The sequence below is a fragment of the Microcaecilia unicolor genome, chromosome 1 (genome assembly GCF_901765095.1).
Source record: "Microcaecilia unicolor chromosome 1, aMicUni1.1, whole genome shotgun sequence".
NCBI lineage: Eukaryota > Metazoa > Chordata > Amphibia > Gymnophiona > Siphonopidae > Microcaecilia > Microcaecilia unicolor.
The window spans coordinates 105,712,647-106,736,225 of NC_044031.1; the positions used below are offsets into that span (position 1 = coordinate 105,712,647).

Consider the following 1,023,579-nt stretch of genomic DNA (forward strand, 5'->3'; position numbering starts at 1 on the left):
GTGCATAATTATAGAATAACAGGGATCTGTGTCTAATTTAGGCATGAGGATTTACACCGTTTCAGTTGATATAAATGCTTTTACCTAAAGTTAGTCGGGGGTCCCAGCATAAGTGTTATTCTATAAATGGCGCCTAAATTTAAGCTAAGTGCTATTTTTGTTCAGGACTGATATGTAGGCACCATTAATGGAATCTAGTCCAATATGCTTAAAAGTGTCCAAAGCAGGTGCAAATCTCTGAGAGTACCTTTTCTCAGGTCAATAATCAAGGCAAAAAATATAGTAACATACATGGTAAGTGACGGCAGATAAAGACCCGAATGGTCCATCCAGTCTGCCAACAGTCACATTCATTATCAATTCTAGATTAATTCAACAATGAACTTGATATTATATAATTGATCATGGTATTTTTTTGTTGTTTCTGGGACATAGACCATAGAAGTCTGCCTGGCTCTGTGACTGTCCTTATGTCCCAACTACTGGAGCTGCAGTCAAATCCTATTCGAATCCGTCTTGTCATTTGCAGGACACAGACTGTAAAACTCTGCCCAGCACTGTTCTCGCGTTCCAAGTTACTGGAGTTTCTGTTGAAGCTCTATCCAGCCCATTGTAAACCAGATTGCTATATGCGGGACTCAGACCATACACACAAGCCCAGCACCAGCCTTAGTTAATACAACCACAGTTGCCATTTAAGCACCACTTGATATGCAAACACATATGCAACCCTTTAATTTTTTTTTTAATATCATTCTTTTTCTAATTAGAGATCTTTTATGTTCATCCCATGCCATTTTGGATTTAGCCACAGTTTTTTTTCTCATTCCAGGCATTGACCACCCTCTCCATGAAAAATAATTTTCTGATGTTACTCCTAAGTCTACACCCCACAACCTCAATTCATGTCTTCTAGTTTTACCATTTTCCCTTCTCTGGAAAATATCTGTTTCTATATTAATACCTTTTAAGTATTTAAACGTCTGCATGATATCTCCCCTGTGACCCACCTCTCCTGTAGGGTATACATATTCAGGTCTTCCAGTCTCTTCTCATATATCTTTTGGTGCAATCATTTTTGTTGCCTTCCTCTAGACCGCTTCAAGTCTTCTTACATCCTTAGCAAGATACGGCCTCCAAAACTGAACACAATACTCCAGATGGGGCCTCACCAATGACTTGTACAGGGGCATCAACCCTTCTTTTCTTCTGCTGGTTATACCCCTCTCTATACAACCTAGCATCCTTCTGGCTAAAGGCACTGCATTGTCACACTTTTTCATCACTTTCATTTCCTCAGATAATATCCCAAGATCCCTCTCCTTGTCCGTGCATATCAGCCTCTCATCGCCTAACACATACATCTCCCTTGGATTTCTACTCCCTAAGTGCATCAGTCTGCACTTCTTTGCAATGAATTTTAATTGCCAAACATTAGACCATTCTTCTAACTTTTGCAGATCCTTTTTTATCTTTTCCACTCCTTTCAGGGTGTCCACTGTGTTACAAATCTTGGTATCATCCGCAAAAGGCAAACCTTACCTTCTAACCCTTTGGCAATGTCGCTCACAAATATATTGAACAGAATTGGCCCCAGCACCAATCCTTGAGGCACTCCACTACTCACCTTTCCTTCCTCTGAGTGAATTCAATTAACCACCACCCTCTGGCAACTGTCTGTAAATTAGTTCCTAATCCAGTTCATCATTTTGGGTCCTAATTTCAGCCTGCCAAATTTATTCAAGAGCCTCCTATGAGGAACTGTGTCAAAGGCTTTGCTGAAATCTAAGTAGATTACATCTAGCGTGCATCCTCAATCGAAATCTGTGGTCACCCAGTCAAAGAATTCAATCAGATTCGTTTGGCATGATTTACCTTTGGTAAAACCATATTGTCTCAGATCTTGTAACCTATTGGATTCCAGGAAATTCACTATCCTTTCCTTCAACATTGCTTCCATTACTTTTCCAAAAACCGAAGTGAGGCTTACCAGCCTGTAGTTTTCAGCTTCTTCTTGGTCACTACTGTTGTGAAAAGGCACTTCTGCAGAACATCCCCTGTCTCCAAGAATTTATTAAACAAATCTTTAAGAGGGCCCGCCAGAACCTCTCTGAGCTCCATCAATATCCTAGGATGGATCCCATCCGGTCCCATAGCTTTGTCCACCTTTAAATTTTCAAGTTGTTTATAAACACTTTCTTCTGTAAATAGTGCTATATCCACTCCATTCTCATATGTACCTTTGCCAGTCAATCGTGGTCCTTCTCCATGATTTTCTTCTGTGAACACAGTACAGAAGTATTTGTTTAGCATGTTTGCTTTTTCCTCATCATTATCCACTTGGCAGTTCACAGCATTTTTCAGTCTCACAATTCCATTTTTAATCTTCCTCCTTTCACTAACATACCTGAAAAAATTCTTGTCCCCCGCCATTTGTTCTACTTGCATTTTTGATAGATGTATATCTCTCTTGGCTTCTTTCTGTTTCATTCAGTATTCCTGTTTGTGTTCCTTTTCTAGAGTTTTCCTGTATTTCATGAATGCCAACTCTTTAGTTTTTATTTTCTCAGCTACTTGCTTGGAGAACTGATTGCCTAAGACCCCATCAGGGCAGATTTATTTATGTATTTATTAGGATAAGATGGAAAATGACTAAATGCTGTCTTTACCATCTTATTTATTATAATAACATTTAACCTCTAATATTCCTCTCTATGAATGGGGAGACAATTATTTTCAAATGTAATCTTAATATCATCAGAACCATATTGGTTTCCTTTTTCTCTTGCTGTTATTTACTCTCTGTAGATTAAGGTTAGTAGCCATATTTATGTAACCCTAAGGGGTTAAAATAATCTTAACTGGGCTCCTCCAGAGGAAAGAATGAGGGTTCTATAGTGACATCACTATGGGACAACAGCTGAGCAAGCTGAGACCTAGAGGGGAATAATCGAATGGCGCTGGCGAAATTGATGGTCGACCATCTTAGGGCCCGGTGCCGTAAGCGGGCAGAGCCAAGCATATTTTCGAAATACGCTTGGCGCCGGCCAAATCGCTCTCGCCGGGTTTAGAATAGGATCACCGGTGGATCGCCGGGTTTAGATGAGATGGCCAGCTCCGATTTTCAGCCATAATGGAAACCGGACCCGGCCATCTCAAACCCAGCGAAATGCAAGGCATTTGGCCGTGGGAGGAGCCAGCATTTGTAGTGCACTGGCCCCCCTGACATGCCAGGACACCAATCGGGCACCCTAGGGGGCGCTTAAAAAATCTTTAAAAAAAAAAAAAAAAACCTGCACCCTTCCCTTGTGTGCTGAGCCCCCCAAATCCCCCCAAAACCCACTGCCCACAAGTCTACACCATTACCATAGCCCTAAGGGGTGAAGGGGGGCACCTACATGTGGGTACAGTGGGGTTTTTTTTTGGAGGGCTCAACATTGACCACCACAAGTGTAACAGGTGGGGGGGGGGGGGATGGGCCTGGGTCCACCTGCCTGAAGTGCAGTGCACCCACTAAAAACTGCTCCAGGGACCTGCATACTGATGTCAGGGAGCTGGGTATGACATTTGAGGCTGGCATACAGGCTGGCAAAAAATGTTTTAATTTTTTTTTGTGTGGGATGGGGTTGGTGACCACTTGAGGAGTAAGGGGAGGTGATCCCCGCTTCCGTCCGGTGGTCATCTTGTCAGTTGAGGCTCTTTTTTGGGACTTGGTCCTAAAAATACATAGATCAAGTCCGCCCGGCGAAATACTCGTTCGAGCTGGCGTTTTCTTTTTCATAATAAGGTGAAGCCAGCCATCTCGTAACCCCACCCCCTTCCCGCCTTCGCTACCCTCCCAACACGCCCCCTTGAAGGTTGGCCGGCGCCGCAATGAAAAAGCAATTGGGCCCGGCCAAAATTGGCTTTCGATAATACCGATTTGGTCGGGATTGAGAGATCGCCGGCGATCTCCCGATTTGTGTCGGAAGATTGCTGGTGATCCCTTTCAAAAATAAACCTGCTGGTTGCCTTGGCAATGGCTTTCTGGTCAGTTGAGAGTTGAGAGAGAAGGCTGAAGCACCAAGAGTGAGAGGTTGTGTTGGTTGTGGTCTGTGTGAAAGAGAGGAAAAAGTTGAAAGTTGTATTGCCATGACTTGTTTTCTTATAATGTGGCTTTCAGCCAGTAAAATATGGGATAAGAAAACACTAGCAATAAATAGTACATTTTCCCCACTTAGTATTCGTAAGCAAATTTAATATCACTAGCTTTGAAATGATTAGTAGTGATTAAGCTGGAGGTTGGTAACATATATATAAAAAAATAGGTATAAGAAGCAAGCTGAACTTCTTTTTGGGTTTGTAGTTTGAAAAGTATGGGTGGAGATATAACCAGGAGTAAATTGATGATCCATTTTAATGGATCCATTTTAATGGAAACATTAGCCCACCTCTTCAATGTCACCTTCGGCACCTAACCACTACACCTCTACCCAGGAAATCTAGACTGCCCCAACTTGACATTTCGTTCTTTAGATTGTAAGCTCCTTTGAGCAGGGACCGTCCTTCTTTGTTTAATTTGTACAGCGCTACGTAACCCTAGTAGCGCTCTAGAAATGTTAAGTAGTAGTAGTAGTAGTATTTGGGGACGGTGCAAATGTTGAAGAAGGCAGGAAACTCAGGTTGTGAGTGACTGGTAAATGTGTGAGTGACTGTATTTTCTGATGGTAATTTTTTCAAGGGAGGAAAACTATAAGATGCCAGGAAAAAAAATGTGACAGGATTGAAGGTGTGATAGATGGGAGATTGAGGGGGAATTTGCTGTTTGAGGAAAGAAGCTAATAGGCTGTGTCTGTGTAAGAGGTGAGTTGTGTGGATGTTCTGAGTACAAAGGTTTGGGATCAGACTGCAGGTTAAAGAAAATCCCGCACTGCCTTTGCATGAGTGTTCTGTACTCTCTAGTTTGAATTGACAGCTATAGAAAGCAATGTTATGTATTTAAGTGAAGTCTGTAGGTTAGAATGCTGAAACCTCATTGGAATAGGGGATGCTTTGCTGTGTGGGGTTCATGAATGCAGTGTAAGAGCCTGCTGCAGCACTTTAGATTAGGGAATCAACAGTGAGAAATAGGTGTTGGAGTGAGAAAACTTTAAATTTATTTGGTTTTGATTAGAGTGTGTGGTCACATTATTGAAACCTAATTATATGTCACCAGAAAGGAGTCAGTTCCTGAATAAGCACAGGGAGTTTTGGTTTTTGCCTCCCAGTTTATTTTCTTTTTAAGTGAGGTTTAGGAAGAAGAAACCTGTGAAGCATCCTGCATCAAAGACTTCTTCAAGGGCCTTCACGCAAGAAAGAATTTGCTCCAATTGGTCACAGACTGAACAGTTTCACCTAAGTGCCAATATCAGAGGAAAAGTTTTACCAATTTGAATTAGGATAGAGGAGAGGGAAAAATACCTACCTGAGAATTCAGCTGGGTAATACGGACGACTGAAAGGGATGGTCCTGTAAAACAAAATTGAAACCCAAAGAATCAAATTCTTTGTGCATTTACATCAAGGAACAATTACAGAATTCACTGAAGGTAAAGGTTCACAAATTTAAGATGTTGTAAAAGGGAAAAAAAATATTTATCTGATGTTTGGGTTTTCTGTCTGAAGAGTAGAATTGACCTATTGATATACAGGACAGAGGTTAAATGTAAAATTACATATTAAGGAAAAACAGTAGTCTTGTTAAGGGTAGAAGAATTGTTCTAACCATAATATAGCTAAATATTTACCTCAATTTGAAAACACAGAAAAAAAAAACCCAACAGTTTTAACTTGCAAAATTGAAGGTTTGATTATTCCAAGATTTGGGTTAAATTGGAAAATTGAGTTTAATTTCCTTCCTGACCTTCTTAAGGTGAGTAAGGAGGTTAGTTTTTTTTTTTTTTTTTTTGTATCCCTCACCCTGCTCCTGTGGATGATTCAGAGTTCCTGGCAGGACTACTGACATAGAGAACTCCGATTCACTTCACCAGGTCTAAACCGCCTGAGAGGGGGTGTGGCTTACATTTATAGCTCCTTTCAACCTAGACCACTGCCTTTCTACTTTTCGTATATCCTCCCAGCCTGTCAGCTCTTTCTTCAGGAATTCCCTCATTTTACTAAAGTCAGCATGTTTGAAATCCAGGACTTAGAATTTTGAGTTGCTGCCCTCCCCTTTAGCTGTTATATCAAACCAAACTGTTTGATGATCACTGCTGCCTAGGTGGGTACCCACTTGGACATTAGACACACTTTTCACATTTGTGAGCACCAGATCCAGCATCGCTGCCTCCCTCATGGGTTCTGTCACCATTTGTATGAGCAGAGCACTTTGAAAGGCATCCACGATCTTTCTATGTCTTTCTGATTTCATAGATGGAACTTTCCAATCTGCATCTGGCAGGTTAAAATCTCCCAGCAACAGCACCTCTTTTTTTTTATTTCCCAACTATTGGATATTTGTAACCAGATTTTTATCCAGTTCCTATGATTTGTGTTGGGGGTCTGTAGATAACACCCATGTGGATAGAGGTTACATCATCTCAAGTTCCTCCGATTGTGTCAGGGGTCAGTAGACAATACCCATGTGGACAGATATTCCATTATCTCTTTTCAAGGTGATCCATATCACTTCTTCCTTTCTTTGCTACTGTTCCATCTTGTATTTCGCTGGGGATGACCACTGGAAATGACCTGCCTCCAATGTCACCCCCCCACCTTCTAGTTTAAATGTTTAGAAACATATTGTCTGAATTTCTTACCAAGGATTTTTTTTCCTGCCACAGTAAGATGCAGCCCATCATTACAAAATAGTCTTTTGGTTTTCCATATATTGCCCCAGCCTCCTATGTACCTAAAACCTTCTTGATGACACCAGGCTTTGAGCCACCTATTGAAATTCTTAGTATTTTATAAACTTTTCTCTCCCTTTCCAAAAATAAGTATTACTTCAGAAAAAGCTACTGTTTGTACAAAAGGTTTTAACCCCTTCCCTAGCTCCTGAAAAGCTCTCTGTGCTGCAAGTGGGATATTATTGGCCAGATCATTTGTTCCCAGGTGGATAACAACATCAGTGTTAGACTCCTTAGTTTCTTTTCTGATTATAGTCAGAATTTGCCTAGTACTCCTGGTAGCTTAGGAGCCTGGAAGGTATTTCACTTTGCTGGGCTCCTTGAACTGTGTTCCAAAGTTAATGCTTCTGATAATGGAATCCCCTATCAGCAACAGTTTTCTAGTATGAGATTCTTTATTGGTGCTTTTGGGTTGTCTTTTCTCTTGGGACATCAACATTGCTTTTTGTTCCACCTCATTTCTATTTTCTGGAGCATCACAGTGTGGTAATGGAGCTAAAGAATTCTGTAGGGGCAACAATTGTGAGGGTGGATGCTTCTGTGCCTATGTTGTAGTCTACCTGAGCCTATTGTGATCCATCTATTCTTAGGTGATTTTATTCTTTGAGGCAGTGGTGAGAAACTGGTATGATTCAGTGCAGTGATAGAAGCTTTAACTTTGCTTAGCTCCTGTTTTATAGAAGCAAGCTGAAGACAGACAGGACAAACCTTAAGCCTCCAGATGGTGTGCCTTGGAACTGGAGCACCACAATTATTACATAGAATAAAAGTCATCTTGATTGGTTAGAATGGGTATGAACAGGTGTTACTATGATAGGCTTAACAATTTTCAAGATTCTCTGTGTATAACTGAGAAGAAAACAAATGTTAACTGATTTTTTGGGTTGTCTATATATGAGTAGAAAACCCTGGGAAGGGCAGAGGGTGAGACTATAAGTCCCAGTGAGTAAGCAAAATCCTCTATCAAAATGTTCTATAGGAGGGGCAAGGAATGACACCGATTGTTTTGTTAATCAAATTCAGTTAGAAACTCACTTTTCTCCTTTAAATCCAAATATTCCCAAGAATTATAGCAGTTTATTAAGGTAAATTAACCAATTGTAAGACTAAAGCTGCTTTTTTTTACCTAGGACTGACAATGGAAAATATACCTAATCCACAGTATAGTGGCCAAAGTTATAATACTACAGCAAGAGTTAGCAAGTTGAAGGACAAGAAACAGTTTGAAAAGCCTATAAGCAAGTTAGCAGGGTGAGGGAGAAGAAATAGTCAATCTTCTCTACTAATCAGAGCAAGGCAGAAATATGCACATTCTTTTACTTAAATTATTGGTGCCAAACCTTGTCTTATTGGTGCAAGACATCTGCAGGATTTGCATCTGTGCAGGCAGTTGGATTATTGAGACCCTCAAAATAGCTACATCAGCAAAAATATCTTTCACAATATTTGGTTGGCAATTAACACAACCTGAGCACCTATTCACCCAGATTTACATATGGCATGAAACCCTACTTAGCACATCCCAGGATGCACTGGGCAGGGCTGGGTGCCACCATTTTCCTGGTGGCTCCGATGGAAGAGGAAGGAGGCCACCTCCCTCCTCCAACTGCAGGTAGGGGGGAGGGGAAGGTCCGCTAGACCACCAGGTGGGGGGGATTTACCAATGGCTCACTGGGCCACCAGGGACATCGGTGGGATGCTGGGAGGGGGGTTAGGGGGGGCGGAAGAACCATCAGATCTCCATCCCCCCCCCTGAACCTGTGTCGGGGGGTCAGGGGGACCAGAGGTCCGCGGACCTCCAGCCCCCTGTCACTGGGTGGGGGTTATTGATCAGGGTTCCTGTGGGGGGGGGGGGGCTGATGTATTGGTGGGAATAGGGGCCAGCTAGCATGCAAATGCATGCTGGACGGGGTTCACCATTCCTCCCCAATGGTCTGCAAACCCTAACACCAGCTCCGAGCTGGCATACGGTTTGCTGCGGCCAGCAAGCCAATCTTTGGCAAACTGGTTGATGATCATTAGGGATGAATAGGTTTAGCCCTGTTTTGCATGCATTTGCATGCTAGTTGCATTCAGAGCATGCAAGCACGTTGTTTCATTCGCTCAGAGGCTCTGATCATGGGGTGGTAACAAACATGTGGATAAAGACGAGCTGGTTGATATTGTGTAACTGGATTTTGAAAAGGCGTTTGACAAAGTACCTCATGAAAGACTCCAGAAGAAACTGGAGATTAATGGGATAGGAGGTAGTGTCCTATTGTGGATTAAAAACTGGTTAAAGGATAGAAAACAGAGAATAGGGTTAAATGATCAGTATTCTCAATGGAGAAGGGTAGATAATGGGGTTCCTCAGGGGTCTGTGCTAGGACTGCTGCTTTTTAACATATTTATAAATGATCTAGAGATGGGAGTAACTAGTGAGGTAATTAAATTTGATAATGACACAAAGTTATTCAAAGTGGTTAAATCGCAAGAAGATTGTGAAAAATTACAAGAGGACCTTACGAGGCTGGGAGCCTGGGCGTCTAAATGGCAGATGATGTTTAATGTGAGCAAATGCAAAGTGATGCATGTGGGAAACAGGAATCCGAACTATAGCTATCTAATGCAAGGTTCCACGTTAGGAATCACTGACAAAGAAAGGGATCTTGGCGTCGTTGTTGATGATACGTTGAAATCCTCTGCTCAGTGTGCTGCAGCACCTAAGAAAAGAAACAGAATGTTAGGTATTATTAGGAAAGGAATGGAAAACAAAAGTGAGGACGTTATAATGCCTTTGTATTGGCCCATGCTGCGACCGCACTTCGAATATTATGTTCAATTCTGGTCGCTGCATCTCAAAAAAGATATAGTGGAATTAGAAAAGGTACAAAGAAGGGTGACGAAAATGATAATGGGGATGGGACGACTTCCCTATGAGGAAAGGCTGAAGTGTCTAGGGCTCTTTAGCTTGGAGAAGAGACAGCTGAGGGGAGATATGATAGAGGTCTATAAAATAATGAGTGGAGTGGAACAGGTAGATGTGAATCGTTTGTTTACTCTTTCCAAAAATACTAGGACTAGGTTCATGCAATGAAGCTACAAAGTAGTAAATTTAATACGAATCGGTGAAAATGTTTCTTCACTCAACGTGTAATTAAACTCTGGAATTCATTGCCATAGAATGTGGTAAAGGCGGTTAGCTTAGAAAGGTTTAAAAAAGGGTTTGGACGGCATCCTAAATAAAAAGTCCATAGACCATTATTAAATTGACTTGGGGAAAATCCACTGGTTATTTCTGGGATAAGCAGCATAAAATGTATTGAATTTTCTGGGATCTTGCCAGGTATTTGTGACCTGGATTGGCCTCTGTTGGAAACAGGATGCTGGGCTTGATGGACCTTTGGTCTGTCCCAGTGACAATTCTTATGTAGTATGGCGCTAACAGCCTCTAGCGCCTGCATTTCCTTCTGATCATCAGCCCATGTGTGATTTTCAGAGGACTGTGTTCGTGAGGAGCTGGCTAAAATAAAGGTAGACAAAGTGATGGGGCTGGATGGCATATGTCTGAGGGTACTGAAGAAAATTAGGGAGATTCTTGCGACTTCGCTGGCTGACATTTTCAATGCTTCTCCAGAGTTGAGAGTGGTCCTAGAGGACTGGAGAAGAGCAGATATGGTCCTTCTCCACAAAAGCAGAAGTAAAGAAAAGATTGCGAACTACAGGCCGATAAGTCTGACTTTTAATGGAAACACTTTTAAAACAGAGAATAGTAAAGTTTTTGGAATCCAAAGGATTACAGAACCGAAGGCAACATGGTTTCACTAGAGGTAGGTCTTGTCAGACAAATCTAAGTGATTTCTTTGACGTGAGTAACCTGAAAGTTGATTTCTTTGACTGAGTAACCTGAGAGTTGTATTGAGGGAGATCACTAGATGTGATGCATTTAGATTTTAGCAAAGCCTTTAACACAGTTCTGCATAGACAACTAATAAATAAACTGAGTGTCTTCGGTATGGGCCCTAAAGGGACTGACTGGATTAGGAACTGGTTGAGTGGAAGGTGACAGGAGGGTAGTAGTTAATGGAGCTCATTCTGAGGAAAAGGATGTTACCAGTGGTGTACCGCAGTGTTTGGTTCTTGGGCCGGTTCTTTTTAACATTTTTGTAAGCGATATTGCTGAAAGGCTGTCTTCTAAGGTTTGACTCTTCATGCACGATACCAAGATCAGCAATCATGACTTAGTGACCAAAACGTGCGCTAAGGAGTGACCACCCGACTACTGCTTGGCTCTTGCAGTAATTTTGGCACATGTCCAATACACGTGTTGTAAAATATTATTTCTTTTCGGGCGCGTATAATGGACACGCACCAAGTGGCATTTGGTGCGCATAGGTCATTACCACCCGGTTACTGCGTGAGTCTTTACCACTAGGTCAATGGCTGGCGGTAAGGTCTTAGACCCAAAATGGATGCGCAGCAATTTTCATTTTGCTGCACATCCATTTTTGGCAAAAATGTTAAAAAGGCCTTTTTTACAGGCGCGCTAAAAAATGGATCTGCGCACGCCCAAAACCTGCGCCTACACTACCGCAAGCCATTTTCAGCGTGCCTTTGTAAAAGGACCCGTAAATGAATGAATGTGTGAGCCCTTCAATACACGCTAAATACCTACTGTAGCTACATATTGTTGACACCTGTAAGCTTGAGAGGTATTGTAGTGATGCATAGTAGGTATTTTTCTGCTCCTGGAGGGCTCACCATACAATATAAGGAGATTATGGTGAGATGTGTATCTGGGACCTTTTATGTGAAGTCCACTGCAGTGCCCCCTAGGCTGCCCCACTGCTCTACTACTACTACTTAACATTTCTAGAGCGCTACTAGGGTTACGCAGCGCTGTACAAATTAATAACTAAGGACAGTCCCTGCTCAGAAGAGCGTACAATCTAAAGGACGAAATGTCAAGTTGGGGTAGTCTCGATTTCCTGAGTAGAGGTGTTGTGATTAGGTGCCGAAAGCGACATTGAAGAGGTGGGCTTTGAGCAATGATTTGAAGATGGGTAGGGAGGGGGCCTGGCATATGTGCTCAGGGAGTTTGTTACAAGCATGGGGTGAGGCGAGGCAGAAAGGGCGGAGCCTAGAGTTGGCGGTGGTAGAGAAGGGTACTGAAAGGAGGGATTTGTCTTGAGAGCGGAGGTTACGGGTAGGGAAGTAAGGGGAGATGAGGGTAGAGAGGTAAGGAGGGGCTGCAGATGGAGTGCATTTGTAGGTTAGTAGGAGAAGCTTGAACTGTATGCGGTATCTGATCGGAAGCCAGTGAAGTGACTTGAGGAGAGGGGTGATATGAGTATATCGGTCAAGGCGGAAGATAAGACGTGCAGCAGAGTTCTGGATGGACTGAAGGGGGGATAGGTGGCTAAGTGGGAGGCCGGTGAGGAGTAGGTTGCAGTAGTCAAGGCGAGAGGTAATGAGGGAGTGGATGAGAGTTCGGGTGGTGTGCTCAGAGAGGAAGGGCCGAATTTTGCTAATGTTGTAGAGGAAGAAGCGACAGGTCTTGGCTATCTGCTGGATATGCGCAGAGAAGGAGAGGGAGGAGTCGAAGATGACACCGAGGTTGCGGGCAGATGAGACGCGGATGATGAGGGTGTTATCAACTGAGATAGAGTGAAGGGAGAGGAGAAGTGGGTTTGGGTGGGAAAACAATAAGTTCAGTCTTGGCCATGTTCAGTTTCAGGTGGCGGTTGGACATCCAGGCGGCAATGTCGGATAAGCAGGCCGATACTTTGGCCTGGGTTTCCGCAGTGATGTCTGGTGTGGAGAGATACAGCTGGGTGTCGTCAGCGTAAAGATGATAGTGGAAACCATGAGATGAGATCAGGGAGCCTAAGGAAGAGGTGTAGATTGAAAAAAGGAGGGGCCCAAGGACAGATCCCTGAGGAACTCCAACAGAGAGCGGGATAGGGGAGGAGGACGAACCATGAGAGTGTACTTTGAAGGTACGATGGGAGAAATAAGAGGAGAACCAGGAGAGGACAGGGCCCTGGAACCCAAAGGAGGACAGTGTGTCAAGAAGTAGGTTGTGATTGACAGTGTCAAAAGCAGCGGATAGGTCGAGGAGGATGAGGATGGAGTAGTGCTCTGCTGGGATGTCTGTGTGGCCAGTCTACTAAGAATGATGGCCCCAATACATCCCAATGGCTGGTTTTTAGGTGTTTTTTTTCTCTTGGATATTTATTTTCCAAAATGGCCCCAAAAGAAAAACGCACTGATCAAAAAACGTCTAGAAAAAGGCAATTTTCGAATCAAAAAGATAAGACATTTTTTCATGTTCAAAAATGGCTGTTCACCACTTGATTATTGGACATTTTTAGCAAAACATGTAAAACTGGACAGACATTTTATCGAAAATGCTCCTCAATATCTCCATGCTTAAGCAGTTTTGCAGTGGGTTGCTTGCTTCATTGATTCCATGCACATATTTGAGAGTATAAGGCTGTGGGTGCAGTTCTGCAGCAGCAACAAAGGAATGCAGTCTCAGTGAAGAGGACAGGTTCATTTTATTTGGTGATAGACTGCAATTATCATTCAACCACATGAGATATTGTTTAAATGTAATGCTTGTTGAAAGCTGGTCTCCAATGGACATATGTTTTGTTTTTTTAATTTTCTGCTAGGCATAAAATTTTTGATTTACTAACCCTTTTTTCTGTTTTTGTGTTGATTGGAAAAATGCTTATAAAATCAGGCCTATAAAGTGCCATTAGAAACCTGTACTATATTTAGACCAAGAAACTCTTGCAGTGCTCAGAGCATGTACATAAAATGAAATGATGTGAGTGCTTTTTCCTTCATTACTTTCATGTTAGCTGTAAATGGGTTCTGTCTATAGTAGTGTTCAATCTTCAGTTCCTTTTTAAGAAAAATGAATACACTAGCTGGCTCGCTGGATACCTTACTCCCTTTTGATCAAAGGCATACAAATAAAATTAATGCCTGAAAGCATTATTTTTTTTCTTTCCTTTAGCATGTCTTCCCTTTCTACCTTGTCCTGTAACTAACTGCTGCCAAACACATGTTGTGATGGAATCTCCCAAAAGGAAGTTTCAGAAATGTTTTTCTCCACTGTACCATAGCTTCCGCTAAATGACAGTGTAGCTTCCTTTCACTGAGAAATTAAGATGACACTCTCTTAACATCGATCTTGTAGTTAGGTGGTCCTACATGAGTGCATAGAAATAATGATTAATGAGCAAGCAAGTGTTCTTAGGAGCAGCCCAGCAGTCTGAAACTCAATCTCAGAAGGGCTTTTCCTAACCTAAGAGCTCCTTAAAGAACTTCACTGCATAAGAATAATGGCATCTACATACGTCGCACCGTGGAACAGAAAAGCTTGTATACACTTCAGATTCCTGATGCATGTCTAGTGGCCAAAACACAGCATGAGTCAAGTCTTGGGTGTTGAAAATTAAAGTTCTTTTAACCACTGGAAGTGTCATCTGGTGTAGGTTGGTCTCCTTCGTTTTTGTGCTTGGCATATCTTAAGTACAGCATTTTTCAATCGGTGTACTATGGCTGCTCCCCAGGTATGCTGCGGGGAAACCATGGGCATAGGCGTCACTGCAGAGTGGCAAGTGCCACCCCCAAAAATTGCCTTTTCACCCCAAAATTCCCACAGCAGTCCAGCATTACCTCCTCATCTCCCTTTCTTGTTCCCTCCTATGGATCTAACATAGCTTTCCTACCTCCTTCTGCTCCCACGGGCCTCCATACTTGCACTGTTGGCAGTAATTACAGTAGGATCTCTCTCCAGTTGTTATGTCTGTGCTCACCTCGCCCTCTGGTGGCCAGAACTGGTGGCTGCTGTGGACCGTCACCCGTTCCAGATTTCAGCCCAGTCCGGTCCGGATCTTCCAGGCTGCCAGGGTTGCTTGTGCTGTTTGAGCCTGCACAGCACCTGTAGCTGCCTGGTGATTGCAGCAGCTGAGTTCCAACTGCTTCTGGGCTTATCAGCCATCTTGGAACATTTCTGCTTTGCCTTTGCATTGCGTCTAAGGCCCTGGTATGTTGGGGTGCTGGTGCACTTCTGCTGTTTCCAGTTCTAGTTTTTGCCTGCCTTGATTCTTGTCTGTTCTTGCTAGTCTGTGGATAGTTAGATTAGATTGTTGTTTGTTTGCTTGTCTCTGTGTGGTAGTTTGGTGTTTAGTCCTTGTCTGTTTGTATTCCTGCTGGCTGCTCTGCAGCTTTTAGTTCTGTGTCTTGTTAGTCAGTGTTTTGTTCCCTGTTTCAGTGGCTGCTTGCAGCTTCCAGTTTCTGTCCCCTAGCTTGTCCTGTCCCTGCCTTGTGTTGTATTGTCTAGCCCAGTTTTCTGCCTTACTGCCCATGTTCCTTCCTTTCCCCTCTGACACTCAGTCCCTGTGCTGCCTAGCTGTTATTCAGCTCCTGCCCTGCAAAGTCCTGTCGGCCACCTGAAGCTGGGAGCTTAACTCCTGGTGGAAAGTGGCCAGGTACAGGTGAAGCCTAACTGTTGTCAGAGTTGTGCCTTGGCCCTGGTGTGGGGTGGTTTTGCCTGCCACTGTCGCTCCTTGGCAGTGGCCCAAGGGCTCACAACCCAGTTCCAGATTTGAAAATGTGACACCAGTCACATTACTACTACTACTACTTACTACTACTTATCATTTCTATAGCGCTACAAGGCATAGGCAGTGCTGTACACCATACACAAAAAGGACAGTCCCTGCTCAAAGAGCTTACAATGTAGATAAGACAGGTAAACAGACAGAACAATTAAGAGTAAGGGAATAAAGAGGTGAGGATAAAAGGACAAGAATAAAGAGGTGAGGATAAAAGGACAGGGCAAGTGAATAGTGGTTAGGTGTCAAAAGCAGTGGTAAAGAGGTGGGCTTTAAGTTTGGACTTGAAAACGGTATATAATATGTAAACTATATATAATATGTAAACCGCTTTGAATGTAGTTGCAAAAACCACAGAAAGGCAGTATATCAGTCCTTTGTTCATCATTGTGAATTTTACTGTTGTTCTTTTCGGTTGTGGCAAAAGTTATGGTTGTCACATGGGGCTAAAGGAGGGATAATTGATGCTCATAGGTTGTTGGAGCTGCAGGGGGGGGGGGGGGGGGGTGCAGCTTCGGTGGACAGCCTAAGGGAGGAGAGAAACTGTTATCCCCTGGATTTCTCTGGGATGGTGGAGGACTTTGGAAAAGGGATGGGGTGAATCATTTGCTAAATGGGGGAAGGACCAGTGGGAGGGGTGAACAGCTGTGCAGAGACTGTGGCTGGTTGTTTGTGTGGACAATGCTGGTCAATGCTGCAAATTTCTGTAGGCCTGTGGGAGGGGGAGGGAAGTGGAAGGAAAGAAGGCATGCCAAACTCGCAGGTGGGGAAAACGGGGGGAGGGGAGAGGAAGAACCTGCACATGGATGGAAAGAAAAGGGGAAAATCCTGCCTATGGATAGAAAGGGAGGGAGAAGATACAGCAAATAGCAGGGAAGGGAAGTGAGAGATGCATATTTATTTATTTGGATTTATTAACCGCCTTTATGAAGAAATTCACCCAAGGCAGTGTACAGCAGATACAGTTTAACATAAAACTTATAATTTTGTTAACAGCATAACAATAGTAAAATAACCAAGAATAAACATAAATACAATGCATGAGGGAAACTTGAAAACTGTAAATTGAAGCCTAGTAATAGAACTGCTATGAAACAGAATAAAAAATATACACATTTAACAGCACTGGAATTCAAATACCAAAGATATAATACAATGTTAGCATAATATTAATGATACACCTAATAAGCATGCATTAGAACATTCAACTAACATAGATATGATGCTAGAAATTTTCCACAAAACAGCTTACCATATAGCTGAGGGACCAAGAGCAGATATATGACGGTAGAAGATGCGTGGTACAGAGTCAGTTGGGATAATTTGATGGTTATCTAAACTCAAGGCAAGTTCTTTGTTTAGTTAAGCAAGAGATAAGGAACTGATTTAAGTTACAGTGTGTGTGTAGCAAGCTAATCCAGGTGCAGAGTGAATGTATAGTCAGTCACTCTACCTATTAAAGGCATATGGATGGAAGGGAAGCTGAAAGGGGGAAATGCTGCCCATGGATAGAAGGGAAGGAGGGGGAAATGCACATGGATGGAAGGGAAAGGGAGAGGAGAAAATGCTGTACATCAATAGTTGGAACATGTGTAGGGGTGTGTGTGACATGCACATGTATAGAAGGGAAGAGAGAGGGGGAAATGGACAGAGAGGGACAGGAAAATGCCGCTCACGGATAGAAGGAAAGTGTGTGTGTGTGTGTGTGGGGGAACATACATATATAAAGAATAGAAGGGGGAGGGGGAAATGCATATTGATGGAAGGGAAGGGAGAGGAGAAAATGCTGCACATGGATAGAAGAGAAGAGATGGAAAACTAGATTTGAGAAGGAGGAAGAAAATGGAAGAAAACTCAATGTGAAAGATCAGTGCTAAACATGGATATAGGGCAGGAAATGAAGAAGAAAAGAGGAGAGTAAAAATAGCAAATGGACAGGAGGTCCTGAAGACATCTAAGCTCACAAACAAATGGAAGCAGAACCAGAGACTGGGAACAAGATGATTAGAAAAATAAAATCTCCAGACAAAGATATGAAAAATAATTTTATTTTGTTTGGGGGTCCTTTTACTATAAGGTTGGCATGCAGCAACAGGCTTGCCACGCACCAATCTGGAACTACTGCCAAGCTACCACAGGAGCCCAGTGACAGTTCCCACTCCCAGCGTGCTCCATTTCTGGCACTACAAAAAGTTTCTATTTTTGTAACGTTGGTGCTTACCCAGCTGTAATCAGGCAACACGGGAGCACTTACCACCACCTCAATGGCCACACGGCAAGTGGTTCACTTATGGCACAGCCATTTCTTTTCCAGCAAAAAAGACAGCCTTTTACCTGCTGCAGTAAAAGGGGACCTCGGTGCATATCAAAAACATGCGCTGATGCTAGCGCAGGACCCCCTTTTAGTGCAATTTGGTAAAAGGACCCCTTAGTGATTGAATTTTGAGAAATTGCATCTGCTAGTAGTATTTTGCACTGTACAGGAGGACATGCATTTCCTTTTGTTTCTCTGGTGTTGCACAACATGCAAAATCCGATATGTCTGCATGTTTTTTTGTGGTTCCCTATTTTGTATCAAACAAGAGTCATGTTCTTCATCTGCACCTGAGATGAAGGATTCTGCTGGCATGTGGTATCTGTGTAGGAATCTGTAACAGTCCATCTAGTTCCTATTTTCCAGCAGGGGCATAGCTAGGTGGGGCCACGGGGGCATGGGCCCCCACAGATTAAGACCTGGCCCCCTCTACTTTGGACCTCCCTCCTACCGCTGACCCTCCTCCGTCGCTGCTGCCACCAGGTACCTTTGCTGGGGACGGGCGGGTATGGGTTAGAAAGGTTGAAAATCACTACCTTAATATATACCTAGCAGCGTTTATAATATCTGTCTATAATGTGCATTGCATACATGTATACGCTTTTATGGAATGATAGTTCAAGAGTAAACCTTGTAAGCTTGAAGTCAGAAGTATTACACTTGTGTTAACTTCTGACTTCAAGCTTACAAGGTAGTGTTAACTTGTGCATTGTAACTTTATAACACAGCACCATGGATAGGCACCTTCATCAGTGCTATTTGATTTAAAAAAAAAAAAACACTAAGCATCTCCTTTTCTTTATAAAATACTAGGGTTTGTAGCACAGAACATGCATAATCACTTATAACTGCAAATAAAGGTGTGTACCAGGGGCGTATCTGTGTGGGGCCACAGGGGCCTGGGCCCCCGCAGATTTCACCCTGGACCCCCCTACCGCCAACAACCCTCCCCCGCCGTCGCCTGAGCTACCTTTGCTGGCGAGCCAACCCCCGCCAGCCGAGCCGAGGTCTTAAGTTCTTCTTCGTCCTCCGTGTCCGACCATGCTGTTCAAAGGAGCTGCTGAATCCAGTTCGGAGTCTGACATCGTTGCACGTTGTACGTGCGGGATGTCCTGCACGTACAATGTGCAGCGACGTCAGACTCCGAACTGGATTCAGCAGCTCCTTTGAACAGCATGGTTGGACACGGAGGGCGAAGAAGAACTAGGAATCCGACTGCAATATTTGCATTTCAATGCAGAAGGATGGGAGGGAGTGGAGCGGAGAAAGAAAGAGCTGAAATATATATATATTTTTTTTTGCTTTCGCGTTGCACAAAGTTTAGACAACTTCGGTGAAAAGCCAAGCTACAAAAAAAAGGGAGGCTCAGAACCAGTTTACTCACAGGCCCAGGGGCGTATCTGAAGTTTGGCGGCCGGGGGGGGGGGGGGGCTATAATGTGCCCCCTCACTCTGGCTCTGGCCCCTCTACCGCCAAACTTCAGATACGCCCCTGGTGTGTACTTGACCCAGTGTGTAGCTTAAGGTATTTCAAATTCTACTTGCATACGTGCTAACTCTTCCCACACTGCCAAAACTGTGCCCAAATGCACACCGGCGGGCAAAATACATGCCATCATGTCATGTAGGTGTTTTATAAGAGGTCATTTAAGCACATATGTGACCAACTCTAGGAAAAGGTGACTTAAGTTACCAGAAACAAAAATATGTTTTAATGAATTATGTTAGAGCAAACAATTTGTGATACAACAGTCCAAACCCCATCCTTTTATGTGACTATATATTTTTGAAAAAGTTATAGGAGTACAAACACATAACTTTCAGACTGCTTATGGACCCATGACATGAAAAATTGGACAGTCTCAAAATTTTGGATTCGCTACTTTAATTAACTATTCCCAATTCCCACTGATGGTCACTATGTGGCCACATACATATGGGAATGACTTTATAAAATTGCTTCCATATAGACAAATATTATTTTAATAATGAATACAAGTAAGGTTATGTGTTTTTTATTTAATTTTCTCATGTTTAATTGCGTAAATGAGTCCTAAGAATCAGTTCATTTTTATTGTTGCAGTATGTTTTGGAGTACGGTTCCATGTGCACAGCTGATGATGTGAAATTTTGACTTCTTGGAATAGAAATGGAACTATATTGTATTGTGGTTGCTTTTGCATTAAATTGAAAATGGAGTCCTTTTACTAAGTTGTGCTGAAAAATGGCCTGTGGTAGTGTAGGTGCGTGTTCTGGGCGCAGGCAGATCCATTTTTTAGCGCACCTGTAAAAAATGCCTTTTAAAATTTTTGTCAAAAATCGATGCGCAGCAAAATAAAAATTGGTGTGTGTCCATTTTGGGTCTGAGACCCTACCGCCAGCCATTGACTTAGCGGTAAGGTCTCACGCGTTAACCGGGTGGTAATGACCTATGCGCGCCAAATGCCACTTGGTGCGCATAACGGACACGCATGCCAAAAATGAAATTACTGCAAGAGCCACGCAGTAGCTGGGTGGTAACTCCAAATTGGTGCACATAGATGCTTACTCGGCTTAGTAAAAGGGCCCCAAAGAGAACAAAAAGGTCTCTTCTAGAAGTAACACTTTCTACCAATTATGTTTGCATTTAAAAATATATATATATGACTAGTGATTTAGCTTGCAGAAATATGAATGTCTAAAGTAAAATAAAAGCTGTGAGTTTTTATGGATTCGGTATGTTGAATAAGATTTAGAGTATAGTCTGTTAAGTGTTAGTTACTAAACTGTGGTAAAAAGCTTTAGTAAACAGGGGGGTTAGTTAGAATAAAATTCTTGAGGTTTTGAAAGTATTTGAGTCTTTGAAATTCCATTATTCAAGTTAGTAAAATTAGAATTTTCAGTGGAAGTTTTATTTTCCCTATGGTTATGATGTTTTGAGCAAATAAGAAGCTGAAATGATAAGGCTTGTTATGCATTGTGAGGCTTTCCCCTTCTATTTTTTTTTTTTTTTTTTGTCAGTAGGACATGGTTAGTTTTTAGACATTACTAAGAGTGCCTGAATAAAAAGTGACAAGAGGTTACGTGGAGTACAATGAGACTTCAACTAGGTGGATTTGGCCACCATTTTGTAGCTGGGTGCAGTTATTTATTTGTTACATTTGTATCCCACATTTCCCCACCTATTTGCAGGCTCAATGTGGCTTACATGCATCCAGGGTTCACTACTACTACTACTACTTATCATTTCTATGCATGCTTCCCCCCCCCCCCCCCTACACCAACATAGCCACCAAGGAGACCCTGGTGGGTGCTAGAGGATGGAGGTGTTAGTTTCCATTTACATGGATTGGGAAAGAAGTGTCAGGGAAGTGGTCTCAAAAAGGTATCATTCAGGTAGTGAAACAGTACTGATTTTATTTGCCAGCAATCAGAATATTAATCTTCTTAGATACAGTTTGGCAGGCCCTATTACACCAGCATCCCAAACATAGCTTCAGGAAGGAAGATGAAGCATCATTTTTCACTACATCTTCATTTGCTGGCCATTGCTAATCTGTTCAGTGCTGTAGTGATTTGTGAGGCAATTAAAGCAATGCAGGAGCTGAACATTTAGAGCAATTTTAAAGCTGCCTATGAGGGTTATTCTAATATACTTATATACTAGAAATATACTAAACCAGATCCTTCAAAACTAATGCCTAGATTGTGGGCAGTGATATGCATGCCTGCCTGGGAGCAGGGCATGTAAAGTGCCGCTCTCCTCATGCTCCACCCAGACTCCGCCCCTGAGCACATCTACTCTGCAAGTATGCACCAGTGTGCACTGTGCTTAGTTTTAGGCATGGCAATTTTGTATGTGAAAAAAGTTAATAAAATTTACCCACATGGAGGACAATTCAATAAAGGAGCACCTAGGAGATGCCTGTGTGGAGCCTAGTTTATAAAGAACACACTTATCCCACCGATATTCAGCCGCATTTGACCATCCAGGATTAGCACCTGGCTGGTTAAATGTGGGATAATCCATCGACATTCAGCAGTACATGGTCGTCCATTTTATTTATTTAAAAAAAATATATAACCCACATATCCACAGTCCTGAGTGGGGAACAGTTTACAGTCATAATAGTAATACTACACAGCTCACAGATATCAATTTTATCCTGTTGTATTATGTAATTTTCTAGTAACTTTGTTAGCCACATTGAGCCCGCATATGCTGGGAAAATGTAGGATACAAGTGAGCCAAATAATAATAATAATAATAATAATAATTATATATATATCTATATATATCTATATATATATATATATATATCTCAAACCAATATAAGGACTAACCCCTAAGGAAAAATATCAAGCACTTGCTGAAACAGAACAGTTTTCAAAGCCTTTTTAAATTCATCCATATTTTGTAAGGCTCAAAGCTGAGCAGGTAAAGACTTCCACAGTCGTGGTCTTGCAATGTAAAAGACCGAGTTCCTGTACTTAACAAAAAAAAATATGTACTGCTGAATATTGGCAGATAGAGTCTAGTTGGTTATATCGGCTGATTTTTAAAGTCAGACCAGCCAAGTTTGGTGGCCATATTTCGATGCGTGAAACCCTGGAATATCTTTAACTGATCTGACAAGCCGATATTCAGTGCTAACTGGTTAAAGCTTGACCGGCCAAAGTTAAACTGGATATTCAATGCTGGTCACCAGAAATGGACCGGCATTGAATATCAGCTCTCAGCACCACAGCGAGTGCCAACTTCAGAATTACTGCTGGGCGCCTGCTCTACCCTGGCGGTAGTGCCAATTTGGCATGTGCTACCCATGCGTTAGCCCTACTGCTGCTTAATAAAAGGGCCTTGAAACAGCTCTGTTGGAGATGTATTAGACAAGATTACACCTTTGATGAAAAGAACTAAATTTGTTAGGAAAGCTACACCTTAGTATGACGACATACTACTAAAAAAGCTGAATGTCATCGACTTGAGACATCATGGTGGAAGTCTAAGAATCACAGTGTTAAACAATCTTAGAAATTTAAGATGGCACAATATAAATCTATGGTTTCAACAGTGAAAAAGATGTATTATGCTGAAGTTACTGAATCTAATCCATTGTCATCAAAAGTGCTTTTTTATACAATAAGTTGATCTGTCCATCAGAAACACATGCTCAATCATTTGCAGATTTTTTTTCTTCTAACATACATAAGATAAAAGTAGTGTATCTACTGATAAGGGTAGAATTGGATATGTTGCAACCCTCTGAGAAATTAAATAAGACCATATCTATGTGTGATGCAGGTAAGGACGTTTCTGGCGATACTTGGAGGGGCATAATTGAACGAAAACGCCTATCTCCATGGGCGTTTATCTCCGAGAACGGGTCCGTGAAGGGGCGGACCGAACCGTATTTTGGGAAAAAATAGACGCCCATGTTTTATTCAACAATGTGTGAGCTGGGCGTTTTTGTTTTTCAGCGATAATGGAAAATGAAAGCGCCCAGCTCAAAAACGAATAAATCCAAGACATTTATTCGTGGGAGGGGCCAGGATTCGTAGTGCACTGGTCCCCCTCACATGCCAGGACATCAACCGGGCACCCTAGGGGGCACTTTTACAAAACCAAAAAAACAGGTAAAAGAGCTCCCAGGTGCATAGCACCCTTCCCTTGTGTGTTGAGCCCCCCAAATCCCCCTCAAAACCCACTGCCCACAAGTCTACACCATTACTATAGCCCTAAGGGGTGAAGGGGGGCACCTACATGTGGGTACAGTGGGTTTGGGGGGGTTGGACGACTAATAAGCATTAAGCAGCACAATTGTAACAGGTAGGGGGATGGGCCTGGGTCCACCTGCCTGAAGTCCACTGCACCCCCTAACAACTCCTCCAGTGACCTGCATACTGCTGCCAGGGAGCTGGGTATGACATTTGAGGGTGAAAATAAAAAGTTGTGAAACATCATTTTTTTGTGGTGGGAGGGGGTTAGTGACCACTGGGGGAGTCAGGGGAGGTCATCCCCGATTCCCTCCAGTGGTCATCTGGTCATTTAGGGCACTTTTTGGGGCTTTATTCGTGAAAAAACAGGGTCCAGGAAAAGTGTCCTAAATTCTAGCTAAAAACGCATACTTTTTTCCCATTATCGGTGAAATGCGCCCATCTTTGTTCGGCAGATAACCACGCCCCAGTTCCGCCTTCGCCACACCTCTGACACGCCCCCATCAACTTTGTCCGCATCCGCGACGGAGTGCAGTTGAAAACGTCCAAAAATCGGCTTTCGATTATACCGCTTTATTCGTTTTTGTGAGATAAACGTCCATCTCCCGATTTAGGTCGGAACTTGGGCGTTTTTCTCATTCGATTATAAGCAGGTTGGTGGTCTACTTTCGAACCAGTACAGTGCAATAAAGTAACTTCTCTGGTACGAAAGTTTTCTCGTAAACAATAGTGTATTGGATAGCTGTCCTTCATACTTATTAGATCAGGCTCCTCCTTTCATTATGTCTTGGATTTCTGTTTTGATTAATTCTATATTACAGCTGGGTTGTTTTCCAAAAGAACTAGGGCAAATAGTACTCACTTATACACTAAGTCTAATAATTTGGATAGATCTGTACCTTTTAGCTTTAGACTGGTTGCTAGCATTCTGTTATTTGCTAAAATAGTTGGAGCCATAATTGGTGCCAGATTCACCTGTTTTTTGGATAGGTTCTCAATTTTCCATGATTCTCAATTCAGGATTAGAGACAACCACAGTACAGAGTCTTTACTTATTGTATTGCTAACGAAAATAAGGATTTCCTTAAACCATGGTGTTCAATCAGTATTGTTGCAGTTTGACATCTCTGGGGCATTCGATACTGTGGACCACTCTATTGTGCTTGCTAGACTTGCAGATCTAGGACTAACTAGTACAGTGTATACCTGGTTTAGAGATTTTTTTAAAACTAACTGCAGCTATTCTGCACTGAAGCGTGGGATAGATCTGATCCTTGGACACTGGAATGTGGTGTTCCCCAAGGCTCACCTCTCTCACCTGTTTTATTTAATGTGATTATGAATACCCTGAGTATGATAATTTTGGTTCCTGGGGCTTACCTATTTTCATATGCAGATGATATTTTCATCTGGCTTCCAGCATCAGATATTATTGAAGAAACCTACTCAGCTGTTTCTGTGTATATTACCAGCATAAGATCATGGGCAATAGAAAATATTTTTTAAAATCTTAATGCTAATAAAATGAAGATTCTGTGGTTTAGCAATACCCTTGATAGTATCCCTTCATCAGTTCCTGTTTCTACTTGTGGCACATACTTCTCAGGTCTTTGAAGTTACTTTTGATACTACTTTGTTATTTGAACCTCACATTGATAATGTAGTAAAGAAAATAATTTTTTAAATAGAGTCAATTGAGATCAATCCGTTCTTATTTTTACAAATAACATTTTGCTGTCTTGGTTCAATCATTTGTATTGTCGCAATTGGATTACTGGAATTTGATTTATGTTAGGCTTCCTAAGAAACAGTTAGCTAGATGACCATTACTGCAAAATACTGCTGCTAATATGATTTTTGGGTATCTTAGATATGTCAGTTACACCCTTGTTCAATGAATTGCTGTCCTTTCAGGCTGGGATTATATATATAAGATATCATGCTTTTTTTTTTTTTTTAGTCTGTAGATGGTCAGGTCTCTGTTCATTTGTATGACTTATGTTGCTCTATTTCTCATTTGACATTCAGAATTAGGGATAATAACCTTCTCATGTATCCAGCTATTCGACATGTAACATTTAAACATAACCATGAACAATTGTGTCCTTATCAAGCAGCTCACCTTTGGAATTTTTTGCCATCATATTTAAGATCAGAAAACTCTTATGGTTTACTTCACAAGAACCTTAATTTTCTCAAACTTTTCAGTGAAAAAAAATGATTACCTGGTTATAAGTTCAGTTTAATTGATTTGTTTACTTTATAATTATATTGCACATTTATAATCTACATTAATTGTAAGTTTACCTATTATTATCTATACACTGCTTTGCATCCTTGGAGGAAATAGTGATATATTAAGTGCTGGAATAGATTAGATGTGGGGAATGATAAAACAGACATGGGTACTGGACAAGAGAATAGGCGTTAAGAGTTAAAAGCAGCCTCAAAAAGGTGGGCTTTTAGCCTAGATTTGAAGATGGCCAGAGTCTGGAGTTGGCAGTGGAGGAGAAGGGTACAGATAAGAGATTTACCTGACAAATGGAGTTCCCAGAGAGGAGTATAAGAGTGTAGAGCTATAGAGGAGCTGTAGAGTGAATGCACTTGTAAGTAAGTAAGAGGAGTTTGATCTAGATGCAGAAACAATATTTGCCGCATAAATGTTAGCGTCATCTTTATATAATTATCCCCTTACCACCAATATTGGATCCTGAGTAAACTAATTAGTTAATTAGATGCTAGTAATCAATTATTGGAATTAACAAGCACTTAATTGACAGTAATTAGGACTTAGTGCAGATCTGTCCTATGCCCTATTCCATAACCTGTGTGTCTAAATTTCACAGCACACAGTTCCAAAGGGGATGTGGCCATAGGAGGAGCATGGGTAGGTCAGGGGCATTCCTGGAAATTGGTTGCGATGTTAAAGAATACCTGCATTTGTGCACCTAACAGCTGGGCAAAAGCATTTACACCAGCTTTTCGCAGGCATAAATGTTCATGACCAAGTTAGACATGAAATGCACGCTAAGCTAGTATTCTTTAAAGGGTGCTCCATACAGAGTGCCCTTTACAGAATACTAGCATAGGGGCCCTTTTACCGCCAGGCACCTGCGCTACACCAGTGATAGAGTAGATTTGGTGCGCACTACCTATGCGTTAGTCCTACTCTATCACTGGTGTAGCGCAGGCGCCTGGCGGTAATTTTAAAGTTGGCTCACACTGTTTCCTGTGGTAGAAAACTATTATTCTGTTTTCTACCACGGGGCATTCCCGGTGGTAATCGGCAGTGTGGCCACATTGCTGCACACTGCCTGAATACCGCACAAGTAGCGCGTAAGCCCTTAAATTGTACAGCGTTGCGTAACCCTAGTAGCGCTCTAGAAGTGTTAAGTAGTATTAGTAGTACTGCCAAGTAAATAGATGGTGGTAAGAGCTCAGGCAGTAAATAGCCATGAGTTACTTTTAATAAGGGCACACGGAAATTTACTGTCCCATTTAAAAAAGGCCTTTTTTTCCTGCTGCAGTAAAAAATGGGAAATGGGAATGGGACTTGATATACTGCCTGTCTGTGGTTTTTGCAACTACATTCAAAGTGGTTTGCATAGTATATACAGGCACTTATTTGTACCTGGGGTAATGGAGGGTTAAGTGACTTGCCCAGAGTCCCAAGGAGTTGCAGTGGGAATTGAGCCTAGTTCCCAGGGATCAAAATCTGCAGCACTAACCACTAGGCTACTCCTCCTAGTGGCCTAGCAAGCCAGTTTCATGCATCCAAACTAGCACAGGACATGTTTTACCGCAGCTTAGTAAAAGAGCCCCTTAGAGTGGTTCATCCTAGTGCCTAACTTTGGATGCCATTTATTGAATTTACTCCTTAGTGTATACGTATGCTTGTTTGGAGCAGGAGTAAATGTCTGTGTGAAAATACATATACTGCTGGAACTAGTTCAGGAGTCCAATCCTTTCATAAAATTACCCCCAACCAAACTAGTGATAATCTAGCTTTAGGGTAGCAAGCTATAATTATGTAACCTTTTATCTACTGGGACCAAGGCCTGGGGTATCTTTTAATTATCACTGAGCTCACCATTACCCTTGAGCATATATTACATGAAAACCCAAGTTCTGTAAATTATATTCTTAAAAATTTACAATTGCCCCCCAAGTCCTCTGAAGACAATTGCTATAATACAGAATATGACTGCATCTAGTCTATTGGATTCATCCATTAAAAAGAGTCCCAGTATTTTAGAAAAGGCTTGATGAACCTAGAGCCTTATATATTAAGGGGTAAATATTCAGCCGGCAGCAGTGAGATTGTTTTAGTAGCTGCTGGCTTTATCCCTTGGTAGTCTGGAGTGCTAGAGCAGCACTGTATGCTGAGCCCCGTTAATTTCTGCTAATTATGCTCTGCCATTCCCTGAAGCAGTAAACAAAACGCTGGCCAGTATCAGACAATTGCATCAGTGTTTGACATGTGGGTTATACTTAAAACTAAGTACTCTAATTTATTTTGAAAATTTTGAAAGGAGCTTTCTTGAAATGTGTGCTATTAAAATAGATAATCACTGGAGGTTTTTTTAAATGCCGATTAAGTTTTAATTGCTCAATAGACCACAGCTTATTATATGGGTCTGGACCTGCTGAAGCTTTATCTTCCATGCGGTGGGGGCGGTCCACCACGGGTGCACGCTGCTGGAGGGTGCAGAGAGCAGCCGCGCTCCTTTCGGCTCCGCTGGTTCCCTGCTCCCTCTGCCCCGGAACAGGTTGCTTCCTGTTCCGGGGCAGAGGGAGCAGGGAGCCAGTCGAGCCGACAGGCACACGGCTGCTCTCTGCACCCTCCAGCAGGCAAGAATGCACCTGGGGGGGGGGGTCATTGCGCCTGGGGGGGGTGTCGTGCTGCACCCTGGAGGGACGGACGCTGCTGCACCTGGGGAGGGAGGGTGCGCAGCAGCGATCCGCCCCGAGTGGCAGCCGACCTAGGATCGCCACTGCTTCCATGTGATTGTTTAAATGTTAATATTCTCTTGCAGTTTTTTGTCATTTGGTGGGAGATATTTTGTTATATATTTTTGGTGTATCCCTTGGTATTCAATGCGAGGCCATGTCTGGACACAGGCACTGAATATCCAGGGTTTACGTGGCCGGCTATCTCTTATGCACTGCAGTTTAAGTGACCAGAAGAGTTCTTGACTGGTTAAGTCACTTATGCGGACATATCTTCTGATATTCAGTGGCTCTTCACCAGTTAGTACCACTGAATATCACCACAGACTCCTAAACTGAAAGCCGGCTATTTTCTGAGCGGTCCAGGGTCGGAGTTGGCACTTTTGCAATTAAATGCCGATATTCAACACTTAACCGCCTCAGTCCTACCTTTATGTGATGTCATTTAGGTGGTTAAGTGCTGAGTGTTGCACTTAACTTGATAAGACATAGCCAGCCAATGAACCTGGATATTCAATAGTCCAAGAAGAAGCACAAAGGGCTCTCAAGAATGGAATAAGTACACTTTATTGATAACCTGACATGGGCTGTATTTCGACATATACTAATGCCTGCTTCAGGGGTCAGTTCAGTCAAGCACCACTTAATATTTGTGTGGTTGCTCACAATACAGAAACTCATCACTGCAAAAATCTGCTCTAAAGACAGAAAAAAATCCTGTTGGGATCCAGGACACCATTCTTGACAGCCCTTTGTGCTTCTTTTTGGACTATTTGTGCTGTGTACTTTGACCCTTTCCATTGCATGTTCCTGGATATTCAATGCCAGAACACAGATGTGGCTCAGCATTAAATAGTGGGCCAAAAAGCCAGTGGTGGCTAAAAAAAACTGCTCATCACCATTGGCTGAATATTTACCATACAGGACTGTGTTTTATGTAGTCTAATTTGGCTGCTTAACTTAGGAGTCCTTTTACTAAGCTGCAGTAAGCACTAGCACACACTTAACCACAACTTAAAAGGACTTACCATGGGACACACTCAGGTGTCCTGCAATAAGTTCCCAATTGGCATGCGCTACCCACATGCTAAAGAAATATTTTTTATTTTTTCATGGAAGGAGCATGTCTTGGTGTGGAGAATGGGCATTCCAGTGCCAATCGGTTAGTACATCCACATTGCCAGGCACTAACTGATTAGTGCAGGAATACCACACGAGCTCTTACCTCCTATAAAATAGGTGTCGGTAAGTCCTTTAATGCCCTTCTGTGAGCCATCTGCTAAGTAGCTGGTTGTTTTGGAGCACCGCCGACCCTGATGAAGCAAGGTGAAAATTTGGCCATTGTTGCTCAAGGAGGTGTTTCACAGCGATGACTCTAAGGCTTGTAGAGTGACATCAACAAAGCTCAGTTGCACTAAGCAGCGCTTGCATAATTTCTGATTAAAATAAAGTTTAGTTAGAATACAATAGATTCTTCAAGAGGAAGGTTTTTTTGTTTTTGCCAATGATGAAGACCTTAAGCTCTTTGAGATAGCTTTACCCTGAGCTCTTTAAGGCTTTTTCCCTTCTTTCTTACATTTATGCTTCTGTTGTTTATCTGTGATATAGAGAACCTTTTTCAGTGTTGGACACGCTAATGGTGACATTAGTGCATGGTCATTAATGCAAAAAAGGAAAAAAAATCACCCATTTTACTACTGTGGTATAAATGGATTTAACACATGAGAAAAACCGATGTAAGGTTGTGCTAACACCACTTTGTACTGCAGCTTAGATAAAGGACCCCTTAGGCAGTTAAGTGCTGATTCCATCCCCGGGCCACTCACAAAAATAGCCAACTCTCAGTTTAGCAGTCAGTGCTGATTTTCAGTAAGAGTAATCAGTTAAGTGCTGCTGAATAGTAGCCAATGGCCCCTGTGAAAAAGTTGCCACCTACACGAAGGTGTAGGCCGAGACTTCAAAATGATCCACCACCTACCCGAAGGTGTAGGCTGAGACTCCAAAGCAATCTGCCACCTACCGAAGGTGTAGGCTGAGGCTTCAAAGCCAGGGTTGATTCACAGTAGTCCTCAAAATGTCTAACTCCTCTTCCCTGCTCACAGGTTATTAGGTCCTGATAAGGGCTCCTTTCATGACTGAAGATGAGTCCCAGAATCCTCCCAACTCCACCCAACTCCACCCCCATCTGGGTCCTACACAGCCTGGGGGCTTCCTATTCTATTACACTTGGCCCCCTTGCCCTTAATAGGGTCCAAAACACAGGTCAACACCAAGTTCGTCGGCCTATGCAAATTATATGCCAATCAGATGTTCAGTTCCACTTCTCAACATTCTTTGGGTCAGGGAATAGTCTCAACAACTTCAGAATGGGTTAGTCAAGCCTGTCACCTCCTGCATAGCCGTCTCTGTTTGGCTACTACCACCCGAGCAGGCTTTCTGGTGTTTACCCTAACTATAAGCACTTTTGAGAGGGTCTAACCAGGCCTAGGGGCTCCCCTTCCCTCATGAAGAAACATACTCCCCATCACAGCCCCACATAAGAGATTTTAACGGGTCAAGAACTTCAACCTCTAGAAAATAGCAACATTAGTTGAAATTTTGCACATATCAGTAGCGCTGCTTGCATACATAAGTGGTGAGTATATATAAGTGGCTTCACTTACATGTGCAATATTGCATAATCACCCATTTACACATCTATGGGGAAGTGATTACAGAGCTAAGCTCCAAATCTTGAAAGGCAGTGGCGTAGCCAGACAGCCAATTTTGGGTGGGCCTGAACCCAAAGTGGGCGGGCACAATATTTTCTCTCTAACCCCCCCTCCCCCCCCAGCATTTCCCAACTCAAAAGATAAATACTTTAGCTGATGAAGATCCCCAAGCTATGTCACCTGAAAACTTCCACCAAAGATGGCCAGAATTTACTTTTACCAAGCTTGGTTGGAAGCAACAACTCCTTGAGCTACCGATAGGGCGGCACCCCATGCATGCTTAGTTGTCAGTGGCTCAAGGATGCTGCCCCCATCTGCCAAGCTCAGCAGAAGGGATTTCTGGCCACCTTCAGTGGAGGTCCTCAGCTAGCAGGGCTTGAGGATCCCCACCAGCTACAGCAAGGGTCAGGGCTGCTGTTAGCCATACTGGGGCCCAGGGCAGAAAATAAAGAAGCCCTCTCCTCTTTAATCTCCCCATCTGCCATTACAGTCTCACACTGACAGACTATCACCAAATACAGAACAAGGGATTACAAATTAAAAATAAAAATATGTAGACAAAAATTGAACTGAGAACCTCAACATTTAGTGCAACACTGGAGAAATAAAAACAAAAATGCATTTCCTTTTCTACTGAACACAATAAAACTGAACATATTCCATTTAAAACATTCAAAATAAAATTATTTTTCTACCTTTTGTTGTCTGGGCATTTTATTTTTCTATCATGTTGGTTTCAGTTTCTCCTTCCCACTTTCCCGTCGTCTTCTGCTAATTCTTCAAGCAACTGTTGTCCATTTGTCTTTTCTCTCCTTTCGTTCCATTTCCTCACTACAACTGCTTCTGAAATATTGATCTTTCTATTTTAGCTCTTTCCTTTCTGTTTTTTGTTCTTTTCTGCCTCTGTCCACTCAAATTTAACCCTCTTTCTAAACTTTTTCCTCCTTTTTACTTTTCAGATATCTATCAAATTTTCATCTCCTTTCACCCACTAGCTCACCCATATCCAAACTCACTCCTTCCCAGCCTTCCATTCCCTTCCATCTTCAATCTATGCACCATTACCATATTTCTACCACCTGTAATCACTATCCTCTCATTCATTTCATTACCATCTCCCCTCTCTCTTTATCCTCTCTTCACTCTCATAGCCTGACATCTCCCTTTTACCCCCTCCCCCCACCAGCATATGCCTGTCCCCTTCCTCCTAACCCATCCCTCCATTGTTCTGCATTTTTCTCTCTTACCCATTGTCCAGCATATCTCTCTTCTGCCCCGGATCCAAAATGTCCCCCCTCTCTTGTGCAGCATCTCTCCTTCCCTTTGCTCCACCTCTCTGTCCAACATCTCTCCCATATTGTCCACTATCTCTTTCTTTCTCTCTCTCTCTCTCCCCTCCAGCCATGTTCAATATTTCCCTCTCTCACTCCCTTCCCTCCACTGTCATGTCCAACACTTTTTTCCTCTATCGTCCTTTGCCACTCCTCTGCAGCCTTTCCCTTCCTCTCCCCATATCAAACAATTCTCTCTCTCTTTTCCTCCTGCATCTCTCCCTCCCCCATGTCAAACAATTATTTCTCCACCCCACTGTCTCACTCACTCACTCACTCTCTCCACCCCACCCCCTCTCACGGGGCAGGCCCAGGACAAGGACACTGATGCCCAACCACTAGTTTCTCCTCCTGGCCACTGCTGTAGTGTGGCGGCCTTGAGGAATTGCTGCAAGGCAGCTTTCATGCCCTTCCCTGCCTCTCTCTCCACCCCTGCGTCCCACCGCGCCTGCAACGGAAATACTTGTCCTCCCCGCCGGTGCTGCCTCGGTCCCTGCACACTACCCTGCCTCTGTCCCTGCCTGCATTCTTTTCTTTGATCGTCACGTCGCCGGCAGCGCTGCCATTCACTCAGGCAGCTCCGCTCCCCTCTGCCGCATCCATCCGGCTCTTTCTGACGCACTTCCTGTTTACGTAGGGCCAGATGGACGCGGCAGAGGGGAGCGGAGCTGCCTGAGTGAATGGCAGCGCTGCCGGCGATGCGACGATTGAAGAAAAGAATGCAGGCAGAAACAGAGGCAGGGTAGCGTGCAGGGACCGAAGCAGCGCCGGCGGGGAGGACAAGCATTTTTGTTGCAGTTAAAGCTCTTGATGACCAGAAAATAGGGTTACCATATTGTGTCCTCTGAAAAAGAGGACACATGCCATGCCCCTGCCACGCCCCCACCACACCCCCTTCCCGCCCACAGCACATCTCTTTCGGATCCTCATCCTGCCCCCTATTCCCCTCCCCATCCCCAGTGATGACTTTGGTACAAGGCATAATCCTACTGTCTCTGTCAGTCTTCCTGCCACTCTGCTGACACATCACCTACTCTTCCTTCCTTGCTACTTCCTTTTTACTTTACATTCTATTATTATGCAGCCTGCAATTTACTTGTGTATTCATACAGTATCATCCTTTGCATTTGTAGCAAAGTACTTGTACCCCACACAAGACCTGGGAAGGAGGCAGCCAGGAGCCACTGGGGAGATAACCTACTGAGTATAGTAGGAAAAGAAAGTACAACAGGAAAAAGCAGAGGTCCCCCTTGACTGGATGTGAGGGAGAGGGAGGATCAGCGTTGCCCTTAGAAAGCCCTAGAAAGCTTAAGAGCAGAGAATTGGAGGGATCTGACTGTAAATAAGATGCAGGCTAGTCCCCTACAGAGAGACAGATGACTCTAGAAGGACAACAGGTTCAGCAGTCCTAGAAGCAGCTGAAGAAATCTCAGGTATTGGGAAAAGTATTAATCTTCTTACCTCATTGTTATGGCGGCGGCTAAGGGCAGCAAGCAAGGGGCACAAGACTAGAAGACCAGACCGTCCTCAGACGCTGCAGCCTCGTACTCGTTGACGTCGACTCTGTTATTATGGCGGCGACTGAAGAGAAGGCGGCAGGCTGCAGTAGCAGTAAGCCGCTGCGCCTGCGTGCAGTGTGCAGGATCATCACATCAGCTGATGCTGATCAGCAGGCAGGTGCTGGCTGGCACGCACAAGCACAGACGCTGCCTCTAGCCTGCCTGCGTCGGCCCCACGCCGCCACGCGTGCATCAGAGGAGGAGTTAGGTGAGGTCGGACTCGTCAGAGGATTGTGTGTGTCTTTTTGAGGGCACCGTCGGGAGTTCGGGGCGGATTTCAGCATTTCCTTGATTTGTCGGGGTTTCTCGGGTCATCACACTGTGTGATGACCCAAGAAACCCGGACAAATCAAGGAAATGCTGAAATCCGCCCGGACTCCCGACGGTGCCCTCAAAAAGAGGACTTGTCCGGGGAAATCCGGACGAATGGTAACCCTACCAGAAAAGGCAGCGCGCAACATGCAAGGGATGTTGGGTGGGCCTGGAGGGAAAGTGGGTGGGCCTGGGCCTGTCCAGGCCCACCCGTGGCTACGCCCCTTAATGAAAGGTAAGCACAATTCTCCCCTTCAAACTCTCTTTCCAAAGCTAGACCCAAAAGGAAGTTATCTGACAGTTATAGACGACTTGAAGCAAGGGTAAATGCTGATGGAGAAATTTTTCAGTATACGAATACATTGCTGTTCATATATACCTTGAAGATCTGCACAAACCATGCACCGAACACACCTTCTTCAATTCTCTGAGTGCACCTTTTCTAAAATCACTGTGTACATGCCATGTGCAAAATCTAAATTTAACAAAAGAAAACAGTGCACGGTTCTTGTAAACTCATTTCCTTAACTATCACTCTATTACCTGCCTCACTATCATAGCTGCTGACACTGACACTTTATTATACTGTGTATCAGTGTTCTGCTATTTTAGGACATGGATTCTTGAGCACTGCGTGTACTGTGAGGGCTCTATGAAATTTCTAATACCATTTCTTTTTACAATTTTGATTAGCTCCCTAGAGCTCTTATAATTGGCAAGCAACATCTGATTTTGAAGTTTGACACAATTACTTAATTTGTTTACTCGGAATCACCGGTTTCATCAATTGGAAGCAGCATGACACAGTTCCTGTATACAGTGCTAACTACTGCTGTGTTAATATTACTAAAGGAAGAATGCTGAGAGGAGGCAGAGTGGTATCTGAGTGCCAATGAGTATCCTCACCTGTCTGTATGATACAGAAACTTTTCTACAATGTGTGCTGGAATACAGAAACACCCAGTCTAGAGTTTCTCAATGTGAGATACTGTATATTATGGCCCATATTTTAGAAGCATCTCTAAGTATAAATGGTAGTATGTAAAAGTCTGGAAAAACTAAGGGGTTCTGTTACTAAACCGTGGTAGAAATCAACTGGCGGTAAACACCGAGACACCCATAGGAAATAGGAATATAATGAGTATCTTGGCTGATTTCTACTGCAATTTCAACTTTCCCCTCAATGGCTTTGCACTAATTTCCCAATGAACATGTGGCCATTAGCACATGAGCCCTTACTGTCACCTATTTACTAGATGGTAAGTGCTCCCACTCTAAAGTACCCCAAAAACGTATGGGATTGACATCAGTGGCATAGCTATGTGGGGCTACTGGGGCCTGGGCCCCCGTAGATTTGGCCCTACACCCCCCTGTCAATCAGGGGCGTAGCCAGTCTTCGGTGGGAGGGGGGTCCAAAACCCGAGGTGAGGGGGCACATTTTAGCCCCCCTCCCACCGCCAACCCTCCCCCACCGCCGCCATCGCCTACCTTTGCTGGCAGGGGACACCAACCCCCGGCAGCCGAGGTCCTCTTCTTCCATCAAGGCTTCGTTCTGTTTCTGACGTCCTGCAGGTACAATATGCAGGATGTCAGAACCAGAACGAAGCCTTGCGCGGGAAGAAGAGGACCTCGGCTGGTGGGAATTGGGGTCCCCCGCCAGCAAAGGTAGGTGATGGCGGTGGTGGGGGAGGGTTGGCGGCGGGAGGGGGGATCGAGGGTTGTCGGCGGGGGGGGGGGGGGTCAAAGTTGGTGGTGGTGGCAGCGGCGGGGGGGGGGGGGTCAGTAATGGGGGGGGGGATTGGTGACGCCGGGGAGGGGGGCTAAAATGTGCCCCCTCACCTCGGGTTCTGGACCCCCCTCCCACCGAAGACTGGCTAGGCCCCTGATTGACACACGCCGATTCCAGAACTACCTTGGAATGCCTGAATACACCCTGCAATAGTAGTGCCTTTTAGCATGTGGTAAGCATGTGTTAGTGCTTACCGCCGCTTAGTACAAGGGCCCCAAAATTTCATGTTGAAATTCAAAATGATTGCTGAGAAAACTGCAAAAAACTATAGGGGGTTAATTCATTTTTTTGCCTCATCCTGTATAGTAAGCTTTGGGGGAAAAGGTGATATAAGAATGATGAATATGTAGAGCTTCTTTCATTTAGGGCCCCTTTTACAATGTGGCGGTAAGCTCAATGCGGACTTACTGTTCGCTAAACAGGAAGTACGCCGGGCTACTGCATGATCCCGGCGGTACTTCCCACCCCCATAGCCATTTCCTGCCAAAAAAACCCCTACCCTTTTACCTGCTGAGGTAAAGAGAGGCCTCGGTGCACATCAAATATACGTGCCAATGCCAGCGCAGGCCCCCCTTTTGCCACAGCTTCGTAAAAGGGTTCCATACTTTTTTAGACAAATCCTGAGAAAGTATCAATAGTTGTTTAGGAAAATTAAGGAGACACAATTAAGAACTGAGTGGAGGAGTGGCCTAGTGGTTAGGGTGGTGGACTTTTGTCCTGAGGAACTAAGTTCAATTCCCACTTCAGGCACAGGCAGCTCCTTGTGACTCTGGGCAAGTCACTTAACCCTCCATTGCCCCAGGTACAAATAAGTACCTGTACACAATATGTAAGCCGCATTGAGCCTGCCATGAGTGGGAAAGCACAGGGTACAAATGTAACAAATAAAATAAAGCATTTTCCATTTTTTTAAATGAACCATCTCCTTATCTTTAATCAGGGAATCCTGTACCTTCTGAAGTTCAGCAGTCTGGCCTTCTAAAGTGTCCCTCCTTTGCTCAGACATTTTTGTATCTTTAACAATCATGTCCAGAGAGGAGCATGCAGAAGTAGTAAGTTTAGTAGGAGCACTTAGGGGACCTTTTTCACACCAGCTAGTACATCCTATAGCGAAGACATAGTCATAGTGTCAGGTTTCACCAAAGGGGGAATAACCACACCTGACCCAGAAACCATAACCTTATCGACAGTAGAGGTGTGGAGATGCATTTTCGAATGGCACCGGCCATCTCCGGGGCCAGCTCCGCAAATGGGCAGAGCCAACCGTATTTTCAAAAAAGATGGCCGGCCATCTTTTTTTCAATAATACGGTTGGGGCCACCCAAATGTCAGAGATGGCCGGGTTTGAGGTGGCCGGCCTTGGTTTTTGCCCATAATGGAAACCGAAGCCGGCCATCTCAAACCCGGCCAAATCCAAGGCATTTGGTCGTGGGAGGGGCCAGGATTCGTAGTGCACTGGTCCCCCTCACATGCCAGGACACCAACCGGGCACCCTAGGGGGCACTTCTAAAAAGTAAAAAAAAAAAAAGTAGCTCCCAGGTGCATAGCGCCCTTACCTTGGGTGCTGAGCCCCCCCAAACCCACTCCCCACAATTATACACCACTACCATAGCCCTAAGGGGTGAAGGGGGGCACCTACATGTAGGTACAGTGAGTTTCGGGTGGGTTTTGAAGGGCTCCCATTTTCCACCACAAGTGTAACAGGTAGGGGGGGGGATGGGCCTGGGTCCACCTGCCTGAAGTCCACTGCACCCACTAAAACTGCTCCAGGGACCTGTATACTGCTGCGATGCACCTGAGTATGACATTTGAGGCTGGCATAGAGGCTGGCAAAAAAAGTTTTTAAAGTTGTTTTTTTGAGGGTGGGAGTGGGTTGGTGACCACTGGGGGAGTCAGCGGAGGTGACCTCCGATTCCCTCCGGTGGTCATCTGGTCAGTTCGGGCACTTTTTTGGGACTTGGACCTGAAAAAAAAGGGACCAAGTGAAGCCGGCGAAATGCTCATAAAGGCCGGCTTTCTTTTTTCCATTATTGGGTGAAGCCGGCCATCTCAACATACGCCCCCATCCTGCCCCCGTCCCACCTTTGCTACCGTGCCGACACACCCCCTTGAAGTTTCGCCGGCCCCGCGACAGAACACAGTTGAAGCCGGCCAAAATCGGCTTTCGATTATACCGATTTGGCCGGCTTCAGGAGAATACTGGTCATCTCCCGATTTGTGTAGGAAGATGGATGGCAATCTCCTTCGAAAATAAGCTGGATAGTCTCTCTCTCCACTTCTCAAACGATGTCTCAGGAATACTCACTGTCAGCCCCAAATCTGTCTCGGTAATGTTCTGGATTTTCTCCATTGCAGTCAATATTCCCAGCGACTTCAAATTGATCCATTGGTTTCCCCCCTCAGAGCATGCAGCACTGCTCATCAAGTAGCTCTTGAAACACTTCCAGGTCTGAGAATGCTGTCTACATTGGAGGAGGGGCTCCATCCTGGTTGAGGCTGAGAGTGCTGTCAGCTTCTGAAGGAAGGAACCGATGCTTCTTTTGGGTCCAAGCCAGAACCTGTCAGCGCACCATCAGCTGGCCGAAGAAGCAGCTCCAGGATTGGTACTTGCTGGTAAGGTGAAGCAATTTGGAACTCAGAGGGAAAGCCCCTAGTCTTCCCCTTATACTTCCCTATAGGAAATACTGGGAAGTGGGCACAGAGCAACACTGGTCCATGCTTCCCTTTAGGCAACCATATTAGATCCCCATGTCAAATTATGGTTCATAATTTCAGCTAAAAATTTGTTCTTAGATTTGGCTTCTAACTGAGGCACCTTAACTCAGCTCTTTAAGTGTTGAATTGGTGGTAACTAACATTTCTCACAAGCCTTAAATATGTCTAGTATAATTTTAAATTTTCTGGGTCTAATCATTTTCATTTAGGAAGCCATACATAAAGCTATTTTAGTAGTGGTGATTAAAACTTTCAATCTGTCGATCCTCCATACAGAAGTACAGTGGTGGAAATAAGTATTTGATCCCTTGCTGATTTTGTAAGTTTGCCCACTGACAAAGACATGAGCAGCCCATAATTGAAGGGTAGGTTATTGGTAACAGTGAGAGATAGCACATCACAAATTAAATCCGGAAAATCACATTGTGGAAAGTATATGAATTTATTTGCATTCTGCAGAGGGAAATAAGTATTTGATCCCCCACCAACCAGTAAGAGATCTGGCCCCTACAGACCAGGTAGATGCTCCAAATCAACTCGTTACCTGCATGACAGACAGCTGTCGGCAATGGTCACCTGTATGAAAGACACCTGTCCACAGACTCAGTGAATCAGTCAGACTCTAACCTCTACAAAATGGCCAAGAGCAAGGAGCTGTCTAAGGATGTCAGGGACAAGATCATACACCTGCACAAGGCTGGAATGGGCTACAAAACCATCAGTAAGACGCTGGGCGAGAAGGAGACAACTGTTGGTGCCATAGTAAGAAAATGGAAGAAGTACAAAATGACTGTCAATCGACAAAGATCTGGGGCTCCACGTAAAATCTCACCTCGTGGGGTATCCTTGATCATGAGGAAGGTTAGAAATCAGCCTACAACTACAAGGGGGGAACTTGTCAATGATCTCAAGGCAGCTGGGACCACTGTCACCACGAAAACCATTGGTAACACATTACGACATAACGGATTGCAATCCTGCAGTGCCCGCAAGGTCCCCCTGCTCCGGAAGGCACATGTAACGGCCCGTCTGAAGTTTGCCAGTGAACACCTGGATGATGCCGAGAGTGATTGGGAGAAGGTGCTGTGGTCAGATGAGACAAAAATTGAGCTCTTTGGCATGAACTCAACTCGCCGTGTTTGGAGGAAGAGAAATGCTGCCTATGACCCAAAGAACACCGTCCCCACTGTCAAGCATGGAGGTGGAAATGTTATGTTTTGGGGGTGTTTCTCTGCTAAGGGCACAGGACTACTTCACCGCATCAATGGGAGAATGGATGGGGCCATGTACCGTACAATTCTGAGTGACAACCTCCTTCCCTTCGCCAGGGCCTTAAAAATGGGTCGTGGCTGGGTCTTCCAGCACGACAATGACCCAAAACATACAGCCAAGGCAACAAAGGAGTGGCTCAGGAAGAAGCACATTAGGGTCATGGAGTGGCCTAGCCAGTCACCAGACCTTAATCCCATTGAAAACTTATGGAGGGAGCTGAAGCTGCGAGTTGCCAAGCGACAGCCCAGAACTCTTAATGATTTAGAGATGATCTGCAAAGAGGAGTGGACCAAAATTCCTCCTGACATGTGTGCAAACCTCATCATCAACTACAGAAGACGTCTGACCGCTGTGCTTGCCAACAAGGGTTTTGCCACCAAGTATTAGGTCTTGTTTGCCAGAGGGATTAAATACTTATTTCCCTCTGCAGAATGCAAATAAATTCATATACTTTCCACAATGTGATTTTCCGGATTTAATTTGTGATGTGCTATCTCTCACTGTTACCAATAACCTACCCTTCAATTATGGGCTGCTCATGTCTTTGTCAGTGGGCAAACTTACAAAATCAGCAAGGGATCAAATACTTATTTCCACCACTGTATGTGGGCTGAACAGGCTCAGTTTTGGGCTGAAGGCCAACCAAGGGGCTGGAATTTATTAGATTGACAATAATATCAAGCTGAGAAGTCATAAGCTCATGTTAAAAAGAGCTGGAAAATGTATGCATTTGTCTTTTGCATAGTTCTCACTTCTTGTTTCCTTACATGCGTATTTTTTTTTACTAATTGCAGGCAAATTTAAAACCCATGGAGGCTTGAAGGTCCTTGGATAATGCGTACCTGTAGAACAAGAAATTGATTTTCAAAAGGACATACCCCTTTTGAAAATTCAGAGCCAGCAGCAACTGTGTGTACCCTTTTACAAGCATTGAAACTTAAAAAAAAAATGTTTTCGGGAGCTTTTTGCCGATGATTGGTCTTAGTCAACAGGCTGCTGTGGCACTCCTGTTTCAGTGATGAAGCTGATTTGACATGTTTGATTTCCACAGAAAGAGCTTGTGACTGCTGAGGCTTTTTTTCTCCAATTAGTATAAATATTTATGAAATAAAAAAAATTTACATTAGAACATTGGAGAAAGAATTTAATGCTGCTATTGCAGGTTTTTCTATAGGTGAAATAAGTTCCACGTTTTTTGTTTTAAGCTAAAATCTAAGTACACCATATCTAGCTCTCTCCCTCGATCCAACACTCTGGTTACCCAGGGTATCTTTTACTAAGGCGCGCTCACATTTTTAGCACGCACTAAAATTGTGGGCGCGCTAGACATTAGAGACGCCCATAGGAATGTATTGGCGTCTCCATTTAGCACGCCCACAATTCTAGCACATGCCAAAAACATAAGCGCATCTTAGTAAAAGACCCTCCCAGTCAAAGAAATTAATCAGATTTGCTTGACAGTCCCTGCCTGTAGAGAAACCATGTTGCCTTGAGTGCTGCAATCCATTGGATTTCAGAAACGTCACTATTCTCTGTTTTAAAAGTGTTTCCATTCTTTTATTTACCACAGAAGTTAGTCTTACTGACCTGTAGTTCGCAACCTCTTCTGTACTTCCAGTTTTGTGGAGAAGGGACCACATTCACCCTTCTCCAGGAATATCATTTAATTTTGTTTTCTTCTAGAAATAGTGCACACTATTTGCAATTCATCCGCACTGTTTGCAAATAACACATACTAGGAGGCTTAAGTGCTCCTGCATTAATTATGTGCAGTTGCTGCACACTAGGGACAACATTCATGTATGACCTGCAAATTAAATGAAAAAGATCTTTTTTTTTACTGCCATGTTAAAAATGGGCTTTACTGTGTTTTAATGTGGGACTTTCCTGCCTGCTAAGCCCATTTTGTAACTGCATTTCAGTAAAAGAGCTCCGCCATAAACAAAAACTGTGCCCATGTACATCCATGGAAATAACATCCTCAGCTTTCCTAGGCCTCAACTGCTGTTCTAGAATAATCTATTTAAGTGGTTCTCAAACTTTTTTCTTCATCACAATATACTTGACAGGGAATGATCATGCATATAATAAAACTGTTCTTTTCAATCTGCTACCTAACCAACAGAAGTCTAAACATGATGCTATTGTTGAAAATAATGCAATTAAGTGTAAATAAAGTACAATTGTCTTAGCAGAATTCACTTTTTTAAACAAAACTTCCTTCATCTGAAAAGATCTGGGCTGGGGTGTAAGTGTACATATATCTTATTATCAATGTCAAGAAATATTGGCCTGGTCTGGAGGTGTAACATGAGTAACATAGTAGATGACGGCAGAAAAAGACCTGCACAGCCCATCCAGTCTGCCCAACAAGATAAACTCACATGTGCCATTTTTTGTGTATACCTTACCTTGATTTGTACCTGTCTTTTTCAGGGCACAAATCGTATAAGTCTGCCCAGCACTATCCCCGTCCCCCAACCACCCGCCCTGTCCCGCCTCCCACCACCGGCTCTGGCACAGACTGTATAAGTCTGCCCAGCACTATCCCCGCCTCCCAGCCACCTGCCCTGCCTCTCACCACTGGCTCTGGCACAGACCGTATAAGTCTGCCCAGCACTATCCCCACCTCCCAACCACCAGCCTTGCCTCCCACCACCGGCTAAGCTTCTGGGGATCCCTTCCTTCTGAGCAGGATTCCTTTATGTTTATCCCACGCATGTTTGAATTCCGTTACCATTTTCCTCTCCACCACCTCCCGCGGGAGGACATTCCAAGCATCCACCACTCTCTCCGTGAAAAAATACTTCCTGACATTTTTCTTGAGTCTGCCCCCCTTCAATCTCATTTCATGTCCCCTAGTTCTATCGCCTTCCCATCTCCGGAAAAGGTTCGTTTGCGGATTAATACCTTTCAAATATTTGAACGTCTGTATATCACCCCTGTTTCTCCTTTTCTCCAGGGTATACATGTTCAGGTCAACAAGTCTCTCCTCATACGTTTTGCAACGCAAATCCCATACCATTCTCGTAGCTTTTCTTTGCACCGCTTCCATGTTTTTAACATCCTTCGCAATATACGGCCTCCAAAATTGAACACAATACTCCAGGTGGGGTCTCACCAATGTCTTAAACAGGGGTATTAAAACCTCTTTTCTTCTGCTGGTCACACCTCTCTCTATACAGCCTAGCAATCTTCTAGCTATGGCCACCGCCTTGACACACTGTTTCGTCGCCTTCAGGTCCTCAGATACTATCATCCCAAGATCCCTCTCCCCGTCCGTACCTATCAGACTCTCACCACCTAACACATTTGTGAACTCAAGTATGAAAAGCTAGATGCATGTATTAATCTATATTTTAGACCTTTACAGCTGGGGAAGTGAAGATTTAGGAATGTGCGTGCCGATCTTTTAGCATTTCTGGGTGGTAAGTCAATAAGGTCTAACATGTAGGTCGGAGCATTACCGTGAATTATTTTATGCACCAGAGTGCATATTTTGAAAGTTATACTTTCTTAAAGAGGGAGCCAGTGTAAGTTTTCTCTTAGGGGCCTAGCACTTTCGTATTTTGTTTTTCCAAATATAAGTCTGGCTGCAGTGTTTTGGGCAGTCTGAAGTTTTCTGATGATTTATTCTTTACAGCCAGCAAGAAGACCATTACAATAGTCTAAATGACTCAGTACCATTGATTGTACTGTGGAGGGGCATTTTCAATATGTTGTCCAAGTTGGACTTTGGACGTTTTATGCTAAATGTCCCACATCTGAAAACATGACCACTTTTGAAACTGCAAAACATCTATCTGTTGTTGTTTTTTAAAAAAATTCCATTTGTAACGAGTTTTTGTGCTCTGTGCATTTATCTTTTCAGGCCATATTTGAAAAAAAAAAAAAAAGTACAAGTGAAAAATGTAGAAGATCAAGGAGGGGCCAGTATTTTTGCTAGACTGGTTCCCCAAACAATGGGGCATCCTAGGTGGCACTGCTGTGGACTTTATCTAAATGCTCCCAGGTACACATCTCACCATTGCTCCCCTATTTTGTCTGCTGAGCTCTCCAAAACCCACGCCATCTTTGTGAAATTGGTTATCACGATTACAACTGGTTGAGCTGTATATTCATTTTGGATCTAAAGTGGTGCCCTTCCTGAGGCAGCCAGTAAGTTGGCGAAACAATGCACACTTGTAGAAGGGTGGCACGAGAGGAGTGCTATTTACTCATTTTGGATTATCGGACCTTCTCTCCGGACAAAACTACGGACAGCCCAAGTTTCCGATTTCTCGAAGGTTACCACAGCCTGGAAGCTTGGAAGCTAAGCATTGCTGGACTCATAGATTTACTACAATTTTCTCCATTGAAGCAGCGTATTACTGGACTATTTGTAGTGAATTCATTTTGATTACTTCAGTTTAATTATTCATCAATAGATTAAGTGCTCGGCTGTGAGTTAGAGAGTCTAGGACTGTACAGAGGGTTTTGTCTGTATGTTGAATATAGAAGGGTGAGAAAGGCTATAGATTGCGTAGGTTGATTTGTGTATGTTCGTTTTGGTGTTAGGTGCCTCACTTATCTAAGCTTTAATATTAGTGTTGGAGAAATTGAGTTTTTTAAAAATCATTTGTTTTTCTCATGTTTTTATGAGTTTTTTTACGCATGATTCTTTTTTTCTCCTCACTGGGACCGATGATATTACCCTACTCCAAATTTATATAGTGGAGTTTAGTGTACTTTATATATGCTCCCTATATGGAGCTTTGAGGTCCCCACTTGGTAATTTCAGTATAAGGATCTTGGTGTTTAATCTTTTGCTTGGATAAGGGAACCACCTGCAAAACATTTATTTTCAAACTCTATAATACGTAACATAAATAAATAAATAAAATAGACTTGTTCTTTATGCACTTACTTTTAGCATTAACTAGCTAAGGCATCCATTTGCTAAAGGGTGGTGGGTCTAACACTGCCTTGGCGTGTGGCAAATCAGGCCTACAGCCAAGCCCGGAGGTCCCGACCTCTGCCAAGCACCAACTCTGGTGCAAGAAAATTCATTTTTATTTTCTAGCACCGGGGGCTTACCTGACAGAAATTAGGCAGCCTCGTGCACTGCCTGGTCACCACAGGGGTAGCGCAGGAGCCCTTACCACCTCCTAAATGGGTAGCAGTAAGGACTCCCCCAGGAAATGGCCGCATGGCAAGTGGTTCACTTACAGCAGGCCATTTCCTTTAAAAAAAAGTCTTACCTGCTGTGGTAAAATGGGGCCTCGGTGCACAGCTAATCCACGCACCGGTGTTACCGCAGGGCCCCTCTTACCCCAGCTTGGAACAAGGGGCCCTAAATCTAGCCCCAGCTATACAACTAGACAGATTTAACAAGAGAATTATATCTGCCTTATTTAAAAGATGGGTGCATGGAATTCCTACTTTTTCTGCTCAGCAAGCTACATCTAATTGGCTTTACCGGTTAAAGATGGCAATGTTGATTGAGGGTGAAGGGCTATTCTTATCCATACTCAAATATTAACCTTACCAATCTTTGAATTGCAATTAGATGACTTGATTGAAAAATAAATTCTCAAAGCACTGTTCTCAGGGATCATGAATCCTACATCATAGATCAAGAAATAAGAATCAGGTCACCTTCATTGGAGAGTTCTTTATCCATAGGACTACATTACTAACATGCATTAATGGATTAAGACATATTCTTGCACATTAACATGATTTGATGCAATTTAATGAGCATCATTCAAACCAGGTTCTGTTATTGTCCCTGTGCCTTATTTACTGAAAATGTGAAATCACATTATTTTCTATTAATACTTGATAATACTTTAACTTACATTAGTAAATCTAGCCCATAGTCTGTAAAATAGCTACATATAATATTAGTTTGGATTTTTATGTTTATGATATCTTTGCAAAATGTAGATAAAAAGAAGTCATTAACTGAATGGGACCATCTAGGGGAAGCAGAAAAACAGTGGGCAAAACTGAAAGGAGACATTTTAAGGGCACCAAACCTTTTTGCTAGGAAAGTAAATAGAAGTAAGAGGTAAAAGAATCCATATGGTATTAGAAAGAAGTAGCTGAAACAAAAATAAATTACAAGGATTTGCAGAAAGAGGAAGGCAAGCAATAACATCTGGAGAAGCTAAGAGAAGCTGGTGAAATAGTCAGGAAAGCAAAGATGCAAATGATAGAAAAATAAAAAGTAAACTAAAATAGGAAGATAAAGACTTTTTAGATATGTTAGTGACAGGAGGAAGTGTAAAACTGGCATTGTGAAACTCCAGGGTGAAGAGAGAAATACAGAGGCTGATGAGGAAAAGTAGAATTGCTTAACAATTATTTCTCTTCTGCGTTTGACGGATGAAAGGCTAGGAGCTGAAGCTCAGAATGCAAACACAACTGCTACTACTAATAATTATTATTTCTAAAGTGATACTGGATATATATTGTGCTGTACACATTATATACAGGTACTTTCTCTGTCCCTAGAGGGCTCAAAATCTAAGTTTTTGTATCTGGAGCAAAACATAGTGGTCCTTTTACTAAGTTGCGCTGAAAAATGGCCTGCAGTAGTGTAAATGTGTGTGTTTTGGGCATGCACAGAATTATTTTTAGTGCACCTACAAAAAATGCCTTTTTAAAATGTTTGCTGAAAATGAATGTGCAGTAAAATGAAAATTGCCGCGTGTCCATTTTGAGTCTGAGACCTTATTGCAAGCCATTGACCTAGCGGTAAGGTCTCATGCAGTAACCAGGCGGTAATGGTCTACGTATGTCAAATTCCACTTGACGCGCATAGCTGCCGTGTGTCAGAAAAATATATATTTTGTGGATGTGTACCAAAATTGAAATTACCTCAAGGGCCACGCGGTAACTGGGTGGTAACTCCAATTTGGTGTACATTGGGCATGTGTAGGCACCTACGCGGCTTAGTAAAAGGGCCCCTTAGATTGTGAGCCCTCTAGAGACAAAGAAAATGCCTGTATATAATATGTACAGCACTATGTATGCCTAGTAGCACTATAGAAATGAATAGTAGTAGCAGTTGTGTTTGAATTCTGAGCTCCTGCTCCTGTCTCTTTATCGTCGAACACAGAAGAGAAATAATTGTTAAGCAACACAACTAGGAATGGAAGTAAGGACTCTTCTCATGGGGAGACAGCTAAACTAAAAATAGGCAAAGTGGTGGGACCAAATGAGTACCTTTGGGGATATTGAAGAAACTTAGGGAAGCTCTACTGTATCACCTTTTCAATGCTTCTTTAGTGTTGGCAGTAGTTCCAGAGGACTGGAGGCGAGTGGATATGGTTCAACTCCACAAAAGTGGAAGTAAGGAAAAGGCTGGGGTACAGATCAGTTAGTCTGATCTGTACATTAGATTAATACAATAGCTACTAAAGCAAAGAGGGCAAGACTAGCACTAATAAGACACTGATTGTTAACCACTGATCTAACTTACTTTCAATGCTGATTTTAACTTCCTGGTCCTCCTTAGTGGTACATTTCGTTAGATAAATTTGATTGATTTCTTGGACTGGTTGACCAGAGAGTTGGACCAAGGGAGAGTGCTAGATGTGATATATTTAGATTTCAGAAAGGCTTCTGTCATGGTTCTACATAAGTGAATCATAAACAAACTGAGTACTCTTGGTATGGGACCTGGAATACCTGATTAGGTCATAGACTGCTTGAGTGAAAGGCGATAAAGGTAGCTATAAATGGAGTTAACTCTGAGATCAGGGGTGTTAGCAGTTGCATGCTGCAAGGATTGGTCCTTGGTCCAATTCTTTTCAACATTTTTGTAATTGATATTATGGAAGGGCTGTCAAGTAAGGTTTACCTCTTAGCGGATGATACATAGGGTAGACATCTTGAAAGGTGTGGGTAACATAAGGAATGGTTGAAGGAAGCTTGAAGAATGGTCTAGAATTTGGCATCTAAAATGTAATCATATGTACTACTAGAAACCATTTTCTTCTTTTTCCTTCTTTTTTTAAATTTTTTCTTAAATGCTGTGATTTGAGTGACCCTAAATACCCGTAGGTGTTAAATTAGTAAGTGCTCCGTAAAACACATATTGCTACGGCTGGTCAACTGATAGGCAATATGTAACACCCGACATCATAGCACTTTTGCCCTCCCTCTCTCCTAATATGATGAATGTCTTGCAGAGTATATCAATACACCAAACATATGGCAATCTGCGTAATAAGTACTTAGCTTAGGGCTTGATTCTTCTTGTCCTCAGGGTACTACATAGCCTTCCTCAGAAGACCACCGGAGCTCAGTGGGTGGTATAACGTGTTCGTGATAGAAGTGAAGTCCATTGTTGTTCAGTTGTTTGTTTTCTCTGATCTTCTTGTTCTCAACACAAATGTGTTTCGTGATTTATCGCGAAGGAGATCCGCCAGCAAGCGGAGAACTCACGAGTTCAGGGGTAAATATGGGAGGAGATCTGCCGGCAAGCAGAGAACGTGGTCGCTCTCCCACTTTTTGCTTTCTTCGCAATTTATCGCGTCATCAGGAGAACTTAATAACACGGCAGAGGGTGAGACTGGCGTTCTGCCTTTCAGACTATGATTAGAGGATGGGAGCAAGGCTTCCGTGTTATTAAGTTCTCCTGATGATGCAAGAAATTGCAAAACACATTTGTGTTGAGAACAAGAAGATTAGAGAAAACGAACAGCTGGACGCAATCCTATCTGATGATCATAAGGTGGCCAAACAGGTAGAAAAGGCAATGATAAAAGCCAGAAGAATGCTTGGATGTATAGGAAGTGGGATAGCCAGCAGGGAAAGGAGGTGATAGTATCTCTGTATGTCTCTAGTAAAATCCTGGAGTACTGTGTTCAATTCTGGAGACTGCACCAACAAATGGATGTAAACAGGATAGAGATGATTCAGAAGTCAGCTACTGAAATGGGCAGTGGTCTTCATTATAAAGCATATGGTGGTCAAACTTAAAGATCTAAATATTTATATTTTGGAAGAAAGGCAGAAGAGGAGAGATAATATGATTAGAATTTGTTAAAAAGCTCTTATATAAATGAGGTGGACCTCTTTCAATTGAAAGGAAACTCCAGAAAGAAAGGTCATAGGATGAAAGTGAAAGGAGGCAGACAATCTAAGAAAATATTTCTTTATAAAAAAGGGGTAGTAGATGAATGGAACAACCTCTCAGTGCAGGTGGTGAAGTTGAGAATTGCATTTGAATTTAGTAAGGCATAAGACAGGCACAGATGATCAATGAAGAACAAGAAGGGACTGTAGAGCTTAATGGTGGGTGTGGATGGGCAAACTACATAGACGGTGTGGTCTTTGTTTCTCAACATTTTCTCTGTTTCTATATTTCTACTTTGACGTTGCTCATCATTTTCAAGGTCAATAGCCACTGGCATTTTTTCTGAACTCTCTCGGTACATGTTAAAGCTAACTTGATATGTCTACTGGAGAATGATTACTGATTAACTTAGACATCCCTTTTTATTTTTATCATACAGCCTTAAGTAATGTGACTTGTGACAGACTATAAATTATGCTCTGTGAAGATCCAGTGCTGGTATATCAGCAATGGCACAGCATTCCTCAACCGAAGAGAATCTGCTTGGTGTGCAGCAGCGGCTAAGAAAGCAAATAGAATGTTAGGTATTATTAGGAAAGGAATGTAAGACAAAAATGAGAATGTTATAGTGCCTTTGTATTGCTCCGTGGTGCGACTGCACCTTGAATATTGTGTGCAATTCTAGTCACCACATCTCAAAAACATATATAGCAGAATCAGAAAAGGTACAGAGCTACTAAAATGATAAAGGGGATGGGACGACTTCCCTACGAGGAAAGGCTAAAGCGGCTAGGGCTCTTCAGCTTGGAGAAAAGATGGCTGAGGGGAGATATGATAGAGATCTGTAAAATACTAAGTGGAGTAGAATGGGTAGAGGTAAATCGCTTGTTTACTCTTTCCAAAAATACTAAAACTAGGGGGCATGCAATGAAGCTACTAAGTAGTAAATTTTAAATAAAACAGAGAAAATAATGTTTTTCATATAATGTGTTTAAATTCTGGAATTCGTTGCCAGAGAACGTGGTACAAGCAGTTAGCTTAGCAGGGTTACAAAAGGTTTGGATGATTTCCTAAAAAGAAAAGTCCATAAGCCATTATTAAGATGGACTTGGGAAAATCCAGTGATTATTTCTAGGATAAGCAGCATAAAATCTATTTTACTCTTTTGGTATCTTGCCAGGTACTTGTGACTTGAATTAATCATTGTTGGAAACAGGATAAGGGACATAATGGATCTTTGGTCTGTCCCAGTATGGCAACACTTATGTTCTTATGCTCAAAAGATAGCATAGCAAATGTTACAAACTTTTCTCAGCTATTTATGCATATAGGAGCTAATTCTATGAAATGTCATTTAGATATAAGCCTCTAGAGGGTGCCTGGTAGCAGGGCCATGCCGACACGGTAAGCGAGGTAAGCACGGCAGGGGGGGCGCCGTCCTCTGGGGGGGGGGCGCCGCACCGTGCTTACCTCGCCCTTCCGCTCCCATGTCCCAACTGCCCGCCGGCACCCTCTTCTCCCCCCCAGACCCCTTTCCTTTTTTTTTTCTTTTAAATTTACCTCTGTCCGACAGCGCAGCGTCAGTGAAGGAGGCGGCGCTCCTGACGTCTCTAGCCAGCCTTCCCTTCGCTCAGTGTTCCGCCTTCTTCTGACATCAAGGAAATGAAGTCAGAAGAAGGCAGGACACTGAGCGAAGGGAAGGCTGGCTAGAGACGTCGGGAGCGCTGCCTCCTTCACTGACGCTGCGCTGCTGGATGGAGGTAAATTTAAAAGAAAAAAAAGGAAAGGGATCTTGGGGAGGGGGAGAAGAGGGCGCCGGCGAGCAGTTGGGACATGGGAGCGGGAGGGCAGGGGAGAGAGAGGAGCAAGGATGGGAGGGGAGAGAGGACCATGGATGAGAGAGAGGGGAATTGCTGGATAGAGATGAATGGAGGGGGCAGGGGACAGATGGGCATGGATGGATATGGATTGCAGGGCTCAGGGAGAGAGGGGAATTGCTGGATAGAGATGAATGGAGGGGGCAGGGGACAGATGGGCATGGATGGATATGAATTGCAGGACTCAGGGAGAGAGGGGAATTGCTGGATAGGGATGAATGGAGGGGGCAGGGGATATAGAGCAAGAAATGAAGAAGAAAGGAGGAAAGTAAAGAAATAAATGGAAAGGAAGCTCTGGAAACAGAGTTAAGAGGACAGATAGCAGCAGAATCAGATACTGGGCCAGCATGCTCAGAAAAAGAAAGTCACCAGACAACAAAAGTAGAAAAAAATCATTTTATTTTCATTTTAGTGTTTGGAATATGTCCACTTTGAGAATTTACATCAGCTATCTTATTTTGCAATGTATAGCAATTTGTTTCTAAGAATATTGCTGACAATTCCTGTCAGCGTGGCAAGTGGTGAGCGATCATTTTCACGGGGGGGGGGGGGGGGGGGGGAGGAACTGATAGTCTGCAGGGGGCACCAGAGACCCTAGGCATGGCCCTGCCTGGTAGGAACTATTCTATGAAGAAATTTAGGGGTCCTTTTACTAAGGCGTGCTAAAAGTTTTAGTGCGCACTAAATGTCATGTAGCCCATTGTATTTCTATGGGCCACATGGCACCTACACCAATTCATTAGTGCACGCTAAGTCTGTTAGTACGCCTTTGTAAAAATGACCCCTTAGGCACCTAATTTCCTTTATAGATTACTAGTGTAATACGTTCCTATATTTTAGGCACAGGTACTTATGCTGGCCATAAAGCTGGTGTAACTGTTTATGCCTAAATGCAGAAGATAAGTGTGAATCTTAATTTATTCTATAAAATATGCACATAAATGTGTTATCTGCCCAGGCTCTGTCCATGTCCAGGCTTAACTCATCTTACACACTATCCCCCAGATGATATATAGCACAATTTAAGCTGCATGCGCAAATCCAGTTCTATTCTGGATTTGCGCATGCAATTTAATTAGTTAACAAGCCAATCAGCGTCAGAGATCCAAGATGGCGTCTGGAACAGACGTGCACTCGTTTAGCTCCTGACTACCAGATGAGCGCCAATAGCCTGGGGCTTCCTTGGATCCCGAGATGGGGAAAAGGAAGGGAAAGTCTGCGGTACCTACCTCCTCAGGCCGCAAAGACTCTTCAACCACGCGACAGGCGACTCTGGATACGATGGTACTACGAGCACCGGCATCCACGTTGAGCGCTTCGGTAAACCCACAAGATCGGGAACATAGTGTAGAGGAAGCGACGTTGAGTCCTCCCCTGCATACAGCCCCCCCTCGACCCGGTGATGAAAGAGAGGCATCGGAGGAGCAGCAACCAGGTATACCCGGAAGTGGTTTAGCCCTGGCCGCGCGTGTTGGAGGCCCCGTTGCCACTTCTTCCCCTGTGAGATCTTTAGAAGCAGGAAGACAGGATTTAGTCTCCTTACCGCTTCCACAACAGGGTGAAACCACCGAAGAATTTCGAGGGATAAAAAGACCGGCTGTGATAACCCTTGACAGTATTTGGGAAGCGATTCAAGGTATGAGTTTCACTCTTCAGCAAAACTTGGTTAATATGCGAGGAGAAATGGCGGAGGTTAAACAAACACAGGAACAAGCTGTACTTCGGATTGAGACTATGGAAACCAAAGTTCAGGTATTGGAAAATGAAGTACAAACCTTTAAAAACTTTTCAGCAGTGGTTGCTAAGGACAAATCATTCCAGTCCCGTAAAACTGAATACTTGGAAAATCAGCTACGAAGGAATAACTTGAGGCTTTTAGGCTTCCCAAAGTCTCCAATGATTTCTCCTTTGGACATGTTTAGAAAATATCTAATGGAAGTTTTACTTATTTCCTCAGATAATCTACCACCTATTACTAGGGCTTAATATATATCGGGCGTTAGAAACGTAAGAGACTCTGGTCCCACAGATATGAACTTAACAGATTTTCTTCAAAATTCATTAGAAATTATAACTGAGAGAACCACTCTTTTAGTTACGTTTGCTCTCGAATTCGATCGGAATAATATTTTTAAATTATACTTTCGCCATATTAATGAAAACTTTCTGGGGGCAAAAATTCAAATATTCCCCGACTTGGCCAGGGATACTCAGAAAAGACGGAAAGAATTTCTTCAGCTTAAATCCAGAGTACTTAATTTGAGTGGAACTTTTCTGCTTAGGTACCCTTGCCGTTGTATGATAGTACATAATTCCTCAAATTATCTTTTTTTTGACCCAGTAAAGTTACTTGAATTTATTTGTAGTAAAGAGCGAACTCTTAATACCTGAATAATATATACTATGTACCGGCTGCGTTCAAAATGTATGCTTCTGTTTCTAGCATTGTTTTGCTAATCTTTTTTTCTTTTCTTTTACTAATTCCTTTGTACTTGGATCATATTGGGGACTAATTATTGGATAATTTACCTTTGTTTATTGGAGTATTTGTAAATTTCTATATTTCCATATATTTTTGTTTAATGCATGAATATAAAACTGAAACTTATAAATAAAGAATTAAAAAAAAAACAAGCCAATCAGCACTGATAATTGCCACTTAACAATTCCTGACAGTAATTAGTATTAATTAGAATTTGTACGCAGAACGGTCTAAGCAAATTCCATAACGTGAAGCGTGTAAATTCTAAGTCACGTAGTTGAAAAGTCGGCTTGGCCCTAGGCAGGTCATGGGTGTTTATAAAATCTATGTGTGTGGTTATAGATTACACCTGGTTCATGTGTAATTTAGGCGTCATCATTTCCACCAAGTTTTACTTGGTGTAACTACCCATGACTAAATTTAGTCACTTGGAGGGGCACTCGGCATATACTATAAACTGCATGGAAATTTAGGATTAAATTTAGGCTTACTTTATAGAATACACCTAAGCGTATTTCATTTTGGTGCACATTTTTTAGGTGTCATATATATAATCTAGTCCTATAGGGGATATACATTTAGTTATAGAATAACACATGAACCGCTTACTCGGTATTTACCCTCATCAAACATATAAATGACAAGTGACTGACTCACCCGCAAATGCGCAATAGAGACTTCCCTCTCTGTCCTGCCCTCGCGTCAAGACGTGATGACGTCAGAGGGCGGAACAGAGAGGGAAATGGATGCTGCCACTGCCGCTGGAGCCTGGAGATGAAGCAACATCGCCGGCGCACCAACCTCCACCTCCCATCCCCGACGTTGTCGCCGCCGCCACTCCTGCCCCCCTCCGTATCGGGCCCCCTGCACTGACATGACAGCGCCTCTCACCTCCATGTGGAAGCGCTGTAGGCAGCAGCAGAGCAATCTGCTGCTGCCTGCAGCGATTTCACACGGAGGTGAGAGGCGCTCTCATGTCAGTGCAGGGGGTCCGGCATGGAGGGGGGAGGGAGCGGTGGCGAGGAGGGTAGCTGGACATGAGGGGAGGCCAAGGGAAAGAGGAAGGTTGCTGGATATAGGGGGAGGGCAGGGGAAAGAGGATGTTTGGTGGACGGGGGGAGGCCAGGGGATACAGGAGGGCAGGGGAGAGAGGATGGTTGGTGGATGGGGGGGAGGCCAGGGGATACAGGAGGGCTGCTGGACATGGGCGGGAGGGCAGGGGAGAGAGCAGGGTTGCTGGACATAGATTGATGGACGTGAGAATTATTAAATTTTGCAAAACACAAATCCCGCATTTTTTAACAGGCTTAACGGCTAGTATTATATATATCATGCAAAAGGTTCCATGCACATATGCTCAGGTAAATTTATTTTTGTTACATTTGTACCCCACGCTTTCCCACTCATGGCAGGCTCAATGCAGCTTACAGGGGGTAATGGAGGGTTAAGTCACTTACCCAGAGTCACAAGGAGCTGCCTGTGCCTGAAGTGGGAATAGAGCTCAGTTCCTCAGGACCAAAGTCCACCACCCTAACCACTAGGCCACTCCTCCACTCCATAAATGCTCATATTCTTGTGTTTTGTTGAGGGGACACGGGCATGATGGTAGTCAAGCCCCGGACTCCCTGCCACAAACTCACACCAAAGCCTTTTCTCCAGCCAGTCCATGCTCAGGCACCCGCCTAAGCAGTGTTTGTCTCCAGGAAGTAACACACTTTTGGAAATAGTATGGCCCTATGAGAGAATGCTCTGCCTATCTAGCCCTCTTTCTCCCAGTTAATAGGCCTCCCTTCCTCCTCTTCAGCACAAGCCACCAAGTCTCCGCAAAAGCCACCAAGTCTCCTAGGGGCTCCGTCCCCTTTACCAAGCTCCAGACTCTGGACTACACACACGCAATAAATTATTTTATTTATTGAATGCTCCAAACTGCCTTCCTTTCACTCAGGACGGAGGATCATTACAGCCAGCAAACTTCCCCCTTTTTACTCATCCCTTTCTATCTTTCTTCACCCTCTCAGTGCCCCCTTTGCATCTTCCCAGAGTTAACTTCACCTTAAGCACTCCACCCATCAAGGCTGCTCTTAGCAATTGTGGGGCCCTATGCAGACCAGTTCAGTGCCTCCCCCCTTCCAGCTCCTTGTCTAGCCCTGCCCATTGCTCCTTGCCTAGCCCCACCCCCTTTTGACAAGACATTCTTTAAAAAAAATTATCTGCACTGCTGAGGAGGACCCCGAGCCTCAGAGGACTCTGTCCTCTCTCTCCCCCCACCCCCAAGCCTCAGGGTGCTGTTCCCTCTCCTCTCCACCCCACCCCACCAAGCGTCAGGGTGCCATTCACAAACCTACCTTAATGTGCCGTAGTCGTTTTGGAAACAGTAAACAAGTGATTCAGATTTAGTTGCTAGTATTTTCAAAACTAAATTTTCATGGATTGTTTTGCTAGATATTAACAATGAATATTCATGAGATCTATTTTCCTTTATTTGATTTGAGGATTAGGTTACTGTGCATATCTAAAATCAGACCGGTTAAGGTTACTTGGGGACCAGATTTAAAAACAGTAACGTGGAAGGGCATAATCGAATGGGGCGCCCAAGTTTTCCTGAGGACGTCCTCACAGGACGTCCCGCGAAGGGGCGGAGAAACCCGTATTATTGAAACAAGGTGGGCGGCCATCTTTCATTTCGATAATATGGTTGGGGACGCCCAAATCTCAACATTTAGGTCGACCTTAGAGATGGTCGTCCTCAATTTTCGGCAATAATGGAAACCGAGGATGCCCATCTCAGAAATGACCAAATCCAAGCCATTTGGTCATGGGAGGAGCCAGCACTCGTAGTGCACTGGTCCCCCTCACATGCCAGGACACCAACCGGGCACCCTAGGGGGCACTGCAGTGGACTTCAGAAAAAGCTCCCAGGTGCATAGCTCCCTTATCTTGGGTGCTGAGCACCTCAAAAAAAAACCCCAAAACCCACTCCCCACAACTGTACACCACTACCATAGCCCTTAGGGATAAATGGAGGCACCTAGATGTGGGTACAGTGGGTTTGTAGTAGGATTTGGAGGGCTCACATTTACCACCAGAAGTATAACAGGTAGGGGGGGGATGGGCCTGGGTCCGCCTGCCTGAAGTGCACTGCAGTACCCACTAAAACTGCTCCAGGGACCTGCATACTGCTGTCATGGAGCTGGGTATGATATTTGAGGCTGCCATAGAGGCTGGAAAAAATATTAAAACATTTTTTTAGGGTGGGAGGGGGGAAGACCAAAGTTCCTGGAGGCGTGTCGGAAGCATAGTGAAGGCGGGACTGGGACGTACTTAACACATGGGTGTCCTTGGCCAATAATGGAAAAAAGAAGGGCGTCCCTAATGAACACTTGGCAGACTTTACTTGGTCCTTTTTTTTCACGAACAGGTCCAAAAAAAGTGCCCCAACTGACCAGATGACCACTGGAGGGAATCGGGGATGACCTCCTCGGACTCCCCCAGTGGTCACTAACCCCCTTCCACCAAAAAGACCTCACTTTAAAAACATTTTTCCAGCCTGTATGCCAGCCTCAAATGCCGTACCTACCTCCATGACAGCAGAATGTGCTCTATCCTGTGACAGCCTTTCCCTGGTTCTGATGTGGCTCTCGGGTGAGTGTGACACCTTTTCTGTTATGCGCACTACAGAATCACATCAGCAATGCATTGTTGTGTGTGTAGGGTATTGGGCTCCGTGATTCCACTAGCTTGTGGCAAATGCTCACGATGTTGGTAGTTGGTAGGCTCTACTCCCATGGTGCTTTTCCCCCTGCTTACTGGGTCAGAGTGTGCCCTGTTTTGTTTCCGGTAGTCCATGAGGTAGTGGCCATTTTTTAAGCCAGTTTAGATCCCTTTCACGTGTTAGCCATGTTACAGAACTTAGTTCTTACCTTGAATGTGGCTGAAAGAGGGCATTGTACACTATTCTGCCAGCTCGGACCTACTGCTCATCTCAGTATCAGGGAGACTCGTTGCCAGTGGGGCACAACCTCTGATCTGCAGTTAACTGTGAGTAAGTGTGCTTATTCCAATAAAGGACGTTTTCGGAGAGATTAGTCTTCAGGTGTCAACTGGTGTGCCAATGTTATATAGCAGCAACAAGTCCTAGAGGCCTGCGTGTATGCAGGTCCCTGGAGCACTTTTAGTGGGTACCGCAGTGCACTTCAGCCAGGTGGACCCAGGCCCATCCCCCCCCACCTGTAACACTTGTGCTGGTAAATGGGAGGCCTCCAAAACCCACTGTACCCACATGTAGGTGCCCCCTTCACCCCTAAGAGCTATGGTAGTGTTGTACATTTGTGGGTAGTGGGTTTTGGGGGAGGGGGGTTGGATGCTCAGCACTCGTGGTAAGGGAGCTATGCATGTGGGAGCGTTGTCTGAAGTCCACCGCACTGACCTCTAGGGTGCCCAGTTGGTGTCCTGGCATGTAAGGGGGGGCGAGTGTACTACGAATCCTGCCCCCCCTCCCACGACCAAATGGCTCAGATTCAGACGTTTTTGAGCTGGGCATTTTTAGTTTCCATTATCGCTAAAAAAAAACAAACGCCCAGCTCAAAAACGTCCATTTTTTCAAAAATATGGTCTGTCCCGCATCTTCACGTACCCGTTTTCGGACATAGATGGAGATAGGCGTTCGCGTTCGATTATGCCCCTCCATGTCAACTCTTTAGATGCTGCCACCTTGCGGAATGTTGCCACTTTATAAGGACCAGGAGTCTATTAAGCAGCGTTGGGCCCGGGATTTGTCGAGATCCAACCTCACCTTAGATTTTAATGTCTTGACTTCTAGGATTCCTGGGTTGACTGGCAATGCTTGCTTGCGGGAATGTCAATACCGTACTCTTTACAGAGCGTATCTTATGAAGGCTCAGACTTTCAAGATGGGGGGGGGGGGTGGACACTCCTTTGTGTGTGAAGTGTAGGAGGGTGCCTGGTTCCTTTTTTTCACTGTTTATGGGATTGTTTTAGGGTGCAGAATTTTTCGGCCGCTATTCTTCACTACCTGATGTTTTTGCTAGGCTCCAGAGTTTTGAGCTCTCTTGTTGGTATTCTATTAGATAAATACGAGATTTTTGCATTACAGAGCGGGCCGGCTAAGCAACTGATTCGTAAGGCTTGCTTGATTGGTAAGAGGCTCATTTGAGTCAATGGGTTAGGGATTCTCCCCCGGACTTCTGGCATTGGAGGAATAAATTATATGAGTTCATGCTTTTTGAACGTCAGGGTGTATGGGGATATCCTAAGTGATGGAAGCAATTTCTTGACATTTGGGGGCCATATATACAATCTGTATATACTCGGGGCAGAAGTCTGGTAGTTAATTCTCTTTGATCCCTGGGAATTGGAGCTTGTTTGTTTTCTAGGTATGGGGAAGATATAGAAGGTACCTCTATATAGGATTTATAGGGTTAGGGGGAGGGATTTATTGAGGAGTCTACTTTCAATTATAGTAGGTCCTTACTCACTGCTTGCACTGGGTTGTGTGTCCCTTTTTAAAAAAAAAAAGTTTTGGTATTTAAGGGACACTTTTACACTAGCTGCCAGTGAGACGCACCATAGTTTTGTCTTTGGATTTGGGATGGGGCGGAGGGTGGGGAAGGGGAGAGAGGGAGTTCATAATAGCTGGCTGGAAATTGGATCTCTTTATATGGGATGTGCTCCTTGGGGCTTGGTTTTGAACATGTTTCTGGTCGAGGATCGTGTGTAGATAAGTAGCACTATTTCTCTTCTGGGAACTGGTATATATTAACTAGTAAGGGATGGGGGAAGGGGGGTTAAAAGGTTAAAAATTTGATGACAGATGTTATTTTGTAAGATGTTCATCTTTGTGAAAATGTTTATTTTGACTTGTCAATAAAAAGTGTTGAAACATAAAACACGTATCTCCATAAAGCTTCTTTTAAGGCAATTCATATGTGCAAGTCCCTTGCGTGAAAAACTTACGTCACCATTTTTGCCATGCTCAAAGTGCACTGAATTCCCATGCATTCTCATCAGCACTACCACACAGTTTTCACACTCTGGTCCAAGATCTTTGTCCTGAATCGTGTTTTTCATATTTCAACTATGTGACAGATCTTTACGATTCCTCCATTCAGTTCTTATTTGTCTGTCCAGGCCGGTGGCCTGCTTTGGCCTACCTTCCTGACAGTAACAGTACTGGTATCAATGTTGATTGGCTTAAGCCAATTATGTTATACGCATTCTTACAGAATATGTTTGAATTTTGGCGCGGAACGCTGGGTGCACTATATAGAATCCGTGGGTTAGTGGCTAGCCCAGTCATCGGCTATATCGTGCAACATAGCTGGTTAGTGCCAATATTCATCAGCTGACCGGCTAGGTTTATTGGCCAGACGGACCCTCATAAATACAAGGTCCATCTTTGGCCGCTATAACTTAGCTGGTCAGCCAATGAATATGGACACTAACTGACTGTATACAGTGGCCAACCCCCCCCCCCCCCCCCCCAGGAAATTCAATTCTGGTCACCAGATATGGCCCTATATTGAATTTCTGGGTTCACTGCCAACTGTGGGAGTTAGCCAAGCTGCAGCCCGCAGTCTCAATATCAGCCCCCAGTGTGTTTATTTTGCACCCCAGGGAAAATCTAAGGAGGTAAGGAGGCAATTCTATAAATTGGTGCCAAGATGTAGGCACAAAAGGGTGCGCTTAGCTTTTGGTCATGCTTTAGCCATTCTAGAATACTAGCACAAAGCTGCTTTAGAAGCCCTTTTACTAAAGGGTTGGCGTGCAGCAACAGGCTTGTTGTACGACAATCCGGAACTACCACCCCGGTGGTAGTTCCTACCCGCAGCGCGTGTCATATCTGGTGCCCTTACCACCACCTCAACAGGTGGAGGTAAATGCTCCCCCTAAAAATGGCCGCATGGCAAGTGTTTCACTTACCATACAGCCATTTCTTTTTGAGATAAAAAGACAGCCTTTTACCCACTGCAGTAAAAGGGGGCCGCAGCACACGTCAAAAACAAACTCTGATGCTAGCGCAGGACCCCTTTTATCACAGTTTAGTAAAAGGAGCACTTAGTGCGCCAAAAGTTAGTCATGCCAATTTAGGTCAATGGCTGGTATAAAGTATATTTGCCCTAAATGTAATAATATATTTCATTATTTGAGAATAGCTATGACTCTGTCCTTCTTTGGGGTTCTGAATGCTGCCGTCACGATATTCCCAGTCACCACATAGCTCAGGAATCATACTTCTAGGCCTGTCTACTCAAGTTCCATATGACTGCAAAACTGTAGAGATTATAGAAATAATCGTCTCCAATTGCTGGGGGGGGGGGGGGGGGGGTCATTTTACCTACACAGCTTGATGAAGAACTCTAGATTTTTCAAGAAGATATTCTGAGATTTGAGCTCCTATTATAATCCCACTAGCAGTGAATTTAATGTCCCAGATCTGCAGGAGTTATTGTTAATAATGGTTTCTGCATTTGAAAAAGCTTCTAGCAGACTGTTCACTTGTAGAATCTTTTCTTGAAACATTCTGTTGTTGGCCTAGATATAAAAGGCATAAACTTAGAGACTTTTATTTTGAAAATGGTCATTATAATAATTCCATTTACTTTAGCTTCTATTAAATCTCGTTTCTCATGTTCTCCACTGTAGCTATTACTCATGACACCTGCTTTATATAGTGTTCCTTCCATGCATCTCATTTTATAGGACACATCCAATTTCTTTGATTTGTGGTAAAACATCATTATCCAGCAGATAATTGGAGTGTCGATCATGTTCCAGTTTACAGTCAATTAAAAAATCTCATATGAGGAAAGGCTAAAGAGGTTAGCGCTCTTCAGCTTGGTAAAGAGATGGCTGAGGACAGATGATTGAGGTCTACAAAATCCTGAATGGTGTAGAAGGGTAAAAGTGAATCGATTTTTCAATCTTCATAAAGTACAAAGACAAGGGGACACTCAATGAAATTACATAGAAATACTTAAATAATAGGAAATATTTTTTCACTCAAAGAATAGTTAAGCTCTGGAATTTGTTGCCAGAGGATGTCGTAACAGCGGTTAGAATATCTGGGTTTTAAAAAAAGGTTTGGACAAATTCCTGGAGGAAAAGTCCATAGTCTGCTATTGAGATGGACATGGGGAACCCACTGCTTGCCCTAGGATTGGTAGCATGGAATGTTGCTACACTTTGGGTTTCTGCCAGGCTAGATGGACCATTGGTCTGACCCAGTATGGTTTTTCTTACGTTCTTATGTAAAAATTCTGAATGAGAGATAAATGAGATAAAGTAAGAATCTATTTTATTATATTTTCAATGTACATAATAAAAAATAAATGGGGACCTCAAATGTCAACTGGGCTGAAAGGCATGCCAGAGGAAATAAATGAATATTCCACGAATCAGACTATTCCTTGTCACTCGGCATTTGCAAGGAGACGGGAAGGTATATTATTGATGCATGCTACTTTGAGTTCTATGACCTGGACTGAACCCTGACTGTTGAGAATATAGGATAGAGGATTGCTCAATTTATTTATTTCCAAATACTTGCTATACCACCTTCATTAACTGGCAGACCAAGGTGGTGAACAAACTAAAATTCAAAAATTACAAATGAGCAATGCAGAAAGGAACTCTAATACCTAATAGGAAAACCTAGACATCATCCATTCATGGTAGCAACATTGATCAAAGCCTTAAAAAAGGGGGGGGGGGAGGGAAAGACAGGGGAAGAGAGCTCAAAAGATGAAGAAGTCAAGGGTGGAATGGGAGGAAGAAAAATAGCAGGGTCATTTGCCTAACAATTTTGGACCACACTTCCCTCAACTTGTGATCAAGGTGGTCCAGTAGCTGTGTGGAACTTTCTCTGTGAACTTTGAGAGAAAAGACAGATTGGATACTATTCTATAGTTAGAAACAAAGCTATAGTTGAAGTTGAACCTGGAATTATGCAGTATGTCCATTAGAGCTGAAAGAGGCCTTAGAATCTAGGCAGACTGCCGCCTCCTTAAGACTGCCCATAGAAGTTCATAACCACACTAGAAATTCAGACTACAAAGTACTAATGACATAGGAAAATGTGGGAGAGAGGTTCTGGAAGCAAAATTTAGGCTCTTAGGTAGAAAGCTGAAATCCAGATCCTCCAGGGTAGCATTTTCTGAAATGCTACCTGTGCCACGCGCAGGGCCTAAGAGACAGGCAGAGCTCCAGAGTCTCAATGCGTGGATGAGACGATGGTGCAGGGAGGAGGGCTTTAGATTTGTTAGGAACTGGGCAACATTCTGGGGAAGGGGGAGCCTATTCCGAAAGGATGGGCTCCATCTTAACCAGAGTGGGACCAGGCTGCTGGCATCGGCGTTTAAGAAGGAGATAGAGCAGCTTTTAAACTAGAAATGGGGGGAAGGCCGACAGTCGCTCAAAAGAGCATGGTTCGGGATAAGGTATCTTTCAAAGATATCACCATAACAGGGAAGATAGAGTATCCTGATAGTGAGGTTGCAAAAGAGATTGTAGTAGATCGGGTATCTTTAAATAACAATAAAAATCAGACAAAAGATTGCCAATTAATACTGTCAAGTACTAAGCATGATGTACTTAGGAACAACAAACATAGTTTGAAATGTCTATATGCGAATGCCAGGAGCCTAAGAAATAAGATGGGGGAGTTGGAATATATTGCACTAAATGAAAAATTAGATATAATAGGCATCTCTGAGACCTGGTGGAAGGAGGATAACCAGTGGGACACTGTCATACCGGGGTACAAATTATATCGTAGTGATAGGGTGAATCGGATTGGTGGAGGGGTAGCATTGTATATTAACGAGAGCCTTGAATCAAATAGATTGAAAATTCTGCAGGAAACAAAACACTCCTTGGAATCACTGTGGATTGAAATTCCATGTGCAAAGGGGAAAAGGATAGTGATAGGAGTGTACTACCGTCCGCCTGGCCAGGACGAACAGACGGATGCGGAAATGTTAAAGGAAATCAGGGACGCAAACAAACTGGGCAACACAATAATAATGGGGGATTTCAATTACCCGCATATAGACTGGGTTAATGTAACATCTGTACACGCAAGGGACATAAGATTTCTTGATGAAATCAAGGACAGCTTCATGGAACAGCTAGTTCAGGAGCCGACAAGAGAAGGAAAAATACTAGACTTAGTCCTTAGTGGTGCTCATGATCTAGTGCAGGGGGTAACGATACGAGGGCCGCTTGATAACAGTGATCATAATATGATCGGTTTTGATATTGGCATTGAAGGAAGTGAAACTAGGAAATCAAGTACGCTAGCGTTTAACTATAGAAAAGGTGATTACGACAAAATGAGAAAAATGGTGAAAAAAAGACTGAAAGGACCAGCTCGCAGAGTAAAAAACTTGCATCAGGCGTGGATGCTGTTTAAAAACACCATCCTGGAGGTTCAGGACAAATATATTACACGTATTAGAAAAAAGGGAAAAAAGACTAAACGTCAGCCGGCGTGGCTAAACAGTAAGATAAAGGAAATCATTAGAGCCAAAAAACAATCCTTCAGAAAGTGGAGAAGAGAACCAACTGAAAGTAACAGGATAGATCATAAGGAATGCCAAGCCAAATGCAAAGCGGAGATAAGGAGGGCAAAAAAGGACTTTGAGAAGAAATTAGCGTTGGAAGCAAAAATACATAGTAAAAATTTTTTTAGATACATTAAAAGCAGGAAACTGGCCAAAGAGTCGGTTGGGCCGCTGGACGAAAATGGTGTTAAAGGGGCGATCAAGGAGGACAAAGCCGTAGCGGAGAAATTAAATGAATTCTTTGCTTCGGTCTTCACCGAGGAGGATTTGGGGGGGACACCGGTGCCGGAAAGAATATTTGAAGCGGGGGAGTCGGAGAAACTAAACAAATTCTCTGTAACCTTGGAGGATGTAATGGGTCAGTTCAGCAAGCTGAAGAGTAGTAAATCACCGGGACCTGATGGTATTCATCCCAGAGTATTAATAGAACTAAAAAATGAACTTGCGGAGCTACTGTTAGAAATATGCAATCTGTCCCTAAAATCGAGTGTAGTACCGGAAGACTGGAGGGTAGCCAATGTTACTCCGATTTTTAAGAAGGGTTCCAGAGGAGATCCGGGAAATTATAGACCGGTGAGTCTGACGTCGGTGCCGGGCAAGATGGTGGAGGCTATTATTAAGAATAAAATTGCAGAGCATATACAAAAACATGGACTGATGAGACAAAGTCAGCACGGATTTAGTGAAGGGAAGTCTTGCCTCACCAATCTAATGCATTTTTTTGAGGGGGTAAGCAAACATGTGGACAATGGGGAGCCGGTTGATATTGTATATCTGGATTTTCAGAAGGCGTTTGACAAAGTGCCGCACGAAAGACTCCTGAAGAAATTGCAGAGTCATGGAATCGGAGGTAGGGTATTATTATGGATTAAGAACTGGTTGAAAGATAGGAAGCAGAGAGTAGGATTGCGTGGCCAGTATTCTCAGTGGAGGAGGGTAGTTAGTGGGGTCCCGCAGGGGTCTGTGCTGGGTCCGTTGCTTTTTAATGTATTTATAAATGACCTAGAGATGGGAATAACTAGTGAGGTAATTAAATTCGCCGATGACACAAAATTATTCAGGGTCGTCAAGTCGCAGGAGGAATGTGAACGATTACAGGAGGACCTTGCGAGACTGGGAGAATGGGCGTGCAAGTGGCAGATGAAGTTCAATGTTGACAAGTGCAAAGTGATGCATGTGGGTAAGAGGAACCCGAATTATAGCTACGTCTTGCAAGGTTCCGCGTTAGGAGTTACGGATCAAGAAAGGGATCTGGGTGTCGTCGTCGATGATACGCTGAAACCTTCTGCTCAGTGTGCTGCTGCGGCTGGGAAAGCGAATAGAATGTTGGGTGTTATTAGGAAGGGTATGGAGTCCAGGTGTGCGGATGTTATAATGCCGTTGTATCGCTCCATGGTGCGACCGCACCTGGAGTATTGTGTTCAGTACTGGTCTCCGTATCTCAAAAAAGATATAGTAGAATTGGAAAAGGTACAGCGAAGGGCGACGAAAATGATAGTGGGGATGGGACGACTTTCCTATGAAGAGAGGCTGAGAAGGCTAGGGCTTTTCAGCTTGGAGAAGAGACGGCTGAGGGGAGATATGATAGAAGTGTATAAAATAATGAGTGGAATGGATCGGGTGGATGTAAAGCGACTGTTCACGCTATCCAAAAATACTAGGACTAGAGGGCATGAGTTGAAGCTACAGTGTGGTAAATTTAAAACGAATCGGAGAAAATTTTTCTTCACCCAACGTGTAATTAGACTCTGGAATTCGTTGCCGGAGAACGTGGTACGGGCGGTTAGCTTGACGGAGTTTAAAAAGGGGTTAGATAGATTCCTAAAGGACAAGTCCATAGACTGCTATTAAATGGACTTGGAAAAATTCCGCATTTTTAGGTATAACTTGTCTGGAATGTTGTTACGTTTGGGGAGCGTGCCAGGTGCCCTTGACCTGGATTGGCCACTGTCGGTGACAGGATGCTGGGCTAGATGGACCTTTGGTCTTTCCCAGTATGGCACTACTTATGTACTTATGTACTTATGTACTTAACTGGTACAGAAAGATAGGGTGATAATTCCTCACATTTCCCTTTCTTTGTTCTCCATCACAAAATGACATTGAAAAAAGTTGTCTTCAAGGAACATCCTGGAATGTTTCATTGGCTCTTCAAGTTATTCCCATGAATCTAAGAGCTAGACCTTGCAGTCCTCACTCTCTTACTTATGAGACATTGGGAACTCACACCTCCAGCTCTCATGTGGAAGTATGGATCTGTTTATTACGTCTGTTCTTCTACACCTCAGGCCTAGCTGACCTGTGTACCTATTTCATAAAGAGCTACACTGGCTTCTAGTCACAGCTTAAATTTTATTTAAATTATTGTGTCTGGAAAGCTGTTTACAAGGGAATTCTGGCATATCTTTCAGATAAATTGAAGGAGCATGCTCCTTTGTGCTTTTCCCCAGCAATTTCTATTTATGTTACCATCATTGGTTGTTGTTAAGTTAACCAGCACTAGAAACAAAGCGTTTTGTTATTCCGGTTCTACATTGTGGAATAGTTAGCCAACTGAACTACATACTATTACCAGTTATCTCAGTTTTTGTAAAGCCCTAAAGACTTGGGGGTCCTTTTACTAAGCCATGGTAAAAAGTGGCTTTCAGTAGTGTAGGCACATGTATTGGGTGCACACTGGGCCAGTTTTTACCACATCTAAAAAAAAAAATGGCTTTTTTTTTTTAATGGGACAGGTAAAGGGCCTGCAGTAAAAATGAAACCAGCACGCACCCAAAACTGGCCTGAGCCCTTAACACCAATTGTTGATCTAGCGGTAAAAGCTCATGCGCTACACGCGTGGTGACCGGTCGGCTTGTGCCAAGTGCCGATTACAGCTGTAACCGGTGTGTGTAGGAGGAAATAACTAAATAGTTCATTCAAATCTGAAATTACCACCAGGAGGGCGTGCTGGCCTGGCGGTAGTCTCATTTGGGTGCACGCTGCATGCACGCAGAGCCTACAACGGCTTAGTAGAAGGGCCTCTTGGATTTTTCAGCAAAGTTTTGGAATTTCAATACTGTGATTTTCTTCTTGTTCTATGGAATTGTTTGAAGATTGCACTATGTATTATATTAATATTTGTTTTTGTACAGTATGAAGATATTGGTTTTCAATATGGTTTTGGAATTGTTTAGCATGATTCTATTGGAAACATCTTGGATTTTATTGTAAAGACTGACTCTGCTATTTTTGTTAGGCCCAATATTCAGCTGGCGATGACCAGTATTTTCCTGAACGTTGCTGGTGTTAAACCCAGAAATTTAATGCTGGGCCATGTCCAGCCCTGACTTTCTGGGATTTTGGAGCTGGTTAACATATCCAGTTAAGGTGCCCTTTTACCAAAGGGCAGCAGGGTACTGCCAGGTCTGGTTTTCCTGTGTGCCATTTCCAGTATAGAAAATACCTTTGTATTTTCTAGCACCAGGGGTTATGCCCGGCGGTAATCAGGCAGTGTTGTTTGCTGCCTGAATACTACTGGGCTACCACCGGAGCTCCCACCACCTCCTAAATAGGAGGCAGTAAGGACTCCAGCAGTAAATGTCCGCACAACAATTTTTTACCACAGCCATGTACTGGCCCTTTAAAAAAAAGGTCTTTTTACTGGCAGCAGTAAAAGGTGGCCTCTAGGCATAGCTATCCCATGCACTGGTGCCACTGCAGGACACCTTTTACTGTCTGTTTGGTAAAAGGGCCCCTAAGTGCAATATTTATCACTTAATCAGCTATAGGTTACTGCACATAGATAGGACTGACTTTTATGTGGTCCTATTTATGCCTACCTGGCCATTTAAGTGCTGAATATCAGCACTTAACTGGCCAAGTGCTAGCTCCACCCACAGAATGCCCCCCAAATAGCTGGATTTCAGTTCAGTGCTAACCATTTATTTTCAGCGGCACTAACTGGTTAAGTGTGGCTGAAAATTAGTGGTTAGCCTCAAACAAGCAATTTCACCAGCCAGAACCCATTTCTGGCCGGTTAAATCATTGTGAATATTGACCCCATTATTTTTACTTTAGCAATTTTTTTTATTTATACTCATTTTTATTTTATTTTGCTAATGCTAGTTATTTTAGTTATACATGGTATTTTGTAATTTTTTTGTCCTCTAAACTGCAAGCTAAGTGATATATAAAGTAATTTAAATCAAATCAATTTAGCCAGTATAAGCTCTCTGCAAACCTGTCTAGTTCTAAAGGGTAAGAGCGACCAAGCTATGTTCATCAGTGGCACACATGCATATTTACTTGTGGTTGGAACCAGGAATTTTGTTTTGGCTGATTTTCAAGTTCCTTGACTACTTTTGACCCTGACATAGGCGTACACATGCCGAAACATGGCCCATGTTGGGTCAATTTATTAAAGGCATTTTGATTGTCCTACTCTTGAAGGTCCTTGTATGCTTCTTTTTTGCTATCTTTTGCTTTGCCACCATCAGGTATATAAAACACTAACAGGCTCTCCATTCTTTCACTGATAGCTTGGTCTGGGAACTCACTCCTCCATTTCCAACCTAGAGATTCTTTGTTTCCACCATAGGTTGGGGAGGAGTGGTCTAGTGGTTAGGGTGGTGGACTTTGGTCCTGAGGAACTGAGTTCATTTCCCACTTCAGGCACAGGCAGCTCCTTGTGACTCTGGGCAAGTCACTTAACCCTCCATTGCCCCAGGTACAAATAAGTACCTAAGCCACATTAAGCCTACCATGAGTGGGAAAACACAGGGTACAAATGTAACAAAAAAAATTGTATCTCCAACTTGTGCAACCAGCTTATTCTTCTTCATTGGGTCCAGAACTGGTACCACCAACTCCTCCTACTACTGTAATTGTTATCTTCTAGTGGGTCTGGGAACTTGTACCTAACTATTAATTATTTCTATAGTGTTACTGTACCTCCAGCCCCTACTTCCACTTCCTGGTTCCTTCTATTCTGAAGTCCTCAGGCCTAGCCAGTTTGGGTTCTTCTTCAGCCAGCAACTTTCTGCAAGCCTACCTAATCCAGAGATTAGGTCAAAAAAGGCAAACAACTGAAACACAAAGAACCTCAAACTCTTTCTTTCATGGAGTTTTATACTTCCTAACACAGTGGATTGTCTTCAATTAGGTGACTATCAGGCTCATTTTCGAAAGAGAAGGATGCCCATCTTTCGACACAAATCAGAAGATGGGCGTCCTTCTCACAGGGTCGTTCAAATCCCACCATAAACCCACTGTACCCACATCTAGGTGCCCCCATTCACCTGTAAGGGCTATGGTAGTGGTGTACAGTTGCGGGTAGTGGGTTTTAGGGGGGGTTTGGGGGGCTCAGAAGACAAGGTAAGGGAGCTATGTTTCTGGGAGCATTTTATGTAGTCCACTGCAGTGCCCATTGGGTGCCCGGTTGGTGTCCTGGCATGTTAGGGGGACCAGTTCACTACAAATGCTGGCTCCTCCCACGAGCAAAGGGCTTGCATTTGGTCGTTTCTGAGATGGGCATCCTTGATTTCCAATATCGCCGAAAATCAGAAACGACCAAGTCTAGGAACAACCATCTCTAAGGACGACCTAAATTTCAAGATTTGGGCGTCCCCGACCATATTATTGAAATGAAAGATGGACGTCTATCTTGTTTCGATAATATGGGTTTCCCTGCTCCTTCATTGGGACATTTTGCGAGGACTTCCTCAACAAAACTTGGACATCCCTTTCGATTATGCCCCTCCACATCTCCAGCTTTCTCTTTTCTAATATTGCTGCTCTATATCAAACCCAATAATCAAAATGACTATTATTCAGTGTAGTAGCTGTGGTGCATTAATCCTGGCAGCCTTAGAGATTCTCCAACTGTCTTCAACTCTTTGCATTGAAAAAAAGAGTTACCACAGGAAGAATTAGCTGCAATAAAAAAAAAAAAAGCTTCTCCCAGAATTCAATATGAAGACAAACAACTTCCACTCCTACAAAGAATCAAATAGCCCAGAAATAGATGGATTACTGTCAGCTCTGACAGGGTATGACCTACTGTACAGAAACACCCACTCATCCAAGGGATACCCCTGAAAAATGCCTTATCTGCTTTGGAAAACATTGATGCTCCATGAATAGGAACTGAAGGGATTTCAGTAAAGAAAAGTGACACTCGGTGTACTATGCAATGTCAGAAGAGCCCAAGCTAGAAAACTGCTGGGAAACTCTGTTATTAGAGGAATTGGTTAAATGCTTCCCAGGATCCCCAGCCACCAATAATATATACTTAATTGTGAATTAAATCAAAGACGAAAGTAAGGATTATAAAACTGATGTTGTTATTGATCTGGGAACAAATTACGTGGCTAGAAATAGCACTTCTGTAGTACAAAGAGAGTACCAAAATTTCAGGGGAGAGAGACTTAAATCCATCAACAATTCTATAGCATTTTCAGAAGTTCTACCTGCTAATAGTAGGGGAGCAGGGAGATTACATTGCACAACCGGCTTTAACACGTGACTAGAAGCCTGGTGCAAGCAAGAAAGTTTTAGATATATAGGCATATAGAATTTAAATCAAAATTCTTACATTTATCCCCAGATTCCATATATGATGACTAAAGTTGCGTGTGCAAATTAGTGTGGATAGACAATTTGCATGCAAAACTTGATTGAGCCATTAATGCCAATAATTGGCTGCTAACAACCAATTATTTGTTAATTTCATTAATAGATGCAATATTATGAAGCTATACTGCAATGACAGACTACATCTTTCTGTGGTGGGAATAAGGATACAAGTTAAAAATTCAGGGCTCCTTTTACTAAGTTGCGGGGAAAAGGGCCCTGCGGTAGCAGTGGGGGCTGTTTTTCCCACGTTCCAGGACCCTTTTTATCGCAATTGGTAAAATACCCCCCAAAAATGGCCACACGGTAAGACAACTCTTACCACATGGCCATGTGGTGGGGAGCACTTATTGCCACTCATTCAGGTGGTGGTAAGGACTCCTGTGGTAATCCGGTGGTAACCAGGCAGCGTGCGGCGATGCCCAATTACCACCGGGTTAGCACTGTGCAGCGGCGTAGAAAGGGGGGGCGGTGTGGGCGGTCCACCCCAGGTGCACACCGCTGGAGGGGTGCAGAGAGCAGCCGCACGCCTGTCGGCTCCACTGTTTCCCTGCTCCCTCTGCCCCGGAACAGGTTACTTCCTGTTCCGGGGCAGAGGGAGCAGGGAGCCAGCGGAGCCAAGAGCCACACGGCTGCTCCCAGCAGCCAAGAATGCACCCGTGGGGGGGGTTGATGCGCTGGGGGGTCATTGCGCCGGGGGGTGTCATGCCGCACCCGGGGGGGTGCGCATCAGTGATCCGCCCCGGGTGGCAGCCGACCTAGGATCGCCACTGGCACTGTGCTAGGGAAAAAAGTTCTCCAGCCGGAACTACCATCGGCAGCCACATCGGGCCGACAGTAGTTCCGTTTTAGCATGCGGTATGCCCGCTTTGGGCTTACTGCCACTTTGTAAAAGACCCCCATGAGTATGTGGTAGACATTTCAACTAGAGGAAGGAAGTGACAGGTGGGAGAAAACACTGTACAATGGTGGTGGGAAAGATATGATACTCTCAATATACTGAGCAGTAACAAAGAGTAAGAAGAGCCCAGAATAAAAATATTGCACAATAAAAAGAACACTCTAAAAATGTGTGGAATGTTATGAGCACAAATCCTCATGGTCTTAGCAATAAAATGACTTATGTTGAAGTCCTAATGGTGGAAATGCACTTGGACACTATGGCCATCAGGGAGACATGGTTCAAAGAATCTTATGTATTGGATATCACCATAGCTGGCTATAATTGTATTTATTTATTTGTTGCATTTGTATCCCACCTTATCCCATCTCTTTGCAGGCTCAAAGTGGCTTACAATACATCATGAGTAGTAGACATTTGGTATTGCATGATCTTGGTAAGCATGATGATAGAAACAGAGTAATAGTATACAAGCAGATATTAATAAACAATTCTGAAATTAAATAGGCGAGTTGTGCATATTCACATAGGTTGATCTTTTTGATATGCTCTATCAAAGAGATGGGTCTACAGTAATAAGCGGAAGTTCGCTCTTTCTTAATCTATTCAGGAGGGACAGAGATTAAGAAAGAGCGAACTTCCGCTTATTCAGGAGGGACAGAGATGGCAAAAAAAGTGAAGAGTATCTCTCTGTCAATAACATTAAAGTGGCTGAAATGTTGAGGGAGTGGAGAAAAGAGGAAGACCTGTGGATCATGTTGGAAAGAGGAGCTGGCTCTTTCATCCACACTGGTATAGTCTATGGACCTCCAACTCAAGAGGAAGAACTGAAAGAGATCTTATCAATGAATTTGTGTAGATGGAATAAAAGAGCTGATGATACTGGGTGACTTTAATCTTTCGAATGTGGATTGGAGTATCTCATCTGCAAAATTGGAAAGAAGTACAAATAGTGGATGCCTGACTAGGGGCTGTGTTCAGACAAATGGTGATGGAACCTACCAGAAGATCAATGCAGGATTTAGTACTCACAAATGGAGACAGTGGGGGGTCGATATTCAAAGTGATTAAAATGGGCAGAAATGGTTCCTGGCTGTTTAAATTGCTTGTCCAAGGCTAATCATGCATATTCAGTAGCACTTAACCAGATTACCTTGCCACATTAGCGATTCCCTACATCTTTGATCTTTGAATGATTATAGACTTGTTCTTTCTAACCATTCATCGGCCTATTGGGAGTCCACATTTTATTTTTTTGCTCCGTTTCTTTGGCACAGCCTACATCTTTCTCTTCATTCTGAACTTCATCTTTAAAAAATGTAAGATAGGACTAAAAATTCATGTTTGTACTTTAGCCTTTAATGGTTTGTAGATCGTGAGGTCCTAATGGTCCAGTCCACTTAGGAGTTTAACCAGAGGAAACCTTTAGTCAATGCTATAATATTTGAATGCTCCTACTGTATGTGTGTAATACTTTTCTATATTTTAATGGAGCTCTTTTCTTGATAATTTTTATGTTGTAAAGTTGCCTTGATTTACACTGTAAAAAAAAGTGATTTTAGTAAATACAAATAACAATAATAATGATCTTTTCGGCTTGCTTGAAACCCAAAGTTGTCTGTCAAAGTATCAAAGATCAGTTTGCTTTCTTTCACAAGTACAAACAGTGGGCAGCTGATCAATGGGACTGAATTATGTTTTCAGACAAAGGCACTTTCACTCAGTTCTACAGCTTCTATAGACACATGAGGAAAACTTTAAATCAGAGACATAACCCGAGGTATGTTATACCCACAGTGAAACAAGCACCAAAGGTTCTGTTTTGGAGTACAGTATCGGTATCTGGTTGAGCAGGGATGTGGTATATGCTGAAGAATATCACAATCAACGGAACTATTTATTTGAATATTTTGAAGGAGAAACTGCCAAACTTTATGCTAATTTACAACATTACTGATTGCCACCAGGATGGCGCACTGTGCCATGGAACAAAGGGTATTAATGGAAGGGGGACTTGATATACTGCTTTTCTGTGGTTTTTGCAACTACATTCAAAGTGGTTTACATATTATATACAGGTACTTATTTGTACCTGGGGCAATGGAGGGTTCAGTGACTTGCCCAGGGTCACAAGGAGCTGCAGTGGGAATCAATTGCAGTTCCCCAGGATCAAAGTCTGCTGCACTAACCACTAGGCTACTCCTCCACTCAAGGAATAGCTGGCTGATGAACAGATACAACTGATAGAACTTTGGCTGAGCAACAGTCTTGATTTGAACATGATTGAAAATGTGCAAACCGCGATGAAGCAGAACGTAGCCATATAAAATCCAACATCTGAAGCAGACCTTATACATGGGATCAAAGCTGTGTGGATTCAGGAGATAACTCCAGAATTCTGCAGAAAACTTGCTAGATAAATGCCAAATACGACACATTCCCAATTAATGCACATCTGTAATAAACAGTGATTTGCATGTATGCTGTCCATTTGCAAACTGTCTTCCCCAATCAAACTAAAAGTACACAAATTTTTAAATAAAGTTCATCCACGATGTGAATATTGCTAGCACTGGCATATATGGGGTAGGAGTGGAGGAGTGGCCTAGTGGTTAGGGTGGTGGAGTTTTGTCCTGAGGAGCTAAGTTCAATTCCCACTTCAGGCACAGGCAGCTCCTTGTGACTCTGGGCAACTCACTTAACCCTCTATTACCCCATGTAAGCCACATTGAGCCTGCCATGAGTGGGGAAAGCACAGGGTACAAATGTAATAAAAATAAAATATCAGGCATCTAAGAATCATCTCCCCTTTGGAATCAAATATTCTTCTCTGTCCATATTCAAGTGAACTAAAATCTTATCTATACTGTCTAGCATTTGATTAATTTGTATTGTATCAATATTTTAAAAATGTATTATATACCACAATATATCTTGAAGAACAATTCTTTATAAGATAGCCTGAATAAGGGTAACAAAGAACTACAAACACAAATAAAAAAAATGTTGAATTAATTCCTATTTTTATGGTACATATTGTGACTCATTTATTTGCAATTTTATGCTACAGTTTATCATGACAAAAGAAGTCAGGGAAGTGAATTTGGGTTGATGAGCAATAAATTGAGTGTCATTATTCTTTCCATTGATGCCATAGAAAGATAACAGCAGAGGGCTATTTTTTACATTTAGCAGCTGCTAGATGATATTAAGAGGATATTAAAGACAATGAAAAAGCTGAAGTTTTGCAGACAACCACAGCCAAGTGGATTAGCTGAAAACAGAAAAAAGAAGAAGCTATAAAAACTATTGTCAAATAAGGGGTCCTTTTACTAAAGGAGAGGAGTGGCCTAGTGGTTAGGGTGGTGGACTTTGGTCCTGAGGAACTGAGTTCAATTCCTGGCACAGACAGCTCCTTGTGACTCTAGGCAAGTCACTTAACCCTCCATTGCCTGCCACATTGAGCCTACCCTGAGTGGGAAAGTGTGGGGTACAAATGTAACAAAAAAAAAAAAAGCACCATAGGCAGCCTACTTTATCCAGTTCCCAATCTCCATCCTCACCTCCTCTTTCTTCAGTTTCCATTCCCCTTTCTTCTCCCTCTCCTGCCCCTTTTTTTTTCTTTCTAGCTCCCTTATTAAATGGAAAGTGGGGCTTCAAAAAAGACATAAAAGGTGGAGAAATGTCAACATGTAGAGATTTTCATATATTGTTCCATACAAAAGTCCAGTTCCAAATATTTGTGCAAATATTGGTCCTTGTGTAGTTTGAAACATGAAAGAGTTAATTAAATGCGTTATTAATGAGGTATTTCTATGCAATGCAATGCCAAGCAGCACATTTACCCCCAGATTCTGTATATTGTGCCCAACTTTGTATGCACATCAGAGATACCCAGACAAATACATTGACTAATAACCTCGGAAACATCAATAATTGAATACTAACAATGAATTATTGATACTAATTGCCTGTCTTAAAAATCTGCGCACACATCTCACTGCGTACTATTCTATAAAGCATAGCACCTAACTTCAATCACATATCTGAAAAGGGGATGTGGCCAGGGGGCGTGTCAGGGGCGTTCCAAAAAGTTGCACACGGATTTCCAGAATTTTCCTGAAGTGTGCCTAAGTTGGGTGTCGGCATATACACCTGCTTTTAGTGGGCGTAAGTAAAGCAACCAAAAGTTTGGCATGGAATCCTGTTCTATAAAGGGACTGCTTCCTTTATAGAATAGAGCTTAGAGCTCAAGAATTTTGGTGCTTTTTAGGGGTCCTTTTACTGAAAGATTGCTGTGTGGCAACGGGCTTGTTGTGTGCCAATCTAGAACTACTGCCAGGCTGCTGCAGGAGCCCAGCGGTAGTTCCCACCCCAGCACGCACCATTTCCGGCACTATAAAATATTTTCTATTTTTGTAGTGCTGGTGCTTTACCTGGTTATTGCCAGGTTAGTACGGGAGCCCTTACTGCCACCTCAGTGGGTGGCGGAATGTGCTCTGCCCGAAATGGTCATGCGTCAAGTGATTCACTTACTGCATGGCCATTTCTTCCCCCCCCCCCCCCCGCCCAAAAAAAGACAGTTTTTTACTCGCTACGGTAAAGGGGGCCTGAGCACATCAAAAACATGTGCTGATGCTAGCGCAGACCCCCTTATACCGCAGCTTAGTAAAAGGACCCCTTATTACATTTCCTCCATTAGATGTTTGTATCTTGGTTTGTTTCCTGCACTATTCCTTGAACTAAATTATATATATATTTTTAGTTCTCCCTTTTGACAGGTATGATAAATGGATCAATTAATATTTATAATGCTATACTTGTGCCATCAGGTAATGGGTGGTACATTATGTTCCATATATCCAACTATTACCTTACTAATAAAATAATCTTACACTGAACAAAGATAAAGGATTTAAGATATAACATGCTGTAGATGTTAAGTGCTTTCTTTGTTGCTAGGATGGCTATCCATCTTTAAATATTACAGAAACATACAGTAAAGACTCACACGTGGATATGACAAGATCCATTGATTATGTAGGTGTTCTGATTAAATGCCATGCCTAATCTCTACTATTTATAATATGTAGACTTGAATAAAGGTCAAATGGTGATTTGCTAACCGAGCTGCAAAAGGTGACCTAGATACCGGAGGCAGAATTGATTTCTATATTTAGGACAGCAAAACTGCAGCACAAATCCTTGGAGTACAAAACACATTAGAGGTAATTTTAAAAGCCATTTCTGTGCATAAAACAGCAATTTAGGCATGGGAATGACTTGTATTGAAAGCTTGGAGTATATGCAGTAAAAGTATGTGTATAATACCACTTCAACCAAACTTTTGATGGCAATGAACAGGGTTGTTAATGTAGCAAGCACCGAAAAGTATTTGGATAGCACTAAAGATGAGGAAAGTTGTCAGAAGAGGTAGAAAAATGTACATGGGTTGGAATTAATGGGCCATGTTTTCTAAATGTCTATACTATGAGGGATTAGGTGGGGTTTGGACTTAGGTGCATACATTTTGATCTTCAAAAGAATGCAAATACATTTTCTCAAAAAAGTGCATGTTAAATAGCAGGTGTAAATGTGTGCATGTGGTTTCAGTGGAGTAAATTTCAAAGGGCTAGATTCGATAAATGGCACTCAAAAATTGGCGCTCGTTGCTGCTCTATAATGGGCACTCAAGGATGAACGCCCATTATAGAATAGCACCGAGCACTGATTTTGACAGCCATATTTGGGCACCAGGACTTATGTCTGTTGAAACCAGGTCTAATTCCCTGCACCCAATTTGGGCTCACATCGCTGGCATACTATAACATTGACCCACCCATGGCCATGCCCCCTTTTGGATTGTGAACTATGGGATTTGGGTGCACATTATTACAGGATAGCATGGAGCAAGATGTGTGTGCAAATTCAAATTGGTGCTAATTAGCATCCAATTATTGGCACTAATTGCCTTGTTTGCCAATTTAGTTGGATACATATCTTAGATCGGTACCCAAATATTAGCACCCAATTTTGGATGCAATATATAGTAATCCGAAGGTATGTGCTTACTTTCCCTTTTGATATACACGTAATTGCCAAACACATTAGGAATAATAAATTATCCTCTTCATTATTTTATTTTATTTATTAGGATTTATTAGGATTTATTTACTGCCTTTTTGAAGGAATTCACTCAAGGCAGTGTACAGCAAGAATAAGTCAAACATAAGCAACAACAATTACAACAGTAAAAATATTCAAACAACAATAGCATTTCTTAGTAGAAGTCTGAACGTATTTAGCTCCTTATTCCCCCGTAGAAATTTTCAAATTCTTGAAATACTGGCAAAACTCCAATTCTCAATACACAAAACACTTTTCTATAAACGTGTTAAGCTCTTTCAAAGGCACATTCTTCCATTTAAATTAATCTGGAACAAAAACAGGGAGGAAAAAACCTCAGACATATCAGCTACTTAGCTTATGTATAACAGCTATGTTACTCTCCCTGACGCTGGCTACCATTTTGCGAGACCATGCCGCTGCTTCTGGGGGAAACTTTCAATTTCTGTAAATAACGAACATTAACAAGTATGACCTACTTTCAATACAATATTCATTATCTTGAAAAAGACAGACAGTACAATTACTGCTCTCTTGCTTACACCAACTAGCTGAGCACTTTGAAAATGGCAGCTCAGCATTTCATACAGTCTTATTTACATAAATAAAAAGCCAATCAGGATCTCACACTAACTGTATTGGCTGTGTCCTATATAAAAAAAAAACCTCTAGTACGAGCAGCAACAAAAAATGATTCCATTCCAGTTCCGAATTCAGGTTGTAAACAACCCAATTGAAAAATCCATTTTTGTTCTTCAAGTTGCAGTCGATGATCTCCTCCCTTAACGTCGTCAGGCACTTGGTCAATTGCAAAACAATATAAATCATCAAAAGAATGCTTTTGTTCAATAAAATGCTCCACAAGAGGTGCCTCTAACATTTATTCTTAGTGCACTACGATGTTCTAAGATCCTTGTTTTTAATTTTCTCGACGTTTGCCCTATTTAAAGCTGTGGATGTGGGCATTGGATACAATAAACTACATACTATGAATCACAGGTGGTTACAGTATTTTAAATCATACTTTTTTATGATCACTTAGATTTATAAAGCTTGACAATGCTAACGTCAACGGACAAATAGTTTTTGCATGCACTATGTCCTTTCACAGTGCCAATCGCTGTGGTTGCTATATTTAGAGTAGTGCCGGCATCAAAAATTCCTTTAAATTCTTGTCTCGTTTGTATGTTGGATGTAACTTTTTCTCTGCAAACATTGGTATTGCTTTTATATCTCCCAATGCTTTCTCAAAATCTTCACAAGCTCATTACTGCCTGCTCCGTATTATAACACACATATGATCACTTCATAAGAACATATGAGTAGCCATACTGGGTCAGACCAATGGTCCATCTAGCCAAGTATCCTGTTTTCCAAACAGTGACCAAGCCAGGTCACAAGTACCTGGTAGAAACACAATTAGCAGCAACATTCCATGCTACCAATCTCGGGGCAAGCAGTTGCTTCCCCATGTCTGTCTCAATAGCAGACTATGGACTTTTCCTCAAGGAATTTGTCCAAACCTTTTTTTTAAATCCAGATACACTAACTGCTGTTACCACAGCCTTCAGCAAAGAGTTCCAGAGCTTAACTATTTGTTGAGTGAAAAAATACTTCCTCCTATTTGTTTTTAAAGTATTTCCATTTAACTTCCTTGAGTGTCCCCTAGTCTTTGTACTTTTGGAGCAAGTAAAAAATCAATTTACTTCTACTCGTTTTATACCACTCAGGATTTTGTAGACGTCAATCATATCTCTCCTCATCCATCTCTTTTCTAAGATGAAGAGCCCTAACCTCTTTAGCCTTTCCTCATATGAGAGGAGTTTCATCCCCTTTATCATTTTGGTGGCTCTTCTTTGAACCTTTTTTAATTCCACTATATCTTTTTTGAGATAAAGCAACCACAACTGAACGCAATATTCATGGTGAGGTTGCACTATAGAACAAAACAAAGGCATTATAGTATTTTTGGTCTTTTTCACCATCCCTTTCCTAATAATTCCTTGCATCCTGTCTGTATTTTTGGCTGCCAGTGCACTCTGAGCAGAAAATTTCAACATATTATCTACAATGACACCTAGATCTTTTTCTTGAGTGCTAGGTGGACCCTAGCATCATGTAACTATGATTCAGATTATGCTTTCCAATGTGCATCACCATTTGTCCACATAAAATTTCATCTGCTATTTGGGTGCCCATTTGGATGCCCAGTCTTTCAATTTCCTAAGGTCTTCCTGCAATATTTCACAGTCTGCACGTGTTTTAATATTTTCAGGCACCTTAGGATGACCTTAGGGAAGTGGAACACTGGGCATCCAAATGGCAGATGAAATTTAATGTAGACAAATGCAAAGTGATGCACATTGGGAAGAATAATCCAAATCATAGTTACCTGATGCTAGGGTCCACTTTATGTGTCAGCACTCATGAAAAAGACCTAGGTGTCATTGAGGGGCATAATCGAACACGAACGCCCATCTCCATGGGCATCTATATCCGAGAACGGGTACGTGAAGGGGTGGAACAGACCATATTTTCGAAAAAAAATGGGCGTCCATCTTTTTTTTCGATAATACGGTTTGTGCCGGGCAAATACATAGGATTTGTGTGGATTTGAGCTGGGCGGTTTCGTTTTTCAGCGATAATGGAAACCGAAGGCGCCCAGCTCAAAAATGAACAAATCCAAGGCATTTGGTCATGGGAGGGGCCAGGATTTGTATTGCACTGGTCCCCCTCACATGTCAGGACACCAACCAGGCAGCCTAGGGGGAACTTGTAACAATTAAAAAAAAAAAGTCAAATATCTCCCAAATCCATAGCTCTCTTCCCTTGGGTGCTGAGCCCCCCAAATCCCCCCCCCAAAACCCACTGTCCATAACTCTACACTATTACCATAGCACTTATGGCTGAAGGGGGCACCTAGATGTGGGTACAGTGGGTTTTGGGGGCGGTTTGGAGCGCTCCCATTTACCACCAAAAGTGTAACAGGTATGGGGGGATTGGCCTGGGTCCACCTGGCTGACGTCCACTGCACCCACTAACAACTGCTCCAGGGACCTGCATACTGCTGTGATGGAGCTGGGTATAGCATTTGAGGCTGGCATACAGGCTGGAAATACAGTTGTTAAAGTAGTTTTTTTTTGTGGGAGGGGGTTAGTGACCACTGGGGGAGTCAGGGGTGGTCATCCCCGATTCCCTCTGGTGGTCATGTGGTCATTTAGGGCACTTTTTTTAGGACTTGGGTCGTGAAAAAAAAAGGGTCTAAAAAAGTGACCCAAATTCGCGCTAAAAACGCCTTTCTTTTTTCGATTATCGGCCGAGGGCGCCCATCTCTCCTTGGCCAATAAACACACCCCAGTCCCACCTTCACCACACCTCTGACATGCCCCCGTCAACTTTGCTCGTTTCCGCGACAGATTGCAGTTGAAGACATCCAAAATCGACTTTCGATTATACCGATTTGGGCGCCTACGGTCGAAAGACACCCATCTCCCGATTTGGGTCAAAATATGGGCATCTTTCTCTTTTGAAAATAAGCTGGATTGTATACATTACACTGAAATCCTCTTCCCATTGTGCAGCAGTGACCAAAAAAGCAAATAGAATGCTTGGAATTATTAGGAGAGGGATACAAAATAAGACAAAAAATATAATGCCTCTTTATTGCTCCATGGTGCAACCGCACGTTGAGTATTGTGTTCAAGTCTGGTCGCCGTATCTCAAAAATGATATAGCAGAATTAGAAAAGGTTCAAAGAACAGCAACCAAAATGATAGAGGGGATGGAACTGCTCCGATATGAGGAAATGCTAAAGAGGTTAGGGTTCTTCAGCTTAGAAAAGAGACAGCTGAAGGGGGATATAATTGAGGTTTAAAAAATCCCTGAGTGGGGTGGAGGTGGATTGATTTTTCACTCATTGTTTTACAATTAGACCTTTCTAGTGCTTTTGACTTTGTAGATCATCAATTGTTACCACATATCTTAAATAATTTTGGAGTTGAAAGAAATGTTCTTACCTAGTTTAATGGGTTTCCAACTTCCAGAACTTATAAAGTAAAATTTAATGGTTTGCTTTCAGATGGTTGGCAGGTCAGACAGGGGAGTTCCTCAATCTCTCCTCTTGTATTCAATGTTCTATCTTCGTTGGGATTTTTGTTAGATAGTTTGGGTTTTAAAACGTTCAGTTGTGCTAATGACATCACAATACTTATCTCTATCTCTCAATGAATGGAAGATATTTCTAGTAAAATAAAGATTGCATAGAAAATTGGATTTCTAATCATTGATTAAAAATAAACATGGAAAAAAATAAATTTTTACTACTGGGTAAGAGAAATGATGTATGGAAACACCATATTCTCAAAGCAATCAATCCTAATTTTACATTTGAAGATAGCATCAAAATCTTAGGGATCACTACTTTCAAGTTCTTTGATGTTGGACTCCCAAATTAGCTGGAAGTGAGAATGAGATAAAGTCCCTACAACAATAAAATTCAACAAAATCCAAACCAAAGGGAAAGGCCAATGGACTTCCAACAATGCCAAAAGTGATCCTTGGAGATGAATGTTTATGTTTATTAAGAGGCCAATAAGACTCGACACAATGCTGTGATTCGGCAATCCCATTTGGCAATCCAGATTGTATCTACAAATATATATGAAAAATTACACAAGAATAAAATAACACAAAGTGAATGAGATGTGTTGGCATTAGTCCGCCATCAGCCGCTAGTGAGGCTTAGTAAACAGGGGAGTTAAAAAGTTATTTTACACACACATTTATGCTTAGGCTGCTAGGCACACTACCACGCTTATTTTCGAAAGAGAAAGACGCCCATCTTTCGACATAAATCGGGAGATGGGCATCCTTCTCTCAAGGTCGCACAAATCGGCATAATCGAAAGCTGATTTTTTGCTTCCTCAACTGCTTTCCGTCGCGGGGATGACCAAAGCTCACAGGGACGTGTCGGCAGGGTAGCAAAGGCGGGACTGGGGCGTGATTACGAGATTGTCATCCTCGGCCAATAATAGAAAAAAGAAGGGCGTCCCTGATGAGCACTTGGCCGACTTTACTTGGTCCATTCTTTTTCACGACCAAGCCTCAAAAAGGTGCCCCAAATGACCAGATGACCACCGAAGGGAATCGGGGATGACCTCCCCTTACCTCCCCAGTGGTCACTAACCCCCTCCCACCATAAAAAACAAGTTTAAAAATACTTTTTTGCCAGCCTCAAATGCCATACTCAGGTCCATCACAGCAGTATACAGGTCCCTGGAGGGCGCTCCGGGGCCAGTCTCCCTCTCCCTCTCTCTCTCCACATGTGTGGTGGAGGTATGTATCCCAGAGAAGATAAGCAGCAAGCTAAGCATCACCACTGAAAGGGGGACCTGTTGACATAAGAGTGGTGCCAGTGGCTATGTTTTTCATCAGATTATCCATGTGAAAGAGATTGGAGGGCACCAAAGAAAACTGTGTAAGGAGCCCACTGGAGAGAAAGGCTCACAACACTGCTATTTCTAAGGGCATAAAGAAACGGTAGCAGATGAGGAGGGAGGTGACACCTCAGCACAGAGGGAAGGGGAACTATTTAAGGGCCACACTTGGTGTGTTCTCTGTTGTTTCCTTTTCCAGGTAACATCAAGGGGAGATTACAGCATGGACCCCAAGGATCTGTTCTCATTCATGTCCCATCAATTTCAGAAACAACAAGAGCTGGCGCAGAAACTAATGGAGGAATCTCTAGCTACCTCCCGGGCCCAGGAGCAACCCCTATTGGATTTGTTCAAGGACCTGTGGAGGAGTGGAGGCGGACCCTGGGAGCTGAATCCAGTGGCCCCAGTAGGACCCGCAAGAGAGAGAGGGGAGGATTTTATGGAGTGGGCACCTGATGGTAGGGGAGGAGAGAGTGGTGGGGAACTTATGGACACTTCAGCTCTAGCCCAAATGCCAAGAGGAGGTAAAATGCAAGCTGTGGCAGCTGCCTTCTTTACCCAAATAAAAGGCCCTTGAAAAAGCATGTGCGAACAGCTCAGAGCAGGACATGGAGAGAGGCAATAAGGGAAGGTGGGGACTGATGTCATGTTGAAACTGTGAAGGACTGAAGGTTTGAATTTTGAACTCATCTGAAGATAAACCTCCTCAGAAGGGACTGGTGCAATTTTTTATATTGAAGCTATTGAACCTGTGAAAACTTTTGTATTTTGGGACACCAATAAATTTCCTAATATCCTGGAAAGTGCAAGTATGAAGATATTATCTTGTTGTGTTGGAGGGCGCTCCAGGTCCAGTCTCTCCGTCTCTGTCTCTCGCCCTATCTGGAGGCACATGTGTGGTGGAGGTGTGCATCCCAGAGGACACAAGTGGCAAGCTAAGCACTCCCTACCTGGGGGCACATGTGTGGTGGAGATGTGTATCCAAGAGAAGATAAGCAGCAAGCTAAGCAGGAGCAGCCCAGGCCCACCACTGGAAGGAGGACCCAGCAACACAAGAGTGGTGGCAGTGTCTGTATTTTTCATTAGATTATCCATATGAAAGAGATTGGAGGGTACCAAAGGAAACTATGTAAGGAGCCCACTGGAGAGAAAGGATCACAACACTGCTGTTTCTAATTGCATAAAGAAATTGTAGCAGATGAGGAGGGAGGTGACTCTTCTGCACAGAGGGAAGGGGAACTATTTAAGGGCCACACTTGGTGTGTTCTCTGTTGTTTCCTTTTCCAGGTAACGTCAAGGGGAGATTACAGCATGGACCCCAAGGATCTGTTCTCGTTCATGACCCATCAATTTCAGAAACAACAAGAGCTGGCGCAGAAGCTAATGGAGGAGTCTCTAGCTACCTCCCGGGCCCAGGAGCAACCCCTATTGGATTTGTTCAAGGACCTGTTGAGTTGCAGAGGCAGACCCCGGGGGCTGAATCCAGTAGCCCCAGTAGGACCCGCAAGAGAGAGAGGAAGAGATTTTACTTGGTCCTTTTATTTTCACAACCAAGCCTCAAAAAGGTGCCCCAACTCACCAGATGACCACCGGAGGGAATGGGGGATGACCTCCCCGTACTCCCCCAGTGGTCACCAACCCCCTCCCACACTAAAAAAAAATAAAAATAAAAACCTTTTTTTGCCAGCCTGTATGCCAGACTGAAATGTCATACCCAGCTCCCTGACAGCAGTATGCAGGTCTCTGGAACAGTTTTTGTTGGTTGCAGTGGACTTCAGGCAGGCGGACCCAGGCCCATCCCTCCCTACCTGTTACACTTGTGGTGGTGAGTGTTGAGCCCTCCAAACCCCCCCAAAACCCACTCTACCCACATGTAGGTGCCCCCCTCACCCATAAGGGCTATGATAATGGTGTAGAGTTGTGGGGAGTGGGTTTTGGGGGGATTTGGGTGGCTCAGCTATGCACCTGGGAGCTATTTGTATATATATTTTTAATTTTTAGAAGTGCCCCCGAGGGTGCCCGGTTGGTGTCCTGGCATGTCAGGGAGACCAGTGCACTACAAATGCTGGCTCCTCCCATGACCAAATGCCTTGGATTTAGCCGGGGTTGAGATGGCCGCTTTTAGTTTCCATTATCGCTGAAAAACAAAAGTGGCCATCTCAAACCCGGCAAATTCTGGCATTTGGCCGGTCCAAACCGTATTATCAAAAGAAAAGAAGGCCGGCCATCCTTTTCGATAATATGGTTCTGGCCAGCTGTTTGCGGTGCCGCCAAAATAGATCGCCAGCACCGTTTGATTATTCCCCTCTATGTCATTTAGGGGCCCTTTTACTAAGGTATGCCAAAAAATGGACTGCGCTGGTATAGGTGCATGTGTTGGACGCGTGTAGGTCCATTTTTCAGCACGCCTGCAAAAAAGGCCTTTTTTGTGGCCGAAAATGGAGCAGCAAAATTAACATGAGCACATGTCCATTTTGGGCCTGAGACCTTACCACCACCCATTGACTTAGTGGTAAGGTCTCACGCTTTATCCAGGCAGTAATCGTCAGCGCATGTACACTGCTGATTACCGCCTGGTTAGCATCACGAGGTAGAAAATATAAAATATTTTCTGCCGCGTGTTTTGGATGCATGTCAAAAATAGAATTACCTCCTGGGGAATGCAGTAGCCAGGTGGTAGTTCTAATTTGATGCGTGTTGGATGTGCATAGGAGCCTACACACCTTAGTAAAAGGTCCCCTTAGGCAGTAACCTGTAGAATAGTGCCTAGTGCACCTAGATGCCTGTCAATTAATGGTGCTTTTGACATTTCTAGCTTTATAGAATTGCCCTCCTAGAGTCTAACTGCATGCCCAAGTAAGCAGCCTTATCAATTTAGAATGTTAGAATTTTGAAAATACACAGGAGGAGATATTGATAAAGAAGGACATTTTCAATATGACGTCGAAGTCCAACTTTGCAAAAAAACATCCAAAATCTGAATTGAAAAGATGGTAATTTTTGAAAAAGAAAAACATGTATTTTGTTTTTGAAAATACTGTTTCTAACAAGGTTTTGTGCTTTGGATGGTTTTTTTTTTTTTGGTCCATTTTCAAAAAAAAATCCAAAACGTCCAAGTGAAAAACAGAGAAAATCAAGCCATTGGAATATAGGAGGGGTCAGACTTTTTAGTAGCCTGGTCCCCCAGACAACCCAGGAGATAAATGAGGCACCCTAGGGGGCATTACAGTGGACTTCAAAAACATACTCCCAGGTACACATCTCACATCTGATCATTTAGGGCACCCTCTTGTGCCTTATTTGTTATAAAAACAGGTCCAGCTCAAAACATCTTAGTTTTAGACCAGGATGGTTTTGTTTTGTTCCATTATGGCTGTAAAACATCCAAGTCTTAGGAATGTCCAAATCTCACCCTTAACACGCTCCCAACACACTACCTTGTATTTTCAACGCACTTCTGATGGACTTCATTGAAAAATGTCTAAAAATTGGTTTTGAAAATATTAATTTTGATGTTTATGTGAGAAAAATCTCCAAATGCTGCTTTATGCCACTTAGATGTTTTTCTCTTTCAAATATGAGCTCCATAATCTACTAATTTGTCACCTTTGCACTGGAACCCAACAAAAACTGGATTATGAATATTTTCATTAAATTTAAGGGGTGTCACCTTTAGGGATAGAAAAAATATGAATTTCCAGATTTTTCCAGGGTCACTCAAATGAAACATAAGGCTTCTTTTATCCTACAATTTCCATAAGTGTTGCGAGACGTGATTAATATTATTATTATTTTTTTTAATGATCTGAAGGAGCTGTAGGAATTTTTGGATGCTAAGAGTATATTGGACACGATGCTATTCTAGCAAAGAAAGTTGTACCTCTGTTCATTCATTTTTCCTATTCTATTCTTTTTCATTGCAGATATCTCCTATCTAGCTTATCTGTGGCCCCAATAGAGTAATGCAGTCCCTCATGTCTTTTTCTTTTGATTTTTAATTGTGGTAGATGGTATAAAGTTTTGAACTAATCATTGACAGGCTCATTTTCGAAAGAGAAGGACGTCAATCTTTCGACATAAATCAGAACATGGACATCCATCTCCCAGAGACGTCCAAATCGGTATAATCGAAACCTGATTTTGGACGTCTCCAACTGAAGTCCGTCACAAGGATGTCCAAATTTCAAGGGGGCATGTTGGAGGCATAGCGAAGGCGGGACTTGGGCGTGTCTAACACATGGACGTCTTTGACCCATAATCGAAAAAAGCAAGGACGTTTTCACCCGGACATGTTTTTTTTTATGAATAAGACACAAAAAAGTGCCCGAAATGAACAGATGACCATTGGAAGGAATTGGGGATGACCTCCCATTACTCCCCCCAGTGGTCACTAACCCCTCTCCCACCCTCAAAAAACATCTAAAAAAATATTTCGTGCCAGCCTCAGATGTCATGCTCAGGTCCATGACAGCGCATGAAGGTCCCAGGAGCAGTTTTAGTGGGTACTGCAGTGCACTTCAGACAGGCGGACCCAGGCCCATATCCCCCCTACCTGTTACATTTGTGGAGGAAACAGCGAGCTCTCCAAAACCCACCACAAACCCACTGTACCCACATCTAGGTGCCGCCCTTCACTCGTAAGGGCTATAGTAGTGGTGTACAGTTGTGAGTAGTAGGTTTTTGGGGGGGACTCAGCACACAAGGTAAGGGAGCTATGTTCCTGAGAGCATTTTATGAAGTCCACTGCAGTGCCCCCTAGGGTGCCTGGTTGGTGTCCTGGCATGTCAGGGGGACCAGTGCACTACAAATGCTGACTCCTTCCAGCTCCAAATGGCTTGCATTTGGACGTTTTTGACATGGACATCTTTGGTTTCAAAAATCGCAGAAAGTCAGAAACGTTCATGTTTAGGGACGTCCAAATCTAGGGATGTCCAAATTTAAGGATTTGGACGTCTTTGATGGTATTTTCGAAACAAAAGATGAACATCCATTTTTTTTGAAAGTACGATTTTCCCCGCCCCTGGATTTGGATGTTTTGCGAGGACGTCCAAATCACACCTTGGACGTTTCTTTTGAAAATGCCTCTCCATGAAAACAAGGAGTTCAATAAGTGGCCCGGTTGGTGTCCTGGCATGTCAGGGGGACCAGTGCTGGATCCTCCCATGACCAAATGGCTTGCATTTGGACGTTATTCGAAAATCACCAAATGTCAAAGACGTCCAAATTTAAAGATGTCTTTGGATTTGGAAGTCTTTGACGGTATTTTTGAAACAAAAGATGGATGTCTATCTTTTTTTTGAAAATACGGTTTTCCCCGCCCCCGGATTTGGATGTTTTACAAAGACGTCCAAATCGTAAATTGGACGTTTCTTTCATAAATGCCCCTCCACGTCAATAATGCAAATGAAAAAAGGTCCTGTAACAATCTATTAACGAACCTTCAAGATGATGGAATTCCAAATTCAAAGATAAAGATGCTTGATAGATGGACTTGTTTATGCTTTGATTTGGATACTCCACATTTTCAAGAAAAAAATTGTGCAAAATCTTCTGCTCTTAGGGGCCCTTTTTCTAGGAGTATTAAGCACTTAACACGCAGTTACCTCTGGATTATTCTATATAGTTTGACTAAAATTGCGCACACAAATCTGGTTGTATTCTGGATTTTCATGTGCAATTTAATTACCTAACAATCCAAACAGTGCTCGTAATTGTCACTTAACAATTATTGACATTAAATAGCATTAATTAGAATTTACGCACACAACTTGGAAGGCGTATTTTGTACAGTGGTGCATGTAAATTCTAATGGTGTGGCCATGGGCATGGAATGGACAGACCATGGACATTTTGAAAAACTACATGCAGGTTTATAGAATACACCTGCTCTGTGCCTAACTTAAGTGCTTGTATTTACACCAAGTTTTACTTGGCATAAATAGATGCGCCTAGAGTTAAGCATAGGAATGGTTGCTAGGCACATTCTATAAAATTACTAGGCATATTCTATAAACCACAATTAAATCTAGGCATGGCTTACAGAATACAACTAGGCGGAACTCTTTTTGATGCCAATTTCCGAGGGCCACATTTAGATTTTAGTCCTTAATGTGCAGAAACTGGTCACTGCACTACTGCTTTAAGGTTTTTTTTTAAGATAGTTTGCTTGTTTCTGTGCATTAAACTGCAGGTTACTGAAGTTTTCAGAATTTTTATGACATAGGGTAAAAAGTGGATGTGGAAGCCAGCTAGCGCATTACACTTACTGCACCCTAACTGGCTAATGCAGGACCACTTACCATCTCTAAAATAGGAGGCACTAAGTACTTCACATTAACCAGGAACAGGTAACACACATTAATCTGAATGTTAATGCATGACCTACAAAAAATAATAATAATGGGAATGCCCCTTCTTGATGCAGCATTAATTTTGGGCTTGCTGTGAGGTAAAATCCTGCATTATAGCACATTAAACCCAACACACTGTAGTAAAAGGACCTTTAAGAGCAAAATAGCAGAATTTCCAGATAATTTCTGTTTCTAGATTTTCTAAAATAGGCCTTTTAATATAAAAAATAATAACATAAATACTAAAAAATTGTGAAGAATAGATGTCTGAAAAGGATTCACAGCAATAAGGATGTCACCTACATAGCTGCAAATTTCATTTCTGAAGTAGCGTTTCTGTAGATGCTCTGTCAGTGCAGTCTGTAGAAAACCTTTTTTTTTTCTTCCATTTAATGTTCCTTTGAAATTCATACCAAGTAACAGATGGATGTATGACTGGACCATTAACCATGTGATTAATGGTTTTTATTATTGCATATATTTATTCTTTTGATTGACTTCCACATTCAAGCACCCTATTTCAGCCAATTATGGTGGCATATGACAAAAATTAACCACAAGGATATTCAAGGTGACCAGCAAATAAAGAAATGCACAGTTCACATTTCATGATCTTAAACTTGAAGTAACTGCTCATGCTGCAGGGCCCTTTCATTATTTTGCCTATTCTTAAATTTTGATTTATATTTGTAAGATCCAGGATTATTTCCAAACATTAAGTCCATGGTTCTGGCAAGTACTGGTCTCAAAGGCTGAACAAAATAAAAATAACAATGGAGGTGATTTTAGAAGGTCTCTGCACCATTTACACATCTAAATGAGGGATATACGTGTCTAAATTGTGCTATCCTCCTAATTCTATAAAGGGTGTTTTGAGATGTGTGCACCCAAATTGCATGCACATCTTAATTCGATAGCCAATTAGCACCAATAATTGGCTTTTTAACAAGCTATTATTGGTGCTAATATAAATCAATTAAGATGTATGCACATAACATTTAGAAGCATCCTGGAAAGGGGGCACAGAACTGGGAGGATCATGGGTGGTTCAGGTCAGATCATGGGCGTGGTTTTTGGTTAGTTACGCAATTATAAAATAAGGGGGCTTTGTGCCTAAATTTAGGCATGGGTGTTTGCATCACATTTTTGTTGCTGCAAATGGACGTGCATAAATTTAAGTGTGATCCCCGGGACTTAAGCATTATTCTATAAACCATGCCTAACTTTAGGCACGGATTATAGAATAGCGCTCAGTGTTTCTTTTTTTTTTCTGGCACCATTTATAGAATTTAGCCCTATATGTATAAGTAGGACTTTTAGAGGCTCATGTATTAAAGTGCAGGAAAGTTTAGCATACAGGGGCTCATTTTATAAAATTGCACCTAAGGACCTTTTACTAAAGGGTTGCCGCACAGCGATCCAGAACTACCGCTGGCCCAACATGAGCGCCGGTGGTAGTTCCACCCCCAGCACACTGCATTACCGGTGCTAGCATAAATATTGGAAAAATATTTCTGTAGGGGGTTACCCAGTGGTAATTTGGGCAGTGCCTGCCTGGTTACCATCAGGTTAGCGTGGGAGCCCTTACTGCCACCTCAATGTAATAAAGCACATGACGAAGCTGCCTAATGTTGGTAGAATGCTGCTCTTCCTGGGGCAACAGCCAATGGTTTGTTTTATAATTTGTGTGTGCTAGTCTTCTATAAATGACTTTCCTATTAAAAATGTTGTTCCTTTCTTATCATGCTTTTTTAGTTAATTGTACACTGCCTAGACCTGTTTTTAGATTCAGTGGTATGGAATATTTTTAATAAACTATAAACTATCTGTGAGGTGTGGTAAAAGGGAGAAGGGAAGGAAAGGGGGGGGGGGGTCTGCTCTGAAAGATGACTGGGCCTTACAGACACCTATACTAGTGCAGGTTTACAACCTTCCAGTTTATCTTTTTTTTTTCTTTGTTTACCTGTTTCAATAAGAAAAGAAAATGAAATTTTATACATACAAATGGAAACAAAAAGACAAAGAAAAAGATACAAATCAAATCAAGCCCCCATCATTGGGAGAATTGATGAAAATCAGAAAAATAAAGGAAAAAAATCATACCTACTACTAGTACAGCTTTAATGCTGTAACAATTCACCTAATTATATTAATCCCTATTTACTAATCCCCTATAATTGATTCTTTCTCACACAAAACATTTTTCAGTTGGTCAGGATCTATGAACACAAAGCCAGTATTCTGAAACGATATCAAACACTTGCAGAGAAACTTCAAAAAGAAAGTAGCTCCAACTGCAAATAGACGTGGTTTCACCATAAGAAATCATTTATGCTTCAACTGTGTGTTCCAAGCCACCACATCAGGGAAGATTCTCAATTTCTGACCACAATACAAGGCATCTTTGTTTTTACAATAAGCACACAAAACTATAATTTTATCTCATTCGCATATAAATGTCACCAATAAGGTAGCACAATGTGGGAAGTCATCTCATGAAGTCTCAAGAAATTTGGTAAGGTCAAAGTCAGAAACTGCTGGTTTGGCATGCAGCAAATCACCCCTACCGCCGGACTCATCTAGGAGCCTGGTGGTAATTCTGTCACTGGTCATTTGTTGTTGCTCAGTGTCTTTTGGCGTATTAGGGGAAAACAAGAGGGAGTGGGGGATGGGAGCTATTATGAGAAGCACTTCTGTTGAATTTACATGGTGGTGAGGCTAAAGGTATTGACTTTAAATGTTAAGGGTTTAAACTCCCCTAGAAAACATTATATTTTGGAGAAAAAATTGGAGAAACAGAGTGCACATATAATCCGCCTGATATTTAAAAACAATAGCTGCTAAAATGGCACTTGGGTGGCTATCTGGCACTGAATATCGCTAGTTAGCGGCTTAAAGATAACCAGTTATATTGCGTGATATAATTGGCTATCCGCCGATTTTTAAAAAGCAGAGCAGCCAACAATAGGTAGAATAACTTTAGTCAGTCTGATTTTAACCGGCCAGTGCTGAATATCAGCTTGGCCGGCTAAATTTGGACCAGCCAAAGTTAAACCAGATATTCAATGCTGGTCACCGGAAACAGCCCAGCATTGAATATCGGGGTTTAGCGCTGATCATGCGAAACAGTCTGGCTATCTCCAACAGTCTGAATATTGGGCAGATAGCGTTTAAACAAAAAACACATTTGAAGTGTTGCCATGAGGGATTACTCAGGTCTAGGCTTTACCCACTTATAATTTTTGCATCTGATCAGTCAAGGGATAAAACTAAGGGGGTGGTAGTCTTTTTTTCATGCAGATTTGGCAATATAGATACAAAAGATTAAGAGGGATGTAGGAGGTAGATTTACATTTGCACAAGTGTTGGTAGACCAGATGACTTTGACTTTGGTCAATCTCTATGCTCCAAATGTTAATCGATATGACTGAGTGACAGCAATATCACACACTGTTCTCAAATCAAATCAAATAAATTCTTCTATACTGCTAATATCCCCTTTCCAGGGTTCAGTGCAGTTTACATTCTAGGTGAGAAAGAAGCCAGTAATGTTAGTGTGAGGTATGAGGACAATTAGAGACCATTGGTGTAATGTATGAGACAAAAAGCATTATAGGAAAGGATAATAGATGATAATAGGAGGTAGAAGTCAATGGACTGTTATGAAGCAGTCTTTGGGAAGAGAAAGGTTTTTAGCTTCTTCCAGAAGCCAAGGTAGCTGTTTTCTGTTCTGATGGCAATAGGTAGAGAGTTCTATATTTTAACTTCAAGTACAGGGAATAGAGAGATGAAAATCTGATTTCAAATTGTCTTTTGGAAAGGTGACAAGAGCATCAGATGTTCTCTCAGTCTACCAAATGTAGCAAAGTGGTCTTAGTCAGCAGTTCAGAGGTGAAACCTGCAAGATTTGATAAACTAAGCAAGCAGCTTTGAACCTGAGTCTTTCTGCTATGGGAAGCCTGTGCAGTTTGTTAAGATGAGATGAAACACTGGTATATCTAGTCAATCTGTATATTAGTCTAGCAGCTGTATTCTGAATGATTTGCAGTATTTTTCTGATATTGACACTTAATACCAAGAAATAAAATATTACAGTAATCCAAGTGAGGTAGGACTAACATTTGGACTAGTAGTGCAAAGGCTTTTTGGTCAAAGAATGATCTAACTAGACTTATGTCTCATTTTGAATAGAGTTTTCTAACATAGCTGGTTAATATGGGAATAGAAGGCGAGTAAAGAATCAAGCAAGACCCCTAGTACTCTGATTTCAGACTCGACTGTAAAGCTTTGACCATTGGACAAAGATATTGATGATGGGACCTCAAATCCCTGATTTTGGAACAACAGGACCTTGTTTTTTGTGCATTCATTTTCAGTTTGTTTGTCAGAGCCTAGGTGCTAACAGCAGTCATGCCATTTGCTACAGATTGAGTTGTATCTTTGTTTGATGCTGTCACTAGTAAGAGAAGCATATGTCATCTACGTAGGATAACAGTAGTTCATTAAGACCCTGGTGTATTGAAGCAAGGAATGACAAAGAGATTGAACAGGATAGGTGAGCGAGGAGATCCCTGCAGGACCCCACATTTACAAGACCATTAGTTGGAAAGTTGGTTGTTGAATGACAAAGAGATTGAACAGGATAGGTGAGTGAGGAGATCCCTGCAGGACCCCACATTTACAAGACCATTAGTTGGAAAGTTGGTTGTTTTGCTTGACAGAATAGCTTTGATTTGAAAGGAATTCACTGAACCCTTGATCACAGTCCCTGTTATTCCTGTCTGGTCCAGGTGTTCGAGTAGCAATGTGTGGTGAACTGCATCGAATGCCACCTTTATATCAAATTAGAGAAGAATTACTTGGTTGTCTTTGCATAGGTGTTGTTTGACATATGTAGTTAGAACTAGCAGCAATGTTTCGGTACTATGTGACGATCAGAAGCCAAATTGTGACCAGTGTAATATAGAAAAATTTTCCAGATATAAAGAGTTGTTTATTGATGTAGGTTTCTAATTCTTGGGTAAAAATGGGTATGCTTGCCACTGGATGGTAGTTTGCAGGTGATGTTACATCTAGCCAAGATCCCTTCAACAGCGGAGTGAGAACAATTTTGCCCATATCAGGAGGAAGAGAGCCAGTTGTTAACAGTTGAGTTCATTCAGTAACCAGTTTACTGCTTCAATAGGGATGGAGAGAGATTATACTTTTTATTCTGTGTCACATCACACGTACTCCCAACTTGACCTTTTACTGCTGGATAGCTCTTTGAAAGAGTATTTGTGTTTTGCATCATTTTGAAGCATTATCTTCTCTGGCCATGCACCCTATTGGGTATACCTGTCAGACATTAGGAAGAAAGCTAAAGATAAGTTGTGGACCTTGAATACTAGTCTTTTAAACAAAAAATTAAGCTTTAAAGAGATATAGGGATTTAATGAAGGAATACCTGGATCATAATTTACACTTGGGGCCTCCTTTTTATATTATGTGAGATGCACTGAAGGCAGTGTCCAAGAGCTTGTATATTATGGGCACTGCCATGAACCATGGTTTAGGCCTGAGAGGCCTAAGAACTGAAAGAGCACAGAACCAGAGAGAATAGAAAAGCTGACAGATTAAAAGTCTGCTGGGACTCTTGTTTGACTTTTGTGTGATTCAAAGCCTCATGATCTGTTGCTGATCTAAGCAGACACCCCTTATGCAGACAAGAAATGAGGAAGGGGCGAGGGTGCAAATAAACTTTGCAGACAAGTTTTGCAAGATAAAGGAAACATATGTTCAATATGGAGAACGAAGTAGTTCCTTTGGAGAACAACTGTGCATGATAAGGCCTTCCGAGAATAGCTAATCTCAATATCAGCATTTTCAGTGAGCACTAACCACATTATTACCCTATATCCAATAAGTATTAACCACAGAATTACCATATCCAGTAAGTTCGATTATTGCCATATTACCCATGCATAGCTTGTTACCTTAATCAGAATATATAAGTGATTGTATTTCCTACTTATGTGGAGATGTTGGACGCAGACAGCATTTCTATGCAGCAGTGTCTCTCTCTCCCGGAAGCAATTACTGATTGCATTTGTATTTGGTAAGTAGGGGAAATAAAGTAACTGATTGCTTTCACAAGACTCAGCCTTGCTGTCTTTTGTCCTTACAAATTGTGGTACATAAAGATTTGGGAGGGAATAAAAAGAACCCTAAAAACAAGCTACTTCATTAAAATAATATCACAGAAAAAGTGGGAAAAAAAGAAGACTTGAGGACCAATTTTCTGAAGCAGATTGCAAAGTTAAAGGCAGAACATAGAATACACTTAGCTCCCGTCCCCATGACTAAAATTTAGGTGGGACCCTTTACACCAACTAAAACCTGGTATAAATGCCCACGCCTAACTTAGGCACAGATCGAGCATATTCTATAACAATGTGCATAATTTTTAGGAACATCCATGACCTGCCCCTCCCATGGCCATGCCCCCTTTTAAGAGCTGCATATTAGAATTTATGTACACCGCTTTACAAAACATGCTTAGAAAGCTGCACATATAAATTCTAATTAGTGCCGATAATTGCTTGTTAGTGGCCAATTATCGGCACTGATTAACTTGTTAAACAATTAAGTTGCATGCACAAATTTGCCATGTGGCCAATTCGAATGCACAGCTTTAGTCACCATATATAGAATCCCACTGTGTGTCCAAAATCCTACAAAAAGAAATGTCTTAATTTTCCCATGACATATAAACATTCTAAAGACTGAGAAGGCTTGGGCACATGTTCCTTTTACATGAAATACTTTGTTAGACAGAACAGATAACCATGCTTTTCCTGCTGATTAGAGTGGTCACACAAGGACATCTTCAATCAGAACACTTTTAAAGTACTCTAACACGCTAACCTGCAACATTTTAAAGACAAAGCATTTTAAATTTAGCCTTCCTAGAAATATATAGTCAATATCTAGGTAATTTGTTCTCAATAGTAACTACCAATAATTCAGGTTGCAGAATTCTGTATTAATTATGGTAATCTAAATAGAGGTGTCAGAAAACTAACAAGCAATGAGTTACAGTAACTCACTGAATTGAATAATAAAAAATGATCAACAGTTCTAAAATCATCTATAGGAAAAAAAAGGGTCTTAATTTATTCAATAACCGCGGATGGGAAAAAGCCACTTTTGCTATCAACTTCACGGATAAACAATCATCTCAAGGTCCTAAACAGCAGTTGATAAATTATGGTCACCAATCTGTGAACAGCTGGAATATTCACAAATTAAGAAACCATAAACTACCTTAATCTCTGTTTTCTGAAGGTTCAGCATGAGCCAATCTACAATCATACATTCAATTAAAGACTTGATGCACTAGTAGTAATGGTAAAAGCAACATTAACAACAAAATTCAGGTGTACATAAAAATGAATATTATCACCATAAAGTCCACAGTGCATCATAAATACTTTAAAATTCATATGTGGCTGTAAATAAACATTATAGAAGGGTTGCAATCTCTCCCTCTCCCCCTTAATAGTTTTTCCTGTAGTGCATTAGTAAGGTTCCTGTATACAGATGGCAGACTGTTTCCCTGAAGTGAGGCAAACAGTGGCATTTGCACCCTCACAAATCTGCATACTGGGAGGAATATTTAGTATGACATGTCCAAACTGGATGTGCTTTAGTGTGGTGTGATGTAAGTAAGTAGTATAAAGGCACCTAAGAGGAGGGGTGTAGGGGGATGAGTCAATACTTGGTGCCTAAGAAATTGGAGCTGAAATCAGTGCCGAAAAAGCGTATGCTATAATTGGCACCTATTATAGTATAAGCTTAGTTGATATCTCAGCACTTAACTACACACATCCATTTACACCAATGAAAATGTGGCGTAAATCCTGGCATGTAGATTTATACGCATTGGGCCATTTTCTATAACCACATGTGTAAATTTCAGAATGTCCACAAAATGCCCATTTCCCCGCCTTTAACCACTCTGCTTTTTGCCTGTGCACGTTAGACATTCAGTGCACTTCATTACAGAATATGCTTAGCGAATTGTGCGCCTAAATTCTAATCAGTGCCAATTAGTGCTTATTATTATTGCTTGTCAAGTGCTGTTATCAGTGCTCATTAGCAATTTCAGCATGGATCTCTAGGAGCCACTTTATAGAATCTGGGGGTGAGTATGTTTCTGCAACTCCAACTTGCCTGGGAGGGTCCCAAGAACCAAAGGGGTGCCTGTACCCTACAGAGGTGTTATTTCTTATTGGAGGCCAGAAGGCCACAATGAAGTCTGTATTCAGACTCAGTAACCAACTCTGCTGGGAGGTTAGCCAGGACTCAGGGAGGAGAGCCCAGACCCTACACTGAGAGGGTGTTTGCCCTTGTGTGCCTAGCACTGTTGAGAAGAAATCTAAGTAGTTGTATCCCTGATTCTTCAGACAAAGGACAAGAGTGCTTGGCAAAAGATTTACTCTGATTCCTCACAGGAACAAAAAGGAAGAACGCCAGAGGAACCAGAAAGAAGTACTCAAAGCCAGTGAAGATAAGGAAGAATATTGAGACCACCTTTAATTGTTTTGCTACTCTTCTGTTTTTGACCTTTTTAACAGATGACAACAATAACTTTGCTTTTTATTCAGAATTTGGTCTGAATATTGGAGTCTGTGGAATGCCTCTAATGTGAGAAGACTAGAGATAAGGTCTCAGGGTTTGCCCTGCCCTGCCCTTGCCCTACATGGCCTCACAAGTTAGGAGTTTTGTCTCTGCCCCATACTGTAAACCTGGTGTGAAGTTCCCAGATTATTAGTGAAGCAGAAAGAGAGGAAGAGTCCAAACAAGAACCAGGAGGACCTGGAATTCAAAAGTTTAAAAAGTTAATTTATTAATAAAGTCATCAATAGAAATCAAACAAAATAAAACATGGAAAAGAAAATAAGATGATACCTTTTTTATTGGACATAACTTAATACATTTCTTGATTAGCTTTCGAAGGTTGTCCTTCTTTGTCAGATCGGAAATAAGCAAATGTGCTAGCTGACAGTGTATATAAGTGAAAACATTCAAGCATTACTATGACAGTCTGACAGGGTGGGAGGATGGGGGTGGGTAGGAGGTATGCATGGGGACATCAAAGCGTATCACCGCATGAAAAAGTTAATAAAGTCCAAACAGTGTGTGTAGACAAAAATCTTCAAGTACAGTATACAAGATGTTCATTCCATTTTGCTTGACAGTTCGGGTATTGTGGAAGGTTTGTTTTCCTTCTTTGTTGTTTGTTGTCCCCAGATTATTATACATTAAAAAATACAGACAAAAAGTGTGGAGGCTAAAGAACACCAGTGAGTAACTTCTGTTCTGAATAGTTATTCCCAATTTTCACATTTTGTAAATGCACACAGAAGAAACACTCAAACCATAGCAAAATAGCAGGGTTCACCCAGCCCAATCTTTCTATAGCTAAGTAAAATATTATGACTGATGGTACAAAACCAGAAGACATATCTATAAAAGACCACTGAAGCAGGGGCTTAGCCAGACAACAGATTTTGGGTGGGCCTAGGCAAGAAGTGGGTGGGCACCAAGTGTTCTCCCCTTCACCCACCACCAAAAAAAAAATCTCAGCTGGTGGGAAAACGCTTCTTTCCACCTTAGCAGTCTGCAGCAGGCACATGTGAAAAACTGAACATGCGCAGGTGCTGGTATCCTGGAGAATAGCATTTTCATTACCATCAGGGGGAAGTCTTCTGCTGGCGGAGCTTGGGATCCCCACCTGCTACCGCTAATACGTGTGCTGCTGTTGGGTGGGCCTGAGCCCTAATTGGGTGGGCCCCGGCCCACCCAGGCCCACCTGTGGCTATGCCACTGCACTGAAGCTACATCACCTTTACCAAGAGCATAATGAAGAACATCAAAAGTTCATACTAACACAGTATTAGTATTATATTCCTCTACAAAATCTGTTAAGAATCAAAGACTTTATGATCCTCTAAAGTCCTGGTGATGCATCAGCACTACTTTTCAATAACCTTTTCAAGGAAAGAAAAAGTGGAGATTAGGTGTAAATTAGGACAAATATTATCATGGATGTTTAGCTTGTTTCCAGCTGTCTTAACCACTGCTGTTGCTGAGTTGCCGATTATGGTAAAAATAAGTATGGAGGACCACAGGGAAGGGGGAAGCATGAGGAAGGGAAAGAGTTGCAGGACTTGCCAGGGAGCGGATGAAGAAAGAGAGAGACATAGAGATGAGCTCTTTTATAAAATCCAGACCTGACTTGATGCAGGAATAAATCCTGATTTTGATTTCATTGCTCATAGACATGCATTCCTCTTCTGAAATGAGAACTACACAATATATTTTGGCCCCACCTTAACCACATCTAAATCACATTCTCTTGTGATAGCATGTGCTTTTGATTTGCATGTGCAAATCCTGGCTTTCTAAAATTGGTACGCCACATCTATTTGATATGCATGTGTAAATGTTGGTATTATTCATGCAAATAGTTTAGCATTATCTGCTTGATTTGCAGTTAACGTGTGTTATGGTTATATGCTTTAACTGCTACTGCCCTACCCACCCATTCTCCACCCCTTTACTGTCCTCTTCTCTCATTCTGATAGACTCCTGCAGCAGGTTAATGAAGGAGTTCATGCTTATTTACAATTAGCTGATTTTTTAAAGCACATATATGCTTAATGTGTGCTAATCCCTAAGCAAATAAGTCCCTTAGGCAGAACATTTAATTTAAAATGAAAGACTGACATTATTCATATGTTTAATTGATTAAAAAGCAATCACAGATTTTTATTATTTCTTATACAATGATAAATGTTATTGTGGGTTCTTAAACCTTATAGGTGACTGATTATATCTTGCTATTTATATTCTCATTAGAAAACTGAGAATACAGTGAAGTAACACTTAGTTTAAGTTCAGTTTACTGTACAGTGATGATACACAGGAGAACTATGTCAGCATAGATCATGGCTTAAATCAGTCAGAAGTTATTGTTCCCATGGAAACAATGATTTCCAGTCAGTGCAATTCAATGCAATGTGTCATGAATTTCTGTGTTGCTTATCACCTTGAGCTGACAGTTAACAAAAGTGACCGCTGAGCCTGGAACTAAAAAATGTGTCAAAATTAATGATAGTTGAGCCAGTTTAGATTAAATTTAAACTCTCGTATCTGGTGGTGGATGAGGGGAGATGCTAGTTTAATTTGAATTATGTGAATCACAGTCAACTATAGCCTTATGCAGCTTGGATTAACTACAGGATACCTTAGAAAGTCAAAACTTGAGTTAGCTTTTAGCTGTGACCCCCTCTGACCATGTTACTCATTTTTGCACATGAATGAATTTCAATACAATACATGGAATCAGTTTGACTGATAAAAAAAAAAGACATAGATGAAATCTTTTAAAATCTTATACAAATAATGTGGTTGTTTTCATACAAAATATAGGTTAATCTGTGCATGCCAAATTTTGATTGTTACAAAAATTAGCATTTGGATTAAAACTGGTTATGACACCCCCAGCAAAGGTTGGGCTTAGGCTGGTGAAATAATACAGCCAGACAAAGGGATGAAACCAAAAATATGTATTTATTCAAGGGAAGCCTCAGGCCTGTTTCTTTCACAGGGCCTGGGATATAGGGTAGGAAAACTTCTGCAGTTCAATATATTCATCTTAGCGGCCTCTGGTGGTAGGCCAAGCATAGTCTGCGACTCTCGGGGTTGCCACACCCAAACAGAGCTGATAAGTTCTCAGATCTCCACCAAGGAGCCAGACCTCAAAGCAAAACTTATGAAGTTCAGTCTGGTAAATCAAATGGCTTACCTCAGCCAGGTCACAATTATGGAACAGTACCTTCCACAATATAAACTGGAGATTCAAATCTTCTCTCCCTGGGCCTCCTTATCCTCAGCCTGGCTCTGTGTTCTATACTCATTCCGATTTCCTGATCATTTATAAATATGTTAAATAGCACCGGTCCCAATACAGATCCCTGTGGCACTCCACTATTCACTCTCTTCCCCTGTGAAAGATGGCCATTTAACCCTGCCCTCTGTTTTCTGTCTAATAACCAATTTCTAATCCACAGAAGGACATTGCCTCCTACCCCATGACGTTTTAATTTTCTCAGGAGTCTCTCATGAGGAACTTTGTCAAAAGCTTTCTGAAAATCAAGATACATCAACTGACTCACCTTTATCCACATGTTTATTCATGCCTTCAAAGAAAAGAAGCAAATTGCTGAGGCAAGACTTACCTCAGCTGAACCCATGCTGACTCTGTCCTATTAATCTACGTTTGTCTACGTGTTCCTTAATTTTATTCTTGATAATAGTTTCCACTATTTTGATTGGCTCTGAAGTCAGGCTTACTGGTCTGTAATTTCCTGGATCACTCCTGGAACCCTTTTTAAAAAATCAGTGTTACACTGGCCACCCTTCAGGTACTATGGATAATTTTAGCAACAGCTTACAGATCAGTAACAGCAGCAGCAATTTCATGTTTGTGTTTTTTCAGTACCCTGGGGTATGTGCCATCCAGTCCAGGTGATTTATCACTCTTTAACTTATTGATTTGGCTCAATACCTCTTCCAAGTTTACTGAGATTTCTTTCAGTTCCTTCACATTCTCACCCTTGAAAACCATTTCTGGTAGATCTTCTAAATCTTCTTCTGTAAAAACTGAAGCAAACAATTCATTCAATCTCTCCACTATGGCCTTGTCCTCCCTGAGTGCCTTCATGATCCCTTTTGTTACTTCATGATCTAACGGTCCAATGGATTCCCTCACAGTTTTCCAACTTTCTTAATACGTGGAATACATCTGGTGTGGGCTTCCATGATTTATTTATAAACAATGTCCATGCCTGCTTTAAAGTCCTAACCTTTGTGGCTGACCCTTTTAGCTTCTTTGTAACCATTTTCCTCATTTTGTCATGGAGGGGGATAATCGAACGGGGATGACCATCTCTAAGGGCGCCCATGTCTGAGGACGTCCCCACAAAGGGGCGGGGCATCCCGTATTATTGAAAAAAGATGGCGTCCATCTTTCATTTCAATAATACGGTTGGGACGCCCAAATCTTGACATATAGGTTGACCTTAGAGATGGTCGACCTAAACATTGAGATGGGTGACTTTAGAGATGGGCGACCTCGGTTTTCGGCGATAATGGAAACCGAGGACGCCCATCTCAAAAACTACCAAATGCAAGGCATTTGGTCATGGGAGGAGCCAGCATTAATAGTGCACTGATCCCCCTCACATGCCAGGACACCAACCGGGCACCCTAGGGGGGCACTGCTGTGGACTTCACAAATTGCTCCCATGGTGCATAGCTCCCTTACCTTGGGTGCTGAGCCCCCAACCCCCCCCCCCCCCCCACACACAACTGTACAACACTACCATAGCCCTTATGAGTGAAGGGGGCACATAGATGTAGGTACAGTGGGTTTGTGGTGGGTTTTGGAGGGCTCACATTTACCACCACAAGTATAATAAGTAGGGGGGGTGGGCCTGGGTCCACCTGCCTGAAGTGCACTGCACCCACTAAAAACTGCTCCAGGGACCTCCATACTGCTGTGATGGAGCTGGGTATAACATTTGAGGCTGGCTTAGAGGCTGGAAAATGTTTTTTAATCTTTTTTTTAGGGTGGAAGGGAATTAGTGACCACTGGGGGAGTAAGGGGAGGTGATCCCCGATTCCCTCCGGTAGTCATCTGGTCAATTCGGGCACCTTTTTGAGGCTTGGTTGTGAAAAAAAATGGACCAAGTAAAGTCAGCCAAATGCTCGTCAGGGATGCCCTTCTTTTTTCCATTATCGGCCGAGGACGCCCACCTCTTAAGCACACCCCGGTCCTGCCTTCGGTATGCTGCCGACACGCCACCGGGAACTTTGGTCGTCCCCGCAACGGAAAGCAGTTGAGGTTGCCCAAAATTGACTTTCGATTATGCTGATTTGGGCGACCCTGAGAGAAGGACGCCCATCTCCCGATTTGTGTTGAAAGATGGGCGCCCTTCTTTTTCGAAAATGCCCCTGATAGTCACCTTTTTAAAAATTAAATTCTGTTACAGTAGATTTCCTTGATGATTTCATTCCAGATATCAGTTTGCACGGTGCTACAGAGGTTGCAGAAGCACTGTCTGTTTGCGAAGCTAGGGAAATGCGCATTTCATCAGCGATCGATTCCCTTCCTAGGATATATCATCAACCCGGAGGGCCTTCAGATGGATCCGGGCAAGTTGCATGCCATCCAAGAGTGGCCATTACCTCAGGGACTCAAGGCTCTCCAACGAATTTTAGGATTCGCCAACTACTACAGCCTCATTACTTCTAGGTCACCACACCATTGACTGCCATGACTCGGAAGGAAGCAGAAGTGAAGAATTGGTCTTCTGAGGCCCTGGAGGCCTTCACCACCTTGAAGAAGGCATTCCTGACTGCCGCTATCCTTCGCAGTCCTGACATCAATCGGCCTTTCATTGTGGAGGTTGACGCCTCCTCCCTGGGGGCAGGGGCAGTGTTATCACAGATGACAGACACAGGCAAGCGGTTGCTGTGTTTTTTCTATTCTAGGAAATTCACCCCGGCAGAGCGAAATTATACGGTCGGGGACCAGGAGCTACTAGCTCTGAAATTGGCCCTTCGGGAATAGAGATACTTATTAGAAGGGGCTGTCCATGTTTTCACGGTGATCACTGACTATAAGAATCTCCTGTATTTGCAGGAGGCGAAAAGGCTAAACCTGCGGCAGGCGCGGTGGTCGCTTTTTTTCGCCAGATTCCGTTTTCGGTTGATTTTCCACCCGGCAGAGAAGAACGTCCAGGCAGTTGCCCTATCCTGGGCTTTTGATGTTCCCAAAGATTTCGAGGAACCCAGCCCTATGTTGGATCCAGCCTGTATTATGGCCGTCCAAGTGGCCACAACTTCATTATGGACATTCTTACCTATACGGGCCAGGAAAGAAGTTCATCTGTGGGGACACTCATCCACCATCGCAGGGCACTTCAGATTTCACAAGACTCTGGACCTCATTTCTCGACAATACCAGTGGCCCCGAATGGCGCAGGATGTCTTGCGTTTCGTCTCCACCTGCCCCACTTGTGCCTGAACTAAATCTCCACAGGGGAAACTCTGGGGAGAGTTGCAACCTCTTCCTGTTCCCACGCAACCATGGCAGGAGATCTTCATGGATTTTATTACAGATCTACCCTGTTCCCAAGGTAACACTGTGGTCTGGGTGGTCATCAACAGATTCTCCCGGATGGCGCATTTTGTGGCATTAAAGGCTTTACCCTCTGCAGCAGTACTGGCCTCCAGTTTCATCCAACACATCTTTCGCTTTCATGGCTTACCAGAACGAATAATAAGCGATCGAGGGCCGCAGTTCACTTCACGGTTTTGGAAGGCCCTGTGCAAGACTCTCAGAATATGGACCCACTTCTCCTCTGCTTACCACCCGCAAACTAACGGGATGACGGAGCGTGTCAATCAGACGCTTAAGACCTTCCTATGCACCTTCACCAATGATCGCCAGGATAACTGGTCTTCCTTACTTCCTTGGGCTGAGTTCGCTTACAACAATAGTTTTCACTCCGCTTCCAAGAGGTCTCCCTTCTTTACTATTTTTGAACGACATCCTCATTTGCCCACGCCATTCCCTACTGAGCAGGCCTTGCACAACTGCAGCAGACTATTACCAATATGTGGGAGATCTGGGAAGCGGTGCAACGACAGTTACAATAGGCTGCTGTCAAGTACAAGCATTTTGCGGACCAGAGGAGGCGAACTGCTCCAGTATTCCAACCGGGCCAGAAGGTCTGGCTCAGCACCCGGTTCTTAAGACTACGGCTGCCATCGCTAAAGTTCGTGCCCCGCTTCATTGGTCCTTTCCCGGTACAATCCCGGATGGAAGCTGTCACCTACCGCTTATTGCTACCTAAGAACCTGCGGGTACATAACGCATTCCATGTTTCTTTGTTGAAACCCTTTGTGAGCTCCCACTGGCATGCAGAGGCGAAGGAAGGTACTTCTCCTGACTCTGAACCAGACCCCGAATTTGAGGTTGAGGAGATCTTGGATTTCAAGAGACAGCAGAGAAGACTGTGCTATTTGTTGTCTTGGAAGCACTACGGTCCTGAGGACAACTCCTGGGAGCCGGCCAGTAATGTCCATGCTCCGGAGCTGGTCCGGGAATTTCACGCCCGATACCCCTCGAAGCCGAGACCAGGACGGAGAGGGGGGCTTCCGGGGTGGGTACTGTCATGTCCCTCACCTGTTCGGTGCTCCTTTCGGATAGTCCGCTCCCCAGTTCCTCGTAGGGGTGAACGAGTGTCAACCAGAGTGGTATCACACTCCTTCCTCTAGTCTCTGCTCTTGGCAGCGGCTATCTTGGGAGGCTCAGTCGGAGTAGTGCCTGAGCAGCGGCCGTCTTGGATAGCTCATGACGGCGGCCATCTTGGATGGTGCATGGTGGGCGGCCATCTTGATAGGTTTTTTCATGCTAGTTCTTGGAGAACAGCCAATGAGGTTCCTCACTGTTCGCCTGTGCCTAGGTTTCTCTGATGGGAGGACTATTTAAGGCTGTTTCCCCTCAATAGTTGCTTCGGCTTCTAGCTTGGTGGATTCTGTGGCGATTCTCCTGACAACGTCTTTCCGGACATGACCTCTGCTGGGATCTGATTTATCTCTGCTCGCTGCCTGCCCTGATTTCTGCTGGAACTTGACTACTCTTTGTTTGCTGCCGGACCTGACCTCTGCTGGATCCTGATTTCTCTGGTCTGTCACCTGCCCTACTGTTGCCGGAGTCTTGCCACTCTCCGCTTCTGGCCCCGCAATCCCTGTAGGTTCCCAAAGCCCTGTAGGCTGCCTGCACCTGGGGGCTCAACCCCGGGGAACGGCAGCCTTCCCAGGCAAAGATTCAGGGTTCCTCAGCCACCCAGTGGGACACAGACTCTTGGGCCGTGCTCCAACTGGGCACAAGGGCTCACGAACATCCCAGTACAGTACACTAGTGATCACTAGTTCAACAATTTTTTAATTTTTGTGCTTTGTATCCTCCTGTTTCTGGGGTATTTTGACCTCTTCCACTTCTAGAGTTGCATACTGCTTCTTCAGTTTGAAGGACGATGCAGTTGGGGTCTTAACTTTGCATGGTCTGGAGATCTGTGTCCAGTTGTCTTCTTTATGAACAGCATTAGTCTGTGCTGGAGATCCCTGCTGGCTCCAGATGCACTTCAGAGATGGATATCTCTCTGTCATAGATGTTTTTCAGCCTTGCCACCACCTTTCTTAGCTTTTTAACCTTATTCCTGAGGGATTCAATGTGCAGACATCTTGCATATGGCACCAGTCCCTCGCCTTGGATCATGCTCTGTCTGAGTGGAGGCAGAAGCAGTTTGGGGAGCAACATAATGTAACCAGTGGAAGAATTTATTTATTTATTTATTTAGTACCTGGCATCTGGGAGCTGAGGGAGGCTCTGGGACGCATGCGCAGTAGTGTCAAAGGAGACTTACACTGACACCTTAAAGTTTTAAAAGAATCCAAAATGTATTTTGAAAGGGATTGCATGAATTTCACGATTAGAATTCAGGTGCTAGAAACTTGTACTTATTAGTTATAAGGTTTTTGAAGGGTTCCAGTTTGGGTGTTTGGAGGTCAAATTTCATATGGTTTAAACCTAGAAACGAGGGTTTAATGTATTATTTTTAATGAGAAATGTAAAATGGAATTTTGGTATGGAAATATAGTCTCAAATGGAACCATCTGATTGGATGCACTGCTCTTGTTAGGGTTTTGCTTGGTGACAGTTGAAGGAGAGCAACTGAAGATTCAGATAAGGGAGGACCTGTTCACTCATCTGTGTGTGTGTGTGAGGTCTGGAAGAAGGAGAGGATACTTGATAAAGTTGAATGTGACAATAAAAGAGTGTTTGAGAATAATTTAATTGAAAGGTTGGAGATATAAGAGGTTTGTACTATATTTTGGGGTTAGGTTTGAGTTCCTTTCTGAGAATGGAAAGCTGGGTCACCAAGTTATTTACAAAGGAATTTATGGGAAGCAAATAATTTGATATTTAAAGTTTATATTAATTAGATAATTAAATTATCTGAGTTTCAAACAAAATAAAGTAAAGATTTATTAAGACTGAACCTCTTAGAGCTGTGAGAACTTAGTGTGGCAGTGTGAGTGAGTGATTTGTTTTGCTGTGAACCTAAAGAATTCAGCAGTCTCAAGAAAAGAAGAATTGCTCTGTTTTAGTTAGTTAGGGAAGCAAAGTAAACAGAATAATTTAGGAAACCAGAACAAAGGGAAATTTATTTTGTTTTATTTTCTTCATATTAGAATACAGTTCAGGTTCTTGTATCTGGCAGGCTCATTTAGAGTTGCAAACGCTGCAGGGAGATAGGTTTCTTTCCTGTTATTTTCTTTAAGCAACAGGTTTAGGAAGAAGAGCAAGGAAAAGTCCTCCAAGACAGAAGAACTGTTGCAGGACTCGATAAAGCAGGAAGTTCAGCTAAGTACTGAAGAGAAGACAAATTAATGGAACTTTGAAATTGAGAGAGTGTCAATTTGCATCCACCTTTTACATTCAACCTTACCTTAAGGAACTGAAAGAAAGAACACAGTAGCACAGGTTTAATTATACCTTGACTATATACCTGAATTAGAATACAACAGACTAATACTTACCAGAAACAAAGGAATTCCTATAGGAGAAAAAGAACTTAAATGTATTAAGTAAGAATTTACTAAGAAAATTTATGCAGAATTTATTTATGGTTGTGTAAGATACTTACCAGAGGTAGTTGGGAAATTTAATGACTCCTATTTAAAAATATGTTTAGAGTGTAATACTGGATCCAGTAGGGATTTTAGCTATTTATCATATTTATTATATCCAAGATTTTAACAATTTTAATTAGTTATTTCACAATTTAAGTGCAATATTCTTACAAACTTGCACTTAGTCTTATAGAACACCTGTATTTGTGCCTTACCTGTGTATGAATTAAATGGATTCGCTTTATAATAATTATCTTTAATGCATTCATCCGGTAACATCTTTCTCAGGATGATGTTTGTTTATGTTCACTCTGCCTTTTTGTGAGCTGCACACAGTAAACCTCAGCTCACACAACTACATACAAGAGGGATAATTGAACTGTGTGTTGTTTGCAGGACAGGCAGGTGACAATAAGCTTTGGGGTTATGATGTTTTCTAGTTATTCTTCAGTAGTAGGAGTTTCTATTCCTGTAGAAAGAAAATGCCTACCAAAGTTCCAAAGGGTCCCCCCACTACTGTTTTATAAGTAAAAGGAAGCAGCTAGCTACTTATATTTAAGATCTAACCACTTCCAATTCCCTGTATGTGTCATGGTTGCTTCTTTGCCTGTTAATTAGGTATAGAGTGGTATTATCTTATGTGTTTAGGCTTAGAAATGTGTTCTAATATAAATGATATGTGGAAAGTAGTGTATTCCCTTGATAGTGGTATTTTAAAGATTATAGAATGTACTAATTTGAGCCCCTAGAAATATATGTATTATCTTTTCATGGATTAATCAATTGTTAGTTATTGAATTCTACGATTAATCTTCTAATTTATTAGTTTGGGTAGGGCTAAATGATGAGTGGGTCTGTCCAGTGCCTACATAAGAATATAGGTAGTACGTTTTCCCTTTTGAAGTAGAGGGGAAACCCCCCCCCCCCCCCCAGAAAACCCTAGGGCATGTGAAGGGGAAAATAACATGCATTATGGCCATAATGCACCTTAATAATTAGGGGCCTAAACCCTTTGAAAATCAATCCCCTAAATTTTTAAGAGGGAGAAAAGCTCTAGATAGCACTACCTGGCTTAAAGCTATTCCCAAACATGACACACTCACGTTTCATTGGATTGTGCAAGAAAGCAATGAAATATTAGCTGTTAAAGGAGGTTGTGTCAGCTTGAACTAACACAGAATCAATACATGTAATCTTATATACTTTGTGTTCAGTAGAGTTGAAAATGTGGGGCTTTAATCTTCTGTCATGGTGATATTAGCCAGTTAATGTGCCTTGAACTCCAAAATATGTGTCTTTAAAAAAAAAAAAAATCTCTATTAAAATGCTGATATTTAAAAAGTAGATTAAAGTAATGGCTTCATTTTCTATTTGTGCTCACAACTGAATTTTTGCTTGTTTTCCTGATTATATGAATTGAAGCTGTACATATATAAGTGAAAATAGAATATAGTGTCTTCTATACAGCTTATAAAGTTAATCCTGAAAATCATCATTGGATGTTTCTGGAAATCACCTTTTGCATTTTTTTTAAAGCAGGATAAAATAAACAGAATAGTAGTAATCAAGTAATAGATTTAGATTCATGGATGGTAATACATTCATGGGTGATTTTATAACAGTTCACCTATGTGTGAAGGTCAAGTAGGCGCCTATTGTAAACCTATTTTATAAAGACAGGAAACTATGGAGATAAACTCTGTAGTGAATTAACTTTAAAGTCCACACAATGATTTACAGGATATTACATGGAGAAGCCCCCACCTACATGAATCACCTTATTGACCTCCCAACCAGGAACAGTTTGACATCTTCCCGTACTTACCTTAATCTACACCTCCCCAACTGCAAAGGTATTAAGTATAAATCCTTCTACGCATCCAATTTTTCCTTTTTAGGTAGCCAGCTTTGGAATGCTCTACCAAGACCTATCTGTACCATTAACGGCCTTTTGCCCTTCAGAAAAGCTCTGAAGACCCATCTCTTCAAGATAGCCTGCCCTAATGATTCAACTTAACCAAAACTTGCCCACATGATTCTTATTGACAACAGTTATAAATTGACCATGTTTCCCATTATCCTTTTTGCTACCCCATATCCATTCCTCTCCATCTTTCTACGCCTACCTCCCAACACTCATTTCCTTCTGAACCCAATTCCTCCTATGTTTAACTTATCCGTTAACCCCATTAATTTTGCGTTTACCACAAACTGTATATTTTTCTTACAACTTTGTAATTCTTTATATTGTTACTATGTAAGCTGCATTGAACCTGCCATGTGTGGGAAAGCGCGGGGTACAAATGTAATAAATAAATAAATAATATTCAGAACATCTCCATAAGTAAATAAATGCATTTGCACATGCAAACTGCATATGCATGTAAATTTTACATGTGGAGATCCATATTACGCAAATATTTCAAGGAGGCATGGAGGAGGAGGAGTTTGGGTTTGGCTTGAGGGTGGACTAAATATTTACACATGTGTTTCCATTTTGCAAAGAAACAAATGTCCCTATCAGGAGTTCCACCAACTCAGAAGCATACGCATTTTTAAAAAGTGCTTGTTTCAGCAAGGGCTTTACACAAGGAATTAAGGGAGTAATAATCCTTAACTCACTGTTGTTTACTTCAACCTCCAAAATGAATAAACAAAAATAAATAAATAAAAATTACAGCCTAAGCACTGTTTCCTATTTCCTTCATTTATGGCCATGTGCTAATTTTCCCATTAGCACATGGCCATTAGTGAGTGTGCCCCTACTGCCACCCATTATGTATGGATGCTATTCAAAAACACCATCATGGAAGCCCAGGCCAAATATATTCCGTGTATTAAAAAAGGAGGACGGAAGACCAAACCACAGCCAGCATGGTTAAAAAGTGGGGTGAAGGAAGCTATTAGAGCTAAAAGAAAATCCTTCAGAAAATGGAAGAAGGAACCGACAGAAAATAATAAGAAACAGCCTAAGGAATGTCAAGTCAAATGCAAAGCACTGATAAGGAAGGCTAAGAGGGACTTCAAAAAAAAGATTGCGTTGGAGGCAAAAACACGTGATAGTAAAAATTTTTTTTAGGTATATTAAAAGCAGGAAGCCGGCAAAAGAATCGGTTGGACCAATCGGTTGGACCACTAGATGACCGAGGAGTAAAAGGGCCGATCAGGGAAGACAAAGCCGTAGCGGAGAGATTAAATGAATTCTTTGCTTTGGTCTTCACTGAGGAAGATTTGGGTGGGATACTGGTGCCGGAAATGGTATTTGAAGCTGGCGAGTCAGAGAAACTTAATGAATTCTCTGTAAACCTGGAGGATGTAATGGGGCAGTACTACAAACTGAAGAGTAGAAAATCTCCTGGACCAGATGGTATTCATCCCAGAGTACTGATAGAACTGAAAAATGAGCTTGCAGAGCTATTGTTAGAAATATGTAATTTATCCTTAAAATCGAGCGTGGTACCGGAAGATTGGAGGGTGCCCAATGTAACGCCGATTTTTTAAAAAAAAGATTCCAGAGCAGTTGAGGACGCCAAAAATCGGGTTTCGATTACACTGATTTGGGCGCCCACGGGAAACGGACGCCCATCTCCCGATTTGGGTCAAAATATGGGCGTCTTTCTCTTTCGAAAATAAGGCAGATAGTCTCTTAAATTACTGAAAGAGATGGTGGCTGGAACACTTAGCTGCTCTGTAGACCATTCTTGTATGATGGTAACTTTGGTCTTTCTTGGTAGTTGGTGCACGTGTTGCTCCTGCGTTGATCCTCTTGCGTTGCCCAACAGTCTCCTTACCTGTACTCTAGTTATCTAAAAGAAATTGAAACCCTGTCTCCCTATCTTGTGGGAATTTTTATAAGGATTTATGTTATTTTCAAAACTGTGGCCAACCTATCTAGATTAAATCAATAGATAATTAATGTTCCGTACTGCAGAACCTGCCTTGTTACTTTTCCCTGCCTAATGAGGAACACTCTTCTGTTTGTTTAAACACCCCTTTATAGGCAATCACTTCTTTTAAACTTTTGAAACAAAATCATTCAGCACTAGACTTCCACCTCACGGTTTTTTATTTCTTACACCTCACTGATGTCAGGCTCACTTTCTCACTTTCCACACCTTTTACACCAATGCCCTATTAAGCAGTGGTTCCGCCAGGGACAACAGTCTCGTCCAATCTCTTAATCATCACAGATTCTCACTACAATCAGATGCACTGTGGTCACAACCCCACTCTGCAGCAGGTCAGTGGAAACACACCAGAATTCATGCACACTCACTGCCACTTGCCACATTCACCAGTTATCAACAGGGTTCTGTACAACCTGTTGCCCACTTAAAACTCAGGCAGACCCCTCAGTACATCCACCCATTAACACATATACACTCAAAGTGTCAGTCAAATGCACTGTGGCCACCACTTTGCTCTGTGACAGATCAGCGGAAACACAACAGTTTTCCTGCACACTCAGCACCACTAGCCACCTTCACTTGTTACCAGCAGGTTATTATACAGCTTATAGCTTATTTCAAACTCAGGCAAGCCTTTCCACTTTATGAACCAGCACATACCCACTCAGCAAATTTATCAGGTATACTGTGATTTTCAGTGTGATTATCAGCCTATCTATTTACACAAATTTCTTATACATACACAGGAAGATCACCTTTCTCACAGGTCTGTCTCCCTTGTACCTTCAGCTCCTCTGCTCCACAAAATTCCACTCAATCTAATTCACCAGCAGCTCTGGTTCTCTAGCACACAGGCAGAGCCCCTTTTTCACTGGTCTGTCTCCTCCTGTGTCTTTAGTTCATCTGCTTTCATCAAGCACCCCTTTACTTAAGTTTTCTCTCCTGTATAAATCAATTCTCACTCACACATAGGCACAGCACCTTTCACACAAGTCTGTCCTTCTCTGTGTCTGCAGTTCCTCTCCTATAGTCAGACAACCTTTAGTTTAAGCTCTCTCCCCTGTGCACATCCAAATATTCTCACACACACTGGCAGAGCAACTCTCACACAGGTCTGTTCACTGTGGTATCTTCAGTTCCTCTCACCTTGTATCAGACAACTCTTTATTTAAGCTCTCTCTCCTGTATAAATCAATTCTCACTCACACCCAGGCACAGCACCTTTCACACAGGTCTGTCCTTCTCTGTGTTTTCAGTTCCTCTGACCTGGTCACTAGCTCTGTCCCCCCCCCCCTAGCAACAGGACTGCAGCTTGGCCATCTGACCTAGCAGCACCAATGGGATGCTAGCTTGTGGCAGGTGAACCAACTTTTACAGTTTGGAAACTTTTCACAAACTCCATTTTGAAATCCAATTTTCCATTAAAGTGTATGGGAAAAATGAATTTCCATACAAAATACAAGGTAAATTACATTACACTTTAATAAAAAATTATACCATCATCCAGGTCACATTTTCCTGAATCCCATCCATGTTTTTATATTTTTTTAAAATCATAAACAGGCACCATTTCACATCATTTTCATGTAAAAACCCCAAAGTGCCAGCAGACCCCGGGGTAGCCCTAGCAGACCCAGGATGGCTCAAAAACACCGTGGCCATCCCGGATTGCAGGTAACCCCTTTAAAGGGGCCACAGATCATTTTTTATTATTTTCTTTACCCCATTTACAATACCATGGGTACAGGTAGGGGGATAATAGGGATGGGGTGGGGGCTACTAGGGGTACTGATGGGGTTTACTAAGGGTGTCAGTGTGGGCTACTAGGGGTGTCGGTGGGGGCTAGTAGGGGTGCTGGTATTGGGATACTAGGGTTACATCTAGGGATACTAAAGAAGTGGTGGGGATATACTTGAAGACATTTTCAATATGACTTCTAAATCTGATTTTGGACATTTTGCAAAAAAACATCCAAACATCCAGCAGGGAACTTGGCCATTTTCAAACCAGAAAAACCTCCAACTTTTTGTTTCGAAAATAGCCATTTGCTAGACGTTTCTATGCTCAGTGCATCAATCTTTTATGACCACTTTCGAAAAAAAAATTCAAGGCAAAAATGTACAAAATCCATAAATTTGCATTGTTTAGCATTGAGTCAACTGCCAACTAGTCAATTATGCTCTAGGTTTTCTTAATCACTTCTCATTCTATATAGCTCCTTAGGCATATCTACTATGCTGCAAATCTTAGTGCTAACCACAAAAAAAAGTATTTTTCTGCATTAACCCTTCCACAATATCGCTCACAAAGTTGTGAACAGTACTGGCTTCAGGCTGGCCACTCATCACCTTTCTATCCTCAGAGTGAATTCTTTTTCTACCACTTTTTATCATCTATCACTCAACTAGTTTCTAATCCAGTTTCAACACCTTGGGACCACCTCTAGGTTGCTTAAACAAAAACAGTTTAGTTTTAGTATATTTTGCTACTCAAACAAACTGCCCTTCACCCACGATCTCTTCATCTCTCGTTCCCTCCAACTGCTCGCCCTAACTGAAACCTGGCTCTCCCCTGACGACTCTGCCTCAGTCGCGGCCCTCTGTCATGGAGGCTATCTCTTCTCCCACACTCCCCGCCCAGATGGCCGTGGTGGAGGCGTCGGGAAACTTCTCTCACCCTCCTGTAGTTTCCAACCCCTCCTCCTACCGCAGTCTCACTGCTTCTCGTCCTTCGAAGCTCACTCCATCCGGCTATTCCATCCATTACCACTCAGAGTTGCAGTCATCTACCGCCCCCCTGACAAGCCCCTCTCTTCATTCCTTACTGACTTCGACGCTTGGCTCACCGTCTTTCTTGATCCCGCATCTCCTTCCCTCATTCTTGGTGATTTTAACATTCACGTTGACAACCCATCCAATGCCTACGCTTCTAAATTCCTTACTCTGATATCCTCCTTTAACCTCCGACTATGCTCTACCACCCCTACTCACCGTGATGGCCATTGTCTCGACCTCGTTCTCGTCTCTTCCTGCTCACCTTCCAATTTCTGCACCTCAGTCCTTCCTATCTCAGATCATCACCTAATTACCCTCACACTTCATCACCCTCCCCCTCAACCTCGCCCAACTATAACCACGGCCTTCAGGAATCTCCAAGCTGTCGACCCCCCTACCCTATCCTCCCACATCTCCAATCTCTTCCCTTCCATCTCGTCTTCTGAATCTGTCAACACGGCTGTCTCTACCTACAATGAAACTCTCTCCACCGCTCTGGATACCCTAGCACCATCTGTCTCTCGCCCCACTAAGCGCACTAATCCGCAGCCCTGGTTAACCCCCTGCATCCGTTACCTTCGCTCCTGCACCCGATCTGCTGAACGACTCTGGAGGAAATCTCGCACCCTATCAGACTTCACCCATTACAAATTCATGCTATCCTCCTTCCAGTCCTCCCTATTCCTTGCCAAACAGGAATATTATTCTCAATTAACCAATTCTCTTGGCTCCAACCCTCGTCGCCTCTTTGCCACCCTCAACTCCCTACTTAAAGTACCCTCCGCTCCCACCCCTCCCTCACTCTCTCCTCAATCACTAGCTGACCACTTCCACGATAAAGTGCAGAAGATCAACCTTGAATTCACTTCCAAGCCTTCTCCTCCCTGTGACTTCTTAACCCACTCCCTCAACCAACCTAACCCGGCCTCCTTTTCCTCCTTCCCTGAGATCACCGAAGAGGAAACTGCTCGCCTTCTTTCTTCCTCCAAGTGCACCACCTGTTCCTCGGATCCCATTCCCACCAATCTGCTTACCGACATCTCTCCTATAGTTATCCCCTCAATCTGTCACATCCTCAACCTCTCTCTCTCCACTGCTACTGTCCCTGACACCTTCAAGCACGCAGTAGTCACACCACTTCTCAAAAAACCATCACTTGACCCCACCTGTCCCTCCAACTACCGCCCCATCTCTCTTCTACCCTTCCTCTCCAAATTACTTGAACGTGCTGTCCACAGCCGTTGCTTTGACTTCCTCTCCTCTCAGGCTGTCCTCGACCCGCTTCAATCTGGCTTTCGCCCACTACACTCGACAGAAACAGCACTCTCTAAAGTCTGCAATGACCTGTTCCTCGCCAAATCCAAAGGCCATTACTCCATCCTCATCCTCCTCGACCTATCCGCCGCCTTTGACACCGTCAATCATAATTTACTTCTTGACACACTGTCCTCATTTGGGTTCCAGGGCTCCGTCCTCTCCTGGTTCTCCTCGTATCTTTCCCAACGCTCCTTCAGAGTATCTTCTAATGGCTCCTCTTCCACCCCCATCCCGCTCTCTGTTGGGGTTCCCCAAGGATCTGTCCTTGGACCGCTTCTCTTCTCGATATACACCTCTTCCCTAGGCTCGTTGATCTCATCTCATGGTTTCCAGTACCATCTCTATGCCGATGACACCCAGCTTTACCTCTCCACTCCCGACATCACAGTTGAAACCCAGGCCAAAGTTTCAGCCTGCCTTTCCGACATCGCTGCCTGGATGTCCAACCGGCATCTGAAACTGAACATGGCAAAGACTGAGCTCCTTATCTTTCCACCCAAACCCTCTTCTCCTCTTCCCCCACTTTCCGTCTCTGTTGACAACACCCTCATCCTCCCCGTCTCTTCAGCACGCAATCTCGGAGTCATCTTCGATTCCTCCCTCTCCTTCTCTGCCCATATCCAACAGACAGCTAAGACCTGTCGCTTCTTCCTCTATAATATTAGCAAAATTCGCCCTTTCCTCTCTGAACAGACCACCCGCACCCTCGTCCACTCGCTCGTTACCTCTCGTCTTGACTATTGCAACCTTCTCCTCGCTGGCCTCCCGCTTAGCCACCTATCCCCCCTTCAATCTGTCCAAAATTCCGCCGCACGTCTTATCTACCGCGTGAACCGATACTCTCATATCACCCCCCTCCTCAAGTCGCTTCACTGGCTCCCAATCCACTACCGTATACAATTCAAGCTTCTCCTATTGACCTTCAAGTGCACTCAATCTGCTGCCCTCCATTACCTCTCTACCCTCCTCTCCCCGTATGTTCCCACCCGTAACCTCCGCTCTCAGGACAAATCACTCCTATCTGTACCCTTCTCCACCACCGCTAACTCCAGACTCCGCCCCTTCTGCCTCGCAGCGCCTTATGCCTGGAACAGACTTCCTGAGCCCATACGCCATGCGCCCTCCCTGCCCATCTTCAAGTCCTTACTCAAGGCCCATCTCTTCTCCCTTGCTTTTGGCGCCTAACCACCTTCCCCATTCCTGTTACCTACACTGACTACGTAGTCTGTTACCGTTAGATTGTAAGCTCTCTTGAGCAGGGACTGTCCCTCCCCGTGTTTAAACTTGTACAGCGCTGCGTAACCCTGGCAGCGCTATAGAAATGCTAAGTAGTAGTAGTAGTAGTACTCATTGAATTTGATCAATCCGTTATGTTAATCCTATTTAATAATTCTCACCTCCAACATTCTGAGGCTGCCTGGAACCGTGGATCCCTTGGAGGTGGTCTGGAGTTGGAGTAGATAATAGTGACGTCACACAACCCACACCAGATTGGCCAGTAGAAGGGAGAGGGGCGGAGCCACAATACAGGGAGCAGCGAATCAGCACAACACAGGGAATGCACAGCAGCAGGAACAGAAGCCTCTCTTACACAGTCACTCTCACATACACTCTCTCAAACATACACACTCAGAGGAAAACCTTGCTAGCACCCGTTTCCTTTCAAACAGACACGGGCCTTTTTTTACTAGTTATTAATAAAATCCTTAAATTCTGCTGACTAAAGCCCTGGTTGGCATAGGGATGGAAGTGGATTCCTGCAGAGGATCATATCTGTTAGATGCTGTAGATTTGGAAAGAACAATGAAAAACAATAGTGTAATACATATTTAGGCAACAATGGAAAAGTATTGATTTCAGAAAGTTAAAAGATTATCTTCTAGAGCAGACAATGCTATTGTAAACCACTTCCTTTACATTGCTAATAAAAAGAATAATAGCAAGAAATTCTAGCCTAGCACAGGTTCCATTTCCCAAGGATGTCTACAAAGGAATATTTTTCTTAGGGGCCCTTTTACTAAGCTGCATAAGAATCTATGCATGCCCAATGTGCGCCAAAATGGAGTTACCACACAGCTACCATGTGACACTTGTGGTCATTTCAATTTTGGCACGTGTCCGATATGAACGTCTGAAAAATAATTTTTATTTTCAGACGTGCGTATTGGACGTGCACGAAGTGGCATTTGATGTGTGTAGGTTATTACTGCATGGTTACCGCTTGAGATTTTACCACTAGGTGAATGACTGGCGGTAAGGTCTCAGACCCAAAATGGGCGCGCACCAATTTTTATTTTGCCACACGTCCATTTTTGGCAAAAATGTTAAAAAGTCCTTTTTTACAGGTGCGCTAAGAAATGGACCTGCGTGCACCCAAAACCCACGCCTACACTACCGCAGGCTGTTTTTCAGTGCACCTTAGTAAAAGGACCCCATGCTATCAATCATGCCTCATGCATAAGGACAGGTAAACTGTTTTTTTGAGAATGCTGTTTTTCTCTCTTTGAGCAGACTTCCTTTTTCAGAATTTAGTTTACCAGAGGGATCAAGAAGACATTTTAACTCTCTTGCTAAAACATCAGCCTTTTGTGATTCACTTGGTAAGAAAGATTCAATTATAATGCTTCACATTATTCTCATTCCTTGGTAACAAAATAGATCTCTTATTTTATATGATCTTGAATGCACAAGGAAATTGCCTGAAAATGCGGCTGTTCCAAGTCTGTAATGAAGCTACATTGATCAAGCATGAAAGTTGCATTTTCTCAACTGCGGCTTTATGTAAATACAAACACTATTTTCTTTTCATTGCCAAAATTAACTTTGTCCTTAATTCTACATAATTTCTTAAACACCTATAATGAGATTAATGTACAGTTTATATAAGCTTGCTCAATAAATGTTCATCTGGTTGTCTAATGTGGAAATACCTTAGAGACTGACACTGCAAACCTAGTAATTACTTGTAGATTGCAGAATAAATATGTACTATAAAGGGCAGGCTGCACCTCTGGATTTTACTACTGTGTGTCTTCTAAGCCTGAAATTTCTTTAGAAACAGCTTTTCCACAGTCATATAATATTCAGATCATAGGCATAGTCCCCTGGATTCTATATAGTGTGACTTAAATTGTGTGTTCAAATCTGGTCATATTCTGGATTTGCGCATGCAATTTAATTAGTTAACAAGTCAACCAGTGCTGATAATTGCCAATTAACAAGCAATTATTGAAACTAATTAGCATTAATTAGAATTTACGCCCACAACCATCTAAGCATATTCTGTAATATGATGCACGTAAATTATAATTTGTATAGTTGTAAAGGGGGCATGGCCATATTTAAATGAACTGGCATGAATAATGTATGATGTAATGTGACTACTAACCGCGGGCGACCCTAATGCACTGAGAATGTAATCCAGTTAAAAACATAACCGGTTACATAAATAAATTACCCAGTTAAAAATATAAATGATCATAAAACTGTAGAAATGAGTAAAATAAACCTGAAAAATATTATAGAAAAGGTTTTAAGTCTAATTCAGAGTTCAAACTATGAGGTGTTAGGGTCTTCATGAAATAAATGATTCTCTGTTCTTCTCTTAAAAGCCACTTATCTTTATCACCCCTTCTCCAAGAATTATTGAGTATACACAAAAGAACTTGAGGTCAATAACAGAATGGTTTAATGTGTTCTGATGCTCAATTAGAGGGGCAGAAACAACGTTGCGACTGATGCAGTTTCTATGTTCAATCATGCATGTCTTGACAAGGTGTTTAGTTTTGCCTACATATAACAATTGACATGGGAACTGAATAATATATATGACCTGTGATGTGTTACAATTAGATGAGTGTCTTAAAGTGTATATTTTTATTAGATTGTGGATGAGTACAAGTGGTGGACAAATGCTGCATCTGCCACAGCACCTGTGTCCAAAATGAATGCCTGAGAAGGGATCAATTGGAAAATCTGGAAGAGCTGAATGAACCTTCTTTTCTTTTCTTTGAGATTTCTACCTCTGGAGTATGCCATCATAATATTTTCTTTTATTTTAAAACATTCATATCCCTCAAGAATATCCAGCTTATTTTCGAAAGAGAAAAATACCTATAGTGCGACCTAAATCGGGAGATAGACGTTTGTCTCGCAAAGGCGCCCAAATCGGTATAATCGAAAGCCGATTTTGGGCGTTTCCAACTGCACTCCATCGCGGAAATGAATAAAGTTGACGGGGGCGTGTCGGAGGCGTGGTGAGGCAGAACTGGGGCGTGGTTATCAGCCGAGGAGAGATGGGTGTCTTTAGCTGATAATCGAAAAAAAAGGCGTTTTTAAAGTGATTTTGGGTCACTTTTTTTGGACCCTTTTTTTTCACGAACAAGTCCCAAAAAAGTGCCCCAACTGCCCAGATGACCACTGGAGGGAATCGGGGATGACCTCCCCGGACTCCCCCAGTGGTCACTAACCCCCTCCCACCAAAAAAAACCCCCACTTTAAAAACTTTTTTCCCAGCCTGTATGCCAGCCTCAAATGCCATACCCACCTCCATGACAGCAGAATGTGTTCGATCCTGTCACAGCCTTTCCCTGGGTCAGATGTAGCTCTCGGGTGCAGTACAGGGTCACATCAGCATTGCATTGTGGTGGGTGTAGGGTATTGGGCTCCGTGATTTCATTAGCTTGTGTTACAGTCTCACAATGTTGGTAGTTGGTAGGCTGTTCTCCCATGGTGCTTTTCCCCCTGCCTCCTGGGTCAGAGTGTGCCCTGTTGTGTTTCCTGTTGTAGTCCATGCGGTAGTGGCCATTTTTGTAAGCCAGTTTTAGTTCCCTTTCCTATGTTAGCCACGTTAGACAACTTAGTTCTTCCCTTGAATGTACAGCATTCTGCCAGTTCTGACCTACTGCTCGTCTCAGTACCAGGGAGACTCGTTGCCAGTGGGGCACAACCTCTGATCTGCAGTTAACTGTGAGTAAAGGCGGTTATTCCAATAAAGGACGTTTTCGTAGAGATTAGTCTTCAGGTGTCAACTGGTGTGCCAACGTTATATAGCAGCAACCAGTCCTAGAGGCCTGCGTGTATGCAGGTCCCTGGAGCACTTTTAGTGGGTACCGCAGTGCACTTCAGCCAGGTGGCCCCAGGCCCATCCCCCCCCCCCCCCACCTGTAACACTTGTGCTGGTAAATGGGAGGCCTCCAAAACCCACTGTACCCACATGTAGGTGCCCCCTTCACCCCTAAGAGCTATGGTAGTGTTGTACATTTGTGGGTTTTGGGGGAGGGGGGTTGGGTGTTCAGTACCCTTGGTAAGGGAGCTATGCATGTGGGAGCTTTTTCTGAAGTCCACTGCACTGACGTAGGGTGCCCAGTTGGTGTCCTGGCATATCAGGGGGGCCAGTGTACTACCAATCCTGGCCCCTCCCATGACCAAATGGCTCGGATTAGGACGTTTTTGAGCTGGGCGTTTTTAGCTTCCATTATCGCTAAAAAAAACAAACGCCCAGCTCAAAAACGTCCATTTTTTCGAAAATACCGTTCGGCCCGCCCCTTCACGGACCCGTTCTCGGAGATAAACACCCATGGAGATAGGCTTTGCGTTCGATTATGCCCCTCCACATGAAGCTGCAAGGAGGAAAATTCAGAAGCAGCATTAGGGAATTATTTCTCCATGGAAAAATGGTAGATGCCTGGGATGCCCTTCTAGAAGAGATGGAGATAGGCGTTTCCGTTCGATTATGCCCCTCTATGCCAATTCTTCCCAATAATCTTCTAGGGCTCTTCAGCTCGGAGAAAAGATGGCTGAGGGGAGATATGATAGAGGTCTATAAAATAATGAGTGGAGCGGAACAGGTAGACGTGAATTGCTTGTTTAATCTTTCCAAACATACTAGGACTAGGGGGCACGCAATGAAGCTACAAAGTAGTAAATTTTAAAATGAATTGGAGAAAAGCTTTCTTCACTTAATGTGTATTCGTTGCCAGAGAATGTATTAAAAGCAGTTTACTTAGAAGGTTTAAAAAAGGTTTGGATGGCTTCCTAAAGGAAAAGTCCATAGACCATTATTAAAATGGTCTTGGGGAAAATCCACTGTTTATTTCTAGGATACTGTCAAAAATCTTAGCTCTCACCACTCCTCTGCTGCTGTTTAAATCACACAAAAATATATGTTGGAGAGTGTATAAGGAGACACTCTATAATCTTATAAGAGGTAGAGTCTCATATAACTGAACACAGCTCCTTGTCACTTCACTCCCACGGTGAATCTGCTCCCGTGCACGTATATTTAATCTTTGACTCATTCCCTCCTCCTTCCTATGCTACAGTCTCTCACAATCTTCTTTATGTTTAAACTTCACTGTGCATAGGTATAATCCAAAGACACTTATCTTATCAAACTGGTGTGCTCATCTTTTCAAACTGGTGTGCCCATATACCCCGACAGGTGCCTGTTTTGCAAAGCTTCGTCAAAGGGGGACTTCCACATGAGGCAGAGAAGAGACACATAAACAATTAAATGGTGTGGAAGTCAAATTTCACCTTTTTTTTATGGAAGTCATTGCTAATTTCTCTAAAATCAGAAACCTCATTTTGCCAATTCAAGATTGGACTCGAAATCTACTTTTTCAACTTGGCATTTGAAGGTTCCTAAATCAACAAAATTTAGCTCTGTTCTTCTTCATATCTGATTAGCTTTATATATAGGAGACATACCTATAGCTAGCCTTCACAGAGTGTTTAATTTTATTTATTTGGAGTTTTGCTCACACCTTTTTCAGTAGTAGCTCAAGGAGAGTTACATTGGGTATTCCTCTGTCCCTGGAGGGCTCAAAATCTGATTTTGTATCTGCGGCAACAGAGGGTTAAGTGATATACCCAAGATCACAAGGAGCAGCAGTAGAATTTGAACCAGCCGCCTCTGGATAGCAAGCCTGGTGCTTTAACTTGTAGGCTACTCCTCCACTTGGGTGTGTACTGATCTATCCTATCAGTTTATGGTGTTCCTTTCTTAACTATTCTTATTTTTAATTTATTGTACTCTGCCTTGATTTGCTCTAGTGATAAGGGTGGATTTAATACATTTTAATAAATGATAAATGACATATTGCATCATGTAATTTAGGTGAGTCAACAGTGCACAGCAATTGGGAAGTCTAGGGAAACCTACATAGGAAGCCTCTGACATAGAGCATCATGTGATTTAGGTGAGCCAATAGCACTACTTTAGTTGGGTCTCTAGTTTGAGCCCATCATGCCAATTGCTCTAACAGTCTGCAGGTACACACAAGCCCTTTATGACTGGACAGGTCAGTCCATGACAAGCTCCATGGATCTTAGATAACCAAGGTGAGTAACTAAGCTCTTGGGAGTTCAAAGTCTATGTCACCCCAATATATTTCATTTTCCCATTTTGCTTTTTTAATCACTTTACAGATTGCAAACCTAGTTTTTCATTAGCCTGCTAAAAATGTTTGAGGTGGAGCAAAGAAAAAAGATCTGCCTGACTATCAGCATGATTAGAATGATTAGGTGCTGAAGGGTTTAAAGAAAATGCTGCTGAATGTGGCACAGCTTCATCTCTGTGTGGGTAGCTAGAGCCCAAGGAAATAAACTAATTTGCTGTGCGATTTAAATCCTCTAATCTGTACAGCTTGCACCTGTAGGCAAAAGTTAAAAAAAAGGCCTAAAGAAGAAAATAACAAATCCACAAATTAAAACAGCTTTATATTAGATTCAGGTCATAACCCACGGTTAATGAGAAACAACAGCCACTACACACAATGAGCAGATTTTGCTGTGTAGTCTTTTAATTCTTTACAGAGATAATGTTATAAAGCATTGTCTGCATGTAAAGTGTGTTTCACATGTGGAACAGAGCTCTTATAAATTCTGTGGAACTATGCATGTGTGAAAAATAGAGGCACAGAAAGAGTGTACCTACTTTCATGTCATCTGCAAATAAGCTTTCCTGGAAGTGTAGTTTGGGTGGAGCAGCAATGCATGCACAAATTTTACAAAACTACAGTAAAATGAGGTGAGTGGGGTATTTCCCAAACATACAGGGGGAAGTTATAAATGTGGGCTATCATTAGGATGGATTTTACTGTTAACCCAGGTATTAGTAACTAGCTAGCTCATTTTCGAAAGTGATCGCCGGCCATCTTCCGACACAAATCGGGAGATTGAAATTTGGCTCCCTGTGGAGAAACATGTTTCTCCGTGAATAACCGTTGGAAAACATGCATCGCCTTATATGGTCGCCCATGCATGCATCCCATATATGGACGAGTTAGTACATGGACGTCTTGGCCCCATATATGATGGGTCCACACATGGACGCCCATGACGCAAGGATGTCCATGACATGCATGGACCGTTGTCACGCATGCGGGGCCTTATTTGGATGAGTACGTGTTCACATGTGTGGAGCCTTCCTTATATGGATCATTATCAAGTGTGCGAAGCTCTTCATATAAAATATGTATGTTCCTTATATTTCCCATAGCTGCATGTTCCGCAAGTACACTGCATGTAGTTGCGGACATCCAGATACAGGAAATATAAGGAACATTCATAAGTGTAAAGTGCAGTAAGAAGGACATGTTTCTTACAGAACTGCCGAAGGACATCCATCTTACAGGCCCACCGTCCTTTGACGGGCTTAGTAAGATGGACGTCCTTCGGCAGGTCTGTGAGAAAAACGTCCTTCTTACTATACTGAATGTTCCTTATATTTCCCCGTACCTGGATGTCTGCAACTACATGTGTTGTACTTCCGGAACAACCAGGTACATCAAAGAAGTCCAAAGTATAGTAATAAGGATGTCTTTCTCGTAGAACTGGCGAAGGACGTTAATATGACAAATTCAAGTACAGTGTTTTATGAATGTCTTTTCACGGTTCTGGAAGATGGGCTTCCTTTTTACTATACTTTGTCCATCCCTGATTTGGGCGTTTTGCACTGCGATAATGGAATGTCTAAGAACGTCCATACTATTTTTCGATTATACCTACCTGATTTTGGCCGAAATCACAAGGGCGTCCTAATTCATACTTGGATGACCTTTTGAAAATGCCTCTCCATGTATCATAAGTAGATTTATTTACCTCACTAGTTATTCCCATCTCTAGATCATTTATAAATATGTTAAACGGCAGTGGTCCCAGCACAGATCCCTGAGGAGCCCCACTATCTACCCTTTCCATTGAGAATACTACCATTTAACCCTACTCTCTGTTTTCTATCCTTTAACCAGTTTTTAATCCACGATAGGACATTACCGCCTATCCTATGACTTTCTAATTTCCTCAGGAGTCTTTCATGAGGTACTTTGTCAAATAAAGGAGGAACTGTAGGTTAGTGATAGCCAGAATAAAAATATATAAAAAAATAAACTTTATCAACTAATCTCTATACTCTTTTCACCCTAGGTTTAAAACTTGAACTTTGTACCACAGCATTAACAGCCTCTAGCAGGCACTGCAGGACCTAGTTTATTAGTCTTCAGGCATCTCAGAGACTTGGTGGAAAGAGAACAATCAATAGGACACTATGTTAACAGGGTACAAATTGTATTTCAATGATCAAGAGGATCAAATTGGGGGGGGGGGGGTTGCGCTATATTTTAAAGAGGGAATTGAGTCAAATAAAATAAACATTCCATATGACACAGATAGCAGCATAGAATCGTTGTGGATACAAATTCCATGTGTGAAGGGCAGGAGTATTTTTTGTAGGACTGTACTACCATCCGCCAGGGAAGAACAAACAGATGGACGAAGAAATTTTACAGAGATTAGGAAAGCTGGCAAACTGGGCAATACTATAATAATGGGTGATTTCAATTACTCCAATATTGACTGGATAAATGTTACATCAGTGAGTACCAGGGAGATAAAATGTCTAGATGTAATAAATGACTGTCTCTTGGAGCAGCTGGTCCAGGAACCGAGGAGAGGGGGAGCCATTTTGGATCTGGTCCTCGGTGGCGTGCAGAACATAGTGTGAGAGGTGGCAGTGTTGGGTCCCCTGGGAAACAGTGATTATAACATGATCAAGTTTGAGCTACTATCTGGGATGAACCCGCAAAAGAAATCTACTGTAGCTGCATTTAATTTTCAAAAGGGTGACTATTATAAAATGAGGAAAATGGTTAAAAAAAACCTAAAAGGATCAGTTGCAAAGGTTAGGACACATAAATCAGGTGTGGACCTTATTCAAAAATACCATCTTGGAAGCTCAGATCAGATGCATTCCACGTATTTGCAAAGGTGGATAGAAGAGAAAACGTCAGCCTGCATGGTTAAAAGGTAAAGTAAAAGAGGCCATTACAGCCAAAATATTGTCCTTCAAAGAATGGAAAAAGGACCCAAATGAGGCATACCACAAAGATCAACAAATGTGAATCCCTCCACATACTGTATATCCGGAATTGTCTTACAATATTTGCTTGCTATATTACTATCATGTTTTATCATTATCATGTTTCCCTATATCCTTTTGTAACACAAAATGTCTGTCTACTTATATATTTCCACCATTCACGATGTATTGTAAGCCACATTGAGCCTGCAAAGAGGTGGGAAAATGTGGGATACAAATGCAATAAATAACTAAAATAAGAAGCAACATAAGCACTGTAGTAACCTATGGAACATTGTAAGTCTAAGTGCTTTGAAAATGTGCCTCTACATGGTTTTTTTTTTTTTTTTATTGTGAGCCCTCCAAGGACAGAAAAAAACCTAAATGTACACTGCTTTTATATAAGCCCAAAGGCAGTATACAGATACAGTAGGTAGATTCATAATAAAAAAAAAATACAAAGCACTGTAGTGAATTTGAACTGGGATTCACCGGCTCTTTGCCCAATGTTTTAACCATTAGGCCACTCCTACATTCTATATTTAGTTCTATGTCACCATTTTATAACATTTATCCATAGTTCCTGAAGCTGTCATAGAGTCCAGTATCCCTTGCCAATTTCACATTCAGGGGAGGGAGGGGTACAGTAACCACTGAGGGAACAAGGAAATGGCTTCCCTTAATTCCTCCAGTGGAGAGTTGTTCGATCGGAGCACTTTTCTGTAATCTGGACATGCCGGGTACTAGGTCTAAAACTAACTTCGATCTTTTTGGACATAGACATCCCTTTCCCTTCTGAAAGAGGTGGTATAGCAAATACTGGATTACACATTACACATTAAACATTATAGCTGGCCACAATCACATTATGGCTGGCCATAATCTTTTACCTTGGCCTTATGCTCATCAAATTAGATTAAGCCAATTTCACCTTGACTGTTTCTCCATAATTCTATGTCATCGCTACAATAAATTGTCTCAAATTATCCATGATATAATTATTCTCTTACAGTCAGAGTGTAACCCAAGTGAGGCCTTCCTTATTGGGCATGCTGATAAGCTTCTCCTATAGAAAGTCTGACCAGTAAAATTGGGACTATAGTCAGAAAAGGAAACATTGGTTTAAAAATAAACATTAATTCTTTTTGTTTTCCCTCAAATTTGTCTGGTATAGTCATCTAGGGCTCTAAAATGGTTGTGAAATCACTCAGTGGTAGCTGAGCTCTGATTGTTGCTGTTTCATGGTAGAAATTCATCTGGCAAATGATGGAATTGGGCCTGCATAGACCATGTATCTAAGATACATTTCTTTTTAAAGTCAGAGGGACCAACTGAACAAAATTGGTTGCAGTTGGCACAGCCTATTAAGTGCAGGTTAGGTCAAAGGCAACTCCTTTGATGATGCCATGGGAAAGGTAACCCAATGACTAATACTGTATTGGATGTCTGGCAAAATGCAAATTTTGAGTAAACACTAGGAAAAGAACAAACATGCAGGCCAAAAGCTAGATCAGGCCTGGAACTAGATCTTTAGCAAAAAAGGAACTTGGATAAATCTCCCAAGATTTGTGTCAGCAGTAAGTTTGTATCAAATCTAATCTGTAGAGCTCTGGCTAAATCGTACTGGCCTTGGTTCTATCTTTCCCCTGTCTAGACATATCTGTGTTAAGTGCTAGGTGAACTTACAGGTAATCTGGACCTAGGACCTCCCAGAAAGCCTAAGTTGTTTCAGCTAGACTGCCTGCAGAGTTGCCAACTGGCCTAATTCCACTAGAAGGCTTTTTAGCAAGTTCTGATTTTAAGCTTATACCCCAAAGAAATATTGCATTTGTAGTCTTGAATTCTATACATTGCAAATGATGGAACAGGCCCCAAAATATATCAGGATCAGGTTCTCAGAAATTCAAGCCCGGCCTAAAATCAGCGTCCTGGAACTGGATCTAGCATCCTTTCCTGGTAATGCCAGACACAATAAATAAGGATTTATTATCATATTCGTTTCATTAAGGTGCTCATTTTCAAAGCAGATGGATGTCTTAAAATGTCTAAAAAAAAAAGTAAATCTGCTCCAAATGTCCAAATCCTGATTTTAGAAAGTCAGAATTTGTATGTTACGCATTGCAGTTCATCCAAAAAGCAAGGGGACGTGTTGTAGGTATGTTATAGGCAGGACAAGGGAAGGCCCAAAAGTAGGACATCCAACAGAAGGACATTTTTATCTAGACCAGTTTTAGTCCCATTCAAATTACAAAACGTTGCTCTAATTGAACAGCTGACCACTGGAGAGATGATCAAACATGACCCCCATTAATCCTCCAGTGGTTACTATCCCCCTCCTTCTGCCTTGAAAGTGAATCTGGAAAGGAAAACCAGGCTCTATCTCAGTGACAGGTATCATGGCTCTTCAGAACAAAACAGCAAAAAAAGTCCAAAGAAGTAGCCTAGTGGTTAATGCAGTAGACTATGATCCAAAGGACCCACAATCAAATCCTACTTCATCTTTTTTTGTTGTTTTAATAATTCTGAGCCTTTCAGAAACAGAAAAATACTACTGAACCTAAATATATAAGACACCTGTAAGACTGAAGGTATTTAAGGAGTGTATATTTAGGTACAGTAGGTATTTTTCAGGGCCTGGAGGGGATCATATTTATACATAAACTAAAAAAAAAAGAAGAAGAAGAGCTACAGGGGAATTTGAACCTGTGTCACTTGCTTTACAGTCCACTGCACTAACCACTAGATGACTCCTCTGTTCTGCAAGGGCACTTGTATGGCCATATTTGTGAAAATGGTGCCAGACAGACGTTCATGTCCCTGTTTTTTTGTCATTCAAAAGTTGGATGTTTCACTTTGGAAAATGGCTATTTATTTTGGATGATTTCAGTGTGCAAACGTCCACGCAAAACTGATTTATGTGCCTTTACCTATTTATTAAACACACACAATCAATTTATCTGTATTAAAATATTGTAATGCATTTTTTTAAAAGTTATAAAAACAAGGGTCCTATTTACTAAGCCACACTAGAGGTGCACTAGCATTTTTAGTGCACGCTAATGATTAGCGCGTGCTAAATGCTAGAGACATCCATAGGAATATATGGATGTCTCTAGTGTTTAGCAGGTGTTAATTTTTATCACGCCTTAGTGAACATGGTCCAAAATCTGTGAAATGAATAAAATACCCCAAAAAGGGGTGGGAAGGGGGGGGGGGGAACAAACAAAAAATGCATGGCAAGTGTGTATCCCTATTGCATGATATGTATTCACATATTTTCTTCAACATGTGACCAAAGAACCCTTATTCCTCACACTCACTAAATTATCTCTTTGCAGTCATCACTCCTTCCCATTACTGGCCTTGTCCTATGGCAATCACACTAGCTTTGAGGCTAGAGCAAAACTGTGGTTTAGTACCAAGCAGATGATGGATCCAACATGAATCTAGAGAAAATGAAGCAGAAATAGAGGGACCTGCATATGCAGCTCAAAAACAAAAAGGGCATATTGCTGAATATACTGTGGGGCCCTTTTACTAAGGCGCGTAAGCGTCTACATGTGCCCAACACGTGCCAAAATGGAGTTACCACACAGCTACTGCGTGGCTTTTGCAGTAATTTCATTTTTGCCATACGTCTGATACGTACGGTCAAAAAATAATTTTTATTTTCTGTCGCATGTATCAGACGTGTGCCAAGTGGCATTTGGGGCACGTAGGTCATTACCGCCCGGTTACCGCATGAGACTTTACTGCTAGGCCAATGGCTGGCAGTAAGGTCTCAGACCCAAAATATGCGAGCAGCAATTTTGATTTTGCCGCATGTCCATTTTCGGCATAAATAAAAAAGAGACCTTTTTTACAGGTGCACTGAAAAATGATTCTGCGCGTGCCCAAAACCTGCGCCTACACTACCGCAGGCCATTTTTCAGTGCACCTTAGTAAAAGGACCCCTGTATGTATACCTCATGAATTAGAGGGGCTATACTCATAAATCATAATCTATTTTCAGTATAACAAAGCAGAACTCGTGACAACCCATCTAGCAAGTGCAAAGCACATAGGTCTCATAATTAGATATAAAAACATGAAATGAATTTACACAAGTGAACATTTCTTCAGATCAATTGTACAAGAACAATTTTCTACCTCCATAAAAGATGAATATTCTGAATGTAACTCCCATGCTGCTGTTACTGATCTTTTGGTAGTATCCACCTGCACTACATATTGTTCTGAGAAATATTCACTTCAATTTGTCTCCACCATTATTGTTTGAATCAGCCTCTATTGTTCTGAAATGTCAACAAATCTGGAGAACCACAATGTTCAACAGTACTGGAGCTGTTTTTGTCAAAGTGCATTTAATAAAACTTCTGTCAGATTTGTGTGTGAAATCTGCCCTAGGCATTGTCAAATGAGTAATGAAAGGCATATGGAACAAATCGAGCAATTATGTTTGTAAGACATGGAGAATATTAAGTTTAGGTTAGCAATATAATTGGGCAATTATTACCTCATATCATTTCCCAGAAATGTCTATTTATTATCCACATTAAAACTCTGATTTTGAAAACTTGCAATAAATTTTCATTATGGTTCTATAGTGATACAATAAAAATGGTAATGTCTCAAATTTCCAACTAACATTTCTTGATAAAATTGATACTAAGTACCCAGATGAGAGGAGTTCCATCCCCTTTATCATTTTGGTTGTTCTTCTTTGAACCTTTTCTAATTCTGCTATATCTTTTTTGAGATACAGCGACCAGAATTGAACACAATAATCAATGTGAGGTCACACCATGGAGAAATACAGAGGTATTATAATATATGTTGTCTTATTTACCATCCGTTTCCTAATAATTCCTAGCATCCTGTTTGCTTTTTTGGCTGCTGCCACACACTGGGCAGAAGATTTCAGCGTATTGTTTACAATGACACCAAGATTTTTTGCTTGGGTACTGACTCCCAAAGTGCACCCTAGCATCAGGTAACTATGATTTGGATTATTGTTCCCAATTTGCATCACTTTCATTTGTCCATATTAAATGCCATCTGCCATTTGGATGCCCACTCTTCCAATTTCCTAAGGTCTTCCTGCAATTTTCCACAGTCTGCATGTCTTTTAACAACTTTGAATACTTTTGTGTCATCTGTAAATTTAATCACTCACTTGTCATTCCGATTTCCAGATCATTTATAAATATGTTAAATAGTACCAGTCCCTGTAGAGATCCCTGCAGCATTCCACTATTCACCCTCCTCCACTAAGAAAAATGGCCATTTAACACTACTCTCTATTTTCTGTCCAATTCCTAATCCACAACAGAACTTTGTCTCCTATCCCATGACTCTTAATTTTCTCAGGAGTCTCTCATGAGAGACTTTGTCATAAGCTTTCTAAAAATCTAGATAAACTACATCAACTGGCTGAAATTGGTGAGGCAAGACTTCCCTTGGCTGAATCCATGCTGACTCTGTCCCATTAAACCATATTTATATATTAGTTCCATAATTTTATTCTTTATAGTAGTTTCCACTATTTTGTCTGGCACTGAAGTCAGGCTTACCAGTCTGTAATTTCCAAGATCATGCCTGGAATCCATTTTAAACATCAGCATTACATTGGCCACCGTCCAATCTTCAGGTAGTACAGATGATTTTAACAACAGGTTACAGATCAGCAGCAATTTCATGTTTTGAGTTCTTTCAGTAGCCTAGGGTGCATACCATCCTGTCCAGGAGATTTACTACTCTTTAATTTGCCGATTTGTCTCAATACATCTTCCAGATTCACCAAAGTACCATCTTGGGTTCTGGAGCCTGTGTCTTCTAGCAGTGCTAGAATGCAGAGGCACCAACTTTGATCTGGCACCATCCCAGTCAGCAGCAGAGGGGGACAGCTGCAGCCCGGGACCAGTGTTAATTGCAATCTATATCACATGTATGTCCTGGGTTGATGGGATGGGGGAGGGAATTGGAGGGTGGATGAGCATGGGGCTCAGTGGGTCCTGGCTCCTTTATTGACTTTATCTAGGGCAGGATTTAGAATCAGACCTCAGGAGGAGGAGCAGCCAGAGGGGGATCAGACCTCAGGAGGGGTCGTCAGGAAGGGGATCATACCTCAGGGAACTCATGAGGGTGATGATAACTGTTGGTGGGGCTGGTGGGATGAGGTTTTAGTTCTGCTGGGGGGAAGGAGGGAAAATCAAAGGAGAGACATAGGTTTCAAAGGGCACTACCATGATGTATAGAATTGTTGGGGCTATACATGCCCTGTGCAGTACATGTAAGACAGATGCTGGGTACATTTCTGTATGTACCACACATGCTTTGCACTAACTGTGTGTTATATTTGACAGATGACAAAGGATAAGTGCAAACAGTTACTGACCCTTCCAATAAGGGTCCTCTGGACATTCCACATGACAGATCTAAATCCAGATGTCCACCTTTATAGACATGGACGTTCCTTCTCCTTCTGTAATGGGGGATGAATGTCCATATTTTAAGTCCACCCAAATCCCACTCCAAACACACCCTTTTGCCATGTGGATGTACAGCAGTTTTAGTCATCCTGGCTTTCTAAAATCGGCACTTGGACGTTCATGCAATATGGACATCTAAGTGCTGATTTCCAGACATACAAAACATGAATAGGGTTTCTAAAATAAGCACTTTCAAGTGTAAAAACACTGCCAAAACATTGGCATTTTTGTGTGTCCTTTGGTGAAAAAAACCATACTTTAATATATCAGTGTCTAAGTGATTGCCTCTGCTTTCATGAAAAGACTGAGTGCAGAGAGGGGAAAAATTAAACATGTACGAGTTCTTTATTCAGGAACAGTATGTGAATTTTAATCAATGTAACATAGTAGGTGACGGCAGAAAAAGACCTGCACGGTCCATCCAGTCTGCCCAACAAGATAACTCATATTTGCTGCTTTTTGTGTATACCCTACTTTGATTTGTACCTGTGCTCTTCAGGTCACAGACCGTATAAGTCTGCCCAGCACTATCCCCGCCTCCCAACCACCAGCCCCGCCTCCCGATCTTGACTAAGCTCCTGAGGATCCATTCCTTCGGCACAGGATTCCTTTATGCTTATCCCACGCATGTAACAAACAAAACACAGGGAGACTTGTGTTTCTAGTCACACTGAATGAAATTTATAGTACAAAACACAAAAAATGATACTAAACAGATATGTGAAATGAAGGCTGATTTGCTGCATTCACTAGGAATATCTCCAATACACTGTACACTTTATTGATAAAAAGCCACAGCATGTCTCATTTCTTTTGTCTTTCTTGAAGTACAGTCCATAGAACTTGACTACATTTTGGATGATCGGATAGAGTTTTGAGAATGCTTTATTCTGCTTCAATTTCTTCATCAATATCCTCCTGTTCAATACACAAAAAAGAAAATTGAGAGCAAGCAATAAGCATGAAACAATCCAGTGGATATTCTCTTTGTATTCTATTACAATCACAGTTTCCATGAAAAGGAAAATCATAGCCAACAAATACAGGAAAATGTAGAGGTTGGCAATTCATTCCTTTTCTTCTAGACAATTAGAAAGGTCTTGGAGAAAGCATAGAAACCCTGAAACTAAATTACTGTGGTTATCAAGAATATATATATATATAATTCAACTGACTTTATCGAAGAAAACTTATTACTCAAAGTTAATTGGGAAAAATTCCCTTGAGTTAAAGAAGTTATTCAAGATAGTAGACAGCATTTGTTAGACAAAAGACCTAACCTCTGCAAAACCTTTCATCTTCTTTATCAACTGCTGAGGGATTATCTATATAATTTAGAGAAAAGACTGTAAACCTTAGAATTCAACAAGTTACTCAACTATAGACATCCTTGGAGGACAGTCTTACAGCTTTAAATTGAAAATGATGGTATTCCTGTTTATAGATTATGAGGCCCGTTTACTAAAGGGTGTTAGAATCTAAGTTTAGCACATCTTAACATAAGACTTTCCCTTGTGCTAAGCCCAAATTCAGGAGTTCTTTTACCAAGCTGTGGTAAAAGGGGTCCTGCGCTAGTGTCAGTACGTGTTTTTGATGCGTGCTGAGGCCCCTTTTTACCACAGCAAGTAAAAGGCTATCTTTTTTGCTGGAAAAGAAATGGCCATGCAGTAAGTGAACCACTTCAGGGAGCAGCACTTACCACCACCTCAATGGCTTCCGTGCTAACCGGGCAGGGTTGATTACTGCCAGGTAAGCACCGGCGCTACAAGAATAGAAATATTTTTTGTAGTGCTGGAAATGGCATGCACTGAGGATGGGAACTACTGCCAGGTTACTGCGGTATCTCGGCAGTAGTTTCGGATTGGCGCACAGCAAGCCTGTTGCCGTGTGCCAACCCTTTAGTAAAAGGGCCCCTCAATGTGGCACTTTTTTCATATATTTTTTTTTTTGTAGTCCGTATGCTAATATTGTCATCAGCACATGGTAACTGCAAAATGTTAACGTGAGAGGACTTACCGCCTCCTATGTAGGAGGTGCTAAGTGTTTCCACGTTGTCTGTGTTATCCAGTTAACATGCACTAATCATAACATGCGAGCTGAATAACGCCCAAGACACATCCCTTCTGAAAATATTTATAAAAATGTAAATAGCATGTGGTTAGTGTGAGGAAAAGGAGAAATTACTGCAAAACACTGAAGTGTTTTGCAATAAGCATTTTCTAGTGTGTTAAGCAAGCATTAGGGCTAATTGACCTTCAGCTAAAGGGCCTCTATGGTCTGTATTGCTTTATGGTCAAGGTACAGAGGAGCAGCATCTATTGAAAGATTTGTCACCTTTCACTGTGATTTGGACTTGTGCCTTTATGAAAATCTCTGTCTTCATCATTTTTACTTTGGCTACATAGGAGCCAACTTTTCAAAATGATTGGGGGTGCTGAAATTTTTTTTAATTTTTTTACAGGCAGTGCGTTTCTCCTCCCCCCCCCCATCTTAAAATTCTGTCTACTGCAGTCTTCACCTGGGCAGTAGCAGCGCCACTTATAGGCTGCCTGCAACCTGCACAAGGACTTCTTCCCTGAACAGTCCCACCCCTCAGTCCCCCTGAACTGTGCAAATATAAAGAGATGCAAATTTCAAAAACTGACATATTTCAATCACTATACTATAGGTTAACAAAATACAAATAAAACAAAAAATGGAAAATATGATATCACTAGTAAAAGAGGCCCGTTTCTGGAGCAAATGAAACAGGCACTAGCAAGGTTTTCCTCCCCAACACCCCCCTTCTCCCTCCCTCCCTACCTACCTACCTGCCGACCCCTTCATCATTCTGACGCCATTGCTCTGCACCTCCTGAACGCACCGTACGCCATTGCTCTGCCTTCGGTGTGTGACACCATTGCTCCGCCCTCGATGTCTTCACGTTTGATGCGAGGGCGGGGCCCCGGGACTTGGCGATTTCGGTGGTTCACCACCACAAACCCTTCAAACCCATCTTGAAGGAAGTGACGTCAGTGGCTTGGCTTCACTGACGTCAGTGTTTTCAGAACGTTGAGGGTGAGTTTTATTATATAGGATTTTAGTGGACTAAATACATTTTTCAATTAGCTTTCAAAGGCCAAAACCTCTTTCCTCAGGTCAGGACAGTATACTGCTGTTATGGTATTCTGTTCTGACATAAGAAAGGAGGGTTTGGTCTCCAAACATTAGTCAAAAATGTATTAAAATTAGTCCAGTAAAGATATCACCTTACTTCCATTTTCTGTATTTATTAACACAGCTACCACACTACTTTATCCTAAACTAAAAATAAAATTCATTTTTTCCTACCTTTGTGGTCTGGCCGTTTACTGTTTCTAATTGTTTTGGTCCCAGTCTCTTGTTTCTTCTTTCCTCGATCTTTAACTTTCCCCCCCTTTCCATCCAGCGTCTCTACCCCCTCTCTCCCCCCTTTCCTTCCACCATCTGTCCCCTCTCTTCCCCCTTTCCATCCAGCATCTGCCCCCTCTCTTCTCTCTTTCCATCCAGCGTCTATTTTCTCCATCCATGTGTAGTTTTTCTCCTCTCTCCCCTGGCCTCTCCCCCCATCCATATCCAGTAATTCTCCTCTCTCCCCTGCCCTCTCATCCATACTACTACTTATCATTTCTATAGCACTACAAGGCATATGCAGCGCGCTGTACACCATACACAAAAAGACAGTCCCTGCTCAAAGCGCTTACAATCTAGAACTAGATGCATCCATCATTCTGTGTTCACTGCAGTGTGGCACAGGTGAAGAGTATCCATACCACACATTTATACAGAACCCTGTCTGATTTTGCAGGGCACTTTCTCCACATACCATGTTCCAAGGCATAAAGCAGCACTGAGGCTCTTTGAGGAGCAATAAATTCAGTGCTTTTTATTCTACATTTCATCCTATTCTCATTTGAGATTGTATTTCAAAGGAAACACTGTGCATATTTTACTATTTATGGATAGTTCCCTGGTGCAACCACCATTCTTCAAATTATGCTCAGAATACAATGTTTAGTCCACTACAGAAAACTCAGGAGCAGCTGGTTCCAATAGTAAACGAATAAGGCTTAACATACCACTCCTATTAAAAGTGCAGCACAAAGACACTAACTCTGCCCAGATCCTTGTTAATATCTGCCCAAACTTCTGAACAGGCTACTTCTTTTCAAAATGCAAAGTGATTTTTCTACATTCTCTGGCTACAAGAACAATAAACTCTTCTTTAGCATTTCAAATTCCAATTTTAAAACAGAGAACAAAAAATGTTTTTCTTGCCATTGCACATTTTCCTTTTGGTTTCTCATCAGTTATGTGTAACAGCAGTTTAAGGTTCAAATGTCATTTGACCTTTTTAAACATTTGTAACAGCAGCCAGAGATAAAACAGAGCATCATTTAATCAGGAAAGACTCAGTGCTTGCAGTCTGTTTGAGGGGTGTAGGCAGGAGAATTTATTATAAATATTAAGACAAATCATGGCCATTAACTGAAAAGAAAAAAAAAAAACCCTAAACATGAGCCCTTAGGATACTTTAGTCTCACTTTCAAACACACATTTTTTCATGAAATAAGAGGACAACACAAATTAAACTTTTTTCTACCTCCTGTTAGTTTAAAATCTATTGCTTTGATTTACCTGACTGAAGGGCAGTAAAAGCAAAGCACAGCACAGCAGGCTGCCTCTTGTCTTCTCTCCTTATTTCTCTCAGCCTCCCGCCCTTGTGTAAACAGGAAATGAGGGCGGGACGCTCAGAGAGGCAGCCTGCTGTGCTCTGCTGTGCTTTGCTTTCACTGCTGTTCAGGTAAAATCAGTTTTAAGCGCTGGCTGAGCTGCAGGAAAGCAAGGAGGGCAGGTTTCAAAATATTGGGGGTGCTCCAGCACCCACAGCACCCATGGTGTCGGCGCCTATGTTTGGCTATATATTTGGATAATAGAGGGATCCTTTTACTAAGCTGCAGGGAAAAAAGGGTCCTGCAGTAGCGGTAGGGACTGTTTTTCAAGCACGCCAGGGCCCTTTTTACCGCAGTGGGTAAAAAGTCCCCCAAAATAATGGCCATGTGGGAAGATAACTCTTACCCCTTGGCCAAGCAGCGGGGAGCACTTGCTGCCACCCATTGAGGTGGCAGTAAGGGCTCCCATGGTAACCAGGCAACATGTAATGATGCCCAATTACCACCGGATTAGCGTCAAGCTATAAAAACATTTTCCAGCGCACTTCTACTGCCGGCGGCCACGTTGGGCTGGCGGTAGTCCCGAATTAGAATGCGGTAAGCCCATGTTGGGCTTACTGATGCTTTGTAAAAGGGCCACAGAGTGAGTTAAGTAGGGTTTCCTAGGATGGGATAGGATATTTATTTATTTTGTTTTAATTATTCTTTCAATAAGGAAATATTAACTAGTTTTTTTAAATTTGTTATTTATTAGGATTTATTTACCAATTTTTTGAAGGAATTCACTCAAGGCAGTGTACAGCAAGAATAAGTCAAACATTGGCAATAGACAATTACAGCAGTAAAAATATTCAAATAACAATACAAAATAGGGCATAGTACGCTACATTACAATGTCAACACATTACGTAATAAATCATTTTACTAGACAGAATAGGGTGTAAGCAAAGATGGAACATATAGATAGATAAGATGGAGTAACAGGAGTTAGAAAATAAGGGAACTAATTCAAAAAAAGCTGCATATGAAATCAGAAAGATGCTTGAATATAATCTCAGCTAGGATAGGAGTGGATAAGCAAGTGCTACTACAGTATGTGCTGTTGGCAGTGGCGTACCGAGGGTGGGGCGGTGGGGGCGGACCGCACCGGGTGCCAACCAATTGGGGGTGTCCTCTGGCCTGCCCACTAGTGCCTTCCCGTAATGCTACATGCACCAGTGCGGCGGTGCGCGTGCTTTACACCTCCACGGCGCAGTGGTAGTCTACTTCCAGCCTGATCCTGGTGGCCAGCGGCTTCGCTCGATGTCATGAGTCACGACGCCTTCCTCCCCCTACGTCACCCTGCATGTGCGCCAGTGCGCCTTGCGGTTGCGGCCTTGAAGTTCCTGCTGCACTCCTGTCCAGTGAGAAGTCACGCGTGTCTCCTTGAGTCCTCTGGCCCCAGGTGTTTGCTCCTTGCTCCTCTCCATCCCAGGCTCCCAGCTGACTGCCTGACTGCCCAAAGCTTCCGCCTGGCCTGGCCTTCCTGCACTGGCTGCTACTAGTGACCTCTCCTCCTCTACCCCTGCTGGCCACAGGCCACCAGTCCGGACTCGGCAGAGCAGAAGAGAAGAATCTTCTCAATCACTTCAGTCAGGTAATGGCCCCGCGGCACGGATCCATTATTTATTTATTTAAATTGCATTTGATTTTCTCTGCTGCTGCTGCTGCTGCTGCAGTCAGTGCTACTTGAAGTTTGATGACAAGAGTACTAGAGCAGCAAGCTGCAGCCGGGGGGGGGGGGGGTGTTGTTGTTGACGGGGGTCATAATGTGAAAAGGAAGGATGGGGGGGGCAACAACACTACTCTGGTGGATGGGAGAGAAAGAGGGCATGATGATGATGGAGAGGACAGAGGAGCGGACGGCGCTGGAAATGAGAAGAAAGGGCAGACCAGACACTGGATGGAAAGGGGCATAGAAAGGAGGCAGATGCTGGTTGCTGGATGGAAATGGGCAGAGAGAGAGAGAGGGGGGGTATACGCGGAAGGCAGGGAGAGAACGGGCAGACACATATGCGGCTGGATGGAAAGGGGCAGAGAGAGGGGGCAGACTCTAGATGGAAAGGCAGCCAATGGATGAAAAGGGACAGGGGCAGTCACTGGATGGAAAGGGGCAAAGAGAGATGGGGGCATACGCTAGATGGAAGGGAGAGAAAGGGCAGATGCACACATCATGCACTGGATGGAAAGGGGCAGAGAGAGGGGGCAGATGCTGGATGAAAAGTGAGAGGGGTAGACACTGTCTGTTTCTTTTCTGACCATTTATCTCATTTCATGATTATTGCTAAAAATAATTTTTTCATGGGGGAGGGGGTGTTAAAAAAGGGTTGGCCCCGGGTGTCAAGTATGCTAGCTACGCCACTGACCACCGGAGAGAATCGGGGATGACCTCCAGAGCACAGACCCTTGGGGAACCTCACTATCTACCCTTCTTCATTGAGAATACTGATCATTTATTCCTACTCACTGTTTTCTATCTTTTAACCAGTTTTTAATCCACAATAGGACATTGCCTCCAATCCCATGACTTTCTAATTTCCTCTGGAGTCTGTCATGAGGTACTTTGTCAAATGTCTTTTGAAAATCCAGATACACAGTATCAACTGGATCACCTTTATCCACATTTTTATTCACCCCTTCAACAAATGTAGTAGATTTGTAGGCAAGATTTCTCTTTACTAAATCCATGTTGGCTTTGTCTCATTAGTACAGGCTTATGTACTTGCTCTGTAATTTTGTTCTTTCTAATAGTCTCTACCATTTTGCCCGTCACTGACATCAGGCTCACTGGTCTATAGTTTGCTGGATCACCTATGAAACCCTTTTTAAAAATCGGTTGTACATTGACCACCCTCAAATCTTCCACTACCATGCTTGATTTTAAAGCTAAATTACATATTACTAACAATAGCTCTGAAAGTTAATTTTTTCAATTCTATCAATACCTGGGATGTATACCATCCAGTCCAGGTGATTTGCTGCTCTTCAATTTGTCAAATTGCTCCATTACATCTTCCATGTTTTCAGCTTCTCTGACTTGTCAGCATTTAATACCAGCACTGGTATCTCTTCCACATGTTCCTGCCATGATTTCATGTGGTAGTCTTGCAAGATTGCCACCAAAGGGCATAGGAGCCATTTTCTGAGCAGAGCCAGCATGGGCAAAAGTGACTGGGGATCACTCCTGCCCTGCCTATACCCCTAGACCACCAGGGATTGTAAGATAGGCTCGGGGGGGGGGGGGGGGCACCTACAGGCGGGCAAAGGGGAAAGGCAACTCCTGTTTGGAAAGAAGGGGGATGGAAGGACAAAGTACAAATTTTCAGGTTGCACCAAAAAAAAAAAAGTCAGTTTCAGTTGAAACCAAAACTGAGCAGAAACAGGAATTTAGGCCATTTCCGGCACCAAAATTGAAACCGAAATTCAGTCAACCTCTACTTGGGGGGTTCACAATCTTTTTCTCATCAGTGTTTGTTAACTAATGATGGGCTGTCATAAATGTCAATGACATCCCCCATGTTATTGCATCTTATTTTCAAATGAAAATAACAGGAAAAGCCAAAAAAATGTCATGTTTTATTTCATGTGTCATTAATAGTGTGCACTCTTCTGAGATGAGTGCACACTATTTGAAAAAAGGGTACACTCACAAAGATTTTGCAGTCTTTGTCTATAGTGTACATATGCACGGACCATTGTGCATGAGCAAATAGTATGCACATGCTCATAATGTTGAGAAAAGGTGCACATTTTTTGGAAATAGTGCACAGTGTTTATGAATAGTGCATATTCTTTACAAAAAGTACATACTCATTTGGAAGATATACCCTCTTTCTGGAAGACTGCACAATCTAAATAACATTTCTCCTGTAATGAAAAAATACCACCCTCTCCAAACAAAAAAAAAACATTTACAGAAATGACACAACACAGCAATTTTTGAGCTGCACACCTCTGTTGTTAACTACAGCACCTCAGTACCCCATTCGCCTCCAAAAGTGTAAAAGTGCTTTCTACTAAGTTGATATCCATCTATTCTAAATGCTGACTGAATGACATCTGTCCTTTCAATAGTCTTAGAAATATATTTCCAGTAAAAAGACTCTTACCATTTGACATTTTTGTGGACACTTTTATTGGTATACCAACCCTATATTATTAAAAAAAAAAAAAAAAAAAAAAAAAGAATAGTAAATGAGCCACCATTCATGGAATTATTATGCAAGTCCATAAATGGAATATTTTATTTGCTACAATGCTGGAAGAAGCAATTACTCGGTCTTGGAAGCTAGTGAGCTGGATCCTATTCTCATTTTTTTGCTCCCAATAAATATAGTGTGGTGAGTGATGGAACTAATTTTTTCAAAATCCAGAACATAGATCACTGTATTTACAAAGAGCAGGCTACCTCTGAAAGTTTAAGTATGCGTTCATCATCTTATGCAATGTCATGAAAATCAATATCATATGGATAGTGTACTTCCTAGTCTATTTGTTAGAAGATATAAGGATGAAACATTAGTGTCCCAAAACAAAGTTGTCAACCTTAACAGTTTCTTGGCTAAGCTTGGCATTAAGCCTGATTAATCACTAAGACTAGCAGGATCAGAAAGATATCATAGTAATAATTGCAAGCAACTCCATTCATGGCAAGTCACAACACAGAATTCACTTTATTGATTTGTAGGATTAGAATTAAGGTGCAAACTGAAAAATAGAAAATTAGACTTCATAAAATATTCCAGTTTATGTTTTAGATGTATGAATAAGTATAATGATCTGCAGCCTGAGAAGGCATTGATGCCTGTAAATAAATTGTGCAAAACATTTCATTTTCACTGGTCCCAAACAAAACTATCCTTCGGATCAAAATAAAATACATGTCTTGTTAATGGTTTCCTTTTCAAATGATCCATTAACATATCATTTGCAGGACTATTTCAAAACAGGGCACAGCAGCCAAACAGAAAGAGCTGAAACACCAACTGTCTCAGCACTGATCCCTTCTCCTGCTGAGCACCAAATGGAGCTTTCTTTCCCTTTCAAACCCTTCTTCACTACTCCTCCCTACCCGCCCCTTTTTCCATTAACTCTTCCTTCTCCTAACCTTTCTTTCTGCTCCTACTCCTCCCTTCCCCCCCCCCCCCCCCCCCCCCCCCCATTCTTCATGGGCCTTCAGCCCGGTTGTAATCAACCCCCCTTTAAGGGGTGGGCCTTTCCATTTTCCGGTTCTGTGGGATTAAAAAAAAAAAAAAACGGGCTACAGGCCCTGGGGCATTGGTCATTACCAGAAGTTAATGGCTCAGTAAATAGGGAAACCATTGCAAAAATCATTAGCCATCCTGAAAGCATTACTATTTTTAAGATTTCTGCTATTGCAGATCTGTACTAACCAACCTTAAAACTGCTCTCTCTCTCTCTTTCTCTCACTCTGTGTGTCTTAGCCTCCCTTCTTTTTCTTATTCCTTTTAAGATCTAAAATAAAACATGATTGATGAGGCTTGGAAATTCAAAGGAACGCCCATAGCAGCAGAAAGAAGGCACGCATGCATTGTTTTATTGGGCAGATAAGAGAACTCATGCTGTGCAGAAGCAAACTATAGCACATTATCATTTAAAAAGGTACATTGCTTTTAGGTGGATGAATCATTTTGCTAACCATTTAAGAAATAATTTTGCTTTGCTATACAAAGTGGGGATTAGGAAAGAGGATATTTTATCATTTATCCTCAAGTGCTTGAGTACCTGTCCTATAGTCCAAGAGCTTCAATAAACAGGCCCTGAATGCCAGTGATAATGATGTTAGTGAATTGTACCAGGCCCAATTAATGTAGTTAATAAAAACACATTCTTACTTACCTATTTATGAGTACTGTGTGGAATTGACAGCAAGTTCTGTAGCAAATATCTGTTGCATGTTGTACCTGCACAAATTCATTGACACTGCTGCTTTGCATATCTGTCTTCAAAATCCAGGGCATCATTAAATACTTTGCAAGCAACCATTGTAGCTATTTTGCAAATAGTGGCACAGGTGTCATTTAAGGAAGTGCCTACTCTCTGATAGGGTTTCTAACTTGCCACTTCAGGTTAGGAAATTTCACAACGAAGAGACAGCAGCAGGTAGGTAATGACAGACTTGATTTCCCCACTACATTCTGGAAATGCACAGCAGAAAGCTGAGTCAGAGCCTTGCAGGTCTTCATACATCAAAAGCCTGACTATAGGAAAAATGATTTCTTGTTCCCTGAGATAGCTTCATGCCCAATAATATTAACACAATCCCTCCAATATTCAACACTAATTAACCAGCCAGGAATGGTCCCTGGCTGGTTATTTATTTATTTATTTAAAACTAATTATATTCCTCATAGTCCTCAGTTCCCAGCAGATTACAGTGTTGCATACATAATAAAATAACAGGCTATCGGGGAATATTCAGCAAGAGATAGCCGGTTATCTCCCGCTGAATATTCCTGGTCAGCACTTAGCAGATAACTAGCTATATCACATGATATAGCAACTTATCCGCTAATAAATGCAGCAAATAAATAAATAAATATTCAGCATATCGCTGGCTGTTTGGTGGCCAAATTCAGCCACTGAAATAACAGGCCTATCTTTGGCCAGTTTCAACTTAACCGGCCAATACTGAATATTGACTTAGTTGGTTAAGTTGAAACTGACCAAAAATAAACCGGATATTCAATGCTGGTCACCAGACATAACCCTACGTTGAATATGCGGGCTCAGCACTGACTGTGAGAGTGAACCCAGTTAACTCCCGCAGTCTGAATATCGGGCCTAATGGATTTAATTCCTTTCAGATTCTCTTGATGCATACCAAAACACTTTCCATAAATAGCAACATCTCTTTCTGTAGTTGAAAATCCTCTTAAAGCTGATTTCTTTCACATGTCACGGGAAGAGCTTGTGGCAGGGAGAAGCCTTAACTCATTGATGCTGCTTCCATTTTCAGGATCAGTCTCTTTGAGTTGGAAATACATTTTGACTTGCTACAATGGGGGTAATATTCAACTCATGGCACTAAGCAGCTTTTAAGTCGCTACCAGCTGCAAGCTGATCTAATGGTGGATTTTCAATGCCAGGGCAAGCATGGCTCCTAGCATTGAATATCCAGGTATCAGTAGATGTGAATTGCTTGTTTACTCTTTCCAAAATTACTAGGACTAGGGGGCATGCAATGAAGCTACAAAGTAGTAAATTTAAAACGAATTGGGGAAAATACTCAACGTGTAATTAAACTCTGGAATTCATTGCCAGATAATGCAGTAAAGGCAGTTAGCTTAGTAGGGTTTAACAAAGGTTTGTATATCTTCATAAAAGAAAAGTGGAGTGGAGGAGTGGCCTAGTGGTTAGGGTCGTGGACTTTGGTCCTGAGGAACTGAGTTCATTTCCCACTTCAGGCACAGGCAGCTCCTTGTGACTCTGGGCAACTCACTTAACCCTCCATTACCCCATGTAAGCCACATTGAGCCTGCCATGAGTGGGAAAGCACAGGGTACAAATGTAACAAAAATTAAATGTATTGTGCTGTTTTGGGATCTTGCCAGGTATTTGTAACCTGGATTGGCCATTGTTGGAAATAGGATGCTGGGCTTGACGGACCTTCACTCTGTCCTAGTATGGTGATACTTATGTTAACCCAGAATTTAACCATGCCCCAACTGATATTCAGACCAGTGCACATTTAACTCAGTGTATAAAGTTAGGACATCTTTTTTGCCATCCTAACTATATGCACTCACTTAGCCACGTAGGACAGGATTCTATATATCATGCCTTGATTTCCGTGCAGAAATCAAAGCAGATTCTATAAAGAATGCTTTAATTAGGTGTACATTATAGAATACGCCAAATGCTGCTCTGCGTGACTAAATTTAGTTGCAGTCAATTAAGCCAACTAAAACCTGGTGTAAAGCCCAACATGTAAATATGGTGTGGAGCGGGTGTATTCTAAAACAATGTGCATACATTTTAAAAATGCCCACAACCCGTCCATTCCACTCCCATAACCACGCCCACCTTCCTACAATGCGACTTAGAATTTAGGCACACCACGTTACAGAATATGCTTAGCGAGTTGTGCGTGTAACTCTTCATGCCAATTAATGCTGATAATTGCCTGTTAACATCCAATTAACAGTACTGGTTAGCTAGTTAAGCAATTTAGTTACGCACATTGTTATAGAATATCCTTTGATTTCCGCACGGAAAGTAAGGCGCCATATATAGAATTCCGGGATTAGGGAGCTCAGAAACAGGTGCCAGGAATAATCTGCCCCAAGCACTATGCTATAAAGAGTGCTGCAGACTGAGCACCTTTTATAGACTAATGTTTAGCATGGATTCCTGTGCCCAACTGCTGAAACCTGGTATAAATCCTGGCACACAACTTGGGTACACAACCCTTGTATTCGATAACACTGCACCTAAATTCTCGAAACACCCCTGATCCACCCATGCCCCCTTTCAGGGTCTACGTGAGACACTTTGGGCATGCAGTGTTAAAGAACAGCGCATAGGCAGATCTGTGCGTAAGTCCTAATTAGGGTTAACACCAATAATTGATTCTTAATTAACACCAATAATTGATTCTTAATGGCTCAAATTTGGGCGACTTAAATAGAATCTGAGGGTTGGTGGGCTGAATACCACCACTAACCGAATAAGTGGTGGATCTGGTGGTAACCTAGCCAGGTATGGAATGACTAGTTAGTAGAGATATTCAGCAGCACTACCCGGTTATTCCATCAGTATTCTCTTGTGCTCCTTTTTTGAGCCAGATTCTAATTAGTCACCTTTTATATTGCATAACACTTTACTAGTACTCAGTCATACCTTTACCAAGTATAGATATTAAGAGGGGCATTTTCAATATGACATCTAAATCCAATTTTGGACATTTTGGGAAAAACATTCAAAAATTCAGTAGTGAACATGGCCATTTTCAAAACAGAAAAATGTCCAACATTTTGTTTAGAAAATGGCCATTTGTTAAATATTTTTGTACTCACTGTGTCTATTTTTTAGGACCATTTTGGCAAAAAAAAAAAAAAAGAAAAGAAAAAAAGTCCAAGGCAAAAACAAAAAAATAAGTGATTGGGAAGTATGGGGGGGGGGGGGGGGGGGGGGGGACAGCATTCTTAGTAGACTGACCACACAGACATTCCAGCAGAGCAGTGGGGCTCCCTAGCGGGCACTGTAGTGAACTTCACATAAAAGGTCCCAGGTAAACATCACTTTTACCCCTTTATATTGTATGGGGAGCCCCCAAAGTCCACCAAAAACTTATTGTACCCAATTGTGCATCACTACAATAGCCCTTATAACTGCATGCATTGCCTATATGTAGGTACAGTAGGTTTTTGAGGGCTCACACACAGCACCATAAGTGCACCAGTTAGAATGGGATGGGCCTGGATCCCCTTCTGAACAGTACACTGCGCTGACCACTAGGCTACTCCAGGGACCTGCTTGCTGCTCTAATAGGACTGGCCATAACATCTGATGCTGTCATAGAGGCTGGTTTATATACAACTAGCCGTTAAGCCCGTAAAAACGGGCGAGTATTGCAGCCCTCCTCTCTCCCCGGCCTCACTCCGTCTACCTATCCTCCCCCCCATATCCAGAGACCCTCCTCTTTCCCTTGGCCTCCCCCTCCCCCCATGTCCAGCAACCCTCCTCTGTGCCCTGCTCTCACCCCAAGTCCAGCAACCATGGCCTCTCCCCCCTGCCCTCCCCCCATGTCCAGCTACCGTCATCGCTGCCGCTCCTTCCCCCCTCCGTCCCGGGCCCCTTGCACTGACCTGACAGCGCCTCTCACCTCCGTGTGAAAGCGCTACAGGCAGCAGCAGATCGCTCTGCTGCTGCCTGCAGCGCTTCTACATGGAGGTGAGCGGCGGCGGGGATGGGGGGGAGGGTGGAGGTTGTTTCGCTTGATGTTCCTTTCCAGGTGGCAGCAGCAGTTTCTGACAATTCGACTCCGTTTCCCTCTCTGTTCTGACATCATGACATCTTGACGCGAGGGCGGGACAGAGAGGGAAGTCTGTACTGCGCATTTGCAAGTGAGTATGGTCACTTGCCGTTTATATGTTTGCTTGTACAGATACTTGCATAGGCGGTTGGTGGCCCAACTGTTTGGGGAGGCTAAAGGGGGCGGGGTTAGGGGTGGGGCCAGGGGTTGAGCTTAAATCCATAATTGTCTGATAACACACAGAAAAAATAAATAAATAAAAATAAAAGTCACAATACCTTTTATTAAATTTAGATATTAGATATGTATCATATGTCAAAGAATAAAGTGGTTGCTCAAAGCATATACTAACCATAATCGCTCAACTGCAAAACACTATGCACAATTTTGTGCAAAAACACACTCAGAACCTTACTGTACCATAAATATTACACTGAGCAGAACCTAATACACCAATATACCACCCATACGGAAAATGCAGACCGTCAACAATATGAAACAAGGATCATAATATCACAATTCTCATGTAGAGCCACAAAACATCCTAATTCATGTTTAATGTGGGATAAAATGCCATACATAAGTAAATAAATATAAACATTTAATGTTGAGCACCTGATTCTGAAAGTGGACATATTCCAAACACTATAATGAAAATAAAATGATCTTTTCTACCTTTGTTGTCTGCTGCGACTTCAGGTAAAAAAATAAAATATTTTGACTTCACTTGTTTTAAAACCAGAGGCAATAAATGGTCCTGTGTTAATTTTGTTTAGGCAATGTAGGGCTTAGCATTTGAACTGTATATGTAAAAGCGATGTGTATTGCCAGTGCTGTGTGAATGTTAACTTCTCCTGAAATGGAGAGCTCTGGAAGAAGTATGGAGATCATTTGTAAATGGGAATGAGATTTTTCTCTCATGTGGACATATATCTGCAGTTCCTCCTGCCGTGCAACTTACTAAGGCATTGACGAGTTTTGTGATATTAATTATTTTTACATGTCTGTCTCTGAATGAAGAAGTTTGTTTTACCCATTGATTTCAATGGAATTGAGGTGAATGTAAAAGTAATGCAATATGCAAATGAAGTCCTGTTGGGATCAGTGTAGTAGGTGTTTTTGGTGTCTTCCCCGCAGCTTTTTCCATAAATAAAAGACTATCATATCTGAAATTTATTTTTGTTTGTTTGTTACATTTGTACCCCGCGCTTTCCTACTCATAGCAGGCTCAATGGCTGCGGCTTACATATTGGGCATGGAGGGTTAAGTGACTTGCCCAGAGTCACAGGTTTGAAAAAAGACAATTGGGATTATGCACAGCCTGGGATCTGATTGGCACTAAATAAACGCTATGGCTATGGTTCAGTCAACTCTGTCAGCACTCAGCACCTACCTCTGTCTCTTCTGTCCTCCCTCCAAATCCAATACGCTGCGCCTACGTGCCAACAGTTTTTCTGGCAGGAAGTGGGAGGGGACATCACCAGGCACTCTGTTTCTCGTCTTGTTCTTCCCTACGTGAGGGCCCTCCCGCTCGTTCCCGCCTATGTGGAGGGATGGGAGCGAGCGCTCGTAGTAGGGAAAGCTGACCCGCTGACCGTGACTCCTGACTGGCTGCCTGAGGGCGAGGGCGAGGCGAAGAAGCACTGCAGAGGAACAGGACCGCGGCGCGCCAGTGTGAGAGCCCGAATGGTGAGCCCCAACTGGGATGGGCGTGTGGTCATGTCATGACGTCGTCGGTCCAAAACAGATCCTGGCTGCAGCTTGGACGAGCGGCGAGCCTGGGCGAGCGGAACAGGGTCGTGTGGGCGTCGCCATCGTCGCACAAAACTACTGACATCATCGACATTGATCCTTCGGCTGGGGAGGCTTAGCCTCCCCAAGCCTCTGATACCGGGCACCTATGTGATACTTGCACTGTCCCTAATATGCTCACAGTCTAAGTAATACATTATACCTGGGGCAATGGAGGACTAAGTCACTTGCCCAGGGTCATATGGAGCTGCAGAGGAAACTGAACCTCATTTCCCCAGGATCTCAACTCACTGCAGTGGTGTACCAAAGGGGGGGGGGGCGGTGGGGGCGGTCCGCCCCGGGTGCATGCTGCTGGGGGGTGCCGTGGCGCGCGCCTGTCGGCTGCGACTTCGAATCGCTACGCTAAATTCTCTCATTCGCTGCAGCTCCCTCCCTCTGCCCCGGAACAGGTTACTTCCTGTTCTGGGGCAGAGGGAGGGAGCTGCAGCGAACGAGAGAATTTGATTTGAACTCACAGCCGACAGGCGCGTGCCGCAGCACCCCCCCAGCAGCGTGCACCCGGGGGGGGGTGTCATTTCGCCAGGGGGGGCGCATCGGCAATCCGCCCCGGGTGTCGTCGATGCTAGGAACGCCACTGACTCACTGCCAACCGTTACGCAGCAGTAGGAACTGAATCCAGTTCCCCAGGTCCTCAACTAGCCACACTAATAATTAGGCCACTCCTCCTGGGTGGAGTGGCCTAGTGATTAGTGCAGTGAACTTTGATCCTGGGGAACTGAGTTTGATTCCCACTGCAGCTCCTTGTCACTCTGGGCAAGTCACTTAACCCTCCATTGCCCCTGGTACAAAATAAGTCCCTGAATATATGTAAACCGCTTTGAATGTAGTTGCAAAAACCTCAGAAAGGCAGTATATCAAGTCCCATTTCCCCTTCCCTTTCCCTTTCCACTCCTTCTGCCTGGCTTAACATTAACTCCGTGGGCTTGTTCCTGCTAATTCTTTCAATGATCTATAATAGTCTCCCTAGTGGACTCAGTTCTTAAGAACCCTTCATTTTACCCCTGTCTCATTTCTAACTATAGGCTCATCTCCAACCTCATCTTTCTCACAATATAACGCAAACAAACCTACTACCATAAACACCCCAGAATACACCCTTCCGGTCTCAGACAGTCTGAAAATTCTGGGAGTCACAATTGACCGAAATCTTACACTCGAAGACCATGCGAAAAATACAGCAAAGAAAATGTTCTACTCAATGTGGAAACTTAAAAGGATTAAACCTTTCTTCCCAAGGGACGTATTCCGCAGCTTAGTACAATCAATGGTGCTAAGTCATCTAGATTACTGCAATGCCATTTATGCAGGATGCAAAGAACAAATCATTAAGAAGCTTCAAACTGCTCAAAATACAACAGCCAGACTAATATTTGGGAAAGCGAAATACGAAAGCACCAAACCCCTAAGAGAAAAACTGCACTGGCTCCCATTAAAAGAACGAATTGCATTCAAAGTTTGCACCCTGGTCCACACAATCGTTCACGGAGAAGCCCCGACCGACATGTCAGACCTTACAGACTTACCCACTAGGAATGCAAAAAGATCAGCACGCACATTCCTCAATCTCTACTACCCCAACTGCAAAGGACTAAAATTCAAATCCATATAAACAACCAGTTTCTCCTACATTAGCACGCAACTATGGAACACATTACTGAAGGCCATAAAAACAATGCAAGACCTAACTATCTTCAGAAGACTTCTGAAAACTGATTTGTTCAAGAAGGCATACCAATAACACTCGCCTTCAATACTAAATAATAAGACTGTACATGAACTAGAATAACCAAACCCTATCATATGACTGTCTAACCTCTCTATATTAATGAACAAGCATTACCAATCTAATCCTTACGTCGAATATGGCCTTTCTATTGTTGACAACCTAATGTATGCTACAATCCAATCTATCACTCATGAACCAATATACAATACTATAATGTTTTCTCCTTTTCCATGTATGTAATGCACCTTAATGCAATACCTTTGTAATTCTGTTACCCGGAAATGGCAAATGCCATTACGGCAAATGTAAGCCACATTGAGTCTGCAAATCGGTGTGAAAATGTGGGATACAAATGCTACAAATAAATAAATAAATAAATAAAAACTGAATAATTGCTAGTGAACTGAAGACACCTTCAGCAGGACGGGCGTGCCTGAGAAGGAGCATTTTGCACTGCATTTGATCAACCGGAGAAGGCAGGCTTGTGAGGAGAGCAGATTGGGGCAACACAGTCTTAACAGAAACCACAGGAAATATATACCATAATGAATACCCTCAAACTACTCCTAATAATCTGCTCCCTAACACTGATCCACTTAACACTAACCACCCCACTTGCAGAAAACAACATCATACCCATACTACACAATCATCATAGATTGATCAAATACACCACACCTCACCAAACAAAGGAAGAACACTTACATGCGAACAACCACAACAGAAGGGAAAGAAGGGCCCAAACAAACTCACCTCAACAAAGAAACGACAACTAACAAAAGTCCACTTACACCAAATACAGAAGACCCATTCCAAACAATCCAAGTGGGTTATGTCAGCGCCAGATCCGCTGTAAATAAAACAGCAATACTAACAGACTGGATCATGTCAGAAACCCTCGACCTACTCTTCCTCACTGAAACTTGGATCCATGACCAAAAGGACCCTATAATCATAGACCTGTGCCCTCCAGGATACAAAATCACACACTGGACCAGAAAAGAAAAGAGAGACGGAGACATAGCACTAATCTATTGGTCCCACTTTACCACAGAAACCACTGCCGGGTCCATAACACCTCAATTTCATATTGCCTCAATCAGAATCCACAACAAAACCTAACGCGATCATGTGAATTGTGTCTTGTTTTACAGACCTCCTAGTAATTGGAACGAAGGACAGACCAACTTCATGGACTTCATTTCAAACACTTGTGTAACCAACTCCAATATACTAGTATTAGGAGACATTAACCTCCACCTAGAAGATCCAAACTCTACCAACGCATGAGAATGCAAGGAATTCCTCCACTCATGGGATCTCAAATGGTCACACATGCAAGCAACCAATGTCAAAGGGCACACACTCGACCTCTTCTCACACAATCTGTCCACAGACCAGAACCTAAAAATAACAGAAATTAAATGGACAGACCACTACAAACTAAACCTATCCCTAAAATGGCGGAAAAAGGGTTCGCACCATATACAAGAACACACAACCTATAGCACAAGAGGCCAAATAGACTCGGAAACATTCTGGCAACAGATATACAAAAACAAATGAAAAGCACAAACGGACTCTATATACTACCTCTCAGAATGGGATAAAAGATGCAGAAGCATACTGGACGAAATAGCACCCTTATGAACAAGAACCTCACGTAGGCATAACTCGATACCGTGGTTCAACGAAGAACTGAAAAAAATAAAAACACAATCCAGGAAACTCGAACGAGCTTGGAAAAAAATAAAAGACGAACACACACTCAACGCATGGAAACAAATACAAAGAAAATACAAATACGCAATAAGACAGACCAAAAGGTCATACTATAAAACTAAAATAGGGCCAGATTACAAAGACACAAAGAAGTTATACCAACTCATGAACAAACTACTAGACATCACCTTGATCACCACAACCAATAAAGATATCCCATCTGCAGACAACTTTGCTAAATACTTCAATGAAAAATTGCAAACCTACATAACATGCTACCTCAGGACAACACCGATATCGAAAATTTCATCACTGGCTTGGACCCAACCCCTGGTGAATACCCAGCAGACCGAATCTGGTCAAACTTTGCTTTCCTCACCGCGGAAACAGTCACCTAGGCGATTAATAAGTTCTCCAACTCTCACTGTAAATTGGATACCTACTCCAGCTAACTAATAAAATAGGCCCCCATCGCTTCATAGCAGACCTTACATCCCACTTAAACTACATGCTTCAACAAGGTCTCTTCCCTAAGGAAAATGGCAACATCCTACTCACCCCAATACCAAAAGATCCCAAGAAAAAAAATCAAACAAAATCACTAACTACTGCGCAGTAGCATCAATCCCACTGGTGGTCAAACTGATGGAAAGCATGGTAACCAAACAACTTAATGATTATATAAACAAATTCACAATATTACATGAATCACAATCAGGATTCCACCCCCTCCATAGCACTGAAACAGTACTAATTACCCTCCTAGACAATTTCAAGCAGGAAATAGCAACAGGCAAAAGCATACTTCTCTTCCAATTCGACATGTCCAGTGCGTTCGACATGGTAAACCATAAAATATTACTAAGACTCCTAGATTACTTCAGGATTGGCGGACACATACTTAGTTGGATCAAGGGTTTCCTAACCACTAGAACATATCAAGTGAAATCAAGCTCAAACATATCACCACCATGGAAAGCAGAATGTGGACTACCTCAAGGATCACCACTGTCACCGATCCTTTTCAACCTAATGATGACCCCACTAGCCAAATCCTTATCCAACCAAGGCCTTAACCCTTTCATCTATGCAGACAATATCACAATATACATTCCTTACAAACGTGATCTGACAGAAATCACCAACGAAATCAAGCTCAGCTTCAATATCATGGACTCATGGGCAAATGCATTTCAACTAAAACTCAACACAGAAAAAAACACACTGTCTCATCCTCTCATCCCAATATAATATGAACAAACCCACAAACATAAACACCCCAGATTATATCCTCCCTATCTCAGACAGCCTGAAAATTCTCGGTGTTACAATTGACCATAACTTCACACTAGAGAATCAAGTGAAATCTACAACAAAGAAAATGTTCCACTTAATGTGGAAACTCAAACGCGTGAAACCATTCTTCCCGAGGGAAACATTTCACAACTTGATACAATCAATGATACTAAGCCATGCAGACTACTGCAATGGAATTTATGCGGGATGCAAATTATAAGTAAACTTCAGACCGCTCAAAATACGGCAGCTAGGCTCATATTTGGAAAAACGCAATTCGAAAGTACCAAACCCTTCCGCGAAAAACTGCACTGGCTCCCAATCAAAGAGCGTATTGCTTTCAAAATCTGCAACCTGTTTCATAAAATTATCTATTGCGAAGCCCCCAGATACATGACAGACCTCATAGACCTACCAACCAGAAACACAACAGGATCAACACAAACATACCTAAATCTCCACTACCCAAGCTGAAAAGGACTCAAATACAAATCAACCTTTGCATCCAGCTTTTCCTACATAAGCACACAACTATGGAACGCATTACCAAAAGCCGTGAAAACAACTTATGATCACCTAAACTTCCGGAAATCATTAAAAACTAACCTGTTCAAAAAGGCATACCCTGCCGACCCAACTTAAATGCCTGTACCCTGCAACACAACAAAACCAAAGCTCGTAATGGACATAAAATAACTCTTACTCTCTACGATTCTCTTCCTCTCTACGATTCCCTAATGTGTCTGTACACACGAACCTTATTCTACCACAATATTACTGTATTTGTTCATACCGGAATTGGCGAACGCCTTTACGGTACTATATAAGCCACTTGAGCCTGCAAATAGGTGGGAAAATGTGGGATACAAATGTAACAAATAAATAAATAAACTCACTGGAAAGGTAGTGTTAGATTAGCTTTCTCAGCACTTGGAATCCTCACGTTTTCTTCATCCTTCACAGTCTGACTTCTGTTGTGGTCACTCGATGGAAACCATTATGACAACACTCTTAAATGATCTGCACTCGGCACTTGATCATGATTGCTATACCCTGCACCTTTCTCTAGACCTGAGTGCGGTGTTTGACTTGGTCAATCACTCTCTGTTTTGGCTCTATTTTACGTTGGTTCGCCTCCTTCCTCATTGATCATATTTTTTCTGTCATGCTTCCCCAATCCTGTTTTTCTCTTCCCCTCAGATGTAGTGTCCCTCAAGGTTTCTCTTGTTCCCCAGTCTTATTCAACATTTTCCTTAGCCTTATAGCTTCAATAATCCAATCCACTTCTGAAAAGTTCTATATCTACGCAGACAATATTCTTTTAATCTTCCCACAAAGTACATCCAAACTTGACCGCTCTATGCTCCAATTCTGCCTGGACAAGATTATGGCTTGACTGACTACTATCCATCTGATTCTCTACATCTCTACATCTGTTGCCCTCTGGATCACTGGTCATTCATCTACTCCTGCTCTTACTCCTTCCCTCTTTAATACACCAGTTAGTTCAATCCCTTAGGTACTTAGGTGTGGTTTTAGATTCTCAGCTTTCCTTCAACCCCCACATTTCCTCTGTAGTGAAGGTCTCCTTTCACTCACTCTGATTTATTCATTCCCTCCATCTATATCTCTACAACCTATTCTGTGTCACCCTGCTATACTCACTGGCCTCTTCCTGTCTTGATTATTGTATTGTTTTTTCTGGTATCCCTAAGGTTGCCCTCAAACAGCTACAAACAGTCCAGAATACTGCTGTTCACCCATGCTGGTAGATTCAACCATGTTTCCCCTCTTCTTGCCCACTTTCACTGGCTGCAGTTGCCTTCTGTGTACATTTCAAGCTTCTTACCTTGGTGTTTACAAAGTACTTTTGTAGCGCTATAGAAATGATAAATAGTAGTAGTAGTAGTTCTTTACACTGAAATCCCATCTTACCTTTCTGCCCTGATTTCCCATTAAACTGGCTAAAGATGTGCAGCTATTTAAGCGGCCCAAATGGTTACTTATAATAGCTGGATATGAATTGAATATTTGGGGGCAGCCAGCTATTTTACACGTTATAGCTGGATATCTCGTAGGTGCTACCCAGGAATATACAGCAGGGGATAACCAGCTATCCATTGCTTAATATTGCCGGACAACTGGTTAACTGCCATTTAATCGGCCAGGTGCCATTCCTGGCCGGTTAAATGGTTTTGAATATATGAGTAGGTTTTTTTTTTTCTGTTCCTAAAGGGCTCACAATACATCATACAGGAGTTATGGTGGGAAGTGTACCTGGGTGCTGTTGTTTAAAGCCCACTGCACTGACCACTATATTATGTTATATCAGATTTATCACCCGCCAACTCCCACAAGTTGAGATTCAAGTCGAGATTACAAAACAATTAGTATTAAAAACAAAAGCTACATAACGTTATAAACTACAGCTCTGCAGGAACATCCGTGTGGCCGTGTCTCTTGAAATTATGCCAGACAGGTATTTTTGTGCCTGCTTTCTTGACGCCCAAAAGTTGGATGTTTCATTTTCGAAAATGGCTTTCTTTATAGATGATTTCAGGCTAAGACGTCTCTCTCATAGCCCATTTTCAAATAGGAAAACCGGATGCTTTTCCTGTTCGAAAATGGCTGTCATATGGATGGGATTTTTGGACAACATCAGCAAAGATTCTCAATTCGGAATTAGGTGACTTTCCGAAAATGACCCTCCACTGTCTCCATTTGTGAACACTAAATTCCGTGTTGCCCCTTCTTTTGTGGGTTCTATCACCATTTGCATGACTAGAAATCCTTGAACTGCATCAATAATTATCGGTTCTTTCTGATTAGACATCATGATTTCAAAGAGCTCTACTCAGACAAATGATGATGGTATTCACATTAATGTAGTACAGGTTATGACTGTACTCCCCCCCCCCTTTATTAAGCCATGTGGCAATGCCGACACAGCCCATTAGCGCATGGCAGTTGCTAGCGCGGCTTAGTAAACAAAGGGATAAGCCTGTAAGTGCCATATTTACATTTCGGGCAACAGGAGTACAAAAACAACCCAAATGTTAATTTGAAATAGTGTATCTTTTTGCCTAAGGACGTAATTTTCTGCAGCTTTTGGAGGGGAACAATTTCTATAGATAAAAATATTCTAAGCACTATGGAACCTTTTCCATTTCTTAAATTAATCAGTTTTGCACAGGAGTTCTCCTGTAATTTTCAAATCTGCAGAAAATTAAATCCTAAGGCACAAGATGCATTATTTCAGCTGAAAATACCCATTGTGTTCACAGATTCACTTTATCACCCTATAGCCCTGCTCCAGAAAGAACTAGAGATGCCTTAAAAATTAAACAAATGGAACTCATGTCATTTAGAAGTATTTTTAACCCTCGTGGCAAACATCAACTGATGTCTTGAAAGCCAGGGAAAGATCTCCCCAAGTTTTGTTAATGTGTCCAAATAATTATCTGCCTGCAGAGCCATCCAAAAGTCATTCATACAGCATACATAGGGGCAGCCCACAAGAATCATTCTTAAAATAATTACTGTGGTGTTCTGTTTTTACCCCTCTATCATTTGCTTTATTCACTGTGCTCCCTCATTCGTCTGTCAACCAATATTGAGACTGTCAGGGCAAGGTGGACTAACATGCAATATAGTTCAGTTTTAAAAAAAAATTTCAATGGGATCATAGATGCAAAAATGGTTCATATGGACAAAGATAGCATTTTCAAAAAGAGATGCAGATAGTAGGATGTACCCCTCCCCTCCCCTCCCTCCCCCCATGTGAAGGGAATTATGTGCTTGGGAATTGAGTGCAGTTGGCTTCTTTGAAACTTAGTCTACCTGACTGTCATGGTTACAGTTCACACTTAGGTGTTGAAGGCAAATGTGGTTGGATGTTGTTGCTTCCCTCTGGGCCTCCTTAATCTGCCTGTGCCCATCCTTCCCATGTCACTTCCCCCTTGGGCGGACTATGGACCTTAAGGTGGTTTTGACACTGTGGGGTATATCCTTAAGAGGATGTGGCCGTGTCCTATAGTCTCCCTTACACCATGCTATTTTAGCACAGGTCCCATTTTATGCAATGAGACCTAGTTTCTAATAAATGGGTTAGCAGTAAAATAAAATACCTTAATGATAACCCACATTGATAACTATACTCCTTAGTGATTTAGAAGAAGTAGTCCTATAGGGGTCCTTTTACTAAGCTGTTTTAGGCATTAATACACACCGAATGCAGCAAAAACTGTCCTAATGCAAGACGTGCTACAGCATCAACATAAATATTTTTTTGGAATTTTTTGGGGGGAGTGTTAGAGACAGAGAGTGGGCATTCCTGTGCTGGCCAGATAGCACATCTACATTATCACATGCTAACTGATAAGCACATGGAAAAACAAATAACAAAAATCAAATAAAATAAAAACTTGGGGTTTTTTGGCCATAGTAAAAGTGGCCTTAGTGTGCGAGAAAGACCCATGTAAGGGCAGCCTAAGACCAATTTTATTTAAGCTTTGTAAAAGAACCTCATAGAAAAGGCTTCCTTCTCCATTGACTGTGATTAATGGAGGTGTAGCCTCCTCCTCACTAGAGGGTCAGGGTGGACCCCTAGGCCCATACAAAAGAAGGGATCTGGATGGCAGTAGTATATTAAGCAGGGATAAAAATAGAAAAATTGTTCTCAGGGGTGTGGTCAAGATGGCGCCAACATGCTGATGAGACTGTTCACTTTGGATTGCTGAAAGTTCCTTTGGTTTTTCCTTTGTTTTTTCCACTATGCCTCATACTAAGAGAAAGAGGACAGTAAGAACTTTACCATTGCCAGCACTTACTTCTTCCCTGATACAGCAAACCTTGGACGGCTTCACACTCCGGCGCCCACAGATTAGTACCAGAGTAGGTTCTGCTTTGAGCATTGAGGGAGGAGTCTCAATGCTCCAGGAATATAAGGCAACGCTCTCACCTCCAGATGCCAAAGCACCACCATCCCGCTGTGATATGGGAAGAGAAGATGGGTTCCAACCTTGCGGAAGTCACTCAGATTCAGGGTCCAATCCTTCAGATGCTGAAGCTAAGTGCCCTCCCTGCACAACCGGACTTTCAGCCACTTGGGCACCAGAAGCAGGACTAACTGCAACAATTCTATCTCCTGGCTACGGGGGAGGGGGCACTCGCATGACAGGACTACACTGGAAGCTGACACCTACTTGTTGGCTTCAACAGAGGGGGAGGAAGTCTGCAATGGTTCCGCTGGAACTCCATATCCATTAAGTGTCACCTGTTTCAGGGCTGGAGTAGTTGAGGGAGCTGAGGGAAGCTTCCGGACTTTTCCCCTTCTCTTGCCCATGACACAAATGGGCTAGACAGTGCTCCGATGAGGTGAAGAAAGGCAGATGCAGAGAAACAGCAGGTACGTTCTGCCTCTATGGTGCCATCTTGGATTCGACCACCACCTATTTTGAAGGCAATAAGGGCTCATGCAGTAATCCTGCGCTAATCAGTTAGCATGCAGTAATGTGGATGTGATAACTGATTAGCATAGACACGCTTACTCAGCACCCCCAGAAACATCGCCTCCCAGAAAAATTACAAATGTTCTTTAGTGTGACGGTAGCACACATAGATCCTAAGTGTATTGCATGATGCTTGAGCACATCCTGCAGTAAGCCATTTTAAGGTCAAAGTGCACAATAGCACTTACTGCAGCTTACTAAAAGGACCCCTAAATGAGAATTCCTAAAAAACATCAGGTGCAAGAGCTTAGAAACTCTGTATTTATTTTTAATGGCTGTGCACAGTGAATGGCCATTAATACAAAAAAAATAGAAAATTGGCGATTTCACTGCTGCAGTCCAAATAGTTTTAGGGCCTCTTTCATCAAGCCGCACTAGCAGTCTCTGGTGCAGTAATGGCAACAAAGCCCATTCACTTTCAGTGGGTTTCGTCGGCATTGCCACACGGGAATTGCTAGTGTGCCTTGGTAAAAGAGGTCCTTAGTATGCAGAAAAACTTCACATAAGGGCAAACTGAGGCCACTTTCTATTGCAGTTTCATAAAAGGACCATTTAGTATCCTCCTTCGTGGATTATCTGCCTTGTTAAATGCCATTTTGTGATTATTAATACTATAAATTAAGATGATTATGTAGGAGATGTGCATTCATTTGAAACTGTCACTCATATGTATACAATACATATTAAAAAACAATCCGGAAACTAATTACCATCTTAGCACATCCCACTAACCAATCATCTACTTTCCTAGTCCAATGCATCTGACTTTTATCCTATCAATTTTCAGTACATACCCTAATTCTTAGAATAGTAGTCACACCTCACCACCTGACCCTGAGTCACATAAAGTCATGCTATGTTCACCCACCATACCTTTGTCACAAATTCCATGCCCCCCTTATGCTACTTCAGCGGGTTTTTGTATCACATATTCAAACTATAACTAAGTTATTTTTGCTGTACAAGCTGACCTTGTGGTTGGTGAGCAGTCCGTTTCCAACTTCCCCTTTTCACTATCTAGATATAATGTGGTTTCAAACTGTATGTATAAAACACAGGAAATCTGACCCAAAGATTAATACAAATCCAAATATCCATTAAAGTTATCTTAATTACTTTGGACCACTTTATATGCATGTACTTATCTACTAAAAGCTTGTAACAAAGTTCAAGCTTTCTTTTTACAGTATCTGGCCCTAGACATGACCTTAACATTGGTCAGCAAAAATACAGAAAAAAAGACAGGTTTTTTTATTCTTTTCTCGTGACGCAACTCCATCCCCAAGATCTTCCATAACCGTCTCCACACCCACACACATCTGTCTCAGTGAAGGGGCCACTTCCTCTTCTCCCACTGCTTGCTCAACAAATCACACTAAATGCGTAAACATGTTTTTGGGTCCAGTTTAGTCAGGAGGAGTGTGGGTCACATGGCTGTCCTTGCACAATTTCACAAGGCCACCCTGCAGCCTGATCTAGTTAGCAAGGATTGAATGATTGGGGGGGGGGGGGGAATAAATAAATCTTACAGCTATAGAAATGATTTATAGTAGTAGTAGTAGGTTTCATTATTCAGAGGGGTGCTACTACTACTACTATTTAGCATTTCTATAGCGCTACAAGGCATACGCAGCGCTGTACAAACATAGAAGAAAGACAGTCCCTGCTCAAAGAGCTTACAATCTAATAGACAAAAAATAAATAAAGTAAGCAAATCAAATCAATTAATGTGACGGGAAGGAAGAGAGGAGGGTAGGTGGAGGCGAGTGGTTACAAGTGGTTACGAGTCAAAAGCAATGTTAAAGAGGTGGGTTTTCAGTCTAGATTTAAAGGTGGCCAAGGATGGGGCAAGACGTAGGGGCTCAGGAAGTTTATTCCAGGCGTAGGGTGCAGTGAGACAGAAGGCGCGAAGTCTGGAGTTGGCAGTAGTGGAGAAGGGAACAGATAAGAAGGATTTATCCATGGAGCGGAGTGCACGGGAAGGGGTGTAGGGAAGGACGAGTGTGGAGAGATACTGGGGAGCAGCAGAGTGAATACATTTATAGGTTAGTAGAAGAAGTTTGAACAGGATGCGAAAACGGATAGGGAGCCAGTGAAGGGTCTTGAGGAGAGGGGTAGTATGAGTAAAGCGACCCTGGCGGAAGATGAGACGGGCAGCAGAGTTTTGAACCGACTGGAGAGGGGAGAGGTGACTAAGTGGGAGGCCAGCAAGAAGCAGATTGCAGTAGTCTAAACGAGAGGTGACAAGGGTGTGGATGAGGGTTTTGGTAGAGTGCTCGGAAAGAAAGGGTGGGTGCTCTGAGCATACAAACATTAGGGGTCTGAGCCCCTCCCCCAAGTTCCCTACAGAAATGTTATTGGCATTTCTGTTATTGCATCTCATTTTTTATTTTAAAAAATGGACCCCTCCCCTCACAAATTTGAGGGTTTATTCCTATGTTGTCAATAATAAGTACTATTTTACAAAACAGTGTTGCAAAAGAGTGCATCCCATTGATGACATTGTGCTGAAAACAATAGAAAACAAACTACATTTAAAAAATCCTATAAATGAGATGGTCTGATCATTTTTTGATATCTTTTCAACTATACTGTGATCTCTAATAGTAAAATTTTAAAGATTCAGCTTTGCTATATAGGACCTTTAGGGGCCCTTTTACAAAGGCTGATAAGGGCCTATGCGTTTACAATGTGAACCAAATCAGCATTACTGCCCGGCTACCGCATGCCCCAGGCAGTAATTCAGAATTTGGCATGCGCCAAAAACACGTTAGAAAATATTTTCTATTTTCTACCACGTGGCACTTACCTGGCGGTAAATGGCAGTGGACGTGCTCTGCATGCCTACCGCCTGGGTAGTGCATGACACCTTACCACTAAGTGAATGGGTAGCGGTAAGGTCTCAGGCCAAAAATGGATGCATGCTGGTTTTTATTTTGCCCACATCCATTTTCCGGCCCCTTAAAAAAGGCCCTTTTTCCAGGATACAGTAAAAACTGGTCCAGCGTGCTTCCAAAAGATGCACTCACACTGACGCAGGCCATTTTTTGTCGCAGCTTAGTAAAAGGGCTCCTTAATGAGCAAGTAGGACTTTGGAGTGGATGAGTGGCCTAGTGGTTAGGGTGGTGGACTCTGGTCCTGGGGAACTGAGCTCGATTCCCACTTCAGGCACAGGCAGCTCCTTGTGACTCTGGGCAAGTCACTTAACCCTCCTTTGCCCCAGGTACAAATAAGTACCTGTATATGTAAGCCGCATTGAGCCTGCCATGAGTGGGAAAGCGCGGGGTACAAATGTAACTAAAAAAAATAGATGTGGTAATTCCAGAGTATTTGAGGGCTTTCAGGTTGGGGCATTCTGTTCTCTGGAATTTAGAAGATTTGTGACACCGTAAAAGAGCAGTATTCTTGTTACAAAGATGTAACTGAAAAAAACAATTCACTTACCTTAAATATAATCTGCAAGTGTTCAGGCAGCCCTCCCTCCCCACAAAGATTACAAAGATGAAGTCATAAGAATGGCAAGGCAAAGGACAGAGAAACTTATGACAGTAATCATAAAACAATGAAATAAATGTAAAGGAAAGAAGTAAAGTAAATGAATTAACATTAAAATATTCAACTCCACATACCTAACATTGAATGTATTTGTTGAAAAGGTAAGAGACCTATATGAAATTCATTAGACTAATATATTTTGGAAGAGGGAAAGTGGAACAATAGCCAGTGCTTGCCAACTAACAGGAATCACCCTTCTGGAAAGGAGAAGCTGACAACTTTGCATATAAATTTAATTGGAAGACATTACTCATTGTAGTTACCTCATAACATTTAAGATTTCAGAGTAGCTTTCTGGTGAAAGAAGAATGAAAGTGACTACATAATTAATTGCCCATATGGGGCAATTTCATGGTAAATGAACTAGGTTGAATGATTAAGACTATTGCTAGAGGTTGTGACTGCCATTTTGCAACCAGAGCCAGTATAGGCAGGAGCGACTGGGGTTCACTCCTGCCCGGCCTACCCCCTTAGACCACCAGGGACCCTAAGGTACAGTAGGGTATGAAGGAGTGAGTTTACAGGAAGGTGAGAGGCTTGGGAGGAGGTTGTTCTTTGGGGGAAGGTTCTGAGAGAGGGCTGCTCTTGGGGGGATTCTGGAGGAGGGATGCTGTTGGGAAAGTCTAGGAAAGGGGCAATGATCTTGGGGGAAAGGGCAATTCAGGAGGGGGTAAGCCAGGAAAGGAAACCTGATTTTAGCCTGTTACCTAGAGTTGCCAACAAGATCCAGATTTGCCTGTCAGGGTTGATCCAGTCCTGGGCTTACCCTAATACATGCAAGGACTTGTAGTCTTGCTTTTCTTAGGGAATCCAATGGGGAAGTCAGAACCAGAAGTCCCTGCATGCAACGGGGTAAGCCCAGGACTGGATCAACCCTGTCAGGCAAATCTGGATCTAGCTGGCAACCCTACTGTTACCTAGTTAGCTAACTGGGTAGTGGATTGAATATCACACTGATCCCCGGGTGCATTCCAGTCTTGAGTAGAGCCACAACATTCAGTGCCAGTACTAGCAGAGGGGCTGGCACTGAAAATTGGGGCCTAATTCAGCCTGCAGCGATCAGCATTTAAAAAAAGCTGAGTACTGTTGGCTGAATATTGGCCAGTCTATGTTCTAATCATCAGGGCCCAATTCACAGTATATTGAGCCCTAGGCAAACATGTATTTGTGGGCCCAATTAACATGAGTCCCCCACTCAAGATCTTTATTGTTGCCCCTCCACACACCCACATTTCAACTGTCAACAAGTAGAAGGGAAATGTTCAGAGCCTAGTTATGGGTGTGGAGGCACTAATAGTTGTAAGTGAGCATGGGGTCTAAGTAAGCACATGCTTTGTCTTAGTGATTAGAGCTGAAGAGCTGCCAAGTTACCCAGTTACAGGAGGGAAATGTTATGCCAGTCCTGCATTTCTGATAACTCTATCCTGGTGCTTTATGGGACCTGAAAGCTAAGATACTTACTTGTAGCAGGTGTTCTCTGAGGGCAGCAGGCTATATATTCTCACATGTGGTTAACGCGATCCACATTGCCCGGTCTGGAGCTTGTATCAAGCTTTTACAGAGCTCTTTGGAGTGTGAGTCACACTCCACTGCGCATGCGCGAGTGCCTTCCTGCTTGCTGCATGAGCGCAGGACCAACAGTCTCTTTTTTCCGCAGTGCAGAGAGGATGCATTTTTCCTTCTTTCCTCACAAGGTATGCCTGGTTCTTTTTTATATAAACCTCATAGAACCGGCAAGGTTGTTTCAGTATAAAATACTGTTTAGTTTAGTTTAGTCCCCAATATTTAACACTGGGCCATGTCTGATTACCGGCACTGAATATTGGGGGCTAAATATGGGTCGACAGGCTGCTTGAGGTTATACAGGCCTGGCTGTAATTCAGCCGGGGCTGCATAAGACAGTTTCACAGGCCCTGACTGAATATCGGGCTGGGACCCTCATAACCTTAAAAATCTTTTTACAGTTCTGTGATCCCCCTACTGGCCCCCTCCTTCTTTCCTTCCCTCCCTCCCACCCTCCCCCTAGCCTGCACCGTTTACCCCCCCCCCCCCCCCACACACACACAACGTCACCCTCTCAACCCCAACCCCAGCATTATAGGTAGGCCCCCCCTGGCCTTCCTTCTAATCCCTGGTAGTCCAGAGGGTCATTGTCCCTATAGGCTGGCCTCACAAAATGGCTGCTGTGATGACCTCTTGCAGCAGCCTCACAGTATTTTTAAGGCCAGCCATTAGGGGCATGAGCAAGGGGGCTGCTCTCTTTCCCCTAGTGACCCTCTAGACCACCAGGGATTAGGAGGTAGGCCCAGGGGGAGGCCTACCTAGGTCACTGGGGATTGGGGTGGTTTAAACGTGGTGCAAGCTGGGGTGAGTGTGGAAGGAAGGAGAGGAGTCAGGAAGGGGATTGCAGCACTATAAAAATATTTTTTTAAGTTATGTGAATGCCAGCCTGATGTTCAGTGCAGGTAACCGCAAGGCTAAGCGGCCTAATTTAGGACAGATTTTGGGCTGTCCTAACTTAGGCTGCGTAGAAATGTGGGTGCTGGCACTGAATATTGCTGGCCCCTGCATAACCTTGGGATCCTCCCTAACACTGCCGCCAGTACCGCCGTTGATCTGCCCACTTTTCTGGTGAGCAGTCAGAGGCAATATTCAGCACTGCCTGGTTTAGTACTGATGAATATTGGGGGTTAAACAGCCCCAGGGGATTTAAGCTTAAATTGCTCTGAATATCAAGCCCTAAGACTTTAGTTTAAGGAATACCTTCCTTCTCAATTGAGTTGCTCTGGCTACATCAGGGAACATTATTACTGCCCTTCCACAAAAAGGTATTGGCCAGTTTCAACTCTACCACAATCAAAGTTGATCTCTTAGGGGTAGACATTTAGCTGGGGGCGATAAGCAGTTTTTTTTTAGCTGCAGGTGACGTTATTCCCAGATATTCAAGGCAAGACCATGTCTGGGTACCAGCACTGAATATTTATTTATTTATGGTTCATTTCTACCCCACATTTTCCCACAAATGCAGGCACAATGTGGCTTACATAAATTATACAAAAAAAAAAAAAAGTACAGTACATGAAAGCTATAGAAGAATAAGATGGTGACATTAGCAGCAGGATACAGGACTAAACAGCAGAGTTGCTGATAGAGTATGTTTTTTCGAAGAGGAACGTTTTCAGCAACTTCTTGAAAAGATGGTGATCAGCTTGCGATTTTAAATGCAAAGGTAGAGCATTCCAAATCTTCGGACTGGAGTAGTGGAAGGATGAGGCAAAAAGAAGCTGGGTTTATGTGGCCGGCTATCTCTTATGCAGTTATATATGATATATTCAGCACTTAACTGCCTAAGGAGGTCTTTTACAAAGGCGCGATAGCATTTTTAGAGCACGCTGATTAGCGCATGCTAAATGCTAGAGACTCCCATAGGAATATATGAGCATCTCTAGCATTTAGCACACGCTAAAAATGCTAGCACACCTTTGTAAAAGGACCCCTAAGTGACACTACATAAAGATAGGACTGTGTTTTATATGGTCTGATTAGGCCACTTAGCTTTGACGGTTAAGTGATAGAAATCGGCACTTAACTGCATAAGTGCCGACTTTGCCCCCAGACTGCCCATAAAAGAGCCAGCTCTCAGTTTAGTGGTCTATGGTGATTTCAGTGGCACTAACCAGTTAAGTGCCGCTGAATATCAGTGGATAGTCCTGCACAAGCGATTTAACCGGCCAGGAGCCATTTCTGGATGGTTAATCACTCTGAATATCGACCCCTTAGTAATCAAATCCTGGGATGGCTCCAAAAGGAAACATCTAAACTATCAGGTATACTAATTGAATCCAGGGCACCCTCTTCATTTATCACCCTGCAGCCTCTAGGCAAACTGTAAGCATTAACCACAGCCATAGTGTTTGGCTAGGGAAACTGCAAAACATCCCTTAAATACATTTTAAATAGCTCAGTAGGTGATATGTAATGGGTAGCAGGAAAATTAATTATTCTCATGTTACTTGCCCTGGAAGCATTCTCTAAAGTCTCTAAAAGCAGATGAATAGATAAAACTATCTGCAGCAGTAATTGCTGATTGCATTGTAGAACAATGAGATTCCATTCTAGTTAGATGCTCCACAACATCAGAGACCTTCTTATCATGCTCAGAAATCTTAGCTGAAGCTTCCACAGAAAATTTACACAGCAGAGCCAGATTAGCCCGCATTCTCTATCTAAGTGACGGTGGCCCACACATCTTTCAAAGTTACCCCAGTTACTTTTGAAACAGAGCTGGAGCTGAATTCTGTAACTGGTATAAAATTAACAAGAGTAGGAAAAGGTTTTCCATCACTTGCTTCCACAACAGAAAAAAGAGAAGAGCAACTAGACAGACCAGTATATTTGGAGGCTAACCTGCTCTCATCTGATGGGAGCAGAGACTTCACTAATATTCTAGTGGGTAGGGAGGATGTTGTTCATTCACCTGATCAAAGAGCAGCTTTAGCAGGAAATAGAGAACTAGGTTCGACTCACCATACTTACATGTTGATCCATGGGGCCTTTCAACTGAGAAACATGCCCAGTTCCAGTTCCTGCACCCTTGCTCTTCTGTTTCCCAATAACTTCAAAAGTTTATGGCTCCTCATATGACTCCAAAAATGTTCCAAAGGAGACAGACTTGCCCCTTCAGGCATATGGCTGCATACCGTGGTAGGTATACTGATTTAACATAGCAGGGACCTTACCTGATAATGTCACCGGCCTCCCTCATATCCAAGCTTGTGCCGGCATCCCAGACCCAGTACTCACTAGGACTCATCCAGAGCTGTTTCTTCAAATCTGATTAATTTCTTTTACTGGGTGTCCATCCAGTTTGTCCAACAATGGTGAAGCTCCACCTGCCTCTCTGTGCAGGTTATAGTCATTCATGCTTAAATATTGGTTGGCAATTTTCCATCATGCCAACCACATATAGGTAGTTAAATATGATGCGGTCTTGGGACAATATTTTATAAACATATTGCTAACAGTATTTAACTTGCTATTCTCAATATTATGTTGTTTCTCCCACCCTCTTGAGATACACAGCACTCTCACTCTTATCATCATATGATAATAAAGTGATATACAATGTCCACACTTGATCTTCCTCTGTCTTTTGGCATTTGCAAGACACAGACCATAGAAGTCTGTCTGGCACTGGCCTTAGTTCCTTAATCCACACCTTTTTGAGTTTGAGGGACACAAACCATAAAAGTCCATCTGTCACTGGCCTCTGTTCCCTAATCTACACCTGTCTTGCCATCTGTGGGACACATACCTGTTGAAGGTGGTGGTGATGAGGAATTTACTTTTCCCATTTCATCATGGGAAAAGTAAAGAGATCACTGTCACGAAACACCTAGCCACCCACCTGGGGCTATCTCACGGCCACTTAGATGGTCTATCCCCAGCACAGCTCAGGTCCGCCTGCAGCTGCTGCTTGTGTTCTACACTAGCACCCTCCTCCAACCGACTGAGTCCTAACTGTCTCTGGGCAAGTCTCCCGCTCTCAGATGATCCCTGGTAATTTATTGGTTATTGGGGGCCACATTCCCTGTGGTCCCAGAGTTCCTAGAAAGCACTCACAGGCCCAACACGCAAACCACCAGGATTCTTAGTCAGTCCAGACAAGCAGAGGCAATAAACTAAAAATGTTTATTGTCATGAAAAATTAGAACATTGAACAGAAATGTGCAATCTGCAAACAAATAACAAGTAACTGAAATAGGATTAATTATAAAACTATCTAAGCATTTATTCATTACCTGAATAGTGACTGGGAAGTACAGGAAATATAGATGCTCACAGGTTACAGAATATAACTGCTCACAGGGTCTCAGTAAAGAGGTCTTTCTCCCTCTACTTCCAAGCTGAGACTGGAGAAAAATGCAGTTTTTCCTAGATGAATTTGAGCTCCTGGGCCAACCAGAGCCCCAAACAAGTTTTAAAAATAGCTGGCCACATCACTGCAGGTTGCCTCTTATCTGTGTTAACTAAAGAGTGAACAGTCATTTCTCAGTAATAGCTTTAAATATAAACATGCACCATCTGATGGCCAAACTAAAGAAATACAGTTCAAGAAATAATACAATTTACAGGCTTAAAATCCACTGTTTTGTCACACCTCCCTCCTTAAGAGATAGAACCCGGACTGCGGCCTCTACAAATGGATGGTTGGGTCTCGACAGTCCAGTGTCAGGGCGGTTCTGGCTCTTCCTTTCTGGAGAGTCCATCAGCATTACCATGTTCACTGCCCTTCCAGTGCTTATAACAGAAGCTTTTACCACACTCAGTACATGCTAATGGTTTCAATCTTGTATGCTTCATTTTGTGAATAATAAGGAGTATCTGTTGACGGAAGCTTTTACCATGCTCATCACATGTAAATGGTTTTACTCTTGTGTGGATTCTCTGGTGCTTTGTTAGCTGTGGTTTATGAATAAAGCTTTCTCTATATTTAGTGCATAAGTACATAAGTACATAAGTACATAAGTAGTGCCATACTGGGAAAGACCAAAGGTCCATCTAGCCCAGCATCCTGTCACCGACAGTGGCCAATCCAGGTCAAGGGCACCTGGCACGCTCCCCAAACGTAAAAACATTCCAGACAAGTTATACCTAAAAATGCGGAATTTTTCCAAGTCCATTTAATAGCGGTCTATGGACTTGTCCTTTAGGAATCTATCTAACCCCTTTTTAAACTCCGTCAAGCTAACCGCCCGTACCACGTTCTCCGGCAACGAATTCCAGAGTCTAATTACACGTTGGGTGAAGAAAAATTTTCTCCGATTCGTTTTAAATTTACCACACTGTAGCTTCAACTCATGCCCTCTAGTCCTAGTATTTTTGGATAGCGTGAACAGTCGCTTCACATCCACCCGATCCATTCCACTCATTATTTTATACACTTCTATCATATCTCCCCTCAGCCGTCTCTTCTCCAAGCTGAAAAGCCCTAGCCTTCTCAGCCTCTCTTCATAGGAAAGTCGTCCCATCCCCACTATCATTTTCGTCGCCCTTCGCTGTACCTTTTCCAATTCTACTATATCTTTTTTGAGATACGGAGACCAGTACTGAACACAATACTCCAGGTGCGGTCGCACCATGGAGCGATACAACGGCATTATAACATCCGCACACCTGGACTCCATACCCTTCCTAATAACACCCAACATTCTATTCGCTTTCCTAGCCGCAGCAGCACACTGAGCAGAAGGTTTCAGCGTATCATCGACGACGACACCCAGATCCCTTTCTTGATCCGTAACTCCTAACGCGGAACCTTGTAAGACGTAGCTATAATTCGGGTTCCTCTTACCCACATGCATCACTTTGCACTTGTCAACATTGAACTTCATCTGCCACTTGCACGCCCATTCTCCCAGTCTCGCAAGGTCCTCCTGTAATCGTTCACATTCCTCCTGCGACTTGACGACCCTGAATAATTTTGTGTCATCGGCGAATTTAATTACCTCACTAGTTATTCCCATCTCTAGGTCATTTATAAATACATTAAAAAGCAACGGACCCAGCACAGACCCCTGCGGGACCCCACTAACTACCCTCCTCCACTGAGAATACTGGCCACGCAATCCTACTCTCTGCTTCCTATCTTTCAACCAGTTCTTAATCCATAATAATACCCTACCTCCGATTCCATGACTCTGCAATTTCTTCAGGAGTCTTTCGTGCGGCACTTTGTCAAACGCCTTCTGAAAATCCAGATATACAATATCAACCGGCTCCCCATTGTCCACATGTTTGCTTACCCCCTCAAAAAAATGCATTAGATTGGTGAGGCAAGACTTCCCTTCACTAAATCCGTGCTGACTTTGTCTCATCAGTCCATGTTTTTGTATATGCTCTGCAATTTTATTCTTAATAATAGCCTCCACCATCTTGCCCGGCACCGACGTCAGACTCACCGGTCTATAATTTCCCGGATCTCCTCTGGAACCCTTCTTAAAAATCGGAGTAACATTGGCTACCCTCCAGTCTTCCGGTACTACACTCGATTTTAGGGACAGATTGCATATTTCTAACAGTAGCTCCGCAAGTTCATTTTTTAGTTCTATTAATACTCTGGGATGAATACCATCAGGTCCCGGTGATTTACTACTCTTCAGCTTGCTGAACTGACCCATTACATCCTCCAAGGTTACAGAGAATTTGTTTAGTTTCTCCGACTCCCCCGCTTCAAATATTCTTTCCGGCACCGGTGTCCCCCCCAAATCCTCCTCGGTGAAGACCGAAGCAAAGAATTCATTTAATTTCTCCGCTACGGCTTTGTCCTCCTTGATCGCCCCTTTAACACCATTTTCGTCCAGCGGCCCAACCGACTCTTTGGCCGGTTTCCTGCTTTTAATGTATCTAAAAAAATTTTTACTATGTATTTTTGCTTCCAACGCTAATTTCTTCTCAAAGTCCTTTTTTGCCCTCCTTATCTCCGCTTTGCATTTGGCTTGGCATTCCTTATGATCTATCCTGTTACTTTCAGTTGGTTCTCTTCTCCACTTTCTGAAGGATTGTTTTTTGGCTCTAATGATTTCCTTTATCTTACTGTTTAGCCACGCCGGCTGATGTTTAGTCTTTTTTCCCTTTTTTCTAATACGTGGAATATATTTGTCCTGAACCTCCAGGATGGTGTTTTTAAACAGCATCCACGCCTGATGCAAGTTTTTTACTCTGCGAGCTGCTCCTTTCAGTCTTTTTTTCACCATTTTTCTCATTTTGTCGTAATCACCTTTTCTATAGTTAAACGCTAGCGTACTTGATTTCCTAGTTTCACTTCCTTCAATGCCAATATCAAAACCGATCATATTATGATCACTGTTATCAAGCGGCCCTCGTATCGTTACCCCCTGCACTAGATCATGAGCACCACTAAGGACTAAGTCTAGTATTTTTCCTTCTCTTGTCGGCTCCTGAACTAGCTGTTCCATGAAGCTGTCCTTGATTTCATCAAGAAATCCTATGTCCCTTGCGTGTACAGATGTTACATTAACCCAGTCTATATGCGGGTAATTGAAATCCCCCATTATTATTGTGCTGCCCAGTTTGTTTGCGTCCCTGATTTCCTTTAACATTTCCGCATCCGTCTGTTCGTCCTGGCCAGGCGGACGGTAGTACACTCCTATCACTATCCTTTTTCCCTTTGCACATGGAATTTCAATCCACAGTGATTCCAAGGAGTGTTTTGTTTCCTGCAGAATTTTCAATCTATTTGATTCAAGGCTCTCGTTAATATACAATGCTACCCCTCCACCAATCCGATTCACCCTATCACTACGGTATAATTTGTACCCCGGTATGACAGTGTCCCACTGGTTATCCTCCTTCCACCAGGTCTCAGAGATGCCTATTATATCTAATTTTTCATTTAGTGCAATATATTCCAACTCCCCCATCTTATTTCTTAGGCTCCTGGCATTCGCATATAGACATTTCAAACTATGTTTGTTGTTCCTAAGTACATCATGCTTAGTACTTGACAGTATTAATTGGCAATCTTTTGTCTGATTTTTATTGTTATTTAAAGATACCCGATCTACTACAATCTCTTTTGCAACCTCACTATCAGGATACTCTATCTTCCCTGTTATGGTGATATCTTTGAAAGATACCTTATCCCGAACCATGCTCTTTTGAGCGACTGTCGGCCTTCCCCCCATTTCTAGTTTAAAAGCTGCTCTATCTCCTTCTTAAACGCCGATGCCAGCAGCCTGGTCCCACTCTGGTTAAGATGGAGCCCATCCTTTCGGAATAGGCTCCCCCTTCCCCAGAATGTTGCCCAGTTCCTAACAAATCTAAAGCCCTCCTCCCTGCACCATCGTCTCATCCACGCATTGAGACTCTGGAGCTCTGCCTGTCTCTTGGGCCCTGCGCGTGGCACAGGTAGCATTTCAGAAAATGCTACCCTGGAGGATCTGGATTTCAGCTTTCTACCTAAGAGCCTAAATTTTGCTTCCAGAACCTCTCTCCCACATTTTCCTATGTGCTTGCAAACAGTTTCATCCCTGAAGGGATTCTGTGGTGTGTTGATGATAATTTCCATCAACTGAAACTTTTCTTACACTTTGTATTTGAAAATGGTCTCTTTCCTGGGTGAAATGTTGTTTTTCTTGTGGAGCTTTCTTCCTGGTTGAAGTTACTCTCATAACCAGGACATGAAGATATTTTCTCATCAGTGTTTTTCTCATATTCTGTAAGATTTGCTTTATTGGTACAGCTTTTCCCTATACTATACTTGTACATATTCCAGTTTCTTTATTATTTTTCAGGTGCTTCATTAGCTCTTTCTTCATACTGAAATCTTTCTCATACTTAAAGTAAGTAAAATGTGCCTCTTTTATACATGTTTCCTGTTGTTCTTTTAGTTCTCCATTTTGACTGATGGGTTTTCCATAGTCTGTACATTTAGATAGTCTGTCCTCAGTGTCAGATCCCTCTGCTAATGTCTCTGCTAAGAGGTCAGGTATGGGTTCACTATCATGACACTCTTCTGGTGGGATACACACAGCTAGGACCATGGCTGTGCGATTTGCATAAACCTTTAACATATTTACATGAAAGGTACGCTGCTTTCTGTCTTGAAAGTCCATAGATATAACATAGTTTGTATCATTCAGGCACCTTATGACCTTGTAAGGTGCCGCCCAGTTAGCCTGAAGTTTATTTTGACACACTAGAACTAAAACAAGTACCTGCTGACCCTCATAAAATTCTCTATTTCAGGCCTTACAATCATACCAGGTCTTTTGCTTACTCTGGGCTTGTCAGGTTCTCAGGTTCAGAGCCCGCGGGGCCGGGCTCTGGAGCAAACGTGAGCCCTTGGGCTGCTGACGAGGAGTGACAGCAGCAGGCAAAACCCACCAACCAACACTGGGTAAACACGCCGGCAGGGACTGCAGGCACTGCCCAGTGAACCGGAACACATGGACTGGAATCCCCCGGACTGGAGGACACAGGACTGGAACACTGGACTGCAATCCCCCGGACCGGAACACACACCGGACCGGAACACACTGGACTGGAGCCCACCAGACTGGAACACACACCAGACTGGAACACACTGGACTGGTCCCCCGGACTGGAGGACACAGGACTGGAACATGGGACTGGAGCACACTGGACTGGTCCACACAGCTTCACCTGCACTTAGCTACTAAGCCCCCCAGAAGTTGAGCTCCTGGGTTCGAGTAGCCGACAGGACTTACTGGATACCGGATGACATAGGGACCAGGACTGGAAACAGAAGTGCTCCTAAACCTATACTGATCTACGTGCTCCCAAGCCCTAAACCAGCAGGAGTGTTCCTAACAGTAAACTGACAAAAGGACTTCCTAAGCCCTATACTAAACAGGAGCTCCTAAGCCCTGCTCAAGAAAGGGACTTCCTAAGCCCTAAACTAACAGAGCAGGGAACTAAACACAAAGCTAACACAGGTGCTACTAAGCACCAAGCTACAAGCAGAGCTCTACACTAATAAGCTAAACACAAAACTAACAAGCTACCTAAGCACTGTTCTAGCAAGCTAGATACAACTAACACGGTGCTTCCCAAGCACTACTCTGGCAAGCAACCAGAAGAGCTCCTAGCACTAAAAGGGAAGACAGGGGAGCCACAAGGAAAAAGAAGGGAAGCTAACACATAAGCCAAAAGTGATTCTAAATCACCAAACACCAACAGCAAAGACTGCAATGCTCCTAATAGCACAAACACCAGAAGTATTTCTAACAGCAAACTCTGCAGTGTTCCTAACAACACCAAACCCTGAAGTACTTCTATCAACAACAGAGCTTCCAAAGCCCTACACACAGCAATGCTTCCAACACCAAGAGGGAACAGCAGGAAAGCTAAACACACAAACACCAGTGCACACTGCACTAACACTAACCTGGACCTTAGCAAAAGCAAGCAGGGAAACTAGACACAACGTCAGAAGTGCACACTGCACCACCCTACCTAAAGCAAACACCACTATTGCAAAGGCCCTGAAGGAAACAAGACCACCTCCTTATCAAGGCCCTCCCTGATGATGTCACACTCCCTAGACCTAGGCAAAAGCACACTGACCCAGAGAGGCCCAACCCACACCAATGCAAAACTGTGAAACACTTGAAGCCAGTACACCCAAAGAGAGTTAGAACAACTCAGACTACCCACACAGGTGCAGTATAATGAAACAATTAGAGCCCTGCTGCTGGAAGCTGCCAGCACAGAGAGACAGAGCCAGCTCAGAAAGGACAGACAAAGAACCAGAAGCCAGCTAAGAAGCTGACCCCCAGGAAAGAGGTAAGTTTGAGAGGGGTTCAGACCCCAATCATAACAGGGCTGCCTGAAAGCCAATAAGGTTTTCTAATCTCTGCCACATATTAACTACATATTCAATTACAGAGGTGTCAGAGGTATCAACATTCTCCTCCCAATGTTCTCTTATTAAGTCAAGGGGCCCTCTCACCCTCCAGCCATAAAGCAGCTCAAATGGGGAGAACCCAGTGGACTCCTGAGTTACTTATCTGTATGCAAACAGTAGGTAGGGTAAGTACTTTTCCCAGTCCCAATCCCCAGACTCCACAAAAGTCTTTAACAAATGCTTTACTGTCCCATTAAATCTCTCCACCAACCCATTAGTTTTGGGGTGATATTTATTTATTTGTTACATTTGTACCCTACATTTTCCCACCTATTTGCAGGCTCAATGTTGCTTTGTGAGGCGTTAGCCACCTCCAGTGATGAAACAAATACAGAGTGATATTACTGACAGACACATTAGGGAATCGCAGAGAAGAGGAGTTATATAGTGTTCATCATGTTCAATACCAATTTTGGCTTCATTGTGTTGCTGGGTTCAGGCATTTAAGTTGGGTCAGCAGGGTATGTACAGATTTCACTCCATAGTGTGCCCACAGATTTTGGATCAGCTCAGACATCAACTGTGTCCCTTGGTCTGAGAGTATTTCTTGTGGATATCCTACCTGGGAAAATATTTCTAGCAGGGCAGTGGCAATTTTCTCTGCTTCGATTGAGGATATGGCTATCGCTTAGGATATCTGGTAGCAAAGTCCACTACTGTCAATATATATCTTTTCCCAGTCTGGCTAGGGACAGCTAGAGGCCCCACTATATCCACAGCTATTCTCTCAAAGGACTCATTGATAATGGGTAAAGGTTTCAGGGAGCTGGGGGTGATCTTGGGTTTTACCCACTCTGGCATTCATCACGGGTTCAACAATAGTCGGCTACAACTTGAGGACTCCTGGCCAATAGAAGTTCTGTGTCAATCTAGTGCATGTGCATGTCAACCCCTGATGTCCTGCTAGTGGAATATCATGTGCAATCTGTAGGAGTTGTTCTCTATATGCCCTGGGCACTATAAGCTACTGGCCTGCTATCCAGGGCCTATTAGGATCAACAGGATCAGTCTCTCTCTGTACAACAAGCTAACAGGAGTGGAGTGGAGGAGTGTCCTAGTGGTTAGAGCACTGGTCTAGACATCCAGAGGTGGCCAGTTCAAATCCCACTGCTGCTCCTTGTGATCTTGGGTAAGTTACTTAACCCTCCATTGCCTCAGGTACAAAAATAGATTGTGAGCCCTCCAGGGACAGAGAGATACCCAGTGTACCTGAATGCAACTCACCTTGAGTTACTACTGAAAAAGGTGTGAGCAAAATCCAAAAAAAAAAAAAAATGACCCCCCAGGCTTGACTATGGGTCACCATAGCAGAAATACTGACTCCACTATCAAGGGTAATGTTCATTGGACTCCTGTCAGTCCAACACAGTATTGGCACTGGCATGTTTTTCATTATTCTACTTCTCTGAATCCAGGCTTGGTACCCCAATCCAGGAATATTCAAGCAATGGGTACAGTCTCTCTGGATTCATGGCTAACACTACCTCTGCAGTGTGCCCTGGAAGAATTGCTAGAGCTAGTGTCCACAAGCTCAGCTACCTAGGTATGATTCACAGTTACTGGGGTGCTGTAGTCTTGCTTGATAAATGACCATTAACCTTTTGTGCTGCAGCAACTGTGTGGGCCTACTTCATGGAACTGGAGCCACCCACAAAAGCCGCCAGCCTTAGTGTAGGAACTGGAATACTCTTTAATGCAGGCATGGAATTATCTGAGCAATCCACTTTGAAATGTCCTATACGCCCACACTGGTAACAAGGACAATCATGCCTAAAGTCTTTAGGTTTTTTGGGAACACTGGAGGGTTTTCTAACAGTCTCTGAGGTTGCAGGGATATTTGGCTTAGGGCCCTGGCTGCCCTTAGATCCCAGCTGCTGCTGCGGGCAAGGATGGCTTCTTTTTGCCAACCAGATACAGTTAGCCATAAAGATGTCAGCCTACTCAGCTGCCTTCTCTGGAGTATGATGCTGGTGATCTTGAATATGTTTCCTCACCTTTGGATGACAACACTGAAGAAACTGCTCCAGAACCTTCAGGTTTTGGTAGTCCTTGAGGGTCTTAACCTTAACTCTACTAAGCCACTGCTGGTGCTGGTATCTTAGCTGGATCACAAACTCACTGTGAATATCATCTGCCCTCTTTTTCAAAGTTTGGAACTTTAGCCTATATGCCTCGGGGGTAATGGCATAACAGTTCAACAAAGCTTTGCATACCTCCTCAAACTGGGAGCACGTCTCCATGTGCAGTCCTTGGAATGCCTCAAGTGCGCTACCAGTGAGCTTTTCTCCCAGATAACGCACCCAGTCTTTCTGAGGAATCTCATTGAGGCGACAAATTTGTCAAAGGCAGTTAGATATCCATCATTGTCACCTCGGGTATCATCAAAATGCGAAAACAAATTGGGTTCTATCCGAGCTTTGGACTCTGTCTCTAGCCTCAGCACAGGGGTTGGACTAGAGCTTTGGATATGAGCCATTTCCATCTCCAGCTTAATTTTCTGCACCTGGAATTCACTCTCCTCTTGCTGTTATTGAGGCCATCCTGCATGAGTCACACCAGGAAGAAAGAAGGCTCAACAGATGCCATCCCTATCATAGGATAAATAGGGCCAGAACATAGTTCCTTGACCTTATCGAATAGCAATGTATAGGGTGCTTCCGCTTTGACAAGGAAGCCATTCATCATCTCTGCCAATAGTTGGAGCCTCTCGTCTGCTCCACCACTCACAGGGGACAACCCCTGCAAGTCCATTTCAAGATCAACTTTGCAGATGATCCAGAGAAGACCCTCCTTCTCTCCACCACTCACAGTGGACAATCCTTTCCAGTCCACCTCAAGGCCAGCTTTGTGCTAACCTCTCACCACTGGCAGTTTCCAGATTATCTTGGCAGTCACAGTAGGCCTTAGCCAATCAGTCATCTCTCTGTGAATCGCACAGTTCCTCACAGCCTTTTTCACACACACACATGGCTGACTATATTCCATCTCCAAGACCCTGCAGCAGAGACAACACACTATGACTACTTCCCCTCTGTCCTAGGTGTCATTGACTGCATTGATATGACCCACCAACTGCAACAGAAAGACATTTCACTCCATGAATAGCAAGTGATGTGCAACACACATAGATGTCTTCCCACAATTTTGTTCCTGTCATGAATCCTATATCCTCACAAACTCCAAGAAACATGACCACTTCAACAGTGGAAACATCACATGCGATGGCTCATACATAAGAAATACACACATTGACACCTCTGGGACCCCACAACATCTTATGGTAGACTGTAGCTCCCATTACAGATGTGTAGGCAGCTTGTGCAATATCCCAGCACTCTGCTCACCTCTCCCACTCAATCTGTGTCCATTCTGTCAGTTTCCCCATCTGACCCAGGTGATTAGGGCTATCCTTAGAGGAGGTAGCTGATTATCCCCATTGTCAGTACCCAAAATGAGGCCAAGAAACACTGCAGTAGGGCACACTGGGAAACCATGGCCATCACTGAATATACTTTTAGACTACTGAAGACACGATTCAGGTGCCTAGATAGATCTGGAGGGGAGCTGCTCTGCAAATCTGAGAAGAACAGCAAGATCTTCTTCATGTACAGCTACATCCTGTACAACCTGACACTCAGGCCAGAATCCCACTTCCTGAAGGAATGGAGTCACATGAAAGGGAGACAGAAGAAGAGGAAGAACAGCCACCACCAGCACAGGAGCAAGCACAACCACACCACCATGCCTATGCTGCAAGGAACAAACTTATACATTGAGTGTGTTATGATCCTACTGGGACAGGTAGGGAAGTGATTGGGACTCGCTCCTGATTGGCCAAGTGAGGGATTGGGCTGACGTCTGAGGCAGCAGACGTCAGATCTCAGACCCTATTTAAACATACCTCTCCTTACATAGGATGCTCTAGCGTTATCTCTCACAGCTGTGAGCTTTCTTTGTCCTGCTTTGCCTGTGCACGTGGCACAAGGTACATTCTCTGTAGTTTGGTTGCCTTTTCCCATTGTCTGTGTTTGTTCATGGTCGGTAGTAGCCAGCATATTTCCTGATTATTTTGCTTCTGTGCAGCTGTGTCTGCTGTCTCTCTGCCTGCCTTGCCTTTCCCTGCCTGGCTGTATGTGTTGGCTGTGTCCATGGTAAGAATGTTCTTCCTTTGTTTAGAGTTTCCCTTTAGCCTGCTTTACCCTTTGTGTACAGTGTTTGTTATTTGGCTCTTGTGAACACTGTTCCTTCTCCTTTTCTGACATATATTTAGAAGCAGCCTTTCTCTTGTGCCTGCTTTTACCCTTAATCTGCAATGTCTGTTATTTGGCTCTGGTGAGTACTGTTCCTTTTCTGCCTTGTGTATTCTGAAGCAGTCCCTATCTTCAGTCTGTCTTATCCTTTCCCTGCAGTATCTGTTGAGCTCTGCTTTTGTTTGTCCTGTGAGTCTAGTAGCAGTCTCACTCCGACTCAGCCTTACCCCTTTACCTGCTGTTGGGGACTGTTTTCCGCTACCCAGGTTACTGTGTAGCCTTTTGTCTGAGTTCTCTTCCTGTGGCTATTATCTGTATTTGCCTGTTTGGTCTGACGTCCTTCACTTTGTGTCAAATGCCTAGTGCTGTGTGTGCTGCCCGAGTGTCAGTCCCTTCTAGGACCTCTCGTTGATCTTTCCTCTTCCCTAGTGTATGCTTGGGTTCCAGTTCAGCCTTGCGGCACATATGCTTGGACTCTGTATGAGTGGGTTCCCGTTCGGCCTTGCAACCCATATGAGTGGTCTATTTCCCTTCTCTGGTGGTGCTTTCTGGTTTCCCTGAGTGTGCTGGGCTTCATGGCATTATTACTGTGTAGCATCTGTTTGGTCTACCCTAGGCCTTGGCCAAGGTCCTTCCTAGGCCTCAGCCTAGGCACAAGGGCTCATGTTTCTGTGAAAGTGATCTTTACTTACCCCTAACAGTGTGCCAAATGTACATGCCTTTTCCCACACCAATAGGCCCTTCTCTATTCCTTTCACTGCTATTCCAGACACCCACCAACCCTGTGTGCTCACCATGTCCCCTCCACCATCATCTGAACTCTTTCCCACCCAGGAGCCTCCCCAGTACTTTCCAACCCCACTCCCACATGTACATTAAAAACCCACTTCATCCCAAGCCCTCCCTTCACCTTATCCCATGCTGTTCCCTACACCTCTTCCACCTTCCCACCTCTTGCCACCACTATCTTCCTCCCCATCCTCCAGCACATAATCTACTTCTTGCCCTTCCCCCTCCACTTCTGGGGTGTCGAATCTACCTTCCGGAACCTATGCAGGTTGTCCTTGTGCCTTCATTCTGGCCAAAGCTCTCAGTATTGTTGAGCCTGAAGACAGCTGCTGAAAATGGTGGGAACATCAGGGGGGGGGGGTCTGGGGCCCTGACACTATGGCATTTGGTGTTGTGTGACAGCTGGGGTGACCTCCCATTTGAGCGCCCAAAATTCCAGCACCAACATGTATAGGTACCCAAATGGCAGCAACTATACTATGGTACCCAAATGACAGTGCCCAAAAGTCCTGGCTCAGTTAGAGATTGTAGAAATGTGTGGTCCAGTGAAGATTGCATCAAGTACCCATGTTACTTATGGGTAGTATATGCACAATTCTAAATATTTTGGATACTTATACAAAGAATTTTTAATACAAACTATAAAAAAAATAGGACAGTTAATTAGATTGGAAGCACTCTTATATGATGGCTTTTTAAAAAAGTTTCCAAATAGTTTGTTATAAAGAGTTTGAGTTGTTTGGATATTAGCTTTTGATATTTTCTCACATTTTTGGCTGGATTATTTGTCTTGTCATAGATATTTTATAAAAGCATTATATGTGCTTATGTCTTTTTTTTTTAATTGCCTCTCAAAAGCTTCTGCACAGTGTTTCACTTGCTTTGAGTCAAGCATAACTTTTCAGGTTGCATGAGTAAGCATGTATTTATAACAAATACTTGTTTAATTTGCTAGTGTATGTTTTATGTTTTTAAAATTATATATGTTTGATTGGTATCTACTTAAATATTTTATTTCATTTCATTTATTACCATTGTGTATACCGTCCTTATCCAGAGCAGTGTACAAAATATCCCCTTACTTTGCAAGTATTTCTGATGGGTAAAACATGGGCATTTTATTTTGTGATTCCAAACATAAGGCAAGGTTTCATAGACACTTTCAGGCAAGGTAGAATTCTCCAGTTCCTTCAGATAGTCACACATTTGCATATAGGAAATGACATTAGTACTACTCAGCTGATATTGTGTGAGCAAACAGTAAAGTGTTAAAAGATATAGGTTTATCTTTGTCATTTAACACATGATATAAGTAATGTATAACTTTGCATGCCCAGGTTTCAAAAATGTTTGTGTCAAGCCCTGGCAAAAAGTCCCCAGGCGATTTCATAAATGTCCATTTCTGCACACAGAATTCTGTTTTACATACCAGACATTACTCCCACTATAAACAGGAAAGGAAAGGAGAACATGGGAGTATGTGAGTTTAGCTTGTTTCCTTTAGATTGTAAGCTCTCTTGAGCAGGGACTGTCCTTCCCCATGTTTAAACTTGTACAGCGCTGCGTAACCCTGGCAGCGCTATAGAAATGCTAAGTAGTAGTAGCAGTAGGACAAGGAGAAAAACGATGAATCTCCCTGCTCTCCTCAATCAAATAGCGGCATTAGACCTATCCTTCCTTGAAAAATTAATTCTCCTTTTTCTCCTCTACTGTTTAGTGTAGTATGTATTGGTGCCAGCTTTTGAATTTACACATAATTAAAGCAACACAAAATAATGTGCTCACCAATGGCAGTTCAGAAATTGGATCCTGCTGTCTTATTTATATTCCTCATATCAGCTGCACTTTTCCCCACCTACACACACGTTGATCTGATTTCTTCCTCAGTTTATTTGTATCCCGATGAGCCAACTTTGATCGAGGCAAGTGATTCATTTAGTTAACACCACAGGATGCAAAAACAGAGGAAAATCAACGCAGTGAGAGTTGGAAAATGCTAGTACCGTGCCAAAGAAAGTACCTATTTTTAATTTTTTTTTTTCATTTCCATTTGAAGTTTCAAAAGGGCCAAATACGTCAGAATTTATTTTGTGCTCCCTGTTAGCATTAGATGGAAAGTGGACTGGAAACAGTTCCACTGACTGCTGATTTACTGTTTGCCACAGAATATGGATTCTAATGTAGGTTATAGCAAACACCGAGGTGTATATTTCTAGTATGTGCTGTGAACGATGTGATTGTGCCAGTCTGAGCACAAGTTCCAGATTTTTTTTTAAATATAACTTTCCCTAATTTTTTTCTTATCTTTATAGAACTGGACTTGATTTTCAGCAGCTATGGCTGCCAGCAACATAAAGTAAATCTCTGGCACTTTATTTTGTTCTTATATTCAGTGGGGCTATCCGCTTTAGGGGACTCATTGACTAAAGGCTACCAGGGGTGGACTGAGAGTGGTCTGGGCTCCCCGCCTGGCCACTTCCCGATGCCCCCTACCGCCGTAGCCAACGCCCCCCTACCGCTGCAGCCGACACCACCACCAACCCAGTTCTTTCCTACCCGCTGCATTGCTGATACTCCCCCGCCCGCAGATGCAAATTTCAAAAACTGATATATTTCAATCACTATACTATTGGTTAACAAATACACATAAAACAAAAAAAAATGGAAAATATGATGATACCAATTTATTGGATCAAATATATTTTCCAGTTAGCTTTCAGAGGCCAAAAACTCTTTCCTCAGGTCAGGACAGTATACTGCTATTAAGGTATTCTGTTCTGACATGAGAAAGCAGGTTTGGGTCTCAAAACATTAGCCAAAATATATTAAAATTAGTCCAATAAAGATATCATCTTATTTCCATTTTCTTTATTAACACAGCTACCACACTACTTTATACTAAACTAAAAATAAAATTCATTTTTCCTACCTTTGTTATCTGGCCATTTACTTTTTTCTAATTGTGTTGGTCCCAGTCCCTTGTTTCTTCTTTCCTCAATCTCTTCTTAACTCTCGCCAGCGTCTATCCCTCTCTCTCCCCACCTTTCCATCCAGCTTTTGCCCCCTCTCCTCCTCCCTTTCCATCCAGCGTCTGCCTCCTCTCTTCCCCCTTTCCATCCAGCGTCTGCCCCCTCTCACCCCCTTTCCATCTAGCATCTGACCCTTCTCTCTCCTCACTTCCATCCAGAGTCTCTCCTCTTTTTCTCCCTCCTACATCCAGCATCTGGCCCCTCTCACTCTTCACTTCCATCCACTCAGGCCCCTCTCTCTACCCAGTTCAATCCAACATCTGCATCCTCTCCCCCCTTCCATCCAGCTTCTATCCCCTCTCTCCCCTTCATCCAGTGTCTGTCCCTCCTCTCCCCTTTTTCATCTGGCATATGTCCCTTCTCTCTCCCTCATCCAGTGTCTGTCCCTCCTCTCCCTCTTTCCATCTGACATCTGTCCCCTCTCTCCTTCTCATTCAGCATCTGTCCTCCCTTCCCCCTCCATCCAGCATCTGTCCCATCTCTTCTCCTTTCCTTCCATCCATCGTCTGTCCTTCCCCATCACCCATCGTCTGTCCTTCCCCATCACCTAGTCACCCTGTACCTGGGGTCCTCCTTATTCCTGCTCAATTTATATGTCCCCACTATCACCCCACCTAATCCCCATATCCCCACTCTTCCACCCTACCCTCACTTACTGTCACGTTTTCCAAAAATGCAGGAACTCGGATTGTGAGCCCTTGGGCCACTGCCGAGGAGCGGCAGGCAAAACCACCCCACACCGGTGACTAGGCAGAACAGGACTGGACCCCTGGACTGGAGTAGCAGCAGAGGCAAACAAGCAGGAAAGCAGAGCAGGTACACTAAAACTTCACCTGCACCTGGCCACCTTTCACCAGGAGTTGAGCTCCTGACTGCGAGTGGCCGGCAGGACTTACTGGGCAAGGCAGGACTGGATACCCACTAGGCTGAACCAGGACTGAGGGTCAGAGGGGAAAGGAACATTCAGGGGCAGCAGGGCAAGGAAGGGAAAGCTCACGGGCAGGACTGAAAGCTGCAAGCTCCCGCACTCCCGCACTCTCACCACTCTTAAAACCCCACCCACAGATAAAATTGTTAGACCTCCATGTTCCCTTGATACTATTTTGTCCCCCTCTCAACTCATCACTGTTATATTCTGCTGTTCTTTTCCCAAATGATATCCTGAATTTACTCTGTCTTATATAACTCTTCATAATGTAACCCATAATCGTATTGCAACCAATTGTACTTCCATCATTTACAATGTATTGTAAGCCACACTGAGCCCGCAAATAGGTGGGAAAATGTGGGATACAAATGCAAATAAATAAATAAAACAGAGAACAAGACACTGAAAACAAGACACAAACAGACAACCAAGAACTAGACACAGAACAGTAGAATAACCCAAGGTACAAGCCGAGTCTGGGCAGGCAGCAGACAGAAGAGAGAACCAGGATACTAGCCGGGTTGGGGACAGGCAGCAGGCACAAGAGAAAACCAGAAAACAAGCCAAGTCAGGGCAGGCAGCAGGCAGCAGAGAAAACCAGGAAACAAGCCGGGTCTGGGCAGACAGCAGAATCAGGCAAGAAACCAAAACAAGAAACTAGACTAGGCAGAAATGCACAGCGCACCAACATACCAGGGACCTTAGATGATGCAAAGGCAAAGCAGAAAGATTTCAGACTAGCTAATAAGCCCAGCAGCAGCTGAGACTCACTGCAACAATCACCAGGCAACTATGGGAGCTGTGCAGGTTCAAACAAAACAAGCAGGTCTGGCAGTCTGGAAGATCCGGATCGGACTGGGCTGAAATCTGGAACAGGAAACAGCACACAGACAATCCAGTGCAGCCAGCACACAGAGACAGAACTAACACAGGAAGCACAGACAGGACCCAGCTCAGAAGTCGACCGCTGGAAATACGGTGAGTCTGAGAGGGGTCACGGCCACAGACGTGACACTTACAATCACACCCTCCCCCTTCCATCCAGTGTTAGTCTTTTTTGCAGCCCCACCCAACACCCAAACCCTCTCTCCCCCCCCACCCCACCAGACACCCCCACTACCACTGGAACAATAGGACCAGGCTATCCCCACTCCCACCCAATACCCCCCTGCTGCTGCTGCCACCACTGCTGCCGCCCTGCTGCTGTTTCAGCAGTGGTGGTAAAAATAGAAAAAAAGGTTGTAGGGCTGCACCGTTCCATTCCCACTCGCAGCTGTAGGCTACTGTTCACTCTGTTAAGTTAGGCTATTTTTATGTATTAACTTGACCTGAGTCCTTATCCTTTTAGCCACTGAATTTTGCCTATAAAGCTGTGTGCTCTCACCACCTGCCTCCCTATGTATGCATTACTTTTATATGTATAACCCATAGTAGTGTATTCTATGCATAAAAGTTACAGGTTCAATTTTCAAATGGAGTCATAGGTTTACTGGAGGTAGAAGCGTAGCCAGGTTGAGGGCGGGGGGAGCGGAGAGCAGACTGCCAACAGTGCTGGTGCATATTTTAAATGTGACATCATGTCAAAAATAGATGCTGGCACCATCGGAAGTCCATTTGGGGGAGCGCCCCTGGCGACCCACCTAGCTACGTCTCTGACTGGAGGTTGGGAAATGTATAAGTCCACTATCTACTACTACTACTATTTAGCATTTCTATAGCGCTACAAGGTGTACGCAGCGCTGCACAAACATAGAAGAAAGACAGTCCCTGCTCAAAGAGCTTACAATCTAATAGACAAAAAAATAAATAAAGTAAGCAAATCAAATCAATTAATGTGAACGGGAAGGAAGAGAGGAGGGTAGGTGGAGGCGAGTGGTTACAAGTGGTTATGAGTCAAAAGCAATGTTAAAGAGGTGGGCTTTCAGTCTAGATTTAAAGGTGGCCAAGGATGGGGCAAGACGTAGGGGCTCAGGAAGTTTATTCCAGACGTAGGGTGCAGCGAGACAGAAGGCGCAAAGTCTGGAGTTGGCAGTAGTGGAGAAGGGAACAGATAAGAAGGATTTATCCATGGAGCGGAGTGCACGGGAAGAGGTGTAGGGAAGGACGAGTGTGGAGAGATACTGGGGAGCAGCAGAGTGAGTACATTTATAGGTTAGTAGAAGAAGTTTGAACAGGATGCGAAAACGGATAGGGAGCCAGTGAAGGGTCTTGAGGAGAGTTAAACCTTACATGGATGGTGCCAAGCTAAAAATACATCTAACGACCCTCACCCTATCCACATAATGATGGCAGAGAGGACGAGGCAGAAAAATTATCTGTATTGAACCAATATCCAACCAGATGTATGGGTAAGCTATATGGCTAATTTAGGACTAATATAAATGAAGATGATTAGAGATGTGCAGCTGAAAAATGTTTGTTTTGTATCATTTCCCATGTTGTTACTGGGGGGGGGGGGGGGGGGGGGGTTGCGTTCTTTTCCAGTAGTGCATGTATGTGTACACTGTTCATACATGAGTGATGGTTCTCACATACGCACACCACTGGGAAAGAGCATGCATTAATATTGACATTCAAAAAAAATTGTGGAATGTGTTTTTCTGCTCATTTTCATGTTAATGACAAACAACAACATAGGATATGTCATTGACATTTCTCGTCACTGCAAATGAGAGTTCATCACTAATAATTTATATTCAGCACTGCCAAACATTAGTACTAATACAATGACCAGCACTGCTGAAAATTACCTCCTTATGTGTAAATGCTGTAAATGTTTCATATAGAGTCACTTGTGGTGCTTATGTACAGATGAATACTGAAGTCATTTATGGATATGGAGATTTAGAGGAGTTTTATGGAGGAATCCAGTTTTCTGATCTTTGCAATTTGTTAGCTAAGATTGAGAGGTGGAGGGACACAAGCAGGTCTGTAGTGTGGAACATAAGGTATGCATAAATAATGGAGAAATTCAAGAAAATTAAGGTTGGATGTATCTTTATACATTTTTAAGATTTCAAAAATAAGTGGAGGAGTGGCCTAGTGGTTAGGGTGGTGGACTTTGGTCCTGTAGAACTGAGGAACTGAGTTCAATTCCCACTTCAGGCACAGGCAGCTCCTTGTGACTCTGGCCAAGTCACTTAACCCTCCATTTCCCCAGGTACAAATAAGTACCTGTAAGCCACATTGAGCCTGCCATGAGTGGGAAAGCATGGGGTACAACTGTAACAAAAAAAATGCAGTACACAAATTTTGTAATGAGATAACATTAATTATAAATCACTGACAGTGTTTCTGAAAAGCAGAATATCCAATGAATAAAATGCACTGTAAACATTGTACATAGTAGATGACGGCAGAAAAAAGACCTGCACGGTCCATCCAGTCTGCCCAACAAGATAAACTCACATGTGCTACTTTTTGTGTATACCTTACCTTGATTTGTACCTGTCCTTTTCAGGGCACAGGCCGTATAAGTCTGCCCAGCACTATCCCCGCTTCCCAACCACCAGCCCCGCCTCCCGCCACCGGCTCATTGTAGAATCCATTTTGTTTCTGCTTTGGAATTTGCAACTTATTTTTGATAGAAGTAGGGTTACTAAAAGAATGTTTGTGATGTGGAATAAGAGGGTCCAAGAGAAAATGATTAAAAGAAGAACAGTATGCGCGATGAACTGTCTTTTTAATTCGAACAAGCAATGATAGTTTTTCTAGTATGGAATGGAAGATGAATTTAAAGTGTGAATCTCAAAGAAATAGTACAACAATACAAGGATGAAAGGCAGTATTTTAGGATTACTGAATTGAAAAGCTCACACCCAGAAAGATTGTTAGTGATGTTTACCAGGAATACCTCTTGTATCAGTGCTAAAGGACGAAAATGTCCACTGTGAATAATAATTCACAAGTAATCAGCCAAAGTAAATGAAAATGGGTCACAAATTTAGGAGGCAAAACTTAGGAGCATAACCCCCCCCCCCCTTCCAATCATCTCTCCCAGCCCCTGGAACTTTAGAACCCCTTGATCAATCCCACTCACCCCCAAAGAAAAATCAAGGAATTGGGTAGTACCACAAGGCTGCCACTACAGGTTGTGGCAGCCATTTTGAACAGGCAGCCATGCCAGGCAAGAGCGAGTGAACATCACTCCTACCTGTATGCCCCACTAGACTACCAGGGACTCTGGGGGCCTACAAAGATGGGGGTGAGTGCAGTGGGGGCTCCAATCTGCCTTGATTTTTCTTCAGGGCGGGGAGAATCAGGATGGGGGAGGATTCTGCAGTTCTAGGTGTAGGGGATCGAGGTGGGGGTTTTTGCAGGTCTGTGGGGTAGGGGAGGGGAGGAGGAAGGATCAGAAGAGGGCAGCCAGAACGCCTCTGAATTTGACCAGGTACTGACCAATATTCAGACTGGTGCCTGGTTACCTCCATGGCTGAAGTTAGGACAGCTTTTCTGCTGTCCTAACTTTATCTACTTAACCAGTTAGCAGTCTGAATATGACCTCTAACCAGTTAAGTCCTGACTAGGGTTACCATATGGCTCCAGAAAAAGGAGGACAGATTGAGCCAGTCTGGGTTTTACTTCCATTGCTTTCAGTGGTAGCAAAACCCAAACTGGATCAATGTGTCCTTCTTTTTATGGAGCCATATGGTAACTGACTTCTCCCAAGTGCCACCTACAGACTGCCCTGACACTCACTGGATAGTGCAGGGGTGGTCTATGGTGATATTTAGTGGCACTCTCCAGTTAAGTCCTGTTGAATATCAGCACTTAGGCAAACACAGGCAACTTAACTGGATTTAAATCACTTTGAATATTAGGTGATCGGCTTTCCTTGAAAACTGGGCCCTTTATTTTTCCTGACTTACTTAGTTTAAGCATTCCTCGTTTTCATTTTAACTCCATATGAAGCTACTTTACTATACAAGTGGTTATTGCTGTTCGTTCTCTCATATTCCCCCCCACTCACTATGCTGGCATGAAATATGTTTAGGTAACTGTGAAAAGACAGGCACACACACAGACTAGAAGTTACATCTGTCGCAAGATAATATGAATGAAACAGAACATGCAAGCAGCAGATAAAGCGGTAGGCTCCAGCCAATTTATTAATAGATAGATATAAACAGGTGGTGAAAACTACAGAAGTCCAGTTAATCTGTCAACTGTCCATCAGCCCAACATGTTTTGGTACAGGGGTACCTGCATCAGGGAAATTTAACACAGTTCATTAGGCCTAGACAATATACATACACAACCATCTAAAGGACATTAAAACAAAATAATAGAATAATAGAAACGCCTAGATTGCGACCCAAATCGGGAGATAGACGTTTATCTCACAAAAACGAATAAAGCGGTATAATCGAAAGCCGAATTTGGACGTTTTCAACTGCACTCCGTCGCGGATGCGGACAAAGTTGATGGGGGCGTGTCGAAGGCGTGGTGAAGGCGGAACTGGGGCGTGGTTATCGGGTGATCAGAGATGGGCGCCTTTTGCCGATAATGTAAGAAAAATATGCGTTTTTAGCTAGAATTTAGGGCACTTTTCCTGGACCCTGTTTTTCCATGAATAAGGCCCCAAAAAGTGCCCTAAATGACCAGATGACCACTGGAGAGAATCGGGGATGACCTCCCCTGACTCCCCCAGTGGTCACAAACCCCCTCCCACCACAAAATATGCCGTTTCACAACTTTTTATTTTCACCCTTAAATGTCATACCCACCTCCCTGGCAGCAGTATGCAGGTCCCTGAAGCAGTTGTTAGGGGGTGCAGTGGACTTCAGGCAGGTGGACCCAGGCCCATCCCCCCCTACCTGTTACAATTGTGCTGCTTAATGCTTATTAGTCGCCCAACCCCCCAAACCCACTGTACCCACATGTAGATGGCCCCCTTCACCCCTTAGGGCTATAATAATGGTGTAGACTTGTGGGCAGTGGGTTTTGAGGGGGATTTGGGGGGCTCAACACACAAGGGAAGGGTGCTATGCATCTGGGAGCTCTTTTACCTTTTTTTTTGTTTTTGTAAAAGTGCCCCCTAGGGTGGCCGGTTGGTGTCCTGGCATGTGAGGGGGACCAGTGCACTACGACTCCTGGCCCCTCCCACGAACAAATGCTTTGGATTTATTCGTTTTTGAGCTGGGCGCTTTCATTTTCCATTATCACTGAAAAACAAAAACGCCCAGCTCACAAATTGTCGAATAAAACATGGACGTCTATTTTTTTTCGAAAATACGGTTCAGTCCGCCCCTTCAAGGACCCGTTCTCGGAGATAAACGCCCATGGAGATAGACGTTTTTGTTCAATTATGCTCCTCTTAATACTCCATTACCCCAGGTACAAAAACATAGAGCCTCTTTTTTTACTCAAAGAACAATTAAGCTCTGGAACTCTTTGCCAGAGAATGTGGTAACAGCAGTTAGCGTATCTGGGTTTAAAAAAGGTTTGGACAAGTTCCTGGAGGAAAGGTCCATAGTCTGTTATTGAGATGGACATGGGGAAGTCACTGCTTGCCCCGGGACTGGTAGCATGGAATGTTGCTACTATTTGGGTTTCTGCCAGGAACTTGTGGCCTGGGTTGGCCACTGTTGGAAGCAGGATATGGGCTAGATGGACCATTGGTCTGACTCAGTATGGCTATTCTTATGTTCTGAGCCTTGTGTCTTCTTCTTTTGAGTGTGTTTTTGGGTGTAATAAATTTTGGTCTGTAAATAGAATGTTTGTGATCTCATCTAAATTCCAGAGCGCTAACTTACTTATTTTGTCACTTTTTACATGGTCCCTCATTGCCTGCCCTCTACCTGGGATAATGTAATTGTTTACGCCCCACAAACCAAGTGAATGGGCTTTGTTGGCATTACAGCACTAGAAACCACTAGCATGGCTTGATAAAAGAGGCTCATAGACTGTGAGCACTTTAGGGACAGAAAAAGTACCTGCATATACTGTGTACATCTAATAGCACTCTAGAAATAATTAGTAGTAGTAGTATAAAAGAGATTAATGAACCATTTTAACAATTGCACTCAATTTCTACAAGGTGCAATCCTCTGTCTCACCACATAAAACCCAAATAATATCAATAATCCACCTCCAGACCCATAAGAACTCTTTCATATTTTAAAAAAGGTCACATAGTGCAGACTCTAATAAAATCATATAGTGCCAAACCATCTTCTTAAAAGGACCACATAGTACTGGTCTCTATCTAGCCGATAATCAAAACTATGTAATTGGCCAGGAGCGGCTCGCTCCTAGGGTAGGCAACTTGGGATTGTAGATATAGCAGAATATAAAATTATATAAATAAAAATAGAAAACTGACCTCTTGCTGAAAGAGTGTAGTTTGTTGAAGCCTCAGATTCAATTGCTTCAGATTGTCTGGACTTGTCATATTAAGGACATTCTCAGCAAATATTTTAAATGGAAATCTTTAGAAAATGCTATATGTGTTAAGAACTTGAGGGATCCTTTTATGAAGCTGCGGCAAAAGGGGGCCTGCGCTGGCATCGGCGCTTGTTTATGACATGTGCTGAGGCCTCCTTTTACCGTAGCACTTGTCGCATGGCCATTTCAGGGGGGGGGAGCACTTACCGCCACCCATTGAGGTGGCAGTAAGGGCTCCCACACTAACCCGGATTACTGCCATATACTTTGGTGCTACAAGAGTTGAAATATTTTTGCAGCAATGGAAATGGCGCATGCCAGGGGAGGGAACTACCACCGTGTTACTGTAGTAGCCCAGCGGTACTTTCGTTTTAGCAAGCAGTAAGCCCGCATTGGACTTACTGCCGCTTTATAAAAGGGCCCCTGAGGCATCTACATTTTCCTAAAATGCATTTATTGTCACCAATTACTCCAAGAAATGGTTACTATCTTGCTTATATGCTATCAAATTTCACACTATGAGTTATTCGAGTGTTCACTAACTGGAGTGGAAAAGGACTTCAGAAACTCAAATATATCCCCACTTTTAACATAGGACCAAAGTGAGGGGCCCTTTTACTAAGCTGCGGTAGGGCTAACGCACTGGTAGTGTGCGCCAAATCGACACTGCCGCATGAGTAGCGTGGCACCTGGTGGTAATTTCAAATTTAGCACATCCTATTTCCCGTGGTAGAAAATATTTTTCTAATTTCTACTTGCGGTAATCGGCAGAGCAGTCACATTAGTGCGTGCTGCATGATTACCACACGAGTAGCGTATGAGCCCTTACTGCCAAGTAAATAGGTGGCCATAAGGACTCAGGCAGTAAATGGCTGTGCAATACTTTTAATTTTAGTGTAGGGCCATTTACTGCCCCCATTAAAAAAGGCCTTTTTACCTGTCATGGTAAAAAATGTCGCAGGGCATGCCAATTTCATGCACCAACACTACTGCAGGCCACTTTTTTTTTTACCACATACTGTATTAGTAAAAGGGCCCCTATGTGCAGAAAAACAGCCATCTGCTGAATATTTTCCCAACATGTTTTTGTACCCCCCAATGTATTATATGTCACCCAGATATGCAGGAAGTAATTTATTCAGTTAAAAAGTAGGGTCCTAGGGATAGGAACCACTTTTTTTCTTGTATGCTGGATGTGCTTTATTTTCATACTTTTCTCATCATATTTGTGCAAAATACCACATACTTACCAAGCATCTCTCAGATGTTAATGAGGACCTTCTTTCAGATGTAATGAAGATAGTTGCACCATATGATGATGCAAAAAGACTCCTTTCATCTGATCAGACACCAATACTGCATCTAGTAGTTGCTGTACATGTAAAACTGGCAAAAAGTCTCAAACTGAAACTGTGTCATTTTTCTGGCAGCCATTTCCCTTTGCATGAACTCCACTATATGGCTACCCTTATGGATCCTTGCCTAAAGTATAATACTAACCTCATGGAATCTGAGAAGTGACAGGCTGCCTTTGAGGGCATCCGTAAGATGGTCTCAGACATTCCTGATTACCCTGTGACTGATTTGATAGACAAATCCTCAACTGTTGATGAAGAAGTCAAACCACCTCCTTTCAAAAATACTGAAGCTACATGCTGATAATTTTCTTGGTGACTTGTTTGTTACTTCTGAGGAACCAAAATTTGATGAGTTGGATTTGTATTTGACTTCTACAGAGTCATCAGATGACGTGTTAAGCTTTTGGCATCTGAAATCTGATGTCTGGCCAAAGCTTTCATCTGTTGCCAAAATTATCTTGGCATTTCCAGCCACAGAAACATCTTTTGAATGTGTGCTCTTATTAGCTTGTCATGCAATTGAAAATCGGCGAACTCAAACACGGAGGCAGTGGATGATTTGCTGTTCCTTCATGATTGAAAAAAAATGAACTGTTTTATTATTATTATTTTGTTTTATTATCAATATTAAATATTGTTTCGCTTTCAATAATAAATATTGTTATTTGCCTTTTAAATTATAGACCTAATTTGTTTATGATGCCTGTTATGTGCATAAAATTGCATAAAATCTTCCTTTTAACTTTGAGTGGGAAGATGAAGGAAAGAAAATTAATATTGTGGGGATGGTGAGGGGACAGGGATGGAAAATGCGGGGACAGTGAGGGAATGGGGTTACAAAGTCTGTTTGACAGTGGGGATGGGGTAAGGACAGGAAAAAAAATCTTCGGTTGTGGAGAGGGAATGGGGATTAATCTTTGTCCCTGAGTCACTCTCTACTAAAGGGAAATCCTATTATATTGATCTATTAGAATTTTTGAATGTGTAAATACACATTTAGATAAGGACAAGCCAATCAGTATAGTATATCTGGATATTCAGAAGTCATTTAGGGGCACTTTTACTAAGCCATGTAAGCGCCTCCGTTCGCCCAACACGTTCCAATTCTGCGTTACTGCCCGGCTACCACGTGGCCCTTGCAGTAATTTCATTTTTGGCGTGTGTCCACTATGCGCATCCAAAAAATATTTTTTATTTTCTGGTGCATGTCAGCTATGTGCGCCAAAGTGGCATTTGACGCATGTAGGTCATTACCACCCGATTACCTTGTGAGACTTTACCGTTAGGTAAGGTCTCAGATCCAAAATGGACATGCGGCAATTTTCATTTTGCCTCACGTCCATTTTCGGCAAAACTTTTAAAAAGACATTTTTTGCAGGTAGGTGCACTGAAAAATGATTCTGCGTGCGCCCAAAACAAGCGTCTCCACTACCGCAGGTCATTTTTCAATGCACCTTAGTAAAAGGACCCCTTAGCAAGCCCTTCATGAGATATTAGAAATGAAATTAAAGAGTCATGGGATAGAAGGCAGCATCCTACTATGCCATAACTTTGTGCATTTGTTTGAAATGACATAGGAAATGTCCATATGCACAAACTACCCTACCATAACCACACCATACTGCACTCTCCCTATCTCAGAGAATCTGAAAATTCTTGGAGTCACCATTGATCGATACCTCACACTCGATACCCACGCGAAGAATACAACGAAAAAAATGTTCTACGCGATGTGGAAACTCAAGAGAATAAAACCTTTTTTCCCAAGAAACATGTTCCGCACCCTAGTACAATCATTAGTAATAAGTCACCTGGACTACTGTAACACTTTGTATGCAGGCTGTAAAGAACAGACCATTAAAAAACTCCAAACAGCCCAAAACACCGCAGCCAGACTCATCTTTGGCAAAACTAAATTCGAAAGAGCAAAACCGCTAAGAGAGAAACTACACTGGCTATCACTCAAGGAACAAATTGAGTTCAAGATCTGCACAACCGTCCACAAAATCATCCACGCAGACGCCCCTCTTTATATGTTAAACCTAGTGGACCTACCACCTAGAAACGCCAAAAGATCGGCCCGCAAATTCCTCAATTTGAACTTCCCCAGCTGCAAAGGAATTAAATACAAACAGTCATACGCTACTACTTTTGAGTACAAAAGCACACAGATCTGGAACGCACTACCCATGGCCCTGAAAAAAATGGACAACCTAACCAGCTTTCGCAAATCTTTGAAGACACATCTCTTCAAAAAAGCCTACTAAGGACATCCTCACTAACTATTCCCCAAATTACTCAGATGCATCTAAAACACCTCTTACAACACCTACCTAGCACCTACATCTAAATTACCTACCTTTGCTTATTATCGACTGTATCTAAGATCATGTAATGACTGCATCATAACAACACTCTGTAAGCCACATTGAGCCTGCAAAAAGGTGGGATAATGTGGGATACAAATGCTATAAATAATAATAACATATAATAAAAATATTAATATTAAAAACATTTATATTATAAACCATCCAAAATATGGATAAATGAATAAATAATCATAAATCATGCACAATAATATTCTAAAGGACTAGAACAATGATAAATAAAAAACTGGAAAAAACAGAAACTTGCAAATAAAAATAGAAGAATGGCAGGAAAAATGCATCATTTCAAACGAATGCACATCTCTATTGGTTGGAAACTGTTATATTTTTTAATCAGTTACCAAAAGTCATGGGATAGTAGGACACTGTCTTCTATCCCACGATTCTATAATTTCATTTGTAATATCTCATGAAGGTCTTCTTAAATGACTCCTGAATATCCAGATATACTACATTGATTGGCTTGTTGCAGATTTTGAGAACAAGTTTCTTAAAGAAAATCAATATAATAATAACTATTTTTTTTTTTTACAAAATATATATAGAAGATGTTTTCTTGTTATGGAGAGGAAGTGATGGGTGCTTGAATACTTGTGATAGAAAGTTGAAGTTCAAAATACAATATGACCCAGAATAAATACCTTTTTTTGGATATCCTCATTACGAAAACTAGATATAGATATATGGAAGACAAATATAGACAGAAGATTTTTGGTTACCATTTTGACCAATAAACTTTATAAATGTACATCACTTTTAATATTTGAGATTAACAAATGGTTAACATTATGCTCACTATGAAGTGGTTATGGTCTGGAGAAAAATTATGTCAGAATCTGAGGCCTTTGCCATTTCTTCTAATGAGTTATTAGTAGCAGCTGAATGAGAAGTCATGGTCTGCATCTGACACAATGCCCCTAATATCTTGACAGATCAAAAATAAACTGATACATCTGCTAGAAAATGGTCACATCAGCTGTTACAGGTATGGTAATAAGTATTGCCATCTCTTACACAGAATGAACAGCTGAGTCCTATTCTCCACCAGATGTATCAGTCTGTTCTTTGTCAGGTCTTAGTAATTCGTGTGTTTAAAAAAAAAAACCCCAAAAAGATATGGCAGGCAAACTGGTACTACTATCAACTTTATAGAAAGTTTAGGACCTATTCATTAAACAATGCAGGGTTTTTAGAAATGGGCCAATGTGATTACATATGCATAAACACACTATTCATCAGAGATTCAATACATGTGACAGCTTCAAATACAAGATTGCAGCCAAGAAAACAAACCCACAGTGATCTGTACCTTCTTGAGGGCACCTGTGTATAAAAAATAATACATATAGTTCTGAGACTGTAAAACTATGCATGTTGTTGCCTGTTCCAACTTAGGATTGTATAGGGAACAAATATGGAGGGGTACAAAAATGACTTGCAACTCAGCTTCTCCTCTCCCTGGTGGTGGTGAAGTGGGCAGGATAGGGGTGCCAGTGGGTGAGTAAACAGCTTAGTACAGTCTGTTTACCTCCATCTTGAACTTGCTTTGCTTTGCCCATAGGTAAAAGTATGTGTGTTGCACTGATCCCATGTGTGCTTTTTTGGGGCTAATGTTTTTTTTTTTAAATTGGTTCCCCACATATTTTAAGACTGTCAGTTACACCATAGTAATATATTAACATATTTTAGATATATACAATTAATTTCATTGTTGAATAAAAACAAAGGCAAAACTTATCAGTATAGCATGCAATGATATCTCATATTTCTTTTTATTATGTTTTTTATTAAGTCTAACAAAAATAACACAAGCAACCAATTTGTTACAGATATCAAGAGTCTTATATGAAGAAGTAAATTGTAAACAGTCATTGAGGTGGGAATAAAATAAAGGAAAAAGGAACAGAAATTCATGAGTCAGTGAGTCCACAATATAGAGAAGACCCATAACACAACTGAAAAGAACAGTTCCAAAGAAATTAGCTAAACAGCAGCCATTACAATTCTCTTAGGGCTAGATTCTATATATGGTGCCTGAAAAATCTGTGCAGTAAAACAAATATGCCTAGGTGTATTCTCTAAAGTACATCTAAATTTTATAGAATCGACTTAAATTTCTGTGCGGTATATAGAATACATCAAGTGCCTCTCCACGCAACCAAATTTGGTCCTGTCCACTTAGGCCATGTTTTACATGGCATAAATCCCGATGCCTAAATTAGGCACAGAGCAGATGTATTCTATAATAATACACATAGACTTTTGAAATACCCATGACCTGCCAATTCCATGCCCATAATCACACCCCCTTTTCAACTAGAATTTATGCGCATCACATTACAGAATACACTTACCCCCCCCCCCCCCCCCCCCCGTTTACTAAGCTGTGCTAGCGGCTGGTGGTACGCTAATGCCAACACAGCCCATTCACTTTGAATGCACTGTGTCAGCATTGCCACACGGCAGCCACTAGCATGGCTTAGTAAACAGGAGGGTTACGATTAGTGTACATACATTTTAATTAATGCCAATTAGTGCTGATAATTGCTTGTTATTATCCAATTAACATCACTGATTAGGTAGTTGACCAATTAAATTATATGCATTGTTGCAGAATACACTTCAATTTCAGTTGGAATTTAAAGAGTGATATATAGAATTTGGGGGGTAGTGCATACACTGATACCTCCCTTCCTAATCATCAGGAGACTAATGATGGTATAACAGGAGCATGACTTCCAGAAGATTTGGAGCTCTCAAGTGAAGCAAAATGCTGAGGCTCAGAAAATATATATATACCTTACCCCCTGAGATTTAACTAAAGATTTACAGGGAAGCCTTAAGAGAAATTATCCCCCCAGCTTAACAACTGTGGGATAAAGCTGTAGAAGTTTGAACTAGACCCTCTTTTCTGCTTTCACTAGCGGTAGTAATTGATTCCAAAGGAACCTTGAGAACAGTGGCAACACATTTCTTATACTTCTCCATAGCTGAAATAGTGGTTACTTGAGGAAATTTTACAAACCTTAAGCTGCAGCATCTATTAGCATTTTCTAATGCCTCTTCCAGGGGCGTAGCTACAGGTGGGCCTGGGTGGGCCTAGGCCCACCCAATCTCACCTCAGGCCCACCCAGTTTAAAAGCAGCAGCCACTGTCTTTATGCCTCGCAGCGGCGCCGGCCCACTCAGCTACCTCCCACCTGCTTTTTAGTCTCGGGCAGCCGCACTGGCATCTCTTCTAAATCTGACTTCTACTCCGCTCGGCCAGCAATGCATAATTGCCATCCCGCGCCGTCTCATCCATCGTCTACGCCGCTCTAGTTTGCTAAAAGCAGGTTCAACTGCACAGCACATGCTACGCTGCACTCCCACCCTAGCGATTACAGCAGGCCTGCCTCGCTAGCTACTCGGCCTTGCCCTGGCCCTATGATGCAACGCAACCCCCCCCCTGCCACTGGATCTTACCTCTGTGCTATCGCTAAATAAAAAGGAAAAATGCGATGATCACTGAGTAAAAATGGCCGCCGATTGAACAACAACACGCTAACAACTTGCTCTGACCACCTCCGATTCACCTCAGTTTAACCAAACTGAAAATGGACGATTAATCAGGCAGACTAATCTGCATCGTAGAAATGAAGGCAAGTATCCGAGTCTGACTGCTTCTTGGGGGAGGGGAGGGGTTGGGGAGGAGCGGGACAGATTGGAACCAAGGAGGGAGGAAGGAGCAAGGAGTGGGACTGAGGGAGAGAGCCTGCTCTATCCCCACTGTCATTCTTTATCATTGGTAGCATCTCACTTATATTTTTAAACATGCCAGCTTGTGTAGCATGAGGATGTACATAGAGGAAGTATTGGTTTTATCAGTTACAGTATGCAATTTGTTCTAAATTTTAATTCATTGAGTCATTTGGAGGTGCTGGCTATAGGGACTCCCTGTATTCATTAAGAGATGTTTTCACTTAATAAAAGGCCTCCGAAACAGACATCATGTTATGAGAATCAGATGCTTAACAATCAGGCTTACTATTTATGAGTATAATTTTAAAAAATATTAACTAAATTGAAGAAGCCTACATCAAAAGAAAAATATGGCATTTGGGAACCTGCTCCTTTTGTTTTGTGGATTTTTTTGAAGATTGCAGTGGTATATTATAAAAAATTCACTTGCCTTTTTTATTACTAGTATTTCACAAAGAGGTATTGAATAATGAGGGAAGGGCTTCCGTCATGCAGAAGGTCTGTCGAGTCAGTCTAAATGTGTACAGTTCAGCACACTATTAGCCGCCAAGTTCATACAAAGTTAATTATGTTCAATGGAAAATAAATCTGTTGGCTCAAGTTGCTTGCTATGTGAATATTCCATCACTGTTTCATTACTGCTATCAAGTATTATATATTAAGGGCACTTGCTTTAAACTTCGTTTTAATTTGTTTATCCAGTCTTTACATGCACATGGTTTTGCTTTTTAAACCTAAACATGAAGCCTAAGGTTGGTTAAGCAATGAGGTGTAAACTATGCCGTTTCTGATTTTACTTGTTTTGGACTGCTTTGGGTCCTGCTCTGTACATCTGCTGTCTGGAATTTTGGAAGATGGAAATGAGAAAATAAAAAGTAGTTTTGGATGTATTCTGTAGAAGTTATGGATGTAAGCCCCACCTCTGACCCTGTCCCCTTTAGCCTCCCCAAACAGCTGGGCCACCGACCGCCTATGGCCCATCCCCACCCAGAAATTCATTGACAATAAATTTTAATAGTGCCCAGGTTAATTTTTAAAAAGCTGTCTATTTCTCATGTTGGTGGGTTTTTGGGTGGCGATGGTCTCTGCAGTACCTAGGTTAAAAAAAAAATGTAGGCAGTTTTCTTCGGGTGGACTGATGCGGTGGCAGTGACGGGATTTTGTTGCCATTATTGAGGTGCTACCAGAATTTGAATACATGGTTATATGTCATTGCTGTAATTATAATGCAGGATCCTGTCATGTGTGTTGAGATGTTTGCCATTATAGTAGACTTACGTTTGGTCGAGTTTGATATGGCATAATGTAGCTATATTTACAAATATTGGTTTTTTAAGTATGTATGTGGTTTATATTGATGCAGGGTAGCATTCTAAGGCATTATTTTGTAGTATCTCAAGAAACACTACTCATACCTATTTACATAGTGCCCACCCATATTAGCTCTGGGCCCACCCAAAAAGTCAGGTCTGGCTACGCCACTGCCTCTAACATTAAAGTCAATATTTTTCACAAATATAGAATCTTTTCCTTGAGAATGTTTCACATTATTTTCCTAATTTCACCATATACTGTTTGATATCCATAACCATGATTTTTTTAACTATCTTATTGTTGAGCATTATTATCCACCAGAGAAGCTATTTTCCCAGATAGTGACTTTTCCAAATTAATTATTCCATCCTAAAGAACTTCAAGTAAAAAGGTCTTAGGTCTTACCAACATTGCATTTGCAACAATGGGGAAGGGGAGCTCCAGGCCTAGAAGAAATTGCCAAATTGTACCTTGGATCAATTCAGCCTGATCTATACTCTCTGAGATGGTAGAAGTCTCCTGGATACTTGATGGGACCCGGGCCCAGGCTGTTGTAATCTTCTCTTCCATAACCACCTCATTCATTGGAGTCAATATGGATGCCTTCCATTAAGGAGCTTAAACTTCACAAAATTTTCTGAATGTCTTCCTTGCAGCTTCACCGGAGGCATGTGTTGCTTGGGGCTCAAGATGCCACCAAACCTCCTTCTGTATGTGGCATTTCAAACGAGCTGCCCAGAGCAATTTGAACTCAGTGATAGTGTTATACGCGTCACTACAGAAGACCTAGGTTTGATTCCCTGGTCAGATCTTTGATATTTCACACCAGTCATGGTGATGATACTGCAAAGACAGCATTTCAATGAATAAAAAAATAAAATAAGAATCCCCTCAGAAACACAAATGAAGAGGAGCAGCAATGATGACTAAGGAGAGGAATGAAAAAATGGCTCAGGAGTTCAACACAGTCCAGACGTTTACTGTGACATCTAATAAATATCAGAAAAGGGATCACAGCATTCAGGGTAACCCAACATGACTGTGTTTCAGTGTATTCTGCCTGCGTCAGGGATCAAAATTGTGATAAGTCAAAACATGTAAGCTAATTGGTGGTAATCCTTGGATTGTTTCTAAAACTCCACTCTTTTTATGCTGAACTGGTACAGCATGAATAATTTTCAACAGTTGCTTGTGCCAACATTTTTCAGAAAAGACAGCATCTACCATAACTGAAGGAAAGATCACTGTCAATGACAACATCTACTGGCCAGATTTTGGAACCATGATTGCAGCATCCTGATAGGAACTCATTTATCTGGTCCCTAGCTGAGAACTGTCACTTTAATGACTGGGCTTAAAGAATGGGAGAGGGATTTAAAATATACTAAAACCTTCAAGTACATTGCAAATGAAGACTCATGCAGCAGGACAACAAAAGTAGACTGGTACTGCCTGAGCTGGAATCCAAAAGAAATGGGAGAAAACTACTGGGCCAGGAAGAAAATAAATTTTATATACCATTATTGGCTATTTATACTTCAGAGAATGTTCAGCTAGAGTGACTGTTTAATTTCTTGCTCCACTGATTTACAAATGTCACTACTAGCAGTTAATCAGCGTAATGGTAATCTTAGAGAAAGACCCTAATCTCTTAATAGCTGGCCGGGGATAGTTCAGAATGAAGGGTTACTTGAGGGAACATCATAAGAACAGAAAACTAGATGATGCAAAATGACAGACCAAATTACAAGACTAAATGAAAATATTAAACTATTCATGCTTAAGAGTTTTGGGGACAATGTTGCAACTCCATGTTGGACTTCAAACTCATTTTCAAAGAGTAAACATATGGCCATACTGAAAGGGGAGAGCATAGCCAGACTGCGTTTCTGAAAGTGCATTAACATTAGCTGTTGAAGTATGCAAAAGTGTTGTTTATTGTGCATATTAAAGGCCAATGTTGTTTATTTTAAAAATGTATATACCACCATTTCCAAAGACAATAAAACACTCCTATACATCTGGATAGTATTGAAAAAGCTTAACTACACTTTCCAGAGATGTAATAAAGTTTATGACATTAATTTGTCTGTGATTTTATGTATTATAATGCATGCACTTCGTTGTTGCACTATTAGGTTGTGAACTGTTGTTCATCTCATAAGCTTGTTTGCATAAATCTGACCTTAAAGTTATGAACAATAGTTTATATGCATTAACATCTAGTGATTGATAACACAGGATTTACAATGTGTTTATTCTTGCATGAGCACTAACACACTTAAGAGGAGGTGATTTAATCTTTCTTGATGGTTTGTATAATCTTCTTATCCTATATAATAATTTGCACCTCCAACATTCCATGGCTGGCTGGCTGGGTTCATAACATCTCCTGACATCAGCCAGTCTCCAGCATTCCATTCCCCCTCACTGTCCCGCCCTCACATCAAGACGTAATGACGTCAGAGGGCGGAACAGTGAAAGGGAAGAGAACACTGGAGGCGAGCTGACGTCAGGAGGGATGTTATGAACGGAACGGAAGCCAGTGCCAGCCAGCCAGAGAACGTTCAGGTACAAATCGGGGAGGAGAGAATCGTGGGACATCGAGGGGAGGGAGGGAGGGATAGAGAGGAAGGGAGGGGAGGAGAATTGATGGACATGGATGGGATGGGAGGACAGTAGAGGAGAGAATCGCGGGACACGGATGGGAGGGCAGGGAAGAGGAGAATCGCTGGACATGGAGGGGATGGGATGGGATGGGAGGGGAGGGCAGGGGAGAGAAAAAAAAAGCTTACATGACAGCCTTCCTAGGGCCCGTTTCATTGTTGAGGAAACGGGCATGGTTCCACTAGTATCTATATATTTCTCTCCTTAGAGTACAGTTACTTGGTCTTAACATAAAAACAGAAATAGAAAATAATAACAAAGACTATACAGCCTGTCCAGTCTGTCCATCTACACCAATTCCTTCCTCTCCCTCAGAGATTCTCTGTACTTGATTCATTTATTCTTAATTCAAATATTTTTATCTCCACGACCTCAAACAGATATTTCCTTAGGTTGCTCCTGAGTCTATTCTGTTTCATCCTCATCCTTTGACCCCTTGTCTCAGAGCTTTCTTTCCAATGAGAGAGGCTTGCTCCTATTCATTTTTATCCAGGGCATGGGTGGACAATCACAGTCCTTATGGGCCACAACCCAGTTGGGTTTTCATGATTTCCACAATGAATATGCATGAGATCTATTTACATTCAATGAAAGCAGTACATGCAATATTCATTATGGAAAACTTGAATATCCATCTGGGTTGTGGCCCTCAAGGACCACGGCTGTCCATCCCTGATCTAGGAGGTATTTAAATGCCTCTATCATATCTTCCTTGTCCTGCTTTTCCTTTAGGATGTACATATTTAAATCTTTATATCCGTCCTAAAATGCTTTATGATGAAAAACCATTAGCCATTTTAATAATTACCCTCTAGAAACGCTCAATCCAGGTTTTATCCTTTTGAAGGTATGGTCTTTGGCATGTCACCAGAGACTCATACAGAGGCCCATTCACTTCCTGTGCATTCAAGTGCCCTTTTTGCTTTTGCTGTTGCCTTATACTTCTGCTTCACCATTCTATGATCCTCAGATATGATCATCTCCAGATCCCCATTTTATTATCTCCCCTCACAGAACACCTTCACTTCCTATAGAGGGTAATTTTATAAACCTTTCCCACATGTAAAACACTGATAGTAACATAGTAACATAGTAGATGACGGCAGAAAAAGACCTGCACGGTCCATCCAGTCTGCCCAAGAAGATAAATTCATATGTGCTACTTTTTTATTTGAACTGTCCTCTTCAGGGCACAGACCGTATAAGTCTGATCAGCCCTATCCCCGCCTCCCAACTACCAGTCCCGTCTCCCACCACCAGCTCTGGCACAGACCGTATAAGTCTGCCCAGCACTATCTCTGCCTCCCACCACCGGCTCTGGCACAGACCGTATAAGTCTGCCCAGAACTATCCCCGCCGCCCAACCACCAGCCCCGGCACAGACCGTATAAGTCTGCCCAGCACTAGTCCCGCCTCCCAACCGCCAGCCCCAGCACAGACCGTATAAGTCTGCCCAGCACTAGCCCCGCCTCCCAACCACCAGGTCTGCCACCCATTCTAGGCTAAGCTCCTGAGGATCCCTTTCTTCTGCACAAGATTCCTTTATGTTTATCCTATATATATATATATATATATATATATATATATATATATATATATATATATATATATATGAGAGAGAGAGAGAGAGAGAGAGAGAGAGAGAGAGAGAGATATCTATATCTATATCTAGATAGATAGATAGATAGATAGATAGATATAGATATAGATAGATATAAATATATATATATATATATATAGAGAGAGAGAGAGAGAGAGAGAGAGATACAGATATAGATATATATATATTAGAGAATTTCTAAAATATTATTCACATTATAACACTTTAGATTTTTGGTAAAAAGTATATATATAGGGATAATCTTTGCGATCTTTAGAGATCATTTTTCTTAATAGTCCATCTTGTAGGCATTTTGACTAGATCATTTATGCCAATATATGGTTAATTAAATACTGGATTTTATTTATGGTAATCATTCTTATATGTATGCCCAATTACTGAATCTGGGATTTCACTTTTTCTAGCGCATGACACTCTTGCTTGTCACTCTTTGGTTCATCAGAGTTTTTTCCATATTATATTTTTAAATGAGTGACTTAGATGTTTTGTTTGCATTATTTTTATTATAGTTTATCATTGATTTCCATCTTAAACTTGATGTTTTGAACAGATTCATTCCATCTACCCATATATTCCATATACCGCCCCTCCTGTTTCCCGCTGGTTCCCTCCAATGTATCGCCCCTTTTAGTTTCCCGTTCTTTCCTTCCAATGTCTCAATGATCTTTTCCATTTATATTCCTTGCTACAAGACTTGTCTCGCATAACGCTTCATAATGTAATCCATAACTGAGCTGTAACAAAATGTACTTCCAGTTTTCACAACGTATTGTAAGCCACACTGAACCCGCAAAAAGGTGGGAAAATGTGGGGTACAAATGCAATAAATAAATAAATAAATAAAATCTACGTATGCCCTGATATTATCAGTATGTAGTATTTTCCATTTTTAATAATCCACACTAAAATGTGTCTTCAATTAGTAGTTCCAATCCTGTTCATTTTATTTTCAATTCTCTTTACACATCTGGATATTGTGTCTATCTTGTATAAATCTATATGCCCACATATTTTGTTAACCTATGTTATTACTTTTTTATACACTCTTTATACACATGAATATTGTATCTAGCTTGAACCTGGATTATATGTGCCCACATACCTTGTCACCTATGTCATTTTTTTATTCGCCATCACTCTATCCCTTTGTATATTCATAGTCTGTGGCATATTGTTTTATCCCATTTTAGGCCCATTTTAGGTCAGGATTACCTACATCTATGGTGGGTCAAGACTGGTACATCTATTTGAACAACTATTGAAGAACAAAAATGATATTCACAGTTTGACTGAAACTTGAAATTTAGCAGTTGTCTGAATAAAGGGCATCATGAGATGATAAACCCCTGATGAAGGTATAGCGAAATGATGGCCCTGTTGGCTTTTTTAAAATATAAGTGGTTTTGACACAGTTTTGAATATTTTGTCTGCACTTGCATATTTATTTATAAAACCAAGCTGGAGATTTTTGCCAATGATTTCTGAATACAACCCTTTGTTCTAAGCACAATTACTAAAGGAGAAGGGTGTCTTGATGTCTTTTCCTCCCATTTAATAATATAAAAAGTGAAGTAAATACAGTGGGAATTTTCTCTACCATTTTGAGTTATGTATTTATGTACATCAAAAGAAGGCCCCAATGGGCCTAGAGGGGTGTTGGGGACCTGGTTGAGGGCTCTACTTGTCTTTGGATGGAGACGGAGGAGGAATCGGGATCGAGATCAGGATCAGGGTGAAGAAAAGGAGGAATCAGAGGGAGTAATGGCACCTGTTTCCCCATATGGGGGTCCAGACCAATATTCAGCCAGGGCCTGCATAAGTGTCTTATACAGGTCCCGGATGAATATCAGCCAGGATCTACCTAAGATCCAGCGGCCAACACATAAGTGTTGTTTTCATGCACAGGCTACCAGATTCTCAACACACCAGCAATTATCTTTGTGGCAGATGTGAATGTATCATGCCAATAATCATTGTCTTATGTAGTTCATCCATCCTATTTTTTTGGAAAACAGGCCTCTGATGGGGGGGGGGGGGGGGAGTGCTAATCTGCAGCTTTACTTGTCTTCTGGGGGAAGGGGGAGATGGGGATTGGGGGGAAGAAAGGGAGGACTTAAAAGAGGGTAAGGGCACCTGCTTCCCCTAATGTGCATCCAGTCGTTATTCAGCCGGAATTCACATAAGGAGAAGCAGATGTCCTCACTCCCTCTGTGTCCTCTCTCTCTCCCAGATCCAGATTTTGTTCATCCCTTCCTCTTCTCCCCCTTCCCACTCAAATACAAATAGATCCCCAAGCAGGCATATGAGTACATTGAAAGGTATTGCTGGGGCTAGAATTGAGGTGTAGAAAAAATGTGCCCAGAAAAGTAGCAGGTGCAGATTTCTGGACATAGCTGTCAGAGCCAATTTTCTTTAAAATGTACTTTTAAATCTGCAGCTAAAAAGTACAGACTTTACAAACATGTGCTTTGTTTGAAAACTGACCACCCCCTTACTGATCTTTTCCTTTACAAGTGAATGCTAGTTATGTTGTTTTAAAATGCAAACTTTTTCATAGTACTTCAGCTCAAACCAGAAATGTTTCGACCCTTGTTTATGGTTTGCAATTTCAATTTTGCAGATAAAGCAAAACCCCGTCATTTTGGCTGATGTGAATTAAAGTAGAAAAAGACCCCAGGGCCCATTGAAAATCAATGTTCCACCTAATAACTGAAACAAAAATGTCCTGGGGAGGTTTCTGTAGCTGATTAATAGCTCAGGATCCCTAGAGGAACACCACCACATGGGTCTAGGTAAACTGGTATCCAGGAAAAGGACGACCTGTTTTGTTAGGTTTTGCTGATGGAGACAAGAATTAAAGAATACTATACATAAAAGAAATGGGACTGAACACAGCCTCACTATCCACATTATGCACACTGATGTTATGAGTGCAGACTTTGTATTTTTAAGCAGCCTTTTAGTAGAGCTTACCATGTATTATCTATAAAGAAATAACCCATGCTACACATGCATGTTGATATCAAATTTCCTTCAAGTCTAGAGTTTCTCTTTTTAATACATGAGGTTTTATAAAGCTCTGGAATCTGTTTCCATGTGTTGTCTTTCAAGAAGACTGGTATGCCAACATCTCTCTTGTCATCAAATTTATGCATGACAAATAAATGCACATTCTCTAAACCTTCTTGACAGAAAAAATAAAGGATCTGCCTAGGAGATTTCTTTTTTCTAGAATTCATTTGGAAATGAAAAGATTGGAGAGTGACTGGTAATAAACCACATTATGTTGAAATTTAGCTCATTTTTATTAATTTATGTTAACCACAATTTCTTTATGAAGCATCTTTTTTTCTGAAAAAAGTGCCGACAATGATAATTTCACTAAAGATGTTTATTTTAAAACTATTGTTTTTTGGATGGGTGAAGTTATCAATACTTTAGAATCTATTATCAGGATATGTAGCTAACTAATTACCTCTGATATGTGTTTGGTATCTTGACCCAAACACAAGTAATCAGACTGTTGTCTATTTCCAATTGTTAGATCCACTATCAAGGGAATAAAAACATTGCAAATCTTTTATATGAGTAAATATTGATTTAATAGCTAATGCTAAAAATGTATTTATTTATTTATTTAGATTTTGCTCACACCTCTTTCAGTAGTAGCTCAAGGTGAGTTACATTCAGGTGCACTGGATATTTCTCTGTCCCAGGAGGGCTCACAATCTAAGTTTGTACCTGAGGCAATGGAGGGTTAAGTGACTTGCCCAAGATCACAAGGAGCAGCAGCGGGATTTGAACTGGCCACCTCTGGATTGCAAGACCGGTGCTCTAACCACTAGTTTTTCTACATGTAAAGACTATCCCCCCGATTCTATAGAGCATGCCTAGAGATCCATGCCAAAATTGGTGCACATTCTATAACAATGCATGTAATTTAGCAAGCTAATGAGCGTTGAAAACAGCACTTAACAAGCAATAATGAGCACTTATTACTACTACTACTACTACTACTATTTAGCATTTCTATAGCGCTACAAGGCATACGCAGCGCTGCACAAACATAGAAGAAAGACAGTCCCTGCTCAAAGAGCTTACAATCTAATAGACAAAAAATAAATAAAGTAAGCAGATCAAATCAATTAATGTGAACGGGAAGGAAGAGAGGAGGGTAGGTGGAGGCGAGTGGTTACAAGTGGTTACGAGTCAAAAGCAATGTTAAAGAGGTGGGCTTTCAGTCTAGATTTAAAGGTGGCCAAGGATGGGGCAAGATGTAGGGGCTCAGGAAGTTTATTCCAGGTGTAGGGTGAAGCGAGACAGAAGGCGCGAAGTCTGGAGTTGGCAGTAGTGGAAAAGGGAACAGATAAGAAGGATTTATCCATGGAGCGGAATGCACGGGAAGGGGTGTAGGGAAGGACGAGTGTGGAGAGATACTGGGGAGCAGCAGAGTGAATACATTTATAGATTAGTAGAAGAAGTTTGAACAGGATGCGAAAACGGATAGGGAGCCAGTGAAGGGTCTTGAGGAGAGGGTAGTATGAGTAAAGCGACCCTGGCGGAAGATGAGACGGGCAGCAGAGTTTTGAACCGACTGGAGAGGGGAGAGGTGACTAAGTGGGAGGCCAGCAAGAAGCAGATTGCTGTAGTCTAAACGAGAGGTGACAAGGGTGTGGATGAGGGTTTTGGTAGAGTGCTCGGAAAGAAAGGGGCGGATTTTACGAATGTTGTAAAGAAAGAAACGACAGGTCTTGGCGGTCTGCTGGATATGAGCAGAGAAAGAGAGAGAAGAGTCAAAGATGACCCCAAGGTTTCGAGCTGAGGAGACAGGGAGAATGAGAGAGCCATCAACAGAAATAGAAAACGGGGGGAGCGGGGAGGTGGGTTTGGGGGGGAAAATGAGAAGCTCGGTTTTGGTCATATTTAATTTCAGGTGGCGTTGAGACATCCAGGCAGCAATGTCAGACAAGCACGCTGAAACTTTGGTTTGGATGCAAGGTGAGATATCAGGGGTAGAAAGGTAGATTTGGGAGTCATCAGCATAGAGATGGTAGGAAAAGCCATGGGATGAGATTAATGAACCAAGGGAAGAACTGTAGATAGAAAAGAGGAGGGGACCAAGAACAGAACCCTGAGGTACGCCGACAGGCAGAGGGATAGAAGTAGAAGAGGATCCACCAGAGTGAACACTAAAGGTGCGGAGGGAGAGGTAGGAAGAGAACCAGGAAAGGACAGAGCCCTGGAATCCAAGTGAGGACAGGGTATCGAGAAGTATGCTGTGATCGACAGTGTCAAAAGCAGCGGAAAGATCAAGAAGAATGAGGATGGAATATTGACCTCTGGATTTAGCCAGTAATAGGTCATTGGAGACTTTAGTAAGCGCAGTTTCGGTTGAGTGGAGAGGGCGAAAACCAGATTGTAATGGGTCAAGAATAGCACGTGAGGAGAGAAAATCAAGGCAGCGGCGGTGAACAGCACGCTCAAGTAATTTGGAGAGAAAAGGAAGGAGGGAGATGGGTCGGTAATTAGAGGGACAAGTAGGGTCAAGTGAAGGCTTCTTAAGGAGAGGTGTGACCACAGCATGTTTAAAGGCAGCAGGGACACTGATTAGAATTTAAGTGCCAAAGTCACTAAGCGTATTCTGTAACAATGTGCACCAAACTTCCAACACACGCAGGCAAAAGGGGGCACGGTTATGAACAGAGAAATAGACATTTCGTGGGCATTTGAGCAGAGAAATGGGCATTTCGTGGGCATTCTGAAATTTACGTGCCTAGTTATAGAATTTTTTTTGTTACATTTGTACCCTGCGCTTTCCCACTCATAGCAGGTTCAATGCGGCTTACATATTATATACAGGTACTTATTTGTACCTGGGACAATGGAGGGTTAAGTGACTTGCCCAGAATCACAAGGAGCTGCCTGTGCCTGCAGTGGGAATTGAACCCAGTTCCCCAGGACCAAAGTCCACCATGCTAACCACTAGACCACTCCTCCCAGTGCGCCTTAATATATGCGCAGGGATTTATGCTTTCATTGGTGTAAATGGATATGCATAGATTTAGGTGCTGAAATTTGAACTAAGCGTATTCTATAATTGACGCCTAAATCTAGGCACCGATTATAGAATACACTTAGATGGCACTGATTTCAGCACCAATTTTTTAGGTGCCATATATAGAATCTCCTTCTATGCGGTTGATATTCAGAGTGATTTAACCAGCCATAAACGGCTCCTGGCGGGTTAAATCACTTCTTTGGGGCACATAATCGCCTATTTTGGTGGCCTTCCAGGGGTGGAGTCAGCACCTGTTACCAGATAATGCAGAACCATTTACCACCTCTTATTTAAAAGGAGGTAAATGTTCCTGCATTAACTTTACATTAGACAGTTAGCACGCAGTAAGTGTAACAAGCTAGCTGGCTAACACTTCTGTGGGTGGAACTTGGGAGGATCTGTTCATAACCACTTAGTGTTAATATTCAAACTGGGAACTGGTTAAGAAAATGGATAAATTTAGGACAGAAAAAAGGCTGTCCTAATTTTATCTGCCAAGCCAACTGTGCATGGGTCTGAATATCAGCCAGTATGCTGTTGACCTGTATCCTGTTAGCCGCTGTTGACCAGTATGCTGTTGACCAGTATCCTGTTAGCCGCTGTAACTGGATATTCAATGCTGGAGCCTGGACATGGCCTTGGCATTGAATATCCAGGTTGAGTTCAGCCCACGGCTGTCAGCAGCTCAAAAACTACTGACTGCTACTGGCTGAATATTACCCCTTACTTATTGAGGTCTTCTTCTCATAAGTCTTCAGGTACAGACCCCATGCCTTTTAGGTCACCTTCAACTGAACCAGTTCATCTTTTTATATCCTTAGCAAAATACAGCCTCCAAAACTGAATGCAGTACTCCAAACGGGGCCTCACCAACGACTTGTACAGGGGCTATATTACTGTCTCCCTTCTGCTGGTTATGCCTTTCTCTGTGCAATCAAGCATTCTTATAGCATAAACATTGGATTCTACAAATCATTTGCACATGCCTCAGAGTAAGTATAAATGCTGATTTTGTAGATTATTCCCTGGATTCTATAAACAGCGACTAAAGTTGTGCATGCAAATCAGCACATGTAGCTGATTTTCACACACAACTTATTTGCTTAACAAGCTAATCAGTGCCGATAATTGATCACTGACAAGCAATTCTTGGCACTAATTAGAATTTGCATATACAACTTTCTAAGCGTATTCTGTAAAGTGGTGCACGTAAAATCTAATACTTAGATTTTACATGCACCACTTGAATTTCAAAAGGGGCAATGGCCTTGGGAGGGTAATGGGCATTCCTAAAAATTATGTGCACTGTTATAGAGTATGCCCGATTTGCACCTAAATTAGGCCTGGGCATTTACACCAGGTTTTAGTTGGCACAAATAGATGCGCCTAAATTTTAGTCATTTGGACAGCAGCTACACATATTCTATAAACCGCACCTAACTTTAGGCAAGGTTTATAGAATTGTGCTTAGCGCGGGTTTTGTCGGCGCCAATGTTTTTGGCACCATATATAGAATTCACCCTATGTGTGCAATTCCATTGCAAAATTAGAAATAAATTCATACTTTGCAGGCCTACTCAAACCACACCTATAACAGGACACATGCTATAGATTTATACTTGAAAGTAGCGTTCTATGTTTGTTGTTTGATGCATGAAATAAAAAATTTAGACAATAAAAAAAGTAGTGGCTTTTAAAATCATTTTGATGCTTAGGACATTTGCATGTGTAAATGCCACTACATATACAAGGAAATGCCACATAAGTCTGTTTTGTTGTATTTTTCACCTGTTTTGTTGATTTTTCAACACAAATGTGTATCCGTAGGATTGTCTGATTTATTTGAATGGGCTGTGTTGACATTACTACACTGGCTTTGTAAAAAAAAAAAGGGGGGGGGGGGTTAAGTTGATTTTCTATTTTTGCCATGAATGGAAATATCTCTTCCATTGACTATAACAAGAGTGGTGTAGTTGATGCAGTGCTCCAGACTAGAACTGTACTAGCTTGAGGAAGAAATAAATATATTCTGGTCTGAGAGCCTTGGGATGCAAATAACAAGTTATAGTGATAAGCAGTGACCATCGCTTGGTCCTTCCATCTCCCTCACAAGCACATTGGAAGCCTACTAGGATGAGTGCCTTTTCCTTTTTCTCACCTTCGCTCTGGAGTGCTTTGCCCCTAGGGCTTTGCTCTGAAATGTCTTATAAATGATTTAAGACGGATTTTAAAACTCACCTTTTTACTGAGGCATTTACGACTACATTCTATATATCGTGTCCAGATTTCCATGCAGAAATTGAAGTGCACTCTATAAAATATGCTTTCATTTAGGCGTACTTTATGGAATAAGCTGAGTGCTCATCCACATGACTAAATGTAGTTGTGGTTAATTATACTAAGTAAAATCTGGTGTAAATCCCAATGCCTAAATTAAGCATGGAGCAGGTGTATTCTATAATAACATGCATAGATTTTAGAAACACCCATGACCCGCCCATATCACGTCCATAACCACACCCACTTTTCAATTATGCAACATATATTTACTCACACGTTACCGAATATGCTTAGCAAGTAGTGCACCTGTACAAGTTGTTAACATCCAATTATCAGCGCTGATTAACTTGTTAACTTATGCACATTTTTATGGAATATGCTTCAATTTCCACATGGAAATCTCGGCGCAATATATAGAATCCTGGGATTAATTCTTATTAGGAAACGCTGGGTGGAAAATGAGAGGGGTAATCATTATGTTATGTTTATTATGTTGTACTCTCTCACTGTTGTTTTACTTTTTTCTTGATTGGAATATATGTATATTTTTCCTATTTTAATTGGAGTTCTTTTCCTTTCTTGTATTGATTTTATATTGTACATCGCCTAGACTTGGTATGCTCAAATTTGGCAATTAACCAAATGTTTACAATAAACATAAACATAAAACAATGCTTGTGGACAGGTCTATGAATAGAGCAGAGGGAGATAATGGAGCCTCTCCTTCTACTTCTCCAAATATCTTTCTTTGAATCATGTTAAATATTTTTAACCATTGTACATTTCTTACAAATGTCTCCTTTTTAAGATAGTGGTGTTTTCAGACACTTCTAATCCAAAATCAAAAAGCAGAGAGGGTTGAATTAGTTCCACTTTTTTGTGGTTAATCCTTTTTGCATTACTTTAACTGGGAAAAAGCTTGCTTACCATGAATACTGATGGGAGCTGTAAGGTGTATGAAATAGGAAATAGGACCTGCAAGGACAATAAATTGCTTTCCATTCTATTACATTGATATATGTGAGGTGATTTTTAAATTACATCTCTTTCTTACCACCAATTGTTATAGAAGATATGAGGTCAGTGATTATTTTCATTCTCTAGACATCTAAAGTTTGAACAAATGTGGTCAGCATTACTTTATAAAACTCTTATTTCTAACTGAATATTGAGATAATCTTTAATTCATGCTAAATAAGAATAGTTTCAACAATCACAGAAAAAAATGTGAATTAAATAAAAATCTGACCTTCCCTTCATGAACCATTTGCTTCATTCAATCAATTCCGAACAGATATTGAGGCTGTTTACTGGGGGGGGGGGGGGGGGGGGGGGTCTTTTATAAAAGCTTAGCTCAAGTTATCTGCTTCAGGGTCTTTTTTATTCCTATGGGCCCTGCTGCAGATAACTTGAGCTAAGCTTTAGTAAAAGACCCTCTGAAAGTTTTGTTCCATTTTGTGTCTATTAGAAAAATGCTTAATAAATATGGGAGTTGATATTCAAAATGATTTAAGCAAGCAAGAGAGGCTCTGAAGTTTCTGCAAGATCATTGTGAGATGTCATAGGCTAGGTTGGTAATATTGGAGTTCTAAAACAAATTAGTCTAAGTTAAGATTTGTTTATCTTGTTTTCTTGTGGGAGATTTTCCTATGTTTTTCTCATCTTCTACCGTAATGTGGGCTTGGTTATTATTTGTATTTCTATGAATAGATTTAATACTTTTCAGAAAATGCTTTCTGTATATTTTCTTTGTAGGTTTTTTTTGGGGGGGGGGGGGGAGAGGGGGAAATTCAAGTTTCAGAAAAGCAAATTTTAAAAAAGCAGATCTTTTTCTAAAATAGTCCTGGAAAGGTTTACATCCCAACTGGGATGCATTAATTCTGATTTCTAAATTCTTTCTAAAATCGGCCTTCACTTGTAAGCTATAGGCACAGAAGAAAATAAAGATATGAGATCTAATGGAGTATATTTATTTACTTATTCATTTCATTTATCACCCACCTATTAACTAGGCGAGGAAGAAAAAAACACACATAATAAAATGAATACCAGTGGGGTTTACTAAGTCACTAACATGGCTGGCTGTGCACTAGTGCTAGTTGCTGATGACACGAAAATAGCCAATAGAGTGGATATCCTGGAGGGAGTAGAAACGATAAGAAGGGATCTCCAAATGTTAGAAGAATGGTCGAGGGTCTGGCAGTTAAAATTTAATCAATATGTCAATTAGGGATCCCTTACATACAAACTGGCTCTGGTAATACAATAAGTTATAAAAATTACACCAGTCTTTGCTCCACTGTAAGTGATTTATGTTATATTATTTATTTTTATTTTATTTTTTTTATTTTTATTTTTAATATGTAGTGCTCAGTATTTGCTGTTGTGCCAAATAACCATATGATACGGTGTCAGTCAGCAGCGCTCAACCATCACAACACTGTTCCTGCCTGCCTACCTTCCATATTCAAAAACCTTTCCTGCTGTTAACTTCAGTCTTAATAGTGTGAGAATAAATTCACTTATCTTAGCAGGCATATAGACTTTCAATGATGGCTCATATTGCGTTGCTGCTGATCAACTTTCACCCTAGTGCTGATGTGAACTGTGATTAAAATCGATATTCCATTTTATTCCCGATGTGGGGCCACATTTCTCCAAGCTACAGAGAAAACGGGAGTGATCTCAGTTCAAGTGCCTCCCTGCTATCATGCCAGGGTGGTCCATGCAGAGAGCTTGGGTGGAACCAGTACTTAACTGGTTAGGAGAGATATTAAGACAGTTAACCAGTTAAGTAATTGGATAAAGTTAGGACAGCAAAAAGGCTGTTCTAACTTTATTAGTGGAACTAACCAAGCACCAGTCTGAACATCGACTGGAGCCCAGTTAACTCCCAGCTGAATATTGGCCGGGACCTGCATAAGCTCCAGTAGCCAGCATATGCTGATTTAGCCCCGGATATTTAATGCTGGTGCATGGACATGGCCCAGAATTCAATATCAGTGACTCTTTCTGGTGTGATTTTTGGAATACTGATCCCTATACTTATGATAACTTGCACACACATTGTGAGATGCTATTGAAGCTATGTTTTAGCAAACCGTTTAGCACATTCCTCATTCAGTGCATGCCAAATGTTTTAGCAAGTGCACTCTGAAATTTAACATTGTTCCATAGGCTCCATTAGACCTTATTCAAATAAAAGCAATTTTCCAATTATGTGACTAAGAAAAATCTTTAGTTAATAAAGACCATATATTCTATTGTCAAAATAATAGAAATGGAGCTAAACATTACTATGGGGGCGATACTCAAAGTGATTTAACTGACCAGAAACCATTCCTGGCTGGCTAAATAGCTTGTGCAGGACTATGATATTTAGTGGCACTTAACTGGTTAATACTGCTGAATATCATCACAGACCACTAAACTGAGAGCTGGCTATTTTGTGGGTGGAATGGGGGCGGAGTCATCACTTATGCAGTGGATGTGGTAGGGACAAAAACAATGGCAATTCAATAAAAAGATGAGATAAACACAGAGGATCCCTATATGGAAAGAGGATGGAATCAAAATAAAACTTAAATGACTTTCACATTTCAAGAAAAGACATAGAGGGTGTAACCTGCACAGAGCGGCAGGTAGAACCCTAAACAAAGGAATATAGGAGGTAACCTGCATGTACTGATCAGACTAGATGGATCTTGCTGGTCTTTTCTGCCATCTGCTACTATGTTACTATAGAGCTTATTTTAGAAGACATAATTGTGATAGGGACATCTATATAGGCTCATATGAACATCCATGTGGCAAAAAAAGCATCCAAGCTGCCTTTTCACAGGGAAACTGTAAACATCCACGTGACTATCAAGCTCATTTTCAAAGCACTTAGCCTCCCAAAGTTCCATAGAAACCTATGGAACTTAGCCTCCCAAAGTGCTTTGAAAATATGCTTGATTGTCATTCAGAAATGGATGTCGACAAAAGAGGTGTACCCGGGGCATGCCCCGGGTGGTGCCAAGGGATGGACATCCATGTGTGATTTTGTTTAATATGTGACATCCAGCCCTGGAAATGTAGACATCACTACCAAGACCCTCTATAAGAAATGTCCGAATGCAGCAGTGACCTGTCTTTAGGAACCACATGTGTTGCTGGTGACTAGAGGATAGTGGAGAAGAAGAATGTGGTTTGAATGCCATCATTGTCTTCCTATGCCTATCCATCACAAACCCTACCTGACCTACAGTTTGTATTCACACCCTCTGGAACCTTAATCCCATAGCCAGATAGCCCCTACTCCATACCTGTCCCCAGCCAACCTCCTATTGCTCCATTCCCTACCCCTATCCCACATTATTTGTCCAGCCTGATCCACTGCATGCCTGTCCATCTGAGTCTTCCTATCCCATTGCCTTCTTCAACCCTACCTGCTCCCTGTCTCTCATATTCCCTGTGTCCTATGTGTGATGAACTGGCTATTTTACTGTGATATTGTGAGAGTGCTGGTGGTGTGTAGCAGTGGTCTTGAGTGCTGTTAGGGTACACGTTGGTGGCTGGGAGCCACCTGGTGTTGGTGGTAGAACACATGGATTGTTGGGAGCATGGAGCACACTGGCACTGATGGTAGGACATCTGCTTTTGAGTTGCCTGGAGTCAATTGTCATGGGTAATATAACAGAGTGGGCAGCGTGGGCTCTGCTGCCTGAGACAGAGAGGGAGGAAAGAAGTGCTAGGAGGCATTCAGGCTTAGGACCAAGTTTATTGGGCTCATTGATAATAAGGATGCCATACATTATCTATGCCAGGAGCCAGAATCACTCCTACATTCACAAGTATGAAGGGACCAACCAGTGCCAGTCCACCTGAAGGCAACCTCATCCCTTGCCTTTTGCGCTAAAATAAATTTTCAGTCTATATTCACTGTGATTGCTGGGCTCAGCCAGCAAGCCATATCACAATGCCTCTCTCAGTTTCTCACATCCTTTCTCATCCACTCTGCACAATACATTGCCTTCTCTAACACAGTGGAGTAGGTTCAGCAAACAATGGCAGCTTCTAAAGCATTGTGCACTTCCTGTCTGCCATGGGGTTAATAGATTACAAAAACTAGTATAACTGCAATATACGGAATGTGTAGAATACAATCAATACTGTTTTCAAAAATTCTACAATCTACCAGTGTTTTAAGAGTGATAATAAATTTGTAAACATGAAAGTTAGTGGAGAAAAAAGATCTCAGTGACACCGGACACACCTCTGTTTAAAGGACACGCCTTAGATAGAGAGGGGACCTTAGTCTCAAAAAAACTCCACATACTCTTCTTTCATGCTTTATATATCATAACACCCTTTCAAAACACTATTGATGAAGGCAAAAAAGTATTTTTGGCCAAAAGCCGTTACTTAGCTTGGATAGTGAAACCAACCTGATTTTCTCTTAGTTCCGTGCAGTGTATCTCACAGTTCGTTCCTGCACTCGTTCCCAATTTCTGACAGGGAAGCCCTGTTTCGCCAATAGAATGGCTGCCTCAGGGGAAAACAAAAAACCAAATTTTCAACAACACATCCAAGTCTCGGTCCACACCTTCACTGCTTATTCAAACATCTCCTCAGGAATGGCGGGCCTTGATCAATAGTGCTTTGAAAGGGTGTTATGATATATAAAGCATGAAAGAAGAGTATGTAGAGTTTTTTTGAGACTAATGATTAAGGAGGTCCCCTCTCTATCTAAGGCATGTCCTTTAAACAGAGGTGTGTCCGGTGTCTCCACTAACTTTCATGTTTACAAATTTATTATCACCCTTAAAACACTGGTAGATTGTAGAATTTTTGAAAACAGTGTTAATAGATTACACCCATGTGGCCCTCAGGCCCCAAGAGAGAGAGGGTGGCCACCTACTGGAACCACAGGGCTTTCCATTCTATGAACATGCATGTAGTGTGCAGTGGACAGGGTGAAATAACAGGTGTGTATCTGCTTCCTCAGATCATTCCATGATGAATATATACTTGAACACTCTGGCACACAAGAGAGATTTCAGAGCAAGCAAATAATCGACAGCTGACTATTGGGTGAGTGCTATATCTACCCACAAGCACATACTCTTTCCCCCTCCTCCCAAGCAAATGAGATGAGCTACTTGTGGCAACCATAATGCACACACTCATACATACTGCCATTCATGAAACAATTCATCCACTTTCTATGTCACAGTAGTTTGATTGCTGTTGCAACCTTCCAACACAGGTGGCAGGGAATACTTGCAAAGGAGGTGGTAATGTGACGAATGACCCCCATAGTGGCTTTATATGGTGAGGCAGAGGAATGTTACAACTCGGTCCATCGTAACACCAGATCATCATAGAGAAGTACTACAGGAGTAAAGTCAATATAGGGAGAAAGAAGGGATTCAGAAAGGAGTATAAGTAAAAGGGCTGCTGTAGGAGAGATTTACAAAGGAACATCAGGACAGGGATGGTAAATAAGACCAAGAATGCTTTAATGCCTCTGTATCGCTCCATAGTGCAACCTCACCTTGAGTATTGCATTCAATTCTGGTCACCGTATCTCAAAAAAGATTTAGTGGAATTTAAAAAGGTTCCAAGAAGAGTGACCAAAATGATAAAGGGGTGGAACTCTTCTCATATGAGGAAAGTACATAAGTACATAAGTATTGCCATACTGGGACAAAACAAAGGTTCATCAAGCACAGCATCCTGTTTCCAACAGTGGCCAATCCAGGTTACAAGTACCTGACAAGGTCCCAAAACAGTACAATACATTTTATGCTGCTTATCCTAGAAATATACACTCAAAACTGATAAATGTAGTAGAGGATACACAAAAATACAATATGTTACAATCTCATATGCGGGTGAGTCTCATATATGCTTAACGGCTGGTGTCACTTCACTCCCTCGGTGAACCTATTGCCGTATAATATTATAATCATAGACTCTTACCCCCAGAGTACGTCCACGAACCCGGTCCCAATTCCGATAGAACAGAATGTCATCAATTTATCAAGCATTAATTTGACAGAGGCGGAGGTTTCTTTGTTGTCTAAGGGATTGTCATATGTCCCTATGAAAACTTTTGATACATTTCAATTTAGGATTGATTTAGAAAAATTCATCCGTACATTACAGTTAAGAGTATATTTTAATGGGAACAGCATTGCAGATACAAGCTCGAGAGTACGAGATAAATCAAACTGGATACCTCCGATACCATTGGATCCTGTAGTGAAAGTGTTCAAACAAATGGTATTAAGAGATGTACACCAGTTTTATCAAACAGGACGTTTCAGACAACACGACAACCTTACAAGAGAGGAGCGTCAAGCCTTAAAAAGTCTACAAGATAATAAGAAGGTAGTTGTGAAATGTGCTGACAAAGGGGGAGCAGTGGTAGTATTGGACCGTACCCAATATGTTGAAGAAATAGTTTCTCAATTAAATGACACCTCTGCATATGAATGGTTAAACAGGGATCCAACCGCAGAGTTGCAAGAACAAATTAAGACGGTTACACAGGAAGCCCTTGAGCACGGATATTTAACTAAAAAAGAGCATAAATACCTGAACAGAGAAACTCCAATAATTCCGGTCTTATATATTTTGCCCAAAGTACATAAAGATCTTGTTAATCCACCTGGCAGACCTATTATGTCATCAAGAGGATCTCTATTTGAACCTCTTTCAACATATGTGGACTCCTTCCTAAAACATTTTGTCAGCAGTAGTTCTACATACATCAAGGACACAACCCATTTTTTAACTATCTTGCGAGATATCCAATTACCAGGTTCTCCAGTATTATTGGTCACGTTTGACATCAAATCGCTATACACAATGATTCCGCAGAATGAATTATTAGAAGTGGTCTTCAAAGTACTTGAATCACGTGCAAAACCCCATGAAGTGCCAACTGATTTTTTGCTACAGCTTACGAAACTGGCACTATACAACAACTTCTTTCAGTTCAAAGATGATATCTACTTACAAAAATCTGGAGTAGCAATGGGAGCTGTATTTGCTCCCACATTAGCCAATTTGTTTATGGTGATGTTCGAGGAGAAATGGTTAAAGAGTTCCCCTTTCCAGACTAAGATTGCTATTTGGAGAAGATACATTGACGACATTTTCGTCATATGGCAAGGAGAAGTACAAGAACTGATAGATTTTCACAACTGGCTGAATCAGTGCCATCCAAGAATTCAATTTACAATTACTTGGTCAGATACCATTATACATTTCCTGGATGTAGAGATCCAACTAACAAATGGACAACTTACAACGAGAGTCTTTACCAAACCCACGGATAGGAACACATTGTTAGATTACAATAGCTGTCATCCTCGAAGTTTACGAGATAGCCTTCCGTTTTCACAGTTTCTCAGGTTCAGAAGGATTTGCACGAATGAAGAAGATTACACAGCAGAAGCAGAACGCTTCAGTGTGAAATTACAGCAGAGACATTATCCTAAAACGATTTTGAATCGTGCATACAAAAGAGCCAAATAGAGAAGCTTTCTATTACAGGAGAAACGGAGAGAGATGGAGGACAAACAGTTGTTCACTTTTGTGATGAGATACGTTCCGGGCGGTGAAATGGTCACTAAGATGATTAAGCAACATTGGGATATTATGAAATCCCACCCTTTATTCAGTGACAGTCAACTAAGAACAGCCTTTTCACGTTCCAGCAATTTAAAAGAGATTTTAAGTCCAGCCAAATTACCTGAGGAGGATAGAGAAAATAGACACCATGATATTACATTACCAGCAGGTCACTTTAAGTGTCAAAAATTGAATTGTAAGACATGTACGATCACTCAAGAGGGAGACAATTTTATACATGCTGGCAAGAAATATATTTTAAAGGGACATACGACATGCAGGACGGTGAGAATCATATATATGATAAGATGCCCATGTGATAAAATATATATAGGAAAATCCATCAGGTCACTACATGCACGCATGACGGAACATCGTTCACGCATCCAAGCACACAATCTAGGAGCCCCTCTTGTACAGCACTGTATACAGTTTGCTCACGATATAGAATCGCTAAGATGTTCAGTTATAGAGCGAGTTTTTCCGTCATCGAGAGGCGGAGATTACAATAGAAAGGTTCTACAAAGGGAGACTTTCTGGATACATAAATTAAATACTACAGAACCCAATGGACTGAATACTCATGTACATTGGGGATGTTACATGTAAGTTGGCTTATTATTACACATCACCGGACACAGTGATCAGCTGTTTCCGGTAGCGGCAACAGTTTAAAGACGCTGTCGCCATTTTAGGTTCTTGTTGAAGAAACCAGAGGTGTTACGAGCAAACGTAAGTCTAATAGCTGGGACCAATATTAACAGAAATAGTTAGAAGTACACTATGATTACAGGATTTTAAGATATATTTGCTTGTATCTTGACAGATGAGGTGAAGCGCTCCCCCTTGACAAAGCAAGGATTGCGAAACAGGCTACCTGTCGGGGTTTGTGAGCACACCCGTTAGAAACAAGCTAAGATAAGTAACACATTGCCTGTTCTTTACATACAATGTTAAGAATAAAAGAATAAATAGTAAAGTTTTCAGGCATCGGTAGGTTGGGGGTAAGAGTCTATGATTATAATATTATACGGCAATAGGTTCACCGAGGGAGTGAAGTGACACCAGCCGTTAAGCATATATGAGACTCACCCGCATATGAGATTGTAACATATTGTATTTTTGTGTATCCTCTACTACATTTATCAGTTTTGAGTGTATATTTCAGTAGAGAAGTGCCCACTAATTTTTGACAGTATCCTAGAAATAAGCAGTGGATTTTCCCCAAGTCCATTTTAATAATGGTCTATGGACTTTTCTTTCAGGAAGCAATCCAAACCTTTTTTTAAACCTCGTTAAGCTAACTGCTTTTACTACATTCTCTGGCAATGAATTCCAGAGTTTAATTACACATTGAGTGAAGAAATATTTTCTCCAATTCGTTTTAAATTTACTACTTTGTAGCTTCATTGCATGCCCCTAGTCCTAGTATTTTTGTAGAGTAAACAAGTGATTCAGGTCTACCCATTCCATGCCATTCATTATTTTATAGATCTCTATCATATCTCCCCTCAGCCGTCTTTTCTCCAAATTGAAGAGCCCTAGACACTTCAACCTTTCCTCATAGTGAAGTCGTCCCATCCCCTCTATCATTTTCGTTGCCCTTCTCTGTACCTTTTCTTAAGAGGTTAGGGCCCTTCAGCTTAGAAAAGAGTCGGCTGAGAGGAGATATGACTGAGGTGTACAAAATCCTCTAGTTGTCTAGAATAGTTAAAAATGAATTGATTTTTTTACTCTTTCAGAAAGTAAAAAGACTAGGGGACACTCATTAGGTTACATGGCAATACTTTTAAAACAAATAGGAGGAAATATTTTTTCACTCAATGAATAGTTAAGCTCTGGAACTCATTGCCAGAGGATGTGGTAACAGTGATTAGTATATCTGGGTTTAAAAAAGGCTTGGATAAGTTCCTGGAGGAAAAATTCACAGTCTGCTATTGAGATAGACATAGGGAAGCCACTGCTTGCGCTGGGATTGGTAGCATGGAACGTTGCTACTATTTGTGAACTGGATTGGCCACTGTTAGAAACAGGATAGCTGGGCTGGATGGACCATTGATCTGACCCAATATTACTATTCTTATGTTCTTATGACAAAGGTTGATAATAAGAAAGGAAAGAGCTCAAAACAAAGTACTAACAGCAATGATAAAGTATCACTAGAGAGAGGAAATCTAGAATTACAAGACAATGAAATAAATGAAAGAAAAGCTAAGATATAATAAAAACTTATCCAACTTTTCTGGAATGTGTGTTAAGTTAGTCATCAAACACCATTCATTTAGCTTTTTGTCCTTGTCTGTATATGATCTTCAAGAGGGTCCAAGAACCCAGGTGAGATAGATTTATTGTCCTGAATCCTATTTTCATATATATGGATAAGAAAATTAATAGAAAAAAAAAAGAAAAGCTAAGATGTTAAAGAACGAGGAACGCAAAAGGGGAGAGAAAGACCCAGAGGTGAGGAAATAAATAACTGAGTTCGTAGCCTCTCTGGAAATAGATTAATATGCTGGGTTCCAGGCAAGGGGAAGATTATCCAAGCTGAATTTAACACCTAATGTGAAGAGTGTGATAAGTAAAATGAATAAGGCCATAATATGTATAAAGAGAAAATCCATTAATGTCACAGAAATTAATCAAATTCAATACTGTGCAGCAAAAATTATTACCAGCAGTGTTCTTTCAGCAAGGATATAAGGGCAGGAGAAGAAGAGAAAGATAACAACTTCTCCTTGGAAAAAACATACTGAAGGGAAAACAAAATTATTGCAAGCAGAGGTGTCCCTGACAGATAAATATCTTAAAGGATCAGGATCAGTAAAGATAATGAGGAAAATCCAAAACATCAAATTGAGGCATGCCACACTTACAGTGGAAAACTTTAAATTTGTATGCTCCAATCATAAATTAAAACTTGCCTGACCAATTTACTTCAATTCTTTGAAGGAGTAAACAAACATGTGGACAAAGGGCTCGGTTGATATCGTGTATCTGGATTTTCAAAAGGCGTTTGACAAGGTACCTCATGAAAGGCTACAGAGGAAATTGGAGGGTCATGGGATAGGAGGAAATGTCCTATTGTGGATTAAAAACTGGTTAAAGGATAGGAAACAGAGAGTGGGGTTAAATGGGCAGTATTCACAATGGAGAAGGGTAGTTAGTGGGGTTCCTCAGGGGTCTGTGCTAGGACCGCTGCTTTTTAATATATTTATAAATGATTTAGAGATGGGAGTAACTAGCGAGGTAATTAAATTTGCTGATGACACAAAGTTATTCAAAGTCGTTAACTCGCGACAGGATTGTGAAAAATTACAAGAGGACCTTACGAGACTGGGAGACTGGGCGGCTAAATGGTACTTGCACTGTCCCTGGTGGGCTCACAATCTTAAGTATATTTTACCTGGGGCAATGGAGGGATAAGTGACTTGTCCAGGGTCACATGGAGCTGCAGAGGGAATGGAACCTGGTTCCCCAGGATCTTAACCCAATGCTGACCATTAGGTCCACAACCTGCTGCACTCCGCTCCATATAATCATAGCCACACCACCTCTTTTCTTATTCAAAAGAATGACAAATGTTTGTCTCTTCCTATCATGCTTTACTGTTGAGATCAAAGCTCATAGTATTTATTTATTTATTTGTAACATTTATACCCTGCTCGATAGCAGGTTCAGTGCGGCTTACAAAGTATGGTACATAGTATCACAGAGATAACACAAAGTATGGTACAAAGTATTACAGAGATAACACAGTTATTTAGAGTAGGTCAATAGGAAGAGATGTGGGGAAAAGGATTGGAGTATGGGTAGTGCTAGTGGTATGGATTAGGTTCGAGAATTAAGTTGGGTCATTTGGGTAGGCTTGTTTGAAGAGGTAGGTTTTCAGCAGCTTTTGGAAGGATAGGTGTTCATTGGTTGTTCGGATGTGTCGAGGTATGGCGTTCCAAAGTTGGCTGCCTATAACGGAGAAGTTGGGTACGTAGTAGGTTTTGTATTTGAGGCCTTTGCAATTGGGAAGATGAAGATTGAGATATGTTCGAGAAGATTTGGACCCATTTCTGGCTGGAAGATCGATCAAGCTGGTCATGTAGCTTGGAGATTCGCCAAGGAGGATCTTGTGAATCATTGTGTGGGCTTTGAAGTATATTCGTTCCTTGATAGGGAGCCAGTGAAGTTTTTCACAAAGTGGTGTTGCGCTTTCAAATCGTGATTTGCCAAAGATGAGTTTGGCTGCTGTGTTTTGGGCGGTTTGGAGTTTTTTCATGATTTGGGCTTTGCAACCAATGAAGATGCTGTTGCAATAGTGGGCATGGGTGTGGATTGTACTAGATTGCGGAAAGTTTTCTGTGGGAGGAATGGTTTTACTCTCTTCAATACCCACATCTTGTTGAACATCTTCTTTGTCGTGGCTTTGGCGTGAGTTTCTAAAGTTAGGTGGTTGTCTAATGTCATTCCTAGGGTTTTTAGATTGTCAGATATTGGGATTGTAACATCGGGGGTGGTCAGGGTGGTTTGGAGCAGAGTAGAGTGTTGTGAAGAAGGGATTAGGCATTGAGTTTTTTCTGTGTTCATTTTCAGCTTGAAAGCATTGGCCCAGGATGCTAGGATGTTCATGGCAGTGATTATTTTCTCCGAGATTTCTGTAAGGTTGGATTGGAAAGGGATGAATATTGTGACGTCATCAGCGTATAGGAAGGGGTTTAGGCCAGATTTGGATAGGGATTTGGCCAGAGGAATCATCATAAGGTTGAAGAGGATCGGGGATAGAGGTGAGCCTTGGGGGACTCCGCATTTTGATGACCACGCAGACGATATTGAAGAGGTTGATTTGACATGATAAGATCTAGTGGTGATAAAACTTTTTATCCACTTAATGATGTTTCCGCCGATCCCTAGTTTGTCCAGTAATTTGGTGAGAATATCGTGGTCTACCATGTCAAAAGCGCTGGATAGATCAAATTGCAGAAGAAGTATTTTGTTGCCAATTCCCACTGCTGCCTAATGGTCAGCAGTGGGTTAAGATCCTGTGGAACCAGGTTCAATACCCTCTGCAGATCAATGTGATCCTTTGCAAATCACTTAGTCCTCCATTGCCCCAGGTACAATATACTTAAGATTGTGAGCCCATATGTAAACCACCTCAATCTGTGCTTCAAAAGAGGCGGTATATCAAAAATTGAGAAACTTAAACTTAACAGATCAAGTGCAATAACCAGATTTTACATTTGTTACTGCTGGTCCATCATACTAACAGCATGTGTTTGAGCATGAGCTACAGGGGAGGTTTTCTAGGGCATGATTAAGAATCATTATTTCCTTTTCACTGCTCTTCTTTCTACTTCTTTCACGCTTCTTTGTTGTTTATATTTTTCTTCCTTCTGTAACAATGGTTGTGACGGTCTCTTATTACCTGGTAACTATTTTGTGCTTTTAATAACCAGCCCCAAATCTTTTGGCAGAAATCTAAAAGAAGGTTTGGATTTCCACATGCACATGAGAGCAGAGAGCAGTTCAGTTTCTGCCCATCTCTGCTTTACTGAGTGCACTGCAGGTGGTGTTGCTAAGCAACCTCCTCCTTCCTACTATTCTGTCAAGTACTGCTGTAGTTATCTGCTTGAAAAAGAATCAGCTACAAAACCAGAGAGCAATATCACCCTGAGACAAAGCCTGCAAGACACTGTACAGACACAATATTGAGAGCTGACACAAATATGGAATAAAATATGCAATAGGGTGCACAGAAAACTCCTTATGTTACCATTACACAACCCTCACAGTTAATTTACTCCTCTATGCGTTCACTATAAATCCATTCAACTGTGAAACATTTGGCCAGGCTCTCAAATCCTCATGTAGGTGCTTTGACTTAGTGTCACCCCATATTACTAATATTGAAATATCTCTCCTTCTGCCTTGTTTGAATGGGAATGTTGAGTTCACGTATGGAATTTCCGTTAGTGTGATGAAATGATATCAAATATTTTCATTTTAAGAATGTAGTCATGCAGAGGTTATGAACTGCCTAATAATTTTTCCTCTGGTTGTTATACTGTGAAGATGCAATGCCATCTAATGGTCATTAAACTAAATTGAAGGGCTCAGTTCTATCAAATTCATGTATTTGAAACCAAAATGGTCCAGAAACACCTGGAGGGCATGGCGCATAAGACTATAGGGAAGGAGGAAATTATCAAGGTGCAGTAAAAGGCATACTTTTATTGTACCTTTATTTATAATGGGAATAAGCATCCTGCAGTACCCCAGGTACTGTATGTTGCTGAATCTCATGGTAAATGAATAACCCCTGATTGGGAGCTACCTCACAAGTAGCATTATTTCGACAGCCAGGAGCATCAGGCCTCAAAAGCCATGGCCTAATACTTCCAGGCTAGAGCTTAAAAGGGCTGTGGTGCCGTCTAGCAACCCCCAATCACAAATCCCACAATCACAAATCCCCTCCCCTGATCACACTCCCTCTGAACACAACCTCATAACCTACCGATCACACTCCCCATCCCCCAACACATTCTCCCACCCCTCAAAGGACCCCCTCCTCCATCATTGGAGGGTCTACCAGCCCTTTACCTGATGGTATAATAGGTCCAAGGGCAAGGGTGATCCCCAGTCACTCCTGCCCGCTGATACTGTCTCAAAAATGGTGCTCTTAGCAGTCTCACTCTACTACCAATAGGGGTCATATTTCCAGGGTTTGCTGAGAAAACAGAGTCGCTAGCCCACCTCCTATAGAAGAAGGCCCCACAAAAGATACACTGGACAGAAAAGCTGGAGATATTTGCTCAGAGCAGGTGCTGGTCAGCCCAGAGTTCAATCGGCCCTTCGTCGTTCAGACTGATGTGTCAGAGGTTTGATTCGGTGCCATTCTGGACCAGGAAGTGGATAGTGAAGATCACCCAGTGGCATACATTAGCCAGAAGCTATTTCTAAGAGAGAAAATTAGGTAGAAACTGAAAAGGAAGCTGTAACTGTCAAGTAGGCCCTGGAAACATTAAAATATTATCTGTTGGGGTGATGTGCCACACCCCCTCACCCTTGGGTATGCTGTAATAAGTAAAGGGTGTCCCAACAGCCGGATGATTGTAGTCGTGATAGCTTAGTTGGAACCCCAATCACCAAGGCAGGAAGGTGGGTACAATAACTAACCACGTCTCTTAGTCTCTAAACCTAAGAGAGGAAAATAAACTAAAGTTTTAGGATTCTTTCCTGCCCAAGCTTTCAAAGTCAGATAGTAACAAGGTGTTCTTCTACATGTAACCAGATAGCATTTATTCAAAACTTTTTCAATAAAACAGTAACCACAGTTAAATAGGAGCAAGTAATATTTCATAAACTCCCAAAATTTACCATAAATTCATTTTTTCCCTTACAGATTGAACTTCATCGCTGCACCAGATTAAATATCAGATAAGTTTTTCATTTTTTCCCTCTTATTTTTTTATCCTTACTAATGTTTTTAAGTATTCCCTTAATTTGTGTTTCTCTAGAATGTGATTCTTTGTGTTCACTTTTATATTTTATAGGAGACGTCTCCACCCAACCTTTCCAGGTACAGGTAAGTGTTTGTTTGGTTCTTTTCTTTTCTCTTTCAGGTTTCACAATTCAATCTAACCCCACCGTTTTCCCTCTATCCCCAGTTCCAGAATCCCCTTTACAGTCACTTAGCTATAGGCTGTTCTTCTTCCTCCGGTGTGCCGATGAACCTTTCTTGCGTTGGGGCCCTTGTCGTTGTTGTATCAGCTGTTCAGGAATCTCGGGCAGGCGACAGCTCTTCTTCCTAAACCTCACTCCTTTAATAAAATAAATGGAAGCAAGACCCTCCCTTCGCTGAACAGGAAACCGGGATACCTAGTGACAATATCAGTTTTATACTGTGGCCATCTGATTAATAAAATCAAAATAATCAAAATATTCTCTATCCTACAGGCTTACTCTTTCTAATTAAACTTTTATTTTACCTAACTTTTCTATTTCATGTGTTTGGCAGTCTTTATTCACTCATACCTCTCATTCATATCCCATACTCTTAGTTATACTTTCAACCTTCCATTCTACAACCCCTATACCTATCCTCTCTCTATTAACTTAACCTTTAAAACCAATTGTCTCACCCAGATTCTAATATTAATCCAGACTCTGCACTATAACCGAACTTCCCATACACTCCATTCACTTTTCCAAACCCCCTTATAACTACCCCAAATTCCCAAATCCCAATAAAAATGAATATCAGCTCTACCAAACAGCCTAAAACCTAACCACAGGGCCGTGCCGATGCGGTAAGCGGGGTAAGCGCCGCAGGGGGGTGCCCACCTCTGGAGGGCGCCGCCGCGGTGCTTACTCTCGCCCCGCGAGGCCTTTAAATCTTTTTACCTGGTCGCAGCAGCGTCAGTGAAAGCGCTGCCGACGTCTCCCTTCCCTTGCACTCATTGGTTCTCTCAGTATCCCGCCTTCTTCTGACGTCAGAAGAAGGCGGACACTGAGGGAACCAAGAGCGCGAAGGGAAGGTAAACATCGGCAGCGCTCCGCTTTCACTGATGCTGCATAGGCGCCCCGTATAAGAGGCTTGGGGAGGCTAAGCCTCCCCAGCCCAGCTGTGACCTTTCCCGCCCATGCTGCCCGAGGCCCGCTCATCCAGACCTGCCAAGTCCGGAGTCTCCCGCACTCCCGAGTCTGGGCCGGCAAAGTGGGAAGAAAGTCTCCTCTTCAGCGCGAGTCGCGCGATAAAACAAAAAAAAGAAGCAAGAGCGGGGCCGTGGCAGCCTTCAAGCATGGGCTGTCTGCGCTGCAGCCGCTCCTCTCTCTGCCCCTGGAGGAGCAGGAAGGAAGTTGACATCGACTTCCTGTTCTGCTCCGGGGACAGAGAGGAGCGGCTGCAGTGCCGATAGCCCATGCTGAAAGCTGCTACGGTACAGCCCCGCGCTTCTTCCAGCAGCCAACTGTTGCTCCTGGGGGCTCCAAAGCGGTTGAAGCTGCGTGTGGTGTCGGTCCTCCCAGCTGATTCCTGCACTTTGGGTGCGTGTAACGCGTGCTACCTTTTTTTTTTTTTGTCTGGACTCGGGGCGCTGCTGCTGCTGAAGAGGAGAAGCAGCAGCAGTGGCCAACAAATTAATACCGGGTGGAAGGGGGAGCGAGAGGCACTAGGCAGGTATAATGGAGAGAGTGGGAAGATGGGGAGAGAAGGAGGGGACATGGAGAAGGGCTGGAGTCCTGCAGAAAGGGAGAAGCTGCTTAAAATGAGGAGAAAATGGGAGGGGGGGGGGTGAAAGAGGGAAGACACTGGAAAGGAGAGAGAAACTAACATGAGGAGAAACATTGAAGGATGGGGGGAGAGAGGGGGGCATGATGAATGGAAAAGGGTAGAGAGAGAGAGACACTGGATGGAAAAGGGGATAGAGAGAGAGAGACACTGGATGGAAGGATTGGGAGAGAGGGGGGTAGATGTTGGATGGCAGGATCAGGAGAGGGGGTAGACGAATGGAAGGACATGGAGAGAAAGAGGGAAGAGGAAGACAGAAGGATGGGGAGATAAAGAGGGAAAACGGATGGAAGGATGAGGAGAGGGGGAATAGATGGGACGGGAGAGAAGAGAAATCACTGGACTGGACATGTAGGGGAGGGCAGGGGAGAGAGGAGAATTGCTAGATATGGAAGGATGGAGGGGAGAGAGGAGATTTGCTAGATGGATGGATGGAAGAACCGGGGAGAAAGGAGATTTGCTAGATATGGATGGAGGACAGGGGAGGGAGGAGAGTTGCTGGACACGGATGGATGGATGAATGGAGGGGAGGGGAGTGAGGAGAAATGCTGAATATGGATGGAGGGGAAACTGCTGAATTTAAGGACTGGATTGAAACGCTTTGAGGGCAGATGCAACTGGAGGAAGGATAGGGACAGGGTGCCACAGATGGTAGACAGAACGCATAAGGACACAGGAGGATGGTGGACATGGTGAGTGAAAGAATATCAAATGGAAAGAAGACACCATAAAACAGACGACACTGGGACCAAAGCGAATAGAAAAACTAAATGCTCAGAAAACAAAGGTAGAAAAAAGTATTTTATTCAGAATGTATTAATTGGAATATGTCAGCTTTTGGAAATGTGCATCTGTGATATTTTGCACGTAAGTTTCAATTTCTCTAGTATTGCTGCATGCCAAGTCTGACTTCTTGAGGTAATTTTCCAATTCATAATTTTGCCTTCATATCTTTTGATTTCTAGTTCCTTTTGTCATATCTGTTGTCATGTGTTTTTCATGTGTGATCAAGGTGCAGTATTCTGCTAGCGTGTACTATTTGCAGCCCTTTTGGTTTTGGTTTTGGTTTTTTCACTAGGTAGTGTATTGGTGTTTTAGAGCCTGGTGTAATTACAGTGCTGCTTTTCCACGCATAAGATTGTAGCTCATCCTGTCCTTGGAATTAGTGCTGTTATGATTTGGTAAGTTTCTGAGTGTGTTTTTGCACAAGTTTGTGTATAGTGTTTTGCAGTGGAAAGATTGTGTGTTGGCCGTACTAAGGTGACATCAACACTTTAAATTCATTTTAGTTTGTCATAACATCAGACATAGTTTTATAATATTTTGGAGGATCTGATGTTGAATTGTTAAAGGTATTAATTTTGACTATTTTACTTTTATTTATTTTTCCTGTGTGTTGTCGGACAATTATGGATGTAAGCCCCGCCCCCTGGTACCACCCATAACCCCGCCCCCTTTAGCCTCCCCAAACAGTTGGGCCACCGACCGCCTATGCTGACGCTGCTGCGACCTCTTCGTTGCCATCGCGTCGTCCCACCCCCCACTTCACGCGATTTGCGAACCGCGCTGCCGCTTAGCACTGCTTAAAAAAAAATTTACACGTCAGCAGGAACAGGCTGCTTCAGCCAATCCCAGGAGCCTTCCTTCAGCCCTCAGGGGCGGAACACGCTGAAGGAAGGCCCCTGGGATTGGCTGAAGCAGCCTGTTCCTGCTGACGTGTAATTTTTTTTTTTTAAGCAGTGCTAAGAAGCGGTTCGCGAATCGCGTGAAGGGAGAAGACAATTTGCTGGAAATGGAAGGGAGGGGAGAGAGAGGAGGATTGCTGGCTATGGATGGAGGAGGGAAGGGCAGAGAGGGACAAGGATGGACATGGGGGCCCAGGGAGAGGACAATTTGCTGGAAATGGAGGGGAGGGGAGAGAGAGGAGGATTGCTGGCTATGGATGGAGGAGGGAAGGGCAGAGAGGGACAAGGATGGACATGGGGGCCCAGGAAGAGGACAATTTGCTGGAAATGGAGGGGAGAGAGGAGGATTGCTGGCTATGGATGGAGGAGGGAAGGGCAGAGAGGGACAAGAATGGACATGGATGGGAGGGCAGGACCCAGGGAGAGAGGAGAAATGGATATAGAGCAAGAAATGAAAAAGAAAGGAGAAAAGTAAAGAAATAAATGGAAAGGAAGCCCTGGAAATGGAGTGAAGAGGACAGATAGCAGCAGACTCAGATACTGGCCAGCATGATCGGAAAAAGAAAGTCACCAGACAACAAAGGTAGAAAAAAATCATTTTATTTTCATTTTAGCGTTTGGAATATGTCTACTTTGAGAATTTACATCTGCTATCTTATTTTGCAATGTATAGCAATTTGTTTCTAAGAATATTGCTGACAATTCCTGTCAGTGTAGCAAGTGGTGAGCGATCATTTTCACCAGGGGGGGGGGGGGGCGCCAACTGATAGTCTGCAGGGGGGCGCCAGAGACCCTAGGCACGGCCCTGCCTAACCAATATCCTGTATTTCAATACTTTCTCAAAATTTCCTCAAAACCTTTATCCTTTTAACTCAGAAACCACTCTCACACTCTCCCAATGCACACAGCACCTCCTCTCACCTTGACTCCCAAACACATTCTGACCAACTGCCCAACCACCGTTGCCAAGGAGACCAGCGCTGGCTGGCCACTCCAAGGTCAGCTCATGCAATCACCAACCCTTTTAAAAATTCTAAACTGGCCAAGCTGACCTGCGGAATGTTGACCAGCGCTGCTCCAGCTCCATTTTAAACAGAAAAACCCCATAGATTTCAATAGAAAAATGTTTCTAAAAATCCCTAGCCAACCTACATTTTACCCAAATCACTTAACATTTGGCCCAAAAATTAAATCCCCCCATTCTCTATCCATCCCTGTTTTTCAATTTTAAAAATCCCAAATTCCAATATCCGCCCTCAAATAAACTATTCTAGACCCCTCCAAAATCCCTAAAACCAACCAAAAACCATCCCATAAATTTCCAACTCCCCTCCCGGACCTACCCTATCGAATTAAAAAAATTCACCCCTAATTAACCCCTTAAAACCAGACCCCTCCCAAAAGACCCCCTTAAAATATTAAAATTCAAAAATTAACATACCACAAAAATCCCAAAAAATTCCCCGACCCCAAATCCCAAAACAGATTCCAAAAATCATTAACCCTTTAATTTCTAAAAATCAAAAACCACATTAATACAAATTAAAAATAAACTAATTTAAATTCTGGGTTAAAAACCCCTTACCTGCTTTCCCGATTTTCCTCTCACACGACCACTCCCGTTGGATCCGGTCCCAGACATCAAACAACAAAAAGGGAAGCAAAAATAAAAAACATCCGAAGCCTGGCCCAAAATTTAGGCCCCGGCTTCGGCCTACTCGGGAAAACGCGCGTTCCCGGTTTGTGCATGAGGCGCGCCGCCTCATGCACACGCGCGCCGACATCTTCCTCTCGCCGGCCATCTTCTTTTCTCCTCCCCATCTCTCTTCTTTGTGCCCCTCTCTCTCTGGACCGCAGTGCCCAAAACAAAAATAATCAGCGCTGCTTCCCGCCGCTGCCCGATCCTCCTCGCCTGACCCAAGGACTCACACCCGTCCCCGGGCCACAACAACGCAATGCTGCTCCTCCTGCAGCGTCCCCCCACTGTCCCCGGCCCCTTTTTGGGCCTGAACATCTCTTCACTCCCGGGAGCAAGAGCAAACACCCCCAGGAGTCAGAAAAAGACGCCGCTGCCTTTGCTCCAGCAACCCCAAGTTACTCCCTACTCCTCCAACCCACGGAACTCTCCACAGCCCCAGGTAAGTATAAATTTATTTCTATTTCCCTATTCCTAAACCCCCTGTTACATTGACACTTCCTGCTGCTCACTGATCATCAACCCCTTTAGTGGATGGCTCAACATAAAGACTCAGATGCATGTATCATGCACTGTGTCCTTAGACTCCAGTCCTTTAGCGATTGGGTGAAACATCGGGTGGGCCGAAAACAGGCTAATGCTGACTTTTTGTCTTGGGAAGTGGATCCTGATGTGGCAGGTGCTCAACTAGGCAGGGTTGAGCTGAGGGGGAGGTTATATGAGGGGGTATACAGAACACTGCTCCTCGCCCTTAAGAAGGATCCTTCAGGTACTGCAAGCCACCTTAAAACCCTTAGCCCCATTCAGGGAGGAAGTGAGATGGGAAGGGTGGAGTCAAAACCAGGAACTATAAAAGGGACAGAGTGGGGTTAAGGAGGCCCAGGGAAGGAAGATGTAAAGCACCATTATACGCATTTAATGACATATGTCTAGTTATTGTTTGATTTGAAGACTTTTAAGCTTTGTTCTGAGGTCTAGCTGAGGCCAGAATTGGAATCTCAGAGAGAGAGAAAGAGAGCAGAAACTTACAGACTGTGTTTGGAACCTGGCAATCACAAGCTACAGACTGTGTTTTGGACCCTGCCAGTCTTAGCCCTAGTTAAGACTTTGTTCTCTGAAGTAAAGAAACTTTACCTTCGTTCCTGGGTCTGTGAAGTAACAGACCTCAGACTGAAGTTTAATAAAGCACTTATTTCTTGTTTACAACCCTGTCTGGCTGTGTTATTGTGAAGACCCACCTTCAACCCTTGCTCACAGTATCACAAGGCTACAGTACAAACGTATTAAAGTGTTTTGTAATACTTTCACTGTTACTACGTATTACTGAAGTTTTCATAATTTTCTCTGAGAGGGCATAATATGGGTGTAGAGTGGGCATGGAAGCTTTAGCAAGCTAGCGCGTTATACTTATTGTGCACTAGCTGGCTAGCACAGAGTTAAAGTGGAAGCATTTAGGGCCAAATTCTATAAATTGCACCTTAAAAATCAGTGCTGAAAAATCATATGGTTTGCGTGATTCTATAAACCACCTAAAGTTAGGCATAGATTATAGAATATGCTCCCGTGCCATTCTTGCAACTAAAATTTAGGCCCACCCATTTAGGCCACCTAAAATCAGGCCTAAATACCTGTGCCTAAATTAGGCACAGATTGGGTATATTCTTAATTGTGTGCATAGTTTTTTGAAATGCCCACAAGCAGCCCATTCTATGCCCATGTTTGCACCCTCTTTTCAACTGTGCACATTAGAATTTATGCGTAACGTGTTGTAGAATATGCCTAGAAAGTTATGCATGTACATTCTAATTAAAGCCAATTAGCGCCATTAATTGGTTAAGTACCAATTATCAGCGCTGATTGACTTGTTAATCAATTAAGTTTCGTGTGCAATTTGGCCATGTGGCCAAATTAGTGTGCACAAGTTAAGACACCAGATATAGAATTTGGGTGTTACTGCCTCCTAAATAGGAGGCAGTAAGTTTTTCTGCATTAACTCTCTGCAGTTACCTGCACAAAATAGTGGGAAAGCCCTCATAAAGTTCTACATAAAATTAGAAATCCTGAGTTAAATTAGAGTACAAGTGCATGTACTTTAATTGGCTGGAACTGAGGATTTCTGATGGTGAATTTTTGATATAAAAGATAGTAAAGATCATGTGTTTAAAAGACTGTATATTTGAAAATGAATAAAAGGACTGTGCATTTAATTATTTAAATTATTGGGGGGGGGGGGGGGGGTAGACTCATGATGTGCTACTGTGTGTGAGGTTGTTAAGTAACCTGAGATGTGGGTGCCATTTCAGCTGCTGAAGTCTTTATCTCCCTTAAAAATAAAATATAAAAGAACACTTTAAATAGAATAATAAAAAGGTAAAGGAAAACACAGTGAATAGCTGTAAAGTTTAGAATTTGGACTCACATTTTGTGCTAGTTGTATAACATAGGAGTGAAGTCTGTGGTCATGAACTGGTCTAGTGGTTTTTAAGTTGTGCACATTTCTGAAACAGACCAACCTGGACCACTATCACCTGTTACTTGAGAGACTTTTCTGGGATATGTATAGTTATATATCATTATACATGGTACATCGAGCGCCATCTCTGGCCGTCTTCAAATCCCACCTTTTTGATGCTGCTTTTAACTCTTAACCCTCACTCACTTGTTCAGTACCCATGTTTTATCATTCCCACCTTAGTAATTCCCTTATCTCTTATTTGTCCTTTCTGTCCTAATTAGATTGTAAGCTCTGTCGAGCAGGGGCTGTCTCTTTATATCCAATGTACAGCACTGTGTACATCTAGTAGTGCTATAGAAATGATAAGTAGTAGTAGTAGTAGAAGATGTTCAGCTCTCCTCGTACTTGGAGTCAAAATATGGAACTCTCTACCTGTTCCCATCAGAACGGAAAACAGCTAACTCAATTTCAGGAAGAAGATAAAAACCTTTCTCTTCCCAAAGATTGCTTCATAATAGTCCATCATGACTTCTACTTCCTAGTATCATCCATTATCCTTTCCTTTTATGTTTTTAGTCTCATACATTACACCAATGGTCTCTAATGTTTCTCATACCTCACACTAACACTATCTGCTTTTGTTTCACCTAGAATGTAAACCACACTGAACTCTGTAAAGGGGATATTAGCAGTGTACATTTGTCCTTTAGATTGTAAGCTCCTTTGAGCAGGGGCTGTCCTTCTATGTTAAATTGTACAGCGCTGCGTAACCCTAGTAGCGCTTTAGAAATGTCAAGTAGTAGTAGTATACAAGAATAGAATTGAAATGAATTTTAATATTTTTACTACTCATGATTTGAGTGGTTTATTGTTTAATAGGAATGTACATCAACAAAATGGTTCAGTTCATTCTCAGATACCGAATGATTTGTTGAATTCATTTGCATTAAAGTAAAAGGGGCATGCAATTTTATACTGTAACAGTGTATTTTTCTACATGGAATGATAATCCTAGCAGTAGTACCACAAGACTACCATCAGGGGTCATCAGCATCATTTTGGATTCCAGCACCTCACAGGGAAGTAGCAAGAGGGATCGTTGCTGCATGGGGGACTTTTGGCCACCAATGGACTCAAAGGGTGAGTCCCGGGGTCAGGGAGTGAGGGATGGAGAGAAGATAAACTGGGAGGCTTGTTTGATTTTTAGGAAGAGTTGGATGGCTTTGCTTATTGGGGGGGAGGCCTGCTGAAGTGAATTGGAGGTTCAGGTGGGGGCATGCTGAAGGGGACTGAAGGTGGGCAGGGGATCTGGTGCCATTGTGGCCTTGATCAGTGTGATGGGGGATCAAGGGCTGGGATGGCAAAGGGGCAAACAGTGCACCACTCTTATTTATTTATTTCTAGCTGGCCCTGCACCGTGTAACATGCAGGAGTAAGTAGCATGGTTGTTCTTGCACTATCTGTACCTGCACATAACATAGTGCCCTGTGCCATGTGCAGTAAATACAGGGCAAATGCTGACCACTCCCCCTGCATTTACCACAAAGGCTTTCCAGTTACCGCATGTCAATTTTTGCATTAAATGTGTGGTAAAAGGTTACCTACAATGGATTGCAAAAATGAACAGATTTTTGTCTCATTCAGATCCACGTCCATCCAGCTTATTTAGAGGTTTATGAGCTGAAAAAGCTTCATTTGTCATGTTTTACCATTTCTGCAAAAACAAATTCATATCCTTATTGTTTATTTGCTCTTATGTATTAAGGTCAGTGGTCTGCGGAATTAGATATCATGATGAGATTGCTAATGATGTCTTGGGATTTTCCTGTTTTCTTAGGCTTCTGGAAGGGTGGACACATTTGTGAAGATGTTTGCATCTTGGGGCAATATAACTATGGATTGTTTGTATTTTATTATATATGCTCTACTTTGAACTGTAAACGGTGTGGACTACAAATTTTTATAAATAAATAAATAAATATAATTTATTTTAAATAGCTAAATACAACTCTCTAATGACAAACATACAAAATGCAGAGCTACAATTGGTCACACACCAGAATATCCACAGTAAAAAAAAAAAGTTTACAAAAAAAATAAACAGGTACAGAGCATCATCAGCATAAACCATAAATACATTATTCAAAGGGAAAGAGCTGATGAGTAAACCCAAGAGGATCCATGGTTCACTAAGGACTGTGCCAAAGAGTATGGAGATTCTGTGAAAATGTCAGTGTTGTCCTCTTTAGAGCAGTGCTTCTCAGCCCAGTTCTCAGGGTACACCTAGAGGGGAATAATCGAACGGTGCTGGCGAAATTGATGGCCGGCCATCTTTGGGCCCAGCGCCGTAAGCGGGCGGAGCCAAGCATATTTTCGAAATACGCTTGGCGCCGGCCAAATCGCTCGCTGGGTTTAGAATAGGATCGCCGGCGGATCGCCGGGTTTAGATGAGATGGCCGGCTCTGATTTTCAGCCATAATGGAAACCGGACCCGGCCATCTCAAACCCGGTGAAATGCAAGCCTTTTGGCCGTGGGAGGAGCCAGCATTTGTAGTGCACTGGCCTCCCTGACATGCCAGGACACCAACCGGGCACCCTAGGGGGCACTTAAAAAATCTTTAAAAAAAAACAAAATTAGCTTCCAGGTACATAGCACCCTTCCCTTGTGTGCTGAGCCCCCCAAATCCCCCCCCCCCCAAAACCCACTGCCCACAAGTCTACACCATTACCATAGCCCTAAGGGGTGAAGGGGGGCACCTACATGTGGGTATAGTGGGTTTTGGGGTTTTTGGACGGCTCAACATTAACCACCAGAAGTGTAACAGGTAGGGGGGGGATGGGTCTGGGTCCACCTGCCTGAAGTGCAGTGTACCCACTAAAAACTGCTCCAGGGACCTGCATACTGCTGTCAGGGAGCTGGGTATGACATTTGAGGCTGGCATACAGGCTGGCAAAAAATGTTTTAATTTTTTGTATGTGTGTGTGTGTGGGGGGGGGAGGGGGTTGGTGACCACTTGGGGAGTAAGGGGAGGTGATCCCCACTTCCCTCCGGTGGTCATCTGGTCAGTTGGGGCTCTTTTTTGGGACTTGGTCCTAAAAATACATGGACCAAGTCCGCCAGGCGAAATACTCGTTCGAGTCGGCATTTTTTTTCATAATAAGGTGAAGCCGGCCATCTAGTAACCCCACCCCGCCCCCTTCCCGCCTTCGCTACCCTCCCAACACGCCCCCTTTAAGGTTGGATAGCGCAGCAACGAAAAAGCAATTGTGCCCAGCCAAAATCGGCTTTCGATAATACCGATTTGGCTAGGATTGAGAGATTGCCGGTGATCTCCCGATTTGTGTCAGAAGATCGCGGCGATCCCTTTCGAAAATAAGCCTGCTAGCCAGTCAGGTTTTGAAAATATCCACAATGAATATGCATGAGATGGATTTGTATACTAATGTGACCCTCTCCCTTGGAAAATGCCTCTGCTGCAGGCAGAAGGTCGGAGGATTTTCAGGGAGGTCACTCAGACAACAGGGGCTAGGACTCCCAGCCTGATGGGTGGATTTGGATAGGGCCAGCCCTAATGGGCAGGGACAGGAGTTAATAAAAGAGATTGTGTTGAGAAAATTATCTGTTATCTATATTCTGATTTTCTTATTCCATCAATGTGATTATTGTTGTATTATATTGTAAGCCACATTGAGCCTGCAAATAGGTGGGAAAATGTGGGATATAAATGCAGCAAAATAAAATAAAATTCTGGTCTTTGGTTGGCCACCTCTGCCAAGACCCTGGTACAAAGAAGGAAGTCCTGGACACAAGAGAAGGGACTTCTGGATCATCCAATAGATGAAGCCCCTGCCAGAGCAGAGGATGCCTGCAGGGAGTTCCAGACTTGGGAACAAGAAGGAGCGCCCGAGGGAAAAGACAGCTTGGGTAGCAGAGGTGGGAGTGGGAGAGCTTCACTTCTGATAAGACATTCAGTGGGTGTTTGGAAGGGAATCCTGAACCAGGATGGGACAGGAGTAAAAGAGAAACCATGTTTTTGATGTACAATGACTGTTCATAAGGAATGGCAAGTCAAATGCAAAGTGCTGATATTAGAAGCAAGAATTTTATTTATTTTATTGCATTTGTATCCCACATTTTCCCACCTATTTGCGGGTTCAGTGTGGCTTACAATACATTGTAAATAATGGAAATACGATTTGTTACAATTCAGTTATGGATTACATTGTGAGAATTTAAGCGAAAGCAGAGTCAAGTTATCGTTAGAGAATAGGACAAGGAAAAGAACAATGGAACAATGGAAAGAGACAACGGGAAATTAATAGGGTAATAGAACCTTAGCAAATGAGCAATCGATATAACATTTTTTGTGAGTGAAGGTTTAAGTGTGATAAAATTACGGGGAATGAGAGTTCAGAAAAGAATGTATTGGTGTATTTCTGGAACAGTGAGTGTGGACTTCATGTGTATTGATCCTTACAGTAAATTTTATCAAAGAGATGAGTCTTCAGTAATTTGCGGAAGTTGGTTAGTTCGTGGATTGTTTTCAAGTTGCGCGGTAGTATATTCCAGAATTGCGTGCTTATGTAAGAAAAGGTTGATGCGTGCAGCGCCTTGTATTTTATGCCTTTGCAATTAGGGAAGCAAGAAGCCAGCAAAAGACCCAGTTGGACCGCTAGATGACAGAGGGGTAAAAGGAGCACTCAAGAAAGACAAGGCCATAGCGGAGAGATTAAGTGAACTCTTTGCTTTGGTCTTCACTGAAGGCCCAGTGTTTGCTTTTCTTGTGTTTCTGCTGACTCTTGTATGCTGTTACACTCTCTTTTGTGACTCAGAGAGATATCAAAGCCAGAAATGGTATTCAATGCTGACGAGTCAGAGAAAATGAATCAAATCTCTATAAACCTGGAAAATGTAATGAGGCAATTTGACAAATAGAGTAGCAAATCACCTAGGCCATATGGTATACATCCTAGAGTTCTAATAGATTTGAAAAATGAACTTGCAGAGCAATTGTTAGTAGTATGTAATTTATCTTTAAAATCAGGTATGGTACCAGAAGATTAGAGGGTGATCAATGTAACGCCGATTTTTTTAAAAGGGCTCCAGAGGTGATCTAGGAAATTACAGACCAGTGAGCCTGATGTCAGTGCTGGGCAAAATGGAAGAGAGTATTATAAAGAACAAAATTACAGAGCATATTCAAATGCATGAATTAATGAGACAAAGTGAACATGGATTTAGTGAAATCTTGCCTCACCAATCTATTATATTTCTTTGAAGGGGTGAACAAACATGGTGATAAAGGTGAGCTGGTTTATATTGTGTATCTGGATTTTCAAAAGACATTTGACAAAGTACCTCATGAAAGACTCTTGAAAATTAGAGAGGCATGAGATAGGAGGTAATGTCCTATTGTGGATTAAAATGGTTAAAAGATAGAAAACAGAGTTCAATGGTCAGTATTCTCAATGGAGAAGGATAGATAATGGGGCTCCACAGGGGTCTGTGCTGGGACCCCTGCTTTTTATAAATAGATTATAAATGATCTAGAGATGGGAATAACTAGTGAGGTAATTAAATTTGCAGATGACACAAAGTTGCTAAATCTCAAGAGGATTGTGAAAAAGTGCAAGAAGACCTTACAGGTCTGGGAGACTGAGGCCCAGATGCATCAACCATACGTTAAAAAATCAAAAACGTTAAAGTCCTTACCGAAGTTGAAAAAATGAAGAATGCACTAAAAACAGAAGTCCCACATGTTCGGTTCGGTATTGAAAGTTGAATCCATTACAGAAGTGTAATCCCCGTCATTAATCTGCCCATAAAGCATGCACAGAGCAGCCAAGCGCTATGCTGGCTGCTCTGCGCATGCCACAAACGTCAAAACCCAAAACAAAAAAAAAACACATTGAAAATAAAAGGGGCAAAGGCGCTTGTCAGGTGCATCCTGTATGGACGCCCTTGCCGCCCCCCCCCCCCCCCCCCCCCCCGAGGTCGCCACTGCTCTCCGTTTCCGCATGTATTAAATAAAAAATATAAACAAAAAACCAAACTTTAGCAGCCCCGGTCCCCCTCCCTTCCTCTCTTTGTTTTTCTTCTTCTCCCACAGCTCCGCCTCCCGCCATCCTCCGCCCCATGCCCCGCCCCCCTGAGCTCGTCGCCACCACTCCCCCCCCCTCTACCGGACCCCTCTCCGCTTTACCGGCCCGTGCAGCGCCTCTCACCTCTGTGTGAAGGCGCGGCAGGGGCAAGAACAGCTGATCGGCGATCAGTGCTGCCTTCTCCGACATCCCTCTGTTCTTCCTGGTCCCGCCCTCCTCTGACGTAAGAGAAAGGGAGGGGGACCGGGGCTGCTAAACTTTGGTTTTTTGTTTTTATTTTTTATTTAATACATGCAGAAGCGGGGAGCAGCGGCGACCTCGGGGGGGGGGGGAGAGCGGGGCAAGGCCGTCCATACAAGACGCTCCTGACGAGCGCCCTTGCCCCCTCCCGGTCCTTTTTTGATTTTGTTTTTGTTTCATTTGTATTGTATGCAGAGGGAAGCGGGGAGCCACATGTTTGTGTTGTTTATTTTGTTTTTCAACATGCCAGCTTGGAATTTTAAGGTGCAGGGGGAAGCGGGGAGATGACAGCACAGACCTTTACGACTGCTCTGACCATACATTTAATATGTCGCGGTAAATGATTTGGTGTAATCGTCGGTATTGTTAGTGCATCTCGAATCATCCACATTACAATGGTAGTTACTCATTTGTATTCCGTTTTCGTTAGCTGCTTGCTTCGTCGGAAAAAGGCCTTTAATGCATGCAACGGTTAGGAATTTCTTCGTTAAAGGGTCGTTAAAGGATTATTAAGGTTTAGTGCATCTGGGCCTGAGAATCCAAATGGCAAATGACATTTAGGCCCAGATGCACTAAACTTTTACGACCCTTTAACGACCCTATAACGAAGAAATTTTCAACTGTAGCATGCATTAAAGGCCATTTTCCGACGACGCTAGCAGCTAACGAAAACGGAATGCAAACGAGTCACTTACAATTGCAATGTGGACAATTCGGGATGCACTAACCATACCGACAATTGCACTGAATCATTTACCGTGAAATATTTAACGTGAGGTCAGAGCTGTCATTAAGGCCTGAGCTGTCATACAGACACTGTTCCCCGCTTCTCCCTGCAGCATAAAAATCTAAGCTGGCACATTTGAAAATATAAATAACCCACACAAACACATGGCTCCCCGCTTCCTCCTGCATAAAAAAGAAAATCAAACCAAAAAGCAAAAAAGGATCAGGAGGGGGCAAAGGTGCTCGTCAGGAGCGTCCTGTATGGACGGCCTTGCCCCCCCCCCCCCGCCAAAAGTTTAGCAGCCCCGGCCCCCCTCCCTTCCTGTCTCTCTTTTTCTCCTTCTCCCACAGCTCCGCCTCCCGCCATCCTCCGCCCCCGTGCCCCGCCCCCCCTGAGGTCATTGCCGCCGCTCCCCCTCCACCGGACCCCCCCCCCTCCGCCTTACCGGGCCCGCGCAGTGCCTCTCACCTCTGTGTGAAGGCACTGCACGGGCAAGAAGAACATCTGATCACCACGAGTCTTCAGGACGTCTCTCCTACCCTGACCTGGGCCCGCCCCTTCTGACGTAAGTAACCTGTTCATGCCAGGTCAGCATCAAGTTTTGAAAGGCACACCCTATTCTAGGCCAGAAAAATGTACATATCCATAGATGTGTTGTTTTGGTACGCACCTATGTAAACATCAGTTTTCTGTTGTTTATTTTTTTAACTTCTTTGATGCTCCATCATCTAAGTCTTGAAGACCAGAGTTGTTTTTCTAATGTATATCAGACTACGAGGGACTTTTACTGTATATACAGCCCCAGATGTTTCACATGTGCTGGAGCCAAGAATTATAATACATTAGCCCTGCTCTTGGGAAAGCCATTTCCTATTTGAGAGCAGATATACTGAGCAATAACAGCATGGCTGATGGTCTGGAGCAGGAGAATTCCCTATATCATAGCAGAGTGCACTGTTTTTGGTGAGATAAGGTTCTAGGAAATAATATTTTAAAACTCATAAAATTCTTTGTGGACAAAGGGAAATTGTTATAGGGGCCCTTTTACTAACCTTACTAAATCTTACCATGTGTTAAAAGCAAAACTTAACATGCAGTAAGTGTAAAGCCTTTGCAGTAAATGCAGGGGGTCTGCCCTGCATTTAGAACACAGGGCATACAGTTAATGCACAGCCCCCACATTACAAGCATGGGTCCTGTGTTGACACTAAATTTAGCCTCCATAGTGACCTGTGGTGGTGTCGCACAGTAGCCCAGAAAAACAAATTGCTTGAAACTCTTCTCTGGACCCAAATCATCCAGCCAAAACTGCATCTGGGACAAATACTGTCCTACAACCTGGCCTCCCCCCCCTTCCCCAACTTACCACTTCAGAAAAATAGCAGCAGCCATCCCAATCGCATAAGGGAGGGTTGGGTGGGGAAAATTACTCAAACCCTACCTACCTACCATACTTAACCCTTTTGCCCGCCAGTTTGTCCTTCCACTATCACCACACACTCGCTCCTCCCTTTATTATCCCATCTTCAAATCACCAACCCCAACACTTCCCTGATAATAACCAGTTCATCAAATAGTCTACCCAAACTTTTTCTGCTCACCCCACCCTTGACCCTTTCTCCCTTTCTTCATAAACCTATTTGCACCCCCTCTCCCTCACACCGTTTCCTCCAACTACAACAATGTTTACCATCCAATTACAGAGAAGGCAATCATGTTAGAGAACACCAGTTATCCTTTTGAAAACAGCTTAATGGTCTTAGAGGTTATCATAGATCAACATCTAATATTTGACGAACAGATATTAGCAACCACCACTAAGGTATTTAGGACTCTTTGGAAACTGAGAAAAATCAGAAACTTCTTTGCCACAAACACATTCCGAATACTAGTTCAATCCCTTATATTATCACAGATTGATTATTATAATGGGATTCATGCTGGGTGCAAGGAATCTAGTATAAAGAAACTACAGACTGCTCAAAACACAGCTGCATGTCTGATTTTCAGAAGCCCCGATACCAAAGAGCCACCCCTTTACTAATAGCTGTGCACTGGCTCCCTGTGAAAGCAAGAGTCCATTTTAAAATCTCAGTAATAATCTTCCAAATACTGTATATAATAGTCCCAAACTACTTGAACTCCCTTGTAATTCTCCTACTGAAAAATGCTATGAAAGCCTCTAAACAATTTTTACTATTACATCTCTCCAGTAACAGGGGAGTCCAATTCAAATCTCCTACCTGGCCACAGAAATATAGAACTCATTACTCAGATAGCCAAATACCTACAATTCTGCAACATGCTTAAAGCTCACCTAATAAAGACTTTCATACCAGAAATAGGCTAAACACTGCAACATGCATCGCTAGAACATGATATAAACATGTATTCCTAATATCTATCCATCCTTAATAGACCAAAACACTTGTCAAGATGATTGTGATTGATAATGTTTCACTGTAAACCTGTTATTGTTTCACTGTAACAGGCTTGCTTCAGGAGTCTTTTGCATACAATCTACTATGTGAGAATATTCAATGGTAAAATGCACCCACCTGGGAGCACTTAACATCTTTTTTTTCCTGTGCCAATATCAAAAGAAAAAGTTGACCAACTAACTGCATGAATATTTCTGGTACATTTTACCATTGGATATTCTCACATATTAGACTGTATGCAAAAGACTCCGGAAGTAGGTCTGTAGCAGAAACACAGTACTGTGTCGAGTCTCCTATCAATAAATTCATTGTAAGATTTCAAGATTGCTTCTTTTGTCCCTGATGTTCATGGTCTACTTCCTTCTGTCTGTCTGTTTTTGTGTACCCATTGTGGGATTTCAGCATTCTTCCACCTAGGTGGATTTTCTCTGGACTGATTGTTTCACTGTAAGCCACATAGAACCAAACAGCATTTGAATATTGTGGGATATAAGCATCAATAAATAAATAAATATAAATTTACCCTAATTAATTTCTTCTCAGATGTGGGGCTCAGCCATGTTATATTTATTATTTATTTATAGTACATTTCTACCCCACATTTTCCCACGCACGCAGGCACAATGTGGCTAACATAGGAGAAGTAAAAATGACAATACAATAAGAGAAAATGGCAAGGAAGGGGAAGGGGCATAACAGATGCAGGGGTAAGTAAGTGGGACTATTGATCGGTAAGAGTGTGGGGGGAGTACACAAGTCCAAATAGGTGGGTTTTCAGCAGCCTCTTGAACAGATGGTGATCATTTTGCAGTTTTAAGCATTTTGGCAAAACATTCCAATTCTTGGCACAGGAGTATTGGAAGGACGAAGTGAAGATCTTCTTGTATTTGACGCCTCTGCAATTTGGGAAGTGCAGGTTGAGATACGACCTCGAGGTGGCAACTGCGTTTCTGGGAGGTAGGTCAATAAGGCAAAGCATATATTCCGGAGTCTGCCCGTATATAATTTTCTGAGTTAGGGAGCAAATCTTGAAAGAGATTCGTTCCCTCACAGGCAACCAGTGGAGAAGGAAACGCAGAGGTTGAGCATGCTCAAAACGTGATTTTCCCAGGATTAGTCTCGCCGCTGTGTTTTGTGCAGTCTGGAATTTTTGCAAAAGATATCCAAGGCAACCTGCGTAAATCCCGCTGCAGTAATCCAGGTGAGATAGCAACCAATGAACAAGGGTGCGAAACAGTTCTCTAGTTAGGCAATATCTGACCTGCCGAAGCCTCCACATTGCATTGAACATTCTCTTTTAAAATAAATTTTCCATCAAAACCTCTCATATAAACATGCTCCTATAATTTCAAATTGTTAATCCAAATTCATTAGTAGCACCTCCCTCCCAGGAGTCCAAACCTAAAATAATCCATTTTCTGTTCACCAGGAGACTTCAGTTTTATTTTGATTAACCTCTCCATGTCCCCCATATGAACTAATTCTCCTTCCTGTCATTATTTTAAATCAAAAATTATATTTTAAAAATTAAGGTGTGGCCCATTCAAATTCCACAGTATAAATATGAAGAAGACTAGTAATATGCTACTAAAAATAATATTATTTTAATAACAATTAAACCTCATCAATTAACACAACCTGTAAAGGGAAAACATCTGCCCAAAACCAATTCTGCCTCTAGCTACAACGGAATCATAAATCATCAAAGCACATGAAAAACATTGTGTAAACAGGTGCAACGTTTGCTCAAAACTCAAGATAATGCACCCAATTTTAATTCAAAAAGTGTCTGCTGCAAAAACTTATATCATGTAGTTAGATTCACAGTTACAAAGTTTCCAATCTTTTGATCTTCTAATCTCCCACTCAGTACTGGGTTTCACCATAAATAGGCTTCTTCAGGGAGATTTTATCCATAAACTCTGATGTACATTAAACTTTTCCAAATAACAGGGACTGTGATCAAATGGTTCAGGGCCCCTTTTACAAAGGTACGCTGAAAAATGGCCTGTGGTAGTGTAGATGCGTGTTTTGGGCACGCACAGAATCATTTTTCAGCTCACCTGTAAAAAATGCCTTTTAAAAACGTTTGTCAAAAATGGACGTGCAGCAAAATGAAAATTGCCACGTGTCCATTTTGGGTCTGAGACCTTACTGCCAGCCATTGAGCTAGTGGTAAAATCTCATGTGGTAACCAGGTGGTAATGACCTACATGCGTCAAATACCACTTGGCATGCATCCAATATGCGCGTCCAACAATAAAAATAATTTTTGAGACACGCGTATCGGACGCATGCCAAAAATGAAATTACTGCAAGATCCACATGGTAGTCAGGCAGTAGTTCCCTTTTGGTGTGCACTGGGCGTGCGTAGACGCTTACGCAGCTTAGTAAAAGGGCCCCTCAGTGAATTCCTTTCAAATTGAAGCTATTCTGTCAAGCAAAACAACCAACTTTCCAACTACTGGTCTCCTAACTACTGATGACCAAATGGCAGTACTCTTGAGGGCTAATGAATAGCAGTTTAAATTCCAACCAAAATCCCCCTAAATGGTTTCAGCCAGAATTCCTTACCTCTCACAGGACCTGGCCACCTTTCAGCTCACATCCAGGCACCCTCCAGGATCTCAGCTTCCCAGCTTCCAATCTCTGGAAAAGCTTTAAAACATGGCTGTGACCCCCTTTCAATTTAAAAATGGCATCAGCCTGCACTGCACAACTTCTTTGCAGCTGTCAGTGAGGCTCTGCTTCCTCTCCTGAATAAGGCACACTCTTTGTGGATAGTATGAACTCTTACGAAAGAATGTGTGCTCTTTCCAAAGACTGTGCACTCTTAGCATTATTTCTGTAGTGACCGAATGATGAAAAAAGAGCCAGTCTTACCTGATTCACCCATGCTGAATATTGACACCTAGCAAATATGAGTTAATACACATTAATTAATGAATTATAGTCAATCAATTTCCAAGTATTAATAAGTTCTAATGTTGGTTAAATTTTATTAACATGAGAATATGAAACAAGCAAATAATAATAATAATAATAATAATCAGGGAGAAAGTCACATTTTATGAAAATACAATATTTTTTCCTGTGCACATCCCTAAAGCATTTTAGCTTCTATATCAAGAACATGAATATCATCTGTAAAAGCACATTTAGGAGGGAAGTTATTAATGTGGACTACTGTTAAGTCAGGTTATTTTAGCACACGTCAGGTTATTTTAGCACAAGGTCCCTTTTTATGCAGAGAAACTGCACTAAAATAATCTAACTTGTGGTAAAGTAACCTGCCCTAACAACAGCTCACCTTGATAACTTCCCCCCTTAATAGCTTGCATAGGTAAATTAAAAATTATGTCTTGCTCTCTCTTTGTAAACACAATCAGAGCCGCTGAAGCTGTGTATCACTACCCATCTTGAGAATATTTATCTTAACAACACCACAGCCTTACAGTAGGCCACACTATTTTTCTTTTGCCTTTTAAGTAGGGTCAGCACAAAGGTATTAGTCACCCTTCAGATTTGTAGTTCTTTTAAATTAAATTCTAGGACTCTAGCCACCTCCCTCCAACAGAAAATGTTAATATTAATACATTATAAAAACAACAACAACAAAACAATAACTCTCCTCTCATAATGTTAAAACACCCCAACAGAGGTAAGACATTAGCAGAGCATGTTGTAATCTGGGTAGCAGGAGCTAAAGTGCCATTGAGGGGCATTTTCGATATGACGTCTAAATCCAATTTTCGGCGTTTTGTGAAAATGTCCAAAAATCCATTAGCAAACATGGCCATTTTCAAACCAGAAAAATGTCCAACTTTTTGTTTTGAAAATGGCCATTTGCTAGACATTTTTGTGCTCAGTGTGTCTATCTTTTAGGGCCATTTTTGAAAGGAAAAAAGCACAAAAACAAGCCATTGGAATGTATAGGGGGCCAGCATTCTTAGTAGACTGGCCACACAGACATCCCAGCAGAGCAGTGGGGCACTCTACGGGGCACTGCAGTGGACTTTAAATAAAAGGTTCCAGGTACACATCTCACTGTTACCCCCTTATATTGTATAATGAGCCCTTCAAAACCCACGAAAAACCTAGTGCACTCAACTGTACACCACTACAATAGCCATTATGGATGCAGGTGTCACCTCTATATAGGTACAGTAGGTTTTGCTAGGTTTTGGAGGCTTCACCAATTCCACCATAAGTGTACCAGTTAGAGTGGGATATGGGTCTGTGTCCCTTTCTCTACAGTGCACTGCATTGACCCCTAGGCTACTCCAGGGACCTGCTTGCTGCTCTAATAGGACTGGTCATAGCATCTGAAGCTGTCATAGAGGCTGGCATGTACTGTTATTTTTCACATCTTTGGGGGTGGGGGTCAATGATCACTGGGGGAATAAAGGGGGACATGCCTTAACTTCTCCAGTGGTTGTCTGGTCATTTAGGACACCTTTATGTGACTTAACACATGATTGAAACATGCAATACTTCTGACTTTTAGCCCTGGGCATTTTTGCTTTGCTCCAATATGGCATAAAAAAGTCCAAGTTTTGATAATGCCCAAATCCCACCCCCAACATGACCCCCTTGTGATTCAGATGCACTGGATAGAGAAACATTTCAAATCCAAGTTTCAAAAATTGTGATTTGGATGTTTTTCTCCAAAAAAACATCCAAATACTACATTATGCTGTTTTTGAGCTGTTGTTCTCTTTTGAAAATGAGCCCTATTGTCAGGCAAAGGCAGCAAAACTGGGACACAGCACAAAAGACTGTGACATGAAAGACACCTTTTAGAAGAAAGAGATATTTTTTTCTCTTTTTTTTTTTTTTTGCTTTTGCTTTTTTCTGTAAGAGGACTCATCATCAGAAAAGAAAAACCTTACTTACCAATTGCCAGTTTAAAACTCAAAGTGTCATGGTGTCCTGTACCTCAGGTTTCAATCATCTGAGATGGGCGTTAACCATGTATGTGCTTACAATATCCCTATAGGTGTCTACATGGTTAGTGCGCATGCTAAGTTGTAGGCACGCTAAAAACACTAATGCTCCTTAGTAAACAGGGCCCTAAATTATTAATATTAGAAGTAATAATTAAAAGATATGTAGAGAAAACATGTTGCACTCTGTATTAATTTATAATGAGTTTTTAATTAAATATCAAATGTTATTAAATAGAAATATTGAATTTTAGTTAAGATTGTAGTTAAATAGCTTTTGTTATAAAGGATTGGAAAGTAACCGTCTTGAAACTTGTGTAAATTCAGCTGAATTTGTACATAAACTGTGTTTCAATTCTTTCATAAAATTCTTGTTTGTTTTCTTAACACCACTTGATCGCTCAAATAATTAAGATAGTAACATAGTAACATAGTAGATGACGGCAAAAAAAGACCTGCACGGTCCATCCAGTCTGCCCAACAAGACAACTCATGTGTGCTACTTTTGTGTATACCCTACTTTGATTTGTACCTGTGCTCTTCAGGGCACAGACCGTTTGTATCATATCACCCCTGTTTCTCCTTTCCTCCAGAGTATACATGTTTAGTTCAGCAAGTCTCTCCTCATACATCTTGTAACGCAAATCCCATACCATTCTCGTAGCTTTTCTTTGCACCGCTTCAATTCTTTTTACATCCTTAGCAAGATACGGCCTCCAAAACTGAACACAATACTCTAGATGGGGCCTCACCAACGACTTATACAGAGGCATCAACACCCCCTTTCTTCTGCTGGTCACACCTCTCTATATACAGCCCAACAACCTTCTAGATACAGCCACCGCCTTGTCACACTGTTTCGTCACCTTCAAGATGTATTCAAAAAGGTTTTATAACTCAGAAATGTGGTTCTTTTTAATATTTCAACTGACTAAAGAATTAAACTTTAGTTCTAAACTTTTACAGGTATTTTGTATGTTTGTTCTTACAGTCTTCTCACATAAGTTACTTTTTGTTTTAAAAGTGCACTTATTTCAATCTTGTAATGTGATGTTTATATGTGCACTGTAGAAGTCAACATATCTCTCTTCAAACTTTTCAATTTCTTTTCAGCGTTGGGGCTGGCCCTCTTCCAGATGATGATCTTCTGTACCTACACCTATCTTTACATAAAATAAAAGGAAGAAAACTATCTTCTTAACTATGTTTGTGAATTAGCTTTATGTTCCCTGTCAGGATCTGGATTCCTGAACTGTATAAAATCTTATTTTCAGAAATAAAATAAATATCAATCCCCTCAGATCACAAGCCAGGAACCTTGGAATACAGTTACATTCAACACTTACTCTAATTCCCCAAATCCAAGCAACCTTTAAGAGCTGCTTCTACTATTTACAACAACTATTCCGCCTTTCTCCTTACATCGAGAAGGAAACTCTTATCCCAGTTGTGCATGCCATGATAACATCAAGACTGGATTACTGTAATGCACGTTACAATGGTCTGACTACAAAGGGTCTGCACGAGCTCCAATTGATTCAGAATGCTGCAGCAAGACTCATAGAAGGTTGCAAGCGACATGACCAAATCTTCATTGGCTACCAGTACAATAAAGGGCTAAATTTAGAACTCTATGTCTGATCTTCAAGGCCCTTAAAGGAAATGGCCCTGAGTAGTTGAAGAAGAGGATGACCCTTTACACACCTCCAAGGACACTGAGGTCCTCCAAAGGTGTATCCCTAACCACACCCTCTCCAAAAGACATTACACAATGTGATACCCACAAGTGAGCCTTCTCTGTAGTAGCCCCCACACTCTGGAATGCACTCCCTGAAAGGCTCTGCTTAACACAAGACTAGCTCTACTTCAGGAAGCAGGTGAAAGCTTGAGTCTTCAACCAGGCCTTTAATGGAAGAAGTAACTAACTTCTTAGTCTCACACACACAAGGAGTGACACAGGCTGCACATACTGCAGAAGGACATGTTTATCCACTCCATTTAATCATCTCTCTAACCTCATGAGCAACTTTCTGTAAATTAGTCACCTTATTTTCGAACTCCTCTTACTTATCTATATGTTCCATCTTTGCTTATACCCTACGGTGTCTATTAAAATGTTCTATTACATATTGTGTTGACATTGTAAGTAGTATACTATGCCATATTTTGAATTGTTATTTGAATAATTTTACTGCTGTAATTGTCTATTGCTTATGTTTGATTTATTCTTACTGTATACCGTCGAGTGAATTCTTTCAAAAAGGCGGTAAATAAATCCAATAAATTGTGGTCTTCATATTTCTATTTCTAATTCGTAATCTCTTGGTCTGTATTTGGTGAAGTTCTCGCTGTGTTTTGTATGTGAATAAGTTTTTTTATGTGTGCTAGTAATAGCAGGTGGGGAGATCGTGGAAAGGGGGTAGGGAGGAAAGGGGGTCAGGGGCCTCCTTCTTAATTTCTGCTCTGAGCTCCACCATGTCTAACACTAGCCCTGGGTCTTATTACACAATTTAAGTGTACACACAGGCATAAAATGCACTTCTGTTCCCCTAAAAGTGATCAGGAAAAGGCACCTTGACATCCGGGACAGATGTAGCTTCTAGGGAGAGGAGGAGGGGGCTTGCATGAGTGCTGCACCGGATACAGATGACTGCAGCCTGACTAAGGATAAAACCTCAGGCATATTTCTTTTCTTGTGCCATTATACCTATCATTTTAGGGTCAAAGACAGAAGAAGAAAACTGCAGCAGAATCTGAGGTGTTGGGGAGGGAAGGGGAGCATCACAAAGCAGAGCACCCCCTGGCTCCATGATATTCCTCAGATAATGTCACAGTAGAATCCACTCAAGAGCAACTCCAGGGCTAAGAGATGTACACCTTCACCTATAACAGCTCCCTTTCCCTTCAGTTTGAGTCCTCTCTGGTACTCAGAAACTGCTAGAACTTGATGCTCATGGATTCCAAAGAGGAGTGAGTGTACACTGAACATCAGATAGAAGAAGCAGGAAAGATACTGGGCAAAACATAAATCCAAGATGAAAGGGAGAGGCAGATTCCAAGAACAGGCAAATGTCAAGGCAGGCAGTGGTTTGTTAGTGAAATACTGGCCACATTCAGACAAGGATCAAAATCAAGGCAAGAGATCTATCAGAGGACAGAGAAGACTAGAAGTTCCAAGATATAGATATGAGTGGGGACAAATAAGAGGATGCCTTCTATAAGGTCCAATGAGCACACGAAGGGACCAATCGGGTACCACCACCTCAAGGGTGGAGACTGGTAATAGAATAAAGACAGAAAGAAACCTGAGCTCACCTCCAATTTGGGGTCTGCGTGCTGCATGGAAAGTGGATGACTCTCATGGGATAATGGACTACTGCACCACATCCACCACCACAAAGATTCCCCATAAAGATTCCCCATAACGATCTGACTTCCTAATTATTCCAATCACAACTATTAAGGAACCCTCCTATCTGTTCATCCTAATTACATTCTCACGACTGAATATTATATCTTGTCCTGATATCATTATTTATTTGTTGCATTTGTATCCCACATTTTCCCACCGATTTGCAGGCTCAATGTGGCTCAATGTGTTATGTTATGTTGATCTTTCAATCCACTTCCAATCCAATATGATTTGCTTATGCACTCTTATTTGTAATAATTGTAAAATTATTATTCCGTTAATATGATTGCTATGATATTCTATGTACCCATCTGTATGTATATTCTGAAATTCTTATCCTATAATGTGTACTTGTTGCTATAACATTTTGTAAGCCACATTGAGCCTGCAAATAGGTGGGAAAATATGGGATACAAGTGCAGCAAATAAATAAATAAATAAATCATTGCAGCGCCTCATCTTTATAATCTTTATACATGTAAAAGAAAACACTCCTCCCAGCATGCAGATGCTGTGGGGGATCAGAAGCCATACAAAAGTTTCCAGGCCTGCCCATCCTTTTAGAGGTGCAGGCTGTCATCAACCATAGAGGAACCTTAGCACAGGGAAAATTAGTGTCTGTGTGTTGGGGGAGGGGAGAGGGATGGCACCCTCTTATTCACTTATTTCTACTAATAAAGACAACAAATTACTTTCAACATTACTGAGAACCTATCTTGAACAAATAGGGCATGACTCTTAGGAAAACACTACATTTTGTTTAATTAAATAGGTAAGCAGAAAATCAGGACATCTTAATGAAAATTGTAAATATTTTCCCTTGCTATTCCTACAGTTCAGGAGTTAAAACTTTCCATTACTTTAGAATGCAATTAAATTAAAAGCATAATTGAGATTAATGAAACTAGAGAGAACATTTTAGTCACTGAGTTAGAGCCTCTGCTATTATGTTCATTATCTGCCCTAGTAACTAAAGGCTCAAATCACCCATTTAGAAACAGGAACAGAAGTCATGGTAAATTGCTGTTCAAGTGAACAGGAAGAACCGTGAAAATGTGACTCAGATTTTGAAAGGATGCAAAACTGTGGCGATCCCTTAACAACTTTTCTATTAAATGCATGAACCTCATTATGTCTTTCTGGTCATAGAGGGGTTAAATCTATAAAAGGACACCTTTGTGAAACTTCCAACAGTCATCTAGTTTAGGAACTCAGTACAGAAATCCTCATGCACTAAGTAATACCTACTCTGGACAAGACATAAATGTGTAAACGTTTTCTCTATGTCTACATGAACACTTTAAAAAATACTGTGTAGATTGGAACTCCACTCCACACTCCACCCAAACTGGGGGTAATTCTCTATAAAATTAGGCGCTGGGATAATGTGAGCTAAGTGCAAATTCTATAACAGTAATACCCTGTCCTCACTTGGATTCCAGGGCTCTGTCCTTTCCTGGTTCTCTTCCTACCTCTCCCTCCACTCTTGTGGATCCTCTTCTACTTCTATCCCTCTGCCTGTCGGCGTACCTCAGGGTTCTGTTCTTGGTCCCCTCCTCTTTTCTATCTACACTTCTTCCCTTGGTTCATTAATCTCATCCCATGGCTTTTCCTACCATTTCTATACTGATGACTCCCAAATCTACCTTTCTACCCCTGATATCTCACCTTGCATCCAAACCAAAGTTTCAGCGTGCTTGTCTGACATTACTGTCTGGATGTCTCAACGCCACCTGAAATTAAACATGACCAAAACCGAGCTTCTCATTTTTCCCCCCAAACCCACCTCCCCACTCCCCCCATTTTCTATTTCTGTTGATGGCTCTCTCATTCTTCCTGTCTCCTCAGCTCGGGGTCATCTTTGACTCTTCTCTCTCCTTCTCTGCTCATATCCAGCAGATTGCCAAGACCTGCCGTTTCTTTCTTTACAACATCCGTAAAATCCGCCCCTTTCTTTCCGAGCACTCTACCAAAACCCTCATCCACACCCTTGTCACCTCTCATTTAGACTACTGCAATCTGCTTCTGGCTGGCCTCCCACTTAGCCACCTCTCCCCTCTCCAATCGGTTCAAAACTCTGCTGCCCGTCTCGTCTTCCGCCAGGGTCGCTTTACTCATACTACTCCTCTCCTCAAGACCCTTCACTGGCTCCCTATCCGTTTTTGCATCCTGTTCAAACTTCTTCTACTAACCTATAAATGTACTCACTCTGCTGCTCCCCAGTATCTCTCCACACTCGTCCTTCCCTACACCCCTTCCCGTGCACTCCGCTCCATGGATAAATCCTCCTTATCTGTTCCCTTCTCCATTACTGCCAACTCCAGACTTCGCACCTTCTGTCTCGCTGCACCCTACGCCTGGAATAAACTTCCTGAGCCCCTACGTCTTGCCCCATTTTTGGCCACCTTTAAATCTAGACTGAAAGCCCACCTCTTTAACATTGCTTTTGACTCGTAACCTCCACCTACCCTCATCTCCTCCTTCCTGTACACATTAATTGATTTGATTACTTTATTTTTTGTCTATTAGATTGTAAGCTCTTTGAGCAGGGACTGTCTTTCTTCTATGTTTGTGCAGCGCTGCGTACGCCTTGTAGTGCTATAGAAATGCTAAATAGTAGTAGTAGTAGTGTGTGTAATCGCCTTTATAGAATGCTAGCATATGTCCACAATTACTTAGGGCCCCTTTTACCAAGCTGTGGCAAAAGGGGGCCTGCGTAGGCATCAGCACGTTTTTGATGCACACTGAGGCCCCCTTTTATCGCAGTGGGTAAAAGGTAGGTCTTTCTTTTTTTAAAGAAATGGCCGTGCGGCAAGTGAAGCACTTGCCATGTGGCCATTTTGGGGGGGGGGGGGAGCCCTTACCGCCACCTCAATGGGCTCCGGTGCTAACCCAGTGATAACTGGCCAGCGTGCAGTACTGCCCGATTACTGCCGGGAACACACTGGCACTACAAAAATAAGTATATTTTTTGTAGCGCCAGATAGAATGGCCCACTGGGGGTGGGAAGTACCACTAGGCTGCTGTGGTAGTACTTCCTTTGTAGTGAGCAGTAAGCCCCTGTTGATCATGGTCTTTCTTTGGTGTTTCTGGGACATAGACCGTAGAAGTCTGCCCAGCACTGTCCTCACATTTCAAATTACTGGAATTTCTGTCGTGCCTATTTTTAGGCGTGAGCACTTATGACAGGTCAAAGGCTGGTGTAAATCTTCATGCCTAAATGCTGTCAGTTAGGACCTTAACTGATAGTGTTCATTAACCATAGTGTTTAAGTACTGGACACACCCATGATCTGTTCATGCTCCTCCCAGGTTCACGACCCCTTGCAGTAGAATACCAACTAAGGGCAGTTACAAGCATAACTACAAATTACCACCAATTAGCACTAATTAATGCCAATTATAGTCAATAATCAATTAACACCAATTAATATATCAACGTACATGCGTAACTGACACTTGAATGTGCAAATTTGCACATTACCTCTCAATTTCTATAAATGGATCTCACAATTGCTTGTGCAAATTTTGCAAAACGCCCAATTTCCGCATGAAATTTAATTGAATAACGAATCGGCACCAATAATTGGGCACTAACAATTATTAGTACTAATTGACAACAATTTGAATTTATGCACACATTTTCTTAGTCGATATGCTACAAAGATGCATGCGTAAATTTTTAAGTGTTCATCTGAAAAGGGGGCATAAACATGAGAGTGGCATGGGCAGATCAGGGATGTTCACTTCAGATGTGTGCAGTATTATAGAATAAAGGAGATCTGCACCTAATTTAAATGTGAGGATTTAACTAGGTTTCACTTGGTGTAAAACTTCACGCCCAAAATTGGGCGTAGATTCTGGCGCTAAGCATTATTCTATAAATGGCATCCAGCTTGGAACATCCTTTATAGAATAGGGTGCTCATCTTTCGATACAAATAGGGAGATGGGCGTCCTTCTCTCAGGGTCGCCCAAATCGGTATAATCGAAAGCCGATTTTGGGTGCCCTCAACTGCTTTCCATCGTGGGGATGACCAAAGTTCCCGGGGGCGTGTCGGAAGTGTAGCAAAGGTGGGACTGGGGCATGCTTAACACATGGGCGTCCTCGGCCGATAATGGAAAAAAGAAGGGCGTCCCTGACAAACACTTGGCCGACTTTACTTGGTCCTTTTTTTTACGACCAAGCCACAAAAATGTGCCCTAAATGACCAGATGACCACCGGAGGTAGGGTTACCATATGTCTGGATTTACCCAGACATGTCCTCTTTTTGAGGACATGTCTGGGTGTCCGGATGGATTTGGCCAGCCTGCCCGTTTGTCCGGATTTCTGGACAAACGGGCTGGCTGGCGGATGCGGGACTCCTCTCCCCTACTCTACTATCCCTGGTGGTCTAGAGGTACCTCTTTGTCTTCAGGGCAGGAAAGAGCCCCCTCTTTCCTGCCCAGAGCGCTGCTGCTAGCTGCCCTGCATACTGTGAGTCCGGCTCTCGGCGTTTCAAAATGGCCGCCGAGAGTTAAAGCAGCCTCGCGAGACTTCAACTCTCGGCGACCATTTTGAAACGCCGAGAGCCAGACTCACAGGATTCAGGGCAGCTGGCAGCAGCATTCCAGGCAGGAAAGAGGGGGCTCTTTCCTGCCCCGAAGAGGTACCTCTAGACCACCAGGGATAGTAAAGTAAGGGGAGGGGAGGTGACGGGGGGAGGGGAGGTGACGGGGAGGGAAGGTGATGGAGGAGGGGGTGACCAGGGGAGGGGAATATGCATCAGGGGCGGGGCGAGTGCGTGAAAGGGGCGGGGCAGGGGCATGGAAGGGGCGGGGCAAGAGTCCTCTTTTTACGAGGACAAAAAATGGTATCCCTAACTGGAGGGAATCGGGGATGACCTACCCCTACTCCCCCAGTGGTCACTAACCCCCTCCCACCCTAAAAAAAATTTTTTAAATATTTTTTCCAGCCTCTATGCCAGCCTCAAATATCATACCCAGCTCCATGACAGCAGTATGCAGGTCCCTGGAGCAGTTTTAGTGGGTACTGCAGTGCACTTCAGGCAGGTGGACCCAGGCCCATCCCCCTACCTGTTAAACTTGTGGTGGTAAATATGAGCCCTCCAAAACCCACTGTACCCACATCTAGGTGCCGTCTTCATCCTTAAGGGCTATGGTAGTGGTGTACAGTTGTGGGGAGTGGGTTTTGGGGGAGGGGTTGGGGGGCTCAGCACAAAAGGTAAGGGAGCTATGCACCTGGGAGCTTTTTCTGAAGTTCACTGAAGTGCCCCCTAGGGTGCCCGGTTGGTGTCCTGGCATGACAGGGGGACCAGTGCACTATGAATGCTGGCTCCTCCCACAACCAAAGGGCTTGGATTTGGTTGTTTTTGAGATGGGCGTCCTCGGTTTCCATTATCGCCGAAAATCGGGGACGACCATTTCTAGGGATGACCAAGGTTAACCTAAATGTGGAAATTTGGGCGTCCCCGACCGTATTATCAAAACAAAAGATGGACGCCCATCTTGTTTCGATAATACGGGTTTCCCCGCCCCTTTGCGGGGATGTCCTGTGAGGACACCCTCAGGAAAACTTGGGCGCCCCATTCGATTATGCCCCTCCACGCCCACAAGAACACCTACATGCAGATCATGTAGAGTAGGCACACTCTTTCCATGCACATACGTTTTACATTTATATACCTCTTCATAATTTTACAAGAACCCTTTCCCTTGTGTTTGTAACCCTGGTCCTGTTCACTCAGTTCACAGGCACAAGTTAAACTCTTGGGTCATATACCCAGACCAAGGCTTACAAAACAGAGTTCAGATATTGAGTTGGGTGTAGGCTGGGGCCGGGTCAAATACCGGTAGGCTGGGAGGTTTCAAGCCACCGCCTTCCACACTGCAACACAGTCCATTTAAACTTAAGTAACTCTTTTGGTAAAACTGCAATGGCAAACATCAAAAATCTTGTAGTAACTTGAGAAAAATAAAACTTGCACTGTTGGTGTCTATCTTAGGAGCATGGTTCCATTGCTTTGATGCATTAAGAAATCCTCAATTTTCCATAATTTAGAGTCCAACCAGTCCTTCATTTTCCTATATCCATCCCATCCAGCAGGACAATCCAGAGCTGCAGTTTGTCCGTTCAATGTCCCGCTGGACCTATTCCCCAGCTGCCAGAATGCCTCAATACTGGACCTCCCTACCATTCATACTTCATTCAAAGGTGCAGTTTCACTGTCCTACCACTGACCTAGAACAGGTCCTCCCCTGTTCTGCACACGGGAAGGTTCACTCTTTTCCACTACCAGAGCTCTCCTCTCACTCCCTGCTCTTTCCACCTTGGCCTTCGGTTATGATGCTGGACAGGATACCCCCTCTCCTCACGAGTCCTAGCAAGGGTTCAGGCAACCAAAAACCCTGTGCCTAGGATGGCACACCTTATTATCTCTCTCAACCCACTCCCCCCAATGATATCAACTTATCAATCATAACATCCGTATACCACCCCACATTGCTCTTTCCCTCAATTACACAAACACACACACACACACACGCCCGGCTGGGTTAACCACCCCCCACTAGACAATAAATCCCTCCTTTCAGTACCTCTGTGTAAGAGCCAAATAGATTTTCATAATTGTTGGAATGTAATTGTATTTTACATGCATTGCCTGTCACCTATTATTTCTCTGTGATTACTCTGTGACCTCTGATGTGAATTACTTAGAGAGGTCACATAGCTATGCAACTTCCTGTGGGGGTCAGACACTGCAGATGCAGCACATGGAGCACATGGAGCTCATGATCTCTCCTAACCTGAGAGGATCTATGGTGGTGTGAGCATCCATTACCATCTAAGCACATGGAAGGAGCTGATAATACAAATGTATAGTAATATGTATATATAAGCCTGTCTGATTATAATCTAACTACAAACTGTGAGTAAACAGATGTTTTGTTACTTCAACTTTAAAGTGACTCAGCAGTGAATTATTCAGGGGTGAATGAGAGAGAGATGAAGAAAGAAATTAACATTTCTAAAGCTGAAGCTGTGTGTACTAAAATCTGCTAATTATTTACTACAAATAATCCAACAAAAGGGTTATGGGCCCAGGGTCCAGGAATTGAAAAAGAAGAGAAATATTACCAGGCAGAAAAAAAGGCCACATTTTTCTCTTAAGTTTTAAAGGAAAGATTCAGTCTGTCTCTCTCTCCCCCCACACAGCAGACAGAAGGCTAAGAAAATGGCTGAGGGAAGAAATTCACCATTGTTCTATTCTCTCAAGGTGCCTAAATTAACTGAGTTTAATTATCGGCAGTGGGAACTAAGATTCATATGTCTCCTTCGAGCAAAAAGATTAAATATATGCTTAGACCAAGACAGAACAGCTGAAAATATGGCTGAATGGGACAGTGCAAACTATTATGTGAAGTGCATGCTTTTGGAAGCTCTCTCAGAGAAACAAGCCATATTAGTGGAGGGAAAAGATACACCAAAGGACATTTTATATAAACTGAGAACTATGTATGCAACTACATATGCAAAGCAGCAACCAATTTGGCTGGCAGAGTTGAATGAAACCAAATTAAGGGATAAAAGTAAATGTAATGATCACATTATGCATCTTATGTCTTCATTTCAAAAGCTAGAACTTTCAGGAATTCCCATGTGTGATGCATTGAAAAGAGCATTTCTTTTTACCTCACTATCAAAGAAGTTTGATGTTTTTAGGTCTGTAAATGAGGCCATTGAAGGGCAATCTTTTGAACAGACAACATCAAAACTAAGGCAGGAATGCATAATAAATGATTCTGAGGAGATGTGTTCTCAAAGCAAGTCAGAGAGAAATGAAACAAATTTCTTGGCAAAGAACAGAGGAAGGCGGAGCTATGGGAAAACTCCACCCAAGGGCAAGCTGATTTGCTACTCATGTGGAAAGGAGGGACATGTATCTAAATGGTGTAAGGAAACACAAAACACTCCCTCTAGCTCACCTAAGCCAATGGAACTAAAGAATTTTCAAACCAGGAAATGTATGAAGGACAAAGATAAACACAAGGGCTTTCTAATGGCAGAAAAATCTTTGACTATGGTAAATAATAATTCAAATGAAAGTACTTGGATTTTGGATTCAGGGAGCACATGCCATTTAACCAATTGTAAGGATTTCTTTCAGGAAATGTGTCCAGAGGAAGGTATTCTTAAAACTGCAAACGCAGGGACTGCTAAGATCCAAGCAAAAGGTATTGGATTCTTAAAATGCAAAGTGTCTAATGAAGTTAAAGAAATTCCTGTAAGTGATGTCTTGTATATTCCCCAAGCAGTTTGCAATATGCTTAGTGTATCTACATTAGATAAGAAGGGATTTGTGATTCATTTTGAAAACAGTAAGTGCACAATCTCTAAAAATGATGAAGTGTATGCTGAAGCTTTTATGCATAATGATGTTTATAAGCTGAACATTTCAGGTGAAGCCTCACATATGGCGCAAGTAAGGAAGAATGATGGTAAATGTAGTCTGGAAATCTGGCACCGCCGCCTGGGACATCGTGATTCTAAGGTGATCCAGGATCTTTACAGTAAGCAACTGGCCACCGGCATTCAGATAAGTGCAGATGCTGGTAATATGGAGAAATGCATAGACTGTGTTACTCAAAAAGGTGTGAGACCCTCATTTCCTGCATACACAGGAAATAGGAGTAATAAAGTGCTGGACTTAATACACAGTGACTTATGTGGACCGTTTAATATCCCATCATTGGGAAATAACAGATTTGTGCTAATATTCTTGGATGATTTCTCTAGATATTGTGTGGCATATTTGCTGAAAGAGAAAAGTCAAGTCACAGACATGCTGAAGAAATACGTAGCCATGGTGAGCAATAAATTTGAAAGAAAACCAAAGGTTCTTCAGACCGACAATGGTGGTGAGTTCACTTCACGAAGCATGCACACATTTCTAGAACAAGAAGGCATTCAGCATATCACAACAGTAGCTTACACACCAGAGCAAAATTCTGTTGCAGAGAGAAAATTTAGGTCACTTGTGGAAATGACCAGATGTATGCTGTCAGATAGCAATCTCCCTAAAAGACTATGGGGGGAAGCCATTCTCACAGCAGTGTACCTACAAAACAGAATGCCAACTAAAGGCGCTGAGCGCACACCACATGAGACATGGCATGGTAGGAAGCCAAACCTGTCACACATAAGAACATTTGGAAGTACAGCATATGCTCATGTACCAAAGCAAAGAAGGCATAAGCTGGATTCCACAACAGAAAGGGGCATTTTAGTTGGCTATGCTCCAGGACACAAAGGATATAGAATTTTGAATCTGAAAACTGGCATTGTTGGCATAAGACATGTTACATGTTTTGATGAAAACAAAAGGGTTGATAAAGGCTGGATTATCCCAGATGAGCCTTATCATCCAGAATATGAAACTAGAACCATAATAGACATGCCAGTGTATATAAATGCCATACCAAGGCAGATGTCTGAAAGCAACTCACCTGTATCTAACGAGGAACAGACAGAGGAAGCAGACACAGAAAGGATCATTGAAGAAGACAGTACAGTTGGAGAAGGGGAATCAATTGGAGAAGGACTCTCAGATTTAGAGGATGCGGAAAGGTCAGACCAACCTGTTGTCAGACGCTCATCCAGGGAAAACAAAGGTGTTCCACCCGCAAGACTGTCTTACCTAACAAAGTCAGCAGAAGCTCAAGAGCCCTTAACATGGGATGAGATTGAGAAAATGCCAGCAGAAGAAGCTGCTGAATGGCGTAAAGCTGCACAAGAAGAAATTGATGCATTGGATAAAAATAATACTTGGATTCTTACAAAATTACCTCCTGGCAAGAAAGCTATAGGATGCAAATGGGTATTCAAGTTAAAAAGGAATGCACAAGGAAAAGTGGAAAGGTATAAAGCCAGATTAGTGGCAAAGGGATATCTTCAAAAATATGGAGAAGATTTTGATGAAGTGTTTGCACCTGTAGTGAAACACACGACAATCAGAACACTTCTGAGCATTGCAGTCTCAAAAGGCATGCAAGTCAACCACATTGATGTGAAAACAGCGTTTCTTCATGAAGAAATAACTGAAGACTTGTACATGGAACAGCCAACAGGTTTCATAAATACAAAACAAAGACAGCTAGTGTGTAAATTAAACAAAGGTCTTTATGGATTAAAGCAAAGTGCAGAATGTTGGGATGATAAATTGCATGAAATATTGACAAATTTAGGATTTAAGCAAGGTGAAGCAGATAAATGCTTGTACACTAGGTGCACAAATGGACAATATGCATACATTTTAGCTTTTGTTGATGATCTGCTCATTGCAAGCAAAAGTGAGCAAGAGTACAAGGACATTGTAAAATGTTTAAACCTCAATGTTGAGATAAAAGAACTTGGTAATGTGTCATACTATCTTGGTATAGAAATTGAGAAACAAAATGATGGTTCTTATCTTCTAAGCCAGAAGCAGAAAATAAATGAGCTTATTGAAAGTTTAGGTATGCAAGATGCCCAAGTTGTAAGCACTCCCATGATCACTGATTTTCTGAAGGATGAAACAGTAAGAGAACCTTTACCAGATAACATCCAATATAGATCAGCCATAGGTAAGCTTTTATATCTAGCTACCACATACAGGGCTGATATAGCAAATGCAGTAGGAATTTTGAGCAGAAGGGTCAGCTCACCTACCAAATCAGATTGGACTGCAGTTAAAAGGATGGTAAGGTATTTAAAGGGTACCATTGATTGTAAATTAAAGATTTCAGCCAATAGTAATCCAAAACTAATATGTTACTGTGATTCAGATTGGGCAGGGGATCATTCTGATTATAAATCCACAAGTGGATATGTGTTTATGTATGGAAATGTACAAATTTCATGGGCCAGTCATAAACAAAGTATTGTGAGTTTGTCTTCTACAGAAGCTGAATACGTGGCCGTATCGGAAGCGTGCAGAGAACTGATGTGGATTGAAAAACTTTTGCTGGATTTCGGAATAGCTGAAAAGAGACCAATCCAGATAATGGAAGATAATCAGAGCTGCATCCGACTGTCACAGAATGACAAGGTTCAGTCACGCACCAAGCACATCACAACGAAATACCACAACGTGCGAGAGTTGGCGAAAGAAGGGGTCATAAGTCTACACTATTGTCACACCAGTGAGATGACAGCTGACATCATGACCAAACCGTTACCCAGAGAACATTTTGTGAATCTGCGTATAAAGCTTGGACTTTGTATGAATAAATAATTGCATGACAGTTATGCATGAGAAGGGGTTTGTTGGAATGTAATTGTATTTTACATGCATTGCCTGTCACCTATTATTTCTCTGTGATTACTCTGTGACCTCTGATGTGAATTACTTAGAGAGGTCACATAGCTATGCAACTTCCTGTGGGGGTCAGACACTGCAGATGCAGCACATGGAGCACATGGAGCTCATGATCTCTCCTAACCTGAGAGGATCTATGGTGGTGTGAGCATCCATTACCATCTAAGCACATGGAAGGAGCTGATAATACAAATGTATAGTAATATGTATATATAAGCCTGTCTGATTATAATCTAACTACAAACTGTGAGTAAACAGATGTTTTGTTACTTCAACTTTAAAGTGACTCAGCAGTGAATTATTCAGGGGTGAATGAGAGAGAGATGAAGAAAGAAATTAACATTTCTAAAGCTGAAGCTGTGTGTACTAAAATCTGCTAATTATTTACTACAAATAATCCAACAATAATCCCCTGGAGAAACCTACCTAGTCTCTGCCTTCTCAGACTCTCCAAGGGATTACACTCTCCACCCAGCTGATTCCCCTAGCTTTGTCTCAGGGAATCATCTTTCCCTTGTTCTCTAGGGATAAACACCTCCTCCTCCCATCACATCATACAGTTTATTTCCCAAACTGGTTTCACATCCTATTTTTTTCAAACAGTAAAACAATATTAACCCAATAATATTCTCCTTTTTAACAGTTCAGCAAATTAACACCTGATGTTAGGTGCAAACCAATTCACCCATAATTAAAGAGCCCTACACCTCCCAGAATATTTCCTGAAATGTCATACAACACATTATGCTTAATTTTCGCCCCCCTATCATCGAACACTTTCCTCACTTGTCTGAAATCCCACTCACAACTTACAAGACTTTCTGAACAGAAGAAATGGTCTTATTACAACTAACACTTCTCTTTTTTTATTTTAGCAAGGGTTCCCCCCCCCCCCCCCTCCATTTTTTTTAATTGCTCCCTCACCCATACCACTTCAGGTTGGGCATGCTCAGCAGGGCTCCCACTGGCAAGATTTGGGTCATGCGGAGGGGCATTTTAGAAAGAAATGTACAAGTTGCGATTTGGACATCTTTGCAAAACGTCCCAATCCAGGGGCGGGGAAAACTGTATTTTCGAAAAAAGATGGATGTCCATCTTTCGTTTCAAAAATACTGTCAGAGACATCCAAATCCTTAAAACTGGACGTCCCTAGACATGGATGTTTCTCACTTTCGGTGATTTTCGAAACCAAAGATGTCCATGTCAAAAACGTCCAAATGCAAGCCATTTGGAGGTGGGAGGAGCCAGCATTTGTAGTGCACTGGTCCCCCTGACATGCCAGAACACCAACCGGGCACCCTAGGGGGCACTGCAGTGGACTTCATAAAATGCTCCCAGGAACATAGCTCCCTTTCCTTGTGTGCTGAGCCCCCCAAACCACTGGCTTACCGAGGGCGGGGCGGTGTGGGCGGTCTGCCCCGGGTACACGCTGCTGGAGGGGTACAGAGAGCAGCCGCGCACCTGTCGGCTCCACTGGTTCCCTGCTCCCTCTGCCCCTGAACAGGTTACTTCCTGTGACAGTATGAGATTTTCCCCTTAAAAAAAAAAACCACATCAGTTGTACACTCAAGTAGTAACTATCTACCATTTTGTATTGAATTTACAGCATGTATAGCATAAACAATTAACTCTTTGTCTTGCACAATGTAGGATGTTTTTCTTATGGCCTGGGCACAAGCAACTACAGCCTTCTCACAACACATGAGGATGCTGGGCGTAGCCACAGATATGTTATCATCTATCTGATCAATCTACAACTTTTCCACATTTCAGATATCAGTCCAGGTAAATTCTAATTAGTTGTTGGGATGTTAGATACAACCTGTACCTTTTAGCTATTTCTAATACCGAAAAGGCTTTACAGAACCTAGTTAAAAAGAAAACTCCAAATTCTGTGAAATACCGACGTTTAAATTTTTTACATTGTTCATTATTTCCTCCCTGGTAATTTCCAACATCTAAGATTTCTCTAGCCCTCGAGCTTAAAGACTTCAAGGTTAATGAAGCTAAATATTCCTTCACTCTGCCAGAGCAGCATTTCATATTTCATTTAATTCCATTTATAGACTTGATATACTATCCTCCCTTTACAGGTATTGGTAGAACTTGGCAAATATTTGCTGAATTTGCTTGAACTATGTATTATTTTCCTCACTGCTAAGGCCTTCCATTTTTTTAAACTTGTATGCTAATAACCTGTCTAATTTGTCTCCATTTTCATAGAGCTACTTTATAAGTTGTTTCAGCTTAAATGCCACTACCTGTACATGCAGATCTTGTAAATTCTTCCTAAAGGTTATTCATTTCTGCGGGACAGGCTATAGCCCATTTCTTTCTGCCTAACCTCTGCCTCAGCTACAGGATTGGACAAAAAAGTATCTGACACCATAGGAGAAACATTAGTCATGCATCTCCCCACCCCTAAACAGGATGCTAGGAATTATTAGGGAAGTGATGGTGAATAAGACCGAAAATACTATAATGCCTCTGTATTGCTCCATGGTGTGCCCTGTCCTTGAGTATTGTGTAAGTTCTGGTCACCATATCTCAAAAAAAGATATAGCAGAATTAGAAAAGGTTCAAGGAAGAGCAACTATAATGATAAAGGGATGGATCTCCTCTCATATGAGGAAAGGCTAAAGAGGTTAGGCATAGGCGCCCCATATAAGAGGCTTGGGGAGGCTAAGCCTCCCCAGCCCAACCCTGACCATCTTGTGTTTCTTCTGCTGCCCTCCATCTCCGTCGTCATTTTTACTGCACTGAAGAGTTCTGCCTCGGCACCGGCGATTCAGAGTCAGCCTTCTGCCAGCGTCGGGGCTTTCTCTTCAGGCGTGTCTCACTCCCTCCCAGCTCTGCAGAAAAGAGGAAGTTACGTTAGAGTCCTGGACGCCCCTGAGGAGAAGCCCCGACGCTGACAGAAGGCTGACTCTGAGTCTCTGAATTGCCAGTGCTGAGGGAGAACTCTTCAGGGCAGTAAAAATGAAGACCGGAGACAGCAGCTGCGGGCAGCAGAAGAAACAGGGAGAAATATGCAAGACTCCAGGGGGGAGAGCTGCCCAAGACAAGTGGAAGTGAGCCTTTCTAGCCCAGTAAGTAAACAAGGAAGCCAATTTGGTTAATGTGTTTCCCCAGCATGACATCCTCACTGCCTTCAGCCCAAACAAAACAAACAAACTTTTGAGCTGCTGCATCCAGGTTGTTATTGATTGTTGATCTTAACAAGGCTAAAGCTGTTTCTGTTAATAGGTACGGTATTGCAGCTGGTAGAAAAAGTGATTATAAACTCTGTAGTTTGTGCTTTTACATCCTGTTTCTGTTTCTTGAGAGTTTATCTTAACTGTTGTTGTACTCTGCCTTGGGAGCTGGTGTTATAAAGATGATAGAATACTGTATATTGAAATTAAATGGAAGTAGAATTAAACTCACCTTTCATTGGGGCACATGGAATCACATTTTAATGTCATCTCATTTGTAGAAATTTGCATTTTAGATACACAACTGGATTATTCTGTTTTTAGGCATGTTTCAGGGACAAGTGGTTTTATAGGTCAAAATAAAAATAAATATTTTTTAATGCAGATCTCTTTTGTTTAAACATAACTAAATGGGCTATAAGCCCCTAATGGTGTATTAGGTTCTGCCCAGTGTAATATTTTTGGTAAGTAAAGTTCTGAGTGTGTTTTTGCACAAAGATGTGCATAGTTTTTTGCAGTTGAGCGATTATGGTTAGTATATGCTTTGAGCAACCACTTCATTCTTTGACATATGATATGTATCTAATATGTAAATTTAATAAAAGGTATTGTGACTTTTATTTTTATTTATTTTTTTTCTGTGTGTTATCAGACAATTATGGATTTGAGCTCCACCCCTGGCCCCACCCCTAACTCCGCCCCCTTTAGCCTCCCCAAACAGTTGGGCCACCGACACCTATGAGGTTAGGGCTCTTCCACTTCGAAAACAGATGGATGAGGGGAGATATGATTGAGGTCTACAAAATCCTGAGTGGTGTAGAACAATTAGATCGATTTTTTACTCATTCCAAAAGTACAAAGACTAGGGGTCACTCAAGGAAGTTACATGGAAATACTTATAAAACAAATAGGAGGAAATATTTTTTCACTCAAAGAATAGTTAAGCTCTGGAACTCTTTCCTGGAGGAAATAGTAACAACGGTTTGCGTATTTGGATTTAAAAAAGGTTTGTACAGTTTCCTGGAGGAAAAGTCCATAGTCTGCTATTGAGACAGACATGGGGAAGCAACTGCTTACCCTGGGATTAGTAGCATGGAATGTTGTCACGATCTGGGTTTCTGCCAAGTACTTGTGACCTGGCTTGGCAACTGTTGGAAACAGGATACTGGGCTAAATGGACCATTGGTGTGATCCAGTATGGCTACTCTTATGTTCTTATATACTTATATGCAGCACGGCAGCTGAGAGACTGAACCGGGCCTGGGGCAGGGCTGCTGCTGGGCATGGAACACGGCCGCTGCCGCCCCCTGATCGCTGCCACTCCCCCCCCCCCCCCCCCCCCGATTGCTACTGCTGCCTAAATACCCCAAAGCCCCGCCGGCAGAAGACATCTTCCTCCAGCACTGACTGACTGCCCCCACAGCTGCTTTTCCTCTCGGTGCATGCTCAGTTTCCCGTCAGGAACAGGAGAGAGAGAGAGAGAGAGACCCTGGCGCCAGGCTCCTCTTGGAGGCCCGAGCCTGGGGAATTCCCCCCCCCCCCCGCCCCCTCTTGGTGGCCCTGACATGCAGTGCTGTACACTAAACACATATGAGACAGTCCCTGCTCAGAAGAACTCACAATCTAATCAAAGTAGGCAAGCAGGACAAATAAGGAATTACTTATGGTGGGAATGATTAAAACAGACATGGGTACTGAACAAGTGATTTGGAGTTAGGAGTTAAAAGTAGCCTCTAAAGGTGGGCTTTTAGCCTAGATTTGAATACAGTTAGAGAAGGAGCTTGACGTACTGACAATCTATTTCAGGCATACGGTGCAGCAAGATACAGTGGGGGAAATAAGTATTTGATCCCTTGCTGATTTTGTAAGTTTGCCCACTGACAAAGACATGAGCAGCCCATAATTGAAGGGTAGGTTATTGGTAACAGTGAGAGATAGCACATCACAAATTAAATCCGGAAAATCACATTGTGGAAAGTATATGAATTTATTTGCATTCTGCAGAGGGAAATAAGTATTTAATCCCTCTGGCAAACAAGACCTAATACTTGGTGGCAAAACCCTTGTTGGCAAACACAGCGGTCAGACGTCTTCTGTAGTTGATGATGAGGTTTGCACACATGTCAGGAGGAATTTTGGTCCACTCCTCTTTGCAGATCATCTCTAAATCATTAAGAGTTCTGGGCTGTCGCTTGGCAACTCGCAGCTTCAGCTCCCTCCATAAGTTTTCAATGGGATTAAGGTCTGGTGACTGGCTAGGCCACTCCATGACCCTAATGTGCTTCTTCCTGAGCCACTCCTTTGTTGCCTTGGCTGTATGTTTTGGGTCATTGTCGTGCTGGAAGACCCAGCCACGACCCATTTTTAAGGCCCTGGCGGAGGGAAGGAGGTTGTCACTCAGAATTGTACGGTACATGGCCCCATCCATTCTCCCATTGATGCGGTGAAGTAGTCCTGTGCCCTTAGCAGAGAAACACCCCCAAAACATAACATTTCCACCTCCATGCTTGACAGTGGGGACGGTGTTCTTTGGGTCATAGGCAGCATTTCTCTTCCTCCAAACACGGCGAGTTGAGTTCATGCCAAAGAGCTCAATTTTTGTCTCATCTGACCACAGCACCTTCTCCCAATCACTCTCGGCATCATCCAGGTGTTCACTGGCAAACTTCAGACGGGCCGTCACATGTGCCTTCCGGAGCAGGGGGACCTTGCGGGCACTGCAGGATTGCAATCCGTTATGTCGTAATGTGTTACCAATGGTTTTCGTGGTGACAGTGGTCCCAGCTGCCTTGAGATCATTGACAAGTTCCCCCCTTGTAGTTGTAGGCTGATTTCTAACCTTCCTCATGATCAAGGATACCCCACGAGGTGAGATTTTGCGTGGAGCCCCAGATCTTTGTCGATTGACAGTCATTTTGTACTTCTTCCATTTTCTTACTATGGCACCAACAGTTGTCTCCTTCTCGCCCAGCGTCTTACTGATGGTTTTGTAGCCCATTCCAGCCTTGTGCAGGTGTATGATCTTGTCCCTGACATCCTTAGACAGCTCCTTGCTCTTGGCCATTTTGTAGAGGTTAGAGTCTGACTGATTCACTGAGTCTGTGGACAGGTGTCTTTCATACAGGTGACCATTGCCGACAGCTGTCTGTCATGCAGGTAACGAGTTGATTTGGAGCATCTACCTGGTCTGTAGGGACCAGATCTCTTACTGGTTGGTGGGGGATCAAATACTTATTTCCCTCTGCAGAATGCAAATAAATTCATATACTTTCCACAATGTGATTTTCCGGATTTAATTTGTGATGTGCTATCTCTCACTGTTACCAATAACCTACCCTTCAATTATGGGCTGCTCATGTCTTTGTCAGTGGGCAAACTTACAAAATCAGCAAGGGATCAAATACTTATTTCCCCCACTGTATATATATATATATGGGAGGGGATTTTATGTAGAAGATAATATTTGGGGGGGGGATTTTTATGTGTGTGTGTGAGGATGGAGGGGGGAATTTTATGCTAACATTCATATGGCCCTCCATGTAAAAAGGTTGCTGACCCCTGCCCTAACACATATCAACATAGGGGGAAAAGACTAGAGCACTGAGCAATGAAGCCTCATGTCTCAAACACCCACCCACATACATATACGAATCATACAGATTCCATCACTCCATAACCTTGTATCTTAAATAGTCTACCAAAATTGAGGGAACTCTGCCTTCATGCACTCCACTCATACAAATATCCTGCAAAGTTTGACAGTGCATCTGTGATAGATAGATAATGGCAAAACTAACGCAGACCACATTTGCGCATCCTGCATTAGGCCATTTTTCCTGCATTAAGCACGCATTAGGATCTAAGCTTAGTAAAAGGACCTCTTAGTCTGGTTGTGTTCCCCACTTGCTATCCCAGTGGTACTTCTCTGTAACTAGCATTCTGTTTCTGGATCTTCAGATTTCAAGTGCCCGCAGGTTCTACCTAAGTAGTTTCTGATAAAAATAAGGCAAAAGCTGAGTTGTTGGATATAGTCCTATTAGAAGTGACAGTACTCTCAATTAGGAAGGATGAGAAAATCAGGCTTTTCTATGCTGACACTACTAAGACTGACCTGGGGTTGTCAGTGGAGATTGGCAAGTTAAAGCCTGTTAGTTTTTAGGTTTGAATTTTGGATAATTTCCTAAAAGAAAAGTCCATAAGCCATTATTAAGATGGACTTGGGGAAAATCCACTGCTTAAGCAGCATAAAATATATAGTACTATTTTGGGACCTTGCCAGGTACTTTTGACCTGGATTGGCCACTGTTGGAAACAGGATACTGGTCTTGATGGACCTTCAGTCTGTCCCAGTATGGCAATGTGTATATTCTTATGTTTTCTACCTGTGTAGAAAGTGAATTAATGGTTACATCAATACTATCAAGAGCAATTTCAAGTATAGGTGTTTGGTGCTCAATACTTAGGTTGCAATCTACACTGTCAAGCTGTCTATCTGAAATGTATAAATTTACTGGTGAGATAGCTGCTAAATTTGGGGTAGTGGATAGAGGTTTCTAAGATAAATAGGAAACTGCAGGATCAGGATCAAATTAATTGTTACCCAACAGGTGCTTAATCAAGATCTAATTAAAGGTAATACTGTTCTTGAATTTCAAGTGGAAAGGCTGGAAAACATGCACTGTTATATTTATAGTAATGAGATATTCTAATTTTCCTTGTTCTAATTTGTTCTCATCAAATGAAATGTTGAAAAGAATAGTTTATTTGAATATTTTGCATTTGAATCCAACATTTCTTCCGTTGGTTTCTAGGGTTTATTCAAAACTAGAGAGAGGGGGATAAAAGAGTGGTTTCTTTAGATTCTTTAAATTTGACTATTCAATAGGAGCCTACTACCAATCATTTCTTTAGCACTACTAGGTGTATGTACTACTGTACACATTATATGCAGGTACTTTCTCTGTCCCTAGGGGGCTCATATGCTACGTTTTTGTACCTGGGACAATAGAGGGTTAAGTGGCTTAACCCTCTATTGTCCCAGGTACAAAAAGTGGCTTGTCCAAAGTCAAAAGAAGCAGCAGTGGGAATCAAACCCAGTTCACCAGGATCAAAGGCTGCTGCATTAACAATTATGCTACTCCTCCAGTCCTTGAGATCTCAGAGGGGCAAGGCTAGTGTGGTACCAAGGTATGGGTGTCCATGGGCAATTACATTTTGTGCAGTGACATCCAGCCCTGGAAACGTAGATATCATTATTTATTTATTTATTTATTTATTTGTTTATTTATTTATTACATTTGTACCCCGCGCTTTCCCGCTCATCGCAGGCTCAATGCGGCTTACATAGTAACAAGAGAATATAATCTGTATCTAGACCTTCTATAGGAAATGTCCAAAGGCCTTGGGGACCTATCTTTAAGAACCACTTGCATTGGTGCTGACTAGAGGAGAGTGGAGAATGTAAATCCCAGATTCTTGAGCAGAAGGGGAATGTGAGGAATGACAGTTCTTCAGGAAGCCTGTTCTGTCCTCCCTCACAGGCACTGCCTGGGGCAGCTCACATTTCCCTTCCAGTCACAATTTTTTATGTTTTGAATGTACACTTTTTTAAATATATGTGCTTATTGGGGAGTACTTGCCCTTCAAGAATGTGTCCTCCTTTTTCAAAAACGAGCATTTTAAAGATTTTTATGAGGTTTTTTTTTTTTTACACAGCATCAGCGGCCATTTTGAATTGTAGTTTTTAATGGCATTTTTTAAGTTTCACTTTTGCTTTTAACTGACGCGCTAGATAAGAGAAGTCCCTCTCAGAATATGATATTTTTTTTACAATTTTTGAACACTTTTAATGGGTTTTATTCATTTTTAAGGCACCATTTTGTATGAGCACAGTGTTATTAAAGTTTTATGTCAGCTTGGTTGATGCTGTAAGTTCTGTTTTCCAGTTTCTCTTTACTTTTCATTTGCTGCACATACACCTCATGACTTAACTACTAATACTGATGATTCTTTATGGCTACTTCAGTATTACCTGGGAGGTGGTTACACCATACCCTAGCTCTCCTACCTTGGGAAAAGTGAGAGGAAAATTCCTTGAGGGTATGTAAGAACACCATAAAAGGTCCCCTATACACTTTCTTTATATTACATTTCTGTATGCATGTTACTAAGTATATATAAGCTTTTTTATTTGGTTTTCTGATGTTTTCAGTCTGTGTTTTTAATTTACATAATTATTGATTGATATACAGTTATTTATGTATGAACGACTGGTTTCTAGACTCTTTTTATATGTATTTATAATATTTATGTTAGTTTGTACTTCTTTAAGTATTAAATAAGTATTCATTTTATTTTGATTTTATGTTGATATGGTTTTAATTATTTGTTTATAATTATTGATTTATTTGGTTTGCAATTTGGTTTAACTTGTTTTTATATGTTTATTAGGGCCCTGTTTACTAAGGTGCACTAGTGTTTTTAACGCAACTACACATAGCACACGCGCTAACCATGTAGGCACCTATAGGAATATTGTAGGCATGTACATGGTTAACACACGTTAAAAACGTTAGCATACCTATAGCGCAGCTTAGTAAACAGGGCCCTTAGTATTATATCGCCCCTGAAGCAACCCTGCTGGACAAAACATGGCTGTGTTGGGTATCTTTTTACCTGCTCTCTACAATAAAGACTTGCAAGTTCATCTTCCACTGTGTCTGCTTCTTCATCTTCCAGTTTACTAGGAATGAAGCCACACAGCCATCCCTATGGATTATTTTTGTGTGTTTTTCTCTAGGACTTTTTTTTAATAATGTTTCCTAAAGAAATACATTACAAAGCACAAAAATGTCTGGAATATAGCAATTTTTGAAACAAAAAATAAACATTTTTCTGGATTTAAAATTGCTGTGCTCAGGATGAGATTTGTAGGGGGTTTCAGCAAAACATACAATCAGTCTTGGACGTCATAGTGAAAATACCTTTCCACATGTCTTTATAAAGTACCTTCAAAATAGATACAAAGTGAGATCACAATAATTCAAAAATTAAGATCAGAGACAACACAAAAACACATGCGTACAAGGGCAATTTTTTATATTGTCTCTTTGATCATAATTTGTAAATTGTTTATGAATTGATTTTACTTTTACTGTATGCATAAAACTAATGGCTAAGTACATCGTTTTATATATACTGCCTTCTCCTGTGAAAATTTAAAGTATGATAATATAGCATTAAGGAAAATAATTTAGAAAACAATGCCTCGGCAAACACGATTGCATAGTTCTCACTATAGACTTTGAGGTTTTCAATTGTAATACTGATTCACTAAAATTAATTCATATAAACATTGTGGATGAAAACTTAGATATGACCTTTTTAGGCTTTTATTTCAATGGAATATGCTTTCATTTCTGTAATTATTTTATCATTCCAAAATGTAATTTTGATGAAAAATAACAAGAGTGTTTCATGGATAGTGCCACCTCATCAAAACGCTCATTTTATATCAATATACTCAGTTCTCCTTTCCCAAGATCTCTGCTTTCAATCCATTAAACATGGTTGAACAAAAAGGCACGGGAGAGCATGGAATTATAATAAAAGCAAAACGTCTGAAGAAAATAATTGAATGCAAATTGCATAGCTCTGCATTTCATTTCCTTTCTCCAAGCAATAAGTAGACATTGTAGGAAAGACAGCATTTGCTACTTTGTAGATAACTTTAGGAGACATTCTACAATAATGTCACCTTAACTTTAGGGATGCATGAAGAGTAAATTTGTAGTACAGCATGAACACATCTCAGCGTTGTATATATACCAATGGTAATAGCACATTCCAATTTTTTTAGTTGTCACCAGATTTCATTAATGTCAAAAAAGTGGAAGTTGATAGGATAGAACCAGAAGTCATATGTACTAATTCAAATTCTAGAAAACGTTTTCTGAAGAGAGTTAATGACATATGTAAAGACCCTGACATTTTCTAGATAAAGACTTATCCCCGCCAATCTGCTTCTACTTCCCTAAATTATATTCTTATAGCATGGTGTGATAAATTGTCACCCAATCACATTCAAAAACCAATTTTAAACAGCTGTATAAAAAAAGAAATACTTATTATCAAACTAAAAAACTTCGAAAAAATGGAAGGAAAAAAGCACCTTAGAATGGCAGTCAGTGTCATAAGTACATAAGCACTGCCACGCTGGGAAAAGACCAAAGGTCCATCAAGCCCAGCACTCTGTCTCCGACAGCGGCCAATCCAGGCCCCAAGAACCTGGCAAAAACCCAAAATTTAATAATGATCAATGGACTTTTCCTTCAGGAATCTGTCCAGACCCCCTTTAAACTCAGCAAGGCCAGCTGCTGTCACTAACTTCTCTGGCAATGAGTTCCAGAGTCTAACTACGCGCTGACTAAAGAAAACCTTTCTCCGATTTGTTTTAAACCTACCACATTCTAATTTCATCTTGTGTCCCCTGGTTCTATTATTGTTGTTAGAAAGTGTAAACAAACGCTTCACATCTGTCCGCTCTACCCCACTCATTATTTTGTAGACCTCTATCATATTGCCCCTCAGCCGCCTTTTCTCCAGGCTAAAGAGTCCTAGCCGTCTTAACCTCTCCTCATAGGGTAGTTGTCCCATCCCTTTTATCATTTTTGTCGCCCTTCTCTGCACCTTCTCCAATTCCTTTATATCTTTTTTGTGATGAGGCGACGAGAACTGAACACAATACTCCAGGTGCGGTTGCATCATGGAGCAATATAATGGCATTATAACATCCTCATGCTTGTTTTCTATCCCTTTTCTAATAATACTCAATATTCTGTTCGCCTTCTTAGCCGCCGCAGCACATTGAGCTGAAGATTTCAACTTCCTATCCACGATGACTCCCAGATCCCTTTCTTGGTCCGTAACTCCTAAATCGGAACCTTGCATGACATAGCTGTAATTAGAGTTCCTCCTTCCCACATGCATCACTTTGCAGTTGTCAACGTTGAACTTCATCTGCCATTTGGACGCCCAATCCCCCAGTCTCATGAGGTCTTCTTGCAATCTTTCACACTCCTCCTGTGACGAGACGACCCTAGATAACTTTATGTCATCTGCGAATTTAATTACCTCACTAGTTACTCCTATCTCAAGGTCATTTATAAATATGTTAAAAAGCAGCGGTCCCAGCACAGACCCCTGAGGGACCCCACTAACTACCCTTCTCCATCGAGAATACTGACCATTCAACCCTACTCTCTGCTTCCTATCTTTTAACCAGCTTTTAATCCATAATAATACACTGCCTCCGATCCCATGACTCTCCAGTTTCCTTTGGAGTCTTTCATGATGCACTTTGTCGAACGCCTTCTGAAAATCTAGATACACAATATTCACTGGCTCCCCTTTGTCCACATGTTTCTTTACCCCCTCGAAAAAATGCAGTAGATTTGTGAGGCAAGACTTCCCTTCAGTAAATCCGTGCTGACTTTGTCTCAGTAGTTCATGCTTTTGTATGTGCTCTGTAATTTTATTCTTAATAATTGCCTCCACCAAACTTTAACTATTCCACAAAGTTCAATCATCGATCTAAAAGAAACAAAAACAAAAAAGCCCAAAAGTAAGAAAGATGTTCTTTAAAAATCTTATAACCAATGAAAATAAGGGTATAAAGAGAACTGTCTATAGTCTGAGTCAGTTCTGCATGTACAACATTTATTGCAGGCAAATCTATCTCAAGGCTTGTGCATCCATTTGAAAAGTGTAAGCTGTTTCATTTTCTTTTCAAATCTATGGGTGTTTGCACATTTTCCTCTGGATTCTATGTTGCATGACCAAAATTGCATGTGCAAATCCGGCCATATTCTGGATTTGTGCACACAATTTAATTACTTAAACTAATCAGCGCTGATAATTGCCACTTAACAAGCAATTATCTATACTAATTGGCATTAGAATTTATGTGAAAAACTCAGTTTGCAATGTACAGTGAGCTAGGCAAAACATCTAAAAAAAATTTTCTAATGGTGCAAACAAATTTCATCAATAAAAATATATGGTGACTTTTTGTTTGCACCATTAGAAAATTTTTTTTCTCATAAAATGTGTCCATTGCTTTGGTTGGGGGTTTTTATGACCAATGATAGAAGCTGTGAACTATGGTTTGGATGCTGTGACATTACATTATTGGGCATCTGCAAGGGTACTGCAGTCATCTGAGATCTTTTCGCCCACCATTCCTTTATGGTGTTAGATTAAACAGAGGTTATTCCTCACTCTACATTGCAAACTGAGTTTTTGACATTTATTGAGTGAGTTTCCTTTTGTTCTTGTTACATTAGAATACATGCACACAACTTGCTAGTCATATTCTGTAATTGAGCTCTGCATTACTGTTCCTGAAATTAGCTAGATTTAAGTATTCCCTAAATGCCTAACTACTCTCAATTTTTGAAACACTAGGAGAAACATTTTCGATATGATGTCTAAACCCATCTTTGGATGTTTTGCTGAAAATCAAGTGGTGAACATGGCCATTTTTGAACCTGAAAAATATTTTATCTTTTTGTTTCAAAAATGGTCATTTCCTAGATATTTTTAGACATTTTATGCTCAGTGCATTTTTATTTTGTGTCATTAAAAAAAAAAGTCCAAAAGAAAAAATGCACAAAAACAAGCCATTGAGACGTCTGGGGAGTGAGTGGGGGGGGGGGGGGGGGAGGCAGTGTTTTTAGTAGACTGGCACCATACACATCCTAGCATAGTAATGAGGCATCCTAAGGGGTGCTGCAGTAGACTTCACATAAAAGGTCCAAGGTACACATCTCATAGTTACCCCCTTATATTGCATGGTGAGCCCTCCAAAACCACCAAAACTTATTGTACCCAACTGTACACCACTACTTATGCCTTTGTATCACTCCAGAATACTGTGTACAATTCTGGTCACCAAACTTCAAAAAAGATATAGTGGAATTAGAAAAGTACAGAGAAGGGCAACAAAAATGATAAAGGGATGGGATGACTTCCCTATAAGGAAAGGCTAAAGCAGCTAGGGCTGTTCAGCTTGGAGAAGAGACGGCTGAGGCGAGATATGATAGATGTCTATAAAATACTGAGTGGAATGGAATGGGTAGAGGTAAATCGATTGTTTACTCTTTCTAAAAAGACTATGGAGCATGCAATAAAGCTACTAAATGAAGCTAATCAATTTAAAACAAACCGGAAAAAATATTTCTTTACTCAACATGTAATTAAACTCTGGAATTCGTTGCCAGAGAATGTGATAAAAACAGTTAACTTAGCAAGGTTTAAAAAAGGTTTGGATAATTTCCTAAAAGAAAAGTTCATACGCCATTATTAAGACGGGCTTGGGAAAATCCACTGCTTATTTCTAGATTACAAGTGGTGGAATCTATCGTATTAAGTGCTGTCGGTTAGTGAAGGGGTCGTCTCATACAGTCATCTAGGCAGTTTTTACCACCAAACTGGTGAGCCTGTATTTCATGACCATTTATAATCATCGACTGCCCCCAGCCTCCCGTAGTGCACAATTAACAAACGAAAAACTGTTTGGTGCTATACCTTTTTTTTGTTACATTTGTACCCTGTGCTTTCCCACTCATAGCAGGTTCAATGCGGCTTACATATTATATACAGGTACTTATTTGTACCTGGGGCAATGGAGGGTTAAGTGACTTGCCCAGAGTCACAAGGAGCTACCCGTGCCTGCAGTGGGAATTGAACCCAGTTCCCCAGGACCAAAGTCCACCACGCTAACCACTAGGCCACTCCTCCACCAAAAAATCTCTTTATCTTTTATATTTCAATTAATCAGTTTTTTTGTATTTGCATTTTTTTGTATTTTCTGTATTTAATTTATCTCTACGGGTGATTTATTTATTTGTTGCATTTGTATCCCACCTTATCCCACCTCTTTGCAGGCTCAAAATGTCTTACAATACATCATGAGTAGTGGAAGAATATTTGTAAATAAACATTTAGTATTGCAGGATCTTGTTCAGCATGATGATAATAAAACAAAGTAATAGTATACAAGCAGATATTGTGAAACAGTTCTGAATATAGATGGGTGAGTTGTGCATATTCACATTTATCTATAGCACTTATACTTAAATCTTATTCAATTGCAGGAACATTCCATGTCTTCCATTAGTATACCGCTACAGTCCTCACAGTATCAGGCACATCTCTTTCAGTCCTTTGCCTTACAGCAACTGCCTGCAGCCGTATGTTCATAGAACAAAATTGGAAAACACATCTGTGTCACTTATCTGAGTTAGGTCCCAGGTATATATTCATGATCCCGACAGGAGCCTGTTTCACATACCTCAGCTTTGTCAAGGGAATATGTATCGCATACGGTTTAACTTCTTGGACAGCAAAACTGCCCAGGATAATTGGGCAATGTGCTGCAATGTGGCCACGCTGGCGATTATCACCAGGAATGCTCCTGCAGTAGAAAATGGAAAATTATTTTCTACCACAGGAAACTGCATGCTCCAAATTCGGAACTACAGCCAGGCTTCCGCGCTACCCCGGTGGTAGAGACGATTTGGCAAGTGCTACCAGCGCAGTAGCCCTACCACACCTTTGTAAAAGGGCCCCTTTCTGAGTTGTCAGGTTTTGGTTATGTATGTTTATTTGTAAACTGCTTAGATTTGTAGATGGATGGGGTATAAGACATTTTGAATAAATAAATAAAAAGTGGCCTTAGCGCATCCATATGTGGGACAGTTTTTGCCGCATGGGTAAAATGGCCAATTTTTTTTCTCTTTTTTAAATTAATAGCCATGTACTAATTTTCCCATTAGCACATGGCCATTGGTGCGTGGGACTCCACTACCACTTATTTTGTAGGCAGTAAGGGCTCACACGCTAACCACACACAATTGGTTAGCGCACAGCAATATAGATACACTTACTGATTAACGCAGAACACGCCCACTCTCTGCCCCCAGACCCACCCCAGTGCTAAAAAATAAAATCTATTTTATAACCCACACATACACATGCAAATTGCCGCAGGATGCCTGGGTACACCCCTCGGTTGGCCTTCTATCCTATTGCCTATAATTTACAATTGTTGTTGCATTGTGATTTCATAATTTTATGCTGATAGTTTCTTATTTGAACTGTATTGCACTTCTGTGCCAGTGGTTTCATATTTTTATGCTGCAATTGTCTTAAAGGTGCTCTCTAGAACTGTGTTTTGTACCTGTGCCAAGTGACTTAATCCAATTAACTTGGTTACACAAGATTTGGTGACTCTGGTTCTGGTAGTTGTGTTTATTAGAATTGGGTTTTGAATCTTCAGTGCCAGAGACCTAATTAAATCAATTTGGTTACATAGCACCTAGTGACTCATACCTTGGGAGGAGGGGCAATTTGTGTACAACTATGTAGTTAGAGAAAAAAAACCCCAGAACTTCATTTTACCTTGGGAGCTGTGAGCTACGCTGGGATTTTTCAGAATTGGTTTGATTGGTAACTGAGGTTACCTGTGTCGTCTTAAAGATTTATTTAATAGATCTTTAGAGATGGGAGAGGTTCCATGAGATTGGAGATGAGCAGATGTGGTCCCTCTTCACAAAAGTGGAGACAGGGAAGAAGTGGGAAACTACAGACCGGTAAGTCTCACGTCGGTGGTAGGAAAAATAATGGAGTCGCTGCTGAAAGAAAGGATAGTTAACTTTCTAGAAGACAACGGGTTACCGCTCGGAGGAAAGGATGGTGAGCAGTGGGGTTCCTCAGGGGTCGGTGCTGAGGCCCATTTTGTTTAATATATTTGTGAGAGATATTGCTGAAGGGTTGGAAGGAAAGGTTTGCCTTTTTTCGGGTTACACAAAGATAGTGTTATGACGGGAAATGTGAGCCTATGAGGCTCATTTTCAAAGCACTTAGCCTCCCAAAGTTCCATAGAAACCTATGGAACTTAGCCTCCCAAAGTGCTTTGAAAATATGCCTCCTTGTGCCCCAACTGAGCATGGCGAAGATGGAGTGACACTGCACTCGGTCAGGCAGCCAGACAACCCTTAGCTTCACCTGGGAAGTGACTGCCATTCCCTGAGAGTTGAGGCCTCAGGTGCGGGCAACCACCAGGACTTCTGGAACCGGCGGGGTTGCACGGCCACCGACCCGATAGGCGAGAGCAAACATAGTCCAGGAACAAAGGGGTCAGCAGCGCAGCGAGTAATCAGGAAACAGTCCGAGGTCTGGGCAGGCAGCAACACAACGCAAAGTCAAGAAACAATCCAAGGTCTGGTACACAGGAAAACACTGGAACAAGGTAGCCATCCAGGAACACTGGACGAGAACCACGACCTCTATGCAGCAGAAGCTGAAGCATGGAAGGACTAGAAGTAGGGCTTTAAATAGTACAGAAATTAGGCTCAACCATGTGCAGCTGTTACAAGATGGCTGCCCCCATCAGAGGAAATGCTCTACGTCCAAATATTGGCTTCCTTCCTGAAGCAGCTCAGCTCCAAGATGGCTGCCACCACCTGAGACACCCATCACCAAGATATATGCCCTAACCTGGAGATTCCCACATCCAAGATGGCTGCCTCATCCTCGAATGCCCATACCCTGCGCAAGCAGACGGCACCTCTGGAGGAGTGTAGCAGAGTGTAACAGATAGCCAATAGAGTGGATACCCTGGAGGGAGTAGAAACAATGAGAAGGGATCTCAGAAAGTTAGAAGAATGGTCGAGGGTCTGGCAGTTAAAATTTAATCACAAATTCTCTTTGGGTTCAATAAATTGATAACTGGTTTTAAGATATAATAATGACAATATTTCTCACCAGTATGTAAATATTCAATTAATTCATCAGTACTGTATTTTTTTTTTTATTTTTTTTGCAGTGCTCATAGTGCTTATAATGCTCATAGGGAGTGGCTATTGACGCCACGGTCCTCTCATAAGGAAGTTCACAAAACATTACAATGTGTATTATCTTACTCCTCTAAAGATATCGAGATTGCCAAAATTATTCACAAATATTGGCCAATTCTTCAACTTCACTCCCAGTTCAAAGATAGACCTAGGATTGCATACAAAAGGAGCCAAAAATATGGGGGAAGTATTATCTATCTTCAGAGAAGTTAAAGATATATCGGACTCGGAAGAAAAGGGCCATAAGAATTGTTCAAATTGCATTTACTGTACCCATTCCATGGAAGTGAAATTTGTAATTAATCCCAGCAATGGAAGGAGGTTTTATTTAAGAACCAAAACAAACTGCAATACGGCACAAGTGGTGTACGCTATTCAGTGCCCATACAGGAAATGGTACATTGGATAAATTAAAAGAAAAAAAAAGAAAAGTAAAACAACGCATTGGTGAACATTTAAGCAACTTGCGCTTACAGAAAATGGAAGCGCCTATAATAGCGCATTGGGTCAGTCAGGGTCATCAAGAATCAGATTTAAAATGCATTGTTTTGATTCAAGTGCAATTGAAGTGGGGTGGCGACATTACGGCAGCATTGACCCGATTAGAACAGAAACTGATTTACCAATGGAACATTGTGCAACCAGTAGGATTAAATAAAGAGATTGAATGGCTGACAATTTAATAATCTCTATCTAACAATTAAGAAAACCATTAACAGCTGTGGTTTTATCTATAAAGGAAACCTCAAAGAACATGCGTCAGGTTTCAAAAGGCAGGGAGGAGCTTGACATGGTATTGCTCCCGGTAAGACCGAAAAGGATTTAAAAATAACCAGTTAAAAAGAACTTGACTTTTAACATAGTGGTTTGATATTGCGACTTGTATTAGCCTAACAGTAAGGATGTTAGAAACTAAGTGCTACAAGTTTTATGTTCCAGCTTTACAGATAAGTTCCCTTGAGAACGCCGTCATGGTGAAACGTGGCTCCACGTCAGGAATAACAATGGAACGCCATTTTTAACACACCTTAGCACTGCCACAAGGGTGTTATCAGCTACAGTCCGATACAACCCAGTACTGGAATTGAACACGCATATCAGATAAGTGCCACTCCTACTAGTCCCATTTATAACACAGAGAAGATAAGTTCCACCTATCTGGAGTAGGTAGGGAGGCAGGCACAGTGCGATGATGGTTCGGGGTTGTCGAGCTGTATACTGTGATCATTCACAATGGTAATTAAGCACGATAACAAACACTGAGCACTGCAAAACAAATTAAAAAAAATACAGTACTGATGAATTAATTGAATATTTATATATTGGTGAGAAAGAGTATTGTCATAGTTAAAATTAATGCCAAGAAGTTCAGAGTGATGCATTTGGGGTGTAGAAACCCAAAAGAGAGATATTGAATAGCAGGAGAGAGATTAGCAAGCTCAACTCAGAAGACAGACCTTGGGGTGTTGGTGTCAGACGATATGAAGGTGAAGGAACAATGTGACAAGGCGACGGCCGTGGCTAGAAGGATGCTAGGCTGTATAGAGAGGGGTATAACCAGCAGAAGAAAGGTGTTGATGCCCCTCTACAAATCGTTGGTGAGGCCCCACTTGGGGTATTGTGTTCTGTTTTGGAGGCCGTATCTGGCTAAAGATGTAAAAAGACTGGAAGCGGTGCAAAGAAAAGCTACGAAAATGGTATGGGATTTGCGTTGCAAACCGTACGAGGAGAGACCTGAACATGTATACTTTGGAGGAAAGGAGACACAGGGGTGACATGATACAGACATTCAAATATTTGAAAGGTATTAATCCGCATACGAACCTCTTCTGGAGATGGGAAGGTAGTAGAACTAGAGGACATGAATTGAAGTTGCAGGGGGGCAGACTCAGGAGTAATGTCAGGAAATATTTTTTCACGGAGAGGGTGGTGGATACGTGGAATGCCCTCCCACGGGAGGTGGTAGAGATGAAAATGGTAATGGAATGCAAATATGCGTGGGATAAACACAAAGGAATCCTGTTTAGATGGAATGGATCTATGGAATCTTAGCGGACGTCGGGTGGCAACACCGGTATTTGGAGAATAAAACCGGTGCAGGGCGGACTTCTATGGTCTGTGCCCTGAGAAAGGCAGGGACAAATCAAACTCTGATATACATATACAGTATTCATACCATGTAAAATGAGTTATCTTGTTGGGCAGACTGGATTGATCGTTCAGGTATTTTTCTGCCATCATTTACTATGTTACTATATTTTTTTGTTCTGGTAAGCATGCGTTAGTGCTAACTGCAACTTAGTAAAAGGACCCCAAATTCAAGTAGGCATGCACTGGACTTTGCAAAATAAGTACATGAAAACAATCAGATTAGATGGGATTTTATAAAATTGCACTCAAAAAGCCAATTTTATTGTTGCTTCCTTAGTAATATGGTATTAACAAGATTCCATCTCTGTGAAGCCAAATGAAAATGACATTGAAAGTGCCCTTTTTAGAAGGACAGTCTCAAAGCCAAATTATCCAGATGTAGACAAAAAATAAAAAAAACCTTTACTGCCTCAACATTGCATAATTGGCAGATGCCATAATGTTAAAAGCCAATTTGCTGAAAATGTGTCATATAATATGGTTTGCATTTGGTTATTGTATATTCAGTATTTACAAACATTGCCTCATATTTGTTAGAAGTATCTAGGCATTATGGTGCTTTTTGCCATATACAACAGATGATGTTTTCTAAAAGGGTTGAAGTGAATTATTGCCATTTGCATCAGACAGACATAGGAATTGGTTTATGTTGGCTGCATGGAAAAAATATTTATTGTTCAAAAGCAATAGTACTAAGTAGACCGCCACTATCTATGATATCAGCTGCCTGTCTCCCTAGGAGACAGCTAAACCCCACATTTATCTAAATTATCTTGGTAATATGACAGAGTGATTACTCACTAATGGTCAGTAATAGTTTTCTTTGTCATTTTCCTAGTCATTAACTCCTCAGAATGAACTCCAAAATAAACTGCTGGAGCTCCGTGACTGGAATAACAACACTATTGTTACACCACAGACAATTTCTTTTACAGATAGATATCAACAAAATCATATTCTTGACATTTTTATTTATGAAAAATAATATCCTTCTAATGAAAAGGTTATTCACTCAGTGAGAATTTATCTGTAACTAAAAAGTCCAATATTTTCAAATGTAGTTTGATATCCACTTCTATACTGTGCAATGGCTATGTTCATCATTAGTTTATATGCAAAATTGATCTGTAGGTGTAGCACACTGCACTGGTGAAGTTATTTCTAACCCTTTTCCTAGAAACATATCTAACCCATCTGGTTTTCAGAACATCTGTAATGTATATGCTTGAGATATATTTGCATATATTGAGACCCTGTGTATGTCAGTCTCTCTCATATATGTTCATTGTCACTGTCCTAAAAATTAGATGGAAAGGGAGTGTGATTTTAGAGCACGTGCTACTTACACAAGGGGCAAATTCTGAGCATGGTTTGAGCAGACCTTGTAAGTATACATATGAAGACCCATTTATGTAGTTCATGGGAAAATAAAACAAGGAAGTGCAGCCATGTAGATAGGCTCCGTTATTTTAGAAGAACATGTTGCATGTGTAGGTCAGACATAAACCCCTATATAATGCGCCTAGAGATCCATGCCAAAATCCAGGCATATTTTATAATAGTGCATATAGCTAAATTGGTTTAATGTGCTAATCAGCATTGATAACAGCACTTAACAAGCAATAATAAGCACAAATTGGTAATAATTCGAATTTACGCACACAACTCACTTGGGGGCCCTTTTACTAAGCGCGCCAGTTTGGACTTACTGCCCAGTTACCGCGCGTCCGAAAAATAATTTTTATTTTCTGATGCACGTCAGCTACGTGCGTGAAGTGGCGTTCTATGTGTGTAGGTCATTACCGCCCGGTTAACGTGTGAGACCTTACCACTAAGTCAATGGCTGATGGTAAGTGCTCAAACCCAAAATAGAGGTGCGCCAATTTTTATTTTGCTGCATGTCCATTTTCATCAAAAATTTTAAAAAGGCATTTTTTACAGGTGCACTGAAAAATGGATCTGCGTGTGCCCAAAATACTCACCTACACTAGCGCAGCCCTTTTTTCAGCACACCTTAGTAAAAGGGGCCCTTTTACTAAGCCACGTACGTGCATCCTATGTGCAGCTATTTTGAACTGCCAACCAGCTACCACATGGCTCGGACAGTAATTTCATTTTTTATGCGTGTCCACTAGGCATGCCAGAAATGTTCCGGCATGTGTCGCTAACCGGGTGGTAATTGTCATTGTATGCGTGTAGACCATTACCGCCCGGTTAACGCATGAGATCTCACCCTAGGTCAATGGGTGGCGGTAAAATCTCAGGCCCAAAATGGATACGCGCCAATTTTTATTTTGCCACACGTCCATTTTTGGCCAAAAAAGGCCTTTTTTTTGCAGGCGCTGAAAAATGGACCTGTGCACGTCCAATACACATGTGTACACCAGCGCAGGCCATTTTTTGGTGCACCTTAGTAAAAGGACTCCTAAGGGCTCTGTTTACTAAGGGGCCTTTTACTAAGCCACATAAGAGCCTAAACGCACCCAACACATGCCAATTTGGAGTTACCGTTCAGCTACCGTGTGGCTCTTGCGGTAATTTCATTTTTGGCGTGCATCCGCTATGCGCGTCTGAAAAATAATTTTTATTTTCTGATGCACATCAGCTACACGCATCAAGTGGCATTTGATGCATGTAGGTCATTACTGCCCGGTTAATGCGTGAAACCTTACCACTAAGTCAATGGCTGGCGGTAAGGTCTCAGACCCAAAATGGACACACGCCAATTTTTATTTTGCTGCACATCCATTTTTGGCAAAAATTTTAAAAAGGCTTTTTTATAGGTGTGCTGAAAAAATTGATCTACACATGTCCAAAACCCACACCTACATTACCGCAGACCATTTTTCAGCACACCTTAGTAAAAGGACCCCTAAGACACGCTAGCTTTTTAGTGTGTGCTAATTTTTAGCATGCGCTAATCCTAGAGACACCCATATATTCCTATAGTAACATAGTAAATGATGACAGATAAAGACCTGTACGGTCTATCCAGTCTGCCCAACAAGATAAACTCATTTTACATGGTATGTGATACTTTATACCTGTCACGCTGGTCAGGAATAGTGAGCCCTTGGACCATTACCGAGGAGCGGCAGCGGCAGGCGAATCACCCAAACAGGAGGCAAGGCAGAACAGACTGGTACCACCAGAACTGGAACAGCCGGGCTGAAGCTGCTGGACTAGAACAGAAGCAGTAAGCAGGAGAATAGTTCACGAGCCAAGCAGAGTCTTACTGGCAGGCAGCAAAGCAGAAGGGAAACCAGGAACCAAACAGAGTCTATAGGCTGGCGGCAATCAGTAGTAAACCACGAATCAAGCAGGGTCTTGGGCAGGCAGCAGACAGTACATAGTAGAATGAACCAGGAAACAAGCAGGGTCTTGGGCAGGCAGCAGACAGTAGAATAAACCAGGGAACCAGCAGGGTCAAAGGCAGGCAGCAATCAGTAGAATAATCCAGGAAAACAAGCAGGGTCAAGCTGACAAAGAAAGCTTTCAGGGCAGGAACCACAACAGACCAACAGGGACAGGAACACAACTCAAGGCCTCTGCTGCCAAGGCAAAGTAGAAAGTTTCCAGGTGGTTAATAAGGGCAACATACAAGGGAGGTCACCAGGTAAGGGTGCTGCTTAGTTCCAAAAATCCCAAGCCAGTCTGGAAGGCTGGAAAATCCGGACCGGCATGACTTCTGGAACATGGGAAACACCAAACAGACAGTCCATCGCAGCCACCAGGTCTAACCACCAGGTGGCGAGATGCATGAGAGCATGAAACATGGGCCCAATCGTGACAATACCTGCGTTTGATTTTTCCTTGTCAATCTTAGGGTACAGACCGCAGAAGTCTGCCCAGCACTGTTCTTGTACTAAGTTCTGAAGCTAACGTCAAAGCCCCTTAAAATTTATACTCCAGCCCATCCATATCTATTCAGTCACGATCAGGGCGTAGACCGTAGAAATCTGGTCAGCACCAGTTTCGCTTCCCAATTACTGGCGTCGCCACCTAATCTCCGCTAACATTCCGTGGATCCATTCCTTCTAAACAGGATTCCTTTGTGTTTATCTCACGCTCGTTTGAATATGAGTGTCTCTATTAAATTAGCACGCACTAAACACATTGGCGCACTTACAGCGTGGTCTAGTATACAGGGCCCTAAGCATATTTTGTAATGAATTGTGCCTAAATTCTAATGCGCGCAGTTCAAAAGGGGCATGACTATGGGTAGGGAAATGGGCATTTCGTGGGCATTCTAAAATTTACTATTGTAGTTATAAAATATGTTGCAGTCCGAATAAATTTACGTGCAGGTATCTACACCACATTTTCATTGGCGTAAATGGAAGTGCATAGTTTTAGGCACTGGGATACCAACTAAGCGTATTCTACATACTGATCCTAAATCTAAGCACCACTTAGGCGGAAATGTTTACCATGCAGATTTTTTAGGCACCTTTATATAGAATCTGGCCCAGAATCTGACCCCAAGAATACAAAAATAAAAGCCCTTGTATGGAGTATATATTTGAAGTATGCTAAAGTAGGAAGACTTCCATGTGTAACAGAGTACCCACAGAATAGGGGGCAAAGATGTGCAAATGGAGGGAAAATGGATATCCCAGCATGTCACCACACATGCACATATAAAGCTGGCACCTTTTAATGATCAAGGTTCAAGTTTATATTTATTTATCTACTTAGGGTCAGACCATCAAAATGGTGTACATAAACTAAGCATCAACATATAACAATGTTACAAGCAAGAATAATAACAACAATAATAATAATTCTGCTGTGGCCCACAGGTCCCAACTGGGAAGCAGGTCATACCTATATATGAGCCCCGATCACCTGGTAAATGCAGAATGAAGTAAATGAGCCTTCAGCAGAGTTTTAAACTTAGGGGGAGTGCCTTCTGTACATAACGACAAAGGCAGAGCATTTTAGGAATGTTAAGGTAATGTTGAGGGTCGAAAATGGCATCTAAATCACATGATTTAGACGTCATTCTTCCAAAATATTTTTCATGTATGGGTCATTATCAAAAGAAAAATGTCCATCTCCCAAACGTCTAAGTGGCCGAGGCTGAAACGTCTTCAGTGCCCTATAAAAACATGTTTCTCTGGATTTTCAACCCTCCACATCCCACAATTGTTATGGCACTCAAAAAGAAGGACCCAAGCAGGAAGTGCAATTTCAGTGATGGCGAGATAGAGCTCCTTGTCAAGGAGATTGTGGCATGCCATGCTAATCTCTTTGCTCTCAAGGGGAAAATTAGTGGTGTATGTGCTTATACCAAGGGTAAAGAATGGGTCACCTTATGTGTCAAGCTTAATGCAGTCTACCACGCACATAGAGATATAGAGGATATCAAAAGAAAATGGATGCAGCTGAAGAAGTTTATGGGGTGCAAGGCTGGGGCCAACCCACCAGGTGCAGACACTGTGAACCTCATCCCTATGGATATCATGGTGTACAGCCTCCTTCCCCAGGAGGGCATCCATGGCCTGGGAAGCCAGAACACCTCAGCACAGACTGGGGAGTCAGATAAGTTTGGGCAAACAAAGCTATGCTGGTTGTTCTCTTTGTGTCATAGGAGACAACTTTTCAAAATGATTGGGGTGCTCAACTTATCTTTTAAGCTCCCAATTCAAGAAAAATCAAGCCCACATCCAGCATTGGCCAGTGTTTCGTTTAGATGCTTCACGACTTGCTGGCTACAGCAAACTACGTTAGCTCAAAGCTCGCATTAGGGTTTGCAGACCATCTGGGAGGAATGGTGAGCCCTGTCCAGCATGCATTTGCATGCTAGCAGGCCCCCATTCCACCCAATGCAGCAGCCCTGCTAGGAATTCCGAGCCGAGTCAACCCCTTCTCCCCCTAGCAACAGGTTCAGGGGGGCTGGAGATCCGGTAGGTCTCCAAACCCCCCAACATCCCTCGGATGCCCCTGGTGGCCCAATAGGCCGCGGGTGAATTCCCCCCCCCCCCACCTGGTGGTCTAGTGGCCATTCCTCACCCCCCTACCTTAAGTTTGAGGAAGGAGGTGGCCTCCCTCCTCTTCCATCGGCACCGCCTGCAAAATGGCGGCACCCAGCCCTGCCCAGTGCTTCCTGGGATGCGCTGGGCGGGGCTTCACAAGGATGATTTTGACAGCCCAGACCTGTCAAACAAGTGTTGGAGGATTTCAGGCATCATCCTCCCGCATGTCTACCCCATGATCAGAGAGAATTATGTGCTTAAATTTGCATGCAATTATCTCTGATCATAGGTCCAGTAAAGCCCCAAACTGTTCCTGCGCTATTTTTAGAGCGTTGTTTGGAACAGCGCGGGGCTTTTGATCATCTGCCTATAAGAGTTCCTGTGCTAACCCAACACTAACTGGGCAGTGTACAGCACTGTCCAATTACCACCAGGTAAGACCTCAGCACTAGAAAAATAAAATGTTCCTGAGCGAGCCTGACGGTACAGCCAGTTTACTGCCGTTCATTGCCATGGTAGCCCTACCACGGCTTGATAAAAGGGCCCCATAAATTGTTGCTTGTATTTTGTTATGTTTTTAATATTTATTGTACCCCACTTTAATGGATGTCATTAAACAGCATATCAAATAGAATAACCTTGGACCTTCAGTAGAATGGGACTATGCAATTTGTTTTCATAAATGTGATGTTTTTCATGTTCTACAGCCTAAAAACTACAGATACCTAAAGTGAGGTATGTGATTCTGGGGTTAATTACTTTTTTTATTGATAATTATTTCTCATTTTTTAAACATATAATTATCCATACTTGAGGCTGAAATTTTTCAGGATCATGCAGTTGCTATCCCTCTGTCTTGTGGTATAAATAAGTTGCATACCCCACTTTTGGTACCTTTTTGATCAGTGGGTCACATTTTACTTTGAGATGTTTCAAAAAAATCTTGGAGCATTGGAAACCTTTAGCCATACCTGGAAAATTGAATCATAGACTGAGAAATGCAGAGTCAGAGTGATGCTATAACGCTCTTAGGCAGTTTTATGAAAATGAATCAAACTTGTCAGATATGAGGCTGTTTTATGTTATTCCCCAGTTATGAACTGACTCTTTCCAATGAACCACCCATTGGCACTTTAACTGCTTCACTAGGCTTTATTAGTCAGCTGCCTCACTGATTACTTCCTCCTCCTGTGATTATCATGTTGTCTTGAACATCTGTGAAATGACCTACTAAATACCAGTTCTCAAACAATCCCACTGAGGTACTGACGTCTCCTGGTGAGTGCTAAGAATAGGCAAGACTCTTCAAGTTAAGAACTTAGATCTAACAGTTCTCTTCCCATATTCTGAACCAGAAGTTTGGTTTGATCCACAGGAGATGGTGGGGACAAAAACAGTGCTAGAATTCATAAAGAACATAAGAATAGCCATACAGGGTCAGACCCATGGCCTCTCTAGCCTAATATCCTGCTTCCAGCAATGGCCAATCCAGGTCACAAGTACCTAACAGGGAAATATGACCGGTCACAAACGCAAAAGCAGATGCCTGAAGCACTTTTAACAGTACTGAGCCTAGCTGAAGTAAGACTTTTAAACTGGAATATGAGACTTTTTTTGAAATTTTGTTATTCCATTACATTTTCATATACTGTTTACTATGAAAACTTTGATGTAGATCAGGTAATTGTTGGAGTAAAACTGGTTCTGTAAAAAATTACTCAGTGCTTTCCAAGTGCTTAATTCATTTGGGCAAACTTATGCATAACAAAATTTCCTGACGTGTTACAACAATTCTGACTTTGGATTTGGAATACGCAAACTTAATTTAGTATAGGACAAATGGTTTTTGCCCAGTAGCACACGAAAACATTTTTTTTTGTTGTGCTTGGCACACACTATCCACACGCTACAATATATTTTAAGTTTTACTGCGAAGGGGCGTGTTTGGGGGCATGTCCACATTACCGTGTGCTGATTAGTGCAGCATTACTGCGGAAGCCTTTACCACCTACAAAAATGGTGTTGGTAAGTGCTGCCATGGTATTTTTTGTAATAGCCATGCGTTAATGGTGACATTATTGTCAGCGTTATGCAGCCAGTAAGCTCCATGCTTTTGAAAATGTACAAATAATAATTATATATATATATATATATATATATATATATATATATATATATATATATATATATAATATTTCTATTCTTCTATATTCTATTCTCCACCAATTAATTATAAGGTAATATGATAAGAATATGTAAGAAAAAGGGGAATTAAATGCTACATTTGTTGAATTACATTAACCTGCACTGTAAGGTTTAAGGACATGTGCTCAGAACATAAAGACCATATATTTAACTTTAAAATGTTTATTTACAATACAGGTAATATAATAATGTTACAAGAGAGAGGCAGGTTTTAAGGATCTTTCACAAGGGGAAATATGCTTTCAAGATAGCAAATCTGAATTATAAACTAAGCTGGATAATGGTAACTCACTTTGATGGAGGCTGCTGGTTGGAGTGATGAAAGAAATCCTTGCTAGAAAAGAAGTCTTTTTGTTGCAGAGTTGTTGTTGGAGCCTGGAGAAAGTCTTGTCAGGGATGTGTGTGTAGTCTAGCAAGTGCAAGAGGCAGAGCGAAGAAGCAAGAGAACAAGAGACTGAGAGAGCGAACTGGGCATTTTCAAGGCTTTTTATAATCTCTTGTTGGACCATAGGCTGAAGTCAGGTGGGGTGTACTCAATCCAATGAAAACTCAGGGATAGCTGAAAACTGGTTTCATCTAGTTTTGAGATGGAGCATGGTAACTGGTCACATGTTTAATGACATTATAAGACTTTCTGTCTGGACATCTGCTATGATATACATCCAGAAGGCACCTGACAGGATTACAAGAGTCTTTCTCTGAGAGTAGGTGTGCTTCTTTTGTCAGATTAGATAGCTAGATGGGCTTTTCAGTCTGACTCATTGTCTGAGAATAGGTGGAGTTTCACTGTCTTTGGTTAACTCCAGTCTCTGTGATTGTTGTCCATCTTCAGAGTTTTGTTCCTTGGAGATGTGTTGATGGACTTAGGTATCCACCCAACTAGTTTTTGGTATCAGTAGTTTCCAGGGGGAATGGGGAAGAAAGCCAGACCAGTTTATCTGATTCTGTCCCAATAAGTCTTTGCAGCTGTATTTTTTTATATATACATTGGTATCTGATCCAGCAAAATCAATAACTCTGATAATTACATTCATATCATGCTACACTTTGAAGTCTACAGATATAAATTCTTGATAACCAGTCTAAATTCAGTTATTGTTTGAATGACAATTCTTTCAGATCATAGCTTAAAGCTTTCAATTCTTAGATCAGATCATACAGATTCCCCAGGAACCTCAGTGATGTTAATCGCCAACAATTTCAATGTTTAACGATATATACAAACATCAACATCTTCACTGGTTCATTTATAAATAATCTTCTCTTGTTCATTCATACCAATAATTTAAATTATCTTTGAACTTATCTTATTTTCTTTAGTACAGTGCTCTTCAAATGGCCCTAGTGCACAGAAAAACCATGTAAGGGAATGCTAAGGCCATTTCCTACTACAGCATAGTGAAAGAGCCTGAAGCTCCTTAATTTTCTTCTCTTGTCCTTTCATTCTTATGAAATGCAGCACTTTGGTCCTCCAAAATACACACCTGTATGTTGCAAAATCGACACCAATACGTGCATTTTAGTTGCCTAGCCAGACATATAATTTTGAGTGGGCAAACAGTTAAGATGGGTAGGCCTTCAAAAACTCCTCCCACTTTGTCCTGCATGTCTCTACCCCTACTCCGCCCCCAGATCTGGCATTTGCAACCCACCTGTAACTCGGCAACCCCTGGTTTACCTTGTAAGATAATTATATAATATTCTCCACCAATTAAATGTAATAATGTAATATGAAAAGAATAATAATATGTAAGAAAAGGGGGAATGAACTAATATATTTGTTGAATTACATTAACCTGCACTATAAGGTTTAAGGACATGTGCTCAGAACATAAAGACCATATATTTAACTTTAAAATGTTTATTTATAATACAGGTAATGTAATAATGTTAAGAAGAGAGAGGCAGGTTTTAGGAATCTTTCACAAGGGAAATGTGCTTTTCAAGATAGTAAGTCAGAATTATAAATGAGACTGGATTAAAGGTAACTCACTTGGATGATGGAGTCTTTTGGTTGGAGTGATGAAGGAGATCCTTGCTGGAAAAGAAGTCTTGTTGCAGAGTTGTTGCTGGAGCCTAGAGAGAGTCTTATCTTGGATGTGTGTGTGAAGTCCAGCAAGGTCCATGGAGGTGCAGATCAGGAATAGCAGAGAGGCAAGAGGCAGAGTGAAGAGCCAAAAGAGCAAACTGAAAGTGTTCCAGGCTTTTATAATTTCTTGTTGGACCATAGGCTGTAGTCAGTTGGGGTGCACCCAATACAATGAAAACTCAGGGATAGTTTAAAACTAGTTTCATCTAGTTTTGAGACTGAGCATGGTAACTGGTCACATGTTTTAATGACATCATACTACTACTACTACTTATCATTTTTATAGCGCTACTAGACATACGCAGCGCTGTACACTTGAACATGAAGAGACAGTCCCTGCTCGACAGAGCTTACAATCTAATTAGGACAGACAAACAGGACAAACAAGATAAGGGAATATTAAGGTGAGGATGATAAAATAAGGATTCTGAACAAGTGAATAAGGGTTAGGAGTTAAAAGCAGCATCAAAAAGGTGGGCTTTTAGCTTAGATTTGAAGACGGCAAGAGATGGAGCTTGACGTACCGGCTCAGGAAGTTTATTCCAGGCATATGGTGCAGCAAGAGAAAAGGAATGGAGTCTGGCGTTAGTGGTGGAGGAGAAGGGTGCAGATAAGAGAGATTTACCCAGTGAACGGAGTTCCCGGGGAGGAATGTAGGGAGAGATGAGAGTGGAGAGGTACTGAGGAGCTGCAGAGTGAATGCACTTATAGGTCAATTAGAGGAGTTTGAACTGTATGCAGAAATGGATAGGAAGCCAGTGAAGTGACTTTAGGAGAGGGCTAATATGAGCATAACGACCCTGGCAGAATATTAGTCATGCAGTAGAACTTTGAACAGATTGAAGAGGAGAGATATGGCTAAGTGGGAGACCTGTGAGAAGCAAGTTGCAATAGTCTAAGCGAGAGGTGATAAGAGCGTGGATGAGGGTTCTGGTAGTGTGCTCAGAAAGGAAAGGGCAAATTTTGCTGATATTATAGAGAAAGAAACGACAGGTTTTAGCAGTCTGTTGAATATGTGCAGAGAAGGAGATGGAGGAGTCGAAGATGACCCCAAGGTTAAGAGCTGATGAGACAGGATGGATGAGAGTGTTATCCACAGAAATAGAGAATGGGGGAGGAGGAGGAGAGGTTGGATTAGGGGGAAAGATGAGAAACTCAGTCTTGGCATCCCTCAGGGGGAGGAATGCTGGCTTCGGCCTAACCCCTGGTAAGCCTTTCCTCAGCTGAGAGGTGCCCAGCTCTACCACCAGCTGCCTTTCAGGTGCTGTGGAGGACTTGCAGCTCATCTGCATATCCTGCCTTCTCCGGGGTGACTCCCAGGTCCACTCCGATCCACTCAGGGCCTCCGCGCTAAGGCTCCTGCTGTATGTGCCTGCAAATACACATGCAATTGCCAGCATCCAAATGGGGCTTGATATCTCTTCAATTGCCAGATTCTTCTGGAAACCTAATAAAAACTTTCTTTCAATATGGCTTGTATGAAAAGCTGTAGCACTCTGCTACTCAATTATATCTATTCTTTAGATAGGTCTGAAATTGCTCATTTTTGAGTCATACTGGTTATGTATATGATGACTACAGCTGACTCACCCACACAAGATCTGTAGAGACGGTACATCCTATGTACTTTGGTGAATCAGGTCATCATAATCACCGGTTATCAGCTCCTACTGTTTTCTATTGTGCTTCTACAATTTATTTTGCTTGAATACATTAAAGTTAAATCTTCTAAAGTTTGTAGACTAACATAAATTCTCAAAAGCAAAGGAAATGTAGCTGTAAAATGTATTTTAAAATCCAGATTTGATTAGTTATAATTATTTTTACTGTAAGATCATGTATTTCTGAGAATTTATATTCCACTTAACTCGTTAGAAGACAGTACTAAGTGGATTAATAAAAATATTCATAATAATTAAACAGGATAAAACATATATTTCATAATGTAAAAATCAATATAGTACTTTATTTTGAAAAAGGTCCCTTTTTATTAACCAGGAAGTTTCCTCTTGCTTTTTTATATTTACGGCTCAGTCAGAACCAGGGATGGGATCTGGTGCCATGAGCTTCATTTGCAACTCTCTGGGGATTTCCCCTGTTCTGTTTTATACGTCCTTCCTCTCCCCTGCTCCCCAACTCCCTAGGCTTCCATACACACATAATATCCCTTATCTGCTGATAGGAATGATGGTCTTTAGGTAGGGGCTACACACCAAGGTTCTTTTAGAACCTTGCAAACAAAGGCAGTGAAACTGGCTAGTACAGGTCACACTTAAACAGTGATTATCACTGTCTCTGTCCACCGAGAGTCTGGAAACATTGCTGCATCCCCACCCCTAGCCAACCCAGAGAGCAGACAGTGCAACCCTGCAATCAAAGCCCCTAGTACAGTGCTCTTCAAAGCTTTCGGAGAAACTCTGAGAGAAGAGGACATTTCTCTGGGTAAGTGAACATTTTTTGTACTCTGTGCTTTTGTGATTTAAAGGTTGGGGGTTAAAAGAAGTATTGTAGGTTTATCGATAAAGACAATTAGAATTTTAAAAAGCAAACACTAATCTCCATACCCTTTTCCCCATAGTTTTAAAACTTGAACCACAGCCTACAGCATAAAAAGATAGCCTTTAGAAGGCAAAGCAGGGCCTAATTCAGTCTTTGTTCCTACCCACGCACCCACCCCTAGCACATCTCTTCATTTATATTATAATTTGGAGGGTAGTTTTCATTTAGTTACATTTATTTACTTTCTGAGAAGCAAACACTAAATAAATCACACAATATACCATATAATCTTAAGGTTCTTTATATTAATCTAATACCCCTAGTACCTTAAGAAGTTTAAACAACACAATAATACTAAGATGCAAACAGTAGTCCAATATGACTGTCATATGTATGATTATCTCCCAGTTGTTGAGATGTTATATGTGTGTGCTCGATGCAAAGCGCTCCTAGCTCTCAGAGAACAAATCCGTTCTCTTGAGGCTAGAGTAGCAGACTTGGAGGAACTGAGGGAGACAGAGAGGTACATAGAGGAGGCCTACAGGGATATTGTAGAGAAGTCCCACCTCCACTCTGGCAGCCCCTGTGCTGCCTTGGAGGAAGGAGGTCTTCTAGAAGGAGAGCATCACCCTGGTGAAATATGAAGTAATCTTGTAGCCAGGACCTGCCCACAAGGGGATGCAATATCCTCTCGCACCAAGCATGTATCTCCAGGAGCTGTTGTATTTGGTGATTCAATCATTAGGCATGTAGATAGCTGGGTGACTGGTAGGTGTGAAGATCCCTTGGTCACTTGCCTGCCTGGTGTGAAGGCAGATGACCTCACGTGTTACCTAGATAAGATTTTAGGTAGTGCTGGGGAGGGGCCAGTTGTCTTGGTGCATGTGGATACCAATTATGTAGGAAAATGTGGGAGGGAGGTTCTGGAAGCCAAATTTAGGCTCTTAGGTAGAAAGCTGAAATCCAGATCCTCCAAGGTAACATTTTCTGAAATGCTCCCCATTCCACGCCCAGGATCCAAGAGGCAAGCAGAGTTCTGCAGTCTCAATGCGTGGTTGAGATGATGGTACAGGGACCTGGTGGAAGGAGGACAATCAATAAGACACTGTGTTATCAGGGTACAAATTATATCACAGTGATAGAGAGGATCAAATTGAAGGGGGGCGGGTGCGCTATTTGTTAAAGAGGGAATTGAGCCAAACAAAATAGATATTCTACATGGAACAGATAGCAGCGTAGAATCCCTGTGGATAAAAATTCCATGTGTGAAGGGAAAGAGTATACAGGTAGGATTGTACTGCTGTCCGCCAGGATAGAATGGACAGATAGATGAAGAAATGTTTCCAGAAATTATTAAAGCTAGCAAATTTGGAACATTATAATACTGGGTGATAATTACCACTCACACAAGGAATCTGTAGAATTTTAAACCACAAAAATACAAACTAATTCTACATAAATGTTCTGTATCAGAAGGATTTGCGAATATTTTAAAAGTAGAGGAAAAAAACCTCCGTGAACAACAGGAATTCAAACCCATTCATAAGGCAAGCCTTCAATATATAGGTGACTCACTATAATCATCGGACATATATCGGAAATTAATCGTCAACTAATGGATGATCAGGTATACCTAAAGGTGGAAAAAGATCCCTTTGAAGAAGTGGCTGCCATGATTGCAGAAATAACAATGAAGGGCAGGAAATTGGGTTTTCTAACAAAGGTAGAATATTCTTTTTTTGAACTATCATTTTTGAAAATTCCTGTTTTTTACACTCTTCCAAAGATCCATAAAAGCATGGTTTGTCCACCGGGTCATCTGATTGTGCTCACTAGGGGTTCCCTTTTGGAAAGCACTGCCAAATATGTTGATAAATTTTTGTAGCCTTGTTTGAAGAATGTTAAATCTTATGTGCTTGATAATTCTCATTTTTATGTTTATTGGATTCCTTCACAAAAGTATTTCAAATTCCTATTTTGATGGTAACGATGGACGTTCAGTCTTTATACACTTGTGTTCCACAATCAGAAGCATTGTCAGTAGTGGAGTCTGCATTGGAACAGATGGAGCATCCACATTTGGTACCAGTGGATTTTCCTTTGGCTTTAACAAAAGTGGCTCTTTCACAGAACTATTTTACTTTTGATCATCATTTCTATATTCAAAAATAAGGGATATCCATGGGGGCAGCCTTTTTGCCATCCATTGCAAATGTATTCATGGCTCGGTTTGAAAATAAAGTTTAGAGTCATATCTAACAGAGGGTCTTTGGTTACCTGAGCATCCCCTGCCAAGAGGCCAGAAGGAGAAAAGGGGAGTCCCAAAGAAAAAGGTGACCACTGGCTGTAAAGGGAGGTGGCTACTCCATGGCAACCAGGAATAAGAGTGTGCTACAGGTGGATAGAAGAGAATCCTAGCTCAGGAATAAGGAGATTGGAACTAGGACAGAGCTCATCCCAAGAACCAGGGTGGATGCAGAAAAGAGGATCACCACTTGAGAAGGGTCAGACTAAGGGAGGTCTGAGCTTACTGGAACTGAATTTGTATTGAGAGCAGGAGAAATAGACTTTGGGGATAGGCATGAACAGAAGGCCTGTACATATTTATATATGCCGATCCTAGAAAGACCTCTGTAAATTAACCTCAGAGGGAGAGTGGTACAGGTTTAAATATGTTGGTTTAAATATGTCATCTGCTGGTGGCGTTATATAGATGATATCTTTGTATTATGGAAAGGTACAAAAAACGCCTTATTTTCGAAAGTGATGGGTGCCCATATTTCGACCCAAATCGGGAGATGGGTGCCTTTCTCCGGTGGGCGCCCAAATCGGTATAATCGAAAGCCGATTTTGGGCACCTCCAACTGCAATCTGTCGCGGGAACGAACAAAGTTGACGGGGGCATGTCGGAGGCATGGTGAAGGCGGGACTGGGGCATGTTTATTGGGCGAGCAGAAATGGGCGCCCTTAGCTGATAATGGAAAAAAGAAAAGCGTTTTTAGCGAGAAGTTAGGTCACTTTTTCTGGACCCTTTTTTCTCACGAACAAGTCCGCAAAAAGTGACCCAACTGCCCAGATGACCACCGGAGGGAATCGGGGATGACCTCCCCTGACTCTCCCAGTGGTCACTAACCCCCTCCCACCCAAAAAAAGAACTTTAAAAACTTTTTTCCCAGCCTGTATGCCAGCCTCAAATGTCATACCCAGCTCCATCACAGCAGTATGCAGGTCCCTGGAGCAGTTGTTAGTGGGTGCAGTGCACTTCACCCAGGTGAACCCAGGCCCATCCCCCCCATCCCCCCCCCCCCCCCCCCCCCCCCACCTGTTACACTTGTGCTGGTAAATGTTGAGCCCTGATCGTAACACTTTGCTCCATTATTCAAGTATGCACTCTATCCACTGTAAATCCAATATACCATTTTCTCAGTTTCTGTGATATAAAAAAATCTGTTCTTCTACTCAGGAATTTAAACAACAGTTGCCCAAGCTTACTAATAAGTTTATAACTCCTGGTTACCCTTTTTCATTGGTAAAAAAAAAAAAAGCTGGGAAAAGAGCATTGTGTAATCACAGAGAGCTGCTGTTGATTAAAAAAATTATAGATACTTCAAATAATGATGCATTAAAGTTTGTAACAAAATATAACGTCAATACTATGGGAATTGTAAAGAAACATATACCTCTGTAAGTGCATTCTTGTTTTCAAAATATCAAAGTGATATTTTCATATAAAAGAAATAATAATTTGAATGATATTTTATGCACATCAGAGGTTTGGAATTGGGAGGATAATAGGAGGGTTGGACAGGCACATCGCATGGCATGCGGCTCTTTTTCGGTCTATATGGTAATGTGGAGTACTACTGAGTTCATGGATGTCCATACATGTAAAAAATATCCTTTGCACGTGAACACCTCATGTTCTTCTTGTAATGTCATTTATTTGATAATGTGTCCATGTAAATTATATTACGTGAGTCAAATTTCTAGACAATTAAAAATATGCCTGATTGAACACAGACATTGCATTCAGTTGAAGAAATTTGCAGAACCATTGGTAATGCATTTTTTGGAGAAACAGTACATTTCTTTTCAGAAATTAAATGTGTAGTGCTGGAACAATTACATGTGACTGAATGTGGAGGTGATATCAGACGGTTGTTAAGACAATGCGAATACTGCTGGATATTTTCTCCGCAGTCTGTGACCCCTAGGGGGCTTAATGCAGCTTTAGAATGGAAAGCATTTTTGTAATTCTTCTAGTCAGTGATATCATCACGATGAGGCTTGTGACGTGGGATGCCAGATTTTTAAATCTGGGCATCTTTGTGATTGCTATCGCCGTCTTGTAAGTGCCGGAAGATTGAACATTGGTTCTGAAAGTTGCAGCTATTTTACTGTCTTAGATTGTTTAAAAGAGTTTTCTCTGAAGCAGCTTGGATTAGCAAAACAGGGCTTCCCTGTTGGGACTGAAGTGACATTTTTTTTTGCTTTACCAAGATAAGTACTTTGTTTTTCAATATGATTAATATGTATTCTTGCGACTGACTGTCATAATAACGATTGTAATTATTAAGCTATATTCTATATCAGTTAGTGTTATTGCTGTATAAGGATTGGTTTGTCTATACATACTAGTAGAGTTTTTATATGACAGGTGATTATAGTGAGCCACCTATAAATTGAAGGTTTGCATCACGAATGGGTGTGTCTCCTGTTGGTCACTGAGGTCTTTTTTCTCAGTTTATATTGCCATTTTTTTTTTTGTTTTAGAAGTGGAAAGAGGCCCATGCAGCCCACAAATGCTGATGGTGACAAACAAATGTGTGCGAGACCCAGCAAAACAGAAACTGCAAACACACCTTTCAAGTGAAATTTTTTTTTTTTGAAACACTTATATTTAAAGGCGCAGAAGAACTGTGCCGATGTATGCATGCAGTTCCGGTCTTGCCTGAGTATGCACGCAAGAGCTGTGCTTACCGTGAAACTCTTCTGTGCATGCTCCAGGCACATTCCTCCCCCTTGCTTTCTGTTTCTGCATATCATTTGGATAACACTTGCTTTGAGCATTGCACAGTTAAGTTTCTGCACTGTTGGCTTTAGCGCCGGACCATTGAACATCAGCCCCTTAGGTTCTTGGGCAGAGTTTCCAGCTTCTTAGGCTCCTCAGGTGCTTCAAAGGGGCTCCAAAGTGGCCTGGCAGGTCTCATTGGGCATGCACCTGTGGTCACACGCCTCAGTGAGTTGTGGAAAATGATGACACAAATGCAACTATTCTCCCCAGTCTCATTGTTTTGGGCTGCATTTTTTCACAGCAGTGAGGTGCACACCCTCTGTATAGTATTTAAATAGTAATGAGCTGCTTTACACATATTTCCATGTTTTGCATTTCATTACTATAATCCACAAAGTGATGTAAATAATGCCACATTATGGCTAAACAACCTGGTTAGTGTGTTTTAAGTCACATTAAGGGGTGATAACTTCCCCCTGAGCATATTGTGCAATCAGGAGCATAGTTATCAATGTGTGCTACCGTTAAGATGTGTGATTTTACCAATAACTTGTGCTATTTTAGCACAGGTTGCATTTTATGCAACAAGACTTAGGGCCCTGTTTACTAAGCTGCACTGTAGGCATGCTAGTGTTTTTAGTGTGCACTAAAATTTAGCACATGCCAACGCTAGAAACACCCATATACTCTTCTTATGGGTGTCTCTTACATTAGCGAGCACTAATTATTAGCATTTGCTAAAAATGCTAGCACACCTTAGTAAATAGGGCCCCTAGTTATTAACAACTCAGGTAAACAGTATAATAATGGCAGCCCACATTGATGATGTCCCCTCTTAATATGAAAAAAAAAAAAAAAAAAAAAAATATATATATATATATATATATATATATATATATATAATTCAGTTGAATATCTTTTGTTTCTTTTTCATTAAAAGTATTCACAACAAAAATTAACTCTCTCTAGTTGTTCTTTCCTTCTCATGTGAAAATATTTAGGATGAGTAGAGTCCTAATATAAGGAGTGCTAACATCAAATGAATTTTAACCAGTGGCATTCCTAGGGTGGCTGTTACCCGGCGTGGATCGCCGATGCACCCCCCGCGAGTGCAGCGACCCCCCCCGGCGAAAGGACACACCTCCCCCCTGTCAAAAGGACACCCCCCCCGGGTGCATTTTTACCTGCTGGGGGGGTGCCGCGTGCTCGTTCCATGCTCCCTCTGCCCCGGAACAGGAAATAACCTGTTCCAGGGCAGAAGGAGCACGGAACGAGCGGAGCCGACAGGCGCGCGGCACCCCCCCAGCGGCGTGCACCCGGGGTGGACCGCCCCCACCGCCCCCCTTGGTATGCCACTGATTTTAACACATTGTAATTATGTATCAAGCAAAAGAATAAAATGCATATGAAAATAGTTTCTTTCATGAGAGTTTAAAATTCAGGTAAAAGGACATTTTCTTTTATGGGCACTATTTTCATCTGGCATATCTGAGCAGTTCAGAGACCTTTTTCTTTTCTGGAGGCTCTACTCTACCTCCTCTATTTGTAATTAAATTCTAAATGTACTAGCATAAGGCAGTTATTTATACTGTGGTATGAAAGATTTTAAAACAATTTTATGCTAGCATAATTCATCAAAAAGAAAATAAAATGATTAGATATTCTTCTTAAATTGTCTTTTTTTTTTGGTACATCCTAAAATTCATTGATACTGAAAACTAAAGACTGAGAGTTTTCTCTGTCCATCTATAGACATTTTGTTTCATGATTCTGGGCTGCTGCTTTTTACGTTTCTAGGCAATTAATTTCTTGGCTGCAATAATCCATCAACAGGTGTAGAATGATTGACACAGCTCAGTACGCTCCATCTGTTTGCAGCTGATAACATAATTCTGGAGGCTTCTGGGTAATGTCCTCACAGGCGGAAAAGGCTGCATCCTAGTCTGTTGTGGGGGAAAGGGGAGGCGGGGACAGCCCCGTAGCTAACATTGTTATTCTAGAGGAACAATCCGGTACAGACAGCACTTTTATCAGCACAGTGGGAAAGCTTTTTTCTCACTGACACTGGTGATTCATCCAGTGCCTCATTTATCCCTGTTTTGAAAAAGTGAAAGCCTCATTTCTAGAGAAAAAAAAATCCATTTCAGAATAAGCTGCTCTGCACATCCATACAGCAGAAAATACCTCTGTCTTCCTTAAGACCAGCAAAAGAGGAAACCAAAACATTAATTGTGAGTTTGGGACATTATTTATGATTATCTTTCATTTGTGTTTTCATCCAGGGTGAAAGAGGAAGATGGCAGCAGAGGTATGCACTCGTTTACGCAATCCAATTCATTTGGCTGCCTACAGATGAACGTGCATGCTAATTGTGTGCACATATACCAATGAACTAATACACACCAACTGCTGATTACCACAGGATAAGCGCCCCGCAGTAGAAAATAGAAAATATTTTTTACCATGTGTTTTTGGAATTACCGCCTGGGGCATGCAGTAGGGTCAATTTGACATGTGTTGGATGTGCATAGGCACTTACGCACCTTAGTAAAATGTCCCTTTAGACGTTACAAAGTTACATGGAGGGGCATTTTTGATATGATGTCTAAGTCAAACTTTGGATGTTTTGAAGTCATAAGTCTTATTACAGTTGCCTATCTAGAGGGTCATTTTAATAAGCTGCGTTAGGTGCTAACACATGCCTAACACAGCAAGAATGTGTTAACGCAGGGTGCACTAATGTGTTCCACATTAGTTATGCCATGTGCAAGCTAAGCGCATGTGGTTTTTTTTTTTAAACATTTCTTGGGGAGGGGCATGTCAGGGATAGAGAATGGGTGTAGAAGCACTGTTTGGCTAGCGCACTGACATTAGTATGTGCTAACTGAATAATGCTCACATAACATGGGAGCCTTTAGCACCTTCTAAATAGGAGGCAGTACGTGTTCCTGCGTTAATGGTCATGTGCTAATGCTAACATTAGTGCATGGCCATATATTCAACAAATTGAAAAAAGCCCTTTTTGATAGCCACACTAAAAATGGACAATGCATGGGAACATCCCACATAAGAACACACCAAGCCAATTTCTTAGTGCAGCTTTAGTAAAAGTGTCCCTAAGTATGGTAATTTTAGGGCATAGAAATAAAGAATACTCAACTGTTTGGGCATTCTGCCTATGTGTACAAAATGTGAACTGTTGTGCAGTATTTCTGCACAAAATTTATGCTATCATCACTCATACAAAATGGGTCCTGTCTTTCCCATCATTATCATTTTCCACTCCATCATCTGTGGACATATATTTCTTATGTCATTCACTCTTCAGATGAGCTCTGGAGTGGGTTCACAGTTCCGGCATTGCAATGGCAGGACTGTGGTAATAGCTCTCTCTATAGATAGATAGATAGATAGATAGATAGATAGATAGATAGATAGATATAGAGAGAAACCCACATGCACACAGAAAAGGTGCAGAGAAGGGCGACAAAAATGATAAAGGGGATGGGATGACTTCCCTATGAGGAAAGGCTAAAGCGTCTAGGGCTCTACAGCTTGGAGAAAAGGCGGCTGAGGGGAGATATGATAGAGGTCTATAAAATAATGAGTGGAGTTGAACGGGTAGATGTGAAGTGTCTGTTTATGCTTTCCAAAAATACTAGGACTAAGGGGCATGTGATGAAGCTACAATGTAATAAATTTAAAATGAATCAGAGAAAGTTTTTCTTCACTCAACGTGTAATTAAACTCTGGAATTTGTTACCAGAGAATGTGGTAAAGGCAGTTAGCTTAGCAGAGTTTTAAAAAGGTTTGGACAGCTTCCTAAAGAAAATGTCCATATATCATTATTAAATGGACTTGGGGAAAATCCACTATTTCTGGGATAAGCAGTATAGAATGTTTTGTACTTTTTTGGGATCTTGCCAAGTATTTGTGACCTGGATTGGCCACTGTTGGAAACAGGATTCTGGGCTTGATGGACCTTTGGTCTTTCCCAGTATGGCAATACTTGTGTACTTATGAAAAGGAACTCAACTCTATTGTAAAGTCTGCAATGGCAGTAATCCAAATGTTTTGCAATACAACTTTAAACCAGTTCCAAGTCTTCTGATATTCTCTCAGGGAACTCCTGTACCACTCTCCCTCTGAGGTTAATTTACAGAGGTCTTTCTAGGATCGGCATATATAAATATGTACAGGCCTTCTGTTCATGCCTATCCCCAAAGTCTATTTCTCCTGCTCTCAATACAAATTCAGTTCCAGTAAGCTCAGACCTCCCTTAGTCTGACCCTTCTCAAGTGGTGATCCTCTTTTCTGCATCCACCCTGGTTCTTGGGATGAGCTCTGTCCTATTTCCAATCTCCTTATTCCTGAGCTAGGATTCTCTTCTATCCACCTGTAGCACACTCTTATTCGTGGTTGCCATGGAGTAGCCACCTCCCTTTACAGCCAGTGGTCACCTTTTTCTTTGGGACTCCCCTTTTCTCCTTCTGGTCTCTTGGCAGGGGATGCTCAGGTAACCAAAGACCCTCTGTTAGATATGACTCTAAACTTTATAACCTCCTCCTCCCATGCCAATCAACAGTGATTGAGCACTATTGTTCTGCACTTTATTTCTCAGACTACTCCTCTTGGGCTGGGGTTCTTCCCACCCTGAGACAACCCACACCTCCCCCCAGTAATCCAGAGGAATTGACACTACTTAGTAATCCCGAATATATTGGGGAATTTCTCTCTGTCTCTTATATATATATATATATTGGGGAATTTCTCTCTGTCTCTTATATATATATATCGCAGCAACCCGGCAGTACTTCCCACCCCTAGCACGCCGTGATTTCCAGTGCTACAATAATTTATTTATTTTTGTAGCGCCGGAGTGTACCTGGCGATAATTGGGCAGTGCCACGCGCTGCCCAGTTACTTCTGGGTTAACACAGGAGCCCTTACCGCCACCTCAATGGGTGGAAGTAAGGGCTCCCCCCCCCCCCCAAAATGGCTGCATGGCAAGTGCTTTACTTGCCGACATACCATCTCCTGTAGGAAAGTGAGACTTCCCTTTTACCAGCTGCAGTAAAAGGGGGGCCTCGGCATGCGTGTAAAACACGTGCTGACGCCAGGGTCAGCCCCCTTTGCCGCAGCTTGGTAAAAAGAGCCCCAAGTATGTTCAGAGTTGCTGATCTGAAAGCCTTGCTGCCAATATCTCTGAGACTTTCAAAAAGGAGACTATGATAAAATGACAAGAACGGTGGAAAAAAAACTTAAGAGGAGCACCTGCGAAGGTCAAAAATTTACATCAGGCACAAAAGATGCCCTAAATGACCAGATGACCACTGGACGGAATTGGGGTGACTTCTCCTTACTCCCCTAGTGGTCATTAACTCCCTCCTACCCCAAAAAATGTGATTAAAAACATTACTTTCCAGCCTCTATGCCAGTCTCAGATGTTATACTCAGGTCCATTAGAACAGCATGCAGGTCCCTGGAATAGTCTAGCGGTGGGTGCAGTGCACTGCAGACAGGTGGACCCAGGCCCATACCTCTACCTATCTGTTACACTTGTGGAAGAAACTTTAAGTCCTCCAAAACTCACCAGAAACCCACTGTACCCACGTATAGGTGCCTCCTTCACCCGTAAGGGCTATGGTAGTGGTGTACATTTGGGGGTAGTAGGTTTTGGGGAGGTTTTTGAGGGGGCTCAGCAGACAAGATAAGAGAGCAATGGTGAGATGTGTACCTGGGTGCATTTTATGAAGTCCACTGCAGTGCCCCCTAGGGTGCCCTATTGCTTTCCTGGGATGTCTGGGGGACCGGTCTACTAAAAATGCTGGCTCCTCCTACATCCCAGTGGCTTCAGTTTGTGCGTTTTGCACATGGACATAGAAGCGGAGCCAGGTTGACGGCACGGGGGGGGGGGGGGGGGGCGAGAGCGCACATTTTCAGTGCAACACGATGAGAATAGGCACCAGCACTGGCAGAACTCCGTTTGGGGAAGCGGCCGCTCCCCTGGCGCCCCGCCTAGCTATGCCACTGCTTGGACGTTTTTTTGTTTGAAAATGGACCAAAAAGCAAAATTTCCAAATCACAAAACCTTGTTCAAAACAGTATTTTTGAAAACAAAAGATAGACGTTTTTCTGTTTTGAAAATGACCTTCTTTACTATTCAGATTTTGGATATTTTTTGCAAAACGTGCAAAGTCAGACTTAGTTGTCATATCGAAAATGCCCCTCCACATGTCTGGGTGTGTGTGTATGTACTTCTGTAACAACCCAGACACTCCCAGTGGAAATTGAAAAACCCTTCTTCTTAGTCAGTGCCGTAGCGAGGGTGGCTCACCGCTGCGCACCCCCCCTCAGCGCGCACCCCCCCCCTCCCGGAGCGCTTACCACTACCACAGAAAATGGGGCAGGCGGGCGGGAGGGCCATTCCACCCGGAGTGCACGTCGCTGGGAGCTGCGTCGGCTCCGCTGGTTTACTGCTCTCTCTGCCCCGGAACAGGAAGTAACCTGCTCCAGGGCAGAGGGAACAGGGAACCAGCGGAGCTGACCCCCCCCCAGCAGCGTGCACCTGGGGCAGCCGCCCCCCCCCTTCCTACACCACTGTTCTTAGTGAAAGTTCAGATTGTACATGTGAGGAACAGAAAATATATAAGAATATGGCAATCGTATCTAAAAAAAATGGAGGAAAAAGCTCCTAGCTGGCTGTGATCATCAACTGAAAATATACCCTGCCTTACTCAAAGATACCAGTAACTTCATAAACACAGCTCACATTTTCATACATTGGTCAAAAAACCTCCTTTGAAATTCAAAAAATCCAACATCATAGCTCACCTCACAGTACAAACCTGTCTTTATATCGCATAAGAATAGCCATACTGGGTCAGACCAATGTCCATCTAGCCCACTATCCTGCTTTCAACATTGGTCAATTGAGATCACAAGTACCTGACAGAATCCCAAAATAGTAGCAAGATTCATTTTATTAATCCCAGGGTCAAGCAGTGGCTTCCCCATATCTATCTCCCCATGTCTAAACCTTTTTTAAACCCAGATACACTAACTGCACTTACCTACTTTATAGACTACTGGTGTAGCAGGGCAAGAATGCACAATTATTTTAGGCAGGATAAGTTGCACCTAGATTGCTGAAAAATGCAAATAACTATAATTTATGTGTGTAACTATGCACGTGCTCTGCCCATGCTCTTCCAAGACTCTGCCCATGTGTGTATCCATCTTCAATGATGTGCCATCACATTCAGGCACCATTTTATAGAATAGCACATAACCAGAATATTGGCATTTATGCTCGTATGGGCATACATATATATTTATATGTCAGTATTCTGGTCATTTATGACAGGGAATGACAATAATTAAATGAGTTGGAATAAGAAGTTCAGTTAAAAATTCCTGATAAGGGAATTATTTGTAAAGGGAAAAATTATATTTTTAGTATTATTACTGGAAATTGGGTTAGCCGAGCATGATTTAAAGAAGTTTTTCAGGTAGCATGGGTGTGAACACTGTGTGAATGCTGTGGATTTCCTGTGCCCTTCTTAGTTCAAGGTTAAAAGTAATAAGACAGGTGCCTAAGATAATGACTTTTAGTTAGTTAATTTTCTTTTACATAGTTAGTGGCCCAAGTGTTCTTTTCTCTTCCTTACAGAAAGTGTTTTGTTTTGTTTTTTAATAATAAAAAAAGGTCAGGAATTTAGATTCTCTTTTTGAGTTGCTTAAATTCAGAGTAGTAAGTCACAGTTCCTGAGAGAACACTGAAGCCGAAGTGAAGAGAAGGGCCCCTACCATTACATGAAAGACCAAAGTCCATATCAACACAGATTTCAGCTAAGTAAACTATCTGGAACAGGACTTCTGAGGAGAAGGATATGAAAAAAGAATAAGGTGAGAAGTTTAACTGAAATTTGTTTAAATTACACTTACCTAAAGAGCTGAAGTTTGGTTCATTCAAAAGAGCTGAAGTGATCAGAAAAATATTAAATATCACAAAGGATCATTTTCTTGGAAAAGAGTTTAAAATGTATGAGATTGATAAAATGAAATATAATTAATTCCTATTTGTACTTCTCGGATAGTGAAGGTTTCTGATCTGTTGTGCAAGAAACCATCAAGTTAATTCCTTGGTAAATTCCCTGGAAAAAGAATATGAGTTGATAATGAACTTGTCTATATACTCAAAAGTCTTTTATATGACATTTCTCTTAAAACAAGCTTTTGATTGAAAATAAATATATTTCTTTCAAATGAAATTGGTGTTAGTCTCATTATTGTAAGGTCTTTGAGCAGGGACTGTCTTTCTTTTATGTTTGTGCAGCACTGCGTACGCCTTGTAGGGCTATAGAGATGCTAAATAGTAGTAGTAGTAGTCATTTTGGGAAAAGTCCTGCAATTTAATTTCTTTCCTGCACTTGATATAGGTCAAGTGTACCAGGTTAATGAAAATGAATCACCACCCTGAATTGGAGCAAGCTTGAGGTAACTGGTCATGACTACTGGCTAAAAGTAGAGCTTATACCCTTTTTCAGGAGGGGGTGGTTACATTAGAAGCAGGAAAAATAAAAGTAAAGGTAGATGTAACCTGACTGCAATACCAGGAGTTTGAGTCTTGGAAACAGGTGCCTTTGTAACACAGCTTAAAGCCACACATTTAAGAATCTTTGGAGCAGGTACAGGCATTCCAAACCTTAGAATCATGGTAGTTAGTCTTTCAGATTGCACAGAGATGGGCTGTTCTCATTGAACAAGAAAGTAGCCCAGCATATGGGAATGGGAAATGGGACTTGATATACCACTTTTCTGAGGTTTTTGCAACTACATTCAAAGTGGTTTATGGTTTACATATATTCAGGTACTTATTTTGTACCAGGGGCAATGGAGGGTTAAGTGACTTGCCCAGAGTCACAAGGAGCTGCAGTGGGAATTGAACCCAGTTCCCCAGGATCAAAGTCCACTGCACTAACCACTAGGCTACTCCTCCACCCCATGGGAGCAGACAAATGAAGCCCACCTGAGCCTCTTCTGTAAGAACTTCCTGTGGGTGTTCCGAGAACCACTGGAAACACCTAATAAGAAAAATCCAATACAGAACTGCCAAGTGGCACAGTTCCAAGAAGGAGACTTTTTGGCCAATCCTAGTTTTGAACTTACACCCAAAGCAGTGTGGGATTTATAGTCCCTCATTACACCCACTGAAATCCATGCTGCAGGTCCCATACATAAATCATGACAGCCTTGTCAGAAAACCAGGATTGGCCATAAAATCTGCTTCTTGAAGCTGGATAACTTGGTAGCTTTGCTAATGCGTCTTGGGTACCATCAAAGTTATCATGGGAATGGGTCAGAAAGTTTCTGAAAGGTTACTAATATGAATTCGGTAGCTGGTTAACGCTTCCACATCCATTATCCACCCATGACATGCCCCCTCTAAAAATATATTTTTAAAAAAAGTTAATGTGCTTAGCACACACTAACAGGTAAAATACCACAAAATGTTTTAACGTGTTTTGCAGTAGCCTATTTTTCCTGTGCTAGGTGCATGTTAGTGGTAAATGCCCTTTGATAAAGGACCCCTAAGAGTATCAGTGGGATCTGAATCTTGATTTCAACTTGCTGCTCTGAGCACCACTCTACTCTTTTTAGTGGTAGATTTTTGTAACATTGAGGCCCGTTTACAAAGGCACAGGAGGGCCTACATGCATGTTCCAAATCAGCACTACCGCCTGGCTAGCATGTGAGTCGGACGGTAATTCGGAATTTGAAATGCAACGATTCCCGCTGTAGAAAATAATTTTCTATTTTCTACTGTGGGCTGCTTATCCAGAGGTAAACTACAGTTGGCATACTCTGCATGTTTACTGTGCAGGTAGCACGTGAGACCATACTGCTGGGTCAATGGATGGTGTTAAGGTCTCAGTGAAAATGGACGTGCGCTGTTTTCAATTTTAGTGCACATCCGTTTTCTGGTCCCTTAAAAAAAGGCCATGGTAAAAAATGGCCCAGTGTGTGCCCAAAAGACACTTTCGTAGTACCACAGGCCACTTTTTACTATGGCTTAGTAAAAGGGCCCCTTTGTGTGAAAGAGGGGATGAGATTTGATATACTCCTTTTCTGTGGTTACAATCAAAGCAATTTACATATTATATACAGTACTTATTTTGTACCTAGGGAAATGGAGGGATAAGTGACTTACCCAGTGTCAGAAGGAGCTGTAGTGGTCCGCTGATTTTTAGGGCACTACACTAACCCTTAGGTTACTCTCCACATGTCTGCATGAAAAAAAAATGAAATTCCTGTGTTCATATCCACACCCTGAAGCAGCTGGGGCTTAATGCCTTGCAAAACATGGTCCATGGAGGCAGCAGATCTGGAGACCTGATTTAAAAGCTACGTAGCTTTTTAACTAGCTTTAAAGAGTTTTGAAATGGATTGAGCATTAGTAGTAACAGAAGATGTTTATGTAATAAATTAGCCTGCAATGAAAAAAGCTTTTTTCTGACCGATGAGGCAGGCGAGTCGTGAGCTGTATGCTCATGAGAAAAGAGTCACTGTTGAGGTCACAGATAAGGAAGTTAATTAACCTTAAGAGTTAACGTTGTGAGTGCTGAGCGTTTGAGGAATTTGACGTAGCTGTGGCTCCCACTCTTAATAAAGCATATACTTAAGACCATCTAAATTGATTCATGAAAAGAGTGAGGCAAATGCATACTGTAATAATGTAGATAATGTATTATTGATTCTGAGCATAGTTCAGTCCAGTAATCAATGTAATGGGAGTTTTTTTTTTCTCCAAAGATTTTAGAGGGTCACTGACCATAGTTTTATAACACTGGATTTGAATATCATTATTTGCTGAAGTTCACAAATATCTTCCTGCCAGAAACTTATCTATATTAATCACCAACTCAATGGGCACTAGCTGTAAGGAGTTCTCTTCTAGGTACACTGAATCAAAATATGATTTAATTTATAATTATTGCTATAGAAATACAGTAGATGAGATTGAAGAAAGAAAAAAAAAATCATGTTCAATCTTCTTTAAGTTGTCTTTGGCTGCTCTCTAGTGGTGATTCCTGGGAAAGTGAAAAACATACTATTTGTTAGAGTCTCGTCTCATTAGCAATGGAAAATATGGGGACATTTTACTAAGCCGCTTAAGCATTTATGTGCGCCCAACGTGCGCCAAAACGGAGTTATCGCCTGGCTAACACATGGCTCTTGTGGTAATTTCATTTTTGGCATGCGTCCGATACGCGCGGCCGAAAATAATTTTTATTTTTGTATGTGCGTATCAGACTCACGCCAAGTGACATTTGACGCATGTAGGTCATTACTGCCCGGTTACTATGTGAGACTTTACCGCTAGGTCAATGGCTGGTGGTAAGGTTGCAGACCCAAAATGGATGTGTGGCAATTTTGATTTTGCCGCACATCCATGATTGGCAATGATGGATTGGTCACAGATTCAAAAACTCAAGAAGACTCATCAGAAATCAATACCATGCTAAGACTCTAATTGAGTATTGTCATGTAATGAGGATACCTAGAGGGTTAAGACTTTACAAAGAACCTAAGTTCCTGGAAGACTCCAAGTATGTCAGGCAATAGAATGAAGTAATATCCAAATGCTCTTTGGTTCTTATGTTATTAACTGTGGACAAATTAAACAAACTTATTAATGAACAACAGGAAGAGCTGGACACAGCCCAAAGTGCTTTAAAATCGGCTACATCCCCACAAGATTATGAACAACAACTATCATAGCATGAGAACCAGATGAAGAAATTCTCACTAGAAATGAGGGCCCAAAAAGTGGCCAAATATAAACGGGATGAAATGGTCTATACAAAAGAATACGTGTTCCCGTGGATGGACAAAGGGAGAAAAATAAGACGACCGAGAAGAAATAAAAGAGTGGCATTCAACACGTCCAGCGAATCATTGAGTGATAGCAGTGGCCCCCTAGATGAAGCAGGACCTCTTCCAGCCGCAGATTGTCCTTACCCTAGATATTCAATGCTGAGACATGCACAATTCCTGACATTGAAAATCCAGTTTTGTCCACCGATCAGGAAGTTAACTGGTATACAGACTGGTACTCAGTTAACTCAGCACATAATGTCAGGCACTGTTGCCCCTAAACTGAGCAGGAGTCCTCCAACTGCATTGCTGTCAGTTGGCGGGGAAGAGTGGGTACTTCAATATTGTGGCAGGCAGGTTCCCTGTAGTCCTGTAGAGCTTATCTGTCTCTCACGAATGGAAATGTGATTGTCAGACAGCACCACCCACTGGCAGGACTATAAGTAGAGGACTCCCACTCAGCTTAGAAGGAATAGTGATGTCAGGGCAGCCTTATTGCTTTCCTAACTTTATGTGCTTACTTAGATGGTTAATGGACTGAGTATCTCCACTAACTGGCTAAGTTTCCATTCCACCTTAACTCCACCCCCAGCCTTCCCCTAATCTAGGGAATCAGGGGATGGCTGGTTAGTGGTGATATTCAGTAGAACTAATAGGTTAAGTACTGCTGAATATCAGAAACTGAATAGCTCAGTGAGGTTTAACCAGGCAAGGGTCTGGAGTATTTGAAATATCAACCCTGTAATATTTAATTTATTTTATTACTAGTAAAACAGGCCCGTTTCTGACACAAATGAAACGGCCACTAGCAAGGTTTTCCTCGGAGTGTGTATGTTTGAGAGAGAGAGAGAGAGTGTGTGTGAGAGAGAAAGTGTGAGTGAGAGATGGAGTGTGTGTGAGTGAGAAAGAGAATGAGTGAGAGAGAGACAGAGTGTGTGTGTGTTTGTGTCAGAGAGTGTGTGAGAGACAGAGCGAGTGTGTGTGTGTGTGAGTGAGAGAGATAGAGTGTTTGTGAGAGAGAGATAGTGTGTGAGAGAGAGTGTATGTGAGAGACAGAGAGTGAGTGTGTGTGTGGGGGGGGGGCTCCGAGTTCCAGGCCCCCCTTCCGTCTGAGGTGCAAGCCCCTCTCCCTCCCTCCCTCCCTCCCTCTCCTCTCTCTCTCCTCTCCTCCCTCCATCTCTTCCTCCCCTCCGAGTTCTTGGCTCCCCTTTCCCTTCGAGTTCCATGCCCCCTCCCTCTTCTCCCCAGCGTGTTCCATGCCCCCCTTTCCTCGGAGTGTGTATGCTTGAGAGAGAGAGTGTGTGGGTGAGAGATGGAGTGTGTATGTGAGAGAGAATGAGTGAAAGACAGAGACTGAGTGTGTGTGTGTGAGAAAGTGAAGCCTTCAAGCCTTGAAGCATTCGTGCGCTCTGTAAGGCCTCCATCTCCTCAATTGACGACACGTAGTTCCGGAACATTGCAGGAATGCTTCAAGGCTTGAAGGCTTCACTTTCTCGGCTTCAGAATGTTGGAGGTGCGTTTTATTATAAAGGATATTTCTATTCTACATAATACAATCAGATCCTGATGGATTAGAAAATATATTCATAATAAAATTCAAAGAAATTAAACAGATACAACAATTTAACTTGCCTTCTCCTGTTGAATGAACCAAACATTCATTCAGGAATAATAGGCACTGGCCTAAAATTAAAACATCCTATCCAAAGAGCTATTATCTGACTTACTCAGTTCATGGAAAGTCTTGCATACATAAATATGCCTTTAACTTTTTTCTGAAGGTTAAGTACTCATTTTCCATCCTTAATGTCCCCAAGAGTGTAATTCATAGGAGAAGGTCTGCTCTATAAAAACAGCATTCCTCATAACAGTAAACCTCGCTTGGACTACTGAAGGATCGATTAATTTCAAAAGCCATTTGACAAAGTACCTCATGAAAGACTCCAGAGGAAATTGGAGAGTCATAGGATAAGAGGTAGTGTCCTAATGTGGATTAAAGCTGGTTAAAAGATAGAAAACTGAGAGTAGGGTTAAATGGTCAGTATTCTCAATGGAGAAGGGTAGATATTGGAGTTCCCCAGAGGTCTGTGCTAGAACCGCTGCTTTTTAACATATTTATAAATGATCTATAAATGGGAATAGCTAGTGAGGTAATTAAATTTGCTGACAACACAAAATTACTCAAAAGTTGATAAATTGCAAGAGGATTGTGAAAATCTGCCAGAGAACCTTACAAGACTGGGAGACTGGGCATCAAAATGACAGATGACATTTAATGTGAGCAAGTGCAAAGTAATGCATGTGGAAAAAAGGAACCCAAACTATAGTTGCGTGATGCAAGGTTCCACATTAGGAGTCACCAACCAGGAAAGGGATCTAGGTGTCCTCGTTGATGATACGTTGAAACCCTCTGCTCAGTGTGTGGTGGCGGCTAAGAAAGCAAATAAAATCTTACATATTATTAGGGAAGGAATGGAAAACAAAACTGAGAATATTATAATGCCTTTGTATCACTCCATGGTGCGACCGCACCTCGAATACTGTATGCAATTCCGGTCACCGCATCTCAAAAAAGAGTGGAACTAGAAAATGTATAGAGAAGGATGATGAAAATGATAAAGGGAATGAGATGACTTTCCTATGAGGAAAGGTTAAAGTGACTAGAGCTCTTCAGCTTGAAGAAAAGATGGCTGAGGGGAGATATGATAGAGGTCTATAAAATAATGACTGGAGTGGAATGGGTAGAGGTGAATCGCTCGTTTACTCTTTCCAAAAATACTAGGACTAGGGGGCATACAATGAAGCTACAAAGTAGTAAATTTAAAACAAATCAGAGAAAATATTTCTCCACTCAATGTGTGATTAAACTCTGGAATTCTTTGCTAGAGAATGTAGTAAAAGCAGTTAGCTTAGCGTGGTTTAAAAAAGGTTTGGCTAACTTCCTAAAAGAAAAGTCCATAAGCCATTATTAAGAAGAACCTGGGAAAATCCTCTGCTTATTTCTAGGATAAGCAGTATAAAATATATTGCATTGTTTTGGGATCTTGTCAGGTACTTGTAACCTGGATTGACCACCTTCAGTCTTGTACCACTAGACTGCAGCTTGACAAAAGGGGCAAGCAGGTAGCTAGGCCTTGATCAGTCAGTACAACAATCAGAGTAACTGAGGCCAGTGGAAATCTTCTAGTTGAAGCCTAACATAAGCTTGCAACAAAGTGGTATTGTTAATATTTAGAATCTTACAAGGTATTATGTTCTTTTTTATTTGTCTATTACTTTCTTTTTCTATCTTTTATTGATTTAATTTTTATGTTGTGTAAACCATTTTGAATGATACTCTTTTCAGGAAAATGATATACAAAACTCAATAAATAAATACATAAAATATATGTTAATGTTTATTTTAAAACGTGATATACTGCCTTTTCTAAAAAGAAAATCAAAAGGTGAATAATACATAAAATTCCACATAAAATCATAAGAATCAGAAATCCAGTTAAAAATAGGAAAAAAAATACAACCATACATACTGATAGGAAACAAGGAAAAGAAGAGGAGAGAGAGGGAAGGGAGGAAAGGGTGGAATAATATAAAGTGCAGTGCTTCAATGTATACTTGCAGAATCAGCACTTAGAAGTCCTTTTACTAAAGGGTTGCTGCACAACAATGGACTTGCCGCATGGCAATCTGGCACTACTGCTGGCCTTACGCGGGCACCAGTGATAGTGGCTCCCCCAGTATGCGTCATTTCTGGCGCTCCTAGAAATTAGCTGTAATTTTTACTGCCAGGGGTTGCCCAGTTAATTGTGCAGTGCTGCACACTGCCTGGTTACTGCTGGGTTAGCCTGGGAGCCCTTACCGCCACTTCAATGGGTGACGGTAAGGGCTCCCCTGGAAATGGTCATGCAGCAAGTGTTTACAGAGTGAAACAATGAAGATTCTTTTAATTCAATAGACCCAGCACAGGCAGTGTTTCGGCACAAACTGCGCCTGCCTCAGGGGTCAAAATAATACTCTCAGCAATGGTAAATAAAATCCAAAAAGGTCCTTCAAAATAGCACTGCTTAACAGTTAGCAGTGAAAAAAAAAACAAGCATGTCCATACACAATGATGGTTTCCAACAAACCACAAGAAACATTTTTGGATTTTATTTGTCATTGCTGAGAGTATTCTTTCAACCTCTGAGGCAGGCGCAGTTTGTGCCGAAACACGGCCCGTGTCGGGTATATTAAATGAAAGGACTCTCCATCATTCCACTCTTGAAGGCTCTGTTGTGCTTTTTTTTATTCCTGTTATTGACATGGTGCTAAATTCAAAAAAAGCGCCCAAATCCAGATGCTGAAAAAAAAATCAGTGCTACGTGCTGTTCTATGAATGGCACTCAATGTTGGGCACCAACGTCCACAAAAGAAGCAAGCAGAAAACGAAGGGATGAAAGCAGAACAAATTCCAAATGACCAAGCAAACAAGGAGTAAACATGTCCAAAACGTTTATTCGCAAATAGTCAACTGACCTAAAAGACTTTACATGGGCTGTGTTTTGGCAACAAGCCTTCCTCAGCCATTTGTGGTGATCTCTCCTTCTTTATAAGATAGTGGCTGCAGCCAGCCACATCAGAGTTGGAGTTTGGAGCATATTGTGCTCTAGCATTCTTATGGGTTTCATACTCTCTGTGATGTTGTTTGATCTGAATCATACTGACCCCTGAGGAAGGCTTGTTGCCAAAACATGGCCTGTGTAGGGTCTTTTGGGTCAGTTGACTCTTTGCAAATAAACCTTTTGGACACTCTTACTCTTTGTTTGCGTTGATCATTTGAAATTTGTTCTGCTTTCACCCCTTCGTTTTGTGCTAAATGTTGGGCGTCATTTATAGAATAGCACTTAGCGCCGGGATCCACACCCAATTTTGGGCACAAGGATTTACATCAACTGAAACCTCATATAAACTCTCGTGCCTAAATTAAGTGTGGATCTGCCACATTCTATAACAAAGCACGCATAATCTAGAAATGCCCTTGACCTGCCCATGCCTTCCCATGGCCATGCCCCTTTCTCGTATCTGTGCCTAAAAATTTACATGTGCTCTTTATAGAATACCGATTAGAAATATGTGCACATAAATTCAATTTGGCAATTAGCACCAATAATTAATTATTAGTGCCCAATTATTGTCGCTAATTGGCTCATTGGTCTGCTGAGAAAGGCATGTGCTAAATCCAAATCCCTTTACAATCTCCCTTCAGCATTAGTTGATCAACAATTAGCATGCACTGATGCCCAGATGCTCCAAATCTGGCGCTGTTCTGAACAGCACCAGAGAAGTACTGCTCAATCAGCTCGTATGGGCAGCTCTCTCATACTTAATGCTAATGACATGCAAATTTAACCACGGTCATAACGATGATCATGAGGGACAACTGGGGGAGGATTGTGCCTTGGCATGTGCTCAAGAGCTAGAGGTTTACATTTTGGGGGGGTGGGGGGCCTGGGGTTCACATCTTTGGGGGCTGGGGGAAATGATTCCCAACCCTTCCCAGTCTCTCCATTCCTCTCCAATGCCTTGCCAAACCCTAACAAGCTGGTGTAGGGTTTGCATTGGGAGGAGCACCTTTGTTTGGCATGCTGCCCGCTGAGCATTGGGGAGGAATAGGGAATTAGCTGTTCAGCATGCCTTTGCATGCTTGATGCACTATCCCTCTGTGCACTTGCTATTCCCCATGGTGGGATCCTTCAAGCATGATGCACTGGCAAACACGGGTGCTAGTCCAGCGCTAATGGCCTCTAGCGCCTGCTTCTGAGAATAAAATTACCTAAGGGGGTAATTCTATAAAGAGGGCATCAGCATTTAGGTACAAAGAATGTACATAAATGACCAAATATTGGCATATGAATACATTCCAATATTCCAGCTATGCATTATTCTATAAAATGGCACCTAAATGTGATGGCACGCAATTTGAGGATGGATGTACACATGGGCAGAATGTAGATGGGACATGTGAATTACTCACATAAATTATAGAATACTATAATTTAGACACATTTTTAAGCAATCTAGGCATGAACATTTACACCTGCCCTATGGCTGGTTTAAGTGGTTGTGTCTAAAATGTATGTGTTTTATATGTTTTACTAGGCTAGTATTCTATAAAGGAAAATAGGTGCTTACTTTCTTTTCTAGAATAAACTGCAAATAGATGCCTTCTTGAGCTTTAAAGGTACATGCTCCTTCATAGAATTGCCCTTTAACTGCTGAGATGCCACTTTAAGGTTAGCACAGCACTTCCATTTTTTTTATCTGCATATATTAATTGCCTTATTGACAGTAAACACAGCATAGTAAATAGGTTCCTAAATATGTATCAGCTGGCATATCTTGAAGCTGGAGCTATATATGCTTAGTTCCTGCTTCAAGTCATGACCTTATAACCATATTATGGACCCTGTTTACTAAGGTGCATTAGTGTTTTTAGCACGCCTACACTTAGCGTGCACGCTAACCGTGATTAATGCACATACATGGTTAATGTGAATTAAAAATGTTAACTTGCCTATAACGCTGCTTAGTAAACAGAGCCCTATATATGTTCTGCAAAAGTGACGAGTGAAAAAAGCGCAAACTAGTCTGGCCAAAAAATGGAAGCCTGACTCCTAGTGATAATACTGCAGTATTATTGCTAGAGGTCTAAGCACCCATTTTAGAACAGCAAAGGATTGCAGTGCCAGTAAGTGAGCTTTTCTCCCACCACGCTAGACCTCAAGTAAGCCCAGGAATGGGTTTGGGGAGGGGGCATCTACCGGGGAGGGCACATTTAGACACTTTGACCCTTGAGGAGTGTAGACTTTGGGGAAGGGAAACACATGGTGAGTTGGTTATCTACATGTTGGTGGGATGGTGCAGGAGGCTTCTATGAGGGGATGCCACCAGGAGAAGGTTGATAAGGGGGATGGCTCCAGGGGGAAGCTGACATGTGGAGGGGGCTGGTGCTGCAGGAGTAAACTGATGCCTGGGTTGAGGGGAAATGCTGATGATTTGGGCTCTGCACAGAGGGAGAAGCAATTTTGGAAAGCTGTTGCCCACCTCTATTTGTGGCTGATACCTCCATCTGTTATCCCCATGTGCAACTTTCTAAAATCTCTGCTCCCCCTGTACTTGGGAGAACCTTTACATTTAGGAGCGGATAGAGCACCGTTCACGGAAGAGAGTGTTTATCAACAACTTGGAAACCTAAAGGTGGACAAAGCCATGGGACCGGACGGGATCCACCCCAGGATATTGAGGGAGCTCAGAGAGGTTCTGGCGGGTCCTCTTAAAGATTTGTTTAATAAATCATTGGAGACAGGAGAGGTTCCGAGGGACTGGAGAATGGCGGAGGTGGTCCCTCTTCACAAAAGTGGTGATAGGGAAGAGGCTGGAAACTACAGGCCGGTAAGCCTCACTTCAGTTATTGGTAAAGTAATGGAAGCGATGCTGAAGGAAAGGATAGTGAATTTCTTGGAAGCAAATAAGTTGCAAGATCCGAGACAACATGGTTTCACCAAAGGGAAATCGTGCCAAACGAATCTCATTGAATTCTTTGACTGGGTGACGGGAGAATTAAATCAAGGACGTGCTATGGACGTAATCTATTTAGATTTCAACAAAGCTTTCGACACGGTTCCCCACAGGAGGCTCTTGAATAAACTAGATGGGCTGAAGATAGGACCCAAAGTGGTGAACTGGATTAGGAACTGGTTGACGGGCAGACGCCAGAGGGTGATGGTGAATGGAGTTTGCTCGGAGGAGGGAAAGGTGAGTAGTGGAGTGCCTCAGGGATCGGTGCTGGGGCCGATTCTGTTCAATATATTTGTGAGTGACATTGCTGAAGGGTTACGAGGTAAAGTTTGCCTTTTTGCGGATGACACCAAGATTTGCAACAGAGTGGACACCCCGGAGGGAGTGGAAAACATGAAAAAAGATCTGAAGAAGCTAGAAGAATGGTCTAACGTTTGGCAATTAAAATTCAATGCGAAGAAATGCAAAGTGATGCACTTAGGGAGTAGAAATCCAAGGGAGACGTATGTGTTAGGCGGGGAGAGTCTGATTGGCACGGACGGGGAGAGGGATCTTGGGGTGATAGTATCCGAGGACCTGAAGGCGACGAAACAGTGTGACAAGGCGGTGGCCATAGCTAGAAGATTGCTAGGCTGTATAGGGAGAGGTGTGACCAGCAGAAGAAGGGAGGTTTTAATGCCCCTGTATAAGACGTTGGTGAGGCCCCACCTGGAGTACTGTGTTCAGTTTTGGAGGCCGTACCTTGCGAAGGATGTCAAAAAAATGGAAGCAGTGCAAAGAAAAGCTACGAGGATGGTATGGGATTTGCGTTCCAAAACGTATGAAGAGAGACTTGCTGACCTGAACATGTATACCCTGGAGGAAAGGAGGAACAGGGGTGATATGATACAGACGTTCAAATATTTGAAAGGTATTAATCCGCAAACGAATCTTTTCCGGAGATGCGAAGGCGGTAGAACAAGAGGACATGAAATGAGATTGAAGGGGGGCAGACTCAGAAAAGATGTCAGGAAGTATTTTTTCACGGAGAGGGTGGTGGATGCTTGGAATGCCCTCCCGCGGGAGGTGGTGGCGATGAAAACAGTAACGGAATTCAAACATGCATGGGATGTGCATAAAGGAATCCTATGCAGAAGGAATGGATCCTCAGAAGCTTAGCTACAATTGGGTGGCAGAGCAGGTGGGGGGAAGAGGGGTTGGTGGTTGGGAGGCAAGGATAGGGGAGGGCAGACCTTTATACGGTCTGTGCCGGAGCCGGTGATGGAAGGCGGGACAGGTGGTTGGGAGGCAGGAAAAACTGCTGGGCAGACTTATACGGTCTGTGCCCTGAGAAAGACAGGTACAAATCAAGGTAAGGTATACACATGAGTTTATCTTGGGCAGACTGGATGGACCGTGCAGGTCTTTTTCTGCCGTCATCTACTATGTTACTATGTTACTATGTTAGTTTTGCACCTGTTTTATAAGAGGATGTACAATTAACAAAGTCTATTGTAAAATAATATAGTCAAATAAGTGGAGGAGTGGCCTAGTGGTTAGGGTGGTGGACTCTGGTCCTGAGGAACTGAGTTCAATTCCCACTTCAGGCACAGGCAGCTCCTTGTGACTCTGGGCAAGTCACTTAACCCTCCATTGCCCCAGGTACAAATAAGTACCTGTAAACCACATTGAGCCTGCCATGAGTGGGAAAGCACAGGGTACAAATGTAACAAAAAAAAAAAATATATATATATATGGGAAATCCCCACATCTGGACTATGAATTCCCCTCTCCATGTACTTTCTGAAATCTGCCTGCACTTGTTTTGTGATTTGGAATCCTTGGGTTCTGGCCCACACAGTGTCTTAAAACCAGCAGAAGGACTTATCTCTCTAATTATATATTCAACATAGCAACAAATCTGCAATTTGGAGTGACTCATTCGGTTGCTAAATCAAAGTGTCACAAATTGGTTTCTTCCAAGTCTCCACAATAATGACCATAATAATGACTTATGCAACTGCACGTCAATGTCTTTGCCATAATTTTATATTATCCACTGGCACACACTCACTTCCCTAAATATAATTAGGCACTGTGACAAAAGAACACCACACCACCAAATAACATATACAAAGTTTTATTTGCAAAGTGAAGCTCACGCCTTTAATTTCCAGCATCATGCTATGAAGCTGACCAAAAACTTCTATTGATGTCAGATAAAGTATAAAATATATAAAATAGGTCATGGAGTCATGTGACACAGTGAACAAGGCAGGACGTGTTCTTGGTTTGCTCTAAGGTCCTCTGCATTGTCCCCTTGCACCTCTCTTGAATCATCTAGGATTTTAAGCCTTTGATCATAAAATCATAAGTACTTCATTGAATGGACAAATTTGTCATGAAATCGGGTGAGACTATGATCTTGAAAGGCATGAAAAAAGATAAAGATGGAATAAAGGAGAGTGAAGACAAGATGGCGAAGGGGTCGTCTGGTACATCTGGTACAACAGTGCCGGAATCATCAGTGTCTGAATTAACTATGGCAGTAAAAGCACTAGAACCAAGACTGGATAAACTTTCTAGACAGACTACTAATTTAGAAAGACAATAGCTGAAACAAATGTCCCCACTGGAGAATTAGAACCAGGGGCGTAGGCAGACCTCGAGGTGGAAGGGGTCCAGAGCCCAAGGTGGGGAGAACATTTTGGTCCACTGCCCCGCCACTGCCCCCCCTCCGCCACCTCACCACCCTGTCACACCCCACCCACTGCTGCTGCTGTACATATCTTGGCTGGCGGGGGTCTCCAACCCCCGCCAGCTGAAGCCTTCATCCAGCGCTGGTCTCTGGCACCATATCTTGCAGACATCAAAGACATACAAAATCAAGTGCATGCACAAACAGAAAAACTAGAAGACCTAGAAAATCACTCTCATAGAGGAAACCTCCGCATCCTCAGTATCCCAGAGACAGTGTTAGAATACTATCTACTATCAATGCTGGAACAGTGGTTTGACAAGGAACTGATGATGCAGGAAGGATTATGCCCCACCTGCTTCAAGCGAGTGCATCACATGGGAAAGAAACAAGATGCAGATACACACCCAAGAGTGGTAAATATAAATCTCATTACAAAAACAAATGGGAAGCACTTACATATGATGGACAGAGTACACTTATTCCAAGACTACTCGCTTTAACTGAAAAAGATCACAGATTTCACTCAATCTGCAATAAACTGACAGGCAGAAAAATGTGTTTCATGTTCATGTACCCAGTGGTTTTAAAGATAAATATCATGATGGTCACTGGCAGACATACAACTCTCACAATAAAGCGCAAGATTCTCTTAATCATATGGAACTTCTAGAACAACAAGCTACTTGATGGAGGAATTTGATATTAGCTGTCATTTTGCACTGTGTAATTTTACTATTCAATCTTATTATAGCCCCACTTGGGGAAAAAACTGGAACAATTGAATTTCAGCCCATTCATATATACAAACGATGTCACCATCTACATACCATTCAATAACAGCATCACAGAAATACTAGACAAGGTCAAAAAAGGTCTGGACCATATGGAAAACTGGGCAACAACCTTCAAACTCAAGCTAAACAGACAGAGACAAAACCAAATTCCTGGTTCTATCCAGCCCACACAACCCCACATCTTATCAAAAATTCACAATCAGCCACCAAACATACCAAATCGAGATATTGGGAATCATTCTCGACAAACATCTTTCTCTAGACAGTCAAGTATCTGCAATCACATCACAATGTTTCAAGACACTATGGAAATTGAGAAGGATTAGAGACTATTTTCCAAGACAACCATTCAGGCTAATAGTGCAATTGATGATACTGTCAAAACTAGACTACTGCAACACAACATACGCAGGATGCAAAGAAACCACACTAAAATCCCTGCAAGCAGTCCAAAACACGGCAGCAAGACTGATATTCAAAAAGTCGAAATACGAGAGAGCAACCTCACTGCTTGAAAAGCTACACTGGTTGCCAATCAAGGCTAGACTAATCTTCAAAACAAGCACCCTCATTTACAATATTATTTGGAATGTCTCCAGAATACATGCTAAACCTGTAAGAACTATCGCCAAGAAACACAAGCCCAGAAACTAGAGGCTACCTCCTCCTCCTCCACCACCTACCCAAATGTAAAAACTTAATCTACAAAGCTATCTACAGTATATGGCAGAATTCAGATACCTGGGCTCCAAATGGTGGAACTCAATACCCAAGGCCATAAGAAACATCACTACTGTATCTCCAGTTCAGAAAAGAGCTGAAGACCTACCTATACAAAAAGTTCTATAACTAGCCACACAAACTACATATGTTCTACAACACACCCAAACCTGGAAGACACTATTGTAACTACACCTAACTGCTAATTGTAAGCCACTTTAAACTGAAACTAATTTTTGGAAAATAGTGGGATATAAGAATGCATAAATAAATAAAATAATAAAATGGATACACTATATAATGGACAGTTGCTCTGGATGGTTCGTATTACATGTGAGACCTAAGTATGATATGTGGAGGCTCATTTTCAAAGCCCACAGACTTACAAAATTACATAGGTTACTATGGGCTCATTTTCAAAAGAGAAAAACATCCAAAAAGTGTCGTAAAGCACTATTTGGATATTTCTCTTCTCAAAACATCCAAATTGATATTTTTATAACATATTTTACAACATTTATTTATGCAATTCATCTGCAGTGCATCCAAATCACAAGGAGGCATGCCAGGAGCGTTTTGAAGGCAGGATTAGGGCGTGCCTAACAGTTGGACATTTTACAGCCATAATAGAACAAAACAAAAACATCCAGGACTAAAATCAAGACATTTTGGTCTAGACCTGTTTTCAAAATGTATAAAGCACAAATAGGTGCCCTAAATGACCAGATGTCCACTGGATAGAATCAGGTGTGACCCCCCCAATATCCCCAAAGTGGTCACTGACCCCCCCCTCTCGCCCCCCAAAAATGTGAATAAAAATATATGACTTACCATCCTCTAATGCAGCCTCAAATGTTAAAATCAGGTGTATTAAAGTAGCCTGCAGGTCCCTGGAGTAGCATAGTGGTCGGTGCAGTACACAGCAGTAGACCAGGTCCCTATCTCCCTCTACCTGTCACACTTGTGGTAGAAACTGTGACTCCCTCCCAAAGTCACCAAAACCCTACTGTACCCACATGTAAGTTCCCCTTCACCCATAAGAACTGTTAATCTGGTAGTGAGTCCTTAAGCCCAGGCCGAGGCCTAGCATAAGATCTTGGCCAAGGCTTAGGGTGGACCAAACAGGCACTACGCACAACCCCAGCCACCAAACCCCGCACACACAGGACAAAGAACTAGCACCACCAGAAAATGGGAGATATAGCATTTAGGCGGGCCTCACGGTCGATCGGGAACCCACTCGTACACTGGGAAGGGAGAAAGAACAACGAAGGGTCCCCCAAGGGACTGGAGCACAAGCAGCACACACAGCGCTGGCTAGAGACACAAGGGAAAGGGTGAAAGACATAAGCTTCTAAAGGAATACACAAGGCTGTGCCACAGGGCAGTGAAGGATACAGGAAACCCCACAAGGGAAGACTCTAGACTGTACCATACAGCACACAAAGGTAAAGGGAAACCACCTATAAGAATACACAAAGCTGGCCCCACAACACACAAGGATAAAGGGAACTGCTTATAGGAATATACAAGGCTGTGCCACAAAGCACTCAAGGTAAAGGGAATCCACACACAAGAATGCATAAGGCTGACCCCACAACACACAAGGATAAAGGGAACTGCTTATAGGAATATACAAGGCTGTGCCACAAAGCACTCAAGGTAAAGGGAATCCACACACAAGAATGCATAAGGCTGACCCCACAACACACAAGGATAAAGGGAACTGCTTATAGGAATATACAAGGCTGTGCCACACAGCACTCAAGAGTAAAGGGAAGAGTAAGCAAACAGAGAAAGTTGCCTTAGCCTTAACATACACAGATCAGATAAGGGGCAGTGCTCACCGGGATCAGGAGACAGACTCAGCAAACAAAGGGAAAACAGGCTAAGGGAAAGGCTACTGCTGAAACACCGAACTGCAGGAAGCAGGGCTTCACTGGTCTGGCAGACAAAGGTGAGGTAAACAAAGGGAAACTTAAACAAACAGGAGCAAATACAAGGACAGGGAGACTGCCAAACAGAGGCAGAACCACAGGGAGCAGAGCCTAAGCTTAGCACAAAAAGGGAACACAGAGAGAAAGGGAACTTTAATCAAACAAACAAGAATGATACAAGGCTCAAGCTTACCACAGACAGCACAACACCAGAGAAGCAGGGAACACACCAGGTGTAGTGAAGTGAGGCAATCAAGCTCATGCTGGGAATACCCAGCACACAAACACACACAGAATCAACAAACAATGAGGAGAGAAGCTTCACAAAGTGCCCTAGCACAAGCAGGCTTCAGCTGAGCAATCAATGCTAAAGCAAAGGTTGTAGGGAAAGGTAAGGTCAAGTAGATCTTGGCTTCTGATGTTTGCAGCTACAGATGTCAGCTCAAATCCTGACAGGCCAATGAGAGGCGAGTTCCAGCCATTCCCCTGCCTGTTAGCAGAGTGGGTTCCAGCCATTCCACTGCCTGTTTAGCAGAATCATAACAAGGGCTATTGGTGTACAGTGGGAGACAGTGGGTTTTGGAGGGCTCAGGGGACAAGTTAAGGGAGCAAAGGTGAGATGTGTACCTGGGAGCATTTTCATGACGTGCACAGAAGTGTGCCCATTGCTTTCCTGGGATGTCTGGGGGACCAGTCTACTAAAAATGCTGGCTCTTCCTACATCCCAATGGCATGAATCTCTATGTTTAGCACTTATTCGTTTTTTTGTTTGTTTTTTTCAAAAATGGACCAAAAAACAAAATGTCGAAAGCACAACATCTTGCTTGAAACAGTATATTTGGGGAAAAAAAGATAGTCATTTTTCTTTTTTCAAAAATGACCTTATTTCCTTTTTGGATTTTGGCCGTTTTGTGCAAAACGTCCAAATTTGGACTTAGACATCATATCAAAAATGCCCCTCCACGTAACTTTGTAAGTCTATGTGCTTTGAAAGTGAGCAGCAAAGTATATTAGCATGGGACTTGTTTGAATACTCTCATTTGATATAAGAATTGTACATGCAGCTAAAGAATTTGGACGAGATGAATATTTGCTGTGGAGTGGTGTAGAGGATCCTCATGGTTTATAAATGTGAAACTCATACCTCACTGCACCAAGATGGTGCCGGAAGATACATTTTGGATAGTTTGTGGTTGATGGGAAAAGGGGAATGGGGAGGGGGCTTTTGAAAACTGGGGTAGGGGTGGGAGTACAGGAGAAGAGGAAGTGTGTTTGGAAAGATTGCTCTATAACATAGCTTGGAATATGTCAACTTATATCCTTTGCAGAGATTTATGGTTCTTGCCTATACAGATTTTATTGTGTCATCGATGTTTGTGAACAGAAGAGATAATGGGCTGGATAACCTGAGTGAGGCTGTGCACTCAGGTACTCATAATGCTGGTGCTCAATGGTTTATACTGTGTTGAATATGTACCCAGTGACTAGTACCAGAATAGTATCATGAAACAGGGGCGTAGCTAGGGGTGGGCCTGGGAGGGCATCTCAGCTCTGGCCCACCCAATTTGTCCTGCTCCTCCAATCCGGTGCCGGTCTTCTAAGTGCCATTTAGGCTGCAGTGAGAGTGCACAGCCTTTCGGTTCTGCCCCAGCTCATCCTCAGACGCGTGCATTTCTGCAGCCAGCAGCAAAAACAGCAACTCTCCAGAGTCTAGTCCTCCTACCTGCGGTAACCATTGTTTCTTAGTGCGGGTCAGGGTCAGGAAGTCAACCGCTCTAGTGCTTCACTGCGCCGCTGTTACCGCAGTGCTGTGCTCTGCTGCTCTCATTCCCGTTGTTCTCGCTCTTAGCCTCAGGGCGCCTGCCTTGCATTACTCCCCAGTGCACCCGCAATGTGCAGGCTGGCCCCGCGTGGAAACGTCTGTGCTTACCAGTGCCACCGGATTTCCTCCACTGTGCCAGCAGTAGCTGGACTGCTGGAGAAGACATCGTTGGGCCCTTGCTGCCTGGGTCAGCCTTCAGTTGAGACCCCTAGAGTCAGGCCTCAGCACTCCCCATAGCCCCAAACAGGAACAGGAGCCAGCATATGGAGCACAGTCTGCAGAGCTCTCTGACTCTGCACCTGCCACCACATGCACCACCAGCTGCCCCAGTAAAATAAATACTTTTAAATATGTACAGTGAGTGTAATGCTGGTGGTGGGCTCCTGGGTGGGGGTGGGCTCTTCATATCCAAGAGGAAAAAAAGGTATTTATTGCTGTTGGGTTTATGGGTGGGGATGGACTCTCACACTGCCTAGGGGAAAAATATACCTTTTTTTCCCCTAGGCAGTTTAGAGTCCATCCCCACCCATAAACCCACCAACAATAAATTTTAATGTTGGTGGGTTTCTGGGTGGGAGTGCACTCAGTACCCAGGTTAAAATACAAAAAAAAGCAGCTGCATATCTTTTTATGCTGGTTGGGTTTTGGGTGGGGATGGTCTCTTCTGTGCCTAAGTTAACATAAAAAAGCTTTATATTTAATGTAGGCAGGTTTCTGGGTGGGGGTGGGCTCTGCAGTGGCATGCTTCTGGTTGGGGGAGGTACTGGACTATGGGGGATGGGTACGGGGTAGGATAGGGCTGAGACTAGGCTACAGGTGAGGAGTAGGGGTAGAGTGGGGCTGATGCCTAGGTACATGATGGATGTGGGGAAGGGAATGCAGGATTATGGGGATGGAAGGGGGTGGTACAGAAGGGAATGGTAGGGCTAATGCTGTGTTACAGGGGTGGATGGGGGGGTAGGGAAGGGAAGGGTAAGGCTGATGTCAGGCTATAGGGATGGATGAAGGGAGTAGGGAAGGGAAGGGTGGGGCTGATGCCGGGCTACAGTGATGGATGGAGTGAGGGATAGTAAGGGAAAGGTAGGACTGATGTCGGGCTACAGGGAGGTGGTGGGGAAAGGCAGGACTGATGCTGGGTTACTGGACAATTACAAATTTTTGGTCCTTTTTTTCTGTAATTGACAAAGATTGGTCTGTGATCTGATTGTGACAAAAGTGAGGGATTATTCTGGCATGTGGTTTGTGTGGGGATCTATATCAGTCTGACTTTTCCAATGGGACCCGTATTGCTGTTGTGTATATTCACTGCTGCCTTTTTAAAGGTACTGTTAATGGTATTTGTGTGTTCAGAATTGGTAGTGTTAAGGTTTGCTACATAGGCTCTTAGTATGTATGTGGTTTATGTTGATACTGGACAGCTGTTGGGCAGACTGTTTATTAGAAATCCTTCATCAGGTGCACTGTAAGGCATTATTTAGGAGTATCCTAAGAAACGCTACTCACACCTATATACATAGTGCCCACCCATATTAGCTCTGGGCCCACCCAAAATGCCAGGTCTGGCTACGCCACTGTCGAAGAACATTGCAAGAATAACATCTCCTATAAAATGCACAAAATTTTGAGTGCTCTCTGGAGGCACCATGCTGACATAGCCTACCTGCAGGAAACGACTCACGGATTTAGAGCATAAAAAACTACAGCAGGGTTGAGTAGGTGATATTTTGTACAATTCCTCAGGCCAACGCTGAGGTGGCGTGGCAATACTGATTAAAAAAAATCATTGCAATATTGTGCTAAGTTGCTTGTAAAAAATGTTAAGGAGCACTATATACTATTATGACATATGGACTTAATACTTATGATCCACTACAGAAAATTTAAGGGAACGAAACGAGGATAATATATATTTCTAAAATCATCCAATCAATATCCCTCTATATCATGAGTAATTATATAATGTCAGTGTTCAAAATTTTTAATTTTTCAAGATTTTTAATTTTCCTTAAAAAGGAAGGAAAAGCCTCAACAGACTCCAATGCGGCAAAAATGCTTGTGAAATAAAGGAGTTCTTGCTGTCATCATCGGCTGAAACACCTTGCCAAACATTTAGGGGCCCTTTTACTAAAGTGTGCTGAAACATGGCCTGCGGTAGTGTAGACGCGCGGTTTGGACGCGCAGAAAATTATTTTTCAGCGCACCTTCAAAAAAATACCTTTTTTATTTTTGCCAAAAATGGATGTGCAGCAAAAATGAAAATTGCCACATGACCATTTTAGGTCTGAGTCCTTACCGCAAGCCATTGACCTAACGGTAAGGTCTCACGCGGTAACCACGCCAAAATTGAAATTACCACAAGGGCCACATGGTAACTGGGCGGTAACTCCAATTTGACGCACGTTGGACGGACGTAGGCATCTACACGCGGCTTAGTAAAAGGGCCCCTTAATTAACACAGTTCATAAGCACAAAAGAAGCTTTTACTTGAAAACGTCACGACACCTTCCACAGCTAGTCCGCTGCCGACAATGGCCGAAGTTTCGAAAAACTGCATCAGGGTCCATGGAGCATATTACTTTGTAGAAAGTAAGGGCTCATGTGCTAATTCTGCAGTCATCAACTGGTATGAGGTAATGTATCTGTGCTAACTGATTAGTGCAGAAATGTACATTCTCTGCCCCAGACAGAATGGGTTTGTGCACAGATCACGAAATTACCACAAGATGCCTGAATGCATCCCCTGGTAAGCCATTTTAAGCTGCTGTGACTTCACTATAACTGTGTTTTTAATTCTTGTCTTTATTTCAAGTTTTGCCATTTAAAAACTAATTTTAAAACAGGTTTGAATAATTTGCAATTGTTTAGTGCAGTAATTAAAACCCCTGAGAGGTTTTTTTCTGACACCATTGGTGCAGTTTTTCCTCTCCCTAATTATGAGCACTTAAAAACCTTTCTTATATCATATTTGATTGCTTTAATACTAGTTTGGGGGATTTTTCTTTGATGGCAATCTTGTGAATTTTCCCTCTAATTACAGCTTATTTATTATCCCTTGTGTTTTGTGGTTTCACTTAATATGTGAGAACAGAACAGCAGCAAGTGTCAACAATGGTGAGAGGTACCTATCCTTTGATATAGCCTTCCATAACAATTCAACACGTGAAGCTTTTATTAACATTTTTATCTTTCCATAATTATGTGTAATCTCTGACATTTTGGGTCACCCTAGGCAGCTAGTCGGGCACAAAATATTTTATTTTTAGGGCATAGGCTGAGACTGGAGAAAACCCCAGGAGGCCATATAAGGCTACGCTTCACACACTTGCAATCATATCCATTCTCAGAATAAAAGCAGACCACAAGATTGATGTGCTCAGAGCCACAATAATAGTTTGCTTCAAAAATAGGCAGGATTAAACAATCAGGGACAATTAAGGCAGAGGAAGTATAAATGCAGGGCAGGAAAAACTTTATACACAGTCACTTTCTTCCACTCCTTCCTTTGAGAACTCTCCAACTATACCAGTGGCATAGCTACAGGAGGCTACGGGGGGGCCTGGGTCCCCTCAAACTGGCTCCAGGGCTCCCAGTTTGGCTGGCGGGGGTCCCCAAACTCGCCAGCTAAGGCGTCTGTACTGTGCTGGTCTTCCATTGCTGGCGCCCTTTCCTGTTTTTCAGCGCCGTGCACACTCGTTTTAATGAAACTGAGCATGCTCGTTCATTAAAACGAGCGTGCATGACACTGAAAGCAGGACAGGGCACCAGCAATGGAAGACCAGCATGGGACAAATGGTTTAGCTGGTGGGGTTGGGGACCCCCGCCAGCCAAGGTACCTTCCGGCGCTGAGTGGCGGTGGGGAGGCATAAGTGGCAGGGGGGACAGAGGTGGCAGCGGGAGGGTGGCAGCAGGGAGGCAGGCCAAAATGTGCCTTCCCTCCCTTCGAGGTCTGGCTACGCCCCTGAACTATACATCACAGAGGTCATCAGCAGTAAGTAGTAACAAGGAATGGGCACATAAAGTTGTTTAAAGGGGTTTGGACAGATTCCTGAGGGAAAAGTCCATTGAACATTATTAATTTTTTTTTTTTTTTTGGGGGGGGGGGGGGGGGGGGGGTTGCCGGGTTCTTGAAACCTGGATTGGCCGCTGTCAGAGACAGGATGATGGGGTTGATGGACCCTTGGTCTTTTCCCAGTATGGCAGTGCTTATGTACTTATGTGTTGAGCCAGGCAACACTAGTTTTTACCCCCTCTGAGGAGTTGAGAGGTCAGATAAGCCCATTGATGCTAGGGTTGTGGTTCAGGGACTATATATGGTCCCCTCTCCCATTTGGTGGTTTAGGCTCTGACAGACTGGTCAGTATATGGGTTGGTAGCCAAACAGATGCCTGAAACAACAGCACAGATGAGATTCAGGTACTCTCTTCTCCTTCTCTTTCTAGTATTAGTCCAAAGGAAATTGTATTTATTTTTATTTATTTACATGGCTTGATATGCCATTATATGCTAGTATTTGGCTTTAGAGCGGTTTACAATAAAACAAGGCAAATTGTAGACAAAAAAAGAGGCAAGAAGGGAGAGCTAGAGAGAAAAATGAAGAAAAAAAAAGAGCAAGAGAATTTGGTATAGAAGTATTCTGAATGATGGGACGGAGGGAGGGAGGACATTCCTATTTCCAGCCTCACATAGGCAAGAAACAGCAGGTTAGAGCTCTGTGTGACACTTCTGAATCCCGTCATTAAAAAGGAAAAAGCTTGAATCTATTGACTGGGTTAGTGAAACACTGCTGTAAGTATGTCTTCTGAGTCTAAAAGGTTGGAGACATCTTGCCGGATGGTTCTTCCTGTTACATAGGTCAGGACTAGGGTTACCATGTATCCAGTTTTACCTGGACATGTCCTCTTTTTGAGGACACTGCGGGGTGTCCTGACAGGTTTTGCCAGCCTGCCCGTTTGTCTGGGTTTGTGGACGGATGGGCAGGCTACCAGGCTGGTGGGCCTCAGGGTGTCCTGTTCTCCTCTCCCCTTCTGTACCTTATTTCTGTACCTTATTGTCATGCCCTGGTGATCTAGTGGCCTCTTTCCTGCCCGGCATGGCTGCAGATCTCTCGCTCCTGGCGCCACTTCAAAATGGCTGCCAACAGTTCAAGCAGCCTTGTGAGACTTCTGCAGAAGTGTTGCAAGGTCATGGTTCAGCGATGAGTTATTAGAGATGAAAAAACTAGATGGAGAAAAGCACTAAGATCGTACAAACACAAAATAAAGAAAACAAAAGCAGAATATTACAACACGTATGTGAACTCAGAACAGATTAACTTGAAAAATATATGAATTTATGAATAACCTATCAAACACTCACAACTCAATGATCAAAAGAAAGACTACCAATGGCAGATGAGCTCACACAATTTTTCGAGAAAAAAATAACACAAATAAGATCAACCCTCACCATACCACAAACGTCTTTCACAGATTTCTTACACGAAAACAAACCAAATGACGATTACCGAATAGTGTGGTTCAATATTAAGACAAAGGAGGAGAGGGCTTTTTCCAAGATTGAAGGTCCTAGATTCAAAAGAACTAACTTTTTTCAAGATGGGGGAATTTCTCAAGAAAGAGTTAGTTGAATGAAAAGTCTATAGACCGTTATTGAATGGGCTTGGGGAAAATCCACTATTTCTGGGATAAGCAGTATAAAATGTTTTGTTCTTTTTGAGGGATCTTGCCAGGTATATTGTGACCTGGACTGGCCACTGTTGGAAACAGGATGCTGGGCAATACTTATGTACTTATATGAATGGGAACAGCTGAAGGAAGTAGATCAGCAGTGGGCAAAACTGAAAGGAGCCATTTTAAAGACAACAAACTTTTATGTTAGAAAACTACATAAAATTAAGAGGAAAAGAAGACTGCTCTGGTTCTCAAATGTAGTTGCTGAAAAGAGAAGGGAAAAAAGGTTAGCCTTTGTATGCTACAAGAAGACTCTGAAAGAGGAAGACAGGCAAAAATACTTGGTAAAGCTACGAGAAGCTGGAAAAGCTGTCAGGGAAGCAAAGATAAATACCCTGGAGGAGAGACATTTAAATAACACCAAGTTATACATTCATGGGGCCTAATATTGAGACAATGCTACACTCCTAAATTTGTGCCCTATTATTAGCCAGACTTAGGAGCATAACTTTTCAGCTGTAATTTATGGTTTCTTTTACAAAGCCACGCTAGCGATTCCTGCACTGCAAATGAGAGGAAGCCCATAGGAGTTGAATGGGCTTCCTCTCATTTATTGCACAGGAATCGCTAATGCAGCTTTGTAAAAGAGGCCTTTAAAGTCTTAAAAATTATGCTCATAAATTTAGGCCTGCTGTTTCTTTGCCTAAATTTATGAGCCTAGAACTGAAAATCAGTGCTAAGCTCCTATCTTATTTATTTATTTATATCAAATTTATATCCCACCTATCTAAGACATCTAAGCAGGTTACAATTTACACTAATAAAAGTTCAAACAAACTGAGGGCCCTGTTTAATAAGCTGCGTTATAGGCACGTTAGCGTTTTAACATGTGTTAACCATGTACGCGCATTAGTGTATGCGCCTACAATTAGTGTATGCGCTTACAATATCCCTATGCCCTTACGCCAAGCCCCCTCCCTACCCATCTTCAAATCCTTGCTCAAAGCCCACCTCTTCAATGTTGCTTTCGGCACCTAACCTTTATACCTTTCAGGAAATCTAGACTGCCCCTATTTGACTGACTGTACATTTGTCCTTTAGATTGTAAGCTCCTTTGAGCAGGGACTGTCCTTCTATGTTAAATTATACAGCGCTGCGTAACCCTAGTAGCGCTTTAGAAATGTCAAGTAGTAGTAGTAGTAGTAGTAATTGTAGGCGCATTAAAAATGATAATGCACCTTAGTAAACAGGGACCCAAAGACTAAAACATGCAGTACAATAAAAACAAAACATAAACATGCAGCAAATCTAAAAGGAAATAAAAAATCAGCATAAAATTAAAATGATTAATCAACAGAATGCCTCACAGTCCTAAATCCACCCCTGTTATAACACACTTTTATGCTCCTCAGTATAAGAGTTTAGGGATCAATATTCAGCCTGCAGTGGTCAGTGTTTTTTGGGGGGGGGGCTGCTGCAGCAGTACCCCTAAATGTTAAATTCCGAGCAATGTCCGGGTATTGGCATTGAATATCTGGTTGTACATAGGCAGGTAACACTTATTTTATTAAGTGTGATATTCAGAACTAAACTGGATAAGAATAGGATGGTGTTTTAAGCAGCCTTATTTATCCAATTAACCTATCCGACTGAGGGGTCCTTTTACAAAGGCGTGTTAGCATTTTTAGCGCATGCTAAATGTTAGAGATGCCCAAATATTTCTATGAGTGTCTCTAGCATTTAGCGCACGCTAATCAGTGCACACGAAAATCACTAGCATTCCTTTGTAAAAGACCCCCTAACTGCTGTACTTAACTGGATAAGTTAAGTATAGCATTTAGGGAGTCTTTTACACCCCTGTTAAGTACCCCTATTCAGTTAAGTACCGGATAGGGGGTCTTTTACAGGCTTTTGTAAAAGACCCATTGTCCCGTACTTAACTGAACAAGTGCTAACTTTGTCCCCAGACCATCCATAAAATAGCCAGTTTCAGCTTAGACACTAACCCCAGGATTCTATATATATAGTGCCTTTATCTCCACATGGAAATCTAAGCATATTACATAACAATGTGCATAACTTAATTGGTTAACTAGCTAATCTGTGCTGTTAATTAGATGTTAACAATTATCAGCACTAATTGGTATTAATTAAGATTTATGCACACAACTCACTAATTATTATTATTATTATTAACATTTGCATTGACACACGCAGCGCTGACTAAGCGTATTCTGTAACAGGGTGCCCCTAAATTCTAAGTCGCAAAGTTGAAAAGGGGGTGTGGGCAGAAGAGGGGTGTGGGTGTTTGTAATATCTATGTGCATCATAATAGAATACACCCACTCTGCGACTAATTTAGGTGTCAGGATTTACGCCAAGTAAAACAAAGCTTAAGTGGCCTTGACTACATTTGTTTGCGTGGAGAGGTACTAGGTGTTATTCTATATTGCACGTGGAAATTTAAGCCTATTCTGTAAAATTTAGGCGTACTTTCTGGAATATTCCTAGGCGTATTTTTTTTTACACGCGGAATTTTTTCAGTCACCGTATATAGAACCTAGCCCTAACTGAGAATATTCAGCAGCACTATCTGGTTATGTTCATCCTGTTCATATCAAAAGTATTGCCTCTCCTGGCCATTTAAATATTGACCTCTTATTGGAATTTTCAATAAAAATTTATGCTTTCAGTCCTAGTAAATTTTCAAAGAGGCCAATTTATTAGCATAACTCTCAAAGGGCCTGTTTTACAAAGCCATGCTACTGATTCCCGGTGCAGCAAATGAGAGGAAGCACATTCAATTCTTATGGGCTTCCTCTCATTTGCTGTGAGGTAATCACTAGGGTGGCTTTGTAAAAGAAGCCCAAAGTTAGGACATAAATCTTTTGAATATCAAGTCCATGAAAATTAAGCATATTTTAGTGGAAAGGAAGTTCTGGAATGAGGTGTCACAGGATGAGTGTGAAAGGGGTAAACTCAGGAGTAATGGAGATAACAAAAACAAGGTTAGTAGGAGAATTCAAGAAAGCATGAAACAAGTACTGAGATTTTATGAGGAATAAGAAGAGTTTATAAAGATTGGGTACTATTGTTTTGGATGGGCAGACTAGATAGGTTGTGTAGTCTTTCTATGTCATTATCTTCTATGTCAGTGTTTCTCAACTCCATCAAGTCAAATGCACCCTAAGTTGAATAATTACATAAGTATTGCCATACTAGGATGGACCAAAGGTCCATCATGTCCAGCATCCTGTTTACAACAGTGGCCAGTCCAGGTTGCAAGTACCTAGCACAATCCTAAAATAGTACAATACATTTTATGCTGTTTATCATAGAAATAAGCAGTGCATTTTCCCCAAGTCCATTGTAATAATGGCTTATGGACTTTTCTTTTAGGAAGCTATCTAAATCTTTTTTAAACACCGCTAAGGTAACTAATTTTACTACATTCTCTGGCAATGAATTCCAGACTTAAATTACACATTGAGTGCAGGAATATTTTCTCTGATTTGTTTTAAATTTACTACTTTGTAACTTCATTGTGTGCCCCCTAGTCCTAGTATTTTTGGAAAGAGTAAACAAGAGATTCACGTCTACCCATTTCACTCCACTCCACTCATTATTTTATAGATCTCTATCATATCTCCCCTCAGCCGTCTTTTCTCCAAGCTGAAGAGCACTAGGTGCTTTAGCTTTTCCTCATAGGAAAGTCATCCCATCCCCTTTATCATTTTCATTGCCCGTCTCTGCATCTTTTCTAATTCCACTATATCTTTTTTGAGATACATTAACCAGAATTGCACCCAATATTCGAAGTGTAGTCACACCAAGGAGCAATAAAAAGGCATTATAACATCCTCATTTTTCTTTTCCATTCCTTTCCTAATAATATTTAACATTCTATTTGCTTTCTTAGCTGTCACCACACACTGTGCAGAGGGTTTCAAAGTATTATCAACGATGACAGCTAGATCCCTTTCCTGGTCGGTGACTTCTAATGTGGAACCTTGCATTACGTAGCTATAGTTCGGGTTCCTCTTTCCCACATGTATCTGCCATTTGGATGCCATGTCTCCCAGTCTCGTAAGGTCCTCTTGTAATTTTTCACAGTCCTCTTGTGATTTAACAACTTTGAATAACTTTGTGTCATCAGCAAATTGAATTACCTCACTAGTTACTCCCATCTCTAGATCATTTATAAATATATTAAAAAGCTGTGGTCCCAGCACAGACACCTGGGGAACCCTACTATCTACCCTTCTCCACTGAGAATACTGCCTATTTAACCCTACCCTCTGTTTTCTATCTTTTAACCAGTTTTTAATCCACAATAAAACATTACTTCCTATCCCATGACTCTCCAATTTCCTCTTGAGTCTTTCATGAGGTACTTTGTCAAGCACCTTTTGAAAATCTAGATACACAATATCGTCCAGCTCACCTTTATCCATATGTTTGTTCACCCCTTCAAAGAAATGTAATGGATTGTTGAGGCAAAATTTCCCTTCACTAAATCCATGTTGGTTTTGTCTCATTAATCCATGCTTTTGAATATGCTCTGTAATTTTGTTCTTTATAATAGTCTGTACCATTTTTTCTGGCACCAACATCAGGCTCACTGGTCTATAATTTCCCAGATCACCTCTAGAACCTTTTTAAAAATTCAGTGTTACATTGGCCACCCTCCAATCTTGCGGTGCCATGCTTGATTTTAAAGATTTTACTTTGGGATGAATACCATCTGGTTCAGGAGATTTTCTACTCTTCAGTTTGTCAAATTGTGCCATTACATCTTCCAGGTTTATAGAGATTTCATTCAGTTTCTCTGACTTGTCAGCTTTGTATACCATTTCTGGTGCCATATCTCTCCCAAATCTTCCTCAGTGAAGACCAAAGCAAAAAATTAATTAAATCTCTCCGCTATGGCTTTGTCTTCCTTGAGTGCCCCTTTTATCCCTCGGTCATCTAGCGGCCCAGCTGATTCTTTTGCCAAATTCTTGCTTTTAATATACCTAAACCAACCAAGTACCCTTGAGCTCCAATCAGCAGAGGTTTTGAAATAGATATTCCAGAAACTGGCACATTCTAATAATGGTATGCACAATACTAACAAAAAACAACCTTTTATCTAAACAGAAAAAAAAGGGGGGGGGGGGAATAAAAGGACCTCAGAACAGAATCCCTGCCATGTACCTTTCACTAAGGATTTAACTCTAATATTGGTCGACTCCCCCTCCTCGAAAAAAAAATACTGCCCAATCCAAATAACACAAATAACTTGCATAATATAAATAGTGCAAACCTTATCTGTGAAAAAGTACATTAGACATAGTCCACTACAGTCCCTTAGGGGCCATTTTACCCAGTGGCGTAGCTACAGGGGGCCACAGGGGTCTGGGCCTCCCAAACTGGATCTGTACCCTTGGTTTGGCTGGCGGGGTCCCCAACCCCCCGCCAGCTGAAGCGTTTTTTCCAGCTCTGGTTTCCATTGCCGCCGCATTTCCTGCCCTGCTGTCTCTTCCCCTGACATCTGGCACACTCGTTTTAGTGAAACTGAGTATGCGCGCATGCTCAATTTCATTAAAACGAGCATGACGTGAGGGAAAGAGAAAGCAGGGCAGGAAATATGGCGGTGCTGGAGACCAATGCTCGAAAACACACCTCAGCTATTGGGGGTTGGGGACCCCTACCAGCCAAGGCATGTGCAGCAGTGGTGTTTCAGCTGGCAGGGGTTGGGGAGCACCGTGAGCTAATGTATGTGCAGCAGCAGTGGCAGCAGTGGGTGACAGGGCGGTGGTGGGGGGTGGTGGAGAGGTGGACCAAAATGTGCCCCCTCACCTGAGGCTCTGGCCCCCTCCCACCTTGAGGTCTGGCTACGTCCCTGCCACATGCTAAGGCTATTTATATTGCAGGGCTAAAATGGCTGATTTTTCTAGTTTCTTTATTAACATCCATGTGCTAATTTTCCCAATAGCACATGGCCATTAGTGCATGAGCTCCTTCTGCCACCTATTTTGTAGGTGGTAAGGGCTCATGCGCTAACCACTTGCTAATTGGTTAGCATGCAGCAATGTAGCTGCGTTAACCAATTAGCGCAGAGCATGCCCACTCTCCTCCCTCATACCCATAGCACATGCCGTTCCCAAAACTAGCACAGGACACCTGAGTACGCCCCCATGGCAAGGCATTTTTAGCTGCAGTAAGCATGTGTTAGTGCTTACCGCAGCTTAATGAAAGGACCCTTTCATCACTTGGATCTTTTTTCCTCGGCCAAAGGAGGCCTTCATTTCGCTGTAGTCAGTGTGCTATGTTGCCACCTGTTGATCACACTTTATATTCGCAGTAGTGCTTTAATTTTAAAAGGTGAATGCTCGATATGAACCTTCTTATCTCAGTAATAAAACTTAATGGATGAAAGACTAATTGTTTTTTTTTCTATCTTACTTTAGTTATGTCTCTCTTTAGTGAAATTAGGATCATGGTTCCTGCTTTTAGTGCCCAAACAAATAATTAAACCTCCTCACATGAGTTAATCTAGCCAATTGTTTTTTACTTTTTTGTACTCATTTAGCCTGTTAGCTGACTTGCACATGAAATTCGACAACAAACTGTAAGCTGGATCTTTACAAGGGCGGGCTAGGCTATTAAAGTAGAAAGAAATGTTTATATACTCCATAACCAAAGTTTTGATTTTAATTAATTGCACTCAAAGTAGACTTACAATCTAAGCTGCACCAGAGGAAATAGAGGGTAAAGTATTTTATCCAGTGTGTTTTTAGTAGAAGAAGCAAGATTTGAACCCTGGCTTTCTAGGTTCTTAAGATGTTTTTTTAAGTATATTAACATTCCAATGCCAACCAGGATGCCATCTCTGTGGGACACTTTACAAAACTAGAACACTGCATCAATGATCTTATGGTAAGAATACTAAAAAGAAACTTTAAGACAATCCAGGAATGTGAGACCTTTGAAGTCAAAATGATGAAATATTTTGACACCCACCAGACAGGATTCAAAGATCTGGGGTTTCCTAGCCCATTATAAACCATAAAATTCTACTCTCCCTGTTTCTCACCTAACCTACCCCTCCTGTGAGATTGTCATTGGAATGCTTTTGTGCTTTTGTGTTTCACTTATATATTCTGATATTTTTCAACATTTGTTTGTTTCCGCTCTGAAGAAGAAGGGTTACCTTCGAAAGCTAACCTAAGATGTATTAAGTTAGTCCAATAAATAAAGGTATCATCTTATTTTCTTTTCTCTGTTTTAATTTATTTCTATGTTTTAATCATGAATTCATGATGAGTGTGACTGTTGAGCAGACTGGATGGACTAATCAGGTCTTTATCTGCCATCATCTACTATGTTACTATATTATAAGGAAGGGGGCAGAGGAATTTAAAGCAGACTGTATACTGACTGATTTAATGCCAAAACTTCAGTATTGGGGAAAACAGGTTTGCCCAAGGTAAATCTCATCAGATGCACAAACCGGGCTGGGGTGCAGGGTAAGGGAAGATCAGGAAAACACACATTTTGAATCAAAAGAAGGTTAGAACATGAGGTGCAGCTTTGGTGGATTTATAGGTGAATGAAGAGTGCTGTAAGCTTGACAATGGGGTTATGGTTCACAAATTCCAACCAGTGCTTAAGCACAAATCCCACAAAGCTGCTATAACCAATTCTAGCCACTAAGGGTTGCCAGCGGACCACATTTGAGCATAACCCTGTGTGAAGCAATCTCCTGTAACAGAATAAGGCAGTTATAAAAATCAGCTTCTTTGCATACATTACCATGGTGGGTAGCAATTCTACTTTTGAAAAGAAAATAGATGCATACCTCGAAAATGATAAATCTAGCTTTCAAAATTACATGTTCCAGGAATAAGAAGGATAAGAATATTATTACCATCATGTATTCTAGTAATCCAACGAAGAGTCTTTGAAAGATGAAGTGAAAACAAATTTTGTGCCGCAGTACAGTGAGCTGACTTGTCACAGTAATTTTGATTGTGATAAATGACCAATTATAACATTCTACTGTTTCAGCAGCATGAAAATGATTGTACGTGTCAGTTCAGTTGGTTCTTATGAAGAAATACAATGCGATGTTTATCAAATGAAGAAATGGTGGAAATGCATCAGTTTATCCCAGGAGTATGACTAACATTTTCCCTCCTAAAAAGGGGGGGAGGGGGGTCTACATTTTTAAATTCTCTGCACTGTGTTCATTGCTGTGACCAAATTTCAAGAAAAGAGTGTTATAGCTTCTCCTTTTAACCGATTCATTCCTATCCCCAAGCTGTCTACATTAATAATGCTGAACATTTATTTTAGGGTATTTTATATAAAAGGAAGAATGTAAGCATTAACGAATGAACTGTATAGAAAACATAGGCATATGAGAGGGGTAGTGAATGTTATGACTACTACTATTTAACTACTATTTAGCATTTCTAAAGCGCTACTAGGGTTACGCAGCGCTGTACAAGTTAACATAGAAGGACAGTCCCTGCTCAAAGAGCTTACAATCTAATGGACAAATGTACAGTCAGTCAAGTAGGGGCAGTCAAATTGGGGCAGTCTAGATTTCCTGAAAGGTATAAAGGTTAGGTGCCAAAGGCAACATTGAAGAGGTGGGCTTTGAGCAAGGATTTGAAGATGGGTAGGGAGGGGGCTAGGCGTAGGAGCTCAGGAAGTTGATTCCACGCATAGGGTGAGGCGAGGCAGAATGGGCAGAGCCTGGAGTTGGCGGTGGTGGAGAAGGGTACTGAGAGGAGGGATTTATCCTGAGAGCGGAGGTTCCGGGCGGGAACGTAGGGGAGATGAGGGTGAAGAGGTAATAAGGGGCTGCAGACTGAGTGCATTTGTAGGTGAGGAGAAGCTTGAACTGTATGCAGTATCTGATCGGAAGCCAGTGAAGCGACCTGAGGAGAGGGGTGATATGAGTATATCGGTTCAGGCGGAATATAAGACGTGCAGCAGAGTTCTGAATGGATTGAAGGAGGGATAGATGGCTAAGTGGGAGGCCAGTGAGAAGGTTGCAGTAGTCAAGGCGAAAGGTAATGAGAGCGTGGATGAGAGTTCGGGTGGTGTGCTCAGACAGGAAAGGGCGAATTTTGCTGATGTTAAAGAGGAAGAAGCGACAGGTCTTGGCTGTCTGCTGGATATGCGCCGAGAATGAGAGGGGTAGTGAATGTTATGAAAAGACTATGGGGCTCATGTTCAAAGTAGAGAATGACACGAGGATAAAATTGGTCCCTGTCCCCGTGGGTTCTGTTTCCATGCCCACCCCATCTCCGCAGGCCCTGTCTCCATCCCCGTCCCGTCCCCGCCCCATCCCCGTGGGCTCTGTTCTCATCCGCAGAAGCCTCGAACACTTATGATTTCATATTTAAATCTTTTTTTTAAGTATAAAATGGAACAATATGCTGTGCAACTGTTGTGTATAAATTACAAATAGAAAACAATAATAATGAGCAGCTATAATAACCCTCCTTCCCACCACTACCCTCCACCCTTCCAACCCTAACAATAGCTGACTTCTGCTACCCCAAGGAATCCTAATCTACTCTGTTAAAATGTCCAGGGGTACAAAATACAACCCATTGTGTATGCCCTAGAGGGGAGAACTATGCCCTTTGAAGCACTGTTATGATTTTGTAATCTGTGGATGAATAAGAAGTCATCAACAATCTCAGGATTCAGTCTAGCTCTCTTGTCTTCCACAGTCCTTCCTGCAACAGAAGATGTACTAGTAGCAGGATGTACAGGATCCCCCATGCAAATTTTGGTAGCTGTGGCCAGAATGTTTGCTTGTTTTTCCAAAAATAAAAATATTGTAGTCTGCATCAATCAAACAAAAATAACAGGCCAGTTTATTAACAGGTTTCAAAGTAGAAAGTGACACTGGTACAAAGTTTGTCCCCGTCTTCAGGGGCTCTGTCCCCATTCCCGCCCCATCCCGTGGGATCTGTTCCCATCCCCACCCGTTCCAACGGGATTTGTCCCCGCCCTGTCTCCATGGGTTCTGCCCCATCCCCATCTCCGTGGTTACTGCAGGTCCCCGTCCCCATGTCATTCTCTAGTTCAAAGTTCTTAGAGTTACAACGTTTCATAGGCTACTATCCAGCTTATAATTAAAAGAGAAAAATGCCTAGATTTCGACCCAAATCGGGAGATAGACGTTTATCTCACAAAAACGAATAAATCGGTATAATGGAAAGGCGATTTTGGACGTTTTCAACTGCACTCCATCACGGAAGCGTACAAAGTTGACGGGGGTGTGTCGGAGGCGTGGCGAAGGTGGAACTGGGGCGTGGTTATCGGCCGAGGAGAGATGGGCGCCTTTCGCCAATAATGGGAAAAAAGTATGCGTTTGTAGCTAGAATTTAGGGCACTTTTCCTGGACCCTGTTTTTTCACGAATAAGGCCCCAAAAAGTGCCCTAAATGACCAGATTACCACCAGAGGGAATCGGGGATGACCTCCCCTGACTCCCCCAGTGGTCACTAACCCCCTCCCACCACAAAAAATGATGTTTCACAACTTTTTATTTTCACCCTCAAATGTCATACCCACCTCCCTGGCAGCAGTATGCAGGTCCCTGGAGCAGTAGTTAGGGGGTGCAGTGGACTTCAGGCAGGTGGACCCAGGCCCATCCCCCCCCTACCTGTTACAATTGTGCTGCTTAATGCTTAGTCATCCAACCCCCCCAAACCCACTGTACCCACATGTAGGTGCCCCCCTTCACCCCTTAGGGCTATAGTAATGGTGTAGACTTGTGGGCAGTGGGTTTTGAGGGGGATTTGGGGGGGCTCAACACACAAGGGAAGGGTGCTATGCACCTGGGAGCTCTTTTACCTTTTTTTTTTTTTTTTTTGTAAAAGTGCCCCCTAGGGTGCCCAGTTGGTGTCCTGGCATGTGAGGGGGACCAGTGCACTACGACTCCTGGCCCCTCCCACGAACAAATGCCTTAGATTTATTCGTTTTTGAGCTGGGCGCTTTCATTTTCCATTATCACTGAAAAACGAAAACGCCCAGCTCACAAACTGTCGAATAAAACATGGACGTCTATTTTTTTCGAAAATACGGTTCGGTCCGCCCCTTCACGGACCCATTCTCGGAGATAAACGCCCATGGAGATAGACGTTTTTGTTCAATTATGCCCCTCCACGTAACTTTGGAGCACTTTTACTAAACAGTTGCCGCGAGGCAACAGACTTGCTGTGCGACAACCCGGAACCACTGCCTGCCCAGCGCAGCTGCTGGCAGTAGTTCCATCTTGAGCCCATGCCATTTCCAGCACTATGGAAAATTATTCCATCATTTCTATCGTGGCACTAACCCGGCAGTAATTGGACAACGCTGCATGCTGCCCGGTTACCGTTGTGTTACCATGGGAGCCCTACCGCCACCTCAATGATGCGGGGTGGGGGGAGCACTTAGCACCACCCCATTGAGGTGGCAGTAGGGCTCCCATGGTAACACAAGTGATTCCCCCCCACCACCCACCCCTCATGGCCACACAGTAAGAATAATCTTACCGCATGGCCATGTCTTTTTTAGGGGCTTTTTACCCAATGCACGTGGCAAAAATGGTTCCCTCCAATACTGCAGGGTCCTTTTTACTGCAGCTTGGTAAAAGAACCCCTTCGTAAGTCTAAGTGCTTTGAAAATATGTCTCCGCATATTATCCAGTCTTATCTAAGGTGCTACTGGAATATCATGAATCCTACGTAATATCTGATTTTACCCTCACTTCATCAACCCTAATAATCTTCTGTGCCTCATTTGCATTTACATTTATTTCAATTTGTTCTCCTTTATTAGAAAGCTCAAAGCAGGTGCAGAACATTGAATATAAAAGTTGCAGGTCATCAACAAAACTTATCAATATAACAGATGTAAGCAAACCATATGTTCTATATAATTAACTATTAAGGTGGACAGATCCTACCTGGATAAATGGCACTGAGAAAGATATTCAGCAATACTATTTGGGTCAGAGACCAAAGGCAGCTATGAAACTATCTGGATAACTTAGGAGTGCAAAAAAGCTGCCCTAAGAGTATCAGACAGGTTATCTGAATAGTGACTGAATATCGCTGCTCTCTGGCTAATGCCACCTCAGTATCTAGATACTCAGCAGCAGCCACTGTCACAAAATGTCCGGATATTTTTGGCCATGGTGGCTGGCATTTAAAAAAAAATACTGACCCTGTGAGCTGAATGTCGGAAGTGGGGTGGTAATAATCTAGACAAATTGCATAATCCAGATAAATTTAAACAATACCTAATGAAAGGTTATACTTACTGTTAAACTGTGGCAAAATGGTGTGTGACTATGGAGCTTATTTCCAAAAGAGAAAAACGACCAAAAAGTGGCATAAATCTACATTTGAATGTTTTTCTCACAAAAACGTCCAAATTGGTATTTTCAAACCAATTTTTAGACGTTTTTCTATGAAGTCCGTCAGAAGTGCGTTCAAATCACAAGGGGGCATGTCAGGGACGTGCTAAGAGCGGGATCTGTGCATTCCTAACACGGTTTTGTTTTGTTCCATTATGGCTGAAAAATGTTGGAACAGTTTAGTGTAAGTGCATGTTTTGGGAATGCTCAGGGCCAGTTTTTACTGCATCTGCAAAAAAGGGCTTTTTTTTAATGGGACGGGAAAACAGCATGCAGTAAATCTGAAAACTGTGTGCCTAAAACCGGCCTGAGCCCTTAATGCCACCCATTGATCTAGCGGTAAGGGCTCACATGCTACACTCGTGGTGACCAGTTGGTGCGTGCCAACTGCTGATTACCGCCGGAAATTACGTGCGTGGGAGGAAATATATAAATAAATCATCCAGACATTATGGGTGCTTGGAAAATCTGAAATTATCACTAGGGGGGGGGGGGGGGGGCACGGTAGCCAGGCGGTAATCTCATTGTAAGCCTATTGAATAGATCACATTATAGAATAGCAGGTAGCACTGGCATTTGCGTTCAACTTTTGGGTGAGAGGAGTTACACCAACTGAAACCAGGTGTAAATCCCACTGTGCAAGTTGGGTGGGGATCCCCAAAATTCTATAACAGTGTTTACATTTTAAGGTAACATCCTTGGCCCACCTATTCCCCTCCCATGGTCACACTCTCTTTGCAAATCTGCATGGAGACACTTAGGTGCTTTTCTATTAATGGCACATTTTCGCATTGATCTACCATTTTGGTCCCATTTTGGTGCTTTGTAGTCATTAGAATTACACGGAAGTAGAACCTAAGATTTGGCGTTATATATAGAACTTCACCCTAAGTGCTTCGGCACTAACTCTATGGACAGCACCATGTACACTACCCACAATTTTCATGAGGGACCTAAACCCCCGGATTCTATATAGCGTGACTTAAGTTGCATGCGCAAACCCAGTTGTATTCTGATTTGCGCGCATGACTCAATTACTTAACAAGACCATCGACATTGATAATTGCCACTTAACAAGAAATTATTGACACTAATTGGCATTAATTAGAATTTATGCGCACAACTATCTAAGTGTATTTATAATATGGTGCATGTAAATTCTAAGTTGCATAGTTGAAAAGGGGGTGTGGCCATGGGTGTGGAATGGGCAGGTTGCGGGGGTTTCTAAAATCTATGTGCATGATTATAGAATGCACCTGGTCCACGCCTAATTTAGGCGTCAGCAGTTACACCAAGTTTTACTTGGCGTGCCCGTGGTGACTAAATTTAGTCACACAGATGGACACTCAGCATATTCTATAAACTGCTCAGAAATTTAGGCTTATTCTATAAACTATGCCTAAATTTAGGTGTATTTTATAGAATATGAATAGGCATATTTTGTTTTGGTGCTGATTGTTTAGGCGTGATATGTAGAGTCTAGTCCAAAGGGGCTAATGCTGAGAATGTTCCCAAAAGTTGCCACATTAAAATTGCAGCTACTGCACTGTAAAGCCATGGCAGCTGCAATTTTTACCACAGCTTAGTAGAAGAGTCCCTTTGTCTTACAAGATCTATATAAAATCATCACAACGCTGTGTTATTTTAGTGACTGTGAATAACTTTTTTGCCATCTGTAAATTTGATCACCTTAGTCAATGCTTCTTTCCCTGGCATTTGGTAGTGCATTCCATAGTTGTGTGCTAATGTAGGAGAAGCTAGATGCATATATTGATTTATATTTAAGTCCTTTGCAACTGGAGTAATGGAGGTTCAAGAATGTGCGTGATGTTCTTTTTGTGTTCCTGGTTGGTAAGTCTATGAGGTCTGACATATATACCAGGGCCTCGCCATGATTGATTTTATGAACCAGAGTACAGATTTTGAACGTAATTCGTTCTTTTAGTGGGAGCCAGTGTAGTTTTTATCTTAGGGGTTTGGCGCTTTCGTATTTCACTTTTCCAAATATGAGTCTGGCTGCAGTGTTTTGGGCAGTTTGGAATTTCTTAATGATTTGTTCTTTGCATCCGCGTAAATGGCATTACAGTAATCCAAGTGGCTTAACACCATTGATTGTACCAGGCTGCAGAATATTTCCCTTGGGAAGAAAGGTTTTACTCTTTTGAGTTTCCACATTGCGTGGAACATTTTCTTTGTTATATTTTTCATGTGGTTTTCTAGTGTGAGATTTCGGTCAATTGTAACTCCCAGAAGTTTCAGGCTGTCCGAGACAGGAAGGGTGTAGTCTGGGGTGTTTATAGTGGTGTGTTTGATCTTGTTATATTGTGATGAGAGGATAAGAAACAACTACCAACCAGAAACACTACAAAATCTGCACGATCATACCTAAACCTCCAGTACCAAGCAACAAAGGACTCAAATACCAATCCACCTATGCATCCAGCTTTTCCTACCTAAGCGCACAACTATGGAACGCACTGCCAAAAGCAGTTAAAATTACGCTCAACCACCTAAATTTCTGGAAAGCACTAAAAACAGACCTGTTCAAAAAAAGCTTACCCCACTGACCCAACATAAAAATACCTGGATACCTGCGACACAACGTAACCAAAGACCGTAATGGACATATCCTAACTCTTCTTCTCCCTCTCTAAGTTCCCTCCAATTGTACCTACCATATATGTACCTCATTCTACCACAATATCACCTTGTATTTGTTCATACCTTGTATTTGTTCAGACCGGAATCAGCTAACGCCGTTTACAGTACCATGTAAGCCACATTGAGCCTGCAAAAAGATGGGAAAATGTGGGATACAAATGTAAACAAATAAATAAATAAGACATTGTGTTTTTTCCGCGTTGAGCTTTAGTTGGAATGCATCCGCCCATGAGTTCATTATTTGGAAGCTGTGATTGATTTCACTTGTGATTTCTGTTAGATCATGCTTGAACGGGATGTAGATCATGACATTGTCTGCATAGATGTAGGGATTGAGGCCTTGGTTGGATAGTGATTTGGCCAGTGGAGTCATCATTAGGTTGGAAAGGGTTGGTGATAGCAGCGATCCCTGGGGTACTCTACATTCAGATTTCCATGGTGATTATGTATTCAAATTTGATGTCACTTGGTATGTTCTTGCGGTTAGGAAGCCATTAATCCATTTCAATAGGTTTCCTCCAATCCCAAAGTATTCTAGGATGTTCAATAGTATTTTATGGCTAACCATGTCGAACGCGCTGGACATGTCAAATTGTAAGAGGAGAACATTGTTGCCAGTTGCAATTGTTTGTTTAAATTTGGTTAGGAGCGTGATTAATACTGTTTCGGTGCTGTGGTTGGATTGAAATCCTGATTGAGATTCATGTAGTATTGAAAATTTGTTTAAGTAATCGGTAAGTTGTTTGGTAACCAAACTTTCCATTAGTTTTACTACCAGAGGGATGGATGCTACTGGGCGGTAATTGGTTATATCATTTGATTTTTTTCTTTAGATCTTTAGGTATTGGGGTAAGTAATATATTTCCTTTATCCATAGGGAAGAGTCCATGTTGTAGCATAAAAGTTGAGTATGAGGTGAGGTCTGTTATGAAACGTTGAGGGGCGAATTTTATTAGGTTGTTGGGACATATGTCCAGTTTGCAATGGGACTTGGCGAATCTGTTGATCGCTTGAGTGACAGTTTCGTCAGTCAGTAGGTCGAGGTTTGTCCAGATTTGGTTTGCTGGATATTCATCGGTGGTTGGGTCCAAACAGTTAATGAATTTTTCATGGTCAGTGGTGTTAAGTTGTCTCATCTATTATTCTATTGTAATCATGTCCAAGTCTACTGTGAATCCATATGGAACAGAATCTTCACAGCTCTCCCCACAAGCAAAAACATATCCATCTCCTACAAAATCATCATTTTTTGCTTTTCCTCTCCTGATTACTGTAGGGTTAGTTCGTGGGTCCCTACCGCCTACAATGAATATTCTGCAAATTTCTCTCATGAATATTCATTGTGGATATCCTCAAAACCTGACTGGCTGGGGTGCCTCCAGGACCAGGTTTAGGAACCGCTGGACTAAGTGGTTCAGAGTTGAGAAACTGATCAAGAAATATGAAAGAGACATAACATTGGTACTTGCATAGCATTTGCAATTACTAGCACATAACCTGACAATGAATTTATGTGGAAAAAAATGTACTTGGCCACAGCTTTATTAAATACTAATTTAAGCTATAAAAAAACAGAATTTTCTTACAGTTTAATAAAATACAGCCTTCAATTTAATTTCCTTGTTACAACCAGTTGGTGCCAACCTAGCTGCAATGTTAATTCTCAAGTGCATTATTAGTCACATCAATAAAGTGAGACCTGCGGTGCCGTCAATGCCTCACCTCTGCTTTTGGTGGTTTTGCACACAAACAGATCTCCACTAATAAACAATATTTCTTGTTATCTTTACATTACTTGAAGGCTGCCTCAATTTTTTTTTATCAATTTCCCACAGCTGCGACTTCCTAATCTTGAATAACAAACTAATAAACCTATTAAAATCCCTATAGTATTGTATACCCCAACACAAAAACTACTTTCAGCGGGGAGGGACTGGGTGGGATTAAATTAACTCTTTTAAATTGTCCTCCTTCTCACCTAAGTCCACTGTTCTCTCCTGTTCTACCTCACAAATAATCCTGCCAAATCTTCAAACATTAAAATTGCTGCTCACCCCCTCCCACCCCAAACTAACCCACTGTCACGTTTTCCAAAAGCAGGAACTAGGTTTGTGAGCCCTTGGGCCACTGCTGAGGAGCGGCAGTGGCAGGCAAAACCACACCACACAGGGATAAGATAGAACTCTGACAGGGACCGCTAGACTTCACCTGCACTTGACCACCGTTCCTCAGGAGTTGAGCCCCTGGGTGCAGGTGGGCAGCAGGACTTACCGGACAGGGCAGGAACTGGATACCCACTAGGCAGGAAGTGGACAGGCCAAAAGGGTCAGGAACTGAAAGCTGCAGAGCAGCCACTAAAACAGGGGACAAATACTGACAGACAAGAGACACGACTGAAAGCTGCCAGGCAGCCACTGAACAAGAAACACAGACAAACAGAAACTAAACACAGAAATACAAACAAGGCAAGGAAACAAGCAATGAACCTAAGCTAAACTACACACAAACTAAGAAGAAACAAACAAGAAACTAATACAAGAAACCAGACCAGGCAGAAGTGCAACAGCACCCAAACATACCAGGGACCTTAGACAATGCAAAGGCAAAGCAGAGAGTTACCAAATGGCTAATAAGCCCAGCAGCAGCTGAGATTCACCTGCAGCAATCACAGGCAGCTAAGGGTGCTGTGCAGGCTCAAACAAGACAAGCAAGTCTGGCAGGCCAGAAGATTCAGACTAGACTGGGCTGAAGTCTGGAACGGGAAACAGCACACAGACAATACAATGCAGCCACCAGATCTGGCCACCAGGGGGCGAGATGACTAAAAGCCTGAAACCTGGGCATGACCATGACACCCACCAATGAAATTCTACCTAGCAACAATCCATCTCTGTTCATATAAATTAAATATTATCTTCCTTGTAGCCATATAAATTATTTATTAAATGTCAGTCTTAATTTAATTCTACCCATTTAACTTAATATCTCATCAAATTAATTTATATATTGAACACTAAACCTATATAATCATTCCAAAGATATAGTAATTCCAAACATATATAATCATTTATTAAATCTCTATAATACATCAATCACTCCCTCCTTCCCACTTTAATTAAACCCAGTCAAATTAATTCCCCTTTTATCCACCCCCCCCCCCCCCACACAAATTAATTTATAATGTGCTCATGCATCAAGGCCAATGTTATATGTCTCAGAGCAGAGGCATAGCTACGGGTGGGCCCGGGCCCACCCAGTTTGGGCTCAGGCCCACCCAGCAGGTACATCTAGATGGCGCCAGCGGAACAGGCTGGACTTCAACTATCCTAAGCTACACTCTTCTAAATTAGTGGGGCCCATGTAGCAACTCTTCTTCATTCCTTCCTTCAGTCACCTCACTCACCCTACAACTCTCCTTGCTTTAGTGGGTCCCCAGCAGCAGCAGCAATTCCTATATCCTGCGTGCCACTAACCCAAAAATCTCTCCTCTGCCGCACCTTCCTGTTTCTCTGCCTGGGTGGGACGCAACAGAGGGGAGGCTTCCGGGTTAGTGTCAGGCAGCATATAGGAATTGCTGCTACTGTGGGGTTGGTGAGGTAAGGGAAGAAACGAAGAATATATGATGCATGGGGGAGGGGGGACAAGAGAGAGAGAAGGAGAACTGCTGCATGGGGAAGGGAAGAGAGGGAAGAAGAATTGCTGCATGGGGGGGGGGGTTGAGAGAAATAAGGAGAGTTGCTGCACAGGGATGAGAGAGGGAAGGAGAGTTGCTGCACAGGGGGATGAGAGGGAAGGAGAGTTGCTGCAGGGAAGCGAAAGAGGGAAGGAGTGATGCTGCAAGGGGGGGCAAGAGATGGAAGGAGAGATGCTGCATTGGGGTGAGAGAGAGGGGAGAAATACTGCATAGAGAGGGGGTGCGAGAAAAGGAGAACTATTGGGCATGATGGCGGAGGGGAGGAAGGGAGAGATGTTGGACCCGGGGCAAAAGGGAGGGATGGAGAAAGAGATAGTGGACAATGGGGGGGATAGGAGGGAGAATGGCAAGAGAGGGAGAAATGTTGGACATGGGGTGGAGGGGAGGAATGGAAAGATGCAGCAAAGGGGTGGAGAGGGGTGAGAAAGGGACGGAGAGATACAGAATGGAGAGGGGAGATGGGTAAGAGATGGAGAGATGGTGCATAGGGGAGAGAGAGAGAGAAATATTAGGCATGATGGTGGAGGAGAGAAAATGAGAGATGTTGGACCCAGGGCACAAGGGAGGAAGAGAGAGAGAGATGTTGGACAATGAGAAAGAGGGAGGGATATTGGACAAGGAGAGGGATGAGAGGTAGGGAGGGAGAAAAACACAGGAGGTGGACAGGGGAGAAAGAGGGAGATGTTGGATCTGGGAGCAGAAGTGAGTGATGGAGAAATGCCGGACAATAGGAGTGAGGGAAGAGAGGGAGAAATGCTGGACCATGGGGAAAAGGGCAGAAGGGTGGAAGGAGGAAGACACTGGAAATGGTGAAACCATGTAGGAGAAGCCAGGTAGGAGAGGATGGGAGTGGCAAGGAAATGAATGAGATGATAGTGTTTACAAATGGTAGAAATATGGGAATGGAAATGGAGGACCGAGGAAGGAGTGAAATGGGGAATGGGACAGCTAATTTTTGAGAGAAGATGGAGGTTTTATAGGCAGCTGAAAGTAAAGAGGAGGAGAAGGGTGAGAAAGAGGGTGAAATTTGAATTGACAGGCAGATAACAAAATAAAAGTGAGGACAGAGCTAAAAAGGAAAGAAGGAAGTGGAAAACACAACTTCAAGAGATCAATCCAAGACACAGGGTGAGATGCTCCAGGAAAGCTTTATTAGGACCCTACACGGTCCGTGTTTCGGCTTTTAAAAAAGCCTTCATCAGGAATCGATCAGTGGAGGCACAAAGTGTATACTGATTGACAATGGAGCACATGAAATATCGTCTCTGAGTAAAATAAAGTGTACTGCCTCGTACCAACAGATTCGATTTGAAATAGTTTGTGCTCCATTGTCAATCAGTATACACTTTGTGCTTCCACTGATTGACCCCTGATGAAGGCTTTTTTAAAAACCGAAACACGGACCGTGTAGGGTCCTAATAAAGCTTTCCTGGAGCATCTCACCGTGTCTCGGATTGATCTCTTGAAGTTGTGTTTTCCACTTCCTTCTTTTGTTGAATTTTTGTGGAAACTGCGAACACCTTTTGTTTCTGCAAAGCTAAAAAGGAACCATCAATTTGCCAGAGGCAGGGGTAGTCAGGGAGTAGACAGGATAGAGGAGAAAAGACAAATGGATAGCAGCCATTTGAAAGAGAATTAACAGATGACAGACAGGAAAGAAGGAAAGAAAAACTGGATCCAACATGATGGAAAAACAAATGTCCAAACAACAAAGGCAGAATAAAACATTTTATTTTGAATATTTTAAATGGAATATGTTAGCTGTGGGAAATAAGCATAGCAAATGTCTTTGTATTATGCTCTATAGAAAAAAAGGAAATGCAGTTCTGTTTTATTGTCTAAATATTTGTACGTCTAATTTATGATCTCTTGTTTTATATTTGGTGAGGGTCTGTAGGTGTGATAGTAATGGCAGGTGGGTAAATTGGAGGGGAGGCAAGGAGGATAGAGGAACGGAAATGGGGGTCCTCCTTTATTTTTTATTTTTTTGACCTGGGCTCTAGCATATCTAACACCAACCCTGACCCTTGCTCTATAGTTGGTGGGGATCCCCAGCTGAGGACTTCCTCCAAAGATGGCCAGAACTGTCTTTTACCAAGCTCTGTAGTCGGCAACAGCATCCTTGAGCCACTGACAACTATGCATACATGGGGTGCTGGCATTAGTGGCTTAGGGATGCTGCTGCTGCCTGCCAAGCTTGGTAAAAGGGAGTTCTGGCCACCCTCAGAGAAAGCCTTTAGCTGACAGTGTGGGGAGCCGCATTAGCTAAAGTATATTTTGAGGTGGGGGTACAGCAGGGCAGAGAAAATGTTGTATCCACCCACTTTGGGCTCAGGCTCACCAAAAGTTGACTGGTTGCCTACACCATTGTCTCAGAGTTTATTCTCTGAGCCAAACTGTATTGACTTAAGGTACCCCTACATCCCTCTGAACCTAATATACCATGTGGAGTTCAATAAAAACAAGATATTGCACCAGGAACTCTGGAAAAGGATTTACTCCATCAAATTCTTCAAGCATTTCCCATAAAGTCATCTGTTAGTACAGAATACACTAAAGGTCCATACTCAGATGTGGGATTCAGACTGGAGTATCTGTATGCATGAAATTCTGGCACACCCAGATGGTGTTACTGTGTGAAGTTATTGTTGTGTCCAACTGCAAACCACACCGTGAGTAGTACTGCCACATTGGAGAAGACCAGGATTGATAATGGACTGACATTTCTCTTCATTTGTTGTCCAGTGTCTATTATTTCTCTGTGCTGTCTGTGCTTTATTACAGGTAGTACAAATTTCCTACAGTGGGGGAAATAAGTATTTGATCCCTTGCTGATTTTGTAAGTTTGCCCACTGACAAAGACATGAGCAGCCCATAATTGAAGGGTAGGTTATTGGTAACAGTGAGAGATAGCACATCACAAATTAAATCCGGAAAATCACATTGTGGAAAGTATATGAATTTATTTGCATTCTGCAGAGGGAAATAAGTATTTAATCCCTCTGGCAAACAAGACCTAATACTTGGTGGCAAAACCCTTGTTGGCAAGCACAGCGGTCAGACGTCTTCTGTAGTTGATGATGAGGTTTGCACACATGTCAGGAGGAATTTTGGTCCACTCCTCTTTGCAGATCATCTCTAAATCATTAAGAGTTCTGGGCTGTCGCTTGGCAACTCGCAGCTTCAGCTCCCTCCATAAGTTTTCAATGGGATTAAGGTCTGGTGACTGGCTAGGCCACTCCATGACCCTAATGTGCTTCTTCCTGAGCCACTCCTTTGTTGCCTTGGCTGTATGTTTTGGGTCATTGTCGTGCTGGAAGACCCAGCCACGACCCATTTTTAAGGCCCTGGCGGAGGGAAGGAGGTTGTCACTCAGAATTGTACGGTACATGGCCCCATCCATTCTCCCATTGATGCGGTGAAGTAGTCCTGTGCCCTTAGCAGAGAAACACCCCCAAAACATAACATTTCCACCTCCATGCTTGACAGTGGGGACGGTGTTCTTTGGGTCATAGGCAGCATTTCTCTTCCTCCAAACACGGCGAGTTGAGTTCATGCCAAAGAGCTCAATTTTTGTCTCATCTGACCACAGCACCTTCTCCCAATCACTCTCGGCATCATCCAGGTGTTCACTGGCAAACTTCAGACGGGCCGTCACATGTGCCTTCCGGAGCAGGGGGACTTGCGGGCACTGCAGGATTGCAATCCGTTATGTCGTAATGTGTTACCAATGGTTTTCGTGGTGACAGTGGTCCCAGCTGCCTTGAGATCATTGACAAGTTCCCCCCTTGTAGTTGTAGGCTGATTTCTAACCTTCCTCATGATCAAGGATACCCCACGAGGTGAGATTTTGCGTGGAGCCCCAGATCTTTGTCGATTGACAGTCATTTTGTACTTCTTCCATTTTCTTACTATGGCACCAACAGTTGTCTCCTTCTCGCCCAGCGTCTTACTGATGGTTTTGTAGCCCATTCCAGCCTTGTGCAGGTGTATGATCTTGTCCCTGACATCCTTAGACAGCTCCTTGCTCTTGGCCATTTTGTAGAGGTTAGAGTCTGACTGATTCACTGAGTCTGTGGACAGGTGTCTTTCATACAGGTGACCATTGCCGACAGCTGTCTGTCATGCAGGTAACGAGTTGATTTGGAGCATCTACCTGGTCTGTAGGGGCCAGATCTCTTACTGGTTGGTGGGGGATCAAATACTTATTTCCCTCTGCAGAATGCAAATAAATTCATATACTTTCCACAATGTGATTTTCCGGATTTAATTTGTGATGTGCTATCTCTCACTGTTACCAATAACCTACCCTTCAATTATGGGCTGCTCATGTCTTTGTCAGTGGGCAAACTTACAAAATCAGCAAGGGATCAAATACTTATTTCCCCCACTGTATATAGTTATATGTAAACCGCCTTGATTCGTGCTTCAAAAGAGGTGGTATATAAAATTGGTAAAAAAACTTTAAAAACTTAAACTTCATGGACCCAGTGTTTGGGAAAAGTTTTATAGTCACATGTACGGTACATAATATGTATGCTTAACATTTGCACAGTAGGTTCTTTCCAGTACAGATTGTTGCTAAAAAGGTGTCTCTTTATTAAACTTCTGTTTAATTATGGTAAACACTAGTAAAAAAAGGTCCGTTTCGGTAGGCAATGAAACGGGCGCTAGCAAGGTAATCCCCCACCCTCCCTCACTGTCTCGCTCTGTCCCCTCTCGAGACCCATGCCTCCCTCCCTCCCTCCCTCCCTTCCTTCCTTCCTTCCTTCCGAGTTCCAGACCCCCTCCCTCCCTCCCTCCCTTCCAGTTGAAGGCCCCCTCACGCCCCTCCCACTGAGTTACTGACTCCCCCATCCCTCCGATTTCAACACCCCCCCCTCCATGTTACTGACCCCTGGACCCCCCTGGCGCGACCCTCTCGACCCCCCTTTCTGCCAATAACCTTTCCCCGCCACCGTTGCGTACCTGTGCTGACGGGGGACCCCAACCCTCCGACAGGCGAAGTCCTCTTCTTGTCTGCACCGGCGTTGCTTGCTGAATCGTCTGATCAAGTTTCTGTGCGTGCATCTGATGTCAGATGCACGCACAGAAACTCGACCAGATCATTCAGCAAGCAACGCCGCGACAGCCGAGAAAAGGACTTCAGCTGCCGGGGGCTGGGGTCCTCCCTCAACACAGGTACGCAACGGAGTTGGCTTGCGCTGCTATGTTGTGATTGGGCACTGTCGCTGCTGACGCACCCCGGAAATGGGAGACGTCATCATTTCAGGAGATGGATACAGAAGCACGAATGCCTCAAGGCTTATGTCCACTCAGTCAGCTTCAGAACGTTGGAGGTGCGTTTTATTATATTGGATGTTTTGTGTACTGTTTAGTAGGTTCAGTTCTGTAACTATGGATTGAAATATCTAACATTGATATTGATGCTGATGTTTCCAACAGTAGCAATAATTGTGCAATCTGACCAATAGATGGCAGTGTTGATCTGTTTAAAGGGTGCAAATGACGTTTCAAACTGCTTCCTGCATTTGACCACTAGCTGGCAGTTTTCTTGACAAGTGCACTTATGCACAACGTGCACAATGTGGGTCTGATTTTACAATAGGACACCTATGTGCAAAGACCAAAAACACACCTATATTAAGCCTATTTATTAAAGGTAACATAGGTGTCTAAGGCTCTTATTTTACATGCCCTATGCATGATTTCCATGAGGAAATGCCAGTGATTTTGAAATGTCTTCTGGGCAGTTTTGTCTTGGTCGCTGATGCTGTCCAAAGGGCTTCCCCTCCCCCCACCCTTTGTTTCCATATCATCTCATAGCAACACGTTCCAGTAAACATGTGGATAGTGGGCACACTGTAAATCAAGGATAGCTGCATAGTCAGGCCTTGATTAAGGGCAGAGCTGTTATAAGGGTGCTATGTCTGTGATACTTATGTCGGGCCCTGAGGCTCTCCCACAAGTGCTGGATTAGGGCAGGGTCTTCTCACCAGACACACCTGTACCAGCACTGGAGCAACTCCAGGTTCCGGTGTACTCCAAAGCATCTGTAAAACGCAAGTAGGTGGAGACAAGGTTCGGGTGATGGGCTTTCTTGGCATCACATACAGTATTATTTTTGATTACAGGTTGTGCAGTGCTCCTCACATAGCCTGTGACAGATGGTAGCATGCAGATTGGGGCTGAGGGGTTGGGTATGCATTACACAGGCACAGGTACTTTGCCAGCTGAGGTGGCCATGAGGACAGAGGATGACATGGTGGTCTTTCTGTGGAGTATGTGCACTGTTGCTGGGAGGTGGGGATAAGCAGTGGGGTAAAGCAGGTGTGCTTTGGAGTAGCTCAATGTACTTTACTTTGTGAGCTGCTGCCTACATTCTATCAGTATGTAGGTGTGGGTCAGGATGTGCGGGGGGAGGGGTTCAGATAGGTAGTGCCCCTCATTTTAACGAGAAACTGTGTGGGGGCCAGGGCCGCCAAGAGACTGAGCCAGGCACGGAGCAAGGCTGCCCCCGGGGGCTGCCACGCCGCAGTCCCCACCCGACACCCTCCGTCTGCCACCGGGCCGGGACCCCTGCATTGAAATCACAGCACCTCACCTGTCACCTCGCTCCGTGACTGAAAGTGCAGCCAGCAGCGGCAGATCGGATTCGCCTCCCTTCAGGCCTTCCCTCCCTGTGTCCCGTCCTCGTCTGATGTAACTTCCGCGGAGCGAGGTGACAGGTGAGGCGCTGTGATGATTTCAATGCGGGGGGGCCCAGCCCGGTGGCGGACGGTCGACGGAGCCGAGGGCGGGTGAGATCGGGGACTGCGGTGCCGGGCCCCTCCTTGGAGGCCCGGGGAATTTTGTCCCCCTGCCCCCCCCCTCTCAGCAGCTCTGGTGGGGGCAGGTAGTGGTGGTGCTTGAAGATTTTTCTCCTGTGCCTGAAGCACAGAAGGAGCAGGTGATCTGTCTCAGCAAATTTGTAATTTGGCTCCCTGCACAGAGACCACTGAGGAACGTTCCTCCACATGCAGAGGTATATATGAACGCTTTGCATGTGGAGGAAATGCCCTGCCATTGCCATGGATGTTTTCTCAACTCAGGAACCAGTAGTGCCACTGCATGTTTTGCATCTTGTATTTTCAATTGCGGAAACCTTTATCTCTGAACATCTATGGTGTTGTATTCAGTGCTTCCTTCTTCAAAACTTTTTTTTTTTTTTTTTTTGGTATTTTTGAATATCGCACGCTGTTTAGCTCTTTCTTCCATTATGGTCTTCTGGTTTTGAACCTCTCAAGGAAAGTTGATGGGTGTAGGAAGTGCCACATGGGCCAATGTGCAGCCAATAAGCTCTCAGTAACTCCAGCACATCTCTTCCCTGTAAAAGTAGGATTTTAATAATTGGATCCAAAGGTAGGAGTTGGTTGGCAGTTGACTTCAGGAGAGAGTAATGCCAAGTGACCACAGGTATGGAAATTTCACCCCTATTATCTGTTATCTAGTTACGTTTGATGCATGGGCATAGTTTGGGGGGAGAGGGGGCAGTGCCCCCCCCCCCCAAATGAGCTGCCACCTCATCCTCCAATCCACGAGCTGCTGGTAGCCTCTGCGAGAAAGCAGCATGCACGCTGCTTTAGACCTACCCCCGGAAGCCTTTCTTTCTCCTTCAACTTCCTGGTCCCATGCAGGTGGGAAGCTGTAGGAGACAGAAGGGCCTCCGGGGTAGGTCTAAAGCAGCGTGCGTGCTTCTTTCGCTGAGGCTGCCGGTGGCTTGGGAGATTGGAAGATGGGAGAGGGTGATACCGGGTGCCACTGGAAGACTCCAGGGGGGGAGGCAGTGACGGATGGGGGGGGGCCGCGGCGGAGGGGGAGCAGCACCCCACCCTTTGCCCCCCCAAATGCTGAATATCGGGCCAGCCGGCCCACATAATGTTTTTTTCTATACTAAAGTCCCCGAGCCCCCTCAAGCCTCCCCACCAATGTCCCTGCCCACTTAAATCATTTTTCATATCAGCCTAAAAGCTTATAACCTGCTCAGGCCTTGCAGTTCAGAGTGGTTAACAAAAATAAGAGACTGGTGAAATCCAGGAATTACAGCAATAAAGCAACCAAGATTAACAGGACCTCATCAGACATAAAATTATAAAGAGGCTAAACACATATTTCCTAAAAGGTTGTCCTTTGGTATACACTTTGGCTGAGCTTATCTTAGGGGCCCTTTTACTAAGCTATGGTAAAAAGTGGTCTGCACTAGTTTTGATGTGTGAAATTGGTGCACCCTGGACCATATTTTACCGCTGCAGGAAAAAGGCCTTTTTAAAAATGGGGCAGTAAATGGCTGTTCTCTAATATTAAACAGCACACGGCTATTACTGCCTGCCTGAACCTTTACTGCCACCTATTTAGAAAGCAGTAAGGTATCATGCACTACTCATATGGTAATCATGCAGGAAACTGCACATGCCAACTCCAGAACTACCACTGAGCTCCCGTGCTACCTGTCACGGTCATCGTTGTCCGTGCCTTGCTCGTCAGTGCCCTGCTCCATCTAGACCCATTAAATTTACCTGCAGTTCTAGTCAGTGACCTGTGGGCGTCCATGTGTTAACTACGCCCCCGTCCCGCCTTCGCTACGCCTCCGACAGCCCCCTTAAACTTTCGCCGCTCCTGCGACGGACTGCAGTTGAGGGTGGCCAAAATCGGCTTTCGATTATGCCGATTTGGCCGCCCTTAGGAGAAGTCCGCCCATTTCCCGATTTGTGTCGGAAGATGGGCGCCCTTCTCCTTTGAAAATAAGCAGGATAGTTGCATAGTGAGTATTTGACAGATTGACATAAAATGGGTAGAGTCTAAGCAGAGCATAGGTGGTCTCACCTTATGTGCATAGCTTATGGGCTACATAACAGTGATTCCCAAGCCTGCTCCTGAAGGAACCCCTGCCAGTCAGGTTTTCAGGATATCCACAATGAATATTGTTTAACCGAGTGCTTTTTATACTTATGTAAACATCATTACCTCAGGAGAAAGAGAGTGAGAACTAGTTTTAATATTGGAAACAATACAAAGCAGATCGTTAATAAACCAAAATATATTTTATTGATATAACCAAGTTAAAATATGCATACAATAGCCCGACACAGGCCGTGTTTCGCCCAACTGGGCTGCTTCAGGGGATATACAGTCGATATCCTGTGCCGGCACATTTGGAGATAAGAGGCTGTCTGTATGACCTCAGGTCCATAACCAATTGTTTCTGCATTTCTGGATGAGCCGTTTTTTTCAGGATATCGACTGTATATCCCCTGAAGCAGCCCAGTTGGGCGAAACACGGCCTGTGTTGGGCTATTGTATGCATATTTTAACTTGGTTATATCAATAAAATATATTTTGGTTTATTAACGATCTGCTTTGTATAGCTTCCACCTTGGAGTTTGCAGATCGTCTGCCCCTTTGCTTTCTTGGACCCTAGTTTTAATATTGGACATACGAATGTATGGTGATGTGGTTTTCCTTGGTCGGCTGCCAACCAGGGCGGATAGCTGCTGTGCATCCCCCACGGATGCAGCATCCCCCCCTGCCAGCGCATCACTGCCAAACACGCCCCCCCCCCCGTGCATCAACTCCAAACACCCCCCCCCCAGTACATTGATCTTACCTCATCCAAAACCCTCAACCACACACTTGTCACCTCTCATTTAGACTACTGCAATCTGCTTCTTGCTGGCCTCCCACTTAGTCACCTCTCCCCTCTCCAGTCGGTTCAAAACTCTGCTGCCCGTCTCATCTTCCGCCAGGGTCGCTTTACTCATACTACCCCTCTCATCAAGACCCTTCACTGGCTCCCTATCCGTTTTCGCATCCTGTTCAAACTTCTTCTACTAACCTATAACCTATAAATGTACTCACTCTGCTGCTCCCCAGTATCTCTCCACACTCGTCCATCCCTACACCCCTTCCCGTGCACTCCGCTCCATGGATAAATCCTTCTTATCTGTTCCCTTCTCCACTACTGCCAACTCCAGACTTCGCGCCTTCTGTCTCGCTGCACCCTACGCTTGGAATAAACTTCCTGAGCCCCTACGTCTTGCCCCATCCTTGGCCACCTTTAAATCTAGACTGAAAGCCCACCTCTTTAACATTGCTTTTGACTCGTAACCACTTGTAACCACTCGCCTCCACCTACCCTCCTCTCTTCCTTCCCGTTCACATTAATTGATTTGATTTGCTTACTTTATTTATTTTTTGTCTATTAGATAGTAAGTTCTTTGAGCAGGGACTGTCTTTCTTCTATGTTTGTGCAGCGCTGCGTACGCCTTGTAGCGCTATAGAAATGCTAAATAGTAGTAGTAGTAGTAGGTGCTGGGACAGCTGCGCAGCTATTGGCTCCACCAGTCCCCTGCGCCCTCTGCCCCAGAACAGGAAGTAACATCAGAGGGAGCAGGGAACCAGTGGAGCCGACAGCCGTGCACTGTGCACACGGGACGGACCACCCCCACCGCTCCATCCTCAGTATGCCACAGGGTGTGGTGAGTGAATTGATAGAGTGGGTATATATGAGTTTAAACGTTAAGAATGTGAGCGAGTGAATATAACATGAGAAGGCATAGTTAATTCCATCACTCAGAAGATATTTCAGAAGTGTTTTGTAATAAAATAAAGTTGAATAAGGAAGCACTAAATGTAGTTATTTTATGATGAGGAAGCAATGGATATTCATGAGATAGATTTGCATGTAGTGGAGACCAGTGCATGTAAACCTCTGTCATGAATATTCATTGTGGATTTCCTGACTGGCTGGGGTGCTTTCAGGACCAGATTTGGGAACCACTGTACTATAAGTTACACATGGCGTGTAGGTGTGAGCATTTACAACTGCTCAATGGTTACTGTAAGTGCTCATACCTACATTATAGGTGTGTATTTTCTAGTTATACTAGTGTTCTATACAGGAAGACAGGCACCTATAGTCCTTTATAGAATAGGCACCACATAGACACCGTCTAGGTGTCTAAATATAGGTGCACTGTTAAAAATTGCCCTCCACATGGGGTCCCATTTATACATTCCTATTGTTCAATGTATGGCCTAATTGTTGATTGTTGGGGTGTGTAAGGGTTGAAATGAACTCAGTTCAATTCATTGGGTGAATCTATGGCACCTTAGATTAGATGGAATCACAATCTCTTGCATCATGCTGAATATTCAGATCAACATGCTGAGTCACCATTAATGTGGATTCTGATGTTAGATGCATTGGTAACTCACTTTTTTCCAAGAGAGTGTTATCCAAGGTTGTGACTGTGTGGCCTTCTGTGGCAACTTGACCCCTAGTAGTGGTACCACAAGGCTACTGCTGCTTGGGGTCACCAGTGCTATTTTTACCCTGTCCTGGCAAGGATAGGAGCAACTGGTAATGTCTGGACCCCACTAGACTCAAGGAAGGTTTCAAGGTAGGGCTTGGGGCCTACAGGAGGATGGGGGTTCCAGGTTGAGGTAACTTGAATTGGGGTGGTTTCCAGGATGGGTGGGGCATGAACTGGGGATGCTTCCGAGTCAAACGGGATTCCAAGCCAGGGGGAGGGGGCTTGAATTGGAGGTGCTTCAGGATTGAGGAGGGCTTGCATTGGGGTGACCTTCAGAAGGGGATCTGATATGGAGAGGCATTTAAGAGGTGGGGGGTTGTAATTGCAGGGGGAATTAACTGTTATCTGGCCAGTCCTTTTAAGAAGTCCCTACTAACACTAGACTGTGGTTTAGCAGCCCAATGCTCCAGAGATGTTAAAATAATGCTGCTTGTGAGGTTGATTGCAAGTAGCATTATTCATATACAGTACCACGTGAGTGGCTAATTTGCATTACTGAGTTACCATAGGTTAGTCACTCTCATGTGGTACAAACCTGACTTTTACTGCACCTTAATAACTACCCCCCCCCCCCCCCCCAAAAAAAAAAAAAGACAGAAGTATGGATGTATAGTCATTGGCATGCTTGTTTGGGTGCCTTAAAAAAATGAAGATGGATAAGTACCAGCATGCATTAAGATAACAGCACATGCCTTTGGCCAAATAATGTGCATTAAATGGCAAAACTATGAATTATTTGTCCTTAATGCATATTTTGTCAGCACAATACAAACAAAATAATAATGAGATGTTTTACCTCCGCTTACACCCTATGCTGTCTATTGAGATGTTTTATTGTTCATTGTATTGACATTGTAAGTAGTATGCTATGCCATGATATCTACTGTTATTTGAATGTTTCTACTGCTGTAATTTTCTATTGCCGATGTCCAGCTTATTTTTGCTGTACAATGCCTTGGGTGATTTTCTTCAAAAAGGCAGTAAATAAATTCTAAGAAATAAATATATAAATAAAATAAAGCATGCAAATGCAAGCAAAGCCCCTCATTATGATGCAAATTGGAAAACAGCAGGAAAAAAACAGTGTTTTGTGGAATGATAATTCCAGCTTTGAGCTGCTGTTGTCTTTCTTTCCAGGAAACATTGGGTTGTTAAAGCACTACCTGATCATCTCAGAGAACCTCTTGAAGGAGCTGATGCCTGCACTTGACCCCCACCCCCCCTCCAATCACTCATTCTGACAGTCCAATCTTATACCCTTACCCTGTCACCCCTGGAGAGTCCATTCTGATCCCCCACCTTCTGACACACTGGTATTATCTACTGGGGATAATCTGGTGGTTAACAGCAGGACAGGAGTGATCACAGTTACTCCTGCCCTGTCAGCTAGTGGCCTCATAATATGCCTCTCAACCCCTAGTGGTAATCTTGTGGTACTATCACTAGGGGTAAAGCTGCCAATTAAAGGTGTGTGAGAGGATGGGACTAGACCATCACGAGGGTGTAAGAAAGTGAGGTGGTGGAGGAATTTATTCCATCACCATCCTGTGAGGATCAAAGCAGTGAACCCTTCCCCTCTGGGAGGCGAACACCCACAAAAGAGACATTTCCATATGATAAGGTCATGGTAGAGGCATTTCACCAGAGAGGATGTCCTCAGAGACAGTTTTTCGAGAAGACTTCCCCCTGAACCTGACACCCCCACTGACTTCTCGAGAAACATTCTTGTAAGTCCAGAGGTGCTGCATTTTTATGAGCAGGAGGAACATCGGTGTTCTTCTGCTTACATCCTCTTGGTTCTGTTTAGGATTAGGCAGCTGCCCCATGGGCAGGGAACCAGGTACATAAGAACATATGAACATAAGCATTGCTATACCGGCACAGGCCAAAGGTCTATCAGTAGTCAATCCAAGTCACAAGTACCTGACAGGATCTCAAAAGATTAACACAGATTTTATGCTATTTATCCTGGGAATAAGCAGTTGATTTCTCAAGTCATCTAAATAATGACTTATGGATTTTTCTATTAGCAACTTGGCCAAACCTTTTTTTTTTTTTTTTTAATTAAACTGTGCTATGCTAACCATTTTACTACATTCTCTGGCAATGAATTCCAGAATTTAATTACACATTAAATGAATAAATATTTTCTCTGATTTGTTTAAAATTTACTTATTACTAACTTCATTATGTGCCCCCTAGGCCTTGTATTTTTGGAAAAAGTGAACAAGTCTATCCATTCCACTCTACTTAGTATCTTAAAGATCTTTATCATATCTTCCTTCAATCAAATTTACTGGTTAGCAGGACCAAGGTCTGGGCCGGAGCAATCCGGGAAGCTGAATAAGCAGTTCAGTCTTTTTAAAGATCTCCACACAAATAACTCAGGGGGTCTTTTACAAAGGTGTAGAGTTTTTAGGAATATATGGGCATCTGTAGAATTTAGTGCACACTTATTTTTAGCATGCGCTAAAAATGCAAGTGCACATTTGTAAAAGGTCCACTCAGTCAACTCCAATGTATTTTATCTGAACCAGAACTTTTACTGAACTTCCTTGAAACAGAAGGTGCAAATAGAATAACATATAACAAATAGGATTTGTAAAATGGCAAGAATGATATACAGAGAGTGTCGCCTGTATTTCTGTCTGGTATTTCATTTAACACTTCACTTCTTTACTTTTATGTCCTACCACCGAGGTGGCAGAGATTAACACAGTTCAGACATTTTATTCCTCTCTCTCTCTCTTTATCGCTCTCTCTGTAGGGTGCATACCAGATGTGCACTCTGTCCTAACGAGATTGTCAGTGATATTAATAAGCAGTTATCACTTACCGTTTAGCAGGCAGTAAAGTTGAGACACAGTGGTTCGCCAGTTACAGTGGGGGAAATAAGTATTTGATCCCTTGCTGATTTTGTAAGTTTGCCCACTGACAAAGACATGAGCAGCCCATAATTGAAGGGTAGGTTATTGGTAACAGTGAGAGATAGCACATCACAAATTAAATCCGGAAAATCACATTGTGGAAAGTATATGAATTTATTTGCATTCTGCAGAGGGAAATAAGTATTTGATCCCCCACCAACCAGTAAGAGATCTGGCCCCTACAGACCAGGTAGATGCTCCAAATCAACTTGTTACCTGCATGACAGACAGCTGTCGGCAATGGTCACCTGTATGAAAGACACCTGTCCACAGACTCAGTGAATCAGTCAGACTCTAACCTCTACAAAATGGCCAAGAGCAAGGAGCTGTCTAAGGATGTCAGGGACAAGATCATACACCTGCACAAGGCTGGAATGGGCTACAAAACCATCAGTAAGACGCTGGGCGAGAAGGAGACAACTGTTGGTGCCATAGTAAGAAAATGGAAGAAGTACAAAATGACTGTCAATCGACAAAGATCTGGGGCTCCACGCAAAATCTCACCTCGTGGGGTATCCTTGATCATGAGGAAGGTTAGAAATCAGCCTACAACTACAAGGGGGGAACTTGTCAATGATCTCAAGGCAGCTGGGACCACTGTAACCACGAAAACCATTGGTAACACATTACGACATAACGGATTGCAATCCTGCAGTGCCCGCAAGGTCCCCCTGCTCCGGAAGGCACATGTGACGGCCCGTCTGAAGTTTGCCAGTGAACACCTGGATGATGCCGAGAGTGATTGGGAGAAGGTGCTGTGGTCAGATGAGACAAAAATTGAGCTCTTTGGCATGAACTCAACTCGCCGTGTTTGGAGGAAGAGAAATGCTGCCTATGACCCAAAGAACACCGTCCCCACTGTCAAGCATGGAGGTGGAAATGTTATGTTTTGGGGGTGTTTCTCTGCTAAGGGCACAGGACTACTTCACCGCATCAATGGGAGAATGGATGGGGCCATGTACCGTACAATTCTGAGTGACAACCTCCTTCCCTCCGCCAGGGCCTTAAAAATGGGTCGTGGCTGGGTCTTCCAGCACGACAATGACCCAAAACATACAGCCAAGGCAACAAAGGAGTGGCTCAGGAAGAAGCACATTAGGGTCATGGAGTGGCCTAGCCAGTCACCAGACCTTAATCCCATTGAAAACTTATGGAGGGAGCTGAAGCTGCGAGTTGCCAAGCGACAGCCCAGAACTCTTAATGATTTAGAGATGATCTGCAAAGAGGAGTGGACCAAAATTCCTCCTGACATGTGTGCAAACCTCATCATCAACTACAGAAGACGTCTGACCGCTGTGCTTGCCAACAAGGGTTTTGCCACCAAGTATTAGGTCTTGTTTGCCAGAGGGATTAAATACTTATTTCCCTCTGCAGAATGCAAATAAATTCATATACTTTCCACAATGTGATTTTCCGGATTTAATTTGTGATGTGCTATCTCTCACTGTTACCAATAACCTACCCTTCAATTATGGGCTGCTCATGTCTTTGTCAGTGGGCAAACTTACAAAATCAGCAAGGGATCAAATACTTATTTCCCCCACTGTATATAGTACTTCTGTAAGGGTCCTGTTAGATGTATTGGCAACCCTTGATAAATCCTGCTGGCTAATAAAGGTGTTATCTTGTAGTCTTAGATTATCCTTTTGTATAACACGGATTGTGATCCAATTGTCTTATTAGAAAGTCACAGCAAAAGTCCAGTCTTTTCCCCCCTTTAGTTATAGAGCAGAATAGAAGGGAAATAGAGGTGTCCATGAACCTTCTAATCCTGATAGGGCAGTGGTCCTGGCACCTGCATAATTTAAACTGTCTCCTGACACACAGTGTTCTGCTAATCAGAAGGATACAGCTAATGAGCTGTTTAGCCCTGGTACTTTACTGTCATAGAGGCTGGAAGTCTTTCCCTATCTTTATCTTTAAGCTGGTTAGCACATAAAGGCTCAAACACAAGGCAGTTGATAGATGATAAAAATAATGTCCTTCTGCCTTAGATATTCCTGAACCACAAAGATTGTGGACAGAGTGCCTGGATGTAGGGCAGTATCCCTTTCTCCTTTCCTGTGATTATCTGGGCTGCAGAGGGTCCCCACTCCCCCAGCAATGTACAAACCAGCAACTTTTCAGGTTCTGTTTCTTGCGCTTCCCCATCACTTCAATTTTGCATTTGTATCTGTCAGTCTGAGGCTCCGATGCTCAAAACTCCGGTGCTGGTCCGAATAGCACCGTAAAAATAATGCCATAACAGTGCAGAAGAGCAATGCCCTAATGCTCAGCGCTAATGAGATGCAAATTAGAGAGTTGCAGGGGGACAGAAATCCAGCCTGTCCCTGCCTGTCCCCGTCGGAATCTAACCTGTCTCAGTCCGCCTCCGTGGGGAATTTTGCCCTGTAGGGGTATATATTCAGGAGGACAACTCCACAACTCCTAATATATATATATATATATATATATATATATATATATATATATATATATATATATATATATATATATAATATCCTGAGGTACTTAGGTACTTAGCTGACAGAATACTACTAAATAGCAATTATTCTGGACTCGTGTCTTGGGGAAGTGTACCTCTTTGGCCCTATGGCTAGCATGCTGTGCTGGAAAAACGAACCATGCCACAGATGGAATATATATATATGGTTCTGAAGCAAAATGCAAAGCAAAATACAAAATAACTTGCTATAAAAATAGATTATCACTAAAATATAGATAATGATATATGATTATCCTAATGGACTAACTAAATGAGTGATTACACAACCAATCACAATACTGATATCCTAATGATTATTATGAGAACTTACACCACACATCTTATGCAAAATACACAGTTACCAGCTAAATTCACAGACCATAAGTCATGACATAAAACCCATCTGTCTCAGACAAAAGCCAAGAACTAGTTATCCACTAACTAATAGGTAGTAAATCCTGTTATCTCACCCTGCAGTCTGTGGCAGACTTCCAATGGTAAAGAAACGGATTCCTCCTCTGAGACTCAAGCTGAAGCCTCAGCGAGTCTCTCAGTCCAGGAATAAAGTTCGAGATCTGTATTCTGGATGCAGATGGCACAGTATTTAGGTAAGGCCATATATTGTAGCTGAGCTAACCTTGTGAGTTTGTTACAAGGTATGCAGTTCACTGGTATTTAGGAAATCAGTCTCTTGCTCTCTTAGAGCCTTCTATCCTCCTGCAAGTCTTCTGGTATATCTTCTTCCTTCTGTTCACATTGGCATCCAAGAAGGGTCAGATGATCCCTGTGAACCAATCACAGCAGGTGTAATAATGTCCAGCCAGCTTCATGGTTATGAAGAGAGGCCTTTGTTATAGCAATGAAACTGTTATCGATGGCATGCAAACCTCCCTGTCGGATCTCATACTCCTGGAGCCATCTGTGTCTCTCTCCTCCATTCTTCCCAGGAGATAACTGGGCTAGTTTGCAACAAATAATATGTCCTTGGATGAAGTCATCACGGTGTGCTCAGCAGTAATTTTCCTTTTGTAGCAAAACTGGTTTCTGATGGTTACAGATGCATGCAGGCCACAGGCTGTAAAATCCATATTGTTATAACAGAATGGTTCAGCTTGTATAGGCCAAGACCAGCAAAGGTGAGATCTCAGGTAAATACTCCTACAGCTCACCCCCACAGGAATCTAGCCCATCCCCGCCCATCCCCGCAGCAAGCAATCTCCTCCACCCCAGCTCCCAGCCCACCGAGCCCCTGCTGTGCCACAGTCACCTTCACCTCTCCCCCAAGAAAGCCAGATTCTATAAGCAGTAAAAATACTAGTAAAAGTAACTTAAACCATTTTCTTCCATACTCTGCTATGACAGCAGATGTGCAGATCAGCACATGACCCAAAGCAGTCCAAATTCCAAAACAAGCAAAGTCAGAAAAACACAGTTTATACCTAATTGTTCAACCACCCTTAGGATTCACCTTTGGGATTAAAAAGCAAACCCATGTGCATATAAGGACTGGATAAATGAATTCAAACAAAGTTTAAAGCAAATGCCCTTAATATGTAATACCTTGGTAGCAATAATGAAACAGTAATTGAATATTTACATTGCAAGCAGCCTGAGGCAACAGATTTATTTTCTACTGAACAGAATTAACTTTGTATGAACTTGACGGCTAATAGTGTGCTGAACTGAACAATGTTGGCACATTTAGACTGATGCTGGACAAATTTCTGCATGAAGGAAGTCCATCCCTCATTATTCAATACCTTTCTGTTTAAAAAATAGTAATAAACAAGGCAAGTGCATTTTTATAATGTGCCACTGCAATTCACAAAACAAAAGGAGCAAGTTCCCACATGCCATCTATTTCTTTTGATGTAGACAAAGGAAAAAAAATTTAAATGCTCCCAGGTTTCAACCTAATTCATGTTTAATGCAGGATATAGATGTCATAAATAAGTAAATAGATAGACAGAAACTCTAAATGTTGAGCTCCTGATTCTTGTAACGTTGTCTGTTTTAGTGACTTTTACCAAGAGAAAAAAAACTCTGCATGAATATAGCAGTGCTTGGGTGTCCCTATAACCACCCCCTCGAAATGACAGACTGATTACAATTTATAACAAATTATTATTCTACCTATGGAAAGTTATTCTGTCATTGTACATCTGTATGCTGCACAAGCCAGTGTGTTTGCCACCAAAATGCCACCAATAATAAAGAACGACACCCTGGTGGTCTAGTGACTTTTTGGGGCAGGAAAGATCCCCACACTTTCCTACCCTCTGCCACTGCACTGATCCTCTCTTCTCTGCTTTTCAAAAATGGCTGCCGAGACTTCCAGTGGTGGCCTCACAAGACATTTTAAAAGAGCAGAGAAGAGAGGATCAGTGTTGCGGCAGAGGGCAGGAAAGTATGGGGATCTTTCCTGCCCTGAAGAAGCCACTAGACTACCAGGGTACTTTGAAGTATGTGTTGGGAGGATATCCTGCGCTCGGGGGAGGGATGGCACTTCTGCAGGGATTCCTGTGGACATGGGTCCATCTCTGCAGGATCCCCGCAGACATGGAGGGGATCCCCGCAGGATTCCCATGGTACCTGTGGGAACCCCACTATCCCTGCACCCGTGCAGATTTCTAATGTAAATATAGGCACACTCAAAGTATTGAGCATTAGGGAGTCCAGTGGGAGGATTGTTCTTGATGCATGCACAGCAGAGTTTTGCCGTAAGCTTGGCTCCTGTGCGTATGCGCCTGGTAAACCCTGAATGTGAAGTGTACATTGGCATCTGTTTTCTGTGGCCCAAATATAAGCACTTTAATTTTTTTTTTCTTTTAGCTTGGACACATATTTAAATTCCAGAAACAGACGCTAATGTGTGTTTTCGCTGGGTGTTTTAAATCCTTTTTTTTTTTTTTTTTTTTAGCATGGATGCTTTAAATTTAGATGCAGGAAACAGATGCAAGAGCTTAAGGGCTTGCATGGGCTTCCTTCTGCTTCCAAAAACAGCAGAGCTTGCAGAAAGAATCATGGGAAATTCTCTCTTCCAACACCCTAACACCTGCTTCAACCTGGCATTATTTTTTGCAGTGGTAAGGCAGTTTTGTTTTGGGCACTCTTTTCTGGTCATTGGGGAGGAATACAGAATGACCTCATTAACATAAGCTTGACTACATTTGCATGCTATCTGCCCTAGTGCCTGGCGCGCTCATCATTTCCCATGCTAGACCCCTCTGAACATTCTGCGCAAGTAAATGCGGGCACTAGTACGGCGCTTATGGCCTCTAGCAGCCGTGTTTACTTTTGATCATTGGGCCCGAATGACAAAGCTAGGATTCTATATATTTCTGAGTCATACATTGCTCAAGCTTAGCAAGAAGGTTCTCTCTTACAAAGGGTCAGGGATGAGAGATTCAAACCTAAGACATTGGCACAGTGAGGGGGGGGGGGGGGTCTAAGTTTAATAGTCAGAGGAGAGCTTCTGCTGTCCCAAAGCAATGCCACTGATCATACTGGACAGCCCTATCATTCTACAACTTTCCTGGGCCTTCTCCCTACCTGATTATCTGTGAGGTCAGACCAAAAGTTTTATTCTGTTGGTGGATTACACCAGCAACACTGGTCACAAGGAGCTGCAGTGGGAATCAAACTCAGTTCCCTTGGTTCTCAAGCTTTGCGCTAACCATTAGGCTCAGCCCATGATGGTAAGTGACATCTGAGCCTCTCACAGCTGTGGGCTGAAGTGGCCCTGGATATGCAACCCTGGGGAATACACAGCTTCCAGCATTGAATATCCGAGTTATCAGTGGCCACTGGAAGGTAACTGGACACCTGCTGATATTCAGACCACTGCCCGGTTAACTTTTGTGCATAAAGTTAGTTCACACATTTTGCTGTCCTAACTTTATGTGATTACTTAGCTATCAGCAGACTGAAAATCGCCGCTAACCAACTAAGTAGGTGCTCTGCCTCCTGCCCACCCTTAAACTAACCATTTAGAGGATATCCAGTTAACAGTGATATTCAATGGCACTAACCAGTTAAGGGCTACTGAATATCATGTGCCAGGTCACTGAGCAGGGTTCGACCGGTTAAATCATTTTGTATATTGGGCAGTATTATTATATTACTGCTGGTGATCTTTATCTGTGAACCCCTCCCCCCCCCCCCCCCCCCACACACACACACACACACACACCACCACCAGTTGCTACAGCTTGAAGAAAAAAGAGATAGGTCAAACTGAAATTATAGCAAAGTTTTCAACCATAAAAGCAGCTATGAACGGGCTTTTCATTTCACACTTCCAGTAACTAGAACTGGCATTTTGTATGAGCAGAAAGCTACAAAAATAAATATTGAACTTCCTCTGGGTTCACAACATAAAGGTGATATGAAACATAAATGGATTTCTAAATCCAAATATAGATTCCTTATCTAAGCCTCCAGTTACAATTTCCTGCTTTTTCTCTGAGCACTCTCACTGCCTGTTGTTTACTGAGCCCTTCATTTCATTAAGGGATTTGAAAAAGGAAGAGGATTTTCATCGGCATTGTGTGCATTTCACCACCTCCACAGGATCTAATAGAAATGAAAATTGCTAAAATTAAACAGAAGCTTTATGAAACCAGAAATGACAAATTCCAAGGAAGTACATTTGCAGAAGCAGCAGATGAGAATGGGCAACATTTTTTGCAGCGCAGTGCTTAGAGTACTTATCAAGATTTGCTGTACTTCAAGTGAATTTTAAAAAGGTTTCAAGTGGCAAGAAACTTGCAAAATCTACAGCATATTTGATGTTGATACTTTTAAATAAATTTGTTGTCATGGAGCTCAGTTTATTCAAGATATTTTTAACTTGACGGTGGCAAATAGCAAGAGGTATTTTGGTTGTGTCAAAAAGCTGTCACAATAGACTATGGGGCCCTTTTACTACACTGCAGTAAAAGGGGCCCTCGGTGTCCTCAGTGAGTGGATTTGCCGTGTGTCAAAACCCCTTTTTACCGCAGTGGGTAAAAAGTCAAGAAAAAGGAAATGGCTGTGTGGTAAGTGTTGCCATGCGGCCATTTTGGCAGGAACCCTTACTGCTACCTATTTAGGTGATGGTAAGAGCTCCTGCGCTAACCTGGCAGTAACCGGGTAGCACGTGGCACTCCCAATTTACTGCTGGGTAACACACCATCGGTAAAAAAAAATATTCCAGTCACACCAGAAATGGACACACTGGGGATGGTACAACTGCTGACTCCTGCGTTAGGCCGGCAGTACTGCCATATTGGCGAACAACAAAGCAGCGATAGCTCTACCACCGTTTTGTAAAAGGGCTCCTGTATTCCCATGATAACAGAGATATTAACCTAACACCTCACTAAGAAGGCCTTTTACTAAGCTGTGCTAAAAAGAGGCCGCGTTATGACTACTGCATGAGTTTCCCATGTGCTGAGGCCTCTTTTAGCATGGCTGTAAAATGGCCGCATTTTCCATTTTTGCAATAATGGCCATGCAATAATTTTCCCATTAGTGCATAAACCCTTAACTAAACCTATTTTCTAGGCAGTAAGGGCTAATGCACTAACCATGCACAAATTGGTTAGTGTGTGGTGATATAAATGTGCTAACCGATTAGCGCTGAGCATGCCTATTCTCCACCAGGGGCGTAGCCAGAATTCTACGGGATGGGGGTCCAGAGCCCGAGGTGAGAGGGCACATTTTAGGCCCCCCCCCCCCCCGCCACTGCCGCTGCCAACTTTCATTCCCCCCCCCCCCCCCCGCAGCCCTCTCGACCCCCCCTTTCCACCGCATACCTTTGCTGGCGGGGGACCCCAACCCCCGCCAGCCGAGGTCCTCTTCTCGGCCGTGCGGTGTTGCTGAACTCCCTGCTGCTGCAACCCTCTCGACCCTCCCTTCCTGACGCAAACCCTCTCCTGCTGCGTACCTTTGCTGGCAGGGGACCTCTTCTCGGCTGTGTAGCGTTGCCAAATGATCTGATCAAGTTTGAATCTGTTTCTCTGCATGCGTCTGATGTCCTGCACGTACAACATGCAGGACGTCAGACGTACGCACAGAAACTTGATCAGATCATTCAGCAAGCAATGCCGTGCGGCCGAGGAGAGAATTTCGGCTGGCGGGGATTGGGGTCCCCCGCCAGCAAAGGTACACGACGGCGGTAGGGGAGGGTTGGCGGTGGGAAGAGGGGTCGAGAGGGTCACGGCAGGGGGGTCCAGGGCCAAATCTATGGGGGCCCAGGCCCCCATGGCCCCATAGTAGCTACGCCCCTGTTCTCCACCCTCAAACACACCCCCAGTGTTAAAAAAAATACTTTTTAGCATGTAGGAAGCACGTGCAGATGCCAAAACTAATGCAAGATGCCTGAGCATACCCCACGGTAGTGGTTTATAACCTATGGTAAGTGCGCACTAGTGCTTACTTGAGCTTAGTAAAAGGGCCCCTAGGGACCCCTTTCCTAATGCTAATTCACGCTTAATGTGGGAAAAAAGGCTTATCACAAAACACGTTATAGAGAACATAAGAATATAAGCGTTGCCATACTGGGATAGACCGAAGGATCCATCAAGCCCAGTATCCTGTTTTCAACAGTGGCCAATCCAGGTCACAGGCACCTGACAAGATCCCAGAAGAGTAAAACAGATTTTATGATGCTTATCCTAGAAATAAGCAGTGGATTTTCCCAAGCTCATCTTAATAATTTTGGACTTCTTTTAAGAAAGTAGCCAAACCTTTTTTAAACCCTGCTAAGCTAACTGCTTTTACCACATTCTCTGGGAACAAATTCCAGAGTTTAATCACATGTTGAGTCAAGAAATATTTTCTCTGGTTTGTTTTCAATTTTTTTGTAGTAATTAGCCTGTCAGCTCACACTAATCATGAGCTATTTACTTTTAAAAATATTTTTCAGAAGGGGGCATGTCATGGGCAGGGAATGGACATGGAAGCGTTATGTAGCTAGTGCATTCATATTAGCGCATGCTAACTGGATAACACTGACAACATGGGAGACTTAGCTCCTAAATAAAAGGTGGGAAGTGCTCCTATGTTAATATTTTTGCAGGTCTTTCACATTAATGGAAGAATTAGCATGAAACCTGCAAAAAGAAAAAAAAAGCCCTATTTTAAGCACACATTAGAAATGGGTTTAGCACATAGGAAAGTGTTAAGTCCATTTCATAGAGCTTCTTAGTAAAAGGGCCCCTACAATATTTGTGCTGCCAAAGACAAAATCTTCAAGGACATTCCATGGCTTCCTTCAATTATATGATTAGGTATGCTCAAGGAAATAACAATTGGTTCAATTTTTCGTTGCTGATAACACATCCAAGATGGCATTGAAGAGGCTAGTTGTGTATTTAGGAGTAGATCATCTGTTGCCTTTTTCCCATTGTCATGGTGCTGTTTGTTTTTGATTACTGTGAAACACAAGCAGATTCTTAGGGCTAAGCCCTTGGTATCTAAGAAAGTGCCCTACAACACTCTCCAGGTGTGAGATCAGTATCTTCATAGCATCTCTGAATTTCAAATGACACCAGGAGAATCCGCACTCCTTAGCTGCTCAACTGTTGGATCTCACAAGAGCCAAAGCTTTCCATTTTGGGTGGGTACAACATCAGTTGAGTTGTGGGGAAAAGTATGCTGGGAGTTAGCACTGCACTGTTTGCTGTTGTTATGACCAGTCAAGAGTTCTTCTCTTCAGAAGCTCCCCCCGTTTTCTATTTCTGTTGATGGCTCTCTCATTCTCCCTGTCTCCTCAGCTCGAAACCTTGGGGCATTCTTTGACTCGTCTCTCTCCTTCTCTGCTCATATCCAGCAGATTGCCAAGACCTGTCATTTCTTTCTTTACAACATCCGTAAAATCCGCCCCTTTCTTTCCGAGCACTCTACCAAAACCCTCATCCACACCCTTGTCACCTCTCGTTTAGACTACTGCAATCTGCTTCTTGCTGGCCTCCCACTTAGTCACCTCTCCCCTCTCCAGTCGGTTCAAAACTCTGCTGCCCGTCTCGTCTTCCGCCAGGGTCGCTTTACTCATACTACCCCTCTCCTCAAGACCCTTCACTGGCTCCATATCCGTTTTCGCATCCTGTTCAAACTTCTTCTACTAACCTATAAATGTACTCACTCTGCTGCTCCCCAGTATCTCTCCACACTCGTCCTTCCCTACACCCCTTCCCGTGCACTCCACTCCATGGATAAATCCTTCTTATCTGTTCCCTTCTCCACTACTGCCAACTCCAGACTTCGCGCCTTCTGTCTCGCTGCACCCTACGCCTGGAATAAACTTCCTGAGCCCCTACGTCTTGCCCCATCCTTGGCCACCTTTAAATCTAGACTGAAAGCCCACCTCTTTAACATTGCTTTTGACTCGTAACCACTTGTAACCACTCGCCTCCACCTACCCTCCTCTCTTCCTTCCCGTTCACATTAATTGATTTGATTTCCTTACTTTATTTATTTTTTGTCTATTAGATTGTAAGCTCTTTGAGCAGGGACTGTCTGTCTTCTATGTTTGTGCAGCGCTGCGTATGCCTTGTAGCTATATAGAAATGCTAAATAGTAGTAGTAGTAGTGAACTCAGCTGAGATTTCTCCAGAGTTTAGTATAATAATTCAGGGGCTACAAAGTGGAGCTCCTCTGAACATACCTCTGATGGTAATTTTGAAAAGTATTTGCAGTGTGACAGCAGTTTATTTCTTTAGTGACAAGACTTACCATTGACATGCATTCTAACATTCAGACTCATGATGCCAGTATTTCCTGCAATGATGAGCAAATGAAGAGAATGGAGACAGATTCATTTCAATCCTCATAACCCTTACTCTCCCCCTGATAGCAGCAGGAATACGTCCTCTCCCAAACTGCCAGATACCATCAAGAAAATCTCCCTGCACCCCCAACCAAAGCTTAGTAACATCCTCCCTGAACCCCTCTCCCTCACACCCATACGACAATGGGATTGAGAGGGCTGAAAATCTACATGTGTATTCTCCATTTTACAAGGGGAATACAAGTGGAGACCAAAAATCTCCACATTGGCCTTTACACATGTCCCAGGGCACACATAAGTGCCAGTTTAAACAGTCAGGTCAGTTTAAACAGTCAGTTTAAACAGGCCAATGGAATCCCTTCCCCAACTCCAACCCCCTCCCCCCCAAAAAAATCTGAAATATTTTCCCCTCCCCCCAAATTCCTCTATCTTGATAGCATCAGGAACATTCTTCCTCCCCTGAACTGCCCCAGTAGTATTGAGGACAGTTTCCATCGCCTTGAACCCACCCAATACTATTGGATAAAATCTCATTTTATACCCATACATCTAAGAAAGGCCTAGTAACATCCTCCAATCCATTTCCCTGACAGAGGAAGCCCCTTTAATGAAGATCTCCAATCCTTACCATCCTCTTGATTTTACGGGAGTTTACTTGGTATCTAGGGGAAGGGGGCAGGAACAATCCCATCACTCCTTCCGCTCCTGGCTCCAGCAGGTTCAAAATGGTGCCAGTCAAGCAACCAAATAATAGGAGGGTTTGGAGGGGGGGGGGGGGGGGTGCTGAAAGAACGCAAATATGAAATTGCACATCTGCTATTAGTGATCTGTAACCTGTCATCAAAATCATCCATAGTACCTGAGGATTGGAGGCTGGCCAATGTAATTCCTATCTTTAAAAAGAGATCCAAGGGTGATCCAGAAAATTACAGACTGGTAAGCCTGATGTCAGTGCTAGGCAAAATAGTGTAAACTATTATAAAGAATAAAATCACGGAACAATTAGACAAACATGGTTTAATGGGACAGAGTCAACATGGATTCAGCTAAGGAAGTCTTGCCATTTCTTTGAGTGCATGAATAAACTTGTGGATAAACGTGAGCCAGTTAATGTAGTGTATCTAGATTTTCAGAAAGCGTTTGAGTCCCTCATGAGAGACTCCTGAGAAAATCAAAGAGTCCTGGGACAGGAGGCAATGTTCTGTTGCACAAAAAACAGAGTGTAGAGTTAAATGGCCAATTCACTGAGTGGAGGAGGGTGAATAGTAGCATGCCCCAGGGATCTCTACTGCTAAAATTGTGGCATTTAAACCTAGGAAATCCATTTATCAACCATAACATTGAAAAAAAATGGTTAGAATATCATGGTTCTTTTACTAAAATCAAATTTTTAAACAAAAAAAAAACTTTATGAAAACTAGACCACTACTAGGACTGTTTCATTTACATCTTAGTGGGGTGGAAGTGAGTCAGAGTGACACTGAAGGAATAAGGGGGTGTAATTCCTTCATTCTTGCAGTGGTCATCTGGTCATTTAGGACATTTTTTTGACTTATTCGTTAATAAAACAGGTTTAGACCAAAACTTCCAACCTATAGCCCTGCATTTTTTGTTTTGTTGCATTATGACAGAAAAACATCAAAGTGTTAGGAACACCTAGATCCCACTCTTAACATGCCCCTGGTACGCCCCATTGTGATTTGAATGCACCTTTGATGGACTTCATAGAAAAAAGTCTAAAATTGGTTTTGAAAATACCAATTTGGATGTTTTTGGACATTTTTCTGTTTTGATAATGAATCCCGTGGTAACCTATGGAACTTTGTAATTCTAAATGCTTTGAAAATGTGCCCCACAGTGTAATAATTTGTATCTGTGGGCTTCCGATATAAAATTGTCTTAAATACACCATCTACAAACTGAATAGTGATATCCAAAAATGCTAATTCTTTCATACTGTAATTGATCTGAAACTTAAGATTCTTATTTCTTATATTAAGCCATGTATAAAACTCCAAAAGCACTTCCTGTTTCATTAACACATCATCTATGAATCTTGCACCATAACACAATATTCTCCTTGTACAGATTAATAAGCACAAAGGAGCCATGGTCACCCCATGGCAGTACTCTTAATTTGCTTAAAGCAGCATCCATCAAAAAAGAAGTAATTCTCTTTTGGTGCAATACCAGCTAGTTCAATTATATATTCATTTGGAATTCTCAGATTTGTAGTCCTACCACTCATGCCTCTCTGAATACATCTAGAGCTTCTTATTGGAGATATAAGTATAGAGCAGCTCTACATTCAAAGTCACCAAAACTATATCTTTGTCCTCTAGTCTCATATCTTTATGTTAATAATATGAGTACAGTCCCCTACATAAGAAGGAATAAGCGGGATCAATGGTCTTAAAAAGGTGTCAACAAATTTAGATAGCAGCTCTAAAACAGAGCGAATTGTAGACACTATTGGTCTCCCTGGTGGTTTCTGTAAAGACTTGTGAATCTTAGGAAGCACATAAATAATAGGAATCCTTGGATACTGAACTTGCAGAAAATTGAACTCTTTAGCTGTAAGCGTGCTTGCCAATTTCTAACAGGACATTAATTTTCTTCTTCAAGGAATTGTAGGATTACATGGTAGAGGTAAATAAAAACTGACATCCTCTACTTATCTCTTAAACTCATTGACATAATCATCCTTATTCATCACCACCACTGCACCAGCTTTATCAGCTTATTTTATCACTATATTTGTATTATTTCTTAGGGACTATATTGCTTTTTTCTCTTGTCACATTAGAAAATGGAAACTTATCCTTATTACTATCCTCCAATTCTGCAATATCATGTAGGACCATTTTTTTTCAAAAGCCTGAATCATAGGATTTGTCTGTGCAGGAGGATTTTAAGTACTCTCTTCTTTGTGACTGACATGTCAATCTGCTGAGATTGTTTATTAGAAAATAATCTTTAACTTCCTAGTTAGTTTGTACAAGTCAATGTGTGTATTAAAAGCATTCTATTTGGGTGTTGTTACAAAGGCATACCTTATTCAATACTACAAGTTCCTTTTCATTTGGTCATCTATCTGAAAGATTATATTTTTGAAGACACTACTGTATTAATATCATCAGATCTTATCTCCAGATTTTTGTTGATTCTTTTGTCGATTTTTGTCTATTCAAGGGTTGACGGTTCATAGAACCTCCTCTTCCCCTTCTTCTCCATATCCCCCTTCCCCTCCCAGTGTAGTAAGGCAGGTGCCCTTTTTGTATTGTTTGAGGTTCTGGTAAAGGTGACTCTCTGTGGTCAACCTTTTATCCATATGTTTCCCAATTGATAAACCTGCTCAGAAAGGTTGGGATAGGGTGGTGTAGTGTACAGATGGATCAAACATCTCCTCACTATTGCTTCTAATTCTCTTACTCCTTCTTTCAGTGCTAGGACTTTTAACTTCCATCCCACAACTATCTTCCATTCTATCTGTAAACCTGTTCCTATCCCTAAATTCATTAAACCATGGCCTACTTTGTTTCTGATGCCTGGGACATACATTCCTATATTTATAATCAAGTTCACCTCTTCAATACTTGTCATATTTCGTACTCTTTACATCCTTCTTAAAACACTCTAACTGTAAATTAAAATCATAGTATAGATCAGTAAAACACATATCATATTTTTTTTTCTAAAGAAATTATTGTTTATCCAAAGTTTCCTTCAATTTTTCAGCTTTTTTAGTAGCAGTCTGTACTATCAGGATCATGGGGTCCAGGGAACACTTGTTCAATATTTCTTCCCACTTTATTAAAAAATCTTCATTGTTATTATTACATTTTTGGTTCCTTATTAATTCTTAAACCCCTTGGTATTATCTTATTTCAGCAGTATTCTAATAAGAATGATAAATGAAGTTCCATATGAATAAGTCTTTTATTGAACTTGATCGCTTCCTTCCAGTGATCTAACTGGTTATCAAGATTGAAACTTTTCTCAAAAAATGATTCTTTAGGCAAGAGTTCCTGCAACTGGGCCTCAATGAAACTGAGAATATTTTTTCATGGAGAATAAGATATGATGCCTCACAAAGAGACCAAAACACACAAAAAGAGGCAGATATCTGCTTACAGAAATGACAATAAAACAAATTAAGCAGATCAGTAGTAAAAAAAAATAGTGAAATCATGTCAAATTCATTCTTCCAAGTTTCAGGAGTAGAAGCCCTGCCAGTTTGAAGAAAGTTGTAAGTCATTAATGGCTGTTCTTTTTACCTTTTTCCTGGCATTGCATTGTGAGTGATTCCTTTTATGGGTTTTTTTTGTGATATTAGGCTGTTTTGGATAGGAAAAGTCCATAGACCATTATTAAATCCACTGCTTATTTCTGGGATAAGCAGCATAAAATATATTGAACTTTTTTGGGATCTTGCCAGGTATTTGTGACTTGGATTGGCTACTGTTGGAAACAGGATGCTGGGTTTGATGGACCTTTGGTCTGTCCCAGTGTGGCAGTACTTATGTACTTATGATTTTTTAATTAATAGGGTAAGTTTTGTCATTATCCCCTTTTAAGTAGGTATCCTTTTGGGGGGGGGGGGGGTTGAACTATGCTTGTTATAGCACAGAATAATTCCTGCTTTTGTAGTTAATAGTCTGTACATAGTAGTAATTGATTTACATTCATTGTAGCAGATATAATTTTTGCATGATCTATCACAGACGTATATGTAGTACCACTTACGCATGTACTTGTAATGATTATGATTCATCTATTCATCTGTTCCATGTTCTCCATGCGTGTTTCCACATTTTAAGTAAATATTTGTATAAGTGTAATTTTAATATGTGATTTTAATTTTTAATTTAAATTATGATTTAGTATTTTACATATTATATTTTATTATTGTATGTTTTTTGTTGTAGTTTTTACCCCTGATGCAGCCTATGAGTGAAACGTGGCCACATAGGGTTACCATTGTAATAAACCATTTCTCTATTTTTTACTAGCTGATCTGCTTTATTGGTTTTATTGCACTCAAAGAACTGGCCACACTTCAGGTATTTGTTCCAAATAAAAAAATAAATAGTACTGACATAAAAGGGGGGAAAACCCCCATCAATCACACTATAGAAAAAACAATATAATAACACAGAGGAAAATTCACTGCAATTTTCAAGTGATCTAGCCTTCAGTAATTATCTAATTCTCAAGTAGGAAAACACAAAAACTCACTGGTAAAACACTACTTCAAACTTCTTGATCATCCCTACTCTTCTCCCCTGGAGCCTTTCTCCATTGACTCCAGGAAAACTAAGGAAAATCCTGTTCATACATTCATTCTCCTCAATAGCACATTGGAAGACAATATCCCAAGATCAGGTTTTCATACCTCTGACTTTAAGAATAACCATCCTTTTGGTTGCTGCTGAAATGAGTCTCATCTTGACTCACTGCAAGTAGCAACTAGACACACGGGCACACACACACTATGCTCACCCACCCAGACACCCACTTACTGAGACACAGTTTACCATGGCTGATTCATCTGAGTCCCCTACACACACAAGCCGGATTCTGCAAATTTAGGAAAAGGGAAATACACCATTATATCACACTTAAGCGGCAAATTCAATAAAGGTTGCTAAATATTAGGCTCCAAAAAGTGGGTGCTAAGCTTGTATTCTATAACAGCAGGGTTGTGTGTTAAATCTGTTCAAGACTCAGTTCCCTGGCTCCTAGGCCACAGCCCTAACCATTAGGCCACTAAAGAATAGTTGTATGAGTTAGCTACATACACACAACAACTATTTAGTGCCAGTTAGTGCTTATCAATGCCAATTATTGGTACTTTTCTCCAATTAAGTACTAATTTAGCACCAATTAGCTAATGATGTTATGAGAACTGACCCTATTCTATAACTAGGTGCACAATTGCATGCCTAACTTTAGAAGCCATTTATAGAATCTGAGGGAAAGTTTTCAACTTGTTGGTGAGCTCTTTTTGTATACCTTATCTATGAAAATACATGGGTCAGTATTCACCCAAGGTAGTCAGTGTTTTTTTAAACACTGGCTGCCGCAACTGAATTAAATTCAGATATTCAGGGCCCTGTTTACAAAGTCACGGTAGCGTTTTTAGCATGCGCTAACCATGTAGATGCCCCTAGGAATATTATGGGCATCTACATGGTTAGTATGTGGTAATTTTTAGCCCATGCTAAAAACGCTAGTATGCCTTTGTAAACAGGGCCCTCAGTGTTGACCGCCAACACAATCCAGATAGTGGCAATATTCAGCTTTCTATCCAAATAGATACCCTAATAAATGTATGCAGTTAATAGACTGAATATCACTACTAACTGTTAGCTCCTTCCCTCTACCACCCAAGCACTATCGGATACTAGAGAGGCAGTCCATAAGGATATTAAATGGCACTATCTGTATAACACTATTGAATATTAATGCATAGGCCATGCTAAGGCATTTATTCAGCTAAAGGTGGCCATTATGAGTAAAGGGTCATTGATTTGATATAACACCTTTCTGTGGATACAGCCAAAGCAGTTTACATATACTATATGCAAGTACTTTCTCTGTTCCTACTGGGCTCATACTCTTAAGTTTTCATACCTGGGGTAATGGAGGGTTAAGTGACTTGCCCAGTTCCCCAGGTTCTCAGCCTACTCCACTAACTGTTAGGCTGCTCCTCCACTCTGCTCTGGAAAAAAAACTGCTGAAAAGCAACTTAACAGGTTTATGCCTAATAACAATATTTATTTATTTAGATTTTGCTCACACCTTTTTCAGTAGTAGCTCGAGGTGAGTTACATTCAGGTATTTTGGATACTTCTCTGTCCCAGGAGGGCTCACAATCTAAGTTTGTACCTTAGGCAATGGAGGGTTAAGTTACTTGCCGAAGATCAAAAGGAGCAGCAGTGGGATTTGAACCAGCCACCTCCAGATTTTGCAAGACTGGTGCTCTAACCACTTGGCCACTCCTCCACTCTACACTTGAGCCAATTAAGTTGCAGATGTTGTTATAGAATCCATGCCAATTTCAGCGAAGATCGTAGTTCATGATCTCCTTTTTATCTTTGATGGTCCACATAATCATAAATAGCTGTTACAGTTTTTTCATTAATTTTTGTTATTTGTCTCCTTCAGCAAGGACTCTATGAACCATGCACTCCAGGAAAGGAACTCTGGTATACCTGTCCCTTACTTGATTACTGCCTACAGAACCTTCAAAATAGTTGGCAGTTAGGTAGAATGGTAAGACTCTGCCTGATTTACTGAGTGTAGCTAGTCCAATGGTTAATTCAAGTTCTCTTTTTCTCTACTTCAGAAATGAGAAGTCAAGGACCTCTCGAAGGCTTATCTTTTCCTCAATTGGTTTAAGCCACCTATACAATGACATTATTTCTAAGGCACAGTTCAAGATTTGAGAGTTCATTTCCTTTTCATAACAATATATTTTGATCTCAAATATTTTTGGCTTTAATCTTGACTTTTTTCTCTGCTTCTGTAGCACTCACTCACCCAAATGCTCATAGAGCAGCAAAATGATATTGTAGCTACTAGCAAATTACTTTTAAAACACTCTAACCAGAGCCGTTCATACCTATCTTTACCATCAAACACTTTTGAGCTTCAAGATAATTGGTTGTGTATCAGTCACTTCCATTTTCTCACTTTCAATCACACAACTAAAACCCCAGTGAAATTTCCAGGTACACATATTCCCAGCTGTCTTCCACACTTGTTTTTTTCTTCTCACAGCTTTTAAACCTGTTTTAAGATTTTCTTCCTCTTTTCCTTCAATCCACTCACTTTCAGTGAAAGAAATTAGTTTTTACAACTATATATCAGTTCCCGAGTTCCAACCCAAAAACCACTCGGAGCCACAAGTCCCTGCTTCAGATTGATTCCTGCCTCAGCTCGCAAGTAAATCTTCTGCCTCCTCATGTCAAACCTAACCAAGGAATCATTTCAGTGCAGAACCTAAATTCCTATTCTCCTATATTCCCTTCATCCTGTACCCTTGAGGTCATCTATGACTCCTCTATGTCCCTATACAATAGCTCAAATCTGTCATTTTTCTCTATATCACCAAATCTGTCACTTCCTTTCTGAATATATTGCCTTATTCTTATCCACACTCTCATCACTTCCTTTTTACAGTCCTGCAATCTGCTCCTCACAGATCTCCTCAGCCAGGGCCGGCCCTAGGGTTTCTAGCACCCTCCTGCAGTCTATTAGTCGGCGCCCCTACCCATCCAGGGGCGGGATCACTATGCCCCCACAGTAGACACACCCCTTTTACCAGCCATGGCATCATTGAAAATATTACACCAGTATAAAAAAAAAATAACTTAGCACACAGACCAGGAATTAGGAGAACAGACAGTCTTGCCAACTCTGAAAAACAATGTGTTATCAAAATTTCAGAATCTAACAAACAGATCCCTATTCAGACACTTGGCCTTGCAGTCACACATGTAGAACAGAGATAGCCCCTCTTCAAATTCTTCAAAAATTAACCTGAAATCCTAAGAAGTTAGACACTGCATGCAGCTCAATAGCCTTCCCATCCAGCACAGCTTAGGATCTAGCTAGGGCAGACTTAATCAGCATAAACTAACATATTCTACAATCTGAGTTGGACAGACTAACAGGAGTTATTGAAGCTGGAATGAGAGATAGGAGATTGGTGATGGTTAGGAATTGAAAGCAGCCAGGGGCGTAGCCACGGGTGGGCCCACCCACTTTGGGCTCAGGCCCACCCAGCGACGATGCATAGAGACGACAAAAGAATTGATCCCCTGCCGGCACGCAGGCCTTCTTTCCCCTCCCTCCATCCCCCTCGGGCAGTGCCGCAGTCTATCGCTACAGCTGAGTAAAGCTGCACCGCACCGGGTTCGTCTCCGTCCTGCCGCTACTTCTGCCCTCTGGCTCCGTGACCTTTGTTTGCTCTTCTGCAGCTTATCTGCAGCGGTTCCAGATCTGTGCTCTCCCAGGCCTGTCTGTATGCTGCCTGCGACTGCTTCCGTTCCTCTGCGCTGGGCCCCGCCTCTTCAGAAGAGTAGGCGGGGCCAGCGCAGAGGAACGGAAGCAGTCGCAGGCAGCAACAGACAGGCCTGGGAGCGCGCAGATCCGGAACCACTGCAGATAAGCACTGTCTGGCAGCAGAAGAGAGCAAACAAAAATCACAATGGAGCCGGAGGGCAGAAGTAGCGGCAGGACGGAGACGGACCCGCGGTGCAGCTTTGCTCAGCTGTAGCGATAGACTGCAGCGCTGCCCGAAGGGGAGGGGAAAGAAGGCCTGCAGCCAGGTGCCAGACTGTCGCTGGGGAAAGGGGAGGGAAAAATGTGTGTGTGTGGTGGTGGTGTGTGGGTGGGGGGTCGGGGAGAGACAGGAGCACTGTTGGGATGAGGGAGTGAGATAGGGTAGAGCTGGGGAGGGACGGAGAGATGCTGCAAGGGGAAAGAGAGGGAGAATTGTTGGATATGGGTGGGATGGGTAGAGGGAGAGAAAGGGCATGAGAGAAAAAAAACATTTTGGACGTGGAAGGGAGAGATGAGAGGGGAAATGTTGAACATGGCAGTGAGGGAAAGGAAGGATGGAGAGATGATGATGATGGTGGTGGTAGGGGGTAGAGAGAGATGTCAAACCAGGGGCTCAAGGCAGGGAGAGGGAGAAAAGTTGGACATGAAGGTGGAGAAAAGGAGAGGAAAGGAGAGATGCACAAGCGGGGGAGGGGAGAAAGAGGGAAGATGGATCCAGGGAGAGAAGATAGACAATGGATGGTAGGGAAGAGAAAGGGAAAAATGCTGGACAATGGGGGAGGGGAGAGAAATGGAACAGGAAGATGCTGGTGGTGGGAGGTAAAAGGGATAGGGAAATATCAGGCTACGAGGGTGAGGAGGGTAGAAAGAGGGAACAGATGCTGGGCTGGAAGGGTGGAGGGAGGGAGACACTGGGAATGGTGGAAAGCATGGGGGAGAGGCCCAGGGACTGGAGAGATTAGTGATCACAGGGGGTAGAAATATGGTAATGGTGCGTAGATCGAAGATAGAAGGGAATGGAAGGCTGAGAAGGAGAGAGATGGGGAATGGGAGAGCAAAGGGGTGAAAGGAGATGGAAATGTGATAGATATCTGAAAAGTAAAAAGAAGGAAAAGATTTAGGAAGCGGATGAAATTTGAGTGTACAGAGGCAGAAAAGAAAAAAAAGGAAGGAAAGAGCTAAAATGGAAGGATCAAAATTTCAGAGGTAGGTATAGTGAGGAAATGAAACGACAGGAGAAAAATGACAAATGGACAACCGCTTGAAGAATTAGCAGAATACAGACAGAAATTGGAACCAACATGATGGAAAAATAAAATGTCCAGACAATAAAGTAGGAAAATCATTTTACTTTGAATATTGTAAATGGAATATGTTAACTTTGGGAAATGTGCATAGCGGATGTCTTTTTATTGTGTTAAGTAGAAAAGGAAATGCGCTTTTGTTTTGGGGGTTTTTTTTCTCCAGTGTTGCAGTACATGCTGAGGTTCCCAGTTCAATTTTGCCTATATATTTTTATTTCTAATTTGTGAGGGTCTGTCAGTGTGACTTTAACTGCAGATGAGGAGATTGGAGAGGAGAGGAGATTGGGGGAGGGGCTTTATTTTCTGCCCTGGTCACCAGCATGGCTAACGGCAGCCCTGACCCTTGCTGTAGCTAGTGGGGATTCCCAAGCCCTACTAGCTGGGGTCTCTTCTGAAGCTGGCCAGAGATGCCTTCTACTGAGCTTGGCAGATGGGAGCAGCATCCTGGAGCCACTGACAACTAAGATTGTATGGGGTGCTGGCATCAGTGGCTCGAGGAGTTGCTGCTGCCTACTGGGCTTGGTGGAGAGGAGTTCTGGCCATCTTTACTGGAGGCCTTCAGCTGACAGAGATTGGGGATCCTCATCTGCTAAAGTATTTATATTTTGAATTGGGAAGTGCTGGGGAAGAGAGAAAATTTTGTGCCCACCCACTTTGTGCTCAGGCCCACCCAAAATTGGCTGTCTGGCTACGCCACTGAAAGCAGCCATCTAGCCCTCATGTCCTGTGAGTTGCTGTGTTGGGGTGGGGGTGGAAAAGGGTGGGTCAGGTGCAGCACTAAACAGCAGTCTCTGACAAAACAAGGGTCCAGGCTGTGCTATGCTGTCTCTGAGCCCTCTCTGGGCTGTATTCCAGCTCCTGGTTTCAATCTCAATGTGTTTGGAGCAGTGAGGTCCTCTGACAAACACTACAGGAGGATATTTCTCTGCTTGGGAGGGGGGAGGGGACTGGACAGAGAGCTGACAGCTCCTGCTTTGGAGCCAGACTGAGATGAGCAGGAGAGATTAGATAAACAAAAGCCTCAGCAGGCACCCTTGAAGGCAGACGCCCTCCTGTAATGCATAGCCTGCTTACCGGGTTTGACCGGCCCTGTCCTCAGCCCTCTCTCTGCACTCCAATCTATTCTAAATTGAGCTGCATGTCTTATCCAGTTTATAAAATGGCTGTTCATGCTGGATGTCCTCAGCACATGGATGTCCGTCTCACGTATTTTTGAACAAGAATTCCTGATGTATTTCCCATTGGAAAAAATATGTGAGATGGACACCCATTTTGGCCGTTAGCTAGACCACTCTATTCTGACTTGGACGTCCTTTCAAAAATACCCCTCTACGATTAACCTGAAAACTGAATTCCCCAGAAAGAATCATGGTAAGCCATTATTAAAGACAATCTACCAAACTGCAGATTACCATCAGTCCAACTGTGATTTATTTATTTATTTATGGCATTTATATCCCACATTATTCCCACCCATGGACAGGCTCAATGTGGTGTACAATAGTCTATTAAACAACATTAATACAAAATACAGGAATTAGCGTCAGAGAAGGGAAAGAGGAATAACAGGAGGGAGAGGGAGAGAGGGGAAGGTTCCGAGGCTCTGTCCTCTCCTGGTTCTCCTCCTATCTCTCCCACCGCACCTTCAGAGTTCACTCTCATGGATCTTCCTCCACCCCCATTCCGCTATCTGTTGGTGTTCCCCAGGGATCTGTCCTTGGACCCCTTCTCTTCTCAATCTACACCTCTTCCCTGGGCTCCCTGATCTCATCTCATGGCTTCCAGTATCATCTCTATGCTGATGACACCCAGCTGTATCTCTCCACACCAAACATCACCGCGGAGACCCAGGCAAAGATATCGGCCTGCCTATCCAACATTGCTGCCTGGAGCAGGGACTGTCCTTCCCCTTGTCTAAACTTGTACAGCGCTGCATAACCCTGGCAGCGCTATAGAAATGCTAAGTAGTAGTAGTAGTATGTCCAACCGCCACCTGAAACTGAACATGTCCAAGACCGAGCTCATCGTCTTTCCACCAAAACCCACTTCTCCTCTTCCTCCACTTTCCATCTCAGTTGATAACACCCTCATCCTCCCTGTCTCATCTGCCCGCAACCTCGGAGTCATCTTCGACTCCTCCCTCTCCTTCTCCACGCATATCCAGCAGATAGCCAAGACCTGTCGTTTCTTCCTCTTCAACATCAGCAAAATTCACCCTTTCCTCTCTGAACACACCACCCGAACCCTCGTCCACGCTCTCATTACCTCGCGCCTTGACTACTGCAACCTACTCCTCACCGGCCTCCCACTTAGCCATCTATCCCCCCTTCAATCTGTCCAGAACTCTGCTGCACGTCTTATATTCCGCCAGAACCGATCTACTCATATCACCCCTCTCCTCAGGTCACTTCACTGGCTTCCAATCAGATACCGCATACAGTTCAAGCTTCTCCTCCTTACCTACAAATGCACTCAGTCTGCTGCCCCTCACTACCTCTCTACCCTCATCTCCCCTTACGTTCCAGCCCGAAACCTCCGTTCACAGGACAAATCCCTCCACTCGGTACCCTTTTCCACCACCGCCAACTCCAGGCTCCGCTCATTCTGCCTCGCCTCACCCTATGCCTGGAACAACCTTCCTGAGCCCTTACGCCAAGCCCCCTCCCTGCCCATCTTCAAGTCTTTGCTCAAAGCCCACCTCTTCAATGCTGCCTTCGGCACCTAACTCTCACCTCTCAGGAAATCCAGACTGCCCCAGTTTGACTACCCCTATCGTACTGATTGTCTTTAGATTGTAAGCTCTTTGAGCAGGGACTGTCCTTTATGTTAAATTGTACAGCGCTGCGTAACCCTAGTAGCGCTTTAGAAATGTTAAAAAGTAGTAGTAGTAGTAGTAATTTGTCGATGTGGCTGCGGTGGCTCAGTGGGATGTAACACCAGGAGGATCTCAATCCTTGTGCGAAAGAATATTTTTTACCCTCAGCAATGCTCTCCACCTAAACTCTGCAGTTGAGCTAAGTTACCCTTATCACTGACCAGTGTGCATAACGTACCCAGTGATTTAATATCCAACTATAAACCAATGGCATCCATTCCCCTCTTTATAAAGCTTATGGAGGGATTGGTGGCCTTTCAATTAAGAGAATATCTAGATCATTGAAATATATTACACTTCTCATAGTCTGGTTTCAGATCATCATTTAGTACTGAAACAGTAGTTTGCTCCCTATGGATAACAGTCGCCTATTATTATGTAAAGGCAAGTTTGGGCCAGAATTGGTATTTTAGGTCATGTACATAGTTGATTCCAGGGTTTTTTTTTAAACGAAGATCCTATAGAGTCAAAATGAATAACTGCCTCTCAGATGGATGGTGCAACCTTTGTGGTGTCCCTCAGGGCTCTCCTCTGTTTCCACTACTGTTCATTGTATATTTATATTCACTTGGCTTTGAATTAGAGAAACAAGACATTCATTCTTACAGTAGTGCTGATGACATAACAATTCTAATCCCAATTCAGTCTGATTCTTTTAGAAAACAATATTATTCACAAAGCTATCAATAGGCTCATTGAACCAGATCTATTGGGATAAGGTGGAATATAAATGAAATAAATACATGCATACATACATACATACATACATACAAACATATTTTAGAAAAATAGATGTCTATACTTATATTAAAATTAAATACTGACAAAACAACATTTTTACTTATTAGTAATTCCTCAGTTATTGATGAGACAAGCGTTACAATAAATCAAGTAGTGTATCAATTTTCATCATCTGAAAGAATTTTAGGTATACTCCTAGACTCTAAGCTTTCATTACACTCATAAGTTACTACATTGATTCAAAGAGCCCATACGCCAAGCCCCCTCCCTGCCCATCTTCAAATCCTTGCTCAAAGCCCACCTCTTCAATGTCGCTTTCGGCACCTAACTATTGTACCACTATCCAGGAAATCTAGACTGCCCCCAATTTGATTGACTGTACTTTTTGTCCTTTAGATTGTAAGCTCCTTTGAGCAGGGACTGTCCTTCTTTGCTAGATTGTACAGTGCTGCGTAACCCTGGTAGCGCTTTAGAAATGTTAATTAGTAGTAGTAGTAGTAGTTATACTTATGCGTAACCTTCATTGCCTTTGTAAATACTTTGAGCAGGAGTATTTCTGTTTATGCAGTCATTACTATTGAGTCTTGCAGATTATTGTAATATCATATATGTGGCCTGCTCATTTCAACTAATGAAAAAAACGACAAATAATCCAGAACAGCTTTACGCTTGGCCTATTCATTGAAAAAAAAAATGATAGAATTACATCAGCATATGTAAAAGCTCATTGGCTCTCTATATTGGCTAGAATTTGGCCTTGCATCTAATTATTTGATAAATCACTTTACATTTCTGGTCTCAAATAAATCTTTTAAAGGAATACAACTTTTGCTTTCCTATCTATAAGGGGTAAGAAAAGGCATAAACTAGTTGAGAATCTGCTTTCTTTTCAGGCTGCTATACTTGATAAAGACATTACATGTCTGTTATTAACTGCCACGGACTACAGGAATTTCAGAAGTCATATTAAAACGTACTTACTTAAGGTCATTTGATGCTGTGAGCAGAGAGAGAGAGACTTGGGATCTTTAGCTGCTCCGGGATGTCCTTGGAAACTACCTTTTTCTGCTCCTTTGTGCTGCTTCTGAGGATCAGGTTTAATGTTTTTGGTACTTGGGCTCTCTACGGACCAGTTTGTGGTACAGATAAGGTTGGAGGTGTGCTTCATTCTGGTGGTCTGTATGTATTTATTTCTGTTTTGCACTTATTGTTGGGTTTCTGCTTTGGTTCTCCAAGCTACCATTTGTTCCTTCCAGATGGTCTGTCTTTACTTTTAGTGAGGAGATGGCTGCTCTACTGGAGGCTGGGATGCTAGTGTATTTGATGCGGTGTTTGTTGTACCCTATGCTTTTATTTGTTAGTTCTTTTTTCTGCTCTCATGGTTGATGGGTCCTTGAGTGTCTTTTCTTGGAATGTTTTTGGGATCTCCTCTCCAGTTAAGAGAACAAAAATTTTGTCTTTGTTTAACCATCACCATGCAGACATTGCTTGTTTCCAGGAAACTAAGTTGAGTACCGCTGAACATCTTAAATTGAAAGGGGGCTGGGTGGGGGATATCTACTTCTCTTCTACCCTACATAAGGGGAGGGGAGGGTGTGGCTGTCCTCATTTGTAAAAAATCTGCTTGTGAGGTGAAGAAGCTTAGTGTAGATCCCCTGGGGCGTTATCTGCTCCTACAAATTGCGCATCTGGGAACTAAATTTTTTCTGTCAGTGGTATATGCCCCTAATGTATTTGATCAATTCTTTTTTGAGCTACTAGCCAAGATGGGGGCTCATGATCTTACTGTCCCCCTGATTCTAGCAGGCAACCTCAATAGGGTTTTGGACTTTGAATTGGATCACATGGGTGGGAGAGCTGCTCTGGATGAGCATAGTGAAGTAAAAGGAGTTCGCTATCTCTGTATCACAGTACTGAAACATTACTTCTTGTCGTCACTAACAAAGTTAGTCTCTAAGCAGAGGCCAACAGTTTGATATCTTGGCAGCATTTGATGCTGTGAACCACTCAATACTCCTTTTTCTGTTAAACAAGGTAGGTATTGCTGGGAATGTGTTGAACTGGTTTGAAGATTAGATTGCATTGTGTCAAGGGTAAAAATGAAAAATTTTCAAGTTAGCGCCCTGGATAAGGTGTTCCCCAAGGCTCACCACTCTCACCTTCTCTATTTAACAAATGAGTTCTCTGGGAAATTACGTGTCAGTCAATGGGACTACAGTGTTATCATACCCAGGTGATATCTTCCTTTTATGCCCAGTGTTGCAAAGATTCAAAGATACCTTAGAATCCATCAGACACCATATTTTGGTTATAGATGGATGGCCTGAAGTTAAACAGAAAACAAAAATACTCTGGTTTGGAGATACCAGTATACTCCCAGCTACATTGATACCACTGAATACAGTAGAAACTCTAAAAATAGAAGATCATTTGAGGGTATTAGGTGTAATTCTCAAACTGGGCTGTGTTAGGCAAATAAATGGCTTTAGTAAAAGATTTTTTCTGTAATCTTAGACAATTAAGAGCAGCAAGACCATGACTCTGAAAGGATGATTTTAGGACTCTATCCCAGGCAGTCTTGTTAGCATAATTAGATTATTGTAATTCATTGTATCTTTGAATTACAAGCAAATTATGCAGCCATTTGCAAATACTACAAAATGCTGCTGTCCGGTTAGTTTGCGATTTGGCTTGATTTGACAGCATGCCATCTCCAATGAAGAATCTGCACTAGTTAACAATGGATCAGCATATAGATTTTAAGGTAATCTGCTTAATTTTTAAATCTGTATTTGAACTGACCATCAGAGGAGCTAGGAGAACTGCTTATCATGATGTCTCCTAACAGAAATTTGGGTTTTCTGAGAACACTGAAACTGGGTTTTCCCTCTCTGACGGGTATTCACTTCAAATCCATTTTTGAAAACTTCTTCTCTTTTATTGGGACGAGACTATGGAACATGCTGCCACCAGATCTAAGACATATATCTTCTTACTTCTCCTTCAGGAAGATTTTAAAGACCTACCTGTATAAGTACATAAGTATTGCCATACTGGAACAGACTGAAGGTCCATCAAGCCCAGCATCCTGTTTCCAACAGTGGCCAATCCAGGTCACAAGTACCTGGCAAAATCCCCAAAATGTACATTTTATGCTGCATATCCTAGAAATATACAACCAATCAATGGTAAAGTTCAAATAGTGCCAGATGGTCACAAGATTAATTTGTTCTGGGGACGTCTCATACAGTCACTAGGCAACTCATTTATCTTCAATCTAGTATCCCTAATCGCTGTGACAATTATAATCATAGACGACCCCCAACCATCCGTAACTACTGAAAAATATTTTTAAATTACTTTTTTGTTGCTTATTCTGTGGTTAGCGTGGACCCCTTCATTTCCACTTATTATACTTTAGTACTAAAGTATAATAAGTGGAAACGAAGAGGTCCACACTAACCACAGAGTAAGCAACAAAAAAGTAATTTAAAAATATTTTTCAGTAGTTACGGATGGTTGGGGGGTCGTCTATGATTATAATTGTCACAGCGATTAGGCATACTAGATTGAAGATAAATGAGTTGCCTAGTGACTGTATGAGACTTCCCCAGAACAAATTAATCTTGTGACCATCTGGCACTATTTGAACTTTACCATTGATTGGTTGTATATTGGTCATATGTTTGGTAAATTATTGCCACCACAATTTTGACAGTGTATCCTAGAAATAAGCAGTGGATTTTCCCCAAGTCCATTTTAATAATAGTCTATGGACTTGAGGAAAATCCATCCAAACATTTTAAAACCCTGCTAAGCTAACTGCTTTTACCACATTCTCTAGCAGTGAATTCTAGAGCATTACAAGTTGAGTGAAGAAAAATTTTCTCTGATTCATTTTAAATTTACTACTGTGTAACTTCATCGTGTGCCTCCTAGTCCTAATATTTTTGGAAAGAGTAAACAAGTGATTCATGTCTACCTGTTCCACTCCACTCATTATTTTATAGACCTCTATCACATCTCCCCTCAGCTGTCTTTTCTCCAAGCTGAAGAGCCCTAACCACTGTAGCCTTTGCTCATAGGGAAGTCATCTGTTCTGCTTTAGGTTCTTTTGAGTATATCTCTGTCAGACATAGACTATAGAGGCGGTCAAAGGTTATTAAATAAACTTTATTCAAGTAAGTAACTTATAAATCATACATTACCCGCTTGAGGTGACAACATCTCCGTCAGTAGCTGGGAAGGCTTGAATTGCATCCAAACAGAGAGTCTCAGCGGGCACAAAGGGCCTGGGTAACATGTCTGCTCCCATTCTGAAAACCTCCGCTTGGCCACCCTTAGCTCCCAGCTTTTATACTGACCAATAAACATGATCTCATTGAATTGAATAAGGCTGATGTGTAGCTAAGGAGTGACAGTTTCTTAATGCATCCCCAGGAACTGGCCAGGTTGCCAGAGATTCATGTGAAACATCATCCTTAGCCCTAAGCATGTTGTCATTTAATATGATAATGCTATCAATTTCTGTCCTGAGAGTCCATTACATTCAAGAGAGCATAAACTATTTATTTTATTTATTTGTTACATTTGTATCCCACATTTTCCCACCTATTTGTAGGCGTAATGTGGCTTACATAGTACCGGAGTGGTGTTTGCCTACTCCGGTGTAAACAAAATCAAAGTGATGATGGCAAGATAGAGTTCATGTGGCACAGCCACATTGGGGAAACATTCAACGGAAGTGTTGTATTATGTCCTTTATGTATTTTGGTATTGGTCTGTTGTAGAAAACGGCATTTATGTTGGGTTGGTAGGGTATGCCTTTTTAAACAGGGTAGTTTTTAGTGATTTCCGGAAGTTTAGGTAGTCTTACGTGGTTTTCAAGGCTTTTGGTAATGCGTTCCACAGTTATGTGCTTATGTAGGAGAAATTGGATGCGTAGGTAGATTTGTATTTGAGTCCTTTGCAGCTTGGGTAGTGCAGATTTAGGTACATTTGTGTTGATCTGGATGTTTCTAGTTGGTAGGTCGATCAGGTCTGCCATGTATCCTGGGGCTTCACCGTAGATAATTTTGTGAACCATAGTGCAGATTTTGAAGGCGATGCTGCGTTTTTTGATTGGGAGCCAGTGTAGTTTTTTGCGAAGGGGTTTTGCACTTTCAAATCATGTTTTTCCGAAAATAAGACTAGCTGCCGTGTTTTGAGCGGTCTGAAGTTTCTTTAAGGTTTGTTCTTTGCATCCCGCTAAATTCCATTGCAGTAGTCTACATGGCTTAGTACCATTGATTGTATCAGGTTGCAAAATGTTTCCCTCGGGAAGAATTGTTTTACGCGTTTGAGTTTCCACATTGCATGGAACATTTTCTTTGTTGTGGATGTCACTTGGCTTTCTAGTGTTAAGTTGCGGTCTATTGTAACGCCAAGGATTTTCAGGCTGTCTGAGATAGGAAGGGTATAATCTGGGGTGTTGATAGTTGTGGAGTTGTCTGCTGTGTTGGGATGAGAGGATGAGACAGTGTGTTCTTTCTTTGTTGAGTTTTAGTTGAAATGCATTTGCTCAAGAGTCCATGATGCTGAAGCTGTTCTTGATTTCGTTGGTGATTTCTGTCAGTTTAGATGTGTAAGGAATGTATATTGTGACATTGTCTGCATAGATGAAGGGGTTGAGGCCTTGGTTGGATAAGGACTTGGCTAATGGGGTCATCATTAGATTGAAGAGGATTGGTGATAGTGGAGATCCCTGTGGTACTCCGCAGTCTGCTTTCCACGGTGATGATATGATTGAGTTTGATTTTACTCGATATGTTCTTGTGGTTAGGAAACCTTTGATCCAGTTAAGTATGTTTCCACCAATTCTGAACTTATCTAGTAATCTTATTAATATGTTATGATTTACCATGTCGAATGCATACATGTCGAATTGGGGGAGGAGGATGTTTTTGCCTATTGCTATTTCCTGTTTGAATTTGGTTAGGAGAGTGAGTAGTACTGTTTCTGTGCTGTGGAGGGGGCGAAAACCTGACTGTGATTCATGTAGTATTGAGAATTTGTTTATGTAATCTGTCAGTTGTTTGGTTACCATGCTTTCCATCAGTTTGACTGATAACGGGATGGATGCTACTGGATGGTAGTTAGTGATATCATTGGTTTTTTTTTCTTAGTGTCTTTTGGTATCGGGGTGAGTAGGATATTGCCATTTTCCTTAGGGAAGAGACCTTGCTGTAGCTGGAAGCTAAGGGCCAAATAAGAGGTACTGTCATATCCCTAAGCAAACAAATCTGGAGTAGTTGCTCTTTAGCAATTTTCTGCCAGCGTAAGTACGCACTTCTACAACAAACAAAATATGTTTTTTTTTTCTGTGGAGGAGCATGTCGGGGGTGGGGGGTGGAGAGTGAGTGTTTCTGCACTAAACAGTTAGCACATGTACATTACCATATTCTAACTGATTAATGCATGATTAGCACATGAACCCTTACTACCTACAAAATGGATAGCAGTAAGTGTTCACATGCTAATTTTTTAAATAGCTATGTACTAATAGCAACATTAGTGCATGGCCATTAATTGAGAAAATAGGAAATTGGCCATTTTATGGCTGTAGGAAAAAATGGTCTTAGCATGTAAGAAAATTCCCCATAGGGGCATGCTATGGCCAACTTTTAACCTTAGCTTAGGGTGGTGTTCCTGGAGCAGGAGCAGCATAGGTGAGTGTTTAACAAACCCTTTCAAGCAAACAATCAAATTTTAGTCAGCTATATGTTTATCATGCAACACTACCAAATAAAAGGCAAATATCTTGTTTCATATAAATGTGTTTTATTGCAGAGAAATTACTTTATTTACATGCTGCTACACATCACAACATAAATCTATCAAATATTTCATGGTGGATGCTGTAGACAGTAGATATTACTAGATAATATTTATATAAGAATCACAGGATCAAGTGACAAGCTTCTTGTATAGCTTTATTTATTCTACAGCTTGTACTAGCTAACATGTTGATTCTAAAGGCAGTGTTTTCTCAGTCCTACCTAATACTTGCATGCGAAAATCTAAGGTACGAACATGGCATAAATGTGCTACCAGATCTAACATTCTCCATCCAGGACCACTTTAACTGTTGGTGGGTGATTAAGCTGTACTATCTTAAAGCATTTAATTCTTGAATAAAATATACAGGTCTATTATGATAGGTATAAATCTGTTTATAAACCATGGCTCGTAAGTGATGAAAACAGCAGCTTATACATGCATTTAAAGGACAACCTAAATAATGTTTGTGATCAAAAAGGTAGCTTGAGATTTTCTAACTCATCTGCCTGAAGACATCTTATGCAAATGTCACAGTTCTCTGTTTCTTTACTGAATGATGGTCATAGAACACCAGACAAGGAAACTAAGCCATCTGGTCTTATGCTGGTGGAGAAAAACCTCTGGTATACAGTTTAGAGCAGTATTTCCACACCCTGTCTGTAGACATACCTAATCAGTTTGGCTTTCAGGATACCCCTAATGAATTTGCCCGAGGCACATTCCTCCAGATTCTATATATGGCGACTAAAGTTGTGTTCACAAATCAACGTGCATAGCTGATTTGTGTGTGCAACTTAATTGATTAATCAGCCAACCAGCACCAATAACTGGCTAACAACCAATAATTGGTATTAATTGGCCTTAATTGGGAGTTAGGCACACATCGTGTTCTATAAAGTTGTAAGTGTAACTCCTACAGCACGTTATTTCAAGGGGGTGTGCTTAGGGGACATTCCTATGAGTTACATACATTTTTATAGAATACACCTGATCTGTGCCTAATTTAGGTGCCAGCATTTACACCTGAGCTCAGCAGGCATAAATGCAGGTGCCTTAAATTAGGCATGGATTAGATGCTTAGGTGCTAATCTATAATGTACAGGCATCCTTTATAGAATAGCGGTCGATGCATAATTTTTTTCCATATTGATTTTATGGCACGAAATCCTGAATCTAGTTCATTGTCTACAAATTTATCAGATGCATATTCCTCTGGGCTATGCTGAAAATCAGACCGATTAGATATGCCTTTACAGCTGGTTTGGAAACACTGGCTTATTGGGTCTTCATGCTTTTGGCTTGATCGTGTTAAATTAGAATCGTACATGTGACCATATTCTTTTCTTAATTGTTTATGCAACCTAAACTATCAAAACAATTAAATATTTACAGTATTTCAAGTATTTCCCAGTGTAGTATATTTCATTTCAAAAACTTGTTTTTCAAGTGTTTTATAATGATGCATTTATTTTTAAATCAGGACTACTAGCCATAATTCCTCAAAACATTAACTTCCTTATGGCTCTCTACTTCATCTTTTAATTGCACTCTCAGCCTGTGTTGTTTTCTCCAAAAACGTTTTGGGGTCTTTTTACTAAGCTGTGGTAACAAATGGACTTAACATGCCCTAACTAACACAGGTCATTCCAATGCACCATTTATGGTCATAAACCCCCTGATTTTCTATTTATTTCATTAATGGCCATGCATTAATGCTACTACCTCCTACTTTGCAGGTGGTAAGGGCTCTTGCAATATCTGTACGCTAACCAGTTAACGTGCAGTAATACAGATGCGCTACCTGGTTAGCACAGTCCACCTCTGACACTTCTCTAAAAAAATTCCCACAAAAATATTTACCACATAGTTACCGAGCAGACAAGTCTAAACTAACACATTGCATTTTAGGCCATTTCTTGCTGTGTTAGGTGTTTGTTAATGGCTAACACAGCTTAGTAAAAGGACCCCTTTATTTTTTACTTTTTAAATTCTTTTTCCTTTTTTTAAAAAAAATAAAAGATGTGCCTCCTTTACTAAGCCAGCATCTGTAACATTTTAAAATCTATTTCCCTAGGACTATTTTTTGAGCTCTTCTTGCTATATGCATGCTTTACAATACATGTACTTGTATGGTGCTTCAAGGGGATTCTGATTAAGGATTATGGGAAGCCACACCCAGTGTCATTAAACTCTTATTCACAGAACTGTTGGGGTGGGAGGAGCTTTAAAAATCTGTGAATACTTATTGCCTACAAAAATTAACGGGTCTTGTTACTAAGTTGCAGTATAACGTGGCCTTAGCATGCCCTTACATGTGTTTTTCCTGCATGCTAAGGCCATTTTTACCACAGCAGTAAAATGGCTGATTTTCCATTTTCTGTATTAATGGTCATGCACTAATTATCCTCCTGTTTACTAAGCCACGCTAGCGGCTGACGTGCGCTAATGCTGACACAGCTCATTCACTTTGAATGGGCTGTGTCGGTATTGCCATGCGGCCTAGTAAACAGGGGTGGTTTGCCATTAGCACGTGGCCATTTTAAAAAATTGCCACATTAGTTGGCAGTAAGAGCTCATGCGTTAGTCCCGCATTAATCAGTTAGTTCATGGTAATGTAGTTGTGCTAACTGATCAGCACAGAAACACTTACTCTCTGCCCCCCCCCCCCCCCCCAGACATGCAAAAAAATATGTATATATATATATTTTTTTCCATGAGTTAGCATGTGTCAATCTCAAACTTACCACAGGAGGCCTGAGCGTGCCCTGCAGTAAGCCATTTTAAGCTGTGATAAGCACACACTGACAATTACCGCAGCTTAGTAAAAAGACCTCTAAGTAAACATCAGAACAATTTTGGGATCATAATGATGCTATTTTAAATACCAACAGAATTGTCTAAAAGTGACTAGTACTGCTTCCTTAGACTGTCCTAGTGAGTAAACCAGGAAGAAAATATTTTAACAGAAGAATAGTCATTATTCAGTGATATGACATCACAAACAATGCATATGTTGTCCTTTTGACCTATCAAAGTATAGTTAGGTAGGACTACTTGAACTTGATTGCCACAATTAGCAAAATCTAGGAACACTAAATATAAGTGCAAAACAAGTAACTAATTTTGTATAAAACCCCTGAAGAATACAGTATCAAACGATAATAACAAATAATATTTTGAGTGGAACCAAGAAAATAAATCACAATAAAAATCACAGCACAGACAAACTATTTTCTCATATGCTCTATGGCTTTCCATAGCCAGGTGATAACTTATTGTAATTCTACGGTATAAATAGATACAAGATTATCATAACAGGTACTTAGGTTGCAATAACAATACAGTCTGCAGGTTTGCATAAATGTGTTGTGTCACATAATTTCAAAGTTATTTGCAAAAAAAATTATACAACCTGGAATGCTTTAAAATGGGACACAACAGTGTGCAGACACATACATGTATAAGAAAACAAGAGCAATCATACATTATAAAATGTGTTTTTGGGATGCATTAAGTTAGCAGTGCTTTCAAGGTTATACATGTCAGTGAAATGTCTCTCTTTGTTGTTTTTAGTTCAACTGTTCATTGATATGCAATTCTGCAATTATAACATGTTTGGTGTCATCCCTATTTGCCATCTGTTTGGTCTTGGAATTCCCAGGGACAAATTTCTAACAGATTTGTACCTTCTTCAACCATCCTGTTTGAATGTTCACTGTCTGTTGCTTCTGAATCTACTTCCCAAGGACAAATTTCCACTAATTTACATTTGTCCATCCCCTACTCATTTGATGTACTTTTTCCTTTATTTGCTGATACACTCAATGATTTCCAAGATCCTTGGGAACAAACCTCAGCACTTTTTGATTTGTCGACCTTAGTCCCAGGATCTTTGGATTCTGTTTCCTTTCCTTTGATCTTTGATTTCCCCTTCTCTTTCTCAGGGTCTGCCTCCTTCCTTCCTGTTGAAGCAGCACCTTTTGTGATCAGTCCCAAAGCTCTCTTTTTTGAAGGTGATGATGGTGTGACTGCAGGTGTAGCTGAAGCAGATGTAGTGGGCAATGATACGCCTTTGTCTGCATTAGAGGATCCCGAGTTGTCTAAGTCCCACTGACGTACTTCAGCAGGAAAACCTGAAGGCTTCTGCAAATTATTATTTGAGTTATAATGGGAGCTAGCCAAAAGCAAACGTTCTTCAATAGGAGATGAGCTGCTTTTTTGGTCCCCTATTGTGTTGAGGTATCCATTTTCCAGCGTTTGCATGTTGCCTGTTTTGAGTAGCTCATCAGTGTTTGCTGGGCAAACAATAGCTGTGTGGTGTTTTTTAGAAATGTTGCCTTTACCAGCACTGGGAATGAGTTCTTGAGTCTCCTTCGAACAAGCTTCAGCTTTGTTTAAACTCTTCTGATTCGATTGTGAATGTCCATCAATTACTTTCAGTTTGTTATGGGACTTCCCTTTTATACGTGAAGGATGATGTTTTTCTAATTCCAAAGGAGCAATAGACACATGTTTTTGTGCTTTAGTCTCTGAAGGCACAGAGCTAGGAGTAAGGTCATATACCTCCCAAGGACAAACTTCTTCCATATCCAATTTTAATTCCAGCCCTGAGTTACATGAACCTGGGTCAGTGCTTGTGATAGAATGACCTACTGCTTGCTGTTTCATGATCCCAGTTTTATGTGATTTTCTTGGTTCATCTATTTGACTTGAACTTTTTTGCTGTACGTCCTTACTCTCACATTTGTCAAACGTTTTATTTGCTTTGTTATTTTTTGGCAGTGGTTTTTGACATTTGCTACTGTCTTCTAAGTTTTGCATTTTTGCCGTCAGTCCCAGTGTTTTCTCCTTGGCACTAGCAATAACACTAAGAGATTTCTGTAAAACAGATGCTCGAGAATGTAAAGGTTTCTTATCCAAGTACAAATTGTGGGCACTTACAGATTTGCATACCAGGGGGACGGATTCTGTGGATTCAGCCTCCATAGCGTCAGTTCCTTTCTTGGTTACTCTTTCCTCAGTCAAGGAATCCAAGATGGAGTTTTCCGTAACTTCTACATTTTCTGTACTCACGCTTTTCTGCTCTTCATTCTGCTCTTGAACGTGATCATAGGTGCTGTGGGATTTTTTTACCGAGAATACTTTGCTATTCAAAGTATCTTCTTTTGTTTTCGGACTATGATTTATAGAATCCTGTTCAACTTTTTTTAACACACTGACACTGTTTTTTGTACCACTCTGGTCCACAAAGTCTTTCTCTTCTCTGGAGCACTGTCTACTAACTGTCTCTGGAATTTCAGTAATACGTCTCATGATTGAACGTCCTAGGCCTTTCTTGGAGCATCTCTTTTTTTGCAGATGGGGGTTATTAGCTAGCATCTTCTTTCTTTTGTATATTTCCAGTTGTGCATATAGTTTCTTCAATTCATCCTGCATAATAAAGGACAAAATCAGTGTATATGACACATGTTCAATTAAATAACAACCTGCAATAATTTATTCAAACTGGAGTCATGCATTATTATTTGGCAGCACAACAAAAGGACCTCAACCATTCTTTGGCAAGTTTCAATGGGCAATGGCAGCATTTGCTTGCGGCTTGGTGGCAAATAAGTGAAGCAGTTGTTGAGGCCTTGGACTAAATTTCTCTGAAATCACTTCAGAACAGATAACTCCTCAGAACTTCTAAAGGACATGTAGGGAGTAATTCTCTATAGTTTGCCTAAAGTTAAGACGTCTAAGAGACATGTAAAGGGTAATTCTCTACAGGTCGCCTAAAGTTAGAACCTCTAAAGGACACATAGGGGGGTAATTATTTACATATCACCTAACGTTTGAACCTCTAAATGACAATGTAGAAGGTAATTCTTTACAGGTCGACCAAAGTTAGAACATTTAAAAGACACATAGGGGATAATTCTTTACAAATCAACTAAAGTTAGGACCTCTAAAGGACACATAGGGGGTAATTCTCTACAGGTCGCCTAAAGTTAGGATCTCTACAGGACAAGCAGGGGGTAATTCTCTACAGGTCACCTAAAGATAGGACCTCTAAAGGGCACATAAGGGTAATTCTCTACAGGTCATCTAAAGTTAGGTGCTAAAGTGCATGCACTATGTACAAATTCTATAATGTCAATCAAGCGCTTAATTGACATTATTGAATACCAGTAGAAATCTGTAGTTATGCATGTAACTTTAGGTGCGACCACTTATGCTAGCTGTATGGCAGGCATAAATGTGCCTGCCTAAATGTGGCAGTTACAAGCATAACTGACAGTTTTCTAAAAGCTTAGCGTATAACTGTTTGGCATGCTCTTTCCCGCTCATTATCCTCCCACATCCAAGCTCCTCTCACAGTTACACGATATAGAACTTAGGCTCTACTATTATAGAATAGTGCCTATGTGCATTTAAGTGTGTAACTGCAAATTAGGGCATATTAGTGCCAATTAACTCCACTAATCACTGATTATTGGTTGTTATTGACAATTAACACCTAGTTAGGCAATTAAGTTACGCATATAACTAGCAGCATTCTATTAACCTGCTTGTGCAACTTTGCATGCTAAGGGATAGATTCTGTATATGGCACCTGAAAAATCAGTGAGTACACCTAAATTTTATAGAATAGGCTTAAATTTCTGCGCGATACATAGAATATGCCAAGTGACCCTCCATGTGATCAAATTTGGTCATATCCATTTAAGCCATGTTTTACTTGGCATAAATCCTGACACCTAAATTAGGCATACAGCAGGTGTATTCTATAATAATGCAAATAGATTTTTAGAAACACCCATGACTTGCTCATTCCACGCCCATAACAATGCCCCCTTTTCATCTATGTGAGTTAGAATTTTAATGCCAATTAGTGCTGACAATTGCTTGTTAACATCCAATTGACAGCATTGATTAGCTAGTTAACCAAATAGGTTATGTGCCTTGTTATAGAATATGCTCTGATTTCCGCGCAGAAATTAAAGTGCAATATATAGAATTTGGGGTTAAGTACAAAAATATGCATGCAAAATTATAGAATGAGAAGGTAGTGTTCATATTCCAGAAGAGATCCCAGGGCAACCGAGAAGGGGGAGGGGAGGGAGGCAAAATTCACCAGGCATGGCCTCCAAGGGGTGCCCGGCACCAGCACCGGGGTCTCTCTCTCTCTCCCTCTCCTGCTCCTGAAGAAAACTCCAGTGTTGGGCCCCCCTTGGAAACTGGGAAGGAGCGGACACAGCAGGGCTTCGGGCCAGGGCCTATGGTTTAGCTGGCCCTGCCAGCAGAAGTCTTCCTCCAGTGTTGCTCTTCACTTTGCTGCATTGCCTGTCAAGTGGCTGCTTTTTCTCCTTAAGCCGCATATGCTCGGTTTTGAAACTGAGCATGCGTGACATGAGAGAAAAAGCAGCCACAAGGGCAGGGCAGGCAATTACGTTAGAGTGAAGAGCAGACTGGAGAAAGACTCGTTCTGCTGGCGGGGCATCGGGATCCCCACCGGCCAAGGTATTTGTAGTTGTGGCGGGGGGCGGCAGTGGTGGCGATCCTGGGAGGTGGCACCAGCGGTGATCCTGGGGGCGGCAGCGGTGGAAATCTTGGGGAGGGGGCAGCAGCAATGGCAATCCTGGGGGGGGTGGGGGGGAGGCAGCCCTGCTCTGGACCTGGCTCAGTCTCTCTGTGGGCCTGAGAGAAACAAAACAAAACTAAGAAACTATGGAGCAGATAACGTAATATCAATTCCATGCAAAATATGTGACGCTATGATAACAAAAAAGGAGATGACTGCACAATGGAATGGGAGAGCAATAATTAGCAAGAATCAATATGAGTGCAGGAGCAATGGGTCTTGCTAAATCAACTTTACAACTTGATTCTACAAGGTCATTTCCGATAAGTAGGGAAGAACTAGTATTCAAAAGGTTTATTTTGGATAATTTTGAGAATTACCCAGACAAATCTAAAGGTTTTTAAAATTGTTGCTTGCAGATTGCTTGACCTTTGTTTGGCCAACTTTGCGGGTTAACTTTAGGAAAGTATACTCAAAGGCCTGGCTTAATCAGCTATCAGGCTGCTGAATAAGTCTCATGCATATTCACTGTAGTAGTTTTGAAAACCCAACTGGCTAGGTGCGCCTCCAGGAGAGGGTTCTTTAGCACTGCCCTAACTGGAAGAACTGCTTTAGGGGTCCTTTTACTAAGGTGTAAAGGCACCTAGGCACATACAACATGCATCAAATTGGAACTACCGCCCAGCTACTGCGTGCCCTGGGCAGTAATTCCATTTTTGACGTGCGTCCAAAACATGCGGTAGAAATTTTCTATCACGTGGCGCTTACCCGGCAGTAATTAGCAGTGTATGCGTACTGATTACTGCTCGGTTAATGTGTGAGACCCTCTCGCTAAATCATTGGGTGGCGGTAAGGTCTCATACCGAAAATGGACATGTGCTGGTTTTAATTTTGCCGCATTTCCATTTTCGGCCACAAAAAAAGGCCTTTATTGCAGGCGCACTGAGAAATGGACCTGCACGCATCCAAAACATGTGCCTACACCAGCACAGGCCATTTTTCGCCATACCTTAGTAAAAGGGTCCCTAAGTGAATCAGACCCTTTTTTTAAAACAATACATAATGCTAGCCACCACTTAAAATGTACAATATGATGGAAATAATGTATCTGAATTTCACTACAGCAATTGATAATCAGAATATTGCCATTTTTAAATTGAGAGCAAGTGGGGCAGAAGCGAGTGGGGATCGTTTCTCCTCAACAGCTTTTCCACATCATTGGATAGGACTGGAAGAACTTTACAGGACCTGACTTGGAAGGGGCAGAGGGATAAAAGAGAAACATTGACATTCAGAATTCCCCTTAGACTCTTGGAGGAGAATGCTCACAAAAGAGCGGAGATGGGGGAAAGAATAGCTTACTTGGGGGCCCATGCAGAAAACTTGCCACACTCTTATAGAGTGTTACAATGGGATAGCAATGCAGGCAGGGTTTCAGTGTGATCCCCCTGCCCCCTCCCTCTCTCTCACACACATTTCCTGGTAGTCTAGTAGTCCTTTCCTTCTTCACCCCTAGTCCCATAAAAATCCCTGGTAGCCTACTGGGTCCCACAGTAAACCTGTGACCCCAAGCCAAGGTCCCCAAACTTGTACCGCAAACAAGGCAGGAGCGATGCCTACTTGATCCTATCCTAGTCACCATCATCTTCAAAATGGTGACACCTGCCCCACAAGGGATGCACCACTAGACCACCATGCTATTTTTTTTAATATTAGGAGGAGGAAGGTTGGGTTGGGGGGGGGGGAGTTGGTCATGTGGTGGCAGAGTGGGTGCCACTAGACACCAGGGATATTTTTGTGGGGAGGGGGGCAGGAAGAGGTGTTGGGTTGGGGAGTGAAGGTAAGGAGCTAATTCATGCAGCAGCATGCTTGTGTTTTGTTTTAAATGTCAACCCTTCCTATCCGTGTCTGAGCCAATCATCATTCAGGCATTGACAGGAAAGCAGACATTTAGCAAAGAGTCACAGATAAATGCTGCTATTTTAACAGTTACAGTTAGTTTATTTAGAGCCTGCTAATACCAGTAACACAGTTCATAGTGGATTACAACTAAGATACTAGATCAAAAATAAAGCTAGGATGTAACAGAATAATCTAAAATTCTCATAGATATTAATATCATCAATAATCTTACAGAAACACATCTTAACTGGGGTACTGCAACATATTATTTCCTTATAACATATTTGTAAAACAACATAGTCTTTAATCCCTTCTTAAATATATCGTAACTGGATGCATGACTTAGTTTAAATGGAAGAGAATTCCACAAACTAACTACTTGATATAAGCAAGTAAACAGTTTCTTCAAAATAATGAGAAAGAATGTCAAGTATTATCATGTTATTGGCCAGCATACAAGAGAAATCATATAGGGGCCCTTTTACAAAGCAGCAGTTTACCACACACTTTCCTGGAGCTACCGCCGGCCCAACATGGCTACCGGATGTAGTTCTGGCTCCAGCATGCGCCATTTCTGGTGCACTTTAAAATAATTTTTATAGCATGGCGCTGACCCGGTGGTAATTGGGCATCGCTGTGTACTGCTGGGTTACCACCGGGTTACCAAGGGAGCCCTTACCACCACTTCAGTGGGTGGTGGTAAGTGCTCTCTGCCACATGGCCACGCGGTAAGTTATCTTACCACATGGCCATCTTTTTGGGGGGAATGGGGGGCATTTTAACTGCTGTGGTAAAAAAGGCCCTGGCGCGCAGGGAAAATTACCCCTGCTGCTACCGCAGGTCTTTTTTTCCCATAGTTTAGTAAAAGGACCCCATAAAGAGGAATCAGGCTAAATACAATATTGAACAACAAACATCGCAATTTAAACAGCACCCTAGCTTCCATGGGATGCCAGTGCAACTTAACCCTAGAACGCATGACATTAAAAATATACATATTAACGTCATGGGGGCCTTTTAGGCCCCCATGCACATAATGTAGAAAAACACACTTAAATAACTTTCACAAGTTTATTTCAAAATTGCTCAATAAAATATGAATAGTGGACAACATTTTAATTATAATTTTTCACAGAAAACACCAAAAAATCTTTTTTTTCCCAAATTTCACGCAAAGACATGAAAACACACAAAAATGCATAGAAATCTATAGCAAACTAGCTGCAGCTACATTTTTATTCTAACTTTCTTTTCTATTATATTAGTCTTCCAAACAATTCTGACATGTTATTTTTTCAGAAGAGTGTTCTTTGCAAACAGTTTCCTTACAAGTGGAACAATATCGCTCAGTTTTCCTCTCTATGTTTCTTGGACACATGAAACAACGCTTTCGTTTTCTTTCTCCTGGCTCTGGAGTAATCTGAAACTGTACGCCACACCGTTTCATTGCTTCTTTAGTTTTCTTTGGCAAGCATTTCAAGTCGCTTCGCTCTATCATGTGAGGTATTACAAGTTCATGACAAAGGTCCTTCAAGAATAAGCGTCTCCTGTCCTTCCTCTGTACATGAAATTCAGGATGAGTTTCTGTATAAATAATGAATGAATTTAGGGCTGCTACATCAAGCATATTTGAAAATAGTACTACAGGCCATCGTTTTGTTTGCCTCTTACACGAATATTCTCCCACCATCTCATCCATTTTATCTACACCTCCTTTTGTTGCATTGTAATGCAGGATGATTTCTGGTTTCAATTTTTGGTTATTGCTGTCAACACTGCAATCGTGATGCATGGTACTGAGTAAAATTACAGATTTCTCCTTCTTTGCCTTGTAAGATACCAAAGTCGCTTTGTTATTGAATCCAAAGACACTCTCATAAAGTGCTCGCTGACGATTGTGTTTGAGTGCTGCTGGAATTTCTCGTCTGTTTTGCTTTATAGTACCAACAAGTGTAATAGCTTTTGCAAGCAGAAAATTGCCTAGTTCAACATTGGTGAAATAATTGTCCATGGTGATGTTTCTACCTGAATTGAATATTGGAACAGCAAGAGTTTTGACTATTTCAGACCCCAGATCCTTCTGTACTGGTGCACCAACCTCTTTGCCACAGTAGATTACGCCATTTATGCCATAATAATTTGCAGAATCACACATCCAGAAGATTTTTATACCGTACTTGGCTGGCTTGCTGGGCATGTATTGTATGAATTTGCAGCGTCCTCTGAACGGTACAAGTTGCTCATCTACAGTAACATTAGTACTAGGATTGTAAAGTTTTGTGCAATTTTTGATAAATATGTTCCAGATATAACTGATAGGGGCTAATTTGTCTGTTTCAAACCTCGCTGCACGAGTTCGCTTATCATCAAAGCGAATGATCCTTCTAATTTCCTCATATCTGCCCACTGACATTGTCGCCTTATAGTGTGGATCAGAAAGTGGGTCCAGAAATAATTCTCGTATTGGGACATCATACGATTTTTGACTCCCTGCCAGCAGGAAAAGTCCAATATATGCATAAAGTTCCTCTTTTGAGATATTTTTCCAGGACTTATTTTTTGCTGAAGCGATACGTCTTCCTTCTAGGTTTGAACATAATAGGACCTCTTCTGCAATATTGTCAGAAAAATAAGTACAGAATACATCTTTAGGGGTAAAGTAACTGGGACTTCCCACAGCTCCTTGAGCCTGTCTCACAATATTGTGTATTGGAGTACGTCCGACTAATGTAGGATTACTGTCCCAAAAAACATTCGTTTTGGATGTTCTACTTATCACTTCTTGAGGATCCACTAGATTCACTTCTTCATCATCAGAAGAATCACTGGATGAGGATGTTTGATTAGCTGGTGGCAGATATTCTTCATCAGACAAAGATAGTTCACTTTCATCATCGCTTTGAAACATAATCGCTTCAATCTCTTGGTCAGTCAGACACTTGGAGGAAGACTGTGCCATTGCTGACTAGATGTTAGAAAATGAAACAGATTTCCTCTCAACAGCTTATCTTATCACAGGTCCTTCAGCAATTAGCTCACAGTGTATACTGTCCTCAGTGTTCAGAGGACCTGAGGTGATGTCATGGCCTTATCACTCCCTCCAAAAATCACACGACATCCTCACATGTTATTATCCACACCCTGGCCCCTCCACCAGCATTACTGAGTACAAATAAAGTAACTTGAGACACAAACACTTCTGAGAACATGATAAAAACAGCGGGGGCCTAAAAGGCCCCCAATTCGTACAGATGTAGTTTTCACCAAACAAGCATTGTTACACCATAATGCCTATGAAAAAAAATTATATGAACAACTGGATATTATCAACAATGACATACTTGAGTAATACCTTGAGTTTCAAAATTCTAACTAAAGTAATTTTGCAGATAATAGCAAAAATGTAAGCATGGGGGCCTAAAAGGCCCCCAATATGCGTTCTAGGGTTAATAAATATGGTGTGATTCTATCTGATTTCTTAAGGGAAAACATCAGATATACAGCCAAATTTTGAATGGTTTGAATTTTTCTCTATAGCCTTTTTGATAAAACCCAGATATACAATATCACAGTAATCTAATTTACTAAGGATCAATGAGTGTACCACTAACTGAAACAGATCTTCCAGTAAATATTTATGGATACTTCTTAACTTTCTTATAACATAGAAATAACTCCTTACAAGTGAATTAACCTAAGATTCCATGGATATTTATCATCTAAAACAACACCTACGAGTTTAATTGAACGGTCTAACCAATAAGACTCCCCCCTCCCCGATATTCAGCATTATTTAACTGGCCAGAATGGCTGCTGATCAGTTAAGTAGCGCCTAACCAGCTATCTGCCGATATTCAGCGGGGGTGGGGGGGGGGGGCGTGGTAACTGGCTATCCCCACTGAATATCCCTGATTAGCAGCTAGCACATAGTCGGTTATATCATCTGATATAACTGGATATCTGCCGATTTTTAAAAATGGATTAGCAGCCATATTTGGACACATGAAAACGTGGGATATCTTTGGTCAGTTTAAAGATATCTGGCTAAGACTGAATATCGACTTAGCCAGTTTTCTTTAAACTGGCCCAAAATAAACCGGAAATTCAATGTCAGTCACTGGAAACGGTCTGGCATTGAATATCCAGGCTCAGCACTAACCATGGGAGTTAGCCGATCTAACCCCCTACGATTTGAATATCATCCTCACCCCCATCAACAGTGGCGTGTAATTTGTATGCTCATTTAATATAGCATGCCACAATAATGCAGGCTCTTCCGCAAAGCTTTCTGCATGGGCTCATTGGCCTTCAGTGGGAGTATGTATTGAATGGGATTGCTTTAGACGGTGAATGGCTCTTTAATAGCCCTTTAAACATGGGGGTGTTCAGGGGAAGGAATTAATTACCCTCTAACAGCCCTTTAAACCCAGGAGGGTAGGTTTTGCACTATCATAGTCTATAATGTATAGGTGTTATTAGGAGAAGTAGAATCACTTTTAATACAATGTTTACCAATGGCTTAATGCCCTTAATTAAGTAGCACATTGAATGCACAGTAGTAACATCTATTAAAAATACCTTGTATGAAAAGAGGTTAATTAAATTAATAAACATTACATATTATGGTCTTCCAAACATGTCTGTGGTGGCATCTACTGTTGACTGCATAAGTGATTTTAAATATCAAGCCCATAATATACTGTACCACTAAAAAGCCACAGAAATATTATCATGATACTACAACTTGGGTATTTCAAGATAGGTGAGGGGAAACGTGTTACGTAAAGAACGTTTCAAACTGTCTTCCAATATGCACATATATCACCCTTACAAAAACAAATGCTTACTCGAATGTCTTCAGGGTCCAAGCTATGTTCACTCCATGTTGAGTTGATACTGCTGTTTAAGTAGGATCCAGATCGGCCCATATCTAGCTCATCCTCATATGTCTCAGCAGCTATATCATCTCTTGGATTATTGCTTGATTGTGAAAACTGCAAAAAACAAAATCAGAGAATTAGACAGTTGATAAGGATCATATATCCCATCTAGATAGGACTATAAGACAAAAGACTTGAAGATGTCATGGTCAATCAAGGTTGAAAACAGCAAAGCAATGTTGAACGGTGAAACTTACTTGACTACATATAATTATATGTGGCTCTATTACAAGAGCCACATACATCCAGTTATAAAACTTGAATTTGCTAATAAAAATATATAATATAATATAATATCATATCAAGATGACAAATATGTTGTTTTACTAAGCCCCATGGCAATTTTGTACTCTGTGTACGCCTTCCACAAGCTAAAAACTAAAATTTACAAAATATGTTACCTAGCGATAATATTAGCAATGATAGGAGACCAGACTACAGTTCATTTCCATTCCCTATATCTTTCTGTTTTCTTCCAATTCCCTCCTCTTTCTCTTATGAGAATAACTCTGTGGGTATAATTTATGAAAACTGTAATAGGCTAAATTATAATCTGCATACCTTAGGTATTAGAAGTAACCCTATCGTCACTGTCACAGTCAAGTGAGTGTGGACAAAAAATAACATGAGCATCCAGTCTGGCTGAAGTCTTGATGCAAGGATGAATCTGCAAAGAGAAATAATATTGCTTATTTGTTAGTGTATTTTTAACATGTATAAACCAGAAAATTATTGATAGATCAAGATGAAAACTATATCATTTTCTAAACAAAACCTTATGTAGGACTATTGACATAAGTACATAAGTAATGCCACACTGGGAAAAGACCAAGGGTCCATCGAGCCCAGCATCCTGTCCACGACAGTGGCCAATCCAGGCCAAGGGCACCTGGCAAGCTTCCCAAACGTACAAACATTCTAACATGTTATTTCCGGAATTGTGAATTTTTCCCAAGTCCATTTAGTAGCGGTTTATGGACCTGTCCTTTAGGAAACCATCTAACCCCCTTTTAAACTCTGCCAAGCTAAACGCCTTCACCACGTTCTCCGGCAACGAATTCCAGAGTTTAATTACGCGTTGGGTGAAGAAAAGTTTTCTCCGATTTGTTTTAAATTTACTACACTGTAGTTTCATCGCATGCCCCCTAGTCCTAGTATTTTGGAAAGCGTGAACAGATGTTTCACATCCACCTGTTTCACTCCACTCATTATTTTATATACCTCTATCATGTCTCCCCTCAGCCGTCTCTTCTCCAAGCTGAAAAGCCCTAGCCTCCTTAGTCTTTCTTTATAGGGAAGTCGTCCCATCCCCGCTATCATTTTAGTCGCCCTTCGCTGCACCTTTTCCAATTCCACTATATCTTTCTTGAGATGCGGCGACCAGAATTGAACTCAATACTCAAGGTGCAGTCGCACCATGGAGCGATATAACGGCATTATAACATCCTCACACCTATGACTATGTACATATTTTTTTTATTATTCATTCATTTTAGATACTACAGGGCTTTGGGATAGATTGCACACATTTGAAGCTCACTGACATAGAGGGGCATTTTCAATATGACATCTAAATATGATTTTGGATGTTTTACAAAAAATGTTCAAAATCCAGTAGTGAACATGGCCATTTTCAAACCAGAAAAATGTCCAACTTTTTATTTTGAAAAATGGCCATTTTTGTGCTGAGTGAGTCTATCTTTTTGGACCATTTTCAGAAAAAAAAAGTCCAAGGGAACAAGCACAAAAGCAAGCCATTGTGATGTATGGGGGAGGGGGTAACATTCTTAGTAGACTGGCCACACAGACAATCAAGCAGAACAGTGGAGCACCCTAGGGGGCACTGCAATGGACTTCACATAAAAGGTCCCAGGTAAACATCTCACCAATACTGCCTTAAATTGTATGGTGAGCACTCCAAAACCCACAAAAAACCTACTGTACCCAACTGTACACCACTACAATAGCCCTTGTGCCTGTAGGTGTCACCAATATGTAAGTACAGTAGACTTTTGGTGAGTTTGTAGGACTCACACTTTCCATCACAAGTGTACCAGTTAGAGTGGGATATGGGCCTGGGTCCCCTTCTGTACAGTGCACTGCACCGACTACTAGGTTACTCCTGTTTGCTGCTCTAATAGGACTGTAAAATACAAGAACCCCAAAAGGAAAGGTAATACATTCAGTCCTAAACAAAAGAGATCCAATCCAATACTAAAATAGGTTCTATTGTGAGACCACTATATAAAGAAATTTGTAGAAAATGGAGAGTGTCATAGAATAAATACTGAAAATGTGGTTAAGTCTTAGAATGAAGCTATATGCTGTGATCCCTCATAGTGTTTTTAGCTTCTATTGCATACACCATCATCGGACTCAACCTTTTGTGCATGTAAATCCAAATTGTGAACAAAATAATAATGACTTTGAAAACACTCTGTCATATTATTCAAATGTCCATCAAATGTTTCTCAAAGAGAATCTTCATACATAGCACACTATTTCAGAATGCCAGAAAGGTCTCAGTCTAAGGAAGTCCAGTCTTGAACCATATAAAATCTGCAACCTCAAACGAACACTTATCTTAATTGAAAATGTCCTAGGTCCAAAGGGTTCAACAGTGTTCTGCTTTGGAGACTTCTCCTTCATCAGGAACCCCTATGGCTTGAAACATTGGCTGCTTATAACAGGAACACTGATGGATCAAAGATAGTGTCTGGTCTAATAGGACTGGCCATAACCTCTGAAGCTGTCATAGAAGCTGGTATGTACTGTTTCTTTCACATCTTTGGGGGGTGGGAGAGGGTCAGTGACCATTGGGTGTGTATGGGAGGATCATGCCTTAATCTCTCCAGTGGTCATCTAGTCATTTAGGGCACCTTTTTGTGACTTAGGCGTGACTGAAACAGGTCTAGACCAAACCATCTAACGTTTTGCCCTAGACATTTGTGCTAGTTTCCATTAGGACAGAATAATGTTCAAGTTTTGGGAACACCCAAATCCTACCGCCGGCACCCCGACATAATAGACCATACAAAAAAAAACCCCAACAAAACAGACTAAAACCAAAACAGACCATGACAAAAAAAAACCTCCCAAAATACCCCCACAACAAAACAACCCAAGACAAAATAGACTCTTAATCAAGCTGGATTATGTTTTCAAGCAGATTTATGATTCTCACTAGATACCAAGTGTGGATAGTGAAGTCAAGCCGTAGGCAGGTGCCAAGACTTTCAAGTGACAAGCCGTGGACATTTTCAGTAATTTATGGCTCCTCCACTTCTTTGTACCCTTCAAATTCGTACCATTCAAAAATAAATCTATTTCATCAGGTCCATTTGTCGGGAGTCTATTTTGTCAGGGACTTTTATGTTGGGAACTTTTTTTATTTGGAGCTTTTTTGTCTGGTTTCTTTTGACCGGTTTCTTTTGACCAGGTGCCTCCACCACCTTGTAATTTGGACGCACTACAGAGAAAAATGTTTCAAAAATTTTGAAAATCACGATTTGGACGTTTTTTGGAGAAAAACATCCAAATGCCACTTTATACCATTTTTGAGACATTTTTCTCTTTTGAAAATGAGTCCCTAAGTCTTTTCTCGTTTTCTGTGTCAATACAAAAAGAGATTAGGTTACATTGCTTCATACATTGCTAGATTTTTGGATGTGTGAGACTCAAGAAAATACCCTGTAAAGAAGTAGGCTAAATACCATCTGGACACAGAAATGCTAATCAAATCCATAAGAAAAAAAATCATTCATGTGCAGTTTTAAATGTGAACAAATACTTTTTATTTGTTTGAAACAGAGAGACAGCCTCTGAACACCTACAGAGATTGATTTTTTGAGTAAGTAAAATATTGCTCTATTCATAATATTGTATGTGTTCTTGCTAACTCTGGTTCCCTAAGAGCTGCCATTAACCTGTGCTTGTAGAACTGCATAGTCCCTGGTACTAGAGAAAAGGCATATTACAGATCTTCCGATTAAGGAAGACAATCTGAATACCACCCTAACCACCAGAAGAGTTATAGTGTAGAACAGATCAACGTTTAGTATTGTGCATTGGCACTGGATTTGGGAAATCAATAAAATCATTTATTTAGAATTACATTGTAAGTCATTGGCCTTTATTAAGAAGGGCATCAGAGACTAGCTGTAATATATAGCAATGCATCATCCTTGCATTGAACCAAGGAGAAAACATGACTGTATTATTATAGTGGAAAGTCTACCTCTGCTTCATACAATTGAAAATATTATCTATGAGCAATTTTGCTTTGTAAAAATGTTAGCTAAATAAAAACAATCTCAGTATGATTTTGTTATTTTATAAAAGTGTTTATTGCATATATTAAAATTAAAGAGATTGTTTATTTGCATTATAACATTGTAAATAATGGCAGACAAAGACCACTGTGGACAATCTAGTCTGTCCAGTAATATTGTTAGGGTTGCAGCTGTCACCCTGAGCAAGTTATCTCTCTCAAGATATTTTTGGGGTCCATGCAGGTTACTTCTCCCTTAACTGAACTACAAAAGTAAATTCACTGCTGTTTTGAGCTGAATACCAAATCTGAAATTACTGCCAGGAGGGCATGCTGGCCTGGCAATAGTCTCATTAGGGCGCACACTGCATGCACATAGAGCTTACCGCGGCTTAGTAAAAGGGCCCCATGGGACTCCACTATCTGCCTTTCTTTCTGCAAAATGAATTCCTTTAACCACTACCTTCTGTCATCTGTCATTCAGCCAATTTTTAATCCAGTTTAGCACATTGGGACTCACCCCCAAGCTAATATTAATTAAACATGAGCCTCCTATGAGAAACTGTGTCAAAGGTGTTGCTGACATCCAGATAAATCACAGCTAACATATGCCTTCGATCTAGTCACCCAGTCAAACAAATCAATCAGATTTGTTTGGCATGATCCGCCTTTGTTAAAACTAAATTGTTTAGATCTTGCACTGGATGATGAATAGCTCATTGTGTTTTTATTACTTTCCCTGGCATGGTTACCTCTTTTATGACGAGAGATCAGATTTGCCTTTCTCTGGACCTATGGAAACTCTCCTGTCTCTGGAGATCTACTGGACATATATTTCAACAAACCCACCAGAATTACTCTCAGCTACCTTAGAACAGTAGAATGCATATCATATGGTTCAATGGATAATGTCTAGATTCAGTCCTGAAAGTTTTTCACAACACTCTTTTGTGAATAGTATAGCATCAGTCTATTCTTATGTGTGCTTTTGCTTGTTCTCCATAGTTCTTCTCCATAGATTTCTTCCACGAATATTTAACAGGTGTTTGCTTAACATTTTAGCTTTTTCCTCATTGTCCACATATCAGTCCTCAGTACTTTCCAGTCTTAGAAGTTCACCTCTAGCCTTCTTCCTTTTTACTACATATCTAAAAAAAACCTTGCTTGTTGTCATAGTTTCACTTTTAACTTCTTCCGAACTATTTTTATTTCATTAAAAAATAGATCACTTTCTTTTTCATACCTTTTTACAGAGAATTTATTCAATTAACGATATTGTACAGGGAATGAATGTTTGCATAGACAAAATATTTTACTGAATGACAAAAGACCTTACAATTAAAGAAAGCTCTAGTATTAGGCAGTATGACAGTGGTAAAAGCACTAAAGAAGATTTTAATGTTATTTCTTTATATATTCCATACTAATAATTCAAAACAGTTTACAATTCAACTTAAATAATAAAAAAAAATGACACAGAGGACAATATAAACACAAATTTAAAAAATAGATCACAACATCCCACCGGACTAATACAGGGGCCCTACACTGAAATCTGGGCTTAACGTGTCCTAAAGCTGGATTTTCCCACGTGCCTAGATTTAACATGGCATAATTTAAGGGGTTTTTGAATTTTTTTTCAGGTACAGTGTTAATGTTTGCATTAGCAGGTGGTACCTTTAAAGAGGTAATGCGGGAGCCCTTATTGTCTTCTATTTAGGAGGCGATAAAGGCTCCCATGTTATCTTCATGTTAGCCACATTGGACCAAATTCCATATATGGTGCCGAGTTGGGCAGCATTTATAGAATAGTGCCTAGCATTGGGATCTGCAGCTAACTTTTAGGTTTAAGGATTTACACCAACTGAAACCTGGGATAAATCCCTGTGCCGAAATTAGTCGCAGATATGTCGTATTCTATAACACTGTGTGCAAATTCTTGGAATGCCCATGGCCTGCCCCCTTTTTGGATCCACACACAAGAATTTATGCGTGCATCTTATAGAAAAATAGCTACCACACGATTTAGTGAGCGCCAACAGGCAAAATACCTAAAAACATATTAACATGTTTTTTTTCGGTAGCCTATTATTACCATGATAAGTGCACTTTAGGGCTTAACACCATTTTAAAAGGCCCCAAAGTGTTCAAACTAGGGAAGTGCATTCTTTTGAAATGACATAGAAAATGTTTACATTTCCCATGTATTTCATGTTGTTTGCAAACAAAAAGGAAAAATATTCACAAATCATCAAAAAGGTGCACTCTTCTGTGTATACTAGTGTGTTCTAGTCACAAAGAGTGCACATGGCTTTTGAAAGAGCAAGCACTCTTACAAATATTGCACCCATGATGACATAATAAAAATGAAATGGGAAATGACAAGAAACAAAATTTTCTGGCCACACTTGCCCACTTCAAGCTTTTCTTTCTAGATCGTGGACGCTCAAATCTCAACATTTAAGTCGACCTTAGAGATGGTCGACCTAAATGTTGAGATCGCCGATCTTAGAGATGGGCGACCTCGGTTTTCGACGATAATGGAAACCAAGGACACCCATCTCAAAAATGACCAAATCCAAGGCATTTGGTCATGGGAGGGTCCAGCATTCGTAGTGCACTGGTCCCCCTCACATGCCAGGAAACCAACCGGGCACCCTAGGGGGCACTGCAGTGGACTTCAGAAATTGCTCCCAAGTCCATAGCTCCCTTCCCTTGTGTGCTGAGCCCCCCAAACCCCCCAAAATCCACTCCCCAAAACTGTACACCACTACCATAGCCCTTAAGTGTGAAGGAGGCACCTACATGTGGGTACAGTGGGTTTGGGGGGGGGGGTTGGAGGGCTCAACATTTACCACCACAAGTGTAAGAGGTAGGGGGGGATGGGCCTGGGTCCACCTGTCTGAAGTGCACTGCACCCACTAAAAACTGCTCCGGGGACCTGCATACTGCTGTGATGGAGCTGGGTATGACATTTGAGGCTGGCATAGAGGCTGGAAAAAATGCTTTTTAAATTTTTGGGGGGTGGGAGGGGGTTAGTGACCACTGGGGGAGTAAGGGGAGGTCATCCCTGATTCCCTCCGGTGGTCATCTGGTCAGTTCGGGCACCTTTTCGAGGCTTGGTTGTGAAAAAAAATGACCAAGTCGGCCAAATGCTCATCAGGGATGCCTTTCTTTTTTCCATTATCGGCCAAGGATGGCCATCTCTTAAGCACACCCCCGTCCTGCCTTTGGTATGGTGTTGACATGCCCCCATGAACTTTGGTCATCCCCACGACAGAATGCAGTTGAGGGCGCCCAACATCAGCTTTCGATTATGCCGATTTGGGCAACCTGACAGTCACTCAGAGGGAAGGAATGTTCAACAAATCTTGAGGCGTATTTTCAAAGCACTTATGAAGTTACAGAGAGGTGTATTTTCAAAGAGTTTCTCCCTTATATGGTAGGGAGCCCCACCCAGAGAATCCCAGGATGCACTGGACAGGGAAGGGTGCCTCCATTTTAGAGGCATGCTACTCCTTCCTCCATAATTACAAGGTACTGGGTCAGGGGCTCAGGGGCACTAGACCACTAGGGCGGTCAGGGTAGGACGGCCCACTAGGCCACCCTGGCATTTTTTTGGTGTTGGGGGTTAGGGGGCTAGAGGTCTACCGGACCTCCAGCCCCCCTGTGCCCTTGTGTCTGGGGGTAGAGGGGAGAAGGCCACTGGGTCACCAGGGAAACTTGTTTTGGGGGGAAAGCCCCTTGTGTGCAGGGAGGGGTGCGTAGAAGCATGGAAATGCATGCTGGACAGGGATCCCCATTCCTCCACAATGCTCCACAAACTCTCACGCCAGCTCCAAACTGGTATAGGGTTTGCTTCAAGAGCAGTACCAGTGTTTGGTGCGCTGCCCACTGAGCATTCGGGAGAAATAGTAAATGCCCTGATTAGCATGCATTTGCATGCTATTTGTGTTTAGAGCCCATGAGCGCATTGTTTCACATGATCATGGGCTCTGATAAAAGGGTGGAAGCAAACACGGGGCCTCTAGCGCCCGTGTTTGCTTCTGATCATCGGCCCCTTAGACTTGAAAAGTTCCATAGTAACCTATGTAACTTTGTAAGTCTATGTGCTTTGAAAATCAGGCTCCTTGTGACCAAGAGAACAAATTATGAGTAACCTGCTGCTCTATAAAAGGTTCTGTTAAACAGACTAACATATTCAAGAGCAAAACTTTAAACACAAACAAAAGTTTAAACTGTAATGTAGTTCAGACATCAAACCTTGGTAATCAGTCTGCATAGTATGCAAAATTACCCTGGAAAACCATAACATAACCTGTAATCCACACAGGGTAACACAATAGCCTAAGGGACCCCATTACCAAACAGTGGTAAAAAGTGGCCTGAGAATGCCCTTACATGGGTCATTCCCACATGCTAAGGCATTTTTACCACTGGGGTAAAATGGCCAAAAATCCTATTTTTGATTTTAATGGTCACGTGCTAATTTTGCTATTAGCACATAGCCATTAAAACATATTAGCATGTGAGCCCTTCCTGCCACCCATTATGTAGGTGGTAAGGGTTCACACGCTAAGCATACGCTAATAGGTTATCATATGGCAATGTAGCTGTTCTAACCAATTAGTGCAGAACACACCCACTCTCTGTCCCAAGGCACACTCCTGTGTCAAAAAAATAAATTTTATTGTTAGTTCATGTGTAGTGTGCACACAGGGCAAAATTAATGTGCAATGTCTTAGTGCACCCCATGGTATGCCATTTTTTGATGTAGTAAGCACACATTAGTGCTTACTGCAGCTTTGTGATAAGACTCTTCAATTTATAAAAAATTGTAAATTTGTAAAGCCATACTTTAAACTCAACTCAAGTCTAAAATGACCGCAAAGTTTTGTAGTGGTCATGTACTTGTACAAATTTGTATTATCATTAAGTCCACCTGGTCCATGATATATCTTGTCTATACAATAACATTAATATCTGTGTCTTCTGGAAAATTCAGTGTAACCATTCTCCCCCCCAATGTTCAGTCTACAGTGGTCAGCTGCTGGCTGAAGTGATGGAGTAGCCTAGTTGTTAGTCCAGTGGACTTTGATCCTGGGGAACTGGGATCAATTCCCATTGCAGCTCCTTGTGACTCTGGAAAAGTCACTTAACCCTCCAGTGCCCCAGGTACAAATAAGTACCTGTATATACTACATAAACCAGTTTTAATGTAGTTGTAAAAACCACAGAAAGGTGATATATCAAGTCCCAATTCCCTTTCCCTTTATGCTCAGATATTAAATGCTGGGTCATTTCTGGTCAGTGGAGTTGAATATCCGGCAAATGCAGGCATGCATGGACTGCTGACACTTATCTGAGTCCTGGCTAAATATTGGCTGCAACCTGGATAAGAAGGTCTGTGGTTCCCAGTTCTGATATTCTCTACTGTCTAATTCCCAGCCCTCCGCCAGTTTCCAACTCAATCTTCCAGAAGTGATACCTGGTGATCTAGTCGGCCAGGGCAGGAACTGTCCCCTTCTGCTCCCACCTTGTCCGGCTCCAGATTCAAAGATGGCAGCAATGACTTCTAGCGGTAGTCTTGGGGGTAATACTTCTAGGGATCGGTCTACTATATAAAATCAAAATGGAAGACTGACCGCTCGTGATAGTAAAGTGAGACATCCACTAAAAGACATTGCTGATATTTTTGAACCCAGAACCAGATGGGGTGAAAGTGGAGGGGGACTGCTTCTGCACTGGCCCACTAGACCACCAAAGATCACCTTCAGATAAATCCTGGGGGTGGTGAGGGGTCCAAAGAGTAGGGAAAGGTTGGATTGGGGAAAGGTAAGGCAGGGCTTGGATTTGGGGGAGGGGGGCTATTGGAAGGTGGATCAAGCAGGGGAAGATTGGAACTGGGGGGGTTTGGAAGAGGGATTGAACAGGGGAGATGGGAACTGTAGGGCCTGGAAGGAGGATAGGCTGGAGAGAGATCAGAACCTGGGGGTGAGACTTGGAAGGGGGATTAGATGAGAGATCAGAACTAATGGGAGGGGCTTGGAAGAGGAATCACGGAAGGCTTGGAAGGGGGTTTGGGCAGAGGGAGATGTTAACCAGCACTGGCGTACTCTCATATCCAGGTCCTGGTGGATATTCAGTCAGCACATGGATAATCTTGACCAGGCTTACGTATGTGAGCAACAGCACTGAATATGGCTGCTGCCCACATATCTGCCGGCTTCTCCCTAGCTCCACCCCTAGACTGTCATGGCACTACTTTCTCCTGCCTGTTTAAACTGTGCTGAATATTGACCCCTCTGTGTAAGAGCTTCTGCCATCTGCACTAAGGCAAAGTCAATGCAGAACCATTGAACAAATTTCTGTACTCATGAATGTCATGTCCTGTTCCTCTGAAAATGGATGTTTATTTCAGAGAGGTTGGAATGCAAAGGCATTGAATAAATGCATGTGCTCAGAATGTATCATTTAGGGCTGCTGCAGGCCCAGCAAGATGAAGCATGGAAGTGGCAGCAATGAAAGTAGGGGCAGTGGAGAAGAGAAGAAGGTGAATACTGGACACTGGGAGGTGAGGAAGATAAGAGAAGGGAGGTGGTGCAAGCATGATCACTCTTGAAATTGAAGAGATTTCAGTAGTGTATGTAGAGGGAGTGTGTGAGGATGTGTTGGGTATGTGTAGTGTGAGATGTGTAGGGACATGGGAATGTAAGTGTGGACTTATTGGGAGTGCCTTTTGGGGCTGAGGGAGTTTTCCTGGGTGCTCTGGTGATGCCTTGTGGGGGTGGGGTTTGCTGGAAATGTTCTGCATGAACTTTAACTCCGGGCCCTTTAAGAAGGCTTCAGAAGCATCAGGCCTTGAATAAAACAGTTGCTAAGTTCATCATAACCTGCATTATTCAATTTACATTCAATAATGTATTTGCATGTATTTGCATGTATTTGCATGTATTTGCATACTTTGTATCTCTTTATTATGTAGCCTAAATTGCCTTCTACTAACATGAATTAAGGCAAAATTATGAATGATTTACCATATAGCACAAGTTAAGTAGCAAGCTTCAAGCACTATTTTCTTAAAGCACATTAGTAACTATCCCCTAAAATGGCCAAAGACAAACGTTAACTACCCTTTAAATGGACACAATTATACATATAATAATCATAAAGTTTTTCTGAAAAAAAAACCACTCATATGGTCGCCTTTGTCATCCAGCAGGTCCTCACGGATAAACAACAGCAAAGGACAGAAGAAGTGAGGTCCATCCAAAGAGACCCAGTTGCAAAGACAAATCCAATCCACTGAAAAGTCAGATTACCCAAAAAGACTCAACATGCCTTAGTGACATGTCTACATCAGGAGCCTTTCTCATCATGGACCACGACAGAGCAGCTATCGCCTGGGCAACAAACGGCAGCGAATAAGAAAATTCAGTGCCAATTGTTTCTTTTGAATATATTTTTCAATATCATTCTCATGAATATCAGGTACTGAAGGGGACCCTACAGAGAATAGGAAACCCTAGAGCCCATTCCCAGGGGAATTGCTACCAGTGAGGCAAAGGGATTCTGAAAGAGAATGTGGCATCTGAATACAATATGGAAGATGCATGTTCAGTGTCTAAGATATTTACCTTGTGTTATTTCTACTGCAGAAATTGAATTTTGAAGTAAAGTGCATTTGGAAGAACACTGCTGAAGAATCATTTGTGATTTTGCAGAAACTCAAGGAATGTATCTTTCCCTCCCCATTTCTAATCAGGAATAAGTACCTGTAAAGTTTCAAGTTGATTCAGAATTTACTATCCTGCCCATCAAAAAGCATGTCTAGATGGCTTACAATCTAAAAGTTACAGGAGAGGGAGAGAGAGATAAGTAATTACAAATGAAGGAGAGAGGTTGGGGAGGAACTACAATTTCGATAGGACAGAAGAGGAGGGGATAAAGAAGGGAGGGTTTTTGTCTAGTCTGTTTGGTCACCTCCATGGACTGCAACAGGGAGATTAGGAATATGCAATGGAAAAGAGAAACGATTTACGTTCTGTTGTAAAGTTTTGGAGTGATGTTTGATGTCGAAGAGATTGAAGTAGTTTGTTCCATGGTCAGGATCCTGAACTGAGAAGATTGCCTTTCTATTATTGATGAATTATTTCTCGGAATGACAGTACAATCACTTATGTGCCACTTGCGATTGTCAAAATTGATAATCACTGCATACGTACACTAGGTGCCATTCTATAAGGTCATGCCTAGGTACTATAGGAGCCCTTTTACTAAGCTGTGGTAAGTCCTAATGTGGGCTTATCGCAGCAAAAAAGGGCATACTGCGGGGCACACTCAGGTGTTGCATGGTAATTTTTGTTTGTGTGCACGCTACCTATGTGCTACAAAATAAAATTTAGTTTTTAGCACTGGGGACAGAGAAGAGGCATGTTCCATGCTAATCGGTTAGCTCAGCTACATTGCCACATGCTAACCGATTAGCACATGACCCTTTAACACCTGCAAAATAGGTGTCAGTAAGGATCATAAACTAATGGCCACTTTCTTTTGCGTTAAACTTAACACATGGCCATTAATGCTGAAAATAGAAAAATTGGCCATTTTACCACACGGTAAAAATGACCTTAGCTAAGGCCACTTTTACTGCAGCTTAGTAAAAGATCCTCCATAGTGAGTAACTGCAAGGGGAGGGGGGGCATATACATATGCAGGCTGTAAGCATGCCTGTAACTTACAGTACATACATACCATATAGAACTGTGTTTTCCAAGTCGGTCCTGGAGTACCCCCTTGCCAGTCAGGTTTGCAGGATACCCAAAATGAATATGCATGAAAGAGATCTGCATATAATGGAGGCAGTGTATGCAAATCAAGTTCATGCATATTCATTGTGGATATCCTGAAAACGTGACTGGCAAGGGGTACTACAGAACTGGACTTGGGAAATACTGGTATAGAATACTATAAGTTACATGCTATGAACGGAGAACTTAGGCATGTCCATTTACGCCTGCCATAAAGCTGGCGTAAATGGTTGCACCTAAATTTTGACATGCCAATTTAGGTTTATACTAGCATGGCATCTTAGCACACAGATGTTAGCACATATCTGCTAAAAGTGCATATGTGTGTGCTAATTAATATTCTAAACAAATTAGGATCCAACAAGCACATGTAAATACATGCTCTTCTTCATGTACTATTTATCATAAGCTTGATAAGGCAATGTATTATATGTTGGTTACACTACTTTGGTGAGAAAAAGACTACAAAACATAGCAGCAAAACTGATCTTCACCAAATCCAAATTTGACAGTCACCCCGCTATATATCTCATTACACCTGCTCCCAATAGATGCAAGAGGAATCTTCAAACTTTGTACAATGATATATCTGACCCTACATTGATCCACACCAGAATATGCAAATCATTTGACAATTCTACCCAAACCTAGGAATAGGAAACAGGCAGGCAACTTCCTAGATCTGTTATTCCTATCCTCCAAGGGTATCAGATTTAAATCTCTACATGCAGCAACTCTATCCTATCTTTCCGCAAAAGGTTGGAACGACATACCAATCCAGATAAGGAAACTGCCCCAATACAGAGCTTTCCGTAAAATGCTGAAAGCCTACCTATTTGAGAAACATGTCTTACAAATCACACAATAACCAACATGGGCCAACACCTAACAATCAGCTGAATCTTAAGGTCGCTCTCCATATGTTATAATCCTCACCCTATAACTTCCAAAAGTACATCTCATTGTTTGATGTAAGTCACATAGAACTCTATATGGGAATACTGGCAATTAATAAGAAATAAAGTAAAGTAAAGGTCTATAATTTAACACTAGTCTTGGAGTAGGTGGTAATTTTTAGCATTCCTACTGGGCAAATAATTCACTTGTCTTGCCCCTATTTTAAAATTTCTATTTTCAGTCAAAACATAGATCTAATCTTCAATGGCTAGAGCAAGAGAAAGCACTCTGTCAATTAAAGAGACTTTTCTCATGATTTAAAATTGGCTGTATGCCATTTTGACACTTAGTCCCTGCACAGTGTCACTGCAGCACCCAGCTGAGTCTATCAGAGATCTGCACGGTTCCACTATATAAGTCTCTAATATACTTGGTACTTCACATTCCAAAGGTATTTCAAATTACTGAGAAACATACTTTTTATTAGCAAACTACTTTCTCTGTTTGGGGATCCATGCTATATTTTCGTACTAGAAACCTGTGGAGAAGAATTTTCCCTTTATTGACTTTTGCACTGGTCAAGTTAAAGTTTCTTAAGAAGATAAAAACAAATAATAATAATAATAATATGTACTCTCTCCATAATCTTTTGTATGCCATTTAATAGCTGAGGTAGGAGGGCCCTAATCTATTAATTATTTATGATGAAATATTAACAGTATAAAACTAGGTTTTTTTCTGTTTGAGATAGAAACACTAAACTGAATATCTAGGCTTTTTTGCAATGGCCAAACATGATTTTATATTGTATGTCATCTAACAACCCAATAAAGAAATGTCTCGTTGGGTTCTTCTACTTCTTGTTATATTATACATCATTTTATTTCTTTCTGGAAGTTTTTGTACAAGTTTCAGAAACCAATGGCATATACTTTATTGACTGTGCAATGTTTTACTTCTAAGCTACTTTTAAACTTGTTTAAGTTACACTTCAGCATTTTCCTGAATCATAAGGAGAAGCCAAGATTGTAAACAGTGTTAGATTATGAGGGACATTTTCAATATGACGTTCAAATGGCAAAATAAATGTTTATCGGAAAACGTCTACAAGCGCAAGTCCATAATGGAAGAACTAAACGTTTTCTGATACTCAAAAATACCTATAAAAAGTTTAGAAAGAGGACGCACTGCAAACATCATAGACGTTCAGAGATAAATGTTTCCGGCAATTAAAAATACACTACGCAAAATATGCAATGGCAGTACTAGTCCCCTCATTGAGAAAATGTCCACGTCAGTGCTCAATTTCACTAAAAGGAGCGTGAAGGGAGGGGAAGACAGAACAGGGCAGGCAACAGGGTGACGCCGGAGACCGGTGCTGGACAACGCTTCAGCTGGTGGGGCTTGGGGACCCCCGCCAGCCAAGGTATTTGATGCGGCAGTGGGTGGGGAGTGGCAGGGCGGCGGGGGGGGGGGGGGGGCAGCGAGGCGGTGGGGGGTAGCAGACCAAAATGTGCCCCCCACCTTGGGCTCTGGCCCTCTCCCACCGTGAGATCTGGCTACTCCCCTGCTGTACTTCATGAGACCCAGTACTAGCACCCGCACACAGTCATGAGACAGCAGCAACAGAGAGCACAGTGACAAACAGAGCAACAATGATAGACAGAAGACAAGCAGGTAAGGGTATAGAATGGGAGGTTTGGGGACAGTGAGGGTTTGGTGGGGGAAGGGGCTAGATACAGAGAAATGGATTGGTGTGGCTGGAGGGCTAGCAGGTGTGGGCAAAGACTTGAGGATGTGAGACACAGAGGAGGCAAGGCAAGAAATGTAAGGGCCAAAAAGTTCAGACTGGGTCAAACACACAAAGGTAACAAAGCAATCAGTAACTCTCCACTATTTCTCACAATTGACCATTTCCACCTCTCCACTCTCCAAGTCTGCAAAATCAAAAATGAGTCTAAAGACAGATTTATCCTTATCCTAGAAGCCTTTAAAGCAGTTCTATTTATGTGCATTTTTCTTTTCAACCCCAGGAAGTTGTTTTGCTATCTGTTATTGGCAATAAATGTCCATCACGTAACACCGTCCATTTCATACCCCCTCTGGGAATGTATTCTTTTTGGTGGCAAGTGGACTTGGGCATTTTTTTTGGGGGGGGGGGAGGGTTGATTATATGCTTTAAACAGTGGTGTGCTATGAAACTTATAACAGAGGGCATGCTAGGCATACCTTTACTGGCAGGGATGCTGAGCCCCGCCAATCAAATAAATGGATGAGCCAACAGATTTATTTTCCACTGAACATAATTACCTTTGTATTTATTTGGCGGCTAATAGTGTGCTGAACTGGCCAATGTTGGCACATTTAGACTGACTCTGGACAGTTCTGCATAAAGGAAACCTTTCCCTCATTGTTCAATACCTTCTCAGTGAAATAGTAGTAATAAAAAAAAAAGGCAAGTGCATTTTTATAATATACCACTGCAATCCACAAAAGAAAAGGAGCAAGTTCCTACATGCCATTTTTTCTTTTGAGGTAGGCACATGAAAAAAAGATGTTAAATCCTCCCAGGTCGCAACCTAATTTAGGTGTTTTTTTTTAAAAACTGTACTTATTAATAATAAGTTTGATTGTTAAACACCTGATATTCATACAGGCTCATTTTTGAAAGAGATGGACATCCATTTTTCGACATAAATCGGAACATGATGTCCATTTCCCAGGGACGTCCAAATCGGTATAATCAAAACCCGATTTTGGACATCTCCAACTGCAGTCCGTCGCAAGAACATCCAAATTTCAAGGGGGCATGTCAGAGGCGTGGTGAAGGTGGGATTTGGGTGTGCCTAAGACTTGGACGTCTTTGAGTCATAATCGAAAAAAGCAAGGATGTCCTAAAGTAAAACTTGGTTCTTTCCACCCATATATAGGTGACCCCTTTACCCATAAGGGCTATGGTAGTGGTGTACAGTTGTGGATAGTGGGTTTTTGGGAGCTCAGCACACAAGGTAACGGAGCTATGTACCTGGGAACATTTTATGAAGTCTACTGCAGTGCCCCTTAGGGTGCCCCGTTGGTATCCTGGCATGTCAGGGGGACCAGTGCACTAGAAATGCTGGCTCCTCCCACATCCAAATGGCTTGCATTTGGACGTTTTTGACATGGATGTCTTTGGTTTCGAAAATCACCGAAAGTCAAAGACGTCCATGTCTAAGGACGTCCAAATTCAAGGACGTCCTTGGTATTTTCAAAACGAAAGATGGATGTCCATCTTTTTTTGAAAATATGTTTTTCTCCGCCCCCAGATTTGGACGTTTTACAAAAATGTCCAAATCCAAACATAGACCTTTTTTTCGAAAATGCCCCTCATAATGTCTGTTTTGGTGGCCCTTTACTAGATGAAAACATCAGAATACCGTGACTCCTTATAACCAGTCCCTCCAAATGACATAATGATTATGATTTACCACTAATTGCTACTCTAACTGATGAAACCAATACTTCCTCTGTGTACATCCATATGCTGCACAAACAGGCATGTTGAAAAACATAAGCGAGAACAAATAAAAATTCCACCAACAATAAAGAACGACAACGTGGATCGAGATGCTCATAGATTTGCTCATAGATCCTCAGGAGCTTAGTCAAGATCGGGAGGCGGGGCTGGAGGTTGGGAGGCGGGGATAGGGCTGGGCAGACTTATACGGTCTGTGCCAGAGCCGGTGGTGGGAAGCAGGACTGGTGGTTGGGAGGCGGGGATAGTGCTGGACAGACTTGTACGGTCTGTGCCAGAGCCGGGATTGGGAGGCAGGACAGACTTGTACGGTCTGTGCCAGAGCCGGGGTTGGGAGGCAGGGCTGGGGAGGTGAGGATAGTGCTGGGTAGACTTATACAGTCTGTGCCTGTGCCAGAGCCGGTGGGTGGGAGGTGGGGCTGGTGGTTGGGAGGCGGGGATAGTGCAGGGCAGACTTATACGGTCTGTGCCCTGAAGAGCATAGGTACAAATCAAAGTAGGGTATACACAAAAAGCAGCAAATATGAGTTATCTTGTTGGGCAGACTGGATGGACCGTGCAGGTCTTTTTCTGCCGTCATCTACTATGCTTGCTTTGTTTGGATAACGGTGATGAGGGGTGCATGGAGGACAGGGAAAGGGAGACAAACCTCATGGCTTCAGCCGTCTCATTTTAACCGCCTTGGTCAGCTTTCTCCTACTTGCTCCCTTAGTTCCGGCTCCCAGCACATCTGCCTTCTTCAAGCTCTCCCTCTGTTGTAGCATCCTGCCTATTCGAGACATGAAATTGCAGCAGAGAACAAAGTTGGGCGTGTCAAGATGGCGGATTGAATGGAGGACGCCTCTCTAACTTCTGAACCTTTCCTCGGAGTAATTTGTTTCTTGCTAAAAATCTTTTTCGTTTTTTAAAATGCCACATACAAAAAGGAAGGGAGCGGTGAAGAGCCTACCGGCAGTGGCTGTGAATACCGCTTTGTTTCAGACGACGCTAGATAGGTTCGCCACCAGTACACCACGATTGACTGGCTCGAGTGAGATTCCCGCGTTGGGAGAAGCAGGTGGAACGCCGCTCTCACTGGGAAATACAACAACTCTATCCTCGCCGGATTTAAATCCTCCGCCTTGCCCAGCAGCTTTCAGAAATGTGCTAGACGCTCCGGAAACTCCCAATGTTGGTGTGGAGGAAGATCTAACTGCTGGAGCACAAGCTGAAATGCCGGGGAAAGAAATTAACATTGAGCATACAGCTCCCGAGGCGATAACCTTAGAAGCCATCTGGACAGCAATACAAACATTTACTACTACAGTTGCTCCAGTTGTGAGTAAGTTGGATTTACTAACTTCTGCCTTTGAGACTTTTAAAAAAGATTCAGAAAAAGTGAATATAGACACCCAGACGGACATATCTAATCTAAATCTTAAAACTGATATGCTTATTAAGGATAGAGGGATGATACACCGCAAGATTGAACAATTTGAAAACTATAATAGGCATTTAAATTTATGCCTTTTGAATTTTCCAAGATCTTCAGAGTTCAATGCGAGTGAAATGTTTAAAAAATATTTAATGGAGGTTCTTCAATATTCTTCTGACCTAATTCCCCCAATTAGTAAGATCTATTACCTTCCTGATTTCAAGCAAGGAGAAAAGCCGAAAGAAGTAGTGGATTTACAAAATTTAACGGATTTTCTTGAACAATCTAATATAACAGTTTTGGAAAGAAAAACTTTGCTGGTTTCGATGGTGTTTGAACAGGACTTAAACTCTTTGTTGAAAATATTCTTTAGAAATTCTACAAAAATGTTTCTAGGGGATAGAATTTGGATCTATCCTGATGTGGTGAAAACCACTCAGGATAGACGTAAAGCTTTCCTTCTGCTTAGAGAAGAGACGCGAAGCCTGGGTGCTAGATTTCTTTTATCATACCCTTGTAAATGTCTCGTAAATTACTTAGATAAAAAATATGTTTTCTTTGAACCCGAGCAACTGAAAGAATTTTTAAAAATCAAAAAAGTTGCTAGATAGTTTTCTAAGATTTAAGAAAAGCTGGATTTAAGATAGTATAAGTGGTGTTCTCCAGGCCTTCTTTGATTTTTTCTTTTTTTTTTCTTTGTTATATTTAATCCACCATGGTTTCTTAACGCCCTCACTGCTCTTTTTGATTAGGTGGTCTAAGAAAGAGTTATATTTTTTCCTTTAGTATTTCTTTACTGTTTCGCTCTGATTTACTTTAACAAGATGTAAATGCTTGTGTTTAAAATTGAAATGCAAATAAATAAAATATAAAAAAAAAAGAAATTGCAGCAGAGGGAAAGCTGGACCGATGAAGGCAGTGTGCTTACCTCACTGACGCTGACGGCGGCCTGGAAAATTGAAAAAGGCAGCGCTGCAGGGTGCCGAAAGGGAGTAGGAGAGAGCTGACCAAGGTGGTTAGATTGAGTACAGGAGTAGGCATGATGGCTGAAGCAGGAAGCGGGAGGGCATCCAGTAGTGCCCACAACCCAGGCACTTGACTGGACACCAGGTTTGGGGGGGCTGAGGCTAGAGTGTGTGGGCCTGGGCCCCCAAGACACCCCGTAGCTATGCCACTGCAGCACAAGCCACAGGGGAGGAAGAGGACAATGATGCCGAGAGGGGACCAGAGTCACCCGAGCCCATATTTTGGGATATGGTTGGTAAAGTAGCTACTTTAACAACCAGCTCCTAAAATTCTTAAAAAATTAACAAACAGCTCACATGAGCCAGTGAGAGCTGGCTCCAGGACACCACTGGCTTTAGACATTTTTCTGTGAGAAATACATGTATCTGCCTGTAATGCCTTTTTTGATGTTTTTCTTTTTCAAAATTGAGCTACTATATGTCACTAACTTCACAGAGAAACCCTTATGGATATTTTATCAGCCTATGTCCAAAAAGATGCCCAATATCTAAAGTTATCAAGCATGCAGTAATCAACTATCTACTAGAATGGACCTCAGCGGTAACTCATTTCACACAAGGTCCAATAGCCTTGTGGCTCACACATTTCTTCATCTGAGAGGCAAATATGATTAAGATAAGTTTTGAAATGAGATCATGTGGCACCTAGAATAGGAGCAGAGGCTGCCTACTTGGCTCCTCTGTTCTCCCACCGATAAAAAACACACTTTTGACATATATCTTAGCCAAAAGTGGGGAATTTTTACATCCTGCCTTGGTTCTTCCTGTTGCTCTGACAGGAGGTGGATTTGACAGCCTTAGTCGTAGAGATGGCTTCGAAGTTGCTTCGCAAAAGTAAAGTTGGTTAGAAAGGAGTATCAGCTAAGATGGCGGCTATATCGCCTCCACCGAGTCCTTCAGTAAGCACCATGTGGACTTCAGAAATTGTATCAGAGGTGCGGGCTGTGGTGGAGGCGATGTTGGATAAAAATTACAACAGCATGTGTGGCATATGATCTCAGTTTCTCAAATGTATGTCAAACTCTGACCCTAGTCTTTACTCTGTGTTGTCCTTTGCATTGTTTCAAGGAGAGCTTCCTTCTGGAATGATATGTATAGGCAACCTATCGAGGTGTGCTTGGAAGATGATTGTTATCAGGCTGTGGCTATCATGTGTTAATAGTTTGATGATGCAGTGTACATCAGAGTGCTCTGCAAGTGAATTTTAGAATACAACAGTACGCTATGCAAAAACCGGTGCCTTGCTGTGTTTAACAAAACTCATGGGATAAAAATAACACACGCACCATGCTTGTTAAAAGAACTTTCATCTCTATTGAGTAGAAGTTGTAGTTTTACTCTTTTTCTTTCTTTATATCAAATAGGTCATTTAGAAGTACTGCTCCAAGGTGAATATTTAAAAGGATTATGACTTTATAATTATCATTTGGAACTTTGATGAATTATACTAATAGTAGAGGAGTAATTAATGGATCTATCATATAGAGCATACCAGAAACTCAAGAAGGTTCTATAATTTCATATCACTCTACTTCATAGGCATAGTTTGACTGTTTCATTTAGGGGGGGGGGGGGGGCAAATGCAGTGGCACATTAGCATATTCATTTGTATACATACATCTCATAAATATTCATTATGATTATTAAAAAAACAACACACACATGCACTAGACTAACATAGACCCTCACATGATACAAAATAGGGGTCCACAAACATTAAAATAGAGATTCCCTCAAGAAAGTCAGACTCTAAGCAGTGCAAATACTGGTAAAAGAGAAACAGAAATGTATTTTTCCTGCACTCTGCAAAATATAAAAATAGAAAAAAATTACATTTCACAAAGCAAGCATATCTTAGTCCTTAAAAAACATTCAATAAAAATGTTTTGTTTTCTACCTTTGTTGTCTGAGCATTTTATTTTCTAATTGTGGTTCTAGTCTCTTTTCCACTTTCCATGTGTCAGTCATCTCCTAAAATCTTTTCCAGGCTGGCTTTTCCATTTCTTCTCTCTCCTCTTGTTTTCTTCCTTTCCTTTACACACATAAATACTAGCTTTCTAAAACTGTTTTCTACATGTATCCAAGATACAGATATAAATGTCTGTATTTACACAGATAAACTGCAAACAGAGCTTCTACAATGGCTACCATACTGTACTATACTCTCATGGTTTTGCAGGCCAAATGCATGACCCTGCATTTTTTTAGTATTTAAATCTTGGCTGCCAAACTCAAGACCTTTCCTCAGTCTTCTTTAGATCTATCCTCATCTTATCTTCACCTTCCAGGGTGTTTACTCTGTTGCAAATTCTAATCTTATCCATAAAGAAGCAAACTGTTCTTAACTGCCCTTCCAGAATATCACTTATAAAAAAAGTTGAAAAAAAAACCAAGGGACCAATCCCTGTAGCACACCACAGTTTATTTATAAGTTGTCTATTTAGAACCATGTCAAAAGTCTTGTTGAAATACACCATATCTAATGCTTTTTCACAATCCAGATCTTGTTACCCAGTCAAAGAAATTGGTCAGATTCATCTGATAAGACCTACCTCTAGTAAAGCCATAGTGCCTTGGCTCCTGGAATGCAAAACTATGTTGTTTTAGCAAGAATTCCAATAATTAGCTCGCCATTGAGGTCCGTTTCCAGCTTGTTCCACATTTCCATTTTAAGAACGGGAACCACACTCACTCACTCATTATCTAGTCTTTCAGGACCTCTCCTATCTCTAAAGAACCACTGAAAATGTCAAACGACGGAGCTGCTAGAACTACCCTACATTCGGTCAATACCATCAAATGTATAACAAACCAGAAGAACCAACCTCCACAGCACACGATATGACACAGATGACAGTGGAGATAACCAAAGAAATGCAACAATACAATAATAGCAATGGTGCAAAGATAACTTTAGTAATCTTCTTCCATCAGACTCAACATCTATAAAAATCAAATATATATATAAAAAAAAAACATATCCCTCTCCGGTCTGCAGTCTTCAAGGTGTCCGGACTGGTTCAGGGCCGCCGGTAGCGTTAGCAATGTAAGCACGCTGCCTTCAACCTGCTTGGAAGTTTTCTCTCTGCAGCAACTTCCTGTTCCCGCATAGCAGGGGCGTAGCCACGGGTGGGCCTGGGTGGGCCCAGGCCCACCCAGTTTTGTTTCAGGCCCACCCAGCAGTGGAGGCAGCGGAGCGGAGGGAGCAGGCTGAGCTCCGATCCCGCATCTGCCTCCCCAGCCCGCCACTGCCCCGCCCCCCGCCGTACCTTTAAATATTACAGTTTTGCTGGAGTCGCGGGCAGCCGGCATTGAAGACATCGGCAGGCTTACGCCGGTTCCAGCAGCCTTCCCTTCCCTCGTTGCAAGTCGGATGATGGCTCCGCCCTCTTCTGACGTATTTCCTGTTTTTACAAGGGCGGAGCCATCATCCGATTTGCAATGAGGGAAGGGAAGGCTGCTGGAACCGGCGTAAGCCTGCCGATGTCTTCAATGCCGGCTGCCCGCGACTCCAGCAAAACTATAATATTTAAAGGTACGGCGGGCGGGCGGGGCGGAAGGAAACAGGGCAGACAGGAGAGGAGGGTTGCTGCACATGGTGGAAGAAGGGGAGAGGAGGGTTGCTGGATGGAGGGAATGGGAGAGGAGGGTTGCTGGACATGGTGGAAGAAGGGGAGAGGAGAGAGGAGGGTTGCTGGATGGAGGGAAGGGGAGAGGAGGGTTGCTGGACATGGTGGAAGAAGGGGAGAGGAGAGAGGAGGGTTGCTGGATGGAGGGAAGGGGAGAGGAGGGTTGCTGGATGAAGGGAAGGGGAGAGGAGGGTTGCTGGATGAAGGGAAGGGGAGAGTAGGGTTGCTGGACATGGTGGAAGAAGGGGAGAGGAGGGTTGCTGGATGGAGGGAAGGGGAGAGGAGGGTTGCTGGACATGGTGGAAGAAGGGGAGAGGAGGGTTGCTGGATGGAGGGAAGGGGAGAGGAGGGTTGCTGGACATGGTGGAAGAAGGGGAGAGGAGAGGGCAGGGGAGAGGAGGGTTGCTGGATGAAGGGAAGGGGAGAGGAGGGTTGCTGGATATGGTGGAAGAAGGGGAGAGGAGGGTTGCTGGATGGAGGGAAGGGGAGAGGAGGGTTGCTGGACATGGTGGAAGAAGGGGAGAGGAGGGTTGCTGGATGGATGGAGGGAAGGGGAGAGGAGGGTTGCTGGACATGATGGAAGAAGGGGAGAGGAGGGTTGCTGGATGGAGGGAAGGGGAGAGGAGGGTTGCTGGATGGAGGGAAGGGGAGAGGAGGGTTGCTGGACATGGATGGATGAGAGGGAAGGGAGAGAGAAGAAATGCTGGACATGGATGGAGGGGATGGAAGAATGAGGAAGGAGATGAGATGAGGGAAAAGGAAGAGAGGAGAAAAACTGCACATGGATGAAGAAAATAGGCAGAAGCTGGATCCACTAGACAGTCAAGTCTGCAGAGGACCCAGCTTTTACTTATGGATATAGAGCAAGAAATGAAGAAGAAAGGAGGAAAGTAAAGAAATAAATGGAAAGGAAGCCCTGGAAACGGAGTTAAGAGGACAGATAGCAGCAGAATCGGATACTGGGCCAGCATGATCAGAAAAACAAAGTCACTAGACAACAAAGGTAGAAAAAAATCATTTTATTTTCATTATAGTGTTTGGAATATGTCCACTTTGAGAATCAGGTGCTCAACATTAAAAGTTTATATTTATTTACTTATTCATGGCATTTTATCCCACATTAAACATGAATTAAATTGGAACCTGGGATCATTTAATTTTTTTTCCTGGAGACAGTAATGCATTGCCCCCCCCCCCCCCCCCCAGGCTCTCTCCCCGGCTATAGCCAGCTCTGCAATTTTTAAGGGGGGGGGGGGGTTGGGGGGGGGAGGTGGACGGGCGCAGAGGTGGACCGGGGAGAGAGCCTGTTGTTAAACATTTACCAGCACACCACTGTCTAGTGCCCACCCATCCAACCTGTTGGCCCACCCAAAAATTGACTTCTGGCTACGCCACTGCCGCATAGGCGGGATGCTGCAGAGAGAAGGCTTCTGGGGCAGGCTGAAGGCTGTGTGCTTACATTGCTAATGCTACCAGCAGCCCTGAACCGGTCCAGACACCTTGAAAATTGCAGAGTGGAGGAGGGGTAGGGCAGAGGGGAGGATGGGAGAGGGAGTGCTATGGGAAGGGGGTGGAAGGAGAGAGGGAGATGCCTCAGCACTCAGGTCAGGAGGTGGCAAGCTGTTTGGGGGGGGCACTACTCCCCCTTGACCCCCCCCCCCCAAACTACGCCCATGCTCTACTTTAATCCTTGGAGTGGTTGTATGTAAGATATTTTGTATGTATTAATTTGAACTCATTGTACTTGTACTAGCACTATAAACGTGAGTTATGCACTGCCAGGCAAGTGGCAAATGCACAATCCACTTATAGCTGTATTTTTAGCACTTCAATAGCCCAAATATATCTGTATATCTTGCTAAACAGCCAAATTACATCCATATAAGAAGGAGTCAGCTTTGCAGAGAAGCAAAGCTGGGGTCAGTGCTTACACATTTAGCAGCAATATTCAGCTACTAAGCAGATAAGTTATGTATTTAAATTTAGGCCCATCTTGATCCACCAGTGAAAAATCCACAGGGCCGGTCTTAGGCATGGGCGATAGGGGCGGTCGCATAGGGCCCCGTGCTCCTAGGGGCCCCACATCACTGGCACGTCTGTCCTCCTGTCTCGGAACATCTCCCTGCTCATTACCTTAATGTGCATCCTCATTTCAGTAGCGAGCATCAGGCAGCGGCAGCGATTTCCATATCCCATCAGCTGCTGAGCCCAGAGCCTTCTCGCTGGTGCATCCCGCCCCCTTTTGATGTCACTTCTTGCTTCCGCAATGACGGGATGCAGCAATGAGGAGGCTCTGGGCTCGGCAGCTGATGGGATATGAAAATCGCTGCCGCTGTCTGCCGCTCTCTACTGAAACGTGGTGAATGCACATCAAGGTATGGGGTGAGGTGGGGTTCCAAGAGCTCTAAACCTCCTCTTAAACTCTTATAAATTATGGCTTAGGGTGGCGGGCGCAGGGGGGTGCAGGCAGGGGGTGCTGGTGGGGGTGGGGGGGCGGGGCCCCACTGAACTCGTCTGCACAGGGCCTCACAATTGCTAAGACCGGCCCTGAAAATTCAAATAAATAAATGTGTGCTGGTGTGTGTGGCTGTTCACCACTGTTGCCATTAAGAAATAAGAAGTTTTGTCAGTAAATAAACAAGAACTACTATTACTACTTATCATTTCTATAGCGCAACAAGGCATACGCAGCGCTGTACACCATACACAAAAAGACAGTCCCTGCTCAAAGAGCTTACAATCTAGATAAGACAGGTAAACAGACAGAACAAATAAGGGTAAGGGAATAAATAGGTAAGGATAAGGACAGGGCAAGTGAGTAATGGTTAGGAGTCAAAAGCAGTGGTAAAGAGGTGGGCTTTAAGTTTGGACTTGAAAACGGCCAAAGACGGGGCTAGACTTACATGCTCGGGAAGTCTATTCCAGGTGTGAGGTGCAGCAAGATAAAAGGAACGAAGTCTGGAATTAGCAGTAGAGGAGAAGGGGACAGATAAGAGAGATTTATCTACAGAACGGAGTACTCGAGGGGGGGGGCGTAGGGAGAGACAAGAGTGGAGAGGTACTGGGGAGCGGCAGAGTGAATGCACTTATAGGTTAATAAGAGAAGTTTGAATTGACTGCATAAACGGATAGGGAGTCAGTGAAGTGACTTAAGGAGAGGGCTAATGTGAGCATAGCGACTTTGGCGGAAAATGAGTCGCGCAGCAGAGTTTTGGACTGATTGAAGAGGAGAGAGATGGCTAAGAGGGGGTGAGAAGCAAATAAACAAGAACCCCATGTGAGATATTGAAACAACCACAACAGATGACATGCAGAGATTTTGTTCGGAAGTTTAATTGGCATTGCTCCAGTTGGGGTTTTCTCACAGAACTCCAGCTACAGGTCCTATTCAAGATCAATCTGGAAAAGTGAAACTATCCTCTTCCAGTACAGCTATGAACCTGTGTCCTCGGTCAGAGGAGAGATCCCTGTGCTAATGAAAATCTGAAGCCACTAACTTTCAGGATATCTGCTCAAAAGTTTCAATTTGGAAACTGATTGAAATTTGCCTGTACTCTAACTCACAAGCACAATGAAAAGATCCATACTATATATGTATAAATATGCTCATAACTGTCCGTTATTTAATTCATGACAAGATTATTAGGTATTATGGTATTAAATGTATTCCCTCACTCATAGGCGCCCCGTATAGGAGGCTTAGGGAGGCTAATCCTCCCCAGCCCAACCATGACCTTCCCCTGGCTGCTGCCCCCACAAATGCAGGCACGGTCCCTCCTTCTTTCCCCCCTCCTCAGCTCCCCGACTGGCAGCCCTCCTCCTCTCTGTTCTTCCCTCTTCCTCCCCCCCCGCGCGCGCGCGTGTGTGTGTTTTAACCCTTTTATTTTCTGTGGCAGCGACATCAGTGACAAAGAAGGCACTGCGGGCTCGCCTCCGGCTCCGGTTCTAGCTTCTCCCTTCCCTTTTCACACAGTGTCCCGCCTTCTGTGATGATGCATTTCCTGTTTCCGTGAGGGCGGGACACTGTGAAGAGGGAAGGGAGAAGCTGGAGGTGAGCCTGCAGTGCCTTCTTCGCTGCCATCACTGCCACGGAGAGTAAAAGGGTTAAACATGTGGGGGGGCAGGAAGGAATGGAGAGGAGGGCTGTCAGGGAACTGAGGAAGGGCAGGGAGAATCACTGGACATGGCTGGGAGGGGAGGGCAGGGGGAGAGAACAGATCACTGGAGAGGAGAGGAGAGTAGGGGAGGGCAGGGGGAGAGAACAGATCGCTGGAGAGGAGGAGAGGGCAGGGGAGAGAGGAGAATTGCTGGCCATGGATGGATGCAGGGAAGGGCAGGGGGAGAGAAGAGATCGTTGGATAGGAGAGGAGGGCAGTGGAGAGAGGCGAATTGCTGGACATGGATGGGGGGCAGGGGAGAGAAGAGAATTGCTGGAGATGGATCGAGGAGAGGGCAGGGGAGAATGGAGAGTTGCTGGAGATGGATGGATGTAGGGGAGGGCAGAGGAGAGGAGAATTGCTGGACATGGATGGATGAATGGGGGCAGGGGTGAGAGGAAATTTGCAGGATATGGGTAGGTAGAGGAGAGGGCAGGGGAGAATGGAGAGTTCCTGGACATGGATGGATGGAGGGGAAGGAAGTCAAAAAGGAGATGCACATGGATGAGGGGAGGGAAGAGAGGAGAAATGTTGGACATGGATGGAGGGAAGGAAAGACAAAGGAAGGAGATGCACATGGATGGAGTGGAAGGGAGAGAGGAGAAATGCTGGACATGGATGGAGGGAAGGGAAGACAGAGGAAGTAGATGCACATGGATGGAGGGGAGGGGAGGGGAGTTAGCAGAAATGCTGGATATGAATGAAGGGGAAATTGCTGAATTTAAGGGCTGGATTGGAACACTTTGAGGGCAGATGTTGAAACTGGAGAAAGGATAGGGACAGGCTACAGATGGTAGAGAGGACGCATAAGGACACAGAAGGATGGTGGACATGGTGAGAGAAAAAATATCAAATGGAAAGAAGACACTGCATAAAACAAAAGACACTGGGACCAAAGCTAATAGAAAAACTAAATGCTCAGCAAAAGTAGAAAACATTTTTTATTCAGAATTTATTAATTGGAACATGTCAGCTTTTGGAAATGTGCATCTGTGATATTTTGCATGTACGTTTCAATTGTTCTAGTATTGCTGCATGCTGAGTCTGACTTCTTGAGGTAACTTTCCAGTTCAGTATTTTGCCTTCATATCTGTTATGTCATGTGTTTTTCATGTGTGATTAAGATGCAGTATTCTGCTAGCGTGTAGTATTTGCAGCTCTTTTTTTGTTGTTGTTTCACTAGGTTGTGTACTGGTGTTTTAGAGCCCGGTGTAATTATAGGGTTGCCTTTCCACGCATAAGGTTGTAGCTCGTCCTGCCCTTGGAATTAGTGTTATGGTTTGGTAAGGTTATGAGTGTGTTTTTGCACAAGTTTGTGTATAGTGTTTTGCAGTGGAGCGATTGTATGTTGGCCTTACTGAGGTAGCACCAAAACATCAGAAAGGGTGTAGAGCCTAAATCATGACACACTACATCTTGAAGGATCTACATATGGTCGTTAATAAAAGGAGGTCATTGTGAACACTATCCACCCTAAAAGGGTGTTTTGTGGCTCTACATGTGAATTGTGATATTATGAACTCTTGTTTCATATTGTTGACGGTCTGCATTTTCCGTATGGGTGGTATATTGGTGTATTAGGGTCTGCCCAGTGTAATATTTATGGTACAGTAAGGTTCTGAGTGTGTTTTTGCACAAAGTTGTGCATAGTGTTTTGCAGTTGAGCAACTGTGGTTAGTATATGCTTTGAGCAACCACTTTATTCTTTGACATATGATACATATCTAATATCTAAATTTAATAAAAGGTATTAATTGTGACTATTTTATTTTTACTTATTTTTTTTCTGTGTGTTGTCTGACAATTATGGATATAAGCTCCGCCCCTGACCCCACCCCTAACCCCACCCCCTTTAGCCTCCCCAAACAGATGGGCAACCGACCGCATATGCCCTCGCTGTCCTTACAAGAATAAAATATAGTAAAGAGGCCTGAATGGAAATAGAGTAATATGTGGATCCTGCAGGAAGAAGTTTTGTATGGTTATGGTTTATTAGAATTTACTATATTGCCTTGACTAACTGGCAGCTCTCTGCGGTTTACAATAAAAACAATGCAAATTTTGAGAAAAGGAAAGGAACTACAATGTTTTACAGGAAAGTGGATAGAACAGAAAGGTAGAACAGGGAAGAGAGAAGGGGACAGGGGACATAGAGCAACAACAGAATTCTATAACAACTTACTCAGCAGAAAAGACATTAGCAAAAATCCAAGACGCCAATATTCAAAGTGATTTAAGCAGGCAGAAGCCTCTCCTACCTGCTTAAATAGCTTCCTGCCACCTAACCAGGGATATTCAGCGGCACTTAACCAGACAGTGCCACTGAATATCCTGAGACCACCCAAATAAAACGTGGGCAGGTCAGGTACAGCGCTGGCGGTTGCACTGGGGAGGAACCCCAGGTTATGCATTGCCAGCAATATTCAGTGCCAACACCCACATAACTAAATGGTTTCAAGGCCGCTTAGCTATGCGGGTGTCAGCTCTGAATATCGGGCTGGCACCTGCATAACTTTTTAAAATTTTGTTTAATTAATTAATTAATTTTTGTTTACTAAAGTCCCCAAGCCCTCTCAAGCCCCCCCCCCCTGCCAATATACCCTTCATTCCCTCCCCACTCCTAGGCTGCATCAAGACCCCCCCACTCCCCATCCGTGCAGGGCAGGCTCTCCCTCTGGGCCTACCTGTATTCCTGGTGGTCCAGCAGGGTCATTGGGGGCAGGAGCAAGGGCGACAAAAATGATAAAGGGGATGGAACAATTTCCCTGTGAGGAAAGACTGAAACATATTGGGCTCTTTAGCTTGGAGAAAAGACAGCTGAAGGGAGATATGATAGCGGTACATAAAATACTGAGTGGAGTGGAATGGGTAGTTGTGAATCATTTGTTTACTCTTTCCAAGAATACTAGGACTAGGGGGCACACAATGAAGCTACAAAGTAGTAAATTTAAAACAAATCAGAGAAAATATTTCTTCACTCAACGTGTAAACTCTGGAATTTGTTGCCATAGAATGTGGTAAACGCAGTTAGCTTAGCGGGGTTTAAAAAAAAAGGTTTAGCTAGCTTCCTAAAAGAAAAGTCCAGAAGTACTACTACTACTATTTAGCATTATTAAAATGGACTTGGGAACATTCACTGCTTATTTCTGGGTTAAGCAGCATAAAATGTATTGTACTGTTCTGGAATCTTGCTAGGTACTTGTGACCTGGATTGGCCACTGTTGGAAACAGAATACTGGGCTCGATGGACCTTCGGTCTGTCCCAGTATGGCAACATTTATGTACTTACCTTGGGCACCCAGATGCTATTACAGAATACTACCTTAGTGCATAGATTTTGGGTGTCAAATGTTTAGCACTCTTTATAGAATTGCCCCCATAATGGGTAATTTTATAACAGAATGTCTATCAATATTTCAGACAATGCTCCTATCTTATGCCTGTTTTATAGCCCCATAAATGCTCTCAAACAAAGTTAAGGCATCAGATATTACGCCTGCTGAAAGCAAGTGTAAATAAGAGCAGATAAGTTAGGTGCCAATTTGATCTGTTGTGTAACAATGTGTGTAAATTGTGGGAACACCCCCTAGAATGCCCCTTAGCCATGCCCCCTTGAATCTAGAAGCTATAGGATTTCCGCACGAATCACTATAGAATACATTGCTCATTTGAATCCCAATTAAAGCCAATTAACACCAATAATTGGTTGTTTGCAGCCAATTGGCTCATTGATCAAGTTAATTTGTGCACACAAATTGTCATGCACGCTGATTTGCATGCACAAATTTAGTCACCAAATATAGAATCGGGGGGATATTTCATAAAGAAAGTGTATATCATAATTTTGATCAAATGCTAGTTCCACAATGCCTACATATAGATCATATAAAAGTAGGCATGGTCTTTTGGTGTGCCTGCTTTTTACACATGAATGCTTGTGACACAAGTTTTAAAACAGACATTTGTCATTTGTAAAACTGCAGCAAATATGTACCACTGTATCCTGGAATATATTTTCTGGAAGAAAGGCTTTAGATTTAAAGGGATCAATATTCCGTGACACTTATCCAGAAAGGATCGGCTCCCAAATAAGTGCCGATCATCAGGGCCAGCCACTGATTTTCAGTAGCTTTATCCACCCCTGTGCTATTTGGATAGAATCAGGGTGTTCTAGGGGCAAAGCTAGAATTTATCTAAGCGCTGCAAAATAACTTCCAGTGGCTGCTTTATATGTTGATATTCAGTGCTAGCATCTGGTGTTGAATATCTGGGTATAATTCTAAACACCATGGTCAGTATTTGAAGTCAATGATGACTGCAGTGTTTCAATTGCAGGGGGGGGGGAGTGTCTGGGGGGGGGGGGGGGATTCATCAAGCAGCATTAGGGCCTTAATGCACTTTAAAGGAATTAATGTGCATTAAATGCTAAGAAGTCAATTTTATACCTATGGGCTTCTTAGCATTTAGTGTGTGTTAATTCACTTAACATGCATTAAGGCCTTAACACGCATGCGAAGGCCCTAATGCTGCCTGATGAATTCCCCCTGAAGTCTACTCTGAGCAGTGGCGTACCAAGGGGGGGGCAGTGGGGGCGGTCCACCCCGGGTGCACGCCGCTGGGGGATGCTGCGGCGCACGCCTGCTCCGAGTTCGCTAAACTTCGTCGCTCGTTCGCTGCAGTTCCCTCTGCCCTGGAACAGGTTACTTCCTGTTCTGGGCAGAGGGAGCTGCAGCGAAGCGAAGTTTAGCGAACTCAGAGCAGGCGCTCGCCGCGGCACCCCCCCAGCGGCGTGAACCCCGGGGGAGGGTCATTTCACCAGAGGGGGGGAAGGTGTCATTTAGCATTTAGCAGGGGGGCGCTGCACCCGGGGGGCGCATTGGCGCTCCGCCCCGGGTGCCATCCAGGCCAGGAACGCCACTGACATTGAGAAACAAAATGAGACTGATTAGAAGTAGGTTGGAGTTCTAAGAATTATAAGAATTGAAAAGAAACTGTAAAAACTGAATAAGAACAATGGTTTCCTCCAGGATGGATAAGGCCTGTGTCTATAAGTATGTTGCTAGGAGCCAGTTATCCAGGCACTGGAGTAGAAGGGGATGATGACAATCCAAAATAAAGATCTTTGTACTAAAAAATAGTCAAACTGAAGGGACCTTCTAGGTGTTTTTGTGATACGGATGCAGATATTTGTATATACTTCCTGAGATCCCAAGTACACCTCTAATCCTCTCTGTAAATGCTAGGAAGGGGCAGGGAGGGGGTAGACATTCTGAACTTTTCATTGAGAACAACACTGTTAAATTATTCCAAGCTAATGTAAGGCTTGGAATAGAGCCCTCAATTTCCATTCTGGGGTGGAACAGGTTCTATGCCTTACAACTAGGACATAAATTTGAAGAATTCAGGTTTTGTACCCTTTTTGTACACAAGAAATCATGGAGGGGTGGAGCGATTGATAAACAACTGTTGCAAAAAGAACAACAATTAATATTTGATTTGGGGACTTTACACCCAGGTGGCTTAAATATGGAGACTGATTTATCTGTGTTTCTTTAAAATGGATTTTATATGTTGGATGATTAAAAAATTTTTAAGGATGTTATCTGATTTGTTTTTATTCATAATTTTTTATTCTTTATTTTTTTCTCATTTTTAATATATTCTTAACCTCCATTTTTTAAAAATCTTTTACTTGACTTTGGGTGGGGGGGGGGGGGCACAGAGATTACAGGGTGTTGTATTGCCTTGCACTTTCGGTCAGCTGTGACATGCAATTAATATAAAAGACATCATTTCCTCCACTCTGTTTTTTCCAGCAGCTGAGAGATGCGACCAGACTTACCCTGTGTATTGAGCTGAGTAAGTGCCAGTTTTAAGGGACATGCTGTTATTTAGACGTTTCCACAAGTGCTAGGGTTTTATTCCATCTTAAATATTAAGACTGTTAGTAGGGACTGAGGCTCAGTTTTATTTGGCAGTGGTTGTGACATTTAACAATTTTGGTGTTTTAAGACTTCTGTTTTAAAAGACGCACAACAGCTGAGCAATCAAGCAGAGTAGGTGTTTGTGCACACTTGCCAGCTCTGGTTTTATTCCATGTTTTCAGTTCAGTTTCACTTTGCTTTCTATAGTGGACTATTGCTAGTTAGTTCTTTGTAGCAAGTAATGGTTCCTTAAGGCAAGTGTAGAGATTGAGAGCTCTATGTATATAGCCTGTTTGTGTTATGTTAGCTCTCTGTTTATTTATTAAATAAGATAACAACTGCTATGGCGATTTATTATCATTATTAAAGGAATATTTAACTTTTAAAATATATATATAATTTTTTAAGTCTTCAAGTAGCATATGGAAAGTTTTTCCTTCTTCTTTTTTCTTACTTTTCGCAATTTGTTTGCAGTGTCCTCACCTTGATTGAGGAAAGCACCCTGCTGTTTTTTTTACGTTTCAATCTCATGTCCTGCTTGGACTATTGTGAGTTATCTATGTTTTTATTATTTTGATTATGTATGTTTTCAAGTAACATTATAGTAATAGATTTCTCCTATTAAGGTATTCATCCAACATATATGCCATTCCTTTCTGAAAGAGATAACTGATAACAAATGACATTTTAAATAAGTATTGCCATAGAATCTTTTCTGTGTGGCCGTTGTCTTGTTGAATCATATGATTTATTTTGGTCCTTTTAATATTCTATTTTACCTTTTTTGTATATATATAATTATAACTGACATTTTAAATGTATTATAAATATATATTGCTATATAATTCTTTTTGCGAGTTTTATTGAGTGATAAAATTGTATGAGGTATTTTGTTATAATTGTTGTGAGTCCGATTCTTTATATATGTAAGTATAAATGATATTTTATTATGTTAATTATTGTTTGGACTATTGTTCTTATGCTATCTAAATCAGTTATCTCTATTTCAGACAATTATCATATGCATAATAGAGAATTTATGATTATGTCTTATTTGTGTTACTCAAATTTGTATGTTTGTAAACATAGGTTTATGCAAGTATTTATGTTTATTTCCTCGACGATATTTGATTTCTCCTTCCAAGTGTTTGATTGATTTTATATATCTGATATGGCTTCTTTTTCATTATTAACGTTTTATGATATAGTATTATACAAATATATATGTTTTTAATTGTATTTGATTTTATTTGCTTTTGTAGAGCCCCTGACGCAGCCCTTGTGGGCGAAACACAGTCTGTGTCAGGCGAATCTCTGAAAATAAAGTTTTGAACCATATCACTGATTGATCTGCTTTGTTTGTCTCCACGTTGGATTTTGTGGATCGCTTGCCATCTTGTTTCTTAAAACATAATTATATCCATTATACATATGCAATGAAGGAAATACTATTTTTAAGCCAAGTCCACATGAAGAGGAAGAAATTGTACTAAATTGTGAGGAATAGAGAAAGAATTTTTAAAAACATAGATTTCTCCGTTATTGGATTACTGGCAGCGAGTATTATAATAGTTTTAGGTCTTGATGTTGAATAATTACCATAGGTGAATAGAATGCTAGAAGCACTGCATAATTAGAAACTTTGTAAGAAAAGTAAATAGAGATGAAGCAATTGCAGAATGATGAAATGAGGCTCTGCATTTTGCACAGGTCAAAGACAAATATTCCCCATTCTCTACTTACAACTTTATATTAATTTATTCATTATTTATAAAACTATTCACTGAGGGCTTCTTTTACAAAGCCACACTAGCGATTCCCCCGTTGTAAATGAGAGGAAGCCCATAGGAATTGAATGGGCTTTCTTTCATTTGCCACACCGAGAATCGGTAGCGTGGCTTTGTAAAAGAAGCCCTGAATTATTTATGATCCAACTTGGCCACTGGTATGTAGTTAAACACAGCATCCTAGTGGGCATGGAAAATAAATATGAACAAACAGAATAATCCAAGGGGATTAGCAAGGCCTTAGTCAGTGCAGTTCATACAATTTGATCTACCACATAGCAATAACACTTTAACGTAAATCAAAATAAAGTGGCCCATTACCATTATGAGGTTTTCCATTGATACTGAAAGAATAGAAACTGCAATTAGCAAAAGTAGAACTGAATAATTAGTAAAAGAATTTACTATACCAGATTTAAACTAGCAAGCAATATTAAGGAATAAACAGGGTATCAAGTTTATTTTCATTTTGAGCTTGATATACCACATTTTAGACAAGAATCAAAAGTGGTTTACAAGTCAACAATCAATAAAACAATGGAAACAGAAAAATGAACTACAAAGTATAGATAGTGTAGCAGGAAGAGGTGGAGGAAGAGCAAAAGAAGAAACGTGGGAGAATATGGTTATGCCACCGGGCACCTGGCCAAACAATGTCAGAGCACCTAAATAAGAGACTCTAAGATTATGCTAAGCTACAAACTGGGTGTAGTTTCTTTAAAACTTTAAACATTGCAAATTGAGCATGTCCAGGCTGTCAGTTTACCCTGCCAGAGAAGCCAGGTGGAAGTCTGTGTGCTTTGCTTTGTGCAATGTTTAAAAGTTATAATCTGTTTATAGTTAAGGTAACACTCCATATTTCCTGCTGTTACAAAATAAATTGAACTGGGAGTTGTAACTGTTCTTGAGGAAAATGCACTGGAGTTGCTAATATCTCCCTGCATACATGTTAGAATATGTAGCTTGCATGCCTATTATGATTCAACTGCAAACTGAGTTAATGCAAGTAATACAATTAACCTCATAAACGTTTTAACTGTGTTCCATTTAACAGATTAAGTTGGTATAGCTCTTGTAAATGAGCGCTTAACACAGGCAGTCAGTTGATCCTGCTAGAGAAGCCAGGTGGAAGTCTGTTTGCTCTACTCTGTGCAATACTTAAAGGTATTATCTTAAGGGGTATTATCTCAAGATAGCCTGGTGCCAGAGAAGTTGGAGAGTTTTTCTGCAGTGAGCTACTGCAGCCACAGCCTGTTATAATTAGAGAATGACATGGGGATAAAATTTGTCCCCATCCCCGCCCTGTTCCTGTGGTTTTGTCTCCATCCCCACCCCATCCCCCAGGCCCTGTCTCCATACCTGTCCCATCCCCGCAGGCCCTATCTCCGTCCTTGCCCCTTCCCCGCAGGTTCTGTCCCTGTCCTTTCTCCATGGGCTCTGTTCTCATCTGCAGAAGCCTCGAATACTTATGATTTTATATTTCAATCTTTTTATCAAAGTATAAAAAGGAACAATATGCTGTGCAACCATTGTATATAAATTACAAATAGAAAACAATAATAACAATGAGCAGCTATAATAAACCCTCCCACCACCACCACCCTCTACCCTGTGGATGAATAAGAAGTCATCAACAATCTCAGATTCAGTCTAACTCTCCTGTCTTCCACAGTCCCTCCTGCAATAGATGATGTCTTCTTAGAAGATATGCAGGTAGCAGGATGTGCAGGATCCACCATGCAAATTTTGCTAGCTGTGGACAGCATGTTTGCTTGTTTTTCCCAAAAATGAAAACATTATCGTCTGCATCAATCAAACATAAATAACAGTCCTGTTCATTTAAAAGGCTTCAAAGTAGAAAATGACATGGGGACAAAGTTTGTCCCCCGTCCTCACGGGCTCTGTTCCTATCCCCGCCCCGTCCCCATGGGCTCTGTCCCTGTCCCCATCCCCGCGGTTACTGCGAGTCCCCGTCCCCTTGTCATTCTCTAGTACTAATCACTTCGTGTTTCTTACTAGCAGCACACTGTTTAGTGCAAAGACTTGTTAGGGTATAATAATAGCTGTGCCCCCAGCACATCTTGCAGAGTGCAAGTAAAGTCAGCTGTATACTTCTAGAACCTTTTTCTTATATATGTTACTGTGAACAAATTGCTACAAAAGCCAGTTCTAGTAACGACTGGATATTTTTACACGCAATTGAGTTGTTGATGCTGATAGCCTAAAGTACAAAAGAAAATTAAGAGTGTAAAGGCTAGAGTCAAACCCTTTACTCTAATATTTGCTTATTGGGATGCAAAGAATTATAGATTGTAAAGAGTATATCAAGGTAAGAAGGTAGGTTTTCTGGAAGACCCTATTTCAAAGATATGAATCCTCAGACCTAAGTTCAATGTGGAGGGTTCCAGAGTGTAGGGGTAATAAAGAAAAATGCAGAATGCCTTGTTTGATTTTAATCTGGAGCAATGAACAGAAGGGTCAGAAGGTAAGGTACGTAAGGGGGTCTAAAAGGGACAATGAGTGAGTGAAGGACCCTTTTTGAAGAGGTTGTTTTTTAGTGATTTCCTGAAGTTCAGGTGGTCATGTTACATTAAATGTTATTTGAGTTAAAATATATATATATTTTGATTCTATATTCTATTCTTCACCAATTACCTATAAGGTAATAAGATAAGGATATGTAAGAAAAAGGGGGAATTAAATATTATATTTGTGAAATTACATTAACCTGCACTGCAAGGTTTAAGAACACGTGCTCCGAACATAAAAGACCATATATTCAACTTTAAAAAGGTTTATTTACAATACAGGTAATGTAATAATATTACAAGCGAGAGGTAGTTTTTAAGAATCTTCCTTACAGGAGAAATTTGCGACAAGATAACAGATCTAAATCATAAGTTAACTTACAAAGTCTTTGTTGCAGAATTGTTGAAGTGTCTGTTATCCAGCTGAGCGATGGGCAGCATGAGGCAGGTAACAGGAGTCCAGAGATCCTTACAGCAGCCCGTGGTGGGGTGGGGGGAAGAAAAGAGCAGCAAAAGAGAAGAGAAGAAGCCAAGAGAGGAGTGTGCTCCTGGCTTTTATAATGTTCCTATAGAAAACTTAGGGGCCTGGGTATTGTAGTTTGCAGGGAAGCATGAGTCCTGGGTATTGTAGTTTGCAGGGAAGCATGGTCACATGTGCTAGTCAAGGTTGCCAGATGGGAAAAATTTTCCCAGCCCAAAATCAGCCATAAACCCGCCCAAAAAACGCCCAAAGTCAAACCCCCGCCTCCCACGTCACCAACCCCGCCTCCCACATCACCAACCCCGCCCCTCTCGTCACCATCCCCGCCGTCCACGTCATTAACCCCGTCCCCTGACGTCACCCCTGGTGTCGTTAACCCCACCCCTGACATCAACCACGCCCCTGAAAAGCTTCTATTGGAACAAATTGGACCAATAGAAGCCCTGGAAAAGCTTCTATTGGACCAAATTGGACCAATAGAAGCCCCGGAAAAAAGCGCACAGCGGCCACAGGAAAAAAGCCCAAACCTGCACCCCGCAGCTGCCGAAAATTTTCCGCAGCTGCTCGCAGAAAACCCGCCCAGTGTTGCGGGAAGACCGCAACCCTGGCGACAATGGTGCTAGTGTCTTGTCTGATAGTTGATGGGGGGGCAGATACACATCTGATAAGATTTGTCTCAGGTAGCCAGCTGTATTTCTATAGGTGATCAGTGTCTTTTGTTTAGCCCCAGCCTGAATCATTGTCTGTGAATAGGTAGATGGGCTTTCAGTCTGAGTCATAGGTGGAGTCTTTTGTTACTGCAGTCTCTGTGGCTACTGTTCCTCTTCGAGTTTTTAATATGCTGATGCACGGATAGTCACACCCAGCCAAGCTTTTGTTCAGTTTTCCAGGTGGGAGGAAAAGAGGAACTTGAAATCTCTTTGCAGCAGAACCTTTTATCTTTGTATCTGATCCAACAAAATATTTAAAAAACTCTGGTATCATGCTACAGTCATGGACTGTTTTCACAGCTTTTGGGAGGCCATTCCATAGTTGTGCACTTATGTAGGAGAAGCCAGATGCGTAGGTTGTTTTGCATTTCAGTCCTTTGCAATTTGGGTAGTGTAGGTTTAGGTATGATCTTGCAGACCCGACTCTGTTTCTTGTTGGTAGATCTATGAGGTCTATCGTGTATCCTGGGACTATGCCATATATGATTTTGTGAACTAGAGTACAGATTTTGAAGATGATCCGTTCTTTGATTGGGCACCAGCGCAATTTTACTTGAAGGGGTTTGGCACTTTCGAAGCGTGTTTTGCTGAATATCAACCTGGCTGCTGTATTTTGGGAAGTCTGGAGTTTTTTTGTTAGTTGTTCTTTGCATCCCGCGTAGATAATGTTACAGTAATCTGCATGATTTAGGACCATTGATTGTATTAGGTTTCGAAAGGTTTCCCTTGGGAAGAAAGGTTTTATCTGTTTGAGCTTCCACATTGCATAGAACATTTTCTTTAGAGTTTACTTGGCTCTCGAGAGTAAGGTTGCGATCGAGTTTGACGCCGAGTATTTTCAAACTGTCTGAGGTAGGGAGGGTAAGAAGCCCAAGTGTCTAAAGTGTTTAGTAGATCCTTGTACGGGGGGGGGGGGGGAGAGGGGGTGTTCCACAGGATTTGAGAAACTGCTTTTTGTGAAGAGGGACCACATCGGCCTAACAGAGAAAAGGTAGAAAACTACAGGCTGGTGAGTTTTACCTAGGGTTACCATTTTGTGTCCTCTGAAAAAGAGGACACATGTCACGCCCCCTACCCCGCCCCGCCCCGCCTCATGCCCCGCCCCTGCCACGCCCCCTTCAGGTCCGGGTTCCGCCCCTATTTCCCCCCCCCCCGTCACATAGTCCCCTCCCCCCCATCACATACCCCCCCCTCACTTACTGTCTAGCCCTGGTGGTCTAGTAGCGTCTTCTCTTCGGGGCAGGAAAGAGCCCCCTCTTTCCTGCCCGGAGCGCTGCCTGCCCTTGCCTGCTGCATCCTCCTCGGTATGGCTGGGGATTCAAAATGGCCACCGAGAGTTGAAGCGGCCTCGCGAGAGTTCAACTCTCGGCGGCCATTTTGAATCCCCAGCCAGACCGAGAAGGATGATAGACAGGGGAGGCAGCGCTCCGGGCAGGAAAGAGGGGGCTCTTTCCTGCCCCGAAGACGTCACTAGACCACCAGGGAACATGGTAAGGAAGGGGAGGGGAGGGAACGGGAGACCACGCGCCGATCGCCCGCCCACACGCCCACCGCACGCACGCGCCTGCCCGCATCCGCGCCCACGTTTGTCCAGAAATCCGGACAAACGTGGGCGGGGCAAAATCCGCCGGACGCCCCGGACATGCCCTCAAAAAGAGGACATGTCCGGGGAAATCCGGACGTATGGTAACCCTAGTTTTACCTCAGTGGTGGGAAAGGTAATGGATATGGCTGCTAAAGAAAAGAAAAGTAAACTTTTCACATTCCAATGGATTGCACAATCCAAGGTAACATGTCTTTACCATAGGCAGAAATCTGATGGATTTCTTAGACTGGATGGCAAAAGAACTAGATCAAAGGCATGTGATGGATGTGGTCTACTTAGATTTCAGCAAAGCCTTGATATTGTCTCTCACAGAAGGCTCATGAATAAACTGAGCAGCCTGAGAATGGGATACAAGTTGGTAAACTGTATCAAAAACTGGTTGATTGACAGTTGATAGAGGGTGGTGGTAAATGGATTTCACTCAGATGAAAGTAAGTTGAGTAGTAGAGTGCCTCAGGGATCTGCCATGGGGTCAGTTCTCTTCAATATCATTGTGAAAGATAGTGACAAATCAATAGAAGGAAAAGCATGTGTTTTGTGGATGATACTGGGAGACCCTTTTACTAAGCCGTGTATGCATCTGCGTGTGCCCAACATGCACCAAAATGGAGTTACCACCTAACTACCACGTGGCTCTTGTGGTAATTTCATTTTTGATGAGCATCCGATATGCGCATCTAAAAAATATTTTTTTATTTTTGAGCACGCGTAATGGATGTGCGCCAAGTGGCATTTGGCACGTGTAGGTCATTACTGCCCGGTTACCGTGTGAGTCTTTACTGCTAGGTCAATGGCTGGTGGTAAGGTCTCAGACCCAAAATGGATGTGCGTAAATTTTCATTTTGCCACATGTCCATTTTTGGCAAAAATGTTAAAAAGGCCTTTTTTTACAGGTATGCTAAAAAATGGATCCGTGTGCATCCAAAACCCAAGCCTACACTACCACAAGCCATTTTTCAGTGCGCCTTTGTAAAAGGACCCCAAACATTGGTAATAGACTTGACACCCCGGAGGGCATGAAAGGCATTAGAAGATATCTTCAAAAATTTTGAAACTTGGGCTGATGCTTACAAGTTAAGCTTTAATGTGAAGAAATGTAGAGTGATGCATTTGGAGTGTAGAAATCTAAAGGAACTATATGCAACAGGAGGTGAGTGGTTGATATGCCCGTACCGGTAAACTGACCTTGGAGCGATTAGTGTCTGAGGATCACAAGGTGGTGAAATAATGTAACAAGGTAGAGGACGAGAACAGAAGGATGCTCTGCTGCATAGAAAGGGGCAATCAGAAAGGAGGAGGTGATAATGCCTCTGTACATGTAATTGGTGAGGCCCCACTTGGAGTAAGTACTGTGTTCTGTTTTGGAGGCCATATCTTGCGAGTACAGAAAAAGACTCAAAGCTGTTCAGAGGAAAGCAACCAAAATGGTATGGGGTCTGCATCAGAAGATATATGAGAAGAGACTTGAAGGCTTAGATATGTATGTCCTGGAGGAGAAGAGGGATAGAGAAGATAAAATACTGATATTTAAATACATGAAAGATATTAATGATCAAGCAACCCTTTTCTAAAAACAAGGTAGGCTATAGAACTAGAGGACATGAAGCTACAAGGATGGAAACGTAAAGACAACATCAGTGAATACTTTTTTTATAGAAAGGGTGGTGGATGCCTGAAATGATTTTCTGAGGGGAGATGGCAAGGACAAAAAAAAAAAGACAGAATTCAAAAAGGCGTGGGATAAACATAGAGAATCCCTATATGGTAAGAGGATGGAATAAAAGCATAGGGTATGTTTTCATTCAAAGCAAAACTTTAATGACTTTTATACTTTAAAAAAAAGGTGTAGAGGAGGTAACCTGCATGAAGTGGCTGCTATAATCCTAAAAAGGGGGGACCTGCATGATGTGGCTAATACAATAGGCTGGATGGGCCATGCTGGTTTTTACCTGCTATCATTTCTATATTACTGTTACACAGTGGCGTTCCGACCCTAGCTGACACCCGGGGCGGATAGCCGATGAGCCCCCCTCGGGTACAGCGCGACCCCCCCCCCCCCCCCCCGGTGAAATGACACCCCCCCGGGTGCATGCCACTGGGGGGGGGGGGGTACCGCGGCGCGCGTCTGTTTCCCTGTCTCCGAGTTCGCAATTCGCATGTGTTCACTGCTCCCTCTGAGTCTGCCCCGGAACAGGAAGTAACCTGGGAGCATTTTATGAAGTCTACTGCAGTACCCCCTAGGGTGCCCGGTTGGTGTTCTGCCATGTCAGGGGGACCAGTGCACTACAAATGCTGGCTCCTCCCACGTCCAAATGGCTTGCATTTGGATGTTTTTGACATGGACGTCTTCGGTTTCGAAAATCGCTGAAAGTCAGAAACATCCATGTGTAGGGACATCCAAATTTAAGGATTTGGACATCTCTGATGGTATTTTCGAAACAAAAGATGGACGTCCCATCCTTTTTTGAAAATACGATTTTCCCCGTCCCTGGACATTTTCCAAAGACGTCCAAATCGCAACTTGGACGTTTCTTTTGAAAATGCCCCTTTTGCTACATAAATAGTGGCATGCATTAGATCTATTGAATCAGTTTTTGGTGTTTCCTATACAATGGGAAAAGATCATAGTGAGACATTTTCCTATCTACTCATAAGAAGAGTTATCATTCTCTTGAAGACCTGGGACATAATGGTGTGGTTAACTACAGTGGTGTGCAACTACTATTGAAGAGCAAATGATTCAATTACATGTGTTTCTACATATGTAAAATCTATATAGGACATACTGAATGAGCTATGAAACTGCGCCTGACTGAACACAGGTCCCAGATTCAAACAAAAACCCCTTCTGTTCAGCTCTCAGTGGCACATGGCAGACATTCACTGGAGAGTGACTGATGTAATGCAGTGGGGCTAAGAAGGAAGTGAGTATGAAAGACTGTTAAATTATAAAGAATAACATTGGACTTTTGAGTTAAATATTGTAATGCAAAGCAGATCGGAGGGAAACAGCAACACAAAACCTAAAGTGCAGCAAAACAGTGCTACAGATGGGGATCGACGAAGCTGAGGCAATCATGACAGGAAGCAAAATTTATTGAAGGACCTAACATGGCCCTTGTTTAGACAAATGCCTGCGTCAGGTGTGTAACGGATGGTATCACAGCATAATATATCTTCTCATGAAAGTCTTCACTCAGTACTAATAAATGAAGACACAGTAAAGTTCTGATCTGCTCTGGAAGTCCTCTCTTAGCACCTCTTCTGGATAATAAGTAGTAGTAGTAGTAGTAGCCTAAGCACTGTCTATAATGTTCAGAGCACAGGAGCTAGCAACAAAAAGGCATCACATTGTCAAAGGAGTGAGGGTCACTTCTTCAATAAATTTTGCTTCCTCTCATGATTGTCTTTGCTTCGCTGTTCCATCTGTGGCCCTCTTCACTGTGTTGCTAAACTTAAATATTGTAATACCAGGAGGTTTAAATGAAGACTTGGAGTGGATGTCATTGAATTTTCTTTGTCAGTTGACCTGTATGACTACCTTTTAAGACGTCACCCCCATTTTGAATCACCCATAATATACTGAGAGATGTTACAAACACAGAGATAAATCAGATATTGATTTTTATTGCTATGTAACATGATTTTTCAGGAGTTGCTGTCCCTGATGCAGCTTAGCGAAGAGTGATCCAGTGTCAGATGCTGGGTCTCCTGTGATTTGAAGAGTTTGAACATGTGCAGTGCCTATTTTGGAAAAGTTATGGATGTTGACATATAGACATTTTAGGCAAAATGTCTAGAGCCTGTGATGTTTTTTATGAATGCAGGAATAAATGTAGAAGCCTGTTGTAAAATTTACATATCTCTACCCCATGGCCAAGGCATCCTAAAAGCCTTCAAAAATATATAGCTTATCAATGGCGATGTCTGAACATGTGGTAATGTAAAATGTTTTAAAAAAAAGTTACCAAAGTGTGCCCATGAAGCTGAAAATGGCTCATATGATCTTGTACCATCATATCTTACCCCTATAGGACAAATACATAGAGGTGTAGTTTCAAAGCACTTAGACTTACAAAGTTACGTGGAGGGGCATTTTCGATATGACGTCTAAGTCTGACTTTGATAGGAAAGAAGGTCATTGTTAAAAAAAACCCTTTTTTTTAAAAAAATACTACTTAGGACAAGGTTTTGTGATTTGGATATTTTTGTTTTTTGGTCCATTTTCAAAAAAAAACAAGAACAAAAAATGTCCAAGTGCAAAATGCACAAAATCAAGCAATTGGGATGTAGAAGCAGCCAGTATTTTTAGCAGAATGGTTCCCCAGACATCACAGGAACATGGACTTCATAAAATGCTGCCAGGTACACATCTCACCCTTGCTCCCTTATCTTGTTTGCTGAGCCCCCCCCCCCCCCTCCAAACCTACTATCCCCAACTGTATACCACTACCATAGTCCTTACAAGTGAAGGGGCACCTATATGTGGGTACAGTGCGTTTCTGGTGAGTAATAGGTAGGGGGAGGTACGGACCTGGGTCCAGCAGTCTGCAGTGCACTGCACCGACCACAACACTACTCCAGGGACCTGCATGCCACTCTGATGGACCTGAGTATTACATCTGAGGCTGGTATAGAGGCTGGCAAGTAATGTTTTAAATCACATTTTTGGGGGGTGGGAGAGGGTTATTGACCAATGGGTGAGTAAGGTGAGGTCATCCCTGATTCCCTCCAGTGGTCATCTGGTCATTCAGGGTACCTTTTTGTGCCTTATTCGTTATAAAAACAGGTCTAGCTCAAAATGTCTTAGTTTTAGTCCTGGATGGTTTTGTTTTGTTCCATTATGGCTGAAAAATGTCCAAGTCTTAGGGATAACCAGATCCCACCCTTAACACACCCCTGACATACCCCCTTGTGATCTGAATGTACTTCTGACGGACTTCATAGAAAAACATCTAAAAATTGGTTTTGAAAATACCAATTTGGACGTTTCTATGAGAAAACATCCCAATGCAGATTTATGCCACCTTTTGGACATTTTTCTCTTTTGAAAATGAGCTCCATAGTAACCTATGGAACTTTGTAAGTATAAGTGCTTTGAAAATGAGCCCCTATTATAGCATCTGTGAGGTCCTGGTGTCATCTCTGATGTCCATTCAGTGCCGGCAGTGAAAAATGTCTAGCTCCACTTGTAGCAGCGGTACAAAATGTATAGTGCTTGCAAAACATTTAGCACTGCAAAATGCTTATTTGGTTTTTCCTCATACCTTTTTTAGCAGTAGCTCAAGATGAGTTACATTCAGTTTCCATTGGGTTCACAATATAATTTTGTAGCTGAGTCAATAGAGTGTTATGTGGCTTGCCCAATGTCACAAAGAGCAACAGTAGGATTTGAACTGGGCACCAGAAGTGTAGCTAGGTTTTGATGTCAGAGGGAGCAGACCTTTTGTAAAATAGGGACCAGTGCAAGGCTGAAGGGCTGAGCCACTCCCCTTGCACCCCACCTAGCTATGCCTCTGCTGGGCACCACTGGATGGCAAGACCAGTGCTCTAAACACTAAGCTATTCCACCACTTCACTCTGAGTTGCAAAATATTTAGCATTGCCCTGGGGTGCAAAATGTTTTGCACTGCTCTGAGTGTATATATGTATCTTGATCCATTTTTGTGCAGTGCTGATTAAATAAAGGTTAAAAAAAATAAATCAGGCTGCTAACTGCTGTACTCTGTTCTGAGGGAGATTTGAACTAGGCATCCCTAGATGTTACAGCTAGGGCTTTAACCATTAAGTTACTCTTCCAATCTGCTCTGAGGTTCAAAATGTTTAGCACTGCCCTGAGGTCCAAAATGTTTTCCACCTGGGAACAGTGCTACATGTTTTGCACCCTAAAATGTTTTACATTGTCCTGGAGTGCAAAACATTTAGCACTGCTCTGAGGTGCTAGTGTTTCATACATGGGAATGGCTTGGAGGAGTAGCTTAGTGGTTAGAGTACCAGATTGACATCTAGGGGTGCCTGGTTCAAATCTCCCTCAGAGCAGTGCACAACATTCAGCAGCTGGGTTTTTAAAAACATTTATTTAATCACAACTGCACAAAAATGGAACAAGGTACCTACACCATTAGCAAATACAATAGAAAATCACAAAAAGCAATTGACATAAAAAGAATGCTGTGCCACCCAAATCTTCTATAAACAAATGTGGCTCACTTTTCAAATTGACTCCTAGGTGATGGAGACAGATACTGTGCCAGATAAGCAGCTGGCTTTGTAAAATTGCAGGCATAGAGGTTTTGCAGCCCTAAACATTTAGAATTGTCAGCAATTTCAGAAACTTGGACATACCAAAAAGCAACATTTACAGCCTTCCCACCTAGACATTTTTCTAAGGCACAGCAAAATATCATGTGTGCCATTTTACAATCTCTTTCATCAATATTCTAGCAATAATCAATCCTTATAATGCAGGTTCCTTTAAGACATCAGCTTTTATGAACTGACCGAAGCGGCAACTCTTTTCACATGCGCATGTAAACTCATGGCTCACCTGCCTCCTCATCGGTCCCTCCAATTAAAAAAAACATTATTACTAATCTTTTATTTAGAACCACATTAGTTCAACAGTATATTTTCATCCCTGAAAGATCACTTTGCTCATATGTACAGCATCAGATCCTGCTTCCTTCATTGGTATTACGTAATGATGCTATGTGAGTTCTTTCTTCTTAAGGTAAGCTTTCATTATTGAAATATTTTCCTTCTCAGTCACAAAAGTCACTAGAGGAATGGCATGTATCGCTACTGTTTTGATATGTTTCAAAAAAAAAAAAAAAAAACCCAAACAAATAAACAGACAAATCAAGCATTCTAGGAGTAGAGACAACATATTGCCACCCTTCTCTTGACTCTCAACCAGCACATCCTGAGATAGGATATAACAATTTGAAATCAAACTACACTCTGCTAAAGCAAATACCTCCTAAAATACTGCCTAAGTAAATTCTGATGAGATATGAGGTGATAACAGACTAGCAGATACCTAGAAATCATTCTGAGTAATGTTGAAAACTTAAGGGTCCTTTTACAGAGAGCAGCAGTAAGCCTAACACGGGCTTACCGCTCACTTTTTCGGGACTACACCTAGCCCAACACGGCCGCTGACAGTAGTCCTGCCCTGAACTCGCACCATTTCTGGTTACCACTGGGTTAGCACAGAGCCCTTATCGCCACCTCAATGGTTGGCGCCAAGGGCTCCCCATCGCATGGCCATGCGGTAAGAGTTCTCTTACCGCATGGCCATGTGTGCTTGGGGTCTTTTTACTCATGGCAGTAAAAAGGGCCCTGGTGCGTGGGAAAAACGGCCCCCCACCACCAGCGCAGGGCCCTTTTTCCCGCAGTTTGGTAACAGGACCCCTTATTTCTTTAACTTGACTTTTGGACTCTATTTCCAATTAAGTTTCAGTAAAGTTGGACTAATTGACTAGATTTCTACATTGAGAAGAGATAACTGCAATTGATAATTGCAACTTAATATATATATAGATGATATCTGGATTTTAATATGTTAGCGTTTGATACAGTGCATGGTATGCCTGTGTGGTCTTGGGTGTGTGTGCTTTACTATCAAACAATGGAGTTCTATGTATTATTTTTATAATTTTGTGGTTTTTATATATTATACATTGTTTGTATTTTATAAACTATTTTTATTTGACCACAAGTAAAGTGGTATATCAAATGGAATAAACAATAAATTGTAATATATGTAAATTCTTAGCTGGTTCTCTGCAGCTTTCAATTTACAATGCATTGAAAGAGACTCACAAATACTAGAAGTCCTGGTTGCCTGCAAAGTGGTCACCTGAACATTTTAGCTCTATTACCCACCTGGAACATATATTTTTATTTTTTGTTACATTTGTACCCTGCGCTTTCCCACATGGCAGGCTCAATGCGGCTTACACGGGGCAATGGAGGGTTACGTGACTTGCCCAGAGTCACAAGGAGCTGCCTGTGCCTGAAGTGGAAATTGAACTCAGTTCCTCAGTCCCCCAGGACCAAAGTCCACCACCCTAACCACTAGGCCACTCCTCCACTCAATATAAGCATTTAAAGTGGGAAATTTCTCTACCACTTCAACAGAAAAATCAAACAACTGTGTTACAGGTCCCTTCAGCAGTTTTTCAGTTTAGGAAACTGCATTCCAAATGTGTGTTAACCTCTTGAATGAAGTCTGCCTCCAGGGATAAAGCAGCTCCATCAATGATTAATGAAACAGATTTAAGCAATAAAGTCTCACCCAAAACAAAGTCAATGCTAACTGGGACTGAACCAAGCAATTAGGGTCCCCAGAAGAGACTACTGAGTTCCTTCTTTGCCGTACAGAAACTTGAGACACACTGGGGGCACTGGTAGTAAAGGGGTAGGCCTACTGCTAGAGCTTATGGAAGCACCTGAGTCTGGTGTTCCCAACAGCAAAGCTAAACTTGATATTTACTCTGAAGCCAAAGATTAAAAGTGCTTATCAAGGGGACGAATTACATTAAGGGGAACCCCGTCCTTGAATCTTGATCTTCATTTCTCTTTTCCCCCAGTTTCAGTCTTCAACAAACATCACCAAATTAGGCATAAAAGGCAGAATTTCACTGCAGCTTACCAAACTACCACCAAAACTTGCCAACCCAGCAGACCAATGTGGCTCTCCCTGGCTCTGCCAAGGCTCTGAAGGGACTCCAAAGGGGTGGTCTTCTTTGATCATGCCCCTGCAGCCAGATGTAGCACTCTTTGAAGGCTAGAGGACCCCACATGATAAGAATATAAGAAAAGTCATACTGGGTCAGACCAATGGTCCATCTAGCCCAGTATCCTGTATCCAACAGTGGCCAAGCCAGGTAACAAGTACCTGGCAGAAACCATGGGTCATCCTGTGAGATGCCAGCAGGTCCTCTGAGCAAACTTACTTGAACACAGGTCCCAAATGGGCAGCAGTTCTTTCAGTCACAACCAGCTTCACTTTTCCACTAGCTATCAGAGACGCAGTGTTCTTTTGAAGCTTGGAAGACCCCATCCAATGATGTCATGAGCCATCCTATGAATGCCTGCTGGTCCTCTCAACAACTAACTCGAGCATGGGTCCCAAATGGGCAGCAGTTATTCCAGTTACAACCACCTTCACTCTCCTCAAAATACTATGTTTTACATTGTTCCCAATGTAAGACCTGTGCTAAACATTGGGGCCGTTTATTTTTTACTTTTTCTATGGTGTTGAATCTTTACACTTGCTCAGGAATGGAGTAAAGATTCCAACATAGGAGCTAATGAGTCATCTGAGGTAAAGTGTTCTACTTCATCTCAGATGATCATTGCCAGCAGCCTCCCTGATGGTCCAGAGTGTGCTCTTAGACCTCATGGCCCGCCAAAATTGCAAGCATGTCCCTGGTGGTCTAGTGGGCTGCTGGATCACCTGACCTACATACTTTCCTACCTCTCATGCATGTTCCTAGTAGCACTGTGGGCTCCCTAACTCCCCATGTGAAAGCATGTCTGTGGTGGCCCACTGGGTCCTGGGCTCCTTGGCCCCCTTTCTGAGTCCCCACCTGCCTTTGGGATTAAGAGGCAGGAGCAATGCTTTCTTCCAGCTCTAAATTTTTATTAAATCATGGTGCTTTACCCTAGGTGTGTTGGCAGACTGGCTCCTAGCAATGCATATCAATGCACCCCAGTCAGGTGGTACTGCCATTTTATAAGATGGTGGTGTGAGGAGAGCACTGGATGACCTCCAGGACTAGATAAGTATTATTTGTCTACAGCAGTGCCACTGGATCAGAGAATCTGTACTTGAGGCTCTCAATGTACAAGGTTGCTCATCCCAAGGGTCCTTTGACCCAGGGCTCCCATGCAAGGGTTGTGCTATCCAGGATGCCAAGCTAGAAGTATCATGACTTAAGGGAATGAGATTTGATATACCATCTTTCTGTAGTTACAGAGTGGTTTACATATTATAGACAGGTACTTATTTTGTACCTAGGACAATGGAGGGTTAAGTGACTTGCCCAGAGTCACAAAGAGCTGCAGTGGGCATGAAACCTGGTTCCCTTGGTACTCAGGTCACTGCACTAATCATTAGGCTAGTCCTCTACTTAAGCTGTCTGAGCCAGGAGTGCCCTGGATCAGAGAGCCCTAAGGGAAAAGAATGCTTTTATTTTTCCTGTCGTCAGTAGTGAGCCAATTCCTGTTCACTAATTGGGGATTGGCTCACATGCGTACAGGAAGGGAGAACGGAAAACACATTTCTGTACGATGCAGTAAATGGCAGCTTGTTACCATGGTGGTGTGTACTTTTTTTCTTAAAGCACAATTTTAATGCTCTGACAATTTGCATGCCATCAGTTTACTGCATCAGGAGTACGAGCTTTTTATAGTGCATATGCTGAAGCTTAGTGTACCATTCTAATTCACATTATTATACTGGCCCCCATAGTATCTGGTCATTTAGGATATTTAAAATACTCGATATTAAATTTTCAAAAATATGCTGATGGGGATGGGGTTATGTGTTGGCCACCTGGTGCACAATGCATAACTCCTGACAGTTTTTAATCTTTTACAGTTTTTCTAGACAACTTGCACTGTTTTCAGAAAAAGATATTGGGGTAGAAATTCAGTCAGTGGTGGTAAGAATTTTTTTCAGCTGTCACTAGGTTAATTCCCAAATATTTAATACCATGCCATGTCCAGGCAACACCATTGAATTTCCGGATTTATGTGACTGGCTATCTCTTATGCAGTTAAAGTGCAATATTCAACACTGAACTGCCTAAGTGACACCACATGAGGTCCTATTTGGTGCTGAATATTAGTACTTAATCATTTAAGTGCGGACTTTGCCCCTGAACCCTCCACAAAATAACTGGCTCTCAGTGCAGCGGTCTGTGGTGATGTTCAACAGCACTAACCGGTTAAATATCACTGAATATCAGCGGATAACCCTTCACCAGCGACTTAACCAGCCAGGAGCCATTTCTAGCCAGTTAAATCACTTTGAATATCGACCCCATATCTTTAAATAAGTTAAGCAAACAAGTTTACCATAGAGATGACATTTCATGGTCTCCTGAACATGTCTAGCTTAGATACAGAACAGGAGAAAAGCCTTAGTAGTCCAACCCCTTTACATTAAAACCTTTCACAATACATTCCATGTTTTTATTCATTTGAATTATTCTGTGGATTCCCCTTATAGGAACGTGCATAGAACAGGAACAAAACCGCTCTTACATGGAAAATGCACTTGCAAGTGACATTATTCATTTATCTTGAAATTAATATTGATCCATTATTACAAGACTGTATTTTATGCTATGTTCTGCAACCATGCCAACAAAGTGGAACTGTATTGTGTTCAGATCTGACAAGCAATTCACTCTTCAGGACAAGTAAACCCTTGTTCATTTGTTTCATCCATGAAAGATCCAGTTACGGAGATCAAATGCATGAATTGTGCATGCCTTGCTGCTAACTTAACATGCTTAGGTAACCAAAAGCTTACTGCTGGAAGCTCAGAAATACAGTTAATTTAACCAAGTTAATATGACATGTATCTTACCGTAGCTGGGATTAATAAAACAAACAAAGGAGAATCTTCCAGAATTCTCCAGCTCATAAAAATAAAAATGACAATGTCAATAACTATGGGGTCCTTTTACCAAGGTGCCCAGAAAAATGCCCTGTGGTAGTGTAGACACGTGTTTTGGGTGCACGCAGATCCATTTTTTTAGCGTGCCTGCAAAAAATACCTTTTTAAAATTTTTTGCCAAAAATGAATGTGCGTTAAAATCAAAATTGGCCATGCCCATTTTGGGTCTGAGACCTTACCGCCAGCCACTGACTTAGAAGTAAAGTCTCATGTGGTAACCGGGGGAAGGGTAATGACCTACGCGTGTCAAATGCCACTTGATGCGCATCCGATACACACATCCATAAAAAGTTTTTCGGATGCGCCAAAAATGAAATTACTGCAACAGCCACGCGGTAGTTGGGTGGTAACTCCATTTTGATGTGTGTTGGATGCGCGTAGACACTTACGTAGCTTAGTAAAAGAGCCCCTGTATGAAATGCTTCTAAAAAAGCACATTTAGGATTCAGTGACTGGCTATCTCTTATGCAGTTAAAGTGCAATATTCAACACTGAACTGCCTAAGTGACACCACATGAGGTCCTATTTGGTGCTGAATATTAGTACTTAATCATTTAAGTGCGGACTTTGCCCCTGAACCCTCCACAAAATAACTGGCTCTCAGTGCAGCGGTCTGTGGTGATGTTCAACAGCACTAACCGGTTAAATATCGCTGAATATCAGCGGATAACCCTTCACCAGCGACTTAACCAGCCAGGAGCCATTTCTAGCCAGTTAAATCACTTTGAATATCGACCCCATATCTTTAAATAAGTTAAGCAAACAAGTTTACCATAGAGATGACATTTCATGGTCTCCTGAACATGTCTAGCTTAGATACAGAACAGGAGAAAAGCCTTAGTAGTCCAACCCCTTTACATTAAAACCTTTCACAATACATTCCATGTTTTTATTCATTTGAATTATTCTGTGGATTCCCCTTATAGGAACGTGCATAGAACAGGAACAAAACCGCTCTTACATGGAAAATGCACTTGCAAGTGACATTATTCATTTATCTTGAAATTAATATTGATCCATTATTACAAGACTGTATTTTATGCTATGTTCTGCAACCATGCCAACAAAGTGGAACTGTATTGTGTTCAGATCTGACAAGCAATTCACTCTTCAGGACAAGTAAACCCTTGTTCATTTGTTTCATCCATGAAAGATCCAGTTACGGAGATCAAATGCATGAATTGTGCATGCCTTGCTGCTAACTTAACATGCTTAGGTAACCAAAAGCTTACTGCTGGAAGCTCAGAAATACAGTTAATTTAACCAAGTTAATATGACATGTATCTTACCGTAGCTGGGATTAATAAAACAAACAAAGGAGAATCTTCCAGAATTCTCCAGCTCATAAAAATAAAAATGACAATGTCAATAACTATGGGGTCCTTTTACCAAGGTGCCCAGAAAAATGCCCTGTGGTAGTGTAGACACGTGTTTTGGGTGCACGCAGATCCATTTTTTTAGCGTGCCTGCAAAAAATACCTTTTTAAAATTTTTTGCCAAAAATGAATGTGCGTTAAAATCAAAATTGGCCATGCCCATTTTGGGTCTGAGACCTTACCGCCAGCCACTGACTTAGAAGTAAAGTCTCATGTGGTAACCGGGGGAAGGGTAATGACCTACGCGTGTCAAATGCCACTTGATGCGCATCCGATACACACATCCGTAAAAAGTTTTTCGGATGCGCCAAAAATGAAATTACTGCAACAGCCACGCGGTAGTTGGGTGGTAACTCCATTTTGATGTGTGTTGGATGCGCGTAGACACTTACGTAGCTTAGTAAAAGAGCCCCTGTATGAAATGCTTCTAAAAAAGCACATTTAGGATTCAGTTCTATAGATGACATCCAAAAGTTCGGCACCACAAAAGTGTTATTCTATAAACTGTGCTTAAAATTAGCCCAGGAAGCACACCTAACTTTAGGCTTAATCATTTGCAGCAACTGAAAAGTGGTGCAAATCTTTGCACCTAAATTAGGCACATAACCTCATTATTCTAGACCTACCTACATAAATTTTAGGAATACCACCCTCCCATTTCCATGCCCCCTTTTTGAACTTGTGAGTAAAATTTAAGCACAGACCCGCACCTAAATTTACACATGTATATATTAATTAAATCTAATTAGTGCCAATAATTGCTTAACAAGTCAATTATCAGTGCTAATTATCTTGTTATTCAATTAAATTGCATACACGCCCAACTTTGTGTGTGCAATTTGAGGCGACTTTTATAGAATTTGGGAGATAATCTAAGTATAAGTGGGAACAACATTCTTATGATCATAACTTGGATGAAATATGGATTGGGTTATTTGGGGGGTAAATATTCAGTCATGTTCGGGCTTCGGCTTCAATTATCCAGTTTTAATGGCGCCGTCTAACGCATGCCCATTTAAGTCGATATTCAACACTTATGCGGCTATGGGTTACTGCATAAAGATAGGACTCATTTTTATGTGGCCCTATTTATAGGTTTAACTTAGCCGATTAACTGCTGAATATAGGTGCTTAATTAACCAAGTTCCGACTTCACCCTGAACACCCCCAAAATAGCTGGTTTTCACTTAGGCACTAACCGCTAATTTTCAGTGGTAATAAAGAGTTAAGTGCCACTGAAAATTAGTGGATAGCCCCAAACAAGTGATTTAACTAGTTAGGGAACGTTTCTGGTCGGTCAAATCGTTTTGAATATTGACCCATATGTGTTCTTGGCTCTACCTTTTGGATGACAAAAATTCCATGATGAACTAGTATCGTTATGCTATTCCTTGAGCCTTTTTGTTTCCAGAAATCTCCCCTACCCCAAACACACACACACCTTTTGCTTTTCTTAATTTTTACATGTACCATATGTATGCAGAAGCTCTTATAAGTGGAAACCACAATCCCATGAATACCCTGAAAAAAACAAATAAACAATTCATTTCTAGGTCTTTAGATCACTTGCCTAATCGTATGGAATACTGCAGAGAGAATGAGCTCATTGTGTACTGCAACAGCCATATAACGTGGCTCATGAAATGCTGATGGAACTGTCCGTACTGCATAGCACAGATAAACACCCCACAGGAGGAATAAAAATTCAGCTGTAAGAAGAACAGAGAGAGAAAATGTTGCCATTAGGTTTTTCAGATAAAGGGGGGAAAAGGAATATAGTTATACCATATGTGACATTTACATATATCACCATTATATAAATAAATATAGTGACATCAGCATTTACTACTAACAAGACACAGTATTTCGGATTCTTTACATTAAAATTTGATTACTATCATAATGACCCCAGCGGTTTGTCTTGTTTTGATTTTTAAAAAGCCAGCCCCCTGTGTAAAGAATAGAAATGTACAATTTGATAAGTCATGCCTGTAACCACAGACAGTCTGGTCCATTTCATGGGCTGTGCCCAGAGAGGCTGTTTTATAAATTTAATTTGCAAAGTATGTAATTAATGAACAATGACTAATTGAGAAACAAAATGTCTATACATAGGATTAATACCTACATAAATTATGCATTCATTCCCCAGGATTTATTTATTTGTTACATTTATATCTCACATTTTCCCACCTATTTGTAGGCTCAATGTGGATTACAAAGTACCGGAGAGGCGTTACAGACTCCAGTGTAAACCAATACAAAGTGATGTTGTGGTAAGATAAAATTCATGTGGCACAGCCACACTAGGGAATCGTACAACGGATGAGTTGTGTTATGTCCATTACGTTCTTTAGTTTTGTTGAGTTGCAGAAATCAGGCATTTATGTTGGATCGGTAGGGTATGCCTTTTTAAACAGGTTAGTTTTTAGTGTTTTCCGGAAGTGTAGGTGGTCGTTCATAGTTTTCAAGGCTTTTGGTAATGTGTTCCACAGTTGTGTGCTTATGTAGGAAAAACTGGACGCCTAAGTTGATTTGTATTTGAGTCCTTTGCAGCTTGGGTAGTGCAGATTTAGGTACGTTCGTGTTGATTCGGATGTGTTTCTAGTTGGTAGGTCGATCAAGTCTGTCATGTATTCTGGAGCTTCACCGTAGATAATTTTGTGAACCAGAGTGCAGACTTTGAAATCAATGCGTTCTTTGATTGGGAGCCAGTGTAGTTTTTCACGAAGGGGTTTTGCACTTTCAAATCGCGTTTTTCTGAAGATAAGCCTAGCTGCCGTGTTTTGGGCGGTCTGAAGTTTCTTTAAGGTTTGCTCTTTGCATCCCGCATAAATTCCATTGCAGTAGTCTACATGGCTTAGTACCATTGATTGTCTGCCCAGCACCGGTTTTGCTTCCCAATTACAAGCGTCGCCACTCAGTCTCCGCTAAGATTTCGTGGATCCATTCCTTCTAAACAGGATTCCTTTGTGTTTATCCCATGTATGTTTGAATTCCATTACTGTTTTCATCTCCACCACCTCCCGCGGGAGGGTATTCTACGTATCCACCACCCTCTCCGTGAAAAAATAATTCCTGACATTACTCCTGAGTCTGCCCCCCTTCAAAAGTTTGCACACCTACAGCACAGCATAGTAAACAGGGCCCTAAGTGACTTGCCTAAGATCACAAGAAGCAGCAGTGGGATTTGAACCCAGTATTTCTGGATGCCAACACCACTGCTCAAACCACTAGGCCACTCCTGTCAATAACAGTGTGTTATTGTACTGTCCAGCATCTCACTGCTCAACCACTAGTAAAATGAAACCATTAGAGAAATTTACAACAAACAATGTACAGTGGAAAAAAGATAAGACAATCACACCTTTGCTGGTTTTGGCCATGTCTGCAGAATTGAGGTATCACAACTACCAAAACAATTACTCCAATGACACTGACCACCTGGCTGGAAGTTTGTAAAGAGTGTTCCAAGAAAGACTTCGCACAGGCAAATCAAGGCTGAAGGAAAATAGCTCCATCTCTATTTTACTTCAACTGATCAGGAGAAACTACACTAAAAGAGACTCACTATAAATGCTCTTACCATGGCTATGATAGCACCAGTGGGACTGCCCTACCAATTAAGAAATTGCCCTACTGGTGTTGGAGCATTGACTTGACTGAACTGTCAGCTAGCATCTGTTGTATTTGTGATGTAAGGCCATTTTTGGCTAAGGATGCATTATGCACCTTAGTTCATGTCTTAGTGATTAGTAGGCTAAGTTGCTGTAAAATTTTAAATAATGAATTAGCCACAGATACTCACATGAGCTATAAATTGTTCAGAATATGACAGCAACGCTTATTTGTGGTGTCATGCATTTTGATCATGTTTTGCCTTTACTGTCTGAGTTGCACTGGCTGCTAGTTGTTTTTAATGTTTTAATTCTTCTGCACAGAGTGTTCCATACTGATCAGTTAGAGTTCCTTTAGCATAGGTGTCAAAACGGGGTGAGCCACAGGATTCATGGTTCACCCAAAATTTTGAGCTAAGTTCAGACAACCAGCTACTATGGACTAGGTGTCTGTCTAGGGTGGCAGCGCTGGGACAGGAGTAGTGCATCTTACCTCCCATTTTTTTTTCAACCTGCCACTGCCACTTTTGCCACCCTCCCTCTTCTGAAGACAAAAACAAAATAGATTCAGTGCCAGCATAGGGCCTAGAAGAACAGGCCCATGCTCTTGTGTTGTCACATCCCAACTCAACCACTTGAGAGGAAGTCTGCATCAGAAGAGGGTCAGCCATGACAGCACATGAGTGTGAGCCTATTCTTCTAGGCCTTCAGCGGTGTGCAATCCACTTTGCTCTTCACCTTAGGAAAGGGGAGGGTGACGGTAGCAGTGGGCCCAGTAAGTGGAGGGGAAAAAGGCTAGAGGGAGCGGGTGGGGAAGGAGAAGGAGAGATGCTGGACTTTTATGGAAGGTGATAGAGAGGAGAGAGGGTAGAGGGAGATGCTGGACTGTTGAGAGGTAGGGAGGCGAAGTGACATGCTGAACTGTGGGGTTAGGAAGGGAAAATATTGTGATACTAATATGGAAGAAAAAAGTATATTAAAATCAGTGGTGAGAGCTGAGGGCAGAGTTTGGGAAGAAGATGGGGGTAGAGCTTGGCCGAACCAAAGAGGCATTTGTTGGGCCCATTTATCTCTGCATGAAATCTTTTTCCAGAATGATAAACTGCTTTCTGTTCCCCATTCTACTTGAGCTCGCTTAGAGAGTACATGTCATTCTGCTTTTTTCTGTTTGGTGCAGTTGCTTTGGAATAATATTCCATTATAACTTTGCCTTGAATCTTCCTTCTCAAAGTTTAAAGCAGCTTTCCCCAGGCCTTTAACAATGTTTAGTTGCTTGATATTTAGGGGTAAATTCTCTAAATGGCACAAAAAAAATAGCACTTAACACTAATTCTATAAAGGGCGATCAAAGTTAGGCACCATTTATAGAATAATGCTTAGCACCAGGATCCGTGACTACTTTTAGGCATGACCATTTACACCAGCTGAACTCTGGAATAAGTCCTTGTGCCAAAATTAGACACAGATCCCCCTTATTCTATTGCAGGAACGTCCCGATCCACCAATGGTCATGCCTCCTTTTTGATCTGCATGCAAAATTTGTGCATGGATCTCAGCACATAAATGTACACATATAGATTATATTTCATGCCAATTAGCAATGATAATTGATTGTTAGGGCCTAATTAATTGGCTAATTGGCTCATTATTCAATTAAATGCATGTGCAATTTAAAGCACCATTTATAGAATCCAGGTGTTAGTGGTGAGCCTGGTTGGGCTTTTGGCCAGGGCTTGGGCTTCTGGGTTCCTTGGCATACAGTGGGGGAAATAAGTATTTGATCCCTTGCTGATTTTGTAAGTTTGCCCACTGACAAAGACATGAGCAGCCCATAATTGAAGGGTAGGTTATTGGTAACAGTGAGAGATAGCACATCACAAATTAAATCCGGAAAATCACATTGTGGAAAGTATATGAATTTATTTGCATTCTGCAGAGGGAAATAAGTATTTAATCCCTCTGGCAAACAAGACCTAATACTTGGTGGCAAAACCCTTGTTGGCAAGCACATCGGTCAGACGTCTTCTGTAGTTGATGATGAGGTTTGCACACATGTCAGGAGGAATTTTGGTCCACTCCTCTTTGCAGATCATCTCTAAATCATTAAGAGTTCTGGGCTGTCGCTTGGCAACTCGCAGCTTCAGCTCCCTCCATAAGTTTTCAATGGGATTAAGGTCTGGTGACTGGCTAGGCCACTCCATGACCCTAATGTGCTTCTTCCTGAGCCACTCCTTTGTTGCCTTGGCTGTATGTTTTGGGTCATTGTCGTGCTGGAAGACCCAGCCACGACCCATTTTTAAGGCCCTGGCGGAGGGAAGGAGGTTGTCACTCAGAATTGTACGGTACATGGCCCCATCCATTCTCCCATTGATGCGGTGAAGTAGTCCTGTGCCCTTAGCAGAGAAACACCCCCAAAACATAACATTTCCACCTCCATGCTTGACAGTGGGGACGGTGTTCTTTGGGTCATAGGCAGCATTTCTCTTCCTCCAAACACGGCGAGTTGAGTTCATGCCAAAGAGCTCAATTTTTGTCTCATCTGACCACAGCACCTTCTCCCAATCACTCTCGGCATCATCCAGGTGTTCACTGGCAAACTTCAGACGGGCCGTCACATGTGCCTTCCGGAGCAGGGGGACCTTGCGGGCACTGCAGGATTGCAATCCGTTATGTCGTAATGTGTTACCAATGGTTTTCGTGGTGACAGTGGTCCCAGCTGCCTTGAGATCATTGACAAGTTCCCCCCTTGTAGTTGTAGGCTGATTTCTAACCTTCCTCATGATCAAGGATACCCCACGAGGTGAGATTTTGCGTGGAGCCCCAGATCTTTGTCGATTGACAGTCATTTTGTACTTCTTCCATTTTCTTACTATGGCACCAACAGTTGTCTCCTTCTCGCCCAGCGTCTTACTGATGGTTTTGTAGCCCATTCCAGCCTTGTGCAGGTGTATGATCTTGTCCCTGACATCCTTAGACAGCTCCTTGCTCTTGGCCATTTTGTAGAGGTTAGAGTCTGACTGATTCACTGAGTCTGTGGACAGGTGTCTTTCATACAGGTGACCATTGCCGACAGCTGTCTGTCATGCAGGTAACGAGTTGATTTGGAGCATCTACCTGGTCTGTAGGGGCCAGATCTCTTACTGGTTGGTGGGGGATCAAATACTTATTTCCCTCTGCAGAATGCAAATAAATTCATATACTTTCCACAATGTGATTTTCCGGATTTAATTTGTGATGTGCTATCTCTCACTGTTACCAATAACCTACCCTTCAATTATGGGCTGCTCATGTCTTTGTCAGTGGGCAAACTTACAAAATCAGCAAGGGATCAAATACTTATTTCCCCCACTGTACATAGCCTTTTTATTATACTAAGCTTTCTGGACTTCTATTCATTTCCATTCTTAGATATAACCAGTGTGTTCTTTCTAGCAAAAAAGGTGCTAGTACTCAAATGCCAGGCCACCCTTCAGGTGATCATTGAGGGACCCACCCCACAATAGCCAGGCCCCCTGCAACTGGTCACAGAATCTATGACAAGGCTGAATTGGTGTGTAGAGCCTGAGTTCTTTCATTAAAACTTGGGGACCAATATGGGCCAATTCTAGCAGACAATGGAAAAGGTGCCAGTACACAGTACCCCCAAGTACCCCCTCAAAAAATAGCCCTGGTTATAACTTTAAATTTGAAAATGTAAACTGCTGTAATGCTTGCAAATAGTGATATAGAAAATATTAATTACACATAAACGTATTCAAACAATGCTTAATTCTTAATCATCAGTTAGAAATCTCCTACACAATAAGTGAATATAGTCTTCAGAATACAAAGCATGATTTAACAAAGGTCTTCTTCTATTCAATGTCCCAGGGGAAATCCTTTTGTTAAATTAAATCCCTACTGACCGTCTTTTGTGGTGGTTGGATCTCCAATTTACACAAATATCACATAGCAAAAAGCAACATGCTTTATGAAAGAAGCCACAATCTCTTATCTACTAAAAGTGTTTATAACATTTCCAAAAGAAAGATAATGTGGAATTGAAAATAAGGGCCTCTTTTGCTAAGACACGCTAGCAGTTGCCATGCAAGCCCATAGGTATTGAATGGGCTTCCTCTCATTTGCCGTGCAGGGAATCGCTAGCGCAGCTTAGTAAAAGAAGCCTTAAATGTGACACCAAGAGGGGCATAATCGAAAGGGACGCCCAAGTTTTGTTGAGGATGTCCTCGCAAAACATCTTGATGGAGGGGCAGGGAAACCCGTATTATCGAAACAAGATGGACGTCCATCTTTCATTTCGGTAATATGGTTGGGGACGCCCAAATCTTGAAATTTTGGTCGTCCTTAGAGATGGTCGTCCCTAGACTTGGTCATTTCTGATTTTTGGCGATAATGGAAACCACGGACGCCCATCTCAGAAATTACCAAATGCAAGCGCTTTGGTCATGAGAAGAGCCAGCATTTGTAGTACACTGGTCCCCCTCACATGCCAGGACACCAACCGGGCACCTGAAGGAGGACTGCAATGAACTTCATAAAATGCTCCTGGGAACATAGCTCCCTTACCTTGTCTGCTGAGCCCCCCCAACCCCCCCTAAAACCCACTACCTACAACTCTACACCACTACCATAGCCCTTACGGGTGAAGGGGGGCACCTAGATGTGGGTACAGTGGGTTTCTGGTGGGTTTTGGAGGGCTTGCTGTTTCCTCCACAAACGTAACAGGTAGGGAGGGGGATGGGCCTGGGTCCGTCTGCCTGAAGTGCACTGCACCCACTAAAACTGCTCCAGGTACCTGCATACTGCTGTGATGGACATGAGTATGACATCTGAGGCTGGCATAGAGGCTGGCAAAAAAAATTTTGAAAGATGTTTTTTGAGGGTGGGAGGGGGTTAATGACCACTGGGGGAGTAAGGGGAGGTCATCCCCGATTCTCTCCGGTGGTCATCTGGTCATTTCAGGCACCTTTTTGTGCCTTGGCCGTAAAACAAACAGGACCAAGTAAAGTCGTCCAAGTGCTTGTCAGGGATGCCCTTTTTTTTCCATTATGGGTCGAGGACGTCAATGTTTTAGGCACGCCCAAGTCCCGCCTTTGCTATGCCTCCGATATGCCCAATTGAACTTTGTCCATCCCTGTGATGGAAAGAAGTTGGGGACGTCCAAAATCGGCTTTCCATTATACCGATTTGGATGACTCTGGGAGAAGGACACCCATCTTCTAATTTGTCTCGAAAGATGGACATCCTTCTCTTTCGAAAATGAGCCTGCTAGCCTGTCATGAAAAATAAAAAAGATAGTATGAAATATATGCCTCAGGTATTCTTTTACACCATTCTAAAAATAAGTATTCTTTAGACTACCTGCATAATTTTTCCCAGGCTACTGACCCAAATAGACTGGAGCTCTAATGAAAAGAACCATGCAGACTAACTGCAATGCTCTCTCCCTTTATGTAAACTCATTTTTACACAACTGACTTTCTTTCAGCAACCTATTGTCTTGATTTCAAATTCTGCTTGATAAAAATAATTGAGCAGTGTGGTTAGCAAAGGAGTTCATTTTCTACCACTTTGTGCTCTCCCCAACATCTGGGCAGAAGAGTGTTCCTACCCCTGTCAGTACCATCTCATTCTGCGTGATTGCACTTCTTTCCATTCTTGAAAGGTTCAGCTATTTTATTTGGAAGTAGAAATGAATTCTGGACTTATTAAAATGCTATACAGAGTGAGGGCAATTTTTAAAATTGTTCATGCAGGTTAACGGCTCCCTTTCATGTAAAACGTGCTGCTGAAAATTGCTCCCCCCTCACTTCCAACGACCTGCTCCCTCAACCCCTGCCCATCAAAGATAGTGCAGCAGGCAAGCAGGGGCCACAAAAAATGGAAGCTCCTCTCTTTCCAATGGGCAAGTAACAAAAGCATTAAAAAGGGCAGTGGTGCCTCTTTTGCTAAAGAACAACCACCTTGACCAGGACAAGCTTGAAAGTTACTGGCCAGTATCTAACATCCCATTTCTAAGAAAACTGTCTGTGTTTAACTCACTGAATGGCTAGAACAGAGAAACTTGCTAGATCCATGTCAATCTGGATTCAGACCTGTCACTGCGGACACCCAGGCCAAAGTATCGGCCTGCTTATTCGGCATTGCTGCCTGGATGTCCAACTGCCACCTGAAACTGAACATGGCCAAGACTAAACTTATTGTTTTCCCACCCAAACCCACTTCTCCTCTCCCTTAACTCTCTATCTCTGTTGATAACACCCTCATCATCCCCGTCTCATCTGCCCGCAACCTCGGTGTCATCTTCGACTCCTCCCTCTCCTTCTCTGCGTATATCCAGCAGATAGCCAAGACCTGTCGCTTCTTCCTCTACAACATTAGCAACATTTGCCCCTTCCTCTCTGAGAACACCACCCGAACTCTCATCCACTCTCTCATTACCTCTCGCCTTGACTACTGCAACCTACTCCTCACTGGCCTCCCACTTAGCCACCTATCCCCCCTTCAGTCCATCCAGAACTCTGCCGCACGTCTTATCTTCCGCCTTGACCGATATACTGATATCACCCCTCTCCTCAAGTCACTTCACTGGCTTCCAATCAGATACCGCATACAGTTCAAGCTTCTCCTACTAACCTACAAATGCACTCGATCTGCAGCCCCTCCCTACCTCTCTACCCTCATCTCCCCTTACGTCCCTACCCGTAACCTCCGCTCTCAAGACAAATCCCTCCTTTCAGTACCCTTCTCCACCACCGCCAACTCTAGGCTCCGCCCTTTCTGCCTCGCCTCATCCCATCCTTGGAACAAACTCCCTGAGCCCATATGCCAGGCCCCCTCCCTACCCATCTTCAAATCATTGCTCAAAGCCCACCTCTTCAATGTCGCTTTTGGCACCTAATCACAACACCTCTACTCAAGAAATCTAGACTACCCCAACTTGACATTTCATCCTTTAGATTGTAAGCTCTTCTGAGCAGGGACCGTCCTTAGTTATTAATTTGTACAGTGCTGCGTAACCCTAGTAGCGCTCTAGAAATGTTAAGTAGTAGTAGTAGTAGTTATGGAAAAGAAATGGTCCTCATATCGCTCCCTACTAGATGATCTTCACAGAAACTGAAACAAAGGATTTGCCTCTGTGTTGATATTGCTAGATTTCTCAGCAGCTTTTGACACTGTGGACCACAATATCATGGTAGTGTGACTGACAAAAACAGGTTATTAGTGGCACAGTACTTGCTCAGTTCACATCCTATTAGATAGGCAACAGTTCATACTGTTCGGCAGCACCTCACCACTACCATGGGTGCTGTCCTGTAGGGTACAACAAGGATCAACACCAGGTAGCTGCTCATACCCATTGAACCAGACATACCCACAACCCTGTCTAAACTGACCAACTGATAATTTAAGAATGGGCTAAAAACAACAAACTTTAGCTGAGCCCAAGTGAGCTTCTGCGGATTCTATTAGATTGTAAGCTCTTTGAGCAGGGACTGTCTTTCTTCTATGTTTGTGCAGCGCTGCGTACGCCTTGTAGCGCTATAGAAATGCTAAATAGTAGTAGTAGTAAATAGTAGATCCCCGACAAATGTGGGCACATACTTGATGTCAGAATCACTTTTGGGAGATACAAACTCTCCCTTAAATCACAAGTTAGGAACCTTGGGGAACGGCTAGACTCACACTAATCCTCCAAATCCAAACAACCTCAAAGAGCTGCTTTTATCATTTGTGACAACTGTGCTGCTGCTGCCTCCTTCCATACATTGAAAAGGCAAGTTTTATCACAGTGGTTCATGGCTATGATAATAAGAAGATTGGATTACTATAATGCACTTCTACAAAGAGTTTGCACCAGCTCCAACTGATTCAGAATGCTGCAGCAAGACTGGCAGAAGATTGTAAGTGATGTGATCAGATCACACCATTTCTGCAAAAACTTGTCTATTGCCTATGTTAGACTTATTCTTGCTGTACACTGTCTTGGGTGAATTTTTCAAAAAGACTGCAAATAAATCCTAAGTTACATAAGAATAAAAGAGTTTACATAATGGGTTAGACTAAAGATCATCTAGCCCGGTATCCTACTAGTAAGTGGAAGAATCCAAAAAAGTAGATTCTCATGTTACCTACCCCCAGGAATAAGGAGTGTCTTTCCAAGGAATTACCTTAATAATGGTTTTTGGACTTTACCTCCAGGAATTTGTCTAAACCTTTTTAAAACCCATCTAAACTAACTGCTTGTACTACATCCTTGGTAACAAGTTCCAACTATGCAATGTGTGAAAACAAACATTTCTTCTATGTTACTTCATGGAGTGTCCTTTACATAGTTACATAGTAGATGACGGCAGAAAAAGACCTGCACGGTCCATCCAGTCTGCCCAACAAGCTAAATTCATATGTGCTACTTTTTATTTGTACCTGTCCTCTTCAGGGCACAGACCGTATAAGTCTGGCCAGCACTTTGTACTTTTCAAACAAGTAAACAATCCACTCCACTCAGGATTTTATAGACCTCTATCATGTCTCCCCATAGCTGTTTTTTCTCCAAGCTGAGGCACCCTAACCTCTTTAGCCTTTCTTCATATGAGAGCCATTCCACCCGCTCAATCATTTTGGTTAGAAACATAGAAACATGACAGCAGATAAGGGCCAAATGGCCCATCCAGTCTTCCCATCTTCAGCGACCACTATCTCTTCCTTTCCCTAAGAGATCTCACGTGCTTGTCCCACACTTCCTTAAATTCAGACACAGTCCTAGTCTCCAGCACCTCCACTGAGAGGCTATTCCACACATCCACCACACTTTTCATGAAAAAAATATTTCCTTAGATTACTTCTGAGCCCTCTCATTCCAGAGTTTGCTTTCGTTTGAAAAATGCTCATCTCCTGTACGTTAATGCCATGGAGATATTTAAATGTCTTTATTATATCCCCTCTCTCCCATCTTACTTCCAGAATATACATATTGGAGTCAATAAATTTGTCCCCATACACTTTATTAAGGAGACCACTGACCAATTTTATAGACGCCCTCTGGACCAACTCCATCCTGTTTATATCTTTTTGAAGGTGTGGTCTCCAGAGTTGCACACAGGATTCTACATGAGGCCTTACCAGAGATTTATATAAGAAAATTATAACCTTTTTTTTCCTGCTGGCCTTTCCTCGCCTTATACACCTGAATACCCTTCTGGCTTTGACTGTCACCTTTTCTACCTGTTTGTCCACCTGATGATCATGAGATACTTCACCCCCTATACTATACCATTCCCTTGGATTTTTGCAACCCAAATGCATGACCCTGCAAGTTTTAGCATTAAATTTTAGTTGCCAATTTCTGGACCATTCTTCAAGCTTTGCTCAATCCCACCTAATGCTATCTACACCCTCTGGGGTGTCTACCCTATTACAGAGTTTGATATCATCCACAAAGAGACAAACCTTACCAGATAGTCCTTCCACAATATCACTCACAAAGATGTTAAAAAGAGCTGGCCCAAGGACTAATCCCTGTGGTACACCACTGATAAAATCATTTTCCTTGAAGCAAACTCTGTTTACCACTTCCCTCTGTCTCCTTCCATTTAACCAATTTCTAACCCAGTCAGTCACTTTAGGGCCCATACCGAGATCACTGTTTATTTATCAGTCACCTATGTAGCAGGGGCGTATCTGGAATCCGGCGGTAGGGGGGGCCAGAGCCAGAGAGGGGGGGCACATTTTTGCCTCCCTCCCCCCCCCCCGCCGCCGCCGCCGCCGCCTCTCTCCACCCCCTCCCCGCCGTCAACCCTCCCCCGCTGCTTACTTTTGCTGGCGCCGAGGTCCCGACCCGCAGTCTCCGTTTTTCGTCTTCCTCCGTGGCCATGCTTCCAGGAAGTAACGCTGCAGTGCTGATTCGTTGACCCCAGTTCGACGTCTGACGTCAGACGCCGAACTGGATTCAACGAATCAGCACTGCAGCGTTACTTCCTGGAAGCATGGCCACGGAGGAAGACGAAAAACGGAGATTGCGGGTCGGACCTCGGCGCCAGCAAAAGTAAGCAGCGGGGGAGGGTTGACGGCGGGGAGGGGGGCCAGGGCGAAATCTGCGGGGGCCCAGGCCCCTGTGGCCCCACGCAGATACGCCCCTGCTATGTAGAACCATGTCAAAGGCTTTGCTAAAATCCAAGTATATCACATCACTGCCAGAACTTCTCTAAGTTTCTCGAGTATCCTCTGATGAATCCCAATAGGCTCTTTGTCTATTTTTTGTTTAGCAAGCTCATCACGAACACCGTACATTCATTCCCATTAGCATTTGTTTTCTGCCGTCTTACCTCTGGCCTTTCATCCATGAACACAGAACAGAAGTAATTATTAAGCAGTTCAGCTTTATCCTTATCAGCTTCCACATATTCTTCACCTTCATCCCTTGAGCCTCTTAATTTTATGTACTTTTCTAACATAAAGGTTTGTGACCTTTTAAAATAACTTTCAGTTTTACTCACTGATGTTCTATTCCCTTCAACTGTTCCCATCCAACTCACACTTTCTTGGTTATTCCCCCATCTTGACAAAGTTCATTCTTTTGAAGTTTAGAACCTTCAATCTTGAATAAAACCTCTCTGCCTGTGTCTTAATATTGAACCATACCATTTGGTGATCACTAGATGCCAAAGGATCACCCACCAGTAGGGGCTCAAGTGTTGATCCTGCGCTAATCAGCGTGCAGCAATGCGCACACACTAACCAATTAGCAAAGTCATGCCCACTTTCTGCCTCCAAACACGTCCCCAGCACTAAAAAATAAATTTGATGCATGGGTTGTGCGTGCACACATACAAAAACTACTACAGGACGCCTGAGTGTGTCCTGCGGTAGTGCATTTTAACCTGCAGTATATATGCTCTAGTGCTTACCACAACTTAGTAAAAGGACCTCTTAATTTCTTTTCTCAAATAAAATAACCTGCAATACAAAAATTCTTTAGACATCAAATTCCAAAGCTGAGGTACAAAAATTGAAAATGCCCACTTTCGTGTCTCCATAGATTTTATTTCAATATTGGATGAAATAATCAAAAAACAAATTATTATTTCAACAAGCAGACTTGGACTGATCTATGCTGTCTGCTGGGACATACAACTGAATCTTATCCCTATCAGGGGCATTTTCGAAAGAGAAGGGCGCCCATCTTCCGACACAAATCGGGAGATGGGCGTCCTTCTCTCAGGGTCGCCCAAATCGGCATAATCAAAAGCCAATTTTGGGCGTCCTCAACTGCATTCCGTCGTGGGGACCACCAAAGTTCATGGGGGCATGTCGGCAGTGTACCGAAGGCGGGATGAGGGCGTGCTTGACAGATAGGCGTCCTCGGCCGATAATGGAAAAAAGAGGGGCGTCCCTGACGAGCATTTGGCTGACTTTACTTGGTCCCTTTTTTTTTCACGACCAAGCCTCGAAAAGGTGCCCAAATTGACCAGATGACCACCGGAGGGAATTGGGGATGACCTCCCTTTACTCCCCCAGTACTCACCAACCCCCTCCCACCCCCCCAAAAAAATTAAAAACATTTTTTGCCAGCCTCAAATGTCATACCCAGCTCCCTGACAGCAGTATGCAGGTCCCTGGAGCAGTTTTTAGTGGGTGCAGTGCACTTCAGGCAGGCGGACCCAGGCCCATCCCGCCCCTTACCTGTTACATTTGTGGTGGTAAATGTGAGCCCTCCAAAACCCACCCGAAACCCACTGTGCCCACATGTAGGTGCCCCCCTTCACCCATAAGGGCTATGGTAGTGTTGTACAATTGTGGGGAGTGGGTTTTGGGGGGGGGGCTTAGCACACAAGGGAAGGGAGCTATGGACTTGGGAGCAATTTAGGAAGTCCACTGCAGTGCCCCCATGCATTGAATATCTGGGAATACAGCCGGCGGCGGACATAAATATGCTGACCGCTGCTGGCTGAATATCAGTAGGATAATTTTTCTTTGATCTTTGCTCATGAGTAGAAAGCAAGGACATGTATTCAATTGAACCAACATAGGAAATGTCAACATGTCACTTCCTATTATTTTTTGAATGAAACCACAGAAAAAAAAATCCTGAAACATTTTCCCTCACTGTTAACAATGTGCACAGAGGGGCATCTTTGATGTGATGTCTAAATCCAACTTTGGACGTTTTCCTGAAAACAATCAAAAATCAAGTAGTGAAAATGACCATTTTCAAACCAGAAAAAAACATTTATCTTTTTTCTTTGAAAATGACCATTTCCTAGAAGTTGTTGTGCTTAGCACGTCTATCTTTTTGGACCATTAAAACAAATAGTTCAAGTGAGAAACAAACAAAATCAAGCCACTGGGATGCAGGAGGAGCCAGCTTTCCAAGTAGGTTGGTCAAATAGACATCCCAGGAGAGCAGTAAGGCACCCTAGGAGGCACTGCAGTGGACTTCACATAAAAGGTCATAAGTACACATCTCAACAATATCCCCTTATATTGTATGGTGAGCCCTTCAAAACCCATGAAAAACCTACTGTACCCAGGGCCGGTCTTAGGCAGAGGCGACCGAGGCGGCTGCATAGGGCCCCGCGCCTAAGGGGGCCCCGCGCGGCCCGCCTCAAGTCTGCCTCGCCTCTCCTACCACCGCCAATGCTCGCCTGCCCTCCATGTCCAGCGACGCGACTCTCCAGTCCTCGTTCCCCTGCTCCCCCTCCCTCCAGCCGTCTGAGCCCCTCCCCCATCTGAGCCCCCCTTGCCCGACCCGCCAAACGACCCTCGTCAACCACCCGACCCGCCGGCACCTCACTGACCTAGCATTTTTTAAAAAGCTACAAGCGGCAGTGGCTCCTCGCGTCTGTGAAAGAAGAAAAGTCGCTTCATCCATTGGCCGGCCTTCCCTCATGTCCCGCCCTTGCGGACGTTACATCAGAGGGCGGGACATGAGGGAAGGCCGGCCAATGGACGAAGCGACTTTTCTTCTTTCACAGACGCGAGGAGGCACTGCCGATTGTAGCTTTTTAAAAAATGCTGGGTCAGGTGAGGTGCCGGCGGGTCGGGTGGTACACGAGGGTCGTTTGGCAGGTCGGGGAGGGGGGCTCAGGTGGCTGGAGGGAGGGGGAGCAGGGGAACGAGGAGAGTTGTGTCGCTGGACAAGGGTGGAGGGCAGGGGGCACAGGAGGGTCGCTGGACATGGGGGATAGCAGGGGAGGGGGGTCTGGAAATAGGTGGAGAGCAGGGGGCACAGAAGGGTCGCTGGACATGGGGGGATAACAGGGGAGAGGGGTTTCTGGAAATAGGTGGATAGCAGGGGAGGGCAGGGGGCACAGGAGGGTCGCTGGACATGGGTGGATGGCAGGGGAGGGGGTTTCTGGACATAGGTTGAGGGCAGGGGCACAGGAGAGTCGCTGGACATGGGTGGAGGGCAGGGGAGGGGGGCTTCTGGAAATAGGTGGAGGGCAGGGGGCACAGAAGGGTCGCTGGACATTGGGGGATAACAGGGGAGAGGGGTTTCTGGAAATAGGTGGATGGCAAGGGAGGGCAGAGGGCACAGAAGGGTCACTGGACATGGGTGGATGGCAGGGGAGGGGGGTTTCTGGACATAGGTTGAGGGCAGGGGGCACAGGAGGGTCGCTGGACATGGGTGGATGGTAGGGGAGGGGGCTTCTGGACATAGGTGGATGGCAGGGGAGGGCAGGGGGCACAGGAGGGTCACTGGACATGGGTGGATGGCAGGGGAGGGGTTTCTGGACATAGGTTGAGGGCAGGGGCACAGGAGGGTCGCTGGACATGGGTGGATGGGCAGGGGAGGGGGGCTTCTGGACATAGGTGGATGGCAGGGTAGGGGGGTTTCTGGACATGGGTAGAAGGCATGGGAGGGGGGGTTTCTGGACATAGGTTGAGGGCAGGGGGCACAGGAGGGTCACTGGACATGGGTGGATGGCAGGGGAGGGGTTTCTGGACATAGGTTGAGGGCAGGGGCACAGGAGGGTCGCTGGACATGGGTGGATGGCAGGGGAGGGGTTTCTGGACATAGGTTGAGGGCAGGGGGCACAGGAGGGTCACTGGACATGGGTGGATGGCAGGGGAGGGGTTTCTGGACATAGGTTGAGGGCAGGGGCACAGGAGGGTCGCTGGACATGGGTGGATGGGCAGGGGAGGGGGGCTTCTGGACATAGGTGGATGGCAGGGTAGGGGGGTTTCTGGACATGGGTAGAAGGCATGGGAGGGGGGGTTTCTGGACATAGGTGGATGGCAGGGGAGGGCAGAGGGGACAGGGGGGGTTGCTGGACATAGATGGATGGCAGGGGGAACAGGAGGGTCGCTGGACATGGGTGGATGGAGGAGAGAGAAGAAATGCTGGACGTGGATGGAGGCGAGGAAGGAGATGAGGTGAGGGAAAAGGGAGAAAAAGTGCACAATGATATAGAAAATAGGCAAAAGCTGGATCCACGTTATGCCTCCTCCAATCAATTCCACGGAGGAGGACCCAGCTTTTACTTACGGATGTAGGGCAAGAAATGAAGAAGAAAGGCGGAAAGTAAAGAAATAAATGCAAAGGAAGCCCTGGAAACGGAGTTAAAAGGACAGATAGCAGCACTATCGGATACTGAGCCAGCATGATCAGAAAAACAAAGTCACCAGACAACAAAGGTAGAAAAAACTATTTTATTCAGGATTTATTAATTGGAATATGTCAGTTTTAGGAAATGTGCATCTGTGATATTTTTCATGTACGTTTCAATTTTTGTAGTATTGCTGCATGCTGAGTCTGACTTCTTGAGGTAACTTTCCATTTCAGTATTTTGCCTTCATGTATTTTTCAGGTGTGATCAAGGAAGGTGCAGTATTCTGCTAGCGTATAGTTTGAATCCCTTTTTGTTTGTTTTTTTTCACTAGGTTGTGCACTGGTGTTTTAGAGCCAGGTGTAATTACAGTTGCCTTTCCACGCCACGCATAAGGTTGTAGCTCATTCTGTCCTTGGAATTAGTGCTGTTTATGGTTTGTTAAGGTTATAAGTGTGTTTTTGCACAAGTTTGTGTATAGTGTTTTGCAGTGGAGAGATTGTGTGTTGGCCTTACAAAGGTGGCACCAAACATCAGAAAGTGTGTAGAGCCTAAATCATGACACACTACCTCTAAAAGGGTGTTTTGTGGCTCTGCATGAGAATTGTGGTATTATGATCCCTTGCTAGCTTCATATTGTTGAAGGTCTGCATTTTCCGTATGGCTGGTATATTGGTGTATAAGGTATTAATTGTGACTATTTTATGTTTACTTATTTTTTTTCTGTGTGTTGTCAGACAATTATGGATGACAGACAGAGTCGGAGTCTTCTTGAGTCAGAGAGCTGTGGTATATATTTTAAAACAATTTTAATACCTTGGTGGTCTATATGTTTTTATATTGTACATTATATTTCACACATCACTTTATTTTATTGTATATCTTTTCATTTCATTTTTATTTTATTGCATATATGGGTTACAGAGTAATAGGGGAATTTGAAAGTACTGAATCTTTTCTTAATATTTTTCCTTTATTCTCCTTTGTTATGAGAACTGGAACTACTAATTGTAGTGGAATTGAACTGAATAATTTCTGGGGAGGAGAGGTTTCATGATAGCATTGTGCTTATTATTTCAATCAGTTTTTTTTGTACAAGTTTAGCTTAATTTGTCTTTATTTGAAATTTCATAAATAAAAATGTTCTAAAAATGGAATAATCTCATCAATGGGGTGGAGGTAGGGGCGGGGCTACGGTGGGGGCGAGACTACTGTGGGGCGGGGCTAGGATGGGGCCCCACCAAATTGGTCTGCATAGGGCCCCGCACTTGCTAAGACCGGCCCTGAGTGTACCCAACTATACACCACTACAATAGTCCTTAGGATTGTAGGTGTCACCTATATGTGGGTACAGTAGGGTTTTTTTGGGGGTGGGGTGAGGGGCTGACACTTTCCACCACAAGTGTAATAGAGTGTATTATGGATCTGGGTTACCTTCTCCACAGTGCACTGTTAGGCTATTACATGAACCTGCTTCTCTAATAGGCTGATATGTACTATTTCATTTATATCTTTGCAGGGTGGGAGCGGGTCAGTGACCACTGAAGGAGTAAGGGGGGGTCATTCCTTTATACCTGCGGTAGTTATCTGACAATTTAGGGCACATTTTTGTGGCTTATTCGTTAATAAAACAGGTCTAGACCAAAATGTCCAACTTATAGCCCTGGATGTTTTTGTTTTATTCCATTATGGCAGAAAAAAATCCAAGTGTTAGGAACGCCCAGATCTTGCCCTTAAAACACCCCCGGCATGCCCCCTTGTGATTTGAACTCACTTCTGACAGACTTCATAGAAAAACATTTATGGTTTTGAAAATACTAATTTGGACGTTTTAGTGAGAAAAATGACCAAATGCAGATTTATGCCACTTTTTGGACGTTTTTCTCTTTTGAAAATGAGTCCCAATAGTGTGTTATCTGTTATTGAGCAACAGCAAACAATATTAATGAAATTCCCTCAAATAGAAAATTGAATAAAAAGCAGAAGAAAAGAAAAAAAAAACTGTGAATTGCATGTGGAACTAAGCAAAATGGAAATTAATTGCTTAACAGAAAGGACCAGCAAACTTCTATCTGCTTTTTGTGTTGTTTCCGTACTTCATTTTCTCCTCCCCCCTGGGAATACTTCTTCTCCTTCGAGCTAAAAGTGTGCAATTGAAGCCCATATATATGTTTAGACTATCAAAGGAGGGCAATTTTCAGACAGAATAATTTACCCAGCTAATCTGCTGTTTACCTGTGTAAATGGCTTGGAAAATTGCCCCCCCATGGTCTTTCAGATAAGGTTAACATATTTAACAAGGAAATAAACTGCCATCTATCATAACAAAGGCAAAATGAATAATAAAATATAAATCAACATACCGACAGCCATCATGTAATCCCAACGTTCTATTAGGCACATATTGAAGTACAGCTGGTCCGGCGTGTGCCCCTGAGTGATAAGTGATATATTTTTATCCATATTCTGGCAAACAGCAGAAGTCCAAGCAATGAGAAACCATATCACTATCAGAAGAATGACGGCCAGCATCCTCATCACTCGGCTGCTTGTCATGTATGGTATACGCTGGGCAGTTCGGGACAGAAATACCTTTAGTACCCTGGGAAAAGAACATTTACATGTATCGAAGTAGGCTAGTATACTTTTGAAAACAATACTTTATTCTGTAACATGAGAACACATCAAAGTGACTTTGAGAAAGTTAAATTAGAAGGCCTCAAATTAAGTAAAGCTGCTGATTTGGTTGCTTTATAACTATGGGGTCCTTTCACTAAGCTGTGGTAAAATGGGGCCTGAGCTAGCATCAACATGTGTTTTTTGACATGATCTGAGGCCCCCTTTTACCGCAGCAGGTTAGAGGTTGTTTTTTTTTTCTGGAAAAGAAATGACCGTGCGGTAAGTGAAATTACTATGCAGCCATTTTGGGGGGAGCGCTTACCGACACCCAAGCTAACACGGCAGCAACCGGGCAGCACATGGCACTGCCTGATTACCACCAGGTAAACACCGGCGCCACAAAAATAAAAAAATATTTTTGTAGCACCAGAAATGGCGCACGCTGGAGGTGGGAACTACCATCGGGCTCCTGTGGTAGCCCGGCGGTAGTTCTGGATTGGCGAGTGGCAAGCTTGTTGCTGCGCACCAACCCTTTAATAAAAGGGCCCCATGTTACTTAGCACTTAAATTTTAACATGCTATACTTTCCTACTCTACAAATTATGAGGCAAGTGATTACAAACTGTAAAGCAGATAGAAATATAAGTACATAAGTACATATAAGTACATAAGTACATAAGTAATGCCACATTGGGAAAAGACCAAGGGTCCATCAAGCCCAGCATCCTGTCCACGACAGCGGCTAATCCAGGCCAAGGGCACCTGGCGAGCTTCCCAAACGTATAAACATTCTATACATGTTATTCCTGGAATTTTGGATTTTTCCCAAGTCCATTTAGTAGTGGTTTATGGACTTGTCCTTTAGGAATTGTGAGACTAAAAGATACTGCGAACCGCTATGTGGATAATGATGAAGAAAAAGCAAATTTGCTAAATAGATACTTCTGTTTTCACAGAAGAAAATCCTGGAGAAGGACCGCGATGGACTGCAAAAAGTACAAATGAGATTGAAGTGCATAGAGCACCGTTCACGGAAGAGAGTGTGTATGAACAACTTGAAAAGCTAAAGGTGGACAAAGGCATGGGGCCGGATGGGATCCACCCTAGGATATTGAGGGAACTCAGAGAGGTTCTGGCGGGTCCTCTTAAAGATTTGTTTAATAAATCCTTGGAGACGGGAGAGGTTCCGAGGGATTGGAGATCGGCGGATGTGGTCCCACTTCACAAAAGTGGTGAAAGGGCAGAAGCTGCAAACTACAGGCCGGTAAGCCTCACTTCAGTTATTGGAAAAGTAATGGAAGTGATGCTGAAGGAAAGGATAGTGAATTTCCTGGAAGCCAATAAGTTGCAAGATCCAAGACAGCATGGATTTACCAAAGGGAAATCGTGCCAAACGAACCTCATTGAGTTCTTTGATTGGGTGACAGGAGAACTGAATCAGGGACAAGCTATGGACGTAAGCTACTTAGATTTCAGCAAAGCTTTTGACACGGTTCCCCACAGGAGGCTCTTAAATAAACTGGAGGGGCTGAAGATAGGACCCGAAGTGGTGAACTGGATTAGGAACTGGTTGACGGACAGACGCCAGAGGGTGGTGGTGAATGGAATTCGCTCGGAGGAGCAAAAGGTAAGTAGTGGAGTGCCTCAAGGATCGGTGCTGGGGCCGATTCTGTTCAATATATTTGTGAGTGACATTGCCGAAGGGTTAGAAGGTAAAGTTTGCCTATTTGCAGATGATACTAAGATCTGTAACAGAGTGGACACCCCGGAGGGAGTGGAAAACATGAAAAAGGACATACGGAAGCTAGAAGAATGGTCTAAGGTTTGGCAATTAAAATTCAATGCAAAGAAATGCAAAGTGATGCACTTAGGAAGTAGAAACCCATGGGAGACGTATGTGTTAGGTGCGGAGAGTCTGATAGGTACGGGCGGAGAGAGGGATCTTGGGGTGATAGTATCTGAGGATTTGAAGGTGACGAAACAGTGTGACAAGGCGGTGGCAGTAGCTAGAAGGTTGTTAAGCTGTATAAAGAGAGGTGTGACCAACAGAAGAAAGGGGGTGTTGATACCCCTGTATAAGTCGTTGGTGAGACCCCACCTGGAGTATTGTGTTCAGTTTTGGAGGCCGTATCTTGTTAAGGATGTAAAAAGAATTGAAGCGGTGCAAAGAAAAGCTACGAGAATGGTATGGGATTTGCGATACAAGACGTATGAGGAGAGACTTGCTGAACTAAAAATGTATACTCTGGAGGAAAGGAGAAACAGGGGTGATATGATACAGACGTTCAAATATTTGAAAGGTATTAATCCGCAAACGAATCTTTTCCGGAGATGGGAAGGTGGTAGAACGAGAGGGGGGCAGACTCAAGAAAAATGTCAGGAAGTATTTTTTCACGGAGAGAGTAGTGGATGCTTGGAATGCCCTCCCGCGGGAGGTGGTGGAAATGAAAACGGTAACGGAATTCAAACATGTGTGGGATAAGCATAAAGGAATCCTGTGCCGAAGGAATGGATCCTCAGGAGCTTAGTCAAGATCGGGAGGCGGGGCTGGAGGTTGGGAGGCGGGGATAGGGCTGGGCAGACTTATACGGTCTGTGCCAGAGCCGGTGGTGGGAAGCGGGACTGGTGGTTGGGAGGCGGGGATAGTGCTGGACAGACTTGTACAGTCTGTGCCAGAGCTGGGGTTGGGAGGCAGGGCTGGGGAGGTGAGGATAGTGCTGGGCAGACTTATACGGTCTGTGCCTGTGCCAGAGCCGGTGGTTGGGAGGTGGGGCTGGTGGTTGGGAGGCGGGGATAGTGCGGGGCAGACTTATACGGTCTGTGCCCTGAAGAGCATAGGTACAAATCAAAGTAGGGTTTACACAAAAAGCAGCAAATATGAGTTATCTTGTTGGGCAGACTGGATGGACCGTGCAGGTCTTTTTCTGCCGTCATCTACTATGAAGCTGCCTAACCCCTTTTTAAACTCTGCTAAGCTATGCGTGTTACATAGAAGTTACAATATTATGTGCTATTCATATTTTCTAAAATTTATTCGGGGCTTACTGTATCGCTTTAACTGACAAGCAGGAGAAAGTGGTGCATAGGCTAAAACATAAATTAAAGGAACAACATTTATAAAAACAGAAAAGATAAACAGTCATCCAGACATAGGAGAGGTACAAATATTCAGAAACAAAACTGTTAGTATAGGATGATGTCTAGCATGACTTGATCCAACTCAGCTCCTGTAAGCCAGCTCAAAGAGCTGTGTTTTTATGGCTGCTGCTTTTGATGAGAGAGGTATGTATGTATGATTATCCCCTTAGCTCTACTGGAAATGTGTTTAGTAGAATTGTTTCTATTGCTTTTTGCTTTTGTGGAATTTGCTATAGCTATTAGCAAGTAGATCATTACATATAAGTTTTTTATATTCTTGAACCCCTTGAGGATCTTTTATTATGCAAGCCGTAGATATGCTGCAGCTCTCTTAGATTCACCACCACTGCTGCTGCTGCTTTTGAGGAGAGAAGTATGTGCTATTGGAAATGTGTTTGGTAGAATGGTTTGCTTTTCTCTCTGCTTTTGTGGGTTTTGCTATAGCAATCAGTAAGTGGAACATTATATCTTAAGTATTTGAGACACCAGTACTTTGTTGTAATGAGGTTTTATTTAACTTTCAGGGGCATAATCAAAAGAGAAGGGCGCCCATCCTTCGACACAAACCGGGAGATGGGCGTCCTTCTCTCAGGGTCGCCCAAATCTGCATAATCGAAAGCCGATTTTGGGAGTCCTGAACTGCTTTCCATCGTGGGGACGACCAAAGTTCCCGGGGGCGTGTCGGCAGCGTAGCGAAGGCGGGACGGGGGCGTGGTTAAGAGATGGGCGTCCTTGGCCGATAATGGAAAAAAGAAGGGCGTCCCTGATGAGCATTTGGCCGACTTTACTTTGTCCCTTTTTTTTCACGACCAAGCCTCGAAAAGGTGCCTGAACTGACCAGATGACCACCGGATGGAATCGGGAATGACCTCCCCTTACTCCCCCAGTGGTCACCAACCCCCTCCCACAACCCCCCAAAAAAATTAAAAACATATTTTGCCAGCCTGTATGCCAGCCTCAAATGTCATTCCCAGCTCCATCACAGCAGTATGCAGGTCCCTTGAGCAGTTTTTAGTGGGTGCAGTGCACTTCAGGCAGGCGGACGCTGCCCCCTCCCATCTGTTACACTTGTGGTGGTAAATGTGAGCCCTCCAAAACCCACCCGAAACCCACTGTGCCCACATGTAGGTGCCCCCCTTCATCCCTAATGGCTATGGTAGTGGTGTACAGTTGTGGGGAGTAGGGTTTGGGGGGGGGGGTTGGGGGACTCAGTACCAAATGTAAGGGAGCTATGCACCTGGGAGCAATTTGTGAATTCCACTACAGTGACCCCTAGGGTGCCCAGTTGGTGTCCTGGCATGTGAGGGGGACCAGTGCACTACGAATGCTAGCTCCTCCCATGACCAAATGCCTTGGTTTTGGTCATTTTTGAGATGGCCATCCTCGGTTTCCATTATTGGCGAAAACCGAGGTCGCCCATCTCTAAGGTCGACCTAAATTTTGAGATTTGGGCGTCCCCGACCGTATTATCGAAACAAAAGATGGACGCCCATCTTGTTTCGATAATATGGGATGCCCTGCCCATTCGCGGGACGTCCTCAGAGATGGGCGTCCTTAGAGATGGTCATCCCCGTTCGATTATGCCCCTCCACGTAAACTTTGAGGAAGATATGTGCCTTAACTCTAGAGAGCTCATCTTTTATCAGATATGTGAAAGGAAGTGCATTTATTTTGATGTGTATTATCTTTCTGACCCATAGGCTGCTTTGAGAGGATGATTATAGGATGCCCCCATTATAGCACTATCACAATAATATTCAGTGTGTAATTTACTATTTTTTCAGTGATCTTCTATACGTTTATAATTTTTTTTTTGTTTTCAGTAGTTTGAAACCAGCAGGTGAAGCGTTGTCAGCACCACTGGGGTATGTATTGTTAAGATATATTTAAGACATAGCACACATATGGATGGTTTACAATTATTTGTGTTTTTGCATATGGTCTGTATTTTAATTTTTTATGATATTATTTGATTTTATCATTTATACTAATATAATTTTGCATATTTATTGACAGTTCTGTTTCAAGCCCCTGACGCAGCGCTTTGAGAGGGCAAAACATGGCTGTGTCAGGCTTTTAATTATTTATTTTTTAAATGGTGAATAAATTGAACATTTTGTACATTTTTTTAGATCTACTGCTTTCTTTTCCCATGCTGGATCTTGTAGATCGATTGCCTATTTGTTTTCTAGAACCATAAAATGGTCTTAGATGGGTCCTTTTACTATGCTGTGGGAAAAAGGGACCTGCAATAGTGGCAGGGGCCATTTTTCCCATGTGCCAGGGCCCTTTTTACCGCAGCTAGTAAAATGCCCCCTAAAAAATGGCCACGCAGTAAAATAAATGTTACCGTGTGGCCATGCAGCGGGGAGCACTTACTGTCATCCATTGAGGTGGCGGTAAGGGCTGCTGTGGTAACCTAGTGGTAACTGGGCTGTGCGCGGTGATGCCCAATTACTGCCGAGTTAGAACCGCACTAGGGAAAAAATTTTAATTTAGCGCCGGAAATGGCGCACACTGCAGCCAGAACTACTGCCAGTGGCTGTGTTGGCCCGGCAGTAATTCCATTTTAGCATGCAGTAAGTCCACGTTGGGCTTACTGCCGTTTTGTAAAAGACCCTCTAAGTGATCTAACGACATGCATCAGGATATAGGCTACCTTTTACTAAAGAGTGTTAAGCACTTAAACCTCTGGATTCTATACATGGCGTTTTGAGTTGCTCGAGAGAGTAATCCACCTAAGTGGATGAACACTAACTCCCACGTAAAAATAACAGCACAGAAAAAGAGTGGGAAATGGACCAATGACTCCAGGAGAACGGGAGATAAAATTCCAAAGAACCACTTTATTCAATGACTCGACACAAAAAAAAAAAAACTGTGTTTCGGCCAGAAGGTTACCAGTGGCACATTCTCAGTTTCCATGTTGATGCTTGATGGGAGAGTGAGGTGTGTCTTTCTCTCTGGCGCTGAGGACTATCCGACCTCAAGTTTTTTATTTGAGAATACAAGGATCATCAAGACTCCTGAGGCAGGCCTTCTGGCCGAAACACAGTTTTTTTTTTTTTTTTTTTTGTGTCGAGTCATTGAATAAAGTGGTTCTTTGGAATTTTATCTCCCGTTCTCCTGGAGTCATTGGTCCATTTCCCACTCTTTTTCTGTGCTGTTTTGAGTTGCTCAACTTAATTGAATAACGAGCCAATTAGCACTAATTGGCATCCTAACAAGCAATTATTAGTGCTAATTGGATTTAATTAGCAGTTATATATGTAAATTTAGGCACCAGATCTGTTGCTACATTTTATGTGCAAGTCCAAAAAGGGGCCATGGAAATGGGAGGGTCATGGGCAGATTGTGTGTGTTCCTAGAATTTACTTGCATAGTTACAGAATAAGGGGGCTATGCACCTAATTTAGGTGGGAGGATTTTCACCATGTTTCAGCTGCTGCAAATGGCTGCACTTAAAGTTAGTTACGATTCCCTGGCATAAGCGCTATTCTATAAATTGCGCCTAACCTTAAGCGCAGTTTATAGAATACTGCTGAGGTAATTCCATTAGCGCACATTAAGCTTTAAAGAGCCCCATAGTAAAGATCCAAGCACAAATTTAGGGCCTTCAGCACTAGTAATTGTTCAAAGAAGCCAATTTAAGAACACTTTTCTCTACATGAGTTGTGCCACTTTTTCAAATCAATTGCATACACATATTTCTCTTTCAATTCAATTCATGTCAAATTAGCTCTTATATGCCGCTAATATCCCCCTACCGGGGTTCAGTGCAGTTTACAACAATTAATTAAATTGTTAATGCATTATTGATGGAAGCATATTTGATAGGTGAGAAGTGGATGGAATGAAGGTGAGAGGTGGTTTTGGGGAAAAAGAGGGTTTTCAATTTCTTCCTAAAGCTATGGTAGTTGCTTTCTGTTCTAATCGGAATGGGGATTGAGTTCCAAACGGCAGTTCTTTGAAAATTATCACAGATTTTCAGGGTTAATTTACACGTCTACCAAAGATCCTCCCAACCCCTGTTCTGCCTCCCCCCCCCCCCCCCCCCCCCGACAGCCTTATACTAGTTTTATAGTGTACTCCTACAATGTGTTTAATGCCTTTACTGTTGTTCTCACTTCTACAGATTTTTACTGCTGCAGTCACTCATTGCAAAGATATATGAGCAAAGCATTGTGTGTAATGTAGTTTCATATGTAATGCTTGTTTGTATAAAGCTTGTTATTAGTGGTCTATTCTCCTACAAAGACCTCATCCCTTTCTCAGCTAAGCTTGTTTCCTTTGTCTACCTGCTATAATTTCCTGTTTATTCTTACCAGTGGCGTACCAAGGGGGGGCGGTGGGGGCAGTCCGCCCCGGGTGCACACCGCTGGGGGGTGCTGCGGCGTGCACCTGCTCCGAGTTCGCTAAACTTCTTTGCTCGTTCGCTGCAGCTCCCTCTGCCCCGGAACAGGTTACTTCCTGTTCCGGGGTAGAGGGAGCTGTAGCGAACGAGCAAAGAAGTTTAGCGAACTCGGAGCAGGCGCGTGCCGTGGCACCCCCCCCCCCCAGCGGCGTGCACCTGGGAGGGTGTCATTTCGCCAAAGGGGGGGGGGAGATGTAATTTAGTGGGGTGGGGGGTGCATCGGTGCTCCACCCCGGGTGCCATCCAGGCAAGGAACGCCACTGATTCTTACTATCTTTATCCTGATGGGTCAGCTAGTGAATGACCTTTCTGTCCAATCAAGGACTGCCCTCTGTGACCACCTCTGCTACCTGATCTCAGGCGCAGTCCTTATTGGTCTTTCTTTCTCTCTCCCCTCAGCGTGTGGGTGTTCTTCCCGACCCCTCTGGCCCATGTTATCATACATTCTCCATCTTGCTTCAGACACCACATGTCCTGCTACCCCCCTGCAGCAAACTCGTCTTTTTACCTCGGCCATTCTTTCTCTCAAGATATTGACAAACCCAGCACCCCATTTTTGAACTGCTTTCATCTACCCGACCACTCTCTCACCTGTGAAATACAGCTTCCTTTTTTCAGATTTCCATCTCCAGCCACTGATACAGCTCTCATGGGCCAATGATCAGAAGCAAACGCAGGTGCTAGAAGCTGTTAGCGCCATACTAGTGCCTGTGTTTGCTACCGCCTCTTGATCAGAGCCGAGCGCGTAAAACAACGTGCTTGCAGGCTCTGAATGCAACTAGCAGGCAAATGAATACAAAGCAGGGCTCTTAGCACAAGTAGCATGCAAATGCATGCTAACCCTATTCCGCCGGACCTCCAGCCCCCGTTTTGCTTGGCTTGGGGTGGGGGTAGTTGGGGGTCTGGTGGTCCCATGGACCTCCAGGCCCTGTGTTTGACAGGTCTGGACTTTTGACAGCCCAGACCTGTCAAACAAGTGAGGGAGGATTGTTCCTGAGTGCATGCTCAGGCACAATCCTCTAGCACATCTACCCTATGATCAGAGAGAATAGCGTGCTTAAATTTGCATGCAATTATCTCTGATAGGGGCAGTAAAGCCCCACACTGCTCCAGTGCTATTTTTAGAGCACTGTTTGGAACAGTGAGGGGCTTTTGATCATCTGCCCATCAGAACTATGAGGTCTCTTGCTTTGGGGCAATAACTTCTGAGGAACTATTACTGTGAGTAAATTAGCTACATTTATTCAATAAAGTAAATTTCAGAAAATAAAGAGGCTTCAGGTGTGTGCTGATATGCCAAGGTTATACTTTGTGGATATTAAAGCTTTAAGGATATTACACTTTAAGAGGCCTTGACAATCCCTTCCCCAGGAGTGTCTCTGCTTAGTCCAGATAAATCTATGCACTTACACTTGCTAATATGTCAGACAGATAAGGTTGTACAAGCCCATTTCCATGAATAAAGCACTCTTTTACTCCTGACGATGCTTTCGAAAATTACCTTCTTTGTGTATATTGTGAACAAAGTCAAAATAATTCATTCATGCTACTGAGGACCAACAGTTGCAGAACTGTTTTTCTTGCAGAACTGAGGGCTTTTATAGCTTTGTTTGCTTGCAAAAAAAGTGCAGAGTCAGGTTCCAGCTGTGGTTTAAGTAGCTTTTGTGCACAGAATGCCCCTCTGACAATGCATTCCCCATGATCATAAAATGCAAATATACTGCTCATAAGGAGTTTTTAAGAGGCATTAAACAACAGGATAGAATTTCAGATCTCATCACACTTACACTAAGATTATAGCTTCCTGACCTCCCCAGATGATTCTCATATAATGAAGGTAGGAGCACTGGAAAATTAAATCACCAGAAAAGTGCTACAGAAAGGACGCTGACCTCTTACTGTAACCCAGCAAAGGGTATAAGTATGGGTCATACATTTCATATACAATAATTCTGTGGTACAACCAAAGCGGCTTACATATAAAATACAGGTATTTACTCTATCCCTGGCAATGTAGGATTAAGGTGCCATTTTACTGTGCTGAGTTAGGTGCTAATGTGCACCTAAAGCAGCAAAAATGGAGTCCCGTAGGATGCATTCTGGTGGTAACTTTGAAATCTGCATATACTAACGTGTCAAGGGTGAAAAGTAGGCATTCCTGCACCAACCAGTTAGCATATCTACATTATAGTGCGTTCTGGTGGTAAGTGCTCATGTGGAAATGTTATACACTAACCGCACGCTAATGGCAATAGCACATGGCCATTAATTTAAAAACATAGAGAAAAGGCATTTCTATAGCTGTGGTAAAACCAGCATTACTGTGTAGGAAAGATTCATATAAGGGCGCTCTAAGGTCACTTTTCACTGTAGCTTAGAAAAAGGAGCCCTAAATGTCATGTTCAGGGTCACAAGGTGCTGCAATGGGAATCAATCTCTTACTTAAGAAACATAATGTCATTTCAGTTCAGCATATGGCAATTTCATAGCTGATATCAAGAAACTTTGGGACCTATATTCTGGGCATTTTGCACCTAGCTTTAAGTCCCTTAATGAGCAATTCAGTAGGTGTTTATATTTGTATGCACATTACGTGCATAAATGTTTAAAATAATGGAATATCCCCTGGATTCTATATAGCACGCCTAGAGATTCTTCTATAACAATTCACATAATTTAATTGGCGTAACAAGTTAATTAGCATTGATAACAGCTCTTAACGAGCAATAATGAGCACTAATTGACACTGATTAGAATTTATGCACACAACTCGCTAAGCATATTCTGTAATGAAGTGCGCTGAGCTTCTAATGCAAGCAGGCAAAAAAGGGTGTGGTTTTGAGTGGGGGGAAAGGGCGTTTCATTTCTTTTCTGAAATTTGTGTGTGTAGTTATGGAATATGGCCCAGTGCACGTAAATTACACCATGTTTTCATTGGTGTAAATGGATATGAGTAGTTTTAGGCACTGAGATATAAACTAAGCGTATTCAATAATCGGCACCTAAATTTAGGTGTTGATTATAGATTATAGAATACGCTTAGCCGGCACTAATTTCAGCATAATTTTTTAGGCACCATATATGTAATCTCATCCTATATGTGTGTGTGTGCAAATATGCATGTAAATGCTGGTTACTGGATACTGGATATTACATGTCTGTATTTGATTATTGTATTGTTTTTGGTCTATTTTATGAATGTTTTAAAATTGTAAACCACCTAGGACCTAGGATAGTGCGGTCTAGAAACTGTGATAAATAAATAAAATAAAATTAAAATAAATGCCAATATTCTGCCTAAGCGTTGTTCTGCAAATACCCACTTAATGTATATAGAATGTATCTGCAAGGGGACATTACAAGGGGTGGAGTATGGGTGGGTCATAGGCAGCAGTGGTGTTCCTAGGTTGGCTGCCACCCAGGGTGGATTGCTGCTGCGCCTCCCCTGGCGTATCACCCCCCTGCGAATCACAATACACTCCCGCCGCATCACCTCCCCCCCAAGCGCATCGCTCTTAACTCCTGGGGGGTGCAGGGAGCAGTCATGCGGCTGTCGGCTCCGCCTGTTCCCTACCCCAGAACAAGAACTAAAGTCAGAAGGAGCAGGGAACTGGCGGAGCCAACAGCCGCACAGCTGCTCCCTGCACCCCACTTGCAGCATGCACCTAGGGCGGACCGCCCCCACTGCCCCGCCCTTGGTACACCACTGATAAACAGAGCTTTTTATTTAGGCACATAACTTACAGAATGCTGTAAGTTAGGCATGTTCCTGCCACATACAGGTGCCCACACTTACACCAGATCTATGACGGGCATCAGCACGGATACCTAAATGTTAGGTGTGCCATTACCAGGTCACACTAATACAGGGTCCTACTGCACAGCCATGGAGTGCCTAATTGGAGGAACTCAGTTATAGAATTGCCCCTGTAGCATGCAGTAGGAACCTCTACTCAGGAGATAACTGTCAAATGTGGGCTTCCAGATTCTCTTTTGTTACAGCTACAGCACACATACTAAGTTCAAAGTTCTAGGGATTATACCAAACCTTACTATGGCCCTTTTACTAAGCTGTGTTTAAAAGTGGCCTGCGCTAGGTTTCTGATGAAATTGGTGTGCACTGGGTCAATTTTTCACTGTGACAGGAAAAAAAGTCTTTTTAAAAATGGGGCAGTAAATGGCCATGTGCTAATATTACAATTAAAGCACGACTATTAACTACTACTACTTATCACTTTTATAGCGCTACAAGGCATATGCAGCGCTGTAAACCATACACGAAAAGACAGTCCCTGCTCAAAGAGCTCACATTTTAAATAAGACAGGTAAACAGACAGAACAATTAAGAGGTAAAGGAATTAAAGAGGTGGGGTACAGGGCAAGTGAGTAGTGGCTAGGAGTCAAAAGCAGTGTCAAAGAGGTGGGCTTTTAGCTTGGACTTGAAAACGGCCAAAGACGGGGCTAGACATACAGGCTCGGAAAGTCTATTCCAGGTGTGAGGTGCAGCAAGATAAAAGAAACGGAGTCTGGAATTAGCAGTAGAGGAGAAGGGGACAGACAAGAGAGCTCTATCTGCAGAGTGGAGTGCCCGAGGGGGGGCATAGGGAGAGACAAGAGTGGAGAGGGACTGGGGAGCAGCAGAGTGAATGCACTTATAGGTCAATAAGAGAAGTTTGAATTGAATGCGGAAACAGATAGGGAGCCAGTGAAGTGACTTGAGGAGAGGGCTAATGTGAGCATAGCGACTTTGGCGGAAAATGAGTGGCGCAGCAGTTTTGGGCTGATTGAAGAGGAAAGAGATGGCTAAGTGGGAGGCCAGTGAGAAGTAGGTTGTAATAATCTAGGCAAGAGGTGATGAGAGTCTGGTAGAGTGCTCAGAGATGAAGGGATTTTGCTGATGTTATAAAGAAACGACAGGTTTTGGCAATCTGCTGAATGTGAGCAGAGAAGGAGAGAGAGGAGTCGAAGATGACCCCAAGGTTACGAGCTGATGAAACAGGGAGAATGAGAGTGCTATCCACAGAAATAGAGAAAGGGGGAAGAGGAGAGGTGGGTTTAGGGGGAAAGATGAGAAGCTCGTTTTGGCCATGTTAAGTTTCAGATGAAGTTGAGACATCCAGGCAGCGATAATTTTATAACAGGGCACCAAGGTTAATAGGGCAGGAAGGTGTCTATTTTTAGCCTATTTTATAAAGACACATAGAGGCATGTTTACTAAAGTACGATATGGTTTTGCACTTACCGTGTGTTATGTGTAAAACTGAATGCACGGTAAGTGCAAAGTGTTAATAGTAAATGCAGGGGGCGTGTCCAGCATCAGCCCTGCATTTAGCACACAGGGCAGAGCCATATCACACAGTATCACGTTATATGCAGTGCCAGATTGGTCATGCTATCTGGCACTACAGATAATGCAGTGCCCTCACAAAAATAAATAGAAACATAATTGAGTCCAATGTTGTAGCACCACTTCTCCCAAACACATTCCCCTTCCACCTCTGAAACCTTCACGTTTACAAGGGTAGGCTAGTAAAAAAAAAAGAAAAGAAAAAGACCAAGGTTCCTTGTTTCCTGCCTCATAGCCAAAAATACTTTATGTCTATCTTGTGTACCATTTGTAACGTCACAATATATCCAAACGTTTTGCCCTCCAAACAAATCCTGAGTATGTTTAAAATAAAGTCTTAACACTGCATTCACATTCTACTCAAACAGAGTGGCCCTTTGAGTAGTCTCTGCTATGGAATCTTCCAATATAGCAGATACATTTTCCACATCTAATTGAATCTCTTGACCCATATCTTCTTTTGTTTCTCTGTGGGTTTATTTTGAGGAAACATCTTGTTTAAAGGAGGAATAGCATCCAATGGTAATTTCAAAACTTCATTCAAATATCATTAAAACAAGTCTAATGGTGGAATATCAAGAGGCTTAAGAAAATTCAAAACCTAAAGATTGAGTCTCCTATTAAAGTTTTCTATGTGTTCATTTCTTCTATCTAGGGCCAGTTTATTAAGGACAATAGTATTTTTATTTTTAAAGTCCTGAAGATCTTTCACATTTTCTTGAACTTGCTCTAACTGCTTGGAGAAGTCAAGCTTAACTGTGTCCACAACTTCAGTAAGCTCATCAACTTTAGCTGCAAGAGCTGTTACCTAAGTTGCAGATCAGGTGACTGTTACACATAAGCATCACTATGTCGGGGGGAGGGGGTGCAAAAATTTTAATTTCACCCCATTGCACTCCTACTGAAAGCTGCATGTGAAAACCTTGAGTCCCCAGACCTACCTGAAGTCTATCTTCTTGCATAGAACCTCCCAGAAGGCCTAAGCCTAAATAAAAAACTAAAAGCAAATTTGGCCAATACATTTTAAATTAGTTTGTTTGATCAAAATAAGAAATTTAAAAAATCGCTTACTGTCTAAATGTATAATGAAGTCTGCTATATTGGAGGTCCTGTATTACCTATGGTGATGTGAAAGGTTCACACCTTAAGGTAAGATTTTGCCCCTCAAACATGGCCATGTTGGGCTTGATTTTATATTTGATTCTCCAATAAAATATCTTTTATTCTCCATTAACCGTGTCTGCTTCTATGACTGCCATCCTTATAGAATTATCCACATATGTGTCATTTAGGTTGAATGAGGGAAAATAAATACCTTATTTGCATTTTGCACTTTTCTTGCAAAACTACTGACAAAAAAAGTAGGCACAACTGCACAAATATTTTATACCTGTTGCAATATTCAAAGTGAAAGTCTTCATGAACTTTCTCTATGAAAATTTGTGCAAAGACTACAGAAAAAAATTACACATATATATATTGTATCAATGTGGACAGTTTAGATTTTGACCTCTAATACATCCTTAACAGATTTCTTTTTCTTTATTTTCACATTTCACACCATGATACAATCAACTATCTATGATCAGATATAAATAATAGGATAGATTCAATAAACGGTACCCAAATTTAGGCACCGCATTTACCTGCGCAAAGGGCCCCTTTTACAAAGATACGGCAAAAAGGGACCTGCACTAGCATCAGTACGTTTTTGACAGGTGCCAAGGTCCCCTTTTACCACAGCGGGTAAAAGGTAGAACTCTCTTTTTTTTTTTCAGGAAATGGCTGTGCGGCAAGTGAAACACTTGCCGCTCAGCCATTTTGTGAGGGAGCCCTTACCTCCACCCATTGAGGTGGTGGTAAGGGCTTTATCGCTAACCTGGCAGTAACTGGGCAGTGTGCCGCACTGCCCAATTACTGCCGGGTACACACTGGCACTACAAAAATAAAAATATTTTTGTAGCGCTGGATATGACAGCACGCTGGAGGTGGAAACTACAGCCGGGCTGCTACGCTACCCGGTGGTACTTCCTTTTAATGAGTTGCAAGCCCACATTGGGCTTACTGCTGCTTTGTTAAAAGGACACTAAACTAGTATTCTATAAAGGGTGCTCTGAGCAGAACATCCTTTACAGAATACTAGCTTAGCACACATTTCCCCCCTAATTCTGTAAAAGTCGCTCAAAATTGCACACACAAATTTGGGTGCATGCCCAATTTGCACATGTAATTTAATTGAATAATAAGCTAATTAGCACCAATAATTGGCAACAAGCAATTATTGGCACTAACTAAAGTTAATTGAACTTTACAAATGAAATCTGTGCCTAAACTTTATGCATGACTTGAAAAAGGAGTGGAATGGATGGAATGGGGGAATCCCTATAATTTACACGCATTGTTATAGAATAACGGGGATATGTTCCTAATGTAGGTGCGTAGATTTGCACCGCATTTCAACTGGTACAAATGGCTGCGCCTAAAGTTAGGCGAGATTCCTGGGCATAAGAGTTATTCTGTAAAGCGTGTCTAACTGTAAGCATGGTTTATAGAATAGTGCTTTTTTCGGCACTGATTTTTTTGGCACCATATATAGAATCTAGCTCTTCACGCCTAACATCCAACTGATTTATTTTTTGTTTTTATTTTTGTTACATTTGTACCCTGTGCTTTCCCACTCATGGCAGGCTCAATGCAGCTTACATGGGGCAATGGAGGGTTAAGTGACTTGCCCAGAGTCACAAGGAGCTGCCTGTGCCTGAAGTGGGAATCAAACTCATGATGATGTGTAAATGTAGATATAACGTTGTGTCTTATAGCTGGGAATGCTCCTGACCCACCCATGCGTTTCCCATGGCCATGCCCCCTTTGGAGTTGCGTGTTATGAAATTTAGGCATGTATCTTATAGATTATGACATAGAATAAATCTGTGCATAACTCCTAATCACTTACAATTAAGTGCTTGTTAATGTGGATAATTAATTGTTATCACCTGATTGGCTAGTTTATACACAGATCAGCAATCCGCACCCAAAATTGCATACCCAAATTTGGGTGACCTATAGCGAGCTAGCTGTAGTTGCAATAGTCAGTGATATGGTAAAAGCACCCAGAAGGTCGGAATCATTCAAAATCATCCAAAACATTACAGTAGCTCTATAGATCTCCCAGCTTGACTTGAAAGATGGGGATGGGGACCAAAATATATTTTTACTAGTAAAAAAGGCCCGTTTCTGTCATAAATGAAACGGGCGCTAGCAAGGTTTTCCTCAGAGTGTATGTTTGAGAGAGAGTGTGTGTGAGAGATGGAGAGTGTGGTAGACAGAGAAAGTGTGTGTGAAAGACAGAGTGAGTGAGTGTGTGCCCCCTCCCCCCTCCTTTTATGGTCTGAGGCCCCCCTTCCACCCCCACCTCTCTGGTCTCAGGACCCCCCTCACCCCCTCTCTCCAGCCACCCATGTCCAGCAACCCTGCTCTCTCACCTGCCCCTCCTTCATTCACCCAGGTTGTGTAACCAATTCTTCGGGTCAGGCAGGAAAGATCCCTGGTCCTGCCTGTCCGCTGCTGGCACTGGTGCTGGCGCTCTCCCGCTGCCGGATCGCTGTTCAAAATGGCTGCCGAGACTTCCAATTGCGGACACACGAGACTTCTGCTGAAGCCTTGGAGGCCGCCCTTGTCGTTGTTTGATGCGCCGCTCCCTGCCACTTGCTCCGCGTGTTTCCTTACTCCTCCCCCTGCATGGGAATCAGCTGTGAGTGACGTCAGCCTGGCTACGGAGCCTAGTTCAGCAACTCCGAAGGTGCCACGGACACAGGCAGGCACATTAGAACGTTGGTGGTGAGAATTGATGGTGAGAATTATTATATAGGATTATAGCATATTGTAAAAGGGGCAGTAAATATTTGCTTTGTAATAGCCTTGGAAAATTATTTGAAAAAGAAAGCTGATGCTGTCAACATAGTAACTTATTCCGATTAAAAAGGAAAGCAAGTAACAGTTTTGTATCACTAAAGTGCCCTTTTACAAAGCATTGTAAAAAATGTTTTATAGTGCAGTGCTAACCCAGTAGTAATCGGGCATCACCAAACTCTGCGCAGTTATTTCTGGGTTACCGTAGAATCCCTTGCCGCCACCTCAATGCGTGACGGTAAGTGCTCCCTGACGCATAGCCATGCAATAAGAGTTATTTTCTCGCATTGGCCATTTTTGGGGGGGCTTTTTACACACTGTGGTAAAAAGATCTCTGGCGTGCAGGACAACTGGCCCCCGCTGCTACCGCAGGGCCCTTTGTGTTGCAGTTTAGTAAAAGAACCCCTTAAATTTTATTGGCAATATTTAAACACATATAGTAAGAGCCAGATGTATAGCCATCCAGGGATCATGAACATCTCCACTTCCTAGCAGTAGTCTCTCATGAGTACTGTCATTATTGTGTGGCTCAAAAATATAGGCGGTCATTTTATACTTGTAAATAGTGGGGATTAGTTTTCCAATAGGGTTTATTGATGTTCTAGTACCCATTGTAGTGTTTGTGGTACTGTGTTTTCCTAAGTAGGTGCCTGTATGTGACTCATGGAAATATGGTATGGTGGACTGCTCTTTAGGTCCTGAGTGACATTTGTCATGTTTTGTATTACAGTGTGCATAATACCCTCAGTAACAAAGGTACTGGGCGAGGCAGCTGGTAGACAGTGAAGGGATCCTTCCCTGGTGTGTTCAAAAGTGCCCCTACTGTCCCTTTATTTACTTACTTACCTTTTGTTAAAAGTGCTGCTTGTACAGAGGGAGCACTGTTCCCTCTAAGCTGCACTATACATCTGCTGAGTAAAATTCAGAGTAATTATAAACATAGTTAAACTACAGGCGAACAAGGAGGGACAGCATGCAGACCATGGTTCATGGAATTCTTTCCAGCCTCCCTGCAAATGTCTACATATGTGAGTGTGGTTTCTGTAAGAAGTGCTCACAACGTAATGTAACAGAAACTTCTTGCTCATGTCAACTTCAGTCCTTAGAGGGAACAGCTCCAACTTCCCCTTCTCTCCATCTTCCTCGCCCCCTGCAACGAGTTTAGTACCTTACCTCACTCCTCCAGGGCAGCAATAATTTAACTGGCACAGCACCAACAGCATTGAGGCTGGCAGGTGCGGGGACTTGAGCATGGAATACGAAGTTTGGAGGGGGATGGAGAAGGCAAGCCTTGAGCATGCACAGATGCTTATGGACTCGCACCCGCCAGTCTCTATGCTTTTGGCGCTGTGCCACTTGAAGTATTGCCACCCCGGGGAAGGGAGGTAAGACACTAAACACGTCATGGGGAGTGGGGAGGTGTAGGGAAGTGCTGGAGACTACAGGGGCCTGGTGAGGAGAGAAATGCTGGGCACCATGGGGGGGGGGGGGGGGGTCAAAGGTAAGGAAGGATGATGGATACCATGGGAGGGGGTGACTACTACTACTACTAATCATTTCTATAGTGTTACTAGATGGAACTGGGATGGTAGGTAAGGGGAGATGCTGGAGCTGGGGGTGGGGCACGGGTGAGGGTTGTGGGTGGAGCTTGACTCCCCAAATAAAAAAACGTTTTGTTGCCCCTGTTGGGGGCTGGGGAGATTTGGACAGGGAGGAGCATAGAAGACATTGTAACTAGGGGAAAGGGATTGGGATGGAACCAAATGTTTTTTTGTAAAAAAACAAAATTTATTAATCTTTAAACAAATAATGATATAACAATAACACATTAAAATTGACTCGACACAACGTTGTGTTTCGGCCGAAAGGCCTACATCAGGAGTCTTATTAGTCAAATTGAGATTAAGTATGATAATTCAAAAGTAATCTCGTAACGCAGCTAAAAGATTCCAAAGATCTGCAAGTGAGATCTTAAAAATGGTCCTGATGGATTCATGGCTCAAAGGCTATTAAGGGAAGATCAAATTATAGCAAGCGTTTGAAACAGAAAAAGAAGTAATTAGCTCTTATGAAATATCACAACTTACCTGATTGGTATGGCCCTACTTACAGTTTCATAGTAAAGAAGAGAGTAGAGGAGGCAGAGAGATGGCACAGTAGAGTAAATGCTAACATCTGTTACCTTAACCACATTATGCCAGCATGCTTTACCGTTTTTTCTACTCTTCTGAGTAAGAAATATCCCTTTACAAACAGCCTTTCCTTTGACTATCATTAGGGCTCTTCACACGAGTTATCTGGTAGCACCACGCATTCGTGACCCTGGGTAGACTGGTCTTCAAGTGAGCAATATTGAGCTCCTGGGCAAACAACTTTGGCTTCTGGTCTACAAGTCCAAAACTGGGTTGAGTAGAGTGGATCATTACAGGGTCAGCAGGCAAACTAAACATATGTCTAGTAGGTAACTTTCAACTACATATGGATTTACCCCTTGATTTTATATAGGTCGCCCAAAGCAGGGCACTCAAATTTGGGCACAGAGTCCACATGTGCATGTAAACTAATTAGTCAATTGGGCACTTTGACCTTAATTGGAGTTGACACTTAATTGCCTCTAATTTGGATTATGTACATCTGCCTATGCGATATTCTACAATTCTGTGTGCCCAAAGTGTCTCACGCACAAACCAAAAGGGAACATGGCTATGGGAGAGGCATAGGCGGGTCAGGGATGTTCCAAATATTTAGGTGTAGTACTATAGAATAGGGCATATTCCAGTGGTTCCCAAACCTGGTCCTGGAGGCAACCTAGCCAGTCAGGTTTTCAGGACACACAGTGAATATTCATGAGAGAGATTTGAATGCACCGCCTCCACTGCATGCAAATCTATCTCACAAATATTCATTGTGGATGTTCTCAAAAACTCCACTGGCTGGTGTGCCTCCAGGTCAGGTTTGGGAACCACTGGAATAGGGGGATTATGTGTATAGGCGGTCGGTGGCCCAACAGTTTGGGGAGGCTAGAGGGGCGGGGTTAGGGGTGGGGCCAGGGGTGGAGCTTAAATTCATAATTGTCTGATAACACACAGAAAAAAAAAATAAATAAAAGTCACAATTAATACCTTTTATTAAATTTAGATATTAGATATGTATCATATGTCAAAGAATAAAGTGGTTGCTCAAAGCATATACTAACCACAATCGCTCAACTGCAAAACACTATGCACAACTTTGTGCAAAAACACACTCAGAAGAACCTTACTGTACCTTAAATATTACACTGGGCAGAACCTAATACACCAATATACCACCTATATGGAAAATGCAGACCGTCAACAATATGAAACAAGCGATCATAATATCACAATTCTCATGTTGAGCCACAAAACACCCTAATTCATGTTTAATGTGGGATAAAATGCCATAAATAAGTAAACAAATATAAACTTTTAATGTTGACCACCTAATTCTCAAAGTAGACATATTCCAAAGACTATCATGAAAATAAAATGATCTTTTCTACCTTTGTTGTCTGGTGACTGTTTTTCTGATCATGCTGGCCCAGTATCCGATTCTGCTGCTATCTGTCCTCTTAACTCCGTTTCCAGGGCTTCCTTTCCATTTATTTCTTTCCTTTCCTCCTTTCTTCTTCATTTCTGGTCCTCAGCTTCTGCCTATTTTCTTCATCCATGTGCAGTTTTTCTCCTCTCTTCCTTTTCCCTCATCTCATCTCCTTCCTCACTCTTCCTTCCCCTCCATCCATGTCCAGCATTTCTTCTCTCTCCCCTCCTCTCCCTTGCCCTCCATCCACCCATGTCCAGTGACCCTTCTCTCCCCATGCCCGACCCAACCTAACTCTTCAAATTCTTCAGGGCAGGCAGTCTTGCCTGCCCGCTGCCAGCGCTGACTCTCCCTCACTGGCGCTGCCGGTTCACGCTTCAAAATGGCTGCCGAGACTTCAGCAGAAGTCTCGCGAGGCCACCTCTGGAAGTCTCGGTGGCCATTTTTAAAGCATGAAACAGCAGCGCCAGTGGGGGAGAGTCAGCGCTGGCAGCAGGCAGGAAAGTCTGCCTGCCCTGAAGAATTCAAAAAGCCAGGTCGGTGACGTGAGGGACTGGATCTGGAGGGAGGGAGGGAGGAAAGCCGGCTCGCGCGTTTCAACAACCGGCTCGCAAGTCGGAAGCAAAGTTAACAACCGGCTCTTGCGAGCCGGTGTGAGCCGGCTCCAGCACACCACTGGGAACAAGGCTAAAAGCCTAAGAGGAACTCAGTATTGAGCCCCTTAGCTTTATGTTTTAAGAAAGAAAACTATTTTAAACTGTTACTCGTTCTGAGCTATATCATTTTCTCCACTCTTGCGGTGTTGTGCCTCTCTTCATATTCTGGTCTTGAGAAAACTACCTGCAAAAATTAACCGGCTTCTTCTGCATGCAATTTTTGTGTTAGATACAGTCTGCTTATACAAAACCACGTGTACTTTTCAATGTCCTGCCCTCTCCGCACTCCTAGAACCTGAGTTAAAATATGCACATTGTTCAACAATTTGCATACATTTACATGCACACAAATTAGGTAATAAACAAAGACACAATTTCTATGGATAGAACACTGTTTTACCCATGGAAATGCCTTTTATTATTGCCCTTCCTAGTTTTTCATGGTTAAGATATAGAAAGCTAATCAAATTATATCCAAATCTACTTCAACGTCATGCTTCGACAGGGAAAGAATAGTACAATGTGAAATACCTGTACAATTTGAGTGTCACAGTTCCATATACAGTTGCATAGCCTAGAAGGCGAACCCATCTTAGGAGGATGCATCGAAATGTGCTTGGTTCAAAATATAAAATGACAACCTACAGAGGAGAAATGAGAGCAGAAGAGTAAAAAAGGAAACATGAGAAGTAAAAAAAGAAAATGTCAATTCATCCTTAATATTAGATCATATAAGAAAGGTTTATATATAAGTATTACAGAGCACAGCAAGGAAAATTTGTCTTGTTTATATATTATTAAACTCTTAGGTTTTACAGAAAGGTGATTTTTTTTCAATTACTCAACCATCTTGGACAGCTAAAGAGGATGATCTTCCCCAGAGGCTGATTGTGTGCCAGCCGGTTGAAAAAAGCACAGAATGTAGTTAATTCAAAACACAGCTGTTCACATTGATGCCGGCTGTAGTTACAGGGAATCGATGTCTCCAGTTCTTTCTCAATTACATTGCCCGCCTGTGTAATAGTATTTAAGATTGCCTGTCTGACGTTCATAGCCCTTTGGGGTGCAAGTGCTGTATATTTAAAATCCAATCTGCATTTTACACACCTACTAGCCTGCTTTGTTCATCACAGGTGCTCTCTTAGAGAAGCCCCCTCCCCACACATACACCCATTAAGAAGATCCAGCTAGTATGTACTAGGGATGTACATTCAATTGACATGACATGGGAAATATCAACATTTTCCATGTCATTTCATGATTTTTTTTTTCTTGAAACAGGAAAAAACAAAAATGTGTGGGTCCTTTTTTAGATGTCATTAATAGTGTGTACTCTTTCGAAAGAGGCAACAAACCAGCAGATTGATATCCAATTTTTATTCACCACATAAAAGCTAATACATATTTATTTATTTATTAGGATTTATTTACCATATAAAAACTGAAATGCCCAACATGGCCATGTTTTGCCCTCTGAAGGGCTGCATCAGGGGCTTCCTGAAACTGTTAATACATACATAAAAATCATTTAATATAAACCACAAATATGTATCAATAAATAAATAATCAAATTATAACCACAGACAGAAACAGAAATTTGCAAAATGATACTATCAGATAAAAAAAGCCAACTGCCCATGTAAATGTAAGAAGAGATGAATAAAACACTCAAATGTCCAAGAGGTGTAATCCAATTGTATCACCTATTGGTAAAAAAACTAAAAACGAATAAGGGGTAGTGCCACATCATAGTAACATAGCAACATAGTATATGATGGCAGATGAAGACTTGTACGGTCCATCCAGTCTGCCCAAAAAGGTAAACTCATTACATATGGTATGAAGTGATACATCATATGTATATCTGATCTTGATTTATCCTTGCCATTTTTAGGGCATAGACTGTAGAAGTCTGCCCAGCACTGTCCTTGTTCTAAAATTTCTAAAATTGTTGTCAAAGCCCTTGAAAAGCTCCACTCCAGCAGCCCATCTAAGTCTATTCAGCCACAATCAGGGCACAGATCATAGAAGTCTGCCCAGTGCTGGCTTTGTTTCCCAATTGCCAGTGTTGCTTTCGAATCTCCGTTAAGCTTCTTTGGATCCATTCTTTCTAAACAGGATTCCTTTGTATTTATCCAACACATTTTTGAATTCCCGTATCATTTGCATCTCCACCACCTCTTGCGGGAGGGCATTCCAGGTATCTACCTCCCTCTCCGTGAAAAAATACTTCCTGATATTATTTCTGAGTCAGCCCCTTTCAACCTCAATTTACGTCCTCTAGTTCTACCACCTTCCCTTCTCTAGAAAAGGTTTGAGGATTAATACCTTTCAAATATGTGAATGTCTTTATCATATCACCCATTTCTCTTTTCCTCCAGGGTATACGTGTTCAGGTCAGCATACATCCTGCTACATAAACATTTGTGTTGCTTTTCTTTGAACGTCAAGTCTTTTTACATCCTTAGCAAGATACAGCCTCCAAAATTGACCACCATACATCAAGTGGGGCCTCACCAATGACTTGTACAGTGGCATCGACACCTCCTTTCTTCTGCTAGTTATATCCCTCTCTAAGCAGCCTAGCAACCTGGATAGTGCCACTGAATATCTCAATTCACCGGCCATTCACTACTTGGCTAGGTTAGTGGTGGTCTGGGGGAAGTGCTTGAGTGCAGCCAGCAGTTAGCCGGTTTGCGGTGATATTCAGTCTGCTAACTGGCTATGCAAGCACATAAAGTTAGAACAGCAAAATGGGTTAACTTCTGGGTCAGCACACATACCCAGATATTCAATGCCGGGAGCTTTGAATATCCAGGGTTAGTTCAGCCAATGGCTAGGACTAGCACACAGGCCACTTATCATGCACATTTCCTCCGTAATACACAATGAATAATTTTGTGGGAACACCTTTTCTTTCCTTCATGCCTATGGAAACAAATCTAACAATTAGTGCTTCAGCTGCATTCTGACTAAAAGGTACAATTAAAATATAAAATGGTCTATCTCCTTCACAACCACCTCTTCTTATATTATCTACGTCTTGTTAAATTAATTATTTTTCTATCAGAGCCACTTTCTAATACTGATGTATAAAATGAAATGTTCCTGCCGTTGTGAGGGTCTTGAGAGGAGCTGTGTTTGGTTCCATGATCTTCTTTCAAAAAGTACTCTCCCCGATATTCAGCTGCATCTGAACATTGCGATAGAATGGAAAGCTTTTTTTGAGTGAATTGGTTTATGAAGTCAGAATGTGTGACGTCTTTACGTATTCTGAAGCCTTTTGAAAGGAAGGTGTTTTTTGGGTGCCAATTGCCATGTTGAGAGTGCCACGAGTGGAAAGTATTTTTTGTGATTGCTAAGTTTTTGCTTTGAGAGCCTTTTCCCCTGATGCAGCCTACAATGGTGAAACAGGGAACCCCTGTTGGGATTTTTGGAATGAACTTTGGTCAAGAATAAGGACAGATGATACCTTCCAAGATAAGTACCATATTTACACTTATTGGCAACATTTTTTACAGAAAATGGAAAATTGGCCATTTTTGGGCTGCGGTAGAAATGGCCTTAGCACATGAACAGACCTGCTTAAGAGTGCGCTAAGACCATTTTTTCCAGTAGTTTTGTAAAACAAGCCCTGAGACTTTAGGTGTGCCTGCAATCCATAACTGATCATTATTATTTAGATATACCACTTGGGGGGGGGGGGGGGTGGATGGACGGCAGATGGGCAATATTTCCCTAACCTCAGGACTCTGGTCTTAGTAGCATTCAGTTTGAGCATATTCATTAACGCTCTATTTTGAATTTTGTTTAGACAATGTAATATTTTACATTGCAATCTTTCTATTCCTGTGGGTGCAAGCAAGAGAATGAAAATGGCATCAGCATAAGAGTAAAGAAACAGATCTTTATCTAAAGCAAACAAAGTGAACTCATAAAAATGTTAAATAATAAAGGAGAAAAAGGTGAGCCCTAATGCACCCCACATTCCCTGAAGTGCCCTATCTTTTATAAGTTCTATTAAGCAAAAACTCAAGATAAAGTCTGCGATACACTGAATATATTCTGATGGTAATAGTGGTGGTGTGTGTGTGTGTTGGGGGGGAGGTTTACCCCTCACAGTCAATTCACATTTTCTGTAATTGCCATAGCAGTAATTTTTTGGCCTCATTTGAATGGTCATAAAAATGTCTTTTCAATATATGCATGCCATGAGCAGCCACCATTGTCTTCCAATGCATTTAATTCACCTCATGCTCTTTATATTAAAAGATTCTCTTGTGCAAATACTAGCTTTTACATATGAAGTAGTGTAATGGTTAGTGCAGCGGGGTTGAGAGCCTTGGCGACGTGGTTCAAATCCCACTGCAGCTCTTTGTGATCTTGGGCAAGTCAGTTAACCCTCCATTGCCTCAGGTACAAACTTAGGACCACGTTTACAAAGGCATACTAGCGTTTTTAGCACACGCTAAGATGCCAATTATATGCCTATGGGCATCTTAGCGTTTAGCGCACATGAATTTTTAGCACATGCTAGCGTGCCTTTCTAAAAGACCCCCTTAGGCTGTCAGCCCTCCAGGGACAGATAAATACATACTATACTTTCTAAAGGTACACTGCTTCAATTGCTTTCTGACTTACAGATGATGTATATGAAATTAACTAAATAAATAAAAGGAAATGTGTAGATTGTTCACTGCAGTACTAGAAAATTGCCATCATGTCTAACTGCCAAGGGGGAACAGTCAGGATTTGGAGAGGAAGTGGTTTGGGTTGCCCTACAATATTGATGTGTATTCTGCATTTTACCAGGTGAACACATGTTGATATTAACTATTTTACAAATTGAAATTTATACCTGCTCCAATTACCACCAAAGCCCAAATCTCCCTGCCCCTTCAACCCTCTACCTGTTCATCCTGATTCCCCTGACAGACAATTAACACCCCATACAGAACCTCTGGCATAGAGTAACCCCCTCTCTCTCTCAACATACACTAATCTGCCCCAAGAAGTCTGGATGCTGAGCTTCATGGACCATGGTCTGACTCAGTATGGCTTTTCTTATGTCATTCATACCTAAAATATCTTTGTTCGTACAATTATAGCTTTTGAAGCAAATATCTACATTTTGACCATTTTTAGAAGTTTGAATATAATAAATTGGCTGAATCAAGCTCACTTGCAACATTTGTTTGTTATATCAGAGGAAGGCACAGCAGACATCCTTAGGGGTAGATATTTAGCCAGCAGTGGTCAGTGTTTTGCTGATTTTGTGCGTTTCTCATTTGGACTTTTTTTTCTTTCAAAAACAAACCATGAAGTTAAATGCACAGAGCTCAAAAATATCTAGCAAGCGGCCATTAAAAATTTTATAAAATAAAAAATCGCTATATTCGCCACTTGGATTCTGGATGTTTTGAGCAAAATGTCCAAAGTCAGACTTAAGACGTCATATCAAAAGTGCCCCTCCAAGTATGATAATCAGCACTTAACCGGCTAAAAAGAACTGCATAAAGATAGGACTGCATTTTATGCGGTTATCTTAGCAGGTTAAGTGCTGAATATTGTTGCTTAATCAACTAAGTGCCAGTTCTTGATTGGGCACTAACTGGACATTTTCAGTAGTACTAACCAGTTAAGTGCCACTAAATATGCCCAGTTAGCCTCAGGCAAGTGGCTTAAATGGCCAGGAGTCTCTTTGCTTTGATTGTTGGCTATGCATTAAGCAGCATAAACCGGAAGGCATATTCATTCATGGAAAAAGCGGACTATAATTGGCTGCTTACAAACAACTGTTCCCATAAGATACTCTCAGGAAACTGCTGTTCCTGAAGATATTCTCCTAGGACAAATTAAAGATCAGGTGAAATAGCTATTCTGTTCAAAGTTAAACATGGTATTTATGATGCCAAGAGAAACGATAAACAACTAACCTATAACAACATAGTTCTCCTTAAACCCACAGAAAAGTACAAGACTGCTTGAGTTTCAACTGATTTGTTTATCTCATGCTGTGGATCCACAGCATTAAAAGTTGACAGTATTTGCAGCATTTCATGATAACTCAAGACAAAGTTTCACCGCCATAATGCATTTTAAAGCAAGTCAGTGCTCCTTTAGGGGCCCTTTTACTAAGCTGCTATAAAAGGGGTCTTGCGCTAGCGGCCATTTTTGCTTCATGCTGAGGCCCTTTTTACTGAGTAAAAAGGCTGAAAAAAGAAATGGCCAGCAGTAAAACTGCACTTACCGCGTGGCCATGCAGAGGGGAGCACTTACCGCTACCCACTGAGGTGGTGATAAGGGCTCCCGCACTAACCCGGTGGTAACTGGCTCAAATATTTCTGCTAGTACCGGAAATGCCGCACACTGGGTGTGGAACTACCATTGGTGCCCCAATTGTGCCGGCAATAGTACCGTTTTTTTTCTGTTGTTTAATTGACCTTATCCTATAATGTGTACATGTTGCTATAACATTTTGTAAGCCACATTGAGCCTGCAAATAGGTGGGAAAATGTGGGATACAAGTGCAGCAAATAAATAAATAAATCTCCTTGTCTTGTTTCACTCTCCCTATTTTGTGGTCTAAGGAAGAGTATAGAATTACCTGATTGAAATAATTCTTGTGTATTACTTTCTCTGTATTTCTGGCAAGTTATTTCATTGCTTGTAAATTTAAATTCTTATTTAAAAAAAAGGGCCCCTTAGGAAGATAAATGACTGCCTGTAAACACAATTCATTATTGCAAGAACACTAGTCTATATATTGTGCTAAACTGTTAATTTACACCTATTGCTACTTTTATTTGGCTAACTTTACTAACAGTTATTGAATCTGCTAAAATTAGCAAATTGTGCAGAATTCACATGCTGAACAAATATACCAATCCTATGTGCTATAGATAGTGGTTGTGTACTTAATAATCCTATAGTAAGGACTGTCAGAAAACGAGGGAGCCTTACATACCAGCATATTTCCTGTTTCTCAACCTTTCATTCATCAGTCCCATATAATCAATGATTTCTTACTGCTTCAGTGATATGTGAAATCCATAAAATTGAACTAACAAATGTCTGGAATCAGTTAGTAAATCTATCATTGCACTATGGGCTGGATTCAGTAACGGGTGCTGGGAAAAGAAATTTGAACTCTGCACTATTCTATAAAGGGTGCTCTGAGTTGAGCACTCGTTAGGAACAGTGCTTAGGACTAGATTCAGGGTGGGCTTAACCATTGGACCAGATGAGGCTCTGGCCCAGAGCGCTGGCAAATAAGGATGCCAAAATACGCAGCCTCTGACCTTACGTGGCCCAGTGGTTAAGCTTATTCTTTCCCTCCCTGCAGATCTGGCAATGCTCCCTCACCTCTCTCCCTCCCCCTTGGTCCTGCAATGTCTAAGTCGGTTACTGGCAGCAGCAACAGCATGACAAGCTTCCTTCGGCCAGCCCCTGGGTTTCTCTCTGCTATGTCCTTCCTCCTCTGATGCAATTTGCTGTGGGCGGGATGCAGCAGAAGAAAGACCCAGGAGCTGGCCGAAGACACCCTGCCATGCTGCTGCTGCCAGTAACTGACATAGATTTTACAGCACAATGGGGGGGGGGGGGGGGGAGAGAGATGAAGGGGCACTGGAATCGCATGAAGGGAGACAGACAAGAGAGAAAGAGAGACTGGACCGAGGGGGGAGGAGAAGTGATGAAGGAGGACAGATGAGAGGGAAAGAGAGGCTGGACCGAGGGGGGGAAGGGTGCCAGAAGTAATGCGATTGGGGGAAGGGGCACCACCAAAGCAAGTTGGCTCAGAGTGACACTTTCTCTTGAGCTGACTCCGACTAGATTCTATATATGGTATCTAAAAAATTGGTGCCAAAAATAATTTCGCCTTGGCGTATTCTGGAAACGGCACCTAGATTTAGGCACAATTTATAGAATTACAACTAGAGGGTTTGTAGAATATGCCTAGCAGCCATGCCGGCACCTAACTCTAGGCGCCTCCATTTGCACTGAATAAAAGTTGGTGTAAATGCCAGCACCTAAGTTAGGCGTGGAGCATGTGTATTCTATAACACTGCACGTAGATTTTCCAAAGCCCCATGACACGCTCTTTCCAAACCCATGGCCACGCCTCCTTTTAAGCAGTGTGCATTAAAATGTATGCGCACCACTTTGCAGGATGCGCCTAGCAAGTTGTGCACGTAAATTCTAATTAATGCCAATGGCAATTATTGGCACTGATTGGCTTGTTAAGTAATTAAATTGCATGGGCAAATCCAGAATATGACCAGATTTGCATGCACAATTTCAGTCACGCTATATAGAATCTGGGGATTAAGTGTTTATTTTGGTGCCCAACTCTGGGCACTAGGACTTAAGCCAATGGAAACCTGGTGTAAATCCTGGAGAGCAACTTGGGCACACATCCTCCTAAAGAATTCCCCTACCCGACCATGCCCCTCCCTTGGCCACACTTCCTTTTGGGTTGCGCATGGAGAGGATTTGGGTGTGGATCTTTATAGACTTCTGCGCAGCACGATCCATGCACAAATCCACATTAGTGCCAATTGACATCAGTAATTGATTGCTGGCAGTCAATTATTGATTGGTAATGGCTCATTAATTTATTTGCGAACAGATCTCAGAATTTGGGGATAGATGTCTAAAGTTAGGCACCAATTGCCCTCATAAGTTATAGAACACTAGCAGTTTTGCACGAGACTGTTACAGTTAAGCGTGTAAGTGCTAGTTGGGTGCTAAGATGTAGTCTATAACCTTAGTACAACTTGCTTAGCACGTAAATGTATGGGGGCATGAACAGGGGTGGGGAATACGTAGGTCCTACATTTACACTCATAATTTACAGAGTACTGTAAGTTTCATGCTAAAGTTCTGCACTTAGGTGCACACAATTGTTATTGACATGGTTAAGTGGACGCACCTAAGTTTTGGTGTTTAAAAGCTCACTTATACTAGCATTCTATAACAGAATCTGGACACCCAAATGCCATTATGGAATTAGCACTTAACATGCTTAATCTTTGGGCAACCTTTATAGAATTGCTCCCTGTACATACTTAACAAGTGTGGGTGTGAAGGTAACATCATTAATTCAAGCTGACCTCTGTTATGCTCCATCCACCATCCAGGACCGGCCCAATTGTATTGAATGCCTTAGGTGAACCTTCAGCCATGCCAATCCCACTCTTCCCTATAGTGGAGCATCTCCCTTTCCCCTCTCTACTACTCCCAGTGGCCAGCATCTCCCCTTCCCCTCTAACCCTCCCCCCAGCCCAGTTGACCAGTTTCTCATATCCCCTTCCACAGCCCAACCCATTTCCAGCATCTCCATGGTTCCCGTCTTCCTGCTGGGCCTGCTGCTTCCACCCAACTACCTCCTCTGGAGCCAGCCCAAACATTAAAGAAACATCAGCACTGCAGGCCCTGTTAGCACAGATCCTCACTGAAGCACTGCTTCCTCCCACCTCCCTTTGATAGGAAGTCTGATATTTATAAAAAGTAAAACTGAACTCTTAAATTTAGGTACCTAAATTAGGAGTCAAAATTTGTTCCCTATTTTCAGCCAAACCTATGGGCCCTTTTACAAAGCAGCAGTAAGCCCACCGCAAGCTTACCGAAGACTGATTCGCAGCTACCACAGGAGCACGGTGGTAGTTCCCATCCCTAGTGCGTGCCATTTCCAGTGCTACAAAAATATGTCCTATTTTTGTAATGCCAGAATTTAACCGGTGGTAACTGGGCAGCGGTTACTGCCGGATTAGCACAGGAGTGCTTACCGCCGTCTCAATGGGTGGTGGTAAGGGCTCCCCATCGAAATGGCCATGTGGTAAGTGGTTCACTTACCGCACGACCATTTATTTTTCCCCAAAATGGACATCCTTTTACCCACTGCAGTAAAAGGGGGATTCAACGCATGTCAAAAACACATGCTGACACTACTGCAGGACTCCTTTTACCACAGCTTAGTAAAAGGGCCTCTTAGGAATCTAAGAAAGCAGTAAATGTTAGCATCTATGTTATAGAATTACCCCCTAAGTTTTCAGCAGAAAAAAATCACCTAGTTTAAAAAATTAAGCCTCTAAATTTAAGCCTGCCATTTATCTATCTTGATCAGGGGTTCTCAGCCCAGTACTTGAGTTAGGTATATCCTGACTGGTTGGGTATATCCTGAGGACTAAGTTGAGAACCCCTGATCTAGATCTTTGAGCAAGTCCTGTCCATCAACTCCAATCCCAAAATGGATACTGCAACATCCACCATTAATCTCGTAAGACTACCACTGGAAGTCACGGCAGCCATTTTCACTACATGGATGACATGGGCAGGAGTGAGTGGGGATTGCTCTTGCCCCAACATGTCACTAGATCATCAGGGAAGTACTGTAGGTCCAGGAGGGGGCTTTGTCTGTTTAGGTGAATGGGGGAGGCAGGGAGGTATAACTTGGAGGTCCTCCGATTAGGGGGGGGGGGAAGCAGCAGATGACGAGGAGGAGGAGGAGGAACACCATAGGGGAAGGAGGGAAGGGGAGAATATCAGACACCAAGGGGGAGGGGGAAAGGGAAGGAATATCAGACACATTGGGAAAAGGAGGGAAGGGGAGCAATGCTGGAATACAAATCTTCGGTTTATACTCAAGTTAACATTTTTCCCCTAAAAAAGGAGGGGGGGAGGAGAAATATTATCTCAGTTTATACTTGGATGATTTATATTTGAGCATGTATGTTATTTTATTTAGCTAAAATACTTATAGGCAACCATCCTGGTCCCCAAGGGTCATCATACGTGGTTTACAATCATCAAACATTAAAACACAAAAAAATAATTTACAAAATCTCAAAACAAAACAAGATACATAAACAAATGTGCTTTCGAACATATCAAAGAACATTATCTGCAACATCCGAAAAAACCCTAGATCACCAAACTACCACACTGGAAATAGTCAGGGTTTTACTGTTGTTGTTTTTTTAAATTAAAGCTGAGATAGTCCAACTCTTGCCTAATTCCTATTCCACCATACTGTGGCTGCTTCTGCAAGTGTCCTTTCCTATAATAATAATTGTCATAAAGATTTCAGATTTCCAATAAAGCCTTCTGGCTGGAGCACACACGTCTAGCAGCTACATGCCAGTTCTACCTTTCTCAAAAAAAGAATAGCCCATCTTCCTGTAATGCTCTACATACCAGTGTGTCAGGAATACAGAAGAATCCAGGACCCTCCTAGTTAATTATATATATATATTGTAAAGCGGATCCTCTTTCCTCAGCGATTGCAGCTCTCCACAACCTGAAGAACACCTTCCAGTACTGCCTCTTTTTCCCTCAGAACAATGAAGGTTTTTATTGCCTAGGAGGGGCTTCCCTCCTTCCCTCAGTTGTGGCACCAAAACACAAAACAAAACACAGATATCATTCACCTTTCTCAATTCGGTTAGTTTCCCAGTCCAGGCTTCCACAGCTGCTTCCTCTCCCTCCCTCTTGGGGAAGAGTAGCAGCAAATAATAAAAAAAGAAAAAAAATACCCTGTTCAGAGTAGCGGGGTTTTCCCAAAACACAGTTCACTTTTAGCCAAGCTTTACCCCACTGCTCAGTTTAGCCAGGCTTTCAAAACACAGTTCAGTTCTAGCCAAGCTTGCAAAACACAGCTCAGTTTAGCCAGGCTTTCAAAACACAGTTCCGTTCTAGCCAAGCTTCAAAAACATAGCTCAGTCCAGCTAGGCTTTCAAAACACAGTTCAGTTCTAGTCAAGCTTTCCAAAACACAGCTCAATTTAGCCAGGCTTTCAAAAACACAGTTCAGTTCTAGCCCAGCTTTCCAAAACACAGCTCAATTTAGCCAGGCTTTCAAAAACACAGTTCAGTTCTAGCCAAGCTTTCAAAACACAGCTCAGTTTAGCCAGGCTTTCAAAACACAGTTCAGTAATGGCTTTGCGCGGGCTCAAAGCCTAGGGTCCCACCCTCTTGGTCAGTCATACTCCTACCTGACCTCCTCCCGCTTGACCCGGCTTGGCCCCGCTACTTCCTTGGCTTTCGCTGAGCCAGAGCCGAAAAGTCTATCGGCTCTTCCAGGGTGTTCTCCGGTTCAGTCAACTCCATAGGGCAAGGCTCACTCTCCGCCTCTCTCTCCTCAGGAGCCCAATCCATATTCTCCTCGCCCCGCCCTTCTCCCAGCTGCTCACCCTTTCTTTCATTAAAGCTCTTTGGTGGCTCTTCTTTCTCCACCCACCTGTTCCACCACCTCTTCCACCAGGTTGGAGAATCAGCCTTATTCCTTCCCCTGCGGCCCTCCTCTGGAGACTCCTGGGAATGCACATAGTTTCTCTTATCCCCGGTCTCCCTTGGGGCATGCTGGGAGTTGTAGTTCTTTATTTCTAGTTTTTTCCTGGGGAATGCCTGCCTATAACGGGGGTATTCTGGCCTATCCCAGGGTTCCTTTGGGGCCTGTCCTACATACTCTTTACATACCCCTCCCCCCTTAAATTTCCACCCCCGCATTCTTTCTCCTCCTCCTCCTCCACCCGGGACAGGGCATCAACATTTCCTAAACATCGCCCGGGACGATGCTCCACCGCATATTGGAAAGGCTGCAATGCTAAGTACCATCGCATTAGTCTCCCATTATTATTCTTCATCACATTCAACCATTTCAAGGGAGCATGGTCCGTTACCAACTTAAATTTTCTCCCTTCTAAATAGACACTACACTCCTGCACTGCCCATCGTATGGCTAAACACTCCTTTTCTATGGTGGAGTAATGTTCCTCATGAGGCAGGAGCTTCCGGCTTAAATAAAGCACCGGGTGTTCCTCCCCTTCATGCTCTTGGGACAGCACTGCGCCTAACCCCCTCCCTGAAGCATCTGTTTGAAGGATAAAGGGCTTTTCAAAATCAACTGCCTTCAGCACAGGTTCCTGGCACAGGGCCCTGGCACAGGGCCCTCTGCATCTGTTCAAATGCCCTCAACTCCTCCCCTCCCCACCTCAAGTGGTCCGGATTCTTCCCTCTCAGCATGTCAGTTAAGGGAGTGGCCATTGCTGAAAAATGAGGGATGAACCTGCGGTAATACCCTACCATCCCCAGGAATCTACGCAATTGTTTCTTGGTGTTTGGTCTGGGAAACTCTTGGATGCTTTTAACCTTATTCAATAAGGGCCGGACCTCTCCCCTTCCCACATTATACCCTAAATACTTCACCCGGTACTGCGCAAAATAACATTTTTTTGGGTTCAGGGTGAGACCTGCCTCCCTAAAAGCCTGCAGCACTGCCTCTACCTGGTTTAAATGGGTGTTCCAGTCTCCACTATGTATTACCACATCATCCATATATGCGGCGGCATATGCCTGATGTGGTCGGAGAACCCTGTCCAGCAACCTCTGGCAGCTTGCAGCTGCTGAATTAAGGCCAAAGGGCAATCTTTTGAACTGGTACAGGCCTATGGGCGTACTGAAGGCGGTCTTAGCTTGTGCCCCTGACGTAAGGGGAATCTGCCAGTACCCTTTTGTCAAGTCCAGGGTGGTGAGATATTGTGCAGATCCTAGCCTGTCCACCAGCTCCTCAATATAGGGCATAGGATATGCATCTGCTTGAGAAATATTATTAAGCTGGCGGAAATCTATGCAGAATCTCCACTCCCCTTCGGGTTTTGGTACTAACACCACTGGGCTTGACCAGGGGCTATTTGACTCTTCGATCACCCCGAAGTCTAACATTTCCTGTACCTGTTTTATCACCTCCCTCCTTTTCATGGGGGACAGCCTATATGGCTTTTGCCGAACTACTTTACCCCTTTCCGTTATGATGTCATGCTCCACTAGGTAAGTATTTCCAGGGCAGGCCGTCAACACATCATCAAACCCTTTCAAGAGCCTTCCTATCTCTTTCTTTTGTACTTGTGTCAACCGGGGATTAACCCCTGGTTCACCGGGCTTGAAAATATCTCTTATTTGCGGTCCCAACTCCTCTCCCTCTTTTTCATCTCCCCGGGTCTGAAAGCCTACCCTTGCTACCCAGGGTTTCATCAGGTTAACGTGGAAGGTTTGGACCCGCCCCTTTTCATTCGCCACCTCATATGTAAGAGGCCCAAGTCTCCTCCTCACCACCCAGGGACCCTTCCACCTAGAGGCAAACTTATGAGGATCCTCCGAGATTAGGATAAGGACCCTATCTCCTATTACAAACTCCCTCTCCCGAGTACCCTTATCATAATATTCCTTTTGCCGATTTTGGCTCTGTTCAAGCCTTTCCTGGGAATATTCCTGTAATTTATCTAATCTGGTCCTCAGATCCTGTAGGTATTCGACCACTGACTGATCGGAGGTGTCCGGGGGTACCCAGTGCTCCTGCAATATATCTAAAATTCCCCTGGGCCTCCGGCCAAACATTAGTTCATAAGGCGAAACACCTAAGGAGTCTTGCACCTTCTCCCTGTAGGCATATAGCACGAAGGGCAACAGCTGGTCCCAACCTGTCCTATCCTCGCCTAACGCTTTCTTTAACATACCCTTTAAAGTTCTATTAAAACGTTCCACCATCCCATTAGTTTGAGGATGGTAGGCCGCTGTACGGATATGTTGTATCCCAAAAGCCTCCCACACTTGCCTTAAGGTACTTGACATAAAGTTGGACCCCCTGTCGGTCAAAACTTCTTGGGGGAATCCCACCTCACAAAAGATTTTTATCAGTTCCCTGGCAATGACCTTCGCTGATATGCTTCTCAAAGGAATGGCCCAGGGGTACCTAGTGGCCATATCCATAACCACTAAAACGTAGAGGAAGCCTCTCTGAGATTTTGTTACTGGGCCAATAATATCCATGGCTATTCTCCTCCCCGGTTGTTCCACTCTAGCAAGGGGTTTTAACGGAGCCCTAGGCGGTAACCGGTCTGTCACCTTCTGACAGTTGGGGCAGGACTTGCAATACCTCTCCACCTCCCCATAAACTCCTGGCCAATAAAACCGGCCCAATATCTGAGTCAGGGTAGCTTGGGAGCCCTTATGCCCCCCCAAAGGGTGATCATGCGCGAGCCTTACTACTAGGGGACGGAAAGCTTGGGGGACTACTAGCTGTCTCCCCGCTTCAGAGTTCTCCCAATTGGGTACCCTGCGATATAGAATGTCCCCCTCTATCATGAACCCCGGGGCTTCCTGGCCCTCCCCCTGTCGGGCCCGTTCCCAGGCATATTCTAAAGTAGGGTCCCTGGCCTGCTCCCTATGAAACTGGGGAAACTGCTTGCTCAATTCTTTCGGGGCCACTGGCAGATAACTTTCTTTTCTTGCCTGCTCCAAGGCCTCCCGTCTGCCCCTCTGCTCCTTTTTTTTCAAAGCTTTCCCCTTTCTCTCTTTTCCCGGCTCCCCTAAAACCTCCCCTTGAAAAGGAAAAATACCTCCTATTCCCTCTTCCTCAGCCTCAGGGTCTCGCCGAGCCTGCGAGCGGGTAGTGAACAACACTCTTTTTCCACTAATACACTCGGTAAAGGGGGGCCAGTCCCTTCCCAAAATCATCTCCTGTGGCAGTCTGGGCAGAACGGCCACGGCTATCTCTATCTCCCCTGTAGGCCCCTTCACGTGAACCCTATGGAGGGTATAACGAGTACTGGCCCCATGTATACATTGAATAGCCACTGCTCCCTCATAGGTATCCTTACCTCCTGTCCTCCTCTTTCTTATTTGTTCCCATAACCTCCTGGAGATCATGGACTGGTCTGCCCCGGAGTCTAACATGGCTACAATCGGTAAACCCTCAACCTCCACCTTAGCAGTATACCGAGGTCTAAACCCTTGGGCAACCTGCGAGGTCCATCCCTCTCGACCTGGGCAATCCCTCCGGAAGTGCCCAGTCTTCCCACACTTATAACAGAGTTTTCCTTCATACGAGGGGGCCTTTCTTTCAGGGCCTGAGGGCACTACGGGCTTTTTACCACCCCAGCCGTAATCGGGTTTCCCTCCCTGGGGACCTGGCTTAAAGAAGGAACTTTTGGAACCCCAGCCTCCCACAGTTCGGGGCTTACCCCCCTCCAGGTCGGGTTCTCCCCAATGTTGGGCTTCCAAATAACACTCCAACCCGGCTGTCACGGCCTCCACCGTCTTACAGCCCCTTTGGACCAATCCTGCCCTAATCTCTCTGGGAAGGCCCTGCAGGAACTGCTCCACTACTAATTCTTGAAGAATCTCTCCCGTGGTGTGGCGATCAGGTTCCAACCATTTTTTTACCAAGTCCATCAGTCTAGTGGCCAGTGCTTTAGGGGTTTCCCCCTTTTCCCATTTAGTGGACCGAAACTTACGCCTATAAGCCTGGGTACTCAGTCCATACCGGTCTTTAATGGCCTCTCTCAACCTCCCATAGTTGGCAGCGTCCCAGGAGCCAAGTCTCTATAGGCTCCTAGAGCCTCCCCAGATAATGAAGGCACTAACCGCATGGCCCACTGCTCTTATGGCCACCCTGCGGCCACTGCCACCCTCTCGAAGGCGGTCAGGAAATCATCTACATTATCCTGCTCAGACAACTTTCCCCAAGTAAGTGAGTTCAGGGATAAAGGTCCTACCGCACCGCTTCCTCCTGGCCCCTGTCCAGTTGCTCCGGCTCCACCGCCCCTGGGAGCCTCGATCCCTTGCTGAAAAAAGTCCTGGAGCATATTCAGCACCGGTTGTTGCTGCTCTCGTGCCGCCGTCAAGGAGTCTTCCACCATCTTCCCCGTCAGTTCTTGCTGTTTCTGGAACTGCATCGTCATCCAAGCGAAGATCTCCTTGGGGTCCATCTTTGCTCAGGAACAGCGACTCCTGGTGGGGGAAAAAAACACAGAGGACACCTCCAAGTGCGGTTTCACTACTTATGTTTCCCCTTTTACTAGGATCCCTTTATTTCCCCCAATCTAGGCCCCGCTTACCGGAACCCTAGACGGGTCTGCGCCTTTCTCAGCGTTGGCCCCTCCGTCGGGCTTTTCTGTCCTGCTGGTCTTGGCCTCCTCGAGCGACAGGTCCGCGAACAGATCCCACTTCTGACACCAATTGTAAAGTGTATCCTCTTTCCTCAGCGATTGCAGCTCTCCACAACCTGAAGAACACCTTCCAGTACTGCCTCTTTTTCCCTCAGAACAATGAAGGTTTTTATTGCCTAGGAGGGGCTTCCCTCCTTCCCTCAGTTGTGGCACCAAAACACAAAACAAAACACAGATATCATTCACCTTTCTCAATTCGGTTAGTTTCCCAGTCCAGGCTTCCACAGCTGCTTCCTCTCCCTCCCTCTTGGGGAAGAGTAGCAGCAAATAATAAAAAAAGAAAAAAAATACCCTGTTCAGAGTAGCGGGGTTTTCCCAAAACACAGTTCACTTTTAGCCAAGCTTTACCCCACTGCTCAGTTTAGCCAGGCTTTCAAAACACAGTTCAGTTCTAGCCAAGCTTGCAAAACACAGCTCAGTTTAGCCAGGCTTTCAAAACACAGTTCCGTTCTAGCCAAGCTTCAAAAACATAGCTCAGTCCAGCTAGGCTTTCAAAACACAGTTCAGTTCTAGCCAAGCTTTCCAAAACACAGCTCAATTTAGCCAGGCTTTCAAAAACACAGTTCAGTTCTAGCCAAGCTTTCAAAACACAGCTCAGTTTAGCCAGGCTTTCAAAACACAGTTCAGTAATGGCTTTGCGCGGGCTCAAAGCCTAGGGTCCCACCCTCTTGGTCAGTCATACTCCTACCTGACCTCCTCCCGCTTGACCCGGCTTGGCCCCGCTACTTCCTTGGCTTTCGCTGAGCCAGAGCCGAAAAGTCCATCGGCTCTTCCAGGGTGTTCTCCGGTTCAGTCAACTCCATAGGGCAAGGCTCACTCTCCGCCTCTCTCTCCTCAGGAGCCCAATCCATATTCTCCTCGCCCCGCCCTTCTCCCAGCTGCTCACCCTTTCTTTCATTAAAGCACTTTGGTGGCTCTTCTTTCTCCACCCACCTGTTCCACCACCTCTTCCACCAGGTTGGAGAATCAGCCTTATTCCTTCCCCTGCGGCCCTCCTCTGGAGACTCCTGGGAATGCACATAGTTTCTCTTATCCCCGGTCTCCCTTGGGGCATGCTGGGAGTTGTAGTTCTTTATTTCTAGTTTTTTCCTGGGGAATGCCTGCCTATAACGGGGGTATTCTGGCCTATCCCAGGGTTCCTTTGGGGCCTGTCCTACATACTCTTTACAATATATATATATATATATATATATATATATATATATATATATATATATATAATCAAAGTTGCAGAAATATAATCATCTAAAATGTAACAGACTGATATTCAAACAGAGTTATATACGAATAGCAACCTCACTGGTCTGATACTAAGATGCTTAAATCAGAAGTGCTAGTCATGTTTTAAATGTCCATAAACTGGTATTTAGATGTTCATACTTCATGAATGTCCACATCCCAATTTTGCAAAGCTGTGTTATGAAGGTACAAAAATGAAGACCGTCAATATGACAAGGCCGGACCAGAGCATGACTAAAGTGGGACAAAAACATCGATGTCCATTCCCCATATCAGAAGGGAACATCTAGGGCTCTCACCATGAACATTGGGAGTTAGACCTGTTCCCGGAGACATCCGGGGTGACAGGGTGGCTGCAGTCACCGAGGTGTCGGTAAATATATACTTGTTATCAGCCCCACGACAGCAGACCACCAACACCCCTTGACACTCCTGATGACAGCTTCCCTCTCCCCCGACCCCCCATGATAGCTTCCTGATTTTCCCCTCATGACAGCTTCTTGCTCCCCCAATTCCCCCGATGTCAGCTTCCTGCACTCTCCACCCCTCTGATATCAACTTCCCATTCCCCCACCCCCCATGACAGCTTCCTGATCCCCCTTTTCATTCCCCCTGATCCTTTATCAAGCACTTCCCTCTGTCACAAATCCCCTCTCAAGTAGGTCAACCTGACCTTCCCCCATCCCCGCAGGACCCTGCATCTACCCGGTGGTCCTCCATAGTGGTGTAGTGGACTGAGGCAGGAGCGGTCCAATCCATTCCTACCTTGTGTGGCTTTAGATCTCAAAACCGCAGCAATGAACCTTAGCGGTAGTCTTTCAATACTACTACTAATGGGTCAATGTTGCCATTTTGATACCCAGAGCCAGATGGGGGTAGGAGTGAATAAATTCTTCTGGTTGCCTTATTGGTGTTCATCATCTGTTTGCTATTCATCCTGGTTCCTCCTGAGACCCATTTTTTTTTTACTATGCGGAGGGGATTGCTGCTTCCTTGGTCCACTATACCACCATGGAGGACCCCTGGTAACATAGTAACATATAGTAACATAGTAGATGACGGCAGAAAAAAGACCTGCACGGTCCATCTAGTCTGCCCAACAAGACAACTCATGTGTGCTACTTTTTGTGTATACCCTACTTTGATTTGTACCTGTGCTCTTCAGGGCACAGACCGTATAAGTCTGCCCAGCACTATCCCTGCCTCCCAACCTCCAGTCCCGCCTCCCACCACCGGCTCTGGCACAGACCATATAAGTCTGCCCAGCACTATCCCTGCCTCCCAACCTCCAGTCCTGCCTCCCACCACCGGCTCTGGCACAGACCGTATAAGTCTGCCCAGCACTATCCCTGCCTCCCACCACCGGCTCTGGCACAGACCGTATAAGTCTGCCCAGCACTATCCACGCCTCCCAACCTCCAGCCCTGGAGGACCCCTGGTGAGTACTGAAAGTGGCTGCAGCGTCCTGAGGGGTAAATATGGTCAGGTTAGGCTACTTTGGAGGAGATCTGCAGCAGAGGGCAATGCTTGCTGGGGTCTCTGGGAGGGGTGATGAAAGAGGTGGATTAGAAAGCTGTCATAGCGGTGGGGAGTGAGAAGTTGCCTCAGAGGGGTAATGGGAGTGGGAAGTCGGTCATCGGAGAAGAGTTGTGGGATTGGGTTTGGGGGAAGAGGCACCAGAAATGCCTCGTGCCACTACCAGGAAGTTATCTGGGCACTGTCCTATCTTTAAACCACAAACCATTCAGAGCTTATTCCAGGATAGCTAACCGGGCAAAAATACATCAGATACATTTGCTTTTTATGCAGTCCTATCTGCCTGGTTAGCTATGTGGGCCCTGACACTGAATATCACTTGCACCCGCATACGTGCTGGCTCCTCCCAGCTCTGTGCCCTCAACAAGACCTCTCCTGCTCGATTTCAGTTTGATGTTCAGCATCCCTCTCCCCTGACTCACCCTCCATGACGGTTTCCTGATTTCCCCTGATGACAATTTCTTGCTCCCCCAACTCTCTCCCCTCCCCCCACTAATGACAACTTCTAGTACTAGTACCACTAATTATTTTTATAGCGCTACTAGACCTATGCAGCGCTGTACACATTGTCCCTAGGGGGCTCACAATCTAAGTTTTTTCTACCTGGGGCAATGGAGGGTTAAGTGCCTTGCCGAAGGCCACAAAGAGCTGCAGTGGGAACTGAAGTGGGTTGCCAGGATCACAGCCCATTGCACTAATCCTTAGGTTTCCTGCACCCTCTCCTGCCTGCTGAAATAGCTTTTAATATTGACCTCCCAGGAATTCAAACTCTTCCTTTGTACATTTCAAGCCATAGAAATTAGCACATCATCATATCATCAAGTTGCTTATTTGCATAACTTCCTTAGCCCAGTTGCTTGTGGATCATGTAACTTCAGTCAGATGGCTCTAGATTATTATATAACAGCATTCCATTTTAAGAACACTTGGGAAACAGATAAATATAGCCTTGCAAGTTGCAAGAACAAACATTAATTTTTGTCACATTAGATTAAGTAGCAGAACAACCGTTTATGACAGCATTACCTGCATAGAAGCATTTTAGATAATTCTGTTGCCAGGTACAATAAACACATTCATTAAGATGCTTTGGTTTTGGGCTCCTCTGTACAGTTCATTACTGAAGAAAATGTGTTTGTGAGCTCTTGGAAAATCATTTCGGGCCCATTATTCAACAGAATTACACTCCTAACTTTTGGGTCCTTTTACTAAGCTGCAGTAAATATTAGCCTTCGTGCACCCTTATGTGGGTCTTTGCCATGAGCTAAGGCCATTTTTACTACAGTCGTATAAAACCTGATTTTTTTTAATTTTTTTTTATTAATGGCCGTGCATTCATGTTGCCATTAGCATGCGGCCACCTTAAAAAATTACTGCAGGAGCACAAATTGCCACTTATTAAGGAGGCAGTAAGTGTTCCCACATTACCCATACTCTAACCAGTTAACAAGTGGTAAGGTAGACACAGTAATTGGTTAGCGTCCACTTTCTGTCCCTGACATGGCCGTTCAAAAAATAATAATTAATGCATGGTTAGTGCACACACAAGGCAAAGCTAAAATGGACCTCTTTAGCGCATTCCGCATTACAGCATTTTTGCTGTGTTAGGTGAGTATTATCCCATTAGTGCCCAACGTCCCCATATGGTGGCTTATTATGGGAACATTGGGCACTAATGGGTTAACAACCAATGCAACTTAGGCCCTGTTTACAAAGACGCACTAGTGTTTTTAGCGCATGCTAAAAATTAGCACGCGCTGTGTAGATGCCATTAATATTGCTAGGGGTATCTGCACAGTTAGCGCATGCTAATTTTTAATGCATGCTAAAAACACTAGTGTGCCTTTGTAAATAGGGCCCTTAGTAAAAAGCATTTCTGAGAGTTATGCTCTTACTTTGTCCTTATTGAAAATTTACTTGGGCTCATTGCCTAAATTTACACTGAAAATTTCACTGAGGTTAAGCTTTGAAGCATAAAAGGTAGGTGGCAACAGGGATGGATTTAGAGTGGCAGAAAAAATTTAGACACTTAGTACTGATTTTCAGCACCAAGCTCATAAACTAGGCTCATAAATCTAGGTAAATGAATGGCAGGTCTAAATATAAGCACATATTTTAAGCTTCTAAATAAAAAAGATGAGCTTTTAGCTGAAAGCTTAGGGTCCTAAGTAGAGAATGACACGGGGACGGGGACCTGTGGTAACCACAGGGATGGGGACAGGGACAGAGCCCGCGGGGATGGGGACAGATCCCACAGGGATGGGGCGGGGATGGGGACAGAACCCATGAGGACGGGGACAAAAAAAGATTTAAATATAAAATCATAAGTGTTTGAGGCTTCTGCAGATGAGAACAGAGCCCACGGGGATTGGGCGGGGACAGAGACAGGGCCTGCGGCGATGAGACAGGGAAGGGGCCTGCAGGGATGGGGCGGGGACAGAGATAGAGCCCACGGGGACAGGGTGGAAACGGGGACAAATTTTATCCCCATGTCATTCTGTAGTTCTAAGTTCAACCGAAAATAGGTTACAAATTTAGGGGCCCTTTTACAAAGGCGAAGGAGGGCTAACGTGCAGGTACAGGAGGAGAGGGTAGCATGTGGTCAGAACAAGGGGAAAATATAGATGCACATTTAATAGTCCTGAGATAAAGAAGATTGTTTGCTAGCCAGATCAAAACTTGAGTCAAGCAATCATTTAGATGCAGGATGGAAGAGGCATCAGAGACTTTGCAGAATATCTGAATATCATCAGCACTGTAGAATGGGGTGCAGGGGTTGTCCTGGATGATAATGAGAAGGGGTGCAAGAAAGATACTGAACAAGGTTGGCGATAGAATAGAACCATGTGGTACTCCAGTCCAGAACAGTGGCATACCAAGGGCGGGGCAGTGGGGGAGGTCCGCCTTGGATGCAAATAGGAAGTTACATCAGAGAAGGGCAGGAAACAGTGAGGGAAGGCCCGAGGCGACCTGCTTCTTTCACAGATACTGCATGCTGGTGCTGATTTTTAAAATGTAAGGTGCCGGGCGGCAGAAACGAGAAGGGGGCTGTCAAGGGAGCTGAGAGTGGGCAGGTGAAGACTGGGGCTGTGGCTCAAACTAACAGGTACAATAGAGGCTAGGGCTGGAACTTGAGGGGGTGAAAAGGGGGGCTCAGATAGGAGAGGAAGGCTGGAGCTGGAACTGGGGGCTGAGAATGGGGCAGGTGGGAGAATGGGGCTATAGATGAGGCAGGGGCAGGTGGAAGAATGGGTCTGGGGCTGAAAAAGGGGGGGGCTGTAATGCAGAGCAGGTGGATGAAGGGAACTGGAACTGGGGGCTGAAAAGCAGGGTAGGTGGGATAAGGGGGCTAGGACTGGAACTAGGGGCTGGGACTGGAGGCTGAAAAGGGGGCAGGGGCTGAAACTGGGGACTGGGGGCTGAAGCTGAGGGCTGAAAAGGGGATACGGAGAAAGGGGCTGGGGCTGAAACTCAGGACTGGTGGGAGAAAAGGGCTGGGGCTCTAACAAGGAGCTGAAACTGAGGGCTGGTGGGAAAATGGGGCTGGAACTGGGGGCTAAAAAGAGGGGCAGAGAGAGAGAGAGAGGGAGGACAGATTTTGGATGGATGGGAGAGGGAGAGCAGATGGTGGATGGAAGGGGCAGAGAGAGAGAGGGTAAACCTTGGATGGAAGGGAAAGAAAGGGCTGATGATGGATAGGATCAGAGACAGACAGAGAGAGAGAGAGAGAGAGAGAGAGAGAGAGAGAGAGAGGGCAGACCCTGGATGGAGGGAAGAGAAAGGGCAGACAGTGGATGGGAGGGAGAGAGAGAGAGAGAGAGAGTAGACAGTGGTTGGAAGGGGGAGAAAGAAAGGGCAGATAGGGGCAGATGGTGGATGGAAGGGGCAGAGACAGAGGACAGACGCTGAATGGAAGGGAGCGAGAGGGCAGACACTGGATGGCAGAGATAGGGAGAGAGACACTGGATGGAAGGGAGAGAGTAAAGAGAAGATGAGGAAAGCAGAAACCAGAGACAACAAACTGTAAAATATATATATATATTTTTTTTGCTTTAGGATAAAGTAGTTTTGTAGCTGTGTTAATAAATGTTTATAAATAGAAAATGGAAATACGGTAATCTTTTTATTGGACTAATTTGAATACATTTTTACTAACTTTCAGAGACCAAACCCCCCTTCCTCAGGTCAGGATAGGATGATGTAACAGCAGTATACTGTACTGACATGAGGAAGGAGGTTTTGGCCTCCAAAAGCTAAATGTATTAGTCCAATAAAATGGTATCATCCTATTTTCAATATTTGTTTTATTCCTATTTGTTAATTTGTAAAGTGTTGATTGGTATTTGTTAGTTTTTTTCAAATTTACATTTGCTATCTTTATATTTTGCACAGTACTAGGGAACATACATCACTATCACTGTTCATGTGGTGTTGCATTGCATACAGAATCTGGCTTCTTCAGGGTTGTCTAATTTTTGTCTAAATATTTCTATTTTTAGTTTGTGGTTACTTCTTCTATAGTGGATTAGGGTGTATCTGTGTCTCTGAAAAAGACATGGCTTTCTGTTAGCATTGATTGTGCAGAATCTACAATCTGTACTATTCTGGCTGGTTTACTTTTACAATAGGTGCATTGATGTTCTAGTGCTCACTGCAATGTTTAAGATGCTTCCTTTTCCTAGGTACACCCTTGTGTGACTCGTATAAATTACTGCTTATGGTATGGTAGAATTGCTCTGTAGGTCCTGAGTATGCCTAGTACTGGATTTTGTTTTCTCAGTATGCCTAGTACTGGATTTTGGAGGGGGTGTTAAAAAATGATCCACTCTGGGTGTCAAATACCCTAGGTATGCCACTGCTCCAGAGCGAAGGGGAAGAGGGGGGTGGAGGAGTGATGAAAGGAGAGTTAGTAGGAGCGGTCCGAGAGATAGGTGGTGAATCATACAAGAACAGTGCCAGAGATATCTATTGAGCAAAGATGCTGAAGGAGAAGAGGTCAAATGCAGACAAGAAGTCAAGGGAAACAAGGATAACTGAGGTGTGCTGGTCTAGTGAGATGCGGATTAGGTCATATAGTGCTAGGAGAAGTGTTTCAGTGCTGTGATATGACCAGAAACCAGATTGGTAAGGGTTTAGGATATTACTGTGTTCAATATGATCGACCAGTTGGCTATGGACGAGCTTCTGTAAGGCCTTTGAAAAGAAAGGAAAATTTATTTATTGGGATTTATTAGCTGCCTTTATGAAGAGATTCACCCATGGCGGTGTACAGCAAGTACAGTTTAACATAAAACTTACAATTTTGTTAACAGCATAACAATAGTAAAATAACAAAAAATAAACATAAATACAATAAATGAGGTAAACCTGAAAACATTAAATCGAAACCTAATAATAGAACTACCATGAAACAGTATCAAATTTACATGCACAACTCACAAAGCATATTCTCTAATGAAATGTGCTTAAATTCTAATGTGCATGGCTAAGTGCAGGGAAATGGGCGTTCCTTGGGCGTTCCAAAATGTATGCGCATAGTTATAGAATATGGCCCAGTGCACATATATTTACGTGCAGGGATTTATGCCATATAAATGGAGGAACATAGTTTTAGGCACTGGGATATCAACTAAGCATATTCTACATACGTCACCTAAATGTAGGCGCCGCTTATAGAATGCGCTTAGGCAGAAATGTTTACTGTGCAGATTTTATAAGTGCCTTATGTAGAATCTGGCCTTTAGAGCTGAATATCAGCATAGACGGTTAACCTTTTAACTGCCAAAATAAACACAGATATTCAATTAAGGTCGCCAGGAACAGCCCGGCATTGAATATCCGGGTTTAATGTCGGCAACGGACATCAAACATGCTGCCTGCCACCAGCTAAATATCAGGTCCTAAGTGCATAGGTGGGTGCCCCACCTATGTCTTGCCCATGCTTTTTCCCTGTGTAAGCCCTCCTCACAAATACATGCTATGCAAGTTAATCAGGTATTTGCAGAATAGTGCCTGACAGCATGATGGCACGTAGGTAAGTGCTCAGCAGTAGCGTAGCTAGGTGGGGCGCCAGGGGATAGGCCACTCCCCCACATGGAGTTCTGCCGGCGCTGGTGCCAGTGCCTATTTTTTTCTCGTGTTGCACTGAAAATGTGCGCCTCTCACTCCCCCCCCCCCCCCCCCACACCATCAACCTGGCTTAACCTGGCTCCACTTCTGGTGCTCAGATACCATCATGGGTGCTAGTATTCTAAACACACATGTAAATCTTAGCGCCTAAGCCATAGAAGTGCCCCACATATGCTTTTCAATGACTGGCTCTAAAGTCACCTCTTTTCAAATTCCAGCTAGCATATAAAATATTTACACAAGCCTCTCAAATAGCTATAGTCACCTTAGTTTTACTAATGGCCTCTAATTACATTAATCAACTCTTGAATCTTGTGTTGTAAGCAAAATTACCAGTAAACTCAGCTCCTATATCTCATAGGAAATGATTCAGTTACTGAACACAGCAAATCATGACACTTGGTCATAAAAACTGATTAACCATGTGAATATAAGCTCTCAAAAAATAGCAAAGGATAACAAATAATAATTTGTACCCTTAGTTTGAAATAATACTATTTAAAAATTTTCAATGTATAGCATTTTGAAAAAAAAAGAGAGTGTATGTTGAATATCTCCGCTTTGAAAAGCCTCAACTCTCACAAAACATTGACTTAGGGGTCTAAATTTAGGAGCTTGTCCCAGAGCATTTGTCTTGTGCTCAGTCATTGAAAAAACACTGCCTCTGGGTGCTGCCTGCATTGGTCTAAATTAAACCTTCTTCTCAGTACATGAAAAAAGATTGACCTCATTATTCACATGTTCTTCCTCTTGCTATTTTCACCTGTACAGGAAAACTGACAGCAAATTAGATATCTAAACAGAAATTCTTGCTCATATTCCATACTAGGTAAACCCCTTTTTACAATTTGTGACCATCTCTGGAAAAAAGTGTCTAAAGTCTCTGGAAACAAAAGAATGAGGATTTAATGAATTCTGTTGCAGCAAACGATCTGTAATATTCTTTATTGGCATTTGCTATACTACACAAATCTGACAGGCAGTGCAAGGCAGTGTACAGTCTAAGCACACAAATAAGAAAGGAACTACAATGTTTGATAGAAAAGAGATACAACATGTAGAAACAACTGCAAACGTAGACTGGAAACACCAGGGAGGGTCAGGAGATAGGGTAGAACGAAGGGAGAAAGATAAGGAAGGTACTGAACCCAGACCATATCAAGAGAGGGCACTGAATGCCTGGGAAAAAAGTCAGGATTTGATAAGCGCTTCGAATTTAGGTAGAGAAGATTCATTGTGAATTAAGAGTGGAAGACTGTTCCGTAGAGAAATGCAAACTTCCTGGTCTGTTACTGATGTGCAAGTCTAGGGCCAGGTAGTCATTCAATGACTGAAGGATCCGAGAAGGGGTGTATGGAATGGTTAAAGTGGCCAGGTAAGTGGGGTACCGAAGCATAGGGCTTTAAAAGTTAAAAGGAGAATTTTATACTGCACTCGAAAACTGACTGGTAACCAATAGTGACTTTTTAGAAGAGGCGAGATCCAATCAAACTTCTTTGCATGACAAAGAAGACATATGACAGTATTTTGTATAGCCTGGAGCTTCTCAAGTGATACCTGAGAAATACCAGAGTAAATAATATTACAATAGTCAAGTTTAGTAATTACCAATGACAAAATGAGATTGTGAAAAGACGTGTGATTGAAATAGGGCCTGACAGTATTAAACACCAAGGATAGATCCAGTGAAATGGCCAATGCACTTTTAACCGTTGTCGCATACAAGCCCCATTCTTTTATGTGAAAAAATAAAAAAGGTTACAGAAATTCAAACATGTAACTTTTTCAGACTGCTTATGGACCTATGACATGAAAAACTGGCCATTCTCGACATTTGGGAAAAGGTAAGTGTGCTATATTTACAAACTATGGGAGTTTGAATATGTTGTCTTTACTGATATTATTGAAGTAATTAAAGTTGAAATTGGCATGTTTAAGGGTTTTTTTTTTGGCCAATGATAGAATGTGGTCTGAAGAGTATTGCTTTAATCAGCACACCACAGATCGGTCCGTAGGGTGCTGTATTACCACGGACTTTCTGAGGCCCTTTCCCCTTATTTATTGATTAAGCTTAGTATCTATACAAATCCACTTTGGTTGAGCGGGGGATCCATTACTTTAGCCACCTTTTCCCAGAGATGGTGACATTTTAGTTTTCAAGAAGGTAGAGAAGTCCCAATAAGTATGTCCTAATTTTCCTATGTATGTAACAAATATTGGTACCACAGATATTCTTGATCAAATGAAGAACAAGTGAGACACAAAATTATCCACAATTCACCTGGGAGCCATAAGATAAACTGGTATTTTGCTAGGAAACTCAGGTTGCTATGTATGAGGAAATGTATCCCATTTCTGGGCTTTAAGGGCCAGGTTCAGTACATGGCACTCAAATTTAGGTGCTGGGAAAAATCTATGCTAGGCGCTATTCTATAAAGGGTGCTCTAGGCTGAGCACTCTTTAGTGCTTAGAGTGGATTCCCACGCCTGACTTTGGGCATGTGGCCTTATGCCTGCTGAAACCTGGTGCACAAATTGGGCACATAATCATAGGCGCCCGGTATCAGAGGCTTGGGGAGGCTAAGCCTCCCCAGCCGAAGGATCGATGTCGATGACATCAGTAGTTTCGCGCGATGACGGCGATGCCCACATGACCCAGTTCCACCTGCCCAGGCTCGCCGCTCGGCCCAGCCGCAGCCAGGATCTGTTTTGGACCGACGACGAAGACGTCACGACGCGACCACACGCGACACGCCCATCCCAGTTGTCAAGTTCCGCCCCCCCCTGGGCTCACCGCTGGCAGTCCTGTGCCTCTGCAGTGCTTCTTCGCCTCGCCCTCAGGCAGCCAGTCAGGAGTCACAGTCAGCCTTCCCTACTACAAGCGCTCGCTCCCGTCCCTCCGCATAGGCGGGAACGTGCGGGAGGGGCCTCACGTAGGGAAGAACAAGACGAGAGACAGAGTGTCTGGTGATGTCCCCTCCCACTGACTTCCTGCCAGAAAAACTGTTGGATTTGGAGCGCATTGGATTTGGAGAGAAGAGACCAGAGGTAGGTGCTGACTGAGTTGACTGAACCATAGCCAGAGTTTATTTAGCTCCTTCAATCAGTTTTCAGGCTGTGCATAATCCCAATTGTCTTTTTTCAAACCTGTGACTCTGGGCAAGTCACTTAACCCTCCATTGCCCAATATGTAAGCCGCATTGAGCCTGCTATGAGTGGGAAAGCGCGGGGTACAAATGTAACAAAAAAAAAAAAAGAAAGGAAGCCCTGGAAACGGAGTTAAGAGGACAGATAGAAGCAGAATCGGATACTAGGCCAGCATGATCAGAAAAACAGTCACCAGACAACAAAGGTAGAAAAGATCATTTTATTTTCATGATAGTCTTTGGAATATGTCCACTTTGAGAATTAGGTGGTCAACATTAAAAGTTTATATTTATTTACTTATTTATGGCATTTTATCCCACATTAAACATGAATTAGGGTGTTTTGTGGCTCAACATGAGAATTGTGATATTATGATCGCTTGTTTCATATTGTTGACGGTCTGCATTTTCCATATAGGTGGTATATTGGTGTATTAGGTTCTGCCCAGTGTAATATTTAAGGTACAGTAAGGTTCTTCTGAGTGTGTTTTTGCACAAAGTTGTGCATAGTGTTTTGCAGTTGAGCGATTGTGGTTAGTATATGCTTTGAGCAACCACTTTATTCTTTGACATATGATACATATCTAATATCTAAATTTAATAAAAGGTATTAATTGTGACTTTTATTTATTTATTTTTTTTCTGTGTGTTATCAGACAATTATGAATTTAAGCTCCACCCCTGGCCCCACCCCTAACCCCGCCCCTCTAGCCTCCCCAAACTGTTGGGCCACCGACCGCCTATACACATAATCCCCCTATTCCAGTGGTTCCCAAACCTGGTCCTGGAGGCACACCAGCCAGTGGAGTTTTTGAGAACATCCACAATGAATATTTGTGAGATAGATTTGCATGCAGTGGAGGCGGTGCATTCAAATCTCTCTCATGAATATTCACTGTGTGTGTCCTGAAAACCTGACTGGCTAGGTTGCCTCCAGGACCAGGTTTGGGAACCACTGGAATATGCCCTATTCTATAGTACTGCACCTAAATATTTGGAACATCCCTGACCTGCCTATGCCTCTCCCATAGCCATGTTCCCTTTTGGTTTGTGCGTGAGACACTTTGGGCACACAGAATTGTAGAATATCGCATAGGCAGATGTACATAATCCAAATTAGAGGCAATTAAGTGTCAATTAACTCCAATTAAGGTCAAAGTGCCCAATTGACTAATTAGTTTACATGCACATGTGGACTCTGTGCCCAAATTTGAGTGCCCTGCTTTGGGCGACCTATATAAAATCAAGGGGTAAATCCATATGTAGTTGAAAGTTACCTACTAGACATATGTTTAGTTTGCCTGCTGACCCTGTAATGATCCACTCTACTCAACCCAGTTTTGGACTTGTAGACCAGAAGCCAAAGTTGTTTGCCCAGGAGCTCAATATTGCTCACTTGAAGACCAGTCTACCCAGGGTCACGAATGCGTGGTGCTACCAGATAACTCGTGTGAAGAGCCCTAATGATAGTCAAAGGAAAGGCTGTTTGTAAAGGGATATTTCTTACTCAGAAGAGTAGAAAAACGGTAAAGCATGCTGGCATAATGTGGTTAAGGTAACAGATGTTAGCATTTACTCTACTGTGCCATTTCTCTGCCTCCTCTACTCTCTTCTTTACTATGAAACTGTAAGTAGGGCCATACCAATCAGGTAAGTTGTGATATTTCATAAGAGCTAATTACTTTTTTTTCTGTTTCAAACGCTTGCTATAATTTGATCTTCCCTTAATAGCCTTTGAGCCATGAATCCATCAGGAACCTCTGATTGTTTTAGAAATCCTTATAAGTTCATCATGTTCCCTGGAAAATCAAATTGCATATTCACTTTCAACCTACATTAGCTCAATCTCCAAAGATCAGGTGGGATAGAGATATGCAGCTCATCAGTGGTGTGTGGGAGAGGAAACTATAATACCCAGCAACTAAAGAAAAGACGAAAGTGCAAGAGGTCAAACACCTACATAATAGTACTTAGTTCCATGTTATACGATGGTCCATGTTGTGCGAAGGTGAAGTTTTCATAGAATTGACACAGCAGTTTGACAATTGCCATACCAAAGCTATCCTTTGAAATCGAGCCAGGTTAGGATTGAACAAACGCTCAGTGGTGGCTGGCAATTTACTCGGACTGTCTGAACATTCCTGCTCATATATTGTGAAGACACACTTTGACCCCTGAGGCAGGCGCTTGTGCGCCGAAACACGGCCTGTGTCGGGTCTTTTTCACAATAAAGGACTGTCATTGTCTCTTTCTTGAAGGCCCAGTGTTGCTTTTTCTTGTCTATAATGTATGCTTGTATGCTGCACTACCTTCTCTTTTGTGATTACATGCCTGAAATGCAGGCATGATTTTTGCCGCTTAAGATAGTAAAGACACATAGATCCCCCCTTATAAAATTACCCTCTTTCTGCTGACATGCCTATCTTTGCAGTGGCTGCTGCTCCTATTGGATTACATTAAATGGACTGCTTCTGCTCCTGTTTCTGAAACTGAAGCTGTGGGTAAATGACTGCTTCTAACAAGGCTCTCAATTTTTTTTCTAGATGCCCACGTTACTGAAAGGCATTCCCATGGCTATAATTTTCTGCTTTACCCTAGTTTTATTAGTTCTAATTCCATATGGAAGAAAGATGTAACAGATGGTCATCTATGTCTGGTGTGTGCCTGTGTGTGTATTTCCTCTCTTAATTGTGAAATTGCTAGACTGAGGTGAATCAAACTTTTAGTCTAATTCAATAAGCTGCACTACATTTCCTGTTTAGTACAGAATTTTGTGCACTGAGGTAACTTCCTTTTATTAAGAGATTTAGCAGACAAAAAAAATCCATGCTATTCAAGAACTAATACACTGAACTAAGGAGGAGTGGCCTAGTGGTTAGAGCACCAGTCTTGCAATCCCCAAATGGCTGGTTCAAATCCCACTGCTGCTCCTTGTGATCTTCAGCAAGTCACTTAACCCTCCATTGCCTCAGGTACAAACTTAGATTGTGAGCCCTCCTAGGACAAAGAAATACCCAGTGTACCTGAATGTAACTCACCTTGAGCCACTACTGAAAAAGGTGTGAGCAAAATCTAAATAAATAAACATGAAAATGTATGCTGCTGAGATGCAAACAGTGGGGCCCTTTTACAAAGGCACGGTAGGCCTAACACATGGGTAGCACTGTCCAAATTGGCACTACTGCCAGGGTAGAACAGGCACCCGGCAGTAATTTTGAAGTTAGCATGCGCTATTTCTCACGGTAGAAAATATGTTTCTATTTTCTACTGCGGAGGGCATTTCCGGCAATAATCGGCAGCGCAGTCAATTTGCTGTGCGCTGCACGATTACTGCGTGTGTAGCGCATTAACCCTTACCGTTAGATCAATGGGTTGCCGGTAAGGACTTAGGCTGTAAATAGCCACATGCTACTTTTAATTTTAGTGTATGGCCATTTACTGCCCCATTGAACAATGCCTTTTTTCCTAGCCACAGTAAAAGCTGGCCCAGCATGTGCCCACACTAATACAGGCCATTTTTTTTTACTGTGGCTTAGTAAAAGGACCCCAGAATTATTTCTGATGCAGCAAACTGCTCTAAAGTTTAATTCATTATTTTACTTCCAGTTTAGCACTGAAAACCTTCCCAAGCCATTCCATACTCACTTATGATCTGATTCTCCTCAGAGGCAGTGGAAAAGGTACCAACAGTTGCTCCATTTTTTTAAAATTATAATATTCCTTAAAATCATGACTAGTGCATCAACTAGTTTGTTCACTGCCTCACATATTTTTCCTCAATACATTAATCCCCACACAAAACTACTCTAGCTGTAGCATACAAATCAATGAGACCATCAGAAAACCATGCTCCTGGGTTCCTCGATATATAAGAATTTGTTACATCATGCATCAATACTATATAAGCTATAGAAAATCCCATATTGCAGTCCTTTTTTAAAGTGTTATTTTTCTATAGCCAATAACATCCTCAAGTCGCTTCACTGGCTCCCGATCCGCTACCGTATACAGTTTAAAGCTTCTCCTAATGACCTTCAAATGCACTCAATCTGCAGCCCCCCATTACCTCTCTTCCCTCCTCTCCCCCTATGTCCCCACCCGTAACCTCCGCTCTCAGGACAAATCACTCCTATCTGTACCCTTCTCCACCACCGCTAACTCCAGACTCTGCCCCTTCTGTCTCCCATCACCTTATGCCTGGAACAGACTCCCCGAGCCCATACGCCATGCGCCCTCCCTGCCCATCTTCAAGTCCTTACTCAAAGCCCATCTCTTCTCCCTTGCTTTTGGCGCCTAACCACCTTCTCCATTCATGATACCTACACTGACTACATAGCTTGTTACCTTTAGATTGTAAGCTCTCTCTTGAGCAGGGACTGTCCTTCCCCATGTTTCAACATGTACAGCGCTGTGTAACCCTTGTAGCACTATAGAAATGCTAAGTAGTAGTAGTAGTAACATCCAACTGTCAAACTGTTATGTCAATTCACTGAAAACTTCACCTTCACACAACATGAACCTTCATATAACATGGAACTAAGCACTTTCTGTTAGTGAATAATCAAATAGTATTTCCACAAACTAAATCTACAGTAAACAACGCATGTCTCAGTCATAAATATTTCTGGCATAATTCTTATTTTTGTCATTCTCTGCCAGAATATTATCCAGTCAATATTCAGTCAGCAGCGTCCAGAATGTTTTTAACGCTGTGGGCAGCATTAGACTTCGGTATTCAATGTCAGGCCATATCCAGACACTGGTATTGAATATACAAATCTGACCAGTCAAGAAATTGCCATTGGAGATTATGCGTGTCCTAGCTGATATTCAGCTGCAATTTGCATAATACATGTATATGGGTTCTGGCTGAATATTGGTTGGGAACTGCATAAGAGTAAGTGCCAGTCCAATCCGTCCAATCCATCCAATCTCCATCACAACCCCCAACCCCCCCGAAACAACACAGTTCCCAAACACCCAAACCCTGTGAATCAGAACCCCCCAATCCTTTACTAAACTATGAGAACTCCCCATAATCTAAAACCCATCCTTTCCTCATTCCCCAGACCTCCCTATCAACATCCTTCAACCCTGGAACTTACCCTGAGGATACTGCTGGTAGCTAGTGGCATAGGGCCGGAGCAGTTCTCCTTTCACTCCTGCACCATTTTGGTAATCAAAATGGCAGCGCCCCCAGCAGGTTTCAAAATGGCCAGTTAGGGGGCTGATATTTAGATATTCAGCAGCACTACCCACCTAAATCACTTTGAATATCAACCCATATATTTTTATACAGTACACAAAAAACTGAAAACCTGATTTAATATGTAAATATAAGAAAATATGCCACACAATCACCTCAATATATGCCACGGTGTTTAAATATTTTACATATATTCAATATCACTATTCACAGAAGTGGAGACCCTAAATATACACCGGCCTAAATCTATCTATTTAGCTATAAAGATAGTAACATAGTAGATGACAGCAGATAGAGACCTGTACGACCCATCCAATTTGCCCAATAAGATAATCTCGTATATGCTACTTTATATGTATACCTGTCCTTGATTTGTCCTTGCCATTTCAGAGCGTAGAAGTCTGCCCAGCACTAGCTTTGCTTCCCAATTACCGGGGTTGACACCCAATCTCCGCTAAGCTTCTGTGGATCCATTCTTTCTGAACAGGATTCCTTTCTGTTTATCCCATGCATTTTTGAATTCCGTTACTGTTTTCATCTCTACCACCTCCCACAGGAGGGCATTCTAAGTATCCACCACTCTCTCTGTGAAAAAATACTTTCTGACATTTTTCCTGAGTCTGCCCTCATTCTGCCTGAATTCATGCCATCTAGTTCTACTGCCTTTCCGTCTCTGGAAAAGGTTTGTTTGCAGATTAATACCTTTCAAACATTTGAACATCTGTATCATATCACCTCTGTTTCTCCTTTCCTCCAGGGTATACAAGTTTAGGTCAGCAAGTCTCTCCTTGTACATCTTGTAACACAAATCCCATACCATTTTCATAGCTTTTCTTTGCACCACTTCAAGTCTTTTTACATCCTTAGCAAGATACAGCATCCAAAACTGAACACAATACTCCAGGTGGGGCCTTACCAACGACTTGTACAGGGCATCAATACCTCCTTTCTTCTGCTGGTTACATCCCTCTCTATACAGCCTAGCATTCTTCTCTCTACTGGCACCGCCTTGTCACACTGTTTCATCACCTTCAGATCCTCAGATACTATCACCCCAAGATCCCTCTCCCTGTCTGTGCATATCAGACTCTCATCATCTAACACATACGTCTCCCATGGATTTCTATTCCCTAAGCAGGGGCGTAGCTACGTCGGACCACAGGGGCATGGGCCCCCACAGATTATGTCCTGGCCCCCTCTACATTTGACCCCACCCATGTCGCCGCCCACCCCCCGCCACCGCATCAGGTACCTTGTTTGCTGGCGGGGTTCCCCAAACCCCGCCAGCCGAAGAGTTTTCTTCAACGCCAGTCGACTCCGGCGCCTTCATTATGGGATCATCTGTTTCTGACGCCATATGTCCTGCACCATGCATGTAGCCCCGTGCAGGACGTAAGGCATCAGAAACAGATGATCCCACAACGAAGGCGCCAGAGTCGACCGGCGCTGAAGAAGACTCTTCAGCTGGCGGGGATTGAGGACACCGCCAGCAAACAAGGTACCTGATGCGGCGGCGGGGCAGGTGGGCGGCAGCGGGGTGGGGTTTGCGGTTGTGGCAGCGGTCCAAAGGGGGGTTTGTGGTTGCGGCGGTGGGGTGGTCCAAAGTGGCAGGGGGGAGGCGGCAGCAAGGGGGGAGGCGGCTAAACAGTGCCCCCCACCGCAGGCTCTGGCCCCCCCTCCCGCCGAGGTCTGGCTATGCCCCTGTCCCTAAGTGCATCCCTTTGCACTTATTTGCATTGAAATTTAATTGCCAAATATTAGACCATTCTTCTAGCTTCTGCAGATCCTTTTTCATGTTTTCCACTCCCTCCGGGGTGTCCACTCTGTTACAAATCTTGGTATCATCCGCAAAAAGGCAAACTTTACCTTCTAACCCTTCAGCAATGTCACTCACAAATATATTGAACAGAATCAGCCTCAGCACCGATCCTTGAGGCACTCCACTACTCACCTTTCCCTCCTCTGAGTGAATTCCATTAACCACCACCCTCTGGCGTCTGTCCGTCAACCAGTTCCTAATTCAAATCACCATGTTGGGTCCTATCTTCAGCCTGTCAAGTTTATTCAAGAGCCTCCTGTGAGGAACCATGTCAAAGGCTTTGCTCAAATCTAAGAAGATTAAATCTATCACAAGTCCTCGATTCAATTCTCTGATCACCCAGTCAAAAAATTCAATGAGATTCGTTTGCACAATTTATCTTTGGTAAAACCAAGTTGTCTCAGATCTTGCAACTTATTGGATTCCAGGAAATTCTCTATCCTTTCCTTCAGCATCGCTTCCATTAGTTTTCCAATAACGATAGAGAATAAAGGCATTTTCTGCATGTATTTACCAGTATTTATGCATAAAAAGCCTCTTTCAAAGTATTCTGCACTTAAAAGTACACAGGGTGACAACAGCATGTTTACTTGCATATGACCAGTGCTTTTTTTGTGCTGGTATGCGCCAGTACGGCATACCGGCATCTTTTGTTTACCTCCCAAGCAGTGGCTTACTAAAAATCTCTGAATCGGCAGCGCAGCGCCTCACATATGCAAAACAAGCAGATCTCCTCAGGCCTTCCCTCAGTGTCCTGCTGTCCTCTGATGTAACTTCCTATTTTCACAAGGGCGGGACACAGTGAAGGAAGGCCCGAGGCAATCTGCTTGTGTTGCAGATGCAAGGTGCTGCTCTGCCGATTGAGAGATTTTAAAAATGCAGGGGGCCGGGTGGCAGAGAGAAGGGGGCTGTCCATGAAGCTAAGGGGAAGCAAGTGGGGACTGGGTCAGGGGGACTGAAAAGGGGGGGTCTCAGATAGGATAAGGGGGCTGGAAGGCAGCAGGAGAAGGAGGATGGGTGGGCGGGAGGGAGGGAGGGAGGGAGGGAGAATCACTGGACATGGATGAGAGGGGAGGACAGGGGAGAGAGGAGAACGCTGGACATGGATGAGAGGGGAGGACAGAGGGCAGAGGAGAATTGCTGGACATGGATGGGAGGGGAGGACAGGGAAGAGAAAATCGCTGGACATGGAGGGGAGGGCAGGGTAGAGAGCAGAAAAGCTGGAAATGGATGGAGAGGAGAGAAGGCAAGTGAGGAGAATTGCTGGACATGGATAGATAGAGGGGAGGGCAGGGGAGAGATGCTGGACATGGACTGAGGGAAGAAGAGAGGAGAAATGCTGGACATGGATGGAGAGGAGAGAAAGGGAAGAGAGGAAAAAAACTCCACATGGATGGAGAAAATAGGCAAAAGCTGGAACCATGTTATACCTCCTCCAGTCAATTCCATGGAGGACACAGCTTTTACTTATGGATGTAGGGCAAGAAATGAAGAAGAAAGGAGGAAAGTAAAGAAATAAATGGAAAGGAAGCCCTGGAAACATAGTTAAGAGAACAGATAGAGAGCAGCAGAATCAGAGACTGGGGCCAACATCAGGGCCGGTCAAACCCAGTAAGCAGGCTATGCATTGCAGGAGGGCGTCTGCCTTCAAGGGCACCTGTTGAGGCTTTTGTTTATCTAATCTCTCCTGCTCATCTCAGTCTGGCTCCAAAGCAGGAGCTGTCAGCTCTCTGTCCAGTCCCTCCCCCCACCCCCCACCCCCCCCCCAAGCAGAGAAATATCCTTCTGTTGTGTTTGTCAGAGGACCTCACTGCTCCAAACACATTGAGATTGAGAGTGAAACCAGGAGCTGGAATCCAGCCCAGAGAGGGCTCAGAGACAGCACAGCACAGCCTGGACCCTTGTTTTGTCAGAGACTGCTGTTTAGTGCTGCACCTGACCCACCCTTTTCCACCCCCACCCCAACACAGCAACTCACAGGACAGGAGGGCTAGATGGCTGCTTTTAATTCCTAACCATCACCAATCTCCTATCTCTCATTCCCACTTCAGTAACTCCTGTTAGTCTGTCCAACTCAGATTGTAGAATATGTTAGTTTACGCTGATTAAGTCTGCCCTAGCTAGATCCTAAGCTGTGCTGGATAGGAAGGCTATTGTGCTGCATGCAGAGTCTAACTTCTTAGGATTTCAGGTTAATTTTTGAAGAATTTGAAGAGGGGCTATCTCTGTTCTACATGTGTGACTGCAAGGCCAAGTGTCTGAATAGGGATCTGTTTGTTAGATTCTGAAATTTTGATAACACATTGTTTTTCAGAGTTGGCAAGACTGTCTGTTCTCCTAATTCCTGGTCTGTGTGCTAAGTTATTTTTCTTTTATACTGGTGTAATATTTTCAATGATGCCATGGCTGGTAAAAGGGGTGTGTCTACTGTGGGGGCAGAGCCATAGTGATCCCGCCCCTGGATGGGTAGGGGCGCCGACTAATAGACTGCAGGAGGGCGCTAGAAACCCTAGGGCCGGCCCTGGCCAACATGATCAGAAAAACAAAGTCACCAGACAACAAAAGGTAGAAGAAATCATTTTATTTTCATTTTAGTTTTTGGAATATGTCCAATTTGAGAACTTACATCTGCTGTCATATTTTGCACTGGGTATACTGGAGCTGTAACAGCTTACAGAAATTATTTATAATAAAAAAAATCACAAGTTATTTTTTTCTCCTATACTGGTATAAAATTTCAATGATGCCTATATGCGCCATGGCTGGTATAAGGGGTGTGGCTACTGTGAATGTGGCTCCCATAGGAGAGGAGCCAAAGATGGTGACCCTGCCCACAATGAGTACTGGTACCTTTTTTCCTACAAAAAAAGCACTGCAAATGACATTAGTGTAGGTGTGTTTGGGGATGGAGATTAAGTAGAGTACCAGTAGAGTGGTAGTTTACATGAATATATTATAAAATTCTATGCTGTTCATACCCATAAACCATGATGAGTATGTTCACATATACTTTATGCATGAACAGCTACACTTTAGTTGCTTACTATACCCTACTCCCCTGCCTGTACCCTATGCTCAATAAACGACCATCGGTTAGTACTTCCCACCCAAAAAAAGGCCACTTTGAAAGCCACACATCGTGTGCCTTGTATTTTGCTGCTCCTTCACACTGGAACCCGCTGCCAAAAGACATTTGTGGTGAACTAACCTTTGAAAAATTTAAAATATTTCTAAAAACTAGCTTTTTACATTGGCTTTTGGTCCTAATTAAACAGGGTTTTTCATCCTTCCTATTTTTAGGAGTATCCTTCTTACCCTCTTTCTGTTCCTCTCGCCCCCCCCCCCCACCCCCTCATACTTATATTTAGGTAGTTCCTATGTATGACTTGTACTCGTATGAATGGTGTCTCTATCCTTTTCTATATAAACACTTTAAGAGAGGCATATTTTCAAAGCACTTAGCCTTCCAAAGTTCCATAGGTTTCTATGGAACTTTGGAAGGCTAAGTGCTTTGAAAATATGCCTCAAATTTATGTCCTTTCTATCTCTCAGATTTTATTTTGTGTTAACTGTTTTTATCTGCTTAGTTAGCAAAAGATAGTATACTAAATACCAATAAATTAATCTAAACTAAACTAAATTAAATTTACTTGTGAGCAGGAATAAATGTCTGCAGCTTTATTTCAGACATGATTTGTGCAGGATTTGTTGTCTGTATTTTAAAAAGACAAGTGTCTTTATGCAGTAGACTACAAATAGGCATCTTCTTGCCCTCTCAATCTAGGTGACCTATTATAAAATTACCCTCCTAGTGGTTGATTATTGCCAGCTATTGTGAGCTTCAGCAGAATGACCATGTGCTGCCCTGGCACTATCTGGTTTGTAAGAATTTTCAGCAGCACTATCTGTATAGGAAGTAATTCTATCAAATAAGCACTAATATTTACACATCAGATATGCACATAAATATTTAGGGGTTAATATTCAGCTGACAGTGATCAGCATGCTGCTGACCACTGCTGGCATTATTCCTGGATATTCAATGCCAGGCCATATCCAGGCTTTGACATTGAATATTCAGTTTTGTGGAGCCCAAGAATGAATAGCCGGTTAAGTCTGATATTCAGCACTTAACTGGCTATAAGTTACCACATAATGGGGCTCTTTTACTAAAACAGTTGCCAAGCACCACTCCGGAACTACTGCTGGGCTTCTGCAGGAGCCCAGCAGTAGCTCCCACCTCCAGCGTGTACCTTTCCGGTAGTTGGACAGCGCTGTGTGCTGCCTGGTTATCACTGGGTTAGCGGGGGGAGCTCTTACCACCATCTCAATGGATAGCGGTAAGTGCTCCCCCCACAAATGGCCATGTCACTTACCGCATGGCTATTTCTTTTTGAGAAAAAAAAAACATTTACCCACTGCAGTAAAAGGGGGCCTCAGCGAGTGTCCAAAACACACTCTGAGGCTAGCCCCCCTTTTGTTGCAGCTTAATAAAAGGATCTCAAAGATAGGACTGCCTTTAATGCTGTCCTATTTATGTGGTTAACCTGCCCAGTTAACTGGCCAAGTGCCAACTTTGCTCCCAGAGTGCCCCCAAAATACCTGATTTCCAGTTTGACGCTAACCAGTTATTTTCAGCGGCATTAACCGGTTAAGTGCCACTGAAAATTAGTGGTTAGCCTCGAACCAGCATCCAGGGTTCCCTGTCATGTCATCTCATGCATCTCAAACCCCATGGGTATAGCCCAGGGCTCACCACACCTTTCCCTATCCTCTGCCTCAGGCCAGCCAGCTCCTGCACTATGCAAGTCACGTTGGATGTGCTGATCTGAAAGACAATCCTGTTACATACTCAGGGGGCAGCGGTGGCAGGAGAAGGCTGAGGCTGTGACAGGAAAATGGCTCGGAGAACCCTTTTGTGCATGTCCCAGTTTACTACTTGCGCGTTAAACTGGCTAGAACCAGTTTAAAAACCATGTTGTTGGCTCGTTAAGTTTAGTGCATCTACCCCCAAGTTCTGTTCCTGCTCCGTGTTAAAGCCAGGTTCTACTCCTCCCATTATTAAGTTAGACCAGAGGAAAGCCACTGCTTACCCCTCGGGTTAAGTAGCATGGAATCCTGATACTTTTGGGGACTCTGCCAGATACTGTGACCTGGTTTGGCCATTGTTGGAAACAGGATACAGGGCTAGATGGACCCTTGTTCTGACCCAGTACAGCAACTCTTATGTTCTTCTGTTCCTATGAGCAATATTGTCAATAGTGTGCATTCTTTTGAAACAGTTCACACTCTTCAATATCAAGCCTCAAATGCCAGTGACATTTCCTATGTCATTCCAAAAAAAATGCAAATCCCTAATGATTAGATATATAGCAGCACTAAATATACATATTAATTTAAGTGTTGGTGCCAGCTCATAAATTAATATGTTTGTCACTCAGGTTGAACATTAATTGCAATTCTTACACTACTCATGTTGTCTGGATTCTAATACTAAAAGGTTATTGCAAGCATGAAGTCAGTCTGAAACCTCTACTTGAGGCTTGGCACAAATTGATATAGAAATCTTGAAATGTGCTTTAATATTTTTCTTCATTTCTTTAGGGCCTCTTTTACCACACTGTGGTAAAAGGAGGCCTGAGGTTACATCGGCGCATGTTTCTGACGCATGTCAAGGCCCCCCTTTTACTGCAGTGAGTAAAAGACTGGTTTATTTGGGGAAAAGAAATGGCAGTGCGGTAAGTTCCGGGGTGGGGTGGGGGGCCTTTATCGCCACATATTTAGTTGACAGTAAGGGCTCCTGCACAAACCGGATAAACCCTGGCACTACAAAACTACAAAATAATTTTGTAGTGCCGGAAATTGCACACGCTGAGGGTGGAAACTACCGCCAGGCTCCTGTGGTAGCCCAGTGGTAGTTCCGGATTGGCGCACGCCAACCCATTGCTGCACGCCAACCCTTTTGTTAAAGGGCCCCTCAGTTTCAAATGCCTATCAAGTTTTAATTAGTACAAGAAAGAGAGATCTTATGCTGCTTGTTTTTAAAATTACCATCACATAATCTTTGCTATGACTGCCAGCTCTTGTTACGGTCTGTATCTACCTTTTTATTAGTTTACTTGGAAGCCTGTATAATTCAGATATGTATAAAATTACACTGCAATGTTACGAAATATAGTAAAACTGTGGAACTTACTGGGAAATACAGGAGAAGGGATCCAAAAAGTATGGTCTCCAGAAGAACAAGGCATGATGCTCTGATGCTCTAGAAAACAAACACAAAAATGTGGTACACTGTAAGTTCCTGCAGCCAAAGTAACTGGCATTCCTAAAGTGTACAATCAAATAAAAGCAGAGGCTGGCCAACAGATGCTCCAACACAGGAAATGGTGCTTAAAAGATGCTTTATTCGCTACTTGGGCAAGATGACCCGACCCGGTCCATGTTTCGGCATAATCAAACGCCTGCCTCAGGGGTCACAGTGATATTCAAGTAGGTTCTGAATTAAAGAAATTGCCGAAAGTACTCCATTCAGGAGAAAATACAGACACATAGCATTACCCAAAGGCGTCAGCTCAGTATCGATACTGAGGCAGGCATTTGATTGTACTGTCTACGTGGAGGTATTTACTGTTTGCTATTCCTAAAATGTGTAATATAATGTGGATTTCTAAACCATTACTCTTAGCCACAGTTCTGTAAACTGGCACCAAGGTGTAGGCCCAACTTAACTATCAATTAGCAACCAGTATTTTTTTTAAATATAATCTATATTGTGTAATAATTAAAAAAAAATAGCAACCAGAATAAAATATATCATAGATAATATAAATGATACAGAATTTTTTAAAAAGTTTCAAAAAAACTGTGTGTGCTCAGCAATAATAAGTACAACATATCAACAAACTGAAAAGGCAACTCACATTTCCATCATTGCGCAGTCTGCCATTAGCAATACAACTGATGTTAAACATCCATAAAAGCTGTGTACTACTATTTATCTTAATGTTGAAAATTTTTCTGGCAATGTGCAATCAATTTTGATGAAACATGATGCGCTGTCCTTTCCAACTAAATCCCAAAATTATATCAACACAATTAGGGCCCTGTTTACTAAGGTGTGTTAGTGTTTTAGCGCACGTACACTTAGCGTGTGCGCTAACCATGTAGGCACCCATAGGGATATTATAGGCACAAACATGGTTAACATGTGTTAAAAATGTTAACGAGTCTATAACGCTGCTTAGTAAACAGGGCCCTTAGAGTGTATTAGTGTCAACTAGAGCGTGTTGATATGTAGCACTTATTATTTCTGAGCACAAATGATCCATTTTTTTTTATTTAAATTTGTTTATCATTTATATTATCATTATGATATATTATATGCTGTTTGGATGATATTTAAAAAAACATTGGTTATTTTTGGTCTTTAAGGGCTCCTTCTACAAACCTGCAGTAAGCACTAGCACGTGCTTAGCGCAGCTTAAAAGGGCTTGCCATGGGGCACGCTCAGGCAAACTTTGAGGTTTCCACATGCATACCATGCACTAAAAATTATTTTTATTTTTTTCACAGAGTGTTTCTGCGGTAATCAGTTTAATCAGCTACATTGCTGTGTGGTAACTGTTTAGCACGTGAGGTCTTATTCCCCACAAAATAGATGTCGGTAAGGGCTCACGTGGTAATCTTTTTTGAAAATCCACCATTTTGCTACTGCGCTACAAATGGCCTTAGTACACTGAAAAGAACCGCATAAAGACAAGCTAAGGTCACTTTTTAGTGCTGCTTTATAAAAGGACCGCTAAATGTTCAGGGATAGTGCTGGGCAGACTTATACGGTCTGTGCCCTGAAGAGCACAGGTACAAATCAAGGTAAGGTATACACAAAAAGTAGCACATATGAGTTATCTTGTTGGGCAGACTGGATGGACCGTGCAGGTCTTTTTCTGCAGTCATCTACTGTGTTATGTTACTATGTAAATGTTCAGGGGACTAATTTGTAAAAATTGCAGTCACATTAGTTTTGTGTTTTTGTGACAACCAAGATGTACGCACAACAAAAGGACTCGCTTACTATCAATTCTATAATGATCATTATAGAATGCTAGCGCAAAGCTGTGTTACTGCAGCTAAATTTAGGTGTGCTCACTTACAACAGGTCAATGGATGGTGTAAGTTGGCATGCCTAACAGCACCATATAATGAATGCAGCTGATGGTATTTTATAGGTTGTTCACCTCGGGTGACATGTCCATGTCTGCCAATGCTCCACCCTTGTGTATACCACCCTTGCAGTTATGCACTAAGGGACCCTTTTACCAAGCCGTAGTAAAAGGGGTCCTGCTGTAGCGTTGGCGCTTCAGAGGGTAAAAAGCTAAAAAAAGAAAATGGCTGTGTGGTAAGTAAACATTTCCCGCATGGCCATTTCTGGGGGAGCCCTTCCCATTCTACCTATTTAGGAGGTGATAGGGACTCTCGCACTGACCCAGTGGTAATCGGGCAATGTGCGACACTGTCCAATTACCGTCAGGTAACCCCCCACCCCCCCCCAGTGGTACCCCCCCCCCCCCCCAGCGGTAAGAAAAAAATAGTTTCCGGCCGCCTCAGAAATGGCACTTGCTGGGGGCAGCACTACCGCTGGATCCCAAATATGAAGAAGGCCTCAAAATGATGCCCTTTTACTTTCCTGTAGGTGAAGGGAGGTCATCGCTTCCACCTCTTCGAGGACACTGCTGGGGAGCCCTGTACGCTCTCTTGCCAGACAGAAAGAAGCAACAAAGCTTCTTATTTCCTCTATCAGGGGTGTAACTACCATTGAGCAAATTTGGCAAAAAGCCAGGGGTTGCTTCCACTCCAGACTGCCAAGCACAAGAACTGCCTCAGAATGAAACAAATGCAGCATAAAGAAAACAGCAATGTGGAGCCTTGGGGCTCATGTGTGTGCTCAGCATCTGCAGGTCCCACCCCCTCCAATGTAAAATGTCACATCGGAGGGCATAGGCCTGAAGGATACTGAGTGCACGCATGGGCTCCAAGGCTTCTGCTGTTATTTTTGGCAATGGTAGTGGCAGTGACATAAAAGGACTTGACAAGAGATATTGGTTATTGGTGTGAGGTAGAAGAGAAGATTGAGGGATATGCTGGTCAAAGGTTAAGTGGAATGGGAGATGCAACACATGGGGGAGACTGAAAGGGAGATTATATTACATTACATATCCTGCAACCTACCTTGTAAGGTTCAGTGCGGCTAACAAAAAGAAAAGCTAGGAATACCTAGCAGCGTAACATTATATAAACAAATTGTATATCATTCATTTTGTAGATAGAACAAATCTTTGGAACAAAAATGTTTTCAAGAATTTCGAAATAGTTTGTTCTGTGATATCACCCATACTAAAATAGGCAATAGATTCCACCTCTTAGAACTTGATAAGGGAACAATAAGGTAAATAGAGATTTGTACATTACTTTCTTTGGATGTAGAAAATGGACATTTATCTGTAGATCAATAAGATTTAACATATACCTTACAGCCTGTTCGTTCAATATTAAAAATACCAAATAATATAATTTTAAAATAGCTTGAGCATCCACTGGAAGCCAATGTGATTCAATAAACAATGGTGCTACTCTATCAAATTTTGAAACCCTGAATGGCAATCGGGCAATCTTTCTTTGTAAGCCATATAGATTATATTACAACAGTCCAGTTGTGATAAAATCAAAGACTGGCCAATTAACCTAAACTGATCAGGTTTAAAAGAGTTTCTGATCCACCTCTGTTTCTTTGAAATTCTAACAACCTTTTTTGTTATACCTTGTACCTGTGGTTTAAAAGTCAAAACGTTATCCAAAATAACTCCCAAAGTGCCCAATTTTCCACTAGGGCTAAACCCATTTTCATTTTTGGTAAATTCATCATTAAGGGTTCCTTTTACTACAGAGAAGCCCATTCAATTCCCATGGGCTTTGCATTCAGCGCATGCAAATCGGTAGCACCACTTTGTAAAAGGAACCCTAAATCATTTATGAAAAGTATAAAGATGGTAAATGTCATCTGCATAAATAAAAGCTCAGACTCCTAAAGCTGAGAGTTTTGGACGTAATGAAACTGTCCAGAAACGATCAGTATGTTAAAGAGTATAGGAGAAATGGGCAAGCCCTGAGGTAATCCACACACCCCACCTCCAAGAAGAAATGGCATCCACCATTTTGACTCTATAAGACCTATGTGACCTTTAAACCAACTACTCACTTCACCCTTAATCCTATAGAAATTTAATATCTCCATTAATAACTCATGATCCACCAGATCAAATGCATTCTAAAGTTCAAATTTCATTTTCAGAACCTAATCTAATTTTCACATATTGTAATGAATGAAGAATATTAAAATGTTCTGAATAAAGGTGTCTAGCAACTATTCCCTTCATAACCTTTGCTAAAAATGGTATGGATGCAACTGGCCTTTAGTTGGTCACATCGCTCAGTTATAAATTTAGGTTCTTTGGAATAGGTGTAAATATATTTTCAATGACATGGGGAATTTACCTATACAAATGATGTTTTTCAACCATCAGGATAATGAATCTATGAACTCTTGTGAAGCCTCTTTCATCACTTAAGTAGGGCAACTATCCAACTGGTAATGAGAGGAAGAGTATTTTGTCACCATTGCCTTGATTTCTAAATCAGTTGGTAATAGAAAATGGCCCCATAGTCCATCTGATGCAATACCTAAATCTTGAATTAATGATTTGGAATTAAATTTGACTTAAGAAGAATTATGAATTGCCAAAGAATTCATTACTTTCTCAAATTTTTCTTAAAGAATTGAGCAATATCTTCAGCCTTAGAAATAACCTTATTCATTGAAATTAAAAGCTATTGGATTATACAAGGAATTAACATGTTTATACAGATTCCTTAAATCTAATGTTCCTTGCTCTCTGTTTGTTGAGTAACAATTCCATTTGATTATTTAATCCTAATTTTATACACATTTACTGTTTTCCTCCAATTAATCTTGTTCATCTCAGTTGTTATTTTCACGAAGCCCTTTCTAATTTTTTACAATTTCTCTAACGTTGTAAAGACAGTAGGGTTATATGATCAATATTCACAATGGAAAAGGGTAGATAATGGGTTCCCCAAGGGTCTGTGCTGGGACCACCACTTTTTAACATATATATAAATGATCTAGAGATGGGATTAACTAGCGAGGTAAGCCAATATTCAGTGCTAGCCAGTTAAGTTTATAGTGGCCAAAGATAGGCCTGGAAAAAGTACAAATGAGAATGAAGTGGATAGAGCACCGTTCACGGAAGAGAGTGTGTATCAACAACTTGAAAAGCTAAAGGTGGACAAAGCCATGGAACCGGACGGGATCCACCCCAGGATATTGAGGGAGCTCAGAGAGGTTTTGGTGGGTCCTCTTAAAGATTTGTTTAATATATCCTTGCAAACGGGAGAGGTTCCGAGGGATTGGAGAACGGCGGATGTGGTCCCTCTTCACAAAAGTGGTGATAGGGAAGAAGCTGGAAACTACAGGCCGGTAAGCCTCACTTCGGTTATTGGAAAAGTAATGGAAGTGATGCTGAAGGAAAGGATAGCGAATTTCCTGGAAGGCAATAAGTTGCAAGATCCGAGACAACATGGTTTTACCAAAGGGAAATTGTGCCAAATGAATCTCATTGAGTTCTTTGATTGGGTGACAGGAGAATTGAATCAGGGACGAGCTATGGACATAATCTTAGATTTCAGCAAAGCTTTTGACACGGTTCCCCACAGGAGGATCTTAAATAAACTGGATGGGCTGAAGATAGGACCCAAAGTGGTGAACTGGATTAGGAACTGGTTGACGGACAGATGCCAGAGGGTGGTGGTGATTGGAATTCGCTCGGAGGAGAGAAAGGTGAGTAGTGGAGTGCCTCAGGGTTCGGTGCTGGGGCCGATTCTGTTCAATATATTTGTGAGTGACATTGCCGAAGAGTTAGAAGGTAAAGTTTGCCTATTTGCGGATGATACTAAGATCTGTAACAAAGTGGACACCCGGGAGGGAGTGGAAAACATGAAAAAGGATCTGAGGAAGCTAGAAGAATGGTCTAAGGTTTGGCAATTAAAATTCAATGTGAAGAAATGCAAAGTGATGCACTTAGGGAATAGAAATCCACGGGAGACGTATGTGTTAGGCGGGGAGAGTCTGATAGGTATGGACGGGGAGAGGGATCTTGGGGTGATAGTATCTGAGGATTTGAAGGCGACAAAACAGTGTGACAAAGCGGTGGCCGTAGCTACAAGGTTGTTAGGCTGTATAGAGAGAGGTGTGACCAGCAGAAGAAAGGGGGTGTTGATGCCCCTGTATAAGTCATTGGTGAGGCCCCACCTGGAGTATTGTGTTCAGTTTTGGAGGCCGAATCTTGCTAAGGATGTAAAAAGAATTGAAGCGGTGCAAAGAAAAGCTACGAGAATGGTATGGGATTTGCGTTACAAGACGTATGAGGAGAGACTTGCTGAACTAAACATGTATACTCTGGAGGAAAGGAGAAATAGGGGTGATATGATACAGACGTTCAAATATTTGAAAGGTATTAATACGCAAACGAACCTTTTCAGGAGATGCGAAGGCGGTAGAACGAGAGGACATGAAATGAGATTGAAGGGGGGCAGACTCAAGAAAAATGTCAGGAAGTATTTTTTCATGGAGAGAGTAGTGGATGCTTGGAATGCCCTCCCGCGGGAGGTGGTGGAAATGAAAACGGTAACGGAATTCAAACATGCGTGGGATAAGCATAAAGGAATCCTGTGCAGAAGGAATGGATCCTCAGGAGCTTAGTCGAGATCTGGAGGCAGGGCTGGTGCTTGGGAGGCGGGGATAGTGCTGGGCAGACTTATACGGTCTGTGCCAGAGCCGATGGTGGAAGGCAGAGATAGTGCTGGGCAGACTTATACGGTCTGTGCCAGAGCCGGTGGTTGGGAGGCGGGGCTGGTGGTTGGGAGGCGGGGATAATGCTGGGCGGACTTGTACGGTCTGTGCCCTGGGGAGCACAGGTACAAGTCAAGGTAGGGTATACACAAAAAGTAGCACATATGAGTTGTCTTGTTGGGCGGACTGGATGGACCGTGCAGGTCTTTTTCTGCCGTTATCTACTATGTTACTATCCAGCTCATAATAGAAACTGATCGCCGGCCATTTCCCGACACAAATCGGGAGATGGCCGGCGATCTCGGAAAAGCGGTGAAATCGGTATAATCGAAAGCTGCTTTTTTTTTTTACAGCATCGCCGCTTTCCCGTTGCCTCGTCGGCGAAAGTTCAAAGGGGCGTGTAGGCGGTGAAGCGAAGGCGGGACATGGGCAGGGATGGGCGTGGCTACCAGATAGCCGGCTTTCGCTGATAATGGGAAAAAAATATGGCGTTAAGCAGTATTTCGCCGGGTTCACTTGGTCCTTTTATTTTCACGACCAAGCCTCAAAAAGGTGCCCAAACTGACCACATGACCACCGGAAGGAAGCGGAGATGACCTCCCCGTACTCCCCCAGTGGTCACTAACCCCCTCTCACCCAAAAAACCCCACTTTAAACACTTTTTTTCCAGCCTGTATGCCAGCCTCAAATGCCGTACCCACCTCCATGACAGCAGAATGTGGTCTGTCCTCTGACAGCATTTTCCTGCTTGTGATATGACTCTCGGGTGAGTGTGACACCTTTTCTGTTATTTGCACTGCAGAGTCACATCAGCAATGCATTATGGTGGGTGTAGGTATTGGTAGTTGGTAGGCTCTACTCCCCTGGTGCTTTCCCCCTGCTTACTGGGTCAGAGTGTGCCCTGTTTTGTTTCCTGTTGTAGTCCATGCGGTAGTGGCCATTTTTGTAAGCCAGTTTTAGTTCCCTTTCCTGTGTTACCCACGTTAGAGAACGTAGTTCTTACCTTGAATGGTGCTGAAAGAGGGCATTGTACACCATTGTGCCAGCTCTGACCTACTGCTTATCTTAGTACCAGGGGCCTCTTTGCCAGTGGGGCACAACCTCTGATCTGCAGTTAACTGTGAGTAAATGTGTTTATTCAAATAAAGGACTTCAGGTGTCAACTGGTGTGCCAAAGTTATACAGCAGCAATAAGTCCTAGAGGCTGTATGCAGGTCCCTGGAGCAGTTTTAGTGGGTGCAGTACTTTTGTGGGTAGTGGGTTTTGGGGGGGGGGGGGTTGGGGGGCTCAGCGCCCAAAGTAAGGGAGTTATGCACGTGGGAGCTTTTCTGAAGTCCACCGCAGTGACCCCTAGGGAGCCCGATTGGTGTCCTGCCATGTCAGGGGGGCCAGTACACTAAAAATGCTGGCTCCTCCCACCGCCATATGCCTTGGATTTGGCCGAGGTTTGAGATGGCCAACATAACTTTCCATTATCGCTAAAAAACGACGCCGGCCATCTCAAACCCCGGCCAAATCCAAGGCATTTGGCTGGCCGGAACCGTATTATTGAAACAAAAGATGGCCGGCCATCTTTTTCGAAAATACGGGTCTGGCCAGCTGTTTGCAGCACCGGCAAAATACATCGCCGGCCATGTATTTCTCCGGCGCCGTTTGATTATTCCCCGCCACGTAATCTGGGCAGCCCAATTTAGCTGCCAAATTTAGCCAGCAATGCGCTGAATATTCACGGAGAGTCAGTTATATCTCGTGATATAACCAGTTAGCTGCTAAGCGCTGACTACGAATATTCAATAGGAGATAACTGGCTATCTCCCACTGAATATTCACAGATAGGCAGTTAAGTGCTATTTAACCAGCCAGGAGCCAATCCTGGCTGGTTAAATAGCACTGAATATTGAGGGGGGGGGGGGTGACTTTAGTACTCACTCTACTTTCTTTAATATAACCATACTGAATTTAGGTATGCTTGCTCCTCTATATAGGCATCACTGCCATCAAAAGAATCCACATCATCCATTTGCTACTCTGAGTCCAAGCTTAATCTAGTGACAATCTTATTCAGTGCTGAGGTCCCTCCTGTTTCAATCCCAGGCACACCTACTTTTCTCCTGCATTCTTCACTTTGGGAATTCCAGGCAAGCCATTAATGAAAATTACTCTTAACACTTATCAGAGTTGTGAAGAAATACTGTGAGACTGGGCGTCTAAATGGCAGATGACATTTAATGTGAGCAAGTGCAAAGTGATGCATGTGGGAAAGAGGAACCCAAACTATAGCTATGTAATGCAAGGATCCATGTTAAGAGTCACCGACCAAGAAAGGTTGTTGATGATACGTTGAAACCCTCTGCTCAGTGTGCTGCGGCAGCTAAGAAAGCAAATAGAATGTTAAGTATTATTAGGAAAGGAATGGAAAACAAAAGTGAGGGCATTATAATGCCTTTGTATTGGTCCATGGTGCAACCGCACCTCGAATATTGTGTTCAATTCTGGTCGCAGCATCTCAAAAAAGATGTGGAGGGGCATAATCGAACGGGGTGCCCAAGTGTTCATGAAGGCATCCTCACAGGACGGCCCCACGAAGGGGCAGGAAAACCCGTATTATCGAAACAAGATGGCCGTCCATCTTTCATTTCTATAATACGGTCGGGGACACCCAAATCTCAACATTTAGGTCGATCTTAGAGATGGTCGACCTTAGAGATGGTCGTCCCCGGTTTTCAACCATAATGGAAATCGAGGATGCCCATCTCAAAAACGACCAAATCCAAGCCCTTTGGTTGTGGGAGGAGCCAGAATTTGTAGTGCACTGGTCCCCCTGACATGCCAGGACACCAACCGGGCAACCTAGGGGGCACTGCAGTGAACTTCACAAATTGCTCCCAGGTTCATAGCTCCCTTACCTTAGGTGTTGAGCCCCGCAACCCCCCCCCAAACCCACTCCCCACAACTGTACACCACTACCATAGCCCTAAGGGATGAAGGGGGGCACCTACATGTGGGTACAGTGGGTTTTGAGTGGGTTTTGGAGGGCTCACATTTACCACCACAAATGTAACTGGTGGGGGGGATGGGCCTGGATCCGCCTGCCTGACGTGCACTGCATCCACTAAAACTGCTCCAGGGACCTGCATACTGCAGTCATGGAGCTGGGTATGACATTTGAGGCTGGCATAGAGGCTGGCAAAAAAAAATTTAAGTTTTTTTTTTAGGGTGGGAGGGGGTTGGTGACCACTGAGGGAGTAAGGGGAGGTCATCCCCGATACCCTCCAGTGGTCATCTGGTCAGTTCGGGCACCTTTTCACGCCCTGGTCGCAAGAAAAAATGGGCCAAGTAAAGTCGGCCAAGTGCTTGTCAGGGACGCCCTTCTTTTTTCCATTATCGGCCGAGGATGCCCATCTCTTAATCACGCCCCAGTCCTGCCTTCGCTACAGTGCTGATACACCCCTGTGAACATTGGTCGTCCCCGCGATGGGAACCAGTTGAGGACGCCCAAAATCGGCTTTCGATTATGCTGATTTGGGTGACCCTGAGAGAAGGACGCCCATCTCCCGATTTGTGTCGGAAGATGGGCGCCCTTCTCTTTCGAAAATAAGCCTGATAGTGGAATTAGAAAGGGTACAGAGAAGGGCGACGAAAATGATAAAGGGGATGGGATGACTTCCCTATGAGGAAAGGCTGAAGCAGCTAGGGCTCTTCAGCTTGTAGAAAAGACTGCTGAGGGGAGATATGATAGAGGTCTATAAAATAATGAGTGGAGTGGAACAGGTAGACATGAGGCATGCGATGAAGCTACAAAGTAGTAAATTTAATATGAATATTTTTCTTCACTCAATTATTAAATTGACTTGGGGAAAATCCACTGCTTATTTCTGGGATAAGCAGCATAAAATGTATTGAACTTTTTCGGGATCTTGCCGGGTATTTGTGACCTGGATTGGCCACTGTTGGAAACAGGATGCTGGGCTTGATGGACCTTTGGTCTGTCCCAGTGTGGCGATACTTATGTACTTATGTAAGAAACATCAGGGATCCTGGGTCTAGGTGGACCATATTCACTTACAGCAGCTTCCTTTCCCTTCAGGTTCAGCCCTTTGATACTCTGAGGTTGCCAAAAATTAAAGCATAAACTCAAGATGTTCCCCACAGAGTAAGCATAGACACCAATCACTAGGTAGTAAAAGGTCAGAGGCATAGAAAACTGTTCCACAATATGGCCAGAAAACAGACATAGGTCCAGATAGGCAGAATGGAATTAGAATTAAAAGACAAACTAAGGTCATCAACAGAAGAAGAAAAGCCAAGGAAATAAGACATACAGGAGCTCACATGTAAGACCTATCTAAGTGCAAGGTAGAGAGGGAGTTCCCAGAGAAGATGCATTCTCAGATGATCAGTTGAGCCAAACTCAGCAAAACTTATCTTTTCAGGATGCCCAGCATTTTTTGACCTATTATACAAATTAGATAGTGTATGGAGGTTTTATTGCCGATGATGACAGCAGGTGCTCCTTGAATTGATTGGCTGGGTGCCTAAAAGTAAGGAGTCTGTTGAGGTTTTTTCCTCCAAATTTCCTTTTAACCTGTTGATAATTATCAAGTGTGCACCTAAAGACTAGATTACAGTAATTTATACCTAAGGAGGACTGATTTGTTGCTTGAAGATATTGGTGTCCTCTTAAGCTCTGTGAGTGTGTTATAGAATATTCAATAGTTAACCAGAAACATTTCTTAGCAATCCTAACTTGTAATGGATAAGTTACCCCTTTAAATTTAGGACTGTATAATCAGCTGATAGGGCTGCTGAACACTGGCATAAAGGTAAGTGGAAAAAAATCACCCGATTATGCAGCTGGTATGTAAAGCCTGTATGACATTCAGAAAAGGGCTTTTTATAGAATTGTGCTACTCTATACATGCATCAAGAGTATATGTAAGGAAATTATGTGCCTATTCCCAGGGGCACAGTTTGGATGGAAAGGAGATAGAATGGGAATATATGTGCATACTGTATAAAATATGTGGGCACACACATAAGGTAAGTTTCAGAGCAGATGTGAACATGTGTATTGGTATCTGTTCACTATTGGAGATGGTTCTGGGAGCCTATTTTACAGAGGCTCGTTAGCTCCTACCCTGCCTTTATAAATTAAGCTTAAAACAGGATCCTTGTTGGGCTCTCATAGGAATCTTGTTTTAAAATTAAGCCCTAGAAGACCAATACAGAATATTAGTGTGCCAGGTACTGAAAGAAAACAAGAAAACAGACCTGCTGAATAAAAGCTATTAAGCTCATAGCTCAGTTGCCAGGCTACATCTCTGTTTCTTTGCCACTCTATCTATATGCACACACAAAGGACAGATATACTCTTGGGTCTGGTAAAGTGAAACTAAGGGAGTCTGTTATGAAGCTGCGCTAGCGGCTGTCCATGCGCTAGTGCCGACACGGCCCATTTTGGGCCATGTCGGCACTAGCGCATGGACAGCCGCTAGCGCTGCTTAGTAAACCAGAGAGTGTGTTATGTTTTTCAAATGAATAAAATGTTCTGAGGAAAGTTCCCTGATCTCTGTTGGGAATACAGTACCTCTTACCTTCTGGTGTTATGCTGAAACCTGGATTTTCCTCTCCTGAGAATCACTAAGTATCCCTGATGAAAAACATTCAGCTGTCACTGGGTATTGCTGTCTCCCCTAAGCTAACTAATCAATCCTTTGTTATCTCTGAGATTATTCTAAGTGTTAAGACACATCCATATTTTCATCCCTGAGAGCTACAAAGGGGAAATCATCTTGGATATATCTCTTGTCTCTAGGAAACCTGCATGCTGAATCCCCAGATAGCAGGCAGTCTGAGGTTTGAGAGCAAGCTCATTTGAGAGGAAGCATACACATTATATAAAAGATAAAAGGGACAGATGAAAGCGATGAAGCCAGTAACAGTAACATACAAGATGACAGCAGATAAAGACTAAAATGGCCTAGTAAAATGCTCTGGAATAGAACTGCTGTTCTATGAAGGTTACCCCCACCCCCATTCCTTCTGGAAACCACAAAATAGTCATTCCATTACTGCCTTGGGCTGAAGAGCCTTCCTGTGCAGGTTAACCCTGTGCTTCATTTCCACTCTTTTGTCATTAAGGGACTCTCTGGCTTTGTCCCACAGCTTTAAGGATTCTATTAGTTTGTGCCTCCTGGACCTTAACACTCCATTGCCCCAGGTACAATATGTAAATCGCTTTGAATGTAGCTGCAAAATACCACAGAAAGGCAGTATATCAAGTCCCATTTCCCTTTCCCTTCCACAGGAGGGAATTCCAGGATCCACCCACCTTTCCATTAAACATATTTCCTGTTGTTCTTGAGTCTATCTCCTTGCACCTTTATAGCCATTATAGTCAGAATAGCCAAAAGAGTGGATACCCTGGAGGAAGCAGAAACCATGAGAAGAGATCTCCAAAAGTTAGAAGAATGGTTAAAAGTCTGACAGTTAAAATTTAATGCCAAAAAAGTACAGAGTGATGCACTTGGGGTGCAGAAATACAAAGGAGATGTATGAGATAGGAGGAGAGAGATATATAAGCACAGATCAGGAGAGAGACTTGTGATGATGGTGTCTGAGGATCTTAAGGTGACCATGAGGGGCATAATCGAACGACGCCGGCCATCTCCGGGGGCGGCCATCTATATGGCCGGCGCCGTAAAGGGATGGAGCCAACCGTATATCGAAAAGATGGCCGGCCATCTTTCTTTCGATAATACGGTTGGGGCCAGCCAAATCTCAACATTTAGATCAATGTTGAGATTGCCGGATTTTGATATCGCCGGATATAGAGATGGCGGCTTCGGTTTTCAGCCATAATGGAAAACCGGGCCCGGCCAACTCAAACCTGGCCAAATGCAAACCTTTTGGTCATGGGAGGAGCCAGCATTTGTAGTGCACTGGCCACCCTGACATGCCAGGACACCAACCGGGCCCTAGGGGGCACTGCAGTGGACTTCAAAATTGCTCCCAGGTGCATACCTCCCTTACCTTGTTTGCTGAGCCCCCCAAATCCCCCCAAAAACCCACTCCCCACAACTCTACATCACTACCATAGCCCTAAGGGGTGAAGGGGGCACCTACATGTGGGTACAGTGTGTTTTGGGGGGGTTTGGAGGGCTCAACATTTACCACCACAAGTGTAACCGGTAGGTTGGGATGGACCTGGGTCCACCTGCCTAAAGTGCACTGCACCCACTAAATACTGCTCCAGGGACCTGCATACTGTCAGGGAGCTGGGTATGACATTTGAGACTGGCATAGAGGCTGGCAAAAAAAAAAATTTGTGTGGGAGGGGGTTGGTGACCACTGGTGGAGTAAGAGGAGGTGATCCCCGATTCCCTCTGGTGGTCATCTGGGCACTTGTTTTGACACTTGGTCCTAAAATAAATGGCCCAAGTGAAGCCGGCGAAGTGCTCATCAGAGCTGACCATCTTTTTTCCATTATCGGACGAAGCCGGCCATCTCGTAACCATGTCCCGTCCCACCTTCTGTACCCTGCCAAAACACCCCCATGAAGTTTGGCCGGCTCCGCGACAGAAAGCAGTTGGCGCCGGCCAAAATCGGCTTTCTATTATGCCGATTTGGCTGGGTTCAGGAGATCGCCGGCCATCTACCGATTTGTGTCAGAAGATAGCAAGTGATCTGTTTTGAAAATAAGCTGGCATGTGACAAAGCTGTGGCCACGACCAGAGGGATGTTAGGCTGCATAGAAAGGGGTATAACCAGCAGAAGAAAGGAAGTGTTGATGACCCTGTACAAGTTGTTGGTGAGGCTCCACTTGGCATATTGTGTTCAGTTTGTAGGCTGTATCTTGCTAAGGATGTAAAAGACTTGAAGTGGTTCAGGAATAAAGTGCCACAAAACATATGAGGAGAGAGTGTAGAAATATGAGCACAGGTCAGCACCCAAGCACAGGTCAAAAAGGGCAGAGGCTGACAAGCCACTCTGGAATTTATCAGAGATTGAAAAGCTTGTAATTTATTAAAGAACTTGAGCTTGTGTAAATTCAGGAATGTATGGTCTAATGATACCCTTACGGCCAAGCAGGCCTTGGGAAAAGAAACTAGTATAAACAAGAGAATGTGGATTTAGCAACCTGAAGGAAGATAGATGATGATAAAAGAGAACAGAATGATCTCTCAGGAAGATAAGTGCTGAAGCCTTGCTTAACACAAAAGGTATATAAACAATTGAACCAGAGCATTAGGTGGGAGAGGCAGACCACATGTTTGTGTCCCCTCCTCTCCACATGATAAGCCAGCACTTGTAATGTAAATTTCTCTTGGTAAAGAAATTAAAAGAATTGCTTTTCTCATATGCTGGCCCTCCTTAGTGAGTACTAATTTGGGGAGGTGGATACAAAGCAGCCTAAAACAACAATTGATCACTCATAGAGGAAAGGAGAGACAGGGGTGATACAATATAGACCAGTGGCAGCTCAATCATTAGGCCATCTGAGGTAAGGGGCTCAGACGGCACTTTTCATGCAGTGGCATCTTGCTGCCACTGGCCGGCCTACCTGCTTGCATCCTCCTTCCATCCCCTTCATCTCAGACCGGCATCCCTCCTTCCCCTCCCCCCGGCCATGTCTGGTATCTCCCCCTTCTTGCCTCAATCCCCCTTCCCAAGACTGCTTTTCTTCATTCTTTTCCAGAAGTCGGCAGTGGCAGTGATTCCCTATGGCTGCACTGAGGAAAACACGGTAATGTGGAGGCTAAGGAGAGAGATAATACAGAGAGGTAGGGGTTGGGGGCTAAGGGGCAGAAAGAACTAGGGGGCAGAAAAGGCTGGAGAAAGGGAAGGGTTCAAGCTAATCAGGGTGGGGAGGGTGGAACCTGTAGCTATGTGGGAGTGAGAGAGGCTGTGCAAGCTAGAACCTGGAGAGCGATATTACTGGTGCAAGAAGAAGCTGGGGGAGTAGATAGCCTTATGCTTGAAGAAATTCTGCACAAAAATTTACAAATAAAGATGCAGAATTATACTGTACATAGAATTCCCAAACTTTTAGTGCAGAATTTTTTATTTTGCACCAAATTCCCCCAGCTAGAGTTCTTGCATTAGTACTACTGTTGTATGACATGTTTGCTAAATGAATGTTGAGTTAGGATTTTCTTTAGGTTGTGCATTTCACAATGTGCCCGGTAGAGAGATTTATGTTGCTATTACTCTGATGACATGAGAATCAGAATAATTGTATTGGGACTTCCACGGATAAATGTTCTAGTTATGATCTGCACTTGTTGGGGGGGGGGGGAGGAGCTTGGACGTCTGTGGATGCAGAGCATGGTTACATTTAACTCATAAGAACTGCTGTATTGTGTCGGACCAAAGATCCCTAAGGGTCACATATGCAGTATGTCACATATAAGAACAGCATCCACACCTGATGTGTCCTAACTGAAAAAAGTTGAGAATCATTGCCATAGGGTCTCTGCAGCATTTAGAAACCAAAACAGGCACATCATTCAAAATGTATACCCCGGCTGCACTGGTAGAAAATCTCACTCATTGCCTTCAACAGTTGTGGTGGTGAATATCATTCTTTGGGATAGCCTAGGCCACCCTTTTCATACTGTTGTGGTGCACCAGCCACTTTTGCTCCATCAAAACTTGTGCAAGATGCTCCTTTCTACTACCTGCTTTGTCTGGCACCACTAAATCAACTATAGAGTGGGGAACTCCTTTCTCTGGCAGACGGCACCACACAGCTGCTAAAATCTGAGAGAATCTACTTTCTGTTTCATGTGATGCACAGCAAGTATTGATTCTCTACTTTCAATTCCTGCATGGTGCCAGTGGCGAGAGTGACTTGAGCTAAGAAAGGAGCACCCTTCTCTGCAGTAGATTTGGTGGTGCTGGGCAGATAGGAGAAGGGGCTGATGAAACTAGTGTGATGCTGGGTCTGGGGGCTAACAAGGGGACAGGTGGGAAATGGGAGATGGGGCTTGGAGATGGGCCTGATATAGGGATGGGAGGAGTGCATTGGTGGTGTGAGAAGTATGAGGACAGGTATTGTTGGAAGGGAAGAAACAGGCATATGCAGGGGAATGAGAAGATGGAGAGGCACAGAGATGGATGCTGGGGTTAAAATGGAAGACAGATAGGGAAGAAAAATATTGGAGGAGGTCAGCAAATGCTGGGGAAGTGGAGAAGGATATACGAGAGAAGAGGTGGGGAAAGGGGGAAAAAGAGGGCTACAAAGAGTGTTTAAGGGATAAAAGAAGGTGACATAAGTGAGAGAGGGTAGAAATAGGGGCAGTAAAAGGGGGAATAGGAACCTGAAAAGGGGGTAAAATATAAGAAAGGGGGTGGAGGTAGAGGGAAGATGAATAACTAGAAGGAGTGAGACTGGAAGAGATTGATGAGGCCTGGGAGGCGATGAATGCAGGGGCTGGAAAGTAAGTGAATAATAGGCTGGATAAGGAATGAGAGAGGAGATGGGAGGAAAATGTAGGAAGTGGAAAGCTAAGTAGGTGAAAGACAAGACCAAGGATTGTGGAAGAAGGAGGGATGAAATCTAGTTACAGGTTCATAAAAAGACAGATGAGAGAAATGGAGACAAAAATGAAACAGATGGATCAGTGTCAGAATTAGGCACAAGGAAAAAGACAGGACAGTGAAGAAACAGAAAATGGAAATAAGATCCTGCGAAGGGACTCAGAGAAAAGCAACAAAAGGAAGTAGCAAAAGGAGATCAGGACCAACCCAATTTGAAAAATAAAATGGTCAGAAAACAAGGATACAAATAAATTTATTTTGGGTATTTAGAGAAAGATAACTTTAGCTTTGAAAATGTGTACTACTTGCATTTTGTTCTGTACTTAAGGAAATGCATTTCTATATCTTTGGGGTTTACTGCTCACAGTCTAATTTCTTTTGTTTTCCATTTTATTTATCTATTTTTTTTGTCTACATTATGTTTCTAGTTTATAATCTCATATTGTTTTGCTAAGTGATGGCCTGTGCTAAGTTCTGTGTAGTAATAGGTAGCAGTCCCTTTTTCCCCAGCGAAGGGGCGGGGAAACCTTTATTATCGAATCAAGATGGGCGTCCATATTTTGTTTCGATAATACGGTCGGGGACGCCCAAATCGCAAAATTTAGGTCGACCTTGGAGATGGTCGTCCCCAATTTTCAGCGATAATGGAAACCCAGGACGCCCATCTCAGAAATGACCAAATCCAAGCCATTTGGTCGTGGAGGGAGTCAGCATTCGTAGTGCACTGGTCCCCCTTAAATGCCAAGACACCAACCGAGCACCCTAGGGGGCACTACAGTGGACTTCACAAATTGCTCCCAGGTGCATACCTCCCTTACCTTGTGTGCTGAGCCCCCCAACCCCCCCCCCCCAAAAAAAAAGAACCCACTCCCCACAACAGTACACCACTACCATAGCTCTAAGGGGTGAAGGGGGCACCTACATGTGGGAACAGTGGGTTTCTGGTGGGTTTTGAAGGTCTCACATTTACCACCACAAGTGTAACAGGTAGGGGGGGATGGGCCTGGGTCCGCCTGCCTGGTGCGCTGCACCCACTAAAACTGCTCCAGGGACCTGCATACTGCTGTCATGGAGCTAGGTATGATATTTGAGGCTGGCATAGAGGCTGGAAAGGGGAGGGGGTTAGTGACCACTGGGGAAGTAAGGGGAGGTCATCCCCGATTCCCTCCGGTGGTCATCTGTTCATTTAGGGCACATTTTTGTGGCTTGGTCGTAAGAAAAAAAGAACCAGGTAAAGTCGTTGAAGTGTTCATCAGGGACGCCTTTCTTTTTTCCATTATCGGTCGAGGACACCCATGTGTTAGGCACGCCCCAGTCCCGCCTTTGCTACACCTCCGACACGCCCCTGTGAACTTTGGTCATCCCCGCAACGGAAAGCAGTTGAGAACGCCCAAAATCAGCTTTCAATTATGCCGATTTGGGCGACCCTGTGAGAAGGACGCCCATCTTCTGATTTGTGTCAAAAGATGGGCGTCCTTCTCTTTCGATAAGCCTGATTGTGTCCTCAGTCAGTTCCTATGAAAGAGTGCTCTTGTTTGTTTCTTCTTGGATAGTTCTCAATTGGACATTTTTTATATAACCATCTTGAAATCACTAAATAAACATGCAACACGTATTACATGTTATTTTCATAAGGTTACAAATCAGTAAATTGTCTAAAGAAAAGTAGAAATAGGGGCAGGGTGGTGGATGCTTGGAATGCCCTCCCCGCGGGAGGTTGGTGGAGATGAAAACGGTAACGGAATTCAAACACGCGTGGGATAAACATAAAAGGAATCCTGTGCAGAAGGAAGGGATCCTCAGGAGCTTAGCCTAGAATTGGGTGGCAGAGCTGGTGGTTGGGAGGCGGGGCTAGTGCTGGGCAGACTTATACGGTCCTGTGCCGGGGCTGGTGGGTTGGGAGGTGGGACTAGTGCGGGACAGACTTATACGGTATGTGCCAGATCCGTGGTGGGAGGCAGGGATAGTGCTGGGCAGACTTATGCGGTCTCTGCCAGAGCTGGTGGTGGGAGGTGGGACTGGTAGTTGGGAGGCGAGGATAGTGCTGGGCAGACTTATACAGTCTGTGCCAGAGCTGGTGGTGGGAGGCGGGGTTGGTGGTTGGAGGCGGGGATAGGGCTGGGCCAGACTTATACAGTCTGTGCCCTGAAGAGGACAATACAAATAAAAAAAGTAGCACATATGAATTTATCTTCTTGGGCAGACTGGATGGACCGTGCAGGTCTTTTTCTGCCGTCATCTACTATGTTACTATGTTACTATGTAAAGATGTCAGGCTCCTTATCTCTACTTTGGTCTCCTGACTGTGGTGTACCGCAAGGCTCTCCTCTTTTTCCAATACTATATAATGTCATAATGGCTCCTCTAGGGGGGAGGGGAGCCTATGGGATTTCATTCTTTTATTTATGCTGATAATGTCACTACCTACATTCCCTTCCTTTCGAGGCAGCATCAATGGAATTCTCCATAGAATTAAATCGAGCCTTGGCTTAATGGATTCCTGTATCTCTGAATTTAGGTTTAAATTAAATCGGGATAAGACTACATTTTTGGTATTAACCACTTTGACCATGATCCCTGCAGCAATATTAGCATTGACTGCATTACTTATCCCTTGGAAACCATTTGAAAATATTGGGGGTTGTTGATTAGAACTTATCCTTAATTTTGGGTGTCCTCTGTAGTCACTATGGCTTCTTTTACAAAGCTGCACTAGTGATTCCCATGTGGCAAATGAGAAGAAGCCCAAGGAACTGAAAGGGCTTCCTCTCATTTGCCACACCGAGAATTGGTAGCACGGCTTTGTAAAAGAGGCCCTAAATCTTTTGAGGTACTTTGGAAGCTGAAGCAAATCAGGCCCTTTTTTTCAACAGATATTTTTCAGGTTACTTGTCCAGTCTCTAGTCTTGACCCAATTTGATTATTGTAATTCTATCTATGCTGGTTGCAAAGAGTATGTTAAGGAAGCTTCAAACTGCTCAGAATACTGTGGCCAGGTTAGTCCTGCATGTGCCATGCTTTGGAAGGGCTACTCCACCGCTGATTCACATGCATTGGCTTCCTATTAAAGGCAGGGTTGTTTTTAAGCTCTGTGCACTCGTATTTCAGACTTTATGTGGTACTGCTGCTGATTATATTTGCCCTTTGTCACTGCCTTTTCACAATGCTACTATGGTGCGAGAAACTACCTGCGTCTTCATTTCCCTTCCTGTAAGAAAGTAGCCTAAGTCAATTTATTCTGCTACTTTTTCTTACCAAGGTACTAAGATCCCAGCGTGATTATTTAGTTTTTCGCAAGTTTTTGAAATCTTTCCTTTTTAAAAAATTTCTGTTAATTGATGCTGATGTCTAGTTTTTCTCCCCTCTCCCCCCATTACATATGCTTTTATGGTTCTTTCCTTATTGATATGTGTGGGATTATGGCTTTTATTTCATATTTTGTACTGTCTTCTTGTAGCTTGTTAGCCACATTGAACTCAAATTTGTGTGGCAAAATATGGGGTATAAATGTCATCAATAAATAAATAAAAGGCTGGAGACAGGGCACAAGATCACTGCCTACAAAAAAGCAGGCCCAATTCTTTTTATATTATGAGGGATTTTATTTATTCATTTATTTCATATCAATTTATAGCCCTGTAATCCTGTAAACATTTTCTTCTTTCAGCATAAATAAATAGCCTTAAAATATGCATCCAAAACACAAAGGGGTAGATATTCAAAGTGATTTAACCAGCCAGAAATGACTCCTAGCCAGTTAAATTGCCTGTTTGGGGTTAACCAGTAATGTTCAGTGGCACTTAACAAGTTAGTACCAAACTGCAAACCAGCTATTTTGGGAGCGGAATCGACACATGGCTGTTTCAGCACTTAACTGGTTAGTTAACCGCATTAAAGGCTGTCCTATCTGTATGTGGCAACCCATAACTGGTTGAGAGGTCCTTTTACAAAGGTGCACTAGCATTTAGTACATGCTAAAAATTAACACATGCTAAATATGCTAGCACGTCCTTGTAAAAGACCCCCTAAGTGCTGGATGTCGGACTTAACCAGCTGTGTATTAGCCTGCTCTACAAAACTGGATATTCAATGGCAAAGGCTGAACAGGGCCTGGCATTGAGTATCTGGGAATAACATCGGTGAAGTTCAGCAAAATGCTGAGCACCATCAACTGAATATCAACCTCAAAATATATAAATTAACCTAAAATTTATAACACAGATATTGTCATAACATCATATCCTGTGAACCAAAAAAAACCCCTGCAGCTTAACCATAATTACTATACTTATATTCTACCAGTCCATAAAATGTTTGTCACATTATTACAGTGTTTGTTCTGTCAAAATCAGATTGTAATTAATTCTTTTCTGGCTGGATTGTCACAAACATTCAAAACTTGGTGGTGGGGTTATTAAATGAAGCCAGGATTGAGGACCATTTTCAATAATTCATCTATCCTCAGTCTTCCATTGGCTGCATTTGAACACTGGACAAATTATTTTGATCAGACTGGCTCCAGATTACTTCATGTCACTACACATGCTGAAAGGTCTGCAAGGGAGGGCACTTTAGCGTCCCTTATAGCCAAACTAGCATGATCCGTAGGAGTGTCTTTACCACACCACAACTACAGAACAGCCAAACCTTTTCTGCTTTATTAGTAACTCTGTACTTTGCAAAACCAAAAAGACATGGTTCCTTGACCTGGCCTTTATTCACTGAAGGCTGTTATGCTACCTTCCCTGTTCTGTCCTATTCTAAGTCTATGCTATTATGGTTTGAACAGTTTAGTGGTCCCTGGCATCCAGATAGGAGCAAGGAGAACCTAGACTCCCTTCAAGGTAAACTCAGTAATGAAAAACACCCATGAAAAAGCAATGTTGCGTCTGCTACTTTGAAAAAAGGGAAAAGTATTGCTAATGTTTCTATAAATGGCTATCTGCTGTCCGCATCAATAGACAGTGTCATGTGATGAGAAAATTGAGCTCAACATAAGAAGACTCCTAGAGTTGAGCAGCATGAAGGTGATGTTCCAAGGTAAACTATGGATGGAAAGACTATCAAGGGAATCCATATCGCATTAGAACAGAGCTACTCAAATGGAGGACCGTGTTCCAAATTCTGGACCTTGGAGCCCTCCCATGTGGACTGCTGGGGAACAGTGTCATTTTTTTTAAAAACTCTGGCTTCATGGTAGGCTGAACTGACCACCAGGCCTCTAGCAGCGGCAGCAATAGCAATTCACGCAGGCCATCTGCCAAAGCCCGAAGCCTCCTTTGTGCTGCGCTCCACCCCCTTCTGACATAATCTCCTGCATCTGCAAGGGTATGGCAGAGAGCAGGCTCCAGGCTTGGGCAGACAGTCTGTGTGAATTGTTATTGATCCCAGAGGCCTAGGCAGAGAATGATTTAAGGTAGGGAGCACCAGACCTGGGGCCAGAGGAGGGGTCGAGACAGATGTAATGAGATATTGGACCTGTAAGAGAAGGAGAAGGAGGGGGAGGAGAGAGTTATACTGGACAACTGGAGGGAAGCAGGCAAGCCAGACAGCCAGATGGAGGGATGTTGGGACCTGGGGCAAGGGGGAGGAACATAGCTATACTGGATTAATGAGAGATAGGGAGAAAAGGAAGCTAGATGGAGTGATGTTGGACCTGGATCAGAGGTGAGGGAAAGAGCTATACCGAAAAATAAAGGATGGAAGGAAGCCAGATGGAGGGATGTTGGAACCAGGAGCAGAGGCAACAGAGACAGATACATTGGGCAGTGGGAGAGAGGGAGAAAAATGAAATGGGAAGAGATATTGGATTCATAGGAGGAGAGAAGGGGAGGTGAGGAGGGAAGGCAGAGAGGGAAAACAAGGATTACCCTGGAAAAAGGGAAAAAAAGAGAAAGGCAGAAAAGAGACCCTGGGACCAAAAACAAATGGAAAAACACAATGTTCAGACAAAAAAGATAGAAAAAGAGTATTTTATTTGGTATTTATTGATTGGTACATATCTGTAGTAGTTTGCAGACCCCGGATTTCAGATGAATTTTCCAGACCTCCATTCAAAACATTTGAGTAACCCTGCATTAGAGGATCTTAGTAGAGTAGAACAGTTGGCATTATCTAAAAGGAGTAATAATAGGGGGAAGGAATTAGGGATGTAGAGGACAAAAAAATTGTTTTGTTTAGTTTCCCATACAATTTTTAATTTTGTTCATGTATTTATTATTATTTTCCTTTTGGGTCAATGCCAATTAATAGTGCACATTATCTTGCATTAGCGAGCAAAACAGTGTGCCCTTTTTCTCAAATAGTTACACAAAATGGTGCACATTATTGATGACACAGGGAAAAAAACATTTCGTGTTTTTTTTTCTGTCAATCTGGGTTAAAACAATAGAAAAGATGTGAAATACCACTTCTAAATGAATTAAAAAAAAAAAACAGAACAGTGAGGAAAAATGATAGCAGCAACATGTGAGCCAATGAAAAAAGCACAAAGGCATTATTCCGATCGAGAAATTTAATGGTCCAACATAAGCAGAATAAAATCCTGTGGCATAAAAAGGATCATCCATTGAAGAAACATTACTATTAGAAAAGAAATAAAAAATAAGAGCAAAGAAAGAGGAGTGCCATTTTAAACAGAGGGGCCAGAGATGGTCATGTAGAATGCACTGAGATCAGAGAAACAGGAGAGGGAATGAGTCAGGAAATGCAGATGGGAAAGCAATATAGAGAGCAAAGGTACATATGGAGAAGAAAGTCAGGACAGAAGGGCTCTATTTTGTATTCTGCCTTGCATTCTGCCTGATTTTTGCTCAAGTTTCTCTCTCCTTTTATAATGCAATCTAATCACTTCATGTTGTTGTTCATTCAGCGCTCTAGGTGGTAGGTGCAAAGGGCTATGCAAGGCTTGTAATCTCTGAGTATGAAGTAACCTGTGTGACCCATCTGTTGTTAATTTCTGTAACCATGGATGTTCACACAGATTTAGAAAAGACTCTAAGGAATCGGGTCTGTGCCCTGTCCTGATAAGTATATGACAAAACAGTAAATATGATTCAGGCTAGGAATCTGTGCAAGTCTCCTTTTTCTATAAATTAAAGACCAGGTTTTAAAATAGAAAAAACATAGTTGTTCTCTTAGAGACATAACATTGGTGGTTTCTCTTCGACTGTTTACCATAGTGATCAGTTTTCCCTCTAATTCTAGTTATATTTTCTTTCTTACATATCTTCTGCTTGCTTCCCTACACTTTTTGATTTCTAAGTTTAATAGTGCAAGCACTCTTAGGTAGACCTTTGTTCAAGGGTATTATTTGGGGCTACACAAAAAAGGATGATGGGTCTGTTGGGCTGAGGGAAGAATTATCTTCAGGGCCTTCACTCATTACTCCAAACGTGGTAGATGGCTACAGTACCCTGTCCCTCTCTCAGTGGCGTACCAAGGGGGGGCGGTGGGGCGATCCGCCCCAGGTGCACGCCGCTGGGGGGTGCCGCGGCATGTGCCTGCTCCTCCGAATTCGCTAAACTTCGTTCGTTCGCTGCAGCTTCCCTCTGCCCCGGATCAGGTTACTTCCTGTTCCGGGGCAGAGGGAGCTGCAGCGAACGAACGAAGTTTAGCAAACTCGGAGGAGCAGGCGTGCGCCGCGGCACCCCCCCCAGCGGCGTGCACCCGGGGGGGTGTCATTTCGCCGGAGGGGGGGAGGTATCATCTAGCGGGGGGGGCGCGCTGCACCCGTGGGGGGCGCATCGGCGCTCCGCCTCGGGTGCCATCTAGGCCAGGAACGCCACTGCCTTCTCTATAGGAGTGTTCCATGAAATAAACCTACTTCCCTTATGGTCAACAATACAATAGTATAACAAAAAGCAAGCTTTTATATTGGTGTAGGTTAACCTAGGGGCGCATCTGCGTGCAACGTCAGACTCCGAACTGGATTCAGCTGCTCAACTCCAGCACGTTGACCACGGCGGACGAAGAACTTTGAAGACGTCACCTCGGGTTGGCTGGCGGGGGTTGGGGTCCCCTGCCAGCTGAAGAAATATTTTTAAAGGCCCAGGAGGAAGCGGACCTCGGCACAAAAGTAAGAAACGGCAGCGGGGGAGGACTGGCGGCGGGAGGGGGGTGGAGAGAGTCGTTGGTGGCAGTGGGGTGGTCTGGTAATGGCGGCGGGGGGGGTCGGTGGCGGCAGGGGGGGGGCTAAAATCTGCCCCCTCCTTCTGGCTTTGCCCCCCCCCTACCGCCGGAGGCCAGATACGCCCCTGGGTTAACCACGTAAAAAATAAAAAAAACGGGGGAAAAACCTCAGAAAGTGGTGACCACCAGCTACAAAACTGGAAAGACAAACTGAATCTTACTGGTCACCATTCTTCTCTTCAATCATCGGTCACAAAAACCCCCGATCCAGCCTACGTGTGTATGTGCAAATCTTTTTGGTTTGTTTTTTTATTTTCTTCTTGCATTGTGTGAAAACAAAAAATGTTTTTTTTCAAATCAGCAAACACTCTCCACCACAGTGCTATAGTCGTAGTTAGTAAATTCAACTTAGCTGGCTGGGCTATGGCTACGTGCAACTGTCCCAGGAAGGCATCCAGACCCAACGGACTTGGTTCACCGTGGGGCTATCCATTATCCCCTGAAGAAGCCCCATGGTGAGCCGAGTCCGTTGGGTCTGGATGCCTTCCTGGGACAGTTGCACGCAGCCAAAGCCCAGCCAGATAATCTGGGTGCATAAATATGCATTCATAACCTTAAATCGATGCCAATTAGCATCAATAATTGATTGTCAGGGCCCAATTATTGGCACTAATTTGTTCATTATTCAATTAAATTGCACATGCAAATTGGATGCACACCCAAATTTATATGCACAATTTGTAGCACCATTTGTAGAATTTGGGGGATAATTTCTTAAGTAACTGTACAGTTTTTTCTCCTGCTTTCCTTACAGAAGATTTGAATCTCCCTTGCACTATTTTCATTTAATCCTCTCTAGGCACTACAAGTAGGTTCCTAGAACCTTGTGACCCCTCAGATTAGTGCAACAACATCGCCTTAATGTACCTACTTTAGGGAAATACATCACAAACATACTAGACATAGTATATTTTCAGTTCAAGCTCCAGTACTCTGGAATTCATTACCAGTTTATCTAAGACAATGTTCTAGTTTGGATATTTTCAAATCAGACTTAAAAACTTTTCTTTTTAACTACTACTACTACTTATCATTTCTATAGCGCTACTAGACATACACAGCGCTGTACACTTGAACATGAAGAGACAGTCCCTGCTTGGCAGAGCTTACAATCTAATTAGGACAGGCAAACAGGACAAACAAGAGTTAAGGGAATATTAAAGTGAGGATGATAAAATAAGTGTTCAGAACAAGGGTTAGGAGTTAAAAGCAGCATCAAAAAGATGGGCTTTTAGCTTAGATTTGAAGACGGCCAGAGATGGAGCTTGACATACCAGCTCAGGAAGTCTATTCCAGGCATATGGTGCAGCAAGATAAAAGGAACAGAGTCTGGAGTTAGCAGTGGAGGACAAGGGTGCAGATAAGAGAGATTTACCCAGTGAACGGAGTTCCTGGGGAGGAATGTAGGGAGAGATGAGAGTGGAGAGGTACTGAGGAGCTGCAGAGTGTATGCACTTATAAGTCAATAAGAGGAGTTTGAACTGTATGCGAAAATGGATAGGAAGCCAGTGAAGTGACTTGAGGAGAGGGCTAATATGAGCATAACGACACTGGCGGAATATTAGTCGTGCAGCAGAATTTTGAACAGATTGAAGAGGAGAGAGATGGCTAAGTGGGAGACCTGTGAAAAGCAAGTTGCAATAGTCTAAGTGAGAGGTGAGTGTGGATGAGGGTTCTGGTAGTGTGCTCAGAAAGGAAAGGGCAAATTTTGGTGATATTATAGAGAAAGAAATGACAGGTTTTAGCAGTCTGTTGAATATGTGCAGAGAGGGAGGAGTCGAAGATGACCCCAACATTACGAGCTGATGAGACAGGAAGGATGAGAGTGTTATCCACAGAAATAGAGAATGGAGGAAGAAGAGTGGTTGGTTTAGGGGGGAAGATAAGAAGCTCAGTCTTGGTCATGTTTAGTTTCAGATGGCGCTGAGACATCCAAGCAGCAATGTCAGACAGGCAGGCTGATACTTTGGCCTGGATTTCAGCTGAGATTTCTGGTGTGGAGAGGTAGATCTGGGAGTCATCAGCGTAAAGATGATACTGAAAACCATGGGATGAGATCAGAGTACCAGGGAAGAAGTATAGATGGAGAAAAGAAGAGGTCCCAGGACAGATCCCTGAGGTACACCAACTGACAGTGGGATAGAAGTAGAGGAGGATCCACTAGAGTATACACTAAAGGTACGCTGGGAGAGATAAGAAGAAAACCAGGAAAGAACAGAGTCCTGAAATCCAAGTGAGGACGGCGTATCAAGGAGTAGGCTGTGATCAACAGTGTCAAAAGCAGCAGATAGATCGAGAAGGATGAGGATAGCATAGAGACCTTTGGATCTGGCCAGGAACAGATCATTGGAGACTTTAGCAAGTGCTGTTTCAGTTGAATGAAGGGGGCGAAAGCCAGATTGAAGTGGATCAAGAATAGTTTGAGATGAAAGAAAGTCAAGGCAACGGCGGTGAACAGCACGTTCAAGTATCTTGGATAGGAAAGGGAGGAGGTAGATGGGGCGATAGTTGGAAGGACAGGTAGGGTTCAATGAAGGTTTTTTTTAAGGAGTGGTGTGACTACAGCATGTTTGAAGGCATCAGGAACAGTCGCAGTGGAAAGTGAAAGATTGAGGATATGACAGATAAAAGGGATGACAGTAGGAGAGATAGTGTTAAGTAGATGGGTGGGAATATGATCAGAGGAACAGGTAGTTAGTTTCGAGGAGGAAAGAAGATGTGTAGTTTCCTCTTCAGTGATTTCAGAAAAGGAGGCAGGGGTTGGAGGGTTGAGAGAATGGACTAAGGGAAGGAGAGGTGGAGGTGATCTGGTTGAGAATTCAAGTTTAATCTTGTGAACCTTATCATGAAAGTACTCAGCCAGAGTCTGGGGAGAAAGTGAATGGGGAGTTGGAGGAGAAGAAGACAAGTGAACGGTCAAATTGGTCAAATTGTAAGCTCTTTGAGCAGGGACTGTCCCTCTATGTAAATTGTACAGCGCTGCGTAACCCTAGTAGCGCTTTAGAAATGTTAAGTAGTAGTAGTAGTAGTTGGAGGTGAAGGCACTTTGAAGAGAGAGTCCAGTGTGGCAAAGCGACGTCGAGGGTTTGAGCCAAGAGAATTTGTCAACTGGATGTAATAGTCCTGTTTGGCAAGTAAAAGAGCAGACTGGAAGGAGGTCAGCAAGAATTTGAAATGTATGAAGTCAGCATGGGCACGGGATTTCAGCCAAAGGCGTTCGGCAGAGCGGGCACAGGAATGTAGGTAGCGGATTCTAGAGGTCAGCCAAGGCTGTGGTTTGGTACATTTTACAGAATGAGGAATGGGAGGAGCGAGAGTATCCAGAGCAGAGGAGAGAATAGCATTATAGGAAGAGACAGCCTCATTGACAGACTTGGATAACATAGTGGTAGAGAAGCTTTTTCTACTGTGTAATGATATTAGTTATTCTCATGTCAGTTCTGAAACCTAATGTTTTTTGCCTTGGCTCTGACTATAAACGCAATACCCCTATATGTTTTTACCTGCTTCTCTTTTCTATCTATATTGTAGTTCTCACTTTTGTTCTTATTGTCTTTGTATGTTCTTCCCTTTTAACTTAGATTGTAAGCCGCCTCAATGGTTTTTCAGTTTTTCCTGTAGGTAGAATAGAAAGTTTTGAATAAACTTGAAACTTGAACTTGAAGCTGGATGTGTTTAGCTGACACTGGATCCCTTTTTCTTATGGATTATAGGAGTTTCTCTTGAGGGAATGAGTCTATCTGAGTCATAAATGCTCCTCCCTCTCTTCAGTTTGAATATCAGTTGCCCTCCAGGCACCCTGCCAGTCTTTTTCTTTTGTCTCTACATCTTGTGAGCTCAGAGACCCCATTGGCATGTGCTAATCCAGCATTCAGGCCTGCTTGTTAGAAAAAGGAACCTTTCCCCTTGGTTGCTTCCATTCTGTACCTGGGTGACGCTGAGTTCGATGTGAGAACCAAGTCAGAGCATCCAGATCAGGTTGTATTAGCAAATAGCCAGAGTTCTTCCTTTCTTCCCTATCCCAGACCCAGCTACCTGAGTATAGCAGACATGGCAGGCTGGCTTGAGGTTCAAGGCCAAACTGCTGCCTTCTCACTATCAGGGTTCAGGAAATAGTTTTCCTCCAAAACCATGAGTGTATACAGACTCCCCTATCATTCTCCCAGTCCTTCCTATAGGGTTGGACTTTATTAGCTGCTTTATAGAAAAGTACTTAATGTGGACTCATGCTGATTCCAGGGTACAGACCTTATCTGCATTATTCAGCTGGTCCAGTATTAGAGAGTAATGCCAAGCTTTATGACACCTGGGTTATATTAGTATTCCCCCAATAAAAGCATAAGAACAGCCATACTGAGGTAGACTGATGGCCCAGCTAGCCCTGTATCCTGCTTCCAACAGTGGCCAATCCAAGTCATAAGTACCTGGCAGAATCCCAATCTGGGGCATTGTTTTTCTTTAATGTATCCCTAGGTTGTTTTTGTCCTTGAATCTGTTTCCAACCACCAGCATTTTCTCAAGCATATTGCATCCAAGTTCAGATTCAAAGAACTGTATTGGCATGATAATCTGGTTTTGCGCTGCCAAGTTAATACCTTAAGTGGTAAAAAGAATTATAAAGGACAGAAAAGAAACAAAGATAATTACAGGGGCCTTGGATAGTCTGAATTATTTCTGGTCCTATTTTCTGTCCTAGTGGCAGCCTAGTAGATGCTACTTCCTGGAGGATTATATGTATACTAGTAAAAAATGCCCGTTTCAAAAAGGGAAGGAAACGGGCGCTAGCAAGGCCATCCCCCACCCTCCCTCACTGTTCCAGACTCTGCCCTCCCTTCGTTTTCACACCCCCCTTTTGTGACCCTATCGACCCCCCTTCTCGGTGAAAACCGTCCCCCGCCACCGTCCAGTACCTGTGCTGACGGGGGACCCCAACCCCCGTCAGCTGAAGTCCTGTGCTGGCCTTCGTGGCGTTGCTTCTTCAATGATTTTGTGTTCAAGTTCCTCTGCGTTCCTCTGTGTTCAAGTTCCTCTGACGTCAGACGCACGCAGAGGAACTTGAACCGAAGATCATTGAAGAAGCAACGCTGCAAAGGCCAGCACAGGACTTCGGCTGATGGGGGTTGGGGTCCCCCGTCAGCACAGGTACTGGACGGCAGCGGGGGACAGTTTTTGCCGAGAAGGGGGGTCGACAGTGTCGCAGAAGGGGGGTCCAGTGGGGGGGGGGTTGTTGTAATCGGAGGGAGGGCAGAGTGTGGAACTCGGTGGGCGAGGGGGGGGGTCTGTGTTGCCCTGCTCCCTGCCACTTGCTCCAAAGTGGCATGGAGCGGCACAATGACAGCTGATTCTCAGCTTTGGTATCAGCTGTCACTGACGTCACTGACGTCAGTGCGTGCCTGCCTAGCAGACCACCTCCGAGGGAGGCACGGTCCTAGGCACATTCGAACGTTGGAGGTGAGAATTATTATATAGGATTGTAAGCCCTCTGGGGCAAGGAACTATAACTGTACCTGAATGTAGCTGGCCTTGAACTCCGTTTTGGACAAGCAAGTAATTAAATTTAAAATTCAAATACAGAGTTTTTTCTGCATACTCTTTTAGAAACATAGCATTGAATATCCAGGGTTAACTCAGCGCACAGTTGTGAGCAGCCTACAAAATGCTTACCGCTGCGGGCTGAATATCGACCCCTATATAACATAATCATAAAAATTATGCAGATCAATCCCAGCAACTGTCTATCTCACTAGGAAGATACATCATTATTAAATCATACCCATATATTAGACTGATTCTAAGCTAGTCGTGATTAATTTTATTTTATTTTTATTAGGAAAGCTGTCATGATATGGTGTCCCTTAATGCCACTTCTCCAACCTTTGCTTGCAGATGTAGGGAGCCTGTTGTTCCTCAGGTAGCAGGCAAATCCCTTGGCATCATCATTCTGCCCATCCAAACCAAATCAGTGACATGTGAGAGCCTCATTTTATCTTGGTTAAAAGGTATATCCAATAATCTGTATCACAATACAAAGTCTGAGCCTGATTCAGTGAGATTTCAGCTCCAAAGACACAGCACAACCTTTGTGAATTATTTTTATTATTTATTTTTATCTGTCACATTTATATCCCACATTTTTCCCACCTATTTGTAGGCTCAATGTGGCTTACATAGTACCAGAGAGGCGTTACAGACTCCGGTGTAAACAAATACAAAGTGATGTTGTGTTAAGATAAAGTTCATGTGGCAAAGCCACACTAGGGAATCGTACAACGGAAGAGTTGTGTTTTGTCCATTACGTTCTTTAGTTTTGTTGTGTTGCAAAGATCAGGCATTTATGTTGGATCGGTAGCGTATGCCTTAATAGGTTAGTTTTTAGTGTTTTCCGGAAGTTCAGGTGGTCGTTCGTAGTTTTCAAGGCTTTTAGTAATGCGTTCCACAGTTGTGTGCTTATGTAGGAAAAACTGGACGTGTAAGTTGATTTGTATTTGCGTCCTTTGCAGCTTGGGTAGTGCAGATTTAGGTACGTTCGTGTTGATTAGGATGTGTTTCTAGTTGGTAGGTCAATCAAGTCTATCATGTATCCCGGAGCTTCACCGTAGATAATTTTGTGAACCAGAGTGCAAATTTTGAAAGCAATGCGTTCTTTGATTGGGAGCCAATGTAGTTTTTCGCGAAGGGGTTTTGCACTTTCAAATCACGTTTTTCCGAAGATAAGTCTAGCTGCCATGTTTTGAGCGGTCTGAAGTTTCTTTAAGGTTTGTTCTTTGCATCCTGCATAAATTCCATTGCAGTAGTCTACATGGCTTAGTACCATTGATTGTATCAGGTTGCAAAATGTTCCGCTCGGGAGGAATTGTTTCACGCATTTGAGTTTCCACATTAAGTGGAACATTTTCTTTGTTGTGGATGTCACTTGGCTCTCTAGTGTTAAGTTGCAGTCCATTGTAACGCCAAGGATTTTCAGGCTGTCTGAGATAGGGAGGGTGTAATTTGTGGTGTTGATAATAGTGGGGTTATCTGCGCTGTGTAGGGATGAGAGGATGAGACAGTGTGTTTTTTCTTTGTTTAGTTTTAGTTGAAATGCATTTGCCCAAGAGTCCATGATGTTGAAGCTGATCTTGATTTCGTTGTTGATTTCTGTCAGTTTAGATTTGTAAGGAATGAATATTGTGACATCGTCTGCATAGATGAAGGGGTTAAGGCCTTGGTTGGATAAGGACTTGGCTAGAGGGGTCATCATTAGTTTCAAAAGGATCGGTGATAGCGGTGATCCTTGTGGTACTCTGCAGTCTGCTTTCCACGGCGATGATATGTTTGAGTTTGATTTTACTTGATATGTTCTTGTGGTTAGGAAACCCTTGATCCAGCCAAGTATGTTTCCACCAATCCCGAACTTATTTAGTAATCTTATTAATATATTATGGTTTACCATGTCGAATGCACTAGATACGTCGAATTGGAGGAGGAGGATGTTTTTGCCTATTGCTATTTCCTGCTTGAATTTGGCTAGGAGAATGAGTAGTACTGTTTCTGTGCTGTGGAGGGGGTGAAAACCTGACTGTGATTCGTGTAATATTGAGAATTTGTTTATATAATCTGTAAGCTGTTTGGCTACCATGCTTTCCATCAGTTTGACTGACAACGGAATGGATGCTACTGGACGGTAGTTGGTGATTTCATTTGTTTTTTTCTTGGTGTCTTTTGGTATCGGAGTGAATAGGATATTGCCATTTTTCTTAGGGGAAGAGACCTTGCTGAAGCATGTAGTTTAGGTGGTATGTGAGGTCTGCTATGAAGCGGTCAGGGGCAGATTTCATTAGGTATCTAGTTTACAGTGAGCGTTGGAGAACCTGCTGGTCACCTGTGCAACTGCATCGATGGTAAAGAAAGCGAATTTTAACCAGGTTCGGTCAGCCGGGTATTCTCCCGTGGTTGGGTCCAACTCATTAACGAAGATTTCGATGTCAGTGTTGTCCTGAGGTAGCATGTTGCGTAGGTTTGCAATTTTTTCTTTGAACTACTTAGCAAGTTTGTCTGCAGATGGGATGTCTGTATTCAATGTAGTGACCATGTTGGTGTCTAGGAGTTTGTTCATAAGTTGGTATAATTTCTTCATGTCTTTGTAATCTGTCCCTATTTTAGTTTTATAGTATGATCTTTTGGTCTATCTTATTGCGTATTTGTATTTTCTTTGTGATTGTTTCCATGTGTTGTGTGTTTGTCTTTTGTTTTTCTCCATGCTCGTTTGAGTTTCCTGGATTGTGTTTTTAGCTTTTTCAGTTCATCATTCAACCATGGTATCGAGTTATGCTTACGTGAAGTTCTTGTTCGTAAGGGTGCTATTTCATCTAGTATGCATTTGCATCTTTTATCCCATTCCACGAGGTAATATATGGAGTCTGTTTATGCTGTCCATTCATTGTTGTATACCTGTTGCCAGAATGGTTCATGTCTACTTGACCTCTTGTGCTGTAGGGTATGTGTTCTTGTATTTGGTGTGATCCCTTCTTCCGCCAGTGTAGGGATAGATTTAATTTGTAGTGATCAGTCCAGGGTGTTTCTGTTCATTTAATATCTGTTATTATTAGGTTCTGGTCTGTTGAAAGTTTGTGTGAGATAAGATCAAGTGTGTGCCCTTTGACGTGGGTTGCTTGCATTTGTGGCCATTTGAGATCCCATAAGTGGAGGAATTCCTTACATTCTCGTGCATTGATTGAGTTTGGGTCTTCTAAGTGAAGGTTGATGTCTCCTAATACTAGTACATTGGAGTTGGTTACATATGTGTTTGAAATGAAGTCCATGAAGTTAGTCTGGCCTTCATTCCAATTACCTGGAGGTCTGTAAAACAAGACACAATTCAAATGATCGCGTAGGGTTTTGTTGTGGATTCTGATTGAGGCAATTTCAAGTTGAGGTGTCATGGACTCGGCAGTGGTTTTGGTGGTAAAGTGGGATCGATAGATTAGTGCTATGCCTCCGCCTCTCTTTTCCTTTCTGGTCCAGTGTGTGATTTTGTATCCCGGAGGGCACAGGTCTAGGATTATGGGGTCCTTTTGGTCATGGATCGAGGTTTCATTGATGAAGAGTAGGTCAAGGTTTTCTGCCATGATCCAGTCTGTTAGTATTGCTGTTTTGTTTACTGCGGACCTGGCGTTGATGTACCCCACTTGGATTGTTTGGAATGGGTCTTCTGCGTCTGGTGTTGTGTGGGCTTTTATTAGTTGCTGTTTCTTTGTTGAGGTGATTTTGTTTGGACACTTCTTTGCACTCTGTGGTGGTAGTCCGCATGTTGGCTCCACAATGAACAAACTATTGAAAGGTGATTTTTTTTCAGACTGACAAAAATTTGGCAGTTCAAAGAGCAGTGCAAGGTACATATTCTTAGCTTTATTATGCTCATGTTTGATCTAATTTCTATTGCCTACCTAGATTATCTAATATGTGTTTTCCATTCATTTTGCACTTTCTATAATACAAATGTGCACTCACATTTATTATGGCTACCTCTCATTTTAGAAAAAAATCCTTTCCTATGTCATTTTCAAGGCTTGCACACCTCAGAGTGAGATGTTAATGTTAATTTACATAGCCACACAATGGTAGGAGTGACTGAATAGAATGAATTTCAGCAATGCGTGCATTAATATTTCAATAGAAATTTACCATTAAAAAAAAATAATAATTTTACTCATTTTAACTGTAAAGGGGGCTTTTATGTTGACTTTATAGCTTTTAACTGTTGGGTCCCAGGAAAGAAGTAGGCAAGCAGCCCACTAGTCTCAAATGGATGTTAGTTGTAGAAGCAGACACCCAGCATGTCCCCTGGAGATACGCATAGAAAAATTCTTTACCACACGCTATGATTATTCACAATTAATGTGGATGAACTCATCACCTCCTTTTGAAGAAGCAGTAATTATGCCCACACTAACTGCACAAGTGATAGTGTAAGGTATGTACTGTCCATAGAATGCAATGCCTATGCCCAACCTCCTCCCAGTTCCCACACCCTAACACAGCATGCAGTTATTGCACAAATTAGTGCATATGGCCATGCCAGCCTGGTAACACTGTTCTCATGTACTAACATTTAGGGGAGGGGATTCTATAAATAGTGCTCAAAAATGGATGCTGAAAAAATTGGCACTAAACACTATTCTACAAAGGGTACACATCCTGTAGAGAATAGTGCATAGCATCGATTCCTGCACCTAACTGATTCCTGCGCCAGACTTATGCCTGCTGAAACTTGGTGTAAATGCTGCCACCCAAGTTCTGAGAAGAGAGGACATTTCTCTGATAAGTGAACATTGTTTTGCTCTGGGCTTTGATGATTTAAAGATTGGAGATAAAAGAGGAATTTTAAGTTTATTAATAAAGACAGTTTGAATCCCCCCCCCCCCCCCACACACACACACACTTTTTAAACTAATTTCCATAGTGTAAAATCCTTTCCCCCATAGTTTTAAACTTGAACTTTCTGCCACAGCCTATAGCATTAACAGATAGCTTTTAGAAGGCACAGCAGGGCCTAGTTCACTCTTCATACCCACCCACCCCAGTATATCTCTTCATTTATAGTCTTAATTTATAGTTAATTATTCTAATTAGAATAACAAGAGGGGAATTTCATTACAGAGATTTAATTACATTTCATTACATTCTGAGAAGCAAACACTAAATAAATCATACAATATACCATATAATCTTAAGGTTCTTTATATTAGTTCAATACCCTAGTACCTTAACAAGTTTTAATTAATTAAACAACTCAATGATACAAACATGCAGACAGCAGTCCAGAAGCATGAGGGGTGCTATCCAGTCTTTTGCTTTGTGTCACATATAAAATTATCAACCAGTAGGCAAGAAGTTATATGTGTGCTTGATGCACATTATCCCCATCAACGTCTAAGCAGCTTATAAATGCAAGGGAAAATACACTTTGAAGTGTCTGTATACAAATGCTACAAGCCTAAAAATAAGATGAGAGAGCTAGAGTATATAGCACTACATGGAGAGAAAGATATAATAGGTATCTCACAGACCTGGCAAAAGGAGAACAATCAATGGGACACTGTGTTAACAGAGTACAAATTATATCACAATGATAGAATGGATCAAATTGGAGGGGGGAGGGAGGGTCACACCATATGTTACAAAGGAAATTGAATTCAACCAAATAAATAGTCTACATGAAACAGATAGAAGTACAATCATTATGGATAGAAATTCCATGTGTGAAGGGAAGGAGTATTCTGGTAGGGCTGTACTACCATCTGAAAGAACAGAACAAACAGACAGATGAAGAAATGTTTACAGAAATTAGGGAAGCTGACAAATTGGGCAACAGTATAATAATGGGTGATTTCAATTACCTCAATATTGACTGGATAAATGTTACATCAGGGAGCGCTAGGGAGATAAAATTCCTAGACGTAATAAATGGCTGCATCTTGGACCAACTGGTCCAGGAACTGACAAGAAGGGGAGCCATTTTATATCTAGTCCTTAGTGGAATGCAGGGCATAGTATGAGAGGTAATGGTGTTGGCTCTGCTGGGAACCATAATATAGCATGAACAAATCTGAGCTAATAGCTGAAGTCACAAAGGAAATCTACTGTAGAAGCATTTAATTTTTGGAAGGGTGACTATGATACAATGAGGGAAATGGTTAAAAGGAAGTAAAAAGGATTGGCTGCAAAAGTTAGAACTTAATCAGGGATGGATGTTGTTTAAAAATACCATCTTGGAAGCCCAGACCAGATGCATTCCACATATTTACAAAGATGGAAGAAAAAATGACAGCCAGCATGGTCAAAAGGTGAAATGAATGAAACTATTAGAGCCAAAAGAACATCCTTCTAAGAATAGAAAAAGGATCCAAATGAAAAAAATAAGAAGCAACATAAGCACTAGCAAGTTAGATTCAAAGCATTGATAAAGAAGGCTAAAAGAATATGAAGAAAAACTTGCTGCAGAGGCAAAAACTCACAGTTACAACTTTTTCAGGTACATCAGAAGCAGAAAGCCTGTGAAGGGAATCTGTGGGACCAAGAAGACCATGAAAGAGTGTAATGGAAGTGAATTTTAAAGATTGTTTTTCAACCCTGTCTTGAACGACCAGTGCACTCGGGGTCTGTATTGTTGATTAGAAGTAATTCTGTTTAAAAATGATTGTTTAAGCATTACCTTAAAGGATTGCTTTTCAACCCTGCTTTTGTCCGATAATACACTCTGAAATCTTGTCTTTGACCGAAAGTAACTTTTCTTGTAAATATAAAAAACAAGTTGGGATGCAGAAGATAAGACACAGCTCTAACTAATTTGGTATGTGAAGGGGAGAATGGCACTTGTTTTTCTGGGCCCAGCTTGGCCACCTGGACTTTGGAAAGCATGTGACCACGTTCCCACAGTAAGCATTCTGTAATTTTTCCATAGCTCTGAACATGAGCTCAGAACCTAATAAAAAGGGAGGACTTGTCACAGCAGAGCTGAGGTTCATCTATGGGCAGAGGTGTTGTGCAGAAGGTTTGTTCCTGGTCAATGAGGAGACTCTGAGCTTTCGCTGCAAATTATATATATATATATATATCTCTGTTTTATAGCTTTCTTTTAGTTAGATGGTTCAATTAGTGTGCATATCTCCTAATGTGACTCAGTCAACGTGTATATTTCTTAATCATTGTATAGACTGAAGCAATAATGATTTATATACTCTTCATTTGAATAAAGAGTTTCATTTACCCAATATGAATCCAAAAAAAGAATCTATGGTATTTTATTTGGTGAACAGCCTGTGGTGATCAAGTGAGCAGGCTGCAATGCCAAAGCAATACCAGGAGCAAAAGGGACACTGAAGGAGGACAAGGCCATAGCACAGAGATTGAATGAATTCTTTGCTTTGGTCTTTTCGGAAGAAGATGTAAGAGATCTACCTGCACTAGAAATGGTTTTCAAGGGTGATGATGCAGTAAATCTCGGTGAACCTGGAAACTGAACTGAGCCAAAATGACAAATTAAAGAGTAGTAAATCACCTGGACTGGATGAAATGCACCCTATAGTACTGAAAGAACTCAAATATGCAATTATTGATCTGCTGTTAGTGATCTGTAACCTGTTGTTCAAATCATCTGTAGTACTTGAAGACTGGAGGGTGGCCAATGCAATGCTGATTTTTGAAAAGGGTTCCAGAGGTGATCCAGGAAATCACAGACTGGTAAACCTGATGTCAGTGGAAATGATAAAGAATCAAATTATAGAACATAGATAAAGATGTGACAGAATCAGCATGGGTTCAGCCAAGGGACGTCTTGCCTCACCAATCTGCTTCATTCTTTGAAGGTGTGAATAAACATGTTGATAAAGGTAAGACGATGTGGAGGGGCATAATCGAATGGGGCGCCCATGTTTTCCTGAGGGCGTCCTTGCAGGACGTCCCTGTGAAGGGGCGGGAAAACCTGTATTATCGAAACAAGATGGGCGTCCATTTTTCATTTCCCTAATACGGTTGGGGACGCCCAAATCTCCACATGCATGAAGGAAATAGCATGCAAATGAGCTGCTCACTGTTAGCTCATTTGCACATGATTTCCTTCCTAAGGAGGGGAAGTCAGTACAGATCAGCCAAGCATTATGCATGGCTGCTATGTGCATGCCAAAGACGGATTCATACATGCAGACGAGCTGCGTGTATAATAGCCATCTACAACCTTAGAAAAATACAAGTACAGGTGAAAATGTCCAAGTGCTCGTCACGGGCATTTTTAAAAATTTTTTTAGAGTATGGGTGAAGGATGTCCTTTGCTATGCCTCCATTCCTGCAACAGCAGTTGAGGACGTCCAAAATGTGGATGTTTCTGTGAGAAGGATGTCCATGCCTGGATGTTTCTGTGAGAAGGATGTCCATGCCTGCTATTCTTTTGAAATCCCTTTATTTATTTGGATTTTGGATCACAAGTAGCAACAGTGGGATTTGAACTGGCCACCTCTGGAGTGCAAGACCAGTGCTCTAATCACTAGGCCACTCCTCCACTCCGTTGAAATTTGGCTGTCCCTGTGGGGGGGGGGGGGCAGTTCAGGATGTCCAAAATGTTTGAAAGAAGCATGTTAATGCCTTTGCTATGCCTCCGCTGACACACACATACCTCCCCTCCCAGGGACCTGCATACTGCTGCGATGGACCTGAGCATGACATTTCAGGCTGGCAAAAAAAGTTTTTAAAGTTGTTTTTTTCAGGGTGGGAGGGAGTTAGTGACCACTAGGGGAATAAGAGGAGGTCATCCCCGATTCCCTCCGGTAGTCATCTGATCAGTTTGCACACCTTTTTGAGGCTTGGTCATAAGAAAAAATAGGCCAAGTAAAGTCGCAAAAGTGCTCATCAGGGACGCCCTTCTTTTTTCCATTATCGCTCGAGGATACCCATCTGTTAGGCACGCCCCAGTCCTGCCTTTGCTATGCCTCTGACACACCCCCGTGAACTTTGGTCATCCCCGCGACGGGAAGCAGTTGAGGACGCCCAAAATCGGCTTTCGATTATGCCGATTTGGGCAACCCTGAGAGAAGGACGCCCTAAATGGCCATTTTTTTCAGTGGAGAAGGGTGAGTAGTGGAGTATCGCAGGGATCTGTACAAGGACCAATGCTATTTAATATATTTATAAATGATCTGGAAATCAAAATGAATGGGATGTGTTGGCATTAGCGCATGGCAGCCACTAGCATAGCTTAGTAAACAGGGGGAGAGGGGGTAAATTTGCAGATGACGGGAAACTATTCAAAGTGAAAAATTGCAGGGAGACCTTAGGAAATTGGAAGACTGGACATCCAAATGACAGATGAAATTGAATGTGCACAAATGCAAAATGATGCACATTGGGAAGAATAATCCTGCTGTAAAAGGAGGCCTCAGCATGAGTAAAAAAAAAAAACACTCGCTGACGCTAGCACAAGCCCCTTTTTACTGCAGCTTAGTAAAAGGACCTCTAAATGCACAAATGCAAAGTGATGCATATTAGGATTATTCTATAATGACATCAGGGTGTCCAGATGCCATTATAGAATTCTCTGTCAGCACAATGCATATTGGTGAGTAAAGTTTGGTGAACTTCATTGAATTGCCCCAATGTATGCAGATCCTGGGGGAGGTGTGGAGAGGGATTCCAGACGAGGCATAAAGGTGTAAATGTGTGTGTTAGTATTTAAACGCTATAGGAACTGGTTCTGGGAACCTGTTTAAAAAAAAAACAGATATGCACCTATATTGCCTTTATGAAACAGGCTCCTTTTTGAACTTCATACACAGGCACCCTGCAAAAGGTGGATTATTAATTGAATACTGCTGCTGCTGGCTTGATGCCCTCCCCTTGCTTTTCAAAGCCCAGCACAAGTCTGGAAAGGTTGCTAGTATCTTTTATGACTGCTCCAGTAAAATTATATAGTTTATCTTTGTGGATTCAAACTACGCTATAAAATCAATAAATAGAGCCAGCCTACACAAGATTGCTTTCAGCAGACAAATTTCCCTGTAACCTAATATAAAGAGCAAATAGGCTGGTACTAGATTTTAACATACCAATTATAAGGTCATTAAATGGAGTGTTTCCAGCTTATTTAATTAAAATGACTATAATCATGCATCTAATAGTTAAATGTGGTTGATGTGGAAGGAATTGAAAACAGAATATTTCTTTCTACAGCTGTGGAAATAATGGCAATATATGCAATTAAATTTAAGAAAAGAGTAACACAGTAAACAAAAATGTAAAATAATGCAGTGATCGAACACACAGCTTGTTCTATGATCTCATAATGTCCCCAGCAGAGCAGAAATTCATCGATCACTTGAAGATTCCAGTGAGGTGTCACCATAGAAACCACAAGAAGACTAACAGGCTTATTTTCGAAAGAGAAAGGCACCCATCTTTCGACACAAATCGAGAGATGGGTGTCCCTCTCCCAGGGTCGACCAAACCGGCATAATTGAAAGCTGATTTTGGGCATCCTCAACTGCTTTCCATCGCGGGCATGACCAACGTTCACGGGTGCGTGTCAGAAGCATAGCGAAGGCGGCACTGAGGCGTGCCTAACACATGGGTGTCCTCGACCGATAATGGAAAAAAGAAGGGTGTTCCTGATGAGCACCTGGGCGACTTTACTTGGTCTATTTTTTCTTATGATCAAGCCTCAAAAAGGCGCCCGAACTGACCAGATGACCACCAGAGGGAATCGGGGATGACCTCCCCTTACTTCCCCAGTAGTCACTAACCCCCTCCCACCCTAAAAAAAACTTTTAAAATAATATTTTGCCAGCCTCTATGCCAGCCTCAAATGTCATACCAAGCTACCTGACAGCAGTATGCAGGTCCCTGGAGCAGTTTTAGTGGGTGCAGTGCACTTCAGGCAGGTGGACCCAGGCCCATCCCCCCCACCTGTTACACTTGTGGTGGTAAACGTAAGCCCTTCAAAACCCACCAGAAACCCAGTGTACCCACATGTAGGTGCGCCCTTCAACCCTTAGGGCTATGGTAGTGTTGTACAGTTGTGGGTAGTGGGTATTGGGGGGGTTGGGGGGCTCAGCACCCAAGGTAAGGGAGCTATGCACCTGGGAGCAATTTATGAAGCCCACTGCAGTGCCCCCTAGGGTGCCCGGCTGGTGTCTTGGCATGTCATGGGGACCAGTGCACTATGAATGCTGGCTCCTTCCATGAGCAAATTGCTTGTATTTGTTCATTTCTGAGATGGGCGTCCTCGGTTTCCATTATTGCCGAAAATCGGGGATGACCATCTCTAAGGACAGCCATCTTTAAGGTCTATCTAAATTTAGTGATTTGGGCGTCCCCGGCCATATTAACGAAATGAAAGATGGCTGCTCATCTTGTTTCAATAATACAGGTTTCTCCGCCCCTTCACCAGGATGTCCTGCGAGCACGTCCTCAGGAAAACTTGGCCGCCCCTTTCGATTATGCCCATCTTGTTTCAATAATACGGGTTTCTCCGCCCCTTCACCAGGATGTCCTGCGAGGACGTCCTAAGGAAAACTTGGCCGCCCCTTTCGATTATGCCCCTCCATGTTATCACATGGACAGAGGAAAGGATACTGTCTACAGTTCTTCAGAGATCATCCTGTCATAATAATTATCATGTAATAAGTTGACATATTGCTACAGAATATGGCAGTTTGCCTTGCATGTGATTGCCAATAATGGAACTAATGTCTCTTACGGACAAATATCTGTGTTGTAATACCTGTAGATAGCTGTTTTTATATTGCTAGTTTAAAATAGGTTTCTCATAAGTAGAGTGGTTCTATTTATCTATGTTATATCTAAAATAAAATAAGATTAGTAGTATAGAAATGGTAAATTGGCAGTGGCAGATGGGGCAACTGCATTGCTTTAATCAAATAGATAAAGTGACTCTCTTGGGGGCAATTTCTCCAAATGGGTTAGTCTTGCGCATACCATTACAGTAATGAACCTCACTCCTAAGCCAGGGTAGAGTATGATCTCAGTCTCTGAAATTTACAAATTGACTATGAGAGACTTGTTATGCTGAGTTAAAAACATAATCACAAGGAGATAGAAAATTGGGGTACAGAAAGTAGAATATAATAATGATGAACTGAGTATTTAAAGTAAAATTTAGATCCTTATGGTATAATTTATTTCCTAGATAAAGCAAAATAGGCCTGTCAAATTGTTAATTTGTTGTATCCCTTGGATGGCAATGCTTATAATGTTTATACAGCTTCAGCATAGCAAAAACAATGCTTGACTGCCTTTCATAAAAATAGAGAAGGGAAATGTATCCATTACAGGCAATAATAAGATAAGTAGTCTACCATATATGTCACACTAAGCATCATTATCCTCTTTGCAAACTTACACTTTATGAAATTCCATTTTCAGCTATAACAGAAAAAAAGCTATTTTTATGCAATTGTAAATACAATTGCATAAATCTGGTGATATCCTTAAAATAGCAACCATGCACCACCTTGTGAGCACACAGGAAACATCTTAATTTTTCTTTTCTAATTGCAACCTCCATCCTCATGAGAATAGCTGAACAGTAAAAGGAATAATAAAACACATCGCACTGCTATTCAGCACCACGGACAGCTCTATAAGAAACTCTGGGGTCCTTTTACAAAGGCTTACTATACACTAACCCAGAAATTTGATAAATGGTGCTTAAAATTGTGCATGCAAATTTGGGCATGTGTCCCATTTTCATGCACAATTTAATTGATTAATGAGCCAATGAGCACTGGTAACTGGATGCTAATAATCAATTATCAGCATTAATTGAAATTTATGTGTGCAGATTTAGCTGTAGGGATCTGCATGTAAATTTTATGCATGACTCTAATAAGGAGACACAGCCATGGGAGGGTCATAGGCAGATCAGGAGCATTTCAACAATTTATGTGTGCTGTTATAGAATAAGGAGGCTCCACATCTAATTTAGATGCAAGGATTTACACCAGAGTTTACTTGGTGGAAATCCTCATGTCTAATCTAAGCACCAGGCCCAGTGCTGAGTACATTCTATAAACGGTGCCTAATTTTCAACACCATTTTTAGAATAGAACTTAGCATATTTTTTAAAATTTATTTATTTATAATATTTCAAACCTTATTCACAAGATATGTCTTGTACAAGAAACACAGAGATATTATCTGAAATAACAAAAAAATATTCTAAAGTAAATATTCCTCTTTTCTTAGACCACTAATTTAGAGGGGGAGGTCAGTAAAGTTGAGGAGAACATATATCATACTAGTTCATAATAGGCAATAAGGCCTGGACCCAAACCACGGGCTATTTTACAATTACTTTACTCAACACTAGTCCCGAAAGTCATTTGGTAATTTTCTTTAAAGCAATAAAGCTTTTCAGCTGATCCGGTTCATAGAAAACATATTTGTTACCCACATATCTTATCATACATTTGCACGAGTATGCCAGTAAAAAAACTGGCCCCCAGTGCTTTAGTATCTTCTCTTAATGCAAGAAACTTTCTCCATTTTTCCTGAGTTGCTCTTGTAACATCCGGGTAAATCCAGTACATCTGTGAAACATGGAGGGGAGCTTTTGACTGATAAGATATCCTTGCTGGAAGCTCACAAGGCCTCATTGTCATGACTGTAATCTGCTGGACAGTGATACACGTTTGGTGATTGGTCTATGTGTGTCACCTGACCCAGCGGAATGCCAATGCTGGGCATGAGAGAGAGAAAGAGTGGAGAGGAGAAGAAGATTGTATGGTGTATGGATCTCTCTCAGAGCAGCTAGAGACTAATTTGCCCCAAACACCTGTGAACTGAACTCTGCGCTGAGCACTGCACAAAGTAAAGTTCGTCTGCAGCTCTGTGGCTTTTCCAAAGACTGTATAATCAGCTGCACAGAGCAGGGACATTGGACTATTCCTGAACTACAAGGGCTCACAGGTATTCTACTGGAGCCTAGAAGAGAATCTGATTATTCATATCACCTGGAGTCTGGGGCCCACAGACTGCAAGAGTGAGATTCAGAACTTTCCTTCTTATGGCTCAGATTTTAATTAGCGGTAGTTTTTGCCTGTGACTAATTGGTTGTCCCTGGACTTGTGGTCAGTAGCCTAATTCTGTTGGTAATCTTTTCTCTGGATATTATAGCTATATAATTACTCATACATATAGTATGATACTCATAACTTAAAGTATTCTGTAAGTTACATGCAGAAGTTGGAACCTATTGGTATAATAATCAGTATTTTGGTAGCATACATAGTTTTGTAACTTGCTTTGCACTATGACATATTGTTATCTCTCTATATAAAACGCACCTCCAACGTTCTAATGAAGCCTCTGTTAGTTAGCCAACATTCTAAGTGAAGGGGGTGAGATCGCATTGTGTCTGCCCCGCCCACGCGTCAAACGTGATGACGTCGAGGGTGGAGCAATGACACTCAACCAATCGCAACGCTCGGCAGCGAAGCGTCAGGGAAGGAGGCGGCGCTCTCGACGTCTAGCCTTCCCTTCGCTGTGTTCCGCCTTCTTCTGACGTCAAGGATGACGTCAAAAGAAGGCGGAACACAGCGAAGGGAAACCTAGACGTCGAGAGCGCCGCCTCCTTCCCTGACACTTCGCTGCCGGAACCGCCACGGAGGTAAATTTAAAAACAAGAAAAAAAAAAAAACATGTTGGGGGGAGAGAAGAGGGTGGCCACTAAAGTACAACAATGGGAGCGGGAGGGCAGGGGAGAAACGATAGCATGGATGCGAAGGGGGGGGGGGGAGAAGAGGGCGGCCCAGGCTGGGACATGGGAGAGAGAGGAGCATGGATGCAAGGGGGGGTCATGGAAGGGAGACAGGGGACTTTCTGGAAAAGGATGAATGGAGGCGGCAGGGGACAGAGGAGCATGGATGGGCATGGATTGGGAGGGCAGGGCTCAGGGAGAGAGGGCAATTGCTGGAAAGGGATGAATGGAGGGGGCAGGGGACAGAGGAGCATGGATGGGCATGGATTGGGAGGGCAGGACTCAGGGAGAGAGGGAAATTGCTGGATAGGGATGAATAGAGGGGACAGATGGGCATGGATGGATATGGATTGCACGGCAGGCCTCAGGGAGAGAGGGCAATTGCTGGATAGGGAAAATGGAGGGGCCAGGTGACAGATGAGCATGGATGGGCATGGATTGGAAGGGCAGGACTCAGGGAGAGGGGAATTGCTGGATAGGGATGAATGGAGGGGACAGATGGGCATGGATGGATATGGATTGCAGGACAGGCCTCAGGGAGACAGCGGAATTGCTGGATAGGGATGAATGGAGGGGCCAGGTGACAGAGGAGCATGGATTGGACTCACACTTTCACTCTGACTCTCAAACACTCACTCTCACATACACTCTCCCAAACATACACACTCCGAGGAAAACCTTGCTAGCGCCCGTTTCATTTGTGTCAGAAACGGGCCTTTTTTACTAGTTCATATATATAATAAATAATATAAACAGCCTAAGAACCAATTAGGTACTCTCATATCCTTAGCAAACAAGTCCAGAATAACTGTTATTTAGTGATTATCTGATGCAGAAATACCTACATCTATGGGAGCTCATCTGGGTTTCTGCACATCAGCAATAGAAGGACACAGATATCCCAATTCACTGAAAACATCAGAAGTAAATGCAGATGAGTCAAAGCTCAGGGGATATAACTCGATATCAGGTTCACAGCACACATCAGGAAATGCAAAACTAGACCTTGAAGGTTGTGTCTTGAGGTCTGCTGCAGTCCTATCCCCAGAAGCAAAGCAAAAACTTTGGGAACCTCCCCCCCCCCTACTCACACACACAGGCAAATAATCAGAGGCAAGGTGAGAGAGTCCAAAAGACACACCCTCAGAGACAAGGGGTTTGCAATCAAAGACCACAGAAAAAAAGTCTGAAGAAATAGTAAGACTATCAGTCTGTAAACCAGAGTTGCTATCAGACTGCATACGTAAAAATTCAATTCCCCAACATAATGTGTCAAAGACTTGGAAAAAGCATTCCATTCAGAAAGAACATGTTGAAAGCTGGCAAATAGAGTGTCACCTTTTCCCCCAGAACGTTTCTAACTCCAGCTTCACTGTACAAAGGGCATCTCAGCCAGACTCTTTATCAGTATATGACAGTAATAAATTCTTGTTGAAAACCTCACACCTCTGATCCAAAAGGGACTTCAACTCACTAACGTGACCCTCTAAAATGCCTGTGCCATCTCTGATCCAAAAGAGACTGCAACTCACTAACGCGACCCTCTAAAATGCCTTTCCAGCTCATTTTCGAAAGAAAAGGGCGCCCATCTTCTGACACAAATAGGGAGATGGGCGTCCTTCTTTCAGTGCCGGCCAAATCGGCATAATCGAAAGCCGATTTTGGCCGCCCTCAACTGCTTTCCATCACGGGGATGCCCAAAGTTCAAGGGGGCATGTCGTCAGTGTACCGAAGGCGGGACGGGGGCATGGTTAACATATGGCCATCCTCGTCTGATATTGGAAAAAAAGGGCGTCCCTGACCAGCATTTTGCCGGCTGCACTTGGTCCCTTTTGTTTCACGACCAAGCTTCAAAAAGGTGACCGAACTGACCAGATGACCACCAGAGGAAATCGGGGACGACCTCCCCTTACTCCCCCAGTGGTCACCAACCCCCTCCCACCCCAAAAAAAACTATTTAAAAAAACATTTTTTGCTAGCCTCTATGCCAGCCTCAAAAGTCATACCCAGCTCCATCACAGCAGTATGCAGGTCCCTGGAGCAGTTTTTAGTGGGTGCAGTGCACTTCAGACAGGCAGACCCAGGCCCATCCCCCCCACCCACCTGTTACACTTGTGGTGGTAAATGTGAGCCCTCCAAAACCCACCCGAAACCCAGTGTACCCACATGTAGGTGCCCCCCTTCATCCCTAAGGGCTATGGTAGTGGTGTAGAGTTGTGGGTAGTGGGTTTTGGGGGGCTCAGCACACAAGGTAAAGGAGCTATGCAGCTGGGAGCAATTTGTGATGTCCACTGCAGTGCCCCCTAGGATGCCCGGTTGGTGTCTTGGCATGTGAGGGGACCAGTGCCCTACGAATGCTGGTTCCTCCCATGACTAAAAGCCTGGAATTTGGTCGTTTTTGAGATGGGCGTCCTCGGTTTGCATTATAGGCGAAAACTGAGGCCGCCCATCTCTAAGGTCGGCAATCTCAACATTTAGGTTGACCTAAATGTTGAGATTTGACCGGCCGTGACTGTATTATCGAAACGAAAGATGGATGCCCATCTTGTTTCGATAATACCGGTTGCCCCGCCCCTTTACGGAGCCATCCTTAGAGATGGGCGCCCTTACAGATGGGCCCCCATTCAATTATGCCCCTCCACATCATCCAGCAAAGAATCATATTGCTCCTGCAGCTGCAAACATTTCACACAAGGCTAAGAGAGACATGCCACAGGAGAGAACATTGCAGGCCCCAACTCCCCCTCAGATAAGGACAAGTGAGCCCATAGACTCAGCTACAGGAGAATGCAGGGACTGGCCGCAAACAGGCGTGCTCCTAGAAAAGGCAAAAAACTCTGTTTCAGACAAAACATATGTAGGAAGTGCCATACTGCACAGAAAACAAACACAGCATAAATTCATCAAACAGTTACTCCAGTACACAGTAGCACACAGTAAAATCTCATCAAATAGGACAAGGGTCCAATAACCTGCACTGCAAACCTTTTAAAGGAGACATAACACAAAACAACCCATAGAATGAGTCCTCATATATTACTACTATTTACTACTATTTAGCATTTCTATAGCGCTACAAGACATACGCAGCGCTGTATTTATATACAGTAGATATAAATACAGACATATAGATATAGATAGATCTAGATATATATTCATATATCCATTGGTGTAGTAATCAGTATTTTGGCAGTGTACATAGTTTTTTTTTAACTTGCATTGCATTTTTCCATATTGTTATTTTTATATATAATAAATAATATATTTCCACTTTGGCATTATTCCTTTTATTGGTGGACAGCCTGACAAGAGCCTAAGGGCCAATTAGGTACTCTCATATCCTTAGCAAACGAGTCCAGAACAATTGCTATTTAGTGATTATCTGATATAAAAATACCTACAAACTGAGGTGGGAATTGAACCTAGTGCTTCTGGTTCTCAGGCCCTTACACTAACCAATAAGCTACTCTTTCACTACAAGGAAGAAGAAGTTGCATTTCATCTCTTCTATTTTATCATCTCTCATTGACTTCTTCTCAAATGTTCTGCATGGTAGTTCATTGAATTCCAATGACCACATCACCTGACAATTACCTCTTCCATTCACTGCATCCAAGAAAAAGGCAAGTGGCAATGTTGCCAGTCGTAGGTTGTCTTGCATGTATAAATTCAAGAAAATTCTGGAAAACAGCAGACTTCTTGCTTCCTCTGTTCTCTCTGAGGCTCATGCTCAAAACTACCACCAGCATTAATATGTGCACATTATTGTGTGCCAAATGCTCAAATTAACTTGCCTTAAAACCATTTCTACAGACACCATTAAAATGCATTTTGATGCAGCCATTAATTACCTCACAACTAAGCTAAAAAAAAAAAAGCTTCTCATGTACATTTAGCAAGGGAAGCTTTTCACCAGGTCTAGGGCAGTTTAGAAGGGTTGGTTGAGAGGAAAGATGTCTAGCGGCATCCCTTCTCTCTCTCCAACCCTATCATAGGCTGCTTCCTGCACTGACCCCCATTTCCCTCCTGTCCCTAACCCAGTCCCCCTTCCCCTAATATATAAAACAATACCCTCGTGGTCTAATGGCCCCTCTCTTCACCTGACCTGACCTGACCTGACCTGACCAGTATTTTTGAGCATCAACCCCAGATCCTCCCTTCTGACCTGACTCCCCTTTCCCAATATAAAAGAAAATGCCCTAGTGGTCCAGTGGCCCCCTTGGCTCCCTCCCTCCCTCTAACCAGGTGCAAACAATGCCCTGATGATTGAGTGCCCTGGCCCTCCCTCAGTCATAAATGTCCTGGCAATCTAGTAGAATCCCATCCTAAACCCCATACCTCATCCTGGGATACACTGGGCAGGGCCTATCTACCATATAAGGGAGAAAATCCCTTACATGGGCATTTTTTGTACCCAGTCAGGGGAGGGAGGGAGGGGATCAGGGGAACCTCTAGACCACCAGATCATATATTTTTTTTAATTATGGGGATAAGGGGGGGGGGGGTCAGGTGGGCACCATTATACACCAGGAATATATTTGGGGGGACTGGGAAGAGATGTCGGGTTTGGTAAAGGGCTGATTCATGCCGTGGTGTCCTCGTTTTCTTTTCTTTTTTATGTCAACTTTCTTGTTAGTGCCTGAGCCAATCGCCACTCAGGCACTGACAGGAAAGTTGGCATTTAAAGCTGAGCAGCAGATTTCTGCCACGATTTTAATGCTGCATTAATTTGCATGCTCGTTACTTCGAGTATGCTACAGCTATTTTTCTGTGCTAGTTTTGCAGTAGAATGAAGAATCTACCATAAACCTTTGAGCATCAGCCCCTCCCTCTCTTTCTCTCTCTCTCTCTCTCTCTCTCTCACTCACTTTCTCCTTCTCTTTCAATTGTCCATCTCTCCTCTTTCTTTTTTCCTTTTATTTCTTCTGCACACCTTCATTTTCCCTGACAAACCGCCTCCAGCCAACAGATGGATTTTATGAAAGTAATCAGTGCTAATGTGTGGTCAGGGGAGGATGATACATTCTTGGATATACTATGTGGATGCTAATTAGTGTATGATTTACTGAGTAGACTGATAATTTGCATGAACTCATTATGCTATCATTTGCATCTCGGTATGGACATGCACATGCCCTAACCATGTACATTCACCAAAGTGGTAAGTGCTCACATTAAGGCTGGGGAAGGCAAGTTTGACAGTCTTTTATGTAGGCAAATATTAAAAAATGGCTTATGTAAAAACTGACCTCCTCAGAAAAGCTTGAAAACATCTGAACGGTTCCATGATCCCTCTGAGAACTTGACTAATTCATAAGGACCCTTTAATGCTTCATGGCTTCTTAGGGAAGAAAGTCTCAGCTATTAATTAACAGTGAAACCTATAGCAGTGCTTTGACTAAAGATCCTCATTGTAGCATAGTAAACCACTGAAGAAAATGACCACACTAATTCGTAAATGTGGTCATTTTCTTCAGTAATTTACTATGCTACAATGAGGATCTTTAGTCAAAGCACTGCTATAGGTTTCACTGTTAATTAATAGCGGAGACTTTCTTCCCTAAGAAGCCATGAAGCATTAAAGGGTCCTTAGCGGTGACACATTTCACAAGAGCCAAACACTGACCTTGGCTTGCCTGCCTCCTCATAGGTCTGTGAACATTTTGTAACAGAAAAAAAATACCTATTATTTATAGATTTTTGTAAGTATTAAACAAAATAGTGCTACAACTTAGCTTTATCAAGCGCTAAGTAGTAGCACTATTTTTAAAAATAATTACAAAAATATATAAAACATAGTTTAAACATTTTTTTTGGTTACAAAATGTTCATGGACCTATGAGGAGGCAGGCGAGCCAAGGGCAGTGCTATTTGATAATGGAACCAAGGTGCCTAGGGTTCCACTATAGATTACTAGTGTAACCCAGTATCACACCTAACATTTCGACACACGCGCTCACACAAGCAATAGAGTTAGTATGTGTGCAAGCACCTAAATGCAGCAAGGATACTCATAACATGTAGACGAGGGAGCCTCATCTGTGTCTCACCCATGCTCTGCTCATGCGTATGCCCCCCCTTATAAATACACACTATGCAATCAGACACATATTTACAGATTAGCACTTAGCTGTCATGCCTAAATGTGTGCATATGTGTGTATATTTTAGTATTTTAAACATTTAAGAGGCCCTTTTATTAAAGGGTTGGCACATGGCAATGGGCTTGCTGTGCGCCAATCCGGAACTACCACAGGAGCCCGACGGTAGTTCCGACCCCCAGCGCATGCCATTTCCAGCGCTACAAAAATTATTTTCTATTTTTGTAGTGCCGGTGCTTACCTGGCGGTAATCAGGCTGCACTGCACACAACCTGGTTACCACCAAGTTAGCTCAGGAACCCTTACTGTCACCTCAATGGGTTGCAGTAAGTGCTTCCCTCCAAAATGGCCACGCGTTAAGTGGATCGCATTAAAAGGGGACTTCAGTGCACATCAAAAACATGCATTGATGCTAGCGCAGGCCCCCTTTGACAGCAGCTTAGTAAAAGGACCCCTAAGTACATAATAGGTGGGGGTGATCAGTGTTTTGCTGACTGCTAAACCGGGAATTTCAAAGATGGGCCATGTCTGAGCACCAGCAATGAATTTCCAAGTTTCTGGAGCCGGCTACACCATAGACGGTTAAGTGCAATATTCAGCACTTAACCAACTATGGGTAACTGCATAAAGATAGGACTGACTTTTATGTGGTCCTATTTAGACAGTTAACCTGGCTTGTTAAGTGCTGAATATCGGCAATTAACTGGCCAAGTGCTAACTCTGCCCCAGAATTCTCCCAAAATAGCCGGGTTTGAGTTTGGCGCTAACCGGATATTTTCAGTGGTGCTTACCAGTTAAGTGCTGCTGAGAATGAGCAGGTAACCCCCAACAGGCAATTTAACCTGCCAGGAGCCATTTTTGGCCGGTTAAATCGCACTGAATATTGATCCCGTAAATGTTAGTATCTAGTTTATAGAACTGCCCTTTAAGAGAACACGAGCTGGGCCCAAGAATCTAACTCGAGTCCTCCACATACATGGAAGTTCATAGCACTTGCCACTGAGCCAGGGTTGCAAAATGGTAAGAAGTTAAGTGATATCCAGCTCTAAAATATTCCACTAGGTTCTAAAAGACAGTACAGATAATAAAATCAAAGCAAACCAAATTAAAATCACGAGTGCTACTTCTCCTTGATACATAAATAAAATGAGCAATAAGAAGAGACACGATTTAAAAGACTCAAACTGGTACCAGCTGACCTCCCATGCTCTTTTGTCCCACTTATATGTTGATGTTGGAGGTAGAGTGATCATGGCATCAAAATATATTCTTTCTTTATGTCTGGGGAGCTGATGGAGTGATTTGAGCATGGCAACTCTGACATTTGTGGCAGAATGGTTCAATGAGGCTGTTTTGGGCACTCTACCATGTAACAACCTGTCTGGATCAAGTTTTAAATCATAGGCCTTAGTGTTTATGTGTAAAATCATGAATGGAGGAGTAGCCTAATGGTTAGTGCAGCTCCCTGTGACCCTGGGCAAATCACTTAACCCTCCATTGCCCCAGGTACAAATCATAGAATGTGAACCTAATAGAAACAGAGAAAGTGCCTATATATAATATGTAAACTGCTTTGGTTGTACCATATGTAGTATGATCACTTGCATGCTTTATTTACAATGTATGCGATAAAAGATCATTTACCTCTGATGTTCCATAGTTTACATGAGAGACTCCTGAGAAAATTAAAGAGTCATGGGAGTCAATATTCTGGTGTGGATTAGGAATAGGCTATTGGACAGAAAACGTAGGGTTAACTGGTCATTTCTGTCAATGGAAGAGAGTGAATAGTGGAGTGCCACAGGTATCTGTATTAGGACCAGTGCCGTTTAACATATTCATAAATGATATGGAAATCAGAACAACAAATGAGGTAATTAAATTTGCAGATGAGACAAAACTATTCAAGGTTGTTAAAACACATAAGGACTGTGAAAAATTGCAGGAAAACTTTAGGAAACTGGAAAACTGGGCATCCAAATGGCAGATGAAATTTAATGTGGACAAATGCAAGGTGATGCACATTGGAAAGAATAATCCGAATCATAGTTACCTGATGCTAGGGTTCACCTTGGGGATCAGCACCCAAGAAAAGATCTAGGTGTTGTTGTAGATAATAAGATGAAATCTTTTTCTCAGTATGTGACGGCAGCCAAAAAGCAAACAAGATGCTAGGAATTATTAGAAAAAGGATGGTAAATAAAGACCGAAAATACTATAATGCCTCTGTATCGCTCCATAGTGCGACCTCACCTTGAGTATCGTGCTCAGTGCTGGTCGCTGTATCTTGAAAAAGATATAGCAGAACTAGAAAAGTTTCAAAGAAGAACGACCAAAATGATAAAGGGGATGGAACTCCTCCCCTATGAGGAAAAGCTAAAAAGGTTAGGGCTCTTCAGCTTGGAAAAGAGACCAATGAGGGGAGATATGATTGAGGTCTACAAAATCCTGAGTGTTGTAGATCGAGTAGAAGTGAATTGATTTTTTTACTCGTTCCAAAAGTATAAAAATTAGGGGACACTCGATGAAGTTACATGGAAATACTTTTACAACAAACAGAAGGAAATATTTTGCTGTAGCACTCTTTCCTGAAAGATGTAGTAAAGCGGTTAGCGTATCTGGGTTTAAAAAAAGATTTGGACAAGTTCTTGGATAAAAAAATCTGCTATTGAGACAGATATGGGGGAAGCTACTGCTTGCACTGGGATGGTAGCATGGAATGTTTCCACTATTTGGGTTTCTGCCAGGTACTTGTGACCTGGTTTGGCCACTGTTGGAAATAGGATACTGGGCTAGATGGACCATTGGTCTGACCCACTATGGCTATTCTTATGTTCTATTTATATGGGGGTATGTGACAATTTCAACATGCAGTCACTAACATATTTAGGGGCCTTTTTACTAAGCTGCGTAAGGGCCTACAAGCATACAGGGCACGCCAAATTGGCAGTACCGCCCAGCTAGCACGTGAGCCGGGCGTTAATTCTGAATTTGTCATGTGCCAAATCCCGTGGTAGAAAATAAATTTCTACTTTGTACCATGGGCCGCTTACCCAGCGGTAAAGAGCAGTTGTCGCTTGCTGCATGCTTACTGTGCGAGTAGCACATGAGACCTTACCACTACGTCAGTGGGTGGCGGTAAGGTCTCAGGCTGAAAATGGATACATGCTGGTTTCAATTTTAGTGCACGTCCATTTTCCGGCCCCATAAAAAAGGCCCTTTTAACTAGACGCGGTAAAAAATGGCCCAGAACACACCTAAAAGACAAGCTTCCATACCGCAGGCCACTTTTTATCGCGGCTTAGTAAAAGGACCTCTTCGAGATCTTTTTAACATGCATGCAAGAACTTTAGTGCACAGTTCCGTAAAATGTTAAAAACTTTCCTCTTTGGAAAATTTACCACCGGGAGCCCTTACCGCCACCTCAATAGGTGGCAGTAAGTGCTTCCCTGTGAAATGGCCATGTGGTGAATGAGTCACTTACCACACGGCCATTTCTTAAAAAAAAAAAAAAAAAGACGCACCCTTTTACCCACTGCAGTAAAAGAGGGACTCAGTGCGCATCAAAGACATGCACTGATGCTAGCGCAGGCCCCCTTTTACCGCAGCTTAGTAAAAGGACCCCTAAATGATCTCCCTGTTTAGTCAATTTTGGTTGCTCTTTTACTCTACTGAATCTTTGTTTTCATTGTTATGTATAGTTCTTTTTCTCTCTTTTTATTGCAATGTATTATGTATTCTGTATGATGTGATTTCACTGTATTGTTAACCACATTGAACTCAGGTTGCTGGGATAATGTGGGATATAAATAAACTATGTAGTGGGACTGCTAAATGGCTTTCTATCATTCCTTCGTTTATTTATTGGCATAATTGTATTGCTAGCCATTCTATTTTAAAGATCATAGCAATTTACAATAATCCCCCCCACCCCCCTGATATTCAGTCAGCAGCAGTGAGAGATTTGATGCCTGCCACTGGCATTATTCCCGGATATGTCCAGGCTTCGGCACTGAATATCTGGGGGTATTTTTTTAGCTGGCTAACAGATAGCCAGTTAAGTCAACATTCAGCCTCTCACTGTATAAGCCAAACCACTTAAAGATAGGACTGCTATTTATGTGGCCCAATTTAAATGGTGAGGGGGCTGAATATCAGCACTTAACCCGACTCTACCCCTGGAATGCCCACGAGTTACATGCTTTTGAATTCAGAGCTAACCAGTCGTTTTCAACAGAGATAACAGGTTAAGTGCTGCTGAAAATGGCTAGATAGCACTAACAAGCAATTTAACTGACTCTATTGGAATTTTGAACAAATTTCAAATGTAAGTATAGTCTATCAGAAGTTTGTTATCCCAATACGGAAGTTGTATTATACAAAAAACTTCATTTTGACTCCATTTCTTCTTTATATCAGGAGTTGTGGGAGTAATCAGGCACCAAAACTCCTTGAACTTGTGCTGGCGGATGAGGGGTTGTGAATCTGACTTCAGAGGGATGAGATGGGGAATGAAATAGCTCATGCTCATGGACCCTTTCACTTTGGAATGGTTAGTGCAGAAGATTTTGAGAATACATATGCTGCATATTTTAGGTTGGTGAATGCTTATTTTTGTACCTCTACCCAAAAAGTAGCATTTTAGCAGGCCTGAAGAAACAATTGTATATTGCCCATGAAGAGTCAGTTTAGTGTGGACTGTAATGGCTTTGCTGAGTGCATGCTAAAATATTTTAGCCCAAGTTTTAATGCATAGGTCCCATAAAGTTTATTTCTGATAAATTGCTAAGGTCAGATTTCTCCTACTTTATAACTCATAGTAAACATTCAAGCAGCTTATCAGATCTGAAATTAAGGGGCCCTTTTACTAAGCCACAGTAAAAAGTGGCCTGTGGTAGCATAGGCGCGTGTATTGGGCACGCACCAGGCCAGTTTTTACTGCATCTACAAAAAATGGCGCTTTTTTTAATGGGACGAGAAAAAGGCCTGCGGTAAAAATGAAACCAGTGCACCACCAAAACTGGCCTGAGCCCTTAATGTCACCCATTGATCTAGCAGTAAAGGCTCACGCGCTACACACGCGGTGAACGGTCGGCACGTGCCAAGTGCCAATTACCGCATGCGCAGGAGGAAATAAATAAATAATTCATCCACGTGTTATGGGCACGTGCTAAATCTGAAATTACTGCCAGGAGGGCACGCTGTCCTGGTGGTAGTCTCAATTGGGCGTGCACTGCATGCATGTAGAGCCTACCGCGGCTTAGTAATGGGCCCCTGAATCTGTGGATAGAAGAAATATTAGCAATACCTCTCATCTCTACCTTTGCCATATAGGCATTGATGTGGTCAGCACACTCAGCCCTTCAGGAAGAGAAGCAGTCTAATGCGTAGAAAAGTGAGATGAGAACTAAGGAAGCCAAGTTTCAAATCTCACAAACACTTATTACAATCTTGGGTAAGTCACTTAACCTTCCATTGCCACAGGTACAAACAGATTTTTAGCTCTCTGGGGACAAAAAAAATGCCTATTGTAGATGAATATAACTTGCCTTGAGCTATAATTAAAGAAGGTGTGAGTTAAATCTGAAAATCCCTTCCCTGCATCGGTCATGGGGATAGTAGCATTGGTGTCTGTAACCAAGGCAGCAAGGTTGAAATGATAAAAGTAAAGCACACATTAGCATGATGCCTTTTTCTTGCACTGGTGATGGGGAATCGGTAACATATGTTTGGTTGTGATATTTAGCCCATCACTTTCATTTTTGTTGTAATTGGTGCCGGTAAGGGAGTGTGTTGTTTCAGGCAAGCCTTATTTATTTATTTATGTATTTTAGTACATTTATACCCCCGCCTTTTGCCACAGTGTTGCAGCCCCAAAACGGCTTACAAAGAACCAATTAAATAAATATAGAACAGTCACTGTTTTTCTACCTCACTCCCAGAATGATAGCATGCAGTTTAAAACTAATACTGTAGGCATACAACATCTCCAAGATAGTCACAGTTGTTAAGCAATTTTTCTTTAATGTAGTAACTTGAACAAGGAGAAAATAATTTAGTTTGTTGCTTGAAAAGTATGTAACCTCTACTACCAGAGTCCACAATTTAACCAGTGTACCCCAAACATAGGGACTGGGAAAGAGATTTCAGCACATGCTGAGAGAGAATGCTTTATAGTAGATTAGGAGTGGTAAAAAGACTTGATGGAATTACAGTGAAGCTGAACATGTCCAAGACCGAGCTCCTCTTCTTTCCACCTAAGACCACTTCTCCTCTTCCCCCACTCTCTATCTCAATTGATGGCACCCTCATCCTCCCCGTCTCATCTGCCCGCAACCTCGGGGTCATCTTCGACTCCTCCCTCTCCTTCTCTGCGCATATCCAGCAGACTGCCAAAACTTGTCGCTTCTTCCTTTTCAACATCAACAAAATTCGACCTTTCCTCACTGAGCACACCACCCGAACTCTCGTCCACGCTCTCATTACCTCTCGCCTCGACTACTGCAACTTGCTCCTCACTGGCCTCCCACTCAGCCATCTATCCCCCCTTCAATCCATTCAGAACTCTGCCGCACGTCTTATATTCCGCCAGAACCGATGTACTCATATCACCCCACTCCTCAAGTCACTTCACTGGCTTCCGATCAGATACCGCATCCAATTCAAGCTTCTCCTCCTTACTTACAAGTGCACCCGGTCTGCTGCTCCTCACTACCTCTCTACCCTCATCTCCCCCTACGTTCCTGCCCGTAACCTCCGCTCACATGACAAATCCCTCCTCTCAGTACCCTTCTCCACCATTGCCAACTCCAGGCTCCGCTCATTTTGCCTTGCCTCACCCTATGCTTGGAACAATCTTCCTGAATCCCTACGCCAAGCCCCCTCCCTACCCATCTTCAAATCCTTGCTTAAAGCTCACCTCTTCAATACTGCATTCAGAACCTAACCTTTCGAACATATAGGTTGCCCCAATCTGTCTGACCTTTCAGATTATCTGTACATTTGTCTTTTAGATTGTAAGCTCTTCGAGCAGGGACTGTCCTTCTGTGTTAAATTGTACAGCACTGCGTAACCCTAGTAGCGCTTTAGAAATGTTAAGTAGTATGCACCGCTTGCTAAATCAAAGAGCTGCTCCCACCAAGGAGGTTAGATTGAGAACAGGAGATGGTACAAGGCTATCTAGTCCATTATATGAGTTGAAGCCAGTAGACGGAGCTTGCTGGCAGTAGGCGGAGATTGCCACCTCACTGGTTCACCCAAAACAATAGCAAACGCTACTGAAAACAATAGTAAAAGAGTAATAGAAATAACGGACTGCCTATGCATGGTCTATCTGTAAAAAGTCAAAAGCTGTTCCAGTTAGATAGGCAGTGCCTTACAAGGTGGAGGACAAAATATTTTTTTAATTTTTTTTTTACTTATTTTTGACAGGTTTTTTTTTATTTTATTTGAAAGCTTCCCATTTGTAGTTATAAATATCATTAAATCAAAACTGAATATCACTAAAACAGCTTCAAAAATTATTGTAGCTGGTGGAAATAGCACTAAAAAGGCTGTATTTTGTGCTCATTTTTCTACACTGTTCTATGCAATACAGTAATACATGGCCAAATTTCAGTGAGGATATCCTGTTTACTGATGGGTTCATTTTAACTGTTGTTTTAATCTGCCTTGGGAAGCCTGGTGTTATAAAGACTGGAAGTAAAATTAAACTCTCCTTTCATTGGGGCACATGGAATCACATCTTCACCTTATCTCTTTTGTACAACTGGATTATTCTGTTTTGAGCATGTTTCAGGGACAAGTAGTTTTCATTAAGTCAAAACAATAAAAATAAATATTTTCTTTCCAACATAAATGCCTGATCTCAGCAACACAACAAAACTAAAGTACGTAATGGACATAACACAACTCTTCCGTTGTACGATTCCCTAATGTGGCTGTGCCACATGAACTTTATCTTATCACAATATCACTTTGTTCAGTGGCGTAGCTACATGGGGCCATGGGGGCCTGGGCCCCCGTAGATTTGGCCCTGAACCCCCCTGCCGACGACCCACCCGACCCCCCCTCCCACCGCCAACCCGCCGTCACAGTCGCCTGCCTTTGCTGGTAGGGGACCCCAAGCCCCGCCATGTACAATGTGCAGGACGTCAGAAACAGAAGGAAGCCTTTTGCGAGAAGAAGAGGACCTCGGCTGGCGGGGGTTGGGGTTCCCCACCAGCAAAGGTAGGCAATGGCGGGTTGGCGGCAGGAGGGGGGTCGAGAGGGTCGGCGGCAGGGGGGGCAAAGTATGCAATGGTGGGGGGGGGGGAGTCTGTGGCACCAGGGGGGGCTAAAATGTGCCCCCTCACCTTGGGCTCTGGACCCTCTCCCGCTGAAGTCTGGCTACGCCCCTACTTTGTATTTGTTTACACCGGAGTCTGCAAATGCCTCTCCGGTAATATGTAAGCCACACTGAGCCTACAGATAGGTGGGAAAGTGAGGGATACAAATGTAACAAATAAATAAATAAACATAACTAAATGGTCTATAAGCCCCTAATGCAGTCCATTGGCTTCCTTGGATGACTTATACTGTGCCAAAACTGACAATACAGTGAGCAGAATAATAGAATTAAGTAACATCCAAAACTTATTAATTAACATTATAATTGTGTTCGCATTTGGGTAATAACTGAGAAAATGCTGTTGAAAAATGACTTGAAGAAAAAATAAATATATATCACAGAATTGGAAAATGTTGGCACTTTTAGACTGACTCTGGACTTCTGCATGAAGGTACCTCTGCACTCATTAAGAACATAAGAACAGCCATACTGGGTCAGGCCAATGGTCCATCTAGCCCAGTATCCTGTTTTCAAACAATGGCCAAGCCAGGTCACAATTACCTGGCAGAAACCCACTTATTAGCAACATTCCATGCTATCTGGGGCAAGCAGCTGCCTCCCCATATCTGTCTCAATAGCAAACTATGCATTTTTCCTCCAAGAACATGCCCCAAACTTTTTTAAACCAAGATATGCTAACTGCTGTTACCACCAGAGCTTAACTATTCATTGAGTGAAGAAATATTTCCTCCTATTTATTTTAAAAGTATTTCCATTTAACTTCCTTAAGTGTCCCCTAATCTTTGTACTTTTGGAACGAGTAAAAAATCAAATTACTTCTACTCGTTCTACACCAGTCAGAATTTTATAGACCTCAATCATATCTCCCCTCATCCATCTCTTTTCCAAGCTGAGCCCTAACCTCTTTAGCCTTTCCTCATATGAGAGTTCCATCCCCTTTATCATTTTGGTCACTCTTCTTTGAACCTCCTCTAATTCCGCTATATCTTTTTTGCGGTACAGTGACCAGAACTGAACGCAATGGAGCGATACAGAGGCATTATAGTATTTTTGAGCTTATTCACCATCCCTTTCTTAATAATTCCTAGCATCCTGTTTGCTTTTTTGGCCACTGCTTCACACTGAGCAGAAGATTTCAGCTTATTATCTACAACAACACCTCATTACTGAATATCTTTCTTTTAAATAGTAGTTATAAACAATATTAAGTGTATTTTTATATATACCACTGCATTCCACAAAACAAAAGGAGCAAGTTCCCACAAACCATCTTTCACTTTTGATCTAGGCTCAGGAAAAAAAGATTTAAAATGCTGCCAAGTTTAAACCTAATTCATGTTTAATGTCGAATATGTCATAGATAGATAGATAGATAGATAGATAGATAGATAGATAGATAGATAGATAGATAGATAGATAGATAGATAGATAGATACTCTGAATGTTGAGCACCTGATTCTCATAACATGATGTCTGTTTTAGTGGCCTTTTACCAAGAGAAAAAAATCTCTGCATAAATATAATACATGCTAGGGTGTCACTATAATCAGCCCCTCCAAATGATACATTGATTACGATTTATAACAAATTACTACTCTACCTATGAAAAGTTATTCCGTTATTATACTCCTCTGTGTACATCTGTATGCTGCACAAGCTGGCATATTTGAAAATATAAGTGAGATTAAATAAAAATGCTACCAACAAAAAGACAACGTGGATGCAGCAGCTCATAGGTTTGTTTGCTTTGTTTTAAGTGTACGAAGAATGATGGCTGCGTGGAGTAGGGGAAACAGAGACAAACCTAAGTGACTTCAACATTTTGATGCCATGCCATCTCCTGTTCTCAATCCACCATGTTCTCAGGGGCAGAGAAAAGAAGGAAGGGGGACACTACAAAGCCCCATATACAAGAAGCCAAACAACCAATAGAAAGCCTCCCATAAGCCATAGGGAGCTGTACATGTGTTCTGAAGGAGCCAATCAGAGAGAACTACAAAATTGAATAGATCTGTAGTCCAAGGGTACAATTTCATATCTTAAAGGCATAATCACTGTATACCCTATACAAACAACATGCAGCCTGCCTCCATGAATATGGGGGCACAACAGGAAGTCTATAAGAAACTACCACTTCCCCTTAACAGCACTCCCTCACAGAGCCCCTTTAAAAGGCAGGTCATAGAGTAAGGAAGAGATGACTTGGCAGGTGCAGAGCAGGGAGGACATGGTCATGGCAGGATAAAAACACTTAGCATCATCAATCTGAGAGACTCAGAGGTGAGAAGAGAAGCCCTCCATTCTATGCTGCAGAATCTCTACTCAGGTATACCAAGTTTAGATTGGAACTCTGCTGAAATTGTAACTTTTGAACTGAGGACAAAGCCTGGGCAATTGTGGTGCCTGTTTGCAAAGACAAAACTGTAATACTGGGACTCCAGTTGTGTTGCTTGTATAAAGAGAGACTTGTACACGCCGTGGTCTTGCCAGAAAAGGCCATGGGAGAGAACTTTATAAACACCAAGCCTGATTTTTGTGTTTGTTTCCTCCTGACCTATAAAGGGAACAGGTGACCCATTTTTTTTTTTTTGTTACGTTTGTACCCCACGCTTTCCCACTCATGGCAGGCTCAATGCGGCTCATTTTCCTACACAAATAGTGATTTTTATTTCACATTTAAACCTTGTGGCTTTTTCAAAACTCAAGGCCTGCCCTCACTCACACTGCTACAGTACCTTTCAGTATAGTAAAAGTCAGGACCATATAGCCTGTTTAATTTGCTAATCAAATTCATTGTCCCTCTTCTGCTTCTTCTTTTTCTCCCACGCTCGCCTACTCATTGCCTTTTCAAGTCTCCCCCAGAAATTCTTCAGTGACTTTTTCAGACTACTACAGAGGAAAAATTGTATTTCTCTCAACATGATGATCATGATCATAATGTCAGAGGTAGTAAATAGTGATTTATTATAGTAAGGACCATGATTTTTGCAATGTTACCATTGTCACCACAGTGTCATCGATGTTAGTGCTATTTGGCCTTTAGATTTTGCAATAGTGAGGTAGAATCTACACAATTGTGCTTTATTGTTGCAAATCTAAAAGCCAAATAGTAGTTCATGAATTGGTGCCACCCTCAGAGTGCCTGCAGTGGCACTGTATTAGCAATGGTAATGTTGCAGAAAAAAAACAATATTTTGCTATGATAAATCATTGTTTATTGCATTTTACATTATGATCATGAATGTCATCTAAATATGGCACCGTTGCAGAAAAGATAGTCCTTTCAACAATATAAACCCAGTAGCTTGCAGCCCATGCTCCATGGACTCTGCCAAGGTACACTCTTGTCTCCTCTTAGATTTATGGGGTTGAGCAGTAAATAAATCACTGGCTCCATGTGTTGTTTCTTATCACTGGCACTGGCTAAAGCTGATTCTGTGTGACTCTGTGAACAGAACAGCTCACTCTGCTGTGGGAAGGAGAAATGAGCTTGTGACAGTGACAGCGCATTTGTGATAGACTGCCTCTGCAGGAAGTAACAAAGCACACAACCGTGTGCAACAAACAGAGAAAAAACAGTTTGTTCCTCACTAGTGACAGTTTAATTCACAGCCATTCCATGGGTTTAGATTATCTGAGACAACAGAAGGGAGTTCAAAAGACTTAGGCATAATATCACACAATATCTATCCTACATACACAAATATAGCACAACTTCAGAACAGAAAAATAAAACCTAACACCTTTTTAAAATACTTTAAACACCTGAGTACAGAATTCCACAACCCTCGCCCTACAGAGCCAGACATGGTAGCCAGCTGTTTGGTGGCCTCACTTGGTTCATTAATTAGTGACTGTATTCTCTGCAGCTCTGCATGTGTTTCCAATCTACCAGGCTTTTCCCTATATGCAAAAGTTTTGATATCTTCATGTCTATTCCATATTTGAGGTTTATTACCCCATTATAGTCTTTCACCAACAGATAACTATCTACTTTAATTCTTCTCAGTCATAGCCTCAGTGGCATACCAAGGGGCAGGCTGCTGCTGCGCCCCCCCCCCCCCCCAGAGGCGCATCACCCCCCAGGCACGTCACACCCCCACTCCCCAAGGCGTGTCACACCCCACCCCCAAAATGCATCACTGCATTAACTACTGCATTAACAGTTAATGGGGTCCTTTTTCTAAGGTGCGTTAAGTGGTGGTGCACGTTTACTGCAGCTTAAAAAGACTGACCACAGGAGGTCTTGTGGTGTGAGATTAGCATGCGCAAACCGCTATGACAGAGGGAGCATGTTGGGGGCAGAGAGTAAGTGTGCCAGGACTGATCAGTTATTGTGTGATTAGCATGTGAGCCCTTACTGTCTACAAAATAGGTGTCAGTGAGTGTTCACATGCTAATTTGTTTTAATGGCTGCACGCTAATGCCAACATTAGCACATGGTCCTTGATGAAACAAATGGGAGACCAGCCATTTTACTGCTGCAGTAAAAAGTGGCTTTAGTGCATGGGACAAGGGCAGGCTAAGGTCACTTCCCCCCCCCCCCCACCCGCCCCCGCACCTTTGTAAAAAGGCTCCAATGTGTAGTAATAGCCTCCACATTAACAATAAAGTGTGGTCGCTTCCTGCCCACTGCCTGGATCTTTCTACGTTAGCTGTTTAGTGCAGCAATTATTACATGGTAAGTGTTAAGGCACTATCCTGCTTATTTTCAATGGAGAAGGGCGCCCATCTTCCGACACAAATCAGGAGGATATTAGCAATAATATCAACCTATAAAGCATTTTGGAAATTTGATAATTCAATTAATATTTAATGGAAAAAGACACTACCAAAATGCTCCTATGGTACAATTCAATGTCCATAATTAGAAATTCCTGTATTAGTTGAACTAGAAGACAAAGATCAGGCACACGGACGCTAGATCCAGTATTAAAAGGAAAAAAAGCTTATGACCTTCCTGAAGACTAGGATGAAATTTGACTTAGCAAATTCTCAAAGGATTAAGTGGCTTCATTTTAGCCACTGTATATTATCAGGGAAAATCAATATCCATTCATTGCAGGATGTATCAGATATTTTTAAAATTTGAGATAAGATGCTGGCATCCTCTAAAATGACTTCAGTATTCTATCAGTATTTGATGAATACACTTACTGAAGGTTGCAAAAGATTAGAAAAAAAAAGAGGAGAAAAAACTTGGAAACCTTTAGGAAACTCTGCAATGGACTAGGTTTTGGAGCAAGTCATTACAGCTTTCGATGTCTGAGTCCCTTATTGTTTACAGGGCAATCACCACACGAATAAAAATCTCCAAGCTCAGTGATCAGCAAGATTAAAATTTTGCTACATAGCAATAGGAACATTCTCACATATGTTATATTTCTCTAGCCGTCAGCCTGTAGAAAACGATTAAGGGAAAACTGAATATCCAATATGAATTTTTATTTCAAATTATTATTTGAAAATCAATTATAGTAACAGAAAACATATCTGCTTGTAACAAAAACAGACAGATTATTTACTTTCATTGGCCTTGAAACTCGATCTTAATAATTGGAAGGATTGTTCCTTTCTGGACATATAGAAATGGTAGTATATAGGTGCCCTGTTACTATACTACAGTAAACTTTTGCAGTTACTTTTGCAGTTACTGCACTTCAGTGTCCAACTGCTAATGCACAATTACTGCAATGCCTCTGATTTAACCATTGAGGGTGTGTCCAGAATTCTCCAGTACAATTAATGCAGAGGCAATGCACTTAGTGAGTGTTAAGTGCATTGCAGGTAATGTGGATGTACTTTGCACCAGCTACTGAGGTGGCATTAACTTCTCTTAACAGTTAACATGCTGTATAGTATGATGCCGTAAATGTAAGATGCAGGTCCTCACCCATTCTCCACCCCATTCCACGCTTATCAGTTAGAACAAAAATTAGAACCTCCTAAGGGGTCTCTTTGCTAAAGAGGGCTAAGAAATGGACACAGGTGGTATTGTGTTGGGGCAGGAGTGTGATCCCCTTTCGCTCTCAGCCCCAAAGCAAAGGTAGCTCTAGCCCCATTGTCTGGATTACCAGAAATTAGAGTATTGGAAACAGGAGGCTTTGAAACATTGCTTAAAGCCACAGACTTAGGAATATTGGGAGCATGTGAGGGCACCCTTAAACTGAAGGTTATGGCAATTACAAAGGGTTTTTTTTTCCAGATTGCACAGAAGTAGGCTAGTCTCATCCAGCCAGAGGGTAACACCGCATAGGGTTTTTCCTTTGAAGAAAAAGCAATAAAGTCCACCTGGACCTATCTGTAAGAAACTCCTGTGGGTGTGGAAGGAACCACTGGAAGCAATTCATTAGTAAACTCTCTAATGCATCCACTCTATGACCCCTCATTACCTCTCCTCTCTCATTTCTCCCTACATTCCTCCCCGTGAACTCCGGTCTCTGAGCAAGTCTCTCTTATCGTCCCCCTTCTCCTCCACCACTAACTCCAGACCACTCCTTTTATTTTACTGCATCTTATGCCTGGAACCGCCTTCCCAAGCCCATACGTCTAGCTCCATCTCTACCTGTTTTTAAATCTATGCTGAAGGTTCACCTTTTCACTGCTGCCTTTGGCTCCTAGCCACTACCCATTTGTCCTCCTCCCTGTTCCTCTTTACCCTGTAATTCCCTTGTCCATAATGTCTTGTCTGTCTGTTTTACCTAGATTGTAAGTCCTTTGAGCTGGGACTGTCTCTCTATGTCAATTGTTCAGCGCTGTGTGCGTCTGGTAATGCTATATAAATGCTATCAGTAGTAGTAGTAATGCAAAGATGCCAAGGTACCCAGTTCGAGAAGGAAGACTTTTGGTCTAAACTTGGTTTTGAACTTACACCCCAAAGCAGTGTAGGATTCATATTTGCTGATTCTACCAATTGAAATCCATGCTGCAGGTCATATAGGGACAGATTCTATAAATGGTGTTCAAAATTAGGCGCTGGAGAAAATCAACATTAAGCGCTATTCTGTAAAGGGTGCACGCTCTTTATAAAATAGTGCTTAAGCGTGGATCTGGCACCTAATGTTGGCTGCTGTTCAAGGAGTAGGGAAGGGATGTGGGGCAACCAATCCAGGCGGGACACCAAGAGCTGAGTAGGTAAAATCTTTATTGCCAATGACCAGATAAATGACTAGATATAAAAGACTTGACATGGTTCCGTGTTTCGGCAATGGTATGCCTGTTTCAGGAGTCAATGTATCTGTGTCGGTTGTGGATATATGTTCAGTTGTGCAATCTTGTAGCTGGAAAGCTAACTTTGATAAATTGTCCAGTGACACTTCAAAAAGCACAGCACCTGGTGTAAATGCTGATCTTCAAGTTAGGTGAACTTATTGAGTATTCTATAACTACACACACAAATTTTTGGAATGTCCCTGACATGCCCATGCTCTTCCCATGGCCACACACCCTTTTGAGATATGCGCTATGGGAGTTAGGCACACTGCCATATAGAATAGCATGCAGCCAGATGTGCGTGCAAATATTAATGATGCCAATTAACATCAATAATTGGCTGTTAGTACCTAATTATTGATGTCATTGAGCTTCTTAAGCAATTAATTAATGTATGCATATTGGGTGGGCACATAAATTTGGGCACACAAATCTGGGCACCTTATATAGAATCCGGGGATAATGTATCATGATAGGGTAAGCAGAAAGCTAGGACTGGCCTAAAATCTCTCTTTTCAAATTGGGTAATTTGGCAGCTCTACTGCTATGGGCACTCAGTTGAATTCTTCTATCAGCTTATTTACTTAAGTGACTGAATCAGCCTTTCAATACTTGTAGTTTGGCAAACACGGGAGTTTCCCATCTGCTAAGCCCATTTCCAGTGCTGCTAAGAAATAGGGCATTTTCAGGTATTTCTTTTTCAGATCATGTGCTAATGTTGCATTAGTGTGTGTAACCTGAAAAAAAGGAGGTTGGCGCTCTTACTGACTGCCTCCTATTTAGGAGGCATGTGTAACCCTAGTAGCGCTCTAGAAATGTAGTAGTAGTAGTAGTAGGCATAAGCCCCCTGATTCTATAAAGGTCACTGAAAATTGCACATGTAATTTAGGCACAGTTCCAATTTGCATGTGAAGTTTAATTGAACTAGCCAATTTATGCCAATAACTGGCTTTTTAACAAGCAATTATTGGCACTAATTAGATTTAATTGGGTGTTATGTGCATAGAGTTAGGCACAAGATCCACACCCAACATTTATGTGTGGCCTGAAAAAGAGGGCATGGAAAGGGGATGTCATGGGAGTTTTGGGGCAAAATGGAGGTGCGGTTTTGAGTTACATGCGTAATTACAGAATAAGGGTGCTCCGCGCATAATTTTAGGTGTAGGCATTTGCACCACATTTTCGTTGGTACAAATGGTCATATCTAAATTTACGCAGAATGATAACACTTAAGTGCTATTCTATAAACCATGCCAAACTTTAGGCAGGGCTTATAGAACACCATTTACGGGGGGGGGGGGGGGTTCTGTGCTGATTTTTTTAGGCACCATTTACTGAATCTAGCCCTAAGTGCTCCATGTTATAGACACGCTAAACAGAGGACACATATGTCAATGCATTAGCTGATTAGCATATGCATGCTCATTCTCTGTCCCTGACATGTCACCTCTAAAAAATAAATACAAGAATATAAATAATGCGCTCTTAGCATGTGCAAAAATGTTGTTTACCGCAAAACGATTTAATGCACTTTGCAGTAAGCGTTTCTCCATGTTCATAAGTACAAAGCATCGCCATGCTGGGACAGACCAAGGGTCTATCGAGCCCAGCATCTTGTCACCAACAGCGGCCAAAAGAACAAGCAATTTGTCCCGCCCATCCTAGAAATACTGTATTCCCTCGTCCATTCAATAACATAAGTACATAAGTATTGCCATACTGGGAAAGACCAAAGGTCCATCAAGCCCAGCATCCTGTTTCCAACAGTGGCCAATCCAGATCACAAATACCTGGCAAGATCCCAAAAAGTACAAAACATTTTATACTGCTTATCCCAGAAATAGTGGGTTTTCCCCAAATCCATTTAATAACGGTCTATGGACTTTTCCTTTAGGAAGCCGTCCAACCCTTTTTTGAAGTTAACCGCCTTAACCACCTTTTCCGGCAGCGAATTCCAGAGTTTAACTACGCGTTGAGTGAAGAAAAATTTCCTCCGATTCGTTTTAAATTTACCACACTGCAGCTTCATCGCATGCCCCCTTGTCCTAATATTTTTGGAAAGCGTAAACAGACGCTCCACATCGACCCGTTCCATTCCACTCATTATCTTATAGACCTCTATCATATCTCTAAGTGCACATTAGGGTTTAACACTCTTTAGTTGACATACCCTTAGATATCAAGCCACTGCATTAACTACTCTTGTAAGTGTGTGTGTGCTCCCATGTTAACTGCTTAATACATTCTAATGAAAGAGGCTATAGTATGATTGTTTTGCAAATATGAACATGTTGTGACCCAAAATTGTAATAGGCTTAAAACATATGAGGGAATTTGGAAACCTTTCTTTAACTGCAACTTTTATGGTTACATCATTACATAAACTACATTGTAGATTGTGGTATTAGTATCCTCCCAGTAGACTTATATGTTGAGTTCACTAAATGAACAATGTATTTTTAAAAACCTTCTGAGTTCAATAAAAATATATTGAACGCCAGACTAGATGACAAATCAGACAAGGAGGTAATAAAATTTATTATTAAACAATGTAGAAAGACTTTTGTTAGGAGGCTCCTGCTATGTAACAAATCTAACATTGCAGATTAAAAAATGTAATTCTTAAGCATATTATATCCTTACAGAGCTCCAGATGTTTTTTCCCTAATAACTATAAAATACCCAGCTGAGTCTTTTACCTAATCCTGCTGTTTCCTTGTTGTTCACTGAAATTTAATTCTACAGAAACAGAAAATAGTCAAACCAGTCCTGGAGTGAATAAGAACCTTTACATCATCTAATCCTGAGGCAAATAGTCTTTTGTTAATTGTAGTGATACTTAAAGTGAAATGGTGGCAAGTAATTATTAGACATTTATTTATACACCTAAAACTTGGGCAACTGTATCTTCCCATCGCTGTCTATTCCTCTCCTAGAGCCCAAAAGTCATGAGTTATTAAATGAGTTTTAAGTGGATTTAATGGTAACAAATTTATTTATTTGTACACAAGTTATGCATTAAGGTTATATGCCAGCCTGCCATGGGTAGGATAGGCAATCTATAGCACCCAGGTTTGTCAGCCTACTGCAGTAATGACTAAGGTAGATCCATATAAAACCCTGGGGTCCTGCCATGTTATCAGACTAGAATGGTCCCTTCCAACACTGACAGCAACCTAACTCATGCTTTGCAGTTCCAAAGGTATGCTGGGTACTGTGCCACACTGCCCACTTGTCTGTCAAAGGTACTACCATCTCAGCCAATAACCCACCAAGCTATGATGGCCTTCAGCATGGTGCACTCCATTCACATTTTATAGCATCACAAGATACACCATTGTTGTGTCAAGCTGCCCACCTGCAAGGCCAGTGGATTATGACCTGAAATGCAAATCTCTGTACATCATTGCTCCTGAAAGAGGTCTCCATCTCTTACAAGAACTGCTGTCCCAGGATAAGATGATGTGTATTACTATTAACACTTCCCATATACCCCTTGGCTTAGGCATTTTCCCCTCGCTGCAACAAGATGCAAATTGAATAAAGTTATTGAATGAGCAGCATAGAGCATTGAAAAATAAAGTATTGTGAAAAGCATCATATATGAAGAAGTAACCTAGTGGTTAGAACAGTGGGCTAAGAACAAGGAAAATCAGGGTTCAAACCTCACTGATGCTCTTTGTGATCTTAGGCAAGTCACTTACCCCCAGATTCTATATATGGCACCCAAAGTTATGTGCCAAAATGTGGGTGTGTGTGCAAATTAATTGATTAAAGAGCTCTTAACTAGCAGTAATTGGCACTAACAACCAATTACTGCAGTTAATTGACATCAATTAGGATTTGCACACACAACTGGATGCATGCCATTAGCGCCTGTCGCAGCATTTTTCTAAAAAGGGGACATTGCCAGGAGCATTCTGAAAAGTTGCACGTGGAATTATAGAATACTGCCTTACCATGCCTAATTTGGATTCCGGAATTTACACCAGGTTTTAGCAGGCGTAAGTCCGGCACCCAAAAGTTAGGCATGGGATCCACGCTAAATGCTATTCTAAAAGGCGAGCCCTCTTTATAGAATAGTGGTTAGCATTGAATTTTTTCGGCACCCAAGTTTTAGCACCATTTATAGAATTCCTTTCTTAACCCTCCATTGCCTCAGGTACAAACACAATTCTATAAATAAGCGCCTGAGACTAGATGCCCTTGCACTTAGCGACAATTCCATACTGGCATCTTGGCAGCAAGAGTCTGCTATAGAATACTAGTGTAAGGTTGGCATTGGCATGCCCTCTTACTCCATGTCAACAGCAGGAGTAGGTTGGTGTGTCTAGGTGCACCCAATGATGTGTGCAGTTCGTGGTAGTCTATGAACTACACACCTATGTGGGAAACATGCCCATGCTTCACTACTGTGTTAACATGATACAAATTCTATCACAATGACAGAGAGGATCAAATTGGAAGGTGAGGGGTTGTGCTATGTGTTAAAGAGAGAACTGAGTAAATAAAATAAACATTCCACATGAAACAGATAGCAGCGTGGAATCATTATGGATAGATATTCTATGTGTGAAGGGAAGGAGTATTCTTGTAGGGTTGTACTACCATCTGCCAGGACAGAATGAACAGACAGATGAAGAAATGTTTACAGAAATTAGGAAAGCTGGTAAATTGGGCAACATTATAGTAATGGTCGATTTCAATTACCAAAAGAATCAGTAGAATTCAATTAAGTACTTCAAAAATATAGAGGAATTGCTTACACTTGAAAAAGTGGGGGAAAAAGACCTCAGTAAACAACAGGAGTCTCACCTAATTCGTAAGGTAAAACCTTCAATATATAGGTGGCTCACAATAATCATCAAATTACACATCTAGCAGTGATTATTTTGCAAATGAGGGAAAAGTCTCAACCACTACGGCTATATTTACACATTGGTGTTCATTGTATAGCACGTAGAAAAAGTCATCACAGACTGTGATGACTTTTTCTACGTGCTATACAATGAACACCAATGTGTAAATATAGCCGTAGTGGTTGAGTCTTTTCCCTCATTTGCAAAATAATCACTGCTAGAGGTGTAATTAGATTATCTAGTAAGTCAGCAGTGCATCTGGTGTTGGAACTTTCACAATAATCATCAGTCATTAAAAAAAACTCCACAATCCTGTAATATAATAAACGTTTCATAAGCAATTCATCAACTGATGCAGAATAAAATGTAAAAAGAAGAAATCTACATATAAAAAACATACTTATCTTAGTGGTTTACTCTGTAAAATTCCGACAGGGGTTCCCTGTTTTACAATCAAACTGCTTTAGGGGATAAAAACTGTAGAATCGCACACAAGAATTAAAGTACAAAGTGTACATCTAATATGACTGCAACCTTCAAAACCTCTTCATCTTCCAAATGGCTCTCTCAAGATGAGTTGGGGGGGAGGGCTGGGGGCCCTGTGTTGCTGTTTGGGGAGGCTTGGTGTGGCACTAGGCCACCAGGATGAAGGGTATGGCAGAGGTCTGGGGGGTTTGACAGGTCTGGGCTTTCTTTTTATTTTATTTATTTATTTAGATTTTGCTCACACTTTTTTCAGTAGTAGCTCAAAGTGAGTTACATTCAGGTACACTGGATATTTCTCTGTCACAGGAGGGCTCACAATCTAAGTTTGTACCTGAGGCAATGGAGGGTTAGGTGACTTGCCCAAGATCACAAGGAGCAGCAGTGGGATTTGAACTGGCTACCTCTGGATTGCAAGACTGGTGCTCTGGCCACTCCTCCACTCCGGCACAATCCTCCCGCACTTTACTCCTATGATCAGAGCTAATAAGATGCCTAAATTTGCATGATATTAGCTCTGATCATAGGGGCATTATAGCCCCACGCTGTTCCAGTACTATTTTTAGAACGCTACTTGGAACAGCGCAGGACTTCTGATCATCAGCACCTTACAGCCTCCTTTTTAGAAGTCACTAATCCTTAGATTTTGTATAATTTGCCTAAAGTTGGGTGGGCAATTTTTGGGCGTGGCTCACAGGTCCAGCAGAAACTAACTGCTAAATAGGTAATAGCAATTAATTATTGGCATTTAACAGGTGCTAAATGCCCCATGCCCCTATTCTATAACCTGCACACCTAACTTATCTCATTCACAACTCCAAAGGGAGTGTAGACAGGGGACTAGCATGCGAATTAGGTGCACAGTTATACAATACTTGCATTTCCGCGATTAACCAATAGTAGTTGTGTACACCAGTAGTTGCATTTACACCAGCCTTTGGTGTTAAATTGCATACTGAGCTAGTATTCTAGAAAGGCAGTACAAAACCCTGACTGGTGTAGAACAAGTAGAAGTGAATTGTTGTTTTAATCTTTCAAATGAAAGTACATAGAAATACTTTTAACACAAATGGGAAGAAATATTTTTTTCACTCCTCAGTATCTCTCCACACTCGTCCTTCCCTACACCCCTTCCCATGCACTCCGCTCCATGGATAAATCCTTCTTATCTGTTCCCTTCTCCACTACTGCCAACTCCAGACTTCGCGCCTTCTGTCTCGCTGCATCCTACGCCTGGAATAAACTTCCTGAGCCCCTACGTCTTGCCCCATCCTTGGCCACCTTTAAATCTAGACTGAAAGCCCACCTCTTTAACATTGCTTTTGACTCGTAACCACTTGTAACCACTCGCCTCCACCTACCCTCCTCTCCTCCTTCCTGTACACATTAATTGATTTGATTTGCTTACTTTATTTTTTGTCTATTAGATTGTAAGCTCTTTGAGCAGGGACTGTCTTTCTTCTATGTTTGTGCAGCGCTGCGTACGCCTTGTAGCGCTATAGAAATGCTAAATAGTAGTAGTAGTAGTAGTAATGTTGACATTTATATTCCACATTATCCCGAACATAAGAATAGCCATACTGGGTCAGACCAATGGTCCATCTAGCCCAGTATTCTGCTTCCAGCAATGGCTAATTCAGGTCACAAGTACCTGACAGAATCTTAAATAGTAGCAAGAGTCATGCTACTGATCCCAGGAACAAGTAGTGGCTTTCCCCATGTCTCTTTCAATAGCAGTCTATGAACCTTTCCTCCAGGAACTTGTCCAAACCTTTTTTAAACCCAGATACGCTAACCACTGATACCATACTCAAGTTCAATGTGACTTATAATAAATAAAACAACAGGCAAGGTTTACAATACCATAAACAAAATATCATGTAAAAGCAGAGTAGCACAAATAAGATACAAATACGAACTAAATATTAAACCATTGATGGCCAGTTACAATCTAGCACACTCCATCAATGGGTTGAAACCTCTAAAAGAGGAAAGTTTTCAGTCTTTTGCAAAATACCAAGTAATCAGGCTGACCCTTGATTGCCATTGCCAGTGAATTGCACCACTTAGCAACTTGGTATCTATGAAACTCATTGCCGGAGGATGTGGTAACAGCGGTTAGCGTATCTGGGTTTAAAAAGGTTTGGACAAATTCCTGGAGGAAAAGTCCATAGTATGCTATTGAGACACACATGGGGAAACCACTGCTTGCCCTGGGAGTGGTAGCATAGAATGTTGTTACTACTGGTTTCTGCCAGGTACTTGTGACCTGGATTGGCCACTGTTTGAAACAGCATACTGGGCTGGATGGATCATTGGTCTGACCCAGTATGCCTATTCTCATGTTCTTAATTCTGCATGCTTTTATAAAATTTGCATTAGCAAGCATCATCCTGGTGCCTAACTTTGGGTGACCTATATTGAATGCCCTCCCCCTAAGTGCTCTCATGTTAACCCAGTGTTAACCAGTTAGCACGCACTAATCCTAAAGCAACAACTAGTTAATGCCTCTATGCCTAGTCTCCACCCATGACATGCCCCTTTTAAAAAAACAGGCAAATTACTGCAAAATGTGTTAATGTGTCTTGCGGTAAGCCTTTTCTCCTTTGCTAAGCCCACCTTAGGGCTTCTTGCAATTTAGTAAAAGGGCCCCATAGTTTGTAAGCCCTACAGAGAGAAGAAAATACCTGCTGTATCTGATTGTAAACTGAGCTACAACTGAAAAAGATGGGAATTAATTCAAAATACACAGTAGCATATAATGCATGACAGCAGATAAAAACCTGTACAGTCCACCCAGTCTGCCCAACAATGTGTCCAGAGCTGCACCCGCCACTTTGTGCAGGTTATAATCATTCATGCTCAAACATTGGTTGGCAATTTGCCATCATGCCACCCATTTGCAGGCAGTTAAATATGATGCAGTCTTGGGACAATATGGGGATCGTTTCAAAATAAAAGCACATCCAAAAAACATTCTAAGGTAGCAGAAGGACTTTTTTCTCTCAAAAATATCCAAGTTGCAATTTTTACACCCTGATTTTAGACAATTTGCTCCACAGTTCACCCAAACTTCAAAAGGGGTGTATTGGGGCATGTTTTGGGCGGGACATGGGCGGCAGCAAAAGATGACTGCAATAATGGAACAAAAAAAGCAATACTGGGCCTTCAAGACTGAGACAACAGGAGTATCAATAAAAATACTCCTATTGTCTCAGTCTTGAAGGCCCAGTATTGCTTTTTTTGTTTGTGTTCTTTCTATCATAGGCGGTCGGTGGCCCAACTGTTTGGGGAGGCTGAAGGGGGCGGGGTTAGGGTGGGGCCAGGGGTGGAGCTTAAATCCATAATTGTCTAATAACACACAGAAAAAATAAATAAATAAAAGTCACAATTAATACCTTTTATTAAATTTAGATATTAGATATGTATCATATGTCAAAGAATAAAGTGGTTGCTCAAAGCATATTCTAACCACAATCGCTCAACTGCAAAACACTATGCACAACTTTATGCAAAAACACACTCAGAACCTTACTGTACCATAAATATTATACTGGGCAGAACCTAATACACCAATATACCACCCATACGGAAAATGCAGACCGTCAACAATATGAAACAAAGGATCATATCATCACAATTCTCATGTAGAGCCACAAAACATCCTAATTCATGTTTAATGTGGGATAAAATGCCATAAATAAGTAAATAAATATAAACTTTTAATGTTGAGCACCTGATTCTCAAATTGGACATATTCCAAACACTATAGTGAAAATAAAATGATCTTTTCTACCTTTGTTGTCTGGTGACTTTTTCTGATCATGCTGACCCAGTATCCGATTCTGCTGCTATCTGTCCTCAGTGCAGGTCAGGAAGTCATTCTCGTTAAATATCTCCCTGGCAACCCAGGACACCTCCAGCCAGCCCCCCCCCCCCCTGCTCTCCCAGCAGTAAGGTAAACAAATTAAACCATAAACCAATTTCTATAACCGGTTACACAAGGCTAGAGGGCTTTCACTGCAGCTCCTGCTGTGAGGATGGAAGTAAATCAACAATTTAAACCCCTCAGGGGAGGCTTAGCCTCTCCAAGCCTCTTATACCGGGTGCCTATGCTTTCTATGTATGCTGTTTACCCTCTTTGTTCGGTTTGCAATAATGGAACAAAATGAAAACGTCTAAGGCCAAAATGAAGATGTTTTTGGCTAGACCTGTTTCAATCACGACTAAGTGACCAAAAAGTGCCCTAAATGACCAAATGTCCACTGAAAGGATTGGCTTAATCACCCTTAATCCCCCAATGGTCACTGACCCCCTCCCAGCCCCCTAAGATGTGACAGTGACAGTACATACCAGGCTCTATGACAGCTTCAGATATGATGGGCATTCCTATTGGAGCAGCACGCAGTCCAAGGAGTAGCCTAGTGGTCAATGCAGTGGACTGTAGAGAAGGGGATCCAGGCCCATATCCTGTTCTAAACGGTACACTTGTGATGCAACATGTGAGACGTCCAAAAAACACTAAATGCCTACTGTACTTACATATAGGTGACACCTGCAAGCTTGAGAGGTATTCTAGTGCTGTACAGTGAGGTATAGTAGGTATTTTTCTGCTCCTGGAGGACTTACCATACAATAGAAGGAGGTTATGGTGAAATGTGTGCCTGAGACCTTTTATGTGAAGTCCACTGCAGTGCCCCCTAGGCTGCCCCACTGCTGCTGGGATGTCTGCCTGGCCAGTCTACTGAGAATGATGGCCCTCACACATCCCAATGGCTGGCTTTAGCGTTTTTTTTTTTTTTTTCTTGGACATTTTATTTTCCAAAGTGGTCCCAAAAGAAAAATGCACTGAGCACGAAATGTCTAGGAAAACCAAAAAGAGAGATGTTTTTCAGGTTTGAAAATAACTATGTTCACCACTCCATTTTTTGACGTTTCTAACAAACAAGGGCATTTTTGATAGTTCGTCTAAGTCGGATTTTGGACATTTTGTGCTAAACGTACCAAATTCGAATAGGAAATATACCCATTTTCAAAAGAAGAAAAATTACTATTTTCTTTCAAAAATACCGTTTTGAACACGATTTTATACTTTGTGCATTTATCTGTTTAGGCCATTTTCGGGAAAAAAGACCACACAAGTTAAAAATGCACAAAATTAAGCCATTGGGATATAGGAGGGGCCAGTATTTTTAGCATACTGGTCCCACAGACATCCCAGGAGAGCAATGGGGCACTGCTGTGGACTTCATATAAATGCTCCCAGGTACACATCTCACCATTGCGCCTTATCTTTTATGGTGAGCCCTCCAAAATCCACTACCCTCTACAGTACACCACTATAATAGCCCTTATGGGTGAAGGGGGCACTTATATGTGGGTATAGTGGGTGTCTGGTGAGTTTTGGAGGGCTCACAGTTTCCACCACAAGTGTAACTGGTAGAGGAAGGTATGGGCCTGGGTCCAGCTGTCTACACTGCACTGCATCCACCACTATACTACTCTAGGGACCTGTATGCTGCTCTAATTGACCTGGCTATAACATCTGAGGCTGTCATAGAGGCTGATGTGTACTATTATTCACATATTTGTGGAGTGGGAGGGGGTCAGTGACCATTGAAGGAGTAAGCGGGTCATCCCTGAATCCCTCCATTGGTCATCTAGTCATTTAGGGCACCTTTTTTGTCTTATTTTTTTAGAAAAACAGGTCTAAACCAAAGTGGTTTTAGCAGAAGACATTTTCGTTTTGTTCCATTATGGCTGTAAAATTTCCAGGTGTTAGGCACACCCTAATCCTGCCTCCAAACTGCCCCCAATATGCCCCCTTGTGATTTGGACACATTGGAAATGAAATGCACAGATAGACATAAAATAGGTTTCAAAAATACCTATTTGGATGATTTGAGAAGAAGAAATGTTTTTCTCTTTCAAAAATGAGCCCCAAAATGTCCAAAATCAGTCTTAAATGTTTTATCAAAAATGCCTCTCCACATGCTATAAATACTGTTAGAAATACTTTTGATTAATTTTCTAATTTCAACATTAAGATGTCTTCCCCTCTTCCTTGAGATACACAGCACCTTCACTTGTAGCATATGATAATAAAGTGATAGAAACTATACAGACTTGATCTATATCAGTCTATTGCCATTTGCAGGACACAGACCATACATGTTCATCTGGCATTGGCCTTAGTTCCCAACTACACTTGCCCAACATAACAACATAACAACCGTGCATTTGTCCTTTAGATTGTAAGCTCCTTGAGCAGGGACTGTCCTTCTGTATTAAATTGTACAGCGCTGCGCAACCCTAGTAGCGCTTTAGAAATGTTAAGTAGTAGTAGTAACTCAACTGCCAAGTTTTGTTTCTATCATCTTTCTGTTCAGGCATCCCCTGTATTAATCCCATGCATTGTTGAATTCCCTCACTGTTTTTGACTTCACCACCTCTCCTATCCACTACCCTCTCTGAGAAAAGTTATGTCCTGAAGTTACTCCTAAATCTACCGCCTTGCAACCTGAATCCATGTCCTCAAGTTCTACCACCTCCAAATCTCTTGAAGTGTTAGGTATCTATATTAATGCATTTCAAATACTTACATATCTGTATCATATCTCTCCCTCCCCCCTCTCTCTCTCCTTTTGTCTAGGCCAGTGTTTCCCAAGTCCAGTCCTGGAGTACCCCTTGCCAGTCAGGTTTTCAGGGTATCCACAATGAATATGCATGAACTTGATTTGCATACACTCTACCCCTGGATTTGGACGTTTTCCCCGCCCCTGGATTTGGAAGTTTTGCAAAGACATCCAAATCGCAACTTGGACGTTTCTTTCGAAAATGCCCATCCACATGTCAGTTACCACCACCCTCTGTCAGTCAACCAGTTTCCAATCCAGTTCACCACTTTGGGTCCTAACTTTAGCCCGCTGAGTTTATTCATAAGTTTCTCACGAGGAACCATGTCAAAGGCCCTACTAAAATCCAAGTAGATTACACATAATGTGTGTCCACTATCCAATTCTCTTGTCACCCAATCAAATAAATCAATCAGATTAATTTGCCACGGTTTTCCTTTGGTAAACCACATTGCCTCAGTTTTGTAGATTTCAGGAAATTCACTATCCTTTCCTTGAGTAGTGCCTCTATTACCTTTCCAGCCACTAAAGTAAGGCTTACCAGTTTGTAGTTTCCAACATCTTCTCTGTTTCCATTTTTGTGGAGAGACATCCGCTCTTATGAAATTCTACAGAGCCTCTCCCGTGTCCAAGAATTTATTAAACAAATCTTTTAGAGAACCCGCCAGTACCTCTCTGAGCTCCCTCAAGATTCTGGGATCCATCCAGCCCAATGGCTTTGCCCATTTTCAGTTTTTCAAGTTGTTCATAAACGCTTTCTTCTGTGAATGGTGTGAAATCTACTTCATTCTTATATGTACCTTTATCAGCCAACCGAGGTCCTACTCCAGGATTTTCTTCCATGAAGACAGAAGTATTTATTAAGCACTTCCCTGTTCTTCTATGCAATGGCTAGTTTGAACTACAACTACAAAAGCAGAGCTACAACGTGTGCCTTGGCAAATCAACAGGTGAAAAAATACTCAAATTCTGGGGTTACCTCAGAAAAGGCAACGCAGACTCCCTCCACTGCCAAATACTTTGAAGGAAATTTTACAACAGACCATCTAACTTATACAGCACATATGCATATAAGTTACACCAATTTTCTAAGATAATGTAAATGTTAACTCTCCCTTTTGAAAATAACCCCATAGGAAGTACATATACACACATATGTACAAATGTTTCAGCTTATTTTGCATGCATATATTCATATTTTATAAAGTGTAAAACAAGCTGAGTTTTGAAACGTGACATTGAACCTATGAAGTAAACTATATCACAACATTGAGTATTAATTGCAATTCTGGTCACTGTATCTCAAATAGTGGAATTAGAAAAGGTTCAAGGAAGAGTGATCAAAATGATAAAGGGGATGGAACTTCTCCCATATGAGAAAAGGATTCAAAGGTAAGGGCTCTTCAGCTGGGAAAAGAGACGGCTGAGGGGGAGATATGATTGAGATGTACAAAATCCTGAGTGGAGTAGCATCAGTAAATGTGAATTGATTGTTTACTTTCAAAAAGTGCAAAGATGAGGAGATACTCAATCGGTTTCAAGGAAATACTTGTAGGAGTAGGAAATATTTTTTTACTCAACAAACAGTTAAGCTCTGGATCTTGTTGCCAGAGGATGAGGTAAAAGTAGTTTGCATATCTGAGTTAAAAAAAAGGTTTGGACATGTTCCTGGAGGAAAAGGCCACAATCTGCTATAAAGGTAGACACAAGGAAAGCTATTACTTATCCCTGGAGTTGGTATTTTGATATCTTCTTGCTCTTTGGGATTCTGCAACGTGCTTGTAACCTGGAATGGCTGACGTTGCAAGCAGGATACTGGTCTGGCCCAGTATGGAAATTCTTATATTCTTAGAGTACTTACACATGACTGACAAAATCTGGCTTCCCCTTGGCTTATGTCTTTATTATGTAATGGAGGATTTTAGTCTACTGTTTAGTCACTGTTCCTGAAGGTAAACAGTGTGACAAGGCGGTGGCTGTATCTAGAAGGTTGTTGGGCTGTATAGAGAGAGGTGTGACCAGCAGAAGAAAGGGGGTGTTGATGCCTCTGTATAAGTCGTTGGTGAGGCCCCATCTAGAGTATTGTGTTCAGTTTCGGAGGCCGTATCTTGCTAAGGATGTAAAAAGAATCAAAGCGGTGCAAAGAAAAGCTACGAGAATGGTATGGGATTTGCGTAACAAGACGTATGAGGAGAGACTTGCTGACCTAAACATGTATACCCTGGAGGAAAGGAGAAACAGGGGTGATATGATACAGACGTTCAAATATTTGAAAGGTATTAATCCACAAACGAACCTTTTCCGGAGATACGAAGGCGGTAGAACGAGAGGACATGAAATGAGATTGAAGGGGGGCAGACTCAAGAAAAATGTCAGGAAGTATTTCTTCACGGAGAGAGTGGTGGATGCTTGGAATGCCCTCCCGCGGGAGGTGGTGGAGAGGAAAACGGTAACGGAATTCAAACATGCGTGGGATAAACATAAAGGAATCCTGTTCAGAAGGAAAGGATCCTCAGGAGCTTAACTGAGATTGGATAGCAGAGCCGGTAGTGGGAGGCGGGGCTGGAGGTTGGGAGGCGGGGATAGTGCGGGGCAGACTTATACGGTCTGTGCCAGAGCCAGTGGTGGGAGGCGGGACTGGAGGTTGGGAGGCAGGGATAGCGCTGGGCAGACTTATACGGTCTGTGCCAGAGCTGGTGGTGGGAGGCGGGGATAGTGCTGGGCAGGCTTATACGGTCTATGCCAGAGCTGGTGGTTGGGAGGCGGGGCTAGTGCTGGGCAGACTTATATACACAAAAGTAGCACACATGAGTTGTCTTGTTGGGCAGACTGGATGGACCATGCAGGTCTTTTTCTGCCGTCATCTACTATGTTACTATGTTACTATGTAAAGAGCAGTCGGAAGGAGATTCTGAGATACCTTATTCAAAGAACCATTACTTCATATGCTAGATCTCATTAGCTACTGCCCTTTTTCAAATATGCCATTTGAAAAGCTAGTATCCTTACAAGTACAAGATTTCTTGCAAGAAAAGTTTTAGATTTTCATCAATATGAATCTTGTAAGAATCAAAGCTTAGAAACCTTAATAGTATCTTTTCTTCAGTGAACTTCACAAGATGTAAATTTGATATAGAAGAAGCAGCATTGATTCTACTTGGTATTTCTGTGCTTTGGATACCATCAGACATGCACTTGTCTTGTGTCAAATTTCAACTGTGGTTGCCCCTTTTCTTATGGATCAAAACACAAAATATTGATGTGGATAAATCAAATTTCCAATTGTAGCCTTTAATATCTAGAGTCCCACAAGGGTTTTGTGTTGGTTGCAATGTTTTCATATTTATTTACAACCATTGTGCAATGTTTTCCAATCATTGCATGTAGAATACTGCACTTAAATAGATGATATCCAATTTCTGTGCTCCATTTGAGACAAGTCTAGATGCTGTTTCATCTTTTGCTGCCAACTGTATAAATAAAAGTTTATAGTGGATGATTGCTAATAGTTTAATCTTGGGAAAAAAGAAGCCTTAATAATTTCTAATTTTTCAGAAGCCTTTTGTTTTTTTGACTATCAACAGGGGTCCATTTTGGCTTCCAGTTATTAATGTGTTCACAAGTGAAGGATGTAGTTAAAGTATCTTCGTATAAGTTACTATCTCCTATGGTACAAAAACAAACAAACACTAACAAAAAAAAGCTTAGATTGTGAGCCCTCTAGGGAGAGAGAAAGTACCGTTATATAATAAATGTAAACCACTTTGGCTGAACCACAGAAAGGAGGTATATTTCATCCATGACCCTTTTGTATAAAACCTTTGGATTTTAGCTTTATTATTCACCATTTCCAAATCTCGTCTCAAGACAATTTACAATCAGGTACACAGATTATTTTATTAGCCAAACTGGCTTTCAATCACACTTGTACCTGAGGCAATGGGGGTTAAGTCATTTGCTCAAGGTCACAAAGAATGTCATTGTGAGATGTTGGATTTGAACCCTGGCCTCCCTGCTTTGCAACTATTAAGGTATCCCTCTTTTCTTCCTTTTCTTCCTTTTCTTCCTTTGTCTGATTTTAGAACAGTGATTACTTAGAGGCACTTTCATTAAGCTGTGGTAAAAAGTGGCCTTATTTATTTATTAAAACTTACTAGACTGCTATAGCTGCCAAAGGCAGAAGAGAGCGAGATATATATACTAAAATTTGGAAGAGAAGAAAAGAACTCCATTTTCAGATAGGAAAGCTTAACAATCAGACCAAAAGAGGAGGGGGGGGGGGGGGAGTTGAATGGGGAGAGGCCACCAGTGAATTCCAGAACTGCTGGTCAATCCGATCCACCGAATGCCTGATTGAACAGCCAGGTTTTTAAAGACATCTTAAAAGTTTTGAAGGAAGACTCAGACTGAAGGAGGAGGGGAAGGCTATTCCAGATGTTGGGTGCTAGAGGCTATTAATGCCGGACTAGCACCCGCATTTGCTAGCACAGAATGCTCAGAGCCGACAAGCTTGTGAACCAAGGAGCTCGATGGCTTACAGCACAATGCGCATGTAAATGCATGCTGATGAGGTCTTTCCCTATTCCTCCCCAATGCTCAGTGGACAGCACACCAACAAGGGCGCTCTTCCCACTGTAAACCCTACGCCAGCTCAGAGCTGGCATTAGGGTGTCAGGAGAAGCTTGTTTTCATTTGTAAAGACAGAAAATCAATTGTCCCATCTGAACAAACTTTATTCATGCTCTTGATCAATTTTTTTTTAAGGAAGGCATCTCTTAAGGGTTACAAAAGTCATGTTAAAATAAAAGAGTGAAAGGAGAAGAGTGCTGTGTATCTTGTGAAGATGCAGAGAAATGTGGAAGTCTGCACAGAACAATAGTTGGATAAAAAGCAAGTCCATCCAGCAGACTAGAAATAAATGTGACATTTAAACCAGACCTCTCTTCATTGTTGGCATTCTACCTTTGCCTTGAGTACAAGAAACAAAAAAATGGTGACTGGCGCCTCTTCCAAACAAAAAGGGTGACTGGCACCTCTTCCTCCTCCTTCCCCCCCCCCCCCCCCTGACATTCTGGGCATGCGCTCAAGAGCAGTGCTGAACACACAACTCTTGAGCATATGTGCCAGGCACAATCTTCCCCCTGAACGCCCTAATGCTCAATGCTATGAATGAGACTATATTTGCATCTCATTAGTGCTGAGCATTAGGGAGTTGCTCTTCTGCTCTGTTCCAGTACAGCATCTGAGTTTTGAGCATCGGCCCCCTAACATAGCACAAGCTGTCATGCCAACAAGGTTAAAGTTACCACACTTAGGGGTCCTTTTACTATGCTGCGGCAAGCGCTAGTGTGTGCTTAACGCAGCTTAAAAGCGCTTAATACGAGACATGCTCATGCATCCTGCAGTAATTTCCTAATTTGCAAGTGCTACTTATGCACTAAAAATTATTTTCTATTTTATTGCAGAGGGGACGTATCTGGGGTGGAGAGTGGACATTTCAGCACTAATCAGTTAGGGGGTCCACATTAGTGTAGGATTGCCGTGTGAGACCTTACTGTCTACAAAACAGGTATCAGTAAGTGGTCCCGTAGTAATTTGTTTTAATGACTGAGCACTAATGGCAACATTAGCCCATGGATATTAATTGAAAAAAATAGAAAATCGGCCATTTTCCGTCTGCAGTAATAATGGCCTAAGCGTGCGGGGAAAAACTCCTCTAAGGGAGCACTAAGGCCAACTTTATTTCAACTTGGTAAAAGGACCCCTTAGGCACTAACAGTACACATTAATTTGCACATTAAGGACTACATTCTATAGCACTACAAAAATTGGCGTAAAAAAGCGCTAAGTATTATTCTTTAAATGTCACTCAAAGTTAGGCACCATTTATGGAATAGTGCTTAATGCCAGGAACTGTGGCGACATTCATTTACACAAATGAAACCTTGGTGTAAATCCCCGTATGAAAATTAGACACAGATCAAACTTATTCTATAGCAACGTGCCTAAATTGCAGGAACACCCTGATTTGCCCATGACTCTCCCATGGCCATGCCCCCTTTATTGATCTGTGCATAAATTTGCGCGTGTGGATTTTAATTAATACCAATTAGCACCAATAATTTTATTGTTAGGACCCACTTAGCACTAATTGCCTTGTTATTGTGCACGCAAATTGGGTGCGCACCCACATTTGCAAGCACAATTAAGGTGCCATTTATAGACTCTGAAGGCAACTGCTTAATGGACTTCAATATAAGGGGGGTCTCTATATCTTGGAATTTCCAAGGAATTATTGAGTAGAGAGGTGTGGTAGCTGTGTTAGTCCACTTTTAAAGGTAATCAATAGAAATAAAACAAAATAAAACATGGAAAAGAAAATAAGATGATACCTTTTTATTGGACATAACTTAATACATTTCTTGATTAGCTTTCGAAGGTTGCCCTTCTTCGTCAGATCGGAAATAAGCAAATGTTGGTAGATGACAGTATATATAAGTGAAACATCAAAGCATTTCAGTGACAGTCTAACAGGATGGGGGTGGATAGGTGAGAGATAGGAAGAGTTGGGTGGATGAGGGACAGGGAGATATGCATGGAGATAGGAGGGTAACAAAGCAGTACAATTTTATGGTTTATAATGGGCTAGAAAAAAAATTTAGGCACAGTTCATTACAGAATACGGTTAGCAAGTTGTGTGTGTAAATTCTAATTATTGCCAATTAGTGCTGATTATTGCTTAAGTGCTGTTATCAATGCTGATTAGTTTGTTAAGCCAATTAAGACGCACATTGTTATTGAATACAACTGGATTTCAGCGCGGATCTCTAGGCGCACTATATAGAATCTAGGGGTATGTGCATATTTGTGTGCTCCAACCATGCCGCACCCAATCTCTATACGTGCACTCATTAGCAAAGCACATGCCATCAAAATACGGTGTATGCTTTTATGCTAGTTTATATTTTATAAGAGGTGATTTATGCGTGTTCCGTCCTCCTAAAACTAGCTTCCTACGTTTATCAAATTATCTCCCATGTGGACTGGAAGAAGGAGGGAGTGGGGGATGAGCAGAGTGGGGAAGAAAGAAGAGATCTTTGGTAAAAGAAGAGAGATGTTATGTTGCAGCCACCCCTTTTATTAAAGGAGGAGGTGTGTCAATCCTGCTACCACCAAAAAGGGTGTACATTTCCATTTTTGCAGTGGACACTGGTTAATCTAAAGCCAGCCCGAACTCAGCTCCCCAAGGCAGCCACTTACTCTGTGACCAGTAAAACATTAGCAGGTGTGCTGGGACACAGTGGGTTAATATTAATGCACACCTCTATGTCTAGGGATCTTCTGCTCAGAATGTAGAGTTTTTAGACTGAGGGCAGGAAACACCATGTGCAGCTGTGGCCCTGGGGCTATGGAGCTGCTGACTGTTGAGCTTCCAAGCCTTGGGTATGCAGGTGATAAGAGCAGCTCATAGGGACTTTCTGAATGTAGAACTGCTGTTGTCTTGCAGTATCTGAGTTCTGGAGAAGTATTGCATGGGATGCTAGGGTCAACCCTAAATACTATACCTGCTCTCTTATTGTGTAAGAAAAAAATGAAAAAAAAAATCTGATTCCAATTTTATAATTAGACTTTTCTAGTAAAAATGAAAAGAAAAGAGCAACAGAGGCTATTGAAAAAAGATCACAGTAATTTCACCAGCAAGGCAAACTTGTGCAGGTTGACTAGAATCAATTTGGCTTTGTCTCCTTCCACACTTGGTGGCTGATTTCACTTGTGCAGCATGTTTCTGTTAATAATGATGTCTATTTAAGATAGCCATTAAAAGCCTGTGGCAATTACATAATGAGTGAAATCTCATGGTATTTAAATGGAGTCCTGTTGTTAAATTAATATTAGGAAACTTAACAGATGCCTTAGACTGCCTTTTTAAAATAGGAATACTTAGTCAATTACATCAAGCCTATAATCAGAATGAATCTAAACAATTTCCGTAATTGCAAAGGGCACTTATTATTCTTTTTTTAAGAAAGAGAAAAGCTATAGTGACAATTTTCTGATTTTTCCAAGGACATTTGAAATTAAAGGCAAGCAGCAGTGATGTTGGCCTACTGTTTCACAAGGCACAGTTTAAGAAACTCAAGACAATCAGATGAAGAAACAGAGTTCGGCAGCGTCATACTATTATTTCCAAATTACTGGTTTCAAAATCTGACGTTGGCCAGGAACTAATGGAATGGGGAGATCTCTCTTTGCTGGCACAGTGTTGCCTATTAAATGATGTCTTTAGTTATAAGTTTTGTGTAATTTGAGAATGTTCATTCACTGTATTGGTCAAGAAAACATATTATATAAAAAAAAAAAAAGAAAATGATATCTCTCTCGGTATTTTGGGTGTAGTCCTAGACTGGTTTGCTTCCTTTCTTGGGCAACAGTCCTTTCAGTTAGTTTAGTCCCTAACAATCTCGGACTCTTCAACCCTACATGTAGTGTCCCTCAGGGGTCAGTACTTTCCCCAACTTTGTTTAACTTGTTTGTTAATCCTTTAGCTTTACTCATTCAGTCTATGGGGATTACTTCATACTCTGGAGTGGAGGAGTAGCCTAGTGGTTAATGCAGTGGACTTCGATCCTGGAGAACAGAGTTCCATTCCCACTGCAGGTCCTTGTGACTCTGGGCAAGTCACTTAACCCTCCATTGCCCCTGGTACAAAATAAGTACCTGAATATATGTAAACCACTTCGAATGTAGTTGCAAAAACCTTAGAAAAGCCGTATATCAAGTCCCATTTCCCTTTCCCCCTTCCCTTATGCAGATAATCTTCTCTTTGTATACTATATGAACCTAAATTCAACTGACTTACAACCTCTTCAGATCTGTTTAGAGCATGTGGAAGAGTGGATTAAATAACACTGATGGATTTTGGATACTGCTGGGTTACTGGGTTAATCTCTCCACCTATAGTTACTCCTATTCTGTTTGGTAAAATTGTTACTCCTGTCCCATCTATCTTGATACAGAAAGTGAAAGTGCCTTGGTGCTTTGTAGCTTTTACTATATGAGACGTGGGGTAAGGAATAATATATTGTAGAGGAATATATTCGAGTTATTCCCCAAGTTTTCCACGTCATCACTGTGACCCCTGACGCAGGTGCTAGTCACCGAAACACGGCCCGTGTCAGGTCTTTTTGTCAAGGCTCATTCATTAAAGAACTGTGTTCCATTTTTAAAGGCCCGTGGTGCTGTTTTTTTTGTTTGGACTTTAGTTTGTACTTCGTTCCCTCTCTTTTGTTATATCCATCTATCTTGGAGTCATATTGGATTCTGCTCTGTCCTTTGGTCCTCAAATCTCTCAGGTGGTTAAACCAGGTTTCTTTTTCCTTCATAAGCTACAGTCAGTCTAAAATGTACTGATCTTTGATGCACTTTGCTCTCTGTTTCATTCTTACCTTCATTCAGATATGACTACTGCAATATTGTTGACTCAAGAGATTGCAAACCATACAAAATACAGCAGGTCGTATACTTGCATGTCATTTCAATCACGCCTCACCACTTCTCCATCAACTTCACTGGTTACATATTGAGTTCAGAATTAAATTCAAAATCTTGACTTTAACCCATAAGGTAAATCTTCACCATGGTTTATCATTCCCATCTTAGTAATTCCCTTATACCTTATCCCTTATTTGTCCTGTTTGTCTGTCCTAATTAGATTGTAAGCTCTGTTGAGCAGGGGCTGTCTCTTCGTGTCCAGTGTACAGCGCTGCGTACGTCTAGTGGTGCTATAGAAATAAGTAGTAGTAATAGTAGTAGTAGTTTCCCTGCTTATATTGCTTAATTGATGATCCCCTATACTCCCTCTTATACTCTGCGTTCATTGAAAGGCAATAGATTAGTTCTTCCACATCCATCAAAAGTGCGATGGAAATCCACTAGGTTCAGTGCATTTTATTTTAATTCACCAGCTTTATGGAACTCCTTGCTGCAGCATCTCATACTTGAAACATCCTATAAGTCATTTTGTGCCTCACTAAAAACCTACTTGTTTCAACAGGCTTTCTGTATCTACGCCAAGGTAGACTCTGCAGCAAGAGACCAAGACCAAGGTTGTTAGATGTTTTTATTTTGTAGTTTTTTTGTCCTCTCTTGTTTTGGTATGCTTGTAACACCTTCCTCTCTCAAGTATGTAACATTGAGGGGCATTTTCGAAAGATACATCTAAGTTGGAATTTGGACGTCTTTGTAAAATGTCCAAATTCGGAGACGGAGAAAAGGTCATTTTTGAAAAAAGATGGGTGTCCATCTTTCATTTCGAAAATACCAAGGACGTCCTTGGATTTGGACGTCCTTAGACTTGGACATCTTTGATTTTTGGCAATTTTCGAAACCAAAGACATCCAGGTCTAAAATGTCCAAATGCAAGCCATTTGGATGTGGGAGGAGCCAGCATTTGTAGTACACTGGTCCCCCTGACATGCCAGGACAGCAACCGGGCACCCTAGGGGGCACTGCAATGGACTTCATAAAATGGTCCCAGGTACATAGTTCGCTTACCTTTTGTGCTGAGCACCCCAAAACCCACTACCCCCAACTGTACACCACTACCATAGCCCTTACGGGTGAAGGGGACAACTATATGTGGGTACAGAGGGTTTCTGGTGGGTTTTGGAGGGCTTGCCGTTTCCTCCACAAATGTAACAGGTGGGGGGGGGGTATGGGCCTGGGTCCACCTGTCTGACGTGCACTGCACCCATTAAAACTGCTCCATGGACCTGCATGCGCTGTCATGGACCTGAGTATGACATCTGAGGCTGGCATAGAGACTGGCAATCAATATTTTATTGATGTTTTTTGAGGGCGGGAGGGGTTAGTGACCACTGGGGGAGTAAGTGGAGGTCATCCCCGATTCCCTTTGGTGGTCTACTGGTCATTTCGGGCACCTTTTTGTGCCTTATTTGCAATAAAAACAGATCTGGGTGAAAACGTCCAAGTTTTAGTCTTGGACGTCTCTGCTTTTTTCCATTATGGCTCAAAGACATCCAAGTCTTAGGAACACCCAAGTCCCACCTTCATCATGCCTCCGATACGCCCTCCTCAGATTTGGACGTCCTTGCGACGGACTTTCGCTAGAGACATCCAAAACTGGGTTTCGATTATACTGATTTGAAAGTCTCTGAGAGATGGACGCCCAAGTGCCGATTTATGTGGGAAGATGGACGTTCATCTCTTTCGAAAATGAGCCTGTTAGTGTATGAATGGAATAGCTCATTAGTACTTTCCTATCCATAATTGGCATTCCTTTCCTCTTTCTGTGCTTTTAGTGTTGATTTTTTTTATTGTAAACTGCTTCAATTTACATGCAACGTAAGCAATATAACAAGACTGATAAATAATAAATATCAGATGAGCAAGGGCTCTTAGAATTTGTGTGTGGGGGGGGGGTTCATAAAGGGAAATCATCATCGCATAAATCACCATCACAAACGGAGTGCATGAATTATTTTGTTGAACAACCTTTTTTAAAACCAAGATCCAAGATGTTTATAGGACACAGATAAGAAAAACACTGAGAAATATAGTTTGCAGTAGGAACAAGTCGCATACTACATACATTTCATTATTAGTCTGAAACAGGAAAAAAACTCCAAAATGAATTTTTCTCTGTTGTAAATAGTGCACAGTGTTTGGAAAGCATGTGTGTTCTTTGTAAAGAGTGTGCACTTTTTCCTAATAATGCATATATGCATGCATCTGAAGCGCAATTCTAAAACAAGGTGTTCTAGGGTACACAATTAGCACTTACACATGTACATTCCATAAGCACTGTTCTGGAAGGATGCATGTATATGACATACCCCCAGATTCTATATATGGCTCCCAAATCTGGATGCCGAAATTTGCATGCAGATCGAAGATGCGTACACAACTTAATTAGCTAACAAGCCATTAAAAAGCAATAAATTAATGTCAACAATTATTAAAGTTAATTGATAGTAATTAGATTTTGCGCATGCAGTTTCCTGTGCACTATTCTATAACCCCGTGCACTTAAATCTCCTAGCATGCAACTCAATAAGGAGCCATGGAATACTGCCATTCCCATGCCCAAATGCCAAGAGTTGGATGCCTTGAAAAGAAGTATGTAAGGAGAGAATATATATCATAGTCTACTTAAAGAATTCTCCAATAAAGTTTATATTGCTCTATGGGATATAATAATGAGACCCACAAACTGTGAGATATATAATTTTAAGTGTAAGAAATCACTCAGTGTGTCACCGCATGCACAAACAATACTTCACTTCGGCAGAAGAGAGCTATTAGCTACTTCTGCTAACAATGGTGACCATGTTCACATATCCCAGTGACTTCTTTTATAAACAAAATATACCACAAAATGTGTGGAAACCTCAAAAATTATATATAATGTGCCCATAAAGCAATGTAATACATCTTAACATGCCCAATTTGAAGTTAATCGTTATTAGGAAAACACTAAGGGCCCTGTTTACTAAGGTGCACTAGCATTTTTAGTACGTGCACAAAATTAGCGCATACTAACTGTGCAGGCGCTCATAGCAATATTTGTGGCACTTATACAGTTAGCACGCACTAATGGTTAGCGTGCGCTAAAAGCACTAATGCGCCTCTAGTGCGGCTTAGTAAACGGGGTCCTAAACGTTATATGTCACTTAGCAATGGCTGCTGAAATAGACTGCAGCTCTATGAGGTGCCCCATTTCATATTCCTTCATCAGGAGCTATATGTGCAGCCAGAAACTTCAAGCATTGTATTTCCATGTCATCATAACTTCATTCAACCAAAAGTGCGAGCTTAATGTGATCAACAGTAAGTTCCTTCTTAAAACGTCCATGTATTGATGTCACAATGGCCAGAATCCCATAACGCTTGAAACTCTTTTGTTATATCAAAACAGAAGATAGCAGCTTATGCTTCTGATTTCTTTTGGAATGAGATTCCACCATTTGGATCTTAGATAACCAAATCTAGCTGTACAAACAGTCATGTATGTTACATTTTTACAACTAGATAGATAAAATAGCAGATATTCTCTTGATGTTAGCTTTGCACTTCTAGCTGACAGGACAGTTAGGCTCGTCATATAGTCTGGTGCCATATCAAACAAAATTTTGGATATTACTGTTCATGTTTTAAACATAATTTGACCTCAAAATGGAAGCCAATGTAATGCAGTAAGTAAAGGAGTGGCCTTATAAAATTTTGGTGCTCCATAAATTAATCGTGCTGCTGTGTTTTGTGCTGTCTGAAGCAATTTAAATATAGATTCTTTGCTTCCTATATATATTGCATTACAATAGTCCAAATGTGAAAGTGTCAGTTTTTGAACTAGTAAACTGAGGGACCTTTTTAGTAAGGCATGCTAGCATTTTTACTGCACGCTAAACGTTAGCGACATCCATAGGAATATATAGACATTGCTAACATTTAGAAAGCCCTAAATATCAGTGTGTGCTAAAAATGCAAGCATGCCTTAGTAAAAGACTCCCTAATGAGCTCTTGTTAAAGTAAGTTCTAACTCTTTTTAATCTCCACATTGTCTTGAACATCTTAGCAATTACTGCATGATCTTGGTCTTCGAAGTAAGGATGTTGGTCAAAAACAACTCCTAGAATTTTTAATTTTATATCTATAGGATAGAGAGTTTATTCAATTTTGAAACTGGGATAAGAAGTGATTGAGTGGGACCAGGCTGCTGGCATGGCATTTAAAAAGGAGATTGAGCAGCTTTTAAACTAGAAACTGGGGGAAGTCCGACAGTCGCTCAAAAGCGCATGGTTCGGGATAAGGTATCTTTCAAAGATATCACCAAAACAGGGAAGATAGGGTATCTCGCTAGTGAGGTTGCAAAAAGACCATAGTAGATCAGCCAGCTTATAATCGAAAGACAAAAACGCCTATATTGCGACCTAAATCGGGAGATAGGCGTTTATCTCCCAAAAATGAATAACGCGGTATAATCGAAAGCCGAACTTGGACGTTTTCAACTGCACTCCATCGCGGAAGCGTACAAAGTTGACGGGGGCGTGTCGAAGGCGGAACTGGGGCGTGGTTATCGGCCGATCAGAGATGGGCGCCTTTCGCTGATAATGGAAAAAAATATGCGTTTTTAGCGAGAATTTAGGGCACTTTTCCTGGACCCTGTTTTTCCACGAATAAGGCCCCAAAAAGTGCCCTAAATGACCAGATAACCACTGGAGGGAATCGGGGATGACCTCCCCTGACTCCCCCAGTGGTCACAAACCCCCTCCCACCACAAAATATGCCGTTTCACAACTGTTTATTTTCACCCTCAAATGTCATACCCACCTCCCTGGCAGCAGTATGCAGGTCACTGGAGCAGTTATTAGGGGTTGCCGTGGACTTCAGGCAGGTGGACCCAGGCCCATCCCTCCCCTACCTGTTACAATTGTGCCGCTTAATGTTTATTAGTCGTCCAACCCCCCAAACCCACTATATCCACAAGTAGGTGCCCCCTTCACCCCTTAGGGCTATAGTAATGTTGTAGACTTGTGGGCAGTGGGTTTTGAGGGGGATTTGGGGGGCTCAACACACAAGGGAAGGGTGCTATGCACCTGGGAGCTGTTTTACCTTTTTTTTGTTTTTGTAAAAGTGCCCCCTAGGGTGCCCGGTTGATGTCCTGGCATATGAGGGGGGACAGTGCACTACGAATCCTGGCCCCTCCCATGAACAAATGCCTTGGATTTATTCATTTTTGAGCTGGGCGCTTTCATTTTCTATTATCGCTGAAAAACAAAAATGCCCAGCGCACAAATTGTCGAATAAAACATGGACGTCTATTTTTTTCGAAAATACGGTTCGGTTCGCCCCTTCACGGACTCGTTCTCGGAGATAAACGCCCATGGAGATAGACGTTTTCGTTCAATTATGCCCCTCCAGGTGTTCTTAAAATAAAAATAAAAATCAGACAAAAGATTGCAAATGAATACTGTCATGTACTGAGCATGATGTAAATAGGCACAACAAACATAGTTTGAAATGTCTGTATGCAAATGCCAGAAGCCTAAGAAATAAGATGGGAGAGTTTGAATTTATTGCACTAAATGAAAAATTAGATATAATAGGCATCTCTGAGACCTGGTCAAAGGAGGAAAACCAGTGGGACACTGTCATAACGGGGTACAAATTATATCATAGTGATAGGGTGGATCGAATTGGTGGAGGGACAGAATTGTATGTTAAGGACAGCCTTGAATCAAATAGATTGAAAATTCTGCAGGAAACAAAACACATCTTGGAATCCCTATGAATTGAAATTCCATGTGTAAAGGGAGAAAGGATAGTGATAGGAGTGTACTACCATCCACCTGGCGAGGATGAACAGACGAATGTAGAAATGTTATGGAAGCAAACAAACTGGGCAACACAATAATAATGGGTGATTTCAATTACCCCGATATTGACTGGGTAAATGTAATATTGGGGCATGCTAGGGAAGTAAAATTCCTTCACGAAATCAAGGACTGCTTTATGGAGCAGCTGGTACAGGAGCCGACGAGAGAAGGAAAAATTCTAGACCTAGTCCTTAGTGGAGCGCATGATCCGGTGCGGGAGGTAATGGTGCTGTTGATATTAGCATTGAAGTAAGTATACACAGGAAATCCAATATGTTAGTGTTTCACTTTAAAAAAGGACACTATGATAAAATGAGAAGAACAGTGGAAAAAAAAACTTAGAGGAGCGGCTTTGAGAGTCAAAAATTTACATCAGGCATGAATGCTGTTCAGAAACACCATCCTGGAAGCCCAGGCCAAATATATTCCGCATGGTTACAAAGTGAGGTGAAGGAAGCTATTAGAGCTAAAAGAAAATCCTTCAGAAAATGGAAGAAGGAACCGACTGAAAATAATAAGAAACAGCATAAGGAATATCAAGTCAAATGCAAACCGCTGATAAGGAAGGCAAAGAGGAGTGGAGGAGTGGCCTAGTGGTCAGGGTGGTGGCCTTTGGTCCTGAGGAACTGAGGTCAATTCCCACTTCAGGCACAGGCAGCTCCTTGTGACTCTGGGCATGTCACTTAACCCTCCATTGCCCCATGTAAGCTACATTGAGCCTGCCATGAGTGGGAAAGCGAAGGGTACAAATGTAACAAAAAAAAAAAGAGGGACTTTGGAAAAAAAGATTGCATTGGAGGCAAAAACACATAGTAAAAATTTTTTTAGGTATATTAAAATCAGGAAGCCAACAAAAGAATCAGTTGGACCGCTAGATGACCGAGGGGTAAAAGGGGCAATCAGGGAAGACAAAGCCATAGCAGAGAGATTAAATTAATTCTTTGCTTCAGTCTTCACTGAGGAGGATTTGGGAGAGATACCGGTGCCAGAAATGGTATTCAAAGCTGACAAGTTGGAGAAACTGAATGAAATCTCTATAGACCTAGAGGATGTAATTGGGCAATTTGACAAATTGAAGAGGACAAATCTCCTGGACCAGATGGTATTCATCCCAGAGTACTGATAGAACTGAAAAATGAACTTGCAGAACTATTGTTAGTAACATGTAATTTATCCTTAAAATCGAGCATGGTACAAGAAGATTGGAGGGTGGCCAATATAACAACAATTTTTTTAAAAGGCTCCAGAGGAGATCTGGGAACTTATAGACCAGTGAGTCTTACGTCAGTGCCGGGAAAATAGTAGAGACTGTTATAAAGAACAAAATTACAGAACATATTCAAAAGCACGGATTAATGAGACAAGCCAACATTGATTTAGTGAAGGGAAATCTTGCCTCACCAATCTATTACATTTCTTTGAAGGGGTGAACAAACATGTGGATAAAGGTGAGCCAGTTGATATTGTGTATCTGGATTTTCAGAAGGCGTTTGACAAAGTACATCATGAAAGCTTCAAGAGGAAATTGGAGAGTCATGGGATAGGAGGTAGTGTCCTATTGTGGATAAAAACTGGTTAAAAGATAAAAACAGAGAGTATGGTTCAATGGTCAGTATTCTCAATGGAGAAGGGTAGTTAGTGGGGTTCCCCAGGGGTCTGTGCTGGGACCGCTGCTTTTTAACATATTTATAAATGATCTAGAGATGTGGGTAACTAGTGAGGTAATTAAATTTGCTGACAACACAAAGTTATTCAAAGTAGTTAAATTGCGGGAGGATTGTGAAAAATTACAGGATGACCTTACGAGACTGGGAGACTGGGCATCTAAATGGCAGATGACATTCAATGTGAGCAAGTGCAAAGTGATGCATGTGGGAAAGAGGAACCCGAATTATAGCTACGTCATGCAAGGTTCCATGTTAGGAGTCACCAACCACGAAAGGGTGCTGCGGCGGCTAAGAAAGCAAATAGAATGTTAGTTATTATTAGGAAAGAAATGGAAAACAAAAATGAGGATGTTATAATGCCTTTGTATCGCTCCATGGTGTGACCGCACCTTGAATATTGTGTTCAATTCTGGTCGCCGCATCTCAAAAAAGATAGTGGAATTAGAAAAGATGCCGAGAAGGGTGACGAAAATGATAAAGGGGATGGGACGACTTCCCTCTGCGGAAAGGCTAAAGTGGCTGGGGCTCTTCAGCTTGAAGAAAAGACGGCTGAGGGGAGATATGATAGAGGTCTAAAAAATAATGAGTGTTTACGCTTTCCAAAAATACTAGGACTAGGGGGAATGCGATGAAGCTACAAAGTAGTAAATTTAAAACGAATTGGAGAACACTTTTCTTCATTCAATGTGTAATTCAACTCTGGAATTCGTTGCCAGAAAATGTGGTAAAGGCTGTTAGCTTAGCAGAGTTTTAAAAAGGTTTGGACGGCTTCCTAAAGGAAAAGTCCATAGACCATTATTAAATTGGACTTGGGGAAAATATTTCTGGAACAAGCATCATAAAATGTTTTCTACTTTTTTGGGGATCTTGCCAGGTATTTGTGACCTGAATTGGCCACTGTTGGAAACAGGATACTGGGCTTGATGGACCTTTGGTCTGTCCCAGTATGGCAATACTTATGTACTTATGAGTGTGAGCTTGATATATGTGTGTATAAGTACAATAATGCCCATGCTTACATATGTTCTGCACAGAGGCATTCCCAGGGCAGAATTGGGGTGGAGTTGCTATTTTTTATTTATCTGTTTTGGTGTCTTCGTATACCTCCATTCACAAAACAGCATCACAGTGGTTTATAAAACCACAAAAGAATTAACAGAACAATCAAACATTCCGAGCATTTGTTGTAGACAAGCATAAGAAAGTAGAAAGGGAAGGAGAGAGTTGAATAGGACAGGAACAATGGAACACATGAGGACTATGGGGAAAATGGGGGGGGGGGGGGGGGGAAGGGGGAAGAGAATGAAACTTAAAAGCCTGCTGAAACAGCCAGGTCTTAAGAATGACCTTGGTCTTTTGGGCATACTTTATGAAATTCACATCTATATGCATAGAATACATACACACGTTTATCCCAGGGTTATATGAGTTTGCTTGCATTTGTGGGAGTTCTGGGTGCTTATTTCATAAAGTCACTTATATTGCTTTTGTAAAATGAACACAAAATAGGGGCACTATTCCCATTTATTTAAAGTGCACTGTTATAAAATCCTCCCTATTTGTCAATAACAGAGAGTTGCTTTCTTGGACAAGAAAGATGAGGTTGTTCAAACAGAAAAATAAAACGTGAATAACATGGTGAAAATCAATATGAAAATCCAGTAAAAAAATACATTTAAAAACCTAATGTTGTTCTATTTACCTTTGCCTTGCGAAAATGGTAGACTACCAGCATGCTAATGAAGTCAAGCAGCATGCAGAACGCTTGGAAAGAGATGATAGCAAGCCGCAAATATGTGTCCTCTTGTGCATAGCAGGGTGTGTCGTCTGTACAGTAAGAACATCCTTCCCTGCAGGGCAGACACTCATAAGCTTCCTCAGACAGCTTTCCTCCAGATAAATGGGTTTCCCCATCATTCTCTGAAAGCATCAAATTAAAAACAATACAATCAAGTGTTGTTCATGTTGACCCTAAAGATAGCAAATATTTTTTGCAGCAATCCCTTGCCCTCCTTTACTCTTCATACAAGCTTGTCTTTAATGAGATTCCCTGAATAGGTTTGCTTAGCAGCTGGACACATTTATTTCTGTAAGTCAGAGTTAAAAATAGCAAAGAGCATTTATTGGTTCACAGAATGGAGCTACTGCTTTTAAGGGACATTTCCAAATCCATATAGTCAGATGGATATTAACCATTTGAAAATGGCATCTGCTCTCTGGTCTTTCATGTAGTCTTCCATAGCATGTGCCCTCTTAGCCAGGCTGGGCCAAATTCTATAAATGGTGTCTTAAAAATCAGCGTTGACAACCCACACACTTAACAAGAATCTACAAAAATATAAACTCTAAAATATGCTCACGTGCCATTCTTGCGACTAAAATTTAGACGCACCCATTTAGGCCACGTAAAACCAGGCCTAAATACCTGCGCCTAAGTTAGGTGCAGATTGGGTGTATTCTATAATAGTGTGCAGTTTTTTTGAAACGCCCACAGCTCGCCCATTTCACGTCTATGGCCATGCTCCCTTTTTGGCTGCACGCATTAGAATTTACGTGCAGCGCTTTATAGAATATTCTTAGAAAGTTGTGTGCGTTAATTCTAAATAAAGCCAATTAGTGCTGCTAATTGGTTGTTAAGTACCAAGTATCAGCACTGATTGGTTTGTTAATCAATTAAGTTGTGCACACAATTTGGCGTGTGCCCAAATTAGCACGCACAACTTGAGGTGCCATTTATAGAATTTAGGGAACTGTGAAGAGGCATTCCTGGAAGTATGTTGAGTTCAAGGGGTGAAAATAATGCACACAATTTGGATTTTCAATTATCTGTTTATTACTTTCCATTGAAATTTCACCCACACAAAAAGCAGGTGCAAAATACCCAGCGGCAACTCAAAAGAGAAGAAACACATGTGTATTTTTCCTTTGAACATGAGATACCAGGTCAGCAAGTGAAGGGAGCTTTTGTCTCCTCACCAAACCTTTAATAAATGAAAGAATGCTGCTAGATTCAACTAAAGATGTATAAAAAGGCATTGTTCTACTATTAAGATTCTAGACAGTATAAATGTGTTGATAATTATAACACGAAGATGCTAATGCTCTAATTTAGTAGTAATACTGTTTACTGACTTTGTTAGCTGAAAATTAGATAAAACATGACTTAATTAGCAGTTGGTCCACATATTAGTGTGTGCACATGACTCCTTTGCCTACAGCACAATTAATGTACATTAATAGTATGAAATTCAAAGATAGATTTCTATGTTTAGCACAATGCTCTCCACCTTAAGAGGCAAAAGGATAACTGTTTCATGCCTACAAATCTATAAACAAAGGATATACATTCTTTTGAAACAATATTGGAAATGTCATGACGTTCCCATGTAATTTCATATTGGGGGGGGGGGGGGTCAATATTAGAAGTGATTTAAATTACCAGGATAGGCTCCTGGCTGGTTAGTGCTGCTGAATATCCATGGTTAACACCTAAGCCGAAACCGGCTAATTTGCAGGTGACCTGTGGGTGGTGTCTGCACTTCTGTGGTTAAGTACTGATATTCAGCATTTAACTACATAAAATGCAGTCTTATCTTTATGCAGGCCACCTTCTGAAGTTAAGCGCTGAATATTGCACGTTACCACATCAATGTTAGCCAGCTGCCTATGGCTGGATATTCAATGCCAGTGTCTGAACATGGCCCGGCATTGAATATACAGGGATAATGACAAAAAAACTTTGATGACTGCCAGCTGAATATTTACCCCATAACTTGAAAGGAGAGGGAACCCCTCCCCCACGATTAATATTTGGATGCTTTTCCTGTGTCATTAATCGTGCACACTATTGTTCAAATACTGCACATTGTAGATTAATAGTGCACAGTATTGCTCAGTAATGCACACTATTTATCAATAGTGCTAGTGACGTAGCCAGGAATTTTGAACAGGGGGTTCATCTCATGCCACATCTCCCTTCCTTCCCCCCCTGTTCACTCCCCCCCCCCCCCCCCCCCCCCCCAGTACCTTAAATCACCTTCAAGACTTCGCTCGGGCAGTGCCAGCAGCACTCATAGTCTGCCTGTGGCCTGCACCAGGGCTTTCTCTCGGAACCATCCCACTTTTTGAAAAACAGGAAGTTGTGTCAGAAGGAGTGGGACAGTTCAGAGAGAAAGCCTGGTGCAAACCGTGGGCAGCCTATGAGTGCTGCTAGTGCTGCCTGAACGAAGACTGAAGATGATTTTAAGGCATAGGGGGAGAGGGGGTAGGAGGGAAATGCGAGAGCTTTGCAAGGCTAGGAAGGGAAGGGAGAGATGTGACAGGAGGGAGAAGGGAGGGACTGACAAGGGGTGTCCCTTGAATGGATATGTCCATGATAGAAGCACTATTGAAGAATGGTGCATGCTATGAACAATAGGATATACTATTTTGAGCAACAGTGAGCCCTACTGACAACATTATCCCTGAACTGAAAAACAAAAATTAAAAATAAACAAATACAATTTAAAAAAACCTCAAAAATGACACAGGGAACTACACAAAAAACGTTTTGGCCTGCACACACCTAATATAAACTGATACACCTAAAATGTATAGTGTTGGTTTATAAGGCTGCTTTGTATGTTAAATTTGGTAGGCCACTTTTCCATTATAACAGCAAAGCAGTTTACATGTCATAGGGAGGGATCAAAACCAAAAAAACACACAAATAAGAACACCACTAACAAGAAACAGAGGAAGAGAGAGGAATAAAATTGGCCAAAAGGAGGCAAAAAAGGGAAAGTGTGAATAAATAGTAGGGGATGAACATTCAGAGGTAAAATAATGCATTTTACCACAATGATATTTAACACAAGAGTCACTAACCTGTAGTACCTTACATTGCATATTCCAAGTTGCAGTAACACAGAGACAGCAGGCCTTTAGTTGGGCAAGCTATCATTTAAAGAGTCCAGTGGTGGAATTCAAGGATTCCCCTACTTCCTCCCCCTCCCCCACACTCCCAGAATGGTTTTGTCCTTCCTTATACCTCTTTCCCTACAGTCTCAACATGATTGGACTCTCTTGTAATGCCCCATCTCCCTTGCTAATACCAAATTCATCAGCCCCCCCCCCTAAAAGCCAGCGAGATCAGTCTCCCCTTTTATTCTCAATCCCTTTGAGAGTTCTGGCATAATCGAAGCCCTTTCTGCAGTACTCAACCCCTCCCATGGCACCTATTAGTGATCTCCCAAGTGTCTCATGGAGGGCACAGGAGCGATCTTCAGTCACTCCTGCCCCATTGACTCCTAGCTTACAAATGGAGTCTCTACCCCCTAGTAAGAAGGAGTGAGTGGGCATCACTCCTGCCCGTTTGCCACTTTAGAGCACTAGGAACCCTCTAGGTAGACCTGAGGGGGCTTTGGCCTGTGTTTATTTTTCTTTGGGTGGTAGGAGGAGACACTGAAAGATGGAGGGGGGCTGTTCCGGGGCAGAAGGAGAGCTTGGAAGTGGGGGGCTTCGCACCTTGGCAGTAAACCTTATGTGGGTCCCAGCCAATATTCAGCAGGCACCAACATTGAATATTCAGGTTTATGCAATCGGATATTTCTTGGGCGGTTAAGTGCGAAATTCAGCATTTAATCGCATTAAGATAGAACTGAGTTTATGCGGTCCAATTTAACTAGGCAGTTACTGTAAGTGCCAAATATTGACACTTATCCGTATACGTGCCATCTCTGCTCCCGGACTGGCCACAAAATTGCCAGCTTTGAGTTTGGCTGTTAGTACTGATATTCAGCAGCACTAACCGATTAAATACCCCTGAATATCAGTGGATAACCCTGAATAAGCGATTTAACCAGGAAACATTTCTGGCCAGTTAAATCACTTTGAATATTGACCCCTTATTGTTTATATTGCATAGCTGGTTCGCCTGTTCTGTGAAGGCTCAGTACTCAACCCTCACTCACACTATCCCCGGGATTCTGTACAGCGCAACTTAAGTTGCGTTCACAAATCCAGTAATATTCTGGATTTGTGCACGCAACTTAATCAGTTAACAAGCCACTCAGCGGCAATAATTGCCACTTAACAAGCAATTACTGACACTAACATAGTAACATAGTAGACGACGGCAGAAAAAGACCTGCATGGTCCATCCAGTCTGCCCAACAAGATAAACTCATATGTGCTACTTTTTGTGTATACCCTACTTTGATTTGTACCTGTCCTCTTCAGGGCACAGACCGTATAAGTCTGCCCAGCACTATCCCCGCCTCCCAACCACCAGCCCCGCCTCCCACCACCTAATAGGCATTAATTAGAATTTACACACAGAACTGTCTAAGCATATTCAATAATGTGATGAGCATAAATTCTAAGTCCCATAGTTGAAAAGGGGTGCAACCATGGGCGTTTCTAAAATCTATGAGTGCGGTTATAGAATACACCCGGTGTGCCCCTAATTTAGGCATCAGCATCTACACCAAGTTTTATTTGGCACAACTGACTGCTACTAAATTTAGTCGCGTGGACGGGCGCTCGATGTATTCTATAAACCGTGTGGAAATTTAGCTTATTCTATAAAGGCGTACCTTAAAGAATAGGCCTAGTCATATTTCATTTCAGCGCCGATTTTTTAGTCGTGATATATAGAATCTAGTCCTAGGCCTGGTGCACAAAGTATGGAACAATTATTTGTTTATTTGTTTATTCATTCATTCTTATATCCCACAACTATCCAAAACAATCCAACTGCCAATTACCACCAGAAACAACGCACACAGGAGGACATATATTATCCAAGCTTTATAAATATATAACATTACCGCTAGGGGGTGCTGTAACCTGGCGGTAGTCTTGTTTAGATGCACAATGCACGCGCATAGCACCTAACGCGCTTTTCTAAAAGAGCCCCACAATTAATAAACACAAGAGGTTACAGTTGCAAATTTCTTGAAAAGATATGTTTTTAAATCTTTTCTGAACTGAAGATAATCAGTGATGTTTTTTATGGCCTGTGGAAATGAGTTCCACCATTTGGAGCCTAAGTAACTGAAATCAGCCGTATATATGGATTTGTAGGTTATGTTTTGCAGTTGGGTAAGTGGAGTAGTAGGTAGCCTCTGGTTTCTGGACTTGCACTTCTTGGTGATAATTCAATCAAGTGTAACATGTAGTCAGGTAACATGCCAAACATGCTCTACATGTCATGCCAAACATTATCTATGCTCTACATGTCACATATTAATTCCCATTCTCTGGCACTTCACCTATATCTAGGGATGAGAGAGACATGCGACTATATATGTGCTCAGAAAGGAGTTCCCGCATGTATAAGTACCATTCATGTTACCTATTATTGCTGTGGGGTGCTGAGAGCACAGTCATGTCTTTGTCTGGACTTCAGCATCAGACAGGAGTAACTTTTTTCAATGCCACAGCTGATCATGTCTGAGAGCAAACTGGGAAATACTGACCTAGAGAAGGGGTCCTTACTAACAGTTTTAAACATCAGACTGTTCAATCTCTGTTCAGTGCAAGGCAAAATAAACTTGATTTATGCTATGCTAGGAGAGGAACAGATGGAGGGGCATAATCGAACGAGAACACCCATCTCCATGGGCATCTATCTCTGAGGACGGGTCCGCGAAGGGGCGGGCCAGACCGTATTTTTGAAAAAGATGGGCGTCCATCTTTTGTTTCAATAATAAGGTTTGTGCCGGGCAAATGCATCGGATTTGAGCTGGGCAGTATCAGTTTTCAGCGATAATGGAAACCGAAGGCGCCCAGCTCAAAAACGAACAACTCCAAGGCATTTGGTCATGGGAGGGGCCAGGATTCGTAGTGCACTGGTCCCCCTTGCATGGCAGGACACCAACCGGGCACCCTAGGGGGCACTTGTAACAATTAAAAAAAAAATTAAAATAGCTCCCAAGTCCATAGCTCCCTTACCTTGGGTGCTGAGCCCCCCCAAATCCCCCCAAAACCCACTCCCCACAACTGTACACCATTACCATAGCACTTATGGGTGAAGGGGGGCACCTAGATGTGGGTACAGTGGGTTTTGGGAGTGGTTTGGAGGGCTCCCATTTACCTGCACAAGTGTAACAGGTAGGGGGGGATGGGCCTGGGTCCACCTGGTTGAAGTCCACTGCACCTACTAACAACTGCTCCAGGGACCTGCATACTGCTGTCAGGGAGCTGGGTATGATATTTGAGGCTGACATACAGGCTGGAAAAAATAGTTTTTAAAGTTCTTTTTTTTTTGTGGGAGGGGGGTTAGTGACCACTGGGGGAGTCAGGGGAGGTCATCCCCGATTCCCTCCGGTGGTCATCTGGGCAGCTGGGGCACTTTTTGGGGACTTGTTCGTGAAAAAAAGGGTCCAAAAAAAGCGACCCAAATTCTCGCTTCTGGCGCCCTTCTTTTTTCCATTATCGGCCGAGCGCGCCCATCTCACCTCGGCCGATAAACACGCCCCAGTCCCGCCTTCACCACACCTCTGACATGGCCCCGTCAACTTTGTCCATTCCCGCGACAGACTGCAGTTGGAGGCGCCCAAAATCGGCTTTCGATTATACCGATTTGGGCGCCCATGAGAGAAAGGCGCCCATCTCCCGATTTGGGTCGAAATATGGGCGTCTTTCTCTTTCGAAAATAAGCCTGATTGTGTTTCAGAGACTTGGTATTTAGATACTTTTTCTGCCAGTTTTTCATAATTTTGCCCCTCTGACTTCTCATGTTTTACAATCCAGATTAGGGACTAGAGGTGGAGAAATTGCTTTTATTTACCGGGAAAAAGTTTGAGGTAAACCAATTCCTTTTTAACCTGCTAAATGGTTATGAATGTCTAATGGTCTCTTTGGGACTTCAAAATAATTAAATCTTTTATTACCATATCATTTCCCTTGAGACCATGTGGAGTCCCTAAAGACTTTAACTTAGATTATAATAGAATCATTACTGTTCTCCCCTAGGTTAGTGATGCTGAGGGATTTTAATGTTTATTTTACTAGCTCCACCTGAAGTATGGTCATTAATTTTATTACTATTATGAAAGATTTAGATTTCGGACTCTATTATCACCAAAAGATCTTATCCTCTTCCCCATTTCTTGTTCTGATCATTTTCTGATCCCTCTTATATAAGATTGTTCAGTACAATTATTCAAGAATCAGACAAGCATTAGGAAATTCAAATTGAAAACCAGTTTGCATCCTTCTAAATTTGTTGGAACTTGGAATTTTGAGCTGCCTGAAGCTGTAGATCTTATTGTCCCTCTGAAAACCTGGTTCATAAGGACTGCCATAATGTCACATATATCACACACTAAGAAAGAGACTTAAAATGCATAATTCAATGATTAGAAGGCAGAAAGAAGAAATAGCATATTCCTGACAATAAGGCAAGATGATATTCACATCATGAAATGTATAATTTTCAGACTGCAGCTAATAAATTTGTAGCTTCACTCAATGTGTAATTAAACTCTGAAATTCGTTGCCAGAGAATGTAGTAAAAACAATTAGCTTAGCAGGGTTTAAAAAAGGTTTGGATAGTTTCCCAAAAGAAAAGTCCATAAGCCATTATTAAGATGGACTTGGAAAAATCCACTGCTTATTTCTAGGATAAGCAGCATTAAAATCTTGTCAGGTACTTGCAGTGGTGTGCTGGAGCAGGCTCTCACAGGCTCTCGAGAGCCGTTTGTTAACTTTTTAAGAATTTTGGGAGCCGGTTCTCCATGGCTACTGTAACAAATGGATCCCAAAATGTGGGCTTGGGCCCCTCCTGAATTCTCTTTTACTTTGCTGGCGAGAGAGAGCCCCCTGTTAACAATTTACCAGCACACCCCTGGGTACTTGTGACCTGGATTGGCCACTGTTGAAAACAGGATACTGGGCTTGATGCTTCTGTTCTTATCTTCTTAATTTATCATGCAAGTCACTTAACTATGGTACCTCAGTAACTCATTTAGGGACTCATTTTCGAAACAGAAAAATGTTTAAAAAGCAGCACAAAGTGGCAGATGGATTTTTTTTGCCAAAGCGTCCAAATCGCTATTTTCAAAACTCATTATTAAGACTTTTTTCTATGCAATTCATATGCAGTGCATCCAAATCACAAGGGGGTATGTAGGGAGCGGGATTTGGACATTCACAACACTTGGATATTTTTTCTGCCATAATGGAACAAAGCAAAAATGTCCAGGGCTAAAAGTTAGACATTTTGATATAGACCTATTTCAATCATGACTAAGTCATAAAAAGATGCCCTAAATCACCACTGGAAGGATTAAGGCCTGCCCCCCTTACTCCCCCAGTGGTCACTGACCCCTTCCCATCCACCCCCAAAAGATTAGAAGGAAACAGTACATACCAGCCTCTCTGACAGCTTCAGATATTACCGCCAGGCCTACTAGAGCAGCAAGCTGGTCCCTGGAGTAGCCTAGTGGTTGGTGCAGTGCACTGTAGAGAAGGGGAACCTGACCCATATACCACTCTTTCTGTTACACTTGTGATGGAAAGTGTGAGCCATCCAGAGCCCAACAAAAACCTACTGTACCCATATATAGGGGACATCTGCATCCATAAGGGCTACTGCAGTGGTGTACAGTAGTTTTTTGGTGGGTTTTATAGGGGCTTACTATACAATATAAGGGGGTAGTGGTGAGATGTGTACCTGGGACCTTTTATCTGAAGTCCACTGCAGTGGTTCCTAGGGTGCTTCACTGCTCTGCTGGGATGTCTGTGTGGCCAGTTTACTAAGAATGCTGGCCCCTCATATCTCCCAATGGCTTGTTTTTGTGTGTTTTTCCCTTGGCCAGGCCTTTTTTTTTTTTTCAAAAATGGTCCAAAATGATAGACACACTGAGCACTAGAACATCTGGCAAATGGCCACTTTCAACACAAAAAGATAGATGTTTTTCTGGTTCGAAAATCGATATGTTCACCACTTTATTTTTGAACATTTTCAGCAAAATGTCCAAAATCAGATTTAGACATCATATTGAAAATACCCCAGCATGTAACACACATTGTAATATACATTTGCATTGCTGCAGGCAGGAACATTGTGCTTTCCTGGCTTCAGCAATGCAAAGATAGTTGGCCATAAGCCATGCTCACTGTCTTTTAAAGCATCTGGTGGGGGTATAAATTAGTCCCTCACCCCATCACACTCCCAATTGCCAAAGCCACTAATCCCTAAATAATTCTAACACCCCTGACATCCAATGCCCCATCCCCCCCCCCCCCCCAACAGATCCCTTGCATTAAATAGCCACCCCACCAAACAAAGAACCAATCTCAAATTTCCTCCTTATCAAATAACCAACTCCCAACATCCCCTGGTGGCTAATTACTAAGCAGGAGCAATCCAAAGTGGCTCCTGTTTCATTAGCTCCTATCTTCAAAATAGCATCATTTGACCCCCTAGTGATAGTTTCGGCATATTACTTTTAATGGGCAGAGTGCCAAATAAGAGTGTATGCCAATACTGCAATAGGCTTTGAATGCTAAACTCAAGAGTTTAAGCCTTTAATTTGTTACCAATTTTGTTTTCAGTAATATTTAAAGGGTCTAAGAAGATTTTGCCACTTTCTTCCCATCCTGCCCCTCATCCATCCACCTCTTTTCTTACATAGTTCTTCCCAATACACATGGAGAGACATTTTCGAAAGGACATCCAAGCCAGAATAGGGGTGCCAGATCATAATGTCCAAAATGGACATCTATCTCACTGGTATTTTTGAACAGGAACTATGTCAAGCCTTCTTGTTTGAAAATACATGAGATGGACATCTATGTGCTGAACAGTCATTTTACAAACTGGAATGCCCACATTATGAACAGCGAGAAACAAGGGACATGGATGTCAGTATAGCAGCATCCTTAGCAAATGGCTACACAGACATCTACCCAGAGCAGAGGGGCAGCCTAGTGGTTATCACAGTGGAGTTTGACTGTAGGGACTCAGGTTCAAATCCCACTTGAACTCTTATTTTGTAATTGTGAGCCCTAGAGGAACAGAAAAATACTTACTGTACCTAAATGTACACCACTTCAATAGCCTTCAGGTTTGCAGGTGGCTTATATATTCAGGTACAGTAAGTATTGTTCTAGATCACAATAAAAAATAAAAAAGTTAAAGTGGGATTTGAACTTGGGTCCGCTGGTTCACAATCCACTGCACTAACCACTAAACTAATCCTTAGGCTTGCTTCCTGCTTTATTAAGAATGCTCATAATATCTGAAGCTGTCAGAGACTGGTATCCACTTCCAGTGTCACTTTCAGAGGAGAGGGAGGGAGACATCGAACACTGGGGATTAAGGTGGTGCCATGCCTTAATCCTTCCAGTGGTCAGTTGCTCAATCAGAGAAACCTTTTGTACCCTGGAAGTGACTGAAACAGGTCTAACATAGGATGCTCTTCTTTTTAGACTTGGTCACTTCTTCTCATTCAGTAATCACTGTTGGACATCCTGATTTTGGGCCCTTCCTAGTCCCACCTAGAAAATGCCCCCTTGCCATTTGGACATACTATAGTGTTGGACACCCCTTTTCTGCCTTTGCAATCAGGATTTGAATGTTTCAAGCACATGGACATCCATTTGGGCATTTGGAGACATCCATATTCTTTGAAAACAAGCGCCATAATCTATAGTCTTCAATTCAGTAACAAAAACATAATCTTGGTATTTAATATTCATTTTCATAATACAGCTATTCTAACTCATACTTACCAACCATCATGACTAATGTTCACAGCAATACCTGTGGTGCCTTAGTCCTAAGGCAGAACATCTGGAAGCTTAAAGATTGCCCCATGTGTCTCCAGTTCTCTGCTATGTAAAATAAGTTCACTCAACTTGAACAGGAATAAGGTGCAATTAAACAATCATCCTGGACTATACAACATCCAAACAACGTATCTCCACTCCGACAGAGAATAAATCAACCCAGGAATAGATTGACTACAGTGGGCCCAGGTAGATAACAACCTGTGACAAAGAGACAGCCAATCTCCTACATGATGAGCTTGAAAAATTCCTTTGCTGCACTTGAACATAATGCTTATGAAATGAAATCTAAGGTAGGGCCAGAGATGAAGAGAATTATTCAATGCAAACAAAATCCCCAAAGCACTGACAAAACAAACTGCCAAGAGGCTGAGCAACGTCGACTTTGAAAGCCAGTAAAGGGTTCCTACAAACTAAAATGCCTTCTGGGATCCTAGGCTATCAGGAATACAAATCAGAAACTGAGTGTAGAAAAGAAAGTTAGGACTGTAAAATAATGGTCATAATTCACTTAGGGTCAAATGGCCTGGCTAAAAACAGCAACCCTGTAGCACAGAGAGATATCCAGAAATTGGGAGAAGGGTCAAAACCCATGGTGAGGAATACAAATTTTTCAGAAGTGCTATCTGCCTATAGAAAGGGAGACACCACATCATACAAACAGCTTCAATAAGTGGCTCAAAACCTGGTGTGAACAACTACTACTACTACTTATCATTTCTAAAGCGCTACTAGACGTACGCAGCACTGTACACTTGAACATGAAGAGACAGTCCCTGCTCAACAGAGCTTACAATCTAATTAGGACAGACAAACAGGACAAACAAGAGATTAGGGAATATTAAAGTGAGGATGATAAAATAAGGGTTCTGAACAAGTGAATAAGGGTTAGGAGTTAAAAGCAGCATCAAAAAGGTGGGCTTTTAGCTTAGATTTGAAGACGGCCAGAGATGGAGCTTGATGTACCAGCTCAGGAAGTCTATTCCAGGCATATGGTGCAGCAAGATAAAAGGAACAGAGTCTGGAGTTAGCGGTGGAGGAGAAGGGTGCAGATAAGAAAGATGTACCCAGTGAACGGAGTTCCCGGGGAGGAATGTAGGGAGAGATGAGAGTGGAGAGGTACTGGGGAGCTGCAGAGTGAATGCACTTATAGGTAAATAAGAGGAGTTTGAACTGTATGTGGAAACGGATAGGAAGCCAATGAAGTGACTTGAGGAGAGGGCTAATATGAGCATAACGACATTGGCGGAATATTAGTCGTGCAGCAGAATTTTGAACAGATTGAAGAGAAGAGAGATGGCTAAGTGGGAGACCTGTGAGAAGCAAGTTACAAGAAGGTTCTAGATACATTGGAGGCTGGTGCAATATATGGAAGAAGTAAAACGTTATATAATGGACTACTTACATTGTAGCAGGAAAAAAAGATCCTATGTGAGAAATTTAGGCCATACATTGCTAGATGTATAAAACTGAGGATAGGGGTGGCACATCGAAGCAGATGAGTTCAAGATGTCACCCCCCCCCCCCCCCAGAAAACAGAAGACAGCAGTGGGACAAATAACAAAATAAACCATCTTCTCACTTTTCAACAACAAAGTTCAGAAGGGGACTATGCAAAAGGCTACAGAGAATATGGGGAAAACAACTAAAAACAGCTAAAAAATAAAAGCTTACAGTCTACCTCAGGATCTGCAAACCCTAATGGTACAGGCAGACTTGGATATTGTTGCTATTACCGAGGCATGGTTCAATGAGTTCCAAGAGTAGAGAATGAACATACTGGGCTAAGATCGTTTTAGAAGGGATAGAGATAGTCAAAAAGGTGGAGGAGCAGTCCTTTATGTGAAAAAAAAACATTATTAAAGAAACTGTAATGCAGGAGGCATGGGAAAGAGAGATCATTTTGAAGAGAAGTTGTCACCTACAGACCCCCAACTCAAAGAAATTGGTCAGAAATCTTACCATGGATACCCAAAAGATGGGAATGAAAGGGGAAGTGATGTTTCTAGCAAATGTCATCTTTCCAATTGTGGATTGAAAAATCCCATATGCATACCCAGAAGAAGAGAGATTGTGATGCCTTGCAAGGTTTGCTGCTCACAGAAATGTTGATGAAAGCCATGAGGGAAGGAGCAACATTGGATTTAGTAATCACAAACATAGAAAATGTGTCTAATGTCTAGATGATGCCTTCCTGGACAGCAGTGATCATCACTAAAGTGGAGTGTATACACACAAAGCTCAAAATCCTGGTTTTCAAACAAGCTATCTTTAGTAAAATGGGGAAGTACCTGAAGGAGGGGCTAGCAGGGTAGGAAGAAATAAGGGCTGTGGAAAGGCAGAAAGGAGCTATAAAAACCAGCTACAGATCTTTATGTAAGGAAATCAAATAAAAATAAGATGGTTCTCTAAGAAGTGGCTAAAAAAAATAAAGGCAAAAAAGGTATAGTTCACAAAATATTGAAAATCACAAGAACAGAAACACAGAAAAGAATACCAGTTAAAGCTGAGAGAGAGAGACAATGAAAGAAATCAGCATGGCAAAAAGCATGGGTAGATGAAAAATGGCTAAAGATGTAAAGTGAGATGACAAGCCTGAAGGTATCTCAAACAGAAGAGGAAGAACAGAGGTGGAACTGTATGAAAGCTGTGTGCAGAGTGATGCGAAAAAAGTGGAAATGCTACTTAAATACTTCTGTGTTCATAGAGAAAAAAATCCTGGAGAAGTAACAGATGGTTGGCAAAAGTATTTATTTGAATGAAGTAGATACCACATCATTCAGGGAAGAAATATTTATGAACATGAAAAACTAAAAGTGGACAAAGTCAAGGGGCTGGATGTGATACATCCCAGGATATTAAAGTAGCTCATATATGTTCTGCAAGGCGCAGATAAAGAAGGCCAAGAGGGATTACGAAAAAAAGATAGCATTAGAGGCAAAAAAACATCGTAAAAAATGTTTTCGGTATATTAAAAGCAGGAAGCCGGCAAAAGAATCAGTTGGGCCGCTGGATGACAGAGGGGTAAAAGGGGCGATCAAGGAATACAAAGATGTAGCGGAGAGATTGAATGAATTCTTTGCTTCGGTCTTCACCGAGGAAGATTTGGGTGGAATACCGGTGTCGGAAATATTTCAAGCGGACGAGTCGGAGAAACTTACTGACTTCACGGTAAACCTGGAGGACGTAATGGGGCAGTTCAGCAAACTGAAGAGTAGCAAATCTCCTGGACCGGATGGTATTCATCCTACAGTACTGATAGAACTGAAAAATGAGCTTGAGGAGCTACTGCTAGTGATATGCAATTTATCCTTAAAATCGAACGTGGTACCAGAAGATTGGAGGGTGGCCAATGTAACACCCATTTTTAAAAAAGGCTCCAGGGGAGATCCGGGAAATTATAGACCGGTGAGTCTGACGTCGGTGCCTGGGAAAATGGTAGAGGCTATTATTAAAAACAAAATTACAGAGCACATCCGAGGACATGGATTACTGAGACCGAGTCAGCACGGCTTCTGTGTGGGGAAATCTTGCCTGACCAATTTACTTCAATTCTTTGAAGGAGTAAACAAACATGTGGACAAAGGGGAGCCAGTTGATATTGTGTATCTGGATTTTCAAAAGGCATTTGACAAGGTACCTCATGAAAGGCTATAGAGGAAATTGGAGGGTCATGGGATAGGAGGAAAAGTCCTATTGTGGATTAAAAACTGGTTGAAGGATAGGAAACAGAGAGTGGGGTTAAATGGGCAGTATTCACAATGGAGAAGGGTAGCTAGTTCCTCAGGGGTCTGTGCTAGGACTGCTGCTTTTTAATATATTTATAAATGATTTAGAGATGGGAGTAACTAGCGAGGTAATTAAATTTGCTGATGACACAAAGTTATTCAAAGTCGTTAACTCGCGACAGGATTGTGAAAAATTACAGAAGGACCTTACGAGACTGGGAGACTGGGCGGCTAGATGGCAGATGACGTTTAATGTGAGCAAGTGCAAGGTGATGCATATGGAAAAAAAGAACCCGAATTATAGCTATGTCATGCAAGGTTCCACGTTAGGGATACGGACCAAGAAAGGGATCTGGGTGTCATCGTCGATAATACACTGAAACCTTCTGCTCAATGTGCTGCTGCAGCTAGGAAAGCGAATAGAATGTTGGGTATTATTAGGAAAGGTATGGAAAACAGGTGTGAGGATGTTATATTGCCGTTATATTGCTCCATGGTGCGACCGCACCTTGAGTATTGTGTTCAATTCTGGTCGCCACATCTCAAGAAAGATATAGTGGAACTGGAAAAGGTGCAGCGAAGGATGACTAAAATGATAGCGGGGATGGAACGACTTCCCTATGAAGAAAGACTAAGGAGGCTAGGGCTTTTCAGCTTGGAGAAGAGACGGCTGAGGGGAGACATGATAGAGGTATATAAAATGATGAGTGGAGTGGAACAGGTGGATGTGAAGCATCTGTTCACGCTTTCCAAAAATACTAGGACTAGGGGGCATGCGATGAAACTACAGTGTAGTAAATTTAAAACAAATCGGAGAAAATCTTTCACCCAACACGTAATTAAACTCTGGAATTAATTGCCGGAGAACGTGGTGAAGGCGGTTAGCTTGGCAGAGTTTAAAAAGGGGTTAGACAGTTTCCTAAAGGACAAGTCCATAAACCGCTACTAAATGGACTTGGTAAAAAATCCACAATTCCAGAAATAACATGTATAGAATGTTTGTACGTTTGGGAAGCTTGCCAGGTGCCCTTGGCCTGGATTGGCCGCTGTCGTGGATAGGATGCTGGGCTCGATGGACCCTTGGTCTTTTCCCAGTGTGGCATTACTTATGTACTTATGTTCTCTTAAGGATCTGTTTTTATAGATTTTTGGAGATATGATAGGTTCCACAGGATTCCAGATGGGCTGATGTGGTCCCTCTTCTCATAAGTGGTAACAGAGAAGTGAGAAACTACATGGCTGTAAGCCTTACCTCAGTAGTTGGAAAAGTAATGGAGATACTACTGAAAGAAAAGATTGTGAAATTTCTAAAATCCAGTGGATTGCTAGTTCTGAGACAACATGATTTTACCAAAGGCAAATTGTGCAAACTAATCGTATTTCTTTTTGATTGAGTGAGCAGAGAACTAGATCAAAGGCATGCACTGGATATAGTCTGCTTGGATTTCAGCACTTCCTTTGCAACATTTTCTCATAAACAGATCATGAACTCAGGGTGGTAACCTAGATTAGAAGCTGGTTGACTAACAGACAATAGAGGGTGGTGATAAATGGATTTTTTTCCTGAACTTTTGATTATTATTAGAAAATTACAAATGAGATACAAATATTACGAACAAGTGTTATAAAACTTAAAAATAATAAGAAAAAAGTACTTAGAGGCAATTGAACAAAAGTTAATGCAAGAAACAGCTGTGACAGCCTTACTTATGACTAATCAGAGCCAGTGCTGTTAAGATATGATTCAAGAGGGGACCAAATTAAACATTTACTCATAACAGTACCCATTATTTCGGTGAAGGCAATCTCAAATTTGTAATGCTGTAACACTGATTGCCACCAGAAGTGAACATTTAACATATTGTCATTTTTCCAATTAGCGAGAATACGTTTTTGAGCTATGGTGAGAAGGATATTAAAAAGCTTCTTAATGAATATCAGACAAACTTATATAAGATGACCAAGATTTGAAGACCACAATAGATGGTGAAATATCTACCTCTAACTTAAATCTTTTACCAATAATAATCCATATGTCCTTCCAAGGTAGAGCATAGACTAATACATTTAGCTTTCATAGGCCAAAACCTCCTTCCTCAGGTCAATAAAGTATAGTGCTGTTACAGTATCCTATCCTGACCTGAGGAAGGGGGTTTTGTTCTCCGAAAGTCAAAATGTATTAAAATTAGTCCAATAAAAAGATTACCTTATATACATGTTCTATTTATAAACATTTATTAACACATCTACAATACTACTTTATCCTAAAGCAAAAAAATAAAAATATATATTTTATTTACAGTTTGTTGTCTCTGGTTTCTGCTTTCCTCATCTTCTTTTCACCGTCCAGCATCTGTCTTCACTCTCTCTCTCTGCCATCCAGTGTCTGCCCTCTCTTCCATCCACAGTTTGCCCTTTCTCTCTGCCTTCAATCCACCATTTGCCCTCCCTCTCCCATTTCGGCCCCCAGTTCCAGCCCCATTAGCCCACCTGCCCCTAGTTCCAGCCCCAGCCTACATCTCCCACCTGCCCCTCCTTTTCAGCCCCCAGTTTCAGCCCCACTATCCCACCAGTCCCCAGTTTCAGCCCCAGCCCTTTTCTCCCACCAGTCCTGAGCTTCAGCCCCCAGCCACTTCTCCCTGTCCCCTTTTCAGTCCCCAGTTTCAACCCCAGCATTTTTCTCCCACCAGTCCCGAGCTTCAGCCCCAGCCACTTCGCCCTGTCCCCTTTTCAGTCCCCAGTCCCCCCCCCCCCCAGTTTCAGCCCCTGCCCCTTTTCAGCCCCCAGTTCCAGTACTAGCCTCCTTATTTATTTATTTATTTATTTATTTATAGCATTTATATCCCACAATATTCCCACCCATGGGCAGGCTCAAAGTGGCATACAACAGTCTACAAAAACATACAACAATTCTGCAAACAAACAATCAATATTGTAAGAGAGAAGGGAAAGAGCAAGGTTCCAGTCCCCTTCATCCACATGCCTTGCATTAGGGCCCCCCTTTTCAGCCCCAGACCCATTCTCCCTCCTGCCCCAGGCATGGCCCCATTCTCCCTCTGCCCCCTTCTCAGATCCCAGTTCCAGCTCCAGGTTCCTTCTCCCATCTGAGCCCCCCCCCCCCCTCAACCCAAGTCCCCTTCTCCCATCTGAGCCCCCCCAGACCCAGTCCCTTTCTCCCATCTGAGCCCCTCCCCACCCAGTCCCAGTCCCCTTCTCCCATCTGAGCCCCCCCAGACCCAGTCCCTTTCTCCCATCTAAGCCCCTCCCCACCCAGTCCCAGTCCCCTTCTCCCATCTGAGCGACCCCCAGAACCAGTCCCCTTCTCCCATCTGAGCCCCCACAGACCCAGTCTCGGTCCCTTTCTCCATCTGAGCCCCCCCCCCCAACCAGTCCCAGTTCCTTTCTCCCATCTGAGCCCCCCAGACCCAGTACCCATGTCCCTTCAGCCCTCCAGGCCCAGTCCCCTTCTCCCATCTGAGCCCCCCCCCCCACCCAGTCCCAGTTCCCCTCCCATTTGAGTCCCCCAACCCAGGCCCAGTCCTGTTCTCTCATCTAAGCCCCCCTCCCCAATCCAGTCCGCACCTGCCTACCAGCTCAGTCGACGGACAGATGACCCTCTTCTCCTGCCACCCAGCCTTTAAAAAAAAAAATCTGTGAAGCGTCTGCTCTGCTCTGCTGTAAAGGAAGCAAATCGCCTCGTTGCATCGGCCCTTCCCTCACTGTGGGGGTGGGTAGGACACAGTGAGGGAAGGGCCAATGCAACAAGGCGATTTGCTTCCTTTACAGCAAAGCAGAGCAGATGCGAGGCACTTCACAGGTTTTTTTTTTTTTTTTTAAGGCTGGGTGCCGGGTGGCAGGAGAAGAGGGTCATCTGTCCGTCGACGGAGCTGGTAGGCAGGTGGGGACTGCGGCGCCAGCGGAGCACCCCTACACCTGCTGACGCCCGGGGAGGACCGCCCCCAACGTCCCACCCTTGGTACGCCACTACATACAGGTGACACTTGCAGGCATAAGGGCTACTGTAGTGATGTACAGTAGGTTTTTGATGGGTTTTGGAGGGCTCACCATACAATATAAGGGGCTAACATGAGATGTGTACCTGGGACCTTTTATGTGAAGTCCACTGCAATGCTCCCTAGGGTGCCCCACAACTCAGCTGGGATGTCTGTATGGCCAGTCTATTATGCATGCAGGCTACTCCTATAGCCCAATGGCTTCATTTTGTGAGTTTTTCACTTGGACATTTTATTTTCAAAAATGGTCCAAAATGTTAGGTGCACTGAGCACAACTACATCTAGCAAATGGCCATTTTTGAAAATATGTTCGCTCCTGGATTTTTGGACGTTTTCCGCAAAAGCACTTGCCGCGTGGCCATTTCTGGAGGCAGCCCTTACCACCACCCACTGAGGTGGCGGTAAGGGCTCCTGCAGTAACCCAGCAGTAACCGAATATCGCCAGGTATACTCTGGTGCTACAAAAATAAATATAAATTCTCCTCCTTGCCTGTGCTTCTCTGCAACACAAGCTGCTGCAGCTTGAATCACTGCCTGCCCATTCCATTCCATTCCCATTCCACTGCCCAGCCTGCTATTTTGGTTCCAGTGTATCCTGTTATGTTTTTTTCCCTACAAGCCAAACACAATTTTTTTTATGATATCATACTATCACTTTGCATAAAGTTGTTAGATTGTTAGTCGACCAAAGAGTCATTGAAAAGATTTACAAATAATGCAGGAGATCATAACTAATCCAGCTTTATATCAGAGCAAAGAAAATCCCCATTCTTTAAATTTCTTACTTCATCAATTCTGTGATACTAGAAATTACTATTTCCCATCAGCAAAGGGATATTTTATTTATTTTCAACTCAAACATGCTTAATATATAGGTATGTTTCACAGGAGTCTCAAGAATGGAACAGATTAGAAACCAAAGGGATGGAATTTCCATAAGTGATTTTATAATCCTAGAGTTGCCAGCAGAAACTCAGCATGTAAATCTGGTAAGGATAAAAAGGGAGTCCTGCATTATTAATGTTATCTTTCTTCCTTTTGTTTAAATTACTCAAGCAAAAAGGCACTTACTTGGAAAGCTGTTCACAGAAAAAATGTTGGGATGGTAAAAGCCAGCCTTGCAAATACATTTGTAAGCTCCAAGCACAAATCCAAGGCCTTTAACTGGCACACACTAGAAAAGAAAATGATAGGAAAATAATATTGTAAATTCTCAAGTATAAACATGTATATCTGTATTCTGAACAAGCATATAAAAATTAGAAAATGTATTAGTTTGTATTTATAGGTTCCAGTATGCAATATTAGCTTCTTTTTTTTAACGTTCTGTGAAAAATAAAATTAAGGCTATGATGTATCCTAGATTACCAAGATTATGGGGCCCTTTTACTAAGTTACTGCCCAGCTTCCTCATGGCTCTTGCGGTAATTTCATTTTTGAATTGCATTCAAAACGCGTGTCCAAAAAATTTCAGACGTGTGTATTGGGCGCACGCCGAGTGGCATTTGATGCATGTAGGTCATTACCAATCAGATACCGCATAAGGCTTTACCACTAGGTCAATGGCTGGTTCAGACCCAAAATGGATGAGTGGCAATTTTCATTTTGCCGCACATCCATTTTTGGCAAAAAATTTTAAAAATGCATTTTTTGCAGGTGCGCTGAAAAATGATTCTGCACGCCCAAAACATTCGTCTACACTACCACAGGTCATTTTTCAGCGCACCTTGAAATGAGATTGAAGGGGGGCAGACTCAAGAAAAATGTCAGGAAGTATTTTTTCACGGAAAGAGTAGTGGATGCTTGGAATGCCCTCCCGCGGGAGGTGGTGGAAATGAAAACGGTAACGGAATTCAAACATGCGTGGGATAAGCATAAAGGAATCCTGTGCCAAAGAAATGGATCCTCAGGAGCTTAGTCAAGATCGGTAGGCGGGGCTGGTGGTTGGGAGGCGGCGATAGTGCTGGGCAGACTTATACGGTCTGTGCCAGAGCCGGTGGTGGGAAGCGGGACTGGTGGTTGGGAGGCAGGGATAGTGCTGGACAGACTTGTACGGTCTGTGCCAGAGCCGGTGGTTGGGAGGCAGGGCTGGTGGTTGGGAGGTGAGGATAGTGCTGGGCAGACTTATACGGTCTGTGCCAGTGCCGGAGGTTGGGAGGAGGGGCTGGTGGTTGGGAGGCGGGGATAGTGCTGGGCAGACTTATACGGTCTGTGCCCTGAAGAGCACAGGTACAAATCAAAGTAGGGTATACACAAAAAGCAGCAAATATGAGTTATCTTGTTGGGCAGACTTGCTGGACTGTGCAGGTCTTTTTCTGCCGTTATCTACTATGTTACTATCCAGCTTATAATTGAAAAAGAAAAACGCCTATATTGCGACCCAAATCGGGAGATAGACGTTTATCTCACAAAAACGAATAAAGCGGTATAATCGAAAGCCGAATTTGGACGTTTTCAACTGCACTACGTCGCAGATGCGGACAAAGTTGATGGGGGCGTGTCAAAGGCGTGGTGAAGGCGGAACTGGGGCGTGGTTATCGGCCAATCAGAGATAGGCGCCTTTCGCCGATAATGGAAATAAAATATGCGTTTTTAGCGAGAATTTAGGGCACTTTTCCTGGACCCTGTTTTTCCACGAATAGGGCCCCAAAAAGTGCCCTAAATGACCAGATAACCACTGGAGGGAGTCAGGGATGACCTCCCCTGACTCCCCCCAGTGGTCACAAACCCCCTCCCACCACAAAAATATGCCGTTTCACAACTTTTTATGTTCACCCTCAAATGTCATACCCACCTCCCTGGCAGCAGTATGCAGGTCACTGGAGCAGTTATTAGGGGGTGCAGTGGACGTCAGGCAGGTGGACCCAGGCCCATCCCCCCCCCCCCACCTGTTACACTTGTGCTGGTAAATGGGAGCCCTCCACACCGCCACCCAAACCCACTGTACCCACATGTAGGTGCCCCCCCTTCACCCCTTAGGGCTATAGTAATGGTGTAGACTTGTGGGTGGTGGGTTTTGAGGGGGATTTGGGGGGGCTCAACACCCAACGGAACGGTGCTATGCACCTGGGAGCTCTTTTACCTTTTTGGTTTTTTTTGTAAAAGTGCCCCCTAGGGTGCCCGGTTGGTGTCCTGGCATGTGAGGGGGACCAGTGCACTACGACTCCTGGCCCCTCCCACGAACAAATGCCTTGGATTTATTCGTTTTTGAGCTGGGCGCTTTCATTTTCCATTATCGCTGAAAAACAAAAACGCCCAGCTCACAAATTGTCGAATAACACATGGACGTCTATTTTTTCCCAAAATACGGTTCGGTCCGCCCCTTCAAGGACCCGTTCTCGGAGATAAACGCCCATGGAGATAGACGTTTTCATTCGATTATGCCCCTCCACGTTACCTTAGTAAAAAGACCCCTATGGAACCTACTCTGATCTGCTTTGCAGATCCCTCCCCCTCCCCTCCCCCATTTCCCTTAGAAATCATAGCTAGTCAATGTTTTGGCTTTTACAATGACTAGCTTCCTTTAGACTCTACTGATAAGTGTCACACTAGCTCCTAACAGAAGAGGAAAGCCAGAAAGTAGCAATGTGCATTCATTAGTGTACACTCACTTCTTTAGCATGCTTTAAAATATTGAGAGGTGCATTTATTAAGCTGTGTTAGGGGGGCATAAACCTATACTAATTGCCCCTTAACACATGTTAAAGGGCTCTAACACTGGCTTTGGTGTCCTAATGCAGCATTATTTAGATCACCCTGAGTTCATTGTAATGAGATGATGTTGGGAGAGAGGGGTGATCAGAATTGGTGCAGATGCTCTTCTGAGGGGGGAGGGAGGGAAGGAGGGGGTGAACTGTCCAGATACCTTTTTGCGAGTCCCGGATAATATTCAGCTGAGATCCACATAAGTATCTTACATAGATCCCAACTAAATATCGTCCAGGACCTGCATAAGAGCCGGTGACCTGACAGATTCCAGTCAGAGCCAGAAATCTAATGCTGCTGGTTGGACTTTGGCCCAGCATTGAATACTGGGGCCTAATTTTACCCCTGCCAGTCAGCATTTAAAAAACCGCTGATTGCTGCCAGCTATATATTGACTGATAGGTTTAAATAATACAAACTCGCCTAGGTCTTAGGCTGTCACCATACATTACTATAGTTAATTTGTTCTGACCCACAGTACAGGAATAAGTACCTTTAAAGCTCTAACAAGATCCTTGAATTACTAAAAGAAATATTTTCATTCCTTCACCCCCCACCTCCCAAATTCTAACTTTCTGTCAACCACCTAAGATGGCCGACGGACAGGAGCTCAAGTAAGAAGCTCCCGAGCCAAAGTGCTCCCCGGGCTGATCTGGCCCTCTGAGCTGCCGCTCGGTGAGCGACCTGAGCACCCAGCGACGGTAAACAACAGGGGTGAGCCATAGTTGCACTCCAGAGGCTTCTTGCGGCCACCCCAGGGACAAAACTGACACCTGGGCACTGCCAGCGGCGACCCTACCTGACCACGCGGTCACGCAGCTCGGATTCCGCTCGAGAAGTGGTGAGCTGCCGATAGCAAATAGCGTAGACGGGAAGACTGCTGAGACGGCCCCTATCCTTCCCCTGGAGGCTACTGCCTTTAAAGGCCTTTAAAGGCCAACCGCAACCTCTGACCCTCAGGCGGCCCACGCGGCCAGGCGGGGTCAGCGGCTGGGCTACGGCCGACGGCGCGGCGGATGTGGAGGCGAGCCGAGGGGAGCAGATTGCTGGGGTGCTGTGCTGGGATCGGAGCCTGGTTTCTGGCCTGGTCGGATGCGGAGGCGGGAGGACAGGAGGACCGGATCAGATTAGAAAGAGCAGCGTGATCGTCGGGAGGCAGGGCGCCACGGGACCGAACGTCCATGTGGCTGCCGTCCCTCCCTCGTTCCGCTACCTGGTGGCCGGTGCAGCGTGAGTCGGAGATTTGAGTGGGGCGGCGAGGCAGCGGGTAGCAGGCAGCGGATCGTCGGCACTTGGGAGTGCTGCGAGTCATCTCTCTGCCTGCAGCACTGGTCCTTCCGAGCGTGGTGAGCCTGGGGTCCTAGGTGGCTGCTCCCTCGGCCCTCCTGTCGATCCTCTGGCATGGAAGAGTGGGGAGCGAGGTGACCTGGGGCAGGTACTCCATGGGCCCTGCGTAGATCCCTCTGACGAGAGTGAGTGGGGAGCCAGGTGACCTGTGGCAGCCGATCCCTAGGCCCTCGTGTGGATCCTCTCTCTGACCCACTTCTCTTGTCCCCATGATCCCTACCAGTTCTGGTTCATGCCTCTGCCCTGCTGCCCTACCTGTTCGCTCTTATCCCTCGGCTCCAGCCCGCTCCAGTCCGGCTTGTTCTGGTCCGCTGCCCTGCTCTTCTGCCTCCGCTCCTCCTTGTCCCTGTCCGTCTGTCCCAGCGTGTTCCGGTCTCAGTGCTCCACTAAATAGTCCCAGTCCATCTGATCCAACCTGTTCCAGTCTGTTCCTGACCGTCTGCCCAGCCTGTTCCAGTTCAGCCTGTTCCAGTCCTGCTGCCTGCGCAGCCGTTTCCAGCATTCTCTAAAGTCTGTTCCAGTCCTGCTCCATCATCGTCTGCTCCAGCCTGTTCCAGTCCATCTGTTCCAGCTCCTGCGCCATCATCGTCTGCTCCAGCCTGTTCCAGTCCATCGGTTCCAGTCCTGCTCCATCATCGTCTGCTCCAGCCTGTTCTAGTCCATCTGTTCCACCGTGTTCCAGTCCGCCTGTTCCTGCCTGTCCCAGTCCTTCCGCTCCAGCCTGTGCCGGACTGCATATTCCAGCTTGCTCCAGTCCAGCTGCTCCAGCTTGTACCAGCCTGTTCCAACCTGTTCCAGCTTATTCCATCCCAGCCCGTCTGTTCCAACTTGTTCCAGTCCATCCGTTCCTGCCTGCCCCAGCTTGTTCCAGTCCGTCTGTTCCAGCTTGTTCCAATCCATCCAATCCATCCATCTCAGCGTATCCTGTTGCTCCTGTCCATCCATCCCAGCTTGTTCCTGTCCGTCTGTCCCAGCTGCTGCCTGCCTGCCTGTTAACCCATCGAGTAACCTGCCTGCCTGCTTGCGAGCCTCTCAGCCATTGACTTACCGGCCTGCCTGCTGCTAGCTTGTCAACCTTTGACCTACCTGCTCGCCTGCCTGCAAGCCTCTCAACCATTGACTTACCCGCCTGCCTGCTGCTAGCTTGTCAACCATCAACTTACCAGTCCATCAATTCCTAGCCTCCTACCCAGATCTCCATTCTATCTATCTGCTTAACACCTCAGTCACTACACACTCGCCTGTTACACATCAGTCACTACGTATGGCTCCTATCCACATTCTCTTCCTTGCCCTGTCCCTTCCTAATCTCTTTTCCCCCCCCACTCCCACTATCTACCACTGGAACTCGCTGCCCTCCCGCCTGGCCAGCCACGGCAATACCCTGTTCACCCCCACCCCTCTCCACCTCACCATCCCTCTTGTCCCCCTCCTCCATCCTAGCTCTCAACCTTCAACACTTCCTTCCTGCTATTAACCCATCCACATTCCTCCTAAGTCCACCCCGTCTTCATCGCCCGACCTCCCCCACCCTCCTCTGCACTCTCTTGCTGCTCCTCCTGCTATCCGCGGGAGACATTAACCCTAATCCAGGTCCCCCTCATCTGTCCCCGTCCTATCCACGCGAACGATCCCGGGACATCTCCAATCTCATCTCTATTCCCCTCCTCCCCCCCTCTTCCCTCCCCTTCTCATGCGCCTTGTGGAATGCCCACTCAATCTGCAACAAATTGTCCTTCACTCACGATCTCTTCATCTCCCACTCCCTTCAACTGCTCGCCCTAACCGAAACCTGGATCTCCCCGGATGACTCTGCCTCAGTCGCAGCCCTTTGCCATGGTGGTTATCTCTTCTCACACACTCCCCGCCCCGTTGGCCACGGTGGAGGCGTTGGGTTACTACTCTTGCCCTCCTGTAGTTTCCAACCCCTCCTCCTACCGCAGTCTCACTGCTTCTCATCCTTTGAGGCCCACTCCATCCGGCTATTCTACCCGCTGCCACTCAGAGTGGCAGTCATCTACCGCCCCCCTGATAAATCCTTCTCTTCCTTCCTCACCGACTTCGATGCTTGGCTCTCTGTTTTCCTTGAACCTTCATCTCCGTCCCTCATTCTTGGAGACTTTAACATTCATACTGATGACCCATCTGACCCTCACGCTTCTAAGTTCCTCACCCTAACATCCTCCTTCAACCTCCAGCTGTGCTCTACCACCCGTACTCACCGTGACGGCCATTGTCTTGACCTCGTCCTCTCCTCCTCCGGCTCACTCTCCAATTTCCAAACTTCAGCTCTTCCTCTCTCCGACCACCACCTGATCACATTCACACTTCTTCACCCCCCCCCTCAGCCCCGTCCAACTTTAACCACCACCTCCAGGAATCTCCAGGCCATTGACCCCCCCCCCCACCTTATCCTCTAGCATCTCTAATCTCCTCCCATCCATCATGCCCTCCGAGACTGTCGACAAAGCGGTCTCCGCTTACAATACCGCTCTCTCCTCTGCTTTGGACACCCTCGCACCATCCACCTCCCGTCCCACAAAGCGTACTATTCCTCAGCCTTGGCTGACCCCTTGCATCCGCTACCTTCATTTCTGCACCCGATCTGCTGAACGCATCTGGAGGAAATCCCGCACCCATTCAGATTTCCTTCACTACAAATTCATGCTATCCTCCTTCCACTCCTCCCTATTCCTTGCAAAACAGGACTATTACACCCAATTGACCAACTCTCTCAGCTCCAACCATCGTCGTCTCTTCGCCACCCTTAACTCTCTCCTCAAGGTGCCCCCCGCTCCCACTCCCCCCTCACTCTCTCCTCAATCACTGGCTGATTACTTCCGTGACAAGGTGCAAAAGATCAACCTTGAGTTCACTAACAAGCCATCACCTCCTCTTCTCCCACTAACCCTCTCCCTCAACCAACCAACCCAGGCCTCCTTCTCCTCCTTTCCTGAGATCATCGAGGATGAAACCTCCCGCCTTCTTTCCTCCTCAAAATGCACCACCTGTTCCTCTGATCCCATCCCCACCAACCTACTTAGCACCATCGCCCATACTGTCAACCCCTCCATCTGTCGCATCCTTAACCTCTCTCTCTCCACCGCAACTGTCCCTGACACCTTCAAGCACGCCGTAGTCACACCTCTCCTCAAAAAACCTTCACTTGACCCTACCTGCCCCTCCAACTATCGCCCCATCTCTCTTCTACCCTTCCCCTCCAAAATACTTGAGCGCGCCATTCACAGCCACTGCCTCGATTTTCTCTCCTCTCATGCCATCCTCGATCCACTCCAATCCGGCTTTCGCCCTCTCCACTCGACAGAAACAGCACTCTCTAAAGTCTGCAATGACCTGCTCCTGGCCAAATCCAGAGGCCACTACTCCATCCTCATCCTCCTTGATCTTTCCGCCGCTTTTGACACTGTCAATCACAATTTACTTCTTGCCACTCTGGCCTCATTTGGGTTCCAGGGCTCTGTCCTCTCCTGGTTCTCCTCCTATCTCTCCAACCGCACCTTCAGGGTATACTATCATGGATCTTCCTCCACTCCCATCCCGCTATCTGTTGGAGTTCCCCAGGGATCTGTCCTTGGACCCCTTCTCTTCTCTATCTACACCTCTTCCCTAGGCTCACTAATCTCATCTCATGGTTTCCAATATCATCTTTATGCTGATGACACCCAGCTCTATCTCTCCACACCAGACATCACAGCAGAGACCCAGGCCAAGGTATCGGCCTGCCTATCCGACATTGCTGCCTGAATGTCCAACCGCCACCTGAAGCTGAACATATCCAAGACCGAGCTCCTCGTCTTTCCACCTAAACCCACTTCTCCTCTTCCTCCACTCTCTATCTCGGTTGATGGCACCCTCATCCTCCCCGTCTCTTCTGCCCGCAACCTCGGAGTCATCTTCGACTCCTCCCTCTCCTTCTCTGCGCATATCCAGCAGACTGCCAAAACCTGTCGCTTCTTCCTCTTCAACATCAACAAAATTCGCCCTTTCCTCACTGAGCACACCACCCGAACCCTTGTCCACACCCTCATTACCTCTCGCCTCGACTACTGCAACCTACTCCTCACTGGCCTCCCACTCAGCCATCTATCCCCCCTTCAATCCGTTCAGAACTCTGCCGCACGTCTTATATTCCGCCAAAACCGTTATTCTCATATCACCCCTCTCCTCAGGTCACTTCACTGGCTCCCGATCAGAAACCGCATACAATTCAAGCTTCTCTTCCTTACTTACAAATGCACTCACTCTGCCGCTCCTCACTACCTCTCTACCCTCATCTCCCCCCTACGTTCCTGCCCGTAACCTCCGCTCACATGACAAATCCCTCCTCTCAGTACCCTTCTCCACCACTGCCAAATCCAGGCTCCGCCCATTTTCCCTTGCCTCACCCTATGCCTGGAACAATCTTCCTGAACCCCTACGCCAAGCCCCATCCCTATCCATCTTCAAATCCTTGCTTAAAGCTCACCTCTTCAATGCTGCTTTCGGAACCTAACCTTTCGAACATATAGACTGCCCCAATCTGCCTGACCTATCAGATTGACTGTACATTTGTCTCTTAGATTGTAAGCTCCTTGAGCAGGGACTGTCCTTCCATGTTAAATTGTACAGCGCTGCGTAACCCTAGTAGCGCTTTAGAAATGCTAAGTAGTAGTAGTAGTAGTAAATGCCAAACACAATCCCAAAATAGAAGAAAATGGCAAACGATCTTGAAAACACCATGATGCAAGTTATGCCAACACATATCACAGGACCCTACAGCTACCCATATGTGAAAGACTTTCAGAATAAAAGGCTCACATTCATGTGAAATGCTGCTACATCAGAGAAACAAGCCAAAAATTGAAGACACAGATAAATCTTCAGAAACATGATATAAATTATTACAGAAAAAAAATCCCAGAATGACAGCTCAGTAGTCAAACATTTCTCAAAGGTGCTTAAAGGAAACTTGAGGAGCACACAAGAATGGAAAACTTTTCATATTTGAATGATCAAACACTTTGCAACTGACACAAAAGAATTCAATAGAAACATGGGCTTTCTCACCCATTATCAGATATAATAAGGCATTTGAACTGTAAAGTGTTACTGTCTCATCTTCTCTGCCTATCCCCTCCTTTCACTGAGTTATACTAACATATGTAGACAGTCTAAGACCTAGGTGGGTTTGTACTAATTTAACTGCATTGTTTCTTCACTGACCTGATGATGTGAGGATAACTTTTGGAAGAAATATCAAGTTAGTCCAAAAAAAAAAAGGTGTCATCTACAACATGGTTGTTGAGCCTTATTTCCAAGAGATCTGACATAGCAACCACAATTCTTCCCTCTACATGGGAAATTCTACAGCAACTGTCGTTGATGAGACATACAGGCTTATTTTCGAAAGAGATGGACGTCCATCTTCCAACATAAATCGGTACTTGGACGTCCATCTCTCAGAGACATCCAAATTGATATAATCGAAACCCGATTTTGGACAACTCTAGCGAAAGTCCATCGCAAGGACGTCTAAATCACAAGGGGGCATATCGGAGGCATGGTGAAGGTGGGACTTGGGCGTTCCTAAGACTTGGACGTCTTTGAACCATAACGGAAAAAAACAGAGACATCCATGACTAACACTTGGACGTTTTTACCTGGACATGTTTTTATTACGAATAAGGCACAAAAAGGTGCCCGAAATGACCAGATGACCAGTGGAGGGAATCGTGGATGACCTCCCGTTACTTCCCTAGTGGTCACTAACCTCCTCCCACCCTCAAAAAATGTTTCCACCATTTTAGGGATAGGTTTAGTTTGTAGTGGTTGGTCCATGGTGTTTCTGTCCATTTAAATTCTGTTATTATTAGTTTCTGGTCTGTGGACAGATTGTGTGAGATGAGGTAGAGTGTGTGCCCTTTGACATGGGTTGCTTGCATGTGTGGCCATTTAAGATCCCATGATTGGAGGAATTCCTTGCATTCTCGTGCGTTGGTAGAGTTTGGGTCTTCTAGGTGGAGGCTAATGTCTCCTAATACAAGTATATTGGAGTTGGTTACACAAGTGTTTGAAATGAAGTCCATGAAGTTGGTCTGGCCTTCGTTCCAATTACCTGGAGGTCTGTAAAACAAGACACAATTCACAAGATCGCATAGGGTTTTGTTGTGGATTCTGATTGAGGCAATTTCAAGTTGAGGTGCTATGGACTCGGCAGTGGGTTTGGTGTTAAAGTGGGACCAATAGATTAGTTCTATGCCTCCGCCTCTCTTTTCTTTTCTGGTCCAGTGTGTGATTTTGTATCCTGGAGGGCACAGGTCTAGGATTATAGGGTCCTTTTGGTCATGGATTCAAGTTTCAGTGAGGAAGAGTAGGTCGATGTTTTCTGACATGATCCAGTCTGTTAGTATTGCTGTTTTATTTACAGCGTATCTGGCATTGAGGTAGCCCACTTGGATTGTTTGGAATGGGTCTTCTGTATTTGGTGTTAAGTGGACTTTTGTTAGTTGTCATTTCTTTATTGAGGTGAGTTTGGGCCCTTCTTTCCCTTCTGTTGTGGTTGTTCACATGTAAGGGGGTTAGTGACCACTGGGGGATTCAGGGGAGGTGATCCCTGATTCCCTCCGGTGGTCATCTGGTCAGTTCGGGCACTTTTTGGGGACTTGGACCTGAAAAAAAAGGGTCCAAATAAAGCGGACCAAATTCTCGTGAAGGCCGACTTTCTTTTTTCAATTATCAGGCGAAGACGGCCATCTCAACGCATGCCCCTGTCCTGCCCCCGTCCCGCCTTGGCTACCATGCCGACACGCCCCCCTTGAACTTTTGCCAGCCCCGTGATGGAGCGCAGTTGATGCCGGCCAAAATTGGCTTTCGATTATACCGATTTGGCCGACTTCAGGAGATCACCGGCCATCTCCCGATTTGTGTTGGAAGATGGCCGGCGATCTCTTTCGAAAATCAGGCCCACAGTGTTCTAATCACTAGATGACTTTCAAAAAGGAGATAGTCAGCAGTAATACCAGAAAAATATTTCTTCACAGGCAATTTGGTGGTTGCCTGGTGGAGGCAAACAGAGTAACAGAATTCAAGAAGATGTGGGATGCATACCAAGGATCCATAGTTGAAAAGAAATGAAAAGGAAAGGCAGAAATCAGGTGCAATCTATGGTACCATAACAAAAACAAGACTGATCAGAGTAAGTGGCCCTTTCAGTCCTTCTCTGCTATCACATTCTATGATTTAGTGGAATCAATGTATCACCAAATATTAATACTCAGCAAAAATACAAAAATCTAACAATGAAAAAAATGTTACCTTCAATATGTACAGCTGCAATAACATGCTAATTAGTATGCATTGGTGTATGTTAATGAGGTTTGGGACATGTTTACTAAGGTGAACTAAGCAGTTAGCACGGGTTTCAGCATGTGCTAACCATTAGTGCTAGCCCACACTAATATGTAGCATGTGTTAAAACAGCCAGTGCAGAAGAAGTCCAGGGCTAACTATTAATGTGGGATGGGGTGGGGACTGAGAAATATAGGCAAGGACTGAGGGATATGGGCGGGGACTGGATGTAGACTGCACATTTCAGTCAGCAAATGATAGGTAGTGCACACTAAGTGGCAAATGTGCAGTTAACAAGGGCTCTCCTAACACCATCGCATTATGTGGCATAATGTCCACAGCCCTTGAAAGTGTATTAGGGAACATATCTGTGTGGAAACTGCTGGGGAAGTACTGAACACATTTTGCACTTAAGGCACGTTGCTTTTGGCTGATAACTAGCATTAAGTGCAAAAACCTAATGTTCTTTAGTAAATATGTCCCTTTGTTATTAAATAGGCCCCATTCATCTCAAAGGGTCTAGTATTTTAAATGCATTTTTATAGCTCAGTAATTCTTGCTTGTACCATTATTATAATTTGTGGTACATTGAAGAGTTTGAGCTTATGCTTGGATGCATCAGAATATAAATTTGTAATAATAACAATAATACTAATTTTACCATGAGGACTCAAAAGAAATTTGGACTGTCTAAAATTGGAACAAAATTACAACACCTCAGCTACCGATGAAGTACATGGATTCTGGCTGTGCAGTTTAATGAAATACTATGCACTGGGAAAACAGAGGAATGGATGACAACTGGCAGAACATGTCTGATAATGAAAGATAAAGATAAGGGTTCTCTAGTAAGCAACTACAGACCACTCACATGCTTACAACAATGTTCAAATTGCTAACTGGAATGTTATCTAACACAATATCAAATCATAGGTCTGGAAATTCTCTGTTCTCTCCTGAACAAAAGGGCAGCTGCCAAGTTTCAAGTGGAATGAAGGACCAGCTGCTTATCAACAAAATGATACTGAAAAAATTCAAGGAGACAGAGAACAAATCTACAAATTACCTGGATAGATTACAAGAAGGTGTTTGACTCACTACCTCATACTTGGATACTTTGGTGTTTGAGAATGTTAAGAATTAGTGAAAACATCCAGATTATGCTGGAAAAATCCATGAAAGAATGGACAATGTTTGAGTAAATGGATAAGAACTTGGAAATGTGAACATCATGAGGGGAATATTCCAAGGGGATTGACTGTCACCCTTGCTGTTCAACATTGCTTTGATCTCCTTAAGTTACATCCTGAACAAAAAAAAAATTAGGTTATGATGTACTGAACCAGAGTGGAAAAATCTCCCACCTATTGTGTGTGTGTGTGTATGTGACCCAAAGAAGCTTGATATCTGATAAACATATGTACAGTACTGTTTATTATACGTACAGTATACAGTCTCCGTTAACTCACGTTATACAGTCTCCGTTAACTGACGTTAGCTTACTTGAAGTAATCAGTCATAGTCCTCTGTACACTCTTGTATCTGTGAGTTCCATAGACTACGTCTGACAGATGGTAAAAACTGTCATAGCACTGACATCCAGTGGCCTCCAGATAGGACTGCACGGTGTTGAGACTCTCTAGCGCTCTTGCAAAAGTGACAGGAGGTTGTTGAATTTCGTCAGCATGTGCCTCGCTGCTCATTTCATCATCTGTTTCATCATCAGCCATTGCCTGCGTGTAGGCACATATCTCGACATCAGTGCTGTCGTCAGCTGTTTGTAGATTGTAATCAACAGCTACGTAGTGATGAAACTCCTCTTCAGTAACACCAGCTGGGATGTCAATAGCCTGTTCATCTGACGTGTTTGCAACAGCTGCATCTGTTTCGTCCCTCTCCACATCCCTAACAAAGCTTGCCTGCTTGTAGCAGTTCACAATGGTTGCCTGTGTAACATGATTCCAGGCTTCTTTCTGCATATGTAGGGAATCCAACAGTGATAGATTACGAGCCAGTTCAACTGCACGTTTATCCTTGCCAGTCTGGTCATCCATAACGCTCATCAGACGACGTAGCACAAGAGCCCGATAATGTTGTTTGAAATTGGCTATTATGCCCTGATCCATAGGTTGGATCAGAGAGGTAGTGTTTGGTGGCAGGAAGATCACCTTGACGTTAGACAGCCTGACATCATCACTGTGTGCAGCACAATTATCACAAAGCAACAAAATCTGACACTTTTGTGCCCACATTCTAGTGTCTAACTTCTTTAGCCACTGCTTCCAAATTTCCCCCGTCATCCATGAATTTGCATTAGCCTCGTATGACACAGGAAGTCGCTTAACATTCTTGAAGCAACGGGGCTGTTTGCTCTTTCCAATGACGAGTGGTTCCAACTTCTCACTCCCATCCATATTGCAGCAAAGCAGGATCGTCAGTCGGTCCTTCGACATTTTACTTCCTGTAGTTTCGGCTTGTTTGAATGCAAGTGTTCCATCAGGAATCGCTCGCCAGTAGAGACCGTTTTCGTAGGCATTGAAAATATCATGAGGTACAAACTCGTTCAAGATGGTAGGAAGAACTGAAACAACCCAATTTTCAGCACCAAAGTCATCAGCGTCTTATTTTTCACCATGCTGTTTCTTGAATTTTATGTTGTTCCTCTCCTTCCATCTTTCCAACCATCCAACAGTGGCTTTGATTTCAGTTAGTCCAAGACTTTCAGCTAGCTGATTAGCTTTCTCCATAAGCAGTGGACCACTGACAGGAAACTGTCTGCTCCTGACTTGAGAAAACCACCGAAGAAGAGCATTTTCTACATCCTCAGCTTTTCCCGCCCGTTTACGTTTCCGGTGTGGATTTGTATTGTTTTGCCAGTCTTCCAGAAGCTGGTCTTTCTGCTTCAAGATACTTGAAATTTGACTGGGATTGACTCCATATTCTTTAGCAATAGATGCTTGACTTTGTTTTCTAATTTTTTAAGAACTTCTATTCGTTCAGCCAGTGTTAAAGTCTTACAGTTGCACGACGACGATGACAACTCCAGTGTACACTCTAACAACATTCTTTCGCTTATTCTGCCTGTGGCAGTTAACCAACGAGATTTCAAATTTACCGCCCCTTTGTCATGCGCCAATCGGCTTCCATATTCTGTGCGTGCGCTTATGCGGAGTCGTTCCTGCAGAGAAGCGGTCTTAAACCATGCATATAAGCAAATCTTGCACTTATCAGTGGTGCGCTAAACCGGTTTGTCCCCATAGAAATTGATGGCGCCAAAAATGGGACCGAAGTATGGCAAGCAGTTAAACAGAGCATGCGCTTATTCGATGTGCACTTAAATGGAGTGCACTGTATGTATGTGTGTGTATATATATATATATATATATATATATATATATATATATATATATATATATAACTTTATGTGGTGAGTTAATCAGGTACCAACCTGAATATTAGCTGGTGCCAGATTAACTTCCAGGTCGACAATCATGCCCAGATATTCAATGCCAGGAGCCACACATGACACGGCATTCAACATCCAGGGTTAGTTCAGTCCGCAGTCTGCCATACGATGAATATTGGGCACTTAGTTTACAAAATACTGGAATTTACACATGTAAATGTTGAATTTAGGTACTCACATGTAAGTGAGCCATAGACCGCTCGTAAGTGCGTGAGCCTAAATGCAAACGCATTGATGCAGGCTTACATTAGTATTCTGTAATAACATTTATGCATGTATTCTTAAAGAATAGGCTCACTCACTGCGAAAAGTAGGCACCTAAATTTTGACAACCTGTTGTAGCATTGCCTCCGATATGTGTTAATAGATGATGCGCCTATCACCATTCTTTGATAACAAGGGGCTCTTTTACTAACATGCGCTAACATGTACTTACTGCAGCTGAAATGGGGCACACTCAGGTGTTCTGTGGTAGGTTTAGGATTGGAATGTGCTACCCATGTGCAGGGAGAGTATGGGGCAGAAAGTGGGCATGTACGCATGTATTAGATGTGCACAGCGCTGTACACTGGACATGAAGAGACAGTCCCTGCTCGGACAGAGCTTACAATCTAATTAAAACAGACAAACAGGACAAATAAGGGATAAGGGAATTACTAAGGTGGGCACTGAACAAGTGAGTAAGGGATAGGAATTAGAAGCAGCATCAAAAAGATGGGCTTTTAACCTAGATTTGAAGACGGCTCAGGAAGTCTATTCCAGGCATATGGTGCAGCAAGATAAAAAGAATGGAACCTGGAGTTAGCAGTGGAGGAGAAGGGTGCAGATAAGAGAGATTTACCCAGTAAACGGAGTTCCCGGAGAGGAGTGTAGGGAGAGATAAGAGTGCAGAGGTACTGAGGAGCTGCAGAGTGAATGCACTTGTAAGTCAATAAAAGGAGTTTGAACTGTTTGTGGAAATGGATAGGGAGCCAATGAAGTGACTTGAGGAGAGGGCTAATATGAGCATAGTGACACTGGCGGAATATAAGTCCATGTGCTAATGGGAATATTAGTGCATGGCCATTAATGCTGGAAATGGAAAAAAATCAGCCATTTTACCCTGCGTTAAAAATGAGTGCGTGGGAATGACCTGCCTTTACCACAGCTTAGCAAAAGGGCCCCAAGGTAGATGTACTAAAAGGCATGTTTCTAAAATTCCCACACAGGTTGAGGGCAAAATATCCCAATGCAGATGAAAGAGCATATAGTACCCTCAAGCTTGGCACTTTGGCCTTAATTCTTCAAAATTACTGAGTAGGGATATCTGGAGAATATTTTTTCCTATCTTTATAAGATGGTTTGGCTGGTTCATCTGCTCTGATGCCATTTATTCAATCAATCTAGGAATAGATCTAAAGATGCTGTGCATGAGCTTTCAAGACCACATAAGTGCCTTGCTGAGATGACAAAATGTTGAATTGGCACACATATTAGGCTCCTGAGCAGCAGCAAGCTGAAGTCTTGACAGGGGTGTTACTATTTATGGACTTCAGTCTTGATCTAATTCAACCGTCTCTCTGCTGCTTCATTGGCACAGTATTTTTCAAACTGCTAGAAAACAACCGAGGATTAATACACAGTCAGATATTTGCATGCTTTCCTCTTCATTGGGGCATCTAAAAGGCTATCCAGAACTTAGAAAATTTATCCTAAAGCACTGAGGAAAGAAATCCTGATGTAAAAGAGCTATCCCCTTCCACCAAATTACCCTAATTTCTTTGGGCCCGATATTCAATCTGCTAAGTTAGATCTGCTATTTACACAGTCTGATATGGTCGTTTAACTTAGCCAGCGAAGTGCTGAATGTTCACAGTTAGCTAGCATATTGCACAATTTAGCTGGTTAGCCGCTATCCCCCGGATTTTATATAGTGCGTCTAGAGAACCGCGCCAAAATTAATGCGTATTCTATAACAATGCATGTAACTCAATTGGCTTAATAAGCTAACCAGCGTTGATAACAGCTCTTAACAAGTAATAATGAGCACTAATTGCATATGCACAACTCACTAAGCACATTCTGTAATGCAGTGCGCCTAACTTCTAACACGCGAGGGCAAAAAGGGGCGTGGTTATGGGCAGGGAAATGGGAGTTTTCTGAGTGTTCTGAAACTTATGCACGTAATTATAGAATACGGCCCAGCACCTAAATCTACGTGCCGAGATTTACACCAGGTTTTTGTTGGTATAAATGGAGGCGTACAGTTTTATGTGCTGAGAAATCTACTAAGTGTATTCTATATACTGCACCTAAATCTAGGCACTGCTTATAGAATACACTTTGTCGGCATTGATTTCCACACCAATTTTTTTGGATTCATATTTAGAACATCCTCCTATGGGCCAGATTCTATATAAGGCACCTAAAAAAATCCACTCGGTAAACATTTCCGACTATGCGGCACCTAGATTTAGGCACAGTATATAGAATATTAGTGGAACCATGCCCGTTTCCTCAACAATGAAATGGGCCCTAGGAAGGCTGTCATGTAAGCTTTTTTTTTCTTTCTCCCCTGCCCTCCCCTCCATGTCCAGCAATTCCTCTCTCCCCTCCCTTCCATGTCCAGCAATTCTCCTCTTCCCTGCCCTCCCACCCGTGTCCCGCGATTCTCTCCTCTACTGTCCTCCCATCCCATCCATGTCCAACAATTCTCCTCTGCCCTGCCCGCCCCTTCCCTTCCTCCCTCCCTCCCCTCGATGTCCCGTGATTCTCTCCTCCCCTCGATTTGTACCTGAACGTTCTCTGGCTGGCTGGCGCTCGCTTCCATCCCGTTCGTAACATCCCTCCTTACGTCAGCTCGCCTCCAGCGTTCCCTTCCCTCTCACTGTTCCGCCCTCTGATGTCATTACGTATTGACGTGAGAGCGGGACAGTGAGGGGGAATGGAATGCTGGAGGCTGGCTGACATCAGGAGATGTTATAAACCCAGGCAGCCAGAAGATGTTACGAACCCAGGCAGCCAGACATGGAACGTTGGAGGTGCAAATTATATAGAATATGTTTAGTTGATATCCCAACACATAAAACTACGTGCCTCCATTTACACCAATGAAAACGTACATAAATTTTGCCCTTAACCACGCCCCTTTTGAGCTGCACATTAGAAATTAGGCGCAGTTCATTACAGAATACACTTAGCAAGTTGTGAGTGTAAATTCTAATTATTTGCCAATTAGTGCTCATTATTGCTTGATAGGTGTTATTATTAATGCTGATTAGCTTGTTAAGCTAATTAAGTAATGCACATTGTTATGGAATGTGCTTAGATTTCAATGCAGAATGCTAGGTGCGCTATATAGAATCCAGAAGTTTGCGCTGACTGCAAATATTCAGCCAACTGAATATTTGCAGATAGCTGCTTAAGTGCTATTTCCTGGCTGGTTAAATAGCTCTGAATATCAGCTGGCTATATATAGATATAAAAATACAATGTATTTGAAAGTGGGTTGCTATGGAACTTTGGAAGGCTAAGTGCTTTGAAAATGAGCCCTCATAGTCTGTATTTGCACAGTTGGATGATGAAACCATACAGAGTGGAGAATTTGTGAAATGTACGCTTCGCAAAATTAAAGTTAAACATAGTGGTGGCACCAGAAATCTTTGGCAGCATGTTGAATGACATCACAAAGCAAAATTTGTTGATCTGCAAGCTGAAGACACTAAGAAATCTGTTAAGTCTGACACTTTTGTGGCCACAAAGCCTAAAACATCAGCAGCCTCTTCTCAAGCCCGGGTTTCATGCTTTTTCCACAAGCCACTTCCACCAGCAGATAAGAAAAAAATTGACCGCCCTCGTGTATTTTATTGTTAAAGATATGCAACTATTTAGTGTTTTTACAGATGAAGGCTTTTGGCTTATTCTCAGTCTCTCAACGGGTGTTATACCGTGCCATCATGTAGAATGATTGACGCTAAATATGATGATATATCCATCTACATTTTGAGTCAGCTTCGAAGTCTTAGATATGCAAGCTATACCACAGATCTCTGGACCAGCAGAACCATGGTGGCTTATATTACAATTACTGCACATGGCATAGATGATTACTTTCATGCAATGAATATTGTGCTGGATACGCAGTACATGCCAGAGAGACATACAGGTAACAATATAGCAGATGCTGTTGAAAGTGCAGTGAAGAAATGGCAGCTAGAAGGCAGTTTTTGCAATTGTTACGGATAATGCTACATCAATGAAAAAAGCAGTAGGGAAACTTATTCGAAAATGAATCTGTACTACTCACCATTGCTGCTTCAGACACACTCTGCAGTTATGTGTGGAAGATGGGCTGCGGTCTCATCCAGAAATCTCTGATGTCATCAATAAATTCTGTGATATCATCAGCACTTTCCATCACAGTACTAATAGAAAGCTTGAAAACTGCTCAAGAAATGCTGGGAATGCCAGTGAAGGAACTGATTGGTGATGTGAAAACACGTTGGAACAGTACTTGCATTATGTTGCGAAGTGCAGTTGAACTGAAGCAACCCATTGGTTTAGCTTTGAGTAGCAGCAATAAAATCACAAAGAAAGGTGCACCTGCTGAACGTGACTATGATCTTGCCCCAAAACTCGTTGATGTTTTGCAGGCTTTTGAGGAAGCCACAATTGCATCTGGAGAACAGTATGTCATCCGCTGGTTGAACACCTGATTAATTCAATCGATACAACATATGGGGAAGATTCAGGAGAAGCAAGAGAGGAAGTTGATATCGATGATGAAGATACAGAATCAGCAAACCTGAAAGTTATCTCTCGCTTGAAAGAAGAGCTGAAGAAAAGTTTACTCCACAGATTTCAAGATATATTTGATAATTTAAATAGATTAAGCAGCTTCCTGGATCCGAGATTCAAGTCAACCTACAGTGAAGTATCAGATGTCATTCCAGTTGCAGCTCAAGAGATCGTAAAAATGGAAACCACTAGTGTACCAGTAAGCAGCGGCACAGCCATGGAGATCACTCAGACATTACCAGCTGTTCCAGAGTTTGGAATACATGATGTGGATAAGCCTCGACAGAAACGCAGTTTCTGGGAAACTGTGGAATACACAAATGTTTCCACTAAGAAAACCAAATTTCCATCACAATCAGACTATGACGGTGATATTCGAATCAGATGCAGTGCAGAACTTGCTTGCTATAAACATGAAGATCCTTTGGAAACTGGCGATAATGTTTTTTGTTTCTGGCAGCAAAGTCAATTTTATTTTTTATTTATTTGTTGCATTTGTATCCCACATTTTCCCACCTCTTTGCAGGCTCAATGTGGCTTACAATACATCATGAATAATGGAATTACATGAGAAGGTATACATTTAGTAATAACAGAAGAATTTTGGGTAACAAGGTAGTGGTAAAACATGATAATGTTTTAACAAGCTAAACATAGTAATAAATGTTTAAAAAAGACATCTAAGAATTATATAAGAAAATATACATTTAGTAATAGCAGAAGGGTCTTGGTTAGATTGGTAGCGAGAAACATGATCGTAGTTTGTCATCAAATATTGTAGAGGTAATTCTGGATATGCGTATGGGAGTTCATATTTGTTGATCGTTGTATGCTTTGTTAAAGAGATGGGTCTTCAGTAGACTTCGGAAGTTAGCTAGTTCATAGATCATTTTTAGATTGCGCGGCAACGCATTCCAGAATTGTGTGCTCAGGTATGAGAAGGTTGATGCATGCATTAGTTTGTATTTAAGACCTTTACAGTTTGGGAAGTGAAGATTAAGGAATGTACGTGATGATTTTTTAGCATTCCTGGATGGTAGGTCTTGTCTGACATGTAGGCTGGTGCATCTCCGTGAATAATTTTATAAACTAGGATGCATATCTTGAACGTGATACATTCTTTCAGTGGGAGCCAGTGCAGCTTTTCTCGTAGGGGTTTGGCGCTTTCATATTTTGTTTTGCCGAATATGAGTCTGGCTGCAGTGTTCTGAACTGTTTGAAGTTTCTTGAAATTGCCACAATTGAACCGGCTTGCACAGAAGTTTCTGTGTACACCAGCCACCTCTGTGACCTCAGAAATACTTTTTTCTGCTGCTGGACAAATTATAGCTGTAAGACAGTTGTCTGAAGCCAGCCAAAGTAGACAAAATGAGTTTTCTTAACAAAAACTGGAAGATGTAGGACTTGACCAAACTTCACTTTTCACATGATGTAACACAGCATGATGTGCTCACATTAAAGTTTGCCTTTGTTCAATTGCTGCTGCCTGGGGTTTTTTTTTTTTTTTACCCTTTGTGTTATAATATTAGCATGTGGGCCTCACTATTTCAATCTAGTTAAATCGAATCAAATTGAATCGAAAAAAGCAATTTTTTTTTTAAAGAATCGAATTGTACTGAATTGAAAACTTTTTGACTGAATTGGACAGCATTACTCCAGGGGCAATTGTGTGCAAAAATTTTGAAAATTCTGTACACTTTATTTGCAATGGTCTTGTGTAGAATTCCCCATTATAAAATCCCCTCATCTATCTTTCCCAGCCCCCCCAACTCACTCCATCCACCTTTTCCAGCCCCCCACTCACTCCATCCATCTTTATTACAGCCCCATTCCTGCACAGTCATCTTTTTTCTAGCTGTCCACCATGTCTTATGCATTGGTTTTTACAGCCTTCCCTCCCCATGCTCCAGGTGCAACACCCCTGCCCTCCTGCCACCCTCACCTGCTTCAGAACAGCAGGAGAAGGAGCTGCCCAGCAGTACATGGGGCTGCTTCTTGTTCCTCTGCTGTCCAGGTCTCCATACAGTGGCAACAGAGGAGCAGGAAACACCTCCTCCTCCTCCTGCCATGATGAAGCTGGTGAGTATGCAGGGAGTGAGGGAGGCAGCTGGAAAGCAGGAATAGTTTGAATACACATAAATATACATATATACTGGCAGATGTGGCAATTGTTTCAGAAAGTAAGGAACTTCATGTGCCCATGATGTAAACAATTATCATTTATTATGTATTAAAGAATTGTTTATCCACTTAGAAGGACAGAAAATGAAAGGAAATATAGACCATAAAGATCACATAATCTGTTCATTTATATCAAAATAAATTAGAAATTTTTGTATTATAATATGTCAGCTACTAGTTTTAAGAAGTTACGGATGTAAACATGAACTATACACAGAAACCTATATGAAGTATCTCTGTACATAGTGTATATATAAAATCAGTTTAAAGAAGAAATAAAAGGGGAGGGGGGTTCTGAGTATTAAAGGAAATTATTGCTGTAATCCCTAACCATATGAGATAGTGAACTTTAGAAATGGCTATGTAAAAAAAACCCACAGTTCTCTTTTACATTTTAAATGTAATACTGGCATAGTCAGAAATTAGGAAAATAGTCACAGTAAATAGCTATTTGAGAAGGCTATCCAACCAATAAGTACACTATTCTAGGTTTGAACAAAGGCTGCTTGGGAAGCCAAACAGCACCAAACTGTGCAATAATGAATGTGCAATGAAACATTTTAGGTCCATCTGGTTCTAAGCTGCAAGAATCTATTATCAGCTTCATTGAACTGTATTTGATTCTTATTATCCCTTTTTCCAACAAAGTCATTGAAATGGCATTAGTCCCCAGTAGAAAAAGGAACAGAAATCACACTGGGTATGAGTGGGCCATGATGACATCAACAGGAGGTTACAGCAAGAAGTTTAAAAAAAAAAAAAGATTGCTCTTATTTCACATTCCATATTGCCTCGATTACATGCTTTTTGAGGACTCAAGTAGGTAATTTTTTGGTAAAAGTTGGGCTTTTACCACACAATTCACCTCTCAGTTAGCATTATTCAACCTGCCTGGAGGCGTCGGGTCACTAAAGGGGCTAGGCATTAGTTTTCCCTGCCTATCCCTGAAGCACCTTCCCCATTAACACCCCCTTAAACAGCCCCCTTTGCACCACTTCCCCCATAATCACAACCCCCCAAAGCCACCAATCACAAACCCTCCTGAAGGGCCACTTTTCTCTTCCAGAGCCCCCCCCCCCCAACTCTCCCCTAGGCTCTTCTACCAGGCCAACCTTTACAGGTCCCTGGGATCTAGTGTGGTGAAGGCAGGGGTGATCCATAGTTGATCCTGTCCCTACAAGCACTAGGTTCAAAATGGTGCGAACGACCCCTAGTGGTACTCTAAGGGTACTACCACTAAGGGTCAAGCTGCCGAATAAGGGCAAAGGCACCAACTTTCTTTATAGATTAAGTACCAAATAGGCATCCCATTAAATAATTACCTCTTTTCTCTTTGAAATAAGCTAAACACAGGTACTTTCTTTCTTTTCACACCTACGTAACCTGTTATAACATCACCTAACCATCATACCTCTATTCAGGGAATCTGGACTGCCCCTACTTGACATTTCGCCCATTAGATTGTAAGCTCCTTGGAGCAGGGACTGTCCTTTATGTTAATCTGTACAGCGCTGCATAACCCTAGTAGCACTCTAGAAATGTTAAGTAGTAGTAGTAGTAATTATAACATCACCTTCTAAGCAGATAAAGTTATAAACCTTATTTGTACAGATTCACCTGTGTAAAATTAGGTTGTATATAAATGATTTAGAGGTGGGAATAACTAGTGAGGTAATTAAATTTGCTGATGACACAAAGTTATTCAAAGTTGATAAACCACAAGAGGATTGTGAAAAATGACACACCGATTACGATTTATAACAAATTACTACTTATCTATGAAAAGTTATTCTGTTATTATACTTCCTCTGTGTACAACCATATGCACAAGCTGGCATGTTTGAAAATATAAGTGAGATTAAATAAAAATTCAACAATTTTTTTACAGTATGTATGATATCCAAACCACCAGGCTATTCCAGACCTCCTCCCCGCTCCACTGGCCCCCAGTCCCCTGAGTTGCAGGGTGCCCTCCCACTCCTGACACATACCTGAAGCCAACACCCTGGTGGTCTAGTGGATTCTTTGGGGCAGGAAAGATCCCCAGTCTTTACTGCCCGCTGCCGGCTTTGACCTCCTCCCCGGTCCCCAGAGCCATAGGATGCCCTCCCGGCACATGCCTGAAGCCACCCTGGTGGTCTAGTGGATTCTTCAGGGCAGGAAAGATCCCCAGTCTTTCCTGCACACTGCCAGTGCTGACCCTCTTGCTGCCACATCTTCTTTAAAATGGTTGCCGAGACTTACAAAGGCGGCCTTGCGAGACTTCAGCGGAAGTCTTGCCAGCCATTTTTAAAGAGCGATGTGGCAGAAAGAAGAAGAGGTCAGCGCCAGCAGCAGGCAGGAAAGATTGGGGATCTTTTCTGCCCTGAAGAATCCACTAGACCGCCAGGGTGGATGCTTCAGGTATGTGCCAGAACCCTGCAGCTCAGGGGAGCCAGGAGGAGAGGCAAACAGAGAGCGGGAGAGAGCCCTGCCTGATTTTAACAACCAGCTCACAAAATGTTAAATAATTTAACAACCAGGTCTTGTGAGCCACTGCGAGCCGGCTCCAGCACACCACTGGGTTGAGGGGAGATATGATGAATGTCTATAAAATACTGAGTTGAGTGGAATGGGTAGATGTGAATCATTTGTTTACTCTTTCCAAAAATACTAGTACTAGAGGGCATGCAATGAAGTTACTTAGTAATAAATTTAAAACAAACCAGAGAAAATATTTCTTCACTCGACATGTAACTAAACTCTGGAATTCATTGCCAGAGAATGTGGTAAAAGCAGTTAGCTTAGCAGGGTTTAAAAAAAGGTTTGGATAATTTCCTAAAAGAAAAGTCCATAAGCCCTTACTAAGATGGACTTGAGAAAATCCACTGCTTATTTCTAGGATAAGCAGTATAAAATCTCTTTTACTGTTCTGGGATCTTGCCAGGTACTTGTGATCTGGATTGGCCACTGCTGAAAACAGGATATTGGGCTTGATGGACCTTCAGTCTGTCCCAGTATGACAACGCTTATGTTCTTATAAAAACTGGGCCATGCTTGCTTAGGAGAGGAGTTTGGCTACAATATGGATGATGTTAAAAGTTATGCACATATTTTATAAAATATGCAAATTCTTCATGTGGTAACATTTATATCTGCTCACAAGCAAGTACAATGTCAATTCTTTCAGGTGCATGCAGAATTTGTACTGATATTTTTAAAAGACATATGTGCTATTGTTATAAAATAAGCTATAAACTGGTGCTTTCATCCCCTCTAAATTGCCCTCAATGGGGACAGATCTATAAAGGGTGCAGTGCAGAGAGCACGTATTGTATAATGGCATCTCGGTGCCCATATTCTGTTAATACAAGTGTGAACCTGTACTGTCATGCTCCATTTATGCCAGGTCAACATCAGGCATAAATGGATATGCCTACCTGGACAGGCCTGAATTGATGTGTGAAAGAGGGTTGTGAGTTAGGAAGGCAGTAGAGGGGTTTTGCAATACACAGTGTATATGGAAAAGGTGCTCATGGCCAAGGTCTTATGAATGTGATCCTTTCTTGGGCAGAATATCTGTCAGTGAAGGATGAACAAAGTTAATGTATAGGTGTTTGTTGAAATATGGACACAGGCAAGGCAATTCTATAGCTGCGTGTCCACACTTATGCATATCTTGCATCCTTAATTTCAGAGAAAATTAGCACTAATACAAGATAATACCTTATGTGCTATAAGAGTGTCCTGGCCCATTCCTCTCTTCACCCCTTTCATCCCTTCACTATAATGATAGTATTAGGTTGAGTAGAGGGATTTTCAACCCAGCAATAGATATGGATGACTTGATATTCAAGATATTCAAAGCCACTTATTTCAGTAGCAGCACCTGATATATATATATCAGGTGCTGCTACTGAAATTTGGTCATGGGAGGAGCCAGCATTTGTAGTGCACTGGTCCCCCCTGACATGCCAGGACACCAACCGGGCACCCTAGGGGGCACTGCAGTGGACTTCATAAATTGCTCCCAGGTACATAGCTCCCTTACCATTGTCAGACACAGCCAACCAACAGGCTGCAGAGACAGCTCACCAGTGTTGTATAGTAACTAATTAAATGTAACTAGTTACTGTACTTAACTAAAAGTGTTGTCACTTTTACTTGTAAAGAAGTGCAGGATAACATTTGTTACTTTTGTGGAAGTAATCATTTTGCCAACTTTTATTACTTTTACTCAGTTACATCTGATGCTCGCAGTTAAAAATAAACACGGAAGTGACATGTAAATAACTATTCATCAGTAAACTAAATAAAACAGGAAACAGGATTTTGCTATTGCAAACCTCGTTACTCAAACAGTGGATCCTCTCATCTTAAATTTTGCTGTTCAGTAAATATAGCCTATGAGAACAGTGGAATTGTCTGTGGTTGTTTAACTGGTTACTGGTCTCCAACCAGAACAGTGATGAGTTGGGTCAATTTAAAGCGGAGATGAAGCTGAATCTGGTTGCAATTCTTGGTGAAGAGACATATGTCCCTACAAAAACAGACTATGCTTAAAAGTTTATACTGTTATTAGGTCTTTCCTATCCTGATTTGAATTTGTGATTGATCAAACCCTGCAGACCCAGTCAGAAGACATCAGTAATATTGCAACTTGGCCTGATTTGAAGGAACTTTTTATCAGACTGAACAATCCATGCTGGATTAATAACTCAAAGGAGCATTCGAAAGTGACAGTCATTTTCAAAAATTTAGTTTTACTAAAAGCAAAGTGGATTGAATTGTAGAGCAAGAAAGTTGTGGGGATAAAAATGTTAACAATAGTGCATTCATTGTAGTTGCATCTAACTTTGAGTGCTCTTTATAAAAAGGCCCTTAGCACTTTTTTTCAGCTCTATTTATTTATTTATGCCACTTGATATACTGTGCATTAACCTCAGCATAGGCAATAAGGCAGTTTACAATAAAAAGAATTTAGTCCTATATATACAATTAGGGGGTATCTGTAAATAGTTTGCCCTATTCACACTGATATCACCTGCTTTCTGTAACTTCTGTTATACATTTTCTGAAGATGAAATTAAAGAAGCAACCAAAATAATAGAAGTAGTTAGCTGCACGCTAAAGGTGGCATGGATGTCAATCAGTACATGACTTTCATGAGAATTATTTATGCAAGCATCCGAGCTTTCAAAGCAGCACTTAGTCTACAAACCGTTTATATTATTTTGTCATTTACACATCTTACAATAACATATCATTAGAAGAATTGTACAATGCAATTAATGTTGAATTCAGTGGCAATTATGACAGCACAGTCTAAATATTTTCTGCTAAACTTGCATGTGTTCCATTTTTAACCAGAAGATAAGCAAGGAACTCAATTATACACTTAAACTGCAGAAACAAACATACACATGGTGGAGGGAGGACATTCTGTAGGTTACCACTCCAAATACTCTGTTGTGAGCAAGCCGCTTGGCTCAAACAGGAGATTCTACACTGGATCCTTCAGTCTGTGGGGCCAGTTGAGCCTAGGACTTTGCATAACTCATATGCTCTACACTGAGAAGAGGGCTTCTGCTACTATGGATCCCCTGGTAACTTATGAGCATCACTGATGTTGTGCATTGCAGAAAGGGATGTCAGGCGGGTGAAAGTCCCCTGAGGTGCCAGGTTCCATCATCTGGGGAAGGAGGAGTAGGAGAAACCTCTGAATAGGGAAAAAGAGGAAAGACAAAAAATATATATATACTCCAATTCTGTTGTGTGTGCTCTATATGAATTCAGAACGATCATCATCTCTGAAATAGCAGGGCCATTTTTAATGGAGTGGCGGTTAAATCAAACTCATAGAATCAAAAATAGGATCCGTTGTCAAATCCTCTTTATATGTTTTGAGACAGCTTCATGCAATTAGGCCCTTTTGTAGTCATGACACCTTTCAGAGCCTTATTCTGTCTCCTGTCATTTCTAAAATCGATTAATGCAACATCATCTTTGTTGGCATTCCTCCAGTTTCTTTTAAGAAGCTTCAATCTGTACAGAACATGGCAATTCGTCTGCTCTCCCATGCAAAGATATTTGATAGGGTAACACACCTCTTCTCATGAACCATCACTGGCTTCCTGTTTCATTCTGAATCCAATATAAGATTCTTCTTCTGACTTTCAAAGCTTTGTGCTTCAGTACTCCTTCTTATCTTTCGGCCCTCACTATTCCCTATAGTTCATCGTGCATCTAATTTTTTTAAATTTCCAATTAGTTTTGCCAGGTCACAATACAACTTGCCAAGCAAGTGCCTAACAAACAAACAGCAATCTGCTGTTCGTTTGTCAGGGGCTTCTGCATCCGTCCAACACTACAGAGGAATTACTTGGCTGTACTAGTGTTTTGCACCAGGTATCCCTGGTTTTTTTACCTTTGCCTGGCAAATTGTATTGTGACCCCTGAAGCAGGTGGTTTTACCACCGAAACACAGACCTTGTCAGATCATAAGTACATAAGTACATAAGTAGTGCCATACTGGGAAAGACCAAAGGTCCATCTAGCCCAGCATCCTGTCACCGACAGTGGCCAATCCAGGTCAAGGGCACCTGGCACGCTCCCCAAACGTAAAAACATTCCAGACAAGTTATACCTAAAAATGAGGAATTTTTCCAGTCCATTTAATAGCGGTCTATGGACTTGTCCTTTAGGAATCTATCTAACCCCTTTTTAAACTCCGTCAAGCTAACCGCCCGTACCACGTTCTCCGGCAATGAATTCCAGAGTCTAATTACACGTTGGGTGAAGAAAAATTTTCTCCGATTCGTTTTAAATTTACCACACTGTAGCTTCAACTCATGCCCTCTAGTCCTAGTATTTTTGGATAGCGTGAACAGTCGCTTCACATCCACCCGATCCATTCCACTCATTATTTTATACACTTCTATCATATCTCCCCTCAGCCGTCTCTTCTCCAAGCTGAAAAGCCCTAGCCTTCTCAGCCTCTCTTCATAGGAAAGTCGTCCCATCCCCACTATCATTTTCGTCGCCCTTCGCTGTACCTTTTCCAATTCTACTATATCTTTTTTGAGATACGGAGACCAGTACTGAACACAATACTCCAGGTGCGGTCGCACCATGGAGCGATACAACGGCATTATAACATCCGCACACCTTTCCAGTTGCTTCATCCCATTGGCTGGTTGTGTTTTGTGGCATCCTCTACTCTTGCTTTGGACTTTGGACTACATGTTGAGGTTTATACCTGTATGTGTTTTTGTGTTTTGTCCTGTGTCATAAACAGTGCACTCTCTTTGGAAAGACTGTACATTATTTGCAACATTGCTCCTGAAATGGAAAAAAAAAACATATTTTATGAATCAAAATGAAAATTACTGCAAATGGTGTGGAAACCAAACAAAACTAAAATTGTGCAGTTGCACATCCTGTCTAATACACTCATACCTTCCCAATCACTTATTTTACACTGTTTTCCAAATCTCAGAAGCCCTACTTTCCCCTTTAAATCCCTGGGTCTCTGCTTTCCCATGCTGGTCAGTCACCACCCAAATCCTGAGTTCCACTGCTTGTCCCAATCCACAGCTTGGAAGTGGCTGATCTTCTATTCTTTAATGCAAACCCCCCCCCCCCTCCCTCCTCTCTGCTCCCTACCTCAATCCCCAACAACAATTCTGAGACTGCCCTTTGACCATCATCCACTCCCCCTGCCCTTCCATCTCTTAGCATCTGCCCTAGCCTTTCTCCTCCTTCCTAAATAATTGCCCTGCTTCCTCCCCAGCCTCCTTCCACTATTTCCCCATCATCTGCCCCTTATCTTCCTTCAGACCAAGCAGCAGGAAGAGCATCAGAAGCCAACCCTTCACTCCCTACCAATCAGCCAACTATGAGGAAAGGCTAAAGCGGCTAGGGCTCTTCAACTTGGAGAAAAGGCGGCTGAGGGGAGATATGATAGAGGTCTATAAAATAATGAGTAGAGTTGAATGAGTAGACGTGAAGCATCTGTTTACGCTTTCCAAAAATACTAGGACTAGGGGGCATGTGATGAAGCTACAAAGTAGTACATTTAAAATGAATCGGAGAAAATAATTCTTCACTCAACGTGTAATTAAACTGTGGAATTCGTTGCCAGAGAATATGGTAAAGGCTGTTAACTTAGCAGAGTTTTAAAAAGGTTTGGACGGCTTCCTAAAGGTAAAGTCCATAGACCATTAGTAAATGTACTTGGGGAAAATCCACTATTTCTGGGATAAGCAGTATAAAATATTTTGTACTTTTGGGGGATCTTGCCAGGTATTTGTGACCTAGATTGGCCACTGTTAGAAACAGAATGCTGGGCTTGATGGACATTTGGTCTTTCCCAGTATGGCAATACTTATGTACTTGGATTGGAGAATGGCGGAGGTGGTCCCTCTTCACAAAAGTGGGGATAGGGAAGAAGATGGAAACTACAGGCCAGTAAGCCTCACTTCGGTTATTGGAAAAGTAATGGAAGCCATGCTGAAGGAAAGGATAGTGAATTTCCTGGAAGCCAATAAGTTGCAAGATCCGAGACAACATGGTTTCACCAAAGGGAAGTCGTGTCAAACGAATCTCATTGAATTCTTTGACTGGGTGACGGGAGAATTAAATCAAGGACGTGCTATGGACGTCATCTACTTAGATTTCAGCAAGGCTTTTGACACGGTTCCCCACAGGAGGCTCTTGAATAAACTAGAAGGGCTGAAGATAGGACCCGAAGTGGTGAACTGGATTAGGAACTGGTTGACGGGCAGACGCCAGAGGGTGGTAGTGAATGGAGTTTGCTCGGAGGAGGGAAAGGTGAGTAGTGGAGTGCCTCAGGGATCGGTGCTGGGGCCCATTCTGTTCAATATATTTGTGAGTGACATTGCCGAAGGGTTACAAGGTAAAGTTTGCCTTTTTGCGGATGACACCAAGATTTGCAACAGAGTGAACACCCCGGAGGGAGTGGAAAACATGAAAAAAGATCTGAAGAAGCTGGAACAATGGTCTAACGTTTGGCAATTAAAATTCAATGCGAAGAAATGCAAAGTGATGCACTTAGGGAGTAGAAATCCAAGGGAGGCGTATGTGTTAGGTGGGGAGAGCCTGATAGTCACGGACGGGGAGAGGGATCTTGGGGTGATAGTATCTGAGGACCTAAAGCCTATGAAACAGTGCAACAAGGCGGTGGCCGTAGCGAGAAGGTTGCTAGGCTGTATAGAGAGAGGTGTGACCAGCAGAAAAAAGGAGGTTTTAATGCCCCTGTATAAGACGTTGGTGAGGCCCCACCTGGAGTATTGTGTTCAGTTTTGGAGGCCATACCTTGCGAAGGATGTTAAAAAAATGGAAGCGGTACAAAGAAAAGCTACAAGGATGGTATGGGAGTTGCGTTCCAAGACATATGAAGAGAGACTTGCTGACCTGAACATGTATACTCTGGAGGAAAGGAGGAACAGGGGTGATATGATACAGACGTTCAAATATTTGAAAGGTATTAATCCGCAAACGAATCTTTTCCGGAGAGGGGAAGGCGGTAGTACGAGAGGACATGAAATGAGATTGAAGGGGGGCAGACTCAGGAAAGATGTCAGGAAGTATTTCTTCACGGAGAGGGTGGTGAACGCTTGGAATGCCCTCCCGCGGGAGGTGGTGGAGATGAAAACGGTAACGGAATTCAAGCATGCGTGGGACAGGCATAAAGGAATCCTGTGCAGAAGGAATGGATCCACAGAAGCTTAGCTGAAATTGGGTGGCGGGGGGAAGAGGGGTTGGTGGTTGAGAGGCTAGGATGGGGGAGGGCAGACTTATACGGGGTCTGTGCCGGAGCCGGTGATGGGAGGCGGGACTGGTGGTTGGGAGGCGGGAAATACTGCTGCACAGACTTATATGGTCTGTGCCCTGAAAAAGACAGGTACAAATCAAGGTAAGGTATACACATGAGTTTATCATGGGCAGACTAGATGGACCGTGCAGGTCTTTTTCTGCCGTCATCTACTATGTTACTATGTTACTTAAGAAGGAAGTGATAAGGAGCAGAGAAATAGTCTCTCACTATTCCTGTGATGAGTAATGAAGAGGTAAGTAGTACAAATACAGGCGGAAGGCAACATGTCAATTGGGCTTATCCCAAAATGTTGCTACACTAAGGGGTTGATTCTGTAACTGGATGCCTGGTAGGAGCCTATTCTATAAAGAAATGTGGAGGGGCATTTTCGATGTGATGTCTAAGTCAGACTTTGGAAGTTTTGCGTTAAATGTCCCAAATCCGAAAAGGAAATGTGACCAACTATGAGGAAAGGCTAAAGCAGCTAGGGCTCTTCAGCTTGGAGAAAAAACTGCTGAGGGGATATATGATAGAGTTATATAAAATCATGAATGGAGTGGAACAGGTAGACGTGAATCATTTGTTTACCCTTTTCTAAAAATACTAAAACTAGGACTAGGGGGCACGCAATTAGAGAAAATATTTTTCACTCAATGTGTAATTAAGCTCTGGAATCTGTTGCCAGAGAATGTGGTAAAATCAGTTAGTTTAGAAGGGTTTAAAAAAGGTTTGGATAATTTCCTAAAAGAAAAGTCCATAAGCCATTATTAAGATGTATTTGGGAAAATCCACTGCTTATTTCTAAGCTTAAGGACTGTGTCAAGACACGATTCAGCTAATACTGTGTGGGTTCCCCCAGAAGAAGCACAGCGAAACAGGCACTGTCGGGGCCTCTACACACTGAGTCTGAACTAGGGAGTTAATCGCTCCAGAAGCTAAGTGTCTTTAGTATATTTGATACATCTGATATATATTCACATAAGTTTGTAATTGTGGGTACGTTAAGGTTAAAATTTCACAATATTAGGGTGGAGGTGGTTTTAGTCGATGATTAAAACCTATGCACGGTAATAGAGTCACCAAGGGAGTGATGTGAACATTCGTGCAAAATATATGAGACTCCACCTGGTTGCCGATTGTGAATACTTTGATTGATTTTCTCCTACCAGTATATTTTAGTAGCCTAACTTTATTAGGAGTTATCCAAGCCATTAAGGTTTTTTTGTATTTCTAAGATAAGCAGCATAAAGTGTATTGTACTGTTTTGGGATCTTGCCAGGTATCTGTGACTTGGATTTGGCACTGCTGGAAACAGGATACTAGGCTTGATGGACCTTCGGTCTGTCCCAGTATAGCAACGTTTATGTTCTTATGACTTGGTATAAATGTTGATGCCTACATTTAAGTGCACCAATAGCAACATATGCTAGTATTTTATAATGGAATCTTGATGCCAAAAAGCCATTATAGAATTGATGCTAATCACAAGGCATTGGGGTGCCTAAATCTTGGCACCAATTTATATAATTTTTACTTTAGTTTTCAAGACCTAAGGCAGGTGTGGTTTCAGATTGTCTACAATGAATATTTATATGTACAATGTGCTGAGTACTGCCAGTGCAATGTCTTTTGGTGGGGGGTCACATGTGCACATTAGAGAGCAAATTGCCTTACTGCGAAGACCTCGGCAGGCACAGACAGATGTGAAGTTGGGTAGGATATTGAGTTATGGGGTCTCAGAACTGAAGGATGAAGAGAACCATAGAACTGTGGGACATATGTGAGGTTGAGAATATAGACCAGAGAAAACAAGAAAGCAGGCTAAAGGGTCTGGGAATAAGGAAGCTGCTCAGCGTACGTAGGGAGCAGAAAGATATTAAGTCTGTTCATTGGGTGTGCATGTTGCCCTGCTATAAAGACATGACAGGCCCAGACAGATGTGGAACTGAGTGGGTGTCGGAACAGAAGGTTGAGATAAGCCAGGGGACTGTGGGACTTTTGTGAGGTTGAGAATCTAGGTCTTTGAAAGCAATATACTGGGTTAAACAGAAAGGCTAATCAGGTTTGGTAGGGAGGGGAAAGGCAACTACTGTGGTTGGGGCTGAAGCTTGGGGAAGAGAAAAAGAATAGATACTGAATGTCTAGTCAGGGAAGGCTGGAATGTACATCAGACCCACTGGGGAATTTCATCAAGTATCAGCTCATTTTTCAAGTATATTTTGTGTAAATATATTGAAGAAACTAGTTAATATGATAAATATTAGTTACCCTAAAAACCTGACCTGTCTTCAGCCTTTGAGGAATAGAGTTAGAAAACATATCCCAATATTTTTATGTGAAATATAAACCCACTCTACATCAGAAACATGTTTTCAGTGTCAAAAGTGCATTTCATCTCCTTCATCTGGAATCTGGAAGAGAGTACGTTGTATATGTGTGTGTGTGTGTGTGTGTGTGTGAGAGAGAGAGAGAGAGAGAGAGAGAGAGAGAGAGAGAGAGTGTGATGGAAGCCTTCCATTTTATTTTTTTTGAAATGCTAAGTGCCTTCCTCTGAAGCCTCTATTTCCAGAGAAGAAACAGCCAAAAGCTCTGTATAAAGTGCTATTAGCAATATCTGATTAAATATTAATTACGAGAGTGTAGTTACATTGTATTTGACCTAGGAAACACCATTAGCAAAACTCGATCTGATACCAAATGTTTCTAAGCACACATTTTTGCAGTTCAAGCTTATGTTATTTGAAACAAGCAGGGAAAGCATGCAGAGTATGGCTTATAATATTCAAAGCCTTCTATCTGTGTGTATATGTATATCTGTTGCGTGTTCTTGTGTGCACTGCATGTCTTGTGTCTGTGGGAGATAGCTCAGGTTGGTGATGCAGTTGGGGTAGTAGTGAAGTTTCCTTTCTTAGTGTGCTGGTAGTGCCCACAAATGTGAACAGTACTGCAGAACACCACAGAGCACCCTGCGGTACACCACTTTAAGCTGCAGTATGCATGCATTAGTGCTTACCACAGTTTAGTAAAAGGGCACCTCAGTCCTATCTTTGGTTTCACTTAGGTGGTTATATGCTGAATATCACACATAGAGGGTCTCCAGCGTTTTACGTATGCTTATTTTTAGCGCACACTAAAAACATCAGCGCGCCTTTGTAAAAGGCCCACTTAACCATTTAAGGGATAGCCAGCTGCACATAACCAGATATTCAATGCCAATCCATTGAATATCTGGCATGATGACATTGACCCCTGCTGGCTGAATATTTACCCCATATATGTTTAAGAGGGTGTGAGGTGTACACAGTTACACTGTTTCTGAGGCATAAGTGAGAACGTGATGGTAAGTAAAGATTACAGAAAAATGTGACCATTTTGGTACTTGATAGTGTAGTGTCTATAAAGTAATCGTGTTCCCTTCATCTACAGACCCAAATTTATAATGTCCAAATAACAATAGAACTAACTCCACATCCAAGGGTATTGTAAAAATATATTGCTTCTTTAGTTACAAGAACAGTAGGAGATGCAAGGATAATGACATAGAGGGGCTTATCTTTACTTAGCCTAAAGCAAACAACATGAAACCCTAAAATAGGCTATACTAACCACCAAGCACTATACAGCAATTAAATGCCAACTATACAACCTGGGGCATAATCAAAAGGGACGCCCAAGTTTTGCTGAGGATGTCCTCGCACAATGTCCCAATCCAGGGGCGGGGAAACCCATATTATCGAAACAAGATGGACGTCCATCTTTCGTTTCGCTAATACAGTCAGGGACGCCAAAATCATTAAATTTAGGTCATCCTTAGAGATGGTCGTCCTTAGACTTGGTCATTTCTGATTTTCGGCGATAATGGAAACCAAGGACGCCCATCTCAGAAACAACCAAATGCAAGCCCTTTGGTCATGGGAGGAGCCAGCATTCATAGTGCACTGGTCCCCCTCATATGCCAGGACACCAACCAGGCACCCTAGGGGGCACTGCACTGGACTTCATAAATTGCTCCCAAGTGCACAGCTCCCTTACCTTGTATGCTGAGCCCCCCCAAACCCCACTACCCACAACTGTACACCACTACCAAGGCCCTTACAGGTGAAGGGGGGCACCTACATGTGGGTACAGTGGGTTTTGGAGGGCTCACATTTACCACCACAAGTGTAACAGGTAGGGGGGGATGGGCCTGGGTCTGCCTGCCTGAAGTGCACTGCACCCACTAAAACTGCTCCAGGGACCTGCATACTGCTGTCATGGAGCTGGGTATGACATTTGAGGCTGGCAAAAAATATTTTTAAAGATTTTTTTGAGGGTGGGAGGGGGTTAGTGACCACTGGGGGACTAAGGGGAGGTCATCCCCAATTCTCTCCGGTGGTCATCTGGTCAGTTTGGGCACCCTTTTTTGCCTTAGTCGTAAGAAAACAGGCCCAGGTAAGGTCATCCAAGTGCTTGTCAGGGACGCCCTTTTTTCCATTATGGTTCGAGGATGTCCATGTGTTAGGTACGCCCAAGTCCTGCCTTCGCTACGCCTCCGACACACCCCCATGAACTTTGGTCATCCCTGCGACAGAAAGCAGTTGGAGATGCCCAAAATCTGCTTTCAATTATACCGATTTGGGCGACCCTGTGAGAAGGACGCCCATCTTCCAATTTGTGTTGAAAGATGGGCATCCTTCTCTTTCGAAAATGAGACTGAGTGTTCCTCAGGAAGGTCAGCGAAACAGGTTGAGCCAAGACAGCACTTCAGATTCGACAGAAGCAAAAACAGCCCCAACCTCAGTTATGAGCCTCTTTTTGTACAAAAATTGAGGCTGTACCTGAGTTGTTGACGTGCACTCCAGCCCTATTGTCCCTGCACAAACCACGTTGAAGGGCACTTTAACCATGAGGTCACTGTACCAGTAAGAATTGTCTCTCCTTGGACAGAAATGAGCCCCAGCAGCTGCAACAATGGGCCTGTGAATTCTCCTAGTTGTGATGTAATGCGGTTGTTATTCTCCTTGTCCACCAGTGATCTTGATAATAGCATGAAGTGCTCTGGCAGATTACACGCAGGTCTGAGGCCACAGGCTTTGGTAGTGAAAGATGAAGTTAGACTGGAAATGCACTCCAATGTCAGGCTGGCAGTGCTGGAAGGTTCAATAGATTATAAGACGTGTTATTTAACTGTTAACCGCAGTTATTATTAATTACATGTCATAGCATAGAATGTGACCTGTGTGAAAATAGCATGAGTTAGTGGTAAAATAACAAATCTTAATGGTAGCCCACATTCATAACTATGCCCCTAAAATTCACTGAAGCTCAGACAGGGAAACATCTGTGTGTACTTTTTATGCATACATGCATGTGCTAATTTTTAAAGACATTTTCATGGATAAAGTCATTTACAAATAAAAATGACCTTTTTTTTTAAATTTCCCAGAATATATGCGCTTAAACTTATATGCTTGTGCCCTGTATGCACATAAATTTATCCAGCCTGGGCAGATATGTGTGCCTAACAGCATTTAAAATTGCCAAAGAGCAGGTGTAAATGTGTATGTATACTTCAGATGGGGCAATTTTCTGAAAACTGACATAAACTGTGTGTGCACCTTGATTTACAGGTTAAGCAGCCTGTTATAAAATTATCCTCTAAGGGGGAAATTATGCCTCCATTTAAGCACCCTGAGGGCCAACAGGGCTTAGGTGCCTCAGTTGTGTTATAGAAGGGAAGGGGAAAGGGAAATGGGACTTGATATACCGCCTTTCTGTTTGTTTGTTTTTGCAACTACATTCAAAGTGGTTTACATAGTATATTCAGGTACTTATTTGTACCAGGGGGAATGGAGGGTTAAGTGACTTGCCCAGAGTCACAAGGAGATGCAGTGGGAATTGAACTCAGTTCCCCAGGATCAAAGTTCACTGCATTGACCACTAGGCTACTCCTCCACTAGTGTAACCCAGTATCAGTGCCTAACATCTAGATCAGTGTTTCCCAAGTCCAGTCCTGGAGTACCCTTGTCAGTCAGGTTTTCAGGATATCCACAAGAAATATGTATGAACTTGATTTGCATACACTGCCTCCATTACATGCAAATCTCTTTCATGCCTATTCATTGTGGATATCCTGAAAACCTGACTGGCAAGGGGTACTCCAGTACCAGACTTGGGAAGCACTGATGTAGAAGCCTGCACTTATACCAGCTGTAGAACTCGCATAAGTGCAGCGACCTAAATGTGGCAGGGGTGCACATAACATACAGTATTCTGTGAGTTATGTGTGTAAGTGGGAGTCCTGACTATGTCCTTCTCATGCTCTGTCCATGTGTTACCCCCCACCACCACCACCACTTTGCACTATGCAAGGTAGTTGCACATTTACAGAATCACAGTTAGGCAGCAAACTGGCATATATGTGCATAAGTGTTAACCTAGTATTCTAAATATTTATATGCACAATGAGTGTGTTATTGTTAACACCTAGTTTACAGAATTGCCATCCACTCAATGAACAGTTAAGCTCTGGAACTCTTTGCCAGAGGATGTGGTAACAGCGGTTAGTGTATCTGGGTTTTTAAAAAAATGTGGACAAATTCCTGGAGAAAAAGTCCATAGTCTGCTATTGAGACAGACATGGGAAGCAACTGCTTGCCCTGGGATTTGTAGTAAGGAGTATTGCCACGATTTGGGTTTCTGCCAGGTACTTGTGACCTGGTTTCACCACTGTTTGGAAAACAGGATACTGGACTAGATGGACCACTGGTCTGACCCAGTATAGCTACTCTTATGTTCTTATGGACGTGTTATTAAGCACATTTAAAACTGTCTGATATCAAAAGTTTTCCCCTTATATGCTCACATTTACTAGAGATCTTTCTATCTATTACATAGCAGTTATAAACCAAACATCGTAGTTATAAACCCAAAATCTGGTCAAGACAAATATATGTGACTATTATAATAATAAACATAACATAAAAGTCAGATACAAATTTAAAATCAATCATACATCAAAAATTACAACATAAAGTTAATAACAATTAAGTCCCATCTATTAATACTCAAGACTACCCATAAGTTTGAATAAAAAAATGTGCTAAGTGTTTCCAAAGAAACAAAATGGCTTCCTATCAAAGAACGCATCTCTTTCAAAATCTGCACCTTAGTCCACAAGATTATCTATGGTGAAGTCCCAGGTTACACGATCGACCTAATCGATCTCCCAATCAGAAATAGTACCAGTTCATCACGGTCTTACCTGAATCTCAACTACCCAAATTGCAAGGGACTAAAGTACAGGACAACCCATGCGTCCAACTTCTCTTACACAGGCACGCACCTGTGGAATGCATTGCCACAAGTGATGAAAACAACTTATGATCACCTAAAATTCAGAAAATTATTAAAGACTCACCTATTCGGAAAAGCATATCCGAATGACCCAACTTAAGTGACTCAACCCTGCAACACTTCACTATCAAGATCGTATTGGACACTGACAAACTCTTTTACCTCAACCCAACTTGATTGAATCTTACCTTCCCTATCCCAATACAACATTTTGTACTAATCCCGTACCGGAATTGGCGAATGCCTTAACGGTATTATGTAAGCCACATTGAGCCTGCAAATGTGTGGGAAAATGTGGGATACAAATGTAACAAATAAATAAATAAAAGTAACTTTTCAACTTGAACAGAGTTCCACAGCACAAGTCCTGCAACAGAAAATGCAGCAATACAAGTAATGCTGAATAGGAGGATTTCCAACTAAAATGTGTCAGAAAATTACAGTACTCAAGTTGGACTCTACAGGGTCATATCATCTGCATGATAACTAGGCCTAGTGTTGTTTAGTGTCTTGAAAATTAAACGATAAATTTGATTTGCTTAATCATCAGTAGCCAATGTAAAATAAACTGTGCAGGGTAAATCAGTGTCTATACCAACAGCTCAATAAAATTCAGCCAACTCAATTCGGGGCATAAGTTAATTGATGCCTCACAGGGAATCAGCAACTGAACGTCATTAGTATACATATATAACTGAATTATTGTCAATATTGTAGTTTTGTAATCTGCTTTGATAAGGTATTCGTTTTCAAAAGTGGGTTAAACATACCCATATCCAATAAATTAGAATCAAAACATTACAAGTGACTGCATCAAAGGCAGTGATCTTATCACCTCTCGCTTAGACTATTGCAACTTGCTTCTCACAGGTCTCCCACTTAGCCATCTCTCTCCTCTTCAATCTGTTCAAAATTCTGCTGCACGACTAATATTCCGCCAGTGTCATTATGCTCATATTAGCCCTCTCCTCAAGTCACTTCACTGTCTTCCTATCCGTTTCCGTATACAGTTCAAACTCCTCTTATTGACCTATAAGTGCATTCACTCTGCAACTCCTCAGTAGCTCTCCACTCTCATCTCTCCCTACATTCCTCCCCGGGAACTCCATTCACTGGGTAAATCTCTCTTATCTGCACCCTTCTCCTCCACCGCTAACTCCAGACTCTGTTCCTTTTATCTTGCTGCACCATATGCCTGGAATAGACTTCCTGAGCTGGTATGTCAAGCACCATCTCTGGCCGTCTTCAAATCTAAGCTAAAAGCCCACCTTTTTGATGCTGCTTTTAACTCCTAACCCTTATTCACTTGTTCAGAACCCTTATTTTATCATCCTCACCTCACCTTTGTCTGTCCTAATTAGATTGTAAGCTCTGTCGAGCAGGGACTGTCTCTTCATGTTCAAGTGTACAGCGCGCTGCGTACATCTAGTAGTGCTATAGAAATGATAAGTAGTAGTAACTGCCAACACCGATCCCTTCCATTAGTGCTGTGATGGACCATAAGCATAGTCTCGATGCTATGTCCCCACCTAGAACCACGCTGACACATATCTAAAATCAAATCTTCAAGTGAGAAACCCTCTAACCGATAACGTACGTATTTTTCAATCATTTTACTCAAAGTAGGGAGACTTCATTTCATCTTCCATGTAATAGTCACTTATAAATCATATTCCTGGGAAACAAAATAGGACCATGCAAAGCAATGTACATAATTTCAATAAGCAAATGATTGCAGTGGATTTAACAGATAATGTAGATCTTATACTAAAGATTAGCGCATGTTATCTGCCAAAGGATCTTTAGTAAAAGACCCCCGATATTAATAAAAACAATAAAAAGATTGCTGGAGATTCAACACTGGATGATAGGTAGTAAGGTCCTGCTTATTAGGTGTTGATTTTTTTTCAACTGGAGACATCCTGTGCCTGTTTAAATAAAGGTGGACAAATTCCTGCAGTCAAGAATGCTTTACCTATCTTGCCTAAGGCTAAATCTACCATAGGCCTCACACCATCAATGAATTTCAAATGACTAAGATATGATTGATAAACTATTACACTGTGGGGTAATTCTTTATTGATCACCTAAAGTTAGGGGTCGGGATGATGTGCACTAAGGGGGCCCTATTACTAAGCTGCGGTAGGGATAACGAACGGGTAGCATGCGCCAAATCAACCCTTTCTACTGCGGGGGTCATTCCCAGCAGTAATCGTCAGCACGGCCACATTGCCACATGTTGCCTGATTACCACAGGAGTAGCTCGTGAGCCCTTATCACCAAGTAAATAGGTAGCATTAAGGGCTCTGGCAGTAAATAGCTGCTCGCTATTTTTCATTTTAGCACACAGTCATTTACCTGTCCCATTAAAAAAAAGGCCTTTTTCCCAGCCGTGCTAAAAAATAGCCTAGTGCGTGCCAATTTCACATGCTCACACTAGCACAGGCTACTTTTTACCACTGGGTACTAAAAGGACCCCTAAGTGCAAATCCTATAACAGCAGTTGTGCGTGCAACTGCCTTTATTACACACCTAACATTAGGCATGAGCACGAATGCCATTTATTTATTTATAGTCCACCTATACCTAAGCGGGTAACAATGTAACATTCACAAATTCACATATAACACAAACAATGACAATACCCACTGTTTCCCAATCAACCAGAAACTTTAAAAAGTCTCAGCACAAGATATTAAAAGGCCTGAACAAATAAGTGAGTCTTCAGAAACTTCTTAAGATGTCCTGCATTAGTAGGGTAGCGTAGATAACTATGCAGCGCATTCCAGGCATGCTAGTTCGACGGCTGGCAAAAAGTCTGGTGCCTAAGCGTAGGCAGTTAGTCACGTAAATGCTAGTATTTTATATCCCGTGTGCCTAACTGCCTGGCACACCCTCAGCCTGCCAATGCCACTCCCAGGTCCACACTCCCATTGAAGTTGCACATTCTGGAATGTGAGTGTGCAACTTATAGAACACCGACTAAGGGCAATTACACGAGAAAATGCAATTGGTGTCAATTAGAACCAACACCAATTATCGGCTCATTATTCAATTGTTATGTGTGCAACTGACCTGATTATATAACTTATGCATGCAAATTGCACGCTAGAAGCAAATTTGGTTGTGCAACTTTCTAGAATTAGAGGGCGAATGTCATTCTGTTGGTCTCTAGAAAGTCATAATATGGTGTCTGATTAAATAATTTACAAATGATATTTGTCTGGTGTCATTTGGTGGCATGCTCCCCTTCTGGAATCAACGTGAAGCGTCAGAAATGTATATAACCCCCAGAGCTAGATTAAGACATAGACAAACTAGGCATGTGCCCAGGGACCACAAGTTTAGGGCGGGGGGCTGTTAGACGTGCTCATGACTCTGGAGGCTAGGATTGCAAATTGTATGGATTTTTTTCAGGATTCTACAACTTTCTAAATGAACTATCTCAAAGCCAAAATGATAGCTAGAGTGTCTGGATTTATTTATTTATTTATTTATCAAATTTATATTCTGCCTGTGCAAGACATCTAGGTGGGATACAACTTACACTCATAAAAACTAAACCAAACTCAAAACTAAAACAAACAGTAAAGTAAAACAAAACATAAAGCCTACAGCAAATCAAAATTCAACACAAAATTAACATTAATCAGCAGAATGCTTCGCAAAACAAAAGAGTTCTTAACTTTTTTCTAAACATGAATAATGAAGTGATCTGACACATCTATATATATAAAACTCACCCTCAACGTTCTATTTGCACTGACGTCACTGAAGCCAGGTTCGTAAGTTCGAAGCTCTGAAGCCACACAAAATCAGTCTGTGGGCCCCGCCCTCGCGTCAAACATTATGACGTTGAGGGCGGAGCACATTCTCAGCTCCAACGTTGTACTGCACTGTAGCTCTGCTCCGCCCTCGCGTCAAAACGCGATGACGTCGAGGGCAGAGCACACGTTACTCTATCGGTTCCTACTGCAGGGGCATTCACATGACGCTGAAATCTTCTGTGGGGTGGGGGGGCCTTCGGAGAGGGGGGAGCGCCGGCAGCGACGACATCGGTGGGGGTGGAAAGGGGTGCACTGGCAACACACACATCGGGGGGAACGGAACGGTCACGGACGCTGGGGGGCGTGCCAAAAGGGCCAGGGTCACAGCACATTCGCACGGAGGCTGCAGGGGGGCCGCGACACACGGAGACACAAAGGGACGGAGGGGAGCCTTGCTAGCGCCCGTTTCATTGCGATTTGAAATGGGCCTTCATTACTAGTTTCTAAAGGAAGAGCATTTCACATAGTTGATCCCACTGCAAAAAAATATACAGGCACAGTACTTGATGAAAAGAGGGGACATCTAGAAGGCAATGACTTTGCGGTCTCAAATACTTTGAAGGTTGATAAACTTTCAGACTTTGAGCATCGGTTAACGGAGCTTCATTATGTAAGGCTTTAAAAACCAACATCAAGATTTTATTAATTTGCCAAAAAAATAGGCAACCAATGAAGCTTCACAAGTTGAGGAGTCACATGATCAATCTTACTCATATTTCCAATGAACCAAGCAGCTTGTCACCCTGTTAAAGATTTTTATGGAAAACTGCAAAAAAGAGCACTGGAATAGTCCAAATGAGGTAGAACATAGTTCTGCATAACAGACTGGAAATTTTCTAAAGAAATCAAACCTTTGAGTCTTGCAACTAATCGTATTTTTTAAAATACAGGTGTAATGACAGCAAAGATTTGTTGTCTAAATGGCAAATGGAGTCTAAACTGTTTTTTTATTGGGCTTAATATAGGAAGAGACACACATCTCAGACTGAAAGTTTGATACTAGGCATTTGGATAATTTCTCATACTCCCCCCTTCCAGGCAGTGACTGTGGTAGAATCCAGTCCATGGCTGCTCTAGTCACAGGGAGGTGGAACTGAACTGCAAGTGCAGTATTAGCCACTGACCTCTATTGACCTTAGAGAGCGTCAGGAGTACCAGTGTATGTCCTGGAGGGAGGGGGATAATTGTTGAAAAGGAGCAGGAATTTAAGAGAAATGTGAATGAGAGAGATCTGCTACTGAATTTATTTTACCTGTTTTAACAAGCTAATGAGTGCTGATAACAGCATTTAACAAGCAATAATGAGCATTAATTGGCAATAATTAGAATTTAGGCGCACAACTCGCTACACGTATTCTGTATAACAAAGTGTGCTGAACGTCTAATGTGCGCTGAACTTCTAAAGGAGCGTGGTTATGGGCGTAGAAATGGGGATTTCATAAGCATTCCGAAATTTACAAGCATAGTTATAGAACAGACCCCAGTGAACCTAAATTTACGCGCTGGGATTTCTGTCACATTTTTGTTGGTGTAAATGGATGTGAGTAGTTTTAGGTGCTGAGATATCTTCTAAGCATATTCTATATACCACACCTAAATCTAGGCACTGCTTATAGAATATGCTTAGTCGGCACTGATTTCAGCGTCAATTGTTTAGGCGCCATATATAGAATCTCCCCCTTAATGCATGGTAACTGCTAATGTAGAGCTTTGTGTTAATTTAATGTAGAGCTTTGTATTAATTTAGCAGTTACTGCACTGTAAACTGTGCTTTAAGGGGCCCTGTGGTAGCAGCGGCAGCCCTTTTTGCCACGCGCCAGGCTCCTTTTTACCGCAGTGGATAAAAAGTCCTAAGAAACACATGACCATGCAGTAAGCTTGCACTTACCGTGTGGTCAAGCAAGGGGGAAGCACTTACCGCCACCCACTGAGGTGACAGTAAGGGCTCCTGCGCTACCCTGGTGGTAACCCTCTACGTTATATATTATTTTAAATCCAGCCGCGCCGGACATGGCGTGCTCTGGAGTTGGAACTACTGCTGGTGGTCGCGTTGGGCTGGCGGTAGTTCCAGGTTGCATAGCAACAAACCTTTAGTAAAAGGGCTCATTGGTGCTTTATGTGTTAGGGGTGTGGCATGGGGCAGAGAGTGGGCATGGAAGGCATTTGGCAGTTAATGCACTGCACACTTACCACATTCCTTCAACTTGCAATAGAAAATACCGGAATGCCCCCACCAGGTGCCACATTAGTTTTACACTTGACATATGTTCATTTCCTGTATTAAACTGCATTAAGAAGTAATCTAATGTACTTCAGCCTGAGGAATTTACCTAGCTATTAAGTTAGCTGAGCAAATTTCTTCGAAAACAGTCCTAGTACTGCTTCTATTACTGCTGCCATGCCCACAGCTAGGCTTTGTGTGGGAGTGGTATGTGCTGTTAAGCAAAGAAGTAAATTCGGGGGATGGGAGGGTGTCCAGGTCCTAGAGCTCAATATAATATTATTCCAGACTTGATCACCCCAGAGAATTGTGCACCAAAAAAAATTTTAAATTACATGGCAAAAATCTAAATTATGAAAAAGCAATTGTTTATGGTTTTACACGATACATTACATAGAATAGTGTCCAAACAACGTTAGAAATGTGAGTGGGTATATCAACAAGATCCCATGTCCTCCTCAGGGGACAACAGTGCAACCCACTTTAATAAGGGCATAGCTGTGGAACCTGGAGTCAACGGAGGGGCCCAAGGGAGAAAGTCAGCAATCTGGAGCTCTAGGTGAAGCAGAGATACCCAGAGCAGGAAGAGGTAGATTCTCAGTATACACTTGCACTGTATAATTAAAATTATGCTGTTGTAAAGGCCTGCAAAGGTAAGACAGGCAAACCCTCTGAATCTGGCTCAGCTGCTCTATCCTCAGAGCCTCACCAGAGGCCCAGAGCTCAAGCACTCGACCACGATATAATAATAAGCAATTCCTTAACACATTACAACAAAGTAATAACGTTAATACCATTGCAATGAGCCAAGAATACTTCTGAGACCAAACATTTCAAAACCCTTTACTCCCTGTTTATCTCTTAAATATATACTAATAAACATAACAGAGAACTGCAAGTTCATGTAATTTTATTTTTACTTTGTTTTACAAATCATGGGCCCCACTTTTTCTTACCTTCTATTCTGTATTGAGGAGAGAACCAGTACGATTTGACCATGATAAGCAATTTTGCTTCCAATCAAAACCCTTCTTACCCTGCTGTTTACCAAGGAGCTGATATACTAGACTATACTTAGAATATCTTCTTAACACAGATTCCCTGGATTCTATATATGACGACTAAACATGTGTGCAAATGAGTGCGCATTGATAATTTGTGTGCACAAATTGATAAATGAGACAATCGACCACGATTCAGCTAAATGGTGTGGGTTCCCCCAGAAGAAGCATAGCGAAACAGGCACTGTCGGGGCTTCTACACACGCCAGTCTGAATGATGGAGTTTATATGCTCCTTAAGCTAAGTGTCTTTTGTTATATATTTATGCATATTTGCACATGATAGTGTGGCAATACAAGTTACATTTTGCAATTACAACATTAGGGTGGAGGTGGTTTTAGTCGATGATTAAACCTATGCATGTTGATAGAGTCACCAGGGGAGTGATATGAATATCCATGCAAAAAGATATGAGACTCCACCTTGTTGTTAACTGCAAGTATTCTTAGCGATTTTCTCCTCAATTCATATATTTCTGGGATAAGCAGCATAAAATGTATTGTACTGTTTTGGGATCTTGCCAGGTACTTGTGACCTGGATTGATCACTGTTGGAAACAGGATGCTGGGCTTGATGGACCTTCAGTCTGTCCCAATATGGAAACACTTATGTACTTATAGTTTTAGTGCACCTTCCAGGCTCATGCACACTAATAACCTGTATATTGAGCAACTTTCAATATAAGAACATTTGCTAAAATTTAGTGAATTTTTTTCCTTCCAGTTTAGCATTGCAACTGTACTTCAAATCATGAAGTGAAGTTCTAAATTTCAACTGATTTAGAGGGGTAGTTACTAAAGTATGCACAGCAATATTTACTATGGAGTTTCTAACCTGTAGTAGCTTAGTACTACAGGTTAGTAACTCCTGCAACAAATTTGTGCTACTGCAGCGAGCAACACCACGTGTTTCTGGCTATAGTAATGCAAATAATGAGCTCCACTGCTAACTGTACAAAATTTGGTCCCACCCTCAGAAGAGCCTAAATTCTATGCCAACTTTAAACATTTAGTTGTATAGCAACTTAGCCAAAAGCTAGGCTTTAGCTAGCTGTTTATTATCAGAACACTGTTGGCACCTGAATATTCATCTCATTTTCCCCGATATTCAGCCGATGGCAGGCAGCACTTTTGCTGTCTGCTGCTGGGTTAAACCCGGATATTCAATGCTGGGCTGTTGCTGGCATCCAGCATTGAATATCTGGTTTCATTTTCGACCGCAGCAACTTAACTGGTTAAGCCAACATTCAGCGCTAACCAGTTAAGTGCTTACCCCCGGATTCTATATAGTGTGCCTAGAGATCCACACCAAAATTGGCGCGGATTCTACAACGTGTGTAACTTAATTAGCTTAACAAGTAAATCAGCATTGATAACAGCTCTTAACAAGCAATAATGAGCACTAATCGGTACCGATTAGAATTTGTGCGCACAACTCGCTAAGTGTATTCTGTAATGAAGTGCACCAAACTTCTAATGTGCGCAGACAACAAAGGGCATGGTTGTGGGCAGGGAAATGGGTGTTTTTGAAATTTATGCATGTTATATTTTTTCATGGAGAGAGTGGTGGATGCTTGGAATGCCCTACCGCGGGAGGTGGTGGAGATGAAAACTGTAACGGAATTCAAACATGCATGGGATAAACATAAAGGAATCCTGTTCAGAAGGAAAGGATCCCCAGGAGCTTAGCCGAGATTGGGTGGCAGAGCCGGTAGTGGGAGGCGGGGATAGTGCTGGGCAGACTTCTACAGTCTGTGCCCTGAGAAAGACAGATACAAATCAAGGTAAGGTATACACAAAAAGTAGCACACATGAGTTTATCTTGTTGAGCAGACTGGATGGACCATGCAGGTCCTTTTCTGCCGTCATCTACTATGTTACTATAGAATATGGCTCAGTACACCTAAATCTACACACCGGGATTTACGCCACGTTGTCATTGGTATAAATGGATGCACATAGATTTAGGTGCTGAGATATCAACTAAGCATATTCTATAATTGGTGCCTAAATCTAGGCACCGATTATAGAATATGCTTAGTCGGCACTGATTTCAGCGCCGATTTTTTAAGCCTTAGCAGTTAAAAATAGGCCTGCTATTTATGTGGTCTGTTTTAACCACTAAACATAGCTGGTTTGGTGCTGAATATCCATGTCTAACCAGCTATGTTACACAACATAGCCAGTTAGTGGCTAGCCACGAACTGCAGATATTCAACAGAAAATAACCAATTATATCCTGCTGAATATCCATGGTCAGGCGCAGTGGTGTTCCTTGGTTGGCTGCCACCCCGGGCGGATTGCCGGTGTGCACCCCTCCCGAGTGCACCCCCCAGCACATCGCATCTCCCCCTTCTCCCCCCAGCACATCACCTGTACCCCACCGGCGCATCACCTCTCCCCCGGTGCATTACCTCTAACCTTCCCCGGGTGCATTACTCTTACCTCCTGGGGTGCTGAAAGCAGCCATGCAGCTGTCGGCTCTGTTGATTCCCTGCCCCAGAACAGGAAATAACATCAGAGGGAGCAGGGAACCGGCGGAGCCGACAGCCGCACGGCTGCTCCCAGCACTACACTACAGCGTGCACCCAGGGCAGACTACCTTTACAGCCCCGCCCTCAATAAACCACTGGTTTATTTAACTGGCCAGGAGCCATTTCTGGATGGTTAAATAGTTTTGAATATCAGGTCCATTATATTCATTATAACAAATGTGTGAACTCCCAGTCTACTTGTGTCAAAAAAGCATTCTTGGAATCTTTAAGATTTTGCTCACCCTGAGATTTATGCCTTTGGTCTAAAACCAAAAGATAGACAGAGGAGGTAGAAGTAGGAAGGTAGGAGAGAAATGTTTCCTGCGGTCTTCCCCGAAAACCACTATCTCTGTACTGTAACTGCTGTGATTTTTAGAGCATATGGGATCAGAATTGAAACAGTCATTGCCAGAAAGAAGGAGCAGTGGCAGCATCTGAGGCACAAAGAACCTCTAGCCCTGAAAACCTTTGGCCAAACCCTGGTATGGATTTAAAATATCAGCATCTGTATCTTCCTCCACTGTCATGTATCCACCCTAGTCCTCCTCCTCTCCCTTCTCCCTTCTCCTATGGCTTCTGAAGGCCTCCCTCATCACTTTTCTCACTGTCTCTCTTTCAGCCTGTGACAACACCTAAAATTAGAACAGGCCTTGAAAATCAGCAAGGCTTGCAGACCCTGCAAATGAGCATGCACTGGCTCATATGTCCCATGCTGTTTCTACAGGTTTATTCTTTAAGGATCAGCCCTGCCATGGAGGAAAGACACCCTGGTACCTAAAAAAATGAACACCACAGGTAGTGTTCTATATTGCTTATTACTATATCTGGGTCTGGCTAAACTCAAGGAAATCTCTGGTAATACAAGAAAGCATCATTGTAAACTGTAAAACTCTAAAGGCCCTGTTTACTAAGATGTGCTAGTGTTTTTAGTGCATGCCTAAAATTAGTGTGCGCTAATACACGAGAGACACCCATATATTCCTACAGGTGTCTTTAGCATTTAGCATGCGCTGTTTAGTATTTGATAAAAACACAAGCACCCTTAGCGCTGCTTAGTAAACAGGGCCCTAAGCATATTGCTTCTGAATATTTATTGCCACTGTACAGTGCCTCAATCCAATAACGCTATAAAATGACCTAATTTTTTAGTGGTAAGCTCTTGCGGTTGCCACTCACTAACTGCCAAATAAAAGTGTCATAAATGTGGAACTTTGCATTAAGTACCGGGCATCTACACACAGTAAACATGGAAAATGGGTCTTTACGGTGCATGAACTGAACTGCAGATCATGCAGTGAAGTTCCACTTATTCAGGTGGTATTAACTGCACCACATTATCTGCTGCTTGAATAGTTGATGTGCAGCAGATATCGTTATAGATTAACTGTTATGTGCAGTCCCTGCTCATTCATCATCCATTCTTCATTCTACATTAGGTAGTTAACATGGGAATTTGTCTAAGCCGTCAAGCTGGCATGCTGTTAGCGCACACTAATTCTTGCATTAACCCTTGGATTCTTTATAAGCATGGCCATATTAGGACAGATTGAAGGTCCATCAAGCCCAGTATCCTGTTTCCAACAGTGGCCAATCCAGGTCATATATACCTGGCAAGATCCCAGAACAGTAAAACAGATTTTATGCTGCTTATCCTAGAAATAAGTGGATTTTCCCAAGTCTATCTTAATAATGGCTTATGGACTTTTAGGAAGTTATCCAAACCTTTTTTAAACCCTGCTAAACTACCTGCTTTTACCATATTCTCTGGAAATGAATTCCAGAGTTTAATTACATCTGGAGTAAAGAAATATTTTCTACAGTTTGTTTTAAATTTACTACTTTGTAGCTTCATTGTATGCACCCTAGTCCTAGTATTTTTGGAAAGAGTAAACAAGCGATTTACCTCTACCCGTTCCACTCCACTCAGTATTTTATATACATCTGATATCTCCTCTCAGCCGTCTCTTCTCCAAGCTGAAGAACCCTAGCCGCTTTAGCCTTTCCTCATAGGGAAATTGTCCCATTCCTTTTACCATTTTTGTCTCCCTTCTCTGTACCTTTTCTAATTCTGCTATATCTTTTTTTGAGATGCAGTGACCAGAATTGCACACAGTATTCGAGGTACGGTCATACCATGGAGCAATACAAAGGCATTATAACATTCTCATTTTTTTCTCCATTCCTTTCCTAATAATACCTAACATTCCATTTACTTTCTTAGCTGCCACTGCACAATGAGCAGAGGATTTCAATGTGTCATCAACAATGACACCTAGTTCTTCTTCCTGGGAGGTGATGCCTAATGTAGAACCTCACATCACATAGCTATTGTTTGGGCTCCTCTTTCCCACATGCATCATTTTGCACTTGCTCATGTTAGACATCATCAGCCACTCGGATGCCCAGTCTCATAAGGTCCTCTTGCAATTTTTCACAATCCTCTTGTGATTTAACATCTTTGAATAACTTTGTGTCATCAGTAAATTTCATCACCTCACTAGTTATTCCCTACTTATAATGTGTGATTGTTCTCCGCCTTTAACCTGATGGTTAAGCAGATTATAACATAACATAACATAACATAACACTTTATATTTATAACCCATAATACCTTACAGTTCAATACAGATAACATACAAAGAGACTGGTTATCCCAATAATAAAAATAATTAATGAAAAAAACTTAATACATTCACCTCCTTCCACAATTCCTAAATAAACATGCCTTAAGCAATCGTCTAAAATGTGCACAACTCGATGCCTGAATTTTCAATGGGGAAACTTCCCTGCCTAATTTAGCTGCCTGATCAGAAAGCAAAGAATCTATACATTTCTTTCTTACTTTACCATTCATAGATGGAAAAAAAACATATTGAAAGAACTGGAAACACGAATTATATTTGACAAGGCGAAACATCTGACCAAATAAACAGCAGCTAGACCATAAGAGACCTTATACATTAAACAAAACAGTTTAAACATGACCCTTGCAGCTACTGACAACCAGTGAACTTTGGAATAATATTCTGACAAATAATCAGAATGTTTTAAGGAAAATATCAGCCTTAGCACAGTATTTTGGATTGTCTTTAGCTTTCGCATTAAGACTTGAGAACAACCTAAGTAGATGACATTACAATAATGTCAACAACTAAGTCTGAACCAGCAAACGGAATTGATGGACATGAAAGTATCTATGAATGTAACGTAATTTTCGCATATGAAAAAAACCTTTTTTTCACCACCTTGTAAACCTGTGGCTCCAAGGTGCCCGTAAAGTCCAACATCACACCTCAAATCCTCACAGAGGTGGAGAAAAAATAAACCTGTTGACTAATTGCAATGTTGGACTCTATAGGTCCTTTGGAGCCATTAATCAATAACAACTTTAATTTTTCTGTGTTCAGTTTTAGTCTATGCAACGTCATCCAGTGTTCAACAGTATAAAATATCAACTGCAAAGAAGGCAATTCAGTAGTAACATCAGTTTGAATTGGGAGAACAGTTATCTAATCCGCATAACTAAAAGTCACACACCCTAATTTCTCCAATTCAAAGCCCAAGGTATATATATATACATTAAACAATCAAGGGTTCCAACCTAGTAAAATGCCTTCCAGGATCTTCAGCTACCAGATGTACCGACCAAATACTGAAAATGATCCGAGAAGAGAGCAAGACTTCAAACACTGATGTTGTAATTCGCCTGGGACAAATGACCTGGCCAACAATAGCAAGTTTACAGCACAGAGAGCGTTCCAGAAGCTTGGGGAGGGACTGAAATCTTTGGTTCTGACTGTGGCTTTTTAATTCCCACATAGGGGAAGGGAGAGGAAAGACTACGCAAAACAGTGGATTTCAATACGTGGAGCATGGGGTAATAAGTGGAAAAATAACAGGCTGTACTGTAATGATGGGCTATATCTTTCTGTGATGGGAAAAAGGATCCTTGGGGAGAAATTCAGACAGTATGTTTCTAGACATTTAAACTAGAAGGCGGGGGTGACAAAAGGAAACTAGGGAATTCAGAAAGTCACCCCCAGAATAAACAAGATGGCAGAGGGAAAAGTCATCTAAATATAGAAAACCACCCAAGCTCACTAAAGCACATGGAAAGCAATGAGCACCGAAGCAATTCTATTTTCTGCACATAATTTTCTATGACCACTTGCAGCCTCACTTCTCCTTCTCGACGGTAGCCAAGCTGATGGATGCATTCTATGCGAAGGGGCCTAGCCCTGTGCAATGTGGGAAAGGTGAGTGCAGTCCAATCTTTTAACTCTTGCCGCATCTGAATGTCTGAAATGGTTTCAGGAAACCCTATAAATCTCAAATTCTCTCACCATGATCTATTTTCTAAGTTGTCAATTTTCAGGGCCTGTTCCTTGACTGTCTTGCACAAGGCCTGTAAGTCCACGTCATGCTTCTAAGTCAGACACTCGACAATCGAGCTCCTCTGCTCTCTGTGACAGCTCAGTGAGCGATTGGTGTAGGTGCACAAATTGCTCAGTTTCTCGAACCAAGGGTCCAGTACCTTGACTACTGCATCTGTGTGTTCTGAAACCAAAGAGTCTGAAAGTGCCAGACTTGGCGAGATGGGCTGGTCGGCCATCATGTCCTCCAGCTTTCCGCTGATTTTTTGCAGTCAACCACTCCATATTCTTAGTCACCAATTTGTCCATGCAAGCTGTCAAGTATTCTGTCAAGGAATACGTCAAAAAACTGGACTCCAAAATATGATGTTGGCAAATTAGTGGGGACCTCTGAGCAGCTTCAATAAAGCACACCCACTGCTGCTCACTGCATCCCATGATCTCCTCTGCCAACATCTTTTGTAACAAGTGCACTATCTTACTTCTCTTTATTTGCTGTATAAATCAGTCATACATAATAAAAATCTATTTACATAATAACATTTCTGAAAACTGTTAAATGCTTTATTAGTTCAGACCTGCTCCCAGCCTTTTTCCCTTCCTCCTGTTAGTAATATTTCAAACATGATGATGCTGAACAAAGTATCACTATGAGATACAGGAAAATAAAAGAAGTCATTTTAAAGCAGTTGCACAGCATCTACAACTGTAAATGATAGATGCATAGATTTTAAGGCAGGGGTAGTCAATGTCAGTCCTCAAGGTCCACAACTCACTTGGGTTTTCAGGATTTTCCCCAAGGAATATACATGAGATCCTTTGGAGCCACTGCCTCCATTGTATACAAATAGATCTGATGGATATTCATTATGAAAATCTTGAAAAGCCAACTGGGTTGTGGACCTGAAGGACTGACATTGAGCACCCCTGTTTATGCCCTTGTGTTCTGGGCATAGTTTGGGTAGTTCAACATGGTACTGTCATGGTCCTTACCATGACTGGTGAAGTCTTCCACCCCTGTGCATGCCCTCCTCCACAGATCTGAGCCTTGTTCCTGGTTCCTTCCGGAGCCAAACTTTATTCCTGGTTCCTGCTAAAGCTGAGCCTTGTTCCTGGTTCCTATCTAAGCCGAGCCTTGTTCCTAGTTCCTGCCATAGCTGATCTCTGTTCCTGGTTCTTGCCAAAGCCGAGCTAGTTCCTGGTTCCAGCCAGAGCCTTGTTCCTAAGTTCTTACCTGGATTAGTCTCAGAGTTCCAGCAGTACTGGTTCCCTGCTTTGCCTCTCTTCTGATGCAGCTCATCCTGCGACTGTGACCCAAGGGCTCACCATCCCAAAACATAACAAGTACAGAATCATGTATTTATCATTTTAAAATAAAAATACACATTTATGTTTAAAACTTTCTCCCTTAGCATTTATACCTTCTCCGTGGCATATGTAAGCATTAGCTATGTACTTGTTTGGACCGAGATCTCCATCAGTGATGGAACAGGCAGTTGTGTTACATCAGTGGTGTCTAACACCACCTGAAAATTTTTTAAAAGACATAGTTATTTGATTTGATTCCTTAATTGGCTCCTCTTACACATCCAGCCTTTTGAAATCTGGATCGTACATATGCTGACAAACATGTGTATGTTGTTTGATCATTACTTACTGGTGCTTACAGCTTACAGCTTGAACACGATCTATGAATTAACTAACTTCCGCAAACTACTGAAGACTCATCTCTTTAACAAGGTATACCACAAAGATCAACAAATGTGAACTCCTTCACATATACCCAGAATTGTCTTACATTATTTGCTTGTTAAACTACTATCATGCTACCCTATCATGCTATACTTTACCTCACCCATTTCTATTCTTCTATCACCTTCTCCCACTACTCCAACCAGAGTTACACCTAATCACACTGACCACCCTTCAACATCTTCTGTCCTTCTGTGACTGTTCTCTTGTGCTTGACTGCTTAAATATTTTAAATTTAAATGCTTTACTTTTTGTCTATTAGATTGTAAGCTCTTTGAGCAGGGACTGTCTTTCTTCTGTGTTTGTACAGCGCTGCGTACACTTTGTAGCGCTCTAGAAATGTTAAATAGTAGTAGTAGTAGTAGTACCCAAGATCCTTATGTAATACTAAATGTATATTCTCTTATATATTTCCACTATTCATGATGTATTGTAAGCCACATTGAGCCTGCAAATAGGTGGGAAAATGTGGGATACAAATGCAATAAATAAAATAAAATAAATATGTAAAGACCCGACTGATGTTGTTATGTGTTTGTTTGTTTTTTAATCAATATTCCAACACTGTCTGTGCAGGTAAATACATACGTATTCAAAGCACATACTTTACAAAAGGCTCCACCTTTTGCAAAATAACCAGGGCACTGTGAACATCTTAACTTGGATGTCCCAATTCCTACCTAAATATCCTATGCAATATGGGGCTTCAAATATTGCAAAAAAAAGGGGAAGGAGTAATGCCTTGGTCTTGCAAAGCTGATAAGGAACCAGGTATGAAATGCCTAATTAACACTCCAAGTAATCTGAGAAAAGAGCCACCTCAAGCACAGCTCAGGTTCACAAAAGGTTTATTCTATAAATCACGATGTCACAATAACAATGGTTATTTTTCATTTTTGTTCAGGCAAACAGCTAATTACCACCACTACGTTGCTCTGTTAGACTTGCACTTGATAACAGAGCAAACACCTTTCTATCCCCAAAACGAAGAATAAAGATAAGTGGATCGCAGACACTACGTAACCTTTTGAAGACAGCTCTTACAGTAGTGAAAAGGATTGCCAGTCTTCACTGACATAGCTCAAAGATACTAGAGTAAGATTATTTGGGGGTCTCACCCCAGCAGTAAACCTGTCTTTGAGCCAGTCATAGTCTAGGTAGACTTACAAATAAGGGGATAGTTGGAAGAGTAAGGCTCAGTCAGGGGTAACTTTTAAGGCAGAAATTGAAAGCAAAGAAGAGGCAAATCTTAATGGAAGCAAACAGCAAACTTAAATGGAAAGCAAGTTATTCTGGCAGCCCTCTTTTTAAGACTTTTCTCTTGCCTTATCTGTCTTACAAGTAAATGTTAGAATTCTAGAAGTGGTCACTCTAATTGCCTGTACCAGTGCCTGCTGGTACCAAAAGAGAAATTCAAAAGTTGTCCTTTAAGGTCTAATCCACTAGGATCAGGTGAGGAAATTTCAAGATTTTTTTGGATTTCATATTCTGCACATAGTGAAGCCTTCCAGAGTAGTTTACAATAAGATGGTTGTTAGCAATAAGACTTGTTTATTTCTTCAGGCCTTCTTGGTAAAAACTTTGGAGTCAGTATTTTATAATGGTTTAAGAATGCAGAAGAAACTCCCACTTAAATCATGTTGAGCAGGCCAGCCACTGATATGCACTAGCATGTAACTGGGCAGTTCCTCTAAATATTGGTTCTGATTACCGCTGCTCTGTCCAGTTAGCACAGGGGTGGTCTGTGGCCAGAGGTTGGGGAGATCCATCACTTAACCGGTTAGCAGTGACATTCAGGAGGAAGATATCAACCTGCATTTGGGCTTTACATCGTGTTATTTTTTCCCTTAATGTGACTTAAAGGGCATTAATGCAGCTCGTGCTGCCCTAATGCAGTGATATTTAAGTCATCTCAGGTTACATGTAAAGCAGCTCATTACTATGTAAATTGCATAATGCGACTTGCAGTGAACATCAGGTGCCCACCGCAAGTCGCAATTGGGCCCTTAAATTATGGTAAAAACTAAACGCTGGGATTATTTTACTGTCCAGGAGTATCAAGTCACCGAGCCACATCCCGATGCTTCCAGACCACCTCTTAAAGGGGCAGCACCAAGTCCTAGTCCTAGTCCCCTGTGTGGAACCCCCATGAAGGTGCTTCCTCACAAAAGAATAGTTCACCCAATACACCTCAGGTATGACACCCATCCCTAAACTCTACATGGAAGTCTGTTAAGAACATAGTAACATAGTAGAAGACAGAAGATAAAGACCTGCATGGTCCATCCAGTCTGCCCAACAAAATAATCTTACAGCATATGGTATGATGCGTATTTCATATGCATACTTGATTTTGATTTTTCTTGCCATTCTCAGGGCACAGACCACAGAAATCTGCATAGCACTGGTCTTATTCCCCAACTACTGGAGTAAAAGTCAATTTAAACAAGATTTTAGTACTATGCTTCTGAGCTGACAGAGTAATGCTGCTTGCAAGGTAGCTCACAAGCAGCATTTGTCCGATACTACAGAATTCAGCAACCTTAAGTAGAGAGATACTGCAGTGCGATCACCTTTTACTGCACCTTGATAACGTCTCCTTTCAGTCTGCTAACCAGTTATGTAAGTATCTAAATTTAGGAGATGAAAAGGTGGTCCTACTTTTATCCACTAATCTAACCAGACAGTGGTTTGAATTGTGGTGCGGGTCCAGTTAACTTCTGGATGACCGCACTGACCCAAGTATTCAATGCTGATGCCTGGATATAGCTCAGCATTGAATATCTAGACTTAATTCAGTCTGAGATTCTCAGCTGCTTTAAAACCTCTGATCACTGTGGGCTGAATGTCAGTCCCATTTTTTCTTCTTCAAAGTCTCCAAAGCTAGGCACAAATCCCTACGCGTCCTGCAAGATCACCTTGTTTATAAACAAAGAGCAAAGTCTCTTTCATAGTAGCATTGTCAGGTCTTGCTGTAGCTTAACAAATCCAGAAATCTTTGCTTCATAGGCTCCATGTTAGTTTGGTTCTTGTGGCATACAGATCAGTAAATGATGACTAAATGATGACCTTACTCAGGAAGCACGTTCTTGCACCTTCTGTGGCACATACCATAGACATGCCAAGGCGCAACCAACATCTCCTTGAGAAGGGGTTGCCATAACACCACATCCCTCTTCTAACCGCTGACTCTATCTTGATGCCTTCAGCCTCCCTATTCCGTCAAAGTCTGGGGTAGGCACCGCCAACCTTCTGTTACTCTGACACTGGCCCCCCTCAGTACAAGAGAAGGACTACCCGTGGTTTTTTACATCATCCATGCCCCTGCTAAAATGTGACAAAGCAACTTTTCATTTGACCACTGTTGAAGCTTGATTTGGTCTGAAACATACTGCTGTGTGCTCAATTAGACTAGGGCCCACTGCCATAGACCGCGACAGCGACACCTTGCTTGTCATGGTCCCCCAACCAGCAGGAAAAAAACTTCTAGCTGCGGCCACCTTAAACAAATGATACTGGTACCCAATATATACAGGTCGGCATACCTGAAGCCTTGAGATAAACAACTCATGCCCAATATAGAGGTTATCTTGCATACTCAGGCAACCAATTCCGGTCGCATTGGAACTCGAGCTATCAAGTGTAATTTTACCCCTGAGTGCACTGTGTCAGCTTCCTAAGTTTCTTAAGCCCACCCCCTACTAAATCCAGATCCTTTATTGTGAATGATACCCCTTATCAGTGTAATCTTACCCCTGCGTGCACTCTTGTGCCCCATCTCCCTAACCTATGCAAGCTGAGGAATGGCAGGTAGTTTGCAAGGAACAACACCAGTGGTATAGCAGCATCTGAAATACGTTACCTATGCCGTTACCAGGCAGTGAAGTTGAGCATGCCCATCATAAGCAAGGTTGCCTCCCCTTATGTAAAGGGTAGCATTGCATCAATGAAAATAGTTGCCAATCTGCCTATTGGTCCATTATTTCTCCCCGAATGTTTGTACAGGCCTATTGAAAAGAGTTGTAAAATGACAAGATCTGCCAAAACCCATTGTAAATCTTTGTAAAATATGAATGTGCAACCATCTTGGAGTTCCTGTTCTTGTATATAGCTCCAAGGCATAAAGGGGAGCATAACACATACAGATCTCCAAGGTGAGAGAATTGTGCCATGGTAACTGGGAGAAAGGTAATCCCTGTGGGCTACCCGTGTTTTGCCGCTGTGTATGACTGCCAATGATGTGGACCTCATGTAAAAGAGGGGAGCCTAATGATGTGAAACCCCAAGTTAATGGGATAAGGGTGATTCCTGTGTGGTACCAGGGTCTTGTTGCTGTATATGCCTGCCAAATGATGTGAATTCCATGTTAAATGGGAGGTTAGTTTAGCTAGCACCATCTAGTTGTTCAAAGTTAGGAAAATGATTTATCTCCACGTAGAACCCTACTTTGAGTTCCATTAGAGCTGTACATTGTATTGCTACACATTTTAAGAAATAAGACTTGTCAGGTACCGTAACTGACAAGAGGTACAAAATGATGCAAACACAGCTGATCTACCGGCAATACATGATGAAACTTTATGATCTATGTTGGTAAAAAGATTGTGGATATGAATATTTTTTCAAATTAAGGGGGGAAGCTACTAAGCTGTGGTAAAACTTGGTATTTTACCACAGTGTAATTTACTGTGGGAGTCACTAACCTGGGTAACTCAGCATGGGTTAGTAACTCCAGCAATACTTGAATAATGCAACTTGTGATCAACCTCACAAGCTGTGTTATTGTTCCTCTTGGAGGATCAGACAATGAACATGTGGCCCATGCTCCAGACAGCATTATGTTAAGCTCTTCTTCTATACGCTTGCATATATACCCTCTCCTCCTCCCACGAAGGCATATGTGAGCCCCTAATCAAGTCCCCACTCCCTAACCCCTGTAGACATGACTTACACCCCCTCCAAGAGTCCCTCCCCCGGGGGGTTCCTTGGTGTTTAGGGTAAAACAGGGCAGAAGCGATCCCCTTGGAGGGGCATTTTCAATATGACGTCTAGGTCTAACTTTGGATGTTTTGCACAAAATATCCAAAATCCGAGTAGGAAAGAAGGTCATTTCAAAAAAATGGAAAATGTCTATCTTTTTTTTTTTTTTCAAAAACACCATTTTGAACAAGGTTTTGTGCTTAGTATGTTTTTTTTTTTTTGTTTTTTTTTTGGGGGGGGGGGGGGACCGTTTTTGAAAAAAACCTGTCCAAATGAAAAACAGAGAAAATCAAGCCATGTGGATGTAGGAGGTGCCAGCATTTTTACTAGACTGGTTCCCCAGACATCCCAGGAGAGCAATGAAGCACCCTAAGGGGAACTGCAGTGGACTTCAAATAAATGCTTACAGGTACACATCTCACCACTGCTCACTTATCTTGTCTGCTGAGCTCCCCAAAACCCACTACCCCTAACTGTGCACCACTGCAATACCCCTTATGAATGGGGCACCTATATGTGGGTACAGTGGGTTTCTGGTGAGTTCTGGAGGGTTCACAGTTTCCACCACAAGTGTAACAGGTAGGAGGAGGTATGAGCCTGGGTCCACCTGTCTGCAGTTCACTGCACCCACCACTAGACTACTCCAGGAACCTGTATGCTGTAGTAATGGATCTGAGTACAACATCTGAGGCTGGCATAGAGGCTGGTAAGTAATGTTTTTAATCACATTTTTTTGGGGGGAGGGGTGTCAGTGACCACTGGGGGAGTAAGGGGAGATCATCTCTGATTCCCTCAAGTGGTCATCTGGCCATTTAGGGCACCTTTTTGTGCCTTAATCATTATAAACAATACCAACAAAACCAGTTCCTATATATATTTCTCAAAGATTCATTTTAAAAGTCATTTATAAAGGTACTGTTGGATCTATGAGATACACATGTTTCAACCATTAGGCTATGTAATTTGAGGATGAGAATGTAATCTTTATCAATCCTTTAGCTCATTATATTTATTTATAATTTTCTTCTCTGAAGTAGTTTAGACAAAGAACAGCAAAGCAGCAGCAGTGGAAACAAAGGGCCACAAAGGGGCAGGTGGGAAAAGGGGGTTTTGTTGGAGATGAGTCTGATAACGTAGTGGCTGAGGCTAGAATAAGGGGACTAGGAGCTGTAGTGAGGTTAGAGGTAGCAAAAAAGAGCTGATGCTGCCATGTGGTAGGGGTGGCATAAGGGGGTCTAATGTCAGAGCAGGTGGCTGATGCTAGGGCTGGAAGATGGGTCTTAGGTTGGGGTAAGGTGAAGGGGGCTCAGAGATAACACAGGGACTACAGATAGGGTTGGAGAAAGGATCTAATGTTGGGCCCAGGTTATCTGCAGCAAGGCCCATAAGAATAAAATTGGCCCTGATGCAGATAACTCGAGCTAATCTATAGTAAAAGACCCCCCTAAAAGAATTATATATCCCATCCTACAAGGTTACTATCATATGATATAGATATAATTGTTTTATTTATGTGGTTTCAGTCACTAGCTGCAACATTATCCTAAAAACAACTAATTTCAGTTACCGTATTTTTCGGACTATAAGACGCACTTTTTTCCACCAAAATTTGGGAGGAAAATGGGGGGTGCGTCTTATAGTCTGAAGGTAGCGATTCCGGATCGCCCTCCCCACGAGTTCAGGATCGCCCTCCCCTACTCACATCAGCGATGTTCCCTGGTGGTCTAGTGACGTCGGGGCAGGAAAGAGCCCCCTCTTTCCTGCCCAGCGCGCTGCTCTCCGTTCTCCTCCGTCCTCCTGTATGCTGCCTGACGGTCTCGGCGATATTCAAAATGGCCGCCGAGAGTCTCGGAGAGCAGTGCGCTGGGCAGGAAAGAGGGGGCTCTTTCCTGCCCCGACGTCACTAGACCACCAGGGAACATCGCTGACGTGAGTAGGGGAGGGCGATCCCGAACTCGGACAAGACGCACAAGAGCACCTAGGTTTTAGAGGAGGGAAAAAGGAAAAAAAAATTTTTCCTATTTCCCTCCTCTAAAACCTAGGTGCGTCTTATGGTCCGGTGCGTCTTATAGTCCGAAAAATACGGTAAGTAACGCGTAGAACGATTTCTATACACTGAATACCATCCCTGTCTTGTTTCTGATGAAGCAAATACTTCAATCTGTTTTTAGCATGCATTATTAGATGCTGGTGCCGCTCATTTTTATGTTATACCATATGCTGCTTTGGTTCGCCATCATTTCATTTACTAACTCATTCTTTATTGTTTTTAGTTGTTTTAGTCCAGTAGGTGGAGTATTACCGTACTCTCCCGGAACAAGTACAGTATGGTCGATCATTTTGAAACACAGGCATGCAGGGGCGTAGCCAGACAACAGATTTTGGGTGGGCCTAGGCAAGAAGTGGGTGGGCACCAAGTGTTCTCCCACCACCACCACCAAAACAAACATCTCAGCTAGCAGGAAAACACTTCTTTCCACCTTGGTAGTCTGCAGCAGACATGCGCTGAAAACGGAGCATGCGCAGGTGCCGGTATCATGGACAGTAGTGTTTTCATTACCATCAGCTTCAACTGGTGGAGCTTGGGATACCCACCAGCTACCACTAAACGTATGCTACTGTTGGGTGGGCCTCAGCCCTAAATTACTACTACTACTACTACTATTTAGCATTTCTATAGTGCTACAAGGCGTACGCAGCGTTGCACAAACATAGAAGAAAGACAGTCCCTGCTCAAAGAGCTTACAATCTAATAGACAAAAAATAAAGTAAGCAAATCAAATCAATTAATGTGTACAGGAAGGAGGAGAGGAGGGTAGGTGGAGGCGAGCAGTTACGAGTCAAAAGCAATGTTAAAGAGGTGGGCTTTCAGTCTAGATTTAAAGGTGGCCAAGGATGGTGCAAGACGTAGGGGCTCAGGAAGTTTATTCCAGGCGTAGGGTGCAGCGAGACAGAAGGTGCGAAGTCTGGAGTTGGCAGTACTGGAGAAGGGAACAGATAAGAAGGATTTATCCATGGAGCGGAGTGCACGGGAAGGGGTGTAGTGAAGAAAGAGTGTGGAGAGATACTGGGGAGCAGCAGAGTAAGTACATTTATAGGTTAGTAGAAGAAGTTTGAACAGGATATGAAAACGGATAGGGAGCCAGTGAAGCGACTTGAGGAGAGGGGAAGTATGAGTAAAGCGACCCTGGCGGAAGACGAGACGGGCAGCAGAGTTTTGAACCGATTGGAGAGGGGAGAGGTGACTAAGTGGGAGGCCAGCAAGAAGCAGATTGCAGTAGTCTAAACGAGAGGTGACAAGGGTGTGGATGAGGGTTTTGGTAGAGTGCTCGGAAAGAAAGGGGTGGATTTTACGGATGTTGTAAAGAAAGAAATGACAGGTCTTGGCAATCTGCTGGATATGAGCAGAGAAGGAGAGAGAAGAGTCAATGATGACCCCAAGGTTTCAAGCTGAGGAGACAGGGAGAATGAGAGAGCCATCAACAGAAATAGAAAACGGGGGGAGCGGGGAGGTGGGTTTGGGGGGGGGAAATGAGAAGCTCGGTTTTGGTCATATTTAATTTCAGGTGGCATTGAGACATCCAGACAGCAATGTCAGACAAGCACACTGAAACTTTGGTTTGGATGCAAGGTGAGATATCAGGGGTAGAAAGGTAGATTTGGGAGTCATCAGCATAGAGATGGTAGGAAAAGCCATGGGATGAGATTAATGAGCCAAGTGAAGAAGTGTAGATAGAAAAGAAGAGGGGACCAAGAACAGAACCCTGAGGTACGCCGACAGGCAGAGGGATAGAAGTAGAAGAGGATCCACCAGAGTGAACACTAAAGGTGCGGAGGGAGAGGTAGGAAGAGAACCAGGAAAGGACAGAGCCCTGGAATCCAAGTGAGGACAGGGTATCGAGGAGTATGCTGCTGGCCTGTGTTGGCTTTGAACCTCGAGTTTCATACTGTCCCTTTGTTTACTTTCAAGAGAAACAAGAATCTTCGTGCCGCACAAGTGCCCTCATTTTTACCAGCTCAATATTCACAGCAGTCTCCAGATGAGTTGGGACATTTTCCGTGTACACAATGCAGCATTTGTTGTAATTCTTTTTCTGGGACCTCCTTACTTTTGAATGGCCATCAAGTTACTCTGAAGTCGTTTACAACCTGTGTTACTGCTCAAGTCATCTACGCTCTTTGGTGCCCTTGCTCCTAGAATTTTGGAACATAAAAGCAGGTTGAAATGCAAAGATCCTTCTGCTGCCTTAGTAGATCATTGGATAGCAGCAGGATTTACATTTGTAGACCCATGCTTTGCAGGTTTGAAGCGAGTACAACAACCACCCCGAGGAGGTGATGTTAATGCTATATTACACCTAAGTGACCACTGGGGGAGTCAGGGGAGGTCATCCCCGATTCCCTCCGGTGGTCATCTGGGCAGTTGGTACACTTTTTAGGGACTTGCTCGTGTTAAAAAAAAAAAGGGTCCAGAAAAAGTGACCCAAATTCTCGCTTCTGGCGCCCTTCTTTTTTCCATTATTGGCCGAGCACGCCCATCTCTCCTCAGCCGATAAACACGCCCCAGTCCCGCCTTCACCACGCCTCTGACACGCCCCATCAACTTTGTCCGTTCCCGCGACAGACTGCAGTTGGAGATGCCCAAAATTGGCTTTCGATTATACCGTGGTGGGCAGACTTATACGGTCTGTGCCAGAGCCGGTGGTGGGAGGTGGGGCTGGTGGTTGGGAGGAGGGGATAGTGCTGGCCAGACTTATACGGTCTGTGCCCTGAAAAAGACAGGTACAAATCAAGGTAAGGTATACACATGAGTTTATCTTGTTGGGCAGACTGGATGGACCGTGCGGGTCTTTTTCTGCCGTCATCTACTATGTTACTATGTTACTATGTCAGTGGATTCACTCCTTAGACACAATCATATCACATGGGTTGAACTGGACTACAGATATTTAATTTTAATTCAATTTTTCCATTTAAAATGTATGTACACCTCATTACGTCATACATAGGACTCGTTAAATCTGGCACTTTGCTTGTTCCTGCCCCCTGAGCTGGTTATTCAGGTCGGCGTTTTGCCACCAATACAATGTGTTGGAAGTCTTTGAGTTTGTTTTGCTTTTTGTGATGTTAGAATGTATGTTTGATTTTCACAATAGTTTTTTGTTTGTCTTCTAGTTTTTGCGACACCTTATAGTCCCTGGAAGCAGGTCTCTTGATCGAAACGCTGTTTCCAATATGAATATCAGCGCCAGGCACTAGAATCCTTCAATCAACAATGAACCTGCAGACGCAAGATAAGTAGTCACTCTTTAAATAGCTTTTTCCTTTGGATTTGCTTGCATTTTGTTAGAGTTTCACATTGAATGTTTTATTTGAAAATATACAGTTTTCAAGATAAGTGTATAGCAGACACCTGAAAAATTTTTTAAATAATTTGTTTAATTAAACAGAGGTGTTATTAAACAGAGGTTTTGGTTCCGGTGGGAAAGTGATTGATGATACGCAGTAGGCGCAAGGGTTTGAAATAGCTGAGCGCTATAGGAGACGTGGAGGGGCATAATCGAACGCGAACGCCTATCTCCATGAGCGTCTATGTCCGAAAACGGGTACGTGAAGAGGCGGGACAGACCGTATTTTTGAAAAAATGGACGTTTTTCAGCTGGGCGTTTGTTTTTGTTTTTTTGCGATAATGGAAACTAAAAACGCCCAGCTCAAAAACGTCCTAATTCGAGCCATTTGGTCATGGGAGGGGCCACGATTCGTAGTACACTCGCCCCCCTGACATGCCAGGACACCAACTGGGCACCCTAGAGGTCAGTGCGGTGGACTTCAGACAACGCTCCCACATGCATAGCTCCCTTACCACGGGTGCTGAGCCCCCAAAACCCACTACCCACAAATGTACAACACTACCATTGCTCTTAGGGGTGAAGGGGGCACCTACATGTGGGAACAGTGGGTTTTGCAGACCTCCCATTTACCAGCACAAGTGTTACAGGTGGGGGGGATGGGCCTGGGTCTGCCTGGCTGAAGTGCACTGCAGTACCCACTAAAAGTGCTCCAGGGACCTGCATACACGCAGGCCTCTAAGATTTGTTGCTGCTATATAACATTGGCACACCAGTTGATACCTGAAGACTTATCTCTCCGAAAACGTCCTTTATTGGAATAAGCATGCTTACTCACAGTTAACTGCAGATCAGAGGTTGTGCCCCACTGGCAACGAGTCTCCCTGTTACTGAGATGAGCAGTAGGTCAGAGCTGGTAGAATGGTGTACAATGCCCTCTTTCAGCCACATTCAAGGTAAGAACTAAGTTCTGTAACATGGCTAACACGTGAAAGGGATCTAAAACTGGCTTACAAAAATGGCCACTACCTCATGGACTACCGGAAACAAAACAGGGCACACTCTGACCCAGCAGAGGGAAAAGCACCATGGGAGTAGAGTCTACCAACTACCAACATTGTGAGCATGTGGCAAAAGCTAGTGGAATCACGGAGCCCAATACCCTACACCCACCACAGTGCATTGCTGATGTGACTCTGCAGTGCCCTTAACAGAAAAGGTGTCACACTCACCTGAGAGCCACATCAGAACCAGGGAAAGGCTGTCAGAGGATAGAACACATTCTGCTGTCATGGAGGTGGGTAAGGCACTTGAGGCTGGCATAGAGGCTGGAAAAAAAGTTTGTAAAGTGGGTTTTGTTTGGTGAGAGGGGGTTAGTGACCACTGGGGGAGTCGGGGAGGTCATCCCCGATTCCCTCCAGTGGTCATCTGGTCAGTTGGGGCACTTTTTGGTGACTTGTTCGTGAAAAAAAGGGTCCAAAAAAAGTGACCCAAAATCGCGGTCAAAACGCCTTTTTTTCGATTATCAGTTAAAGACGCCCATCTCTCCTTGGCCGATAACCACGCCCCAGTTCCGCCTTCACCACGCCTCCGTCACACCCCCGTCCACTTTACCCGTTTCTGCAACGGATTGCAGTGGAAACACCCAAAATCGGCTTTCGATTATACCGATTTGGGCGCCCAAGGGAGAAAGACGCCCATCTCCCGATTTGGGTCGCAATATAGGCGTTTTTCTCTTTCGATTATAAGCTGGCTAATAGCCTGGCCAATGTTATGTATCTGATGCCTCCGGTCCTTTTTTCCTTTTTACTTTTCTTGCATCACAGTATTTTTTGTTCTCTTGTGGTAAATGAATATTTGGGATTCTGCAAGGTACTTTTGACCTGGATTAGCCAATGTTGGAAACAGGATACTGGGCTAGGTGGACCATCGGTCTGTCCCATTATGGCAATGCTTATGTTCTTAGGAAGGCTGCACAGCATTTACACTTTTGGGTAAATTCTATAAATGGCACCCAAAGTTAGGCGCTAACCCATGGATTCTATATATGGTGCCTGAAATTACACGCAGAAATGAAAGAATATTCTATAATAATGTGCTTAATTTAATTGGTTAACTAGCTAATCAGTGCTGTTAACTAGATGTTAACAAGCAATTATGAGCACTAATTCACATTAAGATTTACATGCACAACTCGCTAAGTGTATTCTATAATGTGGTTTGCCTAAATTCCCATAGTTGGAAAGGGGGTGTGGCCACGGGTGGGGCATGGATATTTCTAAAATCTATGGGTATTATTATAGAATACACTCGCTCTGCGCCTAATTTAGGCATCGGGATTTACACTAAGTAAAACATGGCCTAAATGGACTTGATCAAATTTGGTCGCATGGTGAGCCAGTAGGCGTATTCTATACACCATGTGGAACTTTAAGCCTATTCTATAAAATTTAAGTGTACTTTAAAGAATACACCTAGGCATAATATTTTTCAGCGTAGAATTTTCAGGCACTGTATATAGCAGTGATGGCAAACCTATGGCACGCGTGCCAGAGAAGGCACGTGTGGCGTCGCGGGTCCGCCTGCCCTCCCTCCCTCCAAGCACCAGGCCGGCCTCCCTCCCTCCAACCAACCAACCAACCAAGCACCAAGCCACCCGCCCGCCCTCCCTCCCAGCACCAGGGCCACCCCCTCCTCCAAAATTTAAAAGGCGTACCTGGTCGGGGTTAAGGAGGCGTCGGCAGCGAAAAATTTGTTCTTTGCTCGGCGCGCCTTCGGCCTTCCCTTCTGTCTCTCAAACTCTGGTCCTGCCCTCATTTCCTGTTTCCGCAAGGGCGGGACCAGAGCTTGAGAGAGAGATGGGAAGGCCGAAGGTGCGCCAAGCAAAGAACACACTTTTTACTGCCGACGCCACCTTAACCCCGACCAGGTACGCCTTTTAAATTTCGGAGGGGGGGGAGTCCTGTCCTGTTTTCAGGGTTGGGTTCAGGGCACTGTGCTGCCTGGTCATTCAGATGTGGTTCTATTCCTCAAGCGAAGCAATGCACCTTTGGCTGCTGATGTAGTGCCTTCTGCCAGCCTGGATCTCAATCTGGTTCTATGGGCATTTTTGTGCCCCGCCTCCCTTTCCTGCAAGGTCTACTATGCAAAGTGTTGTTAAATGATTCTTAGACTGAGGTGGGTTTTCTGGTGGCTATATGCTCCACTTTTTTTTTTTTTAAGTTTGAGGCAAGAGTGTTACTTCTAACAGTTCTTCCTTTATGCCTAAAGTGGAGTTGGCATTCTGTGACAATCAGCTGATTTCATTGCCATCCTCCAGGAAGGAAGATTTTGGAGTTGCATTTCATCTGCTGCATCAGTTGTATATTCATAGGGATCTGATCTATTTAGAGGTCATGTTTGTTTCTTTCCTTTAAGTCTCTATAAAGAAAAAGGAGGAATGACTGTCAGCAAAAGTGAGAAAGCACTACCTTGCTGGGAGGGAGGGAGGGAGGGAGGGAGGGAGGCCTGATGCTGGGTGCTGATGCTGGGTGCTGGGTGGGAGGGAGGCCTGGTGCTTGGTTGGAGAGAGGGATGCCTGGTGCTGGGAGGGAGGGATGCCTGCCGCTGGGAGGGAGGCCTGCCTGGTACCAGACAACAAAGGTAGAAAAAATCATTTTATTTTCATTTTAGTGTTTGGAATATGTCCAATTTGAGAATTTACATCTGCTGTTTTATTTTGCACTGGGTATACTGGAGCTGTAACAGCGTACAGAAATGATTTATAATGAAAAAAAAATCATGTTATTTTCTTCTCCTATACCAGTATAATATTTTCAATGATGTCTGTTTATATGTGCTATGGCTAGTGTAAGGGGTGTGGCTATCATAGGGGTGGAGTCATATGTGGTGACCCCACCCATAATTAGATTTTGGGTTGCTGTTTGGGCACTCGGTCTCTGAAAGGTTCGCCATCACTGGTAAATAGAATCTAGCCCTAATTCTTACCCAACTTTCAGCATAGAAATGTGTTTTAACTGATGCAAGGTGCAAAAATGGGGTTGAAACAGCAGAGAGGTGAGGAAATACCACTTGCATTCCCAGTTATAGGATAGCGCCTCCTTTGACATCACTTCCTGTTTCTGCATGGGCAGGATGGGTCAGAGGGAAAGTTCTGGACCAGGCCACAAGCAGCAACTCTGCCACTGCTGGGGAAGACTACCTTTAGGATAGACTAGTGCAGGGGGGGGCAGTGATGCTGAATCACAGCTGGGGTGGGAAGATGCTGGACCACGCTGAGAACAGGGGCTGGGAGCAGTGATATTTTCATTAATGAGAATAATAATAAGAACGAAAATTTTAGGTCATTAGTTCTTGAGAACTAGAATGATAAATATCATCTTTTTATCAGAACGAAAATTGGGTAACAATAAAAATTAACAGACCTGAATAGAAAAAGAACTATAATTATTAATTTCCTTTAATGAAAAATCCTTACAGTAGAATGAAAATGATCAATGCACTGTGCTGTCCAGTGTCCGCCGCTTTTACGAGTTCTACCTGAGCCAGGGCCGTTTATTGACACTGAAAAAATGGTGCTCTTTAGCTCTGCAGTTTGCTGCGTCTCCCTGAGAGAAGTTGTGTTGACTGCATATGAATGAACGAGTACTCTTGTGTTGGAACCGAGTTGGTCTACCCCCATTTTTTGTTGTTTGATTGTGTTGGTTTAATTGTGGGCTCCTTCTGCTTTCTGCCAACATTTAGCTACATCACACTACTATCTGCCGAATGTGTGCTATTTTTGAAAGAGAACTGAATAAAACTAAAATTATTATTGTTTGACAAAATAGAATAAAATAAGTATAAAAATTACATGTTTTGCACTCCCCACCTCTTTCTGTGCACTGTGTGTGTCATTTGATTATTGATTTGGATTACATTTGGTTTTTTGTGAAGTTATTTGTATTTTTGTGATAATCTGTGGTTCACATTGCAGATATTATTTATTCAAGGTGAGTTGGCCTTTATTGTTGTTCTTAACAATCTCCACAGTAGCGCACCTGTCCTCTTACTCATTGCTTAGCCGAGATTGGGTGGTTGGGAGGTGGGGATAGTGCTGGGCAGACTTATACGGTCTGTGCCAGAGCCAGTGGTGGGAGGCGGGGCTGGTGGTTGGGAGGCGGGGATAGTGCTGGGCAGACTTATACGGTCTGTGCCAGAGCCGGTGGTGGGAGGCGGGACTGGTGGTTGGGAGGCGGGGATAGTGCTGGGCAGACTTATACGGTCTCTGCCAAGAAGAGGACAGGTACAAATCAAGGTAGGGTATACACAAAAAGTAGCACATGTGAGTTTATCTTGTTGGGTAGACTGGATGGACCGTGAAGGTCTTTTTCTGCCTTCATCTACTATGTTACTATTTTAGAATTGGTATTATATTATTATGCTGGCAAAATCAAATTGGCTTCACGGGTGTTTAATATTAGTACTATTGTTAGGAGAACTGTCTATTGGGAAGGGTGAGGAGTGGCACATACCTGTGATATTGTCACACTAACATCATTTTAAATCTACAAATTTTTTAATTTACAGAGAAATTGAATTGACTGCAATAACGCATTGCCTAAACAGACTGAAGTATTTGCTTCATCAGAAACAAGATAAGGATAATATTTAGTGTATAGAAATCATTCTATGCATTACTTAACTGAAATTAATTATTTTCAGGATAATGTTGCAGCTAGTGTTCCAGTATCAATATACTATTTTAATGTCAGATCAGTAGTAAATAAGATTATAGTAATTAAGGATTGAATAGAGGAAGAGCAATGGTTAAAATGTCAAAATGAGGATAAGAAGAAATTGTGGTGGACGGATATAGATAAATATAAGCTGAAGATTCTGTAAGCAAAATTGGGCAGGATAAATTAGACTTTCAAATATTATATAAGCTTATAAATAAAATATATAAAACTCCAGAACCCCAAATGATGGTTGTTTGTAATCCAAAAGCTGAAGAGCTGGCTATCCCCCCCCCCCCCCCCCCCCCCAGCTCACCAGCAGAGATACCAACTAGCTATTCTCTGTTGGTCTGGAGGTTATTTTATTAACCAATATTTCATTTGTTTTGTTATGCCTGATACAGCCATTTGGGTGAAACACAGCCGTGTTGGGTATTTTATTCTCTTGAATTTTAATAAAGTGTTCACAAATAATTGAGGTTATTTTATTAACCAATCTTAGCAATATTTCATTTGTTTTGTTATGCCTGATACAGCCATTTGGGTGAAACACAGCCATGTTGGGTGTTTTATTCTCTTGAATTTTAATAAAGTGTTCACAAATAATTGCTAGTGATTTTATCTTCTTTGACTTTTGAGACCGCTCTACTGGTCTTCTCTTTCTTTGAGGTCTATTGCTTCGCCGTTTTTTCATTTAACATAGATTTGAATATCCTTTTTTCCAAACATATATGAAAAGGAAAAATATACCATGGACTGCTTTGCATAGGGATAGTAATTTCAGACCACAGCCCTATGTGCCAGCTCAGTGGGTATGGTAGGTGTTTGACCACCCCCAATATTCTCTTCTCTACTTTCCTAGATCATGAGCACAAAGCTCCATGCTGTAGGACTGCAACAATGAACAGGAAGAACATGTTTCTCTCAGCTACTGCTTCCGCCTCCCTCTGCAGCCTATTGATTTTGGCTTTGTATGACCAATGGACTTCAGCAGGAGGAGAGAGCTGCAGCAGCCAAGAAGGTTTGACTAAGAACAGGAGACTGCATGATGTCAAAAAGCTGAAGCCAAATAGGTTAGTCTCCCTTTCCCTCTCCTCCATGCAACTGTCATTCCCATTCCTCCAAAACAAAGCAAGCAAACCTATAAGTTGCTCTGGGGGGTGGACTGACCATTCAGGCAACCGGGCAGTGCCTGAGGGCCCAGAGAGTCTAGGGGGCCCAGAGGTTCTGCCCAGTTGCCCATAGCTGCTGCACACTTTAGTATGTATGTGTTCTTCTATGAGTATTGTTTATATTTATGCTTTTTATATTTTATGATTGATTGTAATTTATGTGTTTTATCAACAGACCCCTGAGACAGGCGTTGCTTATGCCGAAACACGGCCTGAGTCGGGTCTGATCTAAAAAAAGGACTCCCGTTGTCTCAGTTTTGAAGGCCTAGTTGGACTCATTGACATTAAAATGTGATTTGCAAAAGAATCAAAGCAATAACATTTCAGGGCAACAGGTCAACAAAAAAGTAGTGCATTGTTTAATGTGGGTAGCTCTGATATGTGTAAGGTTAGAAATCTCACAGTGGGCAAATGCCACAAAATAGGATTCTAAAAGTTACATATGTCAGTGCACCCTCACTGAGACAATTTATTACAGTGTCACCAAAGAACACTAGGCAAAATGTGTCCTGAAAATAAGGATGACTATATTTGCATCTTTAACTGTATTAACTATTTCATTATTAACAGCTATCTGGTGATATAATTTATATAAATCCATAAATATGTTTGTTGATGTATCTAAATAGGAGAGGATTTTTTTCTCTGTGTGAATTTTTCCCATTTAAAAGATAATAGAGTGGAAATTAAGAATACATATTATGTGGAGCTCATGAGATTGAGAAGCATGGTTTAGAAAACCTGTGCATCTGTATGCAATAAATTATATATATATATATATATATATAGAGAGAGAGAGAGAGAGAGAGATATAGATATATAGATATATAGATATATAAATTGTTCAGAATTATTCAAGTACAACTAACATCAAAGAAAGTGAAATCATCACCTTACTAAAGAAGATAAAAAATACGTAGACAAGAAAAATTCTATGCATAATAATAGAGTTCAAGTCCCAAAAGCTGGGAGAATCTACATAGTAAGGCACACACAGTAATAATGGACAACATAAAAATGAAAACAGGATTCCTAGCTATTAATATTCAAGCAATCCTTTTTGGGGGGAGGGGGGGAACAGTCAGTAAAGCTCCTACCCAGGATCACAGAAAGTATATTAATACCCTGATACCTAACCAGGCATTTCCAGGGGATCAATGCTCCCAACCAAGGTTCTTTGGTTCAGTTTTACAAACTTCCCTCTGTTCCATGCACAGCTCTGGAAGCATCTTAGACCTTTTGCTCATAAAGACCATGTCTACTCTACAAGAAAAAAAGCAGAGTACCAAATCCCTATCTAGCACATAATTAAAACATACGAATCTGCTAACTAAGTCCCCCTTGAGGTCACATCTTCCTAAATTTAGGCGCATACATTTGCATCACGTTTCAGTTGCACCTAAAGTTAGCTGTGATTCCAGGGCGAAAATGCTATTCTAGAAACCACACTTAACTTTTAGCAGCTATACTCATTTTACATGTATAATTTGATCACAGCTAATGATCCTCAGTAATTTGCATATGGCTATGACCCTTGTCCTACAGCACACACTGAGATCAGATGAGATCAGTGGAGGAGTGGCCTAGTGGTTAGGGTGGTGGACTTTGGTCCTGAGGAACTGAGTTCAATTCCTGGCACAGGCAGCTCCTTGTGACTCTGGGCAAGTCACTTAACCCTCCATTGCCCCATGTAAGCCGCATTGAGCCTGCCATGAGTGGGAAAGTGCAGGGTACAAATGTAACAGAAAAAGAAAAGACAGTTCAACTGGCAGCCTATCTCCTGCACACAAGTATGTCTTATTAAAGCTGCTTCACAGAGGGGGGTCTCATAATCCAAATGCCAGGTTGTTTTTATCACACAAACCATGTCCTATTGAAAATCCCTTTATAGAGGGGGTTTCATGTGTTTGCATCTAGGTAGCAAGAAAAAAAAATCTAAGCAAAAGAAAAAACTATGTCACACTGTCCTGGTATATATTTCAGTCTCAGCCCCTTCCTCTGCAGCTAATACTTCTACTCTTTAGTAAATAGTGCACAAAGTAAACAAGAGGGAAATAGGTGTCTTACTCTATAGGGCCCTCACAGCCCTGGTTTCACTCTACATTACTCCTCCTCAGACTTTTCAGCTTGGGGTTGCTTTCAGCTTAGCCCTTTCCCAACTATTCATGTAAAAGACAAAATAAAACATTACCTCCACAACTGAGCTGAGATTTCACCAGAATTTGGGGTCAATCCCTGCTGATCTTCTTCAGCATAAAAGGGTATGCATGCCTCTCCCAGCCTGGTCCTCAGCAGCTAAAGAGGATCCTCCCCCTTCTTTCTCTCTTTGTTGCTGCTTGACACTTAGAGCAAGATGCATTAAACTTTAACGACCCTTTAACAACCCTTTAACGACCCTTTAACAAGGAAATTTTGAAACGTAGCATGCATTAAAGGCCATTTTCCGACTATGCTAGCAGCTAACAAAAACGGAATGCAAACGAGTAACTACCATTGAAATGTGGGCGATTCAGAATGCATTAACCGTACCGACGAGTGCACCGATTCATTTACCGTGAAATATTTAACGTCAGGTCAGAGCTGTCGTTAAGGCCTGAGCTGTCATCTCCCCGCTTCCCTCTGCACCTTAAAATTTCAAGCTGGCATGTTGAAAAACAAAATAAACAACACAAACATGTGGCTCCCCGCTTCCCTCTGCATACAATAGAAATGAAACAAAAACAAAATCAAAAAAGGACTGGGAGGGGGCAAGGGCGCTCGTCAGGAGTGTCCTGTATGGACGGCCTTACCCCCGCCCCCCCCCCCCCCCGAGGTTGCCGCTGCTCCCTGTTTCTGCATGTATTAAATAAAAAATAAAAACAAAAAACAAAGTTTAGCAGCCCTGGTCCCCCTCCCTTCCTCTCTCTGTTTTTGACCTTCTCCCACAGCTCCGCCTCCCGCCATCCTCCACCCCCGTGCCCCGCCCCGCCCCCCTGAGCTCATCGCCGCCGCTCCCCCTCTCTACCGGACCCCCCCCTCCGCTTTACCGGCCCGCTGCACGGGCAAGAACAGCTGATCGGTGAGAGAGGAAGGGAGGGGGACCGGGGCTGCTAAACTTTGGTTTCTTGTTTTTATTTTTTATTTAATACATGCAGAAATGGGGAGCAGTGGCGACCTCGGGGGGGGGGGGGGCAAGAGCGTCCATAAAGGACGCTCCTGATGAGCGCCTTTGCCCCTTTTATTTTCAACATGTTTATTTTTTGCTTTCGGTTTTGACGTTTGTGGCATGCGCAGCCAGCATAACGCTTGGCTGCTCTGCGCATGCTTTACGGGCAGATTAACGACGGGGATTACACTTCTGTAATGCATTCGACTTTCAAATACCGAACCGAACATTTGGGACTTCTGTTTTTAGTGCATTCTTCGTTTTTTCAACTTCGGTAAGGACTTTTATGTTTTTGATTTTTTAACGTATGGTTGATGCATCTGGGCCTTAGTGCAGATTTCTTTCACAACAACAACAAAATGCATCCCTCAGCTTCTGTCATGTGTGCTGGCAAGAATCTTGCTGTCATTCTCAAACTGCCACTCCACCGCCACTGGGGAAAAGAAAATAAATGAGCAAGGTGGGGAGGCCTCCACCCATGCCAACTTAATTATATAATATTATTGCCAGTCTCCTGCAGGCCCTTTTCCCTTTCTTGTCCATCCATCAAAAGGAAAAAAAATCACTGCTCTAGCAGCCAGCTTCCCTGAATCCCATTGACTGTATCCTCAAAACATTTCAGTGCATCTCCTTCCCTAGGTCTACTTTCTTTCCTCATACTCTTCATTGAGCTATCAGGGCAGGATGACCAAAAGACTTACACATAGTCGGTCCATCCCTTTTCCGACCGTATTATCGAAATGAAAGATGGTCACCCATCTTGTTTGGACAATACGGGTTTCCCCGCCCCTTCGCAGGGACATCCTGCGAGGACGTCCTCAGGAAAACTTGGGTGCCCCGTTTGATTATGCCCCTCTCTTTCCCATTTGCCTGAGAGCTGCAATCACTCCCAATATCTTTCCGCTGATAAATAGGTCCTGTAGCAATAGGGATTGACTCCCCATGCTTGCTTTCAGGAGCACAGGAATTTCTTCTTCTGGGAACTGATTCTTCTTCCTCCTGAGGCCTGAGGTGTGGTAAGCTGCCTTAGGACCACATGCCCTGAGGTTGTTCTTCCTGATCTGGCCCTAGGGAGACATGCCTATCACAATATGGTCAGTTGTCCATCATAGCTAAAATCAAATCTCAGCACCAAAAACTGAGAAAGTCTGAATTAAAATATATTTCTTGCTCATTTCAGCTAGCTCTGTATCTCGGGTGTTGACAATCCACCCCTGTAAATTCTCACAGCAGGGTATGCATGAACTCAGTCATGTGCTTGTATATTCCCAGATGCCAACAGAAAGACACCATCCAGCTAAGTGTAATTCCCTGTTAGGTTGAGGATTACTAGAAGACTTAGTTCCCTGGAGAGAGTCAATGGGGAGGGGGAGTGACTGGGAGGTCCCTAAGTGGGAGGAAGCTGTGAGACCTGTGATTTCTTGTACCAAGTAGAGCGCTGCCGAGCCCGGTACTCGGACCAGGTTCTGCTTGGCAGCCGGACAACCCCGGGTTTCACCTGCGCTGACTGCCGTTCCCCAGCGGTTGAGCCCCTAGATGTGGGTAGCCTGCAGGGCTTACGAGATGGAGCAGGAAGCGGGGTGATGAATGTGATGGCCAGACAGGCAGCAGGCAAAAGAGTGATCCAGGAACAGGCAGAGTCAGTAGGCAGGCAGCAGGTCAAGAGAGAAATCCAGGTACAGGCAGAGTCAGTAGGCAGGCAGCAGACACGAGAGTAATCCAGGTACAGGCAAGGTCAGTAGGCAGGCAGCAGACACAAGAGTAATCCAGGAACAGGCAGTAGGCAGGCAGCAGACACGAGAGTAATCCAGGTACAGGCAAGGTCAAGAGGCAGGCAGCAGACACAAGAGTAATCCAGGTACAGGCAGTAGGCAGGCAGCAGACACGAGAGTAATCCAGGTACAGGCAAGGTCAGGAGGCAGGCAGCAGACACAAGAGTAATCCAGGTACAGGCAGTAGGCAGGCAGCAGACACAAGAGTAATCCAGGTACAGGCAGAGTCCATAGGCAGGCAGCAGACACAAGAGTAATCCAGGTACAGGCAGAGTCAGTAATGAAGAACAAATTAGAGGAGAAGCACACTACTGAGCAAGTAACACCTACCAAAGTAGAAGCCGAAGCAACGAGTCTAGGGAGAGCTCAGCTGGTAAAGTGCTAGCGTCTGACATTAGCAGGGAGAAGGGGCACAGCCATAGGACAAGAGCAGGGGAAAGAGGAACCGGAAGATCAATAGGAGAGAAGCAAGGGAAGCCAGGCAGAGGAAGAGCAGACCCAGGTGGGTGGAAGCAAAGCAATCAAGGAGCCTGGAAGCCAGGCAGAGAGAGAGCAGAACCAGGTGCATGGAAGCAAAGCAATCAAGGAGCCTGCAGCCAAAGAAGAACCACACACACATAGCTCAGGGCTGTGCCAGTCAAGTGTGCATGTCAATGGGACCCTGCACAGCCTGAGGACGCCGCTTGCATTGAGGTAGGGGACATGACAGAAGCCCAGCCCAAATGGAGTAGTTTTGACATAAAATGCAGAGAGAGAGTGCCCTCTGGGATGGAAGAGTGACAGGGGGAGGAGGAGATTAGAAGGAGATAAGGAGTGTTTGCCCTTTAGAGGGTTTTTTGGTTGCCTATAGGTTTAACCTGCCTGCACTGTCCCCTGCTATTGACCTGGAGGAAAGAAAGGGGAATCCTGGAAAGCAGAGAGATCCTTTGGCTGTAAGAAACTGGTTGTGGCTCCATAAAGAGGCAACCAGAAGTGGAGGGTGGATAGAGGAAGGCCCAGCCCGGCAGCAGGGGACTGGAGCTAGGGAAAACTTGTCCCAGGACCAGGGTAGATCCAGAGTGGGGTCAGTGCTGGAGGAGTGTCAGACTAAGGGGTCTGAGCCCAGTAAGTTATATTGTGAGAAGGAGTGCAGCCTTTGGAAATAAAATCTCTCTACAGAATAGGCATGGACAGGAGTCTTGTGAATATGTATATAGGGGTCCTTTTACAAAGCCGTGGTAAAAAGTGGCCTGCAGTAGTGTGGGCGCGTCTTTTAGGCATGGTCTGGGCGGTAGGGGAAAATGCTGTTTTTTTAATGGGCCTGCGCTAATATTAAAACTAGTGTGCACCTATTTATGGCCTGAGCCCTTACCGCCACCCACTGACCTATCAGTAAGGGTTCACGCACTACCCACGCAGTAACCATGCAGTGCACACTAACATGAGCACACTTCCAGTTACTGCCAGGAACAACCCCCCCCCCCCCCCCCCCATGGTAGAAAATAGAAAATTATTTTCTAACGCAGGGTTCCGCGCACGCCAAACTCGGAATTACCACTGGGTGCACGTGCTATCCCGGCGATAGTGCCGATTGGATATGTAAATATACCTGAGGAGAATAGTGGAAAAGGTGTTCCCTCTGAGAATGGGATTGAGTTGAACTGGAGTTTATTGAGTGACTGTGAAAAAGTTAATGTCTGCCTCTTGGAGTGGTTACAATAAAAGTTAGCGCTATACAAATGCTAATAATAATAATAATAATTTTGTTATTAAACCCTTCAGAGTGTCGTGTGGCTCCTGGACTGAAGAGCTGAATGGAACCCAGAACTGGAAAAGTGTCTCCCAAACCCCCGGATCACTATTACGGACCATTGACCCACTCCCAAGCTCGACTACTTGTGTTCTAGAACTGATGAGTGAGGGGAGATTGACCCTGAATGGGAAACTGAAGATCTGTTTTGTGGCCTGGGGCTGGAGATAGCATACAGGTGAGGCCAGAGTTGTGCATTCTAAATATAATTTTGTGAGCAGATCCATTTTATAATATATCATAAGAATATTTCCCTACAGTAAAGCAATTAGAGCAACATTATAGTGTAGACAATAAAAACTATTAGCACAGGAAACAAGGCAGTTATATATTGATTCACTCTTCATATGAACAGTAGCTTTCTCTCTGTCTCAAACAACAAACAGCCATGAAACCAAAAGATCAGCATTTCATATAGCAAATTTGTGCAATGCTGAAATGTGGCAAGTAACAGAGAAACTCTAATGTTTTACACATAGCTACTCACATCTTCCAAATCGAAGCTCAAGACAAGTTACGTTCAGGCACACAAGTTATTTCCCTCTCCCTAGAGGGCTTTAAATCTAAACTGTTCCTAAAGCAATGGAGGATGAAGTGAGTGTCCCAAGGTCAAAAGGAATGGCAGGGGGAGAAACAAGATTGGAACTTTTCCAGGTGGAAGTTCTAACCGCTAGACCAGTGGTTCCTAAACATGGTTCTAGGGGCACCCCAACCAGTCAGGTTTTCAGGACAAATCTATCTCATGAATATTCATTGTGGTTATACTGAAAACCTGACTGGCAGAGGTGTCTCCAGGACCAGGTTTGGGAACCACTGCACTAGACTTCTGTTAATAGAACAGCGTTGAGTGCCGATTTTTCCCAGTGCCCAAATTTGAGCGCCGTTTACTAAATCTAGTCCATCGTGTGCACTAATCAGAACATGCTATCCAGAAGCACAAGAACGCCCACTCTGCCCATGACATGCCCCTTCTTCAAAATTATATTTTTTTAAAATAGATAATGCGTGCTTAGCATTCAAAAACAGAGAAATTACTGCAAAACATTTGAACAGGTTTTGCAATAAGCTTTATAAGCTTTTTCTTGGGCCAGTATCAGTATCGACATTGACATCGATGACATGATTTGCATCAGCATCAAGTGCATTGGTCCATATGGCTGACAGGCCTGTCTCAGACACTGGGAATAGATAGGCTGGCCACTGTGCAGGGCCCCTGGGACCAGTCACAATCATACCCAATACCGAGGCAACATGGAGATCAACATCGTCTTCGACACTGAAGAGCATCAATGGCAGGCATTGGGCGAAGGCCATGAAGGTTAAGCATCGATCCCCCTTTACACATGGTGCAGGGAGCTCCAGGGCACTGAGGGATTTAGTCCCCGAGAAGCATCGGTGCCAAGAGGACCTCTCCCCCTCCACACAAGAGGTGCCAATGTGCAGGTCTCCACACAGCAGGACCAGGCACCCATCTCGACTCTGGCAATTCAGCAGTCTGTATCTAAATGACACCCCAGCCTTCCCTGATGGCATCTCTTGATAAGCGCCTTAGGATTCAGTGTGCATCGGACTCTTGCTGCTGCCCCGCAAGGTCCTCAGCCTGCAGAAAGGTCTCTAATAAGTACATAAGTAATGCCACACTGGGAAAATACCAAGGGTCCATCGAGCCCAGCATCCTGTCCACAACAGCGGCCAATCCAGTCACCCCTGTGGCACTCCCTCAACTTCGATGGAGGAAGCTTCGCTGGAGTTGAGAATAGAGCCGACCCCACGACACCCTTCTCGAGGACATGGCTCCACTGTTTCAAGGCAGGCTCGGTCTTGGCCCTCCCATAAGGATTTTTTTGCCGACACCGATGAGAAGCGCTCATGGAATTCTGATGAGGATCCACGGTACCTCTTGGAGGAGGAGTCCTATGATATCCCATCTGACCCCTCCCCTGCAGAGGAAAGGAGGAAGTCTCCACCTAAGTAACTTTCCTTCACAGGTTTTGTAAGGGAAATGGTGGCTGCTATTCCCAATCATTTGGAGACAGATTTGCTGTCCTGGACTATGAATCTCCTTCTAGAGAGGCTATAAGAGCCCCTCTTCACCGGATCCCGAAAAATTTTCAGGTGAAGAACTGGGAGTCCCATCTGTCAGATTCTGTCTTGCCCAAGAAGACAGACACCATGTATATCAGATCCAGAGTTCCGCGAAGTTCCACAATTCAAAAGAACATGATTTGGAACAAGGTATCTTTCAAAGATATCACCAAAACAGGGAAGATAGGGTATCCTGATAGCGAAGTTGCAATAGAAACATAGTAGACTAGGTGTTTTTAATAAAAAGCAGACAAAAGATTGCAAATTAACACTGTCAACAGCTAAGCAAAATGTAAACAGGAACAACAAACATAGCTTAAAATGTCTATACGCGAATGCCAGAAGCCTAAGAAATAAGATGTGAGCATTAGAAAATATTTCACTAAATGGAAAATTAGATATAATAGACATCTCTGAGACCTGGTAGAAGGAGGATAAATAGTGGGACACTGTCATACCAGGTTACAAATTATATCGTAGTGATAGGGTGGATCAAATTTGTGGAGGGGTAGCATTGTATGTTAAGGAGAGCCTTGAATCAAATAGATTGAAAATTCTGCAGGACAGGAAACACATCTTGGAATCCCTATGGATTGAAATTCCATGTGTAAAGGGGAGGGAAGGGGACTCAACATACTGCCTTTATGGGTTTTTGCAATTACATTTAAAGTGGTTTACATGGTATATACAAGTACTTATTTGTACCTGGCGCAATGGAGGGTTAAGTGACTTGCCTAGAGGCACAAGGAGCAGCAGTGGGAATTGAACCCAGTTCCCCAGGATCAAAGTCTCCTTACTAGGCTACTCCTCCATTCAGTAAAAAGGATAGTGATAGGAGTGTACTACCGTCCACCTGACCAGGATGAACAGACAGATGTAGAAATGTTATCAGAAATTAGGGAGGCTAACGAACTGAGTAAATGTAACATCAGGGCATGCTAGGGAGGTAAAATTCCTTGACGAAATCAAGGACTACTTTGAGAAGCAGCTGGTATAGGAGCCAACAAGAGGAGGGAAAATTATAGACCTAGTTCTTAATGGAGTGCCTGATCTGGTGCAGGAGGTAATGGTGCTGGGGCCACTTGATAGCAGTGATCATAATATGATCAGATTTGTTATCGGCTTTGAAGTAAGTGCACACAGGAAATCCAATATGTTAGCATTTAACTTTGAAAAAGGAGACTATGATAAATGAGAAGAATGGTGAAAAAGAAAAACTTAGAGGAGCAGCTGCAAAGGTCAAAAAATTACATCAGGCATGGATGCTATTCAAAAATACCATCCTGGAAGCCCTGGTCAAATATATTCCATGTATTAAAAATGGAGGAAGGAAGACCAAACGACAGCCAGCATGGTTAAAAAGTGAGGTGAAGAAAGCAATTAGAGCTAAAAGAAAATCCTTCAGAAAATGGAAGAAGGATCCGACTGATAATAATAAGAAACAGCATAAGGAATGGCAAGTCAAATGCAAACGCTGATAAAGAAGGCAAAGAGGGACTTTGAAAAAAAGATTATGTTGGAGGCAAAAAAACATAGTAAAAATTATTTTAGGTACATTAAAAGCAAGGAGACAGCAGAAGAATCAGTTGGACCGCTAGATGACCAAGGGGTAAAAGGAACACTTAGAGAAGACAAAGCCATAGTGGAGAGATAAGATTAATTCTTTGCTTTGATCTTCACCGAGGAAGATTTGATAGAGATACCGTTGCCCGAAATGGTATTCAATGCTGATGAGTCAGAATAACTGAATAAAATTCCTATAAACCTGGATGATGTTATGGTGCAGTTTGACAAACTGAAGTGTAGCAAATTGCCTTAACCAGAGTACTGACAGAATTGAAAAATGAACTTGTGGAACTATTGTTTGTAATTTGTAATTTATCCTTGAAATCGAACGTGGTACCGGAAGATTGGAGGGTGGCCAATGTAACGCCAATTTTTTGAAAAGGTGAACTGCAAGTTAATTTTTCAATTCTATCAGTACTCTGGGATGAATGCCATCTGGTCAAGGGCTTGTTAAATTCCCTTATGCATGGTCGCAATCTGTTTGCCTCTCCTCCCCCCAGGGCCGCAGGGTCCCGGCACATACCCATATTGAAGCCACCCCAGTGGCGGCCTCACGAAACTTTCACTGAAGTCTTGCGAGGCTGCTGTTGTAAGTCTCAGCAGCCATTTAAAGAAGATACGGCAGCATGAAGGTCAGCGCAGGCAGTGGGCAGGAAAGACTGGGGATCTTTGCTGCCCTGAAGAATCCACTAAACCACCAGGGTGGTTTCAGGTATGTGCCAGAAGGGCACCCTGCATCTCTGGGGAGCGGGGAGGAGGTCTGGAATAGGTAGGTAGGTGGATGGGTGGAGTGGGGTGAAGTGGGGAGGATGCAGCATACCATTAGCAGCCAAATTTATACAAAGCTAATTATGTTCAGTGGAAAAGAAATCTGTTGGTTCAGGGTGTTTGCTATGTGAATATTCAATCACTGTTTCATTATCAAAATTTGTACTTCAGCATGATAACCTTCTCCTTTAGTTTCTTTCATCCAACCTGTTTATTCAGGCAAGAATGAGTTCTCAAACTGAACGTCTGGACCCTAAAGATTTTTTGGATGGGTCTCAGGATGAGAAGTCTCAGGGAAGAAATTCTAAAGTGCAAGCTGAACAGCTGGGCAGTAGTTTGTAAAAGCTTTTGATTATGCACCCTGGGGGAAGGAGAGATAGTAATGCATCCCACCCCCACCCCCCAGTCCACCTCTGCGCCGCCCCCCCCCCCCCCCCCCTCCCAATTTGCAGGGTGGGGAGAGAGCCTGTTGTTAAAAGTTTACCAGCACACCACTGAGTGGGGAACCTAGGTAAATAACACTGAAGTAATCTAGTCTGGAAATTAGTAATGACAAGATGAGTGAATGAAATGCATTATGATCAAAGTATTTTCTAACCAGGTGCAATTGTCTGAGGATAAAGAAACCGGTTTTGCAGACATTAGAGATCTAAAATAACAAAGAGAAAATCTGCCACAATAAAATACCACCCAGATACCAGAAGGAAGAACTGGAACAATAGAGGTCCCAAATAAATTTAGAGATGTGATGGGAATAGGGTTACCTCCGGTGAACCAGCAAGCTACTGTTTTTTCCCTATTCAGAGCCATCTTATGTTCTAGAAGCCATTCCAAAAGACAGCACTGTAAGGGTGTATTCTGAAGGGTTTGTATTTTCTTTAATGTTGAGTGTGTTAAGCCCGCATAAATGATATTGCAATAGTCAAGTCAAGAAGTAAAGAAAAAGAGAATGAGTGTGTGAAACTGATGGAAATTGAAGAGATGGAAAATTGCTTGTAGTTGCCGAAAACCATAAAACTAACTTCAGACAAATGTGAAATTTGTAGCAAGAATCAAGAATGATGCCTAAATAATGGAAGCTAGTCACAGTGGTGATTGAGGTCTCAAAGTGTTGAATAAGAGAAGAAGGTGGTGACAGAGCATCCGCAAACCAACAGGTAACTGTCTTTTCTGCATTGAGTACTAGATGATGGTCCTTTAACCAAGTAGCAACAGCGTTCAGGCAGAGTTGAAGTGTACCAAGTAATGGAGGAAGTGGGGAGGTGAGATAGAGCAGAAAAATATCATCAGCATATAAGTAAACTGAAATACCAAAAGTTTTCATCATTTTAGCAAGGGGACTATGGAATACATTGAAAAAGAGGGGGGAGGATTGATCCCTGAGGGACGCTACGGTGTAATTCTCTTTTCTCAGAGAGACAGAGTTGGAAATAAAAACCTGAAAGGAGTGATGGGATAGGAAACAATTAAATTAGGATAGAACCCTACCTGAAATACTCAGTGAAGACAAGTTGGAGAGAAGAAGAGAATGATCCACAAGATCAAAAGCCATGGATAGACCAAGGGAAATGGCTAATACAATTTTATGGCATTCGAAATAAGAACGAAGTTCACTTAGAAGAGCCATCATGACAGTATCTGTACTGAAGTGCTTCCTAAATCCTGATTGGCAGGGGTGAAGAGCTAAAGTCTTCAGAAAATGAGGTAAGCTGATTGAACCCATTTTTTCCAAAATCTTTCACATGTAGCAGAGGTTGGATACCAGGCAACAGTGACTAGGAATAGATGGATCTAAAGTAGGTTTTTTTTCAAAATAGGGTGGACTATAACAGTTTCCATAGCTCACAAAATTGGCCAGAGGATAAGATTATAACAATAGATAGGAGAAGTGGTAGTAAAACCAATTCGACAACCTTTAACCAAGATGAGGGAAGAGAATCGCAATGACCGTAGGTAGTCTTCATAGTAGCCATGGTCTTCTATAGGGATGAGAGGGTTTGTGAAAAATAGAGAGACAGTGTCTGCCAAAGGAAGTGAGGTTAAAGGATTTACAGGTCATGAGGTATTCAATTGTTGGTAAATGGAGTAAAGATCCTTTAGAGGGATTGAGAGATTTTAAAGATGTCTTAGCGATAAATACCTTCTTTTCCTTTTTCAGGAGAAAATTGTAATCCCAATGAAGTTGTCAGGATTTCAGAAGGTCAGATGGTAACCTTGAGTTCTTCCAAAGTCATTCTGCTCTATGATACTGATGTTTGAGCAGACAGAGGCTAGGGGAGTACCAAGTGGCTCGCTTGGAGAGGTTATGTGAACCTATGATCTTAGGAGCAACTGAATCCAGGCCAAACTGCAGAATGGAGTGCCAAGTGGCAGTTTGCTCATCTAAGGATTTAGAAAAAAAGTCAATAAGGACTGAAAAAATAGAAGGGCCCTGGTCTAGTGAATGTCAGTAGACACAGATGTTAGGGAAATGGGAACTTCTGTGAGTTCAAAAAAGATTAAAGAGTGGTCCTACCAGGAAAGAGAGGTAGATTAAAAGGATATAGGGAGGACAAATAAATCTTGTACAAAAAGGACCAACTCTAATGTATGTCCTGCCACATAAGTCGGAAAGGAGATTCATTTGTTACAATGACAGATCAGATAGGAAATCAGAGAAAACTTTGGCCCGAGCATTGTTGGGATTGTCCACATGGATGTTGAATAAGCCCAGAATGAGCAAATGGGGAAAACAATTTGGCATCCAAAAAAGCCTGCCAGCAAGATTCCCAGCCTTCAGAGTGGATAGTGAAGAAGGGCAGTAAAACAGGAGAACATATAAGGGATGAGGTGTTTCTATCCTTATAACAAGAAGCTCCAGATAATAAAAAGAAGAAATGAGATCTACCCAGTAGACCCTAGCTTCCCAGTGGTGCCAAGCCTTGAGGAATCTAGCAGATGTCATCCAAGTAACACCAGAGTTGATTCAGTCTCTCCTTTGGTAGACAATTAGGTCAAATTTAACTGTGGGACTTCCATTCCAAATTCCTTAGCCCAGAAGGTGCTGACAATGGATGCATCCCACCTGGGGTGGGAGGCTCATGTAGATTGGCTTCAAACCCAGGATGCTTGGTCAGCTCAGGAATCAGATCTTCAGATCAACCTCCTGGAGCTGCGGGCAATCTGGAATGCTCTAAAGGCATTCAGAGATCGACAGTGCTGTAGCAAGGGCTAATGGCACCCGGGGCGGGTCGCTGCTGCGCACCCCCCCCCCCCCCAGTGCAGCACGGCATGACCCCCCCCCCTGCGGCACACCCCCCCCCCCCCCCCGGAGCGCAACCCCCCCCCCCCCCAGGACCGCATTCTTACCTGCGGGAGGGCCGATCCGCCCCGAGTTCACTTCACTCGGAGCTGCGTCGGCCCCGCTGGTTCCCTGCTCTCTCTGCCCCGGAACAGGAAGTAACCTGTTCCAGGGCAGAGAGAGCAGGGAACCAGCTGGGCCGGCACCCCCCCCCCCCCCCCCCCCCGAGCGCATGCACCCGGGGCGGACCGCCCCTCCCGCCCCCCCCCCCTTCCTACACCACTGGAGATCGACTGCCCAATCAACTTGTACTCATTCAAACAATCAAGTTGCAATGTACTACACCAACAGGCAGGGGGTATTGGATCGCAACCACTGGGTAAAGAGGCCATCTGGATGTGGCAGTGAGCAGTCCAGCATGGGATGCCTTCTCAATGCCACTTATCTGGTGGGCAAATCCAATAGCCAGGCCAATAGACTGAGCAGAGTCATGCAACTACACTAGTGGTCACTCAACATGAGTGGTACCTGTGAGATTTAATGAGTATGGGGCAATCCCTCAGTGGATCTCTTTGCCACTCACCTCAGTCACAAAGTCCCTCTGTTCTGTTTCAGGTTCCAGGCCTATGACAGATACCTTCCTCCTTCATTGGGAGACAGGTCTTCTGCATGCATATCCTCCCATCCCTCTGGTGGGGAAGACTTTGCTGAAGCTCAAGCAAGACTGAGGGACCACAATCCTGATCGCTCCACATTGGCCCAGACAGATCTGGTTCCCTGTTCTTCTGGATTTGTCCTCCGAAGAACCTTAGAGATTGGAGTGTTTTCCAACTCTCTTGATGCAGAATGAGGGATCTTTTCTGCATCTCAACCTCTAGTCTCTGGCCCTCACAGCCTGGATGTTGAGAGCTCAGAATTTGTTTGCTTGCACCTTCCTGAGGATGTCTCCAGGGTCTTGCTGGCTTTCAAGAAAGATTCCACTAAGAAGTGTTACTTTTTGAAGTGAAGGAGGTTTGCCATCTGGTGTTGAGGGTAAGGCCCTAGATCCCCTTTCTTGCCTTACACAAAGTCTGCTTGAATACCTGCTACACCTTTCTGAGTCTGGTCTCAAAACCAACTCTGCTAGCCCTGTTCTCTTCTGTTCCAGGCTGAACTCTCACCCAGTTGTATATAGTTTCAATTACTAGTTTGTGCTCGCTGTTGTGAGGTCCAATTGACCTATGGTTGTTGTTTTCAGTGAACCTGGTAGCTAGGGATTCCCACTTGTGAGAATATGGCTTGCTTGTCCTCAGAGAAAGTGAAGATACTTACCTGTAGTAAATATTCTCCGAGGACAGCAGGCCATTCATTCTCACATACCTTCCCACCTCCCCTTGGGGTTGTCTCCTTTTTGTAGTATGCTCTAGTATTGTACTGATGGTCCCGCACTATCACGGCGGGTGGGAAGTTACTCGTACATGTGCGGTGGGGTCGCTGCAAGTGCTCTTTCCGCATGACGTCACCCACATGTGAGAATGAATGGCCTGCTGTCCTTGAAGAATTCCTGCTACAGGTAAGTATCTTCATTTTATCTTTGTATCACTCCCCCATGTGTCTTCCTTATAGGCACCAATGTCCTGAACTTCACTTCTTGCATCTGATGGAGCTCATGCCTCAATAAATTGGTTAATCCATAAGTGCCACCTGCTTCTGTATATTTTGTTGCACCAGAGTAAAACAGTTGCCCCTTTTAAAGCTGTTACCTTTCCAAGGTTTTTTGTAAGTTACAGACAAATAAACTTCAAAAATAACTAAAGTACATCTTTCCACATCACTGCCTAAATGCTAAATATTTCACCTGTTATATTTACACTATATAGGTATATTATGTATAGTTAGGGGTCCTTTTATTAAGCTGTGTTAGGTGCTAACACACACCTAATACAACTAAAAATGAAATGCTGTGGAATGCACTCAGGCAATCTGTACTAACTCCAAAAAGTGTGCCCGCTAACTATGCACTAGAAAATATTTTTTTGTGGAGGTGTGTCATTGGCGAAGATTGGGTGTTCCTGCACTAACCAATTAGCACATCTACATTATCGTGTGCTGTTTAACTCAGGAATACCTTGTGAACTCTTACCTCCTACAAAATGGTTGGCAGTAAGTGCTCACACGGTAGTTTCTAAAAATGGCAAAGCACTAACGGCAACTTTAGCATAAAGTCATTAATAGAAAAAATAGAAAACTGGCCAGTAAGAAAGATCCACATAAGGGCATGCTAAGGACACTTTTTGCCCCTTAAGTAAAAGGACCTCTTAATGTTTTTGCCTTTCCTCATTGAGAAAAGAGAGAGCAGCTTTCCACAGTGGACAATGATAGGATCCTCACTGCCTTATTCACAGACCCTTTGAGATAACTGGTGACATGTGAGTCATAGAACACAGTTCCCTGCAGCCAGCAGTCATCCTCTCTTTATTTATTCATTTACATTAAACTCATGCCTTTTTCAGTGGTAGCTAAAGACAAGTTACATTTAGGTACAGTAGGTATTTCTCTGTCCCTGGAGGACTCACAACCATTCTGCTGTTTCTCATTGTCTAATGAAGAAAATAGAGTTCTTAATTACATATTTTAAGCAGGATAGCTCCTCTGATCCTCTTCCTCCAGAAATGCACCTTCTTACAGTGTATCTGACTCATCAGGATGACTCATGAGGGATAGCTAGGATGAAAATGAATCACTCGGGTCTCCTGGCAAATATAAATTTCCTGTTATCTCCTGTTTCAGCTACAGGTAGAGAACTCAAGTAATATTTGGAATTAAAGCACAAACTTGCATAAAGACATACCATTTCTTTTCAGCAGGTTATATTTATTTATCTGGATTTTGCTCACAACTTTTTCAGGGGTAGCTCAAAGTGAGTTACATTCAGGTACAGTGGGTATTTCTCTGTCCCTGGAGGACTTACAATCTCATTTTGTAACTAAGGCAATGGGAGGGTTAAGTGACTTGCCCAGTGCGCTTTTTCTAGCAAAAAAGGCTCTGGTACTCAAATGCTAGGCCACCCTTCAGGGGTGGGGTGATCACTGAGGGACAAGGTAGAATTGGTGTGTAGAGCCGGAGCTCTTTCATTAAAACTTGGGGACCACGGGTCAATTTTAGCAGACAACGGAAAAAGTGCTGGTACTCAGTACCCCCTCAAAAAAAGCCCTGGACTTGCCTAACATCACAAGGAGTAGCAGTGGGATTTGAACCAGCCACCTCTGAATATCAAGACTGGTGTTCTAACCACTAAGCAATTCCTTCACTGGAAACAGCAGAGTGAAGATATACAAACCCAAAGAGGGGCACCACATTTTTTTGCACTACACAGCTACTTACAGAGTTCTTTTTAAAGAAATTCTTTTTTTTTCTATATTAAGTAGAGATATGCACAGAGAACAAGTTTTTGGTTCATTTTTAGTTCATTTGGCCTTTTTTGGGGGTGTTTCTCAATTTTCAGACTTTATCAGCTTGTTTCACACAGTCGTGTTAAACATACAAATTTTTAATTCAAGCAAATCAGCTTTACATCTGTTAATTCATAAGTACAGTAAGGGGACTTTTTACTAAAGAGCATTAAGCACTTACCGCCAGATTCTTTATTTGGCTGCCCAAATTTGGATGTGGATCACAGATTCGTATGCTAATTAATTCTCTAATTAGGCGCTATCAATAATTGGTGTTAACAAGCATTTAATTGGTAGTAATTAGGAGTTAGTCACGGATCTGCCCTACACTCTGTTCTACAACATGAGCGCCCAAATTTCATAGAGCGTAACTCCAAAAAGTGTATGGCCATGGTATGGGCATGGGCGGGTCAAGGGAATTCTCAGAATTTAGGTGCAATTTTATAGAATGCCTACATTTGCATGCCAAGCTGCCATTAGTTGGGCACCAGCATTTACACCAGCCTTTTGCAGGCATAAGTGTTCATGCCCAAAGTTAGGCAAGAAATGCAGGCTAAGCTACTATTCCGTAAAGGGCATCATTTATTGAACTGCTAAAACCTGTTGTTTCTTTCTCTGTAATATCACCAAAGTCCACCCCTTCCTTTCTCAGCACACTCTTGTCACCTCTTCCTTAGACTACTGCAACTTGCTTCTCACAGGTCTCCCACTGAACCATCTCTCCCTTTCAATCTGTTCAAAATTCTGCTGCACAAGTTATATTCTACCAGAGTCACTATGCTTATATTAAATGCCCTCTCCTCAAGTCACTTCATTGGCCCTCTCTCCGATTCTGCATACAGTTCAAACTCCTCTTATTGACTTACAAGTGCATTCACTCTGCAGATCCTTAGTACATCTCCACTCTTATCTCTCCCTAAACTCCTCCCCGGGAACTCTACTCATTGGGTAAATCTCTCTTATCTGTACCCTTCTCATCCAGACTGCCAACTCCAGACTCCATTCCTTTTATGTTACTTCACGGTACACCTGGAATAGACTTCCTGAGTCAGTACGTCAAGCTCCATCTCTGACCGTATTCAAATCCAGGCTAAAAGCCCACCTTTTTGATGCTGTTTTTAACTCCTAAGTCATATTCATTTGTTCAGTACCCATGTCTGTTTTATCATTCTCACCTTAGTAATTCCTGTATCCCTTATTTGTCCTGTTTGTCTGTCCTGATTAGATTGTAAGCTCTGTCGAGCAGGGACTGTCTCTTACATGTTCAAGTGAACAGCGCTGCATACGTCTAGTACCACTACAGAAATGATAAGTAGTAGTAGTAGTAGAATTCCTCCCTTAATGTTTGGTTTGTGCATGGTAACAGGCTACTGCACATACATGTTAAAGGGTGTTGCACTAGTTTTGTTTGTTACTACACGTTACACTGTGCATTACTGCATTTTTCTCTGAGAGGGCATGGCATGAGCAGAGAGTGGGTGTGGAAGTGCTGGCCAGCTAGCACATTATACTTAGGGCATGATAACTAGCTAATGCAGAGGTTACCATGAGAACACTTAGGGGCCCTTTTACAAAGTCGCATAAGGGCCTACGTGCATCCAGCACACACCAAATTGGCATTACCGCCCGGCTACCGCATACCATTGGTGGTAATTCTGAAATTGACGGCTCTTTTACTATGTGAGCACATATGTGCATATATGCTAGTATTCTAAACTGCACTCCGATATAATAGCCTGCACAAAACAGCCCCGACAAAATAGCCCTTGGCAAATGGGCCCCTAACAAAATAGCCCTTGATAAAATAGCCCATAGCCCTTCACAAAAATAAGAAGTATAGTAAAAACTCTGTCTCCCTCCCTCCATCCCCATCTCTTCTCCCCCTCTATCCCCATCTCCCAACATAGTCCAACATGTCTCCCTCTTCCTCCTGCCTACCTTCCGCAGTCCAGTATCTTTCCCGCCCTTCCCCTCCCCCTGACAATCCTCCAACATTCCTTTGGTCCAACAGCAGCGTCAACAAGCTGCTTTGGCTGGCCTCAAAAGCATTCTCTCTGTTGTGTCCTGCCTATGTGGACATAGTAAGTTGCATCAGATGAGGCAGGACACAACAGAGGGAATGTTTCTGGGGCAAAAGGGAGACAAACCTCGGCTCAAAGCAGCAGCAGGACTCAGAAAAACACACAGTTGCAGGAGCAGGTAAAATACTCAGGGGGACGGGCCCTTTTGTCAAGGGCTCATTGGCCAGGAGCTATTTTGTCTGGGGATTTTTTGTCTGGTTTTGTTGTTGTTGTTGTTGTTGTTGGGGCTATTCTGTGTTTGGACCTTTTTGTCAGGGCTATTTTAATCAGGTACCTTTCTAAACATATATGTGTGCATCTTGTGTTAAATGTTTGCATCAATGTTATAGAACTGCCCACTACATTTTCAAAATGATTTCAATTGAACAGCCTTTTGTAAAATAGTACGGGGAGGGGAGGGGAGGGCGAGAGAACCATACAAATACAACTTTCCTACCCAGGATTTTACATGCTTTTTTAACTTACATGTTTCTCAATATGTAATAGTTCAATAAAAACACATCAATATGTTTAATTATTTCTCATTGCCCTTTCATATGTTCTTACAAAATTACATTCTATTATATTAATTCAACAAAATGTGCCTGTTCTGAACTCTTGGCTTCTCTCTTTTGGATGTGCTGTTAATATCAGGGATGTGTTATTTATCTGTTACAATGGCTATTCCACCCCTATTCTCACTCTCCCCTCCTTCCTTATCTTCCTCACTTTCCCACTATCATTTCACAGTCATTTATATAATAATCTGATTCAGAGTGAAAAGAAAACACAGCAACAAGGTCACAGATGAATTTAATGGCTGTTATTTTGCCAGTCGCCACATATGAGCAAGACACATTTAACAAAAAACAATAAAGAAAGAAAAGCAATCAAGTGCTTCATTTTAACTGTTTATTGCTGAGAACAATACTGAAACCAACCCTCAGACTCCCTCCCCCTGGGTATTTCTAATGAAAAGTCACTTAAGAGAAACAGCCTTTTACTGCATGATGTGAATGGGAGGGAGGGTACTTTGAGGTAGGGTACTGTCTAGAGCTTAAGACAATCTTAATACAGTCCTTTTCATGCATATTCATTAGCAATATCCTGAAAACAAGACTAATTTGGAAAGAGATGCTCCAGGCTCCAGTTTGGGCATCACTGATCTACAACAATGATACTCAAACTGAGATTTTCTGGCCTTAGGATTACACTCCAAACAGTCAATGGGAAGCAAGGGGGTAACCTGAATGGAGTGGCAGTTTCAAATCTAACTAGCTTAGTGGGCAGACTGGATAGACCATATCGGTCTTCTTCTGCAATCATTTATTTAAGATGAAATCATTTCAACTCCACCTACCTGTATATAATAAATGTAAACCACTTTGGTAGTACGACAGAATGGTGGTATATCAGATTTATGACCCTTTACCATTTTTACCTTTTTACTCTATTGTGACCCCTCACTAAAATCTCCCTATTGTACAGGTGTTCCAAAGGGTGATCCAGCCTTTGTTGGCCCTAGGGTTGCCAACTGAATCCAGATTCACTTGACAGGTTTGATCCAGTCCTTGGTTCATCCCATTGCATACAGTGACTGCATTCCCTAAGAAAAGCAAGTCTACATGTCCCTGCATGCAATGGGATAAACCCAGAACTAGATTAGACCCATCAGGTGAATATATTTCATTGTTTACAATTTATATTCTTGTAAGCTGCTCATGATTAAGAGACATAAATAGCTGTGTCTTGAATTATTTAGGGTGAATTTATCCCTCCCAATATGGTGGTTCACCCACCAATATCTAGGAAGAAATAAATCACCCAAGGCTGCATCAGTTAGGCAATTAATTAGATACCTTATTTCTTATCAAGTATTAGTACAATTATCAGTTCAGTGATATCTCACTGGGAGTATGGAACATTGCTATACAAAAGTACTGTTGTATGTGAGACTCCAAAGAATATATAAGCAATCAAATACTTTTATTTACTATTCTCCAAGTATATGTACAATTAATTGCTTATGAGAGAACAGTACTACAGCTACACATAGGTGTTCTCTGGGTCTGAGTCTCTAATGTTTTACTTAGGGTCTTTTTCGCCCTCACCCCAAATTACCAGCTAAAGCCAATTTGCAGATATAAAAGACTCAAGACTACTTATGAGAAAGCAATAGGATTTATTCCTTATAAGAAAGACAATTCTTTTATTATTATTTGCCAATGCAGATACAATTGATTGGTTTCTCATGGGAGAGCAGCCCTGCTTGCACAAAGGTACTGGCTGTGACTGTCTCTCTATTGAAGTAGGAAGTACACTCATTTTTATATGCCCATTCAAGATACAGGTAATATGACAGTAATTACACCTTATTGTAGCTATGTTAATATAATAGTTAACACTGATTGGCTATGGTAATGAGTTGGTTAGTTCTTGGAAATGCTAATAGCTGTTATTTACTTAGAAATGCTAATAATATAATGGACTACCTTTTCTTAGAAAGCTAGGTCATTTTCCTGAGGAGTTATCTTGTTCTGTCAACTGCAGAACATCTGTGACCACCATGTTGCTAAACGATGTTACTCTGTTTTTCCATCCTCGCCCCTTCCTCATTCTGCTGCATGAGAGTGTCACAACAGATCATGAGTTCTGCAGTCACACTGGAGTTCAGGTTAGAGTCATGGGCCTGTAACGTTTTCTCTTATTTTAGATCCTGAACCAAAGTCAGGCCTTGAATCCAAGCTCTTAGCTATGATGATAATGTACAGTCTCTGCCTCATATCTTCCATGAGTGCTCTATTGCTGGTTGTCGTGTTATTTTAAGGCATCCATTTTATATGCTTTTTTCTCTGTTAAATTTTTGTAATGGAATCACAAAAATTCAATAAAATACCTTAGAAAAAAAAAATCTGGATCCAGTTGGCAAGCATAGTTGGCCCTTAATTTATTGTTGAATTCAAGGTTATTCCTGATCCCTTTAGAAGCTGCAGTAAAAATGTTTATGTAATAATGTGCTCCCTATTAGGGACATTGGAGTGAATATATAGATGCATTAATGAGGTAATTTTCAGTATAAATGTTCTAACAGTATCAAATGCTCAAGAGTGGAGTACCTTGACATCTGAGAGTGGGATTCTAAGTATAAAACTGGTCATGACCAGTTTAAATTCAGGTTTGTTGTTTCTCCCTTTTCCCTGTAAGCGACTGAAGCTCATAGATTCCCTGGACTATGGCCTTAAGGTCAAGAGGTCTACAGTTTGGAAGAAAAAAAACTTTCTGAAAATTCCAAAATAGTTTTCTGTAAAAGTCATCCTGTGATGAGTCAGGACTAAGAAGAGGCGTGTCTGGGCTTTCAGGAAAGTTGACCTAGGGTTCAACAAGGGCTTATGAGATTTGTTTTTTTTTTTTGGGGGGGGGGGGTGGAGATTGTTTCTTATTGAATCAATGAGTCAGACAGAGTAAAGGAGTAATGAGTGAATCTGAGTCTGTGAAGAGATTAGACTATTTCTATTTTGGGGAACTGTTTTTCTGGTCCCTGATGGACTCTGGGAATTTGAAGATTGTGAGGAGTCTGCTATAACATGACCATTCTGCTCTAGACCTGAGCAGGGCCGCCGAGAGACTAGGCCGGGCCCGGGGCAAGGCTGCCCCCCTCCGCCCCCTCCACCCCCCCACCACCACCGCTGCCGCCCTCCGTTGCTCCCACTGCCACACCCCCCATGCTGCTGCTGCCCCTGTCGCTCCCCCTGCCGCTGCAGTCCCCGGTCTCACCTGCCTGCCTCCACGGCTTCGGGCCTCCTGCATTCAAAGTGGCAGTCGCAGATCGCCTCTCTTCTGGCCTTCCCTCCCTGTGTCCCACCCTCGTCTGACGTAACTTCCGGTTTCCATGAGGGCAGGACACAGGGAGGGAAGGCCCGAAGGGAGGCGATCTGTGGCTGCCACTTTGAATGCAGGGGGCCCGGAGCCGAGGAGGCAGGCAAATGAGACCGTGGACTGCAGCGCCGGCGGCCTGACCCCGGCGCCGGACCCCCCTTGGAGGCCCGGGCCCGGGGAATTTTGTCCCCCCCTGCCCCCCCCTCCTCTCGGAGGCCCTGGACCTGAGAAGAATCATCTACATCAAAGAAGTCCAGAGATTTGGTTCTAGTTTGTGCCTATCTTGCTTTATTGTCTAATTCAGAGAACTGTCTTTTTGAAACATTTCACTCAGTCAAGATTTTTGCTTTTATTCAATCATTGCCTGGATGAGAGAGTCATTGGAGGAGTGGTGTGAGATAGCTAAGAAGAAAGAGTCCAAGAATCTAGGGGCCCTGGAAGTACTCTTTCTACCATCCCCACACAGATTTAAAGGTAAAGGAGTCGGAGGATACACTTAACCAACACCACATGCTGGTTTCTCCATAAAAGAGGTACACAAGTTCATATGACTATTTGTTCTTTATTCAGTAAAGGTATATATGTACATTTGTTACATAACATAAGAACATAGCAATAGCCATTCTATGTAAGACCAATGGTCCATCTGGATCTGTTTTTATAATGAAAAGGGCACACAAAGGTGCCTTAAATGGCCAGATGACCCCTGGAGGGAAAAAGGGATGACCTCTCTTTACTCCCCCAGTGGTTACTAATCCCCTCCCACTCCCCATAAATGTGATTTAAAACATTACTTGCCAGCCTCTATGCCAGCTTCAGATGTTATACTCAGGTCTATTAGAACAGCATGCATATCCCTGGAGTAGTCTAGTGGTAAGTGCAGTGCACTGCAGATAGGTGGACCCAGGCCCATACCTCTCCCTACCTGTTACACTTGTGGAGGAAACTAGGAGCCCTCCAAAACTCACCAGACGCCCACTGTACCTGCATATACAGTATGTGCCCCCTTCACCAGTAAGGGCTATGGTAGTGCTGTGCAGTTGTGGGTAGAGGGTTTTGGGGGGCTCAGCAGACAAGATAAGTGAGCAATGGTGAGATACTGTATGTACCTGGGAGTATTTTATGAATTCCACTGAAGTGCCCCCAAGGGTGCCCTATTATTTTTCTGGGATGTCTGGGGGGAGCAGTTTACTAAAATCACTGGCTCCTCCTACATCCCAATGGCTTGATTTTGTGCATTTTGCATTTAGAAGTTTTGGGGGTTTTTTTGAAAATGGACCTCTGTGTTTTTGCAAAATGGCTGCCTTGGCAGCCATTTTTAAAATATGGCGGGGTTGTCCATGGCAAAAAAGAGAAAAGTGGAGAGCGACGGAGATGGAGTAGTGGCAGTGGGCAGGAAAGAGTGTGATTCTTTCCTGCCCCCGCAGCTGCAGAGACCACTAAACCACCAGGGTGAGCGGCAAGGTAGTCGTACACGGAAGGGGAATGGCGGCATTGCTGTGGTGGTGGGGGAAGGGTAAGCAAGGGTAAGCATGGCAGACTCTGGTGCCCCCCGAATGTTGGCGCCCCCCTGCCATGCATACCCTGCTTACTGCATTTCGCCGGCCCTGCTAACTAGACTTGATGGTCCATTTATTCTTCATCTACTGCATTCTATTACGTTCTGTTACCAAGCAAACACCAAAATGTGTGTACATCATGTGCAAATGAATTATTGCTCCCAACTAAAGGCCCTTTAATGACAGCTGCTTAGAAAAAGATTAGCAAGCTGATGGTGTAAACAAAATTCAATACTGACCAAAGTGAGAAAGATATTATGTCAAAAAGACTAGCAGACTCAACCATAAAATGAATTAAATTGATCCTTTGAAAGTCACCTTGATGTCTATGGGAGTTATGGTAAGATTAGATAATTAGATGACATACACTTACAAATAAAAGAACCATTTCAGCTGTTGCACAGAAAGAAAGAAAAACATTTGTAAGGAACAGAAAGCAGGTGAACAGAAACATAGAAAAATGTACACAAATGAAGACCATATGGCCTATCCAGACTGCCTACCCATGCCATCTACGCTCCCTATCACTCCCTTAGAGATCCTATGTACTTCTTCCAAGCTCTCTTAATTCAGATACTGTTTTTATCTCCACCGCTTCCACCCGGAGGCCATTCCACAAGTTCAGCATCCTTTCTGTGAAAGGAGATGTGAGTCTATCTCCTTTCACCTTCATCCTATGCCCCTTCATTCCAGAGCTTCCTTTCAATTGAAAGAGATTCACCTCCTGTGCATTTGTGCCACATAGATATTTAAATGTCTCTATCATATCTCCCCTCTCCCGCCTTTCTTACAAAGTATACATATTGAGATAAGTCCCCATATGATTTTAGTAGCCACCCTCTGGACAGACTCAAACCTGTTTCTATCTTTTTGAAGTTGTGGTCTCCAGAATTACACACAATATTTTACATGAGGTCTCACCAGAGTCTTATACAGGGACATCATCACCTCCTTTTCCTACTGGCCATTCCTCTCCCTATGCACCCAAACATCCTTATAGCTTTCGCCACCGCCTTTTCTACCTGTTTGGCCACCTTAAGATCATCACATATGATCACACCCAAGTCCTGCTCCTGTTTCGTGCAAAAAAGTTCCACACCTCCTAAATTGTACTGTTCCCTCAGATTTTTGTAGCCAAATGCACGGCCTTGCATTTTTTATCATTAAATCTAAAAGCTGCCAAATTCCAGACCGTTCCACTAGCTTCACTAAGTCTTTCCTCATGTTATTCATACCAACTAATTATCATCCGCAAAGAGGCAGACCTTACCAGACAGTCCTAAATGTTAAAAAGTACCGGCCCAAGAACTGAACTTGTAGCACACCACTGGTAACTTCCTTTTCCTCATAATGAGCTATATTAATTCACTCAACCAGTTCCTAACCCAGTCAGTCACTTTAGGGCCCATACCGAGGGCACTCAGTTTATTAGTCATCTCTGTGGAACTGTGTCAAAGGCTTTGCCAGAATCTAAATACACCACATCTACTTCATGTAGTCCTATGAGCTGCCACAAGAGGTCACAGCAGCCATTTTGAAGTGGAGTCCCAGGGGGGGTCTACCTAGACATCTGGGGGGAGGGGCTCATTTGTGGGTGGATGAGAGGGGCTTGGAGTATTGTGGCCTGGGAGGGAAGGGAGGTGGTACAATCTGAGAAGCCGGGAGGGGGATTATTCTGTCCTCTGACAGCCTTACCCTGATTTATAATGTGGCCCTGGGATGAGTTTGATACCTTTGCTGTCATTCTCACTGCAGAGTCACATGAAATCCGTAAAATCAACTCAGAACTATCTAAATTGTAGAAAACTATTGAAGACCATCCTGTTCAAGAAGGCTTACTCCCCAGACTCAACCTAACCTATCCATTCCGGTTTTCAGCAAGATTGTTCGATCTTATTAACTTGTAACTATGTATTACCTTTTGCTACCTTTGTTGTTTATATGATACCTACAGTAATTGTTCATTACCTTACTCTTACATTGTTTAATTGTACTTTTCTGTACTGCAGTCTTCCCTACGGCTTTATGTTAGCCACATTGAGCCTACAACTAGTGGGAAAATGTGGGGTTTAAATGTATTAAATAAATAAAAATGAACGATGAATTGTGGGTGGTGTGGTTCTCAGGGAATGTAACTACACTGGCCTGTCTGCATAAAACTGTTATTATTGGTTGTGCTGTTGCTAGATGGCAGGCTCTGTTCCCATTGGTGGGTCTCCCCCTGCTCCCTGGGCCAGTGTGTGTGTCCTATCCCTCTCTCCTGGAGGCATTCTCCATCTTGTTAAGACAGCACCCTTTCCTGTCATATCCCCTGTTAATGTACTTGGTTTTTACCTTGTGTATATCTTACTGAAGAGATATTGCACTCCAGTCACCCAGCTCTGACCTACTGTCTTCTCAGAATTATGGAATCTCAGTGCCATGGGGCAGTGCTTCTGAATTACATCTGACTGTGAGTAATCTTTGTGTTATTCAATAAAGGAACTTCAGAAATATAGGGTCTTCAGGTGTGAATTGGGGTGCCAAGATTAAACGTCAGGATATCTAAACTTAGAGGACAGTTTATGAGAGGCCTGAATAGGAATTAGGAAGGTTTTAAAGAATTAAAACAGTTATGCAGGTTCTAGCAGATGTTTAGCCAGAACCTGCATAAGCTCCAGTAGCAAGGGCTACCCAAATTAGCCAGCACTAATATCCAGGGTTAATCTAGCTGGCAAAAGTCAGCATTTTAAAAAATGCCGACCGTCGTAGGCTGAATAGCGCCTAGATGCACTTACATGCATAACTGCAAATCAGTGCCAAATAATACCAATTAAGGACCATTATTGGTACTTAAAGCCAATTAGCGCCTAATTTAACAATTAAGTTAGGCAAGTAACTGACACTATTCTATAACCATACATGCAATTTTTCAGTCTACTTACAAAATTGTGCACACAAGTTTATAGAATTAGGGGGATAACTTATAGGTAGCAGAGTAAAGCAGCATATAGTCTCCCTTCCCTTTCTGATCCCTTAAAAAAGAGCAATAGGCCCCTTCCCAACCCCCCCCCCCCCCCCAAAGAGCAATAGACCTCCTCTTTCCTTCTTTCCTGAAACCCCTCCAAAGAGTTCTAGGTCCCCTTCTTCCTGAACCCTAAATGAATTAGGCCCTTCTCTACCTCCTTCCCAACCTACCCCAATAGTAAAAGGCCCCTTCCATTCTTCATGACCCCCCCCCCCCCCAAGTGAAATAGTCCCTTCCTGATCCTTCCCACCCCCAACCCCTGTAGGCCCCCATGGCCTAACTTATCATTCCCTGGTGGTCCAGTGGGGTCTTCAGGGCAGGAGCAATCCCCAGTTGCTCATGTCCATGCTAGCCGTAGCCTAAAAATGGCTTCCATGACCTCTAGTGGCAATCTCACAGTACTATGAGACTGCCTCTAAAGGTCTTGGCAGTTATTTTGGGACCATGGTTGGCATGGGTAGGAGCAACTGGAGATTGTTCCTGCTCTAACCAGGAAAGGTTAAGGTATGCCTAGGGGGGCCTACAGGGGTTAGGGTGAGGCTGAGGGGCTTCAGGAGGGGTCAACTGCTCTTTGAGAGAGGAAGGAGACCTATTGCTCTTTGTGATGGGGGTTGGAATAGGAATGGGGGACAGAAAAGTGGAGATAACCTTATACAGGTTCCAGCTAGGAGTCACATAAGTCCTAGCGGCCATCACATGTCCAGTCAGATCCAAATATTCAGTACAAGTGCTTGGACATGGCCCAACATTGAATTCCTGGGTCTAATTTAGAAAGTAAGAGTCAATCTTACAAAAATGCTGACCACCACTGGCTGAATATTGACTGGATGGTTTCTATTGACTGGACGGAGTGGAGGAGTAGCCTAGTGGTTAGTGCAGTGGACTTTGATCCTGGGGAACTGAGTTCAATTCCCACTGCAGCTCCTTGTGATTCTGGGCAAGTCACTTAACCTTCCATTGCCCCTGGTACAAAATAAGTACCTGAATATATGTAAACCGCTTTGAATGTAGTTGCAAAAACCTCAGACAGGCAGTAGTATATCAAGTCCCATTTCCCTATCTGCTGTCATTTTCTGTTTCATACCAAAATATTCCAAATTACAAACGTTTACCAAATACAATTCTTATCCAACTTGTATAGCTCCTGTATCACCCATATCTGCCATCTCTACCCTCTATCCTCCCTATTTTACTTCTTGCTTTTTCTATGTGAAGGGTGGTATTACTATTCCACCCAAGACCATATCCAAGGAGCTTCAAACAGAACATGGAATTACATCCAAGAGTAAGAAAGAAACGGAATCCATAGCTCCCAAAATTCCTCCAACCCATCTTTTAACTCATGGGTTAAGTTTTCCATCTTATAAACCTCCCACACTTTTGATAGCCATTCTGCCTTTATGGGAGGGGTTGCCCTTTTCCAAAACCTGGCAACTATCTAGTCGATATTCAAAATCTGACTGGTTAAATTGCTTGTTTAGGGCTATCCGCTAATTTTCAGCGCCACTTAACCGGTTATCACGCTGAAAATGATCAGTTAGCACCTAAACAAAAATGAGCTATTTTGGGGGCATTCCAGGGGCAAAGTCAGCACATGGCTGGTTAAGGGGTCCTTTTACAAAGGTGCGCTAAAAATAAACACGATCTAAACTTTAGAGTTGCCCATATATTTCTATGGGCATCTCTAGCGTTTAGCGCATGCTAATGATTAGTGAACACTAAAACCGCTAGTGTGCCTTTGTAAAAGGACCCCTAAGTGTGGATATTCTGCACTTAAACAGGCCAAGGTAACCGCATAAAACACAGTGCTATCTTTATGTGGCAAACCCATGGCCAGTTAAGTTCTGAACATCGACTTAATTGGCTATATTTTAGCAGGCAGCATATAAACTCGATATTCAGTGCTGAAGCTTGGACATTGCCCAGCTTTGAATATTCAGGATTAATGTCAGCAGTGATCAGCATAACTCTCACTGCTGCCAGATGAATATTTATCCCTATATTTCTAGCTGTTAATAATAAGCTCTGAATTAGTTTAGAATCACTTTTATTTAACAAACAATTCCATCCAGCTTCGACCACAAAGACAAAGTACATAAGTGCATAACCATTGCTATACTGGGACAGATTGAAAATCCATTAAACCCCATATCCTGTTTCCAACATTGGCCAGCTCAAGTCACAGTACCTGGCAGGATCCTAGGAATAAAATAGATACCATACTGCTTATCCCAGGAACAAACATTGAGGTTTCCCCAAGTTACCTAATGGTTTATGGACTTTTCTTCCAGGAACGTGTCCACATCTTTTTTAAACCCTGTTATGCTAACAGCTTTTTTTTCCACATTCTGTGGTAATGAATTCCAGAGCTTAATAATATGTTGAATAAAGAATTATCTTCTCCAATTTGTATTAAATGGTAGATACTCTGTAGTTATTATAAATCGGCTTTCTTACACATGAAAAAAACTTTCTTAAATTACCTCCTGTGCATGTTCAAATGCATTTCATAAAATACATGCATGCATCACAACTCTGTCTCATCTCTACAATACCTCCCTGGCAACACCTAAATGCAGATGATGTAAAAGTGGGTTCAAACTTTGGTGTGCCTACTTTTTGTACATATGTACCCCTGCACAATTTTACAATGGCCATTTTCTGCATGTAAAATGTACTTTACACAGAGAAAAAATTTCACAACACTACCTCCCTTAATTTCTCATGACTGAGGGTTGGAAATGCTCCCTTCATTTTATGCTTCCTCTGTGAGTTATGCCATCTTTTTACTTTAGAAGCATTTAGTTTAAAGCATTATAAGATAAAGCAATAATAACCATTTAGCAGTGTTTGTAATGTGTTTTAAATTCGCACTAACCTTTTAATTATAAAGTAACTTGCTGGGTGTTTTTATTTATCACTAAAACACTTCTCAGGGGAATTTCATCCATTCTCTTTGTCATATTAAAAATTTCAATTAAGGTGTTGAAAGGTTGATCCTTTCCATGGAGAATCAACTTGACTTTCCATACATTATATTAATATCCGAGATCCCTTAAAGGATAAACTCTCCTGAAACTATTCTGGGTATAAAGCATTACCTTCAATTATGAAGGGAAACACATTGCAGTTGGGATCATTTAATTCCTAACATCTTAATAAACTCATTTAATTGTATGCCACAATTTAATAGCATATTTTCCTTGCAGTCATGTCTTTTTTAATTCTCCGCCTCAAGAGTTTAGACATCTAAGTCTAGGCCATTAAAATGTGGCTTCATAAATGTTTAACAATTTGATGTTTATACTCAGGTTGCCATTTGATTCCTGAAATTGTTCCCATCAACAGCGAGTTGAGTGTGAAACAATAGTCTTGGGATGTCTTCTTTACATTTGTACTTTGTAAGCTTTTAAATAATATTATTGGTGTTTTAGAGCAGAACAAAAATGTGTTACAATTATAGGCAGTTCCCTGGGCACTTTTCCTCACTGGACATATCTAAAGGCCAGAGTGTTAATGGGGAGATCATATGTCTTACCTTCTAAGTCTTAAGGGGATAGGGGAAGACAAGCTTCAAGGCCCTATGAAGGTGAAATCATTAATGGGGGTTCGGGCTCTCTCTCTCTCTCTCTCTCTCTCTCTCTCTCTCTCTCTCTCTTTCTGTCTCTCTCTTTTTCCCAAGTACTCTTCATTCACACAAGTGGTGTGAGGTCCAGTCCTGATTTTGCCTGTATATACAGATTAGAGCAGTGTTTCCCCAAGTCCAGTCCTGGAGTACCCCTTGCCCAGTCATGTTTTCAGGATATCCACAACGAATATGCATGAACTTGATTTGCATACACTGCCTCCATTTTATGCAAATCTCTTAACCCGCTCCTCTCACTAAGGCGGGTTAGGCTCAGGAGTAATACTTCCTATTTAGGAGGCAGTAGGGACTCCTGCACTAACCTGGCAGTAACCGGGCAGCGCAGGGACCACAGGGTAAGCCCCCAGTGGTAAAAATGAAAAATATTTCCAATTGCACCAGAAATGGTGCATGGTGGGGGCGGCACTACCACTGGCTCCCATGGTGGGCCAGCAATAGTGCCAGATTGGCTCATGCCAGCGCCGCAGCAGCTCTACCACGGCATTGTAAAAGTGCTGAAAATTCATCTTAATTTAAGAACTTAAAAGTTGTGCCTGCCATTCATTTGCCTAGATTTATGAGCCTCATTTATTAGCCTAGTATCAAAAATCAGTGCTAAGCTCCTAACTTCTGTTCCCCACCCTAAATCTGTCCCCTATTAGCACCCACTTTTAAGTTCCTAAATTGAAGAGATTAGTAAAATTTTGTGTAAAAATTTATGCACTCGGCTCTAATAAATTTTCAAACAGGCCTATAGGTGAGCATAACTCTCAAAGGGGTCCTTTTACTAAGCTGCAGTGAGCAGTAGCACACGCTTACCATAGACTTACCACGGACACGCTGAGGTGTCCTGCAGTAAAATCCCAATGTGCATGAGCAAACCATGTGCTTAAAAAGATTTCTGAATTTTTCTCAGAGAGGGCATTTCTGGGGGCGGAGATGGGTGTGACAATGGGATTAGCATGTGATTCCTTAATGCCTATAAAATGGGTGGCAGTAAGGACTCACGCACTAATTTTTGTTAATGGCCATGCAGTAATGGCAACATTAGTGCATGGCCATTAATTGAGAAAATGGAAAATCAACCATTTTCTGGCTGAGGTAAAAATGGCCTTATCACGCAGAAAGGACCCATGTAAGGTTGTGCTAAGGCTACTTTTTACCACAGTTTAGTAAAAAGACCCCAAAGTTAGGGCCAGAGAGATTTGGCCATTTTGACTCATGCATATGGTATTTCTAGATTGGATTATTGTAACAGTTCATACTATAGTCTCTAAATATCAATTGAGGAGACTGCAGCTAATGCAGAATACAAATGCTCATTTCTCAGTGATTAAAAAATTTTGAGTCTACATTACCCCGTCTTGGCAAATCTTTTTTAGTTGCCAGTTGAATACCAAATCCATTTTAAATTACTTTTGGTTTATTGCACCTTGAATTTGGAAGGTCCTATGTATTTGCTGAATCTGATTGATACGGTAGGTATGAACACTCTAGAAATCTGCATTCTTCACAACAGGCCTTGCTTTGTAGTACCTAGCAAACTGAGATTGCAGTCTACTCGATCATGAATTTTTATGACCTCTTTGACTCAATTCAAGTTAAATTGAAGTCTTTTTGCAAGCCTTTGGCGAGGGGGCTAACCCTGGATTAGCAACTAGGGCTCTTCAGCTTGGAGAAAAGACGGCTGAGGGGAAATATGAGGAAAGTTTATAAAATAATGAGTGGAGTGGAACAGGTAGACGCAAATCGCTTGTTTATTCTTTCCATAAATACTAGGACTAGGGGACACGCAATGAAGTCACAAAGCAGTACATTTAAAACAAATCAGAAAAAATATTTCTTAACTCAATGTGTAATTAAACTCTGGAATTCATTGCCAGAGAATGTGGTAAAAGCAGTTAGCTTAACGGGGTTTAAAAAAGGTTTGGATAACTTCCTAAAAGAAAAGTCCATAAGCCATTATTAAGATGGACTTGGGGAAAATCCACTGCTTATTTCTAGGATCAGCAGCTTAAAATGTATTGTAGTGTTTTGGGATCTTGCCAGGTACTTGTAACCTGGATTGGCCACTGTTAGAAACAGGATGCTGGGCTTGACAGACCTTCAGTCTGTCCCTGTATTTCAAGCTTATATTCTTATGTTCTTCTGAGTACCTTAGTAGACCTGTCTTATGACATGACTTATGAGTTAAGTATCAGTATATCTGTGTGATTGGGCTTGGATAGTTGGGTTTCTTGTATGTATGGAGTACTTGTGCCTTAACTCTTTGATATTGGCGTTCCTTTCTCTTAACTAAATTTTAATGTGTAAACCACTCTGGTCTTTGTGAAGAGTGGTATATCAAGTGATGTAAACTATTAAACTATTGAACTATTTATGGTGATTGGACCCAAATTATGGAATTCACTGCCTTTAGAGTTGCACTATGAGAAATATTAATTTTAAAAGAAACTGAGTAAAGTGGTGTGGTAGCCATGTTAGTCCACTTTTAAAGGTAATAAATAGAAATAAATCAAAACATAGAAAATAAAATAAGATGATACCTTTTTATTGAACTAACTTAATATATTTTTTTGCTTTCAAAGGTAACCCTTCTTCTTCAGATCAGATATAAGCAACTTTTGACAAATATCAGAATATATAAGTGAAATACAAAAGTATTCCAATGGCAGTCTCACAGGAAGAGGATGCGTTAGGTTAGTTGAGAAACAGGGAGAGCTGGGGGGAGGGGGGAGAAAGAGGGAGAGATGGATGGGTGATAAGAGGGTGACAAAGCAGTAGACCTTTATGGTTTATAGTGAGATAGAAAGCCTTTTATATTTTGATATTTGTCAACATTTGCTTATTTCCAATCTGAAGAAGAAGGGTTACCTTCGAAAGCTAATCAAAAGTTAGTTCAACAAAAAAGGTATTATCTTATTTTATTTTCTATGTTTTGACTTATTTCTATTTATAACCTTAAAAAGAAACTGAAAACTTGGTTTTCTGGATAAGCATATGATCAGATAGGGTCATTTTAAGTTAGTATAAGGATTATAGAAGGGCTATGTGATGAATCTATTTATAACAAATATTTTTTGGAGGGAGCATGTCATGGGTGTGGAATAGGCGTTGAAGCATTATTCAGCTACCAAGTTCTGATTAGCACATACTAACTGGATAAAACTGACTTAACGTGGGAGTATTTAGCATCTCTTAAATAGGAAGCGCTGAGTAGTCCTTTTACTAAGCCACAGCAAAAAGTGGCCTGTGGCAGTGCGGGCGTGTCTTTTGGGTGCACGCTCAGCCACTTTTTACGGTGTCCTGGAAAAAGGGTCTTTTTTAAGGGGGCCTGAAAATGGATGTGCGGCAAAATAAAAACCAGCACATGTCCATTTTCGGCCTGAGACCTTACCGCCACCCATTGACTTAGCAGTAAGGTCTCACGCGCTATCTGGACGGTAGGCATGCAGTGTGCGCCAACTGCCATTTACCGCAGTGTATGCAGCATGTGATAGAAAATAGAAAATATTTTCTACTGCATGTTTTCGGCATGAGTCATATTCAGAATACCACCCAGGGCATGTAGTGATGATTTGGCACATGCTTGATGCACATAGGTCCTTATGCCCCATTGTAAAAGAGCCCTGAGTGCTCCCACCTAAACCTTTTTCAAGTACTGCAAATGGCAACAGGAAGGCCTAGGGGTACAGTCACACCAGACATCAATGCAGAGGCATTACAATTAGAGTTTCTATTCTTAGGTGTTTATAAATTATAAATTTAGGTGTTTATTTTCCAGCTAATTAGGGATTCTTTGTGGGTAGAACAATCAGTGTTTATCTGTGATTTCACACCACATATACTGTTGCTGGGTGCCTTTTCTGGTTGAATCAAATATGTTTGTTTGTGTCACTTAGAAATTGGCAGTGCAAAAAAGCATAGAACTTGAGTAAAGAATACAAAGCAAGCCAAGGAAGGGGTGATAGACTACTAGGGTGTTTTTTGAGTGAATGTCTAATAAGCTCCTATTTATTTAGGGGGTCTTTTATGTGACGTTTTATGCTGACGTTTTTAGCGCGCATTAAAAATAGGCACACGCTAAACCCCAAAGATGCCAATGTATTCCTATTGGCGTCTGTAGCGTTTAGCGCGTGCCTATTTTTAACGCGCACTAACACCAGCGAGCCTACGTAAAAGACCTCCTCAGTTACTTAATTAGTTAGTTAGTTTTTAGTTATTTTAGTTATTTATTTTGCATCAGGGATGCTTTATGTGTATTTATTTATTTGCATTTGAAAACGTGCCTTTCTGTGCAATTCAAGGTGTGTTACAGTTTAAACATATGAACATAAAATTAAAAAGGACAGTTTCATCAATATTTCTCCATTATCCCATCCTCTAGCAAATACAATTCTGCATTAAATTCCCTTTGAAGAACTCAAATGTACTGCTAATTTCATACGCTAATCTCAGAGTGCAAAGAGCTCCGTAAACTTCAAAATTAAAATCATTAATTATAATTTCCATTTACTCTCCATTCATTTCCAAACAATTCCTAACATTCTATTTGCTTTATTGACCACCACCAAACTTTGAGTTGAGGATTTCTCAAAGAATCCAAACTCCTTTTCCTGGGTAATGAATCCCAGTTCTGAACCCAGATTTGTGTACGTATAGTTAGGATTATTTTTCCTTATATGCATCAGTTATCAAGATGAGGGTAGTTCCAGGTAAGCCACATTGAAATAACGCTAGTTGGAAAGTATGGGATAGAAATGCTGTAAATAAATAAAATAAAATCCTGCCTTATCAAAAGGCAAGCTAAAATAGACCAGCCTTGCAGCTGTTGGTATTGCTCTACAGAGTGGAATGGAACCAGTAGAGGTAAATCTCATGTTTACTCTTTCTAAAAATACTAGGACTAGGGGACACGCAATAAAACTACTAAGTTGTAAATTTAAGACAAACCAGAGAAAATATTCCTTCACTTAACGTGCAGAAAATATTCCTTTTCTTAACGTGCATTACACTCTGGAATTCGTTGCCAGAGAATGTGGTAAAAGCTGTTAGCTTTGCATGGTTTAAAAAAAAAGTTGGCTAATTTCCTAAAAGCAAAGTCCATAAGCCATTATTAGGATGCACTTGGGAAAATTCACTGCTTATTTCTAGCAAGAATTATTGATAATAGCCTTAAAAAACATGTAATATATCTATATTGTACAAAAAAAGTTGAAGAAAAGAAAAATGAAAAATAGTGGTAGGAGGGGGTTAGTCAATGATTACAATTGTCTGATTACAATTGTCACAAAATAGGGACACACCTTTACAGGTGTTACAAAATCACCCTGGTGACCATATGAGACTTTCCCTTTTACACCAACGTGTCATATATATCTATCTGTAAGATATCAAGCACTCCTGTTGCAAAATTCTACTAAGTGTTGTATTGTATGTTTAATGGATAGTAGTAGAAAATCGCTACTATAGATTGACAGTATTTCTAGGATAAGCAGCATAAAATCTGGGATCTTGCCAGGTACTTGTGACCTGGATTGGCAACTGTTGGAAACAGGATACTGGGATTGATGGACCTTAGGTCTGTCCTAGTATGGAAACACTTATGTTCCCTCTTCTCCTACAGGAATCAACCAGGGATTTTTCTTCCTACTTCTGCTGTTCTCCATACAATCAGTTAACTCTGCTGATCTTCTTGCCTGAGCTTAGTTTTTTTACTCCTTACCTTGCTATCGTGCTTGATTTGTCTCACCTCTCCTCCCTGTAGCATCTGTAGTGGCTCGTGTCTCCCTCCCACTTGAAGCAGCTTGAAGAAGCAAAGGCAGCAGTGTCAGCACCTCCAGAGATGGGAAAGTGCAAAAGACAGTGGCAGCCCCTTAATTACAACATCAAGAGGAAGGTGATTTTTTTTAAATTATAACTGAAAAATCTGATTTTCCTTCTGGGAAGTTTCATCAGTGTTTTCCAGTTATAACCAGAAATCAGAAGAACTAGGGGGAAAGGGAAATGGGACTTGATACACTGCCTTTCTGTGGTATTTTGCAACTACATTCAAAGTGGTTTATGTATATACAGGTACTTATTTTGTACCTGGGGCAATGGAGGGTTAAGTGACTTGCCCACAGTCACAAGGAGCAGCAGTGGGAATCAAACCCAGTTCCCCAAGATCAAAGTCTGCTGCACTAACCTCTAGGCTACTCCTCCACTACCTATAATTCATAACTTTTTTCCCCTTTTCTATAATGTTTTTATTGTGTTGAAAGGTGTGGAAGAGTAGTCTAATGGTTAATGCAGTTGCCTGAGAACCAGGGAAACTGGGTTCAATTTCCGCTTCAGCTTCTTGTGACCCTGGGTAAGTCACTTAGAGGGGTATAATCGAAAGGGATGCCCACATTTTGTTGAGGATGTCCTCGCAAAACGTGCCGATGGAGGGGCGGGGAAACCCGCATTATCGAACTAAGATGGACGTCCATCTTTAGTTTCAATAATATGGTCGGGGATGTCCAAATCTTTAAATTTAGGTCATCCTTAGAGATGGTCATCCCTAGACTTTGTCGTTTCTGATTTTCGGCGATAATGGAAACCACGGACGCCCATCTCAGAAACAACCAAATGAAAGCCCTTTGGTCGTGGGAGGAGCCAGCATTTCTAGTGCACTGGTCCCCCTGACATGCCAGGACACCAACCGGGCACCCTAGGGGGCACTGCAGTGGACTTCATAAAATGCTCCCTTACCTCATGTGCTGAGCCCCCCTACCTCCCCCAGCCCCCCTTAAAACCCACTACCCACAACTGTACACCACTACCATAGCCCTTACAGGTGAGGGGGGCACCTAGATGTGGGTACAGTGGGTTTGTGGTGGTTTTGGAGGGCTCACTGTTTCCTCCACAAACGTAACAGGTAGGGAGGGGGATGGGCCTGGGTCCGCCTGCCTGAAGTGCTGTATAAAAATGTCACAGCTATGAGCCTTGGTCCCCTGCCTAGACTTTGGTTCAGGCTCTAAAATGAGGGAAAAGCTTACAGGCCTGAGTGACTCTTGCTTGAACTCCCAGTGTTGGAGCTCTAAGGAGAACAACAGGAAACACAAAGGTGGGGGTCCAAAGGACAGAGTGACATTGTGGTCAGTCATGGTGTGAGAAAGGAAAGGTATAGCTGGATGCAGGGTCCTGCTTAAGATTTGTGGTCAAGCGAGCTAAAGACAAAACCATGTTAGCAAGATAGAAGCTACTCATTAGCATGAGCCAATCAGTGGTAACCATGACATTAGCATTGATCCAATCAGGTATATCGACTGTCATATTATCCATATACTGAGGGCACCTATAAAATCAGGATATTTCCTGGTTTAAGTTGGAGAGAAGGGTTGCCACTCTCTCTCTCCAAGGGAAACCAATGTGACCAGCAGAATTGACAAATTACCTAATTGCTTTCCCTTGTAAAACCTTCAATTGGTAAAAGAAATTATAAACGACTAAGATTCAGATAGCACCTGTTTGCAGCTGGATTATTATATTCCTATAACTAATTGATTGTACGTGCCTGTTGTCAATCACTGATTTGACTTGTATCTTGGCAAATAAACTCCTCATCCCAAATGATGTTCTGTGGACTTCACTTTATGATCAGAGGCTGTAAGTATAAATGCTTTTGCTGTATCAGGCTATCCTTCGCTGCATTGTATAACTTGTAATCTAAATCCAGTTTGTCATAGGGCTGGTATCTTTTCCTTAGACCTAACGTCTCTCTTAGTGGCAATTCCTTTTAGAACTTCACAACTTCTTGATTACCCCAGTACTAGTGTTCTTTAGAGATGGAGTCAGCTTTGAGGTCTCTGAACCCTATATTTAAACAGTGCACTGCACCCACTAAAACTGCTCCAGGTACCTGCATACTGCTGTGATGGACCTGAGTATGACATCTGAGGTTGGCAAAAAATATTTTTTAAGATATTTTTTGAGGGTGGGAGGGGGTTAGTGGCCACTGGGGGAGTAAGGGGAGGTCATCCCCGATTCTCTCCGGTGGTCATCTGGTCATTTCGGCCATTTTTTTGTGCCAGGACCAGGTAAAGTCGTCCAAGTGCTCATCAGAGACGCCCTTTTTTTCCATTGTGGGTCGAGGACGTCCATGTGTTAGGCATGTCCAAGTCCTGCCTTCGCTACGCCTCCGATACGCCCCCTTAAACTTTGGCCATCCCTGCGAAGGAAAGCTTTCGATTATATCGATTTGGACGACCCTGTGAGAAGGACGCCCATCTTCTGATTTATGGCATAGCTGGGACTGAATGGACCTCTTATAATACCATGTCTCCCAAGGTAAGGAGACAGGAGGGAGGGATTGAGGAGGAATCCCTTCAGAGTGCCAGTGTACAAACCCTGCAAACACAGTTGAGCCTTATATAGAAAGCCTGTCATAATAATAGAAACTGAAATGCAAGATATCAGAGATGCACATTTCCCACAGTTCACATATTACAATTAATACAATAAGAAAACTATTTTTCCTATCTTTTGATGTCTCTTTTCTGCTTTTTTGTATTTTTTTCCTTAAATCTCTTTTCGGGGTTTTCTGTCCTTTTGACGGTTCTCTCATTATTCCTATTCCTTATCTTTCCTCTGCATCCTTATTCCAGCATCTACCCTCTGTGTCCCTCCCCATGTCCATCACTTGCCCTTCAATGTCCCTATCCCTCCCCATGTCCAGCATCTCTTCTCTGTGTCCCTGTTTCTATGATCCCTCCATACCCAGCATTTCTTCTGTGCCCCTTTCTCTCTGCATATCCAGCTTGTTGACTCTCTCTTTCCCTCCTTCCACACCCTCCACCCTAGGTCAAGCATTTCTCCCTCTCTCCCCCATCCCCCAATAGCCCAGTATCACTCTCTCCCTCCATTGGTCCAGTGTATCTCTCCTTCAGGATCAGTCTCTCTCTATTTTACTACTACTACTACTACTACTACTATTTAGCATTTCTATAGCGCTACAAGGCATACGCAGCGCTGCACAAACATAGAAGAAAGACAGTCCCTGCTCAAAGAGCTTACAATCTAATAGACAAAAAATAAATAAAGTAAGCAAATCAAATCAATTAATGTGGACGGGAAGGAAGAGAGGAGGGTAGGTGGAGGCGAGTGGTTACAAGTGGTTACGAGTCAAAAGCAATGTTAAAGAGGTGGGCTTTCAGTCTAGATTTAAAGGTGGCCAAGGATGGGGCAAGATGTAGGGGCTCAGGAAGTTTATTCCAGGCGTAGGGTGCAGCGAGACAGAAGGCGCGAAGTCTGGAGTTGGCAGTAGTGGAGAAGGGAACAGATAAGAAGGATTTATCCATGGAGCGGAGTGCACGGGAAGGGGTGTAGGGAAGGACGAGTGTGGAGAGATACTGGGGAGCAGCAGAGTGAATACATTTATAGGTTAGTAGAAGAAGTTTGAACAGGATGCGAAAACGGATAGGGAGCCAGTGAAGGGTCTTCAGGAGAGGGGTAGTATGAGTAAAGCGACCCTGGCGGAAGATGAGACGGGCAGCAGAGTTTTGAACCGACTGGAGAGGGGAGAGTTGACTAAGTGGGAGGCCAGCAAGAAGCAGATTGCAGTAGTCTAAACGAGAAGTGACAAGGGTGTGGATGAGAGTTTTGGTAGAGTGCTCGGAAAGAAAGGGGCGGATTTTACGGATGTTGTAAAGAAAGAAATGACAGGTCTTGGCAATCTGCTGGATATGAGCAGAGAAGGAGAGAGAAGAGTCAAGATGACCCCAAGGTTTTGAGCTGAGGAGACAGGGAGAATGAGAGAGCCAGCAACAGAAATAGAAAACGGGGGGAGCGGGGAGGTGGGTTTGGGGGGGAAAATGAGAAGCTCGGTTTTGGTCATATTTAATTTCAGGTGGCGTTGAGACATCCAGACAGCGATGTCAGACAAGCACGCTGAAACTTTGGTTTGGATGCAAGGTGAGATATCAGGGGTAGAAAGGTAGATTTGGGAGTCATCAGCATAGAGATGGTAGGAAAAGCCATGGGATGAGATTAATGAGCCAAGAGAAGAAGTGTAGATAGAAAAGAGGAGGGGACCAAGAACAGAACCCTGAGGTACGCCGACAGGCAGAGAGATAGAAGTAGAAGAGGATCCACCAGAGTGAACACTAAAGGTGCGGAGGGAGAGGTAGGAAGAGAACCAGGAAAGGACAGAGCCCTGGAATCCAAGTGAGGACAGGGTATCGAGAAGTATGCTGTGATCGACAGTGTCAAACGCAGCGGAAAGATCAAGAAGAATGAGGATGGAATATTGACCTCTGGATTTAGCCAGTAATAGGTCATTGGAGACTTTAGTAAGCGCAGTTTCGGTTGAGTGGAGAGGGCGAAAACCAGATTGTAGTGGGTCAAGAATAGCATGTGAGGAGAGAAAATCAAGGCAGCGGCTGTGAACAACACGCTCAAGTAATTTGGAGAGAAAAGGAAGGAGGGAGATGGGTCGGTAATTAGAGGGACAAGTAGGGTCGAGTGAAGGCTTCTTAAGGAGAGGTGTGACCACAGCATGTTTAAAGGCAGCGGGGACAGTCGCAGTGGAAAGTGAGAGGTTGAGAATGTGACAGATAAAAGGAATAAGAGTAGGAGAGATGGCATTAAGAAGGTGGGTGGGAATGGGATCAGAGGAACAGGTGGTACATTTTGAGGAAGAAAGGAGAAGTGTAGTTTCCTCAATAGTAACTTCAGGAAAGGAGGAAAGGGAATGAGGGGAAGGAGAGAGAGGGGAACGGACTAGTGGAGGGAGAGCTGGTGAGGTAGAGAAAGCAAGGTTTATCTTTTGAACCTTGTTGTGAAAGAATTCAGCAAGGGTCTGAGGAGATAATGAAGGGGGAGTTGGGGGAGGGGGCACCTTGAGGAGAGAGTTCAATGTGGTGAAGAGAAGTCGAGGATTAGAGCCAAGAGAGTTGGTCAGTTGGATATAATAATCCTGTTTGGTACGTAAAAGAGCAGATTGGAAGGAGGTCAGCATGAACTTAAAGTGTAAGAAATCAGCAAGGGCCCGAGATTTCCGCCAGAGGCGTTCGGCGGAGCGGGTACAGGAACGTAGGTAGCGGATATTAGAAGTCAGCCAAGGTTGGGGTTTTGTACGCCTTACAGGGCGGGTCATCAAAGGTGCAAGAGTGTCTAAGGCAGAGGATAGAGTATTGTTGTAAGAAGAAACAGCCTTGTTGACAGACGTGGATGGTGCCACAGTAGAGAGGAGGTTTGAAACATGGGAGGATAGAGATGAAGGGTCAATATCGTGAAGATTCCTAGATAAATTAGATAGGATAGGACGGGACTGGGAGGGAGGAGATTTAAGTGTGAAAGTTATAAGATGGTGATCAGAGGAGGGATGATCAGAGGCAAGGAAACTAGAAGGTGAACAGTTGGAGGAGAAGATGAGATCAAGACAGTGACCATTTTGATGAGTGGGGGAGGTGGAGCATAGTTGGAGATTAAAGGACGACGTTAAAGCGAGTAACTTGGAAATATAAGAGTTGGAAGGATCATTAGCAGGAATATTAAAGTCACCAAGGATGAGAGAGGGGGAGGAAGGATCATGGAAGAAGGCAAGCCAGGCGTCAAAGTCACTGAGAAAGGATGAAAGGGACTTATCAGGGGGACGATAAATGACCGCTATTCGAAGAGGCAGAGGAGAGAAAAGGCGGATAGAGTGGACTTCAAAGGAGGAAAAACAGTGAGATTAAGGTGGAAGAAGGGGTTGAAATCTGGAGGAGGGAGAGAGAAGTAGTCCAACACCGCCCCCACGGCCAGCAGGGCGAGGAGTATGTGAAAATAGATAACCGCCATGGCACAGGGCTGCGACTGAAGCAGAGTCATCAGGGCAGAGCCAGGTTTCTGTTATGGCGAGCAGATGGAGGTGACGCGCGATAAAGAGGTCCTGGATATAGGGGAGTTTGTTACAGATGGAGCGGGCATTCCATAGGGCGCAAGAGAAGGGCAGAGAAGAGGAGGGGAGTAGAGGAATAGAGATGAGGTTAGAGAGGTCACGGTGAGATCTGTAGAGTTTGGATAATAGTTGGTGAGGAGGGCCAGCGATTGGGATTGTGTCCACCAGCTGAGAGTAAGAGAAGGAGGTAAAAGAGAGCGGAGGAGAGTAGGAGAGGTGTGGCCACGAGGCGTCGAAGGCGAGAGGTATTTAGGTGGAATGGGGAAGGCAAAATGGAGGGAAGAAAGAGACGGAGATTAAAAGCCAAGAGGGAGGAAGTGGGTAGGAGAGAAGGTGAGGTGATGAAGTCAATGGATGGGAAGTGAGTTCCTGTAGCGGAGAGAGGTAGGGGGTGAGGGAAAAGATTAGGAATGGACAGAGCTAGGAAGAGAATGTGAATAGGGGCCATAAACGATTAAGGTACTTTAGCAACTGGAAAAATATTAGATACAAAGAGAAAAATGCCCCTCTACTTACTCCAGAGTCCAGCATCTCTCCCTCCTTTCTTTTCTCTCTCTCGCTATCTCCCCCTTCCACTCGGCCCCTTAAGTCCAGCATCATCTCTCACCTTTTCTTCCCCAGATCTCTCTTTCCTCTGCCTTGATTTCCTCCTCCCCCCATGTAGGTCCTGGTATCTATCCCCCTCTCTTCCCACCCACCCCATGCAGATCCAGGTATCCTTTTCTTCTTCTGCTCCCACATCTATGTTGTCTGGCATCTCTCTAACCCCTCCTCTCAATGCCCACACCCCCTGGTAGGTCTTGGTATTTCTTCTCCTCTCCCCTCCCCCACTGCAGGTCTGATATTGTCCATCTCCCCCACAGGTCCTGGCATCTCTCTAACCCTCCTCTTCCTCCAACCCTTGAAACCCATGGCAGGCAGCCAGTAGAGGCAATGATGTAGACAGACTGACTTTGGCTAGTGCCACAAGGGCCTTTCCTCTGCTGCATCCTGCTCACATCAGAGAAGTTGGATGCAGCAGTAGAAAGGTCCTAGTGGTGCTGGCTGGAGGCAGGCTGTCTACCTTGCTGCCTCTGCCAGCTGCCTGATATGGGTTTTGAGGGTCACAGAGGGATACCAGACTTGTGGGAGGGGGGTAGAGAAACGTGGAGAAATGCCAGGACCTGCAGGGGACAGAGATGTCAGGATCTGAGTGGGGAGTGAGGTGCTAGGACTTGTCGGGCGGCCCCTACCATTGGGTGGCCCTGGGCATTTTGCCTGGCTTTCTAAATGGGAACTACACCCCTGCTTATTCTCCACTGGTTACCACTGTAACTTAGCCAGTATTGACAACATTCTTTGGTGCTTTCCACAGCCAGTGACAATGCATACAACTGAATTTTTCATGAACTGCAAACTTTGGGTATATTCTTCTGGAGACCAATAAACAGCGCAGTATATCCTAGTTAGAACAAGAGCACAGCTTACCTTAACAAGACCAAACTGCTCTAACAATGTTTATAAATGGGAAATTTGACATAATTGAAAGTAACGAGAATTGACTAGTGACTGATAGAACCCTTCAAAGACCATTTCATCCCCACCGATATCATTAAATTGCAGACCTATCTCCTTATCTGGATAGAGATCCCAGTGGGCACAGTAAAGCTATTTAATTCCAGGTCACCCGACTTTCACACTCTCACTAACTCTGGAATTCAGCTATAGGGGTGTTATTATCAATGTGGGCTAGCGTTAAGGTGTGTTATTTTACCACTAATTCATGCACATGTCCCATTTTATACAGAAAGATCCGGTTATTAATGACTGGGGTTAAGAGAAAAATAACACATCATAACGGTAGCCCACGCTGATAACTTCCCCCCATTAGTCTATTTTTCAACATCCAGTTTTGCATAACACCATGAACTGTGGTTAATTTTATGTATTGGAAATATTAACCATCTTCGTGAAGAGCTTCACCCAAGGCAGTACACAGCAGGTACACCTTGAAATAAAATGTACAATTTTGTTAACAACATACCAATACTAAAATGACCAAATAGAAGCATAAATACAATCAATGAGATAAACTTGGAAATGGCAAATTGAAACCTGGTAATAGAACTAACATGAAAGAGTATCAGAAACATAAACATTTAACAACACTATACGTAACAATCATATGAAAGATATAAAGCCCTGTTTTCTAAAGTGTGCTAGCATTTAAAAATGCTAATGTGCCTCTAGTGTGGCTTAGTAAACAGGGCCCATATTGTGACTACCCCCACCCCCCCGAAAAGTGTCTCTGCTGCAGGCAGAAGGTGAGAGGATTTTCTAGGAGTCACTATGGCAACAGGGACTGGTAAAGTTGGCCGGGTGGATGGAAATGGGGGGAATCCAGCCTCCAAAGGTAGGGTGGAGAAATGATAAAAGGGATTGTGAAAAGTGGATCCGGGTCTTTTGTTGCCTCCCCACACTGAGACCCTTTAAAAACTTATTTTTCCAGCCTGTATGCCAGCCTCAAATGTCATACCCAGCTCCATCACAGCAGTATGCAGGTCCCTGGAGCAGTTGTTAGTGGGTGCAGTGGACTTCAGCCAGGTGGACCCAGGCCCATCCCTCCCTACCTGTTACACTTGTGGTGGTAAATGGGAGCGCTCCAAACCGCCCCCAAAACCCACTGTACCCACATTTAGGTGCCCCCCTTCAGCCATGGTAATGGTGTAGAGTTGTGGGGAGTGGGTTTCGGGGGGGGATTTGGGGGGCTCAGCACCCAAGGGAAGGGAGCTATGGACTTCAGAGGTAGTTTGCTTTGTTTTTTTAATTGTTACAAGTGCCCCTTAGGGTGCCCGGTTGGTGTCCTGGCATGTCAGGAGGACCAGTGCACTACGAATCCTGGCCCCTCCCACAACCCAATGCCTTGGATTTGGTCGTTTTTGAGCGGGGCGCCTTTAGTTTCCATTATTGCTGAAAAACGCACAAATCCGATGCATTTTGCTGGCACAAACCGTATTATCGGAAAAAAGATGGACACCCATTTTTTTCAAAAATATGGTATGTCCCGCCCCTTCATGTACCCGTTCTCGGAGATAGACGCCCATGGAGATGGGCGTTCGCGTTCGATTATGCCCCTCCACATTTTATTTCTGACATTCTTTTGTGCTTTTCCTGTACTTGTACATTGACCAATATTCATTAATTCTGTTTTATCAGAGCTTCATATATGCATATATACATTTTTAGGGATATTTCTATTGCATTATATTCCTTTACATTTTATGTCATCTTTTTTTAGTGCATTTCTGTTTACATATTTATTTATTAGGATTTATTTACCACCTTTTTCAAAGAAATCACGCAAGGCAGTGTAGAAGAGTAAATCAAACATAAACAATAGACAATTACAGCAGTAAAAATATTCAAATAACAATACAAAGGGGTCCTTTTACTAGGGTGCTGTTCACCGCCGTTGCCTTGACTTTCTTTCATCTCAAGCTATTCTTGATCCACTTCAATCTGGCTTTCGCCCCCTTCATTCAACTGAAACAGCGCTTGCTAAAGTCTCTAATGATCTGTTCCTGGCCAGATCCAAAGGTCTCTATTCTATCCTCATCCTTCTCGATCTGTCTGCTGCTTTTGACACTGTTGATCACAGCCTACTCCTTGATATGCTGTCCTCACTTGGATTCGGGGCTCTGTTCTTTCCTGGTTTTCTTCTTCTCTCCCAGCGTACCTTTAGTGTATACTCTAGTGGATCCTCCTCTACCTCTATCCCACTGTCAGTTGGTGTACCTCAGGGATCTGTCCTGGGACCTCTTCTTTTCTCCATCTATACTTCTTCCCTTGGTACTCTGATCTCATCCCATGGTTTTCAGTATCATCTTTATGCTGATGACTCCCAGATCTACATCTCCACACCAGAAATCTCAGCCGAAATCCAGGCCAAAGTATCAGCCTGCCTGTCTGACATTGCTGCCTGGATGTCTCAGCGCCATCTGAAACTAAACATGACCAAGACTGAGCTTCTCATCTTTCCACCTAAACCAACCTCTCCTCCTCCCCCATTCTCTATTTCTGTGGATAACAATCTCATCCTTCCTGTCTCATCAGCTCGTAACCTTGGGGTCATCTTCGACTCCTCCCTCTCCTTCTCTGCACATATTCAGCAGACTGCTATAACTTGTCATTTCTTTATCGATAATATCAGCAAAATTCACCCTTTCCTTTCTGAGCACACTACCAGAACCCTCATCCACATTCTCATCACCTCTCGCTTAGACTATTGCAACTTGCTTCTCACAGGTCTCCCACTTAGCCATCTCTCTCCTCTTCAATCTGTTCAAAATTCTGCTGCACGACTAATATTCCGCCAGTGTCGTTATGCTCATATTAGCCCTCTTCTCAAGTCACTTCACTGGCTTCCTATCCGTTTCCGCATACAGTTCAAATTCCTCTTATTGACCTATAAGTGCATTCACTCTGCAGCTCCTCAGTATCTCTCCACTCATCTCTCCCTACATTCCTCCCCGGGAATTCCGTTCACTGGGTAAATCTCCCTTTTCTGCACCCTTCTCCTCCACTGCTAACTCCAGACTCTGTTCCTTTTATCTTGCTGCACCATATGCCTGGAATAGACTTCCTGAGCCGGTAGGTCAAGCTCCATCTCTGGCAGTCTTCAAATCTAAGCTAAAAGCCCACCTTTTTGATGCAGCTTTTAACTCCTAACACTTATTCACTTGTTCAGAACCCTTATTTTATCATCCTCACTTTAATATTCCTTTATCTCTTGTTTGTCCTATTTGTCTGTCCTAATTAGATTGTAAGCTCTGTCGAGCAGGGACTGTCTCTTCATGTTCAAGTGTACAGCGCTGCGTACGTCTAGTAGCGCTTTAGAAATGATAAGTAGTATTAGTAAGGTGTGCTGAAAAATGAGCCGCGCTAGTGTAGGTGCATGTTTTGGGTGCGCACCTATAATAAAGGCCTTTTTAAAATTCTTGCCGAAAATGGACGTGCAGCCAAATAAAAATTGGCGAGCATCCATTTTAGGTCTCAGACCTTACCGCCACCCATTGAGTTAGTGGTAAGGTCTCATGCGGTAACTGTGCAGTAATCATCTACATGAGTAGAATAATGACTACCGCCCGGTTTCAGCCATGTGCCAGAAAATAAAAATTATTTTCAGGCATGTGTAGTGGACACGTAAGAAACAAAATTACCGCCCAGGCCACGTGGTAGCCAGGCGGTAACTCTGCTTTGATGCACGTTGGGTGCGCGGCTTAGTTAAAGGGCCCCAAAATATGGCTAGTATACTACTTACAATGTCAACACAATATGTAATAGAACATTTCAATAGACAGCGTAGGGTATAAACAAAAATGTAACATAAGAGAATAAGAGGAATTAGAAAATAAGGTGAGTAATTTAAAGAAAGTTGCACATGAAGTCAGAGAGATGATTAAATGTTATCTCGTCTAGGGTAGGAGTGGATAAACAATATTGTGAGTATACAGTCTAAATAATTTTGTATATATCTATATAGATAATGTTCCCATGTGAATTTTGTTGTTTAGAGCTCTAGGGACCTGTTTACTAAGCCCTGCTAGAGGCGCATTAGTGCCTTTTGCGCACGCTAACCATTAGCGTGCGCTGTGTAGGCGCCTACAATATTCCTATGGGCACCTAAACAGTTACCGCGTGCTAATTTTGTGCACATGCTAAAAACGGTACCTTAGTAAACAGAGCCCTAGGTATGCATTTTTGACACACCATTTTGATTGTTTTATTATATTAAAGTTTGATATTGTTGTTATTCTCAGTTTTGAATATTATTATCTACATTCTGGCTTCATCGTATGCACCCTAGTCCTAGTAATTTTGGAAAGCGTAAACAGACGCTTCACACCTACCCCTTTCAACTCCACTCATATTTTATAGACCTCTATCATATCTCCCCTCAGCCGCCTTTTCTCCAAGCTGAAGAGCCCTAGCCGCTTCTTAGCCGCAGAAGCACACTGAGCACAAGGTTTCAACGTATCATCAACGACGACACCTAGATCCCCGGTCTTGGTCAGTGACTCCTAAAGTGGAACCTTGCATGACGTAGCTATAATTCGGGTTCCTCTTTCCCACATGCATCACTTTGCACTTGCTCACATTAAACGTCATCTGCCAGATGCCTAGTCTCCCAGTCTCGTAAGGTCCTCTTGTAATTTTTCACAATCCTCCCACAATTTTACGACTTTTTGTGTCATCAGCAAATTTAATTACCTCACTCGTTACTCCCATCTCTAGGTCATTTATAATCTGTTTTAAAAAACAGCGGTCCCAGCACAGACCCTTGGGGAACCCCACTAACTACCCTTCTCCATTGAGAATACTGACCATCGAACCCTACTCTCTGTTTTCTATCTTTTAACCAGTTTTTACTCCACAATAGAACACTACCTCCTATCCCATGACTCTCCAATTTCCTCTGGAGTCTTTCATGAGGTACTTTGTCAAACGCTTTCTTCAACTAGTCTCTCTCAAATTCTCCCCCTCAGCTCTTCAATTTGCCCCCAATCAAATTTTGACCACCTAGACATAAGAGAAATTTTTTCAACTACAACCTAGCTGGCTAGGTTCAGCTAAAATGTTACCTAAAGATAATAGGCTACTCTGTTCAATAGGTGTTTGATTATCAGCCTCTAAGTTTTTAGGCCAATTGTACTTTGTTCAGAAATGTTCCAATATAATTAATCACCTTTTTCCTTCTGCTATTTGGCATACAGAACATTTGCAAGCCATAACAATGGCTTGCTGTTAAGAAAAGGCAATGCTGTACCAGCAGGAAAGTATGCGTTGAGGAAGAATCTAATTATTCACACTGAGCACTTAGTAATTACTTCTGAGCTTTAGGTCAGATACTCTGACCTTCCAATTTACAAAGATCAAAACAGAAAATCAGAAACTCCATGAAAGACAAAGATTGTTCAATTATTCATACCGCTATTGAAGCCCAGCACTGAAAAGGAGTCTCAAGTCACATTGACTACAATTAAATCATTACATTGTTCATCAGTGATAAATATTGTTAAACAAAGAACCATGCACGGAGGAAAATACATTTGAGTATGTTTCTTTTTTCAAGTGAGGCACAGTCATTAATTGAAGCTGACAGTACAGGCATTTTTATACCTCAAATCTGTTGCAGCAGAAGCATTGCACTGACTGCAGATGCTAGACCAACTCTGACTAAATATGCCATCTGAAGGATATTAATCCAGCATGGAACTGATTTCATCCCTTTCCTGAGGCACACTTCAGCAATCTGATATTTAAGAATGTTTTACCCTCAGAGTTGGTGTGTGCCCCTTTATATTTTGTGTGTATTCTACTGGTAGCAGTGGCGTGTGGTGACAGTCACAGTGGCAGATTCAGTAAATGTGCCAAACAAAATATAGGGTTTGGTGACCCCAACATAACACCTTCCATTCAAAGGAAAACAACAACAGAGGTTCTGTGGTCACAATATAACACCTTCCACCCCCCACAAAACAACAAGGGGGCATGGTTGCCCTAATATAAAACCTTCTACCTCCAAGGATGCTTGGTGTCCCAGTCATCATTGTCGATGTCCGTGCCTTGCTCGTCAGGGCACTCATCAGTGCCCTGTTCCTCCTTCTAACCTTCTAAAATTACCTGCAGTTTGAGTCAGTGGCCTGTGGGGTCACTGTAGAGTGGTGGAGGCCAAGCAGGTGATGTCATCAGCACTGAGCACTTCTTAAGCTGGCTTCTGAGAGTGTTCAGTGTTCTGGTACTTATCCTGGATGGGGCCCAGGCCTGCCTGGGCGCTGCTAGTTCCAACTCTGTTTCTTTGCAAGGATTCTTCGCCTTGCTTGCCTTGGGAGCGTCAGCTCGGGCTTTGTTGCTTTATCTTGCTTGCCTTGGGAGCATCCGGCTCGGGCTCCTCAGTGACTGTTTGCTTGTCTTAGGTGACATCCCTAGTCTTCTGTGAGCAGAGTGACCCGCTCAGGCCTCTACCTGCGGTGCAGGTCCTTAAGAGATTCTTTCTTTTCCCTTTGTTTTGCTTCTGCTCCACTCTGGTTTTGAGGGAGCTTGCCGTGGTTGTTCAGTGGCTCATCTGAGTGTACTGACAGAATGAACCATTTCTTTAACCTCTACTCTAGCGGTGTTACCTTTGTCGGCCAAGTATTGCCTGTTTGTCTCTGACATGCTAGAGCGGGCCCTTTGCCTAGTCTATTGTGTTCTACTCAGTGGCGTTCCTAGGGGGGCTGACACCCGGGGCGGATCGCCTATGCACCCCGCCCCCCAGGTGCAGCGCCCCCCCCCCCCCCCCCGGTGCAGCGCGACCCCCCCATGAAAGGACACCCCCCACCCCAGTGAAAGAAACCCCCCCCGGGTGCATGCCACTGGGGGGGTGCCGCGCGCCAGTCAGCTTTGTTCGTTTCCATGCTCCCTCTGCCCCGGAACAGGTTACTTCCTGTTCCGGGGCAGAGGGAGCATGGAAACGAACGAAGCTGACTGGCGCGTGGCACTCCCCCCCAGCGGCGTGCACCCGGGGCGGACCGCCCCCACCGTCCCTCCCCCCTTGGTACATCACTGGTTCTACTGTATGCCATATGTTTGAATTGCTTTGATAGTATTGAGATGTGCAGCTAGGCTGCTTGTGTTTTATTTCCCCATACAGCTAGGCTGTTCTACTTTACCTTTACTGTATACTTTATGCTTTGCATTGTTTCCACTAGTAGTGAGACGCGCAGCTAGGCTGCTTATGTTTGTTTTCCCTATTCAGCTAGGCTGTTCTACTTTACCTTATTCTGTGTTTTACATTTGCCTTGCTTCAGCTAGGTTAGACTGTATAGCTAGGCTGCCTGTTTTCCTTGCTGTGCCGTTTGGCTACCCTTTTAGCCTTGTGTTTCTTGCTACTAATAAAGTTGCCTCAGTTCATCTCCACTTGTGGTCCAGTCCAGTTCTTGGGAGCATTCTTAGTTCTGAGGGGACTCGGTCTACCCAGAGGTGGTTGAGTGATTCTCACGCGGCCACCTCTGGGCCAAGGGCTCACAAACGTCACACTTGGCAGTCCCAATATAACACTTTACACCTATACCCTCTCTCAGTCCTCTTGCCCCTCCTGTACACTGTACCCAATAGATGTCTTCTCTCTCTCTCTCATCCCTTGCAATTCCCCCCATTCTTGTCTACCATCACTTCACCTCTCACTCCACTCCCTTATTCTGCTGCCCCTTGCCTCATCTGTCTTTCGTCACCCTCTCACTCCCCACTACCTTCATGTCCCTTTCTGTTCACATACCCTCTCTTTCTATCCTGGCCCCACCCCAAACTGCCCTCTTTGCCCCATCCCTTCCCTACTTGTGCCCCAAACTCCCATCACTCTGCCCATCACTAATTCATTTCCTCTTTTACTCTTCTTTTACTACTCCCCCCCCTCCACTTGCCTCTTTCAACCCTGTCCTTTTCTCTCTCCCCCCTTTTGCCTCCAGTCCTTATCATTCAAAGCCCAACCCCACCTCACACTCACCTCTCTGTGTTCCATTAATGTCATCCTTTCTCTTTACCCTCTGGCTCCCTGAATTCTCCACTATTTGCTTACTTCAGCCCAGTTAATTTACAGTATTTTGGAAATATATGCTGGTTCCCAGTCATCCTTAGCCCCCCACTCCAGCATCTTTCTGCTGGCCAACTAAACAGTGGTGTTCAGCAGTAATACAACAAAACTCATATGGATGGATATTGGCAATCATAAAATGATTTCCTTATCAGTCATTTTTGGTAGGTTGCAAAATATGTTTGACATATGTATCTTCTATATTAGCTGTACCCATGCTTATTAGCATAAACCCTCTCTAATATCAGGCATTTAGGAGGTCTTTTCACTATGTGGCAGTAAAAAGTACTACTACTACTAATCATTTCTATAGCACTGCTAGATGTATGCAGCGCTGTACATGTTATATGCAGGTACTTCCTCTGTCCCTAGAGGGCTCACAATCTTACGTTTTTGTACCTGGTGGCCAAGATCACAAGGAGCTACAATGGGAATTGAACTGAGGTCTCCAAGATCAAAGCCCACTGCACTAACCATTAGGCTACTCCTCCACTCCAATTAATGTGCATCAACCAATATATACCACCCTCCTCCCTCCTATTTTCTGAATTAGCACATGGCAGGGCCGCCGAGAGACTGGGCCGGGCCCAGGGCCACGCCCCCCTCCATCCACCACCGGGCCGGGCCCCCCTGAATTCAAATCATAGCACCTCAACTCGACCTCGCTCCGTGTGAAAGAAGCGCAGTAGCGGCAGTCTGCAGATCGCCTCCCTTCGGGCCTTCCCTTCCTGTGTCCCGCCCTCGCGCAAGTTACATCAGACGAAGGCGAGACACAGGGAAGGAAGGCCCGAAGGGAGGCGATCTACAGACTGCCTCTGCTGTGCTTCTTTCACACGGAGCAAGGTCGAGGTGAGGCACTATGATTTGAATTCAGGGGGGCCCAGCCCGGTGGTGGACGGAGGGGGGCGGGTGGAGGGACTGCGGCACCAGGTCCCCCCTTGGAGGCCCGGCCACGGGAATCTTGCCCCCCTCTCAACGGCCCTGGCACATTGGCCATTAAAGAAATTAGTGTGTGACCACTTACCCGACACCTATTTGTAGGGTGTAAAGGCTCAATGCACTAATCAGTTAGCACACGGTAATGTAGCTGCTCTAAGGGCCTCTTTTACAAAGCTGCAGTAAAGGGGCCCTGCGGTAGTGCTGGAATGGCGTGTGGCAAGCGACGGTATGAAATATCTGCTGCTTTTTAAAAGGGGTCCTAAATGATTCATGCTGTCTGCCCACTCTCCCTCTCTGACACGCCCCTCCAATAGAAAAAGTTTTTTAAAAATGTTACTGCACGGATTGCATGCCCAGATTGTCAGCTTATGCCTTCAGCTCATCCCGGCTGTGTTGGGAATTGCTTCATGGCATAGGGAGGGATAGAGACTTTCGGAAGCAGCTTTTTTAAGATTAGCAGACTTGGATCTTCCCAGACATGACTAGAGTGACTCAGAAAAAGAAGGAGGCAATTTTTTGTTGTTGTGCCTTAGAGTTGTGTAGATAGAAGCTCATTTTCTTACTAAAATATCCTTTTAAATGTACAAATTGGTATAATATTGTTTAACAATATTTTTTGAAGAATCTCAGTTGTCAATGTTTTTAAGTGAAAAAACTTAGGTTTCCTTTGATCAGTTCCTAATTAGTTGCCAGGTCAGCCTTAAGGGGGGGGGGCAGAGGGCATGATTCCCAGGGCCGCGGCCTCCAAGGGGGAGTCTGGCGCTGGCAAGGTATTGAGGGAGCAGAACCTTCTACCTGCCAGCTTACAGGTCTATCTCTTTTCTGCTCCTGTGTGCCAGGACCCAGGAGCAAGAGATGACAGACCGAGGGAGGAGCAGACAGAGGCCAAGGTGCAGGTGGCAGCCCAAGTTGTGGGGGGGGGGGGCACCCGAGTTGGGAGGCATAGCCTGAGAGGGGGGCGTGACCTGAGCTTGGGGGAGGGCATGGCACAGCAGCCTCTTTAGCCTTTCCTCATAGGAAAGTCATCCTATCCCCTTTATAATTTTTATTGCCCTTCTCTGTACATTTTCTAATTCCACTATGTCTTTGTTGAGATGCGGTGATCAAAATTGCATACAATATTCAAGGTGCAGTCGCACCATGGAGCAATAAATGCAAAGGCATTATAACATTCTCGGGGCCGGCTGTTTTTAACGTCTTTGTGAGCAATATTGCGGAAGGGCTGTCTGGTAAAGTTTGTCTCTTGTAGATGATACCAAACTCTGGAACAGGGTGGACATTCTAGAGGGGCGAGAATGACATGAGGAAGGACCTAGCGAAGCTGGAGAAATGGACCAATATTTGGCAACTAAGGTTTAATCCCAAAAAAATGCAGGGTAATGCACTTGGGTTGCAAGAATCCGAGGGAGGGGTACAGTATAAAGGGTGAATGCTTCATTTTACAAAGGAAGAGCAGGACTTCGGGGGTGATTATGTTTGATGACCTTAGAGCTTCCAAACAGGTAAAAAAAGCGACGGTCAAAGTCAGAAGGATGCTTGGGTGCATAAAGAGAGGCATGACCAGCAAGAAAAAGGAGGTGATAGTGCCATTGTATAAGTCTCTGGTGAGGCCCCATTTGGAGTAATTGTGTGCAGTTCTGGAGAACGCACCTACGGAAAGGATGGAGTCGGTCCAGGGGCGGCTACAAAATTAGAAAGCGGTCTTGAACCCAAAAATATAGGGACATGTATACGCTGGAAGAGAGGAGAGAGAGAGGAACATGATATTCATTTAAATATCTCAAGGGCATTTATGTACAGGAAGACAGCCTTTTTCACTGAAGGAGAGCTCTGGAATGAGGGGCCATATGATGAAGTTAAGAGGGAATAGGCTTAGGAGTAATCTAAGGAAGTACTATTTCACAGAAATGGTGGTGAAGGCATGGAATGGCCTCCCAGTGGAGGTTGTGGAGTCGAGGACTGTTTCAGAATTTAAAAAGGCATTTGATAAGCATGTGGGATTGCTTAGGAAAAGGAAGAGTTAGGGGTTACAGAGGATGGGCAGACTGGATGAGTCATATGGCTTTTGTCTGCCATCATGTTTCTATGTTCTCTATTCCTTTCCTAATAATTCCTAACATTCTGTTTGCTTTCTTAGCTGCTGCTGCTGCACACTGAGCTTAGACCTTTTCAGCACTAAGCTCATAAATCAAGCTTATAAATCTAGGTATATAAATGGCAGGCCTAAATTTATAAGTATTCCTTTTTAAACTCCTACATTAATGTAGCAGATATCTCAGATCAGTGAGGCTGAGAGATAACCTGAGAAGCTGGCACACAAACAATTTAAGTAAAGTCTGTGGCTAGAATACCTCACCTTTTCTCTCAATGCACACAGGCTGTTGAAGGGTCCCCCAATGACAGGCTTAAATGTTAAGAGTACGCTTTGTAGCGCTATAGAAATGCTAAATAGTAAATAGTAGTAGTAGATAGGCACAGTATATACAAAGGCAAAAACTTGACTTGTAGATTTTATTATAATTAAAAACAATTTCCATTTATGAGAGTAATTCAATAAGGGGGGGCACCCGATTTTAGACATTCAAAATATGCCTATTTAAAGTTTATTTTATAACAAACAGTAGCTGTCCTACTTTTCATCATACAGTACTAGTATAAGTAGTTGAAAACATGTCCATATCGATGGTGCAAACACACTAGCCATACAGCTGGTGTAAGTGCTTGTGCCTAGGTTGCACAAAAACCGCCCATGCTCTACCCCAAATCTGCTCCTGTGAATGCCCACTCACAAAGGACCATGCTTTGCATCTAGGGCTCTGATGCTCAAAACTCTGGCATTGTACTAAATGGTGAGAAATACCTCCAGAACAACTCCCTAAAGCTCAATGCTAATGAGGTTCAAATATACAGTAGGCGTGTTCATAATGCTGGAGCATCAGGGATTGTGTTTGGCAGTTAGGAACAGGATAGTGCCTGGTGCATGCCTTCAAGAGTTGTGCATTTAAGCACACTTTTCAGTGCATGCGCAGAATGCCAGCTCTTACTTCAAACCTAGTGGTTCTGGAGTTCCGGTGGACCCCCAGACCCCCCAAAGGCTTTCAGCCCTGGGGTCTGGTGCAGGGCTGCTGAGAGACTGAGGCCGGACCGCTGCTGTTGCCCCCCCTCCCTGGGCAGGACCATCACTGCTGCCCCCCCAGGAAGCAGCATAGCCAGATTTTTAAAGCCCAAAGTAGGTGGGCACATTTGCCCCACCTCCCTGGCCCCTCCACAACTCCACATACCTTGGCTGGTGGGGGTCCCCAAGCCCCACCAGCAGAAGCATTCCTCCAGCACTGTTCTCTGCCGCATTGCCTGCCCTGAGGCTGCATCCCCTTACATCGCACATGCTCAATTCCATCAAAACCAGAGCATGCGTGACATGAGGGGAAGCAGCCTCAGAAAAGGTAATGTAGCAGAGAACACGCTGGAGGAAGGCTTCTGCTGGTGGGCTTGGGACCTCAGCCAGCCAAACCAGAGGCCCAGAAGCTGAACCCAATTTGGATTTCTTTATCTGCTCCTCCCCAGCCTCTAATGCGACCTGGTGCCAGAGTCTGTCTCTCTCCTGCTCCTGTCGGGACCCAGGTGATTTCATTAATGTGATCACCCGGGTCCCATCAGGAGCAGGAGAGAGACAGACCCCAACGTCGGGCCCCCATTGGAGGCCAGGCCAGGGAGAATCTTGCCCCCATGTCCCCCCTCATGGTGGCCCTGGTCCGGTGGACCCCAAACCACCCCCCAAGGACTTAAAATCCTGGTGGTCCAGTGGGACCTCAGCCCCCACCCCACCCACAAAGACAAATCCTGGCTGTCCAGTAGGACCCCTCTACTCCCATAACTAAACCCTGGTGGTACGAGACCCCAGAACCCCCTACTCCCCCACCCCCAAGGACTAAACCCTGGTGCTCCAGTGGAACCCCTAGCTGGACCATCCCTGCCCCTGGTGGCCTTTCTCAAAGAAGGAGGAGGGAAGGAGTCCTACTTTCTCCTCCTGTGGGGTGTAATCATCAAAATGGCAGCACCCTGCCCTGCCCGGTGCATCCTGGGATGCACTGGATGGGGCCTAACTACCATATATGGTATACCTTCCCTCCTCCTTCGAGGTAAACCACCAGGTGGGTGGTCCAACTAGGGGTCCCTATGGGCCACCAGGGTTTAGCCCTTGGGGGTGGGGGGCTATGGGGACCCACTGGACCAACAAGGTTTGTCCTTGGGGAGGTGGGGGGCTCTGGAGTCTCACTGGACCACCAGAGTTTGTCTTTGAGGGTGGTGGTGAGCTCTTGGGGCCCACTGGGCCACCAGCAGTTGTTTGGGTTGGGGTCTAGGGTCCATCAGACCACCAGGGCTTGATGGTCCAGGTTGCTTCACAAACCCTGATGCCAACTCTGAGCTGGTGTAAGGTTTTCAGTGGGAGGAGCACCCTCTTTGGCACATTGCCCTGCTGAGCATTGGGGAGGAATAGCCAATGATGTCATCAGCATGCATTTGGATGCTCATTGCACTATTCCTTCCCATGCTCATTCTATCCCTCGCTCCAGGCATCCGAACATCCTGTGCTGGTAAATGTGGGCCCTACTCCGGTGCTAATGGCCTCTAGCACCCATGTTTACTTTTGAACATCGGGGCATAGGTGCGTACTTACTGAGTACCACTTAACCATAAACTGTTCATTTATGCACATACCACTTCACTGTAAAATTGTCTCCTATGTAGATAGTGCCACTGAAAATTCTTACAGATCTTTCCAGGACAGAGTATAAGCATTCTGCCTACGTCTACAGAGAGCTGGCAATATTTAGTCACTATGACCTAGATTCTGTATATGGTATTGAAAAATTAACGCCAAGAAAAGTGAGAGCTAACACTATTCTATAAGTGGTGCTCTGAGATAAGAACATAAGAATAACCATACTGGGTCAGACCAATGGTCCATCTAGCCCAGTATCCTGTTTCCAACAGTGGCCAATCGAGTTCACAAGTACCTGACAGAAACCCAAATAGTAGCAACATTCCATGCTACCAATCCCAGGGCATGCAGTGGCTTCCCCCATGTCCATCTTAATAACAGACTATGAACTTTTCCCCCAGGAATTTGTCCAAAACTTTTTTAAACCCAGATATGCTAACCACTGCTACCACGGTTGTGCACCATTTATAGAATAGCTCTTAGTGCCAGGATCTGCAACTACTTTAGGCATGACCATTTTTAGATTGTAAGCTCTTCGAGCAGGGACTGTCCTTCCATGTTAAATTGTACAGCGCTGCGTAACCCTAGTAGCGCTTTAGAAATGTTAAGTAGTAGTAGTAATTTACACCAACTGAACCCTGGTGTAAATTCTCATGCCTAAATTATGTGTGGATCAACAACACGCGTAAATTGCAGGAACACTCCCAATCCGCCCATGACCCTCTTATGGCTGTGCCCCCTTTTTTGATCTGTGCAAAAACGTTACATACGCAGATCTTAATTACTGCCAATTAGCACTGATAATTGTTAAGGCCCAATTATTGGCACTAATTGGCTCATTCAATTAAATTGCGCACATAATTGTATACACAATTTAAAGCACCGTTTATACTCTATAGCAGTATGCATAAATTTAGGTCCAGACAGAGGCTGTCCTAATTTTATCCGTATAACTATAGGATAGCTGAATACCACCGGAAATCCATATTATGGCAGCATTCATCACTGTATATATATTTAATGTTGCCACTTCTATGGATTTGGGCCCTGAGAATGTTTAAATGTTGACCTATGTTACTAGTTCCTACTTTCAATTTGGGCAGATATCTTGCAGAATTGAGGGCAAAGTTATTTCTCATGCAGCACACTGTCAGGCTTATTTTCAAAAGAGAAGCGCGCCCATCTTTCGACACAAATCGGAAGATGGGCGTCCTTCTCAAAGGGTCGCCCAAATTGACAAAATCGAAAGCTGATTTTGGACATCCTCAACTGCTTTCCATCACAGGGACGACCAAAGTTCACGGGGGCGTGTTGGAGGCGTAGCGAAGGTGGGACTGGGGCGTGCCTAACACATGGGCATCCTTAACCGCTAATGGAAAAAAGAAGGGCATCCCTGACGAACACTTGGATGACTTTACCTGGTCCTTTTTTTCTTACGACCAAGCCACAAAAATGTGCCCTAAATGACCAGATGACCACCGGAGAGAATCGGGGATGACCTCCCCTTTACTCCCTCCAGTGGTCACTAACCCCCTCCCACCCTCAAAAAACATAAAAAAAAAATATTTTTCCAGCCTCTATGCCAGCCTCAAATATCATACCCAGCTCCATGACAGCAGTATGCAGGTCCCTGAAGCAGTTTTAGTGGGTGCAGTGCACTTCAGGCAGGCGGACACAGGCCCATCCCCCCCTACCTGTTACACTCATGGTGGTAAATGTGAGCCCTTCAAAACCCACCAGAAACCCACATGTAGGCGCCCCCTTCACCCCTAAGGGCTATGGTAGTGGTGTACAGTTGTGGGTAGTGGGTTTTGGAGGGCTCAGCACACAAGGTAAGGGAGCTATGCACCTGGGAACAATTTATGAAGTCCACTACAGTGCCACCTAGTGTGCCCGGTTGGTATCCTGGCATGTCAGGGGGACCAGTGCACTACGAATGCTGGCTCCTTCCATGACCAAAGGGCTTGGATTTGGTGGTTTCTGAGATGGGCGTACTCGGTTTCCATTATCGCCGAAAACCGGGGACGACCATCTCTAAGGTCAACCATCTCAACATTTAGGTTGACCATCTCTAAGGTTGACCTAAATTTCGCGATTTGGGTGTCCCCGACCGTATTATCAAAACAAAAGAAGGACGCACATCTTGTTTCGATAATATGGGTTTCCACACCCCTTTGCTGGGACGTCCTGCGAGGACGTCCTCGGGAAAACTTGGGCGCCCCTTTCGATTATGCCCCTCTGTGTGTACTAAGGGCACTCTATAAATAATAAATATTCTAATTTTAATGGGTTCATCCTAACGCTGAAACTATGAAATATGCTTCCAAGAAAGCTGTCCTACTCCTATCAATAAATAGCTTTAAAAATAGTTGAATACTTTCTGCAGGCAAAAGGCACCAGAGGGAAGCTCAGCTTACTCAGACTGTGAGAAACAAGTGCTGATCCTGCAGCTCAATGATGCCAGACTATTTTGAGGTCAATGGAGACTTTTTCCTTGGATATTCAACATAAATAGGATTTTATGCTCTGTTGGATCAATTTGTATTTTTTCTTCCTGTGAAAACTTGAACAGAATGGAAAATGATTGTTTTAATGTATTTAATTTTGCATATGCCACCTGCTGAGAAAAACCTCTTTTTCCATATACCATGAGGATACATGTTAAGTGATTTGTAGATTGTAAAAAAATATCACTATGGTTGCAACAATAACTAATAAATATATGGTTAAACTGTTATTGAATAGACAAAAAGAATATTTCATCTTCCTTTACTTGCAGCAAAAAAAACTAACAAAAAAATGTTACCCATTAAAAAAATGCTTATCACTTTTACAGTTATTTTGTATATACTTGCCATGTTGCAATATAGACATTTGGGATCTGATTCAGTAAGGCAAATCTTTTTTTTTTCTGTGCCAATGAAGAAATAGGCTTAGAAGTTCCATATTTAAAGATATTAGGCAACTGAAACAGCCCTTGCTAAAGTCTCTGAAAATCTGTTCCTGGCCAGATCCAAAGTCAGGTTTTCAGGATACCAACAATGAAAGCATGAGACGGAGATTTACATACAACTGAGATAGTCCATGCAAATTCATTGTGAATATCCTGCAATGACCTTTAAATCTACCCTTGAACAAGGTGATATTCTACTTCCATAATTATTTTTGAGCATTAATTTATAGCTTTTATGAAGTAGAAACTGTTCAGGGAGTTTGCTTCAATGTTCTTTTGTTTACACAGTAGTGCTATATGAAACTACAGTAAGTTTGCATAATTATTGCCATAACACAGAATGTGTATACACTGTGTTGCTGGCATGTGCCTCACCTTTTTTTATGTAGGTCGGTGGCAGCAGGCAATGATTCAGACAGCCTGCTCTTGCCAACCCAAGCCCTCTCTCTCACTCTTCCCACCTATGTGGAAGTGGGAAGTTACATCAGAGTGAAGACTCGGGGGCTGTTTTGAACCACTACCCACTGTTGCTGACTGCTACAGAAGAAACCTTCTGAGTCATTGGCTGGGAACGTGCCAACAGCATACTGGTTAGAAATTTTAACCTGAGCCTTCCAGTTTCCTGCCCGCTGCTCTAACCATGAGATACTCCTGTGCTCCAAAAACTGCATAAAAAGCCCTAAAAAGCAGGGTTTTTCTCTCAAGACTCAAGCTATTGATCTCTGATATCAACTCATCTATTTTGTATTCCAATTAATTTTTTGATATTGCTTTGTGTTTGCAGATCTTGGCTTCTGGTCCATTTGCCCTGCACTATATCTGTCATCAATGTTTACAGGTTTTAACGACAACAAATATGTAAACGAAGTGATAGCTATTATTTGCTTATATTCTTCAAGAAAAAAAAATCTCTTATTTTAGCCACGTTTTGCATGTGTAAATCACAAAAACTCATTTGGAAGATATAAGACTGGATCAACAGTTTATATGCTAAGTGTTAGCTCCATTATCATTTTACATATTCTGCTTGGAGATGCTCACAGATAAATGTAAGTCTGAACGGTCTGATTGAACAGCAGCCCAGGGGAGTAGTTGATGGGATTGGTATTGATTATCTTCTCCTTGATGTGAAGATCAATTGTATGCTCTTGTCCCATTTCCCAAGTGTACATTAGCAAAGGCAGTAGGGAATGTGCAGTACATGTAAATGTAGTATCCTGTAAGTCATCAAAAGGAGGGGGGGGAGAGAGTTTCATGGAATACATTATCTTAAAGTGGCTATTTATATACAGTATGAAAAGCTTTATTAAATTGCCCCTAAGTTCAGGGCTGGCAGAACACGGTAAGCAGGATATGCAGGGCAGGGGGGGCACCAACATTTGGGGGTGCCTGGCTTTAGCCCGCCCCAGCTGCCCTGCTCTTTTTCACTGCCACTGCTCTGCCTCTGATCAAATGGTCTGGTGCGTTGGCACCGTATACTCCTCTGAGTCACAAAATTAACTTAATCTGTGACTCAGAGGAGCATGTATTGCCGGCGCCAGTGCACCAGACCCAAATGTCTAGAGGCAGAGCTGTAGGTGGAAGTTGATCCAGGGGATGGATGAGAGAATGGAGCTGGAGCTGGGGCTGAAAAAGGGGGCAGGCAGGAGAAGGGAGAGGAGGAAGAAGAGAGAAAGGAGATGCTGGGTTGGGCTGGGCTGGCCTGGGGCTTGGCAGGGGGAAGACTGATAGTTTGCAGGGGGGGCGCCAGAGACCCTAGAACCAGCCCTGCCTAAATTTTAGCACAAGCATCAGTAAAAATGAAGCATATATGTTCAAATGCAATCAGGTTCTTTTGTTATTTTCTCTTCATGGAGGGCTTGCAGTCTAAGGGGGTCAATATTCCGCATGTAGCAGTCAGATTTGTCTTAAATGCTGATTACTGCAGGATGAGGTTGGAATGCATCCACACACGCAGACAAAAAGGAAAAAAAAACAATTTCCTATGGACAAGAAGATGTAAAATAGAAGTAGGGAAGACCCAAAGGTCTTTGAGGAGATGACCTGGGCCTGAAGGAATGAGCGAGTCCATAAATTTAGGTTTAAAAGTTTATTATATATCCAACAGAAATTATTGTGCAATGAAGATGCTTATGCTGTGTGTTGTATATCCAAAAAGGCAAATCTGGGACTCAACACGAGCCCGTGTTTCAGTGGAATTGACTGCATCAGGAGTCACACAGTCTAAGAAATAATAAAAGCACGGAAACAAGAACACTTTCAAAGGTCCCCTCTTGGAACTATCTTCCATGTTCCATGGGGTCTACTGAGTGTCCAGACAGGAATGATCTCCAGTTGCTCCTTCTTTGCTGGCACTAGGTTGAAAATGGTCCTGCCAATCCCTAGAGGTAGTCTTCTGGTACTAGCGCTAGGGATCAGGTTTCTATATAAGGGCTGCCTTTACACAGAAACTTGATCCCTAGCAGTATTACCATGAGACTACTACCAGGATTTGCCAGTGTCATTTTGAACCTGGTGCCAGCAAGGGCAGGAGCAACTGGAGATGGTTCCTACCTGGACCCTCACTAGACCCCAGGGAACATGAAGGTAGGCTGACCTTGGTTTTACCTGCTTTATCTACATGGATGACATACCCCCAGTATCTAAATGTACTGGCCAGATGATTCCTCAGTGCAGACAACTCTTACCACCAAGTTTAAAAAATACAACTATGGATTGAATGAAACAGGATGAAACTAAATGTATCCAAATCTAAAAAGCTATTGTTTTCTTGTTGTCCCCTCCCTCCGGTATTAAAACACTATCTCCAGTTCTGACACCCTCAGGATCCTAGGGGTAACCTTTGATACAGGTATCTCTTTTTCAAGCCACATCTCAAAAGTGATCTCCAAATGTTTTTAAAAGTTATTCCAGATCAAATCCCTATGTCTTTTTTCTGAGCCAGGCACATTTCGTATCTTAACGCATGCTCTGGTCCTCACTAGTATTGACTATTAAATGCTTTATTTAAAGGGATTAATCAACGAGAGCTCTGGTGTCTTCAACTGATGCAAAATATTGCTGTGAAATTAGTATTGGGAGGGTGTAAATATAACCTTGTTACCCACTTATTATGAAAGGAACGCTAGCTCCCTGTGTAATATCGTGTCCAATATAAAATTCTCACTTTAATTCATAAGACTCTTCTATCTGGCCAGCCATCAATTCCATCTCAATACCTATTGTCATACCTACCCTCCCCCCCCCCCCCCCCCCTTGAGATCTCTGCTCAGGTGCTCAATCTCTTCTGGTCGCACCGGCTCCATGTCTGATTCCATTGACCAGCCTGCGTAATTCCATGTTCTCAGTTGCTGGGCCAATTCATTGGAATTCCCTTCCCACTGAAGTATGCCAGCTGGGATCCCATTCAGAGTTCAGAGTGGTTTTCAAAACTTACCTGTTCAGACAAACCTATGGGGCTACATTCTAGCACTTGTCTCCCTGATAATATCTCTGAGCTTGAAGCTGAGACTGTGTGCCTTTGCCTATAGGTAAGTTACCTTTCCTATAGACATTGTAGTTCTTTTCCTTTAATCTCTCGCATCATTAATTTTGAAAACCGCTATGATGGTATACACTCTTTGGTGGTATATCAAGAAAAATCCTGAAACCTGAAATGGCCTACTGGTGGGTGGAGGGACCTTTTGAAAGGGGAGTGGATTCCAGTTTACAGTTTATTAGATCTTGATATACTGCTTTATCAATATACAGATCAAAGCGATCCACAATGTCATTAATAACAAGAAAAGAACTCCATTAATATAGGAAAGACTGAACCAGCATCCATACATACTCAAAAAGATAGTCATCTCAGGTCCCTGTAGTGATGCAAGGGTTAGCCCTACAACCCAAAAGCACAATGAAGAAAAGTGGGTTTTTTGTCAGAGAGGGGAGGCCAAACTCTGAAGGAGCTTCTGGGTGGGGGAAGGGTGCTTTGGGGACATCTTCTGTTAACTCTAGTCAGTCCCTCAGAGATGTGTCTCGGGACCATGGTTTTCCAGCCTGATGCTCCTGAGACGATAGAATAATAATACTTACAAGATGGCTCACAAGCAGTATAATTCATTTACATCAAGAGTCAGTACCCTGAAGTACTGAGCTACCACTGCTTGCTGAATCCTTTGATAAATCAAGGTGTGGTAAATGTTCAACTTTTATCACACCTTAATAACTACTTCCCTTATTCTGGCACATCATAGACCTGCAAATTCCTTGCATGCTCAGTCTGACATTCTTACAATATCTGTGAGATAGGCTGCAAAGTCACGGCAGGCTTCGCCGTCTGCTTGTTCACTCTGTTGGCAGATATAAGTATGCAGTCCTTAGCAGCCAGCCTGAATAAGTCAAAACAGGCACATCTGCACATATAGAAATTATAAATAATTGGAATTGTAATTCATTGTAACCCTAGACATTACTTTCCTTGTATTGTGAGATACTTGGAAATCAGCTATGCACCCTGATAGGGTATGCAATTGGACAACTTCATTTACTACTGTAATACTCTATATAAAGCAAGGCCTAGTGTTGAACCTGTATGGTACAGACATATATATGATGCTACTAAGCAAACAAATGTGCAATTAAAATGGAAAAAGGTCTTGCATGTTTTGAACACGGTTCTCATAGAGCTATTAAACTAAGAATTAAACTGAAGAACAATATTCTTGGACACCCTGATGATCAGGGTCAGGAACAATGTCTCACTCTAAGTGAGGAGCACTTGGTGCCTAGCAGCATCCCGTACTCCATGCCTGACACCCAAACCAAAGATCTGGTAGTGCAGCAGACCCCTCCCTCTCCACAACCTGACCACCCTGCCCCAATCTTAAAAGAAACTCCCTGGTAGTCTAGCAGCTCCTCCTCACCCACCCCCCACCCCCACAACATTTTTTTTAAATTCCATGGTGTCTATCGTACCCCCAAATCTCCCAACCTCTCCTTCAGGCCCCTCAAAACCTCAGGGCATACCTTGAAAAAGCAGGAGTGATGTCCACTCACTCCTGTCTTCATGCTGCCTTCTTGGAAAATGGTGTTGCCTGACTTTTGTGGTCCATCCTAAGATGGGGTCCCAGGATGCGTCATGTAGGATCAGGCAGTGCCATTTTCCAAGATGGCAGTGCAGAGGCAGGAGCACATTGGCATGGAGGATGGGGGGGGGTGCTGCTAGACATCAGGGATTTTTTTTAAGTTGGGTCAGGGGGAGGGAGGGAACCGTTAGATTACCAGAGATTTGGGAGCTCATGCAAATCACCAGTCTTTTTTAAATGTCCCCTTCAAGTACTGACGGGAAGGGGGACATTTTTTTCACTGAGCTGCAGATTACTGTGCATTTTTAATATGGCAGTCATTTTCATGCTCATTGCATACTGCATCACTGCAATATATTTTGGAGTTAATTTCGCAGTGGAAGCCACATGCTAAAGCCATCGGCACATGGCTCTACTGTCTGGCTTTCTGCATTGGCCCCCCTGTGGGCAAAAGTACACATGCATATTACACTACTGTGAGTAGTTATAAAGTTACCCCTGTTATCTCTAAACATCTAATTTGAAGTATTTAACTAGCTCAGCCATGAAAAACCACTGAAGTTAAAGAAATCCTAAAAATTAGAAGTGGAAACTTTCAGAGAAGGAATCCTATTATGTATAGTTATACGAGCTCTTAGTTGCTTTCTTACCTCTGCACTATTGTTTTGGCATTTGTGAGTTCCCGCAAACCAGCCATCATTTGAACACTGGTCGATATCTAGCTTCTGTAGATTTATGTCCACTTTAACTACTCCCCTGAAATAAAAAGCATTTATCAATGTAAAGCACTAACAATGGCTTTTATAAGCAGTCATCAGCATATGCAATTCTTAAAATAGTACTTTAACCACATCTACTGCAACACATCATACTAGGGGCAGACTGACCAGTTTGTCAATAGGCAGTGCCTGAGGGCAAAGCAGTAGGGAGCCCACTCTCCCTTAATCAGTAATAGTAATATATGTCAGATTGTTGGTTAGGGGCCTATGTCCTTATTGCGTGGGGGCCCAGATCACTGTCAGTCTGTCCCTGCATCATACTATACTAATCTAAATGATACATTTTAATTATTGGAGACCAGTACTAGAGGTACAGTATCTTAACTAACCTATGTTCAGGAAGGGAATTTATCTAAACTTAAACTAAGAAGCACACGTGTAAACATTTTAGGGTGCAAAGAAAGAAAAAATCTAATCAAATGATTTGTCACCATTCGCTGACCTCTAACATACCCTACAAGATAGTACTGGGGACATGTTATTGTGTTAACACAGCCAATCTCTAGAGAAGGTGGGACCAAATGACCTTCATTTCCTTTGTCACTGTTCATCTAAACTATTTTATATGAGATCTGCAATCAAATGGAGAATCAGAATGAAGTAGAATGAATAAAGTGTTTTCTTAAATCAATCTGCCTGCAACCTTTTCATGTACAGCCCCAATTTAGACAGGTTGGAGAAGTAGGAATTGAGATGTGCAGGTCAGCGTGTCTAAAGTTTCACCAATATTTTAGAAGAGAATCTGCCAACATAGAGCCTTTCTAAAATACAAGGGGTGACGGGTGAATGGCATTGGAGTAGGCAGCACGCAAAGTTGTTCTTTCTTACTTGAATGTTTCTTTTCTCTAAAGATGCCAAAGCGTAAGTGAAAGGTTGATGGTTCCTCTTCCCATTAACTACACACCCCTAAGCTGAAACAAACTTTGATAAAATCCTTTACGGCTCCAGCAGCATAGGGGGCCTTTGCTTTAGATGTGGAAGAGAAAAACCCATCTTGGAGGGAACATGTCACTGAGCCCAAGAAGTCCAATTCTTCTTCTGGGACAGCCATGCAAGCTGGTGGCGGAACAATGGAGTTATAGCTCCACATTACAGATGGAGGAACAGAGCCTGTCAAGCCTAGCAATATTGACATCAATACATTATCCCTAACTGGAAGTTCGAGCTTCTACCAGTGTAAAGTTTGCTACTTCAGCGGAACATACTGGAGCTCCTGGTGTGCAACAAGAGAGGGAGAATTTCCTTTCTACAATTAAGCCTCAGATAGAACCACTGGACTTTAGAGTCTATTTGGATCACCATTGAGTGCTTCCATTCCTTTGGCTGGTTACTGTGGGCACTTGCACACCCTGCAAGCAACTGGACACTCGTTTGTCTTCCCAAGAGGCTAAGCTTTCTGAATTAGAATTAATCTGTATCCCATGTTAAAGAGACAGAACATAAAATGCTGCAGGATAATGTGAGGCTTGCTTGTGAGGTTGAAAACCTAGAAAATGTTGCTAAAAATCTGAACTTCAGATTCTTAAATTTCCCATCTTTGAAGATTGGCTTTGCTTGTGAGACTTTTCACAGATTTCTGAAGGAGGCTTTCAACTATTCTGACAATTGCTATATCGGCCTGTTCAAAGATATTATTTATCAACTTCTTTAATACGTGGGCCTGGTTTAGAAGGTTCTTTACAGGCTGAATTATGATCTGATAGTCTTAATGTGTCGGCTGTATTAGAGTCATTGTAAGAAGAAATAGCTTTTAGAGCTGCATAATTGGTTTGATTTGTGTTCCTTCAGGATAAAGAAGTCTACTGTAACTATTATGGGAGATAAGATATAGACCTTTCCTGATGTATCCTGAAGCTCTCAAGAGAGGAGGAAAATATTTTTTTGAGAGCCACAGTATTTTCGCTTAGTGTCAGATTTCAATTGAGATTTCCATGAAAATGTGTAGTAAATTTAAATAATTTGGCATAATTTCTTTGAAAGCAAAATCTCCCAATATAATGCAAAGATAGTATCCAAATTTATTCAGTGCTTTTCCACACTCTTGTAGATAGAAATATATGTTTTTACATTTTCTTCCAAATCTTTTAAACATTAAACAGTTCAGCATCAGTTTTTAAAGCGCCTATAGTGTAGATATATTCAAATGACACCAACAGAAATTGTCTGCTGCATGAAAAACCAACAGGACCCGTTTCACCGAAAAACGGCTTCTTCAGGGTCTTAAACAGTACAGACAACCAATCTGAAAAATAAAGCAAAAAACACTAAGTAGAAAACATTTAAAGAAAAATATATAGGTATTAAGTGTCTGCTTTTTCATGAAATATATTTTTATTTATGTTTGCATCTTCTGTCCCCATGTTTGTGATCTACTGACGTGATCATTTCTCTTTTCTTTATTTGTAGTGATTTCCTTTCCTTACACCAGGCAGAAATTTATGTACAAAGGTGTTCTTTGTGTTTATTTTGAAAATCTATAAATAAAAATTTCAGGACAACTGATGTTTATGTGCCAGGTATACTGATAAACTCAACCCAGCGCTATATTATTCTTAAATATTTCAAAATTTCAGCACAGCAGGGTACATTAACCATGATCAGTGGGTAAGAAGCATCAGAGGCAACTCTTGTCACACTAGGAAACACAGCCTAGTGTCTTGCTGAAATCATCATCAGCTTCCACTTTAAACCCACAGTCTGTTTTCTTATAGTCAAACTTTTAATACAAGAATTGAAACAATCACTTATCTGAAAAACAGCATTTTACAAAATGAATCATGTTTCGCATGGCTGCATCAGGGTAAGGTCCCAAGCGGCATCAAAATTGTTTTTGAATCATCTTGTAGAGATTGTGATGTATTTGATATTTTGAACTGAACAGCTGGGAGAACACTATCCTGCTTATAATCGAAAGAGAAAAATGCCTATATTGCGACCCAAATCGGGAGATGGGCGTCTTTCTCCCGTGGGCGCCCAAATCGGTATAATCGAAAGCCGATTTTGGGCGTTTCCAACTGCAATCCGTCACAGAAACGGGTAAAGTTGACGGGGCGTGTCAGAGGCGTGGTGAAGGCGGAACTGGGGCGTGGTTATCGGCCGAAGAGAGAGATGGGCGCCTTTAGCTGATAAGTGAAAAAAAAGGCGTTTTGACCGCGATTTTGGGTCACTTTTTGTGGACCCTTTTTTTCACGCACAAGTCCCCAAAAAGTGCCCCAACTGACCATCTGACCACTGGAGGGAATTGAGGATGACCTCCCCGGACTCCCCCAGTGGTCACTAACCCCCCCCCCCCCCACCAAAAAAAACCCACTTTAAAAACTTTTTTTCTAGCCTGTATGCCAGCCTCAATTGCCGTACCCACCTCTATGACAGCAGAATGTGTTCTATCCTGTGACAGCCTTTCCCTGGTTCTGATGTGGCTCTCGGGTGAGTGTGACACCTTTTCTGTTATGCGCACTGCAGAGTCACATCAGCAATGCATTGTGGTGGGTGTAGGGTATTGGGCTCCGTGATTCCACTAGCTTGTGGCAAATGCTCACGATGTTGGTAGTTGGTAGGCTCTACTCCCATGGTGCTTTTCCCCCTACTTACTGGGTCAGAGTGTGCCCTGTTTTGTTTCTGGTAGTCCATGAGGCAGTGGCCGTTTTTGTAAGCCAGTTTTAGATCCCTTTCACGTCTTAGCCACGTTACAGAACTTAGTTCTTACCTTGAATATGGCTGAAAGAGGGCATTGTACACCTTTCTACCAGCTCTGACCTACTGCTCATCTCAGTACCAGGGAGACTCGTTGCCAGTGGGGCACAACCTCTGATCTGCAGTTAACTGTGAGTAAGCGTGCTTATTCCAATAAAGGACGTTTTCGGAGAGATTAGTCTTCAGGTGTCAACTGGTGTGCCAATGTTATATAGCAGCAACAAGTCCTAGAGGCCTGCATGTATGCAGGTCCCTGGAGCACTTTTAGTGGGTACCGCAGTGCACTTCAGCCAGGTGGACCCAGGCCCATCCCCCATACCTGTAACACTTGTGCTGGTAAATGGGAGGCCTCCAAAACCCACTGTACCCACATGTAGCTATGGTAGTGTTGTATATTTGTGGGTAGTGGGTTTTGGGGGATGGGGGTTGGGTGCTCAGCACCCGTGGTAAGGGAGCTATGCATGTGGGAGCGTTGTCTGAAGTCCACCGCACTGACCTCTAGGGTGCCCAGTTGGTGTCCTGGCATGTCAGGGGGGCGAGTGTACTACGAATCGTGGCCCCTCCCATGACCAAATGGCTCAGATTAGGACATTTTTGAGCTGGGCATTTTTAGTTTCCATTATTGCTAAAAAAAACAAACGCCCAACTGAAAAACGTCCATTGTTTTGAAAATACGGTCTGTCCCACCTCTTCACGTACCCGTTTTCGGACATAGACGCCCATGGAGATTGCGTTCGCGTTCGATTATGCCCCTCTATGCAGCTTGAAGTGGTGTGAAAAAGCCTACCTTTTTCACACCACCAAGCAAGCCAAATAACGTTTATTTAGACAATTTTAGACCACAAAAGAAACAACTTTTATAAACAGCAGCAAATAAGATGAATAGCAGCAAAAGAGAATAGAAATGACAGCTTGTGTTTGGATTTCCCCTAAACAAACAGAAAGTTGAAAAGTACACAGTTAACAGTGTGACGTGATGGTGTGCTTCTCCTTTCCCGGTTTCACAGACTTAGGCATGCCTCTCTGGGGGACAGGCATTGGTAAAGTGTGTCTCAGTAGGGCAACAGGAGATATGTGAATGGGCATCTGGTGGGTGAGTACAGTATGGGGTAGTAACTGACGGTATATGTGAGGTGTATATATGTCTGTGAATCAAAGGTAATGGTGTACATATCTATTTCCACATGGAGACTATTTTTTTTATTTTGGAAATGTGAGGAGTGGGATGTCAGGAGTAGAGCTATATATGTGTATATATGTGTGCATATTGGCATCTGTGTAAGTGTACCAGTAACCTTCTCCCTTACACTTTCCCCAGTTTTCCTGTACTCACTGCTTGTTCTTACCATCATCCTGTCCTGTTCTTCCTTGAAATCTCCCTCCTTCTTTCCACCCACTTATGCATTCCCCCTTTCCTCTCGTCCCTGCTTTCCCCTTTTCACTCCTACCCTCTCTTTCTGCCTTTTAGCATTCTCTCCCTATCTTTTCCTTTACTTCTCTTTAACTCCACCCCTTACTTGTGTTTTACCTGCTCACCTCACCCCTTCCCTTCGCTGCAGCCTTGCTGATCTTCCATAGTGAGACCCATGAACTTCCATCTTCAATCTACCCTGCTGCTCTTCTCAGCAGGGAAAGAGAAAGGATATTGGATTTAGCTCATGCTTTTTCAGTGCAAACAGGTGGGTATGGACACACTGACAGGCTGATGTATGTACCACTTAAGCAAAATGGGGGCGATTCTATATATGGCGCTTGAAAATTCCACCTAGGCATATTCTCTAAAGTATGCCTAAATTTTATAGAATAGGCTTAATGTTTCATGCGGTATATAGAATACGCCGAGCGTCTCTCCACGCAACTAAAGTTGGTCGCATCCATTTAGGACACATTTTACTTTGTGTAAATCCTAGTGCCTAAATTAGGAGCAGAGTGGGTGTATTCTATAATAATGTGCATAGATTGTAGAAATGCCCATGACCCGCCCATTCCACAACCACTTTTCAACTATGCAACTTAGAATTTAGGGGCAGCACAATATAGAATACACTTAGCAAGTTAATCTCAATTATTGCCAATTAGTGCTATTAATTGTTTATTAACATCCAATTAACAGCATTGATTAGCTTGTTCACCAATTAAGTTATGTGCATTGTTATAGAATACGCTTCGATTTCCACACAGAAGTTCAGGGGCCATATATAGAATCTGGGGGAATGCACCTAATAGGGCAGATTAGTTTACTAAGGGGTGGAGGAGTGGCCTAATGTTTAATGCTATGGACTTTGATCCTGGCAACCTGGGCTCAATTCCCACTTCAGCTCCTTGTGACCTTGGGCAAGTCACTTAACCCTCCATTGCCCTAGGGTGCCAGTTGGTGTCTTGGCATGTCAGGGGGACCAGTGCACTACAAATACTGGCTCCTCCCACAAGCAAATGGGTTGAGATGGCCGCTTTTAGTTTCCATTATCGCTGAAAAACAAAACCGGCCATCTCAAACCCGGCAAACTCTGGCATTTGGCCGGTCCAAACCGTATTATCGAAAGAAAAGATGGCTGGCCATCTTTTTCAATAATACGGTTCGGGCCAGCTGTTTGTGGCGCCGCCAAAATAGATTGTCGGCAATCTATTTCACCGGCGCCGTTCGATTATTCCCCTCTATGGTAACTCTACAGCTCAACACTACCTGGACCTACACATTATCCTCCCAGCATCCCAATCTCCGTGCACTTTTCAGCACAGAAACAATCTTATGCTCCTTGCTGGACCACCATGTCCGACTACTGCTAAGTAAAAGAAAAAGCGCACTCCTACTCCAATTCAGTTTATCCTCAGCATTCAACCTGGTGAACCACACCCTCCCATTAAGAAACCTCAAGGACTTGGGGATCACAGGAAAAGCTCTAAAATGGTTCAGAGGTTTCTTGAAAAGCAGATCATACAGGGTCAAACAGCACACGAACTTATCACTAAACTGGAGTAAAGGATGCAGGGTCCCTCAGGGCTCCCCCCCCCCCCCCTCTCACCGGTACTATTTAATGTTTTTCTCCATTCCCTAAGCTCACAGACAGTAATGACTTCCTCCATTATATCTACATGGATGACATCTCAGTGTTAACCCCCATCCAATCAATCTTTAAAATCGACTTACCCAGGGTCCAGAAATGCATCACCCTAGTAGAAACTTGGATGTATGACCATAAGCTAAAGCTTAGCACAGATAAAACCAAATTCCTATGTTTCAACTCCAAGCCAGAACAAATCCCCAAGATGATTAGCATCAACCAAGTTGACTTTACCCTCTCCACAAACATCAAAATCCTAGGTGTGCAAATAGATGGCACCCTTTCCCTGGAGACACAAATTAACACCTTAACCAAAAAATATTTCTTCCTAATTAGAAAGCCCCCGCACCATTTGGAAATACTTCAATACCAACCACTTTGAACAGTTGGTGCATGCACTCTTACTATCATCCCTAGACTACTGTAACTCAATATACTTGGGCTGCACAAAGACCTTACTGAAAAGACTCCAAACCATTCAAAACACCTCAGTAAGACTAATCTTCGGTCTATTAAAATTCTACAGCATCTCCCCGCTCTACATCAAACTACATTGGCTACCCATCGAGGTGAGAATATCCTTCAAACTAGCTTGCTTCCTTTTCAAAACACTACAAGGATTGATCCCCTGCTACCTACTAGTTCATTTCTGCTTCCCAACCTCCACAAGAACTAGCAGACAAGAAACTGCTAACTTTTTCACCTTCTCCTCACCCAAAGGTAAGAAGAGATTAGCACTCTTCGACAAATCTCTTGCCATCCATGCAGCCAGACTGTGGAAAGACATTACCAGAACCTTCTCACCTTCACAATCTTTCCTCTTATTGCAAAAAAAGATTAAAACTCTCTTATTTAAGAAACTAAAATCCTATCTACCCCCAAAGCAATTCACTGTAATTCTCAAAGGAATTTTCTGATTTCTAAAACCCTAAGATGTTTGTAAACCACTAAGAACTGAACAGGTGTTAGCAGGATATAAGTCCTAATATAATGTAATGTAATATAGTAAAAAGAAATACAAAATACATACATAAGCTGGATGTTAATAAAAGCCACAATGAAACACATTTTTGGATAATTGTGGGATATGAGCATGAATAAATAAAAAATAAATAAATCAGTCTAAAAAAGTCTTTGCAAAATGCTCACATAAAATAAAACACAAAATAATACCCTATTTCATCCAAACAAATCTGAAACCTTTAAAATACCCTCTCCCAATATATATTCAGACTTCAGGATATAAAAGATATCAAAAAACTACTCCTAAAAGCATGTATAACTAAAACAAATCTATACTCCATTATAGTTAACTCACCAAGAAAGATTAAAACCCCATATCTCACAACCATTAAAAAAAACCTTACTAGAAAGATATTATTGAAAAATCATATCACAAAAAATATAAAAACTAAAATATAAACAAAATGAATCACATATAAGCATGTAACTGAGGGGCACACTTCATTTTTAGTTTAAAATAATTAATGGATAGTGTAGAAACTTGTGCTTCATATCTGTAAAAGCCTCATTAACACTGTCTCCCCGGGATTCTATATGTATTTTGCCTTAATTTAAGTGTGGAAATCGTATTCTATAACAAAGCATATAACTTAATTGGTTAACTAATCAGCACTGTTAATTGGATGTTAAGCACTTATCAGTACTAATTGGCATTAATTAAGATTAACACGCACAACTCACTAAGCGTATTCTGTAATGTAGTGTGCCTAAATTCTAAGTTGCATAGTTGGAAGGGGCAGGGCCATGGGTGGGGCATGGGCATTTCTAAAATATATGTGCGTTGTTATAGAATACACCCACTCTGTGCCTAATTTAGGCATTGGGATTTACAACAAGTAAAGCATGACATTAATAGCTGCAACTACATTTTGGTCGCATGGAGAGCTCTTGCCATTATTCTATATATCGCACAGAAATTTAAGCCTATTCTATAAAATTTAGCTGTGCTTTACAGAATATGTCTAAGCTTATATTTTTCCGCATGGAATTTTTAGGCGCCATATATAAAATCTAGCCCTTTTTGTCCAATACAGATAAAGCTGCTAGCAATACATAAGAACACAGAAAATAAGAACATAAGAGTAGCCATACTGGGTCAGTCCAATGGTCCATCTAGCCCAGTATCCTGTGTCCAACACTGTCCAAACCAGGTCACAAGTACCTGGCAGAAACCCAAATTGCGGCAACATTCCATACTCCAATGCCAGGGCAAGCAGTTGCTTCCCCATGTCTGTCTCAATAGCAGACTATGGACTTTCCCTCCAGGAACTTGTACAAACATTTTTAAACCCAGATTTGCTAACCACTGTTACCAAATCCTCCAGCAAAGAGTTCCAGAGCTTAACTATTCATTGAGTGAAAAAATATTTCCTCCTATTTGTTTTAAAAGTATTTCCATGTAACTTCCTTGAGTGTCCCCTAGTCTTTGTACTTTTGGAATGAGTAAAAAATCAATTTACTTCTATTTGTTCCACACCACTCAATCATATCTCCCCTCATCCGTCTCTTTTCCAAGCTGAAGAGCCCTAACTTCTTTAGCCTTTCCTCATACAAGAGGAATTCCAACCCCTTTATCATTTTGGTCACTCTTCTTTGAACCTTTTCTAATTCCAATATATCTTTCTTGAGATACAGCGACCAGAACTGAACGCAATACTCAAGCTGCGGTTGCACCATGGAGCAATACAGAGGCATTATGGTATTTTCTGTCTTATCCACCATCCCTTTTCTAATAATTCCTAGCATCCTGTTTGCTTTTTTGGCTGCCGCACACTGAGCAGAAGATTTCAGCATATTATCTACACCACCACCTAGATCTTTTCTTGAGTGCTGACCCCCAAGGTGGACCCTAGCATCAAGTAACTATGATTTAGATTATTATTTCCAATGTGCAATGCTTTGCATTTGTCCACATTAAATTTAATCTGCCATTTGGATGCCCAGTCTTCCAATTTCCTAAGGTCTTCCTGCAATATTTCACAGTTTGCATGTGTTTTAACAACTTTGAATAATTTTGTGTCATCTGCAGACTTAATCACCTCACTCATTGTTCCAATTTTCATATCATTTATAAATATGAAAAATAACTCCGGTCCCAGTACTTATCCCTGTGGCACTCCACAGTTCATTTTCCTCCATTGAGAGAAATGACCATTTAACCTTACCCTCTGTTTTCTGTCCAATAACCAATTCCTAATCCATCAGTACCTTGACTTCTTTCCCATGACTCTTTAATTTTCTCAGGAGTCTCTAATGAGGAACTTTAGCAAAAGCTTTCTGAAAATCTAGATACACTACATCAACCATCTCACCCTTATCCATGTGTTTATTCATGCCTTCAAAAATATGAATCAAACTGGTCAGGCAAGAATTCCCTTGACAGAACCCATGCTGACTCTGTCCCATAAAACCATGATTGTCTATGTGTTCCATAATTTTATTCTTTATAATAGTTTCCACTATTTTGCCCGGCACTGACGTCAAGCTTACTGGTCTGTAATTTTCTGGATCAACCTGGAGCCCTTTTTAAAAATCGGCCTCACATTGGCCACCCTAGAATCTTCAGGTACTATGGAAAATTTTAATGACAGGATTCATATTATTTATTTTTGTTACATTTGTACCCTGTGTTTTCCCACTCATGGCAGGCTCAATGTGGCTTACATGGGGCAATGGAGGGTTAAGTGACTTGCCCAGAGTCACAAGGAGCTGCCTGTGCCTGAAGTGGGAATTGAACTCAGTTCCCCAGGACCAAGGTCCACCACCCTAACTACTAGGCCACTCCTCCACTCCGCTTACTAGCAGCAGATCAGCAATTTCATTCTTGAGTTCTTTGAGTACCCTAGAACGTATGCCATCCGGTCCAAGTGATTTACTACTCTTTAATTTGTCAGTTTGATTCAATACATCTTCCAGATTCACTGAGATTTCTTTTAGTTCCTCCACATCATCACCCTTGAAAACCATTTCCGGTATAGGCAGATCTCTTACATCTTCTTCCATAAAGACCAAAGCAAAGAATTCATTCAGTTTCTCCACTATGGTCTTGCCCTCCCTGAGTGCCCCTTTTGCTACTTCATAATCTAATGATCTGATGGATTTCTGCTTCTAATGTACCTGAAAAAGTTGTTACTGTGAATTTTAGCCTCTGTGGCAAGTTTCTCTTCATATTCTCTTCTAGCCTTCTTTATTAATGCTTTGTATCTGACTTGCCAGTGCTTATGTTGCTTCTTATTTTCTTCATTTGGGTCTTTTTTCCATTCTTTTAAGGACAATCTTTTGACTGTAATAGCCTCTTTTACTTCACCTTATAACTATGCAGGCTGTCTTTTTCTCTTCTTTCCACCTTTGCAAATACGTGGAATGCATCTGGTCTGGGCTTCCAAGATGATATTTTTTAATAACATCCATGCCTGATGTGGAGGGGCATAATCGAAAGGGACACCCAAGTTTTGTTGAAGACGTCCTCGCAAAACATCCCGATGGAGGTGTGGGGAAACCCATATTATCGAAACAAGATGGATGTCCATCTTTCGATTCGATAATATGGTTGTGGACGCCCAAATCTTGAAATTTTGGTTGTCCTTAAGAGAGATGGTCGTCCCTAGACTTGGTCGTTTCTAATTTTCGGCGATAATGGAAACCAAGGACGCCCATCTCTGAAATGACCAAATGCAAGCCCTTTGATCGTGGGAGGAGCCAGCATTTGTAGTGCACTGGTCCCCCTGACATGCCAGGACACCAACCGGGCACCCTAGGGGGCACTGCAGTGGATTTCATAAAATGCTCCCAAGAACATAGCTCCCTTACCTTGATAGCTGAGCCCCCCAAACCCCCTAGAACCCACTCCCCACAACTGTACATCACTACCATAGCTCTTACGGGTGAAGGGGGGCACCTAGATGTGGGTACAGTGGGCTTGTGGTGTGTTTTGGAGAGCTCACTGTTTCCTCCACAAATGTAACAGGTAGGGAGGGGGATGGGCCTGGGTCCACCTGCCTGAAGTGTACTGCACCCACTAAAACTGCTCCAGGTACCTGCATACTGCTGTGATGGACCTGAGTATGACATCTGAGGCTGGCAATCAATATTTTTAAAGATGTTTTTTGAGGGTGGGAGGGGTTAGTGACCATTGGGGGAGTAAGGGGAGGTCATCCATGATTCTCTCTGGTGGTCATCTGGTCATTTCGGCCACCTTTTGGTGCCTTGGTCATAAGAAAAACAGGACAAGGTAAAGTTGTCCAAGTGTTCATCAGGGACGCCCTTTTCTTCCATTATGGGTCAAGGATGTCCATGGGATAGGCACGCCCAAGTCCCGCCTTCGATACGCCCCCTTGACCTTTGGCTGTCCCTGCGATGGAAAGCAGTTGGGGACATCCAAAACTGGCTTTCGATTATACCAATTTGGATGACCCTGTGAGAAGGACGCCCATCTTCCGATTTGTGTCGAAAGATGGGTGTCCTTCTCTTTTGAAAATGAGCCCATTAGTGTCCTAACCTTAGCAGTTGATGCTTTTAGCTTCTTTTTAACTATTTTCCTCATTTTATTATAGTCACCCTTTCGAAAATTAAATGCAGCTACAGTAGATTTCCCTTGCGGGTTTGTCCCGGATAGTAGCTCAAACTTAGAATCATAGAAACATGACAGCAGATAAAGGCCAAATGGCCCATCCAGTCTGTCCAACCTCTGTAACCCCTAACTCATTTTATGATCACTGTTTCCTAGGAAACCCGACACCGCCACCTCTCACACTATGCCCTGCATGCCACCAAGGGCCAGATCCAAAATGGCTCCCCCTCTTGTCGGTTCCAGGAACAGTTACTCCAAGAAGCAGTCATTTATTACATCTAGAAATGTTGTCTCCCTGACCCTCCCTGATGTAACATTTATCCAGTCAATATTGGGGTAATTGAAATCATTATATTTTCAGGAATCCGTAGAATTCAATATCTTATACCCACAATCAATTTCTACCTTAAACTGTATTCTATATCTCTAGGGGTGTCATAAATTTTCTCAACAGAGTATGTGTCAATAACAATATGTAAAATGTGGAGAAAAAAAGACTTCAGTGAATATCAGAGTCACTCCTATTTCTAAAGCAGACACCTTCAGAATTGTAGGAGGCTCTGTTCAATCATGTATCACAAATAAATGACAAATACCTTCCATAGATACAGAATGAGCTGTACAAAGCCAAATACTGTTGCCCACTCAAATGTATCTTGGATTTTACAGTTATAAGATTTTCACCGTATACTGCATCCAGCATCTCTTCTGAACTGCAATTCGCAAATCCCAACAGGGGTTCCCTGTTTCACCTTCGTAGGCTGCTTCAGGGGAAAAAAGTGAATAATTCCAACTCTCCAAGAATTAACAAAAAAACAACTAGAGCAACTTTCAAACAAAACTTGCTTCTCAGCTGATGGCACTATACAAAATGAGTGGCAAAACAGAGGTGGATTTAGGGTACAGAGCTGCCAAGGAATCTCAGTTTTTGAGAGGGAGATTTTAGTGCATGCCCCCAGCCCCACCCCCAGCCTCAACCCACTCTACTTTGGCCCCACCCATTCTACCTCATGGCTCCACCCCATGACACACTTCAATCTCACAGCCATTTCAGAAAATTTACACCAGTGACAGTAGGGATGGGTAAGAGAAAGTGTTTCTGTGCACTTTATCATACCCTTATCCAGAATCTATTCCCCCTAGAGTGTAACCATGAGGAGGCATGACCCCTCCCCCCCCCCCCCCCCCCCCACACACACACTTTGGACTTAAGCCCCTTCCAACATTGCGGCATGAGTTCAATCAATGGTGGAGATTCTCAACCCCCGCCAGCCAAACAGGTCCACTGCCTGAGCCCTCTACATGTCGTTTGAGCAGTTCGAAAGTCAGCGGCATACTATAGCCAACGATGCCAACAGTCTTGCGCATGCTCAGTTCAGGCACTTGAAAATGGAAGATAAGATGATACCTTTTTTATTGGACTAGCCTAACACATTTTTTATTAGCTTTCAGAGGCCATAACCTCCTACCTCAGGTCAGATCAGGACTGTATACTGCTCTTATGGTAACCTTTCCTGACCTGAGGAAGATTTGGTCACTGAAAGCGAGTCAAAAATTTATTAAAATTAGTCCAATATAAAGGTATCGCCTTATTTTCCATGTTGTGCATTATTTGTATTTATTAACCTTTATTAATAGAGCTACCTCATTACTTGGGGATAACAATAGAAGCCAGCTATGTGAGTGTGAGTAGATGCTAAGCACCCCCAATATTAAACATAACCCTCCACTGTGTCCAAGGAAGGGCAATTTATATTGTGTTTGGCACCCCAATCATTTTCAAATGTTGGTGCCTATGGTGATAACCAACTGAAGTACTGTTTTTGGTATTCTGTTCTTTTGGCTACATGAAGTGACTGTGATCAGTAAGACTTGATCAATTCATTAATATCCCCATCCTGACTTATAGGAGAAAACTCATAAACCATTCCTTTCTGTGCCTAAGAGAACTCAACTTGTGCAAAACACTGGTGGTAAATTATTCTGCAATGTTTGTACCACCGAACAGGTTACACCTTTACTCGTTAAAGAACATTGGTTTCCAGTTTCTGCATGACTTAAGTTTAAGGCTTTTTAATGTCTTGTTTATAAAAGTATAACACTACAAATCCCAGCCTACCTGGTTGATCTGATTATTTCTTGTGCTCCCATTTATTTCCTACAGTCCTCTGAAGCCTCACTACTTGCTCTTTCCCCTCCTTAAGAACATAAGCATTGCCATACTGGGACAGACCGAAAGTCCATCAAGCCCAGTATCCTGTTTCCAACAGTGGTCAATCCAGGTCACAAGTACCTGGCAAGAACCCAAAACAGTAAAATACATTCTATGCTGCTTATCTTAGAAATAAGTAATGATTTTCCCAAGTCCATCTTAACAATGGTTTATGAACTTTTCTTTTAGGAAGAGATCCAAACCTTTTTTAATCCCCGCTATGCTAACTGCTTTTACCACATTCTCTGACAATGAATTCCAGAGTTTAATTACATATTGAGTGAAGAAATATTTTCTCCAATTTGTTTTAAATTTAATACTTTGTAGCTTTATTGCATGCCCCCTGGTCCTAGTATTTTTGGAAAGAGTAAACAAGTGATTCACGTCTACCCGTTCTACTCCACTCATTAATTTACACACCTCTATCTTATCTCCCCTCAGCCGTCTTTTCTCCAAGCTCAACAACCCTAGCCACTTCAGCCTTTCCTCATAGGGAAGTCATCCCATCCCCTTTATCATTTTTGTCGCCCTTCTCTGTACCTTTTCTAATTCCAGTATCCTGTTTTCAGCAGTTGCTAATCCAGTTCACAAGTATCTGAAAGAGTCCCACTATTTCTTTTTTGAGATGTGGTGACTAGAATTGCACACAGGTGTGGTCTCACCATGGAGCAAGACAAAGGCATTATAACATCCTCACTTTTGTTTTCCATTCCTTTCCTAATAATACCTAACATTCTATTTGCTTTCTTCACTGCTGCCACACACTGAGCAGAGGGTTTCAATGTATCGTCAGCGATGACACCTAGATCCTTTTCCTGATCGGTGACTGCTAATGTGGAACCTTGCATCGCATAGCTATAGTTCGGGTTCCTCTTTCCCACATGCATCACTTTGCACTTGATCACATCAAATGTCTTCTGCTATTTGGATACCCAGTCTCGTATGGTCCTCTTGCAACTTAACAGCTTTGAATAACTTTGTGTCATCTGCAAATTTAATTACCTCACTAGTTATTCCCATATCTAGATCATTTATAAATAAATCGCTGCTTCCTATCCCATGACTTTCCAATTTCCTCTGGAGCCTTTCATGAGGTATATAAAAACATATGAATAGCTATACTAGCTTAGACCAATGGTCCATCTAGCCCAGTATCCTGTCCAGCTTATAATTGAAAGAGAAAAATGCCTATATTTCGACCCAAATCGGGAGATGGGCGTTTTTCTCGCAAAGGCGCCCAAATCTGTATAATTGAAAGACGATTTTGGGCGTTTCCAACTGCACTCCGTCGCGGAAACGAATAAAGATGATGGGGGCGTGTCGGAGTTGTGTCGGAGGCGGGACTGGGGCGTGGTTATCAGCCGAGGAGAGATGGGCGTCAGTAGCTGATAATCGAAAAAAAAAGGCGGTTCTACCGCGATTTTGGGTCACTTTTTTTTACCCTTTTTTTCATGAATAAGTCCCAAAAAAGTGCCCCAACTGCCCAGATGACCACTGGAGGGAATTGGGGATGACCTCCCCGGACTCCTCCAGTGGTCACTAACCCCCTCCCACCAAAAAAACCCCACTTTAAACACTTTTTTCCCAGCCTGTATGCCAGCCTCAAATGCCGTACCCACCTCCATGACAGCAGAATGTGTTCAATCCTCTCACAGCCTTTCCCTGGGTCAGATGTGGCTCTCGGGTGCACTACAGGGTCACATCAGCATTGCATTGTGGTGGGTGTAGGGTACTGGACTCCGTGATTTCATTAGCTTGTGTTACAGTCTCACGATGTTGGTAGTTGGTAGGCTCTTCTCCCATGGTGCTTTTCCCCCTGCCTACTGGGTCAGAGTGTGCCCTGTTGTGTTTCCTGTTGCAGGGCCGTGCCAAGGGTCTGTGGCATCCCCTGCAAGGGATCAGGGAGCGCGCGCCCCCCCCCCCCCCGTGAAGATGATCGCTGTCCTCTCTCCCCTGCCCTCCCGCTCCCATGTCCCAACTGCCCGCCCGCTTCTCCCCCCAACAAAATCTCTTTTAAATTTACCTCCGTCCGGCTGGCAGGGCAGCGAACGGCGCAGCGTCAATGAAGGAGGCGGTGCTCCCGACGTCTCTACTAGTCTCCCCTTCGCTCAATGTCCCGCCTTCTTCTGACGTCAAGGAAATGACGTCAGAAGAAGGCGGGACATTGAGCGAAGGGAAGACTAGTAGAGATGTCGGGAGCACCGCCTTCTTCACTGACGCTGCGCCGTTCGCTGCCCTGCCAGCCGGATGGAGGTAAATTTAAATGAGATTTTGTTGGGGGGAGAAGAGGGCGGGCAGCTGGGACATGGGAGCGGGAGGGCGAGGCAAGCATGGTGTGGTGCCCCCTAGAGGACGGCGCCCCCCTGCCATGCTTACCGCGTTGGCACGGCCCTGTCCTGTTGTAGTCCATGCGGTAGTGGCCATTTTTGTAAGCCAGTTTTAGTTCCCTTTCCTGTGTTAGCCACGTTAGAGAACTTAGTTCTTACCTTGAATGTGGCTGAAAGAGGGCATTGTATAGCATTCTGCCAGCTCGGACCTACTGCTAATCTCAGTACCAGGGAGACTCGTTGCCAGTGGGGCACAACCTCTGCAGTTAACTGTGAGTAAACGTGCTTATTCCAATAAAGGACGTTTTCGGAGAGATTAGTCTTCAGGTGTCAACTGGTGTGCCAATGTTATACAGCAGCAACAAGTCCTAGAGGCCTGCGTGTATGCAGGTCCCTGGAGCACTTTTAGTGGGTACCGCAGTGCACTTCAGCCAGGTGGACCCAGGCCCATTCCCCCCCCCCCCCCCCCACCTGCAACACTTGTGCTGGTAAATGGGAGGCCTTTAAAACCCACTGTACCCACATGTAGGTGCCCCCTTCACCCCTAAGAGCTATTGTAGTGATGCACATTTGTGGGTAGTGGGTTTTGGGGGAGAGGGTTGGGAGCTCAGCACCCGTGGTAAGGGAGCTATGCATGTGGGAGCTTTTTCTGAAGTCCACCGCACTGACCTAGGGTGCCCAGTTGGTGTCCTGGCATATCAGGGGGGCCAGTGTACTACCAATCCTGGCCCCTCCCATGACCAAATGGCTCAGATTGGGACGTTTTTGAGCTGGGCATTTTTAGTTTCCATTATCGCTAAAAAAAAAAAAACGTCCACCTCAAAAACGTCAATTTTTTCGAAAATACGGTTCGGCCGCCCCTTCATGGACCCGTTCTCGGAGATAAACGCCCATGGAGATAGGCGTTCGCTTTGGCCAATCCTGGTCACAAGTACCTGGCAAACAAAACAATTAGTAGCATTATTCCATGTTACCAGTCCCAAGGCAAGAATTGGCTTCTCCCATGTCCATCTCAATAACAGACTATGTACTTTTCCTCCTGGAACTTGTCCAAACCTTTTTAAACCTACATATGCTAACTGCTGTTATCAAATCCTCTGGCAGTGAGTTCCAGAGCTAACTATTCTTTGAGATAAGAAATATTTCCTTCTATTTGTTTTAAAAGTATTTCTATGTAATTTTAATGAGTGTTCCCTGGTCTTCGTACTTTTTGAAAGAGTAAAAAATCAATTCATTTCTACCTATTCTACACCACTCAGAATTTTATAGACCTCGATCATATCCCCCCTTAGCTATCTCTTTTCCAAGCTGAAGAGCCTTATCCTCTTTAGCCTTCCTCATATGGGAGTAGTTCTATCCCCTTTATCATTTTGGTCACTCTTCTTTGAACTTTTTCTAATGCCACTATATCTTTTTTGAGATACGGTGACCAGAACTGAATGCCTTTGGCTTGATATTAATCATGACACTGCATTTTACTCAGGACCACACCTATGGAGCTCTCTGGCCCACCAACATTCAAAGTGAGCTTTCATTTATGAAATTCAAAAGCTCTGCTTAAAACCTGGCAGTTTCAATTAGCCTATAGCTAAATTTTACCTTCTTGGTTGGTTGATGATTTCTGCTCTCCACCTCCTCCTACCTTTAGTCCAGTATCCCCCCCCCCCCCCCCCCCCCCCCCCCATTTTGTCTTCTTCTTTCTCTTGTTCATGTTCCTACATATTTCATAGTTTTGTAATTCCTTTTTTCCTTCTAATGCTTTAATTTTATTATATAGTAAACCGCCTAGTAGTTAGGAAGGATTTTTACTAGCTCCGCCATATATGCTCCATGCAAAAATACTTGAGTTTTTCTTCCATGCACACATTCGTCCACACATTTGTCATCTCTAGTCTCGATTATTGTAATATTCAAGGTTAAGATGTGATGACTTCATTCCCTTCTGAACTCAGCAGTACATCTTCTCTTCCATGCCAAAGAATTTGACCATGTTACACCATTATTTCTTCAAGTTCACTGGTTGCCATAAAATATTGAATTTGGCTTAAATTAGTTACACTTACCCATAAGGGTCTTATGTACAGGTCTTCCTCTTTACCTTTCTGTCTTGGTGATCCCCTACAAGCCAACACATTCACTCCGTTCCTCGGATGCCCACCAAGTGGTCTTGCTCTACCTAAGAGTACCCATTATAAGTCCACATCATCGTCTGCCTTTATTTACTTGGCACCATACCTATGGAACAACCTACCACCCAATATTAGAGCAGAGCTTTCCCTTTCCCAGTTGACATCATTGCTGAAGATTCATTATTTTCAAATAGCCTTTACCATTTCTCCTGATTAGTTTTACAGCCTTGCCTAGTACAGGATCACTGAGTTATTGCCTTTTATGTTCTACGCCTCTGCTTAGTATGAATGCATTCTTTCCTATTATTATTCTAGCTCCTTTCCTTTTATTAATGGATTTTATCCTTTTCTGTAAACCGCCTTGCCCTTTTGATTGTAAAGGCGGTAAATCAAAGTTTAAATAAACATAAACATATTGGGCAAGCAACAGTATATCAGATATTCATGCAATAAATAAACAAATATATAAAAGAAAGCAAGGCAAATATCAGGAGTTGCACATGATATCATACTAATATATGCTAGCTGGAAATGTAAGGGAAAAGACCTTGGAGAGGAGACTCAGCTGATGAAAACTCACAACAATTTAAGATACTTTTTTTTTTCATTACAAAAAAAGGAAGAAAGAAAAACATTTGTTACTCTTTTTGTCAGAGTAATTTTTCAACAAAGAACAGATACCTGATAAGTGGAAACAAGGATATATTTATATTGCCATTCTCATTACTGCCAACATCTCAAGTGCCTATTTCTAATGGGTAGAGCCTAGTGATTAAATTGGCATCAAGAATACAGCAGGCAGAAATGAGGCCAGTGTCTACTTCTCTCATCTTCTGATTTGCCAGCACACTTGTGCACTGCAGCTCTTTGTTGTTCCAACAGTCTCTCAAGCATGGAATAACAATCAGAGACTCCTGCTTCAGTCTGAAAGCTTAAACTGAGGTTTCAGTGGTTCTGTGGGGGAGGGAGGAGATCATTCTTCTGCCAGAGAATCTCTGGCTGTGATGAAAACAGAAAAAGATGGCATAAATGTACTCCAATTACCGTTGCTCAAAACCGGTCACATAGCCCAATGGAAGGAAGCTAAAAAAGCATGTGTGCATTGCCAGCTACTGTTCTCTTTCCCTAGTCTGTGCTGCCGCAGAGGTGTTGCCCATAAGGAGCTCTACAGAAAGAAATAGCTGTGCATATGTTCTCTTACGCTTTATGCTGATGCCACAATTCTTATTCAGGTTTCTAGCAATACTGCACACTAAGCATTGTGGGCCAGATTCAGTAAATGGCGCTCAGAATTAGGTGCTATTCTATAAAGGGTGCTCCGGGCTGAACACCTTCTATAGAACGGAATTTGAACATAAGAATAGCCATTCTGGGTCAGACCAATGGTCCATCTAGCCCAGTATCCTGCTGCCAACAGTGGCCAATCCAGGTCACAAGTACCTGACAGAATCCCAAATAGTAGCAAGATTCATGCTACTGATCCCAAGGACAAGCAGTGGCTTCCCCCATGTCTATCTCAATAGCAGACTATGGACTTTTCCTCCAGGAACTTGTCCAAATATTTTTTTAAACCAGATACACTAACTGCTGATACCACATCCTCTGGCAACAAGTTCCAGAGCTTAGCTATTTGCTGAGTGAAAAAATATTTCCTCCTGTTTGTTGTAAAAGTATTTTCACATAACTTCCTTGAGTGTCCCCTAGTCTTTGTACTTTTTGAAAGTAAAAAATCGATTTATGCTTAACCACTCTACACCATTCAATATTTTGTACACTTCTATGTATCCCCTCTCAGCTGTCTCTTTTCCAAGCTGTAGTGTCCTAACCTCTTAAGCCTTTCCTTATGTGAGAGGAGTTCCATCTCCTTAATCATTTTGGTCACCCTTCTTTGAACATTTTCTAATTCTGCTTTATCTTTTTTAAGATGCGGCAACCAGAATTGTACACAATACTCAAGGTGTGGTCACACCATGGAGTGATTCAGAGACATTATAATATTATTTGTCTTATTTTTCTATCCCTTTTCTAATAATTCCTAGCATCCTGTTTACTGTTTTGGCTACTGCCTCACACTGGGCAGAAGATTTCAGCGTGTTGTCTTGGGTGTTGACTCCTGAGGTGGATCTTAGCATCAAGTAACTAAGGTTTGGATTATTCTTCCCAATGTGCATCACTTTGCATTTGTCCACATTAAATTTAATTTGCCATTTGGATGCCCAGTCATCCAACTTCCTAAGGTCTTCCTGCAATTTTTCACAATCCACATGCGTTCTAACAACTTTGAATAGTTTTGTGTCATCTGCAAATTTAATCACTTCACTTGTCATTCCCATTTCCAGATCATTTATAAATATGTTAAATAGCATCGGTCCCAGTACAGATCCCTGCAGCACTCCACTATTTACGCTCCTCCACTGAGAAAAATGGCCATTTAACCCTACCCTCTGTTTTTTGTCCAATAACCAATTCCTAATCCACAACAGAGCATTGTCTCCAATCCCATAACTCTTTAATTTTCTCAGGAGTCTCTCTCATGGGGGACTTTGTCAAACACTTTCTGAAAATCTAGTTACACTGCATTGACCGGCTAACCTTTATCCTCATGTTTATTCATGCACTGGTGCAGATTCCCATACCCTACTTTGGGCGTGTGGACTTATGCCTGCTGAAACCTGGCCATAAAGGTCAAGCTCAGCACTCCAGCTCCCCGACTCTCCTTTGGGCTGCTTGGTTCCACCACTAATATCCTCTCTGGCCCCTCTCTGCTGGTACTCAGCTTGGTTTGCTTCACTGAAGAGAGATGCCATCTTAATCTCAATCTCTGAAGCCAATTTTAAAAATAAATATCTTTATTACTGAGATGTAAAACCTATCTTCTATAAAATTCATCTGTTTCACATTGACTATAGAAACACAAAATGACTGTTTTTGTGTATAGCATAGTATATCTCAAATTTCTCACCAGAATCGATGTTTAGAAAATCAGGAAAGTAAATAAACATCAGATTAATTCATGTTCTAAATGCCAATGAAATGCTTTAATAAAGGCTTATTTCTGTAGCATGTTACTGCTTTTGAAAGTAATTAGGTTGGATGCTTGAATATAAACAGATTAGCAACCAAAAGTGCATTAATGGAAGAAGGACAATATGTTTAACAAATTCTAGAGGGACCCATGGTGACCGCAACTTAAACATTATGAGATCGCTTTGTGTCACTGTTTCATATTAAAAGTTGAATTCATTTGCGAAACAACAAATGAGTTTCATCAAGTATTAGGGAAAACAAGAAAAATGGCCAGTTTTGTGTGGGAGGGAGGAAATATAACTTTCTGTCTTAAAAAAGGGGAGTTATTGTATTTGCCATATATTTCCAGTTGGGAACCATTTTTTAAATTAGTTTTCCCCTCTTTGCATTGTTTTTATGATTAATTGTAGAAAGTGTCAATATGAAAAGAGAAACAGGTCAAGTAGATATCTCAGTTCTTTATATTGTAACATAAAGATAGGGCCAATATTCAGACTGCGGGAGTTTGACTGGCTAATTCCTGTGGTCGGCACTGACCCCGGATATCCAATGCTGGGCCATTTCCGGTGACCGGCATTTAATATCTGGCTTATTTTTGGCCAGTTTAAATATAACCGGCTACGTTGACTTAGCCGATTATCTTTAAACTGTACATTTTTGGACTCTGAGATCTGTTGGCACTGGCAGTCTTTATTGACTGTCCTCTCTTTATGGACTTTCAGTATATCAATGTGGTAGCAACACTGTGGAGACCAGATCTCTTTTTGTCTATATAACTTTCATCTCTTTATGGACAGCATGCCTGATAGAAACTAGTCCAAAGCCTTCTCAGTCAATGAAATAGTTTTCCTATGGACCTCCACCAATGAAGTTTTATCCATTTGTTTGGAATAAAACAAAATAATAATGGTTTTCATTAGGCCTCTAGGTGTTCATGATTGTTGACATTTCTTTTCTTGTTGGCCTGTATCTAGCTTTGTTAAGTGGAGTTTTTTGATTACTTTTTTTGCAGATTGTACTTTATATTAATTGACTATTGTAGATGTATTATATTTTAATACTAAAAGCTTTGTGGTCTGCTGAGAGCATTGTTTACTGGATCGGCAGAATATTAATACAGCAAATAAATATTACATAAGTCTTGGAGAGCAAAAGCATAATGGTAATGTGTGTACATATGTATACTTGAAGGTAAACTCTCAAAAGGTCGCCAACATTTAGATGCTGGGATGATGCACGCTAATGCAAATTCTATAACAGCAGTTAGTGTAAATCATCAAAAATTAAATACAGTATATCTATATAAGTAATGAAAGCCAGGCTAAAAAGTGTCACTCTGAAGCATATGATCTTTCTGTCAGTCTGCTTGTCATATAGCATTGCTGTACTGGGTCAGATCAAAGGTCCATCTACATAAGAACATAAGCATTGCCATACTGGGACAGACCAAAAGTCCATCAAGCCCAGTATCCTGTTTTCAACAGTGGCCAATCCAGGTCACAAGTGCCTGGCAAGATCCCAAAACAGTACAATACATTTTATGCTGCTTTGTCTAGAAATAAGCAGCGGATTTTCAGCAAGTTCATCTTAATAATAGCTTATGGGAAAGGGAATGGGACTTAATATACCACCTTTCTGTGGTTTTTCCAACTACATTCAAAGCAGTTTACATTATATACAGGTACTTATTTGTACCTGGGACAATGGAGGGATAAGTGACTTGCCCAGAGTCACAAGGAGCTGTAGGGGGAATTGAACCCAGTCCCCCAAGATCAAAGCCTGCCGCACTAACCACTAGGCTACTCCTCCATTACGTTTCGTTTAGGAAGTTATCCAAACCTTTTTAAACTCCACTAAGCAAACTGCTTTTAACAAATTCCAGAGCTTAATTACACGAGTGAAGAAATCTTTTCTCCAATTTCTTTTAAATTTACTACTTTGTAACTTCATTGCGTGCCCCCTAGACCTATTTTGGAAAGAGTAAACAAGCAATTCACGTCTACCCATTCCACTCAATTCATTATTTTATAGACCTCTATCATATCTCCCCCTCAGTCGTCTTTTCTCCAAGCTGAAGAGCCCTTGCCACTTTAGCCTTTTCTCATAGGGAAGTTGTCCCATCCCTTTATCATTTTTGTTGCCCTTCTCTGTGCCTTTTCTAATTCCAGTATCCTGTTTCCAGCAGTGGCCAATCCAGTTCACAAGTACCTGAAAGAGTCCCAAAACATAGCAAGATTATATGCTATATCTCCCCAGGGATAAGTAGTGTCTTTCTCCAGGCCTGCCTTAATAATGGTTTATGGACCTTTCCACCAGGAATTTCTCCAAACTTTGTTTAAACCCAGCTATGTTAACTGCTTTTACAATATCCTCTGGCAATGAGTTACAGAGCTTAACTATGCATTGAGTGAAAATGTTCTTTGATTTGTTTTAAATGCACTACTGAGGGGTCCTTTTACAAAGGTGTGATAAGAATTAATGCTTGCTTACCTCAAGTTAGAAATGCCTACCACTGGATGTACTGAGGCATCCCGCTATAGTTTTGACATGTACTTGTGCTTCCCATGTGCTAAATAATAATTTTTATTTTTTAGTACTGGGAAAATATTTGGGGGCACTGAGTGGACATGTTCAGCACATGGGCATTACTGTACACTAACCCATTAGCATGTGATTAGCATGTGGGCCCTTACCGCCTAGAAAATAGGTGTAGTTAAGGGATCATGCACTAATGGCCACATGATAATAGAAAAATTAGCACATGGCCATCATTGCCAATATACAAAAATCAGCCATTTTATCCATGCATTAAAAGGTAGCCTCAGCACATGGGAAACCCAAGCACAAGTAATAGTGCAGGCCACCTTGTAGCACAGCTTTGAAAAAGGGCCCCTTATTGACTTCATGGCATATCTCCTAAAACAATCCTGTTGAACTCCACTCGGATATTTATAGACCTCTATCATATCCCCCCTTAGTCATCTCTTCTCTAAACTGAAGAGCACTAACCTGTCTACCCTTTTCTCATATGAGAGTTGTTCTAGTCCCTTAATCATTTCGGTTGCCCTTTCTAATTACATTTTATCTTTTTTGAGATATGGGTGGCCAAAACTGCACAGTCTGGTTGCACCATGGAGTGATAAACAGGCATTATTTCTTTCTTTCTTTCTTTTATTTATAGCAGCATTTATATCCCACATTTTTCAAACATGTTTGGTTCAATGTGGTTTATAATGTTAAATTATGGAGGTAGTGAAATACAAATTAAGGGACTAGCTGGGGGAGGAGAGAGTGGGGAGATATTTTTTCTTTTATTGTCTATTCCCTTCCTAATAATTCATAACATTCTGTTTATTTTGGGGGTTGAGCAGAAAATGCCAACACGTCATCCACGATGACACCTAAATCCTTTTCCTGGGTGGTGACCTAGCATTGTATAGCTATAATTTGTATTATTCTTACCTATGATTATCACTTTGCACTTGACCACATTAAATTTCATTTTCCATTTATATGCCCTGTCTTCCAGTCTCTTAATGTCCTCCTTCAATTTCTCATAATCCACATTCGATTTAAAAACTTTGAATAATTTTGTGTCTTCTGCAAATTTGATCACCTCATTTGTCACTCGAATTTCTAGATCATTTATAAATGTTAAAAAGTACCAGTCCCAATATAGATTGCTGTGGTACTCAACTATTCACCTTCCTGCTTTAAGAGTATTGGCCATTTAACCCTACTTTCTGTTTTCTATCTTTTAACCAGTTTCAATCCACAATAAGACACTGCCTCCTATCCTATGGCTTTGAGAAGGGTTGAAACTTTCTGAAAATCAAGATACACTAGGCTGCTCATTTTCAAAGCACATAGACTTACAAAGTTACATGGAGGTGCATTTTCGATACGATGTTTAAGTTGGACTTTGGATGTTTTGTCGAAAATACCATTTGTTACAAGGTTTTGTGTTCTGTGCATTTCTCCTTTCAGGCCATTCTTGGGAAAAAAAAAGCACAAGTGAAAAACATAGAAAATCAAGCCATTGGGATGTAGGAGGGGCCCCTTAACCTTTACAGCTGCTTCCTTAAACTTTTTTAAAAACATGTTTCTCAATTTATCACTGTTGTCCTTTTGAAATGCCAATCCAGTTGATTTCATTAGTTATGAACTCAAAATAGATCATGTTATGATCACTATTGCTGAGTGGCTCAAACACTGTTATCTTCTGTACCAAGTCCATGGCTAACTGTATAGAAAGGAAAGATCCCACTTAAAGTTCTGAGATGAGGACTCCAGATAAGTGACAATATTTTGCTCTGTGCTTGGTAACTTGGAGATTTGGTTTAAAAGTGGAATTGTAGTTTATTGATAAACACAGTTAGAAGTTTAAAAAGAGAGAGAGAGAGAAACAAACTTTATTAATTAGTCTCCATACCATTTTCCCCATAGTTTTAAGACTTGAGTTTTCTTCCACAGCATTAACACATAGTCTCTAGACGGCATAGTATGGCCTAGTTTGGTCCTCATGCCAACCCACCCCTAGCTCAACTCTTCATTTATAGTCAATTATTCTAAATAGGACAAGAGGGCAGTTTTCATTAGAATTTTACTTACATTTAATTAGTTTCTGAGAAGCAAACACTAAATAAATTACAAATTACACCATAACATTTTAAGGCTCTTTATATTCATCTGACCTCACATATCACCTAGATAGGATTTTAAATAGTGCTGGGGAGGAGTCGGCTGTCTTGGTACATTTGGGTACCGATGACATAGGAAAATGTGGGAGGGAAGTTCTTGAAGCCAAATTTAGGCTCTTAGGTAGAAACCTCAAATCTAGAACCCCTAGGGTAGCACTTTCCAAAGTGCTACCATTCCACATGCAGGGCCCAAGAGACAGGCAGAGCTCCAGACTCTCAATGCATGGATGAGGCAATAGTGCAGGGAGGAGGGTTTTAGATTTGTAAGGAACTGGGCAACATTCTGGGGAAAGGGGAGCCTATTCTGGAAGGATGGGCTCCACTTTAACCAGGGTGTGACAAGACTGCTGGCATCATCATTTAAAAAGGAGTTAGAGCAGCTTTTAAACTAGAACCTGGGGGAAGACCGACAGTTGTTAAAAAACACATGGTTCAGAACATGGTATCTTTCAAAGATATCACCAAAACAGGGAAGATAGGGTATCCTGATAGCAGGGTTGCAAAAGAGACCATAGTACATCAGGTATCCTTAAAAATCAGACAAAAGATTGCAATTTAACTCAACTACTGAGCAAGATGTAAATAGGAACAACAAACATAGTTTGAAATGTCTATATGCGAATGCCAGAAGCCTAAGAAATAAGATGAGAGAGTTAAAATATATTGTACTAAATGAAAAATTAGATATAATAGGCATCTCTGAGACCTAGTGGAAGGAGAATAGCCAGTGGGACACTGTCATACCAGGGTATAAATTATATCGTAGTGATAGGGTGGATCAAATTAGTGGAGGGGTAGCATTGTATGTTATGGAGGGCCTTGAATCAATTAGATTGAAAATTCTGCAGGAAACAAAACATATCTTGGAATCGCAATGGATTGAAATTCCATGTGTAAAGGGGAAAAGGATAGTGATAGGAGTGTACTACCATCCACCTGGCCAGGATGAACAGACAGATGTAGAAATGTTATCAGAAATTAGGGAGGCTAACAAACTGGGCAACACAATAATAATGGGTGATTTCAATTACCCCGATATTGACTGGGTAAATATAACATCAGGGCATGTTAGGGCAATAACATTTCTTGACAAAATCAAGGACAGCTTTATGGAGCAACTGGTACTGGAACCAACAAGAGAAGGAAAAATTCAAGATCTAGTCCTTAGTGGAGCACATGATCTGGTGCAGGAGGTAATGGTGCTGTGTCCACTTGATAACAGTGATCATAATATGATCAGATTTGATATTGGCTTTGGAGTAAGTACACACAGGAAATCCAATACGGTAGCATTTAACTTTCAAAAGAAGACTATGATAAAATGAGAAAGATGAAAAAAAAAACTTAAAGGAGCAGCTGCGAAGGTCAAAAATTTACATCAGGCATTGATGCTATTCAAAAATGCCATCCTGGAAGCCCAGGCCAAATATATTCCATGTATTAATAAAGGAGGAAGGAAGACCAAATGACAGCTGGCATGGTTAAAAAGTGAGGTGAAGGAAGCTATTGGAGCTAAAAGAAAATTCTTCAGAAACCGGAAGAAGGATCCAACTGAAAATAATAAGAAACAGCATAAGAAATGGCAAGTCAAATGCAAAGCGCTGATAAGGAAGGCAAACAGGGACTTTGAAAAAAAAGACTGCCTTGGAGGCAAAAACACATAGTAAAAAAAATTTTTAGGTATATTAAAAGCAAGAAGCTGGGAAAAGAATTGGTTGGACCACTAGATGACCGAGGGTTAAAAGGGACACTCATAGAAGACAAAGCCATAGGATTTCTTTGCTTCAGTCTTCACTGAAGAAGATTTGGGAGAGATACTGGTGCCAGAAATAGTATTCAAAGCTGATGAATCAGAGAAACTTAATGAAATATCTATAAACCTAGAGGATGTAATGGCACAATTTGACAAACTGAAGAATAGCAAATTGCCTGGACCGGATGGTATTCATCCCAGAGTAATGATAGAATTGAAAAATGAACTTGCAGAACTATTGTTAGTAATACATAATTTATCTTTAAAATCAAGCACGGTACTAGAAGATTGGAGGGTGGCCAGTGTAATGCCGATTTTTAAAAAGATTCCAGAGGAGATACGGGAAAATATAGATCGGTGATCCTGACGTCGGTGCCAGGCAAAAATTACAGAGCATATTCAAAAGCATGGATTAATGAGACAAAGCCAACATGGATTTAGTAAAGAGAAATCTTGCCTCACCAATCTACCACATTTCATTGAAGGGGTGAACAAACATGTGGATAAAGGTGAGCCGGTTCATACTGTGTATTTGGATTTTCAAAAGGCGTATCATCCTAGGAAGTTTACTGCCACCCTGAGTGAGAAAGAAAGCGAGGAAAACTTTTGGTCTGATGAATAACTGTTGTGTTTATGGATTACAGGAAAGTCAAACTTTCAGTTCCGTCTCTCCAGGTCTTCAAAGAGCATGAGGAACCATGGAAAGGGGGAGAAGGGGGTGAAAGAGTACATTACTAATTTACTAATTCTCTTTAATGTTAAAGCGTGGCATGTCTAACACTAACCTCTGGGTGGTCCCATGAATAACCAAGTAATACCCTGTGAATACTGTTAGTGGTATACTGTTGAGGACATAGTATTATTGTCCCTTGTCGGTTTTTATTAAGTGTACACTGTCCAGCTGGCTCCTGAACCATTTTTGAAGCATCATTTTGGCCTTTCATGTAAAGGTAGTGTTTGCGTCATGGATCTTGACAACTACAAACACAAAGTCATTTGTGCCAAGGAACACCCCCTTTTTCCATTTTAATTTTCATTTGCCATAAGTATGTGATCACTTGTTTTGTTTTTATGCTATAGCTAGGAAATAAACCATGGTTTAATGTTTGCTTTTGCCTATGGCCATAGCATTTTTTGCCGTATGCATTACTTTTGGTCTTATGATTTTGCCCGCAAAGAAATCAAGTCATGACATATTATATTTATACCTGAAGGTCTAAAAACAATAGCATAAAATGCTTATGTTTTAAAACAGTGGTGTGCCTTTTGAAATTTAAATTCAGTTTCAAAATTATATGCATGCGTGGCCTTGGGAGGGACATGGGTGTGTCAGGGGTGTTCCACAAAGTTATGCGCGTTCTCACCGAATACTGACTCAGCACTCCTAACATGGATTTCAGCAGGCATAAGTCTAGCACCCAAAGTTTGGACACAGGAATTAGCGCTAAGTGTGATTCTATAAAGGGCAAATGCTTTTTATAGAATCGCACATAGGGGGCAGATTCTATATATGGTGCCTAAAAAATCCATGCGTAAAACATTGCCAACTAGGCGTATCCTGTAAGAGGTGCCTAGATTTAGGTGCAGTATATAGAATATGCTTAGTTGATATTACAGTACCTAAAACTACATGCCTCCATTTACACCAGTGAAAACGTGGCATAAATCCTGGCACATAGATTTACATGCACTGGGCCATATTATTTAACTGTGTGTATAAATTTTGGAATGCCCATGAAATGCCCCTTTTGAACTGCACACTTTAGAATTTAGGTGCAGTTCATTACAGAATCCGCTTAGCGAGTTATATGCGTAAATTCCAATTATTGCCAATTAGTGGCCATTATTGCTTGTTAAGTGCTGTTATCAATGCGCATTGGCTTGTTAAGCCAATTAACTTACGCACGCTGTTACAGAATAAGTACATAAGTACATAAGCACCGCCATACTGGGAAAAGACCAAGGGTCCATCAAGCCCAACATCCTGTCTCCGACAGTGGCCAATCCAGGCTTCAAGAACCCGGCAACCCCCCCCCCCCCAAAAAAAAATGTAATAATGTTTAATGGACTTTCCCCTCAGGAATCTGTCCAAACCCCCTGTAAATTCCGTAAGACCAGCTGCTGTCACTACATTCTCCGGCAACGAGTTCCAGAGTCTAACTATACGCTGAGTAAAGAAAATCTTTCTTCTATTTGTTTTAAATCTACCATATTCTAGCTTCATCTTGTGTCCCCTGGTTTTGTTGTTGTTTGAAAGTGTAAACAAACGCTTCACATCTGTCCGCTCTACTCCGTTCATTATCTTGTAGACTTCTATCATATCACCCCTCAGCCGCCTTTTATCCAAGCTGAAGAGCCTTAACCTTCTCAACCTTTCCTCATAGGGAAGTCGTTCCATTCCCTTTATCATTTTCGTTGCCCTTCTCTGCACCTTCTCTAATTCCTTTATATCTTTTTTGAGATGTGGCGACCAGAACTGGACACAATACTCAAGGTGCGGTCGCACCATGGAGCTATACAGCGGCATTATAACATCCTCGTGTTTGTTTTCCATCTCTTTCCTAATAATACTCAACATTCTGTGCGCTTTCTTAGCCGTGGCAGCACACTGGGCAGACGTTTTTAACGTCTTATCAACGATGACTCCCAGATCCCTTTCTAGGTCCATAACTCCTAACGCGGAACTTTGCATAACATAGCTGTAATTCGGGTTCCTCTTACCTACATGCATCACTTTGCACTTGTCAACACTGAACTTCATCTGCCACTTGGACGCCCAATCCCCCAGTCTCGTGAGGTCCTCCTGTAATCATTCACACTCCTCCTGCGAATTGACGACCCTGAATAATTTTGTGTCATCTGCGAATTTAATTACCTCACTAGTTACTACCATCTCTAGGCCATTTATAAATATGTTAAAAAGCAGCGGTCCCAACACAGACCCCTGCGGGACCCCACTAACTACCCTTCTCCACTGAGAATACTGACCACTCTTTGCTTCCTATCTTTCAACCAGCTCTTAATCCATAGTAATACCCTACCTCTGATCCCATGGCTCTCCAGTTTCCTCAGGAGTCTTTCATGAGGCACTTTGTCAAACGCCTTTTGAAAATCCAGATACACAATATCCACCGGCTCCCCATTGTCCACATGTTTGTTCACCCCCTCATAAAAATGCAGTAGATTGGTAAGGCAAGACTTCCCTTCACTAAATCCATGCTGACTTTGTCTCATCAGCCCATGTTTTTGTACGTGCTCTGTAATTTTATTCTTGATAATAGCCTCTACCATTTTGCCCAGTACCGACGTCAGACTCACCGGTCTATAATTTCCCGGATCTCCTCTGGAACCCTTCTTAAAAATCGGCATAACATTGACTACCCTCCAGTCTTCCGGTACCACACTCGATTTTAGGGATAGATTGCATATTACTAACAGTAGCTCTACAAGTTCACTTTTCAGTTCTATTAATACGGGAGGCGGAAAATACTGCTGGGCAGACTTGTACGGTCTGTGCCCTGAATAAGGCAGGTACAAATCAAGGTAAGGTGTACACATATGTTTGTCTTGTTGGGGAGACTGGATGGACTGTGCAGGTCTTTTTCTGCCGTCATCTACTATGTTACTATGTATGTATATGTATGTATATGTATGTATATGTATTAATACTCTGGGATGAATACCATCAGGTCCTGGCAATTTACTACTCTTCAGTTTACAGAACTGACCCATTACATCCTCCAAGTTTACAAAGAATTTGTTTAGTTTCTCCGACTCGCCCGCTTCAAATATGTTTTCCAGCACTGGTGTCCCTTCCAAATCCTCCTCGGTGAAGACCGAAGCAAAGAATTCATTTAATTTCTCCGCTACGGCTCGGTCTTCCCTGATCGCCCGTTTAACACCATTTTCGTCCAGCGGCCCAACCGATTCTTTAGCCAGCTTCCTGCTTTTAATGCATCTAAAAAAATTTTACTATGTATTTTCGCTTCTAATACTAACTTTTTTTCAAAGTCCTCCTTATCTCCGCTTTGCATTTGGCTTGGCATTCCTTATGTTTTATCTTGGATGTTTATATGCTTGGATTTCGGCATGGATCTCTTGGCGCACTATATAGAATACAGGGGATAACGCTGATGGGTTTTGTAGACCATTTTTAAATGTGATTTATAGAATTCCACCCTAACTGTGTTAGCACATGGTAGAATGGTAGTGCATATAAGGAACTTAAGCTTTCAATTGATCAGTCTACAAGGTGACACCAGCCTCAGCCTCTGTGTCAGTTTTGTTGCTCCAGACTAACATGGGCCGCCTCTCTGAAAGTTTATAGCCAATGCTGCATCAAACTCTGATTTGTGGATTTCTTCAGTAATAATTTAAACTACAGGAGGTATCAGTAACACATCTTTCTATTTATTTGTAATTTAGACCATGTCTATGGACTATAACTCAGTATTGCAAGAACAGTTAGGGTTTTTTTTTTCTATCTTAAATATTTGTAAACTACTCTGATGTGTTCTTGCAAAGTGTCATACAGAAAATAATGGAATAAAGATAAACAGTTTTGCCACAGAAGTTTACTGTCTATTCTGATACAGAATTATAATCTGCAATTTCTTATGACTGTTTAATTTACCAGATTTTATTTCTCACTAGGTCTATGCACAGTAGAATTCCTTACAACAAATGTGTGAAATGAATAGAACTGAAAAGCAATTTGTGCATCATGGTATGCATTAAACAAAATAATGGTATTTGTTTTAATATGACATCCTTTTTATTTATATTAAAAGACTACATGTTTATGTTCTGAAATCTACAGACCTGCCCACAGAGTAATCCCCAATAGATTACCCATTAGTTTTGAAAAACCTGTATGCCCAGCACCCACTAATTCCCAATACACGGAGCACATGTTCCAACATTGTGCTAAGCTATCACTTAAATCCCAAGCCTGCTTCCAAACTTATGTTCTCCCAAATGGTACTACAGAACGGTGCTAAATAGATACAGCAAAGCCTTCAAGGCTACAAAACAGGTTACTGTGAGCGTATTTGAAAGGTCTCGTATAGATTTGAAACAAGGAGTTAGACTTTTCAGCCCAGTAGAATCTGCATACATATATCTTTGATGTATTATGTAAAGTATATTGGTATTCTCATTAAAATATGCACGAAACTCTATTCCTTTCTAGATTTGCAGAGGTGGTCCTAAGACATCGAACCCCTATAGAAAGGGTAGAGGAAATACATTGGCATGCTCAAGAAGTCATGTCACTGTGATCTACAGAAAAGCTAAACATTGGTCCATGATTTATTCACAGCAGTGCCTCATTTAAATATCCTGTAAAGCATTTCTGTGGCCCAGCTCCAGAAGAAATGACATGGAAAGTCTAGTTATCTATAAATTTTCAGTCCTTGCAAAATATTTTGCTGCAGATAGCTAACTGAATATGCCAACAGAATTGTTGCAATAAAAAAGGGAAAGTTTCACATGAAATATGTAGAAATAGTAACAATGTGGCAATGGTGGGAAACTTGATTACAAGACTGTATAAAGGAGGTTTCCAGTCCTATCTTAGGACACCCTCACTAAGTCAAATTTTTAGGATGTCCACAATGAATATACATGAGAGAAATTAGCATGCAAGGGAAAAAGTGCATACAGATCTTTCTCATGAATATTCATAGTGGATAGCCTTAAAACTTGCTACCCACCCCTCAGGATGGATTTGGGAACCTCTGCTCTGTAACACAAGACTATAGGCTTACTGGAATGGCATAAGAGCTCTTGTACTGTTTTAAGCTCCTAATTTAATTAGAGAGGTCATGATCATAGTATTCAGTTCTTTCAAGAGCTATAACACCTTATACTAATTAATAGACTACATATAAGGTATACTAAGGCAGACTTTAGATAGAATGTGAAGAGATGAATTCACATTGTCCAAGTCAGGACATGGGGAATTTCCATACTAATTCACAAGAGGCTAAGCCAAACATACGAACCAGGTGCAGAAGTTTACATGAAAGTGGTTTTAGCATGTGGACAAAACCAACATATAACTCCCCTCTCCCTCCCAAACATGCACACAGAGGTGGGAGCTGTTCTAAAAAATGACCATTCACACTGTAAATGGCACCAATTCCAGTATCAGCAGGACCCACCTTAATGCTAGCACCCCTCCCACTTAGAGGCTCCCTGAACAACCACCTTCCCCCATAGCACCAGACTCACTCTCAAGCAACCCTCTGTGGCAGCTCATACACCCTCCCAACCAAACACCTGAGTCATGCACTACCCCCCCCCCCAGCAGCACACACTCCATGGGTAGCAGACCCCAGTGCCACACAGAACCCCTATAGCACAGAACCCCCAAGCATCCTCATGTATGGCACAGAACTGCCCAAGGTGCCTCCTTCCCACAGCATAGTATGTCCCCAAAACAGTCCTCCCCCCCTCCCCCACCCAGTGAGGCAGGCCCACACACGGGCAAAACACAGATACGTGGCAGCCTTTTCCCAAGTAATCCCCCCTCCACCGCGGAGGCCCAAGCCTTTCAAACAAATCCACCACAGAAGGCACAAATTGCAAGATGGGCGTCCTTCTCACAGGGTCGCCCAAATTGGCATAATCGAAAGCCTATTTTGGGCGTACTCAACTGCTTCCCGTCGCGGGGATGACCAAAGTTCACGGGGGCATGTCGGAGGCATAGCGAAGGCAGGACCTGGGCATGCCTAACACATGGAAAAAAGAAGGGCATCCCTGACGAACACTTGGACAACTTTACCTGGTCCTTTTTTTCTTATGACCAAGCCACAAAAATGTGCCCTAAATGACCAGATGACCACCGAAGGGAATCGGGGATGACCTCGCCAGTGGTCACTAACCCCCTCCCACCCTCAAAAAACATTTTTAAAAATATTTTTTCCAGCCTCTATGCCATCCTCAGTTGTCATACCCAGCTCTCAAACTGGCTGCTTTGACCTCCTGCAGCAGTCTCAAAAGGCTACTATGAGAATTGCAGCATCCATTCTGATTGCAGAGCCAGCATGGGCAGGAGAGATGCGGGATTGCTCCTTCCCTGATGAGGCCACTAGGGCTTCTAAAGGTAGGCCCAAGGAGGGCCTTTGAGTGGTGAGAGGTTGGAGTTTGTGGTCAGGGGGGCGGGTGGCCAGGGGAGACCCGCTGTCTGCAGGGGGTTGGTTCAGTTTTGGCCAAAACTGAGTAGCATATTTTGGCCACAGATTCATGTTAAACCACAACCGAAAATCCCTGTTTCAATCACTCTCTACTAGAGGTCTCAGTGACCAGTTCTGAATGGTCAAAAATATGAAGCAGATGTGAATGGTCATCACACTTTCCCCATTAGACACTACCAATCTCCAATGAGCGCAGGGAGTGGATCAGGGGTGGGGGGGCCTGTTGAGATGGTTGTTTCAGGGGCTTGGGCCCAAGAAGGGTTTACCTTGGGGAGAGGCTGTTATATGGCAAATTTTGCCTACACATGCGGCTGCTTGGGGTGGGGTTCTCTACTACAAGGGGGTTTTCCTGGAGTGTATGTTAACGTGAAGTAATGTATACTAAATGGAACACTGTGCATTATTCATGTTATTACATGTTGTTTTACTGGTGGAACATTAATTAATTAGCAGATGCTAAGTAAGATTGGGTCAGACCAATGGTCCATCTAACCCGGTATCCTGTTTCCAACAGTAGTCAATCCAGGTCACAAGTACCTGGCAGAAACCCAAACTGTGGCAACATTCCATGCTACCAATCCCAGGGCAAGCAGTAGCTTCCCCATGTCTGTCTCAATAGCAGACTATGGACTTTTACTCCAGAAATTTGTCCAAATCTTTTTAAAATCCAGATACGCTAACCGCTGTTGCCATATCCTCCAGCAATGAGTTCCAGAGCTTAACTACTCTTGGAGTGAAAAAAAATAAAGTATTTCCATGTAACTTCTTTGAGTGTCCCCTGGTCTTTGTACTTTTGAAAGAGGAAAAAGTCAATTCACTTCTACTCGTTTTATACCATTTTGTAGGCCTCTATCATATCTCCCCTCATCCACCTCTATCGTATCTCCCCTTATCCGCCCTAACCTCTTTAGTCTTTCCTCATATGAGAGGAGTTCCATCCTCTTTATCATTTTGGTCACTCTTCTTTGAACCTTTCTAATTCTGCTATATCTTTTCTGAGATACTGCAACCAGAATTGAATGCAATACTCAAGATGAGGTCACACCAAGGAGCAATACAGAGGCATTATAGTATTCTTGGTCTTATTTAGTTTAGCTTAATTTATTAAGAAAATTTGATATACCACCTGGCCTTAACAAATCATGATGGTTTACAAAGAATATAAATGCATTATCAAGATATAATTGAAAAGAACTCCACAATTCATAAAGAAAAGACCTAAATCATCTACACTAAGAATGAATTAATCCTCTAAAAGGACAAAAATAACCTACCACAGACTCATCTATATATTTTCTTCTCATCTCCTTGAGAATATCAAACGCTGTTATAAAAAAATAAGCTTTCAATAAAATCTTAAATTTCTTTACCATCACTTTCCTAATAATTTCTAGCATCCTATTTGCTTTTTTGTCCACCACCGCACACTGAGCAGAAGATTTCAGCGTATTATCTACAATTACATCAAGATATTTTTCTTGGGTGCTGACTCCCAAGGTGGACCCTAGCATCAGGTAACTATTATTCAGATTATTCTTCCCAATGTGCATCACTTTGCATTTGTCCATATTAAATTTCATCTGCCATTTGGATGCCCAGTCTTCCAGTTTCCTAAGGCTTTCCTGCAATTTTTCACAGTCCGCATGTGATTTTACAACTTTGAATAGTTTTTTGTCATCTGCAAATTTAACCATCTCACTTGTTGTTCCAATTTCCAGATCATTTATAAATATGTTAAATAACACCGATCCCAGTACAAATCCCTGTGGCACTCCACTGTTCACCCTCCTCCATTGAGAGAAATGGCCATTTAACCCTGCCCTTTGTTTTCTGTCCAATAACCAATTATCCTAATCCACAACAGAACATTTCCTCCTATCCCATGACTCTTTAATTTTCTCATGAGTATCTCATGAGGAACTTTGTCAAAAGCTTTCTGAAAATCTAGATACTACATCAACCGGCTCGCCTTTCTCGACATATTTATTAACACACTAAAACAGAACAAAATTGACCATTTTTTACTGAAACAGGGGTTCATTGAGGATACAAAAATATTTATGTTTCTCTGTATTTTTGCTGGATAGGTACTATTGGTGATGCTCATCATTACATCATCTGTGTCGATAAAAATCAGCACTCAGCATTATTCTATAAAGGGCACTCCAGGATGAGCACTCCTTTAAAGAATAGCATTGAGTGCCAAATTCCACACTCAAATTTGGGTCTGAGGACTTATGCTAGCTAAAACCTGGCCTATCCCTGCTATTCTGTAACACTGCGCCCATCTTTTGTGAATGTCCCTGACCCATCCATGCTCTTCCCATGGCCACGTTTCCTTTTGAGTTGTGCATAAACTAATTTAGGTGCCCATTGTTACAGAATAGCGCACAGCCTGATCGGTGCTCAAATCATAACTAGTGTTTATTAACTCCAAAAATTAAATCACTGGAGCCCGCACCCTTTATAGATTCTGGGGCATATGTGTACGTACGTACATTTTCAGAACATAAACACACTGCCAGAAGCAATATTCTCCCATGGAAAAGCTGTGCATCAGATCTTGTTGGAAAAGAGGAGAATGAAGGCATATCAACTGCCAATAACTTGTACAGCCAAGGCAGTAGCAGCACAGAAAATAAAAATAGAGTGACAGATCTAAAGCAAAGATTCCTAATCTTATCCTGAGATCCCACAGCCACTCACATTTTCAGGATATCTTCATGACTATTCATGAGGTAGATGTGAATGAATTGCCTCCAGTGCATGCAGATTTCTCTCATTCATATTCGTTATGGATATCCTGAAAACTTGACTGTCTGGGGGCCTCCCATGACAGGTTTTGGAACCTCTAATTTAAGGTAAGAAAGGGAAAAATGAAAGAGTGCTAGTAGTATTTTTCCATTGTTAATTCCAAAAATAGGTTTTAATAAGTTTTTGTAATTAAAGATGCTTGATTGGCGTTTATTAGTTAAAACTTAAAAACCTCTTAGAGCTCCTGCATAGTCTAAAGTCACATACCCAGGCAACCATCACTTCCTGGAAGAACAACAGAAACCAGCACATGTACTAATACTTTCACTACATGAGCTTTCTATGTCTCTAGGCTGAATAATACCAGCTGGAAAGAGTCCGGTAGCTAAACATTCCTTGACATGTAACTCAGTATTAGATAAGCATATTGAGAGTAATGTATATTCTATTATACTAGATATGATAGATTCAGTAAAAACATGGAATGAGAACATTGAAGTGGTTTCCTTGGTATCTAGATGTCAATTTCTTTTGTCGGACAATATATTTTATGATTGCCAAGGAGTATTGGGTAGAAAGCAATGTAATATTGGTTACCATGTTGAAAGACAAACTAAACCCCTGTGGAGAAGGTTTTGATGAGTACTTGTATATGAAATGGACACTGTATTTTCAGATGATTGTGCATTATATCATACAGAGGAACTGCACAGCCCTTTGTTGATGTTCTATTGCAGAGGCATTTTAGAAAGAAAGAAAGAGAGAGAGAGAGAGAGAGAGAGAAAGAGAGAGGGGGAAAGGAAAAGGGAAAGGAGGAAAGGAGGGAGGAAAGAAATGGAGGAAAGTTGTGATGATTTCCTAGCAGAAAACACAGGAGAAGCCCTGATAGTCTTAAGGATAGTCCAATAGACCATGGATTTTGAACCTTGTCCTTGAGACAGCAAGACACCATATTGGTTGGCCAAACAAACCAGTTTCCATTCCTGCCACCAAGCTCTCTAATTGCTAATGCTTTGTGGAGCAAAATATCAGTCAGCTCACAGCCTTATGTGGCCCACCACATTCCACCACCTCTGGGACACACCCAACCATTCTAGTTTTCAAGCAATCCACAACAGATATGCATGAGAGACTTGCATGCAAATTTATCTCATGAATATTCAGTGTGGATCTCCTGAAAACCTGACTGGCTGAGTATGATTCAAGGACCATATTTAGAACTATTACCACAAGCAGAAGAATTTCCAGAAAAAGCCTAAAAGTGGAGGGACTTTTACTTTGTGTATAGTAACATATTATAGACACAGATGATTGATACATTTTGTACAAAGTATAAATGAAGATAGTAAAGTTTCAAAATACCGGTATGTTGAAAAAGGCAACTATTTGCTGTGGTGAAAAAAACAATACTGTCTCTTTAAAAAAAAGTTTTGTCATAAGAATGTGTGGCTAATATTTTCCAGTAGTTGAAAGTGTTTTGTCACCTTTCTCTCTCTTATGTCATGCAGTATAGAAAAACAGTATACCATAGATTTTTTTCAGCTAGGTTTGATTTTTTTTCCATGAGAGTAAAAGTAAGAGTGATAAATGGGGTCCCAAAGACTAGAATAGGAATTATGTGGTCAGGGAAAAGGAACTTCCAGAAGCACTCTTGCCTTAGGCTGGTATAAACATAATCAGGATTTTGGGGCCAATCAGCAAATGACAATGGCATAAATGTGCTGGTAAGTAATCCCTTATGGATCACTCTGTGGGCAAAACACAAAGCAGTAATGAAGTATCAGTGATGGCTTTGAGGGGCATAATCGAACGAAAACGTCTATCTCCATGGGCGTTTATCTCCGAGTTCGGGTCCGTGAAGGGGCGGACCGAACCGTATTTTCGCAAAAAAATAGACGTCCATGTTTTATTCGACAATGTGTGAGCTGGGCGTTTTTGTTTTTCAGCGATAATGGAAAATGAAAGCGCCCAGCTCAAAAATGAATAAATCCAAGGCATTTGTTCGTGGGAGGGGCCAGGATTCGTAGTGCACTGGTCCCCCTCACATGCCAGGACACCAACCGGGCACCCTAGGGGGCACTTTTACAAAAAAAAAAAAAAAAGGTAAAAGAGCTCCCAGGTGCATAGTACCCTTCCCTTGTTGGTTGAGCCCCCCAAATCCCCCTCAAAACCCACTGCCCACAAGTCTACACCATTACTATAGCCCTAAGGGGTGAAGGGGGGCACCTACATGTGGGTACAGTGGGTTTGGGGGGGTTGAACGACTAAGCATTAAGCAGCACAATTGTAACAGGTAGGGGGGGATGGGCCTGGGTCCACCTGCCTGACGTCCACTGCACCCCCTAACAACTGCTCCAGGGACCTGCATACTGCTGCCTGGGAGGAGGGTATGACATTTGAGGGTGAAAATAAAAAGTTGTGAAACATAATTTTTTTGTGGTGGGAGGGGTTAGTGACCACTGGGGGAGTCAGGGGAGGTCATCCCTGACTCCCTCTGGTGGTAATCTGGTCATTTAGGGCACTTTTTGGGGCCTTATTCGTGAAAAAACAGGGTCCAGGAAAGTGCCCTAAATTCTACCTACAAACGCATACTTATTTTCCATTATCGGCGAAAGGCGCCCATCTCTGTTCGGGTGATAACCACGCCCCAGTTCCGCCTTCACCACGCCTCCGACACGCCCCCCGTCAACTTTGTCCGCATCCGCGACGGAGTGCAGTTGAAAACGTCCAAGTTCGGCTTTCGATTATACCGCTTTATTCGTTTTTGTGAGATAAACGTCCATCTCCCGATTTAGGTCGGAACTTGGGCGTTTTTCTCGTTCGATTATAAGCAGGTTTGTCTTCCACAAATTCCACATTTCTTTTCATGAGTCATGCCAAAACAGACCCTCTTCTTCCCGATTGCTATTTGGCCATGCTTGCATCACTTGGAGCCCCAAAAGACCACCCTTCACAAGATTAGTTAACATTTAAAATAAAACAAATAAAGAAAAAAAAATAAAAATAAAACACAGCAAATTGCATGACATTTGACCTCTTTCAATGGATGGATAAAGTCTGAGATGTATAAATGAATGAGAAGCTTAAAGATGAAGGAAGTGAAAAGAAATCAAAATGTCATCAATGTTTTTCTACATTCCTTTGAGATGTACATACATTATGAATGTAAAACCTGTTGTCTATGGACCATCTATCCTTATGTGTCCCGAATTATATTTCTCTATATATTTAATAAATTGTACCTGTTACAAAGAAGCTCTAAGGTATTTTTCCAAAGATTTAGAATGAGAACAAAAAAACAAAAATACTCAGCAATCAAGCCCTAAGTCACCTGTTGCACTGGTAAAACTAAAACTAATCTGCTAAGTTACTAATATGACCAGTCAGTGGATTTTCAGTCACTGAGACTGCTCTAGTCCGCTTTTCATGTCTATGGATTACATTTCCATAAAGATCCATTCTGTTGAATATGGTCAAGAATTATATCCAATTACTTAAACAAGGGAAAGCACAATCTCCATTTTTTCCATGTTCCTTTACACCTCTTTATTACACAAACCCAAGATTCCTATGACCTGGATCAGTAGGATGTGAAATTTTCCTTCCCCTGATGTTTTCTAAAACAGTCTTCAGCTAAGTGTGGACTGTCACCAGTAAAGCTGTGTAATCTGCATTCTCAGTCCAAGAACAGCAACAGAGTGCAGCTCCTGCCAGGATACCTCTGGTCTTAAAACACAGATGGGCACTGATCACTGAGAGATTGGCTATTAGAGCTATTTTAATGCTGTGATATGTTTATGGTAAACAGAAACACCTGTATTTATAGCATTTTCTAGTAAATGAGAAATGAGTACCATAACCTGTATTACAGATTCCAACGCTGGCTTTAAATAAGGTTTATCTTCCATATTGTCCCAATAAAAACTTAATAATCAATCGCAAGTTTAAAGGTACTGTATTCCACAGTTCTTGCTTTCCTTTAGTCCCTCCGGACTGATCCAGAATGACTGGTGGGTTGTGCATGCCTTTCAGCAGGCAAGTTTAAAAGTAATGTGTTCCACAGTTCTGGGCAAGCAAAAGAAAATACCCATTCATGGGTCTCACAAAGTTGTATTTGTTTCTGACTAGGTACATCTAACAAACACTGATTTATCAATCTTAATGTTTGAGATGGTCCATATACTCTTAAAGACAAAGCTATGATTTCAGGAGCTCCATAAAAAATGATGTCATACTAGTTGAGGTACTACCAGTTTCAGCAATAAGGAATATGTATATGACCCCCCCCCCCCCCCCAGGACCCCAGTAGATGCATTAGAAAAATCCCTTCATAATTGCAAAACCAACTATTTATTTAATGCCCTCTCTGTCTGAAAATTATGCAAATCCTACTCATTTTTAAAAATTCAATCTTTTAGCATTAAAATTGAGATTTTTTTTTAATTATGCAGATTATAATTGCTTTATAAAAGCTTAGTTTAATATATACAGTCCTCGTGAAAAATTGTTGCTTCTCCCATGCTTCTGCATACGATAAGCTTGCTGAACAACAATAACAGTGTACACAGAATTGAGAAGTGGGTTATTTGGGTTAACTTTTCTCACGATCTCTAACTGATCCCCCACAAACACAAAATGCATTTTTTGCACCCCTATGCATTGGGAAGCACACACTCACTTCTCTAAGATGGGAAAACTGACCTTCAGCTCACAAATTATTAATAAGCTGCTACAGAAAGCATGTTACTGATGTAAAACTAACTGTAACTTGCTACAGGCCAACCTTTTACAGCCTGCAAAAGACGAATGGCAGTGTAAATTCAGTAGATGTATTGTTACTCTAATCTGGTTTTCCAAAACTATTGAGTCTGAGTCCCTCATCAGAAATTCTGGGATCAACAGAGGATCCGTAGGTACAACTAACTACCTTTTTATCTTTAGCACACCATCAATATGTTTATTCAACAGTTCTAGCCATGTAAAATAATTCGACTTCCTTGTGTACATAAATCTCTCCATCCCCTCCTTGTTTCTGTAGCTGTGAAATGCACAGCATAATCTGTTTTCTGACTGGTAAAATTATGGATGTGATTGCGCCAGTTCTAATTATATACTACAGCTAGCTAATAACACATCGGCCAACATTTAACTACTACGTCTGAATTCCAACAGTGGTTATCTGTATGGGAATAATTAAAACAAGAAACGTCTTCCACCTTTTTAAATGAAAATAATTTATCCTAATATATTAATTTTACAAGGTACTTCTGACTGTTGAAACTAAAGGGATTTTTGTTTTGTTTTGTTTTTTTATTGACCCTGTTTATAGAATTGTTACTTGCTCAACAAGAACACCCATAGATTAATCAGAAAATAGAACTGAGCTATAATGTCAGTGGAAAATAAATACCTACAACCTCAAGAAAGGACAACATCTAGAAATGTATGACAGTACACTATGGCCTTAGTGTTAACCGGGAACCGAACCCTTAGCTTCACATTTCCTTCGGGGATCTTTTCTGTGGAACAAAACATTAGATTTTTTTTTTCTTCTTTTTGTCAGTGGTCACCGCAAATAAGTTGTCTGCCTACCTGAATTCCGGGATAAGATTTGGCTTCAGCCCATAAAAGGCTGCAGACAGAGTCAGTAGCCAGCGAGGTTTGTAATTCCCATTTTCGCATTCAAGGTAAGGCGAAGACCATTTAATGTGATTCTTATCTGCTACATAACCGCCCCCCTTCTTCCAGTTGTTCTCCACATGTTTAGCACCAGAGTTTAAAACCCTCCTGTGCAGGTGGGGCCCCCACTTGTTTTTAAAATTGTTGAACCACTCTGTTTCCGCTGTGGCATTTGTCAGATGATGAGTTGCTGAGGATAAATCTTGGAAGAGTACTTGACTCTCCTCTCTGGTAGCCTGGAGAAAGACCTGAGGAGCGGAGGACAACGGCTCTGCATTAAAAGTAACTGCTGCCCTTAAAATGCTAGAATCGCTTTCCAAAATACTTCTTATTAGGGCGTGATACCACTCCATATCACCCTGCAAGTTTTGTTCTCTGGATTTATTGCTCTGTAAGATCATGTTGAGGAAATTGGTAGCGTGAGTTAGTGTGTCAATAACACTGTTCAAGGAAGGGTGAGAGGTGATGTGAGACACGCCAGTTGAACTGACCATTTCGTATCGCCTGGAGCAGTTAGCCCCTCTCAGTTCGTGAGGATTCCCGGTATACAGGAAAGATGCCACATGCTTTGGTACATCTTCCATCAGTTTCTGCGCCAAAATGGTGCTCTCTGTAGATCTAATCCATAAAGTGGATTGGTCCAAGGTTCGGATGTTGTTATAAATAGATTGTTTGTGTTTCAGTGTTTTTTTCTCTTTGCTGTGCATTGTTCGTCCTTCCAGCTCGCGGCTGGATCCAGCAACAAAACCCAAATGAACAAGGACGAGCATGAGAAAAATGTGAAAAGCCATGTCCTTATTATCTCAGAATCCAGATAGCTGTCACTTCTTTTATTTCCAGTTCCAGGTTTGAAATCGCCAGTAATTTCAGCGCAGCTTCTGCTGTAAATGTAATCACCTGCGGCAACAGAAATACAACCTAGACGGTAGGTTTGTACTGGGAATTACGCAAACGGTCGCTTTGATCTGACCAGGTTACATCCCATCTTGCAAAGATGCTATAGTTAGCCTGCTTACGTCTGTATCCCCATCCGCATCCATTGCTTTCAATTGAGGTATTTGAAAGATCTGTATGCAAACACTGCTCCACTACATAATTAGGAGCAAGTCTCGATTCTGATGTCTTCATTCTTCAGGCACAGCCCCTCCCATGTACAGTGCAAATCCATGCTACAAAAAAAAAAAAAATCGAAGCAAGCTAATCTTGCGTATTTGTTTATTGCTGTAGTGGATGTAAAACGCCTGTTAATTGAGCACTTGCTAAGAAGTACACGCCGCCCTCTTCTGCCAGTGGGAGGCTGTAACTACATTTTGCCACAACCAACCCGTCTTGCTGTTAGCTCCTACCTATCAATTTCTTATAGGTATATTTAAGTCTCCTTGATCTCTGTATGGCCAGATCTTCTGTCAATCACTATACAACCATTTGTTTGGGCAGGAAGAAGGAGCGAGGGAGCTGTCCAGTGCTGAACCGGGTTCATGTTGTGCTGCCTTTGGAAGCGTAAAGAGACGAGACCAACCCGTCTTTTGCTTGTTTAACTCAGGGCTTTTCAGATTAAAAATATAATAGCATTGTTATTGAAAGGAATGTACATTTTATCTGTGCAACACATCATAATGCTGCAGTGTATATATTTAATAATAGCCACTAAGTTGTGCTAGTAGTGTATCCCTTTCAAATGCAATAAATTAGCTCTAGTCTGCTGACAACTATAGTGATGGGTGATTTAGCTTGAAGGGTTCTATTTTTTATTCATCTATTTTTTAATCCATACTATATATTTTAATTTAAAGTAAAAATCATCACGCATAGAATGTAATCTTAGCTATCCACTGGTTGAACTACAAAAAACTGTTTCTTTCAATCAGCACACAAAACTTTATCCCCCTCATTATTAATTGGTTGCTTAAAGTTAGGCACCAATTTGTATGCTCAATTTATAGACTGCAAGCAGATGTGAGTGTGACTATTACAGATTCATGTGTAAGTGCTAGTTGGGCAGTAAGTATTCTATAATCTTAGGGGTGTGCAACTTGCATAGTGCACTATTGCAAAGTGACATTCATATGGGCAGGGCATGGGTGTCTCCCACAATTGCATTCACATATTAGAGAATAGTGTCATTTAAGCATCAAAGTGCAGCATTTAGTGTGCCCATTTATGCCTGCCATAGACATGTTGTAAGTAAGTGCACCTAAATGTTGTTGTGTAAATGCCAGCTTATGCTAGCATTCTGTGATGGAATCTGGGCACCCAGATCCCATTATAGAATTCATACTTAGTACCTAGTATTTTGGTGTCTAATTTTTGATATACATTATAGAATTGCCCCCTAAGGGGACAAAAGAAATTGGTGCAGAAAAAAGCACTATTCTATAAAACACGCTTAAAGTTAGGTGCAGTTTATAGAATAGCACTTATACCCGGAATCACACCTAACTTTAGGCATAGCCATTTGCACCAACTAAAATGTGCAAATACCCCTGTGTAAATTTAGGCACAGATGCCCTTATTCTCTAACAATGCGCAAAACTTTTTTAAAAAGTCTCTGATCCACCCATGACCTACTCATGACCCTCCCATTTCCACACCCCCTTTTATGACTCGCTCATAAATTTAGGTATGGATCCCATGCCTAAATTTACATGCGTACATTCCAATTAAATCTAATTAGTGCCAATAACTGCATGTTAAGAAGCCAAGTATTAGCGCTAATTAGCTCATTATTCAATTAAATTGCACGTACAAATTGGGTGCATGCCCATATTTGCGCACACAATTTTTAACAACTTTATAGAATTTATCTCATTGACATTCATTGTGGGTATCCTGAAAATCTTACTGGCTAGATGTGTCCTGAGCACTGGGGTTGAGAGCCCTGCATTTGGCATATCATAGCTCGTGATATATAATGAATATCTGTACTTGTTTTGTCACTGTTTCTAGTACAGCACCAGTTTTGGCAAAGTGGTGGAACAAATGCCAGTTTAGAAAGACTGCTCACTTTTCAACAGACTCCATACTATTCCATGGATATGTAGGATTGTTCATTAATGATGTGAATGCTTAGCAACTGCCGATATTCCTTATAAAAGCTCACACCCACTAGAAAGTTAACCTCCCACACTGAGAAAGTTGCTCACTGATTGTCTGAGTGGTTTGGAATGGCACATTAGAGCCTAGGGAAAACACATAATAGCTATCTATTAGATTAAAGTTTTACCCTCATTGATTGTAATTCAGAAGTATGTCATATATGAACGATGCTGTGTTAAAAAGAGAATAAACTCTCTAACAATCTTGTTCCAGAATACTTTGGTGTGTGATCAGCCACTATAGAAAGGTTTTCTCTTCAGTCAGTAACTTGCTGATGTTGATCCACAGTATCATTATATTTTTGTATTACATTCTGGGGAAAAATATAATTACACAACTGCTGTGTATATGAATAAAATAATATTGGAACTTGAAAAATAATACAAAGCATAAAATATAATATTACTGCTGACTCTGTTACATTTTCAGAAATAAATGAAGTATGTTATCATTTTCCTGATATTTATAGTATAACAGAAGTTCCCATTATTATGTTGTTATCCATAGCAAACACCTTAACATTGGCAATTCTTTCCTTGTTCTACATTTCTTCAGTCATTGTTGTTGATGTCAATGAGAGTGAGTGTTTTTTTTTATTTATTCTTTCCAAATTTCACAATCAAGTAAAACTTGTACAGTAAAGTTGAACAATCAACAAATTCAACATGAAGAATTCTATACCAAGACAGAAAAAAGAAAATTATCAGATGATACTAACTTGCCCCCATGAGTCTTTTAAATGAGAAGGCTCAAAGAAAACATATTTAATTGATTGATAACAGACTACACATTGGGTGAGTGTTTTTGTTATGTGTTAAAGTTAGATACACAGATTGGACAGAAAGATGGACAGTATGGGAGGTAATGTACACTAAGTGCAAACACTATACCAGCAATTATATATGCAATTGTTGTTAAAGAATACTAGCTTAAGTCTGCAGTTATGCGCCTAATGTTCAGTGCTAGCATTTATGCTATCTAAATGGCTGGAGTAAATGCTTACACCTAACTCCTGATGGTTAGGTACATAACTGATAGCATTCTATGACCTGCAGGCATAACTGCTAGGCAGTATCAGGCAAGTTCCCACTCGGACAATTCCCACTGGGCAGTTCCCACCCACCAATTCCCCCCAAGACAATTCCTACCTAAGACAGTTCTCCTGGGACAATTCCCACTGAAGGGGGACAATTCCCACTGAGGATTCTCCCCCCACACACACACTCATTTCCCACCTTCCCTAGCCTTTTTTTTACCGACCATAGATTCTTTCTTTTATTAGGTCCCATAAGTCCTGTGGTGGTTTTTTTTGTTGTTGTTTTTTTTCACAGCGTCTGGATGTACACAGAGCAGCATATGGATGTACGAACAGAGGACGTATATTAACAGAATAACTTTTCATATATTAAGTAGTAATTTGTTATAAATCATAATCAGTGTGTCATTTTGTGAGGGGCTGAATTTACTTGAAACCTAGTTTTTGAAGTGTCGGGGGGAATTGCCACCCCCACATGAAGTGCAGTTTCTATTTATTTATTTATTTATTTATTTATTTATATACTTTTTTTTTTAATGATATTTAGATCCTGGATTAAACATGAATTAGGTTGAAGCCTAGTTTGGGGTGTGGGAGCAAACTGTATGTCTGGAAGAGGAAAGGGATGTGTAAAAGATAATGTTGGGAGGTGTGAGGGAGTACTGCCCCCCCCCCCCAAATGATCTGGAAGAGAAAATGGAGGGAGATTACTTATCCTGGTGTGTTTTGTATTTTTTGGATTATAGGTGGGAATTGTCCTCCCTGGTATGGTGGGAATTGGTTCAGTGGGAATTATCCTAGATGGGAATTGGTGGGTGGGAACTGTCCAGGTGAGAACTGACCTAGAACCCTGCTAGTCACACCCCTTACCTTACCATCCCATGCCCCACCCAGGTTTTGTGCACATAACTGCTAGACACGCCCCTTACCCTCCCATGCCTTTCCCAGGTCCTACACACATAAATGCTAGGCACGTCCCTTATCCTTCCATGTCCCTCTCAGATCCTATGTGCATAACTGCTAGGGACACCCCCTTAACCTCCCATGCCCCTCTCAGGTCCTGTACACATAACTGCTAGGCACGCCCTTACCTTCCCATGCCCCACCCAGGTTCACACCCCCTTGCAGTTGCGTGCTATGGATTTTGGGTGCTCAATATTTAGAATATAGATAAGGACAGTCACATATGTAACTGGAAATTAGTGCCAATTAGCACCAGTTAATGCCAATTTTAGCTAATTATCAATTGTTAATACCACTTAATAGCTAATAATTCGCACCCATAACTTTATGCTCTACTGCACTCATTTTCAAAGCAGATGAATGTCTGAAAACAGCCTAATAAAAGTCCATCTTCCAAAAATGTCCAAATCATGATTTTCGAAAGGTAGAACTTGGACATTCTACACTGCAGTTCATCCAGATAGCAAGGGGGCATGTTGTGGGTGTGTTTAGGGCAAGACTAGGGAGGGCCCAAATTTATGATGTCTAACAGCAATAATCAAAGAGGAAGAATGGTCCAAATCAAAAGAAGGGTGTCCTAAATTAGATCTGTTTCAATCACATCCAGGGTATTAAAAGGTCCCCTGAGTCAGTAGTTGATCACTGGAGGGATTAAGGTATGTCCCTTCCTAAATCCCCCAGTGGGTACTGTCCCCTTCCCTCACCCCCCTGCAAGTGAAACTGGAAAGGGAAACTAGGCTCCCTGACAACATCAGGTATTATGAGCATTATGAACACAGCAACAGATAAGTCTTAATGGTAGCTTAGTGGTTAGTGTATATGTCAGTGGATCAGATTTAAAATGCTAGCTTTAGCTTTCAAGTCACTTTCTGGGATGAATGAAGAGGGGTTGGTGGATTTGCTTGCAATCCCTTCTTCTGGGAGAAAATCTTTGCTTCCATTGGAATCTAATATTAGGTTATCCAATAATGAAAAATATAAGATTAAAATCTATTCTTGAGAATTAATTTCCTTTCCAGGAGCACATTACTGGAATGCGTTACCTGTGACTATGAAAACTCTGCCTTCTTATTTGTTTTTTAGGAAGATGTTGAAGACTTATCTATATGGGTGTTAATTTTATAAGTTTGTATTAAGTTTTTATGGATTTATGTAATTTCTCTTCCTATTGTTGTGAACCACTGAGAATCCTGTAAGGAACAAAGGTCAGTATACAAGATCTAAATAGAATATAACCAGCACAAGAAAGGAGGTGTTGATGCCCCTCTACAAGTCATTGGTGAGGCCCAACAGAGTATTGTGTTCAGTTTTGGAGGCCGTATCTTGCTAAAGATGTACAAAGACTGGAAGCGGTGCAAAGAAAAGTTACAAAAATGGTATGGGATTTGCGTTGCAAATCATATGAGGAGAGACTTGCCAACCTGAACATGTATACCTTGGAGGAAAGAAGAAACAGGGGTGACATGATACAGACGTTCAAATATTTGAAAGGTATTAATCTGCAAACAAACCTTTTCCGGAGATAGAAAGGCAGTAGAACTACAGGACATGAATTGAGATTGAGGCGGGGCAGACTCAGGAGTAATGTCAGGAAGTATTTTTTTTAACAGAGAGGGTGGTGAATATGTGAAATGTCCTCCCGTGGGAGGTGGTGGAGATGAAAACGGTAATGGAATTCAAACATGCGTAGGATAAACACAAAGGAATCCTATTTAGAAGGAATGGATCCACGGAATCATAGCGGAGATTGGGTGGCGACGTCAGTAATTGGGAAGCAAAACCAGTGCTGGGCAGACTTCTACGGTCTACGCTCTGATCATGACTGAATAGATATGGATGGGCTTGGTGTAAAGTTTAAGGGGCTTCGATGTTAGCTTCAGAACTTTTAGTACAAGAAGAGTGCTGGGCAGACTTCTACGGTCTGTGCCCTGAAAATGGCAAGGATAAATCAAACTTGGGTTTACATATAAAGTATCGCATACCATATAAAATGAGTTTATCTTGTTGGGCAGCCTGGATGGACCGTAAAGGTCTTTATCTGCCGTCATTTACTATGTTACTACTATGTAATAGAATAGACTACTTTACCAACTTCTCTTAGCTTTTCTAGGTATTATCGCCTGTCTTCCTCTTTCAGCGATCTCTTGTAGTTTATAAAGGTTAACCTCTTTTTCCTTACTTTTTCAGCTACTACTTTTGTGAACCAAAGTGGCCTTCTCTTCTTACTTTTATTTACTTTCCTTACAAAAAGGTTTGTTTCCCTTAAAATAGCTCCTTCCAGTTTTGCCACCTGCTCTCTTTCTTCTTCCAGATGTTCCCATTCGGTTAACAAGTCCTTGAAGTAATCCCCCATCTCAACAAGGTTAATTTTTTTTAAGTCTAGAACTTCCACTTTTGAAGGAATCTGCTCTATACCTGTCTTGTGAATTTATTACATATGTTATTTATAACCTGCTTAGACTCACATCTTATGGTAGAAGAGATTATTAGAGAAGTAAACTGGGAGCTGCAATAATGAAATGTAAGTGATTTCATACTGAATAAAGCCAGATAGTGAAAAAGTGGATTTTTTTTTACAGTTTAGAAAAGCAATGGAGGTTTCTTAGACCATTGGTATGCGATATAGCCATAGGTTATTTTGAACTGCTGATGACCAAAAACTGAAGATTTTTTAATTCCATTTGCACGTTGGTCTGTAATTTGATGTTTCCAGAGTACTAAGGTCATTTTGTTGTAGCATGTGCTTCTTATCACCTCTTCTGTTTGCTCTGGTTCTACAGCAATTCACAATACTAAGAAATCACCTGCTTTTTGTAGATACTAGGAGAAATCGATGGACAAGAGTATAGAATAACATTCACTGTAAGGCAACGTCTTGCTCTATGGGACCCTTTAACTAAGCTGCTAACCAGGGATTTACCATGCAGTAGATATTAATTTCTGGCCTGTGCTGTCTCCTGTACTAAAAAAGAAGTAAGTATGGTAAAAATTTCACGTTAACTGCCTAATGCTGGAATTTGCAGGAGCTGAGCATGACATGGATGGGAGGAGGAGTGGCCAGCTGTGAAATCTAGTGCAAGGGTGCATTACCATGTACTAGCTATCATGATTTTTTATTGCACAGCTGCACTTATTGGCACCTCAAGAGTAGGAGGCTACAGAGTTCAGAGACTGAGAAAGAGAGCCTTCTAGGAATGGGTGAGAATGAGAGAGATTGGGTGAGGACAGGGTCAGAATAATGAGAGAGGTAGGAGAGACCTGATCAGGGTGATTGAGGGAAGGTACTCCAATTTTTTAAATAAATGATCTAGAAATTGGAACAGCAAGTGAACATAAGAACCTGAGGTTGTCATACGGGGTCAGACCAAAGATCTATCTAGCCTAGTATCATGTTTATAGTAGTGGCCATCCAGGTCACAAGTACCTGGCAGAATCTCAAAAAAGGAGCAAGATTCCAACCTGGAAGATGTAATGGCGCAATTTGACAAATTAAAGAGTAGCAAATTGCCTGGACTGGATGGTATTCATCCCAGAGTACTGATAGAATTGGAAAAATAAAGTTGCAGAGCTATTGTTAGTAATATGTAATTTATCTCTAAATCAAGCATGGTACCGGAAGATTGGAGGATGGCCAATGTAATGCCGATTTTAAAAAAGGTTCCAGAGGTAATCCGGGAAATTATAGATCAGTGCGCCTGACGTCAGTGCTGGGCAAAATGATAGAGACTATTATAAAGAACAAAATTACAGAGCATATTCAGAAGCATGGATTAATGAGACAAGCCAACATGGATTTAGTGAAGGGAAATCTTGCCTCACCAATGTACTACTTCTTTGAAGGGGGTGAACAAACATATGGATAAAGAATAACTGGTTGATATTGTTAGATCCTAGAATTTTCAAAAGGCATTTGACAAAGTATAATTACTACTTACTACTTAAACATTTCTAGAGGCACTACTAGGTTACGCAGCGCTGTACAATGTTAACAAAGAAGGACACGGTCCCTGCTCAGGATGAGCTTACATCTAAGGACAAATGATCAAGTTGGTGTAGTCCTAGATTTCTGTATGTAAGGTTGTGGTGGTTAGGTGCTGAAGGTCGACATTGAAGAGGTGGACTTTGAGCAGTGATTTGAAGATGGGACAGGGAGGGGGCTTGGCGTATGGGCTTCATGAAAGATTCCCAGAGGAAACTGGAGCAGGTCGTGGGATAGGAGGTAGTGTCCTATTGTGATTAAAAAACTGGTTAAAAGATGGAGAACAGAGAGTAGGGTTAAATGGTCAGTATTCTCAATGGAGAAGGGTATATAGTGGGGTTCCTCAGGGGTCTGTGCTGAGACCGCTGCTTTTTAACATATTTATAAATGATCTAGAGATGGGAATAACCAGTGAGGTAATTAAATTTACTGATGACATAAAGTTATTAAAAGTTGTTAAATCACAAGAGGATTGTGAAAAATTGCAAGGGGACCTTACAAGACTGGGAGACGAAATATCTAAATGGCAGATGATGTTTAGTGTGAGCAAGTGCAAGGTGATGCATGTGGGAAAGAGGACCCCGAACTAAAGTTATGAAATTCAAGGTTCCACATTAGGAGTCACCGACCAGGAGAGGGATCTGGGTGTCATCTATGATGATACATTGAAACCCTCTGCTCAGTGTGCGGTGGCGGCTATGAAAGCAAATAGAATGTTAGGTATTATTAGGAAAGGAATGGAAAACAAAAATGAGGACATTATAATGCCTTTGTATTGCTCCATAGTGTGACTGCACCTCAAATACTGTGTGCAATTCTGATTACCGCATCTCAAAAAAGATATAGTGGAATTAGGTACAGAGAAGGGTGATGAAAATGATAAAGTGGATGGGATGACTTCCCTATGAGGAAAGAGTAAAGCGGCTAGGGCTCTTCAGCTTGGAGAAAAGACAGCTGAGGGGAGTAATGATAGAGGTCTATAAAATAATGAGTTGAGTGGAACGGGTAGACGTGAATTGCTTGTTTACTGTTTCCAAAAATAGTAGAACTAGGGGGCATGCAATGAAGCTACAAAGTAGTAAATGTAAAACAAATCAGAGAAAATATTTCTTCACTCAGAGTGTAACTAAACTCTGGAATTTGTTTGCCAGAGAATGTGGTAAAAGCAGTTAGCATAGCAGGGTTTAACAAAGGTTTGGATTGCTTCCTGAAAGAAAGGTCCATAAGCCATTATTATGATGGACTTGGGAAAAATCCACTGCTTTTTTCTAGGATACTACTGATGGAGCAAATGGTGCTCAGTGCTGAGCATTTGTTAATTTGTAAGGGGACGTCTCATAAATTCACTCAGGCACTGTATATCACTCAACTAGTGAGCCTGTGCTTCGTGCCGCTTTATAATCATTGACTGCCCCAGCCTCCGTACGTGCACAAATCAACCAATTATGTCCTGTGTTCTATCCTTAATTTTAAATGTCTCTTTTCTACACTTTTTTTGTTTTTTTTTTCATATAACTTTACTAATATCTACTAGTGTGCACTGCACTGCCAGTTCAATAACTGCATTTAAATTACAGGGCTGCCAAGAAGGGGGCGGGGCAAACTTTTCCAGGGCTCGGCCTCCAAGGGGGGCCCAGCGCCGGGGCCTGTCTCTCTTCTGCTCCTGACAAGACCCGGGTGATCGCATTAATGCAATTATCCGGGTCCTGACAGGAGCCGGAGAGAGACAGACCACGGCACCAGGCCCCCCTTAGAGGCTGGGGTGGAGCAGACACAGTTGGATTCAGGGCCCCTGGATTGGCTGGTGGGGGTCTCCAAGCCCCGCCAACCGAAGCCTTTCCTCCAGCACTATTTGTTGCATTGCCTGCCCTGCTTCTGCTCACGTCTCACATGCTCGGTTTTGATGAAACTGAGCATGTACAAAGTGAGGAAAAGCAGCTGCACTGGGCAAGCAATGCGGCGGAGAACAGCACTGGAGGGAAGGCTTCTGCTGGCAGGGCCTGGGAACCCCCATCAGCCAAGGTATGTGGAGTTGCGGCGGGGGCAGGAAGGTGGGGCAAAATATGTCTTTCCCCAGGTTGGACTCCACCCCCCCCCCCTCCCCATCTGGTCTGGCTATTCAGCGTCCGGGGGTGGTAGCAGTGGTAGCGGCATCCTGGGGTAGGGTGGTGTTTACTTGTTACACTTGAAAGACAATAAAAACAAACCCCTCCTGTTTACTAAGCCATGCTAGCAGCTGCCGCATGGCAATGCTGACATAGCCCATTCAAAGTGAATAGGGTGTGTCGACATTAGCACATGGCAGCTGCTAGCATGGTTTAGTAAATGGGGAAAAGTCAAAGAGGTAAAAATGATCTATTTTGCAAAAAGGCTAGACTTAACTCAGAATTATTTGCACTTGTTAAGCAGCTTTAGAAAAACTCTTAACAACATAAGGAGACTACTGAGTAAAAGCAGCAATTTCTTTGATTTTATCCACCTGTCTCGTAGTGATTCAATTGTTGATACATTTGACTTGCTTTTTTTTGCATAAGATTAAGGCTACGCTTCCTGATGTTAAACCCAGTAGTCGTTTACTTGGCTCGGGGACATCCTGACTGAATAAAGAATGTAAGGAGAGCCTATTAACTTCTGTACAGTAGATAATTAATGCCTTTTCCAAGAAAGTTGCTTTCCAAAAACATTAAGAGGCAGATGTTATAGGTCCAATGTTAAAGACAGGTCCCTCCTCCCAACATCCAGCTGGCAGCAGGCAGCGCGGTTAGCTAGCACAGCTGGTGCTGACCCCGGATGTTCAATTCCAGACTGTTTCCACTGGCCGGCATTGAATATCTAGGGGTTTGTTTGGCCAACTTTAACAACTGACTATGTGAATATTCAGCGCTGGCCGGTTAAATTAATATTGGGCAAAGATAGGACTGCTATAACTTAGCCAGCCAGTCTTTGAATATTTGCGGATAGCCGCTGCTATGTGCTAAGCATTAATATTCAGTTGAGATAACCGGCTATCTTGCACTGATGGGTCCTTTTACTAAGGTGCACTAAAAAATGGCCTACGGTAGTGTAGGCGCGTGTTTTGGGTGTGCGCAGAATCATTTTTCAGCGTACCTGTAAAAAAATGCCATTTTGGGGGGGCCAAAAATGGATGTGCAGCAAAATGAAAATTGGCCTGCATCCATTTTGGGTCTGAGACCTTACCACCAGCCATTGACTTAGCAGTAAGGTCTCATGCGTTAACTGGACAGTAATGGGCAATGCGCGTTCAAATGCCAATTACCGCCCACGTGCCAGAAAATAAAAATATTTTCTGACATGCATAGTGGATGCACATCAAAAAATGAAATTACCGCCCGGGCCACGCAGTTGCCAGGCAGTAACTTTGAAATGATGCACGTTGGGTGCACGTAAGCGATTATGCGGCTTAGTAAAAGGGCCCCTGAATATTAGCACTTAGCTGGTTAAGAACTATTTAACTGGCCAGGAGCCGTTCCTAGCCAGTTAAATAGCGCTGAATATCAGGCCCAGTCAACATTAATCCATTGCTGGTTCATAGCTATAGACCTATATTCAACTTCCTATTTTGGGATAAATTAACAGAGCGCAGCAACCTCTGACTTAATTCAGTTCCAATACGATAAACATTTCTTAGACCCCTATCAGAAAGGTTTTTGAGCTGGTTATAGTTGAGATACATCTTTGGTTGCCCTTAGAGATGATTCATGGAGAAATCTTGATAAGAGTGTGGATTGCATATTTGTTCTATTAGACTTGGCAGCCACCTGTGACACCGTGGATCATAATATCTTGACCCCTCATTTGACGTCTATAGGTGTTAAATGAATACCATTAAACTGGTTCTCTTAATTGGAAAGACCCAAAAGGTCCAGATAGTGGCAGAGTTTTCATATTGAGACCTTCAGTTTGGGGCACTAGAGGGCTCCGTTCTTTCATTCTTATTATTAACCAGTCAATATTCATCCCATGGCGGTCATTTTGTTTTTTGTAACGATGGCTGCCATGGGTTGGGCATGTGTTCCTTTCATAAACTGTCATTTATTATTTTTTTAAACTGCAAATTGTGGAGGAATCATTTTGTTCACTTAAACACTGTTGAGAGTTTCATTTATTCAGTTTGGCATATACAGGGGAGGCAACATTGATGTTGAAGAACATAACATGAGCAGCTGACCTTTGGCAGTTTTAATCACTGAGGTTGCTCTGGCTCTTTGGTTGGGTCTATAAACTGAGTGCTCCCCTGATTCCTCCTACTTTCCAGCAAGGGCAGGTTCTAATATATTTTGCAGTGCAGAATGAAATCTCCAGCCTACTGTCAGCACCCTCCCTTTAACCTCACTCAGAAGGGTATTATTTTTGCAAACAGTGCAGTATTGCACTGTTCAAAAGATGACCCATGAGCTTTCCTCTACTAATGGCTAGGGATAGGTATTCATTTGCAATGATATGGGAAATGTCAATGACATATCCCATCATTGCCTGGTGTTATCAAATGAAAATGAGCAGAAAAACCATGAAAATTTATGTTGTATCATTTGCCAATAATAGTGTGTACTCTTTTGAGAGAGTGTGCGCTATTTGCAAAAAGAGTGCCCACTGTGCCTACACGAACCATGCGCATGTGCACATAGTGTGCCCTCTTTCAAGAGTGTGCACTCAATGGTTTTGCTTCTGTGATGGAAAAAGGGCCAAACGGAAAATGAATAAAACAAACATTCTCAGAAACTACATGGAAAATGACAAGAAACAAAACTTTTCTGGCTGCCCTTCCTGCTAATGGCCCTCCAACAGTATATGCATGTCTTCATTTCACAAGTCCTTAAGCACTTTAAAAAGGCTCCGCATCTATGATGTTTTGAATAACTTCTCTCTGCATCCAAGGGGGGTTGCTGTTGCTGGAAATGGAGCTGAGGGTGGAGCAGAAGATGAAAGACCAGGGGTATTCTTCTATATTACATCCACCTGTGGTTTACGTTTGGCCCTGGCAGTTTCACTTCCTCCTCCCCCTCGCCACTCTAACAAAGACCCTCCTCAGCTAGGAAACTTTCACCATCTAATGATTCTGATGGAAATCCCTCATTTGAGGATTCATCTTTAATGTTTAAATGATTTTTATTGGGAATCGTGTAGTCAACATTACAGTTGGATAAATCACATACTTGACCAATTGCAAAGTTACAGAAAATGACCAACAAATATGAATATAGTACAGCAATGTTCCCACTTTTTCTGAGTAATATTCATGATCTTCCACCCCAACTACCTTCATATCTAACAACTGTTATAACACCATTTATATCTGTTATTGATGTTATATCTATAATACCACAACAATAAAAAATTATTGTATCCACTAAATGTGTGTCAAGAATCTTCTTTGCAGAGTTAACTATACCTATTTTATTATCTCATTCTCCCCTCCACCTCTAAGTCCCATCCTCTCCTTCTGAGTCCCAATTCCAATAGTAATTCATCTTTTTAACAGTGGCTTTACCTGTTGCTGGCCCTCTGACCCCTCCCTTTACTAGCCTGTCTTCTTTTGCCCCTTTGTGGAGATGAGAGTATACAACTAGTCTCTGACAATTGCATTGGAAGATGCAGTGGTTTGTACTCTCCCTCTAAAAAAATCTCTCTTCAGTTTAGCTGGTGGACTATTGTAGATTAGAGAACATAATCTCTGGCACTCTCCATTTGTGCTGATGCTGACACTTGATATCTTGGAATCATCAACTGACTTCCCTCCTACCACCATTTCTATGCATTCCTCTCCACACATTGTAACTTTGAGGCAGATGCAGCAACCAAACGTAAAAAAATCTAAATCGTTAAAGTACTTACCGATTTCAAAAATACGAAGAATGCACCAAGAAACCCCACCTGCAAACTCTGATTCGTAATTCAAAAGTCGGATGCATGACAGTTTCGTAGCGGAGCAGAAAACGCATGCGCTGTTGCACATTCGTAAAGCACACGGTATCGACGTGGATAATATGCGACCCATCTTGACGTCATTAACATGCGTCCAGAGCGTGCATCCACAGCGTGTAGGAATCACGTCGCTGCAGCTTAGGCGACTGCCCTGCTTCGTTTTTCTTCGTGTTTCGCGCTTTTCTCCTCCCTTTGTGCAACGTTGTATTTTTTTTTTAAAAAGGTGGGTAAGACGTCTGATGTTGTAAACCGCGATTTCACAGCATTTGCCGTTAATCAAATATTTTTCCCTTTTGTAAGGTGTGTGCCACATGTGGTTTCATCCTTTTTGTTTTCCCAAAAATCGTTATAGGTAAGAGGCACACATGAATTTATGATATGCATTGATTGCGATTTGCTGATATTTGCTGATATTTGTTGTTTAACGTCAATATTTTTTTCTTTTCAAGGTGTGTTCTGCGTTGTTCCACCGTTAATTCGTTCATATACAGAGTGTGCATAGGTAGGTATGGCCTTTCAAACAGCCTATGAATGTGGTTTAATTAGAGTTTTCTGCTAGTTGTGTGTTCATGTCTACATTTTTTTCTGTTCATGAAGCAATGCAGGAAAATGTGTCGTGGCGAGAGGAGGATGAGGAGACAATTGAGGGCCCTAATGTCAATGGCAAGCGTAAGCGTGCTACAAAATTTGCGGAGGAAGAGCTTGAAGTATTGATTCGCGGTGTATGTGACGAATTTGGACAACTGTTTAAAAAGTCCCGGTTGACGCTTGGACAGAAGAACAGGATATGGGGGAGGATTGTGGACGAGGTGAATGCTCTTGGTGTGCGGAAACGCACTTTAGAGCAGTGCAAGCACCGTTGGCAGGACTTCAGGGGTATGGTGAAAGTCAAGGCTCGGAACAAGTGGAACCATGGAAAGGGGACAGGTGGTGGCCCTCCATGTGCCGTGCAGATGACTCCCCTGGAGGAGGCAGTGTTGGCCACCCTTGGTCGTGAACAGGTGGTTGGACTATGCACTGGTGACGACACGTCTGAAAATACAATTGATGGTATGGAACTTGAATATTTTCCTGCCGCGCTTAAGTCGTGGTGTGTTTGGGTATGGACCCTCTTTGTGATGGTGGTTTTGAATGTACCTTGTATTTGTGTTCGGTTGTAGGTGAACATCTAGAACATTCAAGATTATCTGAGGACACAGAAGGTGGTGAGTACTGATGATTTTCTGTGGGCTGCTGTAGGGGACATAAGTACATGATTATTGTCATGAACCTTAGAGCATGGCAAACACATTTACAAGCGTGTGTTCTTTGACATGTATAACAGCCTGGATGAGAAGCCTGCCCCCCTCTGCCCCTTCCTGTACTACCTGTGATGTTCTGCAAAGTTCAAGTCACTCCAACTCTTCCCCTTCCTGGTGTAGCAGTGATGCAGTTCCACGTAAGTATTGTATCGCAGTTTCTATTGTGTTCTACCTTTTGTAGGACCTGTGTTTGCTGTTTTTTTTAATTACGGCAGCAGTCGCTTATAATGAACATTTTTGGCATACCTCTATCATATCTTCTCTCAGCAACACCATGTGGCACTGAGCCTCCGGTCCCAGGATGTTCGACATGGTTAGCAGGGTGTGCAACGCCATGTGCGACACAACAGGAGGGAGAGGAAGCACGTGAGTACAGACTTGTTTTCCTGTTTACAATGTCCAGCCACCCTCCAGCCACCTTCCTCTCCTCTCCAGCCACCCTCCTCTCCCCCCTGCCCTCCCTCTCACCCAGCACCAGGCCGCCCTCCCTCCCAACCACCCACCCACCCAGCATTAGGCCCCCCTCCCTCCTTCCCACCCAGCGACACCCAACACCAGGCCTCCCTCCCAGCACTAAGCATTAGGCCTCCCACCCACCCAGCAGCACCCAGCACCAAGCCTCCCTCCCTCCCGTTGACTGTGTGTCTTCGATGTTCCGTGTAATGGTTTCTTCCTTTGTATTTGTTAGGTGTACTGTTGATGACCCCTACAGTGGGAGTAGAGGATGAGGGGGAAACTGAAACTGTGACACTAGACCTCGCTGGTGTCCCAAACACCCCCCCATCCTCTTCTATTGAATCGCCCATGGGCCCTCCTTGTCGGACCCCGGCGGAGGAATGGCAGGCACGACGCAAGTTGTGGGACAGGCAGGGCAAGTGGAATGAGGGTATAAACGTTCTGCTTGAAAAAGTGGCAGAACGTGTCCGTCATTCCACAACTGCCATTTGTGCACAAATGCAGAATGCGGAGGACAACGCCAATGCGCGAGCTGATAAAACAAACGCCTTATTGGACCAGAACAACGCTCTTTTGCGCGAACTGTGCAATCTTACCAGAGCGCATTCCCAGCAGCAACGGCAGATGTTTATGGATCTCCAACAGGAGATCAGGGGGATGCAGCATGCTGTACTGCGCGATGACTCCGGCTGGGGTTATCGCAGTGCAAATGGTATATTTTCTTTATCCACAAACACATATTATATATCCCCTCTGTTCTAAAGAGTTCGTCTAATGTGTGTGTTCTTTTCTAAAAAAAATTTTACAGCCTGGAGTCCATTGCAGCATCGGACGACCAACGGTGCAGTTGCAAGTAAGTATAGTATTCTAATAACTGGTTCTGTACTCAGTTCTTTGTTAAACGATCCAGATGTATGTACTGTAGCCTGATTTTTTTTTCCCCAGGCTTCGAGACAGGTCTACCTCCCACGCTCCCTTCATTGTCTCCCATCGGCCATCGTGTTTATTCTTTTTCTCAGCCTCCTATAGGTAATGTCTGTGGCCTCTTCTTTTCTGTACATGTTTTTAATTGTAAATTCCTTGTTTTTACTGTTTGGCACACTGTGCATACCGTAACCCGCCCTTTTTTTTTTGGCTAGGTGTAGGGTCTGCAGGCCAAAACGTGGTTGCAAGGGCCTCCCTTTCTGAGTAAGTATCTCGGGTGATTGAGTGGCCCGTCGATCTGTCTCTGTACTTTACTTTAGACAGGCTTATTTACATTTTCCTGCTTCCTTTTTCATCTAATTGCAGGCACGATCGCTGTAGCCCGCAGCCGGGAGCACAGAACAACATAACACCCTCCACTGCGCCCCCTGTGTGGCAGCCTGTTTCTCAATAGTAAGTATGGGTGCGACACATACAAAGAAAAAGTTCGTTTGAACATTTATTCGCCTTTATTTTTCTATAATTGTCACGTTAGCCTCCAACCTTTGTAAACGTAAACTTGGTACACAGTTTGCAACATATGAAGTTTAATGTAATGTTCTTTCATTGCAGCAACAGAGCAGCAGAACACGGCGATGACGACAGAACAACGGAATACCCACACATACCCCGGCTTTGTAACAGCCAGTCATTGGATAGTAAGTTTCATTTGTTACCCGCTGACTGAAACCGGTGGGGCTGTGGGAGGGGAGTGCAAGCCCTTTTTTTGGAGCCTGAAAAGAGGTTTTCCAATTGTGGTTACATAACAGGGGATATTTTTGTGAAATGCATTGATAGTTTTTATTGACATTTGTGCACTGTTGTTTTGTCGCCATGTCAAAGGGTTGTCCGAAATGTTTGTTAACAGGTATATTTCAAACTTTGAAACTTTGAAACGGTTTGGTATCACTCCCCAAACCAAAACAGTAAAATGCAAATTGTAATTGGTTTTTTTGTTGTTTTGAAGGTGCTGTGGAACATCGGAACATGGTCCGACGGAGCTAGAAACACATCTCGCTATGCTGTCTTTTCCAGCTTATGAATGCATCGCGTCTACCTACCTTTGAATATTGAATGCAGCACGATTTTGGAACATATATCAAACATTTCCTTTTTTTTCTCCTGTTTAATTAATAAAAGTATTTGTTCTGAACTGTTTCGATGTTGTTTTATAAGTTTATATGAGGACGTAGGTTGTGACAAATAGTGATTTGCTAATCATAGTATTGCTGCAATGTTACCCCCATAGCATTATCTGTTGACACCAGCTAATGACACACCGTTCATATGCAAGTTGTGTGCTGACATGTTCCCCATTCCAGAAGGGATATAGGATTTTGGTCTGTAAGTTCTTAACTGACACACACACGCTATGTGGGACTTGCCTATATCCCTCCTTGACCTGGAATATGACAGACAGGTCATACAAGTGGTACTAGGCTACTAAGGATGGCGAGGTTCAGAAAAGAAATCATGGATAACCTTCCGGCGCACAGCATTTCCCTTGCTTGCATCTGTCCCTCTGTCCGAGGAGGCAATGTCCACTTCTGGAGGGACTACAATGTCGATGTCAAGGTGATGCTTCAGTGCAATGTTATGAAGCATGCAGCATACAAGCACTATGTCAGCTACCTTTTCAGGGGAGTATTGCAGGGAGCCACCAGAGATGTGCAAGCAGCGAAACCTGCTCTTCAATACCCCAAACGTGCGCTCTATTGTGCATCTTGTTGCAATGTGTGCCTCGTTGTAACGCTTCTCTGCATCAGACCGGGGCACTGCAAGCGGGGTCAGTAGCCATGTTTTCAACCCATATCCAGCATCCCCTGCAGGAACACAACAGTTCATAAGTGTGAGAACATAATATTAAAGGGTCGCAAAATATCCGTAATGAACTTTTCATGTCCTAAGTCACAGCCACCTAACACACATTTACCTATAAGTAGCCCGTTGGTATAGTGACCTTTTCCGCCTTTCACCAGGAAGACGGAAGTGGTCACTAGGCCACCAGGGCACTATAAAGAAATGGCAGTTAGGAATTTCCATGTGTGTTGTTCTATACAGCATTGTTAATTAGTAGTATGTTGTAGTATCAACCACACCAGTAAAGCAAATGTAAGCAACTCACCAAGAAGCCATCCGTTTTGATTCTGCCCCTCTGCAAACTTCCTTCCCAGTGCACTGTTAGACAATATGTAAGAGTCATGGCAGCTCCCTGGAAAACGTGTAACAACATCACGGATCCTAAGGTTAGCATCACAAACCACTTGCACATTCAGCGAGTGTCCCATCTTGCGGTTTCGATACTGCAGTTCTCGATCCGCAGGCGGGGTCAAGGCAACATGTGTGCAGTCTATAGCTCCTAGGACATTGGGTAACCGCGCAATCTTGTAGAAGTCCTGCTTGACCCTCCTCTGTTCTTCTTCCCCTGTGGGAAATGCTATGTGCTGGCGAACGCATTTTTTCAGTGCGTGCAGGACCTGAAACACAGTGCAAATTTTTCGGGATTGGTTATCCATGTTTTATACATTGCAGAAGGAGGGTCGCACAACGATGGAGGAGGGGTGGGATGAGGATAGGGTGTAGCGAAATGCACGCCGCAAAAAACAGGAGTGGGAACTGGATCACGCTCTTCAAAAACTGGGGTTACCATATGGCTCCAGAAAAAGGAGGACAGATTGCGCCAGTCTGGGTTTTACTTCCATTGCTTTCAATGGAAGCAAAACCCACACTGGATCAATGTGTCCTCTTTCTGGAGCCGTATGGTAACCCTATCAAAAACAGACCAGTGATGCTGGATCTGAAGTTTTTACTTTTTAAAATAACTCTTGGATGACAGGGCAAAATGCGTAGTATTACCTGCGAAAGATGTCTTGAAACAGTTGCCTGGTCCACGCCGCTGTTACCCCCTAACACATGCTGGAATGTGCCTGTGGCTAAGAACTGCAGAACAGTAAGCAGCTTAGCAAGGCCAGGCACTGCGTGAGATCTATGTGTGGTTGGGTCAATATCATCTCTAATTTCATGGTACAGTTGATGTATAGCTGTTCTGGTCAAGCGGTAGTCATCCACGATTTTTCTGTCTGACATGTGTTCCAGAACCAGCCGTTGACGAAACACACGTGGGCGGGGGAGCCGGCGTGGGCGAACGTGGACAGGGTGTTGTACAATGGTTTCTGTTACCTCCTCTTCCTGCATGTGGTCATAATCCATGGCAGGGAAAAAGTCCAACTGTGCAAGGAAAAACCCACCATCCATGACTTCTTTTTTCTATTCGCGAGCCGGGGAAACACGAGGACGAACGCTTCTCTATAGAGCGCAAAATGTACGTCATATTTAAGCGCCAAACGAGCAGCCAATCAGCCGGTGCTCCATGGTGGCGCATAAAATAAACGTAACATATTGTCGCTCGTGTACGGCCGCAGGCTTTGAAAGTATTTATTTATAAAGGCGAAAATAGATATATATACTTTTTTTTTTCTTTTTTTTTCTGTGCAACTTATACAGTTGTAACATAACTTTTTTTTTTTGGTTTTTTTTTTTCTGTGCAACTTATAAAGTTGTAACATAACTGTTTTTTTTTTTTTTTTGTGCAACTTTTTTACAGTTGTAACATAATTTTTATTTTTTTATGTGCGATAACTTACAGTTGTAAAATAAATGTATTTGGGCCAACTTTTGTTCAAGGGCGCTGTACGCTGGAGGACAGGTACTGGATAACTTCAGCAAGGTCCGCCAGTGCCTGTCCTCCCATGCGCAGGGTCTGGGCCATGTCCTGGAGCTCATCTGGGGGAAGGTTAATTAGGGGGAGAGGCATATGGGGAGATGTGGCTCGATCTTGCACAGTGGGGAGAGTGGTGGAGGTGCTTCGGTCGCGGGGGGGAGTGGGGAAGGTACATGTCCCACGGGTTACAGTGGGAGGAGGGGGCATGGGAGAGACACTGCGGTTCATAGTTGGGGTGGTGGGGGGGTGGTCGGTAGTGAGGGGACATCACTGTTGTCCTCCCCTGTGAGGTCCACAATGGCACCTGTTACAAAAGACAATGGAAGAACTGTCAGAAAACATCACCACGAACTGCTGTAAAACAGAAACACACAGTGATATGCAATAATAGCCAACATTATTATTATGAACCTTAATAGAGCGCTTACAGGTGCACGCGGCGGCAGAGACATCAGCAAAAAATTTGACAAGTATAACGAGGCTAGAGATGAGTCATGCCGCAGACTTTGGTAACTCACCCTGTTCGTGCATCTGGAACATCTCTGCGGAGGTGGATGGGATGGGACGGCTTAGGGAAAGAGGGAGGGAGGTCAGATGGGGAGCGTAAAAGGAGGTACTAGGAGGGCTGGTGGGACTATGCGGCGGAGGGGGGGAAGTGGGGGAAACAGGGGGGGGGGGCTGGTGGGACTATGCGGCGGAGGGGGGGGAAGCGGGGGAAACAGGGGGGCTGGTGGGACTATGCGGCGGAGGGGGGGAAGTGGGGGAAACAGGGGGGCTGGTGGGACTATGCGGCGGAGGGGGGGAAGCGGGGGAAACAGGGGGGCTGGTGGGACTATGCGGCGGAGGGGGGGGAAGCGGGGGAAACAGGAGGGCTGGTGGGACTTTGCGCCTGGGGTGGGGTGACAGGGGGACTGGAATGTAGACGGGGAGGAGGAGAGGAAAGGTGGGAAGGACCATACCTGGGAGCAGGGAGGCGCAAGACAATGGACTGGCGGGATCTCTTAGGGGGGTGCTGGAGACCTGAGGAGGGCCGGGACGGCAACGGGCATAAGGCAGGAGGTGGGGACCAGGGGTAGGAGCGGAAGGGCGGGGAGGTGCGTCAGCAGCCAGGGACCCTCCAACGATGTCATCCTCCTCCTGCTGCTCCTCCTCCTCCTCCTGCTCCTCGTCCTCATCAGAAGATGACAATTCTGCACGGACAAACATTGTCTATCACATAAAAGCACAAGGCCACTATCAAACCTGTAATGTGGCAGACTCATGTCAAATGAACCAATACCTGGGCTGTTGTCAAGGTTTGCCTTCACCTCCTTTAGCCATTCGGGGTGGTCCTTGCGCAACGCCCGCGCACGTTTTTTTAGCTCCTCAACCTGTAAACCCAAAAAAAGGCAAATCAGATGTACATTAAAAACTGGAAATAGGCATGCACTGTCGATGTCAGTAACTGGACCACCTTTGTTTTTTCATGCACATGCAAAAATCTGTTATATGTAATGACTGGTGTTCATAGGGTGTGCCCCCCCGGCCCCCCATGAACGGACACCCTCTGTGAATAGGATGACCGCCCCCACCCCCTTGGTACGACACTGTGCGTAGAGCCCTATATACTGCCAACTTACAGATCTGGGAAAGGAGGAACGCTTATTAAAGAGGCGTTGTAGAGTCTCCCAGCCCTTGTCCATCCGCCCAATATTCCTCCTTCTCCCTGCGCGGGGGAAAAGACGCTTTTCATTTATTATGAAAAGTTGAGCGAGCCAGAGGACATCCATATCTGCAAAGTTAGGCTTTCTTCCTCTGGCTGCCATAACTGCTGCACGTAAATTAACTGCGTATGTTATGCACGTGCTATATGAACGTGGTTATGACACGTTTTCTATAAGCTTCATTAAAAGCAAAACAATACAGGTGCAACGTGTTTTTGTCCAATCACAGCGCGTCTCGCTGCAACGGAGGATGTCGGGAGGCGGAGCTGAGAGTAGTGAGGAAGGGAGGGGGGCAGGGGCTTCTAGAAGTTTGCTTTTTCGGGGTGGGGGGAGCGGCGGAAAGTGGGGAGCAGCGGGGGGGGGGGCAAGGCCGTCCGTACAGGACGCTCCTGATGAGCGCCCTTGCCCCCTCCCGATCCTTTTTTTATTTTTATTTTTTTATGTGTTTTCTGACATCCCTTGGACCAATCACAGCGCTTTTAGCTCTGCTAATGCGCTGGGATTGGCTCAAAGTTTGTTTATTTTTTCACTTAACACTTTTTCCTGCCACGGAGCTGTCCTAACGAGAGGTCCAGACCTCTCGTTAGTTTTCCTGCCTTTTTCCTGCGTAAAGGCAATCGGAAAAGGTTAGTGCATGTCGTTTCAATGGGGTTTTCACACTAATTGCTCATCTCCATTCCGTTTTCGTTAGCTGCTACTACCGTCGAAAAATAGGCTTTAGTGCATGGAAAGGATCGGAAATTCTTCCCTGAGGGCTCATTTAACGATGAAAAACGTTTAGTGCATCTACCTCTTAATCAGGCTAGCCCTATGTATAGCTCCAGTGGCGTTCTGAGGGGCGCCGACATCTGGGGCGGATTGCCGATACGCCCCGCCTCCCCGGGTGCAGTGCCCCCCCCCGTGCAGCGCGGCCCGCCCCCGGCGAAGGGACACCCCCCACCCCGGTGAAAGACCCCCCCCCCCGGGTGCACACCGCTGGGGGGGGGGTGCCGCGCGCTGGTCAGTGTCATTGGTTTCCATGCTCCCTCTGCCCCGGAACAGGTTACTTCCTGTTCCGGGGCAGAGGGAGCATGGAAACCAAGGACGCTGACCGGCGCGCGGCACCCCCCAGCGGCGTGCACCTGGGGCGGACCGCCCCCACCGCCCCCCCACCCCCCTTGGTATGCCACTGTATAGCACTAAATATGCCTGGTAGTACTTTAGAAATGATAAATCATAGTAAATGAGAGTCAGAAACAGGGAGACAGTCTACCCTACCTGTACTGTTTTGGTTTATTTGTCTCTGCCTTGCATTTTGTAGTACAAATAGGATGCTGTCCTTGCTCTTTATGTACATCATTTGCTGGCAATAAGAACTGCACATAAGAAATCTATTCTGTAAATAGAATAATTTATTTTATTAAGGTAAAATAAATTATAAAAGCATGAAGCAAATTCCTCACTATCATCGTTGTCTATATCAACAAAGCCTTGACTGAAGTTTAGAAGAAATACTCCAAGTTAAAATTCTTTTAATAGAGAGAGAAACCTTTACAAAGAACCTTTGCGAGAGTTTTCCTTTTAGGCACCAAGATAAGCACTGTGTTCAGTTATCTGTCAATCAAGTGACAGTCAAGTGACTGATTAAAGATAAATGTTCAAAGGGCCCTGAGTGTAGTGTGAATCCCAAAGGAAGCCCACACATACACATAAGTAGGGCAGAGCAGGGCTGAGTTCTACTGAACCCAGAAGAGGTACTGTGAGAACAGTTCCAGAAAAGGAGAGATCTTCATTGGTAAGAATTTGCTGGGAAATTGTTTTTAAACTTGGGGAAAGGTAGACTTAGAATTAAATAGGTAACCTCAATTAAATTATTTTTGAGTTACTCTGCTCACTTAGGAAAGGAGTTTAAAGAATAGTTTTTCTTAGCATATAAAGTCTCTGTTACAGTTCCATAGGCTGGCAATTAAGGGGGCTTTTTTAAAAGATTTTTTATAGTTATTATAGTATCAGTATAAAACAGAGCTAATAGGCACAGGAAGCCTCAGTTTAGACTTTAATTCTCACCCACCCACCCCAACCTAGGGTTACCATATGTCCGGATTTACCCGGACATGTCCTCTTTTTTAGGATATGTCCGGGCGTCTGGACGGGTTTTGCCAGTCCACCATTTGTCCGGATTTCTGGACAAACGGGCGGGCGGGCAGCGGGCCTATCCTCCCCTCCTCTCCCCTTCCCTACTATCTACTGCCCTGGTGGTCTAGTGACCTCTTCGGGGCAGGAAAGAGCCCCCCTCTTTCCTTCCTGGAGTGCTGACTTGCCCTGCATTCTGTTGCTGTGATGGTCTCGGGATTCAAAATGGCCACCGAGAGTTGAAGCGGCCTTGCGAGATTTCAACTCTCGGTGGCCATTTTGAATCCCGAGACCATCACAGCAACAGGATGCAGGGCAAGGACAGAGCTCCAAGCAGGAAAGAGGGGGCTCTTTCCTGCCCCGAAGAGGTCACTAGATCATCAGGGCAGTAGATATTAAGTAAGGGGAGGGGAGGTGACCCGGGGGAGGGGAGGTGACTGAGGGGCAGGAGAGGGGAATATGTGACCCGGGGGAGGGGAATATATGACAGGGGCGGGGTGAGGATGCAAAAGGGGTGTGGGCAGGGCAATGGGTGGGGCAGGGGGCGGGACATGGGTCCTCTTTTTCAAAGGACAAAATATGGTTACACTACCCCAACCCCCTCCTACCCCTGGCCTGACTTCTGGTTTATTAGCCCTTGAACCAATTAGGAGGCTACAAATTTAATTAGGACATCTCTATCAGCCAGTAATTAGCTATTAGAAATGCAGACTACTTAGATTCATAGAGGGGGACCTACTAATAACATTAAAACAATAATAATAATAATAATAATAATAACCTAAATATTAGCATAGCATATAACTAGAAATCTTAGGGTCTTTAGTTTATATATTCCCACTCCATTAGTTGCTTAACTAAGAAATCATCAATAATAATAAGAAATCATCAATAATAAGATGCAGGCAGCAGTCCAGCAGCAAGATGGGGACTATCCATTCTTTTGCACTGTGTCACATGTTTGAATATCTCCCAGTTGGTGAGAAGTCATATGTGTGTGCTTGGTGCAAAGAACTCCTAGCACTCCGGGAACGGGTCCGATCTCAGGAGGGTAGAATTGCAGACCCAGAGGATCTGAGGCAGACAGAGAGGTTTATAGAGGATGCCTACAGGGATATAGTAGAGAAGTCCCACCTCCAGCCTGTCAACCTCTGTGCTGTCATGGAGGATAAAAGTCTTCTGAAGGGAAAGCATCACTGTGGAGAGGCAGGAAGTGATCCTGTAGACAGGACCTGCCCTCCAGGGGATGCAACATCCTCTTGCACCGAGGATGTGTCTCCAGGGGTTACTGCCCAGGAGGGAAGGCTTAGGACTGCCATTGTAGTTGGAGATTTGATTATTAGAAATATAGATAGCTGGGTGGCTGTTGGATGTGAGGATCACTTGGTCACTCGTCTGTCTGGTGTGAAAGTATCAGACCTCACACAGCACCTAGATAGGATTTTAGACAGTGCTGGTGAAGAGCCTGCTGTCTTGTACGGCCGGCGCAACCCGGTCAGTTCTGTAAGCATGGCAGGGGGGTTCTGACCTCTGGAGGGCACCACAAGCCATGCTTATCGCCACCGGCGGCTCAGTCCCAGCCCCAGCCCCCACCTTCCTGCCCTCTTCTCCCATGACAACCCCATTTTTGTTCTTGCCAATCTGCATTTAAATCTGTTTTATCTCAAACTCAAAGGGCAGCAGTGAAGGCAGCAGACAGTGAAAGAAGCAGGCTCACCTCAAGCCTTCCCTTCCCTATCAGTGCCTCGCCTTCCTCTGATGTTTAATTTCCTGTTTCAGTGAGGGCGAGACACTGTGAGGGAAAGGAAGGCTTGAGGTGAGTCTGCTTCTTTCACTCTCTGCTGCAGCCACCACTGCCCTTTGAGTTTGACGTTAAACGCAAAGCAGCAGTAACAAAATGGGGGCTGTTGTGGGAGAAGAGGGCAGGCAGGTGAGGGGGCTGGGGTTGGAACTGGAACTAGCAGCAGCTGAAAAGGGGGCTAAAGCTGGGACTCGGGGGGGGGCTAAAAGGGGGCAGTTGGGTGCTGGGATGAATTGCTGGACATGGATGGGAGGGGAGGCAAGGGGAAAGAGGAGAATTGCTGGACATGGGAGGGGAGGGCAGGGGGGAGAGAAGAGAATCGTGCTGGACATGGATGGGAGGGGAGGACAGGAGAGAGAGGAGAACTGCACTGGATATGGATGGCGGGGAGAGAGGAGAATCACTGGACATGGATGGGAGGGGAGGGCAGAGGAGAGAGGAGAATTGCTAGACATGGATGGATGAAGGGGGGCAAGAGAGAGGAGAATCGCACTGGACATGGATGGGAGGGCAGGGGAGAGAGGAGAATTGCTGGATGTGGATGGATGGAGGGGAGGGCAGGGAGAGATGAGAGTTGCTGGACATGGATGAAGGGGAGAAGAGGGGAGGAGAGGAGAATTGCTGGTCATGGATGAATGGAGGGAGGGCAGAGGGAGTGGAGAATGCTGGACATGGATGACAGGAGGGCAGGGAGAGAGGAGGACATGGATGGAGGAGAGGGAAGACAGAGGAAGGAGATGCACATGGATGGAGGGGAGGAGAGAGAGGAGAAATGCTGGACATGGATAGAGGGGGAGAAAAAAAATGCTGTACATGGATGGAGGGGAAAGAAGAGAGTGGAAGGAGATGCACATGGATGGATATGAGGGAAAGGGAAGGGAAGAGAACAGAAGAGAAAAACAGGACATGGATAGAGGGAGAGAAAAAAAATGCTGTACATGGATTGAGGGGAAAGAAGAGAGTGGAAGGAGATGCACATGGATGGATATGAGGGAAAGGGAAGGGAAGAGAACAGAAGAGAAAAACTGGACATGGATGGAGAAAACAGGCAAAAGCTAGATCCACTCTATACCTCCTCCAGTCAAGACCGCGGAGGACCCAGCTTTTACTTATGGATGTAGGGCAAGAAATGAAGAAGAAAGGAGGAAAGTAAAGAAATAAATGGAAACGAAGCCCTGGAAATGGAGTTAAGAGCACAGATAGAGAGCAGCAGAATCAAAGACCGGGACCAAAAAGATCAGAAAAACAAAGTCACCAGACAACAAAGGTAGAAAAATCATTTTATTTTTATTTTAGTGTTTGGAATATGTCCAATTTGAGAACTTACATCTGCTGTTAGGTTGATTGTGAGCCCTTCGGCCTAGGCCGAGTCCTAGGACACACGTAGGCCAAGGCCTAGGGCAGACCAAGCTCATACTATACAGTAACAACGAGCTATGAAGAGCAGCACACTCAGGGAGACCAGCGAGCACCACCAGAAAGGGAAATAGACCACTCATATGGGTCACAAGGCCGAACTGGAACCCACACATACAGAGTCCAAGTAAATGGGCAGCAAGGCTGAACTGGAACCCAATCACACACAAGGGAAGGTAAAAGAACAGAGAGAAGTCTCGGGCTGTGCACACAGCACCACACACAGACACCAACGAAAGGTCAGCAGACCAAACACACAGATATAGACAATAACCAGAACAAGGGAAGTCATGCAGAGAGGCAAGCCAAGCTGTGCCACATAGCTAAATGAAGGAGTGACCTACACAGGATCCAAACAAGAGCTACAGCAAGAATAGAGAAAACGGGAAACCACACAAAAGACAATAAAAGCAACACAGCTAGAAAAGAAGCAATCCACAAACAGCAGGTAAAGGGTAAGGCAGAGTACAGAGAGAGACTGCTTCTAGGTACACAGGTCAGACGAGGAGCAGTGCTCACAAGAACCAAGCAACAGATACAGCAAGTAAAGGGTTAATAGGGAAATCCAAACAAAAGAAGTAAGTTCTTACCAGACACAGCCAACACACACAGCAGGGAAGGGAAAGGCAAGGCACACAGTGAAGCAAGGGATACAGAGAAGCTGGACACAGCTGTACAGTAATCAGAGAAACACAGACAAAGGGAATAATGGCAACCAAACATCAGAGAATACACCGTGTGCCACACGCACAGACTAAGTGGAAACAAGGTAAGCTCACAGCTGAAGGAGATAATGCTAGAGTGTCCTGTGCAGGCAGAGGTATGTTTAAATACCTGGCATCTGACGTCAGCTGCCTCAGACATCAGCCCAATCCCTGACATAGTCAATCAGGAACGAGACGCAGTCACTACCCTGCCTGTCCTGGTAGGATCATTGCAGTGTCTTATTTTGCACTATATAGGAAACATCTTTCTTTCTTTCTGTTTTTCTGGTATTGTGCTGCATGTAGAATTTAGCTTCTTAGGATTTCAGGTTAATTTTTGAAGAATTTGAAGAGGGGCTATCCCTGTTCTGCATGTGTGACTGCAAGGCCAAGTGTCTGAATAGGGATCTGTTTGTTAGGTTCCGAGATGTTGATAGCATATTGTGTTTCAGATTTGGCAAGGCTGTTCTCCTAATTCCTTGTTTGTGTCATTTTGGGTATACTGGAGCTGCATCAGCTTACAGAAATTATTTATAATGAAAAAAAATCACAAGTTATTTTTCTTCTTCTATACTGGTGTAATATTTTCACTGATGCCTGGTTATATGTGCCATGGCTGGTAAAAGGGGTATGGCTACCGTGGGTGTGGCTACTGTAGGAGCAGAGCCATAGTGATCCTGCCCCTAAGATTACCCATAATGAGTACCGGTACCTTTTTTCATACAAAAAAAGCACTGGGGGCAGGTGTCAAGCACTGGAGAGGAGAGAGAGAGAGGAGATGCTGGATGGGTAGGGGGTGCAGACTAATAGGCTTCAGGGGTGCACAAGAAACACTAGCACCGGCCATGCTGTCTTGGTTCACCTTGGTAGCAATGACATAGGAAAATGTGGGAGGGAGGTTCTGGAAGCCAAATTTAGGCTCTTAGGTAGAAAGCTAAAATCTAGAACCTCTAGGGTGGAATTTTCAGAAGTGGTCCCCGTTCCACATGCAGGCCCAAGAGACAGGCAGAGCTCCAGAGTCTCAATGTGTGGATGAGGCGATGGTGCAGGGAGGAGGGTTTTAGATTTGTTAGGAACTGGACAACATTCTGGGGAAGGGGGAGCCTTTTCCAGAATGATGAGCACCTTAACCAGGGTGGAACCAGGCTGCTGAAAATGGCATTTAAAAAGGAGATAGAACAGCTTTAAAACTAGAAATTGGGGGAAGGCTGACAGTCACTCAAAAGTGCATTGTTTGGAACAAGGTATCGTTCAAAGATATCACCATAAGAGGGAAGATAGGGCATCCCGCTAGCGAGGTTGCAATAGAGACCATAGTAGACCAGATGTTGCTTAACTTGTTTATGAGGTGGAGGCAGAAGTGACCCCTGTTCCATTCATTGCTTTTGATTTTTTTTGCACCTGCACAAGGGCAAGGGGAGGGTATGGTCCTTTGGGGTTGGGGTTCCCAGCAGGATCATGGTCTATTCAGGAAAGACAGGGTAGGTAAAAAGGGTGGAGGAGTGGCATTATATGTTAAGAATAATATTAAAGTGACAGAACTGCAGGATATATGGGGTAAGGAAGAAGCACTGTGGGTTAAACTGGTAAGAGGGAAAGGAAAATATATTTACATTGGTGTAATAATGTCAGGCCTGTGAGCTCTAGAATCTAGTAGAATGCTAGCGGGTCCAGGGATAGAGGACCCAGGTTCTGACTTGATGGTCGGGCAACCCTGAGGCTTCACCTGCAGTGACCGCCGTTCCCCATGGGTTGAGCCCCTAGGTGCGGGCGGCCGGCAGGACTTACAAAGCAGAAGCTGGAGAGAGAAGGTGCTGAGAGAAAGTCAGGCAGTAGACGAAGAGTGGTCCAGGTACAGGCTAGGGTCAAGCAGGCAGGCAGCAGGCAACCAGTGGTCTAGATACCAGCTAGAGTCAAGCAGGCAGGCAGCAGGCAACGAGAGATCCAGAGACAGGCTAGGGTCAAGCAGGTAAGTAGTAGGCAAAGAGTAGTCCAGGAACATACAAATGTCCAGAAACCAGAAATAGAGGAGATACAAAATACACAACTACGCAGGAAGCTTACCCAGGTAGAAGCCGAAGCAATGAAGCAGAGGGAGAGCTCCCCAGAAATAGTGCTGGCATCTGACATCAGCAGGAACCAACTGGAAGGGAGAGCTGTCATAGGACAGAGGAAAACTAGAGATGCAGTCAAGCCACCAATGGGAGAGGAGCAACTAAGACCCAGAGACCGTCATAGACCAGGAAGGCAGTGAGAGAGAGAGAGCAGGAGCCCGCCCGCAGAGAAGGCCAATCCCAGCAGAGCAGGGAGGTGGGCTGACGGTCCAGAGCAGCCTCAGGTGCTCCCCAGTTGGCGTGCACCAGACTGCGAGGCAGAGTGCCAGAAGGGAAAGAGGGCAGCATCATGCGCGTTGCGAGAGGACATCTGGCACAAGCACAGCGCCAGCAGAGACGGTGGGCAGCATCGTGCGTACATCAGGCGCATACACAGCACTGGCGGAGATGGTGAGGAGCACAGTGCCCCCAAAGTAAGTACCGGGCCTGCTATGGCAGCAGGGGTTCCCGCGCTGCCGGAGGGCCCCGCTGATGAGGAGGTGAGGGACGTAACATATACAGGTCACCTTCACACTCATATGAAATAGGCAGAGACTTAATTGAAGACATCCATAAGATAGCTAGGGGAAGTAATACTATTAGGTGATTTTAATATGCCAGATGTCAATTGGGGCTTCCCTGCTGCAGGGTCAGCTAGAAGCAAAGGGATCTTGGATTCTCTACAGGAGCAATTGTTTCAGCGGTGGGTAACGGAACCAATGCGGGATAGAGCTATTCTTGATCTAGTGCTTACAAATGGGGACAGTGTTTCTGATGTTATGGTGGGAAATCATTTGGCATATAGTGATCAGCGAATGGTGTGGTTGAATATTAAGACAAAGGAGGAGAGGGCTTATTTGAGATTGAAGGTCCTACACTTCAAAAGAAGTAACTTTACTGAGATGGGGGAATTTCTCAAGGAAGAGTTAGTTGGATGGAACAGCTGAAGGAAGTATAACAGCAGTGGATTAAACTGAAAGGAGCCATTTTAACGGCGACAACCCTTTATGTTAGAAAATTACATAAAAGTAAGAGGAAAATAATACCGCTGTGGTTCTCAAACATAGTAGTTGAAAAGGTAAGGGAAAGAAGATTAGCCTTCATACAATACAAGAGGACTCAAAAAGAGGAAGACAGGCAACAATTTCTGGAAAAAGTTAAGAGAAGCTGGAAAAGGGAAATGAAGAGGCAAATGGAAGAAAAGACAGCTGACTCAGTAAAATTGGGGACAAGATGTTTTTCAGAAATGTAAGTGACAGAAGGAAGTGCCATAATAGCATTGTGAAGTTCAAAGCTAAGGTGTTATGGAATGGATGTGGGAAAATCCACTATTTCTGGGATGGGCGGGACATTTCTTTTGGCCGCTGTTGGAGACAGGGTGCTGGGCTCGATGGACCCTTGGTCTGTCCCAGCATGGCGATGCTTATGTACTTATGTAGAAGCAGATAAGGATAAAGCTGAACTGTTTAACAATTATTTTTGTTCTGTGTTCATGGATGAAAGGCCGAGAGTAGGATCACAGAAAACAAATGCAAATAGGGATAGATGTATGGTAGACCAGGACTGATTCTCAGAAGACTGTAGCTAAACTAAAAGTAGACAAAGCAATGGGGCCTGATGGGATACATCTGAGGGTACTCGAGAAACTTGGAGATGTTCTGGCAACTCTGCTGTCTGAACTCTTCAATGCTTCTTTAAAGTCTTGAGTGGTCCCAGAGGACTGGAGAAGGGCGGATGTGGTCCCTCTGCACTAGAGCGGAAGTAAGGAGGAGGTTGGGAATTACAGACCTGTCAGTCTGACCTCAGTGGTGAGTAAACTAATGGAAATGCTTCTAAAGCGGAGGATCATGAGGTTTCTTGAATCAAATGAACTGCAGGACCTGAGGTGGCATGGCTTCATTAGAGGCCATGTCAGATGAATCTGATTGATTTCTTTGACTAGGTGACCTGTTGGACATGGGAGGAGCATTAGATGTGGTGTAGTTGGATTTTAGCAAAGCAGGGGGGAGGGAATTACAAGCAAAGAGCTGGTCTCTCACCTCCCTTGGGAAGGATACTTTCTTATTGAAGAGAGACTGGAGAACTGTCTAGCCCTTCTCCATGCGGAAAATCTTTCTTTTGCGCCTTCCCAGAGGCAGCTCCCCCTGCACTCCTCCCCCTCCCTCTCTCCATTTGTATACAGAAAACAGTACATAGATGTGTACATACGTTTACAATATTCTAAATGTAATCCAAAGAGTGCACAAGCTGTCTTAAAACTGTACAGGATAAACAACATGTTTTACATTTGCTAACTGCACGGGCAACATAGTCTGAAAATATAAATTTGGACAGGCTGGCCAATATGCCCATGTTGATGTTATGGTTGGACAAGCTGTTTTTTCAATTATTATTTTAACAGGGTGGACAACATGTGAATGTTATTTAAATGTGAATAGGGTGTACTACATGTTTCAATTATACAGCTGATGACAGAGGGGACAACATCTAACAATACTTAAAATGATAACAGGACCGGCGGCTGTTGTATTCTGTAGTAGCTGGAAGCAATTTTTCAATTTACAAGTAATCTAAGAATACAACATAAGAACGTAAGAACATAAGTGAGGCCATACTGGGCAGACTGAAGGTCCATCAAGGGCAGCATCCTGTTTCCAACAGTGACCAATCCAGGTTACAAGTACCTGGCAAGATCTCCAAACAGTACAATGCATTTTATGCTGCTTATCCTAGAAATAAGCAGTGGATTTCCCCAAGTCCATCTTAATAATGGCTTATGGACTTTTCTTTTAGGAAATTATCCAAACTGTTTTTAAACCCCGCTAAGCTAACTGCTTTTACCACAATCTCTGGCAACAAATTCCAGAGTTTAATTACACATTGAGTGAAGAAATATTTTCTCTGATTTGTTTTAAATTTACTACGTTGTAGCTTCATTGCTTGCCCCCTAGTTCTAGTCCAACAAATTACAATAATCTATCTGGGGAAGAAGAACCGCCTGCGCCAGAACCCTAAAATATTCATTCCACAGGAATGATCTTATTATACGCAATTGTCTAAGCTTTAGAAAAAGCCTCTTTCTTAACGCTCTAATTTGCCTATCAAAAGAGAGATTTGAATCTAAAATGACTTTAAGGACTCTAGAATAACCTTCAGTTTTCAAAATTTCACCTGAGTCCAAAGACACAGAGTTACTTGGAACCTTTTTGATGTCTCCAAACCACAATATCTTGGTCTTTTGTTTATTTAACCTAAGAAAATGTCCAGTAGCCCATTTGGCTATGGAGGAAATATAATGTTTAATAGAACTCAGGAAAGCAAAGATGTAAATGGAATCAAAATTAGCCAATACAGTATAATGGTGATAGGCGAAAGTACAAAAGTGGCATTGTGAAACTCAAGGATGAAGGAAAGAAATATGTAGAAGCTGCTAAGGATAAGGTGGAATTGTTTAACAAATATTTCTGTTCGGTGTTCACAGATGAAGGGCTGGGGAATAGGACCACAGAAGATAAACACAAATAGGAATGAACGTGTGGTATACCCTGAACAAATTTCAGAGTACTGTGTTCATGAGGAGTTAGCTAAACTAAAAGTGGCATATATCTGAGGGTAGTAAAGGAACTTAGGGAAGTTCTGGCAGCTCCATGTCTAACCTTTTCAGTGCTTCTCTAGAGTCAGGAGTGGTCCTGGAGGACTGGAGAAGGTGAAGTAAAGAGGAGGGTTTGAACTATAGGCCAGTTAGTCTGACATCTGTGGTAAGTAATCAATGGAAACACTTCTAAAAAATAAAATAGTGAATTTTCTGGAATCCAATGGACTGCAGAACTAAGGCAGCATGATGACTTCATTAGAGGCAAGTTTTGTCAAATAAGACTGATTAGTTTCTTTGACCGGATGGATAACAGTTGGATTGAGGAAGAGCACTAGATGTGGTGTACTTAGATTTTAGCAAACCTTTGACACAGTTCCGCATAAACAACATATAAATAAACTGAGTGCCCTTGAATGGGCCATATAGAGGCTGACTGTGATAGGTGATGAAGGATAGTGGTAAATGGAACTCACTCTGAGGAAGGGGATGTTACCAGATGTGTCCCACAAGGTTTGGTTCTTGAACTGGTTCTTTTTAACATTTTTTAAGCGATATTGCTGTAGGGCTGCCTGGTAAGGTTTGCCTCTTTGCAGATTATACCAAAATCTGTCATAGGGTGGACACCTCTGAAGATGTGGATAAGATAAGGAGAGCCCTAGCAAAGCTTGAAGAATGGTCCAGAATTTTGCAGCTAAGTTTTAAAGCTAAAAAATGTAGGGTCATACATTTGGGCTACAAAAACCCCATGGAAGTGATACAATTTAGGGGGTGAAGTATTTTTGTGCATGAAAGAGGACCAGGCCTTGGGCGTGATTGTACTGTATGTGAGATCGTAAGATGGCCAAACAGGTAGAAAAGGTGGTGGCAAAAGCTAGAAGGATGCTTGAGTGCATAGGGAGAAGAATGGCCAGTAGAAAAAAGAGGTGATGATGCCTCTGTATAAATCTCTGGTGAGACCTCATTTAGAATATCGTGTACAATTCTGGAGACTGCACCTTCAAAAAAGACAAAACCAGGATGTAGTTGGTCCAAAGTGCAGCTACTAAAATAGCCAATGGTCTTTGTCATAAAGCATATGGGAACAGACACAAACCTCTCAATACGTATATTTTGGAAGAAAGGCAGGTGAGGGGAGATATAATAAAACCCTTTGGAACCTGTAATTCATACTTTTAAACAATTGGTCTTGAAGAAAATTAGAGAATGGCACCTTAATAAACAAAAGTTGCAAGACAATTTGTTTAAGTTGGAAAGACATGCACTGCAAGATTTGAAGGAAGATCACTCTATTGTAATTTAAAAAGCAGACAAAGGTGGAGCCATAGTGGTGCAAGATTGAAAACAAATTCCATGCAGGAAGCCCATAGGCAGTTAAATGATGTGAAGACCTATAAGAAGATATCTTTGGACCCTATGACGCGATTACAATCGATAATTATAAGAATTACCAATAAGGGCGTCAATGATGGATTTCTCACCACCAAAGAGTTTACATTCTTAAATTAAAAACCTCCAGTGATTCCTATAATGTAATTACTGCCTAAAATTCATAAAAGGTTAGGTGATCCACCAGAGAGACCCATTATATCTTGAAAGCAATCTTTGTTAGAACCCTTGTCAATCCTCATTGATCATTTTTTGAGATCTGAGATTATTAAATGTCCTTCTTACATCACCACACATTTTTTGAAATCTTTGTCTGATATAATTTTCAACTCTTCTATTTTTTTCTGATGATCAATCATTTTGGATGAGTCTTCATTGTATACCTCTATTCTGCAAAATGAGGCATTGGAGGTGATAGAGGAAATATTAGATCCTACACCTCTGTTCGTTCCTTAACACTCTGTACTTGTCCACATTAAATGCCATCTACCATTTTAATGCCCATTTCTGATTCTCACAGGTTTCCCTGCAATTTCTCACAGTTCACCTGTGATTTAACAACTCTGAATAATTTTGTGTCATCTGCAAACATGATCACAGCACTCATCATTCTCATTTTCAGACTATTTATAACTAGGATAAAAGCACTGGTCGCAGTACAGACAAATCCCTCCTCCATTAAAGAGTTGTCTAACTCTTGTGATGAGGCAATCCCAGAAAGCCCCTCTAGAGGGCAGATTTCCAGTAAAACAACCCTCAGGGATAAATTTCCTGGCCTTAGACCTAAGGGAGGGAAAGAAAAACTGGAAAACCTTCAGGAAGAAAGGAGTAGGATTGTTACTTCTAAGGTGGATTTGGAGTTACATTGTTTTACAGCCAGGGGGAGCCCCAGTGATGAAGTCCAGCTCCCTGGGTTGGAAAAGCAATACTGATGCCTCATCAGAAGGAGAAGCTGGAGGGAGGATCTATTCCCATCCCCAGCTGAAAATAGGCAGGCTTGAGCCAGAAGTGCAGAGAGGACCTAGGAAGAGGAAGGGGTTGCTCTCTCCCAACTTGAGGTTATGGAGTACATAGGGGAAGGCGCTCTTAGTTCTGGTTGTGAAGCAGAGGTCAGTGAGATGGAATGTGAACCCTACTGAAGGAATTCCAGGAACTGCAAAGGCAGTTGTGGGAGGCCACAGAAAGAACAGAGCTGTGGAGGAGTGGGAAGCTGCCAGCCGTCAATAGTGGTGGGACAGACCACTGAAAGTCTGTTGGAGCGGGGAGTGGCCAGCCCTCAATAGTGGAGGGGCAGACCGCTGAAAGAAGCCTATTGAAGTGGGGAGCTTCCAGCCCTCAATAGTGGAGGGGCAGACCGCTGAAAGAAGCCTGTTGAAGTGGGGAGCTGCCAGCCTTCAATAGTGGAGGGGCAGGCCGCTGAAAGAAGCCCTTTCTTAAAGCTCTAATTTGCCTATCAAAAGAGAGATTTGAATCGCCGATAATGGAAAAAAAGTATGCGTTTGTAGCTAGAATTTAGGGCACTTTTCCTGGACCCTGTTTTTTCACAAATAAGGCCCCAAAAAGTGCCCTAAATGACTAGATTACCCCCAGAGGGAATCGGGGATGACCTCCCCTGACTCCCCCAGTGGTCACTAACCCCCTCCCACCACAAAAAAATGATGTTTCACAACTTTTTATTTTCACCATCAAATGTCATACCCACCTCCCTGGCAGCAGTATGCAGGTCCCTGGAGCAGTTGTTAGGGGGTGCAGTGGACTTCAGGCAGGTGGACCCAGGCCCATCCCCCCCTACCTGTTACAATTGTGCTGCTTAATGCTTATTAGTCGTCCAACCCTCTCAAACCCACTGTACCCACATGTAGGTGCCCCCCTTCACCCCTTAGGGCTATAGTAATGGTGTAGACTTGTGGGCAGTGGGTTTTGAGGGGGATTTGGGGGGCTCAACACACAAGGGAAGGGTGCTATGCACCTGGGAGCTCTTTTACCTTTTTTTTTGTTTTTGTAAAAGTGCCCCCTAGGGTGCCCGGTTGGTGTCCTGGCATGTGAGGGGGACCAGTGCACTACGAATCCTGGCCCCTCCCACGAACAAATGCCTTGGATTTATTCGTTTTTGAGCTGGGCACTTTCATTTTCCATTATCGCTGAAAAACAAAAACGCCCAGCTCACAAATTGTCGAATAAAACATGGACGTCTATTTTTTTCGAAAATACGGTTCGGTCCGCCCCTTCACGGACCCGTTCTCGGAGATAAACGCCCATGGAGATAGACATTTTCGTTCGATTATGCCCCTCCACGTGGCCTTGACCCAAATTCGTGGGAACTACAAAGCTGGGAGGGTGATGCAATTGATAGAAGGGCTGAGGGGACCCTGGACCCAGGATTATTATTACACTCTACTCTGTTTTCTATCTTTTAACCAGAACTTACATTCTTCCAGTAATCATTTGGGAGTGCTACAATGCAAGATCAATCGTGAAAATGGTCAGTAAATTTATTTATGACATTTACATCCCACATTATCCCAAACAAGTTTGAGTTCAATGTGGCTTACAATAAACAGTATGTAATTTGAATACATGTTCCTAAGTTCATTTTAGATTTACTTTCTAATCCATTTTTATACACCAGTGTAGTAAATTTCTTCTTTTAGAAATGAGAAATATAAATGCTAAAATTTGCATTTTTTTGTATTTGCTTTGCAACATACGAAGTAACTGCATATTAATGTGCCCAGGCAAATCTAATTTTATTTATAATTAGTTCACCCTCGCGAGTATATCACAAGTGACTGTTTAGAAAGCACATATACTGAACAACTCAAAAGCTGTTAAGACTATAATTATACACAATATTCTGTTATTAGATAAAATGCTACTTAATTTAACCAACATTTATCATGAAGCAAGATGTTGTGTCAGGAAAGAAAAGCTATAGATCCAAGCACAGACTGAAGAAACAGCAATATGAGCAACAGAAGTGCAGTTGTGCTGCCTTTCAATTCTATATACATTATAGGCTTGCATTATATGCAAGTTTTATTTGTTTATCATTTGTATCTTATTTATCACTTCAAAATGAGCAAACTATCAAAACAAAGAAACTGAGAAAGAAAATATAGAAAATTGATCATCATAAAAAGTGTGTCCTCACATTCTAACACAGTTGACTACAGACATCATTCTTACTTCATTTATATACTTTTCTCAAAAAAATATGACCCAGAGTAGTTTAACACTCATCTTGCAGTGCTAATTTTGCCAGCAAGGTCCCACCCTTTCTCTCTCCCAACAAGTAACTTCCCTCCCTCCCACCCTCTGACAATTAAGCACCCCCTCCTTCCTGAGAAGTAACCATCCCTTCTCATAGCCGCCGAGAGGGGGGCAGGGGGGCAAAATTCCCAGGGCCCAGGCTTCCGGGGGGGGGGGGGCCTGGCACAGGGGTCTCTCACTCTCTCTCCTGATGGGACCTGGGTGATCGCATCCCAACAGGAGCAGAAGAGAGAAAACGCCAGCGCCAGGCCCACCTTGCATTGCCTGCCTAGCAGCTGCTGGGCCCTCAGGCCGCGCATGCTCAGTTTTGACACTGAGCATGTGCGACCTGAGGAAAGCAGCCACAGGGGCAGGCAATGCTGAGCAAAGGAAGGAGCCGCACTGCCTGCAGCTGGCTGGGCCAGCCAAGACACTTTGGGCGGGCGGAGGCGGTGTTGGCAATAATGATTTTGGGGGGTGGCAGCGGCAATGACGATTCTGCCACAGGCCCGGTTCACTCTCTCGACGGCCCCTCCACCCCACCCCTAGGCCCACCTAAATACCATAGCGATCTAGCTGTATATGCAAGTAGAGTTAAATGAAAAGTAATGCTTTCACCTCCATAATTCAACAGATGGCATCACTGATGCACTACATGTATTCACTTGTTCTGTGAAATCTTTTCTTTCACCTCAGCTGGTGAGAAATGAATGAAATGAATCACTGGCAACCAATGAATCACTTTCAAAACTGGGGTTATATGATCTCTGATCTTCTTCTCGGTCAGGGGCTGCTGTGTTTTGTGAGAGTAGCAAACAATGCAATCTATACAATGACAGCCCTAAGCAAACTGCATTGCAATAATCAATTTTACTTGTGAACAATGCATGGACAATATTACTCAAATCCTTTACTGACACACATGGATGAACTCAATGAATCTCCTACCCGGTTAAATCATTTTGAATATTGGACCCTTTGTCTATTGATGTTTATGACCATAATTAAAATACAAATGTAAATAAAAGCACAGCCTCCAGATCTTTGTTTTAACTGGATATAGCTCATGCCTTTTCAGTGCTACTCAAGCTGAGCAACACTCTGGTACTGTTTTTATCTTCTTGTTCCCAGAGGACTTACAATCTATGGTCTTCTTTTACTAACAGGCTAAAGTGTTAATTAAAGTGCACAGTTAGTTCTCAGTTATCAGGGTTTAGGTTATGATTATTCGTGTTTTTAACATGAATTGAGATCAAATTCAGACCATCCTAGAAGGTTCATAAGCTTTTTCTTAGCATTCTGTTACCCTTCTTCCTTGTAAGTGTCAGTTTTCAAGGAACTCTTACTAAGAGGAAATAGGCTTAGGAGTAATCTAAGGAAGTACTATTTCACAGAAAGGGTGGTGGAGGCGTGGAATGGCCTCCCGGTGGAGGTGGTGAATCGAGGACTGTTCCAGAATTTAAAAAGGCATAGGATAAGCATGCGGGATTGCTTAGGAAAAGAAAAAGTTAGGGGTTACAGAGGATGGGCAGACTGGATGGGTCATATGGCGTGGAGCGAAGCAAAGCAGAGGAGTAGCTTAGTGGTTGGTGGTCAGTGCAGTGGACTTTGCTCCCGGGGAACTGAGTTCAATTCCCACTGCAGCTCCTTTTGACTCTGGGCAAGTCACTTAACACTCCATTGCCCCTGGTACAAATAAGTACCTGAATATATGTAAACCACTTTGAATGTAGTTGCAAAAATCACAGAAAGGCAGTATATCAAGTCCCATTTCTCTTATCTGCTATCATGTTTCTATGTTTTTTTTCTGTTTTCTATTGCATAGAAGAGCTTTGAATGCTTCCATGCATACTTCTGATGCAACATCTACATGGGATCTATAAGTTAAAACCTTCACCACCAGCGATCTTTCCTCCTAGCCCTTTGACATCTGGCTTTCTACTGTCACAGCTGAAGGAAACAGTCACACAATTAAACTGAATTTTCATGCCTGACGCTGTGAATGAAGAATGAAAACTGTTCTAGGAACTCCTCATGTCGTGGTACATGCCACAAATGGAAGCCATATATTCCATCTGCAGGTGATGAACTGCATGTAAGCTTTTGAGTCTGTAGATTCTGCTGAAAATTTAAATGTACTATCAGTTCAGATTATCGGTCTTTGAAATATGATTCAGATCTTTTTGAAGTCCTCACAGATACTGGAGGTTAAGAGCAATGGGTACGTTTCTTACAGGACTTATTTTTTTTAACATCCTTATCTTTCTGATTGATTTAAGAGATACAGCAAACAACAAATGCAAACTCCAGTGCATCTTTTCCTGCAATGGCTGTGTTCCAATGGGCTCATGTTGCTAATCACCATAGACGGTCGGTGGCCCAACTGTTTGGGGAGGCTAAAGGGGGCTTACATCCATAATTGTCTGACAACACACAGAAAAAAAATAAGTAAAAATAAAATAATCACAATTAATACCTTTTATTAAATTTAGATATTAGATATGTATCATATGTCAAAGAATAAAGTGGTTGCTCAAAGCATATACTAACCACAATTGCTCAACTGCAAAACACTATGCACAACTTTGTGCAAAAACACACTCATAACCTTACTGTACCATAAATATTACACTGGGCAGACCTAATACACCAATATACCACCATACGGAAAATGCAGACCGTCAACAATATGAAACAAGGGATCATAATATCACAATTCTCATGTAGAGCCAAAAAAACACCCTTTTAGGGTGGCTAGTGATCACAATGAGCTCCTTTTATTAACGACCATATGTAGATCCTTCAAGAGGTAGTGTGTCATGATTTAGGCTCTACACCCTTTCTGATGTTTTGGTGCCACGTCAGTAAGGCCAACACACAATCTCTCCACTGCAAAACACTATGCACAAACTTGTGCAAAAACACACTCATAACCTTACCAAACCATAACAGCACTAATTCCAAGGACAGGACGAGCTACAACCTTATGCGTGGAAAGGCAGCCCTATAATTACACCTGGCTCTAAAACACCAGTACACAACCTAGTGAAACAAAACAAAAACAAAACAAAAAGGGCTGCAAATACTACACGCTAGCAGAATACTGCATCTTGATCACACATGAAAAACACATGACACAACAGATATGAAGGCAAAATACTGATCTGGAAAGCTACCTCAAGAAGTCAGACTCAGCATGCAGCTATACTAGAAAAATTGAAACTTGCATGCAAAATATCACAGATGCACAGTTCCAGGGTCTCCCCTCCCTCCCTCCCTCCCCCCTCCCTCACAGACAGTTCCAGGGTCCCCCCTCCCTCACAGACAGTTCCAGCCCCCCCCCCCTCACAGACAGTTCCAGAGTCCCCCCTCCCTCCCTCCCTCCCTCCCTCACAGACAGTTCCAGGGTCCCCCTTCTCTCAAAGACAGTTCCAGGTCCCCCCCCCTCACAGACAGTTCCAGGGCCCCCCCTCCCTCACTCACTCACAGACAGTTCCAGGGTCCCCTCCCTTCGAGTTCCAGGCTTCCTGCAAATTTTAAACATCATCTATCATACTTTGTTGGTGTTAGAGCAGCAGAAAAAGCATTGCAGGCTGGGCTCCGCCTCCGTGCTTCAGTTGTTTTGCCTTCTCTGTCTCTCAGCTCTGGCCCGCCCTCTCTGGCCCGCCCTTGTAGAAACAGAAAATGAGGGTGGGCCAGAGCTGAGAGAGAGAGAGAAGACAAAACAACTGAAGCATGGAGGCGGATCCCAGCCTGCAATGCTTTTTCTGCTGCTCTAACACCAACGATAGACAGGGAGATGAGAGAGAGACTCCCCAAGCCTCTTATACCGGGCGCCTATGCTACTCACATTATCTGTTGCCTGAAAAGGGAATGAAAGTGAAAATTGTGGAAGGGCACAGACTGTGCAGAAGGAGATAGTGACTAAGAAGGCTAGAAAGTGGACGCCCAACTTTCGTTTCGATAATACAGTCAGGGACGCCCAAATCTGGAAATTTAGGTCGATCTTATAGATGGTCGTCCTTAGACTTGGTCATTTCTGATTTTCAGTGATAATGGAAATGGAGGACGCCCATCTCAGAAACGACCAAATCCAAGCCCTTTGGTTGTGGGAGGAGCCAGCATTCGTAGTGCACTGGTCCCCCTCACATGCCAGGACACCAACCGGGCACCCTAGGGGGCACTGCAGTGGACTTCATAAAATGCTCCCAGGTACATAGCTCCCTTACCTTGGGTGCTGAGCCCCCCAGAACACCTCCAAAACCCACTACCCACAACTGTACACCACTACCATACGGTGAAGGGGGCACCTAGATGTGGGTACAATGGGTTTCTGGTAGGTTTTGGAAGGCTCACATTTACCACCACAAGTGTAACAAGTAGGGGGGATGGGCCTGGGTCTGCCTGCCTGAAGTGCACTGCACCCACTAAAACTCCAGGGACCTGCATACTGCTGCAAAGGACCTGAGTATGACATTTGAGGCTGGCATAGAGGCTGGCAAAAAATATTTTTAAAGATGTTTGAGGGTGGAAGAGGGTTAGTGACCACTGGGGGAGTAAGGGGAGGTCATCCCCGATTCCCTCCGGTGGTCATCTGGTCAGTTCGGACACCTTTTCGTGGCTTGGTTGTAACAAAAAAAGACCAAGTAAAATCGTCCAAGTGCTCGTCAGAATGCCCTTCTTTTTTCTATTATGGGTCGAGGACGCCCATGTGTTAAGCATGCCCCAGTCCCACCTTCATTACGCTTCTGACACGCCCCCTGGAACTTTGGTCATCCCTGCAACAGAAAGCAGCTGGGAACGCCCAAAGTTGGCTTTCAATTATACCCATTTGGGCGACCCTGTGAGAAGGACGCCCATCTTGCAATTTGTGTAGAAAGATGGGCGCCCTTCTCTTTCAAAAATGAGCCTGTAAGGAGCCCTTATACAAAGGCATGCTGAAAAATGGCCTGTGGTAGTGTAGATGCCTGTTTTGGGCGCGCACAGAATTATTTTTCACCGTACTTGTAAAAAAATGCCTTTTTTTATTTTTGCCGAAAATGGATGTGCAGCAAAATGAAAATTACCATGCGTCCATTATGGGTCTGAGACCTTACCGCCAACCATTGACTTTAGCGGTAAAGTCTCACGCGGTAACCGGGTGGTGATGACCTACGCGTATCAAATGCCACTTGGCATGCATCCAATAAGCACGTCTGAAAATAAAAATTATTTTTCGAATGCTTATATCGGACACGCGCCAAAAATGAAATTACTGCAAGATCTACGCGGTAACCGGGCAGTACATCCATTTTGGTACACGTTGGACACACGTAGATGCTTACACGGCTTAGTAAAAGGGCCCCTAAGAATAGTCTGCCATTTCAGTTCTTACTACAGGATTGTACTCATTTTACTCCTAAAAAATGTATTTTATAAAACTTAAAATTACAGATATAAGAACCAAACTCTATCCAGTGTGGTTCTAAGTACTACATGCTTTCTTTTTGAAATGCTTAAGTAGTAGTAGTAGTAGTTGTTGTTGTAAATGAAGTAGGATAAGGTGGTTTGTATGGTTCACGTAATACTTTCAGGGAATGATATGCTCATTCACACATTCCTAGATAAAAATACATGTTGCTGATACATTGGCCCTGGTTAAGACTACAATAACATGACAGTTTGTGGCATCAAAAGAGAATTGTTCAAGGAATGAAATTTGTACTGCTTGATTATGTATAACTTTCCCAGTTGTTATCATGGCTTCTAAAGTAAAGTTTGGGAATGAACCTCTTGCACAATTAACCATGACCCCTAAAGCTGCTCTTAACAAGAGATCCATTCCTTCCATTGTCCCTGGCATACTATCATGGATACAACTATAATGACAAAATGGTAGTGGAATTACAAACGCAATCTAGCAAAAACAAACAGTAATCCACAAAGTGTGAAACTGTAATATGGCGAACTTATAAAGAAAACAGGGAAGGAAAAGCCTCGAAGTAGCTTGAAACAAGGTTTTACAGAGCCCAGAGGCATTTCTGCATCTTAAAACTTCCACCAGATGCGTTTTGGGTTCTTCATTCTTGCCATGAGATAAGTGATTTTTCTTTGAGCACCGACATTATGCATAGTCTGTATTTTGAATGAAGTCACTCTATCCTTGGGAAGGTTTTTGCCAATGATGATGTAAGGTCTTTTTTTAACCAACATAGCTCTGTAAAACTTTGTTTCGAGCTACTTTGAGGCTTTTCCTTTCCTGTTTTCTTTACAAGTTTTCTTTATAAGTTCGCAATATTACAGTTTCACACTTTGTGGATTACTGTTTGTTTATACTATCATGGATGAATTGTGGTCAGAATCACTTATGACCTTACTAGCCGTTAAGCCCGTAAAAACGGGCGAGTATTGCAGCCCTCCTCTCTCCCCTGGCCTCACCCCATCCACCGATCCTCCCCCCCCCCCCATATCCAGCAACCCTCCTCTTTCCCTTGGCCTCCCCCTCCCCCCATATCCAGCAACCCTCCTCTCTGCCCTGCTCTCACCCTATGTCCAGCAACCATGCCCTCTCCCCCCTGCCCTCCCCCATGTCCAGCTACCCTCCTTGCCGCCACTCCCTCCCCCCTCCGTGCCGGGCCCCCCTGCACTGACCTGACAGCGCCTCTCACCTCCGTGTGAAAGCACTACAGGCAGCAGCAGATCGCTCTGCTGCTGCCTGCAGTGCTTCCACATGGAGGTGAGAGGTGCTGTCAGGTCAGTGCAGAGGGCCCGATACAGAGGGGGGTGGGAGCGGCGGTGGGGATGGGGGGGAGGGCGGAGGTTGGTTCGCGCGATGTTCATTTCCAGGCGGCGGCAGCAGCGTCCAACAGTCCAACTCTGTTTCCCTCTCTGTTCCGCCCTCTGACGTCTTGACGCGAGGGCGGGACAGAGAGGGAAGTCTGTACTGCGTATTTCCAGGTGAGTCGGTCACTTGCCGTTTATATGTTTGACTTGTCTTCATTTGTGTTTGCTTGTCCACCTCCCAGTCCCTACATGCCATCCAAGTGATAAAAAGCAGTCCCAATGTGAATCTAAACCCATTCCCAGCATTTTTACTAGCTCTAGGTACTTCCACAGAGTTGTGAGAAAAATGAACCTAAATTTTGTACCAATGCCATGATTTCTTCTCCTTTTATACATTGTAAACGAGCCCGCTGTGCCAGTATGTCGGGGAAGGAAGCCTCCTCTCCCCCCCCCCCCCCCCCCTGAATAGCCAGAACTCCACAAAATGCCAGCAGTTGAGACTTTAAAATATTTTTTTTATTTTCCAAATTCATGACAAACACTTCAGTTAATGTGTGCTCAGTCTTTTAGGACACGCCTCCCCCTACTTAGCCAGTTATCAAGCCCAACAGCCTTATATCATCAGGGCATTGGAGCCGACTCTGTGGGTGCTGTGGGTGCTTGAGCACCCCCAATATTGAGAAAATTCCTTGTATGTGTCCAGGGAGGAGTCATTTCCATTGGGCTTGGCACCCCCAATCATTTTGAAAAGTTGGCTCCTATGCATCAGGGCATTTAGTCAGGGCCGTGCCTAGGGTCTCTGGCGCCCCCCTGCAGACTATCAGTTGGCGCCCCCTCCCCCCCCCCCCCCCCCCCCGGTGAAAATGATCGCTCACCACTTGCCACACTGACAGGAATTGTCAGCAATATTCTTAGAAACAAATTGCTATACATTGCAAAATAAGATAGCAGATGTAAATTCTCAAAGTGGACATATTCCAAACGCTAAAATGAAAATAAAATGATTTTTTTCTACCTTTGTTGTCTGGTGACTTTCTTTTTCCGATCATGCTGGCCCAGTATCTGAGTCTGCTGCTATCTGTCCTCTTAACTCCATTTCCAGGGCTAATTTATTTCTTTACTTTCCTCCTTTCTTCTTCATTTCTTGCTCTATATCCATTTCCAGCAATTTCTTCTCTCTCCCTGGGTCCTGCCCTCCCATCCATGTCCATTCTTGTCCCTCTCTGCCCTTCCCTCCTCCATCCATAGCTAGCAATCCTCCTGTCTCCCCTCCCCTCCATTTCCAGCAATTTGTCCTCTCCCTGGGCCCCCATGTCCATCCTTGTCCCTCTCTGCCCTTCCCTCCTCCATCCATAGCCAGCAATCCTCCTCTCTCCCCTCCCCTCCATTTCCAGCAAATTGTCCTCTCCCTGGGCCCCCATGTCCATCCTTGTCCCTCTCTGCCCTTCCCTGCTGCATCCATAGCTAGCAATCCTCCTCTCTCCCCTCCACTTCCAGCAATTTGTCCTCTCCCTGGGCCCTGCTGCTGCCCTCCCATCCATGCCTCTCTGCCCTCCCATCCATGCCTGCCATAGGCGGTCGGTGGCCCAACTGTTTGGGGAGGCTAAAGGGGGCGGGGTTAGGGGTGGGCCAGGGGCGGAGCTTACCTCCATAAATGTTTGACAACACACAGAAAAAAAATAAGTAAAAATAAAAGTCACAGTTAATACCTTTTATTAAATTTAGATATTAGATATGTATCATATGTCAAAGAATAAAGTGGTTGCTCAAAGCATATACTAAACACAATCGCTCAACTGCAAAACACTATGCACAACTTTGTGCAAAAACACACTCAGAACCTTACTGTACCATAAATATTACACTGGGAAGACCCTAATACACCAATATACCACCATACGGAAAATGCAGACCGTCAACAATATGAAACAAGGGATCATAATATCATGATACGTGTAGAGCCAAAAAACACCCTTTTAGGGTGGCTAGTGTTCACAATGAGCTCCTTTTATTAACGACCATATGTAGATCCTTCAAGAGGTAGTGTGTCATGATTTACGCTGTACACCCTTTCTGGTGTTTTGGTGCCACCTCAGTAAGGCCAACACACAATCTCTCCACTGCAAAACACTATATACAAACTTGTGCAAACACACTCATAGCCTTACCAAACCATAACAGCACTAATTCCAAGGACAGGATGAGCTACAACCTTTATGTGTGGAAAGGCAGCACTATAATTACACCGGGCTCTAAAACATCAGTACACAACCTAGTGAAACCAAAATAAAACAAAAAGGGCTGCAAATACTTCACGCTAGCAGAATACTGCATCTTGATCACACATGAAAAACACATGGCTTAACAGATATGAAGGCAAAATACAAGAAGTCAGACTCAGCATGCAGCAATACTAGAAACATTGAAACTTACATGCAAAATATCACAGATGTACATTTCCAAAAGCTGACATATTCCAATTAATAAATTTTGAATAAAAAATGTTTTCTACCTTTGCTGTCAGAGCATTTAGTTTTTCTATTAGCTTTGGTCCCAGTGTCTTCTTTCCATTTGATATTTTTTTCTCTCATCATGTCCACCATCTTTCTGTGTCCTTATGCGTCCTGTCTACCACCCTATCCTTTCTCCAGTTTCAACATCTGCCCTCAAAGTGTTCCAATCCAGCCTTTAAATTCAGCAATTTCCCCTCCATCCATATAAAGCATTTCTCCTCACTCCCCTCCATCCATGTGCATCTACAACCTTTGTCTTCTCTTCCCTCCATCCATGTCCAGCATTTCTCCTCTCTCTCTTCCACTCCATCCGTGTGCATCTCCTTCCTTTATCTTTCCTTCCCCCCATCCTTGTCCAACATTTCTCCTCTCTTCCCTGCCCTCCACTCCATCCATGTCCAGCATTTCTCCTCTCTTCCCTCCCCTCCATCCATGTGCATCTCCTTCCTGACGTCCCTCCCCTCCATCCATCCATGTCCAACAACTCTCCATTCTCCCCTTCCCTCTCCTCCATCCATCCACCCATATCCTGCAAATTTCCTCTCTCCTCTTTCCCCATTCATCCATCCATGTCCAGAATTCTCCTCTCTCCCTTGCCCTCCCCTCCATCCATCCATCCATGTCCAGGAACTCTCCGTTCTCCCCTGCCCTCTCCTCCATCCATCTCCAGAAAATTTCCTCTCTCCCCTGTCCCCATTCATCCATCCATAGTAACATAGTAGATGAGGGCAGAAAAAGACCTGCATGGTCCATCTAGTCTGCCCAAGATATGAGTTTATCTTGAATTTGTACCTGTCTTTTTCAGGGCACAGACCGTATAAGTCTGCCCAGCAGTATTTCCCACCTCCCAACCACCAATCCCGTCTCCCATCACCGGCTCTGGTACAGACCGTATAAGTCTGCCCTCCCCTATCCTAGCCTCCCAACCACCAACCCCTCTTCCCCCCACCTGCTCCGCCACCCAATTTCAGCTAAGCTCCTGAGGATCCCTTCCTTCTGCACAGGATTCCTTTATGCATATCCCACGCATGTTTGAATTCCGTTACCGTTTTCATCTCCACCACCTCCCACGGGAGGGCATTCCAAGCATCCACCACCCTCTCCGTGAAAAAATACTTCCTGACATCTTTTTTGAGTCTGCCCCCCTTCAATCTCATTTCATGTCCTCTTGTTCTACCGCCTTCCCATCTCCGGATCCCATCTTCCCATCTCCCATCATCCATGTCCAGAATTCTCCTCTCTACCTTGCCCTCCCCTCCATCCATCCATCCATCCATCCATCCATGTCCAGGAACTCTCCGTTCTCCCCTGCCCTCTCCTCCATCTATCTCCAGATAATTTCCTCTCTCCCCTGTCCCCTCGATCTATGCCCAGCAATTCTCCTCTCTTCCCTGCCCTCCCCTCCATCCATCCATGTCAGCAATTCTCTCCCCTGCTCTGCCCTCTCCCCTCCTGTCCAGTGATTTCTTCTCTCTCCCTGCCCTGCATCCATACATGGCCAACAATTCTCCTCTCCCCTGCCCTCCCCCCTACATGTGGCAGGCTGCAGCGTTTTTGCAAGTCAGCTCTGGCTCTCCCTCCTTCCTTCCCGCTCTGGCTCCCCGATCGGCAGCCCCCCCCCCCCCCCCCCCGCGTGTTTTAACCTTTACTCTCCGACGTGGCAGCGATGTCAATCAATGAAGAACGTAGAACAGACTCGCTTCCAGCTTCTCTCTTCACACAGTGTCCCGCCCTCGCGGGAACAGGAAGTGCATCATCGCTGACGCTGAAGGCGGGACACTGTGAAGAGAGAAGCTGGAAGCGAGTCTGTTCTATGTTCTTCATTGATTGACATCGCTGCCACGTCGGAGAGTAAAGGTTAAAACGCGGGGGGGGGGGGCTGCCGATCGGGGAGCCAGAGCGGGAACCAAGGAAGGAAGGAGGGAGAGCCCTATGCAGACCAATTTGGGGGGCCCCATCCTAGCCCCGCCCCCAGCCCAAGCTAAACTTGTACAGAAAAACTGATTGAAATAATAAGCACAATGCTATCATGAACCCCCCCCCCCCCTCCAGAAATTATTCAGTTCAAGTCCACTACAATTAGTAGTTCCAATTCTCATAACCCCGGGGGGGGTCAGAGGTACGGACACACAATCTCTCCACTGCAAAACACTATACACAAACTTGTGCAAAAACACACTCACAACCTTACCAAATCATAACAGCACTAATTCCAAGGACAGGACGAGCTACAACCTTATGCGTGGAAAGACAGCACTGTAATTACACCAGGCTCTAAAACACCAATACACTACCTCATGAAAAAAACAAAACAAAAAGGGCTGCAAATGCTACATGGTAGCAGGATACTGCACCTTGATCACGCATGAAAAACACATGACACAACAGATATGAAGGCAAAATAAACTGGAAAGTTACCTCAAGAAGTCAGACTCAGCATGCAGCAATACTAGAAAAATTGAAACTTATATGCAAAATATCACAGATGCACATTTCCAAAAGCTGACATATTCCAATTAATACATTCTGAATAAAATACTTTTTTCTACCTTTGTTGTCTGATCATTTGTTTTTTTCTATTCGCTTTGGTCCCAGTGTCTTCTGTTTTATGCAGTGTCTTCTTTCCATTTGATATTTTTTCTCTCAACATGTCCACCATCCTCCTGTGTCCTTATGTGTCCTGTCTACCATCTCCATGTGCATCTCCTTCCTTTGTCTTTCCTTCCCTCCATTCCTGCCCAACATTTCTCCTCTCTCCCCTGCCCTCCATGTCCAGCAATTTCTCCTCTCTCCCTGAGCCCTGCCCTCCCATCCATGCTCCTCTCCTCTGCCCCCTCCATTCATCATCCCTATCCAGCAATTCCCCTCTCTCCCTGAGCCCCCTCCCATCCATGCTCCTCTCCCCTGCCCCCTCCATTCCATTCATCATCCCAATCCAGCAATTCCCCTCTCTCCCTGAGCCCCCTCCCATCCATGCTCCTCTCCCCTGCCCCCTCCATTCCATTCATCATCCCTATCCAGCAATTCCCCTCTCTCCCTGAGCCCCCTCCCATCCATGCTCCTCTCCCCTGCCCCCTCCATTCATCATCCCTATCCAGCCATTCCCATCTCTCCCTGAGCCCCCTCCCATCCATGCTCCTCTCCCCTGCCCCCTCCATTCATCATCCCTATCCAGCCATTCCCATCTCTCCCTGAGCCCCCTCCCATCCATGCTCCTCTTCCCTGCCCCCTCCATCCATCATCCCTATCCAGCCATTACCCTCTCTCCCTGAGGCCTGGCATCCATGTCCAGGTCCTCTCTCCCTTACCCTCCCGCTCCCACGTTCAACTGCCTGCCTGCCCTGACGCCCTCTTTTTCACCCCCCAACCAAGGATGGCTCTTCGGTTTTTTTTTTAACTTTACCCGCCTCCATCGCCGGAATCCAAGCGTCACTGAAAGCGCTCCTCCTCTCCCGAGTCTCCCCGACGTCTTTAGCAGAACCCAGCAGAACTGGAGCTCTTCCTGATTCGTTCATTCTCAGTGTCCCGCCCTCGAGGGCGGGACACTGAGAATGAATGAATCAGGAAGAGCTCCAGTTCTGCTAGAGACATCGGGGGGACTCGGGAGAGGAGGAGCGCTTTCAGTGACGCTCGGATTCCGGCGAGGCGGCGACGGAGGGTAAAGTTAAAAGGAAAATAAAGATCCTTGCGGCGGGAAGAGGTTGACTGAGGCGCGCCGCGCGGGGCCCCCCTAAGCCGCCGCCTCGGTCGCCTCGGCTTAAGACCGGCCCTGTTGGGGGAACCCGGTTGGGTAATTCTTCCAGCAACCTCCCCAACAGTCAAGGTTTCCCCAAAGCAAACAGTTCTCACCCAAGAAAAACAGGCTTCCCTATTCAAGCAGGGTTTAAATCAAAATAACTTCCAACCAAGGTAGATTTTCAAACCTTCCAGTACTGCACTCCTCAGGGCTCTCAGGCTCCCATTTCTTTCTGGTTTCTTCTCCCTGCTCAGCCTGATTAATCCCTCTCTTCCATCCAATCCTCCTCCTGCTTCTCACCATACCCCCCTCTATTACAGGTGGGTGGCATGATATACTAATTGCGGGTCCAGGGAACTGGGCTCCTTCCTTCTCCCTCCCTCTTGTGGTCAGAGACAGTATATGGCCAGCTTGCATATCCCCTGGGCTCTCACTGCTGGGACTGGAAATGCATTCTGGGAGATGTAGTTTAGCTGCTTCCTTTTATACATCTAGGATGTAGCCTTGTCACAACATGGAAAATTAACTTCAAGTCCTGGAGGAACCTTTGTGCCAGGAATGCCATAATACTGGAAGAAACCCAACTGACAGAGAACTCAGCAGGCTGACCTGACTTCATAGAAGCAGAGTCTGCAGTGTCTCCTGATGGCTTTCCTTCTCCTTCATTATTGGGCATCTGAGGATGTGTGTGTTTTTGCATAAGGTTTTGCTATAAAGAATTAAGGTTAACTAATAGATGCAACGGATTTCTATTTCATACAGTCATGACAAATGAGTGTGGGTATACTTTATGCACTTTAACATCTGTCCCTACTCCCATGATTGATTGTTCCATGTGAAATATAAATGTGGTCAGCATTAATTTGAGCACAGCTAAAAATCAGACAATTTCTTTTTTTCATATGGTGTGCATTTATTGTCTCTCTCTGTGTAGGGACTGATTTACATTTCTGTCAGACATTTCTAAGGCTATATATTTGGTCAATGAGCATGCCTGTGTTTCCCCTGAATTCTCCGATGTCATGCAGCTGAAAAAGGATGCAAAACTTTTTCCATAAGATCAAATAAAAGGTTGAGTGTGTGAACCTGTTTTTGTTTTTATGCTTTTTGTCTACGCTAACATGAGAGCATGAGCATGTTCTGAATGAATTCCACCCCATTACAAGCATATATGACTTCAGCAGACTTCTTGCATTAAAAACAGATGATGAGGCTCATGTACATTGAACTACGGTTAGCAGCATATTATGAAGTCCTTTTACTAAACAGTACTAAAAAGGGGCCTTACCTCACCCTTATATGGGTCTTTCCCACACACTAAGGCCATTTTTAGTGTAGGCAAAAATGGCCAGTTTTCCATTTTCTGAATTAATGGCGCTAATGTTGTCAGTGTGTGGCCATTAACAAAACTTAGCGAATGAGTACTTACTGACAACTGTTTTGTAGGTGGTAAAGGCTCACAACTAATCCTGCATCACATAACCATAGTTACATGATACAAGGTTCCACATTAGGAGTCACCACCCAGTAAAAGGATCTAGGTGTCATCATTGATGATACTTTGAAACCCTCTGCTCAATGTGCAGCAGCGGCTAAAAAAGCAAATAGAATGTCAGGAATTATTAGGAAAGGAATGGAAAACAAAACTGGGAATGTTATAATGCCTTTGTATCACTCCTTGGTGTGATTGCATCTCAAATACTGTGTGCAGTTCTGTCACCGAATCTCAAAAAAGACATAGAGGGCATAATCGAAAAGGGCAGTCCATCTTTAAGGGCGGCCATCTCCATGGACAGATCCGAGAAGGGTTGGTCCCGACCGTATTATCGAAAAAGATGGGCGGCCATCTTTTCTTTCGATAATACGGTTGGGGCTGGCCAAATGCCTAGGATTTGGGCGGATTTGAGATGGCTGGCCTCGGTTTTCGGCGATAATGGAAACCGAAGGCGGCCATCTCAAAAACGAACACATCCAAGGCATTTGGTCATGGGAGGGGCCAGTAGTGCACTGGACCCCCCTCACATGCCAGGACACCAACCGGGCATCCTAGGGGGCACTTTTAAAAATAAAAACAAAATATTAAAATACCTCCCAGTGCATAGCTCCCTTACCTTGGGTGCTGAGCCCCCCAATCCTCCCCAAAACCCACTCCCCACAACTGTACACCATTACCATAGCACTTATGGGTGAAGGAGACACCTACATGTGGGTACAGTGGGTTTGGGGGGGGGTTGGAGGGCTCCCATTTACCACCACAAGTGTAACAGATGGGGGGGTTGGGCTTGGGTCTACCTGTCTGAAGTGCACTGCACCCACTAAAAACTGCTCCAGGGACCTGCATACTGCTGTGATGGAGCTGGGTATGACATTTGAGGCTGGTATACAGGCTGGGAAAAAAGTGTTTAAAGTTATTTTTTTTTTGGTGGGAGGGGATTGGTGACCACTGGGGGAGTCAGGGGAGGTCATCCCTGATTCCTTCCGATGGTCATCTGGGCAGTTCAGGCACTTTTTTGGGACTTGGTCGTGAAAAAAGGGTCCAAAAAAAGCGGACCAAATTTTCGCTACGGTCACCCTTCTTTTTTCGATTATCGGCCGAGGGCAGCCATCTCTTAAGCACGCCCCGGCACACCCCTGTCCCGCCTTTGCTACCCTTCCGACACGCCCCCGGTAACTTTGTTCATCTCTGCGACGGACTGCAGTTGGGGGCGCCCAAAATCGGCTTTTGATTATACCGATTTGGGTGCCCGCAAGAGAAGGGCAGCCATCTCCCGATTTGGGTCGGAAGATGGCCGCCCTTCTCTTTCGAAAATAAGCTGGATAGTGGAATTAGAAAACATATAGAGAAGGGCAACGAAAATGATAAAGGGGATGGGACGACTTCCCTATGAGGAAAGGCTAAAGCAGCTAGGGCTGTTCAGCTTGAAGAAGAGACAGTTGAGGGGAGATATGATAGAGGTTTATAAAATACTGAGTGGAGTGGAACAGGTAGATGTGAATTGCTTATTTATGCTTTTCAAAAATACTATGACTAGGGGGCACACAAAGAAGGTACTCAGTAGTAAATTTAAAACAAATCAGAGAAAATATTTCTTCACTCAATGAGTAATTAAACTCTGGAATTCATTGCCAGAGAATATTGTAAAAGCAGTTATCTTAGCAGGGTTTAAAAATGTTCTGGATAATTTCCTAAAAATCCATAAGCCATTATTAAGATGGACTTGGGAAAATCCATTGCATATTCTAGAATAAGCAGCATAAAATCTGTTTTATTTATTTTATTTATTTGTTACATTTGTACCCCACATTTTCCCACCTATTTGTAGGCTCAATGTGGCTTACATAGTACCATAAAAGGCGTTCGCCAAGTCGGTTGATAACAAATACAAGGTTATATAGTGGTCAAATGAGGTAGTTGTGAAGGGTCGAAAGAAATGAAGATTGCATATTGTCCAGTACGATCATTGGTCATGCTGTGTTGCTGGGTGAGGGGGTTTACGTTGGATCATTGAGGTAGGCCTTTTTGAAGAGGTTGGTTTTTTTGTGATTTCTTGAAGTTTAGGTGGTCATGGATTGTTTTCATAGCTTTTGGGAGTCCATTCCATAGTTGTGCGCTTATGTAGGAGAAGCCGGATGCGTAAGTTGTTTTGTATTAAAATCCTTTGCAATTTGGGTAATGTAGGTTTAGGTATGATCGTGATGATCCGATTCTGTTTCTGATTGGTAAATCTATAAGGTCTATCATGTATCCTGGGACTATGCCATAGATAATTTTGTGGACCAGAGTGCAGATTTTGATGATGATCTGTTCTTTGATTGGGAGCCAATGCAGCTTTTCTCAAAGGGGTTTAGTACTTTCAAATCGTGTTTTACTATATATCAGCTTGGCTGCTGTGTTTTGGGCGGTCTGGAGTTTTTTGTGAGTTGTTCTTTGCATCCCGCATAGATTCCGTTGCAGTAATATGCATGGCTTAAGACCATTGATTGTATTAGGTTTCGAAAAGTTTGCCTTGGGATGAAAGGTTTTACTTGTTTGAGTTTCCACATTGAATAGAACATTTTTTTTACTACGGAGTTTACTTGGCTCTTGAGAGTAAGTTTTGCTGTTCTAGGTACTTGCCAGGTACTTGTGACCTGGATTGTCCACTGTTGGAAACAGGATACTTATGCTCTAATCAATTAGCATTGATATTTTTCTATTCAGCAAACTCACAAACTCAGCAAACAGCTTTGCACCAGAAAATTTCCTAAGTCACAAGTTCCAGTTAATGAAGTCCTTAGATTCCGGACATTGATGTCACCAGTGTGTGTTATTCTAGTTTTGCACCATATGATCCTCAAATTGCTGTAGTGAATTTGGGTTAAGATTCTATATTATGATCTTTTTGACTACTGTAGCTCTGGTTCTAATGAGGATTTGCACAGCCTTACCCCCTTTTAGTTGTACAATAGCAATTAGAGTAGATAAGTAGGAAGAGTGAACCTAACTTGAAGCAGCAATATTGTTTCCAAAATTATGTTAAATTCAAAAGAGAAAAGGGAGCATGTATCGATTTTCTTTGTTTTATCTGCCAACAGAGTCGTTTTTTATGCAGGAACCTAGAAAACTAGTAAATATTAAAAACTGAGAAACCTGCAAACAGCAGGAGAGCAGCAGGTGAAAAAGAAGATGGAAACTGCAAAGCATAAGTGCTGCTTATTCATCAGAATGCGAGGGCTGCAAAGAAGAGGAGGAATGAGGAGGAGGGGAGCTGATGCTACTGAAGGAAAATGGATGTGTTATTGTGCATGAAGATGACAAGACAACTGGTTAAGAGTTTCATAAATATTTCAGTACATGACTGCATAACCATCTCAAAAATGAGAAGTCTTTTTCTTTGCAAAAACTATCTGGATAATTTGGTGATGGGAGGAGGGAGTTATCAATGTGGGCCACTATTAAAATATGTTATTTTATCGCTAAAAGGGGGGGAGTTATCAACTGTTAAGTCGGGTTATTTTAGCACAGAATCTCATTGTATAAAATGATAGATTTTGCAGAGCTACCTAAGGCAGGGTAAACGTGCTCACTTGCCAATTTCAGTTTTGCAGAAACCTAGGATGCACAGGGGATTGGGCCTATTAAATATACGATATTTGAATGTGGCATGTATTATGAGACATATAAATGACTGGTATAGGGTCATGGGTGATTTTTCTGTACCGCTCTTGGAAACCAATATGTACTCTACTACCCATTTTAGCTGGTAAATCCATACTAGCTCAGACTCTACTCCCAATTTTCTCCACCTGAATTTGTTTGTAAGAGTGGTGCGGGCTGCATGGCGCTGGCTTTGCAAGAGACACCACTTTTCTGCAGCAGTGACTCCATATTTGGCCCTCCAAAATAATCCAGATTTCCCTCCAGGAGCAGATTTAATTATGTTTTGCCCATTGTCAGACTTTGGGAATACATTATTTGTTTCAATTGCTCACAGAGTACAGACGATTGCAATCCTTTGATGCCCTGAGTATCACATATTCTTTGCCACAGTCAGATTATTTTGCATATTTACAATTGCAGCATTACATGAGGGGATTACCCTGGATGGAGTTAAGTGAGGATGTGCAAGACACACTGAATGAGACCCTCACACTTAATTCTCAAAACCGGTTGCCACTAACTTACCACCATATGTACCTGAAAGATACCATGGAGGACTTGAATTATGCTAGTTTGCCACACCAGTGGTCAGAGGACCTTATGGGGTTGATTGCATGACAGCAGCTTCAAGACTCACTGTTCTTGATGTATCACTCCTTATTCCGTGCTTCCATGTGGGACTACAGTATAAGTTTATCCTACGCCTCTATGTATCACCACATTGAACATGGTGAATGACATTCGCAGCCACGGCAGCCTGTCCTAAATGTGTACATAGTCCTTCAATGCTGCGTGAATGCTTTGGAGCCGCCCCATGGTTACAACATTTTGGAATACAATAATGCAGGAGACTCGAAGACACTAGGGCCGATCTATTCAACTATCTCCCTGGTTATTATTTAATGAATATGGTCTTTCTGCTCCAACAGTCCCTGGACTTCAAGATTTCCTTTGCCATGGGATATTAATAGCAAAGAAAAACATTCTGCTTTATTGGAGTGAAGCTACTCCATCAACACTTAAAGTTGGCGTTCACAATTAACAACTTTACTCTCCCTAGAGCATTTTGACATTGAAGACATAGCCTCTACTAAAGGGGAGAGATTTCAAAGGTGTTGGGAAAACATCTGGTGGACTCTAAAGCCAACAGCTCGTAGCCATATTTTAAATTGAGGGAACATACAGTTTTCGTATCTAAATTTACTCACACAGCAGGGGAGGGGGGGTTAAATGTTTGTAAAAATGCCATTATGACTTCCTTTTGATAGATTATCATTTAGAGTTGAATAAAAATGATTGTCACAAAAAAGGGTTCTGGGGTGATCCAAGTAATTACAGACCGGTAAGCCTGACTTCAGTGCCAGACAAAATAGTGGAAACTATTATAAAGAATAAATTACAGAACATGTAGACAAACATGGTTTAATGGGACAGAGTCAGTATGGATTCAGCCATGGGAGGCCTTGCCTCATCAATTTGTTTCATTTCTTTGAAGACGTGAATAAACATGTGGTTAAAGGTGAGCCAGTTTATGTAGTGTATCTAGATTTTCAGAAAGCTTTTTACAAAGTTCCTCATGAGAGACTCCTGAGAAAATTAAACAGTCTTGGCATAGAAGGCAATGTTCTCTTGTGGATTAGGAACTGGTTATTGGACAGAAAACAGAGGCTATTTTTCTCAATGGAGGAGGGTTGAATAGTGGAGTGTTGCAGGGATCTGTACTGTGCCAAGAGCATTTTAACATATTTATAAATGATCTGGAAATCGGAATGATGAGTGAGGTGATTAAATTTGCAGATGACACGAAACTATTCAAAATTGTCAAAATGCATGCAGATTGTGAAGAATTGCAGGATGACCTTAGGAAACTGGAAGACTGGGCATCCAAATGACAGATGAAATTTAATGTGGACAAATGCAAAGTGATGCACATTGGGAAGAATAATCCGAATCATAGTTATCTAATGCTAGGGTCCTATTTAGGAGTCAGCACTCAAGAAAAAGACCTAGGTGTCATTGTAGACAATACGCTGAAGTCTTCTGTGCGTTGGCGGCCAAAATAATAAACAGGATGCTAGGAACTATTAGAAGAGGGATGCACAATAAGAGCAAAAATATTATAATGTATCTGTATCACTCCATGGTGCAGCCACACCTTGAGTACTATGTTCATTTCTGGTCGCCATATCTCAAAAAAGATATAGTGGAATTAGAAAAGTTTCAAAGAAGAGTAACCAAAAAGATAGCGGGGAAGATACTGCTCTCATATGAGGGAAGGCTAAAGAGGTTAGGGCTTTTCATCTTGGAAAAGAGACAGCTGAGGGGGGATATGATTGAAGTCTACAAAATCCTGAGTGGAGTAGAACGGGTGGAAGTGAATCAGTTTTTCTGTCATTCAAAAAGTACAAAGACCAGAGGACACTCAATGAAACTGCATGGAAATACTTTTAAAACAAATAGGAGGAAATATTTTTTCACTCAAAAAATAGTTAAGTTCTGGAATTCATTGCCGGAGGGTGAAGTAATGGTGGTTAGTGTATCTGGGTTTAAAAAAGGTTTGGAACAAGTTCCTGGAGGCAAAGTCTATAGCCTGCTATTGAGATGGACATGGGGGAAGCCACTGCTTGCCCTGGAATTGGTAACCTGGAATAGTGCTACTAACTGTGTTTCTGCCAGGTACTTGTGACCTGAACTGGCCACTACTGGAAGCAGGATACTGTGCTGGATGGACCTTTGGTCTGATGCAGTATGGCTGTTCTTATTTTCTTATGATTATTATCTACTGCTTTTCCTATTGAAGTGAAATTATGTCAAAAAAGCAAACTTGCATCCCTGTGTATTACCTCTGCTTTTTTCCTGTTTCGTTGTGGATTTTTTGACTCGTCTTTATTCTAATTATACCAACTCTGAAAATGTTATAGTCCTCTTGTTGAAGCAGTTGTGCTACTGTTAAAGAAATTATTTTATCTATTGTTGTTTATGGCCACAATTAAAATACAAATGTAGAAAATAGCCTAATCTCCAAATTTTTTGTATTAATCGAATGTAGCTCATGCCTTTTCAGTAGCCCAAGGTCAGTTACATTTGAGTACAAGTATTTTCCTCTTTCCAGAGGGCTTTAATTAGGGTTGTCAACTAGAGCTGGATTTGCCCAACAGGGTTATTCCAGTCCTGGGCTTACCCCATTTTGTGCAGGGATGTGGTTCTGATTTCCCCATTGGATTCCTAAAGAAAAGCAAGGTTAGAAGTCCCTGCATGCATTGGGGTAAGCCCAGGGCTGGATCAACCCTGTCAGGCGAATCTGGATCCAGTTGGCAACCCTTCTTTTAATCTATGAGCCTCATTTAATATGTTAATGTGTGTTAATTTAAGTGCCCAGTTAGTAAATAGGCCTCATGGAGAATAATGAATCTTGCATTAAATTGCCTCAACACAACAAAAACATGCAAAAAAGATGGGGCAAGCAATATGATGGCTGTTAGACTAAGCTGATGAGTCACTGCGGTCTTTTTTTTTTTTTTGCCTTGGATAAATTACCTGAACACCATGGGTATGAGGAAGGGGTATTCTCAGATGACAAGGACTGCTCCAGCCAAGCTGGTGATTGGTCCCTTGGATGGGTTTTTTGTTCACCATGACTTGAGTATGATGGGGGCTCCAGGAGGGAGGCTACTAGGAGGTGTTCCTTCAGTTGGAGAGTCACATCTCCCCAGGCTCTGGAAACCATTCTGAATTTAGAGGAGCACAATCAACCCCTGCTTCCCTCTGCAGTTATTACTGAGATGAGAAACAGTGGGGACAATGGAGTTCTGCCTGAGAGCAGTTGGGGGACTCTGACCCAAGGTTTGGATACCCCAATGTCATTAACCATGGAGGTGGGAGGAATGCCAACATCAAAGCTGGGTGAGTTGAGACACACTCTCTGAAGAGTAATAATCGTATCTTCTGGGGGGAAAAAAAACAAAAACCTCTATAGTGACTTAAGACTCTTTTTGGTTAGCAATTCATTCATTACAAACGGATCTAACTCAGCAGTTTAAACAATCTAATATTTAGTTTTCTAACCTTGCCAATTCAATTTCTGAACACTCTGTGAAGATAGCTACTGTAGAGCAAAAATTGGAAATGTTGGACTCTTAAGGTTTTGAAGGTGGAATCTAATAAAAGATAACCCAATTATTCATAGAAAATTAGAAGCTTCAGAAAATCTTTCTAGAAGTAAGTCTCCATTTTATAAATTTGCCAAGATTGACAAGTATATCTCCTAAGAATGCCTGCCAACCCAATGACCTTTAATTAAAAAAATATATATTCCAGCAACAAATTTGTTTCTCCCTCTATTTCCTACAACATATTTTCTGCACCATTCACTTGACAAAAATTAGTTAATTCTCCTACTAGCTTAAACCAAGGTAGTATTAACACAAATAGTTTCATTTCATTCTAATATTTTTCCTCAAATAGAAGTCAGTTATAGATGTCAGTTGTGGGAGATCACCTTCAAAGATGTTAAAAATGAAAAGGTAATAATCAGACATAATTAGACACTAACTCACAATTTGGAAGTAAATTACATTTTGAAGTATTTCTTTCATGCAATGCCAAAGATAACTAACCTAGTAATTGCAATGCTTTCAAATATCTCTTCTCCTTCTGTAAATGTATTTTAAAGAGGGAAAGATAATTTATGATTAAAGCCTATAATAGCAGGTATGAAATATATTCTTCTCAGGTCAGCAAATCATTTTATAAGTCCATAAGACTTTGTCTCAGGACTTTTATACTTTTGCTTTTGATGATAGTAACAATATTAGAATAATTACATTATACATCTACCCAATATAATGCACAAAATAAGCATAAATGATGGAGTGAAATGATTAGCTGTTCAAAACTCCAGTCTAAAATGGTTTGAAGTAGTTAACTACATTTTCTTCATGTTTACTTACCACCATATATAATATTGTATGTAGATAAATTTACTACACATATACAAAAACACAAAATCTACTTATACAAAAAATGACTTGATGTACAGGGAAAAATGCCTCAAAGTGCTCCTCAATCAGATGTAATCTTACAGAGCTAAAACAGACCAGTGCGGTCTTCTCTTCATCATAGGCAAAAAAAACCCTTTAATACCACAGATACAAACTTTCTACGGTGTCTGTGGTCGCAAATTTTTATATATATATATATATATATATATATATATATATATATATATATATATATATATATATGTACTGTAGATATAAATCACTTCACATTACTTATAATACTTTCCATTGTACACAATTGCACTTATCTTAATAAAAGTGATGCATAATGGAGGTTGCCACGTTCTGGTATTGTGCTGTGTAGTCCTTCTCTTCCTACTCTGAGCCGATGGTGGCCAGCGTTTCGCTGCTTCCTCAGGGTCTCGGACTGATGATGGATCACATGCACAGCTCTCCAGAGCCCTGGTTTATTATTTTGGTTATATATATATATATATATATATAAATATATATATATATATATATATATATATATATATATATATATATATATATATATACACACATAGTTTTGTTCTCCCTTTTTCCTTTTTTTTCTTCTTTTAATTTGGATAGGTCCTCTTATGTGTTCATATGTAGTTATTATTGTGCAATATATAGCTACTATATTTTTGTGACCCATTTGTGTTTTTTCTGCTTCTATACAACACCATTGTATCTTATACAAATAATATTTTATTCACAACTTTTATTTTACATCATTTTTATCCTATAAATTGTTGTATTAGTCAATTTGCGTAACACATATATACATATATATACTTTTTTAATTATGCGTTTTATGGTTATTCATGTATATCTGTTGCATATAATATATTTTTATTATCATATGTCCATATGCTGTTATCATGTTATACATTTATTTGTGGATAAATTAATAATGATTTGTTTGTTTATATATAAAAAATGATTATTTCTGTTGATGTTTTGATATATATGTTTTTAATTCCTATACATTTTTATTACAAAGATATGTTTTTCCATCTATGGTATTAGGCATACTTTGATTATTTGTTTTTGTGTTTTTATAAATCTTATGTTTTAGACTCCTGAAGAAGGCGCGAGCTAGCGCCGAAACACAGCTGTGTTGAGTCGTTGTCATTTCGCTTGCAATAAAGAATTGTTTCTTTATAGACGTCTCCTCCGGTTTTTTAGAAGAGCCTACCTTTCCTACTTCTTGCTTCTGCTAGGGGTATTCCAGGGACATTCCCAAAAATTGCTCACTTAAATATAGACTCGGGCCAAAATGTAGGCACTGACATTTAATTCCAGATGCCTACATTTAGGCGCAGTTTTGCACTGTGTGGTTCTATAAAGGATGCATACTCCTTATAGGACTGCGCTAAGCATGTTTTTTTCAATGATGATTTTGTAGATTGTAAATACAATCTATCCTTAAACCTAATTATATCTATTTCTGGCCGTGCACTAATGTTAAAATGAATGTGCAGTCACTGAATAGTATTAATGCAGTGACTTGGGAGGGGCTAAGGGCTGCCACATTAAGTCAGTATTATTCAGTTAGCACGCACTAATGTCAGCATGCTAGCTGATTAGTGTTTCCATGACCCCTCCAAAATAAATAAATAATGCCATGCACTTAGTGAGTGCAAATGGCAAAACTAAAGCAAAATGCTTTACCACGTCCTGCATTAGGCCATTTTTCCCTCATTAGGGGCTCTGTTTACTAAACCACATTGTAGACACACTTTTAGGAATATATGGTTGTCTCTAGCATTAGTACGCACTAATTTTTAGCGTTCGCTAAAAACGCTAGCAGGCCTTAGTGAACAGGGCCCTAGGCATGCATTAGCGCTTAACGTAGTTATTTTAAACTGAATGTTTTTTAAATCTTGTTTGGTGAGGTACCTGCTTATATGATAAATCCAGCTACACTTTTGTGGAATGAAAGGTCTAGATATAACACTTGTAATCATATTTTATTGGGTTTTCCGAATGCTAGTGAGATAAAATCAATTAAGCATTTTTTTCTTCTTCTTTATAATATCAGATAGCTACTATTATCTTTGAGAACTTGTCAACATTATTTATTATTTAGGAAGAAATTAATAACTTTTTTAGTTTTTGTTATTGATTCTGTATCCTCTGGTTGTAATTGAAATGAACAGGCTTGTTAGTATTATTGGTTGATTATTGATTTGTAATTCCTAGATTTCTAATCTAGTATGTTGTAATCTGACCTTGAACTGAATGACCAGATGGCCACTGAAGGGAATAAGGGATGACCTCCCCTTACTCCCCTAGTGGTCACTAACCCCCTCCCAACCCAAAAAAACATGATTAAAACATTGCATACCAGCCTTTGTGCCAGCCTCAGATGTTATGCTCAGGTCCATTAGAGTAGCATGAAGGTCCTTGGAGTAGTCTAGTGTTGGGTGTAGTGCACTGCAGACAGGTGAACCCTGGCCTATACCTTCCCCTGTTGCACTTGTGGTAGAAACTGTGAGCCCTCCAAAACTCACCAGAAATCCACTGAACCCACATATACTGTAGGTGCCACCTTCACCTATAGGGGCTATTGTAGTAGTATATAGTTGGGGTAGTGGGTTTTAGCTGGGTTTTGGGGACAGCAGACAAGATAACGGTGAGATGTTTACATGGGAACATTTATTTGAAGTCCACTGCAGTGCCCCCTAGTGCTCCATTGCTCTCCTGGGATGTCTGTAGATTTAGTGTGGTCATCTACACACCTGTTTGTACACATTTTTGTATCAACTGTCATTCCCTTACAGTATAATACCTTGAAATCCTCAGTTCAGTGTGCAACAGTGGCTAAGAAAACAAATAGAATGCTAGGTATTATCTGGACAGGAGTAGAGAATAAAACAAGTTATATACAGTAATGATGCTCTCTTATTTATCCATGGAGCGATGACGCCTTGAGTACAGTGAGCAGTTCTAGTCACTACATCTCAAAAAATATATAGCAGAATGAGAAAAGATGCAGAAAATGGTGGCAAAAATGATTAATGGAATGGAACAGTTCCCTTACAAAGAAAGGCTTAACGCATCAGGACTTAGCTTGGAAAATAGACAATTGAAAGATATGACAGAGATTTATAAAATCATGAATGATATGGAATAAATTCAAAGGAAATGGTTATATGTTTTTCCAATAGTACTACGATAGGGGCACTCCATGAATGTGTCTAGTAGCTAATCTAAAACAAATTCTAGAAATTAAGTTTTCAATCAATGAATAAGTAAATTATGGAATTTGCTGCCAGGAAATGTGGCCAAGATTAGAAGTTCAGCTGTGTTGAATGGTTTGGAGAAGTTTCTATAGGAAAGGTCTATTATCCATTATAGACCTAGATAACCTAGGACAGTGGTCCCCAAACCTGGTCCTGGAGGCACCCCAGCCAGTCATGTTTCAGGAGATCCACAATAAATATTCATGAGAGAGATTTGCTTGCAGTGGAGGCAGTGCATGTAGATCTCTCTCATGACTATTCATTGTGGATATCCTGAAAACCCAACTGGTTGAGGTGCCTCCAGGACCAGGTTTAGGAACCAGTGACCTAGGATGCCTCCATCTCATACTTCTGAGAGTAAGCAACACAGAACACAGCTGTTAGTCCATAGTCTGCTATTAAGATAGACATGGGGACACCACTGCTTGCCCTGGGATTGATAGCATGGGATGTTGCTACTATTTGAGTTTCTGCCAGGTACTTGTGACCTGGATTGGCCACTGTTGGAAACAGGATACTGGGCTAGACTGACCATTTGTCTGACCCAGTCTGGCTATTCCTATGTTCTTAGAATTTGTGTTTTTTATTTGGGATCTGATGGATGCCTTTAAGTGAGCTAGGTTTAGCCGTTGTCAGAGTCAGACTGCTGGATTCAATGGATTGTTAGTTTGACTCAGCTTCACAATTCGTATATTCTTATGTATGCTTTTTTTCCTAATGCATATATAGATCTTGCATATGTATTCACATGCAGGGACGGTCATCTGCTTTTATTTTAGGCACAGATCTAGGGAGAGTTACAAAGGTAGTTCTTCCACTTGCTGACAAAACATGCTGCCTTCCTATAGAGCAGCACAAAGGATATGCCAGGGGTCACTGATAAAGGCTACACATGAAGGATATGGTCCCTCTTTAATATAATCTAGTACATTCCTTTGGAAAAACTAGGGATGTACATTCATTGTGCACATGCCGTTTGTTTAATGTGTGAAACAAGTGTATGCAAAATTGATTTGAACAAGTGTTAATTTACAAATTAACACATGTAAGGTCAGTTTGTGCCTGTAAAATAGTATTTAAGCATTGTATGAAAATTGGCCAAAAATATGAAAACAAACAGAAAATATGCATATCTCCCGGTAATCTATACACACACACACACACACATATATCTATATCTATAAATCTATATGCCCTGGGTGCACCGTTCTCACTCTTCAAGGTACAATTTTTTGTATTTTTTGATCCACTGCAACTTGAGGATTTCTTGAAGGGTCTCTAATAAATGCACCTAATCACAGGTCCCAAGAGTCACTCCCCCTCCCATTTACAGATAAGAAAGATGGACCATCAGAAATGTATAAAATGGAATGGTTTATTTAGCGGAACAATACAGATAATTAGCAAACAGCAGTAAAGAGTCAGAAAGAGTTCTTATGAAATTTAACACTAATTCCTATGATTCATAATTCAAATATGTACATTTTTTTTAAAAACCCTAAACCCAGATGTAAATGTGATGACAACTTAAAACATACAATCTGCATATAGCAATGCATTCTTTTCCTCTCCCAATGGTGATAGAATTGGACAGGCCTGGTTATAGGAGATAGAACACCCTGGCTGAATCCCTGCTTTGCCTTATATACGATTTGTTCTGTCACATCCTTCAAGTCATGTTAGCACTGGATAGGACTGACCATAGGTATTTGTTGATTGAAACCAGCCAATCATGCAGAAGTATGTCATGTCAGCCTCAGGTATCCCAAAATAGAGTGCAATATCCCTTCCTGAAAGTGGCCGTGCATCATACAGGACAGATGTTAGCTGAGTCATTGCACATTCTGTTTTTGGCTCAGTGTCACAGTCCTTGTTTTCAGCTGATGAAATGCAGTGAAGGTCTCTGACAGAGAATCCATGTGATGGCACAGGCCTTTGATTCAGGCTTGGTTGGATTAAGGTCTATGATACACATACTAATTTGTGACAAGGGCTACATTCCTAACAGTTCATAATGGCTCCAAGATCTGTTCTAGTGGTAACTCCTAACATGGAACCCAAGTGATAATACTGTAATTCTGTTCATTTCATTGGTGCGATATTCTTTAGAGTATTTTGTCCAGTCTGTAAACCTGTATAATCTGAAAACATTTAAACAAGAGAAAACATTGTCTGGAAACGTATTGCCAAAGTGGTTTAAGATCTGCACAAAATACTTTATGGAATTAGACGTAAGGGCATAAATATGTATATTCTAAAGGAGAGGAAAGAAAAAAATTTGCACGTCAGTCCTTATACCTGAGGCATCCATAAGTGTCAACTTGAAGGGGCAGGTGGAAAAAACAATGGCACTATCCACCGACACCCCTTCTGACCACACTTACGTCCCTGAACCCCCAAGACTCTCCCTCAACAGCTACTATAAAGTCCTTGGCTTCTCTAATTCTCTCCTCCCCCCCTAACAGCAACACTAAAGTCCCCAAAGATCAGACCACCTCCCAACAGCATCATATCTCCCCCCCCCCCCAGCTCATCTGAGGGGTTCCCTTGTAGTCTAGAGGGGGGTAGGAGCAATCCACAGTTGCTCCTGCTCCATTTGATTCTAGTTTCAAAATGGCACCTTGAACCCTAGCAAGACTACAACTAGAAGTCATGGGCACCATTTTGAATCCAGAGCTGAACAAAACAAGAGGAACTGGGGTGGTCTTCTGCTCTCGTCAATCCCTACAAAGTGTGAAATATCTGTGAGTAATAAGCCTTTAGATACAAAATTTTTAGTATAGTCTTCATAAACCTTTTATTACGTTTTTATGGTGTTCTTCCTTCTCTCCTAACGTGCATAATGTCTGGAAATCATATACCCCTTTTAATTTTAGATTATACACTGCCTAGATGGAATTTCCTATAGACGGGATAGAAAATTTAAATAAGACCTCAGAAACAACTGCAAGCCAAAACCTGTCTACATTTATGTTTTCAACTTCCAACACAGGTCAAACATCTCCTCGGCATCATTTTTGGGTGTTACAGTGGGGATTCATAGCCATTTCCTCTATGAGTAGCCTCTGTCATCTGTGTCCATATCCCTTCCCCTGTGATCAACATTACCCCTCTGTGTTCTCATCCTCCCCTCCCCTCCACTACTACTACTACTACAATTTAGCATTTCTATAGCGCTACAAGGCGTATGCAGCGCTGCACAAACATAGAAGAAAGACAGTCCCTACTCAAAGAGCTTACACCCCCATGTGTGTCCCTATTCCCTCTCTGTCCAGCATTACCCCTCTGTGTCCCTCTCCCTATGTTCTCTCCATGCCCAGCATTTCCTTCTCTATTTCCCTGTCCCTCTTTTCTGTTTTTCCTTCCTCCCACACACCTTACCCTAGGGCCCGTGGCTCTCCTTCCTGGGGCTAGTGTCTTTCCCCCCTCCACTCCTCTCTTCCAGTCCAGTCTCAATCTCTCTCTCTCCCTTATCTTCACTCCCCCTCCCTCAACACAGTTTTTTCCATCTGTCCCTCTTCCTCCACCTCCTAGGACCTGCATTTCTTCCCATCTGTCCCTCCTCCTCCTCCACAGGTCCAACAGAGGACCTGCACCTCTCTCTCTCCCTCCATCCTGCAGGTCCAGCATCTCTCCCCTTTCCTCCTCATCATCCCCCCCCCCCCCCCCAATCTACTGTCTCCCCTCCTGGGTCTAGTGTCTCTCTCTCTCTCTCTCTCTCTCTCTCTCTCTCTCTCTCTCTCTCTTCCCCTCCTTCAGTCCAGTCTCAGTCTTTCCTTCCTCCGCCCACTGATCCCTATCTCTCCCAATCTCTCTCCCTCCTGAGTCCAACACCTCTTCCTGTCTGTCCCTTTCTCAACCCCCACCCGCCCAACTAGATCCAGAAGAGCAGCACCTCTTGCATCTCTCTCTTTCTGGGTGCAGCACCTCTCTTTTCCCCTCCATCCCTCAGGTCCAAAGCCTTTCTCCTTTCTTCCCTCCCCCAGTTCCAACAAATAAAACAGCCTGCTTTGGGGCTTCAGTCTTACCTGTGATATTGCAACCTGGAGCAGCCCTGGCTCAGACAACCCAGTACAGTGTCTGAAGTGAGAGTTGGGGGCTTGTGGCTGGGGAGGCTTAACAACCTCAAGCCTCTTTAACAAGACATCTATGAACTTCCATTTTCAATGTTAGCCTATGTGTATGGATTTTGAAAAAACAGATCTCAATTTGCAAAACATTAAACTATAAATATCTGAATCACTAGAGATTTTGGCCCCTGATCATGTTTTGACATAAAGCTAAAATAAAAAAGATGCTCCCTCTTGCTCTGGGAAGATTGTGTTATGTCATGTGGAGATTTACTCCTGTGCTTATTTTTTTCATGCCTCTGAATTTTCCAGAATAGAGTCCATAAATAAAGAATGCTGCAGACATTTTAAAATATGTAAACTCTGCAACAGAGAGTGCATCTTTCTAAGCTGTCACAGATTGCTCACCCCAGCAATTCAATAGAACCTGCTTTAAAGGAAAAGACACACTAGCTGAAAAAGAGTAAATAGCATTTGACTTACGGATATTTGTCAACTTCAGTGATTTATTGAACAAAATAGAGCAGAAACCATTTTTTGGATAATCAGATGATTGGGCAGGTGTTTTGGTTTGAGCCCAGCAAAAGCTCAGACAACAGTGAGATACGGACAAAAAAAAAACATCTTTCAGGTCAATATTCAAACCCAGCAGTCACAATATTTTTTTAACCTTGGCCATGGTGCTTGAAAAACAGTATATCCAGCATCCAATACACAGATAAGGCCAGCACCAAATATACATATAGAGGCCCTTTTACTAAGCCGCAGTAAAATTTACAGTTACCATAGCTTAACTTGGGACATAGTAACATAGTAGATGACGGCAGAAAAAGACCTGCACAGTCCATCCAGTCTGCCCAACAAGATAAATTCATATGTGCTACTTTTTATTTGTACCTGTCCTCTTCAGGGCACAGACCGCATAAGTCTGGCCAGCACTATCCCCGCCTCCCAACCACCAGCCCCGCCTCCCACCACCAGCTCTGGCACAGACCGTATAAGTCTGCCCAGCACTATCCCTGCCTCCCAACTACCAGTCCCGCCTCCCACCACCAGCTCTGGCACAGACCGTATAAGTCTGCCCATCACTTTCCCCGCCTCCCAACTACCAGTCCCGCCTCCCAGCACCAGCTCTGGCACAGACCGTATAAGTCTGCCCAGCACTATCCCCGCCTCCCAACCAGCCCCGCCTCCCACCACCGGCTCTGGCACAGACCGTATAAGTCTGCCCAGCACTATCCCCGCCTCCCAGCCACTAGCCCCGCCTCCCACCACCGGCTCTGCCACCTAAACGTGGCTAAGCTCCCAAGGATACATTCCTTCTGAACAGGATTCCTTTATGTTTATCCCACATTACCACATGATAACTGCAAATTTAATGCAGCAACTATTGGAGGGTGGGGGGGTGGGGGGAGGGGGTTGCCCAGCACGCCCTATGCAGGTCTAACATAAAATTGCCCATTAGTTCATGGTAATTGGTGTTCATCTACAGCAGAGGCATTTAGTACCTCCCATTTAGGAGGTGGTAAGTGATCCTGTATTAACTCCACATTGGTCAGCATGTGGTAAATACAGCACACCATTAACCAAACACTTTCCATGACCACTCTCCTCCCATGCCATACCCCCTCACAAAAGGCACTTTAACAGTTTACTGCACAGTAACTGCAAAATTACCACAAAGTCCCTTAACGTGGTTGTATGTTAGCATTTACTGTGTAGTAACATAAGAACATAAGAATAGCCATACTGGGTCAGACCAATGGTCCATTTAGCCCAGTATCCTGCTTCCAACAGTGGCCAATCCAGGTTACAAGTACCTGGCAGAATCCCAAATGGTAGCAACATTCCATGTTACCAATCCCAGGGCAAGCAGTGGCTTCCCCATGTCTGTCTCAATAGCAGACTGTGGACTTTTCCTCCAGGAACTTGTCCAAACCGTTTTTAAACCCAGATACTGTATACTAACTGCTGTTATAACATCTTCTGGCAACAAATTCTAGAGCTTAACTACTCTTTGAGTGAAAAAATATGTCCTCCTATTTGATTTAAAAGTATTTCGATGTTATTTCATTGAGTGTCCCCTGGTCTTTGTACTTTTTGAAAGAGTGAAAAATCAATTCACTTCTACCCATTCTTCACCACTCAGGATTTTATAGAACTCAATCATACCCCCAACACACACACACACTCATCTCTTCTCAAAGCTGAAGAGCCTTAACCTCTTTAGTCTTTCCCATATGGATGGAGTTTCATCCCTTTTATCATTTTGGTTGCTCTTCTTTGAACCTTTTCTAATTCTGCTATATCTTTTTTGAGAAACGGCAACCAGAATTGAACTCAATACTCAAGGTGAGGTCGCACCATGGAGCAATACAGAGGCACTATAATAATCTTGGTCTTATTTTGCATCCCTTTCCTAATAACTCCTAGCATCCTGTTTGCTTTTTTTGGCTTCTGCTGCACACTGGGCAGAAGATTTCAGTGTGACACCTAGATCTTTTTCTTTGGTTCTGACCCTCAAGTTGGACCCTAGCATCAGCTATGATTCGTATAATTCTTTCCAATGTGCATCACTTTGCATTTGTACACATTAACCAACTTATAATTGAAAGACAAAAACGCCTATATTGCGACCTAAATCGGGAGATAGGCGTTTATCTCCCAAAAACGAATAACGTGGTATAATCGAAAGCTGAACTTGGACGTTTTCAACTGCACTCCATCGCGGAAGCATACAAAGTTGACGGGGGCATGTCGGAGGCGTGGTGAAAGTGCCATTTAACCAGCCAGAAGCCGTCCCTAGCCAATTAAATGATTTTAAATATCAGGCGGCATGTGTCTAAACATTAACAAGTAGAGTTCATTCACCTTTCTTCATACACAGATGAGTTGGCCTTAAAAAAAAAAATCAGCTTTCACACAAACATCCCTTTCTGATACCATAGAATCCCCAGCCTCTGGAATTCTCTCATAGCCTTTCCAACTCAAAACCCCTTCACAGATCCGTAAAGCACCTGGCTAATAGAGCATCAAATGCTATCAAAAGAACTCTACTAAACTGAAGGGGTTCTGTTTTCAACTATGACTCCCAGAAACACCTTGCTACCTTTCACACTGCTGCTATCACACATGGGTAGATTCAAGAAGGTGCACCAAAATTAGGCGTGAACTATATGGGCACTAAAAGCCAATTCTATAATGGCAATTATGTGTGAAATAGAGCACAAGTTGGCGTGCACATGCCTAAATTTAGGCGCAAGTACTTAAGTCATGTCAAAGGCTGGTGTAAATGGTCATACCTGAGTAGGCAGTTGTGTGCATAGGTGACAGTATCCTATGATTTACATGTGCACTGCAAGTCACGCCACTGATCCACCCATATGCACACCCCTTTGTAGTTGTGTGCTATAGTTTAACAAGAACATAAGAATAGCCATACTGGGTCAGACCAATGGTCCAACCTATTTGATTTAAAAGTATTTCGATGTTATTTCATTGAGTGTCCCCTGGTCTTTGTACTTTTTTAAAGAGTGAAAAATCAATTCACTTCTACCCATTCTTCACCACTCAGGATTTTATAGAACTCAATCATACCCCCAACACACACACACACTCATCTCTTCTCAAAGCTGAAGAGCCTTAACCTCTTTAGTCTTTCCCATATGGATGGAGTTTCATCCCTTTTATCATTTTGGTTGCTCTTCTTTGAACCTTTTCTAATTCTGCTATATCTTTTTTGAGAAACGGCAACCAGAATTGAACTCAATACTCAAGGTGAGGTCGCACCATGGAGCAATACAGAGGCACTATAATAATCTTGGTCTTATTTTGCATCCCTTTCCTAATAACTCCTAGCATCCTGTTTGCTTTTTTTGGCTTCTGCTGCACACTGGGCAGAAGATTTCAGTGTGACACCTAGATCTTTTTCTTTGGTTCTGACCCTCAAGTTGGACCCTAGCATCAGCTATGATTCGTATAATTCTTTCCAATGTGCATCACTTTGCATTTGTACACATTAACCAACTTATAATTGAAAGACAAAACGCCTATATTGCGACCTAAATCGGGAGATAGGCGTTTATCTCCCAAAAACGAATAACGTGGTATAATCGAAAGCTGAACTTGGACGTTTTCAACTGCACTCCATCGCGGAAGCATACAAAGTTGACGGGGGCATGTCGGAGGCGTGGTGAAGGCGGGACTGGGGTGTGGTTATCACCCGAACAGAGATGGGCGCCTTTCGCCGATAATGGAAAAAAAGTATGCGTTTGTAGCTAGAATTTAGGGCACTTTTCCTGGACCCTGTTTTTTCACGAATAAGGCCCCAAAAAGTGCCCTAAATGACCAGATTACCCCCAGAGGGAATCGGGGATGACCTCCCCTGACTCCCCCAATGGTCACTAACCCCCTCCCACCACAAAAAATGATGTTTCACAACTTTTTATTTTCACCCTCAAATGTCATACCCACCTCCCTGGCAGCAGTATGCAGGTCCCTGGAGCAGTTGTTAGGGGGTGCAGTGGACTTCAGGCAGGTGGACCCAGGCCCACCCCCCCCCCCTACCTGTTACAATTGTGCTGCTTAATGCTTAGTCGTCCAACCCCCCCAAACTCACTGTACCCACATGTAGGTACCCCCCTTCAACCCTTAGGGCTATAGTAATGGTACTGTAGACTTGTGGGCAGTAGGTTTGAGGGGGATTTGGGGGGCTCAACACACAAGGGAAGGATGCTATGCACCTGGGAGCTCTTTTACCTTTTTTTTTGTTTTTGTAAAAGTGCCCCCTAGGGTGCCTGGTTGATGTCCTGGCATGTGAGGGGGGACAGTGCACTACGAATCCTGGCCCCTCCCACGAACAAATGCCTTGGATTTATTCGTTTTTGAGCTGGGCGCTTTCATTTTCCATTATCGCTGAAAAACAAAAACGCCCAGCTCACAAATTGTCGAATAAAACATGGACGTCTATTTTTAGAGAAAATACGGTTCGGTCCGCCCCTTCACGGACCCGTTCTCTGAGATAAACGCCCATGGAGATAGACGTTTTTGTTCAATTATGCCCCTCTAAGGGTCTCTTTTACAAAGCCACACTAGCGAGTCCTGTGCAATAAATGAAAGGAAGCCCATTCAATTTCTATGGGTTTCATCTCATTTGCTGCGCAGGAATCACTAGCGCACCTTTGTAAAAGAAGACCTAAATTTCATCTGTCATTTAGATGCCCAGTCTTCCAGTTTCATAAGGTCTTCCTGCAATTTTTCATAGTCTGCATGTGTTTTGCCAACTTTTGAATAGTTTTGTGTCATCTACAGTGGCGTTCCTAGGGTGGCTGACACCCGGGGCGGATCGCCAATGTGCCCCCCCGGGTGCAGTGCCCCCCACCCCCGGCGAAAGGACACCCCCCCCCGGGTGCAGCGTGACCCCCCCCCCACCCCCAGCGAAAGGCCACCTCCCCCCGGCGAAAGGACACACCTCCCCCTGGCAAAAGGACACCCCCCCAGGTGCATTTTTAACTGCTGGGGGGGGTGCCACGTGCCTGTCTGCTTCGCTCGTTCCATGCTCCTTCTGCCCGGAACAGGAAGTAGCCTGTTCCGGGGCAGAGGGAGCACGGAACGAGTGGAGCAGACAGGCGTGCGGCACCCCCCCAGCAGCGTGCACCCGGGGCGGACCGCCCCCACCGCCCCCCCTTGGTACGCCACTGGACATCTGCAAATTTATCACCACACTCGTCGTTCCGATTTCCATATCATTTATAAATATGTTAAATAGTACCGGACCAAGTACAGATCCCTGCGGCACTCCACTGTTCACCCTCCTCCATTGAGAGAAATGACCATTTAACCCTACCCTCTGTTTTCTGTCCAATAACCAATTCCTAATCCACAACAGGACATTGCCTCCTATTCCAAGACTTTTTAATTTTCTTAGGAATCTCTCATGAGGAACTTTGTCAAGAGTTTTCTGAAAATCCAGATATACTACATCAACCAGCTCACCTTTATCCACATAATTTATACTTTATACTGTTACTAAACCGCCCTAGCTGCCAAGGCAGAGCAGAGCACTATACAGGCTAATGCATAAAAACATAAAGTAGGAAAATGAAAAGGAACTCCATTAATAATAGGAAAGAGCAAAATTCGTTCCAGAAGAAAAAGGGAACACAATAATGAAGAAGAGACAGGGGAGGGGGGATAGAATTATAAACAGTAAACTCTGTGAGCTCAGGCTGTCACCTCTTGTCATACTGTCTCTCTAAAGGGCTGTCTAAAAAGCCAGATCTTTAAATCTTTGAAAGAGAGTTCATTGCGGAGGGAGAGGGGAAGATTATTCCACACATAGTGGGAGAGGAAAAAGAAAACACAACGCCTGGTGGAATCAAGATGAGCAAATCTGGGGCCTAGAAGAACTAGATGGTAATGATTTAGTAAGCAGAGGACCCTAGAAGGTGCGTAGGGAATGGTGAGCCGAGATAGTTGGGGTACCTATCCTGAAAGCCTTAAAGGTGAGAATCGCTATTTTATATGTGATCCGGTCAGGGATTTTTTTGAGGGGGTACTTGGGGGTACTGAGTACCGGCACCTTTTCCATTGTCTGCTAAAATTGACCCATGGTCCCCAAGTTTTAATGAAAGAGCTCCAGCTCGACACACCAAGTCTGCCTTGTCATAGATTCCTTGACTGGTTTCAGTAGACCTGGTTATTGTGGGGTGAATCCCTCAGTGATCACCCCACCCCTGAAAGGTGGTCTGTCATTTGAGTACTGGCACCTTTTTCACTAGAAAAAACGTACTGGATCCGGTACTCTACAGGTACCAATGGTGACTTTAGAGTAGCGGAGTTGTGTGATCTAAATGAGAATCACAACAGAGAAGTCTTATAGCTATATTTTGGAGTGTTTGTAGTGTGGTACGTGACAGACCCACATAGATGATATTACAATAACCTAATCAAGATGTAAAGAATGAAAGAATAAGAGCATGAAATTGATCCTGGTTGAAAAGATGGCGGATGGTCCTTAACTGACAGAAAGCAAAAAAACTGAGTTTGTCAAGTATGAAAAGTGAGGTAGAAAGAAGAGAAAAGAATCAAGAATAACCCCAAGGTAGCGAAAGTGAAGGACTGAAGTAACAGGTGATCCAAAGAGCATTATCGGCGAGAAAGGGGGCTGGTAAGAATTGAAAACCAACAGGTGTCACGTTTTCAAAGCGGAGTGACCGGCAAACGTGGAGGAGTGTCTCCATTTGAGAACCTTTTTCCTAGACTGGGGGGGTACAGAAGTCTTCGTGATTGTGGGAGTGACCACGGTAGTGGAGGCGACACAGGCAGGATTAAGCATGGGGTAGGACTCCTCGGGTTGAAGGCCCTGGATAGGGCTCACTGATCCCATCTCATGGTTTTCAGTATCATCTTTATGCTGATGACACTCAGCTATATCTCTCCACACCAGACATCACCGCGGAGACCCAGGCCAAGGTATCAGCCTGCTTATCCGACATTGCTGCCTGGATGTCCAACCACCACCTGAAGCTGAACATGTCCAAAACCGAGCTCCTCGTCTTTCCACCTAAACCCACCTCTCCTCTTTCTCCACTCTCTATCTCAGTTGATAACACCCTCATCTACCCCGTCCCATCTGCCCACAACCTCAGAGTCAGCTTTGATTCCTCCCTCTCCTTCTCTGCACATATCCAACAGACTGCCAAGACCTGTCGCTTCTTCCTCTTCAACATCAACAAAATTCGCCCTTTCCTATCTGAGCACACCACACGAACTCTCGTCCACACTCTCATTACCTCTCGCCTTGACTACTGCAACTTACTTCTCACCGGCCTCCCACTTAGCCGTCTATCCCCCCTTCAATCCGTTCAGAACGCTGCCGCACGTCTTATATTCCACCAGAACCGATATACTCATATCACCCCTCTCCTCAAGTCACTTCACTGGCTTCCGATCAGATACCGCATACAATTCAAGATTCTCCTCCTTGCCTACAAATGCACCCGATCTGCGGCTCCTCACTACCTCTCTACCCTCATCTCCCCCTATGTTCCCACCCGTAACCTCCGCTCACAGGACAAATCCCTCCTTTTAGTTCCCTTCTCCACCACTGCCAACTCCAGGCTCCGCTCATTCTGCCTTGCCTCACCCTATGCTTGGAACAATCTTCCTCAACCCCTACGCCAAGCCTCCTCCCTACCCATCTTCAAATCTCTACTTAAAACTCACCTCTTCAAGGCTGCTTTCGGCACCTAACCTTTCGTGAAATATAGTATGCCCTATCAGACGGACTCTACACTTGTCTTTTGACTGTACACTTGTATTTAAATTGTTTAGATTGTCTTTAGATTGTACACCTGTCTTTTAGATTGTAAGCTCTTTGAGCAGGGACTGTCCTTCCATGTTAAATTGTACAGCGCTGCGTAACCCTAGTAGCACTTTAGAAATGTTAAGTAGTAGTAGTAGTAGTTTTCAGCAGGTTGGAATACCAGGCAGAAGTTAAAGCGGGCAAAGAAAAGAGATCAATGTGCCCATCGCATATTTCGTCTCTTAGCATCCTGGAGGTATAGAAGATTCTTGTGGTCGGACCGGATGTAAAGCCCCTTCTAGGAGATATCGCCATTCTTGGAGAGCCAATTTAAGGGCTAACAATAGTGTAGTTACGCTCTGCTGAAGAAATATTTTTGGAAAAAAAGAAACAGGGGTGACGCTTTCCAGAGTCTGAGGTTTGAGACAGAATGGCCCCTGCCCCCAGAGAAGAGGCATCCACTTCTAAGATAAATGGTCTTTTGATATCTGGACTCCAAAGAACAAGAGCAGACAGAAAGGCTTGCTTTAAGGTGGCAAAGGCCTCTTGGGCCTCCGGTGTCCAGTTGTTCACATCAGCACCCTTCCTGGTCAGTGCAGTAATAGGGGCAGTGATGAGGGAGTATTGGTGGATGAATTGTTGATAGTAGTTAGCAAACCCCAAAAAACGTTGCAAGGCCTGGAGACCCTGGGGCATGGGCCAATACCGTATAGCTCGGAGTTTGGTGGGGTCCATTTGGAGGCCCTCCAAAGAGACAATATATCCCAAAAATTGGAGTAGACCGTTGATGACTTCTCTAGTTTGGTGAAAAGACGGTAGTCCCAGAGGCGCTGGAGAACCGTGCGTACATGAGGAGGGTGGTCCTGAGTAGAAGCAGAAAAAAACAGAATATCTTCCAGGTAAACTATTACTGAGGAGTACAGAAGATCTTGAAAAATGAAGTTTATGAATTCCTGAAAAACCACTGGAGCATTGCAAAGGCCGAACGGCATAACTAGATATTCAAAATGTCCTTCATGAGTATTAAAAGCGGTCTTCCATTTGTCCCCGTGGCGGATTCGGACCAGATTGTAGGCGCCTCAGAGATCCAGCTTGGTAAAGATAGACGTTCCCTGCAGACGGTCAAAAAGCTCCGGAATAAGGGGAAGCGGGTACTGATTCTCAATGGCTATTTCATTAATACCCTGGTAGTCGATACAGGGTCACAGAGAGCTGTCTTTCTTGGTCACAAAAAAGAAGCCTGCCCCCACTGGAAATAAGGAGGGTCTGATGAAGCCTTTTAGGAGGTTTTCACGAATGTACTCCCGCATGGCAGTAGATTCCTCCCAGGAGAGGGTATATAGCCGGCCCCGAGGTGGAGTCTTGCCGGGAAGCAATTCAATGGGGCAATTAAAAGGATGATGCGGAGGAAGGGAATCAGCCTCCTGAACATTGAAGACATCTTGGAAATCACAATATTCCACAGGAAGGGAAGCATCACAGGGAAGCAAGAGCCCTGGAGAGGCAGTAATAGTCCTCGGAGAAGGATCCACTGGCGTGAGACAGGTAGAAAAACATTGGGAACCCCAACTGCCGATATCATTAGTGGTCCAGCTGATATTAGGTGAGTGTTGTAACCAGGGCAGGCCCAAAATAACAGGATGGATGGCCCAGGGAAGAACCAGAAGCTGAATTTCTTCCTTATGTAAAATCCCGACATGCATCTGTAACGGCAGAGTGACATGGGTAATAGAGTAGGGTAGAGTTAGCCCCTGAATGGAGGTCACTTGTAACGTTGGTTTACAGGCAATTGAGGGAGTTCCTAGCTGGAATAGGAGACTGGCGTCAATAAAATTTCCTCCGGCCCCAGAATCAATCAAAGCTACAGTGTTAATACAGAGTTCCTTCCAGTGCAGGGAAATAGTGATGGAGACAAGATTATCAGGAAGAGGTGAAAAACAACCCAGGGCCACCCCCTTCAGTGACCCTGGGTCATGGCATTTCCCGGTTTACTCAGGCAATGTCTTAGGAAGTGGCCAGCCTGCCCAAAGTAGAGGCAAAGTTGATTGTCCTAACGGTGAGCCCTCTCCTTCTCAGAAAGGCAATGCCATTCGATAACCATTGGCTCTTCAGGGATTCCAGAAGTAGCGCTTGCCGCACCTTTGGGAGAAGAAGGGCGCAGTGTCTGAGGAGATGGTCTCTGAGAGCGGCACTGTGTAGTGTTCCAGTGACCTTTCTTGAAACCGTACATCAATACGGACGCAGAGGGTGATCAGAGTATCCAAGGCATTCGGAAGTTCCTGGCTGGCCAGTTCATCTTTAATCCAGTCGTTGAGTCCTTGTCAGAAAATGGCCGTAAGGGCTTCTTGGTTACATCTTACCTCTGAAGCTAGGGTTTGAAAGCGAATGGCATAAGCACCAACAGAACAATTGCCTTGTTGAATTCGTAGAAGTTCTGCGGCTACAGAGGAGGGCCGTCCTGGCACATTGAAAACTAACCAGAAGTGGCAAAGAAATTCTCCAAGATCAGTGAGTAAAGGGTCCCGTTGCTCCCAGAGACTACAGGCCCAAGCCAAGGTAGATCCAGAGAGCAGAGAGAGGATATAGGTTATCTTGAGTCTATCCGTAGAAAAGGCTGCTGGTTGCATTTCAAACAGCATAAGACATTGGTTGAGGAACCCTTGGCAAGCAGAAGGGGTGCCTTCAAACCGGGCAGGCTCAGGAAGCCGCAACCCTGGAGTAGGTAACACGGATCCGGATGGCGCAGCAGGAGGCTGTCATTGGTATTGAAGGGTTGACATCTGGGAACACACCTCCTGTAGAACTCCAGACAGACGGTTTAGCTGGACCTGTTGTTGCTGAAGAACCTGAGCCAACTCAGACAGGTCAGGTTTGTCCGGCGAACTCATGGCTTAGGCTTACTGTCAGACTTGTGAGTTCTTGTACCAAGTAGAGCGCTGCTGAGCCCGGTACTTGGACCAGGGTCTGCTTGGCAGCCGGACAACCCCGGGTTTCACCTGCACTGACCGCTGTTCACCAGAGGTTGAACCCCTAGGTGCGGGCGGCCTGCAGGACTTACGAGACGGAGCTGGAAGCGGGGTGGTGAATGTATCAGCCAGGCAGGCAGCAGGCAAGAGAGTGATCCAGGTATAGGCAAAGTCAATAGGCAGGCTGCAAGCAGGGGAGTAATCCAGGTACAGGCAATGTCAATAGGCAAACAACAGCCAAGAGAGTAATTCAGGCACAGGTAAAGTCAATAGGCAGGCAGCGGGTCAAGAGAGTAATCCAGGTACAGGCAAAATCAGTAGGCAGGCAGCAGGTCAACAGAGTAATCCAGGTACAGGTAAAGTCAGCAACGAGGGACAAAGTAGAGAAGAAGCAAACTACTGAGCAAGTAACAGCTACCAAAGCAGAAGCCAAAGCATAGAGTCCAGGAAGAGCTCAGCTGATAAAGTGCTGGTGTCTGACATCAGCAGGGACCAGCAGGGAGAAGGAGCACAGCCATAGGACAAGAGCAGGAGAAGGAGGAACCGGAAGACCAATAGGAGAGAAGCAAGAGAAGCCAGGCAGAGACAGAGCAGACAGGTGCATGGAAGCAAAGCAATCAAGGAGCCTGGAAGCCAGGCAGAAAGAGAGAGCAGACCCAGGTGCATGGAAGTAAAGCAATCAATGAGCCTGCAGCCAGAGAAGAACTACACAAACATGGCTCAGGGCTATGCCAGTCAAGTGTGTGTGTGTCGACAGGACCCTGCGCAGCCCGAGAACGCTGCTTGCGTTGAGGTAGGGGACATGACAATATGCTGCCACAGAGACATTTATGAGCCTGTGTTGCCTCACTGATATTTTAGATATCTGTATTTCTAAAATGGATGTTCATGCTGTACATCACTGGCACATGAATGTCTATTTCACTATGTATTTTTGAAAAGACTTTTTCAGTAGATCCTGTTCCAAAATACTAGCAGAACATCAGAAGTCCTGACTTGGACATCTAAATTCCAATTGAACATCCTTTCTAAATACAGATAGTGCTGGAGGAGTTAGAGCAATGTTCAACCAGTGCTGTCTGTACAGTGTACCAAATATAGATAGCTAGAGAAGTAATATATTTACCAGCCTCCAGTAAACACATAACTCCTTTTGAATATTGACCTGCTTGTAATTATTTTTTCCCATACCATTCTTTTGAGATGCTGTGATTTGAACATGTAACAGCTACCTTTCTTTTTCTTTTTTTCCTCAATTAAGCTTATTTTGGGGGGAAAGGTTTCTTGAAGAACTATGCTCAATACTTGGTTAGTCCTTCTTTTCCCTGGAGCCAAAATGTACTGTAATAGCTTTTCTAAGTTTACTGAACCTTTTATGAAACTTCTGCTTTATTCTCTCTTGGTTATGAGCTGTTTAGGATAGAGGTAATAAATGTGATGTTAGCCGCAGGGCTCCATTACACAAATGACCTAATATGTGTTGGTGTGAGGGGGGTGTTAAGAAGAAAAGCTCTGTCAGCAGGTCTTCAAGGAGTCTGCACATTAGAGTCCATAGAATATAAACACAGCATGCACTGCTCCTAGGCACTTGTGAATGAGTAGTACTAAGGCAGGAGTCCAATTAAAATAGCAGCACAGGTCAAATAAAATTGAACCTGACTATAAATATATGATTGCCCATTTTGTTACTGGCTATGATTTAAAAAAAAAAAAAAAAAAAAAAAAGAATTCCAGAGATGTATACAATTGCTGTTTCTTTTTGGGTGCATCTTATTAGAAAAAAGAACATAAGAACAGACATACTGAGTCAAACCAATGGTCCATCTAGCCCAGAATCCTGTTTCCAACAATGGCCAATCCAAGTCACAAATACCTGGTAGAAACCCAAATAGCAGCAAGATTTAGCATCAGCAGGCGACTAAGCAATTTACAACAATAATTAAAAGAAAAATTCTGGCACTGCTAATGAAGGGGAAGAAAAAGGGGGGAAAGGAAGGAGGGAGTGGGATAGAAGGGAAGGAAAAGGGTGAGGAAGGGAAAATGGGAAATGTAAGGGCAAAAATGGGGAGAAAGCATCTAAAAGGAAAGATACAAGGTTCATGTTGGATTAGAATCAAACGAGTCTAAAAAAAGTTGGGTCTTCAGAAGAGTCTTGAAAGACTGCAAAGGAAGGGGAGCTCTAAGTGTGGAAAGGAGACTATTCTAGATCTTGGGTCCCAAATAGCTAAATGCGGTGTCATGAGAGAGAGTTAGGTACAAAGCAGATAAAGAAGGGACACAAAGAAGATTAACTGAGGAAGAGCATTGACACCTGGAGGGGGCATAGGGCATGAGCAATCTGTTCAGGCAGGCTGGAGCATGGGGGAAGCAACATTTACAGACTAGCATGAGGATCTTGAAGTGAATGTGGGCAGAGACAGGGAGCCAGTGTTCAAGGCAAAGAAGAAATATGGTCAAAACTATGTGCACGGTGAAGAAGTTTAACAGCGGCACTGAATCAATTGGAGGCGTTTGATTGAGGAGAAAGGAAGATCTGCATAGAGGGAATTATAGTAGTCAATACAAGTCATCACCATAGCCAACAACAGAGAGTGAATGGATTATGCGTACAGAAACTGACGAACAGTGCAAATATGATGTGTGAAAAAGGAGGAATAGACCATTGAGTCAATCTGGGCTTTGAAAATGGGTCTGGAATCGAAGATAATGCCTAAAATTTTAACCGAATCGTGAAAGGGAAGCAGCTGGGAGCCAAGGAGGTGAGCAAGTGGAAGGAGGGTGTGAGTACTAGAGAAGAGTTTAGAAAAAGATATTCCTGAGCCATGTAGTGACAGCAGAAAGACAAGAGTTCAGGACACTAAGAGGACCATGAGGATCATAGACACAGTAGAGAATCTGATTGTCATCAGCATAACACAAAGGAAAACAACCCTGTTCCTGAATAAGAGTAAGGAGAGGTGAAAGAAATATATTTGTCATGGATTCAGAGATGGTGAGCCCTTGGGCTACAGCTGGGGCTGCGGCAGACAAGTCCTCTGGGCTGGCACAGGGCAAGAGTAACAAGATACAACAAAGAAGACAAGGACCAGATCCAGATGAGGCAAGGAAAGCAAGGTCAATGGCAAAACTGGAACCCAAGCAGAACAAGGCAGAACAAAGCAAGACTCGAAACTAGGTTAATACCAATATCATGAAGACGGCAAAAAAGAAGAGTGTGATCCACCAAGTCAAATGCTGAAGAAAGATCAAGAGAGATGATGATAACTGAAAGATGGTGATCCAGAGCAACATGGATGGTATCATAAAGTGCCAAAAGAAGAGTTTTGGTGCTGGATGGGAGCAAAAACCAGACTGATAGAGATGAAGAGTGTTGGAATGTTCAATAAAGGCATCTAGCTGAGCAAGGACAAGTTTGTCCAAAATTTTACTGAAATTAGAAATGGCACAAAAATTACTGGGAAGAGGGATTTAGGTGAGTTTTCTTGAGCAGAGGGTAGAACGAGGCATGTTTCCAAGGTGTGGAAACAGTGCCAAGGGACAAGCAGGCCTAAAGTAAAGGAAGAAAAACTGGGCAAAGAGCAGAATCCAAGCACTTAACGAGGAAAGCAGGTCAAGGGTCCAATGAGGATGAGGAGGAATTAAGAGAGTGAATAGTTTCAAGAACAGCTGTGGTGGACAGGAGATTAAAAGAAGTCCAGGATGCTGAGAGGGCAGGGGTAGATGGAGGGTAAGAGGAGGAAGAGCAAGGAATTGGTGGACTAGGTGGCGGGAGGGGTAGGGAGGAGCATACTGCATGCAGACACTGCATCTACGAGAGAAGATAGGAGGAGAAAGGTCGTGAGAAACTTGCAGGGAATCTGAGGGAGAGAGGTGATTAAAGATCTGGAAGAGTGCCTGAGGTCTGTTAGAAGCAAGAGAAATGTGACGGTCAAAATATAGCAGATCGGTGAGTATGGAGACAGGAACGAAAGTGGGAAGAGGCCACAAGAAACCTCTCCTTACACCAGATACATTTGGTATGATGTATTTGGGTCTTTAGAAGGCGGAGGTCCAATGTGAACCTAGGAGAATAAGTTGAATATGAAGGAGTAGATGGTTGCAGTGGAGCATGGAGGTATAAGAGTTGTTCAAGAGGAGAACTGAGGGACATAGTACTACTACTACTACTTATCATTTCTATAACGCTACTAGACGTACACAGCGCTGTACATTTGAACATGAATAGGCAGTCCCTGCTCGACAGAGCTTACAATCTAATTAGGACAGACAAACAGGACAAACAAGAGATAAGGGAATATTAAGGTGAGGATGATAAAATAAGGGTTCTGAACAAGTGAATAAGGGTTAGGAGTTAAAAGCAGCATCAAAAAGGTGGGCTTTTAGCTTAGATTTGAAGACGGCCAGAGATGGAGCTTGACGTACCAGCTCAGGAAGTCTATTCCAGGCATATGTCCAGTCCAGTCAGCCACAGAGTCCAATGGATGCAAGGCAAGAGAGAACAGTAGAGAGATAGGAAATTGAAGCTTCGAAAAAGGAGCGGGAGGAGGAATGACCCAGGACATCTAAGGGGCAAGAGACAAGGATCATGAGTGAGAAGAGCAAGAGAAAATGGTCAGTCCACAGTTGAGGAACAGAGGAAAAAGAATCAAAATGTAGCAGAGGGTGAGAAGTGAAAACTAAATCCAAACAATTACCTGTTATGTGAGTCGGGACAGAGACATGCTGAACAAGACCCAGAACAGACGTGTTAGAGAAAAATGAGTCAGCTGAAGAGGAGGGAGGGAGGTTTAAGTCACCTAGCAACATGAGAGAGAAGAAAAGACCGGCACATTCAGCTGTAAAAGATGAGAGTTCATCAAGAGATATGGGAGAGGAAGAGGGAGGGTGATAAAGAAGAGCTAAATAGAAAGAAGATGAAAGAGAGGAAACATGGAGGATGAGGGTGTCTGAGATGGAAAGGGCCTTAAACAAGCATTGGGTGAACTTGAGGGCAGGAGAGAAGATACATGCTACACCACCGCCCCGCCGAGAGGGATAAGGAGTGTGGACAGCCAAAAAGCCAGGGGCCTACTTCCCTTGACTCTTTTGATGATTGCTCAAAGTCTCTCATCAGGTATTTTCCTTCAAATTGGAAGCAAACAATAATTCACTATTTTGAAAAAAACCTTCCTTGGTTCCGTCTCTCCCAGATAGCTATTGGCCTGTCTCTAATCTCTGTTTTCTCTCCAAATTCACTGAAAAAAATGTTTTTAATCAACTGCATTCTCACATAGAATGTTGTGCAGTTCTTCATCCCAGACAGTCTGGTTTTCAACAAAACTATAGTTCATAACCTATCATTACTGCCTTGCTTAGTGAGATTCATTCAACTCTTGACAATGGAAACATAGTTTTAGTTGTTTCTTTCAATCTCTCTGCATTATTTGATCTGGTTGCTCACTCTCTTCTTCTGGCCCATCTTTGTGAAACTGGCCTGGCAGGTACAGCACTTGATTGGTTTGCTTCCTTCCTATCTAACTAAATCACTCTCTTGTGGTGTTTCCTAGAGTTCTGTGCTTTCACCGCTTCTCTTTAACATTTTTATGAATCCACTGGCAACATTAGTCTCAATGAAGAAGGGTAGATAGTGGGTTTCCTCAGGGGTCTGTGCTGGGACCGCTATTTTTTAACATATTTATAAATGATCTAGAGATGGGAGTAACTAGTGAGGTAATTAAATTTGCTGACGACACAAAGGTATTCAAAGTTGTTAAATCGCAAGAGGATTGTGAAAAATGACAAGAGGACCTTACGAGATTGGGCATATAAAATGGCAGATGACATTTAATGTGAGCAAGTGCAAAGTGATGCATGTGGGAAAGAGGAACCCAAACTATAGATACGTAATGCAAGGTTCCACGTTAGAAGTCACTGATCAAGAAAGGGATCTCGGCGTCATTGTTGATGATACGTTGAAATTCTCTGCTCTGTGTGCTGTGGCTGCTAAGAAAGCAAATAGAATGTTAGGTATTATTAGGAAAGGAATGGAAAACAAAAGTGAGGATGTTATAATGCCTTTGTATCGGTCCATGGTGTGACCACACCTTGAATATTGTGTTCAACACTGGCCACCGCATCTCAAAAAAGATATAGTGGAATTAGAAATGGCGATGAAAATGATAAAGTGGATGGGACGACTTCCCTATGAGGACAGGCTGAAGCATCTAGGACTCCTCAGCTTGGAGAAGAAACGGCTGAGGGGAGATATGACAGAGGTCTATAAAATAATGAGTGGAGTGGAACGGGTGGACATGAATCGTTTGTTTACTCTTTCCAAAAATACTAGGACTAAGTAGTAAATTTAATATGAATCAGAGAAACTTTTTCTTCACTCAACGTGTAATTATACTCTGGAATTCGTTGCCAGAGAATGTGGTAAAGGCAGTTAGCTTAGCAGGGTTTATATTTAAATTTGTTTTTTTGAACATGTAATAAAGAACATACAAAAGCGTAGTCAGTTGTTGTTCTTCATTTTACAATGTAATTCTTCCCCCCCTTCCCACCAACCCTCCCTTCCCAAGTATACATTATACTTATACATGTTTATGGATAAACTGTGAGCAAGGATTACAAAAAGCAAGCACTGGAGCATCAATACAGCTACTTTGAATAGTTTTGAGAAGGCCTGATCTCTAAGAGCCTTCCCTCCTCTATTTATTTTATTTTTATTTTGTTGTATTTGTATCCCACGTTTTCCCACCTCTTTGCAGGCTCAATGTGGCTTACAATACATCATGAGTAACAGAAATGCATGAGAAAGTATACATGTAGTGATAACTGCAGGATTTTGGGTAGTATGATAATGATAAAACATGATATTGTTTCAACAACTAACATATTAAGAAGTATCTAAGAAATATACAAGACTTGTATAAGAAAGTATACATTTAGTAGTAGTTACAGGGTCTTGGGTATCATGATAGTGAAAAACATGGTAGTGGTTCTAGCGCAAATGCTCTACTTTCCCAGCACGCTGAACCCCCCTCCCCCCTTCGACTCTCAAAAAAAAAAAAAGGAGAGCTTGCTCTACATCAGGATCTATAGCATATTTAAAACCCCACTTCGGGCCCTGTGGGATAGTGACTGAAGGTACGCCCCCCCCCCCAGACCAACAAAAATGCCTTCCTTCCTTTAGGAGATCTCCGGGCCTGCTGGCTTTCAAAAATCATTAAAGTATGACATTTATTACGCCAGACCCAGAAAGAAGGGGGTTCTTGACTTACCCATACCCCCAAAATTGTCTTTTTACCCACAATACTAGCCTTCCTAATTAGCTGTTGCCCTTCTCGCCCCAACATTGCAAAAACTCCCAAATGATCCAATAATACTCCGGATGGGGAGAAAGGTATAGGCATCCCCAAAATGTTAGCTTAGCAGGGTCTAAAAAGGATCTGGACGACTTCCTAAAGGAAAAGTCCATAGACCATTATTAAATTGATTTGGGGAAAATCCACTGCTTATTTCTGAGATAAGCGGACTGCTTAATATTAACGATAGTCAGATGGTTCGCCAAAATAGTCTCAGTATAGGCAATTCTATGCTTAAGCTTACTTTGATCTTAATTTGATCTGAGGGGGAGAAAAAGTCTCATAAAATCACCTGGGCTCACATGTTTGGGCTCACATGTTTGGGTGATGCCCAATGGTGGCTCAAATAATCATAGACAAAAAACCCCTCCTACCAAATATTAATTGTAAATTTTTCGTAAGTTTTCATAATTATCTGTTTATATATTTGGTATATTTTTTTTTTTTTTTTTTTTTTTATTTATCTTTTATTCATTTAAACAATATTTACAAGAAACATCTTGCTTAGGAAAGTATCGTATAAGTAGGAACTATTGTAAAAGGAAAATATTTCTCTAAAATAAGCATATAAATCTATACACTTTCAAATTTATACGACACACAAGTCCATAATGGGAGATCCAAGATATCAGGTAATCTAAGGGGAGAAATAATATAGGAAAAAAGTTGCCAGGTAAATCATTCTCTGCTAAGAAATTATACATTATTCTTTGAAGCATTCTCCATTTTAACTGAGGCTACTAATGCTGACAGATGTTCAGGTTCAGTAAATACGTATTTCTTCCCCCCCAGCCTTACTATGCACTTGCAGGGGTACCTTAAAAAGAAGACACCCCCCAAGTGCAAAATTTCTGGCTTAAGGAGTAAGAATTGTTTCCTCCGTCGACGTGTCTCCTTGGAGACATCAGGAAATAACAATATTTTGAGACCCAAAAAGGGATTCTCTTTATTACGGAAAAAAAGGCGGAAGATCCAATTCTTATCAGGAAGTAGGGCAACAGTCGCTACCAAAGTAGCGGCTGTGACCAATTCAGAGTCAGAAGTCTCAAGCAAAAGAGAAACATCAATAGGTTTTTCAGTCTCTTGATTCAAGTTCCTTTCTGGGACATAATAAACTTGGGATAAGGGTGGAAAGTCCTTTTCCTGAACATTCAAATTTTCACGAAAATAGCGTTTCAACATATCAAGAGGAAAAACATTTGGAATCCTAGGGAAGTTAACGAATCTCAGGTTATGATTTTTAGTATAATTGTCAAAAGCCTCTGATTTACGCCTGAGATTAGTTACTTCTTTTACCATCAAAGTTTGTAACGTTTCCGTCTTCATAACCCTTTGGTCAATTTTTTCCATTTTCTCATTTAAAACTTTAAACTCTTCCTCTTTTTTTTTCAGGTCAGTTTCAATAGTCTTTACTCTAGGCAAAAACTCTTCATTTTGCTTAAGGAAACATTGTCCCAGGTTGGACATTAAATCCCACAAAGTGTCTAAAGTCACATTCTTTGGCTTGGCTACTAACTCTTTAGGAAGTTCAAACCTTACTGATGACTGTAAATCTGCTGCACTTCGACCCTCAGTTTCTCTCTCCTCAATAAATGATGATAATATGGGCAAACTTCCCTCCATTCCTTCCCCCGATGGTAGAGACGCTTCTCCCCGAGGTTCTTTCGGGTCCCCTGCTCCTTCCGAGGGAGACCCCGTCGGGTCAAAGAGGAAGGAACTGGCGCCAAGCGGTTGAGGAGGAGGAGTGCGTGCAGCGGGGCTTAAGGTAGTTTCCAGTCCGGGGGAAGCCAAAGTCTCCCGTTCGCCGGCATTCCCAATCGGAGGCGTTCCGCCTTCTTGTATAACTTCCCGTGGCCTCATGAATCGATCCAAAGGACCAGGTAACGGGGATAAATGCGGGGAAGCTCTGCCCGCGATTTTCCCACGGCGTTTAGGCATCGTAGGAGCGAGGTCTAGGGCGTCTTAGCAGGGCGCAGCCATCTTGGATCCTCCCTGGTTTTTTTTTGTATATTTTTTGTATTGTTATCTAATTATTGTTCTTTAACGCTTTTATGCTGTGACTCCACAGTATATAATCATTCTATTGATGCTGTGACTCCTCAGCTGATGGAGATTTAGACAAGCGATTTCAGGAGATCTAGATAAGTGATTTCATGTTCATGTTTATTGCTTGCTATCTGCCGATTTTTAAGAGACTACATATTGAGGAGTCACAGCATCAATACAGCGATTATATACTGCCCTGCCAATTACCGCCTGGTTAATGCGTGAGACTTTACCGCTAGGTCAATGGGTGGCAGTAAGGTCTCAGGCCCAAAATGGACGCGCGGCAATTTTTATTTTGCCGCACATCCATTTTCGGGGTTAAAAAAAGGCCTTTTTTGCAGGTGTGCTGAAAAATGGACCTGCACGCATCCAATACATGTGTCTACACCAGCGCAGGCCACTTTTCGGCACATCTTAGTAAAAGGACCCCCAACTTTCTAGGTTCTGTTTCTTGCATTTCCCTATCACTTTAATGCCTTTATTTGTACTGATCAGGAAGACATAGTAAGGCTAAATAATTCTGTCTTCTATTGTTCAGGCTAGCTGGCTTGAAGCTTCTCCCTTGCTTGGGTATGGTCAAAGAGGCAGGAGACTCAAACCTGTTACAAGGAGGGATCTAAGTTTTATAGTCAGAGAAAGGTTTCTGCTGTCACCAGAGCTTCCCACTGACTATAATAGTCAATAGTCACTCTTTTTGTTCTAGAAGTTTCCTGCATCTTCTCTCCCTTTCGGGAAAGTTAGGAAGTTAGAAACTTTACCCAGAGGCCTACATGTGAGGTCAGCCAGAGGATTTTATTCTATTGGTAGATTATGGTAGAAGCACTGAGGATTCATGCAACATTCCTTACTGCTGAATTACTCAGGGTGCTACGCAAATAACCATCTAGATAAAGTTAGGAGAGCAAAAAGCTATTCTAACTTTATCTGGGTAGTTATCACCAGTACACAGATAAGTGCCAGCAGCCACTTCATACCCATATATTCAGCACATGGTATCTGGGTATAAAAATTAAAAAAACAACAGCCAGCATTTAAAAAAGCACTAACTGCCTTAGACTAAATATTACCTCTTTCATTTATAATACAGTGCTTTGAATATATCAATATTTGTATTTGCTATCTTTATATTTTGCATAGTAGAAAGGGTACTGCATTGCAGTTTCTATTTCTATGGTGCTGTACTGCATGCCTAGTTCAGCTTCTTGGGGTTTTAGTTTAATTTTTGTCCACATATTTCCACTTTTAATTTGTGGAAACTTATTCTCTACTTGGTGAGGATCTATCTATGTTCTGCATGTGTGAGCAAGGCCAGGTATTGTTAGCATTGAGTGTCTGCATAGGGATCTGTAATAATCCAGATTATTTCGTTTTCCCAATCTGTGCTGATGTTCTCAGGCCTTTTGCAGTATTTACAGTACTGCCTTTTCATAGGCAAGGTCCATTTTGTTTGAGTTATGGAGGTTATTACTATTATGGAATGGTAGATTGACTCCCCTTGCAACCTGATTGAATTAATACTGAGTGATCCTAAAGATGATGTATAAACACTCAAAAGGAGTGAAAATCTGTCAGAGCTCCAAGTGATTGATATAGAGCAGTCATTTGGCTTGCAACCAGGTTTACTAAGTAAATGAGAGCCGTGATAGGTTCCCTGTTAATAAAAGCATCCACTGTGAGAACAGAACCATAGTCTAGTTGCAGGGTATAAACGATGCATTGTCAAGGGGTGGGAAGAGCTAAAGTCATTCATTCTCTATGGAAAAGGAAGGCTGGTGAGGGGCATCAGAAGGGTTTCAATTGACAGGTGCATTTGGCAGGTGGCATATCCATATACTACTGAGACAGAAATATTTGGCATGCCTTGTGCAGAAATATGAAGGATTGATGTTGAAGATATGAAGGTCATATATGAAGCTAATACAATGTCCCTACCTTGGTATCCTGGAATAATGTGTTGAATACTTTTGTGAGCTGTTATCCATAAATGAATTGTAAGGGGTTGACTATTAAATTATCTGAGTAAGCAAAAGTTGTGCTCTTCCATCTGAGCCATTGGTGTTTTACATCTTTTTGCACAGGAGAACTGTTCAGAAAACTAAAGAGCTGGTAAAGTGTAGGCATGAGAGAAAAATGAACTGTTCTTCGTGCTTTGTAGCTTCCCAAGGAATTGCCATTTGTAAACAAAAACAAGTTTTCCATTGTGTGCTTTATTTCAGCTTTCCTCCATTTTTCTTATAAATTGGTGCTGTGTGTTTGAAAAAGGCGAATCATGACTGAAGTGTGGATAATCACTCTTGATTTTTCTCACGTTCATTAGGTGGGTGCCATCTCCGAAGCATGCTCCATTCATTTTCTCTGTTCCATTCCTTATTTAAACAAAACAGGTTTGGATATCCAAGAAAGGATCATGAAAAGAATAAAAAGATTCATGCATATTGCATTTATGAAAAACGTACAGACTGCCAGTCCAAATTTCTTGCGGTTTACAATACAACAAATACATCAAACTCACAATAAAATGAGCCAAAAACTAATCATTAAAATCTAACCTTAAAACTTACAATATATATATATTCAGTGCTATTTAACCGGCCAGAACGGCTGCTGACTGGTTAAATAGCACTTAACCAGCTATCCACCAATATTCAGCAAGGGATAACTGGCTATCCCCGCTGAATATCCCTGATTAGCAGCTTGCAGATAGCCAGTTATATCGCCCAATATAACCGTCTCTCCACCAATTTTTAAAGCCGGTGTAGCAGCCATATTAGGCTGCATGAAAACATGGATATCTTTGGCTGGTTTAAAGATAACTGGCTAAGTCTGAATATTGGAAACGGCCCGGCATTGAATATCCGGGCTGATCGCCGACCACAGGAGTTAGCAGGTCTACCTCCTGCAGTCTGAATATCGGCTCCTATATTTTTAAACCAAGTATACCAAGCCAAATAAACCATATTCATCCTGAGGTCATTTTATACTATATCCATTACCTCAAAAATGCTTATGTAAAGAAGAAAGCTTTTAGTTATAGTAATAGAGATACTAAAATGTATTCCACACCAGAAAACTAAGGAAGGCCTAAACCCTTGTGTGAAAAGAATTTAGTCAGGTTTCTCCCAAGTGAATGGGGCTTCTTGACATTCTTTCACAAATTAAGGGGGTCTTTTATTAAAGCTTAGCAGCAGGGCCCATTTTATTCCTATGGGCCCTGCTGCAGATAACTCGAGCTAAGCTTTAGTAAAAGACCCCTTCAGAGCACAATGCATTGAACAGGCTGCCAACTCAATCCAGCACATGTTCTGTATAAGTCTATTACAACCCAAACAACAGAACCAGCCTGCACAGTTACAAATGAACTGCAATGATGCAGCTGCATACTCTGCCAACAAAATTAAAAGTCTCTATCAGGACTGAAAGCCATTCTCACCCAGTTTCCTGTCAGTTAACCAGAAATGCACAACTTGCCCCCTCCTCATACATATGGGATTCTTTTAACCCAATAACAGAGAAAGATCTTGACAAACTCCTAAGAGGCCTCTGACCAACTACCTGCTCCCTCGGGCCCTGACCATCAAAGATAGTACAGCAAGCAAGCAGGGGCCACAAAGACCATGAATTCCTCTTTTTTTAATGAGCAACTACCAACAGCATTAAAAAGGGCAGTAGTGTGTCCTCTGCTAAAGAACAACAACTTTGACCAGGAGAAACTTGAAAGTTATCAGCCAGTATCTAATATCCCATTTCTAGGAAAACTTATAGAACATTCTGTGTGCAACTCAGTGATTGGCTAGAAGACAGACACTGGCTAGATCCATGTCAATATGGATTCAGACCTGGTTATTGAATGGAAACGACCCTTATAACCCTACTAGATGATCTTCTCAGAGAATGAGTCAGGGGATTTGTCTTAGTGTTAATATCACTCAACAGCTTTTCTCAACAGCTTTTGACTCTGTGGCAGTGGCGTAGCCACAGGTGTGCCTGGGTGGGCCGGAGCCCACCCACTTAGGGCTCAGGCCCATCCAACAGTAGCACATGGTAATAAAAATGCTGCTCTCCATAATACTGGCACCTTCGCATGCTCAGTTTTCAGCGCATGCCTGCTGTAGACTACCAAGGTGGAGACTGGAGAGAAGCATTTTCCCACCAGCTGAGATATTTTTTTGATGTGGGGGTGGGGGAGAGAACAATTAGTGCCCACCCACTTATTGCCTAGGCCCACCCAAAATCTGCTGTCTGGCTACGCCACTGCTCTGTGGACCACAACATCACATTAGCACGACTGGCAGAAACATGTATCAGTGTATTCATTCTGAACCAGTGAGCACATTATGGCTAGACATTTTCCAGACTCCAAGTAGGGATAAAGCAAACCCCTTGTGATTTGAAGGACATTGCTACAGTTTTTCCATAAAACATTAAAGGAGCAAGATATCAACATGGGCTACCATTAAGGTGGGTTATTTTACCATTAACTCTAGTTATAAATAACTAGGTCCCATTGCATAAAATAGGACCTGTGGTAAAACAGCAGGAGTTTGTGTTAAAATTATCTGTCTTAACAGTAGCCCACGTTGATGCCCCCCCCCCCCCCCAAAGCATGTAAAAATACATAGACCATCAAGATGTTCACCAAAGTAAGAACAGTCCTGTCCCACAGTTTCCTCTCATTAGTAATATTGTCCAAATAATATTTCACTTAGCCAGCTGCACAAACACATTAATGGCCTTTATGACTCTATTTTCAAAAATAGCAGTCAACAAATTAGTCAGAGGGATTTCTGAAATTCAATCCCCAAACTGCCTAGGAATAAAGAAAATTAGGATAAATGCTTCTGGCAGCAATTCATTAGGAAACAACAAAAAAAGCACAACCCTATTGATTTTGTTCAAGATGTGTTAAACTGAGGTTAATACTACAGAACACCCACAGCTTGATATTTTCTATTAAATTCAATTCACAGATTTTTAAAAACAATCAACTCCTAGAGAGCATGACTTGCCACATGAAGACTGAGAAATTTTTGTCTTCCAATTCTAAAGAGTGGGCTTGAGCACAGAGCTAAAAAAAAAAAAATGGATCTGATAGCCTGTTGTCAACTCCAATCTCCTAATGGTTAGAGCAGCAGACTGACAACAGGGAAGCCCACTTCAAAATCCTACTGCAGCTCCTTGTGACTTTGAGCAAGTCACTTAACCCTTCATTGCCTCAGGTGCAACTTTGGGAAGGTAAAAGGGAGGAACATGCCTGACGCATGCGCATAAGAACTGTATGATAAGCAAAGCTCTTGTGCTCATGCCCAGTCAAACTGGGGAGAAGGGAGTCCAATGTATGATCAGAGGGAAGAGGCACCATTGCCTTCTGGAACAATTATGATCCCCAGCACACGACAAGAGAACACTAAAAAAAATGTAAATTAACTTCCCCAATTTTCTTTTTTAGTGACCTTGACTGATGATCTGACAGCAAAGCAAAGTGCCTGCGGTGAAGGGGTCAGCGAGAAACACTCAGCGGCTCTGCAGGCATTTCACCCTGGTATTCTGTTGTTTTCATGTTATTTTTTTTTTTGTCTTGTAGTTTGTATTTTATGCTTTGTTTGTACTCCACTTAGTTTTAAGCAATATGGAACTTTGTTCAATAAATAAATTCAGAAGCTGGCTGCGAGCAGGGCCGGTCAAACCCGGTAAGCGGGGTAAGCGCCGCAGGGGGGCACCTGCCTTCAAGGGCGCTGCTGCGGCACTGCGCTACCATACCGCGCCGCCCTTGGTGCTTTAAATCTTTTAATTTACCTCCGTTCCAGCAGGCGCATCATTTGAAAGCCCTGCCCCATCTCTAGCCTTCCCTCCCTTCGTGAGTTCGTTCCGCAGTCCCGTCTTCTGACGTCATTTCCTCGAGGGCGGAACTGCAGAACGAACTCACGAAGGGAGGGAAGGCTAGAGACGGGGCAAGGCTTTCAAATGACGCGGCTGCTGGAACAGAGGTAAATTAAAGATTTAAAGCACCAAGGGCGGCGGGGGATGGGGGCGATTCGGGCGAAGGAGAATCGCTGGACAAGGGCAGGGTGGGAGAAGAGAGAAACGAGATGCTGGGGGGTGGGGCGTGCGGGCGCCAGAGGGGGGGCGCACGGTCGCCAACTCATCATCTGCAGGGGGGCGCCAGAGACCCTAGGACCGGCCCTGGCTGTGAGCAAAAGATCTTTTAAGCTAGGTCTTTGTGGAAAGCTCGTTCTCCCATACCCAATCTGGAGCAAGCCTTCTACCCCCTATTCCCTGGAAACCCTATTCCACTGGAAACTTAACACTACCTCTGAGCTGGCGTTAGGTTTCCATCGGTAAGAGCAGGGTTTGGTTTGTGTGCTGTTTCTGAGCATTGGAGGGAATATCTAAGGACCTCAATTTGCATAGGATTGACTATAATTGCATTAATCTTTGGCGTGCATGCTGCCCCAGTGCTAGAGCCCTCTGAGCATTGTGAGCTCACTAAAGCCAGTGCTAGTCCAGCCCTAATCACATCCAGGGCTACTTTAACTACCTAAGGGGCCCTGGGAAAACATTTATAGATGCCCCCTCCCCCACCCAAGGCCATTGGCGCATCTTCTTTAGCACCTTGACAGCCAAGATGCTTGTGGGAATAAAGGCATGGAGCTGCTGTTTAGGTCATGCTAGTTCTGCATCTTAAAAACAGGAAGTTCATATCAGAAGAGGCAGGGCCGGCAGAACCATCAGCCATGCATCCTAGAGAGCAGCTCCACACAATTTTTTTGTTGTTGCTGAAAGCAGTGGAGAGCGAGGAAAGGAAGCTGCTGAAGCAGGAGAAGGGAAGGGAGGAAAGATGCTGAACCAGAGTGCAGAATGGCAAGGGTAATCCATCCGAAAGAGTGAGAATGAAGACCAATGAGTGAGATTTTCCTCCTGGTCCATTTGAGGTATAAATTTGGCATTGTAGCCAAAGGACTGAGGCCTGAGGAAGAGCTGCTGGCTACTTTTATTGACAAGTAATGCTTCACTTGAACCTAAAAAAATAGATTTCTGTATCATGGCATGCTTCATATTTTAAACAATTATTTTGAGCACTTACTAAAGCTACTGCATATAAATCTATGGAAATAATTCAACTGTATTTTATTTAAAACCCTCCAGAGACAGGGTCTTATCATTTAAACCTGAACAGACAAAAGTCTGCTATAAGACAACCATCTCAACACACATCAGATCTTGCAGCTTATTCTAAAACCCCGTCTGATATTATAACTAAAATTATATTAAAATTTTAATGTAATCTCAGTAAGGCCAACACACAATCCCTCCATTGCAAAAACACTATCATGCACACTCAGATATCATAACAGCACTAACTCCCAGGACTCAAAAAGGAATAAACATCCAGGAAAAGACAGCACTGTAAGTGTTACTCCAAGCCCTAAAACTCCAATAAACCATAGAACAGAACTGCTATAGAACCCTACACAGAAAATACATGCTAGCAGAATACTGCAAACCAAACACCTAAGTACAATTCCCAACTATCTTTCTGGTAAAATTTGAAACACAAACAAACCAGAGTACAATCTTGTAGAGAATTATGGGAGGACCGACCACAAAGTACGTCAAGAACCTATAAGAAAATATATAAGAAAAAATTTTGTGATGAAGGAGAAGGCCTCAGAGTGTTAACTCACCCAAGCAAAGCAGTACTCAAAGGTAAATTCTGCGTCTAAGGGTGGACAAGTTTCTCGATCATTGGATGTTTCCAATTTTTAGTGTGATAAACAAGCACAACCAGTGCTAATCAAATATTATCGTGGTAACCCTTAACCTCAAGGAAACTTTAAAGTCTGTTCTCTCACATCCTCAATCAACCTCAAACACACTACTCTCAACTGACAGGATATATTTTTTGTTATTTACTCCCATTCGCATCATTCATTATGTATCAGCAGCAGGAATATATATACTAAACCAGTCTCACACTTAAGCTGTGAATAATAGAAAGCTGCCTGAAAAATGATCTTAAAGACTTGTTTGTTATAGAGATACCAAAGCTCATTAACTATAAGATATTATCTAATGTACACATAGAGGGGCATAATCGAACGCGAACGCCCATCTCCATGGGCGTCTATCTCTGAGAACGGGTACGTGAAGGGGCGGGACAGACCGTATTTTCGAAAAAGATGGGTGTCCATCTTTTTTTTTCAATAATACGGTTTGTGCCGGGCAAATGCATCAGATTTGTGCGGATTTGAGCTGGGCGGTTTCGTTTTTCAGCGATAATGGAAACCGAAGGCGCCCAGCTCAAAAACAAACAAATCCAAGGCATTTGGTCGTGGGAGGGGCCAGGATTCGTAGTGCACTGGTCCCCCTCACATGCCAGGACACCAACCGGGCACCCTAGGGGGCACTTGTAACAATTAAAAAAAATTAAAATACCTCCCAAATCCATAGCTCCCTTCCCTTGGGTGCTGAGCCCCCCCAAATCCCCCCAAAACCCACTGCTCACAAATCTACACCATTACCATAGCACTTATGGCTGAAGGGGGGCACCTACATGTGGGTACAGTGGGTTTTGGGGGCGGTTTGGAGCGCTCCCATTTACCACCACAAGTGTAGCAGGTGGGGGGATGGGCCTGGGTCCACCTGGCTGAAGTCCACTGCACCCAGTAACAACTGCTCCAGGGACCTGCATACTGCTGTGATGGAGCTGGGTATGACATTTGAGGCTAGCATACAGGCTGGGAAAAAAAAGTTTTTAAAGTTCTTTTTTTTGTTGGGAGGGGGTTAGTGACCACTAGGGGAGTCAGGGGAGGTCATCCCCGATTCCCTCCGGTGGTCATCTGGGCTGTTGGGGCACTTTTGGGGGACTTGTTCGTGAAAAAAAGGGTCCAGAAAAAGTGACCCAAATTCTCGCTTCTGGCGCCCTTCTTTTTTCCATTATCGGCCGAGCGCACCCATCTCTCCTCGGCCGATAAACACACCTTAGTCCCGCCTTCACCACGCCTCCGACACGCCCCCGTCAACTTTGTCCGTTCCTGCAACAGATTGCAGTTGGAGACGCCCAAAATCGGCTTTCGATTATATCGATTTGGGCACCCACGGGAGAAAGGCGCCCATCTCCCGATTTGAGTCGAAATATGGCGTCTTTCTCTTTCGAAAATAAGCTGGATAGTATATGTGGATAACTTGTCACATATTAACATAGATGTTCAACATATCTCCTTGCAGGCAACCATCCTAAAAATGTTTTTACATATACGCTGATGTAGTCTCCTAATATGGTCTCCTAATATACTCTCCCACTCTGTGATACTCACACTCTAAATGTGCTAACAATTCTAAATAAGCATTGCTTAACTTTATGATTTTATGATACTTAACCAAATAATGAAAGAAGGCGCACTTAACTGAAGACCGCAGGGTGTGTGCACCGCACCCCGCGGATCCAAACTTTTTTTAGCGCCTCAGCGTTCCAGCGTTTTTTCAACAGCTCAGCATCTATATATATAAAACTCACCCTCAACGTTCTATTGTCTGCTGACGTCACTGAAGCCAGTTCGTATGTTCGAAGCTCTGAAGCCACGAAAATCACAGTCTGTGGGCCCCGCCCTCGCGTCAAACGTTATGATGTTGAGGGCGGAGCAGATTCTCACCTCCAACGATCTACTCAGGCCACAAACTCCGGATTTCCACACTGTAGCTCTGCTCCGCCCTCGCGTCAAAACGCGATGACATCGAGGGCGGGGCACGAAAACCGCCACCCACACAGAGCTACAACGGAAACAGCAGCAGTGCATGCCACGAACCAGGTAAAACTGCGACGAGCCATGCAGCCATGAAACCCTTGCTAGGGCCTGTTTCATTGCGCTCAGAAACGGGCCTTTGTTTACTAGTGTCTCAATAACGATCCAAACTGACTATCAGAACAGGGGTGCTTTTTCTTGAACTCACTATGTTTTTTGTAAGATAAGTTTGGATCTTTATTTTTCTTATAGGTTCTTGATGTTCTTTCGGGTCAATCCTCCCATAATTCTCTACAAGACTGTATTCTGGTTTGTTTTGTATTTAGCAGAATACTGCATGCAGAAAACAGGAAATTACATTAGAGTAGGCGGGATGCACCTGAAGAGAGGCTTCAATGCTGGCAGAAGGCTGACTAATTTAATTGCCGGTTGCAGAGAAGTACTACATAGTACCCCGGGGACGGGCAAGAGCAGGCGGAAGGGATTAGGGGTGAGAGGTGGGAAGGGAAAGATTGATACCACACTCAAGGATGAATTTACCAATGGACAATGGAGCTCCCTATACAGGGCCCGGGACAGCTGCCCCCTTTGCCCTTTGATAAAAGCAGCCCTGATCGCCACTTGTGCCAGCGTTAGGTTTTGAGCATCAGCCCATTAGATTGTAGGCCCACTAGGGATAGGGAAAATACCTCCTGTACCTAAATGTAACTTGCCTTGGGAATATTAGGGGCTAATTTTGGGTGGGCTGGGCACCAGAGCTTATGTAGGCCTAGCCGATATTCAGTCGGAGCTGCATAAGAGAGTTTTGTGGGTGTTGGCAACTCTGAGCTCCTCCCCAGTGCCACCCCCAGCACCACCCCTGACCTGTCTACTTTTTGGTTGGGCGTTCTGTGGGGATATTCAGGGCACTATCTGGTTAAGTGCCACTGAATATCCCCACTTAGGCAGCAGGACGTGAATTTAGTGGGCAGGAGAGGATTCTGCCCACTTAATTCGCTTTGAAAATCGGCCAGACAGTGTCTAGAGGATTCAAGAGTTGCTGAGCAAATGTATGGCACACTCAACTAGCACAGCTTAGTAAAAGGACCCCTAAATAAATAAGGGGTGAATTAGTTCTGGGATGCAGTCAAAATATATTAAGAACCCAGCTCTGTTTAACTGCAGAGGCTGCCTGTCATATGTGTGCCAGACCACCCACATTATATATTATATCAGATGTCCGTGTGACAAGGTATATATTGGAAAATCTAATAGGTCATTAAATGCCAGAATGGTGGAGCACAGATCGAGAATATCCACTAACAGTGTCGGAGCTCCACTGGTATTTCACTGTACTTCAAAACAACATCCCAGTGAATCTCTAAGGTGTATGGTGATAGACCATGTCATTCCTAATGTTCGTGGTGGCAACATTAGCAGATTGTTATTGCAAAAAGAAACTCAGTGGATTTATCGTTTAAACACAGTAGAGCCGTATGGCTTAAACTCACATCTCCAATGGAACTGTTTCTTTTAATTGCTCAGCTGATGATGACGTATGCCTCAATGGGCGGGGCATACAGTCTTTTAAACTAAAACGCCAGTGCCATTTTGACTGCTTGTACATCGGTATCGGTTGCTGTTGAAGTGAGCCAAGTTATCGCTTTTATACTCAAGGTAGGCTAAAACTATTAGGTTTTCGATGGTTAAGTTTTTGTTCTCTCTGTTTCAGAACTATATGCCCTTGAGAAAGCAGTTGACCGCGAAACAGGGTCCTGTCGGGCACACAGTGATACCGGAGACTTTATGTACATGGGATATATTGGACTCTGGCAATGTGACAGGTTCCAGCCCCCAGGAGATAAGCTCTAGTCCAGGATGACGGCGAGTAACACGTAGAGCTATCAAGTTAAGTGGATTTTGCATTACCAGTAAATTTACTTTTTGACAGTAGTGCACACCAAAAATCTTTTTTGAAAAAAATATACATGTTGTTGAGTACACAGATGGACACGTAGAGTTTTAGATTTGCACAAGACGCAGTGTATGTGCACTATTGGTTGGTAGGAGGTGGTCTATGATTATACTAAGTCACTAGCCGGCGAGCTCGAAAACAATTTTGACATGAATATGTCTTTGTGACGTTATGAGACACCTTCAATAATCAATATACACGTGTTGCAGTACATGTGCTTTGTCTGACTTAGGTTGTGTCATATGTGGCCAACATTCTGAATCCCCTGATTCCTGACCTTTCCCCATTCTTCCTAAACTCTTGTCCTTGGACTAGTTGTAGTCAATCATTGGGGCACATAGGAAGGAGTGGTGACAAATGTTTATCAGCAAAGAAGTCTATAGTTACGATCACATTAACAGGACAATTCTCAAAATCTGTTTACCCAGTTACCCAGAAATAAAGTCCATTCTGCAATACACGGAGCATAAGAACATCAACAGCAGCTGTACTTCAGGCTACAGAAAAAGTAGGTGATCTCAGTGGTAGGGTTAAGTTAGGAGATGCAAAAACTACTAAAGCTGTTCATTCTTTTGAAACAACATAGGATACCCTACGTTGTTGGCACACAAAACTGAGCAGAAAACCAAAACATGAAATTTTGTGTTTTTTCGTTTGCCATCAATAGTATATGCTAAGAATATAAGAACATACGAGTTGCCCTACTGGGTCAGACCATAGATCCATCTAGCCCAGTATCCTTCTTTCTAACAGTGGCCAATCCAGGTCATAAGTACCAAGAGTCTCAAAAAGTGACAAGATTCCACTTAGCAAGGGATAAGTAGTGGCTTTCCCTCAAGTCTTCTTTAATAACAGCTTATGGACTTTTCTTCCAGGAACTTGTCCAAGCCTTTTTTAATTCTGCTACATTAGCTACTTTTACCACTTGCTCTGGCAAACAGTTCCAGAGCTTAAACTGTATAATGAGTGAAAAAATATTTTCTCCTATTTGTTTTTAATGTACTACTATGTAACTTCATGGAATGTCCCCTAGACTTTGTAATTTTTAAAAGAGTAAAAATCGATTCACTTTACCCGTTCCATTCTATTCAGGATTTTACAGAAAGCGTTCACTATTCACATTCACATGTACCATTCTGCCCTACATAAAATCCCCCAGACCCACATACACTCCTACCCCTTCAATCCACCCACACACACTGTCTATCCCAGATACCCCACAATGTCCAAACCCCCTCCCCCCACTGACTGGAGCACAGAAAGGGACCTGCTCCTGACATCCACTACCTTGGGAAATATGGTGGTACAGGGCCCCATCTTAAGTTTTATGTCCGGGGTCCATTAATCCTAGCTATGCTACTGGTATATTTCCAAAACTTCTGTAGCTTGTTGCTAAAATCTGTTCCTTTCTGAGCATGCTACTACCAAAGTGTTCATCCAATTCTATCACCTTCCATATAGACAACTGCAACCTACTTTTCATGGGCCTCTTACTTTGTCCACCTGAATTTATTCAAAATTTATTCAAAATTCAGCTGCACAATGTATCTTCCCTCAACATATCTACAACAATATAACCCCTCTCCTCAAGTTATTATACTGGCTTCCCATTCACTTCTGTAAATAATTCATGTTTCTCCTACTCACTTACAAATGCATTCACTATATTTTTTTTATTTTAGTTACATTTGTACCCCGTGCTTTCCCACTCATGGCAGGCTCAATGTGGCTTACATATACAGGTACTTATTTGTACCTGGGGCAATGGAGGATTAAGTGACTTGCCCAGAGTCACAAGGAGCTGTGCCTGAAGTGGGAATTGAACTCAGTTCCTCAGTTCCCCAGGATTAGAGTCCACCACCCTAACCAGTAGGGTGGCCTAGTGGCTTAGTGGCCTAGTGGCTTCTCAGTCCCTATCTCCTCTGTCCATACATCTTTTCTCCTGAAATGTATTCATCACACAAGTCACTCTTTTCGAGGGCTTTTTTCAGGGGGTACTCAGGGGTACTGAGTACCCGCACCTTTTTCACTGACTGGTAATATTGACCCATGGTCCCCAAGTATTACAAAAGATATCAGGCTCTGCACACCAATTCTTCCTTTTTATAACTTCTGTGGCTAGTTGCAGGAGGCTTGGCTATTGTGGGGTGCTCCCTCAGCGATGATCCACCCCTGAAAGAGGGCCTGACATTTGTGTACTGGCACCTTTTTTGCTCTTACCTGTGTCCTTTTCCTCCATTGTCAGCTCCCAGTGTTGCTCTTTCTACCTTGCTGCACCATATGCCTAGAACAGACTTCCTTAACTGATGTGTCATGCTATATTTTTAGGTTCTTTTTAGATCTTAGCCAATTCATCCTCAGAGACTTTCTTGTTTATCATCTGTGTTTGTCCATGGAGCTCGTGCTGGCTCTTAATGTGTATTTGTGCAGTGTTACATATGCCTAGTAGCACTTTAGAGTGATAGTAGAATCCTGCAGAGGGAAATTAAGTTTAATATCTTTCCTACTGGCAGTGAATTGTTGGGCTTTACCAATCTGCAGACGGGGTTTAAAAAACTTTTTTTGCCCTTGCATTTGGGGTGCCAGACTCTTTGGAGGTTCAGGGAGACAGAGCTTGAGGTATCTGTGTGATAACAAACAGTAAAATTACAAATGTTGGTATATTTGCATATATTTTATTATGCTGCTTAAGATGTTTATCAGGATACTAAACTCTATGTCAATACATAGGTCTTTCCTATCATTTTATGGCGTTCTCTTCTTTTAATATGTTTTAGAATTGTAAACCACCATGATTGCTTATGAATTGGTGGTGTAGAACATTTTTAATAAACAATGCTAATCCTCCCCTAATGTATCTATATGTAAATCGCCTTGAGCTACAACTGAAAAAGGTGTGAGAAAAATAAAAAAAATAAAAATATCTCCCTCAGGAGGACTGTTATGTCACATTAACTTTTATGGAAGGGCATTTTCGATATGACATCTAAGTCTGACTAGCAAATACAGCCTTTTTTTTTTTTTTTTTTTAAATAGCCACTTGCTAGAATTCGTTGCCGGAGAACATGGTGAAGGCAGTTAGCTTAGCAGAGTTTAAAAAGGGGTTAGACAGTTTCCTAAAGAACAAGTCCATAATCCACTACTAAATGGACTTGGGAAAAATCCACAATTCCAGGAATAACATGTATAGAATGTTTATACTTTTGGGAAGCTTGCCAGGTGCCCTTGGCCTGGATTGGCCGCTGTTGTGGACAGGTTGCTGGGCTCGATGGACCCTTGGTCTTTTCCCAGTGTGGCATTATGTACTTAGACTGGTGTGAAACAACTCACCAAGCTTGAAAAAAATCTTCTCTCTCCTCAGAGAGACAGGTTTCTTTCACACCAGTTTGGTATTTATAGCCCTTGAGGCAGCCCAATAAGGGTGAAACTTGGCTGAATCGGGCATCTGTACACCCCTCCAGTTCTGTTGCTTTTCCAATAAATTTATCTTGAATTTCTTTGGTCTGCAGTTTTGCTTATTGCCTGTTCGACACCTTCAGCCTGGTTTACAGAATTTACAGCCCTCAGTTGTTCACACCAAGTACCTAAACTGAATTCTGCTATCTTGGGGACTGATATCAGGGAGTAGGTGAGTATAAAACTTATCCAAATACTTTTATCCAGGTCTGTTATTTAGCAAAAAATTCTTATAACATTTGGACAGCTTTCTACCCTGACCAGACTTATGCACAAAACTTTCCCCAGCCAGCACTGAATACCAGCTCTAAATGCATACAGTTTTACAGTGTCTAAAAATGCCTGCAACCCTCGCCTGATTTTGTGCAGGGAAATTTATAAATTTTGTTCACACAATAATTTTCTAGCACAAAGCTTACCCACTGACATATCCTTATAGATAGGGAAATACTAATTGGTTTCATTATGGGATTTATTTGCATGTATTAACATGATCAGTACTACTGAGAGATAAATCTCTTTATTTCCAACCAGCTGTCAGTCAGTTGCCTACAGGGCTGGCAGAAAGCAGTTTGTTGGCAGAAAGATTACCTCAACCTTCTTTCTGCTGTCAATTATTTGACAAACACTATCATGTTCTGTAGTTTTCTTATCTTCGTGTCAGGATGATGACAGGCATTGTGCCTGCTGTAACAGAATAGGTAGGAACTCAGCTGAAAAGTTCAGTAAATACAATATTTCTGTACTATATATTGTTAAAATATTCCAGTGCTGAGGATAATCATAGCTGGTGTAGTGACATTAGAAACTGATATGTGCCCTACTGGATTGTACCAAAGGTCCATCAAGCTTCAGCATCCTGTCATCAAGAGCAGCCACTCACAAGTACCTGCTGAATCCCAAGCAATAGACCCATTTCTTACTGTTCATATCCAGAGATAAGCAGTGACTTTACCAAGATTACATGGTCAATAATGGTTTATGGACGTTTTCACTGAAAGGGTGGTGGAAGCATGGAGTGGCCTTCCGGTGGAGGTTGTGGAGTTGAAGACAATTAAAAAAGGCATGGGATTATCGCTTAGGAAAAGTTAGGGGTTACAGAGGATGGGCAGACGGGATGGGCCATTTGGCCTTTATCTGCCATCATGTTTCTATGTTTCTATTAACTTGTCCATACACTTTATAAACCCAGCTGTGCTAACTACCTTGATCACATATTCCAGCAACAAATTCCACTTAATTGTACTTTGAAAGAACCAATTTTCAGATGGTGAGGTAATCAATTTAAGGTAGGTAAACAGGTAGAAAGGTGACAGCAAAAGCCAGAAGAATGCTAGGGTCTATAAGCAGAGAAATGGCCAGCAAGAAACAGGAGTCAATAGAGCTTTTGTATATATTTCTAAAGAGACTTCATTAGAGTACTATGTACAGTGCTGGAGACTGCGCCTTCAAAACAATATAAACAGGATAGATTCCTGGCCACTAAAATGGTCAGTGGACTTTGTCATAAAGCAGGGGACAGACTTACACTTTAGAAGAAGGGTGAGAGCGGGAAGTTATGATAGAGACATTTAAACATCTTCATGGTATAAATGCACAGGAGGTGAGTCTCTAGGAGTGGCCTAGTGGTTAGGGTGGTGGACTTTGGTCCTGAGGAACTGAGTTTGATTCCCACTTCAGGCACAAGCAGCTCCTTGTGACTCTGGGCAAGTCACTCAACCTGCCATTGCCCCATGTAAGCCACATTGAGCCTGCCCTGAGTGGGAAAGCAAGGGGTACAAATGTAACAAACAAATTTAAAGAAAGCTTTGGAATGAGGGAGCCTATGATTAAAAGGAAAGACTCATGAGTAATATAAGAAAATATTTATAATGAAAAGGGTGGTGGATGCATGGAATAGACCCCCCCCCCCCCCCCAGTGGGCTTAGTGGAAATAAGGACTGTATCTAAATTCAGGAAATCAAGGAACAAGCTCAGAAGATTTCTAAGAGAGAAGAAGGGATTATAGAGCTTATTAGTTGGTATGGATGGACAGGCTAGATATTTATTTACCTCCCTGTTTACTAATTCATGCTAGCAGCTGCCATATGCTAATGCCGACACAGCCTATCAATTTTGAATGGGTTGTGTCGGCATTGCCACAAAGCAGCCGCTAGCACAGCTTAGTAAACAGTGGGGTTAATTTGTTATGCTCAAAGTACTGCAGCCCACTTGATTTTTAAAGTTTTGTGCTATCAAAGTGTTACCCCTTTGTTGCAGGCATTGCACTGGCTTCCTGTGAGAGCTAGGGTCCATTTTAAAATCTTACTGCCCGATATTTAGCGCTATTTAACTGATCAGAACAGATGCTGACCGGTTAAATAGCACTTAACCAGCTATCCGCCAATATTCAGCGGGGGATAACTGGCTATCCTCCACTGAATACCCGCGGTTAGCGGCTGGCAGATAACTGGCTACACCATGTGATATAACCTGCTATCTGTCAATTTTTAAACCAGGTTTGGTGGTCATAGTTGGCCGTGTCAAACCCTGGTATATCTTTGGCCAATTTAAATGTAACCATCTATGTCTGAATATTGACATAGAGGGGCATAATTGAACGGGGCTGGCCATCTATTATTATTATTATTATTAGCATTTGTATAGCACTACCAGACAGTCCCTGCTCAATAGAGCTTACAATCTAAGTAATACAGACAGACAAGACAGTTATGGGTGAAGGAAGTACTGGGTGAGAAGGAGGGAAGGAACAAGGGGAGGGCAAATGAGTAGTGGCTAGGAGCCAAAAGCAGCAGTGAAAACATGGGTTTTAAGCATAGATTTGAAAATAGGTAGAGATGTGGCTAGATATAGAGGTCCAGGAAGTCTATTCCAGGCATAAGGTGCCGCGAGAGAAAAGGAACGAAGCCTGGAGTTATCAGTGGAGGAGAAAGGGGATGACAAGAGAGATTTGTCTAGTAAGCGGAGTTCACAGGGAGGAATGTAGGGAGAGATGAGAGTGGAGAGGTAATGGGGGGCTGTAGAGTGGATGCATTTAAAGGTCAGTACAAAAATTTAAACTGTATGTGGAATCGGACAGGGAGCCAGTGAAGTGACTTGAGGAGTGGGCTAGTGTGGGTATAACGATTCTGGCGGAAAATAAGTCGTGCCGCAAAATTTTTGGACAGATTAGAGAGGAGAGAGATGGCTGAGCGGAAGACCAGTGAGAAGTAAATTGCAATAGTCCAAGCGAGAGGTGACAAGGGTGTGGATAAGGGTTCTGGTAGCGTATTCAGAAAGGAAGGGGTGAATTTTGCTAATGTTGTAGATAAAGAAACAACAGGTTTTGGCGATCTGTTGAATATGTGCAGAGAAGGAGAGAGAGGAATCAAAAATGACTCCAAGGTTACGAGCCGAGGAGACAGGGAGGATGTGAGAGCCATTAACAGAGATATAAATGGCTGGCCCCGTAAAGCGGCGTCCCGACTGTATTATCGAAACAAGATGGCCGGCCATCTTTCGTTTCGATAATACGGTCGGAGCCAGCCAAATCTCAACATTTGGGCCGGCTTTAGAAATGGCCGGCATTGGTTTTCAGCAATAATGGAACCTAATGGCAGTGATCTCAAACTCGGTCAAATCCAAGGCATTTGGTCGTGGGAGGAGCCGGCATTTGTAGTGCACTGGCCTCCCTCACATGCCAGGACACCAACTAGGCACCCTAGGGGGCACTGCAATGGACTTCAAAAATTGCTCCCAGGTGCATACCTCCCTTACCTTGGGTGCTGAGCCCCCCAAATCCCCACCAAAACCCACTCCCCACAACTGTACACTACTACCATAGCCCTTAGGGATGAAGGGGGGCACCTACATGTGGGTACAGTGGGTTTTGGGGGGAGGTTGGAGGGCTCCCATTTACCACCACAAGTGTAACAGGTAGGGGAGGGATGGGCCTGGGTCCACCTGCCTGAAGTGCACTGCACCCACTAAAAACTGCTCCAGGGACCTGCATACTGCTGTCATGGAGCTCGGTGTGACATTTGAGGCTGGCATAGAGGCTGGCAAAAAAATAATTTTTAATTTTTTTTTTTAGGGTGGGAGGCAGTTGGTGACCACTGGGGGAGTAAGGGGAGGTGATCCCCGATTCCCTCCGGTGGTCATCTGGTCAGTTGAGTCACTTTTTGGAGGCTTGGTCCTAAAAATAAATGGACCAAGTGAAGCCGTCCAAGCATGGGCGTAGTTTGTGGGAGTGAGGGGGCATTGCCCCCCCCCAAATGCAGGGTCAGCGCAATGATGCAGGCAGCTGTGCCTCTGTCCCACCCTCAGCATCCCCACCGACAGCCCTCCTCTCCGTTCCTTCCCCCCCCCCCCCCCCCCCGGCGTGTTTAACCTTTTTATTTTCAGTGGCAGCGATGGCAGTGAAGAAGAAAGCACTCGGGATCGCCTCCAGCTTCTCCCTTCCCTCACATAGTGTCCCACCCTCGCAGAAACAGGAAATGCATCATTGCAGAAGGCAGGACACTGTGTGAGGGAAGGGAGAAACTGGGAGCGAGCCCGAGTGCTTTCTTCTTCACTGTCGTCGCTGCCAGTGAAAATAAAAAGGTTAAACGTGCTGGGGGGGGGGAAGGAACTGAGAGGAGGGCTGTCGGGGAGCTGAGGGAGAGCAGTGAAAATCGCTGGACATGGATGGGAGGGGAGGGCAGGGGGAGAGAAGAGATCGCTGACGAGGAGGGGAGGGGAGGGCAGGGGGAGAGAAGAGATCGCTGGACATGGACATGGAGAGGAGAGGAGGGCAGGGGGAGAGGAGAGATCACTAGACATAGAGAGGAGAGGATGACAGGGGGAGAGAAGAGATCGCTGGACATGGAGAGGAGGGCAGGGGAGAGAAGAGATCACTGGACATAGAGAGCAGGAAGGGCAGGGGGGAGAAAAGAAATCACTGGACATGGAGAGGAGGGGAGGGCAGGGGGAGAGAAGAGATCGCTGGACATGTAGAGGAGAGGAGGGCAGGGGGAGAGAAGAGATCACTGGACATGGAGAGGAGGGGAGGGCAGGGGTAGAGAAGAGATCACTGGACATGGAGAGGAGGGGAGGGCAGGGGTAGAGAAGAGATAGCTGGACATGGAGAGGAGAGGAGGACAGTGGAGAGAGGAGAATTTCTGGACATGGATGGATGAATGGGGGCAGGGGAGAGAGGAATTTTGCTGGATATGGGTGGATGAAGGAGAGGGCAGGGAAGAATGGAGAGTTGCTGGATGTGGATGGATGGTGGGCAGGAGAGAGAGGAGAATTGCTGGACATGGATGGGTGTAGGGGGCAGGGGAAAGAGGAAATTTGCTGGATATGGATGGATGGAGGAGAGGGCAGGGAAGAATGGAGAGTTGCTGGACATGGATGAATGGAGGGGAGGGCAGGGGAGAGGAGAATTGCTGGATATGGATGGATGAATTGGAGCACAGGAGAGGAATTTTGCTGGATATGGGTGGATGGAGGAGATGGCAGGGTAGAATGGAGAGTTGCTGGACATGGATGGATGGAGGGGAGGGAAGTCAGGAAGGAGATGCACATGGAAGGAGTGGAGGGAAGAGAGAAGAAATGCTGGGCATGGATGGAGTGGAGGGCAGTTAAGAGAGGAGAAATGTTGGACAAGGATGGAGGGAAAGAAAGACAAAGGAAGGAGATGAACACGGATGGAGGGGAAGGGAGAGAGGAGAAATGTTGGACATGGATGGAGGGGAAGGAAGACAGAGGAAGCAGATGCATGTGGATGGATGGAGGGGAGGGAAGAAATGCTGGATATGGATGGAGGGCAAACTGCTGAATTTAAGGACTGGATCGGAACACTTTGAGGGCAGATAGTAAAACTTGAGGAAGGATAGGGACAGGGCTACAGATGGTAGACAGGACGCATAAGGACACAGGAGGATGGTGGACATGGTGAGTGAAAAAATATCAAATGGAAAGAAGACACTGCATAAAACAGAAGACACTGGGACCAAAGTGAATAGAAAAACTAAATGCTCAGACAACAAAGGAAGAAAAAAGTATTTTATTCAGAATGTATTAATTGGAATATGTCAGCTTTTGGAATTTGCATCTGTGATATTTTGCATGTAAGTTTCAATTTTTCTAGTATTGCTGCAATGCCGAGTCTAACTTTCTTGAGGTAACTTTCCAGTTCAGTATTTTGCCTTCATATTTTTTTTATTTCTAGTTCCTTGTGTCATATCTGTTGTCATGTGTTTTTTCATGTGTGATCAAGGTGCAGTATTCTGCTAGTGTGTAGTATTTGCAGCCATTTTGGTTTGGTTTGGTTTTTTCACTAGGTAGTGTACTGGTGTTTAAAGCCCGGTGTAATTACAGTGCTGCCTTTCCACGCATAAGGTTGTAGCTCGTCCTGTCCTTGGAATTAGTGCTGTTATGGTTTGGTAAGTTTATGAGTGGGTTTTTGCACAATTTTGTGTATAGTGTTTGCAGTGGAGAGATTGTGTGTTGCCTTACTGAGGTGGCACCAAAACATCAGAAAGGGTGTAGAGCCTAAATCATGACACACTACCTCTTGAAGGATCTACATATAGAGCTTATGCATTTTAAGGTCTACACTGGGCATGGTATTGGGAAAACGGGTTCTGGAAATACTACTGGAGAGAAAGAAGGAGTGCTGGGTAAGAAGGAAAGAAGGAAGGAAGGAGAAGGAAAGAGCGGCTTTTTCGGGAAATAACCATAATGTATATGTATGAGATATAAATACTTGGAAACAATAATATAGGTAAGTATATATATGAGTATATAAGGAGGAAAAACCTCTAGAAGCACCTTTTTCCCACTGACAAGGCGGGTAAAGGGCTAGGGCTTCTTTATCATCGGAAAAACCTCATGGTGTTCTTAGCTTGCCTTCTTCTCAAAACATCAGAAAGGGTTGCAAGGGGATCAAGTTACGTTTTTTTCAAAAATATGGATTCCATCAGTGTGGGTGCCTACTGGTCCGATAGATCCCGTGATAGCTACTTTCAACAGTGGGTTTTGCAGGAGATTAGCAGGTTGGAGGAAAATCAAATTAGGGGAGTCCCGAATTTGAGTAGGGCTCAAAAGATTGCTCTGGAGCAGTTACAGCAAGATAAATCCATCATAGTTACACGGGCGGATAAAGGGAGGAGGGTGGTGGTGTGTTGGACTTTTGTGAATATGTACGGGAAGCAAATAGACAGTTGGCAGATGAGGGATGTTATAAAGAATTGGAAGGGGATCCTACAGTGCAATATCAAAAGGCAGTTTTTGAATTATTGTCGGATGCTAATAAACAGGGGATTATTACCTTTCGGGAATACAAATTTTTATATAATCAATTTCCAATGATCCCTATAGTGTATTTTGCACCTAAAATTCACAAGAGGCCTCACCCCCCCCCCCCCCCCCCCCCCCCGGGCGCCCTCTTGTCTCAAGTAAAGGGTCGTTATTTGAACCCCTTTCTCAGTTTTTGGATTTTCATGTGCGGCCGTGTCTTCAAATGATACGGTCATATGTTAGAGATTCTAGCCATCTTCTTGAGTTGTTGGACAGTTACGAATGTTTGCTGGGAGAGGAGGTTATATTGGTTACGTTGGATGTGGTATCACTATATACCAATATACCACAAAATGATGCGGTACTAATGCTGGAGCGACTATTGAATTCATTGCAGTTTAACACATCAAAAAGTAGCTTGTTGAACAGTATGGCTCGTATGGTGATTCACATAACTTTTTCAAATTGGGGAGAAATATTATTTACAAGTAAAGGGTGTTGCCATGGGGGCAACCGTAGCCCCCACGGTGGCATGCCTGTTATATGGCCCAATATGAGGAAAGATGGGTGTATAGTTCTCCATTTTTGATCAGTTATAGGTGGCTAAGGTATATTGATGATGTACTGATGATATGGCGGGGTAAATGTACATCAATTACAACAGTTCTTGGAATACCTGAATGCACAGGATGTTAATATCAAGTTTGAACATCAAATAGGTGGTGGGTCCAGTGAATTTTTTAGATGTGAATATCAGGGTGCATCAGAAAACATTTGTTTACACAGGCATTCCGGAAAGCACAGACCGCATGCGGTGTTACATTATCCGGAGTCATCACCCCTACTCGTCTTAAAAACAGCATACCAACTGGGCAGTTTTTACGTATTCGTAGGTTATGCTCAGCACGCAGTACATATCAGATCAGGCTCAGGAGATGATCAAATGGTTCAGGCAGCGGGGGTATCCGCCTAGGGTGATTCACAAGGCGGCCAAACGGGCATTTAACGCCCATAGGGAATGGCTGTCTGGCTCCAACACTCAGTTTAAATCACGCAGGCTTCTTCATTTTACCTTATACGCAAAACAGTTTGGCTGTAGAGAAGTGATTAGGCAATTGTGCCCCATGGTTACAGTACATCAACAGTTTCACAAAAGCATTCCTATTGTTCACATACACGCGAGGGCCAAATATGGGAGAGATTTGTCCCATTATAAGCGAATGGACACAGCTCGAACAGATGATTTTGGGCCCGGACATACAGTGTGTGGAGGGTGTGTGTATTGCAAGTATGCTATGCAGGTTACACAAGTGATAATTCCACACACACAGGGACGTGTTTTTAAGTTTGCAAACAACATACAGATTGTAATACCAAACAGTGTGTATATGGAATTTGCTGCCCATGTGGACTATTAAGGTTTTATTGTGAAATGTGTATGAGAGTACATTTGTAAGTGAGTGTGCATGAGTGTGTATGAAGGAATGATATGTTATGGTATTAGGTTTTGTAAGCAAATAAATAATAAAGGTATTTTCTAAAAAGGAATTAACTGGCAGAGAGATTATAATGAATATGCATGAGATCATTTACATACAATGGAGGCCATGCATCCAAATAGATCTCATACACATTAATTAAAAAAAAAACAAATATTGGGATGTCCAATGATATGAAAACCAAAAACTAGTCCTGAGACAAAATAATACTAGATCATTTAAAAACTCAGGATTAGACCAATACATTCTTCTTAAATTTATTCTCCTCTATTTTTATTACATTTGTACCCTGTGCTTTCCCACTCATGGCAGGCTCAATGTGGCTTACAGGTACTTATTTGTACCTGGGGCAATGGAGGGTTAAGTGACTTGCCCAGAGTCACAAAGAGCTGCCTGTGCCTGAAGTGAGAATTGAACTCAGTTCCTCAGGACCAAAGTCCACCACCCTAACCACTAGGCCACTCCTCCACTCATTATTTTTTTTTTAAATTTTTAGTGCTCAGAAGCCATCACTGATGAAACTAGGATCCATGTTGTGGCACGATAGTCTGGCACTGAATCTATCATCCCAGCTGGATTTGGCATTTTACAGCACTTCAGCAAGAGAGGAGTGGAGTGAATAATCTATAAGATAAGTTCCTGTTATTACTATTTTGTATTTATTGAACGAAACAGGGAAACACATGAACATTATCAGGCTTATTTTGAAAGAGAAGGATGCCCACCTTTCGACACAAATCGCAAGATGGGTGTCCTTCTCACAGGGTCGCCCAAATCGGCATAATCGAAAGCCGATTTTAGGCATACTCAACTGCTTTCCGTCGCAGGACACCCAAACTTCATGGGGCATGTTGGAGGCATAGCAAAGGTGGGACTGGGACGTGCCTAACACATGGGCGTCCTCGACCCATAATGGAAAAAAGAAGGGCATCCTTGACGAACACTTGGACGACATTACCTGGTCCTTTTTTTCATACGACCAAGCCACAAAAATGTGCCCTAAATGACCAGATGACCACCAGATGGAATTGGGGGTGACCTCCCCCTTACTCCCCCAGTGGTCACTAATCCCCTTCCACCCTCAAAAATTTTTTAAAAATATTTCTTCCAGCCTCTATGCCAGCCTCAGATATCTATTCAGGTCCATCGCAGCAGTATGCAGGTCCCTGGAGCAGTTTTAGTGGGTTGCAGTGCATTTCAGGCAGGCGGACCCAGGCCATCCCCGCTACCTGTTAAACTTGTGATGGTAAATGTGACCCCTCCAAACCCACCACAAACCCACTGTAGATGCCACCCTTCACCCCTAAGGGCTATGGTAGTGGTGTACAGTTTTGGGGAGTGGATTTTGGGGGGGGGTTGGGGGGCTCAGCACACAAGGTAAGGGAGCTATGCACCTAGGAGCAATTTCTGAAGTCCACTGCAGTGCTCCCTAGGGTGCCCGGTTGGTGTCTTGGCATGTCAGGAGGACCAGTGCACTATGAATGCTGGCTTCTTCCATGACCAAATGGCTTGGATTTGGTCGTTTCTGAGATGGGCATCCTTGGCTTCCATTATGCCGAAATCGGGGATGCCCATCTCTTAGGTTGACCTACATTTCGCGATTTGGGCATCCCTGACCATATTATCGAAACAAAAGATGGACGTGCATCTTGTTTCGATAATACGGGTTTCCCCACCCCTTCGCCAGGACGTCCTCAGGAAAACTTGGGCGCCCCTTTCGATTATGCCCCTCCACATGAACATTTTGCTGGAGCAGGCAAAATCAATGTGAACCGAATTGTTTGTTTGAAATTTCAAGGCCCTATAAACTGCTCAAGACAAGGTGCTATTGACAATTATTTTCTTTTCCAGTTCACATGCTGCATAAAGAATGATTTACCCCCTTGTTTACAAAGCCGTGCTAGCAGCTGGCGGTGCGGTAATGCCGACACAGCCCATTCACTTTGAATGGGCTGTGTCGAATGGGCTGTGTCAGCATTGCCGCATGGCTTTGTAAACAGGAGTGCTAGTTAGATAAGAAGACATCAGTAATTGTTCTCTTTTCTTATGGTTGAGAAAACATTATCTAAGACATGTTTTTTCTCTCTTGAACACCATCTGTTTTTAGCTAATGGTCCAAAGTCCCTTTTCTTTCCTATTTCTGCTGACCTATTGATTTCCTTGAATAGAACTGAATGTTAGTTGACCCTTGATTTAAGCTGTTTTATGCCTATACAATCTTGCATGCTCTTTCTGTCAGGCAAGACGCTCATAAGAGGAAAACTGGGATCTGATTGTCAGAAGTCAGGTCTCATGATCCTTCTTCTTGCTAGCAAATTATTTCTTTGAATAAAGGAAACTTAAATGACTACTCTGCTTTGAAATGTTAATTAAGATGCCTGAATCCACACGTTTTAAAATAGGATAAGAACCAGGACAACATGCTGCCTCCAATAGCAAGGACCGTCAATTAATCAATTGAACAGTCCAAAGCATTGAGGGCACCAGATAAATCCAATAATCTATTCACTTATACTGAGATGATTAAACTATGTGGTACAATGTTGCCAATTAGAAAAGGTATTTTGTTTGATGTATTATAGTAATTTTATTCTCCAAAGCTATTATTTTCATTGCCATTCATCAGAGTGACAGCTCTTTCTGTAAAGAACAAATGTCTCTGTGAGATGTAGTATGTTGATTTCAGTGGAGTCATGTGCAGTTTTCTATAACCAGCCACAAAAAAACATCACTTTAACAATTGGCAATGTATAGTATATAGTTATTATGTAGGACTTGCAGGAATATGCATACATTTTATTGTATATTATTTCATAGGCAGAAAGGCAGAACATTGTCTTGTGACTTAATCTTTCATTATGAGTGTGACAAATTTGTGTATACAAAAGAAACATGTGCAAGAAAGTTTCTAAAATAGCATCTCCATAACATGGATCATTCAAGGTTGATAGCTGGAGAGAAGGGAAGCAATGAAACCATACAGGAAGTTACAATCCCTTGAAAAAATAAAAGGACTACAGGCAGCTTTCAGAATATCAGCTGTACTTCAAAAATGTTTTTTTTTTTTAATTGTACGTGATTGTAAATAGAGCAACAACAAAATTTTAGATATTGATCCCTGAGGTTATAATTTAACTTGCTAAAATGCAAGGCTATCGGACTACCTGAAAACAACCTGGAATAATTTTATGTCTCACAGCTGGGCTTTTTAAATTTTGTCACTAAAAATAGATATCAGTTACATGATAGGATAATTGGTATTATGAAAGAAACGTGGCTTGGACTGGCCAGGTGGCTCAGCCACAATGCTACATGCTGCCAGGCATAGAGACCTACCAAACCAAAATCCAATACTGAGGATGCAGAGGAAGCAATGCTTACAGTCTCCAAAAGGATTAGAAACTGGCCAATTCTCAAAAGAAACCATATAGAGCAAGATTCTATATTTGGTGAAAAAAAAATCAGTGCCAAAAAAGCGCTATTCTATAAACCGCACTTAATAGCATTTATGCTAGGGAATCGTAATTAACTTTAGCCAAGGCCATTTGCACCAACTGAGACATGGTGTAAATGTACGTGTCTACATTATTCTACAACAATGCATGTTAATTTTAGGAACGCCCCCTTTACGCCCATGACCCTTCCATTTCCATTTCTGTGTCCCCCTTTTCAGATCATGCATAAATGCCAATTAAATCTAATTAGTTCTAATACTTGCTTGTTAAAAAGCCAATTATTGGTGATAATTAGTTTGTTATTCAGTTAAATTGCACATGCAAATTGGGCGTGCACTTAAATTTTGGCAACCTTTTAGGAATTAGGGGCATAGTAACTAGATTTAGAGCTCATGATTGCTGTCTCTGAAGGGAGTGTTGCTGCATGATGAATAGAGGCAAAATACCCCAGTTAGTTGTGAATGAGTAGTACAAATAATTGTAAAGGAGGAAACTAGAGTCCCAGAAAAAAAAAAAACAATATGCGCTTTATCAAATGCATATGTGTTTTCAATCGGCAAATTTTATACAAAGAGGTAAACAAACAGCGAAAGGTTCTCTAAATACATAAACAGCATTACATACTATCGGTCATTTAAAACATCGAAAGAAAAGGCCTCAAACAGCTCCAAGTTTAAAAACTTGCAGAGCTGGAATTTTTCATCATTGGCTAAAAAGCTCCCTGAAAAATGAGCTTTTAATGCTTTTATACTAACAACTTAACTCAAAAAAATCAATGAAATTCATTTAGCTAGTCAGATGTCTCTTTCTCTCAGCTCATACAGAAACAAGACCATGACCGATGGTGGCCAGCGTTTCATTGTGCTGTGTCAGGGTCAGTAGGTTATACTCTGCAAGAGAGAGAAAAACATCAGCAATACAATATTCATAAAGTGACAATCGTACAAAACAATGCTGCTTACTTCATTTCATGCACCGTCCACAACTCCGCACAGAGCTGAGCATAGAGAGGCAGACACAATCAAACAAAATGGCTTTCCTTATAATGGAAACCTGACGTCAGACGCTGAAATTCAAACAAGCCAATCAAAAACCTGAGCAGCCCAAAATCAAGATGTGACAAAATAAACAAAAAAACCAGGGAAAAAATCTGAAAAAGTGACACCATTCTGTTTGTGCTTTCAAACCATGGGGTATTATGTATTTAAGATGGAAAATCCACTGTTGTTCTCTTTGCAGTGGGAGTCTTCGTCTATCACCGCCCCTAGATAATGGTGCAACCTATTGCAAAACCACACATTGAAGGGACTCAAATTGATGATGTAACTCAATACAGTGGGCTACCAAAGGAGAAGTAGATTTCTCAGTCTGGATGGTACTCTTATGCTCAATAAGCCAGGTATATAATCGTCTAGATATCTGCCCCACATACACCTTCCTGCATGGGCAAAGTATGTAGTGTACTACATGGTCTGACTGGCAAGTTGTATTCACTAACAAGGAAATCTCTCTGTTAGTCTGTGGATCTTTAAAAACAGTCTTCTCAATCATAACACACATTGTACAGGCACCGCATCTTTTATGTCCAGAGACAATCGACTGGCAATTATGTAAGTGCTAGGCACTATTCTGTAACATATGCACCAAAATCGCTTACCTCCCGGATTCTGTATATGGTGTGGTGAATAGAGCATGCTAAACTGGGCACGCACCCAATTTGCACATGCTACTTAATTGAGTAATGAACCGATAACGACCAATCATCATCACTAATTGGCAATAATTGGAATTTACGTATGCTTCTTTTTAGGCATATTCTTAAAAGAGGTATGTGTAAATTCTAATGCGCACAGCTGAAAAGGGGGCACAGCCATTGGAGAAGTGTGGGTGTATTGGGGGCATTACTCAAATTTATGCTCATTGATATAGAATTCGGGAGAACACACTTACATTAGGCATGGGTATTTACACCAGGTTTACAGTGGCGTAAATGGCCTTGCCTAAATGTAGGCTCATTCCCTGGCCCTATGTGCCATTCTATACACTGCGCCTAACTTTAGGTGCATTATATAGAATAATGCTAAGTGCTTTCTTTGGACGCATCTAGATTTCAGATACCATTTACAGAATCTGGCCCTTAGTGCTTAAGTGTGAGGGGGCATGAACATGGTCATAGTATGGCCGGGTCTCTGAGATACACGTATACCTTATAGAATACCATATGATATGCGCACTTCAAGGCACAATTAGGTGCCAGCAGCTATAACTGCCATTGACTAGCTGTAACGGTTGGCACCTAACGTTAGGCTCACTGATGCCAACTTATGCTAGTATTCTATAACAGAATCTTGGTGCCCAGACGTCATTATCAAATTGGCAGCAAACTTATGACTTGAGGGTGCCTAAACCTTGGCACCATTTTATAGAATTATCACCTAACTGTATGTCAAAAGGTATTTATTAGGACACAAACTGCAAAAATACCATAGCATAACAACATCACCTAACTGTATATACAGTAAGTTGCAGTTGTTTCTCTAGAACAGAGATAACAGATTCACTTGTTCAACTGAAAGGTTTTGATAGAAATCCAACCAACTACTTCACTTTTGTTTTATTGATCACCAGAAATCTGAAGTCTCGGTCTTATGAGTACTCAAGAATTCTCAACATCATCAATGAGGTAACTTTCAAAAGTGGGAAGCAATCAACAGACAATTCTTCAAAGCACTAATAAAACTGCTCTGAGCTCTGAAAAGGCATTTAAGGCTAGATTAATTGTACATAACCTCCTCTTCATGTCATTGATGAGAATCTCACTTGAAAACTTCACTCTGAGATTTCACTATATATTGTGACAAAGTGGTCGATAAGTAATAGAAGCAGTAGAAAGAACAAAGAGATAAAAATAGCCCGCTTTTTAACTAGCATAAGTCACCATTTGTACATCATCTGCTGATTCTCTGTCTGTGAATTTTTATCAGTCTCTCTCTCTACTGCCTCGACTAGTAACTTAAGGTAAATGAGATCTGAATATGATGTTAATGCTCTCAAGTGACTCTAGTCACAAAAGTAACTTATTTTATTTATATCTTGAATTTATTATTGCATCTTGATTTAATGGTCTTTTAATATGTTATGTCAGAGTGGTTTACAATAACAATAAAATGAAAGGGATAGGAAATCCAATATTAAAAGCAAAGATCTTAAAATCATTCAAACGCCTATCAACTTCATTCAAAGTCCATTCACATAGAAACAGAGTAACCCATGCAATACACACACACACAGATATTCATTAAAAGCAAAATCGTCCCACAAAGTTGTGCAGCATTGCTCTCTCAACAGTCCACAGGCTCAATCAAAGTATAAATATAACATTAAAAATCCAGTACCATATAGGACATCACACAACACAAACCCTGACGTAAAATAAAATAATAATAAACACCACCAGAAAACTACATAGCATACCTGTTCCAAGCTACTTATCATAACTGCTTCACATATCTACAAATTAAGACCTATGTAAAAGCTATCATGAAAAAAAGAGCTCAGTCTCTTCACCCCTGCTGGCTCTCTGCAAGTTCACTGCTGCGGTACTTGCTCTCACACACAGGTCACCTCTTGTGTCATCCCTCACATGGAGAGAAGCTACATCCTTGACCGTGACATCATCAGTTGATGCCAATATCTGGAGCATCCCTGCACTGCAGCCATGGTTGCATGGCCTGTGGGGCATATGACCTAAGGGGCGCAAGACCAAACGGGGTCACGCCCCTTTGGTGCCACTTTGGTGACCCAGGTATGTTACAAGATTGTTCTTTTGAAATGGTGAAGAGAAAGGTAAAAGTGAAAGCAGCTTCAGCTCCCTTGGCTGCAGTATGCAGTCCTAAGGGTACATAAGTACATAAGTAATGCCACACTGGGAAAAGACCAAGGGTCCATCGAGCCCAGCATCTTGTCCACGACAGCGGCCAATCCAGGCCAAGGGCACCTGGCAAGCTTCCCAAACGTACAAACATTCTATACTTGTTATTCCTGGAATTGTGGATTTTTCCCAAGTACATTTAGTAGTGGTTCATGGACTTGTTCTTTGGGAAACCGTCTAACCCCTTTTTAAACTCTGCTAAGCTAATCGCCTTCACCACGTTCTCCAGCAACGAATTCCAGAGTTTAATTATGTGTTGGGTGAAGAAACATTTTCTCCGATTTGTTTTAAATTTACTACACTGTAGTTTCATCGCATGCCCCCTAGTACTAGTATTTTTGGAACGCATGAACAGATGCTTCACATCCACCTGTTCCACTTAGAGGCCCATTTACAGAGCGGCAGTAAGCCCAACGCAGGCTTACCGCACGCTAATCTGGAACTACCGCCTGCCGAACGTGGGTGCCAGAGGTAGTTCCAGTCATGGCACGTGCCATTTGCCATGCTATGGAAAATGGCTAGATATTTTCCAGCATAGTGCTAACCTGGCGCTAATCAGGCAATGCCGCGTGCTACATGGTTACCGCGGGAGCCATTAACGCCACCTTAAAGGGCAGTATTAAGTGCTTCCCCCCGCATGGACATGCAGTACGTGAAATCTTACCGCATGGCCATGCCATTTTTTGGCCTTTTTACCTGCTGCGGTAAAGAAGACCGCAGCGTGCAGCAAATAGGGCCCCCACTGCTAGCGCAGGGCCCTTTTTACCACAGCTTGGTAAAAGGACCCCTCAATTACCTCTGCTCCAGTGAGTACTGTGTCTCAACTTAATTCCACAGCCCAGTTAACTTCAAGTTTAGGGGTATCTTTTAACTCCATTGAGAGGGTGCCTCCCTCAGCTCCTGGAACATCCAACGATTTGTCATTACCTTTAAAGTTACAAGAAGCTGTTTCTTGTAGTGGTGCAACTTTGAATGGGAAGCAAAATTTTTCCTCTGTCATTGTTAAAGACCCTTTACCTATACCATAAGCAGTCTCTCTACCTGTAGACTCAGTTGTAACCTTGGATATCCCACACATCCGCTAAAATTACTTTAAAAGAACTTGGACTTTACTTTCAAATAATCATGTATTGTTGAAGGGCATGACAGATCAAATTGTTAAATTCTCACACGGAACAGTTGAAAAAATGAGAGAGATGGATGGTAGGCTTAAAAATTTTGAGGAAACATGTGATGTCTTTACTTCTCAACTATCTTCATTGCAGTCCCTAGGAGTAGCAAAAGTTAAGGATAATTTGAATCTTTACAGGCATGTAGAATATTTGGAAAATTCCCTAAGGAAGAAAAACCTTAGGTTGTTGAATTTTCCAAACACCCATGACTTGTCAACTGAGATTTTGTTCAGGAATTATCTTAAATTTTGCAAACATCAGATGTGGACAATATATTGTTATCTAAGATGTATTATATATCAGGTTCACTTAATGCTTCAATGGAGGAAGGGCAAGTTAAGGTTGATTCTACAATTGCCAATTTGTCCCAATTTCTTGAAACTTCTCAGGATGTTATTTCCTCTAGAAACATAGAAACAGAAAAATGTAGGCAGATAAAGACCATTTGGCCTATCCAGACTACCCATCCATGTCATCTACGCTCCCTATCACTCCCTTAGAGATCTGATGTACTTGTTCCAAGCTCTCTTGAATTTAAATACTGTTTTCATTGCCACCACTTCCACAGGAGGCTGTTCCACGAATTCATCACCCTTTCAGATTACTCCTCAGTCTATCCCCTTTCACCTTCATCCTATGCCTCATCGTTCCAGAGCTTCCTTTCAATTGAAAAAGACATGCCTCCTGTGCATTTATGACACATGGGTATTTAAAGGTCTCTATCATATCTCCCCTCTCCCGCCTTTCTTCCAAAGTATACATATTGAGATTTTTATGTCTGTCCCCATATGCTTTATGACGAAAACTACTGACCATTTTAGTAGCCGCCCTCTGGACTGACTCCATCCTGTTTATTTCTTTTTGAAGAATTGTAAACAATATTCTAAATTAGGTCTCTCCAGAGTCTTATATAGGGGCATCATGACCTCCTTTTTCCTACTGGCCATTCCTCTCCCTACGCACCCAAGCATCCTTCTAGCTTATTCCATCACCTTTTCTAACTGTTTGGCCACTTGAAGATCATGACATACAATCACACCACATCTGCTCTTCTCCAATCTTCCAGAACCATTCCCGACTAGAAAAGCACTGAAAAAGTCAGCCAGCAGACCCGCTAAACCTTCCCTAAGTTCCTTCAGTACCCTCGGATATATGCTATCTGGCCCCATCCCTTTGTCCATCTTTAGTTTTGCCAGCTCCTCATTTATGACAGAAAAAGGCAAATTGTCAGTTTTAAAAGATTATTTTTCTAAGAAAGATTTAGTTTATTGTGGCCAGAAGATCACTATGGGCCCCTTTTACAAAGGTGTACTAGCGTTTTTAGCATGCGCTAAAAAATAAGTGTGCGCTAAGCATTAGAGACGTCCATATATTTCTATGTTAAAATCACTGCATTTTTCATGTATATGCTTAATTTCCTACCAAGATGTTATATATGTTTTTAATGATCCTCTTCAGCTGGAAGTCTTCCTTATGAACAAATAATAATTGTTTTTTAAAAACTTATTTCCTTTTTTCATTTGTAAACTATTTTTGGATGGGTAATATATATCACCCTGTAACAATAATTGGTCTGACTTTGCTCATTTTGGGGGTCTTTTACTAAATCGCAGTAGCGTTTTTAGCTCACGGTAGAAATCAGCTGGCGGCAAACACCGAGACAACTCTCATATTCCTATGAGCATCTCAGGGTTACCATCAGCTGATTCCACAAGCTGAAAACACTACCGCAACTTAGTAAAAGACCCCTAAGGTTGGCTTGCCATAATGTGGTATATTGGAGTTGTTTTGGAGGGTTTTGTTCGGCTATTGTTAGTAATGATGGCATATTTCCATTTGTTTTAAATGTGAATGTTCTTTGTATGTATGTTTCAAAATTCAATAAATATAAAGTTTTTTTTTTAAAAACAGCCCTTTCAAAGTTTGCTAAAATGTAAATAATTTCCTATCAGTCGCAAATCCTTGGGAATGCAACTGCAAAGATTTCTGCATACAAATGAAAATGCATTCTTCCTTGTATCTACAAATCTAATTTATTGGTGAAATACACATGGAAGACCTTTCTGAAAAAAGCCAAATTCTTTTCCTAGGTTTATTGCATAAGACAATCCTTAAGGTAATGTGTCAGTCCCTAGAGTAGTGTTTTGCATACAAATCACTACTCATCTCAGCAGAGTATAGATTGCTGTATTTTGAAATAACTGTAATAACATTCATCTGGTTTTCAATAGGCTGCAGTGCAAAGGGTTACATTAATCCAGCAAGGCATGAGTTACTCTAATCAAAACGTTATGATTTAACATGGACACAGAATAATAACTGTGCAAAGGATGACCCCCAACAGTACTGGTTGTACTCTGACTTCTGATTTGCTGGTAAGGAAGTTCCATCAGATACCTGCATAGACACTAATCAAAACAGTACTATATAATATGGTTCCCGATTAATCAATTTGTAAACATCCATAGCGCCCAGAAGGGGTGGTCCCAGAAAGTTTACAGCAAAGCTGGCGCTATTGATGGCTTAGGGGGATTGTCTTTGAGACAGTTTGTCTACAGGCGAAACATGCGTGTTGGACATTTAAGCCCCTTAGTCTGACGTACATAAAGATGAGTACTTATTATCAAAATATAAAAAGTAGATATAAATATAAAATAAATACATGTTAATCGGGTGAACCGATGAAGAGGTGGGTGCTAGATACATTGCTATTGCTATTTTTATATATTAATAATGAGCACCGCTGAAGTCACCATAGAATTGATTGAGTTTTTGAGTGGCTTTCTAATATATATTATTCATAAACCTGGACATTTACAAGTTGATTAATCGGGAACCAATATAGTATAGTACTGTTATGATTGTGGTCCCGGAGTTACATATATATACCGAATTGGCCATTTGATTGGTATTAGACACTAATCAAATGCTCCTACCCGAAACCTCCGCTCACAGTACAAATCCCTCCTATCAGTACCCTTCTCCACCACCGCCAACTCCAGGCTCCGCCCTTTCTGCCTCACCTCACCCTATGCTTGGAATAAACTCCCTGAGCCCATACGCCAAGCCCCCTCCCTGCCCATCTTCAAGTCCTTACTCAAAGCCCACCTCTGCAATGTCGTTTTCGGCACCTAACCATTATATCTATTCAGTAATCTAGACTGCCCCACTTGATTGTCTGCACATTTTGTCCTTTAGATTGTAAGCTGCTTTGAGCAGGGACTGTCCTTCTTTATCAAATTGTACAGCGCTGCGTAACCCTAGTAGCGCTTTAGAAATGTTAAGTAGTAGTAGTAGTAGATATCTCTTTTTTTAGAGACATTAAGGGGCCTTTTACTAAAGGGTTGCCATGTGGCAACCCGGAACAACCGCCACCAACCCAATGGCTGCTGGTGGTAGTTCCACCCCCAGCACACATCATTTCCGGCACTAGCGGAAATATTTGCAAAATATTTCTGCAGGGAGTTACCCGGCGGTAATTGGGCAATGTCACCAAGTTACCATAGGAGCCCTTACCCCCCCCCCCCCCCCCCGAAAATGGCCGTGCAGCAGGTATGAACTTACCACATGGCCATTTCTTTTTTTGACCTTTTTACCCCACTACAGTAAAAGGGGCCCTGGCGCACGGCAAAAGCACGCACTGCCACTAGCACAGGGCCCCTTTTACTGCAGCTTAGTAAAAGGGCCTCTAAGTTTTGTTTTGGTTCAATCAATTATTACATTCACAAAGTCAATACTGCAATTTCTCTAGATTTTCAGAATGTTGCCAATTCTAAGCAATATTATCAGCAAAAATATAGTACTCCATTCCAAAAGATTTTATTAGCTTCACCAATGGTTGAAAATGTATATTAAAAAGTAGTAATGACAGTTCTGAGCCTTGGGTACATCTGATTTTAACTCCCAAGGTTTGTAGTGAGCATTCCTAAAATTCACCCTCTTTGTCCTTGCTTCCAAAAAAGAGGCAAACCATCTCAGTATTTTACCTATAAAACCAAAGCTCTCAAACCTTCCAAGAGAAGGTCACTGTCAATGATATGAAAATCACAATCAACAATCAAACATACCAAATCGAAACACAACTAAAAATATTGGGACTCCAACATCTATCACTGGAAAACCAAATATCAGCGGTAACATCAAAATGTTTCAGAACACTATGGATATAAGAAGGATAAGAGACTACTTCCCCAGACAATCGTTCGAGAATAAGGGTACAATCGATGATACTATCCCACCTAGGCTACTGCAATGCAACATACGTAGGGGTGTAAAGAAACACACTAAAATCACTACAAACCATCCAAAACACAGCAGCGAGACTAATATTCAAAAAATCAAAATATGACAAAGCAACACCACTACTCAAAAAACTACACTGGCTGCCAATTCTTCAAAGCCAGCACCCTCATTTTCAAGATACTATTCAGAATAACACCAGAATACATGCAAGACCTGGTAGAACTATCTCCCAGAAATGCAAATCCAGAAACCAGAAGTTATCTACTTCTCCACCTACCCAGCTGCAAAAAACATAACCTACAAAACCATTTACACAGCAGGATTCAGCTACCTGGGTTCTAAATGTGGAATTCAATACCAAAGACCATTAGACATATCACAGAAAAACTATGAAAACATACCTATTCAAAATATTCTACAACTAGCCACATGAACTATGGTCAACCTCCCTATGTCACGAATGGTACACACTTGATGTAACCCCACCCAAATGCGAACTGTATGCCACTTTGAAACCGAACTTGTTTTTGGATAACAGTGGGATACAAGAATGCATAAATAAATAAATAAAATCTATGGACTTTTGAGCCAATTAGGAAGATAGACGGTTTAATTAGGGCTCGTCATCAAGCAGTAATGAGCTCTAGCAATACAGTGTTTGTAGGTCTTTAAGGGCAACCTAAAAATAAATGTTAAAGTATATACATATTTTTTATTACATTTGTACCCTGTGCTTTCCCACTCATGGCAGGCTCAATGCGGCTTACATATTATATACAGGTACTTATTTGTACCTGGGGCAATGGAGGGTTAAGTGACTTGTCCAGAGTCACAAGGAGCTGCCTGTGCCTGAAGTGGGAATCAAACTCAGTTCCTCAGGACCAAAGTCCACCACCCTAACCACTAGTCCACTCCTCCACTCCAGTATATGAACATAAGAATAATCATACTCGGTCAGACCAATGGCCCATCTAGCCCAGTATCCTGCTTCCAACAGTGGCCAATCCAGATTACAAGTACCTGGCAGAAGCCTAATTAGCAGCAACATTCTATATACTAATCCTGATGAAATCCGTAGCTTCCCCATGTCTATCTCAATAACAGACTATGGACATTTTCTCCAGGAACTTGTCCAAATCTTTTTTAAACACAGATATGAGCCTATGAGCAGTCCTGTTCCCTCTAAGCTGCATGTATTGGCCACAAACCTGCCTCACTTCTGTCCCACCTCTCTGCTGCTAGCGTCAACAGCAGCAAAACAAATGACAGGTATTGCAGGGCCGCACTCTGTAGACTTGCAACCAAGGAGGTTTGCTCACAGCTCCTTGCTTGCAGCTGTCAGTCCCTGCCCTTCCAATGTCATTTCCTCTTCTGGGGTAGAACCGCAAAGCTGGCACTGGCAGCCATGAATCTGCACAGTGCGGCCCCACGATAGCTCTTTTTTTTATGCCACTGCTGGTCTGGATTAGTAGCAGTGGCAAGTGTGTCAGAGGGAGGCTTGGAGACTGGAGAGCGGTCAGATGCTGGAAGGATCAGAGGTACATACTGTAAGTAGTGCCATACTGGGACAGACCAAAGGTCCATCAAGCCCAGCATCCTGTCTCCAACAGTGGCCAATCTAGGTCACAAATACCTGGCAAGATCCCAAAAAAGTACAAGGGGACAGATGTTGGAAGTAAGGGTCAGAGAGAAAGAAAAGAAGCAGGGAGCGAGGGGACAGATGATGGAAGGAAGGGTTAGAGAGAAAGGACAGGTGCTGCATAGAAGGAGGGAAAGGGGGACAGACACTGGATGGAAGAATCAGAGAGAAAGGACAAGCACTGGAAGGAAGAGTCAGAAAGAAGGATAAGAGGGGACAGATGCTGAAAGGAAGGTGGGCAAGAAGAGCAGATGCTGGAAGATAGGATCAGAGAGAAGGGGCAGATGCTGGATGGAAATGTAGAAAGAGAAGGGCAGACATTGGATGGGAGGGGCAGAGAACGAGGGCACAAGCTGGATAGAAGACGGAGAGGAAGGCACACACTGGATGGAAGGGGAAGAGAGAGGAGGCAGATGCTGGATGGAAGAGAATAGGTCTCTAAAAGGGTTAAGTTAGATGCTGGCTTGGAAGTAGGAGAAGAGATGATGCTAGATAGGTAGGAAGGAAGGAAAAAGGAATATTATAGGATGCTGGGCATGGGGTGATTGGGAAGACAGAGGAGATGGTAGACAATAGGGGTTCTGGACATTGGACAAGGATGAGGACAGAGATGGGCTATGCTGGACATGAAAGGAGCAGGGATATAGGAGTGATGCTGGCATGGAAAGGGGAGAGGGACATGGAGGGATGCTGGATACTGGGGGAGAGTAGGGTGACAGGGAGAGATGCTGGATGGAGGTGAAGGAAAGAGAGCATCCTGGATGGAAGGGGGGAGACAAAAGAGATAGTGATGATACAGGTCAGAGGAGTGAAAATAGATAGAGGGTGCTGTATAAAAGGGAGGAAAGAGAAAGAGAAGGTGCTAGAAGAAAACTGGAGAATAATAGGATGAAGAATGGGAGGCTGGGTGAGGGAAACGAAAAGCTGTAGTTAGATGTGGTTAAAAAAAAAGAAGAAGATTGAAGACTGAATAATAAGAATGAATGAAGTCTGAGTAAATAGAGATACAGAAAAATAAATGAAGGAAAGCTGAAAGGAAAAGGTTAAAGTCAGAGATGGATATAGGAGAGGAAGTGAAGAAGACAGGAAGGGAGAAAAGAGGCAGATGGACTGAAAATCTTGTAATGAAAGTTAAGAAAAGCCAGAAGAAAGCAGAAACTGAAGACTGGGACACACATGATTGGGAAAAAAAACAGACAACAAACGAAGAAAGAAGAATTGTATTCTTAATTCACTGAATGGAAAATGTCAGATTTACAGTAATTTACACCGTTTTCTTTATATTTTGCAGAGTGGAGGGTGCTGTTTCTTATTCTCTAGTGTTGCTCTGCATGCAGAGTGTGGCTTCTTGGGCTTTATGTTTAATTTTTGTCTACGTCAGGGTTGTTCAACCTTTGTTCTCGAGGGCCGCAATCCAGTCGGGTTTTTAGAATTTCCTCAATGAATATATATGATACCTATTTGTATGCACTGCCTCCATTGAATACAAATAAATCTCATGCATATTGATTGGGGAAATCCTGATAACCTGACCTGGCGAGGGCCGAGGATAGACACCCCTGGTCCACGCATTCATATTTGAAGGTTGTGGTCACGTACTCTGTACTTGACAAGAATCTATTTGTGTTCAGTATTTGTGACTGAGGCCAGGTACTGCATGGAGTTTGTTTTTAAGCATGTGTAATAATTCTGATTGTTAAGCTTCCCAACAGTATTTGCACTGAAGTATTTCCTGTGTTGCATTTTTCTATGCAAGATCTTTCTTGTGTTACTTCTGTAAATGAATGGTGCTATGGTAAAATAGATTATATAGGTTCTGAGTGATTTTTAGGCTTTGTATTACGGGTACAGTGGAGTCTCGATAATCTGACCATCTGGTTTATCCAATAGAATCCCAATGATGTCATTGTGGCTTTTTTCCCTCACTTTCCCGGTGTCTCTTTCACTGAAGGGCCAGCACCTACTTCTGTTTTCACTTTGCTACTGAGACCTTCTTTCACTGCAGCATTTGAAATCCACATTTCTATGCATTTTCAATGTATTCCGTGTAATCTGACTTTCACATTACCTGACAGTGAGTCAATCTGTTTACATTGGATAATCTTTACGAGGGAATAACCCTTTAACCCTTTACTCATTTAAGTAGAGCTGGCGCTAAAACGGCGAGAGGTAAGAAAGTGTGGAATTGTTTAATGGAGGGTCGGTATGAGGAATAAATAAAATAATAACTCTATCGACGTTCCGTTTTAATGTTGGGATGTATTTTTATATTTTTCTATTTTTTGTAGGGTCAGTCCTTGAGACAGCCCTGGGGAAGGGCGAAACGTGCATGTCGGACGTTAATAACAACAACAACCCCTGGGTCCGATTTTTTGAAATAAGATGAGTATTTAAGTATAGAGTTAAAAGAATGTATATAAAAGAAAAGAAAAAATACATTAAAAATGTGGCATCATGGTGAACCAATGAAGAGTTGTGTGCAAGTTTTATTGCCATAAAGTTAAGTTGGCAATATGCACAGCTGAGGTTCCTGAGATATTATAAGAACATTCTAAAGATTGGATGAATGTATGTGGTCGATAGCTGAACAGAGGAGAGGGAGTTATTGATAAAATATAAAAATATAATTTTTGGACTCCCATCAGTGGTTAAACCAATAACTAGCCAAAGAGACTTGTATTTACAGTAAAGATTATGCACATTTATGCCAATCAAATGCACTTTTACACCTTGTGCTATTCTATGAGCCATTTTCCCCTAATTCTCTAAAAGTCACCCCAATTTGCATGCACAATTTAATTGAATAATGAGCCAATTAGTGCCAACAATTGGCTTTTTAACAAGCAGTTATTGGCACTAATGTCGCGTGCACGAGGACCTTGGCACACTGTAGACTTCTTCCCCGGGAGCACTGGTTTCGTGAGTCCTTGGACCACTACCGTGGAGCGCAGTGCAGCAAGATCACCTACAAGGTAGAGAGGAGACAAGACTGGACTGGAACCCCGGACTGGAGTTCTACACAGGAATACTCAGAACTGGAACGCACCGGACGGGTGCGCACTGGAGTGGGGCCCGCTGGACTGGACACACTGGAGTGGCCCCACTGGACAGGAACATACAGGAGTGAACCCGCTGGACTGGAACACACTGGAGCGGAACCCGCGGAACTGGAAACACCCTGGACCTAGGCTTCACCTACACTTGACTGCCTTCCCCCTCGGGTTGAGCCCTCAGGTTCTGGCAGCCGGTAGGGCTTACAGGAACAGCAGGAATGAAGATCCAGGAGTGCCCCCTGGCACCTAGGCGAAGGCAAGGCAGAAAATGTCTGGGTTCCGGCAGCAGGCAGATTCAAAGCAATGGTCAGGACAAGGAACCAAAGTACGGCTGGAGCCTCAGTGTCAAGGAGTACTGGCAACAGATAGAACAAGGGCAGAAGCTCCAGAAGCAAAAGAAACACACACGGAAAACCAGCAGGCTAAACACAAGAAGACTAGTCAACTGTACAAGCTAGTAGGAAAGCTATGCCCAAGCAAACCAGTCATACACACGAAACATACATAAAGCAAAACACAGGAAAGCTGTACACAGGCTGACAATGCAAAGCTGTGCCCAAGCTACCAAGTCATACACTAGGAACAAAACACAGAGCAAACTCAGAGAACTAGGAAAGCTGTATACAAGCTAACAAACAGACGGTGCCTAAGCTGGCTAGTCTAACACTAGGAACAAACACAGAGAACTAGCACTAACTAATCATGCACTGGAAACAACACAGAGAACCTAACTAATCAAGCACTGGAAACCAACACAGAGAACTAGCAGAGCTAGGCACAGGCTACAAGCCAGACGGTGCTTAAGCTAACTAGACATGCACTGGAAACAAGCACAGAAACTCACACAGAGCAAATACAGAAGGGCTGGAAACCCACAAGCGATAAACACAGAAGGGCAGAAACCCACAGGCGATAAAACACAGAAGGGCTAAAAACCCACAGGTGATAAACACAGAAGGGCTGAAAACCCACAGAAGGGTAGGAGACCCACAGAGTAAAAGACAAGGAAAGCAAACGGTGCTAACAGCACACTAACCTCGGGACCTAAAGCACTGCGGAGGGAATGGCAATGCAAAGGCCAGGACTGTAGTTTCCAAGTCACTAATAAAGCCCCTCAACACCAGAGCCACAGGTGCAGCAATCACCTTGCAACCAAACAGAGGCTTGACACTCAGAGCAGGCATCCCATAGAAAGTAACAGCGGGAGCCATCTTGGATACTGGCAGAGACGAAGAGGCGGCAGCCATCTTGGAAGAGGCAAAGCCCACACAGGTGAGATTCAGTAAGGCAATCAGCACACAGAGCCAGAGAGAAACTAAGACAGAGACAGACACAGAGACAAGCAGAAGCCAGCACAGCCACTGACTCCCAGAAACAGGGTAAGTATGAGGGTGGTCACGGCCACAGACGTGACAGTACACCCTCCTCAAGACCCCCCTCTCGGTCTCCCTGAGGAGGCCAGGTTTCCAGGGGTAAACTATGGTGAAACCTTCTGATCGGTTTCAACCCCCAGACATGGATCACTGGACTGGAAGTCACAAAGAAGTTCAAAACTGGCAGACAGGAGCGGAACTTGTCAACAGGAGGCTCCTTCCAATCACCGCTGGGCCAACTCAGGAACTTGAATGCATCAAGAGGAACCACATTCAAAAGGCACCCTTCTCCGAGGGAACCCAGACTGAACTCAGGAAGCAAACCGGGACTGGGACCCGGACTAGAGTCAAAAGCAAACCGGGCCTGGGACCCAGGCGGGCGTCAGAAGCTTGACTGGAACTGGAACTCAGAGCAGGCTCAGCATCTTGGCTGGAAGTGGAACTAGGAACGGACTCAGCATCTTGGCTGGAAGTGAAGCTCGGAGCAGGGTCAGCATCTTGGCTGGAACTGGAACTTGGAACAGGGTCAGCATCTTGGCTGGAAGTGGAACTTGGAACGGACTCAGCATCCTGGCTGGAACTGGAGCTCGGAGCAGGGTCAGCATCTTGGCTGGAACTGGAACTTGGAACAGACTCAGCATCTTGGCTGGAACTGGAGCTAGGAGCAGAGTCAGCCTCTTGGCTGGAACTGGAACTTGGAACAGACTTAGCATCTTGGCTGGAACTGGAGCTAGGAGCAGGGTCTAGCATCTTGGCTGGAACTGGAACTCGGAGCAGGGTCAGCATCTTGGCTGGAAGTGGAACTTGGAACAGACTCAGCATCTTGGCTGGAACTGGAGCTCGGAGCAGGGTCAGCATCTTGGCTGGAACTGGAACTTGGAACTGGCTCAGCATCTTGGCTGGAACTGGAGCTCGGAGCAGGGTCAGCATCTTGGCTGCAACTGGAACTTGGAACAGACTCAGCATCTTGGCTGGAACTGGAACTTGGAAGAGATTCAGCTGCAGGGCTGGACGCACCCCTCTGGCCGGACTGGGACGTCTCTCTAACATTAGCTTCAGGCGGCGTCTGCCGAGCAGGGTTCAAGAGGAGACGGCCCTGGTATCCCCAGAGCATGCTAGCAGGCTGAAATGCAGAAAATGGGTTTTCTCCGGGCCCCAAGCCGTTGAACACACCTTCTCTCAGCTATTGCTTCGGAGGTCTTCTCCCAGGCTGAATCAAAACAAGGTCTCTCATAGTCCTCTTGGAACGTCATCTCATCCTCAAGAGCAGACTCAATATCTTGGCTGACCTCTGCACTCGGTGCAGATTCAGCATCTTGACTGGAACTACAACTCGATCCAGACTCAGCATCTTGGCTGGAACTGGAACTTGGAACAGAAGTTGAACCGGGACTGGGACCCGGACTGGAATCAGAGTCTTGACTGAACAGGAATTCTGAACAGGAGTTGAACCGGGACTGGAACCCGGACTGGAATCAGAAGCTTGACTGGCAGGGCCCCTCAAACTGGACTCAGGAGCTTGGCTGGGAGCGCCCCGCGAACTGGACTTTAACTGAGGCTCGGTCCGAAGCACCACTCGAACTGGCCTTAGGAGCTTGATAGGAGGTGCCCTCTGGACTGGAAGCGGAGGTGCCACCTGAACCACCCTGTGGACTGGCATCGGAGGCTTGGTTAGAAGCCCCCCTCGAACTGGACTTAGTGGCTTGACTGGACGGGTCACTTGAACAAGAACCGGAGACTTGACCCGAAGCGCCACTTGCAAAGGAATCTGAGGCTCCATCGAAGGCTTCCCTTGGACTGGACTTGGAGACTTCAAAGGGCGTGCCACTTGAACGAGGACTGGAGGCTCGACCTGGAGCGCCACTTGCATAGGAATCTGAGGCTCCGTCAGAAGCACCCCACGGACTGGACTCAGAGGTTTCAGAGGGCGTGCCAGTTGCACGAGGACTGGAGGCTCGACCTGGAGCTTCACTCGAACAGGAATCCAAGGCTCCATCGAAAGCCTCCCTCGGACTGGACTCGGAGCCTTAAGTGGCATCGTTACTTGGACTTGAATTGGAGGTTCAGTATGAAGCATCCCCTGGACTGGACTCAGGCTCTTAAGCGGCCGCGCTACTTGAACTGGGGTCAGGGGCTTGGTCCGACGCCTCACTCGGCCCGTCCTCAGAGACCTGGTCAGGACCGTCCCTCGGAACGAACTCAGAGGCTTAACTGGCGGCTTCACTCGACCCGGAATGGAAGGCTCCACTTGAAACTCTCCTTGGACTGGACTCAGCGCCGGTGGACTGGAATCCCGAATAGGAACCAACCCGCTATGGTACCGCAGGCTGCTCTGCTGAGGAGACCAGAGCGGAGGAATTCCCCGGCGTCTTCTTTCGGCCTCAGCTTCTGGAGTATCCCGCAGAGCTGGCTCCTCCAGGAGTCTGAGGCGGTACTCACAGAGCGAGATAGCAGGATTCATGTCAGAAACTGGGCTATGGCGGACCAGACGCCACCAGAGACGCTTTCTTTCAGCTGCTGCTTCAGGAGTAGCCTTCAGGGCTGGATCAGACAAAAGTTTATCTCGGTACTCCCGAAGCGTCATAAAAGGACCCAAAAAAGAAACTGGGCTGACATAAAGATCAGAGTCAAAATCAGAAACTGCACCCGGATTGTCCACAGGGAACGAACTCATGGGCAGGCAGCCCACTGGGAGTGATGATCTTGCCGGACTCATGGCCTTTGCATTCTGTCGCGTGCACGAGGACCTTGGCACACTGTCAGACTTCTTCCCCGGGAGCACTGGTTTCGTGAGTCCTTGGACCACTACCGTGGAGCGGCAGTGGCAGGCAAGATCACCTACAAGGTAGAGAGGAGACAAGACTGGACTGGAACCCCAGACTGGAGTTCTACACAGGAATACTCAGAACTGGAACGCACCGGACGGGTGCGCACTGGAGTGGGGCCCGCTGGACTGGACACACTGGAGTGGCCCCACTGGACAGGAACATACAGGAGTGAAACCCGCTGGACTGGAACACACTGGAGCGGAACCCGCGGAACTGGAACACCCTGGACCTAGGCTTCACCTACACTTGACTGCCTTCCCCCTCGGGTTGAGCCCTCAGGTTCTGGCAGCCGGTAGGGCTTACAGGAACAGCAGGAATGAAGATCCAGGAGTGCCCCCTGGCACCTAGGCGAAGGCAAGGCAGAAAATGTCTGGGTTCCGGCAGCAGGCAGATTCAAAGCAATGGTCAGGACAAGGAACCAAAGTACGGCTGGAGCCTCAGTGTCAAGGAGTACTGGCAACAGATAGAACAAGGGCAGAAGCTCCAGAAGCAAAAGAAACACACACGGAAAACCAGCAGGCTAAACACAAGAAGACTAGTCAACTGTACAAGCTAGTAGGAAAGCTATGCCCAAGCAAACCAGTCATACACACGAAACATACATAAAGCAAAACACAGGAAAGCTGTACACAGGCTGACAATGCAAAGCTGTGCCCAAGCTACCAAGTCATACACTAGGAACAAACACAGAGCAAACTCAGAGAACTAGGAAAGCTGTATACAAGCTAACAAACAGACGGTGCCTAAGCTGGCTAGTCTAACACTAGGAACAAACACAGAGAACTAGCACTAACTAATCATGCACTGGAAACAAACACAGAGAACCTAACTAATCAAGCACTGGAAACCAACACAGAGAACTAGCAGAGCTAGGCACAGGCTACAAGCCAGACGGTGCTTAAGCTAACTAGACATGCACTGGAAACAAGCACAGAAACTCACACAGAGCAAATACAGAAGGGCTGGAAACCCACAAGCGATAAACACAGAAGGGCAGAAACCCACAGGCGATAAACACAGAAGGGCTAAAAACCCACAGGTGATAAACACAGAAGGGCTGAAAACCCACAGAAGGGTAGGAGACCCACAGAGTAAAAGACAAGGAAAGCAAACGGTGCTAACAGCACACTAACCTCGGGACCTAAAGCACTGCGGAGGGAATGGCAATGCAAAGGCCAGGACTGTAGTTTCCAAGTCACTAATAAAGCCCCTCAACACCAGAGCCACAGGTGCAGCAATCACCTTGCAACCAAACAGAGGCTTGACACTCAGAGCAGGCATCCCATAGAAAGTAACAGCGGGAGCCATCTTGGATACTGGCAGAGACGAAGAGGCGGCAGCCATCTTGGAAGAGGCAAAGCCCACACAGGTGAGATTCAGTAGGGCAATCAGCACACAGAGCCAGAGAGAAACTAAGACAGAGACAGACACAGAGACAAGCAGAAGCCAGCACAGCCACTGACTCCCAGAAACAGGGTAAGTATGAGGGTGGTCACGGCCACAGACGTGACAACTAATTAGATTTAATTGGCATTTGCGTGCCTAAAAGTTACACACAATCTGAAAAAGGGAGCACCAAAATGGGAAGGTCATGGATGTAACGGGGTGTTCCTAACATTTATGAGTATTGTTACAGAATAACAGGGATATGTGCCACATTTCAATTTGTGCAAATGGCTGTGCCTAAAGTTAGGTGTGATTCTTGGGCATAAGCGCTATTCTATAAACTACATCAACCTTTAAGCATGGCTTATAGAATAGCGCTTTTTTCAGCATCAATTTTTTTTGTGCCGTATATAGAATCTAGTCCCTGTTATGTATACACTGCCACATACATATCAAAATGATTTTATGAAATTACTTCCTTTATGCCTATTTTTGTATTTTTAGAAAATAGGCTTCCACGATAATCCTCAATAGCACACAAATATTTTCACACTAGTTCAGACGCTCCAAGGCAGGTGTAAATGAATGTGTTTACTTCATTTAGGTAAGTGTGCATTCTAAAAGTATGAAATAAAAGTGGAAGTCACCAAACACACCAATGTTCAAGACTTCAAACAAAATAAAAGCCAATATGTGAAAAAATGAATTTGTCCATAACTGGTAAAACCTCATTCCATTGGTAGAAAAAAAGACACAACAGGGGCAGTGTTTCGCACAGCCTTCTTCAGGGGTCCTTAAAAACATGAATATATAGAATAAATAAAACCAAAATGAACAATTATTTACAGATAAATACAAAATGTATGTAAATATCAACAATTGGTATTTAAAAGTAATAAATATGAATAAAAATAAAAATATCTAAATGGATGTGAATAAAACATTTTGGCTTTTATTAGTCTTGAACATTTGTGTGTTTGGTGTCTTCCACTTTTGTTTTGTGCTTGTTGACTCCCTGTGGAAGATTTTTGTTTTTCCTTCTTTTTGTCACGGCCGTAGCCATGCCCCGCATCCAGACTCACCTTTTTTCCAGTGGTCAGGCTCTGCAACTTCTCCGGACTGCCTTGTCCCTGCATTGATGCATCTGCTGCCTGTTTCCCTGTTATACAAGCCTCACTCTGGTGTTCCTGCATCTAAGCCTCATTCCAGGGCACCAGAAGTTCTGACATCATCAGTGAGGACCTTTATAAGGAACTTTGGGACTTTCATGCTTTGCCTTCGCAAGAGGTCTTTTAGCTTTGTCTTTGTGTTCCCTGCTTTGTTCCTGTTAGTCTTGTTCCTGAAGCCTTGTTCCTGTATGCCTTGTTTCTGAACCCTGTTTCTGAAGCTTTGCTCCTGTATAGACTTGTTTCCTGCCTTGCCTTATTCTTGTGAGTATTGCTCCTGAAGCCCTGTTCCTGTGTGCCTTGTTTCCTGCCTAGCCTTGTTCTTGTGAATCTTGCTTCAGAAGCCTTGTTCCTGCCTAGCCTTGTTCCTGTGAGTTTTGCTCCTGAAGCCTAGTTTCTGAGTATCCTGGCTCCTGCTATAGCCAAACCCTGCTCCTGGCTCCTACTATACCCAAACACTGCTCCTGGTTTCTGTTAGTTTAACCCTGCTCCTGCTTCCTGCTATGGCCAAGCCCTGCTCTTGGTTCCTGCTACAGTCTAGCCCTGTTCCTGGCTCCCACTCCTGGTTCCTGCTATAGCCAAATCCTGCTCCTAGCTCCTGCTACAGACAAGCCCTGTTCCTGGCTCCTGTTACAGCCAAGCTTTGTTCCTCATCATTTCTGCTACAGTCAAGCCCTGTTCCTGGTTTCTGCTACAGTGAAGCTCTGTTTCTGGTTTCTGCTACACCCAAGCCCCATTCATTATTTCTGCTACAGCCAATCCCCATTCCTGGTTTCTGCTACAGTGAAGCTCTGTTTCTGGTTTCTGCTACACCCAAGCCCCATTCATTATTTCTGCTACAGCCAAGCCCCATTCCTGGTTACTGCTACAACCAAGCCCCATTCCTGGTTCGTGATCCAGCTAAGCCTTGTTACTGGTTCCTACTCCAGCCAAGTACTGTTCCTGGTTCCTGCTCCAGCCAAGCACTGTTCATGGTTCCTGCTCTAGCCATGCCTTGTTTCTGCCTATCTCTGGCCCTGCCCTGTTGACTAGCTTTAGCCCTGCTTAGTCTGCTGTGTCTTGTGCCTTGTCTTATTATGCTCTTTGTCATGTCTGGATCCAGTTCTTGCCCTGCCTAGTCTTGCCTTGTCTGAACCTAGTTCTAGCCTTGTTTCCTTGTCTTGTTCCTGTCTGGGTTCAATTCTTGCCCTATTGCCTTGCTCTCTGCCTCATCCCTGATCCAGCTTCTGTCTTGCCTGTCTGTTTTGTCCAGTTATGCCTAGCCTTGCCTTGTCTTGTCCAGATCCAGTTCTTGCTTTGTCCTTGTCTTGCCTTTTCTAGACCCAGTTTTAACCTAGTTCCATGTTGTGCCTTGTTCTGCCTGGGTTCCAGTTCTGCCCCTTTGCCTTGCTTTCCGTGCCTTGTCTTGTTTGTTGTACCTTGTTACTTCTGCCCTGCCTAGTCTTACCTAGCCTAGCCTTGTCTAGTCTTGCCTGATTTATTATAGCCCTGTCCTGTCTAGCCCTGTCTTGCCTTGCCCAGTCCTATGTTGGTTCTTGTTCTGACTCTTGCCCTGTGCCAGCCCAAGAGGCTTGTCTGCAGCAGCTCTGGCTGCAGTCCAAGGGCTCACCATCCCTGTGGTCATGACAGACTGCGAAGGCCATGAGCTCAATGAGTCATCTGGTGTTGGTGATCCTGCCTTGACCTTGATCCTGTCAACAGTCCAGTCAAGTTTCAACTTTATTAATTATTTACTATCCCACCCTATGTGAGACCTTCTAGGTGGCTTACAATCTAAAATAAGGAGAGAAAGACAAGAAGTGAAAATAGTGAAAGTAGACATTTATACATGACTTGAAGAAAAGGGGGTAACTACGATATTAAATAGAACAGATGGGGAGAGGGTAAAAACATGAGAAAAAAAATATAATATCTTTGAGAGTTTTCCATGGTACCACCTGAAAGATGTTTAATGGTATGCATCATTGAATAGATAGGTCTTTAAGTCTATTTTAAGTTTCTCAAGCAATGTTTGTAGGCGAAGGGTAGCTGGAAGACTGTTCCAAAGTTGTGGGCCTTGTACACTAAAAATACTGTGACTGCTCATGAATTATCTCTCAATAACTTGAGATGACTAATTGATTTTGTTTTACTGATCTTAGTGTTCCAGCTGGGCAATGTGGAACAAAGTAACAAAAGAGATAAAGGGGTTGTTCTGTTTGCAATGTTTGGAAGACAAGTAGAAGTTTATAGGTAATACGGTGAGTTACTGGAAGCCAATGGTCTTCCTTAAGATATGGTTTAACATGGTCCTGCTTCAGTGTTTTGTCTTTAGTATTACTTCTGCTTTTGTCCAGTTCTGCTGAGGACCCAGCCATTTGTGTGGACGAGTTCCAGCAAGCAGAGAAGTGTCCTCCTCATTAGGAGAATAGAAGGCTGCAGATCTCATGTTGGAAAGGAGGCTTCCTCGGAGTAATCTTGCTAACATTCAGCCATGGCTGAATATATGGCTAGGATCCATGTGAACTGATGTCTTCAACCTCGTGTTTCCTGTGCCATGGCCAAAGAACCAGACCAATTTTCCAGCTCCAGCCTTGTCTTCACTCTCCAGTCCTGTGGTCAATGCTCCAGTCTACCATTTCAATGGATGATACCCTTGGAAGCCCAGATCTCCTGTGGGGACCACAGGAACCTTGAGGGGAGGTATTTTATTACCAGTTAAGTTTTAAAACCACTCTCCAGGGGCCTGCTCTCACCCCTGAGTTATCCCTCTGCCCCAGCGTCCAGATGTTATTTCAAAGCCTGCAGCACCAAACTGTACGGAAATCTGTTTTTCCTCCTAAAAACAACTTCCCACCAGGCTTTTTTATTTTACTCATAGCCTTCCCCTGCTTTACCAGGGCTATCACTTAAGCTCAGCCTGCAACACTCTAAATCCGGGATTTTTAAAGCACAAAAGGTCTTTCTGGTGCCTGCTCCTTCAGCAATATCCTACCTCATCCAGTGCAAACTCCTAACTGAAAACAGTCCTGCCCAAGCCATAAATATGGCAACATGGAATTGACCCCTCCCAGCCAATCAGTGCCTGTCATCTGAAACCTATAGTTTCTTCAAGAACATGGAACCCTACCTAACTTTTTCATTTCCAGGCTCCATTTTGAAACCCTTTTTTTCCATAGGCTATAATGGGCACAGTACATTTTCTACAATATTTCTATTATAAATAGTGCAAAACACACCTCCTTCACTGTACAGGTCAAGCACATGTCTACCAAAATCCCTGTTATTTTACATTTTAAAAATACACATTTTCTCCAATGCCCCACATTTTTCTCATTTAAAAAAACTTAAAATCATCCATAAAATTTCTTAATAAGCACATGAGAAATTCACAAAAATTCCCCTCTATCGACTGTAACCACCAGAATTCCCGACCGCATGTCCTGAGATTTGCCAGCCTCCCGCATCGTAAACTCCCACCCTATGGGCACAAATGAATTTTTCTTGGGTCAAGACTTCCATAGCCCATTTAAGGGAAGTCTCCAGAGACCCCAACTTCCAAAAAGAATTTTCTTAAAATTTTCCCTGGAATCCTGGCTAACGCAGCCCAAAAATCACATTTAAAAAGTAAAATAAAAATATTCAAAGCCCAAGGGACCTCTTACCTGGCTCCTTTAATACTGAAAAGGCCACCTTTCCCTCCTCTCACAGCAGCCTTGCAGTACTACCAAAGTACTATGAGGCTGTCGCTAGAAGCAGGAGCAAATGGACTTCGCTCTTTCCCATACCAATCCCGCTGGACCACCAGGGATTGCCCAGAGGGGTTATTTTGCATGTAGGCCCAGAGGGGTCCTATCCAGCATGTTGATGGAGTGGGGTGGGGGTTGGGAAATCTGGGCCAGAGGGAGGGGAATTGGAGGGCCCCTGAGATTTATTTTTCTTGTTATACAGGTGTCAGCCGATATTCAACTGGCACCCACATATCTAAGCAGATGAATTTAGGACTGCTCAAAAGCTTACTGCATTCTCTCTCTATATTTTTTTTAGGCACTGAGGAGGTCCAGTCAGCCCACTTTCCAATCAGATCCCTCTATTAGTGTACTTACTATCAGTCAGCTGTTTTTCTGTTGGATTACCTGATTCTGTATTTATCTCCACATTTCATGCTTCATATTCCGTCAAAGGGATTCTTCAGTGTATTTAATATTATAAATGAAAGAAATCCTGCAATCTCTCTGCTCTCCAAATGGAAAAGATTTGCCTTTCAAAACAGTTTGATTTGTATTATACACACACAGATACATACATATATAGATATAGACACACAGATATTTCCTCTGCTTGCATTATCTGTCACATTCTATTAAGATACTCTGGTGACGCATATATTTTTAAAGCTTCCAGTGATATCTCTGCCTAGCAAAAAGCAAGCACTTTAGCATCTACGAAGCTATTATATTTTAACAACAGCGTTACCAAGTGCAGCTATATGCTATCCTTATTCTATCTGTGGCACATTCTGTGCAACTGACCAAATCCCCACAGTCATCACATGGTAACTGGCCTTTATCTCCAATCCTCAGAGGAAATGCTAGTCCCTGAGACAAAGCCACTCCATTGGAAAATATTTAAAAACAAAGATAAATCTGCCTCAGTTTAAGTATGCCTTTTGGGAGATTCCAGGGTAGAGTCTACATGACTAATAACATATTTTTAACACCCATTTCATTTTTAACAAACCACAGTCCAGTTTTGGAAAGGTACAATAATTTGTTCTGAATTAATTAGCCACAAGAGAGTCCCCCTCTTCAATGTCCTTTATTGATAAGGAAATAATTGTTGTTTATTTAAAAACCTGAGCTAAGCAGTATTAACTCTAGAGAATATTACTAATGGTCTGTAATATAGAGTTTTTTAAAAAATCCCTTGATTTTGTCATCATGTTCATCAGATAAGAATATTAACTGAGATGCTCTAAGGATATTTAGGGATAGATTTTCAGTGATGCTTCTAACTGTATACCTGCATTTCAAGCATGGGCAAAAACAACCCAATTTTCAAACATGATAAATGTACAAACTGACTTTGACGATCTGATTGCTTTTGCTATGCACAGATGGCTCCATTGCAAAATGTCCCATCCTAAGAATAATTTATTTCTGTTCCATATAATCAGCATTCTGCATGGTTGTCTGTCAATATGTTTTGTTGCCACCTACTGACTGCAAAAAATACCTGCATCCATTTCTATTTTGATTCAGCTCTAGGGCTCTACAAAGGTATTTATCTGTTCTATATGTTAAAAAGAGGAACTTTCCAAGATTGCGAGGGTCAGTAGACATAGATGCTGCCCCTTTTTCTCCAAGGGCAGGGGCAAGAATACAAGAGGAGGCTTCTATCAGTCAAAGTGTGTTTTCAACCCAAAGGATTGCAATCCAAAAAAGATGGTATGTAATCGCAATACACTAATACACATATATCACTACTAACTAGAATGTGGTTGACTCGTAACCACTGCTCACTTGCCCTATCCTTTTATCCTCACCTCTTTATTCCCTTACCCTTAATTGTTCTGTCTGTCTGCCTGTCTTATCTAGATTGTAAGCTCTTTGAGCAGGGACTGTCTTTTTGTGTATGGTGTACAGCGCTGTGTATGCCTTGTAGCGCTATAGAAATGATAAGTAGTAGTAGTAGTAATGTATGAAATATAGAGACTTACAAACCACTTATATGTTAGGAGGAAAAGACCTCATACAGCCAAGTGCATAGACTTTAATAGCCAAACAGCTTATCAAAAAAGTATGCTTTAGGCTCCTTTGTTATCACAGGTCCTAAAAAACTGCTATAACACATATATAAACACGAACTCTTAAATATATGTTCTATCACCTATTGCCCAATTACATAAGGTGTATCCAGTCATAGGAGCCAACTTTTCAAAATTATTGGGGGTGCTAAGCCCAATGGAAATGACCCTCCCTGGACACATACAAGGCATTTTCTCAATATTGGGGGTGCTCAAGCACCCACAGCACCCACAGAGTCGGCTCCAATGTATCCAGTCACCATCATATAACATTTAAATCATTTCTTGAACAACCCACATCAAAATTATGCATTTAACAGGCTTCAAAATATAATTGTCCCATCCAAGCAAAGCAGCATTTCAAGCAGCTTGCACTTATCTGAAATCCCAATAGGGATCTCAGTTTCACTGAAGGCTTCCTCAGAGAATGTGCAACTTAAAACTAAATATCACAGAACTTAATATCTACAATATAAAAAACAATAATTAGGGCAGAATAAAGCCTCACCACTTATCTAATCTAATCAACCCATGGGAGCCAGCCAGGAGGGCTCCTAAAGATGGAATGGAGGAAAAGAGGTCTTCCTTCCCAGGAGAAATTTTCTCCAGAGTGCTGAGAGGAATCAACAGGAGACTCCTTGAAGCAGTATAAGAATCCATCAGACAATAGGAGAATTACCTGGTGCTGGACCGTGTCTCAACAAAAGGTATTTTGGGTTTTTTCTATGAAAAGGGAAAAAGTGAGTTTCTAAGTTTCTGGAATTAGATGAAAAGAAACCCCATACAGGAAACAGTAGGGGAACCCCAAGTTTTCCAGACCATAAGTGCTCAAGGAGACTGAAGTGGATATGCTCTGAATAGCATGTTTTTGTTTTGGTGGTGGATGTCCAATAAAGCCTTTAATTATGGAGTTCTCATATTTTGTGGGTCCGTATCATTCCATTTTTTGGGGGGCTGTCCTTTTGTTTAAGTTTTGAATTTTTACGCAAACTTCTCTGATTTGGAACAAAACCCTAGACTGGACTATATTTTTGCAAGTATATGAGAAATGTGAGTAATGTGTTAGGCCAAGAACTCGCAGCTTCTACTAGTCCCACTCCAACGAACTCATTCTTGATACTTCAGAAGTGTATAATTGCTGCAGCCTCTGAAAGTTGACCCCACTTGCTTTAACCTCAACCTGGAGTGTTCCCCACTAAGAGTGAAGTGAAGAGAGGAGCTACATCTGTATCCTGGTTCCTAATTGTGCAGTGATCTTAGGCAGGGGCCAGAGAACCATGGGAATGTGTTCCTCTGAATCAGATTCTCCAGTTTGGGGATAATTGTTTAAGAAACTGCCTAGTGTTACATGGCAAGAATGCACATAAATGGTGGTATTCTAGTCATTTCTGCACACAAAATGAGTAATTACTTGTATAAATGGTTTCTTATAGAATACTGACTAGCAAAAAAGTATGCATCATACTTTGATGGCATGCACCTTTGCCAGCAGGAGTACGCAAGTCATACAGTCGATCTCTGGAGTTGAAGTGAGCCCTTGTGTGGTCACCAAGAAGAGGTGGCTGACAGTCGACAAGCTCTGGGTTCTTCATCTGGACCGAACACTGTTCCCCTCAGGTTGAGTCCTCAGGTGCAGGCAGCCAGCAGGACTATGGGGATCCTCAGTCAGAAGTCAGAGACATTGAGGGGTTAGGGTTGAGAGTGACAGAGTGAAATGTGATGAGAACCCAGGCAGAGCCAGAATCCAGGCAGGGGTCAGGTCAGGTAGCTATCCAGGTAGAGTCAGAGTTCAGGCAGAGGTCAGGCCAGGCAGAAAACCAGGTAGTGTCGGTGTCAAGGTAGAAGTCAGGTCAGGCAGCGATCTAGGTAAAGATGGAGCCCAGGCAAAGGTCAGGTCTGGCAACAAACCAGGTAGAGTTGGTGTCCAGGCAGAAGTCAGGCCTGGAGAAATTATGAGCACAAGTTATGCATTATGGAATGGGTTAAAAGGTCAGAGATTGATAAAGTCTGTACAACTCTGGAGTCTGTCAGAGATGTATGACTCTGATGAGCCTGCATGATCTCTGAAATTTATGATACCCTTAGGGGGCAGGCAACCGGGCCTGGGAAGGACAGCAAAAGAATGTTGTTTAACAGCTTAAAAGAACCAGATGCCTGAAAATCAGATAAGTTGTGAGAAGGACGGTCTTGCAGAGAAAGAATCATTGTTTGAAACAAATTATATAAGCTGCCCTCTCAGAAGAATATTTCGGAGATGCAGACAGAAAACATCTAGTTATGTTACTGTATTATTCTCTCATGAGAAATTATTGAATTTGTAATTGGTAAGCAAATAAAAATATACTTTCTCATATGCAATTAGCTTTGGTTTCTGTTACCCCTCCCAGTTGAGAATGGCTGATTTATGCTAATTGGGAAGGGATACAAGCAGCCTTTTTAAAAACAGGTCAGGCATCAATCCAGGTAGAGTCGGGTCCAGGCAGAGGACAGGTCAAGCAGTAATCCAGGTAGTCAGGTAAATGGTGAATCAAGAAGCACACAGACAGAACAACTGTGCACAGGACCTGTTACTGAGGACCTGTTTGCACTGTGTGGGCAGTTTAAGAAGGGGAAGAGAGGTATCTGACATCAAAGCCCCCCCTCGAGGCTCCCTGTATCCAGGGCTATGGGCCAGAAGAGCGTTCCTCACAGCGCGGACACCAAAGTAGCCTGGACAAAGGCGAGCCATGCGGTGGGAGCCGCCAGTGACAGAACATGTGAGGAGGAAGCTGCCAGCACCAGGAAGAGGGCACACTGCGAGGAGGGAATCGCCAGTGCCAGAATGCGGCAGGATCCGCCATGGTACACGACAAGACATAGGCAGAATTTGAGTAAAGCATGGGCACAAGGACATATGTATGCCGCAAATTATAGAATACTATAAATTATGTGTTGATGCATGTATCTAGGGTGCAGGTATTTACATCAGCTATAGGGCTGGTGTAATTGGTCACACCTAGATGTAAGCACATTCTCTGACACGTACTATTTTTCTGTAGGCAGCCATGAGCCATGGTGCTAGCAGGAAGACTCTCATGTCTGTCCTGCAGATAAAGATGAGGACCCTCTGGAATTCTAAGTGCAGATGCCAGAAGGATGGCAATAGTGGGGGGATCCAGGAATCTGTGCATATGAAGATGCATGCAAAATGTTGCTGCTAGGTGACTTCTATTTTCAGAGGCATTTACCTAGGATCACAGCCTGTAGGTCCCAACAAAGTGAAATGCCTTCCAGGATCCTCACCAAATAGGAATACAAACCAAATACCAAATATGAGCAGGCAAGAAAGAATCATTTTGGATTCTCAACTTTCATGTATCCCTCAAGTGTCAGCTATTTGCAAATCTGGTTTCTTTATCCTTTGGCAATTGTACACAGTTCATTCCTTTTTAGATCATGGTACTTTTCATTCATTTATTACTTTTCATGAATACAACTGATTATTGTAATATAGTCTATCTAGGAGCAACGAAAGTGTGCAACCTATGTAATTTTGATTATGTAATTTCAGCATTGAAACAACACCATTGGCTCCCTATCGAATATCGTGTTCAGTTCAAGGTTTTATTGTTAGCTGTTAAGGCCCTTAGATCAGGGACTCCGGCATACTTGGCCTCCCTTACTATTCCCTATAAAACCACACAGTTCTGAAGATCTTTAAATGACTATTGAATGGTCCTCTCAGGATCTCGTTCAGTGCAGCTGGAAACCACTAGCCGCTCTGCTTTTCATTTTGTACCTCTGGCCCTTTGGAACTCATTACCGCTTGCTATTCGTAGTGAGCTATCATTGAAAAACTTCAAAACAGCAGTTAAGGCATGGCTTTTAAAGAGGCTTATGATATCTGATTGGTCTGGAGTCAGGAGTGGGGGGTGACTGTCCTATAACTTTGGTTTTTATCCTTCTATTGTTAGCGTGAATGCTGCCTTTACTATTTGCAATTGTAGTTCCTGTCTAGTCATTGTTTTAGTTTGTAAACTGCCTTGCCCTGCTTGGTTAGTTAAGGCGGTATAGTAAGTTCCCAATAAATAAATTAATAGAAGATTCTAAGGTTGACATACTTATCCACGTTGTGGTAACATGAACAAGGGTGAGCCTGAAGCCCAGATAAGACAGACCCACAGTGTTGCAGGTGAAAGAAAACACTGTTTATTATAAGTATCAGGTACAGGCCCTTTTCTATTCACAGGTAGGGGAGAGAAAATAAACACAACAAAATGTCCTTTAAATGTAACAAGGTTCTCCAGTGGCCTGCTGCTGAAGGGCCATGGCGTACATTACTGTTTCTCAGCACGGTAGTACACTTTACTTGTCTCTGACCTGGTTCCTCAGGGTTACTAATATAGTCTCTAGCAGTTACTTGGGTTGAAGTTCACACATAGGTGGTGGAGGCATATGCAAGTGGGCATCGCTGCTTCCCTCTGGGTCTCCTTAACCTAGCTTTATTCCAGGCTTTTGTATTTCCTGATCCATGCCTTCCTGGCTAAATTTGGCTTCCAGAACCTCCCTCATACATTTTTCCTATGTCATTAGTACCCACATGTACCAAGACAACTGGTTCCTCCCCAGCACTATCTAACATGCTATCTAGGTAACACATGAGGTCCAATACCTTCACACCAGGCAAACAAGTGACCAGGTGATCCTCATGTCCACCAAACACCCAGCTATCTACATGCACAATGATCAAATCACCAACTACAACAGCTGTCCTAACCCTTCCCTCCAGGACAGAAGCTCCTGGAGACACATCCTCGGTGCAAGAGGATATTGCAGCCCCTGGTGGGCAGGTCCTGGCTACAGGATTGCTTCCTACTTCACCAGGGTGAAGGTCAGGCACCCTTTATAGAATAGGGGCTCAGCACAGACCTTTTTGGCACCTAACCTTTGGCACTATATATGGAAGTCCCCCTAACTGTATAGTACCATTAAAAATCATTACAGACTGCCTCAGAACTGAGGTGGTGTGGGGACAGAGTGAGGGCAGAGATGAAGTCATCCAGTTAGCAGCAATATTTTTTTTGTTACATGTGTACCCCGCGCTTTCCCACTCATGGCAGGCTCAATGCGGCTTACATGGGGCAATGGAGGGTTAAGTGACTTGCCCAGAGTCACAAGGAGCTGTGCCTGAAGTGGGAATTGAACTCAATTCCTCAGTTCCCCAGGACCAGAGTCCACCACTCTAACCACTAGGCCACTCTTCCACTATCCAAGTAAAGTTAGAACAGAAAACAAAAAGGCTGTCCTAACTTTATCCAGTTAACTAACCAGACAACTGTGTCAGTACCATCACTGCCAGTCACTGCTCTATCCAGATATTCAGCACTGGCCACACTCTGGATACCAGAACTAAATATGCAGATTTCTTTTGGCTGCCACAAATGACATTTACAAAAAGACCAACTACAGCATCTGAATATCGGTACAGGCATGTATAAAACTAAGGAGGGAAGTTATCAATGTAGGCTACCGCTAAAATGTGTTCTTATACTGTTACTCCAGTTTTTAATAACTAGGTCTCATTGCATAAAATGGGACCTGTACTAAAATAGCATGAGTTAATGGTAAAATAACACATCTTAACGGTAGTCTGTTTTGACAACTACGCCTCTGACTTTGGTTTAAGTCATTTACCCCCAAATTCTATATATGGCGCTCAAGATTGAGTGCGCAAATTTGGGCACGTACCCAATTTGCACGTGCAATCTACTTGAGCAACAAGTCAATTAGTGGCAATAATTGGGTCTAACAATAAATTATTGACACTAATTGAATTTATGCATGCATATTTGTAGTTGGTGTTCTATAATGATGTGCCTGTAAATATTATGCAGGGATCCAAAAAAAGGGGCATGGCCATGGATAGGTCAGGAGCGTTCCTAGAATTTTTGCATAGTGCTATAGAATAAGGCAGATCTGCATCTAATTTAGATGCGAGGATTTACACCAGGTTCCAGTTAGTGTAAATCTTCACACCTAAAATTAGGTGCGGATCCCGGCACTAAGCGCTATTCTATAAACATTGCCCAACTTAGCATTAATTATTTTGGCATCTTCGGGCACCATTTATAGAATTTAGTCCTTATATTCTTTCTGTGAACATAAAAGCTTTTAACAGTCTGTAATTATAGCCTCTGACCCCCCCCCCCCCCTCCCACCCACCCACACACACACAATGTGATTGGAACCATAACCTGAACATGGTGTAGCATTGCTCCGTGTTCATAGTTCCCAGGTTTATAACAAGCTGAACCAATTGACAGCATTTCAGAGAGACTCTGTTTACTTCCACTCTTGTAATGTGAAATGATGCCAGAGAACACCAGTCATTGCATCCATTCTGCTCACGTGCTCTGCTCTAAGCAAAAATGTGTCAGCAAACAGTAGCAAACGAATCATCTGAGTAACCTGACACTGGCATATGATACATTGATTTTCTATCTGCTCTTTTTCTTACAATGTAATAATCACAAGATTGTCTCTGGTTTTAGAACTGTGTTACTGCAGGCATTGAGGGGGTAATTCTGTAAAGAAGGTGCTCACAATTACATGCAGCAAACAGGGTGGAGGGATGTTCCAAAGAACGAACAGAAGTCAAATATCTTTCAAAAAGTTTATTCTCCTTAGAAAGTCATATAAATCACCTGGACACAACATGGTCTACGTTTCGGCTGTTACGCCTTCTTCAGGGGCCACAGCTCTATTATAAATATATAAAAAAATATATGAACATAATGTTTAAACGTAAGAGGAGACAGCATTTTCATTTGATTTTTATACACTTTTTCAGTACAGTTTTTATACATCATTTTTATAGTTTTTATTTTTTCTGCCTGGCAGCGTAGCTGTACATAGGGTCCTTTTTTGCTGGCAGTACAGCTACATTTAGTATCTTTAGAAGAGCACTTTTCACACGTTCTTTCATTTTCTTGTCACTGTACACATATAAACAAAGTGTTTAAATGTTTTTTTGCACCTTTGGATTCAGAGCAGAGTTCAACTAGAAGCACCTTTTGTTGTCCATAGATGTCTATTTTGGAAACAGTTAACAATTTTCAGACGTTTCACCATGTTGCACCACTTTTTCTCACATGCACATTATGATAATCCAGTCAACCTATCCTATGAGCTTATTTTGTTTATATATCAAGGGGTGTCTCTATTTGAACATTGTCTTTTATTTAGTATTTTATATGTATTTGCTTATATTCACAATATACATTTTTATATATTTTCATTTAGGATTTCACTTTTGGTTCAATATCAGATAAGACATTTTATCCAACTTACCATGGTCCTATACATTCAGGTATTTCATTAAGGCTCATTTTTACATTTCCTGTCTCACATCATTCTCTTGATATCTCAGCACCTTTTTATTGCCACATTTTTTCTTGCCATTTGTATGAGTGCTCACCCAGCACACCTACATTATTTATTTTTATTTTCATAATTTTTCATGTCTCCAATTTACATTTTCAGCACTCATCTTCCTTTTCACCACTTCATTCATCTTTCTCATATTTTATGACACTCCTTGCACCACTTTCTTCATTTTTTTCACCATTTTCTTTCCTATAACACATTAAAATATATCTTACATGTCTCCTCTTACGTTTATACATTATGTTCAAATATTTTTTATATATTTGTAATAGAGCTGTGACCCCTGAAGAAGGTATAACAGCCGAAACACGGACTGTGTCAGTCAGGTGATTTATGGGACTTTCTAAGGAGAATAAACTTTTTGGAAGATATTTGACTTCTGTTCATTCTTTGGAATATCCCTCCACTCTGGTTGCTGCTTGCTTGATTGCTGTGGAAGGAATATCCCACTCCTTTTTCTTTTTGCTCACATCTATGCCAGTTACAGACATAATTGATTAGAACACTGGCATAGATGTGTGTATACCTAGTAACATAGTAGATGATGGTAGATAAAGACCTGTACGGTCCATCTAGTCTGCCCAAGAAGATAAACTCATTACATAAGGTATGAGGTGATACAACATATGTAATGTATACCTGATCTTGATTTGTCCATGCTATTTTCAGGGCATAGGCCGTAGAAGTCTGCCTGGCAATGTCTTTGTTCTAAAACTTCTAAAGTTGTCATCGAAGCTCTTGAAAAGCTCCATTCCAGCCCATCCAAATCTATCCAGCCACGACCAGGGCACAGACCCTAGAAGTCCTCCCACTACTGGCTTTGCACCCCAATTACCTATGTTGCCTCCTAGTCCATGCTAAGCTTCCTTGGATCGATTCCTTCTAAACAGGATTCCTGTGTGTTTATCCCATGCATTTTTAAATTCCATTAATGTTTTTATCTCTACCACCTGCCGCGGGAGGGCATTCCAAGTATTCACCACCCACTCGGTGAAAAAATACTTGCTGACATTATGCATATAAATGCCAATACACTGCTTAAATGCTATTTCATAACAATGTACATATCTGTGATAGTACATGGTTTGAAGGTGGGTGTGCATATGGCCAGCAACTAGGAAGGGCACACGTTTATGCACATAACTTCTTGAAGAATACTATATGTTAATCCCCAAAATTCTATAAATGGCACTAAAAATTGCACATGCAAATTTGGGTGTGTACCCAATTTGCACACACAATTTAATTGAATAGCAAGCCAATTAGTACCTATAATTAGGCCCTAATAATTAATTATTGGTGCTAATGGGCATCAATTTAAATTTGCACATGCATATTTACATGCACAGATCCACACATAACTTTTACGCATGGCTCCAAAAATGGGGTGCGGCCATGTGACGGTCATGGGCAAATCAGGGGTGTTTCCGCAATTTAGACATGCTGTTATAGAATAAGGGGGATCCGTGCCTAATTTAGGGCTGAGAATTTACACTAGGGTTCAGTTGGTGGAAATGCTGAAGCCTAAAATTAGTCACAGATCCCAGCACTAAGTGCTATTATATAAATAATGCATAACTTTAAGCATCATTTCGGTGCCAATCTTTCTGTGTCATTTATAGAATTTGGTACTATGCAAATATCTCCCAAAATTAGGCACATTTACACCAGCTCTATGGTCTGCATAAGTTCTTCTGCCTATGCACATACACACATAAATATATGGTTATGCTGGTATTCCATAAAGGAGAAGGTGCCTATTTACCTTTACAGAATATGTGACAATCAGATGCCCTTTAGGTGTCTATGTATAAGTGAGGGAGTGGGGGCAGAGAAGTCTCAATATATTTATTCAGCAGCAAATAGAATGTTAGGTATTATTAGAAAAGGAATGGAAAACAAAAATGAGGATGTTATAATGCACCTCGAATACTGTGTTCAATTCTGGTAGCCACATCTCAAAAAAGATATAGTGGAATTAGAAAAGGTGCAGAGAAGGGCGACAAAAATGATTAAGGGGATGGGATGACTTCCCTATGAGGAAAGGCTAAAGCGGCTAGGGCTCTTCAGCTTGGAGAAATGAGGGGAGATATGATAGAGGTCTATAAAATAATGAGTGGAGTGTAACAGGTAGACATGAAGCGTCTGTTTACGCTTTCCATAAATACTAGGACTAGGGGGCATGCGATGAAGCTACAAATCAGAGAAAAGTTTTTATCACTCAACATGTAATTAAAATCTGGAATTCATTGCCAGAGAATGTGGTAAAGCGGTTAGCTTAGCAGAGTTTAAAAAAGGTTTGGACGGCTTCCTAAAGGAAAAGTCCATAGACCGTTATTAAATTGGACTTGGGGAAAATCCACTATTTCTAGGATAAGCAGCATAAAATGTTTTGTACATTTTTGGGATCTTGCCAGGTATTTGTGACCTGGATTGGCCACTGGAAACAGGATACTGGGCTCAATGGACCTTTGGTCTTTCCCAGTATGGCAATGCTTATGTAATTATGTACTTATATGTAAAATACTGCATTTTACCATAGCTTAATTTACCACAGTACCTCAGCACCACAGTTTATGAATTCCCACAGTAAATTCATAAAGCAGCTTGTGTTGAACTTTGCAAGTGGTACTATTCATGGAAAATAATGGCAGTTTTATGCTAGCATTAGTTTTCCTCTTCAGGGGCACTGAGCAGCTAACATATGGCCTGATTTCCTGTGAGCAACCTTAAAGGAGTCAAAGGTACAGTAATGTTGTGGATACTCAAGCAAAGACCCCTCCCCCCTCAAAGACATCTCCTTCACCCTTTTCCCCAACAGCAAAGATCCTTACCTCCCTCAAACACACCCCAGACCTAGCAAAGATCCTCCACCCTACCAATAACACCATTGGGCCTATTGGTGTAATACCTGGAGTTTCATGGTAGAACCAACCTCCAGTTGTTCCTGCCCCCTAGGCTATCAGGGCCAAAATGGCACCAGTTGACCCCTAGTAGCAGTCTGTTAGTACTACCACTAGGGTCAAATTGCCTTATGCTTTATTAAGATTACTGTGGGGCCCTTTTACAAAGGCATGTAAGGTGCCCCAGGCAGTAATTATGAATCTGGCATGCACGAAAAACATGCGGTAGAAAATATTTTCTATTTTCTACCACGCGGTGCTTACCCAGCAGTAAATGCCAGTGGATGTGAGCTGCATGCCTACCGCCTGGGTAGAACATGAGACCTTACCACTAAGTCAATGGGTGGCAGTAAAGTCTCAGGCAGAAAATGGACACGTGCTGGTTTTAATTTTGCCACATGTCCATTTTCTGAGCCCTAAAAAAAAGGCCCTTTTTCCAGAATGCGGCAAAAACTGACCTGGCGCACGCCCAAAAGATGAGCTTGCACTGCCGCAGGCCACGTTTTGCTGTGGCTTAGTAAAAGGACACCTGTATGAAGAACATGCCTTGTTTCATTAATGGGCAGTAAGAAGGTTAAATCAAGAGTGTGAGTTACAGTGTGCAAATGTGGTGCTGTACCTGTTGCTACTATAGGACCAATTAACCAAAATGCAAATATTTCTGAAGCAACACGCAATATTCCATATATATTTTCCACATGATATAAATATCAAAATGAAATTATTAGCTTACTTTATTTTTATTAGCTCAGAGCAAGCATAGATTTCAAACAGCTTATTCTAATACATTGTAAACTGCAAAGATCACATTGCAACAAACAGCCCAACAGGGGACAAATCTCATTAAAAAATGGGCCCAAGAAACATAAACTCTCGCAGACGTTTTGAAAGACACACAGCAAGAAACAGCAAGCAATCTATATTCTGGAAATAAACTCTGAAGTGTAAAGGAGATACAACACTTCCAATCTGTGAAATGCAGAAATCTGTGAAATACAGAAAATCACAAACGGGAGTTGCTCTTCTCTGCAGATGTAAAGATTTTCACACATTGCAGCCACACAGAAATTTTCATGCTATTTCTTTAGCAACAGCATTTAATATAGGTAAGCAGAGAGGAGGAAGTAGGGCAAGCATAATGGGTGACCACCAGTGTTTCCTCTAAGGAGCGACCTGCTGCATGCAAAACTTTTTTCAAGTGAGCGCTGAAAACAGCCCGCCAAAAAAGAGCAGGGGGGACAGTCCTCCCCCCCCCCCCCCCATCATCAAGCTACCTGCGCGGTCCATCTGTGAAAAGTCAAAAGCTGTTCCAATTGGATAGGCAGTAGCGCCGGAGTGTACCCGGCGATAATGTGCCGCACGCTGCCCGGTTAGCACGGGAGCCCTTACCGCCACCTCTATTTGATTCAAGGCCCTCCTTAACATACAATGCTAGCCCTCCACCACTGGTTAGCCTCCTTCCACCAGGTCTCAGAGATGCCTATTATATCTAATTTTTCATTTAGTGCAATATATTCTAACTCTCCCATATTATTTCTTAGGTTTCTGGCATTCGCATATAGTCATTTCAAACTATGGGCCCTGTTTACTAAGGTGCGCTAGTGTTTTTAGCGTGTGCATACAATTAGCACGTGCTGTGTAGGTACCCATAGGAATATTGTAGGTGCCTACATAGCACGCGCTAATGGTTATTGCACGCTAAAAACACTAACGCGCATCTAGCGCAGCTTAGTAAACAGGCCCCTATGTTTGTTGTTCAGCAGTTGACAGTGTTAATTTGAATCTTTTGTCTGCTTTTTATTTAAAGACACCTGGAGGGGCATAATTGAACAAAAATGTCTATCTCCATGGGCGTTTATCTCCGAGAACGGGTCCGTGAAGGGGCGGACCGAACCGTATTTTGGGAAAAAATAGACGCCCATGTTTTATTCAACAATGTGTGAGCTGGGCGTTTTTGTTTTTCAGCGATAATGGAAAATGAAAGTGCCCAGCTCAAAAACGAATAAATCCAAGGCATTTGTTCGTGGGAGGGGCCAGGATTCGTAGTGCACTGGTCCCCCTCACATGCCAGGACATCAACCGGGCACCCTAGGGGGCACTTTTACAAAACCAAACAAAAAGGTAAAAGAGCTCCCAGGTGCATAGCACCCTTCCCTTGTGTGTTGAGCCCCCCAAATCCCCCTCAAAACCCACTGCCCACAAGTCTACACCATTACTATAGCCCTAAGGGGTGAAGGGGGGCACCTACATGTGGGTACAGTGGGTTTGGGGGGGTTGGACGACTAATAAGCATTAAGCAGCACAATTGTAACAGGTAGGGGGGATGGGCCTGGGTCCACCTGCCTGAAGTCCACTGCACCCCCTAACAACTGCTCCAGTGACCTGCATACTGCTGTCAGGGAGCTGGGTATGACATTTGAGGGTGAAAATAAAAAGTTGAGAAACTTCATTTTTTGTGGTGGGAGGGGGTTAGTGACCACTGGGGGAGTCAGGGGAGGTCATCCCCGATTCCCTCCAGTGGTCATCTGGTCATTTAGGGCACTTTTTGGGGCCTTATTCGTGAAAAAACAGGGTCCAGGAAAAGTGTCCTAAATTCTAGCTAAAAACGCATACTTTTTTCCCATTATCGGTGAAATGCGCCCATCTCTGTTCGGCAGATAACCACGCCCCAGTTCCGCCTTCGCCACACCTCTGACACGCCCCCATCAACTTTGTCCGCATCCGCGACGGATTGCAGTTGAAAACGTCCAAAATCGGCTTTCGATTATACCGCTTTATTCGTTTTTGTGAGATAAACGTCCATCTCCCGATTTAGGTCGGAACTTGGGCGTTTTTTCTCATTCGATTATAAGCAGGCTGGTCTACTATGGTCTCTATTGCAACCTCAGTATTGGGATACCCTATTTTGGTGATATTTTAAATAGCAGGTCTATCTTTGGCCACTATAACTTAGCTGGTCGACCAATGAATATTGGCTTAACTGGCTATGTGCACAGTGGCAAAAAAAACCCCCATGGAAATTCAATGCCAGTCGCCGGATATGGCCCGGCATTGAATTTCTGGGTTTGCCACCAACCATAGGAGGCAGCCGTCTAACTCCCACAGGCTGAATATTGGCCCCCACAATTCTATATTAGCACTGGGTGCCAAGATGCCATTATGTGTTTTTGTCTTTCAAATATTATATGGCATGACATCGGATTAAATGCAGCCCTTAATAACTGTTCCACTATGCCATATAACCTCTGGTTCTATGGACTATCTTAGACTTCATCTTCCAGATTGCAAGAGAGTGTGTTATAAGTCAGTTCACTCTGCTGACTTTAGATAACAGGGTGGGTGCTAAGTGGTGGAATTCACTGCCAATGGCAATCAAGGGTCAGCCTGACTACTTGGTATTTCATAAACGACTGAAAAAATTCCTCTTTGAGAGGTTTCTATCCATTAATGGAGTATCTTAGATTGCAACTGGCCATAAATGATCTATATTTGATATTTTGTTTATGGCTTTGTAAACCTTGTCTGTTGTTTATTTACTGTTAGCCACATTGAACTCAAGTATGTTCAGGATAGTGTGGCATATACAGTAAATATCTAAATAAATAAATAAAGATGGGGGGTGGGATTTCATATACAGCCTTTCTATGGTTACAATCAATGTGGTTTACATATTATATACAGATACTTATTTTGTAGCTGGATCAATGGAGGTTTAAGTGACTTGCCCAGTGTCAAAAGGAGGTGCAGTAGGAATTGAACCTGGTTCTCCTGGTTTTCTGGCCACTGCAGTAATCATTAGGTTTATTTCAAGGCTTCAAGTTCAAGCACATTTGAATGTACATTTCGGCCTCATTTACTAAAGTATGGTGTTACCATTCACTAATGCTTTTAGCACACAAAATTAGTAAATAGCTCCCACTGAATAAAATGGAATTTGTACTAGGTTAACATGTGTTACTATACACTAATAATATAGAATACATTAGTTAAGATGGCCTATGATAAATTGCAAGGCTAATGAGCATTCAATAAGATGAAAATTTCCCCAGTAGGATTCTAGTGCTATCTATTCTCATGGTTTATGATGTCCTTAAAGCCTTTACATAAAATATCAGCCCTACTGCTTATGTTTTACCATCTGCGACACTATTTTTTTCAACTAACACATAAACATGTCAAGATATCAATCTACAATAACAAGTCAGTTTTTGTAAATCTGGATTGTATATATATATTTTTCCCACACTATGCTTCTCCCAAAAGTACATTTATATATAGCAATAGATTTTATGATAATCATACTTTATTTGTGGCACTCTACACAGATGGCTGCAAAAGAGTAACCAGCTTGTTCTTGCTCTCCTTGCCAAGATGGTCTTGATTGGGAGTCTTCAGAAGATTTTTTTTTTCATTATCTACCTAGAACATATATTAATCTTACAATCTCACCACGTCAATTAATTCTAATATTTATAGAAACATTAAAATATTAGACAAGACTTTCTGAAGAATACAATAACAAAACGTATAATTCCTATTAGTATGTCTAACACTCAAGAGGCAGAAAGGAATAGCAATGGACTAGTACCAAATTTTATTTTAGCAAGAGATTATTTCATCATTCCCCTGTTATATCCCATGGAAGGCCAGCTCAGGACCATCTTTTGGAGTGTATGGCCCATGTGGCTGTATAGAGCACTATGTATGAATTGTTATTACAAAATAGTGTGCGTATGTGAGTGTGTGTAAAAGTAAAAAGGTCCAAATACAGTCATCATCATAAAAACCATACCAATGAAATAAATGAAGAAATGCTGCTGACAAAATGTTAAGTGTCTTCAATGCAATTATTTGAAGAAAAAATGCTTAACTTAAACTTGTGTTGAAACTGGGAAGGTGAAGAAGAAGACAAAGCTGAGCAGTTCTACAAACAAGTACAAGCTGAAATCTACAGAACATGCAAACAAGATATACTAATATTCATGGGTGACTGGAATGCAAAAATTGGGAACAAAGAAGAAGCCAAGTGGTTGGAAAATATGGTCTCGGCAACAGAAACAGAGCTGGAGAACGTTTGATAGAATTCTGTAAGTCCAACATTCTGTTCATTTTAAACAGCTTCTTCCAGCAACACAAGCTGTGATTATACACATGGGTTTTGCCCAATGGATTGTACAAAAATTCAAGTCACTACATCTGTGGAAGTCAACCATGGAAAACCCGAATTACATCAACAAAGACATAACCCGGTGCTGACTGTGACACAGATCACCAACTACTAGTATGCAAACTCAAGCTAAAACTGAAAAAGAGCATTTCAATCACGAACGTAGCAATGTATAAATTTAAAATGTACCACCAGAATTTGAAGACCACCTGCAAAATCCAGACACCACATTGAATAGAATTACAGTAATCCAATGGTGAAATGAGTAAAGAACAAATTAGTAATTAGAGTTTAGTTTAAAAAAATGAGTAAGCTGCTCAAATCAATCTCAATGTGAATATAGATCTCTTGACTAGTAACACACACACACATTACTAGTGATGAAATATGGTCTGAGAACATAAGACAGTTGTCAATTATAACTTGGAGCCCTATTTACTAAACCACACTATAGGCACGCTAGCATTTTTAGCACATTCTAAAAATTAGCATGTGCTAACGCTACAGACACCCATGGGAATATATGGGTGTCTCTAGCATTAACACGCACTAATTTTTAGTGCGTGCTAAAAATGCTAGCACACCTTAGTAAACAGGACCCTAAGAATTTTAATATTGTCCTTAAGTGAAATTTATATGCCATGGCTGGTAAGGAAACCTAGCTAATTAGATGGACCAGTCAGAGGAAAAAATAAAGCAACAGTCATGGTGGTGTCTAATTTGAGATTCAAGAATGAATAGTAATTGCACATCATCAGCATAAATGTAGAACGTTATCCCAAGTGATTGCAGAAGAAGGACTAGAAAGTGATATGATGATGTTAAAAAGAATGGGTGTAAGAACTGAGCCGTGGAGTACCCCACAGGTATGATCAAAAATGCCAGAGCAGGAATCAGACCAGCATACCTGAAAAGATCTTCCTTGTAAATAAGAACTAAACTAGGTTAAATGAATATCAGTGACTCCTTGCCACATGACATGTAGGATTCTCTTAAGCTGTGTTAGTCAAATCCATCTGGTCTGTTTTGGAGAGATTTTTGTTATTGGCCAGGTTTCTGTATAACAAAGTGGATATCACAGTACTATTATGCACATGCATTTTTGAGTTCTTAGCTTCTTATTGTCCCAAACCTTACTCAGTCTGTTCACAACTGATGCCACTATTCCAATTCTCCCTAATTTTTATTTCTCTTTCAGTGTTGATGTCTTCTTTTACAAGGCTTCCTAAATGCTCAAGTTTAGAGACTTCCTAGACACGTGTGTTATATAGCGTATCCACAATGTGGTCACAAGATATTGCCGTAACTGTTCGCTGTTTGAGAAATTTGATATTTCCCAGTCTGCACCAAGGAGCCTATTGGGATTTCTTCTTCGGGCTGTTTTGATGGGCAAGGTTATATTATTACAATGGAGAGATGTTTCATCACCCACACTTGCTTCATGGAGGATCCAGATGATTTTGCTATTGTCTATGGAACAATGCAGTGTCTCTGATTTATCCACCCAGTCTGGACTCCGTTTTCAATATATTTGGGAATTTTTCTGGGACACAAAGAGGAGCATTTTCAAAAGGGATGTCCAAGTTGATATTTGGACGTCCTTGCAAAACGGCAAAATCCAGGGGCGGGGAAACCCATATTTTTGAAACAAGTCCCTCTAACATGCCAGGACACCAACCGGGCACCCTAGGGGGCACTGCAGTGGACTTCATAAATTGCTCCCAAGTACATAGCTCCCTTACCTTGTGTGCTGAACCCCCCCCCCCCCAAGACCCACTACACACAACTGTACACCACTACCATAGCCCTTACGGGTGAAGTGGGGCACCTAGATGTGGGTACAATGGGTTTCTGGTGGGTTTTGGAGGGCTTGATGTTTCCTCCACAACTTTTACAGGTAGGGGGGCGGTATGGGCCTGGGTTTGCCTGTCTGAAGTGCACTGCAGTACCCACTAAAACTGCTGCTGGGACCTGCATGCGCTGTCATGGACTTGAGTATGATATCTGAGGCTGGCACGACATATTTTGAAAGATGTTTTGTGAGAGTGGGAGGGGGTTAGTGACCACTGGGGGAGTAACGGGAGGTCGTCCCCGATTCTCTCTGGTGGTCATCTAGTCATTTTGGGCAACTTTTTGTGCCTTAGTCATAAGAAAAACAGGTCCGGGTGAAAACGTCCAAGTGTTCATCAGGGACATCCTTGTTTTTTTTTATTATGTGTCAAGGATGTCCAAGTATTAGGTATGCCCAAGTCCCGCCTTCGCTATGCCTCCGACACGCCCCCTTGAACTTTGGCCATCCTTGCGATGGAGTGCAGTTGGAGACATCCTAAATCGGGTTTCGATTATACCAATTTGGACGTCCCTGGAGAAGGATGTCCATCTTCCGATTTATGTCGAAAGATGGATGTCCTTATGGACTTATCTTTCGAAAATGTAGCCCACGGCCCGCAGCCGTCTTCTTAACTACTAAGCGAGCTCCAACCCATTTGGGTGGTCCTACTGGGGGGAATCTAGGATGGGGGAGGTGGACAAAGTTGGGGGAGGGTCTGTTTCATCTTGTTTTGTTAGGGATTGTTTGAGGATGTCAGAGGTTTTACATGTTAACTTTTTCGAGTAATTTCGTTTTTAGGTTGTATTCTCTGATCTCTTTATAATAAAAATGATTTAAACATTAAAAAAACACTGACCACCATCGGCTGAATATTGAAAATGGTCTTTTTTTGTACCCTCAAAGAAACCCTAACTTGATGAAAAATAAACACACATTTATGATTTATATATACATAAGATACATCCCAGCTGTCAGCCACAGCATGTGAACTGAAAAATTTCTCCTTAACCAGGATCATCTTTTTTTGTCTTCCTACTTTGCATTCCACTGTCTTGATACAGGTAAGATCCTGCTCCTGATATACTATACAAAATTTTCACTTCAGGGTCTTTTACTAAAGCGCTCTTATGTTTTTGGTGTGGGCTAAAATTGTGGGCGCGCTAAGCTTTACAGACGCCAATGCATTCCTATGGGCATCTCTAATGTTTAGCGCACCCACAATTTTAGCACGCACAAAAAACGTGAGTGCACTTTAGTAAAAGATGCCCTTAGTTTCTCCCAGAATCCACCTTTTCCAAGCCTAACCATAAAGGTCAGTAATAATCGAAATAGCCAGCAATACTTGTATGCCTGTTGCTCAAAACATCTGGTCTCCTAAGACCCCTGTGTATCCTGACAGACCCAGTTATGTGTAGTGTAGGAGTATTTACCTGCGATCTCACCTTTGTTGGTCTGGGGCCTATACAAGCCTGAACCATTCTTTTATAACAATATGGATTCTACAGCCTGTGGCCTGAATACATCTGTAATCATCAGAAACCAGCTTTTCAAAGGAAAATTACTGCTGGGCATACCAAGATGACTTCATCCCAGGACACAGTATTTTTTTTGTTAACTAGCCCAGTTATCTCCTGGGAAGAACGGAGGAGAGAGACACAGATGGATCCAGGAGTATGAGATCCATCAGGGAGGTTTGCATGCCACCTGATAACAGGTTCTTTTTGCTAATTACAAAGCCTCTCTTCCTCACCATGAGTTTGGCTGGACATTAAGCCAGTTGTGATTGGTCCACAGGTATCATCTGACCAGAAAGATGCCAAGGTTGGATGGAAGAAGCAGAAGAGAATGAGAAGACCAGAAGACTTGCTAGAGGATAGAAGGCTATGAGAGACTGATTTCCTAAACACCAGTGAGATGTATACCTTGTAACAAGCTCACAAGGTTTGCTTAGTTACAATACACAAACTCACTGAAAGACTGTGTCACCTGTATCCAGAATGCAGACCTTGAACTTTATTCCTGGACTGAGAGACTTGCTGGCACCTTAAGTTTGAGTCTCAGAGGAAGAATCCGTTTCTTTACCATTGGAAGTCTGTCAGACGGCAAAGTGAGAACTAGTCAGAGTTCAGTTAGTCCATGGTTTTACCTGTGATAGATTGGTGCAATAGCTGCTAAGTGTTTTGCACAAGTCAGGTTAGTGGTGTATGTTTTCATAATCAGCAGGATATCAGTTTTGTGATTATTGTGTAATCTCATTTAGATAGTCATGTTGGATAATCATATATCTTTGTATATATTTTGATGATAATCTGTTTTTGGTACAATCTATTTTTTTTAATCTTGCTGTGCATTTACATAGTAACATAGTAGATGACGGCAGAAAAAGACCTGCATGGTCCATCCAGTCTACCCAAGAAGATAAATTCATATGTGCTTCTTTTTTTATTTGTACTGTCCTCTTCAGTGCACAGACCGTCTAAGTCTGGCCAGCCCTATCCCCGCCTCCCAACCACCAACCCCGCCTCCCAACCACCAGCTCTGGCACAGACCGTATAAGTCTGCCCAGCACTATCCCTGCCACCCACCACCGGCTCTGGCACAGACCGTATAAGTCTGCCCAGCACTATCCCCACCTCCCAACCACCAACCCCACCTCCCAACCACCAGCTCTGGCACAGACCGTATAAGTCTGCCCAGCACTATCCCCGCCGCCCAACCACCAGCCCCGGCACAGACCGTATAAGTCTGCCCAGCACTAGTCCCGCCTCCCAATCACCAGCCCCAGCACAGACCGTATATGTCTGCCCACACTAGCCCCGCCTCCCAACCACCAGCTCTGCCACCCATTCTAGGCTAAGCTCCTGAGGATCCCTTTCTTTTGCACAGGATTCCTTTATGTTTATCCCACGCATGTTTGAATTCCGTTACCGTTTTCATCTCCACCACCTCCCGCGGGAGGGCATTCCAAGCATCCACCACCCTCTCCGTGAAAACATACTTCCTGACATTCTTCTTGAGTCTGCCCCCCTTCAATCTCATTTCATGCCCTCTCGTTCTACCGCCTTCCCATCTCCGGAAAAGGTTCGTTTGCGGATTAATACCTTTCAAATATTTGAACATCTGTATCATATCACCCCTGTTCCTCCTTTCCTCCAGGGTATACATGTTCAGGTCCGCAAGTCTCTCCTCATACATCTTGTAACACAATTCCCATACCATCCTCGTAGCTTTTCTTTGCACCGCTTCAATTCTTTTTACATCCTTAGCAAGATACGGCCTCCAAAACTGAACACAATACTCCAGGTGGGGCCTCACCAACGACTTGTACAGGGGCATCAACACCTCTTTTCTTCTGCTGGTCACACCTCTCTCTATACAGCCTAGTAACCTTCTAGCTACGGCCACCGCCTTGTCACACTGTTTCATCGCCTTCAGATCCTGATACTATCACCCCAAGATCCCTCTCCCCATTTGCCATAGATAACTATTATTTTTCTATTCATAATAAATAATAATATATTCCATCTGTGGCATTGTTCCTTTCATTGGTACAGCTATCTTACCAAGGGCCAATTAGGTATGGTCACCCCTGTGCAAATGAGTCCAGAATAATTGGTTTTCTGTGTGATTATCTAATAAAAAAGTACCTATATGTATATTAGGAGTTTATCCTTCTAATTAATCCCTACAGTAGATATTATAGGACATCCATTCTGCTAAAAGGACTCAGCTGTTATCACAGCCTGTCAGCCAAACCTACAACCCATGATACCAAGAATATTAATGTCTGTCCATACTCTCAGTTCTTGTTGATATAGAATTCAGTTGATTAGAATGTGAGCATTTGTGCTTGTAAGCTTCAGGCTATTTCTACTCTCTATTTCTGTTCTTTGGATAATCTCATACCTACTTTCCTTGTCCAGACCATTGCTCAAGAGTTGCTTTATGAGATACTAACTTTGTTTTGCATTTCAGCACTTGTTTCATTTATTTCTTGAGAATGATTGTCCAGGTCAACAGGCTTCCCATCTATCATCTCTTCCTCTAAATTCATGTCAATGCCTGAATTGAGTATTTCACCTAAGATCCTCTTTCCACCAGAATACTATAGCCTTCTAATGTTCCACATATGTCCTTAGGCCAGGGGTTCTCAAGCCAGTCCTCATGGCACACCTAGCCAGTCAGATTTTCAGGCTATCCACAATGAATATGCATGAGATACATTGTCATAGAATGGAGGCAGTGCATGCAAATGTAATTGGCTAGGTGTGTCCCTAGGACTGGGTTGAGAACCCCTGCATTATCCCATATTCTAACTGCCCCAACTTGTTTAATCATTTTTGCTGCCTTCC

The 1,023,579-nt window shown here is 42.7% G+C and overlaps 2 protein-coding genes across 2 annotated transcripts; both read right to left on the reverse strand.

The window, feature by feature from the left end:
- Positions 1-405,729: 405,729 nt before the first annotated feature.
- Positions 405,730-858,074, reverse strand: GPR158 (G protein-coupled receptor 158). Its single transcript, XM_030201149.1, has 11 exons — positions 857,197-858,074; positions 813,027-813,132; positions 673,328-673,430; positions 653,437-653,654; positions 555,328-555,396; positions 513,584-513,693; positions 491,772-492,010; positions 472,813-472,951; positions 417,981-418,086; positions 417,327-417,473; positions 405,730-408,443 (listed from the first exon to the last, which is right to left on the reverse strand). Exons 1-11 carry the CDS (start codon positions 858,072-858,074, stop codon positions 406,794-406,796), a joined length of 3,765 nt encoding a protein of 1,254 aa, XP_030057009.1. The 3' UTR covers positions 405,730-406,793.
- An 18,389-nt stretch (positions 858,075-876,463) lies between these two features.
- Positions 876,464-878,305, reverse strand: LOC115469003 (putative nuclease HARBI1). The gene is made up of 3 exons (XM_030201278.1): positions 877,877-878,305; positions 877,146-877,497; positions 876,464-876,843 (listed from the first exon to the last, which is right to left on the reverse strand). The coding sequence occupies exons 1-3, from the start codon at positions 878,273-878,275 to the stop codon at positions 876,464-876,466; spliced, it is 1,131 nt and encodes a 376-aa protein (XP_030057138.1). The 5' UTR covers positions 878,276-878,305.
- Positions 878,306-1,023,579: the final 145,274 nt, after the last annotated feature.

Excerpts from the sequence above, each read along its gene's own strand:
- GPR158 (XM_030201149.1), bottom strand. The coding sequence starts at position 858,074 with ATGGCTTTTCACATTTTTCTCATGCTCGTCCTTGTTCATTTGGGTTTT. Across the intron at positions 555,397-653,436 it reads ACCATTTTCGCAAGGCAAAG|AGCATCAGAGCATCATGCCT; the intron begins GTAAATAGAACA and ends TTTGTTTTCTAG. Across the intron at positions 417,474-417,980 it reads GGTTACTTCTAATACCTAAG|TTTTCACAATCAAGCAATAA; the intron begins GTATGCAGATTA and ends TGTTTTTTGCAG.
- LOC115469003 (XM_030201278.1), bottom strand. The coding sequence starts at position 878,275 with ATGGATGGTGGGTTTTTCCTTGCACAGTTGGACTTTTTCCCTGCCATG. Across the intron at positions 877,498-877,876 it reads TTTCAAGACATCTTTCGCAG|GTCCTGCACGCACTGAAAAA; the intron begins GTAATACTACGC and ends ACTGTGTTTCAG. Across the intron at positions 876,844-877,145 it reads TCAAAACGGATGGCTTCTTG|GGGATGCTGGATATGGGTTG; the intron begins GTGAGTTGCTTA and ends GTGTTCCTGCAG.